This window comes from Apis cerana, linkage group LG6 (assembly GCF_029169275.1).
Source record: "Apis cerana isolate GH-2021 linkage group LG6, AcerK_1.0, whole genome shotgun sequence".
Classification (NCBI taxonomy): Eukaryota; Metazoa; Arthropoda; class Insecta; order Hymenoptera; family Apidae; genus Apis; species Apis cerana.
The window spans coordinates 4,916,698-5,923,054 of NC_083857.1; the positions used below are offsets into that span (position 1 = coordinate 4,916,698).

The window sequence follows — 1,006,357 nt, forward strand, 5'->3', positions numbered from 1 at the left end:
ATATAAATATAAATATTATATAAATATATAAATAATTTGATATGTAAATAAACAAAACAAAATGTATAGAAATAAGCTAATCAAATGGATGAATAAATACCTAAATAAATAAATAACTCAAGAAGTAAATATATATAAAACTAGATGCATACATAACTGAATAAAACTAAGAATCATATATACATTTATTATTTTAGTTATTTAATTATTTGTACGTTTTATACTATTTTTATACTTTTGTTTATTAATTATTTATACATTTACTTCTATATATTATTTACTATAAAATTTATAGTTGTATAGAGGATACAAAAATAAATTATGTAGTAAATAATAATGATTTTTAAGTCTCACCAATTCTTGGAGATTATTGTGAATCTCAAGGAAAACTGAGAAGCTAAATCTGAAAATAAAAATTGAATTAAGCCTTAATTCTATGCAACAAATCTACATGAAATTTGAAAAATGAAAAACAATACACTACTTCATATATATATATATATATATCAATATATATATATATATATATATATATATCAATATTTTATATTATTATGAGTATAAATATATAAAATATTAATATATATTACAAAGTTTGAAAACAAAAAAATGAAATGCATTTCACAGAGAATTTTACTTATTCTATTAACTATCATCATTTTTAATATCAATCACCATTACCAAGCATTACCAAGCATTATTAAGCATACAATTGCAAATATATTCTATTTTCTACAGCAACAATTCTACAGCAATCTACTTCCTATTTTTTTTAAATTTTTCAATATAAAAATTTCAATACATCAACTTAGAAATATCCAAATCGTAAACGTGATTTAATACAATCCTTAAGGAAACTTAATCTATAATCTTCAAGATCAAATTTTATAATTTTATAAAATAAAATTTGTTTCAATTCATATCAGACTCACACCCTGTCACACCATCCCTACCTACATAGAATTTAATATTACAAAATTCAATTATACCTTTCCAATTCATTATAGATTCACACCCTATCACACCATCCCTACCTATCCACAGAATTTAATAAAATATAATACTTATACCTTCCTAATTCATTACAGACTCACACCTTATCACACTATCCTTATCAACACAGAATCTAAATGGATTTCTCTTTATTCTAAAGGAACTACCTAACAGTATGAAAATCTATCTAAAAGATTTGTTTAGGGGCCCCTTCTACTTAAAAATAAACATAACCGAAAAAGAGAAAGAAACATTATATAAAATATGATGAGTGATGATTGATTGATTTTATCAGTAGGTCCTGAAACAAATAAAATTCTAAATAATTAGTAAAATAACATATAAATATTTATTAATCGATGATACAAAATTTTCTTGAAATAGAATTGATATATCTGAAACAAAATAAAATAAAGAATTAGCATAAGTATAAAAAATATTTCAAAATATTGTAATTTCTTAAAAATTAAAAATAAAATAATGGTATGAAAAATGATAAATATAATGAACATTCACCATTATTCAAGAAATTTCATAAAAATAATTTTAATTCATATTTTAATGATTAAGTCTTCATCAAAGAGAAAAACAAATATTGCAAATATTAGCAATATTTTCTGCAGCAAACGCAGAAAATATAATGTGATAAGGGATGCTGAAAAAGAAAAGAATGTAGTAGCCAGAAGGACTACTAAAATAAAAATATCTTCCACTCGATATGAATCGAACAACAAACCGCGAGTGGAATATTCATTTTGTATCGCAACACTAAAACAATAAAATAATATATTTTTTTATAAAATAAGAAATTTTTTAAATCAACGCGATGAGTGCTTTCTTATACTTGCAATATTAAATAATTTATATTTATTAAAAAAAAAATATATATAAAAAAAGACATGGAAAATTCCCGAAAACAATCAATTATTTACGCAACGTTACTCTACGCACTCAAATTTAAACAACGCAACACTAATAAAGAATGATTAAAAAAATCCAATGATTTCCTTAGTGACTGCCATTGTACAATCACCCTTGTAGCTTATTTAGCCACTTAAGGTGATTCAGGAACAGGAACGTTGAGTTCTTCCACAATTCCAGTGAAAGAAATTTGGGCATTCAATATTCGCAACACTACTTGAACAAACGCGATTATTTATCAACGCAACGCTATATTTTAAAACAAACTCAATCGAAATCGTTAATTTTATTTATTAAAAAGCTATTACTGATTAGAAATGAAGGATCACAAAGATATAAATTATACTTTATACATAAAAACAATTTATAACAAAATCGCGATATCTTATAATTTACTAATGCAAACGCGATTCTCATTTTGACGCAACACTAATGCAAACGCGATTCTCATCTTAACGCAACACTAATGCAAACGCGATTCTCATTTTAACGCAACACTAATGCAAACGCGATTCTCATTTTAACGCAACATATGTAATAAAGGAGTCTAATTCAACCCGTTATTAATCAATCGCAACACTAATAAAAACGCGATGCCCATGATGACTGGATCTTAATGATGGGCCGGCATGCAAACGGCCAGACGATACAACAACAATTACTACATATTACTAAAACGAGCACAGTGACAAAATAGTAACAATGACTTCCCATTCTTTGGACTCAGAAACAAGAACCAAAAATGAGAAGCCATTCGTTGCAGCCCTCTTCGTGACAGTTTGTCGGGCCTCTTCGGTCTTCCTCCTTCGGGCGCAATGCCCGCTGAAACTTAAATCTAGGCTCGAGATTCGCTAATCGTAAGTCAAAGAAAAAAAAGAAAAAAGTCTAAATCGCGGAAACTAAGTGCACATGAACGATTAACGATCGTAATGATCGTCCATCGTACGCGTGCAGAATCTCGAGCTCAACGTTCGTTTCGAAATATTTCGCGACCACGACCGCGGAAATTCGAAAATCGATGAGCAAAGCCAAAAACGAGTGGCATGCTCCACTCGTTTCAACCGGCTTCACTCTCGATTCTTCAAATTTTATTCCCTGAAACAGATTGTCACGCGAAAAGCGCGCCTACCCGATCAGAGACTGTGACAACCTGCCCGGCCCTACCTACTTACAATTAACATACACACCAGAAAGTATACTACCTATCCTACCTATCCCTATATTTAAAAAATAGCAAAACAGGCACACCAACACACTCATTCAACGATTCTCACGCATAATACTCGGGCGCAAAATCCTACACTAGGGAAAACGTCCCGGGACGCCTCCGACACCCGAGCTTGGCATACAACTTGCACACTCTAACTTTACGTACCATTTTCCTGAAATCGATTGACGATGACTAGCGATCATTGCGTGAAATGTCATGAAAATATGCGTATATTTCAATTTTAATTATTAATATTTGTTAACAAAAGAATATGCCTTTTACGGTCATCAAATTTGTTATATTTGAAAATAAAGAAATCTAATATCGTTGATGACAAGTTATTGTAACGAGATTAATCATAAATATGTTAAATATTTCGAGTTATATAGAATAACATATTAAACGACGCAATTCCACAGCCTAACCACACACACAAAATGCGGAAAATACGTCGTGCACGATACACTAACGCATCGTCAATCGCTAAAAAATTTTTATTAGCTTATGAACTAAAATCATCATGCCCTTCGCCTCTCTCTCACCCAAGTAACACCTGGGCACGTGAGTGAGATCCTGGCAAAGAACACGGAAAGGGTTAAACCTGAAAATCCTGAGCTAAAAAAAATTATTAGTATATCTTCTAACGGACTAATGTTTTCTCATTTTAGATTCGCTCATTTTATTTCAAATTTTAATAAATTCTCTTTGTAAATTTTATGAATTCTTATTAATTTTATAAAGCAAAAATATTGAAATAATAAAGAAGAAATTTATTTTGATATATTATTGAATTTATTATATTAAATTTACGTATGACAATTAAGAAATAATAGAAAATAATTGACTCTAAAAAGAATTTGAATGAAAATAACCTCAGGTGATCTCTTTATCAAAACATGGTTTCGAAAACATAAATCTAGTACAAAAATTCTTGTTTAGATTCAGAAATCTACCTGTCGCGAAGTATCTTCTTGCACATAATATTTCACATACATTCTTTTACGGAGAAAATAAATATTTTTACATTTAGAATCATACTTAAATTTATAACAAAAATCATTATAATTAAATATTACGATGAAATCGAAAATAAAATCATAAATATAAATTGTTTATTATCATATCGATAACCATATCATAACGTTAATATGCACTATCAATTGTATTGTACAATAATTGATATTTTTATTGTAACGAAGTCGGGGATATCCGTCTTCTTCACAATTTTAAATTCATTTCATTATTTCTCACGTATTTGAATTTTAATTTTTATTCATTAAAATAATATTTGTAATATATTCATTTATTTTACAAATAATCATAGAGAAAATATTTTCAATCATAGATCAATCAACATAATTATTTATATCATTCTATATATCGATAATTACTCTGTTATTTAATATAAAATTAACTATCTTTTCAAAAACGCGATATGCAAGAAGATCTATCCTGATCTAATAAATAAAATACAAGAAAAATGTTACTATTCACGAGTATATAATATGACAAATACCCGTGGTCACTGTGCTCGTGCAAAATTCTACGTATACAACCAGTCATCCGTGTCGATACGGACCTTTCGTCCTACGACATGATTGAATGACCGGAGGAACATAAATGCATGCGACTCACCAATAGATGCGAAGAATCTGCATTGTCGTGGTCCACGATGTCATCCCCAAACAGTCATTACGAGGAAGGGAAAACTGTAACCAAACATGAAACACTACCATTAAAATTCTGTGATTATTTGAAAAAGTTGAAGCGAATAGAAAATATATAAAAACAATTACCTCTTCGCGTGATGGATGATCGCCCTATTCCTCAAGGAACACTGACTCTACCCTGTACCGAAAACGAATATTCAAAAAAAAATAAAAAATAAAAATAAAAAACTACTAACGCGTCGATTTCGAATAGAAGCGGCGAACAAACACTGACTCTAGTTTCGCGAATAATTATAGTTAATTTAATTAGAGCTATTGTGCTCTAAATACTAAAAAACTATTACGAAGCAAACACTGAATCTACCGATCGCATTGCGCGCGATCACAAATATTGTTTAAAACTGAAGTCCATGAGAAATGAAGACACTTTGGCATCTTTAACAAAATATAAAATATTACATGTTATTACGAGTGTTTGTGAATACAACATTGATGATACAAAAATATTGAACAAGATAAAAAAATATCTATTAAATTTCAAATTTTAATATAAATAAATAATTACCTCTTCGCGTGATGGATGATCGCCCTATTCCTCAAGGAACACTGACTCTACCCTGTACCGAAAACGAATATTCAAAAAAATAAAAAATAAAAATAAAAACTACTAACGCGTCGATTTCGAATAGAAGCGGCGAACAAACACTGACTCTAGTTTCGCGAATAATTGTAGTAAATTAATTAGAGCTACTGTGCTCTAAATACTAAAAACTATTACGAAGCAAACACTGAATTTACCGATCGCATTGCGCGCGATCACAAAAATTCTCTGGAAATAAAGATATATTATTAATGGGGGGAGGGGATCTATGTAAAATTTTTTTTTCTATCAAATTGTTTCAAAAAAAATTACCGCTTTTATTAAAACTACAAATCGATTATTATCAATTTTTATGAATAAAAGGATTTAAAATATATATATCATTAATGCAAGATTATTAATAATTATGGTGAATGTTCATTACACATATAGGATAAAATATACTTTTACCTAATGATATTATATATATCATATATAACGATCGAATAAATACATAATAAATACGTACAATAGACGAGCGAAAAATCAAGCTTCCCTTTGAAAAATATAATGGCGTCCATGTTGGAATTTTTCCCGCCTTCCCGACCAATATACAGGTCCGATAATCAAGTAACAATCTGTACAAAAGAAAACGAGATTTTCAAATATACGCATAAAATCTATAAAATTAATCGGTTACAAATAAAAATAAAACAATTATCAAACACAAATTTTATCTTAAAAAGGCACAATGTGAATTAATTAGCACTGTAATCGTCAAATAAACGAATAGACAAAAACGAATAATTTAACTTCAAAGGATTGCCAAGCATAATAATAATGGCGTATTCATTTAATGATAGGAATGATAGTTTGGGAAAAAAATATGTACATACTATGCAACAAACAAATCGCAAGAAAAAGTAAAGTTTCTAATACGAATATGGATACATCATGACGTAACACAATTTCGGTTAACGAATTTTCGCGGGAGAAGGGGAAGGGGGAGGGGAGGGGAGAAGAGATGCGCGCGTCGCCTGTCGAAACCTGTCGAAGCCTGTCGAAGCCTGTCGAAACATGTCCAGTGTGGGAAAAATACGAACACGTAATTTCTTAGAAAAGCTATGTTATGAAAACATCTAATTACCCTCGACCATAACAAAACAGAAAAAAGTACATAAACATTACAAAGAGACGCGAGACGCATTTAGAAACCGAAATATTATCACCGACCTAATATATAGTATATATAATATATAATAACCGAATATATAAATATAAAATTATCTTCGTTTCGTTTGTTTTAATGGATCAAAAAATTATAGAAATACATTCCAAATATGATCTAATTTATTCTAATAAATTTATTTCAAAACATATGAAACATCGAAATTAGTCATAAATCAGTCATAAATCATCGTAATGTATGCATACTACAAGTCATTTTTTCTTTCAAATTATCCCGAAAATCGATGATTTTTTCAAATGGCAATCAAAATCGTAAAACAAATGCGTAGAAAAATGATATCAAAATGAAGCAACAAGTCTATTCGAATCTCGTCTCGATGAAGCACGAACTACCGGTATTCAATGATCGAAATTAGAAAAAAAACTCAATATATCAATTAATTTCGACACTTAAAATAATAAAACCATGATTAAATAAACGAAAATAATAATAATTTATATATTCGGTAGCAGAATTTGATCAAAATTACTTACTGCGCAGTAGAATTTTCCAAGCCGGCAGCGATCACACGTCCTCACTTGTTCACTTTCCACAGAAGACTGACATTGCGCGCCAAAAGTCGCCAAGAAGCTCTCTCATTGGCTGGCGACGAAACTCGATCTTTCGATTATTTCGATTATTTCGATAATCGAAATCGCATGAAAAATTAAAGTATTACACAATATATATTTTTATTATTTTAATAAACAATATTAAAAATATATATTATTAATTTATTTGCATTATAAAATTTATTTTAATTAATTATTTATATTATTTTTTTTATTTGTACATTTTTCAATATATAATTTATTTATTGATCGATTTATTAATTATTATCGATATATTTGTTATATAAAAAGTCTACAAATGATTTATTTTTATATTTAAAAATTATTTATTTATTTGTATGTTTTTTTATGACCTATTTATATATTTTTACATTATATATTATATATTTATACTTATATATATATATATATATATATTATATATTTATATATTTATTTATTCTTGCTTTTTCAATAACTTTTTATAAACTTTTCTATTTTATTCATTTAAATATATTAAATATCTCAATTTGTTTATTTAATTAACATTATTATATCCCTACCCTATATCTCTATTTATTCAATTAATAACATATCTTACATATTTATTAATTCATTTATGTAGTATCTTGCTTTTAAATTTTTTTGTTTTGTTCATTTATATTACATCTTAAATTATTTATTTATTTATTTACTTATAGATTTATACATTTATTTAGATAATGATTTATTTGCAAACTTTATTGCAGATTTTTCTTCATTTATATATTTTATGAATTTATTTATTTATTTACTTATTACTTTACTGATTTATATAGAGTTATTATATATTTAGTTATATATATATATATATATATTTATTCATTTGCTAATGATTAATTTATAGATTTCTTAGTTTTATTAGTTTCATTTGTGTATGCATCAATTATTTGTTCTCTGTTTATATATATGTGTATGTAAGTGAACAAAATAAAAAAGCAAAGAACAATAGAAAAAAGTTTTTAGCCAATTAAATATAAATTATTAAATTAAAGTAAGAAATACATACATCATTTGATGCAGATATAAATGAACAATACAAATGGACAAATTTGTAAGTAAATTAATTTTAATGAAAGAATGAAAAAATATATGTATAACTGAATAAATAAAAGATAAATAAATAAATAAATAAATAAATAATTCAATGCATGCATAAATGTCAAAAATATATAAATGAATAAAACAAAAAGTCTATTAATAAGTTCCTAAACAAGTGTATAAATAATTGAATAAATGAAGCTATGACCAAATAAATAAATAAATTGGTGAAATACATAAGTGCACAAAATATAATATAAATATAATATAAAAATTAATCACTAGATGAATGAATTAATAAACATATAAGCAAAATAATTAAAAGAATGAATGAATGAGTTTATGTAATGTGTACATAAGTGATCAAAAAGTTTACAAATAAATCACTAAAAGAATGATTAAAAATATAAAATATAATTATATATAATTGAAGGAATATATAAATATATAAATATAAATATTATATAAATATATAAATAATTTGATATGTAAATAAACAAAACAAAATGTATAGAAATAAGCTAATCAAATGGATGAATAAATATCTAAATAAATAAATAACTCAAGAAGTAAATATATATAAAACTAGATGCATACATAACTGAATAAAACTAAGAATCATATATACATTTATTATTTTAGTTATTTAATTATTTGTACGTTTTATACTATTTTTATACTTTTGTTTATTAATTATTTATACATTTACTTCTATATATTATTTACTATAAAATTTATAGTTGTATAGAGGATACAAAAATAAATTATGTAGTAAATAATAATGATTTTAAGTCTCACCAATTCTTGGAGATTATTGTGAATCTCAAGGAAAACTGAGAAGCTAAATCTGAAAATAAAAATTGAATTAAGCCTTAATTCTATGCAACAAATCTACATGAAATTTGAAAAATGAAAAACAATACACTACTTCATATATATATATATATATATATATATATATATATATATATATATATATATATCAATATTTTATATTATTATGAGTATAAATATATAAAATATTAATATATATTACAAAGTTTGAAAACAAAAAAATGAAATGCATTTCACAGAGAATTTTACTTATTCTATTAACTATCATCATTTTTAATATCAATCACCATTACCAAGCATTACCAAGCATTATTAAGCATACAATTGCAAATATATTCTATTTTCTACAGCAACAATTCTACAGCAATCTACTTCCTATTTTTTTTAAATTTTTCAATATAAAAATTTCAATACATCAACTTAGAAATATCCAAATCGTAAACGTGATTTAATACAATCCTTAAGGAAACTTAATCTATAATCTTCAAGATCAAATTTTATAATTTTATAAAATAAAATTTGTTTCCAATTCATATCAGACTCACACCCTGTCACACCATCCCTACCTACATAGAATTTAATATTACAAAATTCAATTATACCTTTCCAATTCATTATAGATTCACACCCTATCACACCATCCCTACCTATCCACAGAATTTAATAAAATATAATACTTATACCTTCCTAATTCATTACAGACTCACACCTTATCACACTATCCTTATCAACACAGAATCTAAATGGATTTCTCTTTATTCTAAAGGAACTACCTAACAGTATGAAAATCTATCTAAAAGATTTGTTTAGGGGCCCCTTCTACTTAAAAATAAACATAACCGAAAAAGAGAAAGAAACATTATATAAAATATGATGAGTGATGATTGATTGATTTTATCAGTAGGTCCTGAAACAAATAAAATTCTAAATAATTAGTAAAATAACATATAAATATTTATTAATCGATGATACAAAATTTTCTTGAAATAGAATTGATATATCTGAAACAAAATAAAATAAAGAATTAGCATAAGTATAAAAAATATTTCAAAATATTGTAATTTCTTAAAAATTAAAAATAAAATAATGGTATGAAAAATGATAAATATAATGAACATTCACCATTATTCAAGAAATTTCATAAAAATAATTTTAATTCATATTTTAATGATTAAGTCTTCATCAAAGAGAAAAACAAATATTGCAAATATTAGCAATATTTTCTGCAGCAAACGCAGAAAATATAATGTGATAAGGGATGCTGAAAAAGAAAAGAATGTAGTAGCCAGAAGGACTACTAAAATAAAAATATCTTCCACTCGATATGAATCGAACAACAAACCGCGAGTGGAATATTCATTTTGTATCGCAACACTAAAACAATAAAATAATATATTTTTTTATAAAATAAGAAATTTTTTAAATCAACGCGATGAGTGCTTTCTTATACTTGCAATATTAAATAATTTATATTTATTAAAAAAAATATATATAAAAAAGACATGGAAAATTCCCGAAAACAATCAATTATTTACGCAACGTTACTCTACGCACTCAAATTTAAACAACGCAACACTAATAAAGAATGATTAAAAAAATCCAATGATTTCCTTAGTGACTGCCATTGTACAATCACCCTTGTAGCTTATTTAGCCACTTAAGGTGATTCAGGAACAGGAACGTTGAGTTCTTCCACAATTCCAGTGAAAGAAATTTGGGCATTCAATATTCGCAACACTACTTGAACAAACGCGATTATTTATCAACGCAACGCTATATTTTAAAACAAACTCAATCGAAATCGTTAATTTTATTTATTAAAAAGCTATTACTGATTAGAAATGAAGGATCACAAAGATATAAATTATACTTTATACATAAAAACAATTTATAACAAAATCGCGATATCTTATAATTTACTAATGCAAACGCGATTCTCATTTTGACGCAACACTAATGCAAACGCGATTCTCATCTTAACGCAACACTAATGCAAACGCGATTCTCATTTTAACGCAACACTAATGCAAACGCGATTCTCATTTTAACGCAACATATGTAATAAAGGAGTCTAATTCAACCCGTTATTAATCAATCGCAACACTAATAAAAACGCGATGCCCATGATGACTGGATCTTAATGATGGGCCGGCATGCAAACGGCCAGACGATACAACAACAATTACTACATATTACTAAAACGAGCACAGTGACAAAATAGTAACAATGACTTCCCATTCTTTGGACTCAGAAACAAGAACCAAAAATGAGAAGCCATTCGTTGCAGCCCTCTTCGTGACAGTTTGTCGGGCCTCTTCGGTCTTCCTCCTTCGGGCGCAATGCCCGCTGAAACTTAAATCTAGGCTCGAGATTCGCTAATCGTAAGTCAAAGAAAAAAAGAAAAAAAAGTCTAAATCGCGGAAACTAAGTGCACATGAACGATTAACGATCGTAATGATCGTCCATCGTACGCGTGCAGAATCTCGAGCTCAACGTTCGTTTCGAAATATTTCGCGACCACGACCGCGGAAATTCGAAAAATCGATGAGCAAAGCCAAAAACGAGTGGCATGCTCCACTCGTTTCAACCGGCTTCACTCTCGATTCTTCAAATTTTATTCCCTGAAACAGATTGTCACGCGAAAAGCGCGCCTACCCGATCAGAGACTGTGACAACCTGCCCGGCCCTACCTACTTACAATTAACATACACACCAGAAAGTATACTACCTATCCTACCTATCCCTATATTTAAAAAATAGCAAAACAGGCACACCAACACACTCATTCAACGATTCTCACGCATAATACTCGGGCGCAAAATCCTACACTAGGAAAACGTCCCGGGACGCCTCCGACACCCGAGCTTGGCATACAACTTGCACACTCTAACTTTACGTACCATTTTCCTGAAATCGATTGACGATGACTAGCGATCATTGCGTGAAATGTCATGAAAATATGCGTATATTTCAATTTTAATTATTAATATTTGTTAACAAAAGAATATGCCTTTTACGGTCATCAAATTTGTTATATTTGAAAATAAAGAAATCTAATATCGTTGATGACAAGTTATTGTAACGAGATTAATCATAAATATGTTAAATATTTCGAGTTATATAGAATAACATATTAAACGACGCAATTCCACAGCCTAACCACACACACAAAATGCGGAAAATACGTCGTGCACGATACACTAACGCATCGTCAATCGCTAAAAAATTTTTATTAGCTTATGAACTAAAATCATCATGCCCTTCGCCTCTCTCTCACCCAAGTAACACCTGGGCACGTGAGTGAGATCCTGGCAAAGAACACGGAAAGGGTTAAACCTGAAAATCCTGAGCTAAAAAAAATTATTAGTATATCTTCTAACGGACTAATGTTTTCTCATTTTAGATTCGCTCATTTTATTTCAAATTTTAATAAATTCTCTTTGTAAATTTTATGAATTCTTATTAATTTTATAAAGCAAAAATATTGAAATAATAAAGAAGAAATTTATTTTTGATATATTATTGAATTTATTATATTAAATTTACGTATGACAATTAAGAAATAATAGAAAATAATTGACTCTAAAAGAATTTGAATGAAAATAACCTCAGGTGATCTCTTTATCAAAACATGGTTTCGAAAACATAAATCTAGTACAAAAATTTTTGTTTAGATTCAGAAATCTACCTGTCGCGAAGTATCTTCTTGCACATAATATTTCACATACATTCTTTTACGGAGAAAATAAATATTTTTACATTTAGAATCATACTTAAATTTATAACAAAAATCATTATAATTAAATATTACGATGAAATCGAAAATAAAATCATAAATATAAATTGTTTATTATCATATCGATAACCATATCATAACGTTAATATGCACTATCAATTGTATTGTACAATAATTGATATTTTTATTGTAACGAAGTCGGGGATATCCGTCTTCTTCACAATTTTAAATTCATTTCATTATTTCTCACGTATTTGAATTTTAATTTTTATTCATTAAAATAATATTTGTAATATATTCATTTATTTTACAAATAATCATAGAGAAAATATTTTCAATCATAGATCAATCAACATAATTATTTATATCATTCTATATATCGATAATTACTCTGTTATTTAATATAAAATTAACTATCTTTTCAAAAACGCGATATGCAAGAAGATCTATCCTGATCTAATAAATAAAATACAAGAAAAATGTTACTATTCACGAGTATATAATATGACAAATACCCGTGGTCACTGTGCTCGTGCAAAATTCTACGTATACAACCAGTCATCCGTGTCGATACGGACCTTTCGTCCTACGACATGATTGAATGACCGGAGGAACATAAATGCATGCGACTCACCAATAGATGCGAAGAATCTGCATTGTCGTGGTCCACGATGTCATCCCCAAACAGTCATTACGAGGAAGGGAAAACTGTAACCAAACATGAAACACTACCATTAAAATTCTGTGATTATTTGAAAAAGTTGAAGCGAATAGAAAATATATAAAAACAATTACCTCTTCGCGTGATGGATGATCGCCCTATTCCTCAAGGAACACTGACTCTACCCTGTACCGAAAACGAATATTCAAAAAAATAAAAAAATAAAAATAAAAAACTACTAACGCGTCGATTTCGAATAGAAGCGGCGAACAAACACTGACTCTAGTTTCGCGAATAATTATAGTTAATTTAATTAGAGCTATTGTGCTCTAAATACTAAAAAACTATTACGAAGCAAACACTGAATCTACCGATCGCATTGCGCGCGATCACAAATATTGTTTAAAACTGAAGTCCATGAGAAATGAAGACACTTTGGCATCTTTAACAAAATATAAAATATTACATGTTATTACGAGTGTTTGTGAATACAACATTGATGATACAAAAATATTGAACAAGATAAAAAAATATCTATTAAATTTCAAATTTTAATATAAATAAATAATTACCTCTTCGCGTGATGGATGATCGCCCTATTCCTCAAGGAACACTGACTCTACCCTGTACCGAAAACGAATATTCAAAAAAATAAAAAAATAAAAATAAAAAACTACTAACGCGTCGATTTCGAATAGAAGCGGCGAACAAACACTGACTCTAGTTTCGCGAATAATTGTAGTAAATTAATTAGAGCTACTGTGCTCTAAATACTAAAAACTATTACGAAGCAAACACTGAATTTACCGATCGCATTGCGCGCGATCACAAAAATTCTCTGGAAATAAAGATATATTATTAATGGGGGGAGGGGGGATCTATGTAAAATTTTTTTTTCTATCAAATTGTTTCAAAAAAAATTACCGCTTTTATTAAAACTACAAATCGATTATTATCAATTTTTATGAATAAAAGGATTTAAAATATATATATCATTAATGCAAGATTATTAATAATTATGGTGAATGTTCATTACACATATAGGATAAAATATACTTTTACCTAATGATATTATATATATCATATATAACGATCGAATAAATACATAATAAATACGTACAATAGACGAGCGAAAAATCAAGCTTCCCTTTGAAAAAATATAATGGCGTCCATGTTGGAATTTTTCCCGCCTTCCCGACCAATATACAGGTCCGATAATCAAGTAACAATCTGTACAAAAGAAAACGAGATTTTCAAATATACGCATAAAATCTATAAAATTAATCGGTTACAAATAAAAATAAAACAATTATCAAACACAAATTTTATCTTAAAAAGGCACAATGTGAATTAATTAGCACTGTAATCGTCAAATAAACGAATAGACAAAAACGAATAATTTAACTTCAAAGGATTGCCAAGCATAATAATAATGGCGTATTCATTTAATGATAGGAATGATAGTTTGGGAAAAAAATATGTACATACTATGCAACAAACAAATCGCAAGAAAAAGTAAAGTTTCTAATACGAATATGGATACATCATGACGTAACACAATTTCGGTTAACGAATTTTCGCGGGAGAAGGGGAAGGGGGAGGGGAGAAGAGATGCGCGCGTCGCCTGTCGAAACCTGTCGAAGCCTGTCGAAGCCTGTCGAAACATGTCCAGTGTGGGAAAAATACGAACACGTAATTTCTTAGAAAAGCTATGTTATGAAAACATCTAATTACCCTCGACCATAACAAAACAGAAAAAAGTACATAAACATTACAAAGAGACGCGAGACGCATTTAGAAACCGAAATATTATCACCGACCTAATATATAGTATATATAATATATAATAACCGAATATATAAATATAAAATTATCTTCGTTTCGTTTGTTTTAATGGATCAAAAAATTATAGAAATACATTCCAAATATGATCTAATTTATTCTAATAAATTTATTTCAAAACATATGAAACATCGAAATTAGTCATAAATCAGTCATAAATCATCGTAATGTATGCATACTACAAGTCATTTTTTCTTTCAAATTATCCCGAAAATCGATGATTTTTTCAAATGGCAATCAAAATCGTAAAACAAATGCGTAGAAAAATGATATCAAAATGAAGCAACAAGTCTATTCGAATCTCGTCTCGATGAAGCACGAACTACCGGTATTCAATGATCGAAATTAGAAAAAACTCAATATATCAATTAATTTCGACACTTAAAATAATAAAACCATGATTAAATAAACGAAAATAATAATAATTTATATATTCGGTAGCAGAATTTGATCAAAATTACTTACTGCGCAGTAGAATTTTCCAAGCCGGCAGCGATCACACGTCCTCACTTGTTCACTTTCCACAGAAGACTGACATTGCGCGCCAAAAGTCGCCAAGAAGCTCTCTCATTGGCTGGCGACGAAACTCGATCTTTCGATTATTTCGATTATTTCGATAATCGAAATCGCATGAAAAATTAAAGTATTACACAATATATATTTTTATTATTTTAATAAACAATATTAAAAATATATATTATTAATTTATTTGCATTATAAAATTTATTTTAATTAATTATTTATATTATTTTTTTTATTTGTACATTTTTCAATATATAATTTATTTATTGATCGATTTATTAATTATTATCGATATATTTGTTATATAAAAAGTCTACAAATGATTTATTTTTATATTTAAAAATTATTTATTTATTTGTATGTTTTTTTATGACCTATTTATATATTTTTACATTATATATTATATATTTATACTTATATATATATATATATATATTATATATTTATATATTTATTTATTCTTGCTTTTTCAATAACTTTTTTATAAACTTTTCTATTTTATTCATTTAAATATATTAAATATCTCAATTTGTTTATTTAATTAACATTATTATATCCCTACCCTATATCTCTATTTATTCAATTAATAACATATCTTACATATTTATTAATTCATTTATGTAGTATCTTGCTTTTAAATTTTTTTGTTTTGTTCATTTATATTACATCTTAAATTATTTATTTATTTATTTACTTATAGATTTATACATTTATTTAGATAATGATTTATTTGCAAACTTTATTGCAGATTTTTCTTCATTTATATATTTTATGAATTTATTTATTTATTTACTTATTACTTTACTGATTTATATAGAGTTATTATATATTTAGTTATATATATATATATATATATTTATTCATTTGCTAATGATTAATTTATAGATTTCTTAGTTTTATTAGTTTCATTTGTGTATGCATCAATTATTTGTTCTCTGTTTATATATATGTGTATGTAAGTGAACAAAATAAAAAAGCAAAGAACAATAGAAAAAAGTTTTTAGCCAATTAAATATAAATTATTAAATTAAAGTAAGAAATACATACATCATTTGATGCAGATATAAATGAACAATACAAATGGACAAATTTGTAAGTAAATTAATTTTAATGAAAGAATGAAAAAATATATGTATAACTGAATAAATAAAAGATAAATAAATAAATAAATAAATAAATAATTCAATGCATGCTTAAATGTCAAAAATATATAAATGAATAAAACAAAAAGTCTATTAATAAGTTCCTAAACAAGTGTATAAATAATTGAATAAATGAAGCTATGACCAAATAAATAAATAAATTGGTGAAATACATAAGTGCACAAAATATAATATAAATATAATATAAAAATTAATCACTAGATGAATGAATTAATAAACATATAAGCAAAATAATTAAAAGAATGAATGAATGAGTTTATGTAATGTGTACATAAGTGATCAAAAAGTTTACAAATAAATCACTAAAAGAATGATTAAAAATATAAAATATAATTATATATAATTGAAGGAATATATAAATATATAAATATAAATATTATATAAATATATAAATAATTTGATATGTAAATAAACAAAACAAAATGTATAGAAATAAGCTAATCAAATGGATGAATAAATATCTAAATAAATAAATAACTCAAGAAGTAAATATATATAAAACTAGATGCATACATAACTGAATAAAACTAAGAATCATATATACATTTATTATTTTAGTTATTTAATTATTTGTACGTTTTATACTATTTTTATACTTTTGTTTATTAATTATTTATACATTTACTTCTATATATTATTTACTATAAAATTTATAGTTGTATAGAGGATACAAAAATAAATTATGTAGTAAATAATAATGATTTTTAAGTCTCACCAATTCTTGGAGATTATTGTGAATCTCAAGGAAAACTGAGAAGCTAAATCTGAAAATAAAAATTGAATTAAGCCTTAATTCTATGCAACAAATCTACATGAAATTTGAAAAATGAAAAACAATACACTACTTCATATATATATATATATATATATATATATATATATATATATATATATCAATATTTTATATTATTATGAGTATAAATATATAAAATATTAATATATATTACAAAGTTTGAAAACAAAAAAAATGAAATGCATTTCACAGAGAATTTTACTTATTCTATTAACCATCATCATTTTTAATATCAATCACCATTACCAAGCATTACCAAGCATTATTAAGCATACAATTGCAAATATATTCTATTTTCTACAGCAACAATTCTACAGCAATCTACTTCCTATTTTTTTTAAATTTTTCAATATAAAAATTTCAATACATCAACTTAGAAATATCCAAATCGTAAACGTGATTTAATACAATCCTTAAGGAAACTTAATCTATAATCTTCAAGATCAAATTTTATAATTTTATAAAATAAAATTTGTTTCCAATTCATATCAGACTCACACCCTGTCACACCATCCCTACCTACATAGAATTTAATATTACAAAATTCAATTATACCTTTCCAATTCATTATAGATTCACACCCTATCACACCATCCCTACCTATCCACAGAATTTAATAAAATATAATACTTATACCTTCCTAATTCATTACAGACTCACACCTTATCACACTATCCTTATCAACACAGAATCTAAATGGATTTCTCTTTATTCTAAAGGAACTACCTAACAGTATGAAAATCTATCTAAAAGATTTGTTTAGGGGCCCCTTCTACTTAAAAATAAACATAACCGAAAAAAGAGAAAGAAACATTATATAAAATATGATGAGTGATGATTGATTGATTTTATCAGTAGGTCCTGAAACAAATAAAATTCTAAATAATTAGTAAAATAACATATAAATATTTATTAATCGATGATACAAAATTTTCTTGAAATAGAATTGATATATCTGAAACAAAATAAAATAAAGAATTAGCATAAGTATAAAAAATATTTCAAAATATTGTAATTTCTTAAAAATTAAAAATAAAATAATGGTATGAAAAATGATAAATATAATGAACATTCACCATTATTCAAGAAATTTCATAAAAATAATTTTAATTCATATTTTAATGATTAAGTCTTCATCAAAGAGAAAAACAAATATTGCAAATATTAGCAATATTTTCTGCAGCAAACGCAGAAAATATAATGTGATAAGGGATGCTGAAAAAGAAAAGAATGTAGTAGCCAGAAGGACTACTAAAATAAAAATATCTTCCACTCGATATGAATCGAACAACAAACCGCGAGTGGAATATTCATTTTGTATCGCAACACTAAAACAATAAAATAATATATTTTTTTATAAAATAAGAAATTTTTTAAATCAACGCGATGAGTGCTTTCTTATACTTGCAATATTAAATAATTTATATTTATTAAAAAAAAAATATATATAAAAAAAGACATGGAAAATTCCCGAAAACAATCAATTATTTACGCAACGTTACTCTACGCACTCAAATTTAAACAACGCAACACTAATAAAGAATGATTAAAAAAAAATCCAATGATTTCCTTAGTGACTGCCATTGTACAATCACCCTTGTAGCTTATTTAGCCACTTAAGGTGATTCAGGAACAGGAACGTTGAGTTCTTCCACAATTCCAGTGAAAGAAATTTGGGCATTCAATATTCGCAACACTACTTGAACAAACGCGATTATTTATCAACGCAACGCTATATTTTAAAACAAACTCAATCGAAATCGTTAATTTTATTTATTAAAAAGCTATTACTGATTAGAAATGAAGGATCACAAAGATATAAATTATACTTTATACATAAAAACAATTTATAACAAAATCGCGATATCTTATAATTTACTAATGCAAACGCGATTCTCATTTTGACGCAACACTAATGCAAACGCGATTCTCATCTTAACGCAACACTAATGCAAACGCGATTCTCATTTTAACGCAACACTAATGCAAACGCGATTCTCATTTTAACGCAACATATGTAATAAAGGAGTCTAATTCAACCCGTTATTAATCAATCGCAACACTAATAAAAAACGCGATGCCCATGATGACTGGATCTTAATGATGGGCCGGCATGCAAACGGCCAGACGATACAACAACAATTACTACATATTACTAAAACGAGCACAGTGACAAAATAGTAACAATGACTTCCCATTCTTTGGACTCAGAAACAAGAACCAAAAATGAGAAGCCATTCGTTGCAGCCCTCTTCGTGACAGTTTGTCGGGCCTCTTCGGTCTTCCTCCTTCGGGCGCAATGCCCGCTGAAACTTAAATCTAGGCTCGAGATTCGCTAATCGTAAGTCAAAGAAAAGAAAAAAAAAAGTCTAAATCGCGGAAACTAAGTGCACATGAACGATTAACGATCGTAATGATCGTCCATCGTACGCGTGCAGAATCTCGAGCTCAACGTTCGTTTCGAAATATTTCGCGACCACGACCGCGGAAATTCGAAAAATCGATGAGCAAAGCCAAAAACGAGTGGCATGCTCCACTCGTTTCAACCGGCTTCACTCTCGATTCTTCAAATTTTATTCCCTGAAACAGATTGTCACGCGAAAAGCGCGCCTACCCGATCAGAGACTGTGACAACCTGCCCGGCCCTACCTACTTACAATTAACATACACACCAGAAAGTATACTACCTATCCTACCTATCCCTATATTTAAAAAATAGCAAAACAGGCACACCAACACACTCATTCAACGATTCTCACGCATAATACTCGGGCGCAAAATCCTACACTAGGGAAAACGTCCCGGGACGCCTCCGACACCCGAGCTTGGCATACAACTTGCACACTCTAACTTTACGTACCATTTTCCTGAAATCGATTGACGATGACTAGCGATCATTGCGTGAAATGTCATGAAAATATGCGTATATTTCAATTTTAATTATTAATATTTGTTAACAAAAGAATATGCCTTTTACGGTCATCAAATTTGTTATATTTGAAAATAAAGAAATCTAATATCGTTGATGACAAGTTATTGTAACGAGATTAATCATAAATATGTTAAATATTTCGAGTTATATAGAATAACATATTAAACGACGCAATTCCACAGCCTAACCACACACACAAAATGCGGAAAATACGTCGTGCACGATACACTAACGCATCGTCAATCGCTAAAAAATTTTTATTAGCTTATGAACTAAAATCATCATGCCCTTCGCCTCTCTCTCACCCAAGTAACACCTGGGCACGTGAGTGAGATCCTGGCAAAGAACACGGAAAGGGTTAAACCTGAAAATCCTGAGCTAAAAAAAATTATTAGTATATCTTCTAACGGACTAATGTTTTCTCATTTTAGATTCGCTCATTTTATTTCAAATTTTAATAAATTCTCTTTGTAAATTTTATGAATTCTTATTAATTTTATAAAGCAAAAATATTGAAATAATAAAGAAGAAATTTATTTTTGATATATTATTGAATTTATTATATTAAATTTACGTATGACAATTAAGAAATAATAGAAAATAATTGACTCTAAAAAGAATTTGAATGAAAATAACCTCAGGTGATCTCTTTATCAAAACATGGTTTCGAAAACATAAATCTAGTACAAAAAATTCTTGTTTAGATTCAGAAATCTACCTGTCGCGAAGTATCTTCTTGCACATAATATTTCACATACATTCTTTTACGGAGAAAATAAATATTTTTACATTTAGAATCATACTTAAATTTATAACAAAAATCATTATAATTAAATATTACGATGAAATCGAAAATAAAATCATAAATATAAATTGTTTATTATCATATCGATAACCATATCATAACGTTAATATGCACTATCAATTGTATTGTACAATAATTGATATTTTTATTGTAACGAAGTCGGGGGATATCCGTCTTCTTCACAATTTTAAATTCATTTCATTATTTCTCACGTATTTGAATCTTAATTTTTATTCATTAAAATAATATTTGTAATATATTCATTTATTTTACAAATAATCATAGAGAAAATATTTTCAATCATAGATCAATCAACATAATTATTTATATCATTCTATATATCGATAATTACTCTGTTATTTAATATAAAATTAACTATCTTTTCAAAAACGCGATATGCAAGAAGATCTATCCTGATCTAATAAATAAAATACAAGAAAAATGTTACTATTCACGAGTATATAATATGACAAATACCCGTGGTCACTGTGCTCGTGCAAAATTCTACGTATACAACCAGTCATCCGTGCCGATACGGACCTTTCGTCCTACGACATGATTGAATGACCGGAGGAACATAAATGCATGCGACTCACCAATAGATGCGAAGAATCTGCATTGTCGTGGTCCACGATGTCATCCCCAAACAGTCATTACGAGGAAGGGAAAACTGTAACCAAACATGAAACACTACCATTAAAATTCTGTGATTATTTGAAAAAGTTGAAGCGAATAGAAAATATATAAAAACAATTACCTCTTCGCGTGATGGATGATCGCCCTATTCCTCAAGGAACACTGACTCTACCCTGTACCGAAAACGAATATTCAAAAAATAAAAAAATAAAAATAAAAAACTACTAACGCGTCGATTTCAAGCGGCGAACAAACACTGACTCTAGTTTCGCGAATAATTATAGTTAATTTAATTAGAGCTATTGTGCTCTAAATACTAAAAAACTATTACGAAGCAAACACTGAATCTACCGATCGCATTGCGCGCGATCACAAATATTGTTTAAAACTGAAGTCCATGAGAAATGAAGACGCTTTGGCATCTTTAACAAAATATAAAATATTACATGTTATTACGAGTGTTTACGAATACAACATTGATGATACAAAAATATTGAACAAGTTAAAAAAAAATATCTACTAAATTTCAAATTTTAATATAAATAAATAATTACCTCTTCGCGTGATGGATGATCGCCCTATTCCTCAAGGAACACTGACTCTACCCTGTACCGAAAACGAATATTCAAAAAATAAAAAATAAAAATAAAAACTATTAACGCGTCGATTTCGAATAGAAGCGGCGAACAAACACTGACTCTAGTTTCGCGAATAATTGTAGTAAATTAATTAGAGCTACTGTGCTCTAAATACTAAAAAACTATTACGAAGCAAACACTGAATTTACCGATCGCATTGCGCGCGATCACAAAAATTCTCTGAAAATAAAGCTATATTAGTGATGAGGGGAGGGGGAATCTATGTAAAAATTTTTGTTTTCTATCGAACAATTGTTTCAAAAAAAAAATTACCGCTTTTATTAAAACTACAAATCAATTTATTGTCAATTTTTATGAATAAAAAGATTTAATATATATATATCATTAATGCAAGATTATTAATAATTATGGTGAATGTTCATTACACATATAGGATAAAATATACTTTTACCTAATGATATTATATATATCATACATAACGATCGAATAAATACATAATAAATACGTACAATAGACCAGCGAAAAATCAAGCTTTCCTTTGAAAAAATATAATGGCATCCATGTTGGAATTTTTCCCGCCTTCCGGAATAATATAGAGGTCCGATAATCAAGTAACAATCTGTACAAAAGAAAACGAGATTTTCAAATATACACGTAAAATCTATAAAATTAATCGGTTACAAATAAAAATAAAACAATTATCAAACACAAATTGAATTAATTAGCACTGCAATCCTCAAATAAACGAATAGACAAAGACGACTAATATATCTTAAAACAAAGGAGGGGGGAGGGAGATGCGCGCGTCGCTTGTCGAAACCTGTCGAAACCTGTCGAAGCCTGTCGAAGCCTGTCGAAACATGTCGCGCGGGAAAAAAATGTAAACACGTATTTCTTAGAAAATTTCTTAGAATATTTCTTAGAAAAGCTACGTCATGCAAACATCTAATCATCCTCGAACATAACAAAGCAGAAAAAAGTACATAAACATTACAAACAGACGCATTTAGATACCAAAATATGACCGACCTATAGTACATATAATATATATTAATTGAATATATATTATAAATTGAAATAAAATTCCTTTGTTTCGTTCGTTTTAATATGAATCAAAAAATATAGAAATTTGTTCTAAATAAATTTATTTTAATAAATTTGTCAAAAGATATGAAATATCGAAATCAGTCATAAATCGTCGTAATATATGCATACTACAAGTCATTTTTTCTTTCAAATTATCCCGAAAATCGATAATTTTTTCAAATGGCAATCAAAATCGTAAAACAAATGCGTAGAAAAACGATATCAAAATGAAGCAACAAGTCTATTCGAATCTCGTCTCGACGAAGCACGAACTACCGGTATTCAATGATCGAAATTAGAAAAAAAACTCAATATATCAATTAATTTCGACAAAATAATAAAGGGAAAATAATAAAAGGATGATTAAATAAACGAAAATAATAATAATTTATAAATTCGGTAGCAGAATTTGATCAAAATTACTTACTGCGCAGTAGAATTTTCCAAGCCGGCAGCGATCACACGTCCTCACTTGTTCACTTTCCACAGAAGACTGACGCTGCGCGCCAAAATTCACCAAGAAGCTCTCTCATTGGCTGCTGACGAAAGTCGATCTTTCGATTATTTCGATAATCGAAATTGTGTAGAAAATTAAAATAATGCACAATATATTTTAATTATTTTAATTAATAATATTAAAAATATATATTATTAATTTATTTGCATTATAAAATTTATTTTAATTAATTATTTATATTACTTTTTTTATTTGTACATTTTTCAATATATAATTTATTTATTGATCGATTTATCGATTATTATCGATATATTTATCCAATGATTTATTTATGGATTTTTTACATGAAATTATTTATTTATTTATATTTTTTTATGATCTATTTAAATATTTATATTTTAATATTATATATTATATAAATATATATATATAAATATATATTATATATATTATATATATTCTTGTCTTTTTTCAATAACATTCTTTAATAACATTCTTTTTTTCCTAACAAAGTATTTTGTTTTATTCATTTAAATATATTATATATTTCAATTTGTTTATTTAATTAACATTATTATATCCCTATACTATATCTCTATTTATTCAATTACTTAAATATTTATTAATTCATTTTCATGTAATGTCTTGTTTAAAAATTTTTTTGTTCACTTATATTATATCTCAAATTATTTATTTATTTAATTACTTACAGATTTATTCATTTATTTATTTGTATATTTTAATATAAACTTTTTTTCATTTTTATATTTCATAAAGTTATTTATTTATTTATTTATTTCTTTATTGATTTAGTCATATATATGTTCATTCTTTCATTTGCTAATGATTTATTTATAGACTTCATATTATTTATAGATCTATTAGTTTCATTTTTGCATCAAATTATTTGTTTCATTTATTTACTTATTTATATATCAATATATTTTAATTATAATATTTTATAATTAATAAATCTACATAAAAGTACATAAATATAAATTATATGAATGAATAAAAAAATGAATAAATAATTAAGTAAATGAAAAGATTCATATAAATATGTTGATGTACATATAAGTGAACAAAATAAAGAAGCAAAGTCTTTAAATCTTAAATCAAAATATAAATATAAATTATTAAATTAAAGTAAGAAATAAATACATCATTTGATGCAGACATAAGTGAATAAAACAAATAGACAAATCTGTACATAAATCAATAGACAAATTAATCTATAAAAGAATGAATAAATATATGAATAACTAAATAAATAAAAGATAAATAAATAAATAATTGGATGCATGTATAAATGTCAAAAATATATAAATGAATAAAACAAAAAATCTATAAATAAGTCACTAAATAAGTCACTAAATATATGTACAAAAAATTGAATAAATAAAGCAATGAACAAATAAATAAATAAATTTGTGAAATACAAATGTACAAACATAAATATACAAAATATAAAGATCTAGAAATTAATCATTAAATGAATGAATAAACATATAAGCAATTAAATAATTAAAAGAATGAATAAATGAGTTTATGTAATGTGTACATGAGTAATTAAAAAGTTTACAAAAAAATCACTAAAAGAATTATTAAATATATAAAATGTAATTACATAACTGAAGGAATAAATAATTTGATTAATATGTAAGTAAACAAAACAAAATATATATAAATATACAGAAATAAGTTAGTCAAATGGATGAATAAATATATAAATAATTAAATAATTCAAGAAGTAAATATATATATAAAAACTTGATGCATACATACAACTGAACAGAATTAAGAACCATGTATATTTATTATTTTAGTTATTTAATTATTTATACCTTATTTTTACACTCTTTGTTTTGTTCATTTATATACACATCAAATTATTTATGTATTTACTTTTCTAGTTATTTAATTATTCATATACTTATTCATTCACTTAGTAACTGATTTGTTTTATTTACTTGTACATACATTTTTTTACTAATGTATACATTTATTTTATTTCATGAATAGAGTTTCTTGTAAGCTTCTTTGATATACATACTATTTTTTTCTTTTTTTCTTTTTTTATTTACTTAATTATTTAATGTATGTTTATTTTTTCATTTATCCACTTTTTATTTTGTTCATTCATATGTTACATCAAATTATTTATATAATCATATTTTTGAAATTTATTTTTATAAATAATGTGGTTTATTTATTTATATATATATATAATATATTCTTTTAATTGATTTAAAGATTTATTATTTATTTGATTTTTATAGATGCCATTATTTTATTCATTTTAATGTATTATATATTTTAATTTATTTATTTATTTATTTAATAATTAAGATTATTATACAACTTTATTTATTCAACTACTTACATATTTATTAATTTATTTATATAGTATTTTGTTTCTAAATTTTGTTTCTATTTTTTGTTTTGTTCAATATATATCTCTTATATTATATTTCAAATTATTTATTTATTTATTTAACTATTTATAGATTTATTCAATTATTTAAATAATATTTATTTGTAGACTTTATTATAGACTTTTCTTCATTTATATAATTCATAAATTTATTTATTTATTTACTAGTTTTCTTTACTTATTACTTTTATTGAATTAGTTGTATATACATTTATTTATTCATTTGCTAGTTATTTACTTATAGACTTTTTGGTTTAGTTCATTTATATATGCATTAAATTATATATTTATCATTTCATTTAGTTAGTGATTTATTCAAATTTCTTACAAGATTTATTTATTTTATTTATTTTACTTTGAATTTGTTTCTTTATTTCTTGATTTATTTATTTTCAGGTATGTATTTATTTGATTATTTTGTTTTCTAATTCACTTGTAGATTTTAAAAATTTAAATTTAAAAATTTTTTTTTTGTTTATTTACATGCAAATTTATTTATTTATTTATTTATTTATTTATTTATTCATTTATCTAATTATTTATATTTTTTTCTTGTAATAATTTGCTATACTTAAATTTTTATATAATTTTCTTTGTTTTATTCATTTATCAACTTAATTATTTCTTTAATTATTTAGTTTTTTATATAATTATGTATTTATTCATTCATTTATCTAATGATTTATTAATAATCTTTTTTGTTTTATTTACTTTTATATATTTATTATTGCTTATATTAATACTTTCTTAATTATTTTTTATATTAATTCTTAAAATATTTTTATAATTATTTTATTTATGTAATTATTTATATATTTATTCATTCATCTAATTCATTCATAACTTCTTTGTTTTTTTTATTTATATACTTATTTAATTTATCAATTTATTTATTTTCCTTTATCTCTTATTTATTCATTTATTATTTTATTTATTTAATTATTTATCCATTTATTCATCTGTTTAATGATTTATATATTTACTTTTATAAATTTATTTTTTTTGTAGATTTATTAATTAATAAAATATTATATACCTGTTATGGTTATAATATATATGTTAAAAACTAAAAAACTAAAAGAATAATTAAATAAATAAATTTTTACATAAATGAACAAAACAAAAAACTTTACAAATAAATAAATACATGCAAGTAAGTAAATGATTAAATAAATGATAAAGTAAATAAGTTGTTGTACATATAATCAAATAAAACAAAATGCAAATAAATCATTAAATAAATAAATGAGCAAATATATAAAAAACTAAATTAATGATGGAAAATAAATAAAGAAATTGATGCATATATAAGTAACATAATAACATAAAATGTGATATATGTTAATCTGATAAATACATGATGAAATAGAATGTTTATTAATAAATCATTAGATGAAAAATAATAAGAGATAAATAAATAAGTAATGTGATACAGACATAAGTTATTACATCAAAGATACAAAATAAATCAAATGAATGAATAAATATATGTGTCTAAATAAGTAAAATAATAAATAAACAATTTGGTAAATATATAAATGAACAAAATTAAGAAGTTTTTATATATAAATATAATATAAATAGATATAGATGTATAAATCATTGGACAAATGAATAAATTAATAATGTATAAACGAATAAATAATTGAATAATATATATTATAATAAAAAAATTATTTTTCGTAATATGAATCAATAAAAGCATTCTAAAAGAATCTAACCTAACCTCACGTCAATTACAAAGTTAACATTAAATAATAAAAATTCTGATTTTGAAATAATTTCCTATTGAATTTTATTGAATTGAACAATAGGACACATTGCATTCAATTTTTATTTAAATTTAATTTTTTTTAATTTATTAGTTAACTTTTAATTTTTATTTTATTTTAAACATTAATTTTTAATTTTATTTTTAATTTCTAACTTTTAATTCATACATTTACATTTAAAGATTTCTAACTTTATTATTAAATTAAAATTAAAATTCTGAAATAAATTATTTTGATATTATTAAATAATAATAATTTTTATTAAATTAAAAATTTAGTTTTTATTATTAAAACATTCATTTAATTATATAAATATTTATATCTCATATCTTATCAAAAATTTCTTTTCAATTTTCATGTAGTAAATTTTTAGAATTGTAAAAGAATTAAATTAATTAAAACTTTTATTTACACATATTAAAGTTATTTTCCATTGATTATATTATTGTTACTATTTTTTAAGTAAAATAGTTTTTAGAATATATTTATATAGTTATAAATCGAAAATAATTTAATTTTAATTTCCAAATATTTAATTTTTATAATTGTTATTGTAAAAATTATTAAATTTATAAATTAACAATAAAAATTTCGATCATTGAAAATTCATAATTAGTACTAAAAATTTCTAAATTATTATAATAATTATTCTTTACATGAAATGGTACTAAGAATATTTCAACATAATCATTATAAATCATTAAAAAATTAATAACATAAAACAGTAAATTTAATTTTAGTTAGTAAAATATAAATGTAAATATAGTAAAATATAAAAATATAAATTAATTATTACATTTAATATTATAATAAATTACTAAATGTATAAATTAATAATAAAAAATGTAAAAATTGACAAATTATTGATTATTATATTCGAAAAATAAATTTAGAACAATCGGCAAAGGACGTATATATTCCGTAAACCTTCGCGCTCTATAAATACAAGACAAGTCGCGACGGAACGATCAGTTCTTATCGAACTTTGTCGACGAGCGGATCGATTTTATAATTTTGTAACTTCAAATTTTTTTACATAATAAATAATTTTCTATCTTAAAAAAATTTATAATGTATTAATGTTTATAATATTGCTGTGATATATTATATATTCTTTATACATCTTCTTTTAATTAATTTTTATCGGTTCATTTATTTGATCACTTACATATTCTTTTATTATTAAAATATTTACATCTTGATTTATTTTTTAATTTATATTTTCATTTGTTTAATTTTTCAATTATTTTTTTATTTATTTATTTCTACATTTATTTCTTTATTTATTTCAGATGTTTATCTAAATCAATAAATATACATATAAACGGATACAAACATATATTTCTAAAAAAAAAAGAATGTTTGTCTTAATGAAGAAATTAATAAATAAAATGAAAGAATAAAAGACAAACAAATATAAACAAATAAATATAATAATAATGAATACATATATGCATACATGAATTAAAGAAGTCATAAGAAACTTTACAAAAACTTACCAAATAAAAGAATGAACAAATAAATTAATAAATAAATGTATTATAGTAGAAAATAAACAAGTTGAAAAATTAATGTATATAAATGAATAAAATGATAAATTTTGTAAGAAATTCAAGAAATAAATCATTAAAACAATTGAACGAATAAACATCACTTATATAAATAAAAAAATGTCAATATATAAATAATTTGATGTAACATATGAATGAATAAAATAAAAAGTGTACAAATACGTGTAGATGAATGAATGAAAAAATGAATATACATTAAATAATTAAGTAAATAAAAAAAGAAAAAAATAAAAAAGTAGTATGTATATCAAAGAAGCTTACAAGAAACTCTATTCATGAAATAAAATAAATGTATACATTAGTAAAAAAATGTATGTACAAGTAAATAAAACAAATCAGTTACTAAGTGAATGAATAAGTATATGAATACTTAAATAACTAAAAAAGTAAATACATAAATAATTTGATGTGTATATAAATGAACAAAACAAAGAGTGTAAAAATAAGGTATAAATAATTAAATAACTAAAATAATAAATATACATGGTTCTTAATTCTATTCAGTTGTATGTATGCATCAAGTTTTTATATATATTTACTTCTTGAATTATTTAATTATTTATATATTTATTCATCCATTTGATTAACTTATTTCTGTATATTTATATATATTTTGTTTTGTTTACTTACATATTAATCAAATTATTTATTCCTTCAGTTATGTAATTACATTTTATATATTTAATAATTCTTTTAGTGATTTTTTTGTAAACTTTTTAATTACTCATGTACACATTACATAAACTCATTTATTCATTCTTTTAATTATTTAATTGCTTATATGTTTATTCATTCATTTAATGATTAATTTCTAGATCTTTATATTTTGTATATTTATGTTTGTACATTTGTATTTCACAAATTTATTTATTTATTTGTTCATTGCTTTATTTATTCAATTTTTTGTACATATATTTAGTGACTTATTTAGTGACTTATTTATAGATTTTTTGTTTTATTCATTTATATATTTTTGACATTTATACATGCATCCAATTATTTATTTATTTATCTTTTATTTATTTAGTTATTCATATATTTATTCATTCTTTTATAGATTAATTTGTCTATTGATTTATGTACAGATTTGTCTATTTGTTTTATTCACTTATGTCTGCATCAAATGATGTATTTATTTCTTACTTTAATTTAATAATTTATATTTATATTTTGATTTTAGATTTAAAGACTTTGCTTCTTTATTTTGTTCACTTATATGTACATCAACATATTTATATGAATCTTTTCATTTACTTAATTATTTATTCATTTTTTTATTCATTCATATAATTTATATTTATGTACTTTTATATAGATTTATTAATTATAAAATATTATAATTAAAATATATTGATATATAAATAAGTAAATAAATGAAACAAATAATTTGATGCAAAAATGAAACTAATAGATCTATAAATAATATGAAGTCTATAAATAAATCATTAGCAAATGAAAGAATAAACATATATATGACTAAATCAATAAAGAAATAAATAAATAACTTTATGAAATATAAAAATGAACAAAAGTTTATATTAAAGTATACAAATAAATAAATGAATAAATCTGTAAGTAATTAAATAAATAAATAATTTGAGATATAATATAAGTGAACAAAAAAATTTTTAAACAAGACATTACATGAAAATGAATTAATGAATATTTAAGTAATTGAATAAATAGAGATATAGTATAGGGATATAATAATGTTAATTAAATAAACAAATTGAAATATACAATATATTTAAATGAATAAAACAAAATACTTTGTTAGGAAAATTATTAAAGAATGTTATTGAAAAAAGACAAGAATATATATAATATATATAATATATATTTATATATATATTTATATAATATGTAATATTAAAATATAAATATTTAAATAGATCATAAAAAATATAAATAAATAAATAATTTCATATAAAAAATCCATAAATAAATCATTGGATAAATATATCGATAATAATCGATAAATCGATCAATAAATAAATTATATATTGAAAAATGTACAAATAAAAAAAGTAATATAAATAATTAATTAAAATAAATTTTATAATGCAAATAAATTAATAATATATATTTTTAATATTATTAATTAAAATAATTAAAATATATTGTGCATTATTTTAATTTTCTACACAATTTCGATTATCGAAATAATCGAAAGATCGACTTTCGTCAGCAGCCAATGAGAGAGCTTCTTGGTGAATTTTGCCGCGCAGCGTCAGTCTTCTGTGGAAAGTGAACAAGTGAGGACGTGTGATCGCTGCCGGCTTGGAAAATTCTACTGCGCAGTAAGTAATTTTGATCAAATTCTGCTACCGAATTTATAAATTATTATTATTTTCGTTTATTTAATCATCCTTTTATTATTTCCCCTTTATTATTTTGTCGAAATTAATTGATATATTGAGTTTTTTTTCTAATTTCGATCATTGAATACCGGTAGTTCGTGCTTCGTCGAGACGAGATTCGAATAGACTTGTTGCTTCATTTTGATATCGTTTTTCTACGCATTTATTTTACGATTTTGATTGCCATTTGAAAAAATTATCGATTTTCGGGATAATTTGAAAGAAAAAATGACTTGTAGTATGCATATATTACGACGATTTATGACTGATTTCGATGTTTCATATCTTCTGACAAATTTATTAAAATAAATTTATCTAGAACAAATTTCTATAATTTTTTGATTCATATTAAAACGAACGAAACAAAGGAATTTTATTTCAATTTATAATATATATTCAATTAATATATATTATATGTACTATATATTAGGTCGGTCATATTTCGGTATCTAAATGCGTCTCTTTGTAATGTTTATGTAATTTTTTCTGCTTTGTTATGTTCGAGGATGATTAGATGTTTGCATGACGTAGCTTTTCTAAGAAATTTTCTAAGAAATTCTCTAAGAAATACGTGTTTACATTTTTTTCCCGCGCGACATGTTTCGACAGGCTTCGACAGGCTTCGACAGGTTTCGACAGGTTTCGACAAGCGACGCGCGCATCTCCCTCCCCCCTCCTTTGTTTTAAGATATATTAGTCGCTTTGTCTATTCGTTTATTTGAGGATTGCAGTGCTAATTAATTCACATTGTGCCTTTTTAAGATAAAATTTGTGTTTGATAATTGTTTTATTTTTATTTGTAACCGATTAATTTTATAGATTTTATGCGTATATTTGAAAATCTCGTTTTCTTTTGTACAGATTGTTACTTGATTATCGGACCTGTATATTGATCGGGAAGGCGGGAAAAATTCCAACATGGACGCCATTATATTTTTTCAAAGGGAAGCTTGATTTTTCGCTCGTCTATTGTACGTATTTATTATGTATTTATTCGATCGTTATATATGATATATATAATATCATTAGGTAAAAGTATATTTTATCCTATATGTGTAATGAACATTCACCATAATTATTAATAATCTTGCATTAATGATATATATATTTTAAATCCTTTTATTCATAAAAATTGATAATAATCGATTTGTAGTTTTAATAAAAGCGGTAATTTTTTTTGAAACAATTTGATAGAAAAAAAAAAATTTTTTACATAGATCCCCCCTCCCCCCATTAATAATATATCTTTATTTCCAGAGAATTTTTGTGATCGCGCGCAATGCGATCGGTAAATTCAGTGTTTGCTTCGTAATAGTTTTTAGTATTTAGAGCACAGTAGCTCTAATTAATTTACTACAATTATTCGCGAAACTAGAGTCAGTGTTTGTTCGCCGCTTCTATTCGAAATCGACGCGTTAGTAGTTTTTTATTTTTATTTTTATTTTTGAATATTCGTTTTCGGTACAGGGTAGAGTCAGTGTTCCTTGAGGAATAGGGCGATCATCCATCACGCGAAGAGGTAATTATTTATTTATATTAAAATTTGAAATTTAATAGATATTTTTTTATCTTGTTCAATATTTTTGTATCATCAATGTTGTATTCACAAACACTCGTAATAACATGTAATATTTTATATTTTGTTAAAGATGCCAAAGTGTCTTCATTTCTCATGGACTTCAGTTTTAAACAATATTTGTGATCGCGCGCAATGCGATCGGTAGATTCAGTGTTTGCTTCGTAATAGTTTTTTAGTATTTAGAGCACAATAGCTCTAATTAAATTAACTATAATTATTCGCGAAACTAGAGTCAGTGTTTGTTCGCCGCTTCTATTCGAAATCGACGCGTTAGTAGTTTTTATTTTTATTTCTTTATTTTTTTGAATATTCGTTTTCGGTACAGGGTAGAGTCAGTGTTCCTTGAGGAATAGGGCGATCATCCATCACGCGAAGAGGTAATTGTTTTTATATATTTTCTATTCGCTTCAACTTTTTCAAATAATCACAGAATTTTAATGGTAGTGTTTCATGTTTGGTTACAGTTTTCCCTTCCTCGTAATGACTGTTTGGGGATGACATCGTGGACCACGACAATGCAGATTCTTCGCATCTATTGGTGAGTCGCATGCATTTATGTTCCTCCGGTCATTCAATCATGTCGTAGGACGAAAGGTCCGTATCGACACGGATGACTGGTTGTATACGTAGAATTTTGCACGAGCACAGTGACCACGGGTATTTGTCATATTATATACTCGTGAATAGTAACATTTTCTTGTATTTTATTTATTAGATCAGGATAGATCTTCTTGCATATCGCGTTTTTGAAAAGATAGTTAATTTTATATTAAATAACAGAGTAATTATCGATATATAGAATGATATAAATAATTATGTTGATTGATCTATGATTGAAAATATTTTCTCTATGATTATTTGTAAAATAAATGAATATATTACAAATATTATTTTAATGAATAAAAATTAAGATTCAAATACGTGAGAAATAATGAAATGAATTTAAAATTGTGAAGAAGACGGATATCCCCGACTTCGTTACAATAAAAATATCAATTATTGTACAATACAATTGATAGTGCATATTAACGTTATGATATGGTTATCGATATGATAATAAACAATTTATATTTATGATTTTATTTTCGATTTCATCGTAATATTTAATTATAATGATTTTGTTATAAATTTAAGTATGATTCTAAATGTAAAAATATTTATTTTCTCCGTAAAAGAATGTATGTGAAATATTATGTGCAAGAAGATACTTCGCGACAGGTAGATTTCTGAATCTAAACAAGAATTTTTGTACTAGATTTATGTTTTCGAAACCATGTTTTGATAAAGAGATCACCTGAGGTTATTTTCATTCAAATTCTTTTAGAGTCAATTATTTTCTATTATTTCTTAATTGTCATACGTAAATTTAATATAATAAATTCAATAATATATCAAAAATAAATTTCTTCTTTATTATTTCAATATTTTTGCTTTATAAAATTAATAAGAATTCATAAAATTTACAAAGAGAATTTATTAAAATTTGAAATAAAATGAGCGAATCTAAAATGAGAAAACATTAGTCCGTTAGAAGATATACTAATAATTTTTTTTAGCTCAGGATTTTCAGGTTTAACCCTTTCCGTGTTCTTTGCCAGGATCTCACTCACGTGCCCAGGTGTTACTTGGGTGAGAGAGAGGCGAAGGGCATGATGATTTTAGTTCATAAGCTAATAAAAATTTTTTAGCGATTGACGATGCGTTAGTGTATCGTGCACGACGTATTTTCCGCATTTTGTGTGTGTGGTTAGGCTGTGGAATTGCGTCGTTTAATATGTTATTCTATATAACTCGAAATATTTAACATATTTATGATTAATCTCGTTACAATAACTTGTCATCAACGATATTAGATTTCTTTATTTTCAAATATAACAAATTTGATGACCGTAAAAGGCATATTCTTTTGTTAACAAATATTAATAATTAAAATTGAAATATACGCATATTTTCATGACATTTCACGCAATGATCGCTAGTCATCGTCAATCGATTTCAGGAAAATGGTACGTAAAGTTAGAGTGTGCAAGTTGTATGCCAAGCTCGGGTGTCGGAGGCGTCCCGGGACGTTTTCCCTAGTGTAGGATTTTGCGCCCGAGTATTATGCGTGAGAATCGTTGAATGAGTGTGTTGGTGTGCCTGTTTTGCTATTTTTTTAAATATAGGGATAGGTAGGATAGGTAGTATACTTTCTGGTGTGTATGTTAATTGTAAGTAGGTAGGGCCGGGCAGGTTGTCACAGTCTCTGATCGGGTAGGCGCGTTTTCGCGTGACAATCTGTTTCAGGGAATAAAATTTGAAGAATCGAGTGAAGCCGGTTGAAACGAGTGGAGCATGCCACTCGTTTTTGGCTTTGCTCATCGATTTTCGAATTTCCGCGGTCGTGGTCGCGAAATATTTCGAAACGAACGTTGAGCTCGAGATTCTGCACGCGTACGATGGACGATCATTACGATCGTTAATCGTTCATGTGCACTTAGTTTCCGCGATTTAGACTTTTTTTCTTTTTTTTCTTTGACTTACGATTAGCGAATCTCGAGCCTAGATTTAAGTTTCAGCGGGCATTGCGCCCGAAGGAGGAAGACCGAAGAGGCCCGACAAACTGTCACGAAGAGGGCTGCAACGAATGGCTTCTCATTTTTGGTTCTTGTTTCTGAGTCCAAAGAATGGGAAGTCATTGTTACTATTTTGTCACTGTGCTCGTTTTAGTAATATGTAGTAATTGTTGTTGTATCGTCTGGCCGTTTGCATGCCGGCCCATCATTAAGATCCAGTCATCATGGGCATCGCGTTTTTATTAGTGTTGCGATTGATTAATAACGGGTTGAATTAGACTCCTTTATTACATATGTTGCGTTAAAATGAGAATCGCGTTTGCATTAGTGTTGCGTTAAAATGAGAATCGCGTTTGCATTAGTGTTGCGTTAAGATGAGAATCGCGTTTGCATTAGTGTTGCGTCAAAATGAGAATCGCGTTTGCATTAGTAAATTATAAGATATCGCGATTTTGTTATAAATTGTTTTTATGTATAAAGTATAATTTATATCTTTGTGATCCTTCATTTCTAATCAGTAATAGCTTTTTAATAAATAAAATTAACGATTTCGATTGAGTTTGTTTTAAAATATAGCGTTGCGTTGATAAATAATCGCGTTTGTTCAAGTAGTGTTGCGAATATTGAATGCCCAAATTTCTTTCACTGGAATTGTGGAAGAACTCAACGTTCCTGTTCCTGAATCACCTTAAGTGGCTAAATAAGCTACAAGGGTGATTGTACAATGGCAGTCACTAAGGAAATTATTGGATTTTTTTAATCATTCTTTATTAGTGTTGCGTTGTTTAAATTTGAGTGCGTAGAGTAACGTTGCGTAAATAATTGATTGTTTTCGGGAATTTTCCATGTCTTTTTATATATATTTTTTTAATAAATATAAATTATTTAATATTGCAAGTATAAGAAAGCACTCATCGCGTTGATTTAAAAATTTCTTATTTTATAAAAAATATATTATTTTATTGTTTTAGTGTTGCGATACAAAATGAATATTCCACTCGCGGTTTGTTGTTCGATTCATATCGAGTGGAAGATATTTTTATTTTAGTAGTCCTTCTGGCTACTACATTCTTTTCTTTTTCAGCATCCTTATCACATTATATTTTCTGCGTTTGCTGCAGAAAATATTGCTAATATTTGCAATATTTGTTTTTCTCTTTGATGAAGACTTAATCATTAAAATATGAATTAAAATTATTTTTATGAAATTTCTTGAATAATGGTGAATGTTCATTATATTTATCATTTTTCATACCATTATTTTATTTTTAATTTTTAAGAAATTACAATATTTTGAAATATTTTTATACTTATGCTAATTCTTTATTTTATTTTGTTTCAGATATATCAATTCTATTTCAAGAAAATTTTGTATCATCGATTAATAAATATTTATATGTTATTTTACTAATTATTTAGAATTTTATTTGTTTCAGGACCTACTGATAAAATCAATCAATCATCACTCATCATATTTTATATAATGTTTCTTTCTCTTTTCGGTTATGTTTATTTTTAAGTAGAAGGGGCCCCTAAACAAATCTTTTAGATAGATTTTCATACTGTTAGGTAGTTCCTTTAGAATAAAGAGAAATCCATTTAGATTCTGTGTTGATAAGGATAGTGTGATAAGGTGTGAGTCTGTAATGAATTAGGAAGGTATAAGTATTATATTTATTAAATTCTGTGGATAGGTAGGGATGGTGTGATAGGGTGTGAATCTATAATGAATTGGAAAGGTATAATTGAATTTTGTAATATTAAATTCTATGTAGGTAGGGATGGTGTGACAGGGTGTGAGTCTGATATGAATTGAAACAAATTTTATTTTATAAAATTATAAAATTTGATCTTGAAGATTATAGATTAAGTTTCCTTAAGGATTGTATTAAATCACGTTTACGATTTGGATATTTCTAAGTTGATGTATTGAAATTTTTATATTGAAAAATTTAAAAAAAATAGGAAGTAGATTGCTGTAGAATTGTTGCTGTAGAAAATAGAATATATTTGCAATTGTATGCTTAATAATGCTTGGTAATGCTTGGTAATGGTGATTGATATTAAAATGATGATAGTTAATAGAATAAGTAAATTCTCTGTGAAATGCATTTCATTTTTTTGTTTTCAAACTTTGTAATATATATTAATATTTTATATATTTATACTCATAATAATATAAAATATTGATATATATATATATATATATATATATATATATATATATATATATATGAAGTAGTGTATTGTTTTTCATTTTTCAAATTTCATGTAGATTTGTTGCATAAATTAAGGCTTAATTCAATTTTTATTTTCAGATTTAGCTTCTCAGTTTTCTTGAGATTCACAATAATCTCCAAGAATTGGTGAGACTTAAAATCATTATTATTTACTACATAATTTATTTTTGTATCCTCTATACAACTATAAATTTTATAGTAAATAATATATAAAAGTAAATGTATAAATAATTAATAAACAAAAGTATAAAAATAGTATAAAACGTACAAATAATTAAATAACTAAAATAATAAATGTATATATGATTCTTAGTTTTATTCAGTTATGTATGCATCTAGTTTTATATATATTTACTTGAGTTATTTATTTATTTAGGTATTTATTCATCCATTTGATTAGCTTATTTCTATACATTTTGTTTTGTTTATTTACATATCAAATTATTTATATATTTATATAATATTTATATTTATATATTTATATATTCCTTCAATTATATATAATTATATTTTATATTTTTAATCATTCTTTTAGTGATTTATTTGTAAACTTTTGATCACTTATGTACACATTACATAAACTCATTCATTCATTCTTTTAATTATTTTTAATTATCTTTTATTATATGTCATTAATTCATTCATCTAGTGATTAATTTTTTTATATTATATTTATATTATATTTTGTGCACTTATGTATTTCACCAATTTATTTATTTATTTGGTCATAGCTTCATTTATTCAATTATTTATACACTTGTTTAGGAACTTATTAATAGACTTTTTGTTTTATTCATTTATATATTTTGACATTTAAGCATGCATTGAATTATTTATTTATTTATTTATTTATTTATCTTTTATTTATTCAGTTATACATATATTCTTTCATTAAAATTAATTTACTTACAAATTTGTCCATTTGTATTGTTCATTTATATCTGCATCAAATGATGTATGTATTTCTTACTTAATTTAATAATTTATATTTAATTGGCTAAAAACTTTTCTATTGTTCTTTGCTTTTTTATTTTGTTCACTTACATACACATATATATAAACAGAGAACAAATAATTGATGCATACACAAATGAAACTAATAAAACTAAGAAATCTATAAATTAATCATTAGCAAATGAATAAATATATATATATATATATATAACTAAATATATAATAACTCTATATAAATCAGTAAAGTAATAAAGTAAATAAATAAATAAATTCATAAAATATATAAATGAAGAAAAATCTGCAATAAAGTTTGCAAATAAATCATTATCTAAATAAATGTATAAATCTATAAGTAAATAAATAAATAAATAATTTAAGATGTAATATAAATGAACAAAACAAAAAAATTTAAAAGCAAGATACTACATAAATGAATTAATAAATATGTAAGATATGTTATTAATTGAATAAATAGAGATATAGGGTAGGGATATAATAATGTTAATTAAATAAACAAATTGAGATATTTAATATATTTAAATGAATAAAATAGAAAAGTTTATAAAAAGTTATTGAAAAAGCAAGAATAAATAAATATATAAATATATAATATATATATATATATATATATAAGTATAAATATATAATATATAATGTAAAAATATATAAATAGGTCATAAAAAAACATACAAATAAATAAATAATTTTTAAATATAAAAATAAATCATTTATTTTGTAGACTTTTTATATAACAAATATATCGATAATAATTAATAAATCGATCAATAAATAAATTATATATTGAAAAATGTACAAATAAAAAAATAATATAAATAATTAATTAAAATATAAATTTTATAATGCAAATAAATTAATAATATATATTTTTAATATTGTTTATTAAAATAATAAAAATATATATTGTGTAATACTTTAATTTTTCATGCGATTTCGATTATCGAAATAATCGAAATAATCGAAAGATCGAGTTTCGTCGCCAGCCAATGAGAGAGCTTCTTGGCGACTTTTGGCGCGCAATGTCAGTCTTCTGTGGAAAGTGAACAAGTGAGGACGATGTGATCGCTGCCGGCTTGGAAAAATTCTACTGCGCAGTAAGTAATTTTGATCAAATTCTGCTACCGAATATATAAATTATTATTATTTTCGTTTATTTAATCATGGTTTTTATTATTTTAAAGTGTCGAAATTAATTGATATACTTGAGTTTTTTCTAATTTCGATCATTGAATACCGAGCTGTAGTTCGTGCATTCGTCGAGATGAGAGATTCGAAATAGACTTATTTGCTTCATTTTGATATCATTCTTTCACGCATTTGGTTTTTACGATTTTGATTTGCCATTTGAAAAATCATCGATTTTTCGGGATAATTTGAAAAATGACTTGTACGTATGCATACATTACGATGATTTATGACTGATTTATGACTAATTTCGATGTTTCATATGTTTGAAATAAATTTATTAGAAATAAATTAGATCATATTTGGAATGTATATTTCTATAATTTTTTGATCCATTAAAACAAACGAAACGAAGGTAATTTTAGAATTTATATTTATATATTCGGTTATTATATATTATATATATACTATATATTAGATCGGTGATAATATTCTCGGTTGCCTCTAAAATGTCGTCTCGTCCATGTCTCTTTGTAATGTTTATGTACTTTTTCCTGTTCTGTTTTGTTATGGTCGAGGGTAATTAGATGTTTTCATAACGCATAGCTTTTCCTAAGAAATTACGTGTTCGTATTTTTCCCACTCGACGCATCAGTTTCGACAGGCTCGACAGGCTTCGAGCAGGTTTCGACGGGCGACGCGCGCACCCTCTTCTCCTCCCTCCCTCTTCCCTTCTCGCGAAAATTCGTTAACCTGAAAATTATGCCAAGAAGTCTACCGATGTTATCCATATCTGTGTATTCAGATGCGAACTTTTCTTGATTTCTTCTTGCGTTTATTTGTCCACAGTTAAATTGGAAACCATATTTTCCTCCCAACTATCTTTTATATATCATTAAATGATACTGCGTTATTATTTATATGCAACTTTCGAAGTTTCTAATTATCTCATTTATTATATTCGGTTTATTTATTGATTACAGTGCTAATTAATTCACATTGTCAGCCTTTTTAAGATAAAATTTGTGTTTGATAATTGTTTTATTTTTACTTTATTGTAACAGATTAATTTATAGATTTTAGCCGTATATTTGAAAATCCTCGTTTTCTTTTGTACAGATTATTTACTTGATTATCGGACCTATATTTGGTCAGGAAGGCGGGAAAATTGCTTATGGTGCATATTACGACGCTTATTTTTCAAAAGGAAGTTTGAGTTTTCGCTCGTCTATTGTACGTATTTATTATGTATTTATTCGATCGTTATGTATGATATATATAATATCATTTAGGTAAAAGTATATTTTTGATCCTATATATGTAATGAACATTCACCATAATTATTAAATACATCTTGCATTAATGATATATCATTTTAAATCCTTTTATTCTAGCAAAAATTGATAATAATCGATTTGTAGTTTTAATAAAAGCGGTAATTTTTTTGAAACAATTTGATAGAAAAAAAAATTTTACATAGATCCCCTCTCCCCTCCCCCATTAATAATATATCTTTATTTCCAGAGAATTTTTGTGATCGCGCGCAATGCGATCAGTAAATTCCAGTGTTTGCTTCGTAATAGTTTTTTTAGTATTTAGAGCACAGCTATGCTCTAATTAATTTACTACAATTATTCGCGAAACTAGAGTCCCAGTGTTTGTTCGCCGCTTCTATTCGAAATCGACGCGTTAATAGTTTTTATTTTTATTTTTTTATTTTTTTGAATATTCGTTTTCGGTACAGGGTAGAGTCAGTGTTCCTTGAGGAATAGGGCGATCATCCATCACGCGAAGAGGGGGGGTAATTATTTATTTATATTAAAATTTGAAATTTAGTAGATATTTTTTTATCTTGTTCAATATTTTGTATCATCAATGTTGTATTCGTAAACACTCGTAATAACATGTAATATTTTATATTTTGTTAAAGATGCCAAAGCGTCTTCATTTCTCATGGACTTCAGTTTTAAACAATATTTGTGATCGCGCGCAATGCGATCGGTGATTCAGTGTTTGCTTCGTAATAGTTTTTTAGTATTTAGAGCACAATAGCTCTAATTAAATTAACTATAATTATTCGCGAAACTAGAGTCAGTGTTTGTTCGCCATTTCCGCTTCTATTCAGAAATCGACGCGTTAGTAGTTTTTATTTTTATTTTTATTTTTTGAATATTCGTTTTCGGTACAGGGTAGAGTCAGTGTTCCTTGAGGAATAGGGCGATCATCCATCACGCGAAGAGGTAATTGTTTTTATATATTTTCTATTCGCTTCAACTTTTTCAAATAATCACAGAATTTTAATGGTAGTGTTTCATGTTTGGTTACAGTTTTCCCTTCCTCGTAATGACTGTTTGGGGATGACATCGTGGACCACGACAATGCAGATTCTTCTGCATCTATTGGTGAGTCGCATGCATTTATGTTCCTCCGGTCATTCAATCATGTCGTAGGACGAAAGGTCCGTATCGACACGGATGACTGGTTGTATACGTAGAATTTTGCACGAGCACAGTGACCACCGGGTATTTGTCATATTATATACTCGTGAATAGTAACATTTTTTCTTGTATTTTATTTATTAGATCAGGATAGATCTTCTTGCATATCGCGTTTTTGAAAAGATAGTTAATTTTATATTAAATAACAGAGTAATTATCGATATATAGAATGATATAAATAATTATGTTGATTGATCTATGATTGAAAATATTTTCTCTATGATTATTTGTAAAATAAATGAATATATTACAAATATTATTTTAATGAATAAAAATTAAAATTCAAATACGTGAGAAATAATGAAATGAATTTAAAATTGTGAAGAAGACGGATATCCCCCGACTTCGTTACAATAAAAATACTCTATTGCAATACAATTGATAGTATATTAACGTTATGATATGGTTATCGATATGATAATAAACAATTTATATTTATGATTTTATTTTCGATTTCATCAATATTTAATTATAATGATTTTTTGTTATATAAATTTAAGTATGATTCTAAATGTAAAAATATTTATTTTCTCCGTAAAAGAATGTATGCATGAAAATATTATGTGCAAGAAGATACTTCGCATGACAGGTAGATTTCTGAATCTAAACTAAGAATTTCTTTGTACTTAGATTTATATTTTGAAACCATGTTTTGATAAAGAGATCACCTGAGGTTATTTTCATTCAAATTCTTTTAGAGTCAATTATTTTCTATTATTTCTTAATATATTTATACTCATAATAATATAAAATATTGATATATATATATATATGAAGCGTGTTTCATTTTCCACCAAATTTCATGTAAGATTTATTTGCACTTAAATTAAGGCTTAATTCAATTTTACTTTCCAGATTTAGCTTCTCAGTTTTCCTTGAAGTTCATATTAATCTCCAAAATTGGTTGAGACTTAAAAATCATTATTATTTACTACATAATTTATTTTTGTATCCTCTATACAACTATAAATTTTATAGTAAATTATATATAAATAAATGTATAAATAATTAATAAACAAAAGTATAAAAATAGAATAAAACGTACAAATAATTAAATAACTAAAATAATAAATGTATATATGATTCTTAGTTTTATTCAGTTATGTATGCATCTAGTTTTATATATATTTACTTCTTGAGTTATTTATTTATTTAGATATTTATTCATCCATTTGATTAGCTTATTTCTGTACATTTTGTTTTGTTTATTTACATATCAAATTATTTATATAATATTATATAATATTTATATATTTAATTATATTATATTTAATTATTTAATTATATATTTATATAATATTTATATTTATATATTTATATATTCCTTCAATTATATATAATTATATTTTATATTTTTAATCATTCTTTTAGTGATTTATTTGTAAACTTTTTGATCACTTATGTACACATTACATAAACTCATTCATTCATTCTTTTAATTATTTTGCTTATATGTTTATTAATTCATTCATCTAGTGATTAATTTTTATATTATATTTATATTATATTTTGTGCACTTATGTATTTCACCAATTTATTTATTTATTTGGTCATAGCTTCATTTATTCAATTATTTATACACTTGTTTAGGAACTTATTAATAGACTTTTTTGTTTTATTCATTTATATATTTTTGACATTTATGCATGCATTGAATTATTTATTTATTTATTTATTTATTTATCTTTTATTTATTCAGTTATACATATATTTTTTTCATTCTTTCATTAAAATTAATTTGTTTATTGATTTACTTACAAATTTGTCCATTTGTATTGTTCATTTATATCTGCATCAAATGATGTATGTGTTTCTTACTTTAATTTAATAATTTATATTTAATTGGCTAAAAACTTTTTTCTAAAACTATTGTTCTTTGCTTTTATTTTGTTCACTTACATACATATATATATATATATATATATATATATATATAAACAGAGAACAAATAATTGATGCATACACAAATGAAGCTAACAAAACTAAGAAATCTATAAATTAATCATTAGCAAATGAATAAATAAATATATATAGAACTAAATATATAATAACTCTATATAATTAAATCAGTAAAGTAATAAGTAAATAAATAAATAAATTCATAAAATATATAAATGAAGAAAAATCTGCAATAAAGTTTGCAAATAAATCATTATCTAAATAAATGTATAAATCTATAAGTAACTATATAAATAAATAATTTAAGATGTAATATAAATGAACAAAACAAAAAATTTAGAAACAAGACACTACATAAATGAATTAATAAACATGTAAGTAATTAAATAAATAGAGATATAGGATAGGGATATAATAATATTAATTAAATAAACAAATTGAAATATATAATATATTTAAATGAATAAAACAGAAAAGTTTAGAAGAAAGTTATTGAAAAAAACAAGAATAAATAAATATATAAATATATAATATATATATATATATATATATATATATATATATATATATATATATATATATAAGTATAAATATATAATATATAATATATAAATATATAAATAGATCATAAAAAACATACAAATAAATCATTGGACAAATATATCGATAATAATCGATAAATCGATCAATAAATAAATTATATAAATAATAAAAAGTGTACAAATAAAAATATAATATAAATAATTAATTAATTAAAATTTAATAATAAAAATAAATTAATAATATATATTTTTAATATTATTTATTAAAATAATAAAAATATATATCGTGCAATACTTTAATTTTTCATGCGATTTCGATTATCGAAATAATCGAAATAATCGAAATATCGAGTTTCGTCGCCAGCCAATGAGAGCTTCTTGGCGAGTTTTGGCGCGCAATGTCAGTCTTCTGTGGAAAGTGAACAAGTGAGGACGTGTGATCGCTGCCGGCTTGGAAAATTCTACTGCGCAGTAAGTAATTTTGATCAAATTCTGCTACCGAATATATAAATTATTATTATTTTCGTTTATTTAATCATGGTTTTATTATTTTAAGTGTCGAAATTAATTGATATATTGAGTTTTTTCTAATTTCGATCATTGAATACCGGTAGTTCGTGCTTCATCGAGACGAGATTCGAATAGATTTGTTGCTTCATTTTGATATCGTTTTCCTGCGCATTTGTTTTACGATTTTGATTGCCATTTGAAAAAATTATCGATTTTCCGGATAATTTGAAAGAAAAAATGACTTGTAGTATGCATACATTACGATGATTTATGACTAATTTCGATGTTTCATATGTTTCGAAATAAATTTATTAGAATAAATTAGATTATATTTGGAATGTATTTTTATAATTTTTTGATCCATTGAAACAAACGAAACGAAGATAATTTTATTTCATATTTATATATTCGGTTATTATATATTATATATACTATATATTAGGTCGGTGATCATATTTCGGTTTCTAAATGCGTCTCTTTGTAATGTTTATGTACTTTTTTCTGTTTTGTTATGGTCGAGGGTAATTAGATGTTTTCATAACATAGCTTTTCTAAGAAATTACGTGTTCGTATTTTCCCACGCTCGACATGTTTCGACAGGCTTCGACAGGCTTCGACAGGTTTCGACAAGTTTCGACAGGCGACGCGCGCATCTCTTCTCCTCCCTCTCCCTTCGCTCCGCGAAAATTCGTTAACCGAAATTGTGTTACGTTATGGTGTATCCATATTCGTATTAGAAACTTTACTTTTCTTGCGATTTGTTTGTTGCGTAGTACGCACATATTTTTCTTAAATCTATCATTCCTATCATTATTATTAAATAAATACGCCATTATTATTATGCTTGGGAATCCTTTGAAATTAAATTAAATTAAATTATTCGTTTTTGTCTATTCGTTTATTTGACGATTACAGTGCTAATTAATTCACATTGTGCTTGATAATTGTTTTATTTTTATTTGTAACCGATTAATTTTATAAATTTCATGTGTATATTTGAAAATTCTCGTTTTCTTTTGTACAGATTATTACCTGTATATTGGTCGAGAAGGCGGGAAAAATTCCAACATGGACGTCATTATATTTTTCAAAGGGAAGCTTGATTTTTCGCTCGTCTATTGTATGTATTTATTCTGTATTTTATTCGATCGTTATTACACGATATACTTTATCATTACTTAAAAGTATATTTTATCCTATATGTGTAATGAAGATTCACCATAATTATTAATAATCTTGCATTAATGATATATATTCTAAATCCTTTAATTTATACAAAATTAATAATAATCGATTCGTGGTTTTTAATAAAAGCGGTAATTTTTTCTGAAACAAATGTTCGATAGAAAGAAGAAAAAAATATTTTGGTTCTTTTTACATAGATCCCCCCTTCCCCCCATTAATAATATGTCTTTATTTCCAGAGAATTTTTGTGGTCGCGCGCAATGCGATCGGTAAATTCAGTGTTTGCTTCGTAATGGTTTTCTAGTATTTAGAGCACAATAGCTCTAATTAAATTATTATAATTATTCGCGAAACTAGAGTCAGTGTTTGTTCGCCGCTTCTATTCGAAATCGACGCGTTAATAGTTCTTTATTTTTATTTTTTACTTTTTTGAATATTCGTTTTCGGTACAGGGTAGAGTCAGTGTTTCCTGAGGAATAAGGCGGTCATCCATCACGCGAAGAGGTAATTGCTTTTATATATTTTCTATTCGCTTCAACTTTTTCAAATAATCAGAATTTTAATGAATGTGTTTCATATTTTATTACAGTTTTCCCTTCCTCGTGATGACTGTTTGGCGATGACATCTTGGGCCACGACAATGCAGATTCTTCGCATCTATTGGTGAGTCGCATGCATTTATGTTCCTCCGGTCATTCAATCATGTCGTAGGACGAAAGGTCCGTATCGACACGGATGACTGGTTGTATACGTAGAATTTTGCACGAGCACAGTGACCACGGGTATTTATTATATTGTATACTCGTGAATAGTAACATTTTTCTTGTATTTTATTTATTAGATCAGGATAGATCTTCTTGCATATCGCGTTTTTGAAAAGATAGTTAATATAATAGTTTATATTAAATAACAGAGTAATTATCGATATATAGAATGATATGAATAATTAGTTTGATTGATCTATGATTGAAAATATTTTCTCTATGATTATTTGATAAATAAATGAATATATTTATGAATATTATTACAAATATTATTTATGAATAAAAATTAAGATTCAAATAGTGAGAAATAATGAAATGAATTCAAAATTGTGAAGAAGACGGATATCCTCCGACTTCGTTACAATAAAAATATCAATTATTGTACAATACAATTGATAGTGCATATTAACGTTATGATATGGTTATCGATATGATAATAAACAATTTATATTTATGATTTTATTTTCGATTTCATCGTAATATTTAATTATAATGATTTTGTTATAAATTTAAGTATGATTCTAAATGTAAAAATATTTATTTTTCCGTAAAAGAATGTATGTGAAATATTATGTGCAAGAAGATACTTCGCGACAGGTAGATTTCTGAATCTAAACAAGAATTTTTTTGTACTAGATTTATGTTTTCGAAACCATGTTTTGATAAAGAGATCACCTGAGGTTATTTTCATTCAAATTCTTTTTAGAGTCAATTATTTTCTATTATTTCTTAATTGTCATACGTAAATTTAATATAATAAATTCAATAATATATCAAAAATAAATTTCTTCTTTATTATTTCAATATTTTTGCTTTATAAAATTAATAAGAATTCATAAAATTTACAAAGAGAATTTATTAAAATTTGAAATAAAATGAGCGAATCTAAAATGAGAAAACATTAGTCCGTTAGAAGATGTACTAATAATTTTTTTTAGCTCAGGATTTTCAGGTTTAACCCTTTCCGTGTTCTTTGCCAGGATCTCACTCACGTGCCCAGGTGTTACTTGGGTGAGAGAGAGGCGAAGGGCATGATGATTTTAGTTCATAAGCTAATAAAAATTTTTTAGCGATTGACGATGCGTTAGTGTATCGTGCACGACGTATTTTCCGCATTTTGTGTGTGTGGTTAGGCTGTGGAATTGCGTCGTTTAATATGTTATTCTATATAACTCGAAATATTTAACATATTTATGATTAATCTCGTTACAATAACTTGTCATCAACAATATTAGATTTCTTTACTTTCAAATATAACAAATTTGATGATCGTAAAAGGCATATTCTTTTGTTAACAAATATTAATAATTAAAATTGAAATATACGCATATTTTCATGACATTTCACGCAATGATCGCTAGTCATCGTCAATCGATTTCAGGAAAATGGTACGTAAAGTTAGAGTGTGCAAGTTGTATGCCAAGCTCGGGTGTCGGAGGCGTCCCGGGACGTTTTCCCTAGTGTAGGATTTTGCGCCCGAGTATTATGTGTGAGAATCGTTGAATGAGTGTGTTGGTGTGCCTGTTTTGCTATTTTTTAAATATAGGGATAGGTAGGATAGGTAGTATACTTTCTGGTGTGTATGTTAATTGTAAGTAGGTAGGGCCGGGCAGGTTGTCACAGTCTCTGATCGGGTAGGCGCGCTTTTCGCGTGACAATCTGTTTCAGGGAATAAAATTTGAAGAATCGAGAGTGAAGCCGGTTGAAACGAGTGGAGCATGCCACTCGTTTTGGCTTTGCTCATCGATTTTCGAATTTCCGCGGTCGTGGTCGCGAAATATTTCGAAACGAACGTTGAGCTCGAGATTCTGCACGCGTACGATGGACGATCATTACGATCGTTAATCGTTCATGTGCACTTAGTTTCCGCGATTTAGACTTTTTTTTCTTTTTTTTCTTTGACTTACGATTAGTGAATCTCGAGCCTAGATTTAAGTTTCAGCGGGCATTGCGCCCGAAGGAGGAAGACCGAAGAGGCCCGACAAACTGTCACGAAGAGGGCTGCAACGAATGGCTTCTCATTTTTGGTTCTTGTTTCTGAGTCCAAAGAATGGGAAGTCATTGTTACTATTTTGTCACTGTGCTCGTTTTAGTAATATGTAGTAATTGTTGTTGTATCGTCTGGCCGTTTGCATGCCGGCCCATCATTAAGATCCAGTCATCATGGGCATCGCGTTTTTATTAGTGTTGCGATTGATTAATAACGGGTTGAATTAGACTCCTTTATTACATATGTTGCGTTAAAATGAGAATCGCATTTGCATTAGTGTTGCGTTAAGATGAGAATCGCGTTTGCATTAGTGTTGCGTCAAAATGAGAATCGCGTTTGCATTAGTGTTGCGTCAAAATGAGAATCGCGTTTGCATTAGTAAATTATAAGATATCGCGATTTTGTTATAAATTGTTTTTATATGATTATAATAAATTGTTTTTATTGTATAAAGTATAATTTATATCTTTGTGATCCTTCATTTCTAATCAGTAATAGCTTTTAATAAATAAAATTAATTTCGATTGATTTCGATTGAATTTGTTTTAAAATATAGCGTTGCGTTGATAAATAATCGCGTTTGTTCAAGTAGTGTTGCGAATATTGAATGCCCAAATTTCTTTCACTGGAATTGTGGAAGAACTCAACGTTCCTGTTCCTGAATCACTTTAAGTGGCTAAATAAGCTACAAGGGTGATTGTACAATGGCAGTCATTAAGGAAATCATTGGATTTTTTGAATCATTCTTTATTAGTGTTGCGTTGTTTAAATTTGAGTGCATAGAGTAACGTTGCGTAAATAATTGATTGTTTTCGGGAATTTTCCATGTCTTTTTTATATATTTTTTTTTAATAAATATAAATTATTTAATATTGCAAGTATAAGAAAGCACTCATCGCGTTGATTTAAAAAATTTCTTATTTTATAAAAAAATATATTATTTTATTGTTTTAGTGTTGCGATACAAAATGAATATTCCACTCGCGGTTTGTTGTTCGATTCATATCGAGTGGAAGATATTTTTATTTTAGTAGTCCTTCTGGCTACTACATTCTTTTCTTTTTCAGCATCCCTTATCACATTATATTTTCTGCGTTTGCTGCAGAAAATATTGCTAATATTTGCAATATTTGTTTTTCTCTTTGATGAAGACTTAATCATTAAAATATGAATTAAAATTATTTTTATGAAATTTCTTGAATAATGGTGAATGTTCATTATATTTATCATTTTTCATACCATTATTTTACGAATTTTTAAGAAATTACAATATTTTGAAATATTTTTTATACTTATGCTAATTCTTTATTTGATTTTGTTTCAGATATATCAATTCTATTTCAAGAAAATTTTGTATCATCGATTAATAAATATTTATATGTTACTAATTATTTGGAATTTTATTTGTTTCAGGACCTACTGATAAAATCAATCAATCATCACTCATCATATTTTATATAATGTTTCTTTCTATTTTTCGGTTATGTTTATTTTTAAGTAGAAGGGGCCCCTAAACAAATCTTTTAGATAGATTTTTATACTGTTAGGTAGTTCCTTTAGAATAAAGAGAAATCCATTTAGATTCTGTGTTGATAATGTGATAAGGTGTGAGTCTGTAATGAATTAGGAAGGTATAAGTATTATATTTTATTAAATTCTGTGGATAGGTAGGGATGGTGTGATAGGGTGTGAATCTATAATGAATTGGAAAGGTATAATTGAATTTTGTAATATTAAATTCTATGTAGGTAGGGATGGTGTGACAGGGTGTGAGTCTGATATGAATTGGAAACAAACTTTATTTTATAAAATTATAAAATTTGATCTTGAAGATTATAGATTAAGTTTCCTTAAGGATTGTATTAAATCACGTTTACGATTTGGATATTTCTAAGTTGATGTATTGAAATTTTTATATTGAAAAATTTAAAAAAAATAGGAAGTAGATTGCTGTAGAATTGTTGCTGTAGAAAATAGAATATATTTGCAATTGTATGCTTAATAATGCTTGGTAATGCTTGGTAATGGTGATTGATATTAAAAATGATGATGGTTAATAGAATAAGTAAAATTCTCTGTGAAATGCATTTCATTTTTTTTTTGTTTTCAAACTTTGTAATATATATTAATATTTTATATATTTATACTCATAATAATATAAAATATTGATATATATATATATATGAAGTAGTGTATTGTTTTTCATTTTTCAAATTTCATGTAGATTTGTTGCATAGAATTAAGGCTTAATTCAATTTTTACTTTCAGATTTAGCTTCTCAGTTTTCCTTGAGATTCACAATAATCTCCAAGAATTGGTGAGACTTAAAAATCATTATTATTTACTACATAATTTATTTTTGTATCCTCTATACAACTATAAATTTTATAGTAAATTATATATAGAAGTAAATGTATAAATAATTAATAAACAAAAGTATAAAAATAGTATAAAACGTACAAATAATTAAATAACTAAAATAATAAATGTATATATGATTCTTAGTTTTATTCAGTTATGTATGCATCTAGTTTTATATATATTTACTTCTTGAGTTATTTATTTATTTAGATATTTATTCATCCATTTGATTAGCTTATTTCTGTACATTTTGTTTTGTTTATTTACATATCAAATTATTTATATAATATTATATAATATTTATATATTTAATTATATTATATTTAATTATTTAATTATATATTTATATAATATTTATATTTATATATTTATATATTCCTTCAATTATATATAATTATATTTTATATTTTTAATCATTCTTTTAGTGATTTATTTGTAAACTTTTTGATCACTTATGTACACATTACATAAACTCATTCATTCATTCTTTTAATTATTTTGCTTATATGTTTATTAATTCATTCATCTAGTGATTAATTTTTATATTATATTTATATTATATTTTGTGCACTTATGTATTTCACCAATTTATTTATTTATTTGGTCATAGCTTCATTTATTCAATTATTTATACACTTGTTTAGGAACTTATTAATAGACTTTTTTGTTTTATTCATTTATATATTTTTGACATTTATGCATGCATTGAATTATTTATTTATTTATTTATTTATTTATCTTTTATTTATTCAGTTATACATATATTTTTTCATTCTTTCATTAAAATTAATTTGTTTATTGATTTACTTACAAATTTGTCCATTTGTATTGTTCATTTATATCTGCATCAAATGATGTATGTGTTTCTTACTTTAATTTAATAATTTATATTTAATTGGCTAAAAACTTTTTTCTAAAACTATTGTTCTTTGCTTTTTATTTTGTTCACTTACATACACATATATATATATATATATATATATATATATATATAAACAGAGAACAAATAATTGATGCATACACAAATGAAGCTAACAAAACTAAGAAATCTATAAATTAATCATTAGCAAATGAATAAATAAATATATATAGAACTAAATATATAATAACTCTATATAATTAAATCAGTAAAGTAATAAGTAAATAAATAAATAAATTCATAAAATATATAAATGAAGAAAAATCTGCAATAAAGTTTGCAAATAAATCATTATCTAAATAAATGTATAAATCTATAAGTAACTATATAAATAAATAATTTAAGATGTAATATAAATGAACAAAACAAAAATTTAGAAACAAGACACTACATAAATGAATTAATAAACATGTAAGTAATTAAATAAATAGAGATATAGGATAGGGATATAATAATATTAATTAAATAAACAAATTGAAATATATAATATATTTAAATGAATAAAACAGAAAAGTTTAGAAGAAAGTTATTGAAAAAAACAAGAATAAATAAATATATAAATATATAATATATATATATATATATATATATATATATATATATATATATATATATATAAGTATAAATATATAATATATAATATATAAATATATAAATAGATCATAAAAACATACAAATAAATCATTGGACAAATATATCGATAATAATCGATAAATCGATCAATAAATAAATTATATAAATAATAAAAAGTGTACAAATAAAAATATAATATAAATAATTAATTAATTAAAATTTAATAATAAAAATAAATTAATAATATATATTTTTAATATTATTTATTAAAATAATAAAAATATATATCGTGCAATACTTTAATTTTTCATGCGATTTCGATTATCGAAATAATCGAAATAATCGAAATATCGAGTTTCGTCGCCAGCCAATGAGAGAGCTTCTTGGCGAGTTTTGGCGCGCAATGTCAGTCTTCTGTGGAAAGTGAACAAGTGAGGACGTGTGATCGCTGCCGGCTTGGAAAATTCTACTGCGCAGTAAGTAATTTTGATCAAATTCTGCTACCGAATATATAAATTATTATTATTTTCGTTTATTTAATCATGGTTTTATTATTTTAAGTGTCGAAATTAATTGATATATTGAGTTTTTTTTCTAATTTCGATCATTGAATACCGGTAGTTCGTGCTTCATCGAGACGAGATTCGAATAGATTTGTTGCTTCATTTTGATATCGTTTTCCTGCGCATTTGTTTTACGATTTTGATTGCCATTTGAAAAAATTATCGATTTTCCGGATAATTTGAAAGAAAAATGACTTGTAGTATGCATACATTACGATGATTTATGACTAATTTCGATGTTTCATATGTTTCGAAATAAATTTATTAGAATAAATTAGATTATATTTGGAATGTATTTTTATAATTTTTTGATCCATTGAAACAAACGAAACGAAGATAATTTTATTTCATATTTATATATTCGGTTATTATATATTATATATACTATATATTAGGTCGGTGATCATATTTCGGTTTCTAAATGCGTCTCTTTGTAATGTTTATGTACTTTTTTCTGTTTTGTTATGGTCGAGGGTAATTAGATGTTTTCATAACATAGCTTTTCTAAGAAATTACGTGTTCGTATTTTTCCCACGCTCGACATGTTTCGACAGGCTTCGACAGGCTTCGACAGGTTTCGACAAGTTTCGACAGGCGACGCGCGCATCTCTTCTCCTCCTCTCCCTTCGCTCCGCGAAAATTCGTTAACCGAAATTGTGTTACGTTATGGTGTATCCATATTCGTATTAGAAACTTTACTTTTTCTTGCGATTTGTTTGTTGCGTAGTACGCACATATTTTTTTCTTAAATCTATCATTCCTATCATTATTATTAAATAAATACGCCATTATTATTATGCTTGGGAATCCTTTGAAATTAAATTAAATTAAATTATTCGTTTTTGTCTATTCGTTTATTTGACGATTACAGTGCTAATTAATTCACATTGTGCTTGATAATTGTTTTATTTTTATTTGTAACCGATTAATTTTATAAATTTCATGTGTATATTTGAAAATTCTCGTTTTCTTTTGTACAGATTATTACCTGTATATTGGTCGAGAAGGCGGGAAAAATTCCAACATGGACGTCATTATATTTTTTCAAAGGGAAGCTTGATTTTTCGCTCGTCTATTGTATGTATTTATTCTGTATTTTATTCGATCGTTATTACACGATATACTTTATCATTACTTAAAAGTATATTTTATCCTATATGTGTAATGAAGATTCACCATAATTATTAATAATCTTGCATTAATGATATATATTCTAAATCCTTTAATTTATACAAAATTAATAATAATCGATTCGTGGTTTTTAATAAAAGCGGTAATTTTTTCTGAAACAAATGTTCGATAGAAAGAAGAAAAAATATTTTGGTTCTTTTTACATAGATCCCCCCTTCCCCCCATTAATAATATGTCTTTATTTCCAGAGAATTTTTGTGGTCGCGCGCAATGCGATCGGTAAATTCAGTGTTTGCTTCGTAATGGTTTTCTAGTATTTAGAGCACAATAGCTCTAATTAAATTATTATAATTATTCGCGAAACTAGAGTCAGTGTTTGTTCGCCGCTTCTATTCGAAATCGACGCGTTAATAGTTCTTTATTTTTATTTTTACTTTTTTGAATATTCGTTTTCGGTACAGGGTAGAGTCAGTGTTTCCTGAGGAATAAGGCGGTCATCCATCACGCGAAGAGGTAATTGCTTTTATATATTTTCTATTCGCTTCAACTTTTTCAAATAATCAGAATTTTAATGAATGTGTTTCATATTTTATTACAGTTTTCCCTTCCTCGTGATGACTGTTTGGCGATGACATCTTGGGCCACGACAATGCAGATTCTTCGCATCTATTGGTGAGTCGCATGCATTTATGTTCCTCCGGTCATTCAATCATGTCGTAGGACGAAAGGTCCGTATCGACACGGATGACTGGTTGTATACGTAGAATTTTGCACGAGCACAGTGACCACGGGTATTTATTATATTGTATACTCGTGAATAGTAACATTTTTCTTGTATTTTATTTATTAGATCAGGATAGATCTTCTTGCATATCGCGTTTTTGAAAAGATAGTTAATATAATAGTTTATATTAAATAACAGAGTAATTATCGATATATAGAATGATATGAATAATTAGTTTGATTGATCTATGATTGAAAATATTTTCTCTATGATTATTTGATAAATAAATGAATATATTTATGAATATTATTACAAATATTATTTATGAATAAAAATTAAGATTCAAATAGTGAGAAATAATGAAATGAATTCAAAATTGTGAAGAAGACGGATATCCTCCGACTTCGTTACAATAAAAATATCAATTATTGTACAATACAATTGATAGTGCATATTAACGTTATGATATGGTTATCGATATGATAATAAACAATTTATATTTATGATTTTATTTTCGATTTCATCGTAATATTTAATTATAATGATTTTTGTTATAAATTTAAGTATGATTCTAAATGTAAAAATATTTATTTTTCCGTAAAAGAATGTATGTGAAATATTATGTGCAAGAAGATACTTCGCGACAGGTAGATTTCTGAATCTAAACAAGAATTTTTGTACTAGATTTATGTTTTCGAAACCATGTTTTGATAAAGAGATCACCTGAGGTTATTTTCATTCAAATTCTTTTTAGAGTCAATTATTTTCTATTATTTCTTAATTGTCATACGTAAATTTAATATAATAAATTCAATAATATATCAAAAATAAATTTCTTCTTTATTATTTCAATATTTTTGCTTTATAAAATTAATAAGAATTCATAAAATTTACAAAGAGAATTTATTAAAATTTGAAATAAAATGAGCGAATCTAAAATGAGAAAACATTAGTCCGTTAGAAGATGTACTAATAATTTTTTTTAGCTCAGGATTTTCAGGTTTAACCCTTTCCGTGTTCTTTGCCAGGATCTCACTCACGTGCCCAGGTGTTACTTGGGTGAGAGAGAGGCGAAGGGCATGATGATTTTAGTTCATAAGCTAATAAAAATTTTTTAGCGATTGACGATGCGTTAGTGTATCGTGCACGACGTATTTTCCGCATTTTGTGTGTGTGGTTAGGCTGTGGAATTGCGTCGTTTAATATGTTATTCTATATAACTCGAAATATTTAACATATTTATGATTAATCTCGTTACAATAACTTGTCATCAACAATATTAGATTTCTTTACTTTCAAATATAACAAATTTGATGATCGTAAAAGGCATATTCTTTTGTTAACAAATATTAATAATTAAAATTGAAATATACGCATATTTTCATGACATTTCACGCAATGATCGCTAGTCATCGTCAATCGATTTCAGGAAAATGGTACGTAAAGTTAGAGTGTGCAAGTTGTATGCCAAGCTCGGGTGTCGGAGGCGTCCCGGGACGTTTTCCCTAGTGTAGGATTTTGCGCCCGAGTATTATGTGTGAGAATCGTTGAATGAGTGTGTTGGTGTGCCTGTTTTGCTATTTTTTAAATATAGGGATAGGTAGGATAGGTAGTATACTTTCTGGTGTGTATGTTAATTGTAAGTAGGTAGGGCCGGGCAGGTTGTCACATTCTCTGATCGGGTAGGCGCGCTTTTCGCGTGACAATCTGTTTCAGGGAATAAAATTTGAAGAATCGAGAGTGAAGCCGGTTGAAACGAGTGGAGCATGCCACTCGTTTTTGGCTTTGCTCATCGATTTTTCGAATTTCCGCGGTCGTGGTCGCGAAATATTTCGAAACGAACGTTGAGCTCGAGATTCTGCACGCGTACGATGGACGATCATTACGATCGTTAATCGTTCATGTGCACTTAGTTTCCGCGATTTAGACTTTTTTCTTTTTTTTCTTTGACTTACGATTAGTGAATCTCGAGCCTAGATTTAAGTTTCAGCGGGCATTGCGCCCGAAGGAGGAAGACCGAAGAGGCCCGACAAACTGTCACGAAGAGGGCTGCAACGAATGGCTTCTCATTTTTGGTTCTTGTTTCTGAGTCCAAAGAATGGGAAGTCATTGTTACTATTTTGTCACTGTGCTCGTTTTAGTAATATGTAGTAATTGTTGTTGTATCGTCTGGCCGTTTGCATGCCGGCCCATCATTAAGATCCAGTCATCATGGGCATCGCGTTTTTTATTAGTGTTGCGATTGATTAATAACGGGTTGAATTAGACTCCTTTATTACATATGTTGCGTTAAAATGAGAATCGCATTTGCATTAGTGTTGCGTTAAGATGAGAATCGCGTTTGCATTAGTGTTGCGTCAAAATGAGAATCGCGTTTGCATTAGTGTTGCGTCAAAATGAGAATCGCGTTTGCATTAGTAAATTATAAGATATCGCGATTTTGTTATAAATTGTTTTTATATGATTATAATAAATTGTTTTTATTGTATAAAGTATAATTTATATCTTTGTGATCCTTCATTTCTAATCAGTAATAGCTTTTTAATAAATAAAATTAATTTCGATTGATTTCGATTGAATTTGTTTTAAAATATAGCGTTGCGTTGATAAATAATCGCGTTTGTTCAAGTAGTGTTGCGAATATTGAATGCCCAAATTTCTTTCACTGGAATTGTGGAAGAACTCAACGTTCCTGTTCCTGAATCACTTTAAGTGGCTAAATAAGCTACAAGGGTGATTGTACAATGGCAGTCATTAAGGAAATCATTGGATTTTTTTTGAATCATTCTTTATTAGTGTTGCGTTGTTTAAATTTGAGTGCATAGAGTAACGTTGCGTAAATAATTGATTGTTTTCGGGAATTTTCCATGTCTTTTTTATATATATTTTTTTAATAAATATAAATTATTTAATATTGCAAGTATAAGAAAGCACTCATCGCGTTGATTTAAAAAATTTCTTATTTTATAAAAAAATATATTATTTTATTGTTTTAGTGTTGCGATACAAAATGAATATTCCACTCGCGGTTTGTTGTTCGATTCATATCGAGTGGAAGATATTTTATTTTAGTAGTCCTTCTGGCTACTACATTCTTTTCTTTTTCAGCATCCCTTATCACATTATATTTTCTGCGTTTGCTGCAGAAAATATTGCTAATATTTGCAATATTTGTTTTCTCTTTGATGAAGACTTAATCATTAAAATATGAATTAAAATTATTTTTATGAAATTTCTTGAATAATGGTGAATGTTCATTATATTTATCATTTTTCATACCATTATTTTACGAATTTTTAAGAAATTACAATATTTTGAAATATTTTTTATACTTATGCTAATTCTTTATTTGATTTTGTTTCAGATATATCAATTCTATTTCAAGAAAATTTTGTATCATCGATTAATAAATATTTATATGTTACTAATTATTTGGAATTTTATTTGTTTCAGGACCTACTGATAAAATCAATCAATCATCACTCATCATATTTTATATAATGTTTCTTTCTATTTTTTCGGTTATGTTTATTTTTAAGTAGAAGGGGCCCCTAAACAAATCTTTTAGATAGATTTTTATACTGTTAGGTAGTTCCTTTAGAATAAAGAGAAATCCATTTAGATTCTGTGTTGATAATGTGATAAGGTGTGAGTCTGTAATGAATTAGGAAGGTATAAGTATTATATTTTATGGATTAATTCTGTGGATAGGTAGGGATGGTGTGATAGGGTGTGAATCTATAATGAATTGGAAAGGTATAATTGAATTTTGTAATATTAAATTATATGTAGGTAGGGATGGTGTGACAGGGTGTGAGTCTGATATGAATTGGAAACAAACTTTATTTTATAAAATTATAAAATTTGATCTTGAAGATTATAGATTAAGTTTCCTTAAGGATTGTATTAAATCACGTTTACGATTTGGATATTTCTAAGTTGATGTATTGAAATTTTTATATTGAAAAATTTAAAAAAAATAGGAAGTAGATTGCTGTAGAAAATAGAATATATTTGCAATTGTATGCTTAATAATGCTTGGTAATGCTTGGTAATGGTGATTGATATTAAAAATGATGATGGTTAATAGAATAAGTAAAATTCTCTGTGAAATGCATTTCATTTTTTTTTGTTTTCAAACTTTGTAATATATATTAATATTTTATATATTTATACTCATAATAATATAAAATATTGATATATATATATATATATATAGTAGTGTATTGTTTTTCATTTTTCAAATTTCATGTAGATTTGTTGCATAGAATTAAGGCTTAATTCAATTTTTACTTTCAGATTTAGCTTCTCAGTTTTCCTTGAGATTCACAATAATCTCCAAGAATTGGTGAGACTTAAAAATCATTATTATTTACTACATAATTTATTTTTGTATCCTCTATACAACTATAAATTTTATAGTAAATTATATATAGAAGTAAATGTATAAATAATTAATAAACAAAAGTATAAAAATAGAATAAAACGTACAAATAATTAAATAACTAAAATAATAAATGTATATATGATTCTTAGTTTTATTCAGTTATGTATGCATCTAGTTTTATATATATTTACTTCTTGAGTTATTTATTTATTTAGATATTTATTCATCCATTTGATTAGCTTATTTCTGTACATTTTGTTTTGTTTATTTACATATCAAATTATTTATATAATATTATATAATATTTATATATTTAATTATATTATATTTAATTATTTAATTATATATTTATATAATATTTATATTTATATATTTATATATTCCTTCAATTATATATAATTATATTTTATATTTTTAATCATTCTTTTAGTGATTTATTTGTAAACTTTTTGATCACTTATGTACACATTACATAAACTCATTCATTCATTCTTTTAATTATTTTGCTTATATGTTTATTAATTCATTCATCTAGTGATTAATTTTTATATTATATTTATATTATATTTTGTGCACTTATGTATTTCACCAATTTATTTATTTATTTGGTCATAGCTTCATTTATTCAATTATTTATACACTTGTCTAGGAACTTATTAATAGACTTTTTTGTTTTATTCATTTATATATTTTTGACATTTATGCATGCATTGAATTATTTATTTATTTATTTATTTATTTATCTTTTATTTATTCAGTTATACATATATTTTTTCATTCTTTCATTAAAATTAATTTGTTTATTGATTTACTTACAAATTTGTCCATTTGTATTGTTCATTTATATCTGCATCAAATGATGTATGTGTTTCTTACTTTAATTTAATAATTTATATTTAATTGGCTAAAAACTTTTTTCTAAAACTATTGTTCTTTGCTTTTTATTTTGTTCACTTACATACACATATATATATATATATATATATATATAAACAGAGAACAAATAATTGATGCATACACAAATGAAGCTAACAAAACTAAGAAATCTATAAATTAATCATTAGCAAATGAATAAATAAATATATATAGAACTAAATATATAATAACTCTATATAATTAAATCAGTAAAGTAATAAGTAAATAAATAAATAAATTCATAAAATATATAAATGAAGAAAAATCTGCAATAAAGTTTGCAAATAAATCATTATCTAAATAAATGTATAAATCTATAAGTAACTATATAAATAAATAATTTAAGATGTAATATAAATGAACAAAACAAAAATTTAGAAACAAGACACTACATAAATGAATTAATAAACATGTAAGTAATTAAATAAATAGAGATATAGGATAGGGATATAATAATATTAATTAAATAAACAAATTGAAATATATAATATATTTAAATGAATAAAACAGAAAAGTTTAGAAGAAAGTTATTGAAAAAACAAGAATAAATAAATATATAAATATATAATATATATATATATAAGTATAAATATATAATATATAATATATAAATATATAAATAGATCATAAAAAAACATACAAATAAATCATTGGACAAATATATCGATAATAATCGATAAATCGATCAATAAATAAATTATATAAATAATAAAAAGTGTACAAATAAAAATATAATATAAATAATTAATTAATTAAAATTTAATAATAAAAATAAATTAATAATATATATTTTTAATATTATTTATTAAAATAATAAAAATATATATCGTGCAATACTTTAATTTTTCATGCGATTTCGATTATCGAAATAATCGAAATAATCGAAATATCGAGTTTCGTCGCCAGCCAATGAGAGAGCTTCTTGGCGAGTTTTGGCGCGCAATGTCAGTCTTCTGTGGAAAGTGAACAAGTGAGGACGTGTGATCGCTGCCGGCTTGGAAAATTCTACTGCGCAGTAAGTAATTTTGATCAAATTCTGCTACCGAATATATAAATTATTATTATTTTCGTTTATTTAATCATGGTTTTATTATTTTAAGTGTCGAAATTAATTGATATATTGAGTTTTTTCTAATTTCGATCATTGAATACCGGTAGTTCGTGCTTCATCGAGACGAGATTCGAATAGATTTGTTGCTTCATTTTGATATCGTTTTCCTGCGCATTTGTTTTACGATTTTGATTGCCATTTGAAAAAATTATCGATTTTCCGGATAATTTGAAAGAAAAATGACTTGTAGTATGCATACATTACGATGATTTATGACTAATTTCGATGTTTCATATGTTTCGAAATAAATTTATTAGAATAAATTAGATTATATTTGGAATGTATTTTTATAATTTTTTGATCCATTGAAACAAACGAAACGAAGATAATTTTATTTCATATTTATATATTCGGTTATTATATATTATATATACTATATATTAGGTCGGTGATCATATTTCGGTTTCTAAATGCGTCTCTTTGTAATGTTTATGTACTTTTTTCTGTTTTGTTATGGTCGAGGGTAATTAGATGTTTTCATAACATAGCTTTTCTAAGAAATTACGTGTTCGTATTTTTCCCACGCTCGACATGTTTCGACAGGCTTCGACAGGCTTCGACAGGTTTCGACAAGTTTCGACAGGCGACGCGCGCATCTCTTCTCCTCCCCTCTCCCTTCGCTCCGCGAAAATTCGTTAACCGAAATTGTGTTACGTTATGGTGTATCCATATTCGTATTAGAAACTTTACTTTTTCTTGCGATTTGTTTGTTGCGTAGTACGCACATATTTTTTTCTTAAATCTATCATTCCTATCATTATTATTAAATAAATACGCCATTATTATTATGCTTGGGAATCCTTTGAAATTAAATTAAATTAAATTATTCGTTTTTGTCTATTCGTTTATTTGACGATTACAGTGCTAATTAATTCACATTGTGCTTGATAATTGTTTTATTTTTATTTGTAACCGATTAATTTTATAAATTTCATGTGTATATTTGAAAATTCTCGTTTTCTTTTGTACAGATTATTACCTGTATATTGGTCGAGAAGGCGGGAAAAATTCCAACATGGACGTCATTATATTTTTTCAAAGGGAAGCTTGATTTTTCGCTCGTCTATTGTATGTATTTATTCTGTATTTTATTCGATCGTTATTACACGATATACTTTATCATTACTTAAAAGTATATTTTATCCTATATGTGTAATGAAGATTCACCATAATTATTAATAATCTTGCATTAATGATATATATTCTAAATCCTTTAATTTATACAAAATTAATAATAATCGATTCGTGGTTTTTAATAAAAGCGGTAATTTTTTCTGAAACAAATGTTCGATAGAAAGAAGAAAAAAATATTTTGGTTCTTTTTACATAGATCCCCCCTTCCCCCCATTAATAATATGTCTTTATTTCCAGAGAATTTTTGTGGTCGCGCGCAATGCGATCGGTAAATTCAGTGTTTGCTTCGTAATGGTTTTCTAGTATTTAGAGCACAATAGCTCTAATTAAATTATTATAATTATTCGCGAAACTAGAGTCAGTGTTTGTTCGCCGCTTCTATTCGAAATCGACGCGTTAATAGTTCTTTATTTTTATTTTTTTACTTTTTTGAATATTCGTTTTCGGTACAGGGTAGAGTCAGTGTTTCCTGAGGAATAAGGCGGTCATCCATCACGCGAAGAGGTAATTGCTTTTATATATTTTCTATTCGCTTCAACTTTTTCAAATAATCAGAATTTTAATGAATGTGTTTCATATTTTATTACAGTTTTCCCTTCCTCGTGATGACTGTTTGGCGATGACATCTTGGGCCACGACAATGCAGATTCTTCGCATCTATTGGTGAGTCGCATGCATTTATGTTCCTCCGGTCATTCAATCATGTCGTAGGACGAAAGGTCCGTATCGACACGGATGACTGGTTGTATACGTAGAATTTTGCACGAGCACAGTGACCACGGGTATTTATTATATTGTATACTCGTGAATAGTAACATTTTTCTTGTATTTTATTTATTAGATCAGGATAGATCTTCTTGCATATCGCGTTTTTGAAAAGATAGTTAATATAATAGTTTATATTAAATAACAGAGTAATTATCGATATATAGAATGATATGAATAATTAGTTTGATTGATCTATGATTGAAAATATTTTCTCTATGATTATTTGATAAATAAATGAATATATTTATGAATATTATTACAAATATTATTTATGAATAAAAATTAAGATTCAAATAGTGAGAAATAATGAAATGAATTCAAAATTGTGAAGAAGACGGATATCCTCCGACTTCGTTACAATAAAAATATCAATTATTGTACAATACAATTGATAGTGCATATTAACGTTATGATATGGTTATCGATATGATAATAAACAATTTATATTTATGATTTTATTTTCGATTTCATCGTAATATTTAATTATAATGATTTTTGTTATAAATTTAAGTATGATTCTAAATGTAAAAATATTTATTTTTCCGTAAAAGAATGTATGTGAAATATTATGTGCAAGAAGATACTTCGCGACAGGTAGATTTCTGAATCTAAACAAGAATTTTTGTACTAGATTTATGTTTTCGAAACCATGTTTTGATAAAGAGATCACCTGAGGTTATTTTCATTCAAATTCTTTTTAGAGTCAATTATTTTCTATTATTTCTTAATTGTCATACGTAAATTTAATATAATAAATTCAATAATATATCAAAAATAAATTTCTTCTTTATTATTTCAATATTTTTGCTTTATAAAATTAATAAGAATTCATAAAATTTACAAAGAGAATTTATTAAAATTTGAAATAAAATGAGCGAATCTAAAATGAGAAAACATTAGTCCGTTAGAAGATGTACTAATAATTTTTTTTAGCTCAGGATTTTCAGGTTTAACCCTTTCCGTGTTCTTTGCCAGGATCTCACTCACGTGCCCAGGTGTTACTTGGGTGAGAGAGAGGCGAAGGGCATGATGATTTTAGTTCATAAGCTAATAAAAATTTTTTAGCGATTGACGATGCGTTAGTGTATCGTGCACGACGTATTTTCCGCATTTTGTGTGTGTGGTTAGGCTGTGGAATTGCGTCGTTTAATATGTTATTCTATATAACTCGAAATATTTAACATATTTATGATTAATCTCGTTACAATAACTTGTCATCAACAATATTAGATTTCTTTACTTTCAAATATAACAAATTTGATGATCGTAAAAGGCATATTCTTTTGTTAACAAATATTAATAATTAAAATTGAAATATACGCATATTTTCATGACATTTCACGCAATGATCGCTAGTCATCGTCAATCGATTTCAGGAAAATGGTACGTAAAGTTAGAGTGTGCAAGTTGTATGCCAAGCTCGGGTGTCGGAGGCGTCCCGGGACGTTTTCCCTAGTGTAGGATTTTGCGCCCGAGTATTATGTGTGAGAATCGTTGAATGAGTGTGTTGGTGTGCCTGTTTTGCTATTTTTTAAATATAGGGATAGGTAGGATAGGTAGTATACTTTCTGGTGTGTATGTTAATTGTAAGTAGGTAGGGCCGGGCAGGTTGTCACATTCTCTGATCGGGTAGGCGCGCTTTTCGCGTGACAATCTGTTTCAGGGAATAAAATTTGAAGAATCGAGAGTGAAGCCGGTTGAAACGAGTGGAGCATGCCACTCGTTTTTGGCTTTGCTCATCGATTTTTCGAATTTCCGCGGTCGTGGTCGCGAAATATTTCGAAACGAACGTTGAGCTCGAGATTCTGCACGCGTACGATGGACGATCATTACGATCGTTAATCGTTCATGTGCACTTAGTTTCCGCGATTTAGACTTTTTTTTCTTTTTTTTCTTTGACTTACGATTAGTGAATCTCGAGCCTAGATTTAAGTTTCAGCGGGCATTGCGCCCGAAGGAGGAAGACCGAAGAGGCCCGACAAACTGTCACGAAGAGGGCTGCAACGAATGGCTTCTCATTTTTGGTTCTTGTTTCTGAGTCCAAAGAATGGGAAGTCATTGTTACTATTTTGTCACTGTGCTCGTTTTAGTAATATGTAGTAATTGTTGTTGTATCGTCTGGCCGTTTGCATGCCGGCCCATCATTAAGATCCAGTCATCATGGGCATCGCGTTTTTTATTAGTGTTGCGATTGATTAATAACGGGTTGAATTAGACTCCTTTATTACATATGTTGCGTTAAAATGAGAATCGCATTTGCATTAGTGTTGCGTTAAGATGAGAATCGCGTTTGCATTAGTGTTGCGTCAAAATGAGAATCGCGTTTGCATTAGTGTTGCGTCAAAATGAGAATCGCGTTTGCATTAGTAAATTATAAGATATCGCGATTTTGTTATAAATTGTTTTTATATGATTATAATAAATTGTTTTTATTGTATAAAGTATAATTTATATCTTTGTGATCCTTCATTTCTAATCAGTAATAGCTTTTTAATAAATAAAATTAATTTCGATTGATTTCGATTGAATTTGTTTTAAAATATAGCGTTGCGTTGATAAATAATCGCGTTTGTTCAAGTAGTGTTGCGAATATTGAATGCCCAAATTTCTTTCACTGGAATTGTGGAAGAACTCAACGTTCCTGTTCCTGAATCACTTTAAGTGGCTAAATAAGCTACAAGGGTGATTGTACAATGGCAGTCATTAAGGAAATCATTGGATTTTTTTTGAATCATTCTTTATTAGTGTTGCGTTGTTTAAATTTGAGTGCATAGAGTAACGTTGCGTAAATAATTGATTGTTTTCGGGAATTTTCCATGTCTTTTTTTATATATATTTTTTTTTAATAAATATAAATTATTTAATATTGCAAGTATAAGAAAGCACTCATCGCGTTGATTTAAAAAATTTCTTATTTTATAAAAAAATATATTATTTTATTGTTTTAGTGTTGCGATACAAAATGAATATTCCACTCGCGGTTTGTTGTTCGATTCATATCGAGTGGAAGATATTTTTATTTTAGTAGTCCTTCTGGCTACTACATTCTTTTCTTTTTCAGCATCCCTTATCACATTATATTTTCTGCGTTTGCTGCAGAAAATATTGCTAATATTTGCAATATTTGTTTTTCTCTTTGATGAAGACTTAATCATTAAAATATGAATTAAAATTATTTTTATGAAATTTCTTGAATAATGGTGAATGTTCATTATATTTATCATTTTTCATACCATTATTTTACGAATTTTTAAGAAATTACAATATTTTGAAATATTTTTTATACTTATGCTAATTCTTTATTTGATTTTGTTTCAGATATATCAATTCTATTTCAAGAAAATTTTGTATCATCGATTAATAAATATTTATATGTTACTAATTATTTGGAATTTTATTTGTTTCAGGACCTACTGATAAAATCAATCAATCATCACTCATCATATTTTATATAATGTTTCTTTCTATTTTTCGGTTATGTTTATTTTTAAGTAGAAGGGGCCCCTAAACAAATCTTTTAGATAGATTTTTATACTGTTAGGTAGTTCCTTTAGAATAAAGAGAAATCCATTTAGATTCTGTGTTGATAATGTGATAAGGTGTGAGTCTGTAATGAATTAGGAAGGTATAAGTATTATATTTTATGGATTAATTCTGTGGATAGGTAGGGATGGTGTGATAGGGTGTGAATCTATAATGAATTGGAAAGGTATAATTGAATTTTGTAATATTAAATTCTATGTAGGTAGGGATGGTGTGACAGGGTGTGAGTCTGATATGAATTGGAAACAAACTTTATTTTATAAAATTATAAAATTTGATCTTGAAGATTATAGATTAAGTTTCCTTAAGGATTGTATTAAATCACGTTTACGATTTGGATATTTCTAAGTTGATGTATTGAAATTTTTATATTGAAAAATTTAAAAAAAATAGGAAGTAGATTGCTGTAGAATTGTTGCTGTAGAAAATAGAATATATTTGCAATTGTATGCTTAATAATGCTTGGTAATGCTTGGTAATGGTGATTGATATTAAAAATGATGATGGTTAATAGAATAAGTAAAATTCTCTGTGAAATGCATTTCATTTTTTTTTTTGTTTTCAAACTTTGTAATATATATTAATATTTTATATATTTATACTCATAATAATATAAAATATTGATATATATATATATATATATATATATATGAAGTAGTGTATTGTTTTTCATTTTTCAAATTTCATGTAGATTTGTTGCATAGAATTAAGGCTTAATTCAATTTTTACTTTCAGATTTAGCTTCTCAGTTTTCCTTGAGATTCACAATAATCTCCAAGAATTGGTGAGACTTAAAAATCATTATTATTTACTACATAATTTATTTTTGTATCCTCTATACAACTATAAATTTTATAGTAAATTATATATAGAAGTAAATGTATAAATAATTAATAAACAAAAGTATAAAAATAGAATAAAACGTACAAATAATTAAATAACTAAAATAATAAATGTATATGATTCTTAGTTTTATTCAGTTATGTATGCATCTAGTTTTATATATATTTACTTCTTGAGTTATTTATTTATTTAGATATTTATTCATCCATTTGATTAGCTTATTTCTGTACATTTTGTTTTGTTTATTTACATATCAAATTATTTATATAATATTATATAATATTTATATATTTAATTATATTATATTTAATTATTTAATTATATATTTATATAATATTTATATTTATATATTTATATATTCCTTCAATTATATATAATTATATTTTATATTTTTAATCATTCTTTTAGTGATTTATTTGTAAACTTTTTGATCACTTATGTACACATTACATAAACTCATTCATTCATTCTTTTAATTATTTTGCTTATATGTTTATTAATTCATTCATCTAGTGATTAATTTTTATATTATATTTATATTATATTTTGTGCACTTATGTATTTCACCAATTTATTTATTTATTTGGTCATAGCTTCATTTATTCAATTATTTATACACTTGTTTAGGAACTTATTAATAGACTTTTTTGTTTTATTCATTTATATATTTTTGACATTTATGCATGCATTGAATTATTTATTTATTTATTTATTTATTTATCTTTTATTTATTCAGTTATACATATATTTTTTCATTCTTTCATTAAAATTAATTTGTTTATTGATTTACTTACAAATTTGTCCATTTGTATTGTTCATTTATATCTGCATCAAATGATGTATGTGTTTCTTACTTTAATTTAATAATTTATATTTAATTGGCTAAAAACTTTTTTCTAAAACTATTGTTCTTTGCTTTTTTATTTTGTTCACTTACATACACATATATATATATATATATATATATATATATATATATATATATATATAAACAGAGAACAAATAATTGATGCATACACAAATGAAGCTAACAAAACTAAGAAATCTATAAATTAATCATTAGCAAATGAATAAATAAATATATATAGAACTAAATATATAATAACTCTATATAATTAAATCAGTAAAGTAATAAGTAAATAAATAAATAAATTCATAAAATATATAAATGAAGAAAAATCTGCAATAAAGTTTGCAAATAAATCATTATCTAAATAAATGTATAAATCTATAAGTAACTATATAAATAAATAATTTAAGATGTAATATAAATGAACAAAACAAAAAATTTAGAAACAAGACACTACATAAATGAATTAATAAACATGTAAGTAATTAAATAAATAGAGATATAGGATAGGGATATAATAATATTAATTAAATAAACAAATTGAAATATATAATATATTTAAATGAATAAAACAGAAAAGTTTAGAAGAAAGTTATTGAAAAAAACAAGAATAAATAAATATATAAATATATAATATATATATATATAAGTATAAATATATAATATATAATATATAAATATATAAATAGATCATAAAAAACATACAAATAAATCATTGGACAAATATATCGATAATAATCGATAAATCGATCAATAAATAAATTATATAAATAATAAAAAGTGTACAAATAAAAATATAATATAAATAATTAATTAATTAAAATTTAATAATAAAAATAAATTAATAATATATATTTTTAATATTATTTATTAAAATAATAAAAATATATATCGTGCAATACTTTAATTTTTCATGCGATTTCGATTATCGAAATAATCGAAATAATCGAAATATCGAGTTTCGTCGCCAGCCAATGAGAGAGCTTCTTGGCGAGTTTTGGCGCGCAATGTCAGTCTTCTGTGGAAAGTGAACAAGTGAGGACGTGTGATCGCTGCCGGCTTGGAAAATTCTACTGCGCAGTAAGTAATTTTGATCAAATTCTGCTACCGAATATATAAATTATTATTATTTTCGTTTATTTAATCATGGTTTTATTATTTTAAGTGTCGAAATTAATTGATATATTGAGTTTTTTTTCTAATTTCGATCATTGAATACCGGTAGTTCGTGCTTCATCGAGACGAGATTCGAATAGATTTGTTGCTTCATTTTGATATCGTTTTCCTGCGCATTTGTTTTACGATTTTGATTGCCATTTGAAAAAATTATCGATTTTCCGGATAATTTGAAAGAAAAAATGACTTGTAGTATGCATACATTACGATGATTTATGACTAATTTCGATGTTTCATATGTTTCGAAATAAATTTATTAGAATAAATTAGATTATATTTGGAATGTATTTTTATAATTTTTTGATCCATTGAAACAAACGAAACGAAGATAATTTTATTTCATATTTATATATTCGGTTATTATATATTATATATACTATATATTAGGTCGGTGATCATATTTCGGTTTCTAAATGCGTCTCTTTGTAATGTTTATGTACTTTTTTCTGTTTTGTTATGGTCGAGGGTAATTAGATGTTTTCATAACATAGCTTTTCTAAGAAATTACGTGTTCGTATTTTTCCCACGCTCGACATGTTTCGACAGGCTTCGACAGGCTTCGACAGGTTTCGACAAGTTTCGACAGGCGACGCGCGCATCTCTTCTCCTCCCCTCTCCCTTCGCCCCGCGAAAATTCGTTAACCGAAATTGTGTTACGTTATGGTGTATCCATATTCGTATTAGAAACTTTACTTTTTCTTGCGATTTGTTTGTTGCGTAGTACGCACATATTTTTTTCTTAAATCTATCATTCCTATCATTATTATTAAATAAATACGCCATTATTATTATGCTTGGGAATCCTTTGAAATTAAATTAAATTAAATTATTCGTTTTTGTCTATTCGTTTATTTGACGATTACAGTGCTAATTAATTCACATTGTGCTTGATAATTGTTTTATTTTTATTTGTAACCGATTAATTTTATAAATTTCATGTGTATATTTGAAAATTCTCGTTTTCTTTTGTACAGATTATTACCTGTATATTGGTCGAGAAGGCGGGAAAAATTCCAACATGGACGTCATTATATTTTTTCAAAGGGAAGCTTGATTTTTCGCTCGTCTATTGTATGTATTTATTCTGTATTTTATTCGATCGTTATTACACGATATACTTTATCATTACTTAAAAGTATATTTTATCCTATATGTGTAATGAAGATTCACCATAATTATTAATAATCTTGCATTAATGATATATATTCTAAATCCTTTAATTTATACAAAATTAATAATAATCGATTCGTGGTTTTTAATAAAAGCGGTAATTTTTCTGAAACAAATGTTCGATAGAAAGAAGAAAAAATATTTTGGTTCTTTTTACATAGATCCCCCCTTCCCCCCATTAATAATATGTCTTTATTTCCAGAGAATTTTTGTGGTCGCGCGCAATGCGATCGGTAAATTCAGTGTTTGCTTCGTAATGGTTTTCTAGTATTTAGAGCACAATAGCTCTAATTAAATTATTATAATTATTCGCGAAACTAGAGTCAGTGTTTGTTCGCCGCTTCTATTCGAAATCGACGCGTTAATAGTTCTTTATTTTTATTTTTTTACTTTTTTGAATATTCGTTTTCGGTACAGGGTAGAGTCAGTGTTTCCTGAGGAATAAGGCGGTCATCCATCACGCGAAGAGGTAATTGCTTTTATATATTTTCTATTCGCTTCAACTTTTTCAAATAATCAGAATTTTAATGAATGTGTTTCATATTTTATTACAGTTTTCCTTCCTCGTGATGACTGTTTGGCGATGACATCTTGGGCCACGACAATGCAGATTCTTCGCATCTATTGGTGAGTCGCATGCATTTATGTTCCTCCGGTCATTCAATCATGTCGTAGGACGAAAGGTCCGTATCGACACGGATGACTGGTTGTATACGTAGAATTTTGCACGAGCACAGTGACCACGGGTATTTATTATATTGTATACTCGTGAATAGTAACATTTTTCTTGTATTTTATTTATTAGATCAGGATAGATCTTCTTGCATATCGCGTTTTTGAAAAGATAGTTAATATAATAGTTTATATTAAATAACAGAGTAATTATCGATATATAGAATGATATGAATAATTAGTTTGATTGATCTATGATTGAAAATATTTTCTCTATGATTATTTGATAAATAAATGAATATATTTATGAATATTATTACAAATATTATTTATGAATAAAAATTAAGATTCAAATAGTGAGAAATAATGAAATGAATTCAAAATTGTGAAGAAGACGGATATCCTCCGACTTCGTTACAATAAAAATATCAATTATTGTACAATACAATTGATAGTGCATATTAACGTTATGATATGGTTATCGATATGATAATAAACAATTTATATTTATGATTTTATTTTCGATTTCATCGTAATATTTAATTATAATGATTTTTGTTATAAATTTAAGTATGATTCTAAATGTAAAAATATTTATTTTTTCCGTAAAAGAATGTATGTGAAATATTATGTGCAAGAAGATACTTCGCGACAGGTAGATTTCTGAATCTAAACAAGAATTTTTTGTACTAGATTTATGTTTTCGAAACCATGTTTTGATAAAGAGATCACCTGAGGTTATTTTCATTCAAATTCTTTTTAGAGTCAATTATTTTCTATTATTTCTTAATTGTCATACGTAAATTTAATATAATAAATTCAATAATATATCAAAAATAAATTTCTTCTTTATTATTTCAATATTTTTGCTTTATAAAATTAATAAGAATTCATAAAATTTACAAAGAGAATTTATTAAAATTTGAAATAAAATGAGCGAATCTAAAATGAGAAAACATTAGTCCGTTAGAAGATGTACTAATAATTTTTTTTAGCTCAGGATTTTCAGGTTTAACCCTTTCCGTGTTCTTTGCCAGGATCTCACTCACGTGCCCAGGTGTTACTTGGGTGAGAGAGAGGCGAAGGGCATGATGATTTTAGTTCATAAGCTAATAAAAATTTTTTAGCGATTGACGATGCGTTAGTGTATCGTGCACGACGTATTTTCCGCATTTTGTGTGTGTGGTTAGGCTGTGGAATTGCGTCGTTTAATATGTTATTCTATATAACTCGAAATATTTAACATATTTATGATTAATCTCGTTACAATAACTTGTCATCAACAATATTAGATTTCTTTACTTTCAAATATAACAAATTTGATGATCGTAAAAGGCATATTCTTTTGTTAACAAATATTAATAATTAAAATTGAAATATACGCATATTTTCATGACATTTCACGCAATGATCGCTAGTCATCGTCAATCGATTTCAGGAAAATGGTACGTAAAGTTAGAGTGTGCAAGTTGTATGCCAAGCTCGGGTGTCGGAGGCGTCCCGGGACGTTTTCCCTAGTGTAGGATTTTGCGCCCGAGTATTATGTGTGAGAATCGTTGAATGAGTGTGTTGGTGTGCCTGTTTTGCTATTTTTTAAATATAGGGATAGGTAGGATAGGTAGTATACTTTCTGGTGTGTATGTTAATTGTAAGTAGGTAGGGCCGGGCAGGTTGTCACATTCTCTGATCGGGTAGGCGCGCTTTTCGCGTGACAATCTGTTTCAGGGAATAAAATTTGAAGAATCGAGAGTGAAGCCGGTTGAAACGAGTGGAGCATGCCACTCGTTTTTGGCTTTGCTCATCGATTTTTCGAATTTCCGCGGTCGTGGTCGCGAAATATTTCGAAACGAACGTTGAGCTCGAGATTCTGCACGCGTACGATGGACGATCATTACGATCGTTAATCGTTCATGTGCACTTAGTTTCCGCGATTTAGACTTTTTTTTCTTTTTTTTCTTTGACTTACGATTAGTGAATCTCGAGCCTAGATTTAAGTTTCAGCGGGCATTGCGCCCGAAGGAGGAAGACCGAAGAGGCCCGACAAACTGTCACGAAGAGGGCTGCAACGAATGGCTTCTCATTTTTGGTTCTTGTTTCTGAGTCCAAAGAATGGGAAGTCATTGTTACTATTTTGTCACTGTGCTCGTTTTAGTAATATGTAGTAATTGTTGTTGTATCGTCTGGCCGTTTGCATGCCGGCCCATCATTAAGATCCAGTCATCATGGGCATCGCGTTTTTATTAGTGTTGCGATTGATTAATAACGGGTTGAATTAGACTCCTTTATTACATATGTTGCGTTAAAATGAGAATCGCATTTGCATTAGTGTTGCGTTAAGATGAGAATCGCGTTTGCATTAGTGTTGCGTCAAAATGAGAATCGCGTTTGCATTAGTGTTGCGTCAAAATGAGAATCGCGTTTGCATTAGTAAATTATAAGATATCGCGATTTTGTTATAAATTGTTTTTATATGATTATAATAAATTGTTTTTATTGTATAAAGTATAATTTATATCTTTGTGATCCTTCATTTCTAATCAGTAATAGCTTTTAATAAATAAAATTAATTTCGATTGATTTCGATTGAATTTGTTTTAAAATATAGCGTTGCGTTGATAAATAATCGCGTTTGTTCAAGTAGTGTTGCGAATATTGAATGCCCAAATTTCTTTCACTGGAATTGTGGAAGAACTCAACGTTCCTGTTCCTGAATCACTTTAAGTGGCTAAATAAGCTACAAGGGTGATTGTACAATGGCAGTCATTAAGGAAATCATTGGATTTTTTTTGAATCATTCTTTATTAGTGTTGCGTTGTTTAAATTTGAGTGCATAGAGTAACGTTGCGTAAATAATTGATTGTTTTCGGGAATTTTCCATGTCTTTTTTATATATATTTTTTTAATAAATATAAATTATTTAATATTGCAAGTATAAGAAAGCACTCATCGCGTTGATTTAAAAAATTTCTTATTTTATAAAAATATATTATTTTATTGTTTTAGTGTTGCGATACAAAATGAATATTCCACTCGCGGTTTGTTGTTCGATTCATATCGAGTGGAAGATATTTTTATTTTAGTAGTCCTTCTGGCTACTACATTCTTTTCTTTTTCAGCATCCCTTATCACATTATATTTTCTGCGTTTGCTGCAGAAAATATTGCTAATATTTGCAATATTTGTTTTTCTCTTTGATGAAGACTTAATCATTAAAATATGAATTAAAATTATTTTTATGAAATTTCTTGAATAATGGTGAATGTTCATTATATTTATCATTTTCATACCATTATTTTACGAATTTTTAAGAAATTACAATATTTTGAAATATTTTTATACTTATGCTAATTCTTTATTTGATTTTGTTTCAGATATATCAATTCTATTTCAAGAAAATTTTGTATCATCGATTAATAAATATTTATATGTTACTAATTATTTGGAATTTTATTTGTTTCAGGACCTACTGATAAAATCAATCAATCATCACTCATCATATTTTATATAATGTTTCTTTCTATTTTTCGGTTATGTTTATTTTTAAGTAGAAGGGGCCCCTAAACAAATCTTTTAGATAGATTTTTATACTGTTAGGTAGTTCCTTTAGAATAAAGAGAAATCCATTTAGATTCTGTGTTGATAATGTGATAAGGTGTGAGTCTGTAATGAATTAGGAAGGTATAAGTATTATATTTTATTAAATTCTGTGGATAGGTAGGGATGGTGTGATAGGGTGTGAATCTATAATGAATTGGAAAGGTATAATTGAATTTTGTAATATTAAATTCTATGTAGGTAGGGATGGTGTGACAGGGTGTGAGTCTGATATGAATTGGAAACAAACTTTATTTTATAAAATTATAAAATTTGATCTTGAAGATTATAGATTAAGTTTCCTTAAGGATTGTATTAAATCACGTTTACGATTTGGATATTTCTAAGTTGATGTATTGAAATTTTTATATTGAAAAATTTAAAAAAAATAGGAAGTAGATTGCTGTAGAATTGTTGCTGTAGAAAATAGAATATATTTGCAATTGTATGCTTAATAATGCTTGGTAATGCTTGGTAATGGTGATTGATATTAAAAATGATGATGGTTAATAGAATAAGTAAAATTCTCTGTGAAATGCATTTCATTTTTTTTTTGTTTTCAAACTTTGTAATATATATTAATATTTTATATATTTATACTCATAATAATATAAAATATTGATATATATATATATATATATGAAGTAGTGTATTGTTTTTCATTTTTCAAATTTCATGTAGATTTGTTGCATAGAATTAAGGCTTAATTCAATTTTTACTTTCAGATTTAGCTTCTCAGTTTTCCTTGAGATTCACAATAATCTCCAAGAATTGGTGAGACTTAAAAATCATTATTATTTACTACATAATTTATTTTTGTATCCTCTATACAACTATAAATTTTATAGTAAATTATATATAGAAGTAAATGTATAAATAATTAATAAACAAAAGTATAAAAATAGAATAAAACGTACAAATAATTAAATAACTAAAATAATAAATGTATATGATTCTTAGTTTTATTCAGTTATGTATGCATCTAGTTTTATATATATTTACTTCTTGAGTTATTTATTTATTTAGATATTTATTCATCCATTTGATTAGCTTATTTCTGTACATTTTGTTTTGTTTATTTACATATCAAATTATTTATATAATATTATATAATATTTATATATTTAATTATATTATATTTAATTATTTAATTATATATTTATATAATATTTATATTTATATATTTATATATTCCTTCAATTATATATAATTATATTTTATATTTTTAATCATTCTTTTAGTGATTTATTTGTAAACTTTTTGATCACTTATGTACACATTACATAAACTCATTCATTCATTCTTTTAATTATTTTGCTTATATGTTTATTAATTCATTCATCTAGTGATTAATTTTTATATTATATTTATATTATATTTTGTGCACTTATGTATTTCACCAATTTATTTATTTATTTGGTCATAGCTTCATTTATTCAATTATTTATACACTTGTTTAGGAACTTATTAATAGACTTTTTTGTTTTATTCATTTATATATTTTTGACATTTATGCATGCATTGAATTATTTATTTATTTATTTATTTATTTATCTTTTATTTATTCAGTTATACATATATTTTTTCATTCTTTCATTAAAATTAATTTGTTTATTGATTTACTTACAAATTTGTCCATTTGTATTGTTCATTTATATCTGCATCAAATGATGTATGTGTTTCTTACTTTAATTTAATAATTTATATTTAATTGGCTAAAAACTTTTTTCTAAAACTATTGTTCTTTGCTTTTTTATTTTGTTCACTTACATACACATATATATATATATATATATATATATATATATATATATATATATAAACAGAGAACAAATAATTGATGCATACACAAATGAAGCTAACAAAACTAAGAAATCTATAAATTAATCATTAGCAAATGAATAAATAAATATATATAGAACTAAATATATAATAACTCTATATAATTAAATCAGTAAAGTAATAAGTAAATAAATAAATAAATTCATAAAATATATAAATGAAGAAAAATCTGCAATAAAGTTTGCAAATAAATCATTATCTAAATAAATGTATAAATCTATAAGTAACTATATAAATAAATAATTTAAGATGTAATATAAATGAACAAAACAAAAAATTTAGAAACAAGACACTACATAAATGAATTAATAAACATGTAAGTAATTAAATAAATAGAGATATAGGATAGGGATATAATAATATTAATTAAATAAACAAATTGAAATATATAATATATTTAAATGAATAAAACAGAAAAGTTTAGAAGAAAGTTATTGAAAAAAACAAGAATAAATAAATATATAAATATAATATATATATATATATATATATATATATATATATATATATATATATATATATATATATATAAGTATAAATATATAATATATAATATATAAATATATAAATAGATCATAAAAAAACATACAAATAAATCATTGGACAAATATATCGATAATAATCGATAAATCGATCAATAAATAAATTATATAAATAATAAAAAGTGTACAAATAAAAATATAATATAAATAATTAATTAATTAAAATTTAATAATAAAAATAAATTAATAATATATATTTTTAATATTATTTATTAAAATAATAAAAATATATATCGTGCAATACTTTAATTTTTCATGCGATTTCGATTATCGAAATAATCGAAATAATCGAAATATCGAGTTTCGTCGCCAGCCAATGAGAGAGCTTCTTGGCGAGTTTTGGCGCGCAATGTCAGTCTTCTGTGGAAAGTGAACAAGTGAGGACGTGTGATCGCTGCCGGCTTGGAAAATTCTACTGCGCAGTAAGTAATTTTGATCAAATTCTGCTACCGAATATATAAATTATTATTATTTTCGTTTATTTAATCATGGTTTTATTATTTTAAGTGTCGAAATTAATTGATATATTGAGTTTTTTTTCTAATTTCGATCATTGAATACCGGTAGTTCGTGCTTCATCGAGACGAGATTCGAATAGATTTGTTGCTTCATTTTGATATCGTTTTCCTGCGCATTTGTTTTACGATTTTGATTGCCATTTGAAAAAATTATCGATTTTCCGGATAATTTGAAAGAAAAAATGACTTGTAGTATGCATACATTACGATGATTTATGACTAATTTCGATGTTTCATATGTTTCGAAATAAATTTATTAGAATAAATTAGATTATATTTGGAATGTATTTTTATAATTTTTTGATCCATTGAAACAAACGAAACGAAGATAATTTTATTTCATATTTATATATTCGGTTATTATATATTATATATACTATATATTAGGTCGGTGATCATATTTCGGTTTCTAAATGCGTCTCTTTGTAATGTTTATGTACTTTTTTCTGTTTTGTTATGGTCGAGGGTAATTAGATGTTTTCATAACATAGCTTTTCTAAGAAATTACGTGTTCGTATTTTTCCCACGCTCGACATGTTTCGACAGGCTTCGACAGGCTTCGACAGGTTTCGACAAGTTTCGACAGGCGACGCGCGCATCTCTTCTCCTCCCCTCTCCCTTCGCCCCGCGAAAATTCGTTAACCGAAATTGTGTTACGTTATGGTGTATCCATATTCGTATTAGAAACTTTACTTTTTCTTGCGATTTGTTTGTTGCGTAGTACGCACATATTTTTTTCTTAAATCTATCATTCCTATCATTATTATTAAATAAATACGCCATTATTATTATGCTTGGGAATCCTTTGAAATTAAATTAAATTAAATTATTCGTTTTTGTCTATTCGTTTATTTGACGATTACAGTGCTAATTAATTCACATTGTGCTTGATAATTGTTTTATTTTTATTTGTAACCGATTAATTTTATAAATTTCATGTGTATATTTGAAAATTCTCGTTTTCTTTTGTACAGATTATTACCTGTATATTGGTCGAGAAGGCGGGAAAAATTCCAACATGGACGTCATTATATTTTTTCAAAGGGAAGCTTGATTTTTCGCTCGTCTATTGTATGTATTTATTCTGTATTTTATTCGATCGTTATTACACGATATACTTTATCATTACTTAAAAGTATATTTTATCCTATATGTGTAATGAAGATTCACCATAATTATTAATAATCTTGCATTAATGATATATATTCTAAATCCTTTAATTTATACAAAATTAATAATAATCGATTCGTGGTTTTTAATAAAAGCGGTAATTTTTTCTGAAACAAATGTTCGATAGAAAGAAGAAAAAAATATTTTGGTTCTTTTTACATAGATCCCCCCTTCCCCCCATTAATAATATGTCTTTATTTCCAGAGAATTTTTGTGGTCGCGCGCAATGCGATCGGTAAATTCAGTGTTTGCTTCGTAATGGTTTTCTAGTATTTAGAGCACAATAGCTCTAATTAAATTATTATAATTATTCGCGAAACTAGAGTCAGTGTTTGTTCGCCGCTTCTATTCGAAATCGATGCGTTAATAGTTCTTTATTTTTATTTTTTTACTTTTTTGAATATTCGTTTTCGGTACAGGGTAGAGTCAGTGTTTCCTGAGGAATAAGGCGGTCATCCATCACGCGAAGAGGTAATTGCTTTTATATATTTTCTATTCGCTTCAACTTTTTCAAATAATCAGAATTTTAATGAATGTGTTTCATATTTTATTACAGTTTTCCCTTCCTCGTGATGACTGTTTGGCGATGACATCTTGGGCCACGACAATGCAGATTCTTCGCATCTATTGGTGAGTCGCATGCATTTATGTTCCTCCGGTCATTCAATCATGTCGTAGGACGAAAGGTCCGTATCGACACGGATGACTGGTTGTATACGTAGAATTTTGCACGAGCACAGTGACCACGGGTATTTATTATATTGTATACTCGTGAATAGTAACATTTTTCTTGTATTTTATTTATTAGATCAGGATAGATCTTCTTGCATATCGCGTTTTTGAAAAGATAGTTAATATAATAGTTTATATTAAATAACAGAGTAATTATCGATATATAGAATGATATGAATAATTAGTTTGATTGATCTATGATTGAAAATATTTTCTCTATGATTATTTGATAAATAAATGAATATATTTATGAATATTATTACAAATATTATTTATGAATAAAAATTAAGATTCAAATAGTGAGAAATAATGAAATGAATTCAAAATTGTGAAGAAGACGGATATCCTCCGACTTCGTTACAATAAAAATATCAATTATTGTACAATACAATTGATAGTGCATATTAACGTTATGATATGGTTATCGATATGATAATAAACAATTTATATTTATGATTTTATTTTCGATTTCATCGTAATATTTAATTATAATGATTTTTGTTATAAATTTAAGTATGATTCTAAATGTAAAAATATTTATTTTTCCGTAAAAGAATGTATGTGAAATATTATGTGCAAGAAGATACTTCGCGACAGGTAGATTTCTGAATCTAAACAAGAATTTTTGTACTAGATTTATGTTTTCGAAACCATGTTTTGATAAAGAGATCACCTGAGGTTATTTTCATTCAAATTCTTTTAGAGTCAATTATTTTCTATTATTTCTTAATTGTCATACGTAAATTTAATATAATAAATTCAATAATATATCAAAAATAAATTTCTTCTTTATTATTTCAATATTTTTGCTTTATAAAATTAATAAGAATTCATAAAATTTACAAAGAGAATTTATTAAAATTTGAAATAAAATGAGCGAATCTAAAATGAGAAAACATTAGTCCGTTAGAAGATGTACTAATAATTTTTTTTAGCTCAGGATTTTCAGGTTTAACCCTTTCCGTGTTCTTTGCCAGGATCTCACTCACGTGCCCAGGTGTTACTTGGGTGAGAGAGAGGCGAAGGGCATGATGATTTTAGTTCATAAGCTAATAAAAATTTTTTAGCGATTGACGATGCGTTAGTGTATCGTGCACGACGTATTTTCCGCATTTTGTGTGTGTGGTTAGGCTGTGGAATTGCGTCGTTTAATATGTTATTCTATATAACTCGAAATATTTAACATATTTATGATTAATCTCGTTACAATAACTTGTCATCAACAATATTAGATTTCTTTACTTTCAAATATAACAAATTTGATGATCGTAAAAGGCATATTCTTTTGTTAACAAATATTAATAATTAAAATTGAAATATACGCATATTTTCATGACATTTCACGCAATGATCGCTAGTCATCGTCAATCGATTTCAGGAAAATGGTACGTAAAGTTAGAGTGTGCAAGTTGTATGCCAAGCTCGGGTGTCGGAGGCGTCCCGGGACGTTTTCCCTAGTGTAGGATTTTGCGCCCGAGTATTATGTGTGAGAATCGTTGAATGAGTGTGTTGGTGTGCCTGTTTTGCTATTTTTTAAATATAGGGATAGGTAGGATAGGTAGTATACTTTCTGGTGTGTATGTTAATTGTAAGTAGGTAGGGCCGGGCAGGTTGTCACAGTCTCTGATCGGGTAGGCGCGCTTTTCGCGTGACAATCTGTTTCAGGGAATAAAATTTGAAGAATCGAGAGTGAAGCCGGTTGAAACGAGTGGAGCATGCCACTCGTTTTTGGCTTTGCTCATCGATTTTCGAATTTCCGCGGTCGTGGTCGCGAAATATTTCGAAACGAACGTTGAGCTCGAGATTCTGCACGCGTACGATGGACGATCATTACGATCGTTAATCGTTCATGTGCACTTAGTTTCCGCGATTTAGACTTTTTTTTTTCTTTTTTTTTTCTTTGACTTACGATTAGTGAATCTCGAGCCTAGATTTAAGTTTCAGCGGGCATTGCGCCCGAAGGAGGAAGACCGAAGAGGCCCGACAAACTGTCACGAAGAGGGCTGCAACGAATGGCTTCTCATTTTTTGGTTCTTGTTTCTGAGTCCAAAGAATGGGAAGTCATTGTTACTATTTTGTCACTGTGCTCGTTTTAGTAATATGTAGTAATTGTTGTTGTATCGTCTGGCCGTTTGCATGCCGGCCCATCATTAAGATCCAGTCATCATGGGCATCGCGTTTTTTATTAGTGTTGCGATTGATTAATAACGGGTTGAATTAGACTCCTTTATTACATATGTTGCGTTAAAATGAGAATCGCATTTGCATTAGTGTTGCGTTAAGATGAGAATCGCGTTTGCATTAGTGTTGCGTCAAAATGAGAATCGCGTTTGCATTAGTGTTGCGTCAAAATGAGAATCGCGTTTGCATTAGTAAATTATAAGATATCGCGATTTTGTTATAAATTGTTTTTATATGATTATAATAAATTGTTTTTATTGTATAAAGTATAATTTATATCTTTGTGATCCTTCATTTCTAATCAGTAATAGCTTTTTAATAAATAAAATTAATTTCGATTGATTTCGATTGAATTTGTTTTAAAATATAGCGTTGCGTTGATAAATAATCGCGTTTGTTCAAGTAGTGTTGCGAATATTGAATGCCCAAATTTCTTTCACTGGAATTGTGGAAGAACTCAACGTTCCTGTTCCTGAATCACTTTAAGTGGCTAAATAAGCTACAAGGGTGATTGTACAATGGCAGTCATTAAGGAAATCATTGGATTTTTTTTGAATCATTCTTTATTAGTGTTGCGTTGTTTAAATTTGAGTGCATAGAGTAACGTTGCGTAAATAATTGATTGTTTTCGGGAATTTTCCATGTCTTTTTTTATATATATTTTTTTTTAATAAATATAAATTATTTAATATTGCAAGTATAAGAAAGCACTCATCGCGTTGATTTAAAAATTTCTTATTTTATAAAAAAATATATTATTTTATTGTTTTAGTGTTGCGATACAAAATGAATATTCCACTCGCGGTTTGTTGTTCGATTCATATCGAGTGGAAGATATTTTTATTTTAGTAGTCCTTCTGGCTACTACATTCTTTTCTTTTCAGCATCCCTTATCACATTATATTTTCTGCGTTTGCTGCAGAAAATATTGCTAATATTTGCAATATTTGTTTTTCTCTTTGATGAAGACTTAATCATTAAAATATGAATTAAAATTATTTTTATGAAATTTCTTGAATAATGGTGAATGTTCATTATATTTATCATTTTTCATACCATTATTTTACGAATTTTTAAGAAATTACAATATTTTGAAATATTTTTTATACTTATGCTAATTCTTTATTTGATTTTGTTTCAGATATATCAATTCTATTTCAAGAAAATTTTGTATCATCGATTAATAAATATTTATATGTTACTAATTATTTGGAATTTTATTTGTTTCAGGACCTACTGATAAAATCAATCAATCATCACTCATCATATTTTATATAATGTTTCTTTCTATTTTTTCGGTTATGTTTATTTTTAAGTAGAAGGGGCCCCTAAACAAATCTTTTAGATAGATTTTTATACTGTTAGGTAGTTCCTTTAGAATAAAGAGAAATCCATTTAGATTCTGTGTTGATAATGTGATAAGGTGTGAGTCTGTAATGAATTAGGAAGGTATAAGTATTATATTTTATGGATTAATTCTGTGGATAGGTAGGGATGGTGTGATAGGGTATGAATCTATAATGAATTGGAAAGGTATAATTGAATTTTGTAATATTAAATTCTATGTAGGTAGGGATGGTGTGACAGGGTGTGAGTCTGATATGAATTGGAAACAAACTTTATTTTATAAAATTATAAAATTTGATCTTGAAGATTATAGATTAAGTTTCCTTAAGGATTGTATTAAATCACGTTTACGATTTGGATATTTCTAAGTTGATGTATTGAAATTTTTATATTGAAAAATTTAAAAAAAATAGGAAGTAGATTGCTGTAGAAAATAGAATATATTTGCAATTGTATGCTTAATAATGCTTGGTAATGCTTGGTAATGGTGATTGATATTAAAAATGATGATGGTTAATAGAATAAGTAAAATTCTCTGTGAAATGCATTTCATTTTTTTTTTGTTTTCAAACTTTGTAATATATATTAATATTTTATATATTTATACTCATAATAATATAAAATATTGATATATATATATATATGAAGTAGTGTATTGTTTTTCATTTTTCAAATTTCATGTAGATTTGTTGCATAGAATTAAGGCTTAATTCAATTTTTACTTTCAGATTTAGCTTCTCGGTTTTCCTTGAGATTCCTTTTGCTGTTTGTTTTGTACAATGTTCGTGGATTGAACGTTTTGCAAATTTACATCAAAAGGAATATTTATCATTGATTTTAATAAATTTTTGCATTATGGAGGGTGGATGGGACCGTGCGGATAGGGTGGGTCTCCAATTCGCAGCAACCTCCAAGTTGGTGAGACCTGGAAATCATTATTATTTACTACATAATTTATTTTTGTATATTTGTTACAAATATAAATTTTATAGTAAATAATATGAGCTAATGGCTGCGCTCGCGATTTCAATTTTTAATTTTTTACGTATTAAGATATTGTAATTTTATTTTTTTTTTCGATTTTCCGAAATTTCATTACCAAATTAATTTGAATTATATATATAAAAGAGTAAATAAATACTGAAACTATAAGCTGTTGTTCTTAACGAATATTGTAATTTGCTAGGAAAAAATTGTTTCTATATATAATTTGTTATGTTCTATTCTTTCAATAATAAAAAAATAGAGACTTTAATATTTCGTTTTTTTTTGAATAATAATTGAATATCTATCTATTACGTTGCGTTTGTTGTGAATATTTATATTGAATTGAAAGATAGAAAACTCTTTTTGTTTTTATCCTCTATATCTATTTTAGATATCTTATTTCTTGCAGAATAGCTGTTAGAATTCTTGGTAGATTATCATGAGATTATTGTGAGATTATTCTAATATTTTCGTTTAATAATATTTTATGGTGCCGAATAATCTCACAGGAATCAAGATTTTATCAATGGTTTTATCAATGGGTAAAATTTGTTTTTTTTAGGTGTCTTTTTTTGTCAGTATTGATAATAATATGAAATAAATATGAAAGTTTATAGTAATATTTATTAAATTTAATATGATATTAATCGATATCTATGTAATCTTACATAGTAATTTATATATTTTTTATCGTCAGGAATTATCACTGTACAAATTTATATTGTGGTATATTAAAAAATACGCTATTGCTTTTAAATATAATTATGAATTAATCTATTTTTTATTATTATTGTTATTTTTTAGTTGAAGTTGAATTTATTTTATAATGTCGCGATTTATGATATCAAGATATTTGAAATAACTTTTCATAGAATTATCTCTTTATCTTGCTTTGTTTAAACTTTATTTTTAATTTATAGTATAGTCAACTAGCTTTAATCGATTTTATCAATTTTATTTGTTTTGATATATAGAATCGATTTTTTAAATATGTCAAATATATTATTATATTTTTATATTTAATGAATTCTCCTTTCTTGAAAATAATAAAAATCTACATTATTAATTTTTGATATAGATGTATTTTTCGAATTAATCATTTATTCATACTCGTATATTTTAAAGATATATTTTTTTCGTTTTAATATGATTAGATATGATTATCTCTATATATTTGTATATTTAAAAAATTTTTTCTTTGGTATAATAGAAATTTACATTATCAATTGTTGATACAGATATATTTTTCGAATTAATCATTTATTCGAATTCGTATATTTTGAAGATATATATTTTTGTTTTGATATGATTAGAATCGATTTTTCAAATATCTCATAAATATATTAATATATGTGTATATTTAAAAAAGAAATTTCTTAGAAATCTACGTTATCAATTGTCGATGTAGGTGTATTTTATTTGAATTGTTAATTGTTTGTTTAAACCTATATATTTTAAAAACATTTTTTTGTTTATCAAAACTTGTTTTATGTCAAGTTATATAAATAATTGTTTACTACGATCAAATTTTCATCTATTCAATATAACTTATCTTCTATTTTCGTCATACGTATACAAAAGATCAAGTTTGGAAAGTGGTGCCCTCTGTTTCAAACAGTTTGGAATATTGTCAGCGGGCAGGCGCTGGACCGCTTTCTGAGGCTGCGTGTGGGATAAAGAGCGAAAGACAGAGAAAGATCGCGATTCAAACTCGAAATCTAACGAGGAACTCTCAGAGCCACGCGAGTGGCCGCGCGATACGGCACGGGTGTTTGAAAACGGCCGATAAGAGTGTGCATCGCGCCATGTGTACGGAGAAAAGTGCGAATTTGCTGTGGCTTCTTTATTCCATATTGCTCATTTATGGATTTGTTCTGCCATACGGTGAGTAAATAGATTATATTCGTAAAAATATCAACAACTTTGGGGATTATCATTAAAAAATTATCCAATTGACTAGTAATAAAAAGAGTGATCTATAAGATATTGATTTACAGTGAATATATATTACGTTTTAATTTATAAAATTTATATTTTTAATTTATAAAAATAATTAATTTATGATTGAATTTCGAAAATAAATATGGAATTTGGAACTGATATGAAGAAAGTACAAAATTTATTACATAGCTAATTTAAACAAAAAAAATATTATAGCTAATAATATTTAAATACATTCTACTAAAATAGGGTTTATATAGTTAAGATTAATAAACTAAAAATATATAACAATCATGCATTCAATAACTATGTGATTTAATGTAATGATAATAGCATTTAATTATGAAAGAATATAGTATATTTCATTCATTTCTTCACATCGATGCGTTGCATTTATGTTTTCGACATTCAATTTTCGAGGAGATTTTGTTTTTATACCATTCGAATTTTTGCCATTCATTGAAAGAAATCTGAATAACAGAATATTATTCGAATGATCATTGAGAAATTGATTCGTCGATGTTGTGATCAACTGTGTATTTACATATATAAATGTATCGATATACTTTCATTTTTAATATCAATTGTTAAAATTGATATTATTTGTTAAAAATATAACTTTATAGAACAGAAATAATTGTTATTACATACAGATAGAACAGAACTTATAGAACAAGAAATAATTGTTATTACATACAGCTTTATATTTTATATTTTGAATATCTTATTTTTATTATGTTTTTTGTGTTATGAATACGAATCGAATTCATTTTTTCTTATATAGTATAGTTATTAAAAAATTTTCAATACGTATTATTATAAACTTATATATAATTAAATGTGATATTTAATTTTAATTAATTATACAAAACATTTTTTATTTTTCATATTAAGATTTTTTAATTGAATATTAAAATATATATATATATATATAAATATTCAAAATATAATTTTTTTTAAAAATTTCAATACGTATATTGAAATGAAAGTATCGATATGTTTGATATATGGAAAAAAATTTGATTAATTATTGCAATAATTATGGAAATGAAACAACATTAATAATGCAATATATTGATTTGGGGGATGGGTTTTAAGTATTATAAATTTAATTCAATTGCTTGCCTTTTAGAATTAGTACTTAAACTTTGATTCTTTAAGAGATAATTAATAAAATAGAAAAAAAAAATTAAATTTTAATTCGATTTAAAGAAAAATCATTTAAAGTTATATCTAGAATTAGGATGAAAATCATGGCAATATTTTATTAAAATATATCAATAAATAAATAAATAAAAAATCTTTTCCAATCATCATGATACATTCAGTTTCGCGATAAATATTAAATATATATAAATCATGCTTATATATATTCAATTGATACAATTTTATATATAATTCGTAATTTTATTACTTAATATAATATCTATTAAAATAATGATCGCTTAAAAATGATTTAACTTTTTAAACTTTCTATTAATTAGGAGATACCTATATATTTTTGCATCGGTGACTATGGAATAAAATTTTCTTCTTTTTCTTTTCACCATCTTTTACTGTTGTAACAGAAATAAATCTTTAGCAATGCTAGAATGATTTTTTGACGAAGCGATGCATTTGTGTTAAAGAGAATGCGTTTCAAAAGAGATATTCACCGAGGTCGGAGCGTTTTATTACTTTAACCGTTTATTTTCCGCTCCTTTACTTGTCAACGTCGTTTATGCCGTTGTGAGAAATCAAATTTGTGCAAAAGAATTTTGATATTCACCGGAAACTGGCTTACGTCGGATACTCATGATGTTTATTATTGTTAGAACATTTTTTAGATATGTATCACGTTTGAATTTAGTTGAATTTAGATAGTGCGAAAATAGTTTCTCTAAAAGTACCGATATAAATTAGCAAAATTATTTCTTAAAAATGAAACAAATTATTTTAATTTTTAAATTTTAATTAATTATGTAATCGTTAGAATTTATTTTAAATACAGTTGAAAACAGATCAGATAACAGGATTCCAGGCACAAATATTTTCTAAAATTTTTCAAAGAAAATATATAATTTAGTATTCAATAATATAGCAATTAGTTATTTAGTTTCAATTATTTTGTTTTTAATATCTAATTATAACAAGAAATGTGCCTTTGAAAACAACGATTTTTTAATTTTTCAATATCAGTTTATAGTTATAGTTACAGTTCTTTAGAAAAAAGTAGTGATAGTACGATAAATAATACGATAAAATCCCTCATTTTAAACATATTAAATTCATGCCAGTAATTTTTAATATAGAAAATAACGTTATAAAGTACAATCAGGATTTAATAAGTTAGAATAGAAATCCAATATTAAATTCTAAATCTCGTCATTATATGTTTAGATTATAAAAAAAAGGATAAATTTCACAATAATTGCGCAACAAAGAAAATTTAAAATATCAATTAAAAATTTTGTTTATAAATTATATTTTGCGTCACAATATTTATTTTTTAGATTGATAAGTCTAAAATCTAACGAATCCATCGTCGCAAAATTTTTATAAATTATTTAGATTAAAATTATCCTTTATTTCGATAGTTTCGAATCATAAAAATAATGTAAAGTTTCAAGATTCGAGAACCCGGTATTTCCTAAGTTTCGAAATATGTCGAGTTTTCCAATATCCCACGAAGTACAACATCGTCATAAGGAGTACATCGCACATAAATCAGCGACGAAGGGAAAGATTTCGCGGAATCTCGGCGTGACGCGTAAATTCTGGGATCGCGTGCGCGGTATAGAACGATCGAGACGGACTGCTCAATCGCAGCAACATACGTATATAACCTCCCCCGTTGAAATGTCGCAAATTGTACGGCAATCATCTTGTCAAGCTGTTCAACCGTTCGCACGCGCGTTCGTCTAATATGAATTCCTCGGAGGCTCGGATGACCTTCTCTACTCGCCCCTGCCAGATGCAACAACAATGACTCCCTTTGGTATATTACGTACTCTGATACGTGGCAACCGATGAAATTCCCTGCAAAATGTACTCGGGAGAATATTTTGTCGGTCTCTGAACGCAGCGAAATACGCTGGAACCAAATTATTTTATGCAGTTTTGCCATGCATTCGCACCATCTTCTATGGAAAATATCTTCGGTGATTGTAAACTTCGGCCTTGTATCGGGACAAGAATTTCACCCAAACAATCTAATCGAAGGGACACGTTATCTCTTCGTACCATGAAAATCCTCGCTATCATCGTTTTCGCTTACGATCGTGGGGATAATCGTGTTTTAAGGATCGTTTCGTTGGATTCTTTTCACGAAAATCGGAAGATACGGGCTTCGTCTTTTAAGGGAGAGGGAAATTGTGCGGGTAATTGAGAGGAATAATTTTGAATTTCGAATATTATTTATATTAGTTTTATGGAGATTTGAATATGTGTATGCATAGCGTTCAATTGGGATAGGAATTGAATAGGAATTTAGGAAAAATAATTTGGTTTAGAATTAGGGATGTGACATTTGAAACTTTGAAACTTCGAAAGTTTCATTGAAGAAAGTCTTAGGAGAGTCTTAAAGAGATTTCAAATATTTTAATATCTGTTTAAAACGTAATGAAGAAATGCTAGATAGAACGTTTTAATTAAGAACGTTCTATGAGTAACTATTATTAATATTATTAATAATTCGTGGTATAGTTATTAGAAAAACAGTACAATTTTTAGTATATAAATAGCATACTCATAATCTTTCTAATTACTCATAATCGATCTCATATCTTTTCTTGTCACTTTGATGCGAAGATAATATTTTATACGTTAATGTGATGTAGATTGATATCAAAAAGAAAACGCGATATTAATTATTAAATACATCGAAATACAAATATGATATAACGCAATTCAATATATTAAAAGAAATCATACGATCTAATAATAAAAAAAGATATGAGATTAAATTATACATATATGTATATATATTCTTGTATTATTTTTTTTAAAGTATATAATTATAATTATAAGGAAAAATATTTAATTATATTATTTAAAAATCTATGATATACACGTGATACGTAAAAAGATATAAATATTCAAAGTAAATCTCGCATTATGGTATTTGAAGAGTGAATGAAATAGATCTTTATTCCAGTTTATTCCAGTTTCATTTTCATTTTAATCGTGTTCATAAAAATTTAAATTTGCATAAACATTTGCAATCTGTTTATTTTATGCGTTTATTTCAATCGTATTATTTGCTTTTATCTTCCGTTTCTATAAAAGTTATAAATCGACATTCCTTTCGGAGTTTCCAAATATTTTTCTACCCTTATTCGAACGAACGCGACAATTAGCGCAGTTTTCAACAGCAAATGTCAAACATTTCAATGATGGCGATTGTTGATTTGCTTTTCTCTCTGTAATTAGCCGATCGATAATTACCTCTTTTAATTTTCTCTTTTTCGAAAGCCAATGTTTATGATAATGTCTTTTGCCATCAGTACAGAACAATGCAAATTTTCTATTGGACCATTGATAAAATAATAACAATACAGGAATCCCGATATATTTTTCTCGATAAACCTACAGAAACGAGCGCGTGAAAATTTTCAGCACTTGCGTGTATATGCGTGCATACTCTTTTCGAAAGTTTTTCTAATTATTTTGATTATGGAATAAAAGGCTTCAATAGTATTCGTCTATTTAATTAGATTTATTTAATTCAAGCAGAATATATATCGTTTATGTATAATTTGTTCAATTTTGATGATTTAATGAATCGTGTATATGCACTCGATGTTTTGTCATTTATTTAGAATATTAAAATTCCCTCATTATATTTTTTATATTTATAATTATATATTTATATTTTAATTTATATTTTTCGTTAAATTTTGTTTGTTTTGTTTTTTACTCGAACATTTATGATATTTGAATGGCGTTTAAATTGTAACAATTTTTATTGTTGTTAAGTTAATTGAAGAATCGGATTAAGTATTGCGTAAAAAAGTTTAGATTGTAATTATTTAAAATTCCCTTTAAAATTTAAAAGTATCTCATTATGGATTTTTTTTCTCGTATCTAAATTGCTACATATCGCATAACTGCGGAAGCATTAAACATCAGATCAGGATCGGATGAGGGACAGCTTTCCAAATCAACGGTGCGTGCTTTGCATAATTCTCTTCTGCACTATTCCAGACGAATACGAAATTCAAGAAACTGTATTCTCTCATCTGTCTTTGTGATCTTTTTAAATCTTCCTTATTCGAAAAAAAAAAAAGAAAAAGAAATTTTGCGCGATATTGCATTTAGAAAAATTATATTAAATTATATAAAAATTATTAAATTATTAGTCATTGAAAATATTTATTTTTTTTTCATCGAATAATGAAATGTTCATAAGATGTTCATAATCGCGATTTTTATCAGTTCAAAGATACAATGATTTAATATTTGTATTTTTTAATAATTTAATAGGAATAATTTAAAAAAATTCAAGACTCTCGCGATACCTTAAAAATTAATTTACACTTGAAGGAGTAGAAACAAGTTTAGAAAATTTTAATTTTTTTTCCTAATATATACTTACTTATTTAATATATATTTTAAATTTATTAATATCTATTCATATATTCATTCTTATATTTTCCATTATAAGAACGTATCCTTCTTCCAGTATTCTTCTCATCGAGTAAATGATTCCAATCCCCTGCAACAACGTAATCTCTTTTACACGTTCAGATTATACATAATATCGATTTCTCGCGTTGGATCCGACTATTTACTCGATTATCGAGTTTCAAGAAATGAAAATATGGCGTCTCATTACGTTGTCAATGCGGCAAGTCGATATCTATCGAACCTCGAAATGTTCGTTATCCAGTCGTCTCATTAATACTTCGCGAGCCGTGAAGAGAAGTTATTCTTAAGTGGAGCAAGGGAATCAAGATCAGACCGAGCACATAGCAACCCGTCTGAAATTGTCGGGGCGAAGTAGGTAGCTGATCGCAAATAAGACGATAATAGGGGCCGAGTGCAGGAACGAGTGGCTTCTTCGATCTTAGGTGTGTTTTCTTCGATAATGGAAATTGAAATCTCGACCACTTCGTCGAGATCCAAACGAAAGATACAGATTTCTTTTTCTTTTTTTTTTTTTCTTTTTTTTTTTTGCGAAGAAAGCATTAGGAATCAGAAGTCTCTCCATAATTTTATAAGTTTATGTATATTATTGATGAGAGGGAGAAATAATTTTCATTGAGAATTTTTATTTCTTGATTTCTGAGAGAAAGAGAGAGATAGAGAGAGAGAAATTTTATAACGATTAGTTCGGAAAGTAATTGACAAATTATCGTTCGGTTATTGAATTTTTTGATTGACTTTTATTGGTTTCTTGAGTGTAATAGTTTTATTACATTCTCGTTATTAATTAAAATTTCTATGATAACTGGGTATCGATTAATCTGATGAAATGAAATTAAGAAAAATATTGGAATTCAATTTTGAAAATTTTTATTCTCCTCCGGGGAATGGGAGAATTTAAAACAAGTGATACATCGTGATATTTATTAATATTCTAAATTAATTTATAATTCATTTTATTTGAAAATCATATACGACGTTATAAAATGATTCTCGATTTAATAATTCGAATAAATTTATATTTCTTTTAAAAAATAACCATTTCGTTTCGTCACGGTACATATAATTAAAAAAATATTTCCTTTCAAACTGATGGAGCGATTACATTTTATTTAACAATTTTAATTCTGATAAAATACACATTTTGTCCGGGAATGCAACTTATGCCGTATATTAATATGTTTATTATTAGTAAAAAATTTAAAAAATATAGAAATAATATAAAAATTTGAAAAAATTGATAAACAAAAGGTCAATGTTAATATTTATTACGTTTAAATATATTCGGCATATTTTTTAGAATTATTTTTTTATTATATTAGCGACGATTTAAAACATTTTTTTGCTTCGACATCAACTTTAGTTATCTAATTTTTTTATTTTCTATAGATAACGTCATTATAACTTTAGGAAAATCGATAAATTGATTCTGGCTAACAGATACAATAGATAACAAGGAAATAAATACAAATACAAAAAAAAAAAACATTGATTTAAAATGTTCAAAGCTTGAAAACTATGCAGTTATTCGTATTTATTTATTTAATTTCAATTTCTATTTATCAATTTTCTATTTTTGTTCTTTCAACTTTCTTTTAATTTCAATTTTTCTTCAATCAATTATCCATCTTAATTTTCATCTCATTTATATTTTCTATTTTTATCTATTCTGAACTCTTTTTTAAATTTATTTTAATTTAATTTTTAATTTCTCAATTCGTTTCGATCATTATCCATTTTATTTTTTACTTCTATTTCTACTTTTTCATTCGTATCTGCCTCAACCCTTTCCCTCATTTAATTTCAATTTTTCTTCATTTTATTTCATTTCATTTCACTTATAATTTTCATTTTATTTTTACACCTTTTAAATCACGCCACACTATATTTCTCATGACGTGAAAATTTCAAATTTTTATACTGATATTGTTTCACGCTTCACTTTAAAAGAGTTAAGTCAACCAAGATAAACGAAACGTTCTGTTCTTCTCGTCTTTAGGACGATTTAACACGTCGAATCTATTGACAGTGACAAGAAAAAACTATTTATTAGTTCTCGTCTCACGGGTGTATCAATCCTCTCTGGTGTATCGCTTCTTTTATTAATGGCATTGTCACTGTGGCGACGGATAAGACGATGAAACAAGTCAGAACTTCAAAAAGTCATTTGAACAATTAAAAACGGCAATACCTATCGTTAGTCTTTCCAATATTATGTTTATCAATATAAATATCGAGGATTGGCTCTTGGAGAAATTGAACATTGGAAATAGTTCATGTGGATATTGATTATAGATACGAATTGCAGTTAAAATATTCCATAAAAATCACCAATGATATAATACGTTAATAACCAATAAAGTATAATAAGAAATGTAAAGGTGTGAATACAAAGATTTCAAAATTTTCGATTCAATTGTTTTTTTTATTTTTTTCTCTAGTTTAAATATTTAAGCAAATTTTCTTTTTCGAATTTTGAAAATTATTCAATCTGTTATCTTTATTTAATAATATTATTATACGAATCACAAATAATGATAATAATAAGACAAATAAATTTTACAAATTAAGGATATCTTATCTCATATAAATTTGCAAATTTGTGATTTGTCAACTCACTCTAATATTACTATATAAATTATAAGGATGCTCAGATTTATTATTTTATATTATTCGTTACGTATGAATATAAATACTTCGATTTGTCCCCGGGTCGAGTAAGCAGATCGAATCGTGTCAGGATTTGCTGCGAGGATACAGTAGGGTGACAAAACTGTTCATGCAAACAAGCTTTCGATGGATTCGTGCGTTGCAAGAAAAGCAGATGAGCTGTACTATGCTTCTTTTGATCCGTTCAGGCGTGAAATATGTTTCTTGAAGATTCTTTTTTTTTTTTAACGCTATGCTTCGTTGTTTCGTGTATTTTTTTTCCAAATTTTTTCTAAATTTTTTTCCTTTCGAATTTTTTAGAAATCTCTTTAGAATTGAAATGAGAAATTGGGTCGATAAATTACTTGAAAAAATCTATTTAATTCTCTTTGAAATAATGGAAATAGACTGTTCAAGTTAATAGATATTACTTCAATTAAGAGAAAAAATATTATTTTAATAAATATTGCCAAGTAATGAATCTAATATTTGATGTACACATAATTTAGATAAAATATGAAATTAATCTGTGAATATTAATAGTTGTTGCGATGTATTTGTTATAAATTAATTAATTATATTACTTCTGAGCGACAAAACGCTTAGATGCGACAGATAGAATTTGTGTGTAACTGGTAATTAAAGATGAAGTTCGAAGAGAAGTTATGGATATATATTATATACAGGTATATAATATAGTATTTCATCTTATGTTAGCGTAGTTATGGCAAATGCGATTTTGGACTCGAGCATTTCTTCGAACCTTACCTAGTCTAAATTTATTTCGATAGGGAAGGAACGAAATATAGAATTATTTGATTTGAAAATGTGTGTAAAGTCGATATGAAAAAAATTAAATTCTTATTATACTAAAATTTTTGTACGGGAACGTATATGTAAATATAAAATATTTATTTTCGCAAAAATACAATATAAAAAATTACAATATCTTGAAAAATTACGATAAGTAAAAAAATATTTTACTATAAATTAAAATTATATCCACAATAATTATCATTTCATTATTAAAATAAAAAAAAAAATGCTTGCTAAATTTTGAGCTCTAGATATAAAAGAAATTTGAAAATTCATCGAGTTCAATTTAAAGTGTCTTTAGTGGAATAACTTATTGCAATGTCCTCATATAAAATTCTCGGAAATCCTTTAAGACGTCAATGAACTGTTAAAACAGTTGTAACATATTTACAAGATTGAACTCGATAAAGTGGAATGAATGGCAATGTTGTTAATGCTGTCATTATATGTCGAAGGAACGCTTGACTTACAAAACCGTATTTCCAGAATCGCAAGAAACTTTTGACACGAATGACGTAAACTGTTCATTAGTAGATTCGAAGGAAATTGTGTAAATGTAAATGGATAGTCATTTACTCTAATTATAAGTGAATCGAATTAGTGAACTTAATTAAAAAGAAATTTGTCATTTTTAAAACGATCGAATAATGCAGAATTAGGCGATGCAGGACAAAATTGATTCTTCGATTGATTTATAAAAAGTGATATGAAATCTTTAACTTGTGATAAGTTTATAAGTTTCTATTAAAATTAAACTTTAATAAGAAAATCTCGACACATAGGGTGGATTATTTGTGATCAATCATTCATGGATTGATTCTTTTTATAATTGATACAATTTCTTGAACAATCTTCAAGATATTATAACATTCTATTTTTTCCATCTTTTTTTTTTCTTTATTAATTTTCGATTCGTTTCTTTTGAAAATTGAATAATAACATTTCCTAGGTTATTTTAGATCATTTTGTGTATTGTTTGTAGTTACTGGAATAACATGTTTTAATTTTTAATAATTGCTTTTTATGTTTAATTTAAGAAAATAGAATCCAAGTTTACACGCATAATTAGAATTTGTTAGTTTTAACATGAGAATTTCTTTCATTTCGTATGTTTAACGATAAAATAATAATAATAATAATAAAATAATAAAATGATAAAATAAAAGGGTTAAAATTACAAAATCAAAAAATTTAATAAACGAACGCTCTGTTATTTCTTTTAAAAATAAGAAATATAATTAAAATCCGAATTTGAGATAATATTTTGTATATTTCGTATAGTAACAAAAAACTTTGATACTCGAATCGTTCTCTCGTTTCCTATTATTCTCCATTCGTAACGTAACATCGATCCCGTATAGAATTCTTCAAAGGGTCTGTCAAAAGGGTATATGAACAATACCCTGTTCAAAGCAGAATTCGTCCTCGTAGGTTAGGAAAATCGAATTTACATTGCTAATTTTGCAAGGTTTCGACTGCTAACAGTTCTCACATTGAAAGACAACGAAGAAACCACAATGAGGGATCGGTCTTGTCGAGAAAAGATACCTTCATCGTCAATTCAGATCCTCCATTCTCGGTAAAACGTTATTTACCGATATCAAGTACGCGGATACCTTTGATTTATTAGAAAAAAAAAAGAAAATGATTGTTTTCATTTATTCCGATTAAATTCAGAAGTAAATTTTGATTGGAAAATACAGGAAAATGAAACATTGATGCAGTTTTGATATTCTATCTCTATTAATTCACTACTTAATTTCGTGTGATAATATGCAGCAAAAATTTTAGTAAGCCTCTTAATTTCCTCTTGATTAATATGTCAATGAGTATTGATCGTATTACAGCCGGCCTGTGCTTTTAATGTCTCGTGCTGATGTCGTTTTTGCGTCGACCGAGCAATCAATAAACGCAAACAGTGTGCACCTTGCTAAACAATGGCCCTGTTTTCTGTGATTATACTTTCGATGTTGCTCTTACGTTTTATCACGATGAATTAAATTGCAATTTATGTTTTCGTATATCTTATCAATATATCACTCGAAAATATACATATTTGATAATACATATAATAATTAATAATACATATTGATTATAGGGAGGAATAAAAATATTATTAAAAACGTAGAATACTTTTCGAGTTAAACTAATCTCGACTGATTCGTAATTAAACAACTCTTTTTTAATCTAATATTCGGTAACGTTTTGATCAAGTTTCTTCTTATCTTTATTATCAATGGAAAAAGTAGTTGGGCGAAGTTTTCACTTTGTGTACGCAATGGAAAACCTTGTTTTCAGTTGTATACTCGGTGAGTTTCGGTTTGCCGCCTTAAACCACGAGTGACTTGACGCGAACTCTGTTAATTTTCACGGCACACTGTAAACTGAATAGCCACAATGAAATTCTAACTCCCCCGTTTGTCCCAACATCTTTCTACGCCGCATGTAATTAGTTTTGCTGTTGCCGTGTTCGTTGATTTATGAATTAACATTTGTTCAAAATTTGTTACGCGAATAATTCTTTTCCTCGCCGTATTTTATAACATTTACCTATTGAATTTTATAATGATAAAATATACGATAATTCTAAAGAGAGAGAGAGAAGAATTTGATTGATTAAAAATCATTTTTATTACATTATCTAGCAGAAAATTTTTATTCTCTAATTTATTTAGTCTTGACAATAGCAGTTTGCAACTAAACATTATCGAGTCAGAAAATAACCATTGCAATCGTGTTAACATTATAATAAATGTCTTTCTTTCAATTTTTTTCAGTGTATATGTATTTTAGAGTGTTAAATCTCTTTTTTTTTTTAATAAATAATAATAATTAGGTAATCTATCATCGCTTATTTTATCGATAGAATACATCTTATTAAGATATATATAATTTTGATAGTCTTTTCGTTCGATAATGTTCATATTATTATTACACAGGAATATTGTCAAATTATGATATCAGCTGTTCAAAGATTTGTATAATTTCAGGGAATATTCGAGAACTTAATAAGCTTAGTGGACGTGTAAGTTTGAATAGCATTCAGATGCTGGTGTTGAATAAATTTGGAATTGTGTTCCTAGAGAATTTGATCTTGCTTGAAATTACATATTCTCTTGAATATCATTGAATAAATCGTTGATAAATATCGTGAAACTTATCAAAATCTTATGTTATTCCGTTCTGTTCGCGATATTATATAGTTTACGTATTGTATTGTAGTAAAGTGATATTGTTGATGGGAGTTTGTCAAATTCTCTAAAGCTTTTGAGATTCTGTGTACTTTAGAAAGTCTGTAAGGCATTTTGAACTCAGCGAATTTCATAACTCTTGATACACATCTGAAACTATTATTCTTCAGGATATCTTCAAGTATAAATCTTTTAAATCTTTTCGAATTCTTCCGAGCAATTGATTCCGCGAATGTTTTTGAATCTTATAATCGCTACAATATATTTCCAATTAAATTAGTAATTGAATTAGAGAAAACTAAATTAATATTTCATATTTAATAAGCATATAAAAAAAGACTTAAATTTGAAATTCATTATCAAAATTTATTTATTAATAATTTACGTAATTAAAACAATTCGAACGAAGATTAACAATTCAGAAACAAAAATCCCAATGTTCAACTTCTAAACTATTAAATATCCCTAGATAGATTATGTAATCAATTTTCTTTAATTCCATTGAATTTTGTAGTGTAACAGTATCGAGCAACGAAACAAAAATTCGATGAAACCAATTCCCCTTCAAAGGCTAAACACTTCGATCCCGATAATCAATTTATCTCTTCGATGTTATCCACCTCGACGATCTAATTGCCCCCCGTATACTACAATTCCGCCATGTTTCCATTCCTCCGTAAAGATCCGGCGCATTAATTTCGTTCGTCCACGGCTCGTACATTCGCATTAATCTTCGCAAGGAAATCAAGTTGATTAATCGATTGTTCCTATCGTTTCCGCATCTCATTAGGCAACCACTCACGAAGACATCAATCGGATATCGGCAGATGGACCATTCGTCCGTCCCCTATTTTTTTCCCCTATCGATCGTTGACTCTCGCGAGTATACATCGACGAAAGCCCTGCCGGCTATTCGATTACCATGCTTCCTTACCGAATGAGAAATACTTTCTTCCTCTTTCTTCTCCCTCTCTCTTTTTCTCTGTTTCTTTCTCTCCGGCCTCTCGTGGCTCGAAATGAAATTTTCTTCTTTCTCCCTCCTCTTCCGCGAAGCGACATGGCGCAATAGCCGGTGAAAATCGTAGCGAGGCGGCCGTCTTGGGCGAGGTCGAGCTAAGATCCGATAAAGGGTATGAAGGAGGCTTTAGGAACACAGTGTCGGTAGGAAAAGCTCATTGATGAAAAAATTCCATTACATCGTCTGGCCTGAATAGTTGTAACATGAAGGAAAGATAAATTTCCGCGTTAGCGCTGCGGCGCATGCGACAAACCGTGTAGAAACAATTTTGCGGGAAGATTGTTTCCTTCTGCTCGAGCGAAAACGCGAACGAGGCTATTCTTCTTTATAATAATGTTTTCTCGGTTTATATCGTCAATTTGGACACACAGCATGGATACGCTCATCGTTGCGCACTATTTGTGTCCACGTGAATTTGTCTTTTGGAAAGAGGAATCGGAAACTCTTGTTTCCCGATAGAGGAAATTGATGAGCACGTAGATTGATATTACGATTACCGAGGTTTGGAAAAATGGTTTGGCAAAATGGGGGAGGAGATTGAATGGAATAGGGATTTATAGGGTTCATTTGTAGGCAAGAGAAATGAATGGTATTATTGCAGATATTTAAAAGTTGGATAAGGAAATAAAATGTTAGGATAAGTTAATTATAAATTATTCTTTGATTAAAATTAATATCGATGCAATATTAATATTGCTTTGCTAGATAAGATAAATAGCGAAATATTTATAATTAATATCATTTAATATTTATTCATCTCTAATGTCAGGATTTAGTATAAATATCTAAAATATGATATTGTATTAGAATGTATCGAAATGGATATTAAATTGTAAGAATTATTTTTGCAGATCTGACCTTTCAATTATTGTTTTTATTACTTTATTATTGACCACGATTATTAAATAAATTGATTCTCGCATTCTTCGCATTCATTTAAATAAATTATACGTGATAAAAGGCAGGACAAGATTAATTTTGAAATCAAGTGGACAATGGATAGATAGTGGATCGAAGGCACGAGCTCGTACTATGAATGTAATCGTGTAGTAGCGTGCCATATAAAAGAATCAAAAGTTTTTTTTATCGATCTGTAGATTTTTGGCGTGACACGTAGCGCTTATATATAGAGAACGATACCGAGAACTAGACGATAAAATCGAACACATGCCATTCGTGAGATACTCGGTCAATAGTAGGTACTTTAAAAGTATTCGCTACTGTTTCGGTCATGTCTACTGTTCGCTGTTTATATTCAATCCTTTGTATGATGAATTTTATCGATTTTTATAAATACACCTGTACGCGCAGTTGAAAATTATGAAATATCACAGCATCATGGAATAAGAAAATGAGCGACGTTTTAATTGAAAGTTTCATAATGGAGATCGGCAATAAATCATGGTAATTTCCTTTAATTAAAGGAAACTAACAGCAACTTGGGAAAAAGGGGAGTGATTTACTTTATTCACGAACGGTTCATTGGCGTAACTTCCGACGGAAGAATAAAAAGTTAGCAGAGAAAGAAATAGAGGGTTCAAAGGGAACGATCCGAAGTCGGTATGTTAGTAAGAAAATTTCACCGGAATCTTCTCACTTAATACTTTCGTTCTTTCTCTGTGATCTTTGAAAATGAAATTTATTTCAATTTTTATAATCTCGTATATATAGCTATTTTCATAATGAATTTATTAGATAAAAATATGTTTCTATATATATAAAATTTAAAAAAAAAGTTCAAATAATTTGCAATTTAATCGTGCTTCTTCTATTTTTACGGAATATCACGGTTACATAAAAGTTACTTGACCTTAATAAAAAATCTTTAATGATTCAATGCATTTTCCTGGAGGATTATTATTACATGGATTTTCTTATGAGAAAAATTAAATTAATTTATTAATTTCTTTCGTTGGGATGAGGGTGAGATTTATTACCATGGCCCATGGCCATTCACAGCTAAATTCCCGTGAATCTCGCTCTGTACGTGTCTCAGATGCAGCTTAAAAGTAGCCTCGAGCGGATCACGATTGACGACCGGAAATCGTGGTATATAGGGGGAAGAATGGGGAGAAGGGAGTGATAATTGTCCGAAATTGTCATCAGATCTTCGTGTCGCACGTTACACGCAAATCATTTAATCATCATTATCCAATCCACTAAATCTTGATAATCTTTATCGATATTATATGTTAATTTATAAATTCTATTCTATGTTCTAATTCATCATATCCTATTTATATAAAATAAAGGCAGATATCAATATTTCATTTTTAGTATCATTTCAATGGGATAAAGTAATTTTAATTAATTAAATGTGTATAAATTAATTTATTGTTTTTCAGTTTTTAATAGATAAGTTTTACATTCGAATATTTTCCTCTCCTAAAAGAAATATTAGCGGTGAAAGAATCCTTAAAGTGAAATTTTAATGCGAATATCTTGTTTCTTCGTGAAAAACAATAAAAATTTAATAATATTATAATTTACTATAAAAATTATTTAGATTGGTTCACAAAAGAACAACGAGTAATCATAAAATTACAGAGATCCTTTTCCCTTAGCAACATATGATTCTTATTTAAAAAAAAAAAAAAAAAGAAAACAATCAAATTAAGCAGATAAGACAAAACGCATTGACCCAGTTTCAACCTTAATAGGGATAAAATATCGATTTCCTCGTTTTGTATGCCCATTAATACAAAGTCTCGAACGAGTATATTGTTGATAATTTTCAATTATGCTAATTTCGAAGGAAAAAACCCATCGATCCGGAACGATTCCATTTTCCATTGTATTCTATAACAAACGCTTAAGACTTCGTCTTCGTCCCGAACGCAGAGCGAAACAGCAAAAGACGATGAAACAAAGGACGGTTTTCAGATGGAAACGATTAAAACAGAGCAACAAAGCGCTACGCCGACGGCGATTGAGAGTAATTCGTTCGTTTCTCGATTGTAAGCGGTCACGCCAGGCCGGCGAATCCATTGCGAAAGTTTAATTAAAAGCCCGGCATAGAGTTTTAGTAAAGGGTGTCGCCCTTCGACAAGCCCGATTCTTCGTGCGTGTGCGCGACGTACGAAGCTTTTTGCAATTCGAAGGCACGAATCGACACGTTGAATGGTTTTCGAGGAACTTTCGATGTTGGAGAAACGAGTCTCTCGAGTAACGAGAATCGAAGCTTTGGGACGGTAGTAAAATAATATGCAATGCCAGAAAGAGTTATTGATCGGGGGGATGTGACGGTGAGGGATGTTTTGCAAGAGGCTTTTAATCGCTACGATTACGAGATTGATGTTGAAGTTTTGAAATGTATGTTAGAAAGAAACAGTAATCGAAAGATATTAAAATATAGTGTTTTATTAACATTTCAAAAATATAATTGTGAAGATATAGAATTTATCGATATTAAATGTATATATTCGGTGTTTTTAGATTTCATTCTTATTTTTCATTGAAATTTTGTCGCATTCGTAGAAATGTTATATGGATTTATGTAGATAATAAATTTATAGAATGTAATCGTATAGAGGATAATATTTTGATAATTAATATAATATTACCGTGATTCATTAATGAAATTTTAATACGCTTGAAAAATTTCGAGAATAAATTTCCAAGAAACATTATAGAAAGATAGATATGTATAAAAAAACAAATTCAACAAAATATATTCTAATGATACCAGAATTCATTGTTCAAAATCCATTATTCAAAATACAATGTGACAATTAGCCATCTACATTATTCTCAAAGCCATAATCAAAATTATTAATTCGTACAAAGATTAAAAAAAAAAAAAAAGAAAAAGAAAAAAAGAATTCATTATCCAAAAATCACTTCCAAAGGAAAGGCTACAGAAAATTAATTACAGAACGTTCGCGCTCGGTTTAAGATCAAAAGCGAGCTCTTAAATAAAAAACGAAACTTCTACAAGCTCGAACTTTATGCAGACATACTCTTTGACCGCCTTATACGTGGAAGCAATATCAGAAAAGTCTTTTCGTTTTAACGTACAAACGCGACACGGTTCAAATTACATTCGATGGATTGTAAATGCGTTATATCCTGTATTAATATCAACATATTACATCCTTTGTAATATCTTTTTTTTTTGTACCGTAGAATTCATTTTATCTCCTTTCAATTTTTTCTGATGGTTTAAGTTTTCTAAAATTTGTACGAAAAATTCAATTTATAAAATTGAATTAATGACTTTTAGAAATTTTAAACGTTTGTATTTTCTCTTACGTTTTATTATCATATAGATTCGTGTTTTAATTTTTTTTTTATGAGAGGTAATTGATTAACTGGATAAAAAGTATACTTTTATTCAAAAGAATTTAAAGTAATGCTAAATTTTAAGACTTCTAATTTTAGCAAGTCTTAATTTAATCTTAAAATATTTTCTTTGATCTTTTGAGTTTCTTTTACAATATTCTTAAAAGTATGTACTTTTAATTAAGCGGATTTTTGTAATAATTAGTTCAAATGAAATATTCCATATTTTATATATAAAATACTAAAATGTAGCAAATAATTCGACAATCTTTTAAGAGATTTTTAAGAGATTACATTTGAGATTGAAGTTTATTACAAATGGGACCTAGCTTTATTGAATCTCGACCATAATACGTGTTATGAATAAGACTTTGTATTATAAGATAAAGAGATAAAGATAGAAGGAATTGTGTTGAATTGTCTAGAATAGTTTCATAGAAGAATAAATATAATAAAGAAGTATTTTATTTTATTATCAATGTAGTTTACTTTTCAAAAATTATTATTAAAAATTGTTAGCAACTATTCTAAAAAAAATAATACATATAATTCTTTTTTTTTACAATTGCTTTTACTTCTATTTTAGTAGAGATACAAGTATAAATTTTCAATAATTAATTAATATTACTATTAAAATGAATATTCTCATTAATCACTCCAACGTTAAATTTCATCTATTCTTATTCGTTCCATTTATCAAAATTTCCACGACTTTTGCTCCCACAATATCTCTCGTTAAACAATACTTAAAATATTTCCACTAATCACTCTAAATTTCATCCCATCTCTTAAACATCCTTCATTTCCATAGATCCTATCATTCCATTGTCAAATGGCAAATTCATTCTTGCTTTATCTCAAGATAAAAAGAACAAGATCGATTGAAGAAGATTCCCCGTTGCTCTTTCATTCATTCACCAATCTTTCCATTATTCTCAAGCGCGTCATCCTAAAACTAGAAATGATTAAGGGGCGCCACGAAGGAGGAACATCACCGTGGCCAAGCGTCACATCGGGTCTGGCATAATTGTTCTCAAATTCTGCGGAGAACTCCGTGGAAAGTTCGTGGTTTCAATCGACTGATGAAACTCGCCGGTGGTGCAAACATTCCATAAAATCTGGAACTGGATCGCAGCTGCGTACGGAATGCGTTCGTGTAGAATCGATTCCTCCTCGCTTCGCTCGTGGCGCGAAAGTATCTACGGTCTTGATTACTGTGTTTGCTTAACGAACTCGGGTTCTTAAATCGAGTAAACGGTGGCAAGTGATGCAGGGGAATAAGGAAAGTCTTCTACTTTTCGGCGAATAGATGATTGGAAAACGGTTCGAGAGAAGTTTGCTCTTCCTTCGAATCCGCTGAAATTAAATAGGGGATGCGTTTCCCTTTGCACATTTTCCCGTGTGAAAATCGGGGGATAGAGGGAAGGGGAGATTTTTATTGTGCACGTTGATAAGTTTCTTTGTGAATTGCCACTTTTTCCTTGCGTAAATAGTTCGAAGGTTTCAATGAGTCATTTTTTAATAGTAATTAAAATTAATCGATTATTTTTGTTTTTTTAGATTTTGTGAATAGTTTCTGTAAAATTAATTAGGTGGATAAATTCCTGATGTTTTAATATTAATTTTAACATAAAATGTATAAATATCTTCTTCCATCTGTAACAATTTTCACATTGTTTTATGCAAGCATCTCGCTTAATTATCCGATCTTTCGTTTCTTTATAATTTTCATCATGCCTGTGATGTTCAATTCCATTCCAAAATTCAAAGTTGTCTGTTTTCATCGAATATTTTTTTCATTTTCAAGAAAATGAAAATTGCCCGAATATTTAATATTTCTCACGAACATAGAAAGCATTTTATTATTTAAACATTTCCAATTTCTTAAATTCTCCGATTTTTATCAAAATTCCTTAATCTTTATAATATTTTCGTTCACTTTCTTTTCGCAAACGCATAGCAATTTCATCTTCTTTTTCACATTCTTGTTACCAAACATTTTTGCGGAAGTTTTACCACCCTTAACGTAAAAATTGGTTCATTAAATCTTTCATCCCTTCACTAGGTAACATCCGAAAAATAAAGGAAAATAAACTGTCAGTCGAGCTCAAAGCTGCTGCAATAACCTGTCCCGGTTAAAAAAAAAAAAAAAGGATTAAAACGCAACCCAGACGAAGTTAAATCTCTCCTACGAGGGTATTTACCGGGTTCTCGACCTGTCGTTCGAGTTTTTTCATTGGCTAGGTGTCGGTGTATTTCACGACATCAAGTTTCGCCTTGTGCGTGCACCAACGAAGAATAATTTCGGTATTCACCGGTTTCTCGGGTATACGTTGGCGCAACGTCTTAATTACTCGTTCAGGTAAGCTGGGAAAAAGGAAGGAAAAATAAGGGTAAGGAAGGCGGAGTGAGGAAGTCTTGCCTTGGCATTTTCAGGAGCTTTAAGGACTCTGAACTCTCGCTTCTAAGTAAAGTATGGAACTATACGTTTCTTTGCCTAGTTCGCAATTCTCCAAGCTAATCTACAACTTTAAAGGCAAATGAGAAAAAGAGGGAAAGATAAGTTGAAAAGATATCCTGGCTTTCCTCCCATTTTTTCGCGGAGATTGTTTAATTGAGTTTGAAAACCAATTGAATGATGATATTATGATAATTACGGTATTTCATTATAAATGATACGTGTGAATTTGTTTCGGTGATATATAAAAAAATTTATTTATCGAACTTAATAACGAAAATACGTTATTTCATTTTGAACTTTGAAAAATCAATAGAGTAATTTTTTATCAATAAATATATTTGATTCAATCACTTTTAAAATTGCGAAACGTTCCTTTGTCTTTTTGTCATCCGTCATAGTTTTGATCCAGAGTTTAATTTCTATTAAAAGTAATTTTAGAAATATTTTGATAGCAGGATTTTAATTTATAATTATTTGTATTTTTTAATTCAATTAAATGAGAAAAAGTTATAATGACAATGAGTTCGAAAATAAATTATTTATGGAGAAAAATTATCAGCGGAGAAATATTCTGATAATAAATAGAAGGAGATCGATCATTTTACATCTATCGATCCAATTATGGTGTATACCGTAATGATATTTATTACATTAAGGGCAGCAAATTCTATATCACGCTGATCCATGTTATAAAATTAAATTAATGTCTCGATCAAATTATCTAAAAGTATATGTATTATCTAAATTTTAATACTTTTTACAAATATTCTCCAATAAAATTGTAACATTTACTCTGGAATAAATATTTTCCATAGGAAAGAAAATCAAAAAATTATAACTAATTACGAAATTAAGTGATCAGATATTTTTGTGATCGATATGTTGTACTTTTAAAATCAAATTTCTTCTTTTTTCAAATTGAATTCAATTAGAAAAATTGAAAAATAGAGAAATATCTATGTTCAAAGAAAAGGATATCGCGTTATGAAAATATTTCATTCATAGATACGAAAGAATTAAATTGAAAAGATATAATATTATCTAAAAGTGTCTACGTAAAGAGAAGTTTACGATTCAAAAAGAAAGAAAATTTAAGATTCAAATATATTTTTCAAGATTCTTTTCATCGAATTGCATACGAGGATTAACTCCTACGTGTAAAATACAGAGAAGAAGAAATAAATGTTTCGTCATTCCATCGAGGCGGATTTACTTAATACAATGTCTGAACTCGGGTGTGAAATTTAAAATCGCGGTCGTCAAGCATTGACCTGATACTTGTGTATAAACGCCGCTTTGTCAATGGAGTTTTATATAAACTGATGATCTCAGACAAATTTCTCGATGTGTTACAGGGCGTGACACGTTTCATTTCTTTCACAATGTGCATGTCATGGTGACATATTTTCTTTGGATTTCTGTTATTCGCACGTATATTCCACGGAGGAAACAATTTTCAAGCAACGTACTTTCATTTTTCAATCTGTTATTTTATCCAAGAAAATATTATTTAGATATGATTGTTCGTATGAATCATTTATTATAACTCATGAATATATAAAGAATTTCTGGTTAAAAATAATATTAATAACCGATTTCAATAATTCAGAAATTTATTTTTATCGAAAGAGAGAGAGTTTTCTTATATTTTTATATTTCATCTTTCAATTATTTATTCCATTTGATGAATGTTTTATAATCTCGTATATCGGTTATTATTATTATTATAGTATAAACTATATTTTTAGTTATTTAATTTTAATTTAATCACTACTTGTAAATAATAGTCATTTTATCTGGATCTTTAAGACACCATTTTGGTATTTTGGTATTCGGTACTAGTGATCCCTAGGATTCTAAACTTAAAAATCTCTAGAATAATATACTAATATATTTATAATTCTATCATTTATGTAGAAACAAAATTTTTTATTTTAATCTCAATAATTCAAAATAATCAAGAAATGAATTGAAATAATTAATTAATTTCCATAAATAACTATAATCAAATTATCCAACAAAATTGGTGGAATCCATTAAAACATTCTGAACATATCATTCCTCTTTGTTCCCCGCATTTTGTGCATTTCTATAATGCATCCGCAGCAAATTTCTCATCGAGCTCCTAGATTTATCCTCTTTCTGAGCTTGTTTTCCCGTGCACGAAGCGGTATTCTCCGTTTCGAATCGGATCGACGCCATTATATTTCCGTTTCACGTAGAATCGGTGGCGGGAATGGTACGCGATCTCCGTTAGAATGAGTTAGAGCCAAGGACTGACCTATCCCATGTTGAACGACCTCGACGAACTCTGAAGGCCAATGCACCGTAATTCATAACTTTATCAGACGTTCCTGGTTACGTTGGTAAAGAGTGATGTGCCATCGAATCGTGATATTCGATTTACCAATGATTGAATTTAATCTATTCGAGATGGATTTATATTTTTAACAAATAAATGTAATAACAATGAATGTAATAATTGTATCTATCGTTTGTTAAAAGAAAGTTAATTTAAAAGAAAAAAAAATAATAGATTAAGTGTAATTTTTAAATTGAAATTTACAGTCTCATTATTTTTTATAAGTATTATAATATTAATAGAGAAATTATATTTATATGATGGTAGTCTTTATAATGTATAATTATTTTGACGATGTATATTGATTTTTCCACTTGAAAGGATTAAACAGATAACGAGAAAATTAAATTTCCGCTCTTTGCTTTAATATTGTTTGGGCTTGCATTGTTTACTTCATGCATTCATACTTATTCAATAGGAAAATGGAACATGGAAAGTTTGATTAATATTAAGAATATGTAAATGATAAATTAATTAAATTATAAATTTTTCGAACTGATGGTTTAAAGATTTATTCCAAGTGATTTATTTAAAATATAAGAATTGTGAAAGGAAAATTATATATTGTATCGTTAATATGATTTCATTTAACTTTTCTCAATGATAGGACATATATATTTTAAATCGCGCTGCTCTTTTAATGGATTTAATTAAATCAGACGTAAGAAATTAATTTTAAAAAGAACATTAGCAAATTGTTAGAACTTTACAATAATTTTTAGATAGAAATTATACGAGAATAAAATATTTTCCGTAAAAAAAGCTAAATGTTATATCTTATACATATAATTAGGATAAATTATTTTTTTTTTCCGTTTATAATAATATTGTGTACCATAATCGGACAATACATCTTTTATTTTAACAAAGTATCACAGTTTTGGATCGGTATACAATCGAATATCACATTTAATCCGGGAAGAAAAAAATATTTTTAGAGAAAATAAACACGTGAAAAAATAAACAAGGTAGAAAAATATCGAGAGAGGCATGCAAAAGGATAATAGTCGCTAGATTACGCCGATTTACCGGATTCCAAACGATGTTCCTGTCGACATTAATGCGATCGTTAAAAAAGATAAAAGTGCAAGTGTGTATTTTTTCTCGAATGGAATCACGTTTTGAACTCAATGGAATAAAATTCGATACGAGATATGTAGAGAGAAATACACCACGTGTACAATGTACGTGCACGAGTTTATCAGAAAATATTGCACGAAATAAAAAGTAATATTAGAAAGCTTCGAAAATTGAGATTGCCCTTGCAAAAAAACAATTGATGATAATTAGAGCAACAATGTAATAAAAGTAGTAGATAAAAACACAGAAAAAAATGTGGCAAGAATTGGAAACTTCATCTTAATATAAAACGAAAATTCGGAACACTATTATATTAACTGAGTAAATAAAGTTTCTTCAAATCTCAGTATTACATTCAACGTAAATCAAATATCACATCTGATATTATTAGACATAGTTACGCAATATGATTCCAATTTTATAAAGATACAACTAAGACCGTAGACCTCATAGTTGTATGTCTAATATGACCTTAAACGCGAGACTAAATCCAACATGGCAGATGCATTAGAACCATGCTTAACATGACCCGGGTTCAGTAGAACCTGATTGTAGAACATGACTATCGACCCGTCGGATTATCCTCGTGAGGTCAATCATTAGGGACCTTATAGAACTTTGACAGTCAGGGCTTTGATCTTACAGACACGGACTCGTAGTGGATGTCATCACTTTGGATACGATCTTTTGAATCCAGGATATATATATATATACGATAGATGTGATCTCATAGGACGGGATCATACCAGATGTGGTTATTTCTTTTAAAACGAGGTCAAAGAATACGCGACGAAAATATATTTTCTGGAAGGAAATAACTAGAAACGTATTTTTGTTTTTTTTAATTAAAAATTATTCTTTCGTAATTTATTTCAAAAATTCGTTTAACTAACGTGTTTAATGGCTATTTAACAATTATTCAATCTCAAAAATTAATGGAAAGAAATCTAATAAGAAAAAAAAAAAATAAATATAGAAATAGAAGTTTTAACATTATTAATATAACTAATTATACTACTAATTATAGAAGGATGATGTAATTAGTATTGATAATTAGAAATAAAGTATTAGTAATTAGAAAATGCCGAATGATTAAGTTTCTGGATAATTATATCTCTTACTATGATTATTTATTTATCATATATTTTTCCATCGTAAAAATGACTCGATATGTTACATCGAAAAATCTTTCTTCCCTATTTTTTTCATTATTCCTACCAGCTCCGTATTTAAAGCTGTCGCGTTTACCAAGCCTACGTTCGTAACTTTCGAAACGAGGGTTGCTCCCTCGTAAGCAAATTCCCTTGGTAATCGGCGAAACCTTCGCCTCGATCGACCATTTCCACGGGTATCTGTACGCAGAACGACTATTGCCAGCCGCCGCTTTGTTTCCTGGCTCCGCTTTAACCTTTCATTCCTCTCGTTCGACGCGATAAAAAGTTCAATATCGCCGTGAAAAGCTTGCTAGCCGAGGGGCGCGGAGAGGGGGAGGGGCATATGCAAGTACTTTTGCCAGCATTTCAAAGTGGCGAGGGCCCTATTGACTTCCGGTCGGAGTTCGAGCAGGAGGAAAAGCGAGGTTCTAAGGCCTCTGGAATCTGAGAAAACTTTCCTCCTCGTCCAGGTGAAACTTTCCACCAGCCGGAAATGGAAACTCTCGCGTCTCTGTTTCGTAGCACGGGCGTCGTATCGCGTATGCGTTCTTGTTTCCGTTTCTTTTCCCCTCTCTTATTTTCTTCTTCCCCTCCCTCCTTTTTTCCCATTTTATCCCTCGTTCGGATTTATCACGATAGTCAACACCGATTGAACGCGATATTTTTGTTACTTTATAGGACGCTGCCAAAACGCGGATCCGCGAGAACAATTCGATAACAGGGATGACGCGAGGAAAATAGACGATCTGCGCGATGAACTGCAGGCTGACGATGCGGATCAGTCGTATGTGTAAGTACTTTATGCATATTTGATGCTGTCGAACGTGTCGAACAGCTTTCGGTTCGAGGAAATGGAAGATGGTTAATCGGTGGTTGTCGAGTAACCAATTTGGATGTTATTATCTCGAAATTTTGTTCTACAAAATTAGGATTGTTTCTTTGAAAAGGAATATATTTTTTTTTTGTTAAAGATTCAGAATGTTATAAAAATTTCTTCTTGAAAAAAATTTTATGGGAATTTTTCGTTTTGTACGTAAGATAGAGATTTGTACGTAAATTTGAACGCCGGTTATTGATTTTGAAAATATTCTATTCTATTCTATCTCCCTTTGGAATGTGTAACGCGTGTCTGTGACAGCGGAGTTAATGAGCGAATTGGCTCGTTAATTACCAAGGTCGACCGTTATGTTTGTGGAGCAGTGTCAATTGTTTCAAGTGAGCCTAGTTTTGAATTAACCTTAAAAGAACGAGTTTGGATAATATATTTCTGTCGATCAATTTTAAAGTTAAATTTAGAAAGGATCATTTAATTTTTTATATTTATTTTTAAAAAATTTTTTTTCTAATGGTATGGTATTTATTTTCAGGTTTATAATTATACTCGAAGTTATTTATTAAGGAATCTTTTTATCGAGAAAGTTTGTGAATTAATGTGATTAATTTTTAACAATGCAGTGACGAATCAATTTCCATTCTAAAGAACCAGCTCTGTGACCTTCGATTATTATTTGGCTATAAATCAGACAGTTTGTCTTCGAATATATTATCAAGGTTGCACGTGACATAAAAATTGGATACCAAATGTTATTAATCTTTTTTTCATTCAAAATAATTTATAATGTTTCCAATCAATAGTAATTGTTCAAATAATATATTGAGTAAATTAAATATCAATTTGAAATTTACCACTATTCATATTAATATTCTTCACATTCTTATATTCTTGATTTCCTTTTGGATATCTCATTTTGAATATATCAATCTTTCGATTGTTAAAAATTAGTTTAACATTTTTTTTCGATAAAGTGTTAATTCTTAATTTTTTCACGATTTTAAATATTATACAAAATTCTAGTTCGAGTTATCGATCCAACTCTTATATTTCTTTTGTTATGAAATTATTGAAACTCCAGGAAGAAAATAAAAAAAAAATTAAATGAACAAATATCAAAGTTGGCCGGGAATAAATTCTCCAATTCATCCTTTCTACTAAATTTTCTTCAAATAAATCTTCGCAAAATTATCCTTCAAATATTCTCACGTACCATTAACTCACCCAAATCAACAAAAAAAAGGGGACGGAAAAAAAAAAAGAAAAAATAAGCAACAGAAATAAAAAGGTATTTCACATTTCTTGTTTCCTTGGCAACAAGTTCACCGAGCGAATTTAATAAACTTCTCGATCGAATGGGCGAGTTGGTAGTAGGCATCGAGAATCAAACGGTTGGACTTGGGAGAACTGATAATTACGGTGGGGTAACGAAATAAGGGCGGTCATATTACACACTCGAACTTTCTAATTGATACGTAACACAGTGGAACCGCATTCGTGGAAATCCTAATTTCACGGTGCACACTGGTCAACGTTAGTCTCTATTATACGGTAGCACGGCTTATAATTATCGAAGTTAAAAGATCCTAGGAATGGTGGAATGATGATACTCGTAGATCAGATCCACACGATGAGACAAAATTTAACTTTTCGTTTAAAATTGTTTAACGATTGGGATAAAATTTCATTTTGTTTGACATTGATCTTGTCGAAAAATTAATTGTGATCTTCAAATAGGTAGATTCATTTAACCTTTTGTTAATCTTATTTCGAACTGATTTCTATTTCATTTAGTATTTATTAATTTTAACATGTAAGTTGCATTTGTATTATAATTTGATAAATTGAGTAATATTGTGATTTAATAAAATGTCAATTAGTTTAATATAAAATGTTTTGCATAGAAATGTACAGATACATTATTGAAAATACAATTTATATATACAATTATTTTAAAAATTATTTTATGACATGAACCAATTGATGTTCTGGACAACTGCGAATGGTTAATGATTTAATGGAGAGCATTCGTGTACAATATATGATGCATATAATGTGCGATTGTAATCCTGACATGATGGATCATAAAAGTCGATGGTCAGATTACTTGTGACTCATACTAATCACTAATATACATCAATTGAATAAAAATCACTTTGAGTAATAATCGCACAACACGAACATGATTACAAAATGAAATTTTGTTTTCAAGGAAAATATCAACAATACATAAATTTCTTAAAATTACTTAACCATCTTATTTAAAATAAAAAATATGAAAATTATTCCAAAGAGAAGCGATTTTTAATAAAAAATTCACTTTCGATTAAATTTCACGTCACATTTTCCATAATTACCAGCGCGAATCCAACTCGATCCAAAGCATAATTCGTTTCATTTACGTTTAAATCGCGATTTCCCCGGGAGAAAGGCGGATAATTTCCAATTGGATCACGACTATTAAAATTCCTTCAAGTTGATCCGATACAAAACGCGTTCACGTGCTCTCGAAGGAAACTCGATGGAAAGTGTCCTCGAGAAGACGTAAATAAATAATTAAAAGAGGTTGAAAACTTGAAAGAGATACGCGGCGTTATGCATGTCAAACGGGGATGGACTAGCCAAGTACGCAGTCTTTTCATTTTCGTCGAGATCAAGGGGGGAAGGGAGAGATAGAGAGAGAAAAAACGGTTGGTTATGTTGTCCATTAGCTGGGATGCGTCTCTCGAGGGTAAAAAGACGCTCGATGAGAACGGGAGCTCCCTCTCGTCTCGAAACGCGGCGGAGGTGTCGGAGACGGAAGTGGAAACAGCGCCTCGGGCAGACGGAAATAGGGACAAGGTCCTCGTTCCACCAGAAGGTGTTTCCAACTCATCGTTTCGGCCGGGTCTGAATGTCAGTGAGTAAAAATGTTTGCCTTACGAATCGGATTGCAAGAGTTCTCGTTACAATCGTGTAAATTTTAGGAAATTAACTTTGGTTTTTCTTGATTTCTCAAAGAGGAAATGATTTATCTTTTTTTTATCTTTGATTATTTTGCTAGAAGAGTATAAGTTATAATTAACAGTTACGTTAGTCTTTTATTTTGCTTTGCACGCTTATTACCGTGTCGTTATCATATGATTTGCAGTTACAATTTATTAATAAATAAAAGCTTTTTTTAATAAATTACAATTTTTATTCTTGACGAACATACAATGAATTTCAATTATAGAAGATTAAAAATAATATAAATTTGAATATTAATTGTAACAAATATTTATTTTTTAATCATGTGAATATCATTAATGTACGATGAACGCGTGAAATATTATTTGATTACGAACAGGAATTGCTTCAGTTTATTGCATGCTAAACGATAGTGTTTACCTTGTGGCATTAATGTCTATTTCAAACAGGAAGAAATCATGCGTTAATCAGTGCGTGACAAACGCATCATTGAATGTGTTGAAAGTTATCGTGTGTACATTTGTGAACAATAATTTTTTTAATATTACAATTTACATTAAAATTTATTTCAAAGTATTAAGAATATTATAGATTTTCTCTTTTACGAGTATTCGTATTTATAAACTTTTAACTGTGCTGTTCAATATTTGATGACATTTTCAATGATGGTCCATTTCATATATTAAATTATATACCAAACATTCAACAGTATTACAAGGAGAACTCGTCCATGCATAATTGTTACATTTTAAATTATTATTGGATGAAGTTTATAATATCAGAAGAATTTACAAATCGTTATAGAATCCGAGGCAGTGCAACTTTCCATATTTAAATAATTGAAAAAAGCACGTTGTAAAAATTAGAAAAATAATTTCTACATACACAATCGCTTCAAAGAGACTGCCAAAAGGAAGCGTATAACGCGATCGAGAATTAAAAATTATCGAAAAAATCCAAGATCAAAGTTCGAAGGAAACCAAGCGTTAAACCAATCGCATTCAAGATTCTCCCCAATCTTTAACAACAACAAAAAATCTACCCCCGTTTCAGCAGCCTCGACGTCGATCACTCGTCGAAAGGGCGACGGCGGTGACAGATCCCGGAAGAAACGTCGCAGGAACAAAGATTCTAAGAGCGCAAACACAGAGGTGGATCGTCAGCGAGATGGCACCCAGGAGAACGAGATCAGGGGAAAGCGAAACGGACAGACGAAGAAGCCGAAAGATTCCGCGGCGAGGAGGTATCGCGCCGAGCGTCGCAGGAGGAGGAAGAATCGCGAGCGGAAGCGTGGGAGGAAGAGGACGAGGAACGGCGAGAAGAACGGCGAGGCGCGTAGAGCGTCCAAGTTCAAGAGAAGGATGAACGACGCGCCCGCGGCGCTGCTTCTCGGCAAGATCGATGGCCACGTGGTGGACGACACGAACGTGACTTCGAGAGGTAACCAAACGCGCTCGAGCGGCACCGATGTTACGTCACCGTCCAATCTTCAGGATCAATTAACCACCGAGGCTGCGAAGAGATCCGCACAGACCACCTCGCGTTACAACATGTATGAGGACACCGTGGAGAGAGAATTTTCGAAACAGCTCGAGAAAGAGATCTCGCGGACCCAGATGGAGGATCCTGCCAGCTTGGAGAACCGTATCCTGGGCAGCTCTGTTCCCAAGTCATCGCGGAAAAATCGAAAGGAGGAGGAGGAGGAGGTGGAGGAGGGCGGCAACGCGAGCGAGGCGAAGTTTGGCAACTCTAGGTACGACGCCGAGAAGATGTTGGGCTACTCGAGGACGGAGGAGGATCTGCCCATTCTGGATTTGGAGAACGAGGTCCTGGCGAGGACGTTGAAGGATTACAACGCGTACATGACGTCGAGTTTGAGATTGTCGATGGTGGCGAGGCGGGACGAGGTCGAGCGGAGGAGGGGCGGCGGATCGCATTTTCATGGAAAGCCCATAATCGACGAGGCAGAGTTGGACAGGTTGGGCGGAAAGAAGAGTACGGAATGGGCGAGCAGCACAGTGGTGTACGAGGACGATACGAAGGGGGATTTATCTTGCATAAACGGGACCTTCGTGCCAGCACCCCTCGCCCGACACGCGCTGATCAAATATGTAAAGTAAGTGGCTTTTAGCATGAATAATTCAACTCATCTCGATCAGGTTGACCAGGTTTCCCTCCCCCGATGCGATTCCCCTTATGACGATAGGATCTTCCTTGCGTGTTTGCGAAGTAACATTATATCATCTATCGTGGAATGATAATTAACTTTTATGAATCGAACGATTTTTATATATTGTTGGCAAATAGTTTGTCGATCGAATTGAAACGAACGTTTCTCGATCGATGAGTTAATATTAATATCGTAGTTGATGGTGATTTTCTTCTTTTGACTTATTCATGATTCTTTGATGGAGATTCATTAAGATCAGTGAAGGTTAATTTTTCTTTAATTAGTAGATTCATTTGTTCGGTACAGTAATATTTATTCATATTATTTATATCTTATCGATCAATTAGATTTTTCTTGATAATATTATAATGTATTAAAATAAAATTAAAAATATATGTGGTATTTTAGTCATTGGATATTCACATTTTGTGAAAATATATAGTTAAATTAAAAATGTACGTACATATTAGTATTCTCTCAAGAAATTGAAATACATCTATGTGTTTGAAAATGTACAATAATACGTAACAAAATTGACAAAATTATTCAATTAATGTATGTACATATATTGTCACATTACATTAGCTGCATAAAATTAATGAAATTGAATCGATTTGAAAATGAAAGTTAATTATTTGAATTGATTTACATTAAATCCTGTGCGAGCTGGTTAACCAGATAATAACTTTACGTTGGATAGTTTGATTTTAAGTAATATATAATAATAATAATAATAATTATTATTATTATTGATATAATAATAGAGATTTCACATTATTATTAAATCTAACGTTATAATATTATTATATTAATAAAAATATTTTTACGCGGAAAGTATAAAGGAAACGATATTCCGTACACATTTAATTTTCTACGTAATTACTTTCAGTAATTATTTTCAATCCTATTAAAGTACAAGCAGAAACATAATTCACAAAACGTTCCCTTCATTCCAAGAATTTCGTTCAATATCTTTAACGAAGTATGTGTTTTCCCTTCTCAAAGGACGTAAGTTGAAAAGTCTATAATTGCAGTTCTTGATGCTCGTTCCATTCAAAACGACCTTTTTCAGATTTCTTTTAAAGCTTTCTCTCTCCCTCTCTCTCTCCTCTCTCTCTCTCTCCCTCTCGTTCTTCTCTCGTCTGTTCTTTAATCGAGCACATGTCTCCACGTCACAACGTGTCCCTTTATCGAAATTTCCTCCCCTTTTCGTCAGAAAACTGAATTACCGGGACAAGTTCGTAGCCAGGATTGTAGAGAAACCAGAAAAGTTTCAGATCGAGGAGCCGAACTTTTCAATGCTTCGACGTGCAGGAATTACCTGACGGTCCTGTAAAATATAAAAAGATCGAGTAAGTAAGGGAAATGGCTGTAATGGCAAGTAAATCTTGCGCTCTCGAGCAAATGTTGAATCAAACGTTGAACGAGGGACGTGGAAAGTTTCGTGTGTATTAGAAAATGACGTTAGAAAATGATGATGGCGATCGAAAAGAATTTATGCCCATTGATAGTTTGACATTTTATAGTTTCGTCGAGAATAAAATATCATGGGTCAAGCGATGAATCGAGGAAGAATATTCGAACTTATTAATTAAATTTTTACTCTTAGTTTATTACGGGTTAAATATTCGAAGGAAATTATATATTTGCCGGAATGAAGTAGCAATAAAATTAATCATCAAAATTGTAATTGTAACGTAAAATATATCTTTAACAAATTGTGCAATTTGTATATGTTATGCAAGAATTTATGTTATGCTAATTATGTTTTGTATTTGATGGGCTTAGAAGTTTGTAACGGATCGAAAGCTCTTTCCTGGAAGATTATATGTTGGAAAGTATCGATCAGCCATTGTATATCTATTAGTTACGTAAACTTTTGAAGTTGAAGCGGTAATCAATCAGAGAATTAATTTCCACGGCCAATCGATGCATACAAAATTTATTGTTAAAGTATTTTCCTTATTTTTTCTGGCTTCGAACTTTTATGTCCTTTATATTAATATTTTTTTTGTAAAATTAAATAACAACCAATCCATTAGGCGATGAATGTAGGAAGAAAATATCTTTTTATTGTCAAAAGATATTCGACATTTTTTTTTCAATCAATCTTATTTATTCTTTCCCGAAATTTATAAAAGTCTGCAATTGGTATTTTCTCTAAGATCGTCGATACCAGGCCACGAATACTTGGAAGCCGATTACGAATGTGCCCCAGGATTCTATATGGTGAGCACAACAAACAGATTATTATGCAGAAATCGTCAATGGATGGGACAACTACCAAAGTGCAAGATCAAAGCGAATTTTCAAGGTGCGTGCATCGACGCTTCCTGCGATCACGTTTGCAAAGAAGTCGATGGCAGACCGGTGTGTTCCTGTTACAAAGGTTTCCGGTTGGAGGATGATAAATGTATGGGTAAGTTTAATTCATACGTTGATCTTTGCTTCCAATATTATCCAAATAAGACAATACTTAATTGACAAGGATTTATTTAGGTGTTGTTCGAAATTTCATCTCAATATCTATTACTCGATGAAATATTTGAAATCGATTCGATTTTCAACGAATATATCTGGAAATATTTGAAATTTTCATAATACAATATTATTAAATAATCACTTTCAATTGAAATTATACCGATTTGATATATTCTCATAAATTTGATAGCATTTGTCACGTTATTAAAGCAAACGTGCATGAAATATCTAAATATATAAATTAGAGATTGCCACGTAATAAATTATTTCGAAACGTTAATCCCTTTATTCTGTTAGATAGATATTAAAATGAATGCAGGAAATTTAAATACAGAGTTATTGTTTGCACAAATATGGATGAAGTATTGAAAATATTATTTCGATTTAAATACATTTCATATGTTATATTATTTTGTCTTATATTTTGTTTTTACAATTTTTAATTTTTAACGATTACATTCATCAAGATTTAATAAAATTATAAAATTATCATTCGTCACGAGTATAAACGAATATAAGAAATATGAATAGTAAAATGCAGAAACGATATCGTTTTTTCTCGGTTGACGAGACGTCAAGACGATGAAAAAGAAATTTCTCAAGATGAAATATCGATACTCGTTGAAATATTGACAGGTTCCACGTTCTGCGAGGGACAAGTTCTTCCTGTCCGTATTAAAACATCAACGATTTCGTTTCAGAGATCCTTTCCCTCTTTCTTATCCCACTGTGAAACGTATCGTCGTTTTATCTCTCATAAAACTGGGGGACAGTTATAAAATTTCATTTCGTTCGTGCATTTCGAAATTAAAAGGAAGCCGGAAATTGAGACCAGTTCCTCCATTTCCATCCTCTCGTAATATCCCTTACGTTTTATCGCGAGACAGATTTTAATTTTAGAAAAGATTCATAAGTTGTTTCTGAATATTGAGTTAGTCGGGAAAATCTCTATATTATATATTATCTTACAAAGAAATTTATTTTACGTGAAAATTTTGGATTAAACAAAGTAGAGATGCTACAATATGTTTTTGTAGAGAATTTCAAAGTTGAATTCAAAGTGAAAATCCTCGTATATATTTTTATAGTTTGAATAATTTGAGAATTGGAATATTTTATAATTTAAAATTTTATTCTTTTTCGTATTATTAAAAAATTATATTTAAAGATATCGAAAAGAATCACTTTCTTAAAATAATATCTCAATCAAAATCATCAAATCAAAATATCAATGAAAAAAATCAAAATTTATTTTTATTAATATATCAAACTCTTTTATAATTTTGTTAAATGTGTCAGAGAATTTTATGATTGATCATATTAATTAAGTCTTTTATTTGAAGTTGCAAAAAGTAAAAAATTTGTAATAATTAAAATAAAACTTTTTTGTCGAAATTTGTTTAAATAAAGATAATTCAGGATATTCGTGATAATTGAATGCAAATGAGATTAAAGCATCGGAGAACCGTGGAATAAAAAAACACAAATTCAATAAAACTTCATTAATCTAAGTTGAATGAGAAAGTGGTTTAAATCAAGCGAAAATTCGTATTAACGGTCCTTGGAAAAATTAGCTTCCAGGGAAGAGAATGTCGTTAATCTAGACGAATCGTAAAGACAGGTAATCCAAATTAGTTAAAAGTCTGGTTTAACCGACTCTGGTAAAACAAAGTTCCACTCTATTCCAGAAAGGGAATGAAAAAAATTAAAAGGATAGGTTTGACCCGAATAAATTGGCGGGACAAGAAATGAATCGAGTCGAACTTTCGAGTAATTAAGTTTTTTTTTTCTTTTTTTTTTTTTTTTACAAATGAGATTCTCTCTATTTACATATCTCTCATTAATGTTTTCCCCATTCCACGATTTCTCATTATCTCTTCTCGAATATCGCTGATGTCATTCCACACAACGCAATTTTCATCAATTTTTTAAGAAGAAATTTGAATACAATTTTTTCAAATTTGTATAAAATTTAAATGAAATTTTTTTTTTTTAATTTATTGTCCATAAAAACGATCGTTATTTTTGAATACGTAAAAAATTTTTTCCAAACCAATCAGACATTCTTTCCGAAAGTAAAATAGTATAAATTTATAAAATATCGCGTTTCCAATTTACATTCGAGATATCTTATCAGAGATAATATATTCTTTTGTAAAATTTAAATTTAGCTATCCGATGTATTAAAATCATAATTAAATACTCTCGTTGGTTATTATATTAGTACAAGAAGATGCTATATATATTAAGAAATTACGTATGAAAACATTACGAAGGGATCATCGCGATAAATTGAGATCAAAAGCGTAGCGCCGCGTGAAATTAGCCAAATTCCAAGCATTACACGTACTCGTTAAAATTCAGATGTGAACGAATGCAAGGATAACAAGGGAGGTTGCGAACATAAATGTGTGAACACCCCGGGATCCTTTCGTTGTGAATGTCCAAAGGGGATGAAACTAGACGAGGACAGGTTCACATGCAAGGGTGAGTTATTTGCAGAATATATATATACACGGTATAAACCTATTATTCCGTCCTCCCTCCCCTCTCCTTCGCTCTTCGAAAAAGCAACAAGTGTAAATCGCGAAAAAGGCTGTACACCTTACGGTACATATCGATGATTATTGGTGGAATTTCAATCGCTTTCCCATTTGCTTCGAAATGCTAATTAGATATTCTAAAATATTTCATTCTGTTTTTAATATTATTTTTTATCTTAATTATCTTAATAAATTTTTCCATCGAATAAATTTATTTTGAATTATTTGTCATTTATTTCAATTTATTTTTGAAATTCGTGTAATTATATGGATGGAAGGATGATGGATACGATATTTTAACGAATATTGTGCAATGATTATCTGGTAAATTAAAAGAATTTGATGGAAGAGGTAATGTGAGGAATTATATCGGAAAAAAATGTATTTATATCGTGGATGCAATGGCGAAAAAAGATTAAAAAGATTAAATTATCTTTTTTGATAGATGATTACATCGTATTATGAACGATTGGTATTAGTAGAAAAAGATCTAAATTGATATTAAATTTCACGTGGAGAAAATCACAGCAGAAACATTAAAGGATTTTCTCTTCTTTACATATATCATCCAGCCTCTAAAAATTATTGCTTTAACACACCAAACTATTTTAACAGATTCCAAGATAATATAATCCAACTTTAAAATCTTTTCTTCTAGTAACAATAATAAAAATCACTTAAACAAAAATTTAATCCAGTTAATCAAATTAACCAAACATCTCGAGCATAAATCTCTCCAGAATAAATGTAAATAAATATAACGAGTATTCCCATCGCTTTGAATTATCCAACTTAACAATCTTAACCAAGAATGAATCTACTATTATATCCTCGAATTCGAATTCGATCCACCGTTAGAAAAATATAAAATTACTTCTCGTTATCTCATAGATATCAATGAATGTCTGTTGAACAACGGGCACGGGCCTTGTCAGGATACGTGTCGGAACACCATAGGCGGCTATGAATGTTCCTGCGACAGTCTACAGGACACCGTGCTGTCAGCCGACAACCACACGTGTCAGACAGCGGGTCCCTGTAGCGTCAACAACGCGGGATGCTCCCACACCTGTCTCTCCACTATGGGACGAGTATTTTGTCTCTGTCCCGATGGTTTCATCCTGGAGGACGACTGGAAAACCTGTCAAGGTAATAGAATTTGCTTACCGTTCTTTCTTTATCTTCCCCTGTTTTTTTTTTTCGTGGAAGAGGAATCGTGGAAAATATTGGATTACTTCTGGGCGCTTTTTGAGCGATGGTTCGAGAAAGAGAGATTTTGCAGGATTTAGTATAATTTTGAACTTAGTATTGCGTAATATAGTGAATTTAAATTTTTAAGAGGTTTTATAGTCTATTGAGATATATGAATTTAGTTAATGTATATTTATATAAGGTATTTATATTTAATATTGAAAATTACAGTGATGGCTTATAATTTCTTCTCTGTCATGAGTAACTTATCGAAATGAAGGATTTTATAATGGAAGAATAACGTATATAATATTTTAAAAATGGATTTAACATATATCGTTTTATTTTAATATTTAAATATATCTTTATTATAATATTATTGTAGCACAAGTTATTATCTATCAGAAATTATTATTATAATTTAATTTTGTCATTTTCCATTACACAATGATAGGATGAGCTTAATAAGCTTCTTATACATTGACAAATTAATTAATTAACTAATATATATAATTAATTCATAACATATAATTAATAACAGTACAGCTCTTTATTTTTGGAATAAAATTGTTACTCTTTATTTTCTAATTTATTATAAAGAATAGTTATCTAGATAATTTTTTTTCTGAATACATTTTTATTTTTCGTTGATATTTTAAAGTAGATATTTTAAAAGAGATAGAGATAGAATTTTGGCACAATATGATAATATGAATTAAATTATATCATAAAGTAGATTTTGTTTTTTTTTTTTTTTGTATATTTCAATGTGCAAGTTCAAAGATGGTGGTTCTAAACGTTTGCAAAATTGAATTGAAAGAATATCATTCTGTTCTAAGCAGAATATCTTTTAATTAGCCTCGTCAGAGAAATCGAAACCGTGTCTAATATATATGTATAATGGGCTTGTGAACGGCGACATTTTATTCTTTTATTTTTTTTAATTGTATTTTTTTGCCAATACACAAAGGTTTGAATCTTTTATGAGTACGTCATCGTTAATGATATACGAGCCACTAATGGATGCTTTCTGTTAATTAATAACTCGTTCTGAAAATGCTTCTTTCCTTCGTAGCCATTCATTCGAACAAATGCGCCATCAATCATTTATTCTATGTAATTGAAGTTCTATATTTAATAATATCTATCTACATCTATTTATTGATATATTAAAAACTTTGCAACTCTATTTTTAAATTCATAAACAGATATAAAATTAATATCCATGAATATTTGATATAATTATGATTGTTTAATTTTCTTTTTTAAAAAGTGCGATACAGTTGCAATAAAATTCTTTCTTTCATTATAAATTGTTAAAATAAAAGTTTCATCATTAATAAACATTCCTTATTATTGTTTCCAATAATTTGGAAGTAAATATATCAGTATCGAAATTCTAAAACTCTGTTTACTCGGAAGGCCGAAAATTTTCTTCTCGTTAACACCCTAAAAAAACAAAAATTCAAACGTTTCGCAATCATGAATAATTAAACAATTATACAAAAACTCGGAGAAATCGTTATTTTATATCCTTTTAGCAAAAATATACGCACTCCCCGATATTTTTCATCGACTAACTAATTCAAACAAAAATTTAAAAAATGAATAAATGTTTCCCTATGCCAACGCTGCGATCCCCGATAAATCCATTTTCCATATTCCATTTAGATACGAAATATCACGATATTATTCCTCACACGGTCAAAATTCTGAATAACGATATCGAAAATCAAATCTTCGACACGGAATTAAATCGTTCGAAACGATAAGAAGGAAAAATCTCTTTTCCAGACGTGGACGAGTGCGCCCAACCCGATTTGCAAACGGAGATGTGTCGGTACGGTTGTATCAACACACCAGGATCTTATCGATGCGCCGAGCCAATGGAGTTGAAGGATCAACCGATACTGGACAGCTTGTCCATCACGTGCCTGCCGGGCTACGAGGCCACCCCCGATGGAACTTGTATCGGTAAGTGGTTTAATCCGTACGGGTGATTTAACAGGAAGTTGGATTTGCCCCGGTTAAGCCCCGCGGCGGACACTTTTCACTTTGCGAACATCCACTCCTCCCTGTAATACATTGTATCTCGGTTGCTTCGCGATTCCTGCGATTTCGACGTCGAATCTCCCTTCCGAACGATTGATTTCGAATAGGAGTCGATTAGCAAATTGGATACCGTCTTGACGATGCAAATCGGTTAAGATCTTTTTCGTGGTATACGGTTAATGAAATATATCAAGGGATATATTCACTTTTTCGTCGTTACTACGATTTATTTCGAATGTTTGGAGAATTATAGAGAAATAAATGGTACAATTGATAAATTTTTGTAAAAATTATAAAAATGTCGAATCTTCTTCTTTAATCTTTAGGGATAACGAGAAATTTAAAGGTTAAAGAAGCTTTGTAGGGAGCTCAAACGATTTAATCATAATCAGCCAATGGTTAAAGTAGAATTCGGAATTATGAATCCGTGGCTGTGTATCAGCATGGTGTTTTCGAAACAAGGAAAGCTGGGTTCGTAACGACGATATTCTTCGGTAACCGGGATAATTGTGTTTGTCGTTCATTTCGCGGTGGAAAATTTTAGTGGAAGCAACTGATGGGTGGTACGATAACAATTCCATAGGGAGATGAGCGTCCTAACGAGATTCCGCCGCCTGGTCCTAGTCGTGCCCCATAATACCGTTCTAGACGATCCTAGTACGTAATCGAATTAACCTGCACATGGATCCACTTGGTAGGCTAGTGGGTTCTACGATGGTAATATCGGGGTCGAGATTCTGGATCATCAACTGTCGGAAAACTGTCCGATTTAATGGAAACTGGCGGTTGGTTCGAAACATTTCCAGTTTGGAGAAAGATTTTCTTCCGCTTATTCGTATAAATTATATTATTAAATTGATTTAATTTAATTTGATGGAAGAATATGATAGTATCTACGCTTAACCACATCATCTTCCATTTATCGAATTATATCAAATTATATTTCGATGTAAAAATATTATATCTTAGATTTGGATGTCGTTTTTCAATTTAAAGAAATTTTTTAATTTTGTACTTTCTGTAAAATACTGCTCTAAAAGATTAGTTTTCTTGATCTTTGTTTTTGAAAATTTAAAAAGTTTTTTTTTATCTATTTTGTTGGGTAATTGAAGTAGTTGGTCATTATTTTAGTGCAAAAGAAATTTTTTTTTCGAAGTTATTTGGATATTTTGCTACTGTTATTGTTTCCTCGTTTCAAGAATGTATTTATTACAGTATTTACGAATTTTTAATATTAAATTTTTGTGTCGCAAAATTCAATTTACTCTTCTCGAATCTTTTTTCCGTTTCGTTTCTGTTTTCTATTTAATCTAAATTCTTTCTTCAATATTCCATGAGAATCATAGAAGATCAAGGAACCAAGCATCGCGAAATTCTATTTTCTTTTCCAAATTCTTTTCCTAATTCATTGTTTTCTATTCGAAAAAAAAAAAAAAAAAAGAATTCTTTCAATATTCCATAGGAATCGTGAAAGAAATTCGATTTTCTTTCTTTGAACTCTTTTTCAATTCCTCCCTATTTTCTATTCAAAACGAATTCTTTCGGTATTTCAGAAAATTTGAAGAGAAGTAAATAAGTGTCATGAAATTCGATTTTCTCTTTTCAGATCTCCTTTTCTAATTTATTTTATATTTATAATCCTTTCAAAACTAATATATAATAAATAGATAGACCAAAAATCTACAAGCCTGATGAAATTTCGTTTCTTTCTTTTCTCAAACATCTCTTTCAATTCATTCGATTTTGTCAAGTATTTTTCGAAGAACCGAGTAAAATACCAAGAAACCAAATGTATACCAAGATTTTCCTTCTTTTCTAATTCATCGCCATATTCCATACGAAAAGAACACTTTCAACATTTCTCAAGAGCGAGAAAAAAAAAAGCAAGCTTTGCGAAAATTCTCCTTTCTTTCTCTCTTCGAATCTCGTTTCTAATTTGTCGTCGTTTTATAGTTTCCATTGAGAACGAGTTCTTTTCGTGGCTCGGTGGTAACAGCCGTCGAGAGAAGTGGAATGATTTAAGGGTTCTAAAGGCGTCTCTACGTTCCTGATTACAAGGTGACAGCTCTCTCGAATTTCCCTTAGGGGATATAAAAGAAGAAGATAAATGCGAGCCAGGATGAATTAATGGAATTATGCCCGGCTCATTATGTAATGCGCGGAGGGGTTGTTTCCGGGTGGATTGACTGCTGGAAATTAAAAAATTCGGGGTAACGATATATCGTTTAATCGAGTTTGGGTGAAACAAGATTTTTCAATTGGCGAACTTGTAAATGTAATTGGCTATGATTAATTTTTTCCTGATCATTGTGATAAAAATACATGATTTTTACATTATTGGAGAAACTATTTGATCAAATTTCTGTCTTAACATTTCTAAATTTATTAAAATTATCGTTAAGAAATTTCTCTAATAATTGTACGTTTTAATTTTTTAGAAATAATACCAGGAGATGTTAAAAGAAAAATATTTTAGAATTTATGCATTATATATAATTTTAAAAACAAGAAATAATCGTATGATAATACGAAGACTAAAGAAATTTATATATCACAGAAATATTCATACAAGAGAATTAAAATAAATACAATTTATGAAAGCAAGATTTGACGTTTGAAAATAACGAAAACCACAATTTAATCCGTTTAAATAATGAGCGAAATTTTATCACTTAAAAATTCATCACCATTCGTAGAAAGTCGAAAAATTATGGGTTTTAAAGCTTTAACAGTCTTAAACAATAAGAAACTCAGTCGCTCGAGTTTTGGCACCAATTTTGGTTTATTATCCAAGAACTTCCGTCGAAAGAGATTAATTTGAAGAATTTGTTTCGCGAATAAGTAAGAAAAAAGAATGATGAGCACCGAGGCGAAAGGAGGTCTCTTTTTCCGTTCGATCTAGAATTTCTGGCAGAGGATATCGCAAAAGTATTTTAAAAATGCGATTGCAAGAAATTTTGAATTAGTTTCGGAGTCTTTTATCGCGAACTTTCTTATCGCAGGGAACAGTTGGTTCATTTTTTGGTAGCCTTCGTTTTTCGATGGAACAAAGAGATTATACTTGAGAAAAGTTAACGTTTTTTCGATCCTAGAGAGCGGAAGTTTCGTATGTTTCTTCTTTGTCTAGTTTACTGCGAATTCGTTTCGCATTACGTCTGCTTTTTCACTTGTAATGTTCGAACGAGCGATTGCACTACTGCGGATTTCCTTCTTTTCCTTAGATAATTTTGCGAAACGATGAATTTCTTATTTGTTAAAATACAACTTAATTAATCTTTTGAAGGTTTAATTGAATGTTTTATTTTCGAATTTATTCAATGATATGTATACTCTATGAATTATGGGAATTTTAAGAATACATTTCAAGATAGGATATACGAATATGATTGTAACATTATACTATCAATTACAAGGAAATATTATGTTTTAATAATCTTATTGGAAATCTAATTTAACCTGTTAAATATCGGACAATAAGAATTATAAAGAGCCTATTGTACAATTTTAAAAAAAGAAATTTTCCTAAGAGAAATATAATTTATTATAATATATTATAAATATTGTTTTGAATTTTTTCAAACTTGATAAATGGAGGAGGAAACAGTTAGGAAAAAGATTAAACAAATATTTAAAAATTTATATGAATAAGACATTAATAAAACAATTAATGTTACAATTATTAATAGGTTAATAAGCTTATGTCTAAAATTAGCAAGTGTCTTTAGTAAAAGACTTTAAATATTATAATTACATAATTGTTAAGACCAGTAATAATTCCAAGTGGACATAATTAACACGACGGAGGAAATTCATGAACAAACATGACCTTTTGCACGTTTAATTTCGAGAAAGATTCAATTAAGAATAATTTAATGAGTATATCTTAAGTTTTATTATAATTTCATTACATTAGAAATATTCATTGTTAATGAAAAATTAAAAGAATGTAACGTTTAATATCCCAAAAATCTTTTTTAAAACAATATGATTATCTCTCAAATTGTTCGTTTTAAAATTTTATTATATTCTGGAAAGGATTGCTATTAAAAAAAGGGATACAAATCGTACATACAAATCGTTGATTGCGAGCTCGTAATTTTTGAAAAGTTTCTTCGAGTATATTATTCATATTTCATTCGGTGAACTTCTAACAAGCTCGTCTTAACTTTTCTCGATCTTGCAAAGTTTTTACGATGGCCTGGTTTCAACCGATGCGAAGAAAACAGTTATTTTGCTTTATTGTCTTCGTATTTTCATTACGTCTTGGCTAAATACTCCGAACATCGGGAAATTCATTAACTATCTCCTCGGGATTTCCATTGTTATCGTATTTTCTCCCTTCTTCTTTTTCCCTTCTCCCGATTTCCGTTATCGTCCATCTGGAACTGACGTATCCTGGCCAAGTTTCACCGGAAGTCGTTATAAGTTTAGAAAATTGTTACAACAAGTAGCGTTCCGTAAAAATTTCTCTGCAAAGTACCCTTTTCACTTTTGTGGAGCACAGTGTTCGTTTTTGTAAGTGTCTCATTACCGGTTAACTTTGTGCACTTTTCACAAGAGTTTGTTTTTTCTTACGTGTGTGTGTGTGTATCTTTTTTGTCTCTCATTTTAAATTGTAACAATGAACGCGAAGAACAATAATGTATATGCAAATAATTTTAATGTTTATACGTACATAATTATTTATTTTTGTGTTGGAATATACAATATTAATTTTTACTTTCTTATAGAAATGTATTAAATTATCCATTTGTGTTGAATTATACAAATGAATTGTACTGATCGAATATATCAAAATATATCTATAATTAATTTTGGTAGCCGAAATATTTGTCATTTATGAACACGATGAATTGTACATTTACTATGCAATAACAAACGTATTTTATATTTGTTGCAACTTATAAATGCAACTTATAAATGTGATATAATCAGCACTCTGCAATCAAACAAAGCAGTATTTATTGCACATATCTGTGCAAATATATTGCAGAATTATTTAATAAACTGAGATATTAGAGTAAAAAATGTTATTATAAAAGAAAAATAACGAGAAAATTTCAATCTACTTTTTTTGGAAATGAAAATTATTTTATTATCTATCATTTTTAAATTACAATTATGATTAAAATTTATTTTATCAATAATAAAATAATTTAAACATAATACATTATACGAATATTTGTTTTATAGTTGGAGATTATTTTAATACCTAGTTATTGTGTCGTGCATATTCCTTTTATTAATAGTTTGCGTAATATGTTTCCAATTAATATAATAAGCAAAAATAAGAGGAACAAGGGATTCGAGTCAGAGGAAAAAGAAATTCGTTTTACAAAGTGGAAGACAAAAAGTATTTCAAGAATAAAATGTCGCGTGTATATTTATAAAACAATTTCAGACACTGATCTATTTAAAAATTGTTATTTTTATACACTAGTATCATCGTGTATATAACACATTCCGGTTTAAATTTAGATTATGTGGTAGTTTATGATCGTTATATGATAGTTTCCAATGATAAATGGTTGTTTGTCAATGTCGAAACCAAGTGTGCCAAATCAGAGAGCTTGATAATGCTTGTTATAATATTTCTACGCTTAGAATGTACTAGTGTAAAATATCAAAGAGTTTCAAAATTCAAAAAAAATGTGAAAATATAATACAAGTAACTTTAATGTCATTAATAATGCAATTTTTACAAGAAAATGAATATCGGATATTACAAAGAACTTATGAATTTTATTATCTAATTAGTTTTTCCATCAAATATTTTTTCGTAGCTTCCATAAATAACCAAAAGTTTCTGATAATTTTAGGAGAATAATCGTAGAAATAAGTAATAGAAATAAGTATATAGAAATCAAATGTAGAGTGAAATATTTACATAAGTGTTCGAGATATTTTTAAACAGTATCCCTCAATGGAATTATGTAATAGCAGTTGCAGTTTTATAATAGATTTTCTTCAGGCACCTGCTGTACTATAACTGTTGGATCGATGTCAACCATATGTGCACACGAGGCTTATGAAGTAGCATAAAAAGCTGTCTAACTCGACTGAGAGTTCTCAGATTTGCTTCGAAACAATGAATAATACATAACGCGAAAAGTTCAACAAATCGTTGACTTGTAAACTTGCTTTGTTTCTTACCTTTTAGAATCTTTTTATGGATGAAGATTATGATTTGCCACTTGAAATTTGCATTTTGATACACTTGCTTATTTCTCCGTTTTCCTCCGAAACAAACGAATGAATTGAGAATAACTTTTTTGAACAAAAATAATCATTTATTTTAATTTATACTCAAAGATATTTTTACCAGTTAATCATTATTTTCTTAAAAATATTCTCCTCGTCCTTTTGCAAAACTCGCAAAATCACGAGTCCCTTTATCTAATCTCCCCTTAACACTTCATTTTCATTATCATCCCTCAGTTTACTCTTCAAAACTCAATCAAAAACGCAAATATTTAATTATAATCAAATATTATCCAACTTGGATCTCTCTATACAATCTCCCCTCACATTTATCATTCAACGTGTCACTTTAAAAATCTTCCCCGGCTAAAAATTCCAAAATTGTCCTCTAAATCTTTCCTAAATTCCCTACCACTTCCCAACAAGATAAATCCAAAATAAATCCATTCCCTCCACGTTCGAGAGACGTCGGCAAAGAATGCGCGCGTAGCCAGCCATTCACAAAGGAAATCCCCCCGGCGACGAAAAATCAAACGGGCATTGTATCGATTCGCGCGGGGAGGGGAGATGTTTCGACCATTTTGTCGACCTGCGTCATTATCGCGCGCGGATGGGCCACGTCGTCGTCGTCGTATCGCGAGCCACGGCGTCGTGAAAGCGGCGGAAGTCGAGCACTCTTGGCAGTCATTGAAAGCGCTCGAGGCAATCGCAATCCGGCCGACCCTTGTACGTCTATTTCGGTCAATTTAACGCCATCGCGTGGACAATTGACCGGGTCGGTGTGGCCGGCCAACGAAAGAACGCAGACGAACGTGTATTGTATGCGAACGAAAGGGGGCAGGGGAGGGTCTTCCGTCGTTTTCAAATATAGGGAGGAGGGGGGAGGGGTGAAAGGTCAGGGCGCGTTATCATAGCATCGTGTAACATCCGCGTCGAGGAACTTGAACTTTGCACTGATCGATAACAGCTGGTTATCGTGGCGAAAGGGAACGCTCGCGTTAACCACGCGAGAATAATGGTGATCTGTGGTCCGCCACGTCTCTATTTCCGCGGCCAGTCCGAAATTTGTTTATTGCACGCGTATTTAACGCGTATCGAAATTTAAATACGATGATGGAATCGTTATTTCGATCGTTTGTTAACGTTGAATCGGTAGAATTAAATAGAAAGTTGGATATATTTTTATTTTTTTTACATGTTCGAGGTCATTAATTAATCGATCAATTCCGAATTTGTATTTATTATTAGAGAATTTTTGTTAGAGAAAATGTAGGTTCCTCCGTTAAAAATAAATTTTTTAGAATAACGTTATTAAAAAATAAACATTAAAGATGACTTTAAGAAGCGCACCTTCCATTAAATCGATGATTAATATCATACAACAATAAATGATTTTCATATTATTTTTTTCCTTGAATATTTTGCAACTTGCGCTCGACTCATCCTGTAAAATTCTAGTTTATATGCTATTATTCCGCCGTCTCTTTTCATTACAAAATCATCTGTAAACTCGGCACGTCACGACCGGTTTTAAAAATTTTATAAATTACGATGGTGGAAAGTGAAATATTCCGTTCGCGTAAATCCTGAGCGTTTAAATGTAACAATGTCCTGTGATTGTTTATCATGCGCGAAATAATTCTGCGTATTTTTGTGTAGATATCAACGAGTGTACGGTTGACAATGGTGGGTGCACAGAAGTCTGCGAAAATACGGATGGGAGTTTCTTCTGCGCCTGTGACGGTGACGAAAAAGCTCTATCGTCGGATGGCAAGTCTTGCGTGGGTGAGTTTCTCATTTTGTAAGAAATGTTCCGTAATTTTAGGTCGATGGAAAGTTTCTGATACACAAATTGGTTTTTTTCCAGCAAATATTGCCTAAATAAAATAAGAGATCATTAAAGTATCTCGCTAAGATTTGATATTAATTTTTTCTTATTTTTAAGAAAAATTGTGAATTTCTGAAAAAAGAAAGTATTGCCAGATTTATTTTTGAATATTTATCATTTTATTTCACAGTAAATACTCGAATAATTTAATGTATAACGATCATATATTCATAATTCGTTTAATATTACGAAGAAAAGGATTATAATGAGCATTTTGATTATACTTTCACGTTGTCCTCGATACATTAAGTAGCTTGTTAAAACTAATTTTAATCAAAAATTTCATCGTCGGGATTAGGAATTTATACGATAAATTTATTTGATTCAGAAATAATTCTGAAACATTTACAAATCAAGAAAGAAATTTTTTTCAAGTGATTAAAATCCTATCATATTTAAAAAAAAAACATTCGAATTAAAATGAACGGAATGAAAATTTTTCAAAATTTTCCTCTTTCAAAAAAATTCAACAAAATTCATCTTTTAACCTTCATTCACTAAAAGAGTTAACCATTTATCGAACAAGAAACGTTTTCTTCGCCATCCATTATCGTCTCGTATCAAATCGCCCAGCAATTTTGATACATCCTGTACTTGTCGTCCCTCGAAATGTTCCCTTTTCTTCGAGGAGAAGTTTCGGAACTCCTTTTCATTCGACTACTCGTTCCATCCTCGAGGATCATACATCATTCGCGCGTCTGGGAAACGCAATATGTTCCACCAGGCGAGGGAAAATTTCTTGGCTATGTAATAATGCTATCATGGACACACACGCGACGAGAAACGTTTTTGCGATTAATACTTACACGGCTGAGTAATACTTCCCTTTTATCCGCGGGACAACTACAAATTCACCCGTGTTTCTTGCAGTCGGATTAATTCACCATGCCTCGAGGCACTTTCTCACTAGGATGGAATCTGAATTGCGTGTTTATCTTTTAATAGTGCTTTTGATCTTTCAGATTTCACTAGATACGAAGAGATAGTTTCTATAAAATTAAATTTTTAAGACTTTTCAAGTTTCCGCTTCTTTCTTTCTTCGAATATATTTTTAAACTCATACTTTTGTTGACTTTTTTCATCTCATTTTTTTTTTATATTAGCGTTATTATACTTTTTCCCATTATAAATTTATTTCAAAATTAATGAAAAATTCTTGTGAAATTTGAATATTTTTTAATCTTAATTCCGAATATTTTTCGTTCATTGTTGGAATTACCTTTACATAGTATTAAATATTATTTCTTGAAAACGAAAATTAAATTATCATAAAATTATCGAGTAAATCTCTGGAAATAATATGGAAATCTATGTGATAAAATCAATGAAATTATATGATAATTTTAAAATTAATTTTGAAAATTGTTGTTTGAGCATCAAAAATATAATTAAATTCTTTTGATTTAAACATCGCTATAAATCAATTTTTATTAGAAAAAGAAATGCTTCTATGTTTCATTTCACATTATTTCTTGTCTGTATGCATGACGAAGTTAACGTGTCTATTTTTTCCCTCTCACTTCATTGAATCACTTATGTATCATATATCATACATCGCTGTCAGTAATTTTTTTTTCAAGTATTAGATGATTTAGAACGTTTTCGCTCTGAGAAATTTCTAAACGATTAGTTCTTGACGATTTATCGAATATTTCTGCTACTGAAATTTTCTGATTTTAATTTTTGTCTTCTTTTTTCTATTTATTTTATTAGTTTCATGTCCAAGTAGATTTGAATTGACTTTATATAATTTTTTCAAAGTTATAGCTACACTGATTTTTATGCAAAAACATATTTTCCAGTGGTAAATATATCTATAATTTACTTTAAATCTCGATTAAACTTTATTAAAATTAAACAAATTTCAAAGCATTGTAACTCCGAAGATATTCATTTCTAATTAATAAATAAAAGACCATTAGAGACGCGAAACCTTGCTCTTTAAAACGCTTTTTTATTCGTCCCGATACGACTTCCGGTTCCCGAGATATCGTTGCGTAAAGGAAAGGATAATTTTTGGTTATTTTTACTATCTGCGTCCTCGTCGCTTACTCGGATCTCTCGCTCGCACTTCTTCTCACTGACCTATTCCAAATTCCAGACCAATGACAGACGCGATTCCTGGAAAAACGTAATACACGATTCTTGGAAGAATGCAGTACGTATTTCCAAGAAAAAATATAGGTCACCGAGTTGCGGGCCCATTCATAATCTCTGCACGTCGTGTCGCGCTATGGATACTTTAAGTCTTTATATCTCGGCAACCGATAAAGATATCGGGATGAAAGAAAAAGGAGCTTGAATGGTATGGTTTTCTCTATCCCTCGAGTGTGTTTTAATGACAAAATTTTCAGTTTCTTCTTGCACTTTTTATATCGAAAAATCGAAGTTTCATTTCGAGTCTCTCAATTCTTCTCCCATCGAATCTATCGAATTTTTTATTTCTCCATAAAGGACAAAGAATAAACTTCTCGTTATATTTTTCTCTAACGTTGTACTCGTTTTTGCAAACGTAATTTTCGTCGATATAATAGAATGAAATTCGACAATTATCGGTTCGTCGGGGAAATGTAAACCATCGTGGCGAGACGGAATAACTGTGCAAACAATCACAATCTGGGTCACTTGATTTCATATTCTCGGAGAAACTTGTAAAATATTAGCGTGCACCTTTATCCAATGCAAATTTCATGTTGGAACTTCTTGTGTCTTTCTTATTGCTTGGTAAGTTTATGAAAACGAGAAAGTAAACTCGTGGAACAAAAATTTGAACAAGTTGGAAAACGAAATCGGAATAATACGGAGAAAGTTGAAATTTCAATTTCATAAGGATAGAAATGTATTTCGAATGAACCGGTGTTGTTTCCTCTTCAGATTTTGCATATCGTATAAATGGATGGGAAGATGAAAAAATTTTATAACAATTACAATACATCGTGGTTGTTTAAATCAATATTTAAAATAAAAAGGAATTTATATTAAAATTAAATTGTGATTATTAAATCTTGTGTAAAAATTCTAATGTCATTTATCCTTTAATAGACTAATAGACTAATAAGAAATACTTTTCTTTACTGATAATTTTTTGAATAATTATATTTCCAACAATTTTTTCAATTTTATTCGCATTTAAAAATCAAATTGACTTTCAGTGGAATGATTCATATCGTAGGATTATTTGTTTAGAGTACGCGTTATATACAGATACCAAGCAAATCGTTGCACTGTCTTAATCCTTCTGTTGCTAACGAGGGCTTTACTCGTCATCTATGAAGCGGTCTAAAAGCATTAACGTTGACTTAGTCCTTAGTCCGAAAGCAGATTCCAAATACCAGAATTAACCATACTTACTTATACCTAGATTTAATAACCACATATTGATACGCCTCAAATTTATTTCTATTTCATATATGACAGTTCTGTTATTCGAAACGTAGAATGTATAATATATAACTGTTCGATCTATATTATCATAATGAAAATGTTAGAAAGATTAGAGGAACGATATACTCACTTCTCTCAGAATCTTGAAAATTGATACCAAAATTTAGATTAAAGTTGAATAAAGAACGTTCATTTAATAATTTTCCAAAATTATAAACAAAATTCTTAAATAGAAAAAAAAATAACGAAAACAAATCCTCTTCGCAACATCCGGAATTCGATAATGCAAATAAACCGAGGAGAAAATTGCAAATGTTGTGCGAACACGAGATTGCTTCTTAATCGATATCGGAATTGACGATTGAAACCGAGGTGTAGCAGATATTGCAGATCCGCAAGATTTTCAAGTGATTTACACTCGAAAATCCATTGGGATAATCGTCGATACTAGCTCGCTCCGTGCAGAACCGTCACGGATCTGATTCTTGCAAATGTAGCAGCCCCACCACGATCGTCATTAACATGCATAATTCGTATATTAGGGTACTAGACATGGGGAATAATAGGAGCAGGCAACGCTTGGGCGATGTCGCGAGATCGACATCTCGGTTACGTCCTTGCTAGACTGGATATTAACGGTGACAGAAATTGCCTTGATTTCGGGGTAAATTCGTGGCAGGGAAAGTCTGGCTAATTGTAAATGGATTAAAGAGATTCACAGATTCGTATCGATGATCGGTGTTCTAAGAATAGGAATCGAATGTTTGACGAATATAAATGTGGTGTTTATAGGTTTCTTTTTTATTTTCATCAAATGATTTCTTTCTATGTAAAAATAATATAACTTGAAGAATTTTTATATTTTATAGAAAATAAGATTCGCGAAATTCACTTAAAAAGCCAATATATTTGACGTACAGAGCGATATTTTTTTCTTATGTCTCGATTTGTCACAGAAGATAAAGGAGGGTTAAAGATATATAAGCTCACGTTTTAAGAAAATGTTCGTTTTCTAATAACACAGCCTTAGGACAGACTTCGATTTTTCTTTTCCAGATATAAATAATGTATCCTGCCCACCGTTGAATCCGGAGGGTCGAGGATATTTAATGTGTTCACGTTTAGCTACTCCAAAGCCATGGAGAGGTAGACGAAGAGTGGCCAATCGACCAGGTACCAAATGTTTCTTGAAGTGTCCCCACGGGTATCAACTTCACGGAGAATACGAATTGACTTGTAGATCGGATGGTTCGTGGGACGGTCCAAAACACGGCGAGTGTGTCAGTAAGTAACAAAATTTATTTCTTTTTTTTTTTTATTTTTTTTTATTTTAAATTTAAAAATTTATCCCGTGTAATTAATTAAAATTGATTTGTACACGGAAGCAAATGTTTATTTAAATTTAAATGATAGCTGTTGAATTTAGGAATATTTAGGAAAATTTCTGAAATTAGGCTTTCTAATCTACTTTTTCGTGAAACGCAGAGTTAGCTTAATAATTAACAATACTGTACTACCAGCTTGAATAATCAAACATGTTGATATGATCAAACATTTGAGTCTCCATATATATTTAGTGTTTGCATAGCATTATCGCAGACTACGTCTTTCCACCATTCTGATTCTAATTAAACACGGGAAATTTGTTGATTTAAAGTAGAAAAATTTATATTTCATTTTAAGAAGAAATAGAAGAAATACGTATAAAATAATGAATTAATAATAAGGATCTAATTTTATTTACTTTAAATTTTATCTTGTAAGAATATTATCAGCACGATATTAAATAATTAAAATTAAAAGTGAAACTCATTGTCAAATAACATCACTATTATTAATATTATTTTAATATATAAGTACATACATATTTACTTTCCCATTTCTTGTACAATCTATCTCACTTCTTCTAACATAAATAGTTTACAACTTGACTCGATCTTCCAAAACTCCATCCATCCCACGAATATAAACCTCTGGAAATAATTCAAAAATATTAAGAATAATTCAATCTCACTGTCACACGTAGTTCAAATTCATGGTTGATCTATATCTTGACTTCTCTTTTATCAACTAACGATGGTATCACTTTTTTAACGATTTCTATCTCTTACCTTTCGTTTCAGGGTACAGCAAGCCTCGTTTAGAGTGCCCGAAAGATGTGATCGCGGAATTGCCACCAGGGAGAGACGAGGCCTTCGTGACGTTCGATCAACCCTCGACAGATCTCGATTGGTTCCGGTACGTTCGATCGAAACCCTCCTGGGGGACCAGGCTGGAGGCTAATCTAACCCCGGGTGTGCATGAGATCACGTTCTTCGCGAGACACCCGGTATCGAAGAAGCAAGCTAGCTGCGTGTTGCGCATCATTGTCAAAGGTGATTAATTGATGGCGTGTGCATGAAATCTTTGCGTGAAATTTAAACTCGGCAATGATAATTGGTAATATTAAAAAAAATTCTATTAATCAATGGGAGTGGATCTTATCCTGGTCGATAGAACGGGGAACGATTAATTTTCCTGGGTTTAAGGGGTTGTCGAGGGTGCGTATAATGATGTATTAATCTTCTTTCGAACGACATTCTGTTTCTGTTTCTGTCCAAATGATAATCCTTTCTTTTTGATATTATCATCGATAGTATTGGTTAATTTTTATTATCAAGTAGAGTAGATTTATAAATAACTTATTATACATATTTAATTAATCGAGATGGATATCGCATGAAAAATCATCTTGAAGAATAATAGAAAGCATCCTTTCCATACGTTATTCGAGAACGATTGATATTTAATAATACGAAAATATTCTTTAAAAACTATTTTTAATTAAAACAGGAAATCCCCGTATAATTTGGTTATTTATCGTAGATAATAATTTGTATTCATTTCATCATCTCCATATTTAAATTTCATTGATCTTACATTTTGAGATACTCGATACATTATCGCTTTAAATCATACTTCGATTAAATCCCTTAAATCGAAGAAACCTCATTTCCTTCGATTCATTTTCAAAACATTCAAAAACCTTCCCTTCCTCTTTTTCCATTCCCCTTTTAATTAACCCTTCCTTCACCTCCCCCTTCTATTTCCACACCACAGCAAAACGAAATCCTTTAAATTGAACGAAGAAACTCACCCCGTCAAGGAAAAATTCCGAAACGACGATCCGAGATGTGGGTCGACGTCAGACCTCTACTTTAGAAGTGGAAGAAGGTTTCGCGTGTTCCTGACTGAAAACCTATTACTGGAATAGCCGTGAGCCCATTCACCCCGCATTTTCTCCCGACTTAATGCGTCATTACGTGTTTTCGCGTCGAGCGTGTCGCTTAAAAAGCTTCCAGTGGCGGTTGCCATTAACACGATCATCCAACGAAAGTTAGACTCTAAGATGCGCGGGAATGCGGTACGTTCTTTCATTAAAATGACCCTTAAAGCGCGGCATTCGATTGTCTCGACTTACCAATGGCGTGGAACAATGAAAACTACAGTCCGTGTTCAACGAGTTAAAAATTAAGTTGTTTCAATGATGAGTTATTATCTTCGGATAATTTATTATTCGAAGGATTATCGCAATTAAAATGATAAAATTTTAATCAATTTTTGAACTCAACTCTGATCGTATATTTCGCCAGATATTTCCAGATAATTTATATTAATTCAATAATCGTATATTATAAAAATATAAAATTGCTTGTCGTATCGCATTTGACAAAAGGCTGATTAGCATGTCAATATAATATAGATTAGAAATAACATTATAGTTTACATTACATAACACCATCAAACAGGTTAACAAGTATGAGAAAAGTGTGTTACATGTAGACAGTGGCTCTAAAAATATGGGACAATTTTAAAAGGAAATATCGTTTACCGTCTCATTTCCTCGAACATGGAACATTATTCCTCCAAGTTTCGAGCAGCCATCCCATGAAAACTCAAAGAAGGAACGTTTCTTCTTCTTGCTTAAGTCTGGACGAAATCTCAGACGGTTTAATTAAATGCGTTTCCGGGATAGGGTTCGCCGCAATGGTGTATAATCTAGGGATCGTTGGCCCAGGAATTAGATTATTCGATGAATCCCCCTCCGAGTGAACGCTCCACTGATTCTTCCTAGAAACCGTTGAATCCCCTAGCGAGAGTGTGCTCCCTTACAACGTTGTTTTTCCCTTGGATCGCGGGCTTTTCGGATTAATGAATATCGAGCAGATATGTAGACGTTTCAGGTAACGTTTTCCGCGTGAATGGATAGGAGAAATGGGGCAACAAATTGGGATGCTGTCGAGCGAACTATGTTGATTGGAATAATTAGGAGGGCGGTTTGAATGAGGGGGCAAGTGTTTGAGTGATTCGCGTGTAGGAGGAATAGATGGATCGGTGTTTCGATAGGTGTATATGCGTTGAGCTTCTTTTGATTCTATTTTGGTAAGTATTTTTCGTCTTTAACGCTATACGTAGAGTTTCTTTTCTTTTTATCTTTTTGACGAGGAACGATTTATAAGAGTTTGAACGATGACGATGATGACGATGAAGTGAAAGGTTATGAAAAACTTAGAAGAAAGAGATTTTTATGTTCTGCGAGGTTGATTAATTTCATAGAATTTACTTAAAATTACCTTTTTAATTTTTTAATTCGTATTGTTTATTTATTACTTAATAATGAAGATATATTGAGATTTCGTTTTATTCATCTCAAAATTATCCATGCTAAAAAATATTTGGAAACAAGTTTTTCTATCGAACACAATATTTGATAACTATTATTCTATCCTTCTCTCCCCAAACTCTTTTCAATCAGTTCTGAATAAATTTAGAATGATACGTAGTATTTCAATCAAAATTATGCCAGCATCGTTTATCATCATCGTCGCGTTTTTAATTAGCGAAGTGTAATTAATAAAACCGAGTCGTCGAATTACACGATTAATAATTTTCAAACATTTCGCGTCGACAAAACTCTCTCGTTTGCTCTCTATCCGTACCAGCTGTAATTCCACCCTTCATTTAACTTTTTCCCTTCTTTCCATTTTTCCTTCGTTGAAATAAAAATGTTTTTGCGTTAAAACGGCATACTTCGCAACGTTGGTAATTAAAAATGGAATTGACTGGGTTTAAAGGGAGAAACGGAATTAAATTGCCGCTTAATCTACATTACTCACAATGATGTGAAAGATGTTTAAAAAATCTATGCAAAATCGTACGCAAAAGATCATTTTTTTGTTTTTCACGTCGACGTTAACGAGCTTCAAATTTAATTTAATGCATGCGAGCGGACGTAATCGTATTTTGTCTTATTAACTGGAAATTAATATCATTTCGAGGCAAACAAGACGTGGAACGTGATCGTTTAATTGCTTTCTCAATATAGACTAACGTTCGTATTGTGCTTGTTTTTATTGAAACAAATTAATTTGATTGAATTGAAATTATTGCCACGATGTCGTGTGTAAATTATGCATTACGTGTAAATATTCGATAAATGGATTTGATTAATCTTTAAAAACTTATTTAATTATGAATTTATTGTAATATTTACCATTTGAAATGTTAAAGTTGTCGAAACAATAATTACTTCTTCATTTTTAATTATCGATTGAAATAAAATAAAATTTTTAGAACAGTGATTAATTCGAACAATTGATCGTATATCAAGCTACTTTTGTTTTTATTAAACAAACTAAATTTATTATTAAATAAAGATAATATTTCTTGATTTTCGGAGATTATTTTCTAATGTTTATTTCAATAAAAAATACTTCATATAACATATTTTTCTCTATAAAAATAATTTCGTTTAAAATATGAATACATACGATCAATTTTCTCAATCATTGCAGACATTTTTCTTTTTTAATTGTTAATTAACTGCGAATGAAAAAAGAATTGAAGAGATAATAATCATTTTTTCACGTTTTATTTGTCAATCGATCAGTTGCAGATGAAAAAAGAATCCAATTACAGAAACGATAATTGCTTATCTATTTTTCATTTATTTCTCAGTTATTCACAGATTAAAAAAATTATAGCCATCATCTCTTTTGTGAAACGTTCCAAAAAGTTATTCGTTTCTTTAATCTTAATATTCAAATTTCTTCGCTATATCTATATGAAAAGCATCATACGTGGAATAATAAAAAAAAAAAAAAAAAAAACGATTTACTGTATAACGATGATCACGCAAGCAAACCGTTATTCTTTTCTTATCTCGAAAAGAGAAGGTAAATAAAAAAGAATGAAATATAATAGTCTATCTAACCCGGAATGAAGTTGCCATAAATGCAAAAATCCATAGTTACGTGGAAGACATGCAACGAATATATTTTACTGCATGTGTTTTATATCACAAGGATTAGATTTTCCAGCTTTTAATGAAAGCGCGCATATTTTATAATACTGTCCAACTTCATAATTATACATGGATAAGAAAAAAAAGGAAAAATGAAAAAATTGTTCATTTTCGAAGGAATTCAAGTATCGTGAAATTTTAAAAAGAAGTTTTCTCGAGAGTAATTGGATTTGAGAAACCATCTCTTTAGATTTCCATTTAGATGGAATTAGGATTTCTAATGTTTTTTACATTTCTTATTAATATTCCTGAAAATAATAACAATCCATTAATGAAATAACAATGATACAAAATGATAATTTGCTTAACAGGTAATCTTTCTCTCTCATAACTTTTTCTAATTTCTTTAATCCGTGTCTTATTCCTTAAAACGTATGTATTGGTACGTATTGGTATAAAAAGAGATTGATATCTTATTTTCCATATTTTTCATTACATTATCGTAATGCTACTATCAGAATTCTTTGTCGGAATATTTTGTAAAAGTCATTGATCAAGCATATCATACTTAAGCGTTAATAAGCTCTTTTATTCGCCAATATCCGAATCGATTAAATCTCTCGATAACTACACACATCTAATTCGCGTCCAATCGTCATATTATCCATCGCGTATAACGCAAGATTAATTCAGCGGATGACAACGTGAATTGCTATAATTCATGCAACATTAACGATTCGCTTTCTAAAGTAATTAAACGCGTTAATATTACAAGTGATCTTTCCGCAAACTGTGCTTGTTTCCTCTCACCGCGCAACAGTTTATTCCGGTTTGGCGTAAATTGAACGTAAAATATAATTTGCGAAATATTTCGCATACCATTATACGCACGAATGTCGCGTAACGTACTAGAATTATTTCATTTTTGCGTATTATGCCTTTAGGATGTGTGATATAATGGATGGACAGAAGGTAATTCCAAGAATGAGTTATGGATATCTAATTTTTCATTTATATATGTTTTGGTTCAGTAAAAATTTTTGATTAGAAATATTAAGAAATTTTAGAAAAGGGGATGAGAAGCTGTTGCACGAAGAAAATTACTTTGTCAGAATTTGGAGTATGAATTAATAAATAAATATATCAAATAGTAATGATCCAAATTTGAAAATTTAAAAAAAAGGAGAGAGAGAAAGAAAAATACTTAAATACCTGAGTATGGATGATAAAATGATTCCCGCGCAAATGAACACATTCTAGGGAAAACAGAATTCTAGATTTCAAGTTTCATACGATCTATTGGCTATCTCGTTAATTTTAACGCAAACCTTGACGTCCATACATTTTCCACCCTGTTCAAATATCGAGGTTTCCATCGTAATTCAACGAAACTTGCCAACTATCCTCAAAATAGGATGTAACGTGGGTTTTTCATTGCCCGATGTCCGAATAAATGGATTCGCGATGATCCACATCGCTCTCGAGACCTAATTTACCGGAACTAATTAAACGTAATCTGATGAAGTTTCTTCCCCCTTGACGTTTTTAATGCTCCATGATTTACGAAGGGAAATGCGTTGCGTTGAAATCGTTTATTTAGCGTGGGTAAAGAGAAGACGAGAATTTCAAAACACACGATGATTTCAACTTGCTATTCCTAACGATCCCTTCCCTATTATTAATTAAGTAATCAACATGTGGAATAATAATGTAGGGATTAATATTGGATGTTGTGGTTGAGTTGGATTTTAATATACGTGATTTTTGCAGGCAAGGATTGATATATACAATTTTAAAATTGTAGAATGTGCTGCCAGATGGCGCGACGTTATCGATACAAATGCATATTTCTGTACATATGCATTGAAATCATTTATGAAAAAAAAAAAGAAACTTCTATAGATTCTAACGTGCAAAATTATTTTATCAAATTATACCCTCAATTTTGAATGAAATTTCGAACTCTCTCTATGTACATCCGCTATAATCGTAAAAGATAGAAGGGAGGGTTGAATTTGAACGTATTCAAGGAGACACGTCGCTTATATCCTTTATAATCCTTTATTCTCTATTCGAAACGAGTCGTCCGCTCCTAAGCGGAGGAAAGGTCTTCTGATTGGATTTTATCGCGTTTCAGGAGGTGAGGCGCCAAAAGTTAAAGACTGTCCGAACGACATAGAGGTCACGGGGAGAAATGGGACAGCGATTACGTGGACCGAGCCAATTTTCACGGACAACGTGAAGGTGACCCGGATTAGGAGCAACGAGGTCAGTGTTAATTATAAAGCACTTAATTTCTTAACGATGTTCGATCATACCGCGATATATTGTCGAATGTGTGTCACGTTCGTTATTAGGTTGATGCCTGCTGGAGAATATGTTATAGGTTCTACATAGACTTTGGACTTCTTCGTTTGTACTAATCATGAAGATTTATACGAGTATAGCTTCAGTATGTTTCAATTATATAAGATGTTGATGAGACAGATTCGAAGGGTCGATTTTAAAGGCCAAAGGAAGCTGAAAAGTTGGTCATCCATTACTTATAAGGAATTAGAAGTTTTGTGTTAGATAAAGGGAGATAGAATAAAACAGTTTTGTTTCACTGATAATTTTTTTTTTTTTTTATAGTGAAATAATTAAGCTTCAAGCTGAAATTTATTACGTGTCAGGTTTGTATAGTAACTTTTGGTTTTAGATTAATTTAATTAGTATAGTTCGATAAATGATATTTGTTGATTATTAATTACATTTTATTAGATAATTGTATTATTACATTTCTGTTTTATCCATTATGAAAATAATTCTAGCTTGTAATAATAATTAGATTTTACTTTGTTAGTTATGTTGAAAAATTGTATCAACTCAACTGGGATGTTTTTCTTTCATGAGAAAAGATTTAATTTTAGAAATTTAGCGATGTTTTTTTACGTAATTACGTTTTTACGTAATTCAACATTAAAAATTTATATATTCACACGGATAACGAGTATAATAAAAATGAATAAATTACAAAATTGGTTATAATATATTATATATATTTAATTTTTATAAAAAAGAATTCACATTGACAAATTTAGTGTATAATATATTCATAATTCAAATTTAATTTTATGCTTGCATTATTAAAAAAAAATAATAATAATAAAAAATCTTTTAATTAAATTAAACGTCAAGATTAAAAAACTCAAAAATTTAAAGTTTTGAAATGACACACAGGATATATCGACAACAGATCATTTATCGATTTTTGAGTCTCTTTGTTTCATTCCACTTTATTTAATAATGGCGTGAAACGTTTCTCTTGTTCAGCAATCGCATGAATCTCGATCAGTGTGAAATTCCATGCGGTTTTTATTAATTTCATACGCATCGCAGCTTTATAGTCGATCCAATTGATGAAGCTTCATAGGAATTAATCAAAGAATTTGAGAATATTTCGTTGAATATTCCTGGAATCTTTCGAAGATTGCATTAATTAAAAAAAAAAACTACATTCATATATGCTCATTTGAATTCATGCTTTGCACGAATATCATTATCTATTTTAGATTTATTATGCTGTGCGACAAAAATAGAAGAAAGAAAAGAGGAAATTTATTTTTAGTTATTTTGATAACTTTTTTTTTGTCTTTTCTTTCATTTTTATTATCACGAATCTAAAAAAATTTTTCTTCATTATTATAAATCTTTGCATTTCATCTTTGCCAAGATTATTTTTCATTTTTCTTTTTTAATATTGTAGAATATTGTTTCTTTGTATGTCAATGAGTGAATTTTTAAGAAATTTCGTTATAACAGGAACATCATACATTCTTTTCGTAATTTGCTTTAATATTTCATATCAATATTATTATTTCATATAGTGTGATGAAATTTAATCTTGTACTGCATAAATTAATTTTTATTTCTTAATAGATTTTTTATTTACATATATGAATTTTAAAGATATTATCTGTTTCATATAAACAGGTTTTTTGTACTAAACACGAAGGATATTCTCATTTGCATAAATAATGATAAAACTGAATACATGAATTCAAAGTTATAAAGACAGTGGATTGGAACAAACAGGAAGTATCAATATTTAAAAATTAAATTACTTAATAAATAGTTCTCAAAAAAAATGCAGTTAATATTGGAAAAAGACAGAATATTTATATTCTCGATTGAAGAATAACACCAATAAATATTAAAAAGAAAAAAAACAAATTCTTTTGATCATAGAATATATTGTATTCAAAAAAAAAGTTTGTATCGCACGAGGAACAAAAGAGGAATGGAAAAATATTTGGCAGGCTAGATATGATTCGATCATAACAATATCGACATGATTCATCTAAGGAATGACAGTTTTCATTATCTATTAAATCGATGTGTCATAGTAATCGATGTCGATTTGACCTCGTCGGTTTAGAATAGCTCGCAGAGCAAACTGTAGAAAGTTTGACGAGAATTTAAACTGCGTTGTAGAAAGTTTATGTGGAGAATCCATGTTTCTATGCAAATATCGTGTAACAATTTTGTTTACAAACTAACTTGGTAATGGTAAATCGTGTTTTACGATTAAGTAACATTGTAGAGAGAATATGAAGCTGCCTTAATACCGGCCACCCTTTATTCTTTTTACACGCATTCTAAACCTTCTTTCGTGCTTCAAGGTGGATTCAATTGAATTAAACCGCAGCTGAAACACGAGCAAATGTGTGTAAGGATAAAAGAGAATACAGAAAAAAATTATTTTTTCAGAAAATGAAATATTGCTTTGCGAAATGGTTACAGAATAAGTTAGTAAATAGTTCTTATTTTTCTTTACAAATTTTTTCGAGTGGGAATTTTTATTTTAAGTTGTGATTATGACTCAAAATTTTTCCAAATTTAAAAATCTCCAATTATTTTTTTAAACGCGTAAAAATTTCTCTTATCATCTAATATTCATTTTATATTTTACACATTTCTTTTTATGAACATAATTTTCGTTTATAATTTCTAATAAATGAATATCTGATTTATGAACAGTCACCGGGAATTCATTAATTCATAGGCAAGAGTTACATGATTAAAACAACTTATTCAATTTGCAAACGTAACTAATTCATTAGTCATTTTAAATTTATATAAAATTATAGAATGTTAGAAAAATACATAATAAACGAAAACATGTTTTATTTTATACTTTTTTAAAAACGATATGAAATCATACGAAATAGAATATTTTTAAACTATTTCTACGATTTATTAATTATAATCAAATACATTAACCATTATAAAATATAAAATATAATGGTATTCTATTGGAGAAACATTTGGAAAATTTACAAGATATTATAAGAAAAGTATATAAATAAAATAAATATTAAAAGCAATATAAAGTTTACGAATTTAATTTAAAAAAAACAGTGAGTATTTCTCGTTTGTACAATCTTAAATTAAACATGATATTATTATCTATTATTAACCACTCCATATATCTTTTCCTATGTTTCAGAGTCCAGGACGACGTTTCGACGTCGGTGGCCACAGAGTGGAGTACGAGGCGAGCGATGAAGCAGGTTGGTCGAGCAAGTGCGTGTTCACCGTGGTCCTTCGCCAGGAGTGAGGCGGAAATTCGTCGACGATCAGGTGAGCGCGAGAACAAGGAAGAAGGAAGAGGAACAACGGAGCGAAAGAAGGAATCCAGGTAAAAGGGGGGGAAAAGGTAGCAGCAGGCTGGAAGAGCAACGATAAGGTAATATAAATGGAAATGCTCTGGACTCATGCGCGTCGTATTCTTCGCGTGCGTAATGGATTCCGTTTTATTCGAAAGGTTAAACGTGAATGAGACACGAACATGTCTTGTCGCGATATTCGTGATATACACACGAGTGTGTGCACACGTGGAAATTTGTTCGTTTTAACGTTTGAAAAAGTGATTGGATATTATCCTATTTGGCGGGATTAGAAGATGATTTAAATTTGGAAATATGTTTCCAAATTTGGGGGATTCTTTTCTTTTTATTGTTTATGAATTAGTTTGAAAAAAGAATTATAATTTTTCGTTTGGAATAATATTTAAAAAAAAACATACATTTATATATGGAAATATATGTAATTAGAAAGATGGTTGGAAAGTTTAAAAATTGCTTTTGGGATCTTTCTTTCAGAGGGATTGGAATTTTTATTATCTTATTAATTATCCCATTAAGATTTTCACATTTGGGATTTTTATAATGTTTTTGATTATCCAAAGCGTGGATATAAATTTCTTTTTGTGAAAATACTGTTAATATTTTACGTACTGATTTTATTTTCTTTTGTTCTTATTATAATAATCATTATTTTTTTTTTTTTTTAGCATTATTTTTCTCCTTCGATTATTTAATATAGAACGATTATTAATATACACGATTCAAAAAGTTTAATAGAATCGTTATCGTACAATATCGACAAAGATGATCTCAAGAATAATGATTAATATCCTTGTTACTCATAATTCTTTGATGATTATTGCCAATATCTGAATTCCCTAGTCTCCATAGTTTCGCAAACATTTATTTGTTAATGGTGTACCAATCATCTAAAATATTTTATAATCTCTATCACGCTCAAAGGTTTTTCATTTTGAAACACTTGGAATGTTATAGCGAAAAATATTATTCCAGTGGATAATATAATGTTATATTCGACCAGTATCTTCATCCTATTAAAGTTTAGAAGTGGAGCACTTAAGAAATGAAAGATGGTGAAGTGTGAATCATCCCATTCGTCAAAATGCAATTAAATTTTTATCCACGTCTATACATGTATATGTCGATGATTATGAAAGTGGTTTAAATAAAAAAAAACTTCATCTGTTTATTTAATTTATATCGAGTTGATTTGCTCTATAAAATAGAATAATATTATTTTTTAAAAATGGTTGAAAATTGAATAGCAAAATGTGACGTGGAAAGTATATTTTTTAACGATGACGATTGTAAAAATCGGAATATTTTAAAGAAAAGCATACTAAAAAAAGTATGCTAAAAAAAGCTAGTCACAGATAGCTAGTTAGGTCTCCAAAATAACTTCGATACATTCTTAAATCATAAAATGAGTATACACTTGGCATGAAAAATAATTTAATAAAATAATTATTTAGTTGAATCAAAAGTAATCTAATAATAAACTGGTTACATAACATCGTAATATAATCTGCAAATAAAAGAGGGTAATATCTAGGCTATGACGAGTCAATATCTCATTTTCGTAATTAGCGCCATATATACGAACGTATTCGAAGTATTTCATTCGAGTAAAGTGTCTCGTCGATCTTCGCGGTTGACTTTTCAGACCTTTCAACGATCCACAGGTTTTCCTATCGCACTCTCACCCTTTCCTCCTCTCCTTTCTTTCACATCTTTCTCATTATCTTGACTCATACATGATTCCAACTAGCCACATAGAATCTAAATAATTTATATCAATCCACGAATCAATCAATCTCGATTATCACGATCATGATCAATATGCCACCTAGGAGACCTAGAAATGTCGAGAAAATACGCGTACATTCTCCGGCGCTACTTGTCACTTGGAGCGAAATTACGAGCCAGTTGTTGCGTGACCAGCGTGCACGATATGCCAAGGACAAAAGGGAAAAAGGAAGAATGAAGGGCAATGGTCCATAGATCCATAGACGGTAAAAAAGTGGAAATCTATAGGGAATTCCGTGCAAATCTGAAATCCAGTGCGCGTTGGTGGAACAAGTTTCAATGATTACCAGATCTGACCGAAATCTGGCATTGTAACGGATGCGGAGATTTAACGTTCGTTTCTTTTCACGGTACAACGATCGCGAATTTGTCGAACGAAACGAGATTCGATTCGCGTGGAACGAATTCGAGTTGATCCTCTCTTCCTCCTTCCTCGTCACACTGTCGTGTTAATCGTCGATCGTCGATTAAAATTTTACCGGGGTGAACAATGTCCGTGCCGGTTAAACGAAACTGGTCCCGATTAATTTCAAAATTGGACGCTTCGTCGAATGCATTTTCACGCGGCTTGCAGCTGACAGGCCGGAACAACGATAGTTTTAATCCTGTCCGGCAGAGGGTGTTAAAGGACGGCCCCTCGGCAATCGGCCACGAAATGAAACGGATTTATGGAAATTACAAAGTTTACGCTGTGTCAAAGCCCGTCGAGTCGAGTTATGAGTTCCATTGACCGAGAACCGCAATTAATGAAAATCTTTTAATTAGTCGTCAGTTATGTTTTATATTTATTTCGTATAGAAATATTTTTGATCGTTGCCTTTCACAACTTATTTTTGCGGACACATCGTTTTGAATTTTCAACAAATTATATTTGCGTTTCAACTGCAACTACATGGTACGTTTATTTTTATCATGAGAATGTAATTTTTATTTGAATACCTCGTTATTTAATAATAAGTCGTGGATTTATTTGTCTCTTTTTTTGTTATCAAGTTACAAATATAATTTTTAATTTTTTTTGCACAATTAATCAAATATTTATTAGTGAATTTTGACAAACCACAAGTTGCCACAAGTTGTTAGTAACTTTTCTTGTATGGTAATAATAAATTGGATAATGTAAAATAAATAAAGTTCTTGCAAATTGTAAAATAGTTAATAATCTTGATTTTAAAATTATGAAGTTATAACAATTGTTTGTGCAAAGATAAAAAACAAAGATAAAAGATCATAATCTACAACTTATCGCTTGTCTATTCACTAATGCTAATTAATGATAAATTATATCTACTGTGTTTCAATTATACACAAATTTTAATTTTTTAATTAGGTTTAAACTTGTTTTCATTTTTGAAAGAGTGAATCTTGAGTTTTTCAGGAGATAATTTTATTTGTTACCTCGCAAACACATTTTTACAGTATTTTCAAATTTAGCATTTTTTATTTATTTTTTATTTCCAAAAGAAGTTTACGTCAAAATTATAAATGCATAAGATAAATATAATTGCGATTTTTCGCTAGCTTCTTTGAATACGAACCCTCATGATTTTTGTCAAAAAATTCTCGACGGGACTCGTATTTGCATTTCTATTTCTTTGTATGATTTTTTTTTACTGGTATATCGTAGTAGTATTATTTTATCATATGTTATCACATAAATTACATGTTATATATTTTTTTATAGATTAATACCGTATTTTGAATAGATATTAATTGTTAAAAAAAATTTAATCCCGTAGTAAATAATAATGGTCAATAAACATAAAGCTATGTGCTATATAATTAAAAATAAAAACAAATATAATAGTAATTTTTCTTTAAAGTTATAAAATAATTATTTCTTATTTTTGATATATCTTATATATTTTCAATATTTATAAAAATATAGTTTCATCAAAAAGTAAGGTACATAGAGCTATGCTGTTGGTTCTATAGTCATGATTTTTAGTTAAATAATATAATTTTTATTCACGTACCAATAGCATGTTTTGTTAAAAATCGTATATTATCGTTTGTTTTAAAATTTATTATTATTTATTATCGTTAGTTGAATTATTTATTCTTTCTAATTAACTATGGGAAGGGGTGGGTAAACATTGTATAAAGTATGTTTAGATCATTAAAATTCTTCGAAAACTAATGTATATGATTATGTTATTATAGTTTTATCATATGTAACTAAAAAAATTCATATGATGAATAGTTTTTTTGATATAATGCTTGATGAAATGGAAATTTTGATATGTAAGTGAGGTTTTATCGAACATCCTATTATTAGTATTGCTATTATCTTTTAGAGTGTTTGCAATGAATAATTAATGAAATATTCCTACACAGATATAGAACGATCTTTTGTAATATTATAATTCATATGTAAAATTAAATCCTATAAATAATGAACTTCGTGAAATTAATTTCGTTTTACATTTAAAATTAAAAAAGAAAAGAAAAAATAGTATTTTATCTTCGTTGCTTTTTTTTTTTTTCTTAAATAACACTTGGATACTTTATTGATAAAATCGACTTTATTGTCCTCTTTGATCTTCATCGTATCTTCATAAATGAGAGCACTCGAATCGTCAAAGAATACGTACAGAGCATGATAAAGTAATATTCGTGCGAATATGGGAGTATAGTTAAAGTAGTATTTTAGTCTGAGAAATTCAAAAATTTGATCTCAACTTTTTCATATATATGTATGATTTTGAAAATGTAAAAGTTTCAAAATATTAAATTTTAAATATTTTTTAATCAAGATATCTCTAATATTTCCTTTTCACATTTAAATAAATGAATTCAATCAGCGTTCAATTTTTATTTTATATAATAAATAAATTTTTCTTATTTATCAAAATTCACTTGAAGATAAATATCTAGACCAAAATACTCCTTTAAAGCGTTTCATCCCTCAAGATCCGTTCATTGAAACGATTTCTTAGCTTCCACGAAACGTATTGCGAAATTTTCATTGAAAATCGACGTGGTATTAATTCTCCACACTTTAATACCATCTCGTTGCAAATGAAAGACGCGATTAAACTATCGATCAGATGAAAATAAAAAAAGATTAGGTTTTTCTTTTGTGCATCGTAATTTTTGTTTCACGAACAGTATCTTCGTTTTAGAATGAAATTAGCATAATAGATGATGTTCAGGACGTGAGAGGATTTCGATCGACCGAAATAACGTCGATGTTTAAGGCCATAAATATAGAGAGATTTCAGATTTATTATGGAGAACATATAAATAATTTTCATGAGAATGAAAGGACAGTTTTAGAAGAAGATGATTAATTCTTAAATTGGAATATCGTGAAATATTTATTTTAAGAAAAGCATGAATAGTTTAATTAGTAGAAAATTGATTTCTCAAAGTAGATTATACTTATTTTTGTATATAGAATTTATATATATTTATTAAAAAGAGGAAAATGGTTCCAATTGATTTTATTTGATCTTTAAAATTATAGAGTAATGAATTATTACAAAAACTAGGTATAAATTAATTTTTAATTATTTCAAAGGAAACAATTTGATATTAACAATCTTGAAGATGCAATTAAAATAACAATTCAATAAATTCAAATTGATTATGAAAAAGTTAAAATATCAAGAAGAATTAAGAGACAAAATATAAATGAATCTACATTCTTCTAATTTAAAAATTCGATTGTTTTAAATTATTAACAAATCATTAAATTTTATTTTCATATTTTTAAAATTTATATTTTTAGTTTTTTTGTAAATTATCAAATAATGAACGCTTTGGTTATTAATGATATTCCATTTTAAGACTTAAATCATTCTGTTAAGCTTGAATCAAAGCATGGTATGAAGATTATTAATCGAGATTACCGATTAAATCACTTTGATTAATTAATAAGCATAGGGACAATATATGATAAATGTAATTAGAGGTCACCAAAAGTTTGTGATACCTTCAATTATATCGATAAGCGTTGTCTGCGTTTGAAATCGTAATTTTTAGAACGAAATAAAGAAAACGAGTCGAGAGAAAATATCTTTTTCCTTTATTTCCATCATAAACAATCGTCGATGATCACGGAGCCCCCAAAAAAATATATTTATAATCAAGTACCTTCGAATAATCAAATTTCGTTATAACAAATAATATTTTCAAAATTTTTCTTTATAATGAAACGACCAATGGAAACAAAAATTAAATATATACCTTTGTGATTTATATAAAAAAAGGTTTGAATATGATGTATCGATAGAATTTTTTATAAGAAACGAGTTTTGTTGAAATCAATGGATTTTTTTAAGGAGATCATTGAAAATGTTCTAATTGTGTAGTGTACATTTAACTTAATGTAAGATAAAAGTAAGACATTGTTTTATATATTTTTGTTTTTAAGCAAATAAGATAACAAATTTACGCATTTATTTATTCACATAAGATTATTTATATATTTTTATTATTTTATTCGGGTTATCATATTCCATTTACAACAAATTACACACTTTGCCAAAATTTTTACTACATAATATATTCATCATATGTATCCTTCAAAATCATTTAATTCTGCTAATAAAATTTCGACCAATCTTCGACTATCTCATAGTTGCATCTCTTACCTTCCACTCGAGTTGCAAAGAGTATCTTGAGTATCTTTTACTTCAACAAGCTAGCTAAAATTAATTAGAAATAGCAAAGTTGCAAGAATATATTTCGGAGAACAACTTAAATATTTTATCCATCTGTCAAAAGCAAATTCTTGGCGCAGGTTATGCTTCTATGTTCACATGAACCAAATTCACGTGCATTAATGTACAATCAGGGTACGTGGTTAACGTGTAGTGTCCCAGACGATGCTTCTGTCATCGCCAGATTTCTGCTTCCCTGAATAACATTGTCGCGAAGGTAGTAAATACTTAACAAGCACGCTGTTAGACAATAGGCTATTAAGAATCTGGATGGTAAGTGGCAAGAATGTATACATGTACACTCGGGGAAGAATTAATACACGGATGGTTTCGCTTAGTGTTCGCCATGACAATTTTGCACTTCTTGTTTTTTTTCTTCGTTTTTGTTTTATTCGACGTTTACTTTTATAGTCGAAGTATAATTTGTTGGAAGAAATCGATTAGACAAGGTAAAATTGTCGTTAGACGATGAAGTGACTTATTGTTTGTCATAGAATCGTTAAGAATAATTTTTATAGAATGATGATTATATTATGTAGGAAGTTGTTCTGAAGTATTCTTTTCTTATATTTAATTATTAATGGTAAGGAATGAATATGAGGTAAGAATACATGTGGAGATTTTTATAAGAAAACGTTAACAGATTTTATTTTTCTTCTATCTAATAATATTTTATTTTAAAAATAAAATAAATATATTTTAAATAATCGGCAATTTTATTCTTGAAATAAAATTCTATAATAAAAATTCATTTATAATATAATCTTATACATATCTCTTATTAACAATAATTCAATAATTTATGTACGTAAAACGGCTTGTTCTCTAAAAAAAAAAAAACAACATAACTTTTATTTAAATTATTATTTTTTTAAATTATTATCGTTCACGATTTATAAATGTTTAAATCAGAACAGAATAAAAGAGACGATCTCTTCCAAGAGAAAAAATAATGCAAACCGAAATACGATAAGATTCTTTGCTTAATGCACGTAACAATTCAAATCGCACGTTTCTCTCTTAGTAATATACATAAAAATCTCCATCTATCATTCTACAGTAAACATTTCATTTGCATTTCACACCTCGCATAAATATCGCATTGCTTCATTAATGACGCGATCACGGTGTTCCTAGATGTTACGCTATTCCTGTTACGCAACCTCTTTCTACTTTCCATAGGAGGTTGTATAGCTGATGGAATAATTGGCCATCATTAACACAGGGATATTGACTGCATTAGACCTCGTCTATTGTCGATCCATACACGGCTATTAAACGAATAGCTCGATAAATTTGTTAGATATAAGGATACCAGGCAACGTGTGTAATTTTCTTTAACGTGTGTTGCACGATATAATCGAAAAAAGCTCTTGATAAAAAGGTTGTAATTGCGAGCGTTAATTAGTCAGAATGGAATATCGTGTTGTTGATGTTCAACACGAGTTTGTATTCTTGCAATTTCGCTTGGAAAATTAGATAAACGATTAAACTTTGAATTGAAAGCGTTCCTTTGAGAATGTTGATGCTTCTAGAACTCTCTTCAATTGAAAATTGATAATAATAAAAAAATTATTCGATCAAAAATTGAGGAAGAAACAGACCAATATTTTATCACTAATAATAAAATTTGCAGAGCATTAATCGATCAAAAAAATTTTTAAAGTTGTAAAATATAAAGAACGTTCTTTAAAATAGAAAAAGAGGAAAAGAAATATATTACCTCTCCTCAACAAAATCAATAAATCATCGAGTAACACTGTACCAAATGTTCCTCTTCATAGCAATCTAAGTTGCAGTTTGTGCTCGATGTGTGCGTTCTTTGTCTCATTTTTAAACGAGGGTATGCTCCGTGATCGACGACGTCGATGGAACGGAAATTACCAATAAAAAAAATAAATAAACTGTTAGAGTTTAAGGATTATAATTGAAAAAAAATGGAAAAATAGAAGAACGATTGAATGTAAGCGAACATTCGTTTATTATTTATTAATACCCCTCCATGCCACTCGCATATCATTGTTAAGGAATAACGTTTGATTACCATCGTAACATTACAATAAAATAAATGTATAAAATTTATGTATCGAATACATGTATGTATATAATATGTATATTACAAAGAATAAGATTAAAAAAAAAAAAATACTTAGTAAAAAGAAATACCCGAATTCCTCTTCTGAGTTTTCTTTTTTTTCTCTCTCTCTTTCTTTTCTAATTTCTTAAAAACTTATCATTAATTATACTATGAAAAAGGCAGTGCTGGATGGCGATGTTTCTTTTAAGGTAATTAAGCTTGACCCAGCAAAAGTGAAATTTTTAATGAATATGACCAAGTATATATAGATAACAAAATACACAAAGAGATGTTCATTTTGAAAAATTTAAAAAATTTTTCTTCCGTGTATATTTTAATAGAGATTATAATAATTTAATAGTATTCTGAAATATTTGATTAATTATTATGTAGATAATACATACTGATTTCAAAAAAGTGTATAGATATAATTTTCAATATTTAATGAAGAAAAATAATAAAGAACAACAATCAAAAGAAAAAAATGATTCAAGCTTTTTCCTCCGATTTCTAGAAATGTTAAAGCATTTAGTTATGAGAATTATTGAATTAAAATTAAATTTTTAATGAACTTTTCGAAATTATTTTACTTCATTGTTTCATGATCTCGTATAATAGGATCTTGGAAGAATTTTGATTAAGGCACGTAAATAGTTTCAATTTAAGACACTTAGCTTCTCTTCGTTGATTTAATCGGCTATAATAGAGATCATAAACATTACAAATTAAGATATTTCACAAATCTCTGACTTGTTTTCTTTCATTCTTTGATTTTACTTTCTTCAAAAAATTTTCACTTTGCTTGGTCAAGTTGTAGTAAGTAATAAGTATAGTTTATAAAAAGTAGAATGAATGTACAAATATATTTTTCATATGGTATTTTGAAATTCGTAGTCTTTTTTTTCGTAGATGAATCTTTGAACTTGTGATGTCAATAATTATTATATTATCAAGAATTCGTAAAAAAGAATAAAGAAAAAAAGTTTATAATTTATTGGCGATGAAAGATGATATTCGTTATTTAATGAAATTAAATATCGGAGAATTAAATTGGGAATTGTACACAATTTAAGAGTTGCAGCAAAATACGTCACGAAGTAAAAACAGAATAGAAATTTTGCTTAAAAGCAGTTGAAGAAGTGTAATTGATTTTAATCGTTTCAAAGTTAACAATACAAGAATAAAAATAATATAAAGTTAATTAACTTTCGAGTTCACGATTGTCAGAAAAGTAGGTTAAGAGCATTAGTCCGTACAAAGTTAATTACAAGTAACTTGTAGTAGATATCTGTTCTATAAAATTGGAATGGAAATAAGCGGATTTTTTTGGATTCCACAATTTTTTAAGTAATCCAATTATTAATAAAAAAAAAGGAAAAAAAAACATAACCCATCTTCTATCACCAATCAATTGAACGCTTCGATTCCCTTAAATTCGAATCGTTTCAAATCTTCGTTTGAAATTCGCGTGGACGACGCGTGGTTGAACTGCGCAAAAGTTTGAAAAAAATCATCAAAGATCATCGATCATTCGAAAATCATCGTCTCGAGGCAAAAGAAGGAAATGATGGTACAGATCGAAATCGATTCGATTTTAATTAGACTTAATTAAAAGCGAGGAACGAACTTTGTAACGCCTCCTTTCCACCTTCTCATTTCCTCCTTATCCCCCACTTCTTTCGACGTGAGGAACTCTTGACATAATTTATGCGCGAGCCGCTCTCTCTTCAATAGTTAAATTACTTTCGGCTTTATTGCGGCCCTCGTTGGGTGGAAGAACAATCGGTGGCCGATTCTTTTACACGCAGCATTTACGCCGCGGCAATATTCTCGTCTCGACACGGCCTCTACCGTAATGAGCCATCGGTGAAGATTGCTCAGTCCTCGAGGAACGTCGCTGTTGTTGCTCGCGCAGCTGTTGGAGCTGATACTGTCTCGAGTGCTGATCTGTGAACAGAATCGTCTTGGTAAGCTGGGTATTCTGACTATATAGTCCGAGCCAGACGTTGGCTAAGTCAAGGTTGTGGTTCACGAAGCTTCCCCCATTCCGTCAGCATTGCAATGGAGGGGATGGTTGGTAAGGAAGATATAATTACTTGTTGTATTAGACTGATGGAAAAGTTGTGTCGGTTATTGATTCTGATAAGCAAAGTAAGCAATTTCAAATGAGTTGAATATTTTTGTTTATGATAAATTTTACGATGGATGATGTTTCACGATAGAGGAATATTTTAATCCCTTCTGAAGTTAGAGATCAATTTAAATTATATAATAAAATGTTTCTATTTTCGGGTTTAATTTATTGTTTATTTTATAGTTTATTATAAAGGGATTAATAAAGCAATTATTATTATTTATATTGGGTTATAAGCAATTTAAGTTTGCATTAGGTGGAGAGAGATGGAGTTAATGTAAGTAGATTGTTTCAATTTACTTCCATCTTCGCAAATTTAAATTGTATAATAAATAAAACTTAACCAACATTTTTGTATATCAACTTTTGCACAGAAATGTTTTATAAATATGTTAACGTCATAAATATAAAGAAGATATACAAATATAACTATTTTTAAAGAAAAAATTTTTCCCTTTTTTCTAAAATAAATATTAAATATGCTTTTTGATATGTTAATATATATATAGAATGAAGTAAGAAACACTGTGTTTCTTTTCGAGATCGATATTTCAAAGTATAGAAATAAAATGTCCATTTTATCTTATATCTTGAGCAAATCTATTGATCGACAAACGAGCGACGTGATACACAACTCATTGATAGTTGTGACAAAAAGCGATCTTAACAGTCAATTGGTACACTAGGAAATGGATATTGCCCTGTCAAGCTTTATCGATAGTTTCTAGTGTTAGTTTAACTCAAGCAATCTCTTGTAAGTTCGTGTATAGCGTTACAAATGTCGTGATGTAGAATAGAATATCGTGTCTATCATTGCCGTTCAAACTATTAGAATACTTTTCCAGATGATCTAATGCATAAGGTATATTGAATTCCTATGTCACAATTGGTGATGCGATTACATCAATTCTGGAATATGACCGAATTGAAAATCTAGGAATTTTATAATGACAATAAAAATGTAAATTAAGAAAAGGATAAAAAATTAAATCAAGAATTTTCTAATAAAAATTTTAAGACGAAGGGAAATGAGAGGAAATAAAAAGATATATTTAAATATATCTAATTTTTTAAATTATTGTTAAAAAGATATTCCAATTTAAACTTTTCGTTATCGCTCTATTTATTAAATAGAAATGAATTTATAAAAATGATAAATATATATTTTTAATATATATGAATATTAAGAGTTATCAAAATAAGTAATTATTTTAGGAGATCGTTTTGAGTAAATTAAGAAATATAAATGAAGAAAGTTTTAAGGAAATTAATATTATCTCGAATAAATTTATGGTTACTTTGAAGTATTTTATTTATCTAATTGCCTTAAAGAAATTAAAATTAATTTACTTCTTTCGTAAAGGATTTTTTAGATTATAAAAAATTATCAAAAAATGATAGGGAAAAAAAAGGTTCAACATATACACGTAACAGCATAAACAAATAAATATGAAAATAAATAAGTGAATTAAATTCAAAAAAAGTTTTATATGCAATCTTCTTTATCTCTTCCCTTTTATCAAGAGAAAGATCGAAACCAGCTTATATGAACATGTAGGATATTAACTTCTTGCTACTGTAATAGCACTTAGAGAAATGTATCGATATCGTAAATTAGTTTGTTCAGAGTTTTATGTGGAATTTATAGGAAGAAAAAGGAAGAAAGTATTTATTTTCTTACTTCTTACTTCTATTTTTTAGTTTTTCTTTTTTGTATTTTTATATAAAAATATTATGTTAAATTATATATCATCATCATTTGTTCATAAATTTAGATATAACTTATTTTATCGATAAATTATATTTTATCTAATAGGATATATTTTCTATGCATATATATTAATTTCTTAATTACTTAGTTCTTAATGAAATCCACTCTTTAATCCAAATTTAACTTCATGATTTTTCTATTTTATATTTCCTTGTAATTCAGTTCACACAAGAATAAACGTTCTCTTATCCTTTATTTGTAATCGATGAAAAACGTGCGGTTTCCGATCTGGAAGATAAAATTGCAATGTCGCTAGAGACCGCTAGTGTCGGTGTGAAACGACTGTGATGACGATGCCGACAGCAAGAAGTCGCGTGACCCGAATATCGTTAATAGCACCGTGGTAAACCCTTCTGAAGCGAAATTGCGTACTGCATCCGGACACGGGAATATAAATCAGCTGTTCCACGACTTCCGTAAATGCGCTCGCGCGCGAGAATATTAATCAATGTCACTCGAATCTCGACACATTTTCTTAATCGGCCCGCTTACACCAGTTACGTATCTAAATTGTTTCGCGTGAACCCATTTCGAATATTGTCACTTGAAGAATTTCTCAAAACGAAGAATTTACTATTTGTTACAATAATTTTTTTGATTTATATCATACATTGGAGAATTGGCAATAATTTATTGCGTTTATTTGTAGTTTATAAGATCTTTTTCGAAGATCGTTCGTTTTCATTTAATGGTAGTATGTAGTAAATTATTTTTTTCTTAACTTTTGATTAAATATTAAAATTATAGTTACGGAAATAGTGCAATTTCCTGTAAATGTCACGAATGCTAAATGCTTCGTGATGAAGTATGTTTCAATGTTGTTATATTTAATTGAAACAACTTAATAAATAATGGAACAATTATAAGTCTTCAACTATTCTCTAAAAAATTTTAAAAAGTTTCATGAAGGTAAAATCTTAATTCTACTTCACTTTTCTTAGTTTATAACGAAATCTCGAATATCTCATTTAGAAACGAGACTCGTTTCCGGTCTCAAAACTTCTGGGAATTGCTAAAAGAAAATCACGGGGTCAGCCTGAACGGTTAAGTGCCGTGTCGTAAAACTTAAACGAGATTGCAGAGTATCACGATACAAAGATTGGCAAGTTAATGTCATCGTGGAAAATTGGATCGTGTGTATATGTGTCTCATGGATAGTTCACGTCTCGTCATCAGTGACGTTCTCTTTTCTTATTATGAATCATTAATAGCAGGCACGTCGAGTCGACGGTGACAACACGAAATGCATAAATCACTAAAAGAATACTTGGACTCGTTTAACGAATCTCGTAGATTTAACGACGAGGAATGAAGTTCATGCAGAAGTACTTTAAATTTTTTTGTCATTTTGTCCCCAATCTTTCAGATTAAGTTAGTATATATTTATAGACGGTTTTTGTGAAATTAATTCTGGAATTGCAAGAATTTTAAAAGTTTTTTGAAACAATAGATATAATATTTGTCTGTTGTGTTATAGTATATGTTATGTTTGGGACTACGTTAATTGTTCATTGCTTTGGTTCTTTCGAAAATAATAAAATAATGAATGGATTGTTATAATTTTCCATATTATTATACGGCACTTTTTCACTTAATAGGTTTAAGAAATTCTTAAACCTATTAAAAATTAGATACGATTTATCTTTAGTTCGAATTTTCAATTTCTTTAATTAATGTATTATTCTAATATCGAAAGGGAAATTTGTTTACTGATGTAACCTAGTTGCATCACTTGTAACTCTAACGATGATTTGACTACGAATATGTAATAAATTTTGCATATTCTTTGTTAATATATTGTAGTATCGAAATATTGAAATTATTTGAAAATAAATGAATAGTAATAGAATGTTATTATTTAAAATCATTTGAAATTTTATGAAATAGAATATAGAATAACTATAGAAAATTCTATTTATTGATTATAAATTGTTTTCTCGATTAAATCGAATTTGTTCAACACTATAGATTTTATATAACAGATTAAACGTAAAATTCTGTTAATAGGTTAAAATTTTTTTTTAAAAATTCGAATTATCGATGCATTCTGTGAATTCTATAGGATAGAAATTTTCAAAAAACCAGAGTTGAGAGACAAAGAGAGGGAAAATATCAAATCCTATATTGTATTCGTAATACAATTGAGAAACAATTTTTAGTTGTCCATAGTAAAATAAAAATTTGTTTATTTTTAACTCCTACAGGAAGAACAATATCTTAAGTTATTAAATTCGAATACAGTTCTCAAAGGGCTTTTATAATTATTTTCTTACTTTGTTTTTTTAGAGAGAAAATATTTAATTAAAAATAGCAACAAATAAATATTTAATGCTTGCATTACATTAATGTATTGAGGAAGAACAGCTATAAACTTACCACGAGATTATTATCATAAATTATACCCCAACTGTCTAAATGTCTTAATTAAAATGGTAACAGGTGCGAGACCTTTCGATCATCCTTTATCTAAATTCTCTTCCAACACTTCCCTTCGACCATATTCTCTTAACCAGACGTTCAATTTCTCATTTATGATACTCACTAGATCCTCACTATGATTTAATTTAAAACAAAATATCCTTATTTATTAATCCTAAAAAAACAAAAAAAAAAAAAGAACAGCATAAGAATCAATGAATTAAAATATAATGAAATTATATATTATTACATCAAACTATATTATAGCAAATTACATTATATCAAAGTTTACAGATTCTTTCACGGAAATAAAATTGTCTGTTTCACAAAAAGTTCCCAAATCGAGAGATGTATAATTGTTGCAATATATATATCAATGAAATGGATATACAGAGCGTTTTCTTCGAGTGAAAACAAGTGGAATCGTATCGTAAACGAAGGTTGAAGGGATATCAAAAAAATGGTTTAAAAAAAGATTGCGGATCGATTCGTATAGGAGGAGGGGGAGAGGCATTGGTATGGTAGAAATTGTTTTCGCTTAAAAGAAAGAGAGAAAGAAAAATATATATATGTACAGAGGGTGAAAGGAAAACATATCACAATACAGAAATATTCTTCTGCAACAACTCGGACTTCTTCTCGGCCATGTTCAACAGATTCTGCACCTCCTGGACCTCGACCGACGACAACGTCGACTCAAGATCGGGCAAGATGGCGTCGGTAAGGCTCAAAGAGGCCAACTCACCGATATTCGTGTTGTCGCGATCGGACAACACCCGTTTCAACTTCTTGATATACTTCTTCAATCCCGCCTGCATAGCTATGCCAGCCTTCGAGTCACGACGCGGCAATTTCAAGTCGTCTGGCCCGTTTTCCTTCAATTCTTGAATCCGATTCGACTCGAATCCGACTCTCTCCATCTTCCCAACCCTCGAACACTTCATCTCGCCCATTAGCGGCTTGCTCGACTTGCTGATCTGCATCGATCGAGCGCTGCTCACGTTATCGGTGTTCAATTTCGAACCCGTCACCCTTTGATGCAAGCTTTTCGCCTTTTCGAAGGGCATCTTATTCGCGTTGCTTTTACCAAAATTCTTGATCCCGCTCGAAGTTTTCCTACGACCAACCTCGCTCGCCTTCTCCTCTTCCTTGCTTCTCGTTAACGAGTCGCTCGTGTTCCTCCTCTCGTACGCGTTCGATCTAGGGGAATTTTGACCCATCCTCGCCTGTTGCCCATCCTGATATATCCTCTTAATACCATCTCTCGTTTTCACATTCATCTCCGACGTCTCTTTCCGTTTCTCGTTACTCTTCAACCTGTCGAAACCCGTTTGGCGAAGGTTTTCTCGAATCTCGTCTTTCGTGGGGAACGATTCCGTGGAAAGTTCCGGTTTCGGCGCAGACTGTTGTTTCGCCAGTAGCACAGGGCTGACGTTTCGCGAGCCTTGTTTCCTGTCGCTCGAAACTTTGCCGAGTTTCTCAGCCGGCTGCTCCTGTTTCCCCGACAATCTCCTCGAGTACTCTTCCGCGTTTTCATCCTCGCTCGTGGCCCTCTTCGACCTGGTCTGCGCTGCTAATCTCGTCTCCTCGCCGGAATCTCCCGCCATCTCCATCAACGAATCGATCGTTTTCCGCGCCTGTACCCTTGGCGAGCTCCCCTCGGACGGATTCTTAATCGAGGAACGGCGCGAACGGGTCAGCGAATCGTTCCTCGCCGACAAATTACCCACGGATGGTAAATCGATCTTCGCCAACTTTTCAGTCTCGCTTTTGATCACCTCCAGTTTGCCAACTTGAACGTTCGATCTCGCCTCTTCGTCCTTACTCGCGGCAACCAACCTCGACCCATCTTTCCCCGAATTCTTGTCCAATTGGGGAAGACTTTTCACCGCCTGATCCACCCATCCCGAGTTATTTTGAATGGACAGTTTGCTAGTCCGGTGTTTGAACGAGTTGCTCAATTTCCTCGACATCTTTTTCTTGCACGTTTCCGACGCCCTCAACGATATCCTATCAGGGTTCACGTACTTCTTGTTGAACGATTTCTCCGGATTTCCGGCCAGCCAGGGCACAAAGTGCGGCTTCTCCGCGACGCATGGCCTCGAGCCGATCGATGAATCGCGGGAGTGGGAAGAGTGAATGTCTCGATACTTGCTCGACATGCTGCGTACACTCTCGGTGTCGATCGAGCTGATAGTCGAGCAATTCATCGACTCCCTTTCGACTCCGTCGATGAACGACAGAATTTTGTCCTCGCGTCTGTGCGAGTTGAAGAAGAACGTTTCCCGCTTCGAGCTCCCCGAATCGGTGCTCGAATTCGTCCTGGAGAATTTCGTCGCGCTCTTCTTGATCGTGGACCGTGGCAACGTTGATAGCCTCGAAGTGGTCGAGTCCGCTCCTGCGCTCGATGGCCTCGGTTTCGACGGTTTCAAGCTTCCCTTAACGACCAGGTCTATAATTCGTGCGAAGAATTTGATAGTTACTCCAACAGGATTTTTTTTTGCGAGAATTATCTTTAGGTGAATTGGTTGCTCTTTTTTTTAAGGGTTTCTTTTTAAGTCTTTTGAAAATTTTGTAGAAGAATTGTAAAAAAAAAAAAAAGAAAAAAGAAATGGCAATACAAGATGATCCATCGTTCATCATCTTTCAACGTTTCAGAAATACCGAATTCGAAACGATAAAAGCCTCGTTAATTCCAACCAATTCACCATTACCTTGTCTCCTCTGTATCGAGCCATCCACAACGGTATCATCGTAAAACGAAATCTTGGGCGATCTTTCATCCTGTCCACCAACGTCGGCCATCTCCACGCGCTTCGTTTCCGTTTCCTTCTCCACCGTTTCCGGCTTCTGCGTCCCCTTTATCAGAAAATGATCCAATGGATGCAAATACTCGGTTTCCTTTTTGCTCATACCCTTGGTCGCGTCGTAATACTCCTCCACAAAGTCGAACAGGCTGTGGTGATACTGATTGTTCAGTCTCAAAGCGATCGTGGAATCGTTGTTGTTCAAATGGATGGAGTTCATGACAACGTCGCCAGGTGGTTGATAATTGTTGTATTGATTCCTCAATGCCGTCTCTACCAATTTGAACCGGTACGCGTCGTAATCGAACGCCGATATATCGACGATCGGTAATTCAGAGTTGGTGGCGATGAACGAGGACGATTGTTTCAGGATAATGTCGTTTTTCTTCACCATCGAGTCGCTTTTCTTTTTTGCATTTTTCACGTACGCTCGGGTTCTCACATTTCTGTAATCGTTTCTCACGTTGTCACCGCTCGCCTGCAAAATCGGCGTCGAGATCGTTTTACGAGCCGATTCCAAGCAAAGGTCCGTGCTTGAACTGGATTCGGAGTCGAACGTGGTGACTGGATAATGGGTCACGACATGGTCGCGATTTTGCTCGAATTTGCGTTGGTTGAGGAGAGGGGTTGGCCAAGTCTTCTTGGTGAATTTGATCGAATCATCCTGGTGGTGGGGGAGAGCATTCGATATTCCGACGGTGTGTGCAAACGGAGATTCGAAGGATGCGAGAAAAGCGAAATTTTTATTGGATTAGATGTTGGGTCGTGTCCTGTAATGAATTCTGGTAAAGGGGAATGGATATGGTACGTCACTGGATGGGGGAGATTAAACGAAAGAGATATTTTGGTATTTTAAAATTGCTGCTAAGGTTAGATTCGATAGTGATGTCTTTGATAAATCGATCTCTTATTTGATTTTATTTCATTCTATTTGAATGTTCCACGTATTAATGTGTACGCGTAACGAATTAACGATTAAATTCAATTGATTTGTAATTACATATAGTCAATTAGATTAATAGTAATTATTAAAATTCTCTTTATCCAGAAATTAATATTCCAATCTGATTTCGATATAATTAATTTTAATTATTAACACTATTCACTACAACGTTCAATACGCGCAATTTTGTAATATCGATCGAAAGCCTCCGATTAAATTTCTGATGAGTGGGCTATTAAAGATCATTTCATCGGGAAGAAAACGAAACGAAAAGAATAAAGTAAATAAAAAGGGGAATAATTAAATTACCACAAAACCAACGATAAATAACAATTTCTCCAATAATTAATTTGCTCCATCTCGAAGAAACAAAGAGCATTCGCTTATTAAAAAAAAATCACGAATAGCAACGGAAAAAGGAATTTATATTTCGTTCCATCCCCCGACTGAACAGTATATCCAATTGCCAAGAAAACCTGTCAGAGAGACGCGAAAGATCCAACACGCGTTAAATCCTCGTTAAGCCTAATCAAAGAGACACGTACTAAAGTGTGTTGGAAACGAAGGATCAGGGGTACCGCCAACAGGATGACAAGCGTCAAAGCGAAAATACTCTCGACGACGAACGGTGGTATCGATTGCAAGGTTAGGATGAGCTTGCCGGGTGCCACGACGTTCAGCATAACGGGTTTTTTCTTCGGTGCCTGGATGATTTCCGGCGGCCGCGCATCCACAAGTCACGTGCCTCATGTTAGACCTCGATCACCGGATGCAGGCTCGATCGATCGATGCCGTTCGTAGCCCGCACACTGTCCCCGGAAACGTCTTCCATAATTGAAACGATCGCCGATAACCCGAATTCCGCTCGTCGCTTTTTTCCTTCGTTTGTCTTTGCGGAGTGGCTTTCGAAATTTTTTAAATCACCGCTCCAACTTGGAAAAACTCGATCGTTCCGCGTTCGAGGATTTCGAGGAGGGGAGAAAGGGAGAGAGAGAGAGAGAGAGAAAGAGAGAGAAAAAGAGAGAGGTACGTTGTTGGATCACTTTTGTGTACACGTATTACGTTTACGTATGTTTGATGGAAGAAGATACGTTTTATTTCTTCGATTTTGTATTCAAAGGAGAAATTGGTTATTTAATTGATTATTTATCGAGGAAATATTTTACATCGTGATTAAACGTGTTTCGTAATTTTGCTACGTGACTTCAATGCACTTTCATATTTTTTCTTAATATCGATATTTGTAAATATCGAATTTCAGATCAGATTAGAAATTGCTCGTTGACATTAACGACTATGGTATCGTATTTAAGCGTACGTAAGATAATTTACGATAATTCTAATTTTATAATATCTTTCCTAATATAATTCATTTTGATTCTTTCACGAATTTATTGTTCGATCTAATATTTCCAAATTTTCTCAATCAAATAATCGACAATATTTATAACTCACTGTGGATTGTTAAAATATTAAATATTAATGCGTCAAAATCATTATGGATGTAGGATTATCTCGGATGCTGAAGATAAAGATATTATTACCCGTGAGAAGGAAACGTGTTGCTCGAGAATGAGGGAAGCGTTACGAGGAAGCAGATTCTCTCGTCTCGATTTGATTCGATATCGACCCAGCCGACTGGCGTTTCTTTTTCTTTGGATTTTAATATCGGCCACGTTTGTCGTTTCACGTCCTTTCGTGTTTACTGTCGCGACGATATTCACCCTCGTTGCGGTATCTCGAGGGAAACCAGAGACCCTTGAAATAATACTTTCCCTCAGGAAGGATATTTTCAGACGATAGATAGCAAAATATCCCTTCAGGTGTTTCGCTCCAGTCGCGCTTGTTGCAGTATTATTCTAATTATTCTTGTTTCGCTCCAGTCGCGCTTGTTGCAGTATTATTCTAATTATTCTATCTCGTCCAATGCTATGTATCGATGAATATTAATTTCCATGTGATAATCGTTGTTTCTTGTTTTAATTAGATAATTTAATATTAATTTTTATAATGTCCATTAGAGTATTATATATATATAAAAATCGATGTATAAAAATATTGAGGCTTGTTTATTAAATTGCGTTGGACGAAAACTATCTAAAACTAGATAAAATTTCCAAATCACATCGCTTCATCATCGCTTCGAATCTCTTCTTTAACAACGAATTAAAAATTTACGAACGAAAATATAATAAAAAAGCAGGTCGTAAATGATCGAATAAACATCCAACGATAATTAACACCGAGGATTATTAAGCTGCAAACAAAATGATAAACAAAAGGCAACGAAATAACCGAATAATATCACGAGGCGAGGTATCAACGACGCCAACCGCATCTCTCTCTCTCTCTCTCTCTCTCTCTCTCCGGAACAATAACAACAATAAAATGCTTAATTGTAATACGATAACCGGTCTAAATGCTCCTTGGTAATTTACCATTCACTTCTGCGGATCACAACGTTTCGATGGAGAATAATGGCAATCCCCTCCCCTCCGTTTCCCCGCGAAACAATTTAAATTATTACCACAGCGCGCGCATTTGAAACGAAAATCCGTGTATCCGCGAGATTAATTATTGAAATTCGCGCTTCGTGAAATTCGATGAACGAAACGCAATTTGTAGAAGGCTGGCAGGCAAAGCATTTGTATAACGGTCTCTGCGTGAACGAGCGGCATAACCGAGTTAATGACGACCAGCTTGAATTATTCCATTTACAATATAACCGTTTTAAGTTTGAACAAGGAGGGGGGAGAGGTCGCTTGATTGAAGTGCCATCGATACCTCGAAAAGAGAGAGTCGCGTAAATCCGTTTAATCCGGGGCTAGATCGTTTCGTGATCATCGATGCTTATGGCTATCACGGTTTCCACGCTTTACTTTCGTATTGAATATTCATAAATTTTCTTACTGCGGGGTAACATAGTCCATTTCAACAGTTTTTTTTTGTCATCTCATTCGTGTTGCAATACAATTGCAAATTCGAGTAATAAATCGAAATGTTAACTAAAGAACGGAATTGAACAGAGCGTAATGGGATTATACAGGGATTATATTAATATGTGTGGAATACGAATTTGAATTTTGATTCTAGGAAAAAAAAAAGATAAAAATTTTTTGGAAAAAAACGCGAATCTTTAAAATCGAAATTTCAGACGAATTTTTTTATAAAAATTGGAAACTCTTTTCTCTCCGACTGGTATGCTCTTCCTCGGCAGAGTAGGTCGTACACATGTCGTTTTGCATTACATTGCAAACTTGAATTATACGTCGAAAAATTCATATGATTTATGAGATTCTAGGAGAGATTTTGTGTAATAATATTAGACATCATTGATCGATGAGAATTTACAGTTTGATCGATTAATATTTGTAATTAAAAGAATATTATTGAAGATCGTATAAGGAATGATCGTTAAATTCTATTTTCTTATTTTCTATTTTTTAGATTATAATGTAGAGAAATATATTTAATATGTCAAAGTGAAAACTTGATACGTTTCAAGATGTTATAACTTTTAAACTAATTTAACTTTGAAACTGTCTTAAGGAAATTAGAAAATATGAATTATCAAATTTGCAAAAATTACAATTGATTTAATTAATAATAATTTATATTAATCTAATATTTATTTGATAATATTAGTCTTCAATTATTAATTATTGAAACAACAATAAGCAGTTAACTGATAGATAAGAAATTAAAAATTTTGAAAAATTAACATTTGAAGATAATCTAAATGTTGAATAGATGTTAATATGTTGATGATATGTAGAATGCAGAATGCATAAGTCACGAATGGCACTTCAATGTTATCTCATAAATCAACTGCTTCAAATATGCCAAACTATTACTCTCTATGGTAGAATCCAATTCTTACTGTTAGTTGTACATTTGTACAAAGTTTCACGCAAAGTTTCCAATCTCATTGTTCTCAGAGTTCTTCCTTTTGTCATTTTCAAATAAAATTTGACCAATCATTCCAATCCATTTTACATAAATATTAATACGACGAAGGATCAGACTTTTATCTTGACAAAATCACAAAATCAATAGATATTAAAACATCAAAACATTCAAATATAACGAGGATAAGGAAGAATGAAATTCAAATAGAAGATATTAAGCAGAAATTTAATTAATTAATTAATCACATAAAATTTCTGTAATGATTTCAAGATATTATGGAAATGTTTTAGTATTGCAATGATGCTTAAATTATAAGTTCATTCGAATATCGAATCCGCAAACGATTAAAAGAAAACGTAAAATAAATAAATAAATAAAATAAAAATAAAAAGGAAAAAATATTCAAATATATACAATAGTTGTGATATGTATCGATCTACGATGAAATTGCTTTTTGAAGAAATTCACGAAACGAGCGAGGTTGTATAGTTAAGAACAGAATCTGTAAACTTTTCACAGCTGATTACACTGATGCTGCCAACCCATTGAAGTAATGAAGTTTAAATCCCTGATAACGTTCAAACTTGGGCAAGGATTTTAACCCCATCGTTACAGACTTTTTATTTTATTTCCTCCCATTTCTTTTTTCTTTTTTCTTTTTTTTTTTTTTTTTACTATTCTATATTTCTTTTTTAATAATGTGTATTCTTGTTAAGCCTCTTCAAAATTAATGAATACAGTACAATAAATTACTCTGAATTCAAAAGTAGAATAAATTTCATTTGTAAAATTTATTAAAATGAACTGTCAATGAATTGCATGCATACATACACACACAAAAGAATGTGATTTATTAAAATAAAACATTAAGATGTCAAAATACTGTAACAAATATAAGTGAGGTCGATGGTTCAGATTAAACGAAATATAAATCTTTTTAACAGAACAATATATCATAATCTATTTTCAACTATACTATATTCTATATTTTGACACATAGTGCATATACATGTAGTTTTATTTGAAACAATTATTTATAGAAAAACACGTTTATTTAAAAAAAAACATCGAGTTAAATATTATTTCTCTATAAAATTTATATAATTTAAATTTAAAAATTATTTATCCAATCTAAAAAATAATCCGTATGCACGAAGATATTAAAAAATATATTTCTTCGTGTAATCACATGTATAAATTCATAAAATCTACAATTAATTAACATTAGAATTATTAAAATTTAAACGAAGAGTTTTATATTTGCAATTAAAACATTAAAAACATATAAGATATTTTTAACAAATGTTGATTTTTATTAAAATGAAAATTTAACGAAAATACAAAATATTCTTCATATATTTTAACATGCTTTTTTTTTAACTTTCTAATTATTTCTATATATTTCGATATATTTATTCTTATTTTCTCCTATTCATACATGCATATTACTATATTCTTAAATTTGTCCATATAATATTCCTTCCTCGATTAATAATAGTTGATTAATTTAAAATATACCTATATTACAAAAGCATTTTCCACGATTGTCAAATATCAAGAGAAATATCTTTTGCTTATTCAACAATTCTGCTTAACGTGCTCAGCGTTGGTTATATTTCAACCGAACTTCCGTTTGCGTCTGGATTCTACGTTAAAACGAACAATGAAATGCATAAATGAATGCATAATATGAAATTTGGAGAATATGTAACGTATAATCCATCTTACGTACCCCACGCGATATGTTTATTTCACGTTTGTTTCTTCTATCATTATTATTATTAAAACATAATCAAAACTTTCCAAATTTCTTTCAAATTAATTCAACAGACAATTTACAAAGCATTCATTATGATCTGGGAAGCGTAAACGGAAGCTAGTCTCGGTTACCGTCCTGTTATGAATGTGTTAACGTAGATGAGATACTGAATAGAGCTATAATCGGGTTCCATTGAAACGAGCGACACAAACTTCATCAACTAGAATTCCCAACACCAGTTTTGACTGCGGGATATCAGTATTAATCGGTCACAGTATTAACGAGCAATAATAAATAACCGCAGGAATAAACGAATGTATATGAAAACGAAAGCAAAATCTTTATTTTGAATATATATATACGTAATATATTTATATATTTCTTATACGTATCATACGTTATTCTTGCGATTAATACTCCTAGAATCGAAGCCTGTTTCGATCTTACGAAGTTTCGTTTTGAAAACAACGAAGGAGTTTGTTTTGCAAGAATAAATTAGAATATGCACGATAAAAATATACGTTTCGATGAAATAATAAAATATATTCAGATTCCATAATTCTTTTAATCAAAAGCTCTCAAGATCCCAAGGTGCTCGAATAATTTTGAACGGTGGTGCAAGCATTATCAAAGAAGGATCGTCCTCCCAACCACGAGCGGAAGCCGAAGAATTTTCCCTCTCGCCACGGCACAATTCCACCGAAAAACGCTCAACCTTTATCGAACGAGTTGAAGTGAAAAACAATATTCCCTTCTCGATGCAAGAATTCTTTCGAATTCATGCACGATCTCTACGTATGCGCACACATAGGGACAAATGTGGCAAAGACATAACGCATTGACGTTAATCTAGCAGTTTCATTAAAAGCGGGCGTCGACTCTGCATAAACTGGGACGAAATAGCCCCAGTAACGAGGTTAAGGATTATCCACAGGCGACGTCGCCTGTTTCTCGTTTATTCGTTTCTCTCTCGCCGATCCCGCGGAATACACGCGGCCGGGAAATAAAATTTCGGGGGCTTTAATTACCGGTGGGAGCAGCCGCCACCCCTCGCCAAGTCCTCCTTCAGGGGTCCGTGTTCTTGTTTTCTTTTCTTTTTTTTTTATTCTCTTCGTCTCACTCGACCCCTTGCTTGCCCGTTATGACGAAATTATTATGCGCAGGATGGGTTTTTTCCCTCTTCGTGGTTAAAACTGGAGGGTTAAACTGGATTTTTGGTACGGTTGTTTATTGGTGTCGGATGATCGGCAAACGTGATGATAAAATTAGAAGGAATTTAAAATAATTGTCCGTTTTGTGGGTATTCGTTATGAATTAATCGCGTGGAAACATTAGTTTTTCGATATGATATAGTTTTGAAAATATGAAAATAGTTGTTATTGGATGAAATGTTTTAAAATTGTAATATTTAAGGTGCAAAACAGTGTATAGTTTGGAAATGGGTTAAATTAAAGATTTTACAATCTGCTACACGAATGGAAGGGCACACGAAACGATTTTAATTTTAATATCGTGCAAGTTTTAAAATCGGAATGTGAAATTTGTAGGAAATTTTAGGAAGGAAATTTAAATTATTATTCTGCAATTATCGTATTTCTCTTTTGTAAATGCAAAGACAAAACTGTGAATTAACGACACCCCGAGTTATTAATGACATACTTAATACTTGAAAACTCTCTCGGCTCGGTAAATCATTTCAAGGGGCAGAAACGAGGATGAACAATCGCGTTTAGCGAAGCTTTAAATGAATCACATTCTCTCAATTCGCCTCCTGTTTCACTCCTCATAGCCATTTAAGCAATTAAAATAATTCAACTCGTCGACGTTATTCAAATAAGTGAAATTAAATAATGGGCGAAATTAAGTTTCACTGTCGCATACCACCAGGGAAATTCTCCTCTCTTCACCCGATTTCAACAATCTTTCGTTAGATCCTCATCTACCGTGAAACTCGTTATATTTAGAACCAAAAATTTCCATTGGGATTAAAAAAGATTTAGCTTTCGTTGTAGCTTCAAGCACGATTTATAACGAATAATGTCAGGATTGCATTACATGTTAAAAAATTAAAATTCATCGAGCAAGATAGTATAAAAGATTTTGCGAATAATTAGATGAAGTTGATATGATGTATTGGAAAAATCTTTTCCTAGATTTAGTCTAAGCGATTTCTTTTTAATTTTTCTTTTAATTTTTATATCAATATCCAGGCGGTATTCATTCATTTTTATTTAAAATGATATGCAAAGTTTGTCGTTCTCTTGTAATAAAATTTTCGAAGCTAACTAAATCATCGTTATTTGGTATATTTATTATCAACGTACATTTCAATTTACGTTAATTTTTAATATATTATAATCTTTATATTATTCAATTTGTAATAATATGTTTAAAAATATAATGATTATTTAAAATGGCATTTATTTGTAATAATATGTACAATATTAAGTAATTTCAAAAATCCATAAAAAGATAGAATATCGAAGTTTTTTCTGGAAACATAGAGGGATGAAGTGAATATAGAATGGGATTGAGGAGACTAGGAGGACGAAATTTTGAAGATAACTGAAATGGAATTTCGAAGGATCGTATAACAGAATTCTGATAAAGTGTATCATGGAATTTTGCAGAGATGAAATTTTAAAAGAAAAGAAAAAAATTGCAGAGAAACAAACAAAAGATACCCCCTTTTTACTCTTGCATATTATATTTCACATTTTTTCGTTTTCCCCCCACAGATAATCTCGATGAAATTCTTCCACGAGTGTTCAATTTAACGCCCTCTTTAAGACGCCACGTTAATTCGTAATTACCGTTCGAATCACGACCGCCAGAGACCCCTACTGGCGTGAAATGGACCTGCATCGATAGGGGAGGAGGTCAAATAAGATGGGGGACGTAGATTTTCGCACACGTGCTTTTTCACGAAATTTAATCTTTGTTGGAGGTGGATTGGAACGGCGCGAGGTCGATCGTGTCTGATTGTATATTCATACGACACGGGCTGAAAAACACGCCTTCGGGGCGACAGTAACGAGAAACGCGACGTAATCTGTCGCTTCGAGGCGAAGTAGACGCGGCCACGCCGTGAAAAATTATGGGATACCGGATATCCGGTTGACACGGATGGAAAATGTCGAGTGTATCGCGGTTGATTTTCTTTTTTTCTTTTTAATAAGCCTTCGATCGAGAGTGAAATTGTGCATAATTTAAGGTTGTCATTTTTGTAATTACAATATTGTTTATTTTGTAATTATAATGGTGGAATGAAAGTATGGAATCGATTGTGCATGCAGAAGGAAGGAGAATTTATAATAGCAGGATTTATTGCTTTGTGTTTTTCGTTTCTGATAATTATTTGGTTATTGGGGTAGAATAGTTGGATGATGGATTGTTGCGCGTAATGTTTCGTGTATGGAAGTTGATGGAATATTAAGATGTTATAAATAGATTGGACAATGGTGATTTTATTTTTAAGTTTAAAGAAGATAGTTTTAACGCTAATATCAGGTCTGTTAGGAAAGTGTAAATGATTGGTAAATTACGATTTACAAAATGTATTTTGCAAAGGTTAGATTAGGTTATCGAATTGTTCAAGAAGAAATTTCTTAAAATATGAATTTATATTATAAAATAATAGGTATTTTGATTGTACTATTTATTATCATCTACTTTCGATTCCGATGAGTGGATCTTATGATGTTTATTCACATTTTTACGAACATAAATGAAGAAATGGAACGTGACAAGAATTCATTTCATTCTCTAAATATTATATATGAATTTATTTAGTATAATTTTGCATATTTTATGCATTCTGTATATTTTTGCATATTTAAGCTTACTATAAATGCATTATTGATGAGGAATATTTCACGTCTATTTAAAAGTCTGGCACATAAAATATTAAAAAGAAGTCAAATAAATCGATGCTCGTCATCAAAATCACGATTCATTTCGTCCACGAGAAAAACGTAACCATATTTCGGTCCATTGCAAAAAAAACCTTCTATCATTTCGAACAAAAAAAAAAAAAAAGAAAGAAAGAAAGGAAACAAAAAGAATTCTAATTTTATAATCTCTCTTAAAACGAACGAGATCGATTAAACCAAATTTGAATTGGTAAACTTCTCGTTATCCAAACATCACGAACGATCGTTCGAAAGCAAGGGAAGAAAAATGATGGTGAAAAAAGCGTAGTCGAAGACAGAAGGATAAAAGAAAGTCAAGGAGGCGAGCAAAGGGAGGGAAAAAAGGAATGGCTCGTACCTCGAACAGAAGGGATCTCGCGAGGGAGAATTATTTTTTAATTCCGCCTGAGAATACCGTGATACTAAATAAAAGAACGGGTTGTCTGCAGCTGGGCGAGAAACATTTTTCCAGAAATTGTGCCGCAAGTAAAAATCAAGACCATGAAATAAGTCAAAGTAATCTGAAAAATAGAAATGTGCCGTAAATCAATTTTTAATTGAAAATTGTCTCGCGGTTTTCCTGCTTTTCACGCTCGAATACCTTGCTCCTCTCGTTGTTTCGAACTAAATATCGTCAGAAATTATTTTATTCGTGGAAATTCATAAATAAATTTTCATATTTTCAATAATCGCAATATAGAAGGAAACTCGAATTCAATATTATTACCCTAATTATTTCCAACGTTATCTCAACAATTTTTATTTTCTAATTATTTTAATTATTATTCCAGAGTTAGAATGAATGATTCGCAAAATTATCATTATCATAAATAACAACACCTCCATCAAGAACATCATCGACGAAAAAAATGACGCATTAAAATTGCGAAGGACCATCGAAATCGAGAGAGGAATCGCGATGTGAAAGTGGGAGGAGGGTATCGGAGATGGATGGATCGAAAGGGTGGGAAAGAAACGCATTTTTGCATCGTGGAAAGACGAGCTTGTCCCAGGAGCACGCTTCAACAATCTGCATTTTTCAGTCTCGAACTGGGCCAAGACGATGGGGCTGGCTGATCGAAGGGGATGGGAGAAAATTCTATAAAAAATAAAAAAAGGAAAAAACGGGGAGGAGGAGGATAATTTATTCTCGAGTCGCTTTAAATCAACGATGAAATCAGAGCCGAAAAACGTGTGATAATGAAGGAGGGTGGAAAAGAAGAGAGGAAAAATGTCGACGGTGTTCGTTAAGGAGCGAAATATTTGGGTTGAAAAAAAGAAAAAAATATCGAAACTGTTGGCGCATCGAGTTGCCGCGATACAGCGAGCTATGCTTCATTTGAAATTCCAATGGGGCCGTTACTTTGCGACCTCTGTTTCCTTTGGGGCGCGTTTGCAATTAAAAGGATGATCCGTCGTTTGTGCAAGGATCGCGTTCCACGAAAATTTATTTTATTTGAAAATAATTTATTTGATTTGGTTTTCTCGATCATATCGCGTACGATATTTCGAAGACAGCAACAGGTCTACACGAGAGTTTGCTAAGTCGTAAGGAGCGGGCAATTATAAGAGGGAAAGTTAAAAGGTGAAAGGTCACTTGCAAAATTAAACGCCTCGAAAACGTCTTTTGCGAATTTTCTGTTTCTGTTGCTCGTGAGATTGCATCTCGCGTGATTCTCTTCCGAATTGGACAAGGGTCGCCTCTTTAATTTTAATCCTCTGAATTTGAAAAATAAATCCAAGCTTTTATATTTTTAATTAGACCATGAATACGTACGTAATTGAAAAAATTCGACGCGATTGAAACAAGCATTCTAATACAATCTCAAAAATATCGTTACTTAAAAGAGATTGGAAAATTGTTATCAAATTGTAACAGAATCGTTGCTTCGCTTTTTTAATCAGAAAAGCTTGAATGTTCTTTTCTTTCCCTCTTGGATTTTGTATTGGTATTAATCAAACATTATTAATAAAACAAAATTAATTTTATTTAATTCTTGCGCGTTAATTACAAACGTTTATTTTATCATCATATTTGCCTTTCTTTTCTTTTAAAAAAAAAGAACATCATATATCCTCTACGTAGGATCACAATTGATCCCGTAGGATTAGCAAAAGTTACCACTTTGTCGTACGAGCCGCAAATGATACTAATTTTTCCACTATCGTGCATGGAACGACCGCAAATAGCGTCGTTGCGTCCACCACTATTTGTTTCGACCGCTATGCTGAAATATTTCCACGACAGCAAAACCGAAGAAGCATAAACTTTTTTAGTTGATTTCAATTTTTTCTTTCGATCGATCTTAATAAAAAACACAATACGTAAAAGTTAAAACAAATTTTAAATTGGTAAATTCGTTGCAACGTAATTACTCTGCAAAATAAATCAATTGATAAAATAAAATTATACGAAATTATTAATTATTGATATTCGTTTGATCGAATGAAACGAGTATTTATTTTCTGCGAAATTTTCGTAGATTGGATTTAATTTTTAATGCATTCAACGGTACATTTCGGAAGTTAAATAAAATGAAAATTCCAGCGTTATTGTGTAAAAATTATACGTAAATTCTAGTTTTCAGTTTCACATTGTTCAATCGATGATCGATGCAAAAGAAATAATTACACGAGATAAAGAAACAGTGTTTTATATTAGACACGAGTACAAAAATTAATTACAGAAACATTCCATTTTCACTAACGAAAATAAATACTTTACACTTTAAATTAGAAGCTTTTACATCCATCTAATTAAAAAAAAAATAGACAACTCACGCACAAAAAACCACGTGCAATCGGGATTCATGGACACAGCGAATAAAGCATAAGAATAAACGAGCCATCGCGGAGAAATATGAAAAAAAAAAAAAAAATCGCACAGAAAACTTACAGTCTCCAAGAGGATAGGATGTGGAGTGTAGTTGAATTTGACCTTGGCCCCCGTGAACAGGATGAACTTGATGATAAGCCGCCCTCGCCTCCTGATAACCATTCTGCCTCTGCCCTCGATAATTCTGAACAGCATACGCCCCGGAGAAGATCCTCGTGTATCTGAGGTAACATCCGCTCGGTATCTGCCACTGAAAATCGAATTAGGACACGTGCTCCTCCCCTCCCCTCCCCTTTCATCCTTCCACGAAAATTGCTCCGTCAAAGAAGCCGCGTAAAACTCACCCCGTAAGCGGTGGACGGTATCGGCTGGGGTGATCTTCCGGGACACATCAACATCCTTCTTCTGTAGTATCGCGGCTAAACGGCGAAACAAGTTGTGAATGGCGGGCTTGGATTGCCACTTCACGTTTGATCTTAAGGTTAAATCCATCGCGGAGGAAAATTTCTTGTTTTTGCCCGACAAGTTTTTCGTTTTTGTTTCGATGTAGATGTAAATATTTGGAGGAAAGCTAGCGATGAAATTATCAGCGCGAGGTGTAATGTAGAGTCGGTTCCGGGTGTTATTTTGATTCAGATCGATTTAGAGGAGAGAAGGATGGATAATTGTGTGGGAATAATAATAAATTGGAGGCGATTAACGGGGTTGACGATGGTGTTTTGATACAATACGTGCGATTGATGTTGGAGGTTGAAATGTAGGTTTATTATACGTGTGTAATTATTACTGGTGATACAATCTTTGAGGGTAGAGAGTTATTCTGAGATTCAGTGTAGACGTGTATTATAATGGTATTATAATGTGAGTTAATTCAATTATTATGATAAAATATGAGAATATGGAGAAATATGAGATCTTTAATTTTGTGAATGATAGATTAAACGATTTTGATAATTATCCTTTTGGTAATTCCTCAATAATAATCTCAACATTAATTACAGTTCGTATAATAAATTAGAAATTAGTAATTATAATTTAAATATGTTAGTCAAACAGATTAATCAATGCAACATTCAATCTAAACTTTGATCTAAATTTAATAATACCCAGCTTTGAATGTTATTAAAACATAATTACCAAGTGATTATTAGTTGTAATATTAATTTAAAACAATCAACGATGCAAATGTAATTATCTCCTGAATAACAATGTACTTATTGGTAAAAATTAATAAAATACAAATTAATCTTTTGCAAATTTCCTTATACACATTCCATTAGTTCCAATTTATTGATCTTAGGGGAAAAAATATATATAAAAAATTGATAATTAATTGCAAATGATTCATTTGCTTCTCAACTTTTATCTACGAGCGTATTCATATGTATTTTAAATTAATGTATCAAGAGACGAGGGAATTAAGAGAAAGAAAAATAAGAGAAAGGGAAGAAAAAAAGAAATCACATAGAAGACGATTGGTCAATCTCGACGTTAATTAACATCTTCGTATGGCGAAACGATGAATATGATTTATCAATTCGATGATACGCCGATAATCATGCCAATAATGGCACGATTATTATGCATACAGATGATCAAGAGTTTAATTAATAGGTATTCGAATAATCGACAGGTGGGTTAATTGATTTCTAATTAACGAGGATGTTGTCGCATTAATAAAACGATCCCGTGTCCACCGATTAAATCAATTTTCTCCTCGCAACTGTACGAGGATATATTAGAAGGAAGAGGAAAAAAATAAAAAAAGAATTGAATTTCGCTGGAATATAAACTAAGAAAACGAGGAAGAAAAGAAACATAGAAGAGATTCTTCAAATAATTATTTTGTGGGGAAGAAGGAACGTTGCACGTTCTTGGAATTTAATTAAGATAAAAATTTTGCTTGCTCGAATCAAGGCAAGCTAGAATATTAAAAAGAAAGGGAAGCAATAGAGGGAATCTTTCAATAATGATCAACGCTTTATAAGGAAGATTTAATTACTTATAATTTATAATAAAAATTTTAAGACTTTTTAATAAATTTAAAAACGCAAAATACAAAGGGAAACTTGAGATGTTTCATTAATTAAAAACGAAGAGTTTGGTGAATTATTTATTTATTTAAAAAATATAGTAACGTGTATTTCTATTCGATAATCGAATTTTTCAAATTATGTTATTTATTTTAAAAATTGATATTTAAATATTACGCTTTAATACCGTGCTGTGAATTACGGTGCAGTTATCTTGCGAGGATAAATATTTCTTCGTATCGTATAATGCCAAAAGATTTCAATCCAAAACTTTATCCAGTTTCTAAGAATTTAATTCATTTTAATACAAGTTGTAGTATTAAGTAACCGAGAAAGTTTCGTCATCTTTTACAGCGGAGAAAGAAACTGCGAAAAGCATATACATTTTATTCGTTAAAATAATTATTCTTATTTTGCTTGGACGGAGGGAGAAGATACAAGTAATTAATTTCAGAAAGTGAAAAATTCTTCTTTGACACTCTCTACTTTCAATTCCATAGATAATTAATCTGGCTTAACAAAATTCACTCTGATGATCCGAATCGCGTATAGTAAAAATTAGAAATTTTCATTTTTTCTTTTCTCAAAAATGCTTCTCGAATATCAACGTGCGATAATATAACAGACTTATATACAAAAAAAATAAAAAACACAAGGAAAAGACGAATTAATCACGATTTTCAATCACCGAATATCTCTCGCGTTTACAGCTATTTTCATTACAAGAAGCCATCCCTTGCCATCATGAGAAAACACGAGGCCGGGCTATAAACTTGTCTGTCAACTTGGCCAGAAAATCCCCTCCCGTAAATCACGCGATAAACTAAAATAAACGTAGGAAGCGCTTTGAAATTTTCTCGGGTGGAAATAGTTGCGAACAACATCCCCCAACAACGATATCTCGGTATTTTTCCACCCACCGGAAGGGAAAAGACACACAAGTTGCGCGATAGATGCCGGATTTCCGTCGAGACCCATCCGTATTCGTCACCGTCGAATTATGCAACGCCAACGAATTTACGTGTTCCCTCCGCGAGGATTCGCGTATCCACTTCATTCTCGCTCGAATAAGTTTGCAATTTTTGCGAAGAAGTGGAAAAGAAAAGACGCGCACGTTTAAAATCTTGGCTCCGGATGAAATTCGAACGTTTAAATCGTTGCTCGGATTTTCAATATGCGATATTAATAATTTAGAAAAGTGTGCATAATGTTTAATGTGGATATAAGCTAGGATACATTGAGACAGGTGGTAGTTTATAGTTCTTTGCGCTGAAACAAAAATCTGAAAGGTAAATACGCGTAACATTTATCTTGAAGAATCTCTTTCAATAAAATCTTTTGCTTTTAAAACAGTATCATACAGTAATTATAATAATTTTTCACGAAATTGATAAAAGCGAGTGAAATTGTCAAAGATATTCCCTTAGTTTTCGAACAATCGATAAATAAATTTCTCAAATAATCCCCTCTTGGAAAATTAAAAATTAATTTAAATCAGGAATAAAAAAGAGAATACAAGTAATTTAATAACAAAGAGAATAATTTTATAGAAAAATAAGCAACAGCATGCAGATGAGAAGCTTTCAGCATTGCTTGGGGAATGAGAAACGGCAATGGAACGAACGGAATAAAGTTATGTTTCTCTAAAGAGGAAGGGAGGAAGGAAGGGTCTGGCCAGGATTTCATCGTATCAGGAAGCAATTCCGATTGTACGAAAGTCCTAGAAACGATTCCTTTTCTTTTTTTAACTTACCTCGGAATCTCGACGATGCTCGGATTCTGAAAATGTACGGAGATACCAAGATAAGTTGGATTAATCGTTTTCTATCACGGCCAATCGATGTTATCGAGGGACGAAATTCCATCGTGCGCCGAAGGGGCATAATAATTCTTTCCCTTATCGCGACGATTCGTCTATCAGGCGGTTGGAAATTTTATGGAAGAGAATCATCTTCATTGAATCCATTAAGCCGATGTAATTAGCTCAAGTCGATTAAAAGATCGTGGGAGATATTATCGATCGTGCGAAAAGAGAACTTTTGGCCAAAGGGAACGGATAATTTTCTCACTGATATCTTTGATAATTATTATCTCGTTATCGAGAATAGTGGAATTATTTGCGAATAATTATCGTTTCTTTTTAATTTTTTTAATTGGGATTTATATTGGCCGATATTCAGATTATTATTATTTCGAATATATCGGTGTATGGATTGATATAATTTGATATGTATAGTATATTCATTTGTACACCATGAAAAATATCAATAATTGATTAAACTTCCAATTGTTGATTATCATCGATTTTTTTTTATGTAAAATAAAACGATACTCCATGTTCAAATAAAAACAAACAATCATTCCTCTCTATTTACAGAATTGGAATCAACTTCGATAATTTACAAATCCAAGTGAATTTAAATATAAAAGTTTCAATTTAATGGAAATATGATTCGTATCCAGTAAAAACTAATGTTTCGCTTTCTGCATTTATATATGGCTTCGTGTAATAATTTTAGAACTACCTGTAGGATTCACCAATTGTGCTTATATAATCGTGTATATATTTAAAGACAAAGCAAATAATAATATTCGCACATTTTGTCAGAATGAAAAACCTCTACCTTATAACAAAAGATTTAAATCTGCTCACGACATAGTTAATCCGATTCTGTCTAAAATTTTACTTTATCTATATATACATATATATACATATAAATTAATCTTTAACAACGATAACTTCAAACAGATTCAACGACAAAAAATTTAAAGTCTCCTATCTTTATATATATAAAATTTACTTTTCCAAAGTTCTCTTTAACCATCGATTAAATCTGCCACGTACATACTTCGTTTATTTCAACAGCAATAGCGTACAATCCAAACACGGTAGAATACACGCACAACGTGCTCGGTTACGCACGAAGTCGCATCCAAGCTTTCTAACAAACTGTGAACCAGGATCCTTCCACCGGTGTTCACGATATAACAGCCAATCATCGCGTCCGGCTAACAGGGTCCACCCCACAATTTACCAGGAAAAATATTCTACTTGGTAGCTCGATATCATCGATTGCCCGGCCCAACGTGGCGCGTTACATAAATTTACCTCGTACGTGTATCGAGAAATGGCATTCGGCTCGATTTCCGGCTGCATCGGAAGCGATGTAGCGCACGTTGTGAATGCCGGGGTACATCAGTTGTCCGGGTTCCTGGGATGGGAATATACGCGAGTTAACTTTCGATGGGAGTCGAATCTCGCAACGGGATCGAAATATGTATGTAATATCTGGTATACTCGAGATATCGTCCCTCGAATTATTATCTAAAGAGGCGAACTTCCGTTTATGGTTCGATAAACTTGTCGAGAAACGATCAGATTCGAGCTCTTCCTCTTTCTTCGTGAAGTAGAATTCTTTTCTTTCGACGATTATTAATTTGTAATCTCCCCGTTCACTTCTTTTCTCTACTTCTTTTCTTCTTATTGTTTCTTTTCGATCGATTTTCATTCACGATGAATCTCTAGAGTTCGTTGGAAGGATCGTGCAGTTAGGATGTATTTTCGAGGGGAAGAACTTGAAATATCTTAGCTGGTGTAATTTTGGAAAGTAATTGGGATGGAATAATGTAATAAATGTGATAAATGTATATTTCGGGAAAGAAATCACTACATATTTAGAAACAGTTTTATTATAATAATGGATTGACTCGGAAAACGTAGCTTTAAATTTATTATCGCGTAAGAATTAGAAAATGTGTCTAATCAAATTTTTCTTTCAATGGAATTTAATTATATTATAGGAAGATTAATTAAAAGAGATCTTTTTCGAATGAATGGAGATAGAAAAATAATCCCCAATTTGTATTTAATTTTATCAAAAGATAATTGTATTTAATTTAAAGATTGTAACGAGAGCAAATTGATGGCAAGAAATTATATAACTATGGTAGAATTAAGACAATAAGAAATATCGAGCTACTTTTTCAATAAGTTCTGACATCGATTAATTAACGGATTAATCAATTTTTCTCGTTACCATCACGGTAATTCCAGAAAGACCAAGTTCAATTCCAACGATTCAATCGTTATTGATTTTTTGAACACAATAAGAAACTTTATAAATTAATATTAACCAATTTAATTTATCCAATCATTTATATCCTCGTTCGAAAAACGAGAGAATCAACAAATACCGCAAGATACCCCGTACAAAAATATTATATATTCACTTATCCCTCTTTATCATTTCCAATACCATCTTTTTCCATCTTTCATTTCCATCCTCCGGATATATCCTCCATTTTTTCCCAATCTCTGCACCACCACGCTCACCTTTCACCCCGTTTAGAGGCGGCTTTAATCGACTTAACTTAGCAATTTGTCCGCGCACACCGGAACGTTGCGTTTATTAACCGCGTAGGAGGAAGCTCGCCAATTATCGCACGTCCGACCAATTCGCGAGCACGTTATCGCGTTATAAACCCAACGATCGCGGTGTCGTTCGCCTGCTTGACACGTGCTTCCAAACCGTCACTAATTGCCATCGACCTCAAACTTTCCCAACCGTGCACCACGGAATACAAACGGAAAGTAAATATCGAAACGAAACGAGGATAAACTGGTTGACGAGTAAATAAGCAAAAAAGGAAAGAAAGAAACGAAATAACGTTGATCTTCCAACGTCTCCATTTCACTTTTCAACTCTTAATTAAGGCAATTAATAATTTGAACCATGATCTTTTGCAAAAGTAAAATCGTAGAAAAAAGGATCGTGCAATGTGGTTGATTGGCAAGAAAATTTATGTGAAAAAAATTAGAAACGAGCAAAGATTCTCTTATCTTGAAGAGATTATTTTTTATAAATTTAGAATTAATTTTTATTGAAATATAATATAGATATCTAATCGGAATAATTTTCACGCCATCAAATTTCATCAATTAATCTGTATCTCGAAATATCTCTTCCTATCTATAAAATCCTGAATCCTCAAAAAGAGATCTCACAAGCGTTTACGTTACGATGAAAGTTACAATGTTACAAGTACAATTTCCACGTATTATTAATTACGAAAATCTATCTTCGTTCCTTCCTCTGACTTCGAATTATTAATTCCTGAAGTGAAAAAAATCTTCAAGTGCAAAGAGTTAATGACAGAAGAAAATTACTACATCAGATAGATAACCGCAAGATTGGTGAGTTTGATCGTTAAGGGAGAAAGTTTTAATAAATCGGAGAGAAAAAGCGACTTGGGGGAAGGAAAGAGAAATGGGGTGAAGATTCTTATCCCTTGGAGGATCGAGCGAAAGGAGGGGGTGAAGGGGCGGAAATAAAGGAAGAAATATAAAAGGAGGGGAAGGGATGGTCGTCACCTTCTCGAGATCAAACAACGCGAGAGGAAATTTTCGAGGGGAAATTTTGGAGGGAAGGGTTGGAAACAGCGGGGATTATTCGGCCGAATTCGATGTCGTTTGCTCACCCTCGTTTTGTAGACCCGTTCGACGCCGACGTTGTCGGTGAACGTTGGCTCCTGCCAGAATATTAAGCGATTCCGCTCGCCAGGGCTTAGCCGCACTTCAAAGGATGTCGGGCACGTCGAAACTTTTGGATTCTCAGTATCTGTGAATGGTAATATAATCATTCGTCGGTATGGTAAACAAATTTTTAGGGGTTGCAAGCTTATGTTGAACACGAGATTGAGGAGAGGAGATTTTCATTTTTGAGATTCAAACTGATTAATTTGTGGATTCGAAAAGCATAGTAAATAAATTTTTTTATTTTGGATATTGTAAAGTATTTTTATTTTGAGTTGAAATATTGAGAAGAATTTAAACGGAGGATTTTGTGAAGTTTCATCTTTTGAAATTTAAAATTATGATTTAAATAATCATTCAAGATTGTCGTGCGTGTATAAAAAGATCGTTTAAACAAAAATAATTTTGTAAAATTTATTGGAATAAGTATAGTAATTTCTATATCAACGTAAGAAGATAATTAAAACATTTTCTTAGGGTTTTTAGAACTTAATTTTCGTAAAAAATTCTTAATCTTTCTTTTATACTCTGCCGTTCAATCTTTCTTTTCCCTTTTCTTTTTCATTAACCGTTATAATCATCTCTTTTTTTCTTTTTTCATTAAAATTTTACCTTAAAAAAGATTTTCGCTTAAAATGTTATTAAAATTAAGAAGATGAAATCTGAAAAGATCATCATTTAATTATTTACGCATTGTTACGCGTGTGTCCGATCAAATCAATATCAAAAGATATTCATCAAGTTGTGATACATTCAATGCACTTCGTTTCTTATACATTATAGTTAATTATCGTCATATTTCTACCGTATATTTTATTAAATTAATGTATAATTCTCTTATGTATAAAATTAAAAATAACAATAATAATTTAACTCGGTGTTTATTAAGCTAATTACCAAAACTGGATAATATAATAAATTACCGATACGTTCAATTATATATTAAACAAACATTAATAAATCACGCGTTATATAAAATATATTCCAATAAATAATAATTATTTGATTGCAATTGATCGAAATTTTCTTCTATCAATTTATTATTTTTAATTTTGAAAATATTTCTTTTATCTAATTTTCTTCTATTCCTTTCTTACTCATTTATTACTCATTTTGAATTAATTTTGAGTTAAAATTTCACAATTAAAAATATAAATTATCCTCTTAATTTAATAATATTCTAACTTTTTCCGTGTTAGGCAATATCAGACACTTTGACGCCACCTCGTTCTCACCGCCTCTTTAATTCGTAATTAGTCCGCCCAAAAGGATATAATGAAATCGTAGGATCAAGCAATTAACAATCACTGTGCCGCTTTACCCGAGGATCAACACCTATTTCGCGTAATTGCATATCGGACAGAATCCATCCTCTGACCGCCATCCCACCTCCCTCCACCCTGCCCACCGGAACTCGCTCCAAGGGAGTTTCGCGAACTTTAGGAATGAGTAATTAAGCGAGACTCCCTACAAGTGCACTCGCTGCGCCAGACCAGAACTTCCCACCATCGGTATCGATGCCTCGATTCGAAAATCGAGGCCGATTTCGTTCCAACGACCTTTTGAAAAAGTTTCCCCTTTATCAGGAAATCGATCGTTCCCCTCCATCCCACCATCCTCCCCTTTTTCTCCACCCCCTTCTCCTCCAACTCGTTCCACCTTCCCCTTCTTCTCGCTGTCCTCTTCCTCTTCATAGATTGGATCGCGGCTTTGTCCGATTTCTTCGTTAATGCCCTTCGATCGGTGGACGATCCACCGGTGAATTGTGCTGCACGTTTCTTTCCTTCTCTTCGAATAAACGATTTCCTCCGCCCTTAATTGGCGGCTCGTAGTTTTGCGCAGGTTCGTGAACTTTTACCTTTCGGCAAAGGGTGGAAATGATAGGTTGGGAAAACGTTATGCGTGTACTTGTGCAAGTGTACGCAAGGAGGGAAGGAAGTGGAAGAGAGTGGACGAGAAGAGGGAAGAGGGAGAATTAATTGTACGAATTTGAAAGTTTCGTTCTCTCTGATAAGGGGATGAGTTTTTCCTCGCCGGTGTAGCGAAGTTCGAGAGAAGCGAAGGAGAGTTTCAATTTTTACTACGTTAATTCAGCGTGTTTGCCGTTGTTTGGCGTGCTGTTGTTCGGCTGTAACTACCGAAGTTTCAACTTTACAACTTTTCAACATGGTAGAAATGGTGGATTATGTAAATTCCGATTCTTCAAGTTTACTTTTATTTTCTCCCAAACATTTTGAATATTAATGGAATCTTAATTTTTCTGTTCTATTTAAAAAAAAAATAATGTTATTGTGATTATCATTGAAAATTCCTATACTTTTCTGATAAATAATAGTAATAATAATGGTCTTATTTATTCCATCTTCTTTCTCACTCAACGTTATCCTTTATTATTAAGATATTATATCGTAGAATATCTTCAATTTCAAAAATCATATTTGTATCGAAAATTATTAATTTAGCAAACTTTGATCGATAATTCCTTAGTTCGCAAGAAGTAAGCGTGTCTATAATTGCAGTCTTTCGAAATCGATGAATCGATTCTTTAAGCGCTATTCTTCGAATTGTTTTCCGTGTAATTCGTCCCGAGGGAGAAGTCGCTTCCTTTCAGGAACAGCAATCAGGAACGATGAAACGGAAGTTTGCCGGTGACAGGACGGGCAAAGATTCCGCCATCATCGGCGATTCGAATATCATGAAGAAACGAAGCGAGCAAGCAGAAAGGGCAGCTCTTACAATGGCAATGTCGATTTTTGCGGTTTCACGGAGCTCTCTCTCGTGTAATTCACGACCGACGAATTGAACTGTGCACGGGAAAAATATGAAACGATTGCTCTTGAATTTGGTCTCTTTTGTTGAATTATTTTTGGGCGAGAAAAAAATTCTCTATGACGAAAAAGATGAAAATTTAACCCGTAAAATATCCAAAATTGTAAAAATTATTTTTATTTTCATTTGGCAGATTATTTTGGAAATTTAATTCTCATGGAATGTTCGTGTATTATTTTTATTTAATTCGATTATACAGATTATACATTTTATTTTTTAAATTCAATCAGTAGTTGATTAGTTATTAAAATTTATAATTATTTGTAAATTAATTATTGTCGATGTTACGTTTTACACAAATATTATATTCCACTGTATTTCGATTATCCAAAAATTACGAAATTAAAAAGCTTTTGATTAACTTTACATTAAACTCGAATCAATTAAATTTGGAATCTTTAATATATCAATAATAAGATTGTTTTTCAATAAACAATATTGTTTCCCGTGTAATTTATATTAAAACTCGATTCTTATTGACTCAAACATCAAGTTTCAATTTTTAAAATAAAAAATCGAAAATAAACGCTTCTTCACTAAATAACACAAATTCCAAATAAAAATCCATTATCAAAAATACAAAGAATCCAAATACAATTAATTCCACTCTATTGAGGAAATAATAATAATAATAATAATAAAAAAAGAACAGTCTCAACAAATCACATTCGGCAAAAAGATATCCCATAGAAAACGTAATATCGCGTAAACGTATATAAATCTGATAAAATGGATAAGCACAAGATAAGCCTCGTGAGAGGTAGGGCACAGTTAGAGGCCTGACATTAATAATAGAGACGTTATATTGAACGATCAGGATGAAGAATTATGGGACACGTTTGGTGCACCTCGGTTACGAAAAATCCTTAGAAACAAAGGGACAACGTGAGAAAGTCTGTTCACGAGATGATATGTGATCGACCGTTTTTGATTTCTTTCTTTGAGCGAGCTTCGCTTTAGGCTAAGGTTTAACCACTATTCGCTGGTTAAGCAACGTAAATCATACAACAACTCGAGATCAAATATAATACCGCAAAATAACGTTTCTATTCGAACTGTCGGCGGCCACAGCCATTTATTTCTCTGCGTTACGCGATATAGTGCCGACTGGCCTATGAAACGTGATTACATCCATCGAAAACTCTATCGATTCTCGGTTTGCAAGTTGAGTTTTGTTGTGTGCTATTCTCTCTCTCTTTTTTTTTTTTAATTTTTTGCTAGTTCAATGACTATCTTGATCGATAAAATCGTTTTACGCATTTTGATCGAAATGCGTAAGTGCTCTCTGTGTAATAATGTTTTGTGTATTCTCTGGGTATTATATGTATTTGTGGTGAATGGATTGTATCGCGTAATGAAGGAATTCTGTAACGTTTGATGTTTGAATATGCGAAATATGGAAGATATTGGAAATGTGTTGATTTTGGAAATTATTATCTATTAGAATATGTTATTATTAACGATAACTCTTTATTGCTGAATGCTTCGAAATTTTTATCAAAATTTCACGAGATATATTTTTCAATTGATAATAATAATTTATATGTATAAATGATATTCTTTTTAAAAAAGTTTTATATTTTATCGATACACTTTGCAATTTAAACAAGAATTTATTAGAAAATTAATGTAAATAATTAGGAGAGAAATATTAGAAAATGAAAAATGAGAAATAGATACCCACAATGTAAGCTTATTGTATCCTAAATTAGCATAAAATGGAAACGTGCTTTTCTGAGCTAGTATAAAAACTATACTATGCATAAAGTTTTACGATTTTTAAACTCAAAGGATCTGAAGTTTTGCATTTCATCAATTTTTCTTTGACCATTTTTCTTTTACTTCCAGCGTTTTTAATCTTTTTTTTTTTTTTTTATTATATGGTTATTGGTTTTCAAATAAGTCTCCATTTCCAAATAACTTTTTTTCAAGCTTATTATTGCTATTCACATTATTAATAATTACAAGAATTCCATTTCTAGCTTGTTATTAAATGGCATTTTCAATATCATAAGTTATATTTCATTTCTTTTTTATCAATTAATTTCTTGATCATATACATGTAATATATTTACGAAATGAAAAACAATCTTTTAAATTAAATTCTTCGATTACTTATCATATATTTCAATTTTAAAATATATAGAAAAAATTAATAGATACGTGCACTTTAATTATTTTTGTTTTTGTATTTTGTTCAACAACTCGAATAGAAATTTATAATATTTTCGAAGACATTCTATGACATTTACTATTATGCTTATAAAAAACAAAAAGGATGACAAAAATAAAAGTGGATAAGTCGATAAAAGTCGATAAAAAATAGAGGACAATAATAGAAACGGTGAAATAACGTTTTCATGGTGTGGAAAACTCTTTTTTTTATCTCGATGACCTCAGTGGGAAAGAAACGGAAGAAATAGAGCTACAGGTAACGCGGGCTACATGTATTTATGTGACGTTGCTACCGGAAACCGTCGCAGTCCTCTGGAGAACGTTTTTCCATCGAGTGCTATTGCGTACTCACGGAAACCAATGGAACAATGACGTTACAATGAATTTAATGTGACTACGTTTCGTGAAACGAATTGGTTAATTCGAAAGTCGATTTTGAATCGAAAGTTTGTTGCTTTTAAATTTTTCAAAGTTTGGAAAAATGGCAAAGGAAAAATTGTTGCGACAATCTTTGTAATTATCTTAATTATCGTTGATAAAAATTACATTTTAAATATTTGAAATTTCATGTTATGTATTTTATGTAAATAAACGATCTTCCGCACTTATTAAAAATTTTACGTCTAACAATTTAGATAACTAACAATAATGATTTATAGGAATACATGCATTAGCAACGTGTAACACAAGCAAGTCTCTTAATCCTATGGAATTAAGATCGCAACGCCTAACACGAGTCTCTCATGACACGAAAGTTGCATAAATTCGAATCGAAACGACATTGTTAATTCTCTGGCCACTGATACGTGAAATAGGATTTAAATCGCGAAATTCCTGCCAGTTTGCCATTAAATTATTCTCGTAAGTGGCAATTCTCGAATTTTCTATCACATCGATCGAATATGCACCATAAATCGATATCGATATTTCCATGTTCGTATATCCGCGTTATTATAGTTCGCATATTTTTGTAAATACTTACATTTGTATGCATTACATTTTAAGAAATTTACATAAGAATCTTGCGCATGATTTAAATATTAAATATCACGAACGAATTTAAAAATAGTAACGAATATGTAAGATCCTTTTTCCATAACAAAAGCAGTAAAAAGTAAAATTATTATTTGCAAAAGATAAAAATATTTCTGGCTCAACATTTGCAATTTCCGAACGTAATTCGAACTTGGATTGAAGTTTTCATAATTAAACTTTTAAACTTTACCTCGAAATTTTTACTAGCATCAATTTTTTTTTGTTTGCTTCTTGTGAAGGAAAATAAGATTGTATATTTTGCTATTATTGACTCCATAACAAAATATTAAACAATAATTAGATACGTAGAAATATTTATTGAATGGAAAGTTTCTATCAGAGATAAGATAATCTATTATATCTTTCAAAATTTGTAAGAAAATTGAAATTTTGTCAAATCGCGTTTGATATAGTTCTAAATTACTTTTTTTGTATTAATATTTTTCTTACGTTAATATTTTATATCAAAAACTATTTTAAAAGATGAACAATATTCACAATTATGATTCATTGAATTTTTCTGTTTTCAAGATTGCAAAATTCTTTGATGTAAACGATACATAGTATTTATATTATCAATTTATGTTACATTTTTGATTCATATTAGATCAAAATTTATGATTTTAAATTTCAATTAATATATACATGTATAAAATTATATATCATTATATATTATAGATAAATTTTCGACGACAGATTTATTCGAAAACCCAGTTTCCTAGAAGAACCTGCATTTTCAATTTATCTTTTACATTCCCCCCTCCCCTCTCCTTGCTTCACATTTACACACACAATCGTAAACAAGGCCTATATCTACGTACAACGTATATCCACTAATTTCGTCATAAATCGATACATTTACGATCGACAATCACGCTATATTTACAAACACTCACCTCGAACACGGATCACTATCCTGCACGTGCTAGTATAATTCGAAACGGGCGACCATGCTGTGAAAGTGACGACCGTCGTACCTGCTGGTAAATCCGCTTGCAATTGCTTAGCCCATGATGGCGAAGCGTCCACGTACCTGTAACACAATCAAGTCGTCCATTAATCCATTGATCGTAGAATCTACACTTGTCACGTACGCACAAATTTGTTGAGATCACGATCTATCTGCCAAGGGACACCGGATCGATCGACGACCAATTAACATACGTACGAATATGAATCCATGTTGCATCTTTACTGTCCCTAAGACGATTGACGCGCCACGTCGCGGATGATTTCTCTATCATACCGCGTAAAAGCGTTTACAACGCTCGACTGAATAAATAGAGATGTGAATACAAATACCGGAGCAAAGACGTGTATACTGCTTTGGAAGGAAGCCCCTAAGCTCGTTTGGAATTCCTATTGTGCGCTGCAGAAGGCTTGCGAGCAGTCCCGGTTGCGACATAAGATAAACCATTCTATTGTGGTGACATATTGCAACGGAGAGATTCGCGAAAAGAAATTAATTTCGTCCCGTCGTACGAGACTTTACGACGAATGGCAATGATACTTCGAATGTTTAATGTGTTAATTAATCTGAAGCGACAGAGTCGAGATAAGTAAGTACGTAAGAGTTAGGTTGTGGTTAAATGATGTTAATATTAATTTGAATGTTTGAGTTGGAGATTGAAGAGATTTAATTGATTAATTAGCTTCTATTTTTTCTTTAAATAATTATTCTAATAATCATTGCAAATTATAAAACTGTAACATATTTGGATATAACTTATTAATCGATAATAATATTTTTTTGTATATATCTATTTTTCTCATTATCTATCTCATAAAGGAAATGTTATTATAATATTATTATTAAAATATTAGATCATAAAACTTTGAAAAATCATGATATTTTAACTAGCATTTCCTGAACAACATAACGTATCGCAACCTAACCTAGTTTCTAACCTAAACGATCTTAGCGAACTCACTATCGACGAATTACGACATTCAACTTACATTACCTGGAGAAACAACGTTAGTCATCGCAATAACATCGACACAGTGTTTTGATAAATACCTCCACCAGTTCATGTTGGACTTGGGCTGAGGGAAGGAGACGCGTATCGTGTTCTGCCTTGCGGGTAGTTCCACGTCCATGTCTCGGGGACACCTGACGAACGGTCGTGGCATGTCTGAAGCAACAAAGCCTGTTATTAAACGTGCGGTTTTCCGTGAAACGTTCACCTTACAGTTGATAACCGGTAGCCATGCACAAGACAACGTAACTGTTCTACCGAATGCGTATTTCGGAACGGAAAATTATTACGTACTGCGCGAAATAATCTCTCGATTCGAATTCGAATGATAATCGAATTATCGATTCGGTCTCGATTGCTCGAGGGGATCGATTACTTGCGATAAACTGTTCCCTTCGAGATCGACTTCTTAGTTTGCGCGTTTAATTGTCGCAGTTCTATCCTAGTAATTATTTTCCTACGTAAAAGGCATTTCTGTCGTCATTAATTGCCGCCAGCCTCTTTCTATGCATACGAAATAAGCGCCGAGAGCACCTCGTGACAAATGGCGTGGAAAGCAAACGTTTCCACAAGTTGATTCTCTCGTCAAACTGGTGAAATATGTTCGGTTTCGATGGTAATATTCCTATTGATTGACAGTTAATTCGTGTGTTTGATTTTCAGGTAAATGAGACTGAGAATTTGATGTCTGTAATTGTTTGGATCTAATAAAGATGAATATTTTTGTTGATAAAATTGTTATTTGAGATTGAATTGGATTTACATTATTAACTATTAATTACACTATTAATTATAAGAGGTATGTTCAATATTTCTATATATAATCAAAATAATGAAATTTCTATTAAGGAAATTAATGACATCATATCAGGTTTTTAATTGAGTTGTAATTATTTAATTGAAATACTTTAACAAATAATAAAATTCATAAATATTTTTCTTTTAAATTGCAATAATAAAATTGCAAATCGATTATCAATATTATCTTTAAATTCTTTTATTGTTAAATAAAATCTTTCTTTATGCATTTATTATAAAGTTTATATTTTCAAGAGGCATCATTCATAACGATTCAAAATTTGTTAGAAATTTGTTGAGATCAAATTAATTACATTATTACAAAGCTCAATTTCTGGACTAGCCACTATTAATTTACAGAGAATCATTATCAACATATTTCATTAGAGAGGATCATCATAATCAGAATCTGTGACTTGACATATATTTACTTCATTTCTATTCCTTTCATATAATATCATAGAATTATAATTTAATTTTAGAGACCAAGACAAATATTAAAGTTAAAAAGAAAAAATTTAAATATTGAAGGAAAGATACAATAAAATAGTTTTATGTACACTTATTTATATTATTTACTATATTATTAATACTTTGTTTTATTCAAAATTATTACTTTCTATGCTATTTCTATTTCTAATTCTAATAATTTCTAATAAAAATGAAGAAATGTTTCAGATATTCAATAAATTATTAAAATATTCATAAAATAAATTTTTACAAATTGATTTCAACTTTTACAAATTGATTATGATAACAATTAATAACAAATATGTTATATACAAATAAAAATATATTATATACAATTAAAAATTTAAAAATTCCTAATTCTTGATGAGAGAGAGGGGTTTGATGATCTTATTGAAGGTAGAGAAGTCAGTAGAAAGTTGAAGTTCTCAGACTCCAAACTAATTCATGGATTACACGTCCCAGAGTCAGGAATGTCGTCTGAACTTTCAATTGAAATTTAAAGGGAATCTCACGATCCCAAAATCAGTGAATCTGGTTTACTTTTATAAAAACAGAAATGTTGAAAAATTCTTCATACATAGATTAATTTAGGATGAGTTTTTCTGAAGTCAACAATCTGAAAATTTTCAATTCTTTGAATTAATTCTATACAAATCATCTTATAATAATTTTACAATCAAAAGTATCATTAATTTTTTAATTAATTCGGAGAAAATTCAAAGAAATTAATCTTGAATTAGAAGATAGTTGAATAGGAATAGAATAGAAATAATTGAATTCTAGATTTTATTAAAAATTAAGAATCGAGGTCTTTGAATTTCGCAGTCCGAAAAAGATTCTACAAATTTAAAATCTAGATATTTTTGACCTGATTTAGAATGCATCTTACGATACATGGGATGAAAATGAGGTTCTTGAACTCTCAACTAACGTCTCTCTCTCTCTTTCTCTCTTTAACATCCAAGTGAAGTTTCATAACTCTCGTATGATCTCCAGTGAATTGAATACTTTTGGGTATCATGAAAGTTTCGTATGTGAGATATTATGGATTTTGAATCATGAATTGAAGTATTGAAGTTGGCGATCCCATGACACTTGAATTTTCTATGTGAATATTATCTCGAGATTGAGATTATGAAATTTCCAACTCTATCCTTGTGCTATCATACTGCTCTATATGTTGTTATATATTCCTTATAGATAATAATGATATATAATATGATAAAGCGTATCATATATTCTCCAAATATAAATTATTATACAAAATTCCAATATTATTCAAATTTTTCCATCGGCATTTCATCTTATCACGTAATACATTGAAAATAATAAAAATAAAAATAAAATAATCTTCTAAAGATAGTATAACCAAAGCTATCTTAATTGTTGCGAAATTCTTCATTCAAACAAATGGTTGTATACCTCGATAGCCGGCAATAAATTCCGTCCGTATCAGACACAGAAAAAAAAAGAGGAGAAAACTAGTCAACCGATAGAGCAGAACTATAGAGACGGCGAAATTTCATTGCTGTTACGCGGAACAAAGCGGCATGGAAATCAGTGAAGAGAAGAATAGGCGACCAAGAGAAAGGGAAAACGAACCGACTGAAAATAACACAAGGGAATGGAGGAAATGAAATGTAAAAAAAAGTGAAACGCGTCTCTCTGCAAGCTCGTTAAGCCATGGCGTTAACGTATAGCGTCGTTAGCGACCGGCCTTTACGCCGGAACTTCCTATTATTAAAAGCTGTTTAGAGCGGCCGCGTGACTAATTAAATGCGCCGCCAGGATTTTCGTTGGTAAATAATTGCCGCTGACGGTGATCTTTCTTCCTGATCGTTCGTGAAAGCCATCTGCGAGCCGGCTACTGGATCTCCAAAGTTTCCACCACCGTTTTGCCATTCGTTTCGGAAAATTAGATGTACAAATCCTCTGGTTGTAATATCGTGTTCTCGACAGGAGAGATGGTAAAGTGCTACGAATGCCAGGTTTGTGGTTACTTGGATAAATTATTGGAATTTATAACAAATGAAAAAATAAGAGTTCGTTGGTTAATATTGACTTACAAAACAAGTTGTAACTTGATCGGTTTTGAAGATACAATCAAATTTATAAGGCATCTGTAAAAAAAGGAACGTAGAATCTAATTAAATTTGCTCGAAAAGAGCTTGAGTGAAGTCAATAGTACAATTATTATATTTTATGTAAACTTATGTTTACCTTTGTATATTATTTTTTTGCATATTATATGTATATTTTTTTTTATTTGCGTAAGATCGAAGTTTAAGAAATCTTGATACACATGTCTAACATATATTTTTTTGTTTAAACTTAAATTATCGATAGAAAACTTGGAATTATTAAAGAATGCTAAAGATATCAAACTTCATTAATCTCACCATTCTATTCCCTTCATCTCAATTTCCAGAAATAAAATCCTCTCGACATCGATCCGTGTGAAACTTTTACGATTTATTTATGTCACAATTCCAGACGTCAATCACGTTCAATCTCAAATTTCCTGGAGAAATCTCCGCTACCTATATCTAATCATTTCATTAATAAAAATCACATTAATAACGTCGAATTTAATATCCCTTAATTTGACGTTCAAAAGACAAAAATTAGAGTTAATCGTAAAATAAAATTTGATTTGAGAAATTGTCGGCTGCGTTGATATTTTCTCAAATTAAATTTTCCCGATCGACATCACCCGTGAAAAACAAATTATTGGAACAGACCGCGAGAGAAAGGCGACATTTCCATTCCTATCTGTCTATTGTCGGGCGCAAGTTTCTGTTAGCACAAATTTTTGTTGGAGGACCAGTCGATGCAATTCCAACGGGTTATCGCCGGTTAAAAGGTCGAAGAAAAAGCTCACCTGAATGGTAACGGGAATCGGTCACGATCGATGCTTGAATGCAAGTCGGTTCCTTCCCATTCCATTGATCCCCGGCCATGCAGTATCTCGTGTGCGGCCCCTCCAGCCTGAAACCTCTTCGACATTGTATATGACATCTGGCTCCAACAGGATAATCCATTGCCCCGGAAGAATGACCTGGACATCTGATCTACAATGAGAGGAATGCCAAAAATACAATGTGCCCCCAGGAGCAGAAATTTTTAAGAACATCGTCCCAATTTGTAAGAGATATTAAAACGATTTAAATGAAAGTATCAGCAGGATTTTATGTCATGATCAAGGCCATTCTCTTATCGATAAGATGATAGAATTGGAGATTTAATAAAATGATAAGAGTAGTTTTCTTTTTATTTAACTTGAAGAATGGTGATGAAATACTTTCTGTGATACATTATTTGATATTGGAAATATATGTATAGTACTAATATGCAGTATTTGTTTAAAATTTCTTTAGTGTAATATGTCTGTTAAAGTTTAGGGAAGATATGAATAAACATGAAATTTAGAATTTTAAAGAAAATATTTTGATCTGTGAGAAAAAAATTCCCTTTGTTTCCTATACTTTGCAATTTTTTTATTTAAATTTTTGAAAACCCTTTAAAAGCAGAATAATAATGTTTCCCCTTTTTTTTTACACTATCCATATCAATTTTTCAAAAAACAAGGAAATACATATGCATACAAATTCTTTTAATACAAAAATTGTCCCATCCATCTCTTTTTTTTTATCAAAATTCACAATCTTGTACATACCAAAGTTGGATATCTATCTTTTACGAAATTTTATTCTGTGTCTTTTTTATATTTAATATTTTCAACGTTGACAGACGAGATTCGTGAATATTTGTAAAGAAAATTAACACATTACATATAACATATTTTTATACATATTTTGCGCAATAAATTGTTACGCACTTCTGCATGCAGGGGTGGTTCCATAGCACGGCATCTCGATTCCGCTGAAATGCAAGTTCTCTCGTCGGAAGCCAACACGAGGTCGCCATTGCACGTGCAGTAGTAACTTCCGGCTGTGTTAACGCATCCACCGTTGCAACCCCCGTTATGGTTCAAGCACTCGTTTATATCTTGGCACTGGTTTCTATTTCTGGGAACAAAAACGGAAATTCATCTGCAGAAATCTCGATGGCACGAAAATCTTTTTCGAGAAAGGGCAATTAAAATTTCCATGCAAAATTTCTTCGACGATTCTTTTCTCATCGTGGAAACGATCGATAAGGAAAAAACTCGAATGAAATTTGATTTTTAAATTTTCATCGAGATTATATCATTTAATATTGGAGATTAAGAGAAGAATTAAATTATTTATCGTTCTTTCTTTCTTTTAGAATTTTAACAAGTTTCGGTTTCGATACCAGAGAATACAATTATTGAGTTTTTTTTTTTATTTGCTCGAGAATCGCATAGAGAGATAAATTTAATTAGTCGTCTCACCTTCGTCTTGGTATATAGCCAGGTCGACAAGCGCATACATAGGAACCGACTGTATTAATGCAGTCATGCTCACATCCGCCGTTGTTCCACGCGCATTCATTTATATCTAATTAGAAACAATTATAATCACTATTTTTTATAGGATGCAATTATTTTAATAACAAAGAGCAATACGTAAATTCTATTATATTATTATATAAATACTACTTTTTTTCTTAATATATTTCACGTGTATTATTTTTGTCTCGCAAGAAAGAAAAAAAAATTCAAAAAGAGAAAATACTTTAAATCCAACTTGAAAATTCATCGAAATTCAGCCTCAAAATTCTTCAATTATCAGAAAAATTTCCAAGTTATCATGTTTTGCCTTCCTAATCAAATTTCATCAACATCATTCAACGATTCCTCCAACATTCCTCGAATTTCTGAAACGCACAACAATCCTTTAGCTATCACGAAAGCCGGAGTATTCCAGTTTAACAAGCGATTAGTCGTCACGGATCCCTTCCATCTGGCCAAAATTACATCAGTCAGGCATGGACGCCGACAGCTTTCCCTCTAAACACCCATTGAAGTCGCCCATACTTGCCTATGCGATCATCTCCACATGGCCTAAATCTCATAAATCGAAGAATAAATCGTGCAACTTTCTTTACTTATCTTCATACATCCGCACGCATATATTTTAATCGTTAAGTTTAAGGAAATATTTTGTTTTTTTACACATACCTATGCAGTGATCGCCCTCCAATCGATGACCAATATCACATTCGCAGCGATAACTGCCGTAAGAATTGATACACTCGTACCCTTTACAATCCATTGTGGCGCATTCGTCTATATCTGGAAACGATGAATTATTCTTTTCGCTTCTTTTTCGCGGTAAATATAAGGTATTATTAATATTTAAAATATTTCTAGAAAAATTATATTATTTTATTTTCCCTTTTAATTTGTTTCTTAATAAATTATAGGTCTTTTTTTTACGCAAAATTCTCAAATGCACAATGCTCGAGGAAATTAATTAAAATTTAGGAGAGTTTTAACAGATTATTATTAAAATGAAAATATTATATAAAATAACGAATTGGGAATGTTATTTGCGTTATCCTTCAACTTTTTCAATTAATAATCACAAGTTTTGAGAAATTTTGAAAATTCACGTTTATGAATATGAATCTTTAATTTCAATATTATACGCGGCGTATAATAATTTCTGGCCAGTTTATTCTGTGATAATGAATAAATGTACAAAATGGAAGCACGAGAGACTAAAGTTTAATGAAAACCACGGTAAAACGAATAGGATCGAAACGCATGAAAGGTGAAATATCGTGACAAGCTATTGTGTTTCCGGTCTTTCAGCAATAATACTGCATGTATAAGAAAGCGAATGTAAATACGTATTGTACACGTTTAATGTTCCTTGACCTGAATTTTTAATTTTCTACGACGTGTAATACATTCGATCGAAGGAGAGAAAGAAAGAGAGAGAGAGAAAAAGAAAAAACACGAGCTTAAGAAAAGCATGCAAAGTATCAAAGGCATTAAAAGTTTCGATTTTACGTGTAGATATAACTCGTATGTTCGTAATTAAAATCGTAAATTTTTTTTTATATAATCCACGCTAATGAAATTTAAAATTTCTTTTAAAATTTCTTTTAAAATTTTGTTAAAATCATTTTTGTTAAAAAACAAAACGTGTAATTATACTGGAATTTATAATGACTATTATTTATTAAATTTCAATGAATTTAAATCCAATAATTCAATAAAAGTCTTGAAAATCTCGCAGTTTTCGTAATTTGACAACATCAATTATTACACCATTAATTACAATTCACATTAAATCTCACGAATACGAATGTTCAATCGTAGAAACGTGATAGATATACATTCTTACATCTGAAATCTCAACAGAGCAAATAAGGATTAAAGAGAAATATGTATTCACAAATGGGAGCAACATACTCACCAACACAGGTAGAATTCTGCATCTCGAATCCCTGCTTGCACGAGCACTCGAACGATCCAACGGTGTTCACGCACAACTGATCGCAGCCATGTTGCGAGCCAGCGCACTCGTCGATATCTCTGCACCTCGGGGGATCGTTCTCATCGAGGCGGAAGCCTTCTTTGCAACCGCACACAACCGTGCCATTCTTCGCGGTGCAAATCTGCTCGCAGCCGCCGTTGTTATCGGCACACGGATCTACAGGGTGGCACGATTTGTTCCTCAACTCGTGGCCGAACGGGCAATCGCATCGATAGCCACCAAGTTCGTTCACGCATTCGTGGGAGCAGCCACCGTTGTCGTGGTCGCACTCGTTCACGTCGGAGCAAGTCCTTTCGTCGTCCTTCAATCGGAAACCGGCAGGGCACTCGCAACGATAACTGCCACGCACGTTGATGCAATTGTCGGAGCATCCTCCGTTCTCCATCTCGCACTCGTTAACGTCCAAGCAAGTCTTGGCGTCGATGTGTAGGTGGAGACCGTTGGCACACTGGCAGGAGTAACTGCCCTCCAAATTGATGCACACGTCCGAGCAACCGCCATTATCCGTCGAGCACTCGTCCACGTCGTTGCACGTTTTACCATTCTCGTCTAGCCGCAATCCTATGGGACAATTGCACCTAACGCCGCCTACGATGTTGAGGCACGCGTGGGAGCAGCCGCCGTTGTTCACCTTGCACTCGTCTATGTCCACGCAAGTTTTGGAATCGTTGGCAAGCGCGTGGCCGTCCGGACAGATACACCTCCACGAGCCCAACGTGTTGACGCATTCGTGGAGGCAATCGGCCAGATCCGTTTTACACTCGTCGACGTCGATACAGGTTTTCTCATCCTGCGAAAGCTCGTAACCGGTTGGGCAGGAGCAAAAGTGGCCGCCAATAGTGTTGGTGCATTGATGAGAGCAGCCGCCGTTTCTCTCCAAACACTCGTCTATGTCCAGGCAAGTGGATTTATCGGAATGGAGGTAGTGGCCCTCGTAACAGGTGCACACGTAGCTCCCTAACAGGTTCAAGCAGTCGTGACTGCAATTGTGTCGATCGTTGAGGCACTCGTTCATGTCGATACAATTTTTCTTGTTCTCCGGCAACAGGATGTAGCCGGAGGGGCACTCGCAATAATATCCCCCTTCCGTGTTCACGCAGATGTGAGAACAGCCCAGATCGACGTCATTCTCGAACTCCTCGCACTCGTCGATATCCTCGCAAGTTCTCTGATCCTGTTTCAATCTGAATCCCAGAGGGCAGGAGCAGTGCACCATCTCGCTACCTTCCTCGTGGTGACAATGATGAGAACAGTTTCCGTTGTTCCGCTTGCAGCCGTCGATCAACCTGCAAGTTTTATTGTCATTCTCCAGGACGTATCCGGTTGGACAGGTACAGTGAAACGATCCTACCAAGTTGGCGCACGTATGGGAGCATCCCGCGCTCGAGTCCTCGCATTCGTCCACGTCGTCGCAGAAAGCGGGCTCAACGGGGTTCACTTTGAATCCTTGGTTGCACCCGCACTCGAACCCGCCCTCCGTGTTCGTACACCGGTGCGTGCAATTGTCCAACAATTCCGAACACTCGTCGACGTCCACGCAGGTAGCGTTATCGTCCTCCGACAGTTTGAACCCGGACGGACACTCGCAGGCGATGGACCCGTTGGAGAAGGAGCAGATATCGGAGCAACCCCCGTTGTCGACGAAACATTTGTTCGCGTAGACGCAACGAAGCTTGTCATCCCCGAGGATCATGTCGTCCGGGCACAGGCAAAACGTCTCCCCTCTCTCGTAACGGCAGTCGTGGGAGCAGCCGCCGTTCCCCTCCGAGCATCTATTCTCTTCCATGCAAACGGTTCCGTTCTCGGACAATACGAGATCCGTTGGGCAGGAGCAAGCCACCCGGCCATCCTCGTAGCTGCAATAATGGGAGCAACCGCCGTTATCCGCGTAACACTTGTTCTCCTCCGCGCAAGTGGCATTGTCGTCGTCCAGAATCATGCCTGGCGGGCAGAAGCAGGAGACGGTGCCGTTCTCGTAATGGCACAAATGCGTGCAGCCACCGTTGTCGATCAGGCATTCGTCGATCTCCACGCACGTCTTCCCGTCATCCTCGAGCAATTTGTAATTATCCGGGCAGGCGCACTCGACGCCGCCCTCGATGTTGGCGCACAGATGGGAGCATCCACCGTTGTCCTCGATGCACTCGTTCACGTCCTCGCAGGTCTTTCGATCGCCCGCCAGTCGATACCCGCTCGGGCACCCACACTCGTAGCTCCCATCCGTGTTGACGCAGGAATGGGAGCAGCCGTTGCTCACCTCGTTCCCCGCCTCCTCGCACTCGTCCCTGTCCAGGCAGCTCCTGTTATCCTTGGACAAAACATAGCCGGCCGGACACCGGCACTGAAACCCGCCACCCGCCACGCTCACACACTCGTGTGAGCAGCCGTGTCGTCCACCGGCGCAAAAATCAATTTCCTCGCACGTCCGACCGTCCGAGCTTAATTCCCACCCTGTGGGACACTCGCACTCGTAGCCATCCCGGACGTTCACGCACGTGTGGCTGCAATTGTGCGCCGACTCGCACGCCGCCACCGTGCACGTCCTATTGTCCTGTCCAAGGGCCGAGCCCTCCGGACACGAGCAAACGTATCCACCGTCCAAATTTTCGCAGCGATGGGAACACCCATGGACCTCTTTCCTCGTGCATTCGTCCACGTCTGTACACGTCTGCCCGTCCTCGATCAACTCGTACCCTCTCGGGCAGCTACAGAGGAAGCTGCCCTCGGTGTTGGTGCAATCGTGGGAACAACCGCCGTTGTTATTTACGGCGCACTCGTCCACGTCCAGACAGGTCTTCTCGTCCTCGATCAACTCGTACCCTCTCGGGCAGCTGCAGAGGAAGCTGCCCTCGGTGTTGGAGCAGTCGTGGGAACAGCCCCCGTTGTTGCCCTCGACGCACTCGTCGACGTCCCGGCAGGTGGTTCGGTCCTGACTCAGCCGTAGACCGGGAGGGCACTCGCAGCGGTAGGATCCTTTGGTGTTGACGCAACGATGGGCGCAGGGGTGAGGATCCTCGGCGCACTCGTCGACGTCGCCGCAAGTGGTCTCGTCGTCCTCGAGCTCGAACCCCTCGGGACAGCCGCAACGGATCTCCTCGCCGTCCCGCTCGTACGTGTGCGAGCAATTGCGATCGACGGCGGACGGCAAGCAGTTTCGCGAGTCCTCTTTCAGCCTCCATCCGGTCGGGCAAGTGCAGTTGTATCCGCCTACGGTGTTCGTGCACGCGTGGGAGCAGGCGTGCTGCGTGGTCCCGCACTCGTCGATGTCCACGCAGGCGAGTTCCGTTTTCGAGAATGCGTACCCGATAGGGCACACGCACTCGTACGTCCCCTCGAGGTTGACGCATTCTCGGGGACAATTGTGGTCTCGTTGCGCGCATTCGTCCACGTCCACGCAGCTTCGACCGTCCTCGCCGAGGTTGAACCCTGGCGGGCACTCGCAAGCGTACGACCCCTCCTTGTTGCTGCACGAGAAACTGCAATTGGCCGATCCGTCCCGACACTCGTCCACGTCCTCGCAGGTGGCGCCGTCCGCGGCCAACTTGTACCCCGAAGGGCAATCGCACACGGGGCCCGAGGCGTGGGGGAGGCAGACGTGGGAGCAGGACGAGTTGGAGCAGGGGTCTGAAACGACGCAGGTGACGCCGTCGTCGGACAGGGTCCATCCAGAGAGGCAGGAGCAGCGGTACGTGGCGTGCTCGTTGACGCAGATGTGGGAGCACTCGTGGTTTCGCTCCAGGCACTCGTCGATGTCCCGACACCTGCCTTTATCGTCCTGCCGCAATCCCTCCGGGCACGACGGATCCTCGCACGTGAGCCCGTCCTGAAGAAGCGTCAGACCGTCGGGGCAGACGCACTCGTAGCTGCCCAGCGTGTTGGCGCAATCGTGGGAGCAATCGTGCTCGTTCTCCAGACACTCGTCCAAGTCCTGGCAGGTTCTCCCGTCCTCCTGGAGGACGAAACCCTCGGGACAGCTGCATTCGAAGGTGTCCCGATGCTTCTCGCACATGTGGGAACAATTGGCGAAGTGGCACGGGTCGACGGGGACGCACAGCCTTTTGTCCTCCGACACGATCATACCGAGTGGACAGGTGCACACGTACGATCCTTGCACGTTGACGCACTCGTGCGAGCATTGGTGAGTCCCCTCCAGACACTCGTTCGCGTCCTGGCAGGTCCTCGAGTCGTTCCCCAACAGATAACCCAACGGGCAACCGCACTTGAATCCACCCTCCTCGTTCAAACACTCGTGGGAACAGCCGTGCCGACCCTCGTCGCATTCGTTTATATCCACGCAATCGAAGAAACCGTCTCTGTCCGAGAACCGGTAACCCTCCCGGCAAGAGCAAGTGTAATTCCCAACGGAATTCACGCAGACCTGCTCGCACTTGTGAGTGCCCTCCAGACACTCGTCCACGTCGGAACAAGTCCTGTTGTCGTCGTTCAAAGTGAACCCGGATCGACAACCGCATGCGTAACCCCCGTGGACGTTCACGCACTCGTGCTCGCAATCGTGAGCGTTGTTGGCGCACTCGTCCACGTCCGTGCAATTGAACTTGTCGTGGTCCAATGTTTGGAAACCTTGGGGGCAGGTGCACTCGAATCCGCCGTCTAAATTCACGCAGGAGTGAGAGCACAGGTTCAGAGCGCACTCGTCCGTGTCCACGCAGCTCACCTCGTCCTCGTGGACCTGATAACCTCGCGGGCAGACGCATATCGGCCCATCCTCCGACTCTTGGCACTCGTGGGAGCAGGGTGTCGCCAGTGTTTCGCAGCTTCTCGCTCGGCTACAGGTGAGATTGTCCTCCTTCAGGGAGAATCCCGTTGGACAGGTGCACTCGAACGAGCCCTCGGTGTTGTTGCAGCCATGAGAGCACGGTTTCACCCCCTCCTTGCACTCGTCGATGTCGCGACACGATACACCGTCTTCTTCGAGCTTGAAACCCAAATGGCAGGTGCAGTAGTAACCGCCTGGCTCGTTCACGCAACCGTGTTGGCAGCCGGGAAGCTCTCCTTCGTCGGAGCATTCGTCGATATCTGTTGGAAACGTATTGGAAAAGTGAAGGGTTGTTATCGAGATCGTGCATCGATCATTTCTTTCCGTAAGTTTGAAATTAATATACGAAAGAGTTATACACGGTGTTTAATTTATATTTTTCGATATTTTTTTTATCTTCCATGCAATTTCCGCCCCTCGAGTTTAAATACAAAGTTACGAATATACGACTCGTTTCTTCTTAATTGCGATATCGCGAATTTTGTTTATTTTCATTGCGGGAACGAAAAGTGTTTTACGAACCAATGCATTCGCCGTTTTTGCTCTTTCTGAAACCATCCTCGCATTTGCCAAATTCTGGAATTTCCGTGATGCCCTCTTCCTCGTCGTAATCGTCATCATCATCGTCCTCCTCCGCGTCGTAATCTTCGTCCTGGAGAACTTTGGTCATCTTTTGCGGCTTGCTCACGCATTTAAACGAGCCGACAGTGTTCTCGCAATCAGTATTATTCGTGCAAACCTTGGATGCATTCTCGCATTCGTTCACATCTATCGATAAAATAAAATTTACATCTAGTTAATGGGCCGATAATAAATATCTCGAATGTAAGAACGGTAAAAGTTGAATTTAATTTAGTCGAGGCTTTATCCACGAACTTTTTCAACTAACCAAAATTATGTATTATGTTACAGATCGATATTCAGAAGAATAAAAACGAATGTAAGAACTGTTACACAAACGTATTGTATGTAACGGTCTCGCAACAAGCTAGAATAGCTTGGAACAAACAGGAGGAAGCGAAATACGGTTACCTTGGCAAGTTTTCCAGTCGTTGGTCAGATAAAAGCCGTCCGGGCAGAGGCAAAAAGCGCTTCCAGGCGTGTTCAAACAAACATGGGAACATCCCCCGTTGTTGGTCGAACACTCGTCGATATCCTCGCAGGTGTGATTATCCGCGGCCAATTTGTGGCCAGGAATATCGGAACAGTTGCACTCGTAGCTCCCTTCGAGATTGATGCAAGTGCCTTGGCACGGCCCGTGCCCGTTATTCACCAGGCACTCGTTAACGTCTGAACGAGAACAACCAAGCAATCTTGTGAATTGCTTTCGAAAATTTAACGGAGGGAACGGGCGACAGTCTACCACGGCCGTCGTTCCTCCTCTCGAGACGGTATCGAGGACCGATTGTATCGTCAACGCGCAACATCGGACTCGAGACATCGATTCATTACTCTCGTTTCGCACTTTGCAATTGGAGTTGAGATCTCGAAACGAACGAACAACGAAGTATTCGAGGAAATGAGTTTTTTGGTTAGCAAGTAACAGGTTACAGTCACTGAGGTGGGTATATGATTGTTTATAAAAATATGAATTGATGAATATTAATTAAGGAAGAAGCTTTTTCATTTATGAGAAGTGAAAAGGGAGAAGAAATATTTGTATGTTGGGTAAGAATGATTGTTTTCTATTTCGTTTAATAATAGGAAAAACAGATTTTTGAGTATAATTTAGAAAATTAGAAAATTACCAGATGCCAGAAGGAATAAGCGGAATTAATAGGAGAGCAGCATGAAAAGTAAAGAAAGATGGAGAAGAATTGATCAAGAGTGCTATGAATATACAAGAATGTACAAAAAGAAGACCGATGAGGAAAATGAAGAGGAATCTATTTAAGTATTTAATTTACATAATTAATATTAGTTCTGCGATTAATACGAAGTGTAAACAGATCCTGATAAATGAGATTATTTGATGTTGTTATAGTTGATTTCAAATGTAAACATTTGAAAGAAAGAAAGAAAGAAAGAAAAAAAGAGAAGGAATCGCGACAATAATAATACACAGATAATAGATTCTTGATTGTTTGGACACGTGTTAATGGTCCTTTCAATTATCCAAGCATCGATTCGATTCGATTTCCAATCGAACTATCTCGTAAAGTCAATAAACGCCCATCTGATTTTGCGCAATATGCTACATTCTGGTAATTTCGTGCTTCAACAACCGAAATTCACACTCTATTCTAATTTTATCTATTGGAACAACTAATAGGTGCAAGAAGAATATACTCTAATTGCCATTAATTATTGCCATTAAACATTTAGAATTAGAATATCAATGAATTTAACCAACGCGAAGAACGCTAATTGAAAAATTAATTCAATCGTGTTAATGTTATTATTCCGTTTAAATACATAATTTCTACTAATTATTACGATAATTAGTTTCCAAATGAATTAAAATTCGTTTCAAAAATTACTCCAATCCTATTTATCGTAATTACAAATAGTATAAACAAAATCGAGGATTTTTCTTTTTAACAAGAATCGATTAAACGAAAACAAATTTTCCATGAATCAAACGTAGATTAAAAGTTCTTCCACGAATCCATCCCATCGTGTTTATATCGTTTATAAATAAATAAAAAAAAATCTTAAAAAAAATATCCAAACTTGTAATTAGTGAAAACACGATAACCAGTTTAAGGACCGTTAAAACTTGCCTGAAAATTTGTTCAATCTCGTTGATTTAATCCACCGTCGGGGAAGTTGAATCGCGCAGGATTATCCGTCTCAAAATTTTGCTTTCGAAAGCTTTTCCGAGGAAATAGCTCGTATCAGATTTAAATTTTCCCGTGTACAACGCTCGACAACAGTGTTTGAATATTTCCTCCTCCCTCCCTCTCTCCCTCTTTTTCTCCTTTATTCACGGCTCGAGGGTTAATCAGTTTGAGTTAACACGGGACACACGGGGTAAAACGGCGTCCAAATGAACGAACCGCAACGCGTAATTCGATAAACGAGGGGTTGTTTGTAATTCTTGGTTCGGTTGGTGGGTGAACCGCGAAAAGCAACACGGACGCCTCGCTTCCTTCGCCTTAGTTAGCCAATTTCCAGCGAAAAGACAAATTTCGCGGGTATCCCGGCGGGGTGGAAGGCCTCGGGATTGAATTAATCCGTCACCGAGGGGTTGAGGCCGCTCACCGTGTTAAATTCTTTGCGCGAATCTTGCGAGCGTTTCCCTAGTTAAACGTTGCATTCGGTTAATTGACGGATAAATTGAAACGGATATCCCTGTTACATTTTTAATTTTTCCTTTTTTTCTTTTCTCTCGATCGTCGTAATTTTTTGAATCTAATAAATTCGTAATTCTTAATCATTTCATTGTCGGTTTAATATCTGTTCTGTACATTTTTAAAATTACGACGCAAGCAGTAAACGAAAGATCGTTCAATTATTCATCTTATTTTCATCATTTGGAGGGGAATAATATAACTTGCTTTCAAATAATAATGTTTTAATTACGATATTAATTTAAATAAGCATCGTTTAATTAGAATTCTTCGTTTCATTTATTCGAACTCTATCTTTTTAGATAATTATAATTCCACTTTAATTAAACAATCATTGTTCCATTTAAATTGTACTATTTAACGGTTGTTATTTATCCACGTTCATAATTTACGACACGAATCGAATCAATTTTCCATCGCAACGAAATAATATTCCGTCAAAGAAAAATAAATTATTTTTTTCTTACTTAGTAGAATTTATTTTATTGTTCGGCTCGTGTTTCATCGATTTCAAATTGTACTACTGAACGTGCATATATACGCTCAATTCTCCTTTTGCTTATAAATCAACAATCTCAGATATTTCTATTCCATGATAAAGACTTTTTATCATCAGTTTCAAAATGATATTTCAAAGAATCATATAAACGTTTGAGTAGTATAACGTACGATTTTTTCAACGTTTGATTCCAATTTTCAATTCCTCGAAAGGGGAAATAAAATAGAATGAAAAAGAGAAAAGAATTCGACTGATTTAATCTGGTCGTAAATGCTGACTGATTTATTTTCGCGTCTTGGGCTAGAAATCTTTCGCAGGGATCGTGTTCAGAGAACGGAATAAAAATCACGAATGATTGCGTCTACAAACCGAAAATGCATTATCGATCAATCGTAAACTGGTTACGCGAAGTTTCTAGAATATCTTCGTGATTATAAAATGATATTTTAAAAAAATTAATGGAAAAACCACTCGAAATTGTTTATTTTCTTAATTTCTGTCAGGAGTTGTATATCTTTATAATCCATGGAAAAAATAATTAACAATCTTCTAAATGAAATAATTGTTCATTTACTAAAAATTAAAACAGAAATTAAACATTGTACTCTGTTTCGATTGGCCAATTTATAGTAGGTTTTAAACTAAGAAATAATACTTTAAGATGTATATTTTCCAGATATATTCTTCGAGATTAAAATTTTCTTCCAATATGGGTTATAATATAGCTTAGTTATATCAATTATATTAAAGCAGTTATTGAGAATGAAATTAATTTCACGACTCACCCAGACACGATTTGCTATCGGTTCCCAATTGATAACCAGAATGGCATTCACAATGGAAGGAACCAGGGTCGTTGTGACAAATTTGAGCGCAACCAGCTGTACTTTCGGCACATTCGTCTATGTCTGTGAAAAGTCAACAAAGAAACATGTTACCAAAACAATTAATATTTACAACGATACGTCGAATTGTCGCAATATATTCGCATCTTTGTCTGAAATTTATATTTTTATCAAGAATGCTCTTTGCGCTTTTTTGTTGCAGCTTCAAAAAATGTTTACAATTTATATTTTACTTGAAATATAGAACTTTTGAAATATTCCAGTTTTTATGACTCTTCTTTTTTTTTAAAGTTTTACAAATAAAGGAATGATAAATCCGTTGAATTTTGGAAAATTAATTGGTATTTGTAAAAATAACTTGATATTATAGAGAGAATAGAGTATATGCAAGAGTAAAAAAACCATTACACGTCTTATAAAACGATTTATTTAATAAATCAAATCAGAATGCCACTCCTTCCCACATAAAATCATGAAATATAAATCCACAACTTCACTGGTACCATTAATTTGAATAAATTACCGTGAAAGAAAAGGAAGCGATAGAGTAAAATCTCGGTCGACGAAACGAAGCATCTCTATTTATACGCGACAATGCGACTTGCATATCAGCGTTGAAACACGTGAATTCTAACACGTGAACTGTAAAGGCGAGGGCGGTTGCACTTGAAACACGAGGTTCGATTCCACCTCGCGCATTCGTTTTGCACACGGAGATGCCGACGTCGATTAGCATACAATAGGGACTACATAGACGCCTCCACCCGTGTTCCTTCACCGCGAATCGCACAGCGCCGCCTGTTAAGTTGAGTAATCGACGCGAAAGTGGCCGGTGATTTATGCTTCGACCATCGGTGAAATGGAACGATTCGCGATTAGTCGTCGATCGACGCGCCGATTGTTCCTCGACGATGATCAGGATGATGGATGGTTGGTTGGGGCTGTGTAACGGGATTATTTTAGACCGATTCTGATGAAATTTTCATTGCTCGATATTCTTAATAATATCGATTTCTTTTTGCATTCTCCTCGCATTTGACATTTCTAAAAAAATACATATGTGGATTATGTGGAAGGAATTTTTAAACATTTCAAGATTTACTTCGTTTCTCTCCTGTCCGTTTAAATCTGGCATGTAAAATATTATACGTTCCGTATTTTTCTTTTATTCTAGTATTTTTATAGTAAAAAAAGGACTAGAAGAAATTAAAAATTTTATCACCAAACCCGTTCAGAGAATAGAGAAAAATATACCGTTGAAGTCGATTTTTGTTTCGTCCCGATATCTCGACCCGTTGTCGAGATATAAGAATTCAAAGTTTTCACAGTTATGACAGAGATTATGAATGGGCTCGCGGCCCAGTGACCTAGATTTTTTTTCTACTACGCGTACTACGTTTTTCCAGGAATCGCGTCTGCCAGTTGTCTGGAGTTTGGAATAGGTCAGTGAGGCGAGGCACGAGCGAGAGGTCCGAGTAAGCGACAAGAACGGAGATAGTAAACAGTTAAAAATTATCCTTTCCTTTACACGACGATATCTCGGGAACCGGAAGTCGTATCGAGATGAGCAAAAAAGCGTTTCGAAGGGCAAGGTTCACCGCTTCTAATGAGCTTTCATTCATCGATTGGAAATAATTATCTTCGGAGTTATAGCGGTTTGAAGTTTTCGTAATTTTAATAGGCTCTAATCGAGTTTTAAAGTAAATTTTGCGTTAGATATATCTATTTTTGAACAAAACTAATTTGTTACGGTATATCGTAGATTCTGATCTACTTCAGAAGTTTATTTTAAATTCGAAAATGCAATTTTCTTTATTCTATTTTTGTTTTATTCCGGAGAATTCTTCCCTTCTTCGATCAATTAAAACATTACGTTCACAGCCTAATTATAATATTTTCTTTATAAATATACATTATATACTTCTTTTTCAAATGTTATTTCTTACAGGATTACAAGTTCTCTTTCCTATAATCTCATTATTATTTTTTTTTTAGTTTTCGTTTTCCAATAGTCTAACAAACAAGAAAAATTTTAACAAGTTATTAGATAAATAAACCCCTTGTTTCCAAGGATTAAATATTATTCAATTCTTAATGCTGACAAATCCTTGGGTTCGATCCAATATTGAAATATAGCATAATCTATGGTTGTCGTTGGAACAGATAAAAAGGCTTAGAATTTTTTATCCTTAGAATCGATGGCTATACACGGCTATACCTATGCTTCTTCCATACGATTTCGTCGAAATCCAAACGGGATTTAAAGTTAGAAGGCCATGTAATTCGACGTATCGAAAAAAAATGATACGATCTTTGAATAGGGATATCGTAAATCGTGAGATCTCGTTTTTCTTAAATAAATCCCTCGAAACGCGTAAAATGACTTTGTTTTCGCGAATTTTTTTAATTTTCAATCTTGGAAAGTGAAATATCCCGTTATTTCTAACTTTCTAAATAATTAATCAATATATAACTAATAAATTATTTCGATAATACATTATTGTAGAGAATTTATAAAAATTTTTAAAAATCTAAACTTTTCAATTTAGAGAAGATGTATTGTTATGTAAATATTGCAAATATTTCGAATATTTTTAAAGCTGTATTAAGCAAATTCAAAAAAAAAAAGAAAAATAAATTTCTTAAAAAAGTTTACAATACAATTCAATCGAGATATCCGTCATCGCAATGACGCATCATACAAATATAATATCCGTAAAACTGATGATTCTTTCTCCTTCGCCATAGTGGAACAATAGTCTCAATTATAACAAATGAAACATAAATCACCTATGCAGGAAGATCCTTTGACGCGGAATCCATCGAAACACGAGCAGTTCACGCCTGTTTGAGTATCTTCACACACATGCTCGCACCCTCCTCGATCCTGATTGCAACGTTTCACGTTATTGAGTGTCGCTTCTGGAACAAAAGCCAATGAATTTTTTCGCTATCCGGCCGACTTTCCATCGTCGACTTTAAATTGATCGAACGCGATATTTTTATCGATTCTTTGTACCTCGTGTACGATGTTATACACGGTGACGAGGTTTCAAATTTATGAAACGCGTGGAAAAATATTTTTTTTTTTTTTTTAATCTCTGTAGGTTGGTCCTGTAAAAACTTTTTTTTTTCCCGCCTCCCCTTCTTTGAAAGGAATTTCTATGCAAAATTCTGAAAGATGAAATTCAACTGCATATGGAGATATGGAAATTAATTTGTAGCACAAAGAATTTTTTGTCACAGTAATAACGTATAAATTTAGAAGTTATGCGTTTCCTTTCGACGGATAAAAATTGTTGGATAGAAAATCAAATATTGGAAGAGGCGGATCAGTTACATTCTTTGAATATAATTTAATTAAAGAAAGAAAACTTTTGAATCGCAACGTGATCGATTAACATCGATTGAATTTCTAAAAATCCTTCGATCACGATTTTAGATTTGCAGAAAACAATCTCGATATCTCAGAGAGATTTAAAAACTTGCGCGAATATCTCCGCCGATATTCGATCGGGCTGGGGGAAAAAAATTTAGTCCATTCAACTTTTTTAAAGTAAAACGAAAAACTTTGGCGCGGTGAAAGTTATTTCAATCTCGTTTACGGTTTTCGCGAAACACGGGAGAAGAAGTAAATACTATTATAGATTCATCGATGAAAAAAATTTAGAGAGTAAAAATTACTTGGAAAAAAACTTGCATTTTCCTTTTTCTTTTTAATTATTCCCTCTTTTCTCCTTCCCATATTACCTTCCACTTTTACGCAACGCGGAATCGCGCCTAGCCAAGCGCCATCGCTGCAGAAAAGTCGATCAGTCGTCGAGTCCTCGAAAACGTATCCCTCGGTGCACTCATAAACTGCAACTAGGTATCGATTGTACGGCGGTAGAACGCTTTTCCTTCTGAAAAAGGACGATACATTGAGAATGAAAACGTTCATAAAATATCTCCGTGGAGCAAGGTAATTATGTTTCGAATCATTTCAATAGACAATGGAAATGAAAGAAAGAAAATTGTGTGGTAAGATCTGCAAAGGTATAATATTTTCACGTTCGTTTGAAAAATTCTATTGGATAACGATATTAATAATGATTAAGTAGAGAAACTTTGCAAAAATCAAGATCTGTTAATAGAATTAACAAGATTTAACTTAAATATAGAATCGAGTTAGATTAGAACTTTCCTGTACGAAAGCTTTCCAAGTGCAGGATGTACAAAGATCGTTGATAGGTAATTTCAACTAGGAATATGATAATAACAATGTTGATGAGCGAGATCGACTTAAGCTAATAATCCATGAGAAGTTAGATCGTGAGATAATTAGAATTTGCATGCATATGAAACGTTGTCACCGAAACTTTTCGAGTAAACTTGATAAACTTCGTTAATAATCATAAGAATCATCAATTCTGGCTGATAAGAACAACTAGTAACACACACATATATATACAATAAAAAAATAAATAAAACCACAACTTGCACAACAATTTGCACCGCGAGATTAAAAAGAATCATTGGTGAGATTTCATTCCACCTCGAAAAGAAGTAGATACGTGTACAAACCTGGCATACTTGGCGGGATACGCGTTTTCGACCGGGGGAGCTTTGGTAAATCCTTTCCTTCGAGCTTTCATGATGCAGCTCAGATCCAGCCTCGACATTATTGTTTCATTCAACGCAACGCGTGGCGAAGCCGGAGGCGATTCGACCGCCGACTTCTCGCCCCCGTGCCTCATCCTCTGCCTCCTCTCCTTCGCCTTCCTCCGCTTCTTCAGCTCGCCGATCCTCTTGCGCGCCCTCACCCGATCCCTCGCCGCCTTCTCCTCGCCCGCCACCGTTGAAATTGGATCATCGCCGAGATACAGATCGGTGCGAAAGTGTCGGAATCTGTTGTCTGAATGGGAATAGAAATTGTGAGAATAGAAACAGGGAGACGAGAATTCTTTTTTTTTTTTTGGAATATCTCGAAATCCGTGGCGATTCGAGGCACGATTCGAGGAAGATATTGAGGTGGAGGTTGGAGACGGGGATGCGATTTTGCGATGTGAAAAGCGAGAGGTGAAAAGAGTTTGAAAAATTGAGTAAATGTACGAGATTTTCTTTTTTTGGTTTTTTTTTTTTAGAATGAATATCGGTCGAGAGATGGTTGGGATCAAAAATTTGGAACGCTTAGTTTCTTCTTTTTGTTATTATTATATTTAATGTATTGTATTTTTTTATGTAGATGATGACGACGATGATTTAAAACGGGAGAAAATATTTGTGAATGTTAATAGATTTGATAATAAATCGAATTTGGCCGAAGTCGAGAATCGTGTTTTCTTAATTTCGATGAATCTTATGCTCAAAAAATATCGCGAAGATAATTATTTATTTAAATATTTTTAATTCAAATATCAGAATAGCTCTTTTTCAATAAATAATATATATTTTTATGGCAGGAAGCTGAATATTTTAGTAAAATTAAATTATCATAAGAGTTTATCTATCAACATTAATTAATTTCAATTTTATATTTTATTTTACTCTTCCTTCAATAGAAATTCGCGAATTTAAGATTATACGTAAGGATTACGTGATTCTTTTAAAATAAAATATGCACGAATATATACAAAAGTTAATTCATTAACTATGTCTGATTATCGCAATATATATTTTACTGCAGCGGCTGCCTCTAATGCCTGATAATTGCTATACCTATGCTACTGTAATGCAATCTATCGTACAGTTATATTCTTTTCTCTCAGAAAAAATCACGTAATAAATAATTATTAACGTTCATAATAAGCAGAAAGTAAAAATTATTAATCACTATACCAGTTAAAATTAATTTCTTAATTTTCATGAATCTTAAATTTTTCTTAATGTAAACTCATCAAGATACGTTCCAATCTACTTAGAACTACTTTAGAAATCGTTTTCCATCCCTTGAAAGAATAAGAAAAATAGATGCAAGAAATTTTTATTAAACAAGTATTCATACGTTTTACTTATCAAAAAATCGGATATATTATTACAAAACTTAAGATTTCGAGAAACGAAGATGTCTTGTTCAATTCCAACACATATACATAGAACAAACCCAAAGGAAAACGAGAATTTGAACGAAAACAAGAAATTTCCATTTTTAAGAATCTCTTTTTACAATCTTCCTTAGAAAATGCATCCATCCAATATTCTTTTCTTTTTTCCATGGAACAACATTACACACTTACAAGTTCCACACTCTATATTTCTTCACAAAATTTCCTCGCTCACCAATCAACAATTATTGATCTCACCATGGAAAAATCGATGGAAAAATGAAGCCAAATCGAATTCAAATTTCAGCGCAGATTGAATCGGGATTGCGTGGGTCGTTTGTCATGTTACGACGAGCGTCATCGATTGAATTCAACGTGCGTGTGCACGTTAATATTGTTTATTACGGTGTCGAGGCGAGCAGTAAATCGCGATTACGATGATCGCGCGCGCCATCGAGAGCGATCGAGGTCTCGCTCGGTTTCCGGCCGGGGAGGGACATCCGGCCGTGGCAGAAACTTTGCTCGTAAGTGGCTCGCAGCCGTATTGAGCTTTCCGCCGATTTCGTTTCCTCGCCAGAGGGTTCGATGCGCGGGGAGAAGTTGGTGGAAAGTTTTCCAACGGTTGATTTTTGAAAGATAATTGAAAGGGGTTAAATAGATTTTCGGATTGAGAATTTAATCTTCCGCGTGGAACTGGAAATATCTCTCGCGTGATTGATATATTTTGCAAGGAAAAGTCGTGAAGTCGAATTTTTAATATTTCTTTTTTTTCATGTTTCGTATATAATCCTATTATAAGTAATATATTGTGATACGTAAAGTAAATGTGTAATGTTTTAAATCATAGTTAGAGTAAAATAAGAGTTTATTATATAGTAGTGTTTGGTAAGTGGGAGCATTAGAATAAACAGGATTGAAAATTAATTTCCACGAGCGCGGAATATTTACATAGAGGATTGTGCAGAAAATTGAATATATTAATGCGCATTATCATTTTCATGTTATATCAAATTCAAAATTTCGTGCAATAAAGTCATTAATAATTTAATATTTTAAATTCATTTTTGGAATTAATCGAGGACGGCAATGAATATTTTGGGCGAGCTCATTATTATATAGAATTATTATTAAATTTATTTTAAAATGTAAATTTATTATCATATTTGTGACAATAGTCGAATTCTAAATAATAACGAATATACAATCTCGATTCACAGAAATCCACACTGATTAATCAATAATTCTTTCTTGGTTTAACGATCTAATAAACGAATCAACTACTACTTCTCTAAATAAACTTCAAAATAAGATCGAATTCATTTCCTTTATATACTGCAAAAAAATTCTTATCGAAGCGATTCGACGTGAAAGAGAAACATTTCAATTTGTTATGCGATAAATTTCATTTCTTAAAGTTTAATAAATTATCAAGTTTCGAAATATAATTTAATTAATATAATATATTTTATATTTAGTTAATTAATTTCATTATAGAATTTGAAATTTTTGATTCTATAACTATTACAATTATATTATAAAAGATATGTGGATACTTATATTATAATAAAAGAAAATCAGAAAAATATTTTAATCATGTGTATGTAACAAACTTTACTTCTAAAATCCAATCATTTTCGTTCCTCGATCGATCACTATCAAAAATTCAATGCCACACGTTAAATTAGTTTGGTCAACGTAATCGATATTGCCTTTATGCAAAATCGTTCAATGATTCATAATCGCACGATTTCGAAAGTTCGTCTGCAAGCGTAACCTCATAGTTACCCTAGTTCTGACTTTAGAAACCCTTTGTCGTTATCGATTAATGGAGTCAAAGCGTTTCATGGTGTATCGAAACAATTTTCTTCAAAATTATAAGAATATTTCCCTCGAAAAACTCGTAAAAATTATCCCGTTTAATAACATAAAGAAAATTATCCAACCAACGATCCTTTATTATTCTCAAGAAGAAAAATTAACAAATAAATAACAACAAAGGCAAAACAAAGATAAGAAAAATCTTTAATTTTTATAACTTAAAAATTGTCTTTATAGATAATTAATATACAGCCGATTATATTATTGATCGCACAAATAATTAAAAATTCAACAAGCCTTTCTTTTCGTAATACCCTCGATTCGTAAATATTCGAATTTAACATTATTCCATTGGAAAAAACAGGTTTTAAAAATAAGTACACCCTTGTTACGTTTACACAGGTATTCCATCAAATTAATAAATCATTGTCGGGTCCAGTAACAGACCACACCCTTTGGAAAGATTTATAAAACGATATACGATATACTCGTTTGGAGGAGACAAGCCGTAAATTCGGTCGTGCGTCAAACGTACACGTGTTTCGAGAGCGATTCTTGTAAGAAATATTGAAAACAAAGGATTTAAACTCGAGGGCATAAAGTATAAACCCGCTTTAAATCCATTTCTATTTACTTAATTCGAAGCAGTATCTCCTCGACCGTGGAATAGTACGCACGGAATAAATCTCTCGTCCTCTTTTCTTTGAATATTTATCAATATATTAGAAAGTGATACGTGATTTTTTATTAAAAAAATGTATTATCAACGATAACGATCGATCGACGATTATTACACGAATTAATATTTTTTCTTCGTACTTATTACTTATATTATATATTTTATATGTGAGTTATGACTCACATTGTTAACTCGAAATGTGTGTAAGTATATGCAAAAATATTTATCGTTAAATTATAGATTAATAGAAGAAATCGATTAGAAAATTTCAAATTTTCTTTCTTTTTAAAATTTATGCGTAGCGAACACAGTCGAGATATATATGAGTTATGACTCACATTGTTAACTCGAAATGTGTGTAAGTATATGCAAAAATATTTATCGTTAAATTATAGATTAATAGAAGAAATCGATTAGAAAATTTCAAATTTTCTTTCTTTTTAAAATTTATGCGTAGCGAACACAGTCGAGATTGGATAACTACCGCGTTTAGGGATGAAAGGGTTAAACCTAGACTCAATGAAACGCATTACATGCACACAGGGCTGAACACAGGGCTGAACACTGACACTCTCATTAAAAGCGTATCAGATAACAATCACCAGGGTTTATCAAGATCGTGAAACAGAAACCATTTGCAGAGTAATTTTCAACCAAGAGAACAGCTTTGAGCGATGAATTAACTCTGAACGCGAAATAATTACGGTCCACGTCGATAAACAATCCAACGGAATAAACGCGCCCCTTCCACCCTTTCGTTTTAACTTCAACCCCTTCCCCCCTTCACAAATTCATTAATTTCAACTTTGCCCATTTTGGTGATTCGCGATCATTCGTTTCTCTATTTTTAAAAACGAATCCGTAAACAATTTTATTTATTCGTAGATCTGTATTATTATATTTATTATTATTATTATTATTATTAAATTGAGTTGAATAACGTTTAATTTTCGATTGCGTATCTTTTTAAAATTAATATTAGAAAATATTATTTATTTTCTTACATTATTTGGAAAGATAAAACGAAGATTAAAGAAAAAAAATTCATTGGACATCTTTTTTTTTTTTTGCCTCTTTGCATTATGCGACGAATCGCTTTAATTGTAAAAATACAAAGGGAAAGTTACTTCATTAAATGTTTTTAAAAGTTTAAAAGTATCTCTCAGGAAAAAACCTATAAAACAAGTATTTGGAGCAAGTAAGTTGCTCAACACGTTCCGCACAAACTTTGTTTAATAATAGTACAAAATAATAATAATAATAATAACAATATAATACATCTTTGACTATAAGATAGATTTCATACGAGATTGAATTCTGTGCAAGAGATTACGACAATTCAAAATATTTCCCATAATTGAATTATTTTCAAACGAAAAGAAGATAATTTCAAGAAAATCCAAGTATTTGCTTCTTCATAAATCCATTTATAAAAACCTACGTAATCCATAGCTAGGGCATTTCTCTCGCGTATTCCATAAATAAAAGGATTTCGAAAATGTGTCTGTATATGTACGTGAAAAAAAAAATTCTCCTTCTTCCATTCTTCCCACATTTTCTTCTCCAATGCTATGAATTGATCTAATTGCGTGGGACATCCCGGGCGAGACTGGATCCTGACCACACCGTGTATAATGCAACCGTGCTTCCTGTCCAGGGTTGGGCAACGCAGTGGCCAACGCACTTGATTTGCACGCTGGAACGCGCGTGCACACGATTAACCGGCCATACATATGGAGGTTTTTCCGCGGTCTTCACTCGTCCCAGTTCGAGTCCATAGAATTAGCCGCATGTTAGTGCCGCATGTGTTCGCGACAGATTTATATATACGTGGCACGATCTTACCGCGCTCTCCACCGATAAATTTAGGAAAAAATTGTCCAAAAAATTCGGGCAATAATAAATCACGAGGGAGGGTAAAAGTTAATGATCAAGTTCGATACGTTTTAGGAATGTATATATATATATATGTGAAGAATAAGATTATTTTTACAATCTCGTTATCAGGAAGATATTTATAAGAGAGGAAAATTTTTTCAAAAAGGATATTAAAATTATTTTATTTCTAACCAAGAAGATTCAAAGATGAAAATTTAGAAATATAGAGAGACACATTTTTCGATCCAAATTACTCGATCATTCTTCTTTTTCAAAAATTTCACAAAATCTTCCTTTCTCCTCCCAAAAAATCAGATTTTTTAATTCCTAACTTTCTTTCATCGTGGAAAGAAAAGCCTTACGATTAAATTAAATGAACAATAAAGATCGCCAAGAATAGGTCGCCAAAACAATCGGGCTTCCAACCCAGAGAGTTTTGTTCCAAATTACTTAACGAGCCTTGGAGGCTATAAACGGAACAAGTTGCGCAATATCCATTGGCCCGGCAAATAAAAGTTGCTAAGCCTTAACACTTGCAGCATTAGTTGGTTGCAGAGTTTGACCGCAGGCTTAGCCACGACGGATAAAGATCGGTGGGAAACCTCTGCTTGTTTATGGCCGAGTTTTTGTTGCAACGAGCTATCTTCGAGCAACTTCTAACAGATCATTTTCTCTTTCTCTTCTTTAATTTAAATATCGCGGCGAATAATCGAGAAGAAGAGGACAAGAAGAGATAAATAAATAAATAAATATCGAAAGTTAATCGACATGGACGTTCAAATTTATTCTTCGAATCTATTAATCCGTTTCACAAGTTGTTTTCGAAGAAATGTTTCTGGAAGATAAGATATTTATCCAAAAGAAAATGAACCAAGTTTTCCTGGAAAATCTCGGCCAGAGAAGCATCGGATCAAAATGGACAAATTCCTTCAGGAGATGTCGAACGAGATAGATTAAATTTTGGAGATTTTCAAGTAAAATAAGTAAATAAAATACTTTTTTCTAATATACACGAATACTCGAGAATTTAAGAATTTAACTTAAAAAGAAATGCAAGAATCTCGAATGAATTTAAAAGATCCAAAATTCCATCGTGAAGATTCAAAAGGAGCAAGCATCAACCCTTCCCCTAATATCAGAGAAACGAGCCGTATTATGGACAATATCGTTACGTTAGAAAGCGGAGATGCTCGCGTGTTATACGATACATTTATCTCGATCGCGGCAAATTCGAGGTATGCCATCCCGGTGAATTTCGTGGCCCTGAAACACGCCGAATGGAACAAGGGGCGACGCGTTCAGAAGGGCACGTTCCTTAACCGCCACTCGACAAATTTCCCAACTACTCGAGGAACGTTTCAGAGTTCTCCTAGGCCCTGAGCTATTTCTGAGGGGTAGACCATGGAATCGATCGTTGAATCGACAGCGTCTTCGATAATTTCCGCCCCTCCCCCGAGAAACGAGAGAATTCTTATTCCATTGAATCATATTTTTCGGTTACCAATTTGGCCGTCGACGAGTTGTCCAATATTAAAAAAGCAAAGAAATTTATTAGCAATGGATTCGTAAATCGAAAAGTTTGCTCCGTAGGAGATTCATAATCGTTTAAAATTACTCGAATATTAAGAATATTAACTATTAGAATATATTAGAATATAATAATATGTATCGCTGTCTATGTGAGAATGATAAGAATAATCGCAAGAGTGTAAGATAAGGAGAAGGGATTGTTACGAATACAAAAGCAAGGAGTTACTATTATTATGGAGTTATATGAATAGTGTAACGGTTAAAGTTAACAGAAGCAACATTTTAGAGTTTCAAGATACATTTTGTTCTTCAGACATTCCTCCTGAGGGAATTCTCTGTACCAGAATTCTAATATCCAGGAGTTTGGGCAGACTTTTAACAATTTTCTCAAACAAGGAAGGAGATGATAAGGTAGAACAAAGTTTGCAAAAATTTTACTTCGTTGCCTGATTTAGATTCGCTAAAGGACAAAAGCTGATGCAAGACCTCTAGAAAGAAATTTAGTTTTCCTTCTACTGTGTCTTTTTTTTCACCATGGAGAGAAAAGATATCCTTTTTTTAATAACTTTTGATCATTTTATACATTTATTGATAAATTTTCGTTCTAAAGGTGAAAGAAAATGTTAAAGTTATGAATATGAAAATAAATATTTAAAAATAATATGGAGGATTTTTAATATACAAATGCGTAAGTAATTCGTCTCAATGATTTTAAAATTTAAGCTCCAATTACTGTAATCATCAATCACAATTAATTATCAATCCCAATCCTTTACCTTTACCCTTTCCGTCCTGCTATTAAATTCTAAAATCCTATTCACTATCTATATCTTTCTTAGAGAAATATGAAATAGCTTCAGGCAGAAAGCTAAATGTATATCGTGATTTATTTCAGATAAACTGATTGTTCTAACTAACAATAGATGTAAAGAAAACGTGCAGATTATACACGTCAAAATTATGAGTTACAGCCTCTAATATTACTCTAATATTACACTAACAATAAAATTATCGTTGATAATATAGTCACAAGTTGAACTTTATCTTCAAACATAAAATAAATCAAGGCTAATAAAATATTTCCATCCTTTGAAAAATATTGGTATCAAAACATATAATCGATATCATATTTTATTTTTCAAGTTCCAAATAATTATATTAAAACGATTAAAATGATCGTATCTATCGTATCGAAACAATTATTGAATGATATAAACTCTCTGCTGAAATAAATCCTCGAAAAATAGGAATTAATTAATTTGCTTTTAAAATGAACCAACTATCTGAGATACTTTTCCGAGATATCTCTTACTTAAATATTTATTATTTTAATGAAAATGTAGTTGCAACCCATTCACCCGAGAGAATTTATCAATTCTTCTTTTTTTAACATCGTTATATCCCCAACTAGTAGCGCCCCGTTTATTTCCTTTAGACGTAAACAAGACAAGAAATTGCCGCCATCGAGAAATTACGCCACCTGAGAGATTGGACGTATAAATCTGTATCAAAGTTTGTCCACAGCCCGATCATGTATGGGAAGCTGGTCTCATCGTTAAGAAACTCCAAAGCGAGTCGTGCGTTTGTGGCGAAAAGCACGTGGTCAACAATATCGTAAAAATTGTATCCTCGTTTTAAAATTTAATCAAAATGTTGTCTTTTCACTGGAAAAAAAAAAATCTCGTACCTGGTATCATAAATTTGAAAATGTTCAAAAATGGGTTGCAGAGAGAAAAATAATTTCATTATTTACATTTGCGAAACGTAACAATGATAAAATAATGATATAACGTTTGGGACAACGCGTGATACATAATTTTTACCATTTTCCGCGCTTATTAAATATCGTTGGTAATAAAATTTAAGTAAAAAGGAAAACCGTAGTTGAATAAAACCGTTCGGATTTATCACTTTATCACTATTAGAAACTTTCGATAAAAAAAAATTAAGAGACGCTAAAAGCTTCTAAATTATAATATAAAAAGAAGACATTATTTCCATTTCAACGAATGACTCTCACATTTAAACATTCCCTAAGTATAAAATAAATTTGTGAGAGAACTCGAGAAAGATGGAGGAGAAATTGTAGCGTATTAAAATACGATGCAAAAGAGGGAGTCACGAGACGATATCAAAAATGACACTAGCTATCGTATGCATCACACCTAATATTCCTGGCTCCACTTCGTGGAGGACCGTTTTAACCGTCGATCGTTTATCAGAGCTCGTAAATCAAATAACCGATACCCTTATGGAAATGCAAAATGGCGATGAAGTGGAGGAATGATGGTTCCTCGCGAAAACGATTGAAACGAGGGCTCTTTTTTCTTTTTCCCTTTTTTTTTTTTTTTCCTACGAAAACCATGGCCGATTTATTCGCTCGATAAGACACCTCGCGAAATGCTTGTTATCGCTCGAACCATCATTTTTTACCCGCGAAATACGGCGTTTTACGAGGATCGTTGGTGAATTTGTTGAGAGAGGATACGTGATTTAGGTTAGTTTTAGGTGATTGAGAGGAGTTCGTGTGATTTTAGATTGGTTAAATATTTGATTATTCCTCGAGGGAGAGCATATCGATTTTCATGAAATTTTATGAATAGCCGAGGAATTTAGAAATGTTTTATTTGATATCGGATGGAATTCGGATTGGACTCGATACTAGAAAATTTATAGAATATTTAGTTTCGAATATTTACAGGATAATAATATTAAAGTATTAACTTTTTGCGGTTGTGTGTTCAACATGCTATTTCATTTGTTCCTTTTCGATCTTAATATAAATCTATTTGCAATACAATTTAGTAGAAATATTTTTATTTCGATTTAAATTTTTAAAATTATCTTGTTAAAAACTCATTGAGACATATTCGTAGAAAGAGTCGTGGAGCACTGTTTCGATAATAGAACGATATAGTTTTAAAATGAATAGAAGAATAAGAATTTATGATAAAATTAATTCTAAAATTTCCTGTGATATTTATACAGATATAACACACATAGCTTCGACCAATTAAAATACTTCGCGAAACGTAGAAATTTTGCAGTCAAACAATTTGACACAATAATTGGCGTTTCTCCTACTTTCGTTTCTAAATATGGCATTTACTCTCCTAACGAATATTAGTTCAGCCCTTTTAACCAATCATTCCGTGCATTCATTCCTTAGTCAATTCGATACAGTTCATTGAAATAGAGCTCTATCATGATTTATTAACGCCTACGTTTTCGCTCTTTAGTCACGATCTCCCCTACATTAACGCAATCGACGTTAATAATCCAGTTGCGTAACATCTCTATTCATTTTTAACTTGGGAATAAATATCCTATACAATTTAAAATTTTAATAAATTTTAATAAATTTCAACATTATATGAAATTATAATCGATATCGACGAAACCATTTCGTATCATATAAAAGTTCTTCGATCTGATTTTTACAATTCTTAAAATCGTTCCAGATTTTCCTGCATCATCTAAAAATTCTTCGACTTAGAATAAATTTCCTAGAACGAATTGTTATTTTAGGATATCTGATTAGACTTTTATTGATTTTAACTTTCTATAATCTAAAAAAAATTTGCTCAGATATAATCCCTCTCTGGAATGTTCGACTCGTTAAAAATTAATTTTACAATCCTCGTGATATATCTTAAAATTGAACTCTGATGCAACGTTTCTAAATTAAAATGTTTATCGAGACATTTCACAATTTTAAAATCATTCCACACGAAGATTTGATAAATTTAATTTCCAACTCATAATCACGAATATTCAGGTCCAGAATTTCTAATATATACACTTGGTTTGTTTGTTTCTATTATATCTTTTTTCCATAGTATGCTACGTTCCAAAAGCTTTCAAAGGGATCAAACAGGATGCTATGCAACTTGGCCAGTTCTCTTTTCGATCAGTGTCTGTGAGGCTAATTATGCTAAACGGTGGGGCAAAGTTCTTGGTCAAAGCAAGGCAACATAAGACATAAGAGGAATGAAAGCAGAGGCAATATCCTTTGGACGGATTGAAATTCCTTGGGCGTAGACGATGGACGAAGAATCGATTAGTATTCAGAACTGGATATTAATTTCCGCGAGAGCAATGCCATTACAGAAATTTTTATTTCGCACCCTATCGATTGCACGAACCATTTTCTCTTCCCTCCGTGAAATTTTAGAGAAGGGTGAATGTAATGTTGGTTTATTCGGGGCAAGCGAATAATCAGATAATTTTTCCACATTTTCTCTTATTCCTTAAGTTTAAGTTTATTCTAGAGTTTATATGTACATTCAGGATTTCAAGATCCTAGGAATATTACAATTACAGTTATTAATTAAAAAATGTTCTATCTCGAGAAATCTTTTATCATTTCCTTTATGCGGTGAAAATATCCGATGATTTGATTTAGTTGTTAATGAAATAATATGATATCCTTGATGATATACTACATAAAAAAATGTAATTTTATATTTTGGATTTTTGTCAAAAAAAATTAATCTGATCCAGGATTATACACGTATATTCAATATACGTATAATACAATTATTATCAGATATTTAGATTGAAATTTGAATGAATATGAATAGAACTAGAGAAAGTTAAATAGAGATTTATTAATTTTTCATGAAATATATAAAAATAGGATAGCTATATTAATATAAAGAAACGTATATTTTATCTCGCATATGTAGATTGACGAATTAAATACTTTCTTCGTTTAATTCCAAAGTGTAACATCTTTATAAATAGTAAAAAAAAAATCGATTTTCCATACAGGAAAAGAAATCGTACATAATTCATTCTAACTTTTCGAACAAAGATACACGTGCAATACACGCTTCACGATTCAACTTTAACGATTTAAAACACATCATATTCGCATTAAATCATCGACGAGGCTCAGCCAGATGGAGAGGGGGGAGGAAAAAACGTGGAAATCTAAATCGAGCGATTTTAGCGGGGGCGGAAATTAAAGCGGAGATTCGCGAAACGCGGCGTATTCATCCTGAATCGTCCACGATTTTATTTTAATTCGAACTTTTAGCACAATTCGGCAATGCAATTTTAATGGCTCTCTGCTTGAAACTTGGCTAACAGTTTTCCCATTGTTATCGAATAGAACTACAAAACCTCGCATGAGGAAGTTGGCAGGCTTGAATTTTTAAATAACGCGCCTCGAATAGAATTTTTTAAGGAATGAATCGGTGTTGAGAAGGAAGGAGAATGGATGGACAGGGAGAAAGGAAGGAGGATCATTCGTCAAATATTGACACATTATAATTATAATATATTATAATAAATTCCGTATGTTTTCTCTTGATACATTTCCAAGTAATAATAAATGTTATAGTGTAAAGATGTTGATAAAAATATATATATGAAATATTAATTTATTTCCAATTGGAGAAATTAAGAAAATTTTTTATTATCATTATCCAATATTTCAGAATACTCGAATATATAACTACTATTTCCTCCAAATTCTCGTAATGTATTTTCCGTATTATTATATATATATTCTATAATAAAAATTCCACAGATAAATATATACAAACTTTTATCCAAAGAAACTTTGAAACCGTGAACGTGAATCGATTTCTGTAACGCGGCGAATAACAACAACCAAATCGACGACATATACCATTTCCATAGATTTCATTTCCCGTCCTTATCCATCGATTTATCTAACGACGAGGGCCCACAATCCCCGATTTTAATGCAAGCAACCCGCCTGCATCTTTCGCGGGACAATCGTGGAACAATCGTGGCGCATGAGAAATGTTCCACGAGCAAAGAAACGCCGGAAGTCTCCTCGCCGGTTAATGCTCTTTGTCCTTCCAACAAAGGGGCCATCCTTTATGCCTGAACGCGTACCGCCACTTTTTGAACGATGTTTTCCCGTGAATTTTCGCCCCTTTCATCCGTGAAATAATGCGGCAAATAATTCATTGGGAACGCGAGGCAAGAAAGGGAAAATACCTCGTGACGGAAGTTAACGGAAGCGGTGAAGTTGAAGGGAACTTGGGGGGGGAGAGGGCAGGGTTTGTCGGTTGGAGCGTTACGGTTGCCATGTTGGAACGATGAGAGTGGTTAGGAAGGGAGGGAGAAGACCAAATTCGAGAGCAAATATCCGAAATTGAAGCAATCGAAGCGTGTAAAATGGTCGGTCAATGAGAAAGTTCTGGTACAAGGGGAAGTTCCCGGTTTTGTACGCGAGAACGGTGATAATGTTATTACGTTTTCCGCCGTAGTTTCCGCCAAGAGTGGTAAAAGTGGTTGATCTGAAACGGTGAGACATATTTCCATGACAGTTCTTCGGGATTGGAGGAAGAGAATGAATCGATCGATGGACGGATCGATTTTTTAACAAGTAGCGGCTATTAAAGCTATTGAGATTAAGTATTGGTTATTGGCTTGACTTTCTGAATGTTTAAAGGTAAAGTAAACTGGAATTTGTATAATTTTAATACGTAAGGTAAATAAAATATGCGTAAGATGTGTATATAAAAATTAGAAATTGTTTGGAAGTAATTGATTTAAAATTCTATCGATTTTTTATTAATAAAAATCCTCATCCTATTATTATAATTTGTTATGAGTTGATATTAATAAATTTTCAAATATCAATATAAGAGATAAAGACAAATAGCTGTTTGTTGATACAGGCAATTAGCATTCACGTCAATCATATAATCCAATTATTAATACATAAATAATGTTGTAATACTGTATCAGAATTTGATTCTATTTAATTTTGAAAACGATAATGATGTACATCAAATTATAGAAAGAAATATTATAAAAAAAAAAAAAACTAATCAAATTTTATCTATTTAATCGATAAACGTATTTCTATTTGTTAAGATAAAATGAAAAAATTTTCATCGATGAATGCAACATTCGTAATAATGCATCATTCTCAAATGTAAATTTTTTAATAAAATTTATATATAATCCTCTTTTATACTCAGCATTATAAATATAAAAACACGTATAACGTACATAAATTAAAAATGAAAAAAAAAAAAAATAAATAAATGGAGGCATAAAATATTTCTTTCGCAAAAAAAAAAAAAAAATAGCTCAACATAACAAATTTTTTATCAAACGTCGCTTTAAAAATGCATCAGCAAACTTCAATTATATTAAATTATATAATTAAATTATATTAAATTATTTATTAATTAAAAAATTGATCAAAATAAATTAAACTAACAAATATTCAAACAAAAAAAAACAGTCGATAAATTAAAATATGATAAAATTATTTTCTAACAATAACAGTTTTTAAAAATAATATTATGAAACGACAATTAATTAATTCTCAATTGATAATATAAAAATTCCAAACTATCTTTTTTCTTTTAACTAGGTAAATACGTTTATAATTACGATTTTTAAATATATAATAATAATTTACATATATTATATAATAATAAAAATCTATAATTTAATTAATTCCATATCTTCAAAACAATTAACTCCTAATAAAAATAATTCCAAAGCATTTTGTTTCTTTTCTAAAAAAATAAAAATAAAAATAAAAAAAAATGAATCGTTTAAAAACACGGGTGAAAAATTTCATCAACGAATATGTCCTATTTCACTCGTCCAGTAAAATCAAATTTGAGAAGGAAACATCGTTTTCAAAAAAATAACGAGGGCTTCTGTGCGCATTTGAGAGTAAAGAAGCGCTGTTGAAACACCGTAAAACTATTTCATCCCTTCGTAGTTATTGATAATCAATAGGGCAATAAAAAAAATATATATTGGGTCGTTACGAAAATAACGACCAACACATTTCAAATAGCAACGAATCACGCGAAAGACTTAATGGTTGATAGAATTTAACGAATAGATAAACGAAATAGAAATATCAAAGTAAAAATACAGTTTGATTTTGTAGTATGTAGATGTAAAAAAGATTAGGGGAGCGAAATGATTTCAAAGTGAATGGTAGACCGTGAAATTTTCGACGACAGAGAGATTTTTTTATAGGTATAAAACGTTTTTTAATTTTCAAGTACCGAGAAACATGGTAGCTCGAATTCTCGTGTTCCGACCATATAAAATTGAATTCAGATATTCTTTTTTTTCAATTTTTCGAAAGAAAAATAGATAAATAGTAGTGGTGAGAAAATCAGGGAAATTTTACAGACTGTGATAACTGGAGTGGATAAAAATATGATGAAAATTGTTGTAAAAAATTGGAAATATTGTAAAATTAAAAAAATTAATGAAAAAGATTTTAATTATATTTGAAATTTTAAATTTCGTTGATATATTCGATATTAAGTTTATCGTTTTTTTTAAATTAATCCTAAGGTTGACATATTTTGCGTTATATTATATAAAAAAATTTAAAAATAAAATTCTCATTCGTTGAATCATTATTTTCCTATCTTATTTCAAATCATTTATATTTTTATATCCCATAGAAATTCGATAGATTTTAAATGTATATTACTCTTCTCAACATAACAAAGATATAATGTCATATGAATAATACTACATATGTTAAATTACATCATGGTACCAGCATTTGAAACTCTTATCCATCAATTAGATCTACCAGTCGAGCATGGCCATTGCTCAACCGATTTTGACGTGTTACAAAGTCAATCCTTTCAGTCAGTGAAATTGAACTCATATCTATTTACTTCGACAGTTCGATACCAATTGGTTCATCTTGTATAAAGTGTATGTATACATCATCTGTCAAATTGAAGATCAATGGATACGTCATGATTTTTGTCTGTCAAAAAAAAAAACTTGAAACAAACTGGTTTTTTAATAAAGGATCAGTTTGTCAAACTTTCGAACTCTTCGTGATATAAATTGCCATAGAAATATCATATTGATTACTATTAGAATTTAATATATAATATATTAGATTAAGTCAAAATAGGTTAAAATTTTATTTCTCTCAAAAATGTATTTTTAAAGTTTTTACAGGTAAATATAACTTTTCAATTAAAAACTTTATTCTATTCTTTTGCAACGATGTCTGTTTCCATTGTCCGATTCGAATTGAAAAATTAAAATTTTTATATACGTAAAGCACGCAATGCTTTTGTGGGAAAATCCTAAGAGAAATCGATCCAAGCTTAAGTGAATAAAAGCCCGGTATAAATTCGGTTAGAAAAAGAAAAATTGAAATCATTTTTATTGAATTAGATTATATACAAGATGAACGAACAGCTATGCAGTTTTGTTAAGTTTATAAAAACTTAATTCAGACCAAAGCAATAAAATTATGACCACTTTTAAGATGAGAAAAATTCTAGAAAATACAATATCATAATATCTATACTAAAACCGAAAAAATAAAAACTGAAACTTTAAAACTGAATAAATACATATTTCTTTTTCACTTCGTTTATTTATTTTTTTATTTTTAATTTTATATAATTTATTAGAGATTGAAATTTGATTAAATTTAACTATTCTTTATATTACTTCCTTTGATTATATTTTAACGAAATATAATAATCCATTTTATCGAGAATTAATTGTATACATTACGTATTTTGTTATTTGATTATATTTAATAGAAAATTAAGTCTAAAAATTGTGTAGCAGAATTTAATTAATAAAAATAAATTGTCACAGAAATCAAATTAATATTAAATAATAACCAAAATTATCGAAAAAGACAAAAATCTTTTTATTTATTATAATAAACCATTGACTCTTTCATGACGTATATATGTGTACAGAATCAAATGACGAAATGAAATGGACAATTCTAGGAATTGGTTACGTTAATAAGGAACATTTGCCAGCAATATTTCTCGTTACAAATGACCATCATATATTCACACTAATAAAGACTTGATCGATTGACCCATGATTCGATTGACCACCGGTTAATATTTACAAATTACAGATTGCCAAAAGAAATAAAAAGTTTTTAACGAAACGAGAATGGCAAAGATGAAATAGTTCCTGATTCTTTTGTAGAAATAGTATTTTTGAAAAACGACGATATAATAACCATATATAAAAGCTACTATACTCATAACAAATACATTCGTTTTTTGTCTTATATTAACATTTTCTAAATATTGCCATTATTTATAATATAAAATTTGAAATCAATAATAATTTGTTTTACATTTTTTTTTGTTGAAGCAAAATAAATCAGAATAAAGGATCATTCAAGACGCTAACCATAACCTTAATCTGTTTCAATATAATTTTCTCTTTGCTTGATCATAGGAACATTGGATAAGTTTCATTATGACATATTTTTGATTGCAAAAGAAAGAGAATTTTGCAATAATTATATTTATTTGTTGTTTAAAGTAATCTAAAATATTATAGAAAGTATGCAAATTACGTAAATTTTTTCAGCTAATGCAACAATGCTAATATGTATCCATATTAATTTATGATTCAAATTTTTTTCTTTCTTATATAAACTTGAAAAATATATTAATATTTCGAAAATCACAACTATAAATTATTTAAATCATATTATAGAATGTTAAATCTATCTAATATATTTTTAAAAAAATTGCATACGTACTTTTCAATCAACGACGTTCCAAGCACTGAATCTCACTTTAACGAAATTTAGCAAATTAATTTATTATATTCTTCTATTCACTTTTATTAAACAAATATTCACATGATAAATACACTTTTATTTTAAAAAAACTAACATAATGCACCGATAAATGAATAAAAAGTATCCAGAAAGGAATCTACGAATAGAACAATTTTGCGCGGGAATTACGTCACAGATCTGAATAGACGCCATATTGAAAGAAAGACTAGTTTTATCCACTAAAATGAATACCATTCCATCTGGTGACATTGTCACGAAACTATAATATAATAATTAACCAATCAGATATTTCTTTCTGCTCACGACGAACGAATTACAAATCTCCTTTCATCTAACATTTGACTTCAAGAAACGACATCAAAATGGTGCAGTGAAAAAGAAAACGGTGAAGTGTGAGTTTCTGTAAAAAAATTATTCTTTTGAACGAGATTTTCGCAGTTATTTTAAAGTTTCTTGTTCACAGTATTGAATTGCTGAAGATCCAAGACATTTCTAAATGTTCGTTGAAAAATGTGACTTGGGAATTGTGGAAATACTTCGTGAAAAGAAAAATCCTTCAAGATTTTGAATTTCTATCGGAAATGAAAATGAATATGGACGAGTGTAAGAAAAAGAACAAGTTACAAAAGGACAATTATAATATTATAATGGTTATATAAATTGTTGGGGACTAATAAAGCAAGAAAGAATTGGTCGACATCGAGGTTATGTTCGAGAGTTAACAAGGTTAGTGAATGATTTTGCTTTTTTATTTTTTCGTCATCTTTAAAAAGAGAAGATTAGAAGTAGTATAAAATGGTGATAGACACAAGTAGCAGAAAAGATATGATGAGAGTCATAAATTTTATAGAGGAAAATTAAACGGTAGATTACTTTGTATGAGTATTGGCGAAAGATTATACTTAGCATTTTGGAATTAGAATTTTAGAAATATATTTTATAATAGAATAAAAATAAATTTAAAATTAAAGATAAATCGGTATAAAAGTGCTTCATCCATCAAAAAAAAAAACTAAAAACGTATACGTACAATATAAAAATTTAGAAGTATAATCTACAGTTTTTCTTGATATTTTAAATAGAAAGATAATAAATTAGAATAGTTATACAATACAATAGAATATTTTATTTTGCTAATCAAGTAATATTTGCTTTAATAGCAAATATATAGGAAAATAAGTTTTTTTTTAAATAAATAGAAATAAGATAATATAAAAAGAAAATTAATTATTAAATTTCATTCAATTTTTCATTATTATTTCAATAAAATTTAATATATCAAATTAATATTTCAAAAACATTATTTCAAAAGTTAATTCTATATTTCTATCTATCTAAAATCTATATTTATCTAAATATTAAAAAATAGAAAGGGAGTTAGCGAAATATAACGTTCTTCAAAATTTCCTACGAATCCCAATATTGAACATCCAGAATGAACAAAAAAAACTTGTTTCCCGTGCTTTGACCAGCTTTTATAAATCGTACTTTTAAATATCGTTGGAAATTCTGCAATATTGCATGTCGTTTCATCAAGGCACGAGTCACACATGCCAACAAATTAAAAAAGAAAAAAAGAAGAATACAATCTTTTTTTCAATGACGCGAAAATAATAATAAAATTCTATCAAATACGTGATTTAATTTATCAAAATTGTTTCGAAGATTCTACAAAATTAAGCATTAATCAAAAATAAAAAATAAAAGAGAAAAAATGTAAAAAACAAAACGATCAGATTTCATTATTCTATTTCAATATATGGCTTATAATTTTCGCTCTCCTTCAAACCCATTTCATTAAATACAACAGCACGATATCATTTAGAATCATTGTCCTCTAGGATTCGGTCGTGTAAAGTATTCTGTGTTGCTCGGGGAAACTCCAAACCGAGCGTCTCATCATAAATCCTTGTCTTCTTCGTCTCTATCTTTCTGTCAATCGCAATCCTGGTGTCTGGCTTTTCTCGTGTCATCGTCGGCTTTTTAGATGTGATCGCACTGACCAAACAGAATTTTAAGCCCTGGGTCATCGCGAATAACTGCGTCTACTTTCGAATTATGGCTCTCCGCGTTTTAATCGTTGACCAACCGCGATCGAGTTAGAATATATTGCATGAATATAGGTACAATATATATATATATGACAGATTAAATACGATATTAAATTAATGGTGCATAAATGATCAATAAAATTATAATATTTATGTTTTTTATGATTCGTGTTGTTAATATCTGTTTTAAATGATTGTTAAAAATTTTCGAATAGATAATTAATTATACAGACTGCATAGATAATTAATTTTTAGAATTATTATATTATAAATGGCACAATTTAAATGTGCGAGAAGTTTTTGTGTTGAAAACTATTTTGTTAAATTTTTATTCAAATTCTTTTGCCTTCAATGGAAATTGGTTTTTTTCATATACATTCTGCAAATAGTTCCTAGCCTATTGGACAAAATTGGTCCACATTGTTTGGCAATAAAGCAAAATGACCAAGATTTGTACCATGTTGTCACAATGTTAACGTCAGAATTGATTTGGACGTTTCGTTTTGAACGAAACGAAATGAAACGTGAATCGAAAACGATGAAATTACCTTGCAAAATTTATCGGAGGATAGTAGAGATGAATGAAATCTTTTTCGATAATGAAGAAGAAAAATGTAATAATTAAATTCATCATATTAACAATAAGTAAGTTTTATTTTTTCAAAGTTTACACAATTGTACAATTAGTTAATAAAAAAAATATAAAAAATATATTTAGAAATTTATAATATATTAAAAAGATAAATTCAAATTAAGATTAACCGTTAAGAACTTAGACTTATGTTTAAAATTAGCAAGTTATAGTCGGAAGTTGTTTGCTTCTCCATAAAATTTTTCCAATTTATTCCCGGAAACTAAAAAACTACAACTATTCACAGTAAAATGTTCAAAGTAATTCAACTTTTTCATGCGTGAAAACAATTTCTTATAACTCAGTGTTTCTCAACATTCCCGCTTCCCAAAGCGGAAAATTTCTACATTTTGGAGAGGCAATTAAAAGTATGTTGATTTAAAAATAAAATTCCACGTTCCTCTCATTAGATCATAATTTCGAAACATACGAGAAAATTGAAAGCGTTTTAATTTCTTTTGCGCCATATCTCTATCAAAATAAAAATTCTATATTATTCCTCCTTCTCCAAAGCACGCGTTTTTCAACTATTTCACAGTTAAAGAATTGATAACAGATAATTTCAAATATTTCAATATATCTTAAATCATAAAAAAATGAGACACATTGACCACAGGGGGTGGAGACAATATTCGAGCTATTTTCCAGAACTTGACCACTCATTATGCGAGGAAACGTTATAAGAAAAAATGGTTGAGGAATGGGACGTGAATAAAGGAGGATTGCGAAACACTGGTATAACCTTTTGCCCCGCGACAGTTTTACGAGCGGAAGGGCAAATAGAGTTTGACCGTTCGCTGGACTTAAAGATAAGGCGGGTACATTTTCTGTTTTCGTGCGAGTTTCGCGGTCCCAGCGGGGATTTCTTCATAGTCGGCCGTGTTGACAAACGAAACAGGCACGCCACTACGCCGTGATATCTCGGTTTCTTTGATGGCCAACCGCCGTCCAGGGACTTCTCGCGGGTAAATATGTGTGAGTATCTGTGCCTGCTCCTCGACTCGGCTCAAGTGGAATACCGTGACCCCTCGACCTTCTTTAAGGAGTGCTTCGATGAGTGGCCACTCTGTACCAGAGAGTCGATCCGGAAGTATATCGACTCCTCCTCTCTCGGTCATCCAACGTCTTTTCACAGATTCCAGGGCATTCTTGCCTTCTTCGCACCGATGTTCGTGGACTGTATTTATATATGCAAAAAGTGTGACGGATTTCGCGTGCAACGATATGTGAACAATAATTTCTCCGCTGATGAATACGCGTCTTTGTGATGCAGGTTTAAATGACGCATCGATTGCCTATTTTTGTACTCGAGATTGAAGGATATACGTCAAAAAGTACAGTGAAATCTTTCATTTTGAATGCTCTGGACGAACCGTGTGTTACACAGTTAGAATAAAAATGAAATTATCGCATCGAATAATTTAATAACGAATATATAATAAAAATATCTATTATAACAATATAAGGAAATGACGTTGGAAGGATGCTTTGGATAATTCTTTTTCTAATAATCCGATGGAAATTGTTAATTCCAATACAAATTTTACCATTCCACCGTAAATATCCGCGAATAACTTATCTCGTTAATTCGAGATACAATTTCGAAAGCACGGCCGATTTTTAATCGATACAACGCGCTTCGAGGCGGATTCCGCTGGTAATTAAGTCTGTTCATTCGGGAATGCAACGAATTATCCCCTCTGGTTGCTCGAAGGTGCGGGGGGAACAACTTAATGACTGCGTTGTGCTCCTCTGAACTCGCATGTTAAATTCCGGCTCAACGGGACGTCAACCAAGACGTCCCGCCGCGATACACAGCTTCCACCGCGTGCAATGATAACGGCATAATGGATCTTCCGCGTTTAATCTGCGATCTCGTTCGATTTACCCGCGCAGAAACCCCGTTTAACGCGCCTCCTCTTAATTATCTTTTATTTCGCGATGCGACAACTTTAAGCGAGCTGTACCCGTTAAAAGTGGAGGATGTTGTGGAACTTTGATGATGAAATCGGTTAACAAGAGGAGAAAGGGATAATATGATAATACGAGGTAACAAGCTTTTAATTTAATGAGAGTTGAATTTGAATTTGAATTGATTCTTACATATTTTTTATCTTTTTAATTAGAAAGTTTTATCTTGCTACTTTCGTAACGATGATACAGTATTTTCTTCGTTGTTTATAGATAGTTTGGTAGATATTATTGTGCACACAAGTAGTTATGGAAATTGAAAATTAAGGAAGCAGATATAACAAGTTCGCTTGTGAAAATGTTGGTCGTATCAAGAAGAATGTTTAAATACATTTCTCTTTTTAGCCTTTTTGTCAAAATTGAACCATCGTTCTCATTTATTCTTCTTCCTTCCGTTTCATCTTTAAATTTCGCATGAAACATGTTTTGGTTCTATAAACATTGAATTATATTGTATTTCAGATTAATTAATTGTCACGAACTTGTTTGAAAAGTCCTGCACGAAACTGAATTGAAAAAGTACGAGTGGACCACTTCTTTTTACTTGATTCTAGTACGACGTTTTTATCAGACGTACAAAATTGGCCACACTAGTACTTTGACTTTTATACACGAGCTACGAGTTTGAATAGGTTCGCCATTTTCCTCGACACAGAACTTTTATCAAGCACACCAGCTTCTATCGATTCTCATTTTCTATCGTTTTCCACGTTTGAAACGATTTATTTATTCTCTTAATTCTTATATTTCATCGTATATGCTCGTTTCCAAAAATTTCGTTTACATTTTATACAAATGTTTTCAAAATTCTCATACGTGTACGTTTCAAATATTGCCAATCAAACATATCGATTTAATTTACAATTAAATTTTCTATAATGAACGTTTAAATTTTATGCAGGATATCAGGTATTCGGTAATACGTACTTTGCCAATTATATATATATACACACACCAATTACAATTTATTATCAATTACGAATCATTCGTGTTAATAATCATTTATTTTTCGCAATAACAGATCCATTTGTTTTCACGTCTCTCTAAAAATTATCTCACGTAAATGACGATACGTACGTATAAAACGTTAAATCGCATATATACGACCTAAAAAATGCAGGACGAAAAACATTCTAAATCTTTTTCATTTTTGATTGGCGCGTCATAAACTCATATTAAACTCGTATTCCTGCGCGTGTATCATACACGAGGCGGGCGAATCATTTGAAAACCGAAATCGTGTTCTCGCGCGCGTAACACGCTGAAGCACTTAAAAGGATGTGAAAAGGCGCGCGAATGTTGGAACACGTTGTCGAAAGCATTGAAAGAGACACAAGCACCGCGGCCGCACATATGGAAACACGATATTGACCTGGAACAGTCCTCACCCCTTGCGCCGGTGTTGAAACATGCTTCCACGAAGTCTATAAGCAGAGTGTAATGGATTCATAGAAATTCAAATTAATTATCTACTTTTATGCCACGATTAACCCTCTCCACGCGCTTGAATTGTTGAAATTTAAGGCTGTGGCTTTAATTGTTCGTTAAATGGAAGATAAATTTGCGTATGCTTTCGTGTTTAATCTCGTCTTAATTGTTAATTGTTTGATCTCGTCTTGTTTGATTTGTATTTGTTTTTATTTAATATTAGACATGTTTAATATTAGACAAAATTCATCTCTAATATTTTTATATCATATCTACTTTCTTTACCTTTTATTTATTTACAAAAAATATTTCATTTATGCATAAAATTTCAATGAATAAATGATACCTATTTTTAGAATTCCGTAGAATAATTTATAAAAAATAAATAAAGAGAAACTACTGTATCTGTTATTAAAATATTAACAAATATTCAAAAATTGGCAAAAATGTATTCATTATTTCATATTTCATTAAATATACGATGTAACAGTTCTACTTTAATTCATATCAAAGCTCATCGGTTCGGAACAAACGATGAGAAATACTGAAAGCGCATTTTACAATATTAAACCGTCCCAGAAAATATGTATTTCAAGTTGAAACGAGCAATAAAAGATATAAATGAAAAATGTACAATCAAATGTAGAACGGTCTTTTAAAAAACGATATAACGATATGATTTTGTGATTAAAGTTGGGCAATATTCCGTAATATTCAGGAGAATCGGTTCAGGAGACATCGTCCTGCTTGATTAATTGACTCATCTAATTCCACCATCTTGGCTCGTTTAAAGAAAATGAGAGGAAAAAAGTTTCACCAACGAAAGAGAAATCAAGTTGACATTAAGCTTTTTTTCAGCTATAAACGTAGAAATTCTTTCAACTTGGAGGGAAAACTTTTCTTTAATCTTTCTCCAAATTAAACAGACACTGGCCGTGTTTGTGACAGGTTTTAATAAGGTTTAATATTTAATATTCTTCCAGTTTACTCTCACGTGTTTTACTAACGACCCAATTTTAAATGACGAGCGACGTTTCAATTAATTTCCCATTCTATTTTTTGCGTTTCGAAATACCGACCGTTTTTTTTTATTTTTTAGGGCATTAAACGAAAATTAAAGAAAATTTTATTCTTCTTCCAAGAATTAACCAACAAAGTTCGATCGTGTAATTATGAAGGATTAAGGAAATAATTGTTAAGTTTCCGGAGGATTTAATTTTTTTACTCTTTACATATTGTAAAGTAAAGGGAAATTAAATTTCATTTTTCGTATATAAGTAATCTTGATTGATTTTTTATAATAAAGAGGAACATTTTCACGTATGAAAGTAATAAATTGGTTATTTTTCAAAAGACCAATCGTAAAATTAATAATATCGACGTAATTAATATTATATTGATCGTATATAACAGCTTTCAAATTCCAAACATATTTTATAATTGTATAGATGCCTAATGGGTATCTAATTTGCATCTCATTAGTTGCTTTATTCCATAGTTAATATATCGTTATATTATGTAATGTAACAATTATTTTACTCTATAATATCCAAAAATTTACATATACGTAATTTTCAATTATTACAAATATAAGGGTGAAAATCAATGAAAATATTCTTGGATTCGAATAAATTTGTACAAACGAATATAACTCAAATAGCAAGAAATATAATACTTCTCAAACCGTAGATTATAATTAATATTGTAGATTCTTCTCTACGATTTATACGAAGTAAAATTCTTTTTCAGTGTGTCAGATTTGAAGATCGCTATAGCGAATCAATAAAGCTTCTCCTAAGCTGCTCTACATTCGTTTGTGAAGAGAGATTTGCTCGTACGCAAGCGTATTTTCGTCAATTTTTAATTGTCAGTACGTCATATCCTACTCTTAATTTTATCAACTCCTTGCCTTTGAATTTAACGAAACCTTTCTCAAACCAATAAAAAAAAAAAGAAAAGAAATCAACACGCGCCGTACGAATAATCTTAATCTAAAAATAATTCGCACGAGAACTTAATCAATTCCTCCCTTCGAAACGAACGCCGAAAGAATGGTGGTGGGCCGCCCCTTCATACACGAAAATATCTGCGATATCATCTCTTGGATACACCATTTCCAAGGAGCGTCGTGTCCACCCGTTTGGAAAGAAAGATGTCGCGTTGCTTTTCGAACGTAAAGCGCGAGACCGCGGCAATAAATCAAAGGGGAATCCCGTTGCTTTCGATCCGGGTTTCGAAGGAAAAGGGGTGCTTTTCAGGTCCACGGCTCCTGGGAGGTGTCTCGCTACGAAAAATCCATTCGTCATCCCCTCCAACACCCCCACATCGCCACCTTTCTTTCCCTCCTAGCTGCTTCCGTCTTCCAAACCACTCGCTTTCTATTCTTTTTTTTTTTTTCCCCCCTTTTCTTCTCCTCTCTAGAGCATCGTCTGAGAGCATTCTAGATTTTAGTCTTGGGAGAATTCTGGAAATCAATCGAGTTGTTTGAAAGGGTGTGTTGGAAAGTTTAGTTTAGAAGGAAGTGAAGAAGTAGTTTCCAGTTTACCGAGGGTTAATGCATCGAAGTTTTTACCTAAGGATTGACGAATGATCATTGACTGGTGGTACTTTTAACGTTAAACATCGGCAATAATAATATCATTTAGAATCGTTGATTTCGATTTTGCGATCAATTAGAATTAGAACGAATTGGTAGAACGATAAAGAGAGGTATTCGGTTAGATTTGGAAATTTCTTTCTTTTTTTTTTTTTTTGAATATCGATTATCGATCAATATATTTTTCGTGCCGCTTGATTACACGCGTAATTGACACAGCGTGATGAAAAAAGGAGCATTACATCGATCGATAATCGGCTGAACGTTTATTTTCAATCGGGCGACGAGAGCCAGCAGACAATGTGAAAAAGCTCTTAGATGCCGTGATTGATGAGGGAAAATTTTATTTCGAAAGTGTTTTGTTTGATATCGTAAAGAAGATGGTTGCGTTGGAAGAAATGTTGGAACTTCTGGTATTATGGAAATGGGGCGGATGTGCGTGATGGTGATAAGGAAAAAGCGATTGGAATTTTTTATAACCTTGTATCAAGGTTTCTTGGCTTTTTGGAGCGTGGTTTCGTGTAATACCGAAATGGAACTGCTTTTCGAGATAAAAATAATAAAGTTGAACAGGACAATTTATGTATCGTTGGTTTACGTAAAAGTTTATGAAAACTAATTGGTAAAATGTATATTTTTTTGATACACTAGTCGAGTTCTTTTCAAGTTTTATTTATTTATTTTTTTAATTCAATGTTTAAGATCACGCGCAGTTCCTGGTGATTTTTATGTACTTTATAATTTTTGCGATATTTAGAACGATATTGCCTGATATTACATGAAACGTAATTAACAATTTTAAAAATTTATTTTGAAAAAACAATTATTCAATCTATTGTTTAAATCCAGATTGAAAATGCAGGAATAATACAGAAACATTTCGCAAATATAAAAATAATATTTTGCGCAAATAATGGATTAATATAAAAGAAGAAAAATGTATTTTATGAAAATTCGTGTGAAAAAGAGCATCGATATAAAACGTTCGATAACCTACATTTTTCATATTCGTATTTAAAATAAATTTCGTAGAGTGCTTAAATACTTCGTTCAACTGTTTTGCAAATTCGCCGAAATGAAATAAAATATCGTATCGTTGCGAAGACGAATTCGAACTTGGAGAAAGGAATGCGACATGAAAAAATGAAACGTTATGGAATGAAATATTAAGATACGAAACTGTGTCGTGGAAAGTGGACGTAAAAAAAAAAGAAAAAATTATCTCCCTTTCAAACGAGATTATCGCGAGTCAAGTGGACTATTTGCCATATTATTACGTCGACATCTGGCAAGATGCTCGAATTGAGATACGTGTCATGTTATGTCGAGGAGCTGCTTCAAGTGTGGTGTCGAAACGCTCTTTAGATCACTTATATTTATAAAAGAGCATTAATAAAAACGAGATGTATCCAATTTTAATAGATTATTCGTATAACGTGGGTATCTAGCATACAAGGTGCATATATCACGAGTAAATTTTCCTTTTTTTACACTTCTGTACAACACCAACAAAATTGGCTAAAATAAATTTGAGAAAATCTAAAAGTGGAATTTAAAAATTTCAAAATTCATCGTGATCTTCGTTTTCATATTTTTCTATTCCTACATTTTTGTTTTCTTTAATCTTTTCTCACGATATGGAATACAAAACTTTTCGATTCTAAATAAAAGAAAAAAGATTTTGTAGTACAAAAAGTGAATCGAATATAAATTTCATAAATACATATTTAACATATTATAAAAGGATCTACATAAATATATCAACCGTAAAAATATTGCAATATAATCTATGCAAGATCATAGAAAATTCTCAAAAATCTTTTTCTAGAAAGGGAATTCTAAAAACTCTTTCGAGAAACTCGTCGTCAGTTATTTAAAAAAAAAAAAATAAATAAATAAAACGAAAATGTCATTCATAAAAAATACTATATTCCCCACGAAGCATCTCTTCGAACCTCGTCGAACAAATTTGAGTTTCACGAAGCAAACGATTCATCTATAAATAATACATCTCTGTTCAACGGCAATAATAACGAAGGCTCTGGTATAACGAAGATCTTCGTTAATTTCACCGACTTTCGTCCCGATTCACGCTCTTCTTTGTCAACGAAACGAGAACGCCTCGATGATACAGCACCGTGTCGTGGAAACTGTGAATAAATTGGTTGAGTGGCACGTCTATCTGGATAAATCGCGGGCAACACGCTTATCCCAGATTTCATACGTTTACCCTCCGCCTACGCAAACACGCGATGTCCACAAACACCCGGAAATTCGTTCGACACTCTCCGCTTCGATATTACTCCTCCTCTACTCGATAACTTCTCCTAAACCTATTCAAAGCGAATCTTTCCTTCCTTTCTTTTGTTTTCATGTGGACAGAGAAATTCCACTTTTCGAATTTATTTGTCTATACACGATGTCCGAAAACACAAAGAGGATACAAAGAAAATGAAAAGAGGAGAATATCGTTTTTCGCGAATAACGTTGGAAGAATTTTCATTGAGTGGAATTTTTATTGACGAGTATCGAAGAATTCCAAGATATTTTTGAAACTTTTTCATCTCTACGTTTGTTTGCGTTTAATATAGTTACAAGAGTGTGTAACAATTAAAATGTAATAAATGTAGAAATGGGTGCGTTGAACGGAAGAAGAAAGTTTTTAAATATACTTTCTAATATTTGATTAATTTTAGGTATAATTAACAAAACTATATCTGAAAATAATACAATATTAATTTGGAAAAATTCAATGGTAAAATGTTTCGGAAACGAATGTAAGAAGAAAGTGATTACTAATTTGCACTCTTATTGCAAAAAACGGATTGCCAAAGATTTGGATAATTGGACTTTTAGAAAAAGGAATAATTCTTAAAATTCTGATAATATTCGAAAAAAATAAAGTGACTTTATAAGAAAAATATTGCTCGCAAGAAATCTAGACTTGAAAAGAGTCAAAATGTTTAATGCATTTGACTTACCGTGAGGCACGCATTTCGGGATGGGATGATTCCAACCGTCCGCGGTGCAAGTCAGTATTTTATGACCCTTCAATCTACGGCCTGGTTCACACGAGTACACGGTCTGTAAAGTACCATCTTTAAGGACTCGTTCCCTCACTCTTCCCCATTGCGGCGCTTGCACCAAGGGACAATCCCCGAGAACTCCTAAAAGTCGAACGAACCACACCTTTAATCGTGCAGAAGCGTGCGAGAAAACGAGAGGTTGGACTATAATTTAATTGGGCAAATTTTATAAACTTTGCGAATGTTCTAATATTCGGGGAAGGAAATAGTTGGTAAGTAATTATGCGTGTATGAAAATGTATAAAATATTTGATTTTAATCTTTTGTAGCAATTGTTTCTTTGAGATATACGATATAGAATGAAGGGTTTCTGTATAATATTTTCTGCGATTAAAAAATTGAAATTAAAATAATCTGTAAAGGAGATGAAAGAGATTTGACAAAATGGTTTATTTATTATAAAAAAAATATGAAACATGATATAATTTATCTGTTATGTTCCAAAGCATCGTCTACATTTGTGTAAATTTAATGAATTTCCACAAAAGGAAATATTCATGTTTCGAAATTTGCAAATTTTCCTCGTTAACGAATAATTACAATTAATTTAAAAAATTCGATTATTACATTGTAAACGAATTAGAAGGGTGCAATTATTATTTTCAATTCAACTTGGCAGAATCATTACTCGAAATGGGAAAAGCGAGTTTTTTGCGATATTTCATAGGTTTGGAACAAAGAGTGGTCAGAGTACACTGAAAATTTAATCTCGGCCAGGTATTGGTCGAGCGTGGAAATTAACTCTGCGATTGGTCACCACCCAATCTCGGTTTATAGGAGCAAAAACTAAAATTTAGTTGACCAACGTTTTTTCAACGCGGTAACAAAACTTTTATAATTTAACTTAGATTCTACATCGTTCGTTTCTTATTCGTTGTAAGATTCACCATATAGGATTATTATAATCATTTCGTTTCATTATTTACTTTTGATTGGTCAAAATTTTCCTTTCTCACAAATGATCTTTGAGGTAATACATTTCGTCTCTTCTGTATCTTCTTCCAACAGACATTCAAGATTATCTTCTATTATAAAGAATTCGAATCTAATCTGTCCAATCATTATTCGAATGTTAAATACTTCTAATCATACTTCAATTTTCTTAATTCCTATCATGCTCGACGAATAAGCCTCTTACATACCAATTTCTTTTGTTTTGGCTCTTCAAAACTATCTCACAAATATGAATAGAAGAAAATATCGACTATTAATTTCCCATAATAAGCGCCTTATTATCATTATTTTCGTCGTAACGAATCTCATTGCGCGATAAATTTAAATATCAAAGAAGCTCGACGTATGAAATGTGAGAAAAAAGGCAGGAACAATTTCACGGTTATAAAATTGCTGGTAGTTTCCGTAGTCGAAGGGCAACATTCCTAATCGGCTCGCCGCGAGGAATCTCGTGGCGAGTTACGAGCCACGAGGACCGAGGTCATGTTCGCCAACGATGGCCAGAACGAAACCAACCTTCGGAGTCGTAACGACTTTCGTTCTGCATGCTGCATTGCTGATTCGGATAAAAGGATAACACCTCGATCCTTACCGTAAAAAAACCTTTCGTTCGATAACCTTTCTTTTCGGCCAGTGCGCTACTCGCCAGTTTCTAGGGAATTTTTTTTTACCGCTCGATCGATCAGTAAGTTTTCTACGTTTTTGACAGAGATTTCGACAATATGGCGAAATCGGGGAGACCATCGTTTCAATCGTAAATAGGGGAAAAATTGTTAGTAAAGTTAAAAGATTTTCGCGTGATTGAATTTGTGAGAGACATTTATCGTGCGTTTATGGGAAATTTTATAAGAAGTAATAACGATATAAGTAAAATAATTAAAATCAAAACTGTTTCTATCCTCCTCGACGAACTAATAATACCTGTATCAGAATCAGTTTCAAAATTCCTCTCCGATATTCGTACGAGGAATATCCAGCGAGCAATAATGGCACAAACGCTTATTACAATTCTATTACACAACGAGAATTTCATAAGTGGGAAGGGAGGAATACGACGAATCCTCGTGTACAAAATGTTAGAACATTTCCACGTCTCGGATAGAGAGGAAGGAAGTTTCCGTTTGAAGCATCATCCAGATGGAGAAGGTCTGTCGTTTAATTAATACCTGAACGTTTACATTCCGTAATTAATATCAAGACGCTCTAGAAGGTGCACGGTCAATTCTCTATTCACCGATATTCCTCAAAGGGCCGGGTGGAAACGTAACCAAACGATGGCGTGTTAATTAAATGAATAGGGCGGCACGATTTGAAAGGGATGAGAGCTGACGATCCAATTGTAGGCATTGACCGGTCTCTGGTATCGTAATACTATGATTAGGAATGGATCTAGCCAAGTTGTGAATCCCAGTCGCGTTTGTGCGCGATTCAATTGATAAGGAAGAGAATTCTAGCCGAGTTGTGAGTGTCCTGGTCACGCTTGCGAGCGACGAATGATTAATTAGTTGTTGGAAAAGAGAAGAAGAATAGGACCAGTTAAATATTCTCTTTTATCTCCGTTGGTTGAGAGAAAGGAGTTAAAGAGAATAATAAATTTTATTAGTTAAAAGTGTCTTTTTAATAAATACATCGAGAAATGGACATGAAAGTCGTTCGTTCGTATTCATTATGTATCCCAATAAACACGCGTGACAGTTCAGGAAAGGAAACGTATGGAATAATCGATTATTGATAGATTGTGACACGTATGAAATTACTTCCACGAGTTGTAGAGACATCATAACTTGATATAACATTTATGGAGATTGGCCCGAATTCAACTTATAGAGGTAAAATTATAACAGTTGAACTCGTTGCAAATAAATTGAAGTGAGTTTATATTTCGATTTATTAGATGTTTTTGTCCCAACAATTACAATTTTGCGTGAAACAAAATCTTCGTAATAATAAAAGTTTATTCCAAAATACGAGTTGAATTCAAATAAAACTGTTTGCAACTTTCGTAAATTATTATTCTCTAATTGAAACGAGGATATATAAGAATAACGATCAAAGTTCTGGAAAATAGTGAAACATTTCCAATTTAGGAAAGCACCTTCAACTTTAGACAGTTGCCACAAACACTCTCGTCTGGAACGGTTCGATGAATTAATTCGTCAACGGGCAAAGATCCAAATGATTTTCGAGGCGTTGCTCGTGGACACGTATACTCGAATCGAAATAATTAACCGACCGTATGGCATTGTATCAAATAAGTGGTTTGGGCGGGTCCAAAAGCCAGCCAGCTCGGCATTAACCGCAAAATTTATGCTATGTCGATAACGACCGGTTAGAATTTTAAACAGGTCATTGTGCGCCATTGAATTTTACATTGTCTTTTGAACGATCAAATTATGTATTTCACGGTTATCGATGAGATAAATAGAAGTTATGATAGGTTTTTAAATTTTACATTACTATTTGAAAGTAAAAAAAAAAATCTGATGCTATATAAGTTTTTATTGCGAATTTAAAAATGGGCGAAAAAATATAATTTCTAAATAAAAATATTCGTACATGTAATATCTATATTTTTAATTTAACATAAAGTCGTATTCGCAGTTTTTACTTGTTAGAATCGTTTGCTTATAGAGTGAATTTGTTTTAAAGCAAATTAAACAAATTTAGAATAATCGAGAGTACAATATTTTCTCAAACAGGATTTATAAATATTTTCGAAAATTTTGGAAGGATGCTTTTCTTGCAATTATCCTACATATACACTGCAGAGTAAAAGTAAAGTATCTCTGAAGCTAAATGTAAAGTATCTCCACGAATAACAAGGTAAAATTAGAAACGCTGCGCGTCCATTCTAATTAACAAAATGCACTAACGAGATGCTTCAAAACGTAGAAATAATAGACATAATTTTGTTAATTTTTAAGATGAGCTCTGGAGAAAAACTAGGTAGAAAATTTTCCATCTCTGGATCTCGGTTAAACGTTGCAAACTACTTATAAGTTGTGGAATTACGGCTCGGTGTTTACAATATTCAAAAAGATGTCCCATTTTCAAGATTTTTCCTTTCAAAAAACGTGATACAACGAACTTACGATCAGCCTGGTCTAATTACATTACATGAATTTTTTCTCCTCGAGAATAATTGTTTGTATAAAATTGAATTTTGATTGAAATTTTCAACCACCACGCAATATCATTTCGCAGTTTTTTAATCTTAAAAAATCCAACTTTCGTGCATAAAAAAAAAATTGGAAATTTCGAAGAATTCACATTCTTCTTCACGATGAACATTTCGAAAGAGCTATAGAAAACGCTCCAAATATTTTCCAATGGATAAAAATTCTCGTGCACCCGATACTTTCGTAATTAATAAGTTAATTAAAACAGATTTTTCGAACAGAAATACATAAATATTATCGAATTTTACGAATTTTCTTCTTCCAAATCTATTAAACGACACATACCATTCATCGAATCAAGCATAACAACGTACGTATCCCCCCCAATTACCACAAAATTACTTCGATTTTCACTCTTCTCCCATGTAATAGAGAATAAAAAATAAACAAAATAAAATCCATTCATAGTTTGAGCGAAAGAGAAATGCGCGACTACAAAAGATTGGTGACGCGAGCAGTAAAAGCCCATTCGATTCTTTGATCGTTTCCACGCGCGGGCACGTGGTGTCGCGAGACCGTGGCAAAATTGCTTGTTCCCTCGTTCGAAAAAATCAACAGAATCGGAGGAAAGGTTGACGGGCGGGGCTCTGAACGAAAAGAAAGAAAAGAGAGACAGGAAAAAGAGGAGGAAACGTCGAAAGAGGGGGGCGTTTAGCGTTAATTTGTTCACCCCCGCAAATTCTCGCGGCCAAACACCGTGCACGAGCTGCACAACGCAGCTTGGAAAACAAACAAACGATCGCGAGCCTTTTATGGAAGCAATCTGCGCGAACCCGAGACCCATTTACTTAATGCAGCCTGCCTGCCCCGTGGTGACTCTCTAATTAATGTCACCCGAGATCTCCCTTCCAAAAGGCGCTGCTGGCCGGCTTTATATATCAGATCCAGAGGAATGTTGCCTCGTCTTCTGCAATTGGAATGCGAAAACGATAAGCGTTTACGTAGTAGAAATTCATTGTACTTATCTGAGATAGTTTCCGGCCGAGTGCTCTCTGTCGGGATTCGTTATTTCTCCTCCCTTTCTCACGTTTCGTCCCGATAGGTGGCAAGGTTGACGAGGGAAGGAGGGATTTAAAAGGAGATTTAAGAGGAGAGGGTGGTTTCGCGATTTTTTGACTCGTCATATTTTATAGGATGAGAGAATTCTTTCTTCTTCGAATCGTTCGCGCGAAAGTTGAGATCTAATTCAAAGCAAACTCAAATTTTTGATATTATGAGCAATCAGAATCCTCTGAAAATATATTCCAGGAATATCTTGACGTATATAATTTATGGTTGAATTATTGCAAGAATTTTTTTTCTTTCCAATTTCATCAACTTAATAAATACGTCCGCCTTGAAATTTCTCACATATCGCATATCGATCTTCTCGAGCTGTTTCCCTCTCGATCGATAGGTATGTCGCTCTAAATACGCGCGAGCAACGCTTTATTAAGTCTCGCCTCGTTTTAACGACAGCCATTTCGCTCCACTCCTATGTTTCTCCCGCTGGAATATTTTACGATCGAAGGGAGGAGGAGCTAACCGTTGTCACAGTTTCTAAGATTTACGTATTGTTACGCGTGTAGCCTGTTTCTGCTGGCTTCCGACCATAAGCTCGCCACTGGATCGCGGAATCTGGAGGAATCGTAGAGAGAGCGTTGCTCTTTTTACGAATTTCTATTCGCTCAAAATATTTTACTATCTTGTGATAAAGTTGTTCTTTCTCATCATCTTGGATGAGAGGTTAATTAATAGAAAGTTTCTTAATCTTTGGTTTTTCGAGGATAAATTTATATCTTTCGTTTAAGATTATCGTAGGGATTTTTTCGAATAAGAATCAATCGAATTACGACTTTAGATCGGAGTTGTTTAAAGTTGACGATGATTATTAAGATTCGGTCTGTATACGTTTTAACTTTTCCTTGATTAATATTCTGGGGATATGTTAATTTTGTTGAGTTTTAATTTTCAATTTCAGAGGAGGTAAAAAAGAAAGAATTAATTTTTAAAATATTAAAATTATTCCTTTCCAGAGGAGGAAAAAGATACAATGTTTCTTAATATCTTCTTAACTATATAAAGTTGAATTTAATGGGAAACTTAAGATGCCTGTAAAGTACGCAAGATTCTTCGTTGCAAGAAAGTTAGCGTAATACTTATAATTCTATTATCTGGAGGAAATAAAGAATTAATTATATCGTGTTACCGATATAATATATTATTACTAAAATATTAATAAACTGTTGAAAAAGCATATTAAAACAAAATCTCTAAACACTCTATATCTTTCAAATAGAATATTCATTTATTATAAAATCTTGAAAAAATTCATTCAGACGGGAATTGTACGAGATAAATATTCAGTTTAATCAGATCTCGTTTCGCGCAATTGATAAAATTACTGAATTTAAATGCGATCGATTTAATAAATTTTTCCAAAAGGCAGGAATGTTCAACGAAACGAACAATCCGCTGTTTGTATTAAAGCAAATCGGATGAATCGATGATTCGATACCGAAATAATGCGGCTTTCCGTTAATATTGGCGCAAGGGTGGCTAAACTCACTTCTGACACTTGTGGCTTTCACTCGTTGCAACAGTTATCTCTTAACTTTGAAAATTTCCAAAGGAACGGGTCATCGTTCCTGGAAAGAAAAACAGAGGGAGATTTAACGTTTCGTTTCTTCGTAGAAGAAGAGTAATAGAAGTAAATAACACGCGATGCAGATCTTCTTCTTACGTATCTTTTCGAGAGAAAAATTCAAATGATTTCGAAAGATTTTCCAATTATATTTATTAGTTATTATCAATTTGTATCATACGTTTAAAATTTTATCACCAAGAAATCTCACTTATTGACATAAGGGTTAACGAGGCGCAACTGAATCTCCAATAACTTCAATGGAACAAATCAAAGCGATTAATCGTGCATTTGTATACATATAAAGTTAGCCTCTTGTCCGACTTAAATCATCGAACACTTAACACGTACTATTTCACCATGTTAAATGAAAATATTTGTAATATCAACGTTAATTAACCACACCTTATATAAATCCACTTAAGAAGAAATATAACCACATTGCGGAAATTTAATAAAAATATAACTCATCTCGTGTAAGAAAAGTAGAAGAAAAGAAAAGAAATACTAAAAATTCCTACACAAATTCAATCGACCATTATAAACTTTAAAATTAGTAACGAAACTAATTCTCGAGGGGGTGGAAACACGCGCGCAAGACGTCCAGACTCGCACACTCGTAACGAAACTTTGCTCGTCCCATTTCTGACGCCGATCGATCCCCTTGAATACGATACAGGCTTTTCGCGAGATTAACGCCGAGATAAATCCCATCGAAGCATTAGAATCTCTCCTCCTCGGAGAAAGCGTTAAACGCGGTGGCGCGAACACGCGAGCGGTTGTTGGAAAAGCGATTGGTGGTAAAGTGAGTCATCTCCCCGGAGGCGTTCCAAGATGCGTTACATAAAGATTACATGGGATACACTCCGGTTCGACTGACACCGCCGCAATTTACATAGATCGATAAGTTGAGATTACTTACGCTGGATGCGTCGCAGCGACCCACTGACGTCTACGCTTTATGCCCTCCCCGCTTTCCAGTTAACTCGATAAACTCCTCGAGGTCCTCGTCGAACAACTCGCGAAGCGTTATTAATTCAAATTTAAACACGGAGAAACGAATCGGTTAAATTTGGAGCGAGGAAAAATTACGTACGAATAGAGGATGGTGATGAAGTTGAGGTAAAAAGGGATAGATGAGTAATAAATGTGGGAAAATGTCTATCGATTGAGTCAGTTATTATAATAATTAGGTTGTTATAGTTGAGCAGATAAGAGTGGCGCAAAATGGCACGTGTTGGAAAATGTTGACAAGTATTTCGCGTGAAAAACCAATGGATAGTCTTATTATAGAGCATTACAGGGCATTAGCCTTCATAACGTCCGTTTCCATGAAACTTTCCCCGTTAAAACTTTATCGTCTCATTCGGCATCGACGCGGGGATCGCGTTTCTCATTCCGTCATGCTGAAACTGGTTCCCTCTCCATCCAACTCGAATCCACTTTAACATCGGTGCAGTCCATTTTCCCTGTGGCTGTGTCGCCGCTTTTCCTCCCAAAGATGTTTAAACGATCTTCCAAAACGATTCGCATTCGGGGAAATGGACAATCTAAAAACGTTTCGTTTTAACTCGCGAGACAATGGAATACGTTTAACAACGATGTCGAGTGATATTCCTAAGGAAAAGAAACGCATTGTCGATCAAAATATCAAAATATCCTCCTCATCCAATTACACGCCAAATATCATCATCATAAATAGCGATGTATCAACTGTGTAAGTCGGAAAGTGAAATTCAAATTCGAAAGATTCGATCGAGTTCTTCTCGGAAATCTATTATCCACATCCAGTTATTTTTAAGATTATATAATGGATCTGCTAATTGATGTTACTAATGGATTTGCTAACAGAAAATGGAACACTTTCTCCTCTTCCTTTCCTTCCCTTTATTAATAATAAATAGATTACATTATTTACTTCTCGATCAACAGAATTTCCTGAAAATTAAATATTTTACAATAATTTTCTTCTCCGATGCCGATCGAGTTGTTTAAACTGTTCCGATATCGAAAACTACGTTATTAATCGTAAACTTTCTCCGGGAAAGAAAATTCACAATTCCAAACGGAATAAACTCTCTCTCTCTCTCTCTCAAATAATAATCACTTCTCGAACAACAACAAGTTTATTGCGATTAATAAATCGTTTCCAGGAATAATATTCGACCGTAACAAACGGATACGAGCAACAATTACGACGATATATACGTTTCACAAGCGAGCGATAAGCCAGCCTGCTTTGACAGAGTCAGGGAAAATTTACGATGCAAGTACGGGATTATAAGCGTCTCGTTTCAAGGTTGCTCCGAAGAAATATCTCAAAGCCATTGTGCGCGATACCGCACGACGTGGAACGTCCACTCTCTTGTCACGAGTGGTGCGCATTTTTATTTGCTCCACATTGCCGAATACAGGATAGGAAGGTAACCGAAACTGGTAACCCTTGCTCGGGCGACAGATGCGCGAAACGACTATCGGGGAGGTTCTTTCGAAAATGCAACCTCTTGAATCAATTACTTGGCGGTAAGTTTGGTGGGGGATGAATATCGTTGTGGATGTTAAAGATATGGTATTGTAGGATTGTATTGTAGGATGGAATTTTGGAAATCTCGTTTGTCGATTTGTAATTGAAGGTTTTATGAAAAAAAAGAAATAGAAAGAAAGAAAGATCTTGTACAGAATGCACGGATAAATTATTTTCGACGTTTAAAGACGCGGGAATAACGAGGAAAATGTTATTTATTGATGAAGGCAACGCTGGAACATTGTGTATTTACCAAAGTATCGTCGAATCGTGCAATAAATGAAATGCGAAATTTCAATTGGATAAAACGTATTAAATTTCTGTAGCATTAAAGCTTGGCGAAATTAATCAATTCCACCGACACGGCCAGAAAAGTGTCCTGATAACATTCGTGGATCATCCGAGAGAAATAAATTCCAAACAAATCCTTTGCAAAATAGAAGGGGCACGGTTTTTAAAAATCGTTTAAAAAGATTTTGATCGAAGAATTAAAAGATCGAATATCAAGTATAATGCAAATAATAATAACGAAAAATAAAATAATTTTCTCGAATTATTAGACATCCGTGTGCCCTCACGTTTGGATCTAATCAACAGCTTTTATCGAACGAAAAAAAAAGAGAAAAAGAGAAAAGAATAAAAAGAAAAAGCTCGGCAATATCGATGGAAAAAGGAAAACGCGAATTGAAAAATTCTTTTCCAACGCGCTGTTACATCTCGCAGAAACGATATCCGCATATTCCGCGAATAAAATGTTTATATTTTCGACTATTTCGTATCCATCTTTTTTCCGCCATCCGATATATCCATTTTCGTTGCATCTCGATGCTTTTTATTACGATTCGATTCGATGAACAGATTTTTAAACGTTCTCGAAATCGTAAAATTATATATCGCCTGCTGTGAAATTATAATATTCGCCTGTGATATATCCACGACGGGCACAATTTGCATACATTATTTAACGGGATTCTCTGTGCCGCCAATCAGGAGTTGATTGGCTCGTGCAATTTGTCCTTTATATATCCGGAACACGATCTCTCCCCTTTCCTTCCATTTTTTTTCCAGAACCGCGCGATTACACGGTTATTCGTCCACGTAAAATCGGTATTTCTCGTCTATATACAGGGTGTCTCGTTATCCAAGGGATTAACGTCTTCAGGATACATTCGGAAGGGTTGAATAATGTAAGCAAAGATTTCGCCATTTTTCTATAAATCTGTCTATTATTGTAAATGAGATGTTGGTCGTTTTCAAATTATTTCATCATTTCTTCGTTTAATTATACAAGGTAAATTAAAATAAAAATGAATAATAATTATTAGAATTTGTATAGAATTTATTCGTTTGACATTAATCTCGATTAATAAATATCTCAACGATCTCTTTTTCACATACGTGGATGTTTGAGAATTTTTAAATCGACATTTTATAAATATATCTATAGTTACAAATGTCGAAGGATTTATACGCGGAAGTGGAAACAGTTTTTTTTTTTTTTTCTTTCTTTAGAACGGAGGATTTAGCAAGAAAGATTATACAGATAACCCGAATAGATGAATTACCGGGGCGATCTGAAAGATCCGAGTTTCAATTCCGGTCCAGCAACTCCGTTTATCAGCTCTATCTCTTTCTAGAATGGATTCAACACATCATAGTTTCTGAACTGCAACAAATCAAAATACAATTTCTCCCCATTTGATTTCGGCGAAAAATAATGTTTACAATTATTCTCTCGTCGACGCGTGATCAATTTTTTCGTATCATCGTTAATAGCCAATATTATCGTCCTAATTTCCTTCAAAATATTATACAAATCTTTAAATAGTAATCGAAACTATAAATCGTGTAATTTATTGCGTGATATAAAGATATAAACTCCTTAATGTCACACCGCTTAGTCGGCATATCGCTTCCATCTCGAATAGAAAATTTAATCGACACGATAACCCTTGTAATTTTTAACAACGCGCGATTAAAATAAAAAAATTATGATATCTGTTATCGAACGGAATAATCCACGGTCCATCGATGTATAATTAAACAATAATTAAATAATTAACACATGATACTTCTTTGCACACTCAAAAACAAACTGAAAAAATCGAAATAGAAATCAAGCTTCGTTAAAAATATTCTACACAGCAGCCTTGTTTAACGTGTAAATACATATATATATTTGCCAATGAAATCACTCGGTGATCGCTTTTACAACACCCTATATACACACGCAAAACGAGCAATCGTTTGTTCATCCAGCATTCATTATCGTCGATTGAGCCTATCCAACCTGCCGTATCACGTTAGACAGAGATCGTCGAGGTTTAAAAGCTGTTTCGTTTCATCCTCGCTCGTCCGTCTCGTCGTTGGGAAAATCTGTGTGCCGTTTCGTCGTACGAAAACTCGAGTGGTTGTGCATACGTTTGAACAAGGGGAGAGACACGCGGAAGATTGTGCACGCGCGAAAAGGGCAGCCGCCAGGATTTTTCTCTTTCTTTTCTTCCTTCTCCCCTCCACATTACCTTTTATATTCCTCGGCACGTTTTGTACTTCTGTATCCTCCTTGACGCTGCTTCTCTCTCTCTCATTCTTCTAAATAGTTTTGTTTCTCCCCTGCGTCGTCATAATAGCCACTCGTGTATTCTGAATCTTCCCTCTCGACCATTTTACATTCTGCTCGCTTTCTTCTGTTTCAACTACGTATACTTAATACACCTTTCTCCCTCTTTCCTTGCGTTTTGTGACTCTTTTTATTTCATCGTGTACGAGATCATACGAGAGATCACATTCGTTATATTTTATCGAGGATATGTCGTGTCTTGGATTTATTAGTCGGATAAAGTTGTGCTCTCGTTTAAAATTTTCCCTCGATGATAGATGATAGATTGTTTCGTGGAGCGAGTTTTAGTTAAGACATCTTGTGGCTTGCAAACGGATGAGGATCTCAAATCTGTTCAATTTAAGTAGCAAATTTAAAGAAAGGAGTACGTTATTCGCGCAAAAGACTATTTTATATTATTTTTAAGTAGGAAGGAACAATCGTAAGTTCGCTTTAGAACCGCGTTTCCTCGAATCTTTCTATCCCTTTGTGCTTCTTCTGCTCTCGAAAAGCTGTAAGCGCGGCATAACTTTCCTCCCTCCTCGGCTATTTGCCCAACCTTTGTACTTACGCTCTTCTTTAAACCTCGGTTCAGCTTCTTTTAGGTAACTTGGACGCTCCGTTATTATTCACCTCGTTTCTATTCACCTCCCCTCCTTTCTCCCACGAAAATTACCACTTTCTCCCTTCTTCCAATTCTTCCCTTTTCACCCAATTCGCTTCCTTCGAATATCGAGTATTGTTCCTTCCGATCGAGCCTCGCGTTCAAATATTTGCCTCGATCAGCGGAATCGTGAAATTACCCTCTCATATTCGACATTTGCATAATGACCATACAGTCGTATTTCCCGATATTCGATAAGATGGACGAAGAGGAAATCCAAAATTGCAATCCTTTAGCGCTTGATCGATACGTTTCGCGAGGGAAGAAAGGAAAATAATAAATGCTGTCGGGTTGATACGAATAACAAAATAGATCGAGCTCAATTTCAACAAGCATAATCTAGTTTTGAACAAGAACTTTAATAAGAGAACTTTAAGGGAAGAAATAGTGAATTTGCAATTAGAAAATAAAAACTTGTGATCTTATTTACCTTCTTATCGTCTCGAGCACGGTGAAAATAAATTCATACGTATATATATATATATGGGATAGGTATTGGAAATACTCGGGGAAAGTAGCAGCAAATCGAAAACGGCCGGAAGTATTTGCATACGGTGGAAAATTCGAAAGAAGCTCGGGGAATTCCGGGCGTCGCAACGGGACGGTTTAAAGTTTCGAAATTGGAAATTGGAAACTTTACGTCGTTGGCCAATGGCGTGTATATGTAGGTCGCTTAAAGGGACCGCTTTTCATTCGTCACTTCCTATCGTTCTTCCGCCCGACACGATCACCGCCGCCTTGAAATTTACGCGAAAAAACCCTTCCCACCGACTCCTTTCCCCAATTCAATTGTCCGAATCCGGGTTGAAGAGCTGGGATTCGTTTCCCTCCCTCGCTCGAATCCATCGAATTCTCTTCCATAGAAAACAGAGGTAAATACGTTTCATTTTTTACTTCCATCCTTATTCTTTTTCTTTCTAGAAGAACAAGAATATTTGGATGGATTGTTCGAACGGAAAATTCAAGAGAATCACATCCTTCCTATCCAAAAAAGCGCGGAACGCAGGTTAATTTTCGGTTATCCTCCCTTCCCTCCTTTCCTTTTTCACTAATGCATCGCGATTATTAGAGGCCGTTCCTTTGTGATCGGCGAATTATCGTGGTAGCCGCATAGCGAAACGCTTTTCCGGTTCATTATCATGGGGATCTATTATTATGAAGCGGAACGAGGCCGCCGGGTGAAGCATTGCGCCCATGCCGATAACAATCGATTCGCGAGAAATATTAGAATTGATTTGGACGTCGATTTACCCGACAACAATAGCCAGAACGTGCACCACCGCCGGCACGGCTCGTTAAGCCTTCCTCTTTGCGCGCGGATCCCAAGCCTCTGTAACACGCGCCGTATATATTTATATATATATATAAAGCCTTTTAGGATTGTTGCAGATCTTGTATAATGAACCGAGGGAAGAGAGCTCGGGTGTCTCTCCTCTTTCTTTATCGTTATTCATCTTGTTCGGGCGCGTGTGTGCGCGTGTCGTGTTTCGTCTCGAGAGAAGAACACGCGGGTTTGGTTTATGGCACGGACGCATAAGGGGAATGCTATTTTTGACGAAATAATGAGAAATGTTATGTCAGGTCAAAACTGTCGGATTGATTAGTCGTTCATTTCTTGAACCGCGGAATGGTGCTTATTTATTGTTATCTCTGTATATAAATGTACTGTTTAATTTCTATTTGGAAAGATCACGTTATCGGTGACCCAGTCTCGGGTGTAAGTGTAATCACGTTTCATCACTCTCCGAGGAAAATGTTGTATAAATGATAATAATAATTTATCCACGAATAATTGTAATAATAATAAAATCTTTTTCCAGAAGGAGAAAATTATATTTGGCCCGGTGAGATGAAGAATTTCGAAGGAAATTGATTTTATTTTAATTTGTTCGATTTTGAAAATTTAAAAAAAAAAAGAAGGGAAAAATAATCCAAGTTTTATATTCTTATAACATCTTTAAGAATGATTTTCTAAAAGCGTCTATATGCGTTCAAGAATCCATTAACTTTTGACAAAAGATTGTCGTAAAAATTATCACAAATCAGGGAACTTAATAAGATATGTTCGTTTGAAATGATGTAAGATTCATTCTTTTAAATTAAAAGGCGAATCATTATAGACATTGTTCGTGGAAAAAAATAAATTTTCTGCGAGCCATTGTAAGCACACCTGACACTTGTATCCTCGGTAGCGAGAGGCATGTCGTAAACATTGGACACGGTACTAAAATGTGAATACCGCTACTTTTCGTAGCCATGTTTAATCAAACTTCGTTAAAACAACTTGTCGAAAAGCCACAAGCCTCGCCAATTTTAAAGAAGAGCTTGAAACATGTTTCTTAAGAGTATTATTTCAAGTAAATGCCTCGTCTTCGAAACGAGTAGCGTATAAACGACGTCTGCGGGCATATACGAGATCTGACAATGAAATTACTGTGTAATTTATTAATGAACGTTATTGTATTTACTCTCAAAATATCCCCCTTAGAAAGCTATAATCATCTTCCACGTTCGAAACAATTTTGAAAATAATTTCCCTTTTTTATTTAAATAATAGATTTTCACTTCATCATCGGATCTCCTGTTATCGTTTGACGTAATAAATGTTAATCGCGCGATGCGAAAACATGCTCCACCATCTGTCCCCACGTTTCCACGATTTTTCAAACGCTTTCAAGTGAAAGTTAGAAGGAAAGAAGAAAAATATTTTAAAGAAAAAAAATCAATTAATTCGAGATTATAAAAATTATTATATTGAAAAGTAGCAAAAATTCGTAAATCCACAAGTCTGTCTACAATCAGATAACAACAATAATTACTTTTCTGGATCAATTTTCTTGGCTGGAATTTGAAAAGAAACGCAAGTTACGATTAATTTATCACGATAAAAATATCCATGTCCCTGCAAATAAAGTATGTTTTATTTGTACCAATATTTTCTGCGAGGATCTGATACTTGATAAGTGGAAGCCAACGTACAATGCAACCTGTTCTGGTCAACTTGATGCTCCTTTGTAGCTTATGCAGGCATTGTATACGTGCCTGGTCAATGGTCGTTCCGATTAATTAGCGCTCTAATTTACACGACGCGCGATATCGTACGGTACATGGATCGAATTCGTGTTTCCTTGTATCATGAACGTAGCAGAGGGTCGGTTCAATTTAATTCAAAATTAGGAAAAAGAGAAGGAAGAGAAGTTAATAACGAGATTATCCATTTTTTCCTTCTTCCTCTCGTTCGTCTTCTTTTTCTTTCTTTTTTTCAATTAAGAGAAATGGAACATTGAAATTTCTTAAAAATTCTATTAAAACGAGTTATGTTTTCGAGATAGAGTTAAATAATTGGAATAATTTGGAGTTTTTAGATTTTATAACATTTATAACAATTAACAGTGAATTGTCTAATTTAGAAATGTTTTTCATCCTAGATCCTGATGCTCATTTATATAAATACATATTATATAAATATTTCAAATTCTGTTTCAATGAAAAATAGAATTGTGACGATCCTTCGACGATGAAAATAAAAAGAGGAAGACAAAATAATTGTATTCTTTTATTATTCCATTATTGCTTGGCAAAATCAAATAATTGTAAAAATAATGAAATTTCGTAACGAAAACTCGAAATTTCTCCCACATTGTTCGACGTATATTTATATCTGTCACACAGATTCTACGAAGAAAACAATCGTGCTAGTTTACATCTGAAAAATGTCATCCTGCTTGTTGACGCGAATATTTCTACGCGGAATTCAAGCGGAACATTTAGAATCAAAGCAATATGTTGCTTTCTCCTGTTTCGCACATCTCATGTAACAATTTTACAGTCCAACGTGAAATTTCTGCAAAAGGAAAAAAGGTAAATGCTATAGCAAAAGACAAATATGGATGGAAAATACAAAGAAGCCTTCGAAAGAAAGTCTTTTTAACCGCGTTTAATTCTATTAAATTCGTAAAAACTATTACATTTTGTCAAGAAAATTCGAAAATACACTCTAGATCTTTCAATCTTTTTCGATTCACAGTCCATTTCGATAATATTCGAATAAATTAACTAATGTAAGGAAAATTTAAAAGATTGATAGTCTTATCGACTTTGAATTAAATAACGAGAGGATAATCTTTGTGGAAAATTAATTGTATTAAAATAAAACTCTTTGCTGATCCACGGATCAGGAACCATTAGGATTATTTGGAAAAATTTGAATTGAAATGTCGTCGAACGTGAAACAAATGTCTTGTTTTAAAACTTTTTCAAATTTTCAAAAAAAAAAAAGAAGAAAAAAGAAAAAGAAAAATCTACTAGTCAAACATATCCGCTTCGATAAAATCGACTGTTCGTTCGCGACGTTTGCAAAGGCTCCACGAATTTCTTTCCCATCGAATTTCGATACTTTCCAAGATCACTTGGCAATATTTCCTTAACATGTAAGAACTGTTTGCTGCATTACGATTTGCATGTAAATTTTTGGGATTCCTTCGAAAATTCTGCCGACCTGTTTTCCATCTCGAAATGATTCTAAAGGAGAGAAACAGAATGGATAGATTTTTCACCAGTTAAAAGAATTTTATACATTGAAAAGTAATATAATTCAATCACGATTCTCTATTTCATCCTAAAAAATATATATATATATAACGCAATGATTGAGCTGAAAATTAAAATTCAAATAAAAATATAATCGTACAATTATTCATCTTGCAAATCAAATGGAATCACAGAGGATTAACCGGGGAATTGGTTCAGTCTCTATCGCGCTGCATTAATTCTGAAAAAGGAGAGAAAAGTAGGATAAAACGTACTTGAGACTAAAAGAAGAAAAATAATAATTAAATCCTGATTTGTTTGTTTGAATAATTAATTCCCCGTACACCTGATAAATCTATCTTACGAGAGGGGCTGCTGAAACGTACCGGTGTTGAAAATAAAACGAAAATAAAACGATACAGTATTTATTGGCTTTCGGAGAGGGGCTTTCGTGACAAATTACGAGGCATAATAAATCTACTCCAGACTGTTACTTATTATCGTTCAGGACGCGTTCCTGGTTCGAGTTGCAGAACAAGAGCAAGGAACTATTCAATATAAAATAAGAACGAAGAAGGCATTCCGTTTTTATATGCAAATAATAATTTCAAGCTTAAATTCGCGCTTCATTCTGCACGATGATCGAATTCGATATTTATGTGAGTATGAATTTTTTTAAAAAATACGATTATTATAGATATTATAGTCTTATTATTATCGTGACAGTGTTTTTTAATCAATCGACAGTTCAAATCGAAGATACTTTATAATATGGAAAAAATTGTATTATGATTTTAGAAAATGATTAAAGAAATAGTTTTATTGAAGGAACATTAGTTGGGCTAAGACATGGATTTAATATTTCATCTGGTTATAAATCTACTATGTAAAAAAGAAAAGTATCATAGAAGATTATTCACTACTTATAATTTGATGATTAATCCTCTCGAATGTCAAAAAATCTAATTGTGAATTGAACGAATTTTATAAATATTTAAAAAAAAAATACATAAACTTTCGATCCTTTCTTTTACACGTTAACTTCAATCGAAAGTTGGCGGGGAAACAAGATTTCTGCGAAAAGTCGAAACGAAAAGGCAAATCCATCTCGTTCTGTCCCTGAACGTTCATATACACGTTTCGACCGTGGATGGAACGGAACTCGAACTCTCCATTCCAACGAAACGAGATTGACTGTAAAAGTTGGCATTGTTGAGGGAAAGGAGAGAAGAACGCGAGCTCGAGTTCTGGAAAAGAGTCACGGGCCAGCCGTGTGTGTACATACATAAGTGCTCACGTACAGGGTGTTTCATTTTGAACGTGAACATTGGATATTCGAAAGATCAAAAAATTTCACACACATAGACATCCAATAATAAGATTCGAATAATAGAAAATGAAACGATGCTGTCCATAATTCCACGTCGTTTTTAGTGTTACCAGTAGATGGAATTTAAAGCCGGTGCAATATTAGAAATACAAGAAATTTTATCAATATTTTGAATTGCTTTTTAACTTACGATTTGATTCATCCAGTATATTCCTTCCAGTATTTATAATCACGTTATATTCGATTCACCGTCGTTCTATATAATTTAGTAACGTACTGATTTATATTTCAAACTGTCCCTCCATGTAGAATTGCTTTCCGTAGGACAAATACTTCTTGCATCGCAGGATGAGATCCTCTTTATGTTGCAAAATTCAGAAGATGGATGGTGGACATTCTCTGTCCAAAAGGGAGGTCAAGATGGTCCTATTTCTAATTCTAGAAATTTGGTTTTATTGTTAATATAGCTTTCTCTTCATCGAAATTATTGGAGTATGTAGATTTGATTTTGTTTAGAAAAAATATATAATAAATAATTTTATTCGATATAACTTAATTCTCTTTCGTTTAAACTTTACAACGTTTCTCTAGTATTAAATATTGATCTTTATTCGAGGTGTAATGCATTCTATTCGTTTTCATTTAACTTTCAAGAACGTAATGTGATTTAAAAGGAGCTTTTTTTAAATGGGATTTTATCGTTATATAAGAAGAAGGTTTTAGTATTCAATTGTTCTATGCGTTGAATCGCTTTATCGAATAATATGAAAGCAAACCAGGTTAAAAGTATTAACGTGTTGCAAAAGATATATTCTCAATCTTCAAAAATGGAGATCTTCGAGAATAAGTCGATTTATATCATCTTAGGATACGTCACACAATTTCGAAACTGACACGCTTTTATCGTAAAGCATATCGTAATTTTTCTAAATAATTTTGCAAAAGTAATCAATTGATAAGAAATTTATCCCATTCTTCACATTCTAAGATCGAAAACATTAAAAAAAGAAAGTAAAATATTCAAAACAATCGTATCCACTAATAAATACGTTAAATGTCCAACATGATTTAATCATAAATTGTAACCACGTGTAACCAAATTCCTCTCCAACGTCAAATTCGTCTTCGAAACAAGCCAATGGAACGAGCCTATACATAGATGCACGCATGCATGTACGTGCAAAGGTACAATTGCCTAGAGAGACCTTATCGAGCGAAACAAGTCGAGTTGGCAAAATTGCTTTCGTGGCGCGGGCGATTAACTCCCGAATGCTCATCGTCGAATCAGCGAACTATGGTTCATTAACGCTAGGCTGCCACCGCCATCGAACTCCAACGAAACGAACTTTGCCCGTTAATCGTGTTTCACGAATTGCCCATAAAGAAGGCCGACGAATTTCTTCATCCTTCGCTCGGCCAATACCCCATTGAAAACGATCTCGATTAACAGAGATCGGACATTCCGTTTTTAGAGAAATAACGTCGTAGATGGCGCGAGTGACTTGTGATCCTAAGTTTTGTCCCCACAATTTTTTGGATGCGATCAAGTTGCATTTAGAATTTCTTTGAAGTGGAAGTTTGTTTTGAATAATAATTTAATAAAAGTAAACGTTCGATGTTACTTTTATAAATCGTTAAGAGAAATTTGTTATAGGAAATTTTATACAAATATGAAACAAGCGTATTGTACTTTTCTTTTAAAGTAGAATTTGTCGAAACATAAAACTTGAATACTTGTCAAATATACGTATATATGTAAGTACATTTTTATTTCAAACAAATCTCGCGTTAATTGAATTGAACGAATTTTATTAAAATATATTCGAAATATTTATTAAATATTTTTATAATTAAAAGGAATAATGGGCGCGAAATTAAAGTTAATTAATTAAAAGAGATTAAAAAGTAATACGTTTATTTATATCGAAAGCATAAAATTTCAATTCAAAAAAAGATGAAAGAATTTATTTTCCATTCCATGTTTAAATATAGATCTTTTAGTCATATTCGCAATATATATGATGTCTTGGAACTCTATATAAAGGAATATGTACTGCCTTTTACCTTGAAACTAAATCTGTCACAAAGTTTATGTCCGCTCTTTCGCCATACTTTCAATAAAAGAAACAACATCGATTTTGTGCTCATTGCAAGACTTCTTTCAAAGAAATTTCTCCCATTTCCCTTCTTCGTTTTCATGAAATTTCATACATCAAGAATATTTAAAATAAATGTTGAACTTATCCATCCTCGTGTAAAGAACGTATTTTCGTATCCCTTTGTTAATTCTTGCATAAAATTAATCCTTTGTTGCATATAACGAGCAACGTTCGTAACACAAATTACAATTAATTATAATTAATTATTAAATTACGCAAATTATATTCAGGATATTAGACAAATTTGAAGTGGACAAAATGTATATGATATATTTTAATAAAGTCACTAAAGATACTAAAAAACCGACATCCTTAATTTCCAAAATTTTCCACCCTTACATCCGCATAAAACAACAATAAAATAACGATAAAATAAGCTTATGCTCGAAACTATGAAAAATATATTTTCCCCTCTCTCCGAGAAATCCAGAATTCTTCGATATCTGAAACGTTATATTCAAACAACATATTTTCTCATTCTAATATAATATCTTTTCATTTCAGGTGGGTTTACGTAACGCGGACGTAATAAGTTATTATTCAACCCCGTTCGTTGGAAAAAACAAGCCTGCGTAAACTGGAAAACGAATCGAAGTCGAAGTGTTTCGGTAAGTAGTGGCCGGTTGGCTAGGGAGAAGAGGCAAACGAGATGCACATCCATCAGAGGCAGGGAGGAAATGGCGAGGGTGTAGGCGATCCTTTAGAAGCAACAGCTTTCGTTGCTTTGCAAGCTCGGAGGTCTTCCACGGTGAGTGCACTTTTTCGTCGCGGCGACCCTTCGTTTCCGAGACTAATGGTTTGCATTAACCCGTGACCCTCGACGTTCAACTAGAATCGCTGGATAATTCTCTCGGGGAGATTGAGGAGAGGCGTGGAAAAGAAGGCATTCCGATTGCCGCTGACCAGACGATTCTTTCTTCCTTTTTTTACGTCCCTTTCTAACCTTTATTGCGATGCCATGTTGATCTGGATTTGGATGGGGTGGATTTTGGTGCACTTTTGTTTGAAGAAATGAAAGGGTTAATAGCATAATTTCTTAGCTAGTCTGAAAATTGCAAAGTGGAAATTTGTTTCTCGAGTATTATAATATTTTTCTTAACTTTGAGATTAACAGGATATTGCAGTAATAAAAGTAATTTTTTATAGGAATATTGAAGAAGAAGTTACAGTTAGTGGAGATATGATATTAGGAACGAGGTTAATTCCATTTTGAGAATTAGATTCAATCTATTTTTAATTAATTTATCATTAATTATTGTAATATTAGTATGACTCGGTATATTCACTTGGGAAGATTTGAATTTCGCGCCACTCTATCTAGGTGATAATATAATTATATATATATTGAATTGAATTATTGTGTAACAGTTTCTAAATATAATTTAAAAAGGAAAAATTATACATTAAAAATTGTTCATAAAATAGATCGTAACGAGAATTCTAGAAACCTAGAAAATATAGTCTCCTGGGACCAATCTTTCCATTCAATGAAAATTTACATATATTGAATCCCATTGGAACAATGCATTGATGTATTTAAAAGTAATAATTAGATTTTGTTGTGTGAAGTTTAATAACGATACGATTTGGCAAATATTTAGCCAGATAACGATCTCGATAACAATTCGATACGTAATTTGAAATTTTAATTAGATAAAAAATAAAAGAAGACGAAGAATTATCTTAATAACCATTACAATAAATTCCATTTTCCCTCTACCTTTGATTTATTGATTGAATCTCATCGTTGAAAAACGATTATAAATACATTTCAAATAAATTTTTAAATATTAATTTTTTAAAAATTATTAATATTATTAATATTAATTTTAATTTAATTTAATATTTATTAATATAATTTTTTTTTTAATTTAAATTAATTATTAATATTAATTTTTAAAAATTACATAAATAAAATAAAAAATATTCGAAAATCGCCATTTTATAATATCATACGTTGTAAAATTTTTCACAATTTCAATTATTATTATTCTATACTCGTTACTTGTTCGAATAACCTATATATTTCCTTTCTATCTCCAGAAAAACAAACCAACGTTAATCGACGAATGTAAACACGAGCGGAGGACAAATCGAGAATTAAGCGTCATTTGGTTGTAAGAAACCAAAGCGGGCAGACGTAGAAACAATCTCGTGCGATAATTCGATTTTCAACGGCCGTATCAGAGGCTTCCGGCACGCTGGACGCCGCGAACCCGGACCCTGCTGCACTGGATAACCTTTTCGTGGGAGAAATTACGATCCTCAACCTCGTGGCAACCGGGTGATCGTGATTTAATTACGGATGCCCTGGATGGGCGTTAAAAGAGACCTTTCCTCTTTCACTTTAACGAGACGCCTCGTCCACGTGAGAGAAGTTGGGAAGATTGGCATCGCCCAGAGAAATCTCGTTTCACGTGCACCCTTTCACGCAGCCGGTATTCAAGAACGCGGATAACCGTGGAAAGGTAGGCGAGATTAAGGTGGAACGAGGTAGGTAAGTGGTTTTTGATTCTTACTTCGCAGTTGCGTGCGTGATGTAATGGTTTTATGCGGTTTTTAAACGCGAGTGGAGGGAATGTTAAAAATGATACGTTTGAAAGATAAAAGTGTTATTCGTCTGGTCTTATCCGGCTTCGAGAAATATTGATATTGATTATTAAGAGAGTGCGGAGATTTGAGATTTTGCGTGTTAATTTCTTCTCGCGTGATGTGTTGTGAGGGAGTGAAGGTAAAAGATCGTGTGACTTTTATTTAAATTGGAAAGAAAAATCCTCTCGAAATTCAAAGAAAGATATCTAAATGCTAATAAGGATTGCATTTTATATCATAGTTATATTGTAACAACGTAAAAATATAATAATGATAATAACGATATAAACGGTGAAATTAATATTTAATTTAAGAGAATTGAAAATATTATTTCAGTGGGTCGTTAGTTTGGTTAATATTTTCGTTATTTATATCGAGATTTGATCGAATAAAGAAGGTAATAAATTTAAGATACTTGATACAATTTAATATGGCTTTCATATTTTACGGAATCGAAACAAATTTGAGGTTAATTAATCCCTTCTTTGTGTGAACACTTTTTTTTTTTTCAAATATAAAACTTTTCCCCCCATTTTTATGATGAAAGTCACTTCTTCTAATACTTTAACCAGAACGTAGAATTTTCTTCGGTTTAATTACGGGGTTTTGGTCGTTTTATGGAGGAATTGCAGAGTCGGCGAATCACCATCGTTAGGATTTCCTTTACGAGCTACTGTAACCTTTCATAAAACGTGAGGCAGGCATGATGGAACGGATGCTATCGGCTCGTTTTATTTTATCTCTTCTGAGGATCCTTCATGCTGGCATTAACGCTTTTATAATGATTTTTTACGTGTCTGCTCTTGAGCAGAAATTGAGATGAGGATTAATGATTCAAAAATGATTAATTATTTTTTTATTTTAACGTTTGTTTATTTATTAACTTTTTTTTTTCACAATTTTAATTTTAACTTTTAGAACGATCATCTTAACGTAATTACATTTTCTAAATAGTAAAATCGATTAAAATTTTGAATTTTCATTTCAAAATTGTAATAATAATAACAACAACAACAACAACAACAATAACAATAATAATAATAATAACTCTGCAAGCCATTTGGTCGTAAAATCTTTCATAAATAAAAAAAACAAATGAATGATAAATAAAAATCTAATAAACAAAGATTAAAAAACGTATAATAAATAAAAAATTTTTATTTAACACAGTGAAAAATTGAAATTGTTAAGTATTTCACAAGCAAGCTCGTAGATTTTCACATTAATGAGAAAGAGAAAGAAAAAAAAAAAGAATTTAAAAAGAAAGAGAAAGCGTTTCGATCGGTCAGAAATAATTATCATTTATTTGTAACCAGAATGTAAAGACGCATTTTTCTCGCTTTTCGAGATAAAATTTTCTTCGGTTCGTGTACTCTAGCGCGAAATATCTCCCGGAATGTGCTATATGGACCTTAAATACGGACAATTTATTTCTTCCGTTCCCGAGAAAAATAAAATACGTATCGTACGATGAATATACGCTTTTATAACATTTCGCCGTGTTGGCAAGCGTAACAAGAGCTTTAAAACAGAAGACATTAAGAAACGAATTGCCGTCAAAGTTAATATTGCAACAAACGATCAAGATTCTGAATGGAACATAACCTAATATAACCTAACCTATTTACACTCGTACAGAACGTTTCAATTATTTTATTTCCTTTCGAAAATAGAATTTAAAGAAGAAGAAGAAGAAGAAAAATGTTATTAAGTTAAAATAATAAATCTACGTGAAAATATTCGAGAAAATTTTTAATTCAAGACGACGCGGACGAATAAAACAAAAATTGTATAATTATTTATTTCTTATCTCGTTGTTACAGATAATGAAAAGCCATTATAAAGGAAATATTAATAAAGGGGGAGACGCAATAAATAATATATTGGCGAATTCGGCTTTGTCCAAAGTTCAAGTAACTTTGCTCGACGATCTATCTATAATTATCACGAAACGGGACACGTGTAACCTCATGCACGTCAATTTGGATTTGCAAGGATCGATGTAGATACCGAAATGCACATGGCACGATGTTACATTACCTCGAAGTTGTAGAGTTTGAAGTTTACGTGGGATTTACGGCGTAGATCATCCAAGTTTTGAACACGATACGAAATTTCGAATTTGTAAAACTGCTCCTGTAAATCATTCTCGTTTTATCGTGTTAGTCGATTTAGAAAATAAAAAAAAAAAGAAATAGCGATACTTCAAATTTTTAGTTCCGTCGTTGGTTTTATGAACACTTGATCCTTTTATTGGAATTACAATTTATATAATTATTGTAGAAACGAGGATTTTTTTTTAAACAATTTTAAAAAAATTTTCCTTTTATTAGAAATTATTATTTTACAACTTTTATAAATGATGTATATATATATATATATATTTAAAGAGTGGTACTTGTACGACTCTTTGCAATTCTCGAAACTCTTTCAACTGCTGAAAGATCCATAATTCCTTGGAGATCCTTAAGACCTTTATTGTGATTCTTAGAAATCCAGAAGCTATTATATTCTCAGAGATTTCTCAGAGACTACGTTCAAATATTCTCGAAGACTTCGAAATTTCTTAAGATATTCAAGATTATATATAATCCTCGCGACATTTAATTCTTTGCTACAGTATCTAATTCCTCAATCATTTTCATCTATTTCAATTTCATTTCTGCAGATAATTAACAGAATTATTCCCCTCCTCGCGATTCCTCGTTTATATCATAAATTCAAATCTCACTTTAACCTTTTTCTGAACCTTTTTCAAGAAAAAAAAAGTCTTCTTCCATTTTATTTTAACAATTCGATCGATTTTACACGATTTCCAACTCGATCCCATCCCCCCTGAATATGAATCGATAACAAGTACAACGTAAAGTAAACACGGTTTCGAAACAGAGCCCGAATGTCGTGAACATTGATCCCGAAAACCGATTCGGCCGGCTTCGTGCCATCGTATCCGTGCACGATACATCTTGTTAACGTTCTATTCATACCGTGTACCCACGATAACCACATTGCATCGGCCCTTTCGCGTACCGGAACACCGATAAAGGATTTTTATCCCGGTATATCGACATCCCCCACGATTGTGTTCAAGAGGCATGACGAGCGTGGACATTGGGCGGGATCCACCTCTACATATATATATTTATATATATGCACATAGTATCGTTAAAGGTGGACACACGTCGAATCCTCCGATTTCGATCTCGAGCCAGGCCCTAATGGACGCGCGTGACTAACCGTTTCCTAATGCGGCACGATGTCAAAGCGGTTGACGTGAATCGAAACCACGCGGATTCCTCCCCCATCCCTTTGTTACGGATTACACGAGTTCTGCGCTCTCGACTTGTTGATCTTCGATCGCACGAGTTGTTGAAAACTCGGGAAAGATCGGGAAAAATTGGAATAAAGTCTTCGATTGGCTTTCCACGAGTTGTTGAAAACTTGTGTGAATAAGATGGGGAAAAATAAAGGGAGAGAAGAAAATGAATCTGTTATTGATCTTCGATCGATTTTCCAAGAGTTGTTGAAAACTTGTGTGAATAAGATGGAGAAAAATAAAGGGAGAGAAGAAAATGAACCTGTTATTGATCTTCAATCGATTTTCCAAGAGTTGTTGAAAACTCGTGTGAATAAGATGGGGAAAAATAAAGGGAGAGAAAAAAAAAACAGAACCTGTTATTGATCTTCGATCAGCTTTCCACGACTTGTTGATCTTGGATCGGCTTTCCACGAGTTGTTGAAAACTCGTGTGAATAAGATGGGGAAAAATGAAGGGAGAGAAGAAAATGAACCTGTTATTGATCTTCAATCGATTTTCCAAGAGTTGTTGAAAACTTGTGTGAATAAGATGGAGAAAAATAAAGGGAGAGAAGAAAATGAATCTGATATTGATCTTCGTTTTCCACGAGTTGTTGAAAACTCGGGAAAGATGGGAAAAAATTGGAATAAAGGGAAGGAAGAAAATGAATCTGTTGTTGATCTTCGATCGGCTTTCCACGAGTTGTTGAAAACTCGAGAAAAATGGGAAAAAATTGGAATAAAGGGAAGGAAGAAAATGAATCTGTTGTTGATTTTCGATCGACTTTCCACGAGTTGTTGAAAACTCGTGTGAATAAGATGGGGAAAAATGAAGGGAGAGAAGAAAATGAACCTGTTATTGATCTTCGATCGGCTTTCCAAGAGTTGTTGAAAACTCGTGCGAATAAAATTGGGAAAAATTGGAATAAAGGGAGGGATGAAATGAAAGTGGCACCTTTTGCGACGCGTAAATCGATTATTCGAAGTCAGTTTGAACGAAACTGATTATCTATGGACGAAGAGGACGAGTACATTTAATTTAAAAATTAATGATATTTTGCGTTTCGTATCACGATTTCGTATAATCGTGCAGGAAAGTAATTATGCGGCTGAAGACAAACTTAAGTTTGATTAGAAAATGGTGCTTGTATAAGTCGAATTGATTAAATGCCTCTTGCGATCGCGGTGTACACGGGTAAACAGGTGTTCACTAAATTCTGAGATCCAGGATGGAAGACTGTAGTTTGAGTGCGGAGCTTTGCTCGATACTCGGCGTGGGCCACTTCAAATAGCGAAACCTTCGATATTCGTGATCACCGGATCGTGGAATCCACCTTGGATCGTTTCAAAGCAGGATCAATAGCAAAGTAAATTGGACAAAATTGTTAAACCAAATTGAATCCGAATATTGTTGTAATCGATCATTGCCTCTTTTAAAAAAGGCTTCTCTGATTTTTACTAATCTTTACGCTCTTACATTCGATTAAACTCGATTCAATGTAGAATTACATCAACATAGATGCACTTGTCGGCCACGAATATAAGAAAACATTTACTCGAGAACTTGCAATAACTCATTCCCCATTATTACTGTTACACAAAATAATAATTAATCAATTCTTAACAAACCTTAAATCCATTCCCAATCATATAAAACATGTATCCACGTGAACGAAACGTATACGATTGGTTAACTCCTTGATTGAAAGACTGCAACCCTTGAACCATTAATGAATCGACGAGCTGGAAAGCTCTTCCCCTGCAACCCAATTTCTCTCTTTCCCTCCCTCTCTCCCTCTCTCTCCATGATATATCTAGATCGTTCTCGACTGTTTTCGGCCGAAACGGAGTGAGTTGGCGCAAAAAGGTTGCACTGTTGGAAAACGCATACGCGAAAAAAGAGGGGGGGAGAGAGAAAAAGTGTGAAAGAGAGAAAAATCGCGCTTCCACGACCTCTCGCGCTAATGAGTTCATTACAATCGGCTCGTGATCGTCGACTCGCGTGTACACACACGCGTGCCCCCCTGTTCGTGGCGAGCCGATCGATAACCAAGGCGCCAATCAAATGATAACGAGCAGGCAAAACGCCTGCTGGCTCTCCACCACCGCCGGTATCATCGAGCAACGTGGAAAAAAAAAAGGCTGGTATACGCGGGCTTAATTGGGAGTGTGGAATTTCAGAGGCGTTAGCTAATTGCGAGACTCGCCCCCCTCTTCCCCCTGGATTTCGATCGGATCGCATCGCGCTTCGTGGTTAGATCGCGTTGTAGAGGGTGGATTTCGGTTTGTGGTTTACGTCTCTCTAAATGATTTTGCTCTTTTTTTTCTAATTTTCAGTTTTCACTCGTCCTCCTCTACCGCCTTTGAGGAGAAATTTGAGGAGGAATATGTGAGATACCTTGTCTGTTTTGAGATTTGGAGTATTTTTTTGAAAAATTAGATCGTCAGAGCGAAACGATGTAATGGAGTTTTATCGGAGTTTTTTTTTTTTTTCTTTTAATTGAATTTTCAGAAGTTATCTGTTTGGAGAAGCGTGATTAATTGATATTCGTTATAACAAGAGGGAAAAAATATTGGGTGTGGGGAGCGCGAATTAAATGGATAATGTAGATGAAATACGCTGATAAAGATTTGGGATAGAAAATGTTTGATTATGAAACACTAACACAGCTTCGAGAATATACATATATTTATATCTGATAAATTTAATTTTTCAAAAATCGTGTTAATTGAATTAAGAAATTATGCAAATTAATATAATCACGGGGAAATAAATAAATCAATAGCGTTGAAAATTCACACCAAGAAATAATACATTTCGCTCATTATTTATCCGCCGAAAAGGTTTCCAGTTTAAATTAACCATTATCGACGCGTTAACGCGCATTTACGCGATTTAATTGTGAACGAGGATTAATTAACGACCGTTTCATAAATTGATATTAAGTCTGTGTGAATTGTCGATTCATAAACCCGTGATCCACCTATGCAATAACCATAAGGAAAATGATAAAAGATTAATTTCCTCATCAATACTTCATAAAACGCGTAAACCGTGGACGATGGATTAATCGTAGAACGAATCAATGTTGTTTTATCGCGGTTTATAACGCGCATCGTTAATTGCACACTCGGACCAAGTTTCTCTCCAATTTGCATCGCTATAATTGGCCTGCTATAAACGAACCATCGAAGAAACTCGGGAATCTTCACGCATCATTTGCATCCATGAATGTCAAGCTCGATTGGTTCGCGGACAATCATGGCGCCGATCGAATCATTGTAAGAAGGCAAAACGATCACGCGAACATCTGCGAAGTTTATTAAGCGGTTGGAAAAAAAAGAAAAGAAAAGAAAGAGAAGGAAAGGAGCAAAGTAAACAAATCGAGTCAGCTTCTATTAACGAACGTATATTCGGAAGCAGCCTTTTGAAATTTTCAAAGACGTAGATGGATGGAAAAGAAAATAAAACCCTTATGTAGACTCTCAAATTTCGATCGTACGAAATGTATTAACAATATCAATATCGATGAATCACAAATACTTGAATTACAAAATTAATAAAATATCGTTGATTATCACGTTATGTGTTGATAAGTTATTTGAATAATACGTCGAAAAGAGTACACACTTTAATAAGCTCTTTGATTTCGATTGGAGCACGCAAACGTGGAACTAAGACGTCGATGGAACGATAACGAAGAGTCAGAGCCGTCAACGCGAGCCGCCAATAAACGTCGACAAGAGATTGATCCGTAGAAGAGAAAAAGCCGCGCAAATGAATAATCCTAACTATAGGAAACTCTGTGTGAATTGCAGCCATAGCAATTAGCAGGCCACCATAGGAAGCACTCGTTAAGCACACGACTCGAGCCTTGGAATTAATCACGATAAACCAAATAAACCATCGCATAATTCCGGTTTTCAATTAACCGCGAGATGATAAATTTGAGGCAGCCAACTTTGCCAATATTTGAAACATCTCGAGAGCGAGAAATAGTTCAATTATGCGCGATAACAATTTAGAATAGGATATAATTATTCAAATTTATAACAATCCGATATAATACTCGGGATAATTCTCGGGAATATTCGATAATTCTTCAAAAATCTAAATTTTACAATATAACCGACGCGATCCTTCGAATGTATTATAAACTTAAGAAAAAGATCATAAAAGATCGTAAAAAACCTCCCCTCTTAAAGGGGGATCTTGTCCCCACTTGGCGCGCGTTCGAGCTCGAAGGAAGAAAGAAAGCCATCCCCGTCGAAAGCCATCGTTCAAGTATGAAAGTTTGATCCGGCTATAGGGACGATAGCCGGCTTCCAACCGTTTCATTATCCGTCCAGGATTCGAGAGGGCGCGCGCCCTCTTCCTCCTCCCTTAATGAAACCGTAAAACGACACCTCTGGAAGATTAGTCACCGACCGAAACGTGCAACTAGTGCAGTTTCCTGCCGCTATTTATTCACATGCCAGCCGTTGCGCGTATCCTACCATAGCGGGTAGTTGATGGCCGACTGAATCCTCTGCTACGCGAACAACGCTTTCCCATTTGGCAGCGTGAAACTGATCCACCGTTCTCTCTCTCTTTCATTCTCTCCCTCGTTCATTCGCTGAATTTTTCACCCGATAAATTGGTCGTGGTGGCGCCACGTTTCGCGGAAGAACGGCGAATAAGTAATGACGTTCGAGAAAAAAGGCGAAGGTAAAAGTGAAAGGGAAGGAAAGGGAGAGATTCCTCCCGGTTCGTTTCCTCTATCGGGGCCTTTTTACCAAATTAAAAGTTTAATCGTATTAACGTTGAAAGGGGTGGGAGGCTCGCATGATGGAATTTTATTCGAACGAATCGAACTTAATTTTCGTCGAATTAAAGCCTCGAGTTAATCCTTGGAAGATTGATATGTATATATATATAATCAAGAGATATGTTAATCAACAATAGATTTTATACTTGATTGAATATTTCCTACGTGTTTTCCATATGATTTTATGGTTTAAGTGTAAATGAGTAATATTTTGTTTTATCTATCGAAATAAAATTAACTAATATAGTGGATTTTTAAAAATAATTGGAAGATTTAAGACAGTGTAAGTAATTTCGTTTATCGAGGAGGATGTAATAATTTGTGCGTTTGGCGATGAGTGATAACAAGTATTAATCGAACAATTTATTAAAAATTTAATCGAAAGATGTAATCATTTAATGAATGATATAACGATGCTCAACTATCTGAAATTTGAAAATTAGTTCTACTAGTAAAATTATAAATCTCTCAACGTGTTGGAAGAATTATATAGCAGAAATATTACATAATTTTTTTTTAAAATTATCCATCAAATTAAAACTAATAATTGTAGCAAACTTCATCGCGCTATTTCCAAATTCTCGATTTAAATTGTCGAGATAAGCACAATGAAATGATGGTCTAATCAAACGATTAAAGCAACGTATAATGCAAATCATTTTCGAGAGAAAGAAATTGAATTATATTGAATTATATATACGTTGAAACAAAAATCGAGAAAACAGGGGATGAAAATCTTATCGTTTAGCCGCAATTTTCTTTCACCTCTTTGCGATATACTTGTGTACTGTACAAATAAATATATACATATACTACGAGAAACGCTTAAGAAACGAGCTTGAATCAAGTCTGTCACGGAGAATTGAATCTGTTTAAACAGCGATTCGTGAATTCCAATTTCCTGTGAAATTAAACTCCCAGATGGAATTTTCCAAATGAAGTAGCCGTTCGCCGCAACATCCTCAAACTTATCTAATAAGGAACAAATTCTATGAATAAACCGATCGACTCGGCTTTAAAAAAAGAAAAAAGGAATTCGTAATTTTGCCGCCAAAAAAAGAATTATTTAATTCCAATACAATCTCATCGATATCGATCGAAAGAAGAATGAAATATTATTTTATTTTTATTTTTACTTTGTAAAATTCGAACTGTATAAAATTTTGTAAAATTGTAAAAATTTGTGCAATTTCAACGCTAATCAAATTGAAATGTTCTCGAATTGCGAATACCGGTCAATGGTGGTGAGAACGTCTCTAAGAGGATAAGCAATTCGAGCTGTTGCTTTCCTGTTGTCTTTTTACGATAGAACGAAATGGACGACTCGTAATACAAGACAAGCCGATTGGTACACTCTTTCTCTGTCCTGGTTGTTCGATGCACGCGAGAAACCATTTTGATCCGACCATCGGTGATCCTTTCCGTTGAAATTTCTCCCCCCTTTTTTTTTTTTTTTCGTATTTTCATTGTCCGATTCGTTATTCTTTACCTCGATCCTCGATAACGCTGGATAACGTTTGGAAGATCATCGAACGAATAAAAAAAAAAAGAATTTGTTTTGATGTTGGTTGTAAAATTGACAGTAAGATAATAATAGGAGAAGGCATGTTTTGAAATAAAGAAAAAGAAGAAAAAAATGAATAGCAAAAGATGGAGATGGATACTAATTTAGAAAATAATATCCAGTCACGAATAAAAATGCAATAAAATATACTTGTTTCTGCCTTTTGTAAAAGTGTAGAATTTACATTAAAATATTTATACAAGAGACAAGTGCATAGGTTATAGATGATTTTTTATAGAAGTTGAATCATTAAGCTGGCCTAATTGCATAGTGATTAACGCAGTGATCAACAAGCAATTCTATTCAATCTTTTTCCATAACTTTATAATGTAGGTCACACATATCATTATATACATGACATGTACTTATAAATAGCAAAAGGATCATTAATTTAATACATATATTTCATTCTTTATAAGAATTTAATACTTGGTAATGAATGAATAGTTTAATGAAACTACATACATTGAATTAAAAGTATTTTTTTGGTATCTATTCATGATTATTAGTATATGTATTAGTATATGATTATACACTTTTTCAATTTTCGATATCTCCTATAATTCTTCGAGGAACAGGAATTTTTATTGGAAAAATATTCAACAATTTTCACGTTATATATTTTTCTGTGTTATATTAAAAATGATTATATTTTAAAAGTTATATGTCAAAAGTTTCGTTATTAAAATGACGAAAGAAACGAAACGAAACGTCTCAAAATTGAAGGTTTTCAAAGATTCGCAAGAATTTAAAAACCTCTAAAAGTTCTCCACGATGTCTGTAACTTCTCCTCGAGATGGAAATAACAATTCCCAAACCAATTTCTTGATTCAGATTCAACAGAAAAAAAAAAGAGCTTAAATAAGAATATCAAAATTAATGGGATAATAAAATTTTAACGAGTAACTATTAAAGACAACCGTTCATGAATAGGAAAAGAAAAGAAATTATTGCCCATTATATCATGCATAGGAGCCGCCATCGCTTTACTGGAACACGTGACCCAGAACGCGCGTAATTCAAAATCGAAAAGAATAAAAAGCGAATCGAATCGTGCGATCGATTTTTCGAAGTTCGATTCGGTAATACGAATCCAGGGATCGATGGCTGAGCATCAACACTCATTCGACGTGACGAAGCAAGGTTTTCCAAAGCCGCACGAACTTTTGCCGAGAGATACACGCCATTGGCACAGTTCTATCGAATTACCGCGCGACCACGAAAGAGCACTCGGCCCACGCTCCTCCGTTTGAACGACGAGGATCTACCGGCTTAGAAAACCGACTACGTATTACATTGCACCGCTTATTATAACGGATATCTGCGGCTGGGGGAAACGGTGTGTGTGGTGTCCTCAGTCCTCGACCTTTGTTTGCCGATACGAATCGATGCGAGTCGTCTCCTCTCCATAACGACAGCTTTGCAAAACGTTTCGTCACGGTGGATTGTTAAACAACAAGGGGTCTCGAAGGTATAAAGGAAAGTGTTTAAGCCTCAAGTATATATTGGACGACCACTGCTTTCGAGTATTATATGCCTTGTAACGTGTTACGTAAACTGTATGCACTGTGCACCAAGAGAATCGAAAACGAGAAAATAATAAGGTTGAAGAATGTGCATGCATAACGAAAGCTTTGTTATTCGTATATTGGTATCTGGTTACTGGTTTCAGACATTCATGATTTGAAGAAATGAAATAAAAAAAAAGAAAATTCTTGAATTATTAGAGTTTATATATCGGGATGTATCGATAATCGTAATCATTAGCTTTATCGTTTGTACTACATTTGTGTTACATTGTTCATTTTTATTTATATAATGATATATTATATTGTTCGAATTCCCACGATTTTCGGTGGGAATGAAAAAGTATACGATTACACGGTTTAAAAAATGAAGGTGAAATCTTGTAGGGGAAAAGAAATTATTGTATGGATATTACTCCATACCGTTCAATTTTTATAAATAAAATTCTTCCGTATCTCTAGAAACATTGGAGATATTCAAAATGGTCAAAATTATTGCACCATCTCACGTAAGATCTCTGCTACTATCCACAATTTTAGATATCCACTAAATATCTTGGAATCTATTTTTAGAAATCCATACGTTTACTATTTTTCTCGAATCGAAGAAAAATGGTGAGAGAATTAATCGAAGAGAAAAGATCTTTTTTCCAGTAAGAAATGGAGAAGTAGTAAATGGGGCGTGGAAAAGGGCAAAAGAATGAGTAAATGAATAATGAAATTATCGAGAAGAAAATGGGGAAACGAAGATCGAGAAATAACAAATGGAACAAGTAATGGCAAGAGAAAATAGAAAAAAATGAAAAGGCTGAGATTAAAGAAAATTGAACAAATGGAAATAGGAGAATGAAAAAAAAGAAGATGGGGGAAAAATGAAAATTGAATATCACGAGGACAAAGGAAGAAATCGTTTTCGTATTAAAGATTTTATACACCATTATTTTCAATTTTCACTTTTCCTTCATTCTTCTTACCATTTGATCGTGTATAAGTGGTAAGACTTCAAAGTTCATAATGAAAGTTACTGAAATCAATGCATGCTCTTTTCCCAACGATATGAAATTCACGAAATAATCTCGTTTCATATTGTTAACGAAGCGTTTCTACTGCTTAAACAGCAAAAAGGACAAAAAGTTGAAAGCGTGGTTAGGAAAATACCTTTATTTCAGAGCAAAACGGGGCGTACAATGCTTGCTGTTGACAATAGCGTATAGCAATTCCATTGGCGTCTTTATAATAGGAGAGAATATAAACCAATAGATTTTTTTAAGAAATGGTTTCACAAATATAATGGAAAAACGAAAAGCATTATTTTCACGAAAGCTTGCAATGCTTTGTTACTTGTTCTTTTGTAATAAATTGACTTTCAACGATGAAAATTTATATTTTAATAAGAATTATCAATATTATTCTCTCATATTGTACGAGAATATTTTGTCTAGATTCTCGTATTAGAAATGACGTTAAAATTCATGCTCGAATAATTAATTATAATATTAAGTGTAAATTAAAGAAGAGAGGATATAATATTGCTCTTCTTTAATACAATAATATTATTTAATCGAAAAATTCGTATATATTTAGAAATCATTTTTTAATCCATTCAATTAATAAATCAGTATATTTTGCATCTTATTTCTTAAGCAGTAATAAAAAGCAAAGTCAGCAAACAATGTGAAATAAATTATTTTATTTCAAGATCTAAATTAATTTACGTTTAAAATCTAAATGCCTTGCAAGAGCACCTTAAAATTGATTACTTAAAGTATATTACAAATTTTCATTTTTAATCAATATTTAAATACTTTTCACGATAAAAAAAAAAAAAGAAAAAGCATTCACACAAAAGAAATTATAACCATTCCATTTACGAAGACGTCCAGGCCAGAAGCATAAGAAAAACGACTTCAAAGAGCGAGCGAGATGTTGGCCTGCCGCGATTCCGCTCGTTCCACGCGCACCATTTTCGTTTATACTTAACTCCGAATTTTATACGATGGCGCACTTGTCCCACCGGGTGTGCGAATCGCAGACAAAGAAACTCTGGTTAGTTCAAAGCCGCATGGATACGTTCCTCGCTTTCTTTCTGTGTAAAAACTTTGAATGAATGCGAAACGATGCAACTACGTAACGAAATTGGGATAAAGTTGTAAGCTTCTCTCTCTCTCTCTCTCTCTCTCTCTCTCTCTCTCTCTCTCTCTCTTTCTCTTTCTCTTTCTCACACACACACTTCTCTAATGCAATAACGGGACGATTGGAGCGCTGCGATCGCATAAAGAGAGATCGTAAGTAACCGATTTACAATCCTAACGCGATTTACGACGAGACTTCTGTGCGAAACGCGGCCATTTTGCGCCTCCTAACCTCAACTTCTTCCCATTGTTTCTCGTCTGAGGAGAGAGAGAAAGAGAGAGAGAGAGAGAAAGGTTAAATCGTTAAAGAGCGATTGTTATTGCAGTGGTTGGTAATTGACGTTTGATTAAACTGGTGTGGAGTAATTGAGGTTGTACGCGTTAAATGAAAGATCGATCGAGTTTCTGGTTTTTAGTTAGTCGATAGTGGAGGAGGAGACGGTTTGGGATTAAATGTGTTTTTGTAGTACGAGTGGGATGAGAATGATGGATTGTTCGTTTTCATTCGTGGAATGTGCTCGTTTCGCGTTTCGGAGGTGGTTTTTGTTGTTTTATTTATTTTTTTTTTTTTTTTATTTATGAGATTGTTAAGGGGATACACGTGATGCGTGGTGACATGGTCGTTGAGGTGTAAGAGGATAGAGTAAATTAATGGCGGGGAGGGCATTTTTGGAATGAGCAATTTTTGAAGACTTATTGCGAAACTGGGATGATTATCAGGGATGAGAGTTTTCATTTGTAAATAGGATTTTCAGACAATTAATTTTTAAAATATTTATTAAATATTCCGAATTCTAAATCATTACTACAAGTTGTAACTTGATTTGACAATTTTGATGTTTTCATATTTAAAATGTATCAAATTAAATAAATTCTCTCAGAAATTTGCTTGGATGTTATTAAATAAAGTGGATATTTTAGTTTCTGACATATATTTCAGAAAATTAGCTAAACTCTTCGAAATATATTTATATAAAATCATCTTTGCGTAATATTAAATCCTATTATCGGGTATGGTAAAATTAAATTTAAAAAATAACTAAAAGGAAATAATTTATTATTATTATATAAATTTAAAATATTATAAATCTTTGTATGTAACGTGAATTAATATATTTTATAAAAGATACGAACAATCGTAAATATATTTCGTTATCTGCTAATTTTTTATCCAACTTTAAATAATTTTATTTCACGAAAATTTTAATTTAATTTTTAAATATTTCACTCCAACAAGATAAGGCGTGTCAAAAATATATTGTATCCACAAGTTTAATAAATTACTTACATTAAATACTTATGTATGTCATCGTGATATATATCCTCTTATATTATCATATATAATTGACTTAATAAAAATTTGATTTTATACGAGGAAGTAATGTGAATAAGATTTTCAAGAAGATTTTCAATTTCACCAAGTTACAGAATTATTACTCGTAGAATTTCAAGTCTAAAACTAATCTGAAACTAAAAACTTTGTTGCGAAGAGGTTAGAAACTGTGAAAACGACGTGAAGAAGTCGAAAAGTTTTTCCCTATCTTCTTGATATAGTTTTCCAGAGTTGCGAGAATCGTGGAATTTCAACTGCAAACATTTCTTATCAAAAATGAAGCCACGATGAAATCGAGGCGTGTTGTCACTCGTTAATCCCCTTAACACTATCTGAAAGAAACTATCTTGGAGGATCTTCTGTACGATGGAAGCACAGTTTTGACGTAGTTTGTGCCATTTTTCGTTGATTCATGGCGATTCAGAGTTGCGAGAAAAAATAATTCTAGTAGCAACGAGTTAACGCGTGACTCTTTTTACCATCTTTGAATGGAAAGCAGAGTTGTTTAAAGTTGGTTTCCAGAAAAAAGGAGGAAAGAAATTTGTACGATAAATTGGTATTGTTGAAGAAGATGATGGAAATAAGTAAGAGTGTATATTTCTTTTATGATACATTGAAAAAATATGTGGCAATTTTTAATCAAATTCTTATCTCAAATATTTGTTATCAATTATTAATAGTTTATAATATTGTGCAACATTCGATATCGTAATATTTAAAACATCAATATTTACAATGGAAAATCAACATGGATGTTATGCTTTTGATACATATTTGTGGTCAATCATAATCAATTATTAATTAAATTAATGTGATTGTATTTTATACACCATAATTTGGAACGTTAATTAGTAAATAATGAAGTAAAGTTTGTTATCAAATAAACGAATTTATAATCTGTTTATTACGCAAGATATAACGTTATCCTTTATCAAATATAAATTCTTCAAAGATAGAAAGATCGATGTTGGGTATTTTCTGGAAAGAAATAAATAATAATATACGTTTTATATCATAATACTATTCCAAACTTCCGATATTTATAATATCTAATTCGTTGATATAATAATTGAGAATCTTGAAGATCCATTTGCGATAATTTCGAAGAAATTAAAAAAAGACTACTTAGAAAAATTATTTGTCTCGACATTAAAAAGAAAAGGAATAATTAATTTTAAACACAACTCATCATCATCATCATCATCAAATTTTATTAATCGAAACTGATAAAGTTCGAAACTGAAGTTTGAAATCTTCTACCGCGACCTCCTCCTCGATCAAAATCAAATTTAATCTAAAAAAAAAAATTCAATAAGTCAATCAAAACTTTAACCATCCCTTCGAGAATATTTCAATCACGCTAACCGTCAAATCCAACCGGCTCCCAAACACGGAATCATCTTTCATTAATCGAGTCGGATAGGGGCAAAAGCATGGTGGAACAAAGAATTCCGGGGGAACTTCTTCGACTTAATTTCGCCCGGTGGCCCCGCCATGAATTCCCTGAAGCCCGGCAAAGTTTATTATTCCCGGCGGCAAAGACCTTTAAGCCTTTTACATCGGTACTCGAGAAGTCGGCGTAACAAACGAGCGCTAGAGATCGTCGGACAGTGGTGGAACAAAAAAAAAAAGAAAAAAGAAAAGAAAGGAAAGGGAGGGGAAAAAAATAAAGAAAGAAAGGAGTACATTCGCGGTAGCGGAGGCTTTATTTTTGCCGGTTTCATACATCGTTCGGACTCTTTTCACCCGTCCCATGCGTCTGCCCGGACAAATAGTCCGACATTAATTTCCACCAAATGAGAAAACTTCACCGAATTAGTAACCGTCCACCGCCCTCTCTCACGGTCTTTGTATATTTACGCGGTAGGTGCTTTTACAAACTGTGTGTGAGAAAGGACTTCTCACGCGTGTTTTTTTTTTTTTCTTCTCTTCTTTTTTTTAAACGACGTGACGACGCGTACGGAATACATCCGTGGTCGGCTGTTAAATACGTTTAAAAGTTACGTTGGAAGAATTGGGAATTTATTTGTTGGGGAGGAGATGAGATGATTTGGTGATATAAATTCAATTTGAATAAAATTAAAAAATGATGCATGAAAATATAGATCGTACAATTCGCAAATGAATGATAACAGGGAAAAATGTGATAAGAAAAGAAATTTATTTGAGGAACTTTAGGCATTTAGAGATATTCAAGAAATTAAGAGATCAAGGAGGAGATGATTGATGAATAATTTTATACATTGTACAACTATGTTGATGCAATAAAATATCTTGAAAGGATAATTACAATGACGGCGCGGTTAATTTACGTGAATTAAAACGCGTATTAATCATCGTGACGCGTTAATTATCATTAATCATTGTTAATGTAATTTTAATGGCATCGAGTTAAGTATTAAAGAGGCTGTGTAAACTGCTTCACCGAATGGAATACGTAAAAACGAGTTATCATAAACTGGAATGAAGATGTGATCATGTTTCTGATAAACTGATAATAATAAGAATAGTTTTACGAAATGTTATTGATTCAAATTTAATATTATACCAAATTTTTTTCTTTAAACTAAATCTGCATCAAACATTGATGTTTTTAGAGTTTCAAGGTCATTAAAATCTCTCGTGAATTTTTTTTAAATTGTATCCTAATTGTAAAATATTTAAAATTTTATTAATATCGATATTTGACAATTTTGAAATATTTTTTAATTTAATGGTAACAACTTAACAACAATAAGAATTTCACCAAAAAGAAGAAGGTATTCAATTATTCAAAATTCAAATTACTTAGAAGAATTAAAGAGCACACCTAACCTCAAAATCTAATCTTCCAGCTCAATCAGAACGTGACTTGCGGGCAGTGTAAAGACGATTGGGCGTCGATCATGTATGAAGTAATTAATATCCATCCCGATTGACAGTCGACGAGCAACAAGAAGACCGATAACCGTGTCAGAGGCAGTAATTACCGATTTCGGAATGCTCCGTAACTGATCACGAACGGTCATAACGGCTAAGCCCTTCATCACCCAACCAGACGGGCATAATTAAGAAGCAGGATCGCACGCCATACAAATTACATACCGATTCAATTAATTTGCGATCCCAGTGTCGAGCTCATCCCTTCCACGCCTATCATTCTCTTCGCACCCTCTTCCATTTTTACCTTCTTTTCTTTTCTTTTTTTTTTTTTTCGAACGGAATCGACTCCCGTTTTAATTTCGACCGACCGGTAACCGAAGAATTACGAGCCATACCGATATCGTTTGACCCTATCTTCATCGATCTTCCGATGGTTGATTGATCCGTTTGCCTTCGTCGATCGAAATGAAATAATGGCGAAGTGTTTATCTGACAGTGTTGTCTTCCTTCCTTTTGCGACAGCTTTTTGGCGAGTTTGAATATTTTACAAACGCGTGATGGACGCGTTTAATTTTTTATATTTTTGTTTTTGTTCTTGCTTTTGTTTTTTAATGACGGTTTTGGAACGATAGTTGTATTTATTATGGATTAGTTTTGTGCGATTGATAGAGAAGTCGTTCTTTGATATTGGTCGATTTTGGCAAAATTGGAAAAGATGAATCTTTAATTTATTTTAACTTTGTTTCTTATGAAAGTGATAAGAAACATGAAGGAATAGATATTTTTGTAAATTAGATCGAATTATTATGATTAATACAAATATTTTATAAAATAAAAATACATGAATAATTGAAATAAGTATAATAGGAAGTAATATTCATCGTTTTTATTTATTTCAATAAATTCAATTGTATAAATTATGAATTTTTGCGAAGGTGGATATCATAAATTTCAGCTTGAATTATTACTTTTTGTTTCTAAATTTGATTTAACGATTTAACTATAATATCATCAATATGCGTTCAAAGGTTATTCGTTGCACCGAAACGTGATTAGACCATAAACCCTGATGAGCATTAATCCACATTCGATAGCTATTGAATAATATTACTATATAAATCAATTTATTCAATCAAACTATCTCATAATCCTTGTTTATAATCGTATTTTCTCTCTTTATATGTACATTAATTCCTCCCATAGCATATTCTATTTTTGAATTAATAATTTCAACATCATTATATTATTTACTACAAAGAGAACCATCAAACGCATTAATTTCGTTTAATTTCGATCGTGAAAATAATAATAGCAAAAATCTTGAAACAACATTCATTTATTGATATTTAAAATATCTATTGTTTCGATTTTAATCTCAACGATTTAATTTCAACATGTCCAATTATCATTAATAATTAAAAGGCAAACTCAAAGCAAACTTCTTTATTCTTATTATCTCATTAAACTCGAAGAATCATCCCTTTAGATTTTTGCACACCTTCTTTCTATGTATACGTGACGTGACAAAATCATACTCTTCTCCTAACTCTCTAACTCGGTGGTTATTTTTTCTAATTTAAAATTACGAGAATGATTCCATTGTCAAATACAAAAGTCCAAATCTCCAAACTCCAGAGTGGATTCCGTTATGCTCGCGCGTCAACGGGCATCGAGATTAAAAAAAAGGAAAAAAAAGAAACGCAAGGTTAGTTTAATCGACGAGTTAAAAGCTTGATCGCATTGAATTAGTCAGCCGAATTTAATTGATCGAATGATTCGTTCCCTATGCCACTCTCCTGTATCCTCCCTCCCTCCCTCCCTCTTCCTGCAGCTCGAAACGACCTCGATTTATCGTCGCCATTCAATTGCTAACGTTTTAATACTTTTTCGCAGTACAGGATCGGCAGAAAAGACGGCCGATAAAAATTGCATTTAAATCGATCTCGAGCACATCCCTCTGTCGTAAATCGATGGGGTATCGAAGGGGTGCTCGAGCCTGTCCTTTATTAAAACTTAGCCGATTAGCGTTCCGCCAACCTCGATCGACATTGTGAGCGGAGGGCTTGAGGAGGAATTAAATACAATGGAAGCATGTATTTATGGGGGATAGTATTGGCGTGTGGAAAATTTACGATGGAATAAATTTCTTTCTCCTCCTTTTTTGATTTTTTAATTGGGGAATATTTTCTTTTTTTTTTTAAAAAACAAGATTGGGATTGAGGTTTCAAGTTGTATATATTCTTGCTTTATGCAAGAAATATATTTTTAAGTATAATTCATTGTAATTGATACTTTTGATAAAGAAGTATAAAGTCCACAGAGTTATTTGCTAGGATGGAGAATATTTATATTAGTAAATGATTCAATAATAATTTTTCTGACACAAGTAGATCTGGATATTCTGTCTATTTGTAATAATATTACTGTATTAAAATTATGTATATTCTTAAATTATTTTTATTTAAGAAATTCAGATTTTAAATATACATGTGCTGTTTATATAGAACAAAAATCATATTGCCATAATTTGAATAATTCTATTTAAATTCTTGTTCGCTATTAAAACTCTTCATACTGTTTTCTTTTTACATCTTGTTGTATTACATTTTTATATGAAAAAAAAATTTTTTTTAGATCTCATTCTCTGCCAATCAGCCCCAAATTTCGAACTGTACACGATCGTTTTACTAATACTTGGATAAGTACCCTTTCTAATTTCCTCCACGAGCTTACGATCGTTATCGATGAAGCGTTATAAGATGGAGAAATACCAGAAAGCCATTCTTACATCTCCGATTTCATTAAATTTCTTTTAAATCACCCTCAAGAGGTTGAATTTCCTTCTTCTAGAATTAGTTTTCCTCGATTCTTGAAATATTTCTCGAAACCAGCCCAAGTCTCTCACATACCGTGGATTGAATAACGCTTGAAAGTAACGCTCATGATTAAAAGTAAAAATAAATTCCTTTCCTTTTCCTATTCAAAAGTTGCATAACTTCTCTTTTTAATCGAGTATTTTTAATTTCTTTCTTTTTCAGATTGTCCAAGTTTGTCGTTGCTTGGAAAATCATTGTGAGTAAAAAAGAGGGGTGAGTAAAAATAATTGGTAATTTTATTTTTTAAATTAATGCTTTCAGATTCTCTGATTTATTAGCATTTTTCCGTGAAATATTTGAATATATTTTGATAAGTTTCGAACGATACTAAAAGATAAGAAATTCTAGAAAGAAAGGAATTCGAGCTCTGGAAACGTTGCGAAAGAAAATAGTATTCCGTTAAAAATAAGATTATTAATCTCGATAGGAATTTATTATATGATTCCTATATCAACAATTGACTTTTTGTATCTTGTTAGAAACGATTTTCCTATTCAGCCTTGGAACAATTCTAATAATTTCGTACACACCTTTGTAATAACACAATGTTTTCACGTCATACACGACAAGGAAAACGCAAAATATATTTTCTCTTTGATACTCGTCATTGTCAGAGAGAAACATTTCCTTCCGAGAAGGAAATTTAAATTCTTGATAACTTCAACTTGATTACTCGTTGAAATATTTATATATAAGTCTTTGAAACATAGATTACGTAGACCATCGCGCTTTGTAAGGCTATACACCATTGTGAAATATTCAAATGACAGTTTTTTTTTGTTTTCATGGATGAAAAGAACAGAGTTTCTGGTAAGACTGGATTAAAAAAGTGACTTGTATATTTTTACGTATCGTTCGGGTATTATAAAATACAAAGATGTTGATTATTAAATGAATTGATGTTTTAATTATTCTTACGAAATAAGCTACACGTAGCTTATCGTAAATCTCAGCTCAACTAAAACATATCAAGTTTTATAAACTGTACGCAAACGGATATTATAAATATCATATTTAAAAGATAAATTATATTTTAAAAAATATTTCGGCAAATCATTTCAATTTTCACACTCGCAAAAAGAATACAGAAATAGAATAAAACGATTGAAACGCGCATTGAAAGCGCTCTTCCTAAAATTGTTCAACGAAACAAATATTCAAAATATGAAGGAAATTGTTCAGACGACATAATGGCGCATTGATTCGATGAATGGGTGGTGGAAAACCGGTGCTCGCGCAATTTATGTCCAGCGAAGAAGGAATTTCCGAAAATTCCATTAACCATTTAATTCCATGCAAAGTGAACATTAAAACGCGGACTAAATTCCTTTCGGCAAACAGACGAGCAACCTCTTTTCCCTAAAACCGTAATCACGTTTATACTGCCGTGATCGTTCGCCTCGCGTCTAAAACGAATTCTCTTGCCAAGTTTCTTTTTTTCTCTCTCTCATTTTTCCTTTCTTTTTTCTTTCTCTTCTCCTCTTCCTCCTTCTTCTTCTTCCTCTTCTTCTCGTTCTTTTTTCATCTCGGAACGCATGCAAATTAATCGCATTATCGATGAAGGAACAAACGAGCACGTTGTTCCTTCTCTCTGTTTTCCGAAAACACATGGAGAAATTGAAAATTCTGCCAATGTTATAGGTAACATAAAGAAAGGTTATAAACTGGAATCCAAGATAATTTATGGAAAAGGCATTCCGCCAAGATTTAAGGGTGAGTTTCCTGTTGCACTTGTAAATCTTCTTACGTGTTATATTGTTTTACTTGAACTTGGATCGATCTGATTTATGGGAAAACATTTTCTGAAAATATCAAAATTAATATTTAGAGATTCTTATTTTAAGCGTGTAAATTTTTGTATTTATATCATTCCCTTGTAACTATCATTATGTAAAGAAAATTGTTTCGATTAAAAATTAATGGTTTCGAGAAGAGTAATATGATTATTGTTCGAATATATAGAAATCTGTGTGATTAAATTTTTTTTGGAATGCAATCACACGATTTTATATACGTTATTTTACCATTTTCCTCTCGTACATATATATGGGACATCGTACATTGAACAATGATTGGAATTGAAACTTAATTTTACGTTAAAATTTAATAAATACTAATTAATAATAATAAACACTAACTAATGAGATCGTAAAGATCGATCGTGCAATATCAAAGTAGTATATATCAATCATATTGTCAATCAGAGAGTAGTATAGATCGACTATAATATACTTTTAAATCCTGTAATATTAAAAATTCAATAAAAGATGGCAGCTGTTATCGTAAGAAGTAAATAATGCAAAAGATAAGTGTCTTGTAAAATCTAGAATATATCGTCAAAGAAACGATTGAAAAAAGTGGTGTATATAATATTTTGTTCAAATTGATCACTTGCAAAACTTCCAGAATACAGGTATTAAGTTATTAGTAAAAGAGTTTTTGTAAGATAATCGTTATTCCTTTGCAAAGTTATTAAAATATAAATCTATTCTAAGATCAACAAATATCAAGAGGAAAAAATATCAAAGATGAAATTGGTTAAATTACACGATATTCGATAATTCAACGTCTGAGCTCGAGGCAAAATTTCTACGATCCCAAAAGCTGCTCTTTTGCCTTTTAACAATCGTTCTTTCCATTCTTCCTCCTTCATCCCTCTTGTCATAAGATTTAATTTCATCCTGTGTTGCTTTTTCTTTTCGTTTTTAACGACCAGACGATACTCATTAGAAAACATTTTAGTTTTTACCTCGGTGCATGCAAATTTTCTTTTATTTTTAATATCAAAATTTCTTTTATTCCTTTTCTATTTTTTTCTTTCTGTCTTTCTTTCTCTTTCTCTCTCTCTCTCTCTTTTTTTAACAGAAATTCTACGAACCAAAGAACAAGTCTCATCGTTGGTCTGATGGGATTAAGTATAGTGGAAGTGGATTCGAACATTGACAAATTCGTATTCGAATCTTCTGTGACTTAAATTAATTAATTAATTTAAGTTATTCGGAAATTCTGTTTATTGCCAATAATTCTTTGCAATTTTCTTGAATTTGTTGTAAGAACAACAAATGTATTTATCTCTTACAATTACTTGTTATAAGAAATTCGATTCATTCTGGTGTCAAGGTACTTTAAATTTTCAAAACTGATGAATATTGGAACTCGTTCCGAGTGTTTTACAAATATTAGAAGAAAACCATTATTTCTTAGCAATGGGAATCAAATAAATATTTCATATTTATTACTTGGATTTATATTCAACTTGCTCCTCGAATAAGAACGAAAAAAGTGAAGGAAAAAAATACACGAGAATGGAGAACAGTTGACGAAACGAAAGAAAAAAAAAAGAAAGAAAAAAAAGGAAGAAAGAAAAGAAAAAAAGACAGGAATCACAACTTGAACATCGAATGACTGGAAGTTGAAAAAGGAGGACAAAAAGCTGTATAGCCCTTTCAACGTATCGTTCCACGATCCCGACGTCGAAAGCCTTTGCACGATCGTTTTTCCCGCGTTTTTTCCCGCTCTCTCATTCCTTCTACTTTCTTCGACCCCGTATTACTCTTGTTTCCAGCATTAATTTCTCTCTCGCTCGCTTCTCTCGACTAACTTTTGTTTCTATCTAATAGATGCCATCTAAGGATAAAAGCTATTATCGATACAGAAAAATATGTGAGCGCAGATCGGTGAAGCGAAAATCAAATAGTAATAAAATCGATAATAACAAAATTGCATTGGAAGAGTTTGTCGAGTATAAGTAGAACTGTTAACTTGTATTTATATAAAAGATAGTAAGAATTTTTACACTAATAAATAAATTAAGATGAGAAATAAACGAAAGGGCACTTCGATTTTCGATTACGTGGTTCACTTCGTGAAGAATAGACTTGCATGATCGTGAAGAGAATCCTCCAAGATTAATTATTGCGGCGACCAGTCACGATATATTCACGGATCGTGAGAAAAATCGGCGCTTGAATTTTGAGAGAAAAATCGTGCCCACGTCTCGACTCGATTTTCTCCACACGGAGGCGTTTCCACCGAACGGGCCTGTTTTCACGAACACGATAAAGATCTTCGATAGTTGGGCCCATTACCTGTACACTTTGTGAAAGAGTGACATAACGCAAGGAGAAGGAAACCGGCTGAATCGAATGTGGGAGTAATCCTTGCGCCGTGTAGGCCGATCCCAATTTCGTTCCTTTAATCGAGTCACGTGGCATCGATGCCCGTTCCTCAACTTTTATACATTTCTTCAATCCTCTAATGTATCTTCGCTTTTAAAGGAAGATCGAAGAATTTATCGTTTATTTACCTTGTGGGATGAAAGTAATTACATTGGAAATTTCCAACAACGTAATTACTCGTTAGGTTTGATACTGTGAAAGATAGGTTACTTAAAAGAAAAAAGGACAGGATTCTTTCTCTTCCTTAAATATTCTTTTACGAGAAATTTCTTAAAAAGTACGATCTCAACTTTCTACTTGTTGCTATTTTCTTTAGAAAAGGAAAAACAATGCTCGCTTCCTCCTCAAAACGCCCCCAATTAGAACAACCATGCATCGATCGTACTGTATAAGCTTGATACGAGATAACGAGGAAACATTGTTTTCACAGATTTAAACCGACACGGTTTAAATAGAAATCGGCGATCCGGAATGGATATCGGGGAGCGGCCATGGTCAAACGGGTGTAATAACGTTTAAACAAATTCCGCGGTCCGGTCAATAATCAATTTGTCAGGCGCATCGATGAATCCGGCCAATCCTCTCCCTTTTTCCTTGGCGCGCTTGTACGTGCGTGCGTGTGCGGGGGGAGGGGAGAGAGGGCTATCGACAACCGCAAAATCGCACGCGCGTCGCCGCCAATCGGATTTCGCGGTGGCCGCCCGTATTATTTGCATATCGGTTCCAGCGTTGGAAACAACGAGGCCGCCGACGGTGTTGCATCGACGAGATTGTGACGCGGAGAGAAGGAAAGGAACGATGAATAAAATGAATGTGGAGCACGGGGAAATAAAGCAGTGTGTGGAAGCGCCGGTTTGGGGGAGGGATTAGAAGGAGGGGGGGATTTACGATACGTTGGGACGGTGACTTTTTTTTCGCCGAGTATCAATTTGCATAATGCGTGTGCACTTCGGCCGATTAATGCGAGACGTGGCTCGAATATTTTTTTTTTTTTCGAACGTTAATTCGAATGTTCGTCGCGGGTGCTTTTATGCTCGATTAATTTCGGCTAATAGAGCGGAGTGGAAAAATTCAGGTGATTATTATTTTCTCGGGATCGATTTTGTGCTTGGGTTTGATCGTGTTCTTTCAGGTTTAGTGGAGCAAGGCGAAAGATGAAGCTTAATATTGTGTAAAGAGATGAATTAAAGTAGCAAGGAGTAGTAAATTGGTGATATTACTGAGAAAGATTGATCGAAGAGGATGATTTTATGAAAATTTTCCTGCAAAACAAATGGAACAAATGGTTTATGCGCATATAAAGATTGTTTTACAATTTTCCTCGAAATATCTTTTTGCACCGTTTATCAGCGTGAAACAAATAAAGTAGGAATAAAATAATAGCAACGAATTTCACGGTTCATAGAAACTATTTTCTATCTACCCAAAAATGTATTACATCCCTTTCTCTTCAAAGAATATATTCCATGGAGTATAAATCGATTTTCCAGAACTTTGATCACATCAGCAGAAAAACAAGCCAGCCATCAATGTCGATGAATTTTCACTCGTAAAAAATTGTACGCCCACCCTGCAGAGAGCTGCAATTACTTCCACATACGTTTATTTTTTCACCCACTCTCGGAATAAACGTTCAAAGAAAACGTAACTGACTTTCAAAACTCGGCGATTCATTGTTACAACTGCATATAATGTTTCCCCGATGTTTTTTGAGGTATGACTCTCTTATAACAAACTTACTTTTTTATTTATAATTTATATCATAATTTAAAATTTATCTCTCGTTATTAAAAACTTCAAGAATCAATTTCCCCCCCCTCAAAATCGTTACAATTAAAATCTTTTTCTTTTCAACGATTCCACGAAATATGTTAAAAATTATTGCATCTCTCGTATCCTTCTCGGCCAGATTCGATTTGATTCGATCGAAGACAGGACATTGCCCGTTGCAATTTTCCTGATACCCAAGTCTTTATTTGAGTTACGAGATACCGATACCTGGCAAAATGCCGTCTCGTCACGACAGGAAGAAGTCACTTTGCCGACTTTCCGCTCCGTGTCTAATAGACCGTTTGACGCGTACACATCGTATAAAGCAATCGGCGGTATCACGTGAAAGTCGGTGGAGTAGCGACGGTAATGTATAGCCCGATGTTTGATTAATGAACGTGCCGTAAATTGATATCTCGACACGTACGAGCGGCTATTTTCACTAAACATTTAGTTGAACATTTATTTCACTTTGTTATCGGTGTAATTTTATCGTGATCGGTTTCTTAACGATTCGACGGTTGGTCTCGGTTTTTATCCTTTCTTTCTTTTTCTTTTCTTTTTTTCCTGTTATTAAGTATAACGAGTTAAACATGAGTTAAGCATGATGTATGTGGTGATGCCGTGTAACGGGTGGAAATCTATTTCATTCCTACGTATCGAGAAATTATTTTTTTATTAATCGTAAAAATGGTATAATAATTTTGAATTGCGTGTTGGTTATTCTAAATTTCATTTTGATAAAAATTAATTTTTATTTGTCACGTCGATAACGTGAGAATCGATATTTAGATGTCTATCAAGTTTTTCCAACAAATGAAAAATTAGTTTTAGGAGAGATCGTATCTATATGCATACTACAGTAGAAACAAATTTTCCTTTCCGTTGCGCGAATTCCATTCTTTAATTTTTCATCTGATGTGAAAATACAAATTTAATTTCTATGTGTATGCATATTTGTTTTCAATATTTATATTCGTTCTCGTCGTATCTCTATACATTTTGTAATCTTATCTTGGAATAAAACGAGTTCAATTGCTTGATGTCGAGATTCAATATTATTCAGGATAGTTATAGTTACAGAACGAAAAGGTAATGCCACGTTCCTAAGGTGTTCATACTGCAGATTAAACTGCCGATCTCCTTTTAATCTTACAGTTAACGATTTATTGGTTTTCCATATAATAAAATATCTAACTTTAAATGCCCTGTAAATTGAAAATTTTATGAAATCGTTATAAAATTTGCATTATTTCAAAAACGAAAAAAAAAAAAAAAGAAGAAGAACGACGTGTCGTAATTGAAAACATCAGACTACCATAACAGCGTATAAAAATCCTGAAAAGAAATATAAATTTGAGAGAACGCTATATGAAACTCTTAAAAATATAACCAAGTGAATGCATAATCGGAGTAAATGGACGACGGAGAAATATTTCGAGACGCTTTATTTTATTAAATTTTATTAAAGCGTTCCAAAATATTTTATCATTTTTTTCTTTTCTTTTTTTTTTTTTCACGCATCTATTTGCGAAAAACATCGATTTTATCGAAATTTTTAGCCCGCATGGCATATTTAAAGTGCGGTATACGCGCAAATATCGTTACGCTAAAAGTAACTTTTCCGATAGATCGAAATTTCCATTAAATATTCATGGGGCTTTATACGCGGCCCAGTAATTGAAACTTCACATAATCGGGAAATGTCGCCGTCCTTGTAGTTAAATAAATTTAGCACCAAATCGAATAACGAGGAAGAGGTGGATTTTCGTTGATAGGAAATTTAGTTTTTGGCAAAATTTTATTCAACGAATTCGTTGGAAAAAACGAAAGCGTTGAATTATTTCTGATTTTTTTTTTACACTCGATATTTAAATAATCCATAATAATCTTGGTATCTATCTGTTCTAGATGAGAGAGAGGAAATTGACAATATTGATCTTAAAAATGGTAAAAAAATTGCCCTGTCTAAGGTACAACGATATAATAATTCATCAATCCAGCAAGGAAAATGTGTTAAATAGACCTTGTTCGAATTAAAGATTCACAAATCCTAATATTCTCGAAGAAGATCATTTCAAGATATGACATTTTAATCTCATAAAAATTGTACCTAATTTTTCGCGACATACGAGTTTCATAATAATTTCGAAATTTCTTTCGATTTTCAGAAATTTCGAGCTCGTTATTAATTACAGGTCTCGAGACAAGTCTCGCCATATAGAGCATACTTGAGATATAAACAAACTTTCACAAAAATCTCTCCCGTCAACACGTATACCAGCATCATATATACAGGGTGATACATATGAAGCTAGAATCGTTTCGAGGATCGAAACTGGTATAACCAAAAGCTTATTCATCAATTTTACATTTAATCCAATTATTATATTATTTATCAACTTTCCTCTCTCGGAATCGTTCCCTGAATCAAAAAAAAATTTTGAACGTGCATCACGATCCCATTAAACTTGTCCCTCCTTGGAGATGCCATCCTCTCCACGACGGCGTGGAAAATAAAAGCGGATGAATCGGATCGAGCTCGATAATCGCGGGCCAATAAAGCTGTAGAGCCGCGTCGCATGCCGCAAAGGAATGTCGTTTCCGTGGGCCGTGATCCGTGGGTTTCGTGGTCTGCTCCGGTTATCGGCACGTGCATCTGTGTATTTCCGTCTGCCGTTTCGTCGACTCGTTTCAGAAGGAGGGGAGAAAAAGTCTGAAAAACCTGCGAGGCGGCTTTTGACGAATTCGTGACGCCGATTCAACGCTCGATTCGGCGAACCATTTTTCACGTTTCTAATATACAGTCGAGTTATCCTGTTTACGCTCGTTCGAACATTAATTTCGAATTTTAATTTAAATTTTCAGGGAATTGAAGGAAAGTTTGATTGTATAAGGAGAACTTAGTATTAGATCGTTTTAAGAATAATTGAAGTTAAAAGGAATTCAATGTTCTTTCTTTTTGTGAATCATCTTTCGTGAAAATCATTTGGAAATCTTGTTAAATGTATAATTGGCTTTAATAAAATTGTTCCTCTTCGAATTGCATTGAATAGTTCGAAATAGCATCTACATTACATAGAAATAATATCATTGAACTTTATTAAGAAATGAGAAATAAAATTTATGATCGAATATTTATTGATTTAAAAAAAAATAGCAATCTTTTTACATATACCACTTTTATCAAATGCTATAATAATTTGATGTAAAAATTTATCGAATTTTGAAATTATTCCAATCTTTATCCGATTATTAATTACGAGACAGATGAATCCTTATCGTGTATTCTTCGAAAATGATCGTATTATTTCAATATTATTTTAATAATTCCTTTCATACACTGATCAAAATCAACAATGACGTATTAATCAAAATCGGACGAAGATTAGGGAATTGAATGAAATCTCGAAACAGATATATAGAACATTATATATAAAGGTGTTCACATGATACAATGTTTTATGGAGGCAGTATGTAATGCCATGGTTCGTGATGATATATCGTGTAAATACGGTGCACGATAAAGTATTACCGGAGGTGGGATCAACCAGGCATGGAACCGACGATAAAATATTTGGCCGATACTTGGTCGGTGCTGAAATTTTTTCGTTGATGGTAATTGATTACGCTTAATCAAGCTATCGAGCCCGTGCAATTTGCAATCTGCAATTGTGCACCAACGTTGTGTACGGTATGGTAAGTTGGTCGTTGGATTATAGTTATTAACCTCTTTTTTTCCTTTTTATACCGTCTAGTATGATTGAACCCGATGATGGATAAATTTATTTACCAGTGTCTAGTGATATTAATCGATACACGAAACTTTTGATTTATGCGATCAACGTTATTATTTTTACGTACTCTCCCCTACTCGCTGAAATTAACAGTAATAAAATTAAAACCGAATCTTTTATTTCGTTTCTCTTCGTGTAGAATCATTTTTTTTTTTAGGGATAAATAAGATTCTTTCTAGATTTTCTTACCAGATTTAAATTTACGTAGGATATTCTTCAAAAATGATGAATACACATTAATAATTATTCTTTGAAATAAATTTGAATATTCGATTGAAAAGATTTGTTCTTTCGATATTTACAGTTTTTATTGTTGAATATCCTTAATATCAGATAATAATTTGTAATTAATATAATCTATTTCGATTTTAATCGGTCTGTCGTTACGATACACAAAAATGAAATAAAATGAGAAATTTCGCGTGCATCATTTGTTTGTTGACAATTTCGAGAAAAAAAAAAGAAGCTTAAACTTAAATTTAATTAAACAACTCGAAACGATATATTATTTAACAACGCGCGTAAATTATTTTTGCTCATTCCCATTAAGCTACGTATCCACGTATCCAGCCAACGTCTAATTATAGGCGTATAGGATTAAATTAGGCAAGTTCCTACAACTGGCCGTGCACGATATTACCGATCCTTAACATATATGAGACGAAACGATGATCAAAATATAATATCGCCGTTTCTACGACGAGTTCGAGCTTAACACTTTTAAACGGGAGCATAAATTAGTCGTGTTATTAGTGTCATTAAGTTGTTTCGCGTTCCTGGAGTGGCGTTCCTGTGCCCCCTCTTCGATGCCGCACAGCTACCATTTCTCTTCGCCTCCGGTGCCGTAAATAAAGGTGCTCGTCAGAAAAAGGGCCGGTTATGCTCTCGAAACCGAAAGTGGCAAAGGAAGTGTCGAATACAGAAGCTCCACTATTCTTTTATAACAGAGTTTTTATATATATATATATATATATATATATATATATATATATATATATATAAAATTGTGAATAATTTTTCGATAACTTTTGTTTAATTTTCAGAAGTGAAAGATTGGGGTGTCTCGCGTAAGATTATTATACGATTTCACAATTGAAGAAATGATTTGAAATGAAAGTTGCATGGTTTCAAGAAGATTATATTTTAAAGTTATTTATTTTATTATACACGCATCCATATATGGAAGAAATAAATTACATTACATTCCATGTATCCCCTCGAAATTCCATTCTATTTTTATTCCGAAATAATCTTTTAACGTGTGAAGTAACAAATGGGATATTCCAGATGATAAAGTTGAAACCAATGAAATTAATTAATAATATTGTTTTTTAAAAAAATGTTTTACGATTAACGAATATTTATCAATCTTCTCGTCGCAAAGGAATTTTGAATTGATATTTATAATATATATGTAAAATTTCATTTAGCGGATACATCAAATCGCAAATAAATTTCAAATCGAATTTTCTCACATCGTAAACCTTTATGCATTCAATCTACCATTCTAATGCTGTTATAACAACAGCACAGAAAGATTGAATTGAATATTGCTATAAAAGGATTGAAACCTCATACTTCGTTTCATCCGACGTTTAGACTACGCATAACTCTAATACTTATCTTTGATGCGACAGCAAAATATCATAACTAACGATAGAATCAGCTACGACGATCGTTACGACACACACACACACACACACACAAACAAGCATAGAGAAAGAGAGAGAAATTCGCAGCATAATCACAGGATCTCATTCACAGTTTCATTTTTCGCGAGGGAATAATTGTTAACAAACGCGTGGCTTCTCTTTTAAATTAATGTTTGTCAAACAAATGTATTCCACGTGGCCTCACCGATCGCTCAAAAAGCTCGTTCGCAAACCACTTGCGCATCCGTGGATTCGATCGTTTGCAAAGAGAAAAAAGGAAAATCGAAGAAGGAGAAGAAGGAGAAGAAGAAAGATTCGCCCCGACTCAAAGGAAACCGTTTTCTTTTTTCTTTTTTCGACTCTTCTCGATCCCTCCTCTTTTTTTTCCCTCCCCCCTCGTTCCTTTTCTTTTCACACCTCGAACCGTGACAAGGGGAAAATAAAAGAAGAGGAAGAAAAACTGTGGAACGAGGAGGTTCGATCGGATGGAGAAATCTTTGAACCGCGTTTCAAAGCGGTAAAACGGACGGCGAAACGTCGGGGCGAGAATCGAATGGTAAAGGAGAATCCATAAAAATGGAGTCCGATTGACGGCGACCGCCAAGAAAGAAAGAAATGTACCACGAAGATGTTACGTCTGCCCGTAAAAATTGGAGGAGAGGAAACGGGGGAGGGAGAGGCGATATTTCGAATCATGGTTGAAACTTGACGAGCGAGGTGGAAGTCGCGGAACACGTCCCTCTTCTATTCAACCGGATTTATCCGTGATGGGATCTGAAACGGGAGAGAGTTGAACAATAGGTGAGTGGGACATTAATTCTTCTAAATTGTAGGCAGAGATCTTTACGAGGGAATAAAAAAAAAAAGTAATTAGGAATCGGGATGGGAATGGAAATAAATACGTTGGAAGATTCCGCCAAGAATTTTAACGGTTTGAAGTGGCGAAATTAAAACAGAGACACAGCGAGCGTATTAATTTTTTCCAAAATTCACGAACATTTTTTCCGACAAATGTCATTTTCCAAGCGCGTTATATTTCTTCCTTCACTCGACCTCCTCGCTAATCCCTTTTCTTCAATTCCAGAAATGATTTTTCCGGAAAAAAAAAGAAGAAGGAGGAGAATCAACACCGCTTGTTTATTCTTCTTCTCGTACGGAAGGTGGTTAAAAATGGCTCTATTAATTCGAAGGATGATTTAACGAGACGACAGCAGTTGTCCACCACAATCCTGTACGTATGTACGTGTGTCCCTCTCTTTTTTTCGAGCCTCTCTTAATCCCATGACGTTTGGATAACTTAAGGTTGCCTCTCGCCCAACTCCTCCTGCGCTTTTCGACCCTCGTCCGCTAATAGCAACAAGTTACTTGTGACCCGTCAGCGGGACAGACCCTTGCGACGCCTCTATATTTAGTCCGGGTCGAACCACTAGAGAACGGCGAGAAAACACAAAAGAAAGCTGGAGAGCGGCGGCGAAACGAGTGCAAAGGGGACATCGTGATATCTCGCCACGAAGATTCTGCGGCTTCTGGCTCGCAGCTGCTACCATGTCGCGGTAAAAACAATGTACATAGATATGGCAGACGAGCTGAAAGGGCCGGCCTCGCCCTGCTGACGCGGCCAGTTTCAGGATATCCGCGAGATCTTGGATAAATTCAACCGAATTCTTTTGCTCCTCCGCGCATCAGAAGAGGAAGGGAAACTTTTTCTCCTCGGATCTCTGTATTTTGAGAAAGATTGTTGGAATAGATTTTATTTGACAATATGAAAATTGGGAATACAGGGGATAATTCGTGTGATAAAGTCGGAAGTAAAGTTATTTGATTGTATATTACGAGTATTTTTATAATCTCACTATTGCAAAGTAACAAAATACGTGTTGATAAAATATTTCGGATGTATTGATACGTTATGATATGATTGAAAGTTATGCAAGTTTTGTTGTTGTATCATGTTATCGCCTTCGAAGGCTAAGATGTTATTTAAAAAGTTGTTTAAAATTATGGAAATAATTAACTTCATATGCTGGATGATAAATTTCTGTAACCACGAAATGAAAGCTTTAATGATATTGTTGTAAGAATAACTTGGGGATCGCAAAAATAGCTCTAAGAGCGGCTCTCGTGTCGTTGCAGTGTATATAACTGGCAATTTGATGTCGATCCGGAGCAGTACTATATGCCGAGCTATATACCATTACCATAATATAGCAGCAATGACTGATGCGACGTTATATATGAATATTAGAAATGAATATTAACATACATGATTTTCTTGTACAGAGTTACAGAATAAACGTAAAATTATGATAAGTAAGACTGATATCGAATATATTATATATATATATATATATATATATTACAAGAAATATTTCATGTTTTATGAGACAAAAGTCACACTTATCTTCTAATCTTGATTAATATATGAATAATTTCTATTAAACTCTGTTACAAATTACAATTCAATTAATAAATTTTAATTTTTGTATGATATATAAATTGCATGAAATATGAGTAAATAAATTATTTTTAATTAATACTTGACTCTATAAGAAGATTTCATTTTATCTTCACATTTTGATTTAAGGTGTCTCTCTAAAATTAATTGTAAGACTTGAACTGTATCATAAAATCGATCGAAGAGAAGAAATTAAACTTCTTGTCATAACACTCCAAGTCTCGTGTGTTTCAACGTCGAAACTAGGTTTTCGCGGAAACGTGTAGGAAAAAGAAAAAAAATTTCACGAAATGACGAGAGAGGGAGAATGTTTCTTGCGCAAGTGTCGAGAGACAGGTCCCTCGTTGTGCTGCTTTGAAACTCATCAACATCGGTGAAACAAGACAATGATAGATCGTAGCTTGGCTAAAAGATTTTTACTTCAATTACGTCAATCTTATTTTCCCAAAAGATGAAAGGAAAGAAAACAAAAGAATGGTGCAGCGATTAATTAATTATTCAAATCACATCCTCCATCATTTTAAGTACTAAAAAAGAAAAAAAGAAAAATTCACTATGAATAACTTCGTATCCTGTTCAACAATAACTTACATTTGTTTTATCATCTCAAACGAAACGCAAGTATATATTTAAAAAAAAGAAAATCTACATTTCTTTCAATCTGACAAGTCTCTCCATACACTGCAAACTTGTACAAATTTACTTCACCGGTTTCTTTCAGGTGTTAACAACTGACGACCAACTTGACAAAGTGATTCGCCACAATTGAATTGCGCAAAAGCACGAAACAAAAAGAAAGTTGGCTACGTTGTTGAGCGCAATACGGTTATCAAGCGGAGGAGTTCGCGAGAAAGCACAAAGCTCACCACTATAAGCTGGTAATGAAGTTGGCAAGTAGAGATACCGAGTCGACGTTCGTAATACCGCGCCAAAAAGGCGAGATCAAATCGCGAAACTCCGCCTTTTCTGCGTTTTAGGTCGGCGATGGAAAAATCTATCGACGATTGTTTTAAAAACGACGGAAATTCCCCGTGTAACGATACCGTTACGATATTCGATGAATTTTTCAAGGCTCGTCGCTCAAAGACGACCAGAACACTTAAGCTAGGTCAAAACTTAAAGCCGGATCCACGCTTAACGAACGAGTAATTCTTTTTATTTCTACTTTTATTCCATTTCCACGTTCAACGTAAGTATAAACAAATATCTTTTTGTTAATTCTAAATTCAGGGATAACTCGAACTTTTTTATACGTATTATATTTTCATTAAAAAGAGATCATTCATCAACGTTATTTTCTCTGTCACGATCTCGTATAATTTGGAAATATTAAATTACAGTTTTGTTCAAAGTGAATCTTTCTAAATTCGTGCAGTCCATCTGTTACTCTGATATATTCTTCGATAATATCGAAGAATATTCAAGAATACTCTATTTGTAATAAATACTTAAACTTTAAATTTAAATTTACGTCAATATTGTTGTCTTTTTCTTAATTATTCGTATAACAATTGTAATATTGATCACGTTACGATTATCACATTCATTTGTATTCTTAATATCTATATTTATTCGCCCAATGTAAATCTGGCTTAAGACGCCTGTTTCAAGAAACAGGCAACGGGCTGAATTTCCAACAATTTTCCCGTTGGATAATTTGCACATCGAAAGTACCTCGTGGTGGAAAATGGTCCGCTATAGGCCATTCTCTTTTCGTTTCTCATCCAGTTGTAGAAGGGGAAGCGCAGAAACCAGAGCGAATTCCTCGTAGAACAGAATTTCCGCGAACGGAGAAAAGATGGCGTGAACAGGCGAGGGAGAGACGAAGGTCTGATAGAGAGGCAGTTGCGTGTTCTCCCTCGTCTCGTAATAAAGCTCACGCGAACACGTTGTTGACAGAAAAATAAAAGCCTGGCTGTGTGTTCGTGACAGCTGTGCCTGTCGGGAGGGAAATATCGCGTATCCTTTCTCGATTATGCGTTTACACGAAAATACGGGCTGGCAAATATTTCACGCGTGCAGGACGAAAATTCCCAAAATTGTTAGACACGTGGCGCTTTTGCCACGTGAAAATATTTTCTCGAAATTCTCCCCGTTTCTCCGTCGGTACACACATCCATAATTGAATTTTCTTTTTATTCGTTCAGGATAAATGGGGAGGCAAGGGAAATATTGCGATTAATTATAATTTATTTTGTTACTGAGTTGAAGAATTGAGGTAGATTGGCTTGATGTAATGATATTGATGAAAGAAATTAAGTTATAGATTTTGACGAAATTGTATAATTTTTTTTAATTCTTACGTTATTTGTGTCATTAATATGTTCATGTGTGTCCTTTGATATCATTGTATAATATCATCGTTCCTATCTTTCAGAAATTTATTGTCCAAAATTTTTATAATCGTATAGATACATAAATAATTTTATTTGATTTTGTAGAAGAAAAGATATAACATTATTGTACGGATGTATAAATATATATATATTATACGTTATACTGTTGACATAGAATAAACACAATAATATAAAACTACAATTTTATATAAAATGTAGAATTTAAAGATAATAAAACACGGAAAACAAATAAAAATAACAAAAAGCATCTGATGAAAAAAAATTTCTCAATAAATGCCAATAATTATTTTACAATTAAACTGTTTGTTCGCGGATCAAAATTAATTCGCACTTTCATACATATATCATTTGGAATAAAAAAATCAGATAAACACAAACACTTTCAAAAAAAAAACCTATCATTCAAAAATTAAAAATATCATTATGAAAAAATGACGATATACCTTCCAATAAAACCATCATTTTAAATGGTAATAACAGTTGTTGCTAACAAATCGCGAATCGTAATTAGATTATTAACGTTCGAAATATCAAATTTCATCAATCCTCGAAATGTTCGATCAAAAATAGCGTTTGAACATTTCGCAGAATAACTGCGCGTGGCTCGTTCCCATGCAAACCAGCTCGAAATAATGTATAGGGCCATTATCGACGCTTCTCGACCGGCGCGAAGAATAAATATTTTAATGCTCCCGAAGTTAATCACCCGGGATTGGTAGCAATTAAATTCATCGACAGTGAAATCATCGGATCGGCATTGGATAACGAGCAGTCATTGCATCCGGTCTGCATCTTCCGCGATGAAAAATTAACGTCTGCGGATTTTTGTACAAATATATTTTTCATACAACGTATGTTCATAATCATAAAATGTCTTTAATGTTGTACTTTAATCGATCGCTAAATTATTGAAGAGTAAAAATAATTTTGTTCCTGATAAGATTATAAGATGCTAAATTGTATTGCATTATATGTTTTTCATTATTATTAATTGATAAAAATTAAGCTTCTGAAAGATTTGATTCTGAAAAAGTTTCAACAGATTTTTTAACGAACGTTACAGTTTACTTGGTCATTTTTATTTTATTGAAAATTTACGATACGATTGAAATAAGTAAGTATTATCAAAATTATTTTTTTAAAATGTGATTAATAAAGAAATGTAAGAAGATTTCGTTTTATTTTTTAGAAATATTTACTCAAAACGTAATATAAATTTTCCGATTCCGTTTCGTCAAGTAGTCGAATGCTGTGCTGTGTAAATAGAAATGTATGGTGACATAGTAATGTAGTATACTAGTATGTAGTTACGATACTGGACTAAAAATATGTATGTATATTTTAAATACATCTTGTACGTAAAACGATCTTTTCTAATTTACAAATAATTTTTTTCAGATGAATGATATGAATTTATGAATTAGAAGAACGAAAATTCGCAAATGAGAAAAATAAAATATGAATAAATGATAAATAATGGGAGATTAAAGTTACAGAAAAGAAGAAAAAGTTTAAATAACTTATGAACACGTGGATATATGTTCATATTCGGGAGACACCGTATATTCCGTTGAAAACCAAGAAAATTTACCTCTAGTAAGAATCCTCTAAGAATCTTTCCTTTCATCCTATTTAAATATTTGCCTTCTTCCACAGATTTCGATATTTTGCATCGCAAGTATTGTATCTCCGGATCGATATTCATAATCCAACAATGTAGATGTAAAACGTATTCTTGTATAAGAATCTTACCTGATATAAAGAGAAGCAATCCGATCAAGAGAAGAAGATCCATAGTCTTGCCTTCTTTTTTCTAGCTTCGCTCTACTTTTGTGTCATCCTCCGTGTCGAAGACTCGTTTCCGGCAAATCCACTTGTCGATGTCGTTGCGGCTCTATCCGTTTCTTCCTCACCGGATGACAGGTGATCGAAAGATCCCGTTGATATCGATCGAGACTTGGCAATATTTTCCTTTCTTTTCGAAAGAGAAATTGATCAAATGATGACTGCCAGAAATCCACTAAAAACTGAGACTGAATGAGAGTGATTCCACGAAAATTTCACGAAAAAGGAAATGTAACCGGACGAAAATTCGTAGAGAGAGAGAGAGAGAGAGAAACGAATTTCCGCGAGAATTCCACGCGATTTCCGGAAGCTACGATACGAAAATAAGTCTCGCGGAGTGCGAAGAGTCGGTCGAGAAACCGGTGAACGACGAGATGGTGTACGACGAGCGCAAGAGGTCCAGTGAACGAAAGACTCGACGAAGATGCGGAGCAACACGCGGTGTTGTTAACTAAGCTGCCGCTGTTCACAGGGCTGTGTGACACGCTGCATAGAGCGCGGTACGAGACCAGTTCGAAGACTGAGTACGAGTCCATATCCCGGAGGCTGACTTCTCTCGGCCCTACCAGGGTACGCCGTACAGTAATGCCCGTCCATTGCCCGCCTCTGGATAACGTTTCCTTCCACCATTAGGCAACACACGCGATACACGGTTCGCCGTGAAACACGTTGTGCTCTCCGTGTCCTCAACGCGGGGGAATCGTTGCGGGATTATCGCGGATCTTTTGGAGGAGCCTCTCTCTTTCTCTCTTTCTTTCTGTCCATCTTGCTCGCTCCCTCTCTTTCTTTCTTGGTTCCTTTCTGGTATGGAGACCTGGTCGTTGGAAATGAAACGATAAGATTCGAAGTTGGAATAATTCAAGGGCGAGTTTCTGAAAATAGATTGGTTCTTTATGCATTCAATGGTTGAGAATAGTATGGTGTAGTTTGAGAGTTGAAAATGGGTGAGTGAGAATGATGTGAAAATAAGATAATATAAAGTTTGAACAAATCGATATCGATATGTAATAATTATAATTTATTTGTTTAGAATAATTTTGAAATAGATTGGTTTCTTCGTATTGGAATTTTGAGAATATGAATTAAATATTTAATATTGAAAATACGTGAATGAGAATGAATTAAAATAAAGTTTGAAAGTGTTAATATGATTAAAATAATTAAAATTTATCTTTTAGAATAATTCAGAGGTGAGTTCTCCTTTGGTTGGTTTCTTTTAAAAAAAATATTGTGTTAGAATAATATAAGTTAATATCTAAATTCTAATCTAAATTCTGAAAATATAATAAAATTTATTTTTTAGGACAACACTTCTAATAAGATAATAATTATAAAAAAAATCCGTTATAAATTATAATGTAATGTAATAAAATGTTACTATTTGTAATCGTTGAAAATATATTTTTTAAAAATATAGAAAAACCAAATTAAATCAAATACTTTACGAGATAAATTTAGAGGAAATTTAAATATTAAAAAGTACATTTTTGTATCTTTAATTTTTCCATTTTAAATCTATGAATATTTCCAATCTATAAATTATACTATTAATCGCTACTTAATAATTTTAATAATAATAATTTTCATTCTTTGATTCATAATTAAATGAATAGAATGATTCGTATTTACAAACGAATTTGCATAATTTGATTTATATTTAATTTAATTATTTAGATGATATGATTTAATCACAATTTTAATTTGAAAAATATTTGCATGTTTTATTGTAAATTGTATTAAAATATTTTCTTCCTGCATCGAGAAATTGAATTTCAAAAAATTTTATAACAAAAAATGGTAAAATAAAAAATAGGAAAGTAATTTGAAAAAGTAGAAAAAAGAATTGATATAATTTTAAGGTAAGTCTTAAAAATTTTAACCACAATTTCTAATCGATGTATATATAATATGCTCAGAAAGAAAAAATATATTCTTTGTAACGAAAATTATATTATTTAAATCTAAGTAGTATCATTTTTAAGGCTAAACTCGAAACGAATTAATTAGAAAATTAATTAGAACGGAGATCTAAAAAATAACTTAACACGATTAAAGTGAAAGATAGTATTTCGAATATGTGTCTATGTATTAATCATGACCTTTGATTAAAATAAAAAAAAAAATATTAAAAATATTTTAAAAAATAAAATAATAAAATTTGTTATAATATATTAATTTAATAATTACATATTTGTTATCGCTTTTATTTACTAATTAAATTCAAAATAATACGAACAATCTAAAAATTAGATTTATCTTATAAGATTTTTTGTTCAGATACCGAATTATGAATTGTACAAGAAATCAGATTTTTATGTGCCCTTTATGATTTAAAATAGTGAATTTAGGATTTTTAATTTATATTAATATGATATATATATATATATATATATATATATATATATATATATATATATATGATATATAATGTTAAAGATTTATATACAAATAAAAAAAATATAAAAATTTCACATACAACAAAAGTGAATCATGACTTTTGTAATTTCAACAATATTAAATTATTGAAATGCGCATCAACTAAAACATAAATAATGCTTAACTGATTTCATTGATAATATATTAATATATTATAACTATAAAAGAAACATGAAAAAATTATAAATTCACAAAATATATTTTTAATAATACCATTTATTTATCTGGATGTATCATTTACAGAATTATATTACATAAGCAACTATTATGAATAAAAGTAAAAAAATTTTATCTCTATTTTTTTATTTTATATATTATCCATATTAAAACGAAATTCAATGTATGAAATTATCGACCACCTCGGAGACGAAGTACAAGGTGAAGAGTCGATTCTTTTTGAATATTGTAATCGGAAAGTGTACGTCCATCTTCCAATTGTTTTCCAGCAAAGATCAATCTCTGTTGATCAGGAGGAATACCTTCTTTGTCTTGAATTTTTGCTTTTACATTTTCAATGGTATCAGAAGCTTCAACTTCAAGAGTAATAGTTTTTCCGGTAAGAGTTTTAACGAAAATTTGCATACCACCACGAAGTCGCAAAACAAGATGAAGTGTAGATTCTTTTTGGATATTATAATCGGAAAGAGTACGACCATCTTCCAGCTGTTTACCGGCAAAGATCAGTCTCTGTTGGTCAGGAGGAATACCTTCTTTGTCTTGAATTTTTGCTTTTACATTTTCAATGGTATCAGAAGCTTCAACTTCAAGAGTAATAGTTTTTCCTGTAAGAGTTTTAACGAAAATTTGCATACCACCACGAAGTCGTAAAACAAGATGGAGGGTTGATTCTTTTTGGATATTGTAATCGGAAAGAGTACGACCATCTTCCAGCTGTTTACCAGCAAAGATCAGTCTCTGTTGATCAGGCGGAATACCTTCTTTGTCTTGAATTTTTGCTTTTACATTTTCAATAGTATCAGAAGCTTCAACTTCAAGAGTAATAGTTTTTCCTGTAAGAGTTTTAACGAAAATTTGCATACCACCACGAAGTCGTAAAACAAGATGGAGGGTTGATTCTTTTTGAATATTGTAATCGGAAAGAGTACGACCATCTTCTAATTGTTTTCCAGCAAAGATCAATCTCTGTTGGTCAGGAGGAATACCTTCTTTGTCTTGAATTTTAGCTTTCACATTTTCAATAGTATCGGAAGCTTCAACTTCTAAAGTAATAGTCTTTCCTGTAAGAGTTTTGACGAAAATTTGCATTCCACCTCTCAAACGCAATACTAAATGTAGTGTCGACTCTTTTTGAATATTATAATCCGAAAGTGTACGACCATCTTCCAGCTGTTTACCAGCAAAAATCAATCTTTGCTGATCTGGGGGAATACCCTCCTTATCTTGGATTTTAGTTTTAACATTTTCAATAGTATCAGATGCTTCAACCTCCAAAGTGATGGTTTTTCCCGTAAGAGTCTTAACGAAAATTTGCATTCCACCTCTCAAACGCAATACTAAATGTAGTGTTGATTCTTTTTGAATATTATAATCGGAAAGAGTACGACCATCTTCCAGCTGTTTACCAGCAAAAATCAATCTTTGCTGATCTGGAGGAATACCCTCCTTATCTTGGATTTTAGTTTTAACATTTTCAATAGTATCAGATGCTTCAACCTCCAATGTAATGGTTTTTCCCGTAAGAGTCTTAACGAAAATTTGCATACCACCTCGAAGACGTAGAACAAGATGGAGGGTTGATTCTTTTTGAATATTGTAATCGGAAAGAGTACGACCATCTTCTAGCTGTTTACCGGCAAAGATCAGTCTCTGTTGATCAGGTGGAATACCTTCTTTGTCTTGAATTTTTGCTTTTACATTTTCAATGGTATCAGAAGCTTCAACTTCAAGAGTAATAGTTTTTCCCGTAAGAGTTTTGACGAAAATTTGCATACCACCACGAAGTCGTAAAACAAGATGAAGTGTAGATTCTTTTTGAATATTGTAATCGGAAAGAGTACGGCCATCTTCCAACTGTTTACCGGCAAAGATCAATCTCTGTTGATCAGGAGGAATACCTTCTTTATCCTGAATTTTAGCTTTAACATTTTCAATGGTATCTGAAGCTTCAACTTCTAAAGTAATAGTTTTTCCAGTGAGTGTTTTGACAAAAATTTGCATTCCACCTCTTAAACGCAGTACTAAATGTAATGTTGACTCTTTTTGAATATTATAATCAGATAATGTACGTCCATCTTCTAGTTGTTTACCAGCAAAGATCAATCTTTGCTGATCTGGTGGAATTCCTTCCTTGTCTTGAATTTTCGCTTTTACATTTTCAATGGTATCTGAGGCCTCAACCTCCAGAGTTATTGTTTTACCTGTCAATGTTTTGACAAAGATCTGCATGATTATCTGTAAAAAAAAATTATTTAATATATTAATTAAAATGAATACATTTAATGGTAAAATTTATTTCAAAATATGAAATTTTATTCAATTTATATATATTCTGTAATATGAGAATTTGAATATTATCTTTGTACTGAAAATTTATGTTTCAAGAAATATATTGATACTTTGCGTATGCATAATTTAGAAGAATGTATATATTTCTAAATTGTAAAATAATACTAATATAAATAGTTGAAATAATATAAATAATTTTATAATTCATAAGCAAAATTCAAGAGCAAAAAAAAATATTTTTAAATATTATATTTACTACAATATAGTTATATAATATACAGGTATAATATATTATATTGATTAAGAGATTTCATTTTTAAAAAATAAATTGTTATTTTGTATTTTTTAATATTCTTAAATAAAATTTAAAAATACGTATTTTAAAATCTAGAAAATTACAATTTCAAATACCAAATACGTAAAAGCTCATATTATAAGTACATGTTTCGTTTATATTTTATTCATCTATTGAATAATAGATGTAAAATACGCAACAAAGATGTAAAATAAATGATTTTATGATAATAATTCGAAATTTATTATTTCCATCGATAATTTTCATTGAATCGCATAATATATATTAAAAAAATAAATTTGCTTAATTGTAATTAATTCAATTGATATATTTATAAATTAGACAATTCATATATCATATTATATATTTTATATATAGATATGTTTTTTTTATAATTAATCTTGCATTGATTTTAAAATAATCAATATGAATTTTCTACCGACCTAAGCGATATATAATATTTATATTTTTGGATCTTCAAAATGAAGTTATTTTTTTAATATATATTATATATTGCATTCACATATTGATTTTTTTTATTTATATATATATATATGAGCTAAAATTTCCTCGATTTAAATAATAATAAATTATATATTTAAATCGTCATTCATCGATGAAATTAACATGAAGTTATCAAATTATCACATATTAGTTTCGCAATTTTCAAATTTATATTTAATTTTTTAAAGTTTATATTAGTTTTTTAAAATCAATTCTTGTATTTTTTCTTGTATTTTAATCGTCAAATAGCATCGAAAGATATCAGAATTTGTCAAAAATTTTTTATATTCCGAAACGAAATTTATCTTATACCTTTCCTAAAATAATTCTATTTCACTAAATTCGTTCGTTTTATATTTTGTTACCACATTTATGGTAAAATGTAAAATGAATTTCAATATGGCGTACTAAATGCATAGTCATAATGTCGTCATATTAGTGAATTGCCATTAATAACCGCCATTTTGAGTATAATTATTACGCAGCAAAAATGTGAAACATTATTAAAATAAGATTTTATTTCGTGAAATCGAAATTAATTTCATAACCATTTTTCTATGTTATAATTTTATTATTGAAATATTATTACTAATTTATTGATATATAAAAAATATATATTATGAAATTCTCAGAAATAAATTTTAAATTCAATACTCATAATCAACGCTTTCAAAGACATTATTTTGTCTTAATTATTTTATTTTTTATAAAAAATGATTTAAATATGTACAATCAATTTTAGAATGAATAAATTACTTAAAATGAAAAAAATATGTGAATATAAATAAATAAAATCAATAAAATCTTTAATTATCGAAAAATATATTAAAATTTAAAATAAGTAAAATCGTAAGTACAACAAAAATGGAAATTCTTACCTTCCTTGGAAGTAGTTTATGATGCAGCAAAAATTTCTATAAAATTTAAGAAGTCTCACGAAGTTCTTCCTCTAAAAGCACTCTGAAATACCTTGTAGAACTGAATAGAGGAAACGACAAACGTTCCTTTTATGTCAATGAGGGAAAACTGTACTGATCATGCGCAAACATGTCAGGAGATCTCTACAAAGATGCCTATTGGATTATATTTTGTATCGTCATGGAATCTCTGACGTTGCTACGTTCTATTGGTTTCTGAGACAAAGAGTATTTTTTATGTAATAAAATTTTGTTAAATTAAATATCGTTTATAAAATTATTTATAGTAAATTATTATTTTTGGAATAATGTATTTTCTTCAACCAAAAATTTTATTTATATGCACGTTTCTTTGAACTGTCACATTTTGACAGTAATATACTGCTAGAGGGCGCTTGAAAAAATTGTTGAATAAAGAAAAGTGATGATTCATTGTTTTTATTACTAGCATTGCTTTTTCTAATAAATTTTTTATACAATTTATATTTAGCATAAATAACATTAATTTTAAGAATAAAAAAATATTTAAAATTCTATATGAATAAGAATGAATATATGAATAAGAATATATGAACAGGTTATATTAAATATCAAATACATAGATTCGATATTAAATCTATTATTATTTTTAAACTCGATATTAATTTATAAAAATTATTATATATATAAAATAATCATATATATATATATATATCAAAACATAGAACTGATGCAATTAAAATCTTATTAATCTTAAAATAAAATTAATAAAAATTAATAAAAAATGAAAACATGAATTTATGCAAGTTATTATTATTTTCATGCAAGTTAATATATTATAATATATAAATTATAAAAATTCTAAAAACATATAAATATTTATTTAATATAATTAAAATGTATCATTAAAAAAATTTAATATTTTTGTAATTATTTGCACGATCATTTCATTCGTATTACTTACCAAATATTTTTAGTGACACGTAAAAAACAATATTTCATTTTGCATAATTGTTCACTTGCATTAAAATTGATATTTCATAAAAAAAAAAAAAAAATCAATCATGACTATCAGACTAGATTAAAATTTTGTTTATAGCATGATTGTTTTACATGAAATACATGATAATTTCGAAAACAAGTATTTACTTACGATAACTATTTACATTTTTAATTTAATATTTCATTATTAACATCGAAATAATAAATTTTAGTTAACTATGTTACTACTTATATAATTTAGCAATAATTACAACCAGTTATTAATATAAAAAAAGGACAAAAACAAAAACTCGCAGACTTTAAGCTAAATTCTAAAAACAATATAAATATTTACCTTTATTATCGAAACATGTTTATAAAAAACATGCAATTGTTTTTCACATGAAATTAATAAATCGCATATTATTCTTAAAAATAAAATATAATTAGAATGGCACAGTGAACATTAGATATGATCTTCATGTATGAACAGAATATAACGTAATCTCCATATTAATTTCGAAAAATTATCAAATTTTTAAGAAATTAGTTTGCATTTCGTTAAAACATTAAGGCTCTACACACATTTTTGCAGGTTTTAATCATTTAATAAAAAATTGCTTGAATGAAAAATTTGTAAACTTTTTTTGCAAAATACCTGCATGTAGAGCAGGTTTATTACGTTATATTATAATATTTGGTTGAAAAAATAATAAACTAATAATACACATATTATGTAATTTAAATATATACAAATATATACTTTAATACTGTAGAATAGGAAATGAAAATTACTTAATGCTTAATCTTATATTGATTCAAAGCATACGTCAGTTCAGTTTGATTAAAAAATTGTATACATTTATGAGAAATAGAAAAAATTGAAATTATAAGAATCGATCATTGTCCACATTCTTATTTGAAGACTAGTTGTACCAAACAAAATCAATTATACATATAAAATTATATTCATAACTTATGCACAAATTATATCCTTAAATTAAACGTAAAATTAAATTTTTTTTAATTCTATCTTCTGCTAATTTTATTAAAAAATTAATACAATATCAGTCTCAGTTCTACTCGGTGCCATCCAAAAATAAATTAACCTTCTTTGTATGTTAAGTGTTTCTTCTTGTAGAAAATTAACTAATTAATAATTATAATAGTAAAATCGAAGTGCTATTGTGTGTGTGGCCTTCTTACTAAAGAGAATAATTCTTATTAACTTATCTTATTGATAAAAGCTCTTATACAATATGTACTGTAATATGCAAAGGAATATGGAAGTGAAGAAAACTTTATATTTATCTCATGCATGTTCGATTTATTCAAAGAGGATTTGCATGTGTACAACAGAAGATTCATACACTGTGTCAGAAACAAAATTTATTATGTATGAACATTTTGAAATTATATTCGATTTCCTGTGAAATTTTTAAACAAACTATAGTAAAATATTAGGAATTCTTGACACGTGCACTTAACCCTCATTGGACAGCAAAGCATCTATTTTAATAATTGATTTTCAACTCTGCTTTCTTGGAATCTTCTGCGTGAATCAGTACACGCGGTGAGAACATACGGTGTTAGTTGTTTTGTGCAGGGAAACATTCTGCACTTCTTTACGACTACACACACAACATACACACGAATTCTCAATACAAACTAACCTACTCTTAACTTCAAAACTTATAAATGTTCAGTTTCTTGCCACCCTCTCTATTAAACTTCTTCATCATACATTGTGACTTTCAAATATAGCTAAATAAGTAATTCAGAACTAATAACGCATTCATCATTTTCTTTGACAAAATCCTAGTGCTGGAACTAATCGTACCAATTGCCTGTTTAGGAAAGATTATAAGTCTTTTCTCAAAAACCTTTAGTAAAATAGTTGCAAAGGTTTTCTTATATATCTTAAGAATAACATTATCCATATTTTGTAATAACACTAAAATCTAGTGTTTATACGTAAAATGAATTTAACAAATGAAATCTGAAATAATGCATTCCTTACTTTAAAGATGTTCAGAACTTACTAAAAAATTAAATTGCTTATAACAATCGAAGCAGTACATCAGTTTTTTATCATTAAAACAGAAAACTTAGTACTAATAGTAACGCGATAATTCGACGATGTTATACGTTCAAAAACGAAGTCAAGGTACAATGATATAATCTGACCTAATAATTTCTTTCGTCATTAAAATCATGATTGCGAATTAAAACGATGCGCCATTGGTTGTCCAAAGGGAGACTACATTCTAAATAATCATAACACTATATTAATAGATCGTTAGTCTTGTTTTAATCTTTGATATCTTTCCAGTATAGAAACACCTCATTGAACAAGCAATTGACACGAGAAAAATTTATTTCTTATACTATATAAGTTACGAGTAAATCGATAAAGCAAATATTTTGGTAGATCTACTTGGAGTCTGTCTCCATTTTGATCTCCTCTGCTTTTTTATCTTTTTTCGAAGCCTCGCTATCTGTTCCTTCTCCATTACTATTGTCACGTCTTCGTTTCCTACCATATCGGCCCTTATATTTAGGTGGTGGAAGTTGTTCCATACCCAAAACTTTATGAATTTGACGAAATGCAACCAACCGCAGAGCATGTTGCGCCGAAGCAGTTATATCTTCTCTCTGTTGAGCTGTCATATTGCCTATCGCATCAACTGGTTCTTTTTCACATGGATCAGATAATCCTAATATAATAAATAAACAGAAATATATTATTTGTAACAATTTGTCTTTCTTACAAATCATTTATAAAATTTTACATAAATATATAAAGTCAGATTGCCAATCATCTATGTAATATTGTGAAGAATACCATTAAGATACAAAAATCGAAATACTCGATTTCAGAATCTGAATGGATTTTACAATATACTCAGTCTCGTCATCTGAATCATCACTTTGTTTCAAAATATTTTTTAAAAAATCAAATATTTTTATTACTTATATTAATTTCATTGCAAATTAACTATACCTGGACTGCCTGGAAGCAATATTCCTCCAGCAACACATTCCAAAAGTCTTCTTAAAGCTTCACCTGGACTAAGAGGTCCTCCAGCAGTGCTAATTACTTTCTCAGTTAACAGTTCTAGCGCCTGAAAAAATTTAATAATCTTTTATTTTTATTTCTTTGCTTTTTGAAATATTAAATATTTATTTTATTTTATTTCAAATAAATTAAACTAATATATTTGTATAATAAAAAGTTATTCCATACTAACCCATGGGTTTAATGGTCCCCAAGTGGGTACACGGTTACAAAGATCACGCATTATGCGAATAACCATTACACAGCTCTGCAGTGAAGTTGCTCTAGCCTGTTAAATACGATTAGTATTTCAATATGATAATAATAATAACTACATTAAAGTCTCAATATCTTCTGGAGATGTGATGCCCTAAACTACTTTTAATTTGCTTTGTGTGGGCTTTAGCTATCCTCCCAGCCTCGTGCCTATAGCTCCTAAATATTAGCCCATATCAAAATTATCGGGTGTTTATATTAAGTATTTCCTGAACAATTAATACCTAACATAATATTTAAAAAAAAGTGCAACGTATTAGAAAAATTGTACACTTGTACTGCCAAATATAACTATTAAACTTATAACTAAAAAACACCCGATATACTTATGACACCACTGTGTGTTTGTGCTTGTCTGTCTTTTAATATTTTAATTAAGTGCTCACAATGCACATTCTATAGAAAATATGAAATAAAGTACATATTTTTAAAGAATATACTAACTTTAAAAACTTCTAAGACAGACCTAGAACAGACTCAGTCTAGGCTACAATGCATTAAGATTAATCCAGAATAATGAATAAGCTTTAATCATAAGCATCATAAAGTAGTTCAGTGCATTATAAACAAAAATAAAACTACATCTTTTGAAGAGAAATTACGCAATTTTTATAAGATTGTCTGCAAATAGTTTCCTATTATTCTGGATGTTGATGATTTGAAGTAAAGCAAATGTAAATGCTTTTGATGTGCATCAATATTTAAATGCTACAATTCACACTTACATAATGCTTAAACTTCTTGCCTGAAACTATCTGATTGCACATTCGATGTTTTCTGCTTTTGAAAGTATGCTATATATATATATGTATATACATATATGTACTTCTTACTTTTTTTTTATTCAAATTCTACTGATAATTACATATTGCCATTACCATCCACTTATAATAACTAATTATAAATACAAATTATAAATTATAAACAATTGCTTCATAAAGACTTTCAACAATTCTTATAAAATATTAAATGAGTAAAGTGGATTGGCAAACCTATAAAGTTAAAACATCAAACGTAATCAAATAAATGTTTCAGACAAAATCATATCAACAAGAAGATAGATGGTAATAAAAATAAAATTGTCACAAGGCTGGAAGTTCTAAGACTGCTCTTTTTTGCGGACAGAGAGAGAGGACAACTTGCACGCGTTCACGTATTAGGAAAAAATAACAGAAAAAGTCATTAGTGTCAACAATTTGACACTGACAATTCGAGATCTTGAACTGAGAGTTGATTGATTCAAACCTGAAACCACTTGGCATGCCTGAGTGCAGCTAAAGCCTCCAAACACTTAGCCTTGGGAAGTACATCTGGTGGATCTGGTTTCGTCACAGCGGGCGTCGCGGGCGTTGTTTGCGGTTGAGCAGCTCCCTGTTGCTGCTGTCCAGCATTATCTGAGATTCCAACAAAGAAAGCACAACACGCTTAGACAACACTTAGAGTGTTTGATCATGCCCAACTTGGGTTTTCCCTCTATATATAACTATATTTTAACTCAAGTACATTAAACTTGAGGGCATAGCCTAAAACATTCTTATTAAAACAAAAATAAACCTAATCGAATGTAGTACACGACAATGATACATTACTCCTATCCATGAACGTCCTTTTCTTCGCATTATAAAAGAACGACCGATAATTCTTATTCACATTGACAGCATTACTTAAAAGTAAATGTTAAAGTAACACTATCAAAAGACTCATCGGTTATGAATTGGAGTTAACTGCGCATTGTGTATTATGCGTACAGCATTCGACAATAGAGGGTTTTCTTCAAAATTATTAATGCATGATCAAAAAGTCCATAGTTTTAAGATTGCCTCAGCGTTGTTTCCTCATACCAAAAGCGTGTCCACGTTCGTACTAACACATATTTTCTTCTTTATGGAGACTCCAGCTTAACTATCAATTAAACTAAGAGTATACAACTACAATTAACTTAAAAGGAAGAAAAGTGACGTCTAATCGTATCAAGTTTACGCTCTCTCTTTTCCGTTAAAAAATGGCTGATATATTTCTATGTACGCTCTTACATTTTTTTATATTCATACTTTTAAAAGTTTAAATGATACACAGTCGTGGACACACTAAAATGCAGCTGTATCGAAAAGAAAAGGAAATTTTGTATGTTAGAGCGTATATACACTGGCAACCGTTGAAGTCCTTGGCTGCCCCTGCATCATCCTGGTGCTTAAAAAAATTTACAAAGAAGCTTTTGGGCCATGAAAAGAACAAACAAAATTCATAAACCACATATTCAAGAAAATAGCATGAAAATAAAAAGATATTTTTTATAAAATCTCTAAAATTATCAGTTATCCTTTTCTTGGCCACTATCAAAATATAAAACGATCAAATCACCTGCAGCTACAGCTGGTTTAGGCGTTTCGCGCATTAAAGGACTGGTAAGAGTTACGCTAACAGTCACACTGCCTCCTGAAACAGTTAATGCAGCTGATTCTGGATGCTTTCCGACATTGTAAGTATCTTCTGGAGCTACGATTTTCAATTGTGCTGGAAGAATCTCAGCAACTTTGTTTAACAATGATCTGTAAAAAAAAAATATTTATAAGTTATTTTATAAAAAATATTTAATATATTTAAGTATAAAGATATAAATTTTTTTCAACTGACCGTGTTGGTTTTTCTGCACACAAAACAACAAGGCATACATGATTATCACCAGATAATAAAAGTCCTTTTGCCAAATTGCCAACACGCATTACACCTCTTAATATTCTTGAATCTTCTTTTTCTTTTTGGAATGAAAACAAATTACCATCACTACCATCTTCTTTTTGTGGTGTTGTTGTTTTCTTCTTATCAGAATCTTCTTTAATTTTTACTGGATCTGCATTTTGTTGTTGTTGTGGTTGCTGTTGTTGTGATTGTTGTTGTGAAGTTGTAGTTGGTGTTGTTGCTGTGGCATTAGTAGTTGGTGGTGCTGATTTTTTACCTATAATTATAAGGATATATATAATATAAATATAAAAATAATTATAAACGCATAATAAAAGATAATAAGATAATAGAAAAAATAATTACCAGCTTCTGCTAATGTATCAGATACAAATTTCAATGCTTTTTCAGTATGAGAAACGATTTTTTGAACTGCCAGCAGTTCTTGTTCTTTAGGATAAATAGTGGTATGATGAGCTAATACATGCTTATCATCAGAAGAATCCGGCCTTCTTTGAGGTCCAGGAAACATCATCATAGGAGGTGGTCCTGGGAAAGGTCGTGGTATCGGTGGAGCTCCAGGCCCGCGCCCATAACGTCGATACCATTCATAATATTCACATTCTTCTTCATAACGTCGTCTTTCTTCCCAATACATCATTTCTTCATCCATCATTGGACCCATAGGTCCTAATTGATTAATTTCTTCTCTACGGCGTAGATATTCATCTCGCATTTGTTGTCTACGTAATTTTTCTTCTAGCATTTTTCTTTGTTTCAGACTTGGTTTCATATCAACTACTAAATCTGGATTAACTTTTTTCTTATAAGCAAATCTATGCCGCCTTCCTTTCATATGCATATCTTTGGCATTAGGATCATTAAATCTGCATTCACAAAGCTTACAATTAAAACTTATAATTTTTCCATCTTCTGATTTATTTTCCTCTATATATTCTTGACCAACTGGTTGAATATCTTTCTCATCAACAGCTGTTTCTTCTACAGTTTCCTCTGTTGCAGTTTCTTCAGATTTAATTTCTGCAGTTTGATTTTGATTTACAGTCCCCAAATTTCCAGCTTTAAATATTATATATAATATTATTAATGATAAGTATTTTCAACTTATGATAATATTAATATGCAATTTAATTTAAAACTGTATTTATAAAAAAATTACTTACAAGCAACAAAGTTAATTTTAGGAGTAGCTGTTACTGTTGGTTTCTTAGCTCCCGCTGTTTTAGCTGCTGCTGCTGGTTTTGGGTTCAAGACAGTTGGATCTGCACTTGGTATTGGTTTTCCAAGTTTAGTATGTAACTTAACGACCTTTTGATGTTTTGCTCCTCTAATATGAGCAGCATATGCATCATTTCCAGTACAAGTGACATCACAAAGTTCACAACGCAGACTGTTGCCTGCCCCACGTGCTGGTGGTTGTTGTGGTACTTTCAGAGAAGCTTCCTTCTTCTTATGCTTCTGACCCTCCAGATGTTCACGATATGTTTGAGGTCCAGCACAGCTGATCTTACAGACATCGCAATAGTGTAGTTGTTGAGGCTTAGGAGGCTGCTTGGGCCGCATTGCCTTCATTCCTCCCCCTCCAGTGCCAAATCCCTTCCGTCCGTAGCCCTGCCAACCTCCAGTCTTCTGGTTAGTTGAATTGCTGTTTGCACTCTGTTGGGCTACATACATAGTCGCAGCGCTATATAGCGCTGCGTCGTAGCCGGAATACGTTGTACTCGCCGTTTCTAAGGGAAATGAAATTGAAACCTCAAACTTTGGAGGAGTCAATCCTTTATATTCATGAAACCATTCTACTAACTTGTATCCATCAAAATGAATACTTCATTCTTTTGATGAAATTATCAAGTATATAATCAAGTATAATAATTAAAAAATCTTTATATGATATTAATTTTATAATTTCAAAAAAATTCAATTTTGCTAAACTTTTAAACCACATTATGATTTAAAATGTTAGCAAAATTTTATATATCATCCATATGTACAATTTGAACAGCCAGAGGATCAATTTCATGTTATTAGTGCCTACATCACGGTTAGCAGGACATTTACATAGGATTTTCAATTTTGGCGAAAAATATTAACATATATGTACATATGATTTAATGAAAACTTACTATTTGTCGCTGTTGATGGTGTAGCAGCAGGTGTAGCAGGTGCTGTATATCCAGAAGAATATGTAGCACTTTGAGTAGGATTAGATTGTTGATAAGCTGTACTTGAAGCTTGGTATGTTTTAGCTTGTCCAGTAGTAGTAGCTTGTCTTGCTGTGCCTGTATAAGCACTAGTTGTACTATATGCAGGTTTTGCAGCTTGATAATGTGTTTCTGTAGTAGTATAAGTGGCTGCAGCAGCAGCAGGTTGTTGATAGTAAGTTTTAGCTGCGTCGTATGTAGCTGCAGGAGCAGCACGTCCGTAACCGTAATCGTATGTTTGAGCCACAGTACCAGGATTAGCAGCTATAAAAAAAAACAGAATTGGATAGGTTTTGTAAAATCTTTAACACAAGCATGAGAGCTGTATACTTGAGAGAAAGAGAAGAAAAAAGAAAATAAAATTAATCAAAATAAACTTACCAGCGTATGTTGTTCCAGTAGCAGCTGCAGCAGCGGCTGCTTGATAGGTTTCGTAACCTGTAGCTGCAGCGGCAGCAGGTCGTTGAGTGTACGTGGCGGCAGTTGCCGCTGGAGTTACTGCGTATCCCGCTTGACCAGTCTGATAAGCGGCTGCGCTGGTCGCTCTGTTCAAAAGAACAATAGGTTTTCTTATATACAAGGAATAAAATGAGAAATGGAAACGGGCAAAACGAAAAAGACCTCTATCGGATCCGTGCCCGGGAGAGACGCTCGATGGACGCTCTACTCTCAGCAAGAAATGGCGGCCAAGCCGGCTGGGCTCTCGCGTGCACCGATTTTAACGAACAGTTATTACTCCCGCCAACGTAGTTACCGTCACGATTTTTCGAAAAACTTAACACTAACTACTTAATAATTATGGTATGCAATCGATTTCGTACCCATATTGCGTTCCGCCGTGAGTAAACCCAAAATAATTGTTCTGAGCCATCCTTCCTCGCAGAGAATCCCGGAAAGAAGGACAATGGAGGAAGTTGTAGGGCGTGCCACGAACTCGATAGAATGGCGGCGCTGCCGCGGCTCCTATTGGTTATTCTGTTGGAGCCGGGCGCAACAATTGCAAGAATGCCGCGCCCTCAGTGGCCGCTTCCACGAGAACCCTGCGTCGTCCTCCGACAAACTACCTCCGCGCAAATCAACGCGCTACCGTACTAGCCAGAGAAACTACCGCGAGAAAGTATTCACGAAGCGGACAGATGTATACGGTTAATTGAAACTTAACTTACTGCGTATTTCTCGTTATCTCCGTTTTCCGGGGTAGTATGTAGTTTGCGTAATTTTCGCGGCTGGTGCGTGTTGCGGCGAACGTCCGGCGTGCGCAAGAAAGGGCTAGTTTGCCGGCGACGCGTGCGTTCAACGAATTATTTTTGACGCCCCCTAGTAGTAACTACATCTATCGTTTAGAATTGAAGCGCTCTCTAGTAGGTTTTATTATAATTCTAATGGAATTCTTTTCCATTCGCACAACAAATTTAAACTCAATATTCTCCTTCAATATATCGGAATATATTTGAAGTATTATATTATTTAATCATACAAAAACAAGATACAACATGCCATCGCAGTTAGCAACGAAAAAGCATGCTAAATATTTCCAGAGGTTATTACAAATAATGCCCAATTGTTCAGCAGAATTTGATTGTTCTAGACTTGCAGTAGCATTTTTTGCTATATCAGGATTAGATATATTAAATTGCTTGAATGATCTTAGCGAAGAAACAAAATTAGAAGCAATTAACTGGATCTATAGGCTTCAAGTAACTGGAGCTGGACCACGTTCAGGTTTTCAACCTTCTACAACAATACCAAAGGATGCTCCAAAATATCAATGTGGTCATTTAGCAATGACATATATTGGTTTAGTTACCCTTTTAATTCTTGGTGATGACTTAAGTCGTGTTGATAAAAAATCCATTATTGAAGGAATGCGAGCTTGTCAAAATCCAGATGGATCATTTACAGCTATTATAACAGGATGTGAAAGTGATATGAGATTTCTTTATTGTGCTTGTTGTATATCTATAATTTTAAATGATTGGTCAGGCATTGATAAAACAAAAGCAATTGACTATATTTTAAAAAGCATTGTAAGTTTTTATCTTTTTGTTTTTATATTTTTATATATAAAGAGTATTAACAAAAATTGGCTTTGTCTACTTAATTTTATCATAGCACAATATCTCAACAATGATTATAGTCATATGATGGAGCAATGGGCCAAGGACCTGGTCTTGAATCACATGGAGGATCTACATATTGTGCTGTAGCTAGTCTATTCCTCATGAATGAACTTCATAATGTATTGACAAATGATCAATTAAATAGACTAAAAAGATGGTGTCTTATGAGACAAGATAGTGGCTTTCATGGACGACCTGGAAAGCCTTCTGATACTTGCTATAGTTTTTGGGTGGGTGCAACTCTACAAATGCTTGATATTAATAAATTATCAGATCCTGATAAGAATAGAGCATTCCTTCTTGAAACTCAAGACAGTATTGTTGGAGGATTTGGAAAGTTTGCTGATTGTTTGCCAGATCCTCTTCATACATACTTAGGTATGTAAAAAATAGAATATCTAAAATTTTATAATAAAAATAATATACAATGTGAATATTTGATTTTTAGGTTTATGTGGTTTAAGCCTTTTAGGAGAAACTGATTTATGTATAATGAATGCTGCTCTTAATATCTCTGATCGAGCATATAAACATTTATTAAAAATTCAAGAGGTATGGTAATATATTTAACAATCTATAAAATATTTGCAGCAACCAAATCTCATATCAAACGCACAGAGTTAAAGCAGGAAGGAAAAATAACATTTTTGCATTTTATCACGAATTCTATTTATAAAGTTCTCACAGATTCTCTGTGCCTAGAACCATTATTCTAAAAATGTCAATTAATAAAAATATTATGATTTTGAAATATGTTATTAACTATTCTGTTTTGATGAAGACACTTGTTAGATATATATTTAAAACACGTCATATTAAAAATAAAAAAAGAATTAGTAGTATAATTCAAATACATCTTAAATTGTCATTATATATAAATTTTAAAAATTCTAATAAAAACAAAAAAATATATGTAAATAGTTCTAATCTAATGCCTGTCATCATAATAAAAATTTGCAAAAATTATATATTTTCACTTTTTATAGAACTAAAATAATTAACATTTAATGAATGTAGTATTTATTTAAAAAAAAACATTTTACTACCGTTAAATTGAGAAGTTTTGTAGTCATATTTCCTTTTTTTTTTCGTTCACAACAACCCCATCAACGAATGAACACGTACTGCGAAGAAAACTCCTTGATACTACGAAGTTGTCCGAGTGTAGCTGCCACATGCGCCCCACCTCGCGGAATGATGATTCCATGGTAACCGGGGTGGGTTCGCAGATCACAACAGACGACGTTCGTTCGTTCATTCGAAGAGATTGTGTAGTTCGAGAAAAGCGTGTTCTATCATTGCCGGTGTTTCTCATTTTTTTTTATATATTTGTATATTGTGTTCAATTATCTTTCATTTGATAAAATATTTTAAAAGCTATCAGTGAAATTTTTTATGTACATGCAAACGAAGTGGAATGCAAACAAAACAGTAGAATATCTATCCTACGGTCGTTGGAAAAGAGAAACTTCATTGTCAAGTGTTGGGGTCGCATTCGCGACCCAGACATCAGCCGAGGTTAGTGCGCGCTCAAAATTTAAATTAATTTATTATGAACAAGACTACTTCTTCATTAAGAATGAAATCGCTAAATAATCTAAATTTAGAATAAATAAATTTACCGTCGGATAGATACGCATGATCGAAAAGAACTTGTTCAATATAAAATTCGTAAAATATTAAATGCTATTTTTAAATATTTCATTTTAATATTTTTTAATATAAATTATTTATTTTCAAAATTGTATATTTCATTAAATTATTAAGATATACTTTGTAATGATATATATTCATCTTATTGAAGTAAACTAAGCAAAAAAATATTCATAATACAATAATATATATACACATATAAAATTGTTGGAAATATAATTAATATAAAATTCATGGAAACGAAAAAAATAATAGTTTTTGTAATATCGCATACATATTCTTGACGTAATATCGAATCTTATAAAAAGGAAAGTATGTAACATAGTGGAAACTTGAATTTCGCAAAAGCGACGAGTTCGTTTAATTGCGTCACTTAGTCATGGCCGAACGGATGCATGTAACTTAATTCCTTATATGTACGGTTGACACAACAAAAATGATAGATATAAAAAATATAATAAAATAATATAAAAAATTCTCAATATATACATACATATATATATATATATATATATATATATATATATATATTTAGAATAGCCAAAGTCCCAAGATATTGTGAATTAATCGATTATCAGTATAGCATGAAATTTTCCACAGTACATGATTTTCATCCACGCGGCCGTGTATATCCAAAAACAAATAGAAAAAGAAAACACAAATATAAAAGCAATATTTTTTTTTTATTTTTTTTAATGTGAATCACATTTTCATCCTTTTATGAAATATGAATCTGTAAATAAATAATTTTTTGTATGAGTTATGTCGTACAATGAATGAAGCTGTTGTACAACGAGCATTTACTGTACTGTACCAGACTACTACTGTACTAATTACCAGATTACGATTCACTTTTTTATCGATCATTTTTAGCTCCGTGAATTTATCTCATGCGTTCACCAATAATCGCAGCAACTACATTTATGGTACTTAACGAACTGATTCGCGTTACATCAATCAATCAACTTACTTGAATTATATGCTACATATAAATTCTATAGTTTCATTTCGGTGAAATAATTCAAACTGTGTGTTTAATATAGTAAAATTTTTAAGACAATTGTAAATGTTAAGAATAAAATAATTGTTTACGATGTCTTACAATATCTGAGATGTTGTTGATTTAATTTAAAATTTTATTATTATATCACGCTTACAATCTTCGGCCTTGAATAAGCTATATGTTTAAAACAGATGTAGTGACGAAAATATGTCCCTTCTACTGTTTTGAAGAATCCAATATAAATTTACTTTTTTTATTTTTTTTATTTTATTATATAATTAACATTTTTATATATTTTTATTACATTCTATATGAGATCTTATATATATAATCGAGATATTATATGTACAATCATGGTATGAGAAATCAATATTCAAAAACGAATATTCACTATAGATGACCAAACAGGAAAATTTTTTAAAAGTTGTATTTAACAGATGAACGTGTGACCTTTGTGGATAGAGCATAATCCATCTCGTAACTGTCGTGTGAGCACGTGCGCATCTCGTATTCGATATGTGTGTTATGCACACACATAAAACTGAATACATCGATCGAAGGGCAGGTGGTGGGTATATTCTCAGACAAGATGCTCAGTTTAACAAGAAGGTTCGTGCCAGTTGCACAGCTGTCGGTGTGACAGCTGCATCTTTCGAAATAAAAAGAAAAACGTTAAGGAAATCGAGAAGTGGAAAGAAAAAGAGAGCTCTCGATTTGAAGTCGTTTTGATAATTCGTTATTTCCAAAATATTAAAGAATATATTAAAGAAAATAAGTTAAAATAAAATTTGATTGATTTAACATATAATTAAATTTGAATATATGATATTTTGTGAGGAAATAAAGGAATAAATATTTTCATAAACTTATTTTTATAAATATATATATATATATATACAATGAAATATACAATTTATTATAAATAGATAGGTTAGTTTTATTTTTAAATTAATAATAAAAATAATAGTGATAAAAATTTAATACTTCGAATTATTGAAACATAGTTGGGACATATAAATTAACATAGAATATTATTTTGCATAGCATTAAGATGAACATTTTTTAGTTTCGTAAATTTAATAATACGTAATAAACCGCCATGAAGAAAGAGTTAATTATATTCTGAAATCGTTTGATAAAGATAACGATAATTTATTTTTCTGAATTATTAGAAGAATTAAAAAAATATATATATAAGAATAAGAATTTCAATTCCTTTAAACTTATTAAATTTATAGAATATATAATTGAATAATAATAATCGAATATTTTCTCTGATCTGTAATCTGATTATCGATATCTTAAATTATAAATGAACAATCAAGATATGAATATGAAAAATAAAATTTTCATATTTTTTATTTTATCATTATAAAATTTATTTTAATCAAATAAAATTTATTAAAATTTTTTCGATGAAAATGATATTAAACACAACTATATTTAAATATTTATTCATTTAATGATAAAAATGTAATAATGATGAAATATAACTCATATTTCACTCATTAAATAAATTAATATATTAAATATGATTCAAATTATATCATTTTAAGCAGAAAAATATGATAATATTTTCGCATTTATATTTCAGTATTAAACTGTTCTTTATTTCATTCAATATTTCTTATTCTAATCTTCTTATTCTAATGAATAATATTTAAAAAACGAGTAAACTGAAAAGAATTAATAATCAATCATTTCTAATATATCTTTGTTGATAATAAATGCATATCGGACTTAAACTAATGACTAATAAGCGAGAAGTATTGAAAATATTGACTTAATTGCATCACTAAAGAGGTTAGAAATTGAAAAATAATAATAAAAAATAAAAAAAATTTTATCAATAACATACAAATAAATTATTTTTTTCGAATAAATATTAAAAAGTTTAATTTGATTAATTTTTTTTACATGATTATTTTTAATTAATAAAATTTGTTAATTTTGCAGATTTGATCAATGACAAAAATTTTTCTAAATTCAAATACATTTATTTAATATAACACAATTGTCTGCACTTTAAATTTTATTTCCAAATAAACAAAAGATAAATATGACATGCGAATGATGTGTATACATTCTTAACAACATTAAAAAATTCTATATATTAGAATGTATAGATTATTAATTATATCCTTCAAGTATTGCAATAATAAGTAAATAAAAAAGTAAATAACTAATTATAGCAGGGACAAATTTTCAACCTACTTTGGCTATATCTCTATTTTATCTGTATTTTATATTTTTTTCATAAAATAGTTGTCTTTATTCTACATTAGTTTGGAAATAAAAATATGAACATTCTTAATATTAAAAAGAATTTTAATAATTATAATTTTTAAAAGATAAAATATAAAAATAATATATCATAAAATAATAACTTTATAAATTTAATTTATAAGTTTAATAATGATAATCATTTTAATATAAATTTTTTTTTTGTTAAGAATTATATAGTATTTGTTATTCTAAATAATCTCGATTATATGTCATATCATTAAATTAACAGTTCATATATGCATTAGTCATTCGTGACTCATCATGTTCGATAGACGTAAGTTTATCATACATTTAATACTTAAGCGAAACAAGAAAACGGAATTATAGAAAATCAACGGAATCATTAATTTAGTATAGATAAAGATCAAAATAGAATCTTTTGATCTATTTTATAAATCTACTATCGAAGACTCTTTATTAAATATTATTCGATTATTATATATAATATTTTATTTATATTATATATTATTTCTTATTTTGTTTTATGCAATTTTCTTAGAATAAAATTAGAATAAAATTCAGATAAAAACAATATACGTGCAAAAGTAATTTATATCAACATTTTGTTTAAATGTATATATGTAAAATAAATGGAATTTGAAATCTGGAAAATTATTGCAAAGAATGTAGTTTCCTTTCCTTTCCAGGGCAACATTTAAATAAAAGAAAGTAGATCATTTTAGAAAATATATTTCAATTATTGAAATCTTGTAATAAAAACAAAATTAGTAATTTGTTATTGAAAGAATTGTAAAGTGATAGTTTAATTTATAGAAGACTATTTTGATTTTTAAAGGTTGGATTATGAATTTGAATTGCAGAAATAAAATATTTAAATATAGTAAATTCAGAAAATAAATTTATATTTCGATTTGTAAATGTTTATAAATTTTTATAAAAATTCGTATAAATACAAAAAATTATAATATAATTTTTAAATTATTTACATCTTTTCTATTATCTTAATTATTTTCTTTTAATATTTCATATATATTTATATAATATTATTATAACAACTTTTGTGTTTTTAATTTTAAAATTTTACTAGACAAAAAAATTGATTTGATAATACCATTTATTTTTTTATGTAATATGTGAACGATCTCTATGAGATCGATTTGAATCTTTTTAATAAATCGAAACATTAAGTCGAATCACATGTAAAGATGATTTCATTATTTCGATAAATCGAATGTGTTTAAAAGCGATTTTAACATTCTCGATTAGTATAAGTGAATACTCTTTCTACGAGTTAAAATCTTTGAAGGTTTGATTCAAGATTGAATGAAGACTTTTTTAAATACTCAAATATTTGACTGATATTGACTGTATTAAGATTATTCTATCACGTACATTTATTTCATTTATAATATTACATCGACAAACGAGAATGAGAGTCTCTGGCTTGCCTTGACGCTCCTTACAAATCGATCCAACTTCCATATGGCTATACCTTTTCGATGTGTATATATGTATTTGTACACATATATATGATTATGCTTTGCGACAACAAACTACAACGCACTTTACGTTCCATTTCCAGTGTATCGAGTTTGACCTCAGTTACTGACATAAATTGCACGAATGAGGGAGTATATGTGCTTCAACCTATTTAATCCTTCACCCGCCAATTTTTCTTACTTTCTTTTTTACATATTCATATCAATTTTATAATAATATAATTTATTCCGTAATAAATAAGTAGAGCTTAATAATGAAATTTTTAAAATTAATTAAAAAAATCGGGATATTTTGTTTATTTGAGTAATTTTTATAATTGTTAAATTAAATCTAAACATCTTCATTTAATAATGAATATATTAGAGATATTTTCAATCAATTTAAAATATAATTAATTATATTATATATTTATTAAATATTACAATTTAAATTCAAATTCAAAAATACATAAATTTTTGAAATTTAAAACATTTTTTAAATCATATCGTGCATATAATATTTAATCAGAAATATATAATTGCATTTAGTTCGTATTCCATTTTTATATTAAATCATTAAATATCATTATTATCTCTTTCACAGTATTCGATGACACGGAATGTATATTAATATAATTTTTATATTTAAATAAATAATTGAATCAGAAATGATAATAATATTTCTATAAATTTTTCTAATTTATAAAATTTCATTTTTATTATTACTAATTAAAATTTTGCAATAAAAATAAGAATAATATTTTAGCACTTATCATTATAAGTCATTTTATTTGTAAATATAATTTTATTAATTAAATTTATTATCGTTATAATTTAATTTAATAAAGAATAAAATAATTTTTATATCATATTTTCTACATATTTCTAAAATATGTTAAATATATTTTTTCAGGTGGCGTGGGGTACGGCAGTAATGGAATTGCAGAGCTGGCTGCTCTATCATCTTGTAGCCGTAACCGACTGCAATCAAGGTACACAAATGTTAACTGTATGATGCTCTGATTCGTTCCCACGAATAAGAACACAAACACGAACGCATTTGCACAACACGCAACATCATTCTATGTTGCTCATTTAATTTCTGAATATAATATTGTTTTACATGTATATTTTGCGCCAAATTATATTGATTCGTTTTACATCCTTGCTTATTTTAGTTACTTTTGCCTGAGTTTCGACTGTGCTCACAGAACACTTTTTTATTTCATTCATAATCCCGTTATCGCCTAGAGGAAACAGCGGTCTACCAATGTTTGATGGTAAGTTCTGATCACACGCACATCATATATATTATTATTTTCATGATATTCATGTTGATATATTAATAAAATAAATACTATTTTATATTACTTTAATCAAAATAAATATATTAAATATTTAAAAAAAATTGTAATAAAAAATCTATAAATTAAAGTTTGTATTATGGATACATATATATATTGATATATATTGATATATACTAATATGAATGTAAACATTAATATAATTTTTTATCTATTTTTTATCATTTATTTTTTATGCATAATATCAATATGAGAAAGTTCTTCTTTGAATTCTATATTATTAATTCTTATAGTTCAGAAATTTTTTATCAATTTTTCTACAAATTTTCAATATTTACTAATTGCAAATTTGTAATCTTATTTCATGATAATTACGAATAAATAATTTTTGACAAATTCATGTGTATATGAAATCTTACAACTTTTTAAATACTTACATATTATATTTATAATTTTAAATACTTACATTATACTGTAATATACATACAGAGAAATTAACTTTGTTTGAAGCTTTTCTAATAATGTACATTGTATAAAATTTACTCAACAAAAGAACCATTATTCAACCCCAAGCAGATGGTACAACGCTTGCAATTTTTTTTCCAGTGATGCAGTCGGCGACTACATTGAACGGGGGATCTTATCCCGCCGGAGGCACCGGAAGTCGCGCTCGTGATTTAGGTCTTCGAGCGCAAAAAAAACTTCTCGGCAGAGTCGTATCTACAGGAGCCGGAAGATCACTGTTGATAGATGATGCTACTACATCACTTCTGGATAATCTTTATAAACTTATGGAAAGAGCTGCAAAAACTAATCCTAGTTTAGATAAGAAGCAGCCTGAAAAGGTTTTAAAGAATATTGTTAAATTGTCCATTAAGGTACGTATTTCTCTACTTGTTGATATAGATGTAATTTTTTCAACAAAATTTTATTAATATGTTTATTTTGTTTGAACCATTCTAGGTGGGTCTTCTACAACGTAATCAACAATTAAACGTTACCGATGACGCAAAACTTGCCGAAATAAGAACTGCCCTTAGAGCTGTAGCTATGTCTGTGGTTTCGTTTTATGAATTAGAATTCAGTTTCGATAGAGCGTATTTAATAAAATCATTAGAACGATGCAGAACTGCAATACAAACATTTATAAAGCCACATCTCACAGATAAATCTCAAGATCGATGTGATCAAGTGTTCGATTTCTTAACGCATTCCGATTTTTTGGATTCCGTTTTTAGGCAAGATTCAGAACATAGACCTATCCTTGGAATGTTAGTTAGTGATATAAATAAGGCCTTAGATGCTGGGCATCTTTGATTTTTTTTAAAATGCGACTGAATTTTTGCAATCAATGGGGAGCATAAATGAAAATTATACTTATATTTGCTAAAAGATAATTAAGGGAAGATAATAATTTTCCTCCCTAATTATTTTTTGAAAAAAAAAAAAAAAAGAAAGAAAGAAAGAAAAAAAGTCAAAAAAAGAAATCCAATGTATGTGTGATATCAGTTATTTACAGTCGCCTGTATAATAAAAAATAATGATAAATATGTTTTTGATATGAAAGAATTTTGAAATATGATGTTTCCCGTGAAAATCGATCGATTTCACAGTAGTGCTCACCAATTTATGCAATAATTGTGAAATACTCTATTTATTTTCAGAATGTATATTGTTATGATCAGTATATTTATTTACAATACTTATGCGTTAGAATACCAATTGTCAATTTATACCAAAAAAAAAAAAAAAAGAAATGAGCTTATTTATACCCAAAAATGGGTTTATAGTAATTATGGTAGATTATGTTAATATTAACAAAATAGCACATCAAAAAAGCAATTTATCATTACTGAGAATGCACTAAAAAATATGTGCTCTAAAATATCTTTTTTATTCAAGAGTTATACTCTGACATATCGACGAGTATATCTATAAAGATAAATTTTCTCCTGTTACTATACGCCTCAATACATTTTCGACACAACATATCTAATATAGTGGCTAAGCCTGCATAATTGAATTGAAAAATATTTACATCACATGTATTACAAGTATGTCGCAATGTTGCGTGTTTTGTATAAATTATACACTCTTTACACATTATTTGTGATGATTCTAAATGAAATAAAAATCTTGTATTGATATATCATTAATAAATTATTTGTAATAAGAGGAATTACTTTTTTCCCTGAATATTTATTTCTAATTTTTTCAAAGAAATAAAACTGATAAACATAATTGTAATTAATGATTTGATATATTTATTTACATGAATTATTTAATGCACACACTCGCACGCACGTACATAAAATTAATGCAGTTTATTCATCTATCAAATAGCACTGCCTGTATGAAATATTTAATATTTTAAATATCAAATAAAAGTAAAGAAATAACATACATTTTATAATTGATTCTAGCGAAATATATATTTGCTTAAAATTGTTATAATACTTTAATTAAAAACAGAAACAACGAAAATAATCTAATTGTAATTTATAAGAAATTTTTACATATACATATTAATTGCACTGGGTAGTTTTCTAACATTAAAGGATGTAATTTTTAAAACAAAATTTTAAATAAGCTTATAACCAATTTACATATTATTCATATATTCTTACATAAATTATAAATAATTTTTGAGAAGTGTTTTATTACAGATATAATAAAACATGAATTATATTCAACAAATCTAAATATATTCTTGTGATACAGAAAAAGAAATATATGATACATATAAAACATTTTAGAAAAAATTGAACAAAATTGAAAAAAATTATTAAAAGACAATTATTTTTAAATTACTCTAATATATTATACTTTTTTCACAAAATTTTTTCATATGCTAAGCATAATACACGAAAAATATTTTCTGATATAGCAATGCAGTAATTGTATCTGTATAAATTTTTTTTTTTATAACTTATATTTATAGTTTATGTATAAAAATTATTTATGTATATTTTTCTATTGCATTATTTGAGTTAAATTACATGATATTTAGATTTGTTTTGTTTAAATGACATTAGTAAGAAAATTAGGACGTATTAATATGGACAATATTTGAAGTCATTTGAAAGTTTTATATAGAAAAGAATGATTTTTGTGAGTTAAAACTAATAATTATTTTGAAAGTGTATACTCTGAATATACAAAATTACTGCATACATTGAAAAACAAAATTATGGATAGTTTGTAGCATTATAATAATAATGTTTGAAGTATTTATAGTAAAAGTACATGTGATAATTGTATTAAAATGTATTCAATGTATTCATTCATTATGCATGATCATATACATGTTCGTACAATCTAATCATGAATTTATAAATACAACACACATTTTTATTCATTATGTAATGCAATGATATTATGAATATATGTTAACAATTTATAATCTGTTAATATAAACAGAATATAATTTGTTATCAGATATACATATATTCATTGAGATATACTAATAATTCAATTGTTTATTGTTTATATGTCAACGATTTCTTGATCTATTAAAATGTTTTATTCTAAGTATTGAAAATGCACTTGCATTTTTTTATTATATCAACAGATTTCATACATGAAACAATTGGTGAACTTACTTGATCATTTAAGTACACCAAAATTTAAAAGTATCATTTATCTCAAAAATTAGACATAAATCTATTTAATTAAATATAAAATGATTCTGGACAATTAACATTATTACAATTCATTCATAGATATATTTGCTGAATTATATATAAAAAAAAAAATTTATCGCAGATTATATTAATGTTTTTTAATTGCAAATGTGCACAGCTGATTTTTTTTGATATTTCAATATCATAAAATTATATCATATATCATAATTAATTTCAATGAATTTATAATTTCATTTATTTGTACTTATCTTTGTATATATCAAATACGAATTATTAAATTTAACATTATATATATACAATGATATTAACGAAAAAAATTATTAAAAAAAATAATTTAAATTATGATAAACTGAATATATTTTTTAAATCTTTGATTTAACAAAACATTAACAATGGCTATGCACATTTATAAAATATTGTTTTATAATTCATGCATTGACTAAAATTATATATGTTTGACATTCTATATGATATATAGAAATACATTATAAAGATTTTAATAGATATTGTTTTCTTAAAATAAATTTTTTATAACAAATATTCATTGTGTATTGTTCTTTTAAGGCCAGTATTAAAATTTTAACTTGATAGATTGCATCTAAGAAACTTAATGTTCATTGCAGTGTCATTCGTTGATTAATTTTAAAAATTTTTATTTCTATTGTACAGATGTAGAAATGTACAACAAGAATTACAAACACTACACTGTATGCAGATGACATAAAAATTTAAATAAATAATCATAATTTGTAATAATGTGCTTTTTTTTAAAATGCATTAATTTTCTAAGAGATCTTTATTCAATAATTTGTTAGATTTCAAATATAATAAATAATACTAGAGAAAAATTTTATATTAAAAGAATAGCTTAATAATTTTACAATAAGCTGATAATAAAGTCATAACATAAATCATGTCAATCGTAAAATTATCATTCACCACATATTAATTTTAAATATACAATAATGTATTAATACGTCAAATTTGGTTCTTTTCACATTGCATACAAACATGTTGATATAATTGATTAGTAATATGAAATTGTTCAATGAAAATCACTTTCAGAGTCAATATACAATTGAAATGATAAAAAATTGGATATATTTATTTGTATCACTTATTTTATCAGGCAGTTGAGATATATACACCTCTAATTATAAAATCTTTTCATCATTCGTTCTTCTTCATTTATCCATAAAGTATAAAAATCTTTGAAAAGTGTATATTATTATCTTAAAATTTTAATGCCTAAATAAAATTGTTTACATCTCACTTTCATATAATAAAATCGAAAGAAAATGAAATTATACAAACATGAATATACAAGATGATAATGACCAGAAAACGTTTCTTAAGTCTATGGTGTATATACCTCTTGAGATAAAATTTTTATAATATTTAGTTAAATGTACAATTTATATAGTTACTTACGTAAAAATCGATGCGGATCTTTTATTGATTAAAATTAACTTTATTGCCATAATCCTGCATAATTACCATAAAGATTTACGGGAAGAGGTCCACCAGCGGTGAATAATCGAGTTCCTGATCCATCGTAACAATGAGTATATATAGCAGGTGTATATTTAACATTTTGAAATCCGTCTATGTATTCTTCATCAGGAAACTGATATTATTATAAAAAAATATTATAATTAATATTAATATTAACTCAATCATATACATATATATAAAAAGAAAAAAATTCTTAAATAAATTTTTAAACATTTTTGAATAGTTTACTACACTTTTAATTAAAAAAAAAAAGGAATTTTAAAACATACCACATATCCTTTTGATGCTTTTAATACAACAATTCTATTAGAATTAATTGATGATTCAAGATACTTTTGAGCTCTAACATCATAAAAGAACATCATTCCTAAGCCTGTTCCAATGGTTAAAACAGAACCTTGAAAACTTACAGATCGAATTCCACAACCGCTATATCTATAAAAAAAATACTATGACTGAATAAAAAAAAAAATCATAAATTATAATAAATTTGAAGAAATTGAAGTAATGTTATATACCGTGAAGGTATTCTTTTTATAGGTTGTACAGTTCTTGCATCTAAGAGTAAAGTATATGAACGGCATCCCACAGCATAAACACCATCATCTTGTACAGCAAGACAAACATTTTCTTGACAAACTGGTAATTTCCTAGATATCTTTTGTCTAAAAGTCTCAGCAGACCAAATATGAATGAAATTATTCAGAGTAATAGCAGCAATTTCTTTATATGTTCTATTGAAGACAAGAGCTCGTACTTTTTGTGCAGATCTACATTCTTTAACACATACAGGTTGAATCAACCTAATATAAAAAAAAATAATATACTCATAAAATATATTTGTTATTTATATTTTATATAATATATAATACAAATATAATTTTTATTTTATATACCTATGTGTTGGCACATCTGCTTTATCAGGAGCTTCAGCAAGATCATTGTCTATACGCCATAAAGCCATTTTGGTATCTCTAGAACCAGAAACTAAAAATTCATCATCTAACCAACACATATCAAAAATCCAATCTCTATGACCACCTTCTCCTACACAAACTGGATCTAAAGTTGGTAGCCTATATATTGCTATTTCATTACTATTTCTTGCTCCAGTTGATAGAAGAGTTCTGCAAAATTGTAAATTTTAATAATGCAATAATGAATTTTAAATTTAAATGAGAATTATTTTTTATTTAAATACCTGGAAGGATTAATTTGAACAGAATGTATACCACATTGCTGCTCAGGAACAGCACCACCTCCTGAATTAATTTGTCTTCCATGTAGAGATGGTATTTGATCTAATTTTTGTGTTGCTACATCATAAACCATCAATTTATTGCATTTTGTACCAAATACTACTTGCCTATCACTTAACCATTGAGAACAAAAGACTTTATTCATATTATTTAAGCTAACTGAATATTCTTTAAATAAATCATGAGTTAATATGTGTCGAAATCCATATTCTTGATTAATTTTTCTCACTTCTCTTGTATTTGTTTCTCTTGCACGTACATAATCCACAAAATTAAATGAAGTTCTTAAAAATTGCTTTCCTTCACTTACAGTCTCTGCTTCATCATCACTTGATTCATAACATATAAAATCATCTGGTTTGTCTGACTTTCTATTTCTTTCCAATCTCAAAGCTAATCTAGAATCAAAAAAACTACTTCCTTATAATGGAAATTGTTTAAAATAGTACTTTATAAGAAAAGTAATAAAAATTATAAATGGTTTTTAATTTAACATTTTTTATATGGTTTACCTTCTAGCACGACGTTCTTCTAAACGAGTTCCACTAGCACAGGGAGGATGTCTACCATAAACAGTCATTCGCTGTGTTTCAGCCATTATGTTTAAATTTTATTATTTATTAATTAATATATATTAGAATATTTAAATGTTGCCGCATATAAAATTTATTTGATAATTTGTTGTAATTATCCTTACTTATATAATATGAGACTATTTTTAACAATATAGTCTCAAAAATATTATTTTAAATGTCTTTGATTACAATATCCCAATTAAATTGTTCTACCTAAATGGAACATAAATACATGTTCCTATCATTATAAGCAAAGCCAAACTTTCTTTGTTTGACCTCCAAAAAAAGGAACTATTAATTTAAAAAACTTGCTTATATTCATGCATTAATACGATCATTGTAATGATCTCTCAAATCACTGTAGAAAAATCAAAGTATCCAAAATAAATATTCAACACTAATAAAGGAAATTTCAATCTCCTCTGGTGTAATATATTTATAAACGTGGTATGCAATGAAATAACAAGAAACTATCTTGGCAGCAATTCTCCTTTGACTGAAACAAAATCAAGCTTCAAATTCTTTTCTAGCTTTTTAAAATAATCAAAGCTTTTCGATCTCAAAGATTATCGAATACTTTTATAAACATTCAAGTTTTTTTAATTATTTATAAAATACAACAAACCTTAGTAAAACAGCAATTGCCGAATCTATCGTGATATCTAACCGAAATTTTTCAGATGAAATCTTTTTTTTTATCAGATGTACATCATCATCATTATATAACTTGCATACACTTATAGATGATAATATGAACATCAAGGTTTCGTATTTAAATTATGCAAAGAAATAGAAAGAAAATCCACAAAATTCATGATAAGCAAAGAGACCTTTGAAGCACTAAGCAACTAACCATCGCCATATTGAAACGAACAGCAAAACCATAGAAAATTTAACAAAGCACACTGAAATCTTCTTAACATATCGTTCAAAATTCTTGCAAAATAGTTTTCAGGAGTTTCTGCATTTAATAATTACAATTGGCAAACAAATTTTTGGACAATTACAAAAATCGAAGGGAGCAACTTCCATCAATTGTCAACAGGAGAAGTTCATCCCCTCTACTGAATTTTATTACAGAATTACAGCTGACATTTTGAAAGAAATGGCGTCCTTCAAGAAAATAAATACTAAAGTATTTGCAAGATCAGGTTCTGAATTAACTCCAGATATTATATATTGGAAAAAATATAGTGTAAGTATATTAAAATAATAAAAAAAATTTAATTTTGTTGCTATAGTAATTTTATCATTTAATTTATAATACACACGTGTATAGAACTTAACCTAAGTAAACAATATTTAAGATAATATTATTAAATTTATAAAAATGTTTTTATATAATTTATTTAACAGGCTCCTGTTTTAGTTAAGGAATTTGGGCCAATTGATTATATTGATTTTTCACCAGTAGAACCTCATTATTTTGCAGTCACTTGTTCAGTAAGAGTACAAGTGTATAATCCAATTACAAAATTAGTAACAAAAAATCTTAGTAGATTTAAAGAAGCTGCTTATGGTGGATCTTTTCGTAGTGATGGCAAACTACTTTGTGCTGGTGGTGAAGAAGCTGTAATTAGACTCTTTGATGTCAATGCAAAAAGTCTTCTTAGACTTTTCTCTGGACACAAAGCTGCTGTACATAGAGCTTTCTTTACTGCGGATAATATTCACATTGCTTCATTTTCTGATGACAAAACTGTTATTATTTGGGATATACCTAGTGAAACACAAATAATATCTTTTAATGAACATTCAGATTATATCAGAGCTGGAGCAGTTAGTCCCATTTCTAATGATATATTATTATCTGGTGGTTATGATAAACATATATATATGTATGATACAAGAACAAGCAAAAAAATTTTTAGTGTTAGTCATGAAGCTCCTGTTGAAAGTTTATTATTTTTACCTTCTGGTGGAATATTTTTATCTGCTGGTATGAATGATAATGATATGGAATATTTTAAATAATAATAATATTTTTTTTAAAACAATATTTCACATATTTTATTATATTTTTTATAATTATAAATAGGAGGAACAGAAATTAGGGTATGGGATGCGCTTGCTGGTGGCAGATTACTTGCAAAAATTACCCAACATCATAAAACTGTAACATGCTTGAAAATAGCTTCAAATGGACATAGAATTTTATCTGGTTCTCTAGATAGACATGTAAAAATTTATGATTCTGGAACATATAAGACTGTTCATTCTTTGGATTATCCAAATTCTGTTCTTAGTATAGGAATTAGTGTAAGAAAATATATTTTACATTTTTAATTATATATTAGAAATTAAAGTAAAATATTATTAAACATTAAGTTACAAGAAACTATTATTAAATATAATTTCTTGCAGTCAAATGATGAAACCATAGTAGCTGGTATGGTTGATGGTTTAATTTCTGTGAGAAGAAGAGAAGAAGATGTAAAAACTGAAAAACCACAACGTAAAAAAGTATCATATAGATATTCTGGAAAAAATTTACATATACATGAAGTAGATGTTATTGTAGATGAAGAACTTAAAGAAATTATGTCTAAACATGATACTTATTTAAGAAAATTCGAATATTCAAAAGCTTTAGATTCTGTAATAGCGAGTTATATAATAAATAAAACACCACATGTTACCGTTGCGCTCATGCAAGAACTTATCAGAAGGCAGGGTTTAAAACAAGCCCTTAGTGGTAGAGATGGCAAGTCACTTGTAAATATTCTTAAGTTTTTAAACAAATATATAGGAAATATTCGATTTGGAAGAATATTATTACATGTAGCTAATATATTAATGGGTATGCTATAATTTTTTATTATTTTTATATCTAATTTTATTTTTATATATTTATTATATAATTTAGATAAATATTTCGATTTCTTATAGATATCTATGAAGATCATTTAGATGAACTTGCAGTAGAACCACGAAAAATGTTCAGTACTTTAGCAGCAAAATTAGAAGAAGAAGAAAATTTAATATTAGCATTATCAGAATTACAAGGAAAATTGCATATGATATTATCTGCTGCGGAAATTGTACCTCCTACACCAATAAAAGATATTCAAACTTTAGAACCTTCAAATGCGGCACAAAAAAATTTAATTTTAAGTATAGCATGAATATAATTTAATATAAATTTGTGTATAAAAAATCTGTATATACTTTTCATAAATATTTTTATAAAATTGAATTATGTTACATATTTTTAATTCTAAAAATGTTTATTATGGATATAAATATTTAAAATACAATAGACCAGAGAATTTCATTCTTCTTAATTTACATCACTTAAATGCATATAATATGTATTCCTATAGCATAAATTATTAAAACATGTATCAAATCAAATTTTATCTATTTTTATACTAGAATCTACAGATGTACATAATTACTTTATTTCACGTAATTTTTTTGAGACATTTTTGCCAGGCAGCTGAGGATGGTTTATCAGGCATTATCCATCCAATTGGTATTGCAAATGCATCATTATCTGAACTTATATATTTATCCCAAGCAGTTCTAGAAATAAAATAATTATTTACAAATTTTTATAATGTAAAAAAATTTAATAATAATATTGTAACTGCTTACCTTATGGAAACAAAATTAGTTAAGTCTGAATTGTATTGATCAAATGTTATTTTTCTTCCAAATAATACTTTTTCCCATTCATCAAAAAGATTTTTCTTTTGTTTTTCAATTTTCTTTTCATTATCATTCTTTAACATTAATTTTAGACCTTGTTCTTCTGTAGAATATTCACGATCAAGCATTGACCATTGTTCTGTTAATTTTGCTGAACATAAAAATATAATTATTAAATATAATTATTAAAATATTTATTATAAACTAATATTGAAAAATAATAATACCAATAATATTATTAAATGCTTCATCAGCTGCTGAAGATAAATGTTCTCCTCTTGCTCTGGCAATATTAGCTTTAACATTACGCAAATTTCGTAATTCTTGTAACAATCCAAGATATTTCCTAGCATCAATTTTTTTCCCTCTAACATCAAATAAAACCATATCAGCATCTTTACGTAAATTTTCTTCTTGCTTTTCTTTATCTATTACGGCTTGTTCTTTCCTAATCCATAAATCAATCTGTGTATGCATTCTTGCTCTTTTTTCCATTTTTATTATTTTTTCATTTTTCCATTTCTCTTTTTTAATTTTTTCTCTTAATCTCTTTTTTTTTCGTTTTTCTAAATCTTTTTTTAATTGATTTAAAAAATTTTGATCTTTAATAGGTTCTAATAATTGAACAATTTCTTCCTTTGCTGCATTACAAATATTTATTTTCTGTTGCCATTCATCTTCCATCAAATGTTGGCTATTCTTAAATTCTGCACAAATTATTTTTAATTTCTCGTTTAATTTATATGCAGATGTTATAGCATTTTTAATTATTGCAATTTTAGATTTTCTGCATATATTTCTCTGGTCATTTATATTATTAGATTGATTAATTTCTAAGAGAAAATTTTCAATATTTTTTTCATCTGCTTGTCGAATTCCTAAATTAATTACTGATGTAGCATTTTCATTTTCAAATGTACCAAATGGATAAATATAATTTTGATATATATTCACATTATAATTTGTATTATAAATATATTGATTCATTAGATGAGACATATTATAATTTGGATCCATATAATTTTGTGTAGAATTCTCTAAATTTTGATCATTAAACATAATTATTAAAGACTACTTAATTTGAAAAAATATAAAATATCTTAATACTATCACTTTCTTTATGCATTAAATGATTACTTTAACTTGTTTACAAATCTTATGTTATTTTAGATGAAAATATAGTTTTCTCAACTTTCCACAATATTTTAATAAAATTAGTAGGCTTTGCTTTTTTAACACATTTCCATAATTTCTCCTTCTTTAGGAAGTTGAGCTTCTGCTTCTTGTAATATTTTTTCTGCTTCAATATAATCTTCAATTTCTTTTAAATCTTGTTCCGTATCCAAAATTTTTTTAAGTTCTTCAAAAGCTTTTGCAAGACGTCGTTGACAATCTGGTACCATCATAAGAGATTCTTGAAGTACTTCTTCTTGTTTTTTTATATCATAACCATCTTTATCTGTAATAAAATTAAAATGATGTAAAAATTATATTTGGAAGAAATTAAAATAATGTGAATATTTTAATTGTGATATTTTATATAAAAAATGTACAAGCATTATAATATAGTACATCAACTAGTGAATCAAATAGAAATTTTGAAATATTAAAAAATATACGGAAATATTTGCTAAATAACACAGCTATTGAAAGGATAAAAATAACAAAAATAACTAGCTTTTGATGGCATTTTTCAAAATATTTTTCTCACCCTGTTCCTTTAATTTTTGTATCCTTTCACGTTGCTGTGCTGCTTCTTTTTCATACGTGACTTTTTCTTTCGCGAGACGTTTCACTACTCCAGTCTTAATTTTTAAAATTCTTATACGAGGATCAGACATTGTTTTAATTGAAATATTTTATTTTGGATGCAGAAAATGAAGCGTTTACTGATTAAACAAGGTTTTCCTTATAAGGTAAGATGAATAGCTATAAATGAAATCAAGAAAAATTCTATAACATAAAGATTATACCGATTGATAATCGTAAACTCATATTCTATGAACTTATTAAGAATGACGATCATTTTAATCGATTATTTAATTTATGTTTAATATTTTATAAATTTTAAATAAAATAATTTTTAAATTGAAATTAATATAAAATTTGATTTAAACAAAATGTGTGTTTTTCATTTTTTTAAACAAATATTTTTATATATTGATATATTTACTTACTTATTCTTTTATACAGAAAAATTATTTGAATTAGGTTAGGTTAAAATCGTAACGGTTATGGCACCACTAATAGAATTCTATGATATAAAGGTTATACTGATTGATAAAACTCATTCCATTAACTTATATTTTTATAACATGAAGTTGTCGAGAATGTCGATCATTTCAATCGATTATTTAATTTATATTTTATATTTTATGAATTTTAAATAAAATAATTTTTATATTGAAATTAATATAAAATTTGATTTAAACAAAATATGTTTGCAATTTTCATTTTCTTAAACAAATATTTTTACATATATTGACTTATTTTTATATTTTTATATAGAAAAATTATTTGAGTTAGGTTAGGTTAAAATATTAATGGCGTCACATTTTATTTTATTTGTATCATTTAAATAATAACATAACATTATAATATTATTATGATATATAATATACATATATATATATATATATATATATATATATATATATATATATATATATATATGTAAAATTAAATTATATTCATAAAAATAAAAATCAAATATATTTATTTCTATAAATATAGATTTTATTTCTAATATTTTTTATAATATATATATTAATATCTTACTATATACATATATATATATTAATATATACATAATATGTATATATATATATATATACAATAGAATATTAATAAATACGATTTCATAAAAAATGTTAAATATAAATTAATCTACATTATTTACATTTATATTTATTTAAAATAAATATATATATATATTGAAATAAAATAAAACAAATAAATATATTTAATTTTTATTTTTTATCAATATAATTCAATTAATAATTTCGCGCCATTTGATTTCGAACGTTCGAGACTTGCAGAAAACTTCAAAGAGTATCGTAGTATATCCCCCCACACTTCCGCAGAAAAACGCTACATCGTGCCTGCATTGAAAGGTGCAGTGAGAGAAACAGAAGGGTTAATTGTGTATCAGTTTATCCTTGATTTCCTAAGACATGTAACAAATAAAAGTGACAAGATTAAAATGCAAGACGATATTTTTCCGGCTGCAGAGAAAATCCTTTCCGACATCGAAAATGTGGTGAAGAAGAATCCGTCACTGTGAGTGTTTTCTTAGATACATTACGAGGGCGGAGTCTTTAAAAATATCTGTGAAATATACTTTAAATTCTTAGATTTCGTGCATTAGCATGTTTATTATATAGACAATATCATATTTCATATAATGTTTTAATTATAATGGAATTAAATCATAACATTATCGTCGTACGTTTTAATCAAGCATAAGCACATACGACGCTTTATAAAAAGTTTACATAGTAAATATAATATCAGCAATGTTGGTATCTAGTATTTACAATAGGAAACTGACGCTTTTGTAATTATTAAATCTTAATAATTATTATTGAACGTATCTTTTTTTTAATTTCTCTTTCTTTTTCATATATATATATATATATATATATATATATATATATATATATATATATATGTAATATATACGTATATGTAATATATACGTATATACGCAAATATAACATTATAATTGCATGCATTATTGATATCAATAATCGATGATAATATATATCAAACTAAATCTAAATATATTAAAAATATAATTTTATATTAATATTATATGTCTAAAAGTTAATATTATTTTTATAATAGCATTTTATAAACATTTTTTATTTTTTATGTTATTATATAATTTATAATATTTTATGACAATTTAAATATTTTTCAAACATTTCACATTTAAAATTTATTATTATAATTACTAATTTACAATCAATAATTAAAAAAATTCAAATAATTAAAAAAATATATATATATTTTATTAAATTATATAAATTAAATTAGAAATGTTTATATTAAAAAGATTCTGTTTATTACTTATTATTATGCGTTGATTCATTTTTAATTTCAGGAAAAGTTTTGAAATAATCCCTGCTGAAGACAATGAAAACAAATCACCAGTATTTCATCAGGAAGATTGTCTCGGATTGGCATCGTGGTGCGTGCAACCACTTTACTGTTATGCTTATCGTCGGCTCTTTGAACTTCGACAAAATAAACACAGACGTGAGGAACCTAGTACAATAGCAAGATGGTTGTTGGGCGCATTATTATTAAATCCAGATGTTACGACATTCTGGAACATGCGACGGGAATTAGTAAGAAATCATAAATTAGAAGCATCCGAAGAATTCTTTTTTTCACGATTGGTGCTTTATCATAAGCCAAAATGTTTCGAGGCGTTCGCCTATCGACGATGGTTATTATCATATATATTGAATAGTAAAGACGGACATTATGACCCAGAATCGGTGGAATCGCCACTTTGTAGGGAATTGGACATAGCAACTACGTGTGCGGAAAGATACGCGAGTAACTATCATGCCTGGAGTCATAGACGTCATGTATTGACCCTTCGTGAATCACGTGGATTTACATATCCGAGTCTGGAAACAGAATGGAAGAATTCACTCGCTTGGTGTCAACGGCATGTGTCGGATTATAGCGGGCTTTCCTATCGACAGTTCCTACTAAAAAAATTCATGTTTGAATTCAAGGAACTACCGAAGGAACCGTCTATAAAATACTCGGATGTCAGAGAGCAATGGAAAGAAGAACTATTCGTTTATATTAAGTCAAACATCAGTGAAAAAGGGAACACCCATCAATTGCAGAGGCTATTTAATGCTACAAATGCGGAATCTGAAGCAACTACTTCATCGAAAATGAAACAATATACATATTTCCATGCTTTGTCATATTGGCTAGAAGAATGCCATGCGAATGATAGTGCTATTTTCTTGTACAACGATCACGAGGCTCTTTGGTGTCATCGTAGATTCCTTGCGTATCTTCTTGTGCGTTTTATGGCATTGAAGCATTCTTACCACAAAGACGAATACGATTTTGATAGCCAATCCGTTGACAAATCGATTGAAAAAAAAAATGTTCAAAAAACATTAGCTACGTTAACGAACGATGACGTGATTTTGTGCCACGATTTTCTCGTGCAAGCATTCCGTGCATGCACCAACAAAATTGCTGATCTCGCTATCAAACGAGATCAACACGAGAAAATGCTAGTTGAGAGATTTTTTAAATTTCTCCAAAGCATCGAATTTGAAATTAGATCGTGATCTCGTTGCGTCCAGATTTTACATTGAAACGAAAGATAAAATATACGCAATAAGACAATTTTAATTGGGCATGGACCGATATGCCGTTGTAAAAATCATGCAATAACTGTTCTGTATTTCATACAGACATTATTCCTAGGCGTATATTCTATGTATGAATTATATTTCAATAGTGCTCTCTCGTCTGATCTGTTGCGCGGTGATCTGTGCATATAAATCAGTGCTGTCCACGAGAGGGATCTCTTATGCGACTTTGTTCCCTTTTACATGTCATAAGAGTAAAAAGAACTCAGAAACAGATCTAATATTCTAGATTTTCTTCTCTTTCTATCTTGCTCTTAAAACGAATGAACGTGAAAAAAATGAGAATATGAAAGATATTCTGAAACTGGACAGCACTGTCATAAATGATGTAGCATCGTTTATGATAACACAAGATCTAATGTACAATGTAAATGAAAATGGAATGAGTATCGATACTTATTTTTGAGACATTTACCGTATATTGTTTAAGAAAATTTTCAATAATTGAAGACGATATATATTGTATCGTAATTAACAGAAAAAAGAAGAAACTGGAAGTTGGATAACGTTTGATTTTTTAAACGTTATCCAATATGCGAAAAAAATAAGTATACTATGATTGCGTAGTAAAGAAGAAAAAAAGTGTCTTTTGAGGCTATGGGGAAGTATTATTATGGGGTAAATGTGTATAGTGGAACGTTGACAAAGTATAAAATGAAAAAAGAAAAAAATGTTAGTTTTGTAATCATGTGTTTTTAGTCACCTTATTAGAATAGCAAAGGCTCGCAAATGCCGGCCATTTACATCGTCAAGCCAAATGTTTTGACGCCACTAGACATATGCGATATTGGCCACGTTGTCCTCCTTTGGCACGACAATCTGACCAAAAATAAATCTCTAGACTTTTGTCTGAATTTCTCGTCAGTCTACCGGGAACGGTCGTTAAATGCGTACGATTGTCAGATTTCTCGTCATCAAATCCTATAACTTCCGTTTCATTGTTACATGTTAATAAAGTTCAGTGAACCTTGTCGACAACAAATTTTTGTTTTTTTTTCTTGTATTTTTTTACTGATGAAAATCTACCTTTAATATATGCGTAAGCGTTTCCTCATAAAAAAATTTGATCCTAATCTTTCAATTGTCTTAATTCTCTAATATCCTTTAATTCTAAAAATTAATATATGAAAAAGAGTACAAAATCGCGGGAAATTTTTTTCAATATTATAATTGCAAATGTGAAAATTTTGATATTTAAAATCATTATAAAAAGAAAATATTTTATTTTGATTATGCTATTGGCTCATAAAAAATATTACTAAACAATAATGTTAATTAATTAAAAATATTTTTATTAAGTACTATAAGATATTTAAAATTTTAGAAAACGATAACAAAAACATAGTATCCTATGCATATTATAGCTATTCATAATATTAATCGATATATGATGATTTTAATTGATCGATATAAGATAATATTATTCAACGATCAAGAAATCAATCGATAGTTCCCATTGCAAATAGTTCATCTAGAGTAACAGAAACGTGTATCTGTTTTAAATGTATTATTATCAATGGATTACTTTTAATATATTATCGAAACTTGCACGTGACGTTTGTCTATTACGTTCATTGGTCGATCAGTTCGATTGTGTGACTACAAGGTACAAGTCGGTCGATAGGCATCCTCAGAAATTCTACTAGTACGATTATTTCAAGGAAGCAACGTGATGAACTGTGCAGTGGCGGGTCGGACGAGTCATTTTCTTTTAATTCGTTTATTCGAAATCAAATAAATCAAAAGTTGAATTGATGGCATCTGAAACTAGATCTATGATTCAAAATAACCTCGATAATTTTTCGAAGCAAGACCGGATGCGAACTGTTCAAAACAAAGGTAAGACGAATACTTTTTTGTATTTATCATACAATTTATAATATTTAATTATTTTTTTATTAATTTTTATTTTTTGTGATTTTGATTTTAATTTTTCATAAAGATAATTTATTTTAATATTTTGTTTAGTTGATGAATGTAATTTTTAATTTCTTGTTAATATTAAATGTCAACATATATCAAATAAATATTTGATTACTATTATATATATTTATATGTATTTATATTATATATTATATTATATATATGTTATTATATATATAATTTAATATATTAAAATTTATTTATATTTTGATGGTCTGAATATTTTTCTTTTAAATAAAATCATATTCATATTCTTATTCTATATATAAATATATATACATATTATAAATATATATATATATATATATATAAGTGTATTTTTTTATAATGAATTAATCGTTATATGTGTATTAATATGTATTATATGTGTTATTTTATATGAATATCGGATATTTATAGCATTATGAGTATATTTTAATTAAAAGCATTAGATATAAAAGAAAATTTTAATTTCATAAATTCAATTATATTTTATATATTTAAATATATAAATATAAAATGTTTAATTATTTTTCTTTAATAAATTATTTTTATTATTGTTAAATACTAATATGATATTTGCAAAAAATTGTTCCATGGAGTTTTTAAATAAAAATATCTATAAAAATATTTTTTCTGTTATAATGAAAATAAACTTATTTTATTTTCTTACAGATTGTCCAATATTATTAATAATATGATGATATTAATGCAACAACGAATGTTTTTTAAATTATATTTGTTTTTTAATAATTATTAAATTACTAAATTAAATTATTAAAATCACTTTTACAAAATCCTTTATATAATGAAAAATTTTCAAATAAAATAATATTGTAATCAAAATTCAATGCATTTGTGATAAAAATTAGAAATAAATATAGAGAATTATCGAACCTTGACCTATTGCCCAATTAACCATATATAGATTCACCCCTTCCTTTCTTGATCCTTTATTCATAGATTTTGCGGTATTTGTGAGAAAGTTCAAAGCGACATCATGTTCTACCTAACGTCGAGAATGTGAAAATTTTATAATAATTCATATGGTGAATAAATATATGTTTTGTCAAATCAATGAAAATTTCTTAAGAAGATTGATATAACATCAAGCAAGAAATCTGTGTAATATTCGTAAGAAATACTTTGTTTAAGTGGGTAAAATAATAAAACAGCCTTTCAATTATATTTCATATTTCTATAATATTTTCTTAGATTATAAATATAAATATAACGATCGAAACACTAAGCCTTTAAATAAAATTTATTCATTTATATACATTTTATTTATGTACATTCTTTAAAATAAATCATATGAATTATACAATATAAATATTTTTTAAGAAAAAAACATCTATGAAGAATGCAGAAAAATTAGAAATAATTGTTAAAGTTGATAATTTATTATAAAATTTAGAAATATGTATATTATATATCATATATTATACATATTTTCAATAATTGAAAAACAATTTAAATATTAAAGAAATTTAATATATGTATATATATATATAATAGCTTTAAATATTTATTTATGTATTATGTAAAAAAATAACTGTATATTATTCAGTTATTTATCTTATGTTTAAATGTGAAATGAAAAATTAATATATTTAATAATAAATTTTTATAATCATGATAAAATTTAAAAGAAAATAATAATAGGATAATTTTATAGATATTCCATTTATATTTATATATAGCAATTTTAGTTTCTTTAAAATGATTTCTTATTATCGTTTTCATTACAGAAATCCTCCAGATATTACATATTATCTATAATATTTTAAAAATATACATATTATCTTATTATCATTTTACAGATATTGTACAATTAGACGCATTCTCTTGAAAATACCGTTTACACTGTACGAATGTGAAATAGTACAGATAAAAATTTGATATATAGTATAGTATCATTATTGTCAAACGAACTTTAATCCTACAATGATTGGCATCTATGCAACAGTATATACGTATATACTACTACATATAACATTTTATAAACAGGAACCATTCATTTACCTTATACATTAAAGTTTACACTAAACGAAATAAATTTTTTTATACGAAAAAATTTATACATAAATAGAAATTGTTTATGTTTAATATTATTCTCTTTTATATTTGTACATATATAACAATATTATATATTATATTTTTATATATATCCATATAATGAGCATAGATTGCTTATATAACAAGATGACATCGATAAAATAATATGGATTTTATAAATTAACAAAAAAGGGATTAAATAATATTAAATTTAAAAAAATATAATACTTAATAATTAATTTAATTCTTACTATTTATTTAATACATACTTAATACAATTATTAAATTAATATCTAATATTAAATAAGTTCTTTTATTAATATTATTCATTTTATTTATTTATTTTTGTATTTATATATTTATTCATTTATGCTTAAATACGATATGATGCAAAAGAAAAATATATTATAAAATAAAAATAATTCTTATAACATTTTTGGAGTTAAGCAGAAGAAATAATTTTCCAATATATAATTTTTCTGTATTTTAGCACGCTCATGTGTTGTTACATAAATTTATTTTTACATTTATCCCCCCAAGAGAATTGATTTAAATATTGAATTGAATACAACACCGAATGAAATTTTATTTTTAGATCTATTTAATCTTGGCATAGTCATTGCAAACAAAGTGTAGAGTCTTTCGTGCAATACATTTCATTACGAACTATGATCATTGCGAACTATATTACGTTTTATTAACAATATATTACGTTCAAATAAACAAATATCATCTTTATCACGTGTTTCTTGGCAAAAGAATGCGTTATTCTATTCTATTCATCGTATAATGATGAACGCAGATTCATGTTCCCATACGATTTAATAAAAAAAATCATTTCCGTATAAAATATATACATTCTCTTTGTCACGAAATATGTAACTCTGAACTCACGACCTTCTTCATGAGGAACGGACGTGCACATATGCGCTCACTTAATACTAATTGAGACCGAATTAACTGGCATATGGATAAAATGAAACTTGAACGTACTATCGGTCGGGAGCACTGACAATATTACGGTTATCACGATTTTTATGAATCCGCCATCGGTGTTTTTTGTACTGAACTCTTTTTTTGTTGTTAAATCTGTTTAATTCGCTATCTCTTCATACGTGGTTTGTAAAGTTTCTTTATTAATATTGATATTTATATATTTAATTAACGTATGCAAAAATTTACAAAATTCAATGATATGAAAAAAAAATCTTTAATCTTTAATCATTTTTGTTTTTAGAAGCTATTTGATTGTAATAAAATTTAATAAAGAAAATCTATATTAAAAAAAATGAGAAAAAACTTTCTATTAATATTTCTTTAGTATTCATAAAAATATGAATTTGTATAAACATAGTTTAGTAATGACATTGGTGTAAAATTAAAATTAAGAAATTACAAAAAAAAATAAAATAAATCTTTGAGATTAGGATTGATTAAGCTCCAAGGTGATGAAATATTATTATGAAATATTATTATAAATATTATGAAATATTAAACAATATAAAATACATATTATTTTAATTTAGTAATTAAAATATTCTGAGAAAGAATTAAAATATTATAATAATTAATGTATTTTAAATATATGTATTTATAGTATTTTATAAATATTTAATATTTATCATTACCAGCTTTTATAATACTTGCGATTTTAATCTTAAAATTGTTAATCGTTTGTTTATTTTATAATCAAGAAAACATAGTTTTTATCATGCATTGTTAAAACTTACAGTGAAGCTTTTCAAAATATTGATTGATAATCTATTTCTATCATATATTCTATTTATTATGTTTTTTTTTTAATTTTAAAAGTATTAAAAATTGTAAAAAAAGAATAAAATTTCAAATTAATGGAAAAATTTTCATGGAATCTTTTAAAATTTTTTATAAAAATAAGTGACGTATTCGTTTAAAAAATCATTGTTTTTTAAATGTGGGAATTTCATGTTATATCATCATGGAACTCCCTGGATATGAGCAATTCCGGAAATAATTATGAATCAACCAAGATTCACATATATTACAAATATTTTAGAAATGCAGCATTCCTGAGAAGGATGCGCGGTCTTTTGCCAAAAAGTGAAATCGTCCTTGTATACCTAAGTGAGACACCTCGAATTTTTAGTCGTTAATCAGAGATTCACGAAGTCGTTTTTCAAACGTTGTTACATATATATATATTTTGGCATTTTTAACCAGCAACATAATTTGTGTCATATAAATAATCTAATAATATTTAAAATTCTTATTAATAGACCAAAATTTTAATATAATTCAATTTTTTTTATAAATGAATCATTATGTTTTTCTAATTAAGAAGTTACGATAGAGTAAAAATAAATTTCGAATTTTTTAATAACATTTTTTATATATTTTATTTATTTTTTATATATTTATTTTATTTTCTAATATTTTTTGTATTATTTCATTTTTCAAATTTTTCATATATTTTATACTTTATATGTTTATTTTATTTTTTATATTTTTTTGCATTTAATTTATTTTATAAATTTCTTACTTTTTTAGCTTTTATTTTTATTAAAAATTTTCTTAATATTTTGTTGAAAATTTGTAATACAATTTTCTTTTTTTTTTAGAAGTTTTTTAAAAATAATTTTTTGTTGGCCATGAAAAATGTTTATGCAACAAATTGTTAAATTTTTTATATTATCTTCTTTGACTGGTAAGCAATTTATTTAAGAAATTTCAGCGTTCATCGTTAAAATTCATTTTACAAATTAATAGAATGCGAAATAACTCAAATATGCAAAAGCGGATGGCATTGATTTGATTACAGGAGCATGTCTATAATACGCTCACGTAACTTATGAGAAACTGAAGACATAGTATATTAATGCTAAAGCTGACGTGATGCAAGAGGATTTTAAACGAATTAAAGCTGTGTCGCCAAGAATAGGCAAGAATCGCGTCTTTGTTAACAACACTACACGTGTTTCTTAAACATCAGTCGCCGTTTATTCAACGGACCTTCCGTTCGTGAATTACTTCTTTATCGTTTATTGAGCTATCTTTTCACGTTCATCTTTCATTAATGTTTCTTGTAAATAGATATGTGTACATCATATAACAATGTCGACACGAGGCTTCTCAGGTGATAAACGTTTACAATTTTCTAAACATTGAATATATTTGTGAAAAAAATGAAAAGGATATCACGTTGATGACATATTAAATGTATTTATAAATATCGACTATCATGTATACCTGGATGTCATTTGGCAATGGATTATTCTTTATAATTTTATGACCTTTATTTCTAATAATAGTCAAATTTATTTTTAACTCTAAAGTTGGACAATTTTGTTTTTCTTACTTCGATAAATAAATAATTATTTTCTAATAGATTTATGTACATATATTTCTTAAACATTAGAGGTTATATTAACAAGTTGTATATTTTTTTATAGCTATATATTATTATATTATTTTTTAATAACTATAGTATACAGTATTTTTTATTTGTATATACATTATTATTGTTTTTTTTAACAAAAATATTGGAAGATCAATTTTTTCTTTTAGACAAATGTTATATTAATGAAACTTTTCTTGTTTCACTTTTAATGTTAAAATCACTTTTTATATTTTCACATTTTTATCAAATATATACATTTTTTCTTAAAAATAGTTAATACGATATCTTTTTCAGTTTTAAAAATATATATTATGTAAAAAGAATATATGAGATCATTAAAAACAATATAAATAAAAAAAATCTTATAAAAAATAATATTCATATATAATATTTGGTGTTATATCAAATAATTCAATTTAAACTATGAAATTTAACTTTTATAATTTTAAATTATATATTATCATATATTTTTAATTTCAAATAATGACTGAATCTATTTCAGAGTTAATCAAAATAAATGTACCTATATTCATGTAACTGATTGTGAAACTAACCTAAAGCTTAACCTAATAACCTAAAGAAACCTATATAGTTTACTTGCTTTGTGTTACATTGGTAAATACATACAACTCACAAAATTATATATTTTTGATATTTTTCTTTATTTTTTATTTTATTTACTGTATAATATGCATGTTATATTTTTATATATTTATTTACATATTCAATTTATTTCGTTGTATATTCAATTGTATGTTCCTTATTTGGTTTAATTATTCATATGTTTATCTATTTATTTCCATTTACGATTTTTACGTTATTTTCTATTTTTTATCAGTTTTTATTAATGTAATGCAATATAATAAGAAACTTTTGTATAAACTTTCTTTAATTACTTTGTCACATATATTATCACTGATATTTAATGTATAATAATTGACAAATTGATAATTATAATTTATAATTATAATTTATAATTATTATATATATAATAATTATAAAGCAAATAATAATATATAATTATTTATAATAATATATTTGTTTATACTTTTGCGTCTTTTGAAATCAAAAATTTAAATTAAAACAAATTTTGAAACACAAAAAATATAACCTAAATTACTTTTTTAATTATGAATATAAATAAGTTGAACATTTTATTTAAAAATATATTTAACATAAATCATAAGAATTTTTTTTCAGATAGCGAACTAGAGCCACCGTTTCGACGAGCTACTTCTCTTAGGCTACCCAAATCATCGAATTCAAATACTATTGATCGCAATCGATTATATGTATCGACATATCATGGAAAATCATCGATGTCCATGACATGGACACCAGATAAAACCATACCAGTTTGTCCCGCCAAGCATTTCACACCTACGATTGACGCACCTGCGCCGGAATATCTTGCCCGAAATCTTCTTCAACTTGGTTGTCCTGTTGTGTCAATGCCCACGTAAGTTTCTTTAATCCATTATGTGTACACTCTTAATAATTCAGTGTATCGTTCCGAATATGTACATGTCAGAAATAGCGATATCCGTAATCAAATATAATCCGTTTCCGCGTTCCCTCTCTTGGGAATACTGCGCATTTTGTTTGGGGAGGCTGATCATCGAGTGATGCATAGGTTGTGTTATTATAGATTAACTTTTCATGTGAATTGGACGTAAATTTTTTTTGAAATCGATTATTGTTAGAAAATAAGATATGAATATAAAATAATAGTAAATCATATCTTATTTTTATATAATTAGATATCGCTATTTTCATTTTTATTTATATTCGATAAATTCGATATAAATATTTATTTATTTTTAGCTTTTTTGAATCTATATATGATTTTGAATTATTGAAAGAAAAATATATATATATATGTATATTTTAAAAATTATAAACACAAAACAACGAAGGAATGGTAAAGTTTTTTTGACATTTTCGGACATACTTGTGATAAATTAAAAAATTTTGATTCGCATAGGAATTAAAAGTTCTCTCGCTACGTTACTGTTAGTTACTGTGTTACTGTGATATAGTAGTGTACCGGTAGTTCCTTAATGAGGAAGTTATTTTTATTTTGTCAACTAATAAGACAATTAAATGTTCATTGTAAATATGTAGCAGTATAAAATTGCGCACGTGTATCGTTCTGTTTCATCTATATTATTACAGTTATCGCGTGACAGAAAGAAATGAAAATAGATTAAGTTAGTCAAGAAATAACATTGACGATCAGCTGATCAGTATCCACGATCCCTCTGTCGGTCGTTTTTCCGAGATATCAGTGAAGTGATGCGATTCCAATGATTTTGTATAAGTTACATACATGCTTATGTGTACATGTTTGCAAAGCAAGTCAACTATACAGCTATACAACTAGGTAGCGTAGTATTCGGTCAATAGCTGGCGAGACTGGCGCAGACGCGCCGAAACAGCTGAGTGTGCGTTCACGTACATCTAATGGTGTTGTACTATTGGTATACACTGCAAAAGTGTCGTCGAGTAGCGAGAAGTCTACTAGCACGAGCGCGGACTGCAGCACGTTCAACACACCGCATTGCCGTATTTTCACTGCAAACCTCTGTGAAACATACTATCTATTTTTTTTCCTCAATCAAGAACATTTCCTCAAACAAGATTGAAGATATCTTGCTTTTTAAATATTCAAATTGTGTTAAAAAAAATCGGTACATCATACTAGAAGAGAAAATCTTTCAAAAGTGAATCAAATTTGTTGATCATCGTTTCTTAAATACAAGAGAAAAATAATCGAGAATAGAGAATTTACGAAAAAATAAATGTTCTAACATTTGATAAAAGTTTCATTGATCTTCCGAGCTTTTTAGAGAAAAATGATGCTGCGACCGTATTGACCGAGTGAGCTATCAGATTCAAATATTTCTATGGGAAATTCAAAGTTCTCAATATTGTGTACAATGAAGACCGGGAGGAACATAGAGGAAGTTTCGAATAATTAAAAGGACGATTCGTGGGAGAGAATTTAATTTCTAGTCAGTTTTTGCATGTGACAGTATAGTCGTAACGTGGGACAGTGGCGCCCCTCTACTGGACTGCTAGCTACGATAATACTCATCGCAGGTGTGACTTTTTCAAAACTCCTATGATTTATTAAATTTTGAATTGTATAGTAATATTTCGATATAATTTATTTCTAAACTTTATAGACTTGTCAATATATTTTTATTTTATTATTTTAAAATTCTTTTATATTAAAAGTAAGAAAAAGTTTCTTTTTCTTATTTCCTATTCTTAATCTAGTTTGAGAAACACAAACAAATAAAACATTTAAGGTTAAATATCATTAACGCATATAAATGATTCCTTCCTGTTTTGTTGCAATGTATCCAATATAAAATTATATTATTTTATTCCTAGTATCGAAAATAAGATTACGTATTTTTAAAATTTTTATGTATCATTACGTATTTTTAAAATTTTAATAAAATTTCTACTAAAAATAAAATTTATCAAAATATTAATTTAAGAATTATTTTTTAAAAGTTTAATAAACAATAAAAATTATAATAATCATATGAAAAGTCACTACGAATTATCAACTATCGAATCAGATTAAAATTATCGATAAATTGGATTTGCGTGAGTTTATAATCGTTATTGAATAAGTCGTAACTGGATGTATACATATAACATGCACGATATCACCAGATAAAAATGAACATTTAATACGGAATTCGAAGAAAAATCGACATTAATGTACAATGTTTAAGATGATAATGGATCAATTTAATATTTCGGAGCTATTATTTCTTTTCAGACCTCGTGGAGGAGTAGGGTCTGAACCTCCGCAGAGTAGCGATAGCGATGAATACTCGACGACGAATACTCAACAGCATAGTCATGGACATGGATATGGTCAAGGACAGGTGGATATCTACAACGTGCCCAAAGTCCAGGTGTCGGGACCATCGAACAATGATGAATCCTCTTCCGTCATCAATGGGTAAGTTTAATATTTTTCTTTTTTTTTCTTATTTTTGATAATGCTTATAATCATTATCATAAAGGTCTATATATTCTAATAATGCATTATTAATATTTATATAACGTTTATAAAGATGGATAAACTAATATATATAGAAAGTGAAATCAAATATCTTAATATATATATTTTGAAACAATAATACTTATTAATAATTTATATTTTAATTATTAATTATTAAATTTACATTTAAAATGGGATATTATTTTACATATCTACATATTTATTAATTTTATTAATTATATCAATTATTATATAATATAATAACTTCAAAAAATTGAAAAAATAAAAAAATATGTATTTTCTTTACTTATAGTACTATAAAAATTAAATTTACCTTACTATTACTAACTTTATTATTTTAAAAATTTGAAACCATAAACTAAAAACGTTAAAAATAGAAAATTATTAAAAAAATTCAAATAAAAATCTTCATTCAAGTAAATTTAATTCACTTGAAAAAGTCATGTTTCTTGAATTTGAATTTTTTAGAAACATTAGCATTGCAACATGAACATAAAATTAAATAAATTGTTTTAAACTTTTTATTCATTAATTATCAATCTTCTTATAAATGAACTCAACATTTTATCTTTTATACAGATAATCTTACAAAACTGTTGCGAGAATGTTCTCTTAATATATCGATTGTCAGATATATCATATATCAGATACAAATTAATTCAAACTTCGTGTATACCGAAACTTTTCAAGTTATATTTCTTGTAATAATTTATTATATTTCTTGAAAATATGAAATATATAATACAAACTTATAATTGATAAATGATTATAGATTATATAAATATATATAAATATAAATTATTTTTATTTGATAAATACAAACTAAAAATAAATTTAGAATAAATTAAAAAAATATTTTAAAGTCAAAGATATAATTATATACAATTTGATATAATTTTACTTACTTTATAATACTTTATAATACTTACAATGATATTGTGAAGTATCATATCAAAATTTTTTTGCCCAAATGTTTTAAAAAAAAAACTTAATAATAATTTTTTATGACAAGATTTCAACAATTTGTATAAAAACGTGAAATATCTTCGGTAAATCTAGTCAATAGATTGATATCATACACGTGTTAATTACTATATTACATATTACATATATATGAATCTTAATTACGAAGTATATTCGATACACAATATCGTCGATAGTATACAGAATAAATATAAAATTACTACTGTTTGTTTTCGATATGTCTTATCGTTTAATTCGTTGATTTAATTTTTTTTCTGCAACACAAGGCGAGTATTTTTAACAACAATGCTCGTTTGATATCGCGACATAAATAATTTTCTAGATAAGGAAAATGCCAGAATTCTTCTCTAGTACATATATTATTTAATTACATAATCCTTACATTAGTATTGAATTTCATCAAAGTGTTTGCATTTCTCGTGTAATGATTTACTTCTTAACTTTTGAGAATAATCTATTTAAAATTTTTATTAGATAAATTATGATAAAGATTTATTTAAAAAATTTGATTTTTAGAAAAATAATTATTATGGAAATTTTCGATTTGAGTTGCATCAATATTGAATATAAAGCTGCGTTTTCATTGAAACGATTACGAGAACTTCTTGTGAATTTTATACTGAAAAGATTTTATTCTTATTAGCATTGAAATTATCCTAATATTTTTTCAAAGGAGAGCATCGAAAGTATTGAAAAAAAATATACCTCTAGGAAAAGGAATAGGAAAAGAAGAAATATCATCATGGTGGGCCTTTTTTTAAAACGGTACCTGCGCATACACCGTTATACACGTCGATGAACCGATTTTCCATTAGTAAATAAGCCGTAACGATTGGCCAATTATTTTTAGATCAACTTTTATACATCCAAGGTTGTAGCATCTGTCGATCTAAAAATATTCTCTTCAAGAAATTCCTTTTTATTCGATCTATCGATTCTCGCTTAAGCGATTCTTGTATAAATCTTTTAACGTCCATTGGCTTTTGATGCAAATGAAACGGCCATCATGAAAGATTGATATACCATCCTTAGGGATTTTGGAATTCCTGAAATATTTACACGTTGAAATCTTATATGTACTTTTACACAAATATTCGCTTTTGAAATATTCGAGTTAAGCTTCGAGAAAATATTTTTAATTTTCTTTGTTATAAAATAAATAAATACTGAGAATGATAAATTAACAAGAATAATTTTTAATTAACAAGAAGAATCAAATTTAATTCTTATATTTATTGTTAGATATATATCTTAATTTTGATGAATTATCATCTATTGTTGCAATATTCTTCATCCATTACTTAGCCATTAAATAAGGATAAATAATATATTTTAAGAGCACTTTTTTCAATTATTATATCGTAAGATAAGAAAAATATCAAGTTTCGCTATCACATAGTTATAGTTATATGATTATTTTCCAATTTTTTTTTATTCCACACAGGAAAAATTCTAATTTTCTGTGATATTACTTAAATTTCCGGATTTCACTCGAATCTCTCATTTCTGAAATAAATATTCTTTAAATGAAAGATTTTTCTTCTATCCTTGTAACTGGAAAAAAGATTAGATGAAAGTTGGATGTTTCTTTTGTTTTGGAAAACAGTTTGCAAGAGTTGGAATTATCTTTCATCGCTTTTTAACGAGCGTTTCGCAAACGGAAAGAAAAAATTGGAAAAGCACGAGGGATAAGAGGCTGCTCGAGATTCTTTCATGCATGCGTTTTTCATGGCGCGATAGAGTGCAGAAAAAAACAGCAAAGGAGCAAGTCAACAAGATTTATTGTACTACTATGTATAAAACAATGTTTTTCAACTGTTTTGCGAATTGCAACTCTCTTTTTACAATAGCTAAATATCTTTATTTTTTTAAAAAATAAATCAAAGACTACAGTGATAAAAATTAAAAAAAAATATTCTCATTGTAATTAAAAGACAAATATTTAATATCTGAAATAATGGAGAGGAATTATTCTTTAATTAACTATTCTTTAAAGATAATAATACAATTTTATTCTCTATCTTTTTAAATCATGATATAGATGACAGTATCTGTCATGAAAAATTAATCATATATAAGATGAGATTGTTAGAATTAAATGAAATTTGTCCGCATTTTTTTAGCTTTTATCTGTCTGGATATATTCATTTGGATATGATAAAAATGATATCGTAAATGTGCAGTTGAACAAAATTATTTAATGTTTCCATTTTATCAAAATTTTTCTCAGGATAATAAATTCTTCATTATATAATACAAAATTTATTACATCATTACATGTTTAATAATATCATTTCATTTTTAAAAAATTAGATTTTTAAAAGGCTTCGATAAATTTATCTTTTATATTTTATTAAATATCAAATATTTATATTTATATTATTATCATTTATTAGTTATGAATTATATGTTATCTATCACTATCAATTAAGCTATATCTACATGCATTGTATATTTAGAACAATGGATATTATATTATATAATATATTAATATATATAATTTCATATTATAAAATTTAAAAAATTAAAAAAATTAAAATTAAAAAAAGCTAAAAATAATAATTAAAATGGCATTTTTCTAATAAGTTATATATCATTTTTTTTTTATAAGTTATATCATATATTATTCACTATCATTTTGATATTTTTGTTATCCTTTTCAAACATGTGAATAATACTTGGGATATTTTGTTAATGAAAGAACGATAATATATAATTCTACTTATCATGATAATATTCAATCCTTGTCGAGTGTGCATCGATTCTGTAGCTGAAATTGTTCTCTTTATTAAAGATATTCATCGAGCAGTTTCACGTATGCATTTCATTCCACGTGCACGAAAAGAAATCTAGTCTGTTGAACAAAAAAACTTTTATGAATTCTTGGTTTATTGAAAATTACTTATATTTTTATTACAAGTTCAATGTTCAATTAGAAAATTTTATCTGCGATTTTTTAAATTGTATAAAAAATAAGGAAGAAAGAAGACAGATATCTAGAATAGAAATGAGACAAATTTCTTCATTTTTGTGATAATGATCAGTTTTCTATCTCGAACAAAAGAACATTCTAAGGTTTCTTGATGTAAGCTTTTGATATTAAGGTTAATCTCTGATCCAGTTTTAACTAACATACTAGTTATTGCAATTTTAGCTTATATTTGATGTTCTTATTAAGATTATTGGATTGAATAGATTTTAGAAATGAAAAACATTAAAAATTTATATTCAAAAGAAAGATTCAAATTTCATTAATCAATTTTCATTAATTATTTCAATGATTTCAATTGTTTTAAGATTTTTTATCGAATAGAATTTCTGAAATTTATAACAAAACTTTAGGATATATTGTATTATGCCTTATCGAAAATTTCTATAAAAATCGCTCTATAAAAATTTCTATAAAATACCTGTTTTAACATTTTAGATAAGTAATCAAAATAAAGATATTTATCTCTTATACAAGATCCTTTGATAAATGTAAAACTTTGGCAAATATTGTTCTTATACACTTTCATTTTAATATTACTTTTTCTTTTTTTCCTTCTATCATGTTTACAAAATTTTTAAGGAAAACAGCTTAGTCTCGATCTATATATGCATAAATTGATAAGATAATTTCTTATATCGTATCACTAACGATACAATATGGAATAAATTTTTCAATTTTATATTTTTGGTTTGATTAAGTCGATATTCATTATAGATATATGTGTAAGATAAACGTGAAAAGTTATTAATAATTCTTCAAAGAACAGATTATAGTATCTAAGAATATGTTTTTTATAGATATTTCTAGTCAAGTTTACAATATTGATATGATATTTTATTTTTATGAAATATCTAATTTACATTATATAATGGAATCTTCAAAATATAATATATTTCTTTTTAATTTTTGGCATAATAATTTTGGTTTCATAATAACGCTTTTATTTTCCAAAATAATATTTATTTATAATAAAATCATCTTGAATTAAAATGTTTTTGATGTTTTTTATAAAAATTTATTTTTATGATCATAATATCGACTATGTAAATTTAAGTAAATTTTCATGAATTATTTATTGAATTAAATAAATATTTTATCAGAGAATTTAAACTTATATGTATATATCTTTAGAAAGAGATTTTATAATATTATAATAAGATATTTTAATATTATAATAAGATATTAAAATAATAAAGATATTAGAATAAAACAACTTATTTTATAATCTAACAATAATTCAATAATAATAATTTTAAATATAATAGATATAAATTTAATCAAAAAATGGTTTAATTCAAAAAATGGTTATGTAATGTAATGTTAAGCAACGCTTACCCGATCTTTCATTATCACATTTAAACTTTCTTTTCTAACCTATCATTTCTTTCTAACCTATCACGTATTGAAAATATTATAAATACATACATGTATTATTTCATTAATACGTATTTTTCTATTAGATCAATTCGATCATTCAAATCAATTTCCATTTGTCTGTTTCTTCAAATGAATGCAAGTTGTCTTAGTTTAGATTCGATCGATGGAAATATGATAGGAAGCCAATTCCATGTGACGTAAATCTATGTCGGTTGTTATATGAGGCTTCGCCATGAACACGCGTTTATCGGATTAATTGCAAATCTTTTGATTTGAAGTTAGTTTTATCTTCGATGTCATTTCTAATTTCTTATAATCGATGCTTTTTCTCGTAACATGATGGTTAAACCTTTAGAACTTTGACGATGCTTTTCTTTATGTTGACACGTGCATGCCGAAGAGCTGCGTGCGCACCTGTTCTGTGCACGCGCTTCCGCGCGCGCAATGACTTCATTTTTCGCACGACATGATGCCGGAAAGTCAATTAAAATGCTGTTCGATCAGGATTTCCGGAAATAGCCTCGTTATCCATGGATTATCGACACGGACAACAAGATACTTTACATTGTTCATTGATTCACACAATAATATATTACATTTCATACTTGTACAATTGTATTAGATATGGAAATTATTAGATTAAAACACATTTTTTTTTATTTAATATGCGTAAATATATAATGAATATTTCGTACTTGATTTCAAACATATGATTTTTCATTTCTTTTTTTATATTTACTTTTCAAACAATTAAGATTTTTCATCTTTATCGTTAGAAATTTAGATCGTTTACTAAGAATATGTATCATCATAGTATTTAACGAAAAAGTTAAACAATTAAATATGAATAATTAGTTATTCTACATTAAAATATTAAATTTTAATTTATACGAATTATATTTTATTTTCTATCATTCTCGCTCACCATTCCATGATAGCATGTTATCTACAATATTATTAATCAAGTATTTCATAAGGGTTCGTTATATTAATAATTTTAAATAGATTACTTTTAATGCTACGAAGTTGAAACATTAACGTCAACGTTATCGGCGTTTGCTTTCTTATTCACATGGTTTCTCTCCCATGTTAGACGGAGAAACGACCCCAGAAAATTATCTCCGCTTGTATGAAACGGTTGATTTATGATGTTCGTACGTGAACGTACGACCTCCATTTCCTCTCTCGTCGCTAGATATGACACGAGAATACAACGCAAATATTATCAGAATTTTTGCGTGAAACATATTTATCTCTCAATGGTCAGTCTCGTTCGAGAGAGATAATTTATCGATTCAAGATTCGACATTTCAAAAGAATCGCTTCCTCGAACGGTAGCAAAACGATCTTTTACACGTAAGTGCACACATTCTTCTTTCTTCTGTTGATATTGATTGTTCTGTGAAAAATTCGATGTTCCAAAGGTGTATTAAATGGAAAAATTGTTTAATGGATTTATATTGGCTTTATAGGGGCAGGTAAACAGATATTTTTATCATATTTGTATTTATTCCTTTTTTGATTTGATTTGTTATAACAATTTCATGTATTGAGTTAAAATATACTTCAAATATAAAATTGTATTTCTTAGATAATTGAGAATTAAATATCGAGAGCTACTAAAACTTCCGAGCTATGGAACATCCAATTATTGGTTTAACAAGTCATTTTAATTGATATAATTAGTTGGTTTGAAAAAAATATTTTACAATTAAAGCGATGATAAAAAAATTGAAATCAAACTATAAAAAATAAGTTATATAAAAATAAATAATTGTTTTTTTTACAATTTATACAAAATATTATATTTAACTTAATTAATAGCACAAAAGATCCATATGAAAGTATTAAAAATATGCATAATTAAAATTTTAATTAAATTTTAAGAGAATATTTATTTTTGTATTTAATAATTAATTTAAAGAATTTATTTTTTTTAACTGAGAAAGTTTAAAAAAATTAACAATATTTACATAATAATAACATAATAACATAATAATTTAAAAGAAATAATGCTTACATTATTAGTTTTTAAATAAAAATAAATAAATATTTCTTGAATTAAAGAAATATATATTTTAAATATAATTTTTACATTCTTATAAATAAAGATAATATTTTATAATAATATTTCTTATAAAAAAAGTTAATTAAGTACATTATAAATTCAGAAGAAAGATGAAACTTCAAACATTTATCATATAATTCAGACATATCACAATAATATATTAATCAGATTATATGTGTAATTGAAAATAAGCGTGTATAATATGTACTGATAAAATATTGCATTATAAAATATAGAAACATGTTGTGAATATGAAAATATTTTTATTATAAATATGTAATTTTTTCTCTTCATTATGTGGATATCAAAGTATCACAATGAAAATACTGACAAGTTATTAATATAATATCGAAGGAAATGAGATATTATGAAAAAATGGTATAATTATGAACCAATGATAACAACTGATTATCATTAATTTGGTTATTTTTTCATTTAAGAAAACATGATAATAAAAAATTATTTAGGCGAATCAAAATAAAAGAAAATCAAATGCATATTTACTTAAATTCTCTGATGCGTTAGAAGCAAATTATCTCATGATAAGCATAAAATATGACAGACATAACATATTGACAAACATGTAAGTATTATATTTAAAGTAGTATTTTAGTAAATAGTTTTTGTTTCCTTAATTATTCCTCGCATATTTGCATCTTAAAAGAATTACAGTCATTGTTTCATTTGTCATTGACTGGCGTTAAATTTTATCTCTATATAAGTTATAAGCAATGAAGAAATAGTTGACATTTTATCTTTTATTTGCAATTTTATTTTTTATTAATGAAACAAAAAATTTTTTTTTGTTTAAAGATAAAACGGAATAAAATCTGGAATAAATATGTAAAAACAGAAAAAATTGGTTATCTAAGTTTGTTTAATGTTATCATAGTTTAATAATTGATAGGAATGGAAATCAAGTCTTGTAAAGAAAAAAACTTTTCATTTCCTAACCATAAAATTTTAAATGCCGATAAAACACTCTTATCTGTACAATAATGATATATTGGAAATTGGGGCACAAACATAAAATTGCACACGAATTATGTACACTCGTAAACTGATATCGATATGTTATAAAAAAAAGATAGCAGTAGATATATATTTGTTTTTGATCAATATATAATTGTCAACGAAAATAAAAGAGATAAAGATTTTAGCATATAAAAGTCTATCGATTAGATACGAATTAAATTATGATAGATACATTAAGTTATATTTATTCAATATTATTTATATATATTGATATCCATCACATAAATTCGAAGCTGTTCAATATTGTTTGTTATAATAAATGATACAATGCAATAAATTGATATTTACTAATTGTGATATAAGAAAAAGTATCGATGGCGAAATGATAAGGGTGAAAACGTTATACTTAATTCTTACACGATCGATGAGATATCTAAAATAGTCCTACCACTCTTCCCCTTCCCCTTCCCCTTCCCCTTCTCGTAGACCATTTTGTTCTTCCTTTTCTGCTTTCTCTTTTTCTATCTCCGTTTTCTCTCTTTCTATCAGCGTTACCTCCTCCCTATTCCCTCTCCACACTCTTTCTGTTCTTTCTTCAGTTCGCCGCTCTCTATTTCTTAGCGTTGCGATCATTGCCTTTAGTTGTCGGTTCTATGCGCCCTTCCGTCTCTCGTATTCAAATCCGACTCGCATTAAAAACTGATTGTACGATTTGTGTTCAGCCCCTCGCAAATAACGAACCTATGGCGAAGATGTTCGTGCTGTGTACAGGAGAAAAGAGAGTTAGGACGAAGATAGTATAGGTGAGAAGGCAGGATACATATCGAGCGTGAGCAACACGAGTGAGCGCTGCCGGCATAGAAAGAGGAACGCCGCGGATCGACAGTGCCAGTGTCGGACAGAGACACGTTTCGACTGCGTCGTGTCTTCTTTCGTGTCGCGCGTATGCGTTCTCTCCTTCTCCATCGTTTCAAAACTACACATGCCATAGTTGCAAGAGATAGATAGGTTAGAATCGCGTGCGTGATCGCATGATGTTTAGCTATGTTGTATGTGTCAACGGTCACCTCGCATGCGCCATCTTGATCGTCGGAGTCAGTGCACCGTTCGAGTAGTCAGACGATCGTTTCGATTGATCGACGCAGCTGCGATATATCGTGTTTGTTAGTGAACGATCCCGCCACATTTTTTTTCGCGCGCGAAATATATTCCCGAATCATGTCATGTTTCACGCACAGTGTGCACGACAAGTTTTCGAAACGGGAAATCAGAATTGTGAAAGTTGTTCGATGAAATAGATGTGTGCGATTATTATACATTATGACAATTTATTTATGTGAATTATGATTTGCAATCGATGATATGATATTCTCCCACTATTAAACACTCATGAAATTATCGTTACTGTTCCAATTCTTTTGTTTACAAAGTGAAAAGGAAGGGAAGCTGTTGCAACTGAACGATATCGCAATGCTCATATGATTATTTTTCATCAACGAAGATTTAGTTTGGAAATACACAATCGTCGGTTGTTACTTATTATATATTAATAAATGTTATTGCATCTACGCATTAACAATTAAGATAAATTTATTTCATCTTGAAAGATTTTAAAATAAGAACTTATAAATCAATGTCAAAAAAAAATTATTTTATCAAATCAATTTTATTTGCTATGTGAACATGTGTTCATTATTATTAGATTTTACTATTAGATATTATTGTGCTATTGTTAATACAAATCAAAATACTGTTTGAAAAAGTAGCAACACAAGAATAAAAATCATTTCCAAAGTGTAAGTGAATTAGTAAAAAAATCTGGAAAAAATCGATAAACAGTTAGTCTCATATTCTTCTTTCAGTGGCAAGGAAACACAACAGAGACTTTTGTTTTCTCTTTATATCGTGTTTGTTGGCTTGGCAACCGTATGGGCGATACCCTTAAGGGCTGTATCGCAACCCTTAACGACAATGTCTGGCAATGCAAAACGATTTGAGCGTTTTTCACGCGACTGTCGATGCAGTCGTTCAATTATGTGAAGAACGATTCTACCGATAGACTGCAATTAATAATGACGATAAGCGTTTGTGAAGTTGAAAGTTTTTAATAGTTAATATAATGTATAAAATGAGATTGGATTGACATCGCGATCATGCAGACCTATGCACAACGAATACTTAATTAGTGCCTTCACTGACGTGCCATGGATAATAAAAATTACACATTAAACATAGAAAACTAAATACTTATTTACGTCGTTCGTGGCCTTATCTGTGGAATCGGTAAAAATTCATAAAAGTTTTGTTGGAAAATAATATTACATACATCAAAAGTGCATGGGGGAAGTTGCAGCTCCCCTAAAAAAACCTATAATGCTTTGCTTCGTACAAGGATTTTATTCGCGGGAGGATTCGAAATTTCGTCGTCTAAAAAGGTAATAGAATATTTTTTTCAATCTTTATTTTTTATTTATTTATATAAAAGTCATTTCAAATTTCACTTTAGTAAAGTTTAGGCTAATTCAAATTTAGTTCATTTTATTAATTAATAAATTATTATATTACAAGCTATATTAATTAATTATATTAAATATTTTTGAGAATTATAAAATAAATCTGCGAATAAATTTTTTACGAAAAATTAAATATTAAATTTAAAGAATTCCTTTTTAAAACATCGTATTTATTGAATGCCTCACTTAATATTTTGATCGCTTTCGATAATAGCTTTCGATAAAATCAATAAAAAAGATTTAAAAGATAAAAAGTTCTTTATTCTCATAGATAGTATTTTGAAATCGAGATAAAATTTGAGAGGATTACTAAAGTTTTAAAATTATTGATATGTTTTTAAATGGATTTCATTTTTTCATTTTTCTTTTTTTCTTCTTTTTTTATATTAACGTGATATCAATATTTTCTATTTTTCATTTGATCGTTATTCTTAATTAATCTAATTTTAGTACATTTTATTTTATTTATTTCCTAGCTAAAAATATAAATTATATCTGCATATTTTTAAGAAATAATTATGTTATATAAAAAAAGAATTATAGTTAAAATTAAAAGAAAATATTACAATTTTGTCATTTAAAATTACTAATGTCTTTAGTTTAAAAATAATAGAAAAATAAATATAGATTCAAAAATTGCTTGAAACGTTAATGTTTCAAAATATAAAAAAAGTTTATATCGCGAAGGAAAACATTCACGATCGAATGAAAACTATATAACGGAAGTATACGTATCTTTTATAATATTTAAAAATATTTTTATCTCAGTGTCAGTTTTGCAAATCATTATTTGAAATTAAATACATCGTTAACATAATAATACCGGAAACTAGCTACTGATTCACTATATGTAAACATTTTTAACTTTATCTTAATTTAAAATCCATATTAAAGCCATATGTGGCCAAAAGAATTTATCAAATCTATTCTACACTCTATAGTTTTGATTTATTATATCTTTTATTATTTTTATAATTTTACACGTTTTTATCATTGGTAATTTAGCACTATTTAGAATAAAAAAAATATATATTATATTATATATATACTATTTAGAATAATAAAAATATATATAAGATATTTATATATAAAGCAGAGATAGATAAATAATTATTTTTTTATTTATTTTTAAATTATAAATCAGTTTTTTTTAATAATTCTAAAACATTGAGCTAGATTTTCTAAAATATTTAAAAATATAAATATAAAGTATTATCGAATTTTATAATTTTTTTTGAAATAAAATTAAAAATTGAAAATGTTACAAGAATTATTGAAATATATATGACTATACATAGAAACAAGATCAAATGAAATATATATTCCTAGCAATTTTTACATACGTATCAAAACTCATCCTTGTTATTTTCATTATATATCCAGTATATCCGGTTCGATCAAGTTCTCCTGAAATCGAAATTCTTCGTTGATAAAAAAATAAATAAAAGTGCGACCAGTTTTTCCGCTTTTTTTCTTTTTCTTTTTTATTTTTTATTTGGCGTTTAAATGGAGCGCACCGATAGGTTAGAGAAGAAAAGATCGAAAAGCGTGGCTTATCACACGCTTGAATAGAGTTCGACGAGCGGTTTTTTTTCTTTCGAGCTTTCGTTTCATCCAGCATCCGACGTTTCTCTTATTTAGGTCACCCAAGACGCATCGTTACAGGGTACAAATACATATACGCGCATACACATGTGCATCCATACGCGATGTGTAGCTGATGAGTGGCTGTTGGAGGTCGCCAGCTACCGGTACAAACATCTTGTCCATTTTATCGGTTTGCAACACTTTTTGTTTGCGGTGACTCTTGTCTTTCTTGATAAGTTAAAATTAATGACAAATTCTAGTCGAAGGACTTTCCTAAGAGCTTTTTGTATGTTACTGAATTTGATTCAAATTCTTTTTTAATCGTTTCGCGATTCAATGAACTTTGCCAAATGGAAAAAAATAAAGGTTAGGTCATATTGAAATAGATTTTAACATATCATTTTTAATATAAGTATTTATATAACTTTTCATCAAGATATATAAATAAAATATTTTTGAAATATTTTTACGATTTATTATTTTCTTAATTTTTATGAAAAATGAGGTTATAATTTTGATTTATCATATATTTTGCATAGTTTTATATATATATGATTTGTTATTATTATTTTATTTTTAATGTAATTTTATTTGAAGAACTTAAAAGTTTAAAAATTTTGTTAATTTTAATTATAACAATCTTTTTAATAAATATATTATTTTTAATAACAATCATATTAATAATCATATTATTAAGAAAACATTTATATATTGCAAATCTTAATTTAAAATTGCTTATTCATGGTATATGCTTACATATCGTTAAAATATAAATTGTTATATATTGCATGCTTTAATTTTACATGTAATTATATAATTAGTAGTGAATCTCTGATTTCTAAGCATTAATTTTAAATGTTAATAACATTAAAATTTCATTTTTATTCATTTTTTCAAAACAAAGATAGAAATAGAAAAATACATTATTTAATGCAATTTAAAAAGATTATTTTCAAATATTATGCTTCGATATTGCTAATATCGCTTATTATTAATTTAATTAATAAGAAATTTTTTTTGTTAAAATTAGTATCATTAATAATTGGTCTTGTGATCTTGAACATATTTCCATAAAAAACTTAATATTATATCAACAGTCAATAATATAATCAACGAGAATAATACGAATGAGTTAAAAACGAATCAAAGAACGTAATGGAATTATTTTATTGTTCCTTCGTTATCTTAATAAAGACATATAGGTGGATGACATTAAACGGTGCTCACATGTAAAGTTAATCGAAAATAATGACGCAAAATAAAAGATTTGCAATTTGTATTTGTTAGTTAGGGAACAATTAAATCATCAATCTTGATATGCTACACAGGAGATTAATTCAATCGTTTTTCGTTTCATATTTTTATGAAATTATTTTTCAAGTATTTTTATGAAATTTCGCTCAACAATTTAATCAAAATAATCAAAAGGTGATTGATGCTATAAGTACTTCTGTTTTTTTTATATTGTATAATGTTTTTAATTAGTCAATTAATTTAGGGTTTTTGCATAAAATATTGTCTCTATTGGAAATTTTATCTCTATTTGGAAATCTTATTGAAAACTTACTTTTATAGTTTGAAAATTAATAATATTAAAAATGTTTTGTGATTGTTAAATTAGAAAATATATTGTTTACATTAAATTAAATATATATTATTTATGTTTAGAATTTTAATATTAATATATCTATTAATATAATTTTAATTTAGTATTAATTTAAATCAAAATTTTTTGATAATGATTAAACTATAATGAGAGAAATTGAAAGTAATTTTTAATATAATAAGTATTAATTGAAGTATTTGGATATTTGATCACAGATATTTTTAAATTATTCGAATAATGTATAAATATAGTATAAGTATGCTCAACTATGTATGCTTGTTATCTATAAATTAAATTTATGAATCTTGGTGTGCGTTTATAATTTCTTGCAAAGGCATGTACTGAATACATAAACATGAATACGCATAAGTATCAACTGTTTCTATCTGTGAAATTTCGTCTGGTACAATACGATTAATATTGTGAATAATTATTATTCTTGATTTATTAAAATAAATTCTGAAAATCGAGTTTCAAGAAAATTACAATCATAGTTTTAATAATATACTTATTGTATTAAATTTTATTTTATGAAATGCAAATTGTAGATAAATTTTAAAAATTATAATTTTTATTAATATTGAAGAATATTATTTAAATAACTTCAATATACAAATGAATATTCAAATTTTTATTTTATAAACTCAAATTTTTTAAATTTATAAAGATTAAAATTAAAAATTGAATTTTTGAAAATTTTAAACTTTTATAATTCTTATATTTTTAAATTTCGTAAAGAATTAGATATATTTATTAAATAGAATTTTACATTTTTATCGAAAGGAAATAATAAAGTTTCTTACATATTTAATTATCAATTCCTCCAAATACTGCTTTCTGATTGGTTATATTGACCTTCGAGAATGTCCCTAGCCTAGTGTTGATGAAAAGTTAAACTGTTGGTTAGGTTGCCGTGACACGTGCTTTAATGAGCATGCTGTTTCGAACAGAAGTACCGCTAAACTCGGTGGTATAGGCTGTTTCTAAGAACGACGACCTCGTGAACGAGTCGCGATGTCGTGGTGGTACGCAGCTGCCACTGCCATGCCAGTTTGCTTTCATAGCTCGTATGTATGCTGTTATTTAGCACTGCGTATACCATCCTCGACATAACTTTTTCGATCTCTTTGTACCACCAACTATATATATATCAATATAGATCATGTTATTTATTTTATACGTACGATTATTATCAAAATTATAAAAATTTTATTATCAGCAAATGATTAACTGTTATTTCAATTTAATGACACAACGAAATTGTTTATTTCGATTTGTTTGTAGGGATAAAATAATATCTTTATATAAATAATACATTTTGGTAAATTTTGATATAAATTTTAAAATTTAATCTTTTTATGGAATATTTTATCAAATTTTTTTAGGTTTTTATAATTGATGAAAGTAATTCTTTTGTGGATGGAATTGAAATTATTTTTGATACGTAGATCAAGATTTATTCATAAAAAAAAAAATTTTATATATAATCATTGCTGATCATTTTTATTAAATAAACATCTTTTAAGAAGTAGTTGATACTGTAGTAGAAAACATCTGGAAAGTTTCCAGATTTTAATGGATTAACTGATGATCAGTTAAGAACTGGGTAACTTCAAGTTAGCATACTAAATATATGAAAAACGAGCAACAGATTTTATATTAATATGATAATTTATAATTTGATTTTTGAAATTGTACTTTCTAAAAATTTTTACTGACTTTTTATTTTTTCTAATTTTAATATTTTTATTTTTGGAATAATTTTTTAATGTCTTTAATGTCTTTAAAAATGAAAATATGTGGCTTATTTTCAAATATAATTTTGTATTAAAATTGCATTAAAATTCTCTTTTATTATAAAAAAATGTCACATAATTTATAATATAATTTAAATAACAAAATTATAATAATTTTTAAAGAATCTACTTGTTCAAGTAAATATTTAAAAAACTAATTGTTTAATATAAAGAAAATTTATTAATAGACAATAAATAAATAAATAAACAATAAATAAATTCACAAGTAAAATTGATCAAATTAAATTTTAGTTAGTATTCATTCAATGATCTAACTCAATCTTAACAGAAGCATTTAATAAAGTCGTCATCTATTGGAATATATCGAATTTTATGCATCGAGATAAATCCTTTTAACATATAGATAACCTATAACATCTATAACCTATAATTTATAATGTAATCGAATAATAGAAATTTCTAAACGAAAAGCAGATCTATTGATTGAAATTGAATTTTCAATAGGACTAAATTTGTGAAATTGATTGAATTGAATTTTAATTGAATTTCATTCGATAACTTAAATCAATCTTATAGATACCAATAATAGAATGGTTATTCATTGAAACATTCATTTCACACAAATATCGCTAGTACATAGTATAATTGTATATTTTTTTATTATATTTATATTTTTAAAATATGCATATCTTTTGTAATTTTTTGCATTGATTGATTTCAAAAATTCCCAATTAAAAGCTAATAACTTTTATCAATATTTTTTTCATTTTACAAAAAATTAAAAAAAAGTATTAAAAGACATTTCTTTATAAATATAAAATAGCATGTAAATCTAATTTTCATACAATAGAAATTGACAAAAATTAATTATTATAATATAAAAGATTAAATTATTAGTAATAACTAATTATATTATAACATAACCTACTAATTGTATACGGTCTACTGTATTGTAAAAATTTGTTACGCTTAGTTTTTGTTGAAAGTAAAAACTACGCATTTGATTTAACCATGAACATCTGCGTTTCGTCTGTACTTCTGCTGGCGGTAGAATCAAATATGATGACACAAATCGATTTCGTTCAAATGCCGTTACATAACTGCTATGTCGCTCTAGGTTAGGCTGCGTGTCCTAATTTGGTGCTTTCGGATGAAATAACTTTAACCAGTTTGAAGCGATTTCGAAAAACGCTCTGAGCAATTTCCTCAATGTAGAATGGACGATTTGATTAACACTTTTAGTCAATGACTTGAAAAATTTTAAATAATTTAAAAGTATTTTAATTTCTTTTACATTAAGATTTGTTTTTTAAATTATTGTTTAATATATTGTTTGTTAAAAATTTATTTTTCGATTTTAAATAATAGAAAAAGTAATATTCAAAATTTTTTAGTAAATATTAATTAAATAATTAAGTATCTTGTTTTGTGATTCATTGATAATTGTATCATTTAATTAAACAATAATTACTATATAATAAATTATATATAATTACAATCTGTAAATATCATTTACTTTACAAGTTTCGCTGACTTATAATTATATAAAATCATCATCATCATCTCAGACACGAAACGAAGCGATCTCAAGGCTCATCTTATCGACAAGTTAAAAAGCGAAACTACATACGACCTTCCGAGATAAATCGTTAATCCTGCTTTAAAAATGGCTGCCGTCCTACATATTAACATTAAATATATAACGTTGAGCTTCAGAAAACAAGTTAACCTTGAATACTCTTTAACGCTTTCAGTCATCATTTTTAAACCCCCTCGATATTTTACAATTTTCAATATATGTAGTTTTTTCATCCGTTCCTTTATAAATTTCAAAATTATGCAATAATAATGACGATAATAAAAATAAGTTCAATGTTACCAACGGGTGAAAAAAAATAAAAGTTCAGATATCCGAATTTAAATAAGAGTATTTAGAGTATAAGAAGTATTTAGAGAAAATATGAAAAACAATTTTAAAATTTTTTTTAATTTTTAAATTAGAATACAAATTATTTTTAAAAAAATAATGATTGAAAAAATATTGCATTCTATCATTTAATAAGTGAAATGAATGTCATTCATTATAAAGATATAGGTTAGAAATATAGTGTCAAAGTTCGCCATTTTGAATATAAACGACTTATTTTTCATAAATTGTTTTTTTAGTATTTCTTGCTATAAATATAAATAAGATAATTACAATAGAAAAAAAACTTATGTAAATTATCATTTGACAAAATTCACATTTTTCAAACTAATTTAAATTTCATATTATACTGTATATTACAATACATTTGCATATCACAATAGTATATTATACTGTGAAAGATATAGTTTTAACACAATTTGAAGAAAGATGTTATGTTAATCTTCGAGAATTATCTGTATATATTTTCTTAACATTACTGCAATGTTTAACCATACTGTTTCTTTTCACAAAATTTACTAAAACCAGAGACTGAATCATCGTCAGAACATTACACATTTCACTTCTTTCTCGTTGCAAAATGATATTCCATGGTTCTGGTGAAACGCAATAGTCCACTCTGTTTCAGAAGGTAACGATATTTGATCTCTTAACCAACCTTGATGTGATCTGTAACGATCGATCTGTTTTTTTCTTTTCTTTAAAAATAAAAAAAGTTTAAATTATCAGATTTGAAACATAGATGAAACATGATAAAGAGACGCTTTCACCATTTATATTACGCTTCTAAAATTGAACATGTTTACTTTTCATGCTCAAAAAAGAATCCAGTATTTGTTCCGGCCTTTTTAAGGTATTAATCATCACAAGCATGATTATCACGTTAGTATACCATGGATAGTGCATCGCACGCATAAAATACTAACAACTTAAACAATCCCACGGTATCGTGTAAACTAATTCAAATAAACCGCGCTGTGTTTTTCGAACACGTATACAGAGTATTTCATCATGATCAAGCAAAAATTTGCATGTTGATTCCAGAAATAATTTTAAATAGAAAATATAAGAAAAATAAATGTATCTTTAAATTCTTTAAATTTGAAAAGATATTTTAAAAAAAAATTATATTATGGAATTTAATCTAATCTAAATAATTTATTTAAATATTTTTAGATAAATTTAAATTTATTTATTCATAAATTTCAAGGCACCCATAAAAATCTTCGAAAATTAGTAACTTTCACTGTTTTTATAATTTTGGAATTTTAATAATATAATTGATTTGCAAACAATATCATCAATATTGTCTTTCATTCATTCTTTGTGAAATATCCTGTAACGAACAATACGTATAATTTTTTCCGTTCATCTTATTGATTGTTTCTACTACTTAACTACGTATGATTGTCAAGAGCTAAGAATGAATGATTCACAAACTGTATTCTCTACAATTCTTTACTTTTTTCTTGAATTTTGATTATTTGCAATAATAAAAACTTGCATATTTTGTTATTCATTTTAATTGATTTGTTATGTTTGTAGATATTATATAATTTTTCAATATTCCGTTTATTTTTCTCCTGTATTATTTATTTTATTATTCTCTTCACATTTATTATTAGATAGTTTGTATTCAATAGTAAGAAAGAAATTGATGAGGTATAATTTAAATGATTGATATGTTTTAATAATAATTCTTTTCTAACACGGAAATCGAAAATGAATTCTTAATTCTAAGCAAACACAATTGAATATTCAAATATTTTCATTGTGAAAATAGTGACAATTAACTAACAAACAAATTAAGATTTTCTTTAAGATAAAAAAATAAAATTATACATTTTATTTCTAAATTTACCATATTACTGATATTTATATAAATTAAAAAAAATAAGAATTTTATTACATTTGTATATTTTTTTATATATATTTATATATATAATAATTTCACATACCTATTAAATTATATTTATGAATTAAATTTTTCTTTTGACAAGAGAAAAAGATTTTCAACTAAATTTTAAACTATATACAAAAATAAAAACGATAGAAAATTATATGAATATTGTTTAAGAATCAAGAGTGAAATGAAAATTTTCTCTTTTTCTTGAGAATACAATATTCATCATTGTTCATTTAAGTTCATTAAAGTTCTTTCCAATCTCACACCTTTGTTCTTCAGCATCTCCACGGTATAAAATTAACAACTTTGTCTATTTGCTGACCTCCTTACTTAATCAGCCGCAAGGATTTCGTAGCCAATAGATACATTTCTCTCGATCTCGATTGGCCTGTTTATTTCTATCCGTTCTGCTAGATCGGTGTCCACGATTTCGTGATTACTAAATTTTTCTTGTTAGACAAACCAATGGATTTAAAACACGATTGATCGATAAATAATCCCGTGTATAATATATTACTTAGAAATTATATACATACAAACATCTATAGTATGATTTATAGATCTAAAATTGATTAAACTGTTTGTTGTATGATGAAATGTTGCGAGTGAGAATTGTGTATTCCTTTTTTCCTTACATTTCATTTAAAATTATTCTTTATATATTTTGTAACATTTAATCGAAGAGATATTAGTCTTTAAGATATTTTCAAAACATGTGTGAATCATTTTCAATATTTTGTAAAGAATTTGCAACGTTTCATTCAAAATATGATTATTCTTCATTAGGAGATTATTAATGTCATAGATTTAAAATTTTTGTATAATAATGCAGATTATAATTGTATTCCTGTTAATAAATTCCTATTCATCAAATTAGGATCATTCAAAAAATTGTCAAAATTGAAAGATTTATAACTTTGTTAAAAAACGTAGAAAATTGATGCAATAAAAAAAGAAAATTAATACATTCATCTTTTGTCATCGCTTTCACTCATTGAAACAAAACACAAAAACAAACTGAATGGATTATTAAAAAAAAGAAAAAAAAAAATCAATTTAAAATTTTTTTAATAAAATAACTCGTGTATAACTGGAATCGTGTTGTATCTACAGAATCAAATTGTTCAAGATGATGTTGTTTAGGGATCAATATATTAAAAGATATTCTCATTGATAAATTCTATTGATAAAGACAGGAAATCACTATGTTATCTGGTTATCATCATCAATGATGTTGTGTCATCGTACAGGAAGTGGCCGATGATAATCTTTTTTGCGATATCCGATACTCGTGCGTAAGAGTAAATTACATACTATGGATGAACTTTATACGAATACTTGTTTCTATAGGTGTTGTAACAATTGTTTTTTTAGCGGCCATATTTCCTGTTGCATTATGTCAATTAAAGTGAAATCTTATATGGATGTGACGTCAAAATAGTCTGTTGGATCATTTTCTGTGAGAAAAATGGTCATCTCTAAAATACAGATCTCGTATGATTGATTTATTTTATTATTTGAAAATTAGATAAATGATAATTTCAATTGGCATATGTTCAATTAATCATGCACTAGTTAAAATGAAATTCATAATTTATATTCTTCATGTCATAAAAGTTTTATAATAGCCTTCATAAATAAAGGCATCTCGTTGACTAAGCACTTTCCAAAGCACTTTCTCATCTTTCTGCTCAGATTATTCGAGCAGGTAAAATTTCTGTGCCTATTCATAAAAGATTTGAGGATTCAATAGATACCTATCCATTATGTTTTCAACTCTTGCGAATGTTAAAAGCAAGTCGTAAAAATTCATTGATTCTTCTTGAGAAAAAAAAAATAGAAAAATAGAATCCAAATGAATGAAATTTACATAAATGGAATAAAATATGCACTTTATGAGTAACAAATTCAAGCTTTGAATAACGTTTGTCAAAGGTCTTATTTGCGAGTATAAAACTTGTAATAATATATATCTTGCAAACAATAATTTCATAAATTAAGCTAAGTTCTCGTATTCTTTTGATACGATGCTATATTTATTGCTATATTGAATCCCATTCTCGTGGACATATTGATATTAGTCTCCTTATATTCAAAAAGGGAAGCTTATATCTTTAATGTATCTTAGCTGAATGATGACGATGAAAAAAACTCGACAATCTGGCTTATTCTATTCATCATATTTCCTTGATGTTGTACAATTGAAATGGATCTGTATTGACATTTCGAAAATGGCCTCAACTTTCTGGGATTAACGCCAACAATTAACAATGAAAGATCAATGTGATATTAAAAGAATTAGCAACATGAGCTTGGTCATTGCAAAGCGATTATTTCCTTCTTTTTATCGCTATTCCCCCTTATAAAATCTCAAAGCACTTATCAAAACTGTACTAATTTTTAACATGTATCGCCAATTTTAATGGACTGTACCAACGGGTTCAACAAATTTCCGACCAATCCGTGTCAATAAACTTTTCTCGTGAATCGACAAGATGTAAATAACATTTAAAAGCTATAAGAGCGGCGGTGTACAGGCATAGAAGTCGAGAGGGAATGGTTTGTTTAGATGATCATCGGGATCAAGAGCGGGTATGCAAGGCGTTAAATCTTTTAATCCGGCAGGATGTGTTAACTGACTGGCACATAGGCAGACGTGTTCGTGGCGTTGAACGAAGGGATCATTGACCAAGCTGGTGAACATTTTGCACGTCACATATAACAGATATCGATAATTTGTTAGCACCATGTATGCGTGCGGTAATCTCTATGCACGTGTATCGACGAATACTTTTTAATGTTGCATGGATTTGATATCGGATCGAAAAATGACTCATTTAATCGGTCGTTTATTGCATATTTTGTTTTTGCGTATTTAAATTCTTCGATAATGTTGTTTTGAATAAAAGACAAAAAAAAAATAGAGCATTTTATAATTATAATGAACAAAGGAAAACTCTTAATGAAATATCCATTGTTAGGTTATTATTACAATAATAATCTCATTTTTGCTTATAAATTACATTTTTATGCGTTTATATTTAAGTTCCATAATAAAATAACAAAAATTATAAAAATGAGAAATATATTTGAGGAATAACTATCAATAGTGTCATATTTACAATAGATAAGAATTGAATGGGATTGCAAATGGAAAACTGTGACTAATTTTAAATTTAAGTTTTTCAACATTTATTGGAAAATTTCTAAAATAACTTTTAAAACCGTAATAATATTCAGAAACTGCTATGATGAATCATGTAATGTTCTAAAGAGATCTTGTTCCATCTTACTCATTGTATATTTAACTTGCAGGCAAGAAAAGAAAGATGTTTATCTTTTTAAAAGAAATTGAAAGGAATAGTTTAAAATCGAACTTTATCATTTTATAACTTAACAATCCCTAGATCAAATATATAATTGTAAGATTATGATTTATGACTTAATTTTTAAGAACTAATATTAAAAAAAATTACATGAAAATTATATTTGCTTAGGGTGAAATTTTATTCATGAAAATTGATTTATTTAAGATTTAATATAATTTAAAATTTTTATTTAATAGGGATTAAGTTAGAAATATGTATTTAAAGAGACGTAGGAAATCAATGAGAGACATCTAGTGGCGGCTCTTTGAACTAGATTTATTAATTCTTCTTTCTAGAAATTTTTTATTTTTTGAAATTTATAAAAATATATCCTATGATTGAAATGTATACTTTTCAATCAGAAATCAAGTTGATAAGAGGATTTAAATATTATAAAATTGATTAATTTTTACTGTTATTCTTTTAGTGAGAAAGAAAGAGCGAAGAAAATAAAAGGCTTTGTAGTAACTAATGCATAGTGTATGAATAATATATATACCCTTATATCGATTAGCTATTTATTTATTTAAACAGGCTTTTTTCTATATTGTTATAATATATTTTTCATTTACAAATTATCACAGATGTTTACGATTCATTTTCATTTGGAAATTGTGTTAATTGAAATGTTTTTAACAATCTTTGTTTAAGCATTTGTCTGGAAATATTTACATATTTTTTTTATATAAAGTTTAAATTAAAAAATTATATACCTTCAATATTTTTAATAGAATTTATGAAAATGTCTTTTGTCTTTATTTTGTTCCATATAATTGAAATTTCTTTAAATTATGATGATTAATCTTGATTTATTGGATTGCAATTACTCGTGATTAATAAGAATTTTTATTGCAACAAAAGCAAAATTAACAATAATAAATAAAAATAAATAAAAAAAAATATGAGGAGCGTATATTGTGTACAATATACAATACAATGCATAATTCATGAATTCATGACCTCGGCTATCTATTGAATCTCGATTAACCCGATTAATCAAGATACTTACTAGATAAGAATATAGACATTTTCAATACTTTCCGGATCAATAATTTTAATTCTTCGGAATAACTTAATTTTATATTTAAAAATTTAAATACATAAAAATGAATATTATTAATAATTAAATATAAAATGAAAATTTAATCATATATAATCGATTATAAACTCGATTATAATTTTCAATAATTTAATAGTCAATTTCTAATTAGCAATTTAATATTCCAATATGGAACTTCGGATCAATAAGTATAGATACATGTAAGTAAACACCATTAAGAAAATTGTGTTCTTATAGTCAGCATAAAATATATATCAACTTACGTGAATAGTTTTACCTGAATAAACTTGATGATATATAATTAATCGATATAATTAATTAATTAAAATCATTAATTAATCTTAAATATTGTATGATGTATAGAGGTTATAATCATTAAAAAATTCTTGAAAAAAAAAAAATTAAATAATAATGATAAGAAATATTTGTTGAAAATTCAGCTTGAAATATCGAACGATTCATAGAGGTCGTACATGCACGTGTTTGATGTATGTACAGTAAGTGCAAAAAATATTTTCACATTCATCTTTTTCATCCAAGTTTTTTTGTTTTAATTATTATATTGTATATTTTGTTTTCAAAAATACTAAATAATTAATAAATTCGCTTTATAAATTTATTTTTTTATACAACAGAGGAAAGTATGACATTTCATTTGAAAAATTTTTATTTAAAAAAATTTAATCTTTTTTGAAAATTTTATATATTTTATATATTTTATATATTGGAAAGAGAAAAAAGAAAAAAAAATTAATCTTTTCTTTAATAATTTTAAAAATCAATTAATTATTTTGAAAATGATTGTAAATTTAAAAAGATTATTGTATTACAGATTTTATGCAATTCTTCTAAGTCCGATATATGGCATGTAAAAATTTTTCTTTTTTTAAATAACGATATAACAATTTTTTCACATTCTTATGCAATTACAAAATATGCAATTTGTTTCTTGGAATGTTTTTATTAATTCTTATTTTCTTATTTTTTATTATTTTTTATTTTATTATTATTTCATTCTTATTTTTATAGTAGTATTTATTTGTACGTCCATAAATTGTAATAAATGTATTAATAATTATTTTTATAAAAGGATTAATGTTAATGATTTATTTATTATTGAATGTTCATTTTGCATTATAATTCCATAATAATTTTCGATGATTTATTCGATCGATGCGTTTTGAAATCAAAAAAGTTTTAGCTTCGAGAACTTATGAAAACTTATCGCATTGTTTATCAGAGAATATTTATCAGTGTACGTTTAGTAAGTACTGAATGGATCATCGATTAAAGTAGTCTGATATAATTTCAGTTTGATGAATCATATATGCATATTAACAATCGCAATTGTGCTATTATTGAAATTTTGATAAATTTCAAGATGTCAAGGAGATAAAAATCATGATTTTAATTTATTTAAATTAGAAAGAACATTTTTCAATTTCTTATTGAAGATCATTTTATAAATTTAAAAAAAAATTACAAAATATAAATAAAAACATTCGATATTTTATAATTTTCTAGATTAAAATTTTTAAAATTTATTAATAGAAAATGAAAAACATTAAGTAAGTATGTATTGCATCATAAAAAAATCATATCATAAAAAATTTTATATCACAAAGATTTCAGGTAAAACGTCTAGGATTAAGATATAGATAGTTATGTGGTAAACAACTAGTTTAAAATTAAATATTACGTTGTTAGTTAAAAATAAATTGTTAACGAGAGAAACATCTCATCATTATTAGCGTTAGTTAATTCTTAATAATCTCAATTATGCGAAAATATATTAGATATTAAAATAATTTTATTTAAAATCATACAATTATAAAATATGTTAATGAATATTAACGATATGGAAAAACATTTTTTAAAGAAATAATTTTTCAAAGATAAGAGAATCTGTTATTATCATATAAATAAATACGTATACATTGTTTATTATACTTTAATACTAGAAACATGCTAAATTAATGATAAAAATTCTTATAATGTTGAAATATATATTAATATTAAAAACAAAGTTTAAGAAATGCCACATTAAAAAGTCCAGATATTTCGAAAATTAATAAAGTTTTTAATTCGAAATTTGCATCTTTATAGTTATTAAAAAACGAAAGTTGTCAATTTTATTATTCAATTAGATATTTTATGTATAATATATTACAGCTCCTTTTTTAACATTCTTGATATAAATTTTAGCAGGATGAAGTAGTTAAAAAAAAAAAAGGTACATTTATATTAAAAAATTATAATTAATTGATGTAATCTGAATAAAATCAAGATTAAAATTCATTACTGTTTTTTTTTTTTTTGAATAGTAAAACAGATTTACCATTGAGTGATTTTATTAAAAATGATAATCAAGATTAAAAATATTTTCGAAATTTCAACATAATAATATATTATTCATTCCAAGAGAAAACGTTAATATTACAGAACTTGCGAAACAAAGAATTAGCAAATCCTCCGAAGATCGTTCTCAAAAAACGATAGGTAAAAGGAGAAAAAAATCAGTTCCAGGGGATCGCAGATAAGCAACTAGAGATAACGTGTGTGCTTAATCGAGTCGTTCGACAGTTTTTCTTCAGGATGATCGACGAATCGATGTCGAATAAATTTTCACTCTCCCCCCCTCACGGCGCTCGCGATTGATTCCTTGACCTCTGAATGCAAATGAGGAGCGAGCAGAAGAGGTGCTATACGCGCACGCACGTCTACGTGTGAAAAATCATCGGGGATTTTTATTCGTTCAACAGAAACGTCGTCAGCCGTGTAAAACGACGAGTCGGCGAATAAATACAACTCGTAAGTCAGTTTTCACGATAAGTTTCTTTTGTTTCGTGGTCCAACGGCGTTGTTTTCTTATTATATTATATCTCGCGTATGGTATGCGGCAATGTTCATGCATCAACGTAGAAACATGCTAATTCCTCGTTCAAAGATAAGCCGAAATGTATTTTTTTCGTGCTAAGCTTGTTTCCGGATCGATTATTCGAAACTTATCTTTTTTGTATGTAAATATTATTGTATTATATTTTAACCCTTTATAATATTCTATTTTTTTTTTATTATAATTATTGACGTGTAAATAGTTTCCTTAGGCTCATTTTGTATGTGTATGTTTTAACAGGTTTTAAATAAAAAAAAATTTTAGAAAGTAAATATCTGATATTTCATAAATCGATCTATATGTTACTTGCAATCTTGCAAAAATAACATTTTCTATGAAAATTCATAATCTTGGTATTGTTTTAAATATTTATCTTGTAATTGTGAAGGGGAAAATTTTAATATCGAATTAATTTTTTTCAATTTTGAATTTTTTATTTATGTGAACGTGATAGAGTGATATAACGAATTTAACAATCTTTCACATAATATTATTCCACGTATATAATAAAATATTTATCAAGAATTATAGAATTATATGCTCTTTAAGAAGAATATTTTAAAAAATATAACTGACAAAAAAATTTTTTAGAATCCCTAATTAAATTTAAATTGAAAGAATTAATTTTTAAGAATTAAATTTTGAAGATTAATCGTCTCAATAGAGGGATTTTAGCACGATTTATCGTAAAAATTTCGATTTCACTTTTGCACGAGAAATCAGCTCTTCTACCATCGATAAAAACAGTCGCACCCGGTATATCCAAGATCCCTTGCACGTGTTTGAAAAGTCAGTTAATTACGACTGATGAAAGACCTCACCAACCCCCTTCATATATACGCTTGTTTAACTCCATCAGGAGACGCATAAGGTATCGTGGCTCAGTCTGCGAGTCTTCCATTGAACGGGGATGAATGCAAATGGTGCACGTCTCCTGTCACCAATGTACACCCAGACGAACCTGTTTCCTCGCACGTGGTCGAGAATAATTAATTAGAGGAGAATTTCGTGTCCCCGAGGATCGTTTACGAGACGTTTTTCTGTATCATACAAAGAATTTGAATCTTTTTGAATGTACTTTTTGAATTGGCTGACAATTATTAAATTTCATCTTAATGTTCAATTAATTTCATATAATTTCACTGATTTGATCGCATAATTTTCCAAAAAAAAAATAATAATTATAAAATTCAATCTTGTATTATTAAAACTGATTTTTCATCTTGTTTTTTATTTTTATTTTTTGGATTAAATGTAACGTATTATCCTCTTGAATATTTTAATAATATTAAGGGTATTATAACAATGATTATCATAATAATGACGATTAGAATGTGATCTGATCGTAGACTATGGTTAATGGATAAACATCTACATAGAACAATTTTTACTTGACCAAATCGATTCGATCAGGTCATTTAAAATCATGTAATCTAAATTTCAAATCGCGTAAAATATTCGACTCGAAGTCGACTAAATCGGCTATCCGATCAAAAGTCATCGAAGGCTTGATTTTCAAAATTTCCGAGATCGAAACTTCACTGTATATTTTTACAACAAATAAAAATCAATGAGGACGTAAAGACTTAAATCAAAAATATAAAAAAAAATATAATAAAAGATCTTTTAGTCTTCAAAGTCGAGTTAGAGCAAGGTTTAGGGTAACGAATCGAAAAAAAAGTACGAATAGAGAGATTTCTTTTCTTTTTTTTCGAGAATTTTTTTTTATAATGAATCGGGTTCATCGCTTAAATTCAGAGGAAGGTCGTCGAATCCAGATCGATTTGCCTATCGTTCGTAGGCATCGCTCTTCGAATTAACACGATGTCGCAACGTAGAGCACGATCCCGAACGATTCGAGAATAACAACGATCGAGTTCTTTTTTCAGATGATGTTGGTACAAGGCGACAACACGTTGCTTGAATAAAACACGATGAATCGCATATCAGACGTGCGCTCATTATCGAGGCCTGCGAGAAAATATGCACGTGCATAAACGGATATGGATGGTCGTATTTTATATAACGTCAACTTGATATGTTTGTTTGTTTGGAAAATTCGTAGAAAACTTTCGAAAGCAGTTCAAATTTGAAAGAAATTCGTATTTCTTTGCAATTATCGTATTATTTGCGCTATATATGGTCTGGATTCGAAATTTTATTTCTTTTGATGATTTTTAATTGTAATTTATGATATAGAAACATATAAACATATAAACACGTGTAATTAGTGAAAGTGAATTAAGAATATTCGTTCAAATTTATCTCTTTTTGAACATATATGATGAATTGATATTTAATAAATAATCATTCATTTCATTATACATTAAATATTAATTATAATTTCATTCTAGATATTTTATATATTTTTGTATCTTGATAAATATATTAATCAAAATTTATATTATTTATTTTTATTATGTGATAAGAAACTGTATAATTTTTTGATTTGAAAAGCTTTGTGATCATTTCTCTTTCAATTTTAATTTTTTTCACATCTTTTGTGTATTGATGTTCATATTATTTAAAGCAAATTTACATAGAAATATTATTATCTATGAAAATATAGACGTACACGTATATTTGAATTATAAATAATTTTTAAAAATAACTGTAAGTATAAATTATGATAGAAATAGTGTGCATTTTAGTTTTCGTAAACTATTTTCATGGTTTAGTAACTATACTAACATTGTATTTACAAATGCATATTAAATATAGCACTATAATTCATAAATGTAATATATGTGTATTTCCTGTAATGTTATATAAATTTAAAGTTCAAAAATCATAAATCATTTTATTCTTTTTAAATAAAACTTGGTTATGTGACATAACTCAATTAAATTGAACGTGTTTTCAAGTAAGATCTAATATATTAAATACTTTATACTTTTTTATTGTATAAACTTTAGTTCTTTTGATTTTTTAATTTTTTAAAGTAAATATCTTAAGATTTTTGAACGTGTAAATATAATTAACTACATATAAGTAGATTTCTTTATATAAAAAAATTTATTTTTTCTTTTTATAAATTTTTGAATATTTTGTTATATTAAAATATAATACTATATATGCTATTTGTATTTATCTTTTGGAATTGAAATTATATTTTCTTATATTTTGCGTCTTATATTTCAATCATGATTTGAACCAAAATTTGTTCAATTACAAATTATATTATTCTTAATAAAAATAACTTTTTGTGTTTTAAATAGCATTCAATTATCTAAATAAATTACGTGTATAATAAATATTTTGAATAAGCTCCAAATATAAAATATAAGTTATACAAATAAGATAATGATCGAATAAGTGTTTATTTATTCACAGAAAATTGTTGAAGATTGAAAACTGTTAATCTAATGATGAATCATTGGAGATAGGAAAAGTCGATGCACACGCGATATGACGATGTTTTCGTTTCCACGGATATTTCTCGCTTAGTGGGCGTTGAAACACGTACGTGAATATCGTGCAACAGAGTAATCTATCTATGAATAATAAACCAGCGAAAACATGCAAAAATGGGCAAATACGAGGGAGATGGATATAATTATATTTACATAATTGCACATGTACACCGTCAGTTTGCATCTGATTGCCTTTGAAAGTTGAATTTCGAAACCGAGATCTCCCATTCTGTACATCTTCTCTTCTTCCTCTATTTAAATTTCGTCTTTCGTCCGTAATTAAACGATTCTATTTTAAGAGTGGCGCGTACACGTGGCACCCTTTCACGAAGGAACGTCGGCTATGCGGATTATTTTGATATTTGCTACTGTGTTAACCAGCATATTTTTTATGGCTAATATTTTTTTGATAATATTTTTGATTTGCTTTCGAGCCAAGTGTTATAAAGTATAAGAAAAATTTTTACGCTTTATATTTGACTTGATTTGGTCTCGGTTTTTATGATTTCATTTTAATGGAAAATATATCGATCCAGATATATTATCGTTAACTGGCAGAATAATTTATGGGATAATATTTTTAATTAATTAATTAATTAATTAAAAGATTCTTTTAATAGCAGTCGAAATAAGAATCAAAATTTTCAAAAATGAAATTTTTCTTAAGACATTTTTCTTAAGACATTTATGTCCAATAATTAATTGAATAATTGCTTCATATATCTTATCGCTTAAGAAAACATTTTTTTGAATTTATAATTTATTATCGTAGCCGTTCACGATAAATGTGTTTCTATCATTTACTAATAACTTGCTTATTGTTAAAAAAAAAAAATAATTGTTCATTTTACTATATGTTACTTTATTATTTGTATGTTGTTTGGCGTCCTTCGAAAAGAATTCACAATGATGTACACCTGCTATGTTTCAATAATGCATACTGAATATTTTACAATAGCGAAAGATTATTTTATTAACATTGTAAAGACACATCAAGAATATAATAGTTCTGGAAAAATCTATATGACTTTCACATGATGTATCATTATAACTGAATCACTATTAATTAAAAATATATATATATATATTATCATGAATTGAATCCTATACTATATTATATATATATAAATTCCTTTATGTTAAAAAATAGATAAAAATCTAACGTATGCAATCATAACACATAAAATTCGCCAAAGATTGAGCGAACTACAACTGCATTAAATTCTTAAAATATATTCTCCATTTGCAGCAGAAAAATATAAATAACTAGATCACTTTACATATTCATTCATCTTTCGAAAAACGATTTCAAATTACTTTCAACTTTCTTTCAGATAATCGAATGTTTTTATTGAATTTTATCGCCTGTTCGGAATATATTCTATTTCAACTCGAAATGTCTGTATTTATGTCAAATCGAGTACAATGCAGATAAATGCGGTATTGTTCTTAAACGTCTTTTCTTTATCTCTCTTTTTAAGCAGACGTCAGGTTTGCAAAAAGACATGGCGCACAATTCATGCTCTCTTCAAATGTGGTTTTACCTCTTATTGATGCGCAGCACGCTCGACCTTTTGGGTTCGTGCCAAGCAATTTGATTCAAAGCTTCGGCTACATATTTCCTGCAAAACGGCCAAATGGCTAATAAAAAATGCTTTTCCGTTTCCTCAATGAGACAGCCAAATCACTGCGGAAAAATTTTCCTTGGAACAAAGTTGGGGTAAAGGTTAGATTATGTTTTGATTATGCTATACTTTTAATTTTTTGCAATTATTAATGAATCGCAAATTATTCTACAAAAAAAAACTATCATTTAATATAAAAATTTGTAAAATATCAAATGTAATCATTATGTGATCATTTGAGATATTTGATATTTAAAATTTAAAATTTGTAATCATTCATAATTTATTGCGAGTAGTGAAATTAGAAATAACGAATGAATATGCAAATATTTTAAAAAGTTTTATAATAGTAAAGATGTTGATTAACATAATCAAGAGAAATGTGGATTATAAAATGGCTAAATTTAATATTTTTTATTTTTATTTTAAATGTAAAAATATGTAAAATAAAAGTAAAAATGAAATGTAAAAATATCCGTTTTTTAAATTCCTGTTAGTTTATTTACCAAAAAAAAAAAAGATAAACGAAAATATAGCTTTTTCAAGCTACAACAAATTAATTTATATATATTAAAGGTTATTTATTTAAGCTTTTATTTTGCAAAAAAATATCTATATTTCTCTTCTGTGTGTAAATTTATAAAAATTTATTGAAAATACGTACATAACAAATTTCTTTGGATATATCTTCTAGAAATTTCGATTATAGAATAGTAAAACGGAAAAAAAAAAGATATAGTAATTCGATCCAACAACTTCCACTGTAATTACTCAACATTTAACATCTGTTCAGTTGCAGAACTTTCCATCAAACCCCTCCACTTCCGGTTTCATTGTTCTCTCTTTCCTTATATGCACATACCTGCCACGAAATCAATCAACACGTACGTTGTGATATATCCACCAGGAGGATATAGATTACTCTTGTCATGTGTTACTATGTTTTAGGTGTATAGTGCAATTATTAATTATTAAAAAGGTCGAAAGGTCGTAATAACGGGGGTTACATCGTGGCTCTTTTTCAATTCTGTTGTCAGTCTGATTTCCCGGCTGGCCCGTGGTTGACTCTTCACGTTGATCTCTTTGGAATATTCTTCTTCGACCTCAGCTGCCTTTATTTCATTCTATAATTCATCAAATTTTTACTAATCAATTATCGTTCTCTGATATTTAAATCCATATACGATGGATTAATCGACGAAAGTCGTTAAAAAATTGCAAAAATAAGATAAATAATCGTAAAATTAGTAAAATTATTTCGTTTCTTGTGGAAGATATGAGCATCTTATTCATTGCTCGGCTAGCTTTTAGCTCGTTAAGGGCAAACTTACGAAACTCGATCCGAGTAGTTTTTAAGAAACATCGGTTCCAACGTGGTTTCTACTAAAAATTACATCGTTTATATTATAAAAAAGTCTTTTAAGATGTATTATTAATCGTTTATTATTGTCGCGGGACGACAATATTTCCCTGTTAGCTGATTTCGAAGGACGTATTGATTCAAAATTCTTTTCCTTTTTTTCTAAAATTTATACTTTGAAGATTTTTGGACAAATTATTGGATGATTAATCATTTTTGGAATTTTCTCTTAAATTTCTTCTTCAACTTGCAAATCATTTTTTAATTAATCGTCGAAAATCGTTTTCAAAGTTTGGTATAAATTTTCTTTAAGAATTTCTTTTTATTCGTAAGATTCAATCTTTTTCGTCCTATCAGTAAAGTTTTAAATTGGTATTAAAGTCTCGTGGAAATTTATTCTTTTTTCGCAAGGCAAAGTAAAGAGGAAGGCAATAAAGATCTAATTTTAACTTTTAAATAAAATATCACGTAATTATTTAACAATCACCGTGTCACTTCTTTTTGTCACACACAATTTATCGAAGAAAGTTCAACGTGGCTGTCGCACTTGCTTTTCAATTTTCTCTTTATTGGTTCGTATCGATGTTGTTTGAAAGGAAGAAAATTGCAGCACGTTAAGCTGTTTTGTCAAATTTATTTGTTACACGTATGTACATCCAGGTGAATCTGAGTTCATTACGATTTTTCGGATACGAAAAAATCGATATCGATACTGGATTCTTGTCAGATCGAACAATTCGTTTTCAGAAGTAATTGTGTCTATAAAATTGTATAGAAAAAGAAAAATTGAACGATGGAATTCGAAACGCGTGCTTTGATCGATTTTTGCCTCTCTTCTGGCCCAGTCACCAGGGTTAGGTATGTTTATAGAAATTTTTGAATATAATATTATTATTATTCTTCACGTAATATTTCTTTCTTATTGTTCTTTTTATATTGATGTTTTAATACATTACTTATCGTCAATATGTATAATAATTTTCATGTAAAATTTATTTCACGATTTTATATTATTCGTGCATGGATCAATGTGAGACTTTTTTTTTTCATATTCATTAATATGAATTCTGTGTTTAAATTAATATTATATGTAAATTTAAGTTTTGTCTACAATCTAATTCATTATTTTTTTTAAATTAAGTTTAAAGTATGATTTATGTAATATATGATATGTTATATATGACTTGTTATCTCATACATAAATTTCCTTCATATTTTTTACTTAAACATTTCTCATTAATAATAGTATATCAAGATATTTGATATATTATTGAAGATTAATTAATTTGTAGTTTGGACTTTTTATTAGAGATTAGAATCGATTGAAATCGTGTTATTCAAATGAAGAATTGTATTTTAATATAACATTATTATGATAAATACATTTTAAAAAACAAAATGTTTTTATCAATTGTTATTTTACATATGTATTGAATATCTTTTCTTTTTAATGTCACGACGATAATGTCAGATTTTTAAAATGAATACAGAATAAAATGATAAGAAATTTTTTATTATCCTATATAATTATTTCGGACTCACAATATGGAAAAAAGAAAAGAAAAGAAAAGAAAAAGCGCTATCTTTGTTCACGGTAGATTAATTTATTATGAAATCACTGTAAAAATTACAATGACCGATGAACTCTTAACTATTTGTACTTTAATTATTCACTGACAAACTAAATACGATAGGCAATATGATAATAAGAAACTGGTGACCAACGACCGTTTATCGGCAATAATTATTTTTAAATGTTAAATTTAGAAATGAATTTAGAATTTTAAATATATTTACAATTTTAAAAATTAGTCAAACATTGTTAAAATCGTTATTTTATAAATAAAATAAAATTTATTTGATATTTAAAATAATTTAAAAAAAAAAACATGAACTTATATCACCGCATTTGAAAGAAGATATCGAATTATTGTAATTTGAAGAGACAGTTTTAAAAAAATAGTAGACAAAATTTGTTCTTTTACTTTTTTAAATATAACATAATTAATTGAAATATAAATATTCAAATAATTTTTTATCACGTTAAAATAAATTCAGAAAATAAAAAAAAGGACGGGGAGCGGAGGAGTAATAAAAAAAAAATTAATACTTATTTACAATTAATATCTGTATCGTCGATTTATCTTTTTCGCATAATTCCAACAAGATCGCTCATAAAAATATTTCAGTGAACGAGGCATTGATTGGTTTATCTGTATTTTTCCAGGTCTGCGGGGTCCATAGGAGCACGATCCGCGCCCAGCACGCCTCTTCAAGTATCTCCTGGTGCGCAACAAGCGGGCCAACAGTCGATTAGTGGCTCTCAGCTTACAGTAACCTCTGCCAATAACTCTCAGCCTCCGAGAAGCCCGAGCCATGCGACCTTGAGATGTAACGACAGGTGAGTCCACGATCTTTCAGCTTCTCGTTTTCACCTTCCACGTGTAAACAGGTCTTATTACGATTCATAACAGCATCTGTCTCAGCATCAGAAAATATTTTATTTTTGATGCTCATGTATAATTTCGCAGCAAATCGTTGGAAATTTCAAATTTGGTTGTAAATTAGATTAATTATCTTACGATTTAATTAGATTTTCAATAAATTGTAGATTGTTATTGATAATGGATCAAAATATTATGCACTTACAGAATATTGATAAGATTTATAAGATTGTTATGTAATAATATGTATCTGATTATAAGAATTAAGTATTTAAATGCAGAAAATGGAATAATTGATTAATATTTGTGTGGTCATTTATAAATTTTTTTTTTTGAGAAATTAATTTTTTGTTCTAATTTTTCATGAGATTAAAATTTCACATTCCTTATACACTATTAATCATCTGTTATGAGAGTATGAATTTTAGATTAGTAAATAAAATTGATATACATCCCTAATAAATATACAATCCACGTGCATATAGGATGAGTCATATAAAATGTGATAATTTGTTTTCTCTGAAGCTATTCACGTGCTTTTATATTTAAATTGAATGGTTCATAGAGGCTAATCATATAGAGTGTAACAAATCTTTGGTTAAATTCTCTTTGAAGTTCAACAAGTTTTTGTTTCCATTTCTTTTTAACACAATAATATATTTTAAATATAGTAAATTATTATTCATCAAATCTTTCACTTTAATTTCATTATATTAAGACTTAAATTTCTTCAATTTTTTCAACATTTATTAAAAATTTATAATGATGATGCCATGAGTAAAGCCTTAGAGCTATAAAATGTCTTACATATATATCTTAAAAATTTTTAATAAAAAAAAACATGTAACACACATTAAATATATTTCATGAATTATTTTCATTTTTATTACTTGATTCTTTGTGTAATAAATTGTGTGAGAATCAATGAAGAGAAAAGAAATTGACATTTTAGTTACTTTAATTAGGATTGAAATTGATGAGGATTTGATTTTTAATTCATCACGAACAAATCAATTAATTAAGTATTTCCATTCATTTAATTCTTGTTTTTCCTGAAACTTTTAAAATTGCTTACAACTCTAAAGTTAACATCTTGTATATATTTCATTATATACTTTATCCCAATTTTACTATATAAATATATATAATCTACTCTACATTTGTATATAGAGATCAAATGGTTAATCTTGAATAAGCATAAGACTATTATGCTAGCTTAATATTTTTAGAACACGGTTTATAATATATCTATTGTTATATAAAATGAATAAATAAATATATATATATAAGAAATGAATAAATATATTTAAAATATATTTGTTTTTAAAAGTTATCAAGCACATTAATTAATCTTTCCGCAATAAAAATCTTTCCATATTAAAAATTGAAACAATGAATTATCAATGATAAATTAATATTTGTATATTATAATATGATAGCGGTTTTAATGAAGTTTATTGTAGAGTATAAAGTTCGATGATCTTTGTATCATAATGAAATATGTATCATAATGTATCATAATGAATGACTGAAAATATTCCAAAAAAATATTTATATTCATATTTGAAATTCGTTTTCATGATAATTAGATTTTTATTTTAATAATTACAATATATTTATTATTCTTTATAAATTTTCTAAAATAACTATATTATTTAGATTTTTATTATATTATTTAAAATTAAAATAAACCAATGTAATAGTTTTTTCATCGTTTTACTCATCGTCTGTCGATGATTTTTACTAAGTCTTGTATTGCCATAGAAATACGAAATGAAATTTTCACTATAACATAACTGATCAGATTTAATATTTCAGGAAATTATTAGTTGTACGAGATAACATATCACGAGATATCGAAACACCTGTTCATATAGAACGGTAAAAAGCAAATTACGTTGTTTCTGCGACACCTGCTTGATAAAGATTTTGAATAAATGACATCGATTTTTTGATCATTTATAATATAACTTTCAAGAAAAATATTTATTCCACAATTTGAATAGGAGTCGTTGTTACCATAAATCTTTTATGGTAATCTAATATCTAATAACCTGCAATCTAATATCTGTCTTTAAATAAAATTTACCTCAAAAAGAATTATGAAAGCTAGTTTAATTGTACATTGACACGCGAAATGCACATTTTATTCGTAACATCACATGAACGATGTCACATGGATAGAAAGAAATAATATTCAAGTTTCTTTTTTTATTCTTTTAATGAAGAATAATTAAATTTTTTTTTCTTTTTTATTGGTAATATATAAATAATTTTTATATAATATAAAAAACATAATTTTTATTATTGTGTTATGAAATGTAAAATAATTTATTCAACAGTGCTTTTTATGTAAAAAGAATCTAATTTAATGATAATAAAAAAAAATAATAAACAATGATAATAAAAAAAATAATAAAACAAATGAAACAAAGAGGTGAAAGGAAGAAATTATAAGAAAATAGATTACTAGTTGTTCATTCAAATAAAATTTCTTTTGAAATTTTTTATTCTGAATTATTATTATTATTATTATTATTATTATTTAAAAAATTTAAAGATTCAGCTCTATGTGATTTATTCTTTATTTACTAAAAAGGAAAATAATCATAAATATTCTATAATTAATGTAGAATTTTTATGATTACGATAAAAAAGATAATGAAAATAGAATGGTTATGAAGTTATATAAATTTTAATTAACTGTGATCTAAAAAAATCTTTAGATAAATCTATAGATATGTGATAAGTAACTATAAGAATTTATATTGTAATGATAAAATTTTTGATTCAATTTAATATTTAGAATTCAATTATATTGATACGAATATGAAATTAATACATAAACGTATAAAGTTTCATTGAAAAATATCTTTGAAAAATGAATATGTTATTTTAATTGTTTCTTATATATTTTAAGATGTATTCGAGATCATTGATTTGATATTATCTGTAAAAAATAAAAACTTAAAATAGATTAATAAAATATAAATTGTAATTTAATTCAATAATATTTTCAATCTTGTTTGGAGTGTTATTAAAGTATTAGAATTTTTATTAAGATTCTAATAGATTTTTGTAAAATGAATACATGATCAATTTTTTGTATCCAAAAAGAGAATATATTATATCATTGTAATATAATATTACTTATCATAAATCGCAGAATTAGAAATTGTTTTTCTTCTTCTTTTTGTATTAATTATTTTAACTAACTTTGAAAATTAATATTAATATTAAATTACGTATTAAATAAAAAAGTTGATAATTAATAAAAGCATGTAAAATTTAAACGAAATAAATAAATATAATTTTTCTTATTTGTTAAAAAAATAGAAATTATACGATAATTATAAGAAAAACAGATTGTTAAAATAAGATATACGTATAAGATATATCGATACGTTTTTTTTCTCATTTTTTTTAGTATCAAATTATCGATCAATTATCAGATTATTAATTAACGTTAATGAATTATTCTTATATTTAAAAACATTTTAAGAGACGCACATCGATTATTCTGTCATAATTTTTATTTTTTTTATCATGAATAATATGATAAAAAAAAATACATCGTTCTATATTCTTCAGATGCGGATTTGGTTTATCGCAAAATTTTTCTTCCACAACCCACGAATACGTTCTTCAGTCTGCAAAGAAGAAAAAGGCAAAGAGATATTCTGTCAGGTATTATCAATATCAAACTGTTGAGTCGATAACATCACGATATATCCTGCATTTGTCAGTCTAATACCGTACGCGATACGTTTGTTAAACGATCGATACTCCGCAACCGTGATCACTGTTGAAATTCTTACGTTGTTTCCTGCTCGTGATTGACGTGTAGCTTCTTGAAAATCGATCACGGAGAAAAAAGTGAAAAGAGATTTAAAAGGAGTTAAAAGAGATCGAAAATAAAGTGAAGAAGAACCGAAAAAGGAGCTATAAGAGGAAAAAAATTAGGAAAAAATTGAAGAGGAATCGTGGAGAATCGAAAGAGAAACGGAAAAAATACGAAGAAATGGATAGAAATATGGAGAAGAGACGGAAAAGAAATAGAGAAGAGAGAAAGAAGAAATGTTTACACGTGCTTCGATTCGTGTTTTAAAAATCTACCATCATCCAAATCGTTGTTCCATCAGTGATCTTTATTTATATATGATCTTCTCCAATTTTAAAACTTATTCTCCAACAATTTCCTCGATCGTATTTTTGTGAAAGAAAGGAATCATGTTCGTACAATATATTAATATCATCGTTGGATAATAAAAAATCAACGACAACTCGAAATGTTCTCCAGCGGATTCAATTACTGGTATCGCATCCCTGATCGTCTTCGATCGTCGCTCGACCTTAATTTATATTAAGCCGATTGGTAGCAAGCTGCAATTAACGATCGAAATAATTCCTTCGAGCAGTTGCGGTCGATGAATTAATGCCAGTTCCTTAAAATGTAGTTGATCGTTCGTTTCATCAATCGTATGGTGCACCACGTAAATTGGAATTCTTTCGGTGATAACATTGGATACCAACAAATCTGTGGAGTCTTAGTATTTTTCTCTCTCTCTCTAAGATTTACTCTGTCCATCAGATTTACCATTGTTTTTCAATAGGATTTCAACATGTCCATACAGGAATACGACGTATGGAGTAATGACATTTGGAGCCCGAGAATACGAAAAAGAAGGTGCAGAAATTGATTTAATGTGTAATCATTTAAAATAAGAGCGGTCGGTCATCCTATCGATGACTAATTGAAGATCGCAACTCCGAAAGAACCAAGAGAGATTAAAGTTTATTTCTTTAATGTTCGTGAGAAAAGTTAGTACACCTTTAACCGGTCTCGAGTTTGTGGATCGAAAGCTTGTGATTATTCGAATATAATTTGTTTTTCATTTTCGTAATATATAATTATTTGATTAGGGGCAGATTGATGAATCGTATGTTGAAATAATTATTGGATAAAATTATAGATAAAAAATTGAATAATAAATTGAATTCATAAAAGAGAAATTATTTAAGGAATTTTATTCTTCATAATATAATATTTGTTATGTTCATATTATAGTATGCATATTGACACAAACTTATACGTCACGAGCATAGTCCATTGTGCTCTAATAACATGTACATGATTTTTTTTCAAATAAAATTCAGATAGAATAGAAAATAGAAATAGAAATCAGAATAGAAATCATTAGAATTATATGTTCAATTATTATCTATTCATATTATTTTTATCTAGATAAAAATATGTTTATATAACATTTATTTACTCTTGATGAATATTTCTAAGATTTTTTTTTTAATATTTTTTTCCACCTCTATTATATAATTTGACTAATTTGAATTTTCATATTTCTTTTAGTCATCTTTCGAAACCGCTTAGCAGAAGTGCACCATCAATGGCAGCTGGTGGTGTCGTGCAAGCTCCAGGAAATGTTAACAGGTCCTCGTCTACATCCTCACCAACAACTACCAGTAGCGCAAGACAGAAGAAATTCCATAGGCATTTCTCTCAGGTAAAATATATTAAGAGTTTCACTTGTTTATTTGAACGTTTCACTTTCACAATGTTACTTTCTTGAATTAGAACGGAATTAAATGAAAATGTTGCTTCAACGTTGCTTAGTTTTTCAGTGTTCTTTTATCCTCGCGAATAGACAAGTACATCAATGTTCGTAATTGAAGTTTTATCATTCAATTTTTTATAAGCATTTAAAAATATTAAAGTTTATCTTAAATGTAAGTAATTAATTTTATAATAATGTAATTAGTATTTAAACTTTTATTTGTTTAATAATTTTTAATTTTAATAAAAAATATTAAAGCATGAATAATTTATATAAATACGCATTAAAAAATTAATGTTAATTTTCAAATGCAAATCTGTATATTTTCATATTAAAACATTTTCATGATATTTTTTATTTTTTCATTCAAGTTATTCTTTTTCAAAATGTTAATTTTCAAAATTTATGTTAAACAAATTATCTATTTATACACAATGTATATGTGTATTTAATTACATCATTATAATAATGATATCTAAATTAGAAAATAATATGAATGATATTACTAAAAGTGACAAAAGTTTTGAAGATAGAAAGATATTTCTAAATTCTATGAGTGCTATCGATTTGCACCTTAATAACTTTTAAAAACTAACTCCCCTAATAACTAGATCACTTAATCTTAAAATATTTTATTAGGTTGCTGCGGATGAACGCGTATTGAACTATTATAGCTGCGCACTGGTAGGCGACATCTTGTTGCAAGGACATCTGTACATTACACCAAACTACTTTGCATTCTACAGTAATGTGTTTGGCTATGTAACGAAGCTATTGATACCTACGATTTCTGTATTGAAAATTAGCAAAGAAAAGACCGCGCGAATCATTCCAAATGCGGTGGCGATCACTACAGAAGAGGAGAGACACGTTTTTTGCTCCCTTCTATCTAGAGATTCGACTTTTAAGCTGATGAAACAAGTTTGGGATGCAGCTACGGAACCACAACCATCACCAACTATCCTACCGTTGGCAAACGAAGAAAAGCTTCTTGTTCCGTTAGTCGACGATTCTGAAGTGAATCCCGAGGAGGATGATTCCAGTATGTCCGAAAGCGGGACGGATCTGAATTCCAGACCGCCGACTATTTGTACCGATACCGATGGTGTTCCATTGGCAATTGCCAGGCCGAGTTTGCCACCACCTCCGAAGTAAATAATTATTTTAAAAAAACTTCTTTTTTTTTTTTCAAAAATACAGTTCAATCTCTTCACAATCGAACAGTGTATCACGCAACACTATAGGCGAGCCATCTAACGATTTAAAAAAAGATACATTTATGAACACAGAAGAATTCTTTTATTATTGATTTATTGATGAAAACTAATCAATTTTTTATATATTCATTTTATATAATCATTATTTAAAGAAGCTTTTAGATTTATTAATATTAATGTTACAATAAATTTATTTAACAAAGCATTATGAGAAAAGAATTGTATAATTATAAAAAATCATTCAAATAATTATAAAGTGATTTAAAGATTTGGAGTTTTAAAATTTTGTATTATCATTTTGAAAATAATATTTATATACAAAACTTTCTTCAAAGTATATTAAAAAAAATCTGTTTTACAAAGAATTCTAATTAAAATGTTAAACCATATATCATGTATTGAATTATTAAATAATTATCATTATCTTTATTTAATTATGATATAATTAATAATTTAAATAATTTAAATTTGTTTAGAGTGGAATCATCACCAACGGTGCCATTATTACCTACTACATCCAAATCCACTGGTATCTTATCTTTATTCAAAAGTGGATTGAAAACTAGCACAGTGATCACTATCCTGATAGCTCTTTTGGCAGCTCTCTATGTGTCGGCGGCTCTGATGATGATTCGTATCGATAGGTTACACACGGCATATCTAAACCATCCTCTTGTTTCGCCAGAACGTTTCACTCAGGATCGACTTTTGCATTATCTTAATACAAATCTTGATCAAATAGTAAAGGTACGATATTTTTTATTATAGTAAATAAATATTTTACATAAATATCGTATTCTTAATATATATTATTTTCTAGATTATTTTGAAAATTTTATCTATTAACTTTTTTTTAAATATCCTATAGTTTTTCAATGATATTTTCATTATTATATTTTATTTAGACAATCTTCTTTTCTTAAAAAATTTAAACTAGATTTTGCTTAGAATTATTCATTAAAATAAATATTACTTAAAGAACCATATCTGAAGTATTAATTGAATAAATTTTCAATCTTGATTTTTTTAAAAATTAATCTTCAATTTTTTTTCTTATTTCTTCATAAGGAATATCTTCGTGTCTTTTTGTAAATGTTACTTGATTGTTTTCTGTATGATAAAAAAGAATTAGATTATAAAAATCTTTATTATTTTTAATATTTATTATATCTTTATTATTTTAGGTACGGCAGAGTCTACAAACGTTGTCACAACAGTTTGTATCAATGAGCCAAAGTGGTGAAACAGATCCAAGCGTATCTGGTGCCGTTGTGGAACCGGAAGATGCTCCGAGTTAGCCCCCGACGAAGCTAAATAATTTAATGCAACCAAATAATACGAATCCCCATCGCTTCGCTAGCGTATGAAGCGTCTCGCATTAATGCGAGATTATCTTTGTGGTCTGCGTCGATTACTTTCGGCGTGTGAAAACGATTCCGAATTGAACAACTAATCGACAATGTTGTTTCTAGAATTCTCAATAGGCAAATATTATTATTAGAGTATCTAGAGTTACCTGAACAGGTTCTGGAAATTATAGAATATTTAAAGTAAAGCGACAAAACAGAAAAAAAAAAAAAGAGAAGAAAGTAACATATACAAGTTTCAAAAAAGAAAAATTGTAACAATCCTTCATATATAGATTGAAAAGTACGCGTAACTCGATTTTCAATTTTCAGAAATGCTTGCAGAATCTAATTAAGATGCTTAAAAAGATTAAACAAAATAAACGTTAAAAAATAGAGAAAACGCCGTATATTCGAATGTAAGCAAGACAGTTTATATGTGATGTATTATGAAACGATATAACGTGAATTGATCATAACACAAAGAAAAAGAAAATTTTTTTTGCGCAAGGCGAGCGAAGGGATTTTCGTTTTTGAACTAGTCACATATTGTATATGCCCCACATACAACAAGAATATAATGAATAAAGTGAAATATATATATATATATAAATATTATGAAAAAGCTATATATATATATACACATAAAATAATGCATATTTCGCGATTACTTGTTAATTATTATATATTTGAGGGTAGTTGGGGCACTATCTTTTTAAACGATACAGCTGAAAATGAGAATTACATTATAGAATTAATAAGATTACACATTTGTGTCATACCGAAAATAAAGATTCTATGTCAGTATCATAAAGACACTTGAAACAAAAAATTTCTTAACAGACGAGCTTGTGCAATATTCCGATATAGTTTGGAATACATATTATTTCGTCGTCGAACATCGAATACTGCGCCTTTTAGATAAAAACAAATTAAAATGAAGAAAAAAAAAACCATTGCATTTCTCGCGCACACTGATGTTCCTACGAAAAAGAATTTTTCTGATCGTTCGTTCAAAATAATAACGAAAGTTTTCTTTGTTTCTCTATCTTCTCTTATTTTTGTTTTTCTACTCAACTCTTTCAAAACGATTATTCTCAATATGCGAAAGTGCTCGCGAAATATTCTATTCACTTGTGAACATATTTCGATACTATTGCACATATGTTCTTCTATGTATGTGTGAAATACGACGAAACGTACGGATAAAGCGTTATAGTTGAAAATATGAGATACGAGAAACGGGAGACTTGACTGTGATAGTAGGATCAAGGATTGCATTTTGTTAAAACACGACCGCGTTTAGCAGAATCTTTGTGTTTGTCCCGTTGAAAAAAAAAAAAAAGAATTAATAAATATATAAATAAGAGACTGGTTTATCACGATCGGACCAAAAATGGCATAAACGCGGTCGTTAATTACGCGAAATCGCGTGAAATCTAAAGAGAAGTGCTGTTACATTATTTAGCTAATATTTATAAAAACAAAAAAAAAATGTACGTATGTCGAAGTGAAATTCACTTGAACCATTATTTTTCAATATGATTATCATTTATTGCAATTAAATAATTCTGTATTTATGATAAACGATGTTAATTTTTAATAATTTTAATACAACACCTTTACTATTATACACTTTTTTATTGTCGTAACACGCGATGTGTACTCAAAATTTAAAAAAAAAAAAAGAAAAAAAAATCGAAAAGATACAAATAATATGGGGGATATATTTATCTGGTGGCTATTTAGTAGACTATAATTTATTTCATAAATTTTACGAGTTTTTAATTAATATATATTTTGAATCCTTTTGTAAATTTTATTTTATTATGTTGTGATTTAATTTGCTCGAATTTATAGTTCCGAGCTATACATATATGCCTTTTAGCGCGTGAATTATTCAAATGGAGATATACTTGTGCCTGGCGTGTGCCATAATGAAAGAAAATCGGTTGCATTTTAAAATAAAAAGAAATACAAGAGCATACGTGTATATGAAAGCAAAATATTGGAACTTGTTCATTAGGCAATTTACATCGAATCTTGTTTCGTCTTTCTCAAATAGATTGAATGTGTTCAAAATTGAACAATGCTACAAAATAGTGAAAACTGGACAACATATTCGCCATATAAAAAGGGAAAAAAACAAAATTATTTAAATGATTGAAATTTGTGCCAAATTTTGGAATCATTGTAATAATTAAAAATTATGTCTATTATTCTAATATTTTTAAAATTATGAAAATGATTTGCAGAAATATTATAAACGGAGAAAATATCTTTTATAATGATTAATTGGCGATAATTATCCAGTTGATCTAAGTTCGGATCTATGTTTCGCAAAATTTTAAAAGAAAACGAGTCCGTAAAGGGACGACTTTCCCTTTCCGTATTCGTATAAATATCGTTCGCCTTAATTGTAACGTTTCTAGACATTTTTAGACGGATGCTCAACGTACAATCCATTATTCCTAGAATATGTATCCATATATAGCAGCTCTTGATTTGTACTTGTTGAACGCGTGCGTACTGTCGTGACAATTTCGATAGAATTTGCTGTACTTTTGAATAGCTGTACTTTTTGAAATCTGATATCATTAATTTTCGTCGAATTTTTAGAATCTATATCGAATATTTAATGATTTGAATATAATATAATATCAATTTTATCATGATATATCAATTAATATATTAATTGTTTCATTTTACTTTTTTGTACATTATAAACATAATAAATAAAACAATTATTTGGGATAATAAATGAGATAAATATATTTTTTTAAATTCACTTTTTTTACTTTTGTTAGTTTATTTTATATGAATCTTATATAGAAATTTTATCTTTGTTTTATTATTATTTCTGTTTTATTTGTAAATATAAATATATCTAATTATATAATTTATTATATTATTATTAATAAAAATTCATTATTATTCATTAAAAGAACAACAATGTTTTACGAAAAAAATTTTAATTTTAATTAAATCTAATATATTTATTATTTTATTATCTATATACAAATCAATATTTTATTTTACATCTTGGATTAAAAAATAAACGAATACATTCATCGAATATATTTAGATAACCACAGTGTTCTACTTATCATGTTAATCAGATTTTGAAAATGTACAGCTTTGTTATCGAATTGTGTCCTCTGTGTAAATGAAAAGAAAGAAAAATTTGTTACATTTAAAATAAACATCTTTAAAATGCATTTAAAACCATAAGTTGGTTCCTGGTGAAAAAAAATTTAGCGTGCGATAAATGTAAGGAAAAAAGAAAAAATAAAAGAATGAAGAATGAAAGGAAAGAAAAGAAACGAAAGATAGTAAAATTGGAAAATCACAGACAGACCAATAATTTACAACGTAATTTGTGTAGTCCGCTAAAACGGAGCGCAAATAAATTTCTGGCAAATTGAAACACTCTTTTTTTTTTGTTTTTTCATTCCCTTAATCTCGATTTAATGATATCAATTATGCAGAAAACCGCAACATCCACTTACGCTTATGTTAACGAGTCCAACAAATTAATTAATGATATAGGCCAAAAACGATAAGATAATATTTCCTTACTATTTCCTCTGTATCGATATTTATAAAGTAAAGATTTGCTGCGAATATTTTATTTTTTTCTTATTTTTATGAAAATTATGTGAATACTTGTTGTCTGAAAATCTATCAATTAATTTTGTATCAAATCACAAATAGTATCTTAATAGGTCATTACATAAAGAGGAGTTAGATAACATAAAAATTATACATTTTGAAAATATAAAAATTTATATATAAAATATGTAACTATTACTTCTATAAAATTATTTTTTTATTTATATTATATATTTTATATTTATATTTATAATGATGTTCAACTAAAATTATATATCATAACATAACATAGAACTATAATGTTATAATATCTATTTTTAGTTTAGTATATTTAAGAAATATATTTCAATATTAATTTTTGATAAATTTTACTATAAGAGAATTGTAAATCGATAGCGCATGTCAAAAATTGAAAGTTGATGCACCTGCTATTTGCACGTGGTGTAGTGGGGATTGCAATTGGTTTGAAGGAAGTTGCCTCGTATAAAAAGACAGCAACGCACTGTAAGTCTCAGTATCGTGCAAGATTGTTAATCGTGATTTGAAATCTGTCGCTTCTGATATAAAAACTTAATTTTTTGATCGAATTTGTAAGTTTGATACATATATAAATTATATTTTTTCTTATTTTATATCAATAATTCTTTGCTTTATAATTTCTGTAAGTTTTTATAAAATTATTATATCTATTTTTATAATTTTTGTTTTGTTCATTTTATTTTAATACACTTAAGAACACATACACATATTACTAAGAAAAAAATTGTTTTTTAAGTATGATATTATTTAAATATTGTTAAAAAATTAAGATAAATATATTAAGTGATAAAAATATTAAATAATGAAAATTGAGAAATAAAATAATTATGTTAAAAAACAAATATATAAAAAAATAAAAATAAAATCAAAAATTAAATTTTTAATAAATAAAAAAAAGAAAAAGTTTTTTTAAAAAAGCTTTAAATTTTCACAGTTTTGAAAAATAAGTAATATTAAAATGATATTATTAATTTTAAATTTATTCTAATTATCTAAAAATATTACTTAATAATAAAGATAATTTTATATCAACGAGATATTATAAAGTCTGTATATAATGAAGTTTATTATATTTATTTTTTAATATATTCGAGATGAAAAATTTCACTAAAAAGATCGGTGAATCATTTTCGAGAGTTACTGATTTTATTCAGGGATGAAATATTCGTTTACAAGGCAACTCACGTTCTGGGATTGATTCCGGATATTTACGCAACAATTGGATGAATCAAAGGTAAATCTCGAGTTGCCTTGCAATCCAAAATGTGTCTGGTATTTAAGAGAATGTTCGTCATGTTTGAAGTTTCGACATCGTTTTGTTCTTGGAAAACTGCAGTTAATCTTTATCTAGTTAAAATCTGTCAGACTCTATTTTGGTCTGAATAATGAATAAAATTATGTTTAAATTTCGAATCAATAATCGATGAATATTAAAATATTTAATAAAACTAATTTTAATTTTAATATTTTTCCTTCATTTAATTTAAATATATTTATTAAATCATGTTTCATTGATCTTTCTTGTGAAAATAAAATCGATTTCATTTGTAAATAAAAAAAGAAATATTAATATAAAATTGTACATATTTGTAAATGAAATTCTTGAAGAGTTAAACATTTATGGCATTTCTTTTAAATCAAAAGTGGTGTTAGTATATCAATGAAATTTTTTCTTGTGCTTTTATAAAACCAATTGCCAACGTTGTTTTTTCATCACGTTATTAGACTTCAAAAAAAAATTTATTGTAAAGAATGATTTCTATATTTATTATATACATTTTTAATGAAATTGCACTTTGTGACATGAATGAAAATGATATTTGCCTTTCATACTATATGTACTATGAATGAGAACATAGCTATTTCTAGTGATTGTATTAATATACGATTATCCGCAACAATGAATAACTGTTTTTATCAATTATATGTCTTTTTAAAATGAAATGAATCATTTTATTTGTAAATTGTTGACTGTACACAACAATTTAAAATTCAAATAATCTAAAAAAAAAGAGATATTAAAATAAAATAAAAATTCACTTTTTAAAAATCTTTTTTGAAATTAATTATTGGCAAGGAAATTCAATAAAATATTAATATATGTAAATTAATGATGTAATCTAGTTAAGAATTTTTATGTGGTAAATCAATATTTACATATATAGTACTTTAAATCTTATATTTAGATTCATTTTTCAAATTATTTAAAATAAGAACATGTCATTCAAATTTATAAGAATTATCATACAATATTCATTTCTAATATATCATAAATAAAAAAATAAATTCTATTACGAATATTATCTACTTACATCTACTTACATATTTCAACAATCTCTTTTATAGACATCAAAATCAACAAAATGTCATGGGAAGAGCCATTAGTCGTCGAGATGGTGTATCTTTACGAAAAAGAAAATGCAAAATTGCATCACACTATCAATTATGAATTAGTACATCTCGATCCTCCAGCTGCTGTCCTCAGACGAGGACAATCTTTCCATATCGCCTTGAGATTCAATCGAGAATATGTAGATGAAATAGACATCGTTAGATTGCTATTTAGTTTTGGACCAAATCCGAATGTTCTTAGAGGAACTAGAGGAGTGAACACCATCACCAATAGAGATAGTTATTTGACAGATTTAGAGGCATGGGGTGTGCGTTTGATAGGTGTTAGTGGCGTGGATTTATCAGCGGAAGTAAGAAGTCCTGTAGATAGTCCCGTTGGCATGTGGCAATTAAATATAGAGACCACTATCGTGGGCAGCAAGAGATCTCCAAATACCTACAATTATGACAAGGATATTTATTTGCTGTTTAATCCCTGGTTGAAAGGTGCGATAGATATTGTATTTTAAACACTTTATGGAATATTATTACAGTTGAAATATTGTCATGTAAGCATTGATTCAAATGATGAGTTTTAATTAATGCTTTTATGCGATGTTAAAATAACATTGTAGCATTAAGTGAGAAAACATTGAACTTTTAAACCTTTATTATTTGAATCCATGTCTGCATCGCAATGTACTTCAATGTAATATTTAACGAGAATAAATAGAATAAGTTTTATGCGATTTTTTTTATATATGTTTGACTGGAAGAATCATTGAATTTTAGCATTTTTATAGAACATTGAAAACAAATATATTAATATATCTAAAACATAAGAAGATGAAGGAAAAAATATCTATTTATATTTAAAATGATATGAAGTTAATGAATAATTTATTATCAAAGTTATATTATTTCATTGAAATAGATTTTACCTTTTTGTGAATGCAGTATAATAAAATTTTATTCTATCTTTAACAAGTTTAAACTTTTCTGATAGAACTATTAGTTATATTTTTTACATATGATATTTATATGATAATTATGTATTTATATATTTATTAATATCATATGTTTTTATTTTTAGAGGATTTAGTTTACATGGAAGATGAACAACTTCTGGATGAATATATTCTAAATGATGTTGGAAAAATTTGGGTCGGAGCATGGGGAAGTGCACGCGGTAGAGAGTGGATATTCGGTCAATTCGATGCATATGTGCTTAAAGCTTGTCAGTTACTATTAGAAAGATCTGGTATCAAAGCTAATTCCAGAGGAGATCCGATTCAAATGTGTAGAGCTATTTCGAGAATCGTAAGTTTGATTGTTATTGAATCATTCCTAAAAAAAAATGAAAATAATTGAAATAATCAAACAAAATTGCCTGAATAATTTTGTAAACAAATTATAAGTTATTTTGTCCATTATATTTTATATTCAGTAATTATTTTCTATTATTTGAGATTATTCATGAAAATTTTAAACTCTTCCTCGAGATTCGAATTATTTATTGAATTTTATAATTATATATAATTATATATAATTATAATTATTTCTTGAATTTACTTTTTATTTCCTTTAATCTAATACAAAATCTAACATCCACAGGTAAACTCCAACGATGACAAAGGAGTAGTGACTGGTCGATGGGATGGCGATTATCAAGATGGTACTGCGCCGGCTGCTTGGACCGGAAGTGTACCAATTCTCGAGCAATTCCTGGAAACAGGAGAATCCGTCAAATACGGTCAATGTTGGGTATTCGCCGGTGTCGTGACCACTGTTTGTCGTGCTCTAGGGATACCATCGAGAGTGGTCTCAAACTTGGTATCGGCTCACGATGCGAACGCCTCGCTCTCTGTCGATCGTTATTACAGCAAGGATAACGAGGAACTCGAGTACGATCCGAACAATCTCGAAGGCGAAGACTCCATTTGGAATTATCACGTTTGGAACGATGTCTGGATGGCTAGGCCTGACTTGCCCAAAGGGTATGGTGGTTGGCAAGCGATCGACTCAACGCCCCAAGAACCTTCAGAGGGTGTTTATCAGTGTGGACCAGCTTCGGTCGAAGCAATTAAACAAGGGGTTGTCGGATATAATTACGACGTGACGTTTATGCTGGCTTCCGTAAATGCTGATCTCATGAGGTGGATAGAGGATCCTGACAGCGAGATGGGATTCAGGAAGATCGACTGCAATAAATACCAGTGAGTTTTTTAATAATTTTAATACATAAAATTGGATGCGAAGAAGCATAAAATAATGAAAGGAGAATATTTGAAATGTTTTGAAAATGAAAAATGAAATTAATGATAAATTAGTAAAAAACATACTGTTTTTCTAAAATATAAAATATTTTTATAATTAATCTGAGAAGTGTTTAAAATTCGACTTATCAATAATATTCTTAATATCACGAAATATGAAGATATACGGCAAAAAATATATATTATTAAGTCAACAAGATTATAAAGTATCATAAAAATCGTTAATTGCAAAGTAAAATTTCATTTTATTAGCTTGATTTTATTAGATTTTTTTTTTTGAATCATTAATTGATTAAAATTCGCAATTCATGGTAATTTTAACCTTGATGTTAAAGACGTTAAGAACATGGTCAAGAGAAATCAATTTATATAAAAAATCAATTTATATAAAAGAGCAAAGTACTCTCTTACATAAATTGAATTGATATCTGGAATTACACAATCACATTCCTAATATCTCTCAATTTAGAATTTGATTCTAAATTGAAATATTGATATCACGTCAAACTTGTTGAGAGAAAAAGAGAGAGAAACTCTTTAAAATATTTAAATATTGATAAAAATTAAATTTCTATTTGATATATTTTGATTATATTTTTTTATTCAAAGAAAATTTAAATAATTATTTCTCTATTTTATAGCATTGGTCGGATGATTTTGACAAAAGCTCCTTGGGTCTATGATCCCAATGGAGACAGAGATAGAGAAGATATAACACCTTTGTATAAAGCAAAAGAAGGTAAATATGAATCATATAAAGACAAATATTAAATGTACATCAATATTTAAATACTATAAATTGTGCACAAAATGTATTACAAACATTTCTTTTTATTTTTACATTTATTTTTTATTAGATTTTTTCTAGATTCAATTTTTTTATTTTATTTATTTATTTTTGATCTGTTTTTTATTCATAGTAAATATAATATAATAATAGTTTCCTTTCTAAAAAAAAATATACTGAATAAATTGAAAATATTATCAGACAATATGAAATGTGATAAAAGACAATAAATAATAGGAATAAATATACATACTTACATATACTTCTAATGATTTTGATCTAAAAGTTAATTATTGTCATTAATTTTGTTATTTCTATTTAAAATTGTTAAACAAGATTGTTATTTATTTTAAACTTACAAGCTCACCGAACTATTTTAACTTTTGTAATTAAATTCATTGAATTTTAGATTTAATAAAATTTCAAGATTGATTTAATTTGTTTTAATATTATCAATATTATTAACAGTTTAATTAAAATTAGAAACATTAATCTTTTCTTCACAAAGCTTTATCTTTGTTTGATTATGTCTTCGATTCTTTCATTGTTTTTCATTATTACTATTAATTTATTTGTTGTTTAGGAACGGAATTTGAGCGATTAACGTTGTACAGAGCCGTACGCAGTACGGAACTGGCCAAAAGATTTTATTCCTTGCCGTCACCAGCTAAAGAAGACGTTGAATTTGATCTTGTGGACATTGAACGAGTGAACATTGGTCAACCATTTGCAGTAATAGTGAATATAAAGAATAAATCGAACGAGAAACGTACTATTCAAGCTATTTTATCCGCTGGCAGCGTATATTATAAGGGAATCAAGGCACATCTGGTAAAGAGAGCATCTGGTGATTTCGTTCTCGAACCACATGCCAGTGAGTTTAACAATTTTTTACGAAATTTAAAATCATTCTGTATATCGCATATGCAAAAAATTGTCTTTTCTTTTTAAATCTTTTTAAATCAAAGTTAATATTTAAATAAGATTTGTATTTTAAGATTAAAGATCAACTCTATCTTCGTTCTATTAATAATTAGATAATCAAATAGCAAATTAGATATACATAATAGCAAATTAGATATAAATAGCAAAATAGATTTACATAATAGATCAAAAATATGCAACTTTAGATAGGTCTTACTCAGATATACATTATTCCTGCATTTAATCATTAAATTATTTTTTATAGTATTCCATTAGAATCATATGTTCAATAATACTTCAAATATTATATATATATATATATTATATATGTAATTCGAAGATATTGTTATGCATTTAATTTGAATTTATATTCCTTATGTGATTTCAAATATTGTGATTCAAATATAGAGTTATAATTTATATTTCTAAATCCATATTATACATTTGCATGTGACTTTCCATATATGATCCATATATGATTTATTTTAATCACGTAATTTCTTCTCAGGCGAACAGTTAAGACTCACGATCACGGTTGACGATTATTTGGACAAATTAGTGGAATATTGCAATATGAAATTGTATTCCATTGCCACAGTAGTTGAAACTAAACAAACATGGGCTGATGAAGATGATTTTCAAGTTTTGAAACCAAATATTGTAGTCAAGGTAAACCATAAAATATAATTAATCGTATGAAAATAGCGTGATTGTCCAAAATTTTTCAAATATTTCTTATTTTCTTTTTTTCTTTCGTTGTAATGTTTTATCACGCAATTATATGTAAATTATGACTTTTTTTTTTTCGTTTCTGAAAAAAAACAATTTGAATAATTAAAATTCTAATTTATCGAGATTCTTAATTAATTAAGATCATTGATAATCACAATCTAGTTAATCGAATTCTTCTTTTATATTTTTTAAGATTTATTTTATATAGAATTAATATATTATTGTATAATATATCTTATAAATTTTCATTTCTAATTTCTAATTGATCAATATTTTCCAGATCGATGGAGAACCTACAATAGGAAAACCATCAATTATCAGTCTTAGATTTAAAAATCCTTTGCAAAGGGTATTGACAGACTGTAAATTCAATTATGCTGGTCCAGGATTAACAAGAAACAAAACACTAGCATTCAGAGACGTTGATCCTGAAGAAGACGTATATGTAGAACATCAATTGGTTCCTCAAAAGGCTGGATCGCAAAAGATCATTGCCACTTTCACTTCGAAAGAGCTAGTAGATGTCACAGGATCCGCTGTCATTGATGTTCTTGATATGGACGAATAAAATTCTTCAAATTTGAACGATATCAATCTCATTTTCATCTTTGAATAATAAATATTTTGTAAATCGATATCTTTAAGTGTTACGCGTTCCATTATTATGATTATAGAAATACATAGTTTTTTTTAGAGATCGATAAATATAAGTTGATGGCTGTAAAAATATTTGAAAATATTGAAGATACATTGTTGGAATGGATTACGTAATTAAAAGTTGACATCTTATATGAGGAAAGAAATTATGTAATGGAAAAAAATAGCATGGAACTAAATATATATAGTATTCGTCATGTACATTAATTTTTTCAGTAAATTTGTTCTTTAATGTTTAAATATTATAATATTTTTTTTAAAGAACAAGATTACCAAGAAAATTAATGTAAATATTTATATTTTTAATCGTGAGATATTAAGTTTTGTAATTTGTTATTTTGTATACGTGATATATATTGTGCATTTAAAAAATGATTTATAATATATCGTTTTGCATGTTTTATGATACATATCAATAAAAATAATATCTAGATATTAAATCTTTATGTATATTCTAATTTGTGTAGTTATATTTAGATATCTTATTTAAATAAACATCATATAATATTGGTTAAATATTTTTAATTTAATTTTTTAATTAACAAAAGCATTTTGGTTAAATCTTTAGACTTCGACAATAAACTAAATATACAAAATACAAATCTATCACAAAATTCATAAAATAACAGAATAAAGAAGGAATGACATGCATTCAAAAACAAATACAAAATAAAAAGAACATTAACAATATACAATAAATTCGATAATGTGAAGGAAACAATGTAAACGTAAAATAATAAAATGCACGAAGACATTACACAAATCACAAGAAAATATCACAAGTGATCGTAAAGTTTAAACACCAGAAAACGAAAATACATAGCATACTATAAATTAAAACTAATAAATTCTCAGTCGAAAACATCCTAAATTCTTTTTTTCTTTTTAAAGATTCTGTTCTCATATCTTCGAGCGATTTTGTTTTGCACGTACTATTATTCGAAATTTTCTGAACACATTCGATTCTCTCGAATTCTATATCACCGGTTTTATTCACTAAAAACTCCATCAAAGATCTTATGTCTTTCAACGCAATGCTGTTGTATGATTCTTTTGGATTTTCTAAATCGTTTTTAAAATTAATTTCGTCAGAAAAAATATTTAATGATGACATTTTAACAGATTTAAAACTCATATTTTTAGTCACAAGATTATTAGTCGATTCTTCCGAATTTCTCAACTCGATGTTTTCAAAATTCATTTCATTGGGAAAAATATCTGATGACGATATTTTCACAGATCTAAAACTATTATTCTCGGATTCACTGTGACTATCGAAAGATGTTTCGCTTAATGGTGACGTAATTTCCGTTTGCTTGAGATTCTTAAATAATTCGATAATGCCATTTTTCTTATCATTCCTCTTTTGCATAATGATGTTTGTCAGACTGTTACTTCTCAACACGCTTTTCGATCCACTTTCACTCGATTTATAAATTTCATTAATTTTTTTCCTATGTTTTGATTCTTTTTTCAATTTTCTCGCATTCTCTCTCAACTTCCGTTTGTAGATACGTATAGACCGATATATATTTCGTGCTCTAATAGCGGCAACTTGAAAAGCTGCTATTATTCCACTTGAAATAACTTTAACAACAGATTGATTTTCATCTTCTTTTTCTTTTTTAATCTTATTATTATCGAAAATACAATTTTTAGAAGATCCAGTGGATGTTGATGACTCTTCTGATTCGTTGAGTAATTCATCTTTCTTATAATCTGATAAAGATTCGTCACATTCTTCATGTATCTGATCTAATAATTGTTGAAACATTTGAGAACACTCTTTCGATGAATTTTTATCACTTTTAATCACTTTTATATTCTCAATAGATTCTATATTGGTTGGTTTTAACTCTTCAATTAATTTTGTAGAAATATTTCTGAAGTTTTCTTTATAATATTTCTTCGAAAGATCATTATTATTTTCTATTTTTAAATCTTCCTCGCTAAGATCGTTTTCATTTTTAGAATTTACAGATTTGATAATATAAGAAAATTCTTCCGTCTCTGTTGAATTATCAATAACTGGAAATAAATCCATCATTGAAAACGCATTTTTTTGTTCCCGTTCCGTTTGCGTTTCCATTGCTTGCAATTTCATCATCGCTAAGTTATTTTCAAGAATAGTCTGTAAACTTTTAGATGTTTTACAAAAAACACTAGTCTGAGAATAAGCGTTGTTGTTATCCTTAAGTGTATCTGTTGCAACATCTTTCATTGTTTTTAACAAAGATAATAAAGAAATCTTATTTAAAATTTTTTTATCTTCAATAATATTGTCGTCCATCTTCTCGATATCTTTTGCTAATTTCTCCTCTAAATTGTTTTCTTTTTTCAAATTTGCTTTAAAATGGCAATTATGTTCGATATCTTTTGTTTCTAACGAAGATGGCAAAGAAATCTCATTTAAAACTTTTTTATTCTGAACAATATTATCGTCAATCTTCTCTATTATATTTTTTTCTAACATTTCTGAATTATTTTCCTTTTTCAAACTTGTTTTAAAATGGCAATTATGTTTGTTATCTTTTATTTCTAACGAAGGTAGCAAAGAAATCTCATTTAAATCTTTTTTATTCTCAACAATATCGTCATTAATCTTTTTCATATCGTTTTCTAATATTTCTTGTGAATTATTTTCTTTTTTCGAACTTGTTTTAAAATAGCAATTATATTCAATGCTTGAAGGTACATCTGCAAAGCTGATAGACTTCTTTTTCAAACCTTTACATATTCTTTGCTTGTTTTTTAGATATTTTTCGGCTTTATTCACCAGATTAACATCGATACCCTGATTACAAAGAAATTCTTTTAACATAACCAATGACATCGTATGAGAACCCACTTTTGTTTTCTCTTTTTTAATATAACTCGGTTTATTAATAAGAATATTCGAATCTGAAGTATCATGTTTTTCTTGTTTTTCATTACAATCGAGAACACAAGTTTGAGAAACATTATTTTCCTTAAAATTTTCATTTTCTTTTATTTTGTCATGCGAAACAACTGATGAAAAATTAGAAGTTGGGCATGTTTCATATAATTTCGAAACTTCTAATTTATCAGTATCAACTGAAGATGAAGTAAAATTTATAACACAATTTGCATTGTTTTCAGAAGCAAAATTCGATTTAATTTTTGGTTGAAAATTTTCAAAATTTCCATTTAGTTCAACATTATCTATGACATCTTCAACATTGGTATTTGGAACTGGAATAAAATTTTTCGATATAATTGGTACCGAATAATTTTCTGGTATGCTTTCTGGCATTTTAAGATTTTCTTGAAATCCTTCATTAACGTTTAATTTATTTTTTTTATATATTTCAGAATCAATATCCCTCGTAGGCTCTTCTTCATTAATTTTCATTTCTTCTTTGACTGCAATCAATTCACATGATTGTTTGAAAGGAACGGTATTTGTTTCATTATCAGAATTTTTATTTTCTTTCTTTTTTGCATCTTTAATAATCTCTTCCAAAACTTTAAGAACTTTCGAGTCTTTCATGATCTTTTGATTTATCATATCACATAAAGACTTATTTCCTTCGAGAGATTCATAAGTTTTTGATAGAGGTCTTGATATTTTTCCTCTTATTTTCGTTCTGGGACTGATTTTCAAACTGGTAGTACTTCTCCCTTTTATCATTTTGAAATTATCCATGTTGGATACGATATCTTTCGTTGAATGTATTTTGGAGGGCTTCTTCTTACAATCATTCGCTCCACGTTTCTGCTGCTTCTCTTCTCTAAATAAGCAATTTTTGTTAATATTATTTATTAATATATTCATTGTATGCTCTTATTAAAAATTATAAATATAATTATATAATATATAATATTGTACATTATATGATATTTCATTTTTGTTTAACATTTTAACGAAACTTTAAAGTTTGAACTTTAATTTAAAATATAATTCTTTAATTCTTAATTAGAAGAATTCTTTTAATTAGAAGAATGTTTTATCAATATTTGATAACAATTTATATTTTCTTCAATAGCATTTATATTTTATAAAATTAAACTTCAAACTTAATTTTATGAGCTATACTTATATCTTTAATAACAAATTTATTGTATACTTGTCCAAATTCGTTTTTTCTTTGATATGTATCATTGGACGAAATTTTAACATCGTCGCACTGTTGGAAGTATTAGGAAATTTTACTGCACCACCTGGTTTCCAAACAGGTTGTTGATTATTACGGTGTTTTTGGCGGGAAATCGATTGTTTGTATTGATTAGAACTTGAATTGAACATCTTTTTTGGTGGTTTTCGTTCTAAATGACGATTATCGGTTATTTTTTTATCGATAATTGTCTGCGCATCATCTAAATGTTTTTCTTTATCTAAACTTCGTGAATATAATGATTTTGTGAAGGTCTTAGATTTAGATTGTTTCAAAGAATTGATGGGATTTGTAACCACTGACATTTGGGTCTCGATATTACTTTCCTTTTTTACAAGATCTAATTTCGTATTCTTTATTCGATTCATTCCAACTTTGTATCTAAAATGTATATTATATATTTATTAAATAATAATATTTCAAGATCGATTTAATAAAAGACATGAGCATAAGAAGAAATAAAATTATATAAAGTTCAAAATTTAAAAAATAAAAAAAATTTTATCAATTTTAAATTATAATATTTGTTAAAAATATATTATAAAATTACTTAGTATCATTAGAAATATTGTTTATATGACGTTTATGTCTTCCTAAATTTTTCAAATTTTCTTTTTCCTCGTTTTCAGCCATTACTTGTTTCACCAAACATGAAATATTTTTGATTAAGTAAAATATTTCATTCGTCCAATAGTTCGAAGTTAAAATTATTTCATTCAAGAAAGTTCTCTATATTCGTTACAAGTAATTATTGACGAGAAAAATACCAAGTATATATTAATAAAAATATCATCACATTTTACCATACTTTTTTATTAGTTTGATGACCTTGAAGCAATTCTAATTGCATTTGATCAATACGTTGTTCTGCAATAAAAAATATTTCATTTTTTTTGTAAATGATTATTTTTTTAAAAGTATAAATTTTAAAAAATATAAAGTAAAAAATCAAAACAAATATATAAACCTTGATTTTCCAAAGTCGTTTTGTTAATTTGCATAATTTTCACTAACTCAATAACATGATGTAATAAAATATTAGTGATTTCTGTTTCAGCTTTATAACTGTCGTTTGCACCATGAATATAACTCTTGCACCTATATATTATAATTTTTAAAATTGTTCAAAAATTAAAATTACCATTAAAAATTTTCTGAGTTAATTTCCTCATGTTTTTTAATATGAATTATTTTTATATAAATAAAAAATATATATATATACACACATGGTTTTTTTAAATTGTTTTTGTCATATTATTTTATGTATTATATAAAATACATAAAATGATAAAAAATATATATATGCTTAATATTTAAGAAAATTATAAAGATTAATTATTTTAATGTTTTAATATTAATTCATATTAGTGAAAAAGTAATAATTGATTGTTTTTTCTTTATTTTATACCTTGTTATAGTTTTATCCAATAATTGGAACATCATCATCGGATTTATCGATATCATTGAAACCGAGATTTGCAATTTCATTTGAAGTCGTTTTAATCGTTGCCAATCAGAAGTCAATCGTTCGTGAATTTTTATCAACATTTGACATATATTTATTTTATCGTTATTAATTTGATTCAATTGTTGTTTAGGTTTTTCATGTTCATTATTATTAATTTTAATTCGTGTGGTTTCTTTATGAAAATTTTGAAAATCTTCACTTTCTTTTTTATTTTTGTCAATTAACGGTTGTACATTTTCATCACTTAAATAAGTTTTATCATCGTCAATTATATTCTTATCATTATCATTTTTTTTATTTTCCCGTTTTTCGATTACTACTTTGATTTTGTTTTTTCCCGACAAATCTGTATTTGAATTTCTTCTTTTTAGTTTTAATTTTTTGTTTATTATTCTATTAATGGTTTCTCTGTCTGATGACAAGTTACTGCTTGAATCCTTAATATGATCAATTCTATTATTACGTTGCATCGATATTTTTGAAAATTCGTTTTCACTTAAGATAATAGAAGATTCACTAAACGTATTCGATTTATAAGAATTAATATTTAAATTATCTTCGCCATGATTCATTTTATCATTTTCTTTCTTAAATATAGAATTCTCATTTATCTTTGCAGAGTCATCAGTATACTTGTAATCGTTTGGAAAATTTATTTTGTCAATAGAATTAAGATTAGTTTTTATATATAATTTTTCCGTATTTTTATTATTTGATTGTAGAAAAAAAATCCAATTATTATCTTGATGCTTTTCTTTAGGAATTACTTCCTTTCCAATTGCTGAAATATTTTCTTTTTGCTTTTTCATTAATTCATTATCTGCTAATTCATTGGATTTTGAAAAATCAGAATCCAATTTTGAAGAATTTTCAATGATTCCTTCATTGCTTTTCGTCGTTCTTGGCAATATAATTGAATCATTATTTTGACGTTCCTCTTCTTCTATTGTAATTGTTGATATATCTTTTTTTTCCTTGTTTATTGTCACAATATTATTTTTATATTTATTACGTTGTAAAGAATGTATGTTTTCAATAGTATTGGCACATAATTTTTGTGACTTCGAAATCTTCGTATTTTCGCAGACAAATAAATCATCTGTTCCTTTCCTGCTACATCTTTGCATATCTTCAGATACTTCAGATTTTTTAAGACCATTTTTTCCATCCGATTTCTCCATTTTCTCGTTTGTGCATGTTTTTTCACTCACTTCGAAAATCGTAACTAAATTTACACGTGGATTAACTTCTTCCAAAGTAAGTAACGAATCTTCATTTAAATCATTTTGTTCCTTCCATCCCATTGTTTCATTTTCTATAGGATTTAATGTATGTATCATATTAATCATTCGATCTTCTTCATCTTGAGTCGATTTAATAGAAAAAGTAGTCTCTGATATATTTCGTTTAGAAATGTTAAAATTTTCATTATTTTCATAATTTTCCTGCGTATATTTCCTGTGTAAATCTTCATTAATAATATCACTTTTTAATGTGAAATTTTCCTGAAAACCTTCATTAATTTCACCATTTTCTTCTTGTATATATTTCTTTTGTAAATTTTCATCATTTTGACCATTTTCATATATATATTTCATTTGAAAATCTTCAATTTTGCTGATTTTCTCTATCTCTCCCATATTCTTAGCATTATAACTTTCTTTTTTATGCTTATTTGATTTTATTTTTGGCGATACAAACTCATTCTCCTCAACTTCACATTGTTCGTTATCTTCCTTTGAAAAAGTTCTTATCAAACTCGTCTCACAATTTAAATCATTTTCACTGTTTATTTCCTTTTTGTAAATCTCTACCAATTCAACAGGATTATTAACAACACTATCATCAACAATTCTATCTCCTATGTTTCGTATTCTCTTTGAAATTTTATTTTTTTCTTTTTTAAGAGAAGAAGCGACACATTCTTCCTGTAGCAATGGATCAATAATATCTAATTTATCGTCAATATTCATGTTTACTTTAAAAGATTGTTTGTTGCTATTACGTTTCGAAGATGTGTCTTTCTTTGAAGAAGTGTCGGCTTCAGGATACTTATTATTTTTGGATTCTGTCTTCTTCAATGTAGTTTTTGAATGCACTTTGAACACAGTAGTGTTCGAAGAAACATTTTTCCCTTGTAGCGATGAAACACTTTTTGAAATCATTCGAAAATGTATTTCACGTGCCTCGTCGCTAAGTTTTTTCGCAGAAATATTATTCCGATTCATCGAATTTCTGGCATAATTTTTGTGTGAAACTTTATTATTACCACGAAATTCTTCATTGCTTTGGTAAGCCTGTTTCATCATCAGTTCATTTATCCTCAGAATTTCTTGGAGCATGTGTGCTTCGTAGGATAACGTTTCGTTATATGTGGGATTATTTTCACTTGGCATTGTGATGTTATCCATACGGGATTCATTGAGACGGTAATATTTCAAAATTGCAAAAGATGAACCAACGAAACGGCTGGAACGAAAAGAAATCAGAAAATATTTGCCACTGTAATGAACATAATTTCGAGATATGAGGGTTAATGTAAATTTTGGAATGTCAATATCACATGTACTTTCAAATGTTCTTTTTAATTAATCAAATTTCGAATTGGTAACATTTGCAGAGCGTATGTGAGCTTCATTTTCGTTCAATTTTGGATAAGTATTGATTTATATTGATAGAAAATATATATAAAATAAAAAAAAATAGAATAACAATAATACAATAGTATAACGAAAAGCATTATATTCTTTAAATAAAAATATATTCATATTTTAATCAATAAAACATAGGATAAAATGTATTTTGATAATTAATTATTAGTACGTAATAAAAGGAAAATTAAAGCTACGTAGTTTTTTTCTTAATCTCCGGAAGTATAGTTATTTATTATCGCAAGAAACGGATGTAAATATCACATTATAATTATATACGATTAAAAAAAAGAAGAATAAATTATGCATGTTATTAAAAATTAAAATTTCAGAATTTCAGAGTTATTTTTAAAAAATATAAAATGCTATAAAGAAATGCTGAACATAAATAATAAGAAAAAATGAAGAGAAAGGAGAATTATAAATTCATTAAAAAAAATTATTCTTTACAATTATATATAGCAAATACATCAATATATATATAACAAATATATCAATATAATTATATACATTGCAATATATATAATAAATATATTACGAATGTACATTGTAATTCTTTATTTTATGATATTATTTTAGAAAAACAAATGTTTTTGAAAAAAAATAAATCTATTTTCATTAGTTTAATTTGTTAATATCTAATATATTTTCTTAATTAAAAAAATATATCAATTTTTAATTAAAAAAATATTTATATACATAAGTCTTTCATTGCATTAAAAATATTTAAATAATATTGAGAAATTTAATAGAATAATTCAGAAATTAGCAACATTAAAAAATATCGATACAAATCTAATTTTACTTTGTTTTTTATATATGCCATCTTTGATGCAATATTTTTTTACTAGGTTATGAATTAAACAAAGTTACATCTTAAAATATAGAAAGAGTACGATAACTATTTCTGGAACTGGCGAAAGCTTTCGAGGGATTTCCAAGTTGCTCCAGATTGCACTGTGCTCCAGCTTTTTTGCAATTGTATCCTGAATCAAAGGATCAGAATCGCGAAGTTAAACGTATCAATGGATTGTCTGTGTTTGTTAAAGAAGTAGAACCGAAATTCGAGCACAAAGAAATTTCACAGAATAAAACTGATAAATCCAGGTATAGAAAGCTCAAATTAAATAAAAATAAAACACGAAACATAAATCTTTTGAGTATATTTTGAGAGACAATTTGATTAATTTTAGAAGAAAAAAACAAATGTAATTAAATAATTGACAAAAAGATAGATAAATAATTCTAATATTAAAATATTTAAAAAAAATAAACATATGTAAATAAAATAAAAATAATTGTTAAAATAGAACATGTATTGATAATAAGTATTAGCAATAAATAAAACAAAATACAGAATATCTTGTAACTGTACAGAATGTAATTCTTTTGAAAAAATAAGTCGAAAAAAGAGAAAAATAAAATTTTTTCATTTAAAAGTTCATTTTCAAGTAAAATAAGTTTGAAAATTTTTCAACTTATAAATTATAGTTAAAATTAGATTAATAATAAATAAAATTAATTAGAATAAACTATCAATAAATGGTTCCTATTTATATATAAACACAAAATGTAAAATAAAATCACTTAAATTCTTATTTTTAATAAAATTAAAATTGAATATATAAAGATTCTTATAATTGATGATATAATTTTCAAATTTAATTTTTTCGAAAACTAATTTTAAATGAAAAAATATTTTCGACTTACTTTTTTTTATATAGAATCACTTTATATTATCAGTTATAGAATATTCTATATATTTCAGTGAATACAAAAATTGGTGCAAATATATTTGGAGTTCCACGAAAAGGAAACGCGTTCGTTCAGGACCTATCTTCTCCAAGGAAGGAAATAAAGTTATATTTAATTTTCGACACTTCGTGAAACCTGAGAAAATCATCGACGAATACACTCGTGTCAACATTTACAACAAGTAAGATTCGATATTTTAACTGAAATATATAAAAATTAGAAAAAGATAAAGAAAGAAAAATATTACGATAAGATTAATTCAAGCTTTTCTTTGTAATGCCGAACAAAAGCGAATGCATTAAGCGAAAAATACGTCTATGATGTTAGTACGAGAACAATGGAAATTGAAGTTTTGCAAAAATGAAGTGTTGCACGAAACGGTGATGGGTTTTTCGAAAAGACTGATTTATGGAATTTCACAGGCCGCGTTTTGTCAAAATTAACAAGAAAGAATCACCGAACTCTACGCCGAATGTTCATGAGAAACAAGTTTCATCGGATGTGAGTCTTCGTTACAAACCAAAAGAAAAGATACGAACCAAAACCGATGCTTCCGAAGAAAAGATATCTGGATGGAGGTTAAATAAAGTTAGATATGTTATATTGATTTCAGTATAATTGTTCCCAAGAATATTTTTCATTTTCAATTATATTTTTATACTGAATAAATACTGGCACCTGTCATTGTACTTTAAATAACTTACTTGGAATTATTAATATGTTGAAAAATATTGATAGCCTCTAGAAACTGTCTCAAAGAAAACAAAAAGAATTCCGAAGAGAGTTCCAGCAACACATAATTTCGTATACGAGTTCAATCCATTTGGAAATTCCATATCAATTTCTAATAATGCAACAACAACAAAAGGAGCACGAAATCCATCTAATATCGCACAAGGAGGTATACTATTTTCTATGAACATAAAATATAAATATTTCTTTAGTTTGATTAAAAATTTATATTTCACTATTGTGTTTTTAGATTTATCTATGAAACTTATAAATGATAAACCAAGTTTCAATAATATTCAGACACACGCAGTGTTACCAAAATTACATCCGCGTAGCGATACTATACTAGGAAATTCAGAAAAACACGAAAATGTAACTAATTATGGAAAAAATGCTAATTTACCTACTATAAAAAAACAGGAAACAAATGTTGAAGAACGATTGATTAAAAATCGTAGTGCAAAACGTAAGATCTTTACATAGATTCTTTTTAATAAACAACTTATCTTATATTTATCTTAAAATTCAATATAAAATATAATTAAAATTTAATATTTATCCTTTATTCATGATTATATAATATTAAAAATATTCATTACTATTATATTCATTATATTCACTTATAATTATTCACTTCAAATGACACTTAAAATTTTAAATATTTATCTTTCACTAATACATTTCATATATCTCAATTATTTCAAAATTAAATAATATATATTCAAATGAATATAAAAAATAAGATTAAAAGTATTAGATTAAAAGTATTAATAAATCAAATTTATTAAATTTATTTATTAACTTCTATGAAATATATATGAAACATATTTATATATCGTTATAAAAATGTTTAAAAATTAATTTTTCAGACAAACATGTTAACGATATCGATCGAGAAGTTGAAAAAGTAAAATCAGATTGGCGAGCATTACGTACAGATGGCGGATGGACTCAAAATAAAAATTATAAAAACGTTCGAACAAGAAAATTATATGATACATTAGAAAGAATGACACTTGAAATAGATAAAATTCAAAAACTTTATTTGAATCCGAAATCAAATCAATATTTGCAACGAGGCGAAATAAAATCAGAATTATCTTTTGATGAAAAAGCGGGAAAAATCAAACATATGCTCTTTCCTAAAGAAAATAAAAAAATAGTTGATGATAAAATAAATAATATACCGAATGATACTCTAAAAAATAATTCATTAGAAATAATTTCATCAAAAGATGTGTGTAATAAAAAAATTGAAAAAAAATCTCTTTCTTCCAATACACAAATTCGAAATACCAAAAGTGGTACAAAATTAAATAACAATTTGCGGTTGAATAAACGAAATACAGGTACTAATAGTTCAATAAATTTAAAAAAGATTAATTCTGATATTGAACAATATTTGGACAAATATATTAATGATATAGAAAAGAATTCTGTTAGTAAAAAAGAATTAGAAGTTAAAGAATTAGATATCCCTACTGATGATATAGCAAATATGTTGAAAAAACTAAATATAAATTCGTTCGATTTATATGATATTGACAATTCTGAAGATTTCCCACAAGACAATTTCCCACAACAGGAAAAATTGAAAAGTATAAAAAAAGAAAATTCTATACAAACAACATCATTGGATCAAAAAATTGAAAGTACAAAAATAAAAGAAGTAACTACAAAAATATTATCACCAAAAGAAGATAATCCTTCAACACAATATAATAATAAAATAAATAATGATAGTTCAATCCAAACTAAAAATATGTATAAAGACAATGCTTTCATAGAAATGGGTTTGCATGCATTGAATAATAACTATCCTCGAAATGCACTATGTCATGTACTTCAATCAGAATATTTGAAAAAAGACACATCTTTAAAACCTATGTAGAACTTTAAATATTGAAATATTAAAATTGAATTTATGCATATTCATATATAAATTTAAAAACAAGAATGATATTATATATAGTAAAATTATATGATAATAATATAATAAAATTAAATAGTAAAAAGGATATAGGATAATATTTGAAAAATATTTTAAACAATATAGAAAACATATTTTTTTCATTAAATGTAGTACAATATATTGCTTATTTAATTATATCTTTTTATATGAAAGTGCTTCAAATACATATATAAATTTGAATATGTGAAAATTAATTTCTGTTTTTTCTTTTATATACAGTCTTGTGTTTTACAGAATATACATTTATTTTCTATATGAAAAAATGAGAATTTTTGTTTATTTATATATTAAAATTATCACAAGATATTTTTTGTTAGTATCATTAAAAAATATACAAACTAAAAATGCATAGGCTAATGTATTTTACAATTCATTTAAAAAAGTTGTTTAATCAATTCCGCCATGAAAAAATTATGGCACTATTCTAATGAATGACCAGCATTATGCCGTGAACTGCAAACTGAACGCAAAAAATGTAAAACTTTCTTATTCTATATGTGTCTAATACATTGATATATCTTCAACTAACCAATGTGTCATAAATGTGCCATATTGGTATTTTATTATAAGTGATAAAATTTTCAATAAAAATCGTATTCGGCGATCATGGTCGAAAAAAGTATGTTTATGCAACATATTTTTATCAATTCTGTTTCTTCGATAATAAATATTTGTGAACACGATTTCACTTATTACATATCACAATACTGGTAAAGCTGCACTGTGACTTTGGTATATGATGGCTCCTGTAAAATTGATTGCCGCAGCTAACACGAAAACAGGCATCCAACGACCATGCGATGCAGTCACTAATTCGGCTGTTAATGGACCACATAAAATACCCGGTATAGTTGCCTAAAATATATAGTTAAATTACTAATTTAACTATTATTTGTAAAATATTTGTAATATTTGTAATTCTAATAAATATAGACATACAATAGTATTGGAAACTGCAAATGTAATTCCCGCATGATTTGGAGCTATATCTGCATGATTACTAAGATGACCAGCAGAATTACATGCACAAAGTCCCATAGATATTGATACAAAGCTATAGATAAATATGATTTTAAGTTATGTTATAAAATTAAAATAAATTATTTTATAAAGACTAATTTAATTGTAAGACTAACATTACTGCAGCAAGTAAATTGTCCACAGCGCAAAATGCTAGTAAAAATGCACCAGGACCAATTAAACCTATATTTGTCATTAATCTTCTTACAGATAAGACTGGCCACCTTTTTTGTATGAGATTATCAGCACTATGTCCAGCAACTGTAATGAAATAATTGAAATAATTAATTTTTACATAATTTTTTTATAAAATAAAAATGTTGTACAATACATACCAATACCAACAAGAGAGTTTACAATATATGGAAGTGCTGTTAAACTAATACTTTCTTTATTAGCAGAAAGATTTCTAGCCAAGTAAGTTGGTAACCATTGCATTATTATATAGTTACTCCAATTCATTGCAAAATGTGCTATATACAATGCCCATAAAGGCCAATGTGAAATAAATTCAGTCCAACGCAAACTTCTATTTTGTGTTGTCTTAAAATTGAAATATATTAATTAATTCTAAAATATTCATTTAAAATAAAACATAAACAAATTGATTGTTTTACCTTAGGTACGAATAATGGGATTTCATCTTGAGAATTAGTTTCATGATATAGTAGTAGCCATAAAAGTGTCCATATAATACCAATTATACCAAATAAATAAAATCCTGTTTGCCATGACAAATGAGGACACAACTGTAAGTATTTTTTATCTTTTAAATGAAATAATTATCAATAAATACTTTTTAATAAAATATAGGAAAAATAACATTATAATATACAATTATATATAATATAATATACATTTTAAACATACAATAGATGCAACAACTTGTCCAACAGAGCCAGCTGCTACAAGATATCCAAATGCTCTAGATCGTTCCTCTACAGGTACATTATGTGCAAATAAGTGAAAAATAACTGGTAAACCTAATAACAATTTAGAGAAAAATATATAATTTACAAAATTAATGATGTTGCAAAATTATTTATTTAACAATGTTTTACCTAAACCTTCTCCAAGTCCTAGAACTACTCTACAAATAATGAGCAATAGGACTGATTGAGCCAAGATTGGAGTTATAACTGTACTAATAGACCACAATAAAACAGCCAACATTAATACCATTTTACATCCAAAACGACTTGCTGTATTTGCACCAATAATCTAATATAAAAATTAAATGTAAATATAATGATTTTGAATAATTTCTTAAAATAAATGGGTCATAACTAACTTTTAATATTAAATATCCTAATATACCTGACTAGTAAAATAACCAAAGGCAAAGGCAGAAAGTATCCAACCTTGCCAGTATAAGCTCCATTTAAATTCGTCAGAAATGGGAACAATTGCTATGGGCATTATAACTCGATCTGCCGCATTTATAAAATTCGCGGCGGAACATAATGCTACAATTCGCGAAGTACGTGGAAGCATTCGAAATTTCGGCATGTTTGGTTAATTTTTCAGATCAGTCATATCGTATATCTAGAGGATTTTTAACCTTAATTGACACGTTGATTAAAAAATGTACTAAAACATTTTATTATTTAAATTACATTAATATTAATAAAGAACATCACTTGGGTAATTTTTACCTGATTAAACAATGCTACATTTAATAAACGTAACAAAAAAAACAACATAAAAAATATTCACATTGTAACACATAAAATCTACAAAATTCGAGACGTGTCAAATATTGTCATTTTGCAATTATGCGACAACGTGTATGACACGTTTTCAAATCTTTTCTGTAGATGGTGCTTGGATATAAGTAAAATTGCTAGAAGTATGAATATGATGATATATTTATATATATAAGCACAGACAAGAAATAGAATAGATACGATATCTTATAAAACTTTATAATATATTTTAGAAATACCAATCTTTTTCTACGCCATCTGGTATGATATAACTTATATATAATTAATTATAAATACATACCATAATTAAATTATTCAAAAAGAATAAAGAAAAAATATATATACATCATGATTTTAGTAAGTAAAAAGAGAATCTTATTAGCTTAATATTATTTATTATTTAATTATAATTTATTAAATCTATAAAATATTATAATTATATTATTTCTCATATTATTTATATTAAAATTGTATTGTAATCACTGATATTAATTATACACTGATTATATATATATATATATACTATACAGTGAATATATGTATATATATTAAATAATTTCTTAAGTCTTTTTGGAAATTGCTGCAAATTAAAGATTTCTGATCATAATTTCATTCTGATCATGATTAATTTTATTCTGTTTTTTTGCAAAAATTTATTTATTTTCAAACAAATTTTTTTTTTGGTATATATTTGCTAAATATTTAAATGTTTTAGTCATTATGCAACACAAAAAAATAAGTAAAGAAAATTGATGTGAAAGATAAACAAGACAATTATATTCCTATAACAATTATATACATTAAAAATTAAAATAGGTATCTTTAATAATTATGGTATTTATTCAACATAAACAGTATTTATTTAACATAATTATTTTACAAAATAAAAAATAAAAAATAGAAGTTTACACTATTTTACAAATAACCAAGTAAGTGTGTATTTATTCTATATATAATATTGATTTCAAAAACAAACAAAATTTAAAACGATTAAATTTTCAATCTATGGAAAATATTATATAACAATTAATGAATATTCTATATCAAATATTTGAAAAATTTAAACTCGTGGAAGATGCTCTCCTTGTGGATGGAAACCAGTGTCATCGGCAATATAATTTACAGTATATGCAATATTAGTTTGTGGATCAACAAAAGAGAAGGTACCTCGAACTCGTAAGAATTGACCATCAGTTCCTCCTTCGATTACTTCTGCAGATTCCTGTTTAACTTGACCGTCGGAAAGTTGGAAACCATAGTTATAACCACCAAGTCCAACATTATCAGAGGGAGTTTCTTTAACGAGGACTATTTCTTGAGGCGCAGCGGAAACAACGACAACCAGAACAAAAATAATAACAATCTAAAAATAATATAAATAATAAAATTTAAACAATAATTGAATTGATATATTTTAATATCAATCTAATATGAATAATTGAGTTCGAAAGTTAATTTAATTTATTTTTAATAAATATGCATGATTATTATTTTATTACTATAATTACACTTTATTTTTATATAGTTATAAGTTTGAGATAAAAAAAATATTGCATAATAAATTATAATCAAAATTGATAAATAATATACAAAATTGATAATGACAAAAAAAGATTAAAAAATTTTATCATCTCTTTATTATTTTCTTGGAATTATAGTTTCTATATCAATTTTTGTGATACATACGGTTTTCATTTTGGAGGTAGATGAATCTCGAGGTTAGTCTCGATTGGAAGACTGATGTTCATACTAAGAATCGTTTCGAATTTTATAGTGGCTCTCCTTCTGCCAAAAATTGCATCGTTTCACGATAAATTCACCTTTCACCTTTTCTTATTATGTTAAAGGCAAATATTACTAGTTTGACCTTCGTTTTAAAAATGTATAGCGAAAAAGATTAAAGATTTCGATTTTTTTAAGTTTGATAGAAAATTCCCTTATAAAAATTGTAAAATATATTATAATCCAATAATAAAAAGCAAATATATTATATATATAGGATGACTCTAATATACACATTTTCAAAATAATGAAAATAAACATTTTCATTCAATATAAACATTTAAATAATATTAAAAAAAGTAAAAAAAAATTTTTTTGTAAATAGATTAATAAATTGATTTTTTTAGTCATAATAATAAATATAAACTAAAATTATTATAAATGTAACATAATAAGAAATATTCTTTTTAAAAAAGTTATGATTAAAAATCATATAACATAGAAGATTTACACAAAAATTAAAAAAAAAGATTTTGAATTAAACTTAATTTATTATGATATGAGATATTAGATATCTAATCTATTTAAAAATTTTAATTAAAAAAATTAAAAATATATATCTTTCCAAAATCAAAATAAAATAATAAAACTTAATAAAAAATGTTATAAAAAATAAAATAATTATTAATATAGAATACAATATATATACATTATAGATATACTGGATTCTCTTATATGTTTTCTTTAATGTTATAATATGTATTATAATATTAAATTTTTTAAATAATATCAATATCTTCATTAATAGAATGAAAATTATTTTAGATTTTTATTATTCTTATTATTATTTTTTTTTAAACGTTAAAAAGATTGTTGATAAACTAAGAATATTTGATCAATTTCTAAATAATTTTTAAAAGAAAATCAAAGGAATTTATCGTATAATTTATTGGATTTTTATAACTTGTATCATTACGACATCATTATGCGCAGTTACTTCGCTATTTTTACAATACTATCAAATGTACGCAATCGTTTAATTACGAATATCTATAGATAAAATTGTCATTTAACACAGCTTCATAATATATTCATTGTTTTTTTTTTTCATTTTTCTCGACAAATAATTTATTTCATTTAATTTCATTTGAAATTTTTTTTTATTTTTGTTTCATCTATTTAATCATATTTATGATTCTATATTACATTCAATATTCATAAATTGCTATAAAATATAGGAAAACAATAACTATTTAAATATATAAATAACTTAGATATCTTAAAATTAAATCATAATAAAAATATTTGCTTTCATTAGAATACTTATATTTTTTCTTTATTTTATGATAATATTATATATAATTCTGAAATGAATATACCTTTAATATTTTTTTATTCATTATATTTTTAGCATAAATTCATTAGTAAATCTTTAAATAATATTATAAATACCATAGTGTATAATTAGATATAAAATTTGTTTTTTTTTCTAATATAACTGAACTAAACTGATATAATTGATTTGATAAAACTTTTTAATATCATATTTGAATGAATACATTTTATTTTGTTTTGTATTTCATAAAAATAAATATTTATAATAAAAAAATAATGTTTTAATAATGTTTCTATATTATAAATAATATATAAATAATAATTATATAATATAAATAATATATAAATAAATTGAAAAATTGTTTATAAATTTTCCAAAATAAATATTTTAATAAACAATTTATATTTTATAATAAATTGGATGTATAATTTAAATAATTATTTTATATTCAAAATAATAAACTTGCAGACAGTATAATGTTCAAATATTAATGTAATAATTACTTAATAATAATTATTAATAAATAACTATTATCTATTCTATCAGAATTGCAGTGGTAAATATTATATCACGATATATAATAAAATATAATTCAAAAATACGTAACATTATCATTAATTTTTTAATAGATTTTCGATAAAAAATTATTGCATTATCTGGCTTTCTGTATTTTATAGGGATAATATCAATTTAATAGATAAGATTTCTAACTAATGATAGAGTATTAATACATTTGAGAATAAAATTTTTGTTAGAATTACTCTCAAGAATTATTTTTCGCTAAAAATAAATTGGAATATTATATTGAGAATGAAAGTTATTATTGCAATTACTCTTAACGAATGAAAAATCTTGTGTCAAATAAGGATACAAGGAATATGTAGGTATATGTATAAGATTGATTTTAATATACATCTCTTTGAACAAAAAAAAATAATAATAATAATCAAAGGAAAAGAAATATACAACTAAAGAAACACTTAATTAAAGAAATTTATAAAATTTATTTAAAACTAAAAATAGTACAACTCAAGCAGGGAGATGTTCACCCACAGGATGGAAACCATTCTCATCGGCTACATAGTTTACAGTGTATACTGTATTGCTTTGTGGTTCCACCCAACTATAACTGCCTCGAACAGTTAAAGCCTCATTTTCGGTTCCTTCATTAACTAATTCCGCTACTTCCTGATGAGACTGACCATTGGAAAGTTCGTAGGCATATCTGTAGCCACCCAAGCCAATATTATCTGAGGGTGTTTCTTTGACGAGCACTACCTCTTCTTGACGTCCTTGAGGTGCTGCATAGACAACGACGATGACAAGAGCGAAAGCAATGAACTGTAACAAAAAAAAAGTGAATTAATTAGCACTTGAACTTGAATAAAATTATGCAAACGAATGTTTTGTTTCATTCAATAAAATGAAAAAGTTCATTGATTGAAAAAATATGTAGGTATACTGTAATGAGTACCTAATTCTAAAAATAGAATTGTTTTATTTTATTAATTGTTTTATTAATAAATTCAAATTTGTGCAATGTAATATACGTAATAAAATTTATTTATTAAATATTAATTTAATAATCAATATATAATATTATTAATGATATGAGACACTAGAGTAACTCATTGCTTTATTTCAAATATGTCTTTAATTTTATTTCATACAAGTCGCCACTGTGTTTCAGTCACAAGTATGTGAGTTTTCGCGATGTTTTATACGGATTATGCAAGATCCATTACTAATGATTTATTTAAAATAGTTCTAAAAACATATTTGCATCTCGACAATAGACAAGGGAACGAACGATAATATGTGTAATTGCAGTATCGTTGTTAACATAACAATACTGTAGGCTTTAATTACACGTTCGTAAGCGTTTTATAATCGGCGATCTCTTACGAACAATTATTTTATTTTTTCCATTTCGAGGATGAAGATCCACCAATGGAAAGAAACGAAATTTCGATATCATCTTTTTCTTTTCTAAACCGTGGAATAAAAGAGAAGAAGAAATAACGAATTTAAACAACGGTAAACACTTTTGACATCCGATATGTCGAATTATTAGTCGAAGAAAACACGCACCAGCTTCATGATTGGTTATTTTGGTATGGAACTTCTTTGGATTGTCGAAGAGGATACAAGTGTTGTGAGATGAGCTAGATCACAATACTGATTCGATCTTGATCCACGGGACCGTTATATAGCCGGATTTTCAAACGAATTTTACCCCTTCCAGGGAGACAGGCTTCCAAAATTCTTCAGTAAAGATGTCGAAATCATCGAGTGGCATTGGCCGGTTGGCGGTGGTAGAACGATGACCGACAAAGGAAGAGGCGGTGAATGTCAGGCAAGAATTCAAGGAAGAGCGGCTCAGGAGCGAAAATCGCACGTGATTTCACTGTGCTTGTAATCTCATACGGATCCCTGTCTTACCAAACTTGGATGGAACAATGGACAGAATCGTCGTCAGAAAATCCTTGCAGAAGATATATAGGATTTAGTATCGCAGTTTAAGGGAAGTTAAATAAAGAAGATGATTATTCAGAGGAAATATAAATTTATGAATGCAACTAATGATTATTCCAAATAAAATGTCGAGAAATAAATTAAAGTGCCATTGCGATAAGGTAAGTGTTTCTAAAAGATATTTGCAAAGAAAAAAAAATACTATATCCTAGAATTAGATTTTTCGAATCATTTTGATTTTTAATCATTATATTTTCATAATTGTAGCGTACATAAACATGAAAAATATTCTTTATACACAGAAAATTATTATTTTCGTGTAATAAATTTTTCAAAAAAAATCTGTGAAATAAAAGTGAATTTCAAAGATACAAAAAATTCAGTGAATTTTTTTGAAATTTTAAATTTAATTAGAAAGAAAGGAGAATCGATAATTGTAATAAAAACATTATATATTAGATATATAGTAATTAATTAAAAATGACTTACTAAAAAAAGTGCCACAGATCTATATAAGCCTATTTTCCAGAAAAATTCTCGATTATACTACGTAATTTTAAAATACGTAACCATAACTGCATAATTTTAAAAATAAGTACATAAAATGCGTAAAATTGGATATAATCATGGATCGGAAGAAATAGCGGGTTGTTACATCTTCGGCATCGATTCCAAAAGTCTCGTTATGTGTTACACAATCGACCGAAGCTCTTCTTAATGGAAGTATTAGTAAAAAATGGTTGAGAGCTTCGATGTATCGGCATAATTCACTCGTAATTGGATTTAGCTTATGTCATTACGACACATGGATCTTCACCGTCGTTTACATTTTTTACAAATTCATCGTCGATCGAAGCCATAATATTCGGAGGTCACGCAATTTCATTTCATCAAAAGGTGAATCTTGATCTTCAGCAAAAGTCACGTTCGGTTTCGCCTAACAAACGCTACCAATCAAAAGCAAAATAATTTTATTTTTATAATACAATCACTGATTAATTTTGATCAATTTTGTGCATATTTTTATTGCAATATTTCTCTATAATATTTATTCTTTTAATGATTTTACTTGAAAAAAGATTTGAAGAGTATATAAATGTAATTTAAAGTAAATATTATATGTATTATTTTTTTATGTTAAATAGTTTATTATGCATATTTTAAAAAAAAATAATATATATTTCTAAAAAATAAATTGTTATTAAACGAGAATTTATTACTTATATTTTATATTCAATAACTTTTAATTTAATAATGAAAATATGAAAATTAATATAGCTTAATACTTTGGCTTAATAATTTAGCTTAATGACTAGTCAAATATTCGTAATGTTATGAAAAATTGTTTATAAAAATAAGAATTATCATATTCTTACAATGTTATTTTGCTATACTAAATTCATTATTATTTACCATTACATATTTTGCTCGATTTAAAAATCCAAAAAAAATTCGCACGGAACTTCAATTCCATAACGATAAATTGCTATTAAATAATTATCTTGTGAAATTATTTTTTTTATTTTCAAGCATGTTGCAATCATGATGTTAATCATTTTATGAGATTCTTCGTTTGGTGACATCTATTCCGTTTTCATGAACGATACTAGTTTTTAAATCTTGCAAATATATTCAAACCTAAGAGGATAAAAAATAAAGAACGTAAAGAAATGTTTCTTCGAGAAGAATGATTGCGTCAAGACAACCTTGTCGTTGTTCTAAGATATCTATGTAGTTTTTTCATGTGGACTATGAGAAGAAGAGAACAATAGCATTCTCTAATTTCTCTCTGTAGAAAAAAAGAAACGAAGGGATGAAAGAAGAAAAAAAATATGCGTAGAAGTTCGAAAAGAAAGTCAGTGGATATGTTACGTAACGATGGAGGCTGCTTATGCTAATGTCTGAAAGAGTAAGGTATCGGTGCAAAAGAAGAAGAACTGGTAGAAGAATGGAAAGGAAAGAAGATGAGTCCTGGGCTCAAGAAGATCTATATTCTTTGTGTCACGATTCTTTTTTTTTTTTAATTTTTTTTCTTTCCTGGAATTTGCTGCAAAAATGATAAATAATAATAATAAATAATAACTGAAGATAATTAAAGTTCATTTTAAAATTTCTGTATAATTATGTTTATGTACAATATTCTTAATATATCACTAAATTTTTGAGAAATTTTATATTACATAAATAAATAATTAAAAATTATAATATTTTGTTGAAGGCAGAAGTTAAAAGAATTTTTGATTTTTATTTATTATTAAGAATTTATTATTAAATAAATTTATAAGTTTTAATAAAAATTTTTAATCAATTATATTTATTCGAATTTTAAAACGATAATATTTAATTATAATATTTTATATTAAACAATGAATCAAATTATCATAAGCAGATACTAATAGAAATATATAATTTATATGTAATCTATACATCCTTAAAATATGTCTATCTTACATAAATAATTCTTACATAAATAATATTTATAATATCATGATTTAAAAGAGTGAAATATTAATTTTAAAAATATTTATATTATATATACTATACATACATATATTATATTATACAATATATATTATACATATATATATATATATTCAATTAGTGTGTATCAAATGTCTTCTTTAAGCCGTAAAATTATGGTAAGAATGTAAAAACAGGATTTGTCAATGGATAAAACATGTTTATCCCTAGATGAAATTACGTATAATTGATTTATGTCTATTATTCAGATATTTTATTTATTCTTTATAGAACTTTTGATGTCTTATTTGTAAGTTATTTTATAAGTTATTATTTTCTAACTCCAAAAAATCATTAATTTTATATTTTCTAAAAATGTAACAAATTATATCAAATGTTGTTACTTATATCATTACTATCTTACTTTGTTTATTATATTACCATTATATTAATAGATATTAGTTTTTTTTTTACAATAAAAATACAAAAACAAGAATGTATTCGTATACAAGTAGCATGATTTTTCGATTATGATGTAAAAGATTAGAAAAATGGCGTCGAAATCGATCGCATCAACTTTTGTTCTCAATTTTATTCTCAATACATATTTTCAGTGAAATTTCTGTTGATCAGGTTTCGTTAAGTTATTTCTCCATTCAGAAGATCCTCTTCATGGTGAATATATATACTTAGATGGCACGATATTAGATAATCAGTTGAGTTCTTGCGCGCTCGTGCATTGGCGCACGAGTCGTGACTTTTCCCTTTTTATTGCCGCTCATCGTGAATAATCGATTGTGCACAAGAATCTTCTTCTTGGGATAAAGAGGCGAAAACTTCGATCAACTATTGGAAAATTTATCTCATGGAATAAAAACGTTCATAATTTTGACTAACAAAATTTTTTTTGTCAAAATTAATAATATATTTAACTGTTATCTGAAAATAAAATTTTGCATTATAAAAAAAATCTGTAAAACAAATTTTATTATTTAAACGTTTAGAAAAATATATTCTATTTCAGAAAGAAATATATTAGGGTTAATTAAATAAATCATAGTTAATAATAGTTCTACTATCAATAAATAGAAATTAATTGCATAAGCATTTTGGTCGAATCGATGATGTAAATTCAGAAGTACTTGACTTTTAGATACTACAAATGTGAAATACCACATTATACGATAAAATTCATCAGAAACAACTTTCTTTTAATGATTTCATCATATATTTTCTCATCTTCAATAAAAAATATTTCCAAAAATCAATCATACAATTTTTTTATTTTGGTTTTAATATTTTTGTAAATATTAAAGATAAAAGATATATTACTTATATGAAGACTCAAATAAATCAACTTTAAGATTAAAATAAATAAATATATCTCTTCTTTAATCATTCATCATTTCTATTTTTTTGAGATTAAACAAATATGCAATATATATTTTATCAAAGATCATTTTATAAAGATCATAATTATATAATTTCATAATTAAATTAAATACATATTAAAACTTTTCTAATTAAAATATCTTCATTTTATTAATATATCCAAAAATCAAGAACATAAAATGGAAATAAATTATAAAAATTAAATTAAAAATTATTTTTATATTAAAATTCTTCAAAAAAATTTTAAATTAAAACTTTTTAATTAGTAATATTTTAAAAATTAAAATTTTTCACAGAAGTTGAAATTGTTAATTTTATAAAAACTTATTAATTTGTTACAACTTTTTAAAAATCATGATTAAAAGTTAATTTTTATATATTTAAACTTGGAAAGTTTTTTTAAAACTATTCAATACATTCAAAAACACAGTCAAAAGTCATTGAAACCAAAAATGAAGTCAATTATTTCGTTACAATCCGAAGGGTATACTGACTTAAATCTATTACCACTACCTTGTTAAGTAATTTCTCGTTTTATATAACAGATGTAAAGCGTTCAAATGTTATGTTTGCTTGTATAAATAATTCTAACAAGATTATTGTTGCGATCAATATCAGTATTGAGTTATAACGACTAAACTTGTCTTCCTATTTCTATTCTGTGTCTATTTGAGCGCTTAGATAAATGACATAAAGTTTCTGATGAACAGAATAATTTATTCCTGAACAAGAACATTGTTCAATGTTTGTAATAAAAGTATTAGTAAAATGATATTGATATTATTAAATCTTATTTTCGATTCGTATTAATAATAATAATAATAATAATAATTAAATAATTTTCAATGATAAGTTAATTTTAAATGTTTGAATATTCAGAATTCTTCAGGCAACAATTACGAATTGCAAGAAAAATAGTCTGAAAAATTTCGTTAAAATCTATTAAAAAAAAAGTTATAATTATTCTTGTACGATAAAAGATAAAATTCAAAAATATCAATATTATAATTTCATTTTAATATTAAATATTGTTCGAACAGCTATAACGATTTCAAAAAAAGCTTGGGAAGAATTTCTATGGACTTGCCATTCGAGAATTTCTTGAGAATCTGGTATATTTTTTAGAAAGTCCAATCTAGAAAGTTTTTATTTTGTAATTTATCGATTAGATTGACTTTATATATAAATTACACTCTATCTTGTAAATTTAAAGAATTTTTATTTTTTAAATTTACAAGCACAAAAAATATTTATTATTTTAAGAATTCATACTACTAAGAATTAATATAATAGTAAAAATATCAATTTATATAATATATATATTTAAAATATGAAAACATAATGTAATATATAAAAAATACTATTCTGAATAATTACCTGTTAATATACACTTTATTTCCATTTTCTTGTACAATTTATATCACAAATATATCACAAATTGACGTAATTCTATTAAAGAAATATCAACCAAACTTCACACTTAAAATTCACTCACATCAAAGATAAAGATACAGCCGAGCATTTTATAAATAATTTATAAATTTTAAAATCATGTTCATAATCATTCTCTCGATATACCAAAATATTTCATTCTCCTAAAAATATAAATTCTTTGACAAGACGATTTATCATTTTCTAGATAATATTATCTCATTAACACCAATTAGTATAGTAGCGTACTTTTATAGATAAAAATTCACAATATATACTTCATTATTTATTCAAGCCAGAAATAATTAGCTTATATATTGAATCATATTCAATAATATATTGATTGTTAATCCTATTGAAAAGAAATTGATAAATTAAAATAATATGAAGTATAATGAGGAATAAGGATAGAATTAAATACCTTATTAAAATTGATTCAAATTTATAAATATATATTGAGCTTAATTCCATCTCTAATAAGAAATCCACGTGAGAATTAAAAATTTCGTAAGAATCTAAGCTGAACCACATGAGGTCGATGTTGCTGTTGTCATCTTCGTTGTCGTCGACGTCGTCGTCACAATCGTTGCCGCCGGCTTAAAGGCACTAGTTGCGTAATAGAACTAGCGAACACGATGGCATGGATCGGTTAAATGCCACCACACTGTCGGCAGACGAGCCTCCACCGATATACAAGTACTATTGCGTCTACATAGTGGATTTTTAATGGTGGCTACGGAATCGAGACACAGGTGAATTAATACTCCGTTAATAGTGGTGCTCGAGGTTGCAAGGGTGTTTCAAAAATGTCAGGGATTACTTTGTGGATGATAGACATTGGAATAATAAATTGGATAATGTGGTTTCTGTCCCTCTTATACAAGAGGTATGAATGTGCAAATCTTCTTTTTGAATAAAGACATGAAATGAATTTTTATTTTTAATTTCAAACTTCAATAATAAAATGATGTTAAACAAATAAAACTTTAAAATATTGAACCTTAGTAAATATGAAATAGATACTATTATAAAAGTAAATACCTTTGGTACGAAAAGAATATTATCATATAATTTTGGATTATAGTCTTGTTGAAAGAATATATTTAAAAGAATATTAAAAAGAAAATAACTTATACAGTTCCTAATGATACAATTTTGAATTAATTAAATGTGAAATAAGAATATGAAATATAAATATAAGAATCGAAATTTTTTAATATTTTTTAATATTTTTATAATATTATAATTTATAATATTATAAATAATATTTTTTAATATTTTTTGATATTTAATATGAAGTTTTTTATTATTGTAAATAGTATTTGAAATTAATATATGAATAATATATTATAAATATTAGAATGGAGGAGCTAATAATTTATTAGTAGTTAAAGACCATTAATGTGAAAAAATTATTAAAATGAAATTTGAAATAAACGAAAAATTATATTGTAAAAAATATGTTAGGATTAATATCATTTATTATTGTGTGAATTCAAATATTTAATACTCATAAAATTTAATACTCATAAATAAATCAAAAGCATTGATAATACGTATACTTCAAAACATTTAATAATATTAATGCATTTAATAGCATACATTAGTCATTTATTAAATCATTTAGATGAGTCAATGGTTTCTGAAATCAGAAACTGCATCATCATCATAGTATCACCGTTCAAATGCAGCTTGATGTCTTTGATAGGTATGTCTTCAATTCGTTTTACTTTGAAGTTTGAAAAAGATCATCAATAATCATTCTTATTTATTTTATATATGATAAATTATTGCAATAATCCATTTAGATTTTAAATCTTATAGTTTAATAGTTTAATAAACTATAAAATATATAAAAATTTATATATTATATATATAATATACATATTATAGACAGAAATATGTGAAATCTTTATTCATAAATGAAATATAGCAATATTTATAGCAATGAATTTTAAAATAATTATTTTTTCAAACCTTAAAATCTTATTAAATTCATTATATTCATATTAAATTCATCTTTCTTCTAATCTGAATTTCATTAATTCAAAGATATTTTATATCATAAGCACAAAATATATTATGCATTCGTGAAGCTTTAACAATATTCTGGATTAAACAAAAAAAGGAGTAACACGGTTAGCCAAGATACAAATCTACCTTTTTACCTCGAAAATGTCGTCTAGCCTTGCAGTCATGAATCATCCATTGTACATAAAACTTGTATCGATCGATTTATTTCATTCGTGCTGGATAAATTATCGATAGCATCCAGAGAGAGAACAATCACGAATTCAACTTCCTTTTCTTTCTTCAATTACGTGAACATTGTGGCCGTGAAAAAAAATTCAAACACGAAATTTCACTGTTATTCAATTAACGCTGAAACGCATTGGCTTTGTAATTAACTATTTAATACACTTTCTCTCTTTATACCTTCTTCCAGTTATTGTATTATGTAATTTCACCGTAAGATTCAAATGCCAGCGGGCATTATCTTACCCAGTTTAATGAAATCTCCTTTGAATCATTTATTTCTGTTTTTTCTTTTGATTATTAGAATTATTTAATCAAAAAAATTATTGCGATTAATAGTTTTCATGAATCATCTATATCAACAATAAACTAAATTTTTAATCATTTGTTTGAAAAAGATTCTTGCATTTCTACCTAATTGAATTATTACTAAATAAAATTAATAATAAAAATCATAAATTATATGTTATCAATATTAATAAATTATCTTATATTTATCTTATAGCAATATTAAATTTTGTAATAAAAATAAATAAAATTTTATAAATTCTAAATTAATCTAATTTGATTAATGTTTCTTTCATATAAAATTATAATAATATCTATATTTGTTCACTTATCAATTCACTATTATTAGTTAAGAAGAGAAAAGAATTGTAGAAGAGAATCCAGATATTGGATCCAGATAGAGGAAATAGAAATTTTCCTTTTAATTAAGCTGAAAAATAAAGATTAGTTATTTAAAAAAAATAAAACAAATAATTTTGAAAAAAATAAAATTGTGATGAATTTTATATTAGTATACTTACATTTTTTTTTAAGTGTGAGTAATTTTCACACTATCTTTGACAACTCATATTAAACAAGAAACGCATAATTTGTTTGGAAAAGTAAAGAGGAGCCAATATTAGGTATTGGCTAATCGAAATAGTTGGCCTGAATGGTTTCAACAATATCTTGCTAATATCATGATTCACAAGTTGGCATGAACTTTCCGTTTCAACGTTCTTCTCTAGTCCTTCGAGCATCCTTCTTCTCGCATGAACACGATTGATTTATTTAGCGGGTGTCAACGTTAGAACAGTCATGCGAGCTATGGCGAGGTGACGAGGTCGAATCACCTATGCGCCGCAAATGCACACGTATCGTTGCATTATGATTCTCGTAATTCATCAGGAATCTTTTGAATGTCGGTTGAACGACGTTTTACGATAAGATAATTACCAGTGAAGGATTCTACAGATTTCTTGAAGAGTATTAACGAAAGAAAAGTTCAAAGAAAACCGAAGAATACTATAAAATTGAGAATTGATTGAACATTTGTGTTTAGTATCGAATTTTTGTATATTTGAAGAAATATGTAAAAAAAATATAAAAACAAATTAAATCAATTAATGGATTATCAATATTTGTAACAATAAAATATTATAATATTAATATTATTTTAGAATCTTGTACATATTTCTTTACAATATCTTTCAAACAAGAATTTAAATTAATTAAAAATAATATCAAGTAATTAACATGTATTATTTATATCATAAAATTCATTAGATAAATAAAATATTTTCCTTATTAATATATTACTTCATTAAATTTATATCTGTATAGAAATTATTATTAAATCGATTACTATAATCGCTGCCAAATGGTTTCCTTATTGGCAATTTATTCGAAGATTATTAGATAAATTCGAATCTGAAGCATATGATATCACCAAGAAAAACAATATATAATTCGTTCCATTCACATAACATCATCATCCACAATGCTGATAGGCGTTTCGATTAAGCGCAAAAATTAATCGCTCCTCCTATTTCTCCACCTCTTGCTTATAACTTGTTTGTAGAATCGCTTCAAGCTATAATTTTCTCCATAATCAGCCAATCAAGTATTGCTGTGGATTATTAAAATTTATTGAAAATAATGAAATAATCATAAAATTTTGTTTATTAATTATTTTTGCTATTAATGAATATGTTATAATTTTCCAATTATTATTTTAAGATTATTTAATTTTTATTTTTAAATGGTACAAATGTGGTACAAGTCGATGAATGCATCATTTTTTTATATAATAATAACAAATATGAATTATTTTCAAACATTTTATCTCTATAATATTAATTAATAAAAAATTATATGATAAGATTTCATAATATTATAATAAAGCAAACTATTTGTAATTTGTATTTGTTTAACTGTAATAATATATAACATAATTACATGCATATAAAATTATGCAAGTATTTTACTTATAATATAATTAATTAGTATTATTAATTCAATAGTAGTAATAAATTTCTTATTATTATAACATATCTATGAAAACATTATTCATAATTATACTAACAATAATAAAAAATTATATTTAGAAAAATAGAGAATATTTATAATTATACTATATTTAATTATGTATATCAACGAATATTATTTTACACAAGAAAAAATTTTTAAAAAGAACATATTTAATTTTCTAGATCAAATCATTTAATTTAACTTCAAAGTTTTTTTTATATTAAAGATGACTTTTAATATATTATATTATGCATTATTATTACATATCAAATAATTTACTTTTAACTTTAATTCAGCATTTAAAAATATAAAAATCTTTATTTTCAAAAAATTTTAAATATTTTTAAATATATATGTATTTTATATACATATAATATATACATATATAATAAACATAGAAAATTTTAAATATATACATTTTATTTTCTCTAGTTCAAGTACAGAATTCTTCCTATTATTGCAAGGATAATAAAAACGATAATAATAAAAAAAACTACATCTTAGTCAAGGTAAAATAATCAAGAATCAAAAAATTATCACCACATACTTTTTTATCTTCTATTGACTTTCATTTCACATTCTTCGACCTCAGCTGTTTCATTCAATATTTTTGAATGACTAAATCTTATAGCTAATTTTTCTTATTGATGGAGACAAGGTATCGCAGTCAAAAAAAAAATGATAGTTGCGGAAATGCAATTTCGTCCATCAGGGGTATTTCAATAGGAAACTCTTGACCGATCGTGACTCGCGTTGTCTCCCTATTGCGTCAGAATGACTCCTCGTTACCTCTTAGATATCTGTAGATGTAGCTGTGCGACCTTTGCAGTAACGTTTGTTACGCGATTGAAAGATGAAAAAGAAGAGTGATAGAAGGATATAATACAAACCTGATGAAATTGGGAATTCCTCTTTTGCTATTGGATATATTATCTGCAAAATTTTATAAAATTATATATGTAATATATATATATATATATAATAATAGAAGCTGTAAAAATTAGAATTGTTACATGTATTAAAACATAATGTTTAATTTTACAGAAATTATATTAAGATTTTATGTTAATTTAATTTTTAATATGTTTCTAATAAATAACAATACAAAGAGATTAATATTTTCTTATTTAAATCGTTATATGAGTAATAAATAAACAAAGAAATGATTTACATTATGATAATAAATCTTAATTTTTTTTTGTTTATTTAACATCTTTTATTGTGTTTGTAATTATATATATATAGAAAACATCTCGAATGTTTCATTGCAATATTTATATATATATGTGAAATTTGTATATTCATTAAAATCATTTTCCTTTTCATTGTTTCCCGCTAAAATTTATAATCGTTTAAAAAATTTTACAAGAGTTACATCATGGAAAAGAAAGATTGGTTATTGCATCATTTAAAGAGAAAGGATAAATGCACATTATTAAGTATAGTAACTTACAAGTCGATGAATGCATCATTTCCTTTTATGCGATTATGGAAAATTCTTCGCTCTTTCTTTTGTATGTCATTATTATTAAAGAACAATCGATTGAAAAATACGAATAAATATCAGATATTATTGATATTTATAATATCTTCAAACTATTAAACTGCGTAGAAAAATAATTAAAAAAATAAACATATTTTAATATATTAATATTACTAAATAATATTATTATTTTTAAATAATAAATATTTTTAAGAATTATTGATATTTCTTCTTATCTTGAATTGAATATCAATAAAAAAATATGAAAAAATAAAATATATATAGAAAGAAATCGATGAACTTGTCTCCAAGTCTTTTAATAACAATATTTTATCACACGAGGAAAAAATACAAAAGCTATAAATTATGCAATCCTGTCTTCATAAAAAAATTTACATTTCTCATTTATAAAAGAACTATTATCGATAAACTTAGGATGAGATTCTAAAAATATTCTTTATAGATCTTAAAATTATTATTTTTTATTTTGCGCATTTAATCATAATTTTTACTTTTATCACTTTGTAATTTCCGTTAATTTTATTCTTCTTTTTCATTTTTTTATCCAAGTTCAATTGTCATATATATCATCCAATAAAATTATATTATTATTATAATAAATAATTTTACTTAAATTTTCAAAAATTCTTATTCTATTCTATTTATCATTTTCACTATCAAATAAATACATTATATTTTATTTATATATATATTTCAAAATTATTATAATATCAACCAATTTTCTCAATTTTCTTTCATAACTAATAAATATGAATAAATAAGTATACATAAATACATAATACTAACCATTAATTTTTTATTTCTCTAGGTTAGAAAAAAAATTTTATTACATCCGTTAAACAAGACTTCTTCATCTGATTTTTCCATTATACTAAACTTAACAAACTCAATAAACAAACGATGAAAGCGGATGAAATGTTCATTCTCAATGTCTATTCACGTTATTCATGTAATTGTCGGTTTACAAAGATTATCGTGATGTAATTGCGCATCTCCACGAGCATATTGTCGACATATGCTGATATCGCATAAAAAAAGACAAACGAAACAACACTGGTTCGTTGACATTTTTGCAATTTCACGCGATTTTTTACCATGATTTGCGGCTAAACAAATTAACTGTGTAATTATCACCACGTTTTTTTCAACTATTAGTAAAATTAAGTCCTCCAATTTTTCTATACATTTTAAAATCGACAGAATGCTAGTAATGTGTGTGCGTGCATATGTGTAAAAAAACATAATGCGTAGAAAACAGTATATCTCGTATAAGTTTTATTAAAATACATATGTGCATAAATACAAATTACTTTGAAATTATCTACTTTGTTATTAACCGTTTTGCAATTTGAAATAATTTTCAAATAGAAAATAATTAAAAAGTTCGAATAAAAAAATGAAAATGATAGTTAACCTCATCAAATTTGTTACATATTAGTAATTAAATAAAACGTTTATTAATATTCATATAATTCGATATTCGATTTTTAAATTATATATTTTCAAGTGTTTTATGATTCTATAAATTGAATGGAATTTCAATTAACAATTAAAGAAAAAGAATTTATGTTTTAAAATTTAGCAAAAAACTATCTTATAATAAATTTATATTTAATATAAATATAATAATAATAACTATTTTATATAATAAATTTATTATAAAAATTATAAATAATATTTAAAAATACTCTTAAAAATATCAAATAAATTAAAATAAAATAAAATCAAGTAAGATAATGAGCTCATTTTGATATTTTTTTAATATCGCATAAAAACGTAAAAATAAAAATTACTTTAAAACCAATAAAATGTAGAAGTTGCAAAATCTCAAAAATAATATTCATCATAATTTATAATCAATAAAAAATAATATATAAAGAAATATATACATATTCACAATAATCGATTATAATAATAAAAACACTATAATGTTTTGTGTAAAGAAATCATTTTCAATATATTTTCATTATATTTCATTTTCATTTTTAAATAATGCAAAATTAAATCTATATTTTTTTTAAATTTTTAAATTTCATCATTTTAAATCATCATATTAATTCATAGAAACAAATTACAAAACAGTATTTTATATTTTTATCTTATATATAAATCTAAAATTATCTTAATTAAGAATTCAATAAAAGTTTTATTAGCATCAAAAATAAAAAAAAATTTTATTATTTTCAATTGCATCTAAGTAATAATTGTAACTAATAATATATCGTAATTAACGCTATTTCATTTAAGATACATTTGATCGATCTCGAATATATTTACAGAAAAAATTATAACATTCATTTATTTATGATTTTAATATAAAAAAAAGATGATTAACTGATTAAAGATAAAATTTTTTCAAAGTATGCATTAATTATTTATGTATAAATCAGAATGATATAAAATATGTAATTCTAAAGTATGTAAGTTTTTATATTATAATATATAATATATTATAATATGTAATATATTTTAAAAAAAATATTTTTATTGTTAAATCAAATAGAATTTAAAAGTTTGACTAATATTAAGTTATTTATATAGATTTTATTTATTGAATATTTTTTAAATATTAAAATCTTATATAATTCAAATTACATATTTGTAGCTTGATTCTTAAAACTTCATTAAATGAAAGACATTAAGACAATATTCAATAATGTATTGGATAATATTTGCATATTAAGAGATTATCAAACGGAAAATTAAATTTATCAGATAAATGGAAATTATATCATAAAGATAGATATTTGGATTGTAATGCGCAACGAAATATTTAAATGTTATATAAAATCAAAATTGTTCTATCTATGAGCTGCAACAAGATCTGAAAGAATAGAATGCAACTTCCGGTAGTATCGTTATCTTAATAGATTTCCTAATTTGTATTTTACATAATTAAGCTTTTAAATATAGATACTTACATATAAATAATATATACAACAATATACATATTTATATATAAATAATCTATTTAAATAAACTTAAAATAATTATTTATTCAGAAAATAAAATTGTAAATTATTTTTTATATTTTTCAGGAATATATTTTTCAAATGTTGTACACTGTATTTATACGAAAAAAAAGATATTAATTTTATTAATTTATGACACGAAAATCCTCTTTTTTGAATTATTGAATTACTTGTGAATTAAAAACATGTTAATGGTATTTTTATGTAGATATCAGTACAAACAAATACATTTGTGTCTAGCTAAAAAAAATTCTTTGAACATTAATCATTTACGATGACGTGTACAGTAAAATTTCAAATCACTTGGAATCTTAATTCTATCTGTCATGAATTACATAATATTGATTGAAAAGTCTTCTCCCTTCCATATTCAATTTTAATTGAAATAGAAATAAATGGAGTAAAATAAATATAATTTCATATTGAGAGAGATTGAATAAGGTAAATTTACCATTTACTCAAGTAAACTACTTAAAAATTATTTGATTTAATAAATAAATTTAAAAATAATTATCAAATTAATATATAATATATAATGTATCTTTAAAAAAAAAGCACTATTATTATGTAAATATGTAAGATAAGGAAAGTCAAGTGTGAAAGGAAAGTATAATCATATAAATTTTCATATTTATGATTTAAAATTCTAAAACCTATTTCAATAAACATTTTATTCATAAATGGCAAGTCTTCTAAATGAATTATGAATGGAACCATTATATTTTTATTTTTCGAATCCAACAGAAGATAGAATTATAAATTTTGATATTGAAACAACCACGGAAGAAAAGGAAAGGAAAAAGAAGTGAAGGGAAGGAGAGAAGATGCCTCGAGACGCGATAGCCGGAGGCATCCTCTGTATCTTCTGAAATGGCAAGGTCACCGGTAGTTACGTCACCAACTTTCCTCAACTCTTCTTAACACCGAGAAAAGCAAATGTCACAATTAACAAGGACGCTCAACCGCGTGTACTTATGACGCTTCGAGACTTCGTTGACCAAACAAGTAATGGGGGTAAAAATTGATCATTTTGCAGATTCGGCTTTCACATTTGGTTATTCGTAACTGATAGCCATAGGTTTCTACGTTTTTATACCAATGAGTTTCTGCGGATCATCCAAGTTACGAAATCGCTAACATCTTGTAAGTGGCTGTTCCACATTTCTTCTTCAGCAAAAGAAAAAAACAATTACAAACGATTCATCTTTGGCGATACATAATACTATTACGATTTTTTAAAATATTGATTGGCAAATGAAATATTAGATTTTTTATTTTTTTTATTTTTTTTAATTATTGAAATTGATATTAAATTTGAAATAATTAAGAAATTTACTAATTTTTTTATGAAATGCATTGTAATTTAATTTATAAAACTTTTTTTGATATTTTGATGGAAATTTATTTTTATTTTTGAGAAAAATAAATTTTTTCTATAGATGTGATTTTTATTAATTTATATATATATATATTATTATTATAAATATTATTATTCTTATAATAATATTCTTCTTATAATATTATTCTTACAAATAAAAAATGCAATATAAATAATTAATCATTAAAATAATTAATGAAAAATATTTTAAAATAATAAAAATAATTTATGAAAAATATTTTTTTAATCAATTGATATATGTCAACAAAATAATGTTTACATCTAACATAAAAAGGGACATTGTAAACAAATACAATACTTTGAATATTTGAGCGTATAGGATTATCTTCAAATAAATACATTTCACATATTACATCACAAAGTCTCTTACTTAATCCACGATTATGAACTATGCCAGGTGCGTTGCAAATATATTCAAAATTTGAAATTATGAATATAGTTTATCGAAATGTAAATATAAAAATCAAATATTAATAAAAAAAATATTCAAATATTATAATTATAAATTATATATAATATATATATATATAATTATATATAAAATTATAAATTTTTAAATTATATTATAGAATTATATTAATAAATATTCCATATATTGAAAAATTATTAATTTTAATATTATAATTATAAAAATTTTAATATATTAATATATTATATATAATATTAATAACTTTTAATTATAATTATAATTGTTTATTTTCTGATGAATTATATTATAATTAATAGTGTTCAATTTATAAATGCACATAGATGAACTTGATGTAACTAGATTCACATATTTTGTGAGAACAGAAACTATCATTTCTTTGTTCAGTGATGCAAAAAATCCCTGACATTGCTAACAAAGTTAAACTATAGTGAAATTCAACTGAAAGATTATTTTCATTATGATATTTAAATGCAGGTAGATGTTATTTCAATCGCGAATATTTATATATATATATATATACATATACATATACATATAATGATTATACTGTACATTATACTATATAATGATTATGCAAACAATTGCATTAAACGGATATTATTCAAAAATATATTTTACAATAAAAATTTAAAAATTTTTTAGTAAAATTTTTCATTAATTTATTATTTTTTTAATCAAATTCATTTAAAAAAAACAATTTATGCCTGCAAAATTAAATTATTAAATAATATTAAATACAAACAATTTATTGTCCAAAATTAGTAGTATAATTGCAAGCTAAAGAATATTTATTTCTTTTATTATAATGCTATTCAATTATTTATGTGATAGAATATCTTAGAAATATATATCTATATATATTATATTTTATTTAAAAAATATATGTTAAACTTTTGTTTAGAAAAGCCTTTTTGATAAGAAATTCTTCTCTTTAGAGAAATAATATAAAATTTGAAATTAAAAATAATTAAAAAATCTATTATATTTATATATGATTATTATACCATCTAACAAGAATTAATTTTTTTTTTAATTTTTATCAAATATACTTCATGAAATATGAATTTTATCATTTTTATATATATATTACAAAAATTATATCTAATCTAAAAAAAAAGGAAAAGAAAGAAAGAAAATAGAAGAATATATCATTATAATTATTATTATTGCTACTTATATGCATTTTAAGTTCTAAATTTTATTTGAAATTTTTATTGAAACTGTCACCTTTCTTAAGGTATAAATATGTATCGACAGTATTGAAGACAAACAGCATCAAGCAAAGAATGCAAACGCTCTTCCGAAGAAGAGACACTTGCATCGTTGCATCGCGGATGCGTTCTAGCACTGTTAGGGGAGAGACTGATCCGCGAATCTCCGACAAGTCTAATACCAGGTGGGGATGCAACACCCGCGATTTTCCGACTATATAAAGGCAGATGCACCGTGGATCCTTGGTGTCACGTATCACTCGTCGTTTAAGGACGAAGGGACAGAAGTCCAATTCGCACGAAGAAGTTTTTGCCATGAAGACGGTGGGTTTCACAGTTAAATCTAAAAAAGAAGAAATCATAACATTAGGCGTCGCGTGAACGTTCCACATTTCCTCGCACAGATAGGGATCACCGATGATTTCAGCCGCAGACTCCGAAATTTTTTTTTACGTAACAGTGAAAGTGAAGAGGACTGTGACATTTGTGCGTGTACGATGTTTCACGCACTGACAATTAATCATAATTTCGCTGCGCGACGATAACGGTCCATTGCGAATCTTGTATAAAAAATGGAGATTTGAATTAAATCATTATATGTTTCGTCGTTAAAATTGATGAATTTTTATATTGTGACATATAATCTTATATTTTTTGACTGTATGTGTGCGTTAAGGTAATATGACCATAATAATTTATAGTAATTTATAAATTGCGTTGTAAATAGTAAGAACATTTCGAACATTAAACTCTGAAGGATCTTTATATTCTGAATCGTTCGAATATCAAAGAATTCATTCGAAAAATCTGAATTCCAATATGAAATAAAAAATTCTTGTTATATAATAAAGTTGAGACATCTTCAATAGTGATGATGGAATTGAATAAATTTGCTGAGTTTTGAGATTTATATTTTAAAAATGTAAAATAATTGAATTGCAAGATATTTGCAATATATATTTTTAAACGCGTAATTATATCAAAATAATACAATTAATTATTTTCGACCTGAAAAAAATGGAACTTATATTTTAAAATTATACTTATAAATATAAAGTTGTAGAAATATAATAATACTAACAAAAATTTAATACTTTCCAAAAATATCAGAAATAGTTAAATCATTATAAAATAATTAATCTTTCTTTATATACAGATCCTTATCTTCGTAACAGTAATAGTGGGAGCTTTTGCAGCGCCCCAAGTTAATCCAAATGAAATCACGATAATAAAGCAGGAAGAACAAAACAACATTGGAGTAGGTGGATATCACTTTAGTTATGAACAGAGCGATGGTCAAAAAAGAGAGGAAACTGCAGAATTAAAAAATGAGGGTACTGATGATGAATCCCTCGATGTTACTGGTAGCTTCTCCTTTACAGCACCCGATGGTCATACTTACAGGTAAAATATTGAAAATTAAAATATTAATTGAGGTTAAATTTACTCACTAAAAATATTAAATAAAAAGATATAAAAGATATTAATATTTTCTTCTTATCATAAGAGCCAAATCACTAAAAACATATCAAAAATTGATTTGATTAAAGGGTTGATTACACCGCTGACAAGGATGGATTTCATCCCACCATCAATCTTGTTTCGAAATAAAAAAAATGTAAGATCTGAAATTATGCGCTAACCTTATATAGGACTTCCTGACTATCGATATACGCTAATATAAGTGTATCGTATATGTTTAAATCGTATGGCACGCTATTCACTTCATTTAATATGCATGATCATTTTCTATATTATTCGTGTAATTAATTTCTTTTGTTCATTTTTATATACTTAACTATCATGTTTATTTCTATGAACGTTAAATTTGCAATGTGAAAATAATAATGTTAATAAAAAGAATGTACAAAATAAAATAATCAATCGATAATCAAATGTACTAAATATTTAAATTAAAGATTAAATTTAAAAAATAAATTATCAACAGATTTATGCATTTTCTAACAAAAGATTCAATAGAATGGAAATATAGAAAAATTAAATAAAAAATATATAATTAAAATAAAAAAATATTTATTAAAATAATGTTTAATCTAATTTTTAAAATAAAAAAAGATAATAAATGAAGAAATATTAATAGATATTTATTTATACGTAATATAAATAATTATGATATTATACTTCTAGTTGTGAAATGCGTGCCAATGAATAAACAAATTATTTCACATATAGTTCTGAGAAACTACTGGTAAATATATTAAATGAGGCGCTAGAAGTTTCAATCACTATCCATTTTTAGTGAAGCGACGACCAAGCATTTATTTACGCATTTTAGAATTTGCGTAAAAATGAGTAATTTTTTTATAATTGTATGTATGTAACAAGATATAAATTGAGCAAATAAATATATATACAAATTAGCATGTGCATAATGATCTTCCTACATGAATATGTATATGTAACAAAAACAATTAATTTCATTCAGGACAATTTTTTTTTCATAAATAAATTTTGAGAATTGATAAATAAAAATAATTTATTGATTTTTTTTATTTTAAATGTTTAATGTTGACACTATAAAATTTTTATATAGAAAAGTAAAAAATATAAAAATTTGTTAGATATAAAATTTATGATTTTTAAGCAATACTAACTTTTACAGTAAAAAAAATACTTGTATAAATGTATTTGTTATGGCTATATATTTGTTAGTAACGATTTTAATATATGATATGTGATTTTGTTATTTACAATATAACAATTACATCATTTTAATACTATTATAATTAAAGTATTATTTAATACTTTAATTATAAAGCAAATAATTAAAATTTTCAAAATATTCAAATAACCTACAAAAATTCTGATCATATTCATATTATAATTACATTAATTCATTAGAATGCGTTAAATTTATAAATATTTTAAATTTTACATAATTCATAATATTTTAAAATTGTAATAATTCAAATTTATATATATTTTTCTATATTTTTTTTTGTTTTGCATCTCAAGATTAAATTATATAAAATCTCTTATCAATTTTGTAATATTGAATTTTTCTCTCTCTTTTTCTCCTAAAAAAGATGCTTCTTTTATTAGAATATTTTTATGCATATTTTTATTAGAAGCATTTTAATTCAATTAAAATCTAAAATATGATTATTTGTTAATAATTACATATTGAAATTGTGTTATATCCACAATAAAAAAATAACTATTACAAACAATTATTATTAATTTTTAGCAAAATATTTTTTTTTCATGATTTATCATATTTATAATATATAAATTTTAAATATAGATAAACTATTTTCAATTAAAATTTAATTGCATTATTTAGTATACATAAGTATACATTATATATAAATGCATACACGCATTAAATTAATGATAAGCGTACTTCAATACGCTAAGATTTCTTTTTTTTTTTATTATGAAATAAAAATTAGAATTTTTATAGAAATTATTATGATAATGTTGATGGTCCACCCCAAGCATGTATCAAATTTAACGTTTTATTAAGTTTAGAACACCATTCTAATCTATCTTCTTTTGTGTCAGCTGATAAAAGATGCCTAAAAATAATTCAAAATCAATTAATTTTATAATGAAATAAAATTTTCAATAGAATACTTACCTAATTGTTGTAGTTGATCCATTTTTGACCATAATCAAACTATCAGTATCTTCAGATTCTGCAGTTCTAATTGTTTCAAGTAGAAAGGTATTAGGACGCGCACAAATATCACGAGAAACTAATCCAACATTTGTTGTATTAACACCTATAAACATAATAATGAGTTATATTTTAAATCATAACAAAATATCATATTAAAATTATAAATAATTACCTTGTAAATCTAAGCTTCCAATTGGAGTCTTTTTTCGCTCATCATCAGGATATTTCCAATATGATAAAGTAGAACCTTTAAGTAAACACCATCTACGATGCCAAGCGCCAAAACCAGATATATCTTCAAACATTGTAAGAAATCCTCTATGTTCAACTGCTACCGAAAGTTCACATGAAACATGCATTTGTAATCGACCTTCCAGTGGGGATTGCGATGGTACCTATAAATTTTTATGTATGATCTTTTTAATTTTTATCAATCAATTCATATTCATATTATTTTGTTTGCATATTTATTATATTATATTTACCTTATTAAGCGTGAATTGTTGTCGATGTATCTCTTTTAAACTAAAAATAACATAACCAGATAGTTGAAAAGCTGGAGATCTAACAGCAGATGGTCCAGCTGGGCTTTGCACACTAGGCATCACCAATCGACTTTCTTGTTTTAAAAATTTTTTTGGTGTTTTATTCGCCAACTGCAAAATATTTATAAATATTTAATAAAAATGTATAATTATATGATATAAATAAATAATAAAGTAAAATATGAACTTACCTTTTTATTACAATTATTGCTATTAATACTACTTCCATTACCATTATTAATATGGTATTTGATTTCATGTGGTAACATTTCAGGTTGTGTTTGCAATGAATATATTTCAACAGTAATTTTAAAATCACTATATAAATCATTTAATTTTAATGTTGATGGAAATCGAAGGCATGAATCACCAGGTTCTACTATAACTACTGGTGTAGCAACTATTTCTTCTAAATGTCGCATCAAACAAACAAAATGAAGACATGTATCTAGAATTTAAAATTAAAAAAAATAAATTTTAAAAATTTAAATATTATCTTTAATATTATCTGGAAATATTTTACTTACTTGTACCCATATTACGAAAATAACCTTTTTTAAAAGGTAAAGTAATAGCAGAAACTGTTAAAGAACCACTTTCTTGTACTTCTGGTGATCCTGGACTAACAGGTTTTAAAGTACCTTCTACCTTTAATCGTTGAACTTCATTTAGTGCAGCTTGTCGTCTATGAGCTATTAAAAAACATTTTTAATTATTATATAATTCATGAGTACTTTTAATATAAAAATATATATAAAATTACTGGCAACAAGTAATAATCTTTCTCCTTCAACTTGTTCCCTGGAACCATTAAATTCTACAGTAGAAGTACATAAATTTAGTGCTTGACTAGCTTGACCAATAATCGTTTGCTGTTTGCATACTTCATCTAACAATCGTTTTATTTTTTCTTCTACCAAAACTATTTCATTTTTAGCATTAAATTGTACATCAGGATAAGTATCAGTAGATTCCTGTGTTCTTGATATTATACGAACTGGCGTTTTTGGCGTCTAAAATCAATTTAATTATAATTTTACATTTCAAATTAAAAAAATTTAATTTTAATTTTAAAAATTACTACATATTTTTACTTAACTCACTTGAGATTGCTGTCGTCTATAAAAACTGACACTATGCATTAATGGTATACAATTTTCACCATCTATAATATATGGCTCATCTTTTTTAGGAGATGATGAAGAGATTTCTTTCATAGGTGAACGATATGATAATCTTAAAAAATAAGAAATAATTATTATAATTATTACAATTATCAAATTTATAAGCATTAAAATTATATTGATATTTAATTTTTACATTTTTATAACTTACCCTTCTCTATATTTGAAATTTGAAGTTGCTGATGGACTTTTACCACCTTTATTTAATTTGGGAGGAGTTGGTCCTTCTTCTGTATAAATATTTCCACTATGTATTTCTTGTTGTGCAAGACATTCATCTAAATATTCATCCATTTCATCTAATACTGAAATATCGGAAGTTGTACTATCTGGATCTGGATCAATTGATCTCTATAATAATTAAAATATTACATATACACAATTATATATACAATATATATATTATTATATATAAATTTTAATATATAATAATATATATTATATGATATAATTATAATTATAATATTAAATAAAGTATATATTAGATTATAAACAGCACAATTGTAAAAAAATAAGATATTTTATTGCGATTAATACCGCTGCGTCAAAATTATATTTCTTGTATTTTTTATATTTTATATTGACTGTCTTTGACAATTCATCTTTGATAATCAATTATTTTTTGAATGTTGCAAAAATCAAAAGTCTAAAATTCTTATATATAATTATTAATTGAGATACATTATATATACTTTTTTACTTAGAAAAGACTGTTCGTTTACAGCACGTAAAATACTTCTACCAAGACTAGTATTCACATCTTCACTTTCTTCTTCACTTTCAGTTTCAATTTCATTATCCTGCAAATTCAATGTATACAGCTATAAAAATTATATGAAATATAATTTTTTAATATTATATTATTTATCTTTTATTATTAGTCATTCATACATGTACATAATATTCAGCCTCTGTTCCAGTTTCTGTATCAGTTTTTTCATCTAAAGTAGCAGTTTCTGCTTCTGTACTATTGACAGTATATTCTGTATCTGTTTCTGTTGTATTTTCAATTTCAGAAAGATTAGGATAAAGATGTCCAGGTTTAGGTGGAGCAACACGAATGCGTTTAATTTCAGATGCCACTTTTACCTGTTGTGTTTTTATTGGACTTCCTACAACTATTATATATAAAAAATTAAAATTAAATATAAACAAAAAATATCAAATTATATATTATTATATATATCTATATATACCTATATTTACCTTGTCTTTTATTTGATTCAAAATTTTTGTTTTGATTTGGAATTGATTTTTCATTAGAAACCTGTGGAGGAGGTGGTGGAGGAGGTGGCACAACATGATCCTACATATTTAATTATTTTTTATCTTTTTTTATATAAATTTATAAAATTTTTTTTTATATATATAATAATATTCTATATATATATATAATAATATTCTATATATATATATAATAAATTTAATAAAATAAAAATAAAATATCTACATACAGGCGCAGGTGTTGGTTTTACTGGACAAATTGGAGAATTTTTAGGTGAATTTGATTTTCCTTCACTACTTTCACTAGTTCTTATATATGAGCCAGCAGCTGCTTGTGCCATTTCTTTATTCCTATTAAAACGGGAACGTAACATATCCAATTCACGTTGTCGCTCTAAATAAGTATTACGTAAAATATTATTTTCTAATTCTTGTATATTTAATCCTTGTTCAAATTTTTCTCGTTGAACATTAACATTAACAGCATTATTGGGAATATCAGTTTTAACTCGTTCCTTTACTATAACAAAATTATATAAAATACATAAGATGTATAAGATAACAACAAACTATTTTTTAGTTACAATAATCCATATTTTTGTATTTATAACATAAAAAATACCTGTATTGTTTATATATGTTGATGAATTACTTTTATCTTTCTCATGTAATTTTTTTGGTGGAATAGACATAGTAAGAGGTGCCTTAGGTAATAATGGTGCTTCTCCTTTGTTTTTTTCAAAAAGTGCCATTCTTTCAGAAAGTGTCATTTGAATAGGATCTTTTACTTTTGCTTCTGTATTTTTAGATTCAAATAATGAAGCTTTGCTCAATACAGAACCTGGGCTAGACTGAGTAGAATTTTTAGGAGAGCTACCAATTCTAGGTGTTAGAGCATTATTTGTATTCAATATTGCATTTTTTGATGTTTTTCCTGGAGTATTAGGATTTTTTATGTCAGTATGTTTTGAAAAATCTTCTATTTTCTTATTACGTTTTTCTTCGCGAACTGTAGTAATAATTTCTTGATTTTGTGAAAGATATTTAGGTGATGAATTTGGAGAATCTATATCTTTTCTTTGAGAACAAGATTTATAATCATATATAAGACGATTATCGCTTTTTGTGCGACTAAAGCCTTGTGCTTCCTGTAAATAATATTTTAATTTACTTGTTTAGAGTAAATTTTCATCTTCAATATAATTATTATATATAAAAATTGATAAAAATTGATTTAGAAAAACTTTAGATATATATAATAAAAAATTATATTTAAAATAAAATACTTACTAATGTGTCCAATATAGTTTTATCCCATTTTAATTGCTTTGTAGAACAAAGTTCTTCTTTTTTAAAATAAATATCTTTACTGTTATTATTTTCTTTAATATATCCACTTGTACTTGGTTGTGGTTCTAATATCTGTTGTGGTTCTGACAAAGATTTTACTTGCATATTCAATTTTACTTGTTTTTTATCTGTTTTATTATCTGATGATTTAGTCTATAAATTATTTATATTACCAATAATTAATTAATAAATTTATTTATTAATATATATAAAATATTAATTATTATATTGGAACATACCAAAGTTGGATGTGAAAGATCATCTTCCCAATTATTAATTGTTGAAGCAAGAGCTGCTAATCTATCAAGTCTAGCTCCTCTTTTAGATGGTTTTTGTTCAGTAACTTCTTCTTCTGCATTAAATTTTTCTTCTGTTCTATGAATTGGAGAACTCAATTCTCTGCTACTATCATCTAAAGAAAAAAATATATTATATTTCTCATAATTTAAATTTATAAACATTGTTTGATCTTATAAAAATCATAATATAAAATAATAATAAAGTAATAAAGAAAAAAATAACATAAAAGTAAAACATTTATTTTTTATATATAATTAAAATCATAATTTTAATTATAATTACAACAAAATTTTTATGTTTATTAATCATACAAAAATAATATAAAATAAGATATATTAATATAAAGTAGTGAAACAAATTAATTTGAATTAAGCTGTGTTAATTATGAAATGTAACTTACCAGAATACAGCTTACCAAGCCTTTGTAATTTTGTCTTTACATTATAAAGTCCGATCTCTCCATTCTCTTTATTTATATGCTCATTATTTTCATCAGTAGAACATTTAGATGTAGATTTTCGTGGAGATTTTATTGAAGATGTAACATCTATTGATATTTTCATAGGTGATTTAATTGGAGATTTACTCTTAGCAACTAATAAAAAAATAATAATCTTAATACTTAAAAAAGGAATTTTATATTTTATTTTATAAACATAAGTAAATAAAATTTATTATTATTATATATATATAATAATATAGATAAACAATTATTTTAAATATTGTTACTTGTAGCTTGAGCTAAAATAGCATTTGCATCCTTCAAAGGACTACGTCTTTTTTTTACATCATGTCCAGCATTTGATAATTTAATATCTAATTTTTCTCTTCTTGATTTTGCTCGCTCCAACATTCGCTGTTTAGTTAAATCAATTTATTTTTACTTCAAATTAATTAATTAAAAATATTAACAAATAAAAATAAATAATTCATATAGTTATTCTATATGATATATATTAGTAGTTATTATAATATGAATATTATATTATAATATTATCTTAATGAGTTTATTAAAATTTATATAAAATTAATTGTAATATTAATAATATAAAAGTAAAAAGATAAAAGTAAAAGATTAAAAATTTTTTTTTAAAAAATAAAAATTAAAAATAACGATTAAATACTAATAAAAACAAAAAAAAAGATGGTAAATAAAAGTTAATTGAAATTTTATTAACGAAAAAAATATCTTAAGTATTAATCATAGATATTTTTTTAAATATCTTATTATCGTTATTATCGTTATATTTGTGCGTTGCAATTGAAAGAGTCTTACCTGAGTGAATGCGTCCATGGTATGTTAAACGATATTATTTTTATTTCAACCAATCCTTTATAATTATTTATGCTAACAAATATAATACAAATTCACACAGAATAATTATCGTTTCAATGATACAGTTTTAACTCAACAAAAATAATATAATACATGAAAAAACTTTCGAATAATTCAAACATGACAAGAAGCGTCACACAAAGATCAACCGAAAAATCTTCGTGGGATTGGAGCAACTGCAAAGCTATATATAAAACGTCATTAAATGTGTACTCAAAGAGGGGCAATGTACGTTTGCATAGGTCAATTTGAAATGGAGTGTTTTTATTGGTTGATGGAATAAGAAGTATTTTTTACAATAAATAAATATAATTTAATATAAAAATTAATAATTTAAATTTGAAAAATATTTATAAACAATAAAATTAATTTATATTATTCTTTAGATATAAAAAATTTTAGATTCTTTGAATAAAAAATTAAAATTAAATAATACATAATAATATTAAAAAATTTTTTTTAAAATTATATATCATAATTCATTTAAAGTAAATATTTTTATATAAATTAAAATTTCCAATAAATTTAGAAATATAATTATTGATATCTTTATTACTGTGTAAAATATTATTTAAAATTATAGATATATTTAATCTATACAAGGAATGTATCAATTTTATAAATCTTTATTTTCAGACATGGGATGATTCATCACCAGTATCAGCTGCCATAGCTTCACGATTTTCATATGCCCAAAATCCATGAAATTCTATTAAGATACTGACCATTGTATCACCTTGTCCACTAGAAAATATAAAATAAAATATAAAATAGATATAAATTACAAATCTTTTGTATTTTTTTTAAAAACTATAATTTCAAAATTATAAATAAATTAATTATATACCATGATAATAAATCCTGTAATGTAATTTTACATGGATCTGTTGGTTTTACCATATCAAATATTTCATCTTTAACATCTTCAAAACTCACTGGTTCTTGACCATGCATTGTCATTTGTTCTTGTATAGCCTGAAAGATTTAAGTTTGAAAAACTTTATTAAAAAAAAAAAAATTTTATGCAAATATGCAAATAAATTATATACAATATTATATACATAATATTATGCAAATTATCTAATATAAAATATGACATACACGAAAAAAGTAATTAAGACAAAAAGTATCCAAATAACCACGATTATTAATATCAAGAATTCTAAATAAATAATGTAAACTTTGAGGTTCATGTCGATTTTCTAATGCTAAAACAAAATCTAAATATGTTTTATAATCCATTTCTCCTTCATATGTTAAGCATTCTTGAAATACTCTTTCCAAAAATACTCCAGTTAATGTTCCTGTACCATAACTATTAAAAACAACTTATTGAAATTATTATGATTATAAATTAAATTTACAAGTTTTATGATTTGATTTAAATTACCCTGCAAGTTCTTCTTTGTTAAGCATTCCATTATGATCTCTATCAAGATTTAAATATTGTCCATAAACTTTGAGAGCTGATGGAGCTGAAAACCAGTTTGCTTCTTGCAAGTCTTTAGGTAAATCTTCATCTCTCAATTCTAAGAGATCATCAAGAAAACTACATGCTAAAATATCTTGTATTCTAACTCTACCAGTTCTAAGAGGATCAAGAAAAAATAAAAATTTTCTTACTGCTGTACAAACATAAAATGAATGGAACGATTTCTCAAGTCCTTCAAGTTGAGGTAATGTTGGTATTAATTCTAAAATATAGTTTTCTAAATCCTGTAAAAGACAAACAAAATTGGATTTCATTATCATAACAATTTATATTAATTTAATATATTGATTACATTATTTATAATAAATGAATATTTTGTATTATATTATATTTTTAATTAACAAATATTTTAAATAAAATTTGTTCGATACAAATTACATAAATGCAAATGCATGGTATGATAAAACAAATATTGAGCATTATATAATGATTTATAAGATATGGAAAATTTAAGACAGTGAATATTTTAATTAAAGTATAAAAATATAAAATAATATTTACTGATTCTCTTAAATATCCTTGACCAGTAACATCATACAAAGAAAGTCCAATTCTTGTTTGGTGTAACCAAACTTTTCTCATAACATAGTTAAAGAGTGCCATTATACTAATTCTACCATGAGGATCACCTTGTTGTAATTTAGCAAATACAACTGCAGTAAAATATGGACTACATTTTGCACCAGCTAATTTACCAACTTTTTTAAAATCTTCATAATTAATTAACTGTTCTTCTCCTGATAAAGGTGGACTATGATGCTTATCTAATAATACCCATAATGCTTTAAGTTCATTATTATCTAGTAATTGTCGTGAACGTCTTTGTAAAAATAATGCTCGTGTTTCTTCTCGTAATTTTTGTGGTAAAATTTCATCTTCTTTTGGTAACTGAAATAAAAAGAATTATGAAAAAAATTGTTTTAAAATCTCACAAATTCTGTATATATTACCTTAAAATAAAATTTAGGAATCACTTTATAAGTTAAATCTTTATTTTTAGCTTTAGCGCCCTTCCATTGTTCATATATTTTTTGAAAATATTCATCTTCCTTTTTCTCATTTTCTTCCGATATTGTTTTTGCTACAAGCGTTATAATAATAATATTAAAATCACATTAAAAATAAATAATTATTAATATATAAATACATTTACTACCTGTTGTACACTTTCGTAATATTGTCTCTAATTCCATTTGTTTCTTAAATAATTTGTAATTTGTAACCTTATCATATAACCTATCATATAAAGATAAAATAATTATATATATAACATATGATGGACAAAATAGTGAAAGTTTTTACTTTCAAATCAATATATAAATATTTGTAAAATATAATTTAATAATTTTTAAGTTTGATATATATATATTTTTTTTTACTATTTGTTAATTTGATTCTTATAATTTTAATAATATAATTTAATGTTTATTACAATATATATTTTAGAAATTTGAAAAATTAAATTTTAAAATAAATTTGATTTAGTATTTAATTTGTAATTATTTCAAATTTTTATAATTTATTTTAATAAAATTTAATTTAAAAAAATAGTAAAAATAATACATAGATATCTAGAGAAAATTATTTATTATATATATATATATTATATTTATTACGTTATAAAAAATTTATATAATATAATCACAATTTATAAAATAATATAATTTATAAAAAATTATTTATAATTATTAGTTGTAAAATATAATAGTTTTGATAAATTTTTTTTTTTATATAAAATATTCAAAGATGAGGTAAGATATGAAATATATCTCTATATTAGTCTTTTGTCGTTTTTTATAATTCTTCGTATATCATGTTTCCATCATTATTAATAATTATTCAAAAATTCATAATAAATATATAAGTTCACTTATACATGCTTGTAATATATATCTGATACATTGTAAATTATTTTTTGAATCTATGAATCTTTATAAGCCATGTTTATTAATTATATTGTCTTAAATTGCATATTGTAAAATTGTATAAAATTATATATTGTCTGAAAATGCAACTACAAAATCTAACATCACAAATTTGATAAAAAAATAATTAACAAAATTTAACATAGATCGCCATTTATTCGATGATATAACGTATTATATAGAATTACTAAATAATAGTTAAATATTAGGTTTCATTTATGGGACTTGAATAATAATTTTTCCTCTTCACTTCCGGATCATTCTTGTACAGTTAAAAAAAGAAAAGTAAAAAAAGTAATAGTTGTAAACCGATTGTAAAATTAATAAATATTTTAACAATTATTCTTAAACACACATCCCTTTATTTTAAGAATATAACTTTTTCAAATTCGGATAGATGGCTTTTTTTTTATTTATTTCGCTTGTTGAATAAACTATTCTTCATACATTAGTTTGTTTCCCTTCTACTATTTCATAGCATAGTTTGTATTTCTTTTAGTAACTGTGTAATTATGTAATATAAACATATGTATAAATTATAAATTATAATAGTAATAATAATTATATAGATGAACAAGTACGAGTCATTCGCAAAAATTAATTTATAAAATAAGTATGTATAAATATTATTATTTTATATATATATTTATTATATATAAATTTATTCAAATAATTTATTCATATTTAAATTTTATATTTTTATAATTTATTAAAATTATTCTAAATAAATTTAATCAAGTAATACAATTTACAAATTTTATTTCTTTAAACTAAATTTTTTAAATTGTTGCATCTTTAATTCCAAAATCTTGAAAAATTATTTTATTTTCATTTATTTCATTGCAAAAAGGATTTCCTTCAAACGTTATTTCTTCTAAATTTTTTAATAATAATAAGTATTGTATTTCAATTTTATTCTGAAATATAATATTACTTATTATTAAATTCAATGTTTATTCTGTATATTTAATTTCATAATAATATTTACTTACTGTTAAACAATTATGAGCAACATATAATTTTTGTAATTTTTTTAATGATTTTGTAAATTCCAATGATTTTATTTTATTATATTCAAGAGATAAAAACTTCAGATTATTATTTTCAATGAAATCTTCTACATTTAATAATTCAATTGCATTGTAATCCAAAGTTAGATATTCCAGTGTAGAACAATGAGTTATTTCTGAATATTTCATATAAATTTATAAAAAATAATAAAATTAATATAATTATTAAATTATATTACATATAAATATATATAATAATATAAAATATTACCATTAATATTCTGAAGATAATTATTGTTTAAAAATAGATGTTTTATTACTGGTAGTTTTTGTTTAGTAATACTCATTACTGATTTAATGCAATTATGATCTAAAAATAAAGTGTACAATTTTGGAAATGTATAATTATTTTTTTCATAATTATTTCCATTAAATGTTTCAAGACAATTATAACTTAAACATAATGTACGTAAATATTTAAAAGAATGGAGACCCCATAAATAAGTTATTCGATTTTTACTTAAATCTAAACTTTCTAATAGTGGTAGAAATTCTGCTGAAAGATCCACCTAATGTACAGAAGAATTTAATAAATAAATATTATAAAATTGACAATATATTATTTAATTAATAACATACTTTTGATAAAGAACAATCAACTAGACTCAGTTGTGTAATATTTGTTAAATGATCTGTTGCATATATTGCATTTAACATATGTTTATCAAATTTGTTACCAAATATACATCTTGCTTCAGAAATATCAGAATTTCGTACATATTCTCCAGAAATATACTACTAGTAATATTATAATCATATGCATTCATATAATTTTTAATTACTTTTTATAAATAATTCAAAATAATTAAAGATTTTACTTACTTCAATGTTACTTAAATGAAATATGATAAATTTTTTATATAATTCATCTGTACTTATAGGATTATTACAAAAATCTATAACATGTAATGTTTGCCAAGTTTTAATATTTTCTATTTGTGCTATGTTCCTTATTTTATTATTTCCACAATAAAATTCTTGTAAAGTATAAAATGTTCCCATTGATTCCAAATTTGTTATTAGATTATTAGTCAAATCTAAATATTTTAATGTTGGAAAATTATCTTGAGTAAAATTATCTAACACTGAAATAAAATTATTTCCAAGATTCAGTTTGATCAGATGTTTTAAAGGTTTTATAGAAGGAAATGTAGGCAATAAACAACAAGTAGCACAAAATTCTTGCACATTTCTTGCTCTTTTCAAAATGTTTAATGCTACAGTAAAATTATGTGATATATGAATGTATTTTGCTTGTTCTATATTTTTTTTTTCTAGCAATTTTAATTCTTCTATATTTTTTAATATACTTTGTTTTAAATAAATTAGCTTGTTACGTCGTTTGTTATTTAATTTACACATACCAAATGCACAAGGAAAATAAATTTGAGGAAAATTAAGATTTTCACATTTATAATTATTAATGAACTGTAATTTTGGTAAATTTATATGTAATAAATGTTCAATTAGTTGAGGATCAATAACATCATCAAAAGGATTATTATATATCTTCAGTTTATACATATTAGGTATATAAGTTGTAAAAATATTAATACATTCAAAACAATACATCAACATGTTCCATGATATGTCTAATTCTTTTAGCATAGATAAAGTTTTTTTAATATGTAATAATTTTATGTTATTAAAACTTATATTTAATATTTGCACATTTTTTATAAAATCTGAGTTTGGAAATTCATTTAATTGATTGTAAGAGATATCAAATTCTTTTAAGTTAGGCAAATTTAAATCTATATCTATTGCATTTATCTTCTGTCCAGAAATACATATTCTTACAAGATTGTATATTCCAGCTTTTTTATCAATATTAATATATTGCATAATATTAGAATTAGATAAACATGTAAATATAGTATCATCTGTTGTACATGCAGTTATAGGATTTTTATGTTCTTCTTCCTATAAAGTATATATAAATTATTCTTTGTAAATGAAATTTTGAATATCATCAAAAATATATTAAAGATATTAAATTGTAATGATAAAAATTATTACTTTTTTTAATTCATAGAGTACATATTCATACTCTATTACAAATATAGGATTTTTTATATTTGTATTCATCATCTTAAATATCTGACAAATTTCATTTGAATTATTTTCATAATTTGTATGTTTTATATGTAAACAATCATATACATTATCTACTCTGAATGAAAATATGAAAGTTTTTATATTTTTATAATATAAAAAATAATATTAAAATAAATAGTATTATAGTTATTACTTTTCAATAGAATTAGAAATTGGTGTTTGTATGAGCACACAAACACGACTTCTTTCATAAATATTGTAAAGACTTAGAGCATTATTATTTTTCTTTTTAGGAAATACTTTATTTAACCAATTACAATCTGCTGCTGCCAAACAATTAGTTACTGTTATTTCTTCCTATTAATTAAAATATTTATTACTTTATAATTTATTTTTTAAAAGAAGTGAAATTTTATTATATAATTATAAATGAAGAAATATAAATACTTTACTAAATAAGTCATTTTGAAGAAAGCTAAAAGGCCATTTTTGAATATCTGTTATTCCGGGTATAGCTAAAATTCTTAAAATCATATTGCATTCATCTGATTGTAAACTTTTATTTTTAGTAATATTTAACAAATCAATTTCTTTACTACTTATTTTTGTTACCTTATGCAATCTTAAATCTGTTATACCTATGCCACTTAAAATGAGAAAATTATTATAAATATTTTATAGTTTAAAAATTTCAACTATTGTAATTGAAAACATACTTTACATACTTTTTTATAACTGAACACAATGATGCTTGTAAAAATTGTTTACATAATTGAATAACTGTGTTTTCTGAAGCAGTATTATATTCAACAAAATTTATATTCCCACAATAATTTATATTAATTAACAATTGTTGTTGCAAAATCTGATATATAAATAGTATTGAATTACCAAAAGTAATTCATTTTAGATAATTTAAAAAAAAAACAAATAATTAAGTCATTATTATACTTTAGATTGCAAGATTAGATTTTCTCCCATTTCCTTGATTTGTTTTTTATTTAATTTCATTTGCAATATTATATTTTGTGATTCATCATATGCTCTATATTTTAAATACTTTTCATCATTCTTTATAATAAACAAAAAATAATTAATAACTTACTAATAATTAAAATAATTATATATTATATAATATATACATTATAATATATTATTAATATATTATTAATAATTATTAATAAAATTATTATTAATATATATTATATAATATATATTATATAATACCTTAAGTATCTTTTCCATTCCAATTGTATATAATTGATTTTTAAAATAATGCAAATTTTTTTTATATTCCCTATATTTATATTTTAATAAACTTAAATTCATATTTAATTGCTTGTGAAAAAATACGTTATAATATATTATTTGTTTTCTAAAAATAAAATTTTATTTCTTAAATCTCATTCAAAAATATTATTATACTAATAAAAGATAATATAAATACTTGAAAAAGTGATTGATCCAACGTCTTTCTTTTTCACATATTTTGTAATGATCTAATTTTTTAATATGTGGTAGATAATGAATAAGATACATACGATAATTGCAACAAGTTACCAAAGGACAATTTCCATATAATGGATCTGCAAATACTAATGAATCTAATTTTTGCAATTGTGCCAAATATTTTATGTCCTTAGTAGTTAAAAAGATATATTAAATATTATTAATTATATATATTATTAATATAAACACAAATTATTTATTTAAATATTTTATATACTTTTATAATGCATAAAGGATTTCCTGATAGATTTAAATTACATAATTCAGATTTTCTCCAGGATATTTTATTTATTCTTTCCAATTTATTATTAGCTAAATTAAGCTCTTGTAACCACGTTAATGTATCTAAATTCTATATATATTACTATATTATATTATTATTATATAAAATATTATTTATATTTTAATGAAATATAATTTAATAATAGAAATAATTAAAATATAGATATACCTCAAGTTTTTGTATATTGTTTCCTGATAGATGTAAAATATTCAAATGAGAACAAGTTTCTAAATTTGGTATATAAGATATTTCATTGGAATATAGATAAAGTTTTTTTAATAAACAATTTTCTTTAAAAGATGGTATCTCCTAAATAAATAAAATTTTAATTTCTAATATTTCATTAATATTGAATTATGTTATTACCTTAATACCACATTCAACAATCCATAGTTCTTGTAATTCAGTTAATTGTGAAATTGCACTAAAAGAAGTAATATCTCGTTGACCGATTATAATTAATGTTCGAATATTTTGTTTTAAAAGCAATAGTTTTTCGAACGATATAATTGTAGAATAGAATAAACATAATTCACGTTTATTATTATTTCTCTTCTTACCTACAAATATAATTATTTATTAAAAATAATTTTATCTTTTTTTACATATTTTTATTACCTTTATTATCCATAAAATCATCCATTATCTTATTTATCTTATATTTTAACCTTTATTTATTAATGTAAATCTTTATTTACTAATAGCAATTGTTTCAAATTTCATCTTTTCATATTGAAATATATTCAAAAATTTTCTTAAATTATTAAACTAATTAATAATTTAATACTAAATTAAATAATAATTATTAATTTCATATAGAATAAATTGTTATTAATTATCAATTATAAATTATTATATATTTTAATATATTTTTAAATTTTTTTCAATTTTTATTGCAATTTTTATTTTTATTTACAATTATTATATCATTCAATATTTATTCAACTTAATTTTGAAGTTATTAAAAATTTTCATTAGTAATTATGGTAATTTATTACATTTTTTTAATATTGTAAACAAAATATAAAATAAAATTATTTTAAAGAAATTTAAATGGAAATCATAAATCATAATTAATTATTAATAAAAATTGTTTTTAGTAGAAATTAGTAGAAGTGTATGATATGATTTCATCTTTTTTTTATTTAATAATTATATCGCGTAATTACTACATATAGACAAGGAAGATTATTAGACAAGGAAAAACTCATATAAATATATATATATATCTATACATAGAATGTTTTATATATATCATATTGTACCATACAATACATAAAAATTATAAAATGTGCATTTTTCTATATTAAGTACAATTTAGTCGTTATTTATTGAAATAATATTTAATCTAGGAACTAAAGTGGAAATATATAGCATATAAAACAAATTCAATTTTTCTAGTCTTATACATTATACAATCACATCAAATATGATGTATGCATTTATGTATTATTTATAATTACTGTGTAAAACTTAGGCATTTAAATTTAATATTTTTTAAATATTAAAGTTAATATTTTATAAAATATTAAAGAAATTAAATTAAATTAAGAAAAACTACATTGATACGTTCAAAATGCCTAAGCAATACATTAAAATGTACATTAAAATGTTGTCTACGGATGCTAATATTTTATGTTTAACATATAATCGACAATGAAATTTATATACATTATTTCTCTAATATTTAAGTTATAGTATCTCAAAGCCACTGAGTCATAAATATTTTTTCATCAAATACCTAAAAAATATTTTATTGTAAATTATTTAAAGCATTTTGATAATAGGAACTTGTTTCATCATAATAAGTTTTCCTAATATTATATAAATGTTATTAATCCATTTTATAATTATTATGAAATATCTTATAGAATTTAAGTGTGCAAAAACCCGAAATTAGATATTCTACATATAAATTGAATCGAGTCTATATGATTGAATTTAAATTTCAGAAATACATATGTATCTCTAAATATATATTTAAAATTATAAAAGTATAATAGTGTATCGTTTACACAGTGGATCTATTTTAAATAATTGCATATTTTTAGAAAATTCTAAATATTTGTATATCTCTTTCTCAGGAATGCAAAATTAATTATTATTATTAAATTATTAATGAGAATGAGAACATAATTATATTATTTTACATGATAATATAAAAGAAAAAATTTTATTTATGAGTCATTAGCTCCGAGGTGCATATTTTTTTAAAAAAAAAAGATGGAATGCATTACAAAAGTTCTTATAATATTTAAATATGATTCATATAACTACACATATTAAGCATATAATGAAATATATTTAAAATGTGTATACTATAATTTCAATTTTTAACGATTATATAAAGTTTATGTTGAATGTTATATCTAATTCGTATGAATGTACAAAAAAACTCGAGACTCTGCAACTAATTATAAGCGTTTGTTAACAGCATTTGTTATTTTTTATTTTAAAAAAGTTTTTTAATTATATACCTACTTACCTTCTTATATAAAGTTGATCAAAGAGATCTGTGCAAAAATTTATCTCATTTTTAACATCTCTACACACAATAGATTAAATAAATCATTTTTTTTCGTATTGAGCGCTCAAGTTTATGTTAATGTTTCGAATTTTTATGATAAAATTACATGAATTATAAGATTTTGTATGTAAAAGTAGTTATTATGTAAGTGAAAAAAATTTGCTTAACTTGATTTAAAAATCAACTTTTATATTTTTAGGCCCATAAACACTGCGAATTATATTCTTTCATTTCAGTTATTTATAGCATTATATTTAATACGTTTAATTATACTCATAAAAAAAAAGAAAGATAATATATATACATATAAAAAAAAATAATTCAAGAATTTTAAATATATTTGTTATAAAAGAAAATATTTGAAATATAAATCTAACAGAAACAATATTTTAATCACAGTAGGAAAACAAAATTTTATATTTTATGAAATATGTTAAAAACAAATAACAAATATTAAATAATAGATTTATTTTTTCTATAAATATGTATTATTTAATTTTATCTATTTGTTAAAATTTTATAGAAATGTCTTATGAATTTCGGTCTGCTGATAATTATTTTTTTTTTTTTTTTTTTTTTGATTAAAACAATTTTGAAGATGTAAGATTTTAAATATTGTCCAAAATCTAATATTGTACTGATTATATTTCGTACTAACACATATATATATATATATACATATATATATACATATACATATACATATACATATACATATACATATACATATACATATACATACATATATATATATATATATATATCCATCATAATTGGTAGAACTACAATAATTTATTTGCGTTTTTTCCATTTGGTAGCAGTTTCTAAGCCGTTAGAATTCATATGTATAAATGTGACATGTAATAAACTTATCGGTTGACCCATTTCTTTGCCGGTTCCGTCCAGTTGGTTTCATTTTCATCTTCTTTCTCTCCATCTGCCTCTTCCCTTTCACCCCTTTCTTGTTCTTGCTCACTGGATGGTGTGGCGGATGGTGTCTGCGAAATATTAACATTACGCGCACGCAATTCAGCCAAAAAATCATTTTCTTGTTGATAGCGTCGTTGAAGTTCTTCTCTCCAAGAATTTCCGCCACCGCTACTATCATCGCCATCCTCGCCAGCCTCGAAATCTGAAGATGAATCGTTTTAAGTTACACAAATTAATTTAGAGATCATAAATTCATTTCTTATATGCAAATAAATTTTTAACAGTTCATCTTTTGATTTTCCGTGTAAAAAAGAATTCTAATAAATCAATATGAATACTATATGTCTACTTAAACGATAAGCTTATCTACATTATTATATCGATACTATTATTTACAATTGAAATGAAAAGAATTATTTGTCCACAAATATATATATATATATATAATTAATTGCTTATGTATTTTACAAATATACATATAATTAAATAAAACCATCGATCATCTATTTCTAATGAAAAGTAATGGCAATATAATTAATACAAAAATACCTGATATTTAATTTAATCAATACTTTAACTTTCTGAAATAATAAATACATTTACTAACTTGTTTGCTTAATATAATAATCATAGTATATTTATGCGAAAAAGCATGTGATGTAATGTTTAAAAAATGCTTGTGAGAATATAAAAATATAGGAGAATATTTGAAATTTTAACAAACTCTTACCTAACGGCTTTCTGATGTTAATTCGGCCAGAGTTGTGAGAATGATCCTCCTGGTCTGAGTCTGCAAGGCACCAGGATACATTCACAGGGGGTGCATCACACACATTCCACAACACGTCTAAAGTGTCATTTGTATATGGAAATATCTATCTTTTTGCCAAAATTTAAATACAAATGGAATATTTTATATATGGGCTTCACATTTAAATTTTATATTTAAATTTTAATAAAATATTTTTTATAATAGTGATAATTATTTTAATAAATAATATTAATAATATTTTTATATTTTTTAATTTGAAACTCTTATAATATCTAAAACAAAAAGAATTTATGATATAATAAATTTCAAAATACCAATTAAGAAATTAAAAGTTATTTTTATTTTATAATAAATATAAAAATGAAATAATTTTTACCCAATTTCAAATTATTTTCAGATTATTTTTAAATTAATTAATATTAAAATGATGAATTATCTTAAAATGAACATTTACTGTTTTACGTGTAGTGTAGTCTGTGCTAGTTCTAGACTAAATTTAGCTAAATCTATACTAAGTAAGAGAAAATAAGAATTACAACAGGCAAATCGTGTAAAAAGAGGCAGAAATTAAGTATTTACATTTGTAAATATGTTATTAATATTGGGTAATTTATAAAATTATTATAAAATGTGTTTTGAATTTTTAAAATAAATTAAAAAATTATTGTGACTATATTTAATAAATTTTTCTATTCTTTTATTAAATTTGCCAATATAAAATGATATTTATAATATAAAATGATTTTTTAAAAATATTTTCAACACATGATTCGTATTTAATATTTAAAAAAAATTACATATTATCTTTTTCATTTTGTTAATATTAAATACGAATATGAAATTTATTTTTCTTGTAATATAAATATTAATGAAAATTTCATGAAGAATATAAAAAATTGAACATAGTTTAATTTATTATTTTGTTATTATATATTATATATATAATAATAATTTACCTTTAATTTGAGTTTTAGTTCCATAATAAGTTCATAAAATTTTTTCACTAAAAACGGGTAGGAAAATGCATTATTACATGCTATAAAATCTAACGATGTGATAGAAGAAAATACTGCCAAACATGCCTGTTTACACTAATATGAACAATAGTATGAGAAAATGTATTTACGAAAAACATTTACTTGAAACAAATTATTCTATATTGTTTCAATCTTTTCTTATAATCAATCAAGTACATAAAATATTACGAATAAAATAAAAACATACACATTGGTAATAATTTTTTGATTACTTTACTTATTTAAACTACTCACAAGTATTTGTCCATTGATAAATTTTCTTTTAAAATTATGAGATATTAATCATTACCTCTTCACATTGGTTATAACTTTTTAATTTTAGGGACTAATCATTTCTATACCTTACATTTCTATATCAAATATACAATTATTGAAGACCTATATTAAAAATGATAACTAGATACAAATTTTTGTGCCATTTTGAACTACCAAAGTATTTTGCATACATTTTTGATGCAAAGTATATTGAAATGTGTAATAATAACATACCCGAATTTAATTCCCTCACGAGTGTTGACATGGCATTAGTAACACTGTCAGCAGCTACCAATAAGTCATTTCGTAAGGATCGGCCCAAGCTATTATTCGCACTGCTGGAACCACTTCCTGGCAAGCTGTTTGTCCTGAACGCAGACCTGACATCGAAAATCTCTATTTTCTTTGCATAAAGCGACTTCCAAATAAAAACTAAGTCAAAATCGTGACATGCCACGCTTATTGTGCAAGCATTTTGGGTCGAATATTTTTTTTATATTTATTACATTGAAATTAAATCATTAAACGGAATATTTGCAAATTTTAAATTAATAATATTACTAGCATAAACATGCAACACTAAAAAAAAGCAGTGATGATAATAAATTTCTTTTTTTTATTTTATTTATATTTAAAATTTACGTATAGAATGTTAGTAATTTAGTATTTACTTTTAAAACTTTAATTTTTACGTATTATTTTTCAAAATTTCAATTTTATGTAATTAAGATATATTATCATAAGATTATTATATATAAATAAATATATTTTTTTAAATTGTACAAGTATATTATAAATTAGGTAAAATAATATATACAACTGAAAATAAAAGATATTTAATACATGAAATTACTTTAATTTATTAAAAAAAATAATGTAGACAATAATTGTACAATTCTATATAAAAGTAAAATGTAACAACATTTTTCTAACATATAGTAAAATATCTCAAAATATTCTATAAGGTACATTAATGCCAGTTATCTCATTCAATTTAAATACACATGCCTTTAATATTTTATCAGTTAAATGCATAAGGAAAAATTAAGATAACATAAAAGTGTAAAAATTCAATAGAGCTTAAAAGCATCACAAAATAGCAAAAAGCAATGACTTATAAGTGTAATTTTAACAAAAAATGCAATTAGAATTTGCAATGCAATATAATTAATGTAAAAATATTTCAAAATGTAAAAATCTTGAATTATGCAACTAGTACCAAACTTATTCCTGTTACTAGTTGTTCAAGTATGCATTCTCATAATATTCGCATGCAACAATTAAAATTATAATTACTGTGCAATTTTTTTTATAAAATATAGCTACATATCTATCATAACTAGCATTGTGTATTTCGAAGAAATCAATTTTAAATAAATGTGTATAATATATAAATAAAATTATTAATTAATAATGTTATTTTTTAAATTGATAAATACAAAATGACTGATTTCTTCATCTAACTTATATAATTTTTTACTACATGTACAAGTTGTGATTTTTCAATATGGCTTAGAATACATAGTAAATGTCGATAATATATAAAATTTTGTTTCTTTATATAAAATTACTTTATATAAAAGTAATTTCTTTTAATATCTAAGTACGTTACAAATCTTTGTACAAAAGATTCTTACGTACAGATTTCATAAATATATTGACAAGAAATAGTACTACAAAATATTAATAAAAACAAGAAACACATTTTATCTTGTTTTTATAAATATTATATGTATTTAAAACTTGTCCAAGTATTTCTGAATATTTCTTTAAATATAATTTTACCTAAATTCAAAAACCACTTCTAAATTATTTAATAGTAGAAAATAAAATAAAATTTTTTATACAAAGATTGTAATTTTATTTTTCTGTTGTAATATTACTTTTTATTCTTGACTATTTTTTTTATTGATTTCTAACACAAATTTTTCATATGCGCGCCTACCTTACATCACCTCCAACACATGATAAGTTATCTGGAATAGGGTTTTGTATTGTTCCCAGCATGGTATTATTGGTTACACTCGCCACTGATGTTGTTGGAACAGGACTCTGATAGCTTTGAGACATTTGCTGTTGACTTTGTGATTGTTGTTGTTGTTGTTGCTGTGGCGTTGTAGAAAGTGGACCACCTGGAGTTGGTGGGGCTGATCTACTACTTGGTACTGCACCAGGTGGTAGAGGTGGTGATTTTGTACTTCGTGGTGAACTATTGGGTGTTGATCTCGGAGATGCTTGGTGATTCTATAATAATAAAAATTATGATTTCATAATAATAAAAAATTATTCTAATGAACATTATATTATGATCATATCATTTAAATATTTTTTAAAAAATAATAAATTATTTTTAAATAATACCTTTAACATTTTCATTAAACCTTCTAACTGTACCATTAATTGCCTTCTAGAATCTTGTAATGTTGCTAAATGAGTTTCTAATTCATCCTTTCTTTGCCTCAAAGCTCTTAGTTCTGACATTAATGCAGGATTTTCCAAACCAGCTGCTTCTATCTCTTGTTGTCTCCTATAGTTAAATTCAATGTTAATTAATGATAAAGATTAAATTGAAAACAAAAGCTAGAATATCTTTTGAAGCAGATATTCCATTCTACTATTCCATTCTACTATTAAAGCTGAAGCGAGAATATATTATTAATGTGGTGTCTGTATGTGAATCTAATGAATCTCTTAGTTTTAAAAATGAAATTAATATTTAACTAAAACAATTTAAAAATAACTTTTATTGTATTGTATTGTATTTGAACAAGATAATTTACTTAATTACTCCAAATTTACAAATAACATAAGATCAATATTATATTATATCGAAAATTAAAAATGAACTAAAAGTAATAAAATGAAAAGAAACAAAATGATAGGAAATTTTTAAACTAATGAAAAAAATATTAACATTACAAGCAGGAAATTATCAATGTTAGTAATCATTTTAAATTTATAACACTTCGATTTTAAGGAATTTATAGAGTTATATAAATGAAATATAAATGTAATTGAGTATAAGAAGATAAAATTGTATTTATGTTAGTATTTATTGTTGTGATGTCTTCAGCACTAATATACATATTCTATGCAACCAAAATGATTTAAGCGAAACAGAATGTTCTTTTTAACATGCATGATCCTAGGATGGTTCGACAGGATGATCTCGAGGTTTAGGCTTGATATAAAGGAAATAAACGACACAGGTATACCTTAACCTTGCAATCTCGCGCATTATTTCCTTGTTCTTTGCCTCTAACTGTGATATAAGTTCACGTTGTGCTCTCGAGGCGTCTAATGATGCCAAATTAGCATCTGATGGTGTCCTACCCTGTAACATAGAAATCAATGTTTTCAAATCATTTGTAAAAAAATTTGAATTTTACAGGAAATTATACTAGTGATAATTAAAATTTCGCATACTTACTGCTTGATCAGCTTGCGACATTCTAGATGCGGCACGAGGCTATATAGTTATAAAATTAAAATTAGTCACACAAAGTTTCAGCTGAACGTTTAATTATGTTTGTTGCTCTAATCTGACAACCACAGGTTTCGTGCAATATTTCATGCATTTATCGTGAAATTATCAAAGTAGTTATAGTTTTAAATATTCCTACAAATCTTATAGAATATATATATATATATATTATAGATTATTAGATATATATATTATAGATATTATAGATTATATTTATTAAAGCAATTTGTATAAATTAATTATTTGAATAATTTTTAATATATTATGGTTTTTTTCTTATGCAAGCAATATGAAATTACATAATTGTTAAATTGTAATATTAAAACAAAATATTAAACGTATATTCATATAGTTGTATAGAAAAGTAAACAACAAACATTAAACGTTAGTATTTTAGAATAAATAAAATATCTTACCATAGTCCTAGCTTCCTGAGCCAACCTTTGTGCGTATCGTGCTATTAATTTATGTTCATCATCCAGTCTTGAACTATCCATACTGTATATTGTATGAATAAAAAAAAATATAAAAAAAAAAATAAATACAATTGTGACGTGCATTTATTTAGTATAAGCTGTGATAATTTTGATTTGTTTCATATTCACCTTCTTAAAGTAGAACGGCTGTCCATTGATCCAGAATCAAAAGGTGCCATAAAACCTGGGTCTGGAAAACCATTGTGAGATGGTAAAGGTGATGGTGGACTGCAATGCAAATAATTTATTTTTGATTGAAGAATCGTATTCATATTGATGATTATACATATTTATTGAATATAATAATGGTAACACTCACACTATGTGGGATAAATCTAATGTTTTCTCGGGCTGTTCTGGAAATCTCGGTAAACTATTTTTCCCTTTCTCAGGTACGCATCTAAAGCTTTTTCGTAAGGAATGACCAATTTGTTTGCTCGGTGATTTCTATAAAACAAACAATAAAAATATGTTAATATAAAGTATGTATATCAATATTGATTTATTAAAAATTTTGAAAATTGTGTTCAACATACAAAACTACTGTACTCTCTTGTTTCATGATCGTTATTATGTGTTCCCGAGACTTTACCGCGCCAAAAACAGTCTTGGCAAAGTTGATATGAATGACATTTTTGACATCTGTATCGGAAGCCGGTGAAGTTCTCTTTATGACACGCATCACACATGACAGGATGGGCCACTAAATATGAATATGAAAAAACTCAATTATAATATCTTTAATAATAATAATTAGTAATATATTAAAAAATTGCTTCTTGACATTAAAAATCTTTTGATGTTATGATGTTATATGAAATATAAAAAACGCATCATTTATAATTTTTATTCTCAGCTAAAATATTTACTGAAGGAAAATGAAATGTGATATACATTGTCTAGAATTACTGAAAGCATATAATCATAAAACAGATAAATTTGATTCCATATTTTGAAAGAATTCAAAATAGATACTTTAAAAATATTCTAAACTATTTTTCAATTTATATTAAATAATTATTTAATAATTATCTTTTTAAATTAAATTTTTATTCATAATTTTATTATTTACGAAATTACTTATGAAGAATAATTTTTTATAAAATAATTTTATCTTATATGACAATCAATACGATTTAAATTTTGAACCGTAAAATCTTTAATAATTATAAAGTTTTTTAATTCGGAAATAATTTAATTAAAATTTCTAAAATTACCTGTTTCAACAGCAGCCATTCTATGGTATAATGGAAGCCAAATTAAACAATGTGGTCCTGGATCAGACATAAGCGTATCCAAAAAATCGTTAACCGTGACTTTCGAATTCTGAAACACGATGTAATATCCAACGATATTTATTTCCAAGTCGAATTAAATTTAAAAAAGTTTTTCTAATTATCGACAATATACGGACAAAAATTTATTTTAATGAACTTACTTGGGGAAATATTGAATTAGCAAGACCTTCAGAGTATCCAAATGATGGGGATTCATAAACCGCAGCCGTTAACGATAGAACTTCTTTTAAATACTCGGAAAATCTCCAGTGTATCATGTGACCATTGCTATCCGATATTTGCGAATATATATCTGCTCGAGATAAGTAAATCAAATTAATTAAATAATTTGTAACAATAATAAGACTTTCTTAATGTAATAATAAAAGTTAAGAACACTTACATCGAAATTTATCCATGAGTTTTCCAGCACATAACGTAGCTAATGCTACTTTCACCGAAAAAACGGATATTTTATTGTTTTCCCTATGAAAAGTATTTTTTTTTATTTTTTAATTTCTAATGATTTAAGTGATAATTAATAAATATAATTATCATCAATAAGTTAATTTACATGTTAATTTTTAATTTAAATTACTTTCATTTGAAAAAATGATTTAATAATAACAATTGAAAGAGAAATATAAAATAAAATATTTATAATTTAATCTATATATACCCTGTAGTATAGGCAGCGATTAACCAATTCATTAATAGTGCAGTTGTAGCATCGACTTTTGCTTGTTGCGAAACAGGCACTCGTTTATTAAGGGCATGAAATAAGGAAGACAATAAAGTTTCTAATCTCGAAACTCCTAACGTGCTCGATGGTTCCAATGTATTTAAACCATTTTCCCGAAATGCTTCGATCACGTTCCATATGTCCACATTATGTACTGTATAGAACAGAAAATGCCTAATTTATTGAAAATGAATACTTTCTGAGTCATAATATAACATTAAGCACTATCAAGTGCTATTAAAAGTTTTGTAAACTCAAATAGTCGATAAAACTTTCTATTAAGAGGTCAATAAAACCTAGGAGTTACTAACCAAGTACATGATAAAGCAAAGGATTCTTCGTCCATAGTACTGAAAGTTTTGTAACCTCAAGCAGTCTATAAAACTTCTCACCAAGTAATTAATGGAATCTAGGAGTTACTAGCCAAATGAATGATGAGGGCAAAAGATTCTTGGTATCAAATAAAATATTTAATAAGGGATTTCTTGTGTCTGGTTGAAACATAGTATTCTAAATATTTGATTAATAAGTGATTAAGAGTTTAATAATATTTCAACGTTGGGTTCTATAGTAATTCAATCTAATTGATATTATATGATATTATATTTAATGACAATTTAATAGCAATACTAAAAGTAATATGATAATTTCTGAAGATAACTAGTTTGGAGATTTTTAAAATTAAGAAAATGTATATAAAATTTCATAAATTTAGTCCATTTATAAAATAGTTTGTATTATTGCTCTTATTTTCCTGTACTTAATGTAACTTTTTGATGCTTCTTATTAATCTTTTTAATCTTTTATATATTTAATTTGCTTTATTTAATTTTTATTAAAATATTAATTCCAGTTTTTTATATTATTTCAATTTCTTGAATTAAAAATGATCTTATTTATATATTATATAATATTCTAAAATTATATAATAATATAAATCTGATTATAAAAAGTTAATTAAATAAAATTTTAATCTGAATCTTATTAATTTTTTTTCGAATCGTGTTTATTATTTTTAATAATTATACACTAAAATTTCGTACTTACAATGAACTTTCTTTTGAATAAATCGCAACTTGCATGCAGTACGGTATGATGCAAATCGAATAGTATCAAAATTTTGCTGTCGCATTTCTTGCAATAACTGCAACCGACTTGCCTCTCCGGTACTGCTATTTCCCGACCCTCCTGCGCCATCCTCCGCCATTTTATCTATAATATAATAAAACTGAATTAAAATTATGTTAATTCAATTTTGTAGTGATAATTACTGAATATTGAAAATACATTTTATTATAACGTGATTTACTGTTGATAATAAATAAGCACGATTTTCTCTCGTAAGATCTTTGAAAGCACTGTGAGTTTAGTTGCTTCTTGCATATACAAGTTACACGTAAAACGAAGGTCATTCGTCGATTAGTCATCAACGCTCGTTAACTTGACTCATAATTATAAAACTTGCTTGTTAAACTTCCTACAACCGGAATTTTTAGCTGCTTTCATGAAATTTCAAATGTTAATTACAACAAAATGTGACAAAGAGAAAAATTTTGTTAAACATGTAATTTCCTTACGAATTTGAAAAATATTTTATTTAAGTTATATATATTTAAAAAATGAAAAATAATTATAAAAGATAGTAATAAAAATATTCTTTTATTTAACAATATATTTCTTAACAATGCGTACACAACTTAAGATATATAAAAATTATCGAAAAAGAGAATAATACAATATAATAATATAAATATAAATAATATAAATAAAATAAATTTCTACGTTTTTCGTATACTCATTCTTTCCATTTAAAATATTAATGATTGACAACTGATTGATATAGTATAATTTGATATAATTGATATAATTGATAATATATCATCATTAAATTATATATGAAAATATTTTTTGTTGCTAGTTGCGACAATTAGAAAAAACAGCATGAAGTTAAATTTAAAAATAAGAATCAAAAATTTATTGGACTTTTAAATTCTAGATTCACTATATTTCACTAGATTTTGTATTTCAATTTATATAAAAAGATCACAAAAGGACTATCAATTTGCATATATAAAATGAAATTTATTCGCAGATAATTAACTACCTAATGAAAATGAAATTTACATGCATTTTAATCAGTTATCTAAATGTCAGAGCAATAAATAAAAGAGATTTTTTAGATTTCTTTCTTCATTCGTTATGTGCCTATGAATATTTCAAAGATTTCGATGATATTTGAAGCATCTACCGTTCGAGAATTATTTACAGTAGTAAGCTTCATTGTATTGTTGATTAGTTTCAGTCTATTCAAATGAATCAAGCATTGTGCAATTAATTTGATGTTATTAAGATCAGAAATCGCATCGAAACCATAGCGACTTACGAAGAACTTTTAATCTTTCAATAACAATAACTTTTAATATTTTAATAAACCAATTTAAAAAAAGAGTTATTTTTTTAATTTCTAAAATTAAAATATACTTAATAAAATAAATGAATTAATAAAGATAAATTAATTTAATCATTATAAATTTATTATAAATTAATAAGTTTTTTCTTATCCAATATTACTCATATCAAATTTGATTTTATTTTTTTTTTTTCAAAAAATAAAGTAAAAATAATATATTCGAACTATTATTTATTCCTCATCTTCCAATTGTCCGCAATATAACCGTGTTATATTGCAAATTACCGCGCACTTTAATATCGATTCAATTATTTCACAAAGCCAATATTTCAATTTAAAATTCCTAAACGTTTGTTCGAATCGTTGAGTAGTTAACTATCGAGTACGACCTACCAATAGATAACAAAGAAATCGTGAAAACGAGGACGACAATTACTTTTATTTGCAATACATCTCGCGAAACATAACCTATTGGTTATTAATTTAAACCATTCAATAATTACTCGCTTAATAGGAGATATCGTTTGAGATGATAAGAGAAATCAAATTATATTGCAGAAACAATTAGAATCGATTGGTGAATCAAAGCAATTAATATCTCACTAGAAAATTATGAATGAATCTGTTGATTAATTCCATTCTATTTTAATGAAATATGTTTTAAAGGCGACTTTTTTTTTTGATACATATAATCGATCGAGATTTTTAATCTTTGAAATTTTTTGATATTAAATGATCATTGAATTTTTTTTATATCCATATGATTTAGCATGTATTTAGTATATCCATTTCTTATCAGTTATTTATATAAACACATCAAAGCGACCGACAACGACAAACAATATATATAACGGGTGAGTTCGTTATAAAATTATTTCTTCGAACAAAATCTTTTGTGAGATTTTTTGTAACTTAAGAATATTGAGTATTCCATAATTTTATCAGCAGGAATATTTCCCTTATTTTTGAAATCATTAAAAAAAAGGTTTCAGATAAAAATTGAATTTCAAAAGAGGAAAGAAGACATAATACGATATAAATAATATTAAAAGTTTATTGAGATCAATAATTGAAGAAAGAGATTATTAGCACATTGATCAAATCATGATTGAGAATAAGGACATGAATAATAAAAAAACGAAACAGTAACAATATAAAAATCATTTTTGATTCATTTTTTTTTAAATAGAGAGAACTACGTGAAACGAATTCTTCAAAGTTGTTCGAACTTTGTCAATTCTCTTTCAATTCTTTCTTCCAAAATCTCATGGTGATTGCCAATGAGTTTCACCGCATTACCTTCGAGAACTATTTCTTAATGCAACGAAGCGGGAAATCGATAGGAAAAATGACTCGTCGGTTTGTTGTCTGACAAAATGGAACGGAGACAGGTGCATTTAAAATGAAAAGTGCCGGGAGGAAGGGAAATCGAGTGAAAGAAAAGGGAAGGGAAAAAAGGTTGGAGCATTACATCTGTGCTTCGAGAGAGTGATGTCTCTGGCTGTTTTTGCTCTGCCGCCACGTATTTTTACTTTTACGGATTACTCTCTCGGTAAATTCACGACTCTGACGAAATATGATCCGGAAACATCTTTGAATACATCTGCGTATCTTGCTAAAAAAGTGAAACAATGATTTGTATTAAAATATATTTAATTAAGGCAGTTAATGCGTTTGAAGAAAAGAAAAACAATTCTTGTTTCAATTTGTTACATTTTAATTTCATTCTTAAGAAATATTATAATTATACTTTTTTATATTCTTTTCACTTGAAGAGTATACGAAATACAAATATTCTTTAATTCATAGGATGTTAAATATCTCGACATATGAATTGAAAATATTTAACAATGAATTAATAGCACGTATAAAATAGGTTCTGTTAATTGTATAATTGCATAACACAATTGTCGTGCAAGAAAAGTCATGTTAGTACAGATAAATTCCAATTAACAGGTTCATATTATTTCGTTACGACTATTTATCCCTTATGATAATATTTATTTCAATTAATAAGCATACAATATCATTCTGAATATATATTCAAAACACTACTTTATCTTTACATATTATTCAGTTATTCAGTTCGTCGCAATTCAATTCTTATCTTTGCTCATTAAAATTCTTTTCTTAGTAGGAATGTGTTCTTGAGCGTAATGACTAAGCTTAAAATACTTTAAATATCGCATAACTGCAATCATATTATAAAAATAAAAACACATTTGACATATTATTTCATAAAAACAAAAATTTTTATTTGTTTTACTTCCATTGCAATGTCTAATAAATATTTAATACGCATATTAAATTATATGATAATAGATGTATTGTTGATCAGATTTTAAATAATGAATAAAATTATTTTTTCTTTTAAAAATATCACTATTTTACTCCATCTCAATTATCATAATGATATGAAATATGTTAAATCTAAAATTTTAGACAATAATCTATGATATTATCCATTAAATATATCATCTGAATGAAAAAATGTATTTTTTTTATTTAATTAAAAAATACATTAAAGTAGTATTCTGTTTTTTTCCTTTCTTTTTTTTTTAAGAATACCATTCATATTACTTTGAAACTAGAAAAAGCAACGTAAAAACAAGTTTATTCAAGTGTTTCAAATCTCATCCGAAAAGGTGGTGTACTAAATCCAAACGAAACGGGAATTCGGTATTTTCTCTACCGGTTCGTCGTGGATCGCGAATATACTTGAATACACTCGAGTATACATGGTCGTGCTTTAGAGGACCAACAAAACAAACGGCATTTCTCGTCGAGCTACGAAAATAGCTTCTCGATGATTCCTCGAAAACGTGAGTATCGCTTCGAGTACAGCCACTCGTTCATATTAGGCTTTTACCTTTAATAATTGAAATGAATAGGTTACGAACACAATGTGCTGAAGATTCAATATTTTCTTCAACAAGTCATTTCAAATTGTCAATACTTGAACAAGCTTCATTTTTTTTTCACTATTTAAACAATATTGATTACTGTAATTATTGTTTTAATTTATCTTTTATTTTCTTATGTTTTGTAAATACATCTCATTTGTTTCAAATATACATACAATTAATAAATACTTTTAATTAAAAATAATGCATATTAAATATAATAAACAAAATTTTGAAAGAGGAGAAAAATTTTTTGTAATAAATCATTTCAATAAAATAAAATTAATCGTAAGATTAACGATAAATTATTTATATTCTAAAACAAGAAAGGAAAATTTTATATTTACAATTATAATCGACATTGTAATTAACATTCATACAGATAATCACTTCGTTCAATATTGTTTCCATCAAGTATCCATTTGATTCACTTCAAGTGAATCGAATTCAAATAAGTTGATTAATATTTCTCAAATGTACATAATAAAATAGCTATTCTTCAAGAATTATTATATTAAACCAAAGGATATTCTCGAGGACTAGCTCCCATTCTTCATTAGCTTTTTTCTGAACATTTTTCTCAAACGAATGAAGATATGATTTCTTCGATGAGGTTCGTTCATAATCATTAAAGCTTATTACACAAACGGCGCGAATGTGAAGAGGTTTTATTCGAAGGGCGGACCAGCATCGACGATTCTCGTATTGTTCACCACTTCGCGCTTTAATTACGCGGCGCAATGAACTTCGTAACTGCTTTCCGGACTTCGACCACCCCCTATATTCCAATAACCGGCATACACACGCACAAATTTTCCTCTTTTTTTTCTCTTTCATTTTTTTCTTTTCTCTCTTTTTTTCGAGTATTTTCCTTATGCATATGTATATGTATAATGTAAATCGATTCTTCGTTCTGCTCGATTGACTATGGCATCGGGTTACTGCAACGTTGCGATAATAATACCTTCGCCAGTTCTAAAAACCGGAGCGCATCGATTTTTTTCAACATGTACGTTGGTCGTGATTACACATTTTATTTTCGAATGCAGATTTTTAGGATATATCGATTTACGTTTATGTATTATTGAACAACTATAGTTTTAAAATCAAAGTGATATCCGAAAGATTAAGATTAGGTTATGAGAAACTTGATAGAAAAATGATAAATGTTAATTAAATAATTAATAATTAATGATACTGAATTAATATTGTTTGGAAAACTAGTTTTGTATTGTTTGGAAAAAACAAATTTTATTTAATATATCTATCTATATCATAACCTATATTATATAAAATACTTTCAAAAGATAATATAAAAAGATAAATTAGTTACACATTTCAATGATATTTCTTATCTTGTTTGTAAATATAATCTATAAATTAAAACAAACATCTTTTACTTATTAGAGTTACTTATTCCAAAAAATTATTAGTAATATTAAAATATTTTCTTTGATTTTTAAAATGATTTTTAAAGATTTTTAAATATTTTTTTTATTTATTTATCATTTCTTTTATTATTAATAATATTTTTCATTCTAAGAAAAATTAAAAGATACTTTTATATTTACAATAAAAGATTATATGAAAAATAAACAAGGAAACTTAAAAATTTATATATTCATATGAGATTTTTATACTACAATTCGAAAATCTACATTTGAAAAAGCCAACAAGAAAACAATATTTAAAATTGAAATCATCAGCAGCCATTTTGAATATTAAACTTATCGAAGCAAAGAGAGATTGAGATTCGATCACTGGAAAAATTGTTTAATTTCTGGAATAATCACAAATAAAGATTCGAACTTCATCAATTTGTTGGAATATTTTCTTTTCCTAAAAAGATTTATAAAATAAAAAAAGATTTATAAATGATTTTATTATTATTTTTATTTTAAAATAAATATTTTAAATACGATATATTCTATAGCATAATTATCTGTCAATTATAATGGAAATATAAAAAAAAGAAGAGCATAAACAATAAAGCATAAAGTACAAAGAAGAAATAATAATATTATTGCTATCATATAATAATATTGCTATTATAAAAATAACATAAATTCTATCTATCTTAATTCTTATAAAATATAACAATTTTATTTTATATCATGATTTTACTATCTATTATTAACAATAGAAAGTTATTTCTTAATTATTTTTAATTAATTATTCAAATATCAAATCATTTACATATCAAATATCAAACGATAAAAAGTAAATACTCTGATGAAAACCTTCATAACTATGTTCAATCATAGTATTTAATCAATTTCACGAATCGGCTTTGTGTAATACAATTTAATTCAATTGGCGTGCCCAATAACGACTAATGCTTAACAATGTCTTAAATACATGAAAGTGGAAAACTGTTTAGTAAATAGAATAAAATGTAATGTTAAATCGACGAGGAATAAAAGAGGGAAAGGGAAACCTCAACGGGATAACTTATGTAATCCCATTGAGCTTCGTTTCGCAAAGCTTTGTACCGAAAGCTAGTTTGTATACCACGAACAAAGCTTTTTTGTTGATCTAGTTAATATCACTAGCATGCAGAAAGCACATAAAATAAAAGAAAGATTGCCACGTGGAATGCATGGTAAATATAGAGACGGTCGGGATAAATACAATAAAAACTATGTAGGTTTCTGAACTGGCTAATCGATATTTTACGATGATAGCCCTTAGTCGTCATGAGTATATTCGCGTGCACCTAACAAATTTTATTTACTAAGAAAAAAAAAAAGAAAAGATTTTATTCCTAATTTTTCCGCGAAATAATTAATGTGCACAACGCACGAAAATTCGAAGCATTTCTTTGAATTAAATTTTATTCCATAAAAGCGTAAATTGAGCACAAATAATATCGATTATTATTTTCCAATCTCTTCATTTTTCGATTGTTTATTTAATAATTTTGATAAATCATAAAAAATAATACATAGTGACGTAAATAATATTAAAATAATATTAAGTTATTAATAAATTATTTATTTTATTAAATTTTTTTGTTATATACGTCAATAATTTACAATTAAATGTATAAATATTTATGAAATTGATGTACTGAATATTGAATATTGATATATTGAATATAAATTTTGCAAATTGGAATAAATATCTGTTAATTTTGCAAAAATATTATATTGTAAATATCTGAATTTGAATTGAAAATTTGAGAAGAGAAAATATATTTTATTTTAAAAATTCATTCAAATTTATTTAAATAATTCATTACAATACTTTAACTTAAAATCATATTAGAAATGAAAGTTTATTTCATATTTAAATATATAGAAAATTATGTAAAAGAAATATACATATAATTTTCGTAAATTTTTTATCACATATTCATTGTAAATTGAAATATATTTGATCCAAAAATATAACATTAATTATATATGTTTTTATTTTTTATTAATTATATATATATAGTAATTTACGTAATTGAGAAATATCGATAACATAATAAGAAGAAAATATTTCATAAATGAAAAAATTTTTTTGTACGAAACCTTCATTATGAAAAACATATTTTTATCTATTTCATTTTTATTTATATAACTAAATTAAAAAATATATCAATCATTAATTGCGAGAAAATACGTTATAAAAAGAAAACATTCGAACGAAAGTTGTTGATGACAAAAGTTTTCGATCTCAAATATATACTACTATAAACAGCAATACGAACGATCAATATCAGTCATAAATCTCGAACATACAGAATTTTAACATTAAAATGATATAAAAAATATGTTGTGAGTAAACAAAAAATTAAATAACTTATTGAATGAAACGGAGAAACAGAGAAATTGAAACAATTTAAAAAAAAATTTCACCAGATAAATATAACCAAAAAATTTTCAAAGTATATCGTTTGTCATTTTCTCTAATAAAATTCATTTCCTAATAAAATTATTATAAAATAATGTGAAATACAAATTACCAGAAGGATCAAACAGGAAATTAAAGGTAAATCGTCAAGCAGGAAGTTGCAAAGGAATGAGGAACGTGCAGATGCCTAAGTTTGAATCAATACAATAAGTGGGCCAGGTAGGGGTGTATAAGATCGCCCGAGGAGACAGAGGAACAGCCGGGAATGTGGGACAGTTTCGATGCGTACAGAGGAACATGCGAAACGGAGCGATCAAAAGGCGCGGTTAATTTCGGATTTCTCATAATTTATATTCTTGTCAAAATAACTTCAATCTTGAAATATAAATGAAGAAAATCAAACAAATAATCTTTAACAATATCATGCAATCTGGAATATAATACTGAAATCTATATTATAAACTTAATATTATAATATTATTATTATAAAGTTAATAAAACTAAAATATTATAAAACTTTACAATATGAATAATTGATAATAAAATATTAACATTTATATTTCCAAAGTAATCCAAATATAAATCTTCAAATACATATCATAAAGTTAAGGATAAATATTAATTATTAAAAGAATTATATAATTTCTAACAATATATAATTGGATTATAAATCAATTTTAACGATTATATAATGATACTTCATTCCATGTTCTAAAAACTGTTAGTAATGATACCTGACAATGTGAATCAACTGAAAATAATGTTTTGGACCAATGCCGAGTAGAGGAAACAACGTGTGTCAGTGGAACATTGTTTAGGAGGGGAACAAATACTTCCTTTGCCAGATAGGATATATTTGCTGGGACAATGTCCGTTATATTACATTAGACGCATATAAAGTTAATCTTATTTGTCGAGGTTTATCGTTGCCGTTATAATATACCATAACGGTATTTTATAAATAAGATAATATTCTTTTTGCAGGTGCAACAAAATTAAAGTTCTAAAATCCGTAAAGTTCTGAAACCGTATTGGTACTATCGATTTTAATAACAAAATTGAAAAATAACCATTTTTTCAAATATTATTCTATTCTAATACAATTTAATATTCATATTTTTTAATTAATCACAAATAATCACAATTATCATTCATTTAAATCATTTTTCATGTATATTTCAAAATAAAATTCATTATCTGCAGTAAACTAATAAAATAATAAACGTTGATAATTTGATAATGATATTTGAATATAAAATAGAAAAATATTAAAAATTGTTACGAATTTCCTATTTTCTATGAAATTATATATATAATCTATTCATTAATCATAATACAAAAAAACGTACGAAATCATGCATGTAATCAATCAACATAGTTCGGAACGCCGTCACGAGACACGGTGATGTACCTAACCTGGCCTGCCGGTGTACATACCTTGGACGCTTTTGATGCGCGTGTCTCCAGGAAGGGTGAGAAGAAAAAAGTGCCGACGGTGTGGGGTCGCCGTCCCCGTGTCGACAAAGTTCCTTTCGTATCGTTATATCACATACGCGATGTCATCGGGATAACTGCTGTTCTGAGAAAGTCGTCTAAGTAGCGATGCAACGACACTTCTCGTGGCACTCGAGTGGCTATTGCTACTCTGAACACGGGACAAAACTGTCAAGAAAACTAAAGGCGTCGATTCTATGAATTGTTACAACAAATACAATTTATCCGAATATAATTTTCACACGAATATATAATAATATTGAGCCTGCTTCGAATGAAAGTTACTAAATTTTACCCAACACGAGAATCTTGCAGTAAACAAACTCAATGCAATCTCGACGTATTGTGCATCACGAGCCTCGCGGCCATCACTAATTTCAACTGGCACTGTTAGTGGCGCCATCGTCTCTTTAGACGGAAGAACAAGGAACTGGACCATTGCGCGCGCGATAGTCGCGAATAATGGCGAAATATGTGAGTACTATGTCATAGAAAATTAATATAAAAGATTTTTCTTATTTACTTTATTTTTATTTAAAAAATATTCACTCATAACAATATTTAGAAATACCTGATTTGATACACTGATTGAATTACAATATATAATTAAATAATAGTTTAATTGATCATTTTTCATGAATTCTTATTTTACGTAAATATACAAAGAAGAAATATATTTCATACAACAATGATTTGAAAGATATTTTTAGTATTATTGAGCAAGAAATTTGATACTTTAGTTATTAATTATTTTTTTTAAAGTTAAAAATTTTATTTTTTAAAATTGATAAAAATACTCATAAATTAGGGTCCTTTCTCATTGCCGCGAATATATTGTAAATAATTAGCACTTGAATAATTGCATAACTCGCAAAAGCCAGGTAATCCTTGGGGTCCAGGTGGTCCTCTCATCCCAGGAATACCTGTCGATAAACGAAACTAAAAATATCTGAAGAAGAATTTAAAAACATGTTTTTAACTTTTTTTTATACCTGGTCTGCCTGATTCTCCACGTTCTCCTTGCCTTCCAGGTAATCCAACGCCATCATTGCCAGGTGGTCCTATTAACATAAAATGCATTAAAAAAAAGAATGCTAAATTTATCAAGATAATGAAAGAAAAGAGTTCATGTATTACCAGACGGTCCTCTTGGACCCATAGGACCTTCTATACCAACACCTTCTGGACCTCTATCACCCTTTTCTCCCCGTTCACCAGGTGGACCTTGAGGTCCTATATGACCTTGTGGTCCTGGTAAACCAATAAAACCACGTTCCCCAGGTAAACCTGGAAGACCTGGATCACCTAAAAAATAATTTTCCATTATAAATTAATTCTAATTTTAAAGTAATAAAATGTATTATTAAGATATTTAATATTATAAGCATGCATTGCTAACTACTTATAAGTACATATAAATTAAATATATTATTTCCTTTTTCTAATTTTTTTAAGTTAATTTTAATACAATAAGGAATAATGGATTAAATTTAATTAATTAGGTTAGATTAAATCGCTATAAAAAGCATAAGAAGATAATAGAATTAGGATATTCCATCTCAAGTATCTACCTGGGATGCCCTGGGTTCCGGCTCGACCGGGACGGCCCTGTCGGGCCAACCCCGGCAACCCGGGTGGTCCTCGTAGACCTTCTGTTAGTTCTTTCAGCTTCTCTGTGACACATGCAGGATTCCATCGTCTTTATCGACGTACACAGCCATATGAGTTGTTAATCTCCGATCGATTGACTGTTAATCGAACGGACGTGCGTGTAGGTAAATAAATCATACATTGATGAATGTTGACTCTAACTACGGATGAAGGTGGAACTTCAAGCAATTTATGACAGAATAATGACGAATATCATTATGATACTTCAGAAATGCTAAGGATATTATTGTGCAATAACTATTCACTGTGGATTTTTGGGATTATTTTAAAAATGAAAAAAATAACAAAAATCCATAACAATATCACCATCACGTTCTATTGTTTTAAAATCGAATGCAGGCAAATTAAATTGATAATCCTTTTTTTCAGGGGTATACCTGGGCGACCTTGTGGACCAGGTGATCCAGGACGACCTGGACGGCCTCGGCCAGGTGGACCAGGTGGACCTTGTATCTGTGCTGCCATCTCAGTCATCTGCTCTATATACGTACAGCCGCAATAAAAGGAATAGTTATCTTTCTACTTTTGTTTTACGTAAACATTATACAAAGCCCAGCTCACATTATGTAAAAATATTTTTATTATTTCAACATTTTTATATTTTATACTTTTGTCATTATTTTGACATTTCTTATATAGACAATCAAATTCTTTATGAATTGTACCTATAATTATTCAATTTTATTATTTTAGATAATGATAATGATAATTTCCACCTTTTATTCTATTTTAATAAAATATCACTAATAAAATAAATAAATAGAGTAAGTATATGAAATAATATTTAAATATCCACCTCGTAATACACTGGCACATATATCTCGAATTTCTGAATCAGTAATACTCCGGCCTGGTGGTCCTTGAACTCCTGGTATTCCAGTTTGTCCCCTAATTCCTGGTGGTCCTTGAAGTCCTGGGGCTCCATTTTTTCCTGGTATTCCAGGTAATCCTATTTTACCTTCTGGACCTCTTTCTCCAGAAGGTCCTCTTTCACCTGGCTAATTTTTTATAAATATATGTACTTCGGAATTTTAGAATAATATTTAAATTCAAAAAATAATAAAATAGTTAAAAATAAACGAAATCTTTTATTCTGATTTAATAATTAAAATACTTACTAATCCTGGTGCACCTGGTAGACCTCTGGGTCCACTAACTCCTGGACTACCAATAGTTTCTAATACATTATTTGTACTTAACATGTCTGTAGTAGTTCCAGGTGAACCCGGTGGTCCAGGAGGTCCTGGAGGACCTGGTAAACCTGATCGTCCTGGAATACCAGCAACTCCAGGTAAACCTGGCGCACCCTAAAAAGTCGAAAAATCTTTTTTATTTTTATTTTTTAAATTTTAAAAATTAGATTATGAATGAAACATAGATATGATTTGTTTAATAACAACAAAAAGTTAAACTTACAATACTTCCAGGTAAACCACGTGGTCCGACAGACCCTTGTTCTCCTTGCTGACCTTTATCACCTTTATTTCCAGGTTGTCCATCGAGTCCTGGTAATCCTGGTTTTCCAATAGGGCCATCTATTCCTTGAGGACCTGGAGAACCTGGTTCTCCAGATAAACCCTAATGATAATTTAATTAAAATTTGCTTTATTATTTATATAATAAAAATTGAAACGAATTTCAATTAGTTATTAAAAAAGTAAATTCGACATTCAATTTAATATAGATTTACTTGTAATCCTGATGGTCCTGGAGAACCAGGAGGACCGTTTCTTCCTTGTAATCCTGGAAAACCCGGTGGACCAATAGGACCAGGTTCTCCTTTTATTCCTGGAAGACCGTCTTCTCCAGGTATTCCAGGAGAACCTTGAGGACCAGGTAGTCCTGGTACTATTGAACCAACTATTGAACCTGGTAAACCTAAATAAATAAATTTAATATATTAATAATTTATATAGAAAATATTAATTTTTAATTTAATTTACAAACCATCACGACCGGGTTCTCCAGCTTCTCCTTTTGCTCCTTGAATTCCAGGAGCGCCAATTTCACCTGGAGGACCTGGTAATCCCTGTGGACCCGGTATTCCAGGAAATCCTATTTCTCCTTTAAGACCTGGAAAACCAGGAAGTCCTGATTTTCCCTCTATTCCAGGAAATCCATTTTGACCTGGATAACCTTTTTCTCCTGCTTCACCTTAAATTAATATATATAATGATTGTGTATATAATTATTGATTTTTTAGAAAATTTAATTATAGTTTTTATTTAAAAAATTTACTTAATAATTTAATTTAAAAACAAGTATAAACGTTTTTTATAATTTTGCTTTTTAAAATTTTTTTAATAACTTGTTTTCAATTTATTATATATTTATTATATATTTTAAATTAAGTCACTTAATAATAAAAATTCTACAATTAATATATGTTAAGAGCTACTAGTCTCTTCTATTTTGAGAACATACATTTAGTGATTAATAAAAGCAATGGGTTTACGAGTATTGCAGCAGATTGCAACAAATTGATTTACAATCACTTTGAATAGCTGTATTTAGGTCGATGTCGATATATGACAATATATCGTTTTTGTGTCACTCGTCAGAAAATACTAGAATTATAACTTTTGATATTTGTTTTTAGATCAGTGATCAAATCAAAAAAAAAAAAATAATATAAAAGAAAGTAGTATAAAATCAAATTCTTAATATATTTTTAATGTCTAGATGATTTCCGTTATTTCATGATTGAAAAGATAATATTTATATTAAAATTATTATTTGATTAAAATTTATCCTTTAACTGTTGTGCTATTAAAATATTTTTAATCTATTTCTTTCTCAACTTATATTAATTTATTACTTTAACTTTATATATCAATTTATTTAAAAAACAAAATTATAAGTAATAAATATATATATAATTTTCTTTAATTCTTTTCTTATATTAATTTTTTAATAGCTTTTAAGAATAATTTTTTTATTTAATTTAAATTTAAAATTCATGTAACATAAATATGTATAACATCAAATTTATAATTTATATATTTTGTACAGATTTATAAGAAGAGAAAAGAAGAAGAAAGAGAGAAAATAGAATAAATGGAAATATGCTAGTTAGATAGTTGAAACCATTACTTGATTGCGACTCGACCTTTAAATATGAGACTATTGACATAGTTTATTGGAAGGAATCATTCCTTCAAAAGTGTCAATGATCTTTTGTAACATTAATTGTAATTAATGCATTAATTGATTTGAAGAAAATTCATTTATTATTCATTAACAACACTTTAAATCAAGAGACAATATATATAATATATATCATAACAAAAATATGAATAATTATTACCAAATTTTATTATAAATTTTATTATTAAATTTATTATTAAATTTTTTGGATAAAAAATTCCATATAAGCATTTCATGTTCACTGGCAGAATAATGTATTTAACGATGAATCACTATCGCGCACGTGGACAATGGACACCCACAATTCCACGCGATTTTCTAACAAGATTAAATTAGTTTACGCTACAGTTCAAGGATTACTTATCTGATAAATCCATGTAATCGTATTTAACACGAACAATTAACATTTGACACGACTACACTAATCTAAGAAAGAAACTTTTAAAAATAGATATTAAACCACTACCTTTTTGGCCTTGTTCTCCTTTATCGCCGCGATCCCCTTTCTCTCCTTTTGAACCATTTTGACCTGGATATCCTTGAGGACCTAGTAATCCTGTAAATCGTGATAGAGAATCGCGATAGTCGCTAATATTTCCTGGAGGTCCTGGATAACCTCGTGGTCCTGGAAGACCTTGATCTCCTTTCAATCCTGGAAATCCCATGTCACCCTGCAAAAAGCAAACTGTAAGCAAAATGTAAATACCTATTATATTTATATTACTTAAGAGTAAATTCAAAAAAATAATTAATCAAAATAACTAATCATAATATATAAATATAATGAATAAGCCCACTCTCTCTCCACGTTCTCCTTTTGGACCAGGTGGTCCAATAGGTCCAGAAGACCCCTTAGGACCTGGACTGCCAGTAAATCCTCGTGCACCAATAAACCCCTGCGGCCCCTAATAATTCCATAATAATTTATAATAAAACAAATCAATATATATCATATATTTTTATTATAAAAATATCATTATTTATTATTAAAATCTCACTATTTTGCCTTGTTCGCCAGGCGGTCCTTGTAAACCCGGATGTCCAGGTAAACCAGGTTGTCCAATTGGTCCAGGTGGCCCAGGTAATCCGGGTAGACCAGGTAAACCCTAAATAAATATATTTATATAATTATTTATATTAATTACATAATTATATAATTTAAAAGATAAATTTTAACTCCTATCTTAATCTTAAGAAATATATTCATTTTGATGCAACTTTATATATTATTAAGATTCTGTTAGACTTAGAATTCTTACTATTGCTTAAATCTATTTGATACAGATATTTGAAGTTAGAATACATGAATACTTATTTAATGAATTTATTTGAATATTCAAATATTTATTCAAAAATCCAAATGTCCATAAATACTGGAATTATTATTATTCTTTTTAACCAGATATCCGTGATATTCGATATAACTCTTTGTGAAATTTGAATATCCCGATTTGTGTCATTGTATTAAAAAAAATTAATTAGAGAAGATTTAATATTAAAAAATACGCTTTAAAGGGAAAATTATTTTATATTAATGTGCTATTTTGAAAGTATTAAATGTTGAATAGAAATCGGATGAAAATATTTAGCAATAAAGAAAAGAATTAACTTACATTAGTGCCATTAATTTCAGAAGATCTCTGTGGACAGATAATTTCACAGCTAAGTCTTCTCTGAGGTAATAAAGGGCTGCTAAGGCTCTTCTGCAATTACGTTAATTACAACCATGGGATCTTAATGGATTGCGAGGTTGTGTAAAATATATGTATAGACTTACCAGTAATTCCTCACAGGTCTCTCTCTCAGGTCTCGTAGGATCGCAATTTAAGACCATCCATTGTATATCGATCTAGAAATATATTTTCAAAAGGAAGCAAATATTATATTAAGAATAAAAAGAAAAAGCATTCGGATATTTAAAATATCTTTTATATTCTGTATTTTAAAATAATAGCTTAAAAGAAATTTACAAATTTTTTTTTAAAAAGAAAGAAAGTCTTAAAAAAGAAAAAAAAGATAGATATAATTTTCGCGCGAGTATTTATTGCATTAAATTTAATTCGACTTAATTATGATAATATTCTCATGATTATAATATTATATAGAAGTAACAATATCCAATATAATAATGAAAGAGGAAAAATATATAATTCTATTTAAATAAGATATTATAAATAAGATTAATGATTAGATACAATAATTAAGAAGATAATTAAGAAAAAATAATAAAAGTGCAATAAAATTCTATTAATCGAATAAATATTAACTTTAAAAATTTTATTATTTTCTTCACTGACTTCTTTTTTAATACTAATAATATTAACTGTCATATTTTGAACATTTGAACTTATAAAAAATTCATTATATTTTCGATCATTTCAATTAATTTATCAAATTCCACAAGCACATTTGAGTTTTGTATTTTTTTAATTAATAAAAAATAAATTAAGAGTGTATCATTATTTTACACTTTATGTTTATTAATTGATTATAAACTTATTTAAAAATCGATAATTTTAAAAACAAACTATTTACAGTTGTTTTATACAATTTTTTTTTCTTTCTCTGCGAGACTGTAATAATCATATTACAAGTTCGTTAAATTTTTCCGTACGCATTACACACTTTGACAATAATACTAAATCTAGCTTGTCCCAGTTATGTCTCAGCCTCGTTCATTATAAAGTGTTTATTAATTAAGTGTTCCTTAATTGCTGCATATAACGGATATACATGTATCTTATATGAACAAATGCGAGCAACCCCTATGGATGTGTCACACAATATTCTGTGAAATTTACGTATATTAATTTCAATTGTGCGTGTTTTCTGATTTTCATTAATAATTTGTTGGAATTAAAAGATCTAAAAAAGTGTTTCAACATTCTAGAAACATTTATTGCAACGTTTTACGAAACATCTGATTACATAAGAAAATATAATTATGAATGATATCGTGCTATCATTAATTGGCAAAAAATTGGCGATACAATAATATGTGATGATGATATATTGACAAAATGGCCAATAATTATATATTACAGATTATATAATCAATTGAAATTGATTAATGAGCTATCAACAATGCTAGTTATTTTATTTTCTATATATAATGTATATGCAATATCAAAAGTGAATAATCGAACTTACCGGTACAGTAAGCTTACTGAGCGACATCTTTGATATCGAAATTTCGCCATCCACTTTGATCGGACCCCATGGCTTCACATCTTGTGTGCCAACATATTCGCAATCGATATATATCACCAGCCTATCCTTGAAGGCTCCAATATCAATTTTGTGCCAATTCTTATCGAATATCTGTTCCAAAATATATGCCAATTTTGCATCAAGAAAAATATAAAATTTACAATAACAATATATGTTAATCTTCAATCTAATCTAATTTAATTATTTTCTTAAGAATGAAAGATTTAATAAATTTTTAAAATATTCTGCAACGCATCTTTGAAAATATATTTAAATATTTACATATATAACATCAACATTCTTATTTATATTTTATTAATAAATATATTATTGTTCCCTAATGTATTTTTTAAAAATAATTTGTTTAAAAATCATAATTAAAATATAAATGAGAATCATCCTATCTTTTAAAATAGAAAAAATTCGATCAAGGAAATGCAACTATTTTTTTGTTATTTGTTCAATTAATTATTAATTTTCGCGATTCATTAAAAACGTCGCAAAGATTAACGCTTCTTTGATAACTTAATAAATGTCACGAATGGTATTCTCATCAATTTTTTCGATTTGCGAGTACGGTCTTTCGCGTCTCATCGCTCTAAAAAACCTCCAAACTATTTCGCAGAATGCTTACTCAATGATCCATGACACGATTTCCACGCATCTCGATGAAGAGCATTTAATTTCTACGCCAACGCGTGATCTAGCGATTGATATTTGACAGGAAGCTCGAGTTTTCATGCGATAATGATGAAATCACGTTTTGAAATATCCACAATCGCTCGAGGCTTGCTTTAATCATTTCACAATCCGCCATGACATTTTTAAGAGACAGCTAGCATTAAATATGACATGATCTGATCAATTTGACAATCCTCGAGCTGATTAGTAGAGATGCTTTTAGTTTATGAATATTTTATCCTGCTTTGTTTAAAAAAAAACTGTTTAAACTTGCACAAAGTACTAAATTAGCTAATACAAAATTAGCTAATACACATTTTAAAATTTATACAAATATATATATATATATATATATTGTCTCAATGCCACATGCCGAAGATATACAAATTTTTCAATAAGAACGTGAAATGATTTTTTAATTTTCAAGTTCGATGATAAAATAATAAAACTGTTTTATAATAAAAATTAAATTGAAGTAAATACTTTCATTAAAAATATTTTAATAATTGAAATAATAAAGTGAATAATTAATTAATATTTTAAAACATATATCAAAAGATGATAGATACAAACGAAATATTAAAAAATAAATAAAAAGATAAATGTAGTATAAAAAAATCTGATAAAATGAATTGAAATTAAAATTTAAAAAATGTTTCCAATATTTTATAATATAAATTATTGATGAAATTTTCAATAAGACTTAAAAAAATTTACATTTTACTCACATGATCAGCTGAGAACGATATTATTTGCATTTCATCAGTTTGGCTTTTCACGAATAAATCCAAAGTTTGATCTTTTGGGTTTATTGCGATTAAAAATTGGGGCTCGTTTTCCATGTCGACGATTTTGATAATGTGCCAAGTATATTTCGATAGTTTTCTGGCTCTGAATGTGCAAACTACACTGAATTCTTCTGGCAATCCATTTGGAAATATATTTCTAAGAAACAATATAAAAAAGAATTTTATACAATAGATGATTAACCATCGAATCGATTATTTTTAGATCGTTAAAAAATAGATATCATACTTGGTTGGCAGGGTAATGTCAGTGTCTTTTTCCAATCTGTAGGCTGTTTGCATACGATTACTACCTCTTACTCGTGTTACACCAATATAATGTGTTTCCAAAAGATCCAATTTCAATTTACTGATAAAGTCAATTGTTTGAAGATCATCTTCACCCTGTTTGTAACCTTCGCATGGTCCATGTACGAAATCTGGGATAGTTTCCTCGCCGAAAATATATTCTATGAAAATTTTGTTAAATTACAAACAATTTCAGTTAAATGAATCAAGGCGGAAATAGACTGTAACGAAGACAAAGCGGTTTCATTTCTATTTCCGTTTCAATTTGTCTAAGTAAATCGTTTAATGAATAAGCATTAACCGATATCTCTACATTTGTTTGATTTCTAGAATTGATATTTTAAAGATTTCTCATAAATATATTAAAATTCTATATAAAAGGAATTATTAAAAATTCATTATTAGAAGTTATTTTTAAGATAAAAATGTTTAAAAATAGATAATTCATTTATAATTTCTTTTATGTTAAAAAATAATTATTAATAACAAAATATTATATAAGATATTCTTGTTTTAGATCATATAATATCATATAATGTAAATGATATAAATAATGTTTCTATGCGTTATAATGTTTATATATTATGTATTATCTGAATCATTATATGTGAAACTTCTAAATAAACAACTATTTTTATCTCTATTACATCTAACAATTGTCATATTGTGAAGACAATAATTATCTAATTAAAATAAAACAGTATAATTTATATTTTGTAAAATATTAAGAATACAACATTCTCAATACTGATAAAATAAATTTATTTTAATTTATAAAATAAATTTTAAGAAAAATAATCAAATAAAAAATGGAAAAAATAGGAAAATAAAATATTACAAAAAACAAATAAATTAATAAAAATAAAAATTAAAAAACTTACGTGTGAATTGTACAAATAGGAATATCCATACTGAGAAGTACATTCGCAGATCCAAATTGATTCTGTAATAAAAAACATTATTTTTAATATCATATTTTATATAAATATTTTATTTTTATTTTTAATTATTACTCATATATAAAAATATGGAATTTATTTTTCTATGTCAAAATATTCTATTAATAACCTTATTTATAAAACTCGAATTCTTCTATGATATTTTAAAAATAATTGAAGAAATAACTGAAAATAATTAAATAAAATTAAATTACTGAAGATTAAAACTACATGTTTGATATTACATAAAAGATATTTAAAATATTGTGATTACATAGATTATAATGAATTATTATGATGTATGAAACTGACATTGAAATTAAATAAAAAACATTAGTAATTATATTAATAACTTTTTAGATAAAAAATAATCATCGATCCTGCCAGGATTCGAACCTGGAATCTTCTGATCCGTAGTCAGACGCGTTATCCGTTGCGCCACAGGACCGCATTGATTACGAATTTTAGTTTTTATATTATAAAGAAAAAATAAATTATATTTTTAAAAACATTTATATATTTTATATTTCATATCATTTCTTTTTAACAAAATATATTAAAAACAATTTTACTTAAGAGTAAAATAATCGATAAAATTTTATTTTTTCATTAATATTAAATGTACTATATTTGTAATGATTTTTCACAAATAATTACAATAATTATAAGTACTATTATATATAGTTAATAAATAAATATAAAAAAAATAATTATTTCTTTACATAATATAAATTTATTATGTTTCATATTAATTTTTTATTCGTATTAATTTACTTATTTTGTAAAATAATTTAAACAAACTTCTGTAACTGTTATATATATATTCTGAATAATAAATATATGTTTAGTAAAACATATTTAATCCGACATAATATATTTCTAGTGATTATCAACAATGATAAAATCTCGTAGAATTTACATATACGTACATATTCTTTTAGAATACAATATAGATAAGTTTAATTGAATTAGAATAATTATAATTTTCATTATATAGATTTATTCATTATAATATAAAGTTATAAAATAATCATATATATATATGTGTGCATAATAAATATAGATTATAATAATATTAAAATTTCTTTAAGTTCTCTACATACATATGTATTTATTATCAAGTAACAAAAATAAATACATAATATAAATATACTACTTTAATAAAAACTATTTTTTTTTTTTGCATAAATAGAACTTTAATTGATAAACGTATTTAGTGTTCTGGATAGATTTATAGAAATACAAAAATAGGTAATAAATATAAAAGTATTTCTTATAATTTTTTTTTTTATTTTTATATACAATAATAATATATTATATCGAGCTGATTTATGTATTTCATCGGTAGTCAGTCAGTAACAATACTGCGTCAGAAATTCTTTTCCGTTACCGGCAAGATAAATACACTGTAGCCGGCTGCGATATGGTGTTAGTGAGGGCCACATGGAATAAAATGCAGACACGCATTGGTTGTGTTTTATACAACCTTGCTTCCTATTGGTTAAACCTCGTGGGTCTTATCGGATTACTTGACTATGACTACGTGGCGTTGCCATACTGCGATGTTGGGTCTACCAAAGTTTCAGTTTTCTGTGTTACGTTGAATTGAATTGAAGAGAAAAAGTAATACTATGCGTTTTCATTTTCTTACCTATTAGCTAGAAACGATTATTTTTATAATTATTATACTTAAAAAGTCAATTTATAATCATAATAGTGGGGATAGAATATGTATTTGGCAACATTGGGATTACGTCATCTGATGCAACTTTGTTTACTTATGTTGTTCATATATTTTGCAGATTTAATATTATTTCTTCATGTTGTTTGATAAAAGTTTTGTCTTTTTTCAATAATTTTATGTAATCTGGAAAAAAATCTTTATATTTGAAGTTTGAAGATCTATAATTTTTTCTTAAGTAAGTATTAAATTTTTTTGAAATATTTATTTAACATTTTGAAATATTTATTATGTAATAAAATAAAATGGAAGAAAAGAGATTTATTTAAAGAGCATTAAATATTTATATGAACAAAAATAGTATAAAAAATATTTTAAATCACTTAACATCAAAAAAGATAAAACAATTTTAATCATAATATATTTGTTATTAATTTTAATAAATATTTGCAAAATATGTATTTTTAATGAAAAAAAATATATAAAAAAATCACAATGTATTTTTTAATTACTTTTTTTTTGCAAAACATCAACCTTATTTACATGATTATTCAACAATAAATTATAAAGAATTTGATTTATATTTCTGTAAATCTTTCTATAATTAATATAACGAAAATATTATATAAATTTATTTTAAAAAATTATATGTTAAAGTTATATTAAAAATATAATATTAAAAGTGTATTTAAAATAAATTTAATATTAATATAATATATTAATTAATTTGATATTTAAATTTAATTTAAATTATATATCTTTATTATTTTAAATAAATAATATTTTCGATTTACTTATTTTGTACATAATAAACATTATTTTTATTATCTTATTTTTATCTTTATCTTTCAAATTAATAATTATAGTAATAAAATTATAATCAGATTATAAATAAGTATTTTAAATTGATAAATATAAAACCAAATATTAAAATATAAAATATTATTATAATAAACATTTATAATTCATATATTTATTATAGCTTGAAAAAATACATTTTGAAATATTATATTCACAAATATTATGAAAAATTAATTAACTTTATATGTAAACTTATTAGACACACTATATATGAACGTATATTACAAATAGCTATTATAGCTATTAAAATTATTATTTATAATAATATTCTATATATTTCTCAATTACTAGTAAAATAATATAAAATTTTTATAAATATATCATTTTATTATATTATTTATATCATTATAATTTGTAATATTTAAAAAAATCTCAATCTAGCATTTTCTATTAACAGGGATTCATGAATTTAGAAGATGGCGCCACATATACAACGGGACTACCACAGCATTGGAGATCCAAGTAGATACTCATTGAGGACATTCAGGCATGGTGAAAAACATTGTCTACAATCTCACAATTTTGACGTATCGAAAGTAAATGGAAAAGAAGATTTTTTTCGTTGTATGGGTCTTCAAATGAAAAGATATCAGTACAAATACAAAATGCCAAATAGTGATCATAAGGTTAAAAAAATTAATATTCCCACTGGTGTAACATTACGTGATTGCCGTGTTATTATCCTGGGGGCAACATGTGAATTATGCGGGAAGTGTTTTAAATGTAAAACAGATTTGAATATACATAATTCGTTAAAACATCAAAGACGTGAAAAAATTCATATAGCTATAAAAGGGACACAATGTAGTGAAAACGATATTGATGTGTGGGAAGAAATTCCAAAATCTTTAAATTATACAACAATTGAATCTAATAAAAATTTTATAACAAAACTACATAAAAAATTACATTTAACTTTAAAAATAGGAAAGGAAGTTATCTCTAAGATATCGGTAAAGCGGAAACATTTAAAAAGAAAGAAAATTAACATACATACACAAACTGAGCTACATTGTGAAAGTGAATTAATTACAGGTGAGAATGAGTATGAAAGTGTCGTTTCTCGTATCGATCCTTCTGTGTTCTGTAATAGTCCTTGTCTACGTTGCAACTCCTGTATACACGTGGTAGAAAGTTCGAATCGATATGTGGCTGGCAACATTGTAGCAGATAAGCAAGTAGTTTACGGAAACAGTATAATGCAAGAAGAAAATCATATTTCGAATAGACTATCATGTGCAACATGCACAAACGAAAAGTGTAGCGTTGTTCATGAATGCATTTCTTCGTCACATGTGAAATGTGATTATAATAAAACGAAAGATGAGCTACAAAATAATAATTTATCAGAAAGTACAGATATTTCGTCAAAACCAACTAGACAAACTTGTCTGCAAAATAAAAACGAAAATAAGAAAGAAACAGACATTAATGCAAATCAGATACAAAAAGATTTTATTATAAATGAGATAGAAAAATACGCATCTGAAAACTTACAGGATATTTCTAATAAAATACAAGTAATAGTACCATTAATTATGCCAATAATCGTGCCAAATACAAATGTTTCAAGTTCACCTATTAAATTAACAATACAATCAATGCCAATAGAACAAAAAGAACAACAGCAATCATTACAACCAGAAGAAGGACAACAATATTATCTTCAACAATCGCAAGAAAAACAAAAACAATCGCAACAATATTCACAGCTGCAACAAGATCAACAAATGAAACAAAAACAAGAACAATTTCAAGAACAGCAAAAACAATTGCAACAATGCTCACAACAACAAAATCAGCAAATGAAGCAAGAATCACAGCAATATTTACAACAAAATCAGCAAATGAAGCAAGAATCACAGCAACATTTGCAACAAAATCAGCAAATGAAGCAAGAACAACAAGATCAGCAAATGAAACAAGAACAACAACATTTGCAACAAGATCAGCAAATAAAACAAGAACAACAGCAATATCTCCAGAAACAATTGGAAGGACAACAAAGTCAGCATCAGCAACTACTACAAGAAAAGCAAATGAAGCAAGAACAACAGCAACATTTGCAACAAAACCAGCAAATGAAACAAGAACAACAGCAATATCTCCAGGAACAATTGCAAGAACAAAAAAGTCAGCATAAACAACTATTACAAGAACAGCAAATAAAGCAAGATCAGCAGCAATATCTACAGGAACAACAACAACTTAAGAAAATTTCTATTCTTACTATCAAAGACGATGTTAATAACGAAATAGAAGAAGTATTACGAATTGTTAGAGGACGTATCATTAATACAGAGATCAATCATGAATCACCAACTCGATTCGAACAAGAGATGTTGGTACAAGACGCCATTAGAGATATGAAGAGAATGGAAGCGCAAGGCTGGCACTTGCTAGAAAAGAAAATAAGCGGATCCATAATGAAAAAGAAACGGAATATAAAATCTAATATCAAATGTAGCAATGCAAACGATGAATATGCCAAAAGAAAGAAAAATATTGTAACTGAATCAAATACCGAATATAGAAATTTAAATAAAGAAAAATATATTTCAAATGTAAAGGAACATACGAAAATACAAAATAATAATAATGTGGTATCATTATGTGCATCGGATAATACAAAAGAAAATTTAATGACATGTAATGAAAATATCAATACAACATCTGAAATGTTACGACAATATAATATTAATTATTGCAATGATATATTCGAGATAAAGTACAATACGGAGAATATTCGAGAATCTATTAGCCGATTTCTTGCCCCATGTTCCGGTGGAATGGAAAATAGAAGTAATGTACCGGTCGTAATAGATCTAGTCAACGGTACCGATGAATAGTAATGAAAACGGAAATGATGCGTCCGATGAATAATGATAGAGCTTTATAAAAATGATATTAAAAAATGATAATGAATTCGTATATGAAACGAAAATGTTAAAATATATTTGTTATGAATAATTTTCTAATTTTTAATATTGATTTTAAAATACTTTTTTTCTGGTGTATCTGATTGAAGGAAATTGATTAAATGATTAAATATAAAAGATATTAAAAGATAATTTTTAGTAATAACATTGAGAAATTCTGAAAAATTTCTGATGACGAAATTGTTAAATGGAAATTTGTATAATAGTATACAAATATAAATATTGTATATTTTTTGTACAAATCATTTCCAATATGAATTTACAAAGAACAATATATCGTCAGTATTATTTCATCATAAAATATGAAATATATGAGATCTCGTTATTTATGAATAATAATGCCAATAGGATTTCAATTTTTAAAAAATCGAATATTTTAAGAATAATTCAAAGAATTGCTATTTTGAAATATTATAATATTTTAATTAATCTTTCCAAAATTTTTCTCAATCATAATTTAAATTATTATTAGTATAAATAATGATAAATAATCCTTTTAATAGTTAAATTTATCATTTTTATTTTTTATTTCCGTTTAGATCAGACATATATATATATATATATGTATTGATGTTGAATAAGTATGAGTGATATTTCTTAATAAGTATATAATTATACAGTTTAGCTGAATTTTGATTATTTCATTATCACATAGCTTTATTTTATCACTAAAAACAAAAAATTAGACGAAGGAGTAATATTAAAAAAGTAATACATTTTTTATCGTTTAAAAAAAAAGAAAAATATACATAAAAATGCATCCATAATAATAAACATACCGTCACTTGACATATCATCTTTTATTGATATAAACACATCGCAACGATAAATAATTAACATAGGTGAACTGGCTAAAAAACTACTTTCTTATGAATAAGTAATAGATCTGAAATATTTCAACAAATATATCAAAACATTTCGCAAAAATCATTATATCATTTGTTAATATCTATTCGTAAAAAATTTGAACAATTCGAAGGAATTATATAATATCTATTGATAATATCAAATTATATTAGCTGTTATTGCAATATATTTATATTAATAGTTATGTAATGGTCACATGTTTTTTAGGGACGCATATATTTAAATGAAATTCTATTTAATAATAATAATTTTGTTGTTTTTTTTTTTAATAATTTACATTACTTTTTCAATCTCTCCTAATCGATTTCTTGTTTTAATGATGAAATAAAACTACAGTAAAATTGAAACTGAGAAAACTGCATAATTATCATTTAATTGTTGTGTTCCATTCTATTGTACACGAATCACAACAATAATTACATTAGTAATTATTATTGCCAAATATTATAATACTGTAAAATGATATTACTTTTATATATTTATTATATTCTCTTGGAAAAAGAGAAATGAGATATGCTTTTTTTCTGTACAAATAATATCGTAAATAAGTGTAATAACCACTAAATCATTTTATATTATGTTACTGTTTAATGTGCGATATACATATATTAATAATTTTGTATTTTTTGTAATAAATGTTCTTAAAAAAAATTATTACACAATTATTTAATATATGACAATAAATATTTTTCAGAAATTTATGAAAAATGTTTTTAAAATTTCGGCATTCCAATTATATATGGAATTAACATTATGTGACTGATTTAAAGTGCCGAATATGATTCATTTTAACACATTTAAGAAAAAAAGTTTCCATAATCTATTATAAACTATAGATTATAGACATTAATCTTATATACAGATTAGATATAACAGTATTAAAAAAATGTTAAAAAATAAAAACGAATGATGCAATTCTTATTTTATACTTTATCGATGATCTTATCGAAAGAATTTGAATTTACAATTTGTTTATGCTTAACTCCTATTTTTAATAATTATTACATTCTCACGACATTTTAATATCATAAGAATTTTGTTTATCTTTACATCGAAATCGATACATTCGTAAATATCGAGAACAAAATGATTGATGATGACAGTTGAAATCAGCAATGCAAAGAACGTTAATTCAGACCAATAGAAAAATTTCATTATCATAATAATAACTAAAAAAAAAGTTATTATATAAAATAATAGTTAATGTTTTCTAAACTGATTAAATCAAGTTAATAATCTTTCTATTTTTCGAAATTCTTTCACATATGTCACATTGAAACAATTACAACGAAAGATATACTACTTTTAATTACGACATAGAAAACACGTAAAATATATTATCGATTAAATATGACATTATCGTTAAATACAACATTATTGAAATTAATATACGTATTGTGCAACTTATTTTTCGAAATAAACGTGTGATTAAAAAATTAGCAAGTGAAATCTTATTTATTTATCGACATTGTTATATACTAAAGAAAGAACAATATATCATAGTATATCTTGTTACAGAAACAATAGAGATAGTGATTTAAGATTTAGAAGCTAGAAATATTTCACCGTGACACAGTATAAGAGAAATGTAAATCAAACAACAACATACAATCAAATGACTAACAAGAATGTTGAATTGCAATGATAGTGAAGTTGAAGAATTCATATTTGTTGCAAGATCGTTGACATTCTTCTTTAAATTTTTTAAATTTTTTAATTAGTTTAATACATAAGAGAGGAAAATAAGAGATGTATTTAAAGGTCAGTTATAATTGAAAATGATTAAACATAAAAATATTGAAAATCTAATATCCTCAATTTAAAATCAAACCATTTGTGATAAAAAGAGATTTTTTTTTTATTGATTTTATAATAAATAACGAAAATAAATGGCAATAGTTTCTTTCTCATCAATTTTAATGATTTTGAAATATGTTGTAAAAGACATTATTTTGCAATTTCCGGTTTGCCGCAGAATATTAATTTCTCTCTCAAAAAATCTTAATAAACTTGAAATATATTATAAAGAATTTCATTTTTAATTCTTTCTATTACACAATCAATAATCGGTTTTAATTTTCGAATTATTCGCAAAAAACTTTTGTATACCATTGAATTCTACCTATAGGTATGCATCTGTGACAGAGTACGCATCACTATGCGACCGTCGCTTAAAGATGGCAACCATATGTATGTATAACGGGTGAGTTTATCAAAAATCTATTTCTTTATGAATTTAAACGAGATCTTCCTTAAGATTTTTTTGTGATATATATATATGATGTGTGTGTATATATATACATTTATATACAATGGAAAAACTAATTTAATTTATTGCAATTTAGATCCCTATTGTTTTATATTTTATTATCGTATATTCGAAATATTCAAAGCATCCATGCACCCGTTATATATAAATAGTTGAGAAATAGTATACCGTTGCATGTGCTTCTATGAATCATGAATATATAGATAAAATTCAAGATAATAATATCGAAAATTTTTTACAAATAATTCGAAAAGTAAGATAAATCGTCAATTGATGAAAGAAAAAAATTGTTCAAAACGATGTCTTTTACGATATATTTCAAGATCATTAAAATCGGTGAAGGAAAAATCAGATTTATCTTGGATATGTACATAATTTATATGTATATATAAATTACTTACTGATCTAATAATGAAAATTACATGTAAAACATTTGTGATTGTTATTGTAATTTAAAAATGAAAGAATCAAAGAAAGCCTTTCACAAAAAAAATTAAAAAAAAAAAGAAAAATAAAAGAATGTTATAAAATAGAGAATATTTTTAGAGACTAGATCGTGTCAGCAAAATGATTGAATTTCTCACGATCGTTAAACCTCTCGATACAAATAAGTGGTTCGTCAAAGTTTTAGCATGTGCGAGAGAGTCCACGTGTTACCGGCTTTTTCTGAAGAAGCTTCTTCCGGTCGTGTTAAAACGCGACGTAGCCGAAAATCTTTGGTTGGAGAACGTGTGCTTTCGATAATTGCTGCTCGATCAGCGGAAGTCAATAAATTGGCACATATAAATATATGTATATATCTATTTAATTTATGTCACACAATTATAATATTTAAGACACAATTAAAATTGTAAGACGAGTCAACGCATTGCACGACTGCCTGGCATGAACTGATAAGCCCTGGAGAACCGCATGGCTTGCCTCTCTCCATCTCCCTTCAAGGAGATTCGATCTTGCTTTCCATCTTCCATCATTGAGGAGAAGAGACAATTACTGTTGATCGTGAATTAGCATATGTATGTAGAGAAAGGAGTTTGTGCGTTTCATTGGAATTTCGATTTTATTCTTTTCATTTGTTTGTAACAGAAATTTCTGCTTTTATTATCTTATCAAAATCCTAATAATAGTAAAATTTATAAAATTTTGAAAAACAATTTTATTGAAAAAGTGTAATTTATTTGAGATAAAAAATATAATTGTATTGGAAAATAAAAAATAAAATATAGTTAAATTGACAAAAATATTTGATTTCAGAGAATAAATATGATGATTCTAAATTTATTTAGAACACACAATGATATTTGTTATTAACGTTATTATTTTAATTTTATTATATATATTACGTTTTGCTTTATATATAATATTAGTGGAGAAAGTAATTCTATGCCAAACCGCATAAATATAAACTTTCTTTGTGCAACAGAACCGTTGTGAAAAGCTGAATAATAATTAAACATACTTACACGTACTTGTAATCAGAAAGTTTCGATATCGAAGTGATATTAGGTTACCACTCTATGCGTAATCTTCTAATGAAAGTTATATTTATAAATATATCTTAAAATTTTTTATAAATCACTCTTAATTTACTTATTTTATAAAATATAAAAAATAATTATTTCATTATAACGTAGTTATATAGAAAATTTTCTATGAATTCATATAATTAAATATGAATTGAATTATCGAAATAAATAATTATTAGGAAATAAATTTTCAAAAAATTATCCTTTTTATTCCAAATATAAGAGCTTTAAGATTTATAATTGTAATTAAAAAACTTTTTCAAATTATTTATTTTGTACTTTCTCATTTTTTCTAGTAAGTATAACATAAAGAAAATAAAAATACATACCTTAATATTGAATATTTTCTTCTTTAAAGTTTTAATTTTTAAAGATTAACTTTTAAAAATACTTTTTAGTATAGTATAGGAAAATTTGTTTTAATCGATTCTATCTTTATACATGTTACATGCATTCGATATAATAAGACATTACATATTACAAGATATTTAAGTAAAAAGTGACAATAATATACGTATAGTATTATTACATATATATAATGTACGTATACATACGAGTATGAACAATCATAATGATTGACTTAAAACAAATATACCATAAATTGTTAACGAAACATTAGACAGATCTAAAACATCACATATCTGTTAATTTTCTTTGATAAAGATTTAAACAGGTGCTCGATAGAGGACAATTTACAATGATAAAACAACTAAAAATTAAAGATTAGGCGATGAAAGAAATTCTTTCAAAGAATACATTGCTTATAGCATGCTATAATATAACGTAGTTATATCAAGAATAAAAATTTAATCATTTTTTTCTTTCTTCACATGTACTTTTATATTTCTTAACTTACTAAATTGACTAAGGCATTCCTCAATCGTTAAACATAAATTTTCCTCATTCTTCTCCATATTAATTGTTAATTCGAGGAAAGAGAATAAACTTTCCAACTCATGGCATGGCCATGATTCTGTCACTTGAACAATTTTTCGAAGCAATTGTTCCATTTGAAAATCGGTCAATTTCTCATTGCTCGATGTCGATAAATTGAGTGGAGAATTTTTTATACGTTTCGACGATGGACCTTCACCTGATGCACTATTCTTTCTCTTAAGATTAATTTCTAAGTAAAAAATAAGATTTTTGTTTCTTTAGTTAAGAATAATCTTGTTTTTTAGTTAAGAAAATTGAAAATATTAGATTAATCGAGAAAGTCGTATCACTATTATATTAGATAATTAAGAAAAGTTTCATAATGGGAAAGAAAGATGCAAGAAATTATATTATATTCAAAAAATGAAAATAATAGAACTTTTCGATCAATCTATAATAATAAAAAACAATGTTAAAATATAGATATTAAATAATAATAATTTTATACTTGTCTTGGAATTGACCATCACATGAGCTGATCGTACACTACAAGGTTTATTACGAGCTCTAAGTTTACTTCTTCGAAAAGATACCATCTCTTCTATTATTATGCCAATGTTATTAATATTTTATGAGATTTTTTTAAATGAAGATATTGAAAATTTTATTTTACTCACGTGCTAAAGGATTTTCCATGATATCGGTTCGACCAGTTAATTTCCGTTTTCTTCCTTCTTTCGTTTTTCTTGAATTCATAATTTGTTCAAAATCCACTAGATAAATAATAAATTTATAATTAAATATTTTTGTTATATTTATAAAAAAAATTATAATAATATTTAATTTTTTAATATTTAAAATTATTTGATTTATAATTGATTTATAATGTATATTTAAATATATATATCATAAAATAGTATATTGAAATGGTGTAATAAAATATAATTAGCTATATTAATAAAAGCCAATATTAATTTTTCTAAAAGTATATATTTTAGTAATTATAAAAATAAAAAATATTATACCTTGTGAAGAACTATTAGATTCGAAATCACACGCCGAATGAACAAACAATTGCTTGAAAAATAGTTCACGATGTTGCTCACGAGGAGATATAACTTCAAATATTTCACCTTGATATTCATCGAACAAGGAGACAATCTAAATTTAAATAATGAAAATGGAAAAAAATATCCAATTTAAATATGTTTATAATCGAAAAAAAAAATTAAGAATATTTTTTTTATGTTTCATTACTTTTAAATCATATTTTTTTTTAATTTTTAAAATTATTTTCATTTATAACCGCTATCTTATATTTTGCATTAATAATTGTTAAATTAATATCAATATCATTTAAAAATATAAATATATTTAAATTTATAATAAATTTAATATATAATTTTTCTTACATCTGCAGGTAAATCTTTTCGTGAACAATTAGCCGTAATCATGATTAACATATTGACCGATCGATCTAAACTCTGCATCAAAGATGTAAAAACAATACGTGCCGCTTCATCTACTAAGTCCCACCAGGTTAAAATATCAGGTATATAAATCAACGATGGTAAATTGCGTCGAGCCATCTTCATTTTCTATTATTTAATCGATTAAAACATGATTCAATAATAAAATTATAAATATAAATATTCAAATATTACAAAAAATAAATATCAACAAAAAAAATAATCATGTGAGACATTGAAACAAAAAAAAATTTAAATAAAAATTTGCTTATTCTTTTTCTTTTTTATGCAAATAATAAAATATAAAATTTCTATAAAATTCTATTTTAACATTAATAATTTTTCTATGATAATTTTATGTGATTACTTGAATCAAAGCTTCTTCTGCAGCTTTTCCTGTTTCTTCAAACAAAGTCGTAATATCTAACAAATGACAAGGTAAATGCTCTAAAGAGTGAAGTAATGCTGGTCCCAGATGACGAGTGTGAGAGTCATCGTCACCACACAATAAAATCCTAGGACAGCTGTTTGACCTCGATGCAGCTTTACCAGTGCTATAAAAAAAAAACTTTTAAAATTTTTTTATACTTTAAAAGACATTATGACTTATTAATTATTATTAATTTTAATTTCACAACTAAAAATTTGGTTTGCAATAATTTCGTCAAAGCACTTAAAAATCATAATTATATATTAATTTTTTACTTACATTACATTGTAGCAAAAATTTAAATTTATAATTTTATTAAATTTATATATAAAAAATTTAAACTAAACTTTCTGATAAACTTGTAAAATAATAAACTTTGCTAATAGATTTCTAAATAGAAATTATAAATTTTTTTTGTTTAAATTTAAATTTCTTTAACGAATATTTCATAAGAAATGTAGAAAATATGTAAAAATTTCTGCTTTATTACTTATTAAGTCGGACAATAATTCAATACTCACATGACGTTACAAGTTAACATTCCTGTTGGACAAAGAATTTCAAGCTGTGACAAAATGTATGATAAATTGTCTTGGAGTAATGGTTGAATTTTATACGATAAAGATTTAATTGGGGCGATTGAAACACGATGGGATGCTGGTAGAATATTTTGTTGTGCTTTCAGAAAATCTTGTTTCTCGACCTATTACAATATCAATTGTATTCAATATTATTTCATAAATATTATTTAAAAATAATCTATTTCAATTAACTTAAGAAATGAAATAATTATAATTTATATTAATTTTACATTATAGATAATTCTATGAAGATGTAATTTTTTTTAAAAATAGAATTATATCTAGATAGAAATATCTTAAATATTATCAAAATCATATATTTTATAAAATATTTTATAACTTCTATTTTTATAATTTATAATTTTTCAAATATTTTTACAATAACCACATTCTTTGATTATAAATATTACATAAATATTACAAGTATGTAACAACATTTTACCGCTATTGATAAATAAATATATTATATATTTTATTTTATGACATATAATATGTTAATAAGAATGTTTTAATCAATAAAAGATTGATTTAATCTGCAATAAGTATATATTTTTTGCTAATGATTATACTTCTTCATAAAAGATTTTTATGAAATATTATAATTATGATTATAATAAAAAAACTAGAATTACTATTATCAAAATATATCATGTATAGATAATAAAAATTAAAATAAAAATTAACATTAAATTTACTAAAGCTTTTTACAAAAGCATTTTTATGTTTTTATGTAATTACAAAATAATTACAAATAATTTAAATAATTATAAAAATAAAAAATCGAAATTTCAGCTTCTAATATTAAACTTTGCTATAAAAATATTGATCAATTAAACCTTTAAGTTTTGTATTAATAAATTAACATTATATAAATAGTTTTGCAAAAATTATTCTTATTTAAATTATTTAATAAAATCTTGTTCACATTACTTTAAGATGCCGCTCGTTAATTTGATATTTTGCTTTGGATGTATATATTTCCGGATAATTTCTTCGAACGCAGCACATTACCGCTTCGGCGCAAAGAGCTTGTAAATCACTTCCGCAAAATCCAACAGTTTTCGATGCAAGATACGCCAAAAATTTTTGTGGTGGTTTCTGTTTCCAACTTTTTATATGAACCTATTATCATTTTATCGTATCATTTTATCATATTATCATTTTTTATTTTTATTTTTAATAAATACTTTATTTTCAAAAATGAAAATTTAAAAAAAAACTTTTTGTAGTTAATACCGAGAGTATTTCTTTTCTCGCGGCATAACACGGCAACGGAAAATACAATTCTCTATCGAAACGGCCAGGTCTTCTTAAAGCTGGATCTATAGCGTCGATTCTATTCGTTGCTCCAATTACTATGATCTCTGAATTGTTCTCTAAGCCGTCCATCAAGGCCAAGAGAGTGGAGACAATGCTGGCGTGTACAAAGTCTTGGCGACTGGATCTTACTGGTGCTAGACCATCAACTTCGTCGAAAAAGATTATACAAGGTTTCGATTGCTGAGCCTGTAACATTGATGTAATATTATTAAATATAATATTGATGAATCTTATCTTTTTGAAATGCAAATTTTTATACATTATATATACATTTCTTAAAATGTGATTAATAAAATTAAAAACATTCTGGATAAAATTGTTATAAATATTAATTTCTTATATATAATTTACAAACATTTAAAATTTAAAATAAAATAGAAAATTTTTATAATGGAATGAATAATGTATATCGAACAGTAGAAGTAAATCGATAATAACTCTTTAAACAAAGATAAATATTTATTCATAATTTTCATTTTTAAAATTTTTAAAAAAATTTTTTAAAAATATTTTATCATTATAATTTTATAATCTATGTATTTTTAAATCTGTCATATTATATTTTTAATTTAAATAAATTTCAAATAAAACGAGAATTGATATTCATTTGATAAATTTTTCTCTCATTATTATTTCATATAACATGTAAGTTGAAAATCTCCCCTATTCAATTAATTATAAATAATTATAAATCAATGAATTACCTTTGTTAATAATTTTTAATTAATATCTTAAACAAAAGAAAATAAAATAGTTGTATTATTATTAACCAGGAAAAAAATCTTCTGAAGTTTTTTCTCGCTTTCGCCAACCCATTTGCTAAGACAATCGGAACCCTTGCGAGATATAAAAGAAACCTTCCGTTCAGCGTTACTGCATTCCACCGCTAAAGCACTAGCAACCAGAGTCTTTCCTGTGCCTACGAAACAGAGAATATCAATCGGGAATCTTGTTTCGAAAAATGTTTCGTTTTATTACGAACCGTAGAACGCTTTATTTTACCAGGAGGCCCATAAAAGAGCAAACCCCTCGGTGGTTTCAAGTTGAACTTCGCATAAATGTCACCGTATATAAGCGGAAATAGAACCGTTTCTTTCACTATGCGGATATGCTTCTCCAATCCTCCGATGCAAGAGAAATCCTTTGTGCAGGACATTTTTCGTGATGAAAATTACACCCAAACTTTTATTTCGCATACCCGACAAACGTATTCTCATTTAGGTATCACGATTTCGTATTTTTATAATTGATCCTTGAATTTTTATCCAATGAAATCCAATTCGACAACTTAAATCGTTAACCATATATATGCATCGTGTTTTTCTAAATATTTTACTGGAAATTTTATGCTGCGTTTGATGATTGATTCAAATCGATTCACGATGTAATTTTATTGTATTTTAAATGTTTCATTGATGCGATTATAGCGAAACATGCGAATCGTGTTCCTTTTTGGAGCAATGTTCGCGTAAATAATATATATAATAAATTATAAGATTTTCTTTAATAATATAGATATTACTTTTTGAAATTTAGTATCGTTTAAAAAAAAAGTCAATATAAAATATAAAAAAATGTTTATTTCAAAATGAATTATTTTTTATTATTTTATTATAAATATATATATTTAATAAAATATATAATTTACAATATATCATATTTATGTATTGTGATATTATTTAATTACAAAATACATGAAAGCAACATAAATAATTATAAAATTATATTTCTTTCATATTGTTATATAGCATGAATTAAAATGTTTAAAAAGAACGAATTAAATTTATTAAAGAATCACATGATTTTATTAAAATTATTTGTAAATTTTAAAAAATATGAATTTTTATTATAAAATAGGATATTAAAAAGGAAGACAAATAATTATATTATAAATTTCAATTTATTATGCTACAATAAATGACAATAAAACGTATTACCTGTATGGTAAAATAAATAAGGCAGTGTATACTCTCTTGCTTTGTTTCCTATATCTTCTACACATCTGCTCCATATACTGTCTGTCAAAGATCATATTGTACGAATAATTCAACAAAAGTTTTATTGAATTCGTAAGTCAATATGTTCTTTTACAAAAAACAGTATTACAATCTTTATTATTTGAATACTTTAGCAAAGTAATTATAGTTCAAACGGCAGTGGTTACGAGAACCTCTCGATTAATACAATGTACATATAGTTACATAGTTTTTTTTATCTTTTGCAATATTATTGGTAATACAGAGATGACAGTACATTAGAAAATAGCACCAGAAATTATTCTTGGAATAATTACATATTTTGGATTTCTTTATCATAAAATGGAATGTAAAATACATATATCAATGAAAACAGGAAAGTCACAATAATTCAATTAATGTTTTTTCTTTTATTAATCATCTTTTATTAATCTTTTATTAATTGTATATGTGATTTTTCTGTATCATTTACTATTTATTGAAGTTTACATTTGAATTTTTATCATTGAAATATTATACAACTTCTTTGGCAAATATCAGCGATATTTATTTGATGGATATATTTGAATTAAATAAAAACTTATTTGTGAATGCTACATATCGAATTATATAAAATTGATAAAAAATATCTGCATATAGACTATATCATTAAATAACAGAAATTTTAAACAAATTTTCATATCGCTGAAATTTTTATTAATTATTATTTTGAAAACTAGAAGCAATATTACAGCTTGTTTTTAGCATTAATTAAATTCCTTGCATTTTTAAGATAAATATTATAAATGATATTATGTAATGGTAACAACATTTTTGTTAACTTAATTTTTTTATCTATTTTAATATGAATCAATATTTATTCAGTTTTCATAATGTGGCACTAATTTGCATAATGTTGATTTTTCTTATTATAAATGGTGATGTACCTGAGCAAGAGAAAGTTTATTATTTTAATTATCATTTTTACTAAGTTTTGAAATATCTTGGTATTTTATTATATAATTAAATATAATAATTTGACTAAAAGTATTTTATAATCATTAAAATTTAAATTAATTTTAAATTATGCAGAAACTTAAACTAAAATTTATTAATTTCTTAATTCTCATAATATCATATTCATTTCATTTACTATGTTGTCAAAAAGTATTTCAAAATTTCAAAATTATTAACAAATACTTTTAAATTTTTTTACGTCAAGCATTTTTTTGCTCAATATATCTCAATTTTATACAAAACAATATTATATATATATATATATATGTATATATGGAACATTTTTATTATAATAAAACATAGAAATATATCTTCATATACAATATTAAATTAAATTATGAAAATTATCCGAATTTTTTTGAAAATTATCATTATTAAAAGTAAAATGAATTTCTTTAGTATGACATATCATTAATATAAATTATATGTATTCTCTATAAATTAATTATTTTAATCTTAATATATCATTCTAAAACATCAAGCATATATTAAAAAATTAAACATACATATAATTATTTTCATAATATTACATAAAAAATTATTTTATCTCAAAATTTGATATTTACATTATAAAAGATTATTTAATAGAATATTGAAAATTACTTTTCTAATTTAATTTGAATATAAAAAATAATACAAAAAAAAATAAATACTATGCAATGAGCATTTCTACAGTTCAGTCTTTTGATTTTTATATTCTAACAAATTTTAAGTATTTCAATTATAATTTCGTCAAACATAATTGTAATTTTCATCATAAATAAAAAATAATTTTTTTACATTTATTATTTATAATTTATATATTCGAAGATTTTGACTAATATAAAAATAATAAAATGCAAATTACCAATCTAATAATAACACAATTCTATAAATAACATTTTTTTAAGGATTTTATTTATTATATTATTTATTATATTATATGCTTGATTATAAGAATTATCATTAAATTCTTATAGTCCATCTTAACTTATAATATTTATTTAATATTTCTATTCCTAAATAATTGAAAGTAAATAAAGAAATTCATTTTTTTCTAACACATTATTCTTTTATATTTTAATAAAAAAAATATTATTTATATGACCAATAAGCAATAAATAATCAATAGGCAGAATCTTATTACTTGAACTCTAAAATACATCAAAATTTTTTTCCCATGTACAGCATTTGGTAACTATTCTTTCACAGTTATATAATAATCACAACCACTGTATGAATCTAGAATGTAAATTTTATGTTAAATATTTTCTATTTATACAGATACAGTATTCTTTGCATATACTTATGATTTTTACCGAGGTATTCAACATTTATTCAACAATTTTCAATTATATTCATTTTTATATTCATAATACAAAGGAGAGAAATAAAATTTATTTCTTCATTATTTCACTTATGGTTTAACTTTGGTCAAAATAAACTGACAAATATGTACTATATTTCAATTATAAATCACTCATAATACAAAATTAGTTTGAATATAATTATAGATTACTTATAATTGCATTCAATTATATCATACTAATTAAAGCAATAGTTTTAAATTTGAATAATGCTATATATAACATTAATAGCTATCAATGTATATAAAAATTATATTCATATTAGATATCATTAATTTTTACATATATATATTGATAAAAAGTTATTATATCAAATATTATTTTAAATAATTTACTACAAATCATTGTATTTATGCAAATATATTTCAATTAAAAATTATAAATTGAAATCTAGTACAAATTACTCCTAAAAATAAATTATGTACAAAGCCAAAAATAGTTATTTATGCAATATATAACATTGCTCATAAAAGGAATGTATTTACATATTTTTCACTTTATGAAATATTTTCATTGTTTTAATGATTAATTGAAACTAATACACAAAGTCATTGATATTATACAAATTTAAAACTTATATATTTTTATGTTGTGTGTGAGTATTATTTCATTAAATGATTTTTTTTTTAAAAATAGGGCACATGTGATTTCATAGTGGAACCATGTGTATCAAGATATGTCTATTTTTAAAGTACTTTATAAAAATTACCTAAAGAACTGTAAAAATCCAAAGTAATAACTGGCGCATATAATGAATCTATAATGTATTTTATCAAGATTTATCATGATCTTAGTATATTCATATACAAATAACTTGATATAATATACTGCCAAGTACCACATGTAAAAAACTATAGTTAAGTACATATTGTATTAAATTACCATCATCTTTGTATAACCATTATTTGCAAAATTTTGTTATTATGAATACCTTTTTGAGGCATAAAGTGCTATACACAAAAACGTAAAAACGTAAAATTATTTCACAAGTACCCCATTAAAATTATATTTATAAATTTTTTATATGATTTATAAAGAAAACAAATTATTTGTCATCTTCTAACTAATTTCTTATCTCTGACTTTTTAAATCAATTTTTTTGAAAATGTTAATAATAGCAAATAATTGCAATAATTGTAACTCACATAATTATTGAAATATCTAAATTTGATATCAAAATTTTTTACTAAGAGATATATCATCTCAGCTACTAATAATTATAGATAATGAAAGCCAATATAGTTATAATAATTTATCATTTTATATTTAGATACTGAGATAAATGTTTTAAATCCTTTTCTCTTAGTTTCACATACAACAATAATTTTTTGTTTTGTTATATGAACGTACAGTTATATTTCACCATGTCTTTAAAAACCGAAATTTAAATGTATTATTATTTCGGTTTTCCTTCATATCTTTCATTTATATTTGTATAATAATAATTACCCGTTCTTTAAACTTTACGCAGTAAAACAAAAAAAAACATACTATTTTAAATCATCATGTGATTTAACACTAATTAATAATCTTTGTTTAGTGTAAATGTACAAAAAATTTTTTATAATGATACTAAAAATAGTATGACTTATAACATGTCGGTCTGATTAGCGACATGATGAACTTTTTCATATGTTGTCTTGAATTCTTCAAATCTTTTCACTTCCTTGAGCAAGTCCTATACATATATTATAAAATATAAGATATTTTATACTATAAAAAAATTATATTATCTATATTATATAGCTTATATAGCTAATTAAAATATTATGAGTAAGAACATGATAAATAATATATTATGATAAATAATAATATTTAAATAATACAAACAAATAATAATTTGTGAGACTAAGAAATAATATAATAAATAATTATATAATAATGTATTTTGTGTATTTTACATTACAAAAAAATTATATTATTTACGTAACTCAATTAAAAAACAAACAACAGAATTCAATAAAAAGCAAATAATATAACAAATAATAATTTATGTGATATTATTTAAAAATTAATAATATATGTATAAAAAAAATGAATAAAAAATAAGCAATAAATTGTAAATTTAGTTGAATAAAACTTATTTACCTTTGGCAGTGATTTTCTATCGTAATTCTGAGCATATTTTCCTACACATCGACTCAGTTGTACATAAATGTCACATAATACTTCAACAGGAAAATCCTTTGTAACTTCAACAGTGATTTGCCATGCATTTTCTAATTCATTTTTATCTACTACAAGTTTCTCATTTTCTTCAAATCTGGCTGGACTAGAATCACTCTCAATAGCAAATGATAATTCATCTATACTTTCTCGTCTGGATGATGAATTAGATGCACTATTTTCTGCATTCTTTTCTTCTTCCATAAAACATATTTCCATATTTTCAATTTCATCAATATGCTGATCATTAATATTATTGCTTTGAATACCTTGCATATCTTTCGAACTTTCATTTTGTGAATCATTCTCAGAATCAGAATTATCAAACAAAGGTACATGACCATTTAAAACACTGTTTGCTTCAGTTTCAAATTCTTGAAATTTTTCTAAATCTATACTTGTTGTTTCATTAGTTAAACAAATTTTGTTATCAGATACAGTTACATTTTCTTCAAATGCGATTTTCTTCTTCTTATGAACTTTTTTCACATAGCCTCTTGCCCAAGCTGGTATTCGACGTTTCCTAGAATTATTATATCTTCTTCCATTTACAATCAGGGAATGACTAGGACTCGCATTGTCTTTTTTTACATCTATTCGTTCAGACGTAGGTTGTTCTATTTTAGATTGGCTTTTATCTTCCACTTCGTTGGTAGTCGCACTTTCAATAATTCTACGATTCTTTGAAATCTCACGACATTTATCCTCAAAATCGGAATCCAATTCTGCTTTTATTAACGCATATGCATTATCACGAAGGGAACATGCACGATGCCTTATTAATTTGTCAGCTGGATCTCTGTGAATATAATATTTATAATATATAGTATATATAATATATATAATATACAATATATACGTATATATTCGTAAAATATATTATTATCAATAAGCAACATTAACTATAATATGAGTGGCCTTCAATAATAATTAATATAATAATATAACTAATATTTATTTAACCAATAATGTATGTGTCATACAAATTGAAGGTCACTTTAACTACTGAGCAACAACAGCAACGGATAAACAGGAATATCTCAACTACCTCTTTAATATTCCAAGGGAAGGCCTATCACGTAAGCTGACATGAAAACATACAACATGAATGTCAGTATGAACTTTAACTTTATTATTTATATTTATACTTTTATATATAACAATAATAAAAAAATATATAAACTAATAAATATAAACAGTAATATAAAAAATATATATTAAATATTTTTATGAATTTTAAAGAATTTATGGAAAAGGGAAAAGGGAATGGAAGGGGAAAGAAAGAGAAAAATATAAATAAATAGGTAGATAGATAAACAGATAGATATAGATAGATAGATAGATAGATAGATAGATAGATAGACAGATAGACAGATAGATAGATAGATAGATATCTATCTATCTATCTATCTATCTATATATATATATATATATATAGAGAGAGAGAGAGAGAGAGAGAGCAAAGTAACAAAAAACTTATTAAATTAAATTAAATTAAATTAAAATATTTAAATAAATAAATAGATTAACTTCAAATTTATATATAAAATTTGAAGTTAAGGATTAAATAGTATATTATCTACTAACCTGTCAGGATTATATTCTAAAGCATTTTTACAAATGAGATCGATATCATCAAGAAAATCTCGAGCACAAAGATAACAGTGCATATCAATCTTTGTCATCATGGTTTCTAAATCCATAGGTTGTTTTATTATCATATTATAATCTGGTACTTCTTCTGTATCCACTGGTTTTGTAAACATGAAAAATCTATAATGCATTAATATCAATTATTATTTTTATAAATAAAAATTGTAATATAAAAATACTTACTGTCTATTCCTTGCAAGTTTTGCACAAATTTCTCTCAAGAAAATTCTCAATTCTCTTAATGAAATTTCTTCTTTTTCGTATATTATTTTTTTTTCTTCTTCTGTTAATTTCTTTGGTAAAGGATCTGGTGCTAAAGGAAGCTCTTCTAAAATTTCTATTTTATCATCTTTTATTTTTGGTAGTTTTAGGCTTTGAATCATGAAAATAGGTCGGAAGAATTTAGATCTTTGATCTTTTGTTGGTGTTTTCATAGAATAAACTTCATTTCGTAATTCACTAAATAGACTTTGAAGTTGAATAGGAAGATCTTGATATGTTCTATCACTTGTAGCTAAAATTAAAATAGGTAATGAAGGATCAAGTGCTGCAATACGACACAAAAAAACTGCTTTTACAGTTTCAGGTACAAGTGGCCACCATTGATCAATTGACCGAATATAAATTATGGACGGTACATTCCTGGCAGCTTCATTAAATACCTACATTATTTAAAATTATATGAGATATTTTAAATTATAATTTATTAATAATATATGTATTTTTTTTATTATTATTAGCTGACCTGTACACAGGTTTCTTCGGGAGATCGTCCACTTTCTGCAAAAAGAGTGCTAACATCTAATGTTTGAACTGGCAGATGTTCCATATGATATAATAATGCTTGTGCTAAATGTGGCCCTTGACCTTCAGATAAATTTCCACCAGAAATTAATAATCTTGGACGATGTATTCCTTTGGTAATTTTTACTCTAAATTATTTAATATAATATTAATCATTTAAAATAATATTAAATGAAAAAATTATATATAATATATAAACAATATATATAATATATATAAACAATTATAAAATGATTTTCTTAAAATTTTATTACTTTGCCATAGCAGGATTAATTCCTTGAGGAAATATTCCTTTTATTGAATTGACTAATTCTTCCAACAAAGGTCCTAATAATGGTTCCATGAAAGGTTTTAATTTTCTTCGAGCACAAGGAGATACTCTCTGTGATGATGGTACAAGAATTGAACTAGCTTGAAAAAAATCTCGTTTCTTCACCTACATAAAAATGTATTTAATTTTAGATTATGATTATTAGATTTATTATTAAATAAATATTTATAAATAATAATAATTTACTTCAACTCGTTCAGGATCTAAAAGTAATCTATTATTTGTCATATATATTTGAGGATAAGTTCTTCGCAATCCTTGCAAAACTGCTTCTGTGCATAAAGCTCTTAAGTCTGAACCACAATAACCTGTTGCTTTTTCGGCTAATATCTCTAACAATTGATCAGATGGAGGATTTTTCCATTTACTGACGTGAATTTTTAATATTTCTAGTCTTTCTTTCATAGCAGGCAATGGGAAAAACAATTCTCGATCAAAACGACCTGGTCTACGTAATGCTGGATCAATAGCATCTATTCTGTTTGTAGCTCCAATAACTATTACCTATTATTAAATAAACAAAATAAAAATTAATTAAAAGTATTTAAGAGTTTATAAAAACTTAAAAATACTGTTGAAAAAATAAAATATTTAACCTCTCCTCTATCACTGAGTCCATCCATAAGTGCTAAAAGGGTAGATACGATACTAGCATGGATTTGGTCCTGTTTCGTACTTCGAACAGGTGCAAGGCCATCTATTTCATCAAAAAATATTATGGACGGTTTCATTTGTTGAGCCTGCTCAAACAATAATCGCAACTGACGTTCAGATTCTCCGACCCATTTGGATAGACAATCTGCACCCTTTCTCATAAAGAATGACATTTTTTTACTGCCTTGACTACATTCATTTGCCAATGCTCTAGCTATTAATGTTTTACCAGTTCCTAATTTAAATAAATAAATAAATATTACAATATTACGTTATTTTATAAAATAAATACAATTGTAATAAATATATATAATATACCTGGTGGACCATGAAATAATACTCCTTTTGGTGGGGTAACGTGAAAACGTTCAAAAATATCTGGATACATCATAGGAAAAACTACCATTTCTTTAAGGCAGTGAATATGCGATTCTAAACCTCCAACATCATTAAATCTAATATTGGTATCTAAAGTAATTGGATTTATATCTGCTTTGCGATCAGGTGGTCCACCTTGAGGTATTGCTGATTGCCTAACAATAATGAATAATAATTTGTATGATTACTTTTAATAGAAACAAATTTTTTTTAAATTTTCTTTTACCTTGCTTTTTTACTTTTTTTCTTATCATAACGTTGAGGTTCTGAATCACTGGAATCACTAGAGCTTGTACTTTTGCTTCTATGTTTACGCCTCCTCATGGAATTACTAAGAACACTTCTAAGTGCTTTTATAGATCGCCGAACCGGTTCTACATTAGCTTGAAATCTATCTACAGCTGGTTTTTTCTGACGTAAACTATACTTTCTAGGACCAGGAGAGTCGGAAGATTCACTTAAATCACTATCTACTACAATAACAATAAATTATAAATAATACATAAGATATATTTAATTTTTAAAATACATGTTTATACTATAAATAAACTTCAAACCTGTAAGCTTCTTACCCCTTGGTAATTGCCGTTGTGCTGTTCTCCTAGTCCGTTTAATACGAGTATACATATCTTCGTAACCCTATAAGCAATATATTTATATATAATATTTATATATATATTCTAATAATATTTATACAATTCAATATTATTTTATTTAAAAATTTGTGCATCTTATTATTATTTCATATTAAAATTCTCTATCAAAAATAAAAATGACTATTTAAAATTATTACATCTTCATTTTCAGAATTATTTTCTGCTTTTTCACTTTCTTGTGAACTATCTTCATCAGCTTCTACACGTTCTACTTTAGATTTTACATCCTTTTCACCTAAATTTCCACCAAGTCTTGTAGCAGGTCCTTCTCTAAGTCTACTTGGGCTATCAGATTTTCTTGTTCTGCGTAGAAATTTTTTACAAAGATATATTTAATCAGATTTTAATTTTACAAATTATAAATTATATTAATAAATATTTACCTTGCATCTTTTTCTTCATTAGATTTACTTCTGGTTTCTATTTTATCTTTATGTTCTCTCTCTGTTCTTTCTTTAAGATCTCTAATATCTTTCTCTTGTTCTGTTTTTTCTCTAAGATCACGATCACCTCTTCCTCTAAGTTCTCTATTATTTTGTCTATCATGTTCTGTTCTTTCCCTAATATGTCTAGATGAATTTTTATTTGGAGGATGATTTTCACGTGACCTAAGAGGCATACGTTCCCTAACATCACGTTTTCTTTCAGGAACTTCATCCACCATTTCTTTATCAGATGAAGAACCATGTTGTTGAAACATAGGATAACCTTTTAATGTTTGTGTACCTAAAAATTATTATATTGACTTAATATATTATAATATTGAACGACATATTTAATATAATTTAAATTAATCTAAATTAATGAATATAAATTAGATATAAATTAAAATATCTTAAGATATATTTTACCTAAAATCCAACTAGTATTAAGATTATCATATGTTTGCATTCTATGACGTGTACTACGACGTACACTTAAGTTATTCATAGATATATGAGAAGTAGAATTTGAATGTGATCGCAAAGTACGTAAACTTTTAACCCTTCTGGCATTAGAGCCCAAGCTACTGCAGGCTTTTCTTGGAGAAAAAATATCCTCTTCTGTATCCATTGAATCCAATGCAGCATCATCATCTGACATTATCTATAATTATTAAAAATTATTATATTAATACAAAACTAATTATCACATTATTAACAAATATTAATTACATTAATATAAATATAAATATATTAATATAAATAAAATTTTATATAATAAAATAAAATTGCATCTTTAAATTTTAGTTGATTCAATCACATTATATATTAAATATGATATTAATAATATGAAATAATATTTAAAAAATTATATATAAATATAATATATATTAAAATTTATTTAATTAAAAAATTTATAAAAATAATAAAGCATATAAAGATCAAATATAAACATATCTGTAATAGAATATAATTTTATATATGATTGAATTTTATATATGAATTTTATATATTTATAAAATGAAAAAGAGGTTAACAAAATCAAAGAAATCAAAAAAATTTGACAATTAACACGTGTTTTTCGTATTTTTTATTGCTCTTTTTATAAAATGATACACCATCCATTTAAATACTTTTTTAGAAAATCAAGAAATATAAAATCATAGAGTATACAAATATGTAAAATGTTTTTTATAAACAAATTACAATAATTAATAATTAATCATACAAAATTTAAAATAAAAATATACATTGTCTATAATAATAATAAACAAAGTACCATGGAAGTAATTAGATTCGCCTTGAAATATATGAATTTTAACTTTTGCAAATATATATATTTAAAGTGCAATATTGTTTAATATTTCATAAAATAGATTACCTTCATCTGGCCAGTTCTTGCTGACAATTTGTACTTAATTTAAAAAGAAAACTTCTAATATCCGTCATATGCCTTAGGTAAAGCAACACTACTTTCTTGATCAAGTGCACGTAGCGCATGCACACTGAGCCTTCACAAAGGTCGTTTTATGATCGACTATCACTTAAAATTGTTACATTAAAAATATGAAAAATAAAGATATGCATGATATACACCAAAACTCATAAATTCGTTGTTACAATACAAAAGTTTCTGCCGGACTGATGGTTACAAAATTCGTATCGTAAACTATCATTGCATATGTGAACTCATACTGAAATTAGCTGTAAATGTATCCTATAGACCTAACCTAACTCACAATTTGCCAATTGTGATCACCTTTAAGTATATAATTCAAGAATACGATATTAGCGCACTCCTACATAAAAAGATGTAACTACGTATGATAAATTACGAAATACAGTATTTACTTAATTAATTTTTTAATTGTTATATTTGAATATTATATATTATTAGTATAATTTCGAAATTTATAAATCAAATGTTATATATATTTTCAATTTTATATATATTTTATTTGTACATGTATATATATATGATGTGTGTATATAATTTTTGAAACGATTATATTATAAAAATATTTTAGAATATTCATTTTAATCATTTAATAAATATTATATAAAATTGTTAATAAAATTTTATATAAAGTAATATAAAATATTTATTTAAAAATATATTTTAACACAACAAAATTAAAAATATATTTTAATTTTATTCATACATAATGGCAAACTTTATTATCATTTTCGTATCACTTACAACATTAGCAATTTAACGATTTGAGAATAAGTATAAACGAATATAACGAATATAAAATATGATATAGAAATAAAATAAACATGATATACAATTTCGCATGTTACGTATTCTGAAATACCGATTGTGCAAAGGAACTAGAAGTTAAAGCACAAAATAAGCATAGAATAAATCTAATATCTAATCACAGACTTCGATGATTTAGTATATTTTTATATAATTTCTATTACCATTCGTGTCAAATTCAATATTATCGATTAAGAATGGAATGAAACAACAGCGCTATTGGAATAAAAAAAATTAATGTTATTCTTGCAAGAACCTGTTGATAAAATGATGGCCGCACAATGAAATAGTTATTAGTAAAAGTCAAATCATATTTATATATTATTCACTAAACAGTTACTATTTGATACAAAAAACAATTTTTTCACGTAAGCATCGTTGAGAGAACACAATTGTAAATTCCCGATTGCGAATTTGTAAAAATTACTTAATAGAATTTTTAATATTAGAATTAGAATTTTAGAATTAATAATTAGCATTTTTTGACGTTATTTTTGTTTTTAATTAAATAAATAAAGAAAATAATAAAAAAATATTTATTTTAATCTTTTTTGAAAATCATATATATATATATATATATATATATATATATATATATATATATATATATATATGTCTAATATTAATATTCAATTCAATTAGATAAATTTAATAATAAACAGAAAAATCTTAAATAATTCCTTTATGAGATTAACTATACCAATTACACTTGAATTTTTTGAATTGAATGATAATCTAAAGAAAAAGTCAAACGTTTAATAATATATGTTTGATGTAATTAATAATACTTTTAAAGAATCATTATATTAATCAATTTATTAAGCAATTTAAATAAAGTAAAATTAAATAAATTATATAAGAAAAATTTTATTAATTAAATAATTTTTAATTATTAAAAATTAAAAATGAATTTTTGAATGAAGAAATTTTTATAAAATATATAAATTGTTATTTTATTTGTTTTTTATTCATCACTCAAGAATCTAATTCTCTAAATCTATTCTTTATATTTTTTATTTGTAATATTATTCTTTTTATAAATAAATAATTTAGTTTAATAAATTCGATCCATAAAAAACATTGAAAAATTTATTTATTTATTTTGTAATTTATTGAAATTTATTAATCAAATTAATCAAATTAATATAATATAATATTAATTATTTAAATAAAAAGTTAATATAGAACACTAAATTTTATAATAGAATACATATATCAAATATATTTTATATTTTTATATTAATTATATTTTATATTATATTTTATATATTATATATATTTTTAATATAATTTGAATTTCGTATAATATTTATAGAGAATTTCATATTGCATACAATAAAACGAGATGGTAATGGAAAGCGATAAAGCGGGATAATACTTTATTTAATATAAATTTGAATTGTTTAAAACTTAATAATTAATTAATATTTGTTACAAAATCAATTCTTTAAAAATATTTGATGAATATATTAACATCTTATATATTTTTTTGTATATATTTATTACATATTGTTTTACATATATTTATTATTAACTTATATTTTTTATTATATTTTATTATAATAAAATATAGTTTATATAATCTATATCTTTATATATTTTATATACTTATATAATACAAAAAAAATAATAAATTTAAATGTAAGTTATAATTTTATAATCTTGCATAATTTATTTTATCAAAATTAAAAGGAATGTTTTATTTGAAAAATATCTTATCCAATTTTTCTTAAATCATTTAGAATATTATATAATTTAAATTTTTTTTTCTATTATTCTATTATTCCAATAATATAATGTAATACTATAATATAATAATATATAATATAATATAATAAAAGATAAATGATAGTCTATTAATATAAAAGATATAATATATACATATTGTTATGAGAGCATAGTTTTCCAGAAACTTCATCAATATATACATTTTCAGAAGTAAATAAATAATATTTTAATTTCGATGAAAATATTATAGTAATATATTTTATTAGTAATATATTAGTAATATAGTAATATATTATTAAAATTGATATTTTATTAATATATTTCACTTTATTAATATATTTTGTATTATGTATATCTTTTGGCACATGAAGGCATTGTTTTATGTGTTTCTAATTTTACAATAATGTCTTGAATCCATGATATATGACAAGAAATTTGAGTAAATAAAGTATAAGAATAGCTATCACAAATCCTACTTCCTCCCACTATTTTTGTACCAACACTAAGACTAACAATGCCTTTTAAATACCACTGACCACGTTTTTCAAAGACTAATCCGCCACCGCTATCACCATCACAAACGGAAGAACCTACAATTTAAATATTATTTTATATATTTTAATATAAAATTAATATTATAATATATATATTATAAAATATTATAATATAATACGTATATATAATAATTATATAATTAATAAATATATAATTACATATAAATAGTATATAATTTATTCTAAAAAAAATTGTAATTTTTTCCTAACCATTTGCATAACCTGCGCAAAATTTATCATATGCTAGAACATATTTTGTTGAATCATTAGTAGTTGATTCGCATTGATGAAGAGGAACATATGGCAATCTAATTGTCTGTAAAATTTGACTAAATGGATTTAAAGCAGTTCTTCCAAATCCTGCAACTTTTCCTAAAATTCCTGTTCCTAAATAAATCTGATCATTCAAAATATCTAAACATATAGGAACTAAGAAAGATGAAAATATAAATGGTTCTGTAATTTCCAATATAGCTATGTCTGCAGCATAATTTCCTTCAAATCCAAGATAAGTGCAAACATTGTATATATTTTTCACCTAAAATATACATACATACAGATATAAGAACCAAAATATATTAATTGTTAAAATATTAAATATAAATACCTTTGCTTTTTTTACTATTTTTGTATCATGAAAAGGATTATCATATTCTCTAAAAATATTGCCTGTAATTATATCATAGTTTGAAGCATCATAAAATTTTTTATTATCATCATCATAAACACAATGTGCTGCTGTAATTAGAAGACTTTCATGTATAATAGTTGCACCACATATAAATTCTTTTGATGCAGTAGAATTCTTTGTTACATAGAGTGAAGCATGCCATGGAAATTCGGTAATTTGTGGTTGAGTTCCATTTACAATAAGTGTTTTAGATGATGGAATCGAAATACCACATGCTAAAACATACTTTCGAATTATTATACCATTAAAGATAATTTATTATTATTATTATTATTATTATATAAGTCACAGTAATAAATAATATTCAAAATATTAACAAATTTTTAATTTTATTGTAATATAATATACGTAATATATGTATATATAAAATTTATTTAATATACTATATATATATATAATATATATATATATATATATATATATATATATAAATAGTATTAAATATTAAAAAATGAATAATTTATTATAATATATCTAATATATATAATTATATATAAATTTGCAATTTATAATTATAATTATAATACATTTTTTGTTTAAATTAAGACAAAATAATTTTGGATATCAATTTATATATTAATTTAATTCATAAAATTATTTTTTATTATTTTTAATATTGTATTCACAAAAACTATTTAATGATTTATTTTTATATTTTTTTTATTTTTTATTTTCTATATCAAATCTAATATCAATATCTGGATCAGCAGTTTTGTTTTTATAAATATGAATGACAATTTTATCATTAAGAACTTCTATAAATGTAGAATTATTTTTTGTTACATCAGTTTGCAGTAAGACAGAAGAGTCATTACTATAAATAATTATTGTTAGCGGACCTGGAATGCATCGTATTGGTTCTGGTTCCCATTGACCATTATTATTACATCTAACCCTTGAAGATGATGTCAGTCTTGTATCTTCACGATAACCAGGAGAACATGTTAATCTTGCTATTGTTTGAGGTAAAGCAGGAACAAAACATGACACTGATCTATCATTATATTCACAATCAGCAAACATAGAAGATGATTGTAATTTTGTACAACGTATTTCTGTAATATATATAATACACAATATATATTTTATATTTTATTATTATTATTTAATATATATATATATTTTTTATTATTATTATTATTTAATATAATATAACTTTACAATATTTTTTCATACCTATACAAGCTGGAATAGTTAACCATTCACCTTGACTACAAAATGCAATAGCAGAATTGTTTAATTTATAACCAGAATGGCATGTATATACTAAATATGCACCTGATTCTAACCATGTACCTTGTTTAACATCACAATTCTCACATTGATAACCATCTTGTTTAGTACAACATTGTGACTTGTGTAATTTCCAATAACCATTTATTGGTTGTGGTGGTACAAGACAAGATTTAGAGTTAATTGTAATAGAAGATGGGGAAGTTGTTAAAATAGGAATTAACCCTGATGTAGTTGTTTCTTTGCATTGTCTAGAATATTCATCTGAACCATCTGCACAATTTTTAATTCCATTGCATTTTAAATCACCATCAATGCAGGCACCATAATCACAACGAAAAAAGAATTTAGGACAGCTATAAATATTTAAACCAGATATGTACATTAATTAATTGATAAATTAATTTTTTCAATATAAATATTTTTAATTATTATATAAATAAAATAAATTAATATTGTAATATAGTTAAATATTTAAACTTTAGATTTTTCCTTTTAATTATATACTACTTACTTGATTGAACTACATTGAATAATTGTTTCATCAGAATTATCTGTACAATCTGCTATGCCATCACATAAATTACTTTTAGCAATACATTGTCGATTATTACATTTAAATTGATCTTTTGCACATGATGTATTGAATGAATTGTTTATACAGTTAGGTAATGTTTCATCACTATTGTCAATACAGTCTTTTATTCCATTGCAAATTGCATCTCCATCTATACATGCACCATATGAACAACGAAATGCATAATCTGGACATGTAGCCATTTCTGGTTTATTACACTCTGTATATGTTTCATCAGATTCATCTTTACAATTTGCCTGTCCATCACATAATAATTCACTTGCTATACATTGTCCATCTTTACATTTGAATTTGTCTATTCTATTTAGAAATTAAGAAAGGAATTAACTTATCATTTTGCTATAAATTTGTTTCTTATTGAATATTAGTAATTAAATGAATTTATGAATGATATTTTATTAATAAAATAAATATATAGAAGAATATTGACTTACCCACATTGTGCATATCCATACTTTATCAAACCTATAAAATAAATATAAACTATTTTATTTTATTTAAATTTTTTTATCTTATTTTATAAGAATTTTACCATTTTATTTATTATTTTAAATCTATAATTTTCATTTTTACATTTTTATTATAAAATATCTATATTGTATGTTTTTTTAAAAGATTTGTTTAAAATAAAATAATACAAATTTTTTTACGAACCTATATATAATTTACAATTAAGATATAATAATTAATTTATTAGAATTTAATTTATTAGAATTAATTTATTAGATTAAAATTTATTAGAATTTAAGACCATTATTATAAATAGATTTTTAATATTATAAAAATTATAAATTTTTTAAATGAAAAATATAAATATAGAACAAATTAATATATATATATAATTTAATATAAAAAGAAGTAGAAAAAAAAATATAACGTAAAATTATCACATTTACCTGTAAAAATTAATCTTATATTCAAAATAATTCCTAAATATTTATAGATATATGTATAGTGATTTTAACATTATGCATGAATATACATATATACGCATGCATCCACCATATGTATATATATATATATATATATATATACAAAATAGATATAAATGTATTTTGATTTAATATAAATAATAAATATATTATTAAAAATTTATTAAATATTATTTAATATTATATCAAATATTACTTAATTAGCATGTTAATACATACTAATTAATATAAAAAATTTTATTATTAAATATCATTAATTATATATTAAATATTTCTAATTTAATATTAAATAAAAAGTTATAAATATAAGATTTTAGAAAATTACTTACTATATTTAGTTATTAAAATGATTGTAATTATTGTATTTTTCATAATATTAAAAAAAAATTGCAGAAAAAAGTAAGAACTTTTTTAGCTCTTTAATAACGATTAATGATCTTGAATCACTTTGGAATTACCAGATTGAAACAAGTGTCAGAAGTATTTATATCTGTCTACGTGCATGTTCGTGAAGGAAAATACGAAATGCGAATACATATTATCTGAAGGTAATACATAAAAGCGAGATAGAAATAATGTATATTTTATACTATTTGATAGATAATATAAAAAATAACAAAATGTTTTATAAACATAAAAATGATAAAATGAATATCTTATATTAATTTAAAATTTTTTAAAGATATAATATCAAATTTTAAGACATAATTGTATAAATTAAGGTACTTATTAATAAATATATTTAATATATTTTTAATAAAGAAATACAATGATCTTAATATATATGATAATATATATATATATACATATATATATATATATATTACATTATGCTATAGTTATAGTTCTTTAAATGCAAATCTTTTTGGTGTCAGAAATGATGCCAACCAATATAATATTCTATAATAGACTGGTTAAGGTAAATATTTTTTAATAAAGTATTCTGTATTAAAATAAATTAAAATAAAATATATATAATAAATTATGTAATAATTATTAAATTATATATAATATATTTATATATATATTATATATAATAATTTATATATAATAAATTATGTAATAAATGATTATATATCATATTATATATATATATATATATATATATGAAAAGGATACATTTTATCTGATATTTCTGTATCTACTATATATTTTAAAATATATTCTTTATAAAATTTTTCAATTTCTTCATTACATCCATTCCAATCTAACATTTCATGAAATCCATCTTTTCCAAATCTTTCATTATAATATGTATAATGTACCTAAAAAATTCTAATTTAATAACTTTATATTTGAAAATATATACAAGGTATTCCAAAAATGTTGGAACATTTTCCTAGAGATTTCTGAAGTAATCTCAAGCAACATTTTTCTTTGCAAAAGCTTTTATTATCGCTTTATTATTAATCAAAAATATTAGTCAATCATAGATTACATAGTCTAGTCGAGCTACGACAATAATGTTGGCTATGCACTGCTGACTGAATACAAATAAGTCTAAATAACATATTTCGAATAAAATATTGAATATAACAAAAATTTTTTATCGATAAAAAATTATATCGAATTATATCACAAAGAATGAATAAATAAATAAATAATATTTAACATATTTTCTTTGAGATATATTGCTTGTTCGACCGGCGGTACATAATTAATATTATAATTCGTCTAATCTATGCGCTTCGTGATTGGCCAATATTTTTTATTAATATTTCATTAATAAACGAAAATTATTGCAAAGGAAAATGCTTGAAATTATCTTAGGAATTAATTTATGGATATTCTAACATTTTTGAGATATATTGTATATATACACATTATTTTATACACATATTAAAACATTAAAATCTTACAAAATGTAAACTCAGTCCTAAACCTGGTGCAATAGGAATGTCAACTTTTTCTAATGAAAATGCATCTTTGACAAAATCGATTGTTATAATATTTCTACAAATCCCTATTATTAAAGATATCATTTTTCTAATTTGATGTAACATAAAACTTTGTCCTTGCACTTCTAATACTGCAAATTCCATATTATTTGAAATAAATGTTTCAATACAACGAAAATAAACTATATAACGTTTGGCTCTTGGATCCATTGGTCTTCTAAAAATTAAATAATACATATAAAAATGTAATAAAGAAATAACATATTGAAGAAATAACAAAAATTAAATAACATATAAAGTTATATTATATAAAATAACTTACATTTTTGATGTAAAATTGTGGAAATTATGTGTACCCTCAAATAATTTTAAAATTTCATTTAACTTATCAAGCATATCTGAAGTTAATCGAAATTCATTATATGGTTTTCCATCTATCATAGAAAGTTTTTCAAGTCGTTTCTCTTCATCTATTTCTTCTTCTTTGTCCATTTGTAAGAAACTTGGATCTTCCGAAGCCAAAGCAAATGTAGGAAGAACATATCTATATGTTCTTGCATCACATTTATTTTTGCTATTAAAATTTCTTGTTACTCTCTTTATATCAAATACTTTGATATCCTTTGGAAGATGTTTATTTATGTCTTCTTTATTTACATGATTAGCTATAAATGATTATGAAATTATTATTTAAGTTTTTTCAAGATTACAATTTAATTATTATGAAACAAATAATATAATACTTACGCAACTGTAAAGAAACAATTTGTCTAACTGCTGATACACCTTTATCTGTACGGGCAGCTCTTTGAAATTTAATTTCTCTTAAGTCTTCAAATTGATTCTTTGTAATAAAATCTGCTTTTAACAAAGCAGATAATAAACTTTCTTCAATAGTTTTTGTACCACGATTAATTTGCATACCAGAATAATTTCTACCAAGATAACCTAATACTATCACAAACTTTTTTCTTTTAATATTATTTTTCTTTTCTGCTATATCTAACTTTGGTGCTTTTGCTACAATTTCAGAACTTTCATCAATAATTTGTCTTTTATTTGTTTCTTCAACATTCTCATTTTGTTTATTGGTTTCTATTGACATATTTTTATAAAAAATATTGTCTAAAATATATATAATTAATATAATGACAGATAAAATTAATTAATTAAATAGATTTATAAATACATTTATAATATAATACAATATAAATTATATTTACATTTGTAATAATAATTACAAAAATAGATTTTTATTTATTATTAATATTAAACTTAATATTTATCATTTATAACTTATTGTATTAATTCTTATCTATTTTTTATATATATATTTATATATTTATAATATAAATAAATAAATATGAATATATATATATATATTTTTAATTTTTTTTATAGATGTTATGACATGTTATATGGTATATTAAACTTACCGTATTGAAATCTTATAAAACGGAAAAAAGTTAAATTATTTTTATTATATCTTCTAATGTAAAACATTTAAATTATTAAAAAATTTTATGAATTTTATAATATATAAAATCTTTTTAATTGAATGTTTTATAAGTATTATATATATTTTTGAAATACATGTAATATAACCTACAAATAAAATATTTATTTACATAATTATTTGTACTATATACTATATAAATATATGTTCACAAGTATTATAAATATAATATAATTTATAGGCATTACTATTATTATTATTATTATTAATTATTATCTAATTATTATTATTAATAATGTAAAAATAATATATTTATAATTATTTTAATCATATATTATATATCATGAGAAAGCAGTGTTGCTAATAGAAATGTTAATGATTGGATTTAATAAAATTCTTATGCTCACTATTCTAAATTATAGATAATATATCAAATATTCAGATTTTTGCATAATTGATATTTCAGAATATAACAAAAAATCCCAATGTTATGTCTATTTTATATATTTCCATTTATTTTGCCTGATACTCATCTTACTTTTCTTTCACTTGTTATCCTTTTCTACAAAATATAAAAAATTTCGAATTCTGATTAAATTATATATGGATTAAAAATATACTTTTCAAAGTTGAACTAGAACATTTTATAATTAATTATAAATTCATTAACAATATTATGGCAAAAAAATTGCAAAAATTAATTATATTCTTTAAAGATTAAAATAAAAATTTATTAATTTTTATTTTTTTTTAGATTAAATCTACAAAAATTCCGTTTTGATGAAATAATAAAATTATTTTCTCTAAGATATTTTGAATTACATTTTGCAAGCTATACTATAATCATTAATTGAATATGCATTCTTTTCCTAAAACAAAAGATACTTAAATCGATTATTTATCATAAAATGTGATAAAATAAAAGATAAATTATGAATAATATGCATATTTTTTAAAAAAAGTTTTTCAATTTAAATAAATGATATAAATGATGATGTGGAACCATTATTTCAATTATTTTTCAAAATTAATTTATATAAATATAATCATTTATAAAATACAACATTTCAAATATGTTTATAAGATATTCTTCATTATTCTAGATATTTATTCATTTTTTCTAAAGATATTTGCTTTATTTTTTATAATTCTATAATTGAAATTTCAATTGCATTTATTATTAATATTGCAATTTAATATTGTGCTGAATCACGATCAAATATTGAGAATAACATTAAAATGATAAGGAAATTTTAGATTAGGATTCTATAATGAAATTAGAATAAGTTACTATACTGGCCTTTTAACTATATGAAAATTTCTCAAATATTTTTATTCATAAATTTGAAATAGTTCGTTATATATGTAAATAAAATAGAATATAAAAATTAAATGTTTTTAATCATCTTAATTCTTTATAGATTATCAAGATTAATGACTTTCGTATATATATATAAATATATAATTATTTTTTAAAGAATAATACATATAGTAAATAAACAAATAATGTAAAGAAATTAATTATTTCGAAACATAAAATATAAAATTTTATATTGTGATAGATTTATATTATATTTGTAATTGCAATATATATATATATAAACTGTCAAATAACCGTAATATATACTAAACACCATAAAGTTTGGATTTAACTGTACACTTCGTTTGAAATTATTATAAATGAAACGTATCCATTTATACATTAATAAATAATATATTTGTTTTTTATTATAAAATATTTTTTAATAAATTAAATATATAATAGATTTTCTAAAAAAGAATAAAGATAATAAATAAAATATGACAGAAAAATTACGAAGATATGAGAAAATTGATTTTTTAGGAGAAGGACAGGTTAGTGAAAATTTAATTACATTTCTTTTTAATATTATACAAATATTTATATTAAATTTCATTTTAGTTTGCGACTGTGTATAAGGCTAAAGATGTCGAAACGTCTAAGATTGTTGCTGTGAAAAAGGTTCTTTATTGAAATATATTTGTATATAAATCAAGCATTAGGTTTTGAAATATTTTTAATAATAATTTCAGATTAAAGTTGGAAGTCGTGCAGAAGCTAGAGATGGTATAAATAGGACTGCATTACGAGAAATTAAATTATTACAAGAATTAAAACATGATAATGTGATAGGTTTATTAGGTAGAATCATATATATATATATATATATATGATATCATATATAAGGATTTATATTATGTAATCAATATATCATAATATTGATATTTTAGATGTTTTTGGTCACAAGTCAAATGTTTCTTTAGTATTTGACTTTATGGATACAGATTTGGAAATAATAATAAAAGATAGCAACATAGTATTAACAGCTGCAAACATTAAAGCATATATGATTCAAACTTTACAAGGTTTAGATTATTTACATTATAATTGGATACTTCACAGGGATTTAAAACCAAATAATTTACTTGTTAATGCTGAGGGTGTTTTAAAAATTGGTGATTTTGGTTTGGCTAAATTTTTTGGTTCACCTAATCGAATAAATACCCATCAAGTAGTAACAAGATGGTATAGAGCACCTGAATTATTATATGGTGCAAGATTATATGGAACTGGAATTGATATGTGGGCAGTTGGTTGTATATTAGCAGAACTTTTATTACGTGTACCATTTTTACCTGGAGAATCAGATTTGGATCAGCTTACTAGAATATTTCAAGTATTATCTTTATTACTATTTAAATGAAATTATTATTATTATATTATTTTGATATATCTATATGCATGATTTTCAGACATTAGGAACTCCCACTGAAGAAACATGGCCAGGAATGACTGAATTACCAGATTTTATTCAATTTAAACCTTTTCCTGGTACACCATTAAAACATATATTTACTGCAGCTGGTGATGATCTCTTAGATTTAATTGCTAGTTTGTTAAATGTAAATCCTTTGGAAAGGTGTACATGTGATCAAGCTCTCCAAATGCCATACTTTAGTAATAAGCCAGCACCAACTCCTGGACTTAGATTACCTCTTCCTACTTCTGTAAAACGTCAACCTGAAGAAAAACCTAGTCTAAAAAGAAAATTATTGGAATCAATGGATGGTGCTTCGCTTGCAAAAAGATTACAATTTTAATTATAAATTTAACTAGAATTAATAGTATAAATTTTTATAAAAGATAACTTGTTGTTATTGTTTTCCTTATTAATTTTAGAATGAATTATCAATATTATATGATAATTTAACATTAAATGAAATATAGATTAATTTAATTGGTGTAAATGCATATATAAATAAACTTAAATCGTAAGATATATTAGATAGATATTTACAGTGTATTATTGTTATAATATGCGATATATAATTAATAACAATTTTGTCACAAAATCATATATATAATTAAAATCAAATAATTTTATAAACATTAATTTTATATATTAAAAATATTACATGTACCGAAATATATTGCTTGTATAAAAAATTAAAATAAAATGGAAATGTTATAGGTTAAAATAATAATACATATATTTGAAAAATACAACATTATGCTGCATTATTTTTATTAACTTAAAAACTAATAAGAAATGTTTGATACGTGAACAATTTCGTAATTTGTGGGTCAATTTTAATAGTATAAAGAAAAAACTTGTTGATAAATAAAATTAATCGTATTTCGCAGCGTTCTCCATAGCAAGATTAATTATTTCTGTTTCATAAGTACAAACATTAGATTTTACCAGATCTTTTTCTATTTGTTTATGTTTTTATTCGACGATGTTCTATTATTTTCTTTTTCAAGAAAAGTATAAATAATATTTTTTCAATATTTCCTCTTTATAAATAAAAAGGATATATTTATAATTTTTTTAAATTTTATAATTTTGCATTGTTCATCTGTGATGAACTTGCAAATAGTTTTTTACGAGTACCGCTCACGACTGTTTTTATTGTTTTAATTAATTTCTAACTATCCGTGCATGATTTTAATATACATGTATCTATTACACATACAATCTATTCAATACTGATGGGTAACAAAACATAATACAATTTTGTAAAGATGCAAATTGTACATATCTTATATTAATGTATATATTAACATAAGTTGGCTATTTTTGAAATTGATGAGAAAGTGTTTCACATTAAAATTATATTATAAGAATAAAGTGAATTTCGTTATTTTAATATATTACATAAAGCTGTAACAAAATTTGTTGTACTGTACATATAATTACATTGAAAGCATAAATTAAGACGACGTGTGTATTTAAATACTGAAGCAACATTTAATGTTTTTTTTTTTACATGTTTTTGTTAGATTTTGATATATAAACGAATTCTATACATATAAATAAAATGTGATCATTTTTTAAGATGTATTAGAGGATTACCACGTTCAATATACATGACATAAATAATAGAATTAAACATTAACATTATAATAGAATTTTATATAATATATCAGATTTTCAATTTAATTTTTGAAATATTAAAAAAATTATAAATGCATAGATTAAATAAATTGATGTTTTCAAACATAAGTAATCTCCTAAAACATCTTAGAATATATAAATGATAAATTCATTTTAACATGTGATACTGTGGTCCCTCTTACTCAGACTGAACTATAATAATTATATAACATTCTTTGTAATATATAATAAGTGAATAATTTTGTTTATAATTTTGTTTTGAATATATATTAATATGCCAGATTCATGATAATAAGAAGAAACAAAAAGTCATTTTCAGTATCATTTAACATAAAAATGCAAAGATAATTTTGAAAATAAATAAAAATTGAAATAGTATCATAATATATATTTTATAAGAAAAGAAATGAAATTTTTAAAGAATTAATTTTTAGTAAATTTAATTGTTTAAATGATATATGTACTGATATTTTACTACTTTTACAACACAAACTTCTCTCTTTATGCGAATTATTTACACATAAAAATAATATACTTGGCAAGTATAAAATCTTATTGTACATAATATATATACTAAAACAATATTTAAATTTACAAAATTCACATTACACAGAGTGTAGTATAAAAACAGAGAATATGTTTAATACAATTTTTAAAAAATAAATTTTTAGTAAAGTAATACATTTGTCAAAAATATAAATTAAAATTTTTCTTCATTATTTATGACAAAGCATTAATGTAACAGAATATAATTGAGCGCAACAATTCTAGGAATTGCAAAAAAATAAATTTTAATCATTCAATGTTTTGTTCAATAACCTAATTCATTTAAAGTCACCACCGCTTTCAATGTTATATAATAATGCAATAGACACATACATACTAATTTTCTATCCTGCGTGCATTTTGTAAGGAACATTGTATTCGATAATATTAGTTTCTTTTCACATGTTCTTCTGCATGGCCCTACACAATAATGTGCTGTTATAACTTTTTTATTTTGGTAGGGCTTAAATTTTATGTAAGATACATGATTTGATATATAAAAGTAGAATATATCAGAAATACGTAGGACATAGTATCAAAATATTAAATTAATAATTAATAGTAATTAATAATAAAATTTCTTTATATTTTAAACAAATAAAAACATTATTGAATTAATTTTAACTATTGAAAATCCAAAGAAATAAAAAATATATTTTACATGTAATATTTTTATATTTTTTATTTTGCTATTATGTTATGTGTGTTAAATATATTATTGTCTTATATTAGCATTCCATAGAGAATACGTATTTGAAAAATTGTAGTAAAAGATTATTTATTAAATACTATAAAGAAGATTTAACAATTGCACATAGCTATAAGTACAATTGTTTTTTCTTTAAATTATACTATGTCCTAAGCAAATAGTTTTAAGCAATAATTGATGCACAGTCTATAGAGCACATGCAGCAGACAATTTGCTCTTGCATTTTGTTTCTAGATGTTTGATTCAGTTTTAAAGTAACATGTAACAACTTATGTAATCAACAACATGTGTTACAACTACTTTATTATAATGCTTAATTTTTTTCTTAATTCCTTACTTTTTTATATTAAGTTAATGTATACCAGAATTTTTAAATAATATTATATATTTTTTAAGTTCAATACATTTTTCATTATGTTAAATTGAAAATAATTAATTAATTAATAAAGTAACGTATAAATTTTAAAAAATTGCATTCAATTATACATGTACTATACACATAGTACATAACATTTTTTTAAAGATATTAACCACAAAGTTATTTTATATTATTTAAAAATTGTGGTATTTAAACTTTAGGATAAAGATATTATTTGCAAATGAAAATAAAATTATATCCAGTCAGGGATCTAAAATAAGTAATACATATATTGCAATATAGCTGTCCGTAATAATAATATCACATCTCCAAATACTATTTAACATGAAATGTTATAAAATATATACAAACGAATCTAGAGAAAAAAATATATACGGTATATTATCTAGGTAACTGATATGATTTTTCCTTGGGTATGAAGAATATATTAATATATTTTAATATAACACGAATAGTTTAGCGTAGTACGCCTTGTTTCCAATGTTGAAGATAATTTCATAATCTTGTTTAATAAATATTTGTAAAATTATTTTTCAGTTCACGTATTATTATTGAAAAAGTTTGAAATTTATTATAGAAAAATTCAATACTTTAAATTCTTCTTTGATACTTGTTAGTTTAAAAATGTATAACTTTCATCTTCAAAGTAAGTTAAAAAATTTAACTTACTTAAATTAAGGTGAAGTATATATATTTCATTCGAAATTGTGTATTAAATTTCAGACATTAACATACACCAATTGAAACTTCTTATTTTCCTGTTTTATGACATTTCTGCGTTACATATACATTATATTTATTTCTAAAAGTAAAAGATAAAAACGCAGCAGTCTCATTAATCATATTTTATCTTTCAATTTATAACTTTGGATCGGTTTATAGTACGATACAAGTGGAATTTATATATAAATATTTCTATTTATAAAAAACAAACAAAGAAATTTATATAAAGATAATAATTAAATAATTTGATATTATTGATCTATAATTTACAAAGAGAAGAATTTAATTATGTGTATATTATACGCCGTCGTGTTTAAACATAAGTGAACAAAATATCATTGCAATGTGAAACACTCTGTGTAGTTTCTTGATTAGGCACAATGTTTGAAAGCAATAAATTTCTATTTTTCCATTTAAATAAAAAAATTCTTTGTGGAACACACTTTCCCAATACAGACTATATCTCCCTAGAATTCATATTAATATTAAAAGTAGAAATACATATTTCATTGCTACTACTGTTTATTTTATTATATCATATATGTATATATATATATATATATATATATATATATATATATATATATATATATATATATTCAGTAGTCAGTCCAAGGCAAACATTATCCGCAATAATATAATATAATATAGCTACTATTTTCATATTTTTTTAAATTGATCTACCTATATATTACTTTCTTTTAAAAAATGTATACTTAACATTTAATATCATATATATATATACATTATATATAATATGTAATATGTAATATATATAATGTATACATATAATATATATATCTCTTTAAAATATTTACAGTCAATGTTATGATACAGTAATTTTAATTGTTTTTTGTATTCATATTTTATAAAGGCAATTATTATCATAACTATAATTCTTATTTAATACATGTATTGTGTAAACATATTTTATGTTTCTTTCTCTCATACTAGGATAGTATTATAATACAAGTAAGGATATTACATGATTTTTGACACTTTTACATATGTACACATTGAGTGTCATGATCATAATTTATTTTATTATTGCGTTATATTCTGATGTCAATTTTTAAATAAAATGTTTTTGTTTAAAAGAATATCTTAACGCATTCTAAGAAATAATTGTTGTGAATATGTTATATTTAAAAATATGTGCTTAAAAATATTTCAAATATAACGTGCAAAATGACACCAATCAGTATTATAGACCTCCTTAAATTAATTAAATTTTTACTATTAACATACTAACATATTATGAAATAACAATAAATTGATTAATTTCAATGACCAAATAATTAATATAAACAGTAAGTGAATAATAACAATCCTTATATTATAATAATTTTCTAAATATTTAACTATTTTTTACCAAAAGTAAAAAAAATCATAAATCAATCTGCATTTTTCTTAATATAAACTAATTAATTAAGAATTTTTCAGAGGTCATTATTAATGGTTTCATGAATTTTTTGAATCTTAGATCTTTTTTTATTTCAGACTCTTTATGATATAAATTTAGACAAATTATAATAAATTATTTGATATACAATTTTTTAAACAAGATATGTAAAGATTGGCAAATTTATGAAAAAATTATATAGATTTCGTTAATTAAATATGAATTAAATATTTTATTTGAAATTAGAATTATCAAAAAATTTTTTTAATAATTTGAAAATACATCATATGTCAATGATTTTTCGACATAAATAAGTTAATAGTTTTTTATAGAGAATGATTAATTGATTAATACATTAAAATAAATTGATTAATACATTCAAAATTATATGATTTTATTTAAAATTGAAATTGATGCTGAAATCTTCATTACAATTACAAAAAAATTGTTTGTACAATATGTTTTTTTGAATCAAACAACTTTTATTAAAAAAATTTTTTTTAATAGTTTTAATTTTTTGTAAAATTCACTTAAACGAAATATTCTATATAATTTTATTTTTATTTAAGAAAAAGTCAATTATGATCTGTCATTAAACAAATATAAAGAAATATATAAATTTCAAAAGTAACAAAAAAAAATATATATACATATAAATATAGAAATTATAGCATTTGTAGCATAAAAATTTTAATATGAGTCTGGAATAATTGATCATATAAAATAATATATCACATTAAAATGATTTTTAATGAAAATAGTATATTTTTGTAGACATTAATATGTAAAATTTTTCTTATGTAAACAATTAATACTTTATTGTCATTTGAACTTCAATTACTTAATTTAAGCATTGATACAAAAAATTGAATCTAATAAACCAGAAGATATTTTTTAGCTATTGCAATGTGTACACATACACATAATTTTTGTTTATGATTCTTTCTGTTTGTAATAAAAACAGAAATGTGAATTGAAATTTTATGGTCTATATCGTATTTAAAGAATATGTTGAAATAAACAATTCATTTGAAAAAATGTTAATGATATTTTTATGTTAATGCTACAAAATAATTATTCGAAATTTAGTGATGGAAAGACTTACAATAGAATATCCAAGTTATAGATTAATAGTATCCAATGTGTGCGAATTTTTGGATGTATTATCCTTTGGTGATGTAGTGGCAACATTAACTTGTTTGCTAGTATTGTTCGTAAATGGCATAGCGAATTTAAAATCTGCACCATTTGGTAATTTTCGCATAATTTTGCCTGATGTAATGAGTTTTCCAAAACCTTCTTGATGCGCGAAAGCGTATCCTGAACGAAGAGAACGTCGTGTTCGTCTTGTCGATGGTGTACGAAGTATATCTTGACTTTGGCGAGAGCGAAGTTGTGCCAATCTTTGTTTAAGTCTAACTCTATCAGACAGTGTTGGTCTAACATCGATGAAGAAGAATCTCCACGATAATACAGGTATTACTAATATAATACACGAAATGACTGCCGTGAACCAAAATGTTGCTTCAGACATTGCCTAAAATTATATAGATATATATTAATATTATAACTTTTCATTCATTTTTATTACTATATATTATTACTATATATAATATTATTAAAAGAAAAACATACCATTGTAAGACTGCCAACATAACTACCACCTATGACAAAATTATAGAAATAATCTAAAACGAAATACCAAATGAGCGAGCCCCAAACCATAATATGATTAACAATTGTCCAATATGATGTATCAAGGGCTATTTGAACAGTGACAACTATGACTAATATAGTAGCTACAACACTTCCCAATAACATATGATCAGAAAGTACATAGCCTTTTGGCGATACTCCATCTTTATATGTTCCTGAAGACATATTTGTATATAGTTATATATAAACATAATTATAATTTATGATATAGTTTAATTTTTAAATATAATATAATGAAAAATAAATTATCTAAACTTACCATATGGAACTAAAAATAATACGCAACTAGCAAAAAAACCATGTATGGCACTCCAGCAAAATTCTTTTTTATTAAAGAGTAAATTTTGTAATCCGGGTGCATAAAGTTTTGGATAAAGTAAACTATTTTTATCATTAACATCTTGATCAAATATACCAACTGCCATTACAGGTAATGATGTATAAAAAAGATTGTAAACAGAAATATACATAGGATCAAATACAGTCTGTAAATAGATATAATTTTTCATAAGAATAAAGTTTATTTTTAAAAATAGAGATTTTATTATAAATACTAAAAAATCAGAATTACTTAAAAATTAGTTCATTTTTCCAATATTCGACTTTGGAACTAATTGCTCAACAAAGGAATTTCGTAAATTATATTCGCCTTAAGTTCATCATTTTATTATTATTAAATTATATTATTATATTACAGAATTATATAATTTCATATAAACATATAATAGAATATAAATAATAGAATATAAATTCATACCTGTGCACTAAATCCACAAAAAAAGGCAAACCAAATGTGGCACAATGTAAACGCAAAATTCTTATAAAAAAAATATCTAAGAAATTTGCTCATTCTATAATATGACCATCTGCCATGAACAAGAAGTAATCGTTCCAAAAACCTAAATTGTCCTATTGAATAATCAGATGCTAATACAGCTTGTAATCCTTCTTGTCCACTAATACCAACACCTATATGAGCTGTTTTTATCATCGAAACATCATTAGCTCCATCACCAATTGCTAAAGTCACAGCATTTTTATTTTTCTTTATTAATTCGACTACCATTGCTTTTTGTAAAGGTGTCACGCGACAACATATCACAGCTTTACCTAAAAATTTATAATATAATGTTGAAACAAATATGTGCATAATATCTCATAAATATCAAAAAATTTTGTAAACTTACATTGGCTTGATACCTCAAGGAAAAGTTGCTCAAGTTGTGGATGTAATGCATGAACTAAAGAATGCCCATTAATAACTACTGCAAATCCTGTTGCTTGTTCCATTTCATGTTCATCTTGTTCATCTCTACTAGGATTGTATTCAGTATCACTGCTATATATGAAAAATATAAAATTTAATTGAAACAGATTGACTTTAAAATAAAATATAACTTAATATATTATTAACAATATATTTTTTTAGAATCAAAAATTTTTTTAAGTTATTTAATTAATTGAACTGATAAATTAGAACTTAATGAGAAAATATATATTCAATTACTTATCAAATAAAAAAAAAATATAAAGAAGAAATTTAAAATTTGTTCTATTAAATATAAAAACGATGCGCATTAATCATAAATAATACACACAGTGCACTGTATATATATAGATTACTAATATATAATAACATGACATAAGCAACATACTTGTGTTGTTGTTATTATTATTACTATTATTATTATTATCTCATTATTATTATTATTATTATTATTATTATTTATTATAATCATTATTACTAAGATTAATTTTAAGCATACAGAAAGAGAAGGAGTGAGTTTCAAGCACATGATAATTATCATTATTCATTTTGATTTGACATTAATGTTAATACATAATCATAAATGTCGAGAAAATATGAAACAAAAATTTAAGAAGAATTTAAAAAGAAAATATTGATACTTAATCTACTATATGATTAAATCTACGTCATAAATCTAATTGATTGACAAGCATGAAATAAATGTTTCCATATATTTTTTTAATAATAATAAAATAAATGAAAATAAGAATTAATATAGAACTTAAATATTTATATATGTATATATATTTTTTAAAACTTGCATGCAAATATTGTGTAGAATTAAATACATTATAAAAAAATAATTTATTTTAAATATGATATTTTATATATATATATATGAATATATATATATATATATATATATATATATATTAAATTAAAATAACATAGTGCAGTTCCACTTATCAATTCTTTTGTAATATTATAATTATTACATGCTAAAAAATATTTAATATTTATATTTAGTAATAAAAATATTATTGATAATACAATATTTTATAATATTTTGAATTCTAAACTTTGAATCTCTCTGTTTTAATTTAATGATGAAAATAAAGAATTTGAATTTGAAGTAATGTAATTTATAAATTCTTAAGCATAACCAGACGAAGAAAGCATTACACAAAACATGATGCCACATTCAAAATATAAAAGAGAAACTTTTAAATGCATCAATTAGTTATTGAGATATGGAAAAGATTAATGATTGGTACTCCGTCTCTTTCATGTGTCTGACCTTTCCTTATCCCACCTGAATGTGACAACGGAGAGAGTTGGCCGATTTTGATGACCTGAAGTTGTTTTGATAGTTTCCAAATATCGTGATAATTGATTTTCAACACCATCATAAGTAGTGGAATCTACTATAAAAACATCGGTCAGATCGTCTGTTAACAATTGGCAGGAATAACCAATATTGATAGCTGTTTCTGTATAAAAAATAAAAAAAAATATAAATATCTATTCACATCATAACATTATTTCTATATATATAAATTATATACAATATTTATTTAAATGTATTAATGTATTAATAATAATTATTAATTAATAATAAATAAAATGTAATAATTTATTAATAAATAATAAATTATAAATAAATATATTTTTACCTTGTTTATCACCAGTTAATACCCAGATCTTAATACCGGCCAAACCTAAATTAGCGATGGTTTGAGGTACACCATCTTGCAATTTATCTTCAATAGCAGTAGCGCCTAATAATGTCATATCTTTTTCTATTTCTTCATATATTGCATCTAGTTTATCATCTCTATTTTCTTGACTCATGGCAGCTTCTTGATGACGTTGTTTCCAATCATTGAAAAATTGTTCATCTAAATCTCTAACTGAAAGGCACAGTGTTCTTAAGCCTTCACCAGCAAATTTATTAAGATGTTCCAATGTTTTTGCCATGATATCTTCACTGCCTTTTTTTAATCGTTCATAAATAACATTATCTGCTCCTTTACAATATAGCCTAAGATGTCCATCCTTCCTCAAAATTACAGACATTCTTTTCCTAACATTATTAAAGTCCAAAATACAAAGTAATTCATATATTTCACGTTTTCCCATAACTTCAATTGTTATACTATTTGGAGATCTTTCTTTAAATACAAAACCAAAGTTTCTAGCAGCAGATACAAGGGCAGATTCATCTGGTGACTGTGCTTGATATTCTAGCTTGCCATTTTTTTCTTCTGGCATAACTGTATGACAAAGTGCCAACAATCGAAAGAAACTATGAACATCTTCATTATTCCTTTTTACAGCTTCAAGTAATGCAGAATCGTAGAATTTGAATTCTGGTTCGAAATCCTTGTTAAATGAGAAATCCAATGATGGCATTGTCTGTAAATGTATATTAAATTACATTTAGAAACAATTTTTTGTACTTTGATATATGTTAGTATGATACACAAGAGATAGTATGTGGAAATGAAAGTACTAGAAATTAAAGTAAATACCTTGCCTCCATATAAATAGATTTGTTGTCAGCAGGCACATATGAGATGTTATAATTTTATAATACCTTTAAAGCATTGTGAGAAAATTAGTGTTTTAAGCAGTTTAGGAATAATTGAAACTATTTATAAACAAAAGTAAAATACTATGCAACATGCATTTAATGTACTGAAAAATACTAGAAAACAATTGAAAAGCAACAATTACAAATTTCTATGATGTACTTAAAATATTTGTTAATTATTATACATTTGATAATTCTTCATATCATATAGGATCTAAATATTTTTAAATAGCATAGCATACAAATAGGATAACAATAGAAAAAGATAAGCTGAGTAATACACAAAACTTTCTTTGATTATGGAAGAATGTGTTAATTATTAACATGCGTACAGAAAGTTTATGTGGAACCATCGGACTGCCATTGGTGCCTGGCTCTCCAATTATATTGGATATCCTGTCCACCTGTTCCAGTAGACGTACGTCTGGACCAGTTATAGATGTATAAACTTGAACAAATTCTTGTCCATTTTTCCATCGCATCGTAGGTGTTCGGGCAGCTTTGTTCGTCTACATGCAGCACACACATGCTAAGTGATGTACATGAAAACTTATGCAAAATATGGCCAAACTGTGAAATGATTTTATTGTTTGTGTATTTTGTTATCAAGAATACATGATTAAATATAAATATAATTTATTTAATATTTATCTATTATTTATTTATATAACAATTACATTAATAGACAAAACAAATAAAATTATTTTTCATAAAACCTTAAATATTATTTTATTTTATAATTTAAAAATTTTAAATAATTATATTCTTTCTTGATAACAAGTATGAGATGAAACTGATATGAAGATTTTTCAATGTCAGATGATTTAAGTTTATTAAATATAATTATTTATGATTCAAAAATACAAAACAAAAAATTTGTATTTAAACAAATTTTTTTTAAAAAATAAACTTGTTATTCTAAAACAATAAATTATTTATATTTCTTGATATATAAAATATATACATCATAAAAAAACTCAAACAACATTGATGCAATTAAAATTATAAATCACAATATGTGTCATTAAAACGATAATAGAAATTAACTTAAATGTAAAACTTTACATTTACAAGCTAGAAAAAGACGACTTTGTTATACAGTTATACAAAAAATTGGTAATAACATACCCCATCATCCGCATCGAGTCTGGTTATGGATAAAAAGGTAAACAGACTCACCTCACTTGAATCGACGACTTCCCCAGTAACTTCGTCGATAACATCCCCATAACATTTTCCTGCCACAGAACACTTGTTAAAAGTCATGATATTCTGTGTCAGTGTTCCGGTTTTATCGGAAAATATATATTCTATTTGTCCCAATTCTTCGTTTAATGTAGTAGTCCTTGCTTTAGCATGTGTATTTGTAGGTGCATGGTACATTTCTTCATCCCAATTGATCAAAAATGATTGAACAAATCTGATAACTTCGACACTCACGTATAAACTGATTGGCACTACTGTGTTCAATACGATGGCATAAGAAAAGAACACAAGTAAAGCGATCACTGTGGCCCCTCCCATAGGCTCGCTAGGCACTAATGAGTCCCAAGGTAGATACACTTGAAAATAACGGCCCACGAGACTCTCCCAAATACCACAGCCGATCATACAAAACAAACACATAGAAAGTAAAAAGAACACTATTCCGATGATGAGAAGATTCAGCAATCTATCTATAGAAGTCCTCTTAAATTTGGTCTTCCCTGAGTTTTGCATCAATTTGGTATCCTTGCCTGCAAAGATGACCACACCATAGCACCATTGCGTGTTTCGGAGCACGCAACCTCGCAATATAATTTTGTCATTGTCCAATGGATATCTATAACATATCGTATATAAAACAGTTTTAAATATATAATTTTATTATATATATGTATAAAACAGTATTTGACTTTATTCTTACATTATATGTAAAAATAATAAAAAATAATATTTTTAAAATAAATAAATTAATAAAAATAAAAAATATTTTTACATTATATGTTACATATAAAGAAAATAATAAAAAAAAAAAAATACTTACTTTCGTCCTTTCCACGTAAGAGTTCCATCAAATTTATTTAATAAATTATTAGGAGTTTCACAAACAATTTCTCCATCAAATTGACCAATCAATTCGTGATTATCCATCATTTCGGCAGTTTCAGTTAAACACTGCCGACACTTTAAATTCGTTTCTCTACAATAAGCGAATATATATATGTTATTGTTTTTTAATTTTTTATTATATTGTTAAACTATAATTTTAATGAATAATTTATTGTATAAAATATATTAAAATTTTGTAAATGATAAAAATATAGAAATGTTAAAAAAAAAATAATACTAACCCATCTAATTCTGCAGTTTCAATATAACAAAGACCGTTTGGCTCACTAGTAGATAAAAGAAGCACATCGGCTGCAACGAATTGATCATTTTCCATTCTAATTACATCGCCTACTTGCACTTGTGACCATTTCTCTTCACGGAGATTAGTGCCTCGCAATGTTTGAGATTTTCGATTGTTCACTTGCGAGTCGCTGTTGTGCCGTTGCTAATAAAAAATAATTAGACAATTTTTTAGAATCTATTCATAATAAATTACATAATATTTATAAAATATATTTTATTTGTTAACAAAAATAATTATTGATAAAATAATATTAAGTACCACGTATAACACTTATAATACATATAATGTATAACACTTACAAAATCATCGTAGGCATCTTTAACGGCAGTGAGCATGAGCACCCCTATAAGGGGTATAGCTGTAGTGATGGGGGTCAAGGAGGAGATAGCGGGGATCATCTGAAGCACCAGCAGGCATAGGAAGTAAAAGTTAGCGAGCCGCTGAAATTGCTCGAACAAATTTAACGGTAGGAACGTCAGAACCGAATACTTGGACGTCTTGATGTAGTTGTTCTGAAAAAAAAAATGCCTTGTCATTATCATTTCTCTAATTTTAATTATTGTGTAGATTGTGTCTTGATCTTACCGCATAATTAAACTGTGAGTTGAACTCGCGATTATTGGCACGAATTCTCCTCTCCGTTTCTGGAAAAGAAAAAAAAAAGAGAATAATGATATGGAATTATAATAATTATAAGATCATCAAATTACAGATAAATTTTTGTACCAAGAAAATCAATGATTCTCATTAAACGGTATTTCTCATTTTTTTTCTATTATAACAATGATTTAAAAATTTTTTTTGCTTTTGTTAAAAATTTATTTAATTAAATTATATTATTCGTTAATATAATAATAATATTCTATGTAAAATTTATTATTGAAATATAAATAGAATATACTTACAAAAAATACCGGAATTACCACTTAAGCATTAGAATATTACACAAGAAAATAGTTTTATTACATTTACTCCAATTGATTTCTGATGAATAATATAATTTATTTCTAAGTTAATCTTAAAAAAAAACAATATATTGTATACATTATGTAAATGATTTTCATTAAATTCATAAAATAATTTAGATTTATATCTTATTATTAAATGCAACATAAATTCAATGTAAGAGAAAATAAAATCATTTGAATATTAAACATAACAGAATTAGATAAACAAAAAGTAAAATATAATTTTCAATTCCTTATAAATTCTTCGACAATGTAATACATTAAAATAAGAGAAAAATAAAATTAAAATAATGGAATAAATGGAAATTATATAAATATTGCTGTAATAATTTTATTGTGTAACTTTCAAGGAACTGAATGTTTAACAAAGTAAAAACTCTGTCGTATATACATGATTAAAATTAAATAAATGAACTGCTAAATCAAAACTATTAAAACGAATACATTCATTTTACATATTCAGGATGTGATCAAAATATCGCGAATTGCATTTTGCAAACAAAATGAATTATAAGATTACATTGGAATAATCGAATTGAGTAATGTGTATAATGTTTTCCATATATCCGTATAGTAATAATTTTATTTAAAGTTATTAAAATTACAAAAGTATTATTTCTTTGTTCTGCGTCATTTGATCATAATAGAATTGTAAACTTAATATTTATAGGATATTTCTTAATATTATTTTTAATTAAATATTTATTTTCTTTCTTATTATATAGTAGTTTATAAAATATTATTTATGCTTTAGATCATAGAGATTCATAATTAAAAGTTTTTTAAACTGTGTCATTTTTAGAAAAATAATTTCAATCTTTTATTATTTTTAGTTTTTGTAGTATTATTTTAAATTTCAATCTGAAAGATTAAAAATACATAAAAATATTACTTTTTAGATACAGAATGAGAAAAGAATGCATATGCGTATAATTTCATTTAATTTTTTATTGTACTATATTTTATAGATCTACTAATTATGTAATATATAAGTTTCACTTTACAATAAAAAAATAATATTCAATTCTCCATTTTTCTAATACTTTTATACTTGACATTGAATTAATGGATACAATCCAAAAAGTGATGTTTTGAATAAAAAATTAAAATGAAAATATAAAATTTTTGAATATATCATTCTTAAAAAATTTATTTAAATAATTTTTATAAAAATGTAATATGTATGTAAAACATGTATTAAGTATATTAACAAAAGAAACTATTTTTGATATTTTATTGTTTATTTTTATTGTTTTTTATTATAAACAAAAGACAATACAAGTAATGCGTAATAATGTACATTGAATTGAAGCATTAGTGAGGTCACGTTAAGTGCACGCGTACTTGAATAAATCTTCAATATCGATTTACTCAGAATTCAGAAGTATACTAAGAAAATATCAGAGTCAATTTTAAATGATTTATTGATTTGATATTATATAGAATACAAAATTTTACAGATATTAATTTTTAAGATATTCAAATTACCTCAAAAAATAAAAACTTATCAAGTTTCAAATTTATTACATATAAAAAGAATTATCAGTTGTAACGATACTTTTATAAAATAATTTTGTTTGTAAGAACTATACAAGTTTTTTATATAAATATATATAGTGCAATTATAAAATTCATTTTCAAAATATCATTTTCCAAAACGACACAGTTTAATTATCCGGAAAGAATAAGAATTCCAATAAAATATATTATAAAAAGAAATTTATATAAACTATTTTTCATCGTTTATTTAATGCTTTTTTATTAATGCTGTTCATGGATAGCGCCTTTACGCAGTTCTTTCGCTCTCTTATATGTCATAGCTTAGAAAGAATACAATAAATGAAGCACAATTCCTTCTTTTTTCTATTTTAATCTTACAACAGAATACATGAGAATGCGAGAAGCTCATTTTTATTTTCATGTAAAATTGGAATACTACTAATTTGAATCAATCGTATTACATATATCTTAGATACCATTCTTTATATTTTTCTTTGTACCATTCGAAAACTTTATATATTCAAATACATAATAATGAAAATTCGTGAGGATAAACTCACCGCTGCAGAAAAAGGAAGTGCTACGGCCTATGCACTCTGTCGCGGGGGGCGAATTCGGTGGCGCCGAGGATGAAGATGACGCAGTAGTATTTGAACGATATCTAGTGCCTTTCCATATCACCAATTTGCCTAGCACAGTAAGCAATGATTCTCGTAGAGTATTGTGCCTGCTTGCGCCACCCAGACTGCTGGATGAGTCTCTTTTCGAGCATTCGCCAACTGCCTCAACCTCGTCCGAAGATGATGGCAGATTCAACACTGAGTGCACTTGCTGGCTATCGGTATCCTGCGGTAATTGTTGTAGCTGTAACTGGTGTTTCTTCCTATTTTTTCGACGTTTCTTCTTCTTCTTTCTGCTTGAACCAGAATTATCATCGTCGTTGTATATCGTAGCAGTTGTCGATCCTTTCCGGCTATCTTCTGCATCCGATTTTGTCGTCGTGCATGCCACCGAGACTTTGTCCGCCTCGTCGCAGTCCTTCACCTTGGTTATCACATGATAGTATTATAAGCTTCGCGATAAAAGACGTATAACGTATTGGACGAGGACACACCGTTCGATATGATTGATGCGCTTTTTTTTTCGTGGTTCCCTATGTGCTTCTTACATTTCTTTTTCTTTTCATTGTTCATATATATTTATTACGATTATTTTTTTCAAATTTTTGTTATTAATTTATATTTAATTTTATATTTATAGAATATTTGATTATATTTGTTACGAATAGTTTTAGTTAATATATGTTTTTTTTGTTTATTATCAGTTTTGATAAAAATGAGATAAATGTTGAGAAAAATTTATTAAATAATTTTTTTTTTCAATTGGAAAATATAGGAGAATACTTGAATATAGGAGAAATTGTTAAAATGGCAATAAATTTTAATATAATTCGAAAATAAATTGTCATATTCGTTCAATAAAAAGGAACGGTTACGCCATTGAGTAAGAGTGCACTAGGTATAATTATAGATCATGAATATTCATCGTTCAATCTTAAACTAGTTTATATCTTCGAGCGATTAAAAGAATTGAAATTTTCCGTCTAACCAGTTCGTTCAAAACATTTATTCCCAACGAAAGGATTGAATTAATACGAAAAAGAATAGAAAAAGAATAAAGATTTAAATAGATTTAAACAGAGTAATCGGATAGGATTCGAGGTGAATCATTAATGGTAGCGATTTCTATTTTTTCCTGATGTTTACGCAGCTCCAAAGAGAAAGGAAAATAAGCTGATGATGCACAGACTACTGGAAAGATCTATCCTATCGAAAAGAAAAGAAAGATAAAATGCAGAATGCACAAAGCGTTCTAAACGTATCTTTTCGAATTCGTGTTCCAAATTATAAAGAAGACGAATAATCGATATAAATTTACATTATTGCATCGCAAATATAATCTTGAAAATTTAATTAAATTTCTATGATTAAAAAAAGGGGGGAAATACGTATTAAATTTCATAGTCATCAGTATAGTTGAAAGTATCTAATAAAAATATATAAAAATTTATGAAATTAAAAATTATTATGAAAAACGAATTTTAAATTTTAAAGATTAAAATGAAAATGTTAATTATATTAGATTATTTAAGTAAAATAATTAATAAAAGAATGTAAATTTTGATATTTTTATATCTATTTTATCTATTTCTGATAAGATAATTTTATTTTTTTATTTTTTTAAATGAAACACTTTTTTCATGTTATGAAGAAAAAATTATATTAAACATCTTGTTCTCATAATAGAATGACTATGTGCTAATATATAATATAATGAGATAGAATATCTTTCATCAGAAGCTAATTATATAGTTACATAGATAAGTTTTATTTCATTTATGAATAATCCTTACACAATTCAATACAATTGATTTTCCTAACTGAATACTTTAATGCAATTTTCTTATTCGAATTTTCAAGAATTCTATAAATAAAACTTTTATATAATATATACCATATACCATAATTGAACGATGATAAAACGATGAATGCTTTTTCATGCAAAAACAATTTAGAAGAAAATCTGATTTAAATAAATCTTTTTATTCACAGAATACATGTTAGTTTACGTGAAAAAAATTGCTTTACGTATACTACATTATCTGTGACCAATTTCTGATATTAATTTATTATAAGTACAATGTTTATAAAATGGGCATAGAAAAATGATTAAAGACTTGTCGATGCTCCAGAAAATTGTATTTGAAAACTAGTTCAAAAGTGCGGGATGGTAGAATAGCTTGGACGCGTGTGAAAATGTGTCATGGACAGCATGCGATACAAGTCGTCAGACTTTTCCGGCGTCTAATAAAGCCGCGATATGCAGATAACCATAAAGTTGAATGATTATAAGAGATCTTTATTGTATTACAAAGATTAATAACCGTACTTAACGCTATTTATCAAGAATTATTATATTCATTAGGATAATATATTTCATTAATATATTTAATTAAAAAATATTTCATTAATATATTTAATTAAAAAATATTTTTTTTATAAAATAATTTTAGCCGAACGAATTTGCGAATTAGTAGTGAATTAAAAATAATAAATAAATCTTTATTGATTTATATCATTTTGTATATAAATTAATATATCAGAAAAAAAAAGATTGTTTGAGGTATGCTTGACCACTTTGAGGAATATTATTCTCAAAACTGGCTCATAGAAACACCTCAATAATCATTATTCTTGCAAGTATTTCATGTTACAAATAATAATGACATTTATTTATAACAAGACCTGCAAACTTGCATAAAAGAACATATGAAAAGAATTTTAAAAAACTCGAAGATTTGAACTGACGACTTTTAGATTACCAAATACGTCTCTTATCCATTCCCCTATTTCTTACCTTCCTACGTTCTTTTTCCATTTACAAATATACATAAAAAATCTAAATCATTTTTAAATCAATTTTTCCAATTATTTTCTTTTATTCATTACAATTTATTTTTAGAATTTAATTGATTCCATAATAAAGGCTCAATTCTTCTTATTTGAATTACTCTTAAATTTAGAAAATTAATTCTCGAAACCATGTAAGGATTCCACTGACACAGTAATTTGTATCTTCGTTAATCGGATTCTAACGATTACCCTTGAACGCTATTCAATATATGGTTGAAATGTGGTTATATTGATAGTCATATAATATTTATTAATTTATTAGAAATGAAATAAATATAACTATCACCAAATATGTCATCAATTATTTTTTAAAGGTAATAAAAAATATCAACCAATGAAAGGTAATAAAAAAATCAATCAATGAAAAAATTAACACAAAAAAATTATTATATTAATATTTTTTATATTTTTATCATAAATATATATTAAATATTTATTTTATTATATATTAAATATTTATTACAATTTCTTTCAGAAATAATTTTAGTTTCTATTAAAATATTTATATAAAATATAATTTTTAGAAAATTATTAGTCTTTTTATTAAATTTTTATTATTAAAAAGTTATCAATTTATTTTAAAAATTATATGTTTGTTATATAAAAACAGGAAAAAATTAATAATTGCACAATAATTAATTTAATAATGAATAATGATATGGTTATATTTAATCAAAGTAGTTCATCCATCAAATATAGTCTTTATACAATTGGCGTATTCATATATAGTTATATCTTTTGTTTTAATTATATCTGTCCTATTTTAATAAATGATGAATATCATGTTAATATTTTGGAAATTTGAAATATATATTTTAATTATAAAACAACAATTATTTTTAACATATAATAAAAAATTATATATTAAATAAAAAAGTCAATAAAATTACACAAAATAATTTTAAATGGTGAAAAAGAATGCTATTGCTTTTATTCATTTATCATTAATAATAACGTTTATACTAAACTTACAAGTTATTTTTTTTCTATATTTTTGTATATTTTAATTTTAAAAATATAAAAATATTTTAGTACATATAGGGAATCACAAAAAGTGCAGTGATCATCAAACGGCACACGAGAGTCATCGAACGGAAATCCCATGAAAATATTTAAAAAATACATCAATATTTAACAATTAAAATAGCTGAAATTTTAAACTTACTTTTTAAGAACTACATTTTTAAGTATTTATTAACTGATAGCAACATATATTTTAATTTAAAAAATTCTTTAATTTACTGCACAATATATACACAAAACAAAGCGTACGATAAAATTACTACAATCATTAGGTTGACCATATATCTTAACGAAAAAATACCTTTTTATCATATTCTGATATTCTAATATGTAAGTTGTAATTATATATAATATATATGCACTTATTCTGATTTTATAAATATATATTACAAAATATATTTCCCAATTTACTGCCTCTAAACAATTATTTTTCTCCTAAAATTTTTATATAAATTTATTTATACGATACATGATATTTGTATTTAATAATTATATGATAAAATAGATTTTTTCAAATGTCATATTGATATATTCTATAATCCTACATTCTGTTTTTAATCTATGAAATTATGGTCAGTCTTATGATTATAAATAATTAATTTAGATACATTATACTGAATGATTTATTTTTAATATTTAATTGATAAAAGCAAATATCTAAAATAGAAATCTCAATAAAAGAAATACTACAATCAAATGTTTGTAAACTATAAACCAATATTTATATAGTTATAAACCAATTATTATTTCCTTTATCAAGGATTATCAAGGATTAATATATGCTTTACTAGCATCCTCACACTAATATGTTTCGACTTCAAACAAGTTCCTGCATCCTTGCCGATCACCACGCGACTTCCGTTCATCGTGTCCTCGAGAGGATTGGAGGACTCACCTCGAAGACCTCGAGTTCCAGCGTGTCAACCTCGACGCTCATCGTCTATCCTACGCAAACTATAAACCTTGTATAAGGCCAACCTCTTCTTCCTCGTGGCACTTTAGTCGTGCCGACGAGACGATGTCCGCCTCGCCTCTTACATATTTCCACCTGAGTCCCTCCTCTTCTTCGTCCTCGCGAATCATTGCAAGTGCAGGACGGCATTAGCCCGTAAATTTTATGTTCGTTGATTCACGATACCTATTTATATTCACGTTTCTACTAATCATTTGATAGTTGTATTCTTTAATTGGCATTTTTCTTCTAATAATACATGTACCTATTTATTATAAAAATTTCACTGTTTCCTGCGAATTACTTGCAGATATAACAATACAATACGATCTTGTTCCATATATTTTTGACTTTTTCTTGATGTCCTTGATTAATTCACAAGAAATCAATTAAATTCGTCACGAATTCATTTATAAAGTAAGTAATGATTCCACAATTTTATATTCCTGAAGTGAAGCATGAAAAATATATCGTGTCACGTGATAGTATCGATATTGTTTTCGAGAAGAAAACTCGAAACACTTCATATCGTTGAAAGACGCATCGTAAGGCGCGACTTGATAGCTATTTGTGGTTAACTTCTTATGCGTAGTTCAGGGAGTTTCTGCAAAGAAATCAATCGTTCCTTGAATCATTACTTGATCCTGTATGCATATATAAGAATTTCCTATTTCGTTCATTCGTAAAGTGTCATTATTGTCGAAATATAAGTGAAAATTAGGAAACAATTTTGAAATGATAATTTTGAATGTTAAAATTGAAGTCTGATCGTTTGCAATATGTTGATGAAACATTGGTCAGAAATACTTTTTTTTATTCTCGTTAGATTGATCTGTGTTGAATAATTTTACTTTCATTTGAATTTAAAAATAAATTAAAAAATAAAAGTGTTCACATTTTTGTTATTATGTTATTTTACATTTTATAAGAAATTTTTTGGTAAATTTAGGTTAGAATAGAAGTGTCTATGTAATGTTGGAAGTATTTAAAATATATTTTAATATATTTCAAAATATAATATTAATCAAGAAATAAGCGTTATAATTATTTATAAAGATTATTTCTTGATTAAATTGTTAATATTATATATAGTTATATAAAATAAATGAGAACATAGATAGTGCACATATACGTTGTGTCATCCGTATGCAGTTATGTATACATTTTATACTTGTTGCATGACATGTGAGACAGCGTTACAAGGAATTGTACATGTATTTAATTTATTATTGATGAATTTCAAAGGTTGACATTAAATAGAGAAACTTCAACAAAACACTATTCTCTTTTTTTATATTATAACCGATAAATATTCATTTTTAAACTTCAATAATATTTTAAAATCTTTACTTATAAAATTAATAAAACTCAAAATTAATTTAAAATTTAATGTTTATAAGTTTATGAAAAATGAATTTTCTATTTTAAATAATTTTATATATAAATTTGAATTATATAGTTATTTATAATGATATAAAAAATAAAATAATATGTATCTCTGTTTGATAATTAAAATTTTGTTCATCGAAAAAAATATAGAAGTTTAGGGAAAAAAATTCAATCTAATAATATCCTCTTGATAAAAATAGAATATATGAGTTCGAATCCTTTAACAGTGATCTTTTCTTCACTTGTCCTTGATTCCATATACATGAATGATGTCAGAGTTTGACGAAGTTGTTTTGGGCGTCTATGAACGAAAATATCCGATGTGTGTACCTTCTTAAAATATTAGCAATTCTTAGTGCGATCTATAATTCGATTAAAGATTTCCAGAAAATCCATGACGAAGAAGAGTAAGACAGTCTGCTAGCCGATCTTCTAAGACGCGAGAGCCACGATAATGGTTCTTACGTAAGGTGCCAGTGGCTCTCAATCTGTTGATGTTTTCGCGGAAATTGCTTTTGTAAAACGAATACAAATTCTCATATATTATACTTAGTAGATATTTCAAGAACTGTTCTTGTAGACGCATGATATTACGAACTTTACTGAACAATAAATCGAAAGTGTATAGTACATATATAGATACTTAATCATATTCAATTGTATCTCATATCTTTCGAAGATTCTTTTTAAATGGATTATAAGAATTATAAGATTTCTTAATATGATTTTATACTATATCCTTTTACAGGAATGATCACTAATTGGCATCAAACTTCTTTTCTAATATTGAAGGTACTGGATAATTTCACTTATAATAATTAAAAAAACATGTTAGCAGCAATATTGTAATGTATATTGATAATGTATAATGTATAATTGATAATGTAATGTAAAAAATAAATAAATAAAATATATATATGGAATTTTTCTGTTAAAACAAATTGATTGTTTTACAGACTTTTATTTTTTTCCCCCTTTTTTATCCAAACTTATAAAATAATACAAGTTATTATTATTTTTTCTAGTTATTGCTTATACGTATACTAATAAACATTTTAAAATTTCTATTCTAATAATTAATATTGTGTAATATAAAATATTAATTTTAATTTAATTTATAATATATTAATATATATCTACAATATATAAATATGATTATTTAGAGAAGTGTTAAAATTATCGAATTCGAATCTTTAATATATCTTGTATAATAATCCATCACAATATATAAATTTATAATGAAATTTTTTACGATTCGTTTTAGCAAAATTCACTTGAAATTTGCTTGAAAATATTCGTCATTTCAATGATAATGGAAAAGCTAGAAGAGATCTCGTTTCCACGCCCTTCTTCTACTACGTTATTTCTCTTCAGAAATAAACTGAAATTCGAGAAGTCTCTCGTCAAATTATAAATTGATTTTCGACAAATTAGAAATCGTATCGATATACGTGTAAATATATTATATTAAAAAGCAAGAAAAAAATAAAATAATAAAATTTCCATAGTTCTTTTTATTATCAGATATAAATATGTATGTATATAATAAAGTAAAAATTTTAATTTATTTTCATTTTTCCATTTTTTTCATTAAAAAAAATTAATAATGTATCTTATTATCAATTAAATATAATAAGATCCAAGATTATTTCGGCAATATAAAAATTTTTTAACGGATATAATTATTATATAATTTATGCCATGTAAAATAACGCGATTAAAATTGCAATGAGAAATCATTTTACAAACTTTTTACTTTTTACTATTAGCTCTTATGAGTAATTGATCTTAAATTCAACAATTGGCACTGATCCAGCTAATTTTAGTTATCGATATCAATGAAAATATCTGTTTAATTGCATCTTTGCAGTTGCTGAAGTATCTAGATTTCGATGTTCATTTCTTTCTTTATGAATAATAAAAAAAAAAGAAAGAGAAATAAAAATTCTTTTATTTTTTGAAGAAAAAAGGAATACTAAACGATAATGAGAATGAGAATGCAGACATTGCGTCGTATTAGGAAAGTCTCAAAGAGTAACGGAAAATAAAAGGAGACGCAATTCCAATGATAAATGTAAGGAGTTTCATGAGAAATTTTTATGGAATTTAGTATGTAATGTTTAATGTTTTACAAACATTGACACAGTATATAACAAGTTCAGCAAGTCTCGAATTGAAAAAACTAGAAGAAGATTTAGAAATTCGAGTTTTATTATATTGCAATTCTTTAAAATTATTATATAATAATATAATAATAATTATTATATAATACTTAAAAAATTTTATGAAATAATATATTTTAAATAAAAGATGTTAACTTTTAATATTTTTATGATTTCAAATTGTACACCAAATATATTCTTAATATCTTTTCTAGCATAAAATTATCATCATATCTGTTTACATCTGTTTATTTAAAAAAATATGTGAAATAAATTAAAAATATGTAAAATAATTGAAATTAAATATGTAAAATAGAATATTTATTTTACATAATAATTTTTGCAACATTTATGCCAATTTTAAATATAGTTATCATAGATTGAAAATATTAAAATACTTTGTAATGATTCAATTTCTTTTTGAAATTTGCATAAAAGAAAGGAAATATTACATAATTAAACAAATAACAAATAATAATTTATAATATAAAAGGAAAATTACCATTCAATTTATATCATTACCAATTGTAATATAATTTGTAAATAAAATATTTCATCAAATTTCTATTATATTTTATAAACATTATGCATATATATGAAATATATCTAATATAAAAATATAATATTCGATATCATATCACATTTAAATGCAAGATATTTTTTAATTTATTTTTTTTAATCTGAATTATGAGACAATTAAAAAAATAAAATGATTTTATATTCTAATATTTTTATGGAGATCATAGTTTCAACATATTATAAAAAATAATAATAAAATAAAACTATCATCTATAATCATCAATACCAATCTTAAACATATCATTTATAGATTTACATTTGCTTAGAAAATTGCTAAATAGGCGCCGTCTTTAAAAGTATTCATATGATTCCAACTGTTAACTATATCCATTTGTTTTGTATAAACCATCAATGGAATTTTAAGATAAACAATCAGCATTATTTGAAAAAAATTAATAAGTATATCATTTAACAACATGTTTTAAATACATTACCATAAATAACCAATCATTTAAATAATATCTTTATCTATTAAAAAATAAATTTATTAAAACATACATTAAAACAAAAATGTATAATATATATAAAAATTATATCTATCGACATTTAACAATCCTAACATTATATATGTAAATAATTTTCTATAAGCATTTAAATGCCTATTGACTAATGTTTCAACAATGTATGTGTGTGTGTGCGCGCGCGCGCGAGTGTGCACGCAACACACATATTTATCAGATGTCTCCTATCGTTGATCATTCTGACCGATTACCGGTACTATATCTGATAATAAAATGTCATCGACATATAATGATGACATTTGATCATATCGATTCCTGGTTGTTTCGTTGATTTCGTAATATAATTGACGAAAATGAAACATATAGCAATAGTTTCCTAATTTTCCTTTTCAACATTAATAGACATATAATCGTTTCTGCAGTAGTATATGACCTTCGTTTTCTTTCTAAGGGAATCAGGTTACCTCGTTGTTTTCGCAGTCAGTGCAAGGGTACAAGCAGTCGAAGCGCCCGCGTCGACGAGGGCGACGTCGTTATAACGATCGTCGTTGATGAGAGAACATATCGAGGCCGTTCAAAATAAATTTTATAACAAAAAAACTTTCATTTACTTCACGCACCGAAAAACATTCAAAACGTGTCCATGATAATCAATAGTTCGATAAAGATATTTCTTTCGAAATACGAGAATCAACCACATAGAAATTCACATCAGAATGTCGCACAATGTCGACGGTGACAACGACGATTCGATTGAAGTACACGACACTGATATTATGATTCTTTTATGATTTCCACGGTAAACCGATCAACCGATGCGTATTGGGCGAATACCGTCTATTATTTCGACGATTATCGAATATCGGCACCGGCATTCTATAGCATTTTTTAGCACTGTCAGCACTGTCGTCACTATAACCATCATTTCTGACACCTTTGAACGTGAATTATATGTACCAATTATGGATTATTGATCACGGAATACGAGTAACGAAATTTACATGTCACACACCGCACATATATCACGTTTCTCACGCACTGCACGAGGGTGTCGTTGCACGGCGGCGTGCTTTGCACTTTGAAAGGTATAACGAAGAGCCGAGTCGTCGAACGAAGTATTGTTCAATGATCGTCTAGAGACTTCAAGGCGTCGTCCCTTGACGGCGCCACAAGTCACCTCGCCGGTGGTGCCATGAAATTTCAAGGCAACAACCACTGCATATTATCGAGAAACATCCACCGTTTGGGGGTAAAGAGGATTGCTATATTAACGATTGCCAAACAAGTGAATCTTTAACTTTAATAGGGTTTTAAATATAAAACAGCAAACATTTATATTATAATATTTTCATTTGCTGCAATATGATTTAGATATCGAATATATTTTATAGAGGGAGTTATTAATCATTTGACAAACCTTAAATAATCATAAAACAATATTATTCGAAATTTCATGATAACAATGTGTCGTATCATTTCAACAATTACATCCAAGATGTATTTCTCAATAATCAAAAACAAAATATTTATCAAAATACCGTTTAAAATGAAAATCATTGAATAAATATGTACGAACTGATCATAATAATGTTATATCAGTAAGTGACATTATGAAAGTATTAACACAGTTTATATACAGTTATAATTTAATAATTACTTACCTTGCATAGGACGCGTGGCAGCGCTGCGCGACATTGTTTGCGTGATCTATTAGGCTGCAGCTCAGAGTTAGGCGCTTTTGGACGGAGTCTATAGATATGTTTCACGTAAAAAGTGACGCCTGTTAAAAGTACTTTTTTGACTTGAAAATGCTTCGCGATTTGTGTTGTAAAAAATGCATCAAATTTACGGCACGATTGCCGTGGTGTAAAAACGAGAGTAAAAAATGATTTCCTGTCTCTGTTCCACGAATTTAATATCGTTGAGAACGTTTCTACGTTGTTTCTCGTCCTTAAAGTCGTCTTTGTCGAACTGGCAATCGTTCTCAGATACCAGTAGCGACTTTGACTTTTCGACGTTGCGATTCTTCTGTTTTTGGTCTGGATGTTTAACTTCCACGAGTGTACAGGTTGATTATTATTATCGAGGACGTGGAGATAGAGAATCGGCAATTGTTTCAATTTACAGCAAAAAAGACGAGAGAAATTGAGGCACGTATAAGATAAAGATGACGCGTAGGTGGTCGTTTTCGTCGTACGGCGAGCATCAAGTGATGGATATCTCGATATTCGACGAGAACGTTGACAACGATATAGGGCAGAGTACGGTGCCCTTACGTTCAGGTCGGATATTCTGCAACTAGGTAATGATGACAGGATATCCGATGTGGGGGATACGGAGGGTCCTTTGGGGGTGGCGTCCATGTGGGGTGGATGGTCACCTCCTTTCTTTCCTCTCTCCTACGACCCACCTCCTCCTCCAGGACCTCCTCGTCAGGGTGCCCCAGCTTTTGGTGTCCGAAAACACCCTTTTTGTTCGTTGCCAAGTCTCACTTATCCCCTCCAACACTAAACTTTGCGAACACACACTGTAAAAAAAAAAAATCAATTGTTAGTTGATTACATATTTTGAAATATAATTTTTCTATATTAATTTATTAAATGAAGATAATATAAGTTTATTTTAATTTTATCATCTATTTATTGATTTTATCTTATTGGTTAAAAGAAAATGATTTAATATGTAATAGTTTAAAAAAGAATTATATAATTTGTTAAGTTAAAAAAATATAAATTTTATAGAAATAGTTAAAAATAGTTTCATATAAGAACATAGCTAACATCATAATAAAATAATATTGATTAATATACATTTTATATTTTTAACAAGAAAAATATAGTAAAATACGTATATAATGATAAATCATAATTTATAACAAATCTTATATGATGGACTTTGGATAATTAATTCGCTTTTGACAAAAGACTATGATTTGCAATCAGATAATATTGTTGTGCACCAATTCGTGTTTTCTTTGTTATTAAACGTGGCATTGGAAATGTTTGAATAAATTGATCTAAAAATGGTATGCGTTAAACGTTCTTATCGTGGAATCTTTCTTCTATCATATGCTACGCTATTCATTTAAATACTTTTATAAATACTTCATTAGTTGTTTTAAAATTATTTTATAATCTTTTTCTGCAATAATTTTGTTCTTATTTAATTTTATGTCATTTTGATTAAAATAATTTATATCATAATTATATGAATAATATGAATAATATAAAAAAAATATGAGAAAAATAAAAATTTTTAAAAAATATATTATTCATTTTTGTGAAATTATTATTATTTACATAAATATATCAAATAAAGATTACCACATTGTCATTGTACTTATCTAATAATACACAAACGAAAAAAACAGTTCTATTTCAACTATTAAAACAATATAATATATGCATAATGTACATACATATATAATAGATACATAAATATACATAGATATGATGAAATAATGATAATGATAATGATAGTGATAATGACTGATGAATTTTTAATAAAAAATAAAATTAATGACGTTAATAAAATGCTTATTAGTCATATCTTAACACAAGAATACATAAACTTATGTTCAAAGTACATAAACTTATATCATTCTTATCATCAATAGACTTTTAATTTTAAATTTTTGATGTACATATAATATAAAAGAGGAAAGGCAATGGGTCAAAAGTACACACAGCTGATCCATAAGAAGTTGGAACCAACGAGTTTAACCAATCGAAGAATAGTCGCAATTCTTATTCCGTATGCATATATCCTTGGATTTCATATAAAGTTTTTCATATCTGACGTGTCCCTATATAAAGCGGAATTATATTAAAAATGTAAGAAAATTTTTTTTCACGTACAAGTTTATTAGGAATTATTAGAACTAGACAATGAAACAGGTTTATAATATATGTATTTTTCAAGACTTTATACTAAATTATAATTCATAAAATATATTTAATTATAAATCATATGATTATGAATTAAAGTGAAATATTTTATAATAACTTCGTTTAAAATTATTCAATTATCAAGATTCGATACCAATTATGGTTTGTGTTCAAAAAAAGTTGTTTCGAAAAAGTTAGTTTTTTCATATGAAAAAATTAAACCGTAATATTCAATAATCTAGTTTCGAATGTTAAATTCTTCATAATTTGATTCTCGTTTTATTTGGTTCTTTTGCACGATATCGAACCGAATAACGCGTGGACTGGCTGAAAATTATTCTGCTATATCAGTCACTAGTGATTAAACATCAGAAATCCGATTGGAATCAACATGTTGATAAGATATAATAATCAGCCGAATTACAATAATTTTGGATATAAATTTTAAAACATTCGAATTCGAGTCAAAGAGCTATAAGTAATAAATATATAACATCGTGTGTAGAATCATAGTATAGTCACAAGTAAAAGAAAGTTTGATAAATAAATCAACTATTAAATTATTCTAAACACGTTATACTACAATATTTCTATTATTATAAATCATTTTTTTTTTAAATTTGAATAATATATTTTGTTTTCATAATATCGCAATAAAAAAAAATAAATACAATAACAAAAAGATAATTTTCCTTTTTGAAAATTTAAAGATGAAAGTTTAAAAATCAATTTATTGAATGTCAGGACATGAAATATTTTTCATAGAATATTCATTAGGATTATATTTAATATATATAGCAACTTTTAAAATTTGATTATAAAGAAGGTAATTTACGAGTAATTTAAATTATTTCATTGAAACAATATCATCGAAATTGCATATCTTAAAATATTATTTGAATATCGACTTAAGATGTAATTTTAATATTAAAAGCTTTACACGATGACAGGGATATAACGTCAATGAATTGCACTTTTTGCTATTAACAAAAGCAAAATTGTGCCTTTAATAGCAGTGATCGTCGACCTATATGGAGAGTTCGTCATTGACGGACATTTTTATTCCTGGTATATTCGTGACCCTGATAAATGATACGAACAATTCTACAGGGCTTGCAACCCTATCGACGTACTGAAAGCAATGTTAATCGATCTTTAACTGCAGTCTTAGTTGGAAATTTCGAGATTAAAATATTTATTATATACGTAGGTTTCATAATGTCTTTTATAATAAATTTTGCAAACTTCACGAAAATATTTCACTTAAATTTAATGATCTTTTAACATAAATATTTTTTCAAAGGAAATAATATACTGCATCGATTGATACGTTAAAAATTATATGATTCTATTACGAAAAAACTATTAACATCACATAATCTCTTTATATCAAATAATTTTTGTAAGAATATTTTTTGAACAACAAATCTCTGGAATATTCTATATCATTTCCAGTTGAACGAATCACCTTGTACATGCAGTTCGAAATCGAAGTTTACAAAGGTGGTCAAAAGAAGCTTCTTTCAAAAAATATCGAATATTCGCTATTTTGGGTGATTTGTTTGATCTTCGTGTCACAGATTGTTTGCGATGACGTTCAAAGGTTTTAGCTATCGGTATGAATGAGAGTTTAATGTATGCTTTATCCTCCCTGAGATGTTAATTGAGTTAACGCCGTATACACTGTGTGCGGAATATAATCTGCAACTTGAGGCTTTGCGAGCGTTGCAACAGATTTTAGCTCGAGTTTAATTCCAAACACAAGAAATTTATTTTTATGTGATTCTTTATTTTATATATAATATATATTTAATATATTTTTTAAACAAGATTTATATACTTCTTTAAGACGTACTTATGAATATTAATTCTATTAATGATTGATGAATGAATATAAATTTTATTTTATACTTATACGTGTATATTTCATTACAGAATTATTTTAATATTAAAAAAAATATTCATAATATGTTTTATAATGTTTTACAAGAATTTATTTATATGATATAATATTATTGTATATGTGTATTTAATTATAATTTATAATATTATAATTTAAACTATATATTAACTATAATTAAACTACTATATGAGTAATTATCTGAATGATAAAGTTTATTAATATTGTAAAAAAAAAAATGAAAAAAAAGAAGAAAATTCTTCAATTAAATACATCAAGTTTTGAAAAAATTATATATCTATATAAAACCATTCTAATTTTGCTTTTAAATTCGTTGTATTAAAACAAGTTTGCAGTTATATAAGGTGACCACATATTAATTAATAACGATCGTAAGAAATAAAGTTGGATCAATACCGAGACTTTTTTCTTGCATATTTAAAATTGCATGTGATTTGATATTTTTGAGAAAATGATGAGAAACAAAGATATTTAATTGCATGACCAAGAAATGATTTTTATGAAGATTGATATAATTTTATGAACGAATCTGAAAACAAGGTAAAATAACATCGAAGAAAATGTAAATAATTTAAAATTGCAAAGAATTAATTATTCAATTCCAAATGAATTAATAATATTCAATATTCAAGCGATTTTAAAATCGATTGATCAATTGCTTTATAATTTATATTTAAATATATATAATTATACGCAGTATTCAATGAGAAGAGTAATTATTTTGATAAAAGTTCATCTACTGATCATTTTCAAACGATTCAAAAAAACAAAAAAAAAAAAAAATATATATCGAAATATCCACATGAACAATTAATGGTGTTTATTTCTTCTTTGATAAAACGGAATATAAAAATTCATATAATGAATAATCAAGAAAATATTCTGATGGCGTACAGAATGTTTGAATAATTGAACATTCGAATACAAGAATGTTTCAAAGATAATAAAGATTTTTCTACAATGACATGTATTTTAAAGATAACACATCGCAATTATATAATGTATTCACTGATTGAATGCAATATTAATATCCGACATTAATATATGATAATAAAAAAACAAAGATAAAATCGAATGACTTATGTGTATATGATACATAATATATTAATATATATTATTATATTTATTAATATATTATATAAATATATATAAATGATCATAAATCATAACAATAATAATATTAATCAAAATCACAATTATATTAAAGTGAAACAAATAAGATAAATAGGAACAAATCTCAGATATAATATCAAATAATATATCAAATAATATAGATATATAATCGAATATTCTACGATAAATTATTACATGATAAACTATATCGAGATTAGAATGAAAAAAGTGACATAAAAATGATTCGTATTTTTTTCTCATAGTGTCGACATGTAAATAATACACCATCTGCATGAGATATGAAGGTCACTAAGAGGTTAATTCAGATATAGCGAACAACATTGTTTTAATTTATGCCAACGCTCAAAAAATTAATTTAATTCTGTTTCAACATTCTCTGCATTTCGAATTCTATACTCTATGTATAATAATCTAATACTATATTCAGATTGTTATAACGTAAAGAAAAAAATATAATGCTAATGGTATTATATATATGTATTGGTATTGCATATGAAAAGTATTTTCTTTATGAATTATGAAATAATGAAAAATGTTTATCAATAAATTATAATGATAGTAGTTAAAATAACAAGAATAAATTAAAGTTAATAACAAAAGGATCCTAAAAATAATAGAAGGATAAATTAAAATTAATGAGATTAAATTTAAAAAATATATATATATATACACATTATGTACAACAAAGCTTTTCTTAATTATTACAGAATTTTCTTGCATAATTGAACTAATATTATTAAGTATTACAAGTTATATATTATTAAATATGTATCTACTAATAAACTTATAATAATAAGTATTTTAACTATATATTTATTTAAAATTAATTTTTTAACAACAAAAAGTTTTTTAATCATTTATTTAAAAATCTATTTTGCTAAGATTCATATAAAAATTGCAATTAAAGGTTGTGGCAATTATATATTTAGAAATATGTTGTCTTTTAATATTATTCTTAACAAATATACTATATAGATTGCTATTTCTATAAATTTATTATATTAAAGAAAAAATATAAGATATAATTTCCCAAATCACAAATATGAAATATGCATTATTCACTATTATTTAATATTCAATAAAAAATAAATAAGCAAGATTCCATTATTTCATGACATTATTCTGAAATATAAGATGTTTAACTTTGATCACTTTTCTCCATATTTTAACTAACAAAGATAGTATATATGTGGCAAGCTAGGCTAAATTGAATTTCTAATCTCACCAAGTAGATCAGAAATTGATGCTCTACTTCTTATTCACTAATAGATATAACTCAACCAAATCTATTCACTTTCACAATTCAATTGTGGAAATAGTATTAGCCATCTCTTTGTGACCAGAAGAATCCTCTATTGGATCTTTTTAATTAAATAATTTTCTATATCAAATGACAAAATGGAATTCATTCTATTAGCTATTCTCTAATATAGATATTAATATAGCTGATTGTAGATATATTGATCTATCACTATTTAATTTTGAATCCTATACGAATAATAATTAATTATTTTATTTTTTGTTCCTGAATAAGATTCAATATAACTTTTTTCGAGAAAAAATTTAAGAAATTATATTGTTACATTGTTATATTTAACAAACTTTCTTCGACATATTTGTTTGGATTTGTTCATGTTCAATCGGCAACACGTACCCAACACTACTTTTATCATTTAACTAATCTACGCGCTTCGTGATTTGATGTTTTTTTATTAATAACTTGTCAACAAACGAAAATTTAAAAAAAAAAATGTTATTTAAAATTACTTCACGAATCTCTAGTTAACCGATTTCATATTTTTGAGGACACCTTGTATACATAGATATATTGTATAGTATAATGGATCTAGTTAAGTAATATTAGTCTATTCGATAATAAAACTCCTTGTGTAATTGAGTCTTTGTATTCGGAAGTGAACGATACGACGAAAAGTTGACACCGCATTTTACCATTCTTGTCACCTCTCTTATATCACTATTTATAGAGCCAAAGATGGATCTGCGCTGATTTTTGACGAATGAATAAAAAGCTCCTAAGATGCTTCAGCAATATTAATTATATACATAATTTTTTTATCATCTAATATAATTATCATCGATTATATTAAATCAATGTTAAATTTGAATAAAAATTTATAAAATTTATATTATAAAAATATTTTTTAACTAAACTAAATTTAATAGACAATATTTATCAATTTTCAAACTTTGAAGAAATAACTATCATATCTTAAAACAAACTACAATATTAAAAAATAAATAAAAAAATGAATAAAATGAAATAATTCTATTTTCTTTCTATATATTACATCATAAATACCAACTAATTTAATATTAGTCATAAAAGGAAATATAGCGAAAGTTTCTTCAAATTTCCCGTCATAATAGATGAGAAATCTCAATATTTGTCGTGCACGAGTGGTTAAAACAAATAAGTCGAAAAAAAAATAGTATTATTTCTGTACGACACATCGCCACGACAAATGTTTGACGACGATAAGGAGCAAAGGTATCTCTCACGTCGCTGCAAATATCATAACGCGAAACATTTCATGTTATAAAACAGTCGAGATAACGAAATTCACGTTATAATACTCGATAAACGCTCTGTCATCGTTTATCGTTTCAAATGGTCACCAATAATTTGTATCCTTCTCGTATTAACATTCTCGTTCTCCGCAACTTCACAATCACTTCACCTTTTTTGTGTCCGCAATAGAAGCAATGTCATGATATGAATAATTTTTTATTATGTGTTACATCTTTTATATCTTTTCAATTTCATTTTTCTTATGTATGTGTTTTTTTTTATTGTTGCTTTCGTGATCGTGTTGTTAACTTTGAATCTCGATGATATCGCATGAGGTTTTACGTTATCTTTCTTCGAGAGATTTCGAATATGCCTGTACAAATATCTTCTAATTGATCTTCTTGTAAATGATATTATATTTAGAATTGACGTAGTTATAATAATCTTTCGTTTTAAAAAGTGAATTTTTTATAGGAAGAAAAAAAAATTATATCGAATTATATTTTATTTAGAAATAATTAAACTAATTAATTGTTCGTATAGAACAAATAAAGTTCGTTATTCAAAATACAATATCAAATTGTGATATACAAATATAAAATTTTCTAACAAATGAATGACAAATAATATCTATTCGAAAGAATAAGAGAAAGAAGAATTGATAAATAAAGGAAATGATTAAAAATTCTTCTCATATCCTTTAGCACGTTTCAATTTCTTCTTTTACATTTATTATATTCAACAGATTTTCTTTAATATATTATTTAGATTTGTTTGTGCTCAACTAGCAGCACATACCCAACACTACCATCGCAGTTTAACTAGTCTACGCGCTCTGTGATTGACCAATGTTAATAACTCATTAACAAAGCTCTAACGAAAATTTTTTTCAAAAGAAAATATTTAAAATTATTTCAGAAATCTCCAGCTAACCATTCCATATTTTCACATTTTTTGATATTTCATACCACATAGTTAAGAAATATATATTTTATAAATATATATTTATATATCAAATTTTTTTAATTGTTTTATGGTATCATAAGAATATATCGAAATTTACTATTCTATTATCCACGTACCATAATATATAAGAAATTCAGTCTACTTCAATCTTTCAATATCTAAAAAATAAAAAATAAAAAATAGAGCATAATCATTTATTTATTGCGAGTAATTTATTTTTATTCTAATTTTGTGAATCAGGTTAATAAACTCATAACGTAACAAATGTCTGGTAAATCAATATGTTTTGCCAATCTAATTAATCGCAAAATCGTCTTCTAACAATTATATAAATGACTAATACAACCATAATCTCAAGTTAATATTGCCCGATTGTGCAACTATTGACTGTTATGTACAATTGCTGATTGGAAGACGAATGATTTCAGGCCAAATTCAATATAGATCACGGATTTCGAATTTGTTTTCGTTTTTCAATCTTTTCAAGAGGGGAACATAGTTGATTGGATGAAATACAGAATTATGATGTGCTATTGAAACTGTTTTTCAGACAATTGCGAAAAACAACGATTAGAACAAAGATAATGGAAGAATCGATTTAACGAATATACAAGAATAATAAAGAATGGTGAACGAAGAAAACGAGATTCTGGAAGATGTCTCTTGACGTTAGAATTTAATGATTCATTCCTTTTTGCATGATGGATGAATAACCACTCTAAACTTATCGTTTAATAAAACGTTATTATTATGACTACCACTTGATATGAACAATGCATTTCGTTTGAAATGGTAGAAAGATTAAGCTTATATTCATTGGAATGTAATTTGATATTTTTTTTAAGTTCCAATGATTAGACACGTAAATAGACAAAGCTTTCATATTTCTTTCGTTTTTAACATCGTTTGAAAAATCAGAATGGATAGTTGAAATTGGTATAGTAGCCTGGATTTACATGAATCGAATTTTAATTTTGATCTTTTTATTATGGATTCAAAATTATGAAAATTGACTTTAGATACAAGATAATTTTAGATTCTAATATAATTAGTTGAAGTTTTATTTTTAAAACACAATAATGTAGAAAATAATACATTATGTTTATAAAGAAAATAATACAAGAATTTAATAATAAAGTATTTAATAATGTTTGGGAAAATATAAAGATTTTTTTCATGTCGTGAAGATTATAAAGGAAATAATTTTTAATTTGTTGAAAGAAGTTTCTTGATAAATTCTCTAAATTTAGTAGATATATGAATTATGTACGAATTATAGGTTTTTTTTTTATAAATTTTACCGATTTCACATGAAGTAGTATGAATTGCAAATGAAATAAATTCATAAGTATAATTTGAAAAATTGACTTGTAAAATTTTATTCGTGTACTTATACAAACTGTTATGCAAGACAATTTATTAGCTATACTGATTATTTATAACTTGTAGCATGTAAAATGTCACTAGTAATATTAATTTATTGTTTGAACGCTTTGGAATGTTAGTGATAATAATGAAGATTATTTTACAATTGTTTTGAGAATTCTAAATTTAATTTAGAAAGTGAAATTTATAGTTAAATATATTTTATGAATAAAGATAATTATAATTAAATCTAATGAAAATAATAAGTATATATAATATCTAAAAATATATATAAATCATAATTTTATTTATATTTAATAATCTTATTGTTTTCTAGATAGAATTCTGAAATATATCTTTAATTTTTACTATATTTACTATATTTACTAGTAATTTTCATTCTTCATATTATTGCAAATAAGGTATTTACTTAAATATATCAATTTTATATTAAATAATAATGAAATTATTCTAATTTTACTACTGAGCTTAAATACTAGCATATTGAAAGCAAACAGAATATTAATAGAATATTTGGATAATAAAAAAATTTCAATTGAATCAGAAAAATTTAATTCAGTATATTTAATAAATATTTAAAGTTAAAAAGTAAAAAAGTGTAAAACAAAAATACGCTTTGCTTTAACGCCCAATGTTTTACGGATTTCATTGCGAAATGAAAGTATTCCCTCCTATGACGGAAGCTCATTTGGAAAACACAGACTATACGCATGATGCATACATTCATGATATCATGATTGGCTGACTGCCAATCGTATCTATACACCCTCTACTTTTACTCGAGTTTATCGTATCTCTCTATCATGATCCATGATTCTGGTTTTATCATTTTTTTCGAATTTTTTCATTCTATTTCTCTTTCATAAATTTCAAAATAACTTAAACGTTAAACTTAAACGATAAATATTAAATTCAATTTAAATCTTTCAATAAATATTTTTAGACAAACACACTAAATAACATTCAGTAATGATTGATATTCATTTATAGGAAATCATGGAAAAAATATGTTATATCATTTATTATTAAAAATTTTTAGAATCATTTTTTTTTAATTTCATCAATTTTCTAGTAAAAAAAATTTTAAACTGAAGTATAAAATAAGTATGTCATACCAAGATATATTTATACGTATTAATAAAATATATTATTCTACCGTAGGATCTTTATAGATCTATAAAGATATTTTTAAAAATACATATAAATTACTTATAAATCTTTAAATTTTTTTTAAATTTCATTTTGGATTGGAAATAACCTATCAAATGATCTGATATTTTTTAAAAAAAATTATCCATACATTATCAAAGTTATAAATCGAAACATATATATTATATTTTTATTTATTTATTTTTTTTTTTTTTTGTTTAAACTTCGATCGTGTTTAGACTACATAATTTATAATGCAATGTTAGAATGTCGAATGCTTATTTCATCGAATTATAACAATTATGATACAAGAGGAATGAAAATAAATGTTCTGTATTTAATCAGCCGGGTATCGTATAGTTCAATACGAAACCGAGAAGAGCGATGTGTTAACGTTTCTCTCATCGATCGTACGTTACAATGAATTCTTTTTTAGTGCCTCTCAACCCCTCTGAGATATTGATCCTGACAAATTGTTAAGATTATCATATGATTCGCGAATGTTGTAAATTTATTTAATCGTTGGACAAGTAGTAAGAGAAACTAGGGCATTAAGAATAATTAATCGTTGGAAATATTATATGTGCGTGTGTGTTTTGTATAATTGGATTATTTATATGTTATTTTGTATAATCTCATACATTATGCTACGTCCTACTTTTTTCATTTGGAACATAAAATATATTCCTCCATATAGAAACTTAATTCAGTAGAAATTTATCAACGCAAACTTCTTATTATATTCTTGTTGTGTATGTGGGTTACTAAAATATGAAACTATAAGAAAATTATGAACACCTTTGAAGTTTGAAGCTTATCTACAAGTATGTAACTTATAATCTCAAACGTGATTCGAACCGCAAACAGTTAAGATAGCACGCAAATAAAATTATGGACATCAAGTAACCATTGTGACTAAATTTGATAAATATTACAAACTTTTTATCGACTCGTATGTATATATATATATTTTTTGCACTATTTGATGAGAAAGTTAAGAATATCAGTTTTGAATTTAGAAAATATTTCAATCAAAAAAATTCATGATATTTCTTAAAAAAATACAAATTAATATTTATAAATATTAATATTATAAATTATAAATATATAAAAACGATCATTATAATTACATAAAATATAATTAAAATGTTAAAAAATAAAAATAATACAATTAAACGTATTATGATTATCCTAAATGCAAATAATGTCTTATATTTAAATTTTAATCAAATTTTAGTTAGGTTAAGTTACGTTAAGAGATTTAGTTAGGTAAGTTACATTAAGTTACGTTACATTAAGAGATAGATTAGATTATTTAGGTTAAGATTTTTGAATTCGCGTTAAATCATAATTAAAATTTAAATTTCTAAATTGAAATTTCTAAATTGTGTCAAAGAAATAAAAAATATAAGAAAGATTCAGTAATTAATATTTGGCAATAAATAAATAAATAAAAGTCTTAGATGAAAAGCGATATAAGTGACAAAATATTTAAAGAAAATAATAAAATTATTATATTATAATACAAAATAATGTACTTTATATGAAACTTCTATAAATAAATATTAAAATACAATTATACAAATTCATTAGTATCTAAAAGTTTAAAAAAAACTTTTTTAAATATACATTAATTCTTCCAATGCTATATTCTTATATATACAGCTAACCTCAAATATGTCATACGAATCTTGTGAAATCGAAATTTTTGTACGAATAGATAATTTGTTCAAAATTTTAAAAAAATATAAATTTGAATTATTATAACAATAAATAAAATCAATATACTAATGTAATGTAAATTAATATAACAAAATGTAAAATATCATTCATAAAATAAATTTTAAAATAAATCTAAAATTATTACGATAGAAAGATTAAAGATTTTTTTTATATTCATTCCATATATTTATGTACAATGTAAAAATTATGTATTTCTAATCATTTTACTATTAAATTTCTGAATTTTATATATAAATAAAGAATAATAAAATACCTTGAAGAGCACCAAAAATCATGTCTTCGCATAGTAGAAATCTCATTAGACAGTCTCACGTTTTATCACCAAAAATAAAAATGTATATATATTTATAATTTTCAATTTATTCCACAATGAAAATCGTTTTCTTTCCACACAAAAACATTGTTCGAACAAAATCATTTGAGAATTATGTATTTCTTGATCATTCACTGTTCAGCTAAGAAAACCATCTTTGTTCATTGATCAAAGATATCTATAAGGCTTCGATTCGAAGCATTGTTCGTGTCTTATAATCGTAACAACGAATTGATCCCAGTGGGTCAAGGTTGTGAGAAATCCTTCACAGCGATCGACCACCTTCGCTCAGATGGATTCAAGGTGTCGAGCGGCAACGAAATCACTATGTACTTTCGAAACCACGTTGTCGCAAAGAAACTTTCTTAAACCAATTCTATCAACAATTTTTAACGATGTTCGCGATTTTCGTGTTGATTTTTATCGAATAGATTTGTTTGCGTAGAAATGATCGAAGTAAAACACTCAAATTCGAGGACTATCGAAAAAAACAACTTTCGAGGTTAGGTCGACGTTACGTTCAATTTCAATCAGTTCACGATCACTTTATTTATCTATTTATTTTAATTCATGTAAAAAGAAACGAGTTATTTTGCATTGGTTATATTCAAGTCGTTTGTTTCACTAATGTTAGATATAACCACGAAGTTCGTTGAATATTCCCGCGAATTCATGAAAGTTCAAACTTGAAAATTGCAGAAATCCGTTAGTCATAAACACTCGATATCACGATATGAATTTTATTATTTTTTTTCCTTTCGTTTAATAAGTATATTATTATATTAACGTAACAAAAAGAGAGGCACTTATTAAAATCGCGTAAAATTATCGGTCAATGGTCGTTGTTGTTAAGAAGAGAAAAAAATAAAATAAATATAGAAGAGGAATCTGAGAACAAACTCGCGCGTCACAATTCCGACCCTCGCGTGTTTCGTGTTTCACGAAAGAAGAGAAACGTTTTTAGCGTGTTCACCGATCGGAAAAACCGTCCGGTCGGAAGCTTACGCCATTCTCAACTGACGAGCAAAACGGCAAGGCGGCATTTCTCCATCGGTGTGCGCCTCGATCGAGGAAAAAACTTCCTTTGAGTGGGGGAAACCACGCCGGTTGTGACAAGAAAACGCAAAAATTTACACGATACACAACATTTTTAATTGCAATTGTTAGTTTTTTTTCTCATTTTTTTAATTTTATTTTAACTATAATTAATAATATTGTTTATTATATTATTATAGTTAAAAAATATTATAAAATTTTTTAAATACTTATCTGTTTTATCATTTTTTGGAAAAAGAATGAAAAAATTTGAAAAATTTGTTTTAAAAAACTTGTTAATGGAACTTCAGAACTTCCTTTTAAAAATATTATCTTTAGTCTTCATCTTTGTATATTTAAAAGTATAAGCAAATATGCAATCGATAAATGCTTATTAACTACTTCTGGCACTTTTTAAATATTATGTTCTACTTAATTTTAAAATATTTACAACTTCATAATTTAAATTATAGATGAATTTATAAGCAAGACAATGTTAAATGCAAAAAGAAAAATAAATTTTTCGAATTTCAATTAATTTCATAATTAAAACTATGAGTAAACAGAATACTATTAAAATAATACTACCAACTCATTGGTTAATTATCATTTGAATTTAAAATAACTCGCGTGAAAAAAAGCAAAAAGAATAAATAATCACGAATGACCTCGATAATCCAAGAACAAAGGCGTTTCGATTACGTTCTCCATGGGACTCCAAAAGCGTAATCGCAGCTACTTTCAGTCATGCTCAGTCAGCGACCTAATGAGGATGTGCTTCCGCGAAGAACTTGTGTTATTCTCGTACATAACGCATTTATTATGTTAAGTAGATTATATTTTGCAAATATCTGATCTTTAGAATTCTACGATCTATCCATTATCTACTGTCGATATAAATTTAATTTTAAAATTTTCTTCACTTATCATTTCTCATTAAGATTATTAAAATTAAAAAAGATTGTTAAAATTTGAAAAAAAATTCTAAATATATAATTGAGTAAATGTGCATGTGCATGAAATTATTTTAATAAGCAATTTCATAGAAATCAGAAATATATAATATTTATTACTCACGATAATATCATCATGTTAAAAATATTTTTATTATATCATATAAAATATTTATACGATTTTATTTATATTTATATAATATTTGTGTATTATATATATTATTTGTTATAAAATTAATAAAAAAATAAAATAATAATAAATAATAATAATTCTTATTTAATATAGCATGCAAAACTAATAGTATATATGATTAATATAAAATTATATAAAATGTTATATAAAATAAAGAAATATAAAAAATATTATATCATATAATAGGAAATATTTTTAGAAAGTAGTGAATTAAAATATTGTAAGAATAAATATTATATAATTTTATTATGTTAATATATTTATATCAGAAAAAATTGAAATTAGAATACACATGAAGCCCAAAATACCTCAGATAACAATAGTTTGCAATTGTTTGTAGGGCCCTTTCTAAACAAGGCTGTTAATCGTACTAGTGACATTTTACAAATGCCATGTTACGACATTTTCGAATACTTTTGTCCTAAATTGTTACGATATGTCAGCGTCGATAAATATATTCATCGTCGAAAATCTCTTATGGTTGAAGGTAATAACCTGTATCATGTAACGGCGAAAAGAGGAAATAAGAAATGTCACATCACTCTGTGACGATGTTTTTAAAATTGGCATTAAACGTGTGTCTCAAAATTATAAATATCATGTCAAGTTTCGATTTCGTTTTGAATGATTCAACATAAGAAAGAATGGGGGAATACATATGGATATTTAAATGTATTATAAATATTTTATTTTATTTTTTTTTTCATAGACAATTTAAAGAATTTTTATATTATTATTATTATTATATACATATAAAAGTTATAATATTAAAAGATAGAAAAAAATTAAGTTTTCTTTCATGTTTTATTTTTAAATGAGAAAAATAAAAATTCAAAAATAATTCTTACTATTTTTTATTTATGTTAAATGAAAAATATATCAAACGTTTCAGTGAAACAATTGTAAGTCTTTGAATATTAATTGTATTGAGAATAAAAGATGGTATAAAACAAAGTTATATATATTTTATATAATTGATTGTCTATATTCTACCATTCTAAATAATTAAAGTCTTAAAAAGATATACATGTTTATAGGAGGATATAGAATATAGAATAATTGATGAATTACAGTGGACAGATTTTTTTCTATGTCTTATCGGTATCACGTTTCGAGCAAGACTGTGATTAATCAATACTTCCGGTTGACAAGAATGGAGCAGTCTTCGTATTTCCGTTGTGAACTATATATTTCATAAAATTTATTCATTAAATATTTATACAAATAGTTTACAGTTTATCGTATAAAATCATATGCAATCTGCTAGTTTAAAATAAACTAAAAAAATGTTTTACTAATCGCGTAATTTAAAATTTCACATTTTTCAGAAAATAAATATATTTGTGACGTTGTTGTTTTAATATCAATAATTTTTTTAAATTCAATATCAATTATTTGTGAAAAATACATGTGAAGATAAAATACAATGTATATAATTATATATAAAAATTATTATACGATTTTCTCAGCAAAATCCAATCAATTATTACAGAAATATATAAACAAGAATTTCATTATATTTCATATAAGTATAAAATTTCTATTATAAACTTTGAATATTCGTGTAAATTTATATTTTTATTATATTTTTATGATTATAGCCACAGAAAAGAAATTTAAATAAAAATTTATTACACCTATATAAATATTATAACAATATACAAATAATATACATTATTTATATTTTTTATATTTTTTTAATTTTATTTTATTATATACATTCAATTTTATTTTATTATATACATGTTTTTAAATCTTTAAATTTTTCATAAATATTCATAATATAATTATAAATCGAATATATGATAATATACATATATGAATACTTAACATATATTCTAAAATTCTAAAAGAATTATTGATAAAATTTTTATGATATCTATTTTTTTTATGATTTTTTTTTTCAAGTTCATTCCCTTCTTATATGTATTAATATGTACTCATAAAATTAAGAAGCATACGTACTTCTTAATTTAAATATTATTACCCAAATAATAACGTTATTGCGTGATTTAGCGACAAAATAATTGAGTAAGTCTACCATTTTGGTTATCGGTCTAACACGTGTGTTTTCACAGAAGATTTTATTGTCGTAAATTATCATGAAGTAGAATCTTCCAGAAAAAAAAAAAATAATCAGAAATATAAGAATGATTACATGATTTTTTCTTTTTCTTTTTTTTCTTTTTTTTTTTTACATAATATTGACGCAGTGAATCTATTTGACGTCAAACGATTCTTTTATATACTTTGCGACAAAATTTATGAGAAGAAACTGTTTCAAAAGCCTTGTGAATTTTATCTTTCTTATCATTATTTTCTCGAGTTTCGAATCACGTTGAATACATTAATTAATGATTAAAATAAAATAAAATGTAAAATATAATGTAAAATATTTTACATTATATATTATAATAGTTATTCGTAAATATTAATTAAATTAATTTTCAAATAATAAAGTTAGAATATGTAATTTTTTTAATTTTCATCTTATATCTTTTGCTGCGATGCTTTTTTTTCTACGTAAAACATAGAATGTGCATTAAAATGAAATAGTATTTTAAAATTACACAATTTCTAAATGATATCAATTCAGACTTAATTCCATTAATCCTATCTTAATTATTAATCGTTGATTAATTAAATGGATTAATGCTATTCAAAAAATAAGTGTTAGAATTTTTTCCTCATAAATTTTAATTAAAAATAAAAACTTTTCCTATCAATAATCAAGAAACAATTTTCACACTTTAAAACGTTAATGATTATTATCTTCCAATATTTATATCGAATTTTATCATCGAATAAATATTTCGAATGATTTGGCCAATTACATCAAAAACCAGTCGTGATGACCGAAATTAAAAGTAATATTTATGAATAACAGGAGGAATCGGACTAAGAAGATCGCGTGACGAAGTAATGAAAAGACGAAATGTGCTATCGTTCTGTGTGGCCCTCACTTCTGACTTTACGCCTGAGCTTACGTCAAAAATGGACATGCCAATAATATATCACCACGAGACGACACGATTCCATTTTGTTCGTTTGTCACTGTAAAATTATTTCATTCAATCAAACGATGAAAATGCATGATGATTTATCGAGTTACTGTGACAAACGATACATTGAGGAACTATTATTAAAATAACTTGGTGACATACGATGAAGAATTGAAGAAATTTCCGATAATTTCTTTGAAACGCGATACACTTGAAGAAAATCATTAATAAAGAAATGTTTGACAATTTGATCTCTTTTATGATCGCGTACTTAATTTTGTGGGGAATTTTAAAATATATGGATGAAAAAAATAATGTCTGAAAACTTAATAATAACGAACGTTTGACATATGTAACAATAAAGATTCAACCTAACCTTAAATTTGATTAACGCCGTCCATTTGCGTAACAAAGACGAAGCTATTCATTTTGGCTGGTTTGCAATAAAAATGTTCTGGAAAAATTTGATAATGCTATTTGGTAATTTGTATTGTTATTTTTTTTCCCCCCGATTACAGAATATTTTCTATATACTTTTTCTTTTCATTTTCACGCTTAATATTTTCACATCAAATTGTATCTTATAATAAGATAATTCTTTTATAATGTATGTAGAGTGGAAAAATAGATAATCCATTGTTTAAAGATAGATTTAAACACGATTATATAATGAACAAAGCAATTCTTATTACGTTTCACTTCTTAGTTGCGGTTGCTAATTGATGCAAATACAGAAATTCATGTTTCCAAGTACTTATACATATGTAACAAATATATAATAGTACGATTGCTGTGTAAGATTAAACAACATTCGAGAAATAACGAGTAACTACGATATATAAGATAATACATAGTACTATAAACTTCTAAGTTAAACCTAACCTAAATTATTCAGCAAACAAGATCAAACTTCATAAGATTATAGATATAAAATTATAGATATATAGATATAAAATATGGATTCGAAATATCAAATCTCATGGAATATTAATTATCACATTCTTGGAAAATCGTCTCGATAACAAAAAAGTGTCAATCGTTGTTCAAAGCCATTTTGCTATCTAAATTGTTCCGATAAATAAGTATGATTAAACAGATAATTAGATAATAAACGAAACGTGCTTTCGCTTAAATATCTTCTAAATTCCGAAAAATTGAAATTCTATATTTTGAATCCATCGCTCGTTCTGAATTTTATATCGATCAACCACCGAATCCATTTCCTTAACATAAATTCAAATTGTACATATCTAACAACGAGTCTAAATAAAAATTTTAAATTTCGCAATCAATATTAGTTTTGCTACGATTTGCTACGATGTAAGATTTCTGGAATAGATAATTCTGTAGATTTTTCGAAATCGAAGCCATCTTTTTCCCTATGTATCAACAGCTGGCGTCTCTCTGTTTACGTCATTTTTACACGATAATACATCCCGGGCTGTCAAACGGTTAATAAAACCGGTGGCAGGCCTAGATACGTATCCATTGTGCAAGCATGCATAATGGACGGCCTGTCTCTACCCCTTTTAGACGTTCATAATACACACTACGGCCTTGCGATGAGCGACACAGTCTCACTTTGACGCGCCTCTTTGCGAGATCGAAACGGACGCTCCTCTAACGCGATTCACTAGTAAATTGTCCCTTAATTCCTGTGATAATTGTTCGAGGAAACGACACAGTATCGACATTGGTCGATCAATCGACGATACAGCCTGAACTAATCTCGCTTAGGATCTCGTAGAAATGCTATCTTGGGAACGTTATTGAAACGATGATTGCCTGTTTTAAACTTGATCGAGAAACGAACGAATCTGGCCGATATTCATGACTCTCCGTTTATAAACACCAATTAAAACACTTTCATCCCTCGAACGTATCCGAGAGAAATTGAGGTACATCGAGGGACAAAAGTACTCGTACAGTAATGGTTGATGCAGGAAATTGTGATGATAGTTAAATTAGAAATAAAGCAGGAGTATCATTAAGAATTGGAGACTTAGTATAACATATTCAATGAATAATGGATAAAGACCATTATAATCGAAAATATATTTTAATTTTTACGCGATTCGAAACACACTGTTCATATCATTTATCAATATATATATTTTATTTTAATACATATTATCTTATATTACAAAGATATATATTATCTTTGTGCAATTATCTATATTAAATAAATTTCATTGGGAATTTAATTGAAATTAACAGTTTATATTCACCGTAACTTTTAATTTTCTAAGATACTCAAAAAATAAATATTTTTTTAAAGATTAATGATTATTAAATCTCAATTTTAACCCTTTTATTATGCTCACTTCTTATCTTTTCACATTTATGAATATCAACAATATCGATAATTTTATTAGCATGTTTATCATGGCTGGAATAAAAAAGTGAGCAAACGAATCGAGTTCGATATAAAATTGCAAGAAGGATTGAATGACAAGAAGGATTAAAGACGTAGGACAACGAGTATCGTTGTAACCGGAGCAATCCCCTATGGTGACCAAAAGGGTTGGGCCGGAGATAGAAAAGGGTGCGGTAGGCAATCATAGATACTGTTCCATTTAACTTAGCCAGTGTTTATTCCATTTAAGCGTGACCTAATCCCATGTTTCTCTATTAGTTCCTCCACTCGTAAAAGATTATCAATGTGATGATAAGAAAATTGGAAATATGTATTGCTAAACTTTAGAAATCTTTAGTTATTGAAAATAAGCAATAAAATTAATATAAAATTCAACATAAATATCTTTACGAGTTTTTTCTAAACGAATTCTATATATTAAGATCTATGATGTGAAAACTTGTAATGGAATATTTTTAAATATTAATTTATTATTATAATAAAGTTTTTTAAAGAATTCTTTTTTGAATTCTAATTAATTATTATTTATTATGCTATAAAAAATAAAATATCGATCCAAGAAAATTGTATTACATTAATAAAGAAAAAATAAATGATTAATAATTACGTTGAAACGATATTTTTTTTTCAATTATTAGTTTTTAAAAAATATTATAAAATAATATTAAATTTTGTAATGTATACATTAAAAAAATCTGTACATTAAAAATTTATAACAAAATATAAAATTGTATAAAAAGAAAATGTATTTAAATTTATTCTCTTCTTATTTGTCTAGTTGAAATTGTTCATTCTTTAGATAAAATCACATTACCATATAACCATAAATATTTTTTAAATCAGCGCAAATAAAAAAAAATTAATGAGATGCATAAATTTTGAAATGGACGCATGGCTGTTTGATTTAAATGAACGTTTACTACTGTACGAAATTGAAGGACGTCGTTCTGATCAGATCACAGCAATGCACGCAAAGTTTTCAAATCTCGCGCCACTTATAAATCTTTTCATTTTCCGATTATTCTATTGCACAATTATCGTCTGCGTATTAACAACGAAAAAAAAAAAAGAAAAAAAAATGTTCTGTTCGATCACGAACGAAATTTATGGAATCGAAGAACATAAAGGGATAAAATGAATTGCGTAAATAAAAATATAAAATCATCAAGAGATTGATAACCAATATGATGTGATGGAATTTTATGTGATTTGTTAATATTAACACATGCAACAATAATGTAAATGACTTGGAAATGGAAATGGAATATATAATATCTATAAAAATTTGCCTATATTTAGATATCTATTTAGAATAGTTATCTTTAAAAGATATTAAAATATTTGAAATTGATTAGAAATTTAATTAAATTATAATCTATATTATAATTTATGTTAGAAATATTTTATTCAAACGATTAGATTATATTTATAAATTAAAATAAGCGATTAAAATAATAGTTGGAATTAAAATTCTAAATAAATATATTCTTATTTTTCAATGAAATCATTTTTTATCCTGTTTCACATTTCATTTTCATAATTAAGAACAATGTGAAATTATAACATTTTTGAATATATACAAATCCAATGAAATGTAAATACAACTACTGTATATATATAAATTAATGATTACGTTAAAAAAAAAATTATATTGTATCACAACGAAATACTGCACTCTACAATTTGCTTAATAAACATACCATTTTTCAAAGTAAAAAAGTCAAATAGCAACTGCTTATTGAATAAATTTTTAATTAACAGCTATGTAACAACTTAATTATTGTTTATACTTGCGATAAATACAAAGAAATAAAAAAGAAGAAAAAAAAAGATATATTATTTTAATTGAAAATGACTAGACGAAATTTATTTGCAATCACGAAGATCATTCATTTAATACGTAAGAAAACGATATAGAGTATTTTCATTCGATCAAATATATTTCTTTGCGATATTTACGAAGAATCGTTGAAAACGCGACCCTTATTGATAAGATAAGTCTGAAAAGAGAATAGAATGATAAGAATTCCAAAAGTATTCTATATCGAACAATTTTATAAGTGTAACAATAATGACAACGCACGTAAATGTAAGCACTCAATTTACACGAAATGAGGCAATGCTTTTTATAGATGGTTTATAATTATTAACATACATTATGATAATTATCTTTCACTAAAAATTCATCGATAAGATTTCAACAAGATTTCTACAACTTATAAGTGAAATTTTCGATCACATACACGCTTATATTACGAAATCAATTTTATAATAAGTATAAAATATAATCTACATGCAATCATTGGAATAATAAAAAATTCATTGATAATTTTTTAATGAAATTTTTGTCGTGCAGAAATTAAATTTTCGATCGTATTGGCATATATTTTTTTTAATAAAAATTTGACTTAAGTGATTAAGTAAATCTTATACTCATCAAAAAATCAACGAAATATTAAATACCCAAAATAATATTAATCAAATCTTTCTCTCGTCTTTTATAAGTTCTGCTTTCTCTTCAGCATTAATATTAAAAAAAAAATGTAAATGCTTAAAAGAAAAACCGATAAATTTTAATGCTCGTCATGTAAATGACGATAACATGGACCAGAGTTCTTTTGATTCATTAAGTTTTTCTTTTCTATGAATGCACTTGCCAGATGAAAAATTTCTAAAGAAACATCTTAGTATCATACTACGACTCGTCTTTGCTTTTTTTAATTCTTTCTGTCAGCATTCATCGAAACGACATTCTGCAACCGACGCATATTTCACATCGCGTAATTCACATTCAAATTAAAAATTGACTCCGCGAAGAAGGAATGTTACGTTTCGTGACGAAATAATGTCTCGCCATTATGAAAAAAATGTAAATGCATCGTCAAGAATATAAATAAGAAAATTTCTTAAATAAAAAAATGTTTTAATCTATATTTATTACTATATAAAAATAGAAATAAAATATTTTATAATGTTAGAAAATATATTGCTATTTATTTGTTTGATTATATGTAAATGATAAAAATACTAATAAAAATACTATTTCTAGCAGAAAAAATAAATAAATATTGTATTATATATAAAATATAGTTTTTCTCAATTGTTGAAAACGAAATCTTGCATATTTTTCAAGTTTGAATTTGATACTAAATTTAATTAAACTTTATAGTATCAATAGATATAAACTATCCAAATAGAAGAAATTTTATATACGTAGATACTGACTGAATATTACATTTATCAATGAGATTTGTAATACAAAATAAAAATTATAAAATATGAAAATATTAAATTTTAAATTTGATAATTCTTATAAATATCAAATAATAAAATTAATAACAAAATCGTTGGAAAAAATGTATAGTATTATTATATATATCTTCAAAAATATAATACATTTAACATTTGTAAAGTTCTACTTGATATCTATCACCTATATTAAAATTTATAATCTTATATTATTATTATTTGTAACATTATTTTGTTCTAAATATTTGTACAAACTTTAATACTGAATAAAGAACTATATTTAACAGAAATATATTTTCAACTGGTCTTTTATAGAAGGTTACTTGTATATGTAAGTATATAGCGGAAGTTTTTCAGAAGCGATAAGAGTTTTACTTCTTATCCAACGAAATATCTGCAGATCAATCTTATATAACGTCTTAATTAGTTAATAAGTATAGTTCGAAAAAAAATTAATTAATACTTTCAATCGATCTTTGAAAATTAACTCGAATTTAATTTATATTAAATATTTAAATATTATATATAAATAAATAAAAGAATGTAAAAAAATTGATACGAGTATCCAATCATTCCTTCATACAAACAGTTGTTTATGCAACCATTTATGCAATTATTTATGCAATCGAGAATGAAAGAAAAAAATAGCTGTTGGATAATATTTATATAAAATATTTCATTTTTTAACTTTAAGTTCTTTCTGAAATTAAAATTTAAACATATTTGGCTATCAATAATTTGAATATATAATTGTATTAATTTTTACAAAAAAAAAAAAAAAAAAAGAATCAAAAATTATATTTACCACAAACTAATCAGAATTTTCAGTTATTGAATATACAAAACTGGAAAAATCCATCAAAAATAATATGATCACGCTCAAAACAAAAATATTTTTCAGAAGATTTTAAAATATCAGGACAAAAATATTTTAAAAGATATATATTTTTTTCTCATTCTGGATACATATCATATCGAACATTTTCTTTTTTTTCACTCGTTCAGAGACATAAGTCTTTGTTTGACTTTGAAAGATGAATACATATAGATTTACCGCATATATCGGCTTACTCTTTGTCGGTAAACTTAATGCTGCATCTGTTCGCAAATATGACATAGGTATTCATAAAAAGATTGTGAATGTATCAATTTCATTCGTCATTATTATCAAAGAATTGAAATATAATACATTTGTATATCCAAGTAATTAATTAATTTTTTTACAACTATTTAATTTCTTTGAATATTAATTTTATTTCATTGTGGACTTTATGTATTAATTATAAATGATAATAAGTATAAGCTTAAAAGAATAAAAGAATGTAATAAAATTCTAATTCATTTTTTTTTGTTTAATAAAATAATTATATTTTATTTTATTTTATACATATTATTTTAATTCTTAAGATATGAAAATAATTTGAATTTTTTGTTTCATGTTATATTTTTTGTATAAATATTAAAAGTATTTAAGAAAATTATTAAATATCAATCTTTCTATAATTTTAAATATTTTGGATATGATAAAAATTTTAGAAAAATCAGTAGAGAAATCTCGTTTGGAATCTTACACAGATTTTCACAGCTTGGGATCCTAAAGATTATAATTAGTTTCCCAATATATTTTGAGATGCGACTCCCTTTTATAATAGTTAAATGCTGCAATCCCCTTTTCTGTTTTATTTTTAGATATGAATCATACACAACATCCGTTAAAAATCTGTTTATCATAACAAATTTAATATTTCAATAAGTGTCAAATAATTGTAAGCTTAATAATTGTATATATATTGTATGTATATTGTATTAATTGTATGTATATTGTATTAATAATAATAATTGTAACTGATTACTTAATTTAAATAAATAGCTTTATTCTATTTGACATTCTGTTACTTTTAGTAAATTCTGTTACTAGATAATCTATTTAAAATATTATAGATAGAATTTTCTTTTAATTTAATTTCTAATAAAGGATCATTGCTCTTCAGTTCTACAAATCAATATTGAACTATATATTTATATATATTATAATAAATATTAAATTTATATTTTTAGAAAATATAATGTATTTCGAATTCATATTCATAAAAGATAAATACATACAATAATTATAAAATTCAACAAATGTATGCAACAAGTTTTTTCTTCTTCGACGTGATTCAATAAATCAATATTGAATAAAATTTAAAATAAACATTTCATCTTGATTAACTTTAAATATTAGAAAAACAAAACAAATATTAGAAAAACTTTATATGCTATTTATTACTAATAATATCTCAAATTAAATGGATTTTCAATAATACCATCTAATTTCGTGTTACTACATTCCCAAAGTTTTGATTTATCAATAGGTTAATCAATATTTAACGTACCTACACACCGACTGTCACCTGTCTTGCATTCTATGATTCACACTCATGTTCTAAGGTGCTAAAAATATAGTCTGATAATTATTGGTATTCGAAGTATGTATATTGTTCCAGTATATGCACCTGTGAATCAAAGGTCTGATCATCGGTGTATCATCAACATTCATTTATACTACAAACAAATACACGTACGAATTATTATTATAATTGACGAGAAAAACTTCATAAAAGTTGACTTCATAAAATTAAAACTTGATAACATTTTTTTACAACACGATATTTAAAAAAAAATTATCATATGAATAATTAAATCATTTTTATTCGATCAAGAATTAATTAAATACACATGTACTCATTGAATTTTAAAATTTGATTTTTTCGAAAATAATATTTTAAATGAAAATATATTATACTATGTTTTCGCTTTTTTACTTTTACTTGTATGATTGTAATAATCTGTTTAATTAATTTATTCTTATCAAAATTGGTTAAGTAAGTACATGTATACTTAAAGAAAAATTTTAAACTCGATATTTCCAAAAACAAAGCTTCGAGCGAAAAAATTTTATTCTTTCTTTTTCATTTATTTTGCATGTAGAATCATCTTTTTCTTAATTATCATCCTTTATATAATCTTGCACGTAGCTTTCGATTAGTGCACGAGCACTGAAAGTTAACGAGATGGAATAACTGAGGGAAATAATGTCGCAAAGACTGCTTAGGCACGCGATTATGCAACATCCTATCTGTATTTGTGAGAAGTTATCGTAAGTCACAGCTCCGGCTCATTAATTAATTTCCCAAGCTAATGACGCCAGTTAGATTTCTGCAAACAAACCACGAAGAACGAGGCAGAATATGGTACGTATTTTCCCATATATACATTCATACATATGCATGAATATATTCTAACTGTTCAAAAATTCAGTATAGCTTCTAATATTCATTGATCATGAAAAGAAAATAAAATAAAGCATAATGCAGAAATATAGATAATTTTTATCTCGAATATTAGATTATTAATTTATTATAGTTTATTTTTCTATCACATTGCCTGTTTTATATTTTTATAAATGATACATATTTTTATTCAATTCGTATAGTTAAAATTATTTTACAAGTTATATGTGAAAAAATTTGTTATTAAATTTGATATTATTTTAATATTGCCGATTATTAAAATCGAAAATTAAATCGTAAAATTTCAAATAAATATGAAATAATAATTATAATTTTTAGTGTAATAATATAATGATTTAAATTATATGTAAACTTAAATGCATTACTCAGCAAACTTTCATTTTTATTTTTCTAAAAATAAATATACAATAAACCACGGAAATATTTATTCTTATTTTCCTTATGAAAAAATTCAACTTTCCTTCTCATCGAATAAATCTTAAACTTTTAAATGATGGTATATACAATTTGTGTGCATAATCTGCAATGATACAGAACGATGAAGCAAAAAAAAAAAGGGGAACAAATGATATATGTGTAAGAGAAACAGATATAGAAGGTTCTGCAATCCGTTATTACTAATGGATTCTGCATTGATCCTCATTATCATAAACAGAACGTTCATCGATATTGTGCAATTTAATGAATCTGTCGTTTTGAGAGCGTAACACCGGTTAAACATCGATATTTTCCCTGTCGATTTTCGCGGGGGCGGTGGTTGCTTAATAGAGGAGGAAGTAAACCTGATCGATCCGCAGGTAGGTATACATTTTCCTGGATCCGAAAGTATAAAAATATACGGAGAAGAATAATAGTAGCGTCCTCTTTCCTCGCAGGCTTGCGAATGACGTGGATCAACCAGTTTTGCGTCAAATCTATTCTTTATTTTTTTCTTCTTCTTTGTCTTCCTTTTCTTTTTACCTTAACTTTCTTTTTTTCATAATTATTTACCAGAATGAAATGTTATATAATTAAAAAAAATGATGATTTTCGTTTGAATTTGTGATTTTGCATCAATTTATCATAATAACATCTATTAATATAATATTTTAAATTTTATTAAACAAATTGAAAATATCAGTATTTATTTATGTAGTCGATAATTAAAAATTAAATAATTTGCAGAATTTCAATTAATTTCAATTAAACTCTAATTTTATTATATTATTATACATTTTAAAAATTTCACGTTATTCTATCGGATATATATATATATAATACACGATAAAATCGTGATAAATCTTTTCCATAATATTATGTTTGAAAAGTACATAAAAGAAATTGTCATCTACTTTTAAAAAATCCACGAATATTCGTGGAATTCAAGTTAAATCGAATGTTTATTTCCCCGGCGATTTGTCTGTCACTATTTATAAGCATTTTAAAAAAGGCGCCAAACAGTGCAGTAGCCGGCGCGTAGTTGGCGCGTTTCAGAGGGCAATAAGAAGGTCGGACGTTCAACTGATTTCACGAGACGAGAGGCGTGAATTAATACAGTGTCAATTCTTCTTCCCTCGAATCAATTGTCGGCGTACTATCTCGAAGGTTTACAAATGATGATACCTAACATTTCATTTAGTTGGCGAGCATATATAATACAAGCGAACCGAACAAACAATCGTATCGAATAAATTGATTGCATTTGTTCGAAACGTTCTTGGAAATATTTAACCACAAGAAGAGATTGAAAATTCGACGTTAAATTTCGCGAATTCTTCTTATAAAAGAAACAAACAAAAATAAAGATTTCGAGAAATTTTTTGGTTATTATGAATCATAATTTAATTTTAAATTTAAAATTGATATGATCACAATTTAGGTTAAGTTAACCTAATTTAGGTTAAGTAACCCTCTAAATTTTGAGATTTTAACATCTATATTGTATCTATATTAGTAGTACGTGACATAAATACGTGAAAAATTTTAATAATTGTATTTAATTTATAATTTATATTTGTATTATATATAATAATTATTATTTACATCGAAATACTTATATTTGTAATACTTATGTCTTTGTAATATTTTTATAATACCTATATTTAAAAAAGTATTATTTGATTTTTAAATATTTAAAATTTTATTATGTGATTTATTATGTAACTTAATTAGTGAATTTTAGTACGTACTTTATTATAATATTATCATATAGAAATCGAATATTATTTATTAATTTAAATTATATATGAAAAATCAATCCATATTTTATTTTTTACACGATAATGAACAACAATAGAATCTAAAATATAAATCTAGAAAATATAAACATAAAATAAAATGAAAAAAAAAAAAATTTAATTCAAATTATGTGATTAATCATAATCCAATATTAAGAAGGATTAAGATTTAATAACTGCTAACAATAACTTACTTGAGGATTCAGATAAAATTTGAACCAGAAAAATTTGACTTCATTGAAAATTGAGAAGAAAAATTTCATACATTTCTAAGCATATAAGAAGAATTCGATTTAATTTAAGAAGAAAATTCAATTCGATCTGAAATTTAAAAGAAAAATCCAAAATTTATAAATGAGATTCGATTGGTAACAAAGCTGAATATTATAAAATCTATAATCGTTTATAAATTTTACATTTTTCTCTCAGAAGTGTCCTTGCAAGCCTGTCTATTCATATTTTACGCCATGTGGAATGTCACAATATCTCGTTATTCTATTCAACCTTGCTTTATGCGATTACGTCGCACCTGTAAAGTTCCGATTCCAATAAGTAAAAGACATTAAATAGATCGATTTCTATTTTTTAAAACTGCAACATCGTTTAAATATCGTTCTTTGTGCTCCCTTTTTATGTCCTCTGATTCTCACGATCAAGAAAACTACCCATGGACAATTTAATAAAAATCGCATTCTCAATTGTGCCTTGTTCCTGCTATTTCTCGAATGTTATAAGATGGCCAATCAACGCTTCGTATTCGTTAAAGAAAACTATTTTGCCCTTTGTACCTCTGTTATGAAACATTTTATTTATATGCAGTTTGACATTCAATAAATCGTCGAATAAAATTATCACTCTGATGTTTCGTCGAATAAAGATTAATATCGTGATAAATTCATTAAATTTGTGTATAACACAGTTTCATTGTTAGATAAATGGATTCAATTAATAAAAATTCAACCAATCGAATATTATACCAAAAAATTTCATTCTTATAAAATGAAATTCAATGGAAATATAAAAAGATATAAGATATAAAAAATAGATATACATACAATGATTGCAAATATTAGATTATCGTAATAATTCCATCATCATATATGATAAAACTATGTGCATATAATGTTTCTCAATAAGTCCAGACACATGTAAAAATATAAGAATCTTTATAAAAGTTCAAAGGTCACATACTTAAATTATAATATTCGAATATAGGAGAATATCGATTATGCGAATTGATTGTTCGTTTCATTATTTTTCCAATTTAAAATAAAAGAAAATATATATTTTAAGAATAGACATTCGTATGTTTATGTTTTTTTAAATTTTATTTTATATGATCATTATATTATCATTATATTATCGTATTTTTAATCATTATATCGATATCAAACAATTTATTTTTATACCAATTATTGTTTCAAAGTACTACAATTATGATACTTTTTCTTTTTAGAAACAGAATTCAATTATTTATAAAGAATTTTTAATTTTTAATTTCTAATTTTATATGAAATGAATTTATTAACTTCCTCATACTATTTTTAAATTTTCTAAATTAAAAATTTATAAAATAAAATTTTAATTCAAGTTTGCTTATGTTTATATTTTAAAAATATTAGAATAAAAATGAAAAAAATTCTCAATTTATTTATAAATCGCTTTGTTTCAATATTAAACTAAAAAAAAAAAAAAAAAAAAAAATTTTAAAAAAACATTTTAAAAAAGCATTTTAAAAAAATATTAATTATAGTAATTATAAGCATTTATGCAAATACTGGTTATTTAAAGTATCGTTAAAAATAGAGTATGAAATTAATTAAAAGCATGAAGTATAATTATATTTTTCCAAGTACAAAAATTTAATTTAATTGACTTAAATATATTGGTCATTGCATAATGAATGAATATATGAAATGCCTATTAATTTTGATTTAATATAAAACCAAAGACATTTATTAGACTACATATAATATTTCAAGGTGAAAATAGAAGCTAATATTTCATGCCATTAGAAATCGTGGCCAAATAAAAAATGTAAGGACTTAACTATGGAGGATATAAGCGTTTCTTCTTTGGTTGGCCTTTTGACAATGGTCAAGGCTAACTGGTTAATCATAAGAAACTGAATAAACCCACGTCAACGATGCATTGTCTTGTTGATACAATAATTGAGTAAAACGAAAAAGAATTGTGTGATGATGATATCGATGATCGTTTCGCATATATCCTGATGGTTTAAGCATCTCTGAATTATTAAATTGATTTTTTTTCTTTCTAAGGATTTTTTCAGAAAAAAAGATGTCTATGGAATTTTTTTTTGGTAAATGACACTTAATTAAGATTAATGTATAATATATAAAATATTTTCACCATAATTACACTTCTTATTTATTACTAATTACATTTCTTTCAAATTATATAATAATATATTTTAAAAATTGCAATTATCCTTAAAAATTAATTATATGATATATGATATAAAATTAATTGAAAATTTCAACAAACTTTTTACCAATTATGATTTGTTTACATTCTGTTTAAAGTGTGATTTGATATTTATAATTTTTTATTTATGATTCTTTAAATGTGATATTTTTAACTATTTATAAATTTTTCAATTATCAAATATTATTAAAATTAAATGAAAAAACATGACCATGTATTGAGTCAGCTATTTACTTAATGTGAAAAAAATTCTCAAACATAGAAATATTTAATAAAAAGTTTGCTTATGTTTCTTAGTGATTATATCAAGATTTTTTGTGATTTCACTTTAAGAGACTTCAACGTCTTTGTTTCAATGAAAAAAAAAAAAAAAAAAAAATAAGAAGAAAAAGAAGAAAAAGAGAGAAAGAAATAGAGGAAAACAATTGGAATTCTTCAAACTCACTTATTGCGACCTTCAAACTTTGCAGAAAAAAGTTATTTAAATAAACTCGTACTGTTGCTATTTTAAAGCATGTACAAAATTTATATCTTTTCTTGTTTGCAAAGCATGTACAAAATTTATATCTTTTCTTGAATACAATTCAATGCCTTTTCGAAATAATCATATATCTGAATTTTCCTATGACTTTGAATCATTATAAGGTCATCATATACGAGTTCAGCAACATTACAATAATATTATGTAAAATATTATATATATACTAAATTTAAAACTTGACAAGATTTAATTCTATTATAATTTTTTTAATTATCCAATCTTGTCAACAAATAAATCTTTTCATCTTTCAAAAAAAATATTAACTTAATTATGATTTCAATGCAACATTTAATTCGACATTTCTTATTCAATCAATTTACATTATTAAATTCTACATTTTAGCATTGAGATTATGAAGAAAAATTCCAAGGATATTTTCAATATTCCTTTCATCATTATGAATAATAATTCCTTCTATCTAGATCTTACAATCTCATGAAATTTAATATACATAGTATTATAATAAATTGTAATAATCTTTAAAATTGTTTACTTTACAATTTTTTAATTACTTCAGTATATTTTTTTTATTTATATGTTACTTCACAATTTCATCTTCAATAACGTTTCATTCATATTCTTCTCAAACTTAAAAACCATGTAATAACGAAGAATTACAATTAGGTTAAAAATAATCCAAAGACGTAGCAATGGTAAGTAAACACGAAAATAAAAAAACGAAAACTATTGCATCATTATCTTCAAATATTTCTCATACATTGTTAAAAAATGTAACTTCGAGGCAGTAAATCACGTGTAATCAGTATGATTATTCAACTGTGCGGATAAGCCATGTGCTTATCTATTCCAATTACCAATAATTTTATATACGCGTTACATCGACTCTTTTAATCTATTTTCTCTCCTTCTCCCACCTTTTTGTATTTCCTGTCTTCGATAAGAAAAAAAATAAACCCAGTTTGATTTCATTGGACAAGGTCATGGTGATACTTTCTCCCTCCTTATTTGAATATCTAGATTTAATTATTTAAAATTTTCTCATGTCGTGAGATCGTAACTTTTTCTTCTCTTTCTTTTTTTTTTTTTTTTTTTTTTTTTACGGTAAAACGAAAAAAGAAATTGCGTTTGATAACTGGTGAAGAAGTAACACAGTGACATTTTGATGCAATTTGTTTCGAAAGATTGATTGCTAATTTCGAGTAGAAAATTTACGTTCTGCGTAAATGAAACGTTTCGTAATATGGATTGTCATAATTACAGCTATGTGTCTTTTAAACTTGAATTACTGGTACCAAGAGAATAATGCGAGTTTCGTTTGAGAGGAATCACGATTGACTAATTTCTAGGGAGCTTATCGTGGATAAGTAAGTAATTGCAAATCTTTAGCAAGATTTTATGGCTCATTAATTTTGTATAAATAGCATATAGTAGGAATTATAAGTTGTTTAAATGAAAATATACATGAGTTACGAGAATATCTCTTTAATGAATTTTATACATGTATTAATTTTGCATTATTTGATTATTAGACATTGTAATATGTAAATCAAGTATTAAACTTTTGTCTAAACAATCCAAGAATATAGTAATTGATAACAATAATAATTGATAAATGATAAAATCTGTTATTATATTCTGTTAAACAGCTTTACAATTTTATGATTTTTTAAAAATTTTAAAATATTGATTTACATTCTTATTGTAAAAACAACATATAATTTTTCAATTATTTATTTTAGGAAAAAAATTTCGATGCAATTCAAAATATGTAGTTTCTATCTTGTAATAAAGAAAAAAGAATTTTAATTAAATGTTAAATTATATTGGGAATTATTTCCAGTTAGAAAAAAAAAACTATACAATAAAATCACGTGGAAAAGATGAAATTTCACTGGAACTAACTTTGCTAATTATTTAAAAATTACTTTAACATAAAGAAAAATTAATAAAAAATTAAAATTAAAATTCTTAAATTTCTATTCACGGTTTTTTCTTCACGGTTTCCTTTATAATAGAATTTCGTAATTCGACAAAAATTCTACACGCGTAAAACTTCCTAAAATAAGAATAGAATTTTTGCCTGAAAGTTATCCGTCAATATCTAGTATGAAGTAATATAAACTTATAATAGATAAACATATCAACAGTGAATCTGTTAATACAGGCTAGACTAATAATCATAACTTCGACCTTACTTCGTTTTAACTTAAAATATTCGTAGTTGAAGAGCTTCTCAGAAAATCAAAATTTTCATTCTCTTATAATAATGAAATAAATTTTTTTCAATTTGTAACGAATTGTACATCCATATTTCGTTGCTTAATCTTTAGTCTTTTGTAATTTGTATATAAAATTCATTGAACGATAAAGTATTACAGTATGAGAACGATCATGCGTCGATTATGAATTACCATCGATTATCATTGAATATCAATCACAAAATTAATCATCGATAAAATATAAAATTAATAATGTGATAAAAATAAAAATTAAAAAATATATTTAAAAAAGTATGCAAACAAATTTTAATTAAAACTTTAAATCATAAGAAATAATTTTACATATTTTTGCATACGAAGAAAAGATGATTTTTATCATTCTATGAATAACTGACGATTCGCGGATTCAATCTTGTGTAAGTTATTGTTAAATAAAAATTAATGGACAATGTCGAACATAGTTGAAACTTGAATATCAGTCGATTTCGTCACTTGAAATCAACGGCAGAATATGTAAATCGACTGCAAAGTGTACATTGGTATACTATGTGAATAAGTCACGTGAATGTCTCCATTATTTACAAGCTCTGCGTAGGAGGATCGATGAGTGTGACCTGAGGTTACCATACGATCGTTAACGCAAAGCTCTATTATTTTTATGTGATCGAGATTAGATGAAAGATGAACTAATAATTAGTTTATATATAAAACATTAATATATCTTTTTTTTGTTCTTCTTTCTTTTTTCTTTGCATATTTTATTTTTTTAAATTGACTCGTAAATCGTTCAGATAATGACAATAATAGTGATTAATAATAAAAATTATTAATTTTTTAAATATAATTATTCTCTTGCTTAGTTATTGATTTACGTAAGGAAACAAGTATGCTTTTCTTCTCTTTTATATAATTTTTGTATAAAAATAGCAAAAAAATCAAGAATTGGTATTCAATTATATATTACATCCGTGTTTATTTTATGGAAAAATAAAAGTATTTTTATCAAGCTATGTAATTAAATACAAATATCGTTATTTTAGAGTAAACAATCAAAGAGAAATTTAACTATAGATTCTTGGAATTGTTTATCGATTATGATCGATCTATATCGAAATCGTAACATTAATTATAAATTACTTATAACGATATAACGATATAACGATAGAAAGTACTGTGAAATTAGTAGGTGGCATACTTATAGATGATTCAGAAGGAATATAATAGTTATAAGTATATATTCCTATGCATCGAAAAATATGACAAGATTTACATAACATGCAGGGATATATGAACGCTCAAAGAAGTGAAAATGCACGTGACGTTTCTGAGTCCAAGGTCGATTGACACAGACCGGACTTCATAGGAGAAAGGATCACCTTGCAAGTTCTACAAGTAAATGTGAATTAAATTAAAACTTAAATTTCAAACAATCATGTAATAAATTTGATTGAATTTATTGTATGTTTGATTGAATAAATTTGTATATTTATATTATATTATTTTATTTTTTGTTTTCTATCAAAATTATAATTTGAATTTGAATGATGAAAATATTCATTATTCTGATTCTCACTTGGTATCATTAAGTAATATGTAGGATTGAACTTTCAATTGAATACACTTATTTGAATGTGAATTCCCATTATTTGAAAGAAGAATCATAGAACATGGAAAGAATTGATAAACTCCTGTTATAACTGTTTGCCTCTTATAACGGGTTCAGATAATTGAAATTTTACTATCTATAATTTGAAAAATTCTTCGGTCTTTATAACATTTTATTTAATTTTTTTATTACTATGTTCACTGTTATAACTGTTCGAGTCTGAATTCTAAACCCGCTAAGTCTGTTCCAATGGGTGGGTGTCATCAGCCCATATCGATAAGAAAAAAGCAAAATTTCCTTAAGTCTAGAAAAATTAATAACTTGAGTTCTGATCAGACTAATAATAATAAAATAATATTTATATAACGTTATTTAAAAAGATATATTTGGAAAAATAATTATATCAGTATGATATAATCTAAACACACATGTTGGATAATTGATTTATCTCCAATATTGTTAAAAAAATGTCATCTATACTAAGCTTTAGAAAATATCAGAAAAATTTGAGAACTTGAATGGAAAGTTTAATTAAGATTGAATGTCTAGACTTTAAACATATATTTGCATTTCGATGCTATGAGAATGTTAAATAAAAGTATTATTCGATGAGAAAACCTGACGTGATCTGTATTCAATATTGAAATACAATGATCAAAGTTGAAAATATAAATTCAAAATAAGCAATATACTGTACGGTATTAATGCATCGTTCATGATTATTTAGTAATAGAAATTATTCTAGTTTAAATGTGAAAGTTATTGTTTTCAAATTTTTTTCTAATCATTTAATATTGAAAAATTATTAATAAATTGTGGATATTTACGCTAAACGTATGCTTTTAAAAATACAATTAAAAAAATGGAAATTAAAATTCATCTTTTATAAACATAATACATTTTAAATATTAGATTATATATTTAAATTTCACACAAATATTTAACTATTAACTCTCACAGTATTAATGCATTACTATTAATGAAATGCAAATATGTAAATAAAAATTTATTATTATTTATTATTTAATATTAAAACTTACAAATAAATTTCAAAATTATTAGTATGTATTTTATACATCTATTTTAAAAATATATATATTATATAAAAATCACGAAAATATCGAATAAAATTAAAAAAAAAAAAAAGTTGATTAAATCTTTCGAAAGATCAATTTTAAAGCAAAAATGGTCAAAAACAGATAAATTCCTTAGTCGAATTATCTACTGTTTAAGATGCAATTCAAACAGTATAAATATCGAACAGTATCGATTTAACAATGAAAGAAATCTAGATACATATTCATTCTCTTTTTCTTTGTCGATCAATCGAACCAATTGAATTGCAATGAGGCGCGACCACCATGGACGAAGCATCATGAAACGTAGCATATAGGTGGTCAATTAGAAATACACTAGTACACGCGTGCGCTCAATCCAATTAGATCGTTCGTTCGCGTATCAGTTTGTTTGATCCGACGTTTATTTTACCGACGATTGTTGGACGGCCGAGCACTTTGCTGCGCCACCTTTTCAAGCTCCAATCAATGGGAATCTTTAGCGTTTTGCCCGAGCATTAACTAGTAGACAAGCGCAACGAGCAGATGCGATGTTAACTTACGTAATTTCTGAATGAACGACAACGAACGTGGCCTCTGAGTCTCGAACAACAAACACACGAACTTTCCCTAAAATAATTCGGATGCTTTCTTTGTCTCTTTTCCTCTATCTTTTTATTTCTTGATATTAATCTATTTTTCTTATTTAATTTTGTTTTTTCTTATTACTGCATTTCCATTCACGATATTTAAATAATTGGCATAAATTTTTAAAGAATTTATGCATTTTAAAGGTTATAAAACAAATATAACATCCACAATAAATAAATTAACATAATGATATTATATAAATATGATTATGATCACCGATTATAATCACTATTATTTATTCATTATATACATTATGTTGACATGCACATTAATAAATATTTTATGCGATTTATATATTCGCTGTGCTTTTCAACGAACCTTAAATTTGGATCTTGATCGTGACTATATTTTTATACGCATGCGCAAATAATATACACGAATATTCGAGCAACTTGATTGTACTTTTTTTTTGACATTATAGATTTATTATGATTTTTATTATGTTATACTTTGAATACATTTTCATATTATGATTTCATAATAAAATGATGATTAACGATATTTAATATTATAAATACATAATAATAAAATAATATTTTATAATTTTTGGTATATTACATATATAAATCAAGCATATTTTATTTCATTAATTTTCTAATTTTTACAAATTTTTACCGATAATAGTTTGATATTTAATATTTGAATGAATTTATTTTTAAATATATGATATACTATTTTGTCAGTCATAATAATATATTCATGATATTCATATTCTATTCCATTTCATATACTAAATTATATATTATTTTAGTTCTGTTAAGAAGACAACAAATATTTACTTTTAAATAATATATTAAATCTTAATTTTTTAAATATTAGTTATTACAAAATTATTAATTATACAGCACTTTAAAACAAATATATTATTAATGAATAATAACTATATTCAGTATATTGAGAAATTATATATAATCAAATAATTCTAATAATTACATATCGATATGAAAAGAACGAAATCTGGCAGTTCAATTGTTTATTTAAAATTTAGAGTTTCCTTACATTTTTCGAATAATTAATTTTATATACTGATTTTATATAATTTGAAAGATCTACACATATAAGTTAATAAAAAGTACGTAAATGTACAACTAAAATATTTAAGTGAGTACTAAAATGGGAGGTCATCGGCAGTTCTCAGCAAAAAACCTGTTGCTTCGCTTACGTTGTCAGGAAGTTTAATCTTTATCGTTAAACTTATAGAAAAAAATAGCAATAGAAAATCGAAACTTTAGCCAAATTTATGAATAACGTAAAAAATAAACAATAGATTAACTTGCTTAATATAATTCACGTAAATACGGAGATAAAAAAGTTTGACGATTTCGTTCACATCGCAAATTTTAAAATCTCAACTGTCGTTCATGTTCATGTTGAAATTTTTTAAAATATATATTTATTATTACATAATTTTTATTATTTAAAATTGTAAACGATATGCAAGCACGTATGAATTTACAAAATATGGATCAAAAATCTTTACAAGATTTTACCGATATTTTTAATAGTCAGACAGTAATTGATAGAAAGACATACTCTTAATCGTCAATCATCATGTACAAAATCTATTGCTGTAAATCTTAAACATTTGACTTTTCTATATAACATTATGCGTTTCTTAGAAAATATAAACTTACCGAAAACCACTAATCCTTAATGAAGCACAAAATACACTTGGAAAATACGATACAGACGACATAACCCGCGCACCAAACTAAACCGGCCATATTGTTTACTGGAACAGTATTTAACCGTGTGCCTGCTTTCACTGTTTTGCGGATCTTTTGTGAAAAACGATTATAATGCACTCTATTGTTCAAATAGATTAACTTAGTTGATATTTCGTTCACATGGGTACATTGAAGTATGATTCGACTGTGAAACTAGTAGAATATGGTTTATATCGATACAAGCTATTCTAAGTAATTTTATACATTCAAGTAGAGGGAGTATTTCTCATAATCAAAAGGGACGTAAATATTATTTGCTGTGTTTATTACAGGTCATCATTCAGATATGGCGTGTTTTTATTAAAAATAATTCTCAGAAATTTCTACGAATATTACAATATACATATGTAGTTATAAATTTAATATTTCGAATAGATAAATAGCTATACTTACTTTAATAATTAACTATTTAAACATCATATATTAATATAATTCATGTACATTTATAGGATCATCAAAATTATGTGAGTTAAACAAGATATATATTTCTAAAGTTACATGCATTTTTTTCGAATCTTATTTAGATCTTATTTATATAAGGCAGTTAAAATAATGTTATAATTACACTTATGTTTTTTAATTTCAATTATGAAATAATTATAATAATATTTTATTAAATAATGTTTATTAAATTATATAATTATTATTTTATTTTATTATATTATCATATATGTATATGATATATTAAAATTATGTAAAATTTATTTTGTTTAAATGAAAATTATTTTGTGTTTCAAAATAATTTTTATTTCAAAATAAAAATAAAACAAAAATATAAAATAAATTTTAAGGAAATTTTAAAATATTTATATTTTAAAATTATATTTTTTTAAGGAAAATTTAAAAAAAGTTTAAAAAAGTTTTTTTTGTATCAAAAATTTAGTGTTTGTTTTTCAGATATACTTATTAGATATATACAATGCCACGTAGAAATCGTCATAAGAAAACCCCTCTTATTGGGGAAGATACTAGAATTGCAGTAAATTTAACATTAAAAAAGTTATTAGAAACTCCTGATCAGAAAGAATTAGAATTTCCATCTTCATATACTGCAGAGGAAAGAGCTTATATTCATAAATTAGCATATGAACTTGGATTAAAATCTAAAAGTAGAGGGTAAGTTTGAAAATAATAAAAATATTTTATTAAAACAGAAAATAAATATAAATTTTTTTTTTTTTTTAATAGTAAAGGTACAAATCGTTTTTTAACTGTGTACAAAAGAGAAGGTTCAACTATAGTTCAAGCTGATGCTGTAATAAAATTACAAAAATCATCAAGACAAAGTATATATAATTTATTACAAGCTTTTCCATTAAATCATAAAGAATGTCAAGATTTATTACCACCAATTGAAAGAGAACGACCTCCTAATACAGATGGTATTAATATTATAAATATCAAATTAGATTTTCAATATATGAATATATATATATATATTTATGAATATATATATATATGTATGTATATTTATAATATATTTATAATTTAGTTTCAGTAAATACAAATACAAAAGCAATGGGAAGATTAAATAATAGTGTGCCTCAAATACCACAATTGAAAACTAATTTTGATGTATTGAATTATCGCAAAGCTCTTCCAATTTTTAACTTTAGAGAAGATATTCTTGATGCATTAAATAATAATCAAGTAGTTATAATAGGAGGTGAAACAGGTAGTGGTAAAACTACTCAAGTCCCTCAATTTATTCTTGAACATTGCCAACAAAGACAACAACCTTGCAGAATTATTTGTACTCAACCAAGAAGACTGTCAGCTGTTTCAGTAGCTGAAAGAGTAGCATTTGAAAGAGATGAAAAAATTGGTCAAACATTTGGTTATCAAATAAGACTTGAAAGTAGAGTTGCTCCAAAAACTCTTTTAACATATTGCACAAATGGTGTACTTCTTAGAACACTTATGGCAGGTGATTCTGCTCTGAGTACTGTCACGCATGTCATTGTAGATGAAGTTCATGAACGTGATAGATTTTGTGATTTTCTTTTAATAGCTTTAAAAGATGCATTACAAAAACATAAATCTCTTAAACTTGTACTTATGAGCGCCACATTAGATGTTAACATTTTTGTAAAATATTTTAACAAATGCGCAGTTATAAATGTTTTGGGTAGATCATATGATGTTGACACATATTTTCTTGAAGATGTCTTAAAAATGACAGGTTATATGACAAAAGAAATGCTTTCAAAAAGAAAAGAGTTTATGAATAAGAAAGATCAACATAAAATTTTAGAAACCTGGACTCAATATAAACCTCAACAATCAGGATCAAATGCTATGAATGAAAGATGCATATTACCTGCACCAATATTAGCACAACAAAATGAACCAGTTCCAGAAAAAGTAAAATTAGAACCATGGTTAGCAGAAGAAATGGATAAAAGTATTTCGGATGCATGGTTACGTGGAGGCGAAGATAATTTTGCACAACTTTTATATTTCATACTTTCCGAAAATGTCTCAGTAGATTATCAACATTCCACAACACTTGTAACTCCGCTTATGGTAGCTGCAGGTAAAGGATGTATAAATACTACTGAACAGCTTTTAAATTTAGGTGCAAATTTAAATCTACGAGCAGCCAATGAATGGACTGCATTAGATTGGGCAAAAAATATGAATCAAACTGAATGTGCTGAATTAATAGAAGCATATATGAAAACTTATGATTGCATAGTACAGGATGAAACAAAAGCACATGCTAAAGATATTTCACTTCCAGAAGAAGATAAATTTTTATTAGATGTGTATCAACATACATTTAATGATGATAAAATCAATTATGATCTTCTTTTACATTTAATTTTGCACATTCATTTAAAGATGCCTCCTGGTTCTCTTTTAGTATTCTTGCCAGGATATGATGATATTGTAACTATGAGGGAAAAAATAAATAATGAAGAAAAAGAAATGAATAAGGGTTTACGCTATAATTTATATGTACTTCATTCAAATATGCAAACATGTGATCAGAAAAAAGTGTTTAAACCAAGTTCTGTAGGAACTCGTAAAATTATTCTTTCAACAAATATAGCTGAAACAAGTATTACAATTGATGATGTAGTATATGTTATTGATTCGGGAAAAGTCAAAGAAAAATCATTTGATGCATTATCAGGAGTATGTACACTTAAATCTAATTGGATTTCTCAAGCTTGTGCAAAACAACGTAAAGGTAGAGCTGGAAGATGTAGAAAAGGCATTTGTTATCGCTTATTTTCGTCAGTTCGATATAATAGCATGGAGCCTTATCAAACTCCTGAAATTTTAAGATCACCACTACAAGAATTATGTTTGTACACAAAACATTTAGCTGCAGGAAATACACCTATTGCCGAATTTTTAGATCGAGCATTAGAACCACCTTCTAATGTAGTAACAAGAAATGCAGTTCAATTATTAAAAACTATTGATGCATTAGATCCATGGGAAGATCTTACTGAATTAGGAAGTCATTTACTTGATTTACCAATTGAACCACGACTTGGAAAAATGTTATTATATGCTGTTGTTTTGAAATGTTTAGACCCAGTCTTAACAATTGTATGTAGTTTAGCATACAAGTAAGTGAAAATTTATAATTTTTTGCACGTATTTAATAAAAAAAAATATTATTTTGAAAAATAATTTTCAGAGATCCATTTGTATTACCGTTTCAACCATCACAAAAACGAGCTGCAACCGCTGCTCGTAAGAGATTTGCAACCAATACATACTCTGATCATATGGCAGTTTTACGTGCTTTCCAAGGTTGGCAAAATGCACGTGCAGGTGGAAAAGAACGCATATTTTGCGAACAAAATTTTATTTCTGCTGCTGTTATGGAAATGGTAGTTGGAATGCGTACCCAACTTCTTGGTCAACTTCGTGCATCTGGATTTGTTAGAGCAAGGGGTCCAGGAGATATTAGAGATTTAAATTCTAATTCTGAAAATTGGGCAGTTGTGAAAGCAGCTTTAACTGCTGGTTTATATCCAAATTTAATAAGAGTAGACAGAGAACACTTGCAATTAAGAACACAGTGTGTTGCTTTTTAAATTTTTTTTATATAAAATTTTGATATAATATAGTATTTATTTATATGTTTAATTAATTATCATTTGATTAATTTTGTAGGAAAGAAGTGAAAGTATTTTTTCATCCATCATCAACCTTAAGAGATTATCCTAAATCACCAAGAATGACATCTACTCAAACGTATGCAGCTAATGTAGAAGCTTTACCTTGTGATTGGTTACTTTATGAAGAAATGAGTCGTACAGGACGATTTTGTCATGTTAAAATGGTTACTTTGGTAAATCCATTAACAGTAGCTTTGTTTTGTGGACCAGCAAGATTATCCGTAGATGTAATCTATGAAGCTGAATGTAAGTGCTTAACTTTTTAATATATTATAACATTATTTCAATATTTTAATTGTTATAATTTTTTGTTTATAGCTGTACCAGAAAGTGAATCAGATTCTGAAGTTGATGAAAGTAATGAAGGAACAATCTTTAAACTTGATGATTGGGTAGTATTTAAACTTGATCCAGAAACTGCCAGATTTTTTTTACATCTAAGGCAAAAATGGAATGCTTTATTTTTGAGACGTATGAAAACGCCGAATAAAGCTATGTCACAACTTGATGAAAAAGTAGTGAGTACTTTAGTGAGTGTAATTACAAATGAGGAACAGGCATGTGGATTACAACAGCCATCTGGTATTGGTCAAAGACCGCGCCCTTTAATTGTTGATTATTATCCTGCCAATGTTAGGAGAACAGATGATTTTGTTGAGGTAATTTTAATTTAATTTTTTAAATTTTCTAATTTCAATGAGTATTATTAATTGTAATATTTTTTTACAATTGTATTTAATATAAAATTTTCTTTTTTAGAGAAATTTTTAAAATTGGATGGAAGAAACATATTTTATTAAATGTAAATTATAAGAGATATTTTATTCTCTTGGTTCCTATATGTGATCACAAAACTCAAATGATATTCCAATATCAATTTAAATAAATTTCATATCAATAGATTGCTTTTGAATTAGACAGGGTAAAAGAAACGAATTGCTGATATAGAATAATTGTTATTTCATTAAAATGTTTTTTCGATATCAATAAATTTAACAAATTTTTCCTTTAGTTGCAAAGTTTTAAAGATATTTCATTTAATCGCGTTATATGTATATCTTTTATATATATCTTATATTTATTTAATTAATAACATATTTCTGATTATTTAAAATTAGCATTATTCATATAAATTTTTTTTTAAATGTACAAAAAGTTTTAAATTATATAAATTATATATTCTATAGCATTGCTAAATAACATCAACTAATGTTAGGTAATCATATATATAATTTAATTAATCATATATATATAAAATTTCATGACACAACAAACAAAATTTAATTTATTATGAAGGTGCTCTTTTTCTGAGATTGCTTTACATTTCCATTTTACTGCCTAAATAGTATAGAAGAATAACATGTAGGAATCAAAGTAGATTTTTGTATCTTTCAATGTGATATACTGTATAGATTTTAATCTTAAGTAATTTATTTACATTTTATACTGTGCATAAAGTACTTAATGTTATGATTTACTATACAGAATAATCGCACTAAGAAAAATATTAATTTGCAAGCAAATAAATAACAAATTTAAGCAAAAAAAAAAAAAAAAAATGAAGTGCAATTTAATTCTTTTGATGTTATTATAATCATAATAAAATTTTAACCAAATTTTCTAAAATATGATAATCATTTATAATTATTTTGATTATTTAATAATCTTATGATTCTAATGTATAAATGTTTTATAAACATTTTTACTTGGAATCAATTTTTTGCAAATATTTATTATCAAATACAAAATTTATTTATATTTAAAAGTTTTGGAAGTTATAAATTATAGAAAGATTATTTATTTTATATATAGTATTCTAATTTGTGAGGCTAATCATAAAACATTTAGGCAGCAATAAATATATGATGGTAACATAATCTTTAGAATTATTGTAATACTTTTTAGTGTGATAATAAAAAATGTTATGCCATAATATAGAAATGTTTTTTGATTTTTTATTTACCATATATATATAAATATAATTATTTTTTGCAAATATAGAATAATCTAATTATTCATAGTGAAAAATCATTTCATATTTGATTTGTTTAGTAATTTTAAAAAATTAAAGATTGTTTATTAATTAGTTTTGTGCAATATTTTTCGATTTTACGACGAAATTTAGTAAATAATATCATTAGTTATTCAATATGTGATATATATGTAATATGTTTAATATATTACGAAACTTTGAAAGTCCAATATATTTTACTAAAACAAATGTAATGAAATAATGTGTTGAAATAATTATTGACGGATTTTTTTTAAGTATTTGAATTATTAAAAATTTATAAAATAACCTTATGTACAATTATACGTATACATAAGCAGTATTATATGAAAATATATAAATTTTTTTAAATTATTTTAATAATAAATAAAAATACTGATGATATAATATTATGAAATACTTTATCCGCGTTTTTTCGTTTTAAACTTTGAACGTATAATTAGTGTATTTTAATTAATCACTATTTTGTTAAAGTATATTATATATATATGTATTTTTCAAAGAAAAAGCATTTTTTTTGTAATTTTTTATAATGTTATATGTTTTTTATCACTTTCATCGCATTTCAACATATAAAGTTTTAACGAAATCCAAAGTGTTTCGTTCTAACCTTTCATTACTTACATGTAAAAAATCAGGTAAAAGAAATAAAAAAAGATTAACCGTTTATAAACATTGATGATATTATAGCTTAATTATTATATCTTAATTTTTAGATGGCATGATTGTTACAATTGGTGATGTTTCAAAACCAGTGAAATCGCCACAAAAACCTGAATATGTGCCTAAAAAATATTGTAAGTTAATCATATTTTTAATATCATTTCTCTTGAAATAAAGTAATATAACAATAATTTTTATTGAAATAGTATTAAATACATCTACACAAGAAGGAGATGCATCTATGTTAAAACATTTAAAATGGATGCTTCAAAAGGATATTTTATCTCAAGATATTTTTTTAATTGGTGGACCAGGAACTAGACGTAGAAAATTAGCTCTTGCTTTTCTTGAAGTCACAGATCGTGAAGTAGAATTTATTGCACTTTCAAGAGATACAACAGAAGCAGATTTAAAACAACGAAGAGAAATTAAAAGTGGTACTGCTTATTATCATGATCAAAGTGCTGTAAGAGCTGCAACAAATGGAAGAATTCTCATCATTGAAGGTGTAGAAAAAGCTGAAAGAAATGTTCTTCCTGTTTTAAATAATTTATTAGAAAATCGTGAAATGCATTTAGAAGATGGAAGATTTCTTGTTCCTGCATTGCGTTATGATAAATTATTAGAGGTATTAATGTTTTTATATTGATTTTTTATTATTATTTAATTTTATATTATTATTTATGAATTGATTTTATAAATTTACATAAAATATATATTAGACATACAGTCAAGAGGAATTAGATAATTGGAAACTTGTTAGAGTTAGTGAAGATTTTAGAGTTATTGCATTAGGTATGCCAGCACCAAGATATCCTGGACATCCACTTGATCCTCCTTTAAGATCTAGATTTCAAGCCAGACATATTCCACCTCCAAGTTTTAAAGTAAGTAATCAATTAAATATTATAAAATATTACATTTATATTTAATTAATTATAATACTATATATTTTATTATTTTTGATCTAAAATTTTAGTTTCTTTAGTTTCTTAATCTCTAAAAATACATTTTAAAAATTAATAATATAATAATATTATTAATATAATAATAATAATAGAATATAAAATAATAACTTAATAAGAAAAAATCATATATTTTATATGATACTTATTTCTACAAAAATTGCAAAATAATTTTTAAATAATATTTTAAATAATAATATTCTAAATAATTAGAAAAATAATTTCATGTTTCATTAATTTTATTATTAAATTACATTAGAATAATATTCGTCATTATATTAAAAAAAAAATAATAAAATAATATGTTATATAATATAGAACATATAATTTTTACAGAAAATCATTTAACAAAAACATTGAAAATTATTAGGTTTCAATAAAATTCTTTCTGAATGTATATTTACATATTATGTATCACTTACTTGCAATATGGAAATTTCCAAGTTCGTAAGTTCTAAGTTTCATGTGACAACGTTCAGTAATTACCAGCGCGGCTCGGAGGAGATCATGGCGTGTGTAATTTGCTAAAGTTTTACCTGATTTATGTGACGACGTATCGTTAGACATAGGAGGTCGCACAAACCCCTCCAGTCGTTCATCCCTTCCGGTGCCGGTTTCCTTCCTATATAAACTGTTCGTAGCTGCGCTATGGTCACAGTCATCGCAGTTTAGATCGCGTGTCGCGAAAACAGTGGAATCCTATTTGTTCTTCTGTTCAACTTAGAGTCAATATGTCGGAATTCGGTCGAATGACAAACTTATTTGACACACGGTGTTACTGAAGCTACAAAGAATTATAAATGATCAAGATTTATACATAAAAAACGTAAAAACATTTTTTTTATAATTAAATAGTATGGAAATAAAGAACATAAGAGACTATTTAATATTTGTTAAAAAAAATATTATATTATTTACATGTAAATTACTAGTGTTAATATATTTTTGAAGATAATTAATATTTTATATACATTTCTGTCTGTATATTATTAATAATTTAACGAATTAATAAATAATTGATAATTAAAAAATGCCAGCTATTTGGTCATCATCAGAAAGACCAATATCTGTTCGTACAATTTGGGTAGATGGTATTCGACACGCGATCTTATCACCCGATGATCCATTGATCCATTCTGAATCACGTCGACGTTCTCGTATATCAAGAAATAAAACTTACTCAACGGAATATCAACAGTTGGAATCGAGACTGGATCGATTGAATAGTTGTTTCACAAACTTGCAGATGGTAGTTAAGAAGAATCTTTCAGAGACGAAAACAACGTCTTCTCCGATGTATCGAAAACTATCTGCACCTCCTTGTTCTAGGATATCAACTAGTATATCTGATAATAGTATTATAGAATCTCTTTTAAATGATAATAAAAAAATTAAAAAAAAATATGGTTGTTATAAAGCAATAAAAGAAAATTCAAACTTTATCATCGATAATCATCTTTTTAAAAATAATATCGATAGAGAAAAAACATCAGAGTCTGAGCCAAATTTTAAATTAAATATAACGGAATGCAGAAATATCGAAGAAACATCCGATGTTTTTTGGAATCCATTATTTGAAAGAGTTCTTCAGTGGTTGGATTTCTCTGGAAGAACGCAAAACTTCATGAATGATTTTGAAGATCATCCTACGGAAAAAATAATAGATGAAGAGAAACAAAAATGGAGCCTTACTAAAAGGAGAATGCCTCATTTGAAATATGATTATTTCGAGGAGAAAGAAAGAATAACGATGAGAAACTATAAATTACGCAAAGAATCTAATTTAGAAAATTTTAAAAGAGAAGAAAATAAAATAACACAAAGTCAATTTCTTAAGATAAAGAATACGAAGGAAGAGATTCAAGAAGTTAACGAGACTTTAAACAGTGGAGAGACATTTATAAAGTCTAATGAAGAAGAATTGGAAAATAGAATGAAAGAAAAAGTATCATCAACGATAATGTCTTCTCCTGGCCGATTAAAGTTGCACATAGTAATACCGAATCTAGCTTACAAAGAAAACATGTCTTCGCAAGAATCGTTAATAGATGATCAAAAATAATATTTAATCAGTTATCATTATATATCATTATATATTAACTGTTGTGTAATTTACATCAGATCTTTTTAATATGTCTTATTACAATGTCTTTTAAAATGCTGATGAAAATTATTTTCTGCTGTAATATGTGTTTTAATCACTATTTGAATATTAATCACAAGTGATAAAATTTGATATTTTTAGAGATAAAAATTTATCAAAATTCAATATTCTCTTAATACTCTTAATACTCACATCACTTAAAGGTAATCATCTTTATCATGTACTATCATTTATTTTTTATTAAAAAATCTAAGTTTAATTTAGTATATATTATATAGTATATATAGAGTATATATAATAAAGTTAAATTTTTTTTATTTTTTCTTAAAAATATTTTAATACTACTTTATATATTAAAACCATAGTGTGCGAATATTAATGCAAATTTATATACGAGCTCGACTATTCACGAAAATATATTTTTCCATTTTTCATATATTCAGATATATACAAATTTTATTATCTTCATTTTCTTGATATTTCTCTGAAATTCAATAGATTGCAATAAATATCGTTTTATCGAGAGCCAATTCGACACCCATTATTCTGCGCGTGAAGAAGCAATGAAAATGGTGCCGGTGCGAGACATCGCGACCGATGAACCTTACACGCTTTAACATCGTTTGCATTAGTAAAATGTTACAAACTAAATAATATACGTGGCAAGGATTATTTAAAAAGTCAAATATAATTACAAAGTATTTAAGCTAACTTACTTCGCGATGAAACGACAGGGTTTTCAATAATATTTTGGAAAATTTTGCATCACGAACCTTATTTATTGTGTATTATTGTGTGGTGTACAATGAAAGTATTAAACTTTTCATACTTGCAATGTATAATACTTTCTTTTTTAAATTAAATATATATTTAAATTATATATTTCATACACTTTTAACGCAATTTATTTTTTTGTCTTATTTTTTTTCCAGAAATTTCTTCAATTTATGATTTTAATTGCACAGTTGCACAATCACGATATTTTTACAATGGAATTGAATATTTTACATAGTTAGTTAGTTTACATAGTTTTACATAGAACAGAGAACTGTTTGCTATTGTAGCAACTACTTGATTCATGAACTCAAAGTGCATTGAACTTCAATGATTTATTGAAGACCATAAATCGCATGTTAACAATTTCAAAAGAAATATCGATGTCATAATTATTCCGTATATTTTAACAAGTTTGCGAAGATTTGTCATCCAGAGACGTATATCATTATTTGCAAAGAAAGACCAGTGTCAATTTCACAATCTAACTTTTGTAAGAAAGTTTTATTCAACATTACAGCAGTTCTCTTAAATTGCATTCGTTTAACGGGTTATTAGATGTGACATATAAGCCAAGTCATAATGTGACTCAACATGCGATACAACTATATGCTATTCTAATACAAATTTCAACTTTTTATTGAAAGGGAAGAAAAGGTTTTAATTATCGAATATTTTTAATAATCATTAGTAATCGTTGGTATTACAAAAGCATTCAATTTTTTCGCTTACAAGGAAATTGCTTTTTATACATAATTACAGAAATTATAAACGTGATTATAGATTGTCTGCTTTATCACAGATATTTCTACTTGCATTTAGTATTACAGACAAAGTTATTATATCACTATTTATATCACTTTTAATATTATATAATTATCAATATTTTAAAATGAGAGTATTTCAAGGAACGATCATACAATTTTTCATATATTTTTATCTCTTATTTAACAAATATTATTAATTCAAAAAATTTGTATAATATATTTATATTTCATGATATAAATGTATGCATGTTTCTGCATACATTTTAAATCTTTTTTTCATTTCTATTAAAATAGATTTTAATAGATTCTTAGAATTTGAGAAAGATTCAATTGTTAAATTGATATCATGAAAGTTTCTTCTTTTTTCTATTCGGGATCTATTCCTAGAATCGTATGAATCGTATTTTCCGGGGAATCACGATAATCACGTCGATAGGTCTGAGAATGTAGCTCAATTGAAACTTTTCGATGGAAATCTGTAAGCTATCTAGAGGGTTTCGTGCCGACTGGTAGTTATTATCGTACTTGGCGCGCATTGAAGAGCTCTTTTGGTGTTAATCACTCGCGTGGACTGTTTCAAACAAATTGTGGTGTAACATTCCGTACGCGGAGTTGTTCACAATTATGCGGGATATGCGGTTCCTGAGTAAAAGGAAACAATGCGGATATCTCACGAAGATAATGCAACTATAACTTTGCTCGTTTTCGTTCGAAGGAGCGTGAATTGTGAACTTCTCTTTGCAGATTAAAAGTATCGTTAAATATGAATTTCGTGCACTCAACGATAAAACAGAGAAAATCTGAAAAAATTTCGTTGCGCTATCCAAGTAGAAACTTTATATAACATCACGGAAGAAGTATCAACACTCATTGTCCTGTAATATCAATAATTTTTAATCAATAATTTTATTACAGATAAATTATAATTTTTATTATTATTATTACTATACTAGATATTACATATTAACATACATATTACATATTACATAAGAATTTTTTGTAAATATATATCCATTCAAGTGAGAAATAATTTAACTTAGATGGATAACTTAATCAATTTTTAATTCTAATTGAGCTTGACAATTAATACTTTCGACAGAAACTTCATTTAAAAATGAATACAAAAATATGATAATATAAACTATAATTCAAATTAAAAAATAAAATTAAATATAATCTTAAATAATAAATTTTATTTATACTGTAATACATCTCCTAATAAATTTTAATAATATTAAAAAAAAAATTATAAATGAGTAGTCTTTATAAATGTTATCATAAAAATATATATTATAATTTTAAAATATTTTTTAAAACAATTTAATCGTTTGAAAATCTTGTTGATTTTTAAAAATTCTTTTTGAAAAAATTTAATATTTTTTCTTTTACGATGATATTTTTTTTTTAGGAACAATTGGACACATTAAAAAATTTAGCTACGCACACTGATATTACGAAATTAAGGCAATTATTATCGTGTTCGCACGCTTTCGTTACACAAGAGGCTGTGTCCTTAGGTCTTCCGGATTTCCCCTTGGATAATTTGTCATCAGTTACTATTATAATGGTATATACTTCCTTTTTTCTTGAAATTTGATCTACTTAACGAATTATAATACGATTAATACGGTTAATATGAATGTAACCGCAGGATAAATGTCCAAACCTGTCGGTGTTTGACATATTTTACAGGTGTTATCCGTATAAATTGTTTTTGGCGAAAGATGGTCAAAATGCTGTTGAAACTATACTGGAAACCTTTGATGTCTCAAAAATAACAAAGAAAGACAGTAAGATTTCAAATATTGATAAAAAAAATGAAGAGCAAAATTCGGTGAATATTAGCATAAAATATGCTGATAATGAAATAGGCTTGAATGTGAGTAAGTTGGTGAAACGAAAAAGAAAAGTAAAGTATGATAAATTCATAAAGATAATATTTCATTTGTACATTTTATTGAATAGGTTTCTTGCGGGAACAAGAACATAAATGAAAAAGGAAATAAATATGTAGAAACGAATTATCAAAATAATTTATTGACGAATATGTTGGAGTCGCATCTTGTTTCTGATTTTTGTTTAATTGGTCCAAAAGGATGTGGAAAATCTATTACTGTACAAACTTTAGCTAATTTATTAGGATATGAAGTAGAGCCTGTAGTACTCTATCAGGTATTATTATACATATTATTATACACTTTTCTATTTCAATTCAGTCAAATTGATCAATAGCATTTTTTCAAAAATTCTTTATTATAACATCAAAATGTATTAGTTAGTCCAATTTTTTCAGAAATTAAATGATTGGTTTTAATGTAATTTTGCATGCTTAATTTGAAATATAGAATATTGATAAAGACAACAATTAATATTTGAAATAATCAAAATTTTAGGATATGACTTCCAGAGATTTAATACAACAACGGACAACGTTATCTAATGGTGATACAGTTTGGAAAAATTCACCTCTCGTTGATGCAGCATTGCACGGTAAATTGGCTATATTGGATGGAATTAATAGAATCGATCCTAGCACTTTGGCTATATTGCACAGGTACACAGCTCTAAAAAATTTTTCAAAAAACTTTGTAATTAAATACAAACGATATGTTATATTTATTTTTAGATTGGTTCACGATCGAGAATTACAATTGCATGATGGTAAAAGACTCATCAGGGCAGATCGTTACGACGAAATAAAAAAGAAATACGATAAATCTGACGCAGAATTGTACGAATCAGGTGTATTGCGTATTCATCCATCTTTTAGAATCGTAGCTTTGGCAGAATCGCCTATCGTTAACGCGTCCTCGAGGCAATGGTTGAATTCAGAGTTGCTCAGCTTGTTCCTTTTCCACGAAATGAGACCACTCACCAAATCAGAGGAGATTCACATTATTCGGACGAAGGTGTTTAACCTAATTTCCAAGCGTTACATTTAAAATTTTAATGGAACCCCTCTTTTGCATACTGATTACAAGTGGTATGTTACACTGTTTTAGTACGGAGAACCTTCCACAGCTTTGTTGAATATTCTAGAACTGGCGCATGTACTACGATCCTCCAATGATCCAACTTTACAATCATTGGCCAGCTCTTTGAGCACGAGGCAACTTTTAAGGATAGCGGAGAGAATGCACAAGTTTCAAAACGACGATACTTACAACGCGGTGCATCGCGCTTGTCTGGCTCGTTTCTTACCGGCAATAGCGAAACAAGCGTTGGAGGACTGCTGCAATCGTATGGGTATTGTTCCAACGAAAAACGTGGTGGACGAAAACGTCAAGTGTCAAATTATCGGAAATACCGTGCAAATTGGTAACACGGTTGTCGAACGATACAACACGACAGCTTTAACGAAAGTACCTGACATTTTATTTTACGATGTGCCCCAACACATCGCACTTTTAGAAAATTTGTTGCAAGACTTTAGTTTGGGACAACACTTGTTGTTAGTTGGAAACCAAGGTGTGGGCAAAAATAAAATTGTCGATCGATTGTTACAACTTTTAAATAGGCCGCGAGAATACATACAGCTACACAGAGACACTACTGTTCAAACTTTGACTCTTCAACCGATGGTTAGGGATGGAAAAGTGGTGTACGAAGACTCGCCGCTCGTGCAAGCCGTTAAATTGGGACACGTGCTTGTCGTTGATGAGGCGGACAAAGCTCCGACTCATGTTACTTGTATTTTAAAGGTATGCTCGTGTAAATTATGTTATACTAGATTTAATCATTGAAGAGATTGTATTTAAAAAGATATACAATCTATTATAATCAACTAATAAATCTATTATCGGATAGAGCTAATTTGATATCTATAAAATCTTCGAATTTAAAATTTCTATGTATCTCAAATTTTTTGTTTAAGATTATATTAATTTCTACACTTTATAAAAAATGTATTCAATTGTGTGTGATTATATATTTATTTAGAAATTTTATTCATTCGTTCTAAAATGGTTTTTGCTGATTTCAGACTTTAGTTGAATCTGGTGAAATGATTTTATCAGATGGCAGACGTATAGTATCTTCTTTAACTTCTAATATAGACAATTCGAATAAAATACTGCTTCATCCAGATTTTAAGATGATAATATTAGCAAATAGACCTGGTTTCCCATTTTTGGGAAATGATTTCTTTGGAGCATTGGGTGATCTATTCAGTACGCATACTGTTGATAATCCAAGCGTTGAAAATGAGATTCAACTTTTAAAACAATATGGTCCGAACGTGGATGAAAAGATAATATTTAAATTAGTAAAAGCTTTTGGTAAATTACGAAATATGGCTGATCAAGGGCTGGTTTCGTATCCATATTCAACTCGAGAAGTTGTCAATATTGTAAAGCATTTAGAGGTGAGGTTTTTATATTTTATTTTTTAATCATTAATGTTTATTTATCATCAAATTGCTTTATTTATTTTTTTAGAAATTCCCTCAAGAATCTTTAGCTAATGTGGTACGAAATGTATTCGATTTCGATCGATATAGTGAAGAAACTTTTAATACTTTAGTATCTGTATTACATGAATATGGGATTCCTATTGGAACAAATCCCGCTAATATTGCATTAGCAAAAGAGTAAGATATTTAATAAAAAAGAATAATTAGACTAGAAAAAAATTTAGTAAAATAGAACAATTAATTAAAACAATTTTTATCTAATGTAAATATAATAGATAATAGTTTTAATGTATATTTTTATTTTTGAATAATACATTTACATATTTAAAAAAAATAAAAAACTAGAAAGAATATAATGTTTAATATTTTTTTTCCTTTTCCTTTACAGAATATCTCTACCAGAAAATCAAGTTAGTACTATTTGGAATTTTTCAAATAAACAAGAAGTACTACGCGTACAAGAAAAGTACATTAAATTAAAACCACCGAAAAATTTAATGCAAAAGTTTTTACCTTTAGATCGCATTGAAGCTAGATCAGCTTTATTTACTGAATTACAAAGTTATTGGACTATACCACTTAATAATGTTAATAATAATATTAGTGTAGTCGCAGGATTAGCAATTACTAAAGGTACAAAAAATGACGGAACGGATGATATAATTAATGTTCTTACTATGAATCCATTAAAAATATTTAGTATAAATCAAGAATCAGATAAAATTCAGGAAACTTTATTATATGGATTAATAAATTACGAGGAAAGTAACAGTCTTCGATTTACAATGGCGACTGATAATAATCAAAATATTTTAGTGTATGAAGAAATAGTAAGTATTTTTGAGTTAAATCAATTTTTTCTTATTATATATTTCTCATTATAAAATATATATATTTATTTTTAGAATGATGTTTTATTATTATTGAATTTAAACGAAGGAATTGTACGGAAAATAGAAATGTTATCTTTCTTTGATGCAGCATCAAATAAAATAACAAATGCTTTGAAAAATATGAATATTCGTCGAAAGATGAAATCTGATTTGTTGAAGTCTCATAATCAAATTATTTTTTATACCTATAATTCTAACAAGATAGAAGTGATCGATTTAAATCTCATGTGCTTTTACACGATTAATTTGCCGTTTAAGATACGATCAATTTTACTTCCATCAGAAAAGAAATGGTTAATTGATGACATAGAGAGAAACAAGTATATTCTTAAAAAATCCACATATTCGTCTCCGTGTCCAAATATTTTGCTAAAAGTAGAAGAATCTAGTAAACATAATTTCAAAACTGATTTATTCCTTAACTGCACTAATAGCAGTTTGAACAGTAATTTACTTAGTGCAGCATTGAAACAGAAAATAGATTCTCCAAATCGATTGCTTGTGAGTGACAATACCTATGCCAATATTGCTGTTGGATTTCCTGATTTAGATAGTTTTAATGAACTTTATTCTTGGCCAAGACCAAAATCTAGTAATAATTTTACTCCTACTATTACTATGGATAATGGACAAATTATTAAAGTAGTTACACCTCAAGAAGTTCCTGATGATGTTTTTCCAAAGACAGGACAAAATTATGGAATTGCTCGTTATTTGGAAATTGTTGATATTGTAAATCATAAACTACGTTATATACCTGTACCAGAGTAAGTATTTATGATTGAATTTAATATTGAATAATTATCTTTTACTTTATTTGTACTATCAAATTTATTATTTATATTTTTAGACCGGTTAACATATCGCAAATAAGTCAATTCATTTATCCCAATAAGTATTTTTTACATATTTCATCTAAATCAAATCAGGATCTTGTAACAGTAGATACAGGTGGTTGCGTTCGTCTTTGGGAAACATCATTAGTAAATATTGAAAAATCTCTTGGAACTTGGCGAAGAATGGTGGGAGATGATAATGAAAATTTGCAAATTACAAAAGAAAGATATTCTGGCTTAGATGTTAGTGGTCCTAAACACGGTAAAATCGATGAGAAAAATGAACCACATGTTGGAGGCAATACGTGGGCAGGAGGAACCGGAGGTATAATAAATAATGCATAAAATATGCATGAGTATGAAACCAGGACCGAAATGTATAATGAAAATTTTAGGAAGAGACACAGCGGGTCTTGGCGGAAAGGGTGGACCTTATCGTTTAGATGCTGGTCACACAGTACATCAACTTAGTGATGAAGAAAAAAATGCGGTACCTGAACATATCAAAAAGGCAGCGAGAGAAATGGGCCTCAAAGTATTTCAACAGCGTTTAAGAGAAATTAATATGAGTGAATACGATCATCAACTTTATTCTCAGTTTAGTAATGCTGTTCAGAAGGAAGTTCAAGCATTAAGAACTATAATAGGTTAACATCTTATAATATTTTTTTGTAAAATAATCAAAAATATATAAAATTTGATAGGCTTTAGTATATTACTTGAATTAAATAATTTTATTTTGAGAAATAATTGAATTATACTTGAATAGAAAATAATTATTTTAATTTAAAAGATTCAAAATATTTCAATTGCATTTTATAGATAGTTTACAAGCCAAAAGTAAAGAACGCCAATGGTGCAGGCATCAAACTTCTGGTGAGTTAGATGATACTAAATTAATTGAAGGACTAACTGGGGAAAGAACAATTTATCGAAGAAGGGCAGAAAAAGAACCTGAGCTCGGTACTCCACCATCAAAATCGAAACGTTTAAAATTAGTGGTGGATGTTTCTGGTAGTATGTATAGATTTAATGGATACGACGGGCGTCTTGATCGAGAGATGGAAGCTTGCATTATGGTAATGGAGGCATTTAATGGATATGAAGGAAAATTTCAGTACGATATCGTTGGTCATTCTGGTGATGACTATGGTATCGTTTTCGTAAATCATACTCACCCGCCAGTGAATAATAAACGTAGATTAGAAATAATAAAGGTAATAATAGTTAAGAAATGCTTCAATTAAACGAAAGATGCATTATTATGAAGGGAGTAATTTTTTCAGACGATGCACGCACATTCACAATTTTGCATGTCTGGTGATAATACTTTAGAAGCGACGCAACATGCAATTGCAAATTTAGCAAAAGAAGATGCTGATGAATGTATTGTTGTTGTACTTTCGGATGCTAATTTTGAACGTTATGGTATTCGACCTGAGATATTTGCAAAAATTCTTACATCAAATCCAAACGTTAATGCTTTTGCTATATTTATTGGATCCTTAGGAAATCAAGCCTTTAAGTAAGCATATTTTTTTTTAATATTCAAATAAAAATAATAATATTTAAAAAAAAATAAATATAAATGTTTGTGTATTTTAAGTTTAACCAAAAAGATAACTGCGGGACGTGCATTTGTTTGTATGGATCTCAAGGATATACCTCGAATCTTGCAACAAATATTTGCTGCTTCATTGTTAAGTACTACACAATCAAATTAATATATTATTAATGTACTATAACTTGTACCATTTTATAAATATTTATAATTGTGAATAATTAAGAAATATATTATAATTTAATTTAAATGTACATCTATGATGTTATTATTATTATTAAATTAATCTAATTCTATTATTTTTTTTTGTAGTTAATTTCAAAATATATGTCAATAAATATCTAATAAAAGTAAAAGATATAAAATATTATTAAATATTGATATTGCATTTGTTACATTTGAATATTTATATAAAAAATTCAAAACACGAATCTTGCCGAAATTAACCGAAAGTATACGAAGTTTATTCAAAACCATATATATCAAGATATTCAATTATGGTATTATAAATACCATCAATATAAAAGAGTTTAATTAAAATGTATCACAATACATGAAATTTGTATCAATATAATCAATATAAAAATAGAAGAAAAATACCTTTCTAAAGAACAGCATATTCAAATAGTTCGTAAAATGATCCAAAAAGATTTTTAAAATTATCAGGAAACATTGCACATTTAAAAAAAATATATATAATTCACATGTTGAATTAAAATATATATATTTCCATATATTTTCACTGAAAAATTAAAATATATCGTGTAAAAAAGGATTGCAGTGTGCGCGCATCCCTAGAAGTCAGGATTCCATGCGTGACAGAGTTGCCAAAAAACTGGGGGGTTACGGAACGAACCGAAGTTAGCCGAAGGTTGTCGAGATAAATCGAGAGAATCGAGTGGTGTGGGGCGTATATTTGTTAGTCGCACGCCGGTCGTTGAATGGAGCGGGTGTGGAGACGTGTACAAGGTGCCGGGCGTCGCAGTGCCACAGCTCGCTGTGGTTGCCCTGTACAGCCTTGTCAGCTGCACGTGGACCAACGCGCGAAACGAGGAGGTGGTCGGAAATCTCGTGGTGGACCGCAGACAATTGTGTGTAGTTGTCAAGTGCAGCCATGTCCGGTACATCCTGTACTAATAAGGGTTCGTCGTACTCGACCCGGGGTTGGCAACTGTGACTGTCCACCGGAATCACAACCTTGTCCGCATGTAGCGCGTACATCGGCTGTACGGCGGATTCGAAGGTAAATAGACAATATTATAAATTATTTCCCTTAATATCTTTTGTTTTTTTCTTTTTATTATTCTCTATTGCTCTTTTGCTTGACAATGTACATATTCGTTATGATCCATTATAATTTAAGGGGTGGAAGGAACGAAGGTCAAAGTAACTGTATGTGTTAATCGTATTTGTGAAGCTCGTAACGGCGCGAATATAGTTAACCTGAAACCTTTTTCTAGAATAATTGGTAGGGAATGTAATATGCGCTTAATTAACGATATAAAAGTGAATAATGAAATTAGGCATTATATATTAGTAAATAAAAGAGAGAGAAAGAAAAGAGATTAATAAATCGAAACATTTTCGTGATTTTATTACGTCAGATAAATGTAAGGTTATCGATTGATCGAATAGATATCTCGAAAGCGATTGATCGAAATAAATCGAATCTTGTTGTATTCATAGCTTCATATTCTACAGGTAGCTTACTAAGAAAGTGCTTCGATTTTGTGTGTTTCTTTATTTTAAAAAATTACGTTAAAAAGAATTTCTGTTGAATTTTTTATTATAAGAAAATCATTTCAAGAATTGGGATAGTTTTACGATATTATCGAATAGTATATGTGTAATCTATCGAATAGTATATGTGTCTTAATAAAATTTGAAATAGAAAAATTTGACATATTGTGTTACATGTATAATATATGATATATATTTACTAATAAATGTGAGTATATATCTATTTGTATGTCACAAATTAATATGAATCAATTATTAGTATAAATATTTTATTTTGTAAAGCACAATATCACTATGCTATAATATATATATATATATATATACACATACATACACATATAACACACACATATAACACATATAACACACATATAAATTTGCATATATCATATTCTCATAATAATCTTATATTTATTATTATTAATTATTATTTATTTATCAAGAAAGAATTAGATTTTGTGAAAGGATTAGATTAATACATATATTATTATTATTAATAATATATTAATATATATTATTTTTAATAATCCTTTTTTTTTGTTCTTCAAATAGAATAGAACTTTAAAATGATTTAGAGATTTTTTAATTTATTAAGAATAATATTTCTTAATATTATTATATATATGATTATTAAATGAATCATTATTTTTCATTATTTCAGCAAGATATTCATATATTTGTTACTGCAAAATAATTATAAAATTTATACTTACTATATATGAATGGTTGTCTCAAAGTATATTATTGAATTATTGAAAACTTTTTTATATGATTTAAAATTAAAGATAAAGTGTATTCTTGTAAGTATATTAGATTTTTATATAATATTATTTTTTATGATTTTTTTATTAATACAATAATTAAATTTAATATCTTATGATTTTTATTTATTAAAATTATTGAATAAATATAATTTTTCTTTTAGGATTTAAAAATATAGTATGTAATACATCAATTAAGCAAATTATAACAAGATAGGAATACAGACTCCAACATAAGATCAACTATATATTTGATTTATCTAAAATTCTATTATAATTCTATCGAGACTTCTAATTCTTGTCATGTTTGAAAAACGTAAGACTAATTTATGAATATAGATTATAAATCAGTAAATATCGTTTTTTTTGTACTTTTATTATTTTCATAATAGAAGTACGTTAAGTTTAGTCGTATATCATAGACATAAGTATAGATAGAATAAGAGATAGAATAAAGTGTTCTAAATCAAATTTATATTTGGCAGGATGAAATAAAATTCGGTCAAGTCCATTTAGGCTACAATAGATATCTGACAGATCATATTTCTGATTATGTGAAAAGCCAATAGCATTTGGTGGATTTATCTAGACTAGTATGAACCGAGTTAGAGAGGACTGGATATGACAGAAACCATTGAAGTATCAACATGATTCAGTAGGGATATAATATATCGTGGTACAATATGATTCGAATGGTCCAAAGTTCGGTAGGATTCAGCCAAAGTCGGATAAGAAAAATTAGTAATCGTTAAATTCAAAGAAATTTACATGTGTTATGTGGGAACATTTAAGATTTAGATGGATCGTAGTATATAAACTTTTAGTTATTAATGTTTGAATAGGATTCATGAATTATCGATATTATAAGTCAAACTGTCAATGATACATACCTTTGTAGAATGGAAATGAAGCATAAATTATATATATATTTAAATTATAGTTACAATTGAATTTAATTGTATCGAAAATTGTATAGAAAATTTCGTTTTTTAGATTCAAAATTTCAGAATTTCTCATTTTAAATTCTTTCTTTTTTAGAATTATTCTATGGAATTAAAATCTCTTTAGCAATTTAATCAATATATTATCATTTGAACTTGAGAAATTTATTCACTAATATATATTTCTTATTAGTAATAATAAGGATTATATTGAAGATATGTAAAAACTTTCTATTTAATTCAACTTCAAATTTCTTTAATAAGAAACAATGATACTTACTTTGCACATATATATATATATTTATATTGTTAAGAACATAGCAAAATAAGCTTACATTCACATTATGCACTAATTCATTAAAATTTCTATATGATAAAAAATAATCAAACATTTAATCACTTTTACAAATTAAGATCTCATGATCATCGTGATCAATAATTTGTTGCATGTGTCGTAAAGATTCAAATCTAATTTAAATCCAATCAATATCTCGTTACACGTATTAATGATGGAACAATTTCCATCATTCACCTTTCGATACCAAAAATGAAATGAAATATATTTCCACGAGTAATCATACCTTGAACTCCTAACAGTTTCATTTATAATTTAAAAACATTCAATCATTTTTTGAGACTCAACATTTGCGTACGTCATAAGTGGGCGGATCCAATTCAAATCCAATCAATGGAATTTCGTTCGTCTCCGCATAGCAAAACCAAACAATTTGCATCGTTCACCACTGAATATTCAATAAACCGTCCATTCTACCTTTCCACAGATGTGACTGTCCGGAGCGGCCTTGTCGACACTCGGCGGCAGGCGGTGGTACGCGGCATCGAGTGTCGGTGCAACCCTCTTCACCTACTTTCTCTCAAGCGAGCCAGTCGAATCAACAGCAGCAGCAGCCGTGCGAGTGCGCCGAAAGAATAAACTGCACCCACACAGGCGGCGGTGAGTGCGAGTGCGGCGAGGAAGCAAAGCCGTGTTCGCACACGGTCAGGCAACGCCGGTCCCGTCGCACGTGCGATTGCAGTGGAAGCGGTTCGCAACCGTGCAGCCATAAACCGCAGCACGAGGGTAGAATAAAGCGTGTTAAGTGCCGCGTGAGGCGCGCCGGTTGCGCTATGGCCAGGTGCACAGCGGAACTCGCGATGCTGCACCTGCACTGGGGCCTCGCCACCGAATGTGCCCCCTGCAGACCCCGTGCGCTCACGCGACGGCTGTGCAGGAGGCAGCAAAGCGACAACGAGCTCTACAGGAGCAACAGTTTCAAATTTGAACGGTTCGAGAGGAGCAAGGACGAATGCGCGACCCCTCTACGGAAGCAGGTGAGTACCTTATGATTATCACTGATTCGCCCCATATATTGGCTTGCAGAAATAATTTATCGTATTTTCTATCTCTCTCGATAAATATGTGTTATTTATTCATCGGAGTTTTAAACTTTGGATAATAACCGCAAAGATCCAAGCGGTACTAAGGTCTTTTGGGATTTTGTAAAATTTAACCTGCTAATATGTGTAGGCAGAATATTTAAAACTGTGCTAACAAGGTATCAAAGTGTAATGTTGACTTTTTAATGGGCTTTTGCATGATACGATAGGTCTTAAATAAGTGAAACTAGCACAGTATCCAATTTTGAGGACGAATGATTAATAGTTTATCAGGTATTTAATATAGAAGCTGATGGTTATATATTTTTCAAACTATGAACTTGTCTCTTTTTCAGTTCAGTTTTATAGTTTATTTTAAATCGAACATTTTAATTTCAATTATTAAAATAACAATTCAGATATTAGGAAGCTTGAATATTATTGAAAGAATTAAAAAATTCATCGTTGAGAAAACGATGAGGAAAATTTCGCGTTTTCTTATAATACAAATTTCCTTACCTTCGACCACTTCATTTGGAATATTTTTTTAATCGAGAAGAAGTGACATTAATTCATATCAATTACTCGTATACTTTATTCATGTACACGGAAATGCTTTCTTTCATTTATAATGAACGTAACAGGCCGAGCTTTTCGTTTCACTTCTTCGAAATATACGCATTCGGAATAATGGCATTGTAATACGTATAATGGAAATCCTCTGTTATTCGTTAGGTATAAGCCACTCATAAAAAAAAAACATGTTTGTCCGCGTCCTTTGTTCCTTCTCTTTCGACATTTTATTAATTAAATCGTTAAAACAATTATGCCCCGTGTCTGATCAACAAATTCCACAATATGCGAAACATTATTTTCAAGTCTCATTATCAATTGACTGAGTTTCGCGTACACATATTGCTTTAATTAAATCAAATAAAATTCAATCTACAAGTATTGAAGACTCGTTTGTTTGTCAAAATGATACGAGGGCCGGTCAAGCAGTTGAAATATTTCTTAAAGTAGCTTTCTTAAAAGTCTTAATTCACCTAACAGCCCTGTAGAAACCAGTGGAGCTACAACGAGTTCTACTTTGAGAACAGCTTTAAGTTTGAGCTCTCTTTGAGTGTAGATATGGTATCCCACTTTGAGGGTAGACGAATATTTGCGGTATACGCTTCGCTGTCAATATGTACACGGTTTTTCATTCGTGCTTTGCAATTTCGTATTAACGAGAAAAAAGAGGAAATTTATGTATATTAGGAGCATGAAAATATCACGTGATTGGAAAACTTGAAGTTCCATCAATTGTATAATAAATACTTATTGACAGTATTGGTTGAATATCGATCACTTTTTATTACGAATTGAACAGCAATATTTCCTTTATGAGATACGCAATCACGATTCGTACTATTGCTCGTCTTTACTTTTTCTTTGATTTCTTCTATCTTTTATCCTTTTTTTGGAATGAATATTTGAACATCATAGCGAATCTATTAATATTCGTCCATCTGAAGATATCTTCAAATACTGCTTATGAAACGTCTTAATCCAACAATGGTATATTCATATGAATAAACGATAATGATTCAGAGATTATTTATTTATTTATTGATATTCTTTGTACGTGAAAAGCTTTAGGTAAATATGATCATGGTACTATTCTTAAATTAACCAAAAATTATATAAATATAAATATACATACATTATAGGTGCTTTCTATATATTCTTCAAAAGATTAAATCAAATATGAGATCAGTTACTGCACGATTTTTGTATCATTTCGATTATTTTCTAATAACGAATAGCTTTTCGAAAAATGAATCGAATTTTTATCAATACAACGTTCGATTGACAACTTTTCAAAACAGTGGCCGGACGAAGATATCGTACATTAAAGAAACTAGTATCTTAAACTTTTATTGTGCAAAACGTGTCCTCAGGCGAGAGGAAGATGAAGATTGCACCTGTGATGGTATATCGGATAAGACGCTTCCAGGGATTCTATCCCTGAAAAGAGAATTTAAATTGAAGCAAGATGGAGTTACACCAAGTTCGTGAATACGAAACAGTCGAAGCATGCTGCTTTTATGATACTCACCGACTAGAAAAGGGGGGGTTTCTTAAGTGGATTTCACAGACGTGGCGATATCGCGCCGTTGAAATTTCCTGCAAGCGATGGATGCAGGTTACACGGTTACACGGGCGGAAAACTTTTGCAACGTTATACTCGATATCGAATAACGAACAACGTTGAATATTTGTGACGTAGATTCTCGTTTATTCCAAGAATCGAAGTACCTGGAAAGAGAGTAAAGTTAGTAAAAATGGCAGGGAAAGATAAAAAGATATTGGAAGTGATAAAAATAATGGTGTTGTCGTTACATCATTGATATTTATTCAATTATTATAATAATTTTATACGAGAAAATTTCCTTTTAGATGTACGGCTTGTATGCGTGTCGAAACTATGGCAGTAGTATAAGCGAATTTATAGTCAGGCATTTGGTATCGCTCGAATAAGGAATATTTGCATAAATATACTGGTTAAATAATTTTCAATTGAGATTGTTTGTATACGATCCTTCATTCTGAAATTTATTTCTAAAATTTTTGAAATTTATTCTTTTGTATTTTTTTATTATCTTTCATTTTTCAACTTACGTAAATTGAAGACGTTGCGTGTAAATAAAGTTTTGATAACTATATCGCGATAGATTAATGTAAATAAAAAAGATTTTATTTTAGAACACGTTACACGTGAAATGCTCGGTGACAAAGACATTAAAACGCTCGTTTTCAGACGAAGGCATCCATGTTTGAAAAATTGCTTAACAGCTATGGAATATAGAGTAATACGATTGACGTTTGTGATACCAGAGAATCGGTAAAAAAAAAAAAAAAATGACAGAACAGTTATTGGAGAATCTTTTTGTCTTCCATGTATTATATGTGCTTCGTTTCACTATTTGATTCGAATATATGTTTCATCCTGCCTTTGCAACGACTATCATCAATATCGATATCACGTTATTGAGTTATTTGGATTTATCATTGATTATCTCCTTCAACAGAGAATAATTTTTAATAATATTTTTAAACAATAAATAAAATATATAAACAATTTATTTAATAGATTCGTGGAATATCTTTGAAGGTTTTTTAATTAATTTAAAAATTGATACACAAAAAATCTTTAAATAGGAGTTCTGTTTTATTGGATTTTTTTATAATAAGAATTTTTAATAAATAAAAATTCGACTTACAGAGATTTTATTCGGAGATTAATATTTTTCAACTTGTAGAGAGTCAAAGAAAAAGAAAAAGAAAAGAACAAATTTAGCTGTTAGACATCACTTCAAAAATAGTTAGAGATCAATTTGATTTACACATATATGTATTTCATTTTGCAGAGTTTAAAAATAAATTTAAATTGAAATTATGGAAAATAAAATAAGCGTGTGAATAAAAATTTAAATTCATATTTTGAAATATTTTCAGTTGAAGTAGAAGGAAATTAACAAAATTATTATTCTGTCCAGTTATATTCAGTAAGATTTGATAAGAGTATTGATTAAACCTACAAAGGTTCTTGGAAATACATATTTTATTTATTTGCATATCTTAACTCTACTGAGAGTTAAAATGAAAAATTTTTTTTTGAATTAATCGTCTCTTAATTAATCTCATCTCAAAGTAGAGAAAAGTGTGTCTTTTTTTGCTGAGTATTTGCATTTAACTTGGATTCTCTGACGATGGTACTTCTTGCTCTATATGTACATTATATATATACATATAAGGCTTTTCAACCGATCTCGGTTGACTGTTAACCTATTTGTATGTGTTAATATATTTGCAATAGAATTTTTATCCCTTTTGGATGGCTTCTTAAAACATGAAACACGTATAACGAGAGGCGCCTACTTATGCTGCTAATTATCCGTGTGCTCTTTATTTCTGGGTGCCAAAGTGCTCTTCTCAAATATCATTTAACTTCTTATTCCAGAAAGAGTAAGACTGTTCTGAAATGATCCATTCAACCGCATTCGTGTCGTGAAAAGAGAACTGAATTTTCATTGATTTCGTGAATAAAACTTTAGAAAATTCAGTTGAATCCATACAAGTATATTTATATTAATGGATTTTCCGAATCGAACAATTATTTTCTTCGTGTTAAAAATCATTTATTGAAATAGGCATATAAGAAAATTAATTTTCTAAATTCTTTTTACGAAATATAGATAAAAAAGTCCCTCCTTTGATACTAAAGATCATTTTTTAACGGTTCTATATTTTTAGAGTTATCAAATTTAATAATATGCAAGCTTTATGTGGCGTATTTAACATCAATTGTACAGCTACATCAAAACTTGACTGTACGAAATTTTTCTTTATTCAATTGTAACTATTATAAAGAAAATAGATTTATATATCATTGCAGACAATAACTTTTGTAGATCGTAGTTTATATTTTCAATAAATTATTAAAAGATTGACGTATAATAAAATATCCTTTATACGTCTACACGTTTCCTCCCATTTATGAAACTTAATTATTCTTGGTACACTGATACGGATGCGGAATATGAACTATTGTGGTTGAGGAAATATCTCTGCGTATTTTGTATATATCCCTTCCTGTATAGAGATTTATTATTATTAAATTAATACACATATTAATACTAACTAAATTAATTAAATTAAATAAGAATAATTTTTTAATCGAAATTATATATACATTCAAATAAATATGTTTAGTTTCATTACAATTATTATTACGATTAAAAAAATTAAATACGATATAATCATGTTAAAAGTCAATATTCTCTTAATAATAAATACAATTGTATTTTTTTTCCTTTTTTTTCCTGATAAATCTCAACTGGAGCAATCCTTTTTTTGTATTAAAGCTTTGCTCCTGAAGCTTAACAACGAATTTTCCCGCCAATTAAGCTGCATGCAAGCGTACACTTAATCGCAGTGCACCGACCATTTACACTTTGGAAAAAAAATATTAGCAAGGATTTTTCTCTCAAAATTCTCTTCTCTCAAAATTTGTGCAATAGTTAACGCAGAATTCCTTCATTTTCACGAAGAGTTTTTCAGGAGTATAAATATATATACATATACAGACATACACATACATATTTACATAGGAAGTGAATGATTTAAATATGACGCCATTTTGAATTTACGCGTTCTCATTTATTTCGAGAAGGGAATGTGCACGCTGGAAGAAAATAATTAAAAATTTAAATTTTTACATACCGTTTCACTTCATTCAAATTCTAAGAAAGTTGTAATCGCAATTAATCAAAATTTAAAGATTAAAGATTAAATAATTAACGATGTGGCGTACCATTCCTGTTAATTATTCGCCTCATTAAACGTAATTTTTCAACGCGGAGCACAATTCACGTGCGCGCTTCGTTACCGTGACACAGCATTGTACGAAATTCATTAAGTTCTTCCCTGCACGCAGTAATTAATTAAGATAGGGCATCCATGTCGCTAGTTGAACTGACAGAAAGTACTCTGCTAGTTTGAAAATAATCTAGTTACATAGTTGCGATGAAATTACCGTCGTTGCTTGGTAAATAAAATTAAACTGGCGTCATTTATTTGCAGCGATATACACGTTTTTGATGAACGTTCAATCGGGTTGCACGTCGATTGATTGCTATATTTTGAATGGGAGAACGGCCCATCGTGCACCCTGCAACGATTTATTCTTTGTAAAATTGAACGGTAACGATAAAATCGATTAACTGTAGCATATTGTATAACAAGAAGAAGGTTAGAAAGAATATTAAAAATATAAACGAGAATATAACGTGAGTCCAATAATAGTCTTCGTGAATATTTTACGAAAATTCAATTGGTGATTTTTTATTATAAAAATCGAGGAAAAAATTCAGTTTTTAAATTTTTCTTTATGAATATAAACGTGAAACAAGATGTACTGGAGTGATTTTCTTTTAAACGGAATTTCATTTCGAAGGAATGTTATCGTCCCTTAAAATTTCCTCTCTTTGGAGAGATTTTTTTAAGAAATTGTCCAACTTATTATGCTGTAAATATTCATCAATATTTAAGATTTTAAATTACGAGGAAATTTAATTGTAAAATAATGTTTTGAATCTCGATATTATTCCCCATACGAAATTATTCAAAATACGCATGCCAGGTTAATTATAAAGCTTTACACGATCTTACGTAGATAAGATAAGTTAAGATTAACTTAACTTTAATAGTTAATTTGCATATTGAATTTCTATTTATCCAATCTGCCTATTTCCTAATTAAACCTTTTTTCTATTGCACATATATTTATTGTTTTCTTTTTTCAAAATTAAACTTGTTTGCAAATATTTGAATTGGAGCAAAAAAAAAATTAATAAAGTAACAAAGAACGCGTCAATGACTGAGCTAATACAATTTCTTTACATTAATTTTGATGGAAGCGATATGAGAATACAAGAGGATGGTGAATATAAATTTTGCATATAATAAGAAATGGTAGAAAGACTTCTTCATTTTCTCGAGGAAATCGATTGCATAGCACTGGCCCAGTTTCAGGCAATTATCGTCTTGTTCTTTTCTTTTCTCATCGCCAAGCAACTTTCTATGTGTTAAATAAGTGGTTTGAGAATACGTTGAACGAAATGAGAAGTGCCATGCCAACGAACTCTTCTGCATCGCCACTTCGAGAAATAGAAGGCGGAAATGAAATTTCATTAGCAATGTAAATAGAATTGGAATGGGCATTCTGGAGTAGAATTTTCAAGAATTACCAACAGACTTGTCTTTCACTTTTTTTTTTTAAACGATACTTTTATTTTTTTGCCATTTCCAATTGTTCTATCGATTTACATGGCTTTTATGTGAATGGAAAAAAATGAAAATTACTGTTTTCACTGTTAATTAATATTCCGGTTAGCTGCTACTATGTTTTGTCAAGCAGAAAAATTTCTGTTTCTTTGAGTAAGAAATTATTTTCCCATAACGCTCGATCTTGGTGAAACTTTAGACCATTAGTATGTACATTTTTATCTTCTTCTTTTTGATAATCTCACAAAAGGATCTATCGCGAAAGGAACGATATTCTTTCTTTAGAACGTAGCTCGATTGTTTCGTTTGTGAGATTAAAGCCATTTTCAAACAAATGCGCCTGTCTTGTAAAAGCTATTTTCTGAAAATTGTCGACATTTCAGTCTTTCTGCCTGTGTCTCGAAAGAGGCAAGCCTTGTTATAAATTCTATTCCCAAATTTAATTTTATAGTTTTCCTTGTTCTGTGCCCTTTGAGCTTTTTACAACGAAAGCTGCTGCTACGCGCTCTGCTTTTCCTCTATTCTAGAGTGTCCCGTTACTCGCGATACAATCGGTTAAAAAATGATCTCTCAGGAAAGAGTGAATGAAAAAGAAAGAATAAATTTTTGAAATTTTCAAGTGCAAGCGAAATTAGATATAGGAATATATCGATAATAACAAGATAACGCAGAAAATATAGAATAAATTTCGTTTGTTTAATTAGAGAGAAGAGAAGGCGAGAGAGAAATCATTCCCCCCCTTTTTTTTTATCAATCACATAATCAACAATTCTCTTTTACAATTTCATCACATTTCATCGGTTGATAAACGTTTATTATGGATGAATTAACTTTTGCCTAATAATTTTTAAAAAACGTTTCCTTTTTCGTTTACTTTCACACACCAATGGGACTAAAAAAGGGACTTCTTTTTGCGGCGAGAGAAAATGTTTATTTTCACACGTCTCTTGTCCCATTATTTCTTAATTCGCGCTTCGTGTTTTCAGAATACAAATATTTGTGAAGCTTTGCCATCGCGTAACATCCTGTCACGAAGTTAGTGTTGCTCGCAATAGAATTTCCCGGGGGAATTTCCCTTTGTACAACAATATTCCTCTGGTTCTTCTTCTTTCGTCACTGCAAAAAATTTTTCATTCCAAACACCGTATGCACATTTATTTATTTTTTTATCACGAATGGAAATTCTACGCTACCAAAAAATAGGAAATACACGAGAATAGTTAAAATATATGATGATAAATCAATGCAGCAGCATCTCGAAGTTTGTTATCAACTATTAAATGAATGTCTTGAGCAAAATTTCCTCTTTCTCTCGTTTTTAATTGAAAAAAAAAAACTCTTCGTTACGCCGCTGGAGTAATAATACCGGCTATTGAGAATGAAATTATGACCGAGATATCTGAGAATTTATATTCGTCGTCAAACTTATTCAGAATCTATTAAGGGATTCGGAAGTAAAGAAATTTCGAGGGAAATTTAAATCGTGTATTTTTGATCCAAGTTCTTAAACGAAGGAATCTCTTCGATAAAAAGAGTTCATCTTGTAAGAAATTCTTGCGATATTTAATCCCTAAGATGTTCAAGCAAGAGTAAATTAAATTAATTTATTTAATTCTATTTTAAAAATTATGTACATTCATCAATTCATCAATTGCATGGAAACAGTATTAGAAATGAAAGCAACATGTTATTGATTTTTCAAAATTAAAATCAGAATTTGATTTTGGATTATTTACTCGTAAAAAAAATTAATAGAACAAGGAAAAATTAGCAAAAGATATCTGTGTAAATATTTACATTATTTATAACAAATTTCTTCTTTTTTAATGTAGTTTTTGAACTAATTTAAACAATTAATAGAAATAGGAAATTTAATTGATGATATCATTCCATCAAATTTTATCTCTGAATAAATATTTCATAGCATTTGAAAACAAATCATTTAATATATTGGTTTTAATCAGAAAAAAAGATTTTTCATATAATATTTTTCACAGGTGGTATTTATTTTGAAATACCATTAGTAAAAATATTGAAAAATTTCACGAAAACGTAGATTATTTGATAAATTCTATTTTAAATCGACGACACAAATGCAATTACGCAAATATATATGCATAAATTTATTTTATGAATATATATTTTTATCGATATTATTTTTTGTTGTTTATTTATACAGATATACGTCAATAATATGACATAAAAGTTTTCATTGAATATCGTTATAAAATAAAATTGTACACCACGAAAAATGAAAATTTTTCTTTGTTCGAGCATTTTATTGACCGTTGCCACCAAAATGAAGTCCCGAGTAAACGAAAGAGGAAAAGGAAACGAATTCGTTTCTCAGATGAGTTTTCTCTTTTCACGAAGAGCTATTCCTTCGAGTAGCCTCAAGCAATTTCGCGTTATACAACATTATCATGATAGTGATGATAAGTATAATGTCGTTTATTAATCCTTTGCAACCTTATGTCGAGTTGGAGTCGAACATTTTATTTTTTATTTCATTCTTTTTTATAATTAATTTTTTATAATTTAAAATATGTATTACTTACGCTTAATATGATTATTTAGAATCATACGCTTTCTGTTAGATCCTGTTAATGATAAATTTTTGCAAATAAATATCTTTCTATAATTTATTTATCATAATATGTTGATCTATTTCTCGATCAAACAATAATACTTGGAGTTATCACTAGATAGCGCAGAATCATGATCTTGCTGCTAATTAAAACGTTCTTTGAATTTAATATTGTCGATTGTTATCCTTTTAATTAATAGTAGCATATCCAAGACAATATGTTATCATTAAACAAACTTTTTTTGGAATTATCGGTGTGTAGTTTTTTTTATTAAGATACAGTATTATAACTCAAAATTGAATTTTAAGTAGTTAATAGTTATTAACAGTAGCTTATTAGTACTTATTAATATCTTAGTTTTTATCTAGTATAGTTTTAATTGTTTTTTTCTAGTTAAAATTAAACTACTCAATATTTAAGTTTTTGTTTTCTAATTTTAACTTAAGTTATAATAATATTTAAGTCCTCTTAAATAATATTTAAACTTAAGTTAAAATATTGTTCGATCTACTATTAAGTAAATTAATAATAATATTTAAATTTTATTTAACGTAGTTTAAGCCTTTGACAAATCTAGTTTGACAATTCTCTAGAATTAAGTTTTGTAATTAGCTCTAAAGAAGTAATATATTCGTATTAAGTTCTCTCTTTCAATCTCTATGAAATATAAACGAAACTTTCACGTGTTGTAAGATTAAAATTATTAATTAAATTCAGCAAACCAATTCGCGCAGACTCGGCACCATACCAGTCTAAAATATAGATATATTATGAATATCCGGATATCGCGGACAATTATGGAAGTTCGTTAATATTATAATCCTATGAAAATATGATTATAAATCTTAAATAGTTTAAAGAGATATGATATGTTAAATGTGATATGTTATTTGTAGATAAATTCAATCCGCTTAGTTGATATTACGAATAATTTATCATTAATAATTTAGTTCAATTTGTGACAGTTTCGCAGTTATATTCATAACATTTATGATAGAGGGATACATGAGATGACTGATTTCTTGCGACATGAAGCTTTCACGTGAATAATCTGAACGTATTACAAATACGTGAATTATGATGCTATTGGATTTCAGAGTTCTTGAATAAACACAAATCTGGAATCAAAATGCAATTGATATTAGCACAGCTGCCAATTCGGTGAAAATATTTGAACGCAATTGTAATCGTGTATGCCAGTGAAACAAGAAATGCGTCGTTAATTATAGTTGATTAATAATAAGCACAAATACAAGTTCATTGTATTGGCGTTATTTGTTTATTTTAAAACTATCTAAACAATAATTTTATAAATGATTAGATTAAATTAGATATATTTACAGTAACAGAAATTATTTTAGTATTATTTGGAGATGTATACAATCATATAATTCCAGAAACATTAAGCTGGAATGATATGTATATGATTTAATACAAATATTTAATAATTTAATAACAATTTAATAAATATTTAAAATATAAATGTTATACGATATTTTGAAATGACATATAGCAGTTGTTGTAGCTTCTCAAAATTTTTATCCAATGAAACATCAAATATATCATATTAGTAACAGACCAAATTCATAACATAGCATTCATACCATCAATGCTAAAACAGAAGATTGATTACATACTCAGCAAACCTAGGAAATCTAGCATATTCTTAGGATCAATGACACAACAGAGATTCTTAAAGCTCAGAAGAATGTCTTAGGATTCATGATCTTTTCGAAGATTTTTCTCTTCTTGATGATTCTGGATGATTCTTTTGCAAATTTAAGTATTTTCTCCAATTGTTGTTTGTTTATATATTATTGGATGATTTTTTATTTTTTTTCTCAAAAGTTTATACTTTTTCTTGTATCTTCAGATTAGATATAATATATTCTATGATATGAAGTTTATATTATATCTATTTTAGGTCAGTTAGATTTGATAACAATCTTATCTAGTTTGCATGATTTGACTATTATTGCGTACATAATATATTGGTATCTTGAACATGGACCTATTAACACGTTGTATCTGATTGATTTAACATTGCTTGTATACAATTTGATTGATTTAATATTGTCTATATTGGGTCTATAATGAATCAAATAGGTTTAGTAATGTGCATGATGCATGTATTATTTATTTAGTGTATATGAGTCAGTTTCAAGTGTATTTTCTAAAATGTTATTGGATTGTGAATTTAATTTATCTAATCGAGGATGATATATTTATAAAATAAAGACAATGGAAAAATTTTACAGAGAAACATCTCGTGTTATATTATCTCTCATAATTTCCTCTAATTATTTCATGCATTTTCTGTTTCAAATTGTCAAATTGTAAGAAAAAACCTTTGAAAGAAATGAACTAAACAAGATATTAAAATTTGTAGAAAGAAGTAGAAACAAAAGTTTGTTTCTTTATTGTTAGTTAATTATATAATGAGTATGTATAATATTTAATGATTATTCGTAATATTTTTAAATAATTATTTGAAAGATTTTGATTAATATAATGATAATTATATATATTTATTACTTACTAAAAGATTACATTATTTTTCACCAATTTTATAACTTTTATTTGACGCAATAGTTGATAGATATATATTTAATCCAATTTGATTTTTCATAATCAATACTAAGATTAATTTATTTATTTTAAGATATTATATATTAGTAACTCATAATCCATATATATAATATTAACCTTTGCACTCCAAGCTTGTTCGGTCGTGGAATTTCTTTCGGCTAATTTATGATTTCACACACAAATTAACGCATATAACATTTATATTTTAGTATTTTAAATATCTTTACATATAAAGAAAAAAATTTATTAAATATATTGTTTTGTATTTGATATTTTATGAAACAATTACCAAAATGCATTCTCGGTTTGTCAGGGCAAGTAGAGCAATGGTACTTATTTTCTTCTAATTTTTTTATAGCACAATTATTTGTTTTGCGCATCAGTAAAAAATAGTTTAAAACAAATCTAATCGTTCATTTATATTCGAAGATATTGCGGTTCTGCAGATTTTTCGCCGGATACAAATTGTATTCTTCCAATTCTGTGCATGTTATCCATTTAGAATTTTCTGTGTCTTCTACGATATTTTTACTTGAACTATTACTTTCACATTCACTATCCATTACTCTTATTTTTCGCCTTCTTTCCTCTTATTTCATCTATGTGTTCATCATTGCTTTCTCTATCGTTAATTTCTTTATGAATAGAAGTAATTTCGTCATTCAATAACGAAAACTCAAACTCATCTTCGCTTGAACTAATTTCATTACCGTATTCCATGCGCTTACAAAACTCAAAGATGTCGTCCGACCCGCGATCACGGTTTAATTTGAGATAAAAAATCTACCATCATTTAACAATATATTATTCTACATTTCGTAAGATTATACGTAAAGAGTTTAGAGAACCTATTTGAAGCGATATTCTAAAAAAACCAAACGTAAATAAATATTGCCGCCGTTCAAGTTGCCGCATCAATCCAAATGGTGACCGAGAGTGCAAAGAGTTAATAATCATGTGTTGTCAACTTGTAAAATTTATACAGCATTTACTTTTATCCAATCAAGATATGATACAACGCGAGTATAGACAGTTGGATAATCAGTGAGGGCACAGCCCATTGCCCATGAAACGAGACCAATGAGTTTTCCTTCGACGATCAAGGGGCCACCAGAATCACCCTATATAAAAAGAAAAATATAAATTCAATTGTAAAACTGTAAAACTCTAATGATATTGCAAAACTTTTCAAACTTTTGGAGAAAAGCATTTTATTTTTAATTCCATTTATTTCATATTTTTTTTTAATAATAATGATAAACAAGTAAAATTATAACGAGTAAACGAAATGAATTAATGAATTCATTATATATAAATAAAATGAATTAAAAAAAATTGAACGAAAAATTATTAAAATTATATTAAATATAACTTTGACGAACTTACATTACACGATCCTTTTTCACTAGTTGGATAGTATGCACAAATTTGGGTTTCGTAAACATTGTAATTTAGTTTGTTATACATTAATTTACAATATTCTTGATTTGCAATCAGGATGTTTACTCGTTGCAAGTAAATAGTTGTTGGTCCTCCTTGCTGCAATTAATATAATTCATGCAAAAAATTCAAAAATTATTCTGTAATATTATGTATAATAAAAATTTAATATTACATTTATATTGTTACATTTCAATTATAAAAATAAAAATAGAATTGAAATGAGACAATAATTTTCAATAAATTTCATTATAAAATAATAATAAATTTTATTTACACTAAGTCTGCCCCAGCCAGAAACAGTTGCCACATCATTTGGCTTAATGATGTCGTCTGGTGATGGAAGAGGGACAAGGGAAATTAAGTTCGATAGTACAAATGGTGTAACCTGTAACAAATAAAGCATAATAATAGAATTTGTCAATTATTAATCATTAACTTGAAAAAAATTTGTATTTAAGTACCTTGAGTAATGCTATGTCGTTCTTCCACGAATCCGAATAGTTATATTTTTCGTGAATAATGATTTTATGGACATCATTCTCGTATTTTGGAAGGGCCAGATTGATCGTGCCTGCTACAACTTTGATATCTTCTGCAAATTTACTGTAAAAAAAAAAAAAATAAATAAATAAAAGGAAAAAAAAATAAGAAAGAAATTCACAAAAACACTTCTGTTGATATTTTCTATTTTTTCAATTCTTTATGAGATTCTGATAATGTTGATAACTGCAAACTTGATAATTTATAAAAAAATCTCTTTGCATCTTTTGATAAAGATGATCAAACAATGAAAGCCAAAAAAAAAGTTAGGATTTCAGGGAAAATTTTGAATTGTTTAAATCGTTATAAGAATACATAACAACAATACATCAAAATTTCAAATTGAAAGTTGACGAATTTTACCAATAAAGCAATTATAGTTTTTTCTATATCAATTATTCAGAAAGTATATTTGATTTATATCGTTGTTGCGACAGATATCCTATATGATTGATTGATTATCTATTACAGTTAATTGCATGAAGTATAAAAAAGTCATATATACGTATTTTTAATTTCATTTTCGTGAAATCACATTCAGAAAAGTCGTTCAGAAATTTTAAAATATTTCTGTATTTTCAATCTTCAGAACTTTAATACATATAATATCAATTATAAATTCATAATCCATAATTGTGCATACTTTTTAATGAAATCATTTATAATGAATTATTATATTACATTAACATCAAGTTAAATTTCTCTACAAGTTTAAACTTTTGAGAATAAATAAATAAATAAATAATTGTTCTTTTGAGATAAGGTGTGATATATCGATTTCTAGAGAATAGTTTTGAAGAAAATATCTTTTATTGACTTACCCATTCACGCAATGTGCCGCAGTAATTATATAATTTTCATTAAGAATAGATCCACCGCAAAAATGGAAAGAGCTAAATTTGTTCTGCAGTGATACCTAAAAATAAAAAAAAATATTCTAGTAATTCAAGAAAATAATAGATTCGTATTTTTTTTTTTGACAAATATCATTTGCAATCTTTCTTTTCTTGATTCCAAGTTTATTTTTTTTTTTTGTAATCTGTTATAAAATAATTTACTTACTTGATAAGGAATTTCTCCTTCTTTGGCATTCTCCCCATTTATAATTTTTGGATTATAATTCCAAGATAATGCTGTTATGCAAATAATAATAGCACATAATAATTAGTTTCTAATAATTAAGGATGAAACATTGTTCATCATGAAATTATGATTGATTACTCTGTTTATTGGCTGCATTAATAAATCGCACGAATATGCACAAAAAGTACTCTTCAATTTTCGATTTTGGAAAATTCTGTATTGTTTCCACTTCACTATGACAAGTTTAAATGTTAATTAAATAAATGAAATAAAATGAAGGAATAAAATAAAATAAAAATAATATAAAACTTTGTTATTTTATTATAAAAAAATAAAGAAATAAATTTTAACATATTACATACGTAATTCAATTTAAAAATCAATAATTTAATTTAAATTATTAACGAATCTAATTATACAGGATGTATATTTATAAAGTATTAATACTAGATTTTGTATGAGATTTGAAATTTTGAGATTTAAGAATTTTTATGTATAATTTTTTTATGTATAATTTTAATCGATATTAAATCGAATTTTATCAATTTTTAACAATTGATTGATCTCTAACAACGTTGAAAAATAAAAAAAAAAAATCAATAATTGATAGAAAAATAATAAAAAAATTGATCGATATTATACGATTTAATATTTCTTTTTAATAAAAATTCTTACCATTAATTAATGTAATTAATGCACAAATAATAACAATTTTTTTGATCATGTTTGTTTCTTATATACTATTATATAGTTGTTATATACGATATTCTTAATCGTACATATAAACTATATAAACTGAATCGAAATATCAGGGAAGATATGTTTTATAGTCTCGCTCATAATACAATATATAACATTTATTTTAAGATTAGATATCACATTCCTATTAAATATCAATATAGAGATTGCGTAATTAATTATTTTCAAATAATATAGATATTTGTTGATAACATTCATAGATTCATTTTTGTTTGTTTCAATCAATATTACTTGGAATTATAATATTTTAAATTCAAATAATATTTCAAATAATATTTGAACTACCATGATTATTATTAATTTCTCATTTTTTATTATACACGATTATTATATATTACGAATTGTAATTAATAATTTCACTTGTTTGTGAAGTTATTTGTTTCTTAAAGTAGAGGGAGCTGATGATTAATGTTGAATCACTCAAATTTATTATGACTTATTATAATTTCTCATCCCTGGTTAAAAAAAATTTTTGGTTAAAATACGTAAAGAAGCTAAATGATAATTATATTAATATAATAATATAACATTAAAATTTTACATAGAATAATTTACATATAATTATTTATTAAATAATATACATGATTACCATCCATTTGTGCTATATACATATTCTATAAAAATATATGATTTTTATAGAATAAGGTACTTTGGATTTTTCCTAAATTAATCTTTAGGAATTTTGATAAGTATTTATCGATTTTGATAAGTAAATATTGACACGATGAAAGACAATTTTTTGAAACAGTAGTTACTATATCATATTTAATTGATATATTTCATTCTATAATAAAAAAAATTATAAAATTATAACGTATAAAACAATGTCGCTTAAATTAATTAATTATCGCAATATAGATTTGTATTATTTTGATTGTCTCGGCATAATATAAAGATATTATTAAAATTTAATTCTTGTTTTTATTCTTTTTAGAAATCTTTTTTTTTTGTAATTTTTTATATTATCTGTATTTTGTATCTTATATAATACATTTTTAAATGTATATATTATAAGATATTAAATATATACATTATGTTAAGGTACATGCAAAAGAATTTTATTTGCATGTAACATATTAGAGTCATTATTATCTAAATGAATATCGAAAAATACGTAAATACATATTGTTTTTTCCTGATTTTTTAAACATATCTTTATTTTAATAATAAAAAAGCACAATATACTATCTATATACTATTTATCTTATATTGATATTTTGCAATTTATAATTTAAACTTATAATGAGAATGATTATCAATGATTTATATGGCATATCAATTTGTTGAGTAATTCCCTTAATAATCTTATCTATCATTATAATGATTTATAATCTTATTTCTGGAATAAAGTTGTATCTTTATTAATATGAATACTTATGGTAGGAGTATTATTATCGTTATTGCTTTCGATGATTGATTTATGACTTTCATTCGAAATTTTTTTCAACGTGAAAAATTTTCCAATACAGAAACATTTTACATTGAAAATATTCATTTTTCGATTCCTTTTCGATCCAACAAATATTATCTATCCCAAAATTTACAATCCTTTTTATTTTCTTATTCCCGTTTGGAGATCCAGAATCTCCTCTATGAATTTCCTGTATCAAGATATCACAATGATACACGGCAAAAGAAAAATATAATTATTTCAAGTATTTCAGGATTTATATATTTTCCTTTTTCTTCCACGTCCAGTGCCTTATTAAAATCTCTAATTACATCACTCGTTATCATTCCTTTTCTATATTCGAATCGTCCTCTCTACTTTTCCTCCATCTCCTTTTCACTCTGCTCTCTGAATTATTCGAAGTATCCGCTCTTAAAATATCGATTTCTACAAAAGCGCAGACGGAATGAACGATTCAAAGGTTATCCGAGGAAAACGAGGACTCTTGAGGCGGGGTGTTCGTGTGAATTATTCGAGAGTGCAGTTTTCTTTCCCTTGGAAGGGAAGGAAAGGTTGGATTTCGGATGAAAAACCGGGAAAGTCTCATTTTGAGGAGACGTGGTTTCTTAAAAAGCAAGCACCGCTAAATTTCCTCCTTGTCGTGTATAACACCGCCTTTGTTATCTAAAATCTAATTTTCTTAATCGATAGTTGGCCAAATAAATTACTCCTTTTTTAAACGTGTCTTTTTTTAACGTGTCGGTTTTACAGATAAAAGAAGATCTTTATTGTAGAAATATGTATATTTTTTTATAAAACTTACACTATTCTCCTTTTTAATTATAATATTATACGTGGAATTTTAAAGGATCTAAGAAGTTTCATCGTTTTGTTCTTCTCTGGTAATAATTAATTTCTATATGATATCATATGAAATTCGTATCGGTTATTCACATTTTCTAATATCACTGAAAAAAATAAAAGAAATCAACGAAATTTGGAATATTATAAAATATACTAGAATATTAGAATGGAAGAAATATTAGATAAGATATATTTTTTTTGTGTTGTATTCCTTAAGATAAGTAATTTTTTTAGATTTATTTCTATAAAGTATAAGTGTAAAAAGTGAATAAAAAATGTATAGAAATATTTCCAATAGTTTGAAAAATGAACAAAACATCAGATAAGATACTTGAACTTGACGTGAAGTGGAGTGATATAACGGTTCGTAAATTTCTATTATTATTCATCTCATAATGGCCGTGTAGATTGGTAATTACCAGTGGTCGCAGGAAATGCACATCGATCCTTTTTAGTTCGCCAGGTGGCACCGGAAACGGGAGCAACATGTGAACCTCTCTCTCTCTCTCTGGAGAGAGGATGGCGTATTGATCCTTACAGCACCACCTCACCTGCTATCCTTTTTCAACCGGTGGCATTATCCTTTCTAAATCTGGCGTCAGTGGGGGACATAATTGCATTTAGATTGATCGCGTTAAGCGTTCGTTTACCCTCGTAATTTAAGAAACGGATATGCAGATAAATTTTTGACGAGCGAGATGACAAGATCGTGAACGTGATCGTACCTTTGTGGGAATAATGCGATGTAAATAAAATGTTTGACTAAATTTGATATTTTATTATTCGAAAAATTATTTTTCGGCTAATTTGAAATATTATTTTAAATGATGCCATTATAATTTTAATATGTAGAATAGTTCTTACACAAGAAACAACGCTATCATAGCTTATCTATTGTTTATACTTTATGTTTTACTTTTACTGTTTATAAGATAAAGTATATAACGATTTTTACTTCAAGTTATTTTTTCCTTTCAAATTTAAAATCAGAAAATAATAATTCAATATTTGAAATTCCTGTTGTTTCGAATGAATTGATGTTATCTCCATTTCCAAATGATGATGTACTACTTTATCTTTGATCGTATAATTTTTTTTTTATACATTTTCTTGAACACAATATATTAAATATTTTGATTGAAAAAAGTATCCAACCATCTATACGTGTCATTTTTTTCCAAATCAATTTTTGAGCAAATATAATAAATATCGAGCAAAAAAATTTTTGTATATGGAAAAATCAATGTACTCGAACATTATCAGACCGATGTTATATTTTTTTCTCTGATAACGATTTCGATCGTATCAAATCGGGTAAATTAAGCGATGGGGGTTTACGCGAATATCACCAAATATCACCCAACTCTTTTATATATACATGACATATATATAAAACATAAAGTTCACGAAAGTAATCTTCCTACGTTATTAACGTCGAGGCCACGATTTATGGTCATTTAACATAGATATATGTCTTACGTTCTTTACGGATCAATAATTCACATCGGACGCAGGATCCTCTCTGTTCTTCTTGCGAATGTCACGAACACGGAGCTGAGACGTGATATACCTGGCAAATACTATTTTTAAAATTTAAATTTTTACACATAGATGGTGTAGATATTAAATTGGAAATGTTAGTATTGTATGTTGAAGCTTGGTTTCCAGATTAATTAATCGTTGCATATTTGATCTTTTCACTTTTCAATCGATTTTTATTAGAAGTCTTTTAGAAATCTGTAAGTCTGTATAGAGGATTAAAAATATTCACGTTGATATCGAAAAACTTTCGATAATAATTATCTTTTGATTTCAGTAAATTTCTCGATAAAATTCTTATCTCGGAATAGAACTGAAATATAAAATAGATAGATATAAAACAATTATATCACAATTTAGATTTTGATTAGGAAATAGAAAGATTTAAGTTTAAACTTAATTGAAAAAAAAATCAAGAATTATCTGTTTATTTTTATAAATACGAAAAATGAAATTACATTGTTAAATTATCATTCGTTACGTAAATTGAACAAAATTAATATTTTGAAATTAATGATTTTACTGACGAAGATAATTTCATTGTATCTATAAATATTTGATATTAAATTCAATGTAATGAGCTTTATACAAAATTAACATTATTTAAATGAGGTATGCATTATTAGTTCATTTTTAGAACAAAAAAAAGAGTTCTCATATTTTTTTCATTCTAATTTTCTTTTTACACAAGATCCATGAAAAAAAAAAATAAAAAAAATTCCACCGCACTTTTGAAAATAATATAATATTTTGCATCTTTAAAATATTCGTGTTTTTCCCTCTAGAATTTCTTCCAACATTTATTTTTCATTAATTTCAAATTATAATTGCACGAACCACCTCTCGCAACGATAATTTAAATTATCGAATATCCTTTAATCCCACGTTTTAAAATCATTTGAAATACTTAATAACTGATAAATAGTTACGATTATACAGGTGGCGATAAATAGAATTAATTTAATCGATGGAACTTAGGGGTGCGTTGAACTCCAGCATCGAATTCCAGCATCCCCTTTTACATTCTTACTACATTCTCCTCATTCTCGGAGGTCAAACATCTATTATGACTCGGATGGCATCATTGATTATTCAGCTTCGGAGTGGAGAAAGAAATATAGAAATAACGCATGTATTGGTCGAATAACGTTTGCAAAACGATGTTTAACAATGTATGCTTAGTTCGTTGAAACTTGTTACATTTTGTATGGTTATGCGAGATAGTATAAAGCCACTATTTCTTCTTATTTACCAAAACCGTGGAATATCGTAAAGCTGAATAATCCACTTTGTAGAATAGAAATTTTTAATTTATCTTTCTTTGTGTTAAATACAAGTTTTCGACTTATATATAATAATAGCTCCAAGTATTTGGATATTAATTTTATGATGAAAACTGGTGTGTATGTGGAATATAACAGGTTTTTGTCGAGGAAAAATTTTTTTAAAGGGATGAAACGAACGAAACAATATCTTTTCATTTGTTTCGAATGAACAAAGATGAAGCATCGAATTCTGAATATTTCGTAATTTTGCTTTATCTCGCAACGTCACATAAATGATTGATTTTTAAAAATGATATTTCTCTCAAAAAAAGATTGCTTCGTATGCAATGATAAAAATTAAAGAAATGTTTGTAACATTTTATTAAAAAGTATTTAATAAATCCAAAAAATTATTCCAAAAAAAAAATATTTCTTCTAACGTATCTATTATTTGATAATATTTGAACAGCCTCGTTATTAAAACTACCACTATCACTATATATGGATATACGTGGAAGAAAACTCCAGTTATATCTTGGCTCGTTCACGAAAGTTTCTTGGATGCAGGTAAATAACGTTTGCCCTCATCTCTTTGATGAGCAGTTTTCTCTAAATGAAATTCACTTTCGTCAATTATCGAAACAGCTATTTTTTAATCCAATTTTTTAATGGCCTGTTCTAGAAATACTCGTTTATCCAATCATTATTTTACGTTACAGTCCACAACTCTTGATAATTTTCTCTCGTGTATTTGAACACGTAATAACCGATTAATATCAATTTTCAACCTCTATTTTTTCACGTTTCGTTCCGCATCGATGGTGCGCGGAAACCAAACGAAACAAATCCGAAGTGGCAATGTCATTATGGATTCAATCTTCCAGTACATGGGAGAACAAATACGCAGACGAAGGGAGGTTGCATCGAGCCTTTGTCAAAAGAGCTGTCACAGATGTATATTGTATAAAGTGGTTAACCATTTGTGCAAAGCAGTTTGCGGATTATTCTCTGTAACAATGAATTTCACTCGTATAAATAAGAGTAGAAATCAAAGGACGATTGATGATGCCGTCCCTCGAATCCGATCCTCTATAATATACAAATTACTATCAATTGATCGCAAGTTCGATGAAATGGAATTGAAAAGACTTGGATTATTTGTAATTTAAAAATTTAAGAAGATTTAGATAAGAATAATGCGATAATTTTCCAATGGCGTGAGATGAATTTGTTCTTGAAACGTAATTTCAATAAAAAATAAAAGATAATGAAGATAAATGAAAAGAAATTAAGATAAATGAAGATAAGAGATTCGAGGATTAATTATTCGACCAAGTAAAGTAATTTGTTATTAATTAAAAATTAAAAAAGAACTTTAAAATTTTGTAATCCCGTTTAATAATAAATAATAAATAAAATTCTGTTTAATAACAAATAATTAATTTCTTCTTGTCTGATATTCATTTTTTTGTAAAAAAAAAGAAAAGAAATCGAGAGATTCAGACAAAATCTTGAATATATCAACTTTTTCTTCATTTTCTTTATCATTTCATTTCATAAAACTATACTGTTTTAACTTCTTATTACTCGTATTTGATTTATTTAACAAATATATTTAACATAAAACATAATATTATATCCCTCTGGCTGCAACTAACGTCCATCATTCGTATTAAACTTTGCAAATAAAATGTTAATATTCACGAAATTGAACAGTAACTATTTAATTTATCGCTTCTAAAGATATATCATACGAACAATCGCTTCTGATAAATTCATTTATTCTACCATTTATTAATTATATACGTAGGAATTTTTTTAAGAAACATTAATATCTGTAAATATATGTATTAATTGGTATTTAATCACAAGTAATTAATCATATAGTGAAATAAAAATTTCCAACTGTTTGAAGATTCGTATAATAGATTTCTTTCAACGATATCAAAGATATCGAAGATATCATCCATGTCCAGATGAAGTTGATAGTTTACAAGATACGATATCGAAATATTTATACTCTATAGAAATGATGAGATTCAAGAAACTGGTAGCAAATAATATTCCAGCAGATGGAGGTAGAGATTCTTCACTCGATAGAAATGTTACCAAACTAATTTCATTGGATGGACTCGATACAAAACCGATTTCGTTTCGATAGGGATGATATGAAACCAAACTTTCTCAATTCGATACAGATGCTACCGAACCAATCGAAGTATTGGACGATATCAAAATGTATCGATTTCATACAAATTCTGAATCAGTTTTACTAGATAAGTTAGATATCCCAACAGATTTACGTGTTTCTTAGAGTCTTTTTACGACTCCAGTTGTTGTAATTTATCTCTGGGAGGAAAATATTTCGATAAATTTTTTTTTTATATACTATAATTTACGTACGAGATATTTGGTAAAATAGGAAAGCTCAAATTTAATCTCTATAGTATGCTTTTATCCCAAAATTTATAAAAAAAAGGATATTTATTTCAATAATTTTAAAAATGGAAAATCCAAAGTTGTTAAAATTATTTCTATGGAAAATTTCTTGATTCTACATTTCTTGCGTGTAATTGAATTAATTATTAAAGTCGTTTTATAAATTTCAAACACATTTTTGCCTTAAATCATAGAAATTTTTATGCTTTCGAGTATCGAGGAGAATTCGAATATCGCGTTCAATGGATTCGCGTTCAATTTACATTAATAATAGCAAATCCCTGCGTTGTTCGTATCGGTTTCTCTGCGCTTTGTAGATGTACATGAACGTCAATATATATTAGTGGTTACTTGCATTGGTTCCAACGTATTTAGAATTGCTTGTATCAATTTCTCTGCTCTTTGTGCGGTTTCTTTGATCCTAATTATTCTTTACATCATGTCTTAATTCCTCTTAATTTCTGATATAATTGGAGTAATCGTGTCGTATTTTAAATTAAATTATATTTTCCAAAAATTAAATTAAAAATATGTAGATATATTTATGTTATATTTGTAAATAAATGTAGATTTGCATTTTATTCTCTACAAATTGAAAAGAATTTTTGTATTATACATTTTTTTATAAATCTGACAGATGTGATTTCCATTTCTTTCTTTCTTTGGATATTTATTATACATATTCAAAATTAAAATGAGTAAACATCGTTCTTTGATAAATTTATTGATAATACAAATGAAGTTTTTTAAACTTTATTTTATATATAATTTATAGAATTTGGAAATATCAAGGAAATATATATATATATATATTATATTTTTTGTTAATCTTTAATTAAAATTCAATTTAATTATTCAAATCGTCACAAATTTTTGATTAATAACCATTAAAAAATATATTCTTCCATAAGTTACCTATTTGTCTTTTTCTTCTTATAATCCACGCAAGATTCAATTAACATCTTTTCGAAATGAAAATGATGTTTCTTTAACGAATCAACTTATGGTGCAGTATAACTTTAAAATTTGAATATCTTTTAGAAATAAATCTATCCGCTCGAACAAACTTTTCAAATTTTCCTCGTTTCTAGCCATCTGAGATTTCATATTGAGAAATATTTGCTCACGTTACAAATACAATGCCATGTAATCTAGCGTAAATTCACGACTAACTCCATTTTCCATGTTGTAAATACTTATGAGAAGGCAATTTCGAACGGATGTTACTTTTGTTGAAGTTGTCAAAAAGAAATCAAGGAAATATATTCCACTGAACTTTCAACTTCCTTCAAGTTTATATAGCATTCTGACAAGAGCAGAGAGGGTGGAAGTTTCATAAACGCTTCGCGCTACGCGCAAAAATCGCGAGAAATATATTTTTCAGTTTATTCAGAGATTTCTAAAAGTGACTCATTCCGCCTCCTCTAAAGTAAATTTTTCATTTTCGATTCGAATCTTTAATCCTGTATAGTTAATTTTTATTTTTTTCCATCTTCTTTTCCTCTGTTTTTAATTAAATAATTCCTTGCTAAAATTTTTCCCGCCATCGATTATTTATTTCTTTGAATTTAACTTGTGAATTTTCTATAAAGATAAAAAAAGAAATTGAAATTTTTAAGAACAACACGACGAACTTAAGAAAGGGAGAAAAATGTTAAAATTGAAAGGGGTCAAAGATAGGTAAGGCAATTTCTGTAATACGCGGATGTAATGGATTGGATTGGATTCGAGTGATAGGATGACAAATTGCAAAGGATAGTTCGGGAAGAGCATTTGCGGTAGAATTGGCTATGATCCAGATACTTTGAAAACCTCATACGCGCTGATAATGGCGTGGCCATCCGTTTCTCTTATGGTGCAAGCCAACCAATGAATTGTTCCTCACGTTTTCTATCCTTTTTTCTACCCCTTTCGCGAATCATTTGGCGAGAACGTTCCTCCGATATATATATAGAACTCGAACAAGATTCACTCGTGAACTTTAATTTTTCATTAAACTGTCTACCAGAATTGACTGGATCCTCTGAAAAGAAATTTAATAGAGATTTCTATTTGATCTGTTAATATAAAAGTTTAATAACTTTAATTAACATCAACCATCAATTACTTCAATTAATTTGTCACGAAATAAATATCGTGCATTGATTGAATTTGTAATAATCGTTCTGTCTCAAGTATCAAATAAAATAATAGTATGATAGATAATTAGAAACAGATGATCAAAATAAAAAGTAGGTTTGTATCACGCGACGAGGGATACGTTTTTCTTCCCAATCCTTCTCAATGAATTATGAATAGCTTCTATTCACTCGAATTAATCGAAGATAAAAAGTTTAAAACTTTTCGTCGAGACTTTTTCCTCGATATTCTCCTCCCTCCTCCTCCCTCTTGTAAAATTCTTGCCCGGAAGTTTAAGCGACAAGTATGAGATACAAAACATCTTTCGCCACTTTCGGATACACTGTACAAAGCTTTCATAAGTCCAGAAAGTAGCTTCGAGGCTTTTTGTAAAGTTTGACGGAATACAAAGGGATATTTAAGCAAGGCGTGGACATTTTGCAACGCAGGCAGGCATCAAGAGTTCATCCCTTAAAGGCGAAAATATGCGTATAAATCGGATCCTCGTTTTCTTTTTTTTAATAATAAAAGGGAAGATATTTACAAATTAAATAACACAATTGTTAAATTGTGAACATGACGTGATCAATGATTTTTCTTTTTATCTATTCAAACATTCGCGTTCGTTCGAGTGGATTCGATTCAATTCACAATAATATTTCAAAGCTTAGAAGTTTGAATGTAATTGTGGATATTGGATTTTAGATGTGCGTTGATGAAGTGTCGCCTAATATTTAGAATATAATTGTAATAGGGGGAACGAGACAATTAGGCGAATAATAAAGCATTAGCATTACGTTGAAGGACACGTCTGATGGGATGACCAATCGATCGATGCTGGAACAGATGCGAAAGTGCATCGTCCCTGAATATTGGCATAAGTCCAACAAACTTCTAAACTCTCGTAGACGACGTAGTACAAAGATTTTTTTTTCCTCGGGGCCGAGCTTCTTGTTTGTCATAAATACTGAAAATCCTTGAACGAAGATGAGAGCCTCTTAACTCTGATAAGTTTTATAACCGTTCCACTTTTCCATAATGAGAAAACTTTGATATGCTAAATTTCTACGATTCCTTTTACTATCGTTCGTGTATATTACGTATATACTAGTACATATTCTCCAAAATTGAAAGTAAAATAATAATAATAAATAAAGCAAGGGTTTGTTTTGTTGTTAAGAAAATTGATTTTGAAAAAGATATATTAATTTATTATCCATACAAGATTTGAAGAAACGTTTTGTTGTTGTTATAAAAAAAATTCTGACCAATATTCTTAATGGAAAGTTTCGCTTCGGAAAAAAGCAATTGAGACAAAAAGGGAATCTTTGAAATCCTTTGAAACTTTATATATGTATATAAATCTAGATATCAAAAAGACTTATCTCGTAATAAATTATCACGTGTATTTTTTTGCTAACTTTATGAAAGTGGAGTGCTTCGGATTGATTTATTCGACTAAAACAGTTCAATTTAATGAAAAATATGTCGAGAGAACCAACTGGCCCTCAAGTTGATCGAGGAAAATAGAAATTCACCATGGATACTCCTTGCCCCTTAAATATCGTGATGTAATCCTTTCTCAAAGTCTTGCTAAAACGCTTCTTTTTCTCCGGAGCATGGCGAGACGTGTTAAACCCGACGGTAAATTGAAAGTTACCGCCTCCCACGACACTTATATACCCTCCAGAATAAACACGGGGGTTAAAATATTCCTTGCGGGTAATATAATTTTCTGTTTAGCCTATGAATACCAAGAATTCAAAATTTCTCGAGCGTTTTAATCGCGTTTCGATCACAATCAATAAGGAAAATCGTGGAGAAATCGCAAAAAGAAGGAATCCAAGGAGAATGAAGAGTTGAGAAACCGAACGAGATTAATTTCGAGATGGAATGAATTCGTTTGAATCTGAAGAGAGGAGAATTTTTGGTGAAGGGAAGTGCGATCAGTTGCCTGTTGCATCCTCCTTTCCTCTTCTTTTTCCTTTTTTCTTGGCAAACAAATGGTTCAGACTCGCCATTTCATCGCAGAAGTTTCTTAATTATTATATCGAAGACGTAACTCATCTCGTTTACGAGATAAAGTTCCAGATATTATTGTTTTTCCTTTTGTTTCGTGTATTCAAGTAAGTTGGATTTATCGAGTTTCTGATAATAGAGAATAAGCGGGGAAATTTTTTTTGAGAACAAAAATAAAGTTATTTTTTTTAAGAGAACGTAGTCCTAGTTTGCACGAATTAAAATAAAAAAGGAGAAGATTAAGAATAACTTCTTTCTTGGGAAAATTAATACTCCCGAAAGGGGGAAATCGTTCAACGTTTTTCTCTAGTTTTCATTATACAAGAATAGATGATTAACTATTCAATATTCACCACACAGATGTGAATGAACTTTAGATGCTATTCCTTTGATTTAAATTCCGATTACTCGAAATATTTAAATATTATTGTTACTTTTCATCAGTGAAACTTTTTAGCTTAAATAATTTAAGCTAATTAATTATTAAATTTCTTTTTAATTTAGATTCGATTTATTATCCATACAAATAATCTATGATTAATATTATTTACATAAAGATCACAAGAGAAAGATTTTACAACTCAGAGTTTCCAATTTTTACAGAAGAATAGTTTTAAAATTGAACTTGTGTTGTGATTTTTCCTGTATCGTAAAAATATAGTAAAAATCTTGCAATATCTTGCAACTTGTTTTTCAATCTTTAAAGTATCGAAGTATTTTTTTTTATATGACGATAAAAATGAACTTGTCGAAATTTCTATTTTTTCCTTTTATGGCATTTATATTTAAAACGTTGAACGAACAAAGAACATATAGATATATAGAGGAATAAAATCAATTTTTCTTTTTACGAATATTATACAATGAAATAAATTTTGCCAAATGAATTCCACGTACGAATTGTCTTTGAAATTCGATAATCTCAGAATCGATCAGTCGTAGACGAATATTTGCTCCAATGTCTTCGAACAATGACTTTCGGTTGAATGACTACGTTGCATCACTTGGCTGACTCGTATTTCGATTTTCCAACGAAATACAATCAACCAGTCCAGTTTGTCTATGATTCCAATCGGCCACAGTGCTTTCCCATTGATAGTTTTCGAATAAAACGGAGAATCCTATTTCTAAACTTTTCTATCCTCGGGAAATAGAAATTTCTATCTTTTTTAAATGATGAATTTTCAATTTTTTTCTAAGTTTAAAAAGAATTCTATTTCTATTGGAGAAATAGAAATTTTTGAAATTATTCCTAACTTTTTTAAAACCATTTTTTTTAAAGGGAAATTCTACTTGTAAGTTTTTCTGCTGAAAAATAGAAATTTCCATCTTTTTTAATTTAATAAGTGAAAAATAATATTCTAAATATTGCATGGTATATTTTATATTCGTATGTTTTAAGAGAGCCTTAAATTCTTTCAATGTAATTAAGTATAATTAGATTTTATAATTGAAAAATTTAAATTAAAATCTCTTTTTCTACGAAATGAATTTCCCAAGGATATTCTAAGTCATGTAAAATCGCATGAAATTACCTGAAATCACTTGAAATTGCATTTTTTCCCCATTTTCACTTGTGGATTATTAAATTCATTCTGTATGCATCATATACAGAAATATACAGATTTTTCTATTACACTGTATGTTCCTTAATCCAATCGAGATACGAGGTAACATGTATAATAGATATACACACATCGGCACAATCCATCGAACCATGAAACAATACCATGGAGTTTTCCATTAAAGGCCAGAGTCTCCCTAAAAAAATATATATATAATTAGAATAATATATCTTTTTTAATAAAAATTATATGACACAAAAAATCACGACAGGAAAAAAGATTTGAATTTGAAAGAACTCCTTTGAACTCCTAAAAAAAAAAAAAAATATATAAATAACAATAACAATATAACAAATTATAATTCAAATACAATAATCAACTTATATTTTCCTCATGAACACGATTAAAAATTTAATTATCAAATTGTCAACATGGAAACTTGCAAACTTCCACTCAACAGCAATAGAATCATGTGCACAAAGTTGTGTATTGTTCTTATATACTCGATTGCAATAAGCTTGGTTAACAATTTTGATGCTCTTCATTTCCTGAGATTCGTTTCTTTCCCTTCATACTGGAAATATTAAAGCTTATGTATGAATTGTTGATATTTATACCGTTTAAATACTCACCTCGATGCAGGAAATGCCATTAAAACGCATTCAGATAATAAAGAAAACCATATCGTTGAAACACCTTTTTGTTTTATCCCGATATCTCGATCCGTTCTCGAGGTATAAGGATTCAAAGTGTCCATAGCGCTTAAGCGCAGTGTTTACGAATGACTTCGCGACCCAGTGTCCTACATTTCTTTCCTGGAAATGCGTGCTACTTCCAGGAATCGCGTCTGTCGCTTGTCTGGACTTTGGGATAGGTCAGTGAGACGAGGCGCGAGCGAGTCCGAGTAAACGACAAGGATGGTAATAATAAACGATTAAAAATTACCCTTTTCTTTACACGGTGATATCTCGGGAACCGGTAGTCGTATCGAGATGAATGAAAAAGCGTTTTAAAGGACAAGGTCCCGCGCTTCCAACGGTCTTTTATTCGTTGACCGGAAGTCATTATCTTCGAAGTTATAACGGTTTAAAGTTTTCTTAATTTCAGTACGCTTTAATCGAGTTTTAAGACAAATTAAGCAATGATTTCTTCGTGTTTGGATTTATTTTAAGTCGATTTTTAATCAACATAAGTAAAAACCAATGTCAAAAATATTTTATTTTTGATTCGAATAATTATCTTTTTAATTAAATATTCCGATCTTTATATAATATCATGATTATTGCTGAACAAGTTTATTTTGACAAAGTTAAGGATGATACAAATATTTTGATTAAAAATAAGAAAAATTTAGTACTTACTGTGAGAGTTGCAAATCTGGATATCATAATTGAATCGTTGGTTTTGGCATTTTTCTGGAAAAAGATGGAAGAACAAAAGATATCAAAGCAGACTTTACAAAAGGTTTTTTCACTTATATAAAATTTTTCGTGATTATTCATCGTGAATAATAAAATATTTTGTGAATAATAAACTTTTTTTATAACTTTTTAATTTTAAGTAGAATAGTCAAATATCTTGGAACTGTAATAAATTTTACAAATATCAAAATATTATTGATTTTTTCACATGTAAAATTTTAAAGTTACGAGAATTATAAGTGAATCATTATATAAAAGAATTCTAGTATTAAAATTTAAAACATTTATATCACCTCAATATTATATACTTTGATCAGAGCGATGTCATTTGCGTACGTCATCTCTATTATATTCTTCGTGAATTGTTTCGATAGGATTGTTTCCGAAATTGGTGTTTGTAAAATACTTGTGCCAGCCACAACTGTCATACAATCCAGCAGTATTCTACGAAAAACAAAACGTTAATTTTTTTTAAAAGAAAATCTTTAATAATATTTACAAAAGTCAATCAATAATTAATTCAGATAAAGTTATCATTCAATAATCCTCAAATAATATAAATATTTTTAATTTCCCTTTATATCATATTATATTATTCTTATTATTTTCCTTGGAAATTTTAAAATAACTATTATGTTAAAACATAATAAGTCCAAGAAGCATAACGAATCGTCATCTAATTTTTATACCGTAAAATTATCGGTACTTGAAATTTATTGAAGACTGATTATTGACACAATATAACGTGCTACGTAAAGAAGTGTTTATGAATGGATCGACAAGTTCCAATGGACGTTTTTCCACCTATGAGCAGCTAAAGATAGCAATATAGTATACTTGACTGATCTCTCGACCAAGAATATTTTATTTACAGAGTATGGTAAAACTTCCAAGGTGAAAAAATATTGAAAGTGAACTTCGACTATGTTGAAAAATAATGTAAAAATATAATACTTTTTACATTACCATTATATTAAATATATTTCAAATAATTATTGACTTGCTCTGTTATAATAATATTACAGAGATGTATAAATAATAAACAACGATTATCTCAATTGATAATCCTTATTTAATAAGAATAAATTTTTTGACTTCACTTATTCTGTAATGCAATGAGCAGCAGTAATAACGTAATGTTCATTCGAGATAGATCCATAAAATGAAATGAAACTTTAATAACGATATTTGGAGAGAGATCTAATTAAGATAAAATTAGACATTTTGTTCTAACTTGTAATTTGTAATAATTTAATGAAATTTTTTTTTATGAAACAGGAATGGTTTAATTATACTTGATAAGAAATTTCTCTTCTGATTTTGCAATCGCGTCACTTGTGATATTGGCGCAAGTCCAGCCGTGATAATAATCACCAATAATAATAATAAAACGACAGATTCGTTTGAAATAAAAATACAAATGGTAGTTTAATGAATTTATAAAAATAATTTACAATTATAGGAAAGAAGTATAAATTATGAATATAAAAAAAGATAATTGAACGAACATACGTATTGATGAAACTATAAATTAAATTATTCTATGAAAATATATGTTCTTAACGAAATTATGAAACAAATAATCGATAATCAAATTGTTTTTAAAGATTAAATAAATTAACATTAATGAATCTAGATAAAATTATTTAATTTCTTTGAAAAAAATTATATCATATTCGTAAAATTTTATTTCTAGACAATTACATTATGACGAATTCTTTTATGAAAATTCTCATTTGTCATTATTTTCGAAATATCATAATCAATCATATCGAATGTATTTTCCCCGAGATAATGAAAGAATGAAAGTGTATCGATACGTTTTCTGATCGATAACAAGTTTGTTTCATAAATGTGAAAAAATGCAAAAATTTTATCATGCCAATTGAGATTTCTCTGTATAAACATCGTGTTATCGGATCGGCAATATTTTTTTCCTGGTTTGTCTTCTAGAAGACGCGTTGAGTCGCAAATGTGTATTCAAGAGAAAAGTCGAAAAGGTAGTAAAACAGGACCGTGACATGGCAATCGTTTCCTCTTCCGCAGAGACGACCAAGAAGATATGCTTATCGTTGATTTTTCGTTGAATTGCTTGCAGAAGCAGCACAACACATTTCTCCCCGTGAAACGTATCTTTTGGAAAAGTGTCTTCTCGTTTCCAGTCGTCCTCGAAAATTTTGCGCCTCATCGATCAGTCTCTGTAACAAATTTGAGAAATTCTTAATAATAATTCAAATTATAAAAAATATACCTGCAAAGAAGGATTTTATGGTGGAATGTAAAACAAGTAAAAGTATTCATATTAGAATTATTTTTATCTAAATTCAAACATCAAAATGTACATATGTATTTGGGATAGATTGGAAGAAGAATAATATTGAAATAAGAAATTCTACATATAAAACAGAATAGAAAAATATTTTTATTTTCAGATTTCTTAATAAAACGAAAAATAACATATAATAATAATAATGCTATTGCTCTTATGTTAATATTCAAAATTCATCGAAGAGATTTAAGAGATTTCTTAAAAAATATATTTCTTCAAATTATTGCAATTGGTCTTTTTTCGTGATAAGATAAAACTTTCAAAGGAAAAGAAGAAGAAAAAAGAGATCAAATAATAAAACTTGAGATATTATCTCGTATTAACGAAGAAAAATTTTAATACACGAGTATACAATGTTCTCAAATTCTCGATGAAATTACACTTGTATCGTTTATAAAGCACTTTTCCCAAAGTTTAACTCGAACTCACCACGAGACACCGACAAAGGGTATTATTCTCTAAATCCTTCGTGAAACTAGTTACGATATTCACGAAGCGTCGAAACACTTTTACAGAAGGATACGGATTACGTCTGAAACTTTAACCTGCCACCAACTCAGACATCATGTACATTATTATGTTAAGGCAATTTTAACAAAGCTAACTATTGAGTTCACCATGTCAAAACATTTTTTTTTTTTTTTTCATTCAGAGACAATAGAAATTATCTCTGAAAGCCATTAAGCCACTCGCAATCAAAATTCCTGTTAACGTTGCCCATTCAGACTCCTTTTTTCTCCTTTATCGAAGCAATTTAATCTTCGTGAAGGGATTATTCTGCAGTACATTCTATTACACGGTGTAATAAAAGCTGCAGGAATGGAAGAAAAGAATAAACAAAGGATATGTTAAAAACATGTTATTACGAGTAAGTGAAATCTATTAGGAAATGTTAAAAGATTTTTATAATTTAATATTTAATATGTGTTATGTGTTCGTGGTGTTACACATTTAAATATAAATTTGTCAACGTTATATTGAGAATGAGAAAGATTATTACTTATTCATTATAATTGGAAAAATATCAATTTACATAACGAATTAAATTAAATCAAACAACATTTATTATAACATAATAATCGTTTTCCAAATTATTGATTTAAAAATATGTTTATCCAAATTTAATACAAATTGTATAATATTTAAATATGTAAGAAATGTATTTAATAATATTTATCAATGAAATTTTTACCTCTAAATATTTCCAGAATATCATTAATAATATCGAAATATCTAAATAACATCAAAATATATATTTAAACATTCTTCTACGAGTAAGTAGTTTTCGCACGTCGAAGCACGTTCCTTCGCCTCCTTCCTTCATTTTTCCTCGAGGCTTGCAGTCGTTAATAAAAAAATAAGGGAAGGAAATAAATTACTCGAACGAGCGCGACACCATCGACTTCGTTTAATCGATTACGTGCTCCGTTGGAAAATTATTATATCATCGGTTAGGCTATTTGATTGTACAAAAAAAAAAAAAATAAAAGAGAAAAAGCAGAATCATAGAAGAAACGATATATACATACATTTTATTTGCAACAAGATAATTGAATAGCAAGATAGATTTATCATTTTTAATAGTTCTTGAATAATACTTATAATCTATCCAACAAAATTTCTCAAAGACCGAAACAAAAGACTTGTCACTTTTAAAAAAATATATTCTTCCAATTATCTTTTTAATATCAAGCCAACTCGAAATTTTTTTTATTATTCCTTTCGGATGATTCTTCTTTCGTTTTCAATATCTTCGATTATCCTTGCACAAGTAGATTTCCACCGTGAAAAGAAACGCGAAATTTCAGAATGTTATCATTTGAATAATTCACTTTTCATCATCGAAAAAGGAATTAGGGGAGAAATATCGAGCGATATCGAATTAAATTATAGGGGTCTTTATCGAAAGACACAAAGAGGGAGGAAGGGGGGCATTTTACAGAGGTAACGCGAAAGTTCCTACGAAGTTGAAGATAAAAGGTAGATAAAGCGAGTAGAGCCACGGAACGCTTTAAAATTGCGTGCGCCGTTCACTGGATCGAAATCGAACGAGCAATGTCTGGGGGGGTTCGATAACGATTGGACGAGTTCGAACGCCCGAGGCGATCCGGCGTTAGGCGAACCGTCTGGAAGGATTGAAATCGATCTTCTTGGAAAACTTGTTTTCCCTTTATTCCCGATTTTTTTTTTTTTTGAGAAGAAAATTCGCGCGGAAAGATCAATTTTGAAAGAAGATTAAATAGAAGAATTGACGGAGACGAGATTTTTATATTGGATATTATCGAAGGAGTATCAAAGATTTTTGTCCAAGTTTCGAAGAATTGCTTTACGATAATAATTTTCAAGTTTCGAAATAAAATTTCATTTCTCCTCCAATTTTAGTTTTCATAACTTACTGCCAACTTTCTTTCTCTAACTTTATTATAATTTAAAAGTTCATCAAGTGAGAACTTTGTTATATTTGTCATAACTAACCTTTCTTCTTTCAACTTTTACTGAATGTTAAAAACAATTTTCCTAATTATCTCTCGAACTGTCTAATAAACTTTGAAATTTAATTATAAAGAATAAGAAGTTATAACGATAAAATAACACGCATAATTTTCTCAATGATTATTTCGTTATGAATCATGATAATTTTAAGATAATTCAACATCCTATCTATTTTAGAACAATTTTAAAAAACGGATATACAATTTTATTTCATACTCTTCATCAATTTCCTACGATTGTTTCATTCATCCTTGTAAAAATTTATACTCGACCTCGCTTGATTTCCGATTAAATATCGTAAATTCATCAACGAATGAGCAAACGAATTCATATATTCGCTCGTTTTTAATTTTAAAGGGAAACATTTTACAAATGAACGAAGGAATACACGCTCGTCGGCTTTGGCAACGAAACGATTCCATTTGTCTACCGGCGCTACAGAAAAATCCAGTTGCTCTGTTCCTTCATCACGCGTTAACTGACAGCTTGATATCTCACGTGAACTGGATGCTTAGATGCACAGTCGCACGGGTTATTGATTTCGCATTTCCTTTTTTTCTTCGCCGTTTGAGCCCTCGCTTTTCAAAGATTGATAGATAAAAGGCCTCGAGAATATTTCTGTCGTTTCCTTTTCCAAAAAAGAAAATAAAAATGTACGATTAAAAATCTTAAAAATCTTAGATTATCCGAGGAGAAAACAGGCATTTGAAAGTGATTCAATTTCCACGACTGTGTTGTACATGTATTGTTGTACAAGTATGACCTCTTATTATTTTCCTAGTTTCTCTAGTGTTTGAATTTCAAAAATACAAATTTCAAATCAAGAAAAAAACAATCTTTTTACTGACAATTGCGAAAAATACGAAATGAATTTGACAGAGAGAATTAGCACGGCGAAAAAAGTCGGAAGAATGATCAGCCCACACACGGTTAACTCACGGAACGACATAGTTTTCCAGCTTTGGTTGGAGGGTGCAAGTTTGCATCAATTATTCCCCCTTAAACGTAAGTTAGCGAAGTCATTAAACCTGTACATTCCACGCCGCTAGATCTTCCTTATCGCGTCCTTCTATTCTGTGCACCGACTAAATGAGATATTTCAACGTGGCCGAGCGCTGGCCAAGTGAATTTCATCTTGGATCCCATTCCCCGTCCTTTCCTTCGGCTATCAGACTTGTAATAACGTAAATACTTTCAAACTCGAATATTTTAGAATTCGTAACTTCCTAACTTGTTCCTCGCGAATTTAAAAGGGAAGTTGGTCAATTGGGTTTTCTTTTGGTCGAGCATTTTAGAAAATTTTCTATCTTTTTTGCAATACTTAAGTCGAGTTAATTATATTTCAATTGTAAAGATATTTGGAAACGAGATTAAAATATATTCGTTGTCGTTGAATTGATTAATAACTAGGATATTAAATATCATTTTTTTTAAAGAAATAGATTAATATCAATAGATGTTAATTAATGTTTAAGAAATTCCTTCAAAATTATTGTTTCTCGAAAAGTTTCACTTGAAAACAATTCTCATTTCCTTTCAACTATTTTTATTCATCTCGAAGCTGAAATATAGATGATCAATTATTTCAAACGTTACGATTTCTCTTGAAACAAGAAAAGAACGAAATAATATTAATATAATGATTGCATTGATCAACGAAATGATAAACAATCTCTTTAATAAATAAACATTATAAATTTGTAATATTTCGCCGCGATAAGTAATCTAAACCGTACGTAGAAATAATTGAAGAGACGAATATTGGAAAAATGGTAATCTGTCGTCTGTCCACTTGTGCCATCGTATTATAAACTTTTTCTTCCATTTTAATTCCACTCCTCTTCCACTTGCTTTTAATCTTTCGACTCACGTTCTCCTCGAAATTCCGATCGGAAGATTGAATCAGCCAACATGCTCCGTTTTTCCATCCTCGCTTCTTAATTCGCCCCCTCCCCTTCTTTTCTCCGTCAACGAACGTGGATGACGATAACAGCACCTTTATTATTTCATCCACGAAAATGAAATTTACATTTTCTCGAAATTAACGCGAAGAACCTCTCGATTATAAATTCATTTCTTCTTTTTCCTTTTACCCCCTCTTACGAGGGGGTGGGTGGAAAAATGGTTCAAAAAATTCTCTCGTGAATCGCGTTTTTCATGCGCAAATATTCAGGTTGACATTTTGATTACACGGGAAACACGTTGCATACTCGAGAGATTAATCGGAGCGCAATGTCCAGCGGTCCAAACGTTTCCAGATATTTAAATTAACTATCGTTTAATCCCTTCGACTTGACGTTTCTTTCATTCAACTTTTTTTTTTCTCTTTTCAGAAATCCTTCTTTTAGAAATTCAAATGGTATTATTAAAAGGATGGAGATGCATCATCGATCAAATTCGTATGGTAATCTTTAAAGTATTGAGATGAATGCGTTTCTGGAACAAATAATAAGGGTAAATATCTCGAACTTTTTGTGTGTTTTTTATTACATGTATATTTATACGCTTAATGATAAGTTCATGGTATATTTATTGACGAGTTAAGAAATCAATCGTGTGCAAATTTTATTTATATTTCTCATTATCTAAGGTTAATAGGTTAAAAGTAAAAATAAGGGAGGATGATAAGTGTCCATATATCAATAAGCAGTAAATTCTTTTTTTAGTATATTTGCATAAAGCAAAGAGAATAATATTTTGTTTAAAAGTTTTATCTTCGATACATCTTCAAGATATCTCTATCCTATCTGGATTAGATTGAAAGATCACGTAATAAGTAAACTGTTATTTAGCTGGAATAAAAATAACGAAATAATATTCCATTTTTCTTTTTCATCCAGTTATATTAGTAATTTATAAATCAACTACCTTCCATAATTTCCACTTTAAATATATAATAATTCAAATACAGAAAATGAGCTCACGACGTTTAACGAACATCAAATATCCCCCTCTTATTTTCAATTATCTCGTTATTTGTTTCAACAGAGAGATATATACCTCTGCTAATTTCAGATTATATTTTCCCCTCCTTGCTAAATTATTCCACCCTTTCTTAAACCGCTACTTCAAAACCCATTAATATCTTCCAGTCCTTTAAACAATTTAATCTTCTCTCAAATATTAATAATTACAGTTCAAATGAACGTACGATCCATATCACGCTGAATACAAATACTTACGTGCATATGTACAAATCGTATTAAAATCCAGATATTAATCAAATATTAATTATTACAAATCAAATATCGATAATTACGATTAATAATAATCCTAAAATTCACGAAATTTTCAGAATTAGGAAAATGCATCGGTGTATCGGTTTAGATACTCCAGTGGAAATCGTCTTGAGGTCACGAAACGTGACCACGAGCTTGTTTCTAGGGAAAACCTCTCCCCCTTTCCTCTCTGTTTCTCTCTCTCCCCCCCATTATCGCGAATTTCTAACAGACAACCGTGTGGGAGAGATGTTTATTCGTGTTGGTAAAAGGCCGATCGATCGGTGCGCGACAACAAGGACCCGGTTTGAGAACCGCTGGCACAGGATTCACCTGCGATCGACGACCCCGTGTCCTGACCCTATCAATGATCCCACGTAGCCCGCAATATTACCGTGAAATCGTGGCTTTTCCACAACCACGTATCCAGGCCCAGCCCCCGTGCCCCTGGGAAACCCGCAACAATTATCTCGAAAATTACGAAAACATCCGCCCTCTTGCGAACAGAGAACTGATTCAACCGAGTCGAAACCCTGATTTCTTGAATTAAGCACGTCGAGAATTTTATTATTCGTTATTTTATTGTGGACAATGAACAATTTGGCGGATCGAGATTTCTTTTAAATATTTATCAAACAAAGATGAAGATTAATTTCTCGACCGAGTTGGAACTAGGAAATTTAAGTTAATCGTTATTGAATAGAGGGGAAAGAACCCTTTTTCTCTCTCTTTTTTTTATTTTATTCGATATTTATCACCTTCGTCCTGAATAAAATCGAGCAGATAATAGTTTCTGTCTATCGATAATTGTCGCACCTCCAACTTTATATCGCGAAAGTTAGGTTAGGTTATATATACCAGTTACACATAGAAACCAAACTAATCAACTCCATCGATCATGCGGTTTCAGAGTTACACACACACACACACACACACACCAATCGTACATTTCACCGTGAACGATTTATTCAAAAAGTGAAATTGATCGATTTTATGCCTTGCCTAATGAAATTGGCTCGAAAATGTTTTATGTAAAATTCGTAGTTTCGTTATTTTCCAAAACTCGTCAATTCTTTTATTTCCTACCCTCGTTGATAAAGAGGTTTTCTTAAACGGTTCTGCTGTTGTTGTTAACGTTTTTCAAAGGCGACAACTACAACGTAGCGACATATTCATTAATATTCCGGTTGTAGGATAAGCCAGACAGAGTCAACTCTCGACGGTTGCCCGAGAAGAATGAGCGCTCTCGACAAAAGTGTACAAGCGAATTATGAGACAGAGAATGGGGGGGAAGGAAGAAGAAAGAGAGAAGGGATGAAAGAGACACTCCTCCTCGTTTGGCCGACTGCACGGAAGGATTCTTTTGTGTGTTTCGCGTTATGTGTGTACTTTGTAATTTCAGCGAGAGGTGCTAATAGGTTGTGACAGATAATTAAGCGACAATGAGCTCAGAAGTTCTGATTGTTCTTGAGTGTCTGCCGGAATCTTGACGCGGTATTAACTCGGTGATGGAGTGAAGTATAACACGAATAATCGGGGAAGGATATCAGATTCGATTGTTTGCCAGTGGATGAAAGGATAATGACGATTAAACGGATAATAATGGCGGGGGTGGAATTTGCGCGATTCTTTTGATCGGTCGTGCGATAAATATTTCGGTTTTTTAACGAAGTTTCGCTTTGATACTCAATTGGTTTTCGAATGATCTTCATCTTGAAAGTCTTTTAAATATTCAATTTTAATTGTTATCGTACAAATTTTAGCTTTATTGTTCTCTTTTTTGGATGGATAATATTTTTGAATTATCTAGAAATAAATTTCACTTCTCTGTTATTGCATTCTATTAAGAAATTTATTTATTCTCTTTTATAATTTATCGATTCAAATGGTTTTTCTTTTAATTTTAAAATAAAATTAATTATTTATCAATGCAATTTATCTCGAAATGTTATTTATCATGCAATAACTTAATACGTGTACATCACTATGATGTATAAAGTGCATATATTTATGAAACATTTGATTCGTGGGAAATAAGCGAAATTTAGATATAGATACATCTATTAAAAATTTAATATTCGCTTTCATTAAGTATTTTTGAAATATTATGTTTTATTAAATTCTCGTTTCATATGTTTGATAAATCGGTAGATAGATATATGCATATAAGGTAGAAAATAAAAATTCATAGAATATTTTATCGAACAATGAATACACGAGTAGATCATGAAATCAAATATGAATTTGTTCGATTCTTTTTTATCAGTGTTTAAAATAGACGTGAATTTTTTGCTAGAAAAATTTACACATGAAAGTTTGCTTTCAATTAAAAGTTTTATTAATAATATTTTCTTCTATCGAATTATTTAATGCCTCGAAAAAAAAAAGATTTAAGAATTGAAAGAATGCATATGATATTGTTTAAATTTGAAAAAGAAACATGTTGTTATTCCGATACTAATTTTTAATTGATAATATTAAAAATAATAGAGAATTAAGTACACGATATCAATGGAATAATGATATCAATCAAATAGAGCACGATTATGACTTCAGCATTAAAAAGAAATATAAAAGAAATAAATATATAATTCTTAATTCTTTTTAACAAATGACTCAATTTCATGTTCATCGAAGTAAAAGAATATTTATTAAGATTTATCGAAATATTCCAGCATATTATATCCTAAAAAATATCATCATTAAATCATCAATCTAATTCATATCGATTATTCAAAGATATAAAATAAAATGTAGCAATCATGATTAAAAAAAATATATTACAAAAAAAATTCTCGTTTTTCCTTTCTAATCACCCAATGCTCAAAAAATTAAAAAAGAAAAAAAAGAAATCCATCTCGTCCACTATCCCTTCTCCCTCTCTCTCTCATCTTTCTCTGATCGCAAAAAAGACGATTCGCTGAAAAGCAAAATAAAATCTGGCGGTTTGGAGTAGGCGCTCTTCAGTAGAGGAGCTCCCTTTGTCGTCCCTTTTCGTATATCGGCTATGGTTGTATTTCCTCTGTGGAACTACTGAGAGCAATCTCAGTAGTTGGCGCCACGCTCGAGTGTTTCGAATCCATGGGGAGTCTCCATTGGTCGTCATTTAACACTTTGACTCGCGCCACTTTGTGTTCCGCATAAACGAAAAATAACGAACGAAACGAGTGGTCGAACACATGCACGCCAATTTTATGCACGAATCGTGGTTTTTCATTGTATATCGCGAAGAGGATTTTTCAAATTTGCATCCGGGATATAATGGTAGAAGGATTCAGCGCGTTTCACGGATGTTTTGCTTGTTCTGTTTTGGACAATTGGTGAGAATTTTCGTGGAAAATTGCATGGAAAGTCACACACTTTGTCGATCATGTCAGGGGATGTAGATTGAAAGGATTTGAAGATTCACTTTGAGAATTTATCAATTCGTTGGTTGGTTGATTGGTTGGTTGTATACTTTTTGCTTTCGACGATGCTTCGTTTTGTTTCAAAGTGGTTGTTTTGTTTGGAATCGATTAACTGTGGGGTGAGCTTGGTGTTTTAAATAAGTAGCAGGTAGTTTCGATAGTGTGCGATCGTTAAATCGTTCCCTCTTTGTGAATAAATATTTAAATTGTTAAAGTCGTATATTGAAAATTTATTATTTTCATCGATTTCGAAAGATAATCGATTGATTTTCTTCCATCTTCATCATCCAATAAATTTATTAAACGATCGTTTTATTTGCAGAGATAATTGTAATTCAAAACTGGATTGTGAGGAAAATTTGTATAAACAAGAGAATAAATTCATTGCAATTTACAATCGGAATTTTTGTAACTTTATTCTTTCGTAAATTTATATTTTATTGTTTCACGGTATATGCTGTCTTGAATTTATTAGTCCTGTTAGAAACTGGAATGTTAAATATTCATGATAGTACACAGCTTCCCTGAAATGCCAAGCTTCACGAATTTCATTGCTATGCCGAATATGTTAATAATTAAATCTTAAATTGTTTTCGTTTAAAATCTAAATCGTTCTGCCAATTTCATTATCGAGCCAATATTTAACAACTTTTATAAATATGATTCTTCTGAATCTATATATGAATATGAAAAATAATAGTAATAAAAAAAATGGATATTCAAATGTTAAAATTCAAGCTCACTGAATTTAAACAATTAATCTTCGCGTATTCAAGCTTAAATTTTCAACGAATTCCTTTCATACGAACGAAGTTTCTACGCTGTATGTATTTTGCAACATGGATGCACGTTACATATGCACGTGATTATGAAATATGCAATCTTATGCTTCCATCCTTTCGACCTGATACACGAGAATTCATAACGGTGGTCAAACAGGAACCGGAAGTGAAAACGTTCACCAAAAATAGATGAAGCAATCGCGTTTCAAATATTCGACGATTTCGCATACGAGTTCGTCTAAATCGGCTGGAGCCATAACGCGTTCGTTTCTTCCAAACGGTTGGTATCGGGATGAAAAATGAGGAAATTCGTTTCGTCCGTGAAAGAGGTAACGAGATCTTGACAGGCATTCTGCATGATTGAATCTTCGACGAGCTCGAGGTGGAAGGAAAAGGAAGACTCGTCATATCCGCGAGCGATATTTAAGGGTTGCGCACCCCCTTTTATACGTCACCGATTTTCTCGTTCTTTGACGCGTTATTAACGGAAGACACGATGCTCGACACGAGAGAAACTTTTAATTCGTTAATTAAAAGTCGATGTATTTTTTCTTCTGAAGTTGCAAAGATATATTCTAATAATATTAATAATAGTCAATAATATATTATTATCCATGTATTCATTATTTTATGGGTTTAAAATCTCTCTAATTAGAACTTTCGTTATTAGTATTCATTTAATCTCCATCTTTCTATTCTTAAAAATTTAATTTTACATAGATTAATATCCATATTCTATTGGTTATTCGTATGTATATATATTATAAAATTCGAACAAAAAGGATCGTTATATTTTTCCAGCAAAGAATATTATACAGGACACGAAAACGTTTTTATCAATATTTAATCAAGCAAAATTTTCCTCGTACAAATTTTTAATTCGTACAATCTTATCATCTTTCAAAATAAAATTTACTTCAAACGAATCGAGCTTTCATTCCGTTCAAATTCGCGTTTCTGAATCCTCTGTGATCATTCATTGGCCCAAGTTCACGATGGCTTTTCGTTTTAGACGGCCCGCACAGTCCGAATGCATTCCACTCTTTTTGCATTCTCGTAGATCGAACACACACGTGGATCTCGTAGATTGTACACCGATAGGAAACGAGTACTGGATCAATTCGATGTATCGCCTGCACGATAAAAGAAAGTGATCGTGTTGGAATATACAACGAATTAATCACAAAGTTTTTGTGTTTATTTTTGTTCGTCGAAACGTACCATCTGATTCATTGAGAATCGATACAATTTTTTCGTCGCTTTATCGGATAATTTTACTTACGATCATTTAATCCATTTGAAATCGAAGGAAAGTTGATTAATATAATAGAGAAATCATTAATAGAGTGATTGAAAAAATTTTTTTTATTACAAGTAAGTTCTTTTTGAAATGAAATGATTTTTTATTATGTTTTTTTTTTAAGTTTAAAATAGATATTATAAAATCTTTTCAGTGTAATTTTTTCATAAAAATAATTCCAATAAGGAGATCACGTTGAAAATCTGAAAAAAAATCAATAGTAGAGTATGATTATATTAAAATTAGATAATAATTAGAAATAGATGAATATAAAAAATTAATACAATTTAACATAATTTTCCACAAAAATAATTTCCATTAATAGTGATAGCGACATCTTTGAATAATTTATAATGGAATGATATAGAAATTAAAAACATTTTGATAATAACATGTTGTTGTAACATCATTCTTGAAAATAATTTTGAAATTTTAATTAAAGAAATGATATAAAAAAACCATATAATCTCAAAGGATTTTCGAAATTATCTATAAAAACACAAAGTTAATCCACTAACGAGATTAATTCAGATGATCACGTTATAATTAAACACTCTGTTACAATTATTAAATTAAAAAAATATGATATGAGAAGATGATAATAAGAAGATGACATAAGAAGATGATAATAAACTCATGAAATTGAAACTCATGTTATTGAAAAGAAAACAGAATGAAAGAATTGAAAGAAAATTGAAAGAGTAATGAAACGATTCTTCGCGAACGTGATCAAAGGTAATTAAAAAGGGATAATCAGCGAGAAGGTTGTTAGAGAAGATATGCCGTTTTATCGACCTGTTCGACGTTGGATTGCTCTTTTGATGTTCTCTGGTCTATTAACCGAGGAGTGTATAGCTCTCGAGTTAAGATTTCCTTTAACCGAAGTCGTTCGTACTCACAGATCCGTTTTTCTTTTCTCTGCCATTGTGTCATCGATTCTAGAATTATCGATAAACGATGACACTTGACATGATTTCTCATTCATGAATACCGTTTAATGCGTTTAAACACAATGAATCGAATCTCGTCGAATATTCTTGATAAATTCAAGATCATATTTCTCCAAACACACAAAAATATATGATTTGATTTTTAGTTTGAAAAATTACTAGAGACTGGATAGTATATTATATCGTACAATAATTGGATCATTAATTGAATTAAACTTTCATTAATAATAATATCATTATTTATCCAAGTTATTCCATATTTTCTACAATTATATCTACAACGTCAAACAGTAAAATGGGAAATGAATGGCTTCAGTCAAAAGGGGTGAGTTATCGTAAATTAATTTCGACCCACTTAGATATTTCATCTTGCTGTATCTTGATAATAATAATTAAAATGGAAAATTACTTTTTTCCTAACTCATTAGAAATTTTTAATTAATATTTTTAAACGTTAATCCATAAATGTTTAATCCATAAATAATAAGATTAAAGATAGATTAGATTTAGATTAGATAAACAATTAGATTTATGTTTTTCATTTTAAATGATAAAGATCTACAATTTAAACTATGAAATTGAATGTCCTGAAAAATGAAAAGATCTGAAACACAATTATAGCTCAACGATTCCAGTCGAGTGTTAAGCAATTAAAATGAAATAAATTTTTTTTTGTAACGAACAATTTCATTCACCTATATGCATTCGTTTCGATTCATTACAGTTCGTTTCCATGAGTTCCGTTAAATTAATACATTCAAGTACAATACGATTTAATAAATGGATTTATATAATGGCAAGCACGAGTGTATGATTTATTGTTTCAATGATAAACGTGTGATAATTTATTACATTTTCGAGTCGAATGAAGCGTGGAATAAGTTTCTTTCCCTGCAAATTGGAAATCAATAATCTTCGACGTGTTATAATCTAGATAGAACTCTATATAAAATAATTTTCACCGTGAGGAACAATCATCTTTATCTAAATTTTAAAATGTAAATCAACACTGATGATATATATATATATGTATCGATATTTCGATAATATTTCTTCTACAGGCAGCATACAAATGGTCTTTGCTCTTTAATTTTTAAATCGATCCTTTTTAATGAAACGATGAAGATTTTTCTTTTTAGATTCTCCAAGAGCGCACAATATAATTATTTTCAAATCAATTTTATTTTTAAATAGAATCATATGATAACAATAGTAAGAAGTACCAAAAGAGATGCCAGTATAACATAACAATTTAAGAGCAAAGATCCAATTTCAGCCTTCAACTTTTAACAGGATTAATCAAATTATAATCTATGAACTCTCCCGACTTTATATTATTCTCCATCTTCAAGATCTTTTCACGAGATCTTTTGACTCTTGTCCTCATTAATTCAATTCCTTCGCTTTCACTCTTTACTTTTCCCTCCCTCCGTTTTTCTTCTTTGCTCGTCGATTTTCCAATTTGAAATTATCGATCCTCGATCTCGACCTCCTCTCAGGACCGCACAGTTTTTTTACACGGAGAATCTTCTCTTAAATTTTAAAATTGCCATTCCAGAATCTTCTCTTAAATTTTAAAATTGCCATTCCAGAATTTCGGTTGTGTTCGTGTTTCGCTCGAACCCCAAACGAACCCACTCGACCTCTTCCACCCCATTCCAAACGCTTGTCTTTCACCCCCTCTTCATTCGCGCCTCGTTCACATGTTGACGCCATAGAAATTTGAAATTTGTTAAGTTTATATTGGGTCCAATTGAAATTTTGCTCGTTTGAAAGATTAAATGCCACGAATCAATTGCACGTTTTTCAAAATATCTGTTATGGCGACAGTGATTCGTTATGCGTGTCAATCTCCGTGAAATTCTATTGTTTTTTTTTTGTGTATTTCGTCACTAATCGTTGAAACAAAAATTTACAAATATTTACGATTTGGTCTGACTTTAATCGATACATGCTCTGCAGATATTACGTATTTTGTTATTCTTTGGAAGATTCTTTCAATGTATTCGATTTTGCATATGTGTTGTAGAAATATTGTTGTCAATATCCAACAATTATTACGAAATTCTTTGCGTTTTTCCCCCTTGTACGAATCTTTCTTGTATTTATATAAAAAAGTTAATATCATTTGGGGATGCAATTTTGTGCTTGAATATTTTAAGAAAATTATTTATTTGATTGAGATTTCGTTCTTTTTATCGAAAGAAGCGTAACATAAATTACCTTCACCAGAATTTTATTTGTATAAAAGTGTAACAATTACCATGCTTCTCAATATTTGCAAAATTTTAAATCACTGGTTCACCAGTGATTGCGAATCACGAATCGAAATCCTATATGGGAATCGCGTATTATCGCAACAGTTGCTACGTTTCAAAGTGGTTATAACGAAGGTCTGAGAGATCCAATATTACAGCGCAATAACTAGGGCGCAATGGGTATATTCTATGAGACTAAACGTGAAGGGAAGACGGAAACGAGCCGCCGGAAATTCACCATCGGATCGTTTCCTTCCCACCAACAGATGCAGAATAATCCAATACGGGTACGAGGAATCGTTTAAGCAACTCATCTTTTCCACAATGAATTCAATTTCGAGATACGCATACGCAAATTGTCTTAATAAATGTGGTGTAATTGTTTCTATGATGGGTACTCCTGATGAAGAATTTAGAGTTGTCCGCCATTTTCATCAAATTTTCGAATCAATTTGATTATGGTTTTGAAATTAATAGTAAAAGTATGAATAATCATTTTAATAAATTTTAATAAATTTTACGCAAAAGAAGGTTTTTTGTATTAACGATGTTTTAATTTCAACTTTTGTTTAAGTTCTTGAATTCTGAAATGAAACGAAATTCTGGCAAAATTTCTGGTAATATTATCACGATAAAAGATTTGATATAGCTTCACTCACGTGCATAAACATATAAAGTTGTATGTAATTGTTTCGTTACTTGAAAAATAAAATAAATAAAAAGCAATAGCTGTAGGGCTTCAAAGTATTGAAATGTTTTTGTGTAATTTTAATTGGATTGTAAACAGCCGTTTCGATAAACTCTCGAGGTTAAAAACACTATATTGTACATGCACATATCGTACATAATATTTGATTATCGATTCGATTTGTATTTTCAATATTTTTTTTCAATTTCCTCCGAATTCATCTCTTGCTTCAAAATTTTCAACTTTTCCCTAAAAAACGTACCAATAAAATGAATGTCTCTTGTGTTTTAAGACTCCATACTCTCTTTTATTTTCAAGAGTAACGGTGAAATTTTCAAAAAGACGAAAAAGAAAAGAAAGAAAAAGTAATATCTTTATTCTTTTCTTAATTTGATTATTTTCTCAAAGTTTAAAAGTATTGACCATGATATTTCGTTTCGTACAAACACGTAACTTGAACAGAAATGTCAATTGAAGTAATTTAATTTTTAATTAACAAAGTTAATATAATGTTTGCATAGAAGAAGCTTGCTTTGATCTTTGGCATGTCGACTTTTGTCGATTTTTATCATTAATAGAAATACTCATTGGGAAGAGTGGTATACTTAAAGTCATCTTGACATTATTGTAGCGTTATTTAATTAGTATTTTTTTATAATTTATTTATAATTCACTTATAATAAGTACAATTAATTTTTCTTTGATCGAAAAAAGATATTAATGAAATAATCTGTCATTGAAAAAAGCAATAATAATAAAAGTATTATCGTGTCTTATCGAGATATTTTTTAATTTAGTATTTAATTGGAATGAAATTGCAATCTTCGCGATTGAAATCCAATGAAATTTCGTGAATGAGAAATAATGAAAGGTGAAATCAAGTGCTGTACAAATGATTCAACGATATTACGATTATTCGATACTGCTTAATTAAAAACTACTTTTTAGTCTGGTTTCATTCCGCTTGATTAAACGCATGTTTTATCGAAGGTAGCCCTTCATTAAAATTTCTCGCCTCGAAACGAGAAAATTATACAATGTGAATTGATATTTAAAAATCGTGCAATTATAATTAGTTAATTGAATTTCGTTATTGTATATTATATATATTTAAAATATATATCTGTTTTCTTACATGCGTCATTTTTATCTAACTTTTATTTGATTTTAAATGATTTTAATTAATGAAACTGTAAATTTATTTATATTTTCTTATTTATTTATTTATTTGTACAATTAAACGTATAATTTGTGCAATTTTTTAAATGAATGCAACATTTTTTTTCTTTAAATATCTTATAATAATATTTTGTGACACTCTGCAAACATTATTAACGAGCGATTCTTAGGAACAAAAGAATAATGTATATCATTTGGAAGTCATTATCGAGCTTTCATCTTAATTTTTCAAGCATTCATTATTTGTTGGAGCATTGTTCTGTTATTCGAATGCTTCACAATACACGAAGTTTCTCCTTAATTTCCATCATTCAGATTCTTAATTCAATATTTGCTTCTTTTCTTTTATATATGGTAGCAAGATCGATATTTTTTCGTGGAGGAAAGCTCTTGATTTATATATTTAGATAGTCGGTTAAGTAGGTTCAACTGTCGGTAAATAATACGGAGCTTGCGCAAGCTGCTTCACGCTTTACTATTTTATCGACTGATACTCTGCCTTATCTACTTACAGTCAAAAGCTTGTGCTTTTACCAACTGTAAGAAAACTAAATGCTAGGGACCCTAAAGAAATGCAAAGTTTCTATATAAACGAATAAACATTTGATTAGAATTCTTAACAGAAATTTGTACCTGTTAATTTTCAGTTTTATGCCTTTTTCGAAGAATATTTTATCATATTGTTTGAACATTTTCACGTTCAATCTAATTGATTCAAAAGATAATAAATTTTAAAGTTTAATTAAGATTGAGTAATTTCTTTTTGTTTGGCAAATAAAAATTAGAACGTCCTAAATAAAATTGGTCTAAATTGTTGAAAATATATCAAATTATTATATTTTTTGGAAATTGACATGTTAATTTCTGTAATATAATACTTTATAATACTTTATAAAATAATAGATCATTATAGATTATCATTAACAATTTCTCTTTAGAATTTAATCTTCAAAAGACGAATCTTTGTGTAATTGATAATTCAAACATGTTTCTTATTTCTGAGTAACTTCTACTTGTATCCAAAGAGCAAACTTAATTCTGGAGCTTTTTTAGAGAGGACGCTACGTCACTTTTTTTATTTCTATGCATCTTGCTTTCAACTTTCTTCTAATATAATGATTTGGGAATTGAAGAAATTAATAAATTTAATAAATAATAATTCATGTGCATTATATAGTATACTTTAATTAATTAGTATACATTAACTTAATTCATAAAGTTTTCTTTGTCCAGGAGTAGTTTTACAAAGTAAAGATATAATTTAAAAAAGAAACAGTAATAATTAAATATAATATAAAAACACGAAAGAACACTATTTATTGATCCAATTACTACCGTCCAACCATTCTTCTTATCAATCAATTTAAATGAATTATTTTTAAAACTTGAACGCATTTTCATAAATAGATCAATACACAATACACAGAAACAGCTGCATAAACCTAAAAATAATCCAAATGAAACAAATTCATATATATTAAAAGATATCTCAATTTTACAATATAAACTTTCACAATACTATACCTACAACTCCGTTTTACCTTGAATGCTAATGTCAAGGCCGATCGACCGTTTCCTCTTCGCCGCGCCGGGTATCCAATCATCTCCACTCGTTTTTCTCGCCGCGAAGAAAAAAAAACGGAAAGAAAAAGAAATTTATCCATTCTCTCGCCACGAAAATTCACGCGCGCAGCAAAAAGAGGCGCCTCGCGATTCGGTAAGATCGAACGAAAAGTTCTCTCTCGCGGAAATTGGATCGAGAACAGCCGCAAAGGGACGATGGACACCAAGGTCCATCGCGTTCCATCTCCTCCTCCTCTCGATCCCTTCTTCCCTCTCCCCAGATGCGGGGAGAAACGATTCGATATTCGAACGAGAACGGTTAAATTGAGTCTAGCCCGAGTTCTGGCCTTCTGGAGTGGCACTTGCCAAGGCACAGCGGCCCTAACTGAGCGTGGATCGCCGCCGAGTCAAGTTGCTGTGCAATTCTATCAAGGGGCCTACAGAAGCTAATTGGCCGGTCAGCCCTTCACCAGGGTGTACCCGGTTAGGCAGGCATTGCGACAATGCAATTTACGTATACGCCCGTCGTCCATTCACTGAAACCTCAATTCCGCTCGGAGGAAACGGAAGAAGGATCCCCTTTCAAGGGGGAGGGGATAGATCGAGCCGCGAGTATCTGGAGGGGGAGGGTGCGTGAGTTGATTCGAGGGAAATTCATCGGGAAGATTCCGTAAAAATTTAACTTCAATTGGCCACGGATGAAAGGAGACACTGGAATAATGGAGAGATGAGATATGGTGAATATTTCTGATATATATATATCAGGGGAATATCATATATCTGGTTAGAATTTTTGATGGTTAAAGTGTTCCTCGATTTGTGTTTGAATGCGACTCTCTATGTTTCATAATGGATATTTTATATCCATAATCTAATGTCATCAGAGTCTTGTCCCTTTTGGAAATAATGGGGGCAGTTTTGTGCGAAGATTGTTATTGAAATGAATTTAAACTTGGCTCATTCGTTGCAGTGAAGTAATTGTAAATACTATGGATTCTCATTTAATAATGGACTTACGACGTTAACCTTTTATAATTCTCTGTGCATATTTAATTTTAATTCCTAAGTTGAAAGGAACCTACGTCGAAATATCCTTCAACAACTTTAACAAACTCAAGCAAACTCTTCTGTTACCTTCTGTTACGCTAAGTACGTACATGCTCAATTTCACTTTATCATTTTCCATCTCGAGCACCGATACATCATCAACTTGGCCAAGAATCGTACCAACAAGCGTTCCAACAAATATCCAGGAGGGAAGGTGGTAAACGAGAACTGGACCAGAAAAAAAAGAAAAGATCCAAGAGGCGGAGAGCAAAACGCGAAATCAAGCTGAATTATTGTTTCAGTGAGCCGGCGGACCACATAAAACATACTCTGACACGGTGAGACGAGCACCCGAAGGAACGGTTTGATATATTTCCAGCCAACAGTTCCTCTTTACCTCTCGGCCGCCCTCTCTTTAGGGGATGTTATTTATTTTCCCGAGAAAAATTCCGCTCTCCTTTCCTTCTCCTCGAGCCTTTCTTTCGGATGCTTTGTAAAACCAACGACGATTACTTTCCGACTATTTCGTCTTCGTCTTCGTCTCTGTATAAATGTATCGGGCTAATGTCTGCCTCCTCGATCCGAATAAGAAGGGTGGCTCGAGCGTCTCGTGACACTTTTGTGAATTCTTTAACGTCGTTAAGCAGCGTGCTTTTTATACCACTCGAGAATCGGGGAAGTCTTCTCGTCGATTTCTGAAACGAGCGAGCATTTGTGATCCTCCTGTTCGAACAGGAAAGAAGGAATGGGGAGAAACGGCCACTTCTTTGCAAATTCCCTTTGAATTTACCATAATTCGTTTTTTTTATGGTTACGAGGCTTATTAAGTTGCGTGTGTCGTGGTCGTGAATAATTTTTAGCTGTGGTTGAACATTTAGAGCGATTGAACGCGAAGGTATGTCGAGTATGGGTTTCTTTTTATTTTTATCTGATTTTCTGAGGGGGGATGAATTTTATCTGAAAATGGAAGATTTTAGTAAATATTTTAAGAAATGATGGCGGTCTGTGTTAAATATGAGATATTAATATCATTTATCGAGAAAGAAAGATTATTCAATAGGTTTTTGAATGAAAACGAAAGAAAAAGGAAGAGAAATATTCGTAAGAATCGAGAAAAAAGAAGTTTCATTAAATTTCTTGGCCGAGACACGAGTGAACTTGGCGGTTCCTGTGCATTGAAGAATAAAAGAAGCTTCAATCTCACTCTGTAGAGGGTCGAAACGGTTATTGCTGTGGTTATCCCGAATATTCTACCTGGAAGATCTCTCTTCCTTCGCGATTGCAAGGGAAAGAAGAATGAGTCTCTCGGGGCTGAGTTCTCGTGTCTCTGTTTTGATATCGTTACACCCCATCAGTTATTAAACAAGTCTGTGCATACTCGCAGTTTCGTCTCTACGAAACTTCGAGATGCATTATTGAAAGGTTTTCAGATAGTAGAAAAATACGAGCATTAGTCACCGAAAATACATTCGTGCGTGCGTACATTGCTTCAGAAATTACGCGAGAAAAGTTTTTTTCTCTTTTTCTTTTTATTATCAAGTTACAATTTTTCAAAAATATTGATATACAAAACTGTATGTAACGTTAAATTTGCTATAAATAAAATGAATTGCTACTTGTTGAGATCTTGCATCACAGTGATAAAACTAAAAAAAGAAAAAATTATTCAATCTTTGTCCAATTGTCATAAAAATACAACGCAATAAAAAATTGTAATATTCGTTATACGTACATCATTATTATCAACAACTGAATAGCAAATTCATGATATTCTCTTCTTAAAATATTCCCTCCTAATCGACCATAAAAATCATTAATCCAAGTTCTCCTTGCAATTCGGAACGTCCTTGTTCTCGGGTTGACAAGGTGTCGCTATAATTTAGAGGGGCAGCCTCAAAGCGCGGCCGCACCTCACCTTTCAGCTATGCAAGCGCGTTACACGTTATCCATATTTTAAAAAACCACTTTTGCTCTCGTATTCGAGATGCTCGCTCCCCCTCGCTCCTCGCCACCCTCACTCCCTTGGGAATCTGCGGTATAATAACGTTGACATAGTCGACGTGCAAGCACTAAATAGAAACCGGCTCCACTTTGCTCCTCTGCTTTCGCTTCCTATTCCGCATCTTTCTTTACTACGTGTCTACCTACGAGACTCCTCTATACCCGAATCCATCTGGCCCAGAGAAGGGGGAGAGGGGGAGGGACCATCCGTAAGGTGCATTATTACAATTCACCGCACACCGGAACATCCCTTGTAACCGTGGCATACTGGCCGAGGCCACTCGATCAAAAGGAGTAACCACCCTCCCGGAAGCCGTATATATATATATATCTCACCCCGTGAAATATTTTTAACCCTAGGTTGCTTCGAGGATGTTCTCGTAAGATTTTTAAGATCGTAAGATGAATTTCGTGGGATATCACGCCCAATCTTTCACTCCACTTTTGAAAATATTTCAGTTTTTGAAACGATGGAGAGAGAAGAAATATTGGAGCTGGTTTTCATACAACAATTTTTCTTCGCGAGTCTCTTTTAGCCCCTTTTCGTTTCTACAAAATGATGAAAATATCACGCTTTGTAATATTATTGTATTATATGGCTTATTATTCGTATGATACTTAATTATGCGATACCACGTTGAAGAAAAGCATTGAAATCACGTGGTCCGTCTAACGACGGAACAATGGCTTTTCATCTTGCCGCTAAATCGCGCAACCCCTTCCCAACCCCGTATAAATATTTAACACGGTTATACATAGACGGTGTGCGCATACGTCTGGGCAATAAGAACGGAGGCTAGAATTTCAAAGACGTGTCCTTTGCACGCGTTCGGGAAGAAGGGATCAATCTTAGGCGAGGAGAGATACAATGGAGGCGTCGCGTGCATTGATGAAAGTGTTCTCTCAACCCTTTGTGGATCCAATGTGATTCCTGTAACGCCACCGATGACAGCGATGAAAGAGGAAGGAGAGTGGAGGGAGGAGAGAGTGGGCCAGGTTCTTCTGCTTTCGAAACAGGGAAGGAGGGGCAGGGGTGATTCCTTAATGGAAGAAACGATGAAGGGCGCCATCCTGTAGGCACAATTTGCGACCATTTATTTAATTGGTTCGTCAAAGTCACGGCGAGTAAATGCTCGTGAAAAGGCACAGGACGCCGATGAAGTTGTTCGATGAACAGCGTTTCAAAAGATTGGACATTGATAAGAATTGTCGAGCGATGCGTCGAAATTCGTGCGAGGGTGGATTGGTGAAGCGAATCTTGCGAGTAATTTACAAGTTGTGGGAAAGGGGAACGTGTTACTGTAGTTTAATAGATGTGAACGTAAAATTAAGATCAAAGAATTCCAAGTTTAAGTGTTATTATGTGTTAATAAAGGGGAATGATTCGAGAGTTAAAATTTGAATGAAACTTACAGAACGCTATAATTTATTAAGCTATTAGTACCGTGAATTCTAAGGGTTAAGGAAGATTGTGGAAACTTTTTAAGACAAACTCAATAGATCTTAGGAGATTACGAAATATCAGTAAAGCCGAATTATTGAAACTTACTAATATGTTTGAAATACATTATCAAGAATTGAAGTTCAAGAAGATTTCCAGGATCTCTACTATCTTTTGGAATTTTCTAGTTTTTCCTTAATCTTTTCCTTAATCTTTAAAATCTAAAATCGAAGAGATTTGAAGGGATTCCTTTGAGATTCTCTAAAAAATATTCGCTTAATATTTCCATGTTTACCTCAACATCTCTCCATGTCATTCTGCGATAAAATACTACTCTTCATTATCCTTATTCGAATCTAAATTTGTTGCAACAGCATACACTTGTCACAAGCGGTTTAACTCGTGAAATTCCCTCTTTCGTTCATTCATAATGACGAGAGATAATCAGGATTCGAGGGCGAACAACGAATATTAATTCTGGAAAATTGCGATGGTATCAATCAGGCGAGTAAATACGTCCCAAATTTAAATTTTTTATTGGCACAGGGAATCGTTGCGCGCATCGATTATATTAGTACTGATAAATTTGCATCGAAATCAAAATCGCAATGTACACACGCCGTATTTATTCAACGATGGAAACAGTCGTTGAAGCAAAGCATTCGCGGCGGTTAAAAGGTACTATTAATACGAGGCTCACGCATCGGCCATTGGTCATCTACACGCAGCCGGTGGTGACGTTCGCCTCTTTAATTACCATCGATAAATCACTCGAAGAACACACGACGCCCCTTTCGTTATCGCCCTACCATTTCCTCCTCGAAATCGTTTTAACGCGTAGAAAAAATCTATTTCTAGATCCCCATAAATATTGATTTTATATCGATACACAAAAAGTACGAGTACATTGATACCATCCTTGAATCCTTTAAATCGAATCATCGTTGTTATTAAAAACGAAATCGCGATCACTTTTAATTATTTCTTCGAGATCGAGATCATGTTCGATAAAAAGGAAGAACGTGGGTTTATCGTCGGGTAGATGGGGTGTTCGCAGGGAGATTGCGTGTATTTATTCGCGCGTAGGTCGGACGTCGAGCAGACGCGCATTGTTACGAAATCATTGGACGATTGTACGAGGGACTCGATTTATTTTGTCTATTCGGCGGAAAAGTGCTTTCATTTGCGAGGCAACTGTCAAAGCGATTCTCGCTGAGGGAGTATATATGCTGGAGGGAGGAAAATCTGTGTACGATGGGGGCAAGTGTGGGAGGGAAGAAAAATTGGAATGGGCGAAAGAGAGACAGGGCTAGAGCATTGTTGCGCCTCCACCGTTCGTCCATCGCACAAAAGCCCTTAATTCGACAATGCATTCGTCGAAGAGGACAATAGCCAGGTCTCTCTCGGTAAATAATGATTCCTTCGATTCTCGTCGTATAACTTTTCCGTCTCTAACTCTTGCCTCCACTTCTTCTTAACCTCCTCTCGATAATGTATTTGTACACTTGCTTTGTCTCCATCACCAACTTTTATCTTACGTACAGCACCAGTTTTACTTACAGTGTTTAACAGTCTTGCAATTTTAAATATATACTCGCAATTTGTATTTCTTTTTCTCTTTCCAAATGCAAGCTGATAATGATAACGAGATCCTCGTGGACGGATTATCTGAAACAAAATTTAATAAATAGTTAGAAGAGAATGATTTATAATCACTAACGATTAATTATACAACTAAATTATAAACTTTTTTCAATGTTATATCTCTTGATAAATTAAATATCTTTTATTTTAGTGAACGTGTATGAAGAATAATGTTAATTGATATAATTCAAACAATGTTGAAATGAAGGAAAGAAGAGAAAGGATGGTTTGAAAGTTAAGTAAAACGCGGTCCATTCCTCCCTTAAAGCGCGAATCAGAGCACAAGACAGGGTTCAATTCTAATACTGGCTGAGGATTCGGATTTCGTTTAATAAGGATTCCAGGCGTGCGCTCGGTTTGACGATCGACCGTGGTCCCCGAGGTAATTAAAAGAAAGGAATCAGGATTTTTTTAAGCAAGATTGTCGGGCGGGGGAGGAGGGGCCTCTCGAAGGAGACGTCGAAGAATTTGAAATCGGATTAAGCGAGAGTGATGGCTCGATTTCGTACCCAGCTGTTTCCTGGCCTTTTCATTTTTCGCCCCTCCAGCACTCGTCCAACCCGCGAATTTGCATTACAAATACAAATTTTATTCCGGGGTTTCTCGCGTTTCATTAAATTTCGTTTCTTCCCATTGCATCCCACTACTTCTTCGCCCCTTTCTCACATTTTCCACCCTTTTTCGTCCACCGTTCAACTACAAAACATTGACAATATTTGAATAAATAATTGATCACCCCGTTATAATCCAAGGATTAGTTTCAAAACTGTTTCCTTAGAAAGGTATCGTGCTCGATATTCAAATTCTCGAAAATAATAAAAACTTTAATCAAACGTTACATTGTTCTCTATTTAAATATCCTGAACATTAATTATTTCTTTCCGTAAACGTTTCATTCAACGTTTTTTCCCCTCTTATCGAAATGAGACTCTACTCCTCTCCCAAACAGTTGCATTAAAAATTTTAATCGAGGGATTTTTCCCTCTTTATAAAGTTCGAACGCAGAAGTCGTTTATCAGGGACGTGCACGGAAACGAGTATCGAACTTGTTAAAGTAACCGGCGGAAAACCAGTTGAAACATCGCGTCAGGATTCGTTGGGGGGAGATTGGTGCTATTGCAAACAAACCAATTCATCGTCGTTGAATTAGATTACACCGGGTCTCGACGTCTTGCAAGGTTAATTTCATCTCTTCCTTCTCGATGGTATGTCGAAGGAACTCGATACGAGAAAATTATTTATATTATGATCACTCGTGAATTCGGATCAGAGTGAATGGGAACGAAAAAGGGAATGAAAATAATATAATTGTTAAACATCGTAGAAATCGTCATAAAATTTTTTTTTATAATTGTGCAATGTAAATTGCCACAATTTTCGTCAAAGGATGACGATAGAAGCTATTACAGATTTTTAAGATTTTTAAGACTTCTTTTTTCTAAATTTCTTCGTTCCCTTTTTCCTCTTGAAAAATATATTCCATTAAAAAATTCCATTTCCCGTTTCCTGAAATTCTATTTCCTTGCTTCGACAGCATATCTGTATTATATAAAAAAAAAGAAGAAACATTTTTCATAAATCCAAAACGAAATTCATTCATGTCACTCTCCTCAATCGAATTAAAAAATTCTTGATAAATTTTTCCTTCACTCGAATTTCAATGGTTACTTGGTATTATATTCACCCACTGTCGTTACCTTGAATTATGAATCTAAACTTCGACAAGGTAAAAGTCGTTGGAAAAGAGATATCCTTCCATTTGCTACTTTTAAAATCTTCGGAAACGCGATCATCCTCTTCCTCATCCGCTCCGATTCATAAATCTCGATCCATGGAAAAAAACTCGGGCGATCTATGAACGATAATCGCGCACGTGCCGTGGAATCGGATGTTTCGAATCGGTCGATCCAATCATCGCGGCCCAACCCCATCTCAATGGGATCTCGAGCGGCGTGGATTTTCTCGTTACCGAAACGCTGATAGTTATATCCTGACAAAATTGAGATACGACCACCTTTCCCCCTGTTGGAGGGAATAAACTCCATCGGTGAATTATTGAGTTCGCGTGCGTCAAGGTCTTCGGCGAGTGACCCCGAAGCTTTTACCTTTAGGCGAGAAAGATGTATTTATGCGGGGGAAATTATGAGTGTGGAATTCGCCGACCAACGATTCCAGTTTGTTGCCGCGTGTTACTTTGATACTACACGGTGTATTAGAAAGTTTGGCGCCGAAACTTTATGCCCATGTTATGTGTATTTATCAAAAAGGAGTTAATAAACATATGGTCATTAATAAACATGGGTTAAAACAGGAGCAGAACTGGAAAGTTGCTATGAAAGTTCAGGATTATGGATGTATATATATATATATTTATTAAAATGAGTAAGAAAAAAACTTGATAAATGTGGCTATTAATAAAGATGGGTTTGAATAGGACTTGTTTAGGAGTTGTATTTTCAATTAGGATTTTTTAGTTCCTTGTTTGTACCTGTGTCTTATGGAGAGAGAATGAATTTCTGCAATTTTCTTTAATTTTGATTGTTTTATTATTATTAAATTGTGTATTAAAAATATACAATTGTTGAAAGAAGTGTATCATTTAATTTTATTTTATATCTTGAAAAATATGTTTGTTTTATAGTCCTATTCACGAAATACTCTTAAGAAATATTTAGCCATATTGGGATCAATTTGCAAGATATAGAATTTCAAAATTCTAATTTCTTAACTTTTTAGAATATATTTTATTATTTATTATGATATTATAAAATTATTGGTATTTCAAAATAAATATATATATATATATAAAAAGATGATCACGATATAAATGAACATATAAAAAATATTTAATTATAAAAATGTTTAAGACTTGGAAAGAATTCTAAATATTTTTTCCACGAGAATTTATTATTTTCTCTTGAAATTTTCATCGAATTCTTGACACACCCTATAGATATCCATGATGATGTACTTTTTTTGATCAACGACTGGTCATAGAGACATGGATAACGATAATATCGGCAACGGAATCATGGAGGAGGATTCAGATATATTATGGTTGAATGGTATTACGCAACAGGCAGATAATTCACGCGAGAATCAAGTGATTATTAATATCAATTGTGCTACACGAGGGCCTTGAATGTAGAGACAGAAATTAGTTGGAGAATATCGTAAATTCAGATTCTTAAGTGGGTTTAGATCGCGTTTATCTGGGACCATTTGGAATGATTGGTGGTAAGGGGAAATGAAATACGTTGGGTAATTGGATGTATTTTAATTGATATTATGTTGGATCATAAATAAGCCTTAGAGACTCAATTCTAAATGCATAAGGTAAATTAAAAGGGAAAAGGAATTCTTTTTAACAAAATTATTTTTTTATTTGATTTTTCTCTTCGTTTTTAAATTATATTCTTGATTTCTTTTTTTTTCATAAAATATTCTTATCTAAATATAATTTTGTATTTAATAAATTCTTCTTCTATACTTGCAGTTTATATTAAATTGCATTCATCATATTAATTTCATATTCCAAATTCAAGGATTAATTATAGATTTGATTTTTCTTTTCTGATATATTAGAAAATATTTATTTATATATTTATAATATAATCTAATGTCAAATTTCGTTTAAAACATTAAGTTGCAATAAATAGATATTTATATTGATAAAATTTTTACGAGTACAATTAAAGAAATCATAAATTTATTTTATTCTTCAAATATCATGATATACTTTTTTTATAAATATCGTGTTACACACAGTTTTTGACTTACACAGGATCTCGTAAGACGTCAATAACGAGGACACGAATAAAGAGTCTGTTGATAAAGATTGAAAACGGGGATATCGTGCTTTTGCAGCAAGGATTTGGCTGTTTGGACAGTATTTAAAGGAAATAACTGTAAGATATCCAGGGAGTCGCTTTGTCAAGAAGGGTTCCATCCGTGTCAAAATCCCCATAACACCTATTCCACCTACCCTTCTGATTTGGAGTGGAAGCTTACGCTATGAATACATGCATTAAGGTGATTCTTGGGTCAGGCGCCAGTCCACATTTCGGTTGAGATATTGTGTCTGGATTTCCGGTGAGAAGTCCCTGTTCTCCATTAAATTCGCTTTAGACCAGAAATCGTTAGCATTTTCAAGGAAAACATATCCCTTCCACGTTAGACGTCGAATATTTATTTATACGTAATATTTATATAAGAGTTTTTAATACATTTTGCGTTACTTGTTTTTCTATTATGTTTCACACTATGAAAGAATTCCTTTGTCTGAAACTCTTTTACATTTTATTCAAAATTGGAGAAAGTTAAAGATTTTTGTAGATAGAAGAGTGTTATTAATAATTTTACATTAAAGACTAAAAGTCTTTTAAGTATTTCAAGACTTTTCGATGGAAGATGTTAAGAAAACAGAATATCAGTAATAATTGTAGTGACTATATATATTTTCTATAACAAACACTTTTCAACGTTCCATTCTAATTTCTTTGGAAATGAATCTAACTATAATCAAAACACACCTGTGTCTTAATTAAAATCGGTTGACTTCTGGCTTATCGTGGCCCTTCGTGCCACTCGTCAGATCTGTTCCCCAGGGGTGCAATTTACTCCCCTTCGTTACCCCTTCGCCATTCTGCTAAGGCCATGCTACAGCTTACATCAACCTTCTTCGTTCCAAACTCTTGAATACGGTTACTGATTTCCTTTGCCTTTCATCAACTTTGATGTATTCACGCTTTCAATAAATTCGTTATAAATTTCAATATTGATGAGAAGAATCACGGCGCGTTTCACAGGTGATACGCAGTGATTTTTAATAGGATAGCCTTAAAATAGAAATTAATGGAAAGCTATTGGTCTCTTTTTTTTTATCGAAACTCGATGGAAAACTTTTTTGTTTTTTCCATTAATTTTTTTTTTTGCTCGAACCACTGAAAAGATACTCATTTTAATTTTTGCAATTCGCAATATCATCGAGCAATTTAAGAACAATTCGATAGTTACAATAATATTTAAATCAATGAAATTTAGATATTTCTTGTTCAATTATGAATACATCGAAATAAGTTCGATCGTTCGAAACAATTTCGATTGTAACAATGTAAAAGTTTCGAAGGAAGGATAAGGAAAATAATGCGAGAAAGTGGAACATCTTGTCCGCATTTCGTAAAATAACCTCCTCCTCACTTTAGAAGTGAATATCCTCTTTAAGAATATCCGGTTGGGTCGCGGCAGTCTTCCTTGGTCTTTACTATGTAAAACAGCCTCTATTCCCTTTTGTCCATAGCTCGGGTCAGCCTTGATCGTTAAAGTTCTGGCCGGGATGATGACGGGTTCTGTGAACTGTGAACGGACAAGAGTTTATCTTTTTCCTGCCCCGTTCGATATTTATATAGTATCTAGAAAGCTGTATACTCGTATCTGAGGATTCTTTTCAGATTTTCATGCAGCCAGTCCTCGAATCTCTTCCACCAGAATTCGCTTACTTCTTCACATTAGAATAGTTTACGTAAGTAGATGCAAGTGGTACACCTAGTTTCTTCTTATGAGGAGAATGTATCAAATTATATTTTTGTTTTTATGAAACTGTCTCTGGTTTAAATTTATTAGAAAAATAATATAATTTCAAAAGTACAAAAAGAAATTGTATATTTCGGTTATTTATTTATTAGTAATTAATTAGCAAGTAATATTTATCGATGGTAAAGACATTATTGTAACCTTCGTTTTATTAATACAAAGATAATCCATTATCGAATTACTTTCTTCCCTTCAAACAACCTATTCCAAGAACATCAATTAATTCTCCAAACAATCTAGCGTAAGAAAAACAAACTTGAATAGACAACATCTCGTCTTCGACGATTCTTCTTTCATCGTCATCGTGAAAGAACAAAAAAAGAAAAGAAGAAGAAATTCTTATTTGAAAATCCAATTTTCTTTCGTTTTTGGCACGCCCCTTATTGCGATCAACCTGTTAACTTATACGGCAAAACGATGGATATAAACGCGCGCAACGCAATATATTATAACACTCTTCCAAAGTATATTTCTCAGCGACACGATGTGCTGTAACCACGTTCAAGACAATTCTCCTCCCAAGGTTTTTCAGTGCCCTTATAAATGGTCCCTATAAACGCTCCTGTCTGCGTTGCATCGCCACGAAACAACACGATGGGAGGCTGCACACCATTAGCTTCCAGGTGTTCGATGTCCCAGCCATGCCCATCATTCCCTCATTCTGGGCGATCATGCCCTCGATCATCCCTCGAACAGTAGTGTAAGTTTCATTATCGTATCCATGATAGGGAGAGGCAATGATAGGAAAAGAGGGTGGGTGAAATAGAGTGGAAAGTGAATAATGGAATGGAGAGATAAAAATTTTTCATTTAATGAATGTTTATGGAAAATCAAATTTCTGATGAGCACAATTAAGGAAATGGAAATTAAATCTTTTCTTATAATCTTGTGATTCTTCAAAGCAACTGTTACAAATCGAGGTGATAAGTTTGTTTAATTGATTATTTTGCTATCAATCTTTGTGATACGTGGCATTGCTTTCGTTTTGTGAAAAATCTTTGTGAACAAATTTTAATTATTATTTTAAACTTTCTTATATATCTTCGATGTTTGAATTCTCCCTGTTTTAATATTTAAATTATATTCACGTGAATTAAACTCTCTTTCTCTAAGCTAACTTAATCGATGGTAACGTAATTAATAGCCAGGTATTCAATGTGCTTGAACTGTCTTCTGGAACAATATATGGTTAGAATCGATACTTGCAAGTTACTAACCAACGACGTTAGCATGTATGCTTGTACGTCTTCTCGTGATTCAGTGGGAAGATTAAGAACACTTTATCGTTTATTACGAAATGCACGGCTGAAACAAAATTTTGATCATTAAAAGAGTACATATAATATGCAAAGAGACATCTCATCAGTTTAATTTCTGTTTTGCGTTCAAAATGTAATAAGTGCATAAATTATTGATCGTAAAAATAAGATGTTGACGATCAAAGTAAAAATTACAAACCCAAGATACCCATTTTCTTCAATTATCATATACACGTATATTAATTCGAAAGGTTTCTTTTTATTTCCTATACCCTTAACATTTTAAAAACCCTATTCTCGCGTACATCTTCCTCTGGAATCACATGCCACTATTGGAAAAACTTAACAAGCGAATTCGCAATTTCTCTCGTGGGCGTATTTTCTAGACGGTTGAAAAGTGGCGATACACCCGTTATCCTTGTAAGCGCATTCCTCCAGTCTGTAATTGCATTTTTGTTCGTGCGTCTCTAAACGACTGTATTTCGGCCTCACTCTGCAACCATACTCGGCCCACTTGCACGAAATCTGTTCGTCAGGGTCGTACTTGCCCTCCGACGAAGAGTCGTCGCTCTCCCCGTGGTATTTCCGGTAGTTGCACTTCGCCTCGTGCAAAGGTTTCCGCCTTCTACGCATGTTCACCATGCAGCCGTATTTTCTGTACCTGCATTCGACCAATTCTTCGGGATCCTCTTCGTACTCGATGCACGAAATCGCGGCTTGCTCGAGGGCGTCGGTGATCTCGTCGAGGCTATCCTTGTAATTGCAGTGCTGCGCGTGGATCGTAACCCTCCAGCCTGGGGTTCTCACTTTACAACCCTTGTCTCGATAAATGCAATCGGTCAAATCGTCTTGGGCGTGGACCACGTCCGTGGGAAGGTATTCCTCTTCCAAATGAGGCCGGAATTGACAGCTGAAATTTAAAAAGAAAATGAATGTACATTTCTATCGGATATTCATTACTTATTATAGTAAAAATAATTTATTATGTACGGAGATTTTTAAGGAGAACAATTTGAAAGTGTTTCTAAAATGTTCGAGATAATATTACGATTTGCAAATCTCTTCATCTTTCTCTTTATCATACACATTTCACAAATTATCACGTAATGAATTTTAAAATATCTTTACCGAGATTCGTGCAGATCTACCAAATATATCGGCACTTTCACCCAGCATCCCAGATGGGTGTACATACACGGTTTTAATTCCTGGTTTTCGAGCGGAGAAGGGGAGAACCAATTTTTTTCGTGTTCTAGAAAATCGCTCCTCGATGGGACGGGATGTTGATCGTGGAACTTGCTTGGAAGTGGATGGGGTAGGAAGTGAGTAGGCTGCGGGAGAGAGGAAGAGGAAGTGTTTGCAGGTGGCATTTCCATGTCTAATGGCGAGTGGCACGTGGGACAGTTGTAGTAATAAGGTTTGCAACGATAACAAATAGTGTGCTGGTTGGCGCATGTGTATCTGGGCGCTAGCTCCATTTCCATCAGGCAAATAGGGCACAGACCCTCGCTTTTGAATCTCTCGCATAGATTTGGATATAGGCTATCCATGACCTAGAAAAGATAATCAAAGTGTTTATACCTTTTGAAACGTTTATTAACGAATTTTTAAATGGGGAATTTATAGAATAGCGGTTCCTTTGCAGAAAGGAGACAAGAAATGGCATGGAAGATATATGTATGTAATAAAATCTCGAGGAAACTCTTAATTTGAATTTTATTACCGATACTGATTAATTTTTCTGTAAAATATTTCTTTTCCAAATGATGTAACTTAAAATATTTTTATGTTAGGCATTTATTGTGCCAAGAACGATGAAAAAATAATCGTTCTCGTATCAGATAAGAACAGTATTTAATCAGTTGGTTGATTATCAGGCCGGATGTCTGGCATCACGTTACTTATTCATCACAATTCAGATAATTGTATAACTCAAACTTTATCAAATATTATATTTGAAACTACGAAATATTATTATTATCATTACTATTTTAAACATCATATGGAACATATTTCTAATGCAATTCACTCGATACATTTTCAATATTAAATCTATATTAAAATTTTTTTTAATACACGACTCTACAAAAAAATCCTTTTCAGAAAATTCTTCTATCCCCTAAACACCTAACCAATTCCTCGTCACTCGTATAGCCACACACAAGCGACACTTGTCCATTCACACTATATAACCACACATTCATCCTGCACGTACGATTTATTTACACACACGTACGAGTTCTTTAAAATCGATCGTGCTGAATTTACTCACTCGGCTGGCTGTTCTCGTCCTTGCGAGCCGCGTTGGGTGAAACTGAAATTACGGATACGCGGGGCGAAGGGGGTGTAAAGAAAAAAAGAAAAAAGAAAAACAAGGAAAAAAAATAGCCGTCGCGGCACGTACGCCTTCGTAACAACTGTGTGTCATCGTCGAACTGTCAGCGTTCCCTTATTTGCCAAGACCGATAGCGCGACTTTATCTGATAAAACCGCCTCCTCTGATAGGGGACCGTTTTCATACGGCCGCTGTGGAACACGATTTTCACGGTGGTGGGAAATAAAATCGAGAAATGGGGGAGTTTTCTTCGTTGTTATGCGTCAGACGTCGAAACGATGCATTTATTACTGTTACAGCGTTCGTGTTAGAAATGTGTTAAAGGGAGGAAGGGAGAGAGAAAGGAGAAGAACAGGGGAAATTTTTCATTTTTGCCTCGTAGAATTATACTTAAACTTGTGCGTAATTCAATTATAAGGAATTAGCTTAAAATTTAAAAAGAGAAATAATAAATAACGAAAAATATTAGAGCTTAAAGAAGGATCTCAGGGTTAATAAATAAAGTTATGTAACACTTGAAATTCCTTGGTACTTTGTTGAAATTTTCTTGTTATTTTAATCGGCGTCAAAGCAGTCATTGCATATCGTAACATGTGACGGATTTCTGTTTCCACTTTGATTATTTGACCGGTCGATGGTGACAGTTAATTATGGATGAAAAATTGTAACTGGCCGTCACGTCACCCTTCCGGCCGAGCTTCCTCGTTACACAGCTTCCATTTTGGTCCACCCTCTGATGGTCATCGTCGATAATCTTCGCGTGAAATCTGGGATTATGTTTCATGGGTCGCATTCCTTGATATAACCCCTGTTACTTCGACGAATCGTGGATTGAACGTTCAAGGTATCTGTTATCGAGTATCTGTACATCGAAAACGCGATATTTATTTATTTATTTACAAAGTCGATAAATTTTGTGTTATATAATATATCTTCTTTGATTTATCGTTTTGATTTTTATTCATCATCGATTTAAAATCATTATTTGATTGACGATTGTACCTGAAACATGATGATTCGTTACACATTTTTACACAGCTTTATTAATACTTTTGATATTTATTGAATTTGTCCAATATCGTTACGTATCGTTTGTTTAATAATACTTATTTATTATTGTATCTAGAATATTCGTGGCGATATTTGTTTAAAGGAAATTAATACGAGAGCGAGAATATCCTCATGAATTTATGAATGGATATGCGCATACACAAATAAAATAAAAAACCTTTGTTCCACCCTTTTCTTCACAAGATGGAAAATTCTACTTCTATCAAATTCTATCTTCTCTAATTTTAAATACTTACAATAGATCTTTTATTCCGTACGAGACGCTTTCCCAATTTTTAAATTAATAGTATACATTTTCCTCGAGTTTTTCTTTTTGAAATACAGCATCAATCGTTAACAGAGATCGATGAATAATTTTTCGAATGGATCACAGAAATGCCCATTCTACGTTTCGGTTTTCTAATTCGCATCCGTAACGATACACACGCGTGGCGGGAAACCAAATACGCGAGTATGATATTCTATACCCGGCCCTCATAACGACCATCCCTCATTTGAATCCCTATGCGAACGTCACATCAAAGATATCCGAGAGGGCCATCCCTTCACGAGGGGCGGGAGGGAGGGAGGGTAATACCCACTGACCATAAGTCACTTATGTAAATCCGTGAGATGGAAACACGCGTCACTTCTCGCTGTTGCGCGATGTCTATGAGGAAACAAATTGAATTTAATATTCAGCGTGGTTCCTCGCCGCCATTAGAGAGAATTTTCGCCGTTCTTTCGCCTCCAAGTTTTTATCTTGTCGCTTCCACTGAAATTGTTCACTTAAAACGAATTATGGAATTTAAATGACACTAGACAAGGCTGTTAAAAAGGTATGGGAGCTTTTACTTGATCAATTGAGAAAGTTTATATACGAATATTTATAATAATAAATAATAAATGATATATCAAATAATAAAATGTTTCGTTATGGAAATATTGTGAACGATTTCACAGTGTTAAATTTATTGTATATGTATATGTGTGTATACCTATGTGCAAACGTGATTTTGTTTTCTAAAATAGATAGTAAGGTATTGATTAGTAATGGGACGAAGTGTATTATTAATTAAATTTGGTTTTAATTTTATAAAGGTTTGAATATTTAGAATGCTTTTATGTTTTTAATTAGATTCGAATATAGATAAAATAAATTATTTTTAAGTAGTTTGGAAAATGTATGTAATATTATCTTATTGATTATATTAATTTTGTTTTTTATATTCTATGTAATATGTATTGATATTGGAATATTTGATAGAGATAATACATTAAAATTATTGCTTATTAATAATGCTTTAAGGTATTTATCTTGTTATACTATTGATTATTTAATGAAACATATTTTGTAATATGAACGATATAAATGAATTTGTGATGAAACGTAATTACACCAAATTATAATAATATTTTCTAAATATTTCGTGAGGAGAGAGAACGCAATGAATTATTCTGAACACGAATACAACATGTATTGCAGCTTCCTTTCATAATATTATTATACGATATTCACAATTTCCTCTACATATATTAACAAATAATAATACAGGCAATAATAATTATTGCAGGTCAAATATTAAATTATTATTCCACTAAGTATTCTTTACAATAGAATTACTTAAATGAAAAATATTTATTTTACTTAACATCATTTGGAAACATTATTATTCTAACAGAATTCCTCAAAATTAAGTCCTATTGAAAGAATTAATCGCGTACAACTTAATTTTATATCTAAAAAACTAACAGTGATCGAAAACTTAATCAAATTTCAAATTACAACGAAACAATTATAATTAATAAAACATCGAAATTTTGAAAATTTTTAATATTATATATTTTTAACATTTCTACAATTTCTATATTCCCAAACAATATCTTATCTTTCCTTATAAAACTCACATCTATATTTATCACTGAAACTAACTATCCAACTACAGAATAACATCTATCCAGAAACTTTTTTCAATTTCTAAATTGCATCACGCAACATCCTCCTTGTTGTTTCTCTCCTTTTCTTTTTTATTCCAAGATGTCACGATACATCACACGATCGTGACACATTGTCTTCTCGAGACGGCGAAAAAACGAGCACTGGTAGCATATATATATCCGTTATTTCATCCGAAATCGTTTAGCTCGATTCCTTATTATTCTACCGCAATAATTCCCAGCGCCTTATTTTCGTGCCATTGTCCCTCTCGCGGGTTTTAATGGGTCAATGGAAGAAAGGTGGGATTGAGGGAGACCGCGATACAGTTTAATGAGATGCTACTCTCTTCTCGCCCATTGAATTCGGCGGTTAAAGAGGGAGAAAGGAAAGGCACGAAGGAAAGGAGGGAAGTTAACGAAATAAGCTCGTGATTGCGGCTCGATGCCGAGGCTATCGGAAGAAACGCCAATTTATCGTGGAGTATCTTCCCCTTCTCGCTTTTGTATTAAGTTTTCAGGTTAATTTGGAATTTATGAGCGAAGTCGTGAATAAAAATGAATATATAAATATTGATTAGCCTGTTAAGGGTTGAAAATAGATTTTTGAAATAGGGGACATTTCTTTCTGTGGGGAGATTTTATGAATAGAGTTTTTTTATCAAGTGTTTTAATATTTTAATGATAATTTAATTCTTGATCAACAACTTTACAGTAACAGATGTAGGATCTTTTGTTGTATCGGTTATATTCTGGCAGGATCTTTCAGAAAATATATTAATAAAGTTTGTCGAAATTTTGCATATTGTTTAAACGTGTGAAAAAATAAAGTGTACGTAGGATTGATTAATTGTGAAGCTCATGAAATAAATAATTGCCAAAATTTGAATATGATAAATATAATACTTAAAGTATTAGCATACTATAAATATTTTATTTAAAGACAATTTGTAATTATATTAAGTAAAACTTAAATCATTTCTCTGTTTTTTTAAAAAAAAATGGCTTGGTCTCGTTATGAATTGTTCTTTGATTTAACAAAAATCTATTTCCATTAATCTAGATGAAATACTTGATGAAACAACATTGGGAAAATGAGAACGTAATAAATATTTTTTCGAACAGATTCCACTTCACTTTTTGAACTGATAAAAATTTTTAGTTTGAAAGCTTCGCAATAGATTGGAAAGTAATCTAAACAAGTTTGAAACCTTTTTTCAACTTTCTCTCTTATTTAAATGTATTTCTGATATTTTTGTCCTTTTTTTATTTTATTGAAAGTATAACTATGGAAAGTATAGATTTATGGAAAAGTATACGTTATTACAATATCTCTTTTTCTCGTCTTTGATAACAAATTAAATCCTCATATCTAAAATATACAAATTATTGTATCGATGAAGCAACGAAGATAACATCGAACGTGACTGTCTTAGAAGATCTTGGATGCGAGATTAAATTCGATTTTGTAAAGTAAGCATATTAATCAGCAGGTAATGTCAAAATTGCTACGTAATGCAAAAGTAATATGACCATGTATGTTTCCAATTTAATTTTACATGTGCTGATACCGAGGATTAATAAAAAGAAAAATGATAAAATTTAAAAATATTCTTGCAAATTTTAATGCTCAAAAAATTAAATGTTTCTTATATTAATTAAAAATCTATTTTTTATATTCATATTCATTATTTGAAAGAAATGTTATTCACATAAAAATATTTTTTCTTGTACTTGATATTTTCATCAGACAATGTTGTAATTATGAAATTATTTCCACGATCACGTGTTATTAGGTGTTAAAATGTATTCCACTTATCTGAAATCCAGTTTTATTTTGTCGAACACCCAATCCTTTTTGATCGATACAAACGATAGAAAAGCATTGTGGAGCTTAATCCACCAACGAGCTCGGTGATTGATTTCGTGTATATATATATATATATATATACGCATTCTTCAGGTTCTCCTTATTGAGTGTAATCGATCTTTTCCTTCGAACCTTTTTTATTATAAAGGAGAATCAGTTATCGCGTTTGCTTTCCTGTTAAGGAGTTCCGATGAGGAGTTCTTTATTCGATGGTGAGACGGCAGAAATAAGATTTCCATTCAACCCCAGCTTGAAACGTACAATTTTTGTAACATCAATCTTTCGAATTAAGTGGAATATAATTTTATTTTTCGATAAATTATGTATACAAAAATAATCAAAGTATCGACGGTATTAAGCGATTAATCTTGCATGCAGCAGCTTCCGAGATATTAAGTGTGAAACGATTGCATTCGTAGATATTATTCTCCAATTATGTTATATCCTTTATTATTTTTGTATCATCAATTCTATTTCCTGTATTTTTACGAATTATCCGATTCATTGATTTTAATAACAACTATATAATTTCCTTTCGACAGTGTTTCTTATTCCTTAAATAACGATTTAAGAAATCTTCTATTTTAAATTTTATTCCAATTTTTCATAAATCATATTTTCTTTCATTGTATAATTGAAAAGAAAATCATATACTCGCAAAAATCTTGTATTTGATGACAACGAAATGAATCTTCCATTTCATTATCCGTGTCCATAAAAACATAAACAAACGGAAACATCCACACACTCATTAATTTTCCATCTTCCACCCGTTTCACTTAAAGATTCACTACTACTATCATTACAATTTTTTCTTTCTCTCCCATTGAAAGCAAGATAAAGTAAAAGCTTCGCATGTAACCAACGCGTAATTACGCTAATATCAACGCGATATATCGTCGTCTTCGTACGGGAGAAGAAAACAAAAAAAAAAAAGAAGAAAGAAAAGAAAGAGAAAGAGAGAAAAGCCAGTTGTTTCATAGTCGAAACAATTCTTCCCGTCGATGGAGAGAAAGCTTTTCCAATGGCGCGGACACACGTGGGTGGGCGCAGAGGGGGAGAGTATGGGTCCTTGCAATATGTCGCATAATTCGACCATTTCTCATACCATTTCTCCGCGTTCGTTTCGAAGGGAACAAACTTCGAACATGTATATACGCGTGCATGCACGCTTTCGCCACTGTTTCATAAATACGCGGAGTGGTAGTCGTTTGCTTTCAGAGACAAAGTCGCGAAACCGATCCAGGAAATATCGAGGATTGTATAGGATTTTATCTCGCGGGGAGGGATCGTCAAGATCGAAGGTATTCCTGCCCCATCCTGCACCGTGTTTCGGAAGAAATATGCGTGGAAAGCCCGCGTATAGTTTCCCTTTTTCGATGATACCGTGATACTCTTCTCTTTCTTTTTCCCTCCCGTTTCTTTTTGAAACTGTGGACGTAGAGTCGATATTTTGGTGTATGATTTATTGTACATTCGCACGCTTCTATTTCGTTCTTTTGCACGGAGAATTTAATATCGTGTAGGTGTAAAGAGAATATGGAGCTGTAAAGAAAAATTGTCGTTATTTTACGGCTACAGTTGATATTTAGTCAAGAGTTATATAGAACGATATGAAGATTCGTTGATTTTCTTTGATTTACGATTCTATGAAGATCGTTGCTCCGTTACAAAAATGATTATTCCGCGAATAGACAGGAAGAGTAAGTTGGAAGAAAGTCGATGGAAATACTCGGTCATTGACACCACGGTCAAGCTTTAACTTGGCAGACACCTCGTAAGCTTCTTTTCTTTTGCTTACAATGGCGTCAAAACATGCAAAATTATTTCCGTGGTCGGGAACGTAGCATTTCTCTCAAACCACTTTGCCACATATTCACCATGTCACTGTCCCCTCCCCGCGCGTAGGCGATGCACGTACAGGCGAGACAGGAGCAAACAACGTTTGCATGGGAGACAACATTATCATGCAGGTGGATACAAAAGGCTCCTTTGTAAAGGCAAGGTGAAATTGCCGTTGAAAAAGCGTGTCGAGTGTTTCTGAACCATGAGCGTAGAAAGAGGAGAAAGGAACCGTGGAAAGACGGTAATTCTCCGAGAAAGTTTCCGTCTTTCCAGGTCGAGCGGTGATAATTTAGCGGAGGGATGAAATTGTTGACCTCGTGTCATCATCGCGAATCCCGTCAACAGTTTGTAGCCTGCTGCTATTTTGTAAACAACACGGGTGTCCTGCGAAATCGCGAATCCAAGTGTCACAACTTTCCTCCACCCAGACTTTCTTTCAATTTTAACTCTGATATTTCTCTGCAATTTCTTTCTGCATTTTTTGTTTTTCTTCTTAAGTTTGTAGATAAATTGGGAAAGTAATGTTAACGTGTCGTATACTTGCTCGTTCGAGTTAATTAATTTATTGTATCAAATGAATGTTGATTGTTCAAATATTTTGTTTGAAGATTGTTATGTGCATATGCGTACATTTGGTCTATTGTAATTTGTTTTATTTAAGAATATGATATTTTGATTATTAAAAATAAAAAGTAAAGTATTCTGTTGTACATATTTTTTATGTATATATTTTTAATCGAATCTGTTGAGAATTTGATAAGATCTTTGATAAAAAAGTTAAATTTTTATATTAATAATTCCATAAGACAAAATCAATTGTATAATTCGTCTCAAAACAATCCTCTTAAAAACAGTTTTTCCCAAAGTTTCCCAATCTTTTTTAATTTGCGACGTTTTTTTATAATCTACCAACCTTCACGCTTCTATCATCTAATTAAACAAAATGAAAAAAAAAATTAGTACGATTTTACTTACATTAAAAATAAATAAATATTAAAACTCTCGTTAAATGAAAATGACATCACTTTATAGATCAGGAGCCAAAGCGAATGAACATGAAAGTGAAAAGATATAAATCTTCTAACACATAGCGCGAATGTATTAAATGGCACGCCTCGTCGTCGTCAAACGCTTAGGGAAATGTCGATGACCGTTTAAGGAGTTGAGGCTCGCCAGCTCGTTCTCTCGAAAGTATCATTAACGCGGGCCAAAAATCGGTTTTTCATAAAACGCGCGCGACGCATCTTCCTTAAGGGGGTGGGAAATATTCATAACCCTGGCCTCGACCAGGGTAACGACCAACGAACGAAAGGCTAGTTGCGTCAAACGCAGGAGAAATTGGTATTCGCGGCAATTAACTTCGTCCACCTAGTGGAACGACAACCTATCCAATCTCGTACGCGGTGACATTTTCTGATTCGATGCCCGGCATTTCGCGTTATTGGCGTGTAACGAGATGCTTTTGAACAGCCGCGAATCTAATTCGTACGTGAACTTCATTCACAATATATATCACGTGTTCCATTTAACCGGTGTATCTGTAGTTCAATTTTGGTCCTTGAAATATTAATCAATTGATATATTATAATTCCTTCCAAATTATTGATATTTCCTTGAATATTGGTTAAAAGTGTAGAATAAGTATTAAGGTGAACAATTAGATTAAAGGATTTGTATATAAAAAATAATCCTTGTTAATTATCCTCTTCTTGGGATCTTTTTTTAATTTTTCCTTAATAAAATATCCATTACATATTATTAAATAGTTCTGTGAATAGTTTTAATTATATTAAAAAGAGTATCTAAATCAAATTGTGGAATTAGTAGATGATTGAAATTAGACAAGGGTTTTTGTTATAAATTATCCAATTGTTATTATCAAATTAGATTTTAACGTTTTAGATTTCTATTGGAATTTTGAAGGTAAGTCAATCTGTTACAATCTGTAAATGCAGTCTTGAAACTATTGTCAGTTCAGTTTACTAATAATCCTTTGGTGGTCATGGTAGTGAATTATATAACCTGGTGATTAGTTTCACACTGTTATAAATTAAGCTGAGTAAATTAACTGAAATACAATAATTGTACTGGGGTATATTTATTAAATTAATATATTTAGAAATTATATTAATAAGTTTAATTACTGTAGTAACAAGTTTTACTTTTTAAATATTATCATTTTCATTAGAATCATACATACAAGGAATTTCAAAATACATATAAGGAAAGTAATAATAATTTCCTGTTAATAATTGAATAATTTAATAAGTTTATTATTTGAATCTTTATTATATGCAAATTACTAACAAATAATCTTAATAAAATCTTTGTCTCTGTATTCTAAAACTTTATATGTGTATTTTATGTAAAAATTATTATACAATATTTTTTTATAATTTTGACTTTTAATATATTGTACATTTAATCGTTCTATATATTTTCTAAAAGTACGTTTCACCTTTGATATAAATTCTATAAATTAATCTTATCAAACGTTTCATCAATGCTATAAAAAATAATCCATATTAAAAGGATTTAAGTCATCTGATCTTCCCGCGATATTCCAAACGTAGTCTTAAATTGTTTCCCGACAGATGCCGCATCGGTCAGGGGCGCGAAGTTGAGCAATCGATTGTGATATATCGCACAGCCCCGGCGCCGAGGGCGAGGCGCATGCGCAGCGCCGGCCTTGCCGCGATTGGCCGGCGATGATGTCATGCAGTCTCTCCCCTAAGGTCTCTGATATCATCTGCGGGCTTTTCTGCAGTCCACACCGATCACTCGAGCGGCATAGCCGCGTCTTCGGAGATTTTACACCTGTGTTCGAGATCGTCCACACTGTGTGTGCCCGTGGACCGACTCCAGCCATACACCAGCCTCTTCCTGCCTTCCGGTCCCGTCCTCTGTGCGAAAGGTGAGTCCATTTCTCCAGATGAATCGCAATAATCGTGCACGAGCTAACGACCTCGCGACGTTTCGTCACTCACACGTATACCTGCTTCACGTACGTCTTCACTTTCGCGCGATCGTGTGAGTATAAACATACGTTTACGTGTTCAGTGCTCGTTTTTATCGCTATATTTTTACCATACAGTTAATTTCATGCTCGATTTCTTCGCGAAAATTAGATACTTTTTCTGCTACGATATTTTCGGAGTGAATGGCGGGCAAATGTAATAGACAAGGATAGCCTATATATATCGTTATTACGCAATATTTGAAGCGGGAAAATAGTAGCACTGAATACGAATATATACAATTAATTGAAATAAAACATATTTTCTGTATATAATAAAACAATTTGTGAGATTTGTTACGATTTTATCGAAAATTAAAAGTATAGTACGAAGTTAGAAACACGTGGTCGATTAAATCGATTGTTCGTCTCGCGACTTCGATTTCTTGAATATCGAAATTTGAACGAACGACTGTGGCTATTGCGTTTTATTTTATTCGGTCGTGTTGTGCGTAGTTAGTGTAACAAAAATGGATAAATACATCTGGAATTTGATATTGGGAATATTGTTTCGTTAGAATACACGTGGTAGGTCAAGTTTTTACTCGTGTCCTTGTGATAATTTCGATCTCGCGTTATTATTGTTGTGTGTACGAGTATCGTATATGTGACTTCGTGATGAGGTTAGGATGTCGTTCAACTATTCCTGGAACAAATTTTGAAGCAAATTCTTCGAAAAGGTAATGTTATTATTACTCACTGTTACTGTTTTTATTTCTATGTTTCCTTCTATGTTTTCTTTATATCGTTTTCTATTATGTTAAGCAAAGGTTATTCCGTCTTGTTATTTATGTTATTTACTCGTTAGTCGGTATATTAGGTATATTATATTTTCAAATAATATTACATATATATTTTTTGAACACTATCATTATCATATTATTTATTATTTTAACTTTTTTTTTTTTAAATAAAACTTTCGTAAATCTGTAATACGTATAATACTAGTATGTAATGATACTGTTCATTTCGCAAGAACAATACGGATATTTTATACATATTTTAATATTTTTCGAGTGTACCGTGATAAAAGAATATTTATTCCATCGTTAGGAGAATTTTAACGACACGAATTATCGAATCATCGCGTTTTCCTAGCGTTAGAAAAATTTGATCCTTCCGGTTGAATATGGTCGTTTCTATTTACCGTACTTTCCTCTCATTAACGCGACCTAAAATCTCACGAGGACACTTCTGTTTCTCGTTAACGACGCACCCATTCTCTTTTAAGCTCTCTCATCGGTCTCTAAAAATCGAAACGTGCGTGAATTCGCAATAGAAAGAATATTGAATGCGTATCTTTGTTTTTCTTACATATATATTTTTTTAAATTTTTATTATCAGTTTCTTACATTATTATAATATTTATTTTTATTTTAGTTTTGATATCTTCTTTTATAATAATGTGTACTTCCGATTATATCTTATTCGTACATTACAATAGTTTATAAATAATTTTCTACTTAATACATAATACAGTTTTATATTTTATGTAATATATAATACTTTTTCGTTTAATATACATTAATTCTCATCTTAAATATAGTTTCGTTTTTACAAAATTAAATACATTTTGCTGAAAAATTAGTTTTAATGTAAATAATAATATAAAAGAGAAAGAGGAAGAGACAGATTTACTTCAATTCTTTGAATTTTCTTAAAAATTCGAATAACACGATTTTGATAATTCGAAAATATATTTCAATAATATTGATATGTTAGTTTTCTTTAATTTTTATTAACCTTTTTCGTAATATGATCAAATATTAACAATTACTTATTTTTATTTTTACATTTTTTACATAATAATCTGTCTCTTCAAAAAATATTCGCTTCAATACTTTATTCCGTTTAAAATTATATGCTTTTCACGATTTCTCGAATCAAGGGATGAAACTTGTAGAACATCTACGACAATTTTTCACATTTTCCCGTTCATTTCCATATCGATAACCTTAGGACAGCATTTTATTACGTGTCGTTTTTCAATAGTGATGCAACCATCGCGGTTATGCCACTGTTTCCGTATATATACATACATATATACATCTCGTGACCGCGTCGATGGCTCGTACATATATATTTCGAATCCCGCGATTGCGTTTCCGGGAAACTTTCCGCAATGAAGTCGATGAACGGGCAAAGTTTCGACTGTAAGAACTGATAATGCTGGTTGCTGTTCCATTGAAAAAGCGCGCCAACACAGGTCGATCTTGTTGCGTAGGATTAGAAATTGTAGGAAATGTTTCCGGATATCTGAACGATCTGAAATTATTCGTGGTAAAATAGGAATCCGGGGAAGTTTCAAGTTTTCTTTTTTTTACTAGTTTTAAAAGTTAAATTTCCCATGCGATGATTTGAATTTGTATAATGAGTTTTGAATAAATATATTGGGAAATTTTTTTATTAATTAAGAAGATAAGGATTAATTATTTGGAACTTTTGATAGGAAGTATATTAAATTATGAAAAATTTTTGCTCGTTAGGAGATTTGAATATTACAAGGGGAAATTAGGATAGATATATGGATCATAAGGATTAAAATATTTTGGCAATTGAGATATTTGAATGGGTACATTAGGAAATTTTATGGATCGTTTAATGAATTGGAGGAGGGATATTTGAAAATTTGAATAAAAAATTGGTCTAGAGGAAGTACATTAGGAAAATTAAATATTTGGAATCTCGAAATTAGGATATTAGCATAGTTTAATAATGGAGAAGTTAATAAATTAGAAAATTTAGGGAATTAGACAGACAAGAATTTAGATAATATAGAAAATTAAAATATTAGGAAATTTGGGAAACGTATATGCGTAAAATATAATTTTAAAAAATATGAATAACAAAAAATTAGTATCTCAGGATATCATACATAAAAAATATTTTAAAAAATTTAATATTTTACTATTATATTTTATATTTTCGTTATAGCTTAATTCTTCTTTCATCAAAAGAGCTTTGAAACCTTGCTATTTTCTTCTTCTCGTTAAAATTGCAACAAACGAATTCCTTGTTTGTTTTTTCCAGCGAAAATAGCTTTCATCTTATTATTTACCATTCCAATTAATTCCAACTCCTGCATTCCGAACTTCTTGATTCCTTTTTCCCCGATCGAGTCGAGAATTCCACTTTTTTTTAAAAAAAGAAACTCTTAGCAAAACGAGCTAAAAGCTTCTCATTTGAAAATTAATTTCTTTCGCGCTTTCGTGATATTTGCAAGTTGTTGCAAATTGCCATTACACGAAGACGAATTCATTCAACGATTCAAACGTATACACGTCGAGTTTTTTTTTTTTTTCCCTCGAAATGAATCTTCCGATAAACGTTTCCCTTGAATTGTATCTTCAAAGCGAGCGTTTCCATTTCTTTCATGGATTAAGAAACTGCAACGCGGTGCAAGATTGGATAGCTTGCCATTACGTTTTATGAGATTAATAATGTCCCTAACTGAGCATTGTCTATGACTTTCGCGTTCAAAACTCTCGATCGAGCACATTTTAGAGGCGCTATATCTCTCGGAATTGTTCGCGAGTAAAATATTCGTCCTGTTATCTTGATACACCATTATCCTCCATATGGCGGACGTAAAATTTTATATCGTTCTTCAACCGGTAATAAACTATTCCCTGTCGAAAGTTCGAGTCGTCAGTTTTATTACAAAGATCTTTAACTTATCGAATCGAGCTATAATTTTAAGCTAACGTACTATAAATTTGAACTGTTCATTATTTAGAAATTTTCTCTTTATGATGGTGGAACACCTGCTGCTTCCTACACAGGGGACACGTTATATGTTTATTTCTTCTTCTTCTTTTTCTTCTTCTTTTTTTTTAATACGAGTTTTAGAATATGTTGTAAAAGTTTCGGTAGTGAAATTCGTAGACGACTTTTCTGTAAAAATTGTGGAATTTCGCGTTTAAGATTAATTTAGAAAGGTATGATCCGGAAATTCCTTTTTATTTTTTAATAGATATTGTTCTTTGTTCGTTTTTATAGGAATTTATATAAGAATTTTATATGATTGCAGTAATTTTTTTAATTTCTTGAGAAATATTGGTACAGGATGAGTTGTTATTTAAAATTGATTTCTTCACCATTACTTTATTAATAAAAATCCAAACTTCTTTGTCATAAATTATATACTTTGAAACAATTTTCAAAGCAATGATATTTAAATTTTTATATATCTTCTTTTGTATGTTTTCAAGCTCATCCTGAATTAAATTAAACGAATTGTTTTTGAATTCGTTTATTTCTCATATTTGTTAATTAAATTGAAAGAAGGTTTTTCACAAACTTTTAAAGTTATTCTTCAATATTATTTATTTCGTTCAATGCTTATGAATATATTTATTACGCGTTCGTGTAAAATTATTTTTCAATAAAAAAACAAAGAATTGGATTTATTTGTACAAGAGAACTTTTCATCTTGTCATAGTTTTAGAAAATCCGCGTGTTTTCGATAAATAACAGATTACACGAACACGTTTATTGTGAATAATAGACATCTTTGTCTCGTCCAATTCACCGATGCGTTTCAATAAAACGAATATGCGCCAATGCTGCTACTCCATTGGAAATTTCGATAAAAATTATTCCAATAAGTACACATCTATCGAGAAAATATTCTTTATCCCCGTTTTCCCCACTAATAAACAAGCTTCCTATATTTTTCTTCGCACGTATCTCAATAACTATCGTATTCCTACTATAATTAATGAAATATTAGAACAATTTACACCGTAAAATTATTACCTCCGTCCATCACATCGTATTTTCCATTAAACAAAACGCAACTCTTCATCTCAATCGTTTTTAACTCTCATAAATATCCATCTTCCAACACCCCATTTCTCAGAACAAGCAAACAAAGACTCTCTACCTCGAAATATCAATCCCCTAAAATTATTCCATTTCCCCGAAGAAACTCCCAAAATTCGCAATTGGTAACTTTTCAAATTTCCAATCGTACAACGCTCGAATAATTTATCCACCGTTCTCTAATAATTAATCGAACGATGCTCGACTTATTTCACCGCGTGCGTGTAAACAGCGTGTAAATCGGCGAGTTAACCCTTACATAAAGTAACCGGTTGGAACGCGTTTGTACACAGCCGTGAATAATGTATGCGAGTCCAGTGGTTACGTTTTGCCGGCTTTTGGACACTGGCTTGCTCGCGTTGGGAATAAACGTTAAGGTTCCAAGCCTTGGCTGTCGTTTAGAGCAGGCCTTGTTTATGAAGAGACCACGAAGAGGTGGTTCCTGCAAGAAAAAAACGTGCGTTTTAGGTAGGACGTACCCCGTCTAGCTGACTCGAATGGGTCCCTCGTGCTTTAGGGCTATCGAACAAGTTACACCCGAGAAAACTTACGGGACACAAAATGATGTGTGTAGGCGCTATAAAGAGGACACGTGTCCGTCGTTTAGTTCGAGTATTTTTTTTTATCCACGTGTCTACGAAGTTGATAAAATTAAGGGATTAAACAGGATGTAGATTTCATTCTCGACAGTTGGAAATCGTTTAAATCGATGGATTTAATTCACTCCTGTTATTTATTAATCTTGGAACGAGTTTTTACTTTGATTTGTAAAAAAATAGAAATTGGAGATAGGGAGAGTAAAGAGTTTGGTTATAGAGAGATAGTATGGAGGGATATAAGTATGATTTTGCTATATTCGTTCCATATGCAATAGAATTTAAAAAAATAACAAGAAAATCATGATCAAACGGATTTGCGATTTGTTGGTGGTTCATAGGCATATTTTTCATTTTCGATGATATAGGAATGCGGGGGGACTATATGAAAAAAGTTGCGCACAAAAAATATCAGAAGAATATTTTCGATGAGAGGTTCACCCTCGAGTCTAGTGGGCCCTTTGCATTTCAAGAATACCATTTTCGAGGTCCACCCTCGAACCTTTACACGCTTTCCCTTTACATACCACCCTCCCTTCTCACCCCCAGTCTTTTTCTCTCTTTAATTTCGTTTGCCGTCAAACTTTTTCGACCAAGCTTTCGAAACTTTTTCAAACAATGTAAATATTAGAAATAGTCAAAGATAGTAACGTTGCTATAGTTAGTTGTTTCTCCCTTAATATATTTTTCTATTATTTGCTGCATTGTATCATTCTCGTAATTATTAAATAATTATAATAACTTCATTTCGATAATTGTATTTATTGTATTAATTTATTTCTTGGACTCATCCCTATTTTTCTGAACTTCTGTATGTCGCTCAACTCAGACGGAATCCATTTATCTACTTTCGTACTCTTCTTACTCGAGGAATAATCGGTCAAACGGTTGACTTTTATTCGGAACGTTATTTTTCCTGCTCTCCCTAATACATTAAATACATTTCTTGGTCCTCCTCTTACCTTATTTTTAACATAAATCTTAAATTTTATTCCAAATTCAAATTACAATAAAATTGTACCAACGAAATGAACCGTAACAACTTATAACCGAGTTACTTTTGTTATAAATTTCACAGTAATTTCTATCTATTTTTATTTATCCTCCCTTTCAATTTCAAACCGACGAAAAATATATCAAAAAAATAACTTCTATCCCAACAATTATTTCTCTTAAAATTTCCCAACACTTGGAAATTTCAATTTTAATTATAAAAAAGAAAAAAATAAAATTCAAGCACAAGATTGCCTCGTTGAAAATCGTACTCCAATAGCAACAATTGTTCCATACACGAAGCTAATAAAGTCTCGTGGTTAATAGATCATCGGTATATCGGAGCCGGTTATCAATATCAACCGTCCGTACTATATCCGCTCCCCTAATTTATCCGAATCGTTTATCTGTCCAGCCGGAGGATACACACGTTTCAGGAAATAATTACGCCATTAACGCGGCCGAATAAAAGGAAGGAGGGAAACGGGCGCGTTAAGCGTTATTCGTGTATCGTTAACACGGCCGATTCGATCGAAATCGAGGGGGAGGGAGACAGAGAGGGAGGGGAAAAAAGCTCGGAAAACTCGGGTGCAATCGTGTAAGGCAAACAGCCGGGCGCCACCGAGTGTTTCTTCGACCGGGTTATATTATCGCCTTTACACGTCCCTCTTATTCCATCCTTTATCCTTTCTCTCGTTGCACCCGCATTGCGGAAACGTTGGAAGAAAGGCTCGAAGATTCGTCAAATCTCGATGGGGGAGCAAGCGTAGCAGGCTCGAATTGGAGCGATTCCAATATCTAATCGATGGATCGTTGCATCCTTCTCGCGCTTAAACGATACGCGATTAGGTGGAATAGAGACAGGATTATATCAGGTTTATACACAGTGGAAATGCGCGCGATGAACGAATCGAGATGTAAGTTTTGGAATCGTGGGTATGGGAACACGGAGCGAAAGTTTAGGGAATTAGATGTAGTCGAGGTTTGATTAATTAATCGATTGATGCCGAAGAGTTGAAACGCTTTTAGCTGTATTGGTAAAAGTGAAGGGGGAGGAAGAGGGATATATGGGATTGCGTTTGAACGGTTCTTCTTTTGATGTGGTTAGATTGCTTGCCCGTGAACGTTGGGTAACAATTGGTTGGAGTTAGTTTGGAGTGAGTTTGCGCGTTCGAAGATGATGAATTTTTGGAATTTCTCACGTTTCTGTAGAATTGAACTCACTGTTATTATTATCAGTGAATTGTATCAATTATTTTAATGTACTTTAAAAATTACTCGAATGAAAAAGACGCGAGTTGATCGAACGTTCTTTATTTGATTGGTCGATTGTCGATTCTCACCGAAAAATCTCGAAAAAAAAAATCAATCATAAAGAATAATATTTAATCAATGGATAAAATTAGTCTTCGACACATACACGTATTGATTTTTAATCATCCGTCGTAATTAAAAATATTAACTGTCAATCGTTCGTTGTTAGTTTTTAATCGAAATTTAATTAAAATTTCATCCGGTTTACATAAACGTATATGATATTAAATGAATACTTTTAACGATTAATATTGACACTAGGTGGACTTGATGTGAAACCAGAAATGTTTAATTTCATAAAAAAAAAATGAAAACAATTTTAATAAGTTAATCGAATTGATTGTTGAACAATCTTTAACTCAATTAAATATTATTTGTCTATATTTTTAAAATTATCCTGAACGTTTATATTCGTAGTTCAAATTCACATCGAAATATAATAATCGATTTCCAATAAATTTTCTGGTTTTAATAATCGATCATCTTCGAGATTATTTCGCAATTTATTTCAAACGAAATGATTCAAATTTAAAAATTTAATTTCGAAAGAAATTTTTCGTTTTCCATTTCGCAACGCAATTTCGTGAATTAAATCTAAGTAAACAATACATGTTAAACGTAAACACGAACATTCGTTTACGCTGCCAGATTGAAACTATCGTTCAATTCTGTATGGACAAAATTCGATCACTTGTGGTCAAAGATCCGAAATTGACGTGCTTTACGTACAATATACAATATCGTAGCGTGAAATTGTGATACAGATCCAACGTGTCATACAGCAAACAATTCGTTATCAAATGCATTTAGTTTCGATCGTGATCACGTAATTGTTCGAAAGATAAAGTCTAATCTAAATCTAAAGTTTCCATCCATTATTCGTAAATATAATGCCGCGACGTGATTTGTATTCATGTAGGGATTAAAGATTCATAAGCCGGATTGATTATGCATTTTTAACGCCGCCATTCACGTGAAAATGCGAAAAAAAGAAAAAAGATTACGCAATATAGTGATTGAACGATGAGATATTTAAGTTTCCACAGAGTGAAATATCAACTTCGTCGTTATTTTTATTCTTTGTTTAAATATTTCTTGTTTATTTTCCTTTCCATTTAAGTTTCTCCCCCTTTCCAAATTGTTTTATTTTTCTTTCAAATATATTCTTTTCGTTTCATTTTTTATTTTATTTCGTAATGCGTATATAGATAGAACTGTGACAAAATGGATTATCGATTTTCACAAACATTAGAATGAGTCATGGCACCAATTGAATGCACTTGCATAAAACAGCTGGATGTGGGGGTGTTAGAATCTTATAAGGGGGTGACCCTGATCCAGATTGATGTTCCAACAGGATATCCTTAACGTACCGTGTAATTCGGTTCTTTTTCATTTCGAAACAGTTTGAATCGATCATTCCACAATCCTATTTCGATATATCCATCTATTTTCTATTTTGATTTCTATTCATCTTGATCTCGATATCCATAACTCAAATAAAAATATTCATCTCGTATTCTTCGCAATCATATTTTCTATTTCTTTGTTCTCAAACAAAATTATCAATTATCGATATGATATTTTTATAAAAAAAAATTTAAAAAAAAGATTAAATTATTCAAATCACTATAAAGATTTTAAATCTTTTTATCAAACGTACCTACCTGTGCAACACCCTGACAAACAATTAAGATCCATATGCAAATCGCAGTAAAAATCATCCAATCTCTCCAATGCAATATACCTCTTAATATTAAATATACCATCGTCGTGAAAGTTGAAGCTATGAATATTCACCGATAAAGAAAGAACCCTTTGCGGACGGATAATCGAGTTTTCGACCGTTTCTTTCCTCCTGTTTCCGCCCGGTTGTAATTAGCCGCGTATTCCACCACGTCTGAGCGTGTTCTCTCCCTGGACATGGATTTACGCGCTTGTGAAACGTGTACCTGACACGGCCGCGCACGTTGTCGCATTCCTCGCCTCTCACTCCCGTCGTTTTTCCTGAAATGAAACGCAAACGCGTGCACGACGTCCATCCAACCGTGCTTTTGCCCCGTGAAATTGTAATTTTAACCTTCCCTCTACCTTTGTGCACGCGATCCTCTGTCCCTATACCACGCGCTTCATCCTTATCCTCCTCCGGCCTATCTTTTGCGCCTTCGTCCTCTTGCACGGTTAATATCCCTCGTCTCCGCGTTCCTTGCGCGCACTCGCTCGTGGAACACGATGTGTGGAAACTCTTGTCTCTTGTCAACGTCGTTAATCATTGTTATTATTCTTTATATCGATATGGTACGAAGGATAATAGCGAATTATATTGTTAGCTAAAAGTTGAGAGTGCGGCAATAGATGATGAATGATAGATGACTGGACTTTTTGTTACTTTTTTTTATTTTATCAACGTAGCACAAGTAGGAGTCTTGTTTTTTGAAAAGGAAAAATTTTGAAGATGTGATACTTGATTTGAATAATCTTGGAGAATGGAAGAATATATAGAATAAATTTTAATTCAACTTCTCTTTAATCTTTGCTTCTATCGAGCTTGTCCCCAGGACTCGTTTCACGTTATATGCCCGCGTTCCTTGCATGCACTCGCTCGTGGGACATGATATATGAAACTTTTACTATCGCCATCGTTATTATTCCTCAGTGCTAGAGATATTGTATAGAAAGATAAAATTTCCTTATTTTAAGAGTCGGAGAAATTTCCTTTGTGCTATCTTTCTTAGGGTAAATGAATTAGATTTCTTCCTGCAAATTTGTACTCAAAAGACGCAGCGGGAAAGTTTAAATATTTCTGGAAATATAAAAGAGAGATATATTAGAATAAGTAAATAATGAATAAGTAGAACGTAGTAAAATATATATTATAAAATAAAATAAAATTTGTTCTCTGTATATAATCGAAGTTCGAAATTCATCGCTGAACAATTCGTTCCAGAAAGTTGTACAAACTTGCTGTTCCACGTATAATCGCGAATGTTGCTCGACAACTTTTAATTAAAGTATATCTGCGACTTCGTGATTTTTCGTTAAATAACCGCTTTGTTTGCTCGATAGTCGAAAGAAAAGTGGGATAGAAAAATTAAATTTACCGATAGGAGAGGGATGATGATATTTTTCTTGAATTTTTATCTCTCTCTCTCTCTCTCTCTCAACTTAAGCACGGTCCACACTTCCACTATTTAAACTACTACATATTCCACGAAAATTATCCACATGTCCGGAATACAATTTAACTGAAATTGCTCAATTAAAAGTTACAAGAACGGGCAATACGTTCGAGCAATCAACACTCTGTCCTTATTTGCATACCCTCTCCATCACGAAACATCCTTCGCTTTGAGACGTCATCTTTATGAACAAGCAAGTTTACGTCCACCAACCAGTGGCAGAGGTAATCCACGATACCTAGAGGGAAATAAACGTGACGTAGCCGTAGGCGGTGGAGACGTTACACGGGTGCAAAGGATATTTTAACGATAGAAAGAGAGAGAGAGAGAGAGAGATGGGAAGAAGTAAGGACGGAAGGAAGACATCACACGCGCGTATCTCAACGACGAGGAAAGAAAGATGAAACGTTAGAAGGAGGAAGGAAGGAAGGTTGAACACGCAGCAGGGGCGTACTTATAAATCGCTTAATCGCTGTTTTTCACGGATCGAGAACTCGAGAAAAACCCGAGGCTGTTCCTGCCCCTGCTACGTTTCGCGTGGCAAAGCACTCGGTCGCGTTTCGGTCGAGAATGCTTGATGCGAGCGAAAAGGGATTCGAGCCTCTTTTTTTTTTTTCTTTTGGGTTTCGCCATTTCTCACGGCCTTGACGATTCGCGTTACGACACGCTTCGTAGCCGGTGTTAGCCGACGTTCTAACCTTGCGATTTTTGAGACGAGGGGGCGAGGCTATTGAAAGAAAGTTTAGAGGGGAACAAGATTTCGACGAAGATCGGGGAAAAGTATTCATATTTCAGGAATTATACGATTGATGAAAAATATATCCTAAAATAAAACGTATAATTTAATAAGCACGAATGCGCAACGATATTTCCTCTAAAGATCGATCGTTCTTATCTCTTTTTTCGAAGAAAAAAAATAAGTTTCAGGAATACATACGCACAAAATATCGTAATGGGGGACATTAGTCTGCCGTCTCGCTCGAGTTTCCAGACACGTCCGCGAAGGATCGAGCGGAAATCCGTGGGCATCGCATAGAAGAAAGCAATCGCGGGAACGTCTGTCGTCCGCATTGCCTCGAGCGAGAAGCCGGATTTCCATCGATCCCACCCTTGCGTCTCGCGTTCGGGGCCGCGTTGGATGACGTCCACCGGCTGGAGTTGGCTTTGCTTTCATGGAGAAGTGTAATGATCGTGCGATGACGGCTGTCAATATGTTACTCTCGCCATCTGGCGTCCCCGTATCCCGCCTGTTTGATTACATGCCGCATTCGCGTTGGCAAGTAAACGATTGAAGCGAAAAGGGGGACGTTTTCGGGGGTGGGGGCGGTGGTTCGTTTATATCGCATATTATTATCGAGTCGTAACGAGATTGATTAAACGTTGAATAAATTTCGCGCGTTGGATCTTGTTTTTAGATATCGTTGAGTTAATTCTTTAATCAACTAGTTTTTTAATTAAAAGAGGAGAAGTTAAGAATTGTGTTGCGAGGTAGTTACAGAAACTATATCTAATTATTGTTAATCGAACAGGAACAGTGGTATAAATGTATTATTATTTTCTATAATCCTCGCGCTTAATTATTATATTTCTCATTTTCACTAAAGCAAACGATATATACAAACTATAGGATGAATGGACGCGCTCTTTAAGCAGTTAATTAATCATTAAACAAGGAATTTGCGCGAAGCGGCTAATAGAGTTGGTCAAACAAGGATTACAACTGTCATTAACGTGAGCCAGTGTAATATATTAGCCTGATGAATATGGATCGCAAAACGGTGTGCGCATTAAAGATGACGGAATTCGATGATGCTGCTTGTATATTTGATAAACATTCGTTCGAGAGACACACCGATCGCCTACTTGTATCGTATCAACACGCTTTGATATATCGAGCACGTATCTTAATTTAATTAATAATCGAGCCTCTGATAGAGTCTTTGTTTATCAATCGACATCGTAGAACGTAAACAATCTCGTGTGGTATAAAATATTAGTTCAATCTTCTGAATTGTTCTTATATTATAATATTTTTAGAAGAGAATCTGCATAAATTTTTTCGTACACCGATATTTATCCTTGACATTTCGAACTGCGTTTTAATTTAAATCAAAACTCACGGATGTGAAGCGTGTACATATTTCGTGCACAAATATCTTTTAAGATTCTTGAATTTAAAAAATCACCCTTATGCAAATCCGTCGTTAATAATAACTCTATAAAGCGTCCAATTAAATGAAACGAGAACTCGTGCACATTTACGATAAGAAAAAAGAAAAAAATTCCTTCGTCTCGCTCTTTAACTTTAATTGACCCACTTTTGTTTCTATCCAGCCGTGTGCACCGGTAACATCGATTACCTGTCCGCAGCGTCCTGTCGTCGCCATATCTCTGCCATATTTTTCAACCCCGAAATTCCAAGAAATTCTCCAACCGCAAACTTTCTCCACGTTCTCGCGTATATCTCGGCAATTTGTATCCCTCTCCTCCGATACAAATCGAATCCCTCTCGAATCTCTCTCCAATCCCATTTTGAGTCGCGTGACATCTCGAAAAAAGGCCATCGTCGTTCATCCTGATTCGTAAATGGTATTAGCTCAACTTTCGCTACGATATCAATAATCGAACGCCTTTTCGAAAATTTTCACGTGTTCCCAATTTTATACGGGATTATATTCGCAAAGAATATAACGTGTTAAATTCATTGCCATTGTCCGAGCATAGTATGACGATGTCTCGACAGAACGCGTTGAAATCGATCGTCGATTTCGATTATCCGTACTTAGTTTCTAGTTGTGTCGTCTACAGGGAGGAAAAGAGATGATGATTGTCGGCCTGTCGTTTGTACTTTTTAATTACAAGCTACACGTTTAACAGATACATCTGTCCCTTGGCGATACACCCAAGGAATCACTGTCCGACTGTCAATCAGCAAGTTTTCAATCAAGAACTTTTCCAATCCAGTCACAAAGCTGGATTATTGGATAGCGCGTTTTATATAGGCAACATTTAAAATGCAAAAATTACTTTGGGATTCGTGGGATTCGTCTCTTGTTGATTTTTTTATAACGGTGTTATAATTTATCCAGCATACGAATTTAAAATAAAAAACCGATCTTGGAAAATTACATTTACCTTTCTTTTTTTTTTTTTTAAGTACATACAGTTTTCAATAATTATTCTAATAAAATATCGCGATCTTTTCAATATTTTCCTGGACATGCACGGATGAAGGGAGAGGGAGGGGAATTTTTCGTCGGCCAATAAAAAAGAAAACGCCTGTCGTTGACACGCGTGTCGATAATGCGAGATTTCGAGCAAACGTGGAAAAAACGACATGATAAAAACGGGATTAATCGCAATCAATGTCGGCGATCGCTTTAATCTTCCCGCATTTTCCTACACGTATATGACGCGTATAACTTTCAATATTTATATCTATCGATGGTAAATTGATTAAAAAAAAAAAAAAATTAAAAAGATCCGTCTAGAACAACATCTGGAACAAACGTTCTGACAGGTGTCAGTGTATCGTGCTAATTGCACGCGTAATGATGTCCACATATGTAGATGATGGAAATCGATTCGAAAGAATTAAATGATGGGTACGGGGAGGGATAATGAAAGGGGGGAAATATGGATAAATATTTGCGCTCGAGATGAATGTTAATTTGATACGATTTATCGGTACAAATTTGACGTTGAATCGCGAGTGAAATGTATAATTCTTTTTTTATTATTGGATTTAATGGGATTTTATGGGATTAATACTCGCAAATAGAGTACATACCTGTTTCTTTGTGAATCGTTGAAAGACACGTACGTTTTGAACGAAGCACAGTGTTTGACGTATTTGTACGAAGTATTGTTACTTATACTTTTAAAATACACAAATATACGTTATGGCGTATAGAATAATATATAGAAATATTAAGTAATTTCATTTGCACTCGATAAATTTTTAAAGTTTAATTTTCATGAGAATGAACTCGTCGAATGAGAGGTTATTTTTGATTTAGACTAGGCTTCTTTCAAACTGTCTGCCATCAATTTTCCGTGCATATCCATCTATTTCTCTCTTTCTGAATATTTCGTATGTGCGCATACGAGCTCGTGTGAATATTTTCGGTACTCTCTGTCGCTTTCGTCCTTCCTGTCTCAATGTTCATCCAGCCTTCATTTTCAGCTTTTGAAACGAGCGTTTTCCAGCTAGGCTCTGCGGGCTCTTCTCGATTAGGCAGACGTTGGCATTGTGATTTTTCTTTTTGTTTTCTTCGAGAGAATACTCTCTCCACTTTTCCACATATCGGTTATTCTTCTGGAATAAAGAAAAATAGGACGAGAATTAATTAAGATGTTGAAAAACCTTCGTTTTTGCATTGAACATGTGGAATTGAAAAAAAATAAAAAATAAAAGGAAATGTAACAAAGTATTGATGATTAATAAAGTTAATAAAAATATCGTGACGACTTTCTTTTCGTTTATCTTAATTTTCTATTTTAATTAAGATTTTTTTTTTATTTTATACGAATCATGGTATAAAGAATTAAAATAAATAGAAAATATGCAGGGTAAAAAATATAATGTACACAGCACGTGGGAAGTATTTTTTTAAAAGATTAATTTTGAATTTTTGTTTACTTTTTTTTAACAGACTCTTGCTTCGAGAGAAAATTTATTATAAAGTCGAATCATTTTTGTTAAGAAACAGGATAATATTTCGTGAATATTTGGAAAAATTTGGAATGGAATATTAAGGTGCATCGAAATTATTATTTAAATTATTACTTAAATACAACAATAACTCGTGTAATCACAATTATTATCAAATTACCGACTGACTTACTCACGTGCACAACTTACTTAACGCTCGTATTCTCTTCCATCCAAGATATTATCTTTTTGTTCCTTATATAATAAAATGATTTTACAACGAATTAACCATTCATTGTCCGTGGAATGGAGGACATTTGTGACAAGCTTGGCTGCTCGTGTTTCTGTAATTAAGGCGCATTCACACGGATCACATTGGGGTGGCGTTAATTTAATGGCCCTTGATTGCTCGGTGCAGTAATTGCTACGTGGACACGCGTGCAAGCCCTTTTTATCATTTAGGATGCTTGTTCTGCCTTATGTGTATTGTACTTGACTGTCATCCTCCAGTGCAAATAATTTCTTTATTATTTAAATGTCAAGTAATTTATCCACTGCGCGTGATGTGTGCAAATCTTTTTCCTCCTTCGACCATTTAAAAACATATTAACTTGAAATGCTAATCTTGATAATTTCCTTTCTTTTCGATTGTTTCGCGTGAAAATAACTCGTAAATATTAAAAAATCACAATGCGTTGAAAACGCAACAACGCGTCGGGTTAAAATTACATTCGTCGGGAATAAAGCAGATAAATACAATTTTTAAATGCATATTTTACAATTTTCCGATAAGCAGCATAGTAATCTTGGTAAATGGTTCCAGAAAAAAGGCTAAAGTTCCGTGTTTTCAATGCAAATGGAAGCATCAATTTGAAACAAAAATTGCGACGATTCTTAGGAAAAGTTTTTTCCGGAGGAATATCCATCACGCGACCAACCACTTCCCCTAACAATCCGTTATCAATCTTGCTAATGTCGTAGCTTCCACCTCCTTATTATCATAACGCGGTGTCTGAGTCGCATCGCGATGAGTTTGGAAACAACGCCTATTTCTTTTCTCTCTTCTGGAAAGAAACGTTTGTTTTCCTTTAATATTTTAAATCTTTTTCTTTTTCTTTTTTCAACTCCGTTTGTTTCGTTAGTTTCCCCGTTTTCGATCGATGCTGGAATTTATAACTAAGAAATAGCTGAGCAATGAAGGCTGCAAGTGATTTTGTCCGACTATATTTAGGATGAAACTACTGTGAGATAGGATCAATCTGTCGAAAGTTATTTTGGATCAGGGTTTGGATGTTACAAGGAAGGATAAGTTTTTAATGATTATTAACTATATATTAAATAGAAGAAATTAGTATTTTAATTGTAAATGAATGATTTTATGATTTTTTTAAATATATAATAGATAAGCAACAACGAATTATCGATCAGTCTTTAGCCTCTTAAAATTGCATTATACAATTGTTTATCTCTAATAAACATGTTAGGTTCTAACTTGATAAATTTATTTCAGACTTTGTTAACAGAAGAAAATTAATTTCACGGAGCAATCTACAAGTTTTTGACTAAACGTACTCGTTATCCAACAAACTTTAGCGAACATCATTGAAATTATGCAAATGTATCGTAATAAAGAGACCAGAGCACCCCATTCTAATTAACCGGCATCATAAACATACGTCGTGCGTCATTCGAAAAAAGGGACCCTCCTTTCGTTTTTTCTCAATGGGGTGGCCAGGCATACGCCAAGCGTACATCCCAAGAGCTATTTTCCAATTGACCAGTATGCTTAATTGAAGTCAGGGGTCCGTGGAGTCGAGTAGAAGCGTAAACGATCGTAAAGCAATGGGGGCCGAGACCGAGGGGGTTGCGTAAGATGAACGTAGTCTGGATTCGAGAACAATAGATTTAAGGTGCTTTTCGCTCCATCTCATGAATCTTGCGCACGTGACAGAGGCTCGGCGGTCATTCGTTTCGAAACGCTTTAGTTGGAGGAAACAAAAACTTTCCAATTCTTCACCTTCCCCCCATTATTTGCCTTTCTTCATTTGAATCGAATTCGCATTTTTTTTTCTAATAAATGGAAAGTGGTAATTTTGCTTTATTATTATTATTGTTGTTGTTGTTGTTGTTGGAGATATATTCCATAAAATTTATATATACGATAATCCATATTATCGATATAAATATACATTCTTCGAATAGATGTTCTCCGTTCTCTCGCGATAAGTAATTTTTCCAAAACGTTTAAATATTCAGCCACGATACCCTCTCTGGAACTTGGAGGGATCTTGGAGCAATCTTATGAATCTTAGACGCATGACACCTCGCAACTGTGGTCAACACAGAGAAGAGAAGAAGGAAATCATCCATCTCTTCCACCCTTCCCAAGTGTATTCCGAGGATTTAACGGAGCTTCTCGAAGTGTTTACTTACGTTGAGCCTCGGTGAGCAAATTTGCTCGAGCGAACTCGCTGATTATCCGCTCGAGAGGGTGGTGAAAAAGCTTGAGGTAAAGCACGATGCATATAAATTGGGGGTCAAGAGGATGCTGGCCTTCCCTTTCCGTGCGCGTTTTCTTTCTTTTTTTTTTTTTTTTATTTACGTTGATTAAATGTTGTTCGACCGGTTTTCGCGTATTTTGTTTCCTTCGTGGATGAACGGGTGGATAAATGGAGGATAGGCGAGGCACGTATACGATTATAAAGGGATGAAGTTATCGTTTGTGCATTCCAATTACTTTATCCGACTCTTTATTGCCGGTGATAAAATGTATATTCCGGTTATATTAGTGTAATTACGACAGGCTTCGTTCAAATTTCATTACGATCCTTTGTGTTATTAGTTAGAAACAAGGGAGGTTAGACAGGTGATTCGATTTGGGTGGTTTTTATTATATTGGAATAGTTGATATTGTTTGTGAATGTATAATAAGTATATAGATTGATAAAAGAAATAATCGTTTGGGAGTTTTTTCTATTTATTTTTAAATATATTTGCATAAAGAGTGGGCAAAGATAAAAATGTAAAGAAACTCACAAACGATTATATTAATATTAATGTAATAGATTTCAAAAATTAATATAGAGAATAGTATATTAAAATTCTTCATCCTAATAAGACGATTCAGTTTCAATGCTGTTTCGAAGTGAATTTTTCTTTCATTATCTTCTTTTATTATTTCTTAATATCTTTCCTTTTGTATTATAATATCAACGACTGGCATTCGATGTATTATGTTAAATCATAAAGTTTTAGTTGGACGATTGGATCATTTTTCCATACTACGATTCTCCATCTTCCCTACTGCCATGTCGTATATTTATCGTATAAATTTTAAACGTGTACAGCGCTTTTCAAAGTTGGATAAAATATTGGTCAATTATAGGGACGTAATTACGCTCGAAAAATTGATAAAACTTGGTCGAGAGGGTATTCACAACGGGACGAAGACATTTATTTGTAAAAATAAATGTCTGCAAAGTCCTTTTTTCCCTTCTCGACGAGTTTCCGCTCTTGACGATTAATGCACGCACCGGTTCATCCGCGCGTTTATCGGCGTTCCATCTGTGTATCGATCGAGAGGAGACGAGAAACTTTTTCCATCAAGCGGAGAATAATGAAATTTTCCACGGAGATGCCATACCGCCGCCTCGTTTCCGCGAGTTTGCGTCGAAATGACGATTGATTTTCTTTTTTCTTTTTTTTTTTTCAATACGTTATTTTGATATTCGCATAATACGTCGACCTTTTATACGCGAATCCTTTATCTGCGTCCTCTCTTTTTCGTTTCTCTTTCGCTTGCAAATATTGGGGCGAAGTGCTTCGTTCGGATTTTCGTATTAAAAATGCTTTTGCCTCTGTGGATTTCCAATGGTTTAGAGAACGTCAATGGATTGTTTAAGATTCTTAGTTGTATTATTTTGTTCAAATAAAAAGTTTTATCCAAGTTTCTTCTGATTTTTACCAATTGGTCGAAATATTATAGTTTTTAAATACAGTTAGCTTTTCAATCCATGAATCGTAGATTATCGCCTTTAACGATATTATTGTTAATAATATAATATTCTCAGAAGAATGAAAAGAGGTAAAAGAAAGGAAAAGGGAAAGATAAAAGACGAAATGTTGAAACATTTCTTTGAACAAGAAATTTCAATGGGATCAGAGTGGCAAAAAAGGTTATTACAAATGTGTCGAGAGGGAGCTCTCCCTCCCCACATCTATTTCTCAATTTTTACATGGAAATCGAGTATGTCGGCAGACGAAGGGCCAGATCATGACGAATTTCACTCTCAACAGACTGACTGATATCACAATGGTGTTAATGTACCAAAGAATTGTACGAATGGAATATTTTAGAAAAATGAATTTTCTCGTTCGAAATTGTTGAAACAAGGAGTCCAAAATAGGAATTAGAAAAAGAGACACTTATAGATCTTCTTTTATTAAAAACTTTTAAATACCAAAAGAGCATTCTATCTATCATTTGATAGATTTTTCACATTATATTAAAATTATTCTACATCTACAACTAATATTATTTCTCCAAAGATTTTAAAATACTTCATCTCCTTGAAATCCCCTTACAAATTCTATTCTCACAATCAGATCAATAACCTCGCTCACCAATAAACCCGGCAAATTTCTACCAATCACAATCATCAACTCCAAAACATTCCATTAAAGTCCCTTCTTAGCAAATCAAATCAACCCTTCCAACCGGATCACTACTCCACTTTTACATGTTATCCAATAAATTAATCTCCATTATTCCACCGATAGCCTCTCCAACCTCAAAAGGAGAACCGGATGCCCTCCTCCTCCGCGGAATGTGTTCACCTCGTGTTTCAATTATGAACTAATTACCGTTGGCGCGCGTTTGTACACGAATCGTGCAACATCTGTGAACGGTGTTCCGTCTGCGCCTCCTATCATGGCGCCATTAACGATCACGTGCCATGTGGCGTTACACATGTCCACGAAGGGGACCAGGTTTTCAGGGGTGCACGGTTGTCTTGAAGATCATCATTGGTCCTTTCGTTACACCGTATCCTTTATAACGATCGGTATTATTAATTCTTTACTTTTCGATGATCGTTATGACGTGAAATGATCGAAACGTGTGATGAAAATTGGGATAATGTTTTTTCGAGAGGGTTTTGTTTTTATTTCGTTTCAAGTATTTTACGAACAGATGTAAAAAAAATATCGTTTGTCATAAAGAAGATACCGTTTATAACGATATATGATTATTCGTGACACGATATTACGTTAGGACAAGTAACATATTTATCATTCTATGAGGAACATAGATGCACTGAATATTGAGATATTCCCAGTACGAAATGGAATATAAATATACCCAATCGTGGAAAGGAATTAATTATCCAGCACATATAATCTAATTATCTAGGCGTTCACGTCTCGTGGAAACATGAATCTCGTATCTCGAGATTATGCCTCGATAATTTCCACTCCCGTTGCCGTATTCGCGGAAAATGAAATTCTCGCAAGTCAACCGGGTGGCAAGTGTCGAGATGCTCGTATTAGCCGTGGCGTGCATCCTCTCCTTTGCCCTTAATTAGCCCACGTTGGTTGGTTGAGGTACGCAGGGTGGCTGAGATCGGAATCGCGGCATGGAACGACGTCGTGGAACGGTTTTAAAGCTTCCTCGAGGAGGGGGATAAATTCGAGGGACAAAATTATTTTCTGCCTCGTGAACGTGTGACGCGAATTGGATGCACATCCAACGGAGAGGACGTGGATGGTTACACCTTTCAGATGCTCGTTTTCAAGATCCTCTTTTGACTGGAGATGCATACCGAGATCAACGAGTTTCTTACGAGGAGAGCTTGTTGGTGGATTCGATACAGAGTACGAGTCACGTAGGTGGAAGGAGTGGTACGTTTTGTTCGATTTCAGCTTCTTTTCGTAAACAGTGTACGTGGAGTGTCTTTTGAGGATAGATAGATCGGATTCTTGGTACGATGCAAGTGGATTTTAATTCGAAATTTATTTGAATTTTTCTTTTTTTCTTTTAACCAACTTCAATTGTTAGTTTCCTGTATTCGTCGTATGGATTATTATGGAGCAATTATTACTACACTGAGTACTTAAGGGAATATATTCGAAACAACGATTCGCTGCAAACAATTGACACGAATTACATGAATAGAAAAATAAAAAAAGAACAAATATGTATTCTGCCAATAACTTTATAATCGACAATGCATTTGCAGTAGGAAGTAAAACTCCAATAATCAACATACCATCGATCAACTTTCGACTTTTTAACACCATCTTCTCTTATCCACCATCAACCCTTCGTCGAATCGAAATAATCTCTCGATCTCCCCCGAAACATCTTAAACCTTCTTCCGATTTTACTCGCACTACTCGAAAAACTTCCGGTTACGACTTGCCTCGACGATAACTCGATGCAAATCGATCCGAACCTTCCCCAATTCGCGACGCACCCCATTGCAACTTCTCGTTTATTCGGCAAATCGACACGCGATACGGTTCCACGGACGCGTGGGGACGGTTTTCCAAGTAGGAAGTTGTTCGTGGCTCGTTTTACCGATCACCGATTCTCCCTCTGACACGCGATACTTCTCGATTCTTCTCAACGATCCTCGTGCTCCTCGATGCCCTCCAAGTTTTCAAATTCTACTGTTGAACGCGATACGAAATCAATGCGGTTTGGGATATCTTGGAGAGAGAGAGAGAGGAAGGTTTGGCGCACATGCAAATGGAGGTTTACCGTGCGCGGGCACGCGAACGGAATCGTGTAACTGCGAGGCTCGGAGATCTCAGGATATGACGTCACGCGCGCTCTGTTGGAATCCTGGTGGCGGCGTGACCGGAATCGAGATGAGATCAGACGAATGAAACGATGGAGGAGGAGTGGAAAGCATGGATCCTGTGCTTTCCTGCGTAAAGGAGAAGTTAGTTGCGGAAATGTTCCGTCTTTAGTATCGGGATATTAGTGTTGATATAGTTTTCTAGGTGTCGTTCTTGAAATCTTTTGATACTTGTTATTTCGTAAAATGAAGTGATACGTACTATTCCTCTCAGACGTTTCGTCAAATTAATAATAATAGTCTTTGAATCTTAAATTTGTTCTTGACTAATCTGAATAATAGATTGAATAATATTAAATTTATCAATAAGTCTGTTATTATTAATTTAACGAAAGGAAGGGGAAGGAGAATGCATAGTTTATAATTATACTTCGTTTTATCATTTGAATAACAGAGTTATTAATATTAAATTTATTAATAAGCCTGTTATTTAGATTATGTAGAGCGTTTTAAAGAAAAGAGATGGTCTAGAAAGTCTGAAATTAGAATTAGTGTAGAATTTAATTTAGTTAAATTAGAAGCATTTCTCCATGAATACGTTCGCCATTACGTATCGCGCTTGAAATTTATATTAATCTCCGACCACTACAAATGTTTCCATGAATGCATTTCATTCCCTATATATTATTGCTTATTCAAGAAATCTATCTTATCCGAGAACCAATCTAATATTCACGTAGCCGGATCCCAATACCGAATCCCAACAGCTGAATAAGATTAGATTCGATCTGATAGAATGCGGAGCATAATGTATATATATTACACGCGAATTCGAAATTCAAATCCTCGCGTGATACGACTGTCAAAGATTGTCCTCGTGGAGGATTTTGCATCACGTTTCTTGATTCGAAATTAAGAATAACTGTGCTACTTTATTTACAATCGAAATTTACATTCATATATCTCAACTGTTGTAACTATAACTTCCTGTCATATTGATAAGCAAACCACGATTTTAAAATCCTTAATTTTATTCCAAACACTATGAATTATCTTCGCGAGTGCACATACAATACTCTCTCTCTGTATTGAAGTTTTGATTCCATCTCCAGTATCCCTGTAATTAAAGATTTCTATCACTTGCACCAATCTCTTCCTCTAATCCTTCCGATTTAATTTATAATTTTTATAAAATCTCCAATCGTTCCTTGATACACTCGTCGCAATTAAACGATTATACAATAGTGTCGTCACTTTCCTCCCGGGAAGACAAATTGGCCAAAATTAAATCAAGCCATCCTCCCCCTCTTTTGTTTCTTTGATTATCCGCTTCTTAATTTTAACCCTTTTAGAATCAAAGCGCGCCACTGATCCGATTAAACTCGATTCACTCGGTTATAAACTCGTCGTCGAATCCGCTTCCAATATTTCATCCCTCCCTCCTCGTGCCCCGCTCATAAATCACAAACTCACATCGTCACCATTTTCGATATTTATTTCGACGCGAATAAACTCCGTTCTCCGTCCAAGGGCGAGGACCACCATCCCTCCCCAATTTCACACCGCGAATTTTACATCATCTTCTCCCCCAACTTCTCTCCCCGTGGAATCGACGACGTAAGGCGACGTGTTCCAATGATAATTCACGACAAACGTTATTCATACCAGAATTTAGGTCCAGAGGTTATCGCGCCAGGTCCGATTTTGGGGTGGAAGCACCCCTTGCGGCCGGCACGGCCATGCAAAGTGAGCCAGGGGTTGTTAGATTAAACTGCAACCCCTCGCGACGCCCCGGATGCCTAGGACGCCGCGACGGGTTAAAAACAGACAGGAAGAGCATGAGTCATCCCTTAGCGAGGATTCGAGTCCCTCGCGAGAACAAACAAAAATCGGGATTTTTCCGGCGGGGTTCGGAGATCCAGGCTTGCGAGAAGGGGGCCGGATGTCTTGTGAGAAAAGACAAGGGAAGGAGGAGATCTCTTGATTCACTATCTTCTTTTCCGGGGGCTCGATTCTTTGAACAACCTTGCCTTTTGTTTGTTTGTGTAGGGAGAACGGCTTAAGTGTGTGTAATTGATTGGTTTGGAGGAGGGAAACGGAGGATTTGTTTGGAAAGAACGAAATTGGGATCGGATTGAATGAGATTGGAGCGCGAGTTTGATTCGTTTACCTGTTTAAAGTGTTTGGTATTTTTGGTTGAATGAATATTAAGCGTTTCGGATTTTGCTTCGTCCATCTTGGAAAATTGAGAATTAGATTTAATTATATATATCATCTTCAAAGAGTATATCGAAATATATGAATCTGTTTAAACGAAAATAAAATTAAAATTCTGCGAGGAATCGTTTTTAATAATAATATAAAATAATTCGTATTTGTACAATTGGGTAAAAATTGTACTATAAGCGAGAAACTTGGTGTTTACTCAAACCCAGAGGTTGGTCAGGGCATTTACTAATTTCCGCGACAGAGTCACTGACAAATTTTGTGTATCAGTGAACAAAGGGCGAATACTGAAGGGGTTCTAAACAAGTGAGTCCGTAGGGGTCGATTTATTCCTCAAGCTGTTCTCGACATTCCATCCATGAAGTAGACTACACGTATCTATTATTACAAGAGGGCACTAAAGGGTTTCTAGTTTTACCTACGCGATATCGCTTTGAATTTCCCTCCCCTTTTCTTTGTATCGGCTCATCGATTCTGTTGGGTGTAAAACTTTTATCAGAGCGCAGTGTATTCCTACAACTGCGTCGTATCGTGACTAAATGTATCATCAAAAAATTACTAAATAAAACAATTAGTATCTTCACGAATACAGCTTCAAATAATTTACAATTATTTTCAATTCATAAATCAATATTTTAACCAAAATATCTTTTTGTTCGCAGGTAAGCGATCAAAGTCAAAATCGATGAACCCACGACCAGTCAATAACCAGTCAATAAGTGAGTAATAACTAATTTTTATTCTCTAAGAGATACATCACTTTCCATTTCTCCTTATTAAAAAAAAACTGTACTAATATTTTTTAACACCACCACTACTTCGAACTCGTTGCGCGTTTATATCCAAATCGCCATCCCAAATATTTTCAACATTCAATTCATTAATTCGTTAACCCCCTCACGTACTTTTCGGGACTGTCGTGACGAGTGCAACAGTTCCGAATCTTGATAAATCGATAGTTGGCCGATATTGGTCGTTGAATATGTGGCGTGCGCGATCCAATCTTCCTCTGGGATCCTCTGGGAATCGTGGCCTTGTACACAGCCCCCTTTCTGTCCCCAAGAAAGTGTTTTAAATCTCCCTGGCAGCGCTCCTGCTACCACCCTCGCCCTCAATTATTCCCATGGAAACGATTCCATGCCCGAAACCTTTCGACGCATCCTTCCAATCTCGTTCGGCCTCTTAATATAGCGCGTGGTTAATTATTTCCGTCGACAAAGAAGCTGCGCCGCGAAAACTTTCCGGATGATCGATAATCTCGAAATTTCGAGTGGCAAAGCGCGAAGGGTCAGCGGTTCATTGATAATCGCGCGGCTCTTTGGACGAGGGAGGGGAGGAGCATACGAAAGCACTTATCCTTTTAATCTTTTAATTACACGCCATGCCGAGCTCCTCTCCTAATTTCGAACCTTTCCCGTTACCCGCCAAACGATCCTTTTGTCTTATTTTTCCCGTGCGTCGCGGAGATAATTTCACGTTGATTTTTATTTTGGCGATGAGGTGGAGTAGAATAAATTATATAGGTATGGATTATTTATTTGTTAGGAAGTTTGGGAAGGAAGAGTTTGGGATGAGCATTATGAATAATAATATACTAATGGAAAGGCGGAGTCAATTTAGTGTCAGGATAGTTTAGCTAATGTATATTTATCTAAATGTATATTTATCTAAATGCACTACATGCATATTGTATATAATAAATATGCTTAGAAGTTGCATTCTTTATATCATTACATTATCTCTGTTACGTGCAACTATTATATTATATTATATTATATATAATATATAATAGTTGTATAATACTTTAAATCTTACAAGTCTAAGAAAAACAATAAAAAAGATACGCTAGAACTTCGTGCTACTTCTAAAATACACCACTTCAAGGTCTATTTTCGATCAATCAATATTCCAATCTGTTATATACGTAGCATATAAAAAGTAAGAATTATAATTTCTCATTATTATATACGTAGCCTTCATTCGTCACTTAATATACCAATCATTCGAAATTGAGGGGGGGAAAAAAAAGAAAAGAAAAAAATATGTAGAACAGGCGAGGTCAGGAAAGTTTCCAGGACACGAGTACTTTTTTTTACGACGTCCTATCTTTCATTCCACTATTACTTTGCACAAGCAACTTTTCTTCAACGTGTAATCCAGTTCTTGCCGGTTATAAAAGAGGCGAGGGAATTGTTCGAGGAGGAGAGAAGTCGAGCTTGAAAAAAAAGAGTTTCGTGGATGAGGACTTCTTATATGGCCACATGTCGTGTCCAAGATCCACTTCACGTCCGCTTGAGAAAATCTTGCTGGATTTTCTGGGCAAGAGAAGGCGGCGAAATCGTGTCGAAGGTGTTCCGTTTAACTATCATCGTGATGCACGTTCTCCTCCACTCTTGGATAGCATGCCTTGGAAAGATGCGAAACGCGAGAACGAATGGAATTCGTTGCAGAATACTTGATCTATCGTCTTGTAACACGAACGAAAACGATTAAGGCTTGATTATTTTGCTGAGTTTTTTTTTTGTGTATTGGGGAGGAAGAAAGAGTTATGGTATTATTGTAGTTAATCGTTTTCCGTTGATAGAAATTGTTGTCTCAAATATTCACGGATAAGAAATTTTTTAGACTTAATATAATTAATATATAATTATTAATTTATATATTTTATATTCCATACGTTTCGTATATTTAATATAAAAAATATAAATAAATATATTATATATTTTTCTTCTCAATTTTGTTTGCACGATAATTAAATATTCATAAATAAATTCATAATTCATGTACTAAATACAAATTTCTGTTAATAAATTAATTTATTAATTAATAAAAAAATAAAAAAATTAATATATTTATCGAAGATTAATAAGAAATTTTTTATTTATACTTAATGTAATTAATATATAATTATTAATTTATATTTCTTATATTCCATACCTTTTATATATTTAATATAAAAAATATAAATAAATATATTGTTTTTCTCGTATCACTTTGTTTGCAGGATAATTATATATTTATAAATAAATTCATATATTAGATAAAAATTTCTGTTAACAAATTAATTTTATATATATATTTATATATATATATAATTATATATATATATACATTTTATATATATAAAATATATATAATAATAATATTAAAATTAATTTGTTAATAGAAATTTTTATTTAATATAAGAATTATGAATTTATTTATGAATATTTAATTAAAAATAATCCTGTAAACTGATACGAGAAAAAAAATGTATAACATATTTATTCATATTTTTTATATTAAATATACAAAATATATAGAATATAAAAAATATAAATTAATAATTATATATTAATTATATTAATATAATCTTGTTAAAAAAATTATTAATCTTCCATAAACGCATTATAATTCCTTTTTTTTTCAATCAATCTAAATTAATTTGTTAACAGAAATTTTTATTTAGTATTTAAATTATGAATTTAATTAATATAAATATTTAATTAATATATATATATATAATATAATTTTAATTTATTTATAATTTTAATAAATCGCGATATTTTTCGTTTCGAAAAATTATTGTTGTAACAAATACAATACAATAATCATCAAAGAATCGATTACGGAATGATTTGATTAATAATAAAAAAATATACGGCGAGAAAAAGTATATTAATAAAGAAAATAAGAATAAACCACGTTATATACGTGTGAATCGTTCCGATGACTTCGTTATACTACGCCGAGCTCGCTATGTCGCGTCGGTACGGCGCGCTCGAAAGGAGGGGGAAATCAAAACAAATCGAAACGCGACCGCGTTCGATGAATATATTCGGTGGAATTCGAATATATATAATACAATATAAAGTATTTTTATACGTGTAAACACAACGGTAATTAAATATCGTATATATACGTAATCGATAATGCACAATAATTCGAAAACGATCGAAATTTTTTTTCTCGCTCCTCAACACACATTTTTTTATTTTCATCGAAAAAATAACGTCCACGAAACTCTTATAAATAATCGGATACATCCGTCACGCGAATAATATCGAGGGAAACGGGAGACAGGGTCGTTGTCTGGTCAGACGAGGCACAATGGTCGTTGGAAAAAAAAAAAAAAAGAAAAGAGAAAAAGAACGCGAGAAAAGCAGGAATCCGCGTAGCCTGAAGAAAGGACATTCGCGGAGGACGATTCATTTCGGGCAGGACTTTCATTCGCGCAGAAGGCAGAAATCGCGCAAGATGAGAGAGCGGGGAGGACGAGGAGAGGGTGAAGAGAAACTCGTCTTACGCGTCACCCTCCCATTTACATTATGTCTTTCTCCTCGCCTCCCCTTTTCTTTATTTCGTAATGCCTATCTACGGTTTCCATGCGGTGTCTGCCTTTATGCAGCTGACATAAGAAGGAAGAGAGGAGGAGAGAAGCTCTCCTCCCTTCTTCCTCTTGGATTCTTTGACGTTGTTTAAGAGAATCCGAAGAAAGAAATCGCGAAAACTATCTTCGAATCATTATTTTAAAATGAATTTAAAAATTTTTGATCTTTAAGAAGCGATCGAGATAATTGAGTTTTATTTAATTGTTAAGGTAATAGTTTGATGGGTGCGAAAAAATTGAGAAAAATCGTGAAAGTTAGTTTCGAATGATAATTTTTAGGGAATTTAGGAAAATTTCGGTAATTGAAGATACTTTAGTTTTTATAAAGCTTCTTTAATTGTTAGGTAATTGTTAGAATTGTTATAATTGGAATTGGAATTTAATAATTTTAGAAAATTTGAACGATGATCAAGAGATAGAATTCTAATTCTTCAGAAAGAAATTTTAAATTCAATCTTATGTTTTTAATGCAATTCTTAACAAAGAAAAGTTAGATTGAAGGATATATCCGGATTAAAATAGAATTTAATTTACTTTAAATTCATAATGTAATATATCGGTGTTTTTATCTAATATGAAATAAAGACTATGAATTAAGTAGATTTTATATTGGAAAAAGAAATAAGTAGAAGATAGAAAAAAAGAAATTTAAGAGGAAAAATTACTTTCTTACGAAATTAAATTGTTGAATCAAATTTTGCTCGAGCCAAGAAGCCATTTACATTTCTTCAGAAGGAAAATCATTTATGTTTCTTGTAGTCGAGACTTCATACAAACGATAAGAAGAAGTTTTCTAGAATAATAGAATCGAGTTATTGTAATAATAAGTTGCATTTTAAAGGATAAAAAATGCAAATATAAAGTGCATTCTTAATATTTCTTCGACGTTACAATATTATAAAATCTTACTGTTATTACATTATTACTGAATGAAAGGTTACATGATAAAAATTGAAACGTCAAATGATATTCCCTTTTTAACATAAAACAGATATTTTTCCATGGAAATTTTTTAAAGAGAAAAAGATTATCAGAATATAATTTGTAGAATTTTTATAATAGGATTTAAAATAGATGGAATGGTTTGATTTAAATGAAACAATAATTTGATTTGCTGCTCTTTTTCTTTAATTTTATCTTTAAAGTTGAAAATATTTCTATTTTAGTCTGAAAAACATTCTATATGTTAATAAAATTGTTTTACATACATATAGCGTTATAAATATAATTTCATAAATATTTATTAAGTTTAGAATACATTCAATATTTCTCAATTTTGTATCAATATTAATGTTGCTGATATTATTATTTTCAATTCGTATTAATAAGAAAATAGACAGACATAATGCATCTATATTTGATATTTTTTCAAAATCTTCTTCTTTTAAATTTCTTTTTTTTCGATTTTTCTCCAATGAATCATTTTATCTTTTAATCTCACAATCTTTATACAATTTCATATTTGTCCAAAAATCTTTATTTGTCAAAAAGTTTTGTAATTACGTCACACAAAAGAAACAGAGTACAACATTTGGATCAAACATTTAAAATAACGATCGAGAATAATTTCAATGAACCATTCCATTTCCAATATCGTTATCATCCCCCCAAAAAAGAGAAACACTCACGAGAACACACTCGAGAGAAAAATATAAATTCAATTTCTAATCATGAAAGAAAAAAAAAACGACTAACTGAAAAATGCACGAACGTGGGGGTGAAGAGAGTCGTCCTTAAAAGATGACGTTGTTTTCAAGGGGGATCCTCGAAATGAATTCTCGAATCGAACGTACAGGGGGGTTCGTGGGTCTTTTCGCGAGTGCACACAAGGGTGGGACGGGAATTCTCATTTGAGGAATGAACCTGACTCGTTGCTGACGTTGCTGACACTATGCGTGCCGGTCCTTTTGTCACGTCGTAGCGAAAGTGTATTTCCTCATTAGGGCCAGCCTGGTGCAATCCTAGGAGCGAAAGTAAGCGTCTGGTGGGGAGGAGAGTCGTGGTTGTGTATAGGGGTCGAGAGACGGCAGCAGTAGGATCCTCGCTTCGATCCTTTTCCGCGAAGAGACAAAGGACCCTAAGACTTTCTCAGGATTGGATGAATACTGTGGCGCGCGTTTCGTGCCATTTAATTCCATCCCGTCTACGAAGATTTCGTACTCGTTCCTCTATGATTTTTATTTCGTGTTTGTATGTTGAAAAAGAAATAATTCTAGGGAATTTTATTATATCGAATAGTTGGTATGAGTTGGATGTGAGAGATTCTATGAGCTTGTCGATCGACTTTCGATGGATCGTTATATTCGTATTAAAGAGGAATAATTTTAGGGAATTTTGTGTGTGGAGCGATTGGCACGATTGGTATTTCGTTATTTCCATTTTTTCACTAGTTCTCGTATCTTATCCCCAATTCTGTTAAAACTTGATTCGTTAAAACTTTGGTTATTTTTATCTCGACATCAAATTTTCTTAATCACGTCTAATATTGTTAAAGAAAAATAATTTTAGGTAATAATCGATTGGTTGATACGAATTCTACAGAGTTTTGATTTTTAATGAATTCTCACGTTCATATTGTTTAAAGAAAGAGAATTCTAGGTAATTTTATTCGATGGTTGGTATCTCTCCATCGTCTTTCCAAGCATACGGATAAATTACTTTTACACTTTCCTACTCGTTATCTTATCCTCCCAACTCCGTTAAAACTTCGTTCCAGAACTTTTATCTCGATCTCGAAATTTCAGAGAAAGCTTCCCTATATTTCCCTTCACATGAATTTTTCTCCACATTTTTTTTCCTTCCTATTTTCCTTTTGTTTTCTCGTTCCAACTCGAGCTGGGAAACGGAGATACACAAATTCGTTCCGCCTTTGTTTCCCTCCGGGATTCCTCGCACGCCTTTCCGTCAAACGTTTGCGAGCACGAAATGGAAAGCATATTTTTGTAGTACAGCGTACAGCGCCGGAAGGAAGTTCTGTCCCCGTGTCGGTGACGTGTGTGCGTGCACGCGTTCACAGACATAGTTTCTGAGCTTTTGTGAAAAGTTGAACGGATTTTGACAGTTAGCGAAGAGTTTCCATTCAACCGGTCGGAGTCGACGTTACGCTGCCCTCTGTTGGGACGAGTAAAGTTCTTATCAAGTTTTGAATGCGGACCATGAGTCGCAAATTTCACGAATTTTTGTGGAATTAGATTTCGGTGTACATTTCATTTAGAATTTCGAAAATTAATATTTCATTAAGTCCGTATAAATAATTTATAGGAATTTTTACAATTGAGTATAATCGATAACGTATAAAACGTATACGTTGATTGAATTTTTGTAAAATTGATCTTTTTAGAAATGAAATTTGAATGGATGAAAATATTTCGATATCAAATTTTTGATTCAAGGGAATTGTATGAAATTTATATGATTTTAAATTAATTTCATGAGAATATTAAATCGTCAATCGTAATTCTCTAATTGAGTTTGAAACGATAGATTATATTGGAAATAAAAAATGAAACGATTATGAAAAATTTGAGAAAAACGATAAATAAAAATAAATAATTACTTTCAAAGTAATATTTTTCAAAGTATATATTTTTAATAAAACGTTACGAAAGGAAAGAATGATTTAAATTCATTTAAATTCCATACATTTTTCATTTAATCCTTTTGAGAATTACAATTCTTATATTCTTCACGCAATTTGATAGAGGCTTGCGTAATATGGCATTCGTTAACGTATTTTTAATTATGCGGCATAGATAAGTCGCAGGCTGTAAATGACGGCCAGGGGAATAAAACGGTGTGGATCTTGACGAGAAGAAAGTTTTAATTGCGTTAGACAGCGGGTAACTTGTTACTTAGAAGTGGAGGGTAATATTTGAATGCAATTACGCTTCCTTTGAAACGATCTTCACTTCCCTATCAGGTATTCAGAACAAATCTGAGATTCATCTTTGTGACTCGGCCGCGTAGATGATATGAATTTTTATTGTTTTCTTCGGGTTGAAAAGTCAAATTTTGAATATATGAATTTAAAATGATGCTCATGCTAACATAATATACTTTTATTCTTTTCAAGCTTGTTAGATCCTCTCCGTATATCCATGTTGAGTAGCTTTGATGGTATGATATAGTTGATCTTTAATTATATTAATGATAATCACACGTATTTATTATATTCGTATTATTATCGTTAATTAAATTAATTAGATTATCATACTTTAACATTGTCAACGTTAAACAATTATAATAGCTTGAAAAAACTCCTTCTATACATAATTAAACCAGAATCACCTAATCAAAACGTAGGCACGTATCATTACAATTTTTACACAAATCTCTCAAATCCAAACCCGCTCCAAAAAAAAACCCAATGCTCCAAAACATCCTCCAGGCGAAAATTCTCCCACCCATAATATTTCTCATAATCTTCCTTGCCCTCCTTCATTCCCCGGGCATCTCCCCAGCTTCTTCTTATTTCTTTTCTCTCTCGAACACGATCGGTTTTCGTTCGTCCATCCATCCACCCCCTTGGCCCGATACCGCATACCAGAGTTCGATAATAGAATTTGGCCGCCCTTCGCGGAACGCGCATACGTTCGATCGGCAGATATGCAAATGATTGCCGTGGGGTGCATAGAGAGGGATGCCAGCGGGAGGGTGGCGACCGTCGGGAATCCGTGGTCGTGGAGGAGCGAGGTCGGAAGCGCGGTCCTCCGCAGACACCTGACAACCGTGGAGAACGCTTCTCCCTTTGGTGTTTGCTTTCGGGAGGAAAAACGCTGAGAAAGCGGCGAAGGCTTAACCTTGGTTAACGACAGGAACACGTGTTGCGCGGCTGTTTCCGTGAATATGAAACGAGACGAGTCTTAAGATAACGTTCGGGGTGCGAAAGAGTTACGGTGTTATCCTTTGGGAGTACGAAGGGGATGGTTTTCGTGGGATGAGGGGGATGGTAACGGCGTTGAGCACATTCGTGGGCTTCCTTCTCTCTCGTGTTTGGATGGATCATAATGGAGAAGTAGATGGAAAAGTTGGCGAAAGAATAATAATTTAATTTAATTTTAGGAAAAAGAGTCAAATTAAAATTGGAAATTCGATTCACAGTGTTCTTATTTATTTAAATTACGAATATGAATTTTTGGAGAAAAATTGTAAATTCTGTTTCATGTTCGCGACATTTTACGTTAAACACAATCGTCGACGAAACAATGGAAACATCCTCTAAACTACGAAACTTCCAATTAGCAGCGCGCAGCCCGTTGAAACCACCCCTTCTAGCTTCGTATTACCTAGAGTCCATTGCCCCCGCTATATCTATTGCACGTAACAGCATACCTTTCGCGTTATTACGTATAACAAAATTACCCATTCATTTCCGTAGAACGTTTAATCGTAATTTTTTCAATCTATCAATAATTAATTTGTTATCTTGCTTGTACACATGTATCATTACATTTAATATCTTTTAACCATATTCTTTCGTTTAATCATAGAATCAATATTTTATAAAACTCGAAAAATTAAAGTATTAAATATTTCTAAATAATTTTCTAAATAAATTAAGAAAATTTCTTCTTCTTGATTTGAACAATAAGGCATGTTAATTGCTTCATTCGTGTTTCCCAATTAATCGACCAGATTTTTATAATATTTTCTTTTGCAATATTGAATCAACACCGGTATATACACGATCTGTTAGACACATTATCCACACCTTCGATTCCCTTCTCGCATTACAGTAACAACGTAATAAAAACGTTGATCCACGTTGGATTCTTGCTTCTTCTTTTTTTTTTTTTTATCAAAGTTCGAAATTTGCTTTGTACGCCCAACGTTCGAGGGGGTGGATTCATTAGCGGTCCTCCTGTCGTCTGTATGGATGAGGCACCCTCTCGGTGGAACGCGGTTTAGGGTTGGAGGTAGGTTGATTCCTGTGTTTGGTCAAACAGACAGAGACAGAGAAAGCAATGACAGAGGCGGATCAGATACGCCACAGCTTGGTAACGCAACGAGGTTACCAAGTTATTTCATTAAGTTGGCTTGGTAATAATTATCGTGCGGTTCGCTCGTGCCGCTTTTTTATGAAATTTCGTGGCTCTTGCGAAAACATTTTCTCCCATTCTTGTACACATAGCCTGACGTAGAAAGAGCGTCTGCTCGTTGTTGTCGGATCGTGAAACAAACCGGGATTCTTTTATTCCAGTCCCTTTTTTTCTTTTTTATCTTGTTTCGTCTATTCGATATTGTGTTTGTTCATTCAGTCGGGGATATTTGGAGTTTTGTCGAATAAACAGGAGGAGGAGCGTCTTCGTTGAATTTTTCGAGGGGGAGGAAATCTGGCCGTGAATCAAGACTGATTATTTCGTACGCGGGTATTCTCTCGTTTTTCATTTTTGGAAACGAAGTGTGCATCGAGCGTGAGATGTGGTTTTTGCATGTGTATATATGTATATATACACGTGTATGGTTAGATCCGCGTTTTTACACGCGCTTCTCGTCGATCGAGCCAGGCTTTTCTTGCCTCGTCTATTGTATATCTATGGTTATTTCAGAGGTTGTATTGTATAAATGACGTGGAAGTTTTTTGCTGGTAGAAGCAATGGTGGATAATAGAAAATATACGTTGATTTTGTATTATCGATTTTAAATATTTTCAACTTATTCGAAATTATTAAAGACGTATCCAGACGTTATGTTATGGAGATTCGTTGTTATGGGGATTTGCAAGTCACGGTTATTAAAATCGCTGGTCATCGCTAAGATTAAAATTTCTTTAATAATCTTTCAGTGATAAAATTACGAGACTATCGTTTATCCTTTTAATCGTAGATTTTAATTATTCTGAATTAAAAAGATTTCTTTGCATCTTGACTCAATATAAACAATTTTATAATATAAAATCTATGATTTAAATAATAGTTGGAATAGTTAGATTGAACTAGTTATCGAATTCTATGTCCTCTATAATATTAGTTAAATATTTATTGCTGGAAGAAACGATTCGACATTTTCGAGAATATAGGTTTTATGTGCGGTTACGTGAAAGCACAGGAGGAGGCTCAGCAGGGAATGATGTTTACGCGCGAGAAATCGAAAGATATCGGAGCAGTCGAGACCCTTCGATACTTTTCGCGTTTCCATCTCGCTTTACCCCCTATGGATAACCACCCTTGTGCGAAAATCCACCCGAAGATCCGATACAGGAGATATTTGCGCGTAATTTGAGGATATTTGTAGCGAAACCATTCTCTCCTTCGATCGCGTCTCATGGATGGAAGATTTATCTGTCACGAATTTCAATAGAGGAATGGGAAGTAGAATTTTTGTATTTTCCATTGCTATTTTTACGTCAGTTCCGCGAGATTGTTTCGATATTTGATGAATCTAAAGAAAAGAAATGAAATTCTCTTTACATTTCAATTTAATACAGAATATTTAAATCCCATATATATATATCTAAACTGCATAAAAAAATTGAAAATTATATTTCTACCTAAGCAACAAAAAAAAAAAGGAAGAAAAACGTTCAATACATTTAATTAAACACGAGAAAAATACGACACGTGACTTTCGATCACCGTTTCCCTCGAACTCGCCACATCGTATGGGGGCACGTTCCACGATAATTTTGGCAAATTGGCTGAGCTCGAAAACTCTCCTTTTTCCTCCCCTTCCCTCCATCTTTGACATTTTCCCTCGATGTCCCTCGTCCGGCAGGTTACAACTGTCCTCTGTCTGCAGCAAAGCCGCCAAAGTCAGATCCAATCTCAGGCTTGGCGTGATTCGTTAAACCATTTAGAGGGGCGGCAAGGGTGGCCCTCCATTTCCATGTGGCTCCTCGTTTCCGAAATTTTCGTGGTTCCACGCGCGTGTCTACGTGCGTGGAAAGGGAATCCTTTCTCCACGCAAGATGGAGAACAACGAAACCACCCCACCCCTTTGCCAATTCCACGGCCAATTATGTCCCAACGTCGCGTGGTTTTAACCCGGGGATACCCACGCTCTCGGGGATTTCTGCTCTCTCATCCCTTTTAGACTCCTCGTCGTAGACGACGTCGTAGTTTGGATTGTTCTCTCTGCCTTCTTCGCGTCTCTGCCTTTCCTCCTCTTCTCTTTTTTCTCCCTTCCACCCTTTCAATGGCCAGTCTCGTCACGAGTCCTAGGTCGTGGTTTTTTGTTCTCTTATTCCTCGGAACAGACGCGTGGACGACGCGATTGTTTCCACGGGGAGGGCAGAATGTCTCGAATGGTGGCCTACCTTTAAGTATCGATGGTTGAAACGGTGCTTCTTGTTCGAAGGATGCTTCGGTTTATGGTTTGGAATTGTGATCGGGATTGTGCAAGTTTTCTTCGTGTTTCGAGTCGAAGGGACGTGAAAAGGTATTTATTATTTATGAAAATAGTATATAAGGTTAACAGATCGAAATTTGCAATTTTAGGAAATTATGTAGAAAATTGTTGTTTATACTTTTTAAATTTCTTAATATACATTTTTTTATTTCTTTATTTTTTTTATTGACTGCTCCTTCTTCTTAGATTAGTCCATTTTTGATTAGAAGAAGATTAGAAGTTGAAGCTGGATGATAATAGCCATTCAGCGAAGATTCCATCCAGTACCATTAACACGATTTTCTCCAATTTTCTCGTTTTCCTTAAATCCTTTAATCTTTAATTCAACCAACGTGCTTATGCAATCTCGTTTTTCATTCTTATCTTCGCATATACGTGTTTAAATCAAATTTGTCGGGCAATTTTAAATGTTTCATTCAATATAAGATTATTTATCAATCTTTCCAAAGCCACTATAATTAGCTTTTTTACAAAAACGATTAAAATTTAGATGAAAACAATTTATAATTGTAGAGAAGAGAATTGATATTCGTATTGAATTAAGTTTCATGTGTAATGTTAAAAATTGAAAATACAAAGATAGCGATGCAATTCTTGTCGACTGATTTTTGATACACCTAGTAGAATAGTGTGCGTGTACACAGACGGTGTCTGGCTCACGGATGGTTCAAGGGTGGTTTAGGGGATGAATGCACGAGGGGTTGGTCGTTCCACGGATGCTCACAAACTGGCCGGAACTAAATACTGGAACAAAAGGCACGCCAGCGGCAGTGCGAATTAAAAATGTCTTCGAGTGATTGTGGTTCCCTCTGGCTCGCTGAATTGTGACTTTCGATAAATTTTGTACAAAAAAAATGATCGAGAAGAGTCGTTTTTAGCATACAATTTTTTATAAACAACGCGACGAGTAGATCAAAACCTATTTTAAATTTCTAAATTAATAAAATTCCGAAAAGGAAAATTAAGGAGAAGGAGCGGGAAACAAATTATTAAAGCGACCCAGTTTTGTTTAAAATATATATTTTTTTTTGTCTACAAGAAATAAAATTCTAAGAAGAAAAATATATTTTTTCCTAATTAACCAATTAACTAAAATATATAAGTAAATTTTAACATCGATCCAAATAAACAAAAAAATAACAAAATTCTTTCGTTTAACGAAAGAAACACGGAGAAATTTCATTACATTTTACGGTCTACATTCCTGTTCGCGTGTTTCCCAACGCAAAAAGAGAAAAGGGAGGAAGTAGAGGGGGTTGACTTTATATCATGGTATACATGAAAAAGCCTGTTCTTCCGGCCGGGTTAAAATACCGCGCGCTTGCATGAAATATTTTTAATGCTTGGCTTTACGGCTATATAAGGTTGGATTAGCGGATTGCGAAAAATTCCGGGACGTCGATCTTTTAAACGATTTTTAACGAAGTCGTTATCGTTACCCTCTTAACATTTTACGAATGGGATAGACGAAGAAAGAGTTAACTCGTCTAATTTTTCCAATAAAGTAAAGTAGGGAATTTTAAAAGTGAAAATGTTTCGTAAAAGTAAGAATAATTATCGAAAAGAAAAATTAATTTAAGATTAATATTTATATTATTATGTTGTGACGTGTTGTTTCTTCGAAATTTAAACATAGTGGATTAATTTAATACTATTAATTATTATCAATCACAGATACAAAAAATTTGTATCATATATCTGAGTTTTCCTTCGATCAATAAAGGAAATAAATCTAGAAAATCGAAACTGATTATTCGAAATAGGAAAAAAAAGAGAAATTTGCATAAAATTTTATTACACATCAATCAATCTGGAAAGTATCGATTATTTTTCTATAAAAAAAAAAAGTACGAAAGATCCATTTTGTTTTCTTTTTCATCTTTTGATAGGCTTCCGACTTCGTCCGGTTTATGGTAGACATTTTTATTAAATTCCACCCTTCCTGCAGCGTGGATAGGGTCACCGGGGGTCGAGTACGGTCGATCGAAGTCACGGATAGAAGGTAAATAGACTTGCTGAAAAATCGGCCAATTCGAGCTGTCCAGCTGGCCAGAAAGAGAATGTTCGGAAAGACGTGGCATCCGTTACAGTCACTCAACAGAAGGCACAAAATGCTTTCAATTTGTAACTTGACGTCGTTTAGATTTACCCCAGTGATCTCTTGGCAACGAGTCCATTTCTGTACCTCGTTTTTCCCCGTCCAAATGTTTGTTTCGCCAGAATATCGAGTATTTTCAACACTTTCTTTCTTCTATTCCATCTAATTTCCACTCAATTGAAGTCGTTAATCTCTCAAAAGTTGATTCCATTAAGATATTAAATTCCTTAGAATCTTGAAAAATGAAAATTCCTTCGAAATTTTCGTTCGCGTTAAAAGAAATAGATAAATACAGAAAAAGAATCAAAATTAATTTGGAAATATAATATAATTTAATTCTCCTGTTATTTTCACTTATTTAATTCATAGAAATATGAATCGAAACAAATCATCTACGTGTTACAATTATCAATTAAAATCCCAATAAAAATCAGTAACTTCCGTTCCATTTTGACAATAATTACCGTATAATAAAATTTCCATTTCCATAAATAACTGATCGAACGAACGATTATATTAAAAATCAATATCTTCCATTCCAAATATAAAATTTACAATCCTCCAATCAAAGTAATCTAGTATCCACCCGTTATCCGTCCCGAGAATTTCTAAACCGTCTCGAGACGCCCACTATCTTCCTTTTCCAACAGACTCGAATCAATGCACTTTGTCCAGTTCGTTACAGTCCATAGAACGAGATCTCAAGACGCTCGTTCGAGAATAGATCCTTCTTCTTCTTCTTCTTCCTCTTACGTTCCTCCACGGTCGAGGAGTTCTCCCCAAGAGATAGAGATAGAGAGAGAGATCGTGGGATGGATTTTATTTCGCGGCTTAACGCCACGCGGGGAAAAAAGAAAAAGAAATCGACCTCGATCCTGGAGGATTAGATTGATGACGAACGCCGTTCCTCTTCTCCTTTTCTCCTTCCATTTAATTGTCGATGTGCGTCTGAAGAATTTGCATGAACCACGGTCACGAATGCTCGCGTGCAGCGATTGATAAAATTCGGATTAAGCGAACGCTTTATTTATTGCGTCTGCCTTTTTCCTTTTTTTTTTTTTTACTTATGTAGATAGGCGTGAATGGGTGGCGAGGGGGTGGCTTTGAAGCGCGTACAATCTCGTTCACGATTATTGGGGATGTTTCTGTTTAGTTTCTATTTAAAGAATGTTGTGAAATTATATAGCGAGTTGCTTTAAATTTTATTTATTTATTTTTGCATTAGAAAATATATATATATATATATTAGCAATAGTGTATTTTATAATTGATGAGAGATAAATATATAATAAATATCATTTTATAATAATAATTTTATAATAATTTAGATTATTAATTTTCTGATAAAAGAGCAAGTATCTAATACTTATGGACGGGAGTGTACGTTGAGATGGATAAGCAGTCGGTGGATTACTCGAGTGATTCAGAGTTGTTTCGATGGATTATATATAAATATTTCGCTGTAGAATATATTTTAAATTATCAGAAAATGGCTTGTTTATAGGATTTGTATATTGATAAAAACGAAAATAAGATTAAAATGTGATGAAGTAAAAGTTTACCGATCTAATTGCGAAGAGCTATTATTAATATTATTATCTTATTCAAATTTACACGATGATATATCCTTGATTAAATTAAAATTATTGTACAAAATTCTTTTCTTATATTGAAAATATCTCTTTTCAATGAATATTATAATTACAAAAAACTATATAAGAAAAGAATCGCAATAAAAAAATACAAATGCGGAACACTTGAAGAAAAATTTATCAATTCTGAATATCTTGTAACGTTTCTATAGATAGGCTCAGAGCTTAAAAGCATCGAGCTTTCCCGTTCTTCGGGTTAAAAGCCATCGAAGGAATAATTTAAGCGGGTGAGAGTGAGGGATTATTCCTGGTGGGTACACTGTTCCTCGTCGGAATCTGTAGGATCATAACAAATGGCCCGAACCACCCTAATGGAAATAAAGAAACTCTGGAGGTGTTGTTGTTGCCGAAGTAACGATTCGTGGCCGAGAGAGAAAGGGAGAACAAGTTAAAAAAGAGAAAAAGATCCGAGAACGTACGACGAAAGGGAAAACGTGGAAAGAGGAAAGCGGGACGAGAAAATGAGAAAATAGGAAATAGCGAAATCGAAGAGGGAATAAACAAACAGTAGAGAGAAATAGCGTTAAGAGGATGTTGAGTAGATGCATCGACTACTGATGAAAACTTTTATTCTAAATAAATATTTTTTTTCTTTTATAATTTATCGTATGACAAATGAGAATTTTCAGAGATTAGATAAAAAATTATTTCGACTGGCGTGACTTTACGACATGACGTGACGTTACGTGTAAAATTATATTGTAATTAATAAAAATAATAATATAATTACAAATCAATTTCGAGTATTACGAGTAGTATTTTAAAATCTTTTGAAAATTTCTCTCAAATCTTTTTCTCTCTTTCTCTTTTTATATAATTTCAATAAATTTGCGCGTAGATTATTTCTTCAACGATAGACAAATTTTCTAGACTTCAAGATTTTGACTTGTAACAAGACAGTTGTTCCAATTTCGCGTTTGTCGAGTGGATGGAAAGATGTTCGGGATTTTGACAAGCAAATTAAAATCAACTCGTTGGTTTGACGAACTAAAATTGGTCTCTGACAGAACTTAATACGATTTCGAGGTATCGACGTATCATCTCTGCCTCTGTTCGATGGATTTTTATTGTTTCCTTTCTTTTTGCGCCGCCCCGCTCGTCTGCCTGTGCTCCAGTCGATAACCGTATATTATTTGAGAAAAATGAATAGGGGAACGAAATTTTAATCAGAAAACTGTCGCTAGGGAAACGGACGGCCCGCCAGCGTGGACGTTTCTTCTTGCAAATCGCTCTATTAACATCAAAAAAATTAAAATTAACGCATCTTCTTCTCATTTAATTGAAAAATTATCGAATTAAATATTAATTCAACAATTATTATCGAGGTTTAAAATATTTCTATATTTATTCTATATTTCTCCTAATTTTATTAACCAAATAATAATTAAGTCCATAAAATATCAATTTATTAATTATTGATTCAATAACATCTCCAATGAGTTGTGCCTGGCTTAACGTTAAGACACTGTTTGCTTAATGTTATCAAAGACACCCTCTTAAGGAACCTCCTTTCCTCCTAAAATGTACAAGTCTAAGTCTCTCCCCCTCTTCCTCTCCCCTCTCTCTCACGATTTCTCAGACGGTCTCAGTGTCTTAGAAGCTTGAGACAACGGGACGGTGGCCGTCTTTTATTGAATTCTTTCCTTTTAACGGTAGTCGGGGTAGCAGCACTCTGGCTGTGTATGTAAATGTAGCTTAGGGGAGTCTAATCCCATGGGAAGTTGGGCAAGGGACGCGAACTGGAGAGAACTGCAGTAAACGATATTCTGTCATTGGTGGGACCACCCTTATCTCCGCTCTACACGCTCCTATATCACCCTTCGATCGCCTAAAATAGAATCCTAAAATCACGACGTTAATGATGTCGGCATACAAGCTTATAGACTTAGCGAAAAAAATCCGGCTAAATTGGCCTGGATCGTATTACGAGAGTGTACTAGTTGAGCAGAATTGAACGAATCAAGGGATTCTTAGTTATCGAGTAATTGAGTTTTCTTCTTCTTACGGAAAAGAAAATAAGTAAGTTCTCAAGTATTTATCGTGATCACGATTCTTTAATTAAAATCAAGGTTAATCATTCTTGCTGATGTGTTACATATTGTCGTCTTTTGAACATTTGAGAATAGATATTTGAAAGTATATTTATTTGATCAATGTTTATTAATAAGTATTTTAAAATAGATCAAAATCATATCATCTTTTTCTTCGAGCATCAAATAGCATTCCGAAATTAGCACTTAAAAAAATCTTGATAAAATTCTATTTTTTAATTGGATTGATAACTCGTTTGTGTAATCTTTTGTTAGAAATTATATTAAATTCAGCAATCGTTTCGTCGTTTGTTTCTTTGTATTTAATTAAACAAACATAAAAGAGTCAAAATTGCCTAATATTGCCCTCTTACACCAATACACCTCAACAAAGCTTTCTAATATATAGTCTATTAATATAGACCTTGCACGGAAATGAGAGGAGAAACGCCAATTGATCTGCTAATCCGCGAAAGCCTCTCAAGATTCGAACATCCTCGATTCACAGAGGCTTTCGAAGGGTCAGTAAATGGTACATATAGCTTTATGTACGATCTAAAGAAAGGGCATGTACACGAGGTATAAATCTGTCATATTCAAGAGTCTTCTTTCTTCCACGAGATTATCTCTGCTCGCATTAAAGAGGGCGCCATTGAAAGAGAGTCACGAGGACATTTGGCAAATTAACCTAACCTCTTCTTGCCTTTTCTGTTGATTCTTTCTTCTTTATCTTTTTTTTTTTTTTGATTCAATTTTTATCTGCCATTCTAACGAGGTGTCGAACATTATGGAAGAAAGATCTAATGATATTGTAATTGAAATTCCATTGAAAATAATATCGGTTTCTTCCATTTAATATTTCACGTGTACCCACAGGGAAACGATACTAGCGCGCTCTACACACAACGAGTAAAATTTAATTATTGGATGTTTCAATATTCCCCGAGGAAGTTCAATTTATCTCGTGTGCAGAGTATTTGCGGCACGTCAGGTGGGTTACCTTTAACATTCGAGAAACGATTTATAATTAAATGTCTTTGTAACGTGTCGTGGATGTTTCGCACCTCGTGAGAGGATATTTAACAGCGGGATTCGCATGGGAAAAATTTAAAATAGGGGAAGTTTTAAGATAAATTTGTTAAATTTGTAAAATTTCCTGTGACAGTAAAGATATTTTCATATTATATGTACATGAATTATGAAAACGTGTAAAAATAATAGAAATTCTTTTTTCATTTTTCAAAAAAGAAAATATTTGAACTTTTTCTTTTAAACAAAATGTCAGTGATCTTTTGGTTAAATTCTATTCATTAAATCTTTAACGAATAATACATATCTTTTCTTTTTTAAATAAAGTTCTCAAGTTTCACTTAATTATATTCCGGAACAATATCAGATATAATTAATGAAACCTCGTTTCATCAAAAGCTTTTGATGAATACTAATACTAGTACTACTAATTAATTAATTAATTAATGCTACAGATAAATAAAGAAAAATAGAATGTAGAGTTAATTTAATTACATTTTTTATTAAAACTAATTGTGTGTGTGTGGATTACACTCAATAGTGTTTCACTGAAATAATAAATATTATTATTTAAGTTATAAAGGCTAACAAAGAATAAAGTTTCTCTTGAATGTATTAAAAACCTGTACACGATTCTTGGAAGCATTAGTCTCAAGTGGAAAATGTTTTTGACGCGTTTCAATCTGACCTCGACACGTATATTTCATTCTTTGGTCGTTTATTTCGTCGCGTAGATACGAAGTACATCCATCAAAAACTCACAAAGGTCTTTCACAGTCTTTTTCTTTTTTTTGTTGAAGATATTCTTTGATTAAGATTTTGTTTTTACAATATGTCAGTTTTCGTGCTACTATTTTTGACGAGACAATAATTTTGTTTAAAAAATATATATATCCTACGTTACACGAATATTATTCGTGAAACGATGAATATTTTCAATATTCTCGATACGTGCATTTATACGAATTAATGCTGTATTTATGCAATGCACTTTCGATACTAATCGCAGGAATTGTTATAAACTTTTATCATAACGCGATTTCGATTATTCGTATCGAAATTTCGAATACATAGAACGTCGGTAGAATTTCGATAAGCGGCTTAATAAATTTTGGAAATGAATAGTAAAATCCTCCATACAAATTAAGTTTTCTCGTAATAAAATTTTATTGTAAAAAAAAAAAAAAAACTTTCAGAATTCAATTTCACTAATGGAAAATATTTGTGAAACACGTGTAGCGTAGAATTTAACGCATTTATGATTTTAGAATAAAATTACTAGATCTATAAAACAATAATATTTTTTTCCACGAAGAACGACGCTGTAATTTAAAAACTAGAATAATTTATCGATAATTTATTTCAACGAAACCCATTCATGAGAGCAATATATATATATATATATTCTCCTAGTTAAACGATAATAGTGGCTCTTAAAAAGCCACGATCCCTGGCACCTGTGCCTCTTTTGTGAACGAGACAATCCTGAATCCCTCAAGTGATGTTCATGGGACATCATGATCCGTGGGGTTGGTTTAATGGGTGTCCCTGTGGTGCGGTCACGTGGCCTATATATATATACATATATCTCTATACCGTATATAAGTGCGGTTACCTACGTATGGGGTGACATACCATTAATATATAGTGAATGGTCATGAATGACGTCATTTTGAATGATTTACACGTAGGCTTTGGGCTTAATTACAAATAGGATCGGAAACCATATCATCAATATTTTTTCATGAATATTCAGTATTCACAGTATCACACGAGACGCACTTACACAATTGTCCTACAAAAAAAATGACTCACCAAAATAATACAGATTATCAAAACTTAAATAATTCCAGTAACTTTGCACAAAAAGAAATTTTATCATAATATACCATCTAAATACTAATTACACGAGTGCAAACACCATCGTATCTACTACTTCTCATCAAGCAACACTCGCTCATAATTATTTCACGAAACCAAGGAGGGTAACACCGGTTAGATAGGGGGGGAGAACGGGTATAAAACATCCGTGGAAAAAAGAAGGAGGGAGGAGGAGGAGGAGGTGCACAGAGTTGTCCCTATGGGATGGTCACGTGGCCTATATACCATGGGAAGGTAGGGTCTGTATGTATGGCTATGGATAGCACATGACGGTTCCCCATAAATAGTCGGGTGGACGCCGGAATTTCCATTATATCGCGTACGTAGTCCCCATAAACAATATCATCGAAGCCCACGCCGAAATGGCGTTCCCCATTAGGTGGTGTTTGCCTGCAATATTTATTACGGCCACGGTCATTGTGATACGTGGGATTTATGGACGGGTTTTGTGTTGAAAATCTGCGGCTCGCTTTTGAAACACCGTTTCGAGGTGGTTGGGGGGGAGGGAAGTTGGAAAATAGTCGAACGATTTCGAGGTTGTGGATGGGTTTTGGAACGTTAACATCGCGAAGCACTCGATCTTCGAGTTTGCTCACGCATTCCAATGAACGTGCGCTCGATATTTTATCGTCGTGTTGGGGCGTCGATGCTCGTCGACTATGCGAGAAGGGTAGTTTCAGCGATAGTTGTAATCACGTTCAATTAACGGCATGGTCGGAGGTGCGTGTAACTGGAAGGTGATATATTTCGAAGTTGTCGTGGACAGTCGTAAACCCGCCTGCGAATTTTTGTCAAATAAATTAGGGGGGTTATTTCTGTTTTATTTCATCATTTTTTTTATTCTACATAAGTTCGAGAATTTATTATTTTTTTTTAAAAAAGAGAAGAAAAAGAGAATTTTGAAATCTTATAGTTAATTCAAGTAATATATTTTAGAATAATATTTCGTAATTCAAAGTCTTTTTGTTTCCTAATAATATTTTTTATTCGTCTGACTTCAAAATTTATTCGATCGCCGTATATATTTCTTGGTCAAAGAGATATTCCTCGGAGATATTATTATTTCCATTTGAATAAATCGTTTATGACATTTTTATTGGTGATTCGTGGCAGAAACTCAAGCCACAATGGTATGGCCGACTGTTTCAAGATATCATTTCGACCGCAGGTGTTGATGCTCTTGGCTCACTTGCTTGTTACACGAATATTTCATGAGCTCAACGAGTAAGTTCTGCGTCACCCTTCGTAAATGATTCACTCTATAGGAGTGGCGTCTATAAATATATCTGGGAATTACGATTTCAGAAATTTTATTCTTCTTTTTATTCATATCTTTGTTTCCATTTTATATTCTAACGATTTTTATCATTGTCGGATGAATTTCAATATTTATATTTATACAATTTAAAAATTTGTTGATCAACGATCGAAAGAAATATAGGGAAACGATTAAAGAAGCAATTTCATTCACAATTGATCTGGAATTTCAATAGAAAAATTCGATTAAATAAAACTTACTTATTGAAAAGTTTGTACTCGAATTGAAATTTATCGAATATAATTACTAATTCATTATTTTTATTCAGAATTTCAAAGAGAATAGAAAAACTTCGAATTAATCGTTTCTTCAAATTTGCATCCACGTTGGATCCATGACTTCTTAATGCCAATTAACTCAAAGAAAATTCAATCCTCAACAACGTTTATTGATTAAATACGAAAACGAAATTATCAGCGGGCCAAGTGTGTCGAGGCTCGGAATTGCATAGAAGTTCACGGTTTGTTTAACAATTCCCGTGATCCACCATCCGAATTCTCCCTTGATTAATGTATGCTCCTAGTTTCGTCTTGAGCTCCTTGAAGATCGGCAAAGGCAGGCTCCTCTCTCGGGACCAAATCATGACGAACTTGTATCCCTGGTGATGTGTCGTACCCTTGGAGCAGACCAACATCCCGAGAACCGTGTCGTACTTGACAGAGATTATAACGTGACGAAAAGGCCCTGGGAATAAAATAAAATTGATAAACTTGTTCGCTCGTCGAACCGTTTCGACAGGATAAAATTTTCTGTGGAGAGAAAATGAGAGGTGACGATCGATCGAGCATCTTTCGCTTTGTACAGAGACGATATTCTGATAACATTTCATTAGTTTTATTCGTCAAAATTAAAAATTGGAAAGATTATGTAAACTATGGAGTTTATTTGTTTCTATCGAGTAAAAAAATTTACCCAATCTTCTTTTCGATCCTTGGAATTGCCAAGTCGCGGCAATATCTTTCCCATTTACGCTTCCATCGATGTTGACGGCAATTGGAATGTTGTTCTTGTAACTGATTGCCGTGAATTTCGCCGTGAACGTGTTCGAAGATGTTTGGCTGACCAGAAACTGCCCACACCTACTCAAGCTTGCGTTTATCGGTATTCCAGCAGAGAAATACCATTTTCCTGAAAACTGATATTGGAATAGAGATTCAATATTCGTCGCTCGTTCGTTATTTCTTATTTCTTGTTCAATGAGAAATTCTCATTAGAAAAATTTTAATCGTTCTTTTTCAAAATATTTCGAGAACTCATTACAATTGAACGCAGGTACACCATAAAAATGAATAATTGAATCAAATTCTTATTTGTTTCGTCGCATTTTCCCTTTGTGCACGTGATAGTAATGATAGCAATGGTATATTCGAATTAGAATCGTGCGTACGCATGCGAGTTTGGAAATTAATGCGTACAATTGTGCGTAACGATCCAATATTGACAAGATTCGTGCTCACGTTGAACCGTTGATTCCAAATTTATGTGTGTGGATATAGATATGTCATATTCATGGATATCGCATGATCGACGAAACGAACTGGCTTTGAACTGACCTTATGGATGTGATTATGCGAATGTAATCGTGTTTCTGTTTGTGCACAGTGACAAATATGCTGTTATAGTAATTGAGGGATCAGCTAATCATACAAGATAATCGATATAATATCGTATTTCTCATATATATGCTAAACATTTATTAACAAATAATCACATTTAATCACATTTTCTTTGTGCTTTTATAGTGTTGAGACACGTAAAGCGTAAATTGCGAAAATACTTCTGTTTTTCTATTATTATTAGGAAGAATAAAATATTTGTATTAACAAGTCGTGAATATTAGATTACACTCATTGCTCCATCTCCATCTCGTTTCATCTAACACAAATTGCTTGCAAATTAAATAAGCATCAACTAATATTTTTATGTATCAATCTTTAAAATATTTGTATTACTGTAATTTACTAGACACTTTGTATATCACCACTATATAATACTCTAATACTATAATATTTCTGAAATTACGAAATTACGAGAAAGTATAAAAGAAATTAGTACAATTTTTATATCATTTCTATAACTCGTAAAAATTTTAATTCCAAATTCTAATCGATCTCTACACGACGTTATCATCTATATATTATCCTCTGCTTAAATTAACGCGGAACGGAATCGTTGCAAACATTACCTGACCCAAGTGCAGCGGCTGTCCAATATCAGGGGAGCACGGTGTGCAATGGCATATGAAACACGCGAGCGTGCAAATCACCACCGGAAGTATATCACAGGCGCGCAACATTTTTCCGTTTCGAGGAATTGTTCGCGCACTTTCCACGGGATTGTGGCTCTATATTGGAAACGGGGATTTCAACTCGATTTATCTACGAGGCATTGCTCGTACGAGGGTTCGTCGAACGTGCATATATCGCGACACAGGCGGCGGAGAACGCGTGCTCGTGCTTAAATACCCGTGACCGTTCTGTTTATCGACCCCTCCTCCTATTTATGTACACTCGCATGGCACTCTGTGATTTGCCTTCGCCCGCTCTTCGTTTCTTGAGAATTATTGAGAGGCGAGATCAATTCGCATTCATGGAATTTACGCTTGCCGAAATCTGCGATGATGTATCCGCGAAACGCGTGGAGGCGTGTACGTGATTTCGCTGCGTGATTTGGTTGTTGGTCGGATTATTTATGGGATTTGATGGAAATATTATGTTTCGTAATAACGTAAAAAGTTTTCTTTTTTCTCTTAGAATGTTCGTGGAATCGATTGATTTATTTATTTAAAAGGAATAAGGGAAGAGGAGGTGAATCAGTTTGTTTCGAGAAATTTAGAAACGGTAAATTTAGAACGGTAAGAATTAATGGTATTCACTTCTCAATGCTGTTAATTTATTTTATATTTCTGTCATTTCATTCATTTCAAAATAATTTAAAATTCTTTCTTTATTATACACAATTCATATAATAAAAATTTATCGAACGATTAATATGAAAGTCAGTTAGCAAAATTCTAAATGAATTTTTCAAACTTACTTCATAAATCAATCCTTTAATCTCTGTTTGTGAAATGATTCTGCAAGATCTTCAACCTCTTTGTAGGAAAAAATTGCGTTTATTGTTTCTACGAAAATCACAATGGTTAGGTTTACTATTAACGATAATATACTCCAACAATTGATCGTATCGCTGGTTTATCATCAATGAGTGTTTATCTATCTCGACAACCAGAAGATAGTGAGAGCTAAGAATAATATTTTGTGGTATTTCTGCGATAATTGTTAATTCAACTATATGCTTTTATCTTTTGACTCGCTGAGGGAGATGAAATTTATCTTATTTTTTTTTTTTTTTTTTTTACTTTCTGTGTAAATTAGTATTATTGAGTAGATAAAAGTTAATAAGATATTGGAGAATAAGAATTGTTACGTAAAATTAATCCGATCTTTTAAAGATCTCATAAATGACGTTTCAGGAGCATACGTAATAAAAATCTGTATGCTTCGATGATTATTTATTGCAAACAATTCTCTCTGTCTCATCGATAGTAATAAACGAAAATGAAATTTTCTACGTATATTTCGACTTATAAAATCCAGAAGAATAATTCCAAAAAAAGAAAAATACTCGAGTGAAAGATACTCGAGGATCGTGAAATGTGAAATTTTTTTCGAAACGAAAAATCTCTAAACATCTCTTAATACCGAGATACCACCTCCCCCCCTGTTCAGAACCCCCGTTTCGTCGAACTTTATTGAATCGTTCTGCCGGTCTTTTGTTTCCGGCACGCGATCTTTCTTCGAGGGGCTGTTGGAGCGGACACCGTTACGGTCCAGTTTAATTTATTTGCCGTCATTATTACGTCGTGATTAAACCGACCGTCTCGATTGTCCGGGGGGATTCCACTCTGAGGGGGGCCGAGCGAGTGGGTCTGACTTTCGGTTTAATTAAAAAAACCAGTGATCGCCGGTTTCCAGAAGTCCCTTGGTCATACTCTTTTTTCCACGCGATGGGAATCCCTTTCGAGGTCTCCCGGATATTTCCACCAATCGAGTGGAAGGAAGCGTTTTCCTATTCTGACCAATTTGTTTTCATCCGTGGAACGATCTTAAATTAAGGGAAGGGCCGGGATGTTTGTTGTTCACGAGCGAACGCGAGAGGTTTATAGGTGGATGGTCGAATGTATTAGGTGTTTATACGTTCATTATTGGGGGAATTTAAATCAACGCGCTTACTATGAAATACGAAATCGTGATAATTTCAAACTTTTCATTTATTACGTTCTAGTTTTCAAAAGTTGAAGTGTTTCAAATTTTTCCAAGCTGACACTTTAGATTTTCAAGCTTCCGTTCATTCGTTCCGTGCAGGAAACGCGAAGCAACGTGCATTATTTTGCCAAATAAATCTCTGTAACGGAGATTTAAACGTTTTTAGTAACGAAAACAAAAGAGCGTAATTAGAATGAGGTGGGTGGTCACGAAAGAAACACGATAATTGGAAAATCGTTGGGATAAAAGGTTGCTCGCTAACGAGTCGCCGCATTTTCCTTTTTTTCTCTTTTCTATTTTTTTTTTCGAGTCCATACATGTCAGGATACACGCGTTGGAGAAGGAAGATTCGTTCTGTAGGAGGATACGTATATTTTCACAGCTACGTCAAGACGTGGAAAGAGAGTTTCTAACAAGGTGACCGCAATCTAGCCAGAACAGCACCCAATTAGCGATGACCCGGCTCAATTTCAGTGGCCCTTAAAACTATGAAATTAGTTCTCTCGGCCTTTCCCTTGGAATCACCCTTTTCCATCTCTCGTTTTCTTTCTCTGTTTATCTCTCTCTTTTCTTTTTGCGCTTTCGCGGAAGTTGATGTTGATGATGCTCAGTGAAATGACTTGCTTGTTCGGGATGAAACAAATTTTTGCAGCTGTAAAAACGGTGCGAATTTATAATAGCATATTAAATCGATGATATTTGCTATTGGGAAAGAATCACACAAAATTTTAAAATTATTTAACGGATTATACGATTAAACGAGCAAACAGAATTCATTATTCATCGACTCCTTCCATTTCTTTTATTATTTCTCGCGACAAGATAAATAAAATAGCGGCATTAAAGCCACTATCCAAGTGCAAAAATCATTTCCACCCTTTTGCTCAAAGAGATCCCAAGATGAAAAGAGTCGCTGTTGGAACAATGGTCTCTGCGATTCGTTTTGAAGAACTTTTGCAAATGTTTCGTGGCTATGAAAATTTTTCGGTATAATGGAAAGACGAAGGAGACGCGAGAGGGTGAAAATAGAAGAAGAAAGAGAAAAAGGAGATTAATGTAAAGGAGAGATTGCTCTGTACAATTACTTAATTAAATTCATGCATCACGCGGTATTACGGGAGGCACGTTGCGATTTCACCCTTTGTAACAACCCTTTTGATGCGAAACTCCTGTCCTGATGGTATCTCTAGCCTCCCTTCGAAACGGTTACTACGGTCCAATTTCTGACTCATTGGTATTGGCCAGGAGATCCTGATAGGGGGTGCACATCGATGACTGATATTGTGGTCTTTGGGGTAAACGGAATCGTTTAATTATATGAATTATTTGGAGGAGATAAGAATCTTTCTAGGTGGAAGAAATTAAGTAAAACGTTTGATTCTCTATGGTTTTGATATTTGTGTTATTTTTGGAAAAGGAAATTGTGGAATGATCGATATTAAAATGATTAATGTAAATAGATTTAAAAGTATTATTCATTAATATTTCTTTCTACTTTTGCTTTTGAATATCTAAAGATATTCGAAGATTTAAATTTCTAATAGATTCCTCCAGAATAGATAAAAAGCTATCTTTCAAGTAAAATTATTCAATTTATATACTTTCTTAAAAAAAACCATTCCAGATTCCATCCATCCTCTTCTATCGATCTAAATTCCTCCCATCACATATTCTTCCCGAGTTGGGGAAAATTTAACACGAAATTGAAAACAACTAAAAGAATTAAAATTTCAAGAACAACTTTTCCAAGAACGAGATAAAAAGCAAGCCCATATCGATAACTCGTGATTCATATCTCAATCTGAGAGACACGCAAATGTGCAAACAAGTCGCATACGTCATATTTAACACCCGGGGGTGGTTTGGATGGGCTGATATTGGGATCCACGCACACCGTCTTCCGCGGTCGTAATACCCTCGAAGCATTTGAATCAATTACCGCCTCGGGGTTCTTAGGCGGCCCCTATCCCACATTACAAACGGGTAGTCCGGCGCAAAGTGAATTAATTAAGTGTCCGTAGGTACGAACGAACCGACATTGCCCTCGTTCAACGTCTACGGGATACTCGCGGATCCGTTACGACCCGTTTCGCGATAGGTCTCTGCGCTTATGAACAACCCCGAAGCGTCGTATCCTGACCGCTAGTGATGGGATTAAGTGCGTCGTAAACAAGATTTGAACAGTATTTATAAATATTAGATCAACCTTCTGTAAACAATGTCGATTAATAAATATAGAAACTTAGTTCTCGGTTGAAAGAACTGTTTTGATATATTTTGTTTCAATTCGATGTAGAATTAATTTTTGATGAATTTTTTGGTTGAACGATGATTGGTGAATGACGAGGAAAGAAACTCTACGATATTACCTTGGTAGAAATTCATTCAACCTATATATATATATATATATATATATATATATACGAGGATCGAATTGTTTTGATCTGTGTGTACTCGAGCCCATCACTGTTGACGATCAGCCACGACAATCGGTTGATCATAGCAGCTTAATTGTTACCGTCGACCCTGTATCACATCGCGAGCCTCGAATCGTCTGGTCGATAACGTCGTTATCGTGGAGCACGCGATTATCCTTGTGCCACGATCCCGCAGGACATCCCCGCAGGGATGCGAATATGGGGGTGAAGTTTGCGATCGGCCATAGATATACTGGATTCTGATCTGTACGATACGAATTCGGGAACGAGTTACGGGACGAAATTGGTGGAACGAGAGGAAAGACGGCGAGAGAGGTAGTTGAATTGGTGAGGGGCGAGTTTTGATCGTTTTCGTTCATTCAAGAATTTGGAATTTCGAAGGGTGGTTATTGGGAAGAGGAGTTCAAGGGAAAGTTCAAGCAAACGAGTTTTGTTTGGGAAATTTTTTAAAACTTTTGGAAAAGCGCGAGATTTAAACAAGGAGAAATTTTTAATTTCAAAATATTAAATGGGTAAAATTAAAGATAGAGAGGAAAAATATTTTCAAATATTTCACGTCGTTTAGATAATCATTTTCTAAGAGTTCTTCTATTCTTTTAGAATTAATTTTTGTCGATATTATAATAGAAATTCACTTGGTTGAGTTAGATTTTTAATCCCTTTCCCTTAAAATTAATAGAAAAAAAAATTTTCTATCGTGTAGAAGAATTTTCATTCTCAATCTTACAACTTATAACCCGACTTTTCAATAAGCAAGCGAGATAACAGAACGAAAAATAAAATCTTCTCAAACAGACAGGTCAAATGCGAAAGCAATATCGCTAGACTTGTATATTCTATACGAGAGACGAATGTAAATAACCGTATATACTCTATACGCATATCTTCGGCTCCGTGTGCAAGAGAGAAACAAACACGTTTACGCGTCTCTCCATTTTTTATTATATACCTTATCTCTGACGATTAAACTTTTCTCCTCATCTTCCTTTGGATTGGATAATAGCCTTGACAAGAGGAGGGAGGAACGACAACGCGCTATTTACATTTTACAAAGCGAAAGTTTATAGTCGATCAGACTGGTCTGCTTTCGTTCTCGAAGCCAAATCGAATTCGTCGAAGATCTTCTCGACTAATGAACCCGATATTGGCACGCGACAAGTAACAAATAGCCTTGCCGGATAAATAAATTTAGCTGGATGAAGGTTGGATCGTGGCCAGGCTGGTTTGTACACTTCGAAGTCATCGTGCTTCGAACTTCCCTCGTAATGATTTATTTTAGAGGCGTATTTTATCTTCTCCCACAGTGGTTGAAGGGTGATATTATGTAGACACTTCTCTGGGGGAATGAAGATAATCTATTTCTCATCGTTTGATTTTGATGTCTTCGTTTAAATATATATATATTCAAGTGTTTCAAGAGTTCAAGTGTGATTAAAATTGTTGGTAAATTTTTTAAGGAAACGAGGATGAGAGAGACGCGTAATTTTCAGTCTGAATATTTTTAATAAGGGGAAAAATTAATAAATAAGATTTGTATTATTGTTTAATATTGGTATGTTCTTTTAAAATGTGCTCTTTAATTTTGACAGATGTAAATTTCATAAATTTCTTCACGAAAATATATACATTTATATAAGCTTTTTCTACATCTCATATGTATATTTTTTCCAACGAGAATAATATTACTATATATTTATATCTAGTTCTTCCACTTCTTGCATTGTCATTTTTATCTCATAAATCATACAAAAGTAAGTGCATTAAAGCGTATTTCTTTTGAAGCGTATCTCATTTCTTTTAGAATCTCTTTTAAAACCAAGTTTTTCTGGCTTTTTATCGAATTATATTCGCATTCTTTTATATATTACATATAATACGTGTACTTTTAATCCTATAAGCTTAACAAGTATAATCCTTCAAGATTATAGAAGAACGTTTAATAATTATAAATTTATTTTCATCTTATTATTTCTATTCTTAATTTTTCATTGTAGAAAAATTTAACTAACATTTATAATCCAATGAAATCTTATCTAAGGGCCTCCGATTGTTTCATCAAAATCATATAATCAAATATAACATTCCACAAAATTTCACTCGTTATCTTAAAAAATACAATAATTTAATTGCACTCACGTTCTTTCCTTTAACTTTCAAACAACTTAATTAAGACTAAGAACAATTCTAAGATAACTGACGCGTACATTTTAACCTCTAATAAATTAAAACCCATAAAAATATATCTTGATAAAATAAAATCCCCCTTTCACGGGGGACATCCCATCATCCCAGAGCACCGGTTAACCTGTCCTGTGCAAACAGTTCCCTTTCACTCGCCAAACTCATTAGATCATCGTTACGATCTCCACGAATCCGACGACTTTCGCGTAATTTACGCACTCTCCAATTATTATCCAACGAACTACCCTCCCCTTGTTCCCACGGCTATATAACTCGTGGCATCGTCACGGATGATGCATCCCTTGCGAAAACGGGAGGGGGAGGAGCAAGAGGAAGTTGCCTTTCATCGAAATCGGCTTTGCACGGTTTAATCTGCGCTCGGCCGCCTTTGCAGGCTTGCGCAATGATTCAGTCGGTGAGAACGACTCTCGCGTTAAAGGATAATGCGCCATATGGCCAGGTTTCTGCGATACGTGGTCACTGTCAAGGTCCGCAATGCTGGACCATTATCGTGGTTGGATGGGGGAGAGAATAGAGGTTTTAGCGAAAAAGCGATCGATCAAGGGGATGCATATTTAAATTCGCTCAAAGTTCATTTTTGTACATGTTTTATTATCTGCAAACTTAAAATTTTCTCCTTAAGTAAAAGATACAACTATTTATAATAATGAAAAAGTAGTGTTTATTATTATTCGATCAATTCTCAAACTTTCCTTATTTTAAACTTTACTTTATAATAATTCCTTTCTTCAAGAAAATTGTTTCTCAAAATTATTCTAAAGAAATTTACCAGTAATTTACAGAGAATCGTGTATTCAAGTCTAAGAATTACCGTCCAATACTCATCATTTTATATTTCGTTGCACAAATATATTCGATAGGAATGTCACAGAATTACAAAAAATCCATCCCATTAAAAACACGAATTAACTAGCGAATTAATTGATCCTTCTGTATGATGGATAAGTATCAACAATACGTATCTATCCGTGTAAACACGTATCCGTTCAACAGTCCTGAACAATTGAATTATTACGAGGAGCCAGTCTCGCGCGGCAGATTAAATCGAGCGCGAGTAGCTGCATTCTGCGGGCCGATAAGCGTTAAAGGGGGGGCCCGTGATCGGATGGAAGGAGCAGGGACAACGGTCTAGAATCGTAGTTAAAGAGAGGGGGGCCGTCGAGAGGGAACCGGCGCCATTGCGGCGAACCGCACTCCCGGTGTTAGGCAGCTCGTGTTGCGGCCGCGTTTCGAAAAGTTTGAGCGTGGAGGGTGTGGCGTTTCGTCGTTAGGGTGGCATCCGTGTCGCTGCGGATTTGTACGTCAAAATTTATCGCTCGTGCCGCGTGGCACGTCTCGTTAATTATGCACGTATGCGAGCGTGATACGCGGCGATCCTGGAAAAGCCCCGGTAACAAGCTTGACGCTTGCCAACCTGGCTCGAGCAAGTCTGGGAATCAATGCACGGATTCGCGTCCATTTTGATGAGATTCCGTTTCATCAGGGAGTCTCGACCTCTCTCTCTCTCTCTTTCTCTCCGCTCTTCGTAACGCGATCCACGTAACGATATGCGTGCGCGTATGAAAGTTAATGAGTCGAACGAGGAAGAGTTTCGTAGGTCCATTAACATCGACGTGGTTGGTGATTAATTTTTTTGATTGTGAAAGGGGTGGAAGAGGGTAAGGTTTGCGAAGGAAGAAATTTTGTTTTATTTTGTGACAGGGTTGATTGAGATTTTGGTTATGATTATGATTTTTTATCATAAGAAATGTAGTATGTTAAATATTTTTCATTGCTATGTGATTTTTATTGCTTACAGTTATTTTGGAAAAATTATTGGTATCGATGAATTATTTATAGAATAAGAAAATGGTAATTAAAGAGGGAGAGAGAGAGAGAGTATTGAAAAGTAAAAGTTTGAAAGATGTTTTTAAATTTTAAGGAATTTAAAAACGATTGTTAAGCGAACGATAATATTTGTGATTTTAAAAAAGAAATGGAATGCTATGGGAGTAGCAAAAAACGCGTTTTCATGGGGGAGATGCGTCACCTGCAGCTGCTTCGAGCATTTCCTCCATCCGGAGCTTTAAAAATACCACTCGTTTGCGCGTAATCCTTATGAAAGCCCCGTAATTTCGTAGCCTCGAACTTCACGTTTGGCCACGACCATTCGTCATACTTACCGATCCCAAATTGGTCTTGTACAACAGAACGGGATAGAAAATATCACAGTAATCCCCACGGATTCGTGAACATTTTTTCGTGAATGCATCCAAGCTTTACAAATAATATCTCCACCTATTCCTGATACCCGAGCCGTTTATTTGTTTACCAATACATACGGCCTATCACACGTTTATATAAATAGAATTTGTATCGCTTATCATTTCAATCTTCATGCTCAAACGTATCTTAAAGTTTCTCTTCTACTTAGATATTTATATATACTCGAAAGATATTATAAGTATTATGAAAATTCTGATAAAGTTATTTTGATGTATATATTAAAGGAACATGATACAATAAGATTAATGTAATCATATAATATAATATAACAATGTTTGAATTTAATAAGTAAAATACATAGTCCCCCAAAATTTTCAAAAATTCTCAAATCTTAATTCTTATCTCAATTATACCTCCCCCTCGAAAATCATGAAATCGATCATAAACTCAAAATTCAACGAGCTGACTTCATTCTTCATCTCTCCAATGGGATGGAATCGAAGCGATGCCAACTCTCGAAGCGGACAGGAAGGTATCGGCGAGGCTAGGCGTAAATTCAATCGAGCTCCCCTCGAGCTGGCGTATTGCGAGTGGCAGGGTGCATCGAATGATTTTTCGGTAAACCCAGCTCTGGACGTGTCATTCTGGTAATTAGAATCGTATGGGCGCAAATATACGCGTGTTTCTACGGGAAGCAAATCGTCCAGGGTCTTTAACGCACCCCCTCCACGGAGAGAGGCACGCCACAACATTGGCGAATTAATTAACGAGTCCGCCGCATTAATGATGTAACGTCAGGATTTACAGCGCACTCGGCATCGAGGGGGTCGATTTCCCTCTTCCTCCTTCTCTTTCCTTCCCTCTCTATCTCTCTCTTCGCTCTCGTTTCAGCCAGAGGATCGTGGAAGAATCGGGATTCGAAATTGCGATGCATTGTCCGTGTCAAGATTTCGTGTTAGCCCGCGGTGAACGGATACAATGGCGAGGTGTAATGGCGTCGAATAAGTCCACGGTGACTGGTGACTAATGCCGGTTGATGCATGGCACCGTTTCTGCTTGGTAATAATCTCGCGGATGAAATGTATAATTACTTTGGAAAAATGGACCCTCCTCCTTCCTTCCTCCTTGGCCGAGGAAAAAGATCTCGTTTGTTTCGGAATAACGAGATTAATTTCGCCCTCTTGAATGCTTCTTCCATCAGCGAGAAAGGGAGGATGAATTCTCGGTTATTTATAAATATTTTAATTCGTGGAACGGGATATTCTTTTTGTGTTTAATTATTTCGTTCGAGTTTTTCTTTTTGTACGTAATGGAAATATCTCGATTGAAATTTTATATTTCGTCGCCAATTTACGACGATATTATTTTATTTTATTTTTCACAATAATTAAGATCGATTATAGAATAAAATGATAAACGAGATAAAAGGAGGAAAGTTTTATAAGATGATCTCTGTCATTTTCTGTTTCATTCGGTCATCGAAAATTCTTTTTATTTCCATAATAAAATATTATAGACAACTCGAATACTGTTTTAAAATGGATATAAAGAACAATACCCGTAATATAAACGAATGATTATATATAAATGAATAATCAAAAAAAAGAGACAAAAAAATTAAATCGCTACAAATCACTAATCAATTTGCAAAGTCAATTTTTAAATACTTCGCCATATGGAATACCAGGAAAATGTATCATTTTCATAAATTGCTCCCTCACATCGTGCCACATCGATGCCAAATCTAATCCATCGATCTAACCTCATTACACTCATCCATTTCCTCATAGCACCAAACCCTCCATTAAATACCGTGCCGATTCAAATTCCAGTCATATTTCACCCCCTTCCCCACATACATCCATCCATCCATTCACGTCCCAAGATCAACAACGGGCAAGCATTCGTTTCTTCAATCCGCTTTCCATCCAGTCCACAATTTTAAAGAGGGTTTGAGCTGTAATTAGCAATCTCTCCCCTCCCTTCTCCATCATCCCCGTGCGTGACGAGAGACGTCACTGCATAGCGCTGCATTAAACGTACCGCGAGTTATTAACGACGTTTGGCTTCCTCGGGCGGGATCGTTTGGATTCCTCCCCGGAAGAAGCGAAGGGGTTGGCGTTCGTGTTCGACGAACTGCGAAGCAACGATAACGCGAGCGGGCCACCTGCGTCTCGCACGACTTCGCAGAAGTCGGCGACGACGTTTGGGTTTGGGGAGGGGACGACCCTTTTAAGTGGCGACAAAGGTACCGGGCGTTCCGCCACCCTTACGTAATATCTTGCCGCTAGTCGGATCACCCACTGCCTTTTTCTCCCCCCTCCTTGTCAATCCCTCTTCTCTCTCTTTCTCTCTTTTGTTCCTTTCTCGCGCTCTGTCTCTTTGGCCCCCGTAGGCTTTTTGTTTCTTCGCCGAAGGATATTTTCAAGGGTTCAGTGCGCGTTAATGGACGATTTAGCGAGCCTGACCGAGGAGGGAGGTGAGAGAGAGGGGGTAAGGAGGAGGTAGGGGAATACTTGTCCTTTTTCGCGGATTTTTGTTGTGTTCGTTCTTGCGAGAAAGAGAAAGAGAGAGAGCAGGGTTATCGTTAATACCTTGGGAGATTAGATTGATGGGGGGGATGGGTGATGGCCGGTGAACGAGTTTGCGTGAAAGGTGTATGAAAGGGTGTGTGAGGAGGGCAGGGGAGGAGAAAGGGAGAGATTGTTGGATAAAAAGGGAAACGAGTGGGGTGATTACGCTTAGACCCTTTAATGGATTCATTAGGCGAATTACTCGAAAATGTAGGTGTATTTGAAATAAGGGTTTAAATAAGGGTATTCTATGTGAATAAATTAAATGTGAATATACACAATTTTCTATCTATTCTTCGTAGGTTAGCATGAAAATCAAGAATTGTCAGATGTAATTGAATTTGAAAATCGATAATAATTATTCCTCTTCCTGTTATGTAATAATTTCTTGGTTTTACTATTTTCCTTCCTACATCTTCTTCGCGATCCAATTTTTATCGAATCACTGAAAATTTCATCATCAACGAACGTTTCAAAGCAATTGTACCATTTATACAAACAAACGCATTGAATCATTGAACACACAAAAGAATTGCCAAAAAAAGAAAAATACATTCAACTCTCTGTCTCTTTCATTTAGAAAAAAAAACCTGTCCAAACTTTCCCCACGATTTCACGCTTGGTCTCGTGTGTCGTGTCGGTCCATTGATCTCCTGCTTTCGTTCGAGCACGCGGATATATCCGAGCGGTTCACAGCTGATCGTGACGAGCAAATATCGGGAGAGGGATGGATTTTAATAAACCGGAAGCTTATTGTGCCCAAGGTTGGGCTGTCTCTATCTACAGAGAGGCTTCCATCAGCGAGAGAAAGGGGGATGAGTGCCGCTGGTCCTCTCTGCTCGACCGCGACCGAAGAGGACAGCGAAGCGACAGCAGCCATGTCGAGTTAGGTGGGTGGAGAACGTGGGCGGAAAGAACTCAAACCCTGGGGGTTGCATTGTTGCAGTGGCGGTGATTACGACTGGCAAGCGAACTCCTTCCACTCTTTTTCTTTCTTTTCTCCCCCTCCCCCTCCTTTTTTTGTACCAAGTTCACCGAGTGGTTCCGCCCTGGTCGAGATGCCCTCAAGGTCCCGCGTCTTGTTATCACCCTGGCCTCGCGTCTCTTCTTTAAGTATCGTGCCTTTTCCTACGATCTGGTTGATTGCGTCGTTAAAGCCGAGGTCGTAGTGGCCATTGCTCGCCACTTCCTCCCTTTTTTTTTTTTAGGGGGATGTTTTGCCCCCCTTGACACGCGATTTCTCTCTGTCTCAAAAGCTCCACGTCCAAACGAGAGATATTTGATGCTCTCGCGGAGGAGCTTCTTAGGAGATTGCTCGAGGTGGTTTCGTATCTTTTTTAAGATTCGTTGGCAGATTGGTGGTATTGTTTTTTGGGATTTTTCGAAAGAGTGAGGATTCATTGACGAGCGATTTTTATTTTTTTATTTTTTTTTAGATTGCTATTTATGTCTTCGAAGGTTCTTCTACTTTGATAATAATTCACATTAAAAATCTAATGTTAAAATATAAATCGAAATTCTTTTATTAAGTAAGATACAGTTGATTCACAATAAAAGTTGTTTTATAATTTTTGTCTTTCCTATTACAATTAATTGCGGTTTAATATGGAACGTAAACATCAAACAGAAACAAAATTGATTTCCCTTAGATCTACGTCTCGTTATTATCACGACTTTGATACGACTTCGATTTTCGTGGATGAAGGGAAGGCTTCCATTGAGCTCCGTTTAACGAGAAACAAGGGTGAACGTCGTGCGGCCAGAGATCTTTAAGACAGTGTCTCCCAATATTTTTTGAAATAATCTTCTCACAATTATACATAAAAAATGTATAATTTCAATAACTTTTGTGCATTATAAGTATATCGAAAGCATTAAATATTTCCATCTTACAAAAATTCTCAATGCATCGATCCTACGAATACTGTTACACAATATAAACATCAAAACTCGAGACTCGTATATCATAAATTGCAAATTACAAATTTAAATTCTCGTCAAATTTTTCTATCCACTTCATCCTCCCTCCAAAGTGTTCCACATACGTTTTCAATACAAATGTTCAACGTTTATTGCGCAAATAATCCAAACGAATCGTTGGAAAGTGCGATGACTCACGAGTTGAGAAATACTGCCGCTCTAAGACGACTTAGGAGGCAAGACTCTTAGACGGTGGCCACGACAGGAAGCGTGGATGTCTTCCTTCGAAAATTCAGCCTTCGGTATATACAAGAGGGAAGCGGAGAGAGGGGAGAGCGGCCCGAAGGAGGAACTTCTAAAATCAATTAGCAGCCCCTTAGGCGATGGGGGTTCCGTTCCAGCGACTGTGGAAGGACCCTTTCCATCATAGGGTAAGGGGTGATAAGGAGGGGTCGACGTTTATCCCAATAGAGAAACCGGTGGAACAATCACGCCCGTTTCTATGAGTATCTACACGCTCACGGGATGGATGTGGGTGCGTGGTGGAAGCTACCTGCAGGGGTTGCAACGCCACGGTTCAACCCTTCCGCGCGGACAGCAACGTTCCTCGCTCCTGGCTGCTCAGATTATAGCGAGAAACCATCGAAGGTAATAGACGCTCTCATTGGTTAAACATCTAAGTGTGAGATCTCGTCCTGTAGGAGATTATTTAACATCCATCTTGGAAGATATTGTATAAAGGGAAATAAAGTGTAATCGGATGAATTAATCGAATTAGAGATTTAACCATGAAAGTTAAAGATAATTATTATAAGAAATTTAGAATAAAATTTAGAATAAAATATATCAATTGGAGAATGTGGAAATTAATTGTTCAAATAAATTATATGAATAAGAAGGAGACGCTTTGGAAATGTTTGAGTTAAAGGCTTGATCAATTTTTATCCACATATAATAAATTATTATTAATTTTATAAACCTAAGAAAATTAAAATACTGTGGATGATGCTTTGTAATATTTTCGCAGGAATCTTCCATCTTATCTTTTTCGTTTAAATTAATTCCAGTGAAAGTACGCAAAATTAAATTCATCCACAAGATCTTTAACCCAGTCTCGTATTGCGATGCTCGCTTACCGTGCAACGGATGGTTACATTGCTCGTTCCCCTCGACCAAAAAGCAAACGGAAGTTTGGCCAAAAAATTCATATTCGTACAACGGTTCTTCCCGGTTGGAAAAAGTTAATTATTTCCCCCAGCCAGGCGTCGAGAGCAATCTCCACACTCATTCCACGTATTCATCGTTGGGAATTCGTGTATTCCATTTGGAGGAGCGTTTAAACTTTTACCTGGTAGGAAGAGATAGATAGAGGGGAGCTTAAACCTCGCCAACTTTAACGATCCCTCTGTAATTCGTCCACCTGGAGTTGGAAGTCCAACCCGATGGATGGAGACACACTTCAACGGACGACACGCAATGCTCGGGGATCATTCTGCCGAAGTTTCTCAAGATCTTAGGGGCCTAGAGGTTAGGTCCTAACATTCGTATAATTGAGCGTCGTGTCCTTTCGATGGTTCTTCATCCCTTTGGAAATGTGGTGGTTGAAGAGCGCTTGGCTATTCTTCACTGACTTTGTTTCGAAAGTTTCGAAGACTTTTGGGGCGGAAAAGGCGACGAGAGAGAATTTAACGTTTAATAGTTATTATTGATCGATAAACTTGAATCGACTTTGAAACTTTGAAAATTATAAAATTATTAAGGGACGATGGAACGATTTACAAATGCAAGTGAAATAAACAATAGAATTTTTATAATAAATTATATAAAAATCTTATATTAACATATTATAATTAACATTATGCTTTCACGCGAAACAAAACACGCGAAACGTTCATTTACAATCAAACTCCAGAACAACAAGAGCAAAGAGCACGGTTATACATCATCCAAAAACCTATTTGCCATAGTACAATGGGCGAAATTGGTGGTGATTAAATAGAGGCGCAATATTCACGAGCGTTCTTTCATCTCCTCGAGGATGGAGGGATTCGTTAAAGAACCTTTGTCGAGGAGGGATCTGAGACGTCGGCGAGAAGAGAAGGAAAGCAAGAAAGACGGTGGATCTAAAGATACCGGCCGATTAGAGGCCGTTCTGACAACCCCTAGTCCAGCTTCTTATTGCATAGACCCGTTTCCACTCGTTCTACAGGAGGCTGTTGGAGTCTCTCTTCCCGTGGAGACTTTGAGAGGCGAGTTTCTCTCTTTGAAGAGACCCTCGGTGACCCCTGGTTTCGACAAAAAGGTCTGTGGTGGTCCTTCGGTGGCACATTTCTGTCCGATTGGAAGGACCAAAAGGACCGAGGGACACGCGAATCCGTTTAAATGAAGACGAAGGGGGCCGCGCTTTCGTGAAATCATGGAATTTCTTAGCTTCTTCTGCTATTTCTTTTACTTCTTCTTTCCCGCTTGGTCCCTTCCATCAATGTTCGATGTATTTCGATTCCATCTTGGATTGACTTCGGTTTCGATTAACTCCTGTTTGTTTTTTGGGGATGATGAGGATGATTTTTGATACATACATATCAATTTAGAGGTCTTTAATTATATCTAGAAATAGAGAGAATAGTAATGACGCAAGTTTTCGACTAGAAATAAATTCGTAATTGTTAATTCGTTTTGAACAAGTTCTTAAATCCGTTAACGTTAAAAGTTTCATAGAGCGAGTTTAAGCTAGAGTACTAAAATATGAATAAAAAAAAAAAGCAAAATATCCTCTTGGAGGGATATAAAAGAAGTTTTCAAAGAAGTTTCGAAACCTTAAACCACTAAAAAAAAGTTCAAGATAAACGAAATAAATCTTACAAACTATTACTTTCAACAAACTTGCGAACATTTGACATTATTTCAATTTCGAAGAATATTACATCCTCCTCCGTTCGATAAACCTGTCAAGGGAAAAAAGGAAAACTCACTTGAAACTCATAAACTTTCTTCCAAACTTGTACAGTCATCTCAATTTTGAAGAGCATTATTTCACGTATAACTCGATGAAACTCCAGGAAGGAAGGAAGGAAGGAAGATAAACTAAATTCACGTATAGTCATCCTTCTTCTTCCCCCATACATTATCAACCCACATTCCACACTTTCTACGCGCCACGGTTTCGAGGCTATTATAACTCCATCTCTGTCACAGGGGTTAAAAGCGATCGGGGATAATTTTTCAACTCTTCCAGCCTCGGTGAAACGTCACCCGCGGGGCCAACTAATATAACGCAGAACGAACGAAGAAAAACGAGTCGAAGGCGACTCTCGATTCAGCGAATCGAATCGAAGGGTGGCCACGTGGTCCTGCTAAAACGATGTTGAATAGCTGGTAGGGTAAGTTCGGCCTCGGCTGTCTGGCAACTGGCCCTTCACCTCGTGAAACTTTAACGCGTTTACCTTGTACCATCTCGAGGGCGATATATCTACGCTCGCGAGATGAACATCTTCCAAGAGAGAGAGATTTCGAATTTGGGATCTTTCACTCGTCATCGATCACTATTAGCTTCGCTCTCCACGCTCCTTATTTCTCGTTTCGCTCGCGACAGGATTCGTTAGGGAACATTGCGCGTGGAAAAAGGGTAAGAATCGTTTCTTTTTCCTCCTCTTTGGTGGTAGTAATTGGTGGTAAAAATAGTTGGAAAGGTTTCTTTGATAAATGTTTCTTGCATACGTAAATTTTATAACGAATTTGCGTTAGAAAATAAGAAGAGATATTTATACGGGGATAAAAGTGGTTATGATTGATCATCCTTGAGTTTGAATGTTAATTATAGAAGGAAATGAATATGATGATAAGTAATGAATATTCATATTGTTTGAAATATAATATTATTATTCTTTGTTATTTCAAGGTGCGATGATTAAACGAGTTACCAGAGAATGTAGAGATCAATATATCCATGGGAAAAGAACTTAACATTACGGTCACATAACGAATACTTTTCCTCCGCACAGTTTACGTACCTCGATTCAAATGCAAATTAGCCCATGAGCTGCTAAATTTACAGTTTACTAACGAGCATTTAGGGATTCTGTGCAGGTTTCACCATCAAGACCCTTAGCTATTCAAGTTTCAACCCTTCCAAGTTAGGGGTTAATTGTGTCATCGCGATCGATCTGTTTGCGTAATTCGTCTGTTTCTAAACTCTCCGATTAAACATACTGACACGTCATCTATTATAATCTTTTCACACACATTTTATCGTAATTAAAATTAATATCTTTAATATTAAAGAGTTATCTTTAATGATAACTCTTTTTTTTTTAATGTCTTAATTAGAATTATAAAGAAATTGTTGCATATCATGTCTTAAAAATTTCTTGATAAAAGCATCACTCGTGTCTGTTAATCACACAGTCTGCAATAAGAATTAAATATTCAAAAATTACACTCATCCTCTTTTAATTTCCAAATTTTCTTGTCGTTAATCTATTGTAAAAAGAAAATTCCTAATTCATCTCGAATGAATTAAAAACATCATAAATTGCAATATGTAAAAAAAATAATATAAAATGGAAAAATAGTTTGACACTGAAGAATTATAGTTGCAGGTTTAGTAGAATGTTTTATAGCTTCTGTCTAGCGACATTTAACCCGGTAAATAGCTTAGAGCATTTCTCATGGAACATGTTCTCCGCATAGTTAGATAGAGGAATGGAATCATCCCTTCCCTCGTTTTATCATAGTTTCGAACTCTTGGATTATTTCGTGTGATTTATGTTTGAAATATTAATTATGCCCATCCCCAAAGTTCGACTATGTTCGAATATGTATATAATTGTATAATATTGCAAAATTTAAAATTTACAATATTATTTAAAATTCATAATGTATAATAATAAATCATTTATTTATTATAATTTATCCAATATTTTCGCGTGTTTTATGCGAAAAAATTAACTTATAATCCGATCAGATTATTTTATATCTTCAAGTCGATTTTGATATCTTATCTTCTGATACTTTTATGAGCTTTACTTAGAACCACATGTTTTCAATTTTATTGTAATCAGTATTTTTATTTAAATTCGTTCATATCCAATGAAAAGATATATTGTAGTATTTGAATAGATATTCGGAGCAATAATGATGCACAAAGAGCAACAATCTCGCATCGATCGTAGTGCGCGAGAAGCAAAAATAGTTGTTCCAGCTAATCTACTACCACCGATTCGAGCTAAAATTACCCCTCATACACAACGTGCACAACGATAAGTCATATCGTTCGACGATTCGTGTGTAGCAGAGGCGGGGTAAACGCGAGTGACCAGTTCGAAAGTCGTAGGCAAATGGTGCGGGGGTGGCCCGTTTCCCGGGGGCAAATTTCCGATTTATTCAAGCCCGCTCCCGAATACTTGGGAGCCCATAAAGAGAATGAATGGGATTGTGGCGGTTGCAGCAATGCTTAGGGCTGCTTTAGGGGTTCATGAAATACGCGCTTGCTACCCTCTTTAGGCTGTGCTCTTTCTCTCGGTCTCCTTTCACCTTTGTCCCTCTCTCTCTCTAACCAAAACTTTCTAAAAACTATTTCATCAATTTTATCATCTCTCTTGCCTTCTTTTGTGTTATTACAATTGTATATATCATAGAAAATATGAATGGTAAATCTTTTTTTAAAATAGTTTTATAAAAATTATTATAGGTATTATATTATTATTGGTCAAATTATTTTAAATTTTCTTTATTTGTAATAAAGATATAACTATTTATTAAGGGCATATTAGTTTCTTTAGATTTTCGATTTATCCTTCAATTAATTCACTAATTATTAATTGTTAAATCATTCCATAAGAGAAGTCATCTTCCAATGTAACAGGAGATAATAACTTCATAAGAAAGTTTTCTCCAAAAAACAATCTACCTACCTATCTAATTTCTAAATCTCGTAATACGAATAATCTTATAAATTCAAAGAACAGTTTCACAAATTAAAACTCTCCTTACTTTCGAATCCTTTTTTCGTCTCATAATCATTGAAAATAAATACCCTACACTTACATCTTTATCGAATCCTCCTCGGTTCCCGGTTCGTTTAACTCTCGGTCCACCCTCGCTCCCCTTCCCTGAATCGAAACTCTTCGCTCTCCGCGGGGTGGCCAGCCGATATTACCATGAATTTACATAGCCTCGCTCCGAACTCGAAACATATTGCGCCGCTTTGATTTATACGAAACATTTGCTAAATATTCCCGCTTAATCTCGGCTAGGTGGAATGCGACGTCGAACAAGTCAGCACGGTATTTCCTTCGAAAATCTGAGCGAGGGATCCGTACGAAAAAGGCCCTCGAGGGGGATCGCGATTTTACCCTCGCACGCGCGTCTTTTCTCTCTTTCTCTCTCTCTCTTTTTTTTCTCTCGATGAACGGAATTAACACTCGTACATTGGCTCGTACAGTAAAGGGAGCAGAACTTTGAAGAGGGAGCCGATTTTACCTTTTCTCCTTTTTTTGCTTCTTTGTTGGGCTTTGAATGGATCATAAAACGTGGTAGCTTGTCGAGTAATTTGTTTATTTATTTATTTATTTTTTACTTTGATGATGGAGGTAGTTTTTTTCGATTCAACGATAACGATATGCAAAGGTTGCTCTTTTTCGAGAGTATTAAATGCTTCTGAATGTCAGTGGTGATGTAATTGCGTCATTCATTGATAAAAGTTAAATGTTTATCAAGTTATTGTAAAAAGAAATCGAGATGGAAGAAGGGTAAGATACGTTAAATTCGTATCTCGGATAAATTGGTAAGGGAGAAAGTAAAATATGAAAATGGAATCCGGAAACGTTGGAGAGAGAGTAAACTTGTCCCTGGTGAATATTGCGCGAGGAAAGATGGCGCGATGTATCTTGCCATGCCACCGTCTTCCCAAACAGCGATAATTTGAAACGGTACCCTTTGGCTGCAGGCTATTTGGCGGTTTTCTCCAGATTCCAATCCCCATACCGTGATACCCCATGATGGTCATTCGGCCTAGTTCGTCTATTTGGCAGGAGTTCTGTATAGGGAGTTTGATACTTAACCTCGAACCGGTCAAGTTTATAAAACAATATATATACCATTTATATATACCATCAATTTCGCGATTTAAAAAGAATGCATATTGCATATCTAGGGGAAAATTAACACGATTGTGTAATTCTTTAGAAAAGAATTTAATTTTTGATTGAAAAATAAATATAATATAATATTATATATTTCTATTCATCCGTTTCATCTTCATCATTTTCAAATATAATAAATTACTCTATGATAATCTTAAAAATATCTCTACGAAAAATCTTTATCCCAGCATTCGAAAGCATATCTGCAAAAATCTGCGAAAGAGAAGCAGAACAAAAAAGAAAAACACTCGAAAATAAATCCCTTACCCAACTTGCTCGCTAAGCAATCGACGATCGTCGATCATTAAACACCTCTCGACTTTTCCGTTCGTGTCTTCTTCACCCTTCCGATCATACTTCCCCCGAAACGACGCCAGATACCACCCTCTGTCCCGTCCATTTCCGTTTTCGTTCAACCCAGCACCCGATCTTACTCCACCCCCGACATTTCTCTCTCTCTCTCACTTTTTGTTTCATTTCCCACTTCACATATTCATACGCCGCTCTTTGCTCACGATAAATGCGCACCATTTGCATGTAGGGTCTCTGGAACACCACCCACCCCCTCCCATACGCTCCAACCCTCCATGGTCCCTATCCTCCGTGTCACTCCCCGTCTCCTTCCAACCCTCGACACGTTGGGTGGCCCGGTCTCCCCGGGGGCGCTCGCTTCGTCCACCCCTCCGCGGCTCAACTCCAGCGCGATAAGCCGCCCCCGGGGATCCGCGATTGTCTCGATTTATATGCATGCACAGACGTAGGCGGTGGTCCACCACGGCTTTCGTTTCGAAGAGGAGGCGAGGAGGAGGAGACGAGGGTGGCACCGTGTGCAGTTGCGACCCATCGATAGATCGATCCTCGTGGCAGACAGTAAATATCGTTGATGAGCCGGCCCGGTCCTCGACGATTGGGACTTAGGGCCGGGTTAGGAAGGGATGAGCTCCCGTGCGCTCACCCCGCACGATTTGTCGAGTGGCAGAAATTTCTCGCGCCACGGCATCGACCCTCCACCCCCTGTAGCATGTGAATATATATATATATGTAGTTATCTATCTCGATTCTTTATTCTCGCGATCTTTTTTCCTTTCTTGTTATTTTTTACACCCCTTCCATTGGAGATTTTTACCGAGGTATGGCGAGAAGGTGGTGTATCTTGGGAGGGAGTTGCGTAGCTCTCCACGTTGCAGGGGATTAACAACGTGCTGCTCCGGTAATTTTTTCTTTTTTGTTTTTTTTTTTATTTTTACCCTTTCCCCTTCCTTCTGCGAGCGAGGGAAATTGTTGCGAACGAGGGGCTTCCTGCGTGCATAGCGAACCCCGTCCCGACGATTATCCGAATTAATTCGGAAATGTCCCCTTAATGACCGACCCGGCAATATTTTTATTCCCGGACGGAGTTCACCGGTGACTGCGTGCCGAGTATTAAGTATGATGGCTTGGCTAATTGATTTTAAGGGTAATAACTCTTTGGGAACAGGTAGATGTTTTTTTGAATTATGAAATTGTCCTTGTATTTTTGTAAAATGCAGAATAATAATTCGTCAGATTATTATAACGAAATAGAATTATCTATTGTATATTCCGTTGAAGTGAAAAATAGATTCGAGAATATATGTTTTTTTAAGTAAGTGAGCATCAAGATATTCCAAACTTATTATTACTTTCTCTCGTTGATCATTTGTAAGAATAGATTTGTTCTATCTTCTGTTTTAAATTATTGGTCAAGTGTATTGACGAAATTCATAATTTTCAGATTTCCCTGTGCGACGACTACAGTCTACCGGTCGATTTTGTTAATAAAAGACGTCCTGCAAGTGCTGCGGCTGCAACATCTACGGTCCAGTGGGCGCTTCCAAGTCCTACCGTAGAGAACGTGAGTATTATTAAATTTCAAAATAAATATTTGAGATTAAAATCAATATTTTTCGTGAGAATTTCGCGATCGCGACGAATAAATTTCGTTTTGCAAACAAAATGCGAATATGATACAATTAAAATATAATTATAAAATGGAAATTTTACCACTTACTACGCGTACCGTTTACAACCATGTATTGGTATTCAATCAGATTTTATTCGGATTCTCTCGATTCAATAAACGTGCATTGTTCGTTAATCGTATCACCCGTATCACATTTCGTTTATCGTCGCTTGTTTTTCATCGATAAAGGATATCAATATTTGTATGCTCGTTTCAAATCGGAAAGATACGAGGTATTTCTATCAAATGAAAAAATATACACAAGGATTTCGAGCAACGAAATATTATTTACCGTCTCGTATACCGTTAATTTTATATTTCACTCTTTCATACCAATAATATTCAATAATGGCTTTGATCGTGATTTATAAGTATCTTTCTAAACGAAATAACAAAACCAATTGTAAGATTTCGATCCTATCACTCAACCACGACTTCCTCCCTTTGACCACAGAATTGATATACAGTTATAATCAACAAATAAGAATCTTATCTTACCAAAGATAAGCTGCACGAGAATCTTTAAAAAACGTGATTCTCCAAATCTCGTTAATATACATTCGTCAATTTTAATGATAAAAAAAGAGTCTGAAATTTTTTAATGATCGACTATTAAAATTAATTCAACTCTCAATCAAAATCCACTTCATCATCGATTCGAAGCGTCGTCTTCAGCATCGATCCATTCGTAGGATACGTTCCACGAATAACCAACAGTATTGATATTTTCTCGTCGCCGGCGGTCGAAGAATCGGTTGAAGGGAGAAATATAATTACGATGGTGACAAAATACCCGCTGGGCACGATGGAGGGTGGACTGGCAGCGTGCAAAAGGGGTGGAAGAAGGTCGAACGAACGAACGAACGAACGGAAGGACGAAGGGAATCGTGCGAGCAGGGTGAAAAGAGAGATGGAGGTGACTTCCGGCGGTGCTTATAATTGTTCCACCACTCAGCTTCTGGTGCTCAGGATTGCCCGGAGCGGAGCGCCTAAATGTTTCTCTGCAGAAATACCGCTTACCTTGACTGTACTTCCCGGTGTCCTCGAAAGGACGTCGCGTTTACCGCGTTTACCGACGCCATCCTGCACGTGACACGGAATCTCGGCTCTCTTTGTCGCGGAAACCAGGTTTCCACGTTGAATATTAGATCCGGTGCGAGTAAAATTGTTGATGCGGAGGTCCTTGGAATATTTTCTGATTAATTCTGCAATTTGAGTATGTGGACACATTAATTTGAAAGAGTATTAATTTTTTCTTTTTTCGATTGCATGGAATTTAAGAATGTGTTATAAGCAAAAAAGCGATAAAAATCCTTAACAAATTAAATTATATTCTTTCTCGAACAATATTCCAAATATTCTACTCATCACTGTATGTAATACACAAAACAAAAACCGCGTGTTATAAAAATATAAAATGGAATAAAAATCAAGAATTAGAATTCGAATGAAGCCAATCTCCACAATTCATCTGCACTCAGTCATCAACAAATTGCAAGCATCGTTCGCTAGGCGACAAAAAGTTATTGTCGGGAGTAAGAAAAGTCGTAAAGAAGAGGAAGATCGAAAACGGAGAGGAGACAAAGAGGTGGGGACACCTGCTCGCGACGAGAAGAAAAGTTTTTCCTTTGCCTGTGTTGTGTCGCCACGATGGGCGTCCCTCGAAACGAAAGTGCTCGTCGCAACTGTGGTGTCAAAGGGGGGCAGGGGGTGGTTCGTGGAGGGTGGAGGTGGAGGGCGACAAAGAGAGGAAACCGGGTGCCACTTGATTCAAGAGGGTGAATCGTTACGACTCTCCCGCTCCTCTCGTAAGCCCTACTTAATACTTTAGCGCTTTATTTTATGCGTGAGGTCGGGCTGTAGGTCGCATTTATCACTTTAACAAAGAGCCCTGCCGCGTGAGGAAAGTTCGAGCCGACGCCTCCTTGTTTCCTAGCGATGGAAATTTCGCGGTCGCGTGGTGGTGAAAGTGAAACGGGGATTTATGCTTTCCTAAACACTCTATCTTTCAGAGGTTTCGGAGGATCTTTAACCGGTGGATGAAGAGTGATCTTGCGACGATCGATGCTTTGGATTTGAGAAGAGAGAAATTTTACGTGATTCTATTGCTAATATCTATTGTTTGAGAGAGAAAGAGAGAGAGAAAGAGAGAAAGAGAGAGAAAGAAATTTTTTTTATTTGATTTTTTTTTAATGAATTTAATGAATTTGATGAAGGGTAGTTTATTTGGTGATGTAACGATCGATGCTCTTGATGTGTAAGAGAATTTTTATTTGGCGATTATTCTTTTTCTTTTTAAGAGTGTAATTATTGTTTTATTTCTATACTAAAGCAATGTTTATTTATCGTGAAAGTGCTGAAAGTGAAAAGGGGATTTATGGTTTCCTAAATACTCAAACTTCAGAGGATGTGGGAGAAGGGTAGTTTTGATAAGTCGAGAAGTTGGTGCTTCTGGCCTGAGAAGATAAAATTTTGTGTGATTATTTTTATATTTATTGAAGTTGAAAGAGAAGAAGCTTTTTATTTTATTTAATGATTATTTTTTTTTTTCTAATATGATTAAATTCTTGTTTCGTTTTTATATAAATCTAATGAATCACCATTCAAATCTAAGAGAGTTATTTTTAATTTTTTGAGAATTTAACAATGTCTCGTATGAAATACTATTAAACGTTATAGGAAGGATCTATTGCACCATAGATTCTTTCCCAAGGTAATAAACACCATCGCCATCGTTGCCCTCGCCTCTCGTTATTGGTACTGTTATTTACGGCAGTCTGACTACCCTCGTAGATTCGGGATTGGATCTTCAGACTGCTTTAATTGACGTATATATTACTTGTTGAAATATTTTTTAAATATATACGTAGCAACGAGATATATAATGCTAAACTATTATCAGTAGAATTTATTTATTTCATTTTTAATTATGTTTATATTATTAAGAAATTAAATTCACATCTTTCGCACGTTTAATTTAAAACATATTTAATTATTACACATAATATTTCCCCACGATAATTTTTATTATTCGCAACTGTTATAAATCAATCAGACATCGATTTAGAATAATTCCTTTCCTGTTCAAATCTCTCTCTGATTTCGTTTCTGCTATAAAGATAGATTCTCGATATTACTGGATAGACTATCGGATGTGTTTCCAAAGCGTTAAACTTTGCAGGCTAAGCTCTTTCGACAGCGAAATTCACGGGATATTATGCGAGATCACGGAACTTCTCAAGGTTGTGGACCCCTCGTTTCTTATTCAGCTCGAATGAAATTTTTTTAAAAAAGATCATTTATTGTTTCTAACTTTTGTATCACTTTATGAATTTAATTATCAAGTTCAAAGACCCATTGATCAGATTTCGTTGATTTCGTGCATATATAGTAATGCAAAATGTTACGTACATGTCGAGAATCACGCGCGCGATAGCGAGATTATGGGCTGGATAATAATCGCGGTCAATTATAATACGACGGTCGTATAATCGGATTAAAGTCCGATAAACCGATGGGATTATTGGTGGACTGTTAACGTAGTTATTCGTGCTAACTGTGGCCTAATGCTGTCCGAGATAATGATGTTTAAAATTCGAAGGGATTTAACGTGTTACACGTCATAACAAAATTAGGCCTATTTAACTTATTTTGCAAATTTGTATTTTATTTAATCTGTAATATTGTCATAGGTAATATTGTTAAGACCGTAATGTATTTTGAAGATGTATCGTTTTAATATTTTTTTCTTTTAATTTGATTTTGATGTTCGATGGTTCAATGATTATTTCTAAATGTTTCATAGATTTTAAATTTCACAATTTTTAATCTCACGTGAAAATTTTTGTTTTTGTTGTTTCTGTTATTTTATATTCTCTATAATTTTTATACTCCAATTTGGAATAATACGATAAATTATTTAATTAATAACAAATCAATTTATTTCTCAAACAGTTTGTAATTTCTTTGCAAACATTTTTATCTTCGCAACAGATTAAATTATATCTGTTCATATTATTTATTATCTTCATTTTTAATAACGTTATTAATTAAAAATAACGAAGATACAAAGTTTCTTCAAATTTATTTTCATTGTATTACGTCATATTAATTTATCTAAATTACTTGCATCTTTTAAATAATGTATATTTACTTTCTTTGAAATTTTTTATTTCTTGGAAATAATATAAATTTGTTTCCCTTTATATCATTTATTCGCTTTATTGTGTTGAACTCTGGAAGTTTCTGTTGTAATAATACGTTGATTAAAGTTCGCTCATTAATCTTGATTCGCATAATCGTTCGCTTTATAATCTACAAATTTCGATATTCATCATGAGCCCGATAATCGAGCATCTTATCGTCTCTTTATTTTCTGGGAAATTGTGCTAATTACGTAGTAATACAAAATTAAAACGATTTTTATAATGCTCCCTTTATTTCATCGTTGCTCAAGTATTCTCGAGTTAAATACAAAATTGCAAAAAAAGAAAAAAAAAGGGAAACTTTGTTATTCCTCACTGAAATTCCTGCTCTCATTTTAGATAATAGAATGAAAATTCTATACGAAATTCGTTCGAACATAGATGCGATTTAAGGAGTGAATTTAAACTATGGACCATAGGAAATTTTACATTACATTTAAATAGTTTCTTTGTGTAATTATTTGTGTAGAAAATTCTATCGATAATTTCTTCTAGTGAATAAGTATGAAAAATTAATTTAAAAAATTACGACATGTTTTGCAATAATTTTAGATCAAAGATCTAAGTTTAAAAATTTTAAAAATAGTAAGGAAAAGTTTAAGGAAAATTTTCCTCTAGAATTTCTTCCTCTATTATTTTATGCATATCACTTAAATGCACTCTAAATCTTATGGAATGTATTCTAATTCTCATTCAACCACGAAATATCATACATACCTAGATACGTCAAGTCTGGCAACCAGATTTGGTTCATCGATCATACACTGCTCAAACACATTTCAAACTGTTCCATATCGTTCTCCTCAATCTGTCTTTTTCCACTTACATGCTGACATATCAGCTAACAAAATCGATCCTTGCACGCATCAGGAACAGTAGTATATGTAATATATGGACATATCGTGTGTTACTGTCCACGGTAATGCACCCATCGTCTCTATTAAAATGAATTTATAATAACATAATATTTATTTAAATTTTTTCACTTTCATTATATAAGAAGATATATGAAAAACAGTGTTGTATTATCTTTGATTCTCGATGTAATTATTTCAATTCACAATTTTTTAACATTCTTTCAAATAAAAAAAGTATCGATCATCCACTACATTCTCCTCTATTTTAAAAATAGAGAATTAAATTAATCAAATAACTACGATTGTACAAATTATATAATTATATAAGATTATATAATTAAATTAAATATAAATCCAAACATATTCATAAAGATATAATTATATAAAAGAAAGAAATTAATCATAAGATGTTCAAAAACAAGCTTACCTGTTCCAATCTCTCTTTCTCCACGATTCCTCCAAACTCAACATAGTCATCTTTAAAACGTGTCTCATATTCTGGCTTAAAGTCGAATCAATCGGCAAGATGATCGAATTTTCAACAGTCGATCGGTTCGCTTGCCACGCCGACAAATTTTCAACTTCTTTCGCCTGCGGAAGTTACCCCCGTAATTTCCGTATAAACATCCACGAATTTATCTGTTCCAACGACGAAACCAACGCACCAACAAAGAAAGGAAGAGGAGGCAGGAGAGATAGAGCCAGAAGGCAATCGGTTTCGAAACAACCCCCGGGGGCCACGACGCTCAACTTTGGCAGGAGAATTCCAATTTTGGCCTCTTTCAATTTAAGGCTACTTGTCTTGCCCGTCCTCTTCTCGCACGCCTTGCAACAGCCTCCGTCATTTCAATTCGTCTGTCTTCCTCTCTTCGAGAAGAGAACCGTGATACAAGCTTGTGGCGGAAGTGCGAGGAGGAAGGGAGAACTTTCCGCCGCCATTGATCAGACGCCTTCCTTTCGACGAGTATTTCTTCTTCTTCTTCTTCTTCTTCTTCTTCTCTGTCGCGCGGGGGGAAGCCAGAGGCCATCGTTATTGCTTCTATTATCGTTATTATCATTAAAATCGAAAGTTGGCGAGCTCTCCTCCATGAATTGTTGAAGGTTTTCTTTTGGATGGTGGAGGATCGATCGAAACACGCCCCATTGTGCACGCACCTGTTTAATAACGTGGACGTTGCTCGAGATCGAGGAAATGAGAATGATAGGGTCAAGATGAATGGAGACTGGATTTGTGGATGGATGGGATTTTTTTTTTTTAAGATTCGAGAGACGAGGGAATGGATTTGATGTAGTAGAATGAGGTTGTTCGATGATTGGGTGTATATTGACTTGTTTGGTAATTCGTGTTTTCTATGTAATTTAAAATTGTATTTTTTTCTGGTTTTTAATGAAATGAAATCGTTAAATTTGTCGAGAGAAGCATAGATTCGAAAATGAATAAATATATCGTTTCTTTATTTTTATTCTACAACTCAATTATTTAAACATTACGGATATTTATATTATTATATATAAATATAATATTATAATTGTTTATCAATATATGTTCCATTTATTTTTTTAGAATATCTTTTTCTAAATAACTTTCATCTGATTTGAATTTGAACAATTTATTATTCACTTATTATTTCACTTAATATTTTTACTAACAAAGATATTCTTTTCTCCAAATAATTAAGATAACACAACACACAAAAACAAAAATAATTAACACTTAAAATAAAATAAACTAACAAACGAAAAATTAAACTTATATTTTCACAAACAAGCATGGAAGAAATAAATAAGAAGCTATAATCAGAAGGGAGTAGAACTCGTTCGAGAAATGAGATTCTTACATACCAGTGGAAAACAACATCAAATTAGGCGGCACAAATTATTTGGTCGGTAACAATACCAATTTGGCATCGAGCTAGCCAAAGCTTGGCTGGCTAACAACGTCCAGCTTCGTCGACCCTTTGGGGATACCATCAACGGGGGTTATTGCACGAGTTTCTTCGACTAAGCACGCGACACGTTAGTCCAACGCAATTCCCATGCCCTGAGCACGGCCAATTGCGGTAATGCGTTGGCCGACCGAGTTGTAGAATAAACATTTTTAACTTTCTCCTCCTCTTAAACGGTCATTATTTCGAGAGGGAACAACCGTGTGCCCCCCGTTTCCTGTTTTCCTTCGAGGATATCGCGTCTAATCTCCGCGCTTAATAAAAGACACTTGGCATTCTGGTGAATTAATAGAACGTCTTGAACGTTGTCGGAATACGCCATGAGGAAATAGGCATAGAATTCGCCCCATAAAGAGGAGTTTCGTTATAATTGCACTGTTTAAATAATCCTTCTACGAAGTTAGTTTGTCGTTATTTCAAAGTGAGAAGAAAAATATAATAGTGTCGATAATCGTAAAGATTATGGTATATCGTAAAGATAGTGGAAGTTATTTTTATTCGATTTATGAGTATATGTTAAATTTATCATCGAAACTTTATGATGATAAACTTTCCAATGACTGTTAAGAGACTGTCATCTTTACATGTTATAACGAATCTATTTTACATATTCATAGACACAAAATATCTTGTTTAGATTAGAATGATTTCTCTCGAATTCTGGAAATTTAAAAAAATTGGAAAATTCTTCCTTTTACAATTCAATGGTTTCTAAAGGATTCCAAATATTTTACGAAGATTTTTATTCTTCTTCATCGTTAAAATTCGAAGATTCTAAGAGACGCTAAAAATTATAGATAGAATTAGAGAAAGAAGCTATTTTTATAAATATCTGGGAAAGTGTATAACGATAGTTGTGGGTTTAAGGAATTGTAACGGAAGGCAACGATCTTCTGGTCTGTTTTCAGGCGGAAGTCGAGGTTGTGGAACAATACAGCGACCCAAAGGACAGTAAGAACAAGGCGTATGTCGAGCCAGGAGCTGAGACATCCCTGCCGACGATCTACAGCAAAGTAAATCGCAACTATTGCCGACCTTACACGGGTAAGTGGTGCATAACTTTCGTATTTGTATCTGTGCTTGTGACCTGATGGAAGTTTACTGCTTTGCTAGCGCGTATCTCGCCGCAAAAGCCTACTAAAAGAAGCTTACAAGCTTACAAGCTTCTTTACTGCTTGTCTCGTCTAGCGACCTATAACGTGTATTTAAATGTACTATATAAATGATTATGCAAGAAATGATAGGAAATATTTGATCTAGATCTTTTTAAATTTTCTTTATATATAATAAACGTTAGACTAAAATTTAATATTGATAATTGAATAATGGATCATCGAATCTCTATCTTAAAAAAAAAAAAAAAATTAACGTAACGTAATAATTGCAAAAATTGTAACGAATTTTAATAATTAAAATTACGAATGAAGAATGCGTGTATAAAAATATAATAAATTTTCAAGAATAGTGAAATAATTTTTAAATTAACATTTAAAACAATTTAATAAATTTAATAATTTTAAATAACAATCCAAAATAAATTGTCTCGTTTCAATTTTGAAATACAAATTTGCCCAACATTTTAAACATTTCAGAGTTCAAACTTCCACCATATACAGACAGAGATTCTAAATATTTGCCTTTGAATCTCGCTCAGAGATATATCACACGATAAATTAAGAACAATATTTCGAAACGAAGCTATTCAGATTTTCAATCTCTCTCTTTCTCTCGAGATTATACACTCTCGAAAAAAGCACCAAACCCTGTGTTTAAATACTTATCCAACTTCCCATATTTGCAAATCAATATTTGCCTCGATATTAACAGATTCAGTCCAGAGAGATGCTCACGTAGGCCGACCGATAATAAACCTCGATGATTGTAAACAAAAATCCTAAAATACGAAGAAGAGCAACGACATAAATTCTTGGTAACGTGTAATGAGTCGGCACACGTGGATTAAAGCGTGTGGAATCGATCGTTTCGTCGAGGCAACGTTAAAATAAATAAACTTTGAACGATTGTAAATCAAGGATTTATCCTGTGCCTGGATGATAACGAACCAGCCAATGTTTCCGGATTTCCGTTTATCGATTGGCTTTTGCGCAAAATCTGGCCAACCTCTTCTTCCCACGTTTCTCTGTTTGTCGTGCGAAATTTTTTCTTGCCAAATTCTGATCGTATAGTAATAGTGAATGCCATGATGACGTATGTGATTACTCGATGAAAGTTGAAGCCAAAAGATTTTATGAAAATGGCGATTTAAAATGAAATATTCTCTTGTTGTCACGGTGGTAATATATGTTATGCTTGGGGCTGGGAAAAATTCAAGAAGAAATATATAGAAAACTGAAATATGTAGTCCTATAAGAAGATATTATTTGAAAATATTTTTTAATAATTTAATATTTAAATCATGGACCAATATTATTTATTATTTATATTTGGATTTTGATATAAATAGAATATCAAAGATTGTGTTTTTCGTTCTTTATTATTATTATAATTTACTATTTTTACAACATATTCATGTCAATATATTTTAGATCTACAATTAAAATTCAATAAAATTTTTCTTCCAGCACATTTGAATTATAATCTTTGATACGTGTCATTATTAATATATCCTCTTATATCCTCTTATAAGCATATTTCGACAGCCAATATATACATATACCTGAACAATCGATTGTCAAACGCAAAGAAAAAAAAAGAAAAAAATTGAAAAATCTCACGATCAAAGATATCACCATGAAAATATTGAACTGCACGCACGAAATAAATGGCGTAATAACCGAATACTCCCCTGCGGGCATTTAAATGGTAGCGTGAACCCACGCTTTTTTCAATCTCGATTTCACGAGGTTGTGAAATTGAGCTGTCGCCCAAGCATTCGATGAAGAGGCTGTAAGTTTCGGATTATAGAGTTAACAGAAATTCCCGCGCCGAGCCGCAAATTAATGCGGTGAACCCCCAGCGATACGGCCGATACTCCGATGTACGAATTATCGAGGCAACAACTCAGTTAACGCGGAGTAAGAGAGGCGGAAGAGCCCCTCGATAATTGAACGGTGCACACAGGTTGGCCAGCAAATCCCGTGGATTAATCGAACGTTTTCGAAACGGAAGGGTCGTTTTCTTTCTCCTGGAACGCATTGCTATTAAAAAAAAAAAAATCTCCACGTGGAATTCACACTGGTCATCGAAAAAAAAAAGATCTTTCTTACAAAAACTATTAATCACGTTATAATTCGTATATGATAAATTATATCATAAGAAATTATTAGAAGTATATAATTTCCAATGAAGAATTAAATGGACAATATGCAATATTCAGATTTGTTGTTGAAAATAATTCTTTATATGATAAAGAGAACTTAATGTTCATAATAAAATTTAGTAAATACAAGATGAACGAAGAGGAGATGGAACATTAACAATAACAGTTTAAACATTCAAATACAATTTACAACGTATAAAAAGGAAGGAGATCTTTCTTCTGTCCACTATTTATTCCACCACCATCAATTTTTCAAATTCCATGATTCAAAATTAACTCAGAACGGCATTGATAAACTTCAACCACTCGTTAAACCCGTTTCAACAAGGGTCGAAGCTTCGTCACTCTGGAATGTCGAGAGTTCCGGTTTGTAATTAACCCTTTATAGTTATACCCATAGAAGGACATAACTAAACGTATAATGGATTTCCTACGTCCTATTTTAACGCTCGCCTATGCAGATCGCTCCACGAACCTTGGACAAACACATCGGTGAAATTTACATTCTTATCATATTCATGGACTTTTAATTCGCGCGAACGTGGCAGAGATCGAGTTTGATGAGAGAGAGAAAGAGAGAGAGGAAGAGAGGAAGAGAGAGACCTGAATAAACACGCCGGGGCAAATGTTTATCGTCGTGACAGGAGCATGTTGGCCAGAAGGTCTTTGATAAGAACTTCTTACCCTGATACGAAGGCCATTCTAATCGCCGAGGACGATGTTTGCTCGAGGTTAGAGTCGTATCCGTATTTGCGGCGCTATACATAATGGATGATCGTGGTTGAAACTAATCGGATGGATTTATTTGTATAAAACGTAGTTACAGTCGATTTTAAGGGTAAGTCAGCTCGAGGATAGAATTCGTATATTGGAATATATTGGAATGGAAAAATGTAGAATTATTATGATTTAGAAATTAGAATTGTTGTGATTGTATGATGAGATATGGGTTATAAGATTTAATAGAAAATATTTAATAGATATATATTATTTTTAGAAGTGTAGAAATTGTAGTTGAATTAAGTATAAAATACAAAGAAAGGGATAGTTGATAAAAATTAATTGAGATTCGAACACAGTTCAGTGATATTGTTAGAATCATCATCAATTATTAGACAGAAGAAGGAAAGAAAGAATTTTTATCCACGCACTAAGAAAGAGAGAACCGACCGACCAAAAAAAGAGGGGAATAAGATATACGATTTCTCATTTAACAAGAAAAATCTTCCCTGTCAAAAGCACAATTCACAGAATCCTCCCTCTTCCACGAGCAAAATTCAGAAGCCACGCAGGATCACGTTTATCGCCGTATAATCGGCCATTCGACAGAATTATTGGGAAATTAAGATTTCCATCGGTATCCGTACCATCGTACGAAGTATCCTCCGCGAATTGGATCGGCTGTTGAGACGAGAATAAGGGTTAGGTGAGCGTGTATCCGAATAAAAATTCCAGAATCGGGTTGGGAAAAATTTATAGGGATAAAAGGGATATCTGATTAACGTCTGCCTCGGTTTCCCCGCCCATTTCCGGCGGATCCAAGTCCAAGTCCATTTCGTTGGAACTTTTCAGAGTTTCAGGTGTGCGGGTGACGTTACTTGCCAACGACAACCGACCTCGTCCCATGATGTGTCGTGTGATATTTAATTAAACTTCCCCTTGCCCATCCGGTCTGCCCTCGTTCCATTGCTACCAGTGTCTGTAAAGTTTCAAGGGCGCGAGCTGGCCCCCTCCCCCTCCCCCTTTCCACTGTCCTTCCACCCTTTTCACGGACTTATTAACCGTTTCGACAAGGCCCCTTGACACGAGAGATTTTTCTTGCCTTCTTCTCTCGGTGGACCCCGGGCGTTCGAAGTAATTAAAAATCAGCCGATTTAAAACTTAATGAAGTGGAAAGGAATATTGATGGATGGATGGGAGGGAGGATCGTGGAGATTTCTTGGGACGATCGCCAGCTCTTGTTTCCCTTCGTTCTTCTTAGGAGTGGAGTTATGGCTAACAGGATATGGGCTGGGTTTGGTTTCAAACTTTTTGATTTTCCTTTCCATCAAAGTTTGATGGAAGGTTGGGTTTCAGCCATTGTACTGTGATAAAGGGTATTTCGATTCTCCATTGGTAATTAAGAATTGAATTATTTGACTATTAAAAAAGGGATTGCGAATTCGAGAAAGAAAAATATTGCTGTGCATATATGGGTAATGTATATTTGGTTTGGTATAAATGTATATGCAGAAAGTTCTTCTAAATTGAAAGAAAAGATGAAGTATTTATCTAATATAAAGTTAAATTTGAAATGTCATTCTTCAATTTTCTCACTTTTACATTTGTTATGAAACCATATATGCAGTATTAAAAGGAATAAATTACATAAATGCATTCTTATTATAATGATTCATCGTTGAATAAATTTAATTATTCAAAATCAAAAATAACAACATTTACACTTGCAAATCAGTAATCACTTTCGAGCAAATCTCTCTTCGTATGATTAATAATATCATCACAAGCAGAATCTTTCCAGAAATAAAATATCTATCGCGTATTTTACTCCAACTTGATTAAATCGTATTAAAATTAGAAAAACTTTAAGCCGCTATAACTTCGAAAATAATGACTTCCGGTCAACGAATAAAAGACCGTTGGAAGCGCGGAATCTTGTTCTTTGAAACGCTTTTTCATTTACCTTGATACGACTTCCGGTTCACGAGATATCATCGTCTAAAGAAAAGGTTAATTTTCGATCATTTACTATTCCCATTCTTGTCGCTTACTCGGATCTCTCGCTCGCTCCTCGTCTCACTGACCTATCCTAAAGTCCAGACAAGCGACAGACGCGATTCCTGGAAGTAGTACGCACTTCCAAGAAAAAATGTAGGTCACTGGGTTCATTCATAATCTCTCTTAAGCGCTATGGATACTTTGAGTCTTAATATCTCGACAATGGATTGAGATATCGGGATAAAACAAAAAGGAACTTCAATGGTACAGTTTTTTTTTTACGAACAAAATTTTTCACGTGAAATTCCAAGTTTTATTCGTTAATTTATACGATTGGAATGATTTATTGTTGAAGTATAAAGTATACCAAAATTTATAATTTAAAATTTATAATTATTACTTTAATTCTTATACAAAGACTATTTGTGTGTAAACAGCTTGTATAATTCAGCATCTATATAATTCTCACACAATTTTATATATCAAATGTTGGAATACATTTCAATTACGTAGAAACTTGTTACTATTATGCTTTAATTTTTCCAAAGTATCCTTCTGCATATTCCTTATTTATTTTTTTTTTTTTTCCTTCTTCGAGAAGTGAAGCAAAACCGCACAACTAATCATGTAAAGGGGGCAACTGGAAATTGTAGCCGCGTTAATCAGCGCTTTCGTTCCCTCCCCGGATGAAGGTACCGGCCTCATCATTGCTCGGCCGATGAAAGAACTTTCTCCTGTACTGATTGTCTCTTGGATCGACCCTCGGTCGGAGCTACCCTCGTTTCAATTACCGGTACCAGGTGACTTGTAGCTCGTTCCGCGTCCCCGAGCAGTTAACGCTGCTGCGGGTTCATCGTATGCAAATGACAAGCCGTCCGTCGATCCGTCCGTCCATCCGTTTGTCCGTTCATCCGTTCCTAGTGCGACAGGGAGGGAGGGTTGCTTGATTCACATCAAACGCTAGCTAAACGCTGTCTATTGTCTCAGCTGTCCATACTATCGTATATTAAATAATCGAGCTGAGAGTAATTATTATACCGAGGGGTAGAATTTTGACTGTAGCCAAAATGTTTCTATCCTGAAAAACGAACGTTCTATGTTCGAATTGGAATAACATTTGTTGAGATATTTCGATTTCTTTTCTGCTCTTTCCGTGGAAAATTTGAAATTAAATCCGGATGAGCTTTTTTTTAGTTGGAAATAAAATTTTCCATCAATTTCGTCTCTCCATTATCCCACCCTCAGTTATCATCCCTCAACCGACTGAATTCCAGTCGAAGATCAAGCTCGATGAAACGAATCATGGCGGACTCGGCGAGAGGCATCAAGAGGTAGAGATCGCGAGTTATGTTTACGACACCACGTTGGTGCGACAGTTTTAGCATTCAAAGTTGGAAAGGGGGAAGGTGGCGGAAGGGTGGAAAGTTTGTTGGATTGCCGCGAAGATGAATAGTTAACGGGAGAAACCCCTCACTCCGCTTTCCCTCTTCTTCGTTCTCTGAATTTCCGTTTCCCCCGCCTTGCCGCTTTTCCTTTCTGCTCCACATTCCCTCTCGCGGATCATTTACAAACTGTCAACGGCATGTCTCCGTCGCTGGACGAATGGTGGAAGAGAGATCTTAATCCATGGACAATTTCGCGTGTCTTCTTCTTCGAGTGACAGTTGAAGAGACGAGAAGATCGGATTTTCTTTGTTGGGGGAAGATTGTTCAATTAATTTAAACAATTTCTATTAGAAGAGTTGTTAAAAATGGTTAAAGATGCAATTCATTTCCTCGCTCATATTCCTCATATTCCCTTTTTAAAAGAAATGAGAGCTTCTTTTCATTCGTCTCACGTTTCGCGTTAGATTTTCTTCGTCGCGACTACGACGCAGTGTGTACACGAGATTCTTTGTCGGCCTGCTCGCCTTTGTTAATCGCGAGCAAAGCTTTGTCCCCGTTTTATCGCGCGGCGGAACGGCGTCTCCTCCCTGTTAGGGACATCGGGGAACGAGGTGGGAAAGGAAATTTTCAAACAAACTCCTCCCCCCTCGCTGCTAAACGAGGAGGCATCGAGCCAAAGGTTGGCAGTAAGGACGTCGCGTCCCTACACGAAGGATCCCTGAATTCATTTCATGGCCAATTACAATTAGCATTTATGCCGCGATTTGCATATCGTTCCAAGATAATTTCGCGAACGCTTAGCCTAATCTTCGTGTCAGATGTTTCAGCAGGCCGACAAGAAATACTCGCTGGTGCCAAACTTCTCGGTGAAAGTGATCTCGGAGAGTGGCTATGACTTGAGAGAATTATCCGAGAGAGTAAAGTATTTGTTTAATGTTTTTTTTTGTAACGATTCATTGTTTTATTTAATTTAAAATTTGAAAAGTATCAATGTTAAGAAAATATTTGGCAAAATGACATCAAATTATGCATTCATTTCCATACAAATAATTTGCAAATCATTTGAAATGACACTATATCATCCTATATAATCGTTATTCCATCTATCCACTGTATCAATATCGACAAACCACGTGCCGTAAAACAGCTTTCGTCTCGTTCACGTTGAATCAACAGTCGCCTCGTACACCTGTACAAGATTAAATCGCAAAACGAAAGTAAACCGCGTTGGAAACGGTTTGCGAGGGTGTGGAATCGAAGAAAATGAGAGACAGAGTTGCTTGTGGGATCGGCGTGGCCTCACAACCTGACCTGTGGCCCAACTCGTCAGAGACCGCGCCCTTAACGAGCAACCTGCCCCCTTCGGCCGCAAAACGTTCGTGGCCATGTGTGACCACCGATGTAGATTTCAATCGAGCAATGTCTACCGACAGGGAAGCGGATAATCCGTGCGCGCCACGCTATCACTGCGACCGACAGCTTCGACGCCCTCCGCCGGACATCTCCCCCCCCCCCACGCCTGTCGCGAAACCCTTTTGCAACCGGCCAAACATTGATTTTATTCCTGTTAAAATCGATCGAACTAAACGGGACTATCCCTTTTTCCTCCTCATTCCCTTCCTCCCCTTCTTTTTTTACTATCTTTCTCTCTCTTTACATCTCTTTTTTCCTCTTCATCTTATTTACTTATTCGCTTTTTCCTATGTTTTCCCTTTTGCTCCTCTTTGTCCTCTTCTTTCTCTCTCTTTTGGCTAGATATTCGTCACGAGGAGGGTGTAAAATGATTTTTCGGAACGAGATATGTAATCGAGTTTAGGACGATCGTCCTTTTATTCCCTTTTTTTTTTCATGGAATCCTCAGGTGTCGAGGCAGGGCATTCGATAGGGTTGTTTGGATCGAGTTAAATTAGATCGAGCGTTCAATTTAGCCGCGGCGTATAGCCACGACTATTGGATTTGGACATTCAGAGGGAAAGTTTTCCGCGAATTCGGTCCTCGATGCGTTTTCCCTCGAGTTAGGATGGAAATTCGTGGATTAAACTTGGCTAAACGTGGCACACGAATGTGCGCATACTATGAATGGAGATCTCTCAGAAGCTTGTTCGCAAAGTCGTTCGAGACGAAGATGTTATTATTTGTTCCAGAGTTTTTGTTTCGTTGTACAGATCATTTTGAGGATATCAGGATTGCTTGTCGATAGAATTTAGGGATTTAAGGAGCAATTGTATTGTATATCAATTTCATTGCTCAGCAAGAATAATGGATTTTACAATTTTTGTTCGTTAGTTTATTCGTGGAATAATATAATACTACTTTCATCGATGAATTAGAAAGAATATTTATAACAAATTATTAAAATTATTTAATATAAAACAATAAGCACTCGATTTGAGAATATCTCACAATAATTTCTCTGCTTATCTTAAACGATGCAAACTGGAATACACCACTTCTCATTTTACCCTTTTAAAATTAACTCCTTCTCAAGAAATTCACGATGCAGCACGTAACGACGTAACAATTTTCCCAACGTCTCATGATAAAAACAACCGAACACGCACTGTTTATACTTATTCCCACAAGATGTGTCTCTCGACTCGAGAATACGAGAAACATTCCTTTCAAACTCATTCTCCTTCAAGGTGTACCTGTTTCCTTCTTGGAGTCTTTCAAGGTTGAGGGACGAGTACAAAAGGCAGAAGTTGGTCCGTTCTTTTCTTCAAAAAAAAAAAAAAAAAGAAGAAGAAATCCCTTTCTTCCGCGCCAACTTTTCGGCATCGTACCCTTCCTCCTTCTCCTCCCCCCTCCCTCTGTATTGACGTGTTCTCGACTGAAAACTGCGTAAGATGTTCCTCTTTTGAGGAGAGCGACGGGATGGCATTTTAAGATAATTTCCGGCCGCGTGATTCTCTGAAGGATAAGCCGGAAGAGGGGGTGATAGACGAAAGGGAAGACGCGAGCCTGGAAGAGGGGGCGAGATACAGAATAAAATTACTGGAGTAAGTAATTTGAGGACAGACCGTGTAATTGCCACTCAAAACGCTCAAAGGCGTTGCTCCTTTCTTGCGTCTTTTTTAAATTTACGGTTGCCACCGTCTGGAATCTGTCTTTTCCACGCTTCTTGGATCTCGATGGGGGGAGGAAGGCACCATTTCGAGAAAAACGACGACGAAATAGGTACGTTTTGATATTTATTCTCGACGAGATTTATTGCTCTCTCCAGAATTTTCGCGGACGTATCTTTTACTTGGTTTAATAATTTACAATTTGTTGAATTTGTTGCAATATAAAATTCGTCATTCGCCCTTCGATATCAGATCGAGATGGGAATGAAAAAGATCGTGATTGGAGATGTCGCGGTCATCTCTGTAATCAGGGAATGTTTCAATCATCCTGTAATGCGATACTCGTTAGCCAACTTACGTTTGTGCTTTTTGTGTACGCCATACGAAGAAGGGGAGGGACGAATTTCAAAGTAAAAATCTCTTTCTTAATTCATTCTTTCCTTGCGCAATTTCTTTCGTTATTTTTCCCTCATAACCTTGACTTAGTAGCTGCCACTTTACGCTTTAAGGGAACGTGTATTAAAGAAAGCCACGAATCGGATGTTCAAAAGAAAAATTTTGATTAGGATTACTCGATATCGAAAGAAAGTTTTAATCGCGTTTCCTATAGAGATGCTTATTAATATTATTACATTTTGGGGAAGGCGAGTTTCTTTTATAAGATATTTCTTCTTTCGTGGATTTATTCTTTCAAGTTTTTTCTTTTCATTCTCATCTTCCTACAGTGAAATATCTTTGCATTTAAAATTTAATGCAGTTTTTAATTAAGTTTGGGGTAAATTTAATAATGTATTTTATTCTTTTTATTGTAAACTGAATTATTAGTTAGTTTTATTTGTATGAACATAAGAATTATACTTTATGAATCTATTTATTATTATTATTCGATTATTATTTATTCGAATACTCAAAATTTTTATACTTACGCTTATAGAATATTTATTTCGTATAAACATCCTGTTTGTAACACGAGAAAAGGAGAAATGAATAAATAGAACGGCAATATATATACGTGGAAACACAAGAACGTTGCCGTATCGAAGAAGCCCCATCCAGACCTATTAGACCGGTCGGATAAGTTAACCCGATCGTTCGATGACCTTTGACACGGCTGACACATTTCAGCCGCGAGATTCGTCCAATTCCACGCTCGTATCCATGAATTCTCCTATACCAGAACCAATAACCAGAGATTGGCTTTCGTTTGCCATCCCAGTAATCTTTACCCGCCACCTAAGAAGCCCTAAGGATCACAAGCCTTCGAAGCCTGGTTCCGTGATTTCGTTTAAGGCCCTCCACCCTTCTCCCAATTCTTTCTTTCTTCTTCCTCTTCTTCTTTTTTTTTTTCTTACAACGATACAATCCTACGATCCACATATTCCATGGAAACCGAGCTCACCCCGGTTATGTTACGAGGACAATATCTAATAAAAAGGAGAGTGAAGTGGCTCGAAGGGCGATGAGGCTTGCTCTTTTATAAAGCTTTCGCCGGAATTTCTCTCGTCATTGCCTTCCTCCCCTGTTGAACGAATCGCGGTGGAGAAAGGGAAGATTGTATAAGTGACAGTTTGGAGGTTTTTATAGGGCTGATGAAATCCGGCACATTTTATACAGGTATTATCGTTTTGCACGATATACCGTTTTCATTTTCGAAGGAAACTGCTTCGTAACATTCGTTGATGTCGACTGTTCATTGCCAGGTGTAATGTTTAAATATTTGGATGGAGGGAGAGTATGACAGTGATGAGAATGAAATGTTTGACTTATTTAATTTTGACCGTGTTGAAAGTATTTTTTAAATATCATTTGGAGATGTTCTTTATAGCAATTATAACTCTTTAAATATAAAAATTTTTCAATTGAAATTTTCTATAAAAATAATTATACTTATTAAATATTTTTGACGATCTTTAAAAAATGTGTTCATCCGGATATTTAATACTTAATTTTCATTTAATCGTACATTGTATTGTTTGAACAGAATAAGTCGACAAACAAAGGCTCAAATATCTCCACTGGTTGCAGTAATACGAGAACACGAAGGGAAGAAATTGTTTGTTTTTGAAAAAGCAAATATTATGGTAGGATTAATTTATTGCATCTCAATTGATTGTAGATACGATCTTCATGTGTTCAAAAGTAAATTGATTTATTGAATCATTGGATATAACGATTTTTATAGGCTTAAATTACGAAGAAAAATTTTGAAAATATTCATATACGAATATTAAAAATTACATAAAATTTAATAACCAAATAAATTACGTAACTTTTATATATTTGTAATTATTTTTTAATACAATAATGAAAATATTAGTATATCAAGAGTAATATTTTCACAAAAACGACTATTATTTAAAAAAAAAGGTATCATAAAAGTCACAATAGTATTTTAAAAAATATTCTTGAAAAATCAATTATATCAAGATTAAATTATGACAAAATTTTCCATTTATAGTAGAACAATCAACGAATCATTTCATGTTAAACAATTCGTTCCATATTAGTCGCACCATGTTCTAACAACTCATTATCTCAGCAATTAACATTCGTCAGTACAACCTCGTTAAGCCATACAAAACAATCAGCTACGTTGCACAATCTTCACGGGCAATCAGCTTAATCGACGTTGCACCGATCTCTATAAACGAATTTCGATAGGCTATTGGGTACAAGGTATTAATCTACAACAACGACCTTGACACTAGATCAAGTCAGAGATTGCTATCTTCAACATCGTTATCCCTTGAATTTAATTGATTCGTTCTAATTGCAAATCCTCCCTCTATCGAAATCAGATACTCTATCTCTACTATCCTTTTCATTCTGCTCTATCAAAACACAAAAATATGTATTTTATTTGAACAATAGATAATTCATAAATTGAAGAAATTTTAACATAAATATTAATATTATCTATTCTAATCAATAGTAAGTTAGAGGGATTTCTCACTGTAAGAATACCCTTAATTATTCGTTTATTTAAAATATATTTACTATATCACATTCATAATTATAACTCTTACACTTTCTTATTTCATCATCTCTCTATCATAATCAAAAATATTGTGCTCTAATTGACGGAAGGCCAACTCCCTTCGTTTTTAATCTATAATCATCCGTCCATCGCTTCGTGACGAATGGCCGTAATATCCGATATTACCAAAAGGATTAATATCGCTTTTCAGAAATAATCCGCCGAATATTTCGTCGACTTATCTCCTAGTAGTAGTGTAAACAGAGCGTGCACGTGACGCGAAACAGCGCATCGCGTTATCTGCGGCGATTGCCAGTAGGGGTCGTCGCTCGCCGTCACTAATAGATTCATTAGGGATAGACGGTACACCCTTCGAGCGCATCGTGAACCCTAAATGTACGTGCATGCAGTCTATTTCTACGCTGCGCCTCCTCTTGGCCGGCTTGCTTGTCGATCGCAACGTATATTCATATACCGTTCATTCTACTACGCGCCACTGTTGCGTTGATTCATTCACGAACATTTTCTCGACGATGTTATCGATTTATCGTGCTTGAATAATATTGCCTCACGTATTGTACGATTACATATCTCGCGTGTACTGTGTACAAATCATCTTTGAGGGGTAGATGTGTATATGTTTCTAGGAATTATGATATTTGTATTGTATCTCAATTCACGCAGTGAAATAATTAGAAGAAAATTAGTATTGGGAGAAAATAATAAGAAAAATTTAATTTTAATACAAAGTTTCTTGAATGGAGGAAACGATGATTTTGGATCAGGAAAAAATAGTTTTCAATTGTATCGATGTGACTTTGTATATCGATGATTAATAATTAACCACTATTGTTCATTAATCTGTAATAATTTCGAATCTCTATTCTCATCGTATTACAATCCCATTTCTAAGAATTAGAAAATAATATTAAAAGGAATCTAAAATTATCTATCCTTTCTTTTCCAGAAAGCTTCTCAATTGCACATTCAAATCCCAAAACCGTATATAACAGTATCCACCGACTTTGCCGATTTTCCCTTCGTGTATTCAATAACTCACCCCATAATGCACCTTGGCCTCTCACGTATTTACGCATCGGTTTTCCCGCAAGCGATACATCACTCGTTAAGCAGTGAAGCGACCTCTCACGTATCGCTGTTATCCACAGATCCTCTTCGTGGGACTGTCGTTACGGTTCCACAGATACGCGCGATATATTATACGAATCGTGTGGCACGTCCTCGATGGCCGCTTTACTTCATAATTCATTCGGTCATTCAACGACTCGTCCCGTTATTTCTCTGCCCCTTGCTGCAGTCTGCGGATAACTCGCAAATCTGATTATCGATCGGTAATCAATATCGGTGCAATTTGGCGTTACGCCAGGGTAACGTGTGTGTACGTACATCCATCCCCCTCGCGTGTGCGTCCTTCGGTTGATCCCCGATAGGGGATGATTGAAAATGGTGCACGTGCGACACCAACTAATCGCGCTTTGAACGACTTCAAACGAACTTTCGACGATGGACGATCTTTTTGGATTAGAATTTTCGCGGAATTTCGATTCATTTTGATATTTTATTGAGAGGAGTATTGATTCATGAGGAATTGTATATTAAATATTATCTTTATTTAATTTTTTTCTTCATACATGTTTTAGTAAAAATAACGTTTTGTAAATTATATATAATTGAGAATAAAATAATCATTATTTGGAGAATTTAAATTGAATAATTTTTGAGATATTTGAGTTTTTTAATAAGTTTTCATCCTCGTATGAAAGTCAATTATAAAAAGCGTATTATGTTGATTTTAGGTCACACTGCACATATTTAATCAGATAATTCAATAGATGCGATTTTAAATAGGTCAATAATTCAATTGTGCGTATCTTTAAGTAGTTCGTATCAATGATTCGTGCTATAGAGGTATAAGAGAATATGTACTAAAACATATTCAAATAGTCCACAGATGAATGAATAGATCAATGAATATTCATGATGGTAGTTTGGATCAATAATTCTATCGTAGATATTAATAATTTATGTCAATAAATGTATAAATCATTGATAATGTATAAATCATTGATTAATTATAATAGGCATATAACACTTGAAATGTCAAAATAATTGTTTTCTCATAATATGAAATATCAATTAAATTATTATTCTTTTTTACAAAATATAAAGAAATATATATTTAATCTTATCATTATTTTTTAATTACTTAATAATAATAAGTACAATCATTATAATAAGTATAATCAAGCAAATACCATCCAAAGCAAATATCTTAAACAAATAATTCATCATTCATCGAATCCTAATATTTTCTCAAACGATTACACTTTAATTCGTATCTAAATCGTTGGCAGAAGATTCTTAATAAAAACAGTGGGTTCAAGTTTAATCTCCTTCTTCTATTTTGATACATCCCTACGGATATCGATTTCTCGTTTAGGAAGCAATCAAGCGGCAGACCGTTTCCTTAATACGTTTATTTCTCTCTCAGATTTGATCCAATGTCTTGTAGAACGGCTATACAACGAACCAGCTGCGGATGCATATTCATGCTACCTTTCATTTTTGCTCTACGTTTATCCTTCTTCTCTCTGCTGTTATATTACTCTAATATAATTTTTCAGGCATATTGCACTAACCGCGGACCCTGTCCCTATATTGCGTTTTTTTCGTATCTTTTCATCGTCAGAAATGGTGCTCGGCTCGTGAATGATTAGCTGTATGAATTCCTTTTTCTTCCAATATGAATTATGCTTTGCAATTTGGAGTTTTTAAAAAGAACGCGTGTTTGATAAAAATTCTTTCGTTTTCTTTCAATTTTTATCACAATCGTGGACATTTCTCGTTATTTTTTTTTGTTGCAGTTATTGATAGATATTAAATGGAAGATCGTTGTATTATTTATTTGATAAGTAATCTTAAAAATCTTTGTGAATCTTGTATATAATTTAAACATGCAAGATCAAACATTTTATAAAAATTTATTCTAAAAATATAGAAATGTAACGAAGGATTTATCAATGTTCCGATTACCCCATGCCATTTTCCTTTATAAGTTTCTAAATGTCAAGAGCTATTCATACGAGCACCGCTCTCTCACAACAATATCGCGCAAAATTCGCAGCGATATCGCAGTTTTCCTGCAACGTGCAATGCGAACGTTAACGTCGTTGACACGGAAACATGATGGATGTTTTGGGCGTGAGCCATTTCAACGATACATCAATTCACTATACATGTCGAATGGTTGCAAAGTGATCCCTTTGTTGCCATCTGGTACGTTTCCGTGCATTCAAAACTAAATTTTGCATAAATAATTAATCCTCCATGAATTGATAACTGTCTATAATTTTTACGAATATTTATCCCTCGATTTCTTCGAAAGAATTCTTTAAAGAAACATAAAATCCAACAGAAATTTCCCAATAAACATCTCAAATTTTTTAAAAGCTTAGAAATAATTAAAATGTATATGATAAAGGAGTGAAATAAAAATGATACGCAAATTAGAAAACACGATATAATAAGAATGAAATGAAAGTTAATTTTTAATTCATTAAATTTTCGAGAAAAAAGGAATTGTATTTGATAAAATTTTTCTGTGTTCCATTCTTCCGCGTTAGAACGAATTATGAAATCGAATAGAACAAGGAAAGAAATTTTACGAGGCTGTACGTGTGCAATTTCGTGAAAGAGATGGTACGTGTTATAATTTCCGAGATTCATTGTTCAGGAATTAATTTCTCATTTCGCGTTTCATTGTTTGCCGCGGTCTTTTATATTCGAATGGGGTGGACGAAATTTCAGGAACCTCGTGTTAATTGCTTGGAAATAAGTAATGATTGTGTTGAATATAAATTCATAAATGTTTTTTGTTTTAAAGAATCTTGTATCTATATTAATCTTTTTTGCTTTCATTGTTATTGGAATTATGAATCATAGAAATGTCATTTTTAAAATATATGGAATTCTTGTATTATGAAACGTAGGACAGGATTTTTTTGAATATTATTTAAATTTTATTTTAGTCTTTGATATAATGTATCATTGATCGGTCATATTGACGTAATGAAAAATGTGTCTTAAATAAGTGTATTAAAACTTATTAAAAACTTTGTTACTATATGATTATTATTGAGTTAGCTTCCAAAACTAAAGTATAACTAAAGTATAAGAAACATTTTTCACTTGAATTTTTTCTTTACATTAAAATTACATTTTACCTTCAATTACATTTGTATTATAAAACAAAAACCATTATCGATTTTACCAAAAAAGTATCTGAATATTTTCCATCAACTGTGAAAATAAAGTCTATTTAATTTCTAATTATTATGCTCGTTCGATAATTGCAATATTAAAACAAAAAAACAAGAGAGCATTCCCCGATTTTAATCCGAAGAAGAATCAACACCCCATTAAACATCTTTCGTCCCAAGAGATCAGACAGGGATCCCAATAATAATTTTTTGCTTCCGTTCGAAAAGTTTTTCGCTAGATCCATGAAGGTGGTTTCCTGTCAGAAACAGCTTCTGGCGTGGTTTATGGTGTGCCTCTTGCACTTACCACCCCAAAGGAGGAAGGATTTCGGTGGAGCCCTCCTCCGGCCGAGCATAATGCCTCCATTATCTCCAGTCCTTTCTGTACCGCGCGTTGCTTGCCTAATATACCGGGTGTCCGCGTAATTTCCCGCCTCCTTCAATCCACCGAGCCGATTTCCGTTTAGCCAACGATCCTCGTGACACGATCCTCGTAAACTCGAGGAAACGAGAGGATGGCGGTGAAACGAAGGTGAAAACGCACGATGGGGAAAAAAAGGATAGAGGGAAGAATGGTGGCCGTGTCAGCCGGCCAAAAACCATTACGGTAATATCTCGCTAGGCGAGGAAGTGATTTTTAAGGAGTGCCTCCCATCACTTCGTGGCAATTTCATCTCCCCCATAAGCATCTCTATCTTCAACAGCCCTAGATGCTCTTATAAGAAGAACGATTATTAAAATTTCCGCGCCGTTTCGGAAAATCATTTCCTTACAATCTGCTCAAATATTCTCTCTTGTTATCTCTGTCACAGAGATTCGATATTCTCTTTCCGTCTCGAAACGTTTGGAAATTTTAAAACTATTAGTTGAATGATACCTGAAACATTTAATCTTGCAAGTATATTTGTAGAGAAATACATGAAATTACGTGAATATAAAATCCTTTAACAAATAATATCATTTTAATTATATTTCTCTCCCTCTATGTATAAATTATATGCTCATCAAGATGAATTTCCCTTCCAGATCCATCCGCTTCCGGTTCTTCCTGCGAGGATGACGAGGAGAGTCGGCAGGTGGACATCAGAAAACGCAAGAACAGTTTATACGCGTCTACCTCGACGCGCGCTCCATCAATAGACAGGGAGAAAGAGTTGAGCTCTGCCGAGGGGGCGTTAGTCGACTGCGTGGCCCTGGTTCATCTCACCGATCAATCGCCAACCGAGTCCAATCAACCGGTCCGTCATCCATCGCCCTATTACTACGGCGACTTGTTCAAGGTACCGGAGCAAATAAGCAAATCACAACCGAACAGGTATAGAAAGAGCGTGAGCCTCGACGTACCGGGTGAACGGTCTCGAACACCCGGTATACCGAAGAGAAACTCGGTGGCGGGTGATGGGGGTTCCTATTCGTCCCAGCAACAGCAACCGCAACAGCAGCAGCAACAGCAACCACAGCAGCCGCTACATTATCAGCAGCAGCAGCAGCTACAGCTACAGCAACATCAATTACAGCAACATTATCAAAGTCAGGATCTAGTGAGCCCCACGTCGGGGAGCGAGCATGCTGTCCCAGCCAGAAACGAGATCCTCTCGTCGTGCATCATCACCGAGTGGGATCACACCCTCATGCCTCCTCATAGATTGTTAAGCCATGACCTACCGACCACCGTTTGTACCTGCGTCGCATCGGCTGAGGAAGAGGAGGATGAGCTAGATCAACGGCAGCCGCAATTAACGCGGCACCAAGTGCGCAAATTACGCCGTACACGGAGGATAGACCCGCAGCCGATACTCGTCGAGGACGAGGACGACGTGGAGGGAGAGGACGAGGGCGAGGAAGAGGAGGAGGAGGACGTGGAGGTGGAGGAAGACGAGGAAGAGATGGCTAGGCAACGTCACCTCTACGAGACGGCCTTCGACTGCAAGGTCAATCGTTCCGACGATGACCTCGATGACCTCGATCGGGTCACCAATCATCCCGTGTTGCATTCCCAGGTATGTAAAAAAATCTGGAATGGAAATGAAGAAAGAATACTCCACGTGTGATATCATTGCATAAAATTTCATTTTAGAATGAGAATTATCGATGATCCAATAGATCATTGTATCTCGGAATCATATTTGCGATTAGAATTATTGAGTTAAACGAGATATGATTCAAGATGTTGTTTCTGAAGAATGAAATTTAATATTTTGACCATAATTTTTTTTATTTCGCTTATGAAAGGAAAGGTACAAGTGGGGGATCATTTTTGACGTGAACATCTGTGTTTGCAATTCATTTTCCAGACCCGGTATTATGGGGAAGTAAGCACGGCAGTCTTTAATGAAAACCAATTAAAGTCCAATATAACTGAAAATGTAACAGGATTCCCGAACACGGACTATGAATCTCCCCCCTATCAAGCGCAAATTGGACTTTAATTGCGGCCGAACCGTATACTTCTCTCGTAGAACGTAATTAGATCTTCGTATTGTATAAATTCATCTTTAATACACTCGAAACGTTCTAGACAAAATTAATTCTCCGGAGAATTCCTTCGACTAATCCACCCTCGCGATGACAATGAACTTACATTCAATCGATTGTGAACTTATCTAACAAATAAGTATCGTTTGACGACAATTAGATAAGAAGCAGCAGCGCGATACCAGTGAGCAGAACGAGTTCATCGACGGACACGTCCAAGCAACAGCAACAGCAGCAAGCTCCGTACGCTGGTCAGTCCCACAGCAACAAAGATCGACGCAAAGTCGTACTTCTCCGCCCAAAACCTATTCCGAGCCGTCTTCAGCAGCAGCAGCAGCAACAGCAGCAGCAACAGCAGCAATCAGACAATATTTCTACTCTGTCCCAGGACATCGAATCCCTCCAGATCAATTCGAGCGACGAGAAGACCGGTTCGCCGAGATTACCGGCCCGTGGTTACACACCGTCGCCGCCATCCACGGCACCGTTGCCCGCCAAATTCCACGGCAATCGTGACCACTTGTTGTTAAACATACGAAGCACGCCCAATCTACCCTCTCAACCGGACCATCCGCGTCTCAAAGATCTCAGATTGCCTGTCAAATCCTCGTTGAGGGCGAAAGATTCGCCGCAGAGCAGCGAGGGCAGTATCCTCGAGATCAAGAGTAGACCGAAGAGTTTTGCTCAAGAAACCGTCGAGTCGTCGCAAGGGCGGCGTTTCGACAAGGAGTTGATCCTAGAGTTCAAAGGGAGGCCGAGGGAGGACAGGCAACGACCGAGGAGCCTGATCCGCGAGAGTAAGCCTATCATGGAGTTCAAGGGGAGGCCCCACGAGGCCGAGAGCGATCTCTTACGGCCCCGAAGGGACGTCGGCCTGTTGGAATTCAAACTGCGTACCAGTAGACGCAGACCGGGCTACTCGAGCACCGAGAGCATGGCCACGAGTAGCAGCGGCGGCAGCATGGAGTCGCTACGAAGCAGCACCAGCGAGGGGAACAGATCGACGAGCAGCTCGGAGAGCCGTCACAGCACCAGCCTGAGCTCTCACAGCTCGGACAGCGGCGGCACGAATTGCTACCACCACCACCAGCAACCCTCGATGACCGGTTTCTTGACCCACCACGCGAACAAGTTGCACATACTCTCCCCCATCTCTGACAAGTCGTCCCAAGAGCCCGCGTCCGAGACCTCGGACAACAATCGAAACAACAACTCGCAGAAAGCCTCGCCCGAGGAGAACGTGACCACCGAGAACAACGTGACCGCCACGAATAACACCAATACGAACACCGGGAACACGAATTCGGTTACTTCGCCGATGGACACGTCGTTCAAGAAGAGGCGGACGCCACAGAACAAGAATCTGATCAATTTGGCCCTGCAATCCTCGTCGTCGGGCGATGCGGAGATCCAGGGATCGGACAGCGGGATCTCGATCGAGTCGCGGGCCGGGATCAAGTGCAAACCGTTCGGTTTCCACTTGTTGAAACCGCAATTGGACAATATCAATCTGGTGGACAACGAGCCCGAGCTCTCCGATCTTCCTTTTGACATGCCGAAACTGCGTAGAAGGCGATTGCTTATGCAACAAGACGCAACCACGTCTGGGAGCGCGACGAGCGTGGATTTAAGGGACTTGCCGTTCGACATGCCGAAACTGAAAAGAAGGCTCAGATGCATGCAGAGCACGGAATCCAGCGGATCCCAGGCATCCTCCAGCCTTTCCGTGCGTGACGTCGAACCGCCTGCGTTGTTCGGTAAGTCTCGCAGTTATGATTTTATTATTATTCCATCGTCGAACAGAATTTGGCAGTCGTTTGATAACGTTGTGTTTGGTATATTGAAAATTTCGATATGTCATTTGATCCAATTATTTGAAATTCAACTTTTTTTAAATGAAAAAGTAGTAAAGATATCAAAGATTCTGTTATGTCTTTCTTGTTAGATATAAATTAATCACGTGTACAATAGAATCTTGCTACATTAATATAATTGATTGATAAAATGACATGTAAGAATTTTCATAAGGAAAATTATAATTTCTATCAATCTTTTTTCAAATTCTTTTTATTCAAAATATTTACACGATAATTCATCGTGCAATAATTTGATATTTTTGTCTCGAGAAAAGTGACACGCTAAAAATTCCTTGTCCAACGAAGTAAATGGTATCTCCCTTCTTTAATCGAGCGTCTAGCCATTAAAAACCGTACTTTCGGCGTCTCGAGATGAACTAAATACTTATCAACGCAGGGGGACACCGTAATTTGATGCTGATCGTTATGAACCTTCCAGACAGGGGCTAATATCGTTAAGCTTCACTTAGCGCTTGCATCCCTCTCAGAGACTAAATATTTAACGTTATCAACTCACACATCCTTTGATATAACACTACCTAACTTCCTATCTGCCATCTGAATTGGAATAAAATCCATTCATACAAAATAAAGAGAGAGACAGAGAGAGAAATGTTTCTTCGAATTTTAAATCCTTCAATCTCTCTCGTTCAATTATATCGTGTTAATTTATCCTTGCAATCAGGGTGTTTCTTTAAGGAACGTTCCTTTAACGCAAGTTTGAAAGTTTTAATTAACGTCGCCTCGTGTGTATTTCCCTCCGAAACTTTCTATTGTTTGGAAAGTCGTGAAATGTTTCGAGTGTACTTCAGCAAAGTGAAGTAAAACTTTTCAAAAGCGTGGAAATAGAGTACTTGTCACTAGAGTGAGAAATCCAGGGAGGCTTAACTCGATTTGTCCGGTCACGACGAATCAGTTATGCACTGCTTGCCGCTGTATAAACACAGATTACTCCCAGTAGTAATGCGACGTACAACACAACGAACGTGAATCTATTATCGCGATTTGCACCTCTGAATCTCGTTTGTTGATTTGAACCTTTGATGAAAGATAAGTTGGACGAAGAAACGAATTAATTTGGACGTTTAGAAGAAGAATATATCTTTCATAGAATTTAGAGATAACAATTAAAAAAAAAGCACCCCTCTAATTAATTTTGTAATATTGTATCTCGAAGAGAAAAAAAAACGAGAGAGATATGATTTTTTCAAGGGGAAGAATTATAAAGTTGATTAAAATTTTATCAAGATAAAAGTTTATCAAGACAGAGTTTTTAAAGAATTTTAAATATACAACTTACTATGAGATATGTTTTAAATTTTCTTTGAGATATAAGCTAAGATTTCTTTTATCTTTTTAAATTAGAACATCTACTCTTATATATCCTAATTCTTTAAGAAATTAAAATAACAAATTTCATACAATCAATTAAAAAAAAAAAATAGGAAAAAAAATCAATCAATCAAATAGCAATTTACGCCATCCAAAGATCTGATGATCCAATACTTTAATGCTCCTTCGATCGAAGAAAGATGGATAGAGGTAGGGATTTGCTCGAAGATTTATGCGTCATCGATCACCGATAGCCCTTAATACTTGAATTTGGCCACGATTTGCGGGCTGCATCAGCAGGCGTTCGGAATTAATCGGCTGATTAAGCTTCTGGTCCCTCGTTCTGCAACCAGTGTCGCGCTCACGAGCTTCCCTAAGTTGTGCGCCTGATGGGAGTTTGAGCTGGCAGCTTCCCTCCAAGCATCGAAATTGCGAAAGCTCTAACGCGTGAGCTTCGAAGTGACGTTGCCTACAGGCGAAATCAGCGCTGTGTACGTGGTAAATAATGGTGTGATGGTACATACTAGAATGATGCCAATGTGTGCAGTTATCTCTCGTTCGTATAAATAGATATCTCTTTAATCGTTAAATTTGATTTAAAAGAATGTTGTATCATCGATGAATTTCGTTAAATTTTATTTGTGTTTTTGGCACTTAATGCAAACCATTCTTGAATGAATTTCGTATCATCAAATTATTATTTAAAAATTTATCAAATATATATAAATGATTGGTCTTTATGCAATTAAAAAGAAAAATGGAGCTAATATTATTTCATTGGTTTTTGAAAGATCATCATTTGAAATAGATTTTATTTGAATTATTTTGCAATTATTCAAAATACATGACAATATTAAAAATAAAATTTTGAATAATTTTTGTAGAATATTTTCTTGTGCGGTTATTCAATTTAATGTCATTAATTATCTTTGTAATCTATTAACAAATATAATATTTTTACAATAATAATATGTATCGCTGAGAAACCATATATTTTTGAACGAGAATGCATATATTGGTAGGAAAGATAGGTTAACGGAGAATGTAGAAATGAAAGAGTTATTTTTAATTGATCGAATGTCAATAAATGGACGAACGTCCAACGAATCTATTCTTTCGAAAGCATTGAATATTGGAAAATTAATGGTTACCGATGGTTGAAGCAAGAAGAGAAAAATCGCGAAGATAATGAATTTTTTACACTTTAATAGAATTTGATTTTTGTTCGAAAATCTTTTCACGAGATATAGAATTTTTCAAAAATATTTCTATTTCATTAAAAATAATCGTATAAATGATACAGAAATATTATTGATAGTTTAACTATTATTTTTTTATCAAAGTCATATAAAATATCACAAAAAGTAATAACTCTGACAACATATATTATTAAAAATTTCAATGAATTCTCTTATTTATTCCATCTTATTTGTTATGTATTGTCACATTTTATTTCCTTCGTGCCTCCATTTTCGTACATCCATTCACAACCGAAATCTCGATTCTTGTGATCAGTCGAGTCAACTGTGGTCGTATCTAAATGACATTTTTTTCTCCAGCTTGATGGATCGTAAATATTGATCGTCGACGCGGATAGTAGGCTAAATCACATTTTGAAGAGGGAAAGGGGACGTTTAGTACGCGATTGAGAACAAATTTCCCGAAAATCTTCGCACTTTTTCCATCGTCCAAAGTGTCGACAATTACAGTGGATGGCAACTCTTAAGCGCGAATGATGGATCGGTGTATTTGTTTCTCAATCCGGGTGTTTTTATGAAATCGCATTGATGGATCGTCAATGGAGCAAAAAAATACTAATTTCCGAAACAATTGGCAATCGTAGAAATTAATAAGAAACAAATTTAACGAGAAAAAGATTAATATCAATGGATGATTTTTCTTTTCTTTTCCTTTTTTCTTGAAGAATTGATGGATCATCGATAGCGCAAGAAAATATTAATTTTCGGAACAATTAGTCTCTGATAAAAAGCTTCTGGTCAAACGAGATTCATTAAATAAAGTGAAGAAACAACGAAGAAACAAAATAACAAAAGAAAGTATTTGGTCAGCAGAAGAAAAAAATATTCATATTATCTCGAATTCAGGAAAAGAAATAAACAATACTTTTTAAAATATATTCCATGTATAATTTATCTAAGGTTTTAAATTTTTCACTGCTTTTCTTTAATAAAGAGATATTTTTCTTTTTATTTTTTTCTTAAGGATTGATTTACATCTACAAAAATTTGTTACAAGTATAATTTAATAAAAACGCATGCAAGAAATACTTTTTATTAAAATACAATAAATAATCAAATTTAACAAGAGGAACATTAATATCGATGATACAGATTTTTCGTTTATTTATTTATTTATTTTTTTTTAATGTTGCTGATGTATTAAATTCAAGCTTTAATTGGCCTTCGATCAACGGCATCGCTTTTCTGTCAGCGGCAATAAGCTTCGTGGAAATATTACGTCATTTCAATGGGGTAATTGGAAGGCAGCAACGCGTAACACGTTAAACGCTGTGCAATAATGAGCAGCTTGTGCGTGGGCAGTTTTTGTGTAAGTGAAATCGTATGGGTGGTCTCATAAACGACATAACATTTTTTATTTTCGATAAAATGGGGAAGGAACGATGTTCACAAGATATATCACTTGCATTTTTTTCTAATATCTCATTAGTAAATGGAAAATATTTAAGAGTATTATGCATTTATTCCTTTTCAAATTATTTTAAACGATAATTAATATTTATCTCCTCTTAACGAAATAATTATTTCAATAATTACGATTATCTCTTTCTTCATCTATGAAAATTTAATTCTTACATTTTAGTATACATCTACTCGATACACGTTTCATTATAATCTATCTATGAAAATCACGATAATAATAATTTCAACAGAAACGTACATAAATACGTAAATCCACAAATAAAGTTAAATTCATCAAAAGATAATCCAATGTTGAAAACAAAGAGAGAGAGAGAGAAACGTTCGATGAAACCTGTTCAAATTAAAAGCATAATCGTTCCACGATCTATTAAACTCCTCGAAAGAGTTTATCCCGTAGAATTAAACGGGGTATTTTCCGAAAGGGTGGTTTTCGATTCGCCCCTCGTTTTGTCCCCCTTTCGCTTTCTCCTTTTAGCGTTTCATCCGACGGACGACTAACCCGGAAGAAGCACGGTTCCGCATTGTGCTTCCGAACAAAACGTCCGAGGTTGCACCCGTTAGTTCGTTCGTGTCCACAATACGCATGGGCCCAGTGACGCGAATATGGAACGGGGCTCGAAATCCGCAATATCTTTGTCCCCGTGTGCTCTGCACGTGCTGTGTGTATTCGTGGCGTGTGCATTCTTTGCACGGGCGGAAGTGGAGGACGCGCGCACGCGCGCGACACGTGTGTTTCGTGCACAACAGGTTCAGCAGCTGGAGATCCACCGCTGTCATCGGTAACCGTGTATTGGAAGTATCGGAAATATTACGCCCTACTTGCGACGCGACTGTGCTGCCACTCTCGTGCAAACCGCTCTTTTAAACGTCAATGGCGACCCCTACGTTGAGCTTCCTGTCAAAGATGCACTTTTTAGCGGACGGCTAAAAATAGCCCTGGATCGATCCTTGTTTCCTTGGAACTTTCGTTTCGAAATTTGGATAATTTGGATTCTCTGGTCGATGAGCATTATTCATGCTGGGCAGAAAGTTTGTACATGTCTGGATATACGTTTGAGCTTGTATTGTTTTTGGCTTGGATTCCTATATCGAGTTTTGAGAAAAATTAAATTGCAAAGCAAAGGGTTAATAGGCATTAATTATTCGAAGTTTGAATTATAGTAGATTAATTGAATGAGATATTGTCTGGCTTATGATACTGTTATATTACTGTGGATAGCAAGTTCGTAGAATATTCGTTACATTCCTTCATCGAAGATAGCCATTTTTTCCGTTCTGGATCACGAAATTTATAATAATTTCTAACGTTAGTTCAAATTTTATGATTAATCGATAATTAATTGAAATTGGTCTGATCATTAGTAATGATTAAGTATTTGTCTTCATCATTTAATCGAAAAAAACGTTATTTAATTTTCTATTTTAACTCAATATTAATTTTATGTTAATTTTATCTGATGAGACGTTTAATTCAGGTATCAAAGGTTACATACAGAAACGACGTTTATGCAGTCACATTTACAGCATGACGTCGTAATTGCATGGCAAGTCCGTTTGTACTCTAACATCCACACGTCGTCAGACGTCATATTCTTGTAGTCTCTTTGATATAAAGTGCGTACTATTTCACAAAGCAGATCAAAAGTGTTTGAAATTGTTACGTTCCTAATGTTCCTTTGAATAATATCATGCATTATATATATACATTATATAGAACTTTTAGATAGAAACTTTCAAAATTTATAGTAATTTATCACTCTATTTTAATTCACTAAAACCATAAATATAATATAATTAAAATTTATTGATAAACTGTAAAAAAAATTATAATTATAAATAGAAGCTATACGATTACATAAATTTATTGAACAACGTAAGAATCCTTCTAATGAAACGTGTAGAGAAGCTTAGTATATGCTTTATTTAGCATACAGTGTCTCATTACACAGAAGAAGCGGAAGGTCAAGTTCAATCCTTGAGCGTTGAAACGAGATCTGAATTAAACGGAAAACTTCGTAGTCTACGTAACTTAATATCCGCTTCCGTATCTGGAATCTGGCTCTTACAGCCCTGTGAATTCGACCGTTTCGCATAGCTGAATAGATGGGGTATTCGAATTATGCAGCTGACGAAATAATTAGGATGCCAGGCCGCCGAAGGGGATGTTTTCTTGCTTCTTGTATTTCGTATCCACTATAGATTATTAAATATCTCTTGAATTTAACATATTAATTTCCTATTTATGAGTTTGATAAAATATAAAGATATCATTGAATTGTTATAAAATTAAATCGTTCTTTTGAAATTAATAGTGTAACTTATACGCTAAATTTATTATTCATTATTTTTATCATTGATATTCCAATATAATTTAATCTTTTATCTTAATTCCTTTGTTAACGTTAAATATTTCTATTCTTTAAATTAAACGTAATACATAAGTTCGATAAAATCGTGATAAAATCCTTCTTTCATTCTAAGGAACATTAATCGAACCAATAAATATCGTCTTCGTATCGAGAAGTTGCACACCTGCATTATCGTATCGAGTTTTCCCGATATTACGATCGTAGATAACAGTTACGACACTGTAAATCTCTTGCAGGAACAGTGTGATCCGTGATTTTTAACATCGAAAAGCCGAGAAAATTGATATTTGCAATCTCAGCGAAGGTCGATCTATCCTCGCGTCTGGACCATTTAACGGGCAGCTACGTTGATCGTTAATAGGGTGAAAAGAGAGAGAAAGAGAGATAGAGAGGGTGAAAAAAAGCACGATATCTCCCTTCTCTCGGTTGGATAGGTACAACGAGAAAAAATTCAGCTGGTAAAGTAAAGGGGAAGAAAAGACTTTTGCTACTCGTATTTGAATTACTCTCGTTTCCCACCCGGTTTCTTTTGTATCTGCGTGACATTTACCCCCTGAGAATCGCTAGGTAAGGGAGCTATCGATCTCTTTTCTATTTCCAGAAGGGCTATAATACTGATACATCTTTCGCTGATTCTACCTTTTAAAACGTGATCACATATATTCGATATAGTATTATATCATGATGAGAGAAATTAAATGGAAAAAGGTAGTTAGTAATTTATAGAATTTTATTTAATCTCTACTTCGTCTAGTATTTTAGTACTAGATTCTTATTGTATATTGATTTTTCCAAATTCGAATTTCTTTGATTAAATCCTCAATTTCAAAATTATTGTTATTGGAAAAATTCTTCTGTTTGCTTTATTTCAATTTATTTATACTTTCGAAAATATAATATTTCATACGATTTCATATAATACATTAACACGAGAAAATACATCTTCTCGTAAAAGCAGTCCATTTTTTACGTTCTATGTATTTTCACGTGTTCCAGTTCGGAAACAAACACAGATCTAATTTGAAAGACTTTCAAAGGGGTCGAGTTCTTCCAAGTCTTTGGAGAATAGGATTGAACGCAACTTTTTCTACGGTTCTCCTCTTTTTATATTTATACAACAATCATTTTACTATCAGTTTTATAAAACGAAATACTCATTGTCACTTTATTTCATCGAACTGAATTTGATTGTCTCTTACTTATTGAATAACTTTATTTTTCGATAATAATTAAAATAAAAAAGAAAAAAAATATTTGTATTTGGAATTTATTTCGTTAGAATATAAATATTCATATCGACATTTATTAATATAATATAAATAGATATTTGTTTTTTGAATATTTTATTATTGAGGTATTCATTGAATTTTCAAATTTTTTGCATTATATAACCAAAGTTTGGCAATGAATACGAGCAGAGATATTTCAGATGTTGTTCTATATGCAAATGCAATTGCACACATGATTTTCTAGGCAATAAAATTCAAGATAGCAATTGTACTTGGATATCTATTACTATTTTACGATGTTATCGAAGAAATGTATTTTATGTCTAATCGAACTCTATATACATACTTTACTTATGTTTTCTGCCAATTCTCTTATCAGACTGTTACATTTTGGTAGTTGTCCAAAGTACCTCGTAGAATTTTATAAACTTGTACCATTTGATTGCATAAAACATTGAACTGTTATTATATAAAAATATTTTTTGTATAAGCAAGACATATTTTAAATGATATTTTACAAATATTAGTTATATTTTAGCTAATCTTGGAATAATATCTTTATTTTTTATTTTAATATACGCGAAATATCGTTTTCCGATTAGAATTTGAAAAAGATTTTAACAATTTGACTAGCAAATAATATGAAGACAAAACTCATGAAGATTCGAATGTTGTATACCAATCATTTTTAATGTTTTTAATTCTATAATTTTCACAATCGCAAATCCGATATACAATTCCAAACTTTACAATCAATTTTAACCCAATCTCGTTACAATTCCATTAAACGTTTACAAGGCCCGAAAATCACAGTTGCCCTACCATATACCCGTCACAAATTTTTGTTATTTCATTCCGTTTCCAAACATGTTACGTTCTTCACTCACCATTCGCGGTAACGTTATTTTATACAGCGAATATTTTCCCAAGTGATACGCAAACAGGCGGAGTGACAATGGTGTTTAAACGCTACGAAAACAACAAAAACCGCCGAATCGGCGATATTTCCACGCGAGGGAAAGAGTTTACAGACTAGTCAGCGTCGAATGAAATTCAACGAACTAAATTTCGCCGTATCTAACTAGATTCTGTTCCCGATGACATGTTCCCGCTGGCAGCAAAAATACAATTTTCGTCTGTCTGGTCGTGGAAACGAGTCACGTACGGTTTACCTCGCACGACGCCAATTGCACGCTGGTACCTTCGTTTGTTTGGTATGTACATTCGACTATCGTTAGACGTTTGGTAGAAGGCCAACCAGGAACGTCCATCAGAAACGCTAAATTCGTAGCTGTTCGCTCGTCGACAACCGGATTTTAACGATTTAAACGCTGCTCACTAATTGTCACGCTCGACGAAATTCCTAAATGGTGCAGGATCCTTAGGTTCGACTGCCCTAATGCAAGTTCCGTGTGAACTTGTCCGATGGTAACCTAGTTTCTCTTTTATCAACGCTTCCTTTTCATTAGATCTAGTAACATTTCCGTTTTAGTGATATTTCTGTTTTCAATTATATATTTCTTTTGTCCTCTGCGTAATTTATCGTTGATATTTTAAGAAGTTTCATTTGACTCATCTTTATAGATGAATTTCTTCCATCACTTTCTCACATAGCTAAAACTGTTCTTTAATAATTACAAGATATTTTACAATATGGAGCATTAAAGTATTATTCATACGTATGTATCGTTTTGTTCATTCATTAAATTATTTGTTCGGTTGTTATATAAATATTAAAGCGTGGAAATAGACGAGTCTTTGGGTCATTTACCGCGTAATTGGTCTGAAACCTTAGGTATCGATACACGTTATGGTGTGAACGAACCGGTGATCCTCGAGCAAATTGCACGATACATCTACGAGAAGATCGTATGTGCGTAGGATAGTTCATATTTCATGAGGATCGAGCTGTATCAAGTATTCGAAGCAGGTTCGAAGTGTTTGTTACCCCCGTCGATAAGGGTTGGTGGGGTCGGCTGGGGATTGGTAAGAGGAGTTGTGTAACTGCAACATCTGTTGGCGAAGATCTTAAGGTCTATCCCCGCATTGGTATCCCGCATCTGTTGTTCGAGCGTTTCGACACATCGCGAGCTTTCCTCCATTCGAAGGAGGGTGAAAGCGAGGCGCCGTTGAAAAGATTCTTCGAATCATAAAGAGGCGCGAAAAACGGCCGAACTTACGATCTCACCGTGACTCGTTTTCAAGGATTCGTACAGTGGGATTGGTTAGAGTGGCAATAAGACGAGATTTGAGAATGAGATTGAAAAGTGAGGGCGAAGGAAAGAGAATTTTTTTTTTAAATGGATGATATTTTATCAAATAATCAAAAAATACCTTCTTCTTAAGATTATAGTATCCAGATTTTATAAAAGTTATGATCTCGAAGAGTTAGCTATTTTTAGTTTTGGAAATCTTATGGCAATCTTATGGAATCTTATAATAAATTTTTGAAAATGTTTTGTAATGGAACAGGAGTCATTGACAAGATATTGACTTCCGTTTGTAATGAGGAAACGTAAATATTGTGCTGCTCCTTTATTAGAAGTTCAAATTGTCGAGAACCGCTTAATGACCGAAGCAAATAATCGTGTATTCTGTTAGCAGAGGACTTACGTAGCTTCTACTACAAGAATGCTCGAACATTGTTCTGAGACTTTATAAAATGGCGTACTAGCAGAAACAAGGTACATTTTATTATTATGAAAGAGAAAATATCATGAAATTCTCAGTTCAAATATTAATTTCAATAAAGTTTAAATATTTATGAATTAAATTAAATTGAAAATTGTAGTTTCATTTTTTGATATATTTTCTTTTTTTTAAAACAAAGATTAAATTCCTTTTTATTATTTTTATTAAATTATTATTTATAATAATCGACATTTGTTATTTGTCAGATTATAAACATTAATTAAAAATGATTGAAAGATCCTATATACATTTAATTTGATAAAAATTTTCTACTATTTAAACGATAGATTTAAAAAGATTTTTCAAAGGTAGAACGGGGAAACAAATTTCTTCCATTTAACGGTGTAACAAGTTTCTTGTGTCTCTGCTTTTAGGGTGAACATTTTCACCGTACCGTGAAGCGCAATTTTCGATCACAACTCTTGCGTGAAACTCTCCGACATCTGCTTGAATCTTCGATTTTTTTCTATTGGGGGAGACTTTTACACGACTCACTCATGAAATATTTTCACGAAGCACAACTTCGCGAAACTTTCCACTCTTTACTTTCTTTTGATAAAACGTACGTCTTTCTTTTCGATATATACGATATCAAGTTAAAAATATCACTTTAGCACGCCCATCAAATTATCCGCTGAAAAATTATTTCTCGAAAATTCCAAAATTAAATTAGTTCCAACGATTTAATGTGTAATAAAGAAATGATATAAATAATTCCGAGAACCAAAGAATTTTCCAATCGCTTCTTCAACTCTCAATCAATTCCAAACTATTTTAAAATCCCATTTACATCATCCTCCATTCAAAAGAGAAAGCATCTTTAAACCATTTTCATCGTAGCTAATGAAACTGTAACTTCTCCCTTCCATTAACATCTCTTCTTCATCTTCTTCTTCTTTTTTTTTTCATTTTATCTACAGATCATTCAGACACAATTCCGCTTTAATGGCGCACAAAGAGTGGATGGAATCGTCGACGATCCTTCCACGCGTCGTCACATCCCTCTCCCCCCATCATAGTAAATTCTTCGCCGCAGTAAATCCGCACCACGAATTCCACTCGTTTCCGCAATAAATCGTCCGCTGGACTATGTTTGATTCGTTCACGAGAAGTTTCGATTTTCCGGGCTGACACGCCACGCGTATATCCTGATTTTCACGGGGAATTAAAACTTCTCCCGGTTTCCGGCCTCCGGCTATACACACCGGGCCGGGGACACGGCGAGATTTCCGGCGACTTCTCTGTGACAAGGAATTTCCCTCGAGACATCAGCGACTGGCTTTCCCTAACTTTCAACCATTGGATCGCCTCTTCCTTTCTCAACGCACTCTCGCTCAAGATGATATTCCTCGTGTTTCCTCGAGAATGATGCGAGAGAATATTCTCGTTTGTTTATTGCGGATACTTTGTGGATAAATCGTTCCGTGGAACGAGATTTGATGAGTAATAGTTTCGAGAACTTCGTGATTGGAGTTATTTTGTTTTGTTTCGTGGAATTGGTCGAGCGAGGAACATTGTATACAGTTCTTTTCTTCTGTTTTGAATTTCTTTTAGAGGAATTATTTTATTCCATGGAACGGAGAATGTTTCGTAAAGTGTATTTATATTTAATCTTTCGTTAAACTCATTTCGCTTTTCCACTTAGTCATCCACAACGATTCTCAAATATTATCACTTCTTATTTCTCTGCGTCTAGATAAATTATTCCAGCAAAACTTTCCAATTTCCTTCGTTCCATCCAGCAATTTTCGCCGCGATACAACAATTTCCAAAAGTTCCATATCACGACACGTTCTCCGCGTACAAATAACGAAGACACTTATTCGCATACCGAGGGCGTATTCTTAGCTCACGCACTCGCGGCTCTCCTCGCATTTCCCGAGGGAGTGCCTTCTTCCCGAGGATGGAGGAGCACCGCGAAGAAATTGATTGAGACGTATCTCCGTCTGAGACGGATATTAAAACAGTCTGCGAAGGAAACGAGAAAATAAGCGTACGGGTGTCAAGAGAAGAATTTCCTGAAAAGAAGGAGGAGGAGCAAAAATTGTGGGTGAAGCGGGTAAGAAGGATAACGATTAATCTCTGGGGAACGCGTGTTTGTGGTTTAAGATGGACTTTTGGTCGTGCTCGGTCGTTTGGACCGAATTGTTGAAGTCGAACTGCGGATAAATTTGGTTGCGGTTGGATTGTTGGAAATGGGCCATCCGCAATTATAGAGTTCCTTCGTCTGCATTATTTTAACTATAAAGAGAAATCTTTCATTTTTATACTTTTCCAATCGATTCGTTCAGAGAGTTCGTTTCATTATTGTAAAAATTTTAGGAAAAACAAATTTTTAATGAATAAATTGAAGATAAGGTGATTTTTTTTATGTAATTATCGAGGATAATATGGAGGAAATTCGCTGCTTGTATTTTAATTTTAGAAAAAGTTTATTGTTTGCAATGCATATTATTTAGGAGGAATGTTATTATTATTATTGTAAAATTAAGAATAAGTAAGAAAAATAATTTATCAAGGATAATTTATTTCAAGAGGAGTTCATTAAGATTAATTATTTCTTACACTCAAGAATATTTGTATTATTTACAAGAAGAAAGTAATAACTGTAGAATGATATTTATGTTTCACGTTTAAATAAATTACTTAATCCTTAACATATTGCATCGCGTTTTGATATTAAATAACAATTAAATATCAAACAAAATTAAAATTAAAATCATCAATGTTTACCAAGAATATTCTTCGATGAATACATAATTTTATCATTTAAAATCACGTTCCAATTGGAGAAAAATATACAGAAATATATTATTAATTCTCAATTTTAGTTCTGAAAATATAAATGTGAACCATATGGATTATGAGGCATTAATAAATACATATACAATACAATTATTATATTGATAACCGATGGACTTATATAAAAATAACAGTTCACGATACAATGAATTGGATACAAGGGAGCACAAAATTCCATTCGATGTGATAGCAGAAAAGGGTAGAGAGAGAGCGAGAAATTCGTACAAATAAATCGAGTTGTCCGAACAACCGGATTAAATTTAATAATAGAGATACGGCCAATCTCGGAGAGTAGTAGGTAGCTACCTTCTTTTCGTTAATGTTTAACTATGCTTGAAACGCACGCCGTGTCAGATGAACCGGAAGACCGCGTGGATGCGGCCTTTCGAAAGTTTCTTTCGCTGTTGCGTGTACGAAAACGATTTATGTCGAGTGAATAATTCAATCGAATCGAGCTCCCTTGCTCTCGAATTTTGTATCTGCCAATTGTCTGAGAGATCTAATGGCGATGAAAACATGAAAAAGAACACCTCGTTCTTCGAGTTGAAATATCGTCAGATCGATATTATTAATATTTAATCTTTTAATTTTTTATCTTATAAATCAGTTATTCAACTTAGAAATTTCTCCTTTGACATTCTGAAGATTGTAGAGATTAGATAAGATTAAGACACATTTCTATGTCACGGATTCTAAATCGATAAGATGAGGTCATGATAATCCTATTATACTTCTTTCTCCCTCCACCTCATTCTTTCGTAAGATGCTCTTTGTAATTTTATCTTTAAAGGTCTATCCATTATCCAAATCGTCATTAGAATCTAATGAATCGTATCAATTTTAAAATTTGCAGATAATCGACTTAATATTTAGATTCTCTTCTGAAAACTAGAATTTTTACTTTTTATTTCAATCAATTATTTCGTGAAATAAAATGTAAGAAACATTGTGATAATTCTCATGCCTCGCAAAAAGTACTTAAAGAATTTGTCGCACATCAAAATTCAAATTTAAAAATTTAAAAAATGGACATGAATCTTATACCAACAAACCAGTTACTTAATTAACGCACGATAAATCAATCGTAAGAGGAAAAAAAGACTTGAAAGATTTATTTTACGCAACATCAAACGATATTGTTAACGTTCTAAACCCTCAACTGTACAAGCTCATCCATAATGTATAGAGAATATCTTTCCGAGCGATCGTTCGAAACGATCGTGATGCATTAGCTTCGATCGTGGCTAACACGGTGTTACACCTGTCAGAGCAATCCCATCGTACCTGGATCATGCAACCAACCTTGGAAAAGTCTGACCGCTAAGAGATTGTACCCACCCCGACAAATGAAATTACCAAGCGCGCTCACTTTCTTGGCCCACGATCCGGACCCTCTCTCGATTATCATCTCTCGAACTTTCACGAGAGAGACTGTAATAACATTGACGCTAACCCCCGATGGAAAACTCCCGGAAGAATTTACTTAGCGAAATTTATAAATTCTTGATGAAGCGGGAGAGGGGATGTTTTTCGTCGTTGTGGAGGATAGGATTGGTCGTTGTTGATCAATATCATTGGGAGAGGGGGAGGGGATAAGTATGTTTCTATTAAATGTACTTTATGTCTGATGATTTTGGATTGATTGGGGTGGTTAAAGATTTGACAATCGTTTTGGAGAAAATACGGAAAAAATTGTAGATTGTAATTATATGTTTGTGATTATGGCTATTATATTTATCAGTTTCTTTGGCAAAATGACGAATTTAGAATTTTTTACTTTTATATTTTGGAAGAATACGAATTTTTGTTCTTTTTCATTTTTGCGTTGGTCAGATTATTGTTATCGACGAGTTGGATGTAACTTGAAAAATAATTTCTGTATATCTTTCAATATAATCACTTTAGACGGACTAATCAAAATTTATTTGTCGCAGTTGATACAATTTCGAAACATTTTCAACGTGACATTTAATCAAAGGATCATATTCTAAATGTACTTGATACAAAACATTCCATTTTGTAAATGAAACATAATTAAAGTAAGACAAAGCTGGCACGCAATGAATCATATCTTGATTTCATTTTCATAAATTTATCCTCACACTCCCTTAATGGAATCGCAATTTCTCTTCTCCTCGTCTAATTTTGAAGTCGTGGAACCTTTAATAAGCGTAATACCTCACGACTTCAATCGAATAGTAGCCGGCATTCACGATGAAGAAGGTGGAGATATCTTGTATCTCGAGCCACATTGTTTATCAGAAGACAATGCTCGTAATTTGCGCGTGAATCTTAAGTGGTAGAAGGGTGAAAACTTTCCAACAATCGATGGAAATCCTGCTTAGGTGGGTGTGGGAAAAGGAGGAAAAAAATTCGAGAAAGGAATTTCGATTGTATTGTTTCCGCCAAGTGAAAGCGCACGATCTATCCGTGGAACAGACGTTCCATTATCATACCTCGACAATGCAGCATCCAAAGTCACGGTCGATTGTTCCACTTCGAAGAAAGTATTTCTTGCCGGGGATTATCGACTCTTCGCTCTTTGAGAGACACGGTTTATTGATGACACGGTTATGTCCAGTCCATAGAATCTATTCGAGCATTCATTCAAGAATAAAAACTTGATTAATAATGTTCCTTTTGGAAATTATTAATTCAATCATTTCTTTTTATATTTATTTATTATTCTCGTTTAAAGGAGAAAAATATATAAATTATTCTTATATTTTGTGCTTTTACTATATTTTTGCGATTAGATTGTAGGATTTCATATTTTATAAAATAATATAAAATTATTACGATATATACGATTAATATTGTTTTCCTTCACAAATTTGAAAGTAATTTTAAAAATATTATATTTTCCTAATATTCAATGAGATTCTTTATTTATTTTCTATTAAAGATAAATACATATTTTTTAAATTATGTTACATTATGAAAACGTCAAACGAAATAGCAATTAGTCAGTTCAAATAATAAAAATTCAGATTAATAATAAGCAAATCTAGCAAAATTCAATTTCAAAATTAAATTCTATATTCCCACGATAAAAATATATTTACATTGTTATAAAACAATATAAAGTTCTATCACCAATTATCTACCCTAAAACTCGCGATACACTCGTCTATCATCATAAAGCTATCCATCTCCTCGTCCAATGGCCACAAATAAAAAAAAAACCTTTCTCGAAATCTTCCTCGAAACGATTTCACTCTCTCATAATCATTCCACACTCCAACCGACTGTACACAACAACAAGCGCAGACATTATAGCGTATCGCTCAGGGAATTTACTTCCTGTCGTCGTGAATCTTCGCGAGAGCCGAGGTTCGATTTGTTCCAATTACGCGAAGGGATGCCATAAAATCTGCGAGGGGAGGGGGAGGGGGGAGGGAGAGAGGTTTCCTCCGTCTACCGCGTCGCGTATAATCGATGTTTACCCCGGGGAATTTCACGGCGTCTAACTGTCGCGTGACTCATTTCAGGCGGCGGACTGGCGCGTCCGAAGATGACACTGAATCTGGACGCTGGGAACGGGACTGGCAACGGTGGAAACAGCGGTCAACTTCCACCTAAAAAACCGGGAGGTCTCAGCCTTGGATTGCCACTCGAGATTAACACCGCCCGAGGATCCGCTGATCTGGTCGACGTGGGCCTTCCTCTGGAGAGACAAGGGTGCGTCCTTGTCTCCCGCATAATTTTTGCACTCTGCCTTTTTTTCGCAAATCCTTCCGGGGAAAGATTTTGTTGAACATAAATAAAATTTTAGGAAGAGATTTTTTTCCCTTCGTTGAGAATTTTTATTATACGTTTAATTTCTGTGTGGAGATGTAATTGTTAGTTCTAGTGAAGCCTTTTTTTGAGGATGCAGGATCTTGAAAAAAAATTTACGAAGAGATTTTTTTCGTTTGAGAAATATCGTTGGTTGATTGGGTAATGTTTTTTTTTTTTTTTGTTTGTTCTCTCTTCTCACAGATGGTACCACGGATCCATCACAAGGATCGAGGCGGAAGCTGTCCTACGACTTCTGAGAGAAGGAAGTTATTTGGTGAGGAACAGCGAATCGACCAAACAAGATTATTCTTTATCGTTAAAGTAAGTGAATACTTAAATTGATGGTTTTTCTTTTTTCGTAATTTCATCTATCTCTTAACGCAATACCTTAAATTAAACACTTGAGAAATTGTTTGAATTTTAAAAATTATTCGAGATTGTGTAAATACATTGTATATTTATATTAAGAAAAAATTTTTGTGTTCTATTCTTTCCTTTTTTTATTAATAATAAAACTTTAAACTGAATATAGACGAAAAATTTAAATTATTAGAAAAATCGGGCATACATATTTAAAGAAATGTTTTCATTTTCAGGAGTGCTCGCGGTTTCATGCACATGCGTATCCAAAAAAATGAAGAGTTGAACGCGTACATCCTGGGTCAATTTAGCAAACCGTTCGACAGTATACCGGAAATGGTTCGTCACTTCAGCGTGAACCGTCTTCCGATACGTGGCGCCGAACACATGTGTCTTCTACATCCAGTCATAGCTCAGCTTTTGTAGCGCATCTATCGTAGCGCTGTTTAAGGCGCTTCCCACTTTTTGATATCCTTTTACCCACGAAGATTACTCAAAAAAAAAAACCTGAACAGTACTCCGAAAGTTATTTATAAGAGGGAAAGAGATGGTAGGTATATAAAAGAAAATGTTTGTTGCGCGTGGAGAATGATATTCTACAAAAAAGTCTAGAATACAGATAAGACACTTCGTAGTTCTAGGTTTTGATAATGTTCTAGTTCCGTTTTTAAAAGAGAATTCAATTAATTCCTTACTAATTCCATATTGATACTGATTTATCAACGATGATATAATGAAAATTTAATATCTAAAATATTATTTTAATAAACATTCTATTTATCTTGATAATCTTATTAATCGTGTGTGTGCATGTTCTCAAAAATTGAAATGGATTAAAAAAAAACATACTAAAATTTAAAAAATTTTTTAAATATTTTTTCTAAAATTATCATCGTTTTTATTTTTTTACAATTATAAAAATATACAGAAGAATTCTAATAATTTTATAATTTATATCTAGATTAATAAGATTAATTTTCATTTGATATATAGTAACGGAATTAGAACGATTAAAAACTAGAACGACGATTTGGCACTTCCATTAAAATTTCCATTCCAGTCTCGCGTTCCAATTCGAGGCTGTGACGATTAATTTTTTCGAGCTTCCGAGGTGGATCGAGAGAGAAAATGAAAAGGACAACGATCGAATCGATCGAGAAAGATGAAACTATTCACGGGAATAACACAGTACAAAACTTGTAATCAGCGAAAAATTTTTCGTAGATTTAGCAAATGACTTTGAAATTAATCGTCTTCGTTTACATAACTCCGCACTATAGCTTTATTAGCCACGACATGGATTAGTTGTCCTGAGATATTAAATTGCGACGCTTCGATGATATTTTATTCCGATAAGATTATTATAAAGGAAAGAAAGCATTTTTATATTCGAAACGAGCGTTCAAGGATTCGATGATCATTTCATTCAATCGTCTTCCCCCCTCAAAAAAAGCATCGCGCAACTCTACCTCTCTCTGTGAAAGAGAGGTGCCTCTTTATTTTCGCGAAATGAATTTCAACAATTTCATTCGATTAAAATGGCTTGCATAGGAGTTAATAGGAGTAAGATAGTAAGATAACGCAGTAGAGAAACGAAGATTGTAACAAAGGAAAGTCTGTTTTTTTCCAGAATGATTTTAAAGGAAGGTATATAACGTTTATGTGTATAAATATAAGAGAATTAGCGGAGTATCGATGACGTAGAATGATTGATATATCGTGGGACGGAAAGAGAGGCGTGGAGAGTTCGTGGAAGCACCGTAAGAGCTTTACAAAAAAAAAAAAATGGTTGTTCCTTGTGCTCGTGGCGAAGCCACGAGTTTCTTGTAAGAAACTTATCAATGGGATCAGAGTTGTCGTATTACGATAATCTAGGAAGAGGTAATACGTGCTTTAGAATTAGATATACACGTAGTTGGCCGTGCCACGTGGCCACTGCCGAAGAGCTGGAAGCCAAAGAAAAGAGTTAAGTCGTGTTTTCGTTCGTGCGAGGAAAGGCAGGGAGAAAGAAGTAGAAGACGAAGAATGGACGAGGTAACGTGGTTCCATAACCGCGGTTCAAAGTTTGCCAAAGTTTACTGCTAATCGTCTAATCATTTAGTCGAAGTTTTTAGTTATATTCGTCGTCATTGATAAGCGATTAGGCTCAGACCGGTAAAATTGATCTGACAGTTGCTTGGTAATATCGAATAGAGAAACGAGGGAAGAATGGACGTGAACATGATGATGATAATGATGATGATGATGATAATATTTTTTCGTCCGGACTGACCGGTGAAGAAAAGTGAATAAAGATGATCGAGGTCAGCCAATCCGAACCATCGATGGCTCGTCACTCGAGTCATCCGTCCGACAGTCTCTTATTTTTGGGAGATTTTTGCGATAGGTGGCAACCGATACATATTTTTTCATGTGATATTGAATTTGTTACAGAGATAGCCTAGTTTCACCTGTGATCTGTTACTTAATTCCCTTTATCCATTGTCTGTTGGTCGCTGTGTGCAATATTCTCGTACGTACGATTATGATAATACGATAATAATAATAATAATAATAATAATAATAATTAACAATAACGATAGCGTAATAATAAAATTAACGATAACGATACTTTTTAAGTCGATATTGTAATTGGGTAATCAGCAACGACGCGTATCTAACGAACGCGATACGAGAGACGTCCGTGGTGTTACAATAATTATTTCGAGATTAGGATTCGATTCGCATACGGTTGTGAACGAGTTTTCTTCTTTCGTTGGTCAATTGAGTCTGTGGTGGCACGTAACCAAATATTTTATGTACTTCGTCATCGATTAAACATAATCTAGAGACCACATCATACGTAGACGAGTGCCATGATGCCTGCAATAGTAATCTTAGATACGATTTTTCCTAGGTATTATTTATTTTCTTATCGTTAGATATATTCCATTCCAAATTTGTTGATTTGTTGATGGAAATCGCGTATATCGCGAATACCAGTGTATTTATTTCATTAAGTAAATTGCAAACGAATAATTACCAAATGTACGTATATTTGGCACTCTCTACCATTCCTTTCTCGATTAGGTTGAGTGTAATACATACACGTTGTACTTTAAGCTGCCAGTATTATTAACTGTAATCGATAATGCATATCCATGTTAATATTTAAGACATTATATTGTTCCCAACCCTTTAATGAATTATTATCGAGGAGGGGGAAAAAAAAATAAGTATAATCTATCTGTACGTATATTTATTTGGCATTCTATTTATTGCATTGTGTCATTATAAGCCAATGATCTTACTGTCATGATTCCGTGTATACCGTTGATTTTAAGATCATAGCGAGGTAATCTATGGTAATATTATTATTAGGTTAGGTATATTTAGCAGACGTAGATTAAAGAAAAAAACGCCGTTCACCAAAATGAATAAAAGGGGAGGAAAAAAAGAAAAAAAAGAAAAAAAAAAGAAAAAAACACAAGAACAAGACAGTCGTAAATTATGTGGTAGATACTTGTAGATACTTCCTGTACCTTGAAATTTATATGAAGTAGAATCTAGCCCCAAATGTATACATCATTACACGTATACATAAATATTGTATTATTATTACAAGAAACACTAGCGCATAGTCGTTTGTAGGAAGATGTGATCGAACGTCAAGATGGGGAAATGATCGAATGGAGGAAAATGGAGAACGAGTCCAATATTATTATAAAAGACTATTCGAAGCGCTGTGTACACCTTTTATGTAAACGGTTTTCGAACGGTGTGTGATGTGCAATAAACGAAGAGCGATCTAGTGTAGTCATGATGCGTGGTATTTTTGTTTCTAGCAGACCACCGATGTTCCAAATCGACTTCACTAGATAGTCTTGTGTACTCCGAAATTCCCTCTTAATAATAAAACATTTAATAAAACAACAGTTTTTTGTTTTCCTAATCTATCGATTGTTTGTTGATATTTATTATACAAATCATATGCGAGTAGAGTGAAAAGGAGAAGGTAAAAATATATGTCTTGGATTTCGATAATTCCATTTTCAAATTTCGATAATTTCAATATTTCTTTCTTATAGAAATTAATAAACAGATTTAGATGTATGCGTGTGGTTTCTTCGATATTTTATATTTTTTACATCTTTATTATACTATACCTTATATTATTCAGGTGATCACAATTTGTTTCAGATTACGATAAGGTGATTAGAAAATTTTGAATCAATCATTTCGTGGAAAATGTATTTAGACGTTTATTCAGATTTTTATTTAATCTTGTTCCCCGATGTCCTCGTCGTCCGTGTAACGAATAATACGATCAGAAATCGTTGCATCGATTGGACCAATAGACTCCTGATCTTCCCCCTCTGTTGCAGTTGTTTCTGCAAGCTATAAACGATTTAAATATTATTTTCATTTATTAAGAAATGAAATGGATGGGTGTTTCTCTTAAACAATGTCTATGAATGAACAAAATCCTCGAAGTATATTGCCATTGTTTCGTGAACGAGATATCTTTTGCGTAATTAATATGCTAAATATTCTCATGGACAAAAGTTCAAGGCTACATAGATTAATACATGTAGCGTATGATGTAAAGTATTTTATTTATCTTATTTTTCTTTGTGCCTATTATAAAATTTATTTTCTTTAAACTTTCCAATTTATTTACCTCTTCTATCACTTCTTTGGCCATTTCCCGAGGTCTTCTCTTCATAGGCATGTTTCGTTTTCCCCCTTTCGAAATTATATTAGTGTTATTATAATTTGTTCAAAAGATGAATTTTTTTCATCTTTTTTTTTAGAACGAACTTCTCTACTCTTTTCCATTGTTATAATATACATAAGAAAATAAAAAAATACAGCAACGGAATATTTTATATTTAAATACACGTATTCACATATAATAGACATAATAAGAAAATTGTTTTGAAAGGAAACGGAATAAAAATGTCTATTCGTTCTACTTGGGTTAGGAGACATCATTTTCTCAGCAGTTAGTTTATGCGGTGGTATAGAGGAGTTCACGGAAATCGCAGACTGTCTGTCCTGAAATCCAATTATCTTCCGTTATCTTTCGAAGCTGAAAAGTGCATAGATAATGAACGATTACCGATGGCAAATCGCAGTATGCAGGCCCGCAAACGTCGATTTTTTCTGGCATACGCCGACTTTTGTACATTCTACCATCCGTTCCCTTTATCATCCCTTCCGTCAGCTGAATTATTTCCGGTCCCCACTGAGTGAGGAAATGGCCCACTCGCATTACTCTCTGCTGTGGAGTCGTAATCGTGTGACTACCGCCGCAGTATCGATTGCACAGATGATCTCTGACGGTTGAGAATGTTTTCAATGAAATTAATTAATTCAGTTTCACTTATTTTTTTAATCCATTTTTCTTTTTTATTGTAGAACCTCCTTCAATGAATTATTAAAACTGTACATTATATATATTTTTCACAACGATGTAAACAGATGAAATTTAATTTGAGATTGAACTTTATATTGATGGAAAAAGAAAATATTTGAGAAATATAATATTGTTATAAATAAAAACGTAGAATAATTGATCTAAAAGAAAAGTCTGTGTTCCATTGTTCAAAAGTTTCCTTATCCAAAAGGAATTCATTTTTCTGTCAACAATAGAGATTAATTTAAAAAAGAAAATTGAATCTTAAACATTAGATGTTTGATAACAAGTCGAGTCGTGTATGCGTACCTAGGAGTCTTTACAAGTGCCTCTGCTCTCGCACTCCTCTGTTTCTTTGCCTCCTCTTGAATAGCTGCCTCGAATTGAATCATATTTCTGCTATGGGGCAATTTCCTGTGCTGTTTTCTAACTTGATCCAACTCGTAGGTCAGATATGGCTTCATGCTTGTGGTGCATGGTAATGTTTCCACTTTAAATCTGGGAACGCCATCCATCCTCATGACCACATCCTTGTCACAGGATATGCATTGAACGTCCCTAGCAATAGATGGAAAAGAAATTTGGAAATACATGTCAGTGCAACATGAATAAACTTTCGATTTAGAAATTTTCTTCTTACCTGAGCAACTTCTTCGTTCCAGCAGCCTCGATTTCCTCTCTCGCTTCCGCCACCTTCTTCAGCTTATCTTGGAGCACCTTCAGTCGCTGGTTCACGAACTCTTTCAACGGAGATATCTCGATCTTGTCTACTTTACCCTCGATCTCCTTTTGCACTTCGTCTAGAGCTTGTTGCAAGATCATTTCCTGTTGCCCTAATTTATTGATCGCGTCTTCGAGACCATGAGCGAGATCATCGCAAGCCGCATCGAATTGGTCGTAAGACACCTATAACGAATAAATTTATTAAAAAAAGGAATCATCTTTTTCTTATTGGCTTGCTCGAATAATTTTTGAATTCGATTATTTTTAATTATAAAAATTTAGAAAAACCTTTCTGTGTATCGCCTGGGCATCAGCTTTCTCGGCAAGCGCCTCCTCCAGATCTTCTCTGTCAGCTTTAATCGTTTTCAAAAGTTCTACTTGCTCTAGTAACGCCTAGTAATGTCACACAATTTGTTTAAAAATCGTGGAATCAAAATTAAAGAAATATATATATGTATGTATATATACGTGCATTAAATATGTGTTAAATATTACAAACAAACGTCGATAGAAAATTAATAATGCGACAAATAAAAGAAAAAAAGTTTTTTAAAATGATTAATAAGGTTAGGTGATCAAAGATACTAACGCTGAAATGCATCTCGCGAGTTTCGCGTTCATCGATCAGATTATCTGTAATCTGGGTCAATTTCTCCACATCACCTTGCATTTCCTGAACTTTGGACGCCATGTTCTCGAGATTGGCAGCATCGATTATGTGTGTAGTCTCTACTTTCTCGTGCAAATTCATCACATCCTTTTCTAATTTTGAGATTCGACCTTTCACGGTCTCCAATTCCTCCGAATTTACCCCTTTTTCCTCTTTCATTGGTTTTGGCGAATCTGTAGGAGTTTCCCTAGGTGTTTCTTTAGGCACTTCCTTAGGTATTTCTTTAGGTATTTCTTTAGGCTCTTCTTTTTCTACTTCTTTTATTTCAGTTACAACCTCTATTTTCTTCTTAGCTTCTTGCGCTACTTCTTCGAGCTGCTCCTTTAGTGTTTGTATTGTTTGATGTTTTTGATCTAGTTTAGTGACGAATTCTGTAAAAATATTTTTTTTGGAAATCAATTATGAAATATCGTAAACATCAGTGTAAATAAATAATCACATCGATTACTCTTGTTATTTATTAAATTTTATTTAGAAAAATATTTGTTCATTTATTTGCCAAGAAATATTTTTGATATTACAATAAATTAAAATAAGAATAGAGTCATAAACCTGCCAATGAAAATAATTTTAAAACTAACAAAAATGTATTTACTTTTTGTAAGATTAAAAATTAAAATTAATTATTTGCTGAAAATATTAAAATAATCAAAATAAATATTTCAATATTATGAAAATTTAGATAAATAGAAATAAGATAAAAATTTATTCTTGAAAGATTTTGTTTTATAATATAATATTTCTTTCAACTCACAATAGTCACAACTGATGCAATAAAAATTAAAAATTAAAATATATCAATTGTCCAAAACTGTCAACTGTTAAATTAAACTTATTTACATTATTATTCATTTATATCACTATATTATTTGATCATGATTCATTACCATCTTTTGCCTGGCCGAACTCGTTCTCTAAATTCTTCAAATCATTCTTTATTTGATTAACCTCCTCCTGCAACGTAGCCACGTCTTTGTGCATCTCTTTTATATCTATTCCACCCAAGAGCTCGCTTAACGAAATTCGTTGAGCCGCTGGTGGATGAGGTTCCTCTGCACCTTCTATTATCTCTTTTTCGACTTCTTGTTCCATCTCTGCGCCATATTCGCTTGCGATCACATGCAAATTCTTAACGACATTTTCCAAATTGTTTAAAGAGTTTTCCAAATGCGTTATCTTTTCTTCCAACTTTGATATCTCGGTTGTCGCTAGGCTTATGTCACCTTTCATCACATCTTGTACCATTTTCGTTAACTGAAAATTGAATATATATATATGTGTATGTGTGTGTGTATGTGTATAATTCCATTCTCTTTGAGTTTCGTGAAAAATAAAGAGATTTCGAAGAACGATTTTAAAATTGAGAAGGATAGAAAATTTTATTTTGATTTATAAAATTTTATTTAATTATGCATGTTAGCAAGATTAAATAGTTTCTATTTTCTCTGTGATTTATGTGATACTATTATTATTATTATTATTATTATTATTATTATTATTATTATTATTATTATTATTATTATTATTATTATTATTATTATTATTATTATCATCATTATTATTATTATTATTGTTGTTGTTGTTGTTGTTGTTGTTATTAGATTGAATTCCAGAAATTAATTTTAATTTTTTAATGGAGAGTTTGAAGAGTGTGGATTATTTTATTTATTTTATTTATTTCAATTGATGAATGAAATTCAATTTTTTCTAGAATTTGAAACGTAATGAAATAATGGAGAATTATATAAATTTTCGAATAATTACTTAAGATTAACTCAAATCTAAAATTTTTAAATATATAATAAAATAATAGACGCATCGAATAAATTATTCACAATTATTAAATAACGATTGAAGCAATCAAGTTATACCTTATCAATACCTTGTTCACTAGCATCTAATCTTTTGGTGATGTTAATAATTTGCCAAACATCGGTCAAGGGATCCGTGATCTTGCCTTTTAAACGCTCGATAAGTTCTGGTGTCTTCGCTAATTCTTCCAGTGCTTGAAACTGTTGCTGAAGATCGCTCATCTGTTCAGATATTTTGAATGAAATAACGAATAATCAATCGTTCAATTTTGTGCCCAATATTTTTCTCGCGTGGATGAGGAAAGAAATGACAATACATTTTAACGATTTAGCACTTTCGAATTTCGAAAAGAAAAGGAAAGAATAATATAATAAAAGATAGATGATGAAGAAAGAATTATTTGAATTTATATAAAGATCAAATTTTTTACATTTTGCTCGAGCTGTTTAAAAGCTAAAGCACTGGGGATTGCACCATCAACGATCGGTTCGATGTATATGATTGTTTCCACTTCTTCATCTTTTGTTTTAGGACCAATTTTTTGTTTTATACCCTCTGTCTTCTTTAAATCTTCATCCTTTTCTTCAGATTTATAAATTTATTAAAAATTCGTTTAATTTTAATCTTAAATAGTTTTTAGAAGTTGAAATTTCATTAGTATGATGTATTTATAGTTTTTTGTATCTTATTTTTAAAATAATATCTTTTTTTAGATAGAAATTTCGTGCAACTGATTATTTTATATCTTTATTAAAAATTTGTAGACTATTAAATTGTGAAATTTTCTAAATGTATTAAGAAATAATGATTTTTAAACAAACATAAGGTCAAAAGATAAAGCAATTATCTACAATTCTAAATTTAAAAATTCTGAATTTTAGAATTTCAAAATGTGTATGATTATTATTTCATTTTTCAAAAATTAAAGTGATTCATTCTTATGAGGTATTGATTATAGTTTTGTTTTGTTTGTTTTTTTTTTTTTTTTTTTAATATAATAAGATCATCAAAGTATTTTCTTACCTTCAATCACATCCACTCTTATACCTTCATCGGGATGAACTCGTTTTTTCTCTACATCCTTGTCATCGATAATACTGTATTCTTGAAGATAAAGCGAAGGACCCTCTTTTAGAGAACTTACCAATGTCTACGAATACATATTAATTAAAATTTCATAATATATTTATTCTCGTTTAAATAAATTTTGAATTAAATATAGAACCAATAATCAAGAAAACTATTTTACCTTGATTCGTTTAGCATCGTCACCACGATACTCAACCTTAGTCGATTTTAAATTTATGTGATGTAGTAGAATGTGAAGGAAGTTATGAAGGATATTTAAATTTACTGCTCCAACCTAAACGCGAACGTAAAACGACGTACCTGTCGTTAAAGTAATTCTTATCTCTCATTTCATGAATAATTATTTTGCATATATAAAGGAAAAGAAAATAATTCTGTTTACTTCTGGAGTCCCCAATGCTAAATCTAACATTTGAGGTAAAGAAACTTGTAGACTGGCCACATCATTCGCCGTCATTTTTCTTCACCCTAACAATTTTTCAAAATATTCATAAAAAAGAAACATAATAAAGATGTGTTTTTGATTTTACGGTAACCCTTCTTTTAATTCTATCTTTTAAATGTCACATAAACATATCATTGTGATATTGATGATTTTCATTTATTTTCTTGTAAATATCCTATGTAGAATCGTATAGGAATAGACAAGAAGAATAAATAAAGAAAAAAAATCAAAATAGCTTAAAAATCGTACATCCCGCGCCATCTCTGGACTGTTATAGAAACTAATATAGACAAAGAAAGTAAATAAAAAAAGAAGGACAGAGAATAAGAATTTATTCTACAGATGGCAGCACATGACGGACTGATCTTTACCGCCATCTCTGGACTATCATAGAAACTAATATAGACAAAGAAAGTAAATAAGAAAAGAAGGACAGAGAATAGTAAGAAATAGTAAGAATTTATTCTACAGATGGCAGCACATGACGGACTGATCTTTACCGCCATCTTTGGACTATCATAGAAACTAATATAGACAAAAAAAGTAAATAAAAAAAGAAGGACAGAGAATAGTAAGAATTTATTCTACAGATGGCAGCACATGACGGACTGATCTTTACCGCCATCTTTGGACTATCATAGAAACTAATATAGACAAAGAAAGTAAATAAAAAAAGAAGGACAGAGAATAGTAAGAATTTATTCTACAGATGGCAGCACATGACGGACTGATCTTTACCGCCATCTCGTGGCGAAAAATCGAAACTTTCTTTTGCTTATATTATATATATATACTTTATATATCTTATATACTTTAATTTTCTTGTTTCATTCTAAATTAATGTTAAAATATCTTACAGCGATATGAGTATTTTAATGTTTTTTAAGCATAGAAGCAAAAGAATCGACTATAACTTTTATTCTATAGTTTATAGCGATCAATTCTTATGCTTTAATTTTCTATTTCTAAATTACTTCACTGAATGAACAGCAGATGGCAGCACATGATGGGACTGATCTTTACCGCCATCTCGTGGCGAAAAATCGAAACTTCCTTTTGCTTATATTAGTATATACTTTATATATCTTATATATTTTAATTTTCTTGTTTAATTCTAAATTAATGTTAAAATATCTTACAGCGATATAAGTATTTTAATGTTTTTTGGTCATAGAAGCAAAAGAATCGATTATTATGTTTATTCTATAGTTTGTAGCGATTAATTCTCATGCTTTAATTTTCTATTTCTAAATTGTTTCATCGAACGACCTCCAGATGGCACCACACACGGGGACTGATCTTTACCGCCATCTCGTGGCGAAAAATCGAAACTTTCTTTCGCTTAGATTAGTATATATTTTATATATCTTATATACTTTAATTTTCTTGTTTAATTCTAAATTAATGTTAAAATATCTTACAGCGATATAAGTATTTTAATGTTTTTTGGTCATAGAAGCAAAAGAATCGATTATTATATTTATTCTATAGTTTATAGCTATCAATTCTTAAGCTTTTATTTTCTATTTCTAAATTACTTTTATAAATGACCTGCAGATGGCACCACATGAGAGGACTGATCTTTACTGCCATCTCGTGGCGAAAAATCGAAACTTTCTTTCAGATAATAGCATATATGTATGCTATTCTATCCGTATAGCTACAAATTCCTTATACTTTTTTTCTGTATACTGGATTATTTCTACGAATGAACTACAGATGGCGCCACATAGCTTATTGATCTATACTGCCATCTCGTGGCTGGTAATAGAAACTTTCCTTTTCCTTGCTTTAAATTTGAAAATATATAATTTTTATAAATTTTATATTTTAAATACCAAATTACATTTTTAAAAATTGATAAAATATTGAAGCTAGAATAACTTTAAACATTTTTTACGATCATTTTCTTAGAAATTTGAAATTCTTAAAATTATATAAAATTTATTTTCAGTGACGAGTTACAAATATTCTATAAATCTAGTCTTTGATGAAAGAACAATTAAAAAGTTACTTCTAATGTTAATTATTTTAATTTTTCTCATCGTATTCTTTTTTTTTAAAATTTTCTAAAGGACAAGTCATCCAATTTATCATCAAAAACTGGAACCTAGTGTACCAGAAGCCTGAAACAAAGAAACGTTTGTCACCGTGAAAAATGCAACAACCGTTCACTTTTAATATTAACGCGTTTCGTTCACAATAACTTCTGTCCTGTGTTGCGTTACCGTCGTGTCGTATTAATGAAACAATAATTTATCGTGTTCCATTCTTTGCATAGTAAAACCGTTTATCTGACCATACGTGACAGGTGGTTCCTATCGCGGAATAGAAACAAATTCACGATCAAAACGCAGATTAGTTCGCGATGTACATATTTTACCCGGCACACAGTATGACATTGTCTCGTTTGCAATGTCTATCCGGCATGGACAACGCGTGCATCGATCGCCAATATTTATATCGTCGATACGGAGAACGATTAATTCCGTTTTATCGATATAGTTATATAGATTTTCCTAAAGTCTTGATATTAATCAAAAGTTTATATTACAGGCATTATAAGATTATGTATAATGATTATAATTGAAATTATTATGAAATTAGTATTAGATATATTTTTTAAATAAAAGGATTATATATGAAACAAATAATTTAAGAATAAAAATAAATGACAATTAATTAATAAGCATATAAGTTTCTGAATCTTTAAATTCTATTCTGTCTTCTTTTTTCTGTTCCTTCTTTCTTAATCGATTTTTATATATATTTCTAATTATTATTCTGTTTTATACCAAAAAAAAAAAGAATATTAATATGCTTATTATTATTTATTCAATATTTGCGTATCATGAAAATTACTACCGAAGATAACAAAAATAATAGATGTAACGAAAAGATAAGTTAATTTGATAATTATACAAATAAATTTTTAAATCCATTTGACACATAATTTTCTCATATTGCACACACATAAATCCGACCTGAATTATGTTTGTATTTCAATATTTGATCGGCGAATCAAATGTTTAATTATAGGCAATCTCAATTTTCTTAGATGATATCCCACTATTTGTAGTAGAGTCTCCAACATGTGTTCGACACCAGAGGTTTCTTGATCATGATTTCTGTATGATTCAGTCGTATGCCAGGTGTAAGACACGTAACACCGACCCCTGTGCATCATGAATTCTCTTTAATTTTTTATCTTTCGGTTTCTTCCCTGCCTCGTCGCGATTAGAGACAGTGAAACATGAATTCTACGAAGTGGAATCTTGTCTCGATGGTGATAGTGAGTAAAATCGATATTCCTTCCTTTGTGAAATCCTCGTTCTGTGATTAACATTGCAACACAATTTTAAACACGACATTATACAGTATTAAATACCTTTTGATTCAACCTGATTTCGTCTTATACAATCGAAACACGAGCGGTAAAAATTAGACATATCTTTTCCATTAAATTCTTTTTCTTACATTGGTTACCTTTATAATATAAAGATCCACATCTCTTTTGCATTCTATAATTTGCTTAATTTTAAAATTTATTCATTTCTACAATTATATATTCCGCAACGTATCAATTTTAATTTTCCAAATTCCAATAATTCCTCCATTTCCCTTCTATTACTCCTTTATATTTCCATTCACGAATTTCAAATTTCCCCCATTTTTCTTTCATCACAACGCGCAAACACACACTATAATTCAAAATCTATCCTCAAAGCATACATATCGGTTTCGAGATAGCTTCATCGCAGATAAAACTAAAAAAAAAAAAGTATTTCGCACCGTTCAACGTGTTATAAATATAATTCACTCTTTGCACAGCTCTCATTGATCTCCATGGGAATACAATCGTCATCGAAGCAAGCCGGCCAAGCAAAGATACGATCCCAAAAACGTCACATCTCCGATCACTCGTTCAACGAGCCGTTCTACTGGGAGCACATCATCCGGGAATTCGTGTTCAGAACGATCTCACCGCCGCCAACCGGCAACTATCACCTCTACAGACGTGTCTTGGAGGCGCCATTTTACAACGGTCCCTTCCCAATCGCCCCGAGCGACGCAACTGACGTTGTTCTCTCTCGTGGCGATGTTTACCACTTGCCAAGCGGCCACTGGCTCTTCTGCCAGCAGGGATGCACCGAATGCGCCCTGTGCAACGATCATACCCACGCCACGGTCAAGTGGGTGCTCCGTAGAATCAAGAGAATCTCGTCGCACGGTGGCTCGAGACACGATCTTCAAGTGACGATCGTGCCGCAGATAGACGGCAGCTATCACATGAGGAGCTTGTGGCCCCAGTCGTACGTCTACGTGACGTCGCAGGGCGAGCAGGACATATACTTGAACGACAAGCATAATTATCGCAACGATGCGAGCGCTTACGCGACCGTCGAGAACGATTCTTCGGGGGAGCAGAAGAAGATTAAGCAATTCTGGATATACGCCGATAAAAATTCGTTGCCCGAGAAGCGAATTGTCGTGGAGACGAGCGACAATCGAGGCGAACATGTTTCCACCAAACGTGTTCCAGAAAACGTCACCAGGGTGCAGAGTGTGGAGAGCACGAGCGCGATGCCGAGGAAAGAGGACGAGGAGAGGATTGATCTGAAGAACGTTAAGAGGCAACGGTCGGAAACGATGCAGCCAAGTTCGAATAGCTCCTCGACGGATGTTAGATCGAAGGAAACTGGAGGCAGGACGAAGCAATTGATACCCAGGTTGATACTTGGAACTGACCAGATGGGGCAGAAACATTTGGTTCACGTAGTACCAGCCGATGCAACCACCAATACGAGTTTGATAAACTCCGTGATGTCCAATGTTTTGAACTCGTCTGGTCAGAATAGGACTGCCTATCAACGAATATTGCGTAGGATATTGGATTCTTTGAATAATAATAGACGGTCTATTGAAAGATTCCTTGAACTTCCAATGATGTCAACAGGTGAATTTAGTTCTTTTTGATCATTAAGAAGTAAATAGGACAGGAGCTTGAGACTAATTTCATGGAATTTTTTTCTTTTTTTTTTTTTCTTTTCTTTTTTTTAGAGAAATCGAATCAACAAAATGAACATCAGGAACAGGAAACGAGAAGTAATCTTCCAGGATTGCAGGGACAAGCAAATCATCCTTATACAGTTCACAATAATAGGAATGAGTCTTCGTTTCAGAAACGATGGCCTTATACTTTAAATTGGAATAAACAACGTAGGATGTCTAACAATGATACATTTGTTAATAATTTTATAAACAATACTCACAATATTGGTCATAATTTCAATAACACTTACATTCTATTTCCTAAGGTACAGAATAACGATGCAGTAAATAAGACTGCATCTAATAATCTTCCTTCTAAATTAATCGAAGATAATTATAAGAACAATACGATTCATCGTAACTTCAAGATGAATAATGTTACACGAAATAACCAAGAATATAACAATAGCGTATTTTTACCTCGTAAATATAAAATATTAGTAACTACCGACTCAACCACGAAATCTGACGAAATCATGGATCATTTACAACCAAAGTAATTATATAACTTCTGCGGATTGAAATATTTAATCGAATAGCAGAAGTTCGATACCTGTTAATTTAAAAAGAAATTCAATTTAATACTCTAACCAATGCCATTGTATAAAAACTCGAAATATAAATTTATTTTTATTATTCCAACTAACAAATAAATATTTACTGATTGATTTTATCGATATTATGGATTATTGATATTTATTAATTAAACTAATTTTTTTTTCTTTTTTTAGAAAAATGGAGTTAACGAACAACCGTTATTAACCCTCCAAATTATCCTCCACTTTCGTTTATTTATTTATTTATTCTTTTTTTTCAAACAATTTTACTCTTTTCAACGATTACCACTCTACCAATGAACACCCAATACATTTTCACGCTTCTCAAAACTTATCCACCACACCTGAATCCATCTAGTAACTCTTGCAATAAAATTTCTTAAATCATCCTTTACCGCCCTCTCTCCCTTTCAACGATGTTCGACAAACATCTCGTAATAAAACAAACTAAATAGCACAAGGGTTGGGAACGTCGCCTAAACGCTGTAAGCCCGTGGGTAGCACCATCAGTGGCACCGCTAAGAGGATCGGCGATCCTTAATCAGGCCTGGCGCGATCGTTTAAAACGATTATAACCCTTCCTTGTCCCACACCTGTATCACTAGGCATCGCATCAGCCTCGGCATATTAGCCGCTCAGGAGAGGGCGCCTCTGTCCCGCGTGTGACCTCCACAAACTGCTCGGTCCCTCTCGTAATTACGTGACGATGTCTTGTGTACTATCATACGCACGCGTGCTTATACAGGGTGTTCCAATAATCTCGTGCTATAATCGGATGTAGAGTACATTTTAAATGGAGAAAGGGTCATGGAAGTGGAGAACTGGAAGTATAGAAATAGAAGTATAAGAATAGGTATAGGATGGGTATAGGAATAGAATCTGTTCATTTTTATTTTTGGGAAAATTGAATTTGAATTGAAATTGAAAATAGCCAGATGATTAATTTTGATTAATTACGATTCGAAGAAGGATTTATTGATTCTTAATTGAATTTAATTTTTTGAGAGGTAGCTATTTAAATAACAAGATTTTATTCCGTATTTTACTCTTTGTTTCATATATATAGAATATTCATCAAATAATAATTCATTAAGGCCAGAGAAATTGTATTTAATTAAGACATTTTTAAAGTTATTGAATTATTATTAAATAAATTAAAATTTCCATCTAAATGATTCTATATCTTTGTTACAGTAATTCATAATTCATTCATTTTTTTTTCCAATATTATATATCATTCTGTAAATATTTTTTCAGAGATAAAATTCGAAGCTTTGGATTTTTATTTTTACTTAAAAAAAAATAATTCTTTTTTTCCTTGCACCACGACTTTCCGACACCCTGTATACACACGAGTGTATACACTACGCCTCCCGAAGTGTTTCTCTTCGTCGCATACCTACACGCGTTCGCAGAGATGTACAGGGTATCCCTGTTCGTGAACTAGTGCGAGCACCAACCCAAAGTACATCTATGTACACGCGAGTACTTCGTGAACGAGAATTGTTGGCTCAACTTGGTGTACCTTTCGGTGTTGCAGGAGGATAGAAATTGGCGAGGTAAAGGGCGAGGATGGCGGAGGAAACGAGGTGCGTGGATGAAACGACGGTGGTAAGGTTTAAGAAGCAGAGGTAAGCCGGCGCTTATATTTAATTAAGGAGGATACGGGCTCCGAGAGAAAGTCGGAAGAAACTCTGCTGGGTAAGAGAGAAAGGGTCTCTGTGTTTCTTGTCTAATTATCTACCCTTTTGCGTTCACTACCAGCCACGTTCACTTTCTACGTTTGCCTATCTGCCTCTCCTCCTTCCTTTCCTTTCCCCCTGATTTCCGCCCTATGTTCTTACCAATGTCTAATTTTGCTTCTGCTTTCAATATAGCATTATTATCTTACGCTTTTCCGTTAATTTTCTTATTCGAGATATTTCGTTTTCCATTTTTAATAATTATTAATAATTTTTAATAATTATAGCTTTCTCGAATAAAAGATTTCATCATCTCTTTTTCTTTTTATAAACATTTTTTTTTTACTACTTGTATTTAGATCTTGTTATTGAGCCTGTTAAATGTAATATATTTTCAACAAAATTGGAGAAGTATTTAGAAATAAGGATACATATATATTGTTTGATCAATATTTTTTAACAAAGTATATTCATTAGTATGTTTCTTGTAGATTTTCAATTTTGATTCAAAGTTTTTACACAATATTATATAACTATTCGCAATCAAAGCTAGTCTCTTCAAAGTATTAATTCTTCAGTTACGCCATCGTTGAAAAAAATTAGCGATAAGACGAAAGGGAAAGTCTCTTTCTTGAAAAGAAATTTCACCCAAGCGAAAGAAAGAAGGGAATAAGTCTACGTTTCTTGTCTAATTATCTTCCCCTCCCTCTCTCCATCCTCACTCAGCCACGTTCACTTTCTACGTTTCCTATCTATCGCTTTTCTCTCCTTTCTCTCCCTTGATTTCCGTCCAACTTTCCACGTTCTTACGTCTGATTTCCCCTCACACCATCTCTCTCTCTTTCTCTGCCGTCCTCTCTCCCTCACGCCCTTTCGTCTTTCCTTAATTTTCTTCCGTTCCTCCTCCACTTTGGCCCATTTCTTATCAAAGTCAAAACGATCACAGACATCGTCCTCGGACCAGACAAAACCCCTTCCCCCTTTTTTTTCCTCTTTCTCTCGTCGCTCGATTTCATCGTCGGAAATTACGAAATCGCGACGAGAAGAAAACCACGTCCAGTCTTTTTAATTAAATCATTCCTCCCTCTCCTCCTCCTCCTCCTCTTTTCCCTCGATGGTTAACCTTCAACCGCGATATCTGGAACAAGGATGTAGATTAAGAATATTCCTCTTCTTACCTATCCCCCTCCCCCTCTGGTATACACTCGTATCAATCTATTCCCGTTTCTTTTCCACCCTCTCTTACCCCTCCATTCCCTTCCCTCTATCCAAGTTCGAACCAATGTGCAAAACGATCGATTCGATCGGCGGTGGATTGGTTTTAACGAGTTTCCTTTCACCACGGTTTATCGTGAATCGTAGCCGCTTTCGTGGAGAAACTCCCCTCCTCTCCCTCTTCCCAGAAACCGAATACGCCGGGGAAATTTCGACGGAAGATCTTAATTAAAGAAGCTCGCCCAAAAAATGGAGAGACCAATCTCTTCACCGTCTTCTTCTCTCTCTCTCTCTCTCTCTCTCTCTTCCTCTTCCCCTGTCGGCCTCGAGATTGGTATTATTGCGTTGATTCGAGGGATTCACCTATTATTAACCTGTCGTCGATCTCATTTACGATCGTGTATATAATTCGAGCAGATTCAAGATCGGTGTAATCGAGATCGCGTCCTTTTTAACAGGATTCCTAATGAGATTCGATTCGAAACTATTCTCGATCAATTTTAAACGAGAATTTTTTTTTTTCGCTAAATTAAATTTCTATTCTAATATTTTTTTACAAAATAATTGTATAGTTTTTGTATATTATTGTCTGTTCGAGACTTTATGATCAATGTTTCAATTTAAATATATGTTATTATTCTCCTATCAATGTGATTCGAAAATAAGAAACGAGAAAAGTAAATAGCGAGAAAAATTAATTCACAGAAATAATCCTTTCACGCGTAGTTTGTCTCCTATTATAGAATAATTGTTATTTACTGTTATTAACAAAAAAAAAAGAATGCTGACACATCAACGTTCAAATTAGCTCTTCGCTAATAATTAAAATATATTTTCTGGGGATAATGACGTTGTATAAAATTAGCAGGATAAATTATATTAAAACGAGATGGACCTCTTTGCAGGAAGAATTAAAAATGGCGATTTTTAACTGCTGCCAATGATTTTCCACGCAACGGTATTTATGTTTGCTCGAGAATAAAAATATTTAAACTTAATATTGATACGTGGAAATAGTTTGCCCGCGTTAAATATATATTCGATTCATTCACGATATCCGGCTTAATTAATGACTGCTTCTTTCGTTTCAACGATTCCAAATTATTCTCCGCTCTCTGTTATTTCTGTTTCCCTTTTTCCCCATTTTCCTGTTGGCGGTTTCAAGCACCGTGACACGGTGATGCGCGAAATTATAAATATTTCTGCCTCTTAAAACCGACCGAAGCCGATCGGTTTCGTTTATGCGTTATGTTTATTTCAATGTACGTGATTTAAATATTTCGATGCCTGTTTTGTTGTACTGTTTTTATTTTATTTTTTTTTCTTTTTCTTTTTCTCTTTTTTTCTTTTTTTTTCTCCCTTCAATCTCTCCGACTCATCGGATATTAACGAATCGCATTTGCACGTTCGCTCGATAGCCGAGCGATTTAATAAACATTTTGATTAAAACTCGCGTTTAAATAAAAAGTATAATACAACGAAGAGGGGGAAAAATAGGATGAAGATGAGTGGTGAAAGTTAATGTTCGCTCGTTGGTACGAAATAACATAAACGATACTTTAACCAATTAAAAAATCATCGAAATATTTCTCCGATGGAATAACTCGGCTTCCCTATCGATATTTGAATCGTTGGAATCCGATTGAAATTTTTTGGCAAATATTTTCGCGTAATTCGTTTTCCACGATGGAAACGCGGATCTGAACAAAATTGAAATCTACCAAATAATTATATATAATCATATATACATGTATTAATATAAAAAGGATTAATCGAGTCATAAATTACGTTAACGATATGTCGAACGTATTTTAATAATGGTAAAATTTTTTAACACTATGGAAATAACTACAAGTATTACAATCTTTAACTTCGACATGAAATAAAATAGAAATAGACAGAATTCTAAGCAGCCTCTCTCAAAAACGTTCAAATTTCAATTTCGAACCGTGCAAAATTTTATTACCAAATGATCTCCTGAACATTCGACATTCGTCACGCGTGAAAATTTCATCGATTAACCGATTATAAAATTCGCATTCTCGTTCAAAATCTCCTTCAAATTTTCCACGCTGTTCCCTCTCATCTTGTGTACGCGATGCTCGTACGTAAACGGCGCGAGGTGTTCCAGCGGAAATGAGGGGAACGAGAGAAGCGAAAAGAAATCGGACGGAAAAGTGGAGCGCGAAGGAGCCAGGCTTTTAAGGAGGAACGTTCCCAGCTCTCTCTCTCTCTCTCTCTCTCTCTCGATGGGAAATTGACGAGGAGGAGGGAAGGAAGACAGACAGGCAGAGCCTCTCGATCACGACGCACCTGAGTGAACAGGTTACAGCAGGGGGATGAAAAAGGAATGAGAAAGAAATAGAGAGAAATAGAGAAAAAAAAAGAAGAGGAAAGAAATAAGAGAGTAAAGGCTGTCTTTCCCCGTTCTCAGATATTTAAATCCGAACCCTGAGCCGAAATCTCGAAGACAAGATGGTGGGTGTTGGTCTGGAACGGTGTATCTTAGAGGGGAGGGAGGGTTGCGCGTTGAAAGCAAACCTTGGAGAGAGAGAGAGAGAGAGAGAGAGCAAAAAAAGAAACGAAGGGTGGGGTGGGATAGAAGGGTGGGCGGAAGATGGAAAGGAAGGTAGAGCTAGTTGTTCGAGCGTGACGCGTATTCTTGTACCGGGTGAAGCCGAAAGACGTAGCGCTCAGACTTTTGCCGGGGCCTTCTTCTCCGCGGAAGGTGGAGGAAGAAAGATGGCGGGGACGAAAGAGGGAAGAGGGAGGAAGATTCAGGGAAAACGTGGTTCTTAATGGTGTGGGTGTGCCGACGAACGAAAAGGAGTAAGTTTTAAAAACACCCCGCCCAATACGCCTCTGGTGCCGGTTTTATCGTTGCCCACCCCTGCCACGAACGGTCTGTCTCTCGTGAACTCTCGTATCCGAAGCCTTTTCCGGCCCGGTACTCGAGATACTCGCGCTTCACGTACCGTCGCCTTGTAAATCCTGGCGAAAAGCATCTGCCTGGTAAGGAAACACGTCCACATGAGCGACACATGAGCGATTTCTTAGAATCAGCGAGTAGAGGGCATACAATTTTATTGCGACCCTCTCCCCCTCCCCTGTCGGTCGACATCTCGCCAGAAACGGGGACGATTGCGGGGAGAAAATAGCGCAACAGGGGGTATGTTTCTGTGGAGGAAATATGCAGGATTAATGGTTGAATGGTTTTCACTCGTGTAATATGGAAAAGAACGTAGAGGTGGTGGGATGTTCGGAGGAAGAGGGGATGATCATTTTCGTTTTTCATCTCGAGACGGGATTTTATTAAAATTTGTGGATGCGGATTCCTGGGAGAAAGGAAAATTCCTTGTTTTTGTTTTCGCTTTGTGCGAATGTACACCGTGAAATGTGTTTATTTTTGGAGAGGCGTGAATGTAAATAAAGGGAACAATACAGGAGATGTAGAAGTCGAAGTTTTGGAAGATAGGTTGTTCTCTATTAACGTTTAGTAGGAAATCTGGCACGTTATCGGTTCAATTATGATCCTAATTCTTTAGAATTTAAAGATTTTATTATTGGTATTATTCATTTCGTCATTTTCTTTTTTATAAGAATAGTAAATTCTATGTATGAGTAGTAAAATCCGGAGAATTTTCTTATTATTATTTGCATTTAGATTGCGTTCCCTCTGAATTTTCCAAATATAGTAAATAGAAGCATACCAGTATTTTATCTAGCAATGGAAATTTCGAATAAATCTTCGAATAAATATTGATCTTAAATTTATGTACAAACAAATACAATAAATATAATAAATTTGAAACATGCATCTATAATACAATATGCTTAAATTTTCAAATATTGTATTAATATTATCTCATGCAACATTGAATAATCAACAGCATACGATAATTTATTGAATCGAATCAAATTTCAAAATCACACATACACGATTTCACATCATTTACTATTCTTTTTCAATTTTTCTGATATCAATCCTTTCTTCACTTTGAAATTTCCAAGCAAGGTGCAATCATGTACTCAAATAATTTACTTTGCAAACACAAGTAGCACACGAGCAACACAACGATTAATTTTCTTAATTTTAACACGGCTTACTTTTTCTCCAATTAGACCGAACATTTTGGCAGTTTTCCAAAAACTAGAGGTCGCGTTAGAAGACTCTCGGCATGTATTCGATATTTGATGTAAAGACGTTTTCGTGGTACATCAACGTAGCTACGCCTCGCTTCATTCTTCGCCCCTTTTTGCGGCGCGCTTTGACCGACAGGGGAAGATTGGATATTTCTTTCCGGGAAAGGTGCGCACCTGGCTTTCCCTTCGACAACCAGTCGAGAACGAGACGCGTGTACATCGGTGAGACCTGCAACTTCTCTCAGTGTAACGCAAAAATGTGCACACAACGACAGCCACGATCAAAAAGAAGAAAACGAGGAGACTTGGTAACACGCGAAACATTCCATTGAAATGTAGGGAAGAAAAGAAAAAAAAAGGAAAGAAAAAATAGAGAAGAAACGAAAGGGATGACGTCGAAAGAAAGAAGGAAGGGTGAACGGTTGATCGAGAGGGGATGGAGAAGAAAAAGGAGAGGGGGACAACTAAAAACAGCTCGATCTATCGACATCCTATTTCGTTTCCTATTACGCGAACGTCTGAAACAGGCGATTTATTTGGTTTATTTTCATATGAAACGTTCTTTGGCACGATCTCAAAGGAGAAGTCGAGCCTCTATGCCCTCTCCACCCCCGCAGCTCTTTCCCTTCCTCTCCACTTCTCCATCCCTCTTCATCCTGGATCCCCACGGTTTCTTCACACACGATTACGATCGATCCTCACCGAAACTAATATCCGAATTTTTGTAATACCTTTTGCCGGATATATTGAAAGCGTCTTCTTATCGAGGAAACGTACTCGTCGTTTGTCCTCCCTATCCTCCTCCCCCTTCCTCCTTCCTTTCGATAATTGGCTCACGGGAAGAAAGAAGGAAGGGAAAGTCTCGTACGTGTACAAATTCTTGCTTGTTCTCTCGCTTTAATTCGCGACAAACGTGAGCCGTCATTCGCAAATTAGATTCGAAACGAGAGCGGCTGTTTTGGCAATTAGAGTCGCGAAAGTTTGAACGACGAGAATAAGTTCTCTCTCCCCGGACTCGAGAGGATTCACGCGTACACGACTTTAAAACGAAATATTTCATTATTTGCAATTATAACTGTTGCGCAGTGAACTTTAGTTGTTGCGAAGCTAACCGTCTCAAATTAACCGTTTTCCGCGCGAAATACTCACTTCCGTTTTCGCGCTTGTTGCTCTGTGGAGTGGTGGCCGTAATTTTAAACCTACTTGTTTTGCGATGAAACGATTTGAGCACACGAGCGGATGTTATTTTAGGAAATTAGGATTGTTATATTGTTTTGGAATGTAGTAGTTTTTTTGATAGATTTCATGATAATTTAAATTACGAAGAGTTTGAAAGGATATGATCTGCTAGTAAGTCTCAAACTATAATTTGATTAATTGTTTAATTTCTTGTTCGTGTAAGAAAATTTTTTAATACTAATTTTTCGAAACTGTTGATGACAATGTGAATATGTGAATAAATTCTTTATCAATTAGATTTGTATTCTTATTAGATGTTTTTTAATAGTTAATTACATTCAAATAAAATTGATCGTATTACCACTAAATTTAAAAGATAGAGAAAAATCCCATTGACTCATCGTTGTTCATTGATCAATTAGAAGAATTAACATCCTCGAGAAATATATAATTTTTCAACGAGTCAAATCAGCGAGTAAAAATCACTTGGCTAGAAAATTAAATTAAAATTGCATGGAGCGAGCATTCGTATTTCGACGAGGCGAAAGATTACACCAGATGGAAAAATAACTCGTTCGATGCATTCCCACGATTCTTTTACAACAACCGATGCGACTGGCCGATGATCGAGTTTCCACGTTTTATGGAATTATCGGGGGGAATCGATGGCGTTGAATTTTATTTTGACATTTATACGCGCATCGAAGCGTGTAATCAGCAAAGTGGTCCCGGATACAGTTTCCATCCCAGTATAAATTGGCGGCCGCCTGACGTCTGTTTAATCGTTGCCGGCTGCAGAAGTAACGAAATTAAATAGACATCGAGATAATGATAATAATAACAATAGAACAATTGTACGTTTTAAGCGGAACAGCGCGCAAAAGCAGCCACCAGTGTTCCGTGAACGCAGCATCATTAGTGTCAGCTGGCTCGTGTAAACGAATTCTGCTCACATACGGTTGTTGTCATTGTTGTTGTTACATTTATTCCGCCGGCTAGTGGACAGATACTCTAATTTCTCGTTTCAACGTCTGAACACGTTGTTACATTAAAACGTGATTTACGTAACAACCAGGGCACAGAATTTGTTGTGTACTTAAATTTTAAATTATTATCAATTGTGTACAACCGTGTGAAACAAACCGTGAGTAATTTGCGTTGAATCCAATCCAGAAATATTCCGATTCGTTTTAAACCATTGAACATGGACGGTGAATTGACTCGTTATTTCAAATTAATTCTGCGAAGTTATTCGGATATATGAATGTTTTGTTGAAAGTTAAAAACTGTTTGCGCGTGCAGGGATATAGAAGAAATATAACGATTTTATACGATAATTATAATATAATGACTGAATTTTTTTTTTCTTTTTAAACTTCAATCGATATTGATATTTGTAAATTGAAATTTAAGAAACAAAAAGGGTTGGGATTAATTAAAATTGAAAATTGAATGTTTAGAATTCTAAACATTAACATTTTTTTATTATATAATTGCATTATTAACCTTAGCATCATTTTTATAATTAATATAATCTAAGAAATCAAAGAAAAATTACATAATCCTTTCACAATGAATTGTTCGAGACAAAAATTCGAACAAGCTGTTAAAAATACTTATATATATATATATAATTTCATATCTTGAATATTACAATGCGAAAAATTTATATTCTTGATATCGAAAATTTCAATAATAAATATAATTACTTTTTATAGTTTCCAACTTTATATTTCCAACTTTTAATATTATTACACTGTCGGAGTTAATTGATTCGAATCTAGTACAAAGAAACAATTGAAACTTTTATTGTTTCTGGCCAGTATCGCGGGGAGAGCTAATTTCAAAGGTTGTTCCTATTGGTAACAGAGATGTTTCAGTGACGTGCAATCGTGTTCTCGGATATAAAACCGTCGTTAAACTTCTTTTTTTATAGGTTGACGCACGATTTCGGGAAATGGGTTAATAGAATCCCGATTCGAGCACGCCATTGAACGAGGTCGACCGTTTAGTTCTCTCCTCGAAGAAGAAGAAAAGTTCATCCTTTCCTATCCTTTGCAGATAGGAAAAAGATGCAATTAGCTCTTCCGTTTCTTATCCTTCAATTTATAATCGCATCAAACTTCTCATCGCGTGCTTTGATCCTTGGCGAAAAAATTTCTGAGAAACGAAGAATCAGAGGGAAAAAGAACTAAGGGATAATGAATGACGAAGAAGCACGGATGTTGCTTTTTGCCGAATAATCTACTTTATTGAAATCGAAGAAAATTGTTTTCCCATTGGATGAACTATTTTCTTATTCCCTTTCCTCTGTATCGATATCTTTTGATGAAGAAACTGTGATACTTGGCTTTGCAATTAAACTCCAATGGTGCGAAATGGTTTTATCATTAGGGAAAATCTCATCATTTTATTCAAACTTAATCATAAAATATCTGAATACTATATAAATTAATTCAACATTTATCAGTGTAGGTAAAGCAATAGTAGAAGATAATGTTAATTAATTAAGACCATGAATTCACCATTTCTTATGAACAATCATTTGTATTTATTACAAGTCTCTTGTTCAAATATTAAATTATTATTTATTTTTAATCTAAAAAAAAATCACTTCTCTCTTCGTATTTCTTCGCAAATTAATATGTTGGAAAGAAACATTTACGCACAATGAATGTATCAATAACAATATCCCTACGCCAATAATAAACATTAGATCGAAGTCTATATTTACAAATTCGAATCTTCGTTTCGAAGAATATACAGAGCGCGGTCGTTCAAACGAAAACAAAAGCCTTCTGTTTCGTATCGAAATCCAGTCAATTACACGAATTCCCACGGCACACATCGTTGCTCCGGTTCATTTAACGATATCCATTCCAGGCGTTGCGTTTTACATCGGTGGACATCGATCGTCACCTAATACCGCAATTTCCGCGATGATCCACGGATTCGATATCAAAGTGCCAGCTATTGTAAAGCGTTTAAGGACGATTGCATAACCCATAAAGTTCGTTGCGGGATGGAAAGAGAGAGACAGAGAGACTCGAAGAGTAGGCTCGACAAAAGAGGACAAGGAGATTGAAATAGGAACCGAAGACGAACAGGAGGGAGAGAAAGAGAAAGAAAGAGAAACGAAAAGGAAGAAAGAGGGTGAATGAAGAAACGAAAAAGAGGGTATTCTGGAAGCTATCCGACTGAGAAGCCAGACACCAGGACCGTGTTACTTCCAGGCCGCCGATGCCTTTTGATCTTTCAAAGTCTAGACTTCCTCCAGTCTTCTAACCTATCCGAGGCAGTCGTGCTTACCAGGAAGTAAATGCTTCGAGACCGACTTATCGAAACTTCACGGAACTGCTCTGATATCCGTCCCCCTTGCAAACCCTTTCCTCGCGAATCAACAAAGAGATACTGCTTTTTTGAGGGTGAATCGTGCCAAGTGGAAATTATCTTCTTAATTTGTTCTTTTTTTGGAGGGAAGAGATTATTGAGAATATCGTTTAAGCGATATTTGAAATCGTTTCTCGAAAAATATAAATATTTCTTGAAGTGATTCCTCGATTTGGAAATAAAAAAAATCTTGAGAATTAAGATGAGAAAGCGAAGAAATTTATTCCACGAAAATTAATTTTGCAAAAGAGATCATGGGACGGAAAACAATCTTTATTAAATTGAAGGCGAATCATTAATGGTCTTCGTTTTAAAAATTAGAGTTAATTAAAACTTGTAGGGGGGTGAAATGAGATTGCTGAGATGCGAGATATGTTTAAATCGAATGCATAGTTTGGACTAAACGACATTACTGTTTGGTCTGATCCTGGTTACTCGAAGAGCCGTGCGATTTCAATAACTTCGTTCTTCTGAAAACAGAAACAGATGCTGTTTCCCAATCAAATGATTCATTTAGTGTGTTGCTAGATGTGGACTCGCTTTTAGCCCAGGGCAACGCGACAGTTTCTAGTAGCTACATGCTCTAATTGCTATTAACTCGGAAATACGTGCATCGAATCCGCCATGTTGCAGAAAACTCCTCGAAATGATCGTGGAAATCGTTCGTGCAGTTAAACGAATGCATTTCGTTTGTTCTTTTGTAAAAGTTACATTGTTTTATGGGGTAAAGAGATATACGAAGACCTCGATTACAAGACCTTAATTGCAATCATACCAATAAAATATAATATTATAATATTAACAAATGTGGAAATTAAAATACAAGGCTGCAAAGTTGAATTGTTCAAAATGTTAAATTAAAATACTTATATAAAAGAATTTAGCTTCTATTAAAAGTTGTATCTTCTTTGTTAAGTAAATAAAGTTCCAAGAGAATAAACAGTTTTCTCTTGGACTTGTAATTAAAACATTTATCCACCATCCTCGTAGTTTTTTCTGATGTTCTTCAATAACAAACAAGAAACAATTTAATTTTCAACCTTAATTTAATTTCTAATTAAAACCAATAAAAACAAATTAGACCAGAAATCATTTATATTTTGATTTTAATGTACATCATAATCTTATCACTATTATATATCTCTCTTCATTATATATTAAAACAAAGAAAACATAGCACAAATCATAAATTCCAAATTTCATCGATTGGAAAGAAACGATTTCAACGAATCATTTATCACTCTCAATCATCCCTTTTCACTTTCAATTAAGCACCCTCCGATAAAGATTTGTAAAATGGTTAAAGAAAGGAAGGATCACACAGTGCTCAACGTTGGAAAAAGTCCCGATTGATCTTTCGTTTTAGGGCAATGGTGTAGTCAACCACCCCTTTGTACTCTCTCGCCCCTATCCAATTCCCCACCACCATCTCTCGCGCGGATCCTCGACGAATAACCTTCCTCGTTCACAGAGCCGTCGTATAACCCGCCTAGCTACTTACCTTCGACTTGGTTGAATTAAGCCGGGGGAAGTCAATTGGAAAAGTTTTTATTGGGCTGCGTTTAGGAATTCCACCGCCATATCGTTTCGATCCGAGACAACTGGCATTCCTACTCCTGCACCCATGATCCTTCGCGTGTTATTGCCCCTTCTCCATTTTCATACGACTCCTTCTCCTGCTTGATCACGTTTTATTTTCCCTTCCTCTCGCCGCCTATGCTTTACGAGCCAACACGTAATGGGCCGGTTTCCTTCTGGATCACGCTCGACCAGGCAACTCGCTTGAACGCGATGAATCAACCCTGTACCGTTTCCATTCTTAATAATATATCGAGAATCTCATGGTCGACTGGATACCTTCGCGGAGAAAGTTTCAGTGATTCGATTCGAGCGAACAAGTTTGCTTCCTTTGAAGGAAAAAAGAAGTTGCTCTTTCTGGTATATATATGTACGAAGATACTGTATAGATGGATTTAGTAGTTGTTTCTAACAAGTGTGTCTATAATTTTTAAATTGATCTAATTACTTAACAAATACTTAACCGTAAATTGTAAGGTGAAACAAAGGAAAGGAAAAATTTTAATATTTCTTACTTGATTCAATATTAATTTTTGTTCTATAACTCTTTCGCTTAGCATTGATCACATTTTCAAATGACGTGTTTAAATCGATCTATATATTTAATTCTAATATTCTTTTTGTATATACATTTTTGTATATACAAACAATTTAACTATTGTTTCACACTTTCAAATCATATTTTTAAACATGAAAAATTGTAATCGCTTGAAAACACGTTGCCTCGACAAAGGATCCGTCAACAAAACACGTTTACGAACCGTTTCACCGATTCCCGCCGACTTCATCCGTCATCGTCGATACACACACTCGGTCACCAGTCAATAGCCAAAAGGCCCGATATTTTGGCAGTGTGGATATTTTTCGAGGCAGCCGCGATGTTGGACAAACAATGAGAATTTGCAGCGCGTTTCGAAAAGAGCCGCGTGTACCGGAAACGAAGCAGGAAGCGGGAGCGGTGGAACGTGGCTCTCGAAAAACCAGACTGGCCGACATTTTTTCTCCTTCCGCGTCTGATCGATGGAAGCTTTATTGGATTTCACGAATAAAAAAAAAATCGCGCTCGTTTCAGGATCATACGTTCTAATTCCATTATTGGCCAAAAACAGTCGCAGGGGGGAAAACTGTTCATGCCTGATCGATCGTTAAATTCGCTAGGGCCATTATCAAATTATTCTCACCCCCCCGTACGATTATACGATTGTTATTCGGTGGAAAAACAAAATTTCTCGACCAATCTTTATCACTTAAAGTACACGTATAAAACACGAGGAAACAACCTGCCGAAAATTTCAACAATCAAGAGACTGGATTCGTTCAAGAAGAAATGAATAAAAGAAAATCCCCGTCAAAAGCCTCGATTCGCTCGTCTCGTTTCATTCGAAATCGTTTCGTCATCGCGGCCCATTAGAGACATTAATTTCGCTCGCAACCAGGAAGGGGAGGGGTAGTAAAAAGTCGGCCTTAGACTACGTGACCGAGCGGTGTTCGTCCATCTCGGGCGCACTCGACATGGCGACAACGACAGGGTTAAAACGCGGCCCGTCAACCGGCCGGTACGCAAAAATAAATTTACTAAAATACGAGTGGACCGGGGCGGCGGTTGTTTTAAACGGGCCGGAATTTCGGGGAACGTTTTACGACCCGTAAGCGATTCGATATTTGTGAAATACGAGCGATGCGGGACGCGTACGCCGCGCGCAGATTAAAAAAATGAGCGACGGAAACTGGCCCGGCTATTTATTAAAACCGCAGGGAGCGTAAATGGAGAGGGGGATAGAATAAAATAAAAATAAAAAAAAGAAATAGAAAGAAATAGGGGAGGGGGTATTTTTATGAAAATTTGGTGAAGGGAGAGGAGGGATTTAGGTATTTGTATGCGGGAGAAAAATCACTGGAAAAAAAGTTAACTAGCTCGTTTAATTGTTATTTGTGGAATGACAAATAGGTATTTTGAGGATTAAGGAGAGATTATTTGTACAATAAGTATATTAATGCTTTATTAAAAAACGGTTTCGTTATTATGGGATAAGATTTTAGATAGAACTTTTATTTAACGAATGTATATTTTCGTTTCTTTTCAATTTGAGATGAATATTTTAAAGAAATCATTAGTAGGGGTTTCGCAGTTGGACGATTTGGGAAATTTTAAGAAAAATTTCTTGGGAAAATTTGTTGCTTTGTTTATATAGCTTTCAGCTGCTTAAAAGATTATAAATTATATACATATTTATTTGGATCATTGATTCATTCTATGAATAGTAGTAAGAATGATTTATTTTGTGACAGAAATAATTCAGTAACAATGATACAATATTGATTTGAAAAAGGATTTAAATTATAATGAAAGTATTTTACATTGAGTTTTTTAATTTTAAAGAATTCCATTAATACAAACGCTCAGATTCATATCTCTTAAATTTAAGATTCAACTGGTCTTTACTCATATAAATTCGACGTAAATCACAATGATCGTCACGAAAAGAATGGGAAATTCAAAAACAAACGAAAAATCACACGATCGATATATTCATATCAACAATCTTATTCGCACGACATAAATCAAATTTGATTTATCTTCTGAAAGAAAAAAAAATATATATCTACGTTTCACGGATACACGCGTTTAAATACACGCGATTCATCCTCTGATTTATACATGGGCGCAAAGTTGAAGCGAAAAAGGTCGGGCGGTTCGCGGCCGGCCATTCATAAAATTGATCAGCACGGGCGAAGAGAGTAGCTAGACAGGCTGATTGTAAATTGTAAGCAATTTCGTAATTGCGTGGACAAAGCAATTAAGCCATTTGACTGGCTACGCACGGCAAAGTGCTCCACGGCAAATACACCCGGCCTGTGACGATATAACCGTGCAAACAACGGACGATAATGCAATTTGGATAATACACGCCGCCTGCACCGAAACCAGTCGCCGCGCTTGTGCAGGTGAAACATCCCCCGACAACCAAGTCGTGGTCCGGTTGATGAAATTCGACAACTGGAAAGAGTCGAACGTTACTTTGTTATTGCACGGCGGTCTGGTGCTTTACTCGTGTCTGCGGACGTTTCAACAGTTCTGGATAACGACGACTCTGTCTGGGTTTAATAGGATGTATCGATCTTGTTAACGGGATGTTCCCTGCTTTGTTTCCAAGGATAATTGTTTGAAACTGTGTGAGATAGAGAATGATTGGGCATTGAGTGTGTAAGTGTTGTTAATTTTATGTCTGCGTTATGAATTGAATTTTGGAAATGATTTAATCACATAGAGAAGAGGATGGCTTGAAAGTTTTTTTTTTGGAATGAGTTGATTGCAAATCGTTAGAAATTAAAAAGAAAAATTAGATATAAACTGTTTCGTACGTCAGGATAAAGTTCGATCAGAACAGTTCTCTTTCATTCGAGTTTTTAAAATCAGTAAATCTTGTTTTGTATTTTAGTGATTTACACTTTTATTGTTGCAAGAAGTTTTTATAAAAATTATTTAATACAAATGAAATTTCTAAATTCATTTTAGAAATTAGATTTTGGTAATTAAATAAATAAATTTTTCTTTGATAAATCTGAGAATTAAACGATCGATAAATTGCAATGCTTCATTTACATATAACATATATCATACAGAATTATTTCTAATCCAACAAGTGCGAATAACGATGTACAAAAGAAACGCAAATTGAATCGAAATATTTATTATCCAATGAATATTTTTCCATTTTCCGTGAGTGCTTCGTTTTATTATTTCCCCGTCTGGGGAATTTGTTTAATTGATCGAGTCGAAGCGCGCCTTTCTTAATTTCGCGGCAGAACGACGATGGATGTCGTTGACAAGAGCCCAACTTTTCATTGTCAGAATTTTTCCCATCAGATTCTCATTCCGACTTCCAGATACAAGGAGTCTCGATAAATGACCCATAAAATTGAACGTTCTCCCTATCGATAATCACATCGAATGGATGTAGATACAGCATTCAATTTGATCCAATTAATAACTATGATTTGTGATTTGAATAATATAAGAAGATTTATTTTATTATAAATTTAGAAATATACAATAAAATATTAATAGAATGAATAACGCAATTTCGATATAATTGATAACACACAATTTGGATTTCATGATATTACAATTACGAATAAATTAAAATAAATCATTTTTTGTTAACGATCCAAATAAATGTTCAAAATACTCCATTAAAAGATTAAATAATAGTATAAATAAATGATAATTCTTGAATCTCCTTTCAACATCTTCTTCATTTTATTCCTTATATTGTCGTCATCATTTTCCTTTTCAATTATTTTATTTACTCCACCCCATCGATCTAATTCTATTCATTGTACAAACATACAAAGTATCTTTATCCACACCATTTCTATTCAATTGCGACTCCTTCATTACAATTGCCTGACGAGTAAGGAGGATAGGCATAGGATAACTATCGTAAACGACGACACCCTACACGCGAATCCCTGGGAACAATTTTAACGCAAATGAGAAATTCTCTCTCCCGCGATCTCGATAAACAATCCAGATAAAGGATTTATGACCGCGCGGGAAACAGTTGCCATAAAAGTCTCGGCCTGTTTCCAATCTGTCAACCGGCCTCCACGTGGAACCTATCGTTCGCCCTGTTCCACCCTTTTTTTCTCCTCTTCATCTTTCTTTCTTCTTCCTCGTTGCATCTATGGCCGCGCGACATTCTACTCGCCCAGCAATCACAATATTGGGTGTCGTCCATAAGTTTTCGACTGGAAGGAAGCCGACCTGTTTCGCGTTTGCTTTCATTCCGGTTATTGAAAAACAGACTTTCTCTCCGTGTTTTCCTTCCCTGAATGGCTTCTCGTTAATTAATCCCTCGCGCTTTGGCGAATTTTATTTTGCCAGAGGACTCTATTGACCTTCTTTCGGCCTCTTGGGTATGTATGTTATTCTTAATGGTAATTTTATGCTTTGGATAAAAAGGAAGGAAAATATAGAATATTCCTGACGATCCCTTTTTCTTCGTTTTAATTTAGTTCGTTGTATCTTTTTTAAGTTGTTTAAAAAATTATTTAACGAGTTATTTTATTTGTTTCTTTGTCATGGAATTATGTAAAATATATGGTTAATTATATTATATTATAATAATGCTTGATTGCAAACAAGAATTGAAAATTTAATAATATTTTTTGATATTTTAGTGAATTAATAGAATTTTTTAAAAATAAGATCATATACTGTTTAATATATAGAAGGACAAGTTAATTAGCTTAATAAGAAAAAGAAAAAGATCGGTAAAGTATGTAGGGGAAATTCTTCTCCTTAAATTCCTCTACTTAAAAAAAAAAGGGCAGAAATTAAAGGAACTGTACTGTAATTAATTTAAAAGGATTTCCAATATTAGAAAACGATCGAGCATTTTTCTTATCTCACCTACCTTTATCACAACGACGATAAGCCAAGAAGGATAGAAGTTGCAACTTGACTTTTCCGGGGAAAATTAAAGTGCACGGTTTCTCGTGCGTATTAGGGAAGAACTATGGCGCGTACGATAATGGACGTTTAAATTATGCATCCTCCATGCCTTTCCCCTTCTTGTCATCGAACTAATTAGTCATTTATACATTCCAAACGGGTGTGAGTCGGTATCAATCATTAAAAAGAGAGGTTCAAACTTCTATCCCGAGTATTTAACTTTGAATGAAAGTGAACTTCATCATTGAATGGAGGAAGAATGAAGTGGCAGAAAGCTGAATAAGAAGAATATCGAGATATCTGATATCTGTATTCATATTTTGAATAAAGTTAATAAGAATAACGTTAGAAAATATAGAAAGACGAGGTATTTTGCGAAATTGAATGTATAAAACAAAGATATTATTTTTTTTAAACGATGTGAATATCAATATGTACTATTTTTGAATATCCTTGAATCAATTGAATAAATATCGATCTACCATCAGTCGGAGGTAAAAATTTATATTTTATTTAAATTCCTATGTTCCATACACGTGTACACGCAGCCAACGATGTGAAAGTCGTTAAAAAACCAATTATCGTAAAAGCAAATAAAATTATTCACTTAATATACGAGAGCATTTCGGCATACTTTCCGATGCAGATAATTCAACGAGGAAAAATTGTTTTATTAAATATACATATATACATGTGGTGTGTATATGTAGATAAAAAAAATATGTACAGGAATTAATATAATTTTAAATAAATATCATCGAAATGAAATTAAACGTAAAATTATCTGCGAACATAAATTTTTCAATTTGTTTCGAACGATTTATGTAAAAGGCTTCTTTTTTTCTTTCCCTTCTTCCTTCCCCTTTTTTTTGTTTGCGATCTCTTGTTTTTGTTTTTATATTTTTCAGAGGGAGGGAAATATACACGAGTGAAGTTTCATCGGTAGTAGTTGGCAGTCCATTTCATTTACAAGGTGGCTCTCATCTGGTACCACAAAAAACTGGCACGTATGCCACATGGGTTACATTTGCACCACGGATAGCGGAGAACGAGGATGGGTCAGCCTCATCATTAAAGTAAGGGTGGAAAGGAGGGCAAAGAAAAATAGAAGAGCTCGCTAAGCTTTGAGCAACTGTTTCGCATGTCTTCGTTTGCCCTCGTGTTTCTACTTGCCCTCCATCGTTATAGCTTTTTCTCTTTTTTTTCTTAACCCATCTTTTCCTTAACCTCAGTTTTGAAATATCGATGCAAGAGGACGCAAATTCTTGCGAAACTTTGAAAATATATCCTTTACTTGATTTATATTTATTTAGATTATGTATTATTTAAATCGTTTTAAAAATCGTTTAAACGATTAATTTATTAAAGAATTTAAATCATCAATTAAAAAGTACGATTTTATTTTATCAAATATTTAATATATAGTTTAAATCTTTTGTTTAATCTGAAAAAAATGGTAGAAATATTCTTTACTTTCGTTAAAGTAAAAATAATTTAAGTAATATAATATAACAATTTATACATAAATCGTTGTTATGACCGTTGATAAAATAAAATAATAATGTGAAAGATAAAATTTTAAATAAATAAACAAAGAATACATCTGCAATTATCATAAAACGTTAAATTCGAGTAATAATTTTAACGATATTTTTTAACAGAACTCATCATAAACGAATTATTTTAAAAAATATATGAATATTAATAAATAAACGTGGAACATGTTTGAATGCTCCATCTTCATCACTGTTTTTTCTCGCTTTATCTTTCGCAAACTTAATTTTATTCGTAACTTAATAAATAAGCTTTGATCAACATTTTTGTATACCATCTTTTATTTTTATTTTAGCCTCTAAAATCAATCCTCCAAACTTTGAATATATAAATAAAAATAAAGTTATATTTTATACTTCTTTGCATTAAATTCCTAAACTAGAAAAGAGTTCTCGAATTAAATTTTTTCTTACTTGTTTTCTTCGCCAATTTGAAAGTTAACTTCTACTTGATCCATCGTCGAGGAAAAGTGAAAAATTAAGAAATCGAAGCACGCTCTACCGCCTATTACCGCGGGGTAAACATACGACTTACGTACACGATCGGAATATTAGATGGTTTCGTTTTTTGAAGAGAGAGAAAAAGGGAGAAAAAAAGAAACAAAAGGAGAAAGAGAAAAAATAGACTGATTCGATATCCCTCTACAGCCGTGAAAGAACGACGTTGATCCTCTGATCGGATTTCCCGCTAATCGCGTTCGCCCACTCTCTCTTGTTTCAGATCCTGCCTGTCGTCGATCAAATTCTTGGAAACTCGAATTTCCCCGGCCTTTTGTGTACTCGGAATGGAAAATCCAATCGGAAAGGGGAGAAGGGATAACGGGATGAAAGTCGAGATCTGACATTATTGAAATAATGAAAATGATGTTTCAGTTTCTAAGTAGTTTTAGGAGGTATACTTCTATTCGTAAGTCAAGTTTAATAACACATTATAAATTACATTCATGAATATTATAAATTGTAATGTAATATTAATTAATTAAGCATTGATATTTTAAGGAGACAAGGAGATATGAATTTATTTTAATATATAAAAGCATCGAGCAATAATAATAATAATAATTTATATTATTGATACAAAGCAAAACAAGAACATACAAAAATATCGATTGAGATTTATTTATTAAGTTCATCAACGTGAACTTGAATTATTTATAACTTGATGAATAAATCTCTATAAAGAGATATCCCATTTGTATAAATACTTTATTATGTTATTGTAATGGGTCCATTACAAAATTTTAATTCTTAAAAAATCGCAAAATTCATCAAAAAACTCGAAATATTCTCGTTCAAATCGTCCTATTCTTCCATTTTTTACTTATCCTATATTCTCTTATTTCTATTAATCCTCTTCCATTCCACGCGTCATCTCCGTCCTTGGATTCGTAATCCGACCGTTTTTCAACGTATCATCTGTCAGCCAGGGTGAATGGCGTCACATTTTCTCTCTGTGCCATCAAATCTGAGAACGGTTGCATTAGATTCACAAACATTTGCCGGTTCCCCAAGGGGGGGCCGAGGAGGAACGCCACGCAAGGATGGACACGGGCAAGTGCAATATTGAATTCCCGCAAGGGCTGCAAGGGGTCGGTGTTCCTCAACCCTTATCCCACCCCCTGCTCCATGCCCTCTGACAAATCTACGTCGTGGGGATCAGAGGTCCGTGCCATCTATATAAATTTAATAACACGAAATGACGTGACCTCCGCCTCCTCCAAGACTGTTCCATCCCAACTCCCACGTATCCCCCGACATCGATGCAGCAGACTACGTACATTCTTCCGCCTTTTTCCTCGCCCTTTCCTCCAACCCCGTGCCTCGTATACACCAGCTCGTAAAACTGATTTAAGATATATGATCGGTGGTAAGAAATTGCTTTCTCGACCGCGAAGTTAACCATTTGACGGAACGATCGAGGCTTTGGAGAAATTTTAACAGGTTTGGATTCTGTGTGTTCAGTATGAGATTTTTGAGTTGAGTATATCCATTTTTTTTTGGTTTCTTGAAGTTGAAGAAATGGAAGGGAGGAAAATTTAATTAATGTATTTCTTTTATTTAGAAAAATGAAATGGAAATTGAGTGTAATAGAAAATGGAGAAGGAAAAGTCTATAAGAATTTTTTAGGTTGATAATAATATTAAAAATATTGTAGATGAAGAATAAGTGATCTTTAGATAGTTTGAATAATAAGATCGAATAATAGGAAAAATGATTAGCGATTGAAAGAAGTCAATAGTGGTGAAACAATATATTTTTGCATATAAATTTTATAAAAAATAGGTAATTATTTATAATATATTATTTGTATATTATTTTATATTTTAAAATTATTAAACTTCTCCAGATCACTTCTTACATTTTATTTATATATTAATTTCTTTCTGACAAATATATCTTTTGAAAAAAATTTTAAAGTCAATTTTAATTCTAGACTAATACTATTATTGCAAATATTCCAGTTTTATTACCAGAAAATTAATGAGATCAGAAATTGAATATTAATCTAACATAAAAATATTGATTAATCAAACTTAAACGGGCTACAAAATAATACCTTATGAAGATACTTATTGTTCTTCAACGTTTATATTTTACTTAATGCCCTAAAGTTCGAAAATCGATTTTCAATAATAAATACCAGTCGTTGAACGTTGGTGAGCGCAAGTACTCGAGCTTGGCGAAGCCACGGTGTAATTTCTCGCCACGTCCTGGCGCTATAGATTATTTTATGTAAATACGGAACCGCGAGTGGTACTTGTCCATGCTCTGTCCTTTCCTCCATCGGACGCCACTCCATTCCTCTCCTTCTCTTTCTTTCTCCTCCCTTCTTCACGAACCACCATTCTCTCTTCTATTTAGCTTTTATTAATTCTTCGGATAACGCACTTCCTGGAAAGAAAGGGGAATTGATGAGTGAGTAATAATCTAATTTGGAAGAGAACGTTTTGGTGTGACGGTATTTCAATTTTTTAAATTTACATGAAGATAATCAATAACGTTGGTATAGGTTTTGGTTAATTTTAATAATAATGATTAATATTAATAAATGATTATATTGAATTTGACGTATCGTGGTTTACAATAAAGAAAATAACAATTCAAAAGGTCAATGAATTTTGAATGAATTAAGTATAAATATAAATATAAAAATAACATAATTCACTTCAAAATTCAAAGATATTCTGAAGCAATTAACTTGAATTATAATTAGTTGCAAATAACGCAAGCCAATAATATAAATGAATGAATTGTCGGACAAATAGAATTGGAAAATATTCGAGTGTCGAGCTAGTAGAATAGAACCGTATTCGGCGGTCGGAGTAGAGCAGAACGTTGCTTTGTCAGACCAATACGATTGAATCTAGCAAGGAAGATTAATAGTTATTTTTATGTGGCTATTCAAGGAAAGTGTTTGAAAGAATCAAATGTCTTTCGTGACAATTTTGCTCAGGAAACAGATCATGCAGCAAAGTGATACATCAATAAAATTTGATTAAATATTTTATTGTTATTTATGAAAAATTATTGCAGTGATCGATTTATTCTTATACTTTCAACCACTAAAATTTTATTTCGATATCTATATACTAGTTATATACTAGTTATCTCAAATATCAAAATGAAATTTTTTATGAGCAAAATTTATAATTTTTATTCTTTAGTCTTCATCACAGAACCAACTATAGCAACCAACCTTTGAATTTCTTTACTTTAACTTATTTTCATTGTAGTTAATATACTCAATGGAAAGAAATATACATATTAATAATAATTTTCATCAAAAGAATCAATAGACAATGAGAGCTGTGATCACTATAAGAAAATTCATGAAACATCTCAGCAAAAAACATATAAAACATGGAAAAACATCCATGCTTCAACTCATTTACGGACCAAGTTGGTGCTACGAGAAATCATAGAGTCAGTCTCCGGCCTACTCAAAGTCAGACGCAAGTGCACTTTGCACACTTGATCTGGTTGTCAGGCACGTTGGGTAGGTGAATCAATCCAAGCAATAATTTCCCGGGATTAATTGGCGAATGATTGACACGGTGATTCGAGAGGCCCTGGCGTGCACCCTTTCCGAGGCTCAAAGCTCGAATGCAGAAGGATAATTGGTTTCGCCGCTGCTGCAGAAGTAGCTCGCGTAAAGTCACTTACTTTGAATTTCCTGACACGAACGGATTAAACATCGGTGTTCCTCCGTAATCGATGCATTTCAATCAACACCGTCAATGCATTTAAACCAAACATTGTTGTTTGATACTTCATTAGTATCTATTTGTTATTTGATTTCATTGTTAAAACATAAAAGTGATTTTGTGGAATGAAATGATAGAACTTCTTTATGGATAGAAGGAGAAAAATTCTGTATTAATTTGCATTTCTTTTGATAGGATAAGTCAGTAGAATTTTTTACTTAAAAGTAATTCTTTAAGATTATTGTTACTGCATAATCTTATCTATATTCTGTCTCTTTTCTTTCTTATCTTCTATGCCAATCTCCTTTTATCTTCCATTAATTCTTCGGGTAATAGGCCAATCAGAGCGTAGTACAATTAAAATTAGATTAAGACGGTGTTACTTCATTTTTCTTATTTTTATTTCGAATTTTCAAATGATATATAATCGATGAAAAAGTTTATGAGCTACGAAATATTAATTCCAGCAATAATTTCAGTGAAAATCTATAAAAAGAAGCGGATTTAAATTTATCAAGACGTGTTAGATCTTTTTTTTCAAAAGTATTTCCTTGACTTTTGCGTAATCAAATTTCTTTAATTAAAAACACTTAAGATCCTGAATCGAAAATTTAAATTTAACGGTATATATCTATATTGGATCTTTTTTTTCGAAAGGTTTTTCCTTGACTTTTGCGTAGCCAAATCTCTTTAATTAAAAACACTTAAGATTTCAAGCATAAACTGAAAAGTTTTTGCTTTAACGCTTCAAATTGAATAGGATTGCGAGGAAGCCCTTTGAAGTGGTTTTGCCGGAACACTGCGCCGTTTGATCATGTCTCAAGCGTTATTACATTAAGCAACTTGTCGATTCAGTTGAAAATAGATATTTTTACTTTTCTTTTAAATCATATCCGATATGTTACTGGAAAATCATGTCAATATTTAACATAGGAAAAGTATTTTATGTATTTTTTATTACATTTCCTCCACATTTAACCAATTTATTGAATTTCAAACTGTGAAATTAAATTAAATTTCTCAAACGTTAAAATGAAATTACACAGATGTACACACTTTATGAAAATTCGATTCAATGAAGATTACCTCCAGGCTATATTGGATTATGAGAATAATATAATAGAGAAGAAAGATTTGTGTGATAAAAGTATTAATATGAAATTTATATAAATTAATAAAATATTTAAATTAAAATTGTATTATTTATACAATCACCGCTAATTAACGCTGTTTATTATTATATTATTATTATATATTATATCAAATTTACATATAATAAAATTATTTGGTAAAAATTTTTAAGTAAAAGATATCTATTAATGAAAAATAATAATTTTTCCACGATCAACGAAATAAATTTATAGGAGTAAGTTAATTTTGAGATCTCGAAATTTTCTGAAACTAAATAGTTTCCAGTTCGTGAATCCACATGAAAATTTTTGCTTCCTTTATTGTAAATTCAAAACTCTCGACATTCAGATAAAGAATAATTTCTAATAATTAACTTACAATAATATTAATTTTATTTTTATACAGCAAATAATAATCTGTCTCTTACATCGTTGATAAAATTTACTTTACGATAGCTCCTCTAAAAAAAAAGAAAATAGAATCTTTTACAAATCAAAAACAATACCCCAGAAGAAAAAAAAAAGAGAAAGAAAAGAAAAGGAAAAGAAAACACAAGTTTTCCAAAGTTTCCAGTTTCCAAACTTTTCAGTTTTGAGAGTTTCTAAGCCTGGCAAAGTTTCAGATTCGAGTTTCACGAATCTGAAAATCAGGTTTCGACCTATTCTTGAAGTTTACCCAACTCCATCCCCGTTGCACGAACGTTGTCGCGTGGCTCCTTTACTAATCGACCGGCAGCAGCGAGGAAAATTCGTGGAATTTCCAAATCGCTTAAAACAAACGTGTCGTTGCCATTGTTACATTCACTTTCAGACCGTGCTCCGTGTTAATCGAAGCGAGATGGATTCCTCTCGCGAAATTCCTGACAGCTCTTGTAAAACGATCGCGAGAACTGAAGCACGACACGTGCGACACCTTCGTGAAAGAACGAATTTCAAGTGCGATCCTATTACTTCGGTGGCGTCGTTAAACGACAACAGTATTGTTAATGCGATACCAGGAATTACCGTGAAAATTATTTGCATACACTTCTTCTCGGATAGCTCGCGTCCCATTCGCGTTTTTGTTGTAATTAGCGGGTTAAATGCCCTCTTGCTGAGATTAAACGGTAATCTTCTTCACATTTGGAGCTGAATGTTTGAAATAAATTAAAAATGAAATTTAGTAGAAGATTGAAATGTTTTTACGAGTAAATGATATTATTTTATTATAAATTTTATTTAAATTTGAAATATTTATTATTCGTTCAATTGAAATGTAATTGAAGATCATTATATTCTATTCTTCACTTCTCTTTTTTTTTGTTTATTTTTACACTGGAAATAGATTGAATTTTTTTAAATATTTTATGTTATAATTTTGTAGTATTGGAGATTGATTATTCGATATATGGTATCATTACTTAAAATTACAATAAAACACTATATAAATGAAAATTTATTATTGGAATTTACTAGTACTACTTGAACTCAATTTGAATTTTAATTACGAGTGTCACTCCATTTATATGAATAATAAGTATATAATTAGGAATATTGTATCTTTGACACAATTTTTGTCCTCGATAGAATGTACTCAAATATTTTTTGAAGGATAGTGCCAGTTGCACGTGATAGAACATCTTTTAAAATTGTTCCATTTAAATGAAGTATCCATTCATTCTTTCAAATTCGAGTACCATCGTGTGAAATATCCAGAGAAGCTGACTGAATCGATAACTGTAATTGAAAGGAATTTTCATATGTTTAATTAGATTATAGGATTCTGTGACCTGATTGAGAAATGACGGATTCGACATACAGTAAATGAAATTTACATGAAAGTTTTATGAATATTTATGACATGCGTCAGAAATTCTTTTCTTAAAAAATCAAATATCAATTGTAATAATAATTATATCTTGTTTGATTATCTGTGTCCAAAAATATGTAAATAGAATGATCTGTAATTGATAATATTGGACAATCAAGTGGATAATTATAATTAGATAGATTCAAAAAAATTTTCATTAAAATCTTATTATGAAGAGGATTTTTAATTAATTTTTAGTCAAGTGCTTAAATAAAATTATTGTGCATGTACAGGTAATTAAAACTAAATTCCATATAGTTTATCGAATGATATAACTTTTCAAATAAGCTTTGTTTGATATTTTTATACACGAACTTTTTTCATTATCTTAATCTCGAGAATCGATCCTTCGAAATTGCCCTACATTTTCTTAAACTTTTTTATACTTTTCAGTAGAGTATATGCTTAAAAAATATTTAAAATATATTGAATATCTAATCATTTGTAAATTCATATAAATATTAAAAATTAATGTATGCGACAAGCATGCGATGAAGAGAACATATCGAAAATTCTCGCTTTTCCTACAACAAAGAAGGATAAAAACAAAAGAAAAGGAGAGAAGAATTTAAACGAACGCTAGAGGGCAGCACCAGTCAAGGCATATCACATATTTTAAATCGAAGCAATAATAATTAAAAATATCTTGTATCTAATAATATAAAAAATTATCATTGTATAAATTATCAATATAAATGTAATCGTAAAAGGAAAATCAATCAATTTCATAACTTCAAATTATGCGCATATAATTAATATCTTATTAAATTATTGAAATCCATGGATTTCTATATTTGTATTCTCGTTTTCCTTTCGTCGAATACAATGAATCTTGGTCAAGTTATGCACCTAAAAGAAATATTCTTTAAATCCAAAGCTATCTCTTTCTTCTAATTTCACCAGGATGTATAACGAGCATCCAGAACTCGCAATATATTCGAGCAAGTCTTTCAGAAAAGGCATCCACTTGAGATACGAGAGTTGGGTAACTGTGCTCCTCCCTTTAGAGAGATCTCATCGATCTTTCGCTTCCTTCAAGCCTGCCCGCTTGCTTTACCATTCATTTCCGTTTTTCGTAATTCCCTCGTTGTGGTTTCTGCCTTTAGACAGCGCGTTATTTATTCGAGACGGAATACACCAAGTTCCGTTTGCACACCACGAGAGATCATTTGCGCCAATTTAAAGGAGCGCATCGTGGGGATGCGTGTGGTATAATTACGGTAGATTTCATTCCAAATTACATGTTTCGCGTTTCAGATAAATCCTCGAGCGTTTTCCAAGTGTCGTGGAAAGAGGAATGTTATTTATTTAACGTAACTTGTATAATTCGTTAAAATTTTTTCCTTCTTTATTATTTATGTCATTTTTTATATATTTATGAAAGATGAGTAAATTTATTCAGTTATTTAGTCGTGATATCAAAAAGGTATTGAAGATTTAAGAAGTATTTTTTTTCAATAATGATCATAGACAATTGCTGAATATCTCAAATATTTTTTATTACTTTTGATATATTACGTGCTTCGATAGCATTGTCTTTAACAATACACATGCAATTGTTAAATAGTTAAAAATTGTTTAATTTTTATTTTATAGTCACGAATAATCTAGTTACTTATTTACTTAAGAAATTTATAATTCCGTATCTAATAATAGAAGCATCTTCGATTCTTTTTTACTCTTTCTTCCATCGAATAATAGTATATATATAACAACAAAGACTACGAATCGATAATTTATCAATTTAAAACAGCAGACGTGACATGGATACGAAATTAAGTGGTGGAAGGAAAAATTTAATGTTCCTCCCTTTGACAGATTCGCACGATGCGTGCTTTCACGCGTCTTCACGAAGAGGGTTGTGGAGGGTAAACGCTGGAAATTTCGAACAGACACCCTTCACATTCCTCGATCCTTGTCCGTCAAAACTTGAGAGAAATGTTGGCTAATTCCTGACTGGGAAACAAATTCGAACGAACACTTTTTTCAACTTATCCAGGATCTTCTCCCTCCCTCGTTTATCATGGTCGAGTTTTTATTTTCGTTCCCGACATGTAAAGGAATTTTTCAATTAGTTTTGCAATTTTGGGATTGTGAAAAATGGACTTTTTGAGCGTGTTATGCACGTTATATTGTGGCGAAACCGGATGATGTTCAGTAAAATGGTAAACAACTCGAAGGTAATTGAAGGAATTTAAAGTTCTCGGTACTCTCAGAAAAGATTCTCAGAATCGAGGAGCTCGTTAAACGTTTCGCTGGATTAAGTGATGATAATATTGTTTGAGTATATTAGTTTCGATTCTCAAATATTCAATTTCTGTAATTTTATTGATGAATCCAAGAAACACGTGCGTATTTAACTTGTGCAATATTGTAATTTCACGTTAACGTAGTAAAATATAAAAGATAATACTATTATAATGCGTGTAAATTGAGTCGTATTAAAAAGATATATTTTTCAATGAAAAGAAATAAATGATTTGCAACATGAAGAAAACGTTGACTCGGATCATTTCAGATAACAGGAAGCTTGGATACGAAATTTTAATTTCAAATATATCCTTCCTGTTATTACAATATTTAAGATTTAATTCAGAAATCTATTAAATAATATAGATTATTACCAACTCTTTCAGAATTTTTTTGAAAAATTTGAAGTGAAAAATAATCCAAGGAAAACTACGTATTACGTAAAGAGACTACGAAGAATCAACTTGGAATATTAAAAAGTTTCAAATCGTAATTAGTGGGACACCGTTCTGCATCCGATGGTCTGTTATTATTCGAGGCTGGAAAGATCAAGGGGGTCGCAAGGGGGGAGGAGGCAGTAAAAATTTCCAATTTAAATTCCCGCCGACGCGTTTAAAAATTATTAAGACAGCGAGGATGCCTGAGCCGACAGGTAGTTTGCATTCGTGGCCGACTATAAAGATTCCACGTAGCTTCAACGAGTCGGTAATAGAGTCCGTGAGCAAGTCTCGCCGGGTGCTTGAAAGTTTTTCCTTCTCCTCTCGAAGGTGGAAGTGAAAGTTGCTCGAATCCGGAGCATCCTCAACTCTCAGAAGTAATATAGTGCGAACGTATGAGGCTGAAAAGATGATTGAAGATAAATGGCAAATGTATATTTGATTTGGTGAAATCTTATATTTGATTGAGGGACAATTGGTCAAATATTTAATTGGTTAAATATTTCAATGATGTGTAAATACGGTATTTCTTTTCTTTTCTTTTTTTTTTTAAATTATCGAATTGCTATGGCATATGAGTGGCGATAAAAGATATAATTTTATAGATTTATGACGTTCAAGCTATTGGTAGATTGTTTAGAAATAAGAATAAAATGGAAAATATGATTTTGAACGAAATTAAATGAAATAATAAACTCATTGAATTTTTTTCTTATTTGATTTTTGTTAAAAAATGTATGATCTTCTTAGTTAGTTTAAACTTTGAGCTTATGCTGTTGAAACAATTACGATCTTTGTGCTCGATGAAAGTTATTTCGTTTTATCCTGTTGTAAAGTCGTAACTTCATTAATATTTTCCTTTTAAACATGAATATATTCGCTAAACAAAGTTCTGACAGTCTTGGATTAAATTAATCCCGATAATTGCATACATACTTACATACGATGATACAAAAATTTACTTTCGAACTCTCTCTTATATAAATATAATTATACGTATAAATACAATTAATTTCTTCCACGCTCAAACAAAACTTATCTGCTTCAAATTTATCCGTAAATCAATTTAAAATTTCTATCCAAATTTTTATAAACTTCCAATTCAAATGTACACACAAATTATTTTGAATAAGAATGTGAATTTAAGATGAAAAAAAGATTGAACGTGCAAAATTAAAATTAAAAAAGAGAGAAGAAAATTACTTGATATCAAGCCTTCATGCTTCTAATTTAATAATTGCAAATTAATATTTCTTTCTTTCCTGTTTCTTTTATCACCCCGAGAAAATAAATTCTTCTTCGAGGTTCTTTTTAATCCCGCACAAGCGTCGAACGCTTCAAAGAAATTAATATTTTATAACGAGATTACGAGAGGGATCAGCGTACTTGGTAAGTTGCACAGTACATATGCACTCGGTAAGTCGTTCAGGAAAGCCGTGCACAAACAACGCAAACGTGAAGTTTGCAAACGTACGCCAAGTACATCAACCCACTTCCTGATATTCTTTTTCTTCTTCGCGCCACTTAGCTCACCGGATAAAAGCAACATGGGACGTTTCGTCCCAGAAACGGCGAGACACTTCTCGGGAACGTAACTTCCCCCGTAGAAATCCTTGCTTCGTGGGGCTTATCGCCATGCAAGCACGGTGGAGAAATACCGTTTTGAATGGTATAATACAAAGATTACGCGAGGGATGTGACTTAACGCGGCTCAATGAAGCTCAGACCGAGTTAATTAAATTTGCTGTGTCGCGGCAAGGACGAGGTGGCGAGGATATAAAGGTTGGAGAAGGAGAGTAAAAGCGAAAGGGACGAAGTAAAAAAATTATATAACGAGAAGAAATGTGCATGCAGATTAGGAAAGAGAAACAAGAAAAGAAGATACAAGGTAAGGTACTTTATAAGGAGAGATTAAGATACGAGGAAAAGAATGTTGAGAGGGTTTATGAATTTATAGAGGTCCATTATTGTTTGCGAGTTGTCAAGAATATAGAAGTATTAAAAGAAAGTAGAGAATACGAAGAACTAAGTAGAAAGAGTAGTACATATCCATAAGGGAGTAACGAAGAAAGTTTTGGAGAATGGGTGAAAAAGAAAGACGAGAGAATAGTGTTAATGTTAAAAACAAATTGATTAAAATAAGAATGATATTGAGCAAATATCATCGAAAATTGATAAAATACAGAAAGAAGGAATATGAAATAACAAGGGAATCTTTTTATCTGTATTTTTTGAATAACACATAAATTTTTCAAGATTATCCTCGTAACAGAAGAAAGTACAGCATATAAAGAAAAATAGACTAGTAAAAAAAAAAAATTGCAAAAAATAGTTACCACAGAATAAAAAGGGGGTTTAAGGAAACAAGAACACACTGTCAAGAAACTAAACAACCGCATAAAATGTGTAAAGAAGGAGGGAATAAGCCCATGTAAGCGGGAAGAAGAAAGGAAAATAGACCAGAAAGTAGATTGCCATTGTAATGGCGTCATTTCTTCCTTTCTTCCTTTCAACCCTTTGGTAAGAACACACGTCACACGTGTTTCGGATGCCTAGGTTGGTCCAAAGGTGGAGCGTTGTGTGTATGCCAACGTGTAAAGATGGTATATCGAAACGTGTTTGCACGTGTTTGTTCACCAGTTCGAGCCTCGAATCGTCGAACGAAGTGTTCTCCGCCTCTCTCGACCGTCACGTGTATCAAAGCGGGTTAAAGTCGACCCGAGCAAACCGCCCTCCCTCTCTACCCCCCTCACGCACACCTCAGCTATCCACTTCACTGAAACATGCCACCCACTTCACCGACGAAATAATATTCCATGTAATCTCCAACGCTCAAACGAAACTTGAGTGGATGCAAAATGTGCGTAAATGAGGTGCCTGCGGCATTGGCGCCATCTCTCACTTGTTAACGTGCCACGCAGACACATTCTCGATAAAGCTCGGTTTGTCGTCTTGTCCTCTGCACTCTTTCACGGTAAAGTAATCTCGTGCTTCTCTCTTTTATTCTATTTGTTTTATCTTCTTAATCCTCTTCTTTTTTCACCGGTCGAAATGAAGTGTTTTTTAAAGAGCGAAATCCATTTAAATTATTAGATGAGAGTAGTTAGTTGGATATCATTAAAAAATATAGAGAGGATTCGCTCGTTTCTTGTGAAGATCGATGGTTTGATATGGTTCCATAAATTGTTTGTATTTACAGATTAACAGATTTTGAGATTAGAAAGAAATTTTGTACTAATATGTAATTGAAAAATTATAATTTGAAGTTATAAAAATATGATATAAATATATTGTAGATAGTAAAAATTAAAAATATATTTTGTGTATCTATTTTACTTAACATGAACATTGCTATATCATTGAGCACGAGTTCGAGATATTATAGAATATCAGATTCATGAGCTAAACTGAAATGTATTAAATAATCAAATGCGATATTAATATAAGTTTGTTATATGATACTCATATTATGAAGAAGTTGAAATTTGAAACAATTCACTTGTGGAAAGTATATCTAATGCTTAATAACACGAAATATTATAATATTAGATGGAGAAAAATGACGAAGTATTTGTTGATATTTAAGTATCTCATAAAAAGATACTTTTTATTTCAAAATTTATTTTCTTGATATTTTTCAACGCATTCAAACCACATTATAAGGTAAAAATTTCTCAACAACTCTCATAAAATTACGCTTGTTTAAACAACTTTGTGCTAAAGAAAAGAGCTGAAAAAAAAAAGATGATAAAACAAAGATTTCTATTTTCATAGAACGAATTCGTAAAATGAATGAAAGCATATACAAATTTTCTGCTGCTAATGAAATTTGTTTCCGAGTTTTTTTTCTCTCTTTCTCTCTCTTTTTTTTCGCACGAACTACTTGATATTTCGTTGTGCTTCGACGCTGAACATAAATTTTTCCCGGAGTAACTTAAACATGCTAATTAAGGAACCACGGAAGGAGCAGAGGTATACGAGCCCTGAATAAAAATAGCCGGTGCTCTTTCACCGGACAAGCAACTTACGATGGCCATTGTAAAATTTCACTTCTTTCTGTTCCTTCCCAACGTAAACTATGCCAAATTAACTTGGACATTGTATCCTTTGCGGTCGGACCAAAGGAACACTGTTTCACTTTGGGATAAAACTTTCGCGATCTTTCTTTCCACCGTTTCACTCCGCCTCCTCATTTCTCTATTTCTTGTATCGTTGTAAAATTAAAAGCAAATAGTAGTAAGAGTTGTTTAAAATTCCCGGGAATAATGCGCGCGTGTTTGTTTTTTTTTCTTTGAATTCAGAGAAAGAGGCATTGCACTGTAGAAAGATAATTATCTGAAAATGCTTTTGATCTCATCCACATTTTACGCCCGATTTATCATTGATGGCGATCATTTACGAGCCATTAATTCTTTATAAGATTTTTTATTAGCTCGAGTTAGATTTAACAGTGCATTTCGTTTTATTAGTTTCAATTTTAATGCATAAAAAACATTTTTATGGTGAAAACTAATAATCCATGCTTTAGTGTTTGGTTTATTAAAAAAATAAACGTAGAAATACACGTCAATAGAAAATTATATATTATATTTGAATCTACTATGTTTAAAAAGGAAAAAAAAGAAAATTAACATGAAATTAAATTTCTTTAATTCGACGAAATCTATAATTATTGGGGAGGAAAAAATACAGCCGTCTGGTTTGCTCATTAATTATTCTCCTATCGTTTATCGTTTATTTACTGTATCGATTATCGTTTATTTCGAGCTGGAAAAGCGTGCATTCGCGGTAAAAAGTTGAAGCGATTTCAAACAGTTGAATGCCATCTGATTCGATCTTTGCATAAATATCGTGGAATGAGGCAAATAATTTGAAACTGAAATGAAAATGATATTTAACGATGAAATTTATTATCGTTAATTTCCTCCGTTAAAAAAACACGCGAATGTGTGATATATACAATATTCTTTATCATTTTATTGGAAATGTAAATTTATCACTTTACTGAATTTTTGTAAACTAAATACCGTTTAAATAAGAAATTATTCGCAATATGATAAATCGTACAGAATAATGAATTGGATCGATAAAGAAGCTATATAAATAAATCAAATTATATTTCATAATATATTTTCAGATATCTAAAATATACGAGAGAATCTAATAAAGCATTCGAATAAAAATTTGAAGGATAGCAACAAGAAGTAAAATATATTCATCAAAATCTAAATGAAAAATTATAATTATAAAAGGAAAGTTTCTCTGTAACTTTTATCAAATAGATTATTATTATTATTCAATAGATTATTGATCAAAATAATAAGAATTATCGATTCAGAGAATCTCGGTTTTAAGAAAAGATAATGTAACGAAATGAAAATAAAAAAAATGAAACTTGTTTCTTAAGTTTTTTAATTTTGTTCAAAAGAAAACTATTATTTGGCACAAAAATCTTTCTTCAAGGTAGCTGTTAAATAACTGATTCGATTCGAAGAATAAAAATGAAATATTCTTTCTCTTGACATTCGTTTCTTTGTCTTTTGTCTAATATATTATAATATAATAGTATAATATAATAAATTATGCAAAACAAAAAAAAAGAACGTGAGCAACATTCATGAACAAATAATTTAGCAAGGCTGGTAAAAGAATAAAAATTGGCATTATTGCGGCATTATTCATTTCAGTTCAATTCAAATTAATTATATTTCGATATTGAAAATTAATGCGATTCGATCTTCTCTCTGGGAAAATATTTTATAAATATTTTATAAATCTACGGGGGAAGTGCGGGGAGGGCAAACAAGCGATGATAAATTAAGTTCAATTTTATTTCTTGGAAATTTTGCCGTAATTAGATAAAACAATCAACGTCACAAAGTAAAATGAAACTTACTTTGTACGAATGAAAATTTTCCATTCATGTAATTATTTGATTTTACAAATTTCTCCATTATTATTTTATCCTGTTATTTTATCCTGTTATAAGGATTACTTTCAATCTTCTTTTCTCTCTTAAACGTAATCTTAAAATGGATTTATCGAATGGAGAACATTTCCGTCTTAAATTCTTCTTGAACTTATCTCATCTATGTTAGAAATTCTCCCCATTTTTTATTCATCATGATGTAATATGATGCTCTTCTAAGATAAGATCCTCCTGAGATGAAGACCTTCTTGATTCCTCCCCTTTCGTAAATCCTATAGTTAGAAAATTTTTAACCCCTTCAACAAATCTATTATAGTGCCTCAATCAATCTTTTCTCTTCTTCGGTAAATTATAGCAATCATTTCTAATTTAAAATCTTGTGAAATATTATTATAACAATAACCACGTGATACAACGACACCAATGAAAAATATTTTCAAAAAAATAAAGGATTAAAAATAACGCATTTACAGATCAACTGGATATCCTAATTATTCCTAATTAACCTTTATTTTTTTTAAAAACGAAACATTGAACGAAACAATAGAGTTTTCGACTCCAATCTCTCAACAAACCAACGACATCTCGTCACGCGACGAGCAACGATTTCAAGTTCTCTTTTAGCAGTGACCTCTGGCGCGTGAGTCCAGGGACTGGTGGAACAAAAAGAGTTGGATAGAAATGGGTAGTTCACGTGCTCGCGATTACGGCTAATTATCGTAGGGTTAATAAGCCGCGACGATTGCGAGCGGCGCCGGTCGGTGGTGTAGTGGTGCTCCTAGCAGCGTGAGGGGGTGAATTTTATGCAAGCCTGCGCGCGTGAAGCGCTCGCCGGGGACAATCGTCTCGGAGAGAAACAGCTAGTTACAGCGTCCTAACTGAAACGGGTCAGAAGTTGAAGCAATTAGCCCAGTTTGTCGCTAACACGGAACAACAATGCCAGGAAGTTGTTAATGATGTCGCATTGACCACCGTCATTCTACGATTTAAACGCTTGTATCTTGTTTTCATACAAGCTTTGTCGATACATTTGTATTTTTTTATTTTCGTGGTGGATTCAAGTTTACATCGTGAATTTTGATGAAATTAAATCGACAGAGAGAGAGAAAGAGAGAGAGAGAGAGTTTAAAAATTATTTTATCATTGTACACATTGGCGAATACATGCCAACCCTTACTAATTATCAAGTTGCTAAACAGATTATTGTTTCGTTCTTACAAACTTTTTTTGGAATCGTGAAACACAGCTTGTGTCATTTTTTTACCTGTAACTCTTCTTTGCAAAATGAATTAATATGTCTGTGAATAACACACTACAATGTAATCAATAACATAACCCAACACTATTCGTTCTTCGTATGAATATTTCCAATTCTAATTCTAACTAATCTTCCATTCTTTTCATCAACAATAAAGTATCACATCGATGCTGCATCGTTATTAAATACATTATTAAAATACACTTAATAATACGATTATATCAATACCGATTTAGAGCTGATCACACAGTTAACACAGCTAAATCTCAAGATGTATATCCTTTTTTTTTCATATCTGCTTCTAATAACGGACATTAATTATAAACGAATAACGATATGTCGAGAGTCATGATATAATTTCGCGAGCGAGGGGTCTGGTAAGGGTTGAAGCTGCCTGAAGGAAACCTGGCGAGATAAGAACGGAATTCCTGTTGCCGGTTTAATCGCCTTGCAAAACGTTACGTGCGCTTAATTAGCTCTGCCGTTGTGTCAGTTAAGAGGTTTCCTTCTTTGTTCATCGTACAACGTGCGGGGGGATGTTCTTGCGCGTCTCCTTTGGCAGACAGACTGGTTGGAGCAAGCTTCAGAAATTGCTTTTGCGAATTTTGTTGCGCTCGTTCCGCCGCGTGTTGGATAATCACGTATTAGACTGTCTTTCGCGAACATCTGCAAACGCGATTCCGATTTGCGATAGCAATTTCATAGGCATAACTTTGTCCTCGGGAATATTATGCAGATTTAACGCGTATTGTGGATAGACTCGAGTTTGGATTAATCGTGTAAATGAACGCGACATTGTATTTTGTTGAAATATCTTGATTTATGAGAGATTGGCACACGAGATTTGTATGAAAGGGTGAATTTTTTAGAATTGTGACAATGCTCTGGGTTTATTTAGAAAATTAAAGAGATTAGTCAAATTAGTCAAATAGAATAATTATGGAACAAGTTATATCGATCTAGAAGTGTACAAATTTGGAGAGACGAATGCAATCAAATAAATTTGCAGAAGAGTTTCAGATTTAGAATTTGTGATCTGATATCTGGAATCTAGGAACTCTAATTTATCCCATTTAGAATCCAGGGTTTGAAATTAGAGGTTTGGAATTTCAGGATCCAGAAAGCCCACATTGGGTCCAAAATTCGTGATCTAGAGTTTCAGGTTTAGAATCTTGTTTTTGAAACATAATATTTGTGGTACGATTACTTTAATCAAGGCCTATTCTGTGGATTGTTATGTGATGCTAATTATTTATCAATCTCAAATCTTTAGAATGGAATACAAGTTTTTCGATTTTAAGAATTATTGCTTCTAATCATTAAGAGTATACGATGCTATAAACAAACTGCAATAGAAATTAACATAATTTAAGACAATATTATTTTAATATGAATATTCTTCTATCCACTTGATTACATGATGATAAAGAATGAAATGGTCTATAAATTTATCGATTCACTTTGGATATCCAAGTTTGTCAAAGTAAAAAGGTGAATCTTCCTGAGCGTGGCACCGAAGAAATATAATGACTTCCCAGTGAGCACATGCACAACATCTGGGTCCCCAGTTCTAAATCTGCTTGCGACAACGTTCTGTATTAACATTTTTTACAAGATGTCTTCTACAAGTACAAAAAGTATTACGACCATTATGCTAATCGACAAGGACACGTGTTTATAATGGCTTATTTTTTTATATAGCCGATATTATGTCTCTTCGATGCCCCCATTTTTGTCAGCCTGATCCCTTGAATCCTCCATAGATATCCTTGGGGATTCAAAAATATTCAAATTTATAATTCATTTAAAATCGTGTTTTCTGTATTACGCAATTCGAGAAATTGTAAAGAGATCTCGTTTTCTACTTATAACGATTAAAAAATAACTTTCGCAATCAAACGCTATATATTTATTAATAGGAAATTAATATATAATTATAGAATAAAAATTATTAATAATCATTTTAGCAACGCAAATATTCGTAGGATAGAAATTTTACAAAAAGAAAGATAAATAAACATACATGAAATAAAAATATAATTACATGCATATGATCATTTGGTATATCTTGCAGGAAATTAATCAGTAACGAAAAATATTATAACAACCAGACGATTTCTCAAAAGCGATAGCGTTAATTACGCCTGCAACTTCTTTGCAAGGAGAGGGCAATTAAGCGAAAAGTCGCATAAATATCTCTAGATCCGCATCGTGGCCGGTTTAGGCAGAGAAAGAAAGAGTTAAGAGTTTTCAACAGTTCCCCCTAGGGGTCCCTAGATGGCAGCATCCAGATATGGCGGAACGTACGGCGAAAGCTTATTTCCTCTTACATATTACTTTCGAGCCGGATCGTTCTTCGTTATTGCGCCCGTTTAAGCCGTCGCAAATCTTCCAACTCGGCTGTCGTGGAAAAGTTGTCTCTCCTTTTAATGGAAACCTCCTCGGTTGATCCGATCGCGACGAATAAATTGAACGAGGAGTCCCATCCCATCCCATCCCACAGACATCGCCCGGTTATTTACGCGAATTGATAATAATTGAATTCGATATCCGACCCCTGATCCAACTCGCGCCCGATTTCCGCTTAATTATGAAATCGTCGCGGGAATTCGAGACGATTAAGCGAGTGAACCGCTTTAATGCATACTAAACGGAACCGAACGTAAGTTCAATTCAAGCGAAATTCTCTTACTGGGGATGGACGTACTTTGTTCAACTTCGGGGACTCGATGCAGATCGAATATTCGAAATGGAAGATGGAATCATTTCGAAAACGATTTATTCAAGGCGCGAACGCAATTATGCAAAGTGCGCGAGTTTCTTTATATATCGTTTTTGATTTATCGTTCTTGGAGAAGTTTTTATTATCCTTTCAGGTGAGCTATTTTTGAGGAAGAATGTTATGTCAGAGATATAAAAATAATGATGAAGTACATTCTAGAAATATTTTGTTTAATAATATTTTAGAATTTCAAAGCTTATAGAGAACACTTACGGGATAATAAATTATGAATGCAAGAGGATAATCAAAATTATTGTAATATTAATACATCAAATATATTGAAACATTATTATATAGATATCTATATTGACCCAGAAATGTCTTTAGAAGATAAAATTAATACAAGTTATTTTTTGAGTGTAAAAAGTATTTTTAAAATAAATTCGATCTTTCAAACAATTTTCGTAGTACGATAAATAAAAATAAAAATGGTTTGGATATATAGTAGGTGAAACAATTCTATTCTACATTTTTAATTTATTCTTTACCAATGTATTAATTAATTAAAACTAATTAAAACTAAGCAACTGTACGTCTTGGCAATGATTGATAAGCATCTTTGTTTTTGAAAATGTTTTGCAACGTAACGTGAGAAGAGTTATTCAGTATGTTCCTCCATGCAAAACTTCGAGTTTACAACGGTCATTCGGCCTTCACTACGACGAGATGAATCTAAAACTTTTCCACTGTATGTTCGTAAACCGCAGAATGATCGTGTACCTTACGTGTGTTACAGTCGAAATTTTACTATCTAAGAGATATTTACGTTCGCAAGAGTGATCGTCCTCTCGAGTTTTTTTTTTTAAGAAAGAGGATACTTGACGAAACGGTTGCTTAAGAACGTCGCGTAGACAAGCTGTTGTCCAAGGAATAGACAGGATCTATGCTTACAATTCATGCATAAGCTTCCATCTTCATAAAGGAGTTAGCGATGGGTACTCATGTTTCATGAGGCTGAATTACTAAGCCACCGGTGACCCACATTGTAGGCGAGCCAGAACAACGTCTAAATAACTCTGTCGAACCCTTCTCTCTGTCTTCGACTAGTGACGAAGAGCGATGCTAGATGGCTCACTCATCGTTGCATCGTCCACTGAGCTAACAGTCACCCCCTTCTTACGGTTAACTTTGACAGTTCCACGCAAACTCTATCACCTCTAATAGAAAACGCATCGTATGATGTGGGTGGTGATGTACTTCAGATGAATATGCATTCTTGATGGAGTATGTTTGAAAAGTAATAGAATATATTTGAGAAATAATAGATATCGTTTCCGTGTGGAACGTTAATGTAAATACGGGAAACGATAACATTCGGTTGTCATTTAAAATCAAAATATCGATTTAACGCAGTCGTGTTCGAAACACGGAGTGGAACGGACGTGTCGCTCTCCGTTCTTTGCAAGAGTATTGTATTGTTTAAATTAGTTAAATAAACAGTTATTAAATTAATTAATTATTGTGAAAATTGTAAATAAAAATATATTATGCAAGAGGAGTGTTTTTTGGGTGAAAACAATATATTTTTATATTTTTGTACTTACAAGGTATAGTATCCATGTTAATTAGTGGAGGATTGATTTTTAAGATTAAAATAAATAAAAAATTTAGTGCATAAAAATATAAATTAAAAGTTGTTTATTAGAATGATTTTAAATTTGGATTTATTTCATATTATAAATTACGTTTTTATTTTTAATTTAATTGTTAACTATATAAATACGTAATTTATATAGTTAATAATAATATATATAAATACGTAATTTACAAAATGTCATAAACAAATAGATTTTCCCTTTTTTTATATTTTTATTTCCAAACGTTATTATATAAATTTTTTTTTTATTTATTTTAATACTTCCTTTTATTTAAAAAAAAAATAACAGGAAGAATTGTTAAAAATAAAAAATAAGATACTAGTAATTTTAAATACTTTATTAAATAGTATAAATATTATTTATATATAATATATATATATATTTATATATAATAATATAATATTATTTATAATATTATTTATATAATATAATATAAATAATATATATTATTTATATATAATATAAATATTTTTTAAATTTGTTATTATAACGAAAATTTGGTGAATGTTCCTTACAAAAGGATAATTTTAAAAGAATTCTTCTTCTTATTTAGATTTAGATTCTTCTTATTAGAATGATTTTAAATTTGGATTTATTTCATATTATAAATTACGTTTTTATTTTTAATTTAATTGTTAACTATATAAATACGTAATTTATATAGTTAATAATAATATATATAAATACGTAATTTACAAAATGTCATAAACAAATAGATTTTCCCTTTTTTTATATTTTTATTTCCAAACGTTATTATATAAATTTTTTTTTTATTTATTTTAATACTTCCTTTTATTTAAAAAAAAAATAACAGGAAGAATTGTTAAAAATAAAAAATAAGATACTAGTAATTTTAAATACTTTATTAAATAGTATAAATATTATTTATATATAATATATATATATATTTATATATAATAATATAATATTATTTATAATATTATTTATATAATATAATATAAATAATATATAATATTATTTATATATAATATAAATATTTTTTAAATTTGTTATTATAACGAAAATTTGGTGAATGTTCCTTACAAAAGGATAATTTTAAAAAAGAATTCTTCTTCTTATTTAGATTTAGATTCTTCTTATTAGAATGATTTTAAATTTGGATTTATTTCATATTATAAATTACGTTTTTATTTTTAATTTAATTGTTAACTATATAAATACGTAATTTATATAGTTAATAATAATATATATAAATACGTAATTTACAAAATGTCATAAACAAATAGATTTTCCCTTTTTTTATATTTTTATTTCCAAACGTTATTATATAAATTTTTTTTTTATTTATTTTAATACTTCCTTTTATTTAAAAAAAAAATAACAGGAAGAATTGTTAAAAATAAAAAATAAGATACTAGTAATTTTAAATATTTTATTAAATAGTATAAATATTATTTATATATAATATATATATATATTTATATATAATAATATAATATTATTTATAATATTATTTATATAATATAATATAAATAATATATAATATTATTTATATATAATATAAATATTTTTTAAATTTGTTATTATAACGAAAATTTGGTGAATGTTCCTTACAAAAGGATAATTTTAAAAAAGAATTCTTCTTCTTATTTAGATTTAGATTCTTCTTATTAGAATGATTTTAAATTTGGATTTATTTCATATTATAAATTACGTTTTTATTTTTAATTTAATTGTTAACTATATAAATACGTAATTTATATAGTTAATAATAATATATATAAATACGTAATTTACAAAATGTCATAAACAAATAGATTTTCCCTTTTTTTATATTTTTATTTCCAAACGTTATTATATAAATTTTTTTTTATTTATTTTAATACTTCCTTTTATTTAAAAAAAAAATAACAGGAAGAATTGTTAAAAATAAAAAATAAGATACTAGTAATTTTAAATATTTTATTAAATAGTATAAATATTATTTATATATAATATATATATATATATTTATATATAATAATATAATATTATTTATAATATTATTTATATATAATATAAATAATATATAATATTATTTATATATAATATAAATATTTTTTAAATTTGTTATTATAACGAAAGTTTGGTGAATGTTTCTTACAAAAGGATAATTTTAGAAAAGAATTCTTCTTCTTATTTAGATTTATTCATCCAACTTTGTTGCAATGTTTTTTGCAACATGTATTTTTTTTTTCTTTTTGATTTTTTTGATTTTGAGGATTTCTTGTATCATTTTGCACAATGAGATTTTAGTTAGTGAATAGTAGTAAGAACCATAAAGTTAGACTTGAAAAGATAGAAAGAAAATTTAGAATATGAAAATATAAAATGAGGTAACGTTTTGAATATAGACTACGAAGTTTAGAATATGAAATGTGTTATCAAGTGAATTTTTAGGTTACTAGAAAATAGAAATTCAAAAATTATTGCGCTGGAGAAATTTCATTCTTTTCTTGTGTGCTTTGATTCTCGTGCGAATAAATTCACGTTAAAAATTTGCAGATCCAAATAGCAGTAAATAGTTAAATTTTAATAAATGAAAATGAATTTTAAATTCATTTAAAATGATATATATTATAATTTTTGGATCGTGAAATTTTTGAAAAATTAAATTTTAAATAAAAAAGTTATTTCTATGTCTCACATCGAGTTTCTTCTTCGCCTAAATATCTTTCCTTCGTTATTTTTATAAAAAAAAAGTTATTCTTATAAAAGAAATAAAGATTCGAAGTTTGTCTAAATTCAACGATCAAATAAAGATGAAATAAAATAAAGTAAAAAAAATGTCCTCTCCTCTTCTTTCTTCTCTTAAATTATTTTATCCATTTTTCTTATTTCTTTTCATTATAATAGAAACTTATTTAATTAGGTTGCACTTACATAACACGAAACTATGTATTTCATCTTTCCAATTTAAGTTAAGCTACTTTCTTATTTAAAACTTCATCTTCGTGACCTGTAAAGAAGGACGAATATTTTATACGTTCAACCACGTAGCGCAGCAGTTTAATTTAACAATTCTAATGATCCAAGATTTTTTTTGTTAAATACTATTTCACGTCACAATAATTCAACTTTATCCTAATATTTAATCTTCTGCATCATTAATATAACTAACTTCACTCAAGATATCGTATCGTATCGAATAAAAGTTTTTCATGTTTCCTCCATTCCTTAAAAAATGATCCATCTCTCTTGAAATCATACCAATATTAAATCGGCCCAAATAAATCAATAAAATATTTCCACGGATTCATCGTCAACTCGCATCATCAATTCACGATGAAAAATCGATGCTTTCCATTCGAGATCCAGCCAAGCACACGATCTTGCCGAGTTTCCTCCGGAGGGTTCTCCGGTTTCCGTGTCGAAGTCCGTATTACGTAGGATACTTGGCCCGGACACGAAATACTTAGGCAGATTCTTGACACGAGCTCCAGTTTCGAAAAGCGCGATATCTTGTGTAGGATGCATGGTATGCGAGTTACGCGCACCCTGCAAATACTTTTTCGAATTTCTCGTCTCCCCCCAGCCGCGTGTATTCGTTCATCGCCATTTTCTGTTTGCCTTTCGTCGCTCGTTCGCCGGAAGACGAGAGGTAATCGGCTGCAATACGACGCTGGTGAACGGAGGACGCTCCGTTTCTCTTTTGGCGCGGTGTCAACACTGAGACGACCCTGAAATACCTCTTTCTCTCTAGATCATTCGTGAATATGGCACTTTTCGAAGATCGCGTTTTCGTTCTTTTCGTTACTTTTGATGAAATTCCTCCGATTTTGGCTTTGATTTTGGTAAAAAAAGGTTATTAGGAGAGAATTGGAGAGGATTGCGTGCCAATTTTGTTTCGTGAATCGAAGAAAGTTGTTATTCTTGGAAGATGAAAAGAAAAGCTACGTGTAAATTGGATTTCTTAATATTGGATTGTCCATTCTCTCGTTACCATTTTCGCATTTACGATTTAGATTTGAAAACGACCCTTTTAATCCATTTTAACCGTTTTACATTTACAACCGAGATTAAAATTAAAATTAAATTAATACTCGACTCGAATTGAGACTGAACGACACCGATGGACAACTTTCTCAACCAGATTAAAAGACTTGGTTTCTTCTCGATGGTAACAATGGCAATTTCCATTCAGAAAGTTTCACGAAACTTCTAAACATCACGGACATTAGCAACGAGAACGACTAACGAAATAAGGCTTAATGCTCGGCATCGATCATAAATCCGCCTATGTTAACGAAAAGTTTTGAAATCGTCTCGTTAAATTCTTGATTAAACAACAATGGGACAGCACCCACGGCTATTAACCGATCCGCTTTTTCCCTAAGAAGCTAATTATCAATTATAAACAATTTTTAATTTCCTACGGGTGATCTTAAGGGTTGATTAAAAGCGGAAAGGGGAAAAAGAGGGGAGAGGAGGAAAAAGGAACGAAGAGTACGAACGGACGTGTATTAAGTTTTATTTTTACGAGGGCAACGTAAAAACGCGTTACACGGCCGGAAAGTTTGTTTATTAATATGAATTGTTGCCAGTGAAGTGGTAGCCACGGTTCATTCGTTTTTTTCCCCTTTTTATATATATATATATATTTTTTCGCAAATACCAACAACTTCTACAATTAAACGAGTGGCTTTTTTTCGTGAATGTAACACGAAAACTTTTATGCAAAGATTCGAGAAGTAATCTCGTTATAATTAATGAATAATTCAGCGGGTAACGATGGCTCGTCGTTTGACTCGTGTGTTTTTTTTCCACGATATTATATATTAAATAATACATTGTTCAAGCATCCCGGAATAAACGTTGAATCGGGCTATTAACGGGCCATTCGTCTGACAAAAAGTTTGCTCCTGCCAGTTTATTGTGCGTATGTATTATTTTTTGTTTATTTTTATCTTTTTTTTTTCTTTCTACTTTTTCTACTGTTTCGTATTTAATTAATGTTTTACACTTCACAGCCGCGCGTTCCCGGGATGTTCGCGTTTATTTCGCATGCTAATGAGAGGAGTTCGTGACAAAAAACGACGTGGAAAATGTTTACCGGGAAAATAAACATTAATCTCATTTTTAATCCTTTTATGTATTTTTAATGTCATTGCGCTTGATGTCCGTTTTTTTTTCAAACATCAATGCGAAGCAAGGGGTGAAAATGTTAAATTCTTTATTTTTTGGGTAATGAGATGTGTATTTGATTGAATTTCGCGAAACATTTACCGTGGGAATAAATATTAATATTGTTTTACATATTTTCAAATTTTTATAATATCACTATACTTATATAATTTTGTTCACTTTGCTTTGAAAATTTCTATTAAGTAAGAATATAACAACATCATAACTCATTCTATAATCTCGACCGATTAATGCAACGTCCTCTTAATCTCAAAATCATCGATCGAAATGAAATTCGTCGTAATCGTAAAGTCGGAAGAGAAATTTATCCCTCCTCCTCAAGGGATCGTGTCAGGGTCTCGCTAAATTTAAAAGGAATCAATCCGATCTGCATAGATGAAAGAAGAGGGGAGGAGAGAAAGAAGGAAGCATCGAACTCTGAAACAGGAAATGTTGTATTCCGTCCAAGGAATACCGAGATCGGATGATATCTGTGTTTGAAGTTACCCTGGAAAACTGGAAGCCAATTTTCAAACTGGAATCCCTCACCTTCCGCCAACTACTCTACCTCCACTTGCATCCCTTCTACCTCCCTCTCGTTCCCCGTGGCGACGAATCGAAATCTTTTCAAACAAGCAGTCAGGCTTACAGGCTCCCTTCTTCGTCGTCGATTCGCTGGGAAGCTGCAGTTTCCGGCCTGGAATTTACCGGAAATAATATCGTAGCAAGACGTTGGCCGAAGGAACGAGTGTACGTGCCACGATAAGGTTTCCTCCTCGTCGTTGCGACGCCTCCACGCAACTTTTAAACTGCTAAAGCCAGTTTAAAGTTTGCGGGATTCGTTGTGACTTCTCCTCTTTTTCTTTTTTCTTTTTTTCGATTCACTCTCGTTCTCCCTTCCGCAGATGATTCTTCCTTTAGAAGAAGCTTTTTCTTTCACTTTATTTCTCTTCAATTTTAATATTACGTTCGAAATAATTATTTTTTAAACGTCATCGTTTATGGACGTACACAAAAAAGTATAGATATTTTATTTGAACAATTCCTTTCTCATCTTTCACACTTTCTCCTTTCACATTCCCCCAATTCTTTGATGTAAATTTCAAAGCCATCTTCGTCCATTCTTTCCTCTCTTTTGCACCTGTCTCCAAAAAAAAAATATCCGTTTTTCTCCGCCGTTCACTCACTTTCATCTTCGTTCCTCTTTCGTTCCTCTCAATTCCCACTTGCGCCCTCTCCCTCATCCACCCTCCCTCATTGTTTCCACGGGACGGTGGTTGGAGTAAGCCACCGGAAGTGGCACTGGCGCGACGCATACGGCACCGGGGAATTTCGCGTTAACTTTTATCCGAATGTAACGAGGACGTATACGTCGCTTAAGAAACACGGAAGCGACTTGGGACAGTCGCATCTGTTCGACAAAGTGTATGTAAATGTTTCTCCTTATATTACTTCAAAAAATACATGTGCAATATATACTGCGAGTGAATCTGTCAATTTAATTAACTGATCGGGGTGCAATACGATCGGAGAAAGTCTGGTCAGAATGGAAGGTTAATTAGCGCGTTGTTTAAATTAATGGATGGAGGAAACTTCTTCCGATACAGATTCATCGATTTATACTTATACCTGTGGTTAATTAACAAAAGGATAGATAATATGTACAGTTAGGGTGGATGTATGAAATACGGCGGATCGGTAACGTATCCGAAATTGTTCCGCGTATTTGGTAATCGACGAATCGAAAATCTGGCGGTTCCTCGTTTCGAAAGCCACTTACCGGCGTTAAGCACGATAAACGTTGCGCATAACACGTATAAATTCACCACGACACGGCCGTACGTAACGCGAGCCGGCCAATTAGTACGTATAATTTGGGCTTACTTTTAGCCGAACCGTAACCAATACCACAAATTCGACCTAATGCAAATGCACCAATTCCGCCGAGTTAAGCCAGATATCGGCGTAGGTTTAACCCAGTGATCTGACCCGTATCTAATTTACAGGTAAGTCAGGTGTTGCCTATCAAACCACGAATCGCGAATATTTCGATCCTCCTCGTTTCTCTGTCTAATTATCGTCTAACGTGTTTACGTCGTCACTTCTTTGAAAATTTCGGACTAATTTATTCCAATAATATACAGTTCAAAATATTTCCCTTCTTGATTTTATTGGTTAATTGATTGGAAATGGTTAATTGATAAAAGTTAATATTAAAAATTTTTACAGTGGATGATCTCATACAGGATGATCGAAAGATGTAGAGGAAAGAAAGAATTGAATGATGCAAAAGGATAAGTTTTTCTACAGAGAATTTTCTACAAATACAAATATTTTCCGTTATCTCATGATTCATTATTACAATCAATATCGAAAAAAGAATAATAAACAGTTCACATACATGGACAATCTAATATATAAAATAAATAGATTAAATTTTCAAGTTGGACGGCCCTTAAATCAAATGTATCGCCGTAAAGAAACCTCTCCCCACCGCAACGAAAGAGAGACGTGAATAAAACAGTCGGAAGGGTAAATAAACGCGGCGTAAGAGCACTCGTAAATGTAGACAGAAGCAGGATGCTTCGCCGTTAATGGGCGGAATTTCGAAAAGCTCGTACTTAACTTGAGTCTGGGAAGTGACGCCCGGAATACAAAATTGATCTTAGCATGACATTATCACGTTGCTTCTGGCGGGGGTATCCGGCGAGGGTGGTGTGTCTAACCGTCTCCCGATTCCACTTCTGACGTTCCTACATCCCCGTTGAATCCAAAATTAAGACCGCCCGCGAGCGGGAAATTAATATTGCTCGCGTATCCACCGTTAGTGTGCCGTGATGCGGTGAATTAATGCTTCAAAAAGGGAAAAAGCGTTTAAAAAAAAAAAGAAAAGGAGTTTCGAATACCTTTGGTGAAAGTTCAGATGGATGTCAATGGTCCATCTCGTTCGACCAATTTTGGATTTAAGCGAGAATGAACCGTGCGTATCTCCCTGAAATTTTTTGGAATTTTCATTTTGGAATTAAAATGAAATATTTCATCAGATCAAACGTATAGTGCTAGGTAAGTAGATATAGTAAGTAGATAACGATAGTCGAGATTAGAATTGTATATATTAGTTTTTATATTTTTTTAAAACGAAGTTAATATCTGTTCAATATCAGCTTTATTGTTTGAAATATATCCCATTAATTTCATTCTATTTTTTTTTTCAGATAAATGATGGTGATTTTAATGCAATGGTGCCTTTTCGATGCCTTTTTTTTTGTTTTTTCGATGTTTGAAAATGTGTAGGCAAGTGAAACGATGTTAAATATTCGAAACAATTCGAATAGTTAAATAAAATCTGGTTAGGAGATATATAATCCATATGTGGGAAAAATTTTCGATACAGTGATATTTTTTGTTATAAAATGATGCTTCTTTTTTTATCTCTTTTTCGATTTATAGTTGAAAAAATGTAGGGATTATATCGATACATGTATAACTTTTCATTTCTCGGATATTACATTTGAAGTTTGTATCGAAATGGGATTAATTTCATTCATTAAATAGGTCAGCATTGCAATTATCGAAGTAATCAACAAGGGAACAACGTTTAATCAAATACGTTTAACGTATCGAAGACTTTGTTATATTTTTATTTTACCGATATCCTTTTTATGTCCGTAAAGCTTGGTATTGTATTATTAAAATACATCAAACTTTATATTTAGGATTAAAATTATTTTAAACTTTTACATAATCAGTAGATTGAGAAAAGTCTTAATAGAATTTACATGGATTAATGACGTGAATTTTCGAAATATCAAAATTTTATTATAACGAGAACAATGAATCGTAAATATAAAAACTTACGAATGCAAAGATTATTATTAAATTTCTATATAATAAAAAAATTAGTGAAATAAATAGGTAAAATAACGATCTATTATCGAAAGTTCAAAGATTTTCTTTCGTATTTTTAATCAATATTCCTTTCATTTTTTAAAAGTGTGCAGAGAAAAAATTAAAGAACAACTTTAAATTATTTCAAAATTTCATAAAGATGTTCTAAAGATTAATTATCTTTCCAATCAGGCAATCTTCTCAAAAGATTACGATCATCCCTGTACAAGTCTTGATGAAAAAAAAATATCTTCTAATAGCTTTTAATTCGTCGTTAAACGAACGCTACATTTTACCCTACAATTTATCGAATCAACTTAATCACCTAAACATGATTAATTTAAAACGCATCACAGATAGTTTGCTCCACTATTAAACCGCCAGAGAGCGTTTTACTCGTACGTTTAAGCGTAATGAGGCGAGTTAACGCGAAATTTTTAGTTAAATTATACCATCAAAACCGTTACGTATCCATTAAAAAGTCTTCTTACGGATAATCAAGGGTTAACTGAACCTACTTTCCACCATTAGAAGGTTAAATTGCAAACGTGTAACGACTACTTTTGCTAATTAAACGTTTCGTTCCAACCAGATCCTCCTTGTCGCGATTGCAATTTCCGGTGGTTGCGTAAACTCGAGATTCGAGAACGACATTAATTCTCATATTTTCATCTTAGCTGCAATTTAATTCAACCACCTCCAGCCACCACGTGTTGCTCGCGTCCGGCCGTGCACCCGCTGTATTGTCTTTATTAGAATCCCTGCTGAGCTGCCATTTCTAAATGTTTCCCTTGTTTCATGATTACGTTCACAATGAGTTTTAAGAGGAAGGAGCGTGAGGCCTCCAAGGTGTTACTTTCTGGATTACTTTATTAATTAAATGCGCCCGCGATAAAGTATACTCCCTTCAAGATGGGGAATGTTAATGAATTTTTTTTCAACTTGGTGTCACCTTGTTTTCACGTTTTATTAACGTAACGTGTAGTCATGATTTACTATTAAATTGTGTGTGTATATGCGGTGATAAAGAGAATATTTATGCTTGTGAAAAAGTTTAAGAGATAAGTGAAATATTATAGTTTAATCAGTAGTTTGATATATGCAAATGTTTAATAATTATTGACTAGGTTTATTACAAGTTACAAGTTAGATAATTTGTAAGTGAACATTTTAATATGCAGAGTTATTTCGTGGATTCGTTAATCAAATATAGATATTCGTATTAAATTATTGAATAAAAGGTATTGAATTTTTTTGTTCTCTTCTTCATTTCACACTCTATTGCTTTTCGTGCTACGTATAATATCCACGACAGGATCTGAGATTAATTACTGCTTGTGATAAAAAAAAAAAAAAGAAAAAGAAAAATAGGCTCCCCGATTTATAAGGAAGGGAAATCGAATCCCTTTGTTCCAACGGAATTTTTTCATTTCTTTCGCGAACAAAGCGAATTCTGATAGGGGATACGGGTAGGCTTTCCACGTGGCTCAGTCGTGCGGCATAATTTTCAATTACAATAGATTATATCGCGTTGAATTTAAACCGGGATCGAAAACGCCCGGCTCTTGTTTTGACAGTATCGCCACGATGAGACCATCGCTTTCCATGTGCTGATATTAAAAACGAGTTAATAAAAATCGTACATTTCGATATCGCACCATCAATTTTCTGACAATTTTTCAAGATGAAAATAATTTGCTTAAAAAAAAAAGAAAATTTAAGCAAGTAAAAAAATTATCCAGCAAATGGAACGAATACGAATTATAAGTTTGTTAGAAAATTGTGACATTTTACGCAAATGAGGATGGAAATATATTATAGTACATTTTACTTCCTAATTAAAAAAATCAAATCATTCCACATTGACAAGATAACTCTCGTTTCATTATCCCCTCCCCACTCTTGCAAATCTTGTTCCTTATTACCAATAGCCCTCCCCCTTCTCGCGAAAGGAGATACAATTTTTTTTTCGTCGGCGTCCGGAGATCGTGACCAGGCTATAAACGGTCGGTTTGCGTAAACGCACAAAAATCGTCGAAACTGCATGCCGCCCGTTTACACGCGGAATATTAATTAAGCTCGGGTAAAAGCAGCGCGTGTCGCGGAACGGCGCCGCTCATAACGGCGCCCGTTGTACGCGTTGAATCTCCATTACGAACGGCCGCACGTTTCCCGCGTCCGTTTTGAATTACGAGCGGAAAGTATGGAGCGATCGTAAAGCTCGTCCCCGCTACGAGGGAACGCGTTTAAAAGGTCCCCACGCACGCGAGGATAATGCTAATAAGCGAATTCTAAGAGTTTCTAAGATCACGGTGTGGATGAAGCGCGGAGAAGGTTGAAGTTGTGTGACGATTGAAAAGTTCGATTTAAGTTCGCATCGGATGAAGCTAGATGGCGAGAGCTCCGTGTAACATCGGGATGAAAGATGAAAGATGAAGCGGAGATAAAGAAAAATACGGGTTTGTTTTTTGAAAATTTTGTTATTTCTAAATCTCACTAATTAAAAATTGAAATTTTCTTGCGTATTTATGTTTTGTATTTATGAAACGAAGTCGACTACTTTTCTTGCTTTAAACAGAAAGGTGATATTCAAAATTATATCATAAAATTTTTTCAGAATATCGATAGTACTTGTTGGATTTGAAAAATTAGAGGCCAGATGGAGGGAAAAGAAGAAGTTCTGTGGTTAAAGGGGAACCGAAAATTTCGTTATTCGACCGCTGAGAAAGAGGCAAATCTCGTGTGTAGCGAGCTCTAGGATCTCGTTCCCATTATTCCAGGATTTTGTGTATATACCTATAACGAATACGTCCGAGATAATAAAATAGGAAAGCCTGTTATCTTTCTTTATGGTCACAACACAGCCGGTTCAATGAACCTCTTACTGCGTTTGATATATCGATACCGTTGATAAAACATTTTTATCGTACGAAACACCGCATCGATCCTTCTATTCGTAATATCAACCATGATCTATGAACGTGGCTACGACGTAGTAAAATTGCGAATTGGCCAAATCTTATCTTACGAAGAATTATAGTCGAAATGTGTGGAAGAATAGAACTCCGTCACGTGACAATTTTACAATCGTTCGTTTTACATTTTTTGAGAATTTTTAACGCGTATCATTGCGCGCAAAGGGATTCGATTCGTGATTCTTGCGAAATCAACGGGAAGAAATATTAGTTACAGCGCATCCAAGTTTTCATTGCTGGATTAAAATGGAAGAATTCTCATCAAAAAGCATGTAGCAAATAATTTTTATACGACGCAATCATTTTCTTCCTGCAAACGAAACGAACGCGTCGTTAAATCAACATCATCTCCATCCAGCGTATATTCTTCCTGCTGCCAATTCGCAACTCCTCGAATTTTCATTTACCCACGCAATAAAACGCGAGTAGGCGGCTGTGCGTCGGAATTTAATCCCCTTGCCGAATGAAACTCGCATTAGCCGGGACACAATTTCACGCTAATTTCCCGACCGCGGTCTCTCTGCAACTCGTCTCGAGGAGATGTCGCGCGAAGACGAACGTACCGACAAATATCTTCGCCTTTGCTAAATCTCGCTCCTTTAAAGAGAATCTCATTCCTCTCCGCGGCCTCCATCGATCGACGAGAGTCCGTAATATCGTCGGTATTCTGAACGTGTACTTGCCACTTCACTTTTTCTGGAAATTCATTTTCATTTCGTGGAAAGAAATCTCGCGAAGAGAATCGCGCGGATTCGCACGGATTGGTCGGAAGGAGGGGATGCACTTTTTTTTTAGAATCCCTCCTATTCCTGATTTTTATTCGAGAAGAATCTGTTATGCAGTTCCTCGTTTCATTCACACCCCCACGAGTAATTCCAGAACTTCTGATTTAAAGAATCAGGAAAAACAGAGATTCTTTTTGTGCAACTATGTGCATCCAAACGTGTGTATGTGCATTCCAAAAGCAGTGGGAATAGGTGGAGGAAGTCCCTCGATCACGACAGTTCTTTCGAGAGGATTGCGGGGAGGTTGAATCGAATCGGTGGGGTGCCATCCAGTGAATCTACCGAGGTCAATTTAGCAATTAAACTAGCCGAGAAGAAGAACGAACAGGGAGGGTAAACGTTGCAACGCGATCACGGTTGCTACAACAGCTCCACCATCGGTATCGTCGCCATTGGCAAAACCCTTTCGCAAGATTTACGCGAGCTGCATCCGGGGCGAGTCCGTGATTCTTGTATGGACAACGATGGAGGATTGGATGCAGGGATTGGTAAGAAGGTTACGTTATTGCCGAGCTTCACGGACCATAGAGCAACAGATCGCGGCAATAACTTGGCGGAAGGAGACAGTCAGCTAGTAACGCAGCTTACCTTTGCGGCAGGGAAATGGCGGAATGGTGTGCATGCGAGAGGGAAGGGAAGATGGAACGACTATCGCGTTTGCATCGGTGGTAAGCACGGTTTCATTGGTCGATGCTTGCCTCTTTGTTCACAGCGGATCCGGTCTTTTGTTATAGGCCACTAAGCGAACGACTCTATTTTGCATCGTTGAAAGGGCTCCAACTGTTAGAAACTCTGTTTTTTCTTATGGAGCGACGATGGCGAGGAATGGAAGCTGCTTGTTCTCGATTCCTTTTTTTTAGAAAGTATGTGGAAAGTAGAAGAATGTTTGTAGGGACGAGTAGGGTTTCAGGATTATGCAGAGAATAATTTTGAGAGTGTTTGTGACAATGAGAAAAGGAAAATGAAAAATTACTTTGAAGTTTCGTCAGCATTGCGGTCAGATACTTTGGAAGTCAAATGGTACGCGGAACTATGCCATATTTTTTGATGATTAAATATCAACGGTTTTTTAAAAGTTTTCCAATAGAAAGAATCCTCTAGTAATATTTTTAATTCAGAAATGAATCTAAGAAAATTCCTCTAAATTTCCCCTTGAATTCCTAATATTCAGTATAAAGTCTCAATCCTCGTAGCTGAACTCTTTTTAAGAAAAGAAAAAAAAAACAGTGCGTTATCAATCAGTTTCTAAAAATTTAATACACGACTTGAACAAGCGAGACTGAAACAATGCGAGCGAAGCGAAACGAGATATCATATCGCGGGGTTAATTAATTAAAAAATTAATCCGGAAGCAACCGGAGGTGGTTACCTGTGGCAAGGTGTTCGTGATTTCACACAGTGTGAATTTTATCTGAACGCCTCGCATTCCCGACAGACTAATAATAAAATTGTTCGTTCGAGAAGAGAGACAGTTATGCAACGACAAGTATGCCACGAATTCTTCGGGCTTTCGACGATTACCTGGCACGCGGCACCAACCCCCATCTTCGAACGGCCACGGATTACGCGACCTCATCCATCCCTGCGGCCGTGGGCTAGCCGAATTAGTAACCGCACTTTGGACGATAGTTCATTATGCTAATTAAAGTTGGCTAAATATTCTGTGAACGAACCGCCTCGTATTTTCGAGATTCTTCCCTCCGTTTCCACTCTCTCTCTTTCTCTCTCTCTCTCTCTCTCTCTCTCTCTTTCTCTCTCTCTCTCCTTCCTTCGTTCTCCCCCTTTTTTCCTGGCCGTTTGCCGCGTCCGGCGGCGATCTTAGGCGCGGCCACCACGTCCATCCGCACATTTTTCTTCCGGCCGTGTATCAGACTGCTGCGGTCGAGGGTTGCGCTTTGTGTGCAGCCTCGATGCCCCTCGTTCGATCGTATTAAACGGGGAAAAACGGGGAAAAAATTCGGGCGGGAATAACCATTAGCTTAATGTCTTGTGTCGAACGGGTCTATGTGTAATGTTGTACGTGAAGATTCGATCAAGTGTTTCGGACGTAGAGACGAATAAGTCGGTTTTTATTTTTGTTGCGTTGATTAATGCATGCCTGTTGGGAAGATTGAGTATTGGATCTGTATAAAGTGTGCTTCCTTGTTGGATGAAACGTTTTGATATTGCTATGGATAATAAAATTTTGTTAGTATTTCTTAGTATTTCTCGGTAAGTATATCATTGTTTCATTCGTGAAGCAGTGGTTTGGAAAAATATTTTAGATTTCTTTCTAATTTTCAACTTTTGAAAAATAAATAATGAAATTTATATAATTTCAGGCCAGCGTGTATTCTCACATTATAAGAATTAAATTTCATCTTCGCTGATTTCATTATTAATTAAATATTGATTCCATTCTCGGATACGAATCAATAGAAATCAAATAATTGCAAGTAAGAAACTAAGAAAATATATACGTATATTTAACACGGCTATTATTTTCTCGTATCCGGAAAATTTCTCATTGTAACGAAACGTGCAATTTACCAAGGAAAATCGGCTGGTGAAACGGAATTGAAATATAGATATTTTGGGTAATTGCGTTTCAATGCAAAATTCGAAAAAAACTGGGGAGGAGAGCGAACGGTGGTCCGGCTTTTGAATGTTTGCACGGCGGAAGTGTGGCCGGCGGCGGCCTCGGCGGAAATAAAATTTTTGGCAACGTTTCAATGACAACGAGCCACCGTGGCTCGCGTACCACGTTTTTTAATTAACTAGCTACAAGTATTCCCGGACGATGATAATTTTCAACAGTGGATCCGGAAAGTAGGCCACTCCATGGAATGAGCTATGTCGCATCCGCAGGAATATGTCGATTTACGACTTCCTTTCTGTTGTAAATGTATATATTGTCGAAGAGTCGTGGATGGAAAAAGAAAATTTCTTTTCGTCTTTCGAACACTACGCGAAAAAAAAGGTAAATAAAATATTTGTAATTTTTAAATTCTATTATTAAGTATTTTTATTATTAATATTTTAATTTTACTCGTTTCAAACATGTGAATTTTGTATCAAGCGTACAATGGATTGATTTGAATAATTAAACATTATTTGGATATTAAATAAATTAAAGAAAATTGGAGAGAGATTATTTGTAACTTTTGTTGCAGTTTGATAATTTGTAATAAAAAGAAAAATATGAATATAGAGATGCTAATAATCTTTTTCAATTTTCTTTTTTTTTATTTTTATATCTTTCAAAATTTGCAACGAGAATAGAAACATTAATCTTGAATATTATTTATTTCAGTCCAAGCCATTCAATTATACAATGTATAACGAATAAATGTTAAAATTAATTTTATAAAAGCGAATAAAAATTCTACTATGAATTTGTTAATCAAATTCTTCTTAAAAATTGATAATTCAATATTACTATTATGTAATCAATTGTGCAATAACTTAGTATATTAGTACAGTTTCTATTTCTAATTCTCTTAGCGGCGTTAAGCGATTCCATTAACAGTCTAATTTTCTGTGATAAATTATGTACATCGATAGCCTCTGAACAACGTACGTGTCTAATTATCAATTTATTCTTGCCATTAATTCGATCACTAACGACAGTAATCAACAATGGTATACTCGAACAGGAGAAACTGAATAAATCAGTGAAATGACCAACATTTCCATCAAATTTCCATTCGTTCTCGCCAGAAGGGATGAAACAAAAAAAAAAAAAAAAAAAAAAACAAGAGAAAGTATCATCGTTCTGTTTAACATTTTATCTTGTTTCATTAAAAAACTAAATTAAATCACATTCACGAAAAGGATTAAAAAACATATAATCACACATTAGAATAAGATCAAATTTGGTTATATTCAAAAATGAAAAAAAATTGGTTCCAATCTTCCAGATTTATTTTGCAAAATATAATATTGACGAAACTAATATTTTTTAAATGCCACAAAAATTTTGAAATTTTTATTTTACTTTGAACGTGTTTTTAAAATAATATAGCATTATTTAATCGTTTAATTTTTATTTTTCATATTATCAATTAATATTTTAAAATAAATATATAAAGTGATAGAATATAAACAAGAAATTAAAAATACCAGCAATTTCATTTATTCAATTTATTCGTAAAACGCAATGCAAATATTCTTTATTCAAAATTATTTTTACACAATAACGAAAACATGTTTTCGTTAAAAACAAAAATTATATTCTTGCAAAATTACCGAACAAGAATTTATGAAATCGATGCAAATAATAATTTCCATTTATCGTTTGCCTTGTGCAACTAACTACCCTTGTACAACAAGAGTTTAAATTAATGAAATTCAAATTTTGACATAATTAGTTACATATCAAAGAACATATTTTTCTCTCTCGTATTTCCATTTTACCATTTTATTCCACAATTGTATCACGCACAATTATTTCCATAACGCAACGTTAATTCTAATTTCCCGCGTACGCAAATCTATACCTTCATCGCCAAAAAAAAAAAAAAGAAAAGAAATAACAAATAATCCTCAAACGAACGAGACAAGCGGCGTCGATCGAATTTCAATTTGGCTCGCGCCTCATCGAGATAATCTCGAAACGAAACGAAACGAAAATTACTCGAGAGCCGGGCGTTTCGAAAACGTGAAAGAACGAACGAACGCTGCCGCGATTTTGCGTAAAAGTGGATCTCGATCGACGATTCGGTATCACACCGGGCTTCATAAATAATGCGACGATCAGCAGGAATTATCGGTGGGGAGGCCGGTGTGCGGTGGCCAAGTGCGGGTAATCGTGACACGGCGCACGTCGCCGACTGGATTTTACGGTCGGAATCGACATCGGGAACGGGCTTTGCACGTCAACGGGCGTACAGCTAATTCCCGGCCCGGCACTGCCTTTCCACCGAGCAAAGTCGTCCGTCTCTCGATCGCTTTCCACCGTTGGCAATACCATTGCAGGGAGGAGGGTGGCGATAGAATTCACGAGGAATCAATCGATGTTCGCAGATCGAGCTTTCCACGGCCGATCGGGATTTCCTGCTGCGGCGGTTCACGCGTATTCTCCTACGAACGCCGAAATGTTAACACGGAGAGAGGAGGAGAGGAGAAGAGAGAGAAAGAGAGGGTGAAAGGGTGGCAGAGGCGAGATAGGAGAATGGAAAGTGAAAGAGGGTAGAACGAGAGCGAACGTTAGGTTGCACCTCCATAGTGCTGGTACATAAAGACAGCTTTCGCCCGTTATCGAGCCCGATTCCAACCCCGTCGTTGTCCCCCTCCATCAGCCGAACCCACGCCACACCAACCTACCTCTACTGCCCTTATCGGCTCAACAAATTTAACTTGATTTCCTATACGGACTTTGCGGAGCTCCGGGGAAATACAGAGCTGGCTTCGGCCCGTCTAAACTCGCTTTACGATAAGGGATAAGCCTCACCCTACATCCACCATTCCTCCTCTTCCTCATTCGTCCCTCTTTTCGTCTCTTTCACCCCTCTTTCCTTCATCTCTCCTTCTGATCCTCTCTCTCTCTCTCTCTCTTTCTTGTTAGTCGAGTACGAGCACCACCACGAACCATCCGTTCAACGATGTCGAATCCTCTTGACCCGACCGGCCCGAACTTTTCGTCCACGAGGGGTCGAGGAAAAGGGGAGGAGAAGTTTTCGAAGTAGCACGGTTTCCTTCGCGCCGAAAAAGATCCAATGAGATTTCTCAAGGACCGGAGGAACGTGCCATCGACGGCTTGCTTGCTGGTTTTCGTTCGTTGCTTTTGTTTGTATTGATATATTAGTATTGTAAAAAAGATCTTCAACTTTCCTTAAAACATATTCTATTTCTTTGCTAAAGAAAAAAAATACTCTTCGTATATCTTCTTTTTATTTGTTTTTGAAATAAAATACTTTTTCTTGCCACGTGATTAATTCCTCGAACATCGTGAGAGCCAAAACTCACCCTCTACTTTGTTATCTTCTTATAATTTCAAAAGCAATATATATATATATATATATATATATGTATAAGAACAAAGGACAATATCCAAGATTCATAATTATTTTCATGTTTTGCTTACAGTATAAATAAATTCAATCACAAAGGATCCGTCCAGTCGACACTATTTCGCGTACATTGCAAAGCTTACCGCATTACCGGTATATTAAACATCGTACAGCCAGTTTGAAATGACGGCTCTCCGGAGAGGCAGAAGCTCGAGAGTCAGAAAGACAGCGCCGAGAGGGGTAGAGGACGAATGAGAGAGTGGCGTATGGTACACGCAGTCTGGCGCATAGTCTCTGTATAATTCAGTCATATCCATGCTAATCCCACCGGCCGGCTCACGTTATTCTCCATGATGGATGCACAGCCACCGGAGAATTGCCCTTTTCATTGAAATACAACTAAAATTAAACTCATTTGTTGCTCCCTCGGCGGGGATAACGATACTGTCCATTTTGTTTTCTTGGGATAAATACTTTCTTCGAGGAAATTCGATATTTTGGAGGACAAGAACCGTAACAGAATAATTGAATTATTTGCTATATGCAAAAAAAAAGTTTGATATAAAAGTTACAACAAACGTACAAAGGAAGACATTAAATGCATACTTTTGCAAATAGATTCTAATCGATACGGATTTTTATTTAGTTGTTGGAAAAAATATTGCTCTGGATAGCAATAACTACAAGTCTGCATTCTTTGTACTTTATATTCTCGAATGATAAATTTTTAATAAAACTGTAAATCAACATTTTCTTCTCCTATTTAAATTCATAAAATTTGGCCATTATACTACGCTTCTGAGTTATTGAGAGTGATCACACTTTAATTCACATATAAATATTAAGAATTATTATCTTGAATTAGATAAATAATTAGATGATTCGATAAGATTTTTCAAAGTGTATAAAGCAGATGGAATAATATTGGAGAAGATGGTTTAACTGAAAAATCGTAAGGCGATCGGTCATATAATACGTTCAATAAATAGAAACGTAACAACAGATGTGCCGGATACTTATTCGACAGATGTGTCGATATTTTCTCATGGAAAGAGCACAGCTCAGAGAGACATGGTTGGTAATATTGGGAGAAAGCATCGCGCGTCGCAAGAAAGGTTTTTGCGGAGGGTTTAGGAAAATGTCGATTATATTACACGCATAAAATGATAATCGACGAATACGAATGTTATATGTATAAAAAAAAAGGAAGAAAAAGGGATATTCGAATATCAATCGGAATTGGATACTATATTTTGAAACCTGCATGAAATCGACATGCATGGAAAGAATATATATACGTTCTCCAAAATATATATATATATACTTTATAAAAAATAGAATATTTATGAAATATTTAATTATAATTATAATTTTGCTAGAAAGTTTCAAATTTATGATTTACATCAAGGTGGCAAGTATAATTAATAAATATAATTTAGTATATGAAAAAAAGTAAGTATAAAATAGTTTCAAGATATCTTTTTTTTTAATATAATATTTTGAACAGGAATATATATTTTTAACGTTACTTGCATATCCTTGCAACATAATTTTTACACTTGACGTAAATTATTTTACATACACGCAACATAAATCTCAATTTAATTTAAATTCAGATTTATATATGGTAAGTTGTCAAAAAATACAATAATTTTGAAAATATTAAAAATTCTCTCGCATGAATTTTCCGATGAAATGCAAAATGTTCACAAATGTTTTTTTTTTTTAAATTTGTCCATCTTTTTCATTTATTTTACATTGACAAATGAATAATTAACTTTTAGATTTGTTTAAAAACGAATTTCCACTCGCTTTCACTTGTTCTAAGAAATTTTGTAAAAATCGTTAATTAATTAAATTTACAATTCTAGGTCTTCGATGAAACGAGTAGCTGTCCAATTTTTATAGCAACCACGAAATATCGAATGTAACCGGATACTGAGAGTACATAAAAGCGAACAAAGTGGAAAATGGTCAGCAAGATAGATTCTTAGATATTGGTCCAGTTTTCCCTTTCTGACGTCGACGAACCGTAGCAGAAGCTGATCGGTCGGCTTTGTGTCGATCATCGTCGATATTCTATCCCTTACAACACCAGAACGGAGAGGAAAGGAAAAAGAGGAGGATTGAGAAAGAAAAAAAGAAAAAAAAAAGAAAAAACGGAACGTTTCGACTCGAACCGATACTTCCACCCCCGAGTTTTCATCTCGATTTACTACGAAAGAGCTTGTATACTATTTCGACTATTTTCTTTTTCGTTGCTCGTTTAATGTTTCCTCTTATAGGATAAAGAAAATATCTCTACAATTTTAAAATAGAATTATTTAAAATATTGTGTATGTTCATCACAACAGGAAATTTATTAATATGAAAAAGTATTTCGAATGGGATTTAGCAATTGAAACTAATGGATGGAAATATTCAATTTAGCTAGAAATTTATTTTGAAACTCAATTACGTATAACTCTGACCCGATGGAAGTTTAATTGCTCTCGATTCTAACGTTTTACTAATCGAATATATGTACAACTGACAATTATTCGATGAACTAAAAAAAAAAAAAGAAACCAAATATATAAATATATATATCTTCATTTGGAAAACCAAAATGATCCTTCCCTAACGACATTATCGAATTAAATATATTAAATACCGATAACATTTTTCTACTAAACGTAACAACAACATTATAATCCTTCCAAATTCCTATCCATCCACAAACCCGTCGACCATCCAGGTACCAACGCTATAGTCACTCCCATTACTAGATGAAATCCCATAGAACAACACTCGAGACAAGTGTTTTTCCCGATTTAATTTTCTAATTAGAGAGGAGGGAGGTTCAATTAAATCGTCGCCGGGGAAAATCAATAGCGTAGAATGAGAGGAGAATTTCATAGGGAGGGATATCCCCCTGCTCGAGGAATTCGTTAGGGATCTTCTCCCCATTGTACACGTGCGCGCAGCGCGCGTAAATTCGCGGACCCTCGCGAAATGGCCACTCGCCGTTTTAAACTGAATCGAGGAGGATGCATGCCGGGATTGGAACACGAGCTCATACATGTACGCTCGAAGATTGGGCGACGCCTCATTCGATTAACCGGGAGGGTCGCGGAACAAATCAACCGACTGAGTACGCACTGGATATTCAGATGCATCTCCCGATGAGGGGGGGACTGCAATTGCTAGAGGGCGCTTCTTTTGTCCGTGATGGTCCATGGCAAGACGGACGTGGACAAAGAGGTGAAATTGATAGAATGTACAGGGTGATTAAAAAGAATTCTTATCGTGGCTTTAAGAGGGTCGTTCGACAAACTTTGGTAAGCTCAAAGTTAATTGTTCTAATTAAATATTTTATTTCTGAAACTGGTAATAAGCAACAATATTTTTTATAATTACAGTAGCTGTATATATTTTTGTATTTTTATGAAAATTTCTTTTTATTCTTGTATAAAACTAATAAAATGCATGGATGTACGTAATAATATATATATCATTTTCTAGAAAGCACAAAAGCAAGAGGCAACGTGTTCAATGATTGAATAGCAACGCAACAAACATTTCAAACGTGCATTTGTAAGTTACAATAAGTGCTTGTATAATTTTATTGAATATAATAAAATAGGTCAAAAATGAAAATGAAATATTAAGCATTTCTTTGTAGTAAAAGAAAAATATATTCATTCACGTATAAACAGAATTTAATATGAGATATACGAGAGAAATTTCATAAACATTAAATAACATGTTCAAGTTGATCATATTAATCAGTATTTTTGATGAGTGAAAGATTAAAAGTTATAATAAAAGTTTTCGTACATTTTTCATCTTTTTATTAAGAAAGAATTTTCTTTGCAGACAATAAAAAGACTATAATAACGTTCATAAAACATAAATAGAAATAGAAAAACAAAAACATGATATTTTCTTTTTAAAATAACATATTTTAAATTCGAGATAAAATTTATTTTTCACTCACAGTTGAGAAAAGTAAATTTCGAAGATATTCTTATAAATCAAATAAATTTTTTAAAGATACCATTTCCAAGTTCTTAAAATGTAACCATCGAATAAAGTGGAAAAGAGAACAAATTTAAATCCACTGACTTATTTTGACCATTTAATTATCACATAGGAAAAATAAATTATCGATTGAAAGATTAAAAAACAAGAAACATGCTCAATTCTTTACAATATATTAATAAAAATACGAGTTTTGATGAAACGATTTATTGAAATTTGAAACATATTTAATGGTACGTATTTATGTATATGATATGATAAAGTATTTATATGCGAAATAACCGTGTTTCAATTTCTCCTAGGAAAGCAGATTTCAAAACTATGCCGCACATAGCTCGCCTGGGAAATTAATTGCGTATGAAAGCGCGCCGTAACTAAGAAAATTATAGCTGACGTTATCTGATCGAGCTCGAGCTTTAAGCGAACCACGATTATTTGTGCGTTACCATTTAGTTCCAGTGGTTGGCAGAAGTGGAGCAGATTAGAAAATGTTTCATTGTCAATTCTCATTAATTCAATAAATGCGATTAAGGATCGACGAACAATAATTTCTTCGATAATTTGAAAAAAGAAAAATTCAACGAGAGGTTCTCCATTTTTCTTCCAATACTTTTGTATTTTTAACGATATTTTGAATATAATGAAAAAGAGGCTGACGATTATTACATTATAAAACTTAATTTTATAGATCTACGAGTCCTCTCTTCTCAATTTATTTAAAAATTTCTGAACTTCTATTTATCCCGTGAAATAAAATATTATGTATATAAAATAACTGTATAAATAGTAAGTAAATTTCATTTGATAACGCAATACAATCGATAACCAATGTGTAATATCAGATTCTTCTGATCGTAGACTGAACTCGCTGCTAAGTTAATGAATAATTAATTTTCAGGGAAATTTCGATGGTTCTGTAGCACTGTCATTAAACATCGGTAAACAGCATTATCGTAACAATTCTACCACGTCGACATTAATTACACATCGGAAATCGATACATTACACTGTAATACGCGCGAAAAATGTCACGCGTGGCTAACCAAGTTGAACGAGAGAGTAAACATTGACTCGTCTGTTGATCAAGTCACTTCAATCAATTGTAGATTTTCATATGTAGTTGTTTCTGTCTCGTTCTGTCGCGGTAAATATTTGCCCATTCCGTGATACAACGAACGTTAGTAGATTACAGAGAGTTTGCAACATTTAGTTACACAGTCGTTAACGAAAAACGAAATGGCAAGTCGTTAGTGAAACATACACACATACATAAATATATATATATATATACGTACATAAAGGAGAAAAAAAAAGATTGGCAAAGCTATAGAATCGTTTACCAAAACCTTTTATTTAGAATAATTGATTTTATTCTATTTTCTATTTCCGTCGTCTATTCATTTTTTCCCCAAATCGACTTCCGTCACACATCCAATTCGAGCAAATTGTTTTTGGCAGCGCGATATTTTCGATAAAATTGTTGAAATCATTTTGCCATTTCGTTCACGTCAGCATCGAAAATGGAATTCTGTAAATATGTATCGAATCACATCGTTGGTCAATTTAGATATTCGTTGCAATTGTAATGTTTAATGCTTCCATTAGCGTCTACAATCTACGAATGTAAGCGATGAAAATTATTACATAATTGTTATTGTTCGCGTTGTGAAAGTTTGAAGTTTCACCACGGATAAATGTACCGGTGTTTCATGCACCAACCGGATCCAATTGTGCATAGTTCTTGAAAGATAAAAGATGAAATAAAGTTTGATGGAATAAAATGTAGTTTATATTTATAAACAAGGACGTTTCAAAAATTAAGATAAGATCACATTTCTTTGAATGAAATTCTACATCTCTATATAATCAATTAACACCAAGTTTGTTTTTCAGCTGCACCTTAACACCGTTCCACTTCCGGATCAACCGGATACAAATAATAATGCATTTACTTTATTTCAAAATTATTATGAACAAACCAAGCAGCGTCTCGCGTAAAGCACTTTTCATCCCCAGCTATAAAGAAGCTAAAAGCGTGTACGTAACAAGTTGCCCAATTCATCACTAACATCCTACTTTCGCCCATTCTCAAATGCATGCCTCCCGGTAAAGCGAACAAAAGCGAGCGTATACAATGTTTCCGTCTAAAACTTGGGCTCTTAACTTTCGTTGAATTTCCTTAGTCCTTACGTACCCTTCCCGCGTTTTCGAGTTTTCAAGGTTCTTGAGCGGAAGGGGGCGAGCAGACGGGCCTTGAAGTATGAGCCGGTGTCACGATGTTGAGTGAATTATCAGTTACGACGAGCGGAGTAGACGGAAGGATGGAACGGCATGGAAAGGTTAAGCTGTCGCTTACTGGACGTGGCTAATGAAAGCTTAGCCGTGTAATGCAATCTGACGGAAAGCAAGCTTGCCGTCTGACGTGATAGGTCAGTTGAGGCTACTCCGAGTTTGCAGGGAAGACAAGTGGATTAACCGAGGATGGCGGCCATATAACGGACGATCTTTGGACTTCCTTTTTGCCTTCGTGTTCCCCGCCCATCCCTCTGTCGATGTCCACCATTTTTATCATCTCTTCTCCCCTCGAGACGTGGAGGGAGACGTAACATCGAAAGACAGTTATTATACCGTGGACAATTTGTCCGTTCCTCTTATTCGGGGCCGACGTAGAGACGCGGAAATCACTGTGACAGAGGATATAAACCACGGATAGACCAATTCGAGCGATTGCTATCAATTGCATCTCGTGACACAGCGTATGGTATAAATTTTTTTTACAGATGTGACAAACCTAAGAATAATTTCTGATGTAATTTTTAATCGTGTTCATAGAGAGTCCATTTCATTTGAAATTTTTTATCTTCCTGTTCCAGATTTCCCAGTTTTCGAATCCAAAAACAGAAACGCTATAAAACAGAACGCAGGATCACAAAGTTTATCGGTGAAAAATCAAAAGTCGAACGGTGTTAAAAATTTGAGACACGTGCGCGAGTCAAAGTGAGGTATTGAATCGATACAGGATTCACGTTTCCGTGATAAAATGGGAAGAATGTTCCCGTTCGCGGCGCAGACGGTTGTTTTTCATCATCATCATCGTTGAACACGCATTATAATTTCCGTTGATACTGCCTTTTCTCGTGACGACACGCGCGGCCCACGTTGCGTAGCTTCGTAGAACAACGATACGAACTCTCGACACGCGGTTACTTAATTCAAGTCGACACGGCACGTCGTTTTTCCCAGAAACGTTTACCCGATCAATGCGGCTCGGCCAGGAATTCCGTGTTCGAAAGTCGTGTTTCTTCGTACCGACAGCCAACCACGTTTCTACTTATGTGTATTACATGTGTGTGTGTGTGTGTATCAACCGCATTCGTCCTTTTGTCGAAAAATATTATGCGCACGATGTTGGACAGATTTATCGATCTCTTTCAAGATTCTATCCGATCGTATACGGTTGAAATTGATGCATCCTCCTTTCCTCGATCATGCACGGACTTTATAAAATTTTCAGGTTACGTCATAATTTTTCCCCGAATTTATGTTCTTCCCCGGATCTTGCAGTTTCGAAAAGCGGAATAAGCAAGGAATGTTCGGTGGAATAAAATGGACGTATGAAGACAGATGTTTACGCTTTACGTTGCTTTCGTTGCTTTCAATATTTACGTACATTTCTCTAAATCCTTCTCTTGCGTTATTTTTCAGGGAAACACGTTTGTCACTTGATTCGTTCACTTCTTGATTACAATAATTGTATTTCGTTTAACAAGTAGATGAATAGAATTATAAAATTCGTAGCAGTTAATTATAGTTTAAAGTACACAACAGCAAAGCAAGTTAAAACGTTATCCATAATGTTATCGTATAATATTATAAGCGTTGTATTATTATTTTTTATGCTGGATAAAAAGGAAATTACCTGAAGCCACGATCAACTAGTTATCATCAGGTTCTATTAACCCAAAGGAATATAATTAATAAAATAAATTTGGAAGAAATGAGTTACTTTTATCCCTGTCAAATTTTACAAAATAAAAACTATCGAAAATTCTCAAATTCTCAAATTCTAATATTCTAATATTTCTGCAGTTTCGTGGCATTCCATAATCTGAGAGGAAGCAAGGGTAAAAACGAGAGAGACGGTCGATTTAGTCTGCGGCCAAAGTGATTTCTCAAATTGGCGAAAGGAGGATGATCGGTCGCGCCACGTAAGCGGGCCAGATATTTACGAGGGCGAAACGGCCTCTGGTTTGCAAGTAAAATCGTCCTCCGCATTCAGCCGTGGTTCGCTGACAACGTTTGGCTTGATGGTCGACGAGGGTGGATAGGTTATAATTGGTTTTATCTGACTATAACGGCGAAGGTGGCCCTAATGAAAACGATAGGCTGACACGCGAATCTGCATACTGGTTCTGTGCAAAAAGGAAACGCAACTGGGGCCGCGAAAGTGGCCGCCAGAGAGCAGCAGCAGCAGTAGCAGCTAACCTTTCGCAGCCAGTCGGTCTGCACGATATTACTATTTGCACAAAATTACCAGGCCAAGATTGCCCGTACTTACGAACACCCCAGGCCTACGATTGGCCAACGTCGACGTCGTTGTTGCGAATAATCGCGTGCGTGATCCCGTTTGAAAACGACGCCTCGCTTCTTGCCGGTTCCCTCGAGTCTCTTGCCTTCTTCTTTGCTTGCACGATGCAATTCGAGAATCGCCCGATAGAAATCAATTTGATGGGTGTTAGACTGGAAGTTGATAGGGTGAAATGAAATGTATACCTTATAATTTTTTTTCTTTTTTTTTTTTTTCGTTATATTCCTTACTGCGAAAGAAAATTAACCTCCATTGTGAATATTACTGTGTATTAGTTTCAGTTTCATCGATAAATCTTTTGATATCGTTTGATTTTACGAGCTTTTTCAATTATTACGCGTAGAATTATTAGAAATATTATACGATGCAAAGGTAGCTTATATTTAGAGACGGTTTTATTCGTGAAAAGATATTAATGCATATTCCAATTAAATTCAAAATGGCTGGTGTAACTATTCGTGTGTATATGTCTGTAAGAAATGATTTTATTATTGTATTCCAGCTATGTCTCCTAAATTCATTTCAAAGTAAGTTGAATCATTGTATCTTTTATATCAAAATTTTATAATGAATCAAAATATGGAACTAGTTCGAAATGAATTTCAGCTTATTATTTTTATTGATATAAATTAACATAAATATAAGGAGAACTAAACGTTCCTATCTTGATTGGACAAATGATGCGATACGAAATTCTCCGAAATATCTGAACTAATCTACATATTATCAAACTCTACGCCATACCATAGGTAGAAATTGAATGATCCACTGCCTGTGGAACTTGCGTTGAGACATATCTGTGGATTTCCTCGCTGCTTAAAATCCACTTAGCACGCTGAACCATCAAAAGGTAATCTCTACACGCAAAGCACTTGCTTAACGTACGATTATAATGCAATACGTGTGTTAACAATTCTGTTAACTATTCAAAAATATTTATGATTCGCGATATTAATCGTTAAATTTTATTCTTTATTATATTGTATCTTAAAAAACGAACTTGTAAAATAATTCTATGATATCTATATCCACACGTACCTTTGCATCGAAATTATTTACAAAAAATATTTTTATATATAAAAATACAAAACACAAATATATGCAGAAATATTCCAATATTAACAACTGGAACAAAGGTAAAGATAAAATGAAGAATAATCTTTTAATTCTTCTTATTTCTAGGCAAATAGGAATTCATTGTTTTAAAAATAAATTTCTGAAAAAAAAAAAAAAAGAAAAAGGAAAGGAAAGAAAGAACTTTGAACTTGTTTCCTCGTTTCGTGTTTGAAAGTCTTAAAAATTGCGTGCGTGCAATTAGTAGTGCGGTTAACCTTCTTTTTCAAAAAAATCTAAGTGGGTTAATTCGTGATACCGTCCGAATATCGGTCTCGGTCAAATTACTTTTCGTCTTTAATTTAGGTAAGTTGCACGCGAGCAGGGGGATCAAGTATCGGATGAAAATTAAGGCTAGGGGGGAAGATAATGTTCAACTGACCAGGAAACTGATGGATCGCTCCTTTGTCCATCCGAGAAAGTAGGTCTCTTTAGCTTCGTTCTGCTTTCCTGATCTCATCCATCATGGAATAAGAAAGCGTCGAGACAGTATTCTCCTTCGTATGAATATTCAAAGAACTGGAAAACAATGGAAGAAGGAGGGAGAAAGTGACCTACAGCCCTTTAATCCAGCCTTTTAATTTTTTTCTAGACCGGGGAGGGATCCGCATCCAACGTCCATTTTATTCAGATCGGTTAACCTAGTTAGAAAATATTCTCCAAGGTGGTTAACCGCGACTAATCGCGATCCTGGTGTAAGCAGTGGCTTTTTAGATACCTGAGCATGGATCGAAATTTTTCCTTCTTCTTTACTTTGGAATTAAACTACTCCTCTTCTTCCCCAATATCTGGCTTATCTGGATTATCCCTTTTCCTTTTTTTCATATCGAAATCCTTTTCCATTCTTATCTGATAATTTGAATTTCGAAATTTTTCAAACACCGATCGATTATTAATTTAAACGTAGCTTTATCACGTAAATAATAACAGGGGATCGATCATCGTAATCATCGATTACGCCGTAATGAAATAAAGCTCGTGTCGAAGCCCATTATTTTTGGTTAAACACGTAGCCGAAAATTTGAGCAATCCTTTCCTCCCTCTCCCCCACAGTTAGATAATTTCGTCCCTAATAAACGTTTATAATACAGCGGCTATCGTCCGCTCGTTCAAACGATATGCCGCATTATAGCCGGATAATGACGAGAGAAATATGGTTATTTTCGGTCCACCGGTTCGCCCGTGCTTCCCTAGTTTACTACGCTTTCTATCTGAAGTATGCCATCTTTATTACGTTATCGTGCGCTGCGTGCCGGCTGCCAGTTTACGCCCAACAGATTCAACTGTTGATACCGGTTGTAACAGTAATAATTAGCAGTTTCTTTTTCAATTTTAATAAGCCGCTAATCAACTATGTGTATGTGTGTGTGTGTATATGTGTGTCTAGAGGATGATTGGCGCCCACGTTACATCATCCTTTGGGAATTTCTACCACGTCCATAACTGCTCGTTAATGCCACTTACTTTGATCATGTGTATCCCGGTGTGTATAAGGAGAAAGTATTGACGAATGGCACATGAATGACGGATTTTTACGTGACTTTCAGTCTACATGTCTGATCGAGGATTTTTCTTGGGTGTTTGTTAATTATTCGTGGAATTGAGAGCGATTCGATGTATCTTTTTTATAATTTGTGATAAAGGATGACGAGGGAAACTGACTTAGCAAAAATAATGGATATGATGGATGTATCTTTCTCGAAAGAATATATAATTTTCGAAGGGATGAAAAATTGAATCGAGGATTTTTGTAAATTTGATGAAATAAAATGAGAGGACTAAAAATTCATATTGGAATATATACACTTTTCTATGTGCATCTGTTAAGGAAATTGTGAACATCATATTGCATGTATAAATCATATTTTACTTCGTTGAATACTTAATAATTTATAGTTTATGTTATCAAATAACAGTGAATGAGCGTAGATTAGTTAGGCTTTTATAAATCGCACATGATTACATTGTTCATTTACGACGATTATAAATTAATGTGTCATCGAGTCTATAAATAAACGAGCAATTTATTGGTTTTTGATTATTGATTGTCAGTTAATTTATCGTTTTGACAGAGCATTCTACCCGATTCTTTTATAATAAAAATATAATTCTGAATGTGTTTGCGGAAACATTTCGATATGTAAATTCGGTATGTAAATGTTATTAATTTCTGCACTAAAGTGCCAAAGCCAGATACGTTCGAATGATAACCTTTGCACCGATAAAAAAAACTCCATTATTTCAACGATGGAAAATGGAAAATTAATAAACGAAAATAACATCGACAGAATTCACAAAACTTTTTCGAAAAATCAAAGTGAAATATAATTAAAATATACAAAAAAAGAAAAAAAGAAAAAGAATATATCATCAAAGAAAATTATTACACAAATTTCCCAATAATTCGTCAAAGAAGAGAAGCTTCTGGCCCGGAAACGAATCCAAGAAAGATTAAAAAATATTAAAAGGAAATCGCATTAATACAAAATTCTCAGGAGACGAAATTCTTCACTCGTGGCCGCTTTCCTGGCTTAGTCGAAATTCCATTCTCGTAACTCCGTGCAATAAACGTCACGTAAAATATCAAAACTATCGTCCACAGAGCGAAACCAGGAGCAACGTCAGTCGCGCTACCTGGCGATTCCTCGACTTCCTCCAGGAATCTCTCGACTACTCTCGCGACATAAATCTGCATGTTCCCTCTGTTTCGTGCATTGGCGCGCGACACGGCGCGTGCTTGCATCCGTGTGGGGCCTCCGTGTGCATTTTTACACCCGTCGAGTATTAATATTCAAGGCAGGTATAACGGTTATTTTGTGCCTCGTTTTTATATTCCGTAGAATCCGGCGGGGAATATTCAATATATTATTGCCAGGCGCTGTGCCTCCGCCACTGGCTACCTGTCTCAATATTTTATTGGAATACATATCGCAATATCGCCGAGCGGTGCGTGCAGACAGGAACGGAATTCGGATACGCTTCTGAGTGAGAATCTTTTACATTCGCATCGATACATACACATCCCGTGTGTACGCCTCCATCCATAAGAATCTGGATAAACGTGCGACAACTTCGCTCGAGTTACAAACTCACTTTAGTAATAAGTGGAGAAAATATGAGGAGTGTGTCGGATTGTCGAACGAGTTGAAGATAGATGTAAATATAAAATATTATTCGAGATCGAAGAGAGGGGTAAAATAATAAACGAGGATTTGAAATAATGTATTGATTAAAATAATTTGTCACTATGAAAATGATCATTATGAAAGATAGTCTAGCCAAATAAGACAATGTATTACTTTAATAATTTGGATAATGGATTAAAATTAACGTAACAGAATGTATAAGAGAAAATATCATGCTACCGTTACATTCATAATAACGTCAATCAAGAAATTACACGAAAGAAAGATGGCATTACCTCTTAAAACCACTTTATTCCATAATCGGTGCTCATTTTTCCAGATAAGAAATGTTGAATACGTAAATTTCAGGATATTTTTTGCATGCTATAAATTATTTACATTGAACAGAAGGAGGCAACTGCGAATAACTTTTTTATAAAATAAAACACCAACTATAATTAATCGAAACATAATAGAATGATTATGATTTTCCATTAAATCCATAAAATTGCATAAAATTATAGATATTAACTAGTAAAATTAACTTATTTTTTTCATAATATATTTCCTTTATCACATTCTCGTGATACACCCACAGATTTGTTTTCGTTTCAAAACCGATTATCAGTCTTCCAATCATCATAATAATTCTATAACACGTACGATACTCGTTCCACTGTAATAATCCACGTACAAAAATTACCAGATAGTATCAGCGATTACACGATACGCATAGTCGGTCTGGGGATGGAATTTATGACGGGGTCTGAATCGCGACGCGACGATCCATTTTTTTCCACGAATTTTCTCCGTTTCTGCACGCGTTTGACCCCACGCGCGCACGCAGTGTGCGGGAAAACGCCGAAATGGCAGTATGTTAAAAAACGCTGACACTGTCAACTAAAACCCTGGCTCGATGTGTCTTTCCCTTTCCTTCTCTTCCATTCTCATGCCGCCGCTTTTCCCCAACAACTACACGTCTCGTGCCCCACGAAATTTATCCCTCCTCTCTTCTTCCACCGCCATATCTTTAACGCGCCACCTAACCCTCTATTTCGAACGGTTCCTTGCAATTTCTTCCGTTCCTCCTTCTAACGGGCTTGCGACTCGAATCGAAAAGGATTCCCGATCTTCGATGATATTCGTGGTTTAAATTGAAATTGTGATAACGTGATTCGATAGTTATCAATAGAAAAATATAGATACAAATCGTGGAATAAGTTTGTTATCGAAATGTGAAAGTGGAATTGAATGTTAATTCTTGCACAGATTAATTAAAAAGATCGGAAACTAATAATAAATTTGTCAATAATTGGTACAAACAGTTGTCAAAATTGTATGTCAAACATGACATTCGAATAATTCACAAAGATCGTTAAGGTGATTATTATCAAGGTCAAGGTTTCTCTTTACATACCCAATATAACATGGGATCACAACACTGGGTTCGGAGAATCGAGGCTCTTCAACTTCACGATGGTTGGACAGAGATCCAAAGTTCCAAAGTTCATGGAGGACGTGGCTCCATAAACTTGATGTGGTCACCATCGAATTCTAGGACTTCCAGTGGTTTAGCTTGGGTCTAGCTTCTCTCTAGATAGAATGGACCTTTGCTTTTACCATGTCATGTGTATTAATATCCTTCAAAGTTTACTTGGAGATTTCCTAGAGTTCTAACATATCAATTCTCTGCTTATTCCAAATATAAATGGAAATTGTTCTATAACCGCATGAATTTATAGAACACGATCTTGTGAATTTATAGAACATGAGCTATGAATTTTACCCCTTATCGAAATATCAAATTAATATATACCTGTCTATCTGAGATGAAGAATATTATCAAAATCAATTTGTAATATCTGCTAAGAAAATAGCGAAGATTGTTACGATTAACGATAATAAAAAAAGAAAATCAGATAGATATCGAAAATGGAATTTCTATCAAATAAAATCATAATGAAGCTACGATAAATATATTATCCAAACAAGACGGAACGCATACATGAAACGAGAGGAGACGATTTACGTGCTATCACGTTCAACAAAAGTTCAACATATTTCCATCCTCTGTTACCTCACGTCACAGATAAATAGCACGCGTCAAAGGTACAAACGCGAATGCGATAAAGAGAAAGTAAAGGATAAATACGTGGAATGAAAGGTGTTCAGAAAAATGGCTAATGAACGATAATCACGAGAACCGAGTCAATTCAAACACGCGACTCATCAATTCTACTATTAAACTCGCCGCACTGTTATCTTTACATGTGCTCGAACACGTTTACGACTTTACATACAGAGTGTCCAAAAAATAAATATATCATTCAAGATTCGCAGAAGCACAGTAAAAAGGGTAAGTAAAAAATTACTTTAATAAACATCGATCCATTGATTCACTATTAACTTTTCAATCAATTTACAGAAAACGTTTCCTAAGATATCCTTCTTCCATTTATCTGTGATGGATTCGATTTCGTTACATCAATGAAGAATTGGCATTATGGAAATTGAACGAGGATATTCAGAAAGCGATTCATTGAGGAAAAGGATCATTGTGTATCATAAAAGTGTCTCAGGAACAGAGTTGAGTTTCCGTTCCTATGTTTTCAAAGGATCGTTTCGCTTGATCTAGGCGCGAATTTTGAACGGTTTTTTCTTTTTTAGGAATACCCTGTACACTGCGTTAATTTATTACGCCTCTTAAACGCAGCCGAGGTTTCGGTACGAGCGATATCGATTGCTGTCCAGGCACAATCGTTCGCAAACATAAAGCTTTGAATTTGTAGAAGCATTTAGTGCGAAGCGCATTACACTAATGAGCGACGAATTATGTACATTGCCGCAAATGTATTGCCGTGCTTGCACATCATGGCCGCGATGCGTCGTTACGTCTGGTAACAATTTCGGACGCGGAAGTATTAATCGTGTCGTGCAAACACCCCGCCACTGTATAATTTACCGGGTTCGCGCCCGGTTAACGCGATCTTACGCAACCTGAATTTGTACGGTTTGAACGTAATGTCACGTTATTAATTCCTTGACACCACTATCGTACCTATACCGATCCATCTTTCTGTCCTGATTTCCAAATTTTGTTCAATGTGGGATTACCAACGTATGTACGTGATTAATTTTCTTATTACAGAGCACTCTATTTCAAGTCGGTATTTTCTTTCTAAAAAATATTCTTCTCTTAATTCTAAAACTTATGAACAAGTAACAAATAATTGGCGTGGCATAAACTCGTATATAGAGATTAAGAATTTCAAAGGAATCAACAATAAGATAGACAAATAAGGGGATCGTTATTTTAATTTAAGCGCATAATAAATCTGCAGAACACGGTTGAAATCGATAGTTGTTTCGCTTCGCGTGACATCTTCGAATAAAATACTTCTTTAAGCATGTTCGCGTGTATTTAAAAATTTTGTTGGAATAGAAACACCGAGTGTAAGTTTTTTTTACAAAAATTATGGATGGATATTAAGTCGTTGAGAAGTGTAAAAAAAGGAATGTCTTCGATATTTCAAAGAAAAATTGTAAGCCTCAACTCAAAATACGAATGAGTTCAAATATAAGAAATTTCTTTATAACGAAGTTTTTCTTTCAATCGTCTACATTACATCAATAATAAATTATATATATTAGGTTAATAATAACGTAAGAAAATTTTAATAGAAATTTTTGAACCAATTAATGGCTAAAGAAAAAAAATGAAAGAAAAGTAATATTTCACACAGTGATTTCTTTTTAAAGCACAATGAAAGATTCATCCCTTTCCTCCATTCCACGCGATACGAGGCGCGCCTATATATGCTTCACGAGACTTAACGCGTGAATAACATTCAAGATAGCATTGCGCGCCGTTCCATCGATTCCAAATCACTCCGACTTATTCCGCAAGCGTAAGCCTCTCGAACGACTCAACTGCGACAGTATATTTCCATTTTTCGCTGCGTGAGAACTTCGACAGTCAGTCACGAGAATCACGACTCCACCCAGCCGAGATATTAAAGCCAGAATCTGAACCGAATTCGCATTTGTCTTTTTTACATAGGTGAAGAATGGAGACGGAAGTGCAACCAGCGAAGGAATAGAAGGAGACAGCTGGAGAAAAAATGGATAAAGTTGAAAAGATTCACTGACTTTTGTTACTGCAAGCATATCGCTCGTTTGCTGGAAAGAATGACAAACCTAACCTAAAAAATTCGGATCTTAGAGAAGATGGAGGATTAAATGTTTACGATCTTTGAAAGAATTTCATTAAAAATAACTGTTATATGTTTTTAAAATATTTCCAAAAATATACTTCAAGATCATATGATTATATGATTAAAGAAAGAGTGATACTTTTCATTCAAATACCAAACATAATCACGATGAAATAAAAGAACACTATCTTGAACTTTTTGCAGCAGGGTGCAAAGCTTTCGCATCACGGAGTGAAGTACGATTAAATTTGACGGAAAGGGGGGTGCAAAAAATGCGAGTCAAAGAGGAGAGAGGAAATTTATGGTGGGATGGAATAAGCAAACAAGCTAGGAAAAGCGTGAAAACCAAGGAGAGAAAAAATTTCGAGAATGGAAAGCAAAGCGAACAGGCGGAGGAGAAGTGTGACCCAAAGGAAAAAGGAGGAGGAGCGGAGAATGAGGCTCAACGCGAGAGTCCCCCTCCAAAAAACGCCAGAATTTCGAAAGCTGAATCGTTCCTGGTGGAAGGAAAATTCAGGGACGAAGAAGAAGAGAAGGAGGGTCGCGTCGAAAACCGTGCCAGGTTTCAGAGGCGAGGCAAAGAAGAAAGCTGAAGGTTGGTCGCGATCGAACGACGTATAAGGCTGGAAACGGGACAGAAAGTCGTGTCGGCGTCGTACGTGGGGCAATAAGAAGCCGTTATACGAGAAGACATTTACGAAACGGCATCCTCGTCCCGTACAAAACGGGTTCGAACAAGGAGGAACGGAGCGCAACTGCGAACCGACGTATCCTCGACACGCTACGATCCCCACGTGAGATCTCCTCGAGCAATTGCATTGCCTCGCCCCTGGAAAAAGAGATCGCGCAACCCTCGATTCGACGTCTCGTGTGTGACGATGAAAAAAACCAGAATCGTACGATTATCTTCTAATAAAAAGCGAAACAAGTTTGCCCCCTCATTTTTCAGATTTAAGAAGTTTTTTTATCGGAAGAAATAGTTAAATTCTTTTTCGACTTTTTAATTTTTCCCTTTTGCCGCGAAGAAAGAAGAGAAGAGGAAAGTAAAGTCGTCTGACAAGATAAGTAAAGATTCAAAACGAGGAATTTCATAATAATAATGTAATAAGTTTAAAGGAAGAGGTGAATTTGATTATTTTAGATTTTAATTCGAAAATTATATGCGTGTACACTTGTCTCTTTTCAAAAATTGTTCAAAAATTCGTTGGTTGCGTGCACATCTGCTCGCCTGGTTTATCGGTAAACAAAGTTAAACGATATTCCCTGCGGTGATTCGAGGCAACGCACCCGTCCTCACTGGGACATTTGGTTTTAGGGTAGAAGAAAATAGGGTAGCGGAACTCTCGATCGGAGATAGTCAATTAGAATTGTTTTCTCGACGAACTGTTCAGGCTGATTCATCCCCTTCCTTTTTTTTTTTTTCGTTCTGACAGAGTTATATTAGCTTTTGCATGCTAGTTCGAGCAGATAACGGGGGGGAATACTTTTACGACATTAAAGTGGAAATTTGATAGGGTAGATTAGAATAGATGTATGGAGTTTGTTATTTTTCACGTTTTAATGAATTAGTAGGGAATCAAATTTTCAGACATTGGTTATAAAGAGATGAATGCAATAATTTATATAGGTAATTTTTGTGATGTATAAAAAGAAAGTGAGTGAGAATTTTTGTTAACTGATAAAAATCTTTCTTAAATCTTAAAAAATTCAGATTTCAATAAACACATTTTCAACATATTTGAAATAAACCAATGTAATAATATACAATTTTAATTACATCAATTCATTTAAATATCTTCTAAATACAAATTACGTATGATTTATTATATAATAAGTTTAAATACGAATTTTCATTATGCTTTCAGTGCCCCCGTCGCTACGTTTTAAACGATACGCTGCGTAAATGGCTTTTATGGTCTTTAAACGGGGCTGAAGAATGAAAAACGCATGCATCCATATCCTCGTTATAAATGAACGAACGTTCCACGAATTCTTCACGATCTATCGATCACAAAACTGAATCTTTTTTGCTTGACGCTCGATCCTGCAATCCTTTTTTCACGTACGGTGTCGTGACAGCCACTTTCGTGTCTCTCGTGCGAGATATACAGCGATCGTTCGTAAAAAAAAAAAAAAAAGAAAAAGGATAAAAAAATAAAACAGTAGCGCCCGTAAAATCGAGCGTAAAATATTTAACGAGAACAGTGGCCCTGCCCTTCGCGCGTATCGCCACGTAGAACCGCCATACGTGTGTTTTTTATTACAGTCACAAGTCGAGATCGCGTACATGCATCGACCAAGGAATTTTATTTAAAATTACTACGATACTTGGTAAAACCATGCTCCACTAATTAAGATCCGTCCAGATGAGGAAGCTCGTCGAATATTTCATCGAGGGTACGTTTTATTAATATTTATTAAAACTTTGCACGCGTGCGTTGAAGTAGTAGGAATAAATAATATAAAATAGTTCTAGATTTATTAATTTAATTTAGATGCAGAGAACGCAAAATAACTGTATCGTATCTGTATAAGAGAAATTAAATAAATGAACATCGATCAATTACCGGAGGAGAATCAAATTGTCGGGCGGAAAATCGAGAGAAAATTTTTAATATAAAATTTGTTTAAGATCAAAGTAAAATCGTTTAAATATGAACTTAATTTTTAGGATTTTTCACGATTTAGCAGTTTAAATATATCTATTTAATTACGCTTCCTCACCACCGTGACCCATAACACGATCATCCCTTCTTTCAGTCAAATTTGGTGGGTCATTCGTGAACCGGATGACAGGTTGGCGTCCCTTTCGCTATCATTCCAAGCATAACCATGTCCATTGCACGCAACGGTAGTTCACTTTTACGGAGAAACACGGAGTAGGGTTCACGCAAAGGTTGCCACATCCCATGGGAGGTTACCTTCGTTTTCTTTCCTCATGAGTCTAACGTTCCTTGAAATATCCGCGAACCCTGCTCTTTTTTTTCACCCACGATGAATGAATAATGACATCCATCTTACGATGATAGATTGGAGAGGCGTCGAGATCCATCCACGTTTCGTTTCGAAAATAGGACATCTTATTCTCGTGAAAAAGTATCGATTATCAGAAATATTGATCATTATTATATTACGAGGCTTTTTTGGCACGGACAGATATCACGGACAGATGGAGTAGAAATGATTTCAGGAGTTGTTTTAGGTCTCTTTACAGCTATCTTGAAGTTGGATAATAGATTATCGCGAAGTTCTTGGTGGTTCCTCTTCGCTGTCTGTCCGGAGAACATCCTTCACGGTCGAAAAACCCGTGACATGCTTTTACTGGCTCATTTCGTGGGAGATGGAGTATCTGTTACGCGATTGGTATGCAGGCTGGTTTGCAAGATTTCTGGAGGTATTCGTTTTTCTGGGAAAAAGAGATCGTGCATGGTAACGTTTCAAGCAAACGTTCGAGCTCACGTATGAGGCTGTATACGAGCAAACATTGATAAACGTACGAAATATTTTGCGATTTAAAAAATTCTCTTGAAATTTTATCTTAACCAAAATTAATATATCAAATTGTTTAAAATATTTATTAATTCTTCACTCTCCTTTACGCAACATCCGAACGACACGAAACTTAATTTTCTGACGATCGACGAGACACGAAAAATACTACTCGTTTCTTTTCAAATACTTTCGAAAGAAATCGTACATTTCCAAAATTCCAAGCCACGCATCAAGCTTCTACCTTCCTCCTCCTCCTTTTCCAACTCATATCTCGCCGATTCATGTCCCATCGCGTGGCAAGATTTCAATTAATCGGAATCGATGTGTTGGCCGGCTGAAGAATCAACGATACGGATGATCCGAAAGAGATACAAGCGCGTTCAACGCGATATCGGATCCTCGGCGCGGCTAAATCAAATCGGCCGCGCATAAATTGCATTTCGATAACACCGAATTAACTCTATCTCTTCACCGCGTTTATCGAGTGAGTGGCGGCGATAGGCTTCCCGGTCAATCCGCTCGGATCACGGATAATGAACGCGTCATCGCCGTTATCATCCGGTGTCATTGCCGTAGTTTTGTTACACTCTTAACCGTTGAAAACAGGCGGGCTGTTTGTACTACCCGGAACAGCCATTGTGCCGTGCACGGACACGCGCGGCCGGCCGCATATAACGTCGAATAATGAGGGCTGATTTCGTACGAATCGCATCCCCCATGCTGGTATTATTATATAAACCTTTGGCAGGGGATTCGAAAGTTTTCGACGCGATATGGCGATAAAAACGACATCACAACAGGGGCGGAAAGTTGATAAAAAGTTGGCATTTTTTCGTACGTGGAAATATAATTTGTGGAAATTTTAGAATTGGAGGGAGGTTGGCTTAATAAATTTAAAGATAATATGAATAATATTTGTAGAGGGAAATTATATTTTAAAAGAACGATAAAAGTGCAGTAAAAGATTGAGCAAGACAAACTTTTATCCCTCGATATTGATACAATCTATGATATATTTTTCATTAATAATCTTACGTCAAATTTGGGAAATTCAATTATATATTCCTGTACGAAACATAAGGAGTAATACGACACACATTATATTTTCATTTCCCTCGTTCCTCCAACAGAGAACACAGAGGAACCAGTTATAAAACATTAATACCGTCAATAATGCAACTTCGTCACCTCCTAAAATCTATTTACCCCGCTCCTCCTCCTATCTCTATCAAAGCGTATGATTACACGAAACAACGGGGAGGGATCTCGTTGTTCCATACCGGTAATAACGTTTACGAGGCGCTTAAGCGTGGCCCCGTCCTGCAACGGTAATTCAAAGTTGCACGAGACATTAGGTTGTACCGTAGTAATAAAATCTCCATTTCCCGCAGGACGCAGTCAAGTCGGGCATGCATATTTAATGCGGAGACAGCACGTCGAAGGAAGGAAAGGAAAGGAAAGGAAAGGTTGCCCCGGCTGTTACGTTGCCGCCGCAACTCATCCCCCTCCTCCCTTTAACTCTCCCTCCTTTTATCCACTCATCCCCTCCCCCGTGGACTCCACTTCCGCGGAGGCGAGTCTCTCCTTGGATTAAAGTCGCGAGCCGCCACGACGACGCGTAATTCCCCGTGTAACTGGCCGATTATGAGGCAAAGCGACTTTCAGCCATGATTATATCTAAAGCTTTGTCCCTTTTCCATTCTCTCTCTCTCTTTCTTCCGGTGTCTATCCATCTGTCTATCTAATTCCCCGTTAACACACGTTTGCCGAACTAAAAGGGTCCCGTTGATATTTACCGTGCACTCTCCGAAATACGTTTCGAAGAAACCGAAGCTCCTCGTTCCTGCTGTTACTTGCCTCATGAATTTTCATCCGGACAACGCACCAACGTAGATTAACCGGTTCCCTTTGATGGCGTAGATTTCAAAGGGATGGGGGGAGTGATGTCGTTATGACGATTGGAGAGAGGTATATACGTCTGTTATGGATGTCCTGTTTATCCAAGTTGGATTTAACATATAATCTCGTTCACTGGTTGTGGAGAAGATTTGTTGCTCGGTTTATCGGTCTTACGTATCACGTATTCTCTTTAGAAGATTATTTGATACCGGTGATATCACAAAGATCCAATTTATATTATCGTATATGGAATATTATTTAAAATTATTTGTTCCAAGTGTTAAATTTTATTACAATATAATCAACGTTATGAAAACTTTCTTGTCGTTACAACAAGGGATCATCAAACCCGCAAGTTTCGCGTCCCAGAAACCGCGTAAATTTCATTCGTGCCTCGAAAAGCCGCGCCGTCGAATCTTGTGCAACGCGTACGTGTGTACGCGGCCGCGTAATTCGGAAATTTCACGATAAACCAGCGTAGCTGGTGGATTACGACAGCGTCTGTTCGCAAACTGGGGTAAAGACGTAACGGGTGCACAATGGGCGACCGGTAGCTCGGTTGCACGAGTTACTGATTTCGCGGACGTGTAAATTCTGTGCACTCGAGTGCTCAGAGACGAAAGTTGGCTCGTCACAGATAACGGGACGCGCGTTTCACTTAAAATCATAACTTTTTCCCCTTTTTTCTCCGCGAGCCCACTCGTGTTCTTTTCTCGTATATAATTTCCTTATCCCTTCGCTATCCTTATTCGTCGAAACGATTGTACACGTTCGTTGCTGTTTTATTCTTAGCCAGGAACCAGTCGTATTTTTCCTCCGATATTATACTCGATATTATATTCGAGCTTCGCTCTTGGAAAAGTACGAGGGATGAGAGGAACGTGATTTCACACGTGTGAAATTCGGTGGGCTAGCTTCGAAGGACCACCGTATTAACGTACCCTCGCTGACGTACCTTCGTGTTTCGTGGCTTGTCCGTGGCTTGTAATGGTGCAAATGAGTACGCGTTACTTTGACATGTTTAGCAGTGTTCCGTGTTTTCGTCTGGTTGGTGTTGCTCGAAGGAAAAGATCGAAGATTATGTGTTGATGCTCAGAAATAATTCTATGGAGAAGCTGTCGATTGATTTATTTTTAACGAAGTTTGATTTTGGAAGATTCTTTCAACAATGTATAAATATCAAATATAATCTCTGTACAAGTGCAATTGAATTTTTAATTAAATCTTAATAGTTAGAAATAAGAACAGGCGAGGAAAACTTTCTTTATTGTGATATTTTTAAAATATCGTCTCGTACGGATATATAAACCGCGAAAACATCAAATATTTTATGTCCCTTCCCGAATCCGCCAGTTTCTTGAGTAAGTTTTGTAGACAGGACGCGACGGGACGCGTTTCGTTAAGCCGTGCAAGTAAATGGCGAACACCACTTCCCCACATCTTGAAATCAATCTTCCTGGACGTAAATCCCATTTCCTCTCTGAGCCCTCATTTGCCTTCTTCTTGTCGATCCCGACGAAGAAATCGATGCACTTTTACGAGTCCTCCTCCTCCTCCTCCTCCTCCGATTCTAGGTCGCGTGATTCGATCGTAAACCAACTTTTACTATACCTATGGGTACACGATCGAGAAATGCCAATAGCTCGAGGAAATGAAATATAAGCGATAGTGAGAGGAATTTTATTTTTTATTCCACTGTCCTCCTTTCTTTTTATTTTCTCTTTTCTTCTTATTATGTATATATATATATTTTTCACTTCTATCTATTCTGATTTCCCTGATTGATTTTTATTTTCTGATATTTTTTTCGTTTCCTTCCTCATCTCTGTTTCTCCAACGAGAAACTCTCTCTTTCGTTCGCAGTATACGTAAGTCAAGCGTATAGTCGAGCATAAAATATATTTCAGGCAAGTGTACAGGCTTCCATGAGCATAACAGCGGCAGAACATGAGATCGACATGATCGAAAAAACGTTATTGCACGTGGGGATAAGGGAAGACTGTACGTGGAAGAGTATACTTTGCCGATATATTTCTCTTGACTATATTATTACAATAAAAGAGTTTGATTTTACTTGCGTGAATATACAGAAATTTTTCTTCGTAATAAGATATTCAAATGAAACGTTATATATATTTCAAGTTAGAAGAAAGATTTAAATAAAAAATTTGATTATAGAATTAACAAAGTGTTGATATATTGATACAATTTTTATTTATTTTCAATTTCGTTTTAATTATGCGTATATTGCATCTATGCAATTATTTCAATTACTTCTTATCATATAATCTTCTGTTCCTCTGCTACTCCACTTGTCTGGCCATAACAGACCAACACTACTTTCTGACTATGCTTATAACACATGGTCTGATCATCACTATTCTGTTCTATTTATTGGATTCTAGTGTTTACTTGAATATCATACTTATTTTATTATAATAGTCTAAAATGTTTCTCTGATCAACAAATTGATCTATATTTATATATCTTCCTTGATATTACAATTATTACAATATTAAATTATTATAATTCTAATTCTTCCCACGAATTCTTTTCCGCAATAATTCCATTTAAACTGAAAAAAGGAGGAAGTACGTCGTTTATTCGAAAGGAAGTCGAAACTTGTTTCTCCTTTCTGGTCGAGAAACAGAACCATGACCCAATGACATTCGGTGTAATTGTTCACCGAACATTAATGCTTATGTTACGTCAGTTTGGTCTCCAGAATGGATCGTAAATCCCTCGTAACGACCAACCGGTCGGTGCTTAGTCAAGACAAACTGATATTTACAGTACGTCCCATCCTAGAAGGCATTCGTTTCCTGTGCAATTGGAAGGTAAAGAACAACCGTTTACCCGTGGATAACGGTACCAAACAACCACAACATTCTACCTTCGGCGAGATTTTCACTCACTGTAACAAGCAAGGCTCCCAACGAATGGGTCACGTGCAATCGAAAAGAACACCTCGTATTCCCATGATTTTCGAGAAATTCTCGAAACACGAGGTTAATTATTAATCTTGTTGCTAGATAAAAATTGCATCATGCTTTGAGATAATCGGTTTTTTTATTCCTTTTTTTACTACCCTTTTATTTTCTGATACGTTGCTTCTTCTTCTTAATTTATCATATTATCGATACGTATTCATTTATGGAAATGTTTGTTCCATAGATGAATCATCGAGTAATTTGACACAACATTTCACACGCTTTAAGTTCAATCTGTTGTTTGACTTAAATTTCATTACTATTTCACGTTACATAAAATAATTTTCTTAGAATTTTACGTGTATTCATTTATAATGCGCTTCGATGATATATCAAGTTTTGATATATCAAGAAATGCTTTTAATATTAAAATAACAAACGTTATTCGCGAAACTTTGTCTTTCGCTTGTCCCAGGCGAGCATTTATGGAAATATAATTTCTTCTTCCCGTATCCTTTATTCACGGGTCGCAGTGCGGAGAAATATAGTTGGCGAAGGGAACTCGTGCCGTGTCTAAACGATGCCGTGCAAGTTCCTAAGAAACTGTTTTAAAGGTTAATCGAGTACTGCAGAAAGCGTATTCTCTGCTTGACTGCTTCAATTAGCTGTCTGAGTAAAGATTCTGCTAAATGCACTTAGGAACTACTTTGCCAAATGAGATCTTTGTGACAGAGAAATTAAAAATTGGCTGTAAAAGGTATATTCTGAAAACATGAAAACTCGTGCCGACCAATTTAAAATCACGTATCGAAAGAAATTCAATTTAAATTAACCTTTGCATTCACGAATTTCCAGAATCTTCTTCCGTTGCGATTCTGTAACAATAATAATCTTTCTAACTCAACTTTTCGACGCTTGAACAACGCGTAAACAAAGTTAATTAGAAAGGAATTCGATCGCGATAAAAGCATCCAACGATCCAACCTACAATCGAATAACAATCTCCATAAATATCAAGCATTAACAATAACTGTAACTGTAGAAAACGCCATGACAATTTCCATTGCAAGTGGCAATCTTTCGATCGTTTCGAGAGGACGTTTCAACACAATTACCATTTATAAAGCAACGAAACGTCGTTCCCAGTGACGTTTACCTCCGTTATTTGTACCGCTCTTCTCGAAACCAGATACCATTGGCCCGTTTCACCCCGAAAACGGGGTCAGTGGTTGCGAATGGAAGAAGCGGTGACGAAATTTATCGTCGACCGGTAGGAAAGAGTTTTCACGAGTGGCGAGAACTAGCTTTTTCTCACACTTGCAAGAACCATAGCTTGTGGTTTACGTGCGTTAATAGTGCAGCTTGCTCGGTTATCGAAGTTCTTTCTGGAACGGAAAAGAGGTAGAAAAAAGGACGGAAGGAGAGGGAAGTATGAGCTCGGATGGGAAATAAAAAAAAAAAGAAAAAAACGAAGGGGAAAAAGTGTTGGTGCATCGAGGTAATGGTATTATAATAGTGACCGACGTGGTTAAAGGAGGAACAAAAGCGGAGGAGAAACAAAATGGGGTTTTCGTGAGCGAGGTACTTACGTTTGAAGAACGAACCTGAACCGAGATGAGGTTTCATCGTAACCGCTTAATTATCCGTTGGATAATTTTCCTCTCCTTCTCACACCTAACAATCCTCTTGGAAAACTTTCGATTGCTTGTATTGCAGTTAATCTCTACTTGGTTGTTGTTGCTCTTTCGAAATATTGTCCTCGACAAAGATTGTTGGAGATTAATATCTGAATTTTTTAAGTTGAAACGAAAACGATTATTGCCAAAATTCGAAAATTTCGTACATGTATGAATACTGAGTTGCGATACTCTTGGAGTATCATTACTTTTCTTCCGTAATATCTTATTGTATGCAAGTCGAGGCGGTTGAGATGAAATTCCAATCGGATCCTTGAACTGAACGTCTATCTCACTGAAATTTCCGCATTATCTGGAAGTGGATTTGTTTTAATGTCTTTCGTCGCGCTTCCCTGGGTTAAATGTTTGCGCTTAACGGGTGTCATTTGAGGGTAATTACGGTTCTCCACGTCGGAAAGATACAGAATCCCGGGCGAGACCAACCCTTTGAAGGTGGTTCATGCGTATTTCAATGTCTCATCTTATTATCCGAGATCCGGGAAAGCTTCTGTTCCTGTTGAGAGAGGCGAACGACAAACACCTCTTCTCTTTTTAAAATAAAATACGGCTCGGAATTATGTTCTTTCCAGAGTTCTCGAAGAAAAGAAGCGCGTCAAATTTAAAACGAGACCGCGAATCTTTGATGAGGGAGTCTTTCTTTTTTGTTTCTTGCTCGCTCTGAAAGGAAAAGAAACCCGGCACAGAAGAGGTTTGCCGATAAAATACAAGCTAAAAGAGTTCGGTAAGGAAATGTCGTTACAACTTCGAATATATTGGTCGAAACTTTTGTTTTCGAATAGGAAATCCTTACCGAGTTGTTTCTGTAAAATATAAACTAATTAATAATAATTCTGTGATAGGATTATGAATAATGAATAATAATCTTTAGATCCACTAGATTCGTTAGATATCACGTAATTCGTCTCGATTAAACTCTATTGAAATTAGAAAAACTTTAAACATAGTTAGAAGCGCGAAACCTTGCCCCATAAAACTTTTCTATTCATCCCGATACGACTTCCACGAAATATCATCGTGCAAAGAAAAAGATGATTCTTGTCTCGCTGACAGACGGGATTCCTAGCCTTAATTATTACGAAAACTTTAAATTCTTGTATCTCGAAGAGAGTTTTCAATACACACAATGTATTTTGACTTTTTAATTTTGTCTCTTTTTACGTCATACAATGATCCATTGCTGTAATAGCAACAATAACAATCCTACATTGTCCTACGAATAATTTCCTCTCCAACCACTACACGATCCACAAACCAATTTACCAATATATATTTATAAAACTCAAGTTCAAACTGCATAAATTCAAGACCGATCATTCTCACGAAACCTTCCTCGCCCTCATCGCGCAGGGCAAATCCCTTTACCGGAGGAATATCGTTTCCGACAGCGACTCTCAAGGCAGCGCGCATTAGGACACGCAACTTCTTCCCCGACTAATCGAATGAATTGGGCCGCGTTATTTCGCAGCGAGCGCACCAAATCTACTTACGCACTGCGAGGCAGTTCTTACGCAGGGGTCGGTGGAGAAGTTTTTACTCGAAGGTCCGGCCAAGTAATGCCATCACGAATACTTTTCCTAAAGGGATCCCGTGGCATTTAAGGAGGAAGAGGGTTATACCAGCCTAAGTGCACGCCGGCTAGGGTTACCACTATGGCTTGTAATATTACCCGCGGCTTTTCGCCCCGGAGACAGGGACGAAAGATTGTGCGAGACGGGCGCGAGACGGAGAAACGAGACGGGAGAGGAGCCGCCGCGTAATGGTATTTCCAACGGAGAGAAGGGTGCCCCGCCATATTCCTACCGATGTTTACACCATCGGTTGAAAGTTTTCGAGGCGATATTCGGGCGACTCGAATGGGTATCGCGCCTGTGGAATTAGAAGAAAAGGGAGGGAAAGGGAAATTGTCCCGATGCTGCTCGTGAATTCGGGGTCGTTTCGTGAGGAGGGATTCGAACGAAATCTAAAAAGTTTGATCTAAAAGTGGGATGTGTCGAGGCAAAGTTTGCGCGTGTGTGAGTACGAGGAAAATAAGGGATATTGATTCTTAAGGGATTTCTAATCTAATGTCTCGCTCTCTTTTAACCCTGAGCGCAAAGTGTGTAATCTTGTACTTGGACTGAATTTAGGGATAAATAAGAGTTTATAATTCCGAAGGAGGAGCGAAATATCCTTATAAAATATTAAACTTAAACAGGAAAAATCTATTCGCCGCTTTCAAAATTTATACAGATTTATACGAGCTATAAAATAAATAAATTTTTCCCTTCGAATATCGAATCGACGAATATTTCTACATTTTATTTCTCGTTCGTCAAATTCACCCCTAAATTCACCCGTTATTTAAAAATAACGTACCGAAACGAAATTTTACAATGCATCCATCAGTCATTTCATATCCAACCTGCCCATCTCCCCTACGATGATACGATATTATATACAACCAGGGGAGAATACAGAAGAAACAGCGACTCGGAGAAAAGAAGAGATATATTTCTCAAATTTCTCAACCGTGCTCCCCCTCCCCCTGATTATCAAAAAATCGCGTCAAGTCTAATAAGTATAAACGCCCCACTCGAGACACGGCGAGGGAACGTCGCCATTCCGGTCGTACCTTTTCGAGTACTCGAACGATGGTGTAGGAAAGGGACGGGACATCCTGTGGGAGAAGTGGTTCTCGCGCCGTTCTTTCTGGAGGACAGAAAGGGGGAAGATCTTTGGCCCTGGGTATCCAGACAAAGCTCTAGAGAGAGCGTGAGAGAGAGAAAGAGAGGGACATTTTGTAAATTGGATTACGTCGCTTTCTTCTCTCTCCTCGAATCGTCTCGTTCGCCCTCTCCCTTTTCTTCCACCGTGAAATTAATATCCGAAGATGAAAGAAGCTGCGGTCCAGCTCGTTCGGATCACCCTTTTCTACCTTCCCTTCTGTCTTCCCCTCCCTCCTCCTTCCTTCTTTTCTTTTCACTCCTTCCTCCGGTGACCCCTCGACCCGCCATTTACATAATATGGAATAAATCGTTGAAATTCGTCGACGACCCTCTGACACTTTGGCTGCTCCACGTCGAAAAAAAAAGAGGAAGAAGGAAACGCCAGAAGGGAGGAAAAGGGATGCAAAAGAGAAATGAAAATACCGTTACAACGGCAACCTTAATGGTTGATAAATAATTACGACACGAAGAGGGAAGAGGGGAAAATGCTGGCAACTCGGATGATTTGTTTTTAGAGGAGGAAGGAAAGAAAGGCAAATTGTTCGTTCGGTCGAAAATTAAGTGTAATTTGGCGAGCCGGTCCGGTTATTCATCGAGGTTATCGATTCTACTTATTTTAGGTTTTTCTTCTTCCTTGTCCTTCTTTTTCTCCGCTCTCTTTTATTTTTATTTTTCGTCCGTGCACATAGTAACCGTATTTTTTACGATTGCGGCGGGAAAAGAAACGCTAACCGGGCCAATATATATATATATATATTTCGGTTCTTTTTTCTTTCCTTTCTTTTTTTTTTTTTTTTTTTGGTCTTGTGCACGCTCCGCTTCGAGAAAAAGGTTTGCTTCGACGTAACCGGGAGCTGTGAAATTATCTGAAGTATCGGGAGGCTTTTTTTGTTGTTCCTGAAACGTGTCGGTTAAAGGCGACCTTAAACCAAGGTGTACGACGTGGAGGAGACTAAAGTCTTCTCTTAAATTAACCGTGCGTCTATCTACAAAGTACCTTGGGTGAAATTAATTTCCTACGAGAATTTTTATAAAGAACCGTTCCTGAGAGTTTTCTGTCCTTTGTGATGTCTAAAGATAAATAATATTGGATTAAAGTTGTAGAGGCGAGAGAAATTTAGCCTTATCTCTCTTCCTTTTTTCTTTTCTTCTATATTCATAATTTTTTCTATAATCAACTTTACACAAAATTAATCGATGGATTGTAAAAATAATAAAATTTAATATTAACGATAATTTTTAAGTTTTTAACATTTAGCATATTTGAAATTAAACATAGATTCAAATTTTCAAATCGATTCGCCAAAATAAAAATGTCTTATCATTAAACCATTATCACAAATTTCCCAATCATTCTGAATTCGTTCAACATTTGTCGTCAATTATTTCTGGAATAATTAATAATAAAATAAACATGTGTTTCAGATTAAAAGAAAAAAAAGATTCAAAATTTCTCGACCTCGTGACGTGTTAACCGCCGGCATTTATCCGCGGATTCTTCGCATCGATCGCCGCGTTTTTCGAATAAACTTCTATTTACCGAGCATCAACCAGCCGAATTGAGGATTATTGGATTCTCGTTAGAGCGGGAAGCTATCGTCATACGAAAATCCGCGGCCGGCTTTAGCCGTGGCAGTGACGCGGTGCAGCCCCGCACCATCGAAGATTATCGATGATGAGGGGATGGCGGTGACTCCGTAAGGCGCATCCTTCCCAACTTTATCTCATAAACCGATCCCGAGAGAGAGGCCTCCCTTATCGATCCTCTGTCGGCACGATAATGGATAGAATAATTACCAGAATAATTAGGACGTGGCGGTGGCAGGCATTGAGGAGCATCGAAGCGCGCGCGATCCGGCCAAAGTCGTTTCCGACTATTATTTCAGGCTTGAACACCTTCTCCTTGTTGCGGATATGCATTTCACCTTATCGTTATGTGTTTTGTTTTTTTTAATTTGATTTTTTATTCAGTTTCAGGGTCCTCGAAAAGAATGGACTCGTCAAAATGGGATACAAACAGTGATTATAAATATTATTTGGAATGAAAATATCGTCAATTTTTAAACGAAGTTTAGCAGATGCAATCCACTCGTTAGTATAATATAATCGGGTTTGGAAATAAAATATTTCGATTTGAGGTTAAAAATTAAAAAAAAAGAAATCGTCACACATTCTTACGATTCAGAATTACTGTTGGAGCCGAAAAATGCTAGAACGAGAAAATCTTGTTTCAATGAAATTAAACACACGAAGAAATATTAAAATTCACGTTCGCAACATTTGACGATGCGAAGCGCAGTCGTGATAATTGATACGGTCTCTTCCTCGTGCGCTTTTTTGCTTTATTAATTAGCAAATTGATACAGCATCGATGTTTTCACGGTCTCTAAATGTTACACGATGTCACGATCCCCCACCCGTTCGAAAAACGAACGAAACAAGCAATATCATCGGCCAGATCCATCAACGGATCCGTCTATTTCGTTAATAATAAAAGTGCACACCGCGCCCCTCCCCCCACCCACATAAATTCCATCCACGCTGTATAAACGCGACATCATCGAGAACAAAGTATACAGACACAAGTGTACAAATGTACCTGTAACGAGGGGGAAATTGTCGACGCGTGTTCATAACATTTTTTAATTAGTGAAAACCGCGATGAAAAATAACAATAAAAAAGAAAAATAAAAAAGGAAGAAAAAATTGCACGGACCGTGCATGGAACGCGAATCGAGATTCATGTATCGGTATTAAAAATCGGTGCGAGTAGAAAATATTAAACAGCTTGTTTTCGTGAATGCGTATTTATCGTTTCGATGTTTGACCATTGTGTATTAAAATGGGTACACATAATTCCGCGATATTCTTCCATTTATCCATGCAAATTTCTCTCGAATTAAATTTCGATCCTCCTTTAAATTTTCAATTTTTCGTTTCGCGAATATTTTCCAATACTACTTGGAAGGAGGAGGAGGGAGGGGTAGGAGGAAGAAATGCCGTAGGTCGATCTTATCTCGAAATTTTCCGTGAACTTTGCATAGAGATACTCCGTTTAGAACGGAAAAAGTGGAGTGGTTCGAATGAAAATTCTATCTCACCGATTCCTCGTCGTCAGCAGTTTTCTTTCGCCGTTAATACACCATACACTTTGATCGAATTCACGTTATTTCGTGATATATGGGATTATATCAATTTACGAGATTAAAAAATCTCTCTCGCTGTAACGAATGATAGAATAATAATAAATCTCTTGAATTTATTATTAGTGATCTGCTTTCTCTAAATAAATCTGATTCGAATAAGTATAACTTGATTTCGACCAAATTTCTTATATTTTCTTTTTATATTTTCAAAATTACATCATGATTGTTTAACGATTATCAATCTTCAATCCAACTCTGATAATACGCATAGAATACTCGCATATATTTTCGTTTTGGAAACTTTCTGAAACGAATTAATCACTCGATTCGCACCTCGAATTTCGATTCGCGCGAAAGGGGGACGTTCTCGACGAAATAAGGGGTGCGAGTCCTTCCTCCCACGGTCCATAAATGGCGCAGTGATCCGAGAATGCATTAACAACTTTGGCATTATCAATTCTCGTATAATACCGCGGGAGAGAAGTTGGCCTGCAACTTTGCCAGCCGCTTTGCCACGCAAACAAGCCTACGTTTCTGTATACTTTGCCTGCACAAAGACGCAACCTATCAAGATTGAGCAGAATAATAATTTGGACGGCCGAATAAATTTTTCTTTCCTTCCAAGACAAAATAGATTCGACTTGAGCGACTCTTTAAACACCTTTTACAAAGAAATTAATCCGACCTTAATTAAACTTTAAGAAAATTTCCTGTTTGAAAATTATTCACGAAAATCTTACACCATTTTGAAATCGAGATGATAATCGCCTCGCGAACAATCACGAAACAATGAAAAAAATAAAAATATTATCACTTCCAATCGGATAATTGACTCGGCGTACAAACGAAAGATGAATTCGCGCATGTGGATGTTAAACGCGCACGTACACAGATTCAGACAAGCGCACGTAGGCAATATCGTTCTCAACCTATGTAGAGGGGGTGTCGCACACACTGGTTCGCGGACCAGCGCATCGAACAGGGTTCCCCAGCCTATTTGGGGTTGGCTTGTTCGCGCGCGACTTGCTACGTGACACATAATTCAACCAACTCCATAACCAAGTTCGAAGTTATACAGGCCCGCCAGCCTTCCACCCCCAACTACTGTCCCTAGACTACGTTTCCTCCGACGATAAGTTGCATGGTACTTACCTGGAAGCTACGCCAATGCTGGCGAGGCACTGCCTCGTTGCCTTCGATGGGGTGGCAAGACCCTTGGGTTTGTATCTGCCTCGCCAACTCTTTTCTTCTGGAACAGATTGTTCGATGCGAAATTGTTGAATGGGATGATTATCGAGGGATATATCGAGGGAAGATATTTTTATTTATATTGTATAGTGGTTTGTATAGATAGATAGAGCATTTAAAATATTCTTGAGTTTTAATGTTTTAAGTATCTGTCTTTATTATTCGAGGAAATTTTTTCATTCGACAGATTGCTTGATTAAAAATAAAAAGATTTTTATATATTTTTAATCATCTCAGAGACTCTCCTTAGATTATCCTTTAGTTTTATACTCGTTCCTGAACTTCCATTTTGCTAGTATCCAGATGATGTCGCGTGTTAGGGTATTATCTGTCGAGTCTAACTCCAAGAGTTAGTATAGTCGAGCAAGGATTATGCTCGTCCCCGAGTGTGAAAAGTTTCCAAAATCTCGAAACTTTATCAGGGTAGTGTATTCAAGGAACATAATACTATAGAGCAGGTGTTGTATCAAAGAAAAATCCCACGAAAAATAGAAGCAATTTTTTTACAAAAATATTATAGATTCACGTGCGTTGCAATTGTAAATAATTCAATGAATTACGTACGTAATTTTAATTCGTAAATTAATTGCAATTACTATAATTTACAATTTGTCATTTAATAAAAATATAAATAATTTATCAAGAGTAATTCTAAGACACGTTTGATTTTAATAAAATTGAAAAAACGAAATTAAAGAAAAACCCTTTCTCGTGGATTATACCATAATCTTAATTATTATAATGAAATCAAAACACTTATGCAATGCATACGTGTTTGCATGCAATTCGTAAAATAGTACAATAGCGTATTATTAATTGATAACGAGCCTCATTCGATCATTCAGTTGCACTATCGATTGGTGCCGATAATTTATTTCAAACTTCTATGTATAGCCCAATATAAATTACTTCCTCCAATAAATAATTACCGTAAATGTACACCACAGAAGCCAGATCAGATAAAAATCCCACGAATAAATAATTCATGGATATATATTTCACGTCATTTATAAAGCCAACGTTTCTCGAGCAAGAAAATAGCTCTCATTTTTATCGATGAAACATTCACAAATAATCTCTTTCACACTATGACGTCCACTTACTCATTTATTCCTGACAGCCATACCGAAATACTTCATATTGTCTTGTTAAATCATATCGTCTTACTTCATTTTATATCGAATCACGATAAGAATGTTCTGATTTAATCCCCTATTTTCGAATACTGGGCAGACATGCAAAAATGACACTTGGAAGAAATATATCATAGATAAAATTCATAGAATTTTCATCTATGATATTTGATATTGATGAAAACAATCTTAGATTTGTTAATATTTAATTTGAGAAATTACGAGTCACGGTTTTCGAATCAACTGTCAAGGAACACGTATTAAAAATGTTAGAAATATTATTTTAAAACAATACACGGCCTTCGAGTTATTTTGATTCTCACGTTAATATAATCCCAGGAGAATAAAACAAAAGCGCAATTATTTTAAATTAAGATAATTTAAAGCATAGAAGTTAAAGATTTTCAATAAATTCTCTTGCATAAAATGTTAATAGATTTTATAATTGAATGGAGAGAAGAGAGAGAAAAAAAATCGTAGGAGAAGATGAAACGAAATCAATGTTTTTTTTTTTCCTTTTTTTTCAGGTTATTGGTACGAGGGAAGATTTATCTTTAAGTAGATCGCGAAACGACAGATCAAATTCTATGGGTCGTAGTAAATTCGATCTACAAAGAAATGGAACGAAGTTTCTATTACGCGGGAGAAACTGTATTCTTACGAATTTCTGGAGAAAAAAGAAGGAAATGTTCTTTTAACGTTTAATTGTATCGCGTGGATTCATGTTGTATAATGGCCATTGTTCGATTTGCAGTTTAGTCCGTACTGTTTTATCTTTTTTACATTATTCTTCTTATTTTATTTCTTGTGAAATCAAAAAAAGATCGTCATATCTTATCATCATCTTATATAATCTTTTAAACAATAATGGGATTTCTACGTTATTAATATTAAATACTTATAAATATTTATGAAAAAAATAATAAGGAAGGAAGATACTTAATTGGGTATGTATAAAAAAGTAAAAATAAAATTTTATTATTTTAAAATATCATTATTTCTTATATGTAAAATTTTTCCACATAAAATACAAAGCTTAACTTGTAAATTACAGATCAATAGTTCCTGTTAATACAAATATTAATAAAAGAAAAAGAATTCTCCAACAATAACAAGATAATCCAGAATAAACATACTCACTTTGATAATCTGAACAATGTGAAAACATCTCGAGAAGGAAGGAAGCTCCCTGCTACATCTTTTTTCATTTCGTAGAACGATTTATGCTTTCATGTATACGAATCAAGGCGAAACAGTATATAGCAATGATATAAAATTGATATTCGCCATCAATCTGATCTTCCTTCGTGACGGATGAAGAAAGCGAGTGAATCAATAACGATGATACGAACGATCGAAAACTGTGTTTGTGTTCGTTCGAATATATATCGACGAGATCTATGAAAGCGGCAATCCGTGAAATCGTCGAAATCGCCCGACAGCGAAAACGTCCACGTTTTACATCTTTTTCCGTTTCGTCCAGAGGAAACGAAGAATCATAGGGTGTTTTTGTCAGGAATAGATCAGTCGGGAAGACGCCACGCCAATTCAATCAGAAAGATTGCTGATAACTTGTGCTATTAAGCCTCAGAATCCTAGACGTATAAGATAAACGAGCTTATTGTGATTTGAAACTTTTGGAATAATTTGACGGTATTTTGATTTTAATTTCTTTTTTCCTTTCTTTTTTTTTTCGTCGTGATGAATAAGAAAATTAATGTTTATAATTGCAAAATCTCGTGGAAATTTTTTTACTAGGTTTTAAGGAATAAATCATTCCATGGGATGTAAAAATTTAATATAACGTGTACAAGAATTATTCTTATTAATTAAAAAGTATGAAATTCGATGGTACACGTAAAATTCCAATATTAATAATAAGTTGAAAATTAAAATTCGTAAAACTCAAGCGTTTCGAGTCTTGCATTTTTGAGTCAAGATAAATTCGTGATTGCCTGCGAGCACTTACAAAAATGCAGTTCGTAAATATAACTTTTTTGTAACTCGCGAAGTCGAATGGTTAAAAATTTCGCCAGGAACGTTCCTCCAATTAGAGAATCATTTTTGCGCAACTTCACGCGAGACACGGTGAACTAAGAGATACGTTTATAGAAATTATTTCGTGGCAATGGTGTTCAACCCAGTTTCGCGATAATTACAAAAACGTATGCGTGTGTAGGCGGGTAAATGGGACACCCGAAATATTTCGAAACAAAAGGACAAAAGGAAGGGGTGGGATTCGCGAGGCTAAAAATTGGACTGCTTTCGTGGCTAATGAGTCTTTCTCTCTCTCCCTCTCTCTTTTTCTTTTTGAAAAAAAATGACGACGAAAAAATTATGCTTACGAAATATAGGACAAAGAAGTAGCGTATAATTTCGCGTGAAGTTTTCTACAAAAGATTTCGAGAAATGCTTCGTTCGTTGTTCGTGATTGTCGCTAGGCTAGGTTAGGTTAGGTTAGGTTGCAAACGTCCGACGACGCGTCCAGCGAAATATGAATTCTCTGGGAATTCTCAAGTTTCGGTAATCATCGCAATTTCGTTGTACGTGATATAATTTTGAATTCAGGATTATTCAAATTCTGCGTGTACTCGGCTGCGAAGTCGCCCGAAACCAGTCGTGGACCGGTTCCATGGTTGCGTTTGGTGGTGAGATTATGTCAGCCGCTTAGACTACCTGTCAAACCAAAACTCCGTCGATGTTAGGGAGATCCGTACCATTTTGCGGTTAAAGGGGAGAATCGTGGAGAAATAGAAACTGGAGGAACGGGAAACGGAGACGAAACATGTCAGGAAGTATACAAATATTATACAACATGCAAATAGAGGGGGCGATTAGAAATTGGAGTTTATTATTTTCAATGGATAATTTGTTTGATTAATAAATGAAATATGTATATCCACTTTATAATATTCATATTATTGATGTTAGTTATCAAAAGAATTATTTTTGATAACTATAACTATTGGAAATATAATTACAAATTATTGAGAAAATAATATATATTTAGGTACAACTTCTCAAAGAATTCTTGTATTTATGTTTTGAGTTCAAAAACTTCTTTTGCGTAAAAATTCAACTTAATGAGGTGAAAATCTAGTTTGAATATTCTTACACACTTATTGTTTATTCATGTATTATAAACTTCTTTCAATTGTTTGTGAATTTTCATGGAAGAAATATTTACAAACTGAAACATAAATATTTCTATAAATTGAATTTCCATAGAAGATTGTTTCATATGTTTCATGTTATATGAGAAACAACGTTACACAGAAATATTATATCGAAGACACGTTTGTTTCTGATCATCTTATTGTTTTAGATTCTATTTTTAAATAATTAATTGTAAAATAAGAAATTTTGATCTTCTATGCGTAGAAATCTTTTCGCCAAATCTTTCCCAAATAAATCAATAGTAAAAAGTTTTCCAATAAGAACATTCGACGAGGATACATCCAGATACAATTGATAAAAGAAATTGCTACTTGAATAAAGTCGTTCGGAATTGAGAAAAATGTAGACTTAAAATTGTCTGTAAGGTCTGTAGGTATAGCTCGTAAAACTGACGCTTACCAACCTGGATTTTGGTTTGAGGATTTCATTGGCACATCTCGCTCCTGAAGCGGCCCCACGATTCACGAGGCCTTAAGTGATTTCGTGTTTCACTCTTTTATTTCTTTGGTTTGAGTTATATTACGATATCCCTGATGTTATGACTTTTTCCGTGAACTGCAGAACCTCTCGAATATTCTTTCGGATTTTTATGGTTTATAACACTGCAGGGAAACCCTCGCTTCAATATCTATGCGAGATAAAGTATCGTACATTAAACCGGAGGATCGTAAAATTGAAAAATTTTAATCTCAACGTTATTATTCTTCGTTCGTGCAAATTGATACAATTCGCTCGAGCAGAAACAGAAAAAAAGAAGAAACTGTATTATCCAAACTATCCCTCATTATTTCCAAATTATAAAGCAAAAATAATATCAATAAAAATTCCAAGATGAAAGACTCGCATATTTATACACGAAAAAAATCACTTACAAAATATATTCGATAAACCAAAACCCTATAAATAAAATTCTTAATTATCGATCAATTGATCGAAATAATAATGAATACTTATCTCAACGACGAAACATATCGAAAGACAATCCAATGGCTTTTTAATGACATTGCGTGCCATTTTCTTTCCCGATGTTTTATCGAAAACAGACATTTGACGATTTGCTCGATCGAGGTGCAACGGATCGAACGTCAATCTTCCCCATGGTTCGAAAGGTATTCCGATAGATTGTTACGGTGGATGGATTTTCTCGCGGTTACCTCACGGAATTTCCTCGCGGGAAACGCACTTTGAGCACGGCCGTTTTCAGCGGTTCTAATTAAGTGTCAGACACACCAGGCCGGAAGCGACGCGTACCGCATTAAGGCGGTTAAGGGGTTAAGGCTGTGGCAAGTGTCGAAAAAGAAGAGGTGTAAAAAAAAAAAAAAGAAAAAGAAGAAGAAAAAAAGAAAAGAAAAAAAGGAACGAAGTGAGAGAATAAGGTGCGGCGTCTGCGGAGGAATTAAAAGCCCTGAGGGCAAACTCTTATCCAGCCGACGAAACGCGATAATGGTTGAGCCGTGCTGTAAATCTTTGGAATTAATCCTTCGCTACTTTGCCCTCCGCCTTCGTTTCCTTCCCATTGTACCTTCTTTTTTCCATCCCTTCCCCCATATCGTCACCCTTACCTTTTCAACCTTTAATCGCGCCTATTGTGCTTGTTTGTCATTGCGATAATTGTCGTTGTCTATCGTCATTTCTCCAGATTCCAGGCGCTGATTTTCTCTCGAACAAGGTTCGGATACATCGTGCAAGTGTTTCAGATTGTTGAATTTATTTATTCCTATTTCATTGGTTTCAGTGTACCCGGTGTAACCAAAGGTACGAATAAATTTTACACTTTGAAATATTCTTTGATGCAAGTAACAACTGTGTAACAATCGTTTCTTAGATCGTTTGAGCAAATATGGGAGTGATCGCTCGAAAATTGAATTTTTGGTACATTTAAAAAAAAGAGAGAAGCAACGAGGATTTATTAAATTGAGTTATTTAAGAAATTACTAGAAGGAATTTCAATCCATGGACAAAAAAATTAAAATAACGCCACTCGTTTATATCACTTATCAACTCCTCCAAGGAAAGAGCAGTACATTTCTAAAATCCTTGTTCAATTATTTCGCCTACAGCCAGTAGCTGCATCCGAAGCAGAATAAAAGAGAAACAAAAAATTGACGTAACCCGGCAATTATCCTTAATGCGCTTTCTTGCTGTTTAAAGCCCGGGAAGAAGTTCCTCGTACAAGTCCACCTTGACTCGAACCGAGGAACTACTCAGGAGGATTGCCATCTCGAATGTCACAGACAGTGGCAGACACAGTTTGCAGTGCAACGATGGTGGAAAGGAACATGTCTCTTGGGTGTGGAGGATGCACGGATAGGACAACTAAATGGTACTATTATAGAAATTGTTACATTTTATTATTTCTCCTTTGATCAATAGGAGAGATGTTTTTTCGATAAAATTGTACATAATATTGTTGAAAAAAGGAGAATAATTATTAATTCTCGAATTACTTTTCAAAAAGTAACAGTAAAAATATTATTATTACACAATAATATCTAAGAGATTTTTAGACTAACTCATTAACACGTTCTCGTACATCCAAATTCCGAAACAAATTTTCTACTCTCCAAAATTCAATTTCCCCAATTGTGCAATTGTGCAATAAGTTTAAATGCTTATCAATCAACACCAACGAACCTCCGTTGAACGTCCAACAAAACATCGATCGATCGAAGAAAACCGTCTAAGCAGGTCTCTCGTATCGATTCAACAAAAAAAGAATGAACGGAAAAGAAAAACGCTGGAGGCGGAAGCGGATTTTCGGATGTCTGAAACGGGCAAGACAGCAGAGGCCGGCATGAAACGACCAGTCAATAATGGCGCTTTAAAATGGCTTAAGAGTTGCGAAACAATTCGCGAAGCCCCGAGAAACTGACAAATGCCATCAAAGTTTTAATACCGAAGTCATTTAAAACTTCGACCCATCCGTCGCGTGGCCCACGGATGGAACTCGCCTCTTTACCGCCATCTTCGTTCCTCCACTTCCTGCTTCTTCGAGTCGTCTCTCCCACCCCCATCCTCTCCCTTCCCCTCCGTCTCGCTCCGCTCGTGGAGACAGCCATGGTCTAATCCCGCGACTACCCTTACCCACCCATTTCTAGGTGTGCAACCCTGCGCTCGTTGGAAACGCAATCTCGCAAATTTGCTTTGTCCTAATGGCGAGAAGAGCAGCAGAGAGCCGTGAAAATCGTCGATGTAATCGAGTTGTATTATGTTATTTAAATCGTGGATTATTTCGATCTCTTACGATAGAATGAATTTATGATGTTCATCGAAGATGTTTGTGCTTGCTCGTAACTCGTTCGATTAGAATTATTGGCTCTTTTAAAAGAAGGAAGGAATAAGATGGATATAGTTGGAGATGTGTTATACAGAAGAAATGATTTTTGGATATAATGAAAAATGGTTCGATTTTATTTTTTTTTTTTTTTTTTAATGAGGGAAATGGAGATTTGATTTTATATTTAATTTTTGTATCGTTTATATATAGAGATAAATAATTGAGCCAATTAATTCAGAAATTGGATCGAAATATTCACTTGTCTCTACCTTAAATATATTATAAGTCCTTACAATTGATTGCAATATAAATAATATAAAATTGAGATAGATCAAGTATATGGAAATTCATTAAAATTAATAATATATAAAATTTGCATACATTTAAATTTCACGTCATATTAAATTTATCAAAACCTATAACATTTATCAGAAATTCAAAATTTATATTTTAACAAGTAAATATTTTATAAGTGATTTAACGATGTATCATTCAATATCTTCCAAAGATGTGAAATAAAAGGAGAAAAAAAAAAAAGAAAGACGATTTGACTTTATTTGCGTTTTCTTCATTTACATTTAGCCGCGGTGAACATTAATTCTGCTCCAATTAAATCGCGATACGATGCGACGTGCTCTTAGTTGCATTTTGTTGCAACGCGAGAACCGTATCCTTTTTCACCGTGGAAAAAGTGCTTCTTGCTTCCAATTCTCTAATTAAGTTCCATTTAAGCTCCCGTGTATTTCGTGACGTCTAATTTCTTTTCATTTTTTGCACGAAACGAATTCTTTTTTTTTTTTTTTTTTGCAAGTCGATCTTGGAATGCTCGACCAGAAGATAGAGGGTAGTTTATCACGATGTTTGAAAGGAACTTAATTTATATCGAAAAAAGATGTTATTTTTATGTTTTCTTTATTCTAGTGTCAGATAGAAAATGTCACTTGTTAGATTGATCATTCTCTGTGATCGATCGGCGAATTTACCGCGCGAATATTTTTCATTAAAAGCGTCGTCACGTAATATTTCAAACTCAGAATGTTCCGATTTTTATAAAATGATATAGTATTGTTTCTAATCAGTTACAACAACTGGAATTTTTATAAATCCCTTATTGTTATGTATTTCTATAAAAAGAATGACAAATTGTTTGAAAAATAATTCAATGTTTTTTTTTCTTTCTTCTTCGATCGAACATTGAATCTGGATTATTTGTGTATAACACATTTAATGGATGTAGACATTATGATAGAATATAAATCTAATGTTATAAATTGTATCTCTCTTTTTTTCTCTTAAATTCAAAGGAATCAGATAATCCCTTCAAGTAAAATCCGGAACGTGAAATAAAAAATTCTGAAAAATCATCATCATCATCAACGCCTCTTCCCAGATATTTCCTGAAAAATAATAATTCGATCGCAAAATCAAACGAAAAAGAAAAAAAAAAGAAAAAAAAGGAGGTACATCTTCGCGCAGAGAAAGAAGAGGAACCGGAGCAGCAACTACTTCCCCAAAGGAACTCGATATTATTTTAATTAATTTACGGGAAAATTAATTGCTTCGCCAATTAAAACTTTCGTAATTTGACTTGAAGTTCGCCCTCCGGCTAACGTTCGATTCCGTTTCGCCGATAAGACGATCCACCCTCTCCTTCCCCTCCTCGCGTATCCTCCTCGATCGGCCCATCGATTCGAGTTCGCCCACCGTGGACAGATGAACAGTTTATGAATAAAGGGGGTGAACAGTTGGCGATTTCGCGGACGACGGATAACGAACGTAAGCCGACAGGTGAACGTAACGTTAACCGGAGGAGCAATCACGATGTCGAGAATTAATATTCCATCATCGGGTATCGGGTCGAATTCTTTTTTAATTTTTTTTTTTTTTTTCCAGTGAAAGGTTACAGTGGAATTATCGTGGAACATGGTTTAAATGGGAAAATTAAACGGAGAATTTTTAGACGGATCGAGGAATGACGGATCGCGTAATGGAAATTCTGATAGTTTTCGCGACATTGACGTGGTAGTGGCAGGAAATGTGGGAAGGCTGGTGAAACGATCGATTTCTGTTATTTCGAGATATTTTTTTTTTTTCATTTATATTGTTTTACGTTTTATTTCAGGCTTTCGTATTATCTTTTAATTTCTATGGATTATTTCAAGGATTGATTAATATTTGTTAATTGATATTAGCGACTCGACGAGTTATGGATTATTTTTTGGATTAATTGATTTTATGTGAATTGTGGAGTGATTCTTAATGATTTTAATCACGATTTTATTATTAATTATTTATTATTTCAAATCGAAGATCTTTTTCTCGAGAATGAAAGGAAAATTTTTTTAGAAAATTATATATGTAAGTAAAATTCTTATCTAAGCTGTTTCAATCGTTATTTTTTCTTGGATTATAATTCAATTAACATTTTGCTTCCAATATTGTTACGTAAAATTACAAGAATTAGAATTAAAATTAGATAATATTTCAATACCAGGAAACGGTGAGAAGATCAACAGAAATTACTTAACTTTAGTTTTCGCGAAGAAAGACGTGAGATATAAACACGACAAAAAGATTAAAGGACTATATTCAACGAAAGATAGCAATTAAACTAGTCAAAAGTAATTTTCGTCATCTACAAGGAACGAAAACAGAGATGACATACTTCATTTCTGTAAAATGTCAAGCTCAAGCGATTTAATCATGAAAACAATAAACAAATTCTGTGAATAACAGTTTTCAACTTTATCAAAGAATATTTTAAAGAAGATGATTCGAATGATTAACTTACGATCGTTTGATCTATATCTAAAAATTAAAAATATCAATGATAAAATTTCATTAATTAAATATCATAAATGATAAATCAACAAAGTTAATGAAATATGCATTATAAAAAACAGATTTTTTTAATGATTAGAACTATTAACAATCTTAATTCCATAATGGATGAAATTCCTTAATATTGTAACGATAAATTCGATAGAAATTTTCATTTTATGAATGTATAAAATAATGAGTATTGATAGTCTTATCATCTTTTTGAAATTTCATTAGATTAATTATTACATTTACATCGTCACTGTATTAATTTCAATAAAAATTCGAATTTTAATTGAACAACTGTTTGTTACGATACAAAGATCAGAAATTTAATGAAATTGGATTATTTATAATCAAGATTGAATTTCATCGGAACGAATTTTTAGTTAAATTATCATTTAAATAAAATTTTCATTTTATTTATCATTTCCTCTACTGATGTTCTTTATTTTACATCACGTTATTTGACCCGTAATGAGTTAAAGAGATAAATTAATTTATTATATTATATTATTCAATATTTAAATACAATATATGATGATTGGAAAATACGATTTAACCTAAGAAAGTATATCTTTCACTTTTTTCATCTATACTCGATCAATCATTCGAGAAATAAAATTAAATTTCAAATAATCTCTCAAATAAAATTTTCGTATACTTTAAATAATTTTCTCTCCAAATAGATAAACAAATTCATCAGTTTAATATAATAATCATTTTCTTTTGAAAAAGTAAAAAGAGAAAAAGAGAAAGAACTATTCTCTTCACGTTGCACAACGTAAAACGAATAAATCCCTGGGACCGAACCAAGAATAGTGTCTCTATTGGCGATTACTCGCGCTTGATCATCGATCTTGCATCTCCCTCTCCCCCTCAAACAAGGATCCGTCGATCGCGAAAATTACGAGCACGCGGAATCCGCGTTTTCATCGACGATGGTCATTATTTGCCAGCAAAACATGGCCGGTCCTATCTGGATATGTGGTGTGTATAGTAGGCGGAAAAATAAATCCCATCGACGAATGCGTTTTTCGCCGAGAGAGAGAGAGAGAGACAGAGAGAGAGCTGGATAACCCAGATGCATACGTCTTTCCCTTTTGCCACGGCGCGAAGAGGGAGAGGGAGAATCCTATCTAGGTGAGGGGAGACAAAGGTGGGTGAAGAAAACAGATTCGGTCGCGCCCATTCGATTTAAAGCTCGATGCCGTATCATTCGCGAATTAATCGCTTCCAGACGATATTTGTACGCTGCTGTGCGTTCGAACGTGCTTCCTTTTTTCTTTATTTCCTCTCCACTTCTTTTCCTCTTTTTCATAAGTCACCGCTTATACCGCGGTATATGTGTAACTGTGAAAGGAAGAGAGAGAGAGAGAGAAGCGAAATAGTGGAAAGAGAAGGAAAGAGAGACAAGGTGAGAACAAAAAAAGAGGAAAGAGAGAGATGGTGCGGATGAAACGTTGTACAAATTACAGGGGGATGAAAGAAAGGAGATACTGGAATTACGGTCACGATGCAATATAAATTTCACTGATAATCCTTTTGATAACGAACACTGTGACCCAGTTTCCAAGTTAATACAATCGGGAACTGTATCGTTGACGCTTAATTGCCAGCAGCGTATGAGAAAAAAATTGAGGAGTGGTTAGTCCGGATGAATTAATCGAATTGTCTTCTTTGCGGTGAAAATGAGGGTGAGAAAAAATAGAATTAAGAAAACTTTATATTATATATTAATATTATTGGAAGAATTTGGTTGGAAATGAAAGAAAAATTTAAAATTCTTTTTTCTTTTCTTTTGTGTACAAGGATTGAAAGTAAAATATTAAATAAATATTAAGAAGATAATTCTCAATCACAACTTTACTTATTCATGTAAATTCTTCTCGTTTTCGAATAAAATTATACGTGTTATAGAAATGGTGCATGGAAGCAAACAAGATCAAAATAGAACATTTTCAAAAGAGCTGTCGATACGTAATACGAAAGTGGAAATTGGTTGCGTAAAAAGCGACAAAATCGACCTTTAATAAACGAGATAAAATATCAACGATCAATTTATCGCGTCTCTTTAATATATTTAAAAAAAAGAAAACAGGCACGAAAATATAACGTCTCTTTCTTTTATTGATCATCGTTCTATTTAATTATTTCCAATTTCATTTTAATTTTTACCCTTCAAAAAAAATAATTCCACAAATATATAATGGAATCAAATAAACAACAAATTTTCAATCAACGATGTATACCACGCAAAAAAAAAAAAAAAATAAAATTTCTCCAATTCGTCACAATCCGACACGAGCATTCGTTTCTTTCTAATCGTAACTTTCGGGCCTCGTGTTAACGTTGTTAAAAACATCGTTACCGGTAATCGATCCGGCCGAAGGCGAGAGTTGATTTCGAGAACGGGGGCGCAAAGAGTTTTTCTCCATTAACGTGGCAGCCGACCCCCTCCTTTCGATTCCCAAAGGGACCAGTGGCGTGCAAAGGTCACTCATATGCAGCACGCTCATAGATCATGGTTAGTCGGACCCCTGGCTGCCCTTGGTGGTTAGCCATAAGACTACTTTACCTTAGCATCCTCAATTATCCACGGGACGGTTCGTTCTCCCCAAGGAGATCCGGCATTGCCCGCCCAACTTTCCCTTATAATTAAATCATTAATTAGACACTGACTTTTCTCTGCTTTTCGAGAGGAAATGCGATCGGCTGCCTCGTCGATGATCATTAGTCTGATTTGCAGATGTGAAACATTAATCGAGTTGGATTTCGTTTTCTCTTACTTAAGGAACATATCGGTGCGGTTGATTTTGATGAAATTTATTCGTTCATTTAGGGGGATACAGTTCTTGAAAAAGTTGATACTTGAAATCAATCTTCAAAGATGTTAAAAGGGTTGGAAAATGTAGAGGAATATTTATTTTATTTGATATCGAAGAAAGTACGATTTAATTTTTATGATTGATATGATATATAGCTAGAAGAAGTTATTTATAATGAATAAAATAAAATTTGAAGATAATATATTTGATTATATAAAATAAAATTACGCTTCCTCTAAAATCAAGCATAAGAACATAAATCCTCAATTATCACTTATCACACGATCCCCTATTTAACAAGATCGATCCAAATTTGAAAATTCATTCGAAAATAATTTGTTCGATTAACAACACGATATCCGGATTATTCCAAAAAAAATGAAGACAACAAATTAATTGAAAATGATTCGGTATTCAATCTTCAGAACGAATCGATATTCTACCAATTGTTTTCCACACAACCTACTTTCCCGTGTTTCACGAATACCCGCTTTCCCAAGTGTATCAATCGTACGAAATAAAATCCTGCAAACAAACAGGGAAGCGAACCGTGTAAATAAAAGAAGCGGAATCCAACGGAAACCACCTCTCGCTCTGCGATCCTACGAGCGAGAGAAACGAAATTACAAAACCCGCTTAATCTACTCGCCCCAGATTCCTCGACGCGATCACCTAGATTTAAAAAATCCTCAAGATGCGCATCAGTGGTGCATCAAGTTGCTTATTAAAAGCGATACGCCGCGCTTTTTTACACAGCGTGTTTTTTCGAGAAAAAGTAAGGATAATGCTTCCTCAAATTTAAGTAATGATCAAATGGAAAATTGGCGTTGAAATTCTGAAAAATAGTTATTTTAAAAAATTGTTTTATAAAAGAAAGAAAGAAGAATGATGGATATAAATGAGAAAGAGATAGTATGTACTGTGGAATTATAAGCGAATCATGGCGTAAAAATAAATGGAAAATATACAGAATATTATTTTCTTTTCGTACAAAGTCCCATTTTCGAGTGAAAATCAAATTTAAAGAAATTCATACATGCACGTGTATTTCGTTCATTCAATTTATTCATTGCTAATTTTGTTTCTATTTATAAATGTACAAAAAAATTTTTATTCTACATTTTCAACTCATTTTTCATCATCAGAAAATCACTCTCTTCCAGTTAATCCACAATTCGGAAATACCATCCCAGTTGTACGTTTTGATCGATGCCGGACAATTTTTCACAGGCGTCACGAAAGATTGAATTTCGCCCCGCGGTTCTTGATTCAGTTCGCCTCCTTAATTAATGTCGCCGTGGCCCTCTGAATTTTTTAAACCAACCCCTGAAAAGCGAAACGCGGTGGAATGAAGGTTTCAATGATTCATCGTCACAATGCGGTATTGGGAGCGGCGTGTCCCGGAGATAATATCCCCTTAAACGAGCGAAGAGGGGTCGTAGGAGGCGGTGGTTGACTGACAGGGCGGAGGAAGAAATCTCATTCTTTTCTGATGGGCGGCGCGAGAAAAGGAGGGGGATCCAAGGATGGATTCTGACTCCAGCAGGAGATATTTAAATCATCGTCAGTCTTGCGAAACATCATCCGTCTCGGTTTGTATCGCTGTATCGGTGAATGTATCTCTCGAACGACGATAAATCATCTTCCTTCCCGCGCGATAAACACTTGGCTCGATTCGTGGCATCACGCTCTGTATATGATTTGGTATATGGTTCTTGGTAAGAGATTTAGCGTTTCCTTTTTTTGATGGACAATGGTTTGATATTTAATTTTAACATATAATATTAAAATTCAAGATGAGATGGTTGCGTGATTTATATATAAGAAGAAGTTCTTATGGTATTTGGAATGTTAAAAATTTGACAGAAAGATAATTAAGTTTGTTATGTATTGTTAAAAAATTGTAAAAGATTGTAGATAGTTTGAGAATGTGATAGAAGTTGCGATTGAATTATATACTACTCGTCTATGATAACTATAGTAAGTACAGTATCTGTATGTTGTATTTGTAAAAATAATTATAGAATGGAAAAAATATGAAAAATTCTATTGTTTAATTCAGGCAAGAGCATGACATTTATTCATTCTTTGCAAGAAGAATATAGAAAGTGGAATTGCTCGAAACAATCTCTGCTTTTTATCCGATTTTAAGAATGCACGTTGAACTGATTCTTAGCCAAGAACTACTTAAAACTTGTACCATCTACGGAGAATATTCTGCAGAATAATATCTTTCTGAGATATTTAAATGGAAGAAAAAGGGAAGGAAAAGTTCTCGTCATGATAATTCTTTAAGTTGCGATAAATAAACAATGACTTTTGCAATATTTATTTAAAAAAAAATATAATATTATAATTACGTAAAATATTAAAACTTTTCTCATATTACATTTAATTTGATTAAACATTACTACTTTTATTCAAAATTATTGCCCCCAAATTGATTGACGATAGTTTATAAATCCAAAATTGTACAACACTGGATCCATTGATTTGACATATAACATTCTATCTTTAATATTTATCCTTTACAAATCAATACAGAGATCCTTCTTTTATACATTTACGTCTGGTCTCTGATTATGAGTGGGATTGCAAGGATTAAACTGACGACAGGGTGCTTTCCCACTGGATTAGACACGTAGCAGACGGTATTGTCATATAGATTTCGTACATTCAATAATAAAAGATAAATTTGTACTTCCTTATCGAGACGAGGTATCGAATTTCTTGATATAATAATGAAAATCACGGATTTACCTTACCTTGTTCCATGCACCATTGAACGGAACGTTTCCCGAAAATCGCAATCGTATTACGAAACCCTGTTTGTCCGTTCCTTTCCATTCCAATGAAAACAGTACGTGATTTATAAAAATAATAACAATACCTATTCCAGATGATCCAGATTAAAATTACATCGTCACCACTCAATTATCATCATCAAACGTTTAACCCAAGTTTCTTAAATGTTTCGTCCACGATTGAACAACCATTGAAACAAATACAATATATTTCTGTTGCTTCTCTTCTCTGGTAACCGCCACTAAATCACGTGGCGTAATGAATATTCCGCTTGTGCATTTACACCACCTCAGGAATCCCATACTAATACATTATAAATAAGCCGGAGACAGGGCAGGGTATCGTAAGGGGATGAAACACGTGGGTAGGGATAATCTGCGTGATCGTATTTAAACTAGTGACTCGGGCACGCAATGCCACGTGTACAAGGATCATTTTCTTGCGTCTATCCGGGGGCGCAGACTATCCGGATTACAGGCCAATTTCATATTAATTTCCGGCCGCGTAGCGAGACGAGGCTTACCTATACCCCCGACCTCGGTATTTGTTAATGTTATCACGAGATTGTCTAAAGGTTTTCGCTCGAGTTTTATTACGAAATCGGGGAGGAGGGTGGCCAGGAACCCCCTTCCGTCTCCACCCAATCCCTCTTTGCCTTTTTGCGATACGGGCATTGATTAATCGCTAGAAACTCGAAACACTGCCGAGTACGGATTATTCGCTGCTGCATAAAACTGTTCTTCTGGGCGGGGAGTTTGTTATTACATCCAGGTTACAGCTATTAACGTCGAGTAAAGTCGGATAGGATGGATCGCGGGGAAATGAAACTCCGTTATTATCTTTATTGGATACTTGTTATAAGCTGCTGATTGCAGCAGTGTATTTAATACAATGTATCTGTGGGATGTTGCATTTATAATGTTAAACTTTCTTCTTTTTCTTACTCGTGATATGAAAAAATATGATTTTTGTTGCACGATTTGAATAGAAAAAGTATTTTAAAATTTTATATTCTTTTCTGTAATGATATTGTAGTTGATATTGAAAAAATAAAAAGGATTCTCAAGAAATAAAATAATAGGTATATATATATATATATATATATTGAAAATAAATTTCATACGGCTCATAACATTCCAAATACAATAATCGTCTAGCTATCATCGAATACTTTCATCGATTTCACGATACGTCAAATGCATCCCGCAACGAGGTCACGAAATTATTCGCCCATATCATCGCCATTATTCTGAAATTCGAACATTGACGACCAAGATAAATAATTTTATTCGTGCGGGTAAATTGATAAAATAGGATAGTTTGCCGTTGATTATACGATAATTATTCGCATTGGCGGATATATTCGAAATGGTTGGACATCACGTTATTGTGGTCCATTCGTTCCGATTTCGGGTGCATCGCGTCCCCACAGGACATCGATCCCGGCTGCGAAATCCTTTGCAACGGGGGGAAGAGGAGGAGGAGGGTGAACAGCGGGGAGGCCAGCCGGGGGTGGACATCCATTGGATCGATCTGGGGTCTGGCCGTGCCACCGCAAAGAGCAACAGTTGGTTTTTATATAGACTAATATTCGGCGAGCGTGACAGCGGACGATTCCAACGAAGTTGGAATTGCTCCCGCGTAACGGCATCGTTGCACACAGTGCCACTCTTATTTTCCGCGCCGTCTTTCCCAACTTTCCCTTTCCGCCGTTTCGAACACGATCGTTGCCGCGCTTTCATCGTCCTCGTTACGTATCGATAAAATGAAACGCCTCTGTCTTCAAACGAAAGGAATTTATCAGGGAGTCGTGATTTTTAAAGAAAAATTGATATGATTTTTTTCATTCCTCTTCCTCTCAATTAATTTGATTTTTGTTGAAATGTTTTTATGATTGTGCGTTGTACGAATGTAAAAGAGTGCGTGCTTTTATTAAATAAATATTCAAGTAAAGTATTATTGCTCTTTTTTTAATTTAATTTGGTAGAAAAGAAAGAACAAATTAAATTGGAAAAATTGGGGAGGAACAGGGATCTGTATTCTCTATTAGAAAATTAGTAGACGAGATATAATTGCTTATTATGTTCGTAGAAAAAAAATGATATGATTTAAATTATTTTGATAACCGGAAAAAGTAACGAAATATTTGTACATGAAATTTATAGAGAAATACATATAATATTATTTTATCTGTAATAGATTAATGAATACAAAAAATATTGCTTCATCGTTAAGAAGATTAGAACTCATTTAATAAATGAGTTATAATTGTATTCGTTATCATATATCTATATAATTCGAAATCTGTTAATATGACAAAATATGACAAAGACGGTTATCATTTGAGCAGTGTTCATTGTTTCGCGAATTAATCGACCTAAATGCCATAACGAATACAGAATACCTTGATCGCACTTCCACACGCAAAGGATATCTAACGTAATCTCTGGAGAACTAGTTTAAACTAATGTATTTAATATAATTACCAATTGCACATCTCAAATATCATAAATTAATCTTATCAAGCGTTTACATTCGCAATACGTTTGCTCGCTTTTCCATTTAATGCGACTTAACGCTGTCGAAATTGTAATGATTCCTACGGCAAAATTTTGCAAGATGATATTACAGATTATATTATTATTATCTCTTCTCAGAGTTATTATCATTATTTAAAAAAATCCTCAAACACAATAGTTCGAACGAAATTCACTGGGAATATTACATTAGAATTATAAATTGAATGGAAATCAAACGTATCTATTCAATATAGTGCTGAAATCCATCTCATGAATTTTACGGTTTGAATCGAATTATAAGAAAAGAAACGCAATATCTTTGAATATACTTCGAAAAATCCATCGTTTAAACCGATCAATTGTGTTGCCCTATTTTATAATCGTGTCGTTGAAAAATGAAGAGTACACCGAAATTAAATTTTTATTCGATTAAAAATTGTAACACAAGTCACGGGTTGAGAAGCACTGAGATAGACCTAGGATGCGAGGAAGAGTAGTTTCACGGCTCGTCGTGTTACGATTGCTGTCGATCCCGAGAATTAGGGAATTAAATCGACCCGCTACCCACCCTCCACGCCCCCTTACACCTGACGTATTTCAAATACGGGCATTGGATAGGAGGGTCGGACGTCTGACGGCAAGTTCACGAACACACAGAGGCTCTGGAGTCGCTGGAGGCGTATAGTTACTTGCCGGCTCGACGGTATTATTGACAGGAGAAGGCCAAGTGTGTAACTTTGTTGGGTTCAGGCTGAGGAGCAGTAGTAGCAGATCTCTTGCAGTCTCGAATCGGTGGTGGAGGGATCCTTAAACTCCAGCATACCGATAATAATAATCGTTGTATTATTGGATAACTACTAATTCGTTGACGAGACAAGAAATTTTTTATTTTTATTTTTTTTTTTTGTTGCATTACTTCAATATGTGCGTGATAAGCAAATAGTGAAACAATATTATTATTTCTGATTTGATGATTTTTGAGATTCGAAAATGTATTATAGGCTATTATATTCAAACATTTTCTATTCATGATTTCTTATCTTATCTTATTTTTCATACAATATGAATAAAGCAATAGGTTTTTTTGTATCATAAAATTAACTCACAACATATATTAATATATTTAAATTTTGTTTGTTAGAAATACATATTTCTAGCAATACATATTCTTTTATATATAAAAGTTTGATCGAATCTTTCAACATTATGAATATTTTAAACATTTGATTACGATTATTAAATGCAATTTAAAAGATACGTATAATTTATTCTTTTTATATCAGATGATGTAAGTATCAGTAATTAAATAAATAAATCTTATTAAAGTTTTTTGCAATTTACTTTTTAAATTTAAGTAGAATCAATATATTTTGCATGGAAAGTTCAAATTTATTCAGTCCAGTGTATGCTTTATCATAAAAAGTCGGCAGTCCTCGGCTCCACACTTAACGTCAGCGCTGAAGGGGTCAACAGGGAGAAGGTGTGCATATGGACGAGCGTTCATTTTATCTCGAGGAGGAAAATTACAGAGTATTTAAATAAGCGATTTGTATAATTGCACAAGATGTACACGTATACAAAAAGATTATTCAACATACGTGTTATATACTCTTTGTAGCGACAGGGTTAATTTTATGTTGAAAATAAATCTTCGAATAAATAGGGATAATAGGATAATAATTGTTAAACAAATATTCTTTAATTTAAAATTTATCGATCAAAGATTTATTTTTCACGTTATCCATCAAATTTGTCAGTTAATGTTTGCTCTAACGATAATATTTTTAAATTTTTCCAGAAAACCTATTTAAAGATAAAAAGAAAATTGTACACGTACATACACACGTAGCACACAAGTGCTTCAATAAATTGCACGTCGCTTGGTTTTCAGTCAAGAATACTCGTTTGTTTCCAGTGATATTTTTCATGCCATATTAACGGCTTATCCACCGATATTTCCTGGATTATTGTTTTTCTTGAAAACAATCCAACAACATGCAAAGAATGTACCATGACATTACTTGTTGATTATGGTTTCACGTTTGATGGAAATCGAAATATCGAAGCAATATTTAATTTTAAACGTTTGAATTTTAAACTTCAATCGTGAAATGATTATAGAAAAAAAAGATTGATCGAATATATGTGTAAAATTTACAAATTTATGGAACGACAAATAATTGTGTCGTTAAGGATAAATATGTTCCCTGGTATTTTCGATAGCATTCATTCTATAACTTCACAAATTTTATCAATATGTATACAGAATTTTTCTACGACTATTATTATTAAATGACTGTTTTATTTTCATTACATTTAAATTTATATTCACAAATTTGGAACTTGAAGTATCAATGACAATTTACGCGATTAACAATTTCATCTTACAAGGCTCTTTTCCAAAAAAGTTTCTCGATATTGCATGAAATATTTAATCTTTATTGTGTGTAAATATTGTGCTAATTTTACATTATTGAACCTTCTCGCCAATATTTACTCTTACGATACAAACAAAACTGTGTCGTTTAATCTCGTCCACATCGAACCACTTATTTTATTTCACGATCGAGCTCGTTGACAAGAGCAAGTCATAGCGAAGCAATTACAAAGGCATTCGGACATCGTTTACACTTTACGAGGCACTAAAGGGGTGGAGAAATGCCGTGGGCGAGAATGGTCTTCAGGATATTAGCACGTTATTGCCAGAGTTTATTGGTTTTATCGATTTCCCCGCTGTCCTATTCCCCGTTGTCCGGTGTAAAAAAGAATTAACATCCGAGTGAGTGATTTGCTAAACGTGACATAGTAACAATTGGACATTGAACGGACAGAGAAAATTTTCCATTCAAGCGTATTTCGTTCACCAATTTCGTTCGCCAAATAACTGCTATTATACGACGAGCGAATAATAATAATTTTCTATTGTAAATTCAGCTTACAAATATACCTTAATATTCATCACGAATAAAGTATTAGTGAAATATTCTCTTATTCAATTTTTATTTCTATAAAATAAACTTTAGCAAACTGGTAAATGCGTGTATAATATATGTACTCGTAAAATATCGTTGGAGAATCGATTCTCAGAAGTTAAAACAAGTATAAAAATCGGTTAAGGCTTATTTTATTACTCACTTATAAGGGGATAAAGAGGAATAATAGCGCGAACTTTAAAACATTTTTTTAATCTAACTTTTATTTTATAACCCCTAAAATTGATTTTCTAAAATTATCTCACCTACATACTTTCATCATATTATTATAGATGCTAGCAATATAAATAATTTCAAATTATAATTCAACGATAATCCTTATCCAATTTGTGTTAACACTTGCTCGCGAGATTTATAAACAGACGAGAGGAATACCCTTGTCTTGGGATCTTTGTATACAGATCATCATCCAAGCGAAGAATTTTCCTCGAATTTGCAAGTGTCGCGATTCATACATTGACTATTATTATTGGCGTGCCTTATTGGCAAACAATGAATTGAACTAGGAAAGAATTTTTTTCCGATTACCCATCGTGATTTGTAAATCCCATGTTATAACTGTCGAATAATTAGATAATTTATAAATACATCGACCGTTGGATTTTATCTGCTGTGACATTATGATAAACTCTGTTAATAATAATGTAATAGTAAGCGAGTAATTTATATACAATACAATTTATACACAACTAAAAAGTATACTTGTCATAACTTATATATAGTCGAAAGGCATTCGACAACCATCAAATCATACCCATTAAATCAGTACAATATTACTATTCCGAGCGCGAACAAACTGTAATTCTAAATTGAAATTATGTGCACCAATGTATTAATATTTATATAATAAGATTTATTGCATAAGTATAATATCAATATCAATTCAATATTACAGGAACAGGAACACAAGGATATATGGTATACTTATACAATTAATTATATAATTAAATGATTATATAGATACCGTATATAATTTCCGGCAATTTTCTGTAATTTCATTTAATAGAGGAATAAGGTGCAAAGTCAGTTTATCTTGAGAACCATGATATGCAACATCGCGAAGTTATTCTTTCTTTTACACGTTCTAATTATCGCGAATAAATCGGAGTGTTACAAAATCTTGTCCATCATCCCAACGCCGTCTTATAGCCATCAGATTCCGTATCAACGATTATGGCTCGAATTGCACGCGCGTGGCCACGAGATTGTAGTGATCACTACGAATCCTATACCGAATATCAGCTTGCCGAATTTCACTCAGATCGATATCAGTCATTCGTACAATTGTTTAAAGGAAGTTGATTTCATCGAGAATCGGTTCGAACACGTTAGCTGGTTGAAAATCATGGAGAATTATGCTATGCCTTTGTACACGTGTTTCTTGAACGAAGTGTTCAACTCATCCGAAGTGAAAAAATTATATGTTCCGGACAATGCTGTAAAATTCGATGTTTTGTTAGCGGAATTTTTCTACGGACCAGCCATGTGCGCTTTTGCCCACAGATTTAACGTTCCACTAATAGGTATTTATTTTTTATAATTTTTTTATAACTATATCCATCAAATGATTGAAAAAAGTTAGAAATAATTCTAACGATTTTAATCAAGATTTTTAATAAGTTCTACTCGATATGGATCAATTTAAAAAAAAAATTCTGTTGTGAAAATGAAAGTTTCTTATTGAAGAAAATTTTTATTCCATCGTTAATAGCAAATAGATATTGAATAGTATTCAATATGAATAATAGTATGAGAATATTAAATAATATCTTTTATTATTATCTAATATCTATGATGTTTTATTTTATATAAATATATTAATTATCTTAGTTTAGTTAGTTTTATTTATCTTTTGAAATTTTCGAACGTTCTAAAGTAACTTGTTTACGTGAAATTTATTAATAAAGAAATCAAACGGACGATAACTTTTATATTTTGTATGAAAATATTGTTATATTCGGCGCAAATTAATTAACATTGCAATCGAAATTGAAATCATTTCTTGTGAAAATTGTTGTATTTTCTCAGTCTAATTATTTCTTCGCTTCTATACGTATCACAAATAACATGTTTGTACAATGCATTTTAATTACGCAATCAGATACATACTTTAAAAAAAAAAGATTAAAAAAGTTGATAAGACATTGTTAAAACGATGACAATGCTTTTTCCTATGAAAATACTTCAACAGAAACAAATATTTTTTTTTAACGAATGAAAACTATTAATTCTATTCCTATTTTCAATTAATCGTTTTCTATGATCGTAGGATTAAGTTCATTGGGAATGATTACCTTGAATGAATTTATTGTTGGAGGACTCGTTCTACCTTCTCATGAATACACATGGGAAATGGAAGCGAACACCGGCACAAATTTGCCATTCTTCAAGAGATTGAATAATTTCGTGACTATGTGGAGTTTCCTGTACCGTATTAATTACGAAGTATTTTTCTTCCAACAAAAACTGGCAGAAAAATATCTTGGACCATTACCACTATTGACGGATATTATGAAAAACATTAGTTTAATTTTTACCAATCAGATAGACATTTTATCACCTGCACGGCCGAAACTTCCAAATGTGATCTCATTCAATTTTTTTCACGTGTCTGACAATCCACCCCCTTTACCGAAGGTACAATAATAGACTTTATTTTGTATATAAATAATAATTTCATTACTTGTAGAGAAATAAATATTGCGAAGCAAAATGATATATATAATGGAAGAAGTGAATATAAAAGAGATGATAAATTTGTAATTATGTAAAATATATTCTGTGGAGAAAAATCTGTATTGATTTTTAATAAATCCATTGATTTATTCAAACAGAATATGTTGATTGTACGATAAGGAAATATAAATTTAATTGAATTATTTTTATTGCAGGATTTGGAAGAATTTCTAGACGATGCGGAAGAAGGGTTTATTTATTTCAGTCTCGGTACCAACGTAAGAAGTTCACGTTTGCCAAAAGAAATTGTACACATGTTTTGCAATATTTTCGCAAAATTGCCATATAAAGTCGTGTGGAAGTACGAACAAGATTTACCCGAGAAATATGGAGATATTTACATTAAAAATTGGTTACCTCAACAGAGCATTCTTGGTATTTAATTTTTAATAAAATATTCTTAATAACTTAATAATTGGGAATAGATAATTTTTTCTCTACGATTGCTGATTAGTAGTTAAATTTTTATCTGGACATTAAAATTCAGGAAAAGATAAAACAGAATCTCTCTAAGATTATTGAAATCAACGTTTAGAGTTTCTAATCTACTCATGGTAATCATCAAAATATTTACGTATTTAACGATATATATTTTTTGACAGCTCATCCAAAAATTAAATTGTTCATTTATCAAGGAGGTCAACAAAGTACCGAAGAAGCGATTAATTTCGGAGTGCCACTTATCGGTTTCCCAATATTAGCAGATCAAGATTATTTAGCAAAAAGAATCGAAGCTCTTGGAATGGGAAAGTATTTTGATATTAGGACAATTACGTCAGATCAATTTGAAAATGCTATTAAAGAAATTATAACCAATGAAAAGTAAGTTTTCGTAGGAATATTTAAATTTATATTAATTAATCATATGATTAATTAAATACTATTTAGTTTAATAATAATATATGCATTAATATACGTTCCAGAAACTTAATATTCTATTAAATCTTTGATAAAAATTTTAATGTATGATTGTTACTATGATTTTTATTTCAACTCTTTCCAGATATAAAAATAGAGTGCTCGATATTCGAACTCAAATCAGAGAGACATCTCAGGATGTGAAAAAAATTGCTTGGTGGACGGAATACGTGATACGAACAAAAGGCGCCTTACATCTTCGTTCCACACTAGCCTGGGAACCTTGGTATCAACGTTATGATACGGATATTATAATATTCTTGACGATTGTGATATTCATAATCTTTTTGATTGTTATCAGTATTATTGTCAATATTCTGATGTATTTTTATAAAAAGATGGACACTTCTATTCATCGAAAAGATAAGATACATTAAAATCGATATGATTTAGAAATTATCAAGAGGAAGAAATTTCTATACAAGTTTGCGATGATAACATATCTTATGATTTTTAATATTTTCTTGACATTATATATACATGCTTTTCCAGATATTAAATTTAAATATTATATATATATCATTTATTATACTTATATCAATTATGTTTTCAGATTTCTATATACATTTTTTTATAAATAAATCCCAATCAAGATCAAGATTTTTTTGTATTTCAATTTTTCTGTTTGTTTCAAAATGAATCAAAGAGAATATATCTCTATTAATATGTTATGAGTCTTATGATGAAAAAAAAAGAAAGAGAAAAAGAAGGAAAGGAATTTTCAAGCAATCTTATTAAAGAAAAAAAATCCATCGCAATTAATAAATAATAATTTCATCCAGGAAATAGTATCAAGAAAAAAAATTGATAGGGAAAACACCTTAATAGACGCGCGCATACTTGGTAAGGAACATCGAGTTGCAACAACAACGTTGAGAAGCAAAGACAAACATAGATAAACAAGTATCAAACTCTCGTTGCATGAATTATCACACTCCGCCTCGTTTACATTTGTTTGTCGATGCTGCGTTGTTTGCAGCCGTGCTTGTCTTGCGTTCGTTCATCACACGTTGTCGACGTTGTGAAACTTTTAATTCATCTTCGAATAAACGTCGTTACAGAACTTCTGATGGTATACAGGGGATAAATGAAATTAGTATTGATTATTCATCGATTAAAACTTCACTCGATGGAATTAATGAATTATTGAGGGAAATTAATGTAGCCAAGTATGAATTGTTCGATAATTATCTTATCAAATAATCGAATCGTTAGAATTTCTTCCAATGACCAGATTCGATATTGAACGTGATTATTATTATTCAAATTTTTATATAGATTTTCTAAACTTATTTATTGATTAAATTTAATAGAATCATTATTAGAACGAAATATATCTGAAAATATTAAGAAAAGATAATAAAATAAAGTATACGAATTTTAAAAGAATTGCTGCAATAATTTATAAAAGTTATAAAATTTGAATTTAATTTGATTAAAAGAGTAATCAAAGGAAATGGAAAAGGAAGAAATATTTATAAAAAAGATGAGTATATCCATAATTTTTTAAACATCCTCTCAAACTGGCCAAAACATCTTAATAGGAAATTCCACAATTGATGTATAATCAATCTCGATTAAATTTACCGGCAAATGACAAACGTGGCGAGTAAACTTTCATTTCAATTGAAACGTGTAAGCGTTGTAAATAATTCATTGAACGTGAGAGCTCCTATACTCACGTCGATGGCTAAGTTCCCATGTCTGATTGATACGGTTTGCTACTGCTATTTCTGGTCTCTATTTCCTATCTGCACACTGTCAATCATTCGCTGTTACGATCGGCAAGTTTAATACATGTATACATAGAATACGAGAGAGCGGAGACACCTATACAGTAGCATTGTGTCGTAAGAGGCTTCTATGGCTCGAGTTCCATTATGACTTTCCTTCGAATTTCCTGTAATGTATGTCCCTAAATCTTTCATTTCAATTACCTGTAATCACCCATGAGTTCTGATAGAAAAGCGGAAATTCAACTGTAATTTATCAGTAAATATTTGTAACAGATACATAAAATTGTTTTATCCATCAATTATAATCAATATTTATAACATTTTTCTAAATCCTCGATCTCGATCACGATTTTCACTTATGATACTAGGAAAAAATTCGCAACATTGGACAATTTAAGTGGAAGATAGAACCTATTCAACGAATGAACGGAAAGTAAGAAAAAAAAATTTATTTCAACAATTTCAGCATCGCGAAAATTCATTCACGTTTATCTCCATCCGAAAATTCACGTTTCCACAGGCTTAGGAAGTCTTAGAGACATAGAGCATTGTCGGTCGCATCAATAACATCGAATTCCACGGCGAATCCATTCGGATGTATCAGCGCAGATATAACGTCACCGACGTATGCCTAATTTATTCGTCCGCCCGAGAGGCCATAGGTATGCATCGAATTCTACGGATTCTTTGGGAAATTGCTTGCCGGCTGGAGAGGCACGCACCGACGAGCTTCCACGTCCGCATAGAAATGACCGGTAGAATGGACCTTTGAACCCTTTTCTCCGTCGAAATACGAAAAATTCTTATCTCAAATAATATTCATCACCCCTCGACGGTGGAGGAGGAGGAGGAGGAGGACCGAGTTCGAGTAAAACGTTTGGAATTTCGAATGGCGCATTATCGAGCGCGAAAAATCGAAGGTCGTCGAATCTATTGGCCGAGAAAGAAAGAAAGAAAGAAAAAAAGAAAAAAGTTACCTTCCTCCTCCAATCTCCTCCCGTTCTCTTTCTTTATTTGTCTTTCTCTTCACTTCGCTCCCCTCCGTGCCTGGTAATGCCTAGTTACTTTCCTCGATCTTCCCTCTCGGCCCTCACTTCCTTTCCCTCTCGCTGGAATGGAATGGATATGTTTTCTTGGACCAAACTCTCTTTTATTCCATCCTCCCTCCCTTTCTCCCTTGCCCACTGGTTATTATTATGCCTCCGCTGACCCGTACAAACAATGACGTCGTGGAAGAAGTATCCGTTCCACCCCTATATACGGTAAACAGGATGAAAAATATCTGATTCTCTCTTCTCTGGATTTCCTTTTTTTTTCCTTTCCTCCCCTCTCTCTCTTTCTCTTGCCACGACGTTCTTTCGTTAAGCTGATTGAACCCAGACAGGAAAATTTCAAATTGGACTTCCTCCTAGTTCGTTATACGGTCGAAAGGATCAATCGTAGTGACTAGCTATCCGCCGGTTTTGGAAAGGATTCCACGGAAAGTAATCAAAAGTTTGGGATTAGCCGGGAAATCGGGCACGGATTTTCGACACGCGAACGTTCCTTGCCGATATATATATATATATATTGAGTACGTCTATGTATAAGGTGGAAAAATAATTGTTTCTATGATGGGAAAAAATGTCGTATGCGTTTTATTGAGCGCGATAGAGAAGTTTGTCTATGCGAATTTTGGGGGTAAGCAATTGGGGAGGGGGTTCAATACGATAAAATCTTAGAGACAAGTTTCTTCTCGTCGAAGATTTTTCTCGGAGAAGTTTAATCGAACGGATTAATATTTTGTGCAAGTTTGAAAAAAGAGAATAATTCGTATGCGAATTATTTTCAATTCTGAAAAAACATAAAAGTCTGAATTGTGATAATAGTTCGCTTTTATGTAAGAAGATCGATTTAATAAATTTTAATATCCAATTACAATCTCTTTCAAAAATTATGCGAATTATCTTCCCCTTTTCCCATCGTGAACATTTCACGCGCTATGAAACTCCATACCAGATCGCACGTTCGATCTATTCAAAAAGAAAGAAAAAAGAGAGAGAGAGAGAGAGAGGCAATTTTAATTCATCCTCTTCGAACCGTCGTAAACATTTCTACACCATCAGATGTCGTGATTACCCTCGATCGAGGCGAAAAAATGGCGTAAATTCCACGTCACCACCGCACGCTCACCCATAACCACCCCGTAAATTACGCCAATATCACGTCCACCACCATCCCTCTCCCCCCCTCCCCGCAATATCATTTTCAGAACGATGCCCCCGTTCCACCGGTCCAAGAGCGACGATCCAAAGGGAGATACGATTCGTCGGGCGCGTTTCATAAAGGGCCTCCCAGGTGCTAAATCCATCGAGCTTTCCAATCACTATCAAAACGTAGATAATACGTAGTGGACGTAGAGGATACGGTGTGTCGTGCGGCCGCGATTAATTAGGCGCGTAGCGGCACCCCACGGAGACATTCCGAGATTTTTGCATAAATCCGACCGTGTCGCGTGGGGGGAGAGAGGGAGAGAAAGTACTAACTGCTGATTCAACCCGGGTATGGAGAGCCGGGTATGAGAGACCGAACGAGACCGTCCAACCTAGCCGGCCAGCCATGGGGGTGGACACACCGTGAAACATTGTTTTAGGCCTATAAATAATCGTTATTGCCGCGTTAATCATGGATAGTCGAGAGGCTCCATTATTCGTAGTGGCTTCAGGGGTGGCGTACGGTATGTTATTGCCCCCTTGAACGAAGGGGTCGGCATAGCGCCAACCCTTACGGTTTCGATGCGGCTGGTATTGCTCGACTCGGGGCATGCCGCGAATTGCTGAGAACGAGCCGATCGAATCCTGCACGGCGTCGGATGCTATGGCCTAGTCTAGAATCCCCCTTTATTGATATCTGCATACCCGATGAGTTTTCCGCCCGCCTAACGTTCGGCCGCCCCGTTTCGTGGATTCCCATGGAAACCAACGATTATATACGTCTCGCCGTTTAACTACGCTCAAGATCGTTTAGATCGGAGATATTCGTGGAACGAAGATGGATCGAAGAAGCTCCAGGTATTCGAGGGAGGATCGAGTGTACGTTCGGTGTACGCTCGAACGTCGGCCGTGTTTAAATGATAATCAGTGGTTGGGAATCGATGGAGGAAGTACGAGTGGTTTGCCAGCGGTGTTGGGAGAGAGTTGGATCGATCGATACTTTCTGTAAACGCGATATTTTTGTATAAATAATGGTTTTTACATGGCGAATGGATAAGTAATGTCGTTTTAGATTTTTTTTTAAGTCGTTTGCTAAATTGTTTCGTTTGTTTATTTTCTCTACGTGTCGAGAGATTTCAATTTTCCACGTTGCATTTGAGATTGTACGTGAAATCATACTTGCAAAGAATTCAGAAAATCAATAAATCAATTAATCACGTGATAGAGTGATTTATAATAGTGTCAACTCATGGCACGATGCGTAATCGTCCCTTTTGTTTGTATATTTCTTTCAAATTTTGTTTAATCTTCAGTTTTTCATTAGCTTGATCAGAATTCGTAAAATTTTCAAAATTCAACGTTCAATATTCCAGGAAAAGAAAAGATTGAGATCCAATTCAAATAATAATAATAAATTCTATCGAAGAATTTTCCAGAGAACATTAAATCTGTACATTTATCCGATTCCTTAAACCAAACGATACTTTCATCGAGCAAGAAATAATTTATTAATCGTTAATAGTTATCAATAGATCAAGTTTTTATTGAAATTATAAATTTCGACATTCCCTTTAGCGATTGAAGTACACGTATTCGGTATAAACCAAATATTTAATCCATCAAAAATATCAAACACACTCCACACGTATCACAAGCTTTAAAAATCCCGAGGTTGGATCACGAACAATGATTCCGTCGAAAATTTCGAGATATTCACCGCGAAAAACTCTGATTTCTACCTAATATTCCATTGTATTTTATTTCAGTTACCGCGAAAGCCGATTATCGATATTTCGAATATTTCCCGATGGCCCCGCGATTATTTAAATAATGTAAATATTATGATTGGACGATTCGTTGTATCGCGATTATTTTAATGAACTTGCCCGGGATAAAATCATTTTAATTACGTTCAATTACGCCGAAAGTATTCGATAATTGATAATCATTGAATATTAATTACAGGCGCATCGGCGATGCACGTGATTTATATAGATTCGAAAACGCTGGGGAGCATTTAACGGCCTCCAAAGTGATTTTTGGACAAGCGCATTATTTGATACTCTTATTAACACACGCGCTCATGAATATTATCTCTGGGGACGGGGCACCGGTAGTGATTGAAATTTTAATTGCTTCCCGCCCGCAAATTTCTTTTCAACGTGCTAGCTTCAACGTGCTAGCTAATTTTCGGTCGTGAAAATTGTTGGCGCGTTTATTGTTAATTCGTTTGAATCATAGCTGAATTCCTATACCCTCTTTATAATCGTCTCGAATCATTATTTATCGCAAATTGATTTTCACGATATTTTTAATCGAAATTTATGTCAAAAATTATCGAACTTGTGCATTGCTGTTTATTAAATTCACTAAAAATCTACGCGACAGGTGATTCAAACGAGTCAAATAATGCGAATAAAATATGAAAAATTAGGAAAGAATATATCAGAATACAAATTAAACGATTTTAAAGATCGTAACAAAATATTTTACAAACGTTGATCCAAACTAAATCGATAGCATAGCATAGTTTAACTAATTTGAGATATCCAATAATAAAATTTCCAAAACGAAACATCCCGTTATTTATATCCGATAATCTATAACGTCTCCATGATTGTCAGAGTAATCAAAGAACTCGTTTTCTAACGTCAAGCATTCGAACGTCCGTGTCGCAATCAATATAGAAGAGGCTAATATTTTCCTTCGTTGGGGGAGGGGTTGTCACGTCATTCTACAAAAGCTTGGTAAAAAGGAAGGACAGGCAAACAGACGCATTCGAAATTCGATACCGAGCGCCATCGCGCGACACTGATCGACGTTCTAATAAATCAAAGGCCGGGTGTCACGAGCACGCGGAGGAGCAGACAGAGGAGATTAACTTATCGAGGGGGAAGGGAGGGGGCCGAAGCCCAATCTAGGGATAACTTTTCGGCCGGTTCGAAGTTAACTGGGCGCGCAATTTTGCGTGAACCCCCTCCTCCCCGCGTAACAAACAGCACTGTCTGTAACCCTTTTGTCCCGGCCGCCACGTTGCGCGTGACGTGCGATCTTGAAACGGGAAACTAGTGGATTTCCAATTCGCGTCCGACCGGTATCACTTCATTTTTACTTTTTTCCCCACCACCTTTCGTTTTTCGCTGAACAACGAGAGTTTTCAGAGAGTTGAACAACTAGTCGAGGAATTCATTCATCGATCCGCTGCGACCATTTCCTTTCATCATTTCAGTGTTTGCTCATGAATAACAATAAGACCAGCTCTCGAGAAAATTTATTAGGATTAAAAATTAGAGGAATATCTTTTACGTACGATTGTCCATTTATCGAATATCACGTTTAAAGAGTCTAACAGAAGTTTTAATAAGATACGATAAGGGAGAGATAGATAAAAAGGGATTTCATCGATAATTTTGAAGTAAATAATTAATTCGTGATGTGATCAAAGTTCCCTTTGTATTATACGATTAATAACAATTCTCGAGTTTGCGGTTAAATCTTTTCACGTATGAATTTTTAAAACGATGTCTTTTTATATTTTTCAGAGAGCTGAGTCGAAAGCCCGGGCAACGTGACAGTGTGTATTTATTGGAATGTGTTATTCCATCGTATTTACAAGTGTATTCGTTCGCAAATATTTTTCTCCGCGCGTCACGCGTGTACATAAACGTTCGTTAGCGTGGGACAACGTTGTGGACAGTCATGCTGACCCATGGAATTTTATATCTCTCGAGTGGTTCGCTGACTACAGGAATTCAGGAAACGATGAAAGATTCACGAATTTTCCACGCTTGACACACGCTATTTAAAACTTTATACCCCCCTTTCTGTTTAAATATTCTTTTTTTTTTAAACCGCGATTGCTTTTCAGTTGACAGACTTAATTTAATAAAACATTATCTTCAAATATTCCATTCCCCGTTTCGTTTACCATTTTAATTTCAAATGGCTTATATTTAGCTAATTGTTATATTATATTAATTGTTGCAGAAAATGTACATCGTCATACTGGAAATGAAACCATCTCGTTATCTCCTGTCACGTTAACACTCTTAATATTACAAATTTAAAAAAAAGAAAGAATCTTATAAACCTCGCATCCTCGCATTTCTTACTCCATTTAAAATATTTCTATTCCTACATCGAATAATATATAAAAATTAACTTCAAACCGCTCTGATCAATCTTTAAAATTACAATACCTAAGATTAGATGAGGAAATGAACAGTTCAACAATCCTCCGCGATATCGTTGTCAATGTAACTACGCTTCAGATCAGAAACCTTTACGTATCCACAACACCTCGGTTGACTCAGAAACTAATATAAACACGATAGGCAAAATCTCCAAATCAAAATCTGTTCCGCACTTTCGAAATCACGATACATCTACCGTGTTGGTTTGATAGTACGAGTCAATAGCACGAGCTCAACGATCTCGTAGTCAGGGCACGCGTCAGTTTCGTTGTTTTAGGACTGCGGTCCATCGTGAGGGGCGAATCCTTCGTGCAGATGCCGAGCGTTAATTGTGGAAAAGCGAAGCGACGCAAGGTTTATCGGGTCAGTTCATTCGTCGAGGGGCTCAGGTACGATCGTGGGAGGGGCTACAAGTTGCCACGGAGGGAAGTAGGAGGCACATCCACCACGATCTCCGCCGGTTATTAGATTAGTTCGGCCCTACCTACCGTCCGTACGGAATATCGTTAACTGTTCGTAATCTCATTCCGCTACCTAAACCGTGATGTGACGTCGGCTCACCGAGAGAAATCCGCATGGCTTCTTTGCAAACTATCCCGAAATTAGCGAGCACGCCCTTGGGCTTCTGTCTATCCAGGCCCCCGACGACGAATTTCGATCGTCCGTCACGATTTAACTGATTTAACTGAGGATTTAACGGGAGAGGGGCGAAGAATCGTGATTCTTTCGACGATAGAAAATTGTAATTTATTTCTCTCTTTTCTTTTTCTTTTTTTCTCCTTTTGTTGTTAACCATTCTTCGATTTTTGCATCTTTCTAAATGAGATTCTTCTGTGATCTTTTCTATTTTAATATGACGGGCACATATTTGAGTGTATTGTTTCAGTAATGGGATTGTGAATAAAGGAGAGAGGTGAATATTTATTTTGTGTAGGAGAAGAATTTTGGAACAAAAGTTTAAGGAAAATTAGAAAATTTTTGTATCGAAATGGGGAAGCAAAGATTCTTGTCGTTTTATTCATGCAACACTTGAATAAAATTCTCTTATCGATCCAGCATTCTCTACAACGTTTGTTACTTCGGATCAATCCTATATGATATGGGAAATATTTCTCTTGTATGGAAAATCAAATGAAAAATATTGAAACGTAAAATTACATTAGGCATAATTCGTAATATTTCAAGAGACGTTGCTAATTGTGTTGATTCGAATTCGCAATGATAGGTCGCATGCATCATACGAGGTTGGTAATTATAATTAAACGATACTCGATCAATTTGCGAATGAAAAGTAATGTAACTCTAATGGAAAAACGCGTCAAAGCAACAACTTCGTTCTTGTACGTTTTTAATTGGTGCTTCTTCGTTATGGCCACGATCGATTTTCCTCTCAAATATGTGCATATCGGAAACTCTCGACAAATATGTATGCACGAAGGGCGTCAACGCCACTCAACTTTGTTAGAGTTGCGTTCCAGGGATCCACGATGCTGACGGCATCAAAAATGATCGATAAATTAACAGAAAACTTTTAATAATTTAACATTTCTCGGATAGATGGTATTATAATAATAATAATAATCCTTGAAAATGCTTGAAACGTATGAAATTTTAATTATTTCTTTTTTTTTTTTTTGAAAAATTAAAAACTTGCTTCAACTACTTTTATCTGTATAATTCTGCGTGATAATATTTCGTTTAACGTTTATAAAAATATTTGCACAAAACTATTTCTTTGATTCTGTTAAATATGATTGAATTGAGGCAATAATTTATATTATTCGCTATATATTGAATATTTAAAATATTATTTTTTATATGTAACAATTATGTAACAATTATTTGAATTGTACATATTTAAACATGAATAGAAATATTTGATAAAATCCTATGCAGCAAGAAATTTTGGTCAAAACTTTTTCACAGAATCAACGAAAGATCTAATTTAAAATAATAAAATAATAATCGCGACGAAATTAGTTTTTATCGCGTAAATAATAATAATTAACATCAATTTTCCTATACATTATATCCTTCTGAAAGAATTATTAATTTGCAATTCACCTAAAAATAACTCGTATCTAGAAAATCGTGAAAAACTCGACACGAGACAATCAATTTCCTTTTTGCCTCCACTCCAATCAAGAGAGAGAAAGAGAGAGAAACTTCAATTAGCACGATCCATATTCATACCATAATTTTCACGCCTCAAATTAATTTCCCCCACGTATCCCTCCGCCCAATCCCTCTTCTATCGTCTTCCACCTCGCTCAACCCTTCCCGACATTTTTTCCATACCACTCTCTAAACAAGATTACACGCCTCTCCCTCCACCCCGCGAGTGATATCAAATTATTCGGCAACGATTTCGGAAACATCGATAATCGCTCTCAACTTCAAATTAATCCGACGATCTCTTGGACCCCGCCTCCCACGGCCCATCGATAATTTCTCGGGGAACGAATTAAATGCACACGTAGCCCCGTCGAACTGCTACACCCACCGCTGCTATGACCCATGCACGAAAAGCAAAACCTCCTCGTTTCGCCGACTGATCGATACGCCGATAATTACGCTAATCTGGAAACGGTAACAACATGATCGAGAGCAGAAGCGAGGTATCCGAGGTGGCGCGGTATATACGATCGTATCATCATCATCATCATCATCATCATCATCATCATCATCATCATCATCATCAACATTGGATACACGGCCGGTTATACAAGGCGGATAATATTCCTACATATGTAGCGACGCATTATTACGCATTATTAGTCGCGCATGCGGCTCGCGCGACACCATCGATTTCCCTCTATTATTGTCACTACGAATCCCGCTAGATCAGCCCTGCGTGAATATCCTTGGAGGGAGCCGTGATCCTGTTTCGTGAGTCGTGCCAAACCTCCCTTTGGACGAGCAAGGAGAATGCATTTCCTCGATGGACGTCGTCTTCCTTTCCTCTCGATCGTTTTCGTTCGAAAGAGACACGGTGGAGAGTTCAGAGGGGGTGGGGGTTGGTGGACGTATCGCTGGTGGTGAGGTTTAACGCGGCAAGAATTCCGGATAAGAGGGGGGAATGCTTCTTCTCTCAGGAGATGAGGAAGGTGTTGAATGTTGCTAATTTTGAACGTATGATTTAATTTAGTTTTGAAGTAATCTTATTAAGATTGGAAGGAAGAAGTTATTCGATGCTATTGTTATTAGATATAGATGTGTATAAATGAATTAAGGTATAAAAATATGAGATTATTGTTCGATGAATTATGAACGAGAGAGTTGGTTAGAAAGTTGAGTTGTTTGTTCCTCTTTCTTTTTTATTTTAGTTGAAGTTAATTCGATTGAGTTTGAATTGGAACGAGGATGTAATTATTTAATTACACACAAATTTTCTTGGAACGGAGATAGAATGATTTTTTTTTTCTTTCTTTTATAGGAACGGGATACAATGAGTTTGGCTTGGAATGAGGGTGTAATTATTTAAATGAATGCGCATCTTTCCTTAGAATGGGAAGTCGATAGGGGTTAGAAGATAACGTCTTGTTTTTATTTCGTAGAAGAAGGTTCGAATTTAGATGTAATTAATTGGGTGCACTTCTTTTCTTGGGAAATAAATGAGAATCGATAGAGATTGGAAGAGCAAAGCAATCGTTTATTTTTATTTCGCAGAGGTAGATTACTCTGGCTTTTGGTTGAAATTTTTAAAAGACAATTACTCGATAGATCAAGGGTAAAACATTTTTCCTTTTTTTATAGAAGTGAATTTTCTTTAAAATTTGAACGATTAATTTGGGCATGTTTCTTTGCCGAGAAATTTTTTAATAAATAAATTGAATATATTGAATGATTATACATAGATTATTCAAAAATTATGAATTACTTTTAGTAATAAAACAAAAAGATTTTAAATGACTTTGAATCGTCATAAGAATCCAAAAAATTGAAAGTTCATGATATGGAAATTCACTTAAAAAAAGAAGTAAAAGAACAACGCATGAAATTATAATCTAAATCTTTCATTACAGAATAATATGATAATTCTCGATTCGTCAGAAGTAAACATCCACCAATTAACATCTCTACAACAATTCTAAACGTAACAAAAATTAAAAGAAACAAGAAAAAGAAGAATTTAAAAATACCGTTAAAGTGGATTACAATTTTCAACATGATATATGCCGAGATAACACTGTCTAAAATATTTCATTAGCCAAAAAACTGCGGAGAAAATCAAGCGGATATCAATTTACCGTGAATTTATCCGACAATTCGTTCCAGTGACGAGGGAGGGGGGGAAAAATGGAGTTTTGCGTAAATTTTAAATCGAAATCAAAGCAAGTCCTCCTCAGGCTATGTCGTCCTGGCGACGGACACACTTTTTCCACGAGGAGAGGAATTTCAACGGTGAAATTATCCTGGCATGCACGACAACGATAGGACGAGGCAATTACCGGCAGGACGCGTCAGCTAATTTTACATTTTTCCTCGTCGTTATAATGTAACTAACAAAGTGACGATCGAGCGAATATTCCATTACACGAGCAATTTCCCGAAAATTATTCCAGGCCGGCACGTGGCTAATAGAAGCGCAAGTGTGGCAAAGATGATTGCCTTTTAAGCGGAAAATTTAATTATCGTTCGACGAGTGACCTAATTTATCCGAAGAATCCAAAACATGCATGATCCGTATGCCTGTCATTAGGAAATAAAATTTAGGCTGGATCTGTGAATAATTCTTTTTCTTTCTCAATTTTTGAGGTTGAATCTTTCATCAATAATAATCCAGAATTTATTTTATATACTCTTGGAATGATATCAGAATATAAGATATATTAGATTGTATTAAAAGGTATATTTTATAACAATAATTTAAGATTCTAATTTTAATAATTTAGCATTTTCTAATAATTATTTGCAATCGAAGCTAGACTTCTAAAATATTATTTATAAAAGCATTTAATAATATAATTATCTTCTATATACCAAAAAGCTTGCATTGGATGAAACGTAGACGGAATAGAATAACTCTCTCATTATTCTATAATAACCTCTAAATAAACTAAGAGTTCGATTTTTATCCTGGCAATTAACAAATTAAGAAGGAAGGGGAAAAAAGGAAAGTTAGTAAATGGGATCGTTTAACTTTTCTTTGAAAATTTGAATTCTCCATCGAGTGTTTGTTTCTAACTAATTGGCTTGTTCCAGACTAATGAGAAATAAAATAGAGACAACATAAAGTTTTGATTTCGATGTAAGAGTTCGAGAGATATAAATGTTGATAGGGTACGTGTGTAACTTTATTCCGATTATGGAAATGTCTTATTACAAAAGTTTCTGGAATATTTCCAAGAGTGCACGTAGACGAAAGTTTAACGAGTCGGTAGTGGGTCAAGTGTTGCTGTAATCATGCAATCTTGGCTCGTAAACCTACTGCCAATTCGTGTTTCCCTTAAGTTATGCAACGTTTCAAATTACGATACGATAATTTTACTCTTATACAGATAATCGTGTAAATAAGGTTCGTTAAAGTAAAAGAGTTTTAAGATGGAATAATTCATTAACATCATATATGTATGTAAATAAAAAGGAAGCATAATATATATACCTATAATTCAATGTATATAATAATTTTCAAATGGTATAAAATGATATAAAAATCGATTAAAAATTTTATGAATAAGAATGGGACAAGAATTCTTTTCCAAGACAAGATAACAACAAGGCTTTTTTTTTATCAAAATTCATTCGCCATAAATCAACTGCTTATTCAAATGCGTTCGACGATTTTTCTTTAAAAAAAAAAAAGAAAGAAATATAACCAACATAACAAGCAATCAAAACGTCTATTAAAATAATTGTAAGCTAAAAAAATATATATATATATTTTTCATGAATAAGAAAACTTAATTAAAATGTTAATTTACAATAAAATTCACTCGATTAATAATAATCGAGGCCTTGGAAAAAATATTAATCCATACAAAATGAACTGGAAGCGTAATTTCGAACATTGGCAAACCATCACATGCAATGCAAGCTCGTGACGTCAATTGCTCGCAAAACTTTCCGATATTATCGCGAATATTGTTACAGGCAATTTTTTTTCATTGCAGTTAACCGATGAAAAAGAAACAGTCTTCCAGGTACACAATTATTTCTTTCCTCGCGAAAGAGAGAGAGGAAGAGAGAGAAAAAGAACTGGAGAAACAGGGGGTGAACGACCCGGGGAAAAGTTTCAAACAATCGCGTGCAAAACGTGCGCGGTAATTTCGAGCGTGTGTCGCGCTCCCTATGTTTGATTTCATTCCCAATTATACAACTTTATAATTCCAGCCGAGATCGCGAATTGTTCTTGGACGATTTCCAATTGAGACATTAATTGAAAGATACCGGAATCTTTCATTTCTTTGTCCCAGTATTTTGAATAATTCTTTAATACGTTTCCGATAGAATAAAGTTTATCAATATCATCGTATGATTCTACTTAAGAAAGCTTGGAATAAAAGTATGGAATAAAAGTATTCTTTTCCCTTTCTTTAATATTATATCTCTTATGTTTCAGAAATATTATTTATAATTTCCTTTTAAGGGAAATAATGATCTAAATTCAGATAAAATCCTAAAATAGTACGTATGGTAAATAATTTTACAAATAATTCGACTCGGCATGTTAGAATTACGAGAAATTAAATCTCGTACAAATTTCATCGATCCGTTTCAAGCAAATGTTTCTGTCATTTTGCAAAAAATAAATAAATAAATAACCGCGATATTTCATCGCCACTGTTGTATCATCACTTACACATACGACAAAGCGTAGAAAAAAATTTATATTACAGTTTATCACGGTATAATTTTGCATCCTGGAGGGGGGAGAAAAAAAAAGAAGCGCAAAGGGTGAAGGGTGATTTATCGCGTCGGGACGAGCTATCAGCGACGCCGCCACTTCCGAAAATACAAATCGGTTTAATTGCACGGAAAATTTTTGGCCACGATGGCACGCCGGCAATGCGCATTAATAAACCGACGGAAGGGCGCGAATAAAGGATTCCTGAGGGGGGCGGGCGTGCGAGCCCAACATTTCGTATCACCTTCGTCCCCTCTGTAAATTAAGCTTTTGTTTAATCGCGTCCAACGTCACACTTTTGGTTTGAAAACTGGTTTTTGATAATGAGCCAGGCGAGTATAATGGGCCGGCCAACAGGAAATATAATAATGATATAAATAACGTTGCGAAATTGTGAAGCTCATTGAGTTTTCGTTCCTCACCGAAACAAAATATTTCTGTTTATTGTTGATCCTCTTCCGCATTTTTTCCCTTCCCTTCCTCTCGTTCGATTCTACGTGTTTTGCAAAGCGTTAAAACGAGAGAGAAAGAGAGGGAATGGAAGATTTCAGAAATAATACAGGTTGATGTTTCTCAAATTACGAGGCTTGTTTTTTTGATGAAAGAGACAAGATTTATATTTCTGATGTGTGTTTATTTTATTATTTTTCGCAGATACGGTATTATTATTGTTGCTGTTATAATTTGCGCGTATAAAATGGTGTTTATAATGTGGTGAAGATACGTGTTTGTCAACGCAAGAAATATGTACTGGGGAGTTATTAATGTAATTTAAAAAAAAGGGAAAAAAAGAAAAATATATGTACGCTAGTCGTACATCATCGAATATAGAGATCGGATATCACAGATGTACGAAATTATCGTTGCAAAAAAATTACTTATTAGCATTAGCAAACTATGAACTGATGAATCACACCCTGATACATTCCGTTTCATATTTTAAATTATGCTATTAATTTAAAAAAGGAAAATTACATTACACAAGAGAAGAAAACCTACTTTTTGTCACGACATATCTTCAATTTGTAAATGGCAGAATTTCACGAATTATTTTTAAACAATCCAAAATGATGGGAAAAAACTTCAAACTTTCGATTCCTTCCCGAATTTTCCTCCATTCTCGACAAACAAGCGCAATAACTTCACCCACCGCAAGAGGACCAAATTGCCGCGCACCAAACGAAACGGGGAAAGGGATGGAAGGAAACAGTTGTTCGCCATGCAAGAAGCCTCCCGCCCCTTGGATCCCTCGTATATCTCGCAAGTGGGTATATTTCGGAATTTTTAATCTCGCGAAATTTTACACCGGCATAAGGAACGCGTGTAATCCTCCTTTCCACCGTGCCAGATGTATTTAGACGCGAAATACGCGTGTACCGCCGACGCCATTGTACGTTTATTAAACGGGTATCCCTCCTTTCCATCCCCATACCAGGAAATATACGGAACGATTCGTTCTTATCCCGAGCTGGCGTGATTCCCGGAGAAATGTAAAAATGCGTTGCGAACGATTCCCGAGTCGTTCGAAACTTTGGAGGAATTTTGTCTAAAGCTTGTCAAAAGGTAAAGCCTTGAACTCCAAATGTTAATTGCAATTGATTTAATTGATTTTTGCGATTGAAATAGAAATAGTTGTTGGATTTGAACTGTACGATATATAAATATTCTAAAGGAAACTGTTTTCATCAGCAACTAATAAGAAGATTTAAGAAAAATTTAAGTTTCTTGCTATTACAATTGGAATTTATCAAATTACAATATCAAATATCGATATTGCTATGTCTCTTGATCAATGATCTATTATCATTTCTTCAATTTACCAATTGATCGTCATTGTATCTTTTTCAATTTCCTCGAAAAAGTCATTCGAATCATCTGAAGTAATAAAACAAACAAATATCGAACGAGATCTTCGAATAACTTGGCAACGAAATACCGAGTTTTTATTTCTCCAACCAATCAAAATCGGGAACGAACGAAGCCCGAAATCGAAAGGAACAGCACAATTTTCAACAAAACTGCGTGTAACATCGGCGAAGGGAGAAACCGGAAATCTCGTGGGAAAACGTACCGCCGCGTCGCACCTGCGTAGACAGTTATTCACCGCGAAACAGTGACAGTTTCGATTTTTCCTTTTTTTTTTTTTTGTTTTTCGACCGCGGCATTTTTTTCTCCCAAAAGCTCGACGCAACTATCGATGATTGATTCCAATCAATGACGTGGTGCCGATGTGTTTTAGCCGGACAGCCGTCCCAACGCTTGCCGTAGGGACTTGCGACCGTATCGTCGATCCATTACACGGTTTACCGTGACCGTTAAGTGCACACAGGTGTCGGAATATCGTGGAATATAGTGCTCGAGTAGGTGGGTTTCGATTACGAAGAACTTTATTGTGAGATTATTAAAGGAACTATTGAAAGAGAATCGAGAGAAACGAAATATCGATTCTTTGATTCCAAGGTTACGCTCGAACGAATGGAAAAAAAGTGAAACGTCTCTTTTCGAAAGGATAAAATTTTATAAAAATAATTAATAATCGTTCAGAGAGTTGGAATTCAGGAGGATTGGTAATAACATTCACGAAAGAGCCAAAAATCGAATTTGGAGGTGGGAACAAGATTTTTATTTAACGAGGTAAAAGCTCGCGATCGAGAAAGGGTTAGGTGTCGAAGGGTTTGGTTAAAAACCAAAGTTACAAATGGCCACGGTGACACGCCGATTAACAAGAACAATCAAGCGGCCGCGACGAAAAAGCTCTATTATCGGATTTCGTTTAACCTTACGAATATCCCCATAAATATTTATCGATACGCGTTCGTGAAAGTCAACCGATTTCATCGAGCCCCCAGGAAACCTTCTCGTGAAACATTCCTCCCTCGAATCTCTCCCCCTCCTCGTGCTCAATCGTATCCAACCAAAGTGGAGAAAACTTTATTTCTCCAAGTAGAAAACTTGTCGCCGGATCGATTTAACACCGTAAACGATGATCAGTTTTCTCTCCCCAGAAAAATGTAAATGGAATCGCTACGGTTAACCTCGTGTGATTTTCGGGAACAAATAAAGAAATTTCGATTTCAAAATGGATTAAGTCAACGACCAGTTTCTTTCTCTTTTTTTTTCATTATTTTAAATTGTTTTTTATTACGACCTTTTTGGCGTTGACTCGTTTGTAATTCAAATTCAAATCCGATCGAGTGATCGTGTTGATATTTGTCTCGAAAAAACACGTAGATATTTTCAAAAAATTGTTTAATGTAGAAGAGTTTATATGAACAGTGAGCTGTTTGAGAAATTGGAGGTTTCTTTTTTGTGTATCTACGTATAAATATTGATGTTTTATTTTTGGTTATTATTTCCGTAAAATATTAATTGAAATTTTAAAATATATAATCGATTATAAAATAAGAATACATATTTTCATAGAAGAAGAAAGATTTCATCCCAAAGAACCGAATCGAAGATTATATACAATCGATAACTCGAAAATTCGCTTGATTCAACGTGCGTGATCCCTCATCAAAGAGCATATTGTAAACCATATTGTAAACCATGAAACACAATCGTTCGGAGTGCAGTAAAATTGAACAAACGCCTCGGTATCTCGAGCACGTAAATCCCTTCGAAACGTATGCATGGACTCGTCGCTCGTGTAGAAATTGCGGTTTGGGACGACACGCTCACGCGACAACTTTCGATTATCCAGCTAATAAATCGTAAACGCGCCGTTGCATCGGGGCCACCGTCGCCTAGTTGGTAAATTTATGAATAGCAAACTATAACATTCTTATATCGGGTCTCGTATCGGTTTACGAGCTCGTAAAACTGACATAAATCGCGATGGTTCCGTTATAATATCGTGGTGAAGGGTTCGATTCCAAATTGGGGATGTTGGTGTGAGAATTACGTGATACGCGATGAATCAAATACGTTTTCTTTTTTTTTTTTTGGCGAATTGAGAAAAGTATTCAATTATGGTATTTATTAAAAATAATTTCTGCTTTTAGGGTAGTATTTAAGGATATAAGAATTTTTATACGAATTGATTAATCACGTGGAATTAAATATATTTTTATTTCGAATTAAAAATAATAGTGACAATGAGATATCGTGACTTTTTAATTAATTAAAAAAGGAGAGTTGAGAATGTTATCGAAGTAATAAATTTTTATGTGGAATTAAAATAAAAGCTTAGAATTATTTGAATCACGGAAGAAGGAATATTTTATCACCTAAAAATTCTATATAAATAAATAAAAACTATGTCTAAGAGAATAATATAATATTCTCTATTCTTTTCATATTTTAAATTAATGCAAATGCTTCTGACATGACTAGAATATTTTAATATTCAAAAATATCTACCAAAAGTTTTAAAAAATTCAACAAATATTATAAAATAATCGATAACTTTCAAACATTCAAGGAACAAAAATATTATTTCGTAAATCAATAACTTCGAATGATTGAAATCGTTTAAACTTTTTCCAAGCAAAAATCAACGTACAAAAACTCGAGCAAAATTTTCTCTTATTATTACCTAACACATAAGTATAAAAATAAGAAAATTGCGTGAAAGATACACTTATAAAAATAAAAGAGGGGAAAAAAATGCGAGGATAATGCGGTGGACCAAGACCTTTTCGCTTCTTCCGGCCGTTATGTGTCGCTGTGCAAACTTTACAATTCAACGCGGCTCGCGAGAAAGAAAGGAATCACCTTGGCCCCGCTGGTTTCCTCAACTTCTTCCACCCTTTGGGAAATTACTTTTCTCCGAGGACTACGCGAAGTAAGTAGGGAGAAATATACAGCAAGCAGACGGATTTCAAGCGACAGACATTTCTTGACAACGTCGAGTGTGCTTGAAAGAAAGACGAGAGCCGGCTATTGATGTTAATGGCTAATGGAGGAACGTACGAATTTTTTTCTTTTTTTTTTTTTTTTAAGTAAAAATTAGCACTTTTTAATTGAGGAGAAAATTTTCAGGAGTGAGAAACTGAAGAAATAGAATTTACGTTTGATGATGAAATGAATTATTTTCTTTGGAATTAAAGAATTAGTATATCTATTGAAATTGAGAACGAAACTTTGACGAGCGAGAAGATGGAGGGAAGGAAGTTAAAAAAGGGAACGAAAATTATATTTCGTTGAGCACATATTTCATTTGGAAAATGTGAAATAAACTGTGAATAACGAATAATCGAATATGAATAATTAATTTTGTTTGTGGCACAACGAATACGTCACAAATCACGTTTTCAATATATTACAATTTTTTAATACTCATAGGATGAAATATGTGAAACTTTCTAAATATTTTGTTACGCGAAAATTAATTGTCGTTTATTAATTTTTATAATAATCACAGTTATGGATACAACATTGTTACAACTTTTCGGAATTTAATAGAGAATTTTGAAATTCATCAAACTTTTTCAATATTCTATGCCACAAAAAATTAATTCTTGTAAAATAATCGAAGCGTTCAAAATTGTCGATTTCTTGTCAATTTTGATCCTCCAATTCAAATTTTCATTAACATACAGTCATCATATAACTATCATACTAACAAATTGTGTATTCTAGTAAATTGAACAAGAATCGTGTAATATTTATAAGTATTTCAATTATTTAATTACGAATGCAAATAATAATAAATGTAGCATCGAATATAACAATATTGTTTCAACTTGTTATTAATTTAATAATGATTTTACAAAGTTTATCATTATTATCCACTTTTCCTCTTTGGTTATTGAAAACACCAATTGATGTACCTGCGTCATTCACCACTATATTTCAATAGATTTTATTACAACAATCATTTTTTTTATTCCATATCCCCCTACATTATACACACTCAGATAACCCAGCATCGAAAAGAGATGCTTTTCATGATATTAATTTATCCTTTGTATAAGGATATGAAAGCTGCAATTAAATATTGAAGCAATGGAAGTGTATCATAAAGACATCAAGAATTATCGTTGGACGTGATATCTGGTAATAATAATTGTTGCTAATTAAACGCGGTGTGATAATTGAATAAACGCCGAGTTACACAAACGTTACGCATTAACGCCACGTGGAAACTACAAAATAAACTTTTATGATTTTAAAGCAACTAACGATACGTTGTCGAGCGTAATTACATTTATCAGATGAGGAATGAATTTATGGGACTAGTTTAAAATTCGCCCGACACCGCTGCTATGGAATGTAACGTGAAACACCGGTAAATTTGTATTCGATTTTACCAAGGATTGCATAATTATTACCTATATAATTGCATTTATAAAATATGAACGAATTATTTCAACGAATTATTCCGAAAAATTGATATTTGAATAATATATCGACACGTCTGGAGTTATTTTCATGACTTTGTATAAATACGTAATGAATTATGTGAACGATAAAATTACAATTATCGATGAACTGGTTTTCTTTATTATCTTTTAATGAAATATACACAATGAAATTTTGATAAATGCTTTTTGCTCGGTTCCCGCAATTTCTTTCGGACACAGAATTGAAATTTAACGAGGTCGAATTAATCTTGAATCGATTCCTAAAAAAATATGTACAAATATAATCAATTGCTCTCTTTATATGACACGAATGCGATGTAGTTTACATATATCGTAAATTTCAGGTTGGATATCGAAATAAATTTACATACAATAATTTAACAACATGTACATGATCACGATTGTGTAATTAGAACATTCTAACTTATTATAATTGAACGAAAAACCATCGAAAATTTCTCAAATGGGATATATACATATATATAGCTAAACGTGTCGAGGGATTATTGGATTAATAATTAAATATTCTCGTACGATAGAAAACGACAGATAAGTTCGTTAAGCGGATTTCAGTCGTGCAGCACGGCTTTCCAAATCGTTGACTTATAATGCTAAAGGCAACTGTTAGCAGGAAACTGCAGACATAGAATTTGCTCTTTTCACAGATCTAGATCTGTGCACGTCACGCAGCCTATTTGTAATATTTAATATTATACGCAACAATCTCTCAAATGAAAATAATTTAATATATTTCGAAGTTTGTTCGAATTTCTCGTTTCAACAAATATTTATATTCTTTAATTCTAATTTATTATACCGTTTCGATCAGATATCTTTCACAGTATCATCAAAAATTTCGTTTTTCTAGCTTGATGAACCCACATAAGCAGTTCCACTTCTCGAAATGAGGCAACGATCAAAGAAATCGATGCTAAAAAGAGAATGCTCGAAACAGGAAACGACCCTAACCCAAATTGGCCAGTTTATTTAAGCGTTATTAACTCACGCACGCGGAGGATCGCATGAATATTCATATACGGCACGATACAATAAAAGGTTCGAGCAAAATACTCGAGAGATTCGAGAACGAGCCATCAGTTTTCGAAGTTGCGTATTTGGACGAAGAATTTGGGATGGAGCACGAGGCTAATTAAAGCATCCGTTCAACCCTACGGATTATTTAAATCAATGTCATCCAGGTCCTCCGTGGAGACTCGTTAGAAATACGGGCCAATTACCATTAAGAGGTCGGCCGATGGCCTGAAGGGGGAAGAAGACGTATTCCCATGCGAAAGCAAAGGAGTCTAAAATTGCCCGACGCACAGGTCCATCCCTTTCGGCAATAAACTCGAAAGTCTCGTAATAAGCCTACCCCTCTAGGTGGTGAGTTCCGTCGAATTTCATAGCCGTATCCACTCGCAGGGACAGAGAAGCGAAAATGCCGGAAGTTTACTCGGGATTCTTCGTAATTAGTGCGAGAATAAGGACGAAGGGAATTTTATTAATACCTTGGAAGCATAATTTCCACTCGGGTTGGAAATACGAAGTAATTTACTCCCTCGATATTTGTTTATACTCGAGCAAAATTAGTTTTTTTTTTTTAAACGAGAAGAATTGTGTATTATTCTGAAGAATATTTTGCAATGAAATACTATAAAAGATTCTGTACAAGACAACGAGAATGAAATCTTCGTAATAAAAACACGTAATTTCTATTCTCATTCCATTCTTTCGGTCAAAGTGATAAATTGGGGGTTGACGTGTCTTTCACATTCTAAAAAAAAAATGCTACTATTCCACTATTTGGTATTATAGAAAAGAGTTGTGCAATTTTCAACAATTTTGCAAAATTTATGACAAAGTATCAGATGAACATTTAAAAAAATGATATTAAAAAGAAAGGGAGACAAATACTAAACACGCGTAACATGTGTACATACGATGCACAACATTAATGGCCCGTTTACACATAACTCCCTGTTACCCTACAATATCTGGTAGAATTAGTTGTCGCCCAGGTTTCAGGGTTAAAGGGATTGCTAGACAACTGGTTAAAAGGATTATCCCCGCTTATACGTTACTCCGACCGACTAATGCTCTACACATTATTAAATCATTGCTCGAACTGTTGCTGGAAACTGGTATTCACCCTTGTAAGACGGTATCCCTCCACTGCGACTGGGGGAGGGGAAGGGGACACTAAGCATGAAAATGTGGAGAAATCTTCGGGAAGTGGCTCTATTAAGCACCCACCGTGCTCCAGAATACTCGTTCGAGTTCATCAATATTTAATGTGCGACTTGAAGAAACCGTGGTAAAGGGGTAAATGCAATTTCAATGGGGAAAAGTAAGCTGGCAGGACGAATTTTATTCTCTCCTCACGGATACTTCTCAATAGCAAATTTTTATAGCGTTTGAAATATCGCGATATAAAATAAATAGGCATCCATTTTATGATTTTTAAGATTTTTAACAAATAACGACTCGACAACGAAATGGAAATTATCGGGATTATTTTGAGGACAGGATGAAAATTAAGCATGAGAATTAATTTGCAATAGAAGAGATAGTAAGAAGAGAATAGAATGTGCTATAGGTAATATGGATGGTCAAAAATGTAGTAGATATTTTATTAAAAATTGTTTTTAAATTTATTTAGACACCGCTTTGAAAATTATTACCAATATTATCTTTGAACTATATATTTCATTTATCGATCTTGAATATTTTTGATATTCAATATCAATTGTATATATATTTATCATTGTTTCAGTTAGATAGAAATAATAACTCGTTACCACAGAAACTTCATATCTTAATTTTGTTCCTTGTGGCAATGTAAGCGCGTTACGTGCGAAGTAACTCAAATAATTTAATTTCACGTTCCAGTAATTTCTTGATACCGGTGTTTCCATGAACAAGCTCACCGCGTTATATTTCGCTTGCTTCGTGTAATTATTACTAGCGTATATGTAAAAACTACTTTATGCAAGAATTCGATTAATTTTTAGCTTTTAAATTTTAAACGCTAATGCAAATGAATCGTATAATTTTTCTAATTTTATTATACTTATTTGATAATTTGATGTCGAGTCTCTGTTTTTTTTTTAATAAATAAATAACTACAATTTTTTTTAAAGTTTTTTCCTTACCACAAAAATAGTTTATCGTATATTTTGAAAATAAATAAAGTGAAAATTCTTATTTTGCATAAAAAAATTAATTTCTTGGGGATGCTTCTTTATCCATTTATCCCTTTTAAAGCATAAAACTATATTTCCCTCAGTTTGTAAAGCATAAGGTTAATATTAATCATATTCTAATGCGACGAAAACTGAGAAGAAGTCATTTTAAATTTCTTTTCTATAAAATGTTTCAAATTTTACTTGCACTTCCTTTAATAGGTTTAGGAATTTCTTGTACTTTCATTATCAAAGGGTTAAATATCTATCAACTATCTTGCTATCCCTAGATTCAAAATGTAATTACCAAAGTGCATAAGGTACACTAACTCTCACACAACTAGATCTAACTCTATCAAAAGTTCAAAACGAGGCTTTATCGAAGGAATAAATAAAACAACTCACAATCAATATATCTTCATACATTTACACAAATTTAATTGTGTGACAAATTGTGTTATAAAAACAACAATTTTATTTTTAATTGAAATTTAATGCGAACTAAAATTACTTACAACTTATATATATATATGTTACGATATTTTAATTCTAAGTTAATACCAAAAATATTAAATCCATTAAAACGATCATGCATTATATTTCTCTCATACCCTACTTCAAATCAAAGAAATTATATAATCTCATTCCTAGAATCCACACTAGATGAATTTCGTTAATATTACAATCTACCATCCACCCTCTTTTCCACACCTTCAATCTCTGTATTTTTCCTAATTTTCGGAATAATTTTCTTCGAAATAATAAAATCAGGCAATTTCTCGAACCACAATCAGCTTGGGCGGAAAAGTAACGCGTTCCATTCATCCAATTCATCCAGAAATATGTATCGACGAAATAATATCGGTGGGAAGAAGCGATGGAGAATCTGTCGGGCGGAACGCGTGGCCGGCGTCAAGGGGGAAATATATTTTTACCGTAGCTTAATCCGAATATAATTCGGCTTTATGGTGACATTTAGCCGTGGCTGCGGCGCGTTCAAGGGTGGCCGGCCTCCCATGTGCGCGGTTAATTGTTAGACGCGTGTGTTGGAGTCCAATTAAACCATTATGCGGGGGGCGGGAGGGGGAGAGGGTGAGCGCGAAAGGTGAGTCCACGGGGCGGAAGCCAAGAGAAATATAAAATCTCGGCGCTGCGCAATAATTCACTGGCGTCAGCTTCCCCCTCCGCTTTTAACCGGTTTTTACAGTTTCTCGCGTTTTACTTCTCCCCTCTTCGTACCGAGAATTCGCATTTGTCGCGAATCTCGATGGCTCGTTCTCGTTAAACTTCACGCCGGTGAATCCTGCCTACCCGTTTCACCGTGTCCTTTGTTTCGAGATTCGTTTCCCGAGACTCTTGCGCGCCTCTTTATCCAACAGTGTTACGATTCCAGTGGTAAATTTAATTAATGGGATCGTTATTATTACTCTGTGCCTGGATAAAATTCTCATTTCTTTACAATCGTGACTGTAATTGAATATTATTGTTAAATCTGATCGATTAGATCGAATCGTTAGGTAAAATTAATTATTAACTTTCTCGTATATATTGTCGAAGTTTTTTCACAAAAACTTTAACAAATTTAAGTTTTTACGATTTCTGTTGTAAGAGAGAATTTTTATCTGTCGATTAAAGGGAAATTAAGAAAAGAATAGGGGAGAGAGGGAAAATGAGAAAATAAAAGCATCAGGTTTTAAAGAACGCCCTTTAAAAGGGATATCGATTATTAACGACGTGTTATCGGATCGATATCAGCGTTTTATCGTGGAACGGTTAGCAAAGATAACGCTGTGTCGCTTTTAACCCGTTAAAATTGTTCCTTTGTGCCCGTCGCGAACGCTAATTCGATGGAGTGTTGCAGGAAATCCTGTTACACGTTGCGCGTAATTGCGTTAGAGAATTTTTTTACTACGGCGATGATAGGTGGATTTAATCGAATGAAAAACTCTTAATAACGACATTTAAAGAGGTACAAAGAAGAAAAGCTTTCTCTCCTGACGTGGCTGTTGAAAGCTTTTAAATGTTATCCATTTGTGCGTTTGTATATAAAAAGGGGAAAAAATGTTCAAAAAGACAATTAATTATGAAAATAAGACACGAATTGTGCTTTAAACGAAGATAATAACACGATTCCGGAAAATTAAAACGCATCGTATCAGTTAGCTGCCAAAAATACGAGAACGAGGAAAGGCAGCACGCTCGATTTCAAATAACTTGAAGACAGCTCTGAATAAAAAAAGAAACTATTGATCGTCTTCGTTTTTGAGAAGTTTTTCTCATATAACTGTGGTGAAATAACATCATACATAATTAAACTGCGGATCTTCGTGTATTTATGAAGAATTTAAAGGCGCAAAAATATGTAAGATATTAAAAGCAAGTGTATATTATTATCGTATGAAAATATTTCTCTCTATTTTTTTAATTATATTTTCAAAAATATCAATTCAGGTAATCACCACGCCAAATGTAAATAGCGCAAATATTTTCTATTGAACTTGAACTTAAACCTCGAAAAACTTTTTCTCGACTCGTCGAACAACGCAAAGGGGAATACTGGCGGGTCGAAGGGAGAGATCCGTAACAAGGGGCGATAAAATACGATTCGATGTGAAATCGATGAAAGGTAATGGAAAGTGGTATACCCTCGACTTTTCATTCCTCGGTATTCGAGTTCGATATCGCGTTCCATCATCGCCTGATTCCGCGCCTTGTTGACAATGTAAAATGTAGGGAGGGGGGATCGAAACAACGTAAGGGCATGGGAAAACGCGATCCCCCCCAGGAAAAAGATAGGGAGCCAAGGTTGCAATAGGTGGCGCGGGGGAGTGGCGGCAGTCGTCTGGGAATAAGTTATGAACTCTATGCATTTTAAATGACTAAATCTCTGGCCCGAACCTACTTCTTTGCCGGATTTTTCCACGGAGAAATGCATTATTGGCCTGACAATCTCTCCGGGTGTGTACGTGCAACGTTATCGCGCATCATAGAAATCTCTCGAAATCGCGTTACGAACCGCGTCCTCTCCTGAAACGTCCCTGTTTCCTTCTGCTTTCCTCCCGCCGAAATTACTTTTCCCTTTTCCTATTGTCTTCTCGAAACTCTTCGCGTACGCCGAGTTCCCGATATTTCAACGAAGACTTTCGAAAACGAGGAAACTACACGCGACTTTCGAGAATAAGATGAACAACCGTATATCGTGTGTAATTGAAGTTTTTAATTTCGGTTCCCTAATTCTCCGGAGTTTTTCCTTTTTCGCGGTTTGTCGAAACAAGTTTGATGATATTGGGAAGAAGGAAATCTTTCTTGGGTTTTCCTCCGTGAATATTTTATGATTTGGTTTTTTTTCTGTAATTGAAGATGAATCGAAAGAATTATTAGAAAGGCGGATGACACGATGAAAATACGTGATCGAAATAGCGTGAATAATATTACATTGATTATATTTTACAAAAGAAATTTTAAAGAAATTTTAAAGAAATTTCGGTAATTTTTCTATTAATAATATAATCTAAAAAAATATATATTGTCACTTTAACAAGAAAAAACCACAGACATTTTATATTATCTGTAGAGAGCAATCGCGACACAATCGAAACGAGGAAATACAAGAACAATTGGACGCGGTCTAAACCCGAAACCTTGATCAACAGCTCGAACGATCAAAACCACGACTTCCAATCTCTCCCTCTCATTAAGCTCCGCCAATAATCAACGAGGACTGGGCACATCATAACGTGAAACAATGCAAAAGTGAATCCTACTCTATCTCGATAAATTTCTCGCGATATTTTCCCTGAAAAGTCGTCTCTCCAAAGATGAAAACGGAGTCGATGAAGAAAAGTCGAAAAGCTACAAGAACGACAGTGGAAGAGATAAGGAAGAGAAAAGGAAGGGGATGGAGATGGTCGATGCACGAACCATGTTTCTATCATCTCCCGAAGGCGGGTTCCCCTCGTCAGTTTAAGTCGAATCAATTGGAAAAGTTCGATTTCCCCTCGTTTAAAACCACCGAGATCGCCGCAGCTTTTCCTTTGGTTTAAAGTAGCGATAGATCAGAGAACGTTTCCGCGTGGAAGGCTGCGAAAGCCCGAAACTTTGTCGCTCCGGCATCCGGTTTCTGTCCGCTTCCTCCCCGCTCTGCTTTCCTTCTCTCGCGGCCGTACCAGAAATTTCAACCAACTCGGACGATTGAACCTTCGTGCACCAAATTCTGGACCATATTTCCACGCGAGGAATCATTCTTTCCTTGTTTAGGGACAAGGATTATTGGATAAAGATATTGATTTAAAATGTATGTACATTAGTGTACATTAATTACGTGTAATTGATGAATGTGTTAGAGAAAGAGAATGAAATGGGATACTATAATGTTTTATTAACCATGTTATTCATTTATCATTGTGAAATCGTTGTGAATAAAAAATTTGAATAACATCGTTTCGAATATGTAGGGTATTTCAATGAATTTTTTCAGAAATTTTTGATATGAAATTATGAAAAATTATTATATGGAAATGTTTCATGGAAAGCCTTCTATATAATTCTGATACAAAAAAATACTTAAAACGTAATATTTCATTTTACAAAATATTTTAAAAACTTGAAATCGATTTTATGCAAATTACGTATATAATATTTATATATTACGTCAAATAATTTTCATAATAAAAAGATGAAATCCGTTCCACTATTTTTAATCGAAGAGGAACCCTGGTAATCTTATTCACGTTCAGAGCCAAGTATTACGCTTGATCCATATTATGGTGCACCATTAGCCGAGGTTGAAACAAGATGACTTAATCCATTTGAAACCATGTGTCGTGCAACCTAACGCATCATGTGCGTCACGCGAAGGAATTATAATCGAGAAAAATATCTGTCTCTTTTTAATTACGTAAGTAATTAATGGGTTAAGTGAATGTAAAACGAATTTTAAAAAGAATTTTATATTAATCATATTCCATTGAGACGATAGATGTTGCGCGAACATAATTACACGTCGTCTCCCTTCCCCCTTGAAATTTAATAATCTCCATCAACATGTGAGCAGCTATAGTATTATTATTTCACTTTAACAAACGGTAACCAGAGTTCGTTTATTCGCTAAATGCGAAATCGGCTTTAAATGGTTTTATTGATCCCTTGGCACCCACGATGCATACGTGATATTACGTTGTAACGAGCTACGTGGGTGCCTTTAATTCTCGACGCAATTAGCTTTCAATTTCCTATATATATATCTCCAAATATAATCGACACCATTACTACCCTGCGATGGACACTATGGAAAAGTCCGCCGTCGATTTAATTTCATGCCTGACTGACGTGCATATTCAACTCTGTCCCATGATGATTAATTATTTATAAGCTGTATATTTTAAATTTATTTATTACGTCACGTGTATTCGCGAGCCAATGTGTCGTGAAATTCTAACTTTATAAATTTATGTCCACTGATTATAACCTACAATCAGTATCATGACATGTTATATCAACCAATGTGTCACGATTCTATTTATAAAAAAAAAAAAAAATAATTTAATCATTCACGCGTCTATGGAAATGTAAATAACATTAAAACGTCCCCTATTTGAAACTTGATTTTTATCTGAAATAGGAAGTGTACTTTTTTCGCCACGAAAAAAATAATCAAGATGATAAAAATGAGACATTCTATGTTTTGCGTTCATATTTCGAAGAATTGAGTGGTATTATTTTATTCATTTTATATATTACTTGCTAGATGTTGCAATGTATTTAGATGAATAATTAATAAATCACGCATGCTATCATAAATGCATATATAGAAGAATAATATAATAGCGTCTAAAGATTTCTCCTAATAATCGACTGCTGGTTATACGTAAAGAAAAAAACATTTTACAATATATTTTCGAAAGCTACAATAATATCTATACGCATTTATATATATAGCTCGACATCTATTAATACTTGGAAGTATTTCAATTTCACTCATAAGTCATCGAAATAAAACGTTCTATCCACTAAATATCCTCCGAAACTCTTGGATTTGCATCCAACATTTCACCGTCATCGGCCCCAAAGATCTCCAATTCTCATCACGGCTCCACTTTTCTCCCGAAACTCTTCGGAACGGCCATCGCAGCGATTTCCGTGATAGATCCATCCGATCGTTTCCCCTCACTCCCCTGAGTGATTTGTGTCTTTCGAGGCGGCGCCTGACAAAACAAGTCGTTACGCCAATGTCGGCCGAGTCTGACCCGTGCCGGCCACTATCTACTGTCACTGGCGGCACTAAAAGGGCGACGTTTATCTCGTGGCTCGATGCTGCCAGTCGTCAAAAAGTTAAACTCGTTTCTCCCTTATCCCTGCCCGGCCATCGTTAAGCCACCCCTTCGTCCCATTCCCTCCCCCACGAGTATGCTCCAAGTATTTTCGCCACGAGGCGTTGCAAATCGCCGTGCGGAGAGACCTCTTCGTCTCTCCCCCTTGTTAAACGCCGCGGCAAGAAAAAGAGAGGTAATCGTACGCAAAGTTTCGTACGAGGACGGACCAGCTTTTTCCTCGACGCGTGAAACTAAGCGGTGGCTGGTGGTTGAACGCCGCCAACTTTTCTCGGTGAATACTTTCTTACCAAGAACGTTCCCGAGAAATTTTCGACGAACACGGCGAACAGGAGCGGTCCGCCCTCGTAAACTACCTCTAGGTGCGCGTCGAGAGACTGTGTGCATTTATCCAGTGAGCAAAGTAAAAAGTTCACCGGGGGTAATTACATTGTAGCGCGGCTGTTTAAGTTATCCGACGCGTACCGCGTTTTTTCCGCTTCCGCTTCGTCTCGTGACGATTCCCAAAGAAAACCGGAAGGCGATCGAGAAATTTCCCACGGATTTTCACGTTTCGAACCGTTTTGAACCGTTCTCGGTTCGACTATCTTCCGTTACAACGTTCAAAAGTTTGATAACCTATGCCGGACGAAGAGAGGGTTATGATAAAGGAGTTATGGTAAATTTGGGTAACGCGCGATGAGAGAAGTTGTGAGGAAGTTTAAATAAGCGTGATGAGATTATTCTTTCTACAGATAATAGAATAAATAATTTGAATTATGAAAGAAGAATGTATTCTGCTGTTTGTTAAATTATTATGGAATTATATTATATATAGGTGGTATTATATTGGTATATATTGTTAATTATTACTATTTACCAATATTAATGTAATAAAAATAGAAATAAATATTATTACTTTCATTATGTTATATTATAATTTATAGCCATATTATATATGTATACATTTAAGATGGATCAATTTAATTGGTCCATATAAAATTAAATCCATTAGGATTTGTTCATAGTATTTCAACACAAGTTAAATATCAATTGTACATTCAAACAAAAATTCAAATAGAGTTGCGCAACAATACAATAAAAATTTCAGTGCTTTCAAAGCACTACAAATAATAAGAAATTAAATCAGACTCACGTATCTCGATGGGATGATGAAGCAGGGAAACCAAGTACACACACAAACTCTCAGACAACTTTTCAAACACACAGGTATTAATAAATATGAACTGTTAGTTAAATTTGTCTTCCCGATCGGCAGTTATTATATACACATAGTGTCAAAATCGCCAGCGAGAACCGATCACAGCCCTGCGCCGCGTAGCGGCATCCGCGGTACTACGCTTGACCGCTCATTAATCTAAAGACAAAGATTAAGTTTAAATCTTTTCAATTAAATCGTATCTTGAGTGAACACTTATTTAATATAGATTATATATATTCTTTCTATAAGAATTTTCTATATAAGAATTTTTTAATTGTTTTTCACCAAAATTGGAAAATAAATTAAAAACGATTACTAATAAACTTAAATATTTCTACGAGCAAATATACTATTTGAAGCTATTTCATTTAAATTTTCATTTATTAAATCATAGACAAATATCATTTGTAATTAATACCTTCGAATTCGATGTAAACAGAAGTCTATGATTTCGTATACTTCTTTACAGAAACAGATTCTCGCTCGAACGAAACTCGTCAGCTTTATCCTCCAGTAAAAAGAAGAAGGAAAACAGGAAAAATTTCAAAGCCCATCTATCCCATTAATTTCGCAGGACCTCCGTGATAAAATCGATGACAATGAACGAGAAACGTTCGAGTATAGGGACAGACAGAATCCTTTCGGTATGAAAAATTCCCCGACGTCGGTTCACAGTTCGTTTAACAGATTCCACGGGACCCCCCGGGTTGGCGGCCGATTTCATGAGAAGTGTTCTCAATAATTCAGAAATCGGCGCCGGTTAAAGACAGTCGAGAGTGGCCGCCATTCTAATGGACGGATAGAAGGGTGGGCCGATCTTCTTTCATTAAATCCCGTACAATTCACGCCGGCCGCTTTGTTTAAAGTACAATGGCCATCGACTCGGTGCAGCCGGTGGGCGTGGATACACGACACGGCCGAGGATCGAGTTGGCTCCGCTCGAAGCCTTGAGAATCGCACAGAGGTCTTCTTCGAGGTGTAGAGGACACTTCCAAAGGGAATTGGAGAACGGTGATAAGGCAGAGCGGTGGAACAATGCTCGAATTCGCTGTCTCCTCGGATTGGGGTGAGATATGTTCGCACGACGATCCACCATCCCCTCAGTTTTATACGTGCTGCCTATTCGTCACGAGAACGATAGGTAGACGTGGTGGAAAGAGGACGAAAATTTGTGTACGATGAATGGTAATAGACTTGTACAGATTCTGACCATTGAATATTATTGATAATTATTAATCTTTCTTTTTATTTTTGAAAAGTGTGTCGAAGTGAATTGTAATAGTTGTAGAATAATTCTCTTGTTAGGGGAATAATTTCGGATGCTTCTTTACAAGTTCAAAATAAAATTTCAATTATTATTATTAAATATATTATATATTAAGAAATAGGATAATAAAATAACGAAATGTTTGCGTGTTATTTCATTTCCTGTATATCTCAATTGTAGGATCATTCGTTTAAATTTTTTTTTTATATAACCATCCATTCATCCAACAGCAATACAGTATAATAACACGAATGCACTTTATGGAAGAAAATGAATTTAAAATTACTTGAAAGAAACAAAGCTGCACGAAACGAATTAATAAAGGAAATTCTCCTTGCAGTAAAGGAAATGAATCATAGCTACTGATTGGCTTTCAATTGCGGACCAACGCTGACTAAAACAGATTTCATCGAGCGTCCCGGTCATCCGGTTCATTGATGCAACCGATTCCCCATCTATTTCCTTTTTTCTCTTCTTCTTCTTCTTCTTTCTCTTCCTTTTTTCCTTCATCTCTTAGTTGGCTTATCCTCGATTTCCTATTTATTGTCCATTTATCTTTCAGTTCCGGTTTCGAAAATATAATTCACCGGTCGAAGCTGCGTTTGGCGGTGAAGATGGCCTTTATTCGAGAGGCTTTTAGAGCTCGACGATAACAGCCTGCCATAGAGTGGCCCCGTGGAAAACAATGAAAATAAGGATACGTCCAACGAATGTGTCCCGCTAATTAAATTTCCGTTTTTCCTGCTTGTCCGCTTCTCATCTCGCCCTCTTTTCTATTTTTCCCTCCCTTTCTAACTGTACGCACTTCCCTTTCCGTTTATCCTTTTCCTCCTCTTCGATCTTTCTCCTTCTTTGTTTTTTTTTCTTTATTTAATTCAATCCTTTTCTTCTTTTTTTGAAAATACACATCTCTTTGCCTCATATTTCCCGAAACACTAAACATCGATGCTATTATATTTTTGATATTTTGAGAATATAAAGTTTATAAAGTTCAATCGTTTCATTTGTTATAGGACATATTGATGTAAAAATATCTTTAAAAGCTTAGAAGAATTATCCTAAATTTTCTTATTATATCATATTAATCTTGTGTGTACTTTTATTAAGTAACACGTTATTCTGAAATATTATTGAAACAATATATAAAAATTTTCAAAATGCGTACATAATCGCTTAAAGATATTCTCGCAATCATTACTTTTATCATCGTATCAAAAAGGCAGAAAAACTTACCTCAAATAAAACCTCATATTTCCCTTTTAGGCGGATATGCCGTTAATTTTTATAGCGTCATGCGTCGATCGGCGCCATCCCTCTCGTCTTCTTGTATTCTCCTAGTAGATGGGAGGAATTTATAATACCGCTCTCGAGCGGCATGGATCGAGGCGTTAAAGTTAACGGCTTCCAATATCCGACGTATAGGGCTATACTGTACTCAACAGCCTGATAATGCTTTACTTGCATTATGGAAAACAGTTCGTTAAAACCGTATTATCCGCATCGTCGAGCGACGATGCCGGCCGGAGACTCAGCTGTGCGCCAGAAGTCTCCGGGATGCGATATATCGTGATACGTTGTGTTATACGTGGCTTAGGCGTGTTTGAAAAAAAAATTTTCGAAAGCCATTTGATAGATGTACGGAAGATACGGTAGTAATTATTTTTTTTCTCGGAGAAATTGTGAGGAAAGCTCGAATATTATTCGTACAATTACGTATCGCAAATTATTATTTATAAAATCAAAGAGAGAATGCAAGAGAGAGATTTTTTTCTCATTTTAGAATTCGATGGTCAAAAGAGATATTTATAAATAGAATACTTTAAATGATTGTTGTTGATTATTTTACCCGCGGATTAATTTTGAGCGCGCACGTATCTGCATGCAGTAGGTTCATAAACTTCAGCTAATGGAACCACGGTACTATGAATATCTGGAAAGTGACGGATAACAACGATAAGTGCTTCCCTCGAACTTGCTCGATTCAATGTAGGGAATACAATGTTAAGGAAATCGAATATTGCTGATCTAGTAAGGGATAAATTATAAACTACCCTATTCAGTTTAGGGAATGATCGAGTAAATAAACTTTTCGTTTCCCATCTCATCCAGAAGCACATTGAAATCAAACCGCTTAAAGAATCATCATTTTCATTGATTTCGTAAATTATTTTCATCTTAAAAATTAATTTTTCAGAAACTGTCTTCACCAAATCTGAAGGATCAGAGCATTAGTTCTTCGTTTTACATATTAGAAAATGATATAAAATGTATGATGGTAGAGAATATTTTAGTATCACAATATTATAAGAATATCACAATCTCGTGAAACGAAGTAATAATATATGTAATTCAAAGTTAAGAAGGGATAAAAGCAAATATTATTTCACAAAGGAAAAAAAAAAAGATATATTCTGCACGTGTTTACTTTCCCTGCAGATAGAATAAACTTTGTCCCCGGGGCAAGTATGGATACGTTTTTCCGCACGGCAAAGCGCGTAAGTAAGGATATGTCTGCAATATTTTACAGATTAACCGACCTCCCCCATAAGATTTTGCGATTCTCGTCGAGCGGAACGACTCGTGGCATACGTCATACGGTAAAGCCAGCTTAAGCGGCGCTCGCGGTTTCCAAATATCTCGCAGAATTGATCGTCCCTCTTCGAAACACGTATGCACATGTTTCCACGGTGGACCGTTTATCTTGGGGCGAGTGTTCCTCAAGAAAATTATATATCTTCTTCGCATAAATTGTAGGATAAATTCGATCCAAGCGTGTTCGGGTAATCGAATAATTTCTTCTTTCTGTGTGTGTTAAATTAGAAGAAAGGACTTGGAATTAATAATGGAATATTTTTGAAATTTAAATCTTTTCGTTCGTTCGGATAAATCGTTCGAAGCGATCTCCTTCGTATTAAAGGATATGTAAAATAATTCTTTTATTCCATTTTCGAATTTGCTATCAAAGTCAATGGTCTAGACCATAATCGCGCAATCGAGCAATTTTCCCCGAGGAAAAACAATTCTCGTTCATACGTGAGTCATGTTATTCCGTTTTTATCACGTGCGCTCAACGAATTTTTCATTCTCCTAGCTATGGCTACTATTCCTGCTTTTGACATATATTTTTATCGAATCACTCGCTTCAATTAATTCGATTGATTAAACGTTTCTATTAAATAACGCATATCGGATCGCACAAAAACATAAAATTTCGAAGAACAAATTATTTACGGTTTAATGAACGAGATGAAAATTTGATCTTATATCGTTCTTTTTCAATACCGACAATTGTCAGAATATGATTAATCACGTTTTTCAAATAACTATATAAGATATAATTATTATTCTCAAATTTTTTTATTATTAATCGTTGCTTCTTTATATTCTGAGACGATTCGAACATTCATTTTGTCTCGTCTTGTTTAAATTATATAGATTTAAAATATCTTTAAAAGTTTAAATATAAGAAGATAAGATATCGATATTTTTAAGATACTTTTATAGAATTAATTTTACAGATTCGTGTCATTGCAATATAAAAATATGGATTACGTGTGAGGAGGAGCACGATATCTATCCAATGAGTATTCACAAAAGATGTTGCCATCACAGGCGATTCCATCGTCGGCTTCTCCAACGAGTGAAATATTCACAAAGGTGGTGATGCCGCGGGAAATCAATAAAGATAGCCAAAAAACGCAACGCTTTGCCGCCAATTGCCTACGGTTTCGTCCACGTATTCCGGATTATCGTCGACGTATCGCGCCTAAATCGTTTCTAAATACGGTCGATAACAGTTTCAAAGGCCCCATTGCTCGTAACGGGCTCGATGAAAGCGCGGATACGGTGCTCAATCGACATAAAAAGACGAAAATTGAACCGTTCAATCCGCTGCCAACTTTAAATAAAACCACTTTACCTGTCTTCGATGGACTATTGAAAATCTCGTTCAATGCTTTCCTCCGCTTTGCCCGAAATACGGCCAGGGAGAATTTTGCTCGGATGAATTTTAACGAATTCGATAAAGGAATGCTATTTGACTTAATGAAATAAAACAATCGATCGATGGATTGAAAGAAGATCCAACGCCACGGGGTCTATCGTTGAAACGGATCTTTTGTTGTTAATGTTTAATCGTTTCGTTTAATTGAAACCAATTTGGCGGGAAAATGTCGACACGATTGATAGAAATCGACATTGCGCTTCAATGGATTGACGGGGATAATGAATATTCTTGATTGGTTTCTAAACGTTATACGATTAAATTTCGATAATTTTAATAATGCGATATTTTCTTTAATTCGATTCAACTGTGTATATATCAGTATAATTTATCGATCTACGGATATTGAATATTTTATGATAAAAAATTTCAGTGCTTATTTATTATATTATATAGCATAAATGCAATAAATAAATATAGGATAAACTAATAATAATATTGCAACATTATATAAGATCTTGATATAAGATCTTGTGTGTGATTATAAAAATGAA

At 30.1% G+C, this 1,006,357-nt stretch overlaps 43 protein-coding genes, 17 long non-coding RNA genes and 1 other non-coding gene across 130 annotated transcripts; 25 read left to right on the forward strand and 36 right to left on the reverse strand.

Annotated features, from left to right (window-relative positions):
* Positions 1-9,977: 9,977 nt before the first annotated feature.
* LOC133666369 (uncharacterized) lies at positions 9,978-16,054 on the reverse strand. The gene is made up of 3 exons (XR_009830461.1): positions 15,772-16,054; positions 14,585-14,694; positions 9,978-10,068 (listed from the first exon to the last, which is right to left on the reverse strand). It is a non-coding gene; the product is annotated as an uncharacterized LOC133666369 (long non-coding RNA).
* Positions 16,055-54,318: 38,264 nt separating this feature from the next.
* On the forward strand, positions 54,319-60,314 carry LOC107995736 (uncharacterized). Its single transcript, XR_009829943.1, has 3 exons — positions 54,319-54,624; positions 55,692-55,788; positions 60,020-60,314. It is a non-coding gene; the product is annotated as an uncharacterized LOC107995736 (long non-coding RNA).
* Positions 60,315-85,939: 25,625 nt separating this feature from the next.
* Positions 85,940-151,446, forward strand: LOC107998283 (uncharacterized). 4 transcript variants are annotated; one of them, XM_062076063.1, is made up of 14 exons: positions 85,941-86,590; positions 87,667-87,932; positions 113,305-113,416; positions 116,170-116,357; positions 117,461-118,523; positions 120,743-120,996; positions 123,423-123,545; positions 124,493-124,750; positions 126,587-126,766; positions 134,705-134,830; positions 139,374-139,601; positions 140,441-140,692; positions 146,738-146,868; positions 150,089-151,446. In XM_062076063.1, exons 2-14 carry the CDS (start codon positions 87,854-87,856, stop codon positions 150,197-150,199), a joined length of 3,105 nt encoding a protein of 1,034 aa, XP_061932047.1. In that variant the 5' UTR covers positions 85,941-86,590; positions 87,667-87,853; the 3' UTR covers positions 150,200-151,446. The 4 variants fall into 4 exon arrangements, 3 of the variants coding, with proteins under 3 accessions (XP_061932049.1, XP_061932047.1, XP_061932048.1); XR_009830022.1 differs by having other exon boundaries at positions 85,940-87,932; positions 140,441-140,555; positions 150,089-150,161; XM_062076064.1 differs by having other exon boundaries at positions 85,941-87,932; positions 117,464-118,523.
* Positions 130,713-133,851, reverse strand: LOC133666219 (uncharacterized). The gene is made up of 3 exons (XR_009830038.1): positions 133,167-133,851; positions 132,998-133,081; positions 130,713-131,783 (listed from the first exon to the last, which is right to left on the reverse strand). It is a non-coding gene; the product is annotated as an uncharacterized LOC133666219 (long non-coding RNA).
* A 7,237-nt stretch (positions 151,447-158,683) lies between the features above and the next one.
* Positions 158,684-311,232, reverse strand: LOC107998282 (fibrillin-2). Of its 6 annotated transcripts, XM_017057473.3 has the most exons (21): positions 309,759-311,232; positions 248,141-248,326; positions 218,548-218,878; positions 217,735-217,886; positions 216,775-216,906; positions 213,925-214,047; positions 210,380-210,637; positions 209,870-210,115; positions 204,490-209,607; positions 203,244-203,357; positions 202,515-202,620; positions 201,978-202,167; positions 201,021-201,210; positions 196,912-197,026; positions 195,788-195,924; positions 188,798-188,937; positions 186,429-186,531; positions 185,073-185,098; positions 181,631-181,705; positions 181,347-181,536; positions 158,684-160,745 (listed from the first exon to the last, which is right to left on the reverse strand). In XM_017057473.3, the coding sequence occupies exons 1-21, from the start codon at positions 309,799-309,801 to the stop codon at positions 160,597-160,599; spliced, it is 8,124 nt and encodes a 2,707-aa protein (XP_016912962.2). In that variant the 5' UTR covers positions 309,802-311,232; the 3' UTR covers positions 158,684-160,596. The 6 variants fall into 6 exon arrangements, 5 of the variants coding, with proteins under 5 accessions (XP_016912962.2, XP_061932045.1, XP_061932043.1 ...); XM_062076061.1 differs by lacking the exons at positions 181,347-181,536; positions 181,631-181,705; XM_062076059.1 differs by lacking the exons at positions 158,684-160,745; positions 181,347-181,536; positions 181,631-181,705 and adding an exon at positions 182,030-184,601.
* LOC114577606 (uncharacterized) lies at positions 165,345-172,260 on the reverse strand. The gene is made up of 2 exons (XM_062076066.1): positions 167,836-172,260; positions 165,345-167,573 (listed from the first exon to the last, which is right to left on the reverse strand). The coding sequence occupies exons 1-2, from the start codon at positions 168,320-168,322 to the stop codon at positions 165,718-165,720; spliced, it is 2,343 nt and encodes a 780-aa protein (XP_061932050.1). The 5' UTR covers positions 168,323-172,260; the 3' UTR covers positions 165,345-165,717.
* Positions 195,920-200,114, forward strand: LOC133666217 (uncharacterized). The gene is made up of 2 exons (XR_009830036.1): positions 195,920-196,450; positions 197,534-200,114. It is a non-coding gene; the product is annotated as an uncharacterized LOC133666217 (long non-coding RNA).
* On the forward strand, positions 236,670-305,864 carry LOC107998285 (uncharacterized). Of its 10 annotated transcripts, none has more exons than XR_009830032.1 (10): positions 236,672-237,208; positions 269,312-269,555; positions 270,851-271,304; positions 291,960-292,010; positions 293,439-297,050; positions 297,108-297,372; positions 297,466-297,689; positions 299,657-303,995; positions 304,279-304,425; positions 304,497-305,864. It is a non-coding gene; the product is annotated as an uncharacterized LOC107998285 (long non-coding RNA). The 10 variants fall into 10 exon arrangements; XR_009830033.1 differs by having other exon boundaries at positions 297,108-297,340; XR_003697793.2 differs by having other exon boundaries at positions 293,439-297,372.
* On the forward strand, positions 306,230-311,273 carry LOC133666218 (uncharacterized). Its single transcript, XR_009830037.1, has 3 exons — positions 306,230-309,336; positions 309,405-309,602; positions 309,663-311,273. It is a non-coding gene; the product is annotated as an uncharacterized LOC133666218 (long non-coding RNA).
* Positions 311,274-312,487: 1,214 nt separating this feature from the next.
* Positions 312,488-316,680, reverse strand: LOC107998284 (polyubiquitin-A). The gene is made up of 2 exons (XM_017057476.3): positions 316,431-316,680; positions 312,488-314,699 (listed from the first exon to the last, which is right to left on the reverse strand). Exon 2 carries the CDS (start codon positions 314,691-314,693, stop codon positions 312,636-312,638), a length of 2,058 nt encoding a protein of 685 aa, XP_016912965.2. The 5' UTR covers positions 314,694-314,699; positions 316,431-316,680; the 3' UTR covers positions 312,488-312,635.
* A 2,055-nt stretch (positions 316,681-318,735) lies between these two features.
* Positions 318,736-326,620, reverse strand: LOC107998297 (zinc finger RNA-binding protein). Of its 2 annotated transcripts, none has more exons than XM_017057493.3 (11): positions 326,486-326,620; positions 326,046-326,209; positions 325,587-325,928; positions 324,627-325,082; positions 323,809-324,522; positions 323,398-323,719; positions 323,125-323,312; positions 322,009-322,157; positions 320,681-320,776; positions 320,434-320,554; positions 318,736-320,146 (listed from the first exon to the last, which is right to left on the reverse strand). In XM_017057493.3, the coding sequence occupies exons 1-11, from the start codon at positions 326,533-326,535 to the stop codon at positions 319,863-319,865; spliced, it is 2,886 nt and encodes a 961-aa protein (XP_016912982.1). In that variant the 5' UTR covers positions 326,536-326,620; the 3' UTR covers positions 318,736-319,862. The 2 variants fall into 2 exon arrangements, with proteins under 2 accessions (XP_016912982.1, XP_016912980.1); XM_017057491.3 differs by having other exon boundaries at positions 324,627-325,193.
* Positions 326,621-327,157: 537 nt separating this feature from the next.
* Positions 327,158-328,750, forward strand: LOC107998299 (geranylgeranyl transferase type-1 subunit beta). Its single transcript, XM_017057494.3, has 3 exons — positions 327,158-327,691; positions 327,802-328,162; positions 328,233-328,750. The coding sequence occupies exons 1-3, from the start codon at positions 327,158-327,160 to the stop codon at positions 328,343-328,345; spliced, it is 1,008 nt and encodes a 335-aa protein (XP_016912983.1). The 3' UTR covers positions 328,346-328,750.
* A 235-nt stretch (positions 328,751-328,985) lies between these two features.
* Positions 328,986-337,648, forward strand: LOC107998300 (tumor necrosis factor alpha-induced protein 8-like protein). Of its 4 annotated transcripts, none has more exons than XM_017057496.3 (4): positions 328,986-329,302; positions 335,079-335,157; positions 336,076-336,347; positions 336,433-337,648. In XM_017057496.3, exons 1-4 carry the CDS (start codon positions 329,180-329,182, stop codon positions 336,784-336,786), a joined length of 828 nt encoding a protein of 275 aa, XP_016912985.1. In that variant the 5' UTR covers positions 328,986-329,179; the 3' UTR covers positions 336,787-337,648. The 4 variants fall into 4 exon arrangements, with proteins under 4 accessions (XP_016912985.1, XP_016912987.1, XP_061932072.1 ...); XM_017057498.2 differs by lacking the exon at positions 328,986-329,302 and adding an exon at positions 333,904-333,993; XM_062076088.1 differs by lacking the exon at positions 328,986-329,302 and adding an exon at positions 334,028-334,318.
* Positions 330,102-330,679, reverse strand: LOC133666216 (uncharacterized). The gene is made up of 2 exons (XR_009830035.1): positions 330,275-330,679; positions 330,102-330,170 (listed from the first exon to the last, which is right to left on the reverse strand). It is a non-coding gene; the product is annotated as an uncharacterized LOC133666216 (long non-coding RNA).
* Positions 337,649-337,710: 62 nt separating the features above from the next.
* Positions 337,711-343,231, reverse strand: LOC107998315 (DDB1- and CUL4-associated factor 12 homolog). 2 transcript variants are annotated; one of them, XM_017057516.3, is made up of 7 exons: positions 343,088-343,231; positions 342,400-342,958; positions 341,830-342,285; positions 341,525-341,755; positions 341,147-341,431; positions 340,898-341,063; positions 337,711-340,740 (listed from the first exon to the last, which is right to left on the reverse strand). In XM_017057516.3, the coding sequence occupies exons 2-7, from the start codon at positions 342,483-342,485 to the stop codon at positions 340,585-340,587; spliced, it is 1,380 nt and encodes a 459-aa protein (XP_016913005.1). In that variant the 5' UTR covers positions 342,486-342,958; positions 343,088-343,231; the 3' UTR covers positions 337,711-340,584. The 2 variants fall into 2 exon arrangements, with proteins under 2 accessions (XP_016913005.1, XP_016913004.1); XM_017057515.3 differs by having other exon boundaries at positions 341,830-342,300.
* Positions 343,232-343,522: 291 nt separating this feature from the next.
* LOC107998314 (U3 small nucleolar RNA-associated protein 15 homolog) lies at positions 343,523-345,731 on the forward strand. The gene is made up of 5 exons (XM_017057514.3): positions 343,523-343,657; positions 343,819-344,401; positions 344,501-344,721; positions 344,827-345,262; positions 345,352-345,731. The coding sequence occupies exons 1-5, from the start codon at positions 343,568-343,570 to the stop codon at positions 345,585-345,587; spliced, it is 1,566 nt and encodes a 521-aa protein (XP_016913003.1). The 5' UTR covers positions 343,523-343,567; the 3' UTR covers positions 345,588-345,731.
* On the reverse strand, positions 345,671-347,172 carry LOC107998316 (programmed cell death protein 7). Its single transcript, XM_017057517.1, has 3 exons — positions 346,341-347,172; positions 346,060-346,264; positions 345,671-345,987 (listed from the first exon to the last, which is right to left on the reverse strand). The coding sequence occupies exons 1-3, from the start codon at positions 347,170-347,172 to the stop codon at positions 345,867-345,869; spliced, it is 1,158 nt and encodes a 385-aa protein (XP_016913006.1). The 3' UTR covers positions 345,671-345,866.
* Positions 346,664-348,682, reverse strand: LOC107998317 (tubulin-specific chaperone A). Its single transcript, XM_017057518.3, has 3 exons — positions 348,291-348,682; positions 347,825-348,042; positions 346,664-347,572 (listed from the first exon to the last, which is right to left on the reverse strand). Exons 2-3 carry the CDS (start codon positions 347,952-347,954, stop codon positions 347,346-347,348), a joined length of 357 nt encoding a protein of 118 aa, XP_016913007.1. The 5' UTR covers positions 347,955-348,042; positions 348,291-348,682; the 3' UTR covers positions 346,664-347,345.
* Positions 348,683-349,145: 463 nt separating this feature from the next.
* Positions 349,146-352,509, forward strand: LOC107998329 (protein prenyltransferase alpha subunit repeat-containing protein 1). The gene is made up of 2 exons (XM_062076095.1): positions 349,146-349,392; positions 350,219-352,509. Exons 1-2 carry the CDS (start codon positions 349,316-349,318, stop codon positions 351,441-351,443), a joined length of 1,302 nt encoding a protein of 433 aa, XP_061932079.1. The 5' UTR covers positions 349,146-349,315; the 3' UTR covers positions 351,444-352,509.
* On the forward strand, positions 351,980-410,332 carry LOC107998308 (GRAM domain-containing protein 2B). Of its 3 annotated transcripts, XM_062076091.1 has the most exons (9): positions 352,396-352,566; positions 353,114-353,366; positions 360,064-360,322; positions 362,663-362,848; positions 398,553-398,726; positions 404,138-404,291; positions 404,982-405,493; positions 406,036-406,306; positions 406,744-410,332. In XM_062076091.1, exons 2-9 carry the CDS (start codon positions 353,282-353,284, stop codon positions 406,855-406,857), a joined length of 1,755 nt encoding a protein of 584 aa, XP_061932075.1. In that variant the 5' UTR covers positions 352,396-352,566; positions 353,114-353,281; the 3' UTR covers positions 406,858-410,332. The 3 variants fall into 3 exon arrangements, with proteins under 3 accessions (XP_016912995.1, XP_061932075.1, XP_016912997.1); XM_017057506.3 differs by having other exon boundaries at positions 351,980-353,366; XM_017057508.3 differs by lacking the exons at positions 352,396-352,566; positions 353,114-353,366 and adding an exon at positions 358,372-358,599.
* LOC107998309 (uncharacterized) lies at positions 363,843-368,775 on the reverse strand. Of its 2 annotated transcripts, XR_001766160.3 has the most exons (4): positions 368,313-368,775; positions 364,601-366,749; positions 364,278-364,514; positions 363,843-364,149 (listed from the first exon to the last, which is right to left on the reverse strand). It is a non-coding gene; the product is annotated as an uncharacterized LOC107998309 (long non-coding RNA). The 2 variants fall into 2 exon arrangements; XR_001766158.3 differs by lacking the exon at positions 363,843-364,149 and having other exon boundaries at positions 364,236-364,514.
* A 490-nt stretch (positions 410,333-410,822) lies between the features above and the next one.
* Positions 410,823-418,779, forward strand: LOC107998311 (hemocyte protein-glutamine gamma-glutamyltransferase). 2 transcript variants are annotated; one of them, XM_017057510.3, is made up of 8 exons: positions 410,823-411,107; positions 412,903-413,394; positions 413,981-414,207; positions 414,502-415,103; positions 415,805-415,902; positions 416,534-416,824; positions 417,383-417,543; positions 417,887-418,779. In XM_017057510.3, the coding sequence occupies exons 2-8, from the start codon at positions 412,920-412,922 to the stop codon at positions 418,172-418,174; spliced, it is 2,142 nt and encodes a 713-aa protein (XP_016912999.1). In that variant the 5' UTR covers positions 410,823-411,107; positions 412,903-412,919; the 3' UTR covers positions 418,175-418,779. The 2 variants fall into 2 exon arrangements, with proteins under 2 accessions (XP_016912999.1, XP_028522765.1); XM_028666964.2 differs by lacking the exon at positions 410,823-411,107 and adding an exon at positions 411,716-411,790.
* Positions 413,936-414,598, reverse strand: LOC133666222 (uncharacterized). The gene is made up of 2 exons (XR_009830041.1): positions 414,460-414,598; positions 413,936-414,234 (listed from the first exon to the last, which is right to left on the reverse strand). It is a non-coding gene; the product is annotated as an uncharacterized LOC133666222 (long non-coding RNA).
* Positions 417,762-429,325, reverse strand: LOC107998273 (putative uncharacterized protein DDB_G0282133). The gene is made up of 7 exons (XM_017057460.3): positions 428,978-429,325; positions 423,808-426,336; positions 423,367-423,497; positions 423,208-423,266; positions 422,950-423,128; positions 422,352-422,780; positions 417,762-422,015 (listed from the first exon to the last, which is right to left on the reverse strand). The coding sequence occupies exons 2-7, from the start codon at positions 426,276-426,278 to the stop codon at positions 419,027-419,029; spliced, it is 6,258 nt and encodes a 2,085-aa protein (XP_016912949.2). The 5' UTR covers positions 426,279-426,336; positions 428,978-429,325; the 3' UTR covers positions 417,762-419,026.
* Positions 427,236-432,302, forward strand: LOC107998310 (putative uncharacterized protein DDB_G0286901). 3 transcript variants are annotated; one of them, XM_062076092.1, is made up of 6 exons: positions 427,236-427,625; positions 428,287-428,454; positions 428,538-428,861; positions 429,012-429,174; positions 429,256-429,471; positions 429,875-432,302. In XM_062076092.1, exons 3-6 carry the CDS (start codon positions 428,682-428,684, stop codon positions 430,894-430,896), a joined length of 1,581 nt encoding a protein of 526 aa, XP_061932076.1. In that variant the 5' UTR covers positions 427,236-427,625; positions 428,287-428,454; positions 428,538-428,681; the 3' UTR covers positions 430,897-432,302. The 3 variants fall into 3 exon arrangements, with proteins under 3 accessions (XP_061932076.1, XP_061932077.1, XP_061932078.1); XM_062076093.1 differs by having other exon boundaries at positions 428,564-428,861; XM_062076094.1 differs by lacking the exons at positions 427,236-427,625; positions 428,287-428,454 and having other exon boundaries at positions 428,711-428,851.
* On the reverse strand, positions 431,047-433,817 carry LOC107998274 (sialin). Of its 4 annotated transcripts, none has more exons than XM_028666961.2 (9): positions 433,653-433,816; positions 433,315-433,542; positions 433,059-433,218; positions 432,868-432,980; positions 432,615-432,746; positions 432,333-432,540; positions 432,114-432,258; positions 431,917-432,031; positions 431,047-431,832 (listed from the first exon to the last, which is right to left on the reverse strand). In XM_028666961.2, the coding sequence occupies exons 2-9, from the start codon at positions 433,504-433,506 to the stop codon at positions 431,677-431,679; spliced, it is 1,221 nt and encodes a 406-aa protein (XP_028522762.1). In that variant the 5' UTR covers positions 433,507-433,542; positions 433,653-433,816; the 3' UTR covers positions 431,047-431,676. The 4 variants fall into 4 exon arrangements, with proteins under 4 accessions (XP_028522762.1, XP_028522763.1, XP_028522761.1 ...); XM_028666962.2 differs by having other exon boundaries at positions 433,315-433,558; XM_028666960.2 differs by having other exon boundaries at positions 433,315-433,587.
* Positions 433,818-434,540: 723 nt separating this feature from the next.
* Positions 434,541-435,523, reverse strand: LOC107998279 (endocuticle structural protein SgAbd-6-like). The gene is made up of 2 exons (XM_017057471.3): positions 435,390-435,523; positions 434,541-435,066 (listed from the first exon to the last, which is right to left on the reverse strand). Exons 1-2 carry the CDS (start codon positions 435,396-435,398, stop codon positions 434,764-434,766), a joined length of 312 nt encoding a protein of 103 aa, XP_016912960.1. The 5' UTR covers positions 435,399-435,523; the 3' UTR covers positions 434,541-434,763.
* A 2,222-nt stretch (positions 435,524-437,745) lies between these two features.
* LOC107998278 (flexible cuticle protein 12-like) lies at positions 437,746-439,608 on the reverse strand. Of its 2 annotated transcripts, none has more exons than XM_017057470.3 (2): positions 438,853-439,608; positions 437,746-438,102 (listed from the first exon to the last, which is right to left on the reverse strand). In XM_017057470.3, the coding sequence occupies exons 1-2, from the start codon at positions 438,859-438,861 to the stop codon at positions 437,791-437,793; spliced, it is 321 nt and encodes a 106-aa protein (XP_016912959.1). In that variant the 5' UTR covers positions 438,862-439,608; the 3' UTR covers positions 437,746-437,790. The 2 variants fall into 2 exon arrangements, with proteins under 2 accessions (XP_016912959.1, XP_061932080.1); XM_062076096.1 differs by having other exon boundaries at positions 438,998-439,075.
* On the forward strand, positions 438,967-440,448 carry LOC133666223 (uncharacterized). The gene is made up of 2 exons (XR_009830042.1): positions 438,967-439,397; positions 439,504-440,448. It is a non-coding gene; the product is annotated as an uncharacterized LOC133666223 (long non-coding RNA).
* Positions 440,449-441,696: 1,248 nt separating this feature from the next.
* Positions 441,697-451,798, reverse strand: LOC107998332 (uncharacterized). Of its 5 annotated transcripts, none has more exons than XR_009830048.1 (9): positions 451,364-451,798; positions 449,964-450,006; positions 449,621-449,894; positions 447,585-448,672; positions 446,956-447,493; positions 446,688-446,901; positions 444,941-445,252; positions 444,466-444,871; positions 441,697-442,635 (listed from the first exon to the last, which is right to left on the reverse strand). It is a non-coding gene; the product is annotated as an uncharacterized LOC107998332 (long non-coding RNA). The 5 variants fall into 5 exon arrangements; XR_009830049.1 differs by having other exon boundaries at positions 441,697-442,065; positions 442,138-442,635; positions 446,688-447,493; XR_009830050.1 differs by adding an exon at positions 450,527-450,677 and having other exon boundaries at positions 446,688-447,493.
* A 4,726-nt stretch (positions 451,799-456,524) lies between these two features.
* Positions 456,525-458,180, reverse strand: LOC114577614 (uncharacterized). The gene is made up of 2 exons (XR_003697804.2): positions 458,041-458,180; positions 456,525-456,932 (listed from the first exon to the last, which is right to left on the reverse strand). It is a non-coding gene; the product is annotated as an uncharacterized LOC114577614 (long non-coding RNA).
* On the forward strand, positions 456,772-458,970 carry LOC107998275 (flexible cuticle protein 12-like). Its single transcript, XM_017057467.3, has 3 exons — positions 456,772-456,913; positions 457,746-457,993; positions 458,140-458,970. Exons 1-3 carry the CDS (start codon positions 456,818-456,820, stop codon positions 458,198-458,200), a joined length of 405 nt encoding a protein of 134 aa, XP_016912956.1. The 5' UTR covers positions 456,772-456,817; the 3' UTR covers positions 458,201-458,970.
* Positions 458,971-459,860: 890 nt separating this feature from the next.
* Positions 459,861-466,367, reverse strand: LOC107998330 (anillin). 2 transcript variants are annotated; one of them, XM_017057534.3, is made up of 19 exons: positions 466,112-466,363; positions 465,565-465,691; positions 465,236-465,430; positions 464,775-464,947; positions 464,476-464,688; positions 463,808-464,333; positions 463,416-463,705; positions 463,168-463,267; positions 462,853-463,079; positions 462,654-462,761; positions 462,113-462,312; positions 461,881-462,013; positions 461,541-461,790; positions 461,305-461,469; positions 460,969-461,225; positions 460,718-460,888; positions 460,405-460,627; positions 460,191-460,335; positions 459,861-460,128 (listed from the first exon to the last, which is right to left on the reverse strand). In XM_017057534.3, exons 1-19 carry the CDS (start codon positions 466,127-466,129, stop codon positions 460,020-460,022), a joined length of 3,630 nt encoding a protein of 1,209 aa, XP_016913023.2. In that variant the 5' UTR covers positions 466,130-466,363; the 3' UTR covers positions 459,861-460,019. The 2 variants fall into 2 exon arrangements, with proteins under 2 accessions (XP_016913023.2, XP_061932081.1); XM_062076097.1 differs by lacking the exons at positions 459,861-460,128; positions 460,191-460,335 and having other exon boundaries at positions 460,510-460,648; positions 466,112-466,367.
* A 328-nt stretch (positions 466,368-466,695) lies between these two features.
* On the reverse strand, positions 466,696-469,558 carry LOC107998277 (serine/threonine-protein phosphatase 2A regulatory subunit B'' subunit gamma-like). Its single transcript, XM_062076106.1, has 8 exons — positions 469,280-469,558; positions 468,820-468,899; positions 468,614-468,744; positions 468,165-468,551; positions 467,562-467,887; positions 467,273-467,486; positions 467,019-467,146; positions 466,696-466,915 (listed from the first exon to the last, which is right to left on the reverse strand). The coding sequence occupies exons 2-8, from the start codon at positions 468,854-468,856 to the stop codon at positions 466,804-466,806; spliced, it is 1,335 nt and encodes a 444-aa protein (XP_061932090.1). The 5' UTR covers positions 468,857-468,899; positions 469,280-469,558; the 3' UTR covers positions 466,696-466,803.
* A 166-nt stretch (positions 469,559-469,724) lies between these two features.
* Positions 469,725-487,406, reverse strand: LOC107998318 (dystrobrevin beta-like). Its single transcript, XM_062076105.1, is given in 22 exon segments — positions 469,725-470,505; positions 470,581-470,774; positions 470,870-470,968; positions 474,875-475,068; positions 475,127-478,167; positions 478,696-478,755; positions 480,264-480,409; positions 481,975-482,273; positions 482,391-482,556; positions 483,245-483,363; positions 483,460-483,498; positions 483,930-484,011; positions 484,119-484,217; positions 484,309-484,436; positions 484,526-484,692; positions 485,207-485,315; positions 485,428-485,579; positions 485,670-485,752; positions 485,946-486,162; positions 487,056-487,220; positions 487,296-487,331; positions 487,334-487,406. Coding segments are annotated over 18 exon segments (2,388 nt in total). The 5' UTR covers positions 487,392-487,406; the 3' UTR covers positions 469,725-470,505; positions 470,581-470,774; positions 470,870-470,968; positions 474,875-475,068; positions 475,127-477,904.
* On the reverse strand, positions 471,262-473,805 carry LOC114577612 (leucine-rich repeat-containing protein 9-like). The gene is made up of 2 exons (XM_062076108.1): positions 472,678-473,805; positions 471,262-472,581 (listed from the first exon to the last, which is right to left on the reverse strand). The coding sequence occupies exons 1-2, from the start codon at positions 472,747-472,749 to the stop codon at positions 471,433-471,435; spliced, it is 1,221 nt and encodes a 406-aa protein (XP_061932092.1). The 5' UTR covers positions 472,750-473,805; the 3' UTR covers positions 471,262-471,432.
* LOC133666190 (leucine-rich repeat-containing protein 9-like) lies at positions 472,906-475,151 on the reverse strand. Its single transcript, XM_062075866.1, has 8 exons — positions 475,114-475,151; positions 474,875-474,932; positions 474,677-474,817; positions 474,443-474,577; positions 474,277-474,354; positions 473,442-473,581; positions 473,164-473,362; positions 472,906-473,073 (listed from the first exon to the last, which is right to left on the reverse strand). Exons 1-8 carry the CDS (start codon positions 475,149-475,151, stop codon positions 472,906-472,908), a joined length of 957 nt encoding a protein of 318 aa, XP_061931850.1.
* A 3,150-nt stretch (positions 487,407-490,556) lies between the features above and the next one.
* On the forward strand, positions 490,557-499,094 carry LOC133666225 (uncharacterized). 2 transcript variants are annotated; one of them, XR_009830046.1, is made up of 4 exons: positions 490,557-490,571; positions 491,064-491,240; positions 496,540-497,129; positions 498,696-499,094. It is a non-coding gene; the product is annotated as an uncharacterized LOC133666225 (long non-coding RNA). The 2 variants fall into 2 exon arrangements; XR_009830045.1 differs by lacking the exon at positions 490,557-490,571 and having other exon boundaries at positions 490,888-491,240.
* Positions 497,165-516,915, reverse strand: LOC108000710 (collagen alpha-3(IX) chain-like). Of its 7 annotated transcripts, XM_062076099.1 has the most exons (21): positions 516,671-516,915; positions 507,527-507,582; positions 507,340-507,401; positions 506,400-506,619; positions 506,093-506,309; positions 504,624-504,794; positions 503,251-503,322; positions 503,087-503,176; positions 502,472-502,579; positions 502,271-502,378; positions 501,940-502,144; positions 500,274-500,480; positions 500,017-500,204; positions 499,743-499,904; positions 499,445-499,633; positions 499,123-499,324; positions 498,704-498,805; positions 498,227-498,328; positions 497,793-497,960; positions 497,648-497,716; positions 497,165-497,578 (listed from the first exon to the last, which is right to left on the reverse strand). In XM_062076099.1, the coding sequence occupies exons 3-21, from the start codon at positions 507,380-507,382 to the stop codon at positions 497,460-497,462; spliced, it is 2,742 nt and encodes a 913-aa protein (XP_061932083.1). In that variant the 5' UTR covers positions 507,383-507,401; positions 507,527-507,582; positions 516,671-516,915; the 3' UTR covers positions 497,165-497,459. The 7 variants fall into 7 exon arrangements, 5 of the variants coding, with proteins under 5 accessions (XP_061932083.1, XP_061932082.1, XP_061932085.1 ...); XM_062076098.1 differs by lacking the exon at positions 507,527-507,582; XM_062076101.1 differs by lacking the exon at positions 498,227-498,328.
* Trnar-acg (transfer RNA arginine (anticodon ACG)) lies at positions 507,772-507,844 on the reverse strand. Its single transcript has one exon. It is a non-coding gene; the product is annotated as a tRNA-Arg (tRNA).
* Positions 508,694-515,183, forward strand: LOC107998276 (putative uncharacterized protein DDB_G0271606). The gene is made up of 2 exons (XM_062076103.1): positions 508,694-509,315; positions 510,336-515,183. Exon 2 carries the CDS (start codon positions 510,355-510,357, stop codon positions 512,785-512,787), a length of 2,433 nt encoding a protein of 810 aa, XP_061932087.1. The 5' UTR covers positions 508,694-509,315; positions 510,336-510,354; the 3' UTR covers positions 512,788-515,183.
* A 1,038-nt stretch (positions 516,916-517,953) lies between the features above and the next one.
* LOC107998281 (ATPase family AAA domain-containing protein 2-like) lies at positions 517,954-522,479 on the reverse strand. The gene is made up of 8 exons (XM_017057472.3): positions 522,132-522,479; positions 521,826-522,017; positions 520,836-521,017; positions 520,252-520,438; positions 519,828-520,013; positions 519,441-519,576; positions 519,093-519,188; positions 517,954-518,665 (listed from the first exon to the last, which is right to left on the reverse strand). Exons 1-8 carry the CDS (start codon positions 522,474-522,476, stop codon positions 518,346-518,348), a joined length of 1,644 nt encoding a protein of 547 aa, XP_016912961.3. The 5' UTR covers positions 522,477-522,479; the 3' UTR covers positions 517,954-518,345.
* Positions 522,480-522,811: 332 nt separating this feature from the next.
* Positions 522,812-523,766, reverse strand: LOC133666224 (ATPase family AAA domain-containing protein 2-like). Its single transcript, XM_062076107.1, has 2 exons — positions 523,218-523,766; positions 522,812-523,134 (listed from the first exon to the last, which is right to left on the reverse strand). Exons 1-2 carry the CDS (start codon positions 523,369-523,371, stop codon positions 522,947-522,949), a joined length of 342 nt encoding a protein of 113 aa, XP_061932091.1. The 5' UTR covers positions 523,372-523,766; the 3' UTR covers positions 522,812-522,946.
* Positions 523,767-524,096: 330 nt separating this feature from the next.
* On the reverse strand, positions 524,097-535,368 carry LOC107998328 (ATPase family AAA domain-containing protein 2-like). 5 transcript variants are annotated; one of them, XM_017057531.3, is made up of 16 exons: positions 534,979-535,368; positions 534,027-534,261; positions 533,559-533,901; positions 533,313-533,478; positions 533,092-533,158; positions 532,746-532,989; positions 532,460-532,674; positions 532,084-532,376; positions 531,674-531,991; positions 531,411-531,592; positions 531,098-531,284; positions 530,536-531,014; positions 530,287-530,472; positions 529,748-529,783; positions 528,622-529,498; positions 524,097-528,211 (listed from the first exon to the last, which is right to left on the reverse strand). In XM_017057531.3, exons 1-16 carry the CDS (start codon positions 534,982-534,984, stop codon positions 528,122-528,124), a joined length of 3,924 nt encoding a protein of 1,307 aa, XP_016913020.1. In that variant the 5' UTR covers positions 534,985-535,368; the 3' UTR covers positions 524,097-528,121. The 5 variants fall into 5 exon arrangements, with proteins under 5 accessions (XP_016913020.1, XP_061932094.1, XP_016913019.1 ...); XM_062076110.1 differs by having other exon boundaries at positions 533,077-533,158; XM_017057530.3 differs by having other exon boundaries at positions 532,746-532,992; positions 534,979-535,367.
* Positions 535,369-537,342: 1,974 nt separating this feature from the next.
* Positions 537,343-542,146, reverse strand: LOC107998269 (modular serine protease). Of its 2 annotated transcripts, none has more exons than XM_062076112.1 (8): positions 541,926-542,146; positions 541,099-541,129; positions 540,581-540,964; positions 540,010-540,422; positions 539,673-539,888; positions 538,750-539,048; positions 538,353-538,680; positions 537,343-538,178 (listed from the first exon to the last, which is right to left on the reverse strand). In XM_062076112.1, exons 1-8 carry the CDS (start codon positions 541,966-541,968, stop codon positions 537,934-537,936), a joined length of 1,959 nt encoding a protein of 652 aa, XP_061932096.1. In that variant the 5' UTR covers positions 541,969-542,146; the 3' UTR covers positions 537,343-537,933. The 2 variants fall into 2 exon arrangements, with proteins under 2 accessions (XP_061932096.1, XP_028522755.2); XM_028666954.2 differs by lacking the exon at positions 541,926-542,146 and adding an exon at positions 541,561-541,686.
* A 155-nt stretch (positions 542,147-542,301) lies between these two features.
* Positions 542,302-545,765, reverse strand: LOC133666226 (pseudouridylate synthase 1 homolog). Of its 3 annotated transcripts, none has more exons than XM_062076113.1 (7): positions 545,358-545,765; positions 544,931-545,099; positions 544,242-544,619; positions 543,817-544,159; positions 543,456-543,711; positions 542,716-542,861; positions 542,302-542,496 (listed from the first exon to the last, which is right to left on the reverse strand). In XM_062076113.1, the coding sequence occupies exons 2-7, from the start codon at positions 544,995-544,997 to the stop codon at positions 542,436-542,438; spliced, it is 1,251 nt and encodes a 416-aa protein (XP_061932097.1). In that variant the 5' UTR covers positions 544,998-545,099; positions 545,358-545,765; the 3' UTR covers positions 542,302-542,435. The 3 variants fall into 3 exon arrangements, with proteins under 3 accessions (XP_061932097.1, XP_061932098.1, XP_061932099.1); XM_062076114.1 differs by lacking the exon at positions 545,358-545,765 and adding an exon at positions 545,199-545,310; XM_062076115.1 differs by lacking the exons at positions 544,931-545,099; positions 545,358-545,765 and adding an exon at positions 544,718-544,860.
* Positions 545,766-546,301: 536 nt separating this feature from the next.
* Positions 546,302-548,476, forward strand: LOC107998290 (cyclin-dependent kinase 7). The gene is made up of 5 exons (XM_017057487.3): positions 546,302-546,804; positions 546,872-546,931; positions 547,003-547,111; positions 547,201-547,646; positions 547,723-548,476. The coding sequence occupies exons 1-5, from the start codon at positions 546,751-546,753 to the stop codon at positions 548,068-548,070; spliced, it is 1,017 nt and encodes a 338-aa protein (XP_016912976.1). The 5' UTR covers positions 546,302-546,750; the 3' UTR covers positions 548,071-548,476.
* Positions 548,463-615,216, reverse strand: LOC107998287 (phospholipid-transporting ATPase ID). Of its 15 annotated transcripts, none has more exons than XM_028666971.2 (17): positions 574,055-574,870; positions 569,086-569,603; positions 568,848-569,001; positions 564,112-564,595; positions 561,669-561,727; positions 561,383-561,595; positions 561,019-561,224; positions 560,712-560,867; positions 559,865-560,507; positions 559,018-559,194; positions 557,766-558,507; positions 557,390-557,582; positions 556,031-556,182; positions 555,601-555,953; positions 555,103-555,328; positions 554,763-554,998; positions 548,463-554,664 (listed from the first exon to the last, which is right to left on the reverse strand). In XM_028666971.2, the coding sequence occupies exons 3-17, from the start codon at positions 568,911-568,913 to the stop codon at positions 554,248-554,250; spliced, it is 4,323 nt and encodes a 1,440-aa protein (XP_028522772.1). In that variant the 5' UTR covers positions 568,914-569,001; positions 569,086-569,603; positions 574,055-574,870; the 3' UTR covers positions 548,463-554,247. The 15 variants fall into 15 exon arrangements, with proteins under 15 accessions (XP_028522772.1, XP_016912972.1, XP_016912967.1 ...); XM_017057483.3 differs by having other exon boundaries at positions 568,943-569,001; positions 574,055-574,869; XM_017057478.3 differs by lacking the exons at positions 568,848-569,001; positions 569,086-569,603; positions 574,055-574,870 and adding exons at positions 575,252-576,117; positions 615,056-615,216.
* Positions 615,217-615,362: 146 nt separating this feature from the next.
* Positions 615,363-620,301, forward strand: LOC107998289 (3'-5' RNA helicase YTHDC2). 2 transcript variants are annotated; one of them, XM_017057485.3, is made up of 8 exons: positions 615,363-615,612; positions 616,046-616,264; positions 616,337-616,530; positions 616,641-618,732; positions 618,804-619,190; positions 619,286-619,536; positions 619,609-619,949; positions 620,050-620,301. In XM_017057485.3, the coding sequence occupies exons 2-8, from the start codon at positions 616,068-616,070 to the stop codon at positions 620,059-620,061; spliced, it is 3,474 nt and encodes a 1,157-aa protein (XP_016912974.1). In that variant the 5' UTR covers positions 615,363-615,612; positions 616,046-616,067; the 3' UTR covers positions 620,062-620,301. The 2 variants fall into 2 exon arrangements, with proteins under 2 accessions (XP_016912974.1, XP_016912975.1); XM_017057486.3 differs by having other exon boundaries at positions 615,380-615,612; positions 616,032-616,264.
* A 138-nt stretch (positions 620,302-620,439) lies between these two features.
* On the forward strand, positions 620,440-634,529 carry LOC107998312 (von Willebrand factor A domain-containing protein 8). The gene is made up of 19 exons (XM_017057511.3): positions 620,440-621,939; positions 622,018-622,098; positions 622,171-622,592; positions 622,687-622,851; positions 627,983-628,141; positions 628,226-628,453; positions 628,540-628,746; positions 628,968-629,128; positions 629,201-629,483; positions 629,577-630,275; positions 630,557-630,937; positions 631,011-631,162; positions 631,374-631,815; positions 631,891-632,645; positions 632,729-633,039; positions 633,110-633,361; positions 633,537-633,931; positions 634,001-634,239; positions 634,321-634,529. Exons 1-19 carry the CDS (start codon positions 621,834-621,836, stop codon positions 634,436-634,438), a joined length of 5,556 nt encoding a protein of 1,851 aa, XP_016913000.2. The 5' UTR covers positions 620,440-621,833; the 3' UTR covers positions 634,439-634,529.
* Positions 634,530-635,176: 647 nt separating this feature from the next.
* LOC107998302 (uncharacterized) lies at positions 635,177-836,987 on the forward strand. The gene is made up of 9 exons (XM_017057500.3): positions 635,177-635,518; positions 638,500-639,049; positions 786,560-786,679; positions 794,704-794,839; positions 812,527-813,500; positions 814,136-815,732; positions 832,427-832,616; positions 832,917-833,036; positions 833,312-836,987. The coding sequence occupies exons 1-9, from the start codon at positions 635,217-635,219 to the stop codon at positions 833,499-833,501; spliced, it is 4,179 nt and encodes a 1,392-aa protein (XP_016912989.2). The 5' UTR covers positions 635,177-635,216; the 3' UTR covers positions 833,502-836,987.
* LOC133666227 (uncharacterized) lies at positions 636,967-637,715 on the forward strand. The gene is made up of 2 exons (XR_009830053.1): positions 636,967-637,092; positions 637,262-637,715. It is a non-coding gene; the product is annotated as an uncharacterized LOC133666227 (long non-coding RNA).
* Positions 651,674-654,999, reverse strand: LOC107998305 (trypsin-1-like). The gene is made up of 7 exons (XM_017057504.3): positions 654,844-654,999; positions 654,148-654,218; positions 653,907-654,001; positions 653,007-653,148; positions 652,820-652,930; positions 652,489-652,641; positions 651,674-652,223 (listed from the first exon to the last, which is right to left on the reverse strand). Exons 1-7 carry the CDS (start codon positions 654,890-654,892, stop codon positions 652,080-652,082), a joined length of 765 nt encoding a protein of 254 aa, XP_016912993.1. The 5' UTR covers positions 654,893-654,999; the 3' UTR covers positions 651,674-652,079.
* LOC107998304 (uncharacterized) lies at positions 701,429-705,196 on the reverse strand. Its single transcript, XM_017057503.3, has 3 exons — positions 704,971-705,196; positions 703,827-704,251; positions 701,429-703,608 (listed from the first exon to the last, which is right to left on the reverse strand). The coding sequence occupies exons 2-3, from the start codon at positions 704,246-704,248 to the stop codon at positions 703,041-703,043; spliced, it is 990 nt and encodes a 329-aa protein (XP_016912992.2). The 5' UTR covers positions 704,249-704,251; positions 704,971-705,196; the 3' UTR covers positions 701,429-703,040.
* On the reverse strand, positions 762,426-764,511 carry LOC107998307 (uncharacterized). The gene is made up of 3 exons (XM_017057505.3): positions 764,244-764,511; positions 762,971-763,193; positions 762,426-762,742 (listed from the first exon to the last, which is right to left on the reverse strand). Exons 1-3 carry the CDS (start codon positions 764,352-764,354, stop codon positions 762,525-762,527), a joined length of 552 nt encoding a protein of 183 aa, XP_016912994.1. The 5' UTR covers positions 764,355-764,511; the 3' UTR covers positions 762,426-762,524.
* On the reverse strand, positions 836,294-843,230 carry LOC107998268 (uveal autoantigen with coiled-coil domains and ankyrin repeats protein). Of its 3 annotated transcripts, XR_009830051.1 has the most exons (11): positions 842,928-843,230; positions 842,702-842,828; positions 841,738-841,899; positions 840,754-841,120; positions 839,786-840,237; positions 839,485-839,589; positions 839,114-839,379; positions 838,783-839,031; positions 838,177-838,393; positions 837,736-838,112; positions 836,294-837,452 (listed from the first exon to the last, which is right to left on the reverse strand). XR_009830051.1 is itself a non-coding variant. In XM_062076127.1 (9 exons), the coding sequence occupies exons 3-9, from the start codon at positions 841,897-841,899 to the stop codon at positions 838,066-838,068; spliced, it is 1,929 nt and encodes a 642-aa protein (XP_061932111.1). In that variant the 5' UTR covers positions 842,702-842,828; positions 842,928-843,230; the 3' UTR covers positions 837,768-838,065. The 3 variants fall into 3 exon arrangements, 1 of the variants encoding a protein (XP_061932111.1); XR_009830052.1 differs by lacking the exon at positions 841,738-841,899; XM_062076127.1 differs by lacking the exon at positions 836,294-837,452 and having other exon boundaries at positions 837,768-838,393.
* Positions 843,231-846,176: 2,946 nt separating this feature from the next.
* LOC107998303 (uncharacterized) lies at positions 846,177-848,906 on the forward strand. 2 transcript variants are annotated; one of them, XM_017057502.3, is made up of 4 exons: positions 846,192-846,504; positions 847,044-848,169; positions 848,274-848,432; positions 848,531-848,669. In XM_017057502.3, exons 1-4 carry the CDS (start codon positions 846,466-846,468, stop codon positions 848,539-848,541), a joined length of 1,335 nt encoding a protein of 444 aa, XP_016912991.2. In that variant the 5' UTR covers positions 846,192-846,465; the 3' UTR covers positions 848,542-848,669. The 2 variants fall into 2 exon arrangements, with proteins under 2 accessions (XP_028522774.2, XP_016912991.2); XM_028666973.2 differs by having other exon boundaries at positions 846,177-846,504; positions 848,274-848,906.
* A 21,014-nt stretch (positions 848,907-869,920) lies between these two features.
* LOC107998326 (uncharacterized) lies at positions 869,921-915,697 on the reverse strand. Its single transcript, XR_009830057.1, has 2 exons — positions 915,437-915,697; positions 869,921-871,911 (listed from the first exon to the last, which is right to left on the reverse strand). It is a non-coding gene; the product is annotated as an uncharacterized LOC107998326 (long non-coding RNA).
* Positions 904,973-915,022, forward strand: LOC107998325 (uncharacterized). The gene is made up of 8 exons (XR_009829944.1): positions 904,973-905,440; positions 905,551-906,188; positions 909,296-912,539; positions 912,724-912,795; positions 913,078-913,475; positions 913,545-913,829; positions 913,931-914,028; positions 914,141-915,022. It is a non-coding gene; the product is annotated as an uncharacterized LOC107998325 (long non-coding RNA).
* A 42,414-nt stretch (positions 915,698-958,111) lies between the features above and the next one.
* On the forward strand, positions 958,112-958,956 carry LOC133666350 (uncharacterized). Its single transcript, XR_009830429.1, has 3 exons — positions 958,112-958,352; positions 958,431-958,614; positions 958,697-958,956. It is a non-coding gene; the product is annotated as an uncharacterized LOC133666350 (long non-coding RNA).
* Positions 958,957-965,851: 6,895 nt separating this feature from the next.
* LOC107998322 (UDP-glycosyltransferase UGT5-like) lies at positions 965,852-969,203 on the forward strand. The gene is made up of 6 exons (XM_017057526.3): positions 965,852-965,869; positions 965,958-966,474; positions 967,221-967,588; positions 967,843-968,062; positions 968,290-968,509; positions 968,691-969,203. The coding sequence occupies exons 1-6, from the start codon at positions 965,867-965,869 to the stop codon at positions 968,980-968,982; spliced, it is 1,620 nt and encodes a 539-aa protein (XP_016913015.3). The 5' UTR covers positions 965,852-965,866; the 3' UTR covers positions 968,983-969,203.
* The last annotated feature ends 37,154 nt before the right edge of the window (positions 969,204-1,006,357 follow it).

Coding starts and splice junctions, on each gene's coding strand:
- LOC107998290 (XM_017057487.3), top strand. CDS start 546,751: ATGACAGAAAAATTACGAAGATATGAGAAAATTGATTTTTTAGGAGAA. Junction 547,112..547,200: donor TAATGTGATAGGTTTATTAG/GTAGAATCATAT, acceptor TTGATATTTTAG/ATGTTTTTGGTCACAAGTCA. Junction 547,647..547,722: donor AGCTTACTAGAATATTTCAA/GTATTATCTTTA, acceptor CATGATTTTCAG/ACATTAGGAACTCCCACTGA.
- LOC107998275 (XM_017057467.3), top strand. CDS start 456,818: ATGCACCGTGGATCCTTGGTGTCACGTATCACTCGTCGTTTAAGGACG. Junction 456,914..457,745: donor AAGTTTTTGCCATGAAGACG/GTGGGTTTCACA, acceptor CTTTATATACAG/ATCCTTATCTTCGTAACAGT. Junction 457,994..458,139: donor CCCGATGGTCATACTTACAG/GTAAAATATTGA, acceptor ATTTGATTAAAG/GGTTGATTACACCGCTGACA.
- LOC107998277 (XM_062076106.1), bottom strand. CDS start 468,856: ATGGAATTAGAGACAATATTACGAAAGTGTACAACAG. Junction 468,552..468,613: donor TTCCTAAATTTTATTTTAAG/GTAATATATACA, acceptor TTTTTATTTCAG/TTACCAAAAGAAGATGAAAT. Junction 466,916..467,018: donor TTACAGGATTTATTATCATG/GTATATAATTAA, acceptor TATATTTTCTAG/TGGACAAGGTGATACAATGG.
- LOC107998310 (XM_062076092.1), top strand. CDS start 428,682: ATGGAATTTCACAGGCCGCGTTTTGTCAAAATTAACAAGAAAGAATCA. Junction 428,862..429,011: donor CTGGATGGAGGTTAAATAAA/GTTAGATATGTT, acceptor AAATATTGATAG/CCTCTAGAAACTGTCTCAAA. Junction 429,472..429,874: donor TAAAAATCGTAGTGCAAAAC/GTAAGATCTTTA, acceptor TTAATTTTTCAG/ACAAACATGTTAACGATATC.
- LOC107998308 (XM_017057506.3), top strand. CDS start 353,282: ATGGCATCTGAAACTAGATCTATGATTCAAAATAACCTCGATAATTTT. Junction 362,849..398,552: donor TCCTCTTCCGTCATCAATGG/GTAAGTTTAATA, acceptor GTATTTTTCCAG/GTCTGCGGGGTCCATAGGAG. Junction 404,292..404,981: donor TCCATAGGCATTTCTCTCAG/GTAAAATATATT, acceptor ATATTTTATTAG/GTTGCTGCGGATGAACGCGT.
- LOC107998312 (XM_017057511.3), top strand. CDS start 621,834: ATGTTATATGTTTTTTATCACTTTCATCGCATTTCAACATATAAAGTT. Junction 629,484..629,576: donor TTCACATTATTCGGACGAAG/GTGTTTAACCTA, acceptor ACACTGTTTTAG/TACGGAGAACCTTCCACAGC. Junction 632,646..632,728: donor CGTTATATACCTGTACCAGA/GTAAGTATTTAT, acceptor TTATATTTTTAG/ACCGGTTAACATATCGCAAA.
- LOC107998284 (XM_017057476.3), bottom strand. CDS start 314,693: ATGCAGATCTTTGTCAAAACATTGACAGGTAAAACAATAACTCTGGAG.
- LOC107998317 (XM_017057518.3), bottom strand. CDS start 347,954: ATGTCTGATCCTCGTATAAGAATTTTAAAAATTAAGACTGGAGTAGTG. Junction 347,573..347,824: donor ACAAAAATTAAAGGAACAGG/GTGAGAAAAATA, acceptor ATTTTATTACAG/ATAAAGATGGTTATGATATA.
- LOC107998329 (XM_062076095.1), top strand. CDS start 349,316: ATGCAAGACGATATTTTTCCGGCTGCAGAGAAAATCCTTTCCGACATC. Junction 349,393..350,218: donor GTGAAGAAGAATCCGTCACT/GTGAGTGTTTTC, acceptor TTTTAATTTCAG/GAAAAGTTTTGAAATAATCC.
- LOC107998307 (XM_017057505.3), bottom strand. CDS start 764,354: ATGTTGCGCGCCTGTGATATACTTCCGGTGGTGATTTGCACGCTCGCG. Junction 763,194..764,243: donor AGCCGCTGCACTTGGGTCAG/GTAATGTTTGCA, acceptor TTCCAATATCAG/TTTTCAGGAAAATGGTATTT. Junction 762,743..762,970: donor AGGATCGAAAAGAAGATTGG/GTAAATTTTTTT, acceptor TTTTATTCCCAG/GGCCTTTTCGTCACGTTATA.
- LOC107998322 (XM_017057526.3), top strand. Junction 966,475..967,220: donor ATTTAACGTTCCACTAATAG/GTATTTATTTTT, acceptor CTATGATCGTAG/GATTAAGTTCATTGGGAATG. Junction 967,589..967,842: donor ATCCACCCCCTTTACCGAAG/GTACAATAATAG, acceptor TTTTTATTGCAG/GATTTGGAAGAATTTCTAGA.
- LOC133666190 (XM_062075866.1), bottom strand. CDS start 475,151: ATGGATGATTTTATGGATAATAAAGGTAATAAAAATAT. Junction 474,355..474,442: donor ATCCTTTATGCATTATAAAA/GTATATAAAATA, acceptor TTAACTACTAAG/GACATAAAATATTTGGCACA. Junction 473,363..473,441: donor TTGTGTTCAGTTATAAAAAA/GTATGTAAAGTA, acceptor TCTCATTTTAAG/TGGCATAGGTATAACAGATT.
- LOC107998283 (XM_062076063.1), top strand. CDS start 87,854: ATGTGTACGGAGAAAAGTGCGAATTTGCTGTGGCTTCTTTATTCCATA. Junction 124,751..126,586: donor CGACTGGAAAACCTGTCAAG/GTAATAGAATTT, acceptor TCTCTTTTCCAG/ACGTGGACGAGTGCGCCCAA. Junction 139,602..140,440: donor AAAACACGGCGAGTGTGTCA/GTAAGTAACAAA, acceptor CTTTCGTTTCAG/GGTACAGCAAGCCTCGTTTA.
- LOC107998269 (XM_062076112.1), bottom strand. CDS start 541,968: ATGAAAAATACAATAATTACAATCATTTTAATAACTAAATATA. Junction 539,889..540,009: donor AACTATTCCAGCTTGTATAG/GTATGAAAAAAT, acceptor TATATATTACAG/AAATACGTTGTACAAAATTA. Junction 538,681..538,749: donor AAATAGTAAAAAAAGCAAAG/GTATTTATATTT, acceptor TGTATATTTTAG/GTGAAAAATATATACAATGT.
- LOC107998274 (XM_017057466.3), bottom strand. CDS start 433,506: ATGCCGAAATTTCGAATGCTTCCACGTACTTCGCGAATTGTAGCATTA. Junction 432,747..432,867: donor GACAAGTTGTTGCATCTATT/GTATGTTTAAAA, acceptor AAATACTTACAG/TTGTGTCCTCATTTGTCATG. Junction 432,541..432,614: donor TCCCATTATTCGTACCTAAG/GTAAAACAATCA, acceptor TTCAATTTTAAG/ACAACACAAAATAGAAGTTT.
- LOC107998276 (XM_062076103.1), top strand. CDS start 510,355: ATGGCGCCACATATACAACGGGACTACCACAGCATTGGAGATCCAAGT.
- LOC107998289 (XM_017057485.3), top strand. CDS start 616,068: ATGCCACGTAGAAATCGTCATAAGAAAACCCCTCTTATTGGGGAAGAT. Junction 616,265..616,336: donor TTAAAATCTAAAAGTAGAGG/GTAAGTTTGAAA, acceptor TTTTTTTAATAG/TAAAGGTACAAATCGTTTTT. Junction 619,191..619,285: donor CACTTGCAATTAAGAACACA/GTGTGTTGCTTT, acceptor TTAATTTTGTAG/GAAAGAAGTGAAAGTATTTT.
- LOC107998303 (XM_028666973.2), top strand. CDS start 846,466: ATGAATTCTACGAAGTGGAATCTTGTCTCGATGGTGATA. Junction 846,505..847,043: donor ATCTTGTCTCGATGGTGATA/GTGAGTAAAATC, acceptor CTCTTTGCACAG/CTCTCATTGATCTCCATGGG. Junction 848,170..848,273: donor ACTTCCAATGATGTCAACAG/GTGAATTTAGTT, acceptor TCTTTTTTTTAG/AGAAATCGAATCAACAAAAT.
- LOC107998316 (XM_017057517.1), bottom strand. CDS start 347,172: ATGTTTAATGATCAAAATTTAGAGAATTCTACACAAAATTATATGGAT. Junction 346,265..346,340: donor AGCATTTAATAATATTATTG/GTATTATTATTT, acceptor TTTTATGTTCAG/CAAAATTAACAGAACAATGG. Junction 345,988..346,059: donor ACTAATTTTGTTTCCATAAG/GTAAGCAGTTAC, acceptor TTTTATTTCTAG/AACTGCTTGGGATAAATATA.
- LOC107998311 (XM_017057510.3), top strand. CDS start 412,920: ATGTCATGGGAAGAGCCATTAGTCGTCGAGATGGTGTATCTTTACGAA. Junction 413,395..413,980: donor GTTTAATCCCTGGTTGAAAG/GTGCGATAGATA, acceptor TTTTATTTTTAG/AGGATTTAGTTTACATGGAA. Junction 415,903..416,533: donor TTTGTATAAAGCAAAAGAAG/GTAAATATGAAT, acceptor TTTGTTGTTTAG/GAACGGAATTTGAGCGATTA.
- LOC107998302 (XM_017057500.3), top strand. CDS start 635,217: ATGGAGCGGGTGTGGAGACGTGTACAAGGTGCCGGGCGTCGCAGTGCC. Junction 786,680..794,703: donor CAAGTCCTACCGTAGAGAAC/GTGAGTATTATT, acceptor GTCTGTTTTCAG/GCGGAAGTCGAGGTTGTGGA. Junction 815,733..832,426: donor CGAACCGCCTGCGTTGTTCG/GTAAGTCTCGCA, acceptor GACTCATTTCAG/GCGGCGGACTGGCGCGTCCG.
- LOC107998315 (XM_017057515.3), bottom strand. CDS start 342,485: ATGGCTGAAACACAGCGAATGACTGTTTATGGTAGACATCCTCCCTGT. Junction 341,756..341,829: donor GTTCAAATTAATCCTTCCAG/GTATTTAAATAA, acceptor ACAATTTTGCAG/AACTCTTCTATCAACTGGAG. Junction 341,064..341,146: donor ATAAAAAGAATACCTTCACG/GTATATAACATT, acceptor TTTTTTTTATAG/ATATAGCGGTTGTGGAATTC.
- LOC107998278 (XM_062076096.1), bottom strand. CDS start 439,060: ATGCCACTCGATGATTTCGACATCTTTACTGAAGAATTTTGGAAGCCT. Junction 438,103..438,997: donor AGCCTGTCTCCCTGGAAGGG/GTAAAATTCGTT, acceptor TTTTTGTTACAG/TTCATTGCTTTCGCTCTTGT.
- LOC107998299 (XM_017057494.3), top strand. CDS start 327,158: ATGCCATCGCAGTTAGCAACGAAAAAGCATGCTAAATATTTCCAGAGG. Junction 327,692..327,801: donor ACTATATTTTAAAAAGCATT/GTAAGTTTTTAT, acceptor CAATGATTATAG/TCATATGATGGAGCAATGGG. Junction 328,163..328,232: donor TCCTCTTCATACATACTTAG/GTATGTAAAAAA, acceptor TTTGATTTTTAG/GTTTATGTGGTTTAAGCCTT.
- LOC107998328 (XM_017057529.3), bottom strand. Junction 532,377..532,459: donor ATTATTTCATGGTCCACCAG/GTATATTATATA, acceptor TATTTAAATTAG/GAACTGGTAAAACATTAATA. Junction 529,499..529,747: donor TCCCTTGGAATATTAAAGAG/GTAGTTGAGATA, acceptor TTATATTCACAG/AGATCCAGCTGACAAATTAA.
- LOC107998305 (XM_017057504.3), bottom strand. CDS start 654,892: ATGATCAAAAAAATTGTTATTATTTGTGCATTAATTACATTAATTAAT. Junction 654,002..654,147: donor AAGGAGAAATTCCTTATCAA/GTAAGTAAATTA, acceptor TTTTATTTTTAG/GTATCACTGCAGAACAAATT. Junction 652,931..653,006: donor ACGACATAGCATTACTCAAG/GTACTTAAATAC, acceptor TATTTGTTACAG/GTTACACCATTTGTACTATC.
- LOC114577612 (XM_062076108.1), bottom strand. CDS start 472,749: ATGATGAATACAAATATAAAAAATCCTATATTTGTAATAGAGTATGAA. Junction 472,582..472,677: donor TACTCTATGAATTAAAAAAA/GTAATAATTTTT, acceptor TATACTTTATAG/GAAGAAGAACATAAAAATCC.
- LOC107998304 (XM_017057503.3), bottom strand. CDS start 704,248: ATGGATAGCCTATATCCAAATCTATGCGAGAGATTCAAAAGCGAGGGT. Junction 703,609..703,826: donor GTAGATCTGCACGAATCTCG/GTAAAGATATTT, acceptor TTTAAATTTCAG/CTGTCAATTCCGGCCTCATT.
- LOC107998314 (XM_017057514.3), top strand. CDS start 343,568: ATGGCGTCCTTCAAGAAAATAAATACTAAAGTATTTGCAAGATCAGGT. Junction 344,722..344,826: donor TTCTTAGTATAGGAATTAGT/GTAAGAAAATAT, acceptor AATTTCTTGCAG/TCAAATGATGAAACCATAGT. Junction 345,263..345,351: donor TGTAGCTAATATATTAATGG/GTATGCTATAAT, acceptor GATTTCTTATAG/ATATCTATGAAGATCATTTA.
- LOC133666224 (XM_062076107.1), bottom strand. CDS start 523,371: ATGTCCTGCACAAAGGATTTCTCTTGCATCGGAGGATTGGAGAAGCAT. Junction 523,135..523,217: donor GCTCTTTTATGGGCCTCCTG/GTAAAATAAAGC, acceptor TCTGTTTCGTAG/GCACAGGAAAGACTCTGGTT.
- LOC107998268 (XM_062076127.1), bottom strand. CDS start 841,899: ATGAGCGATCTTCAGCAACAGTTTCAAGCACTGGAAGAATTAGCGAAG. Junction 839,032..839,113: donor GGAACGAAGAAGTTGCTCAG/GTAAGAAGAAAA, acceptor ATCTATTGCTAG/GGACGTTCAATGCATATCCT. Junction 838,394..838,782: donor GCACTTGTAAAGACTCCTAG/GTACGCATACAC, acceptor CTCAACCGTCAG/AGATCATCTGTGCAATCGAT.
- LOC107998297 (XM_017057491.3), bottom strand. CDS start 326,535: ATGGCTCAGAACAATTATTTTGGGTTTACTCACGGCGGAACGCAATAT. Junction 325,194..325,586: donor ACCATCAACAGCGACAAATA/GTAAGTTTTCAT, acceptor CATTTCCCTTAG/AAACGGCGAGTACAACGTAT. Junction 323,720..323,808: donor TGATACATTAGCAGAAGCTG/GTAATTATTTTT, acceptor TTATAATTATAG/GTAAAAAATCAGCACCACCA.
- LOC107998300 (XM_062076088.1), top strand. CDS start 334,187: ATGTGTATATATGTATTTGTACACATATATATGATTATGCTTTGCGAC. Junction 334,319..335,078: donor TAAATTGCACGAATGAGGGA/GTATATGTGCTT, acceptor ATATTTTTTCAG/GTGGCGTGGGGTACGGCAGT. Junction 335,158..336,075: donor CGTAACCGACTGCAATCAAG/GTACACAAATGT, acceptor TTTTTTTTCCAG/TGATGCAGTCGGCGACTACA.
- LOC107998273 (XM_017057460.3), bottom strand. CDS start 426,278: ATGGATAACATCACAATGCCAAGTGAAAATAATCCCACATATAACGAA. Junction 423,129..423,207: donor GTCATCAAACTAATAAAAAA/GTATGGTAAAAT, acceptor TAACGAATATAG/AGAACTTTCTTGAATGAAAT. Junction 422,016..422,351: donor GAAAAAACGAATTTGGACAA/GTATACAATAAA, acceptor TTGCTTATTTAG/AGAAGAGAAGCAGCAGAAAC.
- LOC107998281 (XM_017057472.3), bottom strand. CDS start 522,476: ATGTATAAAAATTTGCATTTCAAAAAGATAAGATTCATCAATATTATA. Junction 519,577..519,827: donor GAAAAGATTTACCTGCAGAT/GTAAGAAAAATT, acceptor ATTTAAATTTAG/ATTGTCTCCTTGTTCGATGA. Junction 518,666..519,092: donor CATGGAAAATCCTTTAGCAC/GTGAGTAAAATA, acceptor TTTTTTACTTAG/AAATTAATCTTAAGAGAAAG.
- LOC114577606 (XM_062076066.1), bottom strand. CDS start 168,322: ATGGTGAAGAAAAACGACATTATCCTGAAACAATCGTCCTCGTTCATC. Junction 167,574..167,835: donor CTCGATACAGAGGAGACAAG/GTAATGGTGAAT, acceptor CACGAATTATAG/ACCTGGTCGTTAAGGGAAGC.
- LOC107998330 (XM_017057534.3), bottom strand. Junction 462,313..462,653: donor AGTCTTTTCTAAGTAAAAAA/GTATATATAATG, acceptor TAATTATTATAG/AGATCAATTGATCCAGATCC. Junction 461,791..461,880: donor ATAGACGACAGCAATCTCAA/GTGAGTTAAGTA, acceptor AATTGATTTTAG/ACGCCAAAAACGCCAGTTCG.
- LOC107998287 (XM_017057478.3), bottom strand. CDS start 575,953: ATGGACGCCACCCCCAAAGGACCCTCCGTATCCCCCACATCGGATATC. Junction 561,225..561,382: donor AAGATGCCTACGATGATTTT/GTAAGTGTTATA, acceptor ATTTTTTATTAG/CAACGGCACAACAGCGACTC. Junction 559,195..559,864: donor AAGTCGTCGATTCAAGTGAG/GTGAGTCTGTTT, acceptor TGCTGCATGTAG/ACGAACAAAGCTGCCCGAAC.
- LOC133666226 (XM_062076113.1), bottom strand. CDS start 544,997: ATGTTTTACATTAGAAGATATAATAAAAATAATTTAACTTTTTTCCGT. Junction 544,620..544,930: donor TTTTATAAGATTTCAATACG/GTAAGTTTAATA, acceptor TATATATTTTAG/ACAATATTTTTTATAAAAAT. Junction 544,160..544,241: donor AATTGTTTCTTTACAGTTGC/GTAAGTATTATA, acceptor AATCATTTATAG/CTAATCATGTAAATAAAGAA.
- LOC108000710 (XM_062076098.1), bottom strand. CDS start 507,382: ATGTACTTCTCAGTATGGATATTCCTATTTGTACAATTCACAC. Junction 506,620..507,339: donor CCTATTTGTACAATTCACAC/GTAAGTTTTTTA, acceptor AAATTTTCATAG/AATATATTTTCGGCGAGGAA. Junction 502,580..503,086: donor CTGAAATTAATGGCACTAAT/GTAAGTTAATTC, acceptor ATATTTATTTAG/GGTTTACCTGGTCTACCCGG.
- LOC107998282 (XM_062076059.1), bottom strand. CDS start 309,801: ATGGATCTTCTTCTCTTGATCGGATTGCTTCTCTTTATATCAG. Junction 218,879..248,140: donor CCCGAAATGCGTGCCTCACG/GTAAGTCAAATG, acceptor ATTCCCATTCAG/ACAACAGATTCCGACACTTT. Junction 209,608..209,869: donor CAAAAACGGCGAATGCATTG/GTTCGTAAAACA, acceptor CGTTTCCAACAG/ATATCGACGAATGCTCCGAC.